Source organism: Equus asinus, chromosome 12 (assembly GCF_041296235.1).
Source record: "Equus asinus isolate D_3611 breed Donkey chromosome 12, EquAss-T2T_v2, whole genome shotgun sequence".
NCBI classification, from domain to species: domain Eukaryota; kingdom Metazoa; phylum Chordata; class Mammalia; order Perissodactyla; family Equidae; genus Equus; species Equus asinus.
Window position 1 is genome coordinate 32533419 of NC_091801.1, and position 1153433 is coordinate 33686851.

Here is a 1153433-nt window from a genome sequence, read left to right on the forward strand (position 1 = left end):
AAATATTTGTTTTATCCAGGATCACCTTCATTTAAGATCTAGGTAGGAAAATCATTACAGTTAAAATTTAACCTACAGCATAAGCTCTATGAGTGCAAAATCTATATCTGTCTTTTGCCCTCAGAACTAGTATGACATCAGGCATCTAGTATGCTGAATAAGTATTTATGGGCCAAATAAACAAAATAAAAATTGAATGACTTCCAAATACAACAATGGGACTGGCAGAATCTGTCTCACATAACTATTTTGGAACTCTGGAATCTATTGAAAACTTACAACTTCCAGGGAAGGCTTGAATGTTAACTTTTAGTTAATTTCGGTCAGTTTCAGTTCTTAGCATAGTAGGAGTTACCCATACCCCTCTCTCAGCCCTGTATAGGCAGCCTTGTACTCATTCCAGGATCAGCTTGCACACAGCTTGTGGGAGTCAGGGTGGGCAAAAAGGACCCTGTCCTCTAAATATCAGAGATCTGTGCTCTGATCACTGGGTGCTGCTTCTAATCTTAGAGATGTGGATGAAAAGGTGGCGGCCTTTGTTTTTGCACTTAGTTCCATTGTTGCAAGCCCTTCCCCCTCCAGCTGAACTGAATTCCAGAGAATTTAAAGTGCCAGCGTTTTTTCTCCCTCCTTTGCTTTTCTCTTTACCCCCCTTTTGAGGGCCAAACATTAAAGACTAAGGCACTCAAAAGCAATTGCATAAGCATGGTAAATTAAAAAATTGTGACACATGCCCAGAGAAAGGTGCAGGCTCAGAAAAGACCTGAGAAGCCTTTAAGTTTATATCACAGGGTGATCCTTGGTACAGAGACATCCTACAACAATAAATAAATAAAAAAACACAGCAGTGAGCCCTAGGGAAGGAGGAAGATCTGATTCCAGAGTTATCACATTATTAGATTCAAATGTCTAACTTTCAACAAAAAAATATCTCAAGGCGTACTGAAAACCAGGAAAGTATGAAACAGTCAAAGGAAAAAAATAAATCAACAGAAACTGTCCCCCCAAAATTCCTGATGGTTGATTTACTAGAGAATATCTTTAAAACAACTGTAAAAATGTTTAAAGAACAAAAGGAAGAAATGGAGAAAGTCAAGAAAACAGTGTATGAACAAAATGGAAATAGCACTAAAGAGATAGAAAATACAAAAATAAGCCAAGAAAGAAATTCTGTATCTGAAAATTGTAATAACTGAAATAAAAAACTCACTAGAGGAATTCAAAGGCATATTTAAGCAGGCAGAAGAAAAACTAGCAAACTTGAAGATAGGACCATGGAAGCTTTTGAGTCTGAGGAACAGAAAGAAAAAAAAGAGAAGAGTGAACAGAGCCAAACAAGCCTCTGAGACAGCGTCAACAGACCAATACATGCACTATGGGTGACTCAGAAGGAGAAGAAAAAGAGAAAGGGGCAGAGAGAATCTTTGAAGAAATAATGGCTGAAAACTTCCTAAATTTGAGGAAAGCTATGAATATAAACATCCAAGAAGCTCAACAAATCTCAAGTTAAATGAACTCAAAGAGAAGCATACTGAGATGCATTATAATCATACTTTCAAAAGTCAAAGATAAAGATAGAATCTTGAAAGCAGAAATAGGGAAGAACTGGTCACATATAAAGTATATATCCTCAGTAGCATTATCAACAGATTTTATCAGAAACTTTGGAGCTCAGAAGACAGTTAGCTCGTACATTTGAAGTGCTCAAGGGAAAAAAATCTTCTGGCCAATAATCTTATATCTGGAGAAACTGTCCTTTGAGAGTAAGGGAAAATCAAAACACTACCACATTAAAAAAAAAAAAAACTGAAGAAATCTGTTACCACTATACCTGCCCTGCAAGAAATGTTCAAGGGAATCTTGAGGGTGAAGTGAAAGGACACTAGTAAGTTAAAGCCATATGAGGAAATAAAGATCTCAATAAAGACAATAAAGCTTTGGGCAATTTTAAAAGCTGATATTATTTTATCAATGGTTGTAACTTCAATTTGTGGTCTTTACATGATTTAACAGAGTAAGAAAAACATTTAAGAAAATCAATTAATAGTCAAAGCCTAATTTTATGATAACTTTGGTTTATAACTCCACATTTTGTGTTCTACGTGATTAAGAAACTAATGCATTTAAAAGAATTATGTTTGGGGGCACACAATTTATAGAGATGCAATTTTGTAATACTAATAAGTAAAAGGGGATAGAGCTGTAAAGAAGAAGAGTTGTGTATGTTATTGACGTTAAGCTGGTATAAATTCAAATTGGAGTGTTATAATTCTAGGACATTAAATGCAATCCCTATGGTAAGTACAATGAAAAAAGCTGTAGAATATACACAAAAGGAAAACAGAGATGAATTTAAATGTTTACTATAAAAAATCAACTAAAGAAAAAAGAAGACAGTAATATAGGAAATGAGAGACAACAAATATGTAAGATATATAAAAAACAAATAACAAACTGATAGAACCCTCTTCTTAGCAAGAATTATATCAGATGCAAACTGATTAAACTCTTCAATAAAAAGACAAAAATTGGCAAAGTTAATTAAAAAGAAATGATCCAACTACATCCTGTCCAGAAGCAATTCACCTTGATTAAAGGACATGAGTAGGTTGAAAGTGAAAGAATAGAGAAAGATATTCCATAAGAATAATTACCAGAAAGCAGAATTGGCTATCCTAATATCAGACAAAATAGACTTTAAGTCCAAAAAGTTTAAAAGGGAAAGCTAAGGACATTGAATATTAATAAAACTTTCAAAATAGTAAGAAGATATAAAAATTATAAACATTTATAAATCTAAAAAATAAGCCATCAAAATATATGAAGCAAAAACTGACAGAAAGGAGAAACAGTTCTATAATAATAGTTGTGGCCTTCAGTACTCCATTTTCAATAATGGATAGAAGAACCAGACACAAGATAAGTAAGGAAACAGAGGACTTAAACAATACAATAAATTAAGTAGATCTAATAGACATGTTCAGAACACTCAACCAAACAACAAGTGTAGTCTTCTCAAGTGTGCGCAAGACATTTTCCAGAATAGACCATATCTTAGGCCACAAATTAAGTGTCAATATTTTTAGAAAGACATAAATTGTATGGAGTATCTTCTCCAAATACAACAGAATGAACTTAGAAATTAATAACAGAAGGAAAGCTAAAAAATTCACAAATTTGTGTAAATTAAATTATGCAACCTATGGATTACAGGACAGATTACAAGGGAAGTTAGAAAATACTCAGAGAGAAATGTAAATAAAAATACAATATACCAAAACTTACAGGGCAAATGGAAAGCAGTGTTACAAGGGAAATTAATAGCTATAAATGTTTATGTTAAAAATGTAAGAGAGATCGCAAATCAGCAGTCTATCTTCACAATTTAAGCAACTAGAGAAAGAAGAACAGACAAAACCCAAAACTAGCAGAAGGATATAATAAAGATTAAAGTAGAGATAAATGAAACAGAGACAGAAAAAACAATAAAGAGAATAAATTTTTTAAAAAATTGATCCTTTGAAAAGATCAGCAGAATCAACAAATGTTTAGCTAGATGGACTAAGGAAAAAAGAGAGAAGACTCAAATGGCTAAAATCAGAGATGAAAGTGAGGACATTACTACCTATTCTATAGAAGTAAAAAAGATTATAAGAGAGTACTATGAATAATTGCATGCTAACAAATTGGCAGCCCAAATAAAATGTACCAATTCCTAGAATGCCAAAACTTACTAAGACTAATTCACAGAGAAATAGAAGGAGACCTAATTAGTAATAAAAATTTTTCAAGAAATAAAAGCTCTGGATCTGATGGCTTTACTGGTGAATTCTATCAAATATTTTAAAAATATATAAGAGCAATCCTTCTCAAATTTTTCCAAAAATTAAAGAGGAGGAGACACTCAGTTTTTGAGATCAGCATTACCTCCATACCAAAGTCAAAGACACTACAAGAAAAGAAAACAACAGACCAATATCCTCTACAAATATACATGGAAAAACCCTCAATAAAATATTAGCAAACTGAATTCAGTAACATATTAAATGGATTATACACCATAATCCACTGGAATTTATTCCTGCAATGCAAGGATGATTCAACATACAAAAATCAATCACTATAATACTCTATATTAACAGTATGAAAGGAAAAAGTCAAATGATCATCTCAACTGAAGCAGAAAAGCATTTGACAAACTTCAACTCCCTTTCACGACAAAAACATTCAATCAACTAGGAACAGAAGGAAACTACCTTAACAAAATAAAAGCCATATATGAAAAATATGGCAAACACCATACTCAATGGTGAAAGACTGAAAGCTTTTCCTCTAAGATCAGGGCAAGGCAAGGATGCCCACTTTTGCCAAATCTTTAATATAGTACTGGAAAATCTATCCAGTGCAATTATCCAAGAAAATAAATAGAAAGAACCCAAATTGGAAAGGAGGAAGTAAAACTGTCTCTGTTTGCAGACAATATCATTGTATATTTAGAAATTCCTAAAGATTACACAGAAAAATTTAGAACTAACAAATGAATTCATCAAAGTAGCAGCACGCAAAATCAACATATAAAAATTAAATCAAAATGGCTCAAATACCTAAACGTAAGACCTAAAACTATAAAACTCTTATAGGAAACCATAAGACAAAATGCTATATGAGCCTGGATTTGGCAATGCTTTCTTAGATATAACACCAATGGCACAGGCAACAAAAGAAAAACAGACAGACTGGATTCTTAAAAGTTAAAAATTTTGTGCTTCAAAAGACATAGTCAATAGAGTAAAAAGGTAATCTATAAGATAGGAAAAATATTTTCAAACATATATCTGATAAAAGATTAATATCCAAAATATACAGAGAACTCCTAATATTAAATAACAAAAAAAAGGAATGACCTGATTCGAAAATTCACACAGGTCTTGAATAAGCATTTCTCCAAAGAAGATAGAGAAATGGCCAATATGAACATGAAAAGATGCTATACATCACTAATAATTAGGGAACTGCAATTCAAAACTACAGTGAAATACCTTTTCACACTCATTAGGATGGCTACTAAGGAAAAAATAACAACAGGAAATAGCAAATGCTAGCAAGGATGTACAGAAATTGGAATGCTTGTGTACTGTTGATGGAAATGTAAAATGATACAGCTGCTGTGGAATACCGTATGGTGATTTTTCAAAAGGTTCAAAATAAAACTATCATAAGATTCAACAATTCCACTTCTGGGTACATACCCAAAACGTGAAAACAGAATCTCAAAAAGATATTTGTACATGTGTGTTTAGAACAGTATTATTTACAATAGATGAAATGTGGAAGCAACACAAGTGTCCATCAACAGATAAATGGATAAGCAAAATGTGTCACATGCATTCAATGGAATATTATGCAGCTGTAAAAGAAGAAAGAAATTCTGACTTGTGCTACAGGATGGATGAACGTTAAGGACATTAAGTGAACTAACCAAGTCTCGAAAAGACAATTACTTTATGAGTCCACTTATATGACCTATTTAGAGTATTCAAAACCAGAGAGACAGAAAGTGAAATGGTGGTTGCTGAGTTCTGGGAGTAAGCACAGAGTAGGAAATTATTGTTTAATGGGTAGTGCAGAGGAGGAAAACACTGTTTTCCCTCAACCTTCTGAGTTCTTAGCTGAGATCCTGTAATAAAAGACATTAACAAAAGAGAGACAAAAAGAAGTTTGTTAACATGTATATCTCATGTATACATAGAAGATACTCGGAAAAATGAGTAACTCCAGGATGCCTTAGAATTCAGGATTAAATATCATCTTACTAGAAAAAAGGGTGGGGAATGTAGCCCTCTTAGGGAAGAGTAAATAATTTTAAGAAAAGGTGAATGGGCCCTTAGAAAAATAGATGAGAGGTAAAATAATTTGTGACAAAGTTTGTCTGGGTGTAGTGTCAGCTTCTAGTCTTCTCTCCTGTGTTAAGAGCCAATCTTCTCTAGTTGATGAAACCACGGGGAGGAGATTTATGATAATTGAGTTCCTTTTGGAGGCAGACATTGCCATTATTCTAGTGTCTACAGCTCAAAATAATCAGTGTATCAAAGTCTGCTACCCTCAGTATAGAGTTGCAGTTTTGCAAGATGAAAAGAGCTCTGGAGATGGCTTGTGGTGATGGCAGCATATTATGAATTTATTTAATACCACAGAATTGTACACTTAAAAATCGTTAAGATGAAAAATTTGTTTGTGTATTTTACATTAATAAGAAAATTAGAAAAAATTTATATGTAATTATAACCTCTTTTTAAAAAAGGAAAAAGTATTCAATAAGCTACTTATGAAAAATCAATTAATCAATAAAGTGACTATAAATTTCCTTAAAATGCTAAAAAAGTTACTTTATTATTGTGCTTACTGTGTCCCAGGCATTATGTTTCATACTATCATTTAATAATCACAAACATATTATCAGGTATATATTGACATTCTAATTTTACAGATGAGGAAATTGAGGCCAAAGACATTAACTTGCTCTGCCCAACATGTGACAGAACGATGCCTTTAACACAAGTTAAATGTCTTGTAGTTTTTGCTCCTAATATTTATAATATTAGATGCCTAAGGTCAAACAGTTGCTAAGTGGCAGTATTACGATCCAAGCTTGCTTTATTTTAAAAGTTAAATTTAAATTACCTTCACAGAAAAATGTAAGAATAAATAACAGATGTTTTCTTCCCCCGCCCCGAGCTGATTTTCTTTTATTCTAGATTAATAAAGATAATCTTTCTCTGGAGGGGTGGATGGGCAGACTTGTCAACCTCCCATATATAAGATCAGCATCTCCTAAGCTCAGGGTTTCTCTCTTGTACCACACCCCCACTGCATGTGCAGGTAACACCTGATTCATCCCATCACCTGTGGGACTTGAGGCTCAGGGAACCAATACAAGAGGTTACTCTGGCTGTCACTATCATAATGAGTATTAAACTAAACCTAAAAAGTCTGTATGTGAAAAAGAAAAGAAGGATACATAAACAATCTTACAGAAGGTAAACGACAGGGGCAACTTGACCTACTAGGTAGCGCAACCTATTTTAAAGTAAAGCCATAATAAGCCTTTTAAATTTTTAGAGCTGTGGGTCAATGAACCATAGAGCTATGCAGAAATCTACATAGACATCGAAATTAATATATGGTTACATGGCATAAATGATCTATAAGAATAGGAAGGCTCACTAAAATATAATAGGGAGACAACTGGCTGGATTTCCATATAAAAACAGATTATCTCCATGCCATGCAGTTATAAAAATTAGTTCTGTGTTTTTAAAATGCAAAATTACATAACATTTTAGAGGTAAATATTCAGTGATATCTTTATAACATTACTATAGAGAAGAATTTCCTAAAACCAAAAAACAGAAACCATAAAAGTAATTACCAAAAAATATTACTGCATAAAATTTTACTACATTCTCACTAAACAAACATAAAAATAAAGTTTCAAATAAGCCACAGACAGGGAAAATATTTGCTTCATATGTACCAAACAAGAAACAGTGTTCAATATAGTAAAAACATTTCAATTAAAATAAAGGCAGGGGGCTGGCCCTGTCGTGCAGCAGTTAAGTTCCCATGTTCCGCTTCCAGGCAGCCCAGGTTCGCAGGTTTGGATCCCGGTTGCGGACATGGGACCGCTTGTCAAGCCATGCTGTAGTAAGCATCCCACATATAAAGTAGAGGAAGATGGCCATGGATGTTAGCTCAGGGCCAGGCTTCCTCAGCAAAAGAGGAGGATTGGCAGTAGTTAGCTCAGGGCTAATCTTCTTCAAAAAAGAAAAAAATAAAGGCAGATTACTAAAGAAACAAAATTACAAAATACATGAATGGAAAGAAAACGTATTTTCAAGAAAAGGAAACCTGAATGACCAAGATCATTTAAACTAACCGAATTAACGAAATGCCAGTTAACACCACCATCTATCAACTTGGGCAGACCTTATAGTTAGTTTGCATATGCCACACATACACAGGAAGACATGCACAGGAATGTCCTAGCAGCAATTTTTTAAATAGCAAATACCTAAAACCATTATGAATGTTCATCAATAAGGGATTAAACAACTGCTTTGTGGAACATTGGTAAAGTGAATTAGTATAAACTTCCTGTGACAAATTGTTTTCCCTTGTAAATTAGACATAATATAAGTAAATTTATCATGTTAATATCTTAGAAGTGTTGCAGGAATTAAATAAGTTAATACACCTGAAGTGTTCCAAATAATACCTGCCATGTGATAATTACTCAATTGACTGGGGTGTGTGTGTGTATATTTTCACTTATTCATTTGTGAATATAAATACACTAGACCTGCATGAATCAACATAGGTAAACCTCAAATATTTTATTTTAAACATAAGTACAAGTTGAAAAATAATATATGCATTATGACACCACTTAGAGAATGATTTAAGGCATGTAAACCTCTAAAGTATCTTGAATAAGGGTGCATGATGGATAAGAAAAGAATAAATAAAGGGATTACCATAAGACCAAACTCAGAATAGTAGCTGTCTCAGATAAGGGAGAATGCATCTTACTGAGCAGGGTACTTTAACTATGTAGTCATGCACCACCTAACAATGTTACAGCCAATGACAGACTGCATAACAATGGTAGTCCCATAAGATTAGTACACTACTTCCTAGGTGTGTAGTAGCCTATACCATCTAGGTTTGTGTAGGTACTGTAGGGGAGGAAGACATTTTCCTCTTTCCTTCCAGGTTTTTCTGCCTGGTCTAAGAATTAAATTGACATGAGACAGATTAACAGGAGAAAAACAAAAAGAAAGTTTAATAACATGTATACATGGGAGAAATCTGGGAAAACTGAACAACTTGCCAAAATGGCTGAAAGCCCTCACCTTAAGTACCCTCCTCAGCTAAAGACAAAAGAAGCTGTTGGGGGTGGGGAGAGTCAGGGACTTCAAAGGGAAAGAAGGCAATGCATAGGTAGGTGAAAGGGAGAAAATTTTTGTGAAACAAGTGTTTGGCCACAAAAGAAACAAAACACAAAGTGGAGCCCAACAAACAGGATTTTCTAGGTTCCTCCCTATCTACCACCTAGTTCATGTTATGCTCAGGTGATAGCTCCCTTCCTGAGACAGGTTTCTTTTTTTTAAGATTTTATTTTTTTCCTTTTTCTCCCCAAAGCCCCCCGGTACATAGTTGTATATTCTTCGCTGTGGGTTCTTCTAGTTGTGGCATGTGGGACGCTGCCTCAGCGTGGTTTGATGAGCAGTGCCATGTCCGTGCCCAGGATTCGAAACAACTAAACACTGGGCTGCCTGCAGCGGAGCGTGCGAACTTAACCACTCGGCCACGGGACCAGCCCCGAGACAGGTTTTTTTAATCTGAATTCTTTCAGGCAGTTAAGGAGGAAGCAACAAGAAAAACTTTCTGAGTCTTTCATTTCTTGAAAGTAATCAGCCTAAAATAATTCTCATGTTAAAGAGACACATGTTAGGGGGGCAAATTTTGTTCCCTTTCCATGCACTCTATGATGTTTGCACAAAGATAAAATCACCTAATGACACATTTCTCAGAAGTATCCCTTTGATTAAGTGACACATGACTGTATTGGTAATAATTTTTATTTTAGTAATGAGTACATGGCTGTTGGCGTAACCTTTTATTTCTATACTTTTTACTCCAAAATAATTTGTAATAATTTGAGGTTAGAAATTTAGATTTAGATTCATAGATGTTATCTATTGCCCATTTTTATGAATATTAAAGCTTGTTCAGAATTATTCCTAGAGGAGAATCTTGTTTTATCCATGCCTTTTCCCTTATCTATTGCAGAACAGAAGTGGTATCCATGTATTCAGCCCCAGGACTTGGTTGGCTACACATTTTTAATTTTTTACAGTAAGTTGTCAGCAATATTTCCAACTCAGAAACTGTTTTAATGTTCTACACTTACTGAGCAACATACCACATCTTTGATCCAGTTATTTGGGGGAAAAAAAACCTGAAAGTCACTGCTACTTCTGACTAATCAAAAGTTTTGCATCCCTAAATGATATATAGTGAAAATAATGATATTCTACAATCTATCATGAGATTATACAGACTTCAGAAAATATATGGATAGGTTATATTACACTGCTGCCTCTTTTCCACTCCCTTTATTTGTTCTAAACAGAATTATCCATTCTGAATAAACTCATCTCTGTATTTAATAAGTTATTTCTAGTAGTATTTTTGTTTGCTTATCAGTGTCTTTTCCAAGAAGCATATAATGAGATATTGTTTTCTGATCTAAGTACTGAAAATAGTTGAGAATTTTATAATTATATAAAAAATTATCTTGCAGATAATGTCAATCAACAATAACTCTTCAGAGAGGTTTCTAGGAAGACGGTGGGGTAGGAGGACTCTGAAATCACCTCCTCCCATGGACACAACAAATCTACAACTACTTGTGTAACAATTACCTCTGAGAGAGAACTGGAAACTGGATAAAAAGAATCCCCACAACAAAGGATAACACTGACAGAGGTAGTAGAGGCAGAAATACCTCTCTGCTGAGGAAAAAGATACTCCACATAACTGACAATGAGAAGAAAGCTGGCATAGCAATACTTATATCAGACAACATAGACTTTAAAGCAAAGATTGTAACAAGAGACAAGAAGGGCATTACATAACGATAAAGGAAACAATCCAACAAGAGATCATAACACTTGTAAATATCTATGCACTCAACATAGGAGAACCTAAATATATAAACCAATTATTGACAGCCATAAAAGGAGAAATAGTGACACAATTAGAGCAGAGGAATTTAACCCTCCATTTACATCAAGGGATAGATCATCTAAACACAAGATCAATAGGAAAACATAGGCCTTAAATTACACATTAAACCAGATGGACTTGGTAGATGTATACAGAAAATTCTAATCAAAAACCACAGAATACACATTCTTTTCAAATGCACATGGAACATTCTTCAAGATAGATCACATGTTAGGCCAAAAACAAGTGTCAGTAAATTTAAGAAGATTGAAATAATACCAAGCATCTTTTCTGACCACAAGAATATGAGACTAGAAATTGACTACAAGAGGAAAACTGGAAAAGCCACAAATATGTGGAGATTAACCAAAATGCTACTGAAAAACTATTGGATCAACAGAGAAATCAAACAATATCTGGAGACAAATGAAAATGAAAATACAACATGCCAAAATTTATGGGATACAGGAAAAGCAGTACTAAGAGGAAAGTTTACAGCAATAAAGGCCTACCTTAAGACCAGAAAAATCTCTAATAAACAATCTAACATTGAACCTAAAGAAACTAGAAAAAGAAGAACAAGAAAAGCCCCAAATCAGTAGAAGGAAGGAAATAATAAAAATCTGGCTAGAAATAAATGAAATAGAGACAAGAGAAAAAAATCAATGAAACTAAGAGCTGGTTCTTTGAAACGATAAACAAAATTGACAAAACTATAGCTAGACACACCAAGACAAAAAGAGAAGCTTTAAATAAATAAAATCAGAAATAAAAGAGGAAAAATTACAATGGACACTTCAGAAATACAAAGGATTATAAGAAAATATGGCAAAAAGTTATATGCTAATGAATTGGATAATCTAGATGAAATGGATAAATTCTTAGAATTGTACAGCCTTCCAAAACTGAACCAATAAGAAACAGAGAATTTGAATAGACCAATCACCAGTAAGGGGATCAAAAAGAAATCAAAAATCTCCCAAAATACAAAAGTCCAGGACCACATGGTTTCCCTGATGGATTCTACCAAACATTCAAAGATTTATTTCCTATCTTTCTCAAACTCTTCCAAAAAATTGGAGAGGAGGGGAAGCTTCCTAACTAATTCTATGAGGCCAGCATTACCCTGCTACCAAAACCAGACAAGGACAACACAAACAAAGAAAATTACAGTCCAATATCACTGATGAACATCAATGCAAAATCTTCAACAAAATACTAGCAAATTGAATACAACAATACACAAAAAAAGATCATGACCATGCTCAAGTGGGATTTATTCCCAGGAGGCAGGGATGGTTCAACATCCACAAATCAATCAATGTGATACACCACATTAACAAAATGAAGAATGAAAACCACATGATCATCTCAATAGTTGGAGAGAAAGTATTCAACAAAATACAGCATCCACTTATGATAAAAACTCTCAGTAAAATGGGTATAGAAGGAAAGAACCTCAATAAAATAAAGGCCATTTATGACAAACACACAGCTAATATCATACTCAATGGTGAAAAACTGAAAGTTATCCCTTTAAGAATAGGAACCAGATGAGGATGTCCACTTCTGCCACTCTTATTTAACATAGTTTTGGAAAGGGAAACAAAAGAAAAATTAACAAATGGGACTACACCAAATTAATAATATTCTGCATGACAAACGAATCATCAACAAAACAAAAAGACAACCTAACAATTGGGAGAAGATATTTGCAAAGCATATCCCTGATAAAGAGTTAATATCTGAAATATATAAGGAACTCATAGAACTCAACAACAAATAAACAAATAACCCAATTAAAAAAAGGGCAAAGGATCTGAACAGACGTTTTTCCCAAGAAGATATATAGATGACCAACAGGCCTATGAAAAATCTTTCAACAACACTTATCATTAGGGAAATAGAAATCAAAACTGCAAAGAGCACCTAATGTCAGAATGGCTATAATTAATAAGACAAGAAATAACAAGTGTTAGAGAGGAAGTGGAGAGAAGAGAACTCCCATATGCTGCTGGTGGGCATTGAAACAGGTGCAGCCACTATGGAAAACAGTATGGAGATTCCTCAAAAAATTAAGAATATTACTATCATATGATATAGCTATTCCACTTCTGGGTATTTATCCAAAGAACATGAAAAAACTAAGTTGAAAGATATAGGCATTCCTATGTTCATTCCCAATAACCAAGACTTGGAAACAACCTAAGTGCCCATCAATGGACAAATGGACAAAGAAGATGTGGTGTATATACACAATGGACTACTACTCAGCTATAAAACAAAAGATGCAATCTTGCCATTTGTGATAACATGGATGGATGTTGAGGGTATTATGCCACGCGCAATAAGGCAGAGGAAGAAAGTCAAATACGGTATGATTTCACTCATAAGTAGAAGATAAAAACAACAACAATAGACAAAGAGATTAGATTGGTGGTTACCAGAGGGAAAGTGGTCAGAAATGGGGGCAAAAGGGGTGATAGGGTATATGTGTGCAGTGACACATGTAATTTGTCTTTGGGTGGTGAACATGATTTAGTCTACACAGAAATTGAAATATAATGATGTACACCTGAAATTCACATAGTGTTATAAAACAATGTTACCTCAATAAAAACATTAAATAAATAATAATAACTTCATATTAGTGAATACAAAGCTCATAGCAAAATCAGTGGAATAGGAATATAAAAGTATAAACTTATAGAAAAAAAGCTCAAACAACCCTCAGGGGTCATCAAGAGTGTGATGTAATTGATTAGGTATATGATTAGAAATACAAAATACAGTGATAGAAAAATGAGTAGAATGAAGAAAGAGTTTTTAGAAAAATGTTTTAAACTTCATTATTGGAAAGGAAGTACAGAGAGTCAAGTTTTTTCTTTACATAGGATAGATACACATATTCTTATAAAAATACAAAAAAGATCATCTCAACTCTTCATGTTATCAAAATTTTAAACATGGGTTTCTACTCTGCCTTAGGCATAAATTTAGGAATCAAAATAGGTTTGACTAGATCAGGTGGAAAAGTGATTTGTAGAATTAGGAGGTGTTACATATTAATATTTCATATTGGTAGAAAATTAGAAGATATTAATTATTAAGCTATCTTCATCAGAAAAGACATGAACTGAATCTAAATTATGGAAATTAAGCTAAAAGAAGCAATAATTTTACACATACACAAAATAACTCATGTCCACAGGATGAAATGGTCTTTCTCAAAATATTTTACCTAAATGTTGCCTTAATAACTTTAGGATTTCAAAAACTTAGATTTGAACATACCACCTGCTGAAAATATTAATGTCTGAACAAGTACAGCTGTGTGCTCAATTAGCTACACAATCATTAAAATGAAGCATGTATAAAAAAGTACCCTTTTAAAGGTAAAAGCTACAATGCTTAATTCATACCAATGTTCTCTGTGGTGGATGTCCCTTCCTCTAGAGAAAGAGATGTCTGAAAAAGTGCCTGAATCCATACAGGCAGATTGCAGATATCATCCAAGAATTGCTTTCTCTGTTTGTTTTCCCAAGAATCTTTAAATCCACAGCACTCTATCTAGAAGCTGCATTGAATATACTTCATCTGAATATTGTTCTCCATAGAAACAAGTGAACATGTGTAAAATTAATAGGCCAGAGCAAATTTCTTACTTATATAAACATTTAGGATGTTCTATTTCCTTATAAACATTTTAGATCTAGTAAATACTCTGATAAATATAAAACATTAGCATAGATTCTTAACGTCAGTTACTTTTATCTGTTTTTGAGAGATTGGGATAATGAGTTTGAGTATCTGAGTTTGAAATATATTTGTATGCTTCATTCAATAGAAACAATACCAAAGAATGTTCACACTTTCTTGAGGTGCTACTATTTCATTAAATATTTGTTTTCCTTGATAAGAATTGGTAAATTGCCTACAGTCGGCATTTATGAAGCTAGACATATTAAAAAAATGTTGCCGATAATTCCTTCTTTCTAGTTTTTATATTAGAATTGAATTGTACTTGGGTGATGTTTTGACAAGATATCTATTCTCAAGAAAATCAAGAAATTATTCGTTAATGCTCACATTTATGAAAATTTTATAACTCAAAGGACCTACAAATAAAAGTTTACCATAAGCAACGTTTATAAAATTTATGTAGAGGGGAAAATAATCATTTGAAAAGAGTTATATGGGACAAAAATGATATGAAGCCTCCCAAATCTTTATTCCAACTTTTCATTCTCAATATTTAATTAGTGTCTAGCACTTATAAAATACTTATTAACTATCTACTATAATGCATTAATCATTGTTTTACACAGAGGATACAGTGAGGAATGTGAAACAACCTCAGGATTCATGCAGTCATAATCTCTTTGTGGATATTGATAAATGAACAATTAAATGTATATTCTATGATCTTCTGAGTGCCATTACAAAGGTTATTATGGAAATACAAAGGCAGGACACGTAAAGAGCTTTTGGCAGCAGTTGTAGGGTGGAGAGAGGTCAGAAGAGCCTCCTCATATTACACAATAGCAAAGTTAAATCTAAAGGATAAAAAAAAAGTAATACGTGTACAGGTGAGGGCATTCCAGGTAAAGACGACATATATGAAAGCCCAGTGTAAAATAGAATAGGACATGCAGGTTTTTATGTGGCATAAGTTTTCAAATCAACTGGGTAAATATGTAGGAGCACAACTGCTGAATTTTGTGGTAAGCCTATCTTTAGTTTTGTAAGAAACCGACAAACTGTCTCCAAAGTGGTTCTACCATTTTTTATTTTCAACAATAATAAATGAGAGATCCTGTGGCTCCACATGTTTGCCAGAATTTGGTATTGTGTCTTTAATTTTAGCTATTCTAATAGTTGTAGTGATAACTAAGTACAGTTTTAATTTGCAATTCTTTAATAACATGTGATGCTGAACGTCTTTTTAAATGCTTATTTGCCATCTTTAATCTTCCTTGTTGAAGTATCTGTTCAGATCTTTTGACCATTTTTCAATTGGATTTTTCATTTTCTTATCGTTGAGTTTTAAGCGTCTTTTGTATACTTTGGACAACAGTCCCATATGTGTTTTGCAAAGATTTTCTCCCAGTCTTGTATCTTTCTGTCTTGCCTTTTCTTTTCTTTTTCTTTTTTTTAACTGGGAATGATCTGCCCTGAGCTAACATCTGTTGCCAATCTTCCTCTATTTTTTTCTTTTCCTGCTCAAAGCCCCAGTACGTAGTTGTGTGTTCTGGTTGGAGGTCCTTCTAATTCTTCTATGTGAGTGCAACCACAGCATGGCTACCGACAGATGAGTGGTGTGCTTCTGTGCCCCGGAACCAAACTCAGGCCACTGAAGTGGAGCATGCTGAACTTTCAGATCATCTATTTCTTCTTGTGTGAGTTTCGTAGTTTGTGTCTTTCAAGGTCAATTTCATCTACTAATCTAATTTAGTATTTCTTTATTCTTAATATTCTTTTAATGCTGTAATAATGACTCTTTCATTTCTGGTATTAGTAAATCTATCTTCTCTCTTTTTCTTCATTATGCTCAGGTTTGTCAATTTTATTGATGTTTTCAAAGAATTAATTTTTTAAAACACTTCCTCCATTAATTAATTTTCAATTGCAAAGATTTCTGTTCTAATATTTATTTATTTATTTCTTCTTGTTCTAGTCTTAAATTACTCTTCTCGATCTTATTTTTTAAAGTGGAAGCTTAGCTTATTGAGTTTAGATGGTTATTCTTTTCCACAGATACATTTAGTGTTATATATTTACCTCTGATCACTGTTTTCCCTGCACCCCACACATTCAGCTGAGTTGTATTTTCACTGCCAATGTTTTCAAAATATTTTTATTATTTAATTAAATTTTTATTTATATTTTTCCTTATATTTTTAAATTCATCCGTGACCTCTTTATCCCACATGTTATTTAGATATGTGTTGTTTAATATCCAAGTATTTTAGGATTTTCCAGCTATCTTTCTGTAATTTCTTTCTGGTTTAATTCCATTGTTCTCTGGGAACATATTTTGCATAATTTCTCTTTTGTAAAAAATTTGGTTAGTTCTTTTTTGTAGCCTAGAATGTGGTCATCTTAGTGAATTTTTCATCTGAGCTTGATAAGAATGTGTATTTTACTATTGTTGACTGGATTTATCTTTAGATGTTATTTAGTTCAAGTTGATTGATGGTGTTTTTCAGCCAAACTATGCATTTTCTGTTTTTCTGCCTGCTGAATCTATCAGTTTTTGAAAGAAGGGTGTTGAAGTCTTCAAGTAGAACTGTGGATTTGTCTGTTTCTCCTTGAAATTCTATCAGAGTTTTTTTCTTTGTATATTTTGACATTCTGTCATTAGACACATACACATTAAAGACTGTTATATCTTCTTGGAGAAATGACTCTTTTATTATTATGTAATGCCCCGCTTAATCCCTTTTTCCTTATTCTCATGCCAGCCTTATCTCAAATCACTATAGCTACTCCTGGCTTCTTTGTATTGGTGTTAGCATAGAATATCTTTCCCCATCCTGGTACTTTTAACTTATTTTTATCTTTACAATTAAAATGAATTTCTCATAAATATCATATAGTTGGGTCTTTGTAAATCTACTTTTACAAGCTTTGTATTTTAATTGGTGTATTTACACCTTTGTATTTTAATTGGTGCATTTAAATTTAATTTAATTTAAATTACTGTCATTATTTATATAGTTGGATTAATATCTACCACGTATATAACAGTTCTTTTCTTTTTTGTTATTTGTGCAGTTATTCTTTTTTTATGTTGCCCTTTTTCCCTAGGTTTCTGGTTTTAATTGACCAGTTTATATGCTTCCGTTTTTCCACTTAGCATATCAATTACTCTTCTTTTTAAACTTTCTACTGATTGCCTTACAGTTTGCAATATACATTTACAACTTATCTAATTTTACTTTCAAAAAACACTATACTGCTTCAAAGGTATAACAACGTATTCCCAGCTCCTCCCTCCTTCCCTGACATTGTTGTCATTCCTTCCCTGTCCCATATGCTATAATCACCCTAAAACTGTTACTATTATTAGTCTGAACAAATAGTCATGCATTATGCCAACAAAAACAAGAGAAAGAGTAAGAAAGAGGAACGTCATTTTATATCATTCATTCTTTCACTGACATACTTTTTAAATTTTTTTTTTGAGGAAGATTAGCCCTGAGCTAACGACCGCCAATTCTCCTCTTTTTGCTGAGGAAGACTGGCCCTGAGCTAACATCCATACCCATCTTCCTCTACTTTATATGTGGGACACCTACCATAGCATGGTTTTTGCCAGGCAGTGCCATGTCGGCACCCTGGATTGGAACCGGCGTTCCCCGGGCGCGGAGAAGTGGAATGTGCGAACTTTAAGGGCTGCGCCTCCGGGCCAGCCTCGACACACTTCTTTTCTTTGTGTAGATCTAAGTTTCTGACCTATATCAGAGCGGAGGGTTATATGCATAGGTATTTACATTTCAAGAAAGGATGGGCGCCAGAATTTGGTGACATATCTAGGTAATAAAAGCCGAGGACTAGATGGGGACTATATAGCTGTAGGAGACATTTTCTTTACATACTAAAGTATAAAATAATGAGAAGCTCTCTCAAAAGGGGAGAAGCACAGCTGCCTTGGCCTCCCTATAAACGGGTGAAAAATCATTTTTCCTCTCTCTTCACCTATGGAGTGCCTTCCTATTCACATAGGACAAATGACCTGGCTCTTTCCAATACCTGTAGGGTTAAGGACTAGAGCAACAAGGGCTGATATACTTATTCTTTACTGTAAGGTCTTTAATAAAAAAATCTGTTTATGATCTTGAATCAACTCATGTGTACATTAAGGACAAAATCAATAACGATGAATATTAAAACCCCACAATTTATATACATAATTATATGCCATTCTACCAACACCAGTAAACAAGCACTGTTTCCAAAAATTTTAGAAAGCAAGATGATTTTATGAATGCATATCCATATATTATTCATATAAAAACTTGAAAATAGTCTTCATATTTACTCTCAAACGTGTCAATAGAGAGAAGAATGAAGTGATTCTATTGTGAATATAAAATAAGTTAAAGACGAGTTCTGGGTCAGAAAAATGTGATCAACAAATCCTGTGTCCCCTTCACAAAACATTTAGCATCTTGATGCCTTCGTTTACTTACTTATAACATGAGAATTATAATACTATGTGCTGAATAATGTAAGAATTTAGAAAAATTTCTAATTAAATTTTATTGAACGATACAGTTCTTAGCACATAATTAGTGCTATCATAAAATAGTAACATAATAAATAAAGAGAACAAATTACTATCAGCATTCAGACTGTATCAGCTCCTTAAAATCTTAAATACATACGTAGTTATTTATGTTTTATTATGTCAAAATACACAATAAGAAATCAAATAACATTGAGAGCTTATTGAAAGTACAATTATATTTTGCTAAATATAGAAACACTATAAGAAAATCAACAGAAATTCTTCCTTACTATTGTATGTCATTCTTCCAAGTGAATGAAAAATAGATGAGTAATACAATTAAAAGAAACTATCTATTTCTTAAATAAACAGTACAAGAAGGCTGTATAGTAAAACAAATCACAACATACACACATTCTCGCTCATATGCACAAGGTAGAAAGAAGAGAGAGCAATACAATACATTCAGAGGGGTAGATATAAATGAGATACAGTAGTGGTACTAGGAGCTATTAAAATATTTTTGAAGTCACTCCAGGACTGAAATCTCATAGTTTGCTTATATCTGGATTTTTAAAAAAGAATACAGAATGTGTTTTACTCTGAGTCATTCATAAAGACTATTGTTCAATAAACACTAATAATGGAATCCTCTACCCTGTGGTACTGTATTACATTTGATGATAATTCCATGCACAGTAAGGTTATTATAGAAGTGAAGTGGCTTGTGCTTGACATTTTTCTAGGAAGCTTATTGAAACACAAATCTACTGTAGTTATTCACACTGTTAATATTAATCTGAACTAGGTTGTTTTAAGTTATTTATTATAATTCCCTGAACAACCAATACAAAAATAAACACTATAGTATTAATATTAGGAAATTAATAAATACTACAGTTATTTTAGTTCCTTTGTTATAAATATGTAATGGGTTAAAATATAATATGGTATATCATATTTATATTATTTATATATACACATAAAACATAGACTTTAAAATGGCATACTAGAAAATAGCTGTTTGATACAAAAGGAGGCAGTAATGAAGGAATAGAATTAGAAAAGACATGACATATAGAAAATAAATAGAATTGGTAAATGCTAATTCTACATTACCAGCAATTACATTAACTACAAATGGATTAAGCACTGCAAAAGAGAGGCAGATATTGGCAGAATGGAACAAAGAACAAGCGTGATCCAATGATATGCTGTCTGCAACAGATATACTTTAGATTTAAAGACACAAATACATCTAAAAGTTAAAGGATGGAAAAGAGATATACAGTGTAAACAGCATGCAAAAGAAACTTGAGGTGGTTAAGCTAAAATAAGACAAAACTGACTTTAAGATAAAATTTGTTAGTAGAAATGAATGCCAACATTTGATAAGAATAAAAGGATCACTCTATCAAGAAGACGTAAAAACTCATAAACATATATGTACAAGCCACAAAATATAAAAAAAGTAAAAGCTACCAGAATTCAAGAGAGAAATGGATAATACAATGATAATAATTGGATATTTTAAGACCTCATTTTCAATAATGGCTATAATCTCTAAAGAGCAGATCAATGAAAAAATGGAAAATATGATAAAGTGTCTAGACCTAACAGGCAACTATAGAACATTTCATGCAACATAGTCATAATACACATTCTACTCAATTGCATGTGGACTATTCTCCAATATAGACCATGTAGTAAGATCTACAAAAAAATCTATAAATATAAAATGAGTAAAACACAAAATGCATTTTTTAACCACAATGGAATGAAATTAAAAACAATTACAGAAGGAAACTTGGGAAATTCACAAATATGTGGAAAGTGAAAAATGACATGTCAAAATTTGTGCAATGCAATAAAGTGGTACTTAAAAGAAAACTTATGGCATTAAAAGTTTGTGTTAAAAATGAAGGAACGTCGTCAAAAATGCCAAAGAAGAAGTAGTATATAAACACAATGGAATGCTACTCAGCCATGAAAAAGAATGAAATCTTGCCATTTATGACAACATGGATGGACCTTGAGGGTATTATGCTAAGTGAAATGTCAGACCGAGAAAGACAGATACTACAGGACTTCACTTCTATGTGGAATCCAAAAGAAAACAAAACAAATGAACAAACAACACAAAACCAAAACAAACTCAGATACAGTGAACAGATTGGTGGTTACCAGAGGGGCAGAGGGATGGGAGTGGGAAAAATGAGTAAATGAGTGAAGGGGGTCAATTATAAGGTGATGGATGGAAGCTAGACTTTTGGTAGTGATAATATTGTAGTGTATATAGATGTAGATCTATACAGCTGTACGCTTGAAACTAATACAATGTTAAAAACCAATTTTACTTCAATAAAAAAAAAGAGGAAGGATGGGGCCAGCCCAGTGGTGCAGGGGTTAAGTTCACACATTCTGCTTTGGTGGCCCAGGGTTTGTCAGTTTGGATCCTGGGTGCGGACCTACACACTGCTTCTCAAGCCATGCTGTGTCAGGTGTCCCACATATAAAGTAGAGGAAGATGAGCACAGCTCTTAGCTCAGGGTCAGTCTTCCTCACCACAAAAAAAAGAGGAGAATTGGCAGTAGATATTAGCTCAGGACTAATCTTCCTCAAAAAAAAAAAAAAAGAGGAAGGAATGCTTGAATTCTCTTTTCAAAGACAGATCTTGGCTAACTTTATCTGTAAAAGACCAGAACTTAAAAGTTCTCACACAAGAAAAAAAAATTATATTTATATGTCATAATGACTGTTATCTAGACTTATTGTGGTGATCATTTGGCAATATATACAATTATTGAATCACTATGTTGTATATCTGAAACTAATAGAATATGTCAATTATATATCAGTAATAGAAAAAAGCTACAGTTCAGACAGTATGGTTTTAGCATAAGCATAAACATATACATTAACAGAACATAATGTAGGTTCCAGAAACCAATTGTTATGAGTTGAATTATGTCCTCTCAAAATTCGTATTGAAGTCTAACCCTCAGTAACTCAGGCTGTGATTCTATTTGAAGATAGGGTCTATAAAAAGAGATAATTAAATTAAAATGAGGTCATTAAGGTGGTCTCCATCCTGACATGACTGGTGTCCTTTTAAAAAGAGGATAGGATACAGGCACACAGAGAGAAAAGACTATGTGAAGACACAGGGAGAAAAGGCTGTTTATAAGCCAACAAGAGAGGACTTAGAGGAAACCAACCCTGCTGAGACCTTAATCTCAGACTTCCAGCCTCCAAAATAATGAGAAAGTAAATGCCTGTCATTAAAGCCCACCAGCCGGTGGCAATTTGTTATGACAGCCCTAACAAACTGAGGCACCAATCCACATGAATATGGTAAATTTATTGTGGGCAAATTTTACATATTTATTTCAATTCAAAAAGGATGGAATTTTTTCCTTGTCTTTTACTTAGTCTTTGTTTTAAAGTAAATTTTGTTTGACATAAGCACAGCTATCCCGGCTTCCTTTTAGTTTTTATTTGCATTAAATATCTTTTTCCAACCCTTTGCTTTCAGTCTGTGTCCTTACATCTGAAGTGAGTATCTTGCAGGCAGTCTTTAGCTATGTCTTGTATTTTTATCCATTCAGCCTCTCTATGTGTTTTGATTGAATTATTCAGTCCATTTACTTTTTTAAAATAGTTACTGATTGGTATGTAGTTAATGCCATTTTTTAAATTCTGTTCTGGCTGTTTTTAATTCCTCTGCTCCTTCTTCTTCTCTTGCTTTTTCTTCTGTGGTTTGATGTTTTTCTCTAGTGGTCTGTTTGGATTCCTTTATCTCTTTTTTTTTCTGTATCTGTTATAGGTTTTTGCTTCGTAGATACCATAAGGCTTACATAAAACAACTTATATTTATAACAGCTTATTTCATGTTGGTATCACCTTAAGTTTGAGAGAATTCCATTTTTTTTGGTGAGGAAGATCGGCCCCGAACTAACATCTATTGTCAATCTTCCTCTTTTTTTCTTTCCTTGAGGAAGATTGCCCCTTAGCTAACATCTCTGCCAAACTTCTTCTGTTTTGTATATGGGACACTGCCATGGCATGGCTTGATGAGTGGTGTGTAGGTCTGGACCCGGGACATGAACCCACAAACCCTGGGCTGCTGAAGCAGAGTGCATGAACTTAAGCACTATGCCACCATGCCAACCTCAGAGTTAATTTTTGTGTATGGTGTATGATAATGGCTTATTTTCATTCTTTTGAGTGTAGCTGTCCAGTTTTCCCAGCACTGTTTATTGAAGAGAGTTTCCTTTCTCCATTGTCATTGTATGTTCTTAGCTACCTAGTCAAAGATTAGCTATCTGTAGATGTGTGGATTTATTTCTGGGCTCTTGATTCTGTTCCATTGATCTGTGCCTGTCTTTGTGCCAGTACCATGCTATTTTGATTACTATAGCTTTGTAGTATATTTTTGATTCACAGAGTGTGTTATTTTGTTCTTTGTTCTTTTTTCTCCAATTTTTTTCTTTTTTCTCAGGATTGTTTTGTCTATTTGGGATCTTTTTTTGTTCCACATAAGTTTTAGGATTCTTTGTTCTATCTCTGCAAAGAATGTCTTGTGATTTTGATTGGGATTACATTGAATCTGTAGATTGTTGTAGGTAATATAAACATTTTAACTATGTTTATTCTTCCAATCCATGAGCATGGAATATCATTCCATTTCTTTATGTCTTTCTCAATTTCTTTCAACAATGTCTTATTGTTCTCAGTGTAAAGGTCTTTCACCTTCTTGGTTAAATTTATTCCTAGGTATTTTATTCTTTTTTTCAATTGTAACTGGGATTGTATTCTTGACTTCTCTTTCTGTCATTTGTCATTAGTGTATAGAAATTCAACTGATCTTTTTATGGTTGACTTTGTACCCTGCAATTTTTCTATTTGTTGATTATTTCAAATAGTTTTCTGGTGGATTCCTTAGGGTTTTCTTATATAGAATCATATCATCTGCAAACAGTGACAGTTTTACTTTTTATTTTCCAATTTGAATCCCTTTTCTTTCTTTTTCTTGCCTGATTACTTTGTCTAAAACTTCCAATACTGTGTTGAATAAGAGTGTAAATAGTGGACATCCTTGTCTTGTTCCTGTTCTCAGAGGAATAGCTTTCAGTTTTCCACCATTGAGTATGATTTTGGCTATGGATTTGTCATACATGGCCTATATTACGTTGAGGTACTTTCTACCTATACCCATTTTATTGAGAGTTTTTATCATAAACTGTTGTCATACTTGTCAAATGCTTTCACTGGATAGAATATTTTTGGCTAACAGTTTTTATCTTTCAGTATTTTGAATATATGATCCACTCTCTCCTGGCCTTCAGGGTTTCTGCTGAGAAATTTGCTGAAAGCCTGATGGGGGTTCCTTTGTAGGTTGTTTTCTTCTCTCTTGCTGCCATTAATATTTTTTCTTTGTCATTGACTTTTGACAGTTTTAATATTATATGCCTTGGAGAAGATCTTTTCGCATTGATGTAATTAGGAGGTCTATTAGCTTCATGTACTTGCCTTTCTAGTTCTTTCCCCAGGTTTGGGAAGTTCTCAGCTATTATTTCTTTGAATAAGCTCTCTGCTCTTTTCTCCTTCTCTTCTCCCTCTGGGATACCTATAATCCCTATGTTACTTTTCCTAATTGAGTCAGATACTTCTTGAAGAATTTCTTTATTTTTTAAAAATATTTGTTCTCTCTCCTCCTCCACCTGAATCTTCTAAGTTTCTGTCTTAGAGTTCACTAATTCTCTCTTCCATAAGGTCAACTCAATTTTTAATGCTTTCTATATTATTTTTTTATCTCAGTAATTGTGTTTTTCATATCCAGGATTTCTGTTTGATTTTTTTTTTTAGAATTTCAATCTCTTTGGTGAAATACTCCTTCTCTTTATTAATTTTACTCCTGAGTTCATTGAACTGTCTTTCTGAGTTTTTTTGAGACATTGAGTTTCTTTATGGCAGCTATTTTGAATTTCCTATCACAGAGCAATCTTTTGTGACTTCCAGTTTGTTTTCTATAGAGCTGTCATTTGCCTTCTGTTCTGCAGTGTTGCTGTAGTTCTTCATGGTGCTTGATAAATTGATACTCTGCTGGTGCATTTGTGGTAGTTACCACATTATCTTATTTGGATATGGCTTTGGTTACTTTGGTTCTGAGCTACTTCTGATTGTATTTGAAAACCTGCACTTTCCAGCATACATTGCCTCTGCCAGAAGCATTGTCAGTGCCCTCCTTGTGCCACTTGTACTTCTGGGGTTGCTAGTGCCTTGCTGCTTAAATGTCGCTGCAGTTACAAGTGACACCACCAGGGTCACTAGACTGTGAACACTTCTGCTGCTTCCAGGGTCACCTGGGTCTCATGTACCTCCACTGGCTCTCAGTGGGACTGGATGCTGCTGTCCTGTGCACCACCTGTGCTGCTATTCCTGAGTTGTCTGGGATTGCTGCTTGCAATGCTGCCTTAGCTGCTACGTTCATGGGTGTAGCTTTTGCAGATGTGGGTCTAGTGACCCAGGGACTTGTATGTATCCCTTGCTGCTGTTGGAGCTGCGTCAGGGGTGCTCTCACTGGAAGCTATGTTTCCTAATTCTTCTGGCTGCAGATTCCACCTTCCACCACTTGGGGGGGCCATGGGCTGCTTTTTCTGCTTCTGTCCTGCCTGCTCATGGTTCTGTGGCAATCACGCTGCCACCACTGCTGCTGCTCCATCAACAGTCATGTTGGTAGCACTGCCACTCCACCTCTGCCACCAGTCCGCAGATATCTGCACTTGGGATCACCACCAGCTGCCTCTGGCTGCCTCAACAACTCAGCAGGTGTTCACATGTGTGAGGCTAGGCCATCCTCACCTCCACTCATAGTCACATGGGCTGCTGTGTGAGCATCTGCACCCTGGATCACTGCTGCCAGGGGAGAGAAAGGGGGCTGCTCCCTTAGTTCCACTGCTTCACGAGGGTCCAGTCCACCCATCTTCAGGTGTATAGCTATTGTTCTGTGTAGTGAATCCTTTGTTGGTCAATGGATGTCTGGTTGAAATTTAGAGGGGAACAGCTCACTCTACTATGACACTGACATCACCCCTACAGTGTTTATTTGCCTGTTGATTTTTCTCCTCATTTGACATCCATCACTCTTCTTCACTTTTGCTAAAATTTTTTAGTATCAGTTTCAAAATACTAGGACACATATTTGTAACCAAGCTTTATGTTGCATTGTGAAAAGATTTCTACACCATTCGTTGTTCTTGGCATATTGTTACATGTCCATTGATAGATGTTCCAATGTTCTATGGGAAATATGGAGCTTTGACTTATATAATATAGAAATGTGAGTACTACATCAAAGAAGAAATGAAATCAAACTATAAGCCAGTTGAAACTAAGATGTCAACCAGTTTTCTTAACTTTTAGAGCAAAACTGCCTTACAACCAAGTAGTTATGTGGCAAAAATGTTTGCAGTGAAAATGCTTGCAGCAAAGATGTCTATAGCAAAGATACTTATGGTGAAAGAAATTAGAACTTCCTGGATCTGGATGTCTGATTCCTTCCCAAGGTTAGAGAAGTTTTCAGGCATTATTTCTTCACATAAGTTTTCTGCCTATTTCTCTTTGTCTTCCCCTCCTAGGATCACTATAATGCCCATATTGATCTGCTTGATGTAGTCACATAACTCCCTTAAACTATCCTCACTCTTTTTCATTCTTTTTTCTATTTCCTGTTCTGATTGGGTGAGCTACACTGCCCTGTCTTCTATTTTACTGATCTTTTCGTTAGCTTCATCTAGTCTGTTGTTGAATCTATTGTATTTTTTCAGTTGAGTTATTGTATTCTTCAGCTCTGTGACTAGAATTTGGTACTTTCTTATATTTTCTGTCTCTTTATTTAAGTGTCACTTTGTTCATTCCATCTTCTCCTGAGTTCAGTGACATCTTTATGACCATTATTTTGAATTCTTTATTGGGTAAATAACTTATCTCCATTTCATTAAGGTCTTTTTCTGAGGTTTAGTCTTGTTCTTTTGTTTGGAACATATTTCTTTGTTTCTTCATTTTTGTTGACTCTGTGTGTTTGTTTCTATGCATTAGATAAAGCAGCCACTTATTCCAGTCTTAAAGCTATGGTCTCATGTAGGAGATGAAGCTTATCATTCAACCCTGCCTTAACTGTTAGTTGCCTCTCAAACCTTTGTGATTGTCCAGCATCCTGTTTTATTTTTAATGGCTCCCAGCAGTTTAGGATTTTCCAAGACTTGACAGTGTCCCAAAGGGGAGGAACTCAGTGAGCATATAGATTCTGATTAGAAGCCAGACTTTCAGGCAGTGGCTTTCTTTTCCCTCTCTTTATTTTTTTAACTGAAGTAACATTGGTTTATAATATTATACAAATTTTAGTGTATATCATTATATTTTGACTTCTCTATAGGCTATATCATGTTCAGCACCAAAAGTTTAGTTGATTTCAGCAGCTTTTCTAATTCGCAAATAATGTCTCTTTCAAAGGAAGACTGGGAGATATGTGTTTCTGTCTGCTCCTTTTGTGCTGAGCCCTGGGATGAAAGCCAGTTAAGTACTGTTTCTTTCTTTGCTATCATCCTGTAGAGCTCATAAACACAAGCCCCACTGACCACTAGTGCCAGGTGGTCAAGGGGTGTCCTTTGAGTGGCAGCACAAGAACGGAGGCACCAGACATAAAAGCCAGCATGCCAGATGTACATACAAGCTCCTTTCTGGGTGTGCAGCAGAGGGAGAGGGCGAATATAGCATCTGCCCTCTGAGGTCTGTGTGGAGGATTATAGTAGGCCTTTAGATGTATGATTAATTATAAGCTTGCTCCTCAGTCTACAGATATGAAGATAACCTAATAGGTGTCTTTCACAGAAAGACTGGAAGCCTCAGTCTGTTGCCTCTATGGTGTGCTCTGGAGGTAATAGACAGTTAAGAACTTTGTCTCCATTTGGTACAGTCCTGTGTAACCAATGAACATAAGCCCCACTGACCACCAGAGCCAGGTGATATTAAAGTGCTAGAGCAAAGCAGGGGGAAAGCACAAGATAGAACCTGCCAACTTCCATCTTTGGGGAGTATTTCAGTAGGCCTCTAGATGTGTGTTTAATTAGATGTCTGCCACTAAGGTTGATAGTTTAAGATAAGCAAATGGACCTCTTTCAAAGGAAGTCTCAGCACTTTTTAGTCATATGCCTCTCTGCTGGGCCTTGGGTTAGGTAAGTCCACACATGTGCTTCTTAAGAACTATTTCTCACTTGATATAGCCTTGTGGGTCTCATGGATGACAGCTCTATTGGCTTTCAAAGCTAGACATTTTGGGAGCTCTTCACTCAGGTGAAAGTCTTAAAAGTTAGGGTGCCAAATGTGGGGTTCAAACACTTCACACCTTAGAGTGTAGCTCTGCTTTGTGAGTTTCCTTCTGACTATGAGTCATCACCATGCTGGGGGTGGGGTTTAAGGGAAGATTATGTCTCAGACTGTCCTACTTGCTTTGATGTGATTTTGTTTTTCATTTGCCCAATGTGAAGGAGTTGCTCAGCTAGTTTTTGGGTCTTTTTCAAGGGAAATTTCTCTATATGTAGCTGTAGATTTGGTGTGTCCATTGGAGAGGGTGAGTTCAAGATACTCCTATGTCACCATCTTGGGCCTTCCTCCCTGAATTGCTATAAATGTATAAGAAATATTCAAATCAAATAAGTCTTCAAAATATGTCTTTTTGTAAATTGTTTGGCTAATGTAGTTTCTATGCATTTTCATATGAATTTTAGAATTATCTTAATTTATACTAAAAAGTCTATTATGATTTTTACCAATATTGTGTTGAAACTATAAGTCAATCAGGGAAATGGTAAATGGACTACATTATAATTAAGAATACTTTGGGGCCTGCCTGGTGGCACAATGGTTAAGTTCATGTGCTCTGCTTCAGCAGCCTGGGGTTTGCCAGTTCAGATCCTGGGAGCAGACCTATGTACCACTTAGCAAGCCGTACTGTGGCAGGCATCCCACATATAAAGTAGAGGAAGATGGGCACAGACGTTAGCTCAGGGCCAATATTCAGCAAAAAGAGGAGGATTGGTGGCAGATGTTAGCTCAGGGCTAATCGTTCACATGGAAGAAAAAAAATCTTGTTCATCCAAAGAAATGCCATTAAGGAGGTAAAAAGGCAAACTAGATAGTATTAAATGACATTTGCCATTAATAATTATCTGGAATATATAAATAAATCGAATACAATAGAAAGTAAGTACAAAATAATAGACATTTCACAGAAGTCAAGCACATAAATCATCTCTCTTCAAAAATGACAGTGCAATAATATTGTACATATATGTACCGGAATGACTAAAATTTTTTTTAAGTAGTGAAACTGACTGTATTAGTCAGGGTTATCCAGAGAACAAAGTGAGAGAAAGATAGAGACACAGAAAGACAGAGAAACACTGAGAGACAGAGGGAGTGAGACAGAGGGAGAGAAACAAGAGAGAAAGAGGGAGAGATTTTAAGAAATTGGCTAATGTAATTGCAAGAGCTACAAGTCTGAAATTTGTAGTGTTGGCCTGTAGGTAGACCTTCAGATAACAGTTGATTTGTGCTCTTGAGTCTGAAATCAGCAGGGCAGACCAACAGTCTGGAAACTCAGGCAGCGTTTCTGTGTTGCAATCTTGAGGCAGAACTGCCTCTTTTTTAGGAAACTTCAGTCTTTCCTGTTAAGGTCTTCTACTGCTTAGACAAGATCCACCAAAATTATGGAGGATAATATCCTTTATTTAAAGTTAACTAATTGTAAATGTTAATCATATCTTAAAAAATACCGAGGCTGGCCCTGTGGCTGAGTGGCTAAGTTTGCACGCTCTGCAGCGGCCCAGGGTTTCACTGGTTCAGATCTTGGGCATGGACATAGCACTGCTCGTCAGACCACATTGAGGCAGTGTCCCACATGCCACAACTAAAAGGACCTGAAACTAAGATATACAACAATGTACCGGGGGGATTTTGGGAGATAAAGCCGGAAAAAAAAAAAAGATTGGCAACAGTTATTAGCTCAGGTGCCAATATTTAAAAAAAAAAAATCTTCACAGAAACCTCTAGACTAGTGTTTGAAGAAACAGCTGGTCACCATAGCCTCAGAATGTTGACACATGAAGTTAGGCATCATTTTGAAAATATCGAATGTTGTTAAGAGTGTCAGGTGATAAGAATTCTCATATAATTCTGGGAGAAGGAATGAAAATTATTTAAACCACTTTGAAAAATAGTTTGGTATTATCTACTTAAGCTAAACATAAGCATACTTTATAACCCTGCAAGAATAAAGTCTAGATATGTGCAAGAAAAGACATGTATGTACAGTCATGTCCATAGCAGTATTATTCGTGACAGCCTAAAACTCAAAACAAATCAAATGTCCATCCATCATCAATAAAATGAATAAATAATATTGGTGCATTTATTCAATGGAATACTATACAGCAGTGCAAAAAATGAACCAGTGTAAACCCAATAATGTGAGTGAATCTCACAAACAAATTGTTGAGTGAAAAAAGAAATATATAAAGAGTACATACTGCATGCTCCCTGTTCATAAAGTTAAAAGCAGCCAAAATTAATCTACAGTGTCAGAAGTCAGGACAGTGGTTTTCTTGGGGTGAGAGTTACTGACTAGGATTTCTCAGATGATGCTAATATTCTATTTCTTGATTTGGAAAATGGTAATGTGTATGCCTTCATTTTAGGAAAATTCTCTAATCTATCAGTTATAAATTGTTCACTTTTCTATGTGAATGTGATTCTTCAATAAATAAGATTACCGATAAACATTAAAATAATAAAAATAATTTTTAAGATAACAAAGTTAATAAATTCCTCTTGAATTTGGCAGTTCTATGAAATATTTTCTTATTTATTCCATTGATAGCTTCCAATGAAAATGTCTTCATCATAAAATGTTTCAAAAATTTGTTTTAAATAAAAAAATATATTATTTATCCATATGTCCAAAATCAGGAGATTTTTGTTACCACTTTAAGACTTTGTCAGACAAAAATGAGTAAAAGCATTAAGCTTAAAACAAGAAAGGATTCAACTTAATTCAAAACATTCATTATGAGAGTGAACATGTATTTATCTGAAGTGAATAAATTCTAAAAAATGGCAGTTTAACTCAATTGTAAGCGTTTTTGAGAAAAGATTATTTATAGACATAGGTACTAGAAATAGGAATAAATGAAGTTATGAGTCTGTCAGAACAAAATTCACTTGATAATGAAATCATGCCAGTGAGCATTTACTGAACATGTATGTGCAAAAAAATAATAGAAAAGATGAAAATACTTTCGTTGACATTGTCTTTTAATTTAAAATTACTGACCATTCCTTTCTCTTTATAGTCATTATTATTTACATTTGTCTTTTGAGAAGATAGTATCCAGCTATCTTCATTGTGTCCAGCCTCTATTGATTGCTATAAAACTAAATTCAACAGGAACAGCATATTTTGATATCATTTTCTCCACAATTCACTTTCTCATTCTCATCCTTCTCTTTCTCTCCTTTCCTTCTCCTCCTCCTTCTCTCTCTCAAGATATGCATGCATTATCAAGATAGTTGGACAGATAGATAAATAGATGAATGAATGGATAGATGAATGGGTGGCTAGATACATACATACATACATATATATAGTTACATAGACAGACAATATACTCAACTACTTCATGATCCAGCTCATATGGTTTAAAGCTTTGGAAAAAATTCTTACATCAATAAACACAGCATTTAGATGTTTCCATACCTAATGTCAATCTCATTTTCTTAACCATGTAATTGATAAAAAAGGATATATTTCTAAATTTTAAATGTTTTGTGACAAATATTTATATGTATAGATTTCAGCATATGTGAAAGTATAAAATAAATATATATAATATATGCATTATTTATTGATATAGGTAGATTTACATATCTATAGATATGTATTTGTATCTATCCATATATAGAGAGATATAATTCAAATTCTTGCCTAAACTCTGCAAGATAAGTAATACAACTCTGGTTTAACAGATTAATAAATCAAATTTCAGGTGAAACATCATGCACTGTAAGCAATATACGATATAGTATGAACAAATGTATGCTATTAATAAAGAAAAGCTCAAACATAATCATCATTGCACTCTCTATTTTATTGATGTCATAATGTAAGCAAAAGCTCCCATTTTGACAATATTTACATTGTATTATGTATTATAAAATATATTAGAAATATAATATTATAACATATTAGCATACTATTTTTATACTACATATTTTATTATGTTATCAATCCAACCTGTGTTGGGTTTTGTGGTTGTCATTATTATTGTTATAGCACATAATTCCATGGTAGAACGTAATATAAATAAACCAGAAAACACATACTTAGGTTGTGTGTAGATATTTTTCAAAACAGATGTCTGTGGACATTTGTAACTGTGTTACACAAGCTTTCAAGCATTTCAGTTTCATTTAAGATTCTTAAATCTTTTCCCCAAAACAGAACATATTTTTTCTCTTACTGACACAGTGACAAGCTGTGCTGACTCAGCTGCCACGTCTCTATTATCCTGACATATTAATAGCAACTTTAAAGATGAAGGTGCACTCAGCTCCATTTTCTCATGTCATTCCTAATGACATTTGCTTTTATGACATGATGTAACTATGCCTCTCTTTTAGAACACAAATCATGTTCAGACTCAACAGATTCTTATTCAAGAATTAAAATTTAATTTATCATTTACCACAATTACATGAACTCTTTTATAATATGTGATATTTAAGTTTGCTTATTTCTATTTTATGTATGTATCTCTGCACTCAGAGACCGGGAAAAGAACTGATACTAAATGAGTAACTTGTGTCACAGTGTTTGATTAAAATAATATACTTAATCTCAAAACAACACTGTCATTATAACAAATAAATGATATTATAAATAATATAAGAAAAATTATAAATTACAATTAATATATTTTAAATAAATTATATAATAAATAAATTATATATAAATAACATAAAAATGAGACAGAGGTTTGGAGGTGTTAGATAAATTATACAAAGTCACAATTTTATTTTATTTTTTATTTTTATTTTTATTTTTTTATTTTTTTTAAAGATTTTATTTTTCCTTTTTCTCCCCAAAGCCCCCCAGTACATAGCTGTATATTCTTCGTTGTGGGTCCTTCTAGTTGTGGCATGTGGAACGCTGCCTCAGCGTGGTTTGATGAGCAGTGCCATGTCCACACCCAGGATTCGAACCAACGAAACACTGGGCCGCCTGCAGCGGAGCGCACGAACTTAACCACTCGGCCACGGGGCCAGCCCCACAAAGTCACAATTTTAAAGTGTAGGGGTTCTTAATTAAATTCAGAGACGCAAAATTCGCTGTTCTGTGTTCTTTATAACCTTAAGAATATACAAAATCAGCAATAAACATAAAAGATAAATATATGCTAAACATATATGTACTCGAAACATAGATGTCTTCCTGCTCCCGACTACGCTAATTCCACATAAACCATATGAGCTTACATATCTTTCTGTACTCACGTAATCATGGGCAAACATCTATGTGTGCGTAACACAAATCCCACATGCCACTGCTTTATGAAATAGGAATCATATTACATATATTTTGCAATATATTGTATTTTAATTAGGGATACTTTTTGGAAGACACTTTAATCAGCTGGTACGTATCTAACTCATGTATTTTTAATGCAGAATGATATTCATGATATTTATACACCATAATTTTCCTATTATTTCTATATTGTGACCTTCTAATTTGATTTCTTTTTTTTTTTTAAAGATTGGCACCTCAGCTAACAACCGTTGCCAATCTTCTTTTTTTTTCTTTTTACTTTTTCTCCCCAAATCCCCACAGTACATACTTATATATTTTAGTTGTGAGTCCTTCTAGTTGTGGCACATGGGATGCTGCCTCAGCTGGGCCTGACAAACCGCCCCACATCCGCGCCCAGGATCCAAGCCAGCGAAACCCTGGGCCACTGAAGTGGAGCATGTGAAGTTAACCCCATGGCCACAGGGCCAGCCCCCTAGTTTGATTCCTTAGTTCTAGTATCTTTATGTGATATGGTCATGATATTTGATTATGCTGGTCTCCCTAAATGAATCCCTAAAAAAAAAACTATTTATTTTTGTAAAGGCCTGAAATAATTTGTTACATGAAAAATTATCTGTTCTTTAGAAGCTAAGTAATATTTCCTAGTTATTCTTGGGTTCACTTTTATCATTTCTTTGTTTTGATAGATCATCCACTTTTTCCAGGCTTTCAAATATCATGCCATAGAGTTACTTAATCTCATAATATCTACATTTATGACATGTTGTTTTTTTTTACCTAATCTGGGAAGTCTTTCTTTTTACCTCTTAATTAGGGTCATGGAGAACCACTGGAGTCAGTTATGTCCATTGTCAGATATGCTCGGGTAACCTATGTCTTTGGGCACTTGGCTTCTTGCACAATGGAGAGTCCCAGACACCTTCACATTTTGCCTCATCTCCAGACACTATGACTGTCTCAGATTCCCCTGAGTGGTTATTGGTCTTAATCACAGCCTCCATTGACCCAAGAAGGCCTGGAGAAATTCACACTGAAAGTTTCAAACAGTATTTTGAAATATAATGTAAGAACTTTCCAGAAACAAAAGAAAATTTAACCCAGAAATTAAATGTTTTTATCTGTAGAAATAAAATAGGGTCATTATTACAGAAATGCTGTAAAGGTTATAAATATTGACAAGGTAGAAATGGCATAAATAATAATAGTTTGGAAGAATTAAGGGGGAAAATATTGAGGATAGAGTAATTAGGCTTACTTCTTATCTTTTAAAAAAATTATCAAGATTAGAATTATAAATTCAGATAATTAGAGGTGTAAGTATATCTAAATACAAATTAAAATAGTACAATCAACTAAAATCAAATCATTAAGGAAAGGGGGAGTGGAAATGCAAGCATTTTCTTTATTGATCATTTTAGGGATGAATATTTAAATGCATTGTATTTAAAACATAAAGGAGGACATGTGTTATTTAAGGTTAGAAATGTAAAGGTACCACTAGAGCAAAACTGCAAACCTTCCAGATTACCAGAAGTACAAATCACAATGGAGCAAAATAACCTCGGATCATATAGGGAAAGAAAAAAAAGAAATAAACAGAAACAGAAAGCATAATGGAAAGCATGGTGAGAGAAATAACGTAACAAATATAGAGTAAACTTATCTCTTCAAAAAATATATTCAAATTGAGTCACCAAGAAAACCTCTCAGTAAGCCGTATTTGAGAGACACATAATTACTCAGAATGAAAAATTACTCTGAACAAAGTTCCTCAGAAAAGTTATGGGAAAAAGTTGGCAAACTCATAACCAAATCATTAAAACACAGATTAGGAGCACTAAGAATTCATACCAAATAAAACTTAATATTCCTTTCTCTTCTTTGTATTTCTCATTTCTCCTCTCAGTCTTCATTCACATTTGAGACAGTTTACCTAATGGAAGAAGTTATGAGCAGAAGCAAATAAGCTACACAGCGAGACATATATCTATTAGAAATTAACAAAGTCATAAATGAACTAATAATTTGCCATGGGGAGAGCTTCAGAACAGCCAACATATTAATTTTCCATTCTCCTTTTGAACACTTTCAAGTCTGTTGCTGTTTTTGTGTATATTTGCCAACTCTCTATCCATTTTGTTCTTTCGACTTCCTCTACTGCAAGCTTTGAGAACAGCCAGAGATAAATCAGCCCTCCCCAGTTGCCTGAATTATCCTGACTAATCTCCGAAAGACTAGGGAATTAAAGAGACAATAAAAAGGAAATATACAGTGTAATAATGTATAATCCAACCAGAAATAAATTCAAAATGAGAATATGGAGAATTGTAAATATTTTCTTAAGTGTGTTATCTTTGTGAAGAATCTAAATTAACAGTAGGTTATCACCTCCATGGGAGACTGCATGATCATAACTTAATTTGCTTTGTATCTGTATAAAAATTATAGAATAAGCTATACACGAGGAGTACTTATACATTCCCAAAGGTTAATGTGGAAAACAACAGAGACAGACCCAGAACAAAGAAATATTTCATGAGTGAGAGATAACTGTTGAGTTGGGTAAACAGTATAATTAAACAATAACACACTGTCCAAGAAAAATAACAAAAAGTATTCTGAGTAAACCTTCCCAATCCATATCATACAAGAATGTAAGAACAAAATAGATGTTGATAGGACTGTTAAATTGATCCATACGTTCATGATGATGCATTCCTAATTTGATTCTAAAACACCGTAAATATAAAGTTCTCTCTTTGAAGCACTTCTAGTTTTCAAGGGTTTACTTACCTTAGAAAAAGATTGGATAGGTGAGTGAGTATTGTCACAACAAAGGATTATCTCAAGTGGTTCATATTATGGCAGAGCATGGTGATAAATAATACCTAAAAATGAAAATTATTTTTCACTACTTGAACTATATTTCTTATTTTTTCTGATTTTTCATTGATTATTTTAGCACCCTCAGATTAATCCCTTGAGATTTAAAGATCCATCCAAGTAATTAATACCTTGGAAATACACAGATATAATAGATTTTTTAATAAGCAAAAACAAATACTCATTTGCATTGTGAGGAAAAAACTTTTATATGTAAGCAAGTCATTAAAAGAAAATTATTGAAAACCAGTACTTGAGGAATCGTGGCCTTTTATAGTTCTGTAGTTGACCTCTAAATTGGCTTTGTTACGTGTCAATCTGTCATGCTATGCTACGTTTCTCATATTTTCCTTTCTTGTATTTTTCCATTTAGGGCTGCCACAAGAGACATTTTGCACAGTCTCTGGAAAGCAGTTGTCAAGCAGCAAGCACACTGCTTTTATGTTTGGAAGGTAAGGTGCAGGAGCACCAGGCAATGTTGCACCTCAGTCATGTCCTTGCCTATCTGCTGATTCATATCATTGTCATGGAGCAGCAGCAAGGCTGCAAACAGGCCACTTCCCGAATAAACCCTCCTTCAGTTTCTCTCACACCTTGCCAGGTGCTCATTTAGCTCCGTGACAAAGGATGCTGGCCTCTCCTGAAGAGTAATCATCCAATGATTAAAGTGGAAAGTGCAAGATGACGTGATGTCAGTCCATCTTCATGGATTCCAGTACATTAGTTCATACTCATGTGTTCTAGTTTATCCATGCTCTTCCCTACTTTATATCCATCTTCCTTCCCCATTGCCAGCCCTATAGACTTCAAGCTCCAGTACCACATGCAAAGGCAAAAGACTTGCAGAGACTGTTTAAACAGTTTTCAAAATTAGGTAAGGTCAAGTCCCTATAAAAAATTCATGCACACACACATATACACATATGTGTACAAATGTATGTACATGTATACATACATGTGTCTTACCCTGGTGGTGCTGCTATACTATTCGAATTCTGTTTGATAAGTCCACTAAATATTTGTGGAAACATGGATGATTGAAGAGAACTAATAAATATTTTCAATTCAGATGGCAAGTTTAGTCTAAAAGAAGTCAGACTTGTTTATTTTGGTGCTTTTCACAGATACAGAAGCCATTCAAACAACTCTATTAACCGTGGAACTTTCTGAGTACTCGATTCTTGATAATTCAAAAGAAATATCTGTTGAAAAGGACAAACTCAGAGGGTCTCGATCACAGTGAAATCAAGTAGAATTTATGATCAGTCACAAGCTTAATGTTATGAAGAACTTTAAGGATCGTACCCTTCTCATTCAACAAAATGCTAAAAGGAAACAAAGAACCTTTGCCATTGAACAAACTATACAAGTGGTCAATAAAATCTGGAGTATAACAGATGAAATCATAGAGGTAACCAAGCTCCGCTGATGAAGTGTCAGAGCAGCAGTTGGTAGACAGAAGATGGAGTAAGAACCAGGGACCTTGAAACTAGTGTTATTTACCTCACTATCATCAACAACACTAACAACAACAGAAGCAAAATAATATATAGTGCCTTATTTTTATGGAAAGGATTTGAGGCACTTTAGTTACTTTAACCATGTTACTCTCAGTTCTGTGCAATCTCTGTTTTCAAAAATTAATTTATGTGTTACTTAAAATAATATTTTTCTTGCCTCTGCACAGCACTAGTAGAGAGCACCCAACCGGCAGCCACAAGGCTGGAAGACCCTGGGACAAAAGTAGCATAGCTAGGTGAGCTAACCACAGACTGTAGAAGATGCCAATAGCTCTGCTGCGACCCATAGTGGACAAGTGAGATTTTGTGGGAGCTGACAGTGACGGAGGGGCAAATATAAGTGATCCTACCTCTGGCCGCTGGAAAAGCCCATAACACTGTTGCAGACCCCAAGGAGGGAGCACGTCTAGGTGGGCTGCCACAGTAGGCACCAGCAGCCTGAAGCCCCCCTGTGACGGCCCCCATGGCAGAAGAGGGAATCCAAAGGACCACTGTGACTACAAGGAGGGGCCCAGGCCTGGTTAGCAACTGTGGATAGAGTTCCTGGTTGGTGCAGTATAAACAGCTGCTCCCCCACCTCAGCAGCAGAAACAAGTGGAAGGAGCAACTAAACTCTATCTCTATGCGGAGGCACAAATCAACAACATCAAGCAATATGAAAAAAATACATTAAATCTCCAGAACACAAGGAAAATAAAAAATACACAGAAAACAATCCCAAAGAAAATGAGATATATAACCTAAATGATGATGACTTCAAAACAGCCATCATTAAAATACTCAATGAATTAAGAGAGAATTCAGATAGACAACGAGTTCAGGAGCTATGTCACAAAAGAGTTTGATACAATAAAGAAGAACCAAACAGAAATACTGGAAATGAAGAACACAATAGAGGAGATTAAGAAAAATCTAGATGCACTGAACAGTAGGGCTGATAATATGGAGGAAAGAATTAGCAATTTGGAAGATGGCAATATAGAAATGCTGCAGGCAGAGGAGGAGAGAGAAATAAGACTAAAAAGAAATGAAGAAACTCTCCGAGAATTATCAGACACAATTAGGAGATGCAACGTAAGGATTATAGGTATACCAGAGGGAGAAGAGAAGGAGAAAGGGGCAGAAAGCCTATTCAAAGAAATAATGGCTGAGAACTTCCCAAATCTGGTGAGAGAGATGGATCTTCAGGTGACAGAAGCCAATAGATCTCCAAACTTTATCAATGCAAGAAGACCAACTCCACGGCATATAGTAGTGAAGCTAGCAAAAGTCAACGACAAGGAGAAAATACTAAGGACAGCCAGGCAAAAGAAACTAACCTACAAAGGAACCGCCATCAGGCTATCAGCAGATTTCTCAGCAGAAACTTTATAGGCTAGAAGAGAGTGGAATGATACATTCGAAAATCTGAAGGACCAAAACCTACAGCCTAGAATTCTCTACCCAGCGAAAATATCCTTCAAATACGATGGAGAAATAAAAACTTTCCCAGATAAACAAAAGTTAAGGGAGTTCATTGCCACAAAACCTCTTCTTCAGGAAATCCTCAGGAAAACCCTCATTCCTGAAAAATCCAAAAAAGGAAAAGGGCTACAAAACCAAGAGCAGAGGAGATAAGTAGAAGGACAACAACAAAAAGTAGCAGCTCTTCATCAGAACAGATTAAACCATGGGACGAGAAACAAAGGAAAATGAAGAAAACCGGAAAACAAGACATAAAATGGTAGTGGTAGGCCCCCACATCTCAGTAATCACTCTAAATGTAAATGGATTGAACTCCCCAATCAAAAGACACAGATTGGCAGGATGGATCAAAGAACAAGACCCAACAATATGCTGCCTCCAGGCAACACACCTCAGCCCCAAAGACAAACACAGACTCAGAGTGAAGGGATGGAGAACAATAGTCCAAGCTAATAATGAACAAAAGAAAGCAGGTGTCACTATACTAATATCAGACAATTTAGATTTCAAAGCAAAACAGATAAAGAAAGACAAAGAGGGACAGTATATAATGATAAAAGGGACTTTCCACCAAGAAGACATAACACTTATAAATACATACGCACCCAACACGGGAGCACCAAAATTTGTAAAGCAACTCTTACTAGAACTAAAAGAAGACATCAACAACAATACAATAATAGTAGGGGACCTCAACACACCATTAACACCAATGGACAGAACATCCAGACAGAAAATCAACAAGGAAATAATAGAATTAAATGAAAAATTAGACCAGATGGACTTAATAGATATATATAGAACACTTCATCCAAAAACAGCAGGTTACACATTCTTCTCAAGTGCACATGGAACATTCTCAAGGATTGACCATATTTTGGGAAACAAAGCAAACATCAATAAACACAAGAGAGTTGAAATAATATCAAGCATCTTTTCTGATCATAACGCTATGAAACTAGAAATCAACTACAAGAAAAAAGCAGAGAAAGGTGCAAGAATGTGGAGACTAAACAACACGCTTCTGAACAAACAATGGACAATTGAAGAAATTAAAGAAGAAATCAAATATTATCTGGAGACAAATGAAAATGAGAACACGACATACCAAATCATTTGGGATGCAGCAAAAGCAGTCCTAAGAGGGAAATTCATCGCAATACAGGCTCACCTCACTAAACAAGAAAAAGCTCACATAAGAAACCTCAAACGACACCTAATAGAACTAGAAAAAGAAGAACAAACAAAGCCCAGAGTCAGTAGAAGGAGGGAAATAATAAAAATAAGAGCAGAAATAAACGATATTGAAACAAAAAAGACAATAGAAAGGATCAATGAAACAAAGAGTTGGTTCTTCGAAAAAATTAACAAAATCGACAAACCTTTAGCCAGATTCACCAAGAAAAGAAGAGAGAAATCGCAAATAAATAAAATTAGGAATGAGAGAGGAGAAATCACAACAGATACCAATGAAATACAAGGGATCATAAGAGAATACTATGAAAAACTATATGCCAACAAATTGAACAACCTGGAAGAAATGGACAAATTCCTAGACTCCTACAATCTCCCCAAACTGAATCAGGAAGAAATGGAGAATCTGAATAGGCCAATCACAAGTAAGGAAATAGAAATGGTAATCAAAAACCTCCCCAAAAATAAGAGTCCAGGACCAGACGGCTTCTCTGGAGAATTCTACCAAACATTCAAAGAAGACTTAATACCTATTCTTCTCAAACTGTTCCAGAAAATTGAGAAAGATGAAGTACTCCCTAACACATTCTATGAAGCCAACATCACTCTGATCCCCAAACCTGACAAGGACAACACAAAGAAGGAGAACTACAGGCTGATATCACTGATGAACATAGATGCAAAAATCCTCAACAAAATTTTGGCAAACCAAATACAGCAATACATCAAAAAGATTATACACCATGATCAAGTGGGATTTATACCAGGGACACACGGATGGTTCAACATCCGCAAGTCAATCAACGTGATACACTACATCAACAAAATGAAAAACAAAAACCACATGATCATCTCAATAGATGCAGAGAAAGCATTCGACAAGATCCAACACCCATTTATGATAAAAACCCTCAATAAAATGGGTATAGAAGGAAAGTACCTCAACATAATAAAGGCCATATATGACAGACCCACAGCCAACATCATACTCAATGGACAAAAATTGAAAGCCATCCCTCTGAGGACAGGAACAAGACAAGGGTGCTCACTTTCACCACTCCTATTCAACATAGTACTGGAGGTGTTGGCCAGAGCAATTCGGCAGGAAAAAGAAATAAAAGGAATCCAAATAGGTAACGAAGAAGTAAAACTCTCGCTGTTTGCAGACGACATGATCTTATATATAGAAAACCCCAAAGAATCCATAGAAAAACTATTAGAAATAATCAACAACTACAGCAAATTAGCAGGGTATAAAATTAACGTGCATAAATCAGTAGCATTTCTATACACTAACAATGAACTAACAGAAAAAGAACTCAAGAACTCAATCCCATTCAAAATCGCAACGAAAAGAATAAAATACCTTGGGATAAACTTAACCAAGGAAGTGAAGGATCTATACAATGAAAACTACAAGACTTTCTTGAAAGAAATAGGCGATGACATAAAGAGATGGAAAAACATTCCTTGCACATGGATTGGAAGAATAAACATAGTTAAAATGTCCATACTACCTAAAGCAATCTACAGATTCAATGCTATCCCAATCAGAATCCCAAGAACATTCTTCACAGAAATTGAACAAACAATCCTAAAATTCATATGGGGCAACAAAAGACCGCGTATTGCTAAAGCAATCCTGAGCAAGAAAAACAAAGCCGGCGGAATCACAATCCCCAATTTCAAAACATACTACAAAGCTACAGTGATCAAAACAGCATGGCACTGGTACAAAAACAGGTCCACAGAAGAATGGAACAGAATTGAAAGCCCAGAGATAAAACCACACATCTATGGACAGCTAATCTTCGACAAAGGAGCAGAGGGCCTACAATGGAGAAAAGAAAGTCTCTTTAACAAATGGTGCTGGGAAAACTGGACAGCCACATGTAAAAGATTGAAAATGTACCATTCTTTTTCACCACACACCAAAATAAACTCAAAATGGATCAAAGACCTAAAGATTAGGCCTGAAACAATAAGTCTTCTGGAAGAGAATATAGGCAGTACACTCTTTGACATCAGTTTCAAAAGAATCTTTTCAGACACTATAACTCCTCAGTTGAGGGAAACAATAGAAAGAATAAACAAATGGGACTTCATCAGACTAAAGAGCTTCTTCAAGGCAAGGGAAAACAGGATTGAAACAAGAAAACAGCCCACTAATTGGGAAAAAATATTTACAAGCCACTTATCCAAAAGAGGGTTAATCTCCCTAATATACAAAGAACTCACACGGCTCAACAACAAAAAAACAAACAGCCCGATTAAAAAATGGGCAGAGGACATGAACAGACATTTCTCAAAAGAAGATATGAATATGGCCAATAGACACATGAAAAGATGTTCAACATCGCTAATCATCAGGGAAATGCAAATCAAAACTACACTAAGATATCACCTTACACCCGTTAGATTGGCAAAAACATCCAAAACCAAGAGCAACAAATGTTGGAGAGGTTGTGGAGAAAAAGGAACCCTCATACACTGTTGGTGGGAATGCAAACTGGTACAGCCACTATGGAAAACAGTATGGAGATTTCTCAAAAAGTTAAAAATAGAAATACCCTATGACCCAGCCATCCCATTACTGGGTATCTATCCTAAGAACCTGAAATCAGAAATCCCAAGAGTCACTTGCACTCCTATGTTCATCACAGCATTATTTACAATAGCCAAGACGTGGAACCAACCTACATGCCCAGAAACTGATGATTGGATAAAGAAGATGTGGTATATATACACAATGGAATACTACTCAGCCATAAAAAAAGACAAAATTGGCCCATTCACAGCAACGTGGACGGACCTCGAGAGTATTATGTTAAGCAAAATAAGCCAGTCAGAGAAAGATGAACTCTATATGACTCCACTCATAGGTGGAAGTTAGTATATTGAGAAGGAGATCTGATCGGTGGTTACCAGGGAAAAGGGGGGGTGGGGGAAGGGCACAAAGGGGGAAGTGGTATACGCACAACATGACTAACAAAAATGTACAACTGAAATCTCACAAGGTTGTAATCTATCATAACATTAATAAAAAAACAAAAAAAAACAAACAAAAATAATATTTTTCTTAAATAAGCTTTCAATTTTGAATTTTTAGAGATAAATTTGATTGTGAAAAAAAAGTGTTCATAATAGCTAGATCACCTACAATCTTTTAAAATAAATTACTTGGAAAAACATCATTAAATTACACATATACACTTAGAAATAGTATTTAGGCAACACATCTGAATATTTTCTCCTTCCAGACTTCCCAGAACAAAAGAAAATTTTAGAATGCCTTCAAGTTACCCAATTAAAGGAAACAAGTATTACAATTCACATTGAATCTAAGTCTTCTGGTCCACAGATTATTTTTAAGATCATTTTATAGCTACATATCTAATTTTCATTCATTTTCTTTTTCTTCTAATTTGTAAAACTGTTTATTTTCTTTTTCTTTTTTTTTTTTGAGGAAGATTAGCCCTGAGCTAACATCTGCCACCAATCCTCCTCTTTTAGCGGAGGAAGACTGGCCGTGAGCTAACATCCATGCCCATCTTCCTCTAATTTATATGTGGGACACCTACCACAGCCCGGCTTGCCAAGGGGTGCCATGTCCGCACTGGGGATCCTAACCGGTGAACCAGGGGCCACCAAAGTGGAATGTGCACACTTAACCACTGCACCACCAGTCTGGCCTTGGTTAGTCTTGGAAAGTACTGATTTTTAAGCACAGGGCTTCTAAGATATGTAACTATTGTGAAAAAAACAAATTTTGAAATTTGAAAACTTTTTATTTTGAATATTTGGTGCATAAAAATTTGCAAAAGAATATACAAAGAATTTCATCTACCCTTCCCCCAATTTCTCCACATGATAACATCTTATGGAACTGCAATATATTATCAAAACCAGGAAGTAGACATTGGTACAGTATTATTAACTCAGCTGCAAGCCTTATTCAGATTTCATCACTTTTTCATGCACTCTCAGTTGTGGGGGATGAGAGAGGTTGTTGTATATGAAATGTCATGATGTGGTGATTTTGTGTTACCACTACCAACAGGAAGTAGAAAAGTTCCATGAGCACAAAGAAACTCCTCTGTGTTACCCCTTTATAGTCACATTGTCCAAGTGATAACCCCGGAAACCACTCATCTATCCCTCGTCACTATCATTTTGTTGTTTTGAGACTATTATATAAATGTAATCATCCAGTATGTAACTTTTTTAAATGGCTCTTTTTCCTCAGCATAATCCCCTCAAGTCCTCCAAGTTGTTGAGTGCATCAATTCTTTGTCCCTTTTTATTGCAAAATAGTATTCCATTGTGTTGGCTGTACCACAGTTTGTTTATCCTTTACAAATTAAAGACATTTGAGCTTTTTCCACTTTTTAGCTATAATACATAAAACTGATACAAATGTTTGTGTCCATGTTTGTGTTAACATAAATTTTCATTTATCTGGGATAAACCACAAACAGTCAAACAGCTCTGAAGAAGCAGTGAGATCTCAGCTTCTAGGTGTGCTTGTCACACTTCTATAAGTTTATCTGGTAAGCAGATAAGGAATTCAAATGGATTTATATAATTTATTTTCCATGGCACAGTAGGCAGCATAAGCTTCATATTCTCCTTTACTCCTCAAGTCCTGTGGGGCGCCGGGAAGGGACTGACCACACAGTGAGTTCGTGCCATGGCTGAAGAGCTTAGAAATGCCCCAGTTGTAAGAGAAATGTTCTCAAGCTTACTCTTTGTCCCCTCTGGAGAGAGAGACACACAATTACTACAATGGAATGCAGCAGATCTTCTCTGGGCAGTAAAGAAAGAGATCTTTACTATCTCAGAATGTCTTTGGGGAGGGAGAAGTTCTCTCTCTTTTCTCGGGCTTCCATGAATGCTTGCCGTGCAAGGATGTTTGCATGAGGGCACACAAACATCTTTGAAAAGATAGTCCCTGCCACAAGATGTGTAGAAATCCCATGGAGAAATGAAATTGTTCCCAATATGCTTAAAGAAGTCCAGCTGCTGTGTTGTACAGTAAGTGTATGTTAACTTCATAAGAAACTGCCAAAGTACTTTCCTGAGAGGTTGCAACATTTTATACTCCCCCTAGCAATGCATAAAGCAACTGTTGCTCTTTATCCTATCCAGCACACATTGTTGTCAGTATGTATTTTAACTATTCTATTAGGAATGTAGTGGTATTTCATCATGACACTAATTTTCATTTTCTGAATGGTTAATGGTGTTGAACATATTTACAAATGCTTATTGGCCACGAGCATATTCTCTGTCCAAAAGTGGTTGTTCAACTCTTACATCTATTTTCTGATTGAGCTTTTAATACCTGTTGAGTTTAGAGAATTATTTATATATTCTGGAAAAAATACTTTGTTAGATATGTGATTTTCAAATATTTTCTATCAGTCTATGGCTTGTCTTTTCATTCCCTTAACAGGGTCTTGCACATAGTATACGTTTTAAACTTGATAAAGTCCAATTTATTGATTTTCTTCCTTTATAGGTTGTACTTTGGTATTTTACTTATATATATGTTTTTGCATACATATGTATATATCTATGTATTTTAAACTTTTAATTTTGAAATAATTATAAATTCACAGAAAGTTGCAAAGAAAGCACATAAAGATCCCTTGTACACTTCATCAAGATTCTACCAATGGCTACCTCTTATACAATTACAGCACAATTTCACACCTGGTAAATTGAGATTGGCACAGGGTGTGTACAGTTCTAAGAGATTTTACCATATGTAGTAGTTTAACCACTACTATAAACAAGCTATAGAACTAGCTACACCAGGAAGAATTCTCTGGTGCTACCCCGTTATGGTTATGCTCACCGCCTTTCTCCACATCATACCTAGTGCATAGTATCCACTACTGTGTTTTCTATCTCTCTAATTTTGTAAGTTTGAGAATATTTTATAAATGCGACTATATGCAATATATGACTTAAAATTGATGTTTTAAAAACAATCTTTTCTATTTTAAAATAGTTTTGTTTACAGAAAATTGTGAACCTAGTACAGAGCGTTCCCATAGACCCTGCACTCAGCTTCCTCTATTATAAGATTTTACATTACTACGGCACACTTATAATTAATGAACCAAAGTCCATACATTATTTTTAACTAAAATTCATTGTATATTGAAATTTCCTTATTTTTTGCCTAATGTCCATTTGCAGTTCCACAATTCCATCCAGAATAATACATCATATTTAGTCATTGTGTTTCTTTATGCGCCTTTTGACTGTGATCGTTTCTCAGACTTTCCTTGTTTTTGATGACCTGACGATTTTGAGAAGTACTGGTCATCTATATTGTAGGACGCTCCTTTATTGGATCCCATCTGATGTTTTCCTCTTCATTAGATTGTTATGTGTTTTGGGAGGAAAGCCACAGAAATGAAGTGCCATGTTCATCCTATCATGTCAAGGGTATGCACTATTAACATGACAACACTGTTGACACTGACTTTGATCACCTGGCTTAGCTATTTGCCATTTGCCTCTACTGTAAAGCTACCCACCTCTGTTTTGTTCATATTGTCCTCTGAAAAGAGGTCACCATACACAGACCAAAATTAAAGAGTGAAGAGTTATGCTCCACCTTCTCAAGGGGAGATTTCATACATTATTTGGAATTCTTTTACATTGAAGCTTTGTTTCTTCTCTTCTCCCACATATGTTAATTTAGTCAATAATTTATTTACAGCAGGATGGATTCATGGATATTTATTTTATCCTTTGTCATAATTCAATATGACACTATTTATTTTTTCGTGCAAATGTTACCAGTTTTGGGCATCGGGAGTTCAATTAGTTGGTTCCTGTGTCACTTTGACATACCCTCATCACGGTGGTGTTTTTTTTTTTTTTGACTTCCCTATTTCCTGGCTCTGCATAGTACTCCAGGTTTATCTGGTATATTTTTTGCCTCAGTCTTAAAACTAACCATTTCTCAAAAAAATCCTACCTGATTCTTTCTATCAGAGACAGCTATCAGAAACCAAGTTCTGAGTGCTGGGGGAATCTATTTTTTACCTATTTAAATGTTTATATTTCAAGTTGGTTCTTTATAGAAAACATAGAATTGAGTCGTGCTTTTTTATTTCTAATCAACTCTGACAGTGTCTGTCTTTTTAAAAGTAATGATTTTGGGGCCGAGCCTTGTGGCCCAGTGGTTAAGTTCACACACTCCGCTTTGGGGCCCAGGGTTTCGCTGGTTCTGATCCTGCGTGTGGACATGGCACCGCTCATCAGGTCACACTGAGGCAGCATCCTACATGCCACAACTAGAAGGACCCACAACTCAAATACACAACTATGTGCTGGGTGGACTTAGGGAGAAAAAGCAGGAAAAGCAAAAAGATTTAAAAGAAAAAGATTTAAAACTGATGATTTTTTTCTCTTTTAATTGATATATTTAGATCGCTTACATTGAAAGTGATGATTGATATAGTTGGATTAACAGCTACCATGTTTGTAGATTTTCCATTTATTACATTTTTTTGTTTATTTTTTCCTTATTTTCCTGCATTATTGTTTAAAATGAACATTTTGTATGACTCCATTTTATCTCCTCTCAACATATCAAGTATAATTTCTTTTAAAAACTTTTGTGGTTGCCCTAGAATTCACGGTATACATTTTTAATTAATCTTAGTCCACCTTCAAACCTCTTCACAGGTAGTGCAGGTACCTTATAATGGAGAATTGTCAATACCTCCCTGTCATTCCTTATGACCTGCTGTCATTAATTTCACTTATACATATGCCATAATCACCTCAAATATTATTACCATTATTATTTTAAATAGTTATGGTTTAGATTATTTAAAAACAGGAAAAAATAAAAGAGTTTATTTTCCTGTGTTTGCCCCTTCTCTGAAACTTTCCCTTTCTTTATGTAGATCTGAGTTTCTGACCTATATCATTTTCCTTATTCCTGAAGAATTTCTTCTTTTTCTTGGAAGACACATCTGCTAGTAATGAATTCCCTCAATTTTTGTTTGTCTGAGTAAATGTTTGTTTCTCCAAATTTGGAAGAAAATTTTGATAGATAGAGGATTTTCATTTGGTGTTTTTTTCTTTCAACACTTTTGAATAATTCACTCTCATCTTCTTATATCGTTTCTGAAGGGACATCCAATGTAATTCTTACCTTGTTCCTCTGTAAGTAACATGTTTTCTTTCTCTGCCTTCTGTGAAGATTGTTTTCTTCGTCCTTGTTTCTTTCAGTTTGAATATGATATGTTTGGATGTAGATTTATAGACATTCATCCTACCTGGTGTTCGTCGAACTTCCTGGATCCTGACTTGGAATCTGCCACTTATTTTGGGAAGTCCCTTGCCATTCTTGCTTTGCATATTTCTTCTACTATTTTCTCTTTCTTCTCCTTTTGGTATTCCAATCACTTCTATGTTACAACTTTTGAAATTGTCCCACGGTTCTTGGATATTCTATTTTGTTTTTGTCTATATTCTTTTTCTCTTTGCATTTCAGTTTAGGAAATTTCTGTTGACCTATCTTCAAGCTACTGATCTTTTCTTGGCTGCTTCCAGTCTATCGAGGAACTCATCAAGGCGATTTTTTTATTTCTGTACAATGTTTTGATTTCTAGCATTTCTTTTTTTTGAGTATTTTCTTAAGAGTTTTCATCTCTCTTTTTACATTACATATCAGTTCCTGCATATGTTCTACCTTTCCCTTTATATGTAAAGGTATGAAATGATATATATAAAATCATACATATGAATCATATATATTAATAACTAATCATAGCTATTTTAAATGCTCTGGCCGATAAATTCAATATGTGTGTTATAACTATGTCTTGTTCTGAAGTTTGCTTTGTTTCTTCAGATTGTGGTTTTTTCTTTCTTTCTTCCATCTTTTTTTTTGCATGGCTTGTACTGTTTGTGGAAAGCTGGGCATGATGTACTGGATAACAGTTAACTGAGGTAAACAGACCTTAAGTCTGAGGTTTTATGTTAATCTGGCTAAAAGTTGGCTGTGTTTATGTTTGTTGTAGCTATAGTTCCCAGAGTCTGAATTCTTGTAGTGTCTTTGTTTCTGTGTTTCTTCTAGCCTTTGGGCATCTGTATGTAGTCATCTTTAGAAAGGCTCTGAATCTTGCAGCTTTTCAAAATGTAATCCACTGTTATTATATTGGAGTCCTGTCTAAGTTCTAGTAAGGTGTTGGGGACAGGAAGCATTGTATAATCTTCTGATTAAATATCAGCCTTTGTTTCTGAGCTGTGACCTTTGCCAGTGTTTCTTAGCTTTTCTTCCCATCCCCCTGACCTTGAATTATATAGGAAATTCAGAGAGAACTGAGTGTGCTCACTACCTTTCCCTCAGCTGGGAAAAGGCTCTAGTACACTTTTCCCTGGAAAGTACATCTCTGTTATAGAAAATTGCCTCCATATATTTCACAATGGTCATTTTTCCTTTTCCCTGTAGAACGACAAGGACAACGTTTTTCATTTTTCGCTTGAGAACCTCTCAAGCTTCTTAGAAGTAATCTCATTAAAGTGTAGGATTTAAGTTTCTGTAAAATCCCTTAAATCTTTTTGATCCTGTGGTTTCCAGAAATTTTTTATTCTCGTGTTACTTCATGCTTAGCCTCCAACAGTTCATCAATATTACCATTTAAGTGTTTCTACCAGTTTATGGCTACCATGGCTTTTAATCCAGGTAAGTAGATCTTGCTTAAGATTGTGGTTTTACTTGTCTATCCAGATTTTGGGGTGCATTTTTGTCCTGCAAACTCAAATCCCTGTTGGTCCAAGAAAAGTCCTTTTTTTCTATTTGTTCAACTTTTCCCATTGTAAGGATAGGAGTGATGGTTTTCAAGCTCTTCACGTTAAACTTGAAACCCAAAGGTGAATTTTTCTTTTTTCATTCAGCATAGTGCCCTTGAATCCATCAGAATTATTGTATGCACCAATAACTAGTTCCTTTTAATTTTATAATTAGTTCCTTCTATTCCTTGATATAATGTCCCTCCATTTGTTTAGTAGTTGATCTACTGAAGAACAGTTTCATTGTTTCCAGTTTTTGGCTATTACAAGTAAAGGTATTAAGAACAATTTTGTACACTTTTTTTGCAGATGTAAATTTTTAGTTTTGTTTCTTTTTTAAGAAAATGACAAATATTTTTCAGACTGTGACATTTTGCATTCCTGCCAGCATTTGTTGTCACCCTTTTGAATGTTTTATTTATTTTACTTTTTTATTATAGCTGTTATAATGTGTGCACGATTATATCACAAAATGTTTTTATTCTTAATTAAATATTTTAGTTCTTGCCATTTGTAACAACATGGATGAAACTGGAGGGCATTATATTATGTGAAATAAGTTAGACAGAGAAACACAAATACTGTATGATTTCACTTATATGTGGAATCTGAAAAAATAAACAAACTTATAGAAAAAGAGATCAGATTTGTGGTTACCCAGGGGGTGGAGAGGTGGGGGTCAGAAATTTGATGAAGGTGGTCAAAAGATACAAAATTCCAGTTATAAGTAAGTACTAAGAACGTAATGTACAACATGATGAGTATAATTATCTATGCTGTGTGGTATATTTGAAAGTTTCCAAGAGAGTAAATCCTAAGAGTTTTTATCAAAAAGAAAAAAACACATTTTTCCTTTTTTTTGGTATCTATTCGAGATAGTGGATGTTAACGAAATTTATTGTAATTGTTTCACAATATATGTATGTCAAGTCATTATGCAGTACACCTCAAACTTATACAGAGCTGTATGTCAATTATATCTCAATAAAACTGGAAAAATGTTTTAGTGATTCTACTTCCTTTCCTTTCCCAGGCAAAATTTAGGATACTTTTGATTATATCTATATGTATACATAGAAATTTCTATCTTTCTCAGATTTTCATTGAAATTGTATTAACCCTATGTATCAATTTGGGGGAGAATTGACTTCTTTACTCTGTTGAGTCTTCCCATCCATGAACACAGTATGAATCTCCATTTATTTAGATCATCTTTGATGTTTTATAAAAACATTTTGTTGTTAACATTGTACAAATCCTATACACATTTTGTTAAAGATGCATCTGAGCATTTAATTTTTTGTGTAGTTGTAATCGTTGTTATATTTTAAATTTTGATTTTCATGTCCATTTTTAGCGTAGAGAAGTGAAGTGGATTTTTAAATGTTGATCTTGTATCCTGTGTTCTTGATAAATTCAGTTTTAGTTATAAGAGTTTCTTTCTTTCTTTTCTGCACGTTCTGGGGGATTTTCTTTTCCTTATTTCTCTTTTCATTGAGGTTACATTGGTTTATAACATTATATAACTTCAAGTGCACCTCATTATATTTTGACTTTTGTACAGACTGCATCGTGTACACCACCAAAAGTCCAGTTGCCATCTGTCACCATACAAATGTACCATTTTAACCCTTTAGCCGTCTCCCCACCTTCTTTCCCCTTTGGTAACCACCAATCTGTTTTTTGTATCTATGTGTTTGTTTGTTGTTGTTGTTTTTCTTCCACATATAAGTGAAATCATATGGTATTTGACTTTCTCCATCTGGATTATTTGCTTAGCATAATACCCTCAAGGTAAATCCATGTTGTCGCAAATGGAATTATTTCATTTTTTTTTTTTATGGTGGAGTAGTATTCTGTTGTATATATATACACAACATCTTCTTTATCCCTTCATCCATCAATGAGCACTTGGATTGTTTCCAAGTCTTGGCTATTGTGAACAATGCTGCAGTGACTATAGGGGTACAAATATCTTTTTGAATTAGTTTCCATGTTCTTTGGATAAATACCCAGAAGTGGAATAGCTGGATCATATGGTAGCTTTAATTGTAATTTTTTCAGGAATCTCCATAATGTTTTCCGTACTGGCAGCACTAGTTTACATACCTGCCAGCAGTGTATGAGGGTTACCTTTTCTCCATATCCTCTCCAACACTTGTTATTTCTTGTTCTGTTTATTGTAGCCATTCTGGCAGGCATGAGGTGATAGCTAATTCCAGTTTTGATTTGCATTTCCCTAATAATTAGTGATATTGAACATCTTTTCATGTGCCTGTCAGCCATCTGTAAATCTTCTTTGGAAAAATGTTCAAATCCTCTGCTCATTTTTTAGTCAGACTGTTTGTTCTTTTGTCATTGAATTGTGTGAGTTATTTATATATTTTGGATATTGACTTCTTATTGGATATATGATTTGCAAATATCGTCTCCCTCTGTGGGATTTTCTATGTAGACGGTTATGTCACCTGTGAGTAGGGACAACTTTATTTCTTCCTTTCCAATATATCTATCTTAATTTCTTCTTTTTGGTCTTCTCACAGTGGCTAGAACTTCCAATGCAATGTTGAATAGCATTGGTGAGAACCAAAATCCTTGTATTTCCTATCATACATGAAAGCATTCAGTCTTTCACCATTAAGTATAATGCCAGCTGTAAGTTTTTGTGAATATATTTTGCAAGTTGAGGAAATTCTCCCCTATTTCTCTTCTGCTGAGAGTCTTCATCATAAATGCATTTTGATTTTTTCAAATGCTTTTAGTGCATCAATTGATTTTGTCATGTATTTTTTTTCTTTAGCCAGATTGCCATATGATTGATTTTTAAATATCACACCTATTTTGTATCCCTTAAATAAATACCAGTTAGTCATGTTCATAGTGTTGCTATGTATTGCTGAATTCTATTTGGTAATACTTTGCTAAGAATATTTGTGTTTATATTCATGAGCAATATCAGTCTGTAGTTTTCTTATTCTATACTAACTTTGTTTTTTATATCAGGGAAACACTAAGTTCACATAATTACTTAAGAACTGTTCTCTTTTCTTCTATTTTTTCCAAAAAATTGTATAGGGTTGGTGTTAATGATTCTTTAAACATTTATTGCCACAGTCCAGTGAAACCATCTGAGACTGTGGATTTCTTCTTTGGGAATTATAATTATGAATTCATTTTCTTAATAGTTAAAGAGATATTCAAATTATATATTTCATATTAGGTATAACAGTTTATGCTTTTCAAGAAATTGCCTTCATATAAGTTGTAAGATTTATGTATTTAGACTCTGTATTTAGAGTTGTTCATTTCATATCACGTTATACTTTTGATGTCTGCAGGATCGTTAGTAATATTCCTTTCTTTGTTCCTGACATTAGTAATTTGTTTCTTCTCTCTTTCCTTATCAGTCTTTTTGATATCTGTTGAGATATCTTCTTTTACCCATGGATTATGTAGAAGTATAATGTTTAACTTCCAACTCTTTAGAGATTTTTTATTCTGTATGATTTCAATTCTTTAAAGTTGTTTTTAAATTATTTCTTCAGATTTGTTTTATGTTCCAAAGTATGGTCTATCTTGATATATGCTCCATTGAGGCTTAAGAAGAAGGAGGAATCTGGTAATGCTGTGATATGGATTATTTTATAAATGTCAGATTCTATTGAGCGACACTTCGTTGAGTTCTTCTACCCTTGCTAATTTCTGTCTAGCTGTTCAATCAGTTAAGAGAGGGTTGTAGAAGTCTTCAACTATAATTGTGACTTTGTCGATGCTCCTTTCAGTTCTATCATTTAGTGCTTCAAACGCATTTCAGCTCCATTTTTTTAGTGCATCCACAGTTAGATGGCTATATATTGTTGGTGGATGGATCCTGTTGTCATGTTAGGATAACCACGTTTATCCTTGATAATTTCTTAATTTTAATTCTGCTTTATTTGATATTATTTTATCCACTCTTGCTTCCTTTTGCTTAATGCTTGTGTGGTGTATTATTTTCCATCCTTTTTCTTTCAACGTATCTATATCGTTACATTTGAAATGAGCTTCTTTAAACAGTTTATAGTTGGGTCATCATGTTTTTTTTTATCCCATCTGCTAATCTCTATCTTTTAATTGGTATATCTAGATGATTTTCTTTTAATATAACTTGTGAAATGTTAGGGTTTAAGTGTGTCATTTGACTTTTTGTTTTCTATTTGTTCTTTCTGTTTTTTGTTCCTGTGTTTTTTTCCTTTTCTTTTGTTTGCCTTCCTGTAGGTTACTTAAATATTTTGTTTGGAATTCTATTTGGCTTTGTCTCTGGTATCCTTAAGTGTACATGTCTTCATAGTTATTTTTTCCTTGAATGTGGTAGGTAATACATTATTATCTCCATAACATGTCTATTTCTTTTATCACTTACAAATTCAGTTAAAGCATAGATATCTTACTTTCCTTTACATTCTATCCTTCTCTATTTGTAATATTATTGTACTGAGAACTTCATCAGCCACTGTTATTGTTTTTGCTTCAGTCATCATTCATAGTTTAGAAAACTCAAAATGAGAAACTAAGTCTGCCGTATTTAATTATATTTTTACCATTTATCTTGTTTTTTCTTACTTCCTAATAAGTCAAGATTATGTTTTTAGTAACTTCTTTTCTGTTTAGGAAGTATTCTTTAGCCATTCTTTTGGGGTAAGTGTGCAGCTCATAAATTTTCTTGGTTTCATTTAATCTGAGAAGTTCTTGATTTCTCCCTTATTGTTGAAGGATATTTTCACTGGGTATGGAATTGTGGGTATCCTATTTCTTTGTTTACTTATAAGAAGTGGAATAATCCATTTCTTTCAGTACTTGAAAGTTATTGTGCTACTTCCTTCTGGCCACTGTAGTTTCTGAAATAAAATCTACTTTCATTCTAATTGTTTTCTTCCTTTCCTAGGTAAGGTGTTCTTTCTCTCTTTTGCTTTTGTTTTCTTTGCTTTTAGTTTGACAATAAAAGTTTTTAAATTGAGGTAACACTGATTTATAACACTGGATAAATCTCAGATGCACCTAATTATATTTCAACTTCTGTGTAGACTGCGTGCTCACCACCAAGAATCTAGTTGCCATTCATCACTATGCAAATGTACCCCTTTGCTTCTTTTGCCTTTCCCCAACCCCCAACAGAAGTGTTTTGACTTTGTTGTAGTTTGACTATGATATATTTTGTCCTGGGTTTTTTGACAAATTCTTAAATCTGTATATATATATATATATATATATATATATATATATATATATCTTTTGCAAATTTGGACAGTTTTCAGCCATTATTTCTTCAAATTCTTTTATTTTTCTAATGAAGATTTTCCCTGAGATAACATTTGTGACAATCTTCCTCTATTTTATATGTGGGTCACAGCCTCAGCATGGCCACCAGCAAGTGGTGTAGGTCCACACCCGGGAACCAAACCTGGGCTACCGAAGCAGAGTATGCCGAATTTAACCACTAGGGAACAGGGCAGGCCCTTTCAAATACTTTTTTAACCCCATTTTTTTCCTTTCTTTTGGAATTCCCATGATACAAACATTAGATATTTTACTGTAAGCCCACAGATCTATGAGGCTCTGTTCATTTTTTTCAGTCTATTTTCTCTTTCTTGTTCAATTTTCATAATTTCTACTATCATCACACTCGTTGATGATTTCTGCTATCCAAATGTTTTCTGTCTTGCTAGCTTGTCCTTTCCCAGATCACATATAGCCAAAGAGAGCATGCTTCTCGTTGAGCCTTTTTTTGTTTGTGATCGTTGGTGTTCTGGCTTATTGATTTCTTCAGTAACTAGTCTGAAATACACGAGGCAGCAAGAAAACTCTGGGAATTCATTGTTATTCCCTTTCTCAGGTCCCTAGTTCCCTAACCCGTCTGCATTCTTCTCTCCACGTTTCAGGTGGCCAATAATCTTGCATTCACTTCCTACCTATTTCGGTTATGCTTTGCTTAACCTTGCACAAATCAATAGGCTGTCTTTCTCAGTTTCCTTATATACAGAAAGGAGGTAATTAAATGCAGCTCACAGATCTTGGTGATGGTGCTGGGAAGGAGTAGTTTCAGGGAAAGGTTTGTTGAAAAAAGTGACATTTAAAATGAAACCTTGAATGAGTAGAAGTTGGTATATTGGTAGTTGAATTTCCAGGTGCAGGCCACCCCAGGCTCAAAGGTTCTGAGCAGGAAGGAGCCTGGGGAAATAAAGATCTAAATGAAGTCTGGAGAAGTTGAATCCAAGTGGACTTGGCAGAAAGGAACCTGGAGTGGCACAAGTGAGTCATAGAAACAAGGCCAATGTCAATGTAAGCCCAGCCATTACAGCACCTGTCCATTGCAGGGCCTTATGTAGTGTCATCTGATTATTAAGCATACAACAGGGAACCTCTGTATAATATATTCCTAACTTAGAAAAATCATCTTCTCATAAGGTATGTTACTATTCACACAAAGTATCATACTAACATTGCCATAGATTTCACTATATGCTCTGATTGTAATCCAATGTATTTGAGACATCAGACATCCCAAAGAAACATGTTGTGAAGTAGAACACCTCAGGGTAATCCAGGAGGCCACACTTTCAATCACTGAAAACATTGTTAATCTCTGCTTCTATGTCTCATTATAAACAAAAAGCAAACAAGTAAAAAAGTTTCCCCACCTTTCTAATAATCTTCCCTGCTTTAATTAATTACTGGGACTGAAATTACATTTAAGCTTCTATCCAAAAAAAATTTGAACACTGGTAATGTTTTACTCATTTTTCCTGCATTTATAATTTACTAGAAAATTTGGGGAAATCTGTTTTAACTCTATATTCTTACTAGTAAAATGAAGATATTTGTACCTATTCAAAAGTTGTTATGAAAATTAAATGAGTTAATATATGTAAAGAACTTAGAAACACGCTAGACCTATAGCAAATGCTATAAAAATGTTACTTATAGTTATCAATTTTCATCCATTTGAATTCCTTCAGATTTTTCCTCCAGTATTTCTCTTAGTTTATTGAAACTTAAAGAGTAAGAATTTTTATAAAACAGAGAGAGGACTATCTCATGTCAGCCATGAGGGCTTGAGAGAGATCATTAGAGTACTACATAAACAAGTTATGCAGAACACATGCAAGGAGGAGCAGGGGAAAACGTGGCTCACTTTCAAAGACAAATTGTGTTCATAAATTATTTTCTGGTGGCCATGCTGAATCCAATACTAGACTTAGAATTCTCCTTTGTTTCCTCTGCCCTCAGCACTATTGACTCCTCTGCCACTGGGACTTGGAACTCAGATGAGCAGCATCATTAACTGCCTTTGTGCCTTATCAGAGTAGCTGGACATTAAGCCATGAAAAGGAATGAAGAACTGATTCACACTAACATAAATGAGCCTTGAATGCATTCTGCTGAGTGAAAGGAGCCAGGCACAAAGACCACATATTATCGTTCCATTTATATGAAATATCCAGAATAGAAAAATCCATAGAGACAGAATGCAGATGTATGGTTGTCAGGAGCTTGGGGAAATGGGAATGAGGAGAAACTGTTCAATGGGTTAGGGATTTCACTATGCAATGATGGAAATGTTTTGGAACTAGATAGAGGTGGTGGTGGCACAACGTTGAGAGTATACTAAACGTCACTGAACTGTTTACTTTAAAATAGCTAATTTTATGTTATGTGAATTTCACCTCAATAAATTATCTTAAAAGAGAGTAGTTGTCGTCTTTTGCAATATTTTCTATAGAAAAGCCTACAGAGTGTTATATGTAATTACCATACAATAGAGTTCTAGGACATAACATGATCATGAAAGTGAAAGTGCTTTATACAAGAGGGAAGACCGATCTGGGACAAGAAGAGATTTGACAGAGTGTTCCTGACAGAGGTGACAATGGCAACACAATCATTTTTTTAGGAATGACATTATTTTGTTCCACATAATCATTTTGTGGGAACTGTTGCAAAGTGAATCTGCAAATCCCATTACTGCACATTCAAAGCCAATTAGAAATGTCCACATAACGTATTTGGGGTTACTTGATGCTGATTCCTTGGTTTCACTTATCTTATTTATCAAATAAAGTCACTAACTTAAGAAGAGAAAAGTTGACATAGTTTCTTTTACCCTGAATATTCTTAGAAAGCTAGCTGGTTACTGCTACATAGCAGAGATCCTTACTGTCTCTGAATGTCATTTTGATTATTTTTATCTTTCAGGGTGCATTTCACAGAATGAATAAATTGAGTTCCTCTGTACAACTCTGTATCTATTTTTCATTATTTACTTTACAACGCCTTAACTTGGAAGTTTTTTATTTTGTAATTTCTTTTGGGAAAAATTTTCTCTAAATAAAGAATTTAGTTCTGTAGAGATACGTACTATTCATTAGTTTAAAATTTGACAATGTTGAAAATTTATTAACATACATTATATTACTAGAAGATGCTTTAGAAAATGATAATGTGAAATGAGAAACATCAGACCTAAAAAAAATAAATGAAGAGAAAAACTACGGAGGAATATCAACTCTTGTTTTCTTATTTTGTCAGCTATTACATATATGATTAGCAGTTTCATATAAAAGGAAACTTTCCAACAAATATTTTCTAGGAAAAATAAGCAAGTATGGCAGGACAATAACTAAAATAGTGTAATGTAGTCACTTTAGTAATGTCATCATTTTTAATTATGGACAAAACCTCATGTTTAGCTATTGTTTTTATTAAAATCATTCAAGAATAACACCATTCATTAAGCACCTTCTATGTCCCAGGAATGGTGCTAGATGGTGAATATATGAAGATAAGCAAAATAGACGTAGTCTCCGCCTTCAAGAAATTAAAGTTTGATAGAGAAATGGTACATTAAACCATAGCAATAGAGGTGACCAAGTGCTATGAGTTCATGGCAGAAAGAATTCAGCTTTTCTGAAGGAAAGGAAGGAGCAAAAAGCTTCCCATAGTAAAGGACATTTACGCTGCAATCTAAAGGGCTGTTAAGGGTTTGTGTCCCCCCTCTAAAATAGATAGGTTAAAGCCCTAACCCCTAGTACATCAGAATCTTGCCTTATTTGGAAATAGGGACATTGCTGATGCAGCTAGTTGAGTGTGACAGACCCCTAATCCAACTTGACTGAAGTCCTTATAAAATAAGACACACACACAAGGAGAACACCATGTGAAGATTGGAATTATGCTGCCGAGAGCCAAGGAACTACCAGGCACTGTGAGAGAGTCTTGGAACAGATCCTTTCTCAGTGCCTCAAGAGGGAGCATGGCCCAAATGACAGGACTGGTATCCTCCTGAAAGAGAAGATACCCAAAAGGACTTTCTGAGGAGAAGGGATGACAAAAAAGAGAGGGAATAATCGCAAAGGATAACATACAGTACATTTTAATTTCAAAAAAGGAATTTTGCAATGTGGGCAGAAAGATCAACAGTTGACTTGGGGGTTGAGGTAGGGGAAGAGGTTGCCCACAGAGTGACACTGGGGAATTTGTGGGTGAGATTGAACTGTTCCATATCTTGATCTTGATGGTGGTACATATTCGCATCCATTTGACAAAACGTACAGATCTGTGTTGTGAAAAGGTTGGATTTTTTGTGTCCAAAATCTACCTTATCTTAAAAATTAAAAGAGAATATTCTTGAGGTCATGGATCTTTTCAAATATATACATAATTCCACTTCTGATAATATGTAGTTAACTTTCAAAAATCTATATTTGCTATTCTTGTTCATAAATTTCCCCAAGACACAGGTATCTCTTTATTTTTCTTATATTTTTGCAGGAGTATACTTATAGAAGAATTTAAACCTATACACTTGTACATCAACTAATTATATTTATTTTTGGCATAACAGAAATATAGATATATGTATAGACTAATGTTCATCTAAAATGAACTGTGATTATTTTCTGGTGTGAGATTTAATATGATATCTACTTGGAGTTTTTTTGTGTATCCTTTTTAATTGCTTAAATTACCTATGAAGGGCATGTACTATTTTTTTCAGCAGAATTTCTTTTTCTGAAACAAAAAAAGAAAACATCAAAAATGAAAGGAGATTAAAATGCTCATTTAGCAACTGGAATAATATGAACATCATAATTGTTCTAAAATGATTTCTATGATCACTCATTCTTATGGCATTGTAATCATCTGAAAGACATCTGTAGTGTTGCATGACATAAAGTGATGAGCAGCTTCTCAGTTACAAACCACCAGATAATGAGGCCCTGTCAGTCCAGTCCTCTCAATATAGATCCAACTCAAAGGACCAGGGTGAAGATATCAAAGGTGTCTTGCTTTCAAAAGTTGTAACTCTAGTTGTTTAAGTAATTTGGCAAATAGCATCTTTCTTCAATCTGCAAGGCCTTTTAGAGGTCAGATATCTAATCTTCATAAATATTGATAAGCCAGAACACAACATGTCTCAAGAGGTCTGCACCCAAGGTGGACAGATCAAGTCGGCCTCTGTTCATTGCAGTTAAGTCTCTCACCATCATGCTCTAAATGTATGTAAAACCTACAAAATCAAACCCAAGAAGGAAAACACAAATGTAGTAAAAAGTATTTGTTTTTATTTTTCAGTATGCTTCATTAAAAAAGGTACAGTTTTATTAGTAGTATATTAATGAACTCAAAGAATGAAGTGACAAGTTTTTGCCCCAGATATTAATTTACATTTACCAACATCCACCAAAACAATTAAAAATGAAATAAATATATTTACATTTCATATTTCTGATATTTTAATACGTATAAAATATATAACATTTATAATATTTTACTTATATTGAAAAGCAACTTTAAATATGCAAATAAGAGAATTATGATTTTAAAGTATCAAGGAATAAGAATAAATCATAAACAAGAATTTTAGAGGTCTGAATAAAGCAAATGCTTAAGGAAAGCTCATGAGTATAGCAGTAGTGAGTGGCAAAATGTTTGTTATTAATCTCAAAATACCTACACTTACCTTAATAAGTTAAGTATAAGATTTCCTTGTGCTCTTAAAGCTTCTCCATACTGCTGATTTCTAGCAATAATTCTAAATAATTTTTAGGATTATTACTCTTCCAAAATAATAAATCAAGCTTTTCTGAAATCCAGCATTCAATGTAGACAAAGTTTATGAACAAGATTTGTCGTTGTAAATGAGAGAAATATTCATCTATAAACTAATGCACTCAAAGGAAAATGTCTCTGTTTACATAAGTAATATGGATTTGACATTTATCTTCAAGTAATTCCTTTTTTTCTTGCTGAATAACAGTTTTGTGAGCAAAAGTTTTAAAACTATAAATTGGAATGTGCCTAAAAAATGGGCAAGAAATGGCCAGCTGATTATTATCCTTTTAAAATAGTGTTGAATGGTAAATGTTGGGGTGCCTATTACACTTACATTATCTATTAAAGTATTTTTGAAATAAATTCTTGTTGCACTATAACAAATTAAAAATGCCCCTGCTTTAATAGACTTCAGCTTAAATAAATTGCTATTCTTTATCAGGCAAAATACATTATTATAGTAGTTAGCAAAGATTTCAAATGATGTTTGAACTCCCTTCTCTGACCTAAGTACCTATAATATAATCCCTTTGAGCTTGCACTATGTACACTATAATGAAGATTTTAAAGTGTGTGTATGTATACATTATAATATGTGTACACACACACATATACATACATACATACATACATACATAGACCAAGGCACTGGAGGGGTTAACACATAATTAAGCATTCTGCTTTTAAAATGTGCTCTAGTACAAAGTAGAATTTGATGAATAAATCTCATGCATCTAAATGTAAATTACATGAGAAAGAGAGATTTATCTGAGTATTTTTGTTCATTTCTAAACTTTCTCATTCAAGTAGTCCAAGTTATAACAAGTGGTAATGGCTAAGCATTGCACTGTAAAAGAAAATGTTAAACACTGATGGCTAACTGATGAAAATGAGAATAACATTTTTCTAATAGGTGACTGCTCCACTAATCATGTTAAGTAGCAAGTTAGGCCTGTTGTTTTTTTATCAATAGTATCAAAAATAAACACAATAATGATATTATCATAAATTTTGATTCAATTACAATTTACAATGTAAATTTAAAGTATTAAGTATATGTATTTGAAATATATTTTTCTAATATAATTTTTTTAGCATTTATTATATATATACATATGTATATATATGTGTATATGTGTGTGTGTTGTACAAAGAGATATATACCCATATGTATCTCATTGTACACCTTTTCTTTTATCATACACATAAGCACATAGAAGATTACAATATAACAAAAGGGATATTTAATTATATTGCCTTTTGTATTTTTTAAATGGAGCTTTTACAAAATCTGACTAATTTTTTAATGATTACATTACACTTATGTAAAGTGTTGCCCGTAGACCAGATTATTGCACTGTGGACACATCGATGTTGCCCCAATGCAGGGTACACGAGATACAACTCTAGTTAGTAGCAGAGATTCTATAATGAACTGGCTACTACTGCTAAGAATCTTAAAGTAGATACTTAAATCTACTCTTTCTCCATAAGTTCAAAAGTGGCCTACCCACGCCTACTTTTGGTGGGCTTCTAATTTTAGAATATTGTGTTTAACTAATGCATAGCAAAAATCCCACAGTGTTGTCTTAATTTTGGATATGTATTTAGTTTTGTGGTCAGAATAAATTAGATTAAAACTGTATTGTTTCCAATTTGCCATAGTTCTTTTAATAAGATGTCCTAGATTCACCTTAACACTTGCCCAAGTACAATTATGAGTCTTCACTCTTTCTTTTCAAATTAATGTGTTTAATAATTAACCAGGTGTAAAGTGAATTAATAATTTATAATAATTATGGAAATAGTTTGATGTTAATTTCTTAACTTATAATGGTCATGCGTTGTTTCCACAAATAATTTTGTTTCCTTCTTGAGTGACTTTTTTTTCTTTTTAAAAAAAGAAAATCAAACCACTTTATTAGATACTGGATCATTTTCACAAGAAATATCTAATGTTTGATTCAGTTGGGAAAACGTGTGTTAATAAAAAATAATCTTTTCTTTTTTAATAAGCATCTGATTGTTTAAAAGCAGACCTCAGGACAGCTTCAGTGAAGGACAGAGAATGTTTCCACGTTACACAAATAGTTGTGCGATATCTGGATCTAAATCGTGTGCACAAGGTGCTTTCAAATTCCCAGCCTCTTCACATTTACCTTCCTAAGAGACGATACCTAAATAACCCATGTAGTTTGGCATTACGTAATCACTTTCTATGACATGGTAAGATACAAATTTTAAATTTTATTTTCAGATCTCACCTTATTTTCTCAAAAAATATTACAAAATGGACAAATGCCGTTTACCGATAAATAGTAGCTTTGAGACTGCTTTCTAGGGACATTTCAGTCCACGATTAACTAGTAGGGTTAGGATTACAAAGAATTGTTTCTCACACCAAATTTGTTGATATAATTTTCTCTATAAAAGTTTTTGGGGGGTCACCTAAAATTTATGAAACTTTAGTTTCATAATAAATACCATTAGGTAAAATATAAATCTCCTTAAATGAAGGGAAGAACAAGAGGTTCACAAATGTTTCCATCATTCATAATTAAATTAACAAATTTTGGCATATGTGTTTGACACTGGAAGCTAATAAAACATTTAGTATCCATGATCCAAGGGAGAAATAGCCCATTTCACACATTGTGTCTCATAAGTCAATGTAATTATCCTTTGGCAATTCTTAGGAATATTTTACAATAAGGTAAACAAAATTGAAGTGCCAGTGTCAAATGATGGAATGAGAATACAAGACAAAAATCTACATCAGCAAATTAAACTGCTTTCTTCTTTGATGAGATTTTTTTCATCCTAGTCTCCTTGCTGCCATATTTTTTTGTCCCCTTTATTTACTCATAATACAATGATAGGGCATTAGTTCATGATCTGGCCCAATATGTATTTGTCATACAAAATAATCTAAAATACAGAAATAACCATTTAATTGCTATTTTTATTTATAGGTAGCTTACGATTTTTTATATTATTTACATACTTTACATCATTCTTTTCTTTCCATTTTTGATAAAAGCAGTATACTGGTACAAATCAACTGAGTGAGAAGAGGTTGTTTTGTTCATTTAGGATTATTCACAGATGCCTTCCAAAAAATACATGTTTTGGAGATCCCTAATGACTCTTTTTTTCTGCTGAAATTTCAATTTGACTTCACTGTTGACTTGGTGACATCATGGTTTCTTTCAGTGTCTAAAATGATTAATAGATTTATTCTGCTTACATAGTCATGGTAAGTGGCAATGCAAAACTAAGTATGTCAAGTCATATACTTTGCTTTGCTTGTAGTACTAGAGCTGGCAGTAGCAGAAGCAGTAGCTTGACTGCCTAAAAAGAGAGGGTCCAAACAAGCTACCTTGGCAGCAAAGAATGAATGAATGCAGTGAAGAACAGCAAATAGATTTGAAAATTCCAGCTCCTAAAAAGGAAAGAGAAATGAATCACATAATATAAAAATAAATTCCTTTAAAAAATTGATAATAACTAAATAACTAGATAATAACTAGATTTTTTTTTCAAGTGCAATAAACTTAACTAGAATCAATTATATCTAATGTGTGGAAACTGTAGATGTTTTTACTGAATATGTAAATTTCATATGTATTTCAGATTTACTTCAAAACATGGTGGTCTAAGGGCTAGAATGACTAAGCATTTTTATTATCTGTTAAAGTCATTTCAATATTAATGAATACTATATAGAAATACATTTGGCCAGATTAAAATTTTATTCTTAATAAAGTACAAGTAAAGAGAAACATGAGAGTAGCTTAAAAAGTATTTTTATTTCCTTATGCACACTTCAAATGATAAATTTGGATTAGAATAATTTTAAAAATATTCTTCACTGTTTTCTAGAATAAGTTATTATCTGTCACAGGAAATTGAATATGAAATACTGAAAGCAAGAGGATATGAATGTTTATGACACTAGGAGCCAAACAGTTCCAGTCCAAAAAATAATCCATGCATTAATTTTAAATTTAATTTATTTTAATTGTTGTAATTAGTTGTTTAAAAAATCAACTTGAACCCACCAATTGGATTTTTAGAAATATGTATCCCGCTTGGATACTGAAGGAAATTTGTAGCCCACCTACCAGTGGCAGCCAAATGATATTTATTACAATGAAAACAGGAAAGTTCTTTCAAACCACAAATGATGTCAGACTAACTGTAAAATCATGAGGTAATATGAAGGATAGAGTTTTAAAAGCTGTCAGAAATATTTTTACGAAAAACCATCAATAGTCCAATTAAAATATTTTAATTCCAAGAGAATTGAGAGAAGACATACACTTATGTGCTTAACAAAGTCTATATGTAAACTTATCACAAATAGGATAACTAGAGGGTAATAAATCATACAAAATTTCTGACAAAGTTGTTTCCATTTCATTACGTATTTGTAATAAAGGATACAGAATTACCATTGATATGCACATTACTGACTGTTTGCAATGTATACTATATGTGCCAATGGAAAATATTACAAAATATCCATTCAACAAATTCAACCAATAGAAAATATTCTAACATCTGTTATGTGCCAGGGATCTACTTAAATAAAATAATTCACTTTAGAAGTATTTTCTCAGGTCATGCAATAGGCGCACAATACAATACAATATAGATTCACAGTTATGTCAATATAGATAAAATTGCTATACTGTCTCCATAATTCTTTTCAACTTTTCAGTATTTCATCATCAGTTCCCTATGGCAGATCTTGATTTATTCCAGAGAAGAGCAAAGATTTGATTTAACTATTCTAATTTCCTGAAATATTTCCATCTAAAAGTGATTTTAGTTACTTCATCATAGTTATCTTAGAAGATTTATTGCTAACAATACACTTCATTGGCGCTATGATATATTACTGATCAGCTAGCAGGTTTACTCTTTCCTTAATTAAACCCTCAAATCCTCTGTTCACCTCTTCATTCTTTGTGCAAGCAGCTTATTTCACTTGTAGATTTTGAGTACTTACTGTGTCAACCCATATTAAGTCCACCAGATATGAAAAGAGTGGGAAAGTTTTAGAAAACATGAGATGTGCCTGTGTACTATTAAAAAGTAAAAAAACAACAAAAACCATGCAACACACTCTTGGTAAAGAGGAGAGTATTGCTGAATATTGCTACTGGGCAAAAAATATAACAAATAACTCTTTGTCAAAAACAATTCCATCTCATCTTTTTTAAATTGGAGATATATCTTGGTTATCAAAAACAAATATCTAAATATACAGTAATTTGTGGAAATATTAATATTTTAAATTATTCTTATATTGTCATTTATGTAAATTATTTGATGTAGATTAAGACTTTAAAATTTTACACCTTCTTTCAGGTAAATGAGTGTTAGACAGGAAATAATAGGTAATTAGAAGATAAAGCAGTGGGCAGAGATGTGTTCACGTTTGGCCCTTGATTCCAATGTCAGCTCATCTGTCCTCTGCCTCAGTGGCCAACTTTGGAAATCATATCCACTCATAGGCTTCAGTTATCACTTTTACATAAGCTAGTACCATTCTCTTACTCATTTCTGATGTGAATCCTAGACCTACATGCCCATCTATCTATTGAGCAGCCACAGATGACTTCCACCAACTTATTTACTATCTCCTTGTAATAAAGCTCTGCTGATCCCCAGAATCTCTCTAAATGTAAGTTCTCTTCAAAATTTAATCACTTTTTAATCAATATTTATTGAGTGCTTACTATGCATCTAGTCTTTTTGTTTGTTGTTGCTTTGTTTCTAGTGAAAAGATAGAGTCGTGAGCAAACAACAGACAAAAATTAGTTCTGGTGGGACTTACCTCCTAATGGCAGGAGACAAAGTAAAAGAACATAAATAAATTAAATACAATATTTCTGAATATTACAATAAGTGCATTCAAGAAAATAAAGGAGAGAAGAGAGCAAAGACTGTGGGAGGGACTGTGGGATGGGAACACACACATTGCTATGTGGGCAAAACCTGAAGGGCACAAAGGAGCAAATCATTTCAATGTTTGTGGGAAAAACATTCCAGGCAGAAGCGTAACTTCAAAGGTCCTAAGGTAGAGACATTCTAGGAAAGTCTGAGAAAAAGGAAATAATGTTATTATGGCTGGAATGGAATGATTAAGGAGTAATTAATAAGAAATGATGTCAAAAAAAAACACAAGCTAAAACTTACAGTGTTGTATGGATGCTTTATGACTTTTACTCTGAGTGACATAGAAAACCATTGGAGATCTTTGAGCAGAGAAGCGACAAGGATTGACATAAGTCTTAAAATGATAATTCTGGCTACACTATTGAGAATGAGCTGTTGGGGAATAAGACTGAAAGAAAGGAGAGAGCTTAAAAAATTTTTCAATAAAAAAAGGGGTGAGATTTGAAAGTAAAATTAAGTCAAGAATGATTCAAAGATCTTTAGTTGAGCAACTGGAGGGAGCGAGTTATCACTTACTAAAGTGGAGGAATTGTGGGAAGAGCAGGTTTGGCACGAAGCATCAAAATTTTGGTTTTAAACATGTTAAGTTTGAGAGAAAATTAGACGTACAAGGGGTAAATAGATAGCTGTATACATTAATATAGGTTTAAGGGAAAAATCAGGTTGGGTATAAAACTTTAGGATCTGTCAGCATGTAGATGACAGATAAAGCTGTGGTCTGAATGAATAGATCAAGATGTGGAAGGTATGTAGACAAAAGTATTAAAGTCTTATCCCTGGGATGCTAAAATATAAAAATGTAGGAAAGAAGCAGCAAAGAAAAGAGAACAGTAGTTGCTGAGGAAGTGATAGAGAAAAACAGATTCTGGTTAAATGACAACTGGAAATCAACCATTGGATTTAGCAACTTGAAGATCAGCTTTATCCTTAACAATAGAAGTTTTTATGGAAAAGTGGAAGCAAAAGATTCATAGAAATGAGTTCATAAGTAATTGGGTGGAAAGGAATTAGAGAATGAGTACAGATAACAACCCTTTAGAGGAGTCCTGATATTTTTCCCCCTAAACAAGCAAAGAAATGGTTCAACAGATGAAATCAAGAATTCCTTTTGGCTGGCCTGGTGATGTAACAGTTAAGTTCATGCACTCTGTTTCAGTGGCCCAGGGTTCGCTGGTTCAGATCCAGGCACAGACCTATGCACCCTTATCAAGCCACGCCATGGCAGGCATCCCACATATAAAGTAGAGGAAGATGGGCACAGATGTTAGCTGAGGGACAATCTTCCTCAGCAAAAAGAGGAGGCTTGGTGGTGGATGTTAGCTCAGGGCTAACCTTCCTCAAAAAAGGGGGGGGCAGAGAAGAATGTTCTTTCCAATGTTTAAGAAATTAGATAACACATTAGACCACATGGACTTAACAGATTTATACAGAACTTTCCACACAAAGGCAACAGAATAAACACTCCTGTCAAGTGCACAAGGAACATTCTCCAGGATGAATCATAGATTCAGTCACAAAACAAATCTTAGTAAGTTTAAGATTGAAACATATCAAGCATTTTTCTGACCACAGTGGTATGAAACTAAAAATCAATTACAAGAAGAAAACTGAAAATTCACAAATATGTGGAATTTAAACAACATGCCACTGAACAACCAATGGATCAATAAATAAATTGAAAGAGAAATTAAAAAATACCTTTAGAAAAATTAAAATGGAACTACAACACACCAAAACTCAGGGGATGCAGCAAAAACAGTTCTAAGAGGAAGGTTCATAGTGATATATATTTACCCTGAGAAAAAAGAAAAACCTCAAACCAATAACCTAGCTTTATACTTCAAGGAACTAGAAAAGGAAGAATGAACAAAGCCTAAAGTTAGTAGAAGAAAGGAAATAACAAAGATTAGGGAAGAAATAAATGAAATAGAGAATAAAAAGACAATAGAAAGATCAATAAAACTAAGAGCTGGTTCTTTATAAAAGTTAAACAAAATTGACAATCCTTTGACTAGACTCACCAACAGAAAAAGAGAGAGGACTCAAAAAATAAACTCAGAAATGAAAAAGAAGACATGACAGCTGATATCACAGAAATACAAGGATACTACTACAAACAATTATTTGCCAAAAGATTGGACAACTTGTAAGAAATGGATAAATTTCTACAAACACATAACTTTCCAAGGTTGAATCATGAAGAAATAGAAAATCTGAATGACCATTTCCTAGTAAGGAGATTGAATGATTAATCAAAAAGCTCCCAACAAATGAAAATTCAGGACCAGGTGTCTTCACTGGTGAATTCCACCAAGCATTGAAAGAAGAATTAATATTAATCTTTCTCAAACTCTTCCAAAAATAGGAGGGCACACTTCCAAACTCATTACTCTAATACCAAAGCCAGACAAGGCCAACACAAAAAAAGAAAATTACAGCCCAATATCCCTAATAAACATAGATGCAAAAATCCTCAACAAAATATTATCAAACTGAATTCAACAAGACATTAAAAGGATCATGTAACATGATCATGTGAAATTGATTCCAGGGATGCAAGGATGGTTGTTCAGCATTCACAAATTAAACAATACAATACACCACATTAACAAAATGAAGACAATAAAAATCAAATGATCATCTTAATAGATGTGGAAAATCATTTGACAAAATTCAACGTTATGCTAAAAACTCTCAAGAAAGTAGGTTTAAGTGGATCATAACACAACATAATAAAGGCCATATATGACAAGCCCACAGCTAACATCATACTCAATATTGAAGAGCTGGAGGCTTTTCCTCTAAGACCAGGAACAAAACAAGGATGCCCACTCTCACCACTTATATTCAACATAGTATTAGATCCTATCCACAGCAATTAGACAAGAAAAAGAAATAAAAGGCATCCAACGGTAAAGGAAGAGATAAAACTATTGCCAGATGACATGAGACTATAGAGAAACTGTACAGACTCCACAAAAACATTGTTAGAACTAATAAATGAATTCAGGAAAGTTGTAGGATACAAAATCAACATCCAAAATTCTATTGTGTTTCTATGCATTAATGATGAACTAACAGAAAACAATCCAATTTACAATTGTATCAACTAGAATAAAACACTCAGGAATAAATTTAGCCAAGGAGGAGAAAGACAAGTACACTGAAAACTGTAAGCTGTTGATGAAAGAAACTGAAGAAGACACAAATAAAAGGGAAGATTTTTATATGCTCATGGATTGGAAGAATTAATGTTAAAATGTCCATACTACCCAAAGCAACCTACAGATTTAATGCAATTCCTATCAAAATTCCAAGGGCATGTTTACGGAAATAGAATGAAGAATCCTAACATTTGAATGGTATCACAAAAGACCCTAAACAGACAAAGGAATCTTGAGAAAGAACAAAGCTGGAGGCATCATGCTCCCTGATATCAAACTTTAATATAAACCTTGAAAAATCAAAACAGTACAGTATTGGCATAAAAACAGACACATAGAAAAATGGAGCAGAACACAGAGCCCAGAAATAAACCTACAAATATGTGATTAATTTACAGTAAAGCAGCCAAGAATATACAGTGAGGAATGGACAGTCTCTTCAATAAATAGTGTTGGGAAAACTAGCCAACCAAATCCAGAAGAATGAAACCAGAACACTATCCTTACCATACACAAAAAATAACTCAAAATAGATTAAAGACTTGAATGTAAGACCTGAAACCATAAAACTCCTAGAAGAATACATAGGCAATAAGCTCCTTGACATCAGTCTTGGTGATGATTTTTTGGATCTGACGCCAAAAGCAAAGGCAACAAAATAAAAAATAAACAAATGGGACTATATCAAACTAAAAATCTTCCACACAAAAAATAAAATCATTGATAAAATGAAAAGGCAATCTACCTAATGGAAGAAACTATTTGCAAATCAAAAATCTAATAAAGGGTTAATATCCAAAATATATAAAGAACTCATACAACTTAATAGTGACAAAACAAGCAATCCAATTAAAAAGTATGTGGAAGATTTGAATAGACATTTTTTAAAAGAAGACATACAGATGGACAACAGGTACATGAAAAGAGGCTGAACATCACTAATCATCAAGGAAATGCAAATCAAAATTATACTTCAATAAAAAAGGCCATTTTACCATCCTTTAAACTTTAAAAATAAATATTAAAATTTTAATTCATATTTTATCACATATATTTTTAAACTATGTACAGTAAAAGTAAGTGTCCAAATTTAAAAATTCAAAGAAAGAATATAAAGTTTAATAAAAATATCTAAAGTATTTTTCTTGAGGATATCACATGGTTGGATGTTTTTTAAACTTTATTTTCTAATCTCTGCCTTTTGTAATATTTAATCTATTTACTTTAGATGTAATTTTACAAAATAAAATTTATGTCTATTGTTTGCTATTTGTTCACTATATATCTTAGTCTTTTTTATTTCTTTATTCTTCCATTACTGCCTCTTTTATGTGTAGCTCATATCAACAAATTTAATTTCAATAGTATTCAAAAAATTGTTCCAATATACCTCTCTTACCTCTCCCTTCCTTTATGCTATTGCTATACATATTACATCTTTGTAAATTACAATACCAGTGACACAGTTTCATAATTATTTATGTACTTGTCTTTTAATCAGTTAGAAGAATTACAAACAAAGATGTATTTATGCTGTCAATTATATTAATTATGTACTTACCTTTAACTGTTAAAGAATTAAAGAAATCTTAATTTCTTAATGTGGATTCAAGTTACTGTCCTTTCATTTTATTCTGAAGAACACTATTTAGTATTTCCTGTAGTGCAGATTTCTAGTGGCAAATTCTTTTATTGTTGTCTAATCTAGTAATGGCTTAATTTCTTCTTTTTTTTTTTTTTTTGCTTGAGGAAGATTAGCCCTGAGCTAACATCCATGCCAGTCTTCCTCCACTTTGCATGCAGGATCTGGAATGCCTCCACAGCGTGGCTGATGAATAGAGTAGGCCCATGCCCAGGATCCCAAACCCTGAACCTGGGCCACTGAAGCAGAGTGTGCAGAACTTTAACCACTCAGCCACAGGGCCAGCCCTTTCTTCTTCATTTTTGAAGGAGAATTTAGCTGGATAAAGAACTCTTGTCTGACAATCTTTATTTCAGCTCTGAAATATGTCATTCCAATGCCATCTAGCCTCCATGGTTTATTACGAGAAATCATCTGTTTCCCTTATTAGTGATGCCATGTATGGTTTTAGCCATTTTTCTCTTGCTACTTTCAAGATTCTCTGTTTTGAGCTTTTGGAAGTTCAATCATGATGTTTGTTTCTTCTTGTGTTTATCTCCCTTAGAATTCACTGAGCTCCTGGGATGTGTACGTTAATGTTTTTCATCAAATTTGAGAAGTTTCAGTCATTTTATTTCTTTAAGTATTCTTTCTGCCCTTTCTCTGCTCTCCTAAGATTCTCATTATGCATATGATGGTACACACCATGCTGTCACAAGTTTCTGATGATGTGCTCATTTTATTCATTTATTGTTTCACTGTTCCTTAGACTGGATAATCTCAACTGATCTGTTGAGATTGAGATGTATTCAACTCATCAAGTTCTCTCATTCTTTCTTCTCAAATTCAAATCTGTTGTTTAATTCCTCTATAGAATCTTTTATTCCAGTTATTGCACTTTTAAACTACAGGGTTTCATTTGATTCTGTTTATTATTTCTATTTACTCATTGACATTCTCCATTTAATGAGACTTGCCATACTTTTACTTCTTTGGGCATGGCTTGCTTGAGTCCTTTGAACATACATGCAGCAGACAATTAAAAGTTTTTGTCTAGTAAGTCCAACAGCTGGACTTCCTCAGGGAAAGTTCCTACTGACAGCTTATTTTCTCATATAAAGACCAAAATTTTCTGATTCTTTGAATGTATCACAGTTTTTGTTTAAAATTGAACATTTCAAATAATATACTTTAGATATCAGATTCTCATCCCTCCCGTAGGGTCTGCTATTGTCACAGTTTGTTATTTTGTTGTTTTTCCCCTGCAACTCCCTCTTATTTCTTAGTGACCTTCCTGGAGAAATTCGTACTTCTGTAAAGCCTATATCTTTTGTCCATGTGATCAGTAGAGTCTCTGCTTGTTTAGCTTAGTGGTCACCCAATGATTTGAGACATACTTTCTTAAATAACTTGAAGCAATTGCTTCCAACTTTTCCATGGGGACTTGTGTGTATTTCTTGATATTCCTTCAATGGTCTGGCAGTTTACAACTCTTTCTAAGCCTTTACTTCCTTCTTTCACAGGGTCATAAGAGCAGCTGTAGCTGAGACATTATCACATCTTTCCCTCAGGGTCACACAGCCCTGGACTTCCATGTGTCCTCCTAGGCTGACAGGAATATATTGGAGTTTTACAAAGACCGTTATGGATATCTCATTTCTCAGATCTTTATAAGTTTTTCTGTAGCTTGTTTGCCATACCGGTATCAGTAACTCAGAGAGCTATAATCTTAAACATTTGCTGCTAATTGTTTTCAGTAAATACCTTGGGGTAGGGCTTTTCCCAATGAGTAAGGTCTGAGTAGTGTCAGGTAATGACAAGCACTGCAAATGGGCTTTCCAAGGAGTTTCCAGATTGAATAATTACAATTATTTGTAATTTTCAGCTTCTGGACTCCTAGTTTTCACAGCTAATGTTTTCTAGGCTGCTCATTTTCAAGGTGATAATGGAACTCTGGAGACGATGATAGGAATAGGGCAAATTAAAATTCCACAAAGCTCTCTGTTCTTACCATAATTCACTTCTTTGTTTTGTTTTTAATAAATGTTCTACAGTTATTGAAAACATTTGGTTAACTTCCAGAGTTAGAAAAAGTCAATTCTCATAATTTTGACCATTTTCTCATTGCTTTTCCAAAAATACAATTTCAGAAGACCTTATTTTGCCATTGTGAAAATTCAACCCACATTCACATTTGATTTTTTAAAATGCCTTAAGGTACAGTGATTTGCAAAAATGATATGGTAAATAAATATCAATTCATTTGCATTGCGATGTTTATTGGCATAGACCAGATTCCAAGCTATTGTTTGTGGATCCTTCCATTTTACTCTCTTCATCTATATTATGGGTTGCTAAGAACAACAGCTTATAACTCTTTGTGATTTGGGTTATTGGTTTATTATTTATCTCTATCTCTTGACTTCCATTACAGGGCTTGATAAATAAAAATAGAAACTCATTTAATTGCCAATTTGTACTAAACTGTTTATTTTCAGTCTCTTAAGTACTTCTAGGATCTTGATATAATGTAATCTTGTTTAATAATGTCTTGTGTCATTCCTTCAAGTTAATTTAAAGAAAATAAGATATATATGTAACAAAAAACTGAAAAACAGAGTAAGTTCCCCCAACTCCTGTGTAAATCCCCATGACTTTCCTTAGTATTTCTGACACTTTTTCTACAACCCAAAGGTTAATTATTATTTGGAACTTTTCATCTTCTAACACCTTTAGCAACTCAAGCAATCATGTTCACTCAAACTATGTTTCTTGTTAAATAAGCTCTGGTTATAATGCATTTGCCTTGTAACTGAGAATGTACATCTTTAATATTAAAATAAAGCAAGTTTTATTAAAATTTATCTACTTATTATCACATGTGGCCAGATTTAAGTTCCTCCTCTAAACCATTTTACCACTTTTTAAGTCATTTTCAAAAGAAAAGAAGCATTGTAACAGCCTTCATATTGAACCACTTTTTCTGACCCATATTTCAAGGGCTGGCTCACCTTATCTTTTATTTATTTTATTGTAATATCTTTGCCATGTAAAAATTGTATATATGTAAGGTGTACAGCTTGATGTTTTGACAAATGTATACATTGTGAAAAGAGCATTGCAATCAAGCTAGTTAACATATCATGACCTCTATATAGCTACTATAGTGAGGAGTAGGGGGAGATTTTATTTAAGATCTATCCTCTTTGCAAATTTCAGGTATAAAATACATTATTGTCAACTATCATCACCACACTATGCATTAGATCTCTATTCATCTTGCATAACTGAAACTTTGTACCCTTTTACCAGCATTATCTCATTTCCCCTTCTCCCCAGCCCCTGGTAACCACATTCTTCTCTCTGCTTCTACAAGGTTGACTACTGTAGATTCCACATATAAGTGAGATCATGCAGTATTTCTCTTTCTGTGTCTTCCTTATGTCACTTAGAGCAATGTCTTCCAGCTCCATCCATGTTGTCACAAATGGCATGATGTGCCTCTTTTTCAAGGTTGAATAATATCCCATTTTTTATACATACCACATTTATCCATTCATCCACTGATGTACATTTAGGTTGTTTCCATATCTCGGCTATTGTGAATAAAGCTGCAATGAACATGGGAGTACAGATATCTCATCAAGATACTGACTTGATTTCATTTGGAAATATATTCAGAAGCGGGATTGCTGATATTTTGGTAAATCTATTTAATTTTTTGAAGAATGTCCATACTGTTTTCCACAACAGCTGTACTATTTTACATCCCACCAGCAGTGTACAAAGATTCTCTTTTCCCCACATCCTTGCCAATGTTGTTACCTCTTGTTTTTTTAATAATATCTATCCTAACAGATATGAGGTGACATTGTGGTTTTGATTTGCATTTTCCCAATGATAGTGATGTTAGACAGTTAAATTTCTTCTTTTCAGAAGTGTCTCTCATTAGGTATTTTTCCATTTCTTAATTGAGTTATTTGTATTTTTGTTATTTGAATTGAATGAGTTCCCTATATATTTTGGATATTAACTCATTATTGGATCTGGTATGAAAATATTTTCCCCATTCCATAGGTTGCTTTTTCATTTTTTTCAATAACTTTCTTTATTGTGAGGAGCTTCTTAGTTTGAGGTAGTCCCACTTGTCTATTTTTGTTTTTGTTGTCTATAATTTTGGTGTCATACCCAAAAAATTATTGCCAAGACCAATGTCATGAAGCTTTTTCCCTATGTTTTCTTCTAGAAGTTTTATGGTTTAAGGTTTTACATTTAACTATTTAATTCATTTTCAGTTGATTTTTATGTATGGTGTGAGATAGAGGTCCAGTTTCATTCTATTTGCATGCATATATCCAGTTTTCCCAGCATCATCTGTTGAAGAGCCTATAATTTCATTGTGTTTTGGGAACTCCTGTCAATGATCAGTTGACTAGTAATGTGTGAGTTTATTCCTGGAATCTCTGTTCTGTTCTATAGTCTAAATGCTTGTTTTTATACCAGCACCATACTGTTATCATTACTTTGTAATATAATTTGAACTTAGGAAATGTGATGTCTCCAGCTTTATTCTTCCTGCTCAAGATTGCTTTGGCTACTTTGGGTCTTTTTGTGATTCTGTATGAATTTAGAATTTTTGTTTTATTTCTGTAAAAAACCTCGTGATTTTGATAGGTAGTGGATTGAATCTATAGATTGATTTGGGTAGTAGGGATATTTTAACAATATTAATTCTTCTGTCATTAACATGGGGTGTCTTTCCATTTATTTGTGTCTTTTAAAATTTCCTTCATCAATGTTTTATACACTTCAGTGCACAAATCATTCACCTCTGTAAGTGAATTCGTAAGAATTTTTTTTCTTTCCATTGCTATTGTGAATGGGACTGTTTTCTTAATTTCCCTTTCAGATAGTTAATGTTAGTGTATAGTGACACCACTGATTTTTAATGCTGATTTTGCATCCTGCAACTTTTCTGAAATTGTTTACTAGTTCTACCAACTTTTTGTGGAGTCTGTAGGGTTTTCTATATGTATATGATCATATCAACTGAAAACAGAAATAATTTGACTTCTTTTTCTCAAATTTGGATGTCTTTTATTTACTTTTCTTGACTAATTGCCCTGGGTATAATACATGTTGAATAGTAATGACAAGAGTGGGTATCCTTGCTTTTTTCCAGGAGTTTTCCAAGGAGAAAAGTTTTAAAGTTTAGGAGAAACACTTTCAGTTTTTCCGCATTGATTATGATGTTAGCTGTGGGTTTTTCAAATGCAGCCTTATTACGTTGAGGTATGTTCCTTCTGTATCTATTTTGTTCAGAGTTTTTATCATGAAAGGATGCTGAATTTTGTAAAATGCTTTTCTGCCTCTATTGAGATGATATGTGCTTTTTAATCTTTTATTCTCTTAATGTGTTGTATCTCAATGCTTGATTTTCATTACATTGAATCCTCTTTGCATCCCAGGCATAAATGCCACATTATAGAGGTATATGATCTGTTTTTTTATCTGTAGTTTTTTTGTTTGTTTGAGGAAAAATAGCCCTGAGCTAACATCTGCCACCAATCCTCCTCTTTTTGCTGAGGAAGACTGGCCCTGAGCTAACATCCATGCCCATCTTCCTCTACTTTATCTGTGGGATGCCTGCCATAGCATGGCTTGACAAGCGGTGCCATATCCACAACCGAGATCCGAACCAGCAAACCCTGGGCTGCCAAAGTGGAACGTGGGAACTTAACCACTGCACCACTGGGCTGGCCCCAGTATCATTTTAACATGCTGTTGAATTCAATTTGCTAATATTTCACTGAGAATTTTTGCATCAATTTGCAACAGGGGTATTGGCCTGTAGTTTTCTTTTCTTGTGTTGTCTTCATCTAACTTTGGAACCTGGGTGATGCTGGCCTCATAAAATGATTTTAGGAATGTTTCTTCTTCTATTTTTTAGAGGAGTTTAAGAAATATTGCCATTAAGTCTTCTTTGAATGCTTGTTAGAATTCATCCATGTAGCCTTCTGGTCCTGGGTTTTTCTTTGTCAGGAGGTTTTTGATTACTGATGCAATCTGCTTGTTTGTTATTGGTCTGTTCAGAATTTTTATTGTCTTCTTGATTCAATCTTCATAGGTTTTATGTCTCTAGGAATTTATCCATTTCTTCTAGGTTATCCAGTTGGTTGGTGTATAATTGTTCATAGTAGTCCTTTATGATCCTTTTTATTTCTATGTCCATTGTAATGTTTCCTCTTTCATTTCTAATTTTACTTGTTTGAATCTTCACTCTTTATCTCAATCTGAGTTTTTCATTTTTTTCTTTTCAAAATGACAGCTCTTAGTTTTATTGATTTTTTCTATTGTTTATTTGTTCTCGATTTCATTTATTTATGCTATAATTTTTATTAGTTCCTTCCTTCTGCTCTTTTGGATTAGTTTGATCTTCTTTTTCTAGCTCTTTGAGTTGTAAATTGTGAGATTGAGATCTTTCTTCTTTTTTAATGTGGGAACTTTCTCTCAGTGTTGCTTTTACTGCCTCCTATAAGTTTTGGTAAGTTGTATTTTCATTTCCACTTGTCTCAAGGTATTTTGTGTGTGTGTATGAGGAAGATTCACTCTGAGCTAACATCTGTTGCCAATCCTCCTCTTTTTCTGCTTGAGGAAAATTAGCCTGGAACTAACATCTGTGCCAATCTTCCTCTACCTTGGATGTGGGATGTCTCCACAGCACAGCTGATGAGTGGAGTAGGTCCACACATAAGATCCAAATCTGCAAACGTGGGCCACCAAAGTGGAGCACACAGAACTTTAACTAGTTGGGCATGAGGCTGGTCCCTCCATTTGTCTCAAGGTAGTTTTTAAATTCCCTTCTAATTTCCTCTTTTACCCAATGGGTTTTCAAAAGTTTATTGTTTAGTTTCCACATATTTATAAATTATTCTGTTTTTCTTCTGTCATTGATTTCTCGTTTCATTCCAGTGTGGTCTGAGAAGATACTTGGTATAATTTCAAATTTCTTAATTTTGTTAAGACTTGTTTTGTGACCTAACATGATCTATTCTGGAGAATATTCTGTGCACTTGAGAAGAATCTGTATTTTGCTGCTATTAGATGAATATCCTGCATAATTAGATCCATTCGATCTATAATGTTATTCAAGTCAGATATTTCCTTATTGATTTTCTGGCTGAACGTTCTATTCTGCACTGAAATTAGGGTATTGAAATCTCCTACTATTATTGTATTGCTTTCAATTTCTTCCTTCAGATCTGCCAATATTTGTTTATATATTAGGTGCTCTGATGTTGGGTACATATATACATTTAGAATTGTTATAGTTTCTTATTGAATTGACCTCTTTATCTTATATAATGCTCTTCTTTGTCTCTACAGACAGTTTTTTACTTAAAGTCTATTTTGTCTGGTATAACTACAATATTGTTTTCCTGATTTCATTAAATTATCTGTGTTCTCTTGTAGCTCATTGAGCTTCTTTAGAACAGTTATTTGAAATTCTTTGTCAGGAATTTGTTGATACCCATTTCTTTGGTGTTGATCACTGGAAGTTTGTTCTGTTCCTTTGGTAGTGTCGTGTTTCCCTGATTTCTGTTGTTCATTGTTTCCTTGCTTTGGATTCTGTGCAGTTGAAGAAGCAGTCACTCATTCAGACTTTATGGATTGGCTTCAGTAATGAAAGGTCTTCACCTGAGAAAGAGGGAGGGAGTGCAGGGGGCATTACCTGGGGAGTGTGTGGGAGTAAGCTTTTACACCAAGTCTAGCAATTCACAGGACATCATGCGCAAGAGCATGTGGCATTTGGAGGAGGTGGACAATGGCATGTAAGCTCTAGATCCTGGGATCCATATCCACAACTATGTGGCCCTCAGTGGCAAAAACGTAAGAGTCTGCTGTGGCTGCAAGGTCTGTTGGGGTCCTCAATGATACCTCTGTGTGCAGCAGCAAGTGTGTCTGGGCAGGTGGGGGCTGGGCCCTGTGGCATGCAGTGATAAGGGTTGAACGGGGCTAGCTGCAGGAACACAGGTGGCTGTGTGTGTTGTCCACAGGCATATGTTTGGTGGTTGGCTTGCCTCTTTTAATTTTGATGAGAAAAACATTTCTCCACTTTTTACTAATTTGTTTCCACTAAGTTATAGTTTTTTATTAGCAGCAGTCTTAACTTCAGAAATATATCATAAAGACAGGATTTTGAAATGTAACACTTCATTAAATATAGTCTATCCCAGAATTTTCCAAAGAATTGCAAATTCCTCTCCATTCTGCTTTAATTCTTTGATATATGGGAGAACATAATGATGGCATATAAGTGAAATCTCTCAATGACCTTTCATAAATAATTCAACAACGTGTCACATGAGTTGTTAATAAATGGGTATATTCTTCTGCCATCAATAGATTTGGAACGAGGATACATAAAGACAAAGTTTTAAGTATTATTTTTTCTACACAAACAGGATGTTTTATTTTTGACAGAAATATATGTAAAATATAGTCTTAAATCCCTTTAAAACAAACCCAGACTTGATAATTAGATCTTAAGTACTCAAATATTTCATTCATAATATGTCTGGTGAAAGCTTTGCATTTAAATGACAATTGATGTGCTTAAGCTATACAAAGCCTAGTGAAATTGTTTTAAATTATTATCCCCAAATCAGCAATAAGCAAAGTACAAAATAATAGGCATCATGAACTACTTAGTAAAACCTTGAAATACCATGAAAAACTATCTTAAGGGACTGGCCCTGTGGCACAGCAGTTAAGTTCACATGCTCTGCTTTGGCAGCCTGGGGTTCACTGGTTTGGATCCCAGGCATGGTCATATGCACTGCTTATCAAGCCATGCTGTGGCAGGCATCTCACATACAAACTAGAGAAAGATGGGCACAGATATTAGCTCAAGGCCAATTTTCTGTAGCTAAAAAAGGAGGATTGGCAGTGGATGTTAGCTCAGGGCTAATCTTCCTCAGGGAGGAAAAAATCTTAATATTAACATTTTTAGACATCATTCACAGTTACTGATTTGCTTACCTATATAAAGTCTGGTCAAGAGGGATAAAAGGAAGAAATACAAAGGTTAACTTTGATAAATTGATGCTATTTAATATTTCCAGGATTAAAAATGTTCTGTTGGATAATAACTAATGGAGTGAAAGAAGGGGAGGCAAACAACTTTTTGTAATGCAGGCAGTGGCCTCTACCTGAAGTGCTCTTGGTTTACAATCTCTCCTTAAATAGAATCTATTGCAATTCATAATCCAACAGCAATTTAATTTTATTTTAGATTTAAAATTGAAGCTGAAAATAAAATGTTTAAATCTTAAATTAAGTTAAACTCATTTAAACCATGTAAATTCCTCTCATACTTTTTTTTTTTGTCTCCACTCTGATTCTGCAAAGGACTTTTATTTTTTTTAATTTTTTTTAATTAATGTTATGATAGATTACAACCTTATGAGATTTCAGTTGTACATTATTGTTAGTCATGTTGTGGGTACACCACTTCCCCCTTTGTGCCCTCCCCCCACCCCCCTTTTCCCTGGTAACCACCGATCAGATCTCCTTGTCAATATATTAATTTCCACCTATGAGTGGAGTCATATAGAGTTCGTCTTTCTCTGACTGGCTTATTTCGCTTAACATAATACCCTCGAGGTCCATCCGCGTTGCTGCGAATGGGACACTATAACTCCTCAGTTGAGGGAAACAATAGAAAGAATAAACAAATGGGACTTCATCAGACTAAAGAGCTTCTTTAAGGCAAGGGAAAACAGGATTGAAACAAGAAAACAGCCCACTAATTGGGAAAAAATATTTACAAGCCACTTATCCGACAAAGGGTTAATCTCCATAATATACAAAGAACTCACACGGCTTAACAACAAAAAAACAAACAACCAGATCAAAAAATGAGCAGAGGACATGAACAGACATTTCTCAAAAGAAGATATGAATATGGCCAATAGACACATGAAAAGATGTTCATCATCGCTAATCATCAGGGAAATGCAAATCAAATCTACACTAAGATATCACCTCTCATACTTTTTACTCTTATGAAATCCACTGTTTTATTCAGTCAGATACGCAGTAGAAAGAGAGTAGAACCACGAATTATATTGCAGAGAACTTATTTCACAAAATAGATGTATATAACTAGGTCCCTACCTGTGCAGAATCTTTCCCACCAGATTCTGTACAGCTATACGTACAGGAACCATGCCCATAATTAACATTTAATTGTCAGATTTTTGTTATATTTCTGTTACTATTTCATTGGGGTTGTGGAAGATGAGAAATCAAAAATCAGGCTCACTATACCAATTATTTTTCTTTTAGAAGTGGCATTAATAATACTTTAAAAATAATATAGTTATACTTTGGGGATGATGGAGGAGGAGTACTTTTCCCTTTTATTCCCCCTAAGTATAATAAAAAAGCCTTGGACATCATTCTAGAAAACAAGCATAAAGAGGGAGGGAAGAAGGCCAGCAGGCTAAGGATCTAGAGACACCAGGACATGAGGAACAACATCATGGTGAGTTCTCTGGGTTTTTCTTTTTGCATCATATATTGCAAAAAAGACAGTAGAGAGGCTGGGAACCCATAAATGCAAATGAGTGCAGACAAAAAAACACAAAACTCGAGAGAACTTTACTATCTCTAGCCATGTGACCTGAAAATAGACAGTCTGGAAAGGCAGAAGACTTGTATACACTAATTACTTTATTCTAGCCAAATGCTACAGAAAAACTGTGGCCTCACTCAACTCCCACCAACAAGGTCCTAGTAAGAAGCCTAGACTTCTACTCTTTCCAAGCTGAAATGAGATCATATCCTGGGCCATAAAGAAAATGTCACCTAATCAGAAAAAAAAAAATAAAAAGAAGTGAAACCATACAGAGCATGTTCTCTGAGCAACTGGATCAGATTGTATATCAATTCTAGAAATATAACAGGAAAATCCCCCAAACTTGGAAACTAGACATCATATTTCTAAAAAAAAAATCCATCTGTCAAAGAGGAAGCCCTAAGGGAAATTAAAAACAAGCAGAATCGAACGAAAATAGAAATACAGCATATCAAAATTTGTGGGATGTAGCAAACGCAGTACTATGAAAGAAATTATAGCACTAAATGCATATGATAGAGACAAGAAAGCTTCAAATCAAGAATCTAAAATTTCACCTGTGAAATTAGAGAAAGACAAGCAATGTAAAACCAAAGCAACCAAAAATAAGCAAATAATAAAAATAAGAGCAGAATTTATTAAATTGCTTATAGAACACAATAGAGAAAATCAATGAGAAAATAATCCTGATTCTTTGAAAAATCTCTAGCAAGGCTAACATAGAAAAATAGAGAGAAGGCACTAATTAGTAATATCAGAAATGAAATGGGATATCATTACAGAATCTGCTGATTTCAAAGTGCGAATATGGAAACACCACAAAAAAGTCTACACACATAAATTTGACAACTTAGATAAAACTGATCAATACCTTGAAAAGTAAAAATTACTAAACTCATCTGATAAGAAGTAAATAATTTGAATAGCTGTCTATTCAGTTAGCTGAATTCACAATTTAAAAATATCCCAAAAATGAAACCTAGTGGCCCAGATGGTTTCACTAGAGAACTCTACCAAACCTTCAAAGAAGAATCAAGAATTCTGTACAATATCTTCCAGAAAATAGAAGAAGAGAGAATATTCTCAACTGATTTTCTAAAGCCAGTTTCATCCTGATACAAAAACCAGTTAGGAATAGTACCAAGAAAAAAATAAATAAATAAAACCTACAGACTAACACCTCTAATAGACATAAAGGCAAAACTACTTAAAAAATTTTTAACAAATATAATTCAGCAATATATGTAAAGAATTACACATCACTATTAAGTAGGGTTTATTCCAAGAATGCAAGACTGGTTCAATATTTGAAAATGAGTTTTTACATTTTGCTGTTTAACAAGCAAGACATCACCTGATAGCCATTCATAACAAAACCTTTCAGAAAAATAGAAATAGAGGGGAATTCATTCAACTTGAGAAAAAATTTCTATTAAAGCTCTAAAGCTAACACCATATTTAATGGTGAAAGGCTAAATGTTTTCCCTTAAAATAAGGAATGAATGAAGAATGTCCACACTGACCATTGTAATTTAACATAGAAATTAAATTTGTAGCCAACACAATAGACATGAAAATGAAAGTAAAGTGATATAGATATGAAAAAATATATATATATCTGCCCTCATTTGCTGTTTTAATGACTTGTGTAGGTGAACCCAAGGAATCTTGAAAACAAAAATGGGGGCCGGCCTGGTGGTGCAGCGGTTAAGTTCACATGTTCCGCTTCTCGGCGGGCCGGGGTTCGCCAGTTTGGATCCCGGGTGCGGACATGGCACCGCTTGGCAAAAGCCATGCTGTGGTAGGCATCCCATGTATAAAGTAGAGGAGGATGGGCATGGATGTTAGCTCAGGGCCAGTCTTCCTCAGCAAAAAGAGGAGGATTGGCAGTTGTTAGCTCAGGGCTAATCTTCCTCAAAAAAAAAAAATGATATTTTTCAAGATCTATGGACTAAAAGATAATGCTCTCAGGGCCGGCCTGCTGGTGTAGTAATTAAGTTTGTGTGCTCAACTTTGGCAGCCTGGGGTTCACCAGTTTGGATCCTGGGTGTGGACCTACACACCGCTCATCAAGCCATGCTGAGGTGACATCCCACATAGAAGAACTAAAAGGATGTACAACTAGGATATTCAACTATGTACTGGGACTTTGAGAAGGAAAAAAAAGAGGAAGATTGGCAACAGATGTTAGCTCAGGGCTAATCTTCCTTACCAAAAAGTATAGAAAAATGTATATATGTATACAGTGCTGTCACTTGCTGAGTATTTTTGTTGTTTTACTAAGATTATTTTCCACTTAAGTTAAAATTTAATTAGACTGTTATTTATACTATGTAATTAAAAGTGTACAACTGTCAACTATCATAAACAACTATAAATGCAAAGCACTGTCCAATAAAATAATGGGTAAGGAATTTGGAATCAGTGGAGGGACAAAAACAACATTCCAAAAATACATTATGAAAATTGCTTAATGTTATACTGATGTCTGCATTTCGCTTCAACGTATATCTACGCAAGATAGATTGATGGATGGATAGAGGGATGGATAGATAGATATGTGATAAAGAAGTATAGTGAAATGTAAATGATAGAATTTAGATAGTGTGCATATGGGTGTTTATTGTAAAATAATTTGAAATAGCTTGAAAATTTTCACAATAAAATATGCATTCATTCATCTTATTGAGTGCCTTCTATGTACCAGGCACCAGGGATATTTATTCCTTATATTTTCCCTGCAAGGTAGCAGTTGTAATTTGGTGATAAAATTGCCCAGGTAACATAGCTAGGCAATGGTAAAGAAGAGACTAATTCAAGGCAACCCAATTCTAATTTTCTTTCCACTGTGTCATATTGCCTATTCCCTGGTTTTAAAAAAGTGATGTTCTAACAGAGGAAATGTTGAATATTCAGACGACACCAACTTCAACCATAAGCCATCCTCATGATACATGAGTCCCATAAGTCCAGTCACGTGATACATGCTGGCATTGTCCTTACTGTTCTCCTGTGGTGGTACTTTTGAGGAATGCTCACAAGTTGCATTTATAAAAGTTATAAAGTAGTTACCAATTATACTAGTTTTAATTCTTACACGGTTTCCATGATGCCAGCAGTGGTGATACACGCCAGAATGGCTAAAGAGTTCTATAGACCTGGCCACCATTCAGATGGGTAGGCGCCATTTGTTGTTTAACAGTCTCCATATTTAATTCGCTATTTTCGGTGTTGCCCACAGACGTATTATGATTCCTCATTTTCTATGGGGAGATGGTGACTTTAAAGAAAGTCTGGTAACTCATCAATTGTCATATCTTCTCATTATTTTTAAGATTGCTCTTCTCACTATTCCTAAATTGCTTCCTATAAGTTCAAGAAACATATTCAACAAATATCTTTTGAAACTACCTCTTAATGAATGAAATTATGAAATATTGCTTAAAAACACTCTAACAAGAATAAATGATATCTTAGAAGCTGACAGGTGACTAATAATTATAAAGTTTAAATAAATATAATTAGCTGCATATATAATATATGCTACATTAAATTGAAGTCTAAATCCTATAATTAATAGTCATTTCATTGCATTTATCTTTTTTGCTTCAGGTTGTCAGCTAAGAATTTGTAAGCACACTAAAAAGTATTAGAAGAAAAGTAACATTAAATGCAATACCATTGTGAGCAACTAGTGGTTGAGGTTTTACACTAATTCTAAGAACACAGAACTGAAAATATTAGCATCATTTACCAGTGTTAGAATATGTCCTATGTTTTGAAAGGCTGAGATATCTACCAAAAGCTAATGAGAGATAATTTTGGACAATAGTAATGCATTTTTTTATAGTATCAGTAAAAGTCACTTTAAAAAGCAGTGTAAGTGGCTGGCACAAATGATTGATCAATGGTAGTCAAAGAGGAAAAGAGGAGGAGAAGAGGCAATAGATGGAGACAAGGCAGCTCCATAGACAGTTCTAATTTTAGGGAAGAGGCAACGATGGAAATGCAGATTTCAAAATTATGAGGAAAGTTAAATAAACAGAGTGGATAAAGTAACCAAGGTCTTTGCCTAAGCTGACAGGAGACAAGAAGAAGAGGAGATCAAGTGTAACAATGATTCTTTAAAAAAACGCAGCAGGAAAGAAACCAGCAAAAAGGAGCTGTATCCACAGTTCCCTCTTTAAACAACCTGCATCTTACTACCTACAGAAGAAGTAGTAAGATAATCCATAAACAAACATAAGACAGGAATGGGGCATCTCAGAGAGATTCAGACAAAAATCCAAGAAGAAAAGTTAAGAGAAAAGCATTAGCAGATGTATAAGCAAGAAAGGAGTCACCTTGTTAAAAGAATGAGAGTGTCTGACGTAAATATAGAGCAGTGTTACAAGAGACTTGCACTAAAATATCAGACAGGGCTACTACTTGAAAGGCTTTGAATGTTAGGCTCAGACTTCCCCCTCTGAATTTAAGTAAAGAATGGACCAAAATTATGGCAATTTTATTCAACAGTTGAGAAACTATAGTTGGGTTTCATTTTCATTGAATTAATTTTGCACTTTGGTATTTGTTATTTATCCTTTCCTCCACACTGGAATAAGATACTTATGATTTGTTTTAACTCAAACATTGCTATTGTGAATTTCATAGTAGGGTAATAGAAATAATTCACATTTTCAATATTTACAAAGATATATATTCCTAAAAATAAAAACAGTAAATCTTTCTGATGAATTAAAAACAGCATAGTTAATATATTTCCGAATACTGAACATCTGCATGAGACATAGCAAAAAGTCATTCATTTATTCATTTTACTTAACACAAAATGACAAGGGGAAAACATGGAATTAGTTGTAAGTAATTTAAGTGATGCCTTTCAGTGGAAATTTGCCATTAAAATTTTAAAGTGAATATATTTTTTTGGCTATCGGGATTATTCCAAGGTAAATAGAGACTATGTTTTTGCTCTTTTGGTTTTCCTAAATTTTCTCCAGTTTGCTTCTTAACTGGCAATAATGGCATTAGATGTCAGCCGTGTGATGAATTTATTGGGTTTACCTTTGCTTCAATCTGTTTAGTATCTGGGTTCTGAAACAAAAATTTGATTTTGCTTTTGCCATCATCTGAAGAACCTTTCAGCTGAGAAAACTTATACCTCCAAAGTACAGCCTAAAGGGAAAAAAAGAAACATAGGCAAGTCAATGAAATTAATATCTGCATTCAAACCGAGAAATAGTCCTCTTTGAAGTGGTAAAAGTTAATCAAATTAAGTTAGTACTATATCCCAGATATTAAAAAGTAAATTAAAATATATTTATCAAAGGCTTTAAATTAGTATTTAATATGTCCCTTAATTTTCAGAAATAACTTTTGTACCCATGAAATAATTATTTAAAAATATATGCATATATAAATCAATTTGAGCATCTTGACTTATATCATCATGAAATAAGACCCAGCTCACTTATAACATATGTCTATGCCAATGAATAAGTAAAAACACTTACTATTCATTTCCTTCGTTTTAACATAAGAAGTGATGAGGTGATTTTAAACTGATAACTCTGTAGATTATTCTGTAGAACTTGCTCTTGAAGCTTAACCTAATAATCTGTAGCTTTGTTAACATGAAAGATCAGTCTGAATAAATAATTACAACAAAAACTTAAATGGTGCTCTCATGAGATTGAACTAGAATAAGAACTATTGCCATCAATCCATAATATCAAAGTCTATATGATTATTTGATTAAAAGCCACCTTCCAATATTGCAGCAACAAGTTTAGATAGTATACAATCTAAATGAGAACTAAAACACTAATTAAAAAGTAACCATCAGCTTATTGTTTGAATATACAGTGATATGGAACCCCACCAACACATCCTAAGACTTTTATGTGAGTGGGAAGAGAAGAATTCTTTGAACTGTTGAGAAAAATTGAGAAGATAGTAGAGAGAATTCTTATGTGCCAAACAACCAGTTTCCTTTATTATATCTAACTTTAATATGGTATATTTTCACAGTTAATAAACCAACATTATTTATTAATATTATTAACTAGAGTCTATTATTGATTTGAATTTCCTTAGTTGTAACCTACTGTCTTTTTCTGGTACAGGATTCCATCCAGGTTACCACATTACAGTTATTCATGGTGTTTTCTTAGGCTTTACTTGGCTGTGAAAATTTCTCAACTCCTTGTCAGACTGCCTTTCACAATAGAACAATACTGGAAAGGTATTTTGTAGAATGCCCCCTATTGGAATTTGCCCAATATTTCTTTCATGACTAAAGATTGCCAAAGAGTTTTTAGAAATGAAATAAGACACTGTAGTTTTAGTCAATAATCCCAATGTATACTTCTGAGAGGTTTCCATTAAGAGATATATTATGGTGGAGTGTATTGTGTGTTTATTAAACTTTGTTAGGTAGTGTTAATATGATTCAATAATTCATTTAACCATAAAGCTATGTGAAGAAAAGAATGATTTTCTATGTCAATTCCATTTCTTGTTACTCTATTATTTATTGAAGTATTTAATAACATTTTGTGTGGTTTCAATCTTTTAAAATTTATTACTACTTGGTTTGTGTCCCACCTTATGGTCTGTTCTGGAGAATGTTCTGTATGTGCTTGGGAAAAATGCATATTCTGTTTTTGTTGCAGAGAGTGTTCTATGTATGTCTGTTAGATATGATTGATTATAGTTTTGTTCAGATTCTCTATTTCCTTATTGGGCTTCTGTTTGGTTGTTCATTCCATTATTGAAAGTAGGATATTGAAGCTTCCAACTATTGTTGTAGAATTGTCTGTTTCTCCCTCCATGTTGAGAGATTAACTAAGCTAATCCCTGGTATTGCTGCATTGGCCTCCATTTTGTTTGGTCAAGCAGCCTGTAGGCACCTTAAACTAACTAGCCCCTCATACAAGCACATGCCCTACATAGCTGTCACAGAGTCGCAAGCAAATTTAAGTCCTGATATGACTTCCCCAACAGCCCTTGTAATCAACTGCCTCCCAGTGCCTGTGTGCTGCATCCCTGAGATAAGACCCTCATGTGGATTACCAAAACCTCACTGTTTTGGTTTGAATTGACCAATCCGGCCCTAGCCCAGAAACCTCAAGGCACTCCACCTGTAGACTCTAAAAAAGGCACGTGCCTTAGGTCTTGTCCCTCTCTCTGTGCTCTGCCTTGAGCCCCGATGTGGTCCTCAAAACATGTGTATCCTTCCTCCAGGACTTGTGAATAATAAACTTCTGTATTTTCAGTTTTTGTTGTGGTCTGTTGTTAAACAGAAACTCGCCATCCGGCACCTCTTGCACCATTTAACAGATGTTAGTTTAACAAAATCATAACACTCTAATTCTGTCAAGGTTTGCTTAATATATTTTGAGGCTCTGATGTTTGCTGCATATAACTTTATAATTGTTATGTCTTCTTATTGAATTAATCCTTTTATCAATATGTAATGTTCTTCTTTGTCTCTTGTAGCAATGATTTAAAATTTATTTTTTCTTGTATTAGTTTAGCCACCCAGCCCTCTTTTAGTTAATATTTGTATGGAATATCTGTTTGCATAATTTTTCTTTCAATCCATTTGTGTATTTAGATCTAAAGTTAGATTCTCGTAGACAGCATTTAGTTGGATCATGTTTTCTACCCATTCTGTGGGGGAAGGAAAAGGGGAGCTATTGCTTAATAATTAGAGTTTCTGTTTAGGGTGGTGAAAGTTTTGGAAACATAATGGGAATTAATTAATGCCACAGAAGTGTACACTTAAAATGGCTAAAATGAGAAATTTTCTATTGCATATGTTTTACTGTAATAAAAAGGAAACTTTAAAAAATCATTCAGGAAACACCATATCTCCAGAATCCGTTCAAAGTAAATGCTAATTAAAAATTTCACACTTTAAAAGATATAATAAAATACAAAAGTTATAAATTCCTTAATAAGGGAGAGAAAATTATTAATAATACATAATAATGAGGCATAATGAAATTGTACAGAACTTCACTCACTTTTTATCTATTCACCAAATATTTATGAAATGGCTACTATATATGATAAAGGAAAGAGATAAGAATGAGGCCAGAGTTGATGTGATGGACACCATGACCACCTCAAAGCTGAGCTGTGGACAGGAATAGAAAATTACAAAAGCTTGACTGATGCCAGAAGGTCAGAGATCAATGCAAAAGTTTTTCCTGCAGTTAAGACATTTGGAAAGCCTTGGGCACAAGATTAACTGTAACAGGAAAAGTCAACCAATCAGAAATTGGACTCAGTCATGCATACCCTGCAGTTTTTGACTTTATAAGCCCAACTACCTCAAGACGCTGGGGGTGGGGGCTCTGGCGGTGGGAATCATTGACCAGTATATGAGTTGAAGAGTACCTCCCCCACTTTGCAAAACGTTAGTAAAGCCTCTCTTTCTTTAAACATTATCCTTGCCTTGTAAAGCTGTTCATTTCGATTGACACATATTAAACATTTTGCTGGATATTTACATGAAAAAGACCCTGTCTCAATCCTAAAGATACTAATCTCTCTATAAATAAATTTATTTGCTTTCATTCTTACTATATGAAAGTATGTAATTATACAGAAGCAATATCCAATCATTATAAATCATCTTAAATGCTTTCTTTGTATGTATTATTATACAGTACCCTTTAACAATAAAATTATCTGAGACAATTAACTTTCTGGAAAAAAATACAACAGTTAAATCTTTTATCTCACAACTTCCTCTAAATAAAATCCCTTATGTTTTAAAAAGTGAAATAATTTAAATAATCCAAATTATATGAAAATTGCAAGGTGCTATATAAGTAAATATTTAGTAACTTTTGAAAAGAGGGAGTTCTAAATTTAGGAATAATAAGAAATTATGTACTCATTACATACAAATAATACATGTTAACTAAAATAAAAAAAGGAACACATTTAGTGGCACATAGCAGGAAATATGGTAAAGTGTAAGGAAAATGCTAAAAAAACCTTATGAATAAAAAGACAAATGATATTACAGAGAGAAATCATTCAAAACGGTGGAAAAACAAGTATTATTTTAATACATATGAGAACATGTTCAATCTCACTAGAAATAAAGAAAGTAATAATATTAAAATGATTTAGCTTTTCCCAAACATTAAAATAGCAAAGATCACTGAAAAATATAATAACTAAAGCTAGCGAGGTTATATTGAAACAACTATTGGCATAAAATTGCTGATGACAGTGTGAAATTCTTTAGCACAATAATTTTAATATATAGTTTAAGTGTTAAAGAAGTTAATATTATTTGATTCATAAATTCCATTTCTAAAAACTAACTATAAGGAAACACAACATATAAAAAATAAAGGATAATGTTAAATACCTTATTATTAACAAATATTAAAAGACAGAAATTCTGAACATTTTGCATTAAAATAAGACTCATGAGAATCATGTAATTACATGGAAAAATGTAAATACTATAATGGTAAGGGGGAACATATGGACATGAAATTAGATGAAATAACTACGTAAAACCAAAGAAGCTTGTAAAAGGCTGGAGGGGAAATATCTGCCAAAATTTACCAACTTTTGTGGCTTAGGTGCTGACGTTAACCTACAGTGTGATTTTGGACAAGAAACTTTACAGCATGGCTGAGTTGTAAAACTAAAGGTTTACAAATTCTCAAATTATAATTGTAAATTTAAATCATGTTTCACGTGTAGTCTTAATCTTGAGAAACAGGAATTTGCTATTTCAATCAGAAGATCTTTCAAGTGGTAAAACAAACTTTAAAAACTCATTATTTTAAATAAAGAGTAGCAAACTTACTCTGGAGCTAAGAATGCATATTAGAGGTTTGGAGACTTTTTAGAATACGGAGCATGAATCCTTGGCTGTAAGAAGGACACTCCAAAGATGTATAAAGTAGTTAATGAATCTAATGATTAACCAAAAGATTTGCCAGATGAGAGATAACGCAATAAACTAGGAACAGTTAGAACAGTCTTGGTAAACTGTGATTTGGTAACACTCAAAGAAATTTGTAAAGCCCAATTTGGAAGAATCTGATTCTGAAGTTATTATCAGCAAAAATTATACAGTTCTGGAAAATGGCTTAATTCAAGAACTCTTTGGCAATCCTATTTCTTACGCCAATATTTTCTTCTTAAGATTCTGATAAACATTATAGCAACTATGTTAAGAATATTAATGCTCAAAAAGATGAGTGAACACCACTTTTTTTAATAACATGTTGTTTCTATTCCCTGTAGCTGATTCTGAGGTGGACCCAGACAAGAGAGTGTTGTGTGAGCCATGCGTGCAGAGTGGGATTGTTTGCCGTTGTTTAACATTTTTCGATGTTCTTAGGAAAAAGGTGGTAGTGAAGAATGACAGGAGCAGATATGCTTTGCTTCAAGAGCTTTCAAATTAGGGTAGAAAGTAAACCAAGATGTAGCAGTAAGTTCTCTATAAAATACATGTAGAATTTTGTTGGAAAAGTGAGTTTGCATGATGCAACACTAAAACTTAGAAAAAAATATGTGGAATTTTTGTCTCCAATTTTTTATCCTGGTAGAGTTCATACATAGTGGTATAGTCAGTAGTTGCCTACATGGAATGAGATTAGGAGGATGATTAAGACCTTAAACTCCTCTTTCCTGATCACCTTCTTTTGGTGCCTTCTTCTACACAGACTGAACTAAATTGCATTACCAGTAAATTAAGATTTTTTTCCTATTATAATGCATGCCTCTTAGGAAAGGTAAGGTATTTTTTTGGCAATGTACTGAAATAAAAACAGATGCTGATCTTAGAGCCACAAATTATGAAATGTAATCCAAACTTTGTATACTACTTATAGGCCACAAGACTTTGGGCAAGATTCTTAATTTATTGAAGCTTGAGTACATTCTATAGTAAATTAGAGGTAATGATACCTGACTATCCTACTTTAAAAGGTTCTGTGAAAATGGATGAGATAATAATGCTCATGGAATTTCTTTGTAAGTTACAGGGTTTTTTTTTTCTCTTAGTTCAAACTAGTTTAGTAGAGTTTTTCCAATAGTACAGTAGGATATGGCAAATTTTGATATGAGAAGATCTCTGAACACAAGTAGTAATGGTGATGCTTCTGGGAGAATATGGAATTAGAAGTGAGAACTTTCAGAAGACAAATATTGCCTACTTCACATTTTAATGATTGTCCTTTCTGCATCCTTCTATAAAAGAAAAATCTTTATATTTAGTTGTAAAATTAAAATTTTATTTAACCTTAAACATAATTCCTAAAATGTATAACACTTTGAGAAAATATGTCCCAATAAACGTCTATAATGCTTTTCCAATGCCATTAATGGTATACTGCATAGACTCTTAGCTTATGTTACATCATCTCTGGAAAACATCTCCTCCCTCTGCATCTGCTCCCATGACCTCTTTTGTTTTCTCCTATTTTCTGCATAAAGCTTTTGGCATAGAATGCCCCTAAAGTCAGAGCAAAGAGGGCAGTCAGTACTGGAAGAATAGTGTACAACTAGTGAGAAGAGGTAGTATTTTTGACCTTGAGTGCTTAGACTCTTAAAAAGAGATATGTTTATTCATTAATTTATTCATTTATTTCAAAACCCTTTGCATAACAATATTCTTTATCATGCTGCTTAGTGCCCCCATCCAACTATACCCCTCAGTGTGTGATGCAGCCTCTCCATAGGCCCAGAGAAACAGAGAAAACCAAGCTTATCTTTACACTGTCCTCCTTTCCATAGTCTTGCTGTATTGAACTATGGGCTAATACGGGATTATACTGCTGTCCTGTTGCTGCTGATAGGATAATTCTGTAGGGTAACCCAAGTTCCCCTTAGGTATGACTAGCCCTCAGGTACAGTCACCCTGTGGGTCAGCTTATTCGCCTTCTCCAACCTGCCTTCCTCTTTCCATACAGCTGTATCTCTGGATAACACGCATCTTTGCACATGCCTATTTCTCTGTCTCAGATATTGTTCCATGGAATTCAAAATAAGAGGGTTCATGCTAGTCCTCAATACACGTGCAAAGGTGAGATCTTGGAGGTGGATTGTTTGATAACTGGCTGACAACAGAAGCCCATTACTGTTAGTAGATGGAGTAGGCAGTGGCTTAATTGTATTAATTACAATCTGTCAGACCCTAAAACATAAGAGATGTCTATTCTGGATAAAGAAGCAGTGTGGAATTTATGTTAAGCCCTAGTAGGAGAATCGCAATATAGATATCCCTGGGTTCTGGAATAAAGCTGTGTCATCTACAGCAAATCCATATACCACTTTACAGGCATTCCTTGGAATGCCAAGAGGCCCTGGTAGATATGGAAGTCCACATGTGGCCAGAGCTGCATATCTTGTTTGGATTTTTGTCTATTCTACTAAGTCATAAGTAGGACAGGCCCATTAAAAACCATTGCAAGATGTAATTGATTCACCTGGAATCAGGCATGAGCAGAGGCAGAGGGTATAAGCAAGCTACCCAAGCTGCAGTCCGGTATCTGTGTAACCACCACTCTTGACCTGAATGACTTTATCAACTCAAAAATAGGGCTACATAGGAGGCAGTCCCTATGGCTACCTAAGATAGGGGGAAAAAGGCTAAGATTTGTTCCAAAATAGACAGGCTCAGCATATTAGAGCATGAGTAGACAGGATGAACCTTTATAAAGAATCATCTCCATGCATGAGGCTTTGTTTTTGGTGGCCAACATTTACATCATACGAGAATGTTCTCCTGGTCAGCACAAATGGAACATGCAGGGTCCTTGCTGATAAAATTAAGTGCACTTGAACAAGTGGTGCTAAAGACAGAGTGTTTCTCCAGGTCCCTTGTGGTAAGGGGAGAAGTATTCAACATTTCTGTGTTCGTGAGCCAGTTGGTATACCAACTTTCTTGCTGCAGCCTGTCCCCTGGCATCTGAGAAGAACGAAGCCGTGGAGTCTGTCAGAGGGACCAGTGGGAAACAGAGGAAACTATAGATGGTATGTAAATGAAGGATGCACAGGAAACAGATGATCAGTGGAAGTTCTATAGGGTTTTTTAGACAGTAATCTGAATACTCTAGTGATAGAGGTCTTGTTTATTGCATGACTAAAATAAAAAACTCTTTTATAGTTTGGTATTTTTAAAATTTTACATTAGACTCTTCAACTACAATAAGTTAAAAAATGAGTAAGTATAGTTTAAAATCATTCTTTAAGCATAAATTTCTGTTTAGATCAAATGACTTCCCTTCTAAATCAAATCTGCTAATTCTGGACTTTCAGGATTCTTGTTCATGTATCAAAGCAAAGCTATTGATATTGCTTTGTCTCCATTAGCAGAAGAACTTCACAATTAAATGATGTTATTTGTCTATCAATGCTTCAATTGGAAAATCACTTACCTTTAATAACTGTTTTTCATTCAATTTGTGAAATCAAAATAAATCTTTAGAAATTTCGTTACGTCAAAATTAAATTTATTACTTTGAATACTATCATAAATTCAGTTAAAAACTTCAACATTGGATATGTTATTTGTTATTGTGATAATAATATGAATATGTACTATTGGTAGAACACAGGGTTGTGGTAAAATCAATATTTTCCTAAATTAAGAAACTTACGTAGCTAAAGTACACTGGAATATATTCTGGTGAATACACCACTTGTATTTGCATCTCCACAAGCTGTGATACTTTACTATACTAAAAATTACGTACCAAAAATAATTACCCTGCTTATTATTGCTTAGATAATCAATATAAATATCTCTTAATTTTTCTTTAATGTGCCAAGATATATGTTTATGTTTTAGGGATAACAGTCTTTTAAAAATAACTTTTGAACAGAACTATATTACAGGTTGACCAATATCATGAAACCAACTTATCAGATAATAAATAATTACTTATTATCACATTTTGGACAGTAAATTGCAGGGTTCTTCCACTTATTGACCACAAAAGGGCCAGATATTCAACTAGAACTCCAGGAAACTCAGATTAGAGAAAAATGTCTCCTACTTTCATCTCTTTTCCAAATAGAGATCTGACACTTCTTACTTAGTGATAGATGACCAGAGATGCAGAATATCTTTCAGCTTGTATCTGCATTTATTTGCTTGTGATTATCTCCACTATATCTGTGCTATCCTCCAAAACCAGTTACCCATCCTACTTCTGATATCAAACATGAAAAATGTAGTTAATTAAGACTGTTTAAAGTACAAGGTAAATGTTAAATACAAATATTTATTATGCCATAGAATAAAGGCTTTACATAAGGTAAACATGAATCCATGTTCTATAAAGCAATTAGGATAATCTTTTTACCCACGCCCCTCACCCCTTCTCTCCTTTATGTTTCTGGAAAAAGCAAAGACCTTTCATGTTTCTGGCTTAACTCTTACTGTTCTCTTTGCTTGAAAATTCTTCCTGTAATTCATTTCACAGCTGTTTTATTCTTACCACGTAGGTCCCCCCATAAAGATCACTCCCTCAGAGAATCTTTTCCCATCAACTATTAAAAGGCTTTCTGAGGTCTTCTCTTTCTCAGTACCTTGCTTGTTTCCTTCACAGATCTAACTGCAATCTGTGGTCATCCTGCTCTGTCTCTCTCCATGGTAAAGAGAGCTTCAAGTTGACAGGTAGTTGATCTGACTAGCTCATTACTGCATCCCTAGATCCTAACAGAGCAGCTGGCATTCAGTAGACACACAATGAACCTAACTTTTGTGAAAGAAATCCATTAAGGCAAAATAAGTTTTAAAGAAAAAAGTTTCTTCACTTCTCTTTTATGATGTGGCTGTCATGTTATTGGAGCCATGTAACTGGGAGAGGTGGGGAAAAAATACACTGTACTAAAATGAGAACTTATAAAGTACTGTGTAATTTCCATCTGTAGAGTGGACATGGTGTAAGCAAGAAGTCTATGGTATGTCCTGGATTTTGCGACTCCAATGGTCCCTGCATTCTCTAGATCACTTTGACGAAGGTACCTTGGATTTGGATTGTAAAATTCCTGACACCAGTAGTAATCTTAATTTGTTGGACTTGAAGGAGATCAAGTCCAAAGGAGGAAGAAAAACGACAAAAACAAAACAAATCTAATAGCTATGTATGAAGAAATTGCTGAATTTTTTTGAAATCTGGAATGTTACCCAAAGATTTCATAATAAATGATTGCAGACTAGATTTTCATTTCCCCAAGTCTTTCCATAGATGACTGCTTCTGCTTACTCCTCCAGAAAAAGGAGTTCAAACACATTTGGTGAGGTTTCTTAGGAAAATGAAGTCTGAAGATATTTCCAGAAAAACAACTCATTTGTTTAACTAGGTAGCTTTTTCTATGGAATACATTTCAAGAAATGACAAAAAATATGCACTATAAAATGAAATATTTAATGGATTTAAGTATAGTAATAATGGCCCCAAAATGCAGCCTGAATTTATTAAAACATATTTTTTTGCTTCTGACAGTCAGAAACAGTATTTATCTCAACATGTTCTTTGAAAGACTATATGAAATGATAAATATAAAATATATCTGGCATTTTGAAGACATATTTAAATATTTTAAGTGCCTAAATGCTGCAAGTAAAGATATCTATATGTATGAAGAAAGAATAATATGAGTCACAGCAATTTCTATATTGTAGTTATAATAAAGCCAAGAAAGCAAGCAAGTAATAGGAACATATACAGTATAAGCAAAGTGCTCCCACAATTCAAGATTATGAAAGAAAAGTAAATTCTGCAAAAGAATCATTTACCTCTGAGCTACTATTTATAACAGATACATTTTATTTTAAAAAATGCAGTTGAACATATAAATGCTAAAGAATGTTGGCTTCAATGCCATTTGGGGTTTCTAATTTAAGGTCACCATTCTTAAACCAGGGAGTAATCCTTATAAATTGTGCTTATAAATAATGGTTAATCTATGTGTGATTGAAGATAAAACGTTGAAGTGCTATCAAGTAGAATATTTCATGTGAAGATAATGAGGTGCATAGTACGTAATCCATCATTCAATCCTGAAACTGAATCATTCAATAGGTGAACACATGTATGGATCATAAATAATTTCAAAATACTTTATTTAGTGCTGGTGAAGCATTCTGTGAGTCCACTGTTGTCCTGCAATGGAGCCTCATCTTTGTCATTACAATGAGGATAAGTGTGTGCTAGGCCCTTGAAAGGGCATTTTCTCAAATTCCTGCAAGAGCTATGCAACAGCCCGAGTATTGCCACCTTCCAGATGATACAATTAAGTATGCACAATACACATGCATGATATTTCACAGATAATAAGTAGGAATCAAACCCAAGCCTGTCATCCTCCATGGTTTATAATTTTTATCCCAAACTGCTTATTTGAATTTCTATAGTAACTTGTCTAACTAAACATCACAGAGTCATTCATTGAACATGATTACATATGAACTTTCATTGCAAATGCCTGACTCCTTGCTTAACAGAGAGGAGAGACCCAGAGTCTCATTTAGCAGAGGACATCAAACCCAGGGATGTAAACTAGTGATTTTGTCAAACATACAGTGTTCTGAGCCATTGTTTCTTCTTCCTTATATTACTGTTGCCATTTTGAGCTTTTTTTCTCTCTCTCTCTACAAGTAAAAAGTTTCTCATAAGCTATTCATTTGTTTAAGATTCATTGGTAGAAGTAGCTTAAAGTTTGGAAATGCAGTGATCTAGAGAACTTCAGTGGAAAGGAAAAAGAAAAGACCTGCCCTTGCTCTTTCTTTTTGTCATGGATAACAAAGATTTTTCAAAGCTAGCTGTAACTTCCATCATAGAATAGAGATGCAAGAGGTTAGTGAGTGAATTCACATTTGTATAGCAAGTTCCTTGCATGCAGACTATTGAAAAATATAATTCATTAATTATATACAAATGAAAAGTGAAGTCACATTAATGATATTGAAAAACTTACATGTTTAACAAAAATAGGCAAAACAATTTCTAATACATCCTTTATCCGTTTTCTTATCAGTTCACTGTTTGCAGGCTCCAGTTTTTCATGCCCCACAGAAAAATCCCTCTTTAGAAAAACTTAAATAACATCCACATAATGGAGGTAATTTCAGCACTAGGTCAACTATCTTATGAGAAATAGGAGTAGGATATTTTGCTACATAAGAGGCAAAAACACTAGAAAGAACAATCTATATGGATTACAACTTATTACATAAAACATGTTAAAAATTACAGCAAAAATGCTTTGAAGGCAAGGTCTGTTTACCCTCCTTTATAACACCAATCACCTGGTATTTGACATTTAACTAATGTTTGCCCAGGGATAACCAGAAACATACTTTTTTTCCTCTTGAAAATTGTCTCGATTAGTCTATACTTAAGCAGTAAATCACACCTTCCCACACAGCTCTGTTTCCATTTTGCATCATCCTTCAACTCTGGCAAGAAGCCCAAGCACGTATATCTTGCTTTCTATACACACTTCTACCCCTGGAGTTAATTTACGGCAAAAGTCAATGTTCTGTGTTCAGTGTGTCTCCTTTCGCTTCCTCTGTTTTGTGGGTGAGCTAAGGGTGATATTTAATAGAAACAATAGGAAACCTTTTATTTAAACTATTTTTCTTTGCTCATTTTCATACTTCTCATCTGTTTTCCACTCATGTGAAATTTATCCTAATTAAATATATCTTTGGACTTAATTTCTTTTTCACTAAAAGTAGAACTTCAACTATATACTAATTTTATAAATTTGAATGGGGATGATGAATACACAAATACAAAATAGAAATATCAAAATATCACAGAAGTAGATGAAAGCTTATAGCTGTCTTTCACTTAATTCCTTTGGTGGTATCATACTCATCAAGGTATTCATTACCAGGCATTGAATTAATTTAGTATTCTTGAACTGTGCTTGAGTCTCCAAAAAAAAGATGTGTTGATATCTTCACAAGACTCAATTGTAATACTTCATAGTAAGTGCTATGCTGGAGTATGCCTATAATTCTCTGCTCTCAAAGAAGAGACGTCTAAATCAAATTGGTGAATAAAGACTTACTGGATGAAGACTTGCATTCGAGGATGAATGTAAGCTGTGGGAGTGTTATCTGTAAAAGCATAGTGCACGAGTGAGCCACTAAATACTGAGGGAAATACAGGAGATGATGCTAAATTGCAGGCAGAGACCAGAACATTAAGAGGCTTCTAAACTCTGCTAACAGATATTGTCTTAAAGGCAGAAGGAAGACACTGAAGTAATTTAACAAGAGAGACTGATGACAAGGCCAAGTTTAGATTTTAGAAGTATCATTAATCTGGCGATGGTATGGTGGATGGAATAGAGAGTGCTGTAACTTTATATACTCATAATGCTTTGTCTCCTTGCCATCCTATCTGCAAGTACCCAGTTCCAGATCTGTCTCTTTCATTAGACTGTAGACTCTTGAGAGAAAGGACTGTATCCATTTTTGTATTCCTAGTGTGTATCAATAGTCATGAGACATTGCTAATGCACAAAAAAGAGCATATTCAATAGTAAATCAGGACAGCCTGTTTGGAAGATATTGCAGCAATTCAAATGAGAAGGGACTACCTTAGTTAGGCTAATCCTTTCAGGGAGTTTTGAGGAAGAGACATGAGTATAGTACACAATTCAGATTCTTTTTGATAACTGAGATAGGAATGCAAAGGAGACAGACTGAAATGGACAACAAACTGAGAGTTGGACACACTGTGTTGAGATGTGTTAATATGCAGTCTTAGAGATCAAGATGCATGTCTGAATTGGAGTTAACAAAACAGAAATTCATTATCATCAGGCCAGTTGCCTAAACTAATGACTGGATGAAATTGCCCAATCAAGCTCAGAGCTTCTCTATCAAACATATTTCACTTAAATTTGTTCCCTCCAAATGGACTTTACATATAGGGATACAGTCACACGCCACATAATGATGTTTTGGTCAATGATAGATTGTATATATATGAAGGTGGTCCAATAAGATTAGTTCCATATAGCCTAGGTGTGTAGTAGGCTATACTATCCAGGTTTGTGTAAGTACATTGCATGATGTTCACATAATGACGAAATAGCCTGAAACATTTCTTAGAATGTATCCCCATCATGAAGTGGTTCATGACTGTGTATGTATATATATTTCCATCAAATATATGGAACATTCAAAGAGAGGTATACAGACTTTTACTTTAATAATTTATTTGGAAGCTATTAAGAAGAAGAAAGAAAAAAACAGAAAGGTGTTTCTAAAACTCAGACCTCATAGGTTATGTTGCAATAGCTTAAAGTCATCAGTCTGGTGAGTTGATATACAGTCTTTATTTTAATCATAGCCACGTAAAATTTTTCAATAGGATAACCAAACTGCATGTGGGAAAGGAAGCATTAATGTGCTTCCACATACTACTGGACATGGTATGCTATTTGTTATTCTTAACACACTGATTTTATTTTGAGAAACTTTACATGCTACCTGTATAACACAAACATGCAGGAGAATTTGGTTTTGTTGGTATAAATGTCTTGCATCGTTAAGGTTTTGTGTTTGTCTTGTTTATTGTTGTTGCTTTTTTCTGGCATCATGATAAAATTGAGCCACACTTAGAATTCATATTATTGATTCTTTATATAAATCAACTGTTTTCTAGTTATTTCTTTCTAACATATGCACACATTGGTGAGGGTTCAATAGATAGTGACAGGTCTAGAGAGAAAATGAAATGAGTTTACTGAGATGGCTATATCTAAGTCAATATGCCTGTGCAATGTAATAAGACATCACTGTTTCATTCTCCTCTAGGTTGTCTTCAGGCTGCTCCACTGACAGATATTAAGCACTTTATCAAATAATTGCTAAATTTAATGACTAAGTATCTGCATATCTTCATTTGTGAGACAGTACTGTTTTTCACATTTACAAGTTTATCGATCTGAGTTAATCATTTATTCATTTTTTATCTGAACATAATTTTAAAAATCCTGAAATTCAAAGAAATTTGTATTTCTAGAAATCCATAGTTTACATTTGACTCAAATGTAAAAGGCATCACTTGGGAAACTATTGTGTCCATTAAATTAGCAACATACAATTAATTACCTTGAGATGCATAATCTTTCCTTCTGAGCTGAATCATTTTGATTTAGTTAAAAATGCCCTAAAATATTGTAAGCAGTTGAAGACTAAAGTCTGAATTACTCAAGGTCAGTGAGGATATATGTAAGTCTTGTGCTTGAATGGATCTATATGGAATAGATCCAATATGGGAGGTTCCAGGTAGAGCTAAATTGTATTTATCCAAGGGATTTGGAATAAGTTCCCATCTCAGTCTCCTGTGAGGCCTGCCACCAGAAACTTGTTTGTCTTACAGACCAAGAAGTCTCTTGGGATAGAAATCACTCTGAGACAGGTAAAAACAGTTATACAACACTTCAAGGATAGGGAAAAGATATCAGAACTACACTTTGACAATATATTTGTCTCTAATATATGAATCCTATGGTATATCACACTACTAGGGTGTGCTTTTCCAAGAGACTTAGAAAAGACATTTACCTAAGGTAAGATACATAGCACTGATTTCCTGTCACTAAAAAAGTAAGAAAGTAGCCTCTTCATTTTTACATTGAACATAGTAACTATTCAGTAACCTCTCCATAGCTACTTTCATGAGAATAATTCAACAGATGTCCTTAAAATCCTCTCCTTTTCAGTGTATTTCTTTTTCCCACACAGCTGCTCAGGTCAGAAACTTCAGCATCATACTTAGTTCCGTCTTCTCTCTCTCCAAGCCCTACTGACAGTATATCCTTATTACTCAATTCCCTGCTGCTCTGCATTCTCAAAGTACGCTGCTCTAAGCCACAAGTCTCCTAATAGCCTCCTCCTTTCCCTACGTACACTCTTCTCCCTCTCCAAAGCACTCTCCACAAGGGTACCAAAGTCATCATAGATTGGATCATGTTCCGGCATAAAATCCATTAATATCTTTCCACGGCCCTTGACACAATGGGTGCCTCAGCCCTAATTTTCATCATCACCTGTGTCCACACCTATTGCAATGTAACTCTGAAGTACTCTCCCAAAATAGACTGGGATGATCTCCCTTCTTACTGGTTTGTGGCTCAACCATGTGACATGCTTTGACAAGTGGGATTTTTCAGCTGTTCTAAGAGCAGGGGCTAAAGAAGAATTGCACATTAAGGCTTCCTCTCTTCCACCTTTGTCATTTGCAGAAAAAGGACATGTCTGGGCTAGGCTTCTGCTTCTGGGAGGAATGTGGAACAAGCAGAGCAGAGTCAACTCATGGATGCTTTACGGAGCCATCCACACTGCAGACTCAGGAATGAGACCTGTCCAGATCAATCTTCTGAATCCCATAGAAGGGTAATAAATAAGTATTTGCTGCTGTAAGGCAGTGAAGTATTGTCATTGTGAGTTACATAGCAATTTTGTGACCCCAGCTAACTGATGTAAGTGCCAAATCTTTAACATGAAGTCCAAGACTTCTCATTATTTGGTGCCTGACTACTTTACTTTCAAATACTGCTCCCTCCTCATTCTCCTGCTGCTGCCATGCTGAACCTCTGTCAGTGCTCTCTCACCTCTCTTTCACACATGCTACTCAATCTTCCTCCACTGTGAGCCCAGTTAGCCACTCATGACTTACTAATTCTCAGGTGAAATGTAGTTGTCTCCAGGTACTGCCTATGGCCCCTTAACCTGGTTTACATGTTTCCACTCTATCCTGAACTCCCTTTGCTGAGAATCATTATACTTATAATTACTTGTTTAATGACAATCTTCTCCACTAGGTGCCACAAGAACAAAGACCTCTATGAAAGCAGAGACCCACAAGGACCAGAATGTAGCAAACAAATGTGTTGATTGATTGATCAAGATTTCTAGAAAACACAGTGCTTCTTTGACATCTTGAGAAGGGCGGCACAGTAGCAAGATGTTGTTGGTGCTGACCCTGCAGTTGTCAGAACTATGCAGCATAATGTGAGTAAAATAAGTGTCCACCTCTTATTGAAGGTTTACCATGCATGCACACCACTTGCTGCACAACACGCTCCACATATATTTTCTTATTTAAACATTTCAATAATCCTGTGTGAAAAGTGTCATTTGCATATCCATTTTAGAGGTGAAGAAAGTGAGGCTGCAGCAGCCAAGTGATTTTCTGCAGATGTTAAGGATAGGAGGACAAAAGAAGCTCATTGATGCATTCTAGGGAATTTGAAATAAGAGGGAAATAAGAGGATGAATTCCTAGGATTAGATGAAAAGACATGATTTGTGGTTGAGACAAGATCCAATGGAAGATGGGCTAGTCGGAAATAATGCTTAAATAGTTCAGAATCTATACCTTATATTTCATAGTTTACTATTTTTTTAACAAGGTATCTCATTTAATTTTAGAATAATGCCCCAAGATAGATACACAGCTATTATTATTCTCATTTATTATGTGAGAGTTTCAGAGGTTAATACATTGTAGTAAAAAAATTTCATGAAAACCAAAACTGATGACCAAAGGAAAGACAATCTGAAATACAATGAGAAAAGTTTTAAGGAAGATTTTCTCAATATTAACAAAAAATAATCCAGGAAAAATAAAATGTATCAAAAGCCACAGAAAGGAAGTACAATTAAAAATTTAAAAGGATGAAGGAAGAGAAAGAAAGGATAAAATGGAAGAAGTATGTAAAACATATTAGCCCAAAATTTTTTGACTCTTACCTGATTTTATTCTTTATATACTTTGAATTATAAATATAACAGCAAAGCATGTGTTAATTTCCACATTGCTTTATAATGTTCTTATATGGCCAAAAATGAATTAAAAATCTAGAAAACTTTATTATTATACTACATCTAGCTACTGGCATGAAAACTGGCATGAAAGCTACTGGTTAATGCTTCTCTTTTGAACATTTACTTTAGACTTATCTTTGAAATGCTTGAGGTTTAAAAAAATTTACCTGATAGATTGTTTCCCTAAATGCCTGAGTTTGTTTTGCAATAAATGCAATGTTCTTCATTCTCCTAAATATAAAGAAGAAATAATTTATCTGAATAAGAACATAAAGATTCCATCAAATAGCTGCCTTTGTCCATTTTGAGGGGGCTGTAAGTTACACAGCCAAAGAGAAAAATGATTGAAAGACAGGGTAAAAATGAAAAATGCTGAGATATATATGAATATTGTCATAAGTACATTATAGTGTATGTATATTTAAGATTTCTATTTATGTAGGAGATGGTTCAAGAAAATATTCATTTTGGTAATTCCAAATTTTCCTTTTAGATTTGTAATTGCTACCTTTGATATGAAATAGTTGAAATATTATAGCATAAATGGCATAAAATAAAAACAATAAAAGTTTAATTCTATTTTGAGATGTTCAACCTATGGAATTCATATTATAATTATATAAATGCATTTTAGAAAAAGTCAAACATATTATGAAATGAGTGTGTGTACATGAAAATCATATATTTTTAGCAGAAACAGTAGCTCAAAGCTCCTTATAATCAGTGACTTTCAATTTGTCCAATCCAGATCAAACAGTTATTAAAATGAAAAGAGTAAATATAGGTCATATTAACTTCATTTCAAATTTTACCTTGAAACGCTATAGAAATCAGTGTCTGCTTAAAAGTACAAATGGATTATATAGATTTAGATATTTCATTTATCGCAAATGTTAATGTGTTGACAGTGAATTTAATTCTGAAGCGCAATTATTTGGTAATAGGAAGTCTTCTAACTTTGTAGACAAAACCCAGAAAACAAGAAGGAAGTGATTTAAGTTAGGGTGACATCATAGTTTACTGCACAGATTACAAGTTCCTAAAATGCAGGTCACTGTGCACATGTGTGAGTTTTACAAATCTACCCGAGACAATGCTTTCAATTTATATTCAATGAAAGTTGGAATGGGGACAAGAAGAAAACAGGAAATCATTACAGCAGCCTCTAATATAAGACAGAACTAATTCTTAAAAATGTTACTTTTTACTTCATATTTATTGTCTTTGTAGATCTGTTAGCCAATTATGCTTTTGAAAACATTTTTAATATGTTAATGTCTTAGCACTGTCTCTTAGATATCCTAAAGTAAAAAAACCTTTTAAGTATTTTATCCTACAATTTCTCAAATTCAACTATTAAAACATTTTTTTAAAAAATTATCATACAATAACAATTTTGGGAACTAGTGGTTCCAGAGACTCTCCCAAGGAAACAGTAATAATATGAGTAATACCGTGTTCTACTTTTACCCAGGCTCGAGAGCCAAGACTTACGGTGTTCCAAACATTGCGATAGACATATACACAGGATGAACATTCCTTGTCTCCAGTTATAGCCAATGGAGCCCTTGAAGACAGCTTATCCCCTGGGCATGATGCGGAGTGCGGCGAGGGCTGAGGTGTGGGCTCAGGATGCCCCCAATGTCGTTTTAACCTTTAGAGCTCAGGTGTTATCCGTCTGATGCAGATAAAAAGCACTCTCCCTCATTTTGTTTTACAAAATTTCATGGTTTAAAAAAATAGTTTAAAAGTTGTTTTTCTAAATTATTGAGGGGAAAAATAAGTATCCATTAATTCAATCTTGCCTCCACCCAATCAATGCAATCTGTACCTCAGCTAGAGTGATCCTTCCACAATATAAATCAAATTTAGGTCAAACATACATTGGACCTTAACTATGTGGCTCAGTTTTGTTCTCCAACGTTGTCTCTCCATCCCTCTCCTTGTACCTTTTCCTTCAGTCATACTGAACATCTCTTAATTCTGTGCATACACTGTGATTATTTTCACTCTCAACTTGTAATAATGTGCTTATTTGACCTTGCCAACCATGAATATCATTTTCTCAGGAATGTCATGGAGTGGTCTACGCCCAGTGGAGGACAGATTTTGAGAGTTTAGAATTTAGGGTTTGCCTGGATTATCTCAATTTCAATCATAGATTGTTCTACTAGTTTTGTTTTATCAAACACACACTTGATCATTTCATTCCTATGTCTGAAACTCTTCAAAGGTATTCCTCTGTTCTAAGGCTCGAATCCAAATAGAACCCCTTTCATTATCTGGCTCTTAGTTACCCACGAACTTAATCTCTCATCTCCTTTGACCTCAAATTTGATGTCCTTCCTCACTTACAGATATTTGCCTGGATAATCAAGGGCTCTTGGGTCTCCATTTCCGTGAAGCTTTCCTTGAACACCCAAGACCAACATGTATACACCTCCTGTGTCTTTCAATAGACAGCAAGTATTCAGTAAATATTTAGTAATATTGCAGCTGAGGTCTCTGTTTACATGGAAAATCTATTAATAGATATAATTAATTAATGCATTTATGCATGTTTAAAGGAATATAAAGGCAACAAATCTATACTTTCAACCATGGGAGTTATATAAGGGCTGCAACATCATACTTTGACACATTAGTAACAAAACCTTTAACACTGAAATGGCTACAACTTAACAAGGATGAAGATTACGAAGAACAAGTTGAGCTGTATATGGCAATAAATTTCTATGAGGGAATTCACCCCAACAACACTAAGTGAAAGAGAAGTACATACAGCTCCCTGCTATGTTGCTAATATAAACTAATGTATGTGGAATAGACTGCTATTCAGTGTGTCTTGTACTCTCTTAGAAAATCCAGGGAAATGGTTTTCCTTGGGGACTTTCATGCACAAGTAATAAATAACAAGTATTAGCTTGACATTCCCAGACACCTCACAGCTTCTGAACCTGTAGCATTTTAGATACCTCACAGTTTCCAAACTTGTAGCATTCTAGTGTAATCTAAATAATGCTCACACTCATTCCCTACCATGAGTCTCTGATCTGGTCTTTTAGTTTACTTTTTTCATCACTGTTTATTTTATTTTTTAAAACTTCTTGTAAGAAATGAAAAATATGGTTGCTTTTTCGTTTTGCATTAATGCGATTCTCGCCTTCATTGATGTATTAACAGCACAGCATCTGCTTTATGTGGAGCTCAATCAACCACCCAGAACACCATCCTCCCCTTTCTTGGAATCTGTACTTTATCATAAGACCTTCGGTTTGCTTCCACAGTCACATCAAGGTTGGAGGACCTTATCAAGATGCAGTACAGATAGAGAAAATGTGTGCAGTCAAAGGGTATGAGTAGTATTGCTGCCACAGCCCTCCTGAATCCAAACATTTAAAAGATCTGCTGGACATATATTCTTAAGGATACTTTCCACATGCATATCAAGTAGAGAAAATAGCTGGATATTGTTTAATTATTTTAATAAAATTTTGGAACAAAACATGTTCTCATTTATATGTAACAATTACCTTTTTGGGTTTTTTTTGTAATTAAAAATAACTTCTTGGGGCCGGCCCGGTGGTGTCGCGGTTAAGTTTGCATTCTGCTTAGGCAGCCCAGGGTTCGCCAGTTCGGATCTCGGGTGTGGACTTACGTACCGCTTGGCAAGCCATGCTGTGGCAGGCATCCCACATATGCAGTGGAGGAAGATGGGCACAGATGTTAGCTCAGGACCAGTCTTCCTCAGCAAAAAGAGGAGGATTGGCAGCAGATGTTAGCTCAGGGCTAATCTTCCCCCCAAAAACAAAAAAGCCCAACTTCTTTCTGGGCTCATTTTATGGAATGAGGCAAACCTTCTTGCAGTGAGGTCAACTCAGTGGTTTGCACAGGGCTCTCTTGGTTTATGCTTGCTGTCCTGACATAATTATTACTGGCTCTTGCTTTCACTCCCCAAATGTCACAGTTTCAGTGATGAATGCTACCTTCATGATAACGTGTATAGATTCTTTTCCCTCCCTTGTAATTCTCAGATTGTCTTGGAGTTAGATACTTCCAATAACAAAATCAGAAAATGAAAAGATAGTGATCACTACACCTGAGGGTCTTTGGTTTCTCCTGCATGTCAAGTTTGTACTTACTAAAATACCATTTCCTACTAAATCGTTTGCCCTAGACGACATCATAACCCTTCCAGGAGAGTAACACCCAGGGCAGGAGTACACAGGTATGTGGTGTAGAATGCCCATTTCAAGCTTTTCTCCCTTACCACATTAAAAGCCAACAGAGGACTCTAACACAGACTCCAATTACACTAACCTTAAACAGAAACTCAAAATAGATTGAGGCATGAAAAAATGGATTTAGGTGAATTTTATCTGTTGCCCTCTCATTTACTAGTATGAGACTCTTTCATCTTCATGTGATAGAGTTTGGTGACAACTCTGGCAATAATATTTCATTTTTAAAAACAGACTTTAATTTTTTTTCTAATCAGTATGTTTTTAAAGTTATTTGTTACATTAATTTAGTACTTATGAAATTGATTAATAATTAAATTGGTTAATTTGTTAAATTAATTTAATACTCATGACCTTATCCTGATTAGAATGAGCATTTTATTCAAAAGAAAGTCTTTAGTCATAGGAAAAGTGTATGGCAGTCTCATTTGAGAATCATTAAAAGAGCCGCTGCTGTCTGAAATTCCATATTTAGGGAAGCATTCTTTTGGCGTTATGCAAAGGCAATGCACTGGACAGTCAAATCTAACTGGCATATGTGTCCTATTTATTTTTACAATGTCAAAGTAGAATGAAACATTGGGCACCCTTTAATAATGTGAAATTTTGTGTGACAATCTTGATTGTTGGGACATGAAAAAACACAAGATTTCCAAACAACAACCCACATCCTACTTGGCTGTGACCAGCTGGACTGCACCATTAGACTCCCATCTTTTCCAAGATCAAAACACTCCCACTGTCTGTACACTCTACCTTTCTCATGCATTTATATCACTACCTTGTTTTATTTGCATTTGTTTTTGAAAATCTGTACAAGCCTGAATTTCTAGGGTTTTTGAAAATCTATACAAAGCTTAATTTCTAGGTAAAATATAAGTTTCCCAATAAGAAATTACTCATTAATCCTTAAAATTAGTGCTAAGGAGTATATCAGTTTATTTTTTAGGCCATACTTTGACAAAGGAGAAAGTGGAATGGATCTAAGAAATTTATGTCCTCATGGGAAGGGAGAGAATGACCTCCATGGGGACCAGAGCCCCAAGTCAGAAACTGCAGCAGTGACTTCAGTACTGGAAGGAGATTAGTAAGGGGCAGGAGGTCAGTTGAGCTTTAACATTTTTTAGATATGACTGGCTGAGAAGATGCCCTTCATCATTCAATCTACATCACTCCCAGAGATATACCCTTTGTGGAAAGGGCAGACAATCAGACAGTTCAAGACCTTATTAGGTGTTTACAAGGGTTACATTCCCTGGCTAGAAACCCCAACCCCCAAATTTCTCCATTCTTTAATTCTAACATATTATCTTTAAAACTAAAAAAATACATTTTGTCATTGTGATATTGGAGATGTTGACATAGAAAAATAATAAAGAAACACTTTGTTTAAAAAACTAGTTTTGAGAAAGGAAATTTTCCCTCAATATGAGGCCAAACCTTTAGCAAAAGAGAAAAAAATATATATGTATAATATTCATATTATACATAGATTTCAGTTTATATAGTTACAATGTTTTGTGGCAACATATTTGTTTTATTAAAATTTCAAACTTTCGTTTTTCTGTAAACAGATTAACACATAATTTTCTTCTAGTAACAAAAATGAAGATCTTCAATTTGACACATGTTAACCAGTTAAAATGCTGATAGGAGTTACAACTTTTTTCAATCACTCTTAAATTAGAATGTCTGCAGCACATTTCTTAGAGCTGACAAGCGCATTACCTTTGTTGCAGCATCAAAGCAGATAAATCCGGTGCTAAAGTCAATCGTAAGTCCCATTAGATGACTTTCCAGCACACATGCATATGTCTTGCACTAGACAGAAAAGAAAACTGTTACTTTTCATGTGATTGGCCCAATATCAGTATTAATAGCCAATATTTATCAAAGACTGTGTGACAGCTCTGTAATAAATTCTGTATACAATAGCTAGTTTAATACCAGCAATAATTGTATAAGGAAGATAGTATTACCAACATGTTAATGTTAGTAAAACAGAAGCTGAGTGGTTTTTGACCTGCCAAGGGGTATGCAGGTCCAAGTTTCCAATCTTCTCCGTCTGACCTTATCTTTACCTTGTACAACACTGACTCCCTTTGCTATACTGGCAATAAAACTGGTAAAAAAAATGTTTAGATGTAGGCCAGATTATTTTAAGTTGTTATATCCTGTGGCTAAAGATTGCTGCATTTTCATTAAACCAAAATCAAATTATGAAAGATTAAAGTATTACTTACATTCTTGGCATATCAATTTCATGGATATTATTAAAAGAGAAGTCTCAGGCACACAAACACAGATTCAGCAACCAGGGCAAGAAATACAAGAAACATCTTGACCTTAAGAGTCTCTATACGTTCATCCATGTGGTGCAAGCTATTTCTCAGAGACATTTACCACTTGACTATTATTTGTGTAAACTCTACTGATTCTTCAGAACTCAACAATTAATCACTTTTCACATTGAGATCACATTAAATTATAATTTTACTTACATGTAAATATTTTAGGAAGACTAATAAAATATAGATACTAAAATATAAAAATAAAAGATATGAAATTAAAACTTGGGGCTTATATGCAACATGATGCACTTTTATGTGCATAGGCCAGTTTTATTTGCATTTAATTGCAAACTGTAGCAGGAGAGTCAAATGATGAAAAATATTCGTAATTCACCAAGAAAGAAACATAGAGGAGGTAGGGGGAAGGAGAGAGGGAGAGACCTATCTCAAGTAAATTTTCAATACCAATCCTTCATCACATTTGTTTTTATAATGCTATATATAAAAGTACATTATATGAATCACATTCTGACTATAATGGTGACTAAATGCATCAAGTTGCCTTCAGCAAAAGCTATATTTATGTGTTTAAGCTCAGTTTCCCTAGAAAAGTTATAAGCATGCCAAATTATTCATCTAGAGTTACAGTTTTCAAAAACCAGATTAGAAAATATACTTAATGGGCCTCTGGGTGTAATTTTATTTGTTTAACACATGGGCATCTTCTATGTTTGCATCTGCCCATTACTACTTTATTAAAACTACTATAAACATTAAGGAATGTTCAAAGTTATCGCATTTCCTCCAATTTAGACAGAATTGTTTGCTATTTTCAAGTACTATTAATTAAAAAGAATATGTTAGGTGAAAACACCTTCAATACAGAACATTAAAATTTATCTCAGTAAGTTCAGAATTACAAATTAAATGCCATTGTCTCAATAATTAAATTGAAACAGACAGATATGACATAAATTGAGACCCACTCAAGTTTAATTCTATAATTTATAATCTTAATTAACATATAGAATGAGTATACTTAATACATGTTTTAATATTGAAATATTTGATTTATTGTTTGATTTCTGTGTTTGTTTTATAATGAAACTTGAATTACATACAAATAGAATATACAACTATGTACTGGGGAGAAGAAGGGAAAAAAAGAAAGAAGATTGGCAACAGATGTTAGCTCAGATGTCTATCTTTAAAAAAAATAAAACAATGATAGTTAGAAAAAGCAAAAAATTATCCTTTTTAGAGAAGTTCAAAGTAGAAACACTCTGAAAGATATTTGCACACTTACATATTATTCCACAACATTTGAAGATACATCACACATAAAATACTTTTTAATATGCCCTTTTGGATGATTGGAAATATCTATAGCTAGATAAAACACATGAAATAGGTTTAAAATAATAGTAATTAAATGAAATTAATTTTTGAAAGTGATACACATTTTCATTAAAAATTCTATTTTGAAAGAGCTATATTAGTTTGAATTAGTGTGAAGCAAAAACAATTATCTGCCCCTTACCAATATTATTCACTCACTGAGGGAAAATTGTTCAGAAATAGAACAAATAAAGATACTAAAAACACTATAAATCACTTAGGGTTAATACTAGTCCTTTGAATACCAGGGAAATGTTGGAAGAGTTTACTCACATTAATTGTCACCTTCCTGTTTCAATATTCACTACATTTTCCAAATTTTAAGATGTTAATTTAAATGACATTGTGGAATGTTTTAGAAATACTTACTTTCCATGAATTATCTCTTAAAGTAAATATGTAGATATTTATATGAATATTAAGTAATTTATTAATCAGAAAATATGCAAATAGGTAGAGGAAAGATCAGAAGCTGGAAAATGCTAGGATACAGTCCTATTAAAGAAAACCAATTTCAAAATAAAAGACCATTTTATTTATTAATTCACTAATTATATTAGTCAAAATCATAAAATTTTTCCTTTCTGCCTATTTCACAAGAGGACATATATTTCCTCTTTATTTTATTTCTTTAGAAACTTCAATGGTAGTGGAAATATTAGAATGTAGAAGAAAACCATAAGGTTCTTCATGTAAATATATGCACATCCTTGAATTTTGAAAATAACACTACCAAGGTGTTCAGTCACTGATGATTGATTTCTAATACAATAAACAAAGGGAAATTATAAAATCTATAAAACAACTAAAAGCTAAAAAGGCATTTAATATTTTACTTTGCACTTACTACATGCATCTTAAATTGCTCTTGTGAAAAGGAATGGCCGTAGTCCAAAGAATTACACTGCTCAGGACCTCAGCTTAGAGAATATGAAGCCCAGATTCAAAGAATAATATTAAAATACAGCAAAACGACATAATTTTATCCCTATCTCATTTCTAAACATTAGGAGATTTAAAGGGAAATCTTAAATTGAGCCCAACATGTAGAAATTGCCATATAGTTGTTTCCAAATGAAGTACAATATTCTAGAGGAATGATAATTAGGAAAACCTAAAAATATCACTACAAATAACAAAATGTTAATTCCTATTCAACTAACTTATATTTCAATGTTTTAAAATGGTCTTAGATGTTGATACTTAGAATAAAATAATATACAAGATATTTTTCATCTTTCCATTATTGATATTAAATTGCCTATTTTACTGAATTGAGGTTCTATACAGCTAAATTATTGAAACAATATTTCTCAGCTACTTTAGCACTTTTAGATATTTGCCAATCAGCAGAGCTATTAGAAACTGTCAATTGAGCAATGAAACAAGTGAAATTTGAGTTTTCTCCTTCCTCTTTCCCGGATTGTCATGTCATACTGATGCAACTTGATGTGTTGACTGTAGAAGTTAGTAGTCACAAAAAAAGAAATTAATATGTGTTACAAATCAGTTCAACATGTTAAAAAAGTGTCAAAATCTCCTATTATAAGCAAACATTCCAGGATAGTCAATGCTATATTATCATCATACACTTGTTTTCAAAATTAAGTGTCCATATGTCTATTTAGGTCCTGGCTCTGAGAACCCATTTGCATGTGGCAAGTGCATTATAACTGTTCAGTTTTGCCATAGGTCTCTGTTAGAGGTCAGCCACAGAACAAATACTTGGAAGCCTGCTCCATTCCACGGTTCTGTGAACTGTAGAGGCTGAAGATTCTATGAAGTTTGATCTAGATATAACTTGATACTTAAGAAATAAAGTCTAATAAATATCTGTTGAATACCTGTGATGTACAAAATGCACTGTACTTCAGTTGGTAGATGAGTAAAATAATCCCAAGCAATCTACAATTTATATGGGGAATGACAAGCACACATCACCCTAAAACAAGAGGAGAGTGTGAACAGACCTAAGAAAATGGACAAAAGAAAGTGATATTGGTGTTCAAAGTGGGATGAGTTTGAACAGGATTGTAGTGGAAAGAGTAGTGGTAATCAGTGGGCAGGACAGACTGGAAACCAGGAAAATCTTCATGGATTACATTACACTGAAAAAAGTTTCAAATTCCATGTGTGATTTTGAAGGGTAGAGATGAAGAGAAGACTTTCTAGGAAGCCAGGGCATTGTGAGTAAATGAAACTATTCAGCTGAAAATTAGATGGTCATGATTGGAGAACAGGAAATGGCTTTGTAAACAATTAATTAAAATCAGAGCATTTTCTATTTTAGATTTAAATTAGAGTAGACTTTAATTAAAATTATAAATACAGTGTTGATGAATGGTAGGAAATAGCTTAGAAAGATAAAATTGCAGAAAAATAAAATGTTTTTTCAGAGCTGTGCTACTATTCGTTTAATGAAAATGGGTAATTATAGAATGTATTTGAGGAGGTCAAGACCCACAGAACTGTATTCTTATGCTAACTGAATTTATATTGGAACTCTAGGGAAGTGGTCATGCATCTTTGGGAGTCACAGACCCTAAAATTCCAGTCTCTCACCTGTATCCGTTCCACTTCTAGAAAGGTTGCTGTTTGGAAGGCTCTTTCCCATTGGACGAGGTCACAATCTAACTCCACAGAGAAGTAGAGATCCTCCCCAGATTCAGACTGCACGATGAAGCAGTGTTTCCGCCGGTCCAGCAGGTCACTGTCCTGATGAAAACCTGGAGTTACATAGGCTGGCATACATCAATTCACATTGCTAACATTGCTATACCTTGAATCAATGTTGACTAACACATGGTGAAAGTGCTACAGTCATATAGATGACACTGTATGATATCACTAAGTCTTCATTAAAAATGGTCATAGCAGACCAAATTGCAGGCCTCACAGTCCATAACTAATGCATTTCTTCTCCGTATACATGCTGAAGCATGTCCATAAAATAGAAGTTAAGATTTTTGGCTTCAAGTCTCACTAGCAATGTAACTACCAAAGCATTTAACACATAAGATTCAGTTTCTTACTGTACAAAAAGATAACTCATAGGTCACCATCATGGTGGAGTGACCTCTCGTGGTAATCTCTCCCCTCGACCATGCAATGAAAAAGACATTCATACTCCAAAAGAGGACATTGACACAACACAAAAGGCATCTAAAAGACCCATGCAGCTGTATATCAGAGGGTGGAGAGGCTGAAGCCCCCTCAGAGGAGGTGGAACAGGGTAAGGGAAACTTGCTCCCTCCCCAAAAGACTGCAATCTTGGACTGTGTACAGCCTCTGAGAGGGAAGGAAGTTGGGAGGGGACATTCATTCATGGGGATGTCAAAGATCCCCAAGAGCATTTGCAGCACAAAGGGAAGCCCCATACTGGGGTGAAAGTTACCATGGGGAGTGATCACATCAAGCCAACACCTCAGCAGCACAGATAGCCAGAGCAAAGTGAGTAAGCCCACAAGAGGATGCCAAAGAAAGTGCCCCTCCCCACAGACAGCCCAGTTCAGGCTCCAGCTCCTGGAATCAAAGCAGAATGCAGAGGGCTCAGAATACTTGGCTCTTGAACCCCACCCAGTGGTGATAGGTGGTTACTATGGATAAATAATACCACAATGAGCAAAAACAGAGTCACACCCTTTAGCAGTATCAAAAATTATATTAAATATCCAGACCAGAAGGAAAATGACAAGTATCCAGAAATCATCCCTGATGACACAAAAATATGTGATATAATGACAGAGAATTCAAAATAGTTATCATCAAAAGATGAGTTAAAAGAGAACGTAGAGAAACAATTCAATGAACTCAGGAGATACTTCACAAAAGAGATTAAAACTACAAAGGAGAATCAATCAGAAATATTGGAGATGGAAGACACAATGTATTAGATAAAATAAAATATGAATTACCTGAACGCTCGAGTGAACATCATAGAGGAGCAAAGCAGCATAATCGAGGATAGACATGTTGAAATGCTCCAGATAGAGCAGGAGAGAGAACTAAGACTAAAAGAAATGAAGAAAGTCTCCAAGAAATATTCAACTCAATTAGGAGATGCAACATAAGAATTATAGATATTCAAGAAGAGAAGGAGAATGGAGCAGAAAGCTTGTCCAAAGGAATAATAGCAGAGAACTTCCCATAGCTGGGGAAGGAAATCCATGTGGAGGAGGCTACCAGACTTCCTAAATATGTCAATGTAAAAAGACCTACTGCAAGGCATATAGTAGTGAAACTGGAAAAAGTGAATGACAAAGAAAAAATACTAAAGGCAGCAAGGCAGAAGAAAATAACCTACAAAGGAAGCCTTATCAGGCTTTCAGTGGATTTCTCTGCAGAAAACTCACAGGCTAGGAGAGACAGGAATGACATATTCAAGTCTTTGAATGACAAAACCTTTCAGCCATGAATACTCTATCCAGTGAGAATATCCTTCAGATATGATGGAGAAATAAAAACTTTCCCAGACAAACAAAAGCAAAGGGAATTCATAGCCATGAGATTCCCCCTACAAGAAATCCTCAAGAAGGCCCTCATACCTGGAAAAAAAAGAGGGAGAAAGGGATTACAAAGCATGGAGTAAGGAGATAAATAGGTAGACAGAATCAGAGCAAGTTAGCAAATACTCAAGTGTAGCATTAAAGATAAGAGGAAGAAAAACACCAAAAACAGAGATAACCTGGTCTTTTTAATCGTTAAATCACAATACAACATGGAATAAGTTGTGAGAAAAACACCTTAGGAAGCCAAGAGTGAAGGGACTGAATCAGCTTAGTCTAAGGAAATAAGAGGTCATCAGGAAATGGACTATTTTATCTATGAGATTTTGAATACAAACCTCATGTTAACCACTAAGCAAAATTAAAACAGAGACACAAATAATAAATAAGGAGAAAACAAAGAAATGCAACATAAAAAACTACATAACCAGTAAACCAAATTACACAGGACCCTAAACAAAGGAAATACAGGAGAACTGGACAATGAGAGTTAAAACGGCAGCAGTAAGCCCTCCTCTATCAATAATCACCCTAAACATAAATGGATTGAACTCTCCAATAAAAAGACACAGAGTGACGAGATGGATTAAAGAACAAGACCCAACATTATGCTGCCACCAGGAAACACATCTCAGCTCCAATGACAAACACAGGCTCAGAGTGAAGGGATGGAAGACAATACTCCAAGCAAATGGCAAACAAAAGAAAGCACGTGTCACAATATTTATATCAGACAAAGTAGACTTCAAGATAAGACAGGTAAAGAGAGAGAAAGAGGGGCAGTATACAATGATCAAAGGGACACTCCATCAAGAAGACATAACACTTGTAAATATCTATGCGCCCAACACAGGAGCACCAAAGTACATAAAACAACTATTAACAAACCTAAAAGGAGATATTAATAACAACACAATAATAGTAGGGGACCTGAACACTCCACTCACATCAATGGATAGATCATCCAGGCAGAAAATCAACAAGGAAACAGTGGAATTAAATGAAAAGTTAGATCAGTTGGACTTAATAGACATATATAGAACACTCCCTCCAAAAACTGAAGAATAAACCTTCTTCTCAAGTGCACACAGAACATTCTAAGGATAGATCATATGTTGGGAAATGAGGCAAGTCTCAATAAATTTAAGAAGATTGAAACAAAAACAGGCATCTTTTCCTATCACAATACTATGAAGCTAGAAATTAATTACAAGAAAAAAGAGAAATGGACAAAGATGTGGAGACAAAACAACCTGCTATTGAACAACCAATGGATCATTGAAGAAAGTAAAGGAGAAATCAAAAAGTATCTGGAGACAAATGAAGATGAAAATATACTATACCACCTCATACGGAATGCAGCAAAAGCCATATCAAGAGGGAGATTCATGCCAATACAGGCTCTCTTTGACAAACAAGAAAAAACCCCAATAAGAAATCTTAAACTACACCTAACTGAATCAAAAAAAGAAGAACAAACAAAGCCCAAAGTCAGCAGGAGAGAGATAATAAAAATCAGAGCAGAAATAAATCCTATTTAAGAAAACAAAAAGGCAGCAGAAAGGATCAATGAAATAAAGAGCAGATCCTTTGAGAAGACAAAATTGACAAACCTTTAGCCAGACTTACGAAGAAAAGAAGAGAGAAAGTTCAGATAAATAAAATTCAAAATGAAAGAGGAGAAATACCAATGGATACCACAGAAATACAAAGGATTATAAGAGAAAACTACGAAAAGCTATATGCCAACATTGACAATTTATAGGAAATGGATAAATTCTTAGACTCCTATAACCTCCCAAAGCTGAATCAAGAAGAAATAAATAATCTGAATAGAACAAACATGAGTAAAGTAATTGGAACAGTAATCAAAAGCACCCCCAAAAATAAAAGTCCAGGGCCAGATGGCTTCCCTGGAGAATTCTACCAAACTTTCAGGGAGGATTTAAGAACTATCCTTCTCAAGCTACTCCAAAAATTTAGGGAAGATGGAACACTTCCTAACACATTCTATGAGGCCAACACCACACTGATACCAAAACCTGACAGGGACAACACAAAAAAGAAAAAAAACAGGCCAATATTACTGAAGAACATAGATGCAAAAATCCTCAACAAAATATTGGCAACTTTAATATAGCAATACATCAAAAAGATCATACAAAATGATCAAATGGGATTTACACAAGGGACACAGGGATAGCTCAACATCCAAAAATCAATCACACTACATTAACAAAATGAGGAATAAAATCCACATTATCATCTCACTAGATGCAGAGAAAACATTTGACAAGATCCAACAGCGATTTATGATAAAAACTCTTAACAAAATAGGGATAGAAAGCAATTACCTCAACATAATAAAGGCCATATACGACAAACGCACAGGAACATCATACTCAATGGGCAAAAACTGAAAGCTATACCTCTGAGAATGGGAACAAGACAAGGAATGCCCACTATCCACACTCTTATTCAACATAGTACTGGAGATTTTGGCCAGAGCAATTAGGCAAAAGAATGGAATAAAAGGAATCCAAATAGGGAGTGAAGTGAAACTCTCACTGTTTGCAGACGACATGATCTTATATATAGACAACCCCAATGAATCCCTCAGAAAACTATTAGAAATAATTAACAACTATAGTAAAGTTTCAGGGTACAAAATCAACTTAAAAAGTCAGTTGCATTTCTATACTTTAATAACATACTTACAGAAAGAGAACTCAAGAATACAATTCCATTTACAATCACAACAAGAAGAATATCTAGGACTACACCTAACCAAGGTGGTAAAGGACTTATACAATGAAAACTATAAGACATTATTGAAATAAATACATAGTGACATAAAGAGATGGAAAGAGATTCCATGCACAGGGATTGGAAGAATAAACACAGTAAAAATGTCCATACCACCCAAAGTAATTTACAGATTCAATACAATCTCAATCAGAATCCCAAAGACATTCTTCATGGAAATAGAACAAAGAATCCTGAAATTTATATGGGGCAATCAAAGACCCCAAACTGCTAAAGCAATACTGAGAAAAAAGAACAAAGCTGCAGGCATCACAATCCCTGACTTCAAAATGTACTGCAAAGCCATAGTAATCAAAACACCATGGTAGTAGTACAAAAACAGGCACACAGATCAATGGAACAGAACTTAAAGCCCAGAAAGAAAGTCACACATCTACAGACAGCTGATCTCTGACAAGGGTGTCAAGAACATACAATGCAGAAAAGATAGTCTCTTCAATATATGGTTTGGGAAATCAGGACAACCACTTGCAAAAGAATGAAAGTAGACCATTGTCTCATGCCATACACAAAAATAAACTCAAAATTGATCAAAGACTTGAAGATAAGTCCTGAAACCATAAAACTCCTGGAAGATAATATGGATAGTATACTCTTTGACATCCAACTTAAAAGGATCTTTCCAAGTACCATGTCTTCTCAGACAAGGGAAATAAAAGAAAAAATAAACAAGTGGGACTTCATCAGACCTAAAGAGCTTCTGCAAGGCAAAAGAAACTAGGATGAAAACAAAAAGACAATCCACCAATTGGGAGAAAATATTTGCCAATCATATATCCGAAAAGGCATTAATCTCCATAATATATAAGGAAGTCACACAACTGAACAACATAAAACCAGACAGTCTTATCAAAAAATGGGCAGAGGATGTGAACAGACATTTCTCCAAAGAAGATATACAGATGGCCAATAAATGCATGAAAAGATGTTCAATACCACTAATGATCAGGGAAATGTAAATCAAAGCTACACTAAGATACCACTTTGTGCCTGTTAAAATGTCTAGAATCACTAAGACTAAAAATAACAAATGTTGGACAGCGTGTGGAGAAAAGGGAACTCTCATACACTGCTGGTGCGAATGCAAACTGGTGTAGCCACAATGGAAAATAGTATGGACATTCCTCAAAAAACTAAAAATAGAGCTACCATATGACCCAGCTATCCCACTACTGGGTATCTACCCAAATAACTTGAAGTCAATAATCCAAAGTAACATATGTACCCCTCTGTTCATTGCAGCACTATTCACAATAGCCAAGACATGGAAACAATCCAAGTGCCCATTGACTGAGGATTGGATAAAGAAGATACACACACACACACACACACACACACACACACACACAATGGAATACTACTCACCCATAAAAAAGACAAAATCATCCTATTTGTAACAACATGGATGGATCTGGAGGGTATTACGCTAAGCAAAATAAGCCAGACTGAGAAAGGCAAACACCATTTGATTTCACTCATATGTGGAATATAAATAAACACATGGACTAAGAAAACAGTTCAGTGGTTACCAGGGGAAGGTGGCTGGGGAGTGGACAAAGAGATGAAGGGGAGCACTTATGTGGTGACGGACAAGAAATAATGTACAAATGAAATTTCATAATGATGTAAACTATTATGAACTCAATAAAAAAGTAAATACAATCTTCCTTCTTCCTTACAGAGCTAAGATGATAAAATTAAATAATATTTATTAATGTGTTTGCAATTTTTAAAAGCTTTATAAACATAGTATTTTTTTATTGAGTTGATTTCTGTAATCCATAAAGCATCATGAAAATATTCTTCTACATGACAAATGAAAAAATGAGTCTAAGTTGCCTACAGAAATTTTACCGGTTTTTAAAAAATACACATTTACCCTACTTATTTAACTGTATTTCATTGAGTCAAAAAGACTTTGACATGGCAATGTCTTGGTTTTACTAGGAGTTTCCAAATAATTTGTCCACATATCTTTGTGTATTCCAACTTCAGAGATGGTATAAGGTGAAAAAAATGCAAAGAATGGATGAAATAGGGTAATCCCACGCAATATGTCAAATATATCCTTTGAATTATATGTGAAGTGTACTAAAAACTGTCAAAGGTTAATCACTTATGTCTTAGTCATTTCTTATATACAGATATATAAATATATCATCATTAAACACTCAAAATGTTAGAAGAAATTCTCTTCTTGACAAGCGTTTTCAAAATAATAGCAATTTCCCTTCTTTCTCATTGGGAACTTAAATTGCTATAATAAAGTTAAGGAAAGGCAGTTGCTTCCACGGTTGTAGAATTCAGATTTGACCACTTGCTGCCAGGAGATGGTCAGAAGGCGTAAAGGAAGACCCATTTTCTTTGTATTTATTGATTTCCCTACTCTGTCTTAAGATAAACAAATGAAAACATAGTATTTTTGAAAATACAGTCCAGGGATAAGCAGATTGTAAAGTACTTTTTAGTAATTTGGATCTTACAATGTCTATGGAGGGTGACAATGACAGATATTAAATAAATAATCACACAAGTAAGTGTGTTAATACAGATCCTTATAAGTGTCATTATGAAAAGTCAGAATGTGGTTTACACCAAAATAGATTTGGAAGGCAGGAAAATGTCCTTTAAGGAGTAAATTTTAAACAGTGGCTGAAAGGTGGATAGAAGATTAAAGTTAAAAGCAGAGAGGAAGCATGATCTGTGAAGACAGAGAGCATGGGACTGGCAGAGGCCTGAAGCAAGTGCATGAAATGCAATCCAGAAGTCCAAAGAAAAGGTGAGAGAGATGTTGAGACCAAGCTGGGAAAGGAGATGGGTCACTGACAGGTCATGAATTTTGAACTTTGACATAGTGTAATGACAGATCCCTTTATTAAAAAATTTCGTAAAGCCTCTATTTGTATTGTAGATATTTCAACTCCTATATTAGCTATTTAAATTGATAATATGGCACAAAATTCTAACTAAACACTGCAGAGTTTCCAGAAACATTGCCAATTTTATGGTTTATTAAATCAGTCTTAACTTCTCTCATAATATAAAATTGTAATATAAAATAATAGCCAGAGAATTGTTGACATTTCCCCTTCTCATAAATTGCATGTTTGCCATAGAATTTTAAAAGGACCTTCATTTAAAACTTTCTGTTTTCTTGGTAACTTAACCCCTTTACTCTTTTAAAACTTGATTTAGAATCTTCTATTCTATTGCCCAAACATTGAAGCTCTCAGAGATGGAGTTCTCTAATTAACTCTGCAAATATAATCTCAACATCTTTGAACACTTGTAGTCATTTGTTATTGTTATTTAAAGGGCACTCCTCATGCACTGACTCACAATACCACTGCAATGGGCATCTTGGGTATTTAGCCCTTACAGTTTAGTGAGGGACACAGTAGGTAAAAATAATAAAAAGCATTATGATAGAGCTATTGCGTTAAAGTGCAAGGGGAAAAGAATAAAGAGCAATGAATCATTCTGGAGAGAAAGTGGGAAGGAGAAAGTTTTGTTCTAGGGAGAGACGTTAGTATCATCAAAGACTTAGAGATGCAGGCAAGAGCAATCAGTTGCAAGCCTGAATAAGCTCAGGCGCTCCTGCTAAGAAGTTCTCCTTACTGCAAGACACTGGAGGGTTTGAGTTAAGAAAGAGCCAGGATCGACTCTGCTTTAGAGAAAGAAGAGCAAGTAAGGTGGAAGATGGAAAAGCTAACATTGTTGGGATCCTCTTTCAGAAGTTTTGTGAAAAGTGACCATAGCCCAAACATTTTAAAGATTTGCTTTGAAAGTAGTCATCCAAAAAATATATATGCCTCTTTCTCTCCCTTTTTCTGTCTTACTCGCATGCATGTGCTACAGTGAAGTGATAAGAACACAGGCTGTAGCCTCAGATGCTGTCTGGATTCAAATCTTGGCTCTTCTATTCATAGGATGTGCTGGTAAGATAATGTACGTAAAATTCCACCTAGTTTCTGAAACATAGTAGTTCTTAAAGTTAGAAATTTCTATTATTAATGTTGCTATTCAATAAAATAAATATATGTGTCATTCCCTAATCTCTGCTTCTTTAATCTGTTTGTCTTTTGTCAGAGTGTGTTGGGCCCCAGTAGAAACAATATCCTCTAGAATACTTTTTGTTCATTGGAAATCATCATTTAATAATGGTAATAAAATAATAGCTAAACATATCTTGAGCACTATCTTTGTGTGTTTTTCTTAAATATGACTTCTCTTTCAGAAATATCCTCTAGTTTTTTAGATTTATTGTAAGCCTCCTGGACACTTTCTACAGACTAATAACCAAATGCTGTCAGTCCTGGGATACGTCTCAGATTTATAAAGCAATATTACACAGAACCAGCATATTACATAGCATATTATAAATATGTTGGCTAATAATGTATGTGTTTTTTCTAAAGTATTCGAAGATCAATGGGTACAACCAAAGTATATTTTTATTTAAAAAAACAAAATAAACCATGTGTTTAGAATAATTATTGAGCTTGTAGATGTGTCCAGCCTTAAACTTTCTATTGTACTTTAAACATATAAGACTAAATGCAGAAAAATATGAGCAAAAACAGCGAGTTACCCTTATGGCAAAATTTCTGCACGGATCAATATGGTTTCTTTTCTCCTTCACACTACAATTGTTTCATCCAATATTTGCTAATATGACGGGTCCCTTCTTTCACACTTGTCCAGATGCATTGCTCCACTAATAGCATTCTTTTCTTCAAGTTAATGGCATTTGAAATTGAAATGAAAAAAGAATAGACAGATCAAGAATAAATATTTTTACATTGTTGTATTAAATAAAAATTACTTTATGAACTACACAACTTAACTAATATGTTTGTGACTGTTTGCTATGTATGCTGCTTTTTCTTCTACTTGAACTTATAGAAAATCAGGTAATAATTCAATCATTAGTCATGGAGTTATTTAAAAAAAATAAAAATTGTGTCTTTTTTCTCATGAAAGAAGAGCAGTCCAAGAATGGATTCTTCAGCTAAAAATAATGTTTTACTCTTTTCCAACTATTCTAATAATTAAAAATGAGGAAAAGACATACATCAAAATTAAATCATGCCAATTAATTTTGAATTAGACTTTCAGAAATGATGACGTTTTTAAAGGCACTTATTAAATCTACATCAAGTCTGTACAAAAAAGATAGCTTTAATAACATAAGACTATTTTTCATTTTTATGAAAATATTAATCAACATTGTTGTGTAGTAAAAATTTTGATATAATTCAAAATATTGTTAAGAATATATTTCATCATTAGATGAAAAAGGGAAAGTTTGGAAATTGACTTAAAATATTATAAATCTGAATCTATACATCACAGAACAAAAAGAATATTTATGTATTATTCAGCCAATACGACCAATGTGAAAAAAAATAACTTTTGTTTTAAGTTATATTAAGTCAATAATTATATAATTTCCACTTTCTTTTATGCTATGTAGAAATACATCAAAAGTAAGTGAAAGTAATATACACGAATTTGAATATTTTGATATTTTTATGGCTATGGCAGATATCAAGATATTAAAATTATTTTTTATTAAAATGTCACCTAACGCCTGCCAGAATAGTTATTTTGACTATGGTGTAGCCTTTACATTTTTACTAATATATTCATAGGTGAATCTCATGATCTGAAAAGCAAAAGAAAAATTTTCAACTTCTGATGAAAGAGGAGAGATTACAACAGACACCTCAGAAATACAAAAGATAATGAGAGAATATTATGAAAAGCTATATGCCAACAAATTGGATAATCTAGAAGAAATGGATAAATTCTTAGAAACATACAACCTTCCAAAACTGGACCAAGAAGATGTAGAAAATTTGAATAGACAAATCACCAGTATGGAGATCGAAACAGCAATTAAAAACCTCCCAAAAAATAAAAGTCCAGGACCAGATGGCTTCCCTGGTGAATTCTACCAAACATTCAAAGAAGATTTAATACCTATCCTTCTTAAACTCTTCCACAAAATTGAAGAGGAGGGGAAGCTTCCTAACTCCTTCTATGAAGCCAACATTATCCTGATACCAAAACCAGCCAAGGACAACACAAAAAAAGAAAATTACAGGCCAATATCACTGATGAATATCGATGCAAATATCCTCAACAAAATACTAGCAAATCGAATACAACAATACATTAAAAAGATCATACATCATGATAAAGTGGGCTTCATTCCAGGGATGCAGGGATGGTTCAATATCTGCAAATCTATCAACGTGATACACCACATTAACAAAATGAAGAATAAAAATCACACGGTCATCTCAATAGATGCAGAGAAAGCATTTGGCAAGATACAGCCCCATTTATGATAAAAACTCTAAATAAAATGGGTATAGAAGGAAAATACCTCAACATAATAAAGGCAATATATGACAAACCCACAGCAAATATCATTCTCAATGGAGAAAAACTGAAAGCTATCCCTCTAAGGACAGGAACCAGATAAGGATGCCCACTGTCACCACTCTTATTTAACATAGTATTGGAAGTCCTAGCCAGAGCAATCAGGCAAGAAAAATAAATAAAAGGGATCCACATTGGAAAAGAAGAAGTGAAACTGTCACTCTTTGCAGATGACATGATTTTATATCTACAAAACCCTAGAGTCCACTAAAAGGCTTTTAGAAATAATAAAGGAGTACAGTCAAGTTGCGGGATACAAAATCAAGGTACAAAAATCAGTTGCATTTCTATACACTAACAACGAAGTAGCAGAAAGAGAAATTAAGAATACAATCCCATTTACAGTTGCAACAAAAAGAATAAAATACCTAGGAATAAACTTAACCAAAGAGGTGAAAGATCTGTACACCAAAAACTATAAAACATTGTTGAAAGAAATCGAAGAAGACACAAAGAAATGGAAAGATATTCCGTGTTCTTGGATTGGAAGAATTAACATTGTTAAAATGTCCATACTTCCCAAAGCAATCTATAGATTCAATGCAATCCCTATCAAAGTTCCAACAACATTTTTTACAGAAATAGAACAAAGAATCCTAAAATTTATATGGAACAAAAAAGACCCCAAGTAGCCAAAGGATTCCTGAGAAAAAAGAACAAAGCTGGAGGTATCACACTCCCCAATTTCAAATTATACTACAAAGCCATAGTAACCAAAACAGCATGGTACTGGCACAAAAACAGACACACAGATCAATGGAAGAATATTGAGAGCCCAGAAGTAAACCCACATGTTTATGGACAGGTGATATTCGACAAGGAAGCCAAGAGCATACGATGGAGAAAGGAGAGTCTCTCCAATAAATGGTGTTGGGAAAACTGGACAGCCACATGCAAAAGAACGAAAGTAGACCATTCCCTTACACCATGCACAAAAATCAACTCAAAATGGATTAAAGACTTGAATGTAAGACCCGAAACCATGAGACTTCCAGAAGAAAACATAGGCAGTATGCTCTATGACATTGGTCTGAGCAGCATATTTTCAAGTCCCATGTCTGACCGGGCAAGGGAAACAAAAGAAAAAGTGAACAAATGGGACTACATCAAACTAAAAAGTTTCTGCACAGCAAAGGAAATCATCAACAAAATGAAAAGACAAGCTAATAATTGGGAGAAGATATTTGCAAACCACATATCAGATAAGGGGTTAATATCCAATATACACAAAGAACACATACAGCTGAACAACAAAAAAAACCAACAATCCAATTAGAAAATGGGCAAAAGATCTGAACAGAGATTTCTCCAAATAAGATATACAGATGGCCAACAGGCATATGAAAAGATGCTCAACATCATTAGCTATCAGGGAAATGCAAATCAGAACTACAATGAGGTATCACCTCACTCTGGTCAGAATAGCTATAATTAAGAAGACAGAAAACTACAACTATCGGAGAGGGTGTGGAGAGAAGGGAGCCCTTGTTCACTGCTGGTGGCAGTGCAAACTGGTGCAGCCACTATGGAAAGCAGTTTGGAGCATCCTCAGAAAATTAAGTATAGATTGATCCAGCTATTCCACTGCTGGGTATTTATCCAAAGAACTTGAAAACACAAAGGCATAAAGATACTTGCACCCCTATGTTCATTGCGGCATTATACACAATAGCCAAGACTTGGAAGCAACCTAGGTGTCCATCAAGGGACAACTGGATAAAGAAGATGTGGTATTTATACACTCTGGACTGCTACTCAGCCATAAGAAATGATGAAATCCGGCCATTTGTGACAACATGGATGGACCTAGAGGGTATTATGCTGAGTGAAATAAGTCAGAGGGAGAAAGTCAAATACCATATGATCTCACTCATCAGTAGAAGATAAAAACAACAAAACAAAACCCCACATAGCATTGGAGATTGGACTGGTGGTTACCATTGGGGAAGGGGGGAGGGGGGAGGGCAAAAGGGGTGATTAGGGCCACATGTGAGGGGATGCACTATAATTAGTGTTCGGGTGGTGAACATGATGTAACGTATACAGAATTAGAAATATGATGTACTTCTGAAAAAAAAAATTAAAAAAAATAAAATTAAAAAAATAAAAGAATATTTGTAATTATGAAGTTTTAAATAATTTAAAATAAATTAAGATGATTTAGACATTAAAAATCAATTAAAAGTCAAACCAAGTGAATACTCTGTTTATGTAAATAAATTCATTTTTCTGGATTTTATTATCCTTATCTGACAAAAGAGGGAATGAAACTGATATTTCTTCTTTCTTCTTAGAAACTGGAATCCTGATATAAATGGACATAATAGCAAATTTCAGAAAACACATAAAGGATATTCTTCAAATATAGTCTCTAAATTAATCTTTATGACAATTCATCAAAACAGGCTGTAATCTCTATTTGAGGAGAAAAGTAGGTCTTGGACATATTAGTCATTTCCTCATTTTACGAGCTGTTTGCATAGGGATTAATATTACATCTATTTGGGAATCATTCATCTTAAATTCAAATGTCAATTTTAGCACTTATTTCCACCTTTGTTAGAATCAGTGCAGCATTTTTAAAAAGGAGAAGACAGCACTTGCTTCAAGGTTCTTGTAAAGATTAAATCACTTGATACACGTACATCCTTAGAAACCTGACTGTTGTATATTAAGAGCTCTGTAGTACAACTCATATCCCATAACATCACTAGGAATCACATTAGCCCTCCCTAATATTGACTGTGACTAAAGACCTGGATTAGACCAGACTCCGAATCATATGTACTTTCCAGTTCACACACACACATACACACCCTTCTCTGTAGTACATTGTGATACTGCTATGGTAGAATGTAGGATATATAAAGAGAGTTAGGAAGGCTCCATTCTCTAACAAAATTGACAGTATTCACATTGAAAGGGAAACGTGCTTCCCAGAATTGTTTATTATTTAGGCAAATTTTACTCTTTTGTCATTCTCTAGGTATTTTGTGTATGTTGTATGTATATATTCTAATATTAGAATTCTTCTATTCAGAAATCAATGGGGAGGTCAGGGGAGGGAGTGACTTAAGTTAGGTGTGGGATAAATTCCCCCAGATCACCACGACCCTAGCAGAGTGGTAGTTTAAAAAGACAAAATTCTTCCTAGCAGCAACCCCCTTGGCCCTGGGATTTACCTGATTCAGATGCAAATATATTAACTGTTATCTTAGACGAAAACCAAGGTTGTTTTCCATGACTCCAACAGGTGATACGTTGACCCCAACCAAGTTCCTGTCCTTCCAACATACCGCCTGTTATAGATTCATAATGACCCCATTGTTTAATTCTATCTACACAGCATGGTTTAAGCTCCTTCACTGGCTTAATACGTGGTAGCTTTAGCTTTCTACAGGGTTTAGGGAAGAAAAGTCCTATTTTTTAAAAAAAGGAAAGTTTCACTAAATACAACTAGTGCATGTGGAAAAATGCTGTGCACCTTCAAAGGGAAAAATGATTTTTAATATGATGACATTTTTAAAAAGTGAATAGTGGATAAACAGAATACAATTATCAAAAGAAACTTTTTGGTTTTTTTGCTGAGGAAAATTGGTCCTGCATTAACATCTGTTGCCAATCTTCCTCTTGCTTTTTTTTTTTTTTTGCTTGAGGAAGATTAGCCCTGAGCTAACATCTGTACCAATCTTCCTCTATTTTGTATGTAGGTCACTGTCACAGCATGGCCAATGAGTGCTGTAGGTCGGAACCAGGATCCGAATCTATAAACCCAGGCCGCCAAAGCAGAGCACACTGAACTTAACCACTATACCATGGGGCTGGCCCCCAAAAGAAACCTTTTATCCTTGCATTTGATTTGCATTCTTGATTTCTTATTTAATATACTTGAATCAGTTTCATTATTATTTTGATAGATAGCATTTTCCCTAAGACATCATTATTGAAACAAATAGAAGCTTTACTGTCATAAATTAGCAATACTAGAACCAGAAAAACAGAGACACAAGAAACTGTAAGATTAAAAAAAGAACACGGGGCCCGCCCGGTGGCCGAGTAGTTAAGTTCGCACACTCCACTTCGGCAGGCAGCCCAGGGTTTCGCAGGTTCGGATCCTGGGCGCAGACATGGCACCGCTCATCAGGCCATGCTGAGGCGGCATCCCACATGCCACAACTAGAAGAGCATACAGTTAAAATATACAAGTATGTACCGGGGGGCTTTCTGCAGTAGAATAAGAAGAAAAAAAGAAGATTGGCAACAGATGTTAGCTCAAGTGCCAATCTTTAAAAAAAAGAAAACAAAACAAACAGTAAGATCAATTCATTATTAAAAGCGATGACTTTCAAAATTGCCTTTCGAGATTAATGGTTTTAATTAGTAGTTATAAGATTCATCTTCCAGATTTCAAATCTAATATTCTACTTCTGAGAATAATTACATCATACAAAAAAAATCCTCAAATCCACTGGAAGAGTACATGATTTTCCAAAGAAAAGGCTTTCCAGTGGAGGGAAAAAAAAATGTACTACTTGTTACTATAAATGTGGGACATCATAGGGTCCTAAACAGGAGGAATTGTGGCTGGTCATTTGGTCCTGCTTTCAAGAAATATTCCAAATCATCCCACATTTAAATATCTCTAAAGAATGAAATTCTAATTCTTAGCCTTTAATACTTGATATGTGAAGATTATTTTTCAATCTGCTAGTATTCCTTTTTGAAAACTGAATCCCTCACTCTGCAGTTTATACTAATTTTCTCTTAATCTTTTTTAGATGTGATTAAAAACAGGTGGTCATCATTTTTTAAAAAGTAACCTTTTATATCCTTGAGGGCAATTATCAAGTCACCTGTCAGCTATCTCCTTATAAAACCAAATGAAACAAATTATTGTAGCTTTCCTCATAGGTGTTATGTCTTAGCTGTTTAATTATCTTAGTATCTCACCACTGCTATCTATCCCACTTTTTCCTAATCCCTCAAGTAGTAAAAGCCATAAACTAACCAGAATGGACTCATTGATCTGATCAATGTGAGATATAAAGGGAATTACTTGTGTCACCTAAAATTACATTTCTGTTTATACACCCTAGTATACTGTATCAGTCGTATGTCTGGGGAGATGTAAAAAGTGCAGACCATTGTGGGAGGTGGTATCTGGGAAACAAACCTCCCATAAAATATGTTCAATTAATCCTGCACATTTTCTCAGATGAAAGGGAAGTTTTTGGGTCAAACTGCTCAATTAGGGCTCATGATCATAATCTTTCGCCTGAATTGTGTGTCATCTTCTGAAGAATAACTCAAGATAAAACAGTGTTATTTACATCCCAGTTCCATTAGATGCTGTCCTATTTTTTTTCAATTGTTACTTCTTTTAAACAAATACAAATAACTTTCAACTATGGCAACATTTTTGAGTAGAGTTCAGGATTGAAAGTACCTGCTGCTATCTCAGAAATTATTTTACTGTATACCAATGCCCATAGTAGGCATTCAATTGAAGTTCAATCAGAAAATCATAGCATGCCTTCTGTATGTCAGGTACTGTTCTGGTGTGGAGACGTCACTGAGCAAAACAGATGATATCTCTGCCTCGTGGAGATTCGTTTTGAGTGAGGAGGAGACAAATCACAGAGGAAACAAGAAAATGCCTAATCATTACACATCAGAAAGGGACAGAGCCTGTTAAAAGTTTTTGGGGATGCTAGCCTCAGGGGGCACTGGCATTTATATAGAATGACAAGAAAACGGCTCTTTAAGGAGGTGACATTTGTGGAAAGGCATGAAGTAAAAGGGAAATCATTTTGATATTCAGGGAACATGACAAGTTCAAAGAATCTGAGGCTGGCATGTGCCACAATATGATAGTGGAACCAGAGTGAGTTGGGGGCCAGGTAGCAGGAGGCTAGAACAGACAGGTGGAGGGCTGAGGGGTGGCAGAGATCTCATAGTGCCCTGTGGCTGTCGTGAAGACTTTAGACTTGACTTTGAGTCAAACTGAAAGTTAATAGGGGGTGAGCGTTAGGAAAGAAAATGGGCAAGAACCAATAAAATTAATACAATGAGACATGAGAGTGACCAGCATTGTAGCATTGAGAGTGTAGTGTGAGAGAAAGAGACTCAGAGTGAGTCGAAGGTCTTGGAAGTGAGCAGTTGGAAAGTTAGAATGGCCATTTGCTGAGGTACGCAATTTGGAGTGTGGCTAGACATGCTTGGTTTGAGATGTCTGTTAGATAATCATGTGGAGGCAACCAGAAGGCAGTAAATACATTCATCTGGAAGGTGGGGAGAGTTCTGAATAAATTCATAATTCTTGGTATGTAAATGGGATTTAAAGCAATGCAATTGGCAATTGGTGGTAATATCTGAGGAGTGAGTTTCCATGAAAGACTGTTAGCATTACTAGATCACTCTGAGTAACTTTTTGTCTTCCTCTCTCACTTTTGTACATAACAGCACAACCATCAAAATATTGTTCCAGGGATTGGCCCAGTGGTGTGGCAGTTAAGTTCACACATTCTGCTTCAGAGGCCCGGGGTTCACCAGTTTGGATTCCGGCTGCGAACATGGTACCACTTGTCAAGCCATGCTGTGGCAGCATCCCACATATAAAGCAGAGGAAGATGAGCATGGATGTTAGCTCAGGGCCACTTTTCCTCAGCAAAAAAAGAGGAGAATTGGCAGCAGATGTTAGCTCAGGGCTAATCTTCTCAAAAAAAAATTGTTCTAAGAATAAATTTCTTTTCATAGGTAAGAAATAGCATTGTTGTCATTTTTAAAGATTTTTGTTGAATAGAAAGGTTATGTGTTATATGTAAGTATATATAACAATGCATAATTAAAAACTATATAAAACACTGCATATACACATATATACTAATGTTATATGTTTTAATATACATAATGTTGCTGGAAAATAGACATTATGAAAATAATTGGGCATGGCATAATGCATAACCATCATTTATATCTAAAATAAAACATATCCCTCTCACCTTTTGTATGTAATTCTTTTCCATTCCTGACATTTTAATAACTACATGCCCCATAATGTTCATTGTATCAGTTTATGTTTCTATGCAATAAAATATACCCATATAACCTTTATAACTCTGATGTTTTTGTGAATACAAAACATACAGGTATTCTTTTGTCCAAAATAAGTTTTTATTTCTGCAATCGAATCTGAAAAACTCGTAGTTAATACCTATAATGGATCTATTATATAGCACTTATTGTATTAGCTCTCAAATTATCAGATCAATTAATAAAGATATTCTATGTCAATTTACCTTTTGTTTAGAAAGTTATGACTTTTGTTTATTTCAAAGCATTTCCACAGAGAAACAGAAGTATAGGGAAGGAAACAAACCAAAAAAAAATGAAATTTAATTAGTTGTTTAATTTTATTATGTGGTGTTTGCACATACGGTACTAGAATGTTGATGCAAATAAGGGGTCTGTCCACCCGCAGGTCATTTACTGTCAGTGAGACTAAGCCGAGCTGGAGCTGCGAGCACACACTTGGCTCTGGTCTCACCTTCAGTGTCACTTCTATGTCACAACCCAATGCTTCCATGTCACCAGGGTCCCAGGAAGTTGATCTAGAGAACCATAGGTCAAATTGGGGGCTGGTGAACAAAGGAAGACAAAAGAAAAAGGTGGCTCAGAAGGGCGTTGGCAGTAGTCGACAGAGTGACTGCCATCCTCTAACTGCGCCCAAGTTTGTAGCACTTTCCCGCACACATTTCAGTGTGTGCAAGCTGAGATCCTCTCCAAGCGCAAAGAGAATCGGAAAACGATATATGATAAAGATAACACTTCAAAGTCCAAGGAGAAAAACTGAATCTATTATTTTGAGTGCGTCAATGACATTCACATAATTTTACACTCTGTGTATTGACCAACAACAATTTCATCAGCCTTTTGTCCCTAAGTCAAGAAGCTGCAGCCCATAAAGAGTATATTACACAAACAGATTCCTGACATGATTTTCAAATTGTATGTGAGAATATCAAGAGGAGAACGCCATTGGATTCATACTGTTTGAATTATTCTATTAAACAAGTCTAAAATGAACTAGCCTGTTATATACAATACCGTTTTTGTTGTTGTTGTTTTGAGGAAGATTAGCCCCGAACTAACATCTGCCACCAATAGTCCTCTTTTTGCTGAGGAAGACTGGCCCTGAGCTAACATACATGCCCATCCTCCTCTATTTTATATGTAGGACACCAGCCACAGCGTGGCCTGATAATTGGTGTGTAGGTTCGTGCCATGCATCCAGGCCAGCTAACCCTGGGTGCCAAAGCAGAGCATGTGAACTTAACTGCTGCACCACCAGCTGGCCCCTACAATACAGTTTTTGAAGAAGCTGTCTGCATTGCATGCCAGCTCTCCCTTTCCCACTGGTGTATGAATGAAGTAAATGGATCCATGAGTTGTAGGAATTACAAATGATTGAATCAATTACTATCTTCAAAAGAATTCTCATAATTGAGGGCAATGGAGAAAGAGGAGAACCCTCGGGCTCAATCGAACAGGGTTATATTCCCATCTGCATTGCTGACTGCATAACAAAAGCCCCAGTGATATTGGTTATGGTATCTTGGAAATAATCACTCACTTTTTGACCTGAGCAGGGGCACATTACCACTATAAGCATACATCAGACTCAGCACAACTGAGATGAGTCTCATAATATTTGGATTTGCTGGCTACCAACTACAACAGGGTATACCCCCAGAAAAGCTATCGACATAAGTGGGAAAACCCAGCTCTTACAAGGGCCACACATAAATTCACCCATCTCAGAAGGCAACCTAAAATCACAAGGAAGAAAGTTTCATAGTTCTTTGGTGAAAAGAGATTCACCTGGTAGTCTCTGGGTACATCTAGGTGAGAGATGAGACCTTTCCAGAGACTGAGACATTGATGACAACTATTGTTGTGACCTAGTATAGGTGTGCTGGCCCAGACATTGGAAGATGCCATTGGAATTCTTCCCCTTGCCTTTTAGACCAGGGGTCTGCCACACCTACTAGAGAGCAGGTTTAATACAGCTAAGCCAGTGCAGGCAGCCAGACTGGCCCAAGCCAACAGCAAGCCCTCAGGCTACTTGTCAGCCTGCATAGACTTGGAGCCTCGATCATCTGCAGCCAGGTGAGTGTGTCCACCACCGTGGGGCAAAGCCTGCATGAGAAGCAGGGAGAGTGTTGGGGGCGTTGGTGAAGAGTGTGGGGGCCTCCACAGTGGGGTGACTGCGTATGATCCAGGGGGTTGGGAAAAGTGCATGGAGCAGGACTGTGTTGATGGTGTGTGTGGACCTGTGGGGGGTGGAGCCTATCAGTGGCAAAAGCCCTGTGCTTCACAAACAGCCACAAAGGGGATTGGCCCTGCCTCTCAAAGCCTGAAACAATTGGGTGTTCCTGTGCCTGGGGCCAGCCCCACTCAGCTGCAATTCTGAGAGCTGACAGCAGCATTGCAGGCTTGGGGCATACAGCAACTGTAAGCCCTTGAGGCTAGCAACCAGCCACACTGGGTGCCTACTCACTTAACAGAAAAACTGCAACAGAAGTGTGCTATTACACCTTGCAGCCAACTGTGCTGGGGCTCCCCAAACCCAATTTACAAACAGCAGGCCAGGGGGGTAAAGCCTACCCTCCCTAGGTACCTGCAGTAAGAGCAACTCTGCTGCAGCAGAAGTACACATGTGGCCCACACAGGAATCACTTATGGAACATTTGGACTTGTGAAGAGACAAAAGCACACTGCTGGGCCTCAAAAGGCATCTCTTACATAAGGCCACTTCTCCAAGATCAGGAGACATAGCTGACTCACCTAACACATAGATATAAGCAGAGATAAAGAGGCAAAATGAGGGGGTAAAGGAATACATTCCAAGCAAGAGAACAGGACAAAACCCTAGAAAAATATCTCAATGAAACAGAAATAAGCAATCTACCTGACAAAGATTTCAAAGAAAAAGTCATAAGGATGCTCACTGATCTTGGGAGAAGACTGAATGAACACAGTGAGAACATCAACAAAGAACTGGAAAATATAAAAAGAATTAATCAGAAATGAAGAATAAAATACTTGAAATGAAAAATTCACTAAAAGGACTACATAGAAGAGTAGATGATAGAGAAGAACACATCAGTAACCTGGAAAAAAGACTAGAGAAAATCACCCAAGCTGAAGAGATAAAAGAAAAGAATTAAAAATAATGAGAACAGTCTAAGGGAACTCTGGGACAATATCAAGCACACTAACATTTTCATTACAGATGTCCCAGAAGGAAAAGAGAGAGACAAAGGGGCAGATAATCTATTTGAAAAGAATAATAGCTGAAAACCTTCCTAATCAAAGGAAAGAAAGAGACAACCAGGGACAGGAAGCAGAAAAAGCACCAAACAAGATACACCCAATAAGGCCCACACCAAGACACATTATAACTAAAATGTCAAGAATTAAAGATAAAGAGAGAATACTAAAAGCAGCAAGAGAAAGGTAACAATTGACATACAAAGGGAACCCCATAAGGCCATCAGCTGACATCTCAGCCAAAACCCTACAGGCTATAAGAGAGAGGCATAATATAAATAGTGCTGAAAGGAAAAAACTTCAGGCAAGAATACTCTACCCAGAAAGATTATCATTCAGAATGGAGGGAGAGATAAAGAGTTTCCCAGACAAGCAAAAATTAAAGGAGTTTATCACCAAGAAACCAGTTCTACAAGAAATGCTAAAGGGACTGATTTAAGTGGGAAAGATAAGACCACAAATAGGAATCAAAAAATTGTAAAAAGAAAAAACAACAGGCATTAAAGTCACAGGTAAAGGCAAAAATACAGTAAAGGTAGCAGATCAACCACCTATAAAGATAATGCAAAGGTTAAAAGACAAAAGTACTAAAATTACCTATTTCAATGATGATAGTGCAATGGATAGAGATACATAAAATAAGAGATTAGACATGATTTGAAAGACGTAAAATGTGGGAAGAGGAAAATAAAAGAGTAGAGCTTTTAGAAAGAGGTAAAACTAAAGAGACTACTAATTCACTATAGATTGCTATATTCATGGAACGCTATATATGAACCTCATGGAAATCACAAACCAGAAACCTATAATAAATACACAAGTAAATAAAAGAGAGGAGATCAAACATATTACTAAAGGAAGCTGTCAGACCACAAGGGAAGAGAGCAAGAGAAGAAGAAAGGAAAAGAGAAGAACTACTAAAACACCCAGAAAAAAGTAACAAAATGGCAATAAATACACATTTATCAACAGTTACTTTACATGTAGAGCAGAAGTAAACAATTTAGAGACTGAAAAAAAATAGAAAAAATTAATGAAACCAAGAGCATGTTCTTAGAAAAGATTAACAACATATTGACAAATCTTTAGCTAGACTCACCAAGAAGAAAAGAGAGAAGGCACAAATAAATATAATCAGAAATGAAAGAGGACAAATTGCAGTGGACACCTCAAAAATACAAAAGATTGTAAGAGAATACTATGAAAAGCTACATGCCAAGAAATTGGAAAATCTAGAAGAAATGGATAAATTCTTAGAATCATACAACCTTCCAAAACTGAATCAAGAAGAAACAGAGAACTTGAATAGAACAATCACCAGTAAGGAGATCCTAAGAGTAATCAAAAACCTCCCAAAAAATAAAAGTCTGGGACCAGATGGCTTCCCTGGTGAATTCTACCAAACATTCAAAGAAGACTTAATACTCATCCTTCTCGAACTCTTCCAAAAAACTGAAGTGGAAGGGAAACTTCCTAACTCATTCTATGAAGCCAAAATTATCCTGATATCAAAACCAGCCAAGGACAACACAAAATAAGGAAATTATGGGCCAATACCACTGATGAACATTGATGTAAATATCCTCAACAAAATACTAGCAAATTGAATGCAGAAATACATTAAAAAGATCATACACCATCATCAAAGTGGGATTTATTCCAGGGATTCAGGGATGGCTTAACATCTGCAAATGAATCAACATGATATACCACATTAACAAAATGAAGAATAAAAATCACAAGGTCATCTCAATAGCTGCAGAGAAAGTATCTGACAATATACAGCATAGACTTATGATAAAAATTCTGAATAAAATGGATATAGAAGGAAAGTACCTCAACATAATAAAGGCCATATATAACAAACCCACAGATGTATCATTTTCAATGGAGAAAAACTGAAAGCTATCCCTCTAAGAATAGGAACTGGAGAAGGATTCCCACTTTCACCACATTTATTTCACATGGTATTGGAAGTCCTTGCCAGAGAAATCAGTTAAGAAAAAGAAATAAAAGGAATCCAATTGGAAAGGAAGAAGTGAAACTGTCATTATTTGAAGACGACATGATTTTATACATAGAAAATATTAAAGAGTCCTCTAGAAAACTTCAGAAATAATAAATGAATACAATCAAGTTGCAGAATACAAAATCAACATACAAAAATCAGTTGTGTTTCCATACACTAAAAATTACATAGCAAAAAGAGAAATTCAGAATGCAATCCCATTTACAGTTGTCACAAAAAGAATAAAACACCTTGGAATGAACTTAACCAAAGAGGTGAAAGATCTTTATGCCAAAAACTATAAAACATTGTTGAAAGAAATCGTAGAAATGGAAATATATTCTGTTCTTAATTGGAAGAATTAACATAGTTAAAATGTCCATACTTCCTAAAGCAATGTATAGATTCAATGCAATCCTTATCAAAGTTCCAACATTTTTCACAGAAATAGAACAAATCATCTTAAAATTTACATTGAACAAGAAAAGACTCCAAATAGCTAGAGGAGTTCTGAGAAAAAAGAACAAAGCTGAAGGTATCACACTCCCTGATTTCAAAATATACTACAAAGCTATATACAAAACAGCATGGTATTGGCTGTGATTATAGGTGACCCTGCTCCCAGCTGCTGGGAAAGCCCATAACACCGCTGCAGAGCACAAGGCGGGAGCGCATCTAAGTGGGCTGCAACAGTAGGCACCAGCATCCTGAGGCCCCCTTGCGATTGCCCCCACACCCGACGAGGGACCCCACAGGACCACTGTGACTACGAGGAAGGGTCCAGGTCCAGTCTGTAACAGCTGACAGGGTTCCTGGTTGGTGCAGTGTAAACAGCTGCCCCCCCCCCCCCACACACACACCAGTCACAACAAGTGGAAGCAGCAACTAAACTCTATCTCTATACGGACGCACAAATCCATGCCATCAAGCCATATGAAAAAATATATTAAATCTCCAGAACAGAAGGAAAATGATAAGCACCCAGAAAACAATCCCAAAGACAATGAAATCTATAACCTACATGACGATGATTTCAAAACTGCCATTACTAAAAAACTCAATGAGTTAAAAGAGAATTCAGATAGACAACTCAATCAGTTCAGGAGCTATGTCACAAAAGAGCTTGACACTATAAAGAAGAACCAATTAGAAATACTGGAGATTAAGAACACAATGGAGGAGATTAAGAAAAATCTGGAATCTCTGAACAGTAGGGTTGATAATATGGAGGACAGAATTAGCAATTTGGAGGATAGGAATATAGACATGCTGCAGACAGAGGAGGAGAGAGAACTAAGACTAAAAAGAAATGAAGAAACTCTCTGAGAATTATCCGACTCAATTAGGAGATGCAACATAAGGATTATAGGTATTCCAGAGGGAGAAGAGAAGGACAAGGGGGCAGAAGGCCTGTTCAAAGAAATAATAGCTGAGAACTTCCCAAACTTGGGAAGAGAGACGGAGCTTCATGAGACAGAAGCCAATAGATGTCCAAACTTTATTAATGCAAGAAGACCAACCCCAAGGCATATAGTAGTGAAACTAGCAAAAGTCAACGACAAAGAGAAAATACTAAGGGCAGCTAGGCAGAAGAAAATAACTTACAAAGGAAACGCCATAAGGCTATCAGCAGATTTCTAAAGAGAGACCTTACAGGCTAGAAGAGATTGGAATGAAATATTCAAAACTCTGAATGACAAAAACCTGCAGCCAAAAATACTCTACCCAGTGAAAACATCCTTCAAATATGATGGAGAAATAAAAACTATCCAGATAAACAAAAGTTAAGGGAGTTCATCACCACAAAACCTCCTCTTCAAGAAATGCTCAGGAAGAACCTCATTCCTGGAAAATTAAAAAAAGGAAAGGGGTCACAAAATCCAGAACAAAGGAGATAAGCAGAAGGACAATGACACAAAGTAATAGCTCCCCATCAGGACAAAATGCAAAAGAATAGGAAAACAAGTGATAAAATGGCAACAGTAGGCCCACAAGTTTCAATAATCACTCTAAACGTGAATGGATTGAACTCTCCAATCAAAAGGCACAGAGTGGCAGGATGGATCAAAGAACAAGATCCAACAATATGCTGCCTCCAGGAAACACGCCTCAGCCCCAAAGACAAACACAGACTCTAAGTGAAGGGATGGAAGACAATACTCCAAGCTAATAATGAACAAAAGAAAGCAGGTGTTGCTATACTTATATCAGACAAAGTAGACTTCAAAGCAAAATAGATACAGAAAGACAAAGACAGGCAGTATATAATGATAAAAGGGATGCTCCAACAAGAAGATATAACACTTACAAATATATATGCACCTAACACAGGATCACCAAAATTCGTAAAGAAACTATTAACAAAACTAAAAGGAGACATCAACCTCAATACAATAATAGTAGGGGACCTCGACAGCCCATTAATACCAATGGACAGATCATCCAGACAGAAAATCAACAAGGAAATTATAGAATTAAATGAAAAATTAGATCAGATGGACCTAATAGATATATATATAGGACACTTCATCCAAAAACAGCAGGTTACACATTCTTCTCAAGCACGCATGGAACATTCTCAAGGATAGACCATATCTTGGGAAACAAAGTAGGCATCAATAAGTTCAAGAGGGTTGAAATAATATCAAGCATCTTTTCTGATCATAATGCTATGAAACTAGAAATCAACTACAAGAATAAAGCTGGGAAAGGGCCAAAAATGTGGAGACTAAACAACACACTACTGAACAAACAATGGATTATTGGAGAAATTAAAGAAGAAATCAAATATTATCTGGAGACAAATGAAAATGAAAACACACCGTACCAAATTATTTGGGACGCAGCAAAGGCAGTCCTAAGAGGGAAATTCATTACAATACAGGCTCACCTCAATAAGCAAGAAAAATCTTACATAAACAACCTCGAACAACACCTAACGGAATTAGAAAAAGAAGAACAAACAAAGCCCAAAGTCAGTAGAAGGAGGGAAATAATAAAAATTAGAGCAGAAATAAATGATATTGAAACAAATAAGACAGTAGAAAGGATCAATGAAACAAAGAGTTGGTTCTTCAAAAAAATTAACAACATTGACAAACCCTTAGCCAGACTCACTAAAGAAAAAGAGAGAAGTCTCAAACAATAAAATTAGAAACGAGAGAGGAGAAATAACAACAGATACTGAAGAAACACAAAGGATCATAAGAGAATACTATGAAAAACTATATGCCAACAAACTGAACAACCTAGAAGAAATGGATAAATTCCTAGACTCATACAAGCTCCACAAACTGAATCAGGAAGAAATAGAGAATATGAATAGACCAATCACAAGTAAAGAAATAGAAACAGTAATCAAAAACCTCCCCAAAAATAAGAGTCCAGGACCAGACAGCTTCTCTGGAGAATTCTACCAAACATTCAAAGAAGATTTAATACCCATCCTTCTCAAACTATTCCAGAAAACAGAGGAAGATGGAGCACTCCCTAATACATTCTATGAAGCCAACATCACCCTGGTCCCCAAACCTGACAAGGACAACACAAAGAAGGAAAACTACAGGCCAATATCACTGATGAACATAGATGCAAAACTCCTCAACAAAATTTTGGCAAACCGAATACAGCAATACATCAAAAAGATTATACACCATGATCAAGTGGGATTCATACCAGGGACACAGGGATGGTTCAACATCCACAAGTCAATCAACGTGATTCACTACATTAACAAAATGAGAAACAAAAACCACATGATCATCTCAATAGATGCAAAGAAAGCATTTGACAAGATCCAACATCCATTTATGATAAAAACCCTCAATAAAATAGGTATAGAAGGAAAGTAGCTCAACAGAATAAAGGCCACATATGACAAACCTACAGCCAACATCATACTCAACGGACAAAGACTGAAATCCATCCCTCTCAGAACAGGAACAAGACAAGGGTGCCCACTTTCACCACTCTTATTCAACATAGTACTGGAGGTTTTGGCCAGAGCAATTCGGCAGGAAAAAGAAATAAAAGGAATCCAAATAGGTAACGAAGAAGTAAAACTCTCACTGTTTGCAGGCGACATGATCTTATATATAGAAAATCCCAAAGAATCCATAGAAAAACTATTAGAAACAATAAACAACTACAGCAAAGTTGCAGGGTATAAAATCAACATACATAAATCAGTAGAATTTCTATATGCTAACAATGAACTAACAGAAAAAGATCTCAAGAACTCAATCTCATTCACGATCACAACAAAAAGAATAAAATACCTTGGGATAAATTTAACCAAGGAAGTGAAAGATCTATACAACGAAAACTACAGGACTTTCTTGAAAGAAATCGACGACACCATAAAGAGATGGAAAGACATTCCATGCACATCGATTCGAAGAATAAACATAGTTAAAATGTCCATACTACCTAAAGCAATCTACAGATTCAACGCTATCCCAATCAGAATTCCAATGTCATTCTTTACAGAAATTGAACAAAGAATCCTAAAATTCATATGGGGCAATAAAAGACCCCGAATTGCTAAAGCAATCCTGAGAAAGAAGAACAAAGCTGGCGGCATCACAATCCCTGACTTCAAAACATACTACAAAGCTACAGTAATCAAAACAGCATGGTACTGGTACAAAAACAGATGCACAGATCAATAGAGCAGAATCAAAAGTCCAGAAATAAAACCACACATCTATGGACAGCTAATCTTTGACAAAGGAGCAGAGGGCCTACAATGGAGAAAAGAAAGTCTCTTCAACAATTGGTGCTGGGAAAACTGGACAGCCACATGTAAAAGAATGAAAATCAACCATTCTTTTTCACCATTTACTAAAATAAACTCAAAATGGATCAAAGACCTAAAGATTAGGCCTGAAACAATAAGTCTTCTAGAAGAGAATATCGGCAGTACACTCTTTGACAGCAGCTTCAAAAGAATCTTTTCAGACACCATAACCCCTCAGACGAGGGAAACAATAGAAAGAATAAACAAATGGGACTTCATCAGACTAAAGAGCTTCTTCAAGGCAAGGGAAAACAGGATTGAAACAAGAAAACAGCCCACTAATTGGGAAAAAATATTTACAAGTTATTTATCCGAAAAGGGGTTAATCTCCATAATATACAAAGAACTCACACAACTCAACAATAAAAAATCAAACAACCCAATTACAAAATGGGCAAGGGACATGAACAGACATTTCTCCAAAGAAGATGTACGGATGGCCAATAGACACATGAAAAGATGTTCCTCATCACTAATCATCAGGGAAATGCAAATCAAAACTACACTAGGATATCACCTTACACCTGTTAGAATGGGAAAAATATCCAAAACCAAGAGTGACAAATGTTGGAGAGGCTGTGGAGAAAAAGGAACCCTCATACACTGTTGGTGGGAATGCAAACCGGTGCAGCCACTATGAAAAAGAGTATGGAGATTCCCCAAAAAGTTAATAATACAAATACCTTATGACCCAGCCATCCCTCTACTGAGTATCTATCCTAAGAACCTGAAATCAGCAATTCAAAAAGTCCCATGCACCCCTATGTTCATCACAGCCTTATTCACAATAGCCAAGTCATGGAACCAACCTAAGTGCCCAGCAACTGATGATCGGATAAGGAAGATATGGTATATATATATACAATGGAATACTACTTAGCCATAAAAAAGGACAAAGTCGTCCCATTCACAACAACATGGATAGACCTTGAGGGTATTATGCTGAGTGAAATAAGCCAGACAGAGAAAGACGAACTCTGTATGACTTCACTCATAGGTGGTAGTTAACATATGGACAAAGAGAACTGATCGGTGGTTACCAGGGGAAAGAGGGGTGGGGGAAGGGCACTAGGGGCGAAGTAGTGTACCTACAATATGACTAATAATGATGTACAACTGTAATTTCACAAGGTTGTTAACTATCATAACCTTAATAAAAAAAATTTAAACAATACATATTTGTTAGTCTCAAAAATAGTGTCCTAAAAATTAAAAAAGAAAGATGGTCTTTCAAAGGGCCTTGCTCCTGCTTATTCTAATGCTGGCTCTAAAAGGGGTGGGCTCACAATATCTACAAACCAACTAGTCCTCTACCTTTGCAATGTTTGCTAGCCAAGTGATGATAGGAGGTCCATTCTATAAACAATAATGTACAAATCAGCTATTCTGCATGAAGTTAGATATTCCACTCATTCCTGCTCTGTGTTTCTTCATGTACAGATGTTTAACATAATTGCTGTACCTTGTCTTTGACATCATGCAGATAGATCCTGTCTTCCTCTCACTAGGAAGAATCTGACCACTGGAATTGAACTCCTGAATCCAGCTGTAGCATGAGATCCAGGTTACACAGGGAGTAGTACCTGAGTGAAGGACTTTGGGTGTCTTCTAGGAGGGAGGGAACATTTGTGTCTAGTTATGTAAGGACAAAACACAGAAGTACACTTCTCTTTCCTACAGACACTGATATTATAAAGTTGTTTTCAATTGAAAAGGCAATCAGAGAGTACACAGCCTTCCAAAAATATAGAGGGAAATAGTACTAAACAACCAAGTTAGTGGTATTTGTCAATTTTTAAAATTATTCTGTATTGTGACTTTTCTTCTTAAACATTCACTTTCATGCCTAATTTTGTATTCCTAGTTTTACAATACTTTTTAATAAATGAGGTCCTTAAACTGAATAAGTGGAAGATCCCAACAACATCTGGACATACCCCTGTTGATCACCAGAATGGCCTGAGATTTAGTATGGCATCAGCTAATTGCCTAGGGTATTGGCTTTGCCACTTTATATAAAATATCTGTTTACCATCCTGCCTTCTCCTAGTTTCTGAAAAAATATCAGAATTCTAGCTTTTGTTTTTCCTTTTTCTCTAATCTCCGTGTTTTTTCAGGTTCTTCTCCACTTGCTCAATTCTAAATTTGTGACATGTAACATCAGAGATTTCTATTAGACATGTCAGTAGACAGATGTACACAATGATGAATACTCAGAATTCAGGGGCAAGTTCTAGGCAGAACATATGTGTGGGGGTCATCAGCATAGAAATGTTGATGTCCCTGGAAGGTAGAGTGGATAAGCTCTATTATACTGGAGGAGTTGGCCTTAGATAAACACAAGGACATTTATCTATCAGGATAGGGCTGCCAGTGGATATCGCAATGCTGAGACTTCACAATTGGGAAAAAGGTCATCATCTAAGAATTCGAACGAGAAGTACATGTTAATTTTGAGGGAAAGGAAGAAGGTTTAACTAACATAGGTTCTGGTAGATTAGGCAAGAAGACAGACTAAAAAATATAACATGACTGTGAGGCAGAATTAAAGGCTTTTTTGAAGTTCTAGTCTAGTATTCAAAACATGGTGTGTCTTCCTCCAGCTGCACTCAGCTGCACTGCTGTGTTAGAGAGCTAGAGCTCGGTGATCATTTTTCCAAAAGAGTCAGATGAAAGAGAACAGTGCAAGAGGGCAAGCCTCTGTGGCCACATGGCTATCATGAGCATAACAGCTGACCGTAGGCCTTTATACAGTCTTTGCTTAAGCATCTCTCCTTCACTCCACACCTCTCCAATCCACTGCCCACACCCTTGTTTGAAACATGTCATCTCTGACCAGGATCCTTGAAACAGCTCCTGGAGGCCCCCTCTCCCACCCCTTCACTCCCATTTCACATTGGAGTCAGAGGACTTTTTTAAAAGGCAAACTCCATCACTTCCTCATGCTTGAAATCCTTGGTGGCTCTCCTTAGTTCTTCAAATAAAGTTCGTATTCCTTATTATCGTCTTTTAACAGATTCCACCACCCAAACACTAACACAAACATCACACCCAGCAAATTACAGCCATGCTGAACATTTTTTAGTCATTTAAATAGCACACATTTCTTTGTATACCTGGTCAACTTTACACATGCTTCCTATGCCCAGAATGCTCCTTTCTCTTCCCATTCACTGAACTCCGGCCCCAACAAGACACATTTTCATCAGTTGAGCCTTTCATTTAGATTTCAAGTTTATTTAAGGCCTCCTCCAAAACTCCCTTCCTAAATTCCTTAGTCAGCTAGGCTTTTTCTGAACTCAACCCTTCTATACAGTTGTATTGAATCCCCTGTACCTAGTGGAGTGCTTGGCACATGGAAAATACTTAATGAATATTTGTAATATGAGTTAATAAACAAAAATGTATTCACAAATCAGTTAACAAATTGCAAATCTTCGCAACAACCTATGCTTTATTAGCCCCATTGAACATATGAAGAAATTGAAGTTCATAGTGGCTAACACATTTGCAGAGGGTAACGTATTTAGTAAGAGTTGTCATTTGTCGCCAAGTCTCTTATTCTGAAACCTTTGCTCTCTCATCAGCACCAGGCAGTCTTTCCTATTCTCATTTCTTTCCAATTTATCAATGCTTATACTGAGAGAGAAAGAGGAAGTTTAGTATAATATTTAAGAGCACAGATTTTTGAGAGAGACAGCAGGATTCAAATCCTTGGCTTTGACGTTTACTATCCATGTGACATTGAGTATTTACTTAAACTCTTTGCCTTCGCTTCCAAATCTGTAAAATGTGAATTATAATAACTATTTCACAGTCTCATCGTAAAGATTAAATAAATTATTACAGCACTTAGAACAATACCTGGCACATACATGGAAGCTATCTATACTGGGTAACCATTATTGCTTCATTTTTGTTATTACTGGTGTGGCTTCATATCAGAAGATACAGAATTTTCCCAATTGGTGGTTTCAGACTGGATGTAACATGGCATGGTCTAGAGCATTAAATTGTGCCTTTAAATTTGCCTTATCTGAGCGATCCCTTTCTGGAGACAGAAGTCTACAACTCACACAATTTGCACAGGACTGCTACCTCATGATGGTAGATGAGTGGTAATAGAAGATGCCCCTTCAGAATTGCTCACCAGATCCAACTCTCTGAGCCTCGGCTGCTTGTCAAGCCTATCATCCTCCGGGCACTGATCTCCATGCAGGAAAATAATCCATTTAGCACTGAGTCTTATGTTCACAGCTCTGTTCTTGTGCTATTTGAAATTTTCCTTTGAGAAAGAGAATCCTCGAAGGATATTTTTGTATGTCAAATGTAAATCCAAGAAGCATAGAACATGAGTATTGTACTCATTAATGGCAGGAGAGTTTTCTTATTTACATATAATAAGTGAGAGTAGATTTATATTTTATTCAATGCCTGAAAATATTGATCTACAGGCCTTAGTAACCTATGTAAAATATTTCCCAAAGTAATTAATAGGTTTATAGCAAATTTTATGTAGAAAGATAAATGAGAGCTGCTCTTTGATTTTAATTAGGCAGAGTACAAATACATGGGCACTTCCAGATACTTGTGATAGCAGTATAAGTTGGTATGGCTTTTCTAAGAGGCAATTTAGACACATAAACCCAATATCTTGAATATATTAAAATATTTTCCACCCAACATTTCCAAAATCTGAATTTAGATGAAAGGAAATAATTTGAAAGTTACTTAAATTGGTGGGCAAACATCAATTTTGGTTATCTATTTTTTTGGTTCCTTTGCATTTACCTAACGTCTGTGACACTGTAATAAAATGTAAGCTCAATGACAGCAGTGACTTTTTCTGCCTTTTTTTCCAGCCTAATAACAAATGCTTAGCAGATTAACTGATATTTAGAGAATACTCAACAATTATCAAATAAATCAAATGATTGTTATGATATGTCTGACGGAACAAATGGGAAAGTATCTAAAAGGCAAAATTAAGGAATTGGCTAAATAAATATGGCCAAAAGATAGATTAGACAAAATCTACTGAAAAGTCGTAGCTTTTTTGAAGAATATTAATTAACATAAAAAAAATCTCGACATATTTTTACATGAAAAACTAGAACACAAATCATATAATCCTAACTTTGCAAGTAAAATCTTTAAAAACAGAAATAAGGGGCTGGCCCGGTGTTGCAGCAGTTAAGTTTGCACATTTCACTTCGATGGCCTGGGGTTTGCCGGTTGAGATCCTGGATGCGGACCTATGCATTGCTTGTGAAGCCATGCTGTGGCAGATGTAGCACATATAAAGTAGAGGAAGATGGGCATGGAGGTTATCTCAGGGCCAGTCTTCCTTAGCAAAATGAGGAGGATTGGCAGCAGATATTAGCTTAGGGCTAATCTTCCTCAAAAAATAAAAAATAAAAATAAAAAAGAGAAACAAAATAAACCGTTTATATGAAGCCAGACATCATTTTTATTCTCTCCTTTAAAATTGTCCTTATTTCAAGCATTATGATGAACTACCTTATTTTTAAATGTTAAAATAGTTATAAAGACCATGAAGTTAGTTGGAAAATGGTTATGAAATAATTTATCTAAATAAGACTGTAGAAATGCATGCTGGATTACTACTAAGGAAAAGTTATACTAATATATGGATAGAAAATGGCAAATAAAACTGTTCAAGGTACGTAGTTTCTGGGTTTCTTTATCTTTCCTTTCTCTCTTTCTTCCTTTCTTCCTTCCTTACTTCCTTATTTTCTTCCTTTTGTTCTCTTCTTTCTAATTCCGTTAGGTTTTTCTTTTTTTCTAAAATGTTAAATTATAAAGCTATTTCATTAGCCATTTCAGTAACTACTTTAAAAAACTGGAGTTGGGTACGAACTCTTTTTCTTCAGTTACTGGTAGATATTTTAGGAGATGCCAGAGCCTTATTTATTTATTTTTTATTTTGCAGGGAACGATTCACCCTGAGCTAACATCTGTTGCCAATCTTCCTCTTTTTCTTTTTTTTTTCCTCCCCAGAGCCCCAGTACAAGCTCATATATCCTAATTGTAAGTCATTCCAGTTCTTCTATGTGAGCAGCCACCACAGCATAGCAACTGACAGACAGGTGGTGTGGTTTCGCAACCAGGAAGGGAATCCGGGCTGGCAAAGCAGTGATCACCAAACTTTAACCACTAGGCCATCAGGGCTGGCTCACCAGAGCCTTCTTTACTAACAATAAACTCAAGTATATCAGAGTTGTTCTTCCACTATTAGTCCCACAATAAAACTAAAACCACAAAAAGCAATGAGCAAGCAATGACCTACATTTTTATTTAGCTCTTGTGCCATTGTGAATGTCAGCTTTAATCTATGATTATTCTGTAGGGAAAAAAAATTATGAAGACATTTGATGTAATCATTTTTTTTTCTCTCTGCCTTCAGACACTTTTGATACATTTCATTGTGTTGTAAATGTCCCAGCATTTTTTATCCTACTGAGTCTTAACTGGAAGAGAAATAACTGACATAAAAGCAGGGAATTTAGTTTTCCCTGGTTACACAAACAAGGTCAACCTTAACCAGGATTTAATTATCAATCTGTAGTATTTACAAGCCTATAGACCCTAGAGTAGAAACATAATAAAGATTATTATTTAGGTGTTATAAATTATTCCCATTTTGATTCTTAAAAATGGCTACAGAAACCATTTGGAATTTTACAGAATTCTCAATGACTTCTTATTGCAACAAACCTGTGATTAGCATAGGTATTTAATTGAATTATGACAATTGTATGTTCTTTTGCATACTCAGAGAGATAACCTAACCCTGAGATTAAAAAAAAACAATTAACTTTCTTTACATACGTCTTTATATTTTCTGCATTTTCTAATTCCAAGTCTTATGCAAATTTTTCTCTTCCGTGTTTTACTCAGCAAATAACTACAGTAATACTTGAGGTTTAAATTCAGACTATTTGTATTTGAACCTGCTACTTCTTCCTCAACGCACTCCTGCTAAGCTTCTCTCTGTTCTCCTCCCCAGAATGGGGGGCTGCAGGATCTGCTGAATAGTTATTTAAGCCAATATGAAGGTGCTCATACACTTCTCTGCATTCGATCTTTTCTTTGATATATATATATTTTTGTCTTTCTCTGTTTTTTTGTATCCATGCATCATTTATTTTCATGAACTACTTATGAATCCAGAACCACTGTTTACTAAGGAAAAGCCATTAAAATCTTCATACTTGTTGATCATACCTTGAGAATCTTGCACATAATCTCATAAACTGAAAATGTTTTCTCTGCTCGGGTCCAGTCCCATGTTGTCACCTTTAAAAGATGAGAAACTAGTATATCATCTGTTTTAGAAAGAGAGCACCCATCTCCCTATTTATTTTACTTATATAATATGGTGCATAGTGGAACTCTCATACTCATACTATATAGTCTGTCAGTTGTAAAGTTATTGTCACAGAGATCTTCACATAATGTTTTGGTTTCTTCTCCTCCAAGTTTTATCACACTTCTATTCCTCTTTCAGCAAATGTTTTATGTTATCTTCACACCCTCCATTTGCCCAATGTCTTCACATATTTTAAATAATGTGTGTATTCTCCACATATAAATACCAAGTATCTCACACCTATAATATTTTTTCTCAGTTTACCACAAGTTACAAACAAAGAATACCAAATATCAACACTGGCTTTAATTTTTTTTTAAATAATTTATGTTAAGAAGTCGTTCCAAGATACGAAAGCCTTATAACATTGTGAAGACACCAAAACTACAGTGAATTTGTTTCACTTATCTATGTTTGAAACAAATATTTGTCCAGTCATAAGAAATTATTTCTAGTAGGAATGGAGTGAAAGATATAAATATCAATGACTTTTTTCCTGCCTTCCTGGTTCTTTGAACTTTGTGTCAACATAGACAGTCAAAATAGCAGCAGGTAAGACTTGATAATTCCAAGATCCTGTGCGTTACTAGACCTGTAAGTAAGTGGTCTGGTATTAGGTACTTACATTCAAAAAATATTTATTGAGAATTTACTGTTGTGTAAGGTACTTGCTTCCAAAAGCAAGCCCTTAGGTACAATAGGTAGCCATAGATATTTAATACGAAGCCCAAAGCCCACCATATAGGATACCCAAAATGCTATTGATTCGATTTAGACAGACTTATGCCACATAGGAAAACATATGTTGAGTGCCATAAGTGCCTAAACAGAAATGCTTTCTGGATTTTTCAAGGGTTAAAAAGTAAATGTTTAATACCAGAACATGTATCCTTAGAAAAATATTTTAAGAAATATTTGGACTGTTTTCTACTTTTGTCTGATTTTATTTTCAAAATATATTGGTAATATGTTATTTGTTACTGTTAAGTTGATGTCACTCTGTTGTGATAATGTGGGAAAAATAAAAAGTGTTGAACAAAATCACTTACTGGAGGTGCCAGAAACTTGTAAAGACATGAACCCCTCAGGGCTAGAAATGTTGGTGAGTACACGCGATCTTGAAGGGGGTCCTGCTCCCGTGCTTCACACCACCCCATGTAGACTATCTGCAAGGAAATTGAATATAATTAACTGTCAAAAAAGTCTCATTTCAGATGTCTTATGTGTATTTTTTATATCTTGTATTTTAATTCTCTCATAAAATGTTCAAATTAATTGATGCAAAAAAGTACGCTAACCAGATTTACGTTCAATAAGTGAATGTAAACTACGCATAAGAATTTAATACGTTTCTATCAGCACTTATCAAGTATTTGTTTATGCAATCTAACTTGAAATGAATTATATCTTCCACTCTCTATCATTCCTCCTATGAAAATATTTCTTTGTAATAAAATTCATTCAGTTTATCCTATCAGTTTTCCAATTAGTGGCATTTTACTACCTGGAAATGTGCTCTCAGGTAAAATATTTAAGTGGGTAAAGGAGACAAGATAAAGAGAGATACCTAATGTGATTACCACTAGCGTAGTGTACCACTCTATCTGTGCCTGACATGGCGGGATGATAACCTTTCTTGTTTTAGTCACTGATCTAAGATTATTCAAAAATTATGCATATATCAAATGGTAGTAACAACTCTGTGCCTCTGGCTCTTAAATGTAGCTGATCAATGTCCAAAATAAAATCATGTGAGGTAAGCCGCTCCTCTTTCTCTTATTTGATTGTCATGAAACTCAAACATGTACATAAACATTTATTAAATGAGTACTTCATCCCTAACAAAGTATTCACGTAACATTTCATTTATTTCTTACCACAACTCTACGTAGGAGATGTATTTGGGAATATATATTTCTCACCTCATGTAACTTACTTTGGTTTTATGGTTGGCAGATGCTCTTTCCTGTTCCTAGACTTTTGTTTTTTTGCTATGAGGTTTGCTATGACTAATGGGATTTTAATGCACACGACACAAGTAGAGTTGAACTTAGTATGTCATGCTTCTTCCATTATTGTAAGGAAAGCATACCCAAGGTAGAGAGATGTGGAATAGATCAGAGCTCAGATTACCTCCTGCATCCAAGCCCAGCCAACTCCAGCCTAGTGTCTAATGCCAAACAAACAGTTCTCTTGTAGAGAAAACACATACCCATTGTTGTATTGCACCTAGTTTTGGAGTTGTTTTATTATGCAGCATTACTATGGTGATAGCTGACTAACAACAATGAAAGAATCTGAAGTGTAGAATTTGAAATAAGATATCAGTCTGATTTTAGACCTCATTTTCTTTCCACTATATTATATTTGCTCTCCACAATAATTGTATTGCCCATTATCTCATTATCCAAGTTTGTTTTACAATCAGCTTCTGAGATATAAGGATGCTGTTTTAACAAATTGAGGAATTTTGATTTAAATAAAGTAGCTTAACAAGTGAGTCCAACTTTGTATGAGTTAGAATTGGAATTTGAACCAAAGTCCCTTGCTCTTTTAACTTTACTGTGTATTCTCTAATCTCTTACATTATTAATTTGTTGTTAGTACCCTAAAGTCGATTCCAACTCCTAGTGACCACGTGTACAGCAGAGTGGTATCTGGCTTGGTCTGTTTGCACCATCCTGTCATCTTCTGGCACTATTTCAGACAACATTCTGTTATTTATAGGATGTTCACAGCCAGTTTATTTGGAAGTGGGTGGTCAGGTCCTTCTTCCTAGTCTGTCTCAATCTGGAAGCTCTGCTGAAACCTGTCCACCATGGGTGCCTTTGCTGGTAATTGAAATACTGGTGGAATAGCTTTAAGCATCACAACAACACTCAGCCATCATAGTATGAAAACTAACAGATTGGTGGTGTGGTTCCCTGACTGGGAGACAAACCTCAGTGTGCAGTAGTGAGAATGCCCAATCTTTACCACTAGACCACGAGGGCTGGCTCGATTACTCATATATACTTTGAAATTTATAACATGTGGGAGCTATTCATAGAGACTAAATTGTTTAATAATAATATAGTAAGAACCAGCTACAGTAATTGATTATCTTGTATTGCTCATACGGCCAAGTAGATACTTAATCAAATAATAGCATAGCTTTTACAAAATAATGAAGTCTAATAGCTGACCATACCACAAGGGAAAAAATGAGTTAGCTATAGAAGTATATATAATTTGTCAGAATAACTGACTTAAAGTAAAAGTAGGAGAAGATTAATTTCCTTTTCCAGTTGTTGTGTATCATGCAATTCAGACAACCTGCTAACTGAAGTCACCTTGGAAAACAGGGAAACAATATTTTTTAAATGTGCTTAAAGCACTAGATATTTTATTAGGTATTAAAGAATTAACAGGAAAAACCCATAGTAAAATGGAAATTGTAGAGGTGAGCCCAAATGTGGGTTAACTTTCTAACACAGATATGGCCCATCAGAGACTGAGGTGCTTTTTTCAGCCTCACAGGTTTAGGGCATAATGTTAAATTCCAGGGCCCTTCAAGTGGGGAAGACTTAGTAAACATGCTCTCCTTTTATTTCAGATCACAAGTGACTGCATCCTAATAACAAAGTTGAGGCAGAAGTCATCAGCCCTTATAGTAACTAGAACTCAGATTCAAGTCATCCAGATGGTTGAGAAAATGTTAACCTTGCAATGATCTGTGATGAATCCAGATTACAGTTCTCCTAGGCTCCTGGCTAAAGAAAATGGAAACCCTCTCTGGATGATAATAGTATCATCCTGTGTCTCAACTTATTTTTTATAAAAACTGTGCCCTGGACACAATAAAAATAGCTAAGAATATAAGGGGAAAAATTCATGAAGCACATCAAATGAAAACCATGAAAAACAATAGGCAGCAGGACCCAACATTTAAGCATTCCAGGTATTAAAATTTTCTAACACAGACATTAACTTAATCTTGCTTCCTATGTACAGGAAGATAAGATATGAGCTTGTTTGTCTTCTTTTGAGAAATGTATATTGAGGTCTTTTAGCCCATTTTTAAATTGAGTTATCTGTCTTTTTGCAATTGAGTTTCTTATATATTTTGGACATTATCCCCTTATCAGATGTATGATTTGCCAATATTTTCTCCCATTCCATAGGCTCCTCTTTCACTCTGTTGATTATTTCCTCTGCTCTCCAGAAGTTTTTTATTTTGATGAAGTCCAATTTGCCTATTTTTGTTTTTGTTGACTATGTTTTTGGCGTCATATCCAAAAAATTATTGCCCAGACGAATGTTGAGGAGATTTTTCCTTATGTTTTCTTCCAGTTCAAAAAGGAAACTAAGAAAACAATCCTATTCACAATAGCAACAAAAAGTACAAAACACTTAGGAATAAACTTAACAAAGAGATGAAAGATTTGTACACTGAAAATTATAGAACATTAACAAAGGAAATTAAGATATAGATAAATAAAAAGACATGTCATGCTCATGGATTGGAAGAGTTAGTATTTAAAAATATCCATAATATCCAAAGTGACCTACTGATGCAATGCAATCCCTATCAAAATCCAAATGGCATTCTTTACAGAAATAATAGAAACATCCTAAAATTCATATGGTACCACAAAAGACCCTAAATAGCCAAAACAATATTGAGAAAGAAGAACAAAGCTAGAGGCACTGCACTTCCTCATTTCAAAATATATTACAAGGCAACAGTAATCAGAACAACAGGATACTGGCATAAAAGTGTATGCATAAACTAATGGAACAGAACAGAGAGCCCAGAAATAAATCCATGCATTTATGCTCGACTGATCTTCAACAAAGATGTCAAGAATGCACAATGGGGAACGGAAAGTCTCTTCCATAAAAAGTGTCCAGAAAACTTGATATCCACATGCAGAAGAATGAAATTGGACCCTTATCTCACACCATATACAAAAATCAACTCAAAGTGAATAAAACACTTATATGTAAGACCTAAAACCATAAAACCACAAAAAATGCAGTTTTAAAACATTATGCATCTTCTCTGTATATATTCCAATGTGGCTACAATTAAAAAGGAAGGAAGTGCCCAATTTTGGTGAAGACATGTAGTAATGTAAAAGCTCATATACAGCCAGTGAAAGTTTCATTTTTCACTTCTAATATAAACTCAACACTAATGTTTAGACATGTGCACTGAGGCATACATACAAGAATGTCCATTGTAGCATAATTCTTAGTAGTTCCAACTGCATACCAATGTTTTAAAATGTTAAGAAGCTGCATACCTTCCAACATATTCTTTAGATGTATAAAGTAACAAACTGTGATATAATAAAGTAATAGTATACAGCAAGAAAAATTAGTAATTACAGTTATGTGGAAAAACATACATGAATCCCACAGAATATGTTAATTAAAAGAAGCACATATAGAGTAATATGTACACATACACATATATATATATATGTATGTATGTGTGATTTGATTCAAATAATCTATAGTATTTTAGAATGCATTCTTAGTTGGAAGAAAAAAGTACTGTAGTAAAGCAAGACAATTATTACCCAAACTGTCAGGATAATGGTTACATTAAAAGACAGCAAGCCAGTTGTGACTGGGGAAGAATGCAAAGTGGGGAGAGGGAACCTGAGTTGCTAGGAATCTACTTTTCTTGACCTGGAATGTGGTTACACAGGGGTTTTGGGCTTTTGAATAATCAAGCTGTACATCTATGTTTTATAAACTTTCTATACATGTATTGTATTTTGCAAAAGTTCATTATCAAAATAGCATACAATGTGTACTATTAGTAAGAGTTTTATAACAATCATCTCAAAATAACATAGGGTTTTGTGAATTTTTTTATTTATTTATTTATTTTTTATTAATGTTATGATAGATTACAACCTTGTGAGATTTCAGTTGTACATTTTTGTTAGTCATGTTGTGGGTACACCACTTCCCCCTTTGTGCCCTTCCCCCAGCCCCCCTTTTCCCTGGTAACCACCGATCAGATCTCCTTATCAATATACTAACTTCTACCTATGAGTGGAGTCATATAGAGTTCGTCTTTCTCTGACTGGCTTATTTCGCTTAACATAATACCCTCGAGGTCCATCCACGTTGCTGTGAATGGGCGAATTTTTTCTTTTTTTATGGCTGAGTAGTATTCCATTGTGTATATATACCACATCTTCTTTATCCAATCATCAGTTTCTGGGCATGTAGGTTGGTTCCACGTCTTGGCTATTGTAAATAATGCTGCGATGAACATAGGGGTGCAACAGACTCTTGAGATTTCTGATTTCAGGTTCTTAGGATAGATACCCAGTAATGGGATGGCTGGGTCATAGGGTATTTCTATTTTTAACTTTTTGAGAAATCTCCATACTGTTTTCCATAGTGGCTGTACCAGTTTGCATTCCCACCAACAGTGTATGAGGGTTCCTTTTTCTCCACAACCTCTCCAACATTTGTTGCTCTTGGTTTTGGATGTTTTTGCCAATCTAACGGGTGTAAGGTGATATCTTAGTGTAGTTTTGATTTGCATTTCCCTGATGATTAGCGATGATGAACATCTTTTCATGTGTCTATTGGCCATATTCATATCTTCTTTTGAGAAATGTCTGTTCATGTCCTCTGCCCATTTTTTGATCGGGTTGTTTGTTTTTTTGTTGTTAAGCAGTGTGAGTTCTTTGCATATTATGGAGATTAACCCTTTGTTGGATAAGTGGCTTGTAAATATTTTTTCCCAATTAGTGAGCTGTTTTTTTGTTTCAATCCTGTTTTCCCTTGCCTTGAAGAAGCTCTCTAGTCTGATGAAGTCCCATTTGTTTATTCTTTCTATTGTTTCCCTCGTCTGAGGGGTTATGGTGTCTGAAAAGATTCTTTTGAAGCTGCTGTCAAAGAGTGTACTGCCTAAATTCTCTTCCAAAAGACTTATTGTCTCAGGCCTTATCTTTAGGTCTTTGATCCATTTTGACTTTATTTTGGTGTGTGGTGAAAAAGAATGGTCAATTTTCAATCTTTTGAATGTGGCTGTCCAGTTTTCCCAGCACCATTTGTTGAAGAGACTTTCTTTTCTCCATTGTAGGCCCTCTGCTCCTTTGTCAAAGATTAGCTGTCCATAGATGTGTGGTTTTATCTCTGGGCTTTCAATTCTGTTCCATTCTTCTGTGGACCTGTTTTTGTACCAGTACCATGCTGTTTTGATCACTGTAGCTTTGTAGTATGTTTTGAAATTGGGGATTGTGATTCCGCCGGCTTTGTTTTTCTTGCTCAGGATTGCTTTAGCAATTCGCGGTCTGTTGTTGCCCCATATGAATTTTAGGATTGTTTGTTCAATTTCTGTGAAGAATGTTCTTGGGATTCTGATTGGGATAGCATTGAATCTGGAGATTGCTTTAGGTAGTATGGACATTTTAACTATGTTTATTCTTCCAATCCATGTGCATGGAATGTCTTTCCATCTCTTTATGTTGTCGTCAATTTCTTTCAAGAAAGTCTTGTAGTTTTCATTGTATAGATCCTTCACTTCCTTGGTTAAGTTTATCCCAAGGTATTTTATTCTTTTCATTGCGATTGTGAATGGGATTGAGTTCTTGAGTTCTTTTTCTGTTAGTTCATTGTTAGAGTATAGACATGCTACTGATTTATGCACGTTAATTTTATACCCTGCTACTTTGCTGTAGTTGTTGATTATTTCTAATAGTTTTTCTATGGATTCTTTGGGGTTTTCTATATATAAGATCATGTTGTCTGCAAACAGCGAGAGTTTTACTTCTTCGTTACCTATTTGGATTCCTTTTATTTCTTTTTCCTGCCGAATAGCTCTGTCCAGCACCTCCAGTACTATGTTGAATAGGAGTGGTGAAAGTGGGCACCCTTGTCTTGTTCCTGTCCTCAGAGGGATGGCTTTCAATTTTTGTCCATTGAGTATGATGTTGGCTGTGGGTCTGTCATATATGGCCTTTATTATGTTGAGGTACTTTCCTTCTATACCCATTTTATTGAGGGTTTTTATCATAAATGGGTGTTGGATCTTGTCGAATGCTTTCTCTGCATCTATTGAGATGATCATGTGGTTTTTGTTTTTCATTTTGTTGATGTAGTGTATCACGTTGATTGACTTGCGGATGTTGAACCATCCCTGTGTCCCTGGTATAAATCCCACTTTATCATGGTGTATAATCTTTTTGATGTATTGCTGTATTCGGTTTGCCAAAATTTTGTTGAGGAGTTTTGCATCTATGTTCATCAGTGATATCGGCCTGTAGTTCTCCTTCTTTGTGTTGTCCTTGTCAGGTTTGGGGATCAGAGTGATGTTGGCTTCATAGAATGTGTTAGGGAGTACTCCATCTTTCTCAATTTTCTGGAGCAGTTTGAGAAGAATAGGTATTAAGTCTTCTTTGAATGTTTGGTAGAATTCTCCAGAGAAGCCGTCTGGTCCTGGACTTTTATTTTTGGGGAGGTTTTTGATTACCGTTTCTATTTCCTTACTTGTGATTGGCCTATTCAGATTCTCCATTTCTTCCTGATTCAGTTTGGGGAGATTGTAGGAGTCTAGGAATTTGTCCATTTCTTCCAGGTTGTTCAATTTGTTGGCATATAGTTTTCATAGTATTCTCTTATGATCTCTTGTATTTCATTGGTATCTGTTGTGATTTCTCCTCTCTCATTCCTAATTTTATTTATTTGCGATTTCTCTCTTCTTTTCTTGGTGAGTCTGGCTACAGGTTTGTCAATTTTGTTAATTCTTTCGAAGAACCAACTCTTTGTTTCATTGATCCTTTCTATTGTCTTTTTTGTTTCAATATCGTTTATTTCTGCTCTTATTTTTATTATTTCCCTCCTTCTACTGACTCTGGGCTTTGTTTGTTCTTCTTTTTCTAGTTCTATTAGGTGTCGTTTGAGGTTTCTTATGTGAGCTTTTTCTTGTTTAGTGAGGTGAGCCTGTATTGCGATGAATTTCCCTCTTAGGACTGCTTTTGCTGCATCCCAAATGATTTGGTATGTCGTGTTCTCATTTTCATTTGTCTCCAGATAATATTTGATTTCTTCTTTAATTTCTTCAATTGTCCATTGTTTGTTCAGAAGCGTGTTGTTTAGTCTCCACATTCTTGCACCTTTCTCTGCTTTTTTCTTGTAGTTGATTTCTAGTTTCATAGCGTTATGATCAGAAAAGATGCTTGATATTATTTCAACTCTCTTGTGTTTATTGATGTTTGCTTTGTTTCCCAAAATATGGTCAATCCTTGAGAATGTTCCATGTGCACTTGAGAAGAATGTGTAACCTGCTGTTTTTGGATGAAGTGTTCTATATATATCTATTAAGTCCATCTGGTCTAATTTTTCATTTAATTCTATTATTTCCTTGTTGATTTTCTGTCTGGATGTTCTGTCCATTGGTGTTAATGGTGTGTTGAGGTCCCCTACTATTATTGTATTGTTGATGATGTCTTCTTTTAGTTCTATTAAGAGTTGCTTTACAAATTTTGGTGCTCCTGTGTTGGGTGCGTATGTATTTATAAGTGTTATGTCTTCTTGGTGGAGAGTCCCTTTTATCATTATATACTGTCCCTCTTTGTCTTTCTTTATCTGTTTTGCTTTGAAATCTACCTTGTCTGATATTAGTATAGTGACACCTGCTTTCTTTTGTTCATTATTAGCTTGGAGTATTGTTCTCCATCCCTTCACTCTGAGTCTGTGTTTGTCTTTGGGGCTGAGGTGTGTTTCCTGGAGGCAGCATATTGTTGGGTCTTGTTCTTTGATCCATCCTGCCACTCTGTGTCTTTTGATTGGGGAGTTCAATCCATTTACATTTAGAGTGATTATTGAGATGTGGGGGCCTACCACTACCATTTTGTGTCTTGTTTTCCGGTTTTCTTCAATTTCCTTTGTTTCTCGTCCCATGGTTTAATCTGTTCTGATGAAGAGCTGCTACTCTCTGTTGTTGTCCTTCTACTTATCTCCTCTGCTCTTGGTTTTGTAGCCCCTTTCCTTTTTTGGATTTTTCAGGAATGAGGGTTTTCCTGAGGATTTCCTGAAGAAGATGTTTTGTGGCAATGAACTCCCTTAATTTTTGTTTATCTGGGAAAGTTTTTATTTCTCCACCGTATTTGAAGGATATTTTCGCTGGGTAGAGAATTCTCAGCTGTAGATTTTTGTCCTTCAGATTTTTGAATATATCATTCCACTCTCTTCTAGCCTGTAAAGTTTCTGCTGAGAAATCTGCTGATAGCCTGATGTGGGTTCCTTTGTAGGTTAGTTTCTTTTGCCTGGCTGTCCTTAGTATTTTCTTCTTGTCGTTGACTTTTGCTAGCTTCACTACTATATGCCGTGGAATTGGTCTTCTTGCATTGATAAAGTTTGGAGATCTATTGGCTTCTGTCACCTGAAGATCCATCTCTCTCACCAGATTTGGGAAGTTCTCAGCCATTATTTCTTTGAATAGGCTTTCTGCCCCTTTCTCCTTCTCTTCTCCCTCTGGTATACCTATAATCCTTACGTTGCATCTCCTAATTGTGTCTGATAATTCTTGGAGAGTTTCTTCATTTCTTTTTAGTCTTACTTCTCTCTCCTCCTCTGCCTGCAGCAATTCTATATTGCCATCTTCCAAATTGCTGATTCTTTCCTCCATATTATCGGCCCTACTGTTCAGTGCATCTAGATTTTTCTTAATCTCCTCTATTGTGTTCTTCATTTCCAATATTTCTGTTTGGTTCTTCTTTATCGTATCAAACTCTTTTGTGACATAGCTCCTGAACTCGTTGAGTTGTCGGTCAGAATTCTCTCTTAACTCAGTGAGTATTTTAATGATGACTGTTTTGAATTCATCATCATTTAGGTTATATATCTCATTTTCTTTGGGATTGTTTTCTGTATATTTGTTATTTTCCTTCTGTTCTGGAGATTTAATGTATTTTTTCATATTGCTTGATGTTGTTGATTTGTGCCTCTGCATAGAGATAGAGTTTAGTTGCTCCTTTCACTTGTTTCTGCTGCTGTGGTGGGGGAGCAGCTGTTTATACTGCACCAACCAGGAACCCTATCCGCAGTTGCTAACTGGGCCTGGTAGCATACAATGTGTACTATTAGTAAGAGTTTTATAACAATCTTATCTCAAAATAACATAGGGTTTTGTGAATTTTATAAGAAGAAAGTATTTTGACAAATATGGTTAAATTGCCCTGTTATTCTGGAGCCATTACAATGATAAAATTTTAATTATTATCAATTATATCACATTTAATCATCATATTATTTCTCCATTAAGACAGAGTCTTTAATTTTAATTCAATTTGATAAAATAGTTTCTCCATGTTTATTACTTTCCTATATTGGCAAGAGAAAAAAGAGAATGAAGTGGTGTACATAATTCTGAAAAGGAAACATTTAAGCTTCTTATGACTGAAATTTGAATTTGTTATCTCTTCTACCTCCATAATTTGCTAAAATCTGAAAGATTAAGAATGGTATACTGATATCTTTCAAGAAATATCATTGAATACAATTTTATTATTTTGAACTGAGTTTAGCTTTGTGGAATGAGTGAAGGATATAACTAACAAAAATGGGATAATCAGATCTGTAAGAAATATTTCCTCATGATTGTTCTCTACCCCAAAGATTAACCTTCTCATTGTGTGTGCCAAAATAAGGGAAACTAGTTCTTCCCAATTGTGCAGAGATGTCAAAAGGAACTTTTTGTTTTTCACCATTAGCAAGACTTGTGTGAAATAATTATATGGTTGAAGAGATATAAGGCATTTTCAGTAAATTTTCCCTACATATGTCACAGCAAATGATAAATCTAAAGAAAAACTGTATCACTTAATCTTAGAAAAATAAAAATTAAAAAACCAAATGGGCAATATAGGCATAAGGATATTTCAAATAAGATATTACAGAAACAAGTGGAATTAAAAGGAAATAGTTCTCTATGCACGTGAAATGACAAAAAGACTTCCAAACATGGATAATTTTAAGATAAATATTTCAGAAGCATGTCTTTTTTTTTTAGCTTTATTGAGGTATAAATTGACAAATAAAACTGTAAGGTATTTAAAGTGTACATTGTGATGGTTTGGTACATATACACATCATGAAAGGATTCTTCCCATCTAGTTAATTAACATATCCATCACCTCACATAGTTTTATGTACACATATATATGCATATATATAAATTTTTTGGGTGAGAATATTTAAATTCTAATCTCTTAGAAAATTTCAGTTATACAATGTAGTGTTATCACCTATTGTCACCATATTATATGATAGATTCTCAGATCTTATTCATATTATAGCTGAAAGTTTTCACCTTTATACCAGCCTCTCCCCATTTTGCCTATCCCCCAGACCCTGGGAACCATTTTCTACCCTCTGTTTCTATGAGTCTGACTTTTTGTTTCTTTTGATTCCACATACAAGTGATACCATGCAACATTTATCTTTCTCAACATGACTTATTTCACTAGCAAAAGGCCCTCAAGTTTCATCCATGTTGTCACAAATGGCAGGATGTCCTTCTTTCTCATAGCTGAACAATATTTCATCGTACATATTTACCACATCTCCTTTGTCCATTCATCTGTAGACCAACAGTTCGTTTCCATATTTCGGCTATTGTGAATAATGCTACAACAAACACAGGAATGCAAACATCTCTTTGAGATCCTGTTTTCATTTCCCTTGGACAAACATCCAGAAGTGGAATAGCTGGATCATATGGTAGATCTATTTTTAATTTTTTGAAGAATCTCCATACTATTTTCTATAATGGCTGTACCAATTTACAATCTCACCACCGGTGTACAATATTCACCAATGGTTGTTATCTCTTGTCTTTTTCATGACAGTTGTTCTAACAGGTGTGAGATGATATCTCGTGGTTTTGATTTGCATAAAATTGCCTATTTAAAGCTATATGTGTAATCATCTGAAAATTATGCCTGATATGTGAAGCCTGCCCTGCATAAATAATTATTTTTTATTATTTTAAAACATTTTATTTTACATTATTATTTTTTCCCCTTCTAAATAGACATTATTTTTCAGAGCAGTTTTAGGTTCACAGCATAATCAAATGTAAGGTACAGAGATTTCCTATAGACCCCCTTCCCCGACACATACACAGCCAGTGTGCCTCCCCCACCATCAACATCCCCCATCAGAGTGGTACATCTGTTACAATTGATGATTCTACATTGACACATCATTATCACCCAAAGTCCATAGTTTACATTAAGGTTCACTCTTGGTGTTGTACATTCCATTGATTTTAACAAATGTATAATGACATGTATCCACCATTATGGTATCATATAGGATAATTTCACTGCATTAAAAATTCTCTGTTCTCCACTGATTCATCCCTCCATCCCCACCCCATAGCAACCACTGGCTTTTTACTGTCTGCATAATTTTACTGTTTCCAAAATGTCATATTGTTAAGATCCCATAGTATATAGCATTTTCAAATTGACTTTCTTCACTTAATAATGTGCATTTAAATTTCCTACATGTCTTTTCACAGCTTGAAAGCTCATTTCTTTTTAGCATTGAATGATATTCCATTCTGTGGACGTACCACCCTTTACTTATCCATTCACCTTCAGAAGGCCATCTTGGTTGCTTACAAGTTTTAGTAATTATGGATAAAGTTGCTACAAACACCAGTGTGCAGATTTTTGTATGAATGTAGGTTTTCCACTCATTTAGGTAAATATCAAGAAGTGTGACTGCTCAAATATGTGGTAAAAGTATACTTAGTTTTGTAAGAAAACACTAAACTGTCTTCCAAAGTGGCTGTAACAGTGTGCATCCTCACTAGCAACGTATGACAGTTCCTGTTACTCCACATCCTCACCAGTATCGGTATTGTCAGTGTACTTGGTTTTCATTGTTCTAACAGGTATTTAGTGTATCTCATTGTTTTTTAATTTGATTTCTGATGACATATAACCTGGAGCACCTTTTCATATATTTATTTGCTACTGTATATCTTCTTTGGTGAGGTATCTATTAATGCCTTTGGCACATTTTTTAATCAGGTAGTTTGTTTCATTGTTGTTGAGTTTCAGAAGTTCTTTGTATATTTTGGATAACATTACTGTATAGATATGTGTTTTGCAAATATTTTTTCCCGCTCTGTGGCTTGTCTTCTCATTCTATTGATATTGTCTTTTGCAGAGCAACAGTTGTTACTTTTAATGAAGTCCATCACAGCAATTATTTGTTTCATAGATCATGCCTTTGGTGTTGCATCTAACATGTCACTGGCGTATCCAAGGTAATCTAGATTTCCTCCTATGTTACCTTTTGGGAGTTTTATGGTTTTGGATTTTACATTTAAGTCTATGATCGATTTTGAGTTAATTTTTGTGAAGGATACACGGTCTATGTCTAGATTCTTTTTTTGCATATGAATGTCCAGTTGTTCCAGTACCATTTGTTGAAAAGACTATCTTTGTTCCATTGTGTTGCCTTTGCTCCTTTGCTAATGATCAGCTGACTGTATTTGTGCGGGTCTATTTCTGGTCCCTCTATTCTGTAACACTGATCAATTTTTCTATGTTTTTTTCAATACCACACTATCTTGTTTACCATAGCTTTATAGCAAGACTTGAAGTCAGGTAGTGTCAGTCCTCAGAATTTGTTCATCTCCACTATTATGTTGGCTATTCTGAGTCTTTTGCCTCTCCACATAAACTTTAGAATCAGTTTGTCGATATTCATAAAATAACTTTCTGGGACTTTGGTTGGGATTGGTGACAGTAATAATTACTATTTTTATTTAAAAATTATTTTAAAAAGATACAATATAATGTGTAACAATGTATTCATGATAAATAACAAAACTGAAGCAAATGGTACATTCTTGCAGCAAAATAATTACAGTACGCTAAGAAATTTACATTTAACATAGGTCTCTAACATTTTATCATCCAAAGTGAAGATAGAGAGTATCCTTATTTGATCTCCCTGTGATAGTGTGGTGCTTGGTCCATCAACATCAGTATTATCTGGGAATTTGTTAGAAATGCAAATTCTCATACCCTCTCCCAAACCTACTGCATCAGAAGCCTTACGGTTGGGGCCAGCACGCTGTGTTTTACCAAACCCTCTAGCTTATGCTGATATTGCCTCAGTTTTGGACATATTTATCCCTAAGTCAGGGAGTAGATCATCTAATTTTGTTATAATCCCAACAGCTGGTAAGGCTGTGTATTATTGAGAACAGCATTTGTTACTAGTGACAGAAAAAATCATAATGAAAGTATCCTAGTACTTGAAAGAGAAAAATAAATGATAAGGTCTTAATAAAAAGAGTATTTCCAAATAAAACTATGAGACAGACTTGTAGAAAACCAATTCTTCTCCCTGGGACAACTGGAATAAAATAGGCAACAATTTCTAAAAGGCGAATAAAGACATTTGAGAAAATGTTGTAATGTTACCAAGGCACAAAGATCTAAGCACCCAGCTCCTAGTGCAAAGGAAAGCTCACAGATGTGAGTCACTCTCAGTGCCACTTTCTCCTGTGGCATTTCTACTGTCAATCAGCTGCTGAGGGGCTGAAATGGTGACTCTCAGCAGATTTAAAGGTTTAAGTAACATATGTTGGATTTCAGAGCCCTTCATGAAAAGACCTAGCAGGATACAACACAGAAGAAAAAAGATAAATGAGTAATAGACCCAGCCTCAAAAAGACTGGAGCCTCATTCATGAACACTCAGCCCTGATTCCAATAAGATAAATTGTACTTCTGATTTTATTTTGCCATAAATAAAAGTAAATCTTCTCTGGAGGATGATAACACAATTCAGAACCTCAAATATTGTCTATAATTTTTATAGACAATAAATAAATAAATAAATTTTATAGACAGTATATAGAAGCCATACAAGGAGACAAAAATAAATACAATTCAGAAAAACCAAGTGATAAAACCAAAAGTAGATGAAAAAACACACACAGGAGATTCAGATTTTGGAGTAATCAGACTCAGAGTTTAAAACTTCTCTGCACAAAATGTTCAAAATTTAGATGACTAGTTCAAAAATTATAGCAGATAACTGGAAATTACATAGTATTAAAACACATATCTAGAAATGAAAATTGAATACTGAAACTGGAGCTCAATATAAGGATTTGCCAGAAGTTCATATATAACTAAAGAGAGGAGCACAAAGTTAAGTGAATTTAATAGTCACTATATACAAAATCAACAATTGCATTTCTATACTAAAAAGACCATTTTTCTACTTCTTGACGTGTGTGTGCATGTGTATATGTGCATATATGTGTGTCTGTGCACAGCTTATTAGCAGAAGGTTAAATGCTGCAACTAAAAGCAGTTGGGAGTAACAGATGTTTCCCAAGGTCACAGCAATCTAAAAAGAGAATAAAAATTTAAAATTATTTACCAAGGAGTTCTGGCTTGGTGGTACCTGCATCTCACAGCACTCCTCCCCTTGCAGAACTTCAGAATTAATCTCAAGTCCCTAAACTGAGGGAGAGGAGATATACGTCTCCCAAATCACAATCATCTTTATATTCCACCTCGCCTCTTATTTCAGACAGTGACATCAACAGAACCTAACAAATCCACATGTCTGCTTTTGATGGTGTTTCCAGGAGATTTCTGACAAAACTGTGCCTATACTGGTGATACTCTGTGGCCATTGCAAACACTTACTGATGTTTTCCCTCAGTATCCACGCCAGCTACCTCTAGGTGAGGAGTCATCGTGTGGAGCCCCGGGGGTTGAGCCATGGATTGACTCACCCACTTTCTAATATGAATACATCCTTTATTCTTTCCCTTGTTCTCTCCATTCAATGGACACCACTCCCAGGAGCTGAAGCCATTCAGATCAAGAAACAGGGCAGACTGTGTCTCAATACAGCCTTTGATGTTATTTGGCATCAAGTTCACCCTCCCTTTTAGACCAGGAGGTCAGCCTGCTTCCATTTCCGACATGTAGCAATCAAACCCACTCCTTCAGTTCCTTCTAGGAAATTAGCCCCTTCCCAATCCCACTGTCATTGTCAGTCACCTGTTGTTTCATAAATGTTTCATTAGGCAATTTTATGTTTGTAAGGGCTTTTACAAGACTTTTGCTTTGTTAATGTTTCTCTAAGAAAAATCTTAATAAAATGAATTTCAAGGAGAGCTTTAAATAGAAAAAAAGTTACAAGATGAGCTAAATGTACCTGAGTGTTCTGGTACAAGCAGAAAAAATTTATCTTCATTTTTGGTAGAAGGGCATGTGGTTGATTGTGAGTTTACAAATGAACCTATTGTCATTTTATATCAGCTGTAGGAAACCATGACCTTTCCTGCTTGCCAGCTGCTTCCCTGAAAGCCACTGCTGAGCCAGCAATTACTGTGGCAGCACAAAGCCCCTCAAATGCGGGACTGTGGCAATTACCCTGATTTGTTACCACAAAGGGTTGGTGATAGAAACTTCTTTCAAGGCATTGAAATTTAGCAGCTTGGGACTGTGCCAAGGTATTTTAGAAAGCAGCAATCAGGAAAGAAAAAAGAACACCAGTGTCAGGACAACAAAGCAGGTAGACTGGGCAGCAGGGGCTGAGTGTGTTAACAAGAAATAGGACGGCTGTTGTCTGCCAGCATGTGTCAGTGTCATCTGAAATACATCGTTCATCTTAGGTTGACTTTTCTCTGACAGTTACAAAATAATTTATTCTACGTGAAATAAGTCAGACAATGAAAGCCAACTATCACACGATTTCACTCATATGTGGAAGATTAAAAAAAAACAGAAAACAAACACGCGGACACAGAGAATAGATTGGTGGTTAAGAAAGGGGAAAGGAGTGGGGGGAGGGCAAAAGGGGACGTGTATGGTGACAGATGTGCTTTGCATGGTGAAAATGATGCAGTCTACATAGAAATTGAAATATAATGATGCACACCTGAAATGTTTATAATGTTATAAATCAATGTGAGCTCAACAAAAAATTAAATTAAAAAAGTAAAAGATAAAGAAGAAATTAAATAAAATAATATAATTCTAGGCCAACTTGATTCACAAAGAGTAAAACTCATTTTTTGAGTATTTGTTTGTTGGCTAAGAGATATATCAGATATAATGTTATCCAAGGCTTCTGCACGTGAGGGTGACATTTTCAGATGACTGATAACCTGGACATTTTTACTTTTGCCTCTCCAAAATTAGGGTAATGCATTCAAACCTCTGTTATAAACACTTGGGACACAGCAGTGAGCTAAATACACATTGCAATAATGTAAATTAGATTCCACTTTAAAAGACTGAGAATTAAAAATGTAAAAAGTAAAATATATGTTATGTTTAAGAGTAAGAATTGCCATGGGAAACAAGGTAAACAAATCAGGGAAGGAAAGATAGAAGTACATTCATGCGTCGCTTAGCGATGAGGTACTGAGAAATGCATCTTTAGGTGATTTCGCTGTTGTGCGAATATCATGGAGCGTACTTACATAAACCTAGATGGTACAGCCTACTACATTTCTAGGCTGTATGGTACTAATATTATGGGATCGTCATCGTATATGACGTCTGAGGTTGACAGAAACATCATATGTGCACATGAATGTATTGAGAAGAGGCTGACATATCAGATGAGATTGCCATAGTGGTAATTATCAAAAAAATGCTAAATGAGGTAAAATTGAGAGTGTTTTCTTTTATTGGAAAGAATGTCTACTGAGACACACTATGGTTACTTTCTCTTCTAGAGTGAAGGTTGGTATTCATAGAACTTAAGGTAATTCTCAAGAAGAACTTCAGATCTCAAGAATAAGAGAGCTATTCTTCCTCACCTGAATATATTAGTACTTTGTAAGGCATTTTCTACTAAGACACCTGAGGAGACTCACTATCCTATTGTGCATACTTCCACTGGAGTACTCAGTGTTCTATAAAAAGACCTTTTTTGTAAATTTTGTTTTCTTTTTCTCCCCAAAGCCCCCCGGTACACAGTTGTATATTCTTCATTGTGGGTCCTTCTAGTTGTGGCATGTGGGATGCTGCCTCAGCGTGGTTTGATGAGCAGTGCCATGTCCACACCCAGGATTCGGACCAACGAAACACTGGGCCACCTGCAGTGGAGTGCATGAACTTAACCACTCGGCCATGGGGCCAGCCCCTACAAAAAAAGTCTTAAACTGTGCTCCTTGCTTTTTCACTCAAAAAGCATAAAAGGAGGCAGATGAGAAAAATCAATATTGTTGTATGATATCTTTGAATCTACACCAATTTATAAATACAGCTTTGATACTTTATAGTGGCACTTTACTTTCAGATATCAAAATCTGTATTCGTATTCTGTTGAAGCTATAAAAATTACCACAAACTTAGTGGTTTAAAACAGCATAAATCTATTACCTTACAGTTCTGTTGAATAAATCCAAAATTGATTTGACTCATTAAATACATTAGCAATCAATCCAACTAACCCCTTATCAATAAGAAAAGTCATCCAATTCTCTGTCTTGTTTGGATTAAAGATAAAATAGGAGCCAAACATTGATTAAAGATTGTACTAAATACTAAATAAGATTTATGAAACTGTCTGCTAAGCCTGTGTCTAAAATTCACTTGTTTCATGACTTTGAGTAAGTCATTTAACCAAAATTGTATTTTAAGCTCCTTAAGAGTGAGAATGATTTGTTCATATTGGGCCATCAAAACCTAAAAAAGGTTATTTTATAGATAACAGAAAGAGCGTATTGAATTGAATTAACCTTTTGGCATCTTTCTCTCTGTGAAATGAGATAACTAAATGCAAGAATTCCTAAAGCTAACTCTAAATTAAAAACTTCATAATTTTAATGAACATGATTATATAACAAGAAACTTATTTATCATAAGGCAACTAAGCCCCAAGCAAGCAAGAATAAAATCCTAAGATTTAGAGATATTTTTAGTAAATGAAGTGAAAAATACAGTTAGGTATCCAGAAAGGTTACATTTCCCAGGCTTCTTTTCAAATAGGCATAACCATGAGATTAGAACTCACCAATGGAATGTGAGCTAAAATGATGCATACCACTTCCACGCTAGGCTTCTCTATTCTACTCTTCCAACTGGATACATTTTGACACCAAGACTCTAGGAGATAGTGGACCTACAAGATGAGTTTCTGAATCATAGTATGAAGGGAAGTTGCCTGCCTGGTAGGAATACCTGTCTTGGACTGTTAGCTTAAAAAAAATTAAACTTACATCATGCTTGAGACATTATACTTTTGGGACTCTGTTATGGAAGCTTACTCACCTTAACTGGTAGAATGATTAGAGAAATTAGTATTGTTATAATTATTTTAATTTTTTTCCCAAATGACAGAAGCATTATTATAATTCTTTCAAACTGCTTTTATGATTTAACAACATGCTAATCTAGGAAACAAGCCTCAAGAACCAAGAAGCGGTATATTTATTAAGCTTAATGTCTTAGTTATGCAAATAGAAGATAATGAGTTCACGTTTATTAAATCTATATGGGTACCTATTTCCCCTGAGGTCTTGCTTTTGGAAACATATATCTTACACAGCAGTAGAGTCTCAATAAATATTTATTGAATATAACTATCAAATGCCAGAATGCTCACTTACAGGTCTAATAATACATAGAATCTAGGAATTATCAAGTCCAATTTGCTGCTATTTTGAAGATCTAAATCTAATTCATTCTTCTTTTCCTAGTTGTCAACAAATTTCTGTTGGCTACCTAAACTTGCCAGGCACCACACAGGATGTGGGAAATAAAGAGGTTAATTCATGAGACTAATACTAAGTGAATCTCTAGATTATCATGAGATACTATTCTAGGTAATAATGCAGAAGTTTTAAGAGAATCCCTAAGAATTACTTAGAATTTCTACAGGTCTAATAAGTCTGTTATGGAGCATAAAAAGTAAAGAACAGTGAATGCTACTAAGATTCCAGATAGTCCTTGCTTAATCCCCTTCTCTTGAGTGTGGGTAGGACCTTATCAATATGGTTGATGTCACTCTCTTGATTATATACCATTATGTGGTGAAGCTGAAGTGATATTACACATGTAATTAAAGTCTGTAATCAGTTGACTTTAATTTAATCAGAAGGAAAATTATCCTGGAGGAGCTTAATCACATAAGCCATTTAAAAGAGGTTGGAAACAGCAGGAACACATGCCTGTTGGCCTTGAACGAACAAACTGCCATGCTGTGGAGAGGACCATGTGTTAGGAAATAGCAGACAGCCTCTAGCAGCTGGGGTCTCAGTTCCAAAATCTGAACTGAATCTTTGAAGAGGACTCTAAGACTCATATGAAATAATCACTGAGGCCAAAACCTTGATTGCAGCCTTATCAGATCCCAAGTGGATGACCCAGCTAAGCCGAGGTTGGACTCTTGACTAACAGAAACTGTGAAACAGCAAATGGGTGTTGTTTAAAGTCACTGCATTCATGGGCATCTGTTATGCCATAAGAGAAAACTAATACAGATTTTGGTACTAGAAGTAGAGTGCTGCTTTAACTAAATACCTGAAATATGGAAGCAGCTTTAGAATTGAGAAGTGAGTAAGTGGAGGCTGTAAAAGTTTTGGGGGAGATGATAGAACAAGCCTAAATCACATGAGAAAAAGACTCAATCAAATCGAACTGACTGTTAGTAGAAATCTGGACTTCAGGAAGGCTGCTTACCAGTGAGGGGTCAGAAGGAAGTAAGGAACATGTTATTGGCAACTGGAAGAAAGGAGATCCTTGCTAAGTAATGACAGCAAGTGTTGTGAAATTGTATCCTGCAGTTAGATGGAAAGCAAAAATTATAGAGAATGAACCTGGAGCAAATTTTCCAAGAAAAATATTGAAAGGGTGACTTGTTTCTTCTTGTTACAAATACTGAAATGTGAGAAGAGAGAAAGAAGGGAAGAATTTGGTGAAGAATCATTAAATACAAATGAAAGAGGGCTGGATGATTTTGAATCAGGCACACCTCATTTTACTGTGCTTCACAGATACTGTGTTTCTTAGAAACTGAAGGTTTGTGGCAACCCTGCATAGAACAAGTCTATTGGAACCATTTTTCCAACAGTATTTTCTCACTTTGTGTGTCCCTGGTTCATATTTTAGTAATTCTCACAATTTTCAAATTTTTTCATCATTATTATATTTGTTATGGTGATCTGTGATCAGTGATCTTTGATGTTATTATTTTAATTGCTTTGGTGCACCATAAACTACATTCATATAAGATGGCGAACTTAATTGATAAATTAAGGCCCTCAGGCTTCCCTATTCCTTGAGAACAACAATCTTGAAAATAGGCTAATTAATAACCCTACAATGGCTTCCAAGTGTTCAAGTGAAAGGAAGAGTCACACATCTTTTACTTTAAATCAAAAGCTAGAAATGATCAAGCATGGTGAGGAAGGCATGTCAAAAGCCAAGACAGGCTGAAAGCTAGGCCACTTTCACCAAACAATTTGCCAAGTTGAGAATGCAAAGGAAAAGTTCACAAAGGAAAGGAAAGTTCATGAAGGAAACTAAAAGTGCTACTCCAGTTAACACACAAATGATAAGAAAGTGAAACAGCCTTATTATTGATAAGGAGAACATTTTGGCAGTCTGGATAGAAGATCAAACCAGCCACAACATTCCTTTAAGCTGAAGCCTAATCCAGAGCAAGGCCCTAACCCTCTTTAATTCTGTGAAGGCTGAGAGAGGTGAGGGAGCTGCAGAAGAAAATGAAGATAGTAGAGGTTGGTACATGAGGCTTGAGGAAAGAAGCTGTCTCTGTAACATGAAAGCACAAGGTGAAGCAGCAAGTGCTGATGTAGAAGCTGCAGCATGTTATCCAGAAAATCTAGCTCAGATAACTAATGAAGGCAGCTACACCAAACAACAGAGTTTCAACACAGATGAAACAGCCTTATATTGGAAAAAGATGATATCTAGGATTTTCATGGCTAGAGAGAAGTCAATGCTTCCTTCAAAGTTTCAAAAGACAGGCTGACTCTCTTGTTAGGGGCTAATGCAGCTGTCGACTTTAGGTTGAAGGCAATGCTCATTTACCGTTCCAAAAATCCTAGGGCCCTTAACAATTATGTTAAATCTACTCAGTCTGTACTCTGCAAAGGGAACAACAAAGCCTGGGTGACAGCACATCTGTTTACAAAATGGCTTACTGAATATTTTTAGCCCATTGTTGAGACCTACTGCTCAAAAGAATAATCCTTTCAAAATATTACTGTTCATTGGCAATGCATCTGGTAACCCAAGAAATCTGGTGGAGATGTACAATGAGATCAATGTTGTTTTCATGCCTGCTAATACAACATCCATACTCCAACTCATGGATCAAGGAGTAATTTTGACTTTAAAGTCTTATTACTTAAGAGAAGTTGCTTCTTATGAATGAACAAAAAAAATGGTTTCTTGTGATGGAAGCTACTCCTGGTGAAGATGCTGTGAAGATTGTTGAAATGATAACAAGGGAGTTCGAATATTACAAAAAATTAGTTGATAATGCAGCAGCAGGGTCTGAGAGAATTGACTCCAGTTTTGAAAGAAGTTCTACTGTAGATAAAATGCTACCAAACAGCAATGCATGCTACAGAGAAATTGTTCACATCAATCAATCCAGGAAACTTCATCTTATTTTAAGAAATTGCCACAGCCACGCCAATCTTCAGCAACCACCACTTTGATGAGTCAGCGGCCATCAGCATAGAGGCAAGATCCTTTACCAGCAAAAAGATCATGATTAGCTGAAGGTTCAGATGATAGCATTTTTTAGCAATAACGTATTTTTTAATTATGTACATTGTTTTTCTAGACATAATGCTATTGCACACTTAATAGACTACAGTATAGTGTAAACATAACTTTTATGTCACTGAGAAACCAAAAATTCTTGTGACTCACTTTATTACAATATTTGCTATATTGGGGTGTTCTGGAATCAAACTCCAAGGTATGCCTGTATTCAAAGCTTCTCTAGATGGCAAAATATACTAAAAATTCGGTGGCTCCTGAAATGGCATGGAAGAAAGCCTAGGTGTATTACTATACAACTTTTTCCTAAAATCTTAGAAAGATCAAAATTTCAGTGTCCTTTCAAGAGATTAAGGATGTGGCTCAGAGATCTTCTCAACTAAAATGAATAGTCTCTAGGAATCTTAAGGGTGTTTTCCCTCAGGCATCTCAGCAGGAGGCCAAGATAAAGAAGAAATTATCTCAGAAAGATCTGTAAAGATAGCTTTTGTCTAATGGAGTGAATACTTTTGAAATCTATGAGAGACCTATAAATAAGTAAAAAAATTGTTTCAGCAGAAACATTGCCAGCTTGAACTATAAGAGGGACAGTGAGAATACAAAATGAGAGGAGGCTTTGGACTCCCTAAATTCTATTAGCAGGAAGGAGGCTGATAAAACTAGTCACCTGCAAATACATGCTACCTTTTATGAAAAAGGAAAGAATGACTGAGAGGGTGGAACCAACAGGCCAGAGGGTGGAGTCAATAGCTATAGAGGATTATGACAAGGTTTTGAAATGTAATCAAAGAAATTTAACACTTTTTCCTGCTGGATTTCAGAACTGTTATGGACCAGTGATTAATTTTGAGCTTACGTTTCCCCACATTTTTAACCAGAATGTCTATAACTATCATCATATACATTTCCCACTGTTGTGTGTTTATAATGTTGGAGGCAAATAAATGATCTCTTTAGTTTCACAGTCCGCAGATGGAGAGGAGTTGGGCCTGGGGAATTATGCTTAATGGATTATACTGGGAAGTCTCATCTGTGCATGATTTATGTGATTTAGATGATTGCATTTTGGGCTTTGAGCTGATAAGATTTAGATGAAACTTTGCAATTTGAACTGATGTTACAATGGCAAGAGGCCCTTAGAAAGCTTTTAGAGGATGAATATATGTTACATCTCAGAGGAACATGAGCCACTAGGGGCCAGAGTGCAGACTGTGATAGACAATCTCAAAAGATTATGTACTATATTATTGCATTTATAAAACATTTTTGAAATAACCAAATTTTAGAAATGGAAAACAGATTGTTGGTTGTCAGAGATTAAGGCAGAGTGTGAGGACAGAGATGGGTGTAGTTAAAAATGTGTAACACGAGGATCATGATGAGGATGGGAATGTTCAGTATCTTGACTACAGGTGGACACATGGACCTACACATGTTATAGAATTGCATAGAACTAAAGACACATATACTATACATGTAGACAAAGAAAACTGAAGAAATATAAACAATGTAGATGGATCATATCAATTTAAATATGCTGGTTGTGATATTGTACTATTAGTTTTGCAAAATGATGCCAATACAAGAAACTAGGCAAAGAGGACACAGGTTTTCTCTTAATTATTTCTTAAAACTGCATGTGAGCCTACAATGGTCTCAATAAAAATTTCAATAAATAACTTGTTTAACAAGACAAAGCAACCTGGATGCAAAAATCTTGTTTGCAAAGCTTGAAGATGAGTTCAAAGGTATAACTGCACAAGACAGGAATCAGGTCTCAGTTGAGAACTGGTCCCCACTGTGGGCATCTAGATGAATGACCCAGACAGTAGGTCAGCACCAATGATTTGTTTCCACAGTTAGTGGCCCCCTGGAAGGAATGTTTAATCTGCCAGTTTGTAGTTTTCCGAGTGACAGACCAAATAGCTGGGCCAATGGCAACAGATTAAGTATCAGTGAAAATATAACAAAGTTTTTCCAGGGGAGTATTATCATGAGCTGCAAGGATGGCCTTGAGTCTGTCCATTGAGTGGAGGGACCATGTCCACATTTGATTCTACAATGCTGGTGCTGAGAATGAACAGCTATGGCAACCCAATGGAAACTCTTGCTGAAGCCCCAGCATTTAGGGCAACTTCTGTGAATATAGGGTTCCTATGAGCTGGAGCTGTCACTGTTTCCTGTATAGCTGAGATGCTGCTGGGGCCAGCTAACTGCATTCTGGAATATTCCATTTCCATTTGACAAGTGAAGCCTGTTGGACTCTTCTCATACTGTTAGTTGTGAAGTCTTAGTTGATTCACCACAAAACAGGAATGTCAAGTTGGAGAGTCACAAGGCCTACCTGAGTCAACTCAATTGTAGCAAGTAAAGAGCCACTCTTCAAAAAAGATGTGTCTGGTAGCCCCTAGGGCTGCCTCTGGTTGGAGGCTGCCTCCCTTTGTCAGAGATTCCAATCAGTTACAGAGACTGTAGCATAAAGGAGTTATGTGGGTTGTGGAGCCTCGAAGGTATAAGCTTATCACTATTTGTGGCTATTCTCAATTAATAGAAGTCCCTCTGGCACTTATCGGACAGAAAAGTACAACATATGATGCATCAATTCCTGCTATATTTACAGTTATAGAAGAAACAACAGAAGTACATTGAATTTGCCCATAGGGCTTAAACCTCAATGTCACATTAGCCTCTCTTGGTCTTTACACCCTTGCCAAACCACATCTGTTGAATGTAGGCATCCTCTCACCCTACAAGAACAGGTAGGATGATAACATGGGTACTTGTGTCAAACAGAACCATATAGTTTTGAGTCCCTTTTCTACCCAAAGTTCCCCAGCATATTTGGACATTTATATGTCAGTTATCCTTGGGGACAGAATGACCTCAATAACCACCACCCCTCCCCAATCATATTTCTCTTTAAGGCAACTTGGGTCAAAGTAGAGGGGCAGGGAGGGATCAGGGTACAGAGGGAGCAAGAGGCTCCATGCTAGAAAGCAAGCTGCATTTTCTTTCATTTTTGGCACAACTCTTGTCATTCTTCCTTGTGAAGCCTTGTGTGCCCCACTCTCTCATCTCTTAAGTTAACCACATAAAGTTCTAACTATTCACTTGGTTTCTGCCCAAAGTCGTTATAAATTTTCCTTCTTTAATGCTCAGTGTAGGAGCATATCTGTAATTTCTGTCTGAAAAGAGTCAGAACATTCTGCTGTGTCAGGACCAATCTAACTGTTAAAGGGTGATAGACTTGAGATTGACTGCCAGAATACTGAGCAAGACTGCCCCACCTAGAGTACAGTTAAAAACACCCCAGGCATGGGGCAGCCCCACGGAATAGTGGTTAAATTTGGTGCGCTCCATTTTGGCAGCCTGGGTTGGCAGCCCAGATCCTGGGTGCAGACCTACACCACTTGTCAGCCATGCTGTGGTGACAGCCCTCATATAAAGTGAAGGAAGACTGCCACAGATGTTGGCTCAGGGCTAATCTTCCTCAGAACACTGGAGGCACTATTCAGAAGAATGTTTTGGAATCTATTTCCCAGTCCTCTGTCTGTAAGAATTTCTCAAATTACTCCTCATTAATAGGCAATAAAGTGGAGGACAACTTTTTGGCCTGATTGACCAAACAACTTCATCAAGTTTGCTACTGTTGTCCATGGGATCCTCTCAAATCTGATTAATCATCCATGAGGTCCTCATCTTTCTACCAAAAAGCCATGTTTCTGTCAGCATCTCATCTTCACCGCCAAACTGTTATGAACGAGGAGAAGTCTGAGATTTTGTAAGCTACTAAGTGAGCCTGACACAGGTTTATGAATACTAGCAGAAGACAGAATACTCTTGGTTCAGAGACAAAGGACTTCATTAATAATGGCACATCAAACATCATGAGTATCAGCATGTTTATGTCAGATGTACCTGCACATACCATGGGTTGAATTACATGAGAGTAATTCCTGAGTTTAGGGAACCTGAATCGTTTTTAATGGGCAGTTAAGTATGACTCACCTTTGCTCTGGAGGGAGATATTATCTCTATCTTCCAAGACTATAAGTAAATCTTCCCTTTGCTCTGAAGAGAAAGATTATCTCTATTTTCTAAGGCTGTTCACTATAAAAACATCCTTGAAAAAACAGTCTGGAAAAAAAACATTTCTGTTCACAAGACATGCAGAAATGCAAAAGGGCCAAGGAATGATGTTTCCCAACTCTCAGGTAAATTTCTGGTGATGTTTTTACTCCTCTCTTTTCCCTGATCATACAAGATCTTGAAGATCTATTTGTGTGATTTTTCATAGGAAATATGAAACGGGCTGAAGCTCTTATTTCGAATATATATTTCCCTCATGTGCCACTGGTTCTACTGATGCCTGACACAATGATCACTCTTCATTTGAAAATCAAATCTTCCTTGCCTTCATTAGAATAAAATGTTTCCTTCCCTTACTGGTTTGTCCAGCCATGAGTAATTCTCTCTGCCTTGGAAGCCATCCTACCTTGACCTCCATAGACACAAACCTCAGCATGCACAAGCCATAGACAATCTGGCTTCACAACTCTTCTCTTTGACACTCCCCTGTCTGATTTACTCCACTAAGATCTTGCTTCTCATAGCTAAATTTCTATCTTTATCTCACTCTTTGTATTTATGTTTTAGTACTATTTCTCACTGATAACTTTTCTCTCCCCTAGTTATGGTATCTCAGGTAAATGCCTATTTAGTTCAAATAGGCTGAGAATCCTCCCACCTGGGGATTGTTGCCACTGACCTCATTTTGGGCCTGCAAGTGAAAACAAACAGCCTCAACCTTCACTTTTCATATAGCCACAATTTCTTTTTGAATATGACAGTCTTCTTCCTATTTTTGTCTTTGGGTTTACATGTTTTCCTGATGTTATAATATTTGGCTCACAGTTATGCAAGATGTAGCTCTTATACTTATTTATATTTCATGATAGTAATAGCACATAAAATGTAATTTTATTAAACTAATAAAAGATAAAAATAAAGTATATGATGTGATATTTATCATTTTATAGTATAGTCTCCCAATTCCCATGCCTACCCTTACCTTTTCCTGCTAGAATGTAACTGTAAATAGAAATATAACTAAATAGACAGTTGTATTTTGAGCTCTTTCATCCTTCAATTAATGGCATATCACATGTCTGTGAAAAGTAACCACTGTTAAAAATGTATTTCCTAAACAATGCAGTATCTCCGTTTCAAATGAGCTTGGTACAAAGCATTTCTTAATGACAAATGACTTAACAGATTAGTCATATTATCTGAGTTACACTTTAATGTTTCAAAAAACACAAAACCTAGTCTAATAAAACATAGGAGACTTGAGCATTGGTTTAGTGCCTACATCATCAAAACTGGTAGAAAGGAAATTCTAGCAATAAAGTTTGTGCAGTGTATGCACTATGGAGCACAGAGTCAATCCATTCAACCCCAAATGGGATGGATGGGTCTTTTAAGCCAAACATTCTTACTATGCTTCTCTGTGGCACTAATCACTTATATCTTCCTCCATGTTTCAAGGGAAATGAATTATACACTTTTCTAATTAAATCACACTTAAGGAAGTGATAAAGGAAGCAAAATATGGCGGTTGTCTTATCCACACCTTATTTAAAAACATAAACCTTTCACCTAATGGGGCTTGTCTTTACTTACTCTTGGCTAATTTGCCTACATGACATGTAATTATGCCCTTGAATAACATTTTGGTTATGGGATTCAGAGTCATTCATTGTTAACTTGATGAGGTCAATTAAATGTTAAAAATGATTCCAAAATATGGAAAGAACGTTACTCAGGCAAGAACACAAAATGTGTTCTGGTTAAATTATATTCATACTCCTGTATTATAATCACAATGATATATGATGATTATGAAGAAACAATATTAAAGAAAATGTTACATTAACTTTCAACATATTTGTGCCCACTTACTGTACTATGAATAAATAAAAAACTCTGGATTTCTTAGCACTCCTTTGAAGAGCCCTGGCCTCCTGAGTCAATGAAATGTATATTAAAAAAAGACAACAAGGTTTGCCTTTACTTCTTCTAGGAACATTTTTCTTTTCACATATGAGAATTAGCTCTGTACCTATTTTTCTAGTTAATTTCTCTGATCTGAACTGAAAAGAAATAAAACTTCCCTTTTCTCCCTGAGAGGGCCAAATGGTTACAGCCCAGGCACATCCCCAGGCTAAGTCTCAACATGTCAGGAAGACTGAATTGCTTTCTCTCCAGATATGTACATTTGAAAAAGAAGAAAGCCCAGAGCTTGGAAACACCTCTATGTCATAAAATCCAGAGACACCTGGGGTTTATCTGGCCTTTGGAGAGACATTTATATTACAAAATGTTAGGCAAAGAGCCCAGGATGTTTCCCTCCTGTCTCAAAAGGACAAGTTGTCTATATCTGCTTTCAGGAGTGGAAAGGACAGTTGTCTTTCCCCTGTGCATAAACAAAGAAATGTTCTCCCTCATCTCTCCTCTAGTGTGTTATCTGACATTCAGGTAGAAAAAAATTCCATCAATTCTCATTGCATTACTTGCAGGTGACTGACACTGATGTTACTTTCGCTGTAGATCTGGTTGTGAGAATCAGTGAAAGACTTTTTTTCCTTAACCAGGTGGCTCATGTTTCTTCAACATTGACATATATAAAGTACATACCTTGAAAGTGGTTAACGTCTCAGACTTTTTGCAGTTCTTGACAAAACTGGTATATTTACTATGTGCCAGACATAATGCTGTGCTATTTACATCTATTAAATCACGTCATATTTTAAAACAATCCATTTACAGATAAGGCAACCAGAAGACAGAGTTTAGGACTATCAAGGGCATTCAGCCAGTAAGAAGTGTGGCATTAGGAAATTTAGTTTGCATAACTCCAAAACCCTTGGTTACTTACTATGCTACCCTTATCACACATGGTATGGACCAGGATTTAGAAGCAGAAGGCAGATAATTTCTGTATTCTGTTCTCCTCTTAAAACATTAAATTAAACTAGTATACCTCTCTCTTTTATAAGGAGGTTTAACTTACGATATTCTTACTTTATAACACAATTATAGTAAGATACAGATATAGGTGTAAATTAAGATTTCAAGGCTCATCTTATATTTTATGATCTTGCATAGAGGTTTATATGAAATTACATACATAATTTAAACCTTTTATAAATCCTTACTTTGATTTTATTATCTCTGATTTCTCACAAACAACATACTCAATGGAAATTGAATCTTAAAAGTAATTATAAAATTATTCAAATATTAGAGAAAATCAATTGATTTATCTATTGGAAAAAAATCAAGTTTTTCCCATGCCTAGGCCCTGACTAGATGATGAGGTCACACATATTAATAATATCAGAAGAACATTGTTATGCATTTTCTTTGACAAAGTATCTAAGTCCATCAGACCCTATATTTTCCCAACATTTTTGGATTATGAGATGTGCCGATTACTGTATAGGATGTTAAAAAGCAGAGAAAATAAGGAATTTACAGTTTATATGAGCACAGGAGATGATTCAATCAGCATGTCTCTGAAGTCGTAAAATAAAGTGCTTTGTGTAAATCTTACAGAAGTGTAAGCAGCAGAAGAGTGCTGAAATGAATATTCTCTGAGCAGGGATTTCGTGTCTTATTTTAAGGATTCAATCATTCTCTCAGCTTATAAAAATGGTTCATTTCACTTATGAAAGATGACATGAGTGGAGCCATATTAAAATAGAGTCTAAACAGCCATTTCAGAGGAATTGCCTTGCACTCTTATTTTCTTAATCTTCCAAACTGGACCAAACTGCCAACATTCCAAGAAGTCAGTAAGGACAAGATACCCTGTTTGTAAGGACTGATGAAATTGGACTTTGCTGATGACCAAATCGCTAACCAATCAATGAAGTACACATCTAGCTTTACCTCATCTAGCACCAATGAACTGTTCTTTAACACAATTTACCTCATCTTCCTCCCTTTTTCCTGTAAAAATATTGAGCCCCTCTCCTGTAATCAGGACACTATTTGGTTTTCTACCTGAATCTTTGCTCCTCAAATTGCAATTCTTTGATCCCAAATAAACGTTTTGCCTCTCAAACTGGCTTTTAAGTCTTTTTTTGGGGGGAAGATTAGCCCTGAGCTAACATCTGTCACCAATCCTCCTCTTTTTGCTAAGGAAGACTGGCCCTGAGGTAATGGCTGTACCCATCGTCCTCTACTTTATATGTGGGATGCCTGCCACACGATGGATTGACAAGTGGTGCATAGGTCCACACCCGGGATCCGAACTGGTGAACACTGGGCTGGCAAAGCAGAATGTGTGAACTTAACTGCTGTGCCACTGGGCCAGCCTTCAAACTGGTTTTGTTTCTATAGGTTGACATGTGGTGTCAGAAAGTGAGACCTGAAGAGCTCTCAGCTCGGCAGACCAGCATCCCCTGAGAAGGGGTTTGGTAACAACACAAGTCAGTCCCCTTGTGTGCTCACTGCTATCAAGGACCCTGGCTCCTACAATCATGAGTCCTCTCAGGTTCTGACTTCCCTCCCTTTTGGTTGATGTCTTTGCCTCTCTTTGTAATTCTGGAGGCAACAGCCGAATCTGGGGTCAATTGAAAAGGAGACAATTGTCTCCATGTCAGCTCACATCTATTGCCAGCTGGAAGGGTTTCTCTGTTTGAGCCAGGTACAGCTGTTGCCATCTGAGAGTTTATTCTCTATCTGGAGAGTACTCAAATTCTGTGTTTTGTGTTGTTTGTCAAAACAACTGTAGCCAGCGGATGAGAAGCATAGGTAACAATCTGGGGCTTGCATTGGTGCTTCTTTGTCTCTTTGGCCGTGCTTTAACATGGGAATTTCATCTTCTAAAATTTCCTGAGAAGCTCCTCCCCCGGGAACTCCAGCTGTGTTTATATTTAAGAACTGTGGTCCTTCCTCTTTCAAATTTTCATCCAAGTGGACTGATAATACTAAAGATGATTTAAAATTACAGTGGCCACTTTGGGGCTCCTTTGAGCTTCAAAAACTTGTCTTTTTGTGAGCTACATTTGAGAACAGTGGACCAGACAAATTGAATGTAATCTTTAATTTCTAAAGAATCAAGCCTACCACCTTCTGGCACACCTGCTGAAAAACTCTAGTCCCAGAAGTTGTAAATATTTACAAAGAAAAGCAAAATCTTACAAAGCTTGCTTTGTGTCCTAAGAGCTTGGCTTGTTAACCGTCAGGTTGGGGGACCAAAATGTGGTCAGACAGAAATGTGGGTTGTACCCCATTTGCAGCTAGGGTCCTACCAAACTTCTGCCAGTCCTCAGGGGAATATCACTGACCATTAGAAGGAAGGTTCTAATTAGATAAGCTCATCTAAGCCATGAACATAAAAGCAAAGGCTTCAAAATTCCAAAAGAAGTATTATTGAAAGTTTTGTTTCAAAAAGGTAATGAAAAATTAAGAGATAAGAAATACCTAAAGGAGAAGACTGTACAAAATTGCATTAAGTTAATGGCTTTACAGATACCCCCATACCTTCCTTCAAAAGAGGGCTCAATATGGGACCTTCTCAAAGCTCACGAGACTCTGAGAGATTTTCTGATAAACTGCTATGATATTCCCTTAAACAGCCAAGGAGAAACCAAAATTAAAAGTTAATGAAGTTGTTTAATACTGCCAGAAATATTTACTGTTTGTCCCAGGTGAAAACTGGAAAGATATTTAGAAGAATTTTTTTTAGTAGCTCTTTGGTCAAAAATTGGCCAAATTGGAAGCTGATGTTCAGAACCTGGTAGAATTATTTTAGGTTTTTCCCCCAAGCTAAAGTAAAATAATGCACCCAGAGGGAAAGAAAAAATTAAAGATAATGCAGTTGGATGAGTACGTCAGTTATTGATAAGCAACTAATTTCCCCTGTTGATCTCAAAAAGCTTGTAACCTCTCCAGGAACTGTTATCTGGACCATCACCAATTCCTAAGAGTGAAGGGGAAAAAAAGAAGAAAAAGAGACTAAACAGCTATAGAATCACCATTGTCCAGACTCTAGTATCTTCGATGTCTTCTCAACAAATATTAGTAGAAAAAAAGCTTTAGCCATCTAAGCAGATAACCTTAGTTTATTTCATCTGCCAGAAACACAGTTTGGGTCCATCTGTTCTTTTATAAACTAACCAGTTTTGCATTATCATACCCATCTCATGGCTAAAATTTTAGAACAAAAACTATTTAAGTTCTCTGCCTGTGTCTGCCTATGTATCTATGTATTTTTATGTATGTATGTTACATATTTGTGATATTTTTCTAACTCCAGATGGTATAATTTCTAAAACAGCTGTATTTAATTGGCTTAACGTAAGCACTTATATATATTATTTCTAAATATAATAGAAATGAACCTAAATGCTTTTCAAGTTAAAGTGATATAAAACTTTTTTTCTATCTAGGTTTACCAAAAGCCAAACAAATTTATATCTGTTATAAAACTTGTCAGCAAGAAGAAAATAACTTAAGATGATACCTAATTGCTTTAATGTCTCATGAAATTTTCATGAATAACCTAAGAATGAGTATTAAGAACAAATGAATTATATAGGTGTTAACGAAATAAGAATTTTAGGTGCAATAATTTTATTTTATAGTACATGTACTTAAAGCTTTCAAAACTTTTTTGTAAGCTGAAACTTTAGAGTTTTGCTAAATTCAGTTAAATGATAGAAATTGATTATCTAGATCATTTCCAGATAAGATATTATACATTAATTACTAAACATAGATTTATCTACTTTTGGCTTCTTATTACAGAAAAACTAAAAGATATCTATTAACAAACATGCTTTGTGCCACATTAAAAAATTTATACTATAAGAATATGTACAGGGGCCAGCACTGTGGCTGAGTGGTTAAGTTTGCATGCTCTGCTTTGGCAGCCCAGGGTTTTGCTGGTTCGGATCCTGGGCACAGACATGGTACTGTTCATCAAGCCAGGCAGAGGTGGCATCCCACGTGCCACAACTAGAAGGACCCACAACTGAAAATATACAACTATGTACTAGGGGTGCTTTAGGGAGAAAAAGCAAAACTAAAAATCTTAAAAAATAAAAGAATATGCATTTTTTTGGTAAAAAAATGAAGGTATAAGTAATAGAGATAATTTTGTTAAGGAAGTAAACTTGTCCTAAAATAAGACTGGTTATGGGAAAGAAGAAAGGACAAATGCTGAGTGTAAAAAAAGAAAGTTATAGAAAAGTTGTGGAAGAGGAGCCCTGAGAAAAGACTTTTGTGTGTGGTCAAGATGGCTAAGATTGGAATAAATCTAAGTAAATGAATTTTAATATCAAAAGTAAGCTAGTGCAAAATTAGAATTTGGCTTTCTTTCTATTATAAGATGGTTTTCTTTAGTGATCTTCCTGGAAAAAGCAGAAATTTTATGTTTTATCAAAACAAACTCCCATGTTCAAAAAACTGAGGCCTCCCTGTTAAGAGAGATAAGACTGGGGGGGTTTGTTCAACTGTTAAATTCTGTTTGTCTTTAACATCTTCTGTTGTTACTTTGGTTAAAAGGATAACAAAGCATTGTTTCACAGTGACTTATGATCTTATTTGACCAAATGTTTTAAAACTTTTTGATATTTTTGACAAAGTTCCCCAAATTTAAATTCTAAATAAAGTCTCTTTTTTATTTTAACCTGAAAGCAACTTTGAGAATTTCCAGAGTGTCCCCAGGACTTCTCAAAGAATTTGCTCTCTTCCCTATAAAAGGGGAGATATTAAACTAATTAGTCTTACTTGGTATGTTTAATCACATGGGAAGCATTGTCAAATAAACGGATGATACAACGTAGGTTATATGCATGGATAAATGTTGTTAATGTGTTCTAAAAATTCTACAAAATTCTTAAAATTCTGATATGCCTTGGTATAATGTTATGAGTCATAATTTTAGTCACTATCTTAAAATATGTGTCATAAAATTATTCAAGTTTCTTTGTCAATTGTATTGTAATATTAAGTCTTTTGTCATTTATAGATAGTTATGTTTTTACTCTGACAGTGTAAAATATACGTTTCTGATAAGCTTTCAGATCATAAAACTGAACTGGGTAAGAAATTACAGAACTCTGAGATATAACTGGTAACAAAAGATTAAAAATGAATATTAATTACATAGGACTATATGAACTGCGCAGGATGCTCTAATGTTTTGTTTTCCCAGATTAAATTCTTTTTTCTCTTAAGCTATCAACAATTTGGTAAGATATACTTTTGTGAGCAAAGATGAAACAACTACTCTTCTTCCCTACTTGATCTCTCCAGAATTCACAAACTCTCAATGAGTAGTCTTATTTTAACTTATATAAATAATAAGGCTAAGTTTTTAATATAAACAAATTAGTTTTACTGCGATTATCTTTGGCAAAAAAAAGAGTAATTATGGAGAGAAAAATTATGTTTTCACCTTCATAGATGTTGGATTTTGGTCCTGTTAATTGTCTTTGAAGTTTTGCCAATTACCTGTGGACTAGACTCCCCTGGCCTAGGGTATTACTTTTGATCTTGCAGACTGTTTACAGCGCCCTCTTTGTAAAATATGAACTGACTCCATATGGGAGAGTTACCAGCAGATTGGTGTCTGCTAATATGCAACCTTCTGCTGATCCCTTGTTGTCTTATGCTGGTATGACCAGCTACTGTAAGTCTCTAACGTCTTATTCTTAAGCATATCATCAAGAGGTTAAAGAAGCTTTCCCAGATTCCAATTTAAAGGATCCTGTTGGTCACAATCTAGATCCTGGTGATGGGGTATTCTGGAAGTATCATCAGAGGAAGACAGCCCTTGAGCACCATTGGAAAAAACCTTACTGACACTGCTGCAGAAGTAGAAGGCAGTGAACTTTGGGGATACATCCCACAGCTAAAGTAGGCTCCACTTGACATCCAGTCTTGTACAAACGCTGGAGACATCCAAATCAAATTGACTAGGAAGAGAAGCAACTGATGTCTGAGGTAGACAGCTTTCTCCAGTTGGCCAGACGAGGCCTGTACACCTTTTACTTTCTGTGGTTTCTCACTTTATTTTCTCCCTGTCTTTCTTGGAAAGACAATATTCTTACCTGCATCTCCCAATATATTACAAAAGGGGGAAATCATTCTGACTATTGGGTTTGTCAACAGAAGCCTCATCCTTACGTGAATCTAGAGAATCCTTTAGTACATTTAATTACCAATCTCTCCACTATTTCTTCCATAGTTCATTGTGCTAAGTGCTTAGAACTTATTGCATAACCAACTGAGTCTCCAGAGATTTAAGAGGTAACATTTGTAGCTGCTGTAAATACCTCCTGTTTTACTTCAGTAAGCATGTCTGGCAGGGTAGAGATAGAAGTGGACAAATTCTGGCACAAACTGAATGGTTAAATGCAGTGCCCACCGACATCCTATGGTTCTTTGATCTCTTTAGCTGGCTGTGCCCAGACACTGCCTCATGGTTCAGCTCTATTCTCCAATTTAGAAAGCATTTTGTTTGTTATTATAGGAATTCCCATTGTAAAACTTTGTCTCTTCTGCATAGCTTGATGTTATAAAAACATCACTTCAGATAATGGTCACTCAGAGCTTTGAAATGATTACTAAGACTAATGAAACTTCACATGAGAAACTTCAAGGAACTGCAGAAGATGTTTACCCTCAAAAGAACTTACAGTAGAGCTTTTGTCCCCTCTGGCACTCTTGTTGCTCAAATGTGGCCTAAAGGCTCCTAAGGAAACAACTTTCCCTCCTATGTAGAACATGACATACTGGGAATGAGCCTTCCTAGTGACGAGGTACAAACAATGCTTAGATGGCTAATCAGCAATGCTTTTCAATAGTCAATCAGCAATGCTTTCCAGTGTTTGATCAGTGATGATTTCAGAGAAAGATCTTGATCAAAAGAGAAAATTGCCTTGCACATCTTGTTTACTTGATCTTCTGAAATGCACCAAACTGCCAACATTCCAAGAAGTGAGTAAGGACAAGAGTATCATATTGGTAAGGACTGATGACACTGAACTTTGCTGATGACTGAATCACTTACCAACAATACAGTACAAATCTAGCCTTACCTCACCTAGCACCGATGAACTCTTCTTTAAGACAACTTACCTCATCTTCCTCCCTTTTTCCCATAAAATCCCTGAGCCCCTCTCCTGCAATCAGGACATTATTTGGGTTTCTACCTGAATCTATGCTCCCCAAATTGCAATTCTTTGATCCAAAATAAATGTGGTGCCTCTGAAATTGGTTTCTGTTTTTGTAGATTGGGACATTGACGACACACTTAAATGACTTCCAATCATGAGAAGCATACAGGATTAGAAAACACTATATATCTAAGGAAAAAAAAAAGAATTCTCAAAGGTTTTCTTGTCATAACCAAAATTTTGTATTAATTATATGGGTATGGTCAGTAAGGACTTGTTAGGTTATGACTATTTGGAGAAATTTTCTGCGAGTTTGAGTACAGCTGGCTCCTCCTCTATAGCCTTGACCAGGAAAAATGTATTCCAGTTTAAGGAGCAAACATAGTATCTCTTTAAATGTAATACAACATAAGAAGACAATGAACAGAAAATGAAGAATATTCAACAGGAAATTGTAGGGGAGCTGAATTTGCCACCTCAAAATATGTCTCTTTGGCATAAGGATTATTTTAGGCTGATTATTTTTAAGAAACTGCTGTCATATGAGAAGCTCTGAAAACTGAGTAGAAGTTATGATTTTGTAAGAGATATTTACATTTATAAGGGAAATCTCCCATTGTAAGTGTGTCTCCCACACTGCACCAGGAAGAGGAGGATGACTCAATCTCTAGAAACTCCTATAAATGGAGAAGGCAAGAATTAAATGTGCATAACAACATTACCCTTGTTTACGGTGCTTTTCCTGATAACTTCTCATAACTGACTCCCCACCCCCAACATCTTCTTTTGTCTTTAGCTGAAGATGGTGTTTAAGGGTGGTGGCTTCAGCATTTTGATGAGTTACTCAGCTTTCCTGGGTCTCTCTCATGTATACAGGAAGTATATGCATTATTAAACTCTTGCTTGTCTTTATCCTGTTAATGTGTCTCATGTCAATTTGACTATTAAACCAGCCAGAAGATCCTAGAAGGGTAGTGGAAAATTTTTTCTCTCTGACAAAATATTTCAATAAAAATTTAAATTGTGCTAAATATTTGCTTAAATTAAAGAAATTTGCAAAAAAGTCTTCCCTACAACAACAACAACAAAAAACAAAGCAGGTCTAAGTGCCACAAGTATGATACTAAAGCAAAAAGGAGAAGAAACATAGTTGGTTCATCTCAGAAGACAAATGGAAATAAAAATTTTAAAATTCACAGAAATTAAGGTGAAATTAAAAGTTACTATCCAAATAGGTACTGCTGAATACTCAATTAAGAATGGAGAATGAGACTGAGGAAATAAGAGAAACAAAATAGAAACAGATGAAGAAGGTAAAAGGATTCTTTAGAAAATAACAAAGGATTCAGTAGCAAATAACTAAGGAAAGGAAGTAAAGGACACCCAATATGGACATAGTGCCACTGAATAAGATGAGAACAATTAAGAAGAAAAAATGTAAAAATGTATATAAAGAAAAATTTTGCAAAACATAAGATTACTTGAATCTACCAATTAGATAGACACACTGTGTTCTAGGAAAAATTGAACCAGAAGATTCAATCCTGAGGCTTAACTCAATAAGGATATTAAACTTCAAAGAAAAGGAAAGAATCTTTTGGTCAGCCAGGCCTGGTCAATAAAGAAATCTCCTAAGGGAAAAACTCAACTTAGCTTCATTTACCTCGAGTGCAAAATTTAACACAAAAGGATTGTAGTCTTCTGAATGAAAGAAAACGAGAACTTTCTTTCAATATCATGCTATTGAAGAATAAAGGACATAGTTTAAAAATTTGAACATGTGAAAACAAATGGAAAAATTATTCCCCTGAGCACTTCTTTTAGAAAATACAAGAGGACAAACCTCTGCCAACCAGAGAAATGAGACTAGCAGAAAAAAAATAAGCCAAGATGGTATTGGGCAGCAGGAACATTACTGTCTACAAGAAACAAGACTAAAATTGAATTGGTAATTATTGTTACAAAAGAGGACTTAAATGTTATAAACTATTGCAATGGAGAAACTAAAATAAATAGGAGGAGTTGGAGTGGCTGAAGAAAGGAAGCCACCAGTAACATAATTACGTTGACTTTATCATCTCTTATAGCCAGTTATCAAAATATATAATTCAATGCAAAAAAATCTATTAATAAGGCAGTAAATATATTAAAGACAGGAAAGTAATTTACCCAAGCAATAGGACATTAAGAAAGGAAAAAGGAAGAACAAGTGTATACAGTCTCATTTTTTTCAACTTTTTATTGAGATTATGATAGTTTACAATCTTGTGAAATTTCAGTTGTACATTATTATTTGTCAGTTGTGTTGTAGGTGCACCACTTCACCCTTTGTGCCCACCCCCACCCCCTTTCCCATGGTAGCCATTAATCTGTTCTCTTTCTCTACATGTTTAAATTCTACATATGAGTGGAGTCATACAGAGATTGTCTTTCTCTATCTGGCTTATTTCACTTAACATAATACCCTCAACGTCCATCTAAGTTGTTGTGAATGGGACGATTGATTTTATGCCTTCTTTATAGCTGAGTAGTATTCCATTGTGTGTGTGTGTGTGTGTGTGTGTATATATATATATATATAATATCTTATTTAGACAATCATCAGTTGATGGACACATAGGTTGCTTACACATCTTGGCTATTGTAAATAATGCTGCAATGAACATAGGGGTGCATGGGATGTTTGGAACTGCTGATTTCAGGTTTTTTGGAGAGATACCCAGTAGTGGGATGGCTGGGTCATATGGTATTTCTATTTTTAATTTTTTGAGAACTATCCGTACTGTTTCCCATAGTGGCTGCACCAGCTTCATTCCCACCAGCAGTGTATGAGAGTTCTGTTTTCTCCACAACCTCTCCAACATTTGTCACTTTTAGTTTTGGTTATTTTTGCCATTCTAATGGGTGTAAGGTGATATCTAAGTGTAGTTTTGTTTGCATTTCCCTGATGATCAGTGATGATGAACATCTTTTCATGTGCCTATTGGCCATCTGTATATCTTCTTTGGAGAAATGTCTATGTTCCCTGCCCATTTGTTGACCGGGTTGTTTGATTTTTCGTTGTTGAGTTGTGTGAGTTCCTTAAATATTATGGAGATTAACCCTTTGTCTGATATATGACTTGCCAACTGGTGGGGTTTTTTTTTGTTTCAATCCTGTTTTCCCTTGCCTAGAAGAAGCTCTTTAGTCTGATGAAGTCCCATTTGTTTATTCTTTCTATTGTTTCCCTTGTCTGAGAAGACATGGTGTCCGAAAAGATCCTTTTAATAATGATGTCAAAGAGTGTACTGCCTATATTTTCTTCTAGTAGGCTTATGGTTTCAGATCTTACCTTTAGGTCTTTGATCCATTTTGAGTTTACTTTTGTGAGTTGTGAAAAAAATGGTCAATTTTCATTCTTTTACATGTGGCTGTCCAGTTTTCCCAGCACCATTTGTTGAAGAGACTTTCTTTTCTCCATTGTATGCCCTCGGCTCTTTTGTCGAAGATTAGCTGTCCATAGATGTGTAGGTTTATTTCTGGGCTTTCAATTCTGTTCCATTGATCTGTGCACCTGTTTTTGTACCAGTACCATGCTGTTTTGATTACTGTATCTTTGTAGTATGTTTTGAAGTCAGGGATTGTGATGCCTCCAGCTGTGTTCTTTTTTCTCAGGATTGCTTTAGTAATTTTGGGTCTTTTATTGCCCCACATGAATTTTTGGATTCTTCATTCTATTTCTTTAAAGAATGTCACTGGGGTTCTGATTGGGATTGTGTTGAATCTGTAGATTGCTTTAGGCAGTATGGACATTTTAACTATGTTTATTCTTCCAATCCACTTGCATAGAATGTCTTTCCGTCTATTTATGTTCTCATCAATTTCTTTCAGGAAAGCCTTGTAGTTTTCATTGTATAGGTCTTTCACTTCCTTAGTTAAATTCAGCCCAAGGTGTTTTATTCCTTTTGTTGCAATTATGAATAGTATTGTGTTCTTGAGTTCTTTTTCTGTTAATTCATTACTAGAGTATAGAAATGCTACTGATTTATGTAAGTTGATTTTATACGTTGAAACTTTGCTGTAGTTATCAATTATTTCTAACAGTTTTCCAATGGATTCTTTATGGTTTCCTATACATCAGATCCTGTCGTCTGCAAACAGTGATAGTTTCACTTCTTCATTGCTTATTTGGATTCTTTTTATTTCTTTCTCTTGCCTTATTGCTCTGGCCAAAACCTCCAGTACTATATTGAATAAGAGTGGTGATAGAAGGCATCTTTGTCTTGTCCTGGGATGGCACTCAGTTTTTGCCCATTGAGTATGGTGTTGGCTGTGGGTTTGTCATATATGGCCTTTATTATGCTGAGGTTATTTTCCGTTTATCCTCATTTTGTTAAGAGTTTTTATCATAAATGGCTGTTGGATCTTGTCAAATGCTTTCTCTGCATCTATTGAGATGATCACGTAGATTTTTACTCAATTTGTTGATATGCTGTATCATGTTGATTGGTTTGCAGATGTTGAACCATCCCTGTTTCCCTGGTATGAATCCCACTTGCTCATGATGTATGATCTTTTTGATGTATTGCTGAATTTGGGTTGCCCAAATTTTGTGAGAAATTTTGCGTCTATGTTCATCAGCGATATTGGCCTGTAGTTCTGCTTTTTTGGGTTGTCCTTGTCAGGCTTTGGTATCACAATGATGTTGGCCTCACAGACTGTGTTAGGAAGTCTTCCATCTTCCATAATTTTTTGGAGTAGTTTGAAAAGTATAGGTATTAAATCCTCTCTGAAAGTTTGGTAGAATTCCCCAGGAAAGCCATCTTGTCCTGGACTTTTATTCTTTGGGATGCTTTTGATGCTGTTCCAACCTCTTTCCTTGTGATTGGTCTGTTCAGATTGTCTGTTTCTCCTTGACGTTGTTTTGGGAGCTTGTAAGAGTCTAAGAATCTATCCATTTCCTCTAGGTTATCCATTTTGTTGGCATATAGTTTTTCATAATATTCTCTTATAATCCATTGTATTTCTGTGGAGTCTGTTGTCATTTCCCCTCTTTCATTTCTGATTTTATTTGAGGTTTCTCCCTTTTTTCCTTTGTAAGTATGGCTAGTGGTTTGTCAGTTTTATTTATCTTCTCAAAGAACCAGCTCTTTGTTTCATTGATCCTTTACTACTCCCTTTTTTGTTTCAATAGCATTTATTTCTGCTCTGATTTTTATTGTTTCTCTCCTTCTGCTGACTTTGGGCTTTGTTTGTTCTTCTTTTTCTAATTCAGATAGATGTAATTTGATATTCTTTTTTGGGATTGCTCTTGTTTGTTAAGGTATGCCTGTATTGTGATGAATTTCCTTCTTAATAGAGCTTTTGCTGTATCCCATATGAGTTGGTATGGCATGTTATCATTTTCATTTGTCTCCAGATATTTTCTGATTTCTTCTTTAATTCCTTTAATAATCCATTGCTTGTTCAATAGCATATTGTTTAGTCTCCACATCTTTGTCCCTTTCTCAGCTTTTTTCTTGTTAATTTCTAGCTTTATAGCATCATGATTGGAGAAGATGCTTGTTATTATTTCAATTTTTTAAAATTCATAGAGGCTTGCCTTGTTTCCCAACAGATGATCTATCCTTGAGAATGTTCCATGTGCACTTGAGAAGAAGGTGTATTCTGCTTTTTTTGGATGGAGTGTTTTATATATGTCTAGTAAGTCCAACTGTTTTAGCTTTTCATTTAATTCCACTGTTTCCTTGTTGATTTTTCTGTCCGGATGATCTGTCCAATGATGTGAGTGGGGAGTTGAGGTCCCCTACTACTATTTTGTTATTTTTGATATCTTCTTTTAGGTTTGTTAATAGTTGCTTTATGAACTTTGGTGCTCCTGAGTTGTGTGCATAGATATTTATAAGCATTATTTCTTGATGTAGTGTCCCTTTGATCATTATATATTGCCACTCTTTGTCTCTTTTTACCTGCCTTATTTTGAAATCTACTTTGTCTGATATAAGTACTGTGACACCAGCTTTCTTTTGTTTGCCATTAGCTTGGAGTATCCTCTTCCACCCCTTCACTCTGAGCCTGTATTTTCCATTGGAGCTGAGGTGTGTTTCCTGGAGGCACCAGATTATTGGACCTTATTCTTTAATCCATTTTGCCACTCTGTGTCTTTTTATTGGAGAGTTCAATCCGTTTACATTGAGGGTGGTTATTGATGTATGAGGGCTTAATCCTGTCATTCTGTCACTCGTTTTCTGGTTTTCCTGCATTTCCTTTGTTTCTCATCCTGTGTGCTTTGGTCTACCCACTGATTTCTGAAATTTCTTATGCTGTGTTTCTTAATTTTTTCCTCATCTAATTTTTTTGTCTCTGTTCTGCTTTTTAGTTTAGTGGCTAGCCTGAAGTTTGTATTCATAATCTTGTGCATAACATAGTCCATTTTCTGATAGCATCTTATTTCCTTAGTCTAAAGTGATACATTCCTTTCCTCCTCCCCTCCTAAATTATTATTCTTCTATCTTATTCCAACTTGTGTTGTGAGTTTGTGGTTAAAGCGACAAGATTGTGTTTGTTTTTGGTGTCTTCCTTCCCTTTATCCTAATGCTATAGTGTATATTTGTTATCCTATTCTGATTCAATCTATTTGTCTTGTTACTCTGTGTTTTGTGAACTCTTTCTCCCTTGTTCTTTTTTCAGGTATGAGGGTCTTCTTGAGGATTTCTTGTGGGGGAATATTGTGGCTACGAAGTCCCTTAGCTTTTGTTGGCCTTGGAAGGATTTAATTTCTCCCTCATATCTTAAGGATATTTTTGCTGGATAGAATATTCTTTCTGAAGATTTTTATCTTTTAAAGTTTTGAATAAGCCATTCCAGTCTCTCCTAGCTTGTAAGGTTTCTGCAGAGAAATCTGCTGAAAGTCTGATAAGAGTTCCTTTGTAGGTTATTTTCCTCTGCCTTGCTGCCCTGAGTATTCTTTCTTTGTCCTTCACTTTTGCCAGTTTTACTACTATATGCCTTGAAGTAGGTCTTTTCACATTGACAAACCTAGGAGATCCGAAAGCTTCCTCTATACACATTTCTCTCTCATTCCCTAGATTTGGGAAGTTGTCTGCTATTATTATTTTGAGCATGCTTTCTGCTCCATTCTCCTTCTCTTCACCTTCTTGGATACCTGTAATTCTTATGTTGCATTTCCTCATTGAGTCGGATATATGTCAGAGTCTTTCTTCATTTCCTTTTAGTCTCAGTTCTCTCTCGTCCTCTGTCTGGAGCAATTCATTATGTCTACCGTCAATAATGCTGATTCGCTCCTCTATGGGGTCCACATGAGCATTCAGGGAATCCGTATTTTGTTTTATTTCTTCCATTGTGTCTTTCATTTCTAGTATTTATTTTTTTGGGGACGATTAGCCCTGAGCTAACCGTTGCCAATCCTCCTCTTTTTGCTGAGGAATACTGGCCCTGAGCTAACATCCGTGCCCATCTTCCTCTACTTTATATGTGGGAAGCCTACCACAGCACAATGTGCCAAGCGGTGCCATGTCCTCACCCGGGATCCAAACCGGTGAACCCCAGGCCACTGACGTGGAACATGTGAACTTAAGTGCTGCACCACCGGGCCAGCCCCTCTAGTATTTGTGATTGATTCTTTATAGTTTCAATCTCTTTTGTGAAGCAGCTCCTGAACTGGTTGAATTGTTTCTCTAGATTCTCTTTTACCTCATTGAGTTTTTTGACAATAGCTATTCTGAATTCATTGTCATTTAGTTTACTCATTTCTGAGTCCTCAGAACAGAATTCTGGGTATTTGTTTTCTCTCTGGTCTGGAGTTTTGATGAACTGATTGATGCTAGAAGTACAAGTTTATCCTATTGTGTTGTTATTTGATTGCAGTTACAGCCTATTCCCACTGGATGGGGGTTGAGAGCCACGTATTCTGAGTCCTCCACTTTCAGCCAAGATGGCACAGCACAGCACAGGTCAGGGGGGTGCTTTCTCTTGCACACAGTCCCCAGTTTCCTGATCAGCTCTATCTTGTCTCCTGGGGTCTTGGCTTGATGAGGTCACCCCACACTAAAGCTTTCTCCCTGTTAGAGGGCTTCTCTCTAAGTTGCAAGGGTGTTAGAGACTTCTGGGTGATCCTGTGGACATGCGACCCCTCCCCCACTCCTGCCCTCATGGAGCCTCCTGTGACAGTGATCTCAGTCTCGAGGGGAGGGAGCAAAGTTCTCTTTTACCTCATTCCAGCTCCTCTGAGGGGGAATCTAGCCTCTCTACCCACCGTCGCTTGGCTGCCATGACTCTCCTAGGATTCCTGTGTTATTAGGATATTTTCTGCATTGGAATATGGTTGCTCCTTTTTGTTGTATGTTGGAGAGGAGAGAGTCCTGTGCAAGCTAACTCTGCCATGATACTGACACCATCGCCCTACAGTCTCTTATTTTTTAAGTTAGAAATTCTATAGCTCATATCTAATGAAATGGAGAATGATTGTAAATTAGAGGATTATAGTAAGGTAAACTTTCTCAACTAAAGTAAGCACAAACAATAACTATTAAATAATATAACTTCTTTATTAAAACTGATGCAAATATGATTATAGAATTAAACCACATCTGTTATTTTCATTAATATAAATGAAGGAAATTTACCTATTAAAGAATGTCTGTCATATTAGTTTACTAAGTGAAACACAGCTATGTAATATACATGAAAATCATGTGAAACAAAGTCACTCAGGAAAGTTGGAAATAAGATGAACGAAGGCAGACATGCCAGGCAAATAGAATAGAATAGAGGTGATAGTGTTTACATCAGAAAAGTAGAATTCAAGGGAAAAGTCTTAAGTGAGGCTAAGAAAGTCACTTTAAAATAATGAAATGCACAACCTACGATATTGACACACAACAAAATATCGACATCAATGATGGAAAATAAATGGGAATTACAATGAGAAATAAACTGAAACTTTAATTTACATTTCCTTTTCTGTGATAGATCAAATGTATAAAACAGAAGATTGTGTTCTTTCTGGTACAGGAACCAATTTTTACTTAATTTCTTGAGCTGAATGATATAATCTACACTTGTACTGCTCCTTTTGTATTTACTTCTAAGTGTTGTCACCAATTGACAATAACTAATATTCTCAGCATACTTTTGAAATACTTTGACAGATTCTAACAAGAAATGCATAGTAAAAGGAGATTTTTGTGCAAAGGAAACTCAATGCACATATTCTCATAAGTGTTGTAGTGCCTCAAAATACATCTAAGAAACTCCTGAATCTAGAAGATAATCTGAAAAAGCATATGCTCTCAAACATGCACACCTGTGTTTGAATTCCGATATCAGAAGAGACTTTGAACAACTTATATAACCAGTCTAAAGCTGTGTATATGCTGAAGGAAGTGTATGTAACTCACTCCCACAGTAACACCGTGAAGAAAAGCAGGTAGGAGGTGTCTGTTCTCTAAAAGAAATTTCAAAAACTAATTCAATAAATATGTATTCCTAGCCATATCCTAGCTGTATGAGTCATATCTAGACATATCAGAATATCCTACTCATTTTTAACAATTTTCTGATTGATCTGTGTGAAAGTAGAAAATATTCTTCTGAAAACTTCAGGGGCACAAAGTTATGAATATTAGCTAATACGTTCAAGTAGAAAAGCAGATCCAAATAGTTTTTGTCAGACTGAAACAAACCAATGCAATATAAGAGTATTAAATGTGAAAGTATTCATTTACTTTTAGAACCTTAATTATCTAAGTATGAGTGGGGTAATCTACCATGGCAAAAGTTTTGGGGAAAAAAAAAGTAGTTGCCTGAAAGATAAATATAAGTAGATGATTTGATATAACTCTCATAAGTGGTGGTGGTATTCCCCACAATATTCTTTAAATACAGTGCTTACAATAAGGGAAGAAATAAACCCCTTTGAGTGGGGTTGCATTTTTTGGGCCCAGTACCTAATCATGTCAGTAACTAGTGGTGTGATTTTTCTCAAGCTCCTTTACCTCCATGAACCATAGAGTCCCCATCTGTAAGGTGGCATCGTGGAACTTAGTACACACACGTGATGTGGGATCAAATAGAATAATATAAATAAGGAGTTAGGAAAGGAGTATGGTTATTGTTATTATTCTGGAACCATATTTTAATAGGGAAATTGACCAGTTAAAGTATGCTCAAGTTCAACAAAAATGTTGAAGATTCTGGAAAGCAAGTGCTAAAGAAAATGGGTAAAGTAATTAAGTATGCTTAGGTCATCCAAAGAAGACCTAGAGGAAAGTACATTTCTTTGATTATGTGAATGTCTCATACGGCAGAGAGTAACCTTTCTCAATATCCTCCAGAGGACACAGTGGTGTCATTGAATGCATATCGCCAGTAATATTACTTCCTGTCATGTTAAGGAAATTTTTAAACAATACTCTTTTCATGAGTAGAAAAGACTAACTTACAAATAAAGGAATCAGTTGTCATCGAAGTGTAATGCATAAACTAAGCACTGTTAACTAGAAAGACGATAATGTTAAGAAATGGAGGATCAGGTTACAGAACAGTTAAGGTCTTCCTCAAGACTAGAATCTCATATAGCTTAATGATGGGGGATCATTACTGCTTCAGACTACATTAGCTCAAAACTGTTACATTTTCTAAGAGTAATGCTACCCTGATATCTCTCTAAGCTGTTCTTGACCTTATTCTTTCAGAGAATTTAGAGTATATATTTCCTTTATTCTGCCTCTGACTTAAAATGACCTCTAGGGCCATTTTGCTCATCTTAGCAAAGTTGATTACAGTTGATATGTGGCCAGAGTGAGCCAAACAACAAACAGAAATTCTTGATATGTGAGCAGATAAAACATTCCTTTAGATCTGCCAAATAAAATTATCAAAGCTACTCACTATTATTGGTCAGCAAAAGTGGTTTTCTGCCAGAGTTGAAAAAGTAAATCATGGCACAAAAGGAGAGTAAATACAAGAATTCTAGTATGAGGTACTGAAATTAAAATGGCACTAGTGGCCACTCAATATGGCCATAGAGTTATATTTTTATAACATATTTGTAGGGTAGTTTTGTGATATGTAACTCTCTGTATATAACTATAGCAATGAAAATTATCTCTGACTCAGAAATTCTACTGTTAGGAATTTTATAAGGAAATTATCAGATATTCACACAAACCAGCATAAACAAGGCTATTCATTGAATCAATATATGTAAGTGTGAAGAATAGAAAACTAAATTTATATATAGAAGATTGCATCTACATACAACCATTGAAAATTATATTTCAAAAGAATATGGGACAAAGGTCACAATAAAGAAATTTAATATATCTTTCAAAATTATAAAGATTAAAAAATAAGATCTTAAGCAAAAATTATATAACATATGATATATAGACAAAAATGCATATGAATTACTTTTTTAAAAAGATCATTTATTCTGTATTTTGAGATTATGAGACATACTTCTTTCTCTTTTGAAGTATTTTGCACTTTTTCATAGTGAAAAAGTTTATTTTTGTATCAGTACATAAAAGAGAAAGAATATTTTAAAGTATCGCTTTTTATCAAGAAAGAAAAATTATGAAAAGCCATTATAGATTTTCATATTAGTAATGATGTGAAGAATGGTAGTTCGTGAAAATTCTGGAAGTGTTTTTGTGAAGCAGAAAAGGGCATACACAGGATATACACACCAGAAATCACATTTCTCAATCATAGAATTGAACGTTTTTTTTCTATTCTAGAACTCCATGCCTATAAAATACTCAGATGTTTTTATATAAAAAAATTATATCTAACGAGGAAAACAGTTTGTAATCCTAAAATATCTGTAATTCAATTTTCATTAGAGTTATCATAAGAACAGATGCCACAAGTTTGAGGATACGAAAGCGATTTTGTGTGCAAAGCATTGGGTTAACAAATAATCTTATTTAAGTAGATGAAATGAAAGTTAGTGAATATTCACATATAAGTTATCACAAATTTAATTTAAATTTTTACTTATTCTGTATTCTGTCTACTAATAACAACAAAAATCTTGAAATATTTGACTAAAGAACTCCAAGGACTATTGAATTATAAACCTTGGATTATAAATGTTTGTTATAAAAAACTATATTTGTGGTGATTTTAAAAATTTATTATAGAAAACTATGCCTGTTTACTTAAAATTGTATGTGAGGCTTGCCACTTATTAACTGCTTTGTTAAAATTAACACATTGACTGTAACCTCATTGTCTTATTTTATAGAGTTCAAGAGGAATAAATTACACTAAGTTGCTCTTAAAATTATGAACATAGGTAAAGGAATTCTACCTTATAAAACGTGTCATCTAATAAATATTAAAACTTATATTTGTCTCCCATTCCAATCAAAACAAGCTAACTTTACACCTAAGGGGTCAAATTAAGCCCCAAGTTAACAGAAGGAAGGAAATAATTAAAGATTAGAGCAGAGACAAACAAAACAGAGAATAGAAAAAAACAACAGAAAAAATCGACAAAATCAAGAGTTGACTCTTCAATAAGATCAACAAAATTGACAAGTTTTAGCTAGATTGACTAAAAAAAGAAAGAAGTTTCAAATAACTAAAATTAGAAATGAAAGAAAGATTATTACTACAAATTCTGCAGAAATGAAAAGACTATAAGGGAACCACAAACAATTATATGTCAAAAAATTGGATAACCTAGATGAAATAGGAAAATTCCTAGAAACATAATGTACCACCACTGGGTCTTAAAGAAACAGAAATTCTGAGGAGACCTGTAATGAGAAGGAGATTGAATCAGTTACTAAAACCTCCTAACATGGAAAAGTTCAGGACTAGATGACTTCGCTATTGAATTCTACAAAACGTTTAAAGAAAAATTAACACCAATCCTCCCGAAATTTTTCCAAAAAATTAAAGAGGAAGGAATACTTCCAAACTCATTCTATGAGGCCAGTGTTACTCTGATAACAAAGCCAGATAAAGACCCTACAAGAAAAGAAAACTAAAGACACCAGGATATCCCTGATGATTCATGAAAATCCTAAACAAAATACTAGCAAACAGAATTCAATAGTACGTTAAAATAATTAAACACTATGACCAAGTGGTATTTATTCCTTGAAGTGGTATTTATTCCTTGAGGCAAGGATAGTTCACTATAAGAAAATCAGTCAATCAATAATAATAATAAAACTAATAATAAATAATAATATAGTGTATTAATATGATATATCATAATATATAATAATAATAAAATATAATAATAATAAATGTAATAAATCACATTAACAGGATGAAGGAAAAAAGACACAAGATCATTTCAATTGATGCAGAAATAAAGCATTTGACAAATTTAACACATTTTCATGCTAAAAACTCTCAACAAACTAGGAATAAAAGGAAACTTCCTCAACAAAACAAAGACCGTATATGAAAGCTCACAGCTAACTTCATCCTCAATGGTGAAAGACTGAAAGCTTTGTCTCCAAGATAAGGAACTCTTAAGATAAGATTGCCTGCTTTCACCACTTCTATTAAACACAGTACCAGAAATTCTAGCCAGAGCAGTTAGTCAAGAAAAAGAAATAAAATGCATCCAAATTGGAAAGAGTGAAGTAAAATTATCTCTGACAACATGGTCTTACATGAAGAAAACCCTAAAGATTCTACCTCAAGAGTTTAGAACTACCAAACATATTTAGCAAAACTTCAGAATACAATGTTAACACATAAAAATCAGTGGCATTTCTGTACAATAACAATAAACAATTCAGAAAGAAAAAGCACCTGAAAGTGGAATTTCAAGAAACATGTTCATAGAAAACATTCCCCAATTAGTTTAGAAATATTTAATTCTGAGGAGACGTATTTAGTTTTGAGGGTACATAATTGAAATTCTCTAAACTGTTCATTATTTAAAGATTCCTACTTTAGTATGCCCTTGGGAACTTAGTCTAAGTTCTTTGAAATAGCAGGAAAGCAATAATGCTGGCACAAACATGTTTTCAAAATGATCTAATTTATGATACATTACATTTTTGTAATTGTAGGTAATTTGACATCTGCCAATACATTCTTTATTGCTTATGGTCAGAATCACAGTTTCAATAAGAATAAGCAAATAACATTGCTAATGTGTAATTTTTAAATGTAAATTGATTTGCTGGTTAATTCACAAATAATGAGACTTTTCAGCTTATCCTCACTAAGTGACTAACTGAAAACATAAAGTATGATGGTGAGCCTCCCAAGGACAATAAGGACAAATATAAATCACAAATATACACACTCACTATTTTTTGCTAAATCATGTGTAGCAATTTAATCTGAGGAAAGAAAATACAAATTAATAGCAAAATATGTCATTATATCGGGATTAACTCTTTCTATATAAGCTGAGGTGTTTGGAAATAATGAAAATACTATTAGCAACATTTATGGAATATTATGCATTACTTAATTCAACAAATATTTACTAAGCACTATTTTAGCTACTTAGGATATACCAGTGAACAAAATTAACAAGTGCTCCTCTACTGGTTGTTTTTTACGTTCCAGAGGGAGGAAAAAGTAGACCACGACATGGGAGGTGGTTGCAAGTAGGTTAAGCAGAGAAGTCGGGTAGGCTCAATGAGAAGGGCACCTATGGGAACATGTTTGAGGTAAATTGGAGAGTTGGCAATAGGACATCAGGTAGAAAAGCATTGCTAGCAGAGAGTGGGTCAGTGCACAGACCCAGAGAATGAGACCTCTCAGTGTGTTTGAGAGATGGCCAGTATATCAGCATGGCCACAGCAGAGGGAAACAAGATGGAAAGCTGCTGGATATGAGATCAGAGGGATGTAACTCATTATTTAGTGCAAATCCATTTTTTTCTCTCATCAATCTTAAGATTTTCACATAACAAAATGAAATATTTGTAGGTTTTCTAATGTTATATTGCCAAATTAACTTCTCAATCAATAAATGTCTGTGTGTACTCAATTACTTGTACCAATTAGTCATCAATATATACTTGTCAGGATAATTGATCAAATTAGGCTTTGCCATCTTAGGTTGTGGAATTACAAATAAACAGATTTTTTAATCAACTTAAGTTTATGTCAGTGCTTACTTATTATGCTCTCTATTTCAACTATTCTCTACTTTAAAAAATTATAAAGCAATTGATGTTACAGTTTTGCCTTTTATCATCTCTAATAGTGGCTGTAGTAAAACTTGTTTAAATTTGTTTGAACAAAATATTTTTAAGGAGATAAAGAGTAAGAACCCCCTTCTCCCACCCTTTACACCTCTTAGAGTTGTTGGAAGACTTGTGATGTTAATACTTGAATCAATCACCTTGTGCCTGTAAGGCTCTATCTAAGGATAGAGATAGCCCCAGCCATGTGGTGAGGATGCTTTCCTACCTCTGAATGTATGAACTGTTGCCCAAGGGGCATGGGTATGTGGCATAACATGATTTATTATTTCAAGGGATGTTATATTTACTTGAAAGATTTGATAAAATCTAACAAGAAAGTATGAAATTACTACTATAACACAACAAAAGCAAATAGAAGAGAATGTAAAATTCTCATTAAATAACCACGTCTTAGGGAATGGTACCTCTTTATCCTTACAGTCCGGCTTACCCCTCTGTCTTTCCATTTCAATTAATAACTCCCAATCCCATTACCCTGGATTGCAAAACCCCACATGACCTAGCAGTTGCCTACCTCTTCAGGGTCACCTTGGACCACTTTCTTCATCATCCAGTTCTCTATAGCCACAATCACTTTAATTCTATGAGAAAGCCAAGATTGGTTACCCCTCAACAGATTTGCACTAGATATTTCCTCTGCCCTTCTTCTACATCTTTCCCAGGCAGGTGCCTCCCTTCCATCTATATCTCACCTCTTGGATAATATCTTTGTTCACCACACAGGCTAAAATTGCCACCCAGTCTCCTTTACAGGGAACAACTTGATACTTTCCCTGTAAATATATATTTGTTCATTGTTTGCTTCCCTTAACTAGAATCTACGGCTGTGGAAATTGAAGTCCAGAAGGATAAATAACCCCTGTAAAGCCCACAGTAAACATGAGCTGTGTCCAGCTTCACATCCTATATATGCTCTCCACTCCATCTCCCTCTTGGTGGGCAGAATTATATCTTCTAAATATGTCCATACTCTAATCCTCAGAACGTGTTACTATGTTCCTTTACATGCTAAAAGTGACTTTGGAGATGTGATTAAAGTTAAGGACTTTGAGATGGAGGCGTTATCATGCGTTATGGGGTTAGGGATCAATTTAATTACACAAGTTCTTAAGAGTGGAAGAAGGAAACAGACGAGTCCATCAGAGAGATGTGAAAGAAGAAAGAGCACAGATTCAAAACATTAGAGGGACTGAATCCACCATTCCTGGTTTTGAATAGGGAAGAAGAGAGCCAAGCAATAAAGCAATCTCTAGAATCTTGAATGGCCTTCAGCTGACAGCCAGCAAGGAACCAGGGACCTCAGAGCTGCACAGGTCTACCACAGGAATGGCACTCTGCCAACAACCTTGGAAAAGTTTGAGCAAGGAAACAAATTCTCCCTTAGAGCCTCCAAAAAGGAACACAATGCTGCCAACATCTTAGTTTTAGCCCCTGAAACCCATGTGAGACTTCTAGCCTGCAGAAATGTAAGATAATAAATCTGTGTTTAAATGCTATGTTTGTTTTAATTTGTTATAGCAGAAAAAGAAAACTAATACAACCATTCTATTTTTCCACAGACACTCCTACAAGGGAGGCTGATGAGCAAGAACTACTACATTTCAACTAGAAAGGGGTTAAATCACAGGCACATGAAAGGCAGAAGATAATGGGAGTTTAGTAAAATGAGCAAGAGGCCCAAACTGACTTCTTCCTGTGAGGTCTGTGTCTTATACTGACCCAGAGATGAAAGCAGAGAAATAGATACCTTCACACACTGTACAGGCACTGTAAACTAGGGCCCCCCTTTTGTAATTCACTTTTGCAATTAGAATCAAAAGAATTTAAAATATTCATTATATTTGAAATAAAAATCCATTCCTAGAATACGTCTCAAATTCAAATCTGAAACATCGAGCAGTTGTAAGTGAAATGATATTTATCATAGTGCTGTTAATGAGAGCATAACCGCTCTGATGCTCTGTAATATAGAATCTCCATAACAGAGAATCAAAACATGCATATAATATAAAAGTTAAATTATACAGTATAAAGCATTGTTATTTATACAATATGATTACTGAAACAAAAAATTAACAATAACCATTTGCTAAAACAAACTGGAAAAAATAAAACGTGTTTATAGTGGTTGTCCTTGGGAAGTGAAATAATTGTTTATTTCTACTTTAGTACTTTCTAAATTTTATGTAACAATTAGGCATTAAAAAAACAAAAATGGAAGTGTGGTTATTTCAGAAAAAGGAGAAAAATTTAAAAACTAAACCTACTTGCACAGAAGGCCTAAGGAAGAAGAGCCCAGATGAAAATCTAGATGAGGTTAACAAAAAGCCAAGCTGACTAAAATCCAGAAATAATAGGACCAATGAAAGGGTGAATGAGCGAGGACGTGTACACTTTAGTGGTTCATTTTGTACTGCTTGATGTTACCCTTGAAAGTAGCTAAAATTAAATTATTATTCAAATAGGCCCATAAATTTTGAATACCTGCTGTGGTAGGCTAAATAGTGTCCCCCCTAATACCCAACGAATTCCTGGAACCTGCACATGTCACCTTATATGGTGACAGCAAATTTGCAGAAGTGATTAGGTTAAGAATCATGATTGGGGAGATTACCTTGCATTTTCTGGGTGAGCATGAATTTAATCACAAGTGTCCCTGTAAGAGAGAGGCAGAGGGAAATCTGAGAACAGAAAAGGAGAAAGGTGATGCGGCAACAGATGCAGGGAAAGAAAAGGTGATGACAGTGGATCCATGAGTCAAGGAAAGAGGACAACCTCTCAAAGCTGGAAAAGATAAAGAAATGGATTCTTCTCTAGAGCTTCTGCAGAGAGCTCACCTGCTGACACCTTGATCTCAGCCCAGTGAAACTCATTTCTGACTTCTGGCCTCAGGAACTGTAAGAACATAGATGTGTATTGTTTTAAGCCACCGAGTTTGAGGTAATTTGTCACAGCAACCATAGGAATGTATTTCATCTGCCAATGAGGAAAATACTATGAAATATTGAAATTCTATAAGAAGCAATAAGAAAAATAAGTTTAGGGTTATTTTTTGGATGTTTGTGTATTTTTCTTTTGTTTTGTGTGGTTTTATGGTGGATAATATATACACAAGTGACCCCAAATGAGTCACATAGTCATGTCCTTAAAAATTTTACTCCCCTTGAGGGACCTGTGACTTGCTTCTAATTAATAGAATATTTGGCTAGCAAAATTCTGTCTTGTTAGCACACTCTAGAGATTATTACCAGCTGGCATTGAAGAAGCAAACAGCCATGATGCGAACGCCTATGGAGAGAGCCACTTGATAGGGAATTGCAGAGGGTATTCAGTATTTGAGAACTCCAGCTGAAAACTGGTAAGAAGCCACAGCCTTCAGTCATAAAGCTACAAGAAACTGAATTCTGCAACAACCTAATGAGATTGAAAGTGGATTCTATCTCAGTCAAGCCTCTAGATGAGAACACAGCCTGGCCAACAACTTGATTGCCACCATGAGAGATCCTGAGCAGAAGAACGAGCTAAGTTATGGAGGAATTCTGGCCTGAAGAACTGTGAATTTACATGATATACATTATTTTAAGCAGCTTACTTTTGGTGGGGGGAGATGGGTTTTTTGAAAACATCATAGAGAAAAATCCAGTAAGTGAGAAAATAATGTGAATATTATATAGATTTTAAAATAGCTATCATAAATAGAATAGCAGAAAATACTTAAGATATGAAATGAACACACAGAAACGAAAATTCCTTGGTTAAAAAAATGAACTTCACAGAAAAAAATTAGGAGACAACAAATTATAGATATATTTAGCTATATCATTGCTGTTATCTTTTTTGTTATGGTGGTAGAAGATTTTCTCTTTTTTGGCTATTTTCCAATTATTTGTAATGTTTTACAGTTTTATAATAAAAATCACAAAGTTATAAAGTTTTAAATGCAGACATTATAACAACTTAGGCACTGATAAGTACTATCTTTCACTTTGACTTTTCTTAATTAATTTAGTTAATTATTAAGAAGTTACTATTTGCCAGACTTAGGTCCAGGTATACTGGGTATAATGATAAAAGAGCAGAAAGATTTCTGTTTTCATGGGCCTTATGTTCTTAATTTATTTTGACTTTTCCAGAGGAGCGCATTTTCATTTTTTTTACTTCTTTTTTTACGACATATTGTGAAATTTTTACTGTATCTTACTGGCATAGTCACATTGACACTTGGATTATGCATGCCAAGATTCATTTGTTCATTGAACAAATTTATTTTGATTTGACAATATGCCAGGTGGAGTTACAGTCATGAGGGAAAGATCAGTGAACAGACAAGATCCCTACTCTTACAAGTTTGTATTCCTGCAAGTGAAGTCAATAATAACGAACTAAACAAATGTATAGCATAGTATCACTTGTATAGTTTAGTATGTATACTATCACTTTAGGCAGTGATAAGTGATATGCAGAAAAATAAAGCAGGGTGAGTGGCACAGAGAATCATGGAATGATTGAGTTACCATATTAGTTACAATATTCTGGAAAAGTGTAACTCTGGGATGATATTTGTCAGATCTAAATGAAGTGAATGACTAGATGCTTATCAGGTAGAAAGGTGTATGGGCGGACACAAAAGCAAATGCCAAGTCCTTGAGTTGAGAACGCACTTGGTAAGCTAGATGAGCAGCAAGGAGACTTATGCAGCTGGAGTTGATAAAGGAGGGAATGAATAGTTGAGAATTAATTTTGAGTGGTATCTGGAAGGCAGGTGATGTATACTTGTTACAAGCTTGCCTCAAGGGCATGTCAACTCTCCTGTTCTTTCCCATAGTACAGTCCATTGACAGCATGATCATCTTGATATTCTGCACAATGTAACACGGGTCCACTACATTGATGACATTTTGCTAATTGCTTCTAACTTTGTGACCTCTGGAAAATGGTGGAAGTGGACTAAAGAAGGAGGCTGCAAGGATGAAGGAACTTTGTTGTTTATTCTCAGCTACTTCCAATTTGCTCCCTATTTGACATCCTGTCTGCTCATGCTGCCTGTGAGCACCACCTCAGAAAGGCTTCTTCAGCAATTCCCTCCTGTAGTAGCAGTTCTATCCCATTTATGGTGTTCCAACATTTTCAGGACCAGATTCATTGTGCCCTGTCCCATAACGTGTCTCCTCTAGCTCAGAAACACCAGGGCCAGCTAAGCAGTGCATTCTCCTCAGAAGTCTGAGTTTCATTTTCTCAAAGACCTCTCACTTAAGTTTTTATGTTTTAATTATTCCTACTTGTGATGGTTAATTTTATTTTTAGAGGAACATTAGCCCTGAGCTAACATCCACCACTAATCCTCTTCTTTTTGCTGAGGAAGATCGATCCTGAACTAACATCTGTGTCTATCTTCTATTTTACATGTGGGATATCTGCCACAGCATGGCTTGATAAGCAGTGCTTAACCACTATGCCACTGGGCCGTCCCGTTGTGCTGGTTAATTTTATGTGTCAACTGAGTTAGGCTAAGGTACCCAGTTGTTTGGTTACACACTAGTCTCAATGTTTCTGTGAAGCTATTTTGTAGATGTAATTAACACTTACAGTAAGCTAACTTTAAGTAAAGCAATTTACCCTTCACAATGTGAGTGGGCCTCTTCCAGTCAATTGAAGGTCTTCTGAGCAAAAACTGAGATTTCCTGGAGAAGTATTTCTGCCTCAAGACTATAACCTTAAATCTTGCCTGAGTTTCCCGCCTGCTGCCTGTCTTACAGACTTCAAAGTAGCAAGCCCCAACATTCACGTGAGACAATTCCTTAAAATAAATCCCCTATATCTATATCCACATCTATATCTAAATTTATATCATCTATACCCATATCTATCTCTATATCTGTCCCCTATTGGTTCTGCTTTTCTAGAATACTTGACTCAGTCACTGCCTCTTTCCTTTTTCCTTTCAAACCTAGGTATGGGGGCTGCTTCCTGCTACCTCCCTGATACCCCTAGTAATCTCTTTTTACCTTTTCAGTTACTTACTTAACACTTTATATCCAGCTAAAGTTTTTACATCAAATTCTCTCCTTTCAAATAACTGATGTGTTTTCTGTCTCTTGATTGGACTCTGAATGTTGCTTTCTTGTAAAGACATTAGGTATTCTTCAAAGAGTGATTGGACACTTTTGGATAGTTCTTATGAAATGACAATTTCTCACCTCTCTACCTCTAACAAGTAATCTAACACCTATTAAAAATGTGATGTTTATTGTCAGTGTCCTTAGTAATGTCTTCTCCTCCATCCTCCTTTTAATTTGCCTATAAAAGTTATAGCAGAAGAGCTTCTCCACATGGAAGCCCTAGATACTTTAATTGAACTAAATGCCAAAATAAACTGATAAGTGTTTATTCCTGCTTTTCTTCCTCCAGCCACAGTTCCCTTCTTCCTCTAGATTTCTGCTCAACACCTCTGGTTATCTTAAAACATTGCATCATCATAAATATTTAAGCTTTTTAAATTATGTAATCATAACTATTGTTATCTTTTAATATGCTTTGATACACATACTGCATTTATGGTTTTGCTCATGGAACAAAATAAACTAGTATACAGAGTGCAAGAAATCCAAATAAACTTTATTTGTTTTAATTTCAGAATTTTAGTCATTAAAACAAATACATATTAAGCATATCATTTTAGTCATTCTTCTCAATCTGCCTCTTGTTCAATCTGTGAATAAAATTCAATCATCCCTTAGTGGGTAGGATCACGTAATTAAAATGCAAATTTCAGTATAGTTCATTCCTCATTAAGTAGCTAAAAATAACTACAAATGCTATCATTGTATTCTACTACATGTCAATTTGTTGGAATATACTCTGAGGAATTAATCCTTCTGCTATATTTCTAATCTCATTTTTTAGTATACACTCCAAATGAACAAACCAGTAAAGTTTCCATATTTGGTGAAAGAAAAATGTCTCTTGATTCCTTGCTATTGTAAACAGCATGATTCTTTTTCTTTTATGAGAATTGTAGGCATTCCAAGCTAGAAATAATCTCCTTCAAGTTTAATAATATCAAGTGCTGCTTCTTTGTATTTCAGAAATATGTTGGTATTATTTTCAAAATATAATTGAGTTAAAAGTTACTTGATGCCTGAAGAATTCCAATGTCACAAAATGTTATACATATCATTCACATTTTCTTATTCTTGTGTAATAAATTGTATGTAATATGAGATCATTTTTGTCTTATTTTTCAGTTTTTTAAATTAATAAATAATATCTAAATAAATGTTCATTAAAAATAAGTCAAACATAAAAAATACATAAAATAAAACATGAAAATTGGATCTTCACTCTTCTCCAGCTCCAATGGTTTTTCTAGAGACATTCAGGGTTAACCATCTCAGAGACATCATCCTAAAACCTGAAATGAAACCTGTGTACATAGTCATAAGAAAACCCAAACAGATAGAATCTCTGTGTGTATGTTTTTGTTTTTGTTTTGTTGAAGAAGACCAGCTCTGACCTAACATCTGTTGCCAATCTTCCTCGTTTTGCTTGAGGAAGAGTGTCCCTGAACTAACATCTGTGCAAATCTTCCTCTATTTTATATGTGGGGTGCTGCCACAGCATGGCTTGGTGAGTGGTATGTAGCTCCATTCCTGGGATCCAAACCCACAAACCCTGGGCCACAGAAGCAGAAGGCACGATCCTAACCACTACACCACCAGGCTCACCCATGTATGTATTTTAATTTTGAACTTTTGTTTCTGTGCATATAAAACTATTCAAGTACGTTAGTTTGTGTATGTATGTAACCATTCCTATACTGGTGGTACAATTGTCTTGTCATCATTTTTCTAGTACATTTAATTTTTTTTCTTTTAAAGGCTATTAAGCAATAGCCTTTAAAAAAGAATTCTTGAGCCAAACGATATGTACAATTTAAGTGTTACTACTTAGGCAAAGCTGCCCTCCAAAACTTGATAACAATTCGCATTCTCACCAATTGTAGATGAGAATATCTGAAGATTTAAATGTATTAGAGTAAATGTTTTTATAAACATAAATGAATCAATTAAATCTAATTGATGATATCTGTGCTTCACTACTTAAAATATCTATATTCACCAATTTATTAAGATGCGGGAAAATATGCCTAAAATGTATATTTCTACATTTTCTGTCTCCTTATGTATTTCACTTGACCATAATGAAATCATGTAATTGAATTCTTACAATTTCATTTGGATTTTTAAATACATATTTGTTATTTATAATTGCCCTGTACAGGGGATACATTCTTGGTGATAAATACATGTGTTCAAGGAAGATTTTCTTTTTGCAAAATAGACTCATTTCATTTGTTCCAAATCTCAAAATCGAGGTAACCTGAATTCAGGAAATTTTGAGTCATCAATACTACTCTATATTTCAACTCTCACCACAGCAGTCTTAATTTCACCTAAGTCTTTTACATGCATTCCATATACAGGAAGCATAGGTTTGAACTGCACCAGACTAACACTTTCAGACTCACCTGAAACTCTGAAATTTTTCTCTTGTTACCATCAGATACCTACTCATACACTTTAATCTTGCACTTGGATTTTGACAAAGGTATTTTTCCTATTTTCTCAATTTTAAAAAGCCCCCTTTCTTGTTTTATATAGCTGAAAAGTACCCTAATGTAATCTTGCCTAGTGTTTTCTTCCTCTACACTAGGCTTTCTGACATTATATTGCCTGTTGTTTTAACCCCCGCAGGAATTGAATTCTGAGCCTAAACTACCATTTATGTGCCACATTTTGTCCAAGTTATCTGAATCTGTGTGCAACTGCTAGTCAGATAAATGCTAAAACTGTATATTAGAATTAAACGGGTACCTGAAATTGCTGTCTATAACTATACTGCACTGATGCCCCGGAAAATTTGCCTACTTGGACTTCCTTCTAAAGTCTTAACTTCACTGTTTGGCTTTGTACTCAAGGTAACATAGAGGATAAGTCAGATTTACATAATGAAGCACATACACCAGAATATGTTTAATGTCACAGACATTGTCATAGACAATGTAGTAGGTAGCATAAGCATGATTCCAATTCAGTTTCCCAACTTCCAGTCTAAAGTGTACTTCCTAATATCATGTTAATTTCATATTCAAAACTGAAGGTTGATAATTCTTTTCTAATATACATTTTAACATATTACAAGATTAATGGAAAATGACAAAGAGAATAGTTGAATCACTTCTCTTGCAAATTAGTTGAAATTTAATGCATTCTAAAGAGAAATTTAGAGAAAGAGTTTGAATAAAATCATATATTCAGCAACACAGAGAGAGTACATTATACAGAATTAATATATTATTCAAAAGACTAAATCAAAATAGATATATTTAAACTAAATCTTTTTCTGTGGATTAAGAATTTGTAAAACATTCTTTATAGCTCACTATGTTAAAAAGATCTTTCAGTTGTTATTATGGAGAAGAAAGTTCTCAAAAACTATCAAAAGGCACAAAGCTTAATGTGGCTTGTTTCAAAATATAATATTAAGCATTTGTTTCCATTTAGACTTTCTACAATGTCCATTATACTCTCATTTGTGCTTCATAATTTTAAGCGTAGCTCAATAGTAAAAAGAAAATTTGTTCTACACAGCTATTTAACATAAAATACATTTAATATGGTACGAAATGGAATAAACACCATAATCATTTATTTTATGTCTTGCCTCTGAAAAAAAATTCCAAGAAATTGATTATAATTCAACAGGGAAACCAGTCACATATGATGCTCCTTACAAAATATGCTATATATCTACGTTTCCCCCACTAGATCTAAGTTTCATCCTTCTACACTGTGTCCTGTGTCTGGGATACTGACTTGTATGCACTTCATGAAAAACTACCTTACCCTCTTGCTTCCTCTTGGAGTCATTCTACGAAAGAAACTAGCAGGAGAAAAGAGCATAGGAAGAGAATGAGGTGATGGTGTTTATTTTCCAACTCTTTTCCTGCAGAGGTTGCTAAGGGTTCACTAAGACACTTTGCCAAAGAATACATATGTTGTCAGACATCCTTGTCCATATACATACTTTTTAATGATTCTTATAACAGCACCTTTCCCTTATCTCCCCAGGCCTAGGTACTGCCTCGCCAAATATATATATATATATATATATATATACACATTTGTATTATCTCAAAAAGGGCCTTATGTTTTTCTAAATAGATCCTTAACTTTAATATCCTCAAATTCCCAGTTAGGTTTTTTTACTATCTTTTATCTACCAAAATCCTGAATGATACAGAAAACAGTAATACAGACTTATGAAGAGTTTAATAAGCTTTATTTGCATAAAACAAGTTTAAAACTTGAAAAGATTGTCAAAAACAACCATTTCAAGGCTCTGGAGACTGACTAAAGACAGATGACAAATTGAGAAACGTTATCCTTCAAAACCTGCTAGACATTTGGATAAGAGCACTGGGAGTCTGTGGTCATGCTGCCTCAGTGTGCTCCCACCTTCCAACTTCACCCTCAGTGGTCAGTGAAAATAATTACTTTACCCATGTAGGCCTGAAAATGAAACCCAACACCTTTGATACCAAAATGCCTGGAATCCACTGGGGCTGGGTAGCATAAACTTGTGACAATGACAATAAAAAATAACAAACTTGGTGAAAACAAATGGGGCAAATATTATAGTTTGTCAGTTGAGATTGTGATACTTGTTGGGGAAATTTTCAGACAACCGACAGATTTAACAGACTGACCCTAGAAAGGAGATAGCCAAATAAGGGCTAAATTAGGTCTCCACACATACGTTGCTGAATGGGAAACTACACATGAACAGGGAAGACCCTCCAAAGTGTAGTAGAAAAAAAACAATGGACCCTGAGAACTGGCTGAACAGATCAATCAGTGCATAGTAGAAGCCTATGGGTTTGAGATATTGTCACATAATCTTTCCAAATCACTGGTTAGCCATAAAAGTATAAAGATACAAATGTTATCTCTTGGAAGCTAGGCAAAAAACAAAAATAGGAATTAGAAGAAAAAAAACTTAGTGGAGACATCAGTGGCTGCACACCACAGGAGAGACACATCCTGCAGTTTATGTGAGGAATGTTACAATAAAACAAAATAATAAAGTATCAGAAAAAATGAATACAGAGCTGATGAAATGTTTTATGTAAAATGTCTAATTTTCAACCCAAAATTATGAGACACATACACATAGACAAAAAAGCAAAACGTTATCCATTCCTGGAGAGGGGAGGAGGGAAGGAGAAGCAGTTAATAGAAACTAACTCTGAAGGAATAAAGGTGATAGATTTAGCCAACAAAGAATCAATAGGAGCTATTATAAATACGTTCAAACAATTTGTTAAAGAAAAATATTATGGCAACATCTTAACAAATAGGCAACCTCAATAGAGAAACAGAAATTAGAAAATAAGAACCAAATGGAGCTTCTAGATTTGAAAAGAAGAGAAAACAGAACAAGAAGGAAGAAATAGTAAACTCATAGATCAATAGAAACCGATTTGAAAAACAGAAATAAAAAAATGTTGGAAAAAAATCAAAGCAATTTCGAGACCTGTGAGACAATGCCAAGTGTATCAACATATGTGTATTGAAAATCCAAGAAGAAGAGGGGTGAGAGAAGGGGGATGACATTATTATTTGAGGAAATAATAGCTAAAAGCTTTCAAATATTCAAGGAAAATCATTAACCCAGAAATACAAGAAACTCAATATACTCCAAGTAGGACAAACACAAACAGATACACCTAGACACATCATAAGGCAAACTTCTGAAGGACATAGATAAGAGAAAATACTGAAAGTAGGAAAACTTTCCTTTCATTTAGGAAAACATCGGTTATTCACCAATTATGTTCTGCATTATTCTGGAGGATCTCGCAGTGCCACAAACCAATAAAAAGAAATAAAATGTATCCATATTGGAAAGGAAGAACTAACAATGTAGTTTTGACAGACAACATGATCATCAACAGTTACTAAAAATTAGAAATAATTTTTGCGAAGTTACAGAAACAAAATCACTACAAAAATGATTTTATCTCTATATACTAACAAAGAAAAAATAGAAATTAAATTTAAAAATTAATATCGTTTTTATACCATCAGAAAACTATCAACTACATAGAAATAAGTCTGATAAAATATACATATCTACACTCTGAAAACTAAAAACTGTTTCTGAGAAAACTTGAAGAAGACTTGAAAAGATGGAGAGATATGCCATGTTCATGTATCTCAAGACTAAATATTGGTAATAGGTCAACTTTCCCTAAATTTAGTTACAGATTCAATGCAATACCAATAAAAATCCAAATACCCTTTTAAAAATATACACACTGGCAATTTAATTTTATTTGCATGTTAAAATAGCAAGAGCCTGGAGTAGCTAAAATAATTTTGAGTAAGAATTACCAGTTAGAGGACTTACACTACTGATTTCATGATGTTATAAAACTACTGTCATGAAGACAGTGTGATATTAGCGTCAAAACATATAAACAGACCAACAGAACTGAACATACAGAAATAGATCCACACATACATAGCCGATTTATTTTTTGATAAAGGCGTGAAAGAATGCAGTAGATAAAGAATAGTATTTTCAAAAAATGATCCTGGAATAAACTGGATATTCATTTAAAAATAACTTTCATGGGCCGGCCGGTTTGCGCAGCGGTTATGTTCGCATATTCCACTTCGGCGGCCCGGGGCTTGCAGGTTCGGAGCACGGGTGCCGGATGTGGCACCACTTGCCAAGCCATGCTGTGGCAGGTGTCCCACATATAAAGTGGAGGAAGATGGGCATGGATGTTAGCTCAGGGCCAGTCTTCCTCAGCAAAAAGAGGAGGATTGACAGCAGATGTTAGCTCAGGGCTAATCTTCCTCAAAAATAAATAAATAAATAAATAACTTTCATCTATACTTCACTCTTAAAACAAGTATTAACTCCAAATGGATCATCAGAGAGAGTATTGTGAAAAATACAGGGAAAAAACATAGTTTAAAATTTCTGTTCTGGATTAGGCAATGATTTCTTAAATATAATACCAAAAGCATGATTCATTAAAATCTGGTAAATTAGACTTCTTCAAAATTAACAAATTCTACTCTTGGGCAACATATTTGAACAGATACTTCAAAAAGGAAATTATATAGATTTCAAATAAGCCCATGAATAGATGCTCAACGTCATTAAGTTATTGGAGAAACAAAAATTGAAACTGCAATGAGAGATCACAACAGGTTTATTAGAACATCTACAATTTTAAAAAACTGACCATACCGGGGGCTCTCCTTACACTGCTAGTGTGAATGTGAAATGGGAAAACTCTTTGGAAAACAGTCATGCTGTTTCTTAAAATGCTCAACGTTAATCTCCACATTATCCAGCTATTCCATGGCTAAGATGTTATGCCCCTCACTCCTCCAAGATAAAAACTTATGTCAATACAAATAACTGTTCATAAATATTTATAGTAGATTTACCTGTAGATTTTCCAAAACTTAGAACAGAACAAATGTACATTAACATGTGAATGGACATACAAATGATGGTATAGTCATCAATGAAATACTACTCAGCAGTAACAAGTAATGAAGAATTAACGCACACAGTAAAATGGAGAAAACTAAAACTAATTATGCTGTGTGAAAGAAGTCAGACAAAAAAATCATACATAACGTATGATTCCATTTATATAAATTCTGGAAAATGCAAACCAATCTTTAGTGGCAGACAGCAGTCTGGGGAGCCCGGTAGGGGTGGGGCTGAGGAAGCACAAGATTCTGCATGTCTTCTGGTGTACAGGCTGGATTTTGTACTTCTGCAATTGGAATGTGCAATGATCTAAATATCCTTATAGGTCTAGAAAAGTAATTGAGAGTGAGTCCTGAGAAGAATTCTTTGTGAGCATTTCCTTGTGTGGCAACTGCTGCAGGTGAAGTGGCTGCTTTACTGGCAAGGAAAGCTCATTGGGATTGGGCTTTACCATTTTAGCCTTGGCTGTACATGCACAAACATTCTCATTTCATATCTAAGTATCCCATGTCTTCCCCATAAGTGCCCTTACCTTAATAGGAAAGACTGTACACTCTACATACTGCATCTATCTAATCTAATCTACCTACTGATCAATCAATTAATCATTCTATTAATGTGCTGATCTATATGTGTGTGTGGCAGTGTGTCGCTGTGTGTATGTATATAAGAAACAAGACTATTTTGCTACATGTTAAATGTTCCTTTTTGAAATTTTACGTGTTTAGGAAAGAAAGCAAATGAGAATTAACACAGCACTTTCAATAATGAGGGCCATATGTGTGTATAAATACAATACACACACACACAGCTTCCCACCATTTAAACAACTCTCTCCCAATATTTCTAAAATGTAGTTCATTGTATTTTGATTATAATAACTATTTTTGTGCATAATTAGATGTGGGCTCTTTTAGCTCGACAGCAAAATATTTTTTATACTTCTGTCTTTTTCCTATGAAACCTCTGCTATTACACTTTCACAAGGATTATATAAGCTAGTTGCTTTCACCAGTATTAATTTATATGGAAATGTTACTTTTTTGAAGAAGATTCTTCTTTAAACCATAAAATGTCAGCATACTTTTATCACCAAGTATTATAAAATGAGCTAAAACAACAACAGGCTCATTATCTGCAAATTATGTGACTCTATGATTTGTTGTCAACATTTATAAATTTAATATATGAAGAACTAAAAGAAGTTCTCCTTCCAGTTGAAAAGAATCTGGGTTTTGAAATCCAAAATAAAAACGAAGACCTATTTCCAGTCTCATTAGCAGAACATTTTGTTTAAAAAGGACACAGACGTACATCTTCAATAAAGCTAAAAATGAACGAAACCCATACACATCTTATTATTATAAATTTTAGGATAGCTGGTTTTAAAAGATGATTGGACCACAACTAGACAATCACTGGATCTTAGGAGATAGACTGCACTGGGAATGTGAGCTGTTATTTTCAAGGCTACCATATTGTTGGAGAGCAGGATTAAGATTAGGTAAATTTAAAATGCCACAAAGTTCCTTGTTCCTATCAAGATTGAGGTGTTTTTCTTGAATAAATGCTCCTTGGGTTCAGCAAGCCTTTGGTGAATTCCCAAAGTTGTTACAAAGTCAACTCGCTCCATTTTTTTGTTGCTTTTATGGGGAAGCAACTTTTTGGAGGTCCTTACTGCTCTACCTTCTTTGATCCTACTCCAAAAATGGGTTTTTAAAGTCTCTTTTAATTTCTTAACTCTCCCAACACACTTAGAAACTGCAAGTCATTTTTTCCTCTGTTGTCTGCATCATTCTATGCATTCGATGTACCTCTCTATAATAAGGTGTCCAAATTATTATAGCTAGTCGAAAATGAATGTTTCTATAAGATAAACTACCTGAGGTAATATTTTATTTATTTTAAATAAGTATAATATTTATTTATGTAAACTATTTATAATTTAATGATAATGTTTTGCATAGTGCCTGATATAAAGGGAGCTCATTATATTAATATTTTCATGATGAATTAATCCTCTATAACATTTCTCTTTGGTAATTATAGAATATATTCATTGTAAAAGGCTATTTTTGTGGGAATAATGAAGTATGCTTCAATATGGAGGAATTTTACTTAATGACCATTAAAATGATAAATGGAATAAATAATAACAAAGGACTTGGGTATATATAGCACTGTGATATAGATCTGCTTGTCTAAATGACGTCTAATGCATTGAGTGAATTATCACAACATGATTTTACACTCAGCTGAGTATCAATACTGAATTTAACAGTAAGACCACTGGCACCCCTTGCTGCACTTTTCAATAATGTTATCAATTGAAGTTGAATTCAGTGTGTTCACTTTATAAATGAATCTGATCAAAATTGTAGTAGATAAAACAGATATTTACGTTATTTCAGATCCTTTGTTGGTGTGGCTTTGTTTGTTTCTCTTCATCATGCTCAGGAGTTAGTTTGGTTCTGTAATCTAAAGACTCATAGAAACTCTTAGCCTTCATTTCTCTTCACACATGGCCTCTTACACACTTTCTCCAGTCTTTCTGCAGAATTTTTTTTTTAGAGCTTCTTATTCTAAACTCATGTCTTACATTCCCTTTCTGTCTGTTCTGAATTCTGACAATATTCTCAAATATAGTAATTCCAATTACATATTTTATCTTCATCTTTATCTATTCTATTATTCAATTGGTTCATTTATTTTAATTTTAAATATACTCACTTTTTTTTATTTTTGAACTTCTATTTAGTTCTTCTGCAAATCCACATTTTTTAATACCATGTCCTGTTCTTGGCTTACAATTTCCCTTCCTTTATTTTTTTTTTAAAAAACACATGATAATTAAAAATAGTTTTACATTGTTCTTTAATTTATAGGCTACACTTTCCCTTATAATGCTATTTCCTTATATGGTTTATAATTTTTCATTCAAATCTTTTCTTCAGTGAGAGTGGTTTTACTGAAAGTCTTGTGCATTCTGGACTGTGGGTGTGTCCCTTTAAAGCTCATCTGAGGCACTGGCCTCTACTGCTCAGCAGTAACTTTCTCCAGTTCCATACCGCTTTATGTTTTGTTTTCATTTTGATTTCTCAGGTTGGGGTAGCTGTACCATATTGGTAACACAAATTCAAAACCAAATCCCACAGGAAGCAGAAGACATGCTCTAATAATATCTTACGGGATGTCTTTTTATCTTTTTTGAGACCTCGAGTATCAGGGATATGAAGGGGCTTGACTTTTGTTGTATAACACTTGAATATTTAATGTATGTATATTTAATGTATGTATATTTATTTAATTAAAAGCACTTGTATAAATACGTACATTTATATCCAATCTAAGCTTCAGAGAACTCTACATGAAAATTAAGTTAGGAAGAAATTTGAGATGAAAGCAACAACATAACATGGCTTAATCCAAAGTAAGAGTCCTGTTTAAATGCTAAATATGGATGAGAAATGAGATTACATGGGTTTTAAAATTTTTATTCTTTAAAGTGGCTCAGATTTTATTAAGTACGGAATGTACCCTGGTCTCCTAATGCATTGTTATCATACTATGCAGATGAGTTTTTCCTATTATACATATATGTGAATGTTGAACTACAAACTAAACCTATTTCCTGAAAGTCTTCATTTACATGATGGAAAGTAGGAAGGAAAAAAATCTATTACATCTTGATTTTAGTTTTTAAAATGCCAAGAGGAATTCATTGTGATATCCAAATTGTGAGATGCTAAGATATTTGAAATAAAATTTCAGTATAATGATATTAAAAGGCTAGCAAAGACAAAACCTATGAATACTAATGCTTACCTATGTTTATTATATACGTGTTGGACTATTCAACAGTTTTTATTATTCTATATGTAAGTTTTTTAAAATTCTTATTTACTTCACTCAGTATTACTTGATAAATGCAGATAAATGCAGAGGTGCCAAGGAATACTGCAAGTCAGTGAATGGATTATATAGGAAGTGTTAAATGTAGTTATTATAACCAAGATTAACTGTGGGGTTATCAGGGTTATGAAACATTGATAGTAATACAGATTACACTAATTATTAATACTTCACATGGTGAGGTTAGAAAGGGCAAGAAAGGGTGATAACACAGATATGAGAGTCATTCTTAGAGAAACATTCATTATTTACATTTTTGGCAAGAATTCCCAAAATGAGTAAATCTACATTTTTATATATCTGACTATAAAATGACCATATCTGCTGATGGACACTACAACCTTCCCCCATAGCTGATGTTTCTTTCTATTTCAATAATTTCTCATGAATAAATTGTTTCCTCTACCTCAGCCCTATGAAATTGTTATTCCTGTGTTTCCCAAGATGTCACCTGTGCCCTACCTGCATCAGAATCATCTGGGATGAGATGGGACCTACAAAGGGAGTTTCCCAGGTATCATCACAGAGTTAGTGAGTCAGAGGCACTGGGCTAGAGATCTGATCTCTGCGCTGAAAACAAGGGCCCCAAACACAACTACAACTTGCTGTGGAATGTGGTGAGGCACATACATCTTTCCAACCTCTGCATCAATCTGAAAAATAAACTTGGCTCAGGCACGAGGACCTGAAAGTAGGAAGCACAATATCCCTAGGGCTAGCAAGAGAGTTGAGAGCACCATAGACACACTGAGCTCTCCCAAGCTGGTCTTTCTAGTATTCAGTCACACATGGCTTTGTGGGCTAGTCTGGGCTAGTTACATCATTAATAACATAGTTTATACAAGAACATAAATTCTGTATTCCAGTGAACAAGCTTAAAATTGTGACACATCAATGATAATAATGCCGTATATTGAGAACTTTACATTTATTATCATTTAGTCCTCAAAAATAAATATGTAAGTTAGTTGCAATATACAAATGCTACAGATGAGGCAACTGAAGTTTAGATAAAAAAATAAGTTAGGTTTTATAAGTTGAAGACTATTTTAAAATTTTTACCATTGATGTTAACTTGTGATTAGTGTACCATCTGTAAGTAGATATCTTACATATGCAGATTTTGGTCAGGGGTTGCAAACTGAGGTTGGTGTCAAGAGTAAGGAGTTTATGGCTTACAACTGCAGCTGTGTTGTCACACAAACCTGAAACACTGATGACCTGCCTGAGTCCAAAAAGTGAGCCTATGTTTACTTTTCTCTCTCAAATTAATGTTTTTATTTTGTTTACGAAAGCAATACAAAAATTAAGTTTACCAAGATAAAATTATAAGTGGAATCAGTTATTTTCTATAACCAATTATTTTATTCTACAATGAATTATTAGTCTAATAAATCAACTAAATTCTTTGCTTGATTAATCAGACATTATTTTCATTCTACACTAATTTAGACTCACTTGAAATACTGTCAGCCAATTTTGAAAATTCCTTTTAACTTTTAGATTAGTTAACATGTAACTAATGTAACTAACCTATAACTTTCAACTCCCAAGTTCACATGGGAGTAAACACGGTCTCCCAAATGCTGATACAGTAAAACAATCTTATGTAAATAGCTCTCCAAGTTCTTCAACATTGTATTCAAATAAATATAATTATTTTGGCAAAAATAGTTTTGACTTAGTGTACTTAGATAAAAGTTTTTAATACGATTAGAAAAACTGATATATTACACAATATGAAGGAAATCTAATAAATTATTTATTTTCCTAAATATAGAAAATAATGGTATCAATTATTTCTACATAAAATTAAATGCCATAAAGATTATCTTCTATAATAGATAAATGAAATAAATATATGATTTGGCTTTCCAAATATTTCTTCATCTTACCTGCTGGTTTACAGGAAAATTTCTGTTGATCTTTTTGATCTGCAATGATAAATAAATAATAAAAGTGAGAACAACAATGATAAAGTAACACAACATCCCTTTATTTATGAGAATCTATTTTTAGTGAATTAATGTATACTGATATTCTATACGCACATGCTAAAATCACTGCATATTAAACACCAATTACAAAAAGTTGTTTTTCTAAAAAGTTTTGGCTGTCAAAATTATCCCAAATTTTTCATGTAAACATTTTGAAAAAGATTTCCATCTAATGATTTTCTCATTTGTGAGATGGGAAAAGCCCGTGTTTCCATACAATCGTCTAAGAACAGCAAGAGTAACTTTTTGAAGTTTAGTTTTAAACTTTGAAGTCATATTATATTCAATTTGTTTTAACTCTCAAGAGAACCAGAGGAAATGGCATATTCAAACACTAATGGATAAAGCATATGTGTTGAAATACTTTCAGTCAGGACTCCAAATAAAGTATAACCTTTACTTTAAGACAATTTAATGAGTGACATTTCACAAGAATTTAAAGTAAATCTCGAGAGAAAGAATTTCCTCTTTATTAAGTCATGTAAGCAAACTTTAAAAACCAAATGAAAATGCATATCAGATTTAGACAAGTGGCCGTATAATATACAGACTCTTTGCTCAACAGAAGTTTTACTAATTAAAATCAATTATTATTTTTCATTGGTTTTCTAGAGAAACTTAAACAATACGACCCCTGTGTGGTATAATCTTACATAGACCAAACACAGACTGTTTTCATTTAGAAATTGTTTCATTGAATTATTTTAGTTTTCTTTTTTTTTAGTTTTAGTTTCCTTTTGTCTTACTGAAAAATATAAAACAGGAAATTTAATGGCTATGGTGGACAAAATTGGAGAATCATCAAATGGGTCATCTACAAGAACAGACATTTTAAATGACAAGACATGCGTCATATGAAATAAGAAAGAAAAGAAAATTTGAGAAGATTTATGTGATTTCAGCAGGGTCATGTACAAAACCATATCTTCCTTACACTGCTCTAATAATTTCAAAATAGTTTGCTCTGGTGAAGAATCAGCCAAGGAAATCTCTAAAACTACTGGTGACTTCTGCTAAGATCACGATAGTTTGGAGATGTATACAGAAAGAGCAGATCCCTAAGCATCTTTTATAAATCAATAAAAAAATCTACATGAATGCTTTGTGGAACTATGCTTTTTGCTAGTTCTTATGGATTGTTATAAAAATTATAAAATTCTATCAGTATTTTATGTGGATCCTTGTCTTCAACTGCACACTATATAGATTTTTAACTTTTGAGTTTTTAATCTGAGAAACAAAGTCTGAATAATCTATTTTGGAAAGCTGAAAGTCAGCGTGTAGATAAACACTGCATGAGAGAAAATAATGGTTGTGACTGCGAAATACACATGGACCACAGAAATCTTGTTCTACTAGTCCACTCTTAGTAGTGTTTGTGGAACTGACATGCTTTCCTCAGTAGTGTTCCAATCTTACCTCCCCACTAGAATATTTACCAGAATATCAGTCTTATTACCTATGCAAAGTTGTCTCATTATATTTGCTATTATTATTTTTGTTAAGTTTTCCTTAGTATATATCTGACTCTTCCTGTAGAAGATCAACTTAGTAACATATGAATCTTACCACCTTCATCCTTTAAATAAGTTTATTGTATACTGTTACTTCTATTAAAAGAATAAAATTTATGGTATATTTCCTACCACTTCTCATATATAAGCCAAGAATGTGGAAGCAACATAGACAGACAATTAGAACAGAAGAAAAGAGAAAGGAAGTGTATATTACTGACTAGAAAGTTAGAATAACAAAGTATTTGGTGAGATATGCAAGCAACTAGAATAGAATCTTAAAAAAATAGTATGTAAAAAATGAATATGTTTGGAAAAGCATGAAATGACCTTTAGAAATTATGTGTAGATTTTTTCCCTAATGTGCAACAAATACAATAGAAAAATAAAATGGAGTTAAACGCTAAGTCAACTATTGAAAAACTAACATTCTTTAAGCTGAAAATGTTAACAAATTGTTTCTTTTCTTTCCACATTATATCACCATAACTTTGCAACTTCATTTACTTCTTTATAAATTCTTCATGCCATGCTTTTTAACAATTTATCTTATCCCAGGAATCTGAACATAAATCTTCAGATAGAATGAGTTAATACTTAAAAACTGTTACCTGCAGTATTAATAAAATTATTTGACAATGGTATGCTTTTTAAAAAAAAATTATTTCTACTAAAATATACAGCCTTTTAATTGTATAGTGTATAAAATAATCTACTCATATTTATTCATATTTTAATGGATTAATAATTTAAATAATCAAACCACTAAGCAGGAAGGTTGGTAATCACAGTGTGAGACCTGGTGCACAACACGCGAAGCCACTCCACCTAGTACCTGAGATTTGGTAACAAGTAAAGCAAATCAATTCTATTCAGCTTTTTTGGGGGGAGTTATAGACACAAAACTCTAATTGATAAAATTTTGAACCTATATACACAACCAAATTCACTTTAAAGATAATTTCAATCTTTCCTACAGCAAGTAGTGAGGAACAATATAAAATATTCCAACATTAACATTTTAAAATAAGACAATACTTAAATATAGAGAAAAATTTGAAGATCTCACATCTCAAAAATTTTTAAACGCTAATTCTAAACACTCTAACAGCATTTCATATACACACATACACGCACACAGCAAAAACTGAGTGGAAAACGCAGTATATACTGAATTATTTATAGTGTCCAAAACTTTAGAATATTATGCAATCATTACAAATGTTCATGATGTACTATTTGTTGATTGGTAATAAGTGATGCTTGTAAACTGTTCCCATTTAAAAACAACAGGATTTTAAGCAATTATTTTTAAAATTTCATGTAGTTACACATAGATTGGTAAATTATGTATAATCACACTCTCACACATTTAGACTACTGTTTGTATGCATGACTCAAAACTTAATTATTTATTTATTTATTTTTTGAGGAAGATTAGCCATGAGCTACCATCTGCTGCCAATCCTCCTCTTTTTGCTGAGGAAGATTGGGCCTGAGCTAGCATCTGTGCCCATCTTCCTCTACTTTATATGTGGGACGCTTACCACAGTATGGCTTGCCAAGAGGTGCCATATGGCACCTGGGATCCAAACCCGTGAACCCTGGGCTGCTGAAGTGGAATGTGCAAACTTAACTGCTGGGCTACCAGGCTGGCCCCTCAAAATTTATTTTTGTATGGTAAATACACACACATAAATAGACCTATGTGTGTGTACAACAGAGGTTTTGACATTTATAAAAAATGTTAATTTTATTTTTGGAGATTATAGCATAATTTTTTCATTTTGCTGCTTTGCATTTTCTAATTATTATTTTTAAATGAAATTATTTGGATAATTAAGAAATAGTAAATTAGTGTAAGCCCTATTTTCTTAACAAATCTGTCCCACTGTACAAAAATTTGAAAATCTAAAATTCCACTAAAATGAACCTCAGAAAAGGACTATTTTTAAGGAGAACACTTTTGTTTTCTCCTTCTCAACATGAAGTTCTAATTCATTCATGATATTTTAAAGGCTTGTAACAACCTTTAAGGCACAGTAATACATATATGTACGTGTGTGTGTGCACACACACACGTACATATATATTTGGTAAATGAGATGAGAAGGGGGGAGACTGTCATTCATTCATTTCTAAAATACTTTCAATGATTTTCTACCAAGTGTGAGTCAGGATCTTAAGTGCTAGAACATGGATGTGAAAGACCTCCCATTAGGCATGCTAGTAGAATGATGCTAGCTTACAGAGTTCACATAGTCCAATACGGTTCCAGTGTGGAGTGAATATAAGTTCAGTGTGGGAGCTACAATGTAGATGCATAAGAACATCATCAAGCTTTGCAGTCAGAGAGACCTGCCTTTGAATTCCAACTGTAACCTTTACTGTATCTTGAGCCAGGTTATTAGTTACCCTTTGTCTAATTTCCTTCCTTTGTAAAATATTGATAATAATATTAACTACATACGTTTGTTGGAAAATTAAATAAAAAAAGATGTCATGTAGTTAGAGCTCAATAAATGGCAAATTATTACTAATATAAAAGAAGTTTGGATTTCCTTTGACAACAACGTGGGTGTTTTGAAGAATGCTGAGCAAAGATGTCTTCCACAATACTTTGCAGATGGCTTTCTGTTTTCTTGTCAATTCTAGATTAGGATTTGCATACTCAAGTGTCAAGTGAGTGACAACTATGTGTCAATCAGGCTGAGTGCAAACCTATGGCAGAGTGAAGATTGTAGGCTATTAGCCTCCACAGCCTTAATCACTTGCAGGCATGCCCACAGTGAGATAGAAAAGGAACCAACTGAAGCTTCCTCAGATGTGAAAGTGGTGAAATATCCCACTGTTTATCAGTCAGAAACAGTTTACCTATTTTTACATTTACAAGCATATTCTAGGAAACCTAAATTATAAATGAACATTCAATGTAGAAAATAATGGAAGTAATTTGCTTTGAAAATTACTTATTCTGTAGACATAAATAATATCAATAAAACAGTTTACTAAGTTAAAAATATTGGAAACACTGACAATTTAAATTTATTTTTAAAATGAAGCTTTGTGTTATATGATTGTTTAATTTATTATATGTAGTAAAACGTTAAAATATAAATAATATTTTCTTAGTATTGAAATGCATTTATAAAGTAAAGTTTTAAAAATCGTCTACGTTGGGCAAAAACACTAACTCTAAATAATGGAAATCCCAAGTTCTCCGCATCATTTTTAGACTGCTCTTCAAATAACAAAAATTAAAATTTTTCCAAATGACGTTTTTAATGTTAAACTTCTTAGAAATCAGTGTTAAGTGTATGCTATCAGAACCAATAATTTGTGTTATGAGAAGCTGAAAATTAATATAAGCTTAAAAAAAAGTCAGTATCTGAACATGAAGGCTTGTGGTGGTGAAAGCACATACTTGCAGTCCACATCACACCAGTTGCTTATGCAGCAAGATTACTTAGGCTATTAATCCTAAGGCTATAAAGGAAGCAGAACATGACTTAGACTAGGATTGCCTAACATGTTATTCTACAAGAACAATAAGTGACAAAAATTACTAGCAAGTAAAATGCATTCAAGTGAAGGAAATCCTTATTCAGGCTTTTAGTCCAAAAGAGAAAGATAAGCCCATAAATTGTATATTCATCCCTACTTGATTTCTTGGAAGATCACTTCTCACAGGCCTCAAAAGCAGATATTATTTTGTTTCTAAGGGTCCCATTACATTGTCCCAGGTAGCAGACAATGAAAACTTCCTAATTCCATATCTATGACCCTAAGCCTATGCCTGCTAATATGAACACTTTCTTTTAGAAATATTGACTCCAGGCTGCATTGACTGATTCTAGTTCCTATTCCAAGTACCCTGTGTCCTCTGGGGAGGTATAGACATGAGCAGTCTGTGGATCCAGCATTTGCCAGGGTCAGTGGCTGTCAACACAACAGAGCAGAGGACTGCTGTAACGGACGAGGGGTAGCATCATGTTGAAGTTACACAGCTGAAGTAGCTTCCAGATCACAATAGAGTTTTTTCCTCTTCCATGTATACACTAATGACATTATTCTTCTATTGCCAAAGTAAACTTTGACACTTATGCTTCTTGCCAGACTACATTTAAGCTACAACCTAGGGGGCCACCACTGTTCAGTTGCTGTGCTGGGATATGTTTGTGATAGCAATTATTATCTGTTTCACAAACTAGTGTTCATTCTCTCCTCAGACTCCCTGAATACAAGGGTGGTATCTCATATCTGTTTTCTCCTGGGGAGACAACATGTTAAATAGTTACTGTTGCTAAAAACCACAATGACTTAACTTTGGAGACTACGCATCTATGTTGTATCTTTAATTTACTACTTAATTCAATAATAGCTCCTTTGAAGTTTTCTGGGTTTTATATCAACTCCTTGAGGAGGGAGCCTGTCTTCTTGTTCTTTAGTATTTCCTGTTTCCTCAGTATCCACAGTGCCTTTCCTAACACATTTATACATAGTAGATGCTCAAATGCTGAAGGACATTTCATATATTTTGCACTCCATTGGGACGATTTACTCCAATATGAATTTGTCTCTTATAACGGAAATATTCCATACTTTTCCTACATTATATATCAATTTTGATTTATATGTTGCCAAAACATACTGAATGTTTTAGCAGAGTATTAATTTAAGCCAAGAATGTGAAATACAATTAATGCCTACTTGGAAGTATAAGAGGACACAATTTGCATTGTGTAATCTTTAAGGAACCCCTTACAACATTGTAATAAAAAAAATAGAAAGTGTACTTGAGTCCATACTCATAATATAAGGAAATGATGAAAGAAAAAGAGACAGAGAAAGAAAGGATGGAAGGAAAAAAGAAAGAAAAAGAAACGAAGGAAGGATGATAGGAAAGAAGGAAGAGGGAGAGAATGGACAAATCTCCAAGGCAGAATAATTCCAAATAATTTATGTAGTTATTCTACCCTCATGGATGAGTAGAGAATTAGAAATTCTTTTGCTTCGTTAACGAAAGACATCTATTTCAAAGATAGCAAATTTTTTTAACCATTTTTAATCGTAGACCTTGTTACAAATCTGATGAAACTTATGTAACTTCTCAGAAAAGAAGAAAAGTTAATACCATGGCACAAGAAACAGAGTTGATTTGATCTTCTTCCATCAGGTATTAAAATATGTTATGACTGCCCTTCTTCACAGAGGATGATGACAGGAAAACAAAAAGAGCTGAGACTGAGAGTGACATGTCCAAAGCAGGAGGACTTTGTGTCTCTAAGAATTTTTGATACCATAGTCATTTACAAGCATATGAATTGGTTTAACTAGTTATATGTACTTTGAAAGACAATATCTAGATTCAGGATGTTATGACTTACGCAAAGGAAACAAAACCTAGGTAGTGAAAATTTCTTATTTTACTTGAGAACATAAGTTTTATATAAGTATGGTATGAAATTCAAATATTTTAAAACCAAATATCAACTTATTTTTGTATTATGCTGCAATTGTGATAAGCAAATGCCCAACTCAGTGGGTCATTCTTAGAATTATCTTTGATGCCTAGCACACTGTTGGCTTTTTGCGAATGGAAATTCTGCTTTCTATCTTTTACTCATATTGCAACAATTCCTTCAAAACAGAAAATCACAGGACCTCAGGTAAATTAGATAGCCAGACATTTTCAGATTTGTCGCACACATACACATATTTATAGCATACAGTACTATGTTTTAACATTGCAGACAATCTGTGGAGACCTACGGAGATTTCCTGGTTAATCTGTGTTCATGTGGTCTAACCAGGGAATGTGTTGAATAATTTTAAAATGAGATTAAAAAATAGTTACCTGAACAAAATTGGTCATTGAAACAGAGGAAAGGATTTAAAAAAATGAATCCTTTTAAGTTATCATGGTGTGAAAAAGAAAAAAGAAAGTTGATGTTTCTTTATAATTCTCTAGGCTTAAAGGTAGCAGAATAAAGATATAAAATAGTGTTCTAATATAAATGGTCTTTTCCTATTTTTTCCCTTCTATATCACTTAGCACTATCTAATACTGTTTATTTTATTTATTTATTTTTTTGTACTATCATTTCTTTGCCTTCACTAGAAAGTGAGCTCAGGAGGTCACAAAGTTCTGTCTGTTTCATTAAATACATCATTTCTTCCACCCAAAAGATTGAGTAGGTCTTAGCAGATGCTCAATAAATATTTGTTGAATGAGTGAAAAGAGAGAATTCCTCAGAACAAAGAGTCAAACTCTTTTATTTGAGTTTTAACTTAGTCTTAAAGGCAAGTTACTTCTAAAGAAAAAAAATTCTAAATTTTTAACTTTGAATGCCTATAGTAATTGTAATGACTTCAAAACCTAGAGTTTATACCATACATAAAAGAGCTGGAAGGAATGCCTGATGATTTAAAGGCAAGTTCTCATCTTATGGGGAGAATAATTTCTGTGTTGCAACAACAATATGGAGAGAGTTGAGCTCCTGCATCTTGGCCCCTTAGGTCAAGTGTTAAAGGAGTAGTCATAGAAAGCACAAATTAGTTGGGGAAATCCCAGTGAGAGCTTTGGACTCTCTTCCCCATATGCTCACGGAATCCCCATGTCAAACGTGGTTTCAAAGTGAGAAGAGCCATAGATAGAGGAAGTGTTTCAGTCTGAAGGAGAGAATCCAAGATTTCTCATGCTAGCTATAAAATAACTAGGAGTGCTTAAAGACAAGAAGCAGCTTCATGAGGTGTGAGCGGAGATCCTGGTGGATCACACACATCAGCAACAAGTGCATCAGGGACAAAACATGACACTCAGATCACCTGGAAAGAACTTCTCTGCAGAAGAGTTAACAAGAACCAGTGGTGAGGTGATCCATTACCTCTGCAAGGAGAAGGGGAGGAAAAGAAGAGGGAAACTAGAATTTGAGTATTTACCCCAAAAGACTAAATTCTAATTTAGAAGTAACTGAGATACTAAAATTCACCAAGATTGAGATTACAGCATTAGAAGAAATGGCAGGCAGATTAAGTGCAGTAAGATTTAAATAGATTTCTGTTAAAAAAAAATTCTTATGAAACTTGAGCACAGGGCTTATCTGGTAAACTGCTAAATATAACCTTCTCAGTAAGATTTGCTATCATCTGCTTTTCCTGACTTTTGACATTAGAGGGAATTTTGGAATTTAGTCATCCAATTTAACATGTAACAAAAAAGGACATCACACATGAAGGTACATGTTCCTGTAACTTTATATGTTTTTGATAAAAGTAGATAATTAAAAATAATATTTAAGGTTTGCCCTTCTACTATGCTTACACCGTACTTCTAGGATACTATTTTAAAAATTCAAATCTTAAATTGCTGTTTCTTATTAAATTAACTGATCAGGCCCATTACTTCAGGAACGAAAAAGCAGAATCTTACACTATTCAAGTCCCTCCGTGATGGGGTCCTTGCCTCTCTCACGGGTCGCCTATATACCAGGTCTCTGTACAGAACTACTCATGTCTGCCTCTGTTGTGCCGCACCGCCGAGCCGGCGCTCGCTCACTCCCCACGCAACACCCGCGGGCGAGCGTGTGCTCTCTTCCTCTCTCCTTCTCTCTTTCCTTCTCTCACATCCTCCATCACTCTTTCTTCATTCCTGCCACTTTTTCACCTGGCAAGGATCTATTCTTCGTTTAGCTGAGGTGCACAGAGATTACATAGCTTTAAACTCACCTTGAACGTGGCACAGCCTGTTTTTTTTCTGACGCCAAAGGCTATGTTACTGTTATACGTGATCAAGAACCATATCTGCCATGAAAACTTTTCTGAAAACCCAAGTAGAATTAGCCGGTAACATATTCTTTAGTATTCCCTGTGAGTCTAGTTGTTCTTACATTGTTTTGTTGCGTCTGCTTAATGACTTCCACAGCACTGGACCCTTACTTACAGACTGTGTGTTTTCCACTTATCTTCCCTCAGCCTAGCAGTGTGCCACACTACCTAACAAGTGACGATAATAACAGTTAGCTGTCTTGAAGGCATATTGTATGCTGCTCCTACCTTCTTAAACTCCTTGAGAATCCCAGCTCTGAATCAAACTAATGTCAACTGCTCCATCTACTGCTGCTGGTACTCCGCAGCTGGTGACCAGGCTTGGTAAGGCTCCCACTTCTGAGTTGAGAACATATAACTGGTCCAGCTATCCTAATTGTTCTTAACTAGGATCTGACTTAATCCTCTTTCTTAGTATAATCTCAGAACTTTGTAATTTATTGAAGGAACCCCTTTTTTCCACTTTTTCAATGATTTCTATATGAGTAAAATTAACAGAAATACAAACATAATGAAAGTCACTAAATGAATATATATTTTGGACTGATGGGAGCAGTTAGTACTGAGACCTGACATACTTTGCTATGCCAAAATATAACACAATGTTCTAATTTATCAAATTCTGGAAATTTAATTTTTATGACTAATCTCAACATGTAAATTTTGACATTTACTTTACATTTCAAAGACAGTAAGGACTAAACACAAAAACATATTCGTGAGCCAGATATGGTTTATGCAAACACATCTATGGGATAGCTATGTGAAGAAGAAAAATATTTTAATCTTATAAATATTATAAATATATATGCAAAACCATTTTTAAAAATGTAACCCCAATCTTTGTATAACGTAATGGTAAAAGAAATACAATAAGTAAAATAAGCAAATCATTCTCTTTTTGCATCAAATAGAATCACCATTTATTCCAAATTAACAAATATCATGTCTAAAAATTGGATGAAATCCATTTAACAAAAGAATATGACTCTCATTATTATTATTTAACAGCGACCTTAAAAATTATAGCCAAAATAACATGGCGGAAATTAGAATGTAAAAATACAACTATTAGAAAGAGCAGAATACATGTGTCTTTAATGGATGATAACCAACTGCATCATAAATACCCAAGACAATTAGATTAAAAATGACTAAGAGATTTCAAGGTGTTTAAATACCAAATATGTATATCCAAATCAATAGTATTCCTAAGTTTAAAAAAAGAGGAGATACAGAAATAGAATAAAATGCATTTTAATTACCCTAATAAGAATATAATTCATAACAATTAACCTAATATGAAATATATAGATCCATTCCTGAATGTCAAGTTTCTTCCAAATTAAAATATTTGATGATGTTATTCCAGTGCAACTATTTTTAGACCTTTATGGGCCTGTCAAGAATAAATTTTCAAACACACCCAAGGGTATTTAAGATTAATCTCAGGGGGCTATTTAGATGCATTATAGAATTGCAATAATTAAAACGGGGTTTTACCACTGTAAAACTAAATGCACCAATGACTTTTAATAGAAAATTAATAATTGAATATAAAATCTACGTCTCAGTTGATGATAAAGATTGTATTTTAAATTTAAGTAGAGAACAACACTAGAACAATTGGTTAATTACTTGAAAAACAATGTATCACCCACTAACTCCCATTGTAGTCTATGTTTAATGCACACATATTTAAGAAATAAAACAAAATTATTAGGTACCTAAATGGGACGGGATAGCATGAGGTACATCTACTTTCCTACTGATAGCAACTGGAATGGAAAGATAAACTTAACTAAAAGCATTTTGTTTAAAGGAATCTGAGAGCTCCTGCTGTAACAAGGGTGAGCATGGCTAAGATTCCAGAGAAAGGAGAAGCAAAAAGAGGTGAGCTGACCTTCCATAGCCAGTAGATAGGCACAGCAGAAAGACTGAGAAGCATAATTTACCCAGACAGAGATGATGCACAAAGAAGCAAAGCATTACTCTTCTCATAGGATTATATAGGCAACATTTGTGATTCGTGGGACTTCAAACACAACATTGACTTTCACCTCAAGACATTTGCTGAATTCTGAACCTGAGCAGGACAAAAGGCTAAAAAGTTTAATCAGAAAATCTATGAAGAAACAGAGAAGAGTTTTAGAAATCTTCCTATGTTGAGAGGAAAGCATGGAGAATTTGGAGTCAGCTAGGGAGAAGAGCTCCCAGGAATAGACCATGCTCTCAACTCAAAGGCCTAGAAGGCTATATCTTTGGGGCAAGAAAAAAAATAGAAGTAAAAGGGCCTTACCAAAACTTCACCCCAGGCCTGATTCAATTGATTGGATTAAGACATCAATTTTGGTTTATGAGACTAAAGAACGCTGATATTCTTTGATTCTTTTTAGATACTTATATTAAGATATAATCAGTGATGTTTTCACTAATTAATATGTCAACATACTCTTGCAGGAGAAGATTTTGAACTATTTTCTTAAGAGAAAGAACAATTAAAAACCCAACATAAGGAGAATCTTCACATTTTGAATGAAATGGAATAGAAAAGAAAGTTATTTCCAAGATTTTACAATTTATTACTGAAAATAGTACTTGCTGCATATCATCCACATTTTATAGATGTTAAATAATATTAGAAAAAAGATGCATCCTATTTTATCAAACATTTTAACCGTCTATTCTGCCTTCTTATTTTATTCTATTAGTGATTTTTTTTTTTGTAGGAATCTCTGGTACTGATGCTTACACTTAAAGAAAAAATAGTTTAAAAGTCTATTATGTACAAGAATATATGTCTATATTATTAAAGTTTAATTTATATTCAGTAGCTTTGATAATAGAGACTTTTCATTAAAACTTTGAATTTTAAATTTGAAACTGATTAAAACAATCAGGGGCAAATATAAAGTCATTGAATGTTAATTTTACAAGTTTTTTCAGGTGATATTTCTTACACTCAAGAACTGAAAAGATAATGATAATTCTACTACCTTACAGTTTATCGAACATCAAAAGTAAACATCTACTTAAAAATTATGAACCATACTTCAAGAAATATTATTTACTTTGGCTAAATGCTGAGACAAATGATAAATATGTGTCCCTCTTCTTTGAATACATTTCATTGAATGTTAATGATGGAAATTCCTTTAGGGAACTTAATTATTGTAAATCTATTAAATTGAGATAAGGATAATTACACAACTGGATCTAATAAAGAGTTTTTTGGAATTAATTTATTAAAAGTAAAATTTGGGGAAATAGGAGAATCCATTTGTTTTAAGTATCACTCTAATTTTTAAAATTCCTTCATTTTGCATACTCAATTTTATCATTATCAATTGTATCCAGAACTAAAGCAGTAATATCCTCTCTTGGCTATCTCTTTAGACAAAAAGAGAAATATAATAGGAATTTCAAGTATTCTTTTTAAAAATTTCTTTCGTCCTACTTTAAATGTCTTTATAAAATAGGTATTTTCCAATTAGGTACTTGAAGTTTAGTAAATCTTTTACATTTTAAAATTTTTATCCTAATTCTATTAATCTTTTACTTTTTAAACCTCATAATGAGTCAATTTTGATGTCTGGAGTGGTGTGTTCTCAGGGTGGATGCTGCAGGAGCCTATTAACAAGGTATATTCTTCCATGAAAATCAATTTTGAAGATTTACCCAAGCAAATCATTCAGATGGAAGCACGAAACAATACTCTAACTCCCTTAGAGACTTGTGGCCAATGTTATTTACCAGATGTGCGAGGAGCTAGAGAGATCTTTATTCTATAGATAGAAATACACCTGAATACTAGTGTAGTAGTGTGTGGGCCCATTAAGGCAATATATCCATTCTGTAGCTGCTGATAAAAGTCTGCCTTAACCAAGTACAGGGAAAAATCAAAAAATGATTTTTGCCTCAAAAGCCCACATTTCAGCTTATATTTTTCATCCATTTTTTCCAAGATATGGATTCTATGCCCTGTTACCTTTGTTATTCACCATGCATGTGGATAAAATTTTAAAAGCATACCATGCAGCTGTTAAAAACATATTCATTAACAGTAAGTATATTAATACTTCAGGATGATTAGGTGTTATATCTAAATGAGCTTTTTAAATTTTTCTAGTGCAAGAACTTTTCCATTTTACCTGTCATCATCTTTAAGATTAGCATATATATGATATATTCAATATGTAATATATAGCACACATACACAAATTTTATTGAGAATTAGAAGGCTGAAAGCTGAAAGTAGTTTGCAATCATTTACAAACATCTATGTGTATTTGTTCAGAGCTGATTCATTCATTCTTTCATGAATTCACTAAACATCAGAAATGACTTTATGTCAGACATAAAGTGAATGCCAGGGATACAGGATTCCTATCCTCAAGAATCATCTGGTATAACTGGTAAAACAAACATGAAACAAATAATTCCAAGTCTTTGTGACAGGTAGTAAAAGACGCCATAGAAGAAATGAAAATGAGGGAAAAATTGGCTGCCAGGTTAGGTGTGCCGGCACAGTGTTGTCACTGTGGGTTGTAGGTTTCAGGAAATGATGAAACATTATTTGTCAGTACTAGTCATAGGTGAAGGAAACCGGTTTTACTATTGCTAAATTACTAGTCAGGACTCCTGAGGAAGGAAATGCACAGTCTTTACACATATGAACTCACACTAGATCCTCAGGAGATGTTTGTAGCCACCTCTGCTCCTTAGTCAGGTGTCCTTAGCTTTTAAGCTCTGTTTTAGAATGAGGGGTATTATAAGATATATTCAGGTGAGCAACTGCAAACTCAAAATGATTTCTCGCATAATTTCTTAATGGCCCTTCATCTATCTACTTAGCCACTTCATTTACACCTTCTCTTCCATGCTATGACTGCTACTATTGAGAATGTATCCCCTATGGAAGGCTCAGTACCCAGTAATGAATGATGAAAGGGAAAACCCCTTTCCTTAGTCTTGCTTCCCTAGAAATAGAGCCTGAGGAAAAGTCATACATGCTAAACCTTCATTGAGGGAGGATGTTCAATCCCAAGGAAGCAAGAGTAAAAGGCAAAGGACAGTGAGGTAGGACAGCAGAAAGCAAATATAATGTGGTGAGTTGCCTAGATCACCAAGCTGAACACAGCTTCTCCATAAAACACGGTTGGTCAGTCAACTGTGATATACTTACAGAGCCTCATGTAATCACTGCATTTCCAAATACTTCACCTATTGAGGAAAGGCAAGTAATTTGTTAGCTAGCTTCATTTTGCTCCTTGTCTTTCATTGGACAGTTATGTCCCATGGGGATTAATTATCCCATATACCTACTGAGTTACCATTAGGCTGGGAGCAACTGGTGGGCCAGTGGGATCAGCATCTGTCACTGTGGGCATGATGAAGGCCATGCTGAAGTCTAGCCCTAGGCACTGGGTGTGGCAGAAGGGGTGGGAGTGTTAGGGTGAGGTCCTCTGTGTACTTACTATAGCTTTGAGACATCTGGAACACTAAGAACTAGGGATGCTCTGCCCAGGAAGAAAGGCAAAAGATGAGGCCTGATGGGGAGAGGCAATGGGGTCAGAGAGGCTTAACCCAACTGGACAAGGGTGGCATATAAACCGTGTCCAGTAAAACTGCCTCATTTTATTAGGATTGCATTAGTGAGTTAACATCAGACCAGATGTATTGGCTTGTGCAAATACAAATCAGCTAATATTTTCCAATATCAACAATTATTTATAAATTTTATTGAACTTTTGGTGAGTAGTTTTCCAAAAGGCAAAGTAGGTTAGTTATTTTGTAGAAATCCCTCCTGACATAACACACCAAAATAAACTCTAATCACATAAAAAGCATAAACATGATTGCCAAAATATGCATACAATATAATGCCCAAACTTGCCCTTGCTTTTGTTTTGATTTAAATTACTGACTCTCTAATTGTTTGATTTCACTCTCTGTAACTCATTTTTAGTTGACGCCCTGCATATCTGATGTTCACGTTTTGGTGTATGAGGAAAAACAATGCAGAAAATAACAACATACTAGCACTTAAAAGTACATCTAAGGACTCAGAAATGTCAGCCGCTGTAAAAAGGAAGTCAGCTTAAGTGACACCCATGCCTGTCAGAACTGCACTCTGCAACCTCTGATCACAGTCTTAGTTCATTTTCGGTAAATCTCCTTTCTGCTAGACTTTATTTTGTCATGACTTTCACTTCACCTACAAGCTTCGTTGAGCTTATCAATGTGGCAGACGTATAGAAGTTTTTCCTTTAGCTTTTCACAACCAACATTTTTATGGAAAAAATACTCCATTTTTTCAACTTGCAAATGTTTGCCATCTAATATTGCAGATCTCTATGGATACAATATATGACTCCCAAATAATTTTTTTGTGCTTCTGCAATGAAATGTGTAAAATATAGGAAGATGGGTAAAATACCTGCTGAGTAACTCAAATGACTGATTAAATTTGCGTGTGTGTGTGTGTGTGTATGTGTGTAAGAGAATCCTGAAGGACTGTGATCATCTCACAAAAATCAGAGGGTATTGATTATCCATGCATTTTCTTAAGAATTAATATGTGTTTAGTATTAAGTAATGTGGTAGATGTTGTTGCTTATCTGTCTCAAAAGCTATTTACAATCTTTTCTTGGTCATATCCCACTATAAACGCTAGTAAAGGTAGAGACTAGCCAACTTCACTGCCCCAGTGGAATTGTCATGGGACTGAGTTCAGGAAAATGAGAAGGGAACATTGGTCCACTATGAAGTTTCTGGGAAATTTTCTCTTAGATTGATAAAAGGGGAGATATGTAGCTGGTGCTACTTATCCTTCTTTCCCTCCTTTCCTATTCTGAACACTCAAGTGATATTTGGAACTTTTGCAGCCTTTGTGTGACCATGAGGTGGCAAACATAAGGTAAAAGCCAATATTCTAATGGTAGTGGAAGGCAATAATGTGTACAGATAGAAGATAGTTCTTGGTGGTGGCTTTGAACCACTGAAACAAAGCAGTAAATGCCACTATACAAAATTCTTGTCAGTTAGGGACAAAACTCAACTATTTACTCCATCAGCACTTAGGGTTTCTCTTATTTGTCATTGAAAGCATTCTTTATTGATACAACCATTTGGAGAAGAGAGTCTCTTCTCTTTCACATAATAAAATCTGAATTATATATTTCTAGACCCTCACGTATGCAATCACATTCTTGTTTAAGATCACACTAATTTTCAATAATCGATTAAGGATGGAAGCATATTACATATATATATATATTTATATATATTTCTAAATATATATTTCTACACACACAAACACACACACATATACACCCACACAGGTAATACATTTTAAGTAGCACATTTCATTCAAATAAAGGAAATGCATGCATATGTGAAGGAATTTAGAATAGAAGAGGAGATTTCCTTTATGTTAGTTAGGTAATCTTAGTAGAAATGTCATATGTAATTCTCTCTGTTCATCAATCAGGGTTTATTTCAGTAGTGTAATAGTAAAGAGTGATTGGAAGGTTGGATTCATGAAATGCTAGCTGAAAGAGAGCTTTGCATTTTATCTGTTTCCTGTCTCTTTTAAAGATGAGGGAACTGAGGTTAGATCTTTGGCTTGCCAAAAATCATAGCTGCTTAATTGTGTAGTTACTACTAGACATTTATTTTAACTCATTATATCCACTTGTACCAACATTCTGCTACCCAACCAACTATCTTTCAGAATCTCAAATGACTGTTCAACCAAATACAGATGTGCAACCTCACATACAATAAACAACTCAATACTGCCATTTACTAATGGCTTACGGATTAAATAATTTAATTTAGAATGCAGTTGGAGAGAAGAAAAATTGCAAATGTTTCAGCATCATCTAAGGGCCAGAATGCTTAAAGCACTTTCCTCATTTAACCCTCACAATGACTGAGGCTAAATTAGTGCCTGCTTGCAAAGAGGAATATGAAGCCCAAGTCCCACAACTCACAGGTAGAGTAAGTACGACTTCTTACCAAGTCCGATGACACGAAAGCCATGCTTTTTCCCCATTGCAAAAATACATCTGTGAAAGCGTCAGTCTCAATTCCCGTTGACTGATCAAACAACAGGGTGTTTTGAAGCTTATACTTCCTCCCAGTTGCAGATCTAGCATATACAAATACCTTTTAGTAATGATTGCTTATATAACTTACCAACTCAGTCATATGGATCTTAGTCTTTTCTATTACCTTCCTCTTCAATAAGTACTAGTTATTCCTACCGTATCTTGTATGTGTGTATGTGTGTGTGTGTGAATATTTGTAATTTAGTCAATTACTGTCACAAGCATTCTGGAGGTTACATGAGATCAGCCTTGAAGCAACTTGAGGAATTGGTTTTGGTGACTTTCCTAACCCGACTTCTTCTTCTTCTTATTATTTTTTGGAGGAAGATTCACCCTGAGCTAATATCTCCACCAATCTTCCTCTACTTGATGTGTGGGACGCTTCCACAGTATGGCTGATGAGTGGAGTAGGTCCACAGCTTGGGTCTGAACATGTGAACCTGGACCACCAAAGCAGAGCATGCGGACTCTAACCACTTGGCCATGGGGCCAGCCTCTTCTTTAATGATTTTCATTCTGCTAATGACATCACCATTTCCATCCAGCCCTGGTATTCAGTAACCTGATGTTAATAATTTTGACACTTCCAGTTATTTTAGGGATATATCTAGACCTTCCCTATTTGGCAAGGCTCTAGTTCAACAATTTGGAGAAATATAATTTCCTGAAGCATTAAAAATTTCAATAGTTTGGTGTAATGGGATAGGGAAAAATTCTCTTATTTTATTAGACACAAACATCAAATAAAGCAAAACTTATCTATGATAATTGTTGTTTCATAAGAGAATGGCATTTAACACCACAGATATAAGAAGAATATACATCAATTTAATAATCTGTTGTTAAAAAGTAAATTGAGGTTATGAAAAACTCTCTTATTTTGATCCAAACATTTTAATGTTACCTATAACCAGTGACAATTTCCATATTAAGTGAGATTCATTGTTGTGATGAAGTCTATTCATTTTTTCTCTGGTATAGATACACGCTATTACTTTTCACAAAATGTCTTCCCCTACCAAATAACCTATTTTAATCTTATTCATTGTTCATATATCAACTTTAGGAAACTTTTCTTACATCTCTGAGTGATAGAAACTCAGCCTCTCATAACACTTCTTCATGTTATCTGTGAAAGTTGTAATTTCACATTTAGTTCAGTGCTTATTTAACTAAGGTCTCTCTTTCTTATTAGACTATTTGCTTCATGAGGGCAAAGACTATCCATTTTTTCTTAAGATTACAGTCCCAATCCCTAGTAAATTGACAGTGTAAGCCCTCAAAAATATTTATTTATGTTAATATCTGGTAGTAATGTAAATATATATAAGATAAATATAAATATACATATATTTACATTTCATATATATACACATACCCTTATGTATATTTTTAAATGAACTTTTCATTTTGAAACAGTTATATATTTACAGAAAATTTCCAAAGATAACAATTTCCGTGTACCACACACCCAGTTTCCCCTCTTATTAGCATCTTATGTTTCATTACTATAGAAAATTTGTTACAATTAATGAATTTATATCAATACATTATTATTAACTAAAATCCATACTTTATTCAGATTTCCTTAGTTTTTATACAGTATCCTTTTCCTGTTCAAGAATCTCATCCAAGATACCAGATTATATTTAATCATCATGTTTCCTTAGGCTTCTCTTGGCTGTGACAGTTTCTCAGACTTTCTTTGTTTTTCATGAAGTCAGTTTTGAGGAGCATTGGTCAGGTATTTTTTAGTATCTTCATCAATGGGGTTTTTTTGATGCTTTTTCTCATGACACAACAACTATTATAGATTTGTGGGAGGAAGCCCACAGAGATAAAGTGTCATTCTTCCTACATCATAACAAGGGTATATATACTATCAACATGACTGTAACTGCTGAGGTCAACTTTGATCACTTGGCTGAAGTTATGTTTCTTAGGTGTCTCCATTATAAAATTCTACTTCCATTCTGTATTCTGGAAGAAAGTGCTATTCATATTAAGAAACAACATTAAGAAAGAAAACATATCTTTAGTGCTTTCATGATTTTGTTAATTTACTAACATCCACAACATTTTACTTTCTTCTCAAAAATGTGAGGCAAAATATTAGCTCTATATTAATGTTTAATATAAGACTGCTCTTCAAAAATAATACCTGATAAGTATTAGTATTTAGCAGTTGCAGAAACATCTTATTTGAATCTCTTTGTAACTAGTAAAGAAGGCAAGAACAGTGACAACTCAACCTTTGAAAAATTAAGAAACTAAAGAAGTGAGCTTTTGCCTAAATGGTATAGTATGGGCTGCTTGCATCACTTTGAGTATTTCATAATCGGTGCAATCAATACAAGAGCCAGGTTTTCTGACTCAGAAGTGTGTTTAGATATAAATTACATACATAGACTCAGAAGTTTTTTTACTGCTGCTAACATGTTATATAATATTAGTTAATGAGAAAACATGAACCTTGATTAATCATCACAGTAAAATGTGATGTCATTGAGAATTTTCAATTCAGACGGTCCCTGACTTACGATTCAACTTATGAGTTTTCAACTTTATGATGGTGGGAAAATTATGTTCATTCAATAGAAACAGTACTTCAAATTTTGGACTTTGCTCTTTTCCTGGGCTAGTGATATGCTACATGATACTGTCTTGTGATACTGGGCAGCGGTAGCCAGCTGCAGCTCGTAGTCAGCCATCGGAACACAAAGGTAAACAACCGATGCACTTACAACCATTCTGTACCCACACAACTACTCTGTTTTTTTCACTTTCAGCACAGTATTCAATAGATTACATGAGGTATTTAACAATTTACTATAAAATAGCCTTTGTCTGAGATGATTTTGCCCAGTTGTAGGCTAACATAAGGGTTCTGAGCACATTTAAGGTACTTTAGGCTAAGCTATGAAGTTTGATGGGTTAGGTGTATTAAATGCATTTTCGACTTAGGATATTTTCAACTTAGGATGGGTTATTGGAACATCACCTCATCATAAGTCGAGGAAGATCTGTGTATGATTATAAATGGATACTAAAAAATTAGTAAATAAATGTCAAGATAGTACTGAATCTTGAAGATGCTTGCATTTATGGTAGTGTCAGCAACAAAAGCTTAAATATTTAATTAACACTCTACTTGTCCTAAAGAGCTTCTGCATCAGAGACATTGACCAGGATGGAAAAGCCTGGGATGATATGCCAGCAAGGAACAGGGAGGAAACAGTGATACTTTTATTGAAAAAAGGCAAACTGTGGCGTATGATACTTGCCTTTACATGTTTGAGGAATTGCCAGGTAAAAGAAGAAGGTAAATTATTGTGTGTCTTTCCCAAAGCAGACCTAGTACAAATGGATGAAAGCTACGAGAAAGAGTTTTATTCAGTATACGAAAACATTTCCTAATACTGTGTTGTCAAAGATTTGGTTGCTGCATTGTCAAGCAATGGCTTTCTCGTCACTGAAAGATTCCAGCAGTGAGTTGTCTGAAGGGATCTTCAACAGGAGATATTTCTTAATTGAGTGGCAGATGGAACTTGACGACCTCCTTGGTCCCTTCTATGAGAAGGTTTTAGAAAAACACATGTAAAAACGTTCTTAAGAGGATTATGGTTGTTGTAGAATATACACATGTTCCAGTGTATTTGCCTTGATTTGCAATTACATATATGCATTACAGTCCATTTATTCCCGGCCCTCTGGTACACTCCTTTTTTCTACTCTTGCCTCTTAGAAAGTCACTCAGTGAGTTATTTGAAGAAGGTTTATTTCAAAAACTCACATGTTTATCACACACCTCATTAGGAGAGGTAGAGATTTTATGAGGGAAAAAGGGAACTATATCCAGATAACACGTCATCCACAGAAATCATCTATGGTGGACAGCACTGTCAGTGCCTCCTCTCCACAGAGACTCCAAAACTGGATGATGCTCCCAAGGTTGTAAGAGTTTAATGAAGAGTACGTAATGAGTTGTAATAATTTAATGAGAAGCTCTTATCCTATAAATATATTTAAGCTTTGATCTGGGATGCAGTAAAGTCACTTGGAAACAACTTAATCTTTTCATATTTTGCTTTTAGGATTCGCTAAGTAGGAATAATAATGTGTTCAGTCTGCAGTGCTGACTGTAGCTCAAAAAATTTCACTCTTTTCTCTTTTTTTTCATTTTCTCAGTAATCTTTTCTTCAAACAACTATGGATTAATTGGTTGACTCATTTATTCACGTGATATTTGTTCAGCATGGACTGTGCTAAGTACTGAAAATACAAGGACATGGGACATTGCTACCCATTTGATCACAACCACCTCAAGTGGGATGCATCATTTCCTTTCTCAGGTCCAATGCTGTTGTTGTTACCCCTAGTCAGCCAGCACTTTCAACATCATTTCTTCACAGTGACTCTTTGACTTCAGTCATCATCTTTCTCAGGTATGACCTCCTAAAGATTTAACCAGTCATGCTTGCTCTTCAGGCTCCAGCAGTTCTTCTCATACTCTGCATGCCATTTCCCCTGCCTCATTTTCTCTGGTAAATTAAAGGCTTCTAGCCATGCATGCCAAGGCACTGAGAAGGACAGACACTCTTCCCAACTCCAAAGACAGTCTTTGTTCCATGTGTTTTAACTCAACAATTATGGTAATTTTTCCTGTAATATTATTGCAAGTTAGTTGTTTTCAAAGGATCTAGAGACTCAAAACATGTTATAGGCTGCTTTATAATTGGAGTAATTAATAATATAGCCAGTAGGTTGTATTCTGATATACACAAGTGCATTTTATGGTTATTTTGAAAAAGCTAAATGTGATAAGAGTAAAGGTAGGATTTTCAGATTAAACGATGAGATCTCCATTAAGTGAAAAAAATGCAATGGGTTTATTTGAAGATAAACAGATGCTGTATTCATTTTCTATTATTGCAATAATAAATTACCACACAAACTTAATGGCTTAAGAAGAACATCATAAATCCATTATCTTGCATTTCCATAGGTCAGAAGTCCGAAATGGGTTGCACTGGGATAAACTCAAGATGTTGTCAGGGATGTATTTCTTTCCGGAGGCTCTGGAGGAGTGACACCTCCTTGTCTGTGGCAGCTTAAACTGGCCTCTTGCTTTCTTTGGATTGTGGTTCCTTCTCCCATCTTCAGAGCCAGCAATATCAGGCCTATTTGTTCTCAGATTGCCATCTCCATGGTTCTCTCATTTTATTTCCTTCTACTTTTAAAGACATTAATAATTACCTTGGACTCATGTAGGTAATCTAGGCTAATCTCCCTATTCTATGGTAAGCTGATTAGCAAAGTTAATTCCATCCACAACTTTAAATCTTTGCCCTGTGACATAACATATTCACAGGTTCTAGGGATTAAGACGTAGGCATTTCTGGGGAGCCATTATTCTGCTCATTGCAGAGCAAAAATTTGGTTAAAAGAAACAAAAGTTTAAATGCCAATTTTGACTTATTGACTAAACAATATTTTCAAATTTGCTTTCAGTTACTCTTTGTAACATGTAGATTAGAAATTATTAGGAACTTTTTAAATGAATGCATAGTTATTCATTTTGTGTTGTGGCAGATAACATTTAAAGGGTATATGTGGGATGGATATTGGATGGTGAGAATCTTGGCAGAACTATGTTGGCCCTAAGGACTCCCAGTGAGAGAAGCTGATAGGTGTTAGAAAAGAGAGAATTAAAGTGAGCTCCACTCCTGGCTTAAGTTGGGGAGGCATCCCAGACTTACTCAGTTCAATGAATAGTTCAGTGGGAGATTTCCACTCGTGTATGATGGAAGAATGTGATAATGACAGGCTAAAATGAAGAAGTAGCATGAATCTGTTATTTTCGTTTTGTGATTCCACAATCCCTTATATTTCTTTGCTTTTCCTCATAAAAATGCCTTAATTAGTTTGTGGTTCTAGCTCTGGGGTAGCACTTTTTTTTTTCCCTTTCTCTTCAGTTTAGTTTTCAGTCTCATGTAGTAGGTACTTTGGATTCCATGTGACTTTAATATTTGCATTTGTTTCCTCTACCTAGTGAATTAAACTTTTTATTATTATGAATGACCATCTCTTTCTTTAGTAATACATTTGCCATGAAATATATTTTGACTGTTATTTGTAAGGCTCCCAGACGTTTAATTATTATTTGAACTGTATTTTTCTATCCTTTTACTTTCATCCTTATCATCATCATCTAATATCTTCATTTTATACTTTCTCTTGTAAGAAGAGATCCATATATATACATATATATGGATGTTATTGTTGTTGATATTATTGCTGTCCAGTCTGACAATAACTAGACAGTTTGATCTATTTAACTCTACTGTTAACACTTAATATTTTTGGATTTACATCACCATCTTACTGTGTGTTTCCTACTTGTCCAACTTGTTTTATTTTACTTTTCATTACTTTTCTTTTTTTGTGGTCTTCTTTTGCTCTATTAACATTATTTTCCCCTGTACTTTGTTAATTTGGAAGTTACATACCCTATTAAGTTAAGGCTTCTTATAGTAAATAAAGCAATTATTTTTGACATGTTAGAGTTGAATATTAAATACGTTTTCTTCCTTTGGACATATATGATATTGCTTTTGCTGTATTTTGATTCAATTTATCTAAATACCTCAAGAAAAAATTATTACTGTTTTATACAGACAATGTTCATCCAGATTCACCTACATGCTTATCATTTTCCTTACTATTCATTCCTTTTCACATCTCCAAGCCTCTCTCTGGCATTATTTTTCTTTGCTTAAAAAACTCCATTCAATATTTCCTTTATTGAATGTTCTTGTTGAATTTTCTTTTTCTATTTGACTGAAAATGACTTAATTTTGCCTTGATTCTCAAAATATATTTCCAAAGTATGTCAAGATAGGATAGTAATTATTTTCTTTTAATACACTGCAAATATTTCTCAATTGCTTTTTTTTTTTCCCGAGGAAGATTAGCCCTGAGCTAACATCTGCTGCCAATTCTCCTCTTTTTGCTGAGGAAGACTGGCCCTGAGCTAACATCCATGCCCATCTTCCTCTACTTTATATGTAGGACACCTGTTACAGCATGTTACTGTTATTGATGAGCAGTATGTAGGTTGGCACCCGAGATCTGAACCCACGAACCCTGGGCCGCTGAAGCGGAATGTATGAACTTAACCCCTGCACCAGTGGGCTGGCCTCTCAATTGCCTTTTGCTTACATTTATCTATATTAAAAGTAGCTATTGCTTCCAATTTTAGCCAAGAAGAAATAAGCCCACTGCAGCCTGTTTCTCCCACTGATCACAACTAAATACATTGGACAAAATAGAAGTCAACTGGCTCAAAAATCTTTAAAGTAAATAATATCAATGACTCTGGGGACAGAAGTAAAAGTTGAATAATGACTAACATGATTCCAGTGGGTTTCCTGTTTTCTGGTTTTTTTTTTTCTGTCTTGTTTTTCCTTCCTTTATCTTCCAGAGTTGACATGAAGTCAAGACAAATTAGATCACAAAGAGCAAAACTGTTAGAAAAGCCTGCCTTTCTGCTCAGAGGCCTGGGAAGGGAACCCCTGAGAGTCGTGGGATTGGAAAGAACACCTGTGACATTTTCCCTGTTTTGTTCCTGACTCTGCTTCAGGGCCAGTCTGTCAAGGAGCTTCTGCAGTGGAGGCAGTGGCAATGTGAGCACCTAGAATCCCCAAGAGATAATGCACCCTTCAAAATAAAGGGAATAGGAAATTGGATCCTCATTATAGGAGGGATCCTCATTATGTTTGCTCTCTTTGTCTCTGTGCTACTTTGCCATGAAGGAGAGCCCAAACATGAGAAATGTACAAAAATGCAGGAAGTTAAACTCGGAGAGGCACTCTAACTTTCTGGAAATATTAAGGACAGTAGCTGCCTGGGAGCCAGAGAGTGTAAGGAAAACCCACAGAGGAGCAAGTGGGAGAAGATGCCCACTTCCGTGTGTGAACTGAGAGAAGTTCTGGGCTTACACCCAAGCAGTGCAGAATAAATACTTTGAAAATGCAACTGATATTAAAAATACTGCCAAGGAAGTTAAGACAGAATTTAAGGTCTGAATCTAAGTATGCTTTTTATCTGCTGTATTGGTTCTTATGGTGAGCCAAAAAAGGACTTTCCCCCACCACAAAAAAAAGATATTTGTGTCAAATCCCTGGAACTTGCAAATGTTTTCTTATTTGGAAAAAAATCTTTGCACGTCTAATTAAGTTAAAGATCTTGGGATGAGATCATCCTGTATTATCTGAGCAGGCCCTGAATCTAATGACAAGTGTCCTCATAAGAGACACAAAAAGGAGAGTAGGTACCCAGAAAAAGAGGTGATGTGAACATAAGGGCAGAGACTGTAGTGATGTGGCCATGAGCCATGGAAACCAAGAAATGCTGACAGCCACCAGAAACTGCAAGAGAAAAGGAAGGACTCTCCCCCCGGGCCTCCAGAGGGAACACAGCCCTGATGAGAGCTTGATTTTGGACTTCTGGTTTCCAGAACTGTGAGAGAAGAAATTTATGTTGTCTTAAGCTACCAAGATTTTTCCCTATTACTATATAACACAACTCCAACATTTAGTGACTTTACAAAACACTTACTATCTCATATTTTCTATAGGTCAGGAATCCAGGTATGGATTACCTGGGTCCTCTCTCTCTTTGAGTTTTTCACAAGGTGATAATCAAGAGTCAGTTGAAACTGCAGTCTCATCTGAAATTTTGACAGGGAAACATCTGCTTCTAAGCTCACTGTCCAGCTCACAATTAAGAGGAGAGGATTGCATAAGTGTATAAACACCTGGAAGTGAAGATAATTGGGAGCCATCCTAGCTTATCAAAGTCTGCCTACTGGCCCCCAATAATTCATATTTCTTCTACATGGCAAGTACACTTACTCCCTCCCAAGGTTCCCAAAAGTTTCATCTCATTACAGCATAAGCATATTTTAAGATCTTCAGTTATTTAATATGAGTTGATCATAGAAATAAAAATTAATAACTTTCTACAGATATTTGATCATATATCTGATGAAATAATGAAAGGTAGAAAAAATATAAAAAGTATTAACATGAAGCAAATACTGTTTTACAATTCATGAATTTTACCCTTATAAATCTATTCAAGACTATTTTACCTAAAATAACAGCAAATACCCAATGGGAACTTGTTTAGGCTTTAGCTGGAATTTACCCCACTAAACCATAGCCTCTGTCATTTTTCCCTTTCCAATGTGCAAGCATATAATTGAAGTAAAATGAATGGGCTTCTGAGCAAGCACAGACTTTAGACAAGTCCCTAAAGCATCCTCTTCTAGTATATACCATTTATTAAATGCATTGTAAATATTTTGGAGCCACCCTGAATAATTACAAAGTAACATTAAAATAATAAGTGTTTGAATATTTTTAACCATTACATTCAACGACCTTGTGCAAAAAGAAAATTTTCAGATAACAACTATAATTACATGCAACTTCCACATGAAACAGGTATAAAATCTCTCTGTTTCTTGGAATTATTACTGCTGGAATTAGTGAGCAAAGAGAATAGAAAATGGTTAGTGCATTGTTCCACTGATTCTAGCACTGGGATTTTTTCTTTTTTCTTGCTTTCTTTTAACCTTTTCTATCTACTCTCCAATTGGTCTATACACTAAAACATGATTCATTACAAAAAAGTTTCTATAACGTTACGATTTTAATATTTTTTCTTTTCCTTCTAATCATTACATGTGCATCATTTAAATTACATGATTTTTTCTTTACTTAAGTTATTTTATATGTGTTTTCTAGTTGGCCTCTTTTTCAAATTTATTTTTATGTATGTTAATCTCTAGAGTGGAATTTTCTTAGATATTTATGTCAGTATTTTTCTTTTTGCACCTACTAATAGCAGGTAAACTATTCAAAGTCAGATTTATATAAGCCTAGATGCCCTTAGAATATTTGCAAATATAGAAAAAGTTATACATCATTTTACAAGGTATTATTTCTCATGTATTTTTAGAATCAAGATATATTAAGAGAACTAGAATATATATCTGACCATGATAAACAGAAGTTTTCTAGCTACTCTGGATCTGCCTAATTTCTTTCTTCATACTAATCAACCATATCAACTGTATCATCAATGCAGTCATTGTACCTTTACTGAAGTCAATGTAACTTTCACATATTATTAACTAACTTCACATATTGTTACTATGCCTAATAAGTTTTCAACATGTATGTAGCACTATATCTATATGAGGGTATGCTGTAATCATTAGTACTTTTGAGTGAGAAATGATTACAAGATCAAACGTTATGTGATTAGAATATAAACACAGCAAAGTGGAAGAACAACTAGGTGACCTTTCATACAGTAACATTATCATGCCAGATGTGTGTATGTCCAAGCAGCTAAAACAACGTAGGGCAGAAAGATTGTCTGCTTTCCTAAGATTCCTCGTGAGCAATTATAGCAAGGATGAAGAACAAGCAGTAAAATTTGGCTTGTCCTTCTTTGTGCCTACAGAGGATAGAGACCTTCACATCTTCACTCTTTTTTTAATAAAACATTGACTTTTCATATGCTTGCTTTCTGCACCACAGCATTCTAACTGAACATACATTCCAAAGAAACAATTTTCACAAGAGTATTATCAGGATTTCAGGTCAATGTCAATTTGGATCTATGTAAAGAGTAAAACATTGGATTTAAAATTTAACATGCTGTTCATTTAAAAAAAATTTTGTCATATAAATACCTAATCTGGGCTCATTTTGAGGCACTCTAATTATTGCATGTAATGAAATAGAGAGTCAATACTTCACAAGGTGTTTTTCTCTTTTCTTTAACCCTAGTACATCCCTATAAGGGATGGAAAGGATGAGGAGGAGACGCATGATCCTCAGACAAGAACTGCATTTCTGTTGTCAGTCTGAAATCTCTTGTCATCTACTGCAATTCCAATATGATGATACCACAAGATTCGCAAAGATTGAGTGTTGGGGGAGTCATTCTTGCCCAAGCCAGACATGCCCTGGCCAGGCCTCCTTGAGTGATGTCCCTGGGTAAGGCTTGGTGTAGTTGCACCTATTCAGGAACCATGAGAAAAACCCACCTGCCTTTATTAACACTACAGCAAGGCACAATTTCACACATACCATATAATCAAAAATTAAAAGACAGGATGATACCAAGTGTTGAGGTGATCTGTAGACAGAGACCTGTCAGGCACTAAGAGTAAGGGGGTAAATTACACAGCAATTTGGAAAACATTTGGCATTACTAGGAAAAGATGAATATATACATATCCCATGCCTATCGATGCCACTCCCAGATAATCCCTTCAACATCCACCAAGGAGATTCTTGCATTGCCATGTATGACAATATTGTTGTTTTTAATGGCTGAGAGCCCACCTATTTTTAAGAGAAAAATATTTGTCACATTCTTTCTTAGATTTCAACACAAAATTTGTGCAAAGATACTTGGGTCCAAAGGGTTATTTATGTGAGGAGAGTTTTGTATGTTTATGAGTCAGTGAAAGAGTTATACATTTCTGCTTGACCTTTTGTATATTAGACCTCTGAATTTTCCTTAGGACTTCTTAAATACTCCAACATAGCATAGGACAGTTGCAGACAGAGGAGAGTATTAAGACAAAAGCATGGATTTTATCTAGCATTTTCTTAACCAGAATAATCTTTAGTTAAGATCAAATATTCTTTAATGATCTATATCAAAACTCCACGAAACTAGGTTTAAGGTTTTGCATATTTTGTTAGACTATACTTTCCCTGGAAGCAAGAGGGAGAAAGGATTGATTAGGTTATTAAAGAATCGTGGCAATGAGAACATAGTGATAATAAAGAGACAGGAGGGGGAAAGGAGAAAAGGTTGAGTAGAAACACAGAGAAGTAGAGAAGCCATTACTAGTAATATAGACATAGCTCTAATGGTCAAGTTACCACATCCCAGAATGATGTCTTCTGACTGTTCCTGTGCCAGTGTAGTCCCAGGTAAGGCCTTCAGTCTCTGTGCTAAATCTTTTCATCCTTCCCTTCTACCCCTTCAGACATGCCTAGCTGCAATTCTAAAATCACTAAAGGAAAATCTATAATACTCTCTTGAAATTCAGTACTGTTTCAGTGCAGAATGTTTTTATGAATGCGTATATCTTTATACATACATAGATATTTACATATATATGTTTGTGTATATATATACACATATATAATTACATATGCATGTATATATGTATGTTTATTTATATATGTTTAGTAATTACATGTTAAATATATATTTTCACTTATTTAATTAATGTAGATGTTTAGGATGTTTGTGAGTGGAATCCTACATTTGAAAGTATTCTTGAACTGATAAATTAGGCTGAAACTCTCAGGACAAAGTGATTTTCTTTCAGTAAGTATTCTAGAATAGATTTCATGATTGATGTTCTTAAAAAAACACCAAGCAGTTGATGCAAGGTTACATATAAATATTGAAGAAATTTCCCAAGGCTGAGAAACTCTACGGCCAGGGACTCCTTGAATCACTACTTACGTTGTGCTTTGTGAGGTTTGAAATATTAGTTGCTATTGCTTGTAGCCAGTCAATACAGTCTTCAGCAGAGAGGCACTGAATAATCCCACTGCAGACCCCATCCACAGCAATGACTTGAAAAGCATTCTGCCTGTGGACATGTCAGAACAAATCAGATCAAACCATAATCTCATTTATCTATTTTTAACTTGAAACAGTATCTGTTGAAAAGCTCTTCTTTCAAACAGTACAGATGCAGCTTCAAATTCACATTTGCTTACTTTTCTTTGTAAATATCTCTGTTTTTAAATGGAACACTAAAGATAAACTCAGAAAACATATAATCTTGAATTGATAGAAAGTATCTTGAAACTCAGATAAATTTGGAGAAACTTTGAGATGTAAAATATGTATTATGTAAATAGGAGAATATCTAAAACATTTCAGAAAGGTTCTTTTCCAAGTTTACCACAAAATTATATAGAAGTTTATCTATTATTTCAGCTACCATCATCTCCTCTTGACATTTTTCAATGCATTTTCTGATTAACAAAGGAAAGATCACAAAAAAAACCCCACAAATATTAAACATCATTTTTAAAAAATCACTTGATGTTATGAGCAGTAGTATTTTGCCCGTTATTAAAACACTTTTAATCTCAGTTTATTTATCTTCTCAAAGATGGTTCGGGACAAAAGGTTCATAGCTACTCCTCAGGTCCAAATTTTCATGCTCTAAGTTTATGTGAATGTCATGCATTTCACTTACAACCAAACTTTTCTTTAAAATGCAATGGCCAGTCTAAATATCCCTATGGTCTTTCGTTGATTTGTTGTTGCTGTTGTTGGAGAAAACTAAATGATTCCATTCTAAATTGTTCACCAAAGTGCTGTTGAATTTAAAGCAGCTCCCTACAGCTTTAATGATTTACCTTTTTTTTTCCGTATCAAGGTTTCATATGTTCAGATATAAGCTTAATGGACAGGAATTGATAAAAATTCCAAAATGAATGGAAATAGCTAAATGCCTCATGCTTGAGAATTACTCTGCTGTGCAATACAATGCACTTTAGAAAATACACAAACTGTATTTAAATCCCAGCCAATCATGAAGCAATAGAAAAATTCTGTAGTTCAATATTCAAAGCTACGCAAATTGCATAAATGTATGTATTTTTCTCCAAATAATTAACTTTTCTGTCACTTTTGAGTTTTCTAACTAGGTATTTTTGGATATTAGACATGATTTCATTTCCCCAAACACCAAAGGACACCCCCACAGAGCATAAGTTGGGCTCAGTTTCGTCACTAGGCCTGTGGCACTCTCCCTTCCCACGAAACCAGTCCATCGTTAGCTTTTAGCTTCTGAGGTACTCTGCATCCAAATTATTAATATTTTTGAAGAAATTTGCTCTCATGTCCTTGCCCAAGCTCTTTCAACTGATAACAGGGAAGCATTCAAATATGCTTTTTTGTTTTATCTTAAAAGTACATGAAAAGCCCATAGGAAGTACAATTATCGTCCGTCTCTTTGAAATAATGTTCTTCTCAATTTGCGACAAGATAAATCATGCATGCCATGAAAAGAATATTAAAACTTTACATGACTTTCTTAGCTTTAATTTTGCTACTCAACAGTAAGTGAGACATTTAAAATATCCAGACAGCTCAACCATTCATGAAAAATGAGAACGAATTTGAGTTTAGTGATATACATTTCTTTCTGCTCTCTGATTATCATAACCATTGCTCCATGTACCATAAATTAAAGCATGTCTTGAAAATATTTTTCTCTCTGCTTTAAATGAATCATGGCTAATTAATATTTTTCGCAGATTAAAGTTAATTCAGCAGATTAAATCTGCATCTATGTAGTCATATATGTTACATAGTTCCTACACAGAGTAATTCTGAGGTACTAATTTTTTTATAAATCCAGGCTTATATGTTCATATATATTACTTTTTAAATTCTGTTTCAACTTTTCAGGTTGATTTGACGGAAACCCTTTCATGAACATAAGCATAGCAGCTGAGCAGTTTTTTTGCTTCCATTTGACCTCTTACATAAAGGCTGATAGGTTACAGTCTGGGTCATATTTCTGCCTCTACTGTTAAGTAAATGACAGCATTAGGCAAATTAGTCCACTTAGTTGTGGCTCAATTTCTCTGAAAGGAAAATGAGAATAACGTACTTTACATATTTAACAAGTATTTATGGAGTAACTTGTGGGATCCAAATACTTTCCCATATCACTGGAACTCTAGGAATAATTTTCCCTTGAATAATCCAGTAATGTGTCATTTTAATTGCAATATTTGAGAGTGTTTAGTAAGAATGTCTCCACATGGACTTATTGTTTCATCAAGCACTTAGGAAGAACTGCAGTGCTTTTGTTTTTATTTATAGCTTTTAGAAGATGTAATTCTTTTACTTGATAGAATCAGTAATAGTTATAAAAAGACCCAAAACTTCTTTGTTTCATCTTATTTGATGGTATACTTTCTGAAATCAATAGACTCCATATCCATTTGTCTAGTATTGTGAGATATTAAACCTTAAAATTTGTAGCAGTTTAGAAGATACTTAGACAAAATTATGATACTTAGTACCAACCCCCCCATACCTGCTGAAAAAGAGTTGCATAATTAAAGAGTTTGATACTCTGAAGTTTTGAGTTCAGATTATTTTTTCCACTCTTTGCTTAATATTTTTTATATTTTTATAAGGATTCTTGGTCATTGCTCTGGCAATGAATATTATTCTCAAAATTTGCTGAATTTCAATATAGGTTTATTCATTAAAAATACAAATTTAGTCTTCCTTTGTATGATAAACATACCGCTCACTATAAAAATTCGCAAATAACTCTCAATATAGCATGCATACACATAGATACACATACATTTTTGATTCACTATTGATTTTATACTATATGAAGATATAGGTGGGAAGATGTTAAATTTGTGAGTAGTGAATAGGAGAAAGCAGTGAGAGTAGGCATTTCAAGCACAAGGAGCAAGAGCTGCAGAGACTAAAATATGCAAATTTGGAATGGCCAGATTGCCACATCCATGAGGAGGAGTGTAGGAGATCAGCAGGAAAAAGCAGGAAGGCTTGGAGTAGGAGGCCTTTGTATGTCATGCAAGGAGCTTAAAGTCCAGGGAAACACTGCTGAACTTTATATAGAGGACTACCATGGTTAGATTTGTGTGGAGTGGGTGGTCCTGTTAGACCAGTTAGGATAATATATTATGGAACCAAGATAAACGTGTGGTAGTGAGAATGAAAATGAAACAATTAATTCAAGGGATTTATAAAGGCATTAGAAAAGATGTGATTTAATGACTGCTTTTTTAATGAAATATGAGGGAGAGGATAGAGTTAAAATTACTCCAGAGTTTTGGATCTTACTGGTTGAAGTGTTTAGATAAAAGAAAGAAGGGAAAGCACATATTTTAGACAAGAGATAATTAATCCAAAATCAAATTTAAAAAGCAGCATGAAGAGTGTGACATGTTGAGAGAAATGTGGGTTGTTTGGTTTGTTGCAACATGGATATGAGGAAGAGGCAAGCGAAAAAGTTGGCAACAAAGTAAAGCCTAATCATTTAAGATCTTTGCAACCATGCTACAACATTTCTACTTGAAAGTTAACATTTAATCCTGCAAGTCAGGGAGAGCCAACAAAAACATTTGAGTGCTGAAATGACAGGCTCATATTTGTATTTTAGAAAGATCTAGCAGCGGTGGTGAAGAAGATGGAAAAAATGATAATGAAAGCAAGAGTAATGTAAGAAGCATATTGAAATATTCAAGATGAACAACGATAAGAGTCTGTTTCAAGAAAGTGGTTCACTCTGTATGTAGGTGAGAACACTGACTCAAATATTATTAAAAATAAGCCATTTACTTGATTTCGTTATTAATTATTTGGGGAGGTGATGAATGAAAAGAAAAAATAAAAAGATACACTCATGTTAGTGATTTCAGCAGTTAACTCTATTTCTCATAGAGTTCAGTTCACAAACAGCAAATTCAGGATTGTTTCTGCTCCGCATATGCTACCTTGGTTCACTAACTCTTCATATCTTTTATCATTCAGGCTCAAAACCTAAACTGCTGGATGAAGTACATGAGGAGCTCTTCCAAACCATTTTGTTACCAATTTTCAAAAGTTGAAATTCACCAATCTGTTTCATTATTTGAAACATGATAACTCATCATTCCCTTAATAAGCCCTGTACCTTTATGCAACTGTCCGTCCTCCCAGTATTCCCTTTGTCTGAAATGCCTTTCAACCTCACTCCATTTATTATCTGCAAGGTTGTGTCAAGTAACAATTTTCTGTAACTCTCTGACCTCTAATTTCTCTGTGTATAAAATGAAGATGGCAACTTTTGTCCCACATACCTCACATTTTTAAGACTTGTTTTAAGAGCAGTTTTAGGTTCACAGCAAAATTGAAGGGAAAGTAAAAAGAGTTCCCATAGACTCCCTGACCCCACACATGCATAGCCTCCCTGATATCAACATTGCCCACAAGACGGTACGTTTGTTATAGTTGACAAACCTCCATTGACACACATCATTATCATTCAAAGTCCATAGTTTACATTAGGGTTCACTCTTGGTGTTGTACACACTATGCGTCTGAAGAAATGTATAATGACATATATCCATCATTATAACATCATACAGAGTATTTTCCCTGCCCTATATATCCTCTCTGCTCTGCCGGTTCATTCCTTTACCCACCACCATCCCCACCCCTGGCAACCACTTTTTATCTTTGTATTGTCTCCCTAGTTTAACATTTTCTAGAAGGTCATATGGTTGGTATCATTTGATGTGAGTAGGCTTTCCATATTGGCTTCCTTCATTTACTAGTATGCATTTATAGTTCTCCCATATCTTTCTATGGCTTGATAGTTCATTTCTGTTTAGCTCTTAATAATATTCCATTATCTGGATGTACTATAGTTTATTTATCCATTCACCTACTGAAGAACATCTCACTTCCAAGTTTTGCAATTATGCATAAAGCGTCTATACACATTTATGTGCAGGTTTTTGTGTGAACATAAGTTTCAACTCTTTTGGGTAAATGCCAAGAAGCATGATTACTAGATCATATGGTAAAAGTTATGTTCAGTTTTGTAAGAAACCACCAAATGTCTTCCAAACTGGCTGTACCATTTTGCATTTCCACCAGCAGTGAATGAGAGTTCCTATTGCTCCACATTCTCATCAGCATTCAGTGTTGTTAGTATTCTGGATGTTGGCCATTCTAGTAGGTGTGTAGTGAATCTCATTTTTGTTTTAATTTGCATTTCCCTGATGACATATGATGTGGGGCATCTTCTATATGTTTATTTCTCATCTATATATCTTCCTTGGTGAGATATCTGCTAAAGTTTTTGGCCTATTTTTTGGTTGGGTTGTTTGTTTTCTTATTGTTAAATTTTAAGTGTTCTATGTACATTTTGGATAACGGTCCTTTATCAGATGTGTCTTTTGCAAATATTTCTCCTAGTCTATAGCTTGTCTTTTCATTCTCTTGACATTATCTTTTGTAGAGTAGAAGTTTTTAATTTTAATGAAGTACAGCTTATCAATTATTTCTTACATAGATCATGCCTTTGATGTTATATCTAAAAAGTCATTGCCATACCCAAGTTCATTCAGGTTTTCTCTTCAGATTATCTTCTAGGAGTTTTAAAGATTTTGTTTTACATTCAAGTCTCTGATCCACTTTGAGTTAATTTTTGTGAAGGATGCAAGGTCTTTCTGTAGACTGATTTTTTTGTATGTGGATGTCCAGTTGTTCCAGCACCATTTGTTGAAAAGATTCTCTTTTCTCCATTGTATTGCTGTTGCTTGTTTGTCAAAGATCAGTTGACTATATTTATGTGAGTTTATTTCTGGGTTCTCTATTCTGTTCCATTGATTTATTTGCCTATTCTTTTGTAACACCATGCTGTCTTTTTGACTGTAGCTTTTTAGTAAATCTTAAAGTCAGTTTGTGTCAGTCCTCAAATCTTTCTTCTCTTTCAATATTATGTTGGCTCTTCTGGGTCTTTTGCCTCTCCAGAAAATCACAAAATAACTTGCTGAGATTTTAATTGGGATTGCATTAAATCTAAGATCAAGTTCGGAAAAACTGACATCTTGGCAATATCAAGTTTTCCTATTCATGAACACGGAATGTCCCCCATTTATTTGATTCTCCTTTGATTTTGTTCATCAGAGTTTTGTAATTTTCTGCACATAGATCTTTTATATATATTTTTTGCATTTATAACTATCTCATTTATTTGGGTGCTAATGTAAATGGTACCATGTTTTTAATTTCAAATTCTGCTAGTTCATTGCTGGTATATAAGAAAGTGATTGACTTTTGCATATTAATTTTGCATTCTGCATCGTTGATATTTTCACTTATTAGTTACAGGATTTTTTTGTTGATACTTTTTGATTCTCTACATAGATGATCATGTCATCTGCAAACAAAGACAGTTTTATTTCCTCTTTCCTAATCTACATACCTTTTATTTTCTCTCCTTGTCTTGTTTAATTAGCTAGTATTTCTAGTACAATATTGAATAGGAGTGGTGAGAGGGGGCCTCCTTGCCTTGTTTCTAATCTTAGCGGGAAAGTTTTGAGTTTCTCACGATTGAGTATGATGTTACCTGTAAGTTTTTTGTAGATATTCTTTATCAAGTTGAAGAAGTTTTTTTCTATTCCTAGTTTACTGAGAGTTTTTATCATGGATGGATGTTTATTTTGTCAAATGTTTTCCTGAATCTATTTACATAAGCATGTGATGTTTTTTCTTCTTTATGCTGTTGATTTGCTGGATGACATTAATTGATTTTTGAATATTGATCTATCTTTTCATAGCTGGGATAAATCATACTTGGTTGTGGTATATAATTCTTTTTATACATTGTTGGATTGAATTTGCTAATATTTTATTGAGGATTTTTGCATATATGTTCACAAGAAATATTGATCCATGTTTGTTTTTTTCTTGAATGTCTTTATCTGGTTTGGGGATTAGTGTAATGTTGGTCTCATAGAATGAGCTAGGAAGTAGTCCCTCTGCTTCCTTCCTTTGAAAGAGATTGTAGAGAATTGGTATAACTTCTTCCTTAAATGTTTGGTAGAATTCCTGACTGGATCTCATGCTTTCAACTTTGGAAGTTTATTAGCTATTTATTGAATTTCTTTAATATATATAATTTTATTCAGTTTGCCTGTTTCTTCTTGTGTCTATCAAGGAATTGATCCATTTACTCTAGTTTGTCAAATTTGTGGACATAGAGTTGTTCTGAGTACTCCTTTATTAGCCTTTTAATGCCTGTAAGATCTGTAATTATGTCCCCTCTTTCGTGTCTGATACTAGTAATTTGTTTTCTTTCTCTTTTTTTCTTAGGTAGCCTGGCTAGAGGCCTATCAATTTTACTAATCTTCAAAGAATCAGCTTGGTTTCATTGATTTTCTCTATTGATTTCCTATTTTAAATTTCATTGATTTATGCTTTAATTATTATTATTTCTTTTCTCCTGTTTACTTTGAATTTTATTTGTTCTTTGTTTCTAGTTTCCTAAGGTGTAGACTTGATTATGGATTTTTTATCTTTCTTCTTTTCTAATATATGCATTTAATGCTATAAATGTCCCTCTAAGTACAGCTTTCATTGCATTGCACAAATTTTGATAAGTTGCATTTTCATTTTCTCCAAAACTTTAAAAACATTTCTATTGAGGTTTTATTCCTTTGATCCATATATTATTTAAAATCGTATTGCTTAATCTCCACATACTTGGGGGTTTTCCTGTTATCTTTCTGTTATTCATTTATAGTTTAGTCCCATTGCATTCTGAAAGCAGACATTGTATGAGTTCTATTCTTTTAAAATCTTTACAGTGTGTTTTATGGCCTAGAACATGGTCTATCTTGATGAATGTTCCGTCAAATTGTATTTTGAAGACTATGGACTAGGCTTCTTAAAACCTGAAAATCTGTTAAAAATGCTGTATTATTTTTACCTGTCAAAATCCAACTCAAATTTTAAAAAGGTAATTTAGATGCCACCTATTCCATGATGTTTTCTATAACCCATGTATTTGGAGGGAATCCTTCCCACCTGAGTGCTCCCAGTCTTCCTACTTCCTTTACTGTAATACTTGTTCTCTGTGGTATTTGCTACATATCATTCTTTCTTAGTAGACTGCCTCCATGAAAAAGGGTCTCTGTGTGTTACTTTCCATTGCTCATAGTACTGGCACAGTGCTAGTGCCCTGAGTGTTTAATTGGTCAGTGCAAAAATATCCATCCCCATTTTATTTTAACAATCCACTGCTTTTGATAATTTGAGATCTGCTTGTCATTGAAGACAGTTCGACTATCAGACTTAAATTCCGACATTTCTGTTCTTTGACCATAATCTCTTCCTTTCCATCATTGCATAATTAACTTTTTCTTTTTTGTTTTTTTTTACCCCTTCCAATTGTCCTTCTCCATAAATCTATTCAGGATATATCTGTGTTCCTCCCTAGACTGAGCTCCCTGTTCATCCATATCAATTATGTGGTTTTTTCCCCACCCTAAAATTTTCTCTCATTTTGACCTCTGGCTGTTTCTACTTTACTAATTCCCAGCTCTCAATAACTTCAATTTAGGTAAATTTATAGCCTTTTCTGCTTAAAGTGTCAAGATTCCACGGGAAAAGTAATAATTTGTGCAAAAGAGTTCCAATGTAATTGGTCTTTGGGAATCAGTTAACTTAGTTCCTTTTATCTCCTTTGTTATCTTTCTACCCTCACAGCAGTCAACATTATATATCTTGCAGTTTCTCCTGCCTACCTAGTAGTCATTTTATTTATTTCTTGTGACTGGATAATCCTATTCCTCATAACATCTCTTCCATAGTTTATCTTTCCTTCAATTCCTGAATCCTGCCTAGCTTTATGTCCTTCCGAGAAGATAGCCTTGCCTTCCAACTCTTGAATATCAAGTGTCTAGCCAGTAGAAGCACCATATTGTATGTCTTTATCCTATTTTTTCTTATAATTTTATGGGCTTTAGAAGTATACATCCTTTCATTTTATCAATCACAAATCTTTCATCTTACCCTAAAGCTATCTGGAATATGCTCTTTCAATGGTAATTCCTTACTGATTTTGTCAATTTCCCAGAGATACTCAAGTTCCCTGGGACTCTTTCTTTGGCTATGAAAAATATTAAAATGCAATTGGTAGACTTATATCATTGAAGAAGTATGTCACAAACTTGAGAAATGAAACAAGTAGAGAGTTTTTGATGCGATAATTTTCTACAGGTTGAAAAAACTATGCAAAGTTGATGTAGAGTTGTCCAAAGGAATTTTGATCTTTTCCAGAGAGAAGCATTATATACCTTAAGAGAGTTATGGCACTTTCTTCCTCAAGTTCACAGTACAATTCTATAAGAACACGTGAAGAAGTGGAGTATTTATGAAGATTGTACTAGACAAAGGGACACTTGTACGGCTCATGGAGTAGGTGAAATCAAGTAGCATCTTAATGTTATTTAGTTGAATATTTTTTGAAAGTCATCAATTATTCCTGGTTTACGTAGTGCACCTGCTGGCCTATCTGTGAAAGTGTAAAAAACTCAATCCGTTGATTCACTCTGGATCCACATGTATAGGACCACATATAACAAAAGAGCGATGGAACAGCAAGAGTAGCAGTATACCAAAACAGGGACTCTGTTTTTCTTCCAGCCTCTTTAGTATTGAGTCGTTCTCCTCAATCAGTAACCATGACCATGATATGCCTCAGATTTTGTATCCCCCTTTAATCCCACATCACATTATGAATAGCATATCCTTACACATCGTTTCCCTTTCTTTACCATCAATATCCTTCTTATAACAAACTATTTTTCAATCCAATTCACTCCACCAATTATTTACCCAAAGTCACCTCAAAATTAATTACTGTTTCTCAGTCCTTTCAGTATTTATTTTCTGTAGTTGACACTTTCTTCTCCTTAAAATCCTGTTCACAATATATGCTGTGATATTATAATATTGTAGTTAGTTCTTTTTTCCTCCCTGTATTTTTCTATTTTATATGTTCACTGGTTGTTTCCTTCTCAGATTCCCTAAAATATACATTCTTAAAAGTCCCACCTTTCAGTGAACAACTGTGAATTAAGTGTTTATTATGAAACAGATTCTTATTTGGTGGTATTATTAGAAATCATTTGATAAGATTCTTGCATTATTGGAAGCACTATCACCATCCTAGCTTATTGTTCAGATACTAAACTTCATCCATAGGTGCCCAGTATGGCATCATCTCAAAAATCTTCACTTCAGAAGAAAAAGACTGAGCACTCTTAGAAGGGCACTAGAAATTCTGCTGTCATTGGAATTTTCTAAAAATAATAGTGCAAAACTGTAGACTTCATTTCAGTGCTACTGATTTTCATAATGTTTAAGGAGCATGCAGTAGATGATACTCCTATTCAAAAAACAAACTGAGAGATGGAATTCTTCCTTATTAAAACTCATTGAATAAACATTTATTTAGTGCTTTTGAGGCATAAAGCATGCTAAGTACTGAATGTACAGAGTTAAATACTATGTTTCCAAAATCCAAATAGAAATATTATACCATATTATACATATAACATTTATATATTCAATATATAATTTTTCACATACGAAAACAAATCTTAGAGATTAAAAGAACAGCGAAAGTTCCTGCAACCTCTACTTTCTGTTCTGATACCCTGATGATGCAATGTTTTGCAATATATGACACTTCAGAATTGAAATCAAACATATATTTCTAAGACAGGGTCATTACTATATGATGAACATAAACTGTTTTATCACAGATAAAAAACATTGTGATGTTTTAATTCACATCTACACAATAGTATATGACAGCAACACAACTTTGTTGCAATTAAATATGAGAAGTATTATATCATTGAATTTAAAATGATGGGCCTTGGCAAAAGCAACCAACAAATAATATCATAGGTTTTGAACCAAGCTAAATAATTTTCTATACTTGTCATCATGGGCCAGTAATTTATCCTTTCTTTTTTTCTTTTCCATTTACTGTTTCAATTGTCCTTGCTTGTAAGCTCTTTCAGGGAAAGAACCAAACACAACACCTCCCACTTACAGACATTAAAGCAACATTTATTAAGTGATGAGTGAACAATAAATTAGCTCTTGAATCTGAATTGCTGTACAATCTGCTCTGAATAGTGCTATGTTTATAACTGCTTATTACTATAATATTTATTAAGTGCAATTAATTCAATTGCTAAAAGCTGTTGATGTGCTGAGGTACCATGAAAATAAAAATGTAAGGAGTCATTTGAACTCATCCAATTTCTTTTTTCTCATAAACTGTTTTAGCTAAATGCTTCTGCATCGTGTATCTGTATAAAATATTTTTAAAGTAAGAACAAAACAAAATAAAACAAATATACACATTTTTAAAAATACCATTAATAAAAATATTGAGAGTTATTAAGGGAGAACAAAAATAGAACCAAAGGAAATAAATGAAGAGAAACAGAAAGATTAAAGGCAAGACACATTTGAATAACTACTTATGTGAAAATAATAACATACCTTGAGGCATTTAAAATACATATATAATTAAAATTATATCAGAAATATTCCCAAAGACAGGAAAGGAATAAAGTAGTTAATTAAAGTATTCTAAGTTTCTACCATTTTCTGAAAGAGGAAAATTAATAAATTGTATTAAATGCAAATAAATCATGTATATAGTACCATGTTTGTGCCTCCCTCCAAATTTATATGACAAAATTCTAATGGCCAATGTGGTAGTATTAACAGGTGGAGCCATTGGGAGATGCCTAAGCAATGATGGTGGAGCCCTCATGAATGGGATTAGTGTCTTATACAAGAGGCTCCAAAGAGATCCCTAGCCCCTTCAACCATGTGAGAACATAGAGAAGACGTCAGATATAAGCCGGGAAGACAGCCTTCATCAGAGAACTTGACCATGCTGGTGCCTTTATCTTGGACTTCCTGCATCCAGAACTGTGAGAAATAAATTTCTGTTCTTTATAAGCCACATAGTCTGTGGTATTTTGTTATAGCAGCCTGAAAGGACTAAGACATATGGTGTAATGTTTAGGCAATAACTAGAACAAAATAAAAGGATACATATATATATGTATACACATAATAGAGAGAATATTAAACAATAGAAATGCTTAATTATTGCAAAAAAGTTAAAAAAAGATAAAATAGAATACAAAAACTAGTGTGTTGAGACAAAGAACTTTTTTCTTGCATAGAAGATTTCAGTTGACAAATAAGCACATGAAAAGACATTCAACATCATTAGGAAATGCAAATTCAGGTCACAATGATATATCACTACATATGTATCAGATGTAAAAGATAGCAACAACACCAAAACCTGGCAAGATGTAGAGAAAATGGATCACTCATACACTGCTGGTGGGAACATAAAATTGTAAAGCCACTTTAAAAAAACTATGGGCCTGTTTCTTAATAAACTAAATATGCTATTATCATACAATTCAGTAATTGAGCTCTCGAATATTTACCCAAAGAAATGAAAAAGTATGTTCACACACAAAAAATATATACAAATGTTCATAGCATATGTATCTAGAATAGTCCAAAATTGGCACAACCCAGATGTCCTTTAAGGGGTAAATTTTTAATATGTGGTACATCCATACCATGGAATACTATCAGAAATAAAAAGAAATGAACAATTGAAAAATGCAACTACTTGGAATAATTACCAGAGAAATGTGCTGAGTGAGAAAATTCAATCCAATAAGGTTACATAATGTAGGATTCCATTTACACAGTGTTATTAAAATAACAAAATATTAGAGATGAAAAACAGGTGAGCAAGTTGTCAGAGGTTAGGGGTGTGCTAGGGGAGGAGGGATGCTGGCATGGTTATATAAGGGCAACAGGAGTATTTCTGCAGTGATGGAACTGTTCTATACTGTGTAGGTGGCTACAGGAACGTGAACATGTGATAAAATTCTATAGAACTAAACACACACATACATGCACTCACACATGTGAATATCTGAAAGAGTGATGGTTTTTACAATGTCAATGTCCTGAATATGGTATTGTGCTATATTTTTGCAAGTTGTTACCAATTGGGAAATGGGTAAACAAAATCTCTGTATTATTTCTTACAACTGCATATGAATCTATGATTACCTCAAGATAAACTACTTCATTAGAAAAAACAAAATCTAGAGTGTTGAACAGAAGACAAATACTGAACTTGTAGATATAATCCCAGATATAACAGTAATTACATTAAAAGTAACTAGACTAAATAATCCAGTTAAAAGACTAAGATTTTTACTTTGGACCAAAAAAAAGACAAAATATATACAGATTAGAAGAGATATTTTTACAGAGTAGGACCAAGAAAAGTTGGAAGAAATGGATAAAAGAATATACAATGTAAATATTAGCCAATAGATATGTAGTGTAATTCTTGAAGGCAAAAAACAATTCCAGAGACATAGGGCATTTCATATCAACAAAAGGACCATACATGAGGAAGTTATAAAAATTCTAAATTTGCTTGTATATAATAACATAGAATTAAACAGTATTGACACAACCAAAAGGAGAAATACACAAAGCCACCATGATAGTAGGAGACTTCAATTCATCTCTCTCAATATCTGATACAATAAACACACAAAAACATCATTATTGATATAGAGGATCAGAATCACTAATGAGCAAAAATGACCCACTTGAAATAAGCAGAACACTGCACTAAAGAAAATGACAACACACATTCTTTGAAGTGCATATGAAACATTTTCCAAAATTATTCATACACTGAGTGAAATCAAGTCTCAACAAATATCAAAGGGTTGAACTCATTCAGTATGAAATTATACTAGAAAGCAATATGGAAGATAACTTAAAAATTCCAAAATATTTTAAAATTTTGCAATATACTTTTAAATAATCCATGAGTCAAAGAGGCAATTATAACAAAAATTAGAAAATATCATTAAATGGATAATAAGAAAGAACATAAATATCAATACTTGTGGACATCCAGTCCTGGCCAAGCAAGAGTAGACCCATTCCTCCCAAGAGGGCTCCCTAATACTATTAAAGAACCTTGGGCATAACCAAACAGCAAGTAAAACCAGTCCCTGAAAGGTGAAAGGATAAAGCTGATTGCCTAGGGAACTTGGGACTTGAGGAATGACAAGATACTAAGTCCCCTGTGTTTCCTTATTGCCTCCCATATATTGTCTGTAGACAGGATGGTCTAGAAGCCTCCAACCCAGAATCACCAACAGCAGGTCAGAAAAAGGCTCTGAGGAAAGTCTGTTCTCCCTAATTAAAGGGCTAGGAAATGAGTGGGCTGAAAGCATTAAACCTTTTTGGCAACTTGCTCAAATTAGTCAAACATCAATGGAACCACTGCCCTTCCCCCCAGGTTTCCATGGGACCCCTCAGAGAACTGTTCTTCCATCCATCCTCTGATTCCTCCACCTGGTGATGTTCAAGAGGCCAAGAAGGAAGCTGATCTTCCATCCTCCACTTGGAAGAAGCAGGCAGCATTTCAATTCTCCCCCAGGTTAGTGTCAGTGGGGTCCAGTGGGAACTTGAACTTCTGTACCCACTATGTAGCAATTATACTGGGTGAGATGGTATGAGATGGGGCTAGTCAGTATTCTGTGTCCCCTTCCATACTGACCACTATGGCTCAGCAGGGAGCTCAGCCTCAACTCTGACCTGTCATCACTGAGGTAGAGTGAGGAGGGGCTGGTTGTCTCAGCTTTCTTTTCATACCCTCCCCTTTGTCAGAAGGGTTCCCTGGAGAGCTGAGCTTCTACTACCATCCTGTAGCAACAAAGAAATGTGCATTGGCCCTGCCCATTTACCCTCCCATGTGGCAGCAGGGCCAAGCAAGGAACTGAGCTGACACCTCACTCAAAGGCAATGAGGAATCAAGTTGGTGTCTTTCTTTCACTAGGGTTTGGTCAACAGGGCTGAGTGCTATGCCAAACTTAGATCTCAAATATCTTCAACGATGCAGTCAGTGTCAGCATTTCCCTGTTGCTGGGATGGTTTCAGCAAGGAACTTAGCATACACACTCATCTAGCCCTCATACTATACCTCAACAAAGGGATTCTCTATGAAAAGAAGATTGAATAGAATCAACACTCTCAAAATTTACAATCCAAAAAGTTCAAGACGAAAGTTTTAAAAAATAACTTGTTTTACCAAAGCCAGGAAAATCACAACTTGAATGAGAAGAGGCAATCCAAAGACACAAATACCTAGATAAATGAGATGTTGAAATTATTTGACAAGGATTTTAAAGCAACCATCATAAAAATACTTCAACAAACAATTACAAATGCTCTTGGAATGAATAAAAAAAACAGAAAATTTCAGCCAAAAAATATATATAAGTTATAAGAGAGTACCCAGTGGCCATGATGGACCTGAAAAACACATCAACAAAACAATAAAATCATGCTGATTGGGCTCAATGGCAGAGTGGAAATGACAGGATAGAATCAGAGAACTTGAAGACAGATCGATAGAATTTACTGAGTTTGTATAATAGAAAGAAAACTGATTGAAAAAAAAAAGAATACATTTTCAGGGATCTGTGGAACAATAATAAAAGAACTAACGTGTATCAACAAAGTGCCAGAAGGAGAGACGAGAGAGGGGGACTGACAAAGTATTTGAAGAAGTAATGTCCAAAAAATTCCACAATTTGGAGAAAGTCATAAATGTACAGATTTAAGGAGATGAGTGAATTCCAGATAGAATAAACCCAAAGAAATCAGTGCTAAGAGACATCATAATTGACTTCAGAAAATTTAAAAAAAAGAAAAAAACAAGGTAGAAAGAATATATTATACATAGGGAACATCAATTTGAAAGACCATGGAGGCCCAAAGGCAGTGGCACAATATTTTCCAGGAGCTAAAAGAAAAAGAATTGTCAACTCCAAATTCTATATCCAGGAAAACTATCCTTGGGAATAAGAGTAAAATAAAGATATTCTCAGGCAAAGGAAAATTAAGAGAATTTGATGCTATCAAATCCACCTTTAAAGAATGGCTAAAATTAATTTCTCTACACACAAAGGAAATGTTAACAGAAGGTTTGGAACTTCAGAAAGAAAGAAGAACACTGGAGTGGATAAACATTGGGCTAAATATAATAGATTATCCTTGTTTCCACAAATTTTTTAAATCATTTTAATGACTAAAGGAAGAAGCATAATACCACCTAATACAGTGCTTGATGTATGCATAAGAAATTAAGATAATTACACTTACAAAGTGGAGATGATAAAGGGACCTACACAAAAGTAATTTTTCTAGACTTCATTCAAAGTGGTAAATTGTCAATACCAGTAGTGTGATAAGATATGTATGCATATTGTAGTACCTAGAGCAACCACTCAAAAAACTATACAAAATGATATACTCAAAAACACTATAAATAAACCAAGATGTAATGTTAAAATTTGTGGGTATAGCTAAAGTAGGCTTTGATGGAAATGTGTAGCTCTAACTACATAGAGTAGGAAAGAAAGTCTGAAAAATTAGTGACTAAACGAGGGGTTGGCAAACTATGACACATGAGCTAAATCTAGCCTGCCACCTGTTATTATAAATAAAGTTTTATTGGAACAGAACCATGCCCATTCATTTATATATTGTCTGTAGCTGTTTTCATGATACAAAGACAGAGTCCAATAGTTGTGACAAAGACATTAGAGTCTAAAATATTTACAATACCATGTTTTACAATAAAGTTTCTGGACCCATAGAACTTCTACCTCAAGAAACTATAAGAACAAAAACATCAAGTCAAAGACATTAAGGAATGGAGACAAGAAAGAAGCAGAAACTCATAATTTACAATATATACATATAATGAAGAGCGGCGACAAAGCCCAAAATTACTCCTTTTAAAAAATTAATTAATTAAAAACTAGACCTTTAAAAAAATAAATTTACAACCCTCTAGCAAAACTCAGATAAAAAGAGAAAAAACAAATTTCAAGAATGAAAAGGAGGGGGCCAGGCCAGTGGTGTAGTGGTTAAGTTTACACAGTCTGCTTCAGTGGCCCGGGGTTCACAGATTTGGATCCCAGGCACAGACCTACACACCACTCAGCAACCTACACTGTGGCAGAATCCCAAATATAAAATAAAGGAAGATTGGCAACAGATGTTAGCTCACCAGAAAACAAAAAGAAAGAAAGAAAGAAAAGGAGGACATTACTAGTGATCCCACACCTATTTCAAAAGATAATAATATGGGAGTATGATAAACTACATGAAAATAAATTTACTCCTTAAATGGACTATACAATTATCTTGAGAAAGAAAGAAACAGCTTACTAAAACTAGCACAAGAAGAAATACAAAAAAACAATGAAACTATGTCTATTAAAGACCCTGAATTCATTACAGTAAGTTAGTAGTAGAATCAGAGTTTTAACTTAGTTTTTTATCACTAGATTCTGATTCCTGTTTTACTGTCATTATACTATTCTTTTAGTTCTTCTTCCTACTATTAGAAAAATGCTGAAAATAAGAATTATAAGGCATATTATGTTAAAAGTTTGACTACAGGTCTCATTTTCAATCAACCGGAAATCAGAACTCACTAACATGAACTCACCGACTCAAATCTGTCCCAGGCACATACTGAGAGAAACGTGAATGAAGTAGAGGGATCAGTCTAAGATCACACCATCGCTTTTCCCATCTCAAGCCTGGAGAGGTGGGCCATGAAGAACATGATAATGTGTCCTGAAAAGAACAGAAACATTCAGTGTTGCTCATTTCCGTGTTTTGAGTTTGTGTGTCACAAACCCTTTTCATTTGGGGAATATTTTTTCCCCTAAATAATGAACAGAGTACCACAAGAAAAAATCCACATTCATTGACAGTAAAGTTGTATTCTTTAACTTCTTCATTAATGGAATTCTAATAAGAAATTGAAGAGGAAATCATTGAAATTGAGAATGTTAGTAAATCATATGAAAAAAATGGAGCAGGGAGAAGGAAGAAAAAAACAGAAGTGTGCAGAGCTGAATTCATTCAAGAAGGGGAAAGATGGGGCAAAACTGTAATTGTAATGAACACTGAATTGCTAGTAGGTAACAAAAATAAAAATAAGTTGTAGTTCATTCAATTAGCCAATACTTTCTGAGTATCTCCCAGGTGCTAGAGATTATTATAAGTCCTGTGAATTATCAATTAGTAGTAAATATTTTTGAATAGAATGAATGCACTTATAAAACAACTTTTTAAAACTACTCAAGTAAATCTTTGTCCATCGTTTTAACTTCATGTTTATAAAATGTTTGTATTTTCTTATATTGTCTTAATGTCATGTTCAGTCAACTTCTGCTGGTTTAAAATTACATGTATTTTAAGTTTCATTAGAAGTTTGGGTTTTTTATGTATGTATAGAACAGACATATATTTGAATAAAATTTGAGCTTTTCACTTGATGTTGATTTATGTTTCTTTCATCGTGTCAGCTTCATTGCTAAAATTCCTTCCTAGCACTAGTACATGGGATAATGTTGATATTTAAATTGGCATCAGCTGTAGGGGCAAAGTCTCAATTTGATCAGGGAGCTACCGACACTGATTTCTTTCTATTCTATAGATTCTATAATTTTTGAGTGATGATGTTAGAAGAAGATTCTATTTAAGTCTTGATGTTGAAACTTTGTTAGTCTAAATATTGTTAACCTTTTCTTTCAGGTTTCAATTTCTTCAAAATTGCTTAGGAGCAAAAACCTTCCATTGTTTTCACTCAAGGTTGAGTGTTCTTTGGCATTATCATGTTAATTGTCACCAACTGTGCCAATAAAAATCTATTAAATCCTTACAGCAGTTTAGAATACAGCGAAGGTGAACTGGCTAAGATCATGCAGTGAGGGGCCCCTTACTGGTTGGTAAATATTCTCTCAGACACCTATCCTTTGATGCAAGACAGTTGCTTTTAATGTTTATCGGGTAATTGCAAGGGCACAAACCTAGGTTTCATGTTGCTCTCCTGGCCTTGCTGTCAGATGTTATAGATGGTCAGCATATGACACAGGGGTCAATTAGGTGGCAGGACAACAGGGTAGTGAAAGCTCAGGCTCTGAATCAGAATCAGACCACCTGGGTTCAAAATCACAATTTCCCAACTGACTAGGCCTTTAACCTAGGGACAGGTTATTTCAACTCTGTATGTCTTACCGTGCCTATCTCCAAAGATAAGGCTATCACAAGGCTCTTGTTACCAAGGCAAAACCTAAAGCTTTTCTAGAAGCATTAAATTATTGCTTACCCATCTTTTCTGCATAAGGCACTTGAAATAATAACCCTATGTGACACACTAGGGTAAACAGACTAAGTTTCTGTGGCCAGGCCAGAACTGACCATAGGGTTAATCAGGGTCCCATGTGGCACCAAACTGCTCTATAGCTAAGCCCATATAGCATATGGATGAAACACTCTCAAAGGACATTAGTGCACATGGCTCAATCCTGAGAAGTTTTACAGTAAATAATCTACCCTAGTCATCCAGCCAGAAAATGGCAGTGCCGGGATTTACTCAGACCTACATCTTTCTGATTCCTGAGCCAACACACTATCATAGCACATTTCACATTTACAATCAAAGGTGAAATGATGGAAAGAATAATTCAGATTTTTGTCTTGATTATTTCACAATTTTGCTACATAATTTAGGCAAATTATTTAAAGACAGTTCCTCGTCTTTCATGAAAAGTACAAATAGCTCCCTTCACCAATAGACGAGTATCATTAGTTTTATAAATTACATTTTATAGACTTCATGGATTGGAAGATATGAAAATACATGTGATCTTTGACACGTCTATGATGTAGCATCTCAACCTGATGCCTTTACATACCAAAGTTATAAATACCTCACTTCCTTTTATGTTTCCTCCTTATAAAAAATATAAGTCCCACTTCAGCTATTAAACTAATAAGGGTTAATGTATTTCATTTTACAAATCTGTTATTTATAGTGGAATAGCTAATGTTCTTCGAAGATTATTTATCCTTATTTATTTTAATTATGAAAAGAGAATATAAATTTGCTTTTGTCTTTTTCTGTAGCAGTAGTCTTAGAATTAGTTTTAATTGTATAAAAACGATCCAAAACATTATGATTTTTATGGTCTTAAGGCCCATAACTACTTTTCAAGAGCTTTATTCATCAAGAATATTGTTTCCTATAATATTAATAGTGTGAATGGGAAAAGTGGCATTTACATAGTCTGCTTTAAAATAGACCCCTTTGGGGCCGGCACGGTGGTGCTGTGGTTAAGTTCACACATTCCACTTCTCAGCAGCCTGGGGTTCACTGGTTTGGATCCGGGGTGCAGACATGGCACCACTTAGCAAAAGCCATGCTGTGGTAGGCGTTCCACGTGTAAAGTAGAGGAAGATGGGCATGGATGTTAGCTCAGTGCCAGTCTTCCTCAGCAAAAAGAGGAGGATTGGTAGCAGTTAGCTCAGGGCTAATCTTCCTCAAAAAATAAATACATAAAATAGACTCTTTTCTCAAAATGTAGCACATTTCAAGGTACCTTGCCACACAATAGCATGAAGAACAATTATCTACCCAAATAGAATTGCATACAGGGCAAAATGTTGATCCAGATTTTGTTAAGGAGTTGGCACAGAAAGGATTCATTAAAGGTATATAGCTAAGAAAAATATTTCTCAGAACCTGGTTAGCTAATTACCTGAATTTAAGTCTCCTGGTGGGCACAAAGCAATTCCTCTTCTCCACCTCGGCTGGCAAACCAGGTGATTCTCATGTATCCTAAAATTGGTGACCTCAAGTCCTTAGAAGGACTAGACCATGTTTTTTATGTAAGACGGTGGAGTGATGTAAGGTGATATAAGGTGCTATTTTCCTATTTGCTTAAAATGATGCCTTAAAATACATTAAGGATGTTTCAGAAAACTAGAATGGCACCTTCTTACTCAAAATTTGCTTTGATTAATGCTCTAATTATTCTCTGAAAATTAAGGCATAGGGATTTAACATGGAGTTACCTGGTCCCAGGATAGAATTGAGGATTTAGACACATCAGAAAACTGAATGTTTCTCTTAAGGAGATTGTCTATAACATGTACACATTCTGTGGAAAATAGGCTTCACAATGCACACTTCCTTCCAAATTTCCACTATTCATTGTTGTTTAGTGATATGTCAGACTGCTCCTAATTTTATAAACCTCTGAGTAGAAATGTCCTTTACTCTCCACTCCTGCATCAAAGCCTATTTAAGGCATGAACAGAAACATAGGCGGCACCAGCTGGGCAAGTCTGCATGATCTCATCAGGCTTGAAGCCTAATTCCCAGGTGGGAAACAGAGCACATATTTGGTTCGTAGTCTCTCAATTTTTGTTGAGGCCAATTAAGTTGATATTTAAAGTCTCGAATGCTAATATCCATTGTTCTTTTTCTGCTTATCTTTCAGTTAATTTTATGCATTTGTGTAAAGATCTGGATTTTAAACTTTTTGGGTCAGGGACCATAATTAGCTTCTCCCCTTAGTACCTAGAAGAGTGTTTCCATGGAATAGATTCTCAGTAAATATTCATTTAATTGAAATACATTGAGTTTATTGTCTTTATTTTTAATATACTTTATTTGAATTTACATAAGCCTTGATTTTTATTTTATTCTCTAAAGCATCATGAGAAGTACCATTAATTTTCTTACACTTAAAGATCTTCAGCTATGTCAAAATAATGTTCAATCCCAAGGCTAAAAATAAAAATAAAATTTGCCTCTTAAAAATGGAAATACACGACTCTAGTAAGAAATATTTATGACAAATGATTTGGTACACTCTTGTTATAGAATTACTGAGTGATTTTCTTGCTCTAATTATAGCTTTCTAAAGGAAGACTTTGTATCATGCAACCATATACAGGCACAATTAATAAAATTAATTCTATAGGATTTTTTGTGTATGCCAATGGAATGAGTTAAAAACAAACCAGAATGATTCTTACCCATAGGCCATCCACTCTGACTTATCTATATCTCATTATTATAGAGGTATCCAAAGGCATGGGACAGGAATTAATAAAATATTACCAAGCATCTTTCTGCCACACTAAAGCAAAATAGCTCTTCCTCCTGTCTTAGGAGCAGAGCTGAGATGGGGATTCTTGTGTGGGGGATATGTGGAGGGAAAGTTCTCAGGAGCAACCTGTGAGGACTGAGGGAAGAGTGGATGAGGCAGTGAACAACCTGACTAAAGAGCTGAGGTCCTGAAGCAAGGTCTCCATGTCATCTGCTGAGGCCCTGCAAGGGGCCTACCTTTGTACCCCTCTTTCTAGGTCATTGGGGGTGAGTGGTGAGCCCTGATTCCCAGGCAGAGGTTCCTTACAAGAAGGAGCAGCTGTGAATGGGGGCAACAAATACTCACAGCACCTGGGGTGGTTGCACTAGCCCAAGGAAGGGGACTGGAAGGGCATCGAAAGTATCAAGAGCATCTAGATTGGAGGGGAAGAAGATGAGGAAAGCAATTACTACAAGGTAAAGACTTGGCTGGAGATTGTAAGAAATCTGTAGAATTGAGAAGGGAACTGATGGGAGCATGGAATGTATATATTCATTTATTTTCTCATTAGGAAATCAATATTTAAGTCACTCAGATCTTGCCACCTTCTAAAGATCAGCATTTTAAATATCTATAGTGTGACAATTATTTCTCTGGCAACAAAAACAAAAGAGAAGGTCAGATGAAATACACCCAGATGTGGCTGGTTTACACATGTAGAGATAACCTTTGGTCTTGCCAAGGGTTCTTCTTCAGGAGCAAAAAAAACCCCACCAATAATAGATATAAAAGAATTGGGGACCTAAGGCTCTGAGCTGAGGAACACTACTGGTATAGTTAGGTACAGTGAAGGCCACTCAAGCTGGATGACGTTCACAAGGAGTAGTTTGAAGTAAAATGTCACAATTAGGTCAGGGATTTCAAATGGAGGATGAATCATACACATCAGAAGAAGCACCTGTATGTCTTATATATCCTGATAGATGGAATAGAAGAATAAAATTCCGGTTAAAGTCAGCTCTGCTACTCTTCATGTCAGTGAGCACGAGGGATAACTGTTAGACTTATGGCCAGAGAGAAGTGTTCAGTCTATAGAATGTGTGAATGTTATAAAGGGTGAAATGCAAGGACTTTCAAGAATATTTATGAAAGCAAAAAAACCTGTTTACTCGAAAATACAAATGAAAATAAAAAATAACATTTTATAAAATGTATATAAAACAAACATGCCAATTTTATCAATTATTAAATATATGCATAGTTTAACGGTCATTACATTTTAACAACGTGTAGGTTAGATTTTCTTACTTTGTGCTAATTCCCCAGTGTACATGAAGATTGCTAAGAAATCCTAACAACTGGCACACTAAGTGCTACTTTTAGTTAAATAATTGCAAAATAAAAATCATCTCAAATCATTTAGAACATAAAGTTACATATAATATGCAATGTTGCAAAATAATTAATGATGTTATGCGTGACCTCATGAAGTTAAAAGTCTCTATTTCTTACAAAGAGCTAAACACAGACCTGAAAGGAGGAAAATGACTTTAAAAAAAATAACTAAACTGCTTATTTTTCACTTCCTTGCTTATCATAATACTTAAGTGATGAAGCAACCAAGGATTTCAAATCTATCAGTAAAACCAGATTCAATAGCAGTTTTTGCAAACTGTAATTATGTATTTTTTTCTTGGGCTTTTTTTGTATCTCTTAATTAGTTTTAACTATGGTCATCTTACTGTATTATTGGGATGGTAGTTGAGATGTAAGCCACTGTCACACAGAGGAGAAGATGTCCCGCTGCTCTGGTCACTTGGCGCACCTACAGGAGACAAAATCACAATACCACACTGGTTAGAATGCCAGAAGATTCTAGACCAATGCATTCTACATTCTATATTTCAGTATACATCAAGTCAGTTAGGTAGTAAAAGGAATTTTTATTTCACTTACATCAAAGCCAGAGTTTTACACGTAAACTAAGTGACTAAAGTGAGGCCCTAAAAGAGACCTACAAATATTTACCTCTGATTTCATAAAATTAAGTCCTAATTAATGAAAACACACAATCTTATAAAAAACATTGTTTCATTTCATTATACAAAGTGGCCTACACTTATGAACCATACTTAGAGTAGTGTAGGATTTTGTTTGTCTCCAAAATTCTATTTAATGTTGTGTTACAACCTACTGGTAAATCTTATCTTTAGGTACCATAATTTTCCACGATGCAAAATGATTTGCATGTGCTCTGTCTTTATAAGTGCTCTTGCTATGTACTATAATTGGAAAAACCCTCATTGACATTATCTAATTTTGTGAAACTACAACTAAAAAACTTCGTATTACATCCTCACGAGAAATCCATTAATATCTATGTTTTAAAGATGAGTAATGCATTTCTTAAAGATTTGTGATTTTCTAAAATTTCACAATTTAGTAATCTTTACAGTCAGGAATATAATATATATTTTTTAATTTCTGATTCATTACTTTTTCTGAAAAGGTTACTTTTTTTGGAGTTATTAATGTTGACAATTATGAGCTATTAGTGTAATTGAGTCTCAATTTTTATTTGAACTATTATACTTATATTTGAATATTAGAGGTCATAGGAAATATTCCTAACATATTAACCCATGTACTCAAAAAATAAATGATTTTTCTCTCCTCTTTTATTACTTTAAACTTCCGTAATTTTCCTGATGCTAAGAAGGGAATAATAGGCTGTTTTGCTATACTAGCAAAACATATATAAAATGGATATAGTTTTTCCATTCTTTACATCATAAGGATTGTATACTTTGTATTAGCTACTTTTGATGTTTATCTGCATTTCGGTCTTATGAGATGCTATTTTTAAGGCAAACACATGTTACTTTAAAACATATTTATTTTTAAATAAATAAAATAAAGACATAACATGTCAAATTCTGTGACAGCATCCATTGAATGAAATTTAAAGATTTAAATATATACATGAAAAAGAAAACAGATATAAAGTTAATGAACTATGATTTCACCTTAAGTTAGAAATGGAAGAGCAAATTAAAACAAAGTAAATAGAAGACAGAAAATAATAAAAATAAAAGTGGAAAACAGTGAGATTGAAAAAAAAATAGACAAAATTAAAGAGGACAAAAATGAGTTATTTGGAAAGATTAATAAAACCCGTAGCAAAGTGATTTAGTAAGAGTGAGAAAATGCAAGTTACTAATATTAGGAATAAAGGAGGTGGCAGTACTGCAAGCCAACAGATATTAAAAAGAATAATAAAAAGAAATGATAGATAACTTCATGAAAATAAATTGACCACTTAGTTGAAATGGAAAAAAACCTTGAAAAAAATTTTACCAAAACTTACAAAAGAAGAAAAGAGAATATCAAAAAACTTCTACATCCATTCAAGAGATTAATTTATCAAGATAAAAATTATATTTCTAGGCTCAGATTGCTTCTCTGGTGAATTTATTCAATCACTGAAGAAAAAGGTGCTATCACCATTAAAATCTTTCTGGAAATAGAGGACGAATTACCACTTCACTACTTACATGAAGACATAAAAACTCTAATATCAAAATCTCACTAACACACTGCAAGAAAAGAAAAGTACATATGGATATCCCTCATGAACATAGATTGTAAAAAAGCCTCAGCAATACATTAGCAAATTGGAACCAGCAATAAATAAAAAAAATAATACTTCATGACCATGTGGGTTTGTCCAAGGAATCCAAGCTCGATTTCGCATTCAAAATCAATTTTTAAAAATTCACCATATCAACAAAATAAAAAAGCAAAAACATATATAATTCTTCAATGGATGTGGGAAAAAATACTTGAGACAATTACACATCAACTTATATTAAAAAAAAGCAAAAGAAAAACTGTCAGTAACCTAGGAACGGCAGGGCACTTCCTCAATCTAATAAAGGGCAGCAGTTAACACTTATAGCTGATAGCTTACTTAGTGGTAAAAGACTGGAAATTTCTCTCCTAATATCTTAAGCAACAGAAGAATGTCTGCTCTTGATACTTCATTCAAAATTTTACTAAAGGTCCTAGCCATTGTGACAGATAAGAAAAAGGAACTAAAGAAATACACACTGGAAAGGAAGACGCAAAACTTTTTATTTTCAGATAACATAATTGTGTATGTAGAAAAACTTAAAGAAGGTACATAAAATCCTACTAGGATAAATAATAAAATTAAGTTGTGTTGCAGAATATGTCATATATAAAAAAATTGTACTTCTATCATTGTCTAGCAACAGATAACAATGAAATTTTTAAAATGTCGTTTAAAATAGCATAGAAAAAACAAAATGCTGAAAAGAAATTTAACGAAAAATATGCAAGGCTTTCCCACTGAAAACACAAAAATGTTACTGAGAAAAAATAAAACATAAATAAATGGAAATTTATATAATGTTCATAGATTGAAAGACAAAGTCATTAAAATGTTAATTCTCCACATTGCCTATAAATTCACTTTAATCCAATTCAAAATAATAATACTTTTTTAATAGAAATTGACATGCTATTTCTAAAATGCATGCAGTAATGAAAAGAACCTAGAATAACCAAACATTCTTGAAAAATTGCAAAGTTGGAGAATCGGTCCTAGGTGACTTTTTAGAGGCATTATAATTCTACAGTAACCAAAACTATGCTTTTGGTGAAACAATAGACACATAAATTAATGGAAATAAAGTGATTCCTTGATTTTTGATTCCTACCTCAGACACAAAAAAAGTAATTAATATAAGATGGATTATAAATTTAAACATAAAACCAATGCCATAAATCTTCTAGGAAAAATGTAAGGAAATCTCTTTGCAACATTGGAGTAGACAAATATTTCTTAGAGAAGATACAAAAAGCAATAACCATATATAATAAGAACAACAGCAAAGTGGTAAATTAGACTTTATCAAAATTAAAAACTTCTGCAAATCTAAGACAGCTTTAGTAAAAAATATAGATATCCATCAACTGAGAGAAAGTGTTTCTAACACATATAACTGACAAAAGGCTTATATACAGAATAAATTTTTAAACTCCTGCAGTGTGAGAATATAAAGATATACCAATAGAAAAATGGGCAAAATTTGAGCAGACACATTATCAAATAAGATATACAAACTGCCAATAAGATATGCAAACTGCACATAATAAAGAGCTAATCATCCTTAGTCTTTAGGGAAATGCAAATTAAAACTACAATAAGATACCACTACACACTCAATGGAATGGCTGAAAAAAATCTTTGACCATTAAATATTGGAATGAATGGAGAGCAACCAGAACTCTCTTACATTGCTGGAGTGGATGGCAAGAGGTCTTTAAAATATATGTCCACCTTAGAAATACCTTTGGCAATTTGTTAACAAGTTAATTAAACATTTATCCTGTGACTTAGCAATTCCATTCCTAAGTAGTTATAGCAGTGACATAAAATTGTAAGACTTCCAAAAGCCTCGCCCAAGAATGTTCATAGTAGCTTTATTTATAATAGCAAAATACTGAAAACAGATCTTTTATCTATCAATAAGATGAGGCATTAAAAAACTGTACTATGTTCATATGATGGAATATAACAGCAATATAAATGAACAACTACTGAAATATATAACATAAGTGCTAGTTCATAAAGAAAGAAGCCAACATAAAAGAACAAATACAGTATGACTCTTCTAAAAAGTTCTATAAGAAGCAAAAATAATATATAATGATAAGAAATGAAATCAATGGTTGTTTCTATTTCTAGGCTATTTCTTGGGAAGAGGCACAGGGGAAGCATTCTGTAATATAAAGGAGTGTCGATTAAGCAAACATGTGCATTAGTCAGAAACAATACAACTGTGTGTGCATTTAATTTGCATTGCATGAAAATTGTACTTGTTAAAAAATATGCTTCTTTCGGGGCTGGCCTGGTGGTGCAGAGGTTAAGTTTGCATGTTCTGCTTCAGTGGCCCGGGGTTCGACAGTTTGGATCCTGAATACAGACTTATGCACTGCTTATCAAGCCGTGCTCAGGGCCAATCTTCCTCAACAAAAAGAGGAGGATTGGTGGCAGATGTTAGCTCAGAGCTAATCTTCCTCAAAAATAAAAAGAAAAGAAAAACAAACAAACAAAAATATTCTTCTTTTACTTTTTAACAATTAGATAACGTACATTTAATTTCAAAATATACAAATAATACAGAAAATTTTAAGCAGCTCTTGTCAAAATTATTACATTTCCACATAGACTGGTGCTTCCTTCAATCTCTTTGTTCTCATTGGGACAGCTTAAGTGCACGTGCTTGCTTAGCAAGTTCAGCAGCCAAATAAAAGTATATCATTTTCCAGTTAGAGAAGATATGTCATCAAATGTTATCAATGAAATTTAATAGAGATACAAAATGTATATATTTGATATGATATTCATTTTTAAAATAAATATATGCCTCCAATTATAGGTTAGAAAATAGTTGTAAATGTAGTGAATACGTTATGAAAAATAATATCTATTTCCTCTGCAGAAGGGTTAATAGAATGTTTTGTGGTATAAAAGTCTTTGTATTTAGACAGAAACTTCAAATTTAAAAAGAAATTACCAATTACTGTCAGGAAATAATTGTTTAGAAAGTAAATATGATGATGTGAGCATTTTATCTATTCTTCATAAATGCTTACATGCACAATCTTCATTCAGTGGGAGTTTGAGGAAAGCAGGTGCTCTCTTTAAAAATGACACTGTTAGGGTAACTTCTTCTCCAGCATTTCGAAGAACCTGAACCTAAATTAAAACAGAATAAAAATGGAACCATTATCAGTATGTTCATGAAATTTTTTATATGATTGTAAAACCTTAATACGATTGGTTGTCTTTTCCACTTCTCTTTTTTCCCTAGTGGTTAGAAACATTTTATGAGAGATAGAGGGCATAAATTATCTAACATTGCAGAAATACAACCATCAACGTTGTTCTTCTTCCCACCATTGTATGGTCCCTGTTCACTCACAATGTCATCACCTTCCATTTGCATTTATTGAGGTTCTCATGAGTATATGCTCTATATTTGGCAATATGAGGGATCATGAAGCATACAGAAAGGTGTAGTGCTGAAGCCACTGAATTTATTAATTTAATAAACATTTATTGAGCCTCTATTATGCACCACTTGGAGATATAAGAATAAATGACCCTGCAGATGTTGACCAGAGAGCCAATTCAAGTCAAAGAAAATTGCCCCAATTCACTCAAACTCTTCTGCAAAAATTATATATTATTTTCCTAGTATATAATTGCATATTTTCTTTTCCATTCCCCTAAAACTTGGAGTAATGATGATGACTGTTTTTATCAATAACTCTCAATGCTTTCCAAATCATAGCATTACCATGTCTAGTTCTGCCAGTTAAAATACTGTCAATTTCAACAAAAATTATATCAAGACAGATGTAAGCAATATTAAACAAAGTGCAAGCAGCTGAGGAATTATTTACAGAAACATACCTGGAAAAGATATAAGTATATTTAGAATTTTAAAATCTCACATAAACTAAGAGGAGAATTAAGAATAATTAGTAAATAAGCAGTTAATAGATATGGAAACATAACTTGTTTTCAAACATATAGAAAACATGTTCAACCTCAATTCATTAAGGAATTGTCTATCAAGGCCAAATAGAATGACTTCTGGTCCCAACAAGATGGCATAGATTCATTTCTCTCTGATTCACCCAGTAAGTACAGCTGTAACACTGAAGAAAATGCAAGAGACAACCTAACTGAACTCTGAAAGGTATAAAGAAGAAAGAAGAACTCATTAGGTCCCCCAGGATTGGAGGATTAGTACAGAGGTGAGATGTCTTAAATACTTCTACCCATCGGAGGAATTATCTACCCACTGCTGGATAAAGCATCCCTCTATCCACTTAGTGGCACCAGGTCGCCCACCCTGGGGAAGCTCCTTCCACCTCCTCAAACAGCACCAGTAGGGAACAGTGGAGCTCTAGTGACACAAGGTAAATCAATGAGACCAGTAGTACCAGATAGACTTTAAAAATGATATTGTCAATGGAACCACAGCCCACAAAATTAGACTAGAACCTGTATGATAGCAGTGAATTTGTGCTAAAAAGAAAAAAAAAAACATCATGAATAAGGGCTAGACTCTCTTAACATAATAAGCAAAATGTCCAGGATACAATAAAATAACATGTCACACCAAGAACCAGGAAAACCACAATTTGAATGACAAAAGGTAATCAACTAACAGCAACTAGATGAATCATATACTGGAATTATCTGACAAGGATATAAAGCCACCCTAATAGAAATATTTCAACAAGAAATGACAAATCCTCTTGAAGCAAATGAAAGATTACAAAATCTTGGCAAAGAAATGCTAATTATGAAAAAAAAAACAAGTGAAAATTATAGAACTGAAAAATGCACTAACATAAATTTAACAACTTCCTGGACTGGCTGAATAATACAGTGAGGATGACAAAAATAGAATCTGTAAACTTGAGGACAGAACAATAAAATTAACCCAACCTGAACAATAGCAAATATACAAACATACACACACAAGTCAATATATTTCATCACATTAAAAGTAGCAAAAAAGTTTAAAAATGAAGGAAATTATATAATCATTTCAATAAAGGCAAAGGGACATTTGATAAAATCCATTTGATAAAAACTCATATAAAATTGAGTATGCATAGGAGTATCCTTCATATTATAACGAGTCTACACAAAAAACATTTAAGAAGCATCATAGTTAATGGTGAATTATTGAAACATTTCCCTCTGAGATAAGAAATGAGGCAAAACCATCCATTATCTCCATTTTTCCTTAATCTTTATTCATGTCTTACTACAATGAGTCAAGAAAAGAGCTAACAAAATGCATAAGAATTGAAAGAAGAAATGAAACTGTCATTATTCAGAGTTCATATGACTTTGAACATAGAAAATCCTTGAGAACCTATAGACATTATTATATCAGACATTACCAGGTGAGCTATTAAGGAAGTTTAGTATGGAATAACATAGATACAAAGTTAATATATAAAAATCAATTGATTTAGATTTAATAACAAACATAACGAATTTTTAAACAAATGGAAGGACATGCTATGTTATGGATTGCTAGACATAATACTGCGAAGATATCAATTCTTTGCTACTTTTCTACAGATTCAAGACAATCTCATTCACAAACCAAATTTGTTTTTTTCACTCAGCTTTTGACTTAGTATGAACTTGGCTTATGTTTCACATTGACATTTAATATGGATATAACTATTATTATGTAACTGTATTGGGAGCTTGTGAGGCAGTGAAATATATGGGGCAGTGTAACGCAATAGCTTAAGACTCATATTCTATAGTAAGTGTACAATAGATAATATCTAGTGTTAATAAACAAATAGTACGAGCTTCTTAAGTGTAAATATGAGAATAAATTAGACATGTATAAGTTAAATATGAGTGCCACAGAAAAGGCAAAGGGCAACTGCTTTTCTTTTAAAGTTTTACATTTATACTTCAGTCTTGAAATTTTGTTCACAAATAATTTAGAAAAATAAAAACTTTTTAAATATTATAAAATTTCACCCTAGATAGAGAATTTTGTTTTGTTTTTAATAAAAAGTCGATTATGAGTATCTTTCTGGGTATCACAATTTCAAGTCCTTGACATAAACACACTTCTTAATTAATGCAGGAATATTCATATTTTCAGTGAAGTGGATTGAGATAATATGTTTTAAATTTTGGGGGGCTTCCTTTTATGCTTTAAATGCATATTTCGTCAGCCTGATACTGTCAGATTTGAAAATGCATGTCATATGTCACGAATAATGATGAATGTCATCTTCCTGCAAAATCAGAAATCTGCACCAAGAAATCCAGTTGTCTTTTTCATTTTAATTCCATTTTATGGTGCAAATCAAATGTAATGCATTTCAATCAGATAATGTATTAGCACTGTTATTCTCTCATATTGCCTTGGGTGAGTATATGAGAAAAGGGAGAAGTTGGAAAATGATGACAATCAATAAGAATAGAAAAGAGAAATGGAAATAACTTAGATACTTATAGGTTTATTCTATTAAACCACGACAAACCTAGCAACTCAGTTCATGAACTGAGTGTTCTTAAGTTCCATTTATCTGTAAAAGGGGAAACTTCATAAAATCATTTTGTGTTCTTTACTCTTTCCTCCTTCCCCTTGGAAGCCACTCTATCTTACAGGAGATTCTAAAGAAGAATTAGCCATCCATCACTGCTTTGGTGTATGAAGTCAAGAATGCTTATAGCTGGGGATTACTACTATTATTTTTTTAAAAAGATTAGCACCTAGCTAACAACTGTTGCCAATCTTCTTTTTTTCTTCTTTTCTTCTTCTTCTTCCCAAAGACCCCCAGTGCTTAGTTGTATGTTCCAGTTGTGAGTGCCTCAGTTTGTGCTATGTAGGACACTGACTCAGCAGGGCCTGAACAGCAGTGCCATGTCCGAGCCCAGGATCTGAACTGGGGAAACCCTGGACCGCCAAAGCGGAGCACACAAACTTAACCACTCAGCCAAGGGGTCAGCCCCTGTTTTATATTTGTAGTTTTTAACGACATTATCTTTGTAGGGCATTTTTAGGTTCACAGCAAAATTATGGGGAAAGTACAGAGATTTCCATTAGACTCCCTGACCCCACACATTTTTAGCCTCTCCCATTATCAACAACTCCCATCAGAGTGATACCTGTGTTAAAATTGATGACACAACACTGATACATCATTATTACTCAAAGTCCCTAGTTTACATTAGAGTTCACTGTTGGTGTTGTACATTCTATGGGTTTGGACAAACGTAGAATGACATGTATCTACTGTCACAGTCACATAAAGTGTAGTTTCACTGCCCTAAAATTCCTCTGTGCTCTGCCTATTCATCCATCTCCCCCATTCCAACTTTTGGAATTGTTTTTAATTGATGAAAAGAGGGCTTTTGCTTTGCATGGACGTACCTTAAGCACACATCAGGAAAGATACACACACACACACACACACACATACATACACATATACACACACACACATATCTTCAGTGGCAACAAGAGCAGTGAGACAGCTTGCATGGATTATGGTTACTAGCCTAGCATGATGTCGAAACGACCAAATAAGATGTAGATCTCAAGAGAGGAAGATAAGTATTGCTGCTCACTGATGACAATGATGGAAAACAGTTACCAGAATTTCACATTAGCATTGGGCTTGAAATGCTGTTAAGTGAAGTAAATCATTTCCTTATCTCCTGACTTCTGGCTGAAAAGGAAGAGTTTGAGGAACGATTTTAAACAAGTTGCTTTACAGACAAAACAACTAGGCTAACACTAGACACTATAACATGCTTTACTATTCATGTTAGGTTAGTGATTACTTGTACATACTGAATAATCAAATCATTTTTTATTCATTGACTTGTACATTCTGGGAAAAAAATAACTTAACTTGTTACATGTATTATAGGGTAAGAATTTGAGATGAAACTGTAATTTAAAGGCTCTCCTAAATGGGATAAGAGTCTTCTGGCCATTGTGTATCTATTTTCACATGCAGGTTTTACAGATAGATCTGCAGAGTGGCAGGGTGAGGGAGCATCCCACACTTTCTGTGGTTTGAGTATAGGTGTATACAACCACATCTACAAAGTACACATGAGTCATAGTGGCTGCCAGTGTTCAGGGCCTTCTTAAGAGAGAAATGCTTGATCAAAGAAGGAGTCTATAATATTCATAAGACCTGGCACTGTTGAGTGGATAATCAACTGTAACAGTAGAAATTATCCAACTGAAAAATAGCATATAGAACTGTACCTAGGAAAATCATATCACATCACCATTGGAAGCAGTGGGTGAATCATCTGTGAGAAATCAAATATAATGCAGAATTTGGAGAAGTCAATGCAAATTAAGAAATGAATTTGGGATAATTTAGAAATATCATCTCTCACCTTGAATTACTACCACAAAGGGATACAGAACAGAAGTGGAAAACCTAGGGATAGATGGAGTGAGGAATGGGGATTAGGATATTGTGGACATAATGGCACAAGAAGGGTAATGTGACATTCCTGAGGATCCTGAGGATGCAGTTCACAGATTCTTTTATTTCATCATCTTTCCTGCATTTTAATTTGTGTAAAACACTCCATAAATATAAAGATGTTCAATGGGAGCCTTTCTGTAGGCATTTCTAGTCTAAATTTTATGTTATTTTAAAATGAAACCTCCGTAAAAAGGTATACTTGGTTATATGTTAAAAAAGAACTACTAAAATTTTAATATATTTCAATTCATAAAGTTCCAGCCTGAAATAGTGTTCAAGTATTCAGAAATTTTGGATTTTGGTAAATAGTGAAATTAAAAATGAAATTTGACTGAACAATAAATCCCAGCATAACCAGGATATAATAATGATAATATGCCAATGAATTTCGATGTGAAAAAGAACTATTTACTATAGTGAGGCAAAAATGTTGAAATCTTTGACCGAATTTTACTGAAAGATTTAAATCTATGACTAAAACTAATTTTATCACTTTCAAAGACCCCATTAAAACAAGATTTTATGTAATAAAAGTGAGTGAAAAGTCACTTCCCAGAGAAGTTGAACTTTAACTCCACAATAGAATATATTGTTAGCTAGTTCACACGGTTACAGAAATGCTATTTCAGCACTTGTTTAATTCCAAGATGATTTGCTCAATGGTTCAAACTATAATTTTTAATTGTTATGTAGCCAATTGACTAGTTTATGTTATATTAAGCAGATTAAATTTTAAAATTGATAAAAGTTTTCCTTGAAAAAAGGCATCTGGAACAGATGGATTCAAAACTAATTTTTATCTAATTCTTAAGGAAGAAATTATTCCAGCATAAAATTATTCAAACCTCCTCAATTCCTGTTATTAAATCAAACTAAAATGAATATTAATAAGAAAGGCTGACATAAATATTATGAAGAAAAGAAAGAAGAGAACTTTATTACTATGAACATAGATGCAACAATTCTAAATACACTATTAGCATATAAAATACAATGAGTTACAAATGAAATTGTACTATGACCAACTAGGCTTTATTTCAAAACAGCAAACCTGGATAAACAGCAAGACGTTATTACTAACGTAATTAATTTACTAACAAGTTAAATGTAGATACATTATCTATCTTTTAATAGATAGATGATAGATAGATAGATGACAGATCGATAGACGATAGATTTTTTTCTCTCTATTAGAGATTCTGAAAGGATATTTGGTCAAATTAAGCTGAAATTCCTAATAAAACTCTAAAAAGATAGGAATAGAAGAAAAACTCATGATATTTCTTGAAAATGCCGGGCTGTTCCTTGAGCCTAGCACAGCCTTTCCCTAAATATTTGCATGGATAACATCCTTGCATCCATCTACTCTGCACAAAAATCATCTCAAGAGTCCTACCTTCATGAACCTACTTAAAATTATACCTCTCCACATACCTCTGTCCTTGTTTACCTGCTTTACCTGTCATTTTCCATGCCTGTTAGCACCTTATAACTTACCCCGTACTGTGCTGACACATTATGTCTAATGTGCTATTATCTGTCTCTTCCCCATGAAAATGTGTGCTATGAAAGGGCAGCAATCTATATTTTGTTCACAGATGTATTAAAAGAGACTAGCATGGCACCTGGCCCATAAAAAGTTTTCAATAAATAGTTTTGGAAGGGTAAATTTAATAAAGTCAATTTTAAAAAGCAATACAAATTGTCCTAAGTGTTAAAACAATGAAATCATGTCAATTAAAATTAGGTACTGGATAAAGATGCCTACTGTCTCCATTACTTTTCGAAAATATTTTAAGAGTTCTAGAAAACACAGTAAAAAATGAAATTACTTTCATAAATATTAAGGAAATAACTATCTCTCTTAATTAAAAATATAATAGTGTACTTAAAAATATTCCACTATAATGCTAATTGCAATTTAAAAGATAATGTGTTAAGGTAACTTCATGTAAGATTACTATAATATAAAATGCTCTTTTCTTATGCTAGGAATAAACACCAGAAAAAATATTAAAAATCTGGGGGAAAAAAACAAAACCTACAAAATTCTTAGGTATTTAACAAGCAGACAGAGATTGCTTTGAAGTAAATTATAAATTCTTATTGAAGGGCAGAAAACAAAATCTAAACCCTTGCAAAGATATGCCATACATGGTGAAATTTTCTACAAGAATAAACAGTCAACAGAAAGTTTTAAAACATCCTCAGAGGCTGGCCTGGTGACACAGTGATTAAGTTTGTGTGCTCTGCTTCTGCAGACTGGGGCTCTCGGATTCAGATCCTGGTCGTGGACCTACACATTGCTTGTCAAGCCATGCTGTGGAAGCATCCCATATACAAAATACAGGAAGATTGGCACAGATGTTAGCTCAGGGCCAATTTTCCTCGCCAAAAAAAAAAAAAAACTCCAGATATTCGAGAAGTACTTATAAAAGTACAGCAGTAAGAGTTGGGAGGAGTTGAGTTATCAATATCTGAACAGGCTATTAAGTCATATAATCAAATCAATATGTTGCTGATATACAAAAAGACACATTAATCAGTAGAAATGGATAGAAACTCCAAAATAGATCTTAATGTACTTGAACTTTTAATACATAGTAGAAGTATTTTTAAAACCTAGTGTTTAAAAAATAATATAGAACAATATTTTAGACAATATGCTAGCAATGGCTTAAAGGATTCCATGTAAAATCCAGGAGTGAGAAGAAAATATTAAACTGAACTACAAATCCAGAACTCGAAAGAAATAGCTATATCTATAAAGCTGTAAATATAGATCACAATATATATAAATGTAAATTTTACAACAGGTTTGCCTATGCTTTAGGTTTAGCTGAATTAGTCACTTCTTTCAAATAGGTGTGAAGACAACTGTTTTTTATTTTGTTTTTGTTTGTTTGTTTTGGTCACAATTTCTATAAGAAACTCCTCCACAAGGCCACTGTTAATTTAATCCTTGATATTACACTTTTGGTTAATTCCAAAACAAAATTTCCATGGTCCCTAGATCTCCTAAGGCCAAAAAGTAGAGAAGAGCAGTTTTCAGTTTCATCATTTCACTCTTGTACTGGACAAAAGCACGAAGAATAATAAGCTTGAATCTTGCATCTCATAAGATGTAGATCATATTTTAAATCACAGGAACCAAACTAGACCAACATGCTAAAAGCTGGCTGCATGAGAGCAGAGGCTCCACTCATCCTGTCTTGAACATCACTATCATTCTTAATTAACTGACACGCACATCAATGGTTCTTTAAATATGTACTTTCAAATATGACAATGACACATAATGCAATGTTGTTAAAATATTCCACCAATAATTCAATATGACAGTATTTTCTGTACTGAAAATTGGACTATATTATCTGACTAATAAATGATTTAGATTTGTTAATTTGTTAGTACTAAAATTCTGACATTCAGTTGAATGTTTAATGATTCACACTTATGTAAATGAATAATGTGTCACCAAGTGTGCAAGTTACAATGAACATTAGGTTTACAAAATAAAGCCTGTGAGGTAAACAAGGTAAATGTTATTACCTTTTATTTTACAAATGAAACTATGAAAACATTTAAAAGTGGCTTGCTCAAATATAACAACTAATATATGACAGATTGATAAGCAAAACTTCATGTATAAATGCTTTCTCCATTATTTCCATCGGCCGTTTTCCAAAAAAGTTAATGGCAAATCTTAAATAATTATGAAAAATCATATTTGACTCGCCTAGTGATTTTGAGATGATAATCACCACCTCTCAGATCCACTCATCCCTCCAGCTATACAAGAGCACCTCAGTGCCCTAGTTCTGAGGAGATAGAAGACAGAGTCCAATTGAATACCCGAAAACAAGATAAAAGGAGTCTGTAACTTCTCTCTAAATTGGTAAAACTGCATTTGTATAAATTCCTTACTCATGCATATTTTCTTTTGTGGATGAATAACGACAGAGTTTAAATCAATGCAACAAACATGTACCAAATGTCTACCATATTCCAAACACCATATTATGTCATACAGAATGTGCAGTATTGAAGTGAGGATGACAAAACCCTTTAGTCCTAGAGACTACCAAACTAGAGAGAAGACAAATGCTCACAATATGATAAAAGGAAAAGAAAGGATATAAGGAAGGTTTTAAACAGTAATTAGTATATGTAAATTACTCAGACCCAAATCTACTCAGCATCATAGGCCTCACAGTAGTTTTTCTAGTCACTCTGGTGATAATGCTGATATCACTGAAGTTTTGCACACTCTTCTCTTTGCTTAGAATCACAAGAACAAACAAACAAAAATCTGTATAATGCCTGCTCTCACAATGTGAAGGTCTCAGGGGTTTTGCCACCAGTTTCTACAGTTCTCTCATTGGTCACACTTCAGAGACAATCAGTGACTTTGCCAAATATAATCAAATCTTTACTGAGGTCCTAAGATATTTAAATCAGACCTCTGTGTTTGAATGGCCCCCCATCTTCTTTCATAGATAGAAAGTATGTTTATAAAAGTCTGTGACTGCACATTAATAAAGTATATTCAGGAGATCTTGTCAAGATGGCAGCATAACCAGACTCTGAACTCATCTCCTCCCATGAACACAACCAGGTTACAACAATTTTTGGGAAAATTACCCTGGATAGAAAACTGAAAACTGGATAAAGAGAACCCCCACAACAAAGGACAGTCCTGACTAAGGTGGGAAAGGCAGAAATTCCTTCTGGAGAGAACAAAAGCCACCTTCAGAAGCAGTGGAGTTTCTCAGCTGGCCAGGTGGGAGCCACCCTAAGGTACACAGCCTTCCCTGGAGGAGTGAGGTCTGGAGCAGGGACTGATAGTGCTGTAAGCATCCTTTAGACTCAGCACAACTGAGACAAGGGTCATACTATCTGGCTTTGTGGGCTATTAACTACAGTGGGGATACCCCCAGAAAAGCTATTGGGAGAAAGCCAAAAAGACCTGGGTCTTAAAGTGTCCATGCACAAACTCACCCATCTCAGCAAACTAAAATCACCAGAGAGAAGGTTCACAGTCCTTTGGTGAAAAGGGACTCACTGGTGGGTGACTGGTGGGCTCTGGGTGCATCTCAGTGAGAAGAGAGACCTCTCCAGAGACTGAAACATTGGTGGTGGCCATTGTGACCTAGTCCAGGCACAGACCTGGTAGACACGATTGAAGTTCTTCCCCTGACTTGTTAGCTCAGGAGGCTACCAAAACCACTAGAGTGCAGATTTTATTGAGTTCAGTCAGGGAAGGCAGCCCAGCCTAGGAACTGGCCCTACCCAACAGGAAGCCCTTGGGCTACTTGTCAGCCTGGATTTACCGGGTGCTTTGATCCTCTACAGGCAGGTGAGTGTGTCTGCCTCTGTGGGGTAGGGTCTGTGTGAGGACCAGGTGATCTGTGGGGGGCATTTGTGGAGAGGTGGGGGCTTCTGCAGTGGGGCTTTGGGGTACACTCCAAGGGTTTGGCAAGTGTGCACATAGGAAGACTGTGTGTATGGTGTGTGCGGTCCTGTGGAAGGTGAGGCTTATCAGTGGCAGAAGACCTGTGCTTCACAAATAGCCATAAAAAGGATCAGCCCAACCTTCCAAAGCCTGAAAAAATTGAGTGCTCCCATGCCTAAGGCCAGCCCCACTCAGCTGCACTCCTAAAAGAGCTGATAATAGCCTTGTATGCATGAGACCTATAGCAACTGTAAGCCCTGAGTCTAGCAACCAGCTACACTGGGTACCTACCCAATTAACAGGAAAGCTGCAACAGGAGTGTGCTGTTAGACCTTGTAGCCAACAGTGCTGAGGCTACCCAAACTGGATTTACAAACAACTGGCCAAGAAAGGAAAGACCAAACTCCCTGGGTACCCGCATTAAGAGCAACCCTGCCACAGCAGAAGGCATAAGTAGCCCACAAAGGGGTCACTCTTGGATCATTGGGACTGGTGATGAGAGGGAAGCACATTGCTGGGCCTCAAAAGGCATCTCTTACATAAGGCCACTTCTCCAAGATCAGGAGACATAGCCCACTCATCTAATACATAGATGTAAGCACAGAGAAAGAGGCATAATGAGGAGACAAAGGAATACATTCCAAGCAAGGGAACAGGACAAAACCACAGAAAAAGGACTAAAAGGCACAGAAATAAGAGACCTACCCAAAAAAGAGTTCAGACAAAAACTCATAAGGATGCTCACAGATATTGGGAGAAGACTGCATGCACACAGTGAGCTCATCAACAAAGAACTGGAAAATATAGAAAATAACCAATCAGAAATGAAGAATACAATACTGGAAATGAAAAATTCACTAGAGGGATTCAATAGTAGACTAGAGGATACAGAAGAATGGATAAGCAAGATAAACAAAAGACTAGAGGAAATCGAGAAGCTGAACAAAAAAAAGAAAAAATAATTAAACAGAATAAGAACAGTCTAAGGGAACTCTGTGACAATATCAAGCTCACTAACATTTGTATTATAGGTGTCCCAGAAGGAGAAGAGAAAGACAAAGGGGCAGAAAATCTATTTGATGAAATAATAGCTGAAAATTTTACTAACCTAAGGAACGAAAAAGACATCCAAGTACAGGAAGCACAGAGATATCCTAACAAGATAACCCCAAAGAGGCCCACTCCAAGACACATTATAATTAAAATGTCAAAAATTAAAGATTAAGAGAGAATGCTAAAAGCAACAAGAGAAAGGCAACAAGTGAAATACAAAGGAAATCCCATAGGACTATCAGCAGTCTTCTCAGCTGAAACCCTGCAGGTGAGAAGAGAATGGCATGACATATTTAAAGTGCTAAAAGGAAAAAAACTTACAGCCAAGAATACTCTATCCATCAAGGTTGTCATTCAGAATGGAAGGAAAGATAAAGAGCTTCCCAGACAAGCAAAAATTAAAGGAGTTTATCACCAAAGAACCAGTTCTACAAGAAATGCTGAAGGGACTTATTTAAACGGAAAAGTGGTCACAACAAATAGGGGTAAAAAAATTATCAAGAAAAAGCCCCCACAAAAAACAGGCAATAAAATCACTGGTAAAGGTAATAATATAGTAAAGGTAGCACATGAATCACCTGTGAAAATAATATGAAGGTTAAAAAACAAAAGTACTAAAATTACCTATTTCAATGATAAAAGGGTAATGGGGAGACATACACAAAGCAAGAGGTTAGATGTGATTTCAAAAACATAAAATATGGGAGTGAAAATGTAGAGCTTTTAGAAAGAGGTTAAGTTAAAGAGTCTATCAACTCAATATAGACTGCTATATACATAGAATATTATATAGGATCCTGATGGTAATCACAAATCAGAAACCTATAATAAGTAAAACAAAAGAAATCAAATGTATTACTAAAGAAAGCCATCAAACCACAAGGGACTAGAGCAAGAGAAAAAGAATGGAACAGAGAAGAACTACTAAAACACACAGGAAAAAATGTAACAAAATGGCAATAAACACATATTTATCAATAGCTACTTTAAATGTCCATGGACTAAATGCTCCAATCAAAAGGCATAGGGTGGCAAATTGGATAGAAAAACAAGACCCATATAACTGCTGCACACAAGAGACACACTTCAGACCTAAAGACACTCACAAACTGAAAGTGAAAGGATGGAAAGAGATATTCCATGCAAATGGCAAAGAAAAGAAAGCAGGGGTAGCAATACTTACATCAGACAGAATAGACTTTAAAACAAACACTGTACCAAGAGACAGAGAAGGGCACTACATAATGATAAAGGGAACACTCCAACAAGAAGACATAACACTTTTAAATATCTATGAACCCAACATAGGAGCACCTAAATATATAAAGCAATTATTAACAGACATAAAAAGAGAAATAGACAGTAACACAATAATAGTAGGGGACTTGAACACCCCACATACAGCAATGGATAGATCATCCAAACAGAAGATCAATAAGGAAACACTGGCCTTAAATGACACATTTGTCCAAATGGACTTAGTGGATGTATAGAGAACATTCCATCCAAAACCCACAGAATATACATTCTTTTAAAATGCACATGGAATATTCCCCAGGATAGATCACAGTTTAGGCCACAAAATAAGTCTCAATAAATTTAAGAAGATGAAAATAATACCATACATATTTTCTGAGCACAAAGGTAAGAAACTAGAAATCTACTACAGGAAGAAAGCCAGAAAAAACACAAAAATGTGGAGATTAAACAAAATGCTACTGAACAATGATTGGATAAATGAAGAAATCAAAGGAGAAATCAAAAGTTCCTGGAGAAAAATGAAAATGAAAATACAACATGCCAAAATCTATAGGATGCAGCAAAAGCAGTTCTAAGAGAGAAGTTTATAGCAATTCAGGCCTGCCTCAACACAGAAGAAAAATCCCAAATAAACAGTCTAACAGCACGCCTAAAGATACTGGAAAAAGAAGAAGAAACAAAACCCAAAATCAGCAGAAGGATGTAAATAATAAAAATCAGAGCAGAAATAAATGAAATGGAGACCAAAATAACAATAAATAAACTTAATGAAACCAAGACCTGGTTTTTTGAAAAGATAAAATTGACAAACCCTTAGCTAGACTCACCAAGAAGAAAAGAGAGAAGTCTTGACTAAATAAAATCAGAAGTGAAAGAGGAGAAATTACAACAGACACCTCAGAAATACAAAAGATAATAAGAGAATATTATGAAAAGCTATACACCAACAAATTGGATAATCCAGAAGAAATATATAAATTCATGGAAACATACAACCTTCCCAAACTGGACCAAGAAGAAGTAGAGAATTTGAATAGACCAATCACCAGTCAGGAGATTGAAACAGCAAACAAAAACCTCCCAAAAAATAAAAGTCCAGGACCAGATGGCTTCCTGGTGGATTTTGCCAAACATTCAAAGAAGACTTAATACCTATCCTTCTCAAACTCGTCCAAAGAATTGAAGAGGAGGAGAGGCTTCCTAACTCATTCTACAAGGCCAACATCATCCTCATACCAAAACCAGACAAGGAAAACACAAAAGAATAATTACACTCCAATATCACTGATGAACATCAGTGCAAAAATCCTCAACAAAATACTAGCAAATCAAATACAACAATACATTAAAAATATCTTACATCATGACCAAGTGGGTTTAATTCCAGGGATACAGTCATAGTTTAATATCGGCAAATTTATCAACGTAATACACATTAACAGAATGAAGAATAAAACTCACATGATCATCTCAATAGATGCAGAGAAAGCATTTGACAGGATACAGCCTCCATTTATGATAAAAACTCTAAATAAAATGGGTATAGGAGGAAAGTACCTCAACATAATAAAGCCCATTTATCACAAACCCACAACTAATATCATTGTCTATGGAGAAAAACTGAAAGTTATCCCTCTAAGAACAGGAAGCAGACAAGGATGCCCACTGTAACTACTCTTATTTAACATAGAATTGGAAGTCCTGGCCAGAGCAATCATGCAAGAAAAAGAAATAAAAGGGATCCATATTGGAAAAGAAGAAGTGAAACTGTCACTCTTTGCAGATGACATGATTTAATATATTAAAAACCCTGAAGAATACACTTAAAAAAATTTAGAATAGTAAATGAATACAGTCAAGTCGCAGGATAGAAAACTAACACACAAAAATTGCTTGCATTTCTATACACTAACAGCAGAGTAGCAAAAAGAGAAATTAAGAAGACAATCCCATTTACAATTGCAACAAAAAGAATAAAATAACTAGGAATACACTTATCCAAAGAGGTGAAAGATCTGTACACCAAAAACTATAAAACATTGTTGAAAGAAATCGAAGAAGACACAAAGAAATGGAAAGATATTCTGTTCTCTTGGATTGGAAGAATTAACATAGTTAAAATGTCCACACTTCCTAAAGCAATCTGTAGATTCAGTGCAATCCCTATCAAAGTTCCAACAACATTTTTCACAGAAATAGAACAAATAATCTTAAAATTTATATGGCACAACAAAAGACTCCAAATAGCCAAAGGATTCCTGAGAAAAAGGAACAAAGCTGGAGGTACCACACTCCCTGATTTCAAAATATGCTACAAAGCCATCGTAACCAAAACAGCATGGTATTGGCACAAAAACAGAGACACAGATCAATGGAACAGAATCGAGAGCCCAGAAATAAACCCACACATTTATGGACAGATAATACTCGACAGGGGAGCCAAGAGCATACAATAGAGAAGGAGAGTCTCTTCAATAAATGGTGTTGGGAAAACTGGGGAGCCACATGCAAAAGAATGAAAGTAGACCATTCCCTTACACCATGCACAAAAATCAACTCAAAATGGATTAAAGACTTGAATGTAAGACCTGAAACCATGAAACTGCTAGAATAAAATATAGGTAGTATGCTGTTTGACCTTGGTCTTAGCAGCATATTTTCAAGTACCATGTCTGACTTGGCAAGGCGATGAAAAGTAAAAATGAACAAATGGGAGTACAACAAACTAAAAAGTTTCTGCACAGCAAAGGAAGCCATCAACAAAACGAAAAGACAACCTAACAATTGGGAGAATATATTTGCAAACCATATATCACATAAGGGGTTAATATCCAAAATATTCAAAGAACTCCTACACCTCAACAACAAAAAAACCAACACCCCAATTAAAAAATGGGCAAAAGATCTGAACAGAGATTTCTCCAAGGAAGATATTCAGATGGCCAACAGGCACATGAAAAGATGCTCAGCCTCATTAGCTATTGGGTAAATGCAAATCAAAACTACAATGAGATATCACCTCACCCTGGTCAGAATGGCTATAATTAACAAGACAGGAAACAACAAGTGTTGGAGAGGATGTGGAGAGAAGAGAACCCTCATACATTGCTGGTGCGAGTGCAAACTGGTGCCGCCACCATGGAATGTGGTAAGGAGTATCCTCAGAAAATTAAGAACAGATCTAACATATGATCCAGCTATTCCACTGCTGGGTATCTAACCAAAAAACTTGAAAACACAAATGCATAAAGATACATTCACCCCATGTTCACTGCAGGCTTATTCACAATAGCCAAGACTTGCAACAACCTAGGTGCCCATCAAGGAATGAATGGATGAAGAAAATGTGGTATATACCCACAATGGAATACTACTCAGCCATAAGAAATGATGAAATCCAACCATTTGTGATGACATGGATGGACCTTGAGGGTATTGTGCTAAGTGAAATAAGTCAGGAGATAGTCAAATACCATATGATCTCACTCATAAGTAGAAGATGAAAACAGCAATGAACAAACACATAGCAATGGAGATTGGATTGGTGGTTACCATAGGGGAAAAGGGGGACGGCAAAAGGGGTGATCGGGCTCACATGTGAGGGGATGCACTGTAATTAGTTTTTGCATGGTGAACATGATGTAATCTACACAGAATTTGAAATATATTACAATGTACATCTGAAAGCTATATAATGTTATAATCCAGTGTTACTGCAATAAAAAAATAAATATTAAAAAAAGTATATTCACTTCAATTCTTGGGGAATGGGGGACAAAAAATATCTTTTAATGGCTGAAAATATTGTAGCCTAATTCTTATACATAGTTATGAGATATTTGAGGCTGAATGATGAGGTATAGAACATCTGATTTATCTAAGAATATCTAGTGTTTAAAATAAAGCCTCATACAGATAATGTTTTGTATAATCACATTAAACTGAAATAACTAATGTACATATTTATTATAAATTCATAATTTTAAAACCATATGTACCTGAACGTCTAGTTTGTAAATAGTGAAGAAAATTTATGTAGAATTCTTGAAAGAGAAGAGAGGAATCATAATAGTTTTCCTTATATTTATAGAATTCCATATAAGATTATCTCATACAAAATGAATTGTGAAGATCTGAAAAGCAAAGCTAAGTAAACATTATCACACCCACATTAGATTTACAGCTTAAGCATACAGTTGTTAAATATTTGTTTATGTATATTATCACAACATGTTTGCACAACATAGAACCAATAAGTAAATATTTTAGAACTGTTTGTACAGTTTTCTGCCATATACTGTCATTTCAGTCTATTGCGTGTTATTTAAACATGTTATTTTGAATTTTAAATGCCATTCCCCTGTGATGCACATTAAGTGCAGTATAAATACTGTGATACCATTAGCAGCATTGTTGGGGTCACCAAAGGAAGCTTTGCCAGCATTTCCTTGGTAACTGAAGTTTGCATTTTGAGAAACACAGCTGTACTGCCAAGGGAAAACAGAAGTTTCTTTGGAAGTCTGGTAATTCCATATACTTGGAAATAGATGTGTAGGGAGAAAATAATCTTATATGGTCACCAAACACATGAAGAAAAATATAACCATTCTATTACTTAATAATTACTTCAAATTTTAGTCTTCAGAGAAATCTATCTTGCAGAAAAATCTTATAGAAACAATTGTAAAAAACATTAAAATATTTATCAAATCGTGCAAGATTCATGAACTTTATGAAATGCATGAACTTTATTTGGAAGCCATGAATGTCACCATCTTACTTATAGGAAATTACGGGGAATATATAAGGATTACCTTTAGCAGAATTCTAACCTTCTTGCCTTTTTATTTGGTCATCTTGGACTTGTCTCTAGTCTGCTTTTCTACTATGAACCCAACTTCTTTTCCAATAGAGTCTCTATACACTCCTGTCACCTGGTACTTTAATGACAAAATCAAAAAACTAGAAACATCTTAGGAAATCTTTCTGTGTTCATGTGTTCAGCTTTATGTTCAGACTTCATTCTCATCTCCGTTCCTCTCCAAACTTCATGCATCATTGTCTCAATCCAAAGAAACTGCCAGGAAATGGATAAAAGTATCAATGACAATAGGTTAAACATATTTTGGTGCCAGAATAGTAACCCCTTCATGTCTAAAAACTGCATTTTGTCAGAGACCATCTGGAATCTTATGTATCTTGTGTGACCTCTTAGCAATGGTTTAGTAACAGGGAATTTATGCTCTATGTCTTTAAATATATTAAAGTAAATTAATACCAATTTCAGAAATCTACAGGCTATTCACTTGAGACATAAAATTAAAATGGTTTATGTTCAGTTAGAAATTTTAGGTGAGTGAGGGTTCATTGAGGGTATGCGAACTCACAAAAAATACTTTCAAATGAAACAGCATTGGAGAAAACTACTGATTATAATACCCACAACATTTCCTTTGAAAAGTGGGTGGCAAGTCGATGAGAATAAGGGAAGCTGGGCTCCCTGCCTTCCTGGAGTATTAAAGACAATAGACCCATATGTCTTTGAAATTCTCCTATTCTCACTTCACCTGCCTTACTTATATTTGAAGTCCCAAGTGAGATAAAAGTTCACATTTGTTAGTAATAAGAGGAGGGAAAAAGCTGTTTTTTCTTCTATATCTATTATTGCTCTGTCTGCATAGCAACCTGGGGCAGCAATACCCCAGACAGAGCTGTTCCACAACTACAACTTAGTGAGGGAAAAGAGGAAGCACGGGAAAGACATGTTGATGGAGTGATTGGGGCAACAATTTGCAGATCACTGGACTGGGAAATTGCTACAACAATGCTGCTAACTCTTCCTGTCTTAGCTTCATAAATCAGAGACTCAGTAAATAGGTCTGTAACACATAGCATGCAGGGCTGATAATCTAGAACCTTGATAGAACCTGATAATCTAGAAACAGCGCTGTTTCTGTTCGCTACAGGGACTGACCATCTCTCTTTCTGTGCAGAAATCACAAAACTAACAGCCACAAATACTGCATTGTAGAGGAAATCCTTAAGAGTAATAAAATATGCCTTCTCTTTGATATTGTTCTGTGAAAGAAACTCAAAAGAAATTCTTAGACTTTTCCCAAACTAATCATCAAATTCTCTTTCATGTAACTAGGAGATATACAACCTTATTGCAATTGTTGATAAGCAAAATCCTCAAAGAGATACTACGATTTCTTTCATTAAGTCTAGAGTAACAAAGTGGAGAATGGAGTGCAGGCTTCTTGTCTTTCACATATAATCTCAACGGTTTTTAACATAAGAAAAAGAGCAAAGATTTTGAAGTTTTTTGATGTGGTCATAGTTATTTACTACCCAATAAGCATAATACTTCACATTCCTTAAATATATGGAGCATGATTAATTGTAAGTAGAGAGCATAAAAATCTCAAAATAAAGCAAATGTTATATATTATTTAACCCTAACATCTGATAATACCTTATGTTGTATGTTGTATATAATACCTTATATTGTATGCCTTCAAACTATTACTGCTCTGTTTTGTGAGTGCTGTCAACTTAAACTATAAACTCTTTGCAGGGAGAAAACAGAGTTTTTAGCATGAATGTTTTTATCCAAGAGGATGCTATGTTTATACTGGGTAATCAATACTTGTTTGTTAATAAAAATAATGGTAATTATTGTTTTGTGTCAGTCACATAGTATTTGAGCTATATCACTTTAAAAATAACTGTGTATTCTCTCATTTTCATAACCTATAATTCCCTCAATGAAGTATTTTATATTGTTAAATATAGGCTGATTTCTGCTGTGAAAGTAAAAATATTTTACTAATCATTATTAGACCATACAAAATATTCTATCTTTGATCATCAAAATATAATTTTGTAAAGATTATAAAATGTCTTTGACCAGGCCTTCAATATTCAGTCACTGTGAATGGAACCCTTCAGAGATTATAAATGTTTTCTGGATGCTTTATGTTCTTAACATTTTTATGTCAAAAGAGTATATCTCATCTGATTATTTTAATTCTAGCTAGCAGTTTGTTTCCATTTATTTCCTTGAATTTTTTATGATGCTGTATGTCAGGAGATTGTTAATTCGCCTGAGCAACTCTCCAGGTAAATAGTAAATAAACTTAAGTAAACTAAGCGTTATGCCTCTAACTATACCAGTGGAGTTAGACATACTTCTCTCCTATATATTTTTAAGATATCTCAAGTCAGTGAACTGGAAGGGGCTATATCCATTGCAAAGGTGACTGCATGCATCTGATCAATGGCTGGCCCTACAGTTAAACGTATTCATGATGGAAAAGATCTCAAGGAAGGAAAAGATGATAATATTTGCCAAAGCTAACTTTGGGCTCCACAATCAGAGTGAGTGTAAATGTGTGTGGAGTCAAAGTAAGGAGAAAGGAGAGAGAGAACAACTTACTAAAGAATGTTACATTGAAGCGCTTGTGATGTTGTCTTATAAGTTAAAAAAAAATTTTATAAGTATTATATTTCAAGATATTTGACATGTATGTCTAGCCAGAGGTATTATTTCCTCATTAGATTAAGGTCTTATCTTTATAATCTCCATAGTTAGTAATCCATCATTTTTATAACCTTTCCTCAGCCAATTTATTATCCTAATCAACAAACATTCAGTGAATTTCTACAATGAAAAATCAACAACATTCATTAAAAGCCCAGGAAAATTTGAAACATAGATAAATATCTGTAATTATCAGACTCTAGTCAACAGAAACTACTTTAGGCATCTCAAATGGGAATTTAATCACGGAATTTTGGGAAAATCTCAACAAAGGAATGAGGCAATGTGTGGACTAGCGGCAGCCGAAACCCACAAACAGCCTGACATAGAGGACAGCTGAAGGGGGTGATATTGGCTGAGCCCAGGAGCCACACTGGAACTAGACTGAAGACAGGGCTCTCTGAAAACAGAAGGGACCCTCCAGTGAGCTATAATGAAACCAGGAGGTACAAATCTTATACCATGTGAAACCAAATTCTGTACAGATCAAGGGCTAATCAACTATCAGGGACATTTAGAAGGTGAAGGAAAGTTGGATGGGAAAAGAAAGCAGCCAAGAATTTCCACCTACCGGTAACTAGGCCGAGGATAGGCACTAAGAAATCCATCTCAATTGCTTCAAGAGAGAAAGCAGTTTTCTACTAACACAAGATCCGCTACAGATGTGGAGCTCTTAAAAACAGTTGCTGTCAGATGAGATTCACATGTGAAACAGAAAGCTGAAAAATCAGGGGTCCCTCAAGCTCTAGAACATTCCCAAAGAAAAAAAAATCAAGAATTTTAATTCCTATTATATTTTCAGAAGAAAGAATAGTGTAACAAAATCATCTCCAAACTATTTACTTTAAGTGGCATGTACTTGTTAAAATTTGAACTCTGGAGCTAGGTTTTATTAGTTTGAATTCTATTTCCACAATTTGCCAGCTATAACTCTGGGCAATTGATTTAATTTCTCAGTGACACATCTTTCTCATCTGTGAAATAATAGTAACTGTCATATCTTCCTAACAAGCGTATAAACAGTAAATGTTTTGGTACTGGCAAAATGCTTACAGAAGAGCTTGGTGCCTTGTATTTACTTAATAAGTATTAGCCCCCAATAATAAAAAAATAATTAGATTAATTGAAATGAAAGAGGACTTTCGTATAAAATATTTCATTATAGAACTTCTAGGTATTTCTGTGATAGAAATCTTATTAATAAATTTTTTCAATAAATATATGGAACCCCAGTGAAAAAGACTTAGTAGCATCTGACACACATACCCATTCACTTTCTCATTTTAAAGGCCATAAGACAAATTCCAGAAAAACTCCAACATTTAAATAACACAGCTGTTTGAAATTGGATGAATCCCCAAGAAAACCGAAGGTAGTTTCAGCCATATAGGCACACTACCAAACTCAGAGAAAGAGAAGGAAGGCAAAATCTGAAAATATACTTTCAATGGATATAGTTTACGTTTTGGAGAAAGGGAAGGAAGTTGTTCCAGAAATCCTGAAGTTGAAATAAAAAGCAAAAACACCAACCTTTCGATTAGGAAGTTGCTTCGGTGGTTAGAAGAGTGAAATGTCTGATAATAATCACTGAATTTCAGGAGCAGAGAGAAACTTTAAATTATGTCTTATCAAATTTATATTCTCATTCAGAAATCTACAATTGGGACACAGAAATAGAGAAATTGGCACCCAAAAATCTATAATTAAAGAATAGCCCCAGATTAAATGCTAAAGCAATCAAATGTAGAAATATATTAAGAATGACTTAGCATCCAAAGAACTTTTCAAAGGAGGTTTCAAAATGGTAGATGGAGATCCAGAATCCATCGATTTGTCTGTAATTGCACGGTTCTTTGTGGGAAAAGTAAAGACATACTTTAAAACTAGTAGGCTGAGGAATGATGTGTAAAACTTCCCTTCTTGAGTTGGTAAAAGAACTGTTATGACAGTTAAATATAAAAGCTATGGGAATTATTTGAAAAGAGTCAGAAAAGAAGAAGGAAGCAAGATCTACAAGAGAGGAGAAAAGCTATTTCTCAGACTATTGGAACACTCCAGATTGAGATAGAGAGGGCATTTGAATATTTCACTCACTATATATTTATTGATGTGCATTGAGAAAAAAAACACAATTCTTACTCCCAAGGAACTAACAATCTAGATAGGAGTCAGAAAAAAAAGAAAAAGTCAAGTAAAAAGAAAAAAAAATGAGATCGTGGTAAGTACTGTTCTATTCAGTTTTTTTTTTTTAGTAAACTTATGTTAGAATGTTTTTAGATTTATAGAAAATTGAAAAGATTGTACAGAGTGTTCCTATACACCTTGCAACCACTTTCCTCTATTATTAACAATTTACACTAGTATGGTGCGTTTGTTGTAGGTAATGAACCAATATTGATACATTCTAATTAACTAAAGTTTGTAGTTCATTCATATTTCCTTAGTTTTCCACAATGTTTTTCTTCACTTAGAGGATCCCATCCAGGATATTACATTATATTTAGTTGTCTCCTTAAGCTCCTCTTGGCTGGAACAGTTTCTCTGACTGTTCTTTTTTGTTTGATGACCTTAACAATTTTGAGGAGTACAGGTCAAATATTTTGCAGCATGTTCCTAAATTGGGATTAGTCTGATGTGTTTCTAATTAGGCTGAGTGTATGTAATTTTGGAAGGAAGATCACAGAAGTAAAGTGCTGTTGTCCTCGTGTCATATCAAATGTGTATACTATTGATATACCTATCACTGTTAATGTTGACCTTGATCAGCTGGCCGAGGTAGTGTTTGTCAGGTTTCTACATTCACAAATTATTCTTCCCTCCATTCCTTTTCATACTGTGCTCTTTGGAAAGAAGTTACTACATGCAGTCCACACTTAAGAAGTAGGGAGTTATATTTCATCTCCATACATGTGAGCTATCTACATAAATTGTTTGATATTGTTCTGCACAGATTTGTCTACTCTTTCCCCATTTAATTATTTGTTCAATCATTTATTTATATCAGTGAAGACTCATGGATATGTATTTTGTAAAATGAATTATAAGCCAGTACTACTTTATTTATTTTGTTGTTCAGATGGGTTCCAGCTTTGCCCATTAGGAGCTCTTTTGGTTGATTACCTTGCCTCTTTGACATAAGCCAGTCAGTGCTTTTGGTGTGTATGTGTGCGTGTGTTTTGAACACTTTCTTAATTTCTGGCACTATAAGATGCTCTGGGCTCATCTTGTATATTTCTTACCCCAGTGGTAGAATCAACCATTTATCTAAGCAACCACATTTCTCTTTATGGAAGAATGGTAATAGAAACCAAGATTTGGGTACTAGGAGTGCTCATTGCTACTGGAGTGACATTGGCTACTAAAGCCTTCAGCTACCAAGCAAGAAAATCTATCTGTGTTTATAAACCCGTGAGTACACACATCTCTATAAATATTTCTATATGTAACCATCTAAATGTAATTATGTTAATTAGGAGTTCTTATTTAATTGTTTGATTCCATTATACATATATAGTGGCTTCAGATTTTTATTTAATATTTCATGGAAAACAACCTTATAAAGTTAAGTATAGTATTTATGTAGGATTTCTTTGCCTTTAGTCTCACAGACTAATTCTATTTCCAGTCTTCTAGTACCTTATTGATAATACATTTAGATTATTTTGTCACATTTGTATTCCATCCTAGGATCCAGGAGTCTCCTAAAAAGACTTTTTTAAAAAACTTCCTTTTATTCAGTAACATGTTATTTACCTTTTGGTTTTTTAACCTGGCATTGCACCGAGAGCTTGCATCATGGTGTGAAAAGACACAATCATTGTCACTATTGTCTCTCAGTTTACTGGGGAGACCATTAAAGAGATGTTTACAATATGGTTGACTTTTGTGGGGTTTTATCAAGAACATGGTAGTCACTAAGGCCTTCTTCTAACTTGAGTACTTTGCCATTCCCAGGGTTGCCACTCAAGTCATGACATAAGCCAGTCAAGCAAATGGGCAAATGAGGAAAGCTAGAAACTGTGGCAAACTGGGAAGCATGTGGGCCTAGAGTTTCCAGAGCTGCTGATGTTTAAAGGAAAAGACACAAATCTGAATTGTTATGTGATCTCTTGATTTTCTTTTAAATTTTTAATTGTGGTAAAACGACATAAAACTTGCCATTTTAACCATTTTTAGGTGTACAGTTCAGTAGTTTTAAGCATATTCCTATTGTTGTACAACAGATCTCCAGAAAATTTTCATATTAAAAACTGAAACTTTATTCCCATTAAACAATAATTCCTGTTTTCCCCTCTCACTGCACTCAGTCCCTGGTAACCACCATTCTACTTTCTATTTCTATGAATTTGACTACTCTATATACCTCATATAAGTGGAATAACACAGGATTTAAGTTTTTGTCACAGGTTCATCTCACTCAGCATAATGTCCTCAAAGTTCATTCATGTTGTAGCATGTAACATGATTTCCTTTCTTTTTAGAGCTGAATAATATTCCATTGTATTTATCTATTTTTACTTTTATTGCCTGTGATTTAGGTGTTATATCCAAGAAATCATTGCTAAATATAATGTCTTAAAGCTTTTCCTCTATGCTTCCTTCAACAAGTTTTATAGTCTTAGGTCCTACATTTGAATCTTCAATCCATTTTGAGTTAATTTTTGTATATGGTGAAAGGAAAAGGTCCAACAGCTTTTATTCAAAAGACTGTCTTTTCCCAATTGAATGGTCTTGGCATTGGTGTCAAAAATCATTTGACCATAAATACGAGGGTTTCTTTCTAGGCTCCCTAGCCTATTCCATCAGTTTATGCCTTTTTATACCAGTGCCACATTGTTTTGGTTACTGTAAATTTGTAATAAGTTTTAAAAGTGAAAGACTTCCAATTTTGTTTTGGATGTTAAGGGTCCTGTGTGGTTTGACCTTTGTGGTCCTTGGATGGATGTTTCATTTTGCCAAAAAGGTCACTGGGATTTTGATAGAGATTGTATTGAATCTATAGATCGCTTTAGGTAGTATTGACATCTTAATAAAATTAAGTCTTTCAATTCATGACTATGTGATGCCTTTCCATTTATTTATTTCTTTCAGCAACATTCCATAGTCCCTAGTGTACAAATCTTTTGCTTCCCTGATTTAGCTTACTCTAAATACTTCATTCTTTTTGATGTTATTGTAGATACAATTATTTCCTTAATTTCCTTTTTGGATTGTTCATTTTAGTGTATAAAAGTGCAACTAATTTTGTTTATTGACTTTGTATCCAAAAATGAGTTTATTTATTAGTTCTAAACAGCTTTTTTAATAGAATATTTAAGATTTTCTGTAAATAAAATTATGTTGTCTGTGAATGCCGATAATTGTGTTTCTTTCTTTCCAGTTTGGATGATTTTGCTTTCTTTTTCTCTCCTAACTTCACTGGCTAGGACTCCAGCACTATGTTGAGTAGAAGCAGTAAAAGTAGTGATCCTTTCTTATTCCTGATCTTAGAGGAAAAGATTTGGGTCTTTCGTTGTTTTGCTATTGACTATGATGTTAACTCTGGGCTTTTCATGTAAGCCTTTATTATATTGAAAAGGTTTGCTTCTATCTTCAATTTGTTGTGGGTTTTTTTTTTTTTTGTCAGGAAAGGATGTTGAATTTTGTGAAATGCTTTTCCTGCATCAAATGAGATCATCATTCCTTTTTGTTACTGAATAGTATTCCATTTTATGTTTGTACCAGTTTTTTTACCCATTCATATGTTGAAGAACATGTTGATGTTGAAGAACATGTTGATCAGTTCCAGTTTTTAGTGATTATGAATAACGCTTCAATGAAAATTCCGGTACATATTTTTTGTGAGAACATATGTTTTCATTTCTTTTGAGTAAATATCTCTGAATGCGCAAGCTGGGTTGTATTGTAAGATAATATTTAGCTTTGTAACAAACCATCAAACTGTGTTCCACAGTGGCTTCATCATTTTGCATTTCCACCTGCAATGAATGAGAATTCCTGTTGCTCCACATCCTCACTAGCCTTTTTTATTGTTTATTTTTTGAATTGTAGGTATTCTAATAGATTTATAGTGGTGTCTTATTGTTGTTTTCTATTCATTTTTATTCTTTGCACACAATAGATGACAATTTTTTAAGCATGTAGAAAATTAGCATATTGAAAGAGTATCAGCTCACAGAATTGCAGCAATGGGTACAGAAACATGCTTTGGTATAAACAAGGGTGTCTCCACACAAAAATATGATTTTAAAATGATGGCTTGATGGAGATGTTTCCACTAGGGCTGACAGCAGGAAATTTACACTAACACACTGAGGTCTTGACCCTTCTTCAATCACAAAACATAATCTCATACATATTGATAATTTACCAATATTACATGCTCTTAGGACTTAAATTCCTTGGTGAAACCATCAAGTTTGGCCAAAATTAATCCAGTGGTTTACGTTCTACTTTCCAGAGAATTGATTTAGACACTATATATTCTTTCTATTAATTTTTGTTATTCTGGGCAATGATCTATTTCCCAATTATCTTGGGATATTCTCCCTGTAGGAATGTTGGTGTGATGCTGGGCAGCCCCAAATGGCAAATGACTTCTATAAATGCAACGGGAGAGAGTCAAAATAGGTGGATGATTTTTCAGGGAAGATCTCCTATCAGGTGAATTTTAGTCTGAGATCTGACTAAGAATGATCTAACCATGGAGAGATCAAGGGAGACGATTGCAGGCAGAGAGGATAACAAGGGCAAAGGCTCTAAGGTAAGTATGAGCCTGATGTAGGAGAGACCAACAAAAATATGAGGGGTGGGGTCTGGGACACTGTGGGCTAGAGGGAGAGTAGTGCCAGATGAGTTTTGCAGAGGCAGGCAGGGACCAGGCCATGTAGGTTCATTTAAGGCCAGAGAAAGAGTTTTCAATCATTATTCTGCTCTGGGAAATCAATAAAAGTTTTCCAGCATGGGTGACATAACCTGAATGCTGTGTGGTAAATTGGTCATGGTGGGATATGGGCATGCAATGGAGTAGGGAGAACAGTTAAAAGACCATTATGGTAGTCCAGGCAAAAAAGATAGCATCATAGACTGCAGGTAGTCACTCACTGAGAGGAGTGAACATGTTTGTGATTTAGTTGAGAGGATTGGTCCACAGGCTGAGATGTGTGATAGAAAAGAAAGGAATCAAGGCTAAATATCTTGCCTTTTAGATATAATAACTAAATGATGTCGTTTTTAGACATGAAAAAAGCAAGAAAAGTTGTAAAATTCTTTCTCCTCATTTGGATTTTGGTTAATTCAGAATTCTAATTGGCTATGTATGAAATATATGTTTGATCTATGTAGAGGTACCAAGTTGGCATCTGAGAGAACAATATTTATTGGCCTAAATTTCTGTCTATGTATGTACATACTAATAAGCAATCATATATAATTAAAAATAAAAACAATTCAAATCTCTACTTAATTATCTCGAACATCAAGGGACTATCTCTTCCATAATTCAAAGTAAAATATCTCATCTTTATTTATATCTTTATCTATCTAATATAAAGTCTTTATCTCTTACATTTATAAACCCCCTTAGTGAGGAGGTGAATAAATAGATTTTTGTCATTCACAATGGAACACCTTAGACTTAATAATTATAGTGATATTGTAGCTTCACATTGAATATAATGACTGCACAGGAGAGACAGATCTCTAGAAAAAGGAGAATGTCTAGTACTTTAAAATCCTGGGTCCACATAATTTTCACTAGTTCCTCATTTAACTCCAATTTGAACTTCAAATTATTTTAACGAATACTTTTTTAGTGTCAATCTGAAATATATGTGAAGAAAATATTTACAAATTAAGGGAAAGTATTCTCTAATCACCGTCCAAATATGACAGATTTCTATTGACATAACCCTAAAGTGAATCTTGCTTTTTTGAAAAAAAAGTGCTTATTTTGTTTTGTCCTTTAATTTTTAGTAATTATTTTTTCGAAAAATGTATTCACTAAGGCACATGCATAATAATATTTATGTAGCCATCAGCCATAAACTTTGGAGTTAGAACTGGATTTGACAATTCTGCCACAATTCGATTTTTACTCAAATTTGGACCAATTACTCCCATGTTTTTCAGTCTTACTTTCTTGAGATGTAGAAATGAAATAGCAATAACTCTATATAATTGAGATAACCACATTGCCTGATCCATTGGTTCATTCATACTATTATTTTAAGTGCCAAAATAACTGGTCATGATAAAATAAATAATTCTTTTTATTACTTCTTTATATTCTTTGTTGAAAATTTAGAAGTTATAAAAGTTTACAAAGTAGAAAATAAATACAATCTGTGATACCATATCCAGATTATGAACACTTGAGTAAATGTCTTTTAAAATTTTATACTTTTATTTTTTAAATGCAATTTAGATCAAATATGTACACTCTCACGCAAGCTACTTTTAAAAACTCCACTTTATATTGTAAATATTTTCCCATGTTAAAGAATTTGTTTATATGCAGACTTATAGTTAACATAGAAAAAAATGAGATAGTAATATACATCCAAGAAAAGTAAAAGCCAAAACATTTACATGTCAATCACATGTATGCCTTATTAAACATATCATTACAGGCATGCCTCAGAGATATTGTGGGTGTGATTCCAGACCACTGCAATAAAGCGAGTCACACAAACTCTTTCCTTTCCCAGTGCATATAATTTATGTTTACATTATACCGTAGTCTATTAAGTGTGCAATAGCATTATGTCTAAAAAATATGCACATACCTTAATTAAAAAATACTTTATTGCTAAAAAATGCTAACCATCATCTGAGCCTTCAGCAAGTCATACTCTTTTTGCTGGTGGAGGGTCTTTCATCAATGTTGATGGCCACTAACTGATCAGGGTGGTGGTTGCTCAAGGTTGGGGTGACTGTGGCAATTTCTTAAAATAAGAAAACAGTGAAGGTTGCCACGTTGATTGGCTCTTCCTTTCGCAAATGATTTCTCCTCATCATGCAATGCTGTTTGACAGCATATTAACTGCATAGAACCTCTTTCAAAATTGGAGTCAATCTTATCAAATCCTGCTGCTGCTTTATCAACTAAATTTATGTAATAGACTAAATCTTTTGTTGTAATTTCAACTATTTTCACAGCATCTTCACTAGGAGTAGTTTCTCTCTAAAGAAACTATTTTCTTTGCTCATCCATGAGAAACAATTCCTCACCCATTAAAGTTTTATCATGAGATAGCAGCAATGAAGTCACATCTTATGCCCCATTTCTAATTCTAGTTCTCTTGCTATTTCCATCACATCTGCAGTTACTTACTCTACTGATGTCTTGAACCCCTGAAAGTCATCCATGAGAGTTGGAATCAATTTCTTCCAAATTCCTGTTAATGTTGATATTTTGACCTCTTCCCTTGAATCATGAATGTTCTTAATGGCACCCAGAATGGTGAATCCTTTTCAATTTACTTTGCCGAATCTGTCAGAGGGATCACTATCTGTGGTAGCTATGGCCTTACAAAATGTATTTCTTAAATGATAAGACTTGAAAGTTTAAATTAGTCTTGATCCATGGCTTCAGAATGGATGTTGTGTTAGCAGGAACAAAAACAACATTAATTCGTGAATCTCCATCAAAACTCTTGGGTGACCTGGCCTATTATCAATGAACAGTAACAATTTGAAAGGATTTTATTTTTATGAGCAGTATGTCTCAACAATGGGCTAAAATTATTCAGTAAGCCATGTTGTAAACAGATGTGATATTATCCAGGCTTTCTTGTTCCACTTATAGAGTACAGGAAAAGAAGATTTAGCATAATTTTTAAGGGCTTTTATGATTGTTGGAGTGGTAAATAAGCACTTAAATTCACTAGCTACATTAGCCTCTAACAAGAGAGTCAGCCTTTCCTTTGAAACTTTATAGCCAGGTATTGACTTCTCTCTAGATATGAAAGTCCTAGATGACATCTTCTTCCAATATAAAGCTATTTGGCTGCATTTAAAATCTTTTGTTTAGCATATCCTCCTTCATTAATTATCTTAGCTAGATCTTTTGGACCACTTCCTGCAGCTTTCACATCAGCACTTGCTGCTTCACCTTGCATGTTTATGTTATGGAGATGGCTTTCTTCCTTAAGCCTCATGAACCAAACTCTGCTAGCTTCAAAATTTTCTTCTGTAGCTTGCTTATCTCTCTCCACCTTCATAGAATTGAAGAAGGTTAGGATCTTGCTCTGGATTAGGCATTGGCTTAAGAGAATGTTGTGGCTGATTTGGTCTTCTATCAGGCCACTAAAACTTTCTGCATAATCAGCAATAAGGTTTTTTGCTTTCATAACATTCCTGTGTTCACTGCAATAGCACTTTTAATTTCTTTAAAAACTTTTCCTTTGCATTCACAACTTGGGTAATTGTTTGCCTCAAGAAGCCCAGCTTTCAGCCTATCTTAGCTTTCTACATGCCTTCCTCAATAGGTGTAATCATTTCTAGCTTTTGATTTAAAGTGAAAGAATTGTGATTCTTCCTTTCACTTGAACTGTTAGAGGGCATTTTAAGGTTATTAATTGGCCTAATTTCAATATTGGTGTGTCTCAGGGGATAAGGAGGCCCATGGAGAGGGAGAAAGATGGAGGAATAGCTAGTTGGTGGAGCAGTCAGAACACACAAAACATTTATCAATTAAGTTCACTGTCTTACAAGGGTGCAGTTTGTGGCACCCCAAAATAATTACAATAGAAACATCAAAGATTGCTGATAACAGATCACCATAACAAATATAATAGTGATGAAAAAGTTTGAAATACTGTGAGAATTACCAAAATGTGACATGGATGCATGAAGTGAGTAAATGCTGTAGGAAAAGTATTGCTGATAGACTTGCTCAATGTGACAAACCTTCAATTTGTAAAAAATGCAATATCTGCAAAGAACAACAAAGGAAAGCCCAATAAAATTAGGTATGCCTGTATATTGTTGGGTAAACTTGTAGAGTAACAAGAAATTATATACATGCATATACATACATACATATATATATATATATATATACACACACACAGCATATATATACCCAAGGTGTATATATGGGTGTACATGTATATAATACATAGATGAAAAACTTCTCAGTTTACTTTCATTGTAATTTTTTACATTGTTTGCAAATTGTTGGATAATTGTCAAACAAGTAATAAATAATTATTGTTTAGTATGTACTACTTCCCTAGGATTTAGATTTTATCTTTTATTGTTTAGCTTTAATTATTTTACTAGGGAAGATTTTCCCTGAGCTAACATCTGTTGCCAATCTTCCTGTTTTTGTATGTGAGCTGGTGCCACAGCAAGGTCACTGACAGGCAAGTGGTGTAGGTCCACCCCCGGGAAACAAACCTGGGCCACTGAAGTGGAGTGTACCAAATTTAATCACTAGGCCATGTGGGCTGGCCCAGGACTTACCTTTTAAATCCCTGTAAACCTCCAAAGATCATACTGGCCAAATTTCATAAAAATTATTGCCAACTAATACTCAATACATTAACAGGAGACTCACTCACAATATTTTATTATTTATTTTTGTTTGGATTTAAAAAACCTGCCTGTGCTAAATATTTGATTTCTAAAATTCAATAAAACTGCAGAAAAGTTGTACATTGATCTGGATTAACTAGAAATGATTAGCATCTACATGTTCTTACTACACTGATGTGAATATTGCCAGAACCTCTGAATGGTGTGAAAATCATATAACCATTCAGGCTATATCAATAGTTCACGCATTTTGTATTCTGAGTAGTATTCCAAGGTATGAATGTACCACAATTTATTTAATTATTACCATCAAAGAATACCTGGGATTTTTCCAGTTTTGTCTATTACAAGTACAGCTGTTATAAACATTCATGTATGGTTTTTGTATGAACACGTCTTAATTCCCTGGATAAATCTTTTGAGAAATATATGTACCAAAAGGCTACAGACTTTATGATCTCACTTACAGAACATTCTCAAAATGATAGAATTATAGAAATGGAGAGCAGATTTGTGGTTGCCAGAGTTAGTAGAGGGTGGGGGCAGGAGGAAGTGAGTATGTCTATAAAAAGGTAGAAGAGGGTTCTTTTGGTGATGGAAATATTTTCTATCTTGACTGTGTCAGTCAATATCCTGGTTGTGATATTGTACAATAGTTGTACAAGCTGCTATTCTTGGGGAAAACTGGGTAAAATGTACATAGGGTCTCCCAGCATTATTTCTTAAATGGCATGTGAGGCTATACTTATATCAAAATAAAAAAATGTAATGAAAAAGTGATTTAGCTATGACTACAGTCATGCCATATTTTCAGGGTATAAGGAAAAGATATGGTATTTAAAATTCCTTATGTAAGATATCTATTCTATTATCAATGAACAATAAAATTTCAGATGGTGACAAGAAGCATACTGGAGATTAAAAAAGTAAACTACAGAGCAAGTTCTTAAAAAATAGCCAAAACTAAATAATGTTGTGTAGAGATATAATAAAAATCACTCAAGTAAGCAATGAATATAAAATTTAGGATAGTGGTTGCTCTTGGAAGGCTATGATTAAGATGCAGTGCACAGTAGGGTTTGTTAGTGGCAGACAAAATTCTATACTTTGGCTTAATAATAATTAAAAGTTTATGAGTGATGCCAGCAACATGTGGATTGAGCTTTCTCAATAATCTCTCCCTTCCACCATACAATGAAAAGGACGTTCATACTCCAATAGAGGACATCCAAGCACAACACAAAAAACTCTGAGATAACCATGCAGCCATACAATGGAGGGTGGAGAGGCTGGAGCCCCCCTCAGAGGAGGTGAAAAAACTTTGGTCTCTTGCCTAAAGACTGAGATCCGGGACCACGGGAGACTTCCAAGAGGGAAGGAATGAGGGAGAAGATGTTCATTCATGGGAACATCAGGATCCCCAAGGGCACTTTCAACCTAGAGGGAAGCCCTCTACTGGGGCAAAAGCTTTTGCAGGGGATGACCTCATCAAGCCAGCACCCCAGGAGAGCAGATAGCAATAGGAGAGTGAGAAAAGCCCAAGAGCATGCAGGAGAAAGTGCTCCTCCCCCACCTGCCGAGTGCCAGCTCCAGTGCCTAGGATCCTCCAGAAGGGAGATGGCTCAGAATATGAGGCTCTTGACCACCACCCAGTGGTGATGGGTGGTAACTGTGAGAAATAACACCAGGATGTGAAAAAACAGAGCCACACCCTATAGCAATATTAAACATTATATTAGATCTCCAGACCAGAGAGAAAATGACAAGTGCCAAGAATTGAGTCTTGAAGACACAAAAATATGTAATCTAAATGAGACAGAATTCAAAATAATTGTCTTCAAAAAACTCAATGAGTTAAAAGAAAATATATGTAAACAATTCAACCAGTTCAGGAGCTACATCACAAAAGAGATTGAAACTATAAAGAAGCATCGATCAGAAATATTGGAGATGAAAGACACAATGGAAGAAATAAAACAAAATATGGATTCACTGAATGCTTGAGTGAACATCATAGAGAAGCATTTCAGCATAATGGAAGATAGACATGTGAAATGGTCCAGATAGAGGAGGAGAGAGAAATAAGACTAAAAAGAAATGAAGAAAGCCTTGAGAAATATCTGACAAATTAGGAAATGCAACATAAGAATGACAGGTATTCAAGAAGGAAAAGAGAAGGAGAATGGAGCAGAAAGCTTGTTCAAAGAAATAATAGCAGAAAACTTCCCAAACCTAGGGAAGGAGATGGAAATCCATGTTGAAGAAGATATCAGATCTCCTAATATGTCAATGTAAAAAGATCTACAGCAAGCAATATAGTAGTGAAACTGACGAAAGTGAATGACAAAGAAAGAATACTAAGGGCAGCAAGGCAGAAGAAAATACCCTACAAAGGAACCCGTATCAGGCTGTCAGCAGATTCCTCTGCAGAAACCTTATAGGCTAGGAGAGAAAGGAATGACATATTCACATCTTTGAAGGACAAAACCTTTCAGCCAAGAATACTCTATCCAGTGAAAATATCCTTCAATTATGAAGGAGAAAGGAAAGCTTTCCCAGACAAACAAAAGCTAAGGGAGTTCATAGCCACAAGACCTCCCCTTATAAGAAATCCTCAATGAGGCCTCATACCTGAAAAAATAAAGGAGAAAGGGATTACAAAGCATGTAGTAAAGAGATAAATAGGCAGACAGAATCAGAACAAGTTAGCAAATACTCAAGCATAGAATTAAAGATAAAGGGAAGGAAAACAATAAAAACAAAGATAATCTTGTCATTTTAGCCACAAACTCACAACACAAGATGGAATAAGATGTGAGGAAAACAACTTCAGAGAGGAAGAGGAAAGGAGCTGAATAGGTTTAGTCTAAGGAAATAAGAGGCCATCAGAAAATGGACTATCTTATCCTCAAGATTTTGAATACAAACTTAGTGCTGACCACTGAAAAAAAAGGAAAACAGAGACACAAATAATGAATAAAGAGAAAACAAAAAAATGCGTCACAAGACTACATAATTCAACTGGTAAACAAAAAATATACAGGATAGGAAACAAAGGAAATTTAGGAGAACCAGGAAAGCAGTGATAAAATGGCAGCATTAAGCCCTGATATATTGATAATCACTCTAAATGTAAATGGATTGAATTCTACAATAAAAAGACACAGAGTGACAAGATGGATTAAAGAACAAGACCCAACAATATGCTGCCTCCAGGAAACACATCTCAGCTCCAATGACAAACACAGGCTCAGAGTGAGAGAATGGAGGACCATACTTCAAGCTAATGGCAAAGGAAACAAAGCAGGTGTCACAATACTTATATCAGACAGAGTAGACTTCAAGATAAGACAGACAAAGAGAGACAAAGAGAAGCAGTATATAATGATAAAAGGGACACTCCATCAAGAAGAAATAACATTTATAAATGTCTACGCACCTGACACAAGAGCACCAACGTACATAAAGCCACTATTACCAAACGTAAAATAAGATATTAATGATAACACAACAATAGTAGGGGACCTGAATATTCCACTCACATCAATGGATAGATCATACAGATAGAAGATCAACAAGGAAACAGTGGAATTAAATGAAAAGCTAGACAAGTTAACAGACATACATAGAACACTCCATCCAAATACAGCAAAATACGCATTCTTCTCAAGTGTGTGTGAAACCTTCTCAAAGATAGACTGTATGTTGGGAAACAATGCAAGCCTCAATAAATTTAAGAAGATTGAAATAATAATAAGCATTTTTTCCAATCACAATGCTCTAAAGTCAGAAATTAATTACTAGAAAAAAGCCGAGAAAGGGACAAAGATGTGGAGAATAAACAACATGGTATGGAACAACCAATGGAACATTGAAGAAATTAAAAGAGAAATAAAAAAATATCTAGAGACAAATGAAAATGAAAACACACCATACCAACTCATATGGGATGCAGCAAAAGACATATTAAGAGGGAAATTCATTGCAATACAGGCTCACCTTAATAAACAATAAAAATCCAAAATAAATAATCTCAAACCACACTTAACTGAATTACAAAAGAAGAACAAAGAAGGGCCAAATTCAGCTGAAGGATAGAAATAATAAAAATCAGAGAATAAAAAAAATGCTACTGAAACAAAAAAGGCAGTAGAAAGGATCAATGAAACAAAGAGCTGGTTCTTTGAGAAGATAAATAAAATTGACAAAGCACTAGCGAGATGTACAAAGGGAAAAAAAAGAGAAAGCTCAGATAAATAAAACCATAAGTGAAAGAGGAGAAATAACAATGGATACCACAGAAATACAACAGATTATAAGAGAATACTATGAAAAACTATATGCCAACAAAATGGACAATCTAAAGGAAATGGATACATTTTTAGACTCTTAAAACCTTCCAAAGCTGAATCAATAAGAAACAGATAATCTGAATGGACCAATCATAGTAAAGGGATTGAAACAGTAATCAAAAGCATCCCAAAGAATAAAAGCCCAGGACCATATGGCTTCCTTGGGTAAATCTACCAAAATTTCAGAGAGGACTTTATACATATCCTTCTGAAGCTATTCCAAAAAATTAGGGAAGATGGAATGCTTCCTAGCACATTCTACGAGGCCAACATCACTCTGATACCAAAGCATGACAAGGACAACATTAAAAAAGAAAATAACAGGCCAATATCACTGATGAACATGGCTGTAAAAATCCTCAACAAAATATTAGCAAACCAAATACAGCAATACATCAAAAACATCATACATCAGGACCAAGCAGGATTTATACCAGGGACACAGAATGGTTCAAAATCCACAAATCAATCAATGTGATACATAACATTAACAAAATGAGGAATAAAAACCACATGATCATCTCAACAGATGCAGAGACAGCATTGGACAAGATCCAACAACGTTTTATGATAAAAACTCTTAACAAAATGGGGATAGAAGGAAATTGCCTCAAGGTAATAAAGGACATATATGACAAACCCACAGCCAACATCATATTCAATGGGGAAAAACTGAACGTCATCCCTCTGAGAACAGGAACAAGACAAGGATGCCCACTATCACCATTCTTATTCAATATAGTACTGGAGGTTTTAGCCAGAGCAATTAGACAAGAGAAATGAATAAACTGAATCCAAACAGGGAGTGAAGAAGTGAAACTTTCACTGTTTGCAGATGACATGATTTTATATATAGAAAACCCTAAAGAATCCATCAGAAAACTATTATAAATTATTAACAACTACAGTAAATTGGCAGGGTACAAAATCAACTTACAAAAATCAATTGCATTTCTGTACTCTAATAACGAACTTACAGAAAAAGAACTCAAGAATACAATTCCATTTTCAGTCGCAACAAAAAGAATGAAGTACGTAGGAATAAGTTAACCAAGGAGGTGAAGGATTTATACAATGCAACTATAAGACATTATTGAAAGAAATAGATAAAGACATAAAGAGATGGAAAGAGATTCCATGCACATGGATTGGAAGAATAAACGCTGTTAAAATGCCCATACTACCGAAAGCAATCTACAGAATTAATGCAATCACAATCAGAATACCATGACATTCTTCATGAAAATAGAAGAAAGAATCCTAAAATTAATATGTGGCAATCAAAAACTCCAAATTGCTAAAGCAATACTGAGAAAAAAGAGCAAAGCTGGAGGCATTACAATGCCTGACTTCTAAATGTACTACAAAGTCATAGTGATCAAAACAGCATGGTACTGGTACAAAAACAGGCACACAGATCAATGTAACAGAACTGAAAGCCCAGGAATTAAGCCACACAACTATGGATAGCTAATCTTTGACAAATGTGCCAAGAACATACAATGGAGAAAAGATAGTCTTTTCAATAGTGTTAGGAAAACTGGGCAGCTACATGCAAAAGAATGAAAATAGACCATTATCTCACTCCATACACATAATAAACTCAAAAAGGCTCAAAGACTTGAAGATAAGTCCTGACACCAGAATACTTCTGGAAGATAATATAGGTAGTACACTCTTGGACATTGACCTTAAAAGGATATTTGTGAACACCGTGTCTTCTCAGACAAGGGAAACAAAAGAAAAAATGATCAAGTGGGACTTCATCAGACTAAAGAGTTTCTGCAAGGCAAAAGAAACTAGGATCAAAACAAAAAGACAACGCACCAATTGGGAGAAAATATTTGGAAATCATATGTCTGACAACACGTTAATCTCCATAATATATACACAACACACACAACTGAACAACAAAAAACAAACAGCCTGATCAAAAAATGGGCAGGGGATGTGAAGAGAGATTTTTCCAAAGAAGATATATTGATGGCCAATAGGCACATGAAAAGATGTTCAACATCACTAATGATCAGGCAAATGCAAATCAAAACTACACTAAGATACCACCTTATGCCTGTTAAAATGGCTATTATCACTAAGACTAAAATAACAAATGTTGGAGAGGGTATGGAGAAAAGGAAACCCGTGTACTGCTGGAGGAAATGCAAACTGGTGAAGACACTATGGAAAACAGTATGGATATTCCTCAAAAAACTAAAAATAGAACTACCATATGACCCAGCTATCCCACTACTGGGTATCTACCCAAACAACTTGAAATCAATAATCCAAAGTAACATATGTACCCCTCTGTTCATTGCAGCACTATTCACAATAGTGGAGAGATGGAAACAACACATGGTCCCAAAAACTGAGGATTGGATAAAGCAGATGTGGTATACATATATATACACACACAATGGAATACTACTCAGCCATAATAAAAGACAGAATCATCCCATTTGCAACAACATAGATAGGCCTGGAGGGAATTATGCTAAGCAAAATAAGCCAGACTGAGAAAGACAAACACCGTATGATTTCACTCATCTGTGGAATATAAACAAACACATGGACAAAGAAATCAGTTCAGGGGTTACCAGCACAGGGGGGTGGAGGATGGGCACAAGGTGCGAAGGGAAGCACTTATGTGGTGACAGACAAGAAACAATATACAACTGAAATTTCACAATGATGTAAACTATTGTGAACTGAATTTCTAAAAAAATTAAATAAAAAATTGAAAAAACATAGAGGAACAACTTGCTGTAGGTGTAACCAAAAGAACTAGCAAATGTCATTTAAAAAATAAGTTTATTATAATATAGAATAATTATTATGCAACTGTAATAAGGTGTTTTTATTCAAAGATTGTGACAAACTAAAAGTGACAAAAAAGGTTACTTGTCTGATAATAATCTATTAAGCTATATATTCATTTTTTGTGGTTTTCTCTATTTACTTTTACTAGAAAATGAGAAATTAAATTAAATTAAATTAAATAACATTTAAATCATATTCGATGACTTCTGAGATATATTTTCTTTTCTCTAACATCTTTATTGATAAATTATTCATAGACCACAAAATTCCCCTAAAGTTTATAACTCAGTGATTTTTACTATATACATAGAGTTGTGTAACCATCACCACTATCTAATTTCAGAACATTTTTGTCAACTCAAAAAGAAATCCTGTATCCACCTACATTTCCCCACTCCCCAGCTCTTGGAAACCACTAATATACTTTCTGTCTCTATATTTGCATTTCTGGATATTTCATGTAAATTAGATCACACAATATATGATATTTTGTGACTAGCTTGTTTTACTTAGTATGTTTTCAAGGTTCATCCATGTTGTAACCTGTGTCAGTAGTTCATTATTTTATTGCCAAATAACATTCCGTTATTTGTATATATCATATTTTGTTTATCCATTCATCAGCTGATGTGTTGTATCTACTTTTTGGCTACTATGGATTAAGCTGTTATGAAAATTTTTGTACATGTTTTTTGTGTAGATCTATGTCACTTCTTTTGAGTACTTACTGCAGAAACTCAAACTGCAGACAATGAAAAACAAAGAAGAAATCCTGAAATGAGATAAAGGATGGGGGAAATAAGTAGAGTGGAACAAGGATTAGAATTACAGCAGACTTATCAGAAACCGTGAAAGCAAGAAGAAAGTGAACTGAAATATTTAGTATTGAAAAAGAAAACCATGAACTCAGAATTCTATATCCTGAGAAATTATTCTTCAAAGGTGGAGAAATACAAACTTTATCAGATACAAAACAACAGGAATGCCTTACCAGAATCCCTGTAATGCAAGAAATGTTATACAAATTTCTTTAGGGATTAGTAAAAGGATATGTCAGGAATTCAGATCAACATAAAGAAAGCAACAGCTAAAGAAATGAATGGAAGTAAAATCTTACTTTTTCCTATTCTTAATTGATGGGAAATATAACTTTCCATTTAAAGTAATAATCATAAGAATGTATGAGCTGATTGAAGGATATGGATAAGTGATATGAATGACAGCAATGTCATAATAGGTGAGAGGGATGAATTAAGAATATACTGTTAACTAGGTACCTGCATTACATGAGAAGCAACATAGTGCTATTTGAAATGCATGCAGGTTAGTTCAAAATGTACAGTGGAAATACTAAAGCAAACATTAATTATTTTTAAAGTATAATTGATACAATAAAAGAAGAGATATAATAGATTCATATAAAAAGCTTAATTTAAACCAAGAAAGTCAAAAAGAATAGGGTTAAAGGGGATGTGGAGGGAGAAACAAAGAACAAATGCAACAAATAGAAAAGACTTAAAAACATGGTGGATATTAATTCAATTTATCAATAATCACTTTATATTTGATTGGTCTAAGTATATCAATTAAAAAACAGAGGTTGTCAAGAGAATATAAAAGACAACTGTAAATTCTACAAAAAATTCCCTATTTTAATAAAAAGATATCAATAGTTTAAGGTAAAGGCATAGAGAAAAATATACCTTGCTAATACTAATCAAAGGTAGCTGGAGGAGTTGTATTAATTACACACAAAACAGATTTCAGAACAAGAAAAATTACCTAGGTTAAAGGGGTATAATAAAGTGGTGGAATCACAAAGAAGACAGTATTAAACAAACTACCAACAGAATATCAAAATATAGAGGCAAATACTGATGGAACTGAAAGGAGAAATAGCTATATCTATTATTATAGCTGTAGACTTCAACAGCACTTTTTCAAGAATTGATCATTAAAGCAGGTAGAAATTCAGTAAGGACATAGTTGAACTAAACAGCACTGTCATTCAAACTATAATAGATTTTTATAGAATATTCTATCCTAAGACAACAAAACACATATTCTTCCCAAGCTCATATGGAAATTCATAGAGGTAGACCACATTTAGGCTAGAAAACAAAACTTACCAAATTTAAAAGAACAGAATTCATAGAAATTATGTCCCCAGGCAACAAGGAATTCAAACAGGAAGTCAGTAACAAAAAGACAGTTGGAAAATTCCCCAAATATTTGGAGATTAAACAATACCCTTCTATATAACACGTGAGTCAAAGAAAAGCTCTGAAGTGCAATTTAAAAATATTTTTAATTGAATTAAGTTTAATGAAATATAACTTTTCAAAATTTGTGGAATTCAGTGAAAGCAGTGCTTAGAAATAAATTTATACCATTAAATGCATATATTAATAAAGAAGATTAAAGTCAATGATATAAGTTTCTACTATAGGAAACTAGAAAAAATAGAGTGATCAAAGCCTAAAGCAAGAACAAGAAAACTTACAGAGGAAATCAATGAAATGAAAGAAAAATAGAGAAAAGTCAGTGAAACTAAACTTGTTTCAAGAATGAAACTTAGGCTTGTTCTTTGAAATGATCAATAAAATTGATAAACTTCTAGTCAGACTAACCCAGAAATAGAGAAGATACAAATTACCAATACCAAGAATGAAAGAGGAGTCATTCTTATTGATCCCATGGACATTTAAGAAAATGTTAACAATGGACTACTATGAACAACTCTATGCCTACAATTTTGATAATTTACATGATATGGATCAATTCTTTGAAAGAAGCAACTACTAAAATTCACATAAGGAGAAATAGATATTCTGAAATAGCCTATATCTATTAAAGTATTTGAACTGATAACAATAACATTACAAAAAAAAACCCACTCGACTCAGAACATTTCCCTGGTAAGTTCTACCACATATTTAATGAAGAAATGATACCAATCTTCCACAATCTTGTTCTAGAATAGAGTCAGAGGTAACACCTCCTAATTTATTCTTTGATGCTATCATTATCCTAATACCAAGAAGGATTTTTAAAAATTACAGAAAAACAAAAATTAACACCAATACATTTCATGAACATAGACACAATAACCTTCAAAAAATTAACACATCAAACCCAACAATGTATAAAAAGAATTATACACCACACCAAATTGGATTTTTTCCAGCTAAGCAAGGATGATTCAACATTTTTAACTCAATCAATGCAATCCACCATCTTGAAAGACTAAAGAACAAAAGGCATTAGGCATATCAAATGATGCAGAAAAAACATTTGAAAGGACACACTGTACACCCATGATTAAAACTCTCTGTGAACTAGGAATATAGGGAAACTTCTTCAACTTGATAAAGAACATCTACAAAGTACCCACAGCTAACTCCATACTTAATGGTGAGAAACTGGACTCCGTCCCAATGAGACCAGGAACAAAGCAAGAATGTATTTTCTCACAATGCCTATTCAATTTGTACTGAAAGGCCAGGCTAGTGAATGTGACAGTAACAAGAAAGAAATAATACTTACATAGATTGGAAAGGAGGAAATAAAGTCATGTTTATTCATAGATGATATGATTATCTATGTGGAAAGTCCCAAAGAATCCACCAAAATCAACAATAAAGCAACAACCAATTCTTGGAATTGATAGAGAAATAAAGCAACGGAGCAGAATAGACATTTAATATAAAAAAGTTGATTGCTTTCCCATTTACCAGCACTAACAAGTTGGAATTTGAAGTTAGAAAAGTAATACCTTTTGCTATAACATCAAAGAATTGAAATAGTTATGCTTAAATCTAACAAAATAAATATAGAATTATATGTGCAAAACTACAAAACTCTAAAGATAGAATGAAGACAAGATATTTCATGCCCATGTTATTATGACTCAATATTGTTTACTTGTCGATTTTCCCAAATTAATAATCAATTTAATGAAACCTCCACCAAAATCTTAAAGTCTATCTTATAGATGCCTGAAAAAGGTTCTAAAGTTTATATTGAAAAGCAAAAGACAGAATAACCGACACAATACTGAGGAAGAAGAACAAATCAGAGGATGTACTCTTCCTGATTTCAAGACTTACCTAAAACTGCAATAATCAAGACAGTATACTATTGGCAAAGAACATACATATTGATTAACGGAAGAGAGTAAAAAGACCAGAAGTAGCCTCACACTAAAAGAGTCAACGGATCAACAAAGGAGCAAAGGCAATACAATGGAAATAAATAGTCTTTTTGACAAATGTGCCGTAACAATTGAGTATGTCTTGTACGCAGAAAAAACAAAATTAACTTAGAAGCACATCTTACTCCTTTCCAAAAAATTAACTCAAAATCAATCACAGAACTAAATGTAAAATTCAACACTATAAAACTTCTAGAAAAAGCAAAGGAGATTAGCCAGTGAACTTGGGCTTGGCAATGAGTTTTTAGAAGCACCATGAAAAGCATAATTCATAAAAGAAAAAATTGATGAGCTGAACTTTACTAAAATCAAAAACTTTTGTTCACAAAACACACATTTAAGGAAATGAAAAGGCAACTCATAGACAATCCACAGAAAATATTTTTAAAATAAATATTTGACTTTGTATCCAATACATACAAATAGCAATCTCCAATAGATACAAAGAACTCAACACTCAACAATAAGAAAACAAACAACCCAATTAAAAAATGGTAAAAATGTATGAACAGACATATCACCAAAGAAAATACAAAGGGTGTAAATAAAGATGTTCAACATCATTTGTCTTTAAGGAATTGTAAATTAAAATAGCAATAAGATACCACTTCACACTTGTTAACATGGATCAAAACCAAAAACCTGACAATACCAATTGCTGGTGAGGATACAGAGCAATGGCAACTCTTTTTCGTTACTGGTGGATGTACGAAATGGTACAGCCATTTTGGAAGACAGTTTGGCAATTTCTTACAAAGCTAATTATAGTCTTACCATATAATCCAGCAATGGCCCTTCCAGTTTATACTCAATTGATTTGAAAACATGTCCACATATAAAGCTGCATGAAAATATTTATTTTAGCTTTAGGCATAATCACCAAAAACTGGAAGCAAGTGTAACGTCCTTCAACAGGTAAAAGGATAAACAAACTGTAGTACAGTTGTTTAATATTCCATTGTGTGAAATATTCTATTGGAGTATTAGTCAGTGCTTAAAAAGAAATGAGCTATCAAGCCACAATGACATGTATAAAGCTTAAATGCACTTTGCTACATGAAAGAAGCCAATCTGAAAAAGCTACACTTGCTATGATTCCAGTTATATGACATTCTGGTACAGGCAGACTATATAAGCAGTGAAAAGGTCATTTCCAGAGGACCATGGTGTGTGAAAGAGGAGGGGAGGGAGATAGATGAAGCACTGATGATCTTTTAGGGTAGTGAACCTATCTTATATGACACTGTAATGGTGGATGCATGATACTATGCACTTGTCAATACCCATAGAATTTACAGCTAAAACATGAGTGAAACCTAATGTGTGCAAATCTTTAAAAAAAAAAATTTAGGAGGTTGAAGGGACATCATGATGGAATGCAGAATGTGACAAGAGAATCTAATTTTATTACGAATCTATGCAACACCTCACTGAAGGGGATGGGGTAACAGTACTAACCTATATAACTTTGGAAATGAATGAAATCCATAAAACTAAAGGCAAAAAAGAACTGTATATAAATCTTTACTCTAGTTGATAAAGTTTTTCCCACTGGTGAATGGGTTAACAATTCTGACACTGTTGTACATGCATACTGGATTTGAACAATTAATATATGGATGGCAGATGGTGTAACCACCTGTTGGAGTGGGAGGTTACAGATAAGCAAGAGGAGGAGGCTAGAATGGTCTATGTAATAATGGATTAATTTGGAGGCAGCCATATAAACTCATATTTAGCATAATATAGACAGATGGTTACATATAGAAACATGTATAAACAGATATGTGCATACGAACAAGTTTGTAGACACAGGTGTATTTCCTTGTTCTGTCAAGCGAGAGGGCCTAGAAGTCACTGCTACTCCAGCAACAATGAACACACCTAGAAACTGGATTTTGGTTTCTAATATATTCTCTAATAAAGGGAAGCAGGACCTCCAGTAGAAATGACTGATTCTTGGACTAGCAGGAAATACATGAGACAAGCCTGAAACATCTTTTAGTGCCAGAAACTAAGGAAGGCTCAAGAAAAAAAAATCATCCCAAAGAGTATTTCAAAGCAACACTGAAGTCCACTGAAAGAGCTGGCACCCAATAGCCAAAGCTGGGACCACTTGAGCAATAGAATAGATAAGGTAGCACTGGTTTATAACCTAAAGTACAAAATAAACATCCACAAATCCATAGTGATCTACTAAAATGATTGAATAAATAAATAAATTGAGATGAATAGACAAATCTCCTATGTAGCAGAATTCCAAAGAATTTACTTAGATAGTCCACTCTTATGGAGGGAAAGCATACTCTCCTTGACATGTGAGCTCTGCATAATGACCTCCTTCCAAAGACCACAGCATGGAAAGGAAGCAAAATGTAACTTTAGAGGGGGAGAAACGTGACAAACTATCTCAGCCAGGTGATCAAGGTTACTATCAATAGTGATAAAGTCACGTTGATCGCATGTACATTTGATATGATGTGATGAGACTGGCACTTGCCTCTGTGATCTTCCTCCCCAAAACACATAAACTCACTCTAATCACAAGGAAAACATCAGAAAAATCCCAGTTGATGTACATTCCACAAAATACTTGACCAGTACTCCTAAAATTGTCAAGGTTATCAAAAAAGGAGTCCCAGAAATTATCACAACCAAGAGGAGCCTAATGGGGTATGACTACTAAATGCAATGTGTTTCCTGGATGAGATTCTGGAACAGAAAAAGTTATTAGGTAAAAACTAAAGAAATCTGAATGAAGTATAGATTTTTGTTAACAATAATGTATCAATATTGATTTATTCATTGTAAGAAATGTATTTTCATAATGTAAGACAATAATAGGGAAAACCACATGCAGTGTATATTACAACTCTCAAGACTATGTTAACAATTTTCTATCAAAGTGTTTTAACATAAACAGTTTGTTTAAAAATCAGGTATAGAAAGAACAAAGTTTGAAGACATACTTTTCAATTTCTCAGCTTACTGCAAAGCTACAATAATCAATAATGTGATACTGTCATAAGCATATGCAAACAGATTAATGGAACATAATTAAGAATCTAGAATTAAAGTCCTACATTCAGACAATCCATTTTTAACAAAAGTGCCAAAGCAATTCAATGAGAAGGGATAATCTTTTCAAAAGAGGATGCTGGGAAAATTGCATACCCACATTACCTTATTTCATACCTTACACAAAAGTTGACTCAAAATTGATTACATGCTTAAATGTAATCATTAAAACTATAAATCCCTTAGAAGAAAACATGGCAGTAAATCTTCATGTTCTTAAATTTATTAGACCGGACAACAAAAGCACAAGTGATAAAATGAAAATATCCATGAGTTGGACTTTGTAACAATCAAAACCTTTGAGCTTCAAAAGATACCATTAAGAAATTGGAGAGACAAGCCACCCACTGGCAAAGATATTTGCAAATCATATATTTGACTTTTAGCCAGAATATACAAAAACAAACTCTTCAAAATCAATAGGAAGTCAAATAACCCAATTAATCAAGAATATATAGCAGTATCATAAACATGTGCAAAGATGTTCAATATTCTTTGTCTTTAGGGAAATGAAAACTGAAATCAAAGTATTACACTACTTCATAAGAAGCATAGACATGTAGACATGCTTTTTTAATTTTCATTTTCTTTTGCTTGGCATTTTGTTTATGTTTGAAAGCATATACCTCAAATCTAGATACTTTTCTTGTATCATTTCTTAAATAAGAGCTAATCCTTTTATGTATGGGTTTTATTTCTGAAAATTCTATTGGTCTGACAGAATTTCTAGTGGAACATCTATCTCTAATATTGTTTTCTGTCTTATTGCCTACTCATTTGCTATTTTATTCCATTTTGAAAGAATTTCCAACATTATAATCTTTCTACATTCTGTAGTTTTGTTCAACATTGCTATTAAAGTTTTAATATCCATGAGGTTTTTTCCTTCTCTGCACGTTCCTTTTATATAAAATGCTGGCACTGTGTTATTTATATAATAATTTCTGCTGTCTCTCTAAAAATATTATAGTATGAAGTCCTTTTTTTCTGAACCTTGTGCTGTTTGTTTCCTTCAATTTTTCTCTCTCTCTGTTTTAGCCTTTGCCTTTTATGTGGATGATTTTCTTCAAATATTGCTGATCCTTTGGTATCAGTCAATATTTAACAGTAAGACCCTGAAAATCAAATTGACAGCTTTGGGTAGTGATGCATGGTTTATCCACCACCGGGCTCTACTGCAGAGTTATCAATGGGAACCCGGCCTGCAGTGGCAGAGCCCAAATGTGTTATTTGTGGGTTATTCCTCCTAGATCAATTTCACTAATGAAGACTCTTCTAACCTCCTCTCCTAATGGTAAAATAGCCCTGTCTGCTGGTGTTCTGAGAGTTGCAAGGAGGGCCAAGGTAAAGAAACTTATTGTTCAGAATATATATCTCACTTTATTTTAGTGCAGAACTCTCCCATGCCCTCTGCTGTGCCTGGGCTGAATACTGAGAGTCTCTCATTGAATTCAATCTTCTCTTCTTGATTATTCTCCTTAAATGTCCCTTTTAATGTCCCTGCCAGCTCTGATTCCTATCTCAGTTCTGTAATGTGAATATTTGCTAGACATTGGCTTTTGCTTCAACTTTCTCAGCCCTTCCAGGACAGTTTTCACTGAAATGAAAACCCGTTTTTGATTTTTAAAAAATTTACCAACCACCCTGTTTATTATCATATAACAGAGTGTCAGGAGGGCAGAGAAGTAAAAACATCTCATTTAACTTTAAATCTATGCATTGGCATGTTTCAAGATTGCACATTTACTACTTTGGAAGGTTTCTTCGTCCTTTTGGGCTGCAAAAACAAAATACTACAAACTGGGCAGCTTATAAACACAAGAAATTTATTTCTTACAGTCCTGGAGGCCAGAAGTTTGAGATCAGGGTGCCAGCATGGTCAAGTGAAGGCCCTCTTCAGGATCAAAGACTTCTCCTTGTTTCCTCACATGAGGGAAGTGGCTAGGGAGCTCTGTGGGGCCTCTTTTATAAGACCACAAATCCTACTCATGAGAGCTCCACACTCATGACCTAAGCACCTCCCAGTGGCCCCAGTTTCTGATACGATCACATTGGCATTAGGATTTCAACATATGAATTTTGGGGAGACACAGACATTTAGATCACAGCAGAAGACCTTAGGTTTGCCTTTTGATAGATAATCCTGACAGGGTCAAATATGCTTTTTCTATGCAATTTGGTATCCAAAACCAGGAACTGAAGGAGATTTTCTAGGAGTTTGTTTGCATACACACCATTGATACTATTGAGAAAAGATATGATAATTTCTTTTTTTTTTTTTTTGAGGAAGATTAGCCCTGAGCTAACTACTGCCAATCCTCCTCTTTTTGCTGAGGAAGACTGGCCCTGAGCTAACATCCATGCCCATCTTCCTCTACTTTATACTTGGGACGCTTACCACACCATGGCTTTTGCCAAGTGGTGCCATGTCTGTACCTGGGATCCGAACCTGTGAACCCCCAGCTGCCGAGAAGCGGAACATGAGAATTTAACTCCTGTGCCACTGGGCCGGCCCCAGATATGATAATTTCTATAGCACAGTTCTATAGTAGCTTCTTTAGGGCTCCCAGACATTCTTAAAAATAAGCATACGGGGCTGGCCCTGTGGCACAGCGGTTTTCACACGTTCCGCTTCTCGGCGGCCCGGGGTTCACCGGTTCGGATCCCGGGTGCAGATATGGCACCGCTTGGCACGCCATGCTGTGGTAGGCGTCCTATGTATAAAGTGGAGGAAGAGAGGCACGATGTTAGCTCAGGGCCAGGCTTCCTCAGCAAAAAAGAGGACTGGCAGTAGTTAGCTCAGGGCTAATCTTCCTCAAAAAAAAAAAAAAATATGTAAGCATACATATATGGGATATCTTTCTAGCTTAAAGTCACCCAAAGCGTCACTCCCTATCTGGGTGACCACAGATATTTGAATCTTTATTTAAATCTTGAGTGTTTCCTCTTTCTGATGCCCTGATCTCTGATCCAAAGAATCATGTCTATTGCCCAGATTTCCTTCAGTAGTAGCTTATAGCATCCTGAGATGTCTCAGAATTACTTCAGAACATGTAACTCCAGAAGCCTCTTGGTGAGACTTCAATAAATCCCAGGTCTAGATGTGAATTCTAGAAAGCTTCCCACTATCCACAGGATTATAGTGAAGTTTTCACAATCTGAAGGATTCATGCTATTTTTTCTTCATTAATGAGAACTACCCACTTTGAGAGTGACAGATGAATGCACAATCCTTGCCTCATTCATTTTATACTCCCCAAAAAATTCCAGAATCTCAACCTCCACAAGAAATCATCTATCCCTTGGTTTCTGGGTGTGTCCATGTGCTAAGAAACTAGTCTTTCAGTATGTTGAATGTGCTGTTCTTGTTTTCTTTCTTCCTTTCTGGTCACCTCTGTTAAATTCTCTTAGTTATGGCAGACCCTGACAAGCATTACTGCTTCTGCTAAGTATTGTGGCTGCTTCTATTGGGTACCACTTTTTTCATTGCATTGTGTGAGAAAAGTGTTCTGACAAGCATTTTCGTAGAAGTAGCAATACATCATTCCTTGTATTCTGATATTTTAAAGGCATTTTCTTGAAAACATTTTTCTTGTTTTCCCTCCCCTAATGAGCTGTCTCCTGGAGACTCAGACGTGAATCCACTGGAGTTATGGGTGTCCGAATTAAAAAAACGTATCTGAGTAATTATGACAGTTCTCAGTATTTCTTCTCCATTTCCTTGATTTTTGTATACATCTCATTTTTTCTTAACACCATGATTTTGACATATATCCACTCACACATGAGAAAGTGCACAAAAACGTGGGTGTGCCTTTTGCCAATTTTAAGAGACTTTATTTTTTAGAATGCTTTTAGGCTTACAGAAAAATTGTACAGTAAGTTCTCTCCCCATCCTCTCTCACAGAGAGTATCTCCTATTATTAAAATCTTGCTCAACTGTAGTAATTTGTTACAATTGATGAGCCCATATTCACACATTGTTATTAACTAAGGCCCATAATTAGGTCCATTAGAGTTCACTATTTGTAATGTATAGTTTACAGGATTAACAAAAGTGTGTGTTCTTTTAAAATAAAACAATTGTTCATTTGAGCTAGAAAAGACACTGAGTGATCTATTTCAAGCTCTTCATCTTTCTGCTAACGAAAATGAGGATCAGAGAGATTTAGGACTTTTACGAACATCAAACAGCTGGAAAGTGTCTGTAACAAAACCTTTAATGCAGGTCTTCAAAATTCCATTCTCACATACTTTCTTCTCCTTTCCTTTTGGTTTGATCATTTTGAAAATAAAATGTCAGCTATGTGAAAATTGTATAATCTGTATAACACAAACAACCCCTCCTTATTTAACCTGGAGAGCAGGAGAGTGACTGAGAAGAGTCTTCTGGAGGTATGAAGGGAATATCAGCACGCCCATCTCTACCTCATCAGTCTCTTTCTTCTCTCCATAAGACATGGTCTACTTGTAGCCTCCGTGTCGATTCCTCTGGATGAAAATTGGTTGAGGCCCCACTAACTAATTGGTTTATCAGGCTTTGCTTTGTCTCATTATTAAGGGAGCTGCAAAATTCGGTACTTGAGCTACATAAGACAACAAACAAGGATTTGATGAGGACAAGTAGCTAGGAGTAAAGAGCATACATTTGATTAAAGCGTCGCCTGTGCTATGTTCATAAACTAATAAGGGGACAGACTTGTGGGTCCAGCAGAAAAGGAATTCCTGAGGATGTTAAAGAAAATCTAAGTATGTAAAGAAGCAAATCCTGGATTTTTTTTCAAAATCAGAGATAGCATAAACAATATTTCATACCTTTTTTCTTTGCATTTGACATTTCCCAAACCGGAGAGAAAGAGTAAAAGTTAAATGATTTCATATATAGCTTTCCTTGGTAGTAGTTAATTCAAAGAAAAATGGTGCAATATGATTAGAACTTGTAAGGAAATTATTACTCAGTGAGCCCTCGAAACTTATTCCCAAACTGAGAACAAATCGAGAATTGTTCGCAGTTAGGTAAAACATGATTTGTAACTCAACAACATTTAAGTTTTTTTTTGCCAAGATCTAAAATGATTTGTGTTCGCAAATCACATCCTAAATATGTTCCTTGGTAACTCATAAAACCTCCTGAACTATTTCAATATATAAATTAATGTCTCATTTTCAGATGATATGATATAACCCTTGTAATGTTGTTTTCTGTTTAAGTGAACAAAGAATATGTTCTTTTTATCACAATGGAAATTTTAAATTAGGTTAAACATATATCAGAACAATTAAATTGCTATTAATCAACATTTGTATTAGTTTTATCAAAATTTTTTTCATTGCATGAATGTATCATTTTAACTGAGACAATTTGAACTACTCATTCTCTTCTAAGTTTTTTAGAGTTTGGTTCAAAATCACAAATTCAGAATTAAGATGACAGTTATTTGCATTCCTGGTTATCCAATATTTTCTATCAATAAAACTATAAAAACCAAAAGCAGGTGAACCTTTTTTTTTTTTTTAAAGATTTTTTTCTTTTTTCCTTTTTCTCCCCAAAGCCCCCCGGTACATAGTTGTATATTCTTCGTTGTGGGTCCTTCTAGTTGTGGCATGTGGGATGCTGCCTCAGCGTGGTTTGATGAGCAGTGCCATGTCCGCGCCCAGAATTCTAACCAAGGAAGCACTGGGCAGCCTGCAGTGGAGTGCACGAACTTAACAACTCGGCCACGGGGCCAGGCCCCGAGGTGAACCTTTTTTTTTTAGGACTCATAAGTCTCAAGCCTGAAACCAGAAATGATCTTGTAGAAGGAAAACTCTGGAATGATTTAGGCATCCATCCTGCTTTGCTTGGTAATGAGCTATCCTATTTTTAAAGCATTATTAGATGGAAATTTCAATTATACTAATACATTCCCATTTCCAGCAATCTTGGTTGCAGAATCAGGATGCTATCTTTTCCGCTACAGTTAAATCTTGTTTCCCTTTATTTCTCATGAGTATAGATAGATCACCATTGCTATATGTATATTTTTTTCTCCCCAAATTCCCCCAGCACATAGTAGTATATTTTAGTTATGGGTCCTTCTAGTTGTGGCATCTGGGATGCTGCCTCAACATGGCCTGACAAGCAGTGCCATGTCTGCACCCAGGATCTGAACCGGCGAAACCCTGGGCCAGGAAACCCTGGGCCGCCGAAGCAGAGAGCACGAACTTAACCACTCGGCCCCGGGGCCGGTCCCCTCACTGTTATATTTTGAAGGCCATTGTAAATCAACATTCTTTTATATTGCCCTTTCCTAATAATTTGTGTGTATACTCTCTTAACTATTAAACTCTAAAGAAATGATGCTCAATAGCAATAAGTTTAGAGACAAAGTTATTTGCATATTCTTTCTCGTCACACAAAGGACTCAGTCTCAGTGCATTTCACACAGATGACACTCAGAAGATTTTGACATGTGATCAGTTTACCTGTTAAGCAAAAGAAAATATGGATAGCTATACAGAGCTATGACAATCAACTTAACGTGTCAAGGGTTCAATGGTAAGGTAAAGAAAGTAGAGTTAATCTTCAAATCGGCAGTGGCAATAGATCTAGCTTTCATTGAAAAAAAAGTTGGTACATTAGGGACTTTTGGTCCCTTGGGAGCACAACTTATGGACTACAAAACACATCCACACCAAAAATAAAAAGAGACACCTGCTAAATGAGCAGGAACCCTCTGTTTTCAAAAGGCCCTGCCACCAGAGTCAGGGTTGCCCACATAGATTTCTAGCTGGAAGTGGTGAAGGGAGCTTGGGATGTGAAGCAGCAGCATCATTAGTTATCTCTCTGCATGGGAAACTCCCAGAGACCAGCAGGGATCTCAACAAGACACTGTCCAACATTGACATAGCAATGGCCACTGGAGGTAAATAGGGGAAGAGTGCTAGCATGTGAAGCAATATTATCTGTAGGCATAAATTAATATATAATTTTTCTTAATTGTCAGATCTCTCCTAGGAGTTCCATATACATTACTCTCATTCAATCCTTATAAAAGTTATTACTAGTTCATTTTTACAAATGAATAAGAGAGAGACAGAAAAGATAAGTTAATTTGCCTGAAATTACAATGTTAGTACATGGTTGAGCCAGGGTTTGTATACAATTGTTTCTGAGCATTAAAGCCCGCTATACTCAGAGCCTTGCTATCTCCCTACCATGTCACATGCAAAGCAATGCTCTTTCTAGTCTTTCTTAATGAAGAAACTTTGGGGGCTTCTCGTCATTAGCAATATTCTAGGAAGAAGAGTTCCTAGACCAGTGTGAGTGAAGCACAGAATTGACTTGTATGCTCAGACTGGTAACATGATAAACATAGAGGCAAACACTTTGATGATCTAATTCTAGGCATTTGGCTAAAGAATTCCATCAACAATTCTACTCAGTGCTTAGAGCAGACAACATGGGTTTCCCCTTCCACCTAGATCAAACGTCATAACTCCAACACAGAAGTAACAGCTATACTGTTGAAGCCTTCATAAGAATGAAGCTGATCAGGGGCCAAATGCAGAATTTCTAACAATGTCAACAAATAGTGTAGGTGAATAAAAGAAAAGTTCCATGCACAAACAACATGTTGGTACACCTCTCCAATTTGCTTCTGAATTTGGAACTCTGTGAATCATTGACTTAGAGTAAGGAATGTGGTGCATCAGCATGCTATTTTAAAGCTATCTACATCATTTGAAATTCTTATGCCTTTCTGTGCCTATGTAAGCCCATTCTTAAACATTTAATTGATATCTCAGTCCCATTAAGGTGTAAATTTGTCAGCTAAGGTAATTAGCAGTGAGAACCAAAGCATCTAATCACTTTTGGAAAATAAAAGATTGGAACTAAATAAGATTAGTACCTGTATTTCAAAGCTGATAAGCCTAAGCCTCTCAAAAAAATAAAAGTTTTTTTGTGAAGGACCACATATAATTTGCACTACAATCCTAAATTCCCTTTCTTTGAAACAGAATGAACACCATTAAGAAGTGGCGTTATTACCACATTCTGATCTTTCATACCACACTAATCTGTTTAATCAAAGCTGCATCATAGTTTGTCTAAGCATGCTGCCTGCCTCTGAAGAGCAAATTGCAAATACAATTCCATCTAACAGCATGTGGTTTTAAAAGAGAATACTCTTGTTTTCACTCCCTGCATGATGAGTTAAAAATCATTTTGTGCTTTTGAAAAATGACTAAAGTTAAAATATCTTTGCTTACACAGCTCTATTTAAAATGCACATGTGAATCTGCAGAACACGTGCTTTGTACCGTGTGTTCTGTCATTTGTCTAAAAACCTGTTCTAAAGTCGTACTTTGTGCATATTTGTAGTAAAAATGAGACTTGAAATACTTCTATTTTACATGATCTTCACCACAGTGTGGCAATAGGATGGCCCAAGTAAGACTTTTGAGACAACAAAGACAAATAATGAATACTAACAAAACTTGGTTAGCTATTCCAACTGCTCACAATTGAGAACCCTCTCTAATATCACTACTTGTGGAACTGTGGCTTTTCACAGACACTTGAGGTTGCCTCTTTGAGACTTGAAATATGTAAATATATCAGAACACTGTTCTCCAAATAGCTTTTAACAGAGGAGCAATGTATTCAAAACCAGATAAACTAGAATCCTCACTGATCCACTTCTAGTAGGAAAAAAAAAAAAATCAATTAAGAGATCATTTGAAAATCTAATAGCACACTGGACCAATGTCATATCTTCCTAATAAATAAAATGAAGAGTTTTTAGCAATGCATTAAAACCTCATTTGCACATGGGGAAAATCATGATATTAGGAAAATGTTAAAGAAAACTTACCACTTCTTCATGTCTACATTTTCTCACATTAATTCCATTTATCTGAAACAAAAAGAAGAGCATAGTTTCGTGTGGTATTTTGTGAACTGACTTTATGTTTTGGTTGCACACAGAAAATAGTGGTAAAATGCATACCTGTAGAATTGCATCCCCAATAAAGAGTAACCCTGAAAGTTCCGCTGTGAATGGAAAAGGACAGGTGATTATGCATTGACTATTTTCTTCATACAAAGTTTTTTTAATTAATAAAGTCAAAAATGATAAAAGGAAAATGTTAAAGATTTCATATGAATAGCACCTTAAAAGATCCACAGGAATACAAATGCAAAAACTATTATATGATTCAGCCTAAATATTGAAACACGTGCTGAAATATTTCTATTTAATTATACTGTCTCAAGTCTTACAATTGCCAAAAAGTAGTCACTTTTCTGGATGGATGACTAAATTTTCTCATTACTTATAATTTTAATACATCTATGAAAAAGTTTAGCTCTAGACATTGCACCCATCAGCTATGGAATCATCTCCAAATTTCTTTTTAACATTTCATTGTCTGACTGACTTCAGTCATTGAAATAGTTATTTTAAATCTTCAGTGTTTTTCCCAATGAAATTTCATATGAAAGGTTGAGTTAAATTGCACTTGAGAAGTGAAAAATATATATATCTGGAATTGCCTATATTTCATGTGACTTATCATTAGTTTTGTTTGTACATTTGTTTGTTTAATGAAAATAGTGAAAAGTTATGCAGTCTCTAATTTATACAAGTTGCATGCTCTGTTGTTGTTCATCCTTGCTCTCCTGTGAGAGAAGCCCTCACCTGGAGTAACAAAGGGTATAGACTCAGGAATCAGACTCAACCACCTACTGCCAGGCCATGAGGAACCAAGAGCTAGTCAATCACATACTAATGCATTATTATTAAATATCATCTTATTCTTCAATAACAATGGCTTACAAAGGAATGGCTACTACATAACTCTCTTAATACCTTACCTCTTTGTTCCTTGGAGATTTTTGAAATAACAACTGGAATGTTATGTTCTGCTCCCCCCTGAAAGAAGAAAATCATATATTGTGCTTTTTAATATCAAAAAATAAAAATGCAGCTTTTAGGTAGGAAACCATACAGGGTATGAATAGTATGTTAATAGATGCCAGATAGAATTAAGATAAATTTGTGGAATTTCTTTACCAAGTAGATAATGCTCCCAAGGAACTTATCTACCTGTTTAGAACTTCCTCCAAGAATTAATATAGTTGACTTTGAAAGTTTTCATTTTTCAAATACAGATTGGTAATGCCTTAAATAAGCATTGTCTTCTATGTGTAGCAGTGCTGTCCATTGTAGAAATTCTTATTTAGGATTCCAAATATCCAATAATTATGCATTTTTATTATCTGGCTAAGTTGTTCTGTGCTGGTGACCAAGCACGGACCTCTTTGGATGCGAACTGACTAGAGAGATCTTCACCTGCACAAATGGATACAAAAAATCGGAGTGTGGATATGCTTGATGGGGGAAGGGTCAACTGCATTTCCTTAATTAGTATGAGATTCCTCTTCGTGTGAAAGCACATACTAAGCAATTAACAGAATAAAATAAACTGGCAAAAATATTGCAGTAACATGATGTCTAACTGACCAAATGAGAATGAAAAAAGAAAAGAAGTAAGCTAAACTTATGTAGGAGGAAATAAGAGAAATCCCTGAAATAACTGCATAAACATTCTATATCTATATTACAGATTTGAGAAAGTTAAAAGTAATAGTTGAAAAATCAAGTGCAGTAAAGGTAATCAAATCCTGTATTAATTTCTTCATTAAATAAATCAAATAAGTGCATAAAATGTTACTTAAAAAAGATGGGTAGCACTTTTAACATAGGATAGTTGGCAAGATAATCTAAATTTCACTGGGGTTTCTCTATCTTCAAAATAAGTATATCTCCTAAGCCTTTGTTTTTTCAAAGACAAAAATTATTTTATTTATTTTTTAAATTTCTGTTTTTTATTTTATTTATTTATTTTTTTGATCAAGATTAGCCCTGAGCTAACATTTGCTGCCAATCTTCCTCTTTTTGTTGAGGAAGACTGGCCCTGAGCTAACATCTGTGCCCATCTTCCTCCACTTTATATGTGGGATGCCTACCACAGCATGGCTTGCCGAGTGCTGCCATGTCTGCACCCAGGATCCGAAGCAGCAAGCCCCGGGCCGCCAAAGTAGAACATGCGAACTTAACCACTGCGCCACCAGGCTGGCCCCACAAAAATTATTTTAGAATAGATGTTTTTCCATGAATGTCCATTTTTAACTCAGAATTGTCAATACACTTAAATACAAGATAGACAATAGTTGTTAAGAAAAGTAGTAGTTTTTAACTTTTTCTTGGCAAGCAGTCCTTTCTATTTCTGGACTATTAAGAACCATGATAAATAAAACGTTGAAAACTGTCTTCCTCAGGTTGCAATTTAAACACACCACTCATTTCCTCTTCTCACCATTTCCCAACCACCCACCCTCACTATCTTGGAAGAGAGTCTCTGGCATCAGCTACAGTGGCTCCTAACTCTGCTTTTGCCTTTTATTCTGGGCATCCCTAATGAGCACTAATCCTGATCAAAGGGATAGTGATTTGTGACTGACAGTGCGGTGGGAATGAGTGCTTAGTTAGCACACAGGAAACACTGAGTAAAAGGTCACTATTATCCTAATGCAGTCTATGGATTAAGATTTATGAACAAAATTAGAGAGAAGGAAAGTGGTTTATTAAGAAAAATTCATTCTAAGATACTTAAAATTTACTAGCTGGGAGTCTACATTCCCATTCTCCTATATTCTCTTCTATTCTTTCCCCTTTATACTTAGCAGCTTCTAACCTCCTAGTATCTTTATTCACTTCTTACATTCATTACTTATTTTCCTTCTCCTGCATCCATCCCTAAATAGAATGTAAGTGCCATGGGGGCACTGGATGTTTTTGGTAATTTCTTTTTTGTGAGGGATTGGAATTGGCCTCCCCAAGATGTGTCTCTTTGGCATGAAGATTGTTTTGAGCTGGTTACTTTTAAAAACTGCAGACATGAGAGAAACTCTGAAAAGTAGAAGTTACCCTTTGTAAGAGACTTTTACATTTGTAAGGGAAATCTCCACCTGTAAAGGTGTCTCCTTTTCTGTACCAGGAAGAGGGAGATGACCTTATCTCTAAAAACTCTTATCAATGTGGAAGGCAAGGACTTAAATCTGCATAGTAACTTTACTCTTGTTTACTGTACTTTTCTTGTAATCTCCCATAACTGACTCCTCCCACCCCCAACATCTTCCTTTCTAGCTGAAGATGGTATTTAAGATGAGAACCTCCACCATTTTGGTGAGTTACTCAGTTTTCATGAGTCTCTCCCATGTATATGTGTTATAAAGCGTTTTTTAATTTTCTTCTGTTATTCTGTCTCATGTCAATTTAATCTGTAGTCTGACCAGAAGGACCTAGAGTGGGTAGAGGAAATGTCTTCCTCCCCTACATTTTGTACATTGATGTAATCCCTGTGCACAGAATAATGCCTTTCTTTCTTATGTTTGAAATATTTGTTGAATGACTAAGCGAATAAATAAATGAAGTCTAAGGCTTTTCCATGTCTAAAATTATTTTATTCTTTAAAATACGTTGCAGAGTGATTTTAAGTAGAAGCTAAGAAGGTGTACAATGAAATCAAATACCCATGGTCACTGATATTTCTAGAGATACCTGCAAATTAGAAAGGATTTTAAGAATGCATCTCTATTTCTCAGAAGAAAAAGCTGATTAACTAAAAGGAATCATCCACTGATCAAGCTTAGGTAGTATAAAACAAGGAAACAAAATCATCCAGACATTGAGGTTCAGATACTTTGGGGCAGAGAACACATTGCTTATGTCACTCTTATCTGTGTGGCTGTCATCAGAGTGTTCTCCTTCAGCCGTTTGTGCTTGCCACAGTTTTCCCTCGTGGCACTACTGAATCCAAAGACTTTCTTAGTGTTTATGTTGTAATGCACGTTACCATGGAGGACAGCGGGAAACCTCTCCCTGGGGTCTGTCTAGAGAAAAGGATTTTGATATAGCAATTTTCTGAGGGTAAACTCATTAATCCTATTCTTCCATCAGGACTGAGATTTAACAACTATCTGCTAAAGACAAGATATAACCAACCCTTATTTTGTCAATATTTTTCTTGTTTATGTAAAATTTCTCTTAAAATTTGAATGGTTTAGTCCGAAGGTTGTTATTTGATTTCTGGAGCTTTATAATCAGACATCAGTGTAGCCACCCCTGACACAGGAAGGGTTAATAATCACTGGAAAAGGCTTGCCAACAAACTGTGACTGAGAGGTGAGAAGGCCGGTCAGCCAATGACAGGTAAGACCTCCAGGGTGGGGCAACCTAAGAGAGGCCCGGTCGTCTGGGGGCACAGATGGAGACATGATATCCATATTGGGAGCAGGAGGGGCCGTTGCCTAGGATACCTTGCATGCTCTGAGATGAAAATATATGAGCACAGCAATAACATGATAATATCAAAACAGAGGCCGAGGGAGGGCTTCTTGAGAAATCACTAAGAATTCTTGGCATTCGCTAATTACTTCATCCAGAACACCTGTGTATGTTTAACAGCTGTAAGCTATGTATATATTGAAATGCTGGTTATAATAAACTCAGAGTGGCCATCAGCCCTCTCCGCATCTATCCTGATGTGTACATTGGATTGTGACACCGACAATCAGGAGCTCTGAGAGAATGTTTAAATCAACTTCAGAAAATGACTTTATTAATTAGGTAGCAAATTTTAAGACAAAATTCAGGAGATAAAGTTGGAACTTAAAATCATAAGACTTTCATTTATTGTATGAAATGTGAAAGGAGTCCAGCTCTATTAAAGTTAATTAGATGTCATTCTGGATCTATATGGGAAAATTCAAGATTTTCCAGGAAGGAATCAAATAATATGATTCACTGTTTAAAAGAGGTGATAGGTTTGTTGTTACACTTATAACGAAAACCAAAATCCTTAACAACCTCCGTCCTATGGCCTCAGCCTCCCTCTGCAGCTTCATCCTGCACCTTCATCCTTTGAGCGCTAAAGGACATCAACTTATACTGTCCCCTCTGCCTGGAGTGCTTTTTCCTTTTACTCTTAACCTGGTCAACTCCTACTCATATTCAGGATTTCAGCACATGTCCCCTTCATCAGCATCTCCTGATATGAAGGAATTCACTTTTGTAGCACTGCATCAGGATTGTGATTTACATTTAGATACATCACAATGTGATCAATATCTACTTTCCCACTGGAGTGTAAAGGACCTGAGGTCAGGGCAGGGTTTCCTTTACCATCTTCTCCCAAAACTATCCCTAGGCCAGGGTGTGTGGCTCGGGATCATGAATTAATTATGCTTTGTAAAAAGACTGTGACAAAACTGAATGGTATATGTTTTAGTATTTTCTGGGATGCACGTTAGAATGTCACCTCTCTTTCCCTAATCTTGATTTTATACCAGAACAACCAAGCTCAATTGATTTTTCATAGCTAGCTTTGTAGGAACCAGGATATAAAGTCCCATCTAAAGCATTTTGAGTAGGACTGTATACAATGATTTTAGCAGTATAACTGTGAAATTCTGCCAAATCAAACCCAGAATGTTTTTAGAGCATTGAGATTCTTGCCAAATAAGTTTTTTTAATTCAGCGTTTTTATTGGCTCTGGAAAAGAAAGATGCATAGACTCCACCAAAATATATCCACTTAGCTTAAGGAAAATACTTGTAAACAGCTAATAACAACACAGCGATGAGGGTTAAGAGCCCAGTGAACAGGTATAGGAGAGGCAGCTAAGGCAGATCCCCTGAAAGAATAGGGACAGCTATCCTTATCCGTTCGAAGCCTATACTTAGCAGCCAGAATCTCTTAGTTTGGTTTTGGCAAAAATTAATAGTCTTTCCCACACATTGTATGATTGCCTTCATATGAAAGTCTGAAATAGGGAAATCTATGAGACAGAGAGAAGACTTGTGGTTGCTTAGAGCTAATGCAGGAGGACAAGGAGATAAAGGGGTGATTGCTAAAGGATATGGGTTTTTTCTTGAGTTGATGAAAATGTTCTAAAATTGACTGTAGGGATGGTTGCAAACATCTTTGAATATAATAAAAATCATTGAATTGTACACTTTAAATGGATAAATTATATGGTATGTGAATTATATCTCAATAAACTATTTAATTAAAAAAAATAGTGGTCTTTCAAAAGATAATTGGTCACTGGTTTTAAGTGATTCTTGGGACCAATCCATAATCTTCCAACTAAGCTTTATTACCTGCCCAGTATGCCCCTCTCTTCCTAATGGAAAGGTAATATCCATGTTGTCTCTGATGAAAACAAGTGAATCAGACTCAAGAACAAAGAACAGGGAGACAGAATAAAAAATATATGTGAATGTGTGTATGTACTTATATCAACATACTTAATATGCTACATGATTTTTAAAGACCTTTGTCCTGAAATCTCTAATAAATTAAAAAGTGGGAATTTATTACAGCTACTATGAAGACACATACTTTTATTTAATAAATTTGATACAATTAATACCCTACCCTTGATATAAAGAAACTGAGGACATTTTCATCCATTTATTTCAGTTTTAAACAAACCAGAGTGTGAATAATTTAGAGAGGAAACATTATGTGTGTTCCCAAGTAATAAGCTTAGAGATAATTTATTCTATGTTTTGTAGCTATAGAGCATAGTTATTAAGAGTAAAGATTTTGTCATGAGCTTTACATGGGGTTGAGGCCCAGCTCTGCCACTTACAACTATGGGTAAATTATTTAACCTCTTAATACTTAATCTCATTGTTTGTGGAGGGATTACAATAGCTATCTATTTTGCTGCATAGAAAAGAGCAAAGGAAACAAAATATAAAGTACTAAGCTGAGAATCTGGCACTAAAAGAGCAGATGATAAATATTAGCAATTATTGTTCATAAATGATAACATTTTAATGGTAATAATAATTATAACTTCATTTTTGATTGCTGCAAAATTAAAGCTTCCATATAGAAATCACTTTGATCACAAGAATTTCCTTAAAAGACATGGATAACTTGCTGTTTATGTAAGAAAAGCTGTGTCTGTTGGAAAATACTCCATAAAATAATTTTCTAGTAACGGTATTAAAAACAACTGTTTTCTAAAAGGTGATTTTTTACATGACGATGACCAGAGGCATGATTTAATGCTATGCAAGTGTATGTTATTGCATTTTAAAAGATATGAAAATAAGAAAAGCCTCACAAGGTCAAGAAGGTGATTTGCTTTAAGGTGATTATCCTTATGATAATTCTTAAAAGAAGAATGAAGCAAAAATACCAGAATGTTGGATCCTATCATGCAAAACTTTGGCAATTATTAGCGATGTAGTTGTGGAGATCCTGAAGTTATTTTTAGAAATGGTTAAGTATTGGGAGGGCCCAGAGGACAGAAATGAGCATTTGAAAGAGGAGTCTACCAGAAGAGTCAGAGGGCAAAAGAGGTGTGAGGGAAAGGAAGGAAGGGAAGCAGGAGCAGCAAAGCTATGAGCAAGAGCCAGAAAATGCCAATAGGAACGGGGGTACAAACTGTAGAAAACCAGACCCACATGCACCATCAATACTAACAAGGGAATCCTGTAGGGAAATTGAGAATATATATACCAGCTCGCCTGATGAATCTGAGAGCTTCAAGGGAAGCATTTTCAGACTGAGAACAGACAGAAATATGTGATTCTAAGTGGAAAATTCAAGGTTTTCTTTGTCGTTTTTTTGGAGAATGACCTTTTGGAATTTTAAAAATATAAATAGAAGAGCTTGACATTTTACTGAGGGGCAAACAGAAACAAAAACCAATACAAGGGAAAAACCGCACAAGTTTGTGACTTCTGAGAGATTTTTTAATCAACGAAGACAAAGCAATGATAACAGGTAGGAAGAATCCTAAAAAGTTGTCAAAAAAGATCCAAAGTTATAGCAGATAAGAGAATGAATCTAAAAAGTAACAACAAGAGTAAAACTGACTTGAATGAGTAAGGCTTCCTCGAAGACTGAGAGCCCTAGAAGTGGGTCATGACTAAATTTCTGAGGAGAAAGCTTGGCAGGCATTTCTCTCTCCTTCGAGGTTCTGGAGGAGAGGCTGGTACATGAAATGTCATTTAAAGACAACAGAGGGCTGCACCAGGTATAAACGTGTGCACGTCATGCCTCCAAATTTCATCTCGTCGTATCCTGGTTCCGTTATGCATTTAATCTTACTAAATTTGCTAACTGCCATGAAAGAATAACTATAACACGAAACAAGAAAGCAGAGAAACAAGCTGTGATCCAGGGATGGGCACACTTCCCAGGCATTAAAAAGAATTTCTTTCAGTTTTAGGAACTGAGGACAAATAGTTCATCTAAACCAGAGGATGGGAAGATGGGAGCAAGAAAGTCAGCGTGTGGCACCTCCTTTCCACAAGACATCTGCTTCACCACGAGCAGCACTGGCGCTAGTCTATTCTGTGCTCAGAGGGCCTTGGTTCTGGGTTTTGTTTTATTATTTTACTTATTTAGAATTAGCGTGGATTTTTAAGTAATTTTGGTCTACACTTTTTCATGGTAAAACTGTTATAAAATGATGGGATTTTAGGAATCTAGAGGATGGGTTTGTCTATGAAGATAAAAGTGCGATTCCTATATTAAATCTCAATGTAATTGATGCAAAAACTCTTTTTGGATGACTATGTCCCAAAGTGAAGGTCTAGAATCTTTGGACATGATTTTAAAAATAATAATTATGACTTTCAAAGGAGAGTTTCAGATTTTGTAAGAAAGGTCTAATAATGCAAATCAAAAATTTTCTTAAGGTAAAAAAAACCAGCAATACTAGGAAGAAAATTAGACAAAATCTGAAAAGAAAATGAATTAAAACAGACAAATCATATTTACAACAATTTAAATCTACTAAAACATTTACTTCATTTTTATTGAATTAATTTTTTTTCTTATTCTTTGGGATTTCAGGAATTCTTTGAGAAGGGAACCCTCCTCAATGTGCACTACATCATACCTGGCATTTGGCCTCCCAGAAAGACATCAAATAAAGACATAGATTTAAATTGTGGAGACATACAACTGCCTCAATCTCTAAGCCACATGCACATTTTTGTCCAAGAAGTTTCAACGTTGTCTCATTAATAAGGTAGAGAAAATAAAAGGAGGTAAAGACTGACATTTATTTCCCCAGCTTGACAGGGGAGTCTCTGGAGAGAGTTGTAACACGGACAGGTGACATTAAGGACTGTGTAGCTTCAGGGTCATCATGCAGCCCACAATCTAAAGCCTTTGGGGCATGATAATAAGTAAAGTGTTAGAATAGATGGTATGTTAGAAGCCTCTCTGTGATGTTGCCTACCGACTTTTGTAGCACTTGGGAGACCTGAGAAATCACCACTATGCACAATGGTGACAGTGGCAGGAAGGTCCCAGGAGCCAAGATTCCTCAGGAGCACAGAGCATGGCTGTGAGTTCTAACAGCATGTGTTAGAGTATTTTAGAGTTTTCTGACCAAAAAGGAGACTCTCTTACCATTAAACCAAATTTAAAAGAAAAAAATGGCGGAAAGGTAAAATAAAAGTTATTGCTGAAATAACAGCACCATGTGTTCTGAGTACAGTGAAATTCGGGAGCACCTGTAGTGTCTTAACTGTATTGGTTAATCCTTCTTTAATTGTCTAACATACACTCTTCCTGCTGTTATCTCCCATCAAGATATTCAAGGTTTTAATAAATAATTTTCACTACAAAACCTCCAGTGTGAGCCAGCAATGATTATTTAACTGAAGTAAATAAGGATGAAATATGTTTATATATTTATGAGAATAGTTTTAGTATTGGCTCAAATTGCTCTATCAATAAATAAAAAAGCAAATAAATAAGTAGACAAATAAATAAATGAATGATCAACGTTAAAATATTAATTCTACATTTAGGCTAGAATAATTTCTTAAACTGTTCATTATATGCATTTAATTCTCAGCTCTAAAGCAAATAGTACAAATAGATAAACATAGTAGTTTATCCAATTCACATATGAAAGGGCAAGGGGAAAAAGGATTTGTAATTATAACATTGCTATTTAAAATAAATAAACTAATAATTATATTTTGAAATACACTAACAGAATGAAAGATTGTTTAAAAAATACCAAAGCAAAAATCAGAGGTAAGTGTTGAGAAAATCAAAGTGGAAAACCTTAAAAGGAAACTTTTTGGGATGAATGGGTAATATTCTAAATAAAAATACTGATGTTTGTATGGCACCAATCAGAGTTCAAATATTACTTTTGTCACCAATATTTTGAATGGAAAATACACACTTATTTGATTTAGAAAATTATTTACTATGTGTATGAGTTTTTTTGTATTGAAACTGAAAATATTAAACTGAAATAATTCATTTGGCAAAATTCTTGATGTTTTAAGATTTGTTTAGGTTAAAATATGGTATTTTAGTAAGGACAAGTAACTTAGTATTATCTAGTTTAAATTATAAATGGAAATAGAAGGAAAAACACAAAAGAACATTTTCAGCCTGAAGGAAATTAATGTAGTTCCACAATCAGAAATAGAGTCAGTGCAGGGTAGGTGAAAATCTGATTTCAAACACAATCAACTCTCAATATTGGATCTTGTACACATTCAGCTTTTGTTCACTCTTCATACACTTTTTACTATCTTTAGTAGTACCCTTAAATCCTTCAAAGCGATCTCAATAAATATCATGACAAAAACTAAAATAGGAACAAAAAAACTTGTCTATTGAATGGTGGAATTCCCATGGCATCATTTCCACATCATATAATCTGTTTTGCCCTTCTCTTTGGTCTTAGTTGATGACAGATAAAGTGAAAGTAAAAAAATATATTTTACAACTAACATTTTATATAGTAATGTTCTTATCACTTGACAACACAGTGCTGTTCCACACCAATGAGTTTTGTGCGTCACTTTCATAATGTCAACTAGAGCTGATATTCACCAAATTTACAGTTTCACTTTCCAAGCTTATATAACTTGACTGTATTAAAATTTCATGAAATATATACCTGAGCTGTATGATTTTCACTCTCCTAAGCAAAATGCCTAACCCAACAATCAAGATAAAGTTAAATTTTATTTATCTATGCAGAGATATACGTTTCTAATGGGTGTTTATAGTCATTAAGTCAAATTTCTAATATTTATATAATTTCCCATCCTTTCAAAGTTTCTGTTTTGTTTCAGTGATAATAAATTGCAGGCGTGGTACTTTTTCAATAGTCAACAATATATGGAAAGAAAAGCCCCTTAAAATTTAATAATAAATGGAAATGAATAATTATGTTCATTTTTAAAAATAAATCAGATGTTAAAACTTGAAATCTATCCTACATACTTGGCATTGTAACACGAGATTTTACTAATTTCTTAAAAGTTAAACAAAAGAAAAAGATGAATAGAACATTGGTAATACTTAACTTGGTATCAGACCTTATTATTGTAAAACTTGTTCTTGCTACATTCACTTACAGGTCAGTATTTTCTACTCTGCCTGGTTAGAGGAAGATACGCACAGTACAACACCATATTTGACATTTTAGATGAAATCAGATAAAGAAATTAATGAGTTATATTCGATGCCAAGTATGGTAAAATTCCTAAATATTTTTCTAAAATTCCTGAACAAAAGATGGGCAAAGTTTTACATCTCAATCCAGATAGTGAGCAATTTGATATAGCCTACATGTCTAATTATTAATCAGCAAACAAATCAAAATACACAAAAATGCAGGCATTACAGTATGGACTTTGTAAGGATAGACTGGAAAGACAGGCTACCTTAATGCTTAATCCAAATCCTCCTACAGTTTGTCTTCTAATGGTCACCGTTCTTTCCTGAAAGACATGAGTTTAAAAGTTGTTAGTGTTTCCTAATACTATATTTACACACCATTTTTCTCCTTTGGGTTTTGTTTTTGCTCTTTACAAAAGAAATATTTTGTTACAGCATAGAGGCTCCAAAGCTTGCAATAAATGGAGTATTTGGTAGTTTTTAAATCAAAGGTTAATTTGTTTATTAACTTCTTTCAATGATTTTTTGGACATATTTTGGAATCTTAACTTTTAAATTTCTTCTCACTTTCACGTTGCATTTTGTTGTCTAAGAAATGACAAGTTTTTGATTACATAAAAATAACTCAATGTCAATGGTAGATAGTATCTTTTTCAACCTAGGTCTTATCTCCATCACTACCAACTCACGTTGCTTATGGAGCTTCAGAGCTGAGCTGGAGGTTGCTGTGTCCCAGCACATACATGATTCATGTGCATGTCTGGGATTTAAACTGCAAACAAACCAGGTTCAAAATGATTGCTTGTTTGAAAAAAGAATGGATTTTACACCTAACTAATAATGGTAATGGGATTATCAATTTCCATCATCAGTTCTCTCTTTCCTTCCACAATGAAGACAATAATTCAATCACTGGAATATGAAACTTAAAAATAGCATTTGGACAAGTCCTTTAATTTTCAATAAAAAATCAATGTTACTCTGTTTTAGGGCAACTTTCTCTACATGATGCATATTCTGGAGTCATGCTGAAGGATTGAAAGCTTTTATTTATAACCTTCTCAATTTATTTATAAACTTCTCCATTTATTTATAACCTCACCTTCTTGAACCTTTGCCTATCCATAAATTTTTAAGACACCACTCTTCTCCCCTTGTACCTGTGATAGATATTTATCTGATATTTGTCTCTGAATCTCCACAAATGCCCAATTCATTTGGCTATATTATCCATTTCCAAATCTAAATACCGCTCTCTTTCTTATAGATGAATTCTCTCCCTCATTCCCTGGCTTTAGAGGAGCTGTGTGGAACATATAATATCATTTTAAATGAACCAAGAGAAAATTTGAAAAACATGTGCTTCTAGTGGCTATTTCTGAATATTTTAGGGTAGAATAAAACCTCATAATTTTGGCAAAGTTATAAGCTACCTTAGCTTAGCCAAGTATTTATATTTTCACAAATAAAAACAAAATAATGTTTAAAGAACAAGATCACCATACCAGAAATTGAAGGTTATTGACTCTTACTTATTCTGAATTAAAGAATAAGCCTTATTTGTTGAAGATTGAGATATAGTTTAAAAAAAACTATTAGTGCTAATGAGTGGCGTTTAATAATATAAATTTTCTTCTTTTAGATCACGTGCTAAGAAATTTCATCTATTTGAAACTACTTATAATTTTTACTCTTTTAACCTGTTATGTAATCATGTTTTCAAGCCAACATTAAAACTATATTTATACAAATAAATTTATAGATGTATTACAATTTATGCAAAGCAAATTGAAACATAAAACACACTATTCATATTAAATAATACAGTAAACTCCATTTTTTTAATTCATAATCCGACTGTTATATCCCTCCCATTGGCAGAGTCACAAGCATGAGAAGATTTGGGGTTTTAGAATTTGTATTGCAAAATTATGAATATAAACATACCTGCATGTACAAAAGCAAAAAGGAAGGTGAACCCATGCATTACACATATACAAAATCTAATTTAAAATAAATATTTTTGAAATGTCCTTTTATTGAACAGGACAAGAGTAATCTGGTAAATTAATTAATATTTTATTACTTTTCATTAAAGTATTAAGTAAAGGGAAGCTATACATTGCAAACAATATTGGAATTGTAGTCAGAGAATCCATAAATGACTCAAATATCCACAACTTAATAAGTTTGGCAAATTACTTAAGTCCTGTGAGTCTCTGTTTCCAAATTTATAAAATGGTCATAAAATAATACATAGTAATTTGATACATAAAAACACATAGTAATTTGAGGGTTAATATTTGTGAAAGACTTTGGCATGTAGTAGACATAATAAACATTAACACACACACATACACACACACACTCTCTATTATTCTAGACAGGAATTCTTGCTGAATAGTCACTTAAATATCTAATTAATATTTACCCATTTCACTTTCCAAAATTTACAAAATATCTTAAATACTGGAAGAATCAGACTCAGGAATTGGTCAACTAAATGGACATGTTTATTCTTATAAAACAGACAGGCAAGTGCTGTTACAATACTGCCTATCAAACTAAACTAAAGCTCTTGGATGGCAGAGCTATTTTCCTAATTCCTTTTCTGAAAGGAATAAATACTTGATTCCTTAGAATAGTATCAAAACCAGTGGTGCAGTCAGCTCAGACAACCTACATCAACTGTATCAAAATAAAGATTTCAATCTATCAAAGCAAATACATTTTAATTAGCTAATGGCATCACCTACGTTTTCTAGAACATTTTGCATGGCAGTCTTTAGCCATGAGGGCAATTGGCGAGTAAATTCTATTAAGCAGGCAAGTGTGTGCTGAAACACTGCTTTTCTTTGAAGAAGCAGCAAGCACGCCAGGGTTGTCAAAGGCTTATGCACTGCCTTTACTCACTGTCTACCAGGCTGCCTTCTGATCTTGGGTAGAAAATATTTAGAACATATTCCAAGTCAAATACAAAATTGCTGATACGAAAGGAGTTTGGAGAGACTACAGAGTCATCAGAAACTGCTGAAAATCTCAGCAGTAGCACTTATTTTAATGTTTAAGAAAGGTAGGAGAGATGGGTAAGACAAATTACTTTCTGTTTTAAAACCAAAATTTTAAATTGGTCACTGCAGGAAGCAGGAAGCATGAAAAGACAATAACTGTTTTTCAGTATGGCACCTTGCTGATATTCTCCCCAACTGTTTGTATGTTTGAGTTAGCTGTGCTCTCTATTCTCTTTCCATCTCTTCACATCTGGTTTCCTCTCCTGGCCCAAAAATAAAAGGAAAAAATAGGCAATGTTAATGAATTGTTTCAACTGCTGACCTCATCAATCAGAGACTATACGTGGAAGCTGATCTGAACATGTATTTAGTTAACGCATCTTGAATATCACAAGGCATTGCCTAGAAACAAAGCCCTGTCCTTTGGGAAACCAATGTATTATCAGTTATTTTATTTCTTAAAACACAAAATCTAGATGAGTGCTCCTATACACTCACATTTATAAAAAGCCTTTCTTTAATCTTCCTATTCCTTACAAAATGTAAAGGAAGGAGCCCAAAATAAAATTAGATTATACAAAGACATGCTGTACCCCTACATAAAAGGCATTAATGTTACCCAAAAAAGCTTGTTTTAAATGCCTAATGTGCCTTATATAAAAATATATTATCTCTTATGCCCTCTGGAATATTATATTTGAAATACTCTATATCTATACTGTATAAATGATATGGGAACTAAAATATACCTTATCAAACAAAAATGTGGCCATTATATATCTCAAGTGTAGAAATTTTTGAGATATATATGTGAATAGAGGAGAAAGAAGTTAGCACAATGCAGAAACTAGAGAGATTATCAAATGGAAAATTGTACTAATTTTATGCAATGGAAGCAAAGAAGATACATAGGAAAAGAGATAGGAATGTCATTAGCTCTTCTTGACAATTCAAGAAGTGGGAATAAACTTGAAAAAAGAATAATTATAAAGATGCTAACTTCTAATTATTAAAAATCTACTATATGTAGTTACAGCTTTCGTAGCACTCATGGTTATTTATTAAAATGTGCAGTTCCCTTGACTTTTTTTCCTACCATTTCCACAATTTCTTAGATCTAAATCTACGTCTTCTTCACAGTTGTATTGCAAGCATTTGGCATAGGGCCTAAATCAAAGTTAGGTATTTAGGTGTTAAATGAATAAAGAGGGTTATTTCAAACATTTTCCGAAGCAATCATCACAACAGTCCACTGGCATAGGAAATATTTTCCTAATTTAGAATGAGAAAACTAAAATGCAAAGGAGTTAAATTAACTTGAACAAGACCCAAATCATGATTTAAATAGAAGTTTTTCTGATTCCCACAGTCTCTTCTGTCATGACAGGCCTGAGATGAAGTGCAAAATGAGGATGAAAGAAACAAAGAAACTGAAAAATCAGGGTGCAATTTAGTGAAAAAGGAGGAAATTGTGAGAAACTGGGAGTGTTTTCTCTCTACAGTTGGGAACAAGGCAATCACCACTCCTCTCTCCACTCCCGGTCAACATTGCAATTGAAGTCCTAGCTAGTGCAATGAGGCAAAAAAAATGAAATAAAAGGCATATAGACCAGAAAGGAAGAAATAAAACTGTCTTTGTTCTTTGTCTATGTAGAAAATCCCAACGAATCAACAAAAATCTCACGGAACTAATAAGTCATTATAGCAAGGTGATGGGAGACAAGGTTAATATACAAAAGTCATACTTATATATCAGCCATGAAATATTGGAATTTGAAATTTAAATCACAATACCATTTACAATAGCACACTGAAAAGGAAATACTTTGGTATAAGTCTAACAAAAGTTAGCTTTATATGTGGAAAACTAGAAAATTCTGGATAAATAAATCACAAATGATCAAAAGAAATGGAGAGATATTCCATGTTCTTGAATTAGACGTAACATTTTTTTGTGGGTTTTTGGTGAGAAAGATTGGCCCTGAGCTATGATCCGTTGCCAATCCTCTTCTTTTTGCTTGAGGAAGATTGTGGCTGGGCTAACATCGGTGCCAATCTTCCTCTATTTTTGTACGTGGGAGGCTGCCACAGCATGGGTTAATGAGTGGTGTGTAGATCCATGCCCTGGATCTGAAACCACAAATCCCAGCCTGCTGAAGCAGAGCATGTGAACTTAACCACTATGCCCCCAGGTGGCCCCAAAAGACTCAATATTTTTAAGAAGCCATTTCTTCCCAACTTGATCTATAGAATCAACGCAATCCCCCCAAAAATCCCAGGAAGTTATTTGTGAACATCAACGGACTGGTTCTAAGATTTATATGGAAAGCCAAAAGACTCATAGTAGCCAACACGGTATTGAAATAGAAGAACAAAGTTGGAGGGCTCAGGATGTCTGATGCAGGACTTATTATAGAGCCACAGCAATCAAGGTAGCATGAGTTTTTGAAGACTGAACACATAGATCAATGGGATAGAACAAAGTACAAAAACAGAGAGCCACACACACTCAAAAGAAAGACAGAACAGAGTCAACTGATCTTTGACAAAGGAACAAAGGCACTTCAATGGGGAAAAGAAGGAATAGTCTACTAACAACAACAACAAAAAGGAAACTAGACATGGATGTTATCTCTTTCACAAAAATTAACACAAAGTAGATCATAGGCCTAAATATAAAACATAATATTATAAAAGTTATAGAAGAAAGCATAACAGAAAATATATATGAGTTTGGGTTTGGCAACGAGCTTTTAGATACAACACCAAAAGCATGGTCCAGAAAAGAAAAGGTTTCATGTTAGTACATGTTAAAATTAAAAAACTTCTGGGGCCAGCCTGGTGGCCTAGCCATGAAGTTTGTGTGCTCTGCTTGGCTTCCCAGGGTTCACTGGTTCAGATCTCAGGTGCAGATCTATGCATTGCTTATTAAGCCATGCTGTGGCAGGCATCCCACATATAAAATAGAGGAAGATGGGCACAGAAGTTAGCTCAGGGCCAATCTTCCTCAGCAAAAAGAGGAGGGTTGGCATTGGATGTTAGCTCAGGGCTAATCTTCCTCAAAAAAAAAAAAAAATTAAAAACTTCTGCTTTGCAAAAGATACTGTTAAGACAATGAAAAGACAAACCACAGATTGGAAGAAAATATCTACAAACTCACATTTGATGAATGACTTGTTTCCAAAATATGCAAAAACTCTTAACATCCATCAAGAAAATAAACAACCCAAATAAAAACTCACTAAAATATTTGAGCAAACACCTCATCAAAGAATATACAGATGGCAAGTAAGCATATAAAATGATGCTCAAGATCATTTGTTATTAAGGAATTGCATATTAAAACAATGAGATACATCACACACCTATTAGAATCACTAAAATCCAAAGCCTTGACACTACTAAATGCTGACAAGTATTCTCATCAAGAAGAATTCTCATTACTTGCTGGTGGGAATTCAAGAGAGAGTTTGGTAGTTTCTTACAAAGCTAAACATAGTTTTAATGTATGATCCAGGAATTGCACTAGTAGGTATTTACTGAACTAATTTTAACATTTATGTTTACACAAAACCTGCATGCAAATGTTTATAGCAGTTTTATTAATAATTGCCAAAAACTGGAAGTGACCAAGATGTCAAGATGTTCCTCAGCAAGTGAATGCATTGAAAACAACAACAACAACAACAACAACTATGGTACATCTATACAAAGAAATATTATTTAGCAATAAAAAGAAATGAGCTATCCAGCTGCAAAAAGATATGGAGAAACCTCAAATGTATATTATAAGGTAAAAGAAGCCAGTCTGAAAAGGATACGCACTCTAATTTCATTTATATAACACTTTGGAAAGGCAAAACTATAGAGACAATGACATGATCAGTGATTGCCAGGAGCTCAGGGAAAGGGAGGAAAGGTTGCATAGGTGAAGCACAGTGGGTTTATAGGGCAATGAAACGATTCTTTATCATATTACAATAGTAGATACACGACATTATACATTTGTCAAAACTAATAGAACTTTAGAGAACAAAGAGTAAACCTTAATACACACATTTAAAAGCATCATTTAGGAAGCTAGGGGATCCAAAGAAGGTATGCAGACTATAACAAAACAATCTGCATTACAAATGCATGCTACTACCTCACTGATGGGATAGGGGGAAAATGGGCTGACCTAAGTAACTTTGGAAATGCGTAGACCCCAGTGACACCCACAGACTGCCTCTCCTAAGTGCTGAAAAATTGGACATGGAACATTTATTGTTTTCCTTCCTTTGAGATTAGGAACTCTATTATGTTTCCTGAGTTCTCTGATGCTTAGCCCTTGATCCTGGTATACTTCTTGCTCTCTGCCAAAACCTATACCCTTATATACCCAAGCCTCGAGGGAAATATGGCAGAGGTTACTCCTATCTGTGCCATTCCAAAAATTAATGGAAATTATCACTTTCCCCAAGAAGAAACTGCTTCGTATCAGTCAACCCCTCAATCCCTTGGGGAGTGGGGCAGAGGACCACCCACTCTCCAGTGACTTATCTTCTTCTTTCTGCTATCCTGACCCAAATACATTTTTTTTCCTAAGAAGATTCACCTTGAGCTAACATCCATTGCCAATGCTCCTCTTTTTTTTTTTTGCTTGAGGAAGACTAGTCCTGAGGTAACATCGGTGCCAATCTTCCTCTATTTTGTATGTAGGACACCTCCACAGCATGGCTAGTGAGTGGAGGAGGTCCACACCCAGGGTCTGAACCCACAAACCCAGGCCACCAAAGCAGAGCACGTGGAACTTTAACCACTCGGCCATGGGGCTGGGCCCTTGACTCAAATACTTTTAACACCAACAAGATATTGTTAGAGACTCTCAAAATTTCATATGTGTTCCTTGGTTAATATCACATGAATGGGAAACTTAGTTATACAAGGACTCCTTATATTTGTGTTCCTCTATTTTTGCTCTTATAATAAATTGTTTGCTGTGCTGTTTAGGATAACTTAGGCCCTACTGTCTAAAAATCTTCTCTACTATTCAGGCTGCCCAAATACCCCATATAGTTGAGTTCAAAATTAATGTCAAGACATCAAAGGGGCAATTGCAATACACTTCTTATAAATACTGTTTTCTCCCAAATTTGAGGCCTTGGATAGAGGCTGGATGGTTCCCCTTCTTGAGCAGCTGGTTAAGTCCACACCCCAACCATCTTCTGGTGCAAGAAACTACAGGCATCTCTGTTATGTTTATTATGACAATAATCCTGGTTTTTTGGTAATCCATGAGCTACTGGACAGAATTTTGTAGCTGCTTGATATGCCTCCCAGTGAAAAGTAATGGGATGGTGGGGGAGAACATATGATCAAAGCATCAGAAGGCCATGCTTTCTTCCTTGGGTGATATGCTGAGATCTTTGCCAGGGATGATATGCTGATGTCAGGAAGCTCGGGGTCCTTCATCTTGATGTTATCAACAAATTTGAGCTGATCATGCCCTCCTCCTCCCTGGAAATCAATAGTTATCCCTTTTTGTGAAGGTGGGTCTCTGTTGTGTGATTCTCTCCTGGAGTGTCTTTTTCTCCACCCCTAGTGTCCTCCCCCATAGGGAACATCCACTTGTACTTTAATGTTTAATAAGGTAGAAAGCACTGTCCAAAAGAGTTTCCCACAGAAACCATAACAAAAGCTCTTTCCCAGTTTCCCCCTTTCTCTCTGCCTCATGATCAACCCTGGTGCTTCCCCTGAATGGCCCTACATGGTGTGCTGTGTTCTTCCCAGGGAACTGTGAGTAACAAAACTGTAAAACTGTTTCTGATTTCTCTCTTTCAATCTACATCTGGTTCACCACACCTCACCCAAAGTAATATGGCTAAACACACTGTGATAGCAATGAGCATACCCACCACCAGTACCTAGTTGCTAATACCATTCTCCAATAAGATAAAACAGCATTCCCAGGAGAAATGGCTGATTCTAGGACTAGGGCAGGAAGTACACAAGATGATCCTGGAGCATCTTCTAATGCCAGGAAGAAAAGACATGCCCAAACCCCACCCCACCAAAGGCCCACATTGATTAGGGTATGTCAAAGAGGCACAGGATCCAACTGAAAGAACTGACAATGCCCAAAGCTGGAATCATTTGAACAACAAAATTTTCCCCTGAGATTGTCTACTTTCTGAAAGACAACTTCCATTTACCTGATAAAGGACTTATAAATCTAGCCACTGTGTTCTGCGGGAGGAGTGATGGGGAGGGAGAGTGACTGGAGTATCTCACCATTCTTCTCAACTGTTTTTAATCCCTTCATTTTCAATGCAATGCCTCACCACAGCTTCACCTGGGGCACATTCCCCGAACCTCTGCTTCACCCTCTACAGTAGCAAATGTCTGCTAAGATTGATTTCTGTCACTTACCATTCTGGTTGCTTCGTGTTTATCTTGCTCTTTTTTCCTAGGTTCCTGGTATGGGAGCTTAGGTTATTAATTTGAGGTCTTTCTTCTTTTCTAATGTGTGTATCTAATGCTAGTTCCCTCTCAATATCCCTCTCAATACTACATTGGTTTCATCCCATGCATTTTGATATGTCGTATTTTCATTTTCATTCCATCCAATATATTTATTTCTCTTGAGACATTTTACTTGACTCATATTATTTAGAACTGTATTGATTAGTTACCAAATATTTGGATGTTTTCTGTTTTTGATTTCTAGTTTCATTCAATTATAGTCAAAGAACATACTCTGTATTTCAATTCTTTTAAATTTGTTGACACTTGTTTTGTGGCCCACAATATGTGTTATCTTGGTAAGTGTTCTCTGTCGTTGCTTTAAAATAATATGTAATCTGCTATATGTTCTATAAATGTTCATTAGATCTGGGAGGTTCATGGTATGATAAGTTCTTCTATATTGCTTGTTTTTGTCCAGTTGTTCTATCAGTTTTTGAGAGAGGATGTTGAAGTCTCTAAATATAATGGTGAATTTCTCTATTCTCCTTTGATTTATATCAGTTTTTGATTCATGTATTATGCATCTCTATTGTTTAGTTCATACACATTAAAGAGTGCTGAGTATTTTGGGGGATTGATCCTTTCATCATTATGCAATGTTGTTTCTTTGTTCTGATAACTGTCTTTGCCTACTTTATCTAGTATTAATATCTACTTTATCTGAGGCAAACATTTTTTGTTTGATGGTTTCATTAATGGTATATCTTTACATCTTTTTCCATCATTTTATTTTTAACTTATTCATGTCACTATACTTGAGGTAAGTCTGATAGAGAGCATAGAGTAGGCTTATTTTTTGTAATTCACTCTGTCATTCTCTGCCTTTTAATTTATGAGTTTAGACCAATAAAATACTGTATAAAATATATTATATTTAATCTAATAATTGATATGTTAATCTGGTATTTTATTTTATTTTTTTGTATTCTCTTTGTTCTCTCTGTTTTTCATTTTTCTCTTTCTTTTTTCTGCCTTCCTGTGGATTACTTGTATATTTGTTAGAATTACATTTTGATTTACCTATACTGTTTCTGAGTGTGTCTTTGTATAACAATTTTCGTGGTTATACTCTAGGCATTACATTCTATAAACATAACATCACCGTCCCCTGGTGTTAATATTTTATTAATTCAAAGGACATGTAGAAATTTTATCTTCATTTATGTCCCCTTATCTTTTCCTATTTGTAATATAATTATCTTAAATACTTCCATTGAGAACCACATTAGAGAATGCTGTAATTTTTGCTTGAACCATCATTCCTAATTTAATAAAACTCAACAGGAGAAAAAAATGTATTTTATATACACATATTTTTATTCTTTCCATTGTTTTTTCTTTCTTTGTGATGTTTCAGTTTTCCTTCTTTAATCATTTACTTTCTGTTTACAAAGTTCTTTTTAATCATTCCTTTAAAATATGTCTCAGCAACAAATTTTCTTGGTTTTCTTTCACCTGATAATGTTTCAATTTCCCCTTGATTTCTGAAGGATATTTTAGGCAGATACAGAAATCTGAGTTGATAGTTCTTTCTTTTCAGTAATTGAAAAATACTGTGAAACTTTATTCTTGTTTCCATTGTTTTTTTGGGAGAAATCTATGGTTATTTGAACAGTTTTTCCCCTATTGTAGTTTTTTTTTTCTCACTGCTTTTAAGATTTTTTTCTTTGTCTTTAGGTTTCAGGATTTGACTATGATGTGTCATGGCATGGATTTCCTTGGGCTTATCCTTTTGAGATTTGTCTCACTTCTGAATATATAGGTTTATGTCTTTTTCAAAATTTCAGAATTTTTCAGCCATTATTTCTCCAAGTACTCTTTGAGGTCTGACCTCTTTCTCTTTTCCTGAGACTCTGCATAAATAAATGTTAGATCTTCTGTTGTAGTCCCATGAGTCTTTTATTTTTTTTTCAGTTCAATTTCTCTCTTTTGTTCAGAAAGGGTAATTTTTATTGTTCTCTCTTCAAGTTAATTGATTCTTTCCTCTGTCCTTTCCATTCTGCTGTTATGTGCATCCATTGAGTTTTATTTCAGTAGTATTTTCAGTTCTACAATTTCCATTTGCTTTTTGCTGAGACTGTTTATATTCTCAGTTGTTTCAATCCTGTTTGTAACAGACATGAAGCAATTTTAGGACAGTGACTTTAAAATCCTTGTTAGATAATTACAACATCTGTGCAATTTCAGGGTTGGCATCTCTTGCTTGTCTTTTCTCATTCAAGGTGAGAATTTCCTTCTTACTGGTGGTCATAGATGGGAAGTTCAGCTCCCAACCAGGCCTCCACTGAAAAGACTCTGGCTTGGAGGGGTAGGAGTGCTTCTTTACTGTTCCCTAAGAGGCCTTAACTGACACTCTAATGAAGGTGGTCTCATTATCAATGGGTGGGAGTGAAAGTCCTGACTTTCCACTAGGCCTCCTCTTGCACATCCTCTGGGATGTAGAGGAGAAAAACATATTTTTTAAACAATACATTTCTCTATTTGTAGTACAAAACAACAGATAAAGTCAATTCCAAGAGAGAAAAATAATAAATATACCATTAACAATAATAATTTTGACCAAAAAGTTCACTATTAGGTTAACTCATTAATATCCTTAATTTACATAAATTAAATGGGTCTATTTTCACATTATCTATTTTATTACACTTTGTATGATTTTCAATTTTATAACAATGCAAATTTTTGCCTATCAATCATTAAGTATTATGTATTTAATTAAAATGAATTTCTACTGAAGTGATACAACCTTCATAAATCTGTAATCTTTAGAATAGTCCTAGGCTCTTTTTCACTAATATCATATTAAGACCACTTTGTTTCCAAGCAATAATAGTGAAACTCCTTTGCATTTAAAAAGCACTCATTCACTCACAGAACATTTATTTTGGGTTGAGAAATTTTGTTTTCTAATTTTATACAGAAAGATTACTTATCCAGCTCAAATTGCTCATCTAGGACAAACATGCAAAGTTTTAGGCAAAGTGAACTAGAGAAAGGAACAAATATTCATATCAGTAGTTTATTCTTTATTTTAGGAAACAATTATGACCTCAGATAAGGTTGTGGAACTAAGATAAACATGTGTAAACAGTTAAAAAGCAGAAAGTGAGAAGAAGGGAACACACTTTATCATTCACTTCTATCAGACAGCATGGAAATGCAATCTCATTTAGTGCTTTCACAGTGAATTATGTAACTTAGGTGTTCTCACTTTTTCATTCATAGGAACCAAGAATCAGAGAAGGTAATTAACTTACTGTAGGTCACAAAGTTAGAAAATGCTGCCACTGAGGTTACAGGTCAGGTCAGTCTGATTTCAAAGCCAATCGATTTTCCATTATAAGCACTAACACACACACAACTAACCTTGGATCTGACACTCTTTTGAGTCAGAAATACTGAAATCTTTTTCCAAAAACACAATAAAATGATAGATAAAATAAAAGCAAACAAAAATAATGTCAAATGTATAGCCAGGGCAATAAGAAAAGAAGAAAAAGATTTCCCAGTTGTCAGAAATGATGACAAAGGGATAAAAGGTTAAGAAGAATCAAGAGATAAGGGGGTTCCACACAAGCACTGACCCTGATTGCATCCACCCTGAGTCCACAAATAGAAGGACATAGGCAAGGTGAGAAGCGACAACTTAGTAGTATGCAACTACTAAGAAAAAACATTCCTACCACCAAAAGAGTAATCATAGAAAACTTGACCACTTTTAACTTGGCTCTGGATGAAAGAATTAAAAATCAATTCTCCAAAGAATTTGTAAACATGAATTGGTCCACTTGTAGGTTTGAGATGAGATTCACTCTATCTATATGGCCTCAAATCCTCAATCAAGTATTTAGTTTGAGGTATATCTGGGTTGCTAGATCCCAAATCCTCAGGTAGTTGGCAGAAGCAAATACAAATTCTAGTTTTGTAATGCATTATAGAACCAAACTCCAAGAAATTCCAACAGAGCACCAAGAAGCATGTGGTCACTGTGAAACATCACAGGAGGGGTGAGTCAGCAGATCAACAAACAAGGGACAAATAACAGATTAAAATCTGCAAAGACTACAGATATTAGAATTCAAGATACATCATATAAATAGAATTATTTAATGTAATTACAGTCATGCATTGCATGATGACATTTTGGTCAATGGCAGACTGCATATATGATGGTGGTCCCATAATATTAGTACCATATAGCATACGTGTAGTGAGCTATACCATCTAAGTTTGTGCAAGTACACTCTATAATGTTCACAAAATGACAAAATCACCTAATGACACATTTCTCAGAATATATCCCCAGTGTTAAGTGATGCATGATTGTACTAGAACAGGAGGAGATATCACATTATGACAGTGATATAAAATATTATGAGGCAAATATAAGATAGGACAGAACAGAATTTCTGGAAGAAAAACATGTAATTACAGAATCAGAATTTCAAAAAATGTTTAAACAGCAGACTAAATCTAACAAAAGAGAGAGTTAGTGAACTGAAAAGAAGCCTGATGGAAGTTACTTCAGTACTTCACCGAGAGACAAACAGGTGTAAAATATGAGACAGAGTAAGAGAATAAAGAATCAAGAGAGCTGATCTAACACCAACCTGAAAAATATCACTGAAAGGAAAAACAGAGGGAATAGGAGATGAGAAAAATTTAAAAAGATAATGACTGATAATTCTTCTGAATTGAAGAAATGCATAAATCCTCATATTCAAGAATTCCTATGACTTCCAAGCAAAGTAAATAAAAAGAAGTGTTCAGATTGATGCATCAGAGTGAAACTGCTGAGATTCTTAAATCTCCAAGGCACTGAGGAAAAATGGACAGATTCCCTACAGAGGAAAAATAGATAGATGGCAGAATTTCTAAAACTCCACATTCAACCTAGGAGCAGGTGGGTGCGAGGGCAACATGTAACAAAATAAAGCAAATTGTCCACCTTTTTTGCAAGATGAAGGAAAAAAAAAACACTAAATAGACTACTTTAAATGTCTCTATCTATCTATCTATCTATCTCTCCTTCATTCATCCTACATCTACATCCACACCCTCTTTCTCTTGAAAGTACCTTACTCTTTATGTGCTGCTCAAACTATTCTGATCTGGCTTCAGGCTTTTCCACACACTTGAAACAGTCTTAAATTGCGTGGACTGAGGCCAGACTACAGTAGTTTGAACATTGCTCCTGTTATTCACTCTTTTGAGTCACTTAGCTTTCTCTCTAACTTAAAGTCTTTCCATGGGATGTTATCCCCTCACTACAAATCTTACCAAATATTATTCAAAGTTTAGTGCTGTGTAAGTGCAGAGGTTATTAAGATGATTAATACGTACTCCCTGCCATCCAGGGACTCATGGTCTTTTGGAGGCAGCGAACACGTCAAAAGATCCATTCAAAGGATGTCATATGAGGCACAAAGAGAGAAATATAAATAGGTACAATGAACCTCCCATTATCCCCCTGTCTGTGAAGTCCACATTAGCTTTGCTTATTTGTTTGCACTCCATACTTTGAGGCTCGTCTTGTCGGATTTTTTAAGAGCAATTCTGGCTGAATGTGTTTCAAATTCAACTTTTATCTTACCTCCTCTCTGAAATCTTATAATCCTCCTCAGATTTCTGCACTTTTCCTGAGTTTGCACCTCACTTTATATCCTGCCCACTCCATCCCACAAGCAAGTTGTCCCACAACTCACAATCCTGATTAGTGTATGCTCTTTCACAGCTTGTAATTTTGCACACACTTTCTTTTCTACTTAGAAGTTCTTCTCTTCACACATCTTGCAAAATTCTGCCAAATATTTAAGACAAGTTTCCTTAATTACATCCATTGGGAAGCAGTCCCTCAGTTAGACCTCTGTACTCTGTGTTATCATCATGTATATACATACCTGCACTGTATCATGTTTCATCTTAATGAAGATATTATTCTTTGAGCCCTTACTATGCATTAGGGAGTGTATTGACTGTTTTACATGATTAACTAATTTAATCTTCATAATTACTCAATGAGGTAAATAGTATTATCCTCATTTATATAATTTACATGTAAGGAAATGAGATAAATCTTATCATTCTCCTCAGTTACATATAAGGAAACTGAGATCATTCAACTAGTAAGTGAGGTAACCTGACCAAGAACTAATTTAATTCCAACACCTATGCTGTGTCTTTTTATACGGATGAGTATTCACGGAGAATGTAGGGCCATGGAAGACATGGGACAACTTACTTCCACTTCGGTTCTTCATATTTATGCCTAGGACAATTGATACAAGAAAATTGGCCAGCAATTAAATACCATGTCTCTTATGATAATGCATTCTTCTGTTGAATAATTAGATAATGTGTATATATTGGACAACACTCCAAAAAAAACCTCTGTTCATATAGACTGAAAACATTGAGATTAACGAAAGGAAAGATGATTTTAATGAGTTATTTGAAAATGCTAAACACAAAAGAATAGAGATTTTTAAACATATTATTAGTAAGGGACATTCCCAGAGTCTTTTGGTGATCACAGGCTGATCCAAGTTGAGAGATAAACCCTATTTCAAACCAAATAAATTAGCATTCTAGATTGATGAGCCATGGTTATTAAGGAAGCCTAACTATTATGTATTTGACCAATATATACAAACTGTAATAGGATCTACAAACTAGAAGACTAATTGAATATATATTATGGTGATGCCCTGCGACTGTGTCTGTTCAAGTATTTGACTCACATATTTACAAAAATTGTGTTTATTATTCTTACATACTTATATTTCAGTAATTATGCATGTGATCAGTATAGTATAGTCTAGCATCATTTGGATTTTTTTTACAAGGCTCAATTACAATAAGCTGCAAAAGTAACATAAATAAATAATATGTTAGTCTTAAAAATGAAACACTAAAGTAAAGTAAAAAAACGACGTTAATAAATTTGCTTTATATGTAGGAAGAAGAAAATCTTATGTTAAAATTGTTTTAAAGATAAATAAACATATTGCATAATATATAGTTTCCCTTAAAAATCTGCATTTAACAAAAAATGTCAAGCATAATATGCATCCTATACTTAACAATGATTTCATGAGAAAAATCAGTTCATTTTATAAAGTGTCCATCTACCAGTGCTATTGTTGTTTTTGCGGTATTATTATTTCTTTTCTTTTTCATTCGGAAGATTCTTCGGCTAACATCCCCAAAATCTTCTTCTACATCTGGGTCTGCATGTCATAATCAAAAGAGCTGCCAGCAATCATGAGCTTCACTGCTGCTGCTGCCACACACCATTGCAGTTGTCATTGACCAATCAGAACTGTTGCCACCATGGGACTTCCCCCCTGAGCTACCACTATGGGTCTGGAGAGGATGTTGTTACTTGAACCACAATCTTTTCTTCCAGGGCTGACCTATGTGCTGCCTCTTAAGTCCTGGGAGATTTAGGAAGAAAAGTGGCCCTAGTGGTGAGTCTTGATTGTTTCAAAAACAAATGCCTCATAAGTAACAGGGAAGATTTTCCAGTATTGTCTTGTAAATTTACCAATCTCTGTAACAATAGAAAAAAAAGACATTCTAGTTTTCAGGATCAGGCTTTTGTACATCTTTCTATTATAAAATCACAACTATCTAAACCATAATTTCCTACTATAACTATTTTTTTTTAAATTTTGAGAAGTGTTCATACCCTCCCCTTTCCTAATCTTATTTACAACACATTTAGAATGACTGTCTCCATAAAAAAGAACAGGTCAAAAAGGAGAAATAGAAACATGAAATATCCCCCATTGTGTCATTCATAAACATAAAACCAAATGTAAAAAGGATCAGGATTAAAACAATAGCTTCTGTGTTAATTTTACTTACCAATGACTCCCTGTACTTCTAAAAACTGATTTGGGCACATCAAGTGCATTTACTTAGATCAAATTTTATAGTATGTTCTAATAGATAATTTTTGACATATGAGACTATTTTCTAAACGTTTGAAAAATATATATAAGGTATGCGTGTGTACACAGATTCTGATCTCTATATTGAATGGCTCTTTGATGTGGGGGGAAAAATATATATATATGTCTATATCTCTGAGGCTACAACCACCATCCATCTTAGATGACCTAGGGAGAATCTATCATTAGTGAGCACACTATCTAGTCTAGTTGTCATCCTTCTCCTCATCAAATTTCCCACACATAATGAATCTCATTCCAGACTGCTCTCCACCCTGTCACATGCCACGTGGGGGTTAGCACTAATTCCAAGGTCAAAGTCAGATATTACCTTCTCTTAATATTACCTTCAGTAAATTAAGGTTTCACTAGTGGGATTACTCACTGCATGTTTTCTCCCATGAGGAAAACTAAAGGAAGTTGTTTAGCTTTGTTGATTCTAAATTCTAACAAACCCATTAGAACTCTACTAAGGAACTGATTATATTGATTCTATATATCTGGTAGTACCACCATATTTAGAATTAAATTTCCAAGATTTTCTCATCTTTTACTCGCAGCGCCTTTGGACTTGATGTCTCTGTGATGAAATACACACCCATCTCATATTGATTTCAGCCTCATGGGCCTTCTAAAAATATTTTGTCAGTATTTAAAACCAGCATAGGCTAAATTTGATTTTCTTTCAGGGGAACTTTGAAGGGCACGATATTACTCAGACAGCCACAGCTATCTTGTCTTAGAGTGGTAGGTTCTTCAGGAGGATCACAGGGATTGAATGTTTGATTTCTGAGCACAAAGGAAGATGATCGAATTCTTATCATGCTAACTGAAGCCTTGACGTATCTGTCTGACAACTGCTGTGTATCATGCTGATCAGTAGCCACTGTAGTATCTGCATCTAAAGATCCTGAGTAATTCTTGTCTGCCATTTGTTACTGTTTACAAATTATCACAAACAGAACAGGTCTTATCTGATATGTACTCAATGCTAAAACTCCAACTCTATAATCTCTGAGCAAGGCATAGTCCTATTTTTGTCCTCCACTACACTTTTTCTGCCTTTTGTTGTTTTAATTGAGCATTTTATATGATTCTATTTTCTCCCCTTTCTTAGCATATCAGTTATATTTCCTTTTTTACTTTTTTTGTAGTTGCCCTAGAGTTGGAAATATATATTTATAATTAATCCCCATCTACTTTGAAATAACACTACAACTCTTCAAGAGTAGGGTACCTTATAATAACTAAATAATCCTAGTTCCCCTCTCCTATCTCTTGTATACTGGCTGCTATTCATTTTGCTGATATATAAGCATTCATAAGCATATAATAGTACGTATTCATAAGAATACATAATCATATATATTTTTGCTGTTATTATTTTGAACAATGGTTACCTTCAATTAAGAATAAGAAAAATAAAAGTTTTAATTTTTTCTTCACTTATTCTTTGATGCTTTTCCTTTCTTTGCAAAGATCCAAGTTTTTCTTTTGTTTTGTTTTTTGTTTTTTTGCTGAAGAAGATTCACCCTGAGCTAAGCTGCCAAGCTTCCTCTATTTTGTATGTGGGTCACCGCCACATCATGGCCACTGGCAAGTCGTGTGGGTCTGCACTGAGGAACCAAAACCAGGCCACCAAAGCAGAGTGTATCAAACTTAACCACTAGACCATGGGGCTAGCCTCTGAGGATCCAAGTTTTTGACCCCTATTATTTTCATTCTCTCTAAAAAACAGTTTTTCAACATTTCTGGCAAGGCAGGCTACTTAGCAACAAATTCCCAGTTTTTGTTTGAGAAAGTCTTTATTTCTCCTTCACTTCTGAGCAATAATTTTGCAGGGTACAGAATTCTATGTTGGTGGGTTTTTTTCTCTGAACATTTTAAAGATTTAATTCTACTCTCTTCTTGTTTGCATGATTTCTGAGAAGACAGATGTAATTCTTATCTTTGTTTCTTTATAAGTAAGATTGTTTTACCTCTGACTTTTTTCAATATTTTTTCTTTATTGTTGATTTATGTGGTTTGAAAATGATATGCCTAAGCATAGGTTTTGGGCCTTTATCCTGCTTAGTGTTGTCAGAGCTTCCTGGATCTGTGGTTTAGTGTCTAACATTAATTTGGGGAATTTCTTAGTCATTAGTTTTTCAGTTATTTCCTCTGTTCCTTTTTCTCTTTCTCCTCCTTCTGGTATTCCCATCGCACATTTGTTATACTTTTTTGTAGTTGTCCCACAGTTTTCAAATATCCTATTCTGGTTTGTTCACTCTTTGTTCTCTTTGCTTTTCAGTTTTCAAGGACTCTATTGATATATCCTCTAGCTCAGGGATTCCTTCCTCAGCTGCTTCCAAGCTACTGGTAGGCCCATCAAAAGCATTCATTTCTGTTACACAGTTATTTATCTCCAGCATTTTGGAAGGAGTTTTTTCTTAGGATTTCCATGTCTCCCCTTACATTGCCCATATGTTCCTGCATGCCGTCTACTTTATTCATTAAAGCCCCTACATATTAAGCATAATTGTTTTAAATTCCTGATCTTATAATTCCCTGACATGTGCAGTTCTTATGCATATTCTGTCTCTTCAAATTTTGGTTTTTTTGCCTTTTTGGTATGCCTTGTAATATTTTCTTGGTAGTCAGCCATGATGTATTAAATAAAAGGAACTGCCGTCAATAGGCCTTTAGTATTGTTGTAGTGAGGTGTGACGGGATGGGGAGTGTTCTATAGACCTATAATGAGGTCTCAGTTTTTTAGTGAGCCCATGCTTCTGGACTGTGAACCTCACCAGTGCTTCTTAGATTTTTCTCCTCCCTTAGATGGGCCAGGATTGCTAGAGACAGCTGGAATTGGGTATTTCCCTTCCTCCAGCTCAGTTATGCTCTGAAAATATGTCAAGAAGGTTAGGATATGGTGTACTAGTTTTCCCTGATGGCAAGCCTTGTTAAGAAGAACAGAGTGCTCTGGTGTCTTTCAAAATGATTCCTTTTCCCCTCCCTCTTCTGGAAGCCCTATGTGATTTTTCCAACGTATTTTATGTGACAACCTGGTCAAGCTCCTGGACCACTGAATATTATGGAGGCCCTCCTATGACTGGATCCCCCTGGAGTTTTTAACTCTCAGACTTGTCCACACTGAGCCCCAGCAATTCCTCAATTATAGTTCAGGTTTTCCTGTGCCAGGTCTGATTTCTGCAGCAGTTTCCACTGGTGAGTCTGCTCTGGTTAGCAGCAACTCTCTGGATTCAACTGCCTGTCTCTCCAATCTTAGGGGCAGTGGTCTGGCCTGTGCCTTTGCCTCTCTTATAGATCCAAGAAGAGTTGATAATTTTTCTGTCTATTTACCTTTTTCTTATTGTTAGGACAGAGTGACAGCTTCCAAACTTCTTATATATGGAACCAGAAACTGGCAGTCCTTAATTTATTTTTTTTCAAAGAAAAAGAAATAGATATCCATTTTCTGAATACATCAAAATTCATTTATCAGTTCACTGCTTGGTTTGGCTATGTATATTCTTGTACAAGCCTTTTTGGGTACATTTATTTTCATTACTCTTGGGTAACTCCAAAGGAGTAAGATCCTTGAGGTCGGAGCAGGTTTGGGTTTAACTTCATAAGAAACTGCAAATAGTTTCCAAGCACTTGCTCACTTAGTACTCTAATGCCTGAGATTTCCAAGTGAACCCCATCTTTGTGAACAGCCTTTTTAAAAGCCATGATCAGGAGTGTAAAGTTGTGTATAATGTGATTTTAATCTGATCTGCATTTCCTTGATGACTGATGAATCAGAACATCTTTTCAGGCACTTCTTAGCCATTTCCTTATCTTATTTGCTGAAGTCTTTTCAAATATTTTGCTCAGTTTTTATTTTAATTGGATGGTTTGCACCTTTTTTCGATTTGTGAGAGCCTTTTATATATTCTAACACAAGTCCTATGTCAGATATGGTGACTATTTTCTCTTACTGCGTGGCTTGCCTTTTCATTTTGTTAAAGGGGTTTTTCAAAGATGAAAGATTTTTAATTTTGATGAAGTTCACTTTAAGAATTTTCTTTTTAGTTTATTAGTAATGTTTTGTCCTAAGAAATCTTTGTCTACCCCTAGCACAAAACTGTTTTCCTATTTTTTCTAGAATATTATTTGTTTTAGTTTAACATTTTATTTTATTTTATTTTAATTTTATTGCAGTAACATTGGATTATAACGTTAAGTAGCTTTCAGATGTACATCGTAATATATTTTGAATTCTGTGTAGATTACATCATGTTCACCACCCAAAAACTAATTATGATCCATCACCTCATATATGAGCCTAATCACCCCTTTTGCCCTCCCCCCTACCACCTTCCCCTATGATAGCCACCAATCCAATCTCCATTGCCATGTGTTTGTCATTGTTTTTATCTTCTACTTATGAGTGAGATCATAAGGTATTTGACTTTATCCCTCTGACTTATTTCACTTAGCATAATACCCTCAAGGTCCATCCATGTCGTCACAAATGGCCGGATTTCATCATTTCTTATAGCTGAGTAGTATTCCATTGTGTATATATACCACATCTTCTTTATCCATTTGTTCCTTGATGGGCACCTAGGTTGCTTCCAAGTCTTGGCTATTGTGAATAATGCTGCAGTGAACATAGGGGTGCATGTATCTTTATGCATTTGTGTTTTCAAGTTCTTTGGATAAATACTCAACAGTGGGATAGCTGGATCATATGGTAGATCTATTCTTAATTTTCTGAGGCTACTCCATACTACTTTCCATAGCGGCTGCACCAGTTTGCACTCCCACCAGCAGTGTATGAGGGTTCCTTTCTCTCCACATCCTCTCCAACACTTGTTATTTCCTGTCTTGTTAATTATAGCCATTCTGACCGAGGTGATATCTCATTGTAGTTTTGATTTGCATTTTCCCTAATAGCGAATGATGTTGAGCATCTTTTCATATACCTGTTGACCATCTGAATATCTTCTTTCGAGACATCTCTGTTCAGATCTTTTGCCCATCTTTAAATTGGGTTGTTGTCTTTTTTTATTGTTGAGCTGTATGAGTTCTTTGTATCTTCTGGATATTAACCCCTTATCCGATATATAGTTTGCAAATATCTTCTCCCAATTGTTAGGTTGTCTTTTCATTTTGTTGATGGTTTCCTTTGCTGTGCAGAAACTTTTTAGTTTGATGTAGTCCCATTTGTTCATTTTTTCTTTTGTTTGCCTTGCCAAGTCAGACATGGTACTTGAAAATATGCTGTTCAGACCGATGTCAAAGAGCATACCACCTATGTTTTCTTCTAGAAGTCTCATGGTTTCAGGTCTTACATTCAAGTCTTTAATCCATTTTGAGTTGATTTTTGTGCATGGTGTAAGGTAATGGTCTACTTTCATTCTTTTGCATGTGGCTGTTCAGTTTTCCCAACACCATTTTTTGAAAAGACTTTCCTTTCTCCATTGTATGCTCTTGGCTCCCTTGTTGAATATTAGCTGTCCATAATTGTGTGGGTTTATTTCTGGGCTCTCGATTCTGTTCCATTGATCTGTGTGTCTGGTTTTGTGCCAGAATCATGCTGTTTTGGTTACTATGGCTTTGTAGTATATTTTGAAATCAGGAAGTGTGATACCTCCAGCTTTGTTCTTTTTTCCCAGGAATCCTTTGGCTATTCAGTCTTTTGTTCCATATGAATATTAGGAGTTTTTGTTCTATTTCTGTGAAAAATGTTGTTGGAACTTTGATAGAGATCGCGTTGAATCTATAGATTGCTTTAGGAAGTATGGACATTTTAACGATGTTAATACTTCCAACCCAAGAGCATAGAATATCTTTCCATTTCTTTGTGTCTTCCTCGATTTCTTTCAACAATGTTTTATAGTTTTTGGTGTACAGATCTTTCACCACTTTGGTTAAGTGTATTCCTAGGTATTTTATTCTTTTTGTTTCAATTGTAAATGGGATTGTCTTCTTAATTTCTCTTTCTGCTACTTCATTGTTAGTGTATAGAAATGCAACTGATTTTTGTATGTTGATTTTGTATCCTGTATCCATTTATTATTTCTAAAAGTTGTTTAGTGTATTCTTTAGGGTTTTCTATATATAAATCATATAATCTGCAAAGAGTGACAGTTTCACTTCTTCTTTTCCAATATGGATCCCTTTTATTTCTTTTTCTTGCCAGATTGCTCTGGCTGGGACTTCCAATACTACATTAAACAAGAGTGGTGACAGTGGACATCCTTGTCTGGTTCCAGTTCTTAGAGGGATAACTTTCAGGTTTTCTCCATTGAGAATGATATTTGCTGTGGATTTGTCATACATGGCCTTTCTTTTCTTGAGGTATTTTCCTTCTATATGCATTCTATTTAGAGTTTTTATCATAAATGGATGCTTTATCTTGTCAAATGCTTTCTCTGCATCTATTGAGATGATCAAGTGATTTTTAGTCTTTATTTTTTTAATGTTTTATATCATGTTGATAGATTTGCAGATGTTGAGTCGTCTCTGCATCCCTGGAGTGAAACCCACTTGATCATGATGTAAGATCTTTTTAATGTATTGTTGTATTTGATTTGCTAGTATCTTGTTGAGGATTTTTGCATTGATGTTCATCAGTGATATTGGCCTGCAATTTTGTTTTTTCTGTTTCCCTTGTCTGGTTTTGCTATCAGGATGATGTTGGCTTCGTAGAATGAGTTAGGAGGCTTTCCCTCCTCTTTAATTTTTAGGGAGAGTTTGAGAAGGAAAGGTATTAAATCTTCTTTGAATTTTTGGTAGAATTCACCAGGGTAGCCATCTGGTCTTGGAGTTTTATATTTTTGGAGGTTTTTCTTTGCTGTTTCAATCTCCTTACTGGTAATTGGTCTATTCAAATTCTGTACTTCTTCTTGGTCCAGTTTAGGAAGATTGTATCTTTCTAAAAATTTATCCATTTCTTCTAGATTAAGTAATTTGTTGGCATATAGCTTTTCATGGTATTCTCTTATTATCTTTTGTATTTCTGGGGTGTCCTTTGTAATTTCTCCTCATAAGATCAATCTCAAAATATTTGTGATTCATATGAGGGAGGGGTCAGATATAATTCTTCTTTTCTGTACATTTATTGAGTTATTCTAACACTATCTATTAAAAATATTTTTATTTTTCTTTGAACCTATTTTGTACCATTGTCAAAAAACAATTGATCAGACATTAGAACAGATTGGGGAGTAAGCATCAGGAATCCTTCCCACCTGGACAACAATTACACTGATAGAATATGTCCAATGCAATTATTTCAAATTATATAGTCTAAGAATTGCAACTTTCAGGGGAAGGCTTGGACAGTAAATCATGGTTAATTTCAGCTCTTAGAACAGTAGCAACTTCCCATCCTCTACCAGTATCCCAGTGTTAGGCAGCTGTGTTCCTCTTCCTGGAGCAGCTTGCATGTGAGCAGCTTGCTTGGAAACAGAGTGAACAATAAGGATCCTCTATGCCAAATATTGGGGATCTAAGTTGTGATTATTGATTTCTACTTCCAATTCCAGACGTGCACAGACAGGGCAAGCTGCTGTTGCTGCTATCCCCACTGGCTGAAGCGGCTTCCAGGAGATTTAAAGAGCCAAATCTTTCCCTCTCTTTATTTCCCCCTTTTTCCTCGTTAACAGACCAGATATTTAAAAGCTAAGATATTCAAAAGAAATTAGGCGTATGGGGAAATTTAGAAAGTAACAGTGCATACTCAGGTAACACACAGGCTCAGGAAAGACCTGGGAAGACATCACGTTGACAATTTAGGCTGTCAGAGGCAGCCTTCAATTAAAGTCAAAGAAATGAACAAACAAAAGGAGCAAAGCCCGGGGGAGGAGAAGAATTTGATTTTCAGAGCTACCACATTATAAGTCAGATGTCCAGCTTTTGACAAAAAAATCACAGGGTACACATACAAACAGGAAAGTATGGCCCATTCAAAGGCAGGCATTCTTCTCAAGTACACATGGACATTTTTCAGTATAGATCATATGTTAGGACACAAATGAAGTCTCAATAGATTTACAGAGGTAGGTATCAGATAAAGTATCTTTTATGACCACAACAGGATGAAGTTTGAAATCAGCAACAGGAGGAAAAGTGGAAATTCACCATTTGTGGAAATTAAATAATATATTCTTAAGCAACTAATGGGTAAAAGAAGAAATCACAGGAAAAACAGGAAATAATTAAAGATGAATAGAAACCAAAGTACAATATACCAAAACAAATGGAATGCAAGGAAAGTAATGCTAAGATGGTAATTTTTAGCTACGAAAGTTTACATTAAAAAAGATCTGAGGGCTTGCCTCCTGGCTGAGTGGGTATGTTCCCATACTCTGCTTTGGCAGCCCAGGGTTTCGCCGGTTTAGATCCCGGGCGTGGACATGGCACTGCTCATCAAACCATGCTGAAGCAGCATCCTACATAGCACAACCAGAGGCACTCACAACTAGAATATACAACTATGCTCTGGGAGGCTTTTGGAAGAAGAAGAAATTAAAAAAAAAAAAAGATTGGCAACAGATGTTAGCTCAGGTGCCAATCTTTAAAAGTAAAAAGTTAAAAAAAACAAAGATCTGAAACCAACAACCTAACTTTACCACTTAAGGAAATACAAAAAGTAAAACAAACTAAACTCAAAGCAAGCAGAAGGAAGGAAATAATAACGATTAAAACAGAGATGCATAAAATAGAGAATAGAAAAACAATAGAGAAAATTAATGTAGTCAAAAGTTAGTTCTTTGAAAAGATTTCAGAAATGATAAATGCTTACCTAGATTGGCAAAGTGAAAAAGATACTCGTTACTAAAATCAAAAGTAAAAGTGAGACCATTACTACCAACTTTATAGCAATAAAAAGAATTTTAGGAGAGTACTAAGAACATATGAATGCCAAGAAATTGGATAGCTTATATGAAATGGACAAATTCCTAGAAACTCAAAACATACCAAGACTGAATCATGAAGAAATAAAAACTGTGAATAGACTTAACACTAGTAAAGACATTGAAGCAGTAAGCAAAATCCTCCCAAGAAAGAAGAGTCCTGAACCTGATAGCTTCACTGGGGATTTCTACCAAACATTTAAAGAAGAATTAATACAAATTCTTCTCAAGCTCTTCCAAAAGTTGAAAAGGACAATAACTTCCTAACTCATCCTTTGACGCCAACATTACTTTCATGCCAAAACCAAAAAAGTCTACTACAAAAAGAGAAAACTACAGACCAATATCCCATATGAACACTGATGCAAAAAATCCTCAACAAAATAATAGCAAATTGAATTCAGCAGCATATGAAAAGGGTTACACATCACGACAAAGTAGGATTTATTCCTGGAATGCAAGGATGATCCAAATATGAAACTCAATCAATATAATACACCACATTAACAGGATGAAGGAAAACACACACACACACAATCATCTCAGCTGAAGAAAAAGCATTTGACAAATTCAACACCATTTCAACCTTCTATGAACCAAGAATAGAAGGAAACTATCTCAATGTAAAAAAGACCATATAAGAAAAACTGAAAACTAAGATTATACTCAAAGGAAAGAAATAAATTTTATTCTCTAACATCAGGAAGAAGGCAGGAACTCCTGCTTTAACCACTTCTATTAAACATGGTACTGGAAGTCATAGCCAGATACATTAGGCAAGCAAAAGAAATAAAATGTATCTAAATTGGAAAGGAAGAAGCAAATTTATCTATGTTCACAAATGACATAGTCTTATGTGTAGAAAACCTAAAGATTCTATAAATTAAAAAAAAAGGTGTTAGAACAAAAAAAAGAATTCAGTAAAATATCAGGATACAAAGTGAACACAAGAATCAGTTGCATTTCTATACATTAACAATGAACTCTATGAAAAGAAAGTTAAGAAAACAATTCTATTTACAATAGCATCAAAAAGAATAACATACTTAGGAATCAATTAATGAAGGAAGTGAAAAACATACACGCTGAAAACTACAAAACATTGCTAAAAGAAATTCAAGACATAAATATGTGAAAAAACATCCCATGTTCATGGATTAGGAGGCTTAATATTGTTAAGATGTCAATACTACCCAAAGTGAACTATAGATTGATTGCTATCCCCATCAAAATCTCAGTGTCTTTTTTTACAGAAATAAAAAAATCCATCCTAAAACCTATATGGAATCTCAAGGAATTCCAGTTAGTGAAAATATTTTTAAAAGAACAAAGCTGGATGCCAGACACTTCCTGATTTCAAAATTTACCGAAAAGCTACAGTTATCAAAGCAGTGTGGTAGTGGCATAAAGACAGATATATAGACCAGTGGAGCAGAATAGAGAACCCAGAAGTAAACCCTCGCATATGTGGTCAAATGACTTTTGACAAGGGTGCCAAGACACAAACAGTGTCAGGAAAAATGAATATCCACCTGAAAAAGAATGAAGTTGGACCCTTATCAAACAACATATGCAAAAATTAACTTAAAATGACATACACGTAAGAGCTAAAACCAGAAACTCTTGGAAGAAAACAGCGGAAAACATTCATGACATTGGATTTTGCAGTGACTTCTTAGATATAACACCAAAGGTACAACCAACAAAAGAAAATTAGACAAACAGAGCTTCTTCAAAATTGAAAACTTTTGTGCATCAAAAGAAACTAGTAACAGAGTAAAAAGCAACCCACAGGTTGGGAGAAAATATTTGCAAATAACATATCTGATAAGGGATTAAACAACAAAGTAGCATAGAATTACCATTTCATCCAGCAATTTCATTTCTGCAAATATACAAAAAAGAATAGAAAACAGTAACTCAGATATTTGTATTCCAATATCTACAGCAGCCTTATTTATAAGGGCCAAAAGGTGGAAACAAACCAAATGTTCACTTTTGGGTGGATGGATAAAAAAAATAAACAAAATGTAGTATATACATGAATGGAATATTATTTAGTCATAAAGGAATGGAATTGTGATACATGCCAGACACAAAAGGACAAGTATTATATGATTCTACTTATACAAGTTATGTAGAATAATCAATATCTAGAAACAGAAAGTAGAACAGTGGTTACCAGGGGCTGAGGGGAGGTAGGCATGGAGTTCTTCTTTAATGGGTACATGGTTTCAGTATGGGATGATGAAAATTCTGGAGATGGATAGTGGTGATAGCTGCACAACAATGTGAATGTACTCAATGACACTGAACCATTAAAAATGGTTAAAATGGTAAATTTTATGTTGTATACAGTTGACCACAATAAAAGAAAAGCAATTGACCACATAAGTGTGGGTCTATTTCTGAAATCTTTACATTGGTCCATTGATTCATGTTTCTGTACTTATGACAATATCACATTGTGTTTACTATTATAATCTTATAGTGAGTTCTGAAATTAGGAAGTATAAAGACTCCATTTTTATTCTCCTTATTCAAGATTGTTTTAGATATACTAAATCCTTTGTACTTCCACATAAATTTTAAAATCAACTTGTCAATATCTATTAAAAAATTCGCAGTTTTGATTGATACTGAGTATTTGGGAAGATGTGAACACATCAATATTTAGTCTTTAGTTCATGATCATGTTACATTTTTCCATTTACTTGTTGATTTATTTTCACTTGCTTCATCACAGTTTTGTAGTTTTCAAGGGAGAAGCTTTGTATATATCTTGTTAAATTTATTCCTAAGTGTATTACCTTTTTGATGTGTTGTGAATTGCATTTTTATTTTGTTTGTTGGAAAGTATAGAAAATAAGTTAACTTTGGACATCATCCTCATTTCTAGCAACCTTGCCAAATTTGTATGTTATTCTATTTTTTTAATATTTCTTAGGGTTTTCTATGTACACTATCAAGACATTGACAAATAAAGATGTTTTACCTCTTCCTTTGCAATTGTTATGCCATTTATTTCCATTTTCTGACTTCCTGTACCACCAAAAGAATATGAAGTAGAAGTGAAGCATGTGACGGTCCTTGACTTGTTTTCAATCTCAGAGAGTATGTTCAATGTTAACTATAATTTTAGTGAGAAGTGTTCATTAGATGCATATCAGATTAAGGAACCTCCATTGTATTCATCCTTTGCTGAAAGTGTTTCTTATAAATGAGTGTTGAATTTTGTCAAAAGCTTCTTTGAATTTGTTGACATTTTCATAAGATATTTCTCCTTATTATCTGAGTTTTCCCCAGAATTCTGTTCAAAAGAGAAATTAGATCTATGTGTATTAGCTATTTTGACTGCAAAATTTAAAATCAATAATATTATTTCAGCATTAAAATACTGAATTTTCCAAGTTACAATATTTTACTGATTTAAGACCTGTGTGATATATTCCTTGCAAAGAGTTATATGAATCTTATCTCTTCACTGAAAAGGAAAGAAAGAAAAAGAAGAAAGAAAAATGAAAGAAAGAAAAAGAAAGAAAAGAGAAATTGGCCACTATTCTTTTATTAACTGAAAGGAAGAAAGGTCAAGCCCATGGGAACAATTTAATCAGTCTTGACAGCCAGACCCATGATTCAGAATGATTTAAATGGCCTGTGACAAAAGAGTAGCTAAGTCTGCAAAATGTCCATTATCTTTAGTTAGCAAGGGCCTATTGATTTAGGACCTGTGTGACTCGGATATGAAGTTAGGGAGAAGTGAGGTGGACACTCCAGTTCAGCATTATTCACAACCAACAAAACACTCCAAGGTAAGTCTGTTAATAAATTACAAATTAAATTTTCATGCTAAATAGCTACAGATGTCAGAGGAATTAGGGAGCTGATTGTTTGCTGCTTGCTGTGATTTTTTTCTGAGATCACATATGACAACACTGTTATGATGATGTCTTTAATGTTATTATACAATGAACGATAAACTCTAAAACTTGTTCTGTTTTATGATACAATTGTTTAGTTGAATATAATCTGTTTCACCTGGGGATGTCTTCCCCAGCTGTACTTAAGTGCTGGTAAGTAGACCAATGTGTTTGAGTGATAATTTATGGCTCTGTCTGAGACTGGATTAGCAGTAGGGTAATATGGCAACCAGGTGGAGCATTAGATAGAACTTGCTATAAAACTTAGGCCTAATTTTATCAAGGAGGGCCACAGAATTATTCATGCACAATCCCCTGGAGAAAAGCATTGACACTGAGTTCAGTGACTGCTACCTAAAGCCTCATATTTCTCAGATGCCAAGAGTTGAGCTCCATCTTCGCACCACTTCCAAGAGTTCAATGCGATACAAGACAAGACAATGGCAGTGAAACTGCCATGCACCGGTCTTAGTCTTCTGTGTGAAAAGGTGGAATGTACTGTCTCATTATCAGAAAACACAAGCGTCACTGTAGTCGCATAGTGACAACTAGGAGTCAATGAGACGCCAACCTGGATGTGTGGCTGTGGACCCAGCTCTGGGTACTTATACAAGGACATTGCTTACTTGATAATATAAACAAAAATTATATGCAGGTCGATTGACTAGATTCTGAAAGTAAAAGAAAAATATATTAAGAATTTTCTGTGAATAAATATTTTTATTAACAAAAAACTTCAATAGAAGGAAAAGCTACTTACACCAGAATAGAAAGGCTCACCAGACACACATATCACATCCTGTTCCTGGATCATCAGAATATCTCTGGCTAGGTGCAGCCGGACTTTGAAAGGTTCCTGATTACCATCCTGCAGCAAACAAATCCCTGTCTTTGTCTTCAGATTAAAAAAAAAAAAAAGAGCCAACAGAGAAAAAAATTATATTTAGTTTATAGATTATAATTTTATGGCCTATTTATAGCAAATCATAATGAATAACATTTGAGAACTAGAGAAAATGCTTTCTGATGAGTCTGAAACTTAATGCTTACTGTGGGTTCAGAGAAAAGGATAACCATTTCATGTAAAGTAGATTTCAGTTAATGGAGATTATGTCTGAAAATCCACACAAAGAACTGGAGGGTAAGGAGTATAGTTTATATACTACATTTGAAAAATAATGAAAGTTTTGCTCAATACTTGTAATCTAAATCTAAAATTTTTTATAATACCTTTATTTAGGTACAATTCACATTCTATACAATTCAACTCTTTAAAGCGCACAATTCAATGTTATTTTAGTATATTCAAAGTTTTCAGCCATCACTACAATCAGTTTTAGAACATTTTCCTCACTCCCAAAAGAAACCTAATACCCCTATCTCTCCATCCCTCTCCCCAGCCCTAGGCAACCACTAATCTACTTTCTGTCTCTGTCATAGAGTTTTAAATATGAAAACATATCTACTTAAAATCTTCTCTAACCTCCACCTCATGGTTCTGAGTCGCCAACATGTCCACACACACATTTTGTACAGATGGGGTAACAAGGATAAGGAAGTGAAGTGAACTGCCTAAATTAGCATAGTTAATTAAAAACAGAGGCTAAGACCCAAGATTTTGATTCCCAATCACTGTTTTTGCTTGACACATTTTTGGACATTGTGAAAACAGCGTGTGAAGATTTCTGAACTACACAGCCATAAACCAGTGTTTTGCTATTATTGAAGAAGCCCGTGAATCTTATCACTCCTAAAACGTGTCAGTATTAGACTATTCACTCAGGTAAATAGAAATATTCTGGCTAGCAAGTGCTCTTAATGTTCCCATTTGTCAGAGATGCAAAAGGCAATTCCTTTGAGATAGAATACAATCTCTGGCTATTATTCTGCACCAAAAAATCAACAGAAACAATGAACACTTTGGAAATTGCATTTTCTTTTAACAACTAGGGAGCCATTCTTAATTTGGATAAAGGGATAAGTACATAGAAATATATATATTTATCCTTAGTATTTAACGAACACAAAATCCCAGGCAAACAATGCCAGGTTTTCTCTGGGAATATACACTTCCATGTGTATTGCTAGGAATTTATTTCCTTAAAGGAATGTTCCACAATGTTGGTGAGGATATACTTTGATACTGCAGCCTCCTAAGATCATTCTTTCTGTAAACTGCTTTATCCCATGTGCTAAGACATATCATTATACACTCTATCACATATGATCGTATATTAATCTTTAGTAACTATTTTGTAAGAGTTATGATATCTTTTAAAGAAAAACAAACTTTTTAAAAAGCAAGGACGGCATTTTCCTTTCTATGGGATTGGGGCACAGCTAGTGCTAACTAAATTGTGTCAACTAATCTATTCTAGAGCATAAATCAAGTGGTTATGTCTAGAGGACAAAAATATTTCAGCAAAGCAAATTATATTATTTTTAATATAGAACATAATTTTCTACATTTTTCACATGGAAAAGTCTCTCATGCTTACAATGTGCTCTTGGCTGGGAGACAGCATTGGGACTGTCTGAGGTGGCACAGAGAAGGGAGGGATATAAAATAATAGCAAACCCAAGTGAATATAATTGAGCACATTTACCGATTTTTCAATGTACAGTACATTCTGGGCCAATTTTTTTGCAGAAGTGTAACGGAATAGCTGGCAATCACAAATAATGCTCTATCACAACTTGGGGATGAAAAAGGGGCTTTTCCCTGAAAGCCCATAAATGCATTATTATTACTCATCAAAGAGATATAAAAGATCATCCAGGGAAAGTCTGGGGGACTAAAACTCAGTTATGAGGCTTCTCTTAGCACATTTCTGATGTGGCTCATTCACTCAAATAATTTGTAAAATGTCCCCGAATTATTAGATAGATGTCTGGAAAACAGAATACAGACTTTGAGCTCACAGCTGGGTCCTGAGAGGATAAGAGTTAAAGAAAATAAAGAATGAGGCAGCATTTTGTTAGAATGAAATATATATATATATATATATACCAATAAATAAATGTTTGAGGAAAACAGCAAACAGAGAGCTAAGGAAGCTAAGAACAAATTCAAGTTAAAATATATTTCCAAGTGTTCTAGATGTTACATATAGTCTTTTATTAAAATTCAGCTTGTGTACATGGAAATAAACTTAAAATCCCATATATACATCTATTTCAAAAATATTATATAACACTATCAGAGAGTCAGACATGAATTAGATAATAGTCTCTGACCTTAGAGTATTCCTACTTAAAAAAAATATGTATAAATAAGATGCAATATGCTATCTGATTATCTGATATGGGAACAAGATCGAGAGAGGAATTAAATATTCATGAGGGTAGAGGGTATTACAGGAGTCTTTGTAGTCAGAAAAATGTCTGGTTCATTTTGGAAAAATAAACTGAAGTAACAATAATTAGAGGAGACAGAAGTTGTTTTATTCAAAAGTGGGAAAATGAGTAGATATGGAAACATGAGAATGTGTAGTTCATGTGATGCAAGAAGAAGACAGAAACCTGAAAATACATCCTTAAGGCTGAGCCTCTGTGATTCAGCAGAAGTCACTGGGGAGCAAATGCCAGAAGAGGGGGAGGTGTGTCAAGCACCTTGTATGATGTGCCAGGAGTTTGAAGGTGTTACAGATGCCCTAGAGAAATTTGAATAGTGAAATAATATATTTAGATTTGTGTTTTACAAATATATTTCTTATAGTGGAGTAGAAGAAGGATAGCAATTGGGAAAGTTAAAACATAGTTATTGTTGACAGAAGCATAGACCTTGAACAGGAAATGTTGGGGACAGGTAACAATTGAATTAAATTCGAAGCTGTTATAGTAGATCAAGGAAGATGGATAAAATCCCTTTCAGGGCTCTTTCCTGATTCAGAGCAGCATTACTGGACCGTTTGCCATGATATTTATTGTATGCTTACTGCAAAAGTCTGGGTGCATAGTGTTTAGAGCGCAGGCTTGGAGTCAGACACTTATCTCAGGTCCCCCCAAATATTTCCCCAAATAAATAAAGGAACAGCATGGACAGAGGATGTGTTTTCAGCATAAAAAGGGTAGGAACATGCAGTCAGGGCCTCAGGCAACGCCGATTTGTATTGCTGGTCCTTCTGTCTTTCTACACTATTAGTATCATTGCTACGGAAATGTTGCCACGTATTTCATTTATATGTAGTTTAATAACCGCTTATATAGAGCTTACTGTGTGTCCAGAAATATTAATTCATTTGACTCTCCTAACAACCCAGCACAACTGCTCTCATAGATTGGACAGGAGCAGAGGAGCAGAGATGAGTGGAAGTGAGGATTTGAACCCAGGCTGCTGGCTCCAGACTCTGCACTCTTAACTCCTTGCCCTGGTTTCCCTCCTGCAGAGAATGAGGGATGCCTCCCCATGTTGTTCTGTATACAATGACATGGCTATCAGCCTCTTTCAGCAGGTAGCATTTTGGTCATCAAGAATCTCGTAAGGGAGTCCAAAGAGTTCCGAGAAGGACATCAACTTGAACCAGCTGTTTTTCACATTATCAGAGCAATGACCACTAAAGGGAAAAAAAGTGAGTAAGAGACCACTCTGGGCCTGGCAGGTGATTTTTCCCACCAAAGCCAAGCTACTAAGGGAGCATAGGACAGTGTCTAATGTGGGGACAGCCTTGGTCTACACACCCTTGTCCCCATGGATTGCTTTAGGGATACAACTGGGAAACAGGACCGTGAGAGCAGCTGCTAGTACAGCACAACTATCTGTGGACCCAGATTGTTTACAAATAAAAAATCACCTAAATAATTATTGGCCCCATAATTATTGGCCACACAGTTTAGTATAAACCTAGGATATGTATTTGTCTTATTTTTATCAACATAACAATCATTTGTCTTCAACCTTTTTTGACTGTGTACATTGCATGTGTGTAAAGAAATGTATGTGCTACATATAATGTACAAATATGTAAATTATGAAACATACATAAAATTTAAAAATTTTTAAAGTTATGATTCATAAAAATTTATATAAACTCAAATGTTGTTTTCCTGTGCCTGATGGATGATCCTTTATTACAGGTGGATTTTACTATTTGCTTAGAGGAATATTAAAAGACAGCACCTCTTAATCACTTAAAAGACAATACTTTTAAAAATCTTGTTTTCTGTAAACCAATGAAATGTTTTTATAAATTTGCATAGATGTACTGTTTGTTTTAAAACCCAAGCCTCACATTTAAATTTATTGAGAATTTATGCTCAGCTTAAACCTAGTACCTAATTTGGAACCGTAAAAAGTAGACCCTCATCCATTTTCTACTTAAAAGTTAAGGCCTCTTTAATTTGGGTTCTCGTTTTTCAAAGAACACAAAATGTGTTTGCATGAAACATTAAAATCTGTGTTCCTTTAATCTTGAATTGTAGAATTTGCAATACTAGTTGTAAGAAACTACAAACTACAAGAAACTAGGCAACTAGGCAGAGACAATAATATGAACTGCAAACACTCTTACAGGGATCCCTGGTATTTCTAGATCTTGGTTGACAAATATTATTCAGTTTGTTCTGTAAAGCTACAGTTTTAAGTGACATGTAATTTCTTATACTGTACCATATTGCAGCAGTAGTGCACTAAGCCCCATTTCATGCAGGGTCCTTCAAATTGCAGCTTCTCCTTTATCCTTCCCTTCTGGGATCACTTCTAATCCTGGCCTTTTCCTTAGCTAAGTTACAGCCATGTCTCAAGTACTCGTACAAGACTCGTTTCTTCTCACAGCCTTTGGAGACCACTCCACCCAAAGATGAGTCTTTATTTTTCTGAACTCAGCACTTTCATTAAATAAATATATTCACCTAACAATTGATCAGTATTGTATTTTGGCATCATATGTAGTGACTTCAATAATATTTAGTCCTATATCACACTATTTAACGTCATCTTATACATTATTATTTCAAGAAGGTCTTAATAAGTTATTATGGTTTTTATTCTTAAGGGTTATTAATATGCAGAATCTATTACAGTATTTTACTTATAGTAGGATTTCTTTCAATATCTCTTGATTGAATCATAGCAACAGATTAAATTTTATTATAAAAGATGCTAAATTTAATTATATATGTGCATGAATTGTTAAATTATTAAATATATGTTACAGATAAATATGTACTTTCATACTCAACACAAAGATGTGGATCTTATTTTAAGAAATGTAGATGTGAAAATGAAATATGGGAAAAACCCAGACTAAAGATAGCATATTGGCTTATTGGAACACATAGTCATTTTGATGACACTTTTAAAAGCAGAGAATCAGTAATTATGCCTAACTATACACACACTTTTTCTTCTAAATTGTAGATTTTGTGTCTGTCCCAATTGTATTCTCTATCTTCATTTTTGCTTCATGTCAAACTTTTAAATCCCAATTCCTTAAACGAATTGTAACATTTCCTTTTTAAGAGGAAAATTTTCTTAAACATTCAATAAACTTTTCTTTATAAAGAATCTGTATTAGATAACTAAGATGTTTTAAATAAAACTTATCTGGGCATACTCCTATTCCTTTACAAAGAAGAGAGTTCCTGGCATCCACATGGTAATATTCTAGATGTCTGAGGGACATGGATGTCAGAATTTCATTTTTAATGGCTTATTAGCAATCAAGAGAAGACAAGTTTTATTAAATATATCTTTGACTAAGATATAATTTCCAGCAATTTAGTATTTTAGAAAGAGGCTCAAACTTAGACCCAAGAGCTCCAAGCTACACATTATAGTTTTGTTTTTAACTAATTAATTAAATGGCACTCAACATTTCATAAAACTTCTCAGTCCTCATCTGCGAAGTGACAGAGTTAAGCTAAATTACGTTTATGGTTCCTGACCACTTAAATGTTCTAAGATTGTAATTTTCAGGCAAACTCATTGTGGTCCATCTTCAGGGTGATTTGATCATCTTCATGGCATTCTGTAGTTCTGTATTCCTCCAAACCAGGCAGTATGTGGAACATGAGCACTGTTGATGAGCAGTTCTGAGACAGTCCTACACCATGGTGGGGACAGTAGAAAATGGTAGAGATTCTCAAATGGCTCATTGCAAGAGAACAAATCCTACCACTACAGAAGCAAGGGTAAGATGATCACAACAGTATTACCATTGTGAAATAATTCTTTGGAACCTTAAATAGAATTTGATATATATTCCAAATCAATAAATCAAAACAATTTTGTTTTAAAAAAGGCCTGAGAAATCGATCTTATGTCAGCCTCTGAAGTCCAAGGTAAATCATTTGCTAAAATAGCATTTGGCTGCTATACAGTCCTTCCACATGAATCTCATATGTGTTTCATTTGTCTCATTGACACAAATATCCATTCAGTTTCAAGGAGCTTTATTACCCAAAACATAAGATAACACTTTGATAGAAATAGTAGATTTACTACAGTCAAAATTAAGAATACCATACTATATATTGTATTTAAAACTAGAAATGACACAGAATTAAAGGATATTTAAGCTTCTAAAACATTAATTCACTTTTTTTAAAAAAAGTATGAAGTTATAGGTGCTGAGTTAAAAAGATGAATAAGCTGTACCCTCTAACCTTATTATATTCATATTCAGCACATGAGAGAGATTTGTAAATAAGTAGCAATAATGTAATTTGTAAAGTGCTAGCATAGAGATATGTATAAAGTATTATCATACTTAAATATTTGAAAACAAAGAGAAGCATAAGTATTGAAAATATGAAAGCAATTTGTTAATTTTCTGAAAGATCTTACTTATATTCTTAGGATTCTTTGAACGAACTGTGACAAATTTTCTTTAAGAACAATATTTTTGCAAGAAATTTAACACATCATTTCATTAAAAGAGTAACCTTTACAAATATTAATACTGAAGTTTTTGTTTGTTTTTAACTCTATCACAGGTAATCCAGTTATGGTTTTTTTTCTTGGGTTATTTACAAACAATAAAAAATATTTTAAACCTTCTAAGCCAATATGAAATATTTTAACCTATAAAGTTTGCATTTTGAGTGAAAATGCTTTGACTGTTGCACGTTTAGTAAAAAAAGATGATCTTTCTTCCTAATAGAGAATAGTTACATTCTCCAGGGTCCCAAATCCATGCCCTCTTGACTGCACACTTGAACGGCCTTTAATATCCTCGAAAGAGCAATGTATCACTTTAACTCGTACCAAAGTGTGATGATAGCTCTACAGAGAAGCTGAATTGCCATGAATTAACACTTAAATAATGTTGAAATACTAAAATAATATTGGAATCATAAAATCATAGGATTCTAGTGCTGAAAGGAACCTTAGCTGTCTTCTAATTTATAACCATTTATGTGAAAATGATTACTTCTAACACTCTTACCACCTGAAAATATACAGAGCATAGTTTATGGAGAAAGACAATTCAATCAAATCAAATTAGCTCCAGTCTTCTTAGAGAAAGAGTGAAAATCCAAGTCTTCCTCCGGCGCTCTTTGGCTTTCTAGTCTTACAGAAACAGATCGTACTCTGGGAATGAAATGGACCTCACAACCATCCCTCCGCCAAAAGCAGCATTCCACTTATATAAAGGTGGGCCAAGTTTTTATTGCTTGTAACCTGTTTTCCTTATTCAGAAAGCAGAAACCCATTTAACCTACCTCCTCACAGGCAGTCCTGAAATCCATGTGCTATGGCACAGCAAAGGATGTCGTCTGAAAAGACAGAGAAACGATAAGCCATCAAGCACAGCATCCAGTGTAAAAGAGGAGAACACTAATAAAGTGGAAGAAATTATGAAGCAGATCCTGTGGGCAAACTGTGTTTGCTGCCACCTGTCAGGAACAAGAACTCTCAGGATACAGTAAAGAGAGAAGAAGAAGGAGAGGAAAAAAGTCTTAAACCCAGCTTTTGCGAAGTATAAACGTAATGCCACCATTCACTGTGATTGAGAATGTGCATTCCCATGCACCTCTCCTCTTCACTAAGCATTCAGACCTACCTAGAGTATGATTAACCTCCTCCCTCAAGCGTTAGCTCATTCCCAAAATTCATTTTGAAACCTGAGTTTGCAACTGGGAAAGAAACTTCAAAAGGAGTAATTAAAATTTCCTTTCATCTTGTTATCTCTTGAAAAAATGTTGACTAATCTTTCTCTTTTTAATTAAAAAGCTACATGCATAAATAATTCTCTCTGAAACTTAAAATTTTATTCACAAACAATAAGATGTAAGGAAGCAAGCTATTTATCAGAGTGAATAATGTTAGGATAAATCAATGTATGAACTATCTTACATAATTTCATCTAGTGGTCACTATCCTAAATGGTGGGCATAGACTTAAATGCATATAAATGCAAATAAGGTTTTTCACTTTTAATGCTTTTAGACAGTTTTGTTTTAATTATATGATAAACAATAAAACTGAGTTGTCATAGAAAATTTTCACCCTAAACTATAAAAAAAAACTGCAGAGCCAAAACATAATGATTTAGGTAATTGAGACTTCAAAGTAAAATGTATAGTGAATTCCAAAATAGAAGATTTTGTACCCCTCAAAATCACTCCTCTTCTCAACCTTTGGAACAGTAAACTATCTTATCCTTCTTTGTCATTTTCTGTTGTATGAGATTGATGAACACTTGATCAATGAAGTGTGGGAGGAAGAGAGTGAGAGTTTCATCTGTGCTGTCACTGGATTATTACCATTGCCTTGAAAGAAAAGAGACTGAGCATTTTCAATATTAACTGAACATGCCATGAAATGTTTGGTTTTTTTTCAAATATTGGTGCTGAGCTAACACTTGTTGCCAGTCTTTTCTTTTTCTTCTTCCCAAAGGCCCCCGGTACATAATTGTATATCTTTCTGGTTGTGCTATGTGGGACGCTGCCTCAGCATGGCTTGATGAGTGGTGCCATGTCTGCACCCAGGATCTGAACTGGCGAAACCCTGGGTTGCAAAGCAGAGTGTGTGAAATGAACCACTCAGTCATGGGGCCGGCCCCCACATAATGTATTGAATACTTTCCCTAAATAAGCCTTGTGGCTTGTGAACCTCTTTTATTTTATTGGAACGCATAGGAGGCTTATTTCAGTAAAGTTAGGTAACCACAAATCATTAACAAGTACAAGAAGAATCTGATGATAGAGATTACTTATTTTGCACCCATGAGAAATTTGTCATTAGTTTAACAATTATTTTTCAAAATTCCTCTTAAAGTTTGCTTTTGAAGAAACTATAAATATCTACTTATCTTCAATTCTGACATGAAGTTATTCCTTTACTGTAAAAGTAGGAGAATTTCAGTATTTATTGAATACATAGAAACCCTGAATCTCTAGAATCAATTTCCTGCTTATAAATGCAGCCAGGAAAATAGACTTGAGGATATTTAACCACTTGGCTAAATTTAATTTCATTTTAGTTTCCTATGCAGATTTTAATTTTAGTGAATACATTTTTAAGATATTATTTCTTAATAATATGACAGATTTGAGTACAGGTTGTATCTATGCCTTCTACCATTTTTACTATGTCTTTCTTTTCTTAATTTCCCATCATCTTTCATCAAAATATTAGGTAACGATATCAAGTGTATATTCAGAAAAAGAATTAGTATGGGATTAAAAACAATTTAATTACTAGGTAGCATAATAAATTTCATAGCTATAGTAGAACTATTTTCAGTGATCATAAATTTAAAAACGAGTAAAAGTTGTTCAAGTTTTATTTTTAAAATCTTCTGAGACCTTTTTTTGTATAAAGTTTTATGTTAGAACAGTTTTAGGTTTACAGAAATATTGCGAAAATAGTACAGAGAGTTCCATATACCCCAGTTCCTTTTTCCCTCTATTATTAATGTCTTAAATTAGTATGACGCATTTGTTAAAATTAACAAACCAATATTGGTATTACAAAGTCCATATTTGAAACAAATTTCCTTAGTTTTTTCCTAATAGGCTTTTTCTATCCCAGGATCCCTTCCAGGACGCCATATTATATTTAATCATCATGTCTCCTTAGGCTCCTCTTGACTGTGACTGTTTCTCAGGCTTTCCTTTTTTTTAATGACTTTGGCAGTTTTGAAGAGTACTGGTCAGTAATTTGTACAATGTTCTTCCATTGGGATTACCCTGATGTTTTTCTCATGATTGTACTGGGGTTATGGGTTTTGAGGAGAAAGATCACACAGACAAGTGCCATTTCACCCCCTCATATCAGAGGTATGCACCATCAACATGCCTTATCACTGTGGAGGCTGACCTTGGTCACCAGGCTGACACGGTGTTGGTCAGGTTTCTTCCTTGGTAAGTTACTCCTTTTTTCCCTCCCTTCACACTTTGCTCTTTGGAGAGATGTCACTATGCTCAGCTCACACTTACAGAGTGGCGAATTATTCTTCTCTTCCTTGAGGATGGATTGTCTACATGATTTATTTGGAATTACTCTGCATAGGATATATGCCTGTTCTTCCCTATTTACTTACTTATTCAATCATTTATTTAGGCCCTGTCAGCTGACAGAGCAAGGAAATGTGTGTATGATAACTCATGTAGTAAGGCTGCACCACAGTTATATTTATCCAGTCAAAATTACACTAAACATTCACTATTTCCTCCGGTGAAAGCAAACAGACAATGCCATCTGATCCCATTAGCCTATTCCCATGTGTATAAAACCAGCAAATGTTGTCAGAAATAAGTTACCCATATTTAGGGGGAAAAAAGGCTTTTTATAAACCAAATATATCAGGAATAATGTATTTGAGTTAGTAAAAGATAAAAATAGTTTTAAAAAATAAAACACTGCTGTAAAGGAATATATTGTAGGTAAACACTATCTTTTGAGGGAAGGTTATATTGATAATTTTTAGTTCTTTATAGATGCAATAAATGTGTCAAGCCTGAAAATAACTACAAGCTACAATATGTAGACACTTGTGGGAGATTGAATGTATGGCCCAGATTCTCCACCTTTCCTGACATCTACTCCCATACCATAGATTTATCATGGAAAGGAAGGCTTTCTGCATGCACTGACTTTGGCCTTGACCATGAAAATTGCTTCTGCCAATGATGAAGTGACTATATGCTAGTTTCTTTAACAGCTTCCCATGTTCCCACATGATCTCTTGCTGTTCTGCCATTGCATGAGAAGAGCCTCCTCAAGAAGCTACTGCCCACTTGACCCAGCACCAGAACAACATACATGGAGCAAAACTTCCCTAAATGGACCACAGAACACAGGGTGAAGTGTGAGAAGCATTCCCCCAATCTAGCTGCCATTGTATTGTGACAAGGTCTGGCAAGGGAAGGAGAATCATGCAAGGCACTTCTCCAGGGAACATAATTCTTTAAGCAGAATCCTTTGTCCTCCTTTCTAAAGCCTATTACTGATTAACGTATTCCCTCTGTCCTGGAAGCCTTGTAAAAACAGGCAAAACTAGCAATAAACGTATCTCAAAGAACAAACAGCAGCCCCCAAGGATGAGGGGGTCTATATTCCGTTAATTATATACTCGCTGTCCTCCTAACTCCTTTGAAGACCCTGAAACTATGTAACCTCTTCCTAAACAATCGATATGTATGCTGTACATCTGGTATGTAGATAACCACCTTTGATTATTACCTTTAGTCACGCACTGCCCCTCATCTATTGTTCCCATGATGACAATAGTTAGACCACCTCGTGTGATTTTTTCCTATATAAGTGTACCCTGTCCCCGAAATAAATTGGACTTGCTTGCAACTGCATCGAGTCTCATGTCTAGCACTTACACTTTCGCCGACGCCGTCTCTCCCGCGGGAACCTGGACCCTGCCGAGGCTGGACCCCGGCAGTGAAGTAGAGCCACCCTCACATCCCTGCCTCAACAGAGTTGCCACAACCAACCTGCAAACTGTGGAGTAAAATCAAGGCTTAGTATTTGTAATGGTTAGCTTTATGTGTCAACTTGACTATGATATAGTCCCCAGTTATTCAATCAGAAACATAATCTAGATGTGGCTGTGAAAGAAGTTTGTAGATGTGGTTAATATCTACAATCAACTTACTTTAAGTATTGGAGATTATTCTCAAAAATGTGAGTCAGCCTCATCGAATCAGTTAAAAAACTTAGAAGAAAACACTGAGGTTTCTTGGAAGAAGAAATTCTGCCTGAAGTCTGCAACATCAATTTCTGTCTGAGAATTTCAAGGCTGCTGGGCTGACATAAAGATTTCAGAATTGCCAGCTCCCTCAATTGCATGAGCCAAGTCCTTAAAATAAATCTCTCTTCCTCTCTCTCTCTCTCTCTATATATGTATCTGTATGTTTGTGCGTGGGTCCATATGCATACATATAATGCATGTATGTATATATGTGTATATGTTTGTATGTATATATACATGAATTATATGTAATATATATACATTATGTGTAATATATACAAACTGGTCTGTTTCTCTGTAGAATCCTAACTGATATAGATTTTGATACCAAAAGTGGTTGTAGAGAAGTAGAATCTTAAAGAAGAATTTTCTGAATTGGTTCTGGGGTTTTCAGAATTGGTTCTTTAATCTGATTAGATTTAAAGGAACCACTGACTCTATGTCCAGTATTAAAGAGAGCACTGAGAGTCCATGGCATGATATAGCAACAGGGATATACAATATATCATCATCAGATACTCTTAATCGAAGTGTGACCCATGAGGAAGTATGCTACACTCTAAAAGACTGTGTATTTTTTTTTCTATTTATAGACATGATCCTGGGGAGTACATGTGGGAATGGATACTAAGAATGTGGGATAATGGTAGAAGGAACATAAAGTTGGATAAGGCCAAATTTATTGATATGGTCACATTAAGCAGATATTCTGGATTTAAAGTTTTTCCTATAGGGTTAGAAAGAGTTTGGTTGGTTGATTGGCTGAAGCATGGACCAAAAGATGGCCCAAAGTGAGAGAGTTGGAAATGCGAGACCTGCCTTGGTTTGATGTAGAGAAAGCGATTCAAAGTTTTTGGTAGATTGGAATGTTAGGGTAGATTCATAATTTAAAACCTGCTCTCCCACCCTGAGGGGGTCCAGAGAATACACCTTTCGCCATGGCTATGAGGAAGGAATTTGCTATAGGAATCCAGAAGTGCTGAATAATTCTGTGGTCACTCATCTCTGTAGGTCAGAAATTACAGTGGGAACTGCTGCCACTGAACTGGGATCCTTAAATGCAAGAGGAGTAGTTGGATCTTGGGATTGCAGGGGCCAAGTGGCAGTACTTAATCACCAACAATAAAGTGGGCATGATTACTATAATGAGCAGCAGAGTCTTCAAAGCAATAATCTGAATAATCTAACTCTCAGAAACCTATAATAATGGTAAGTTGACTATACGTCCCCTAGAAGTGAAACAGATAGGACGCCTATTTAGATTTTATTTGATCTGTGTAAGCAGAAGAGTTCTAGATCAAGTGAACAGAAATATCACTTGAATCACCAAAGCAAAGAGTCATGGACCCTCAATCAATTCCCATACTTGAATGAGTTTAGTGAGCCAAGAATCCTGGAAGGGAGGGGAGGCGAATTCCCCTAGAGGAAGGACACTGGTACACTGCCAACAATTTATACTGTTAATCTTTCTCCAAGTTTTTCTCAAAGGGATCTACATTCTTTTACCAGGGTAACTGTGCATGCAGAAAAGGAAATGATCAGGCTTTTTAGAGACTACTGGACACTGGCTCTGAACTGGTACTAATTCCAGGAGATTCAGGCGTCACTATGGTCCACCAATTGGAAGAGGGGCCTATGATAGTTAAGTGATAAGTGGAACTTTTGCTCAGGTCCATCTCACAGTGAGTTCAGGGGACTCCAAAACCCAATCCTGTGGTTATTTCCACAGTTCTAGAATTGGAATAGACATAGTCAGCAACTGACAGAATCTTCACATTGTTTCTTATCCTGTGGAGTCAGGGCTATTATGGTAGAGAAGGCTAAGTGGAAGCCACTAGAATTGTCCTTATTACTAAAAATAGTTAAAGGATACTGCATTTCTTCAGGGATTGCAGATATTTGTGCCATCACCAAGGACTTGAAGGATGCAGAGGTAATGATTCCCATTACTTTCTCATTCAACTCATCTGCTTGGTATGCAGAAAAACAGATGGATCTTGGAGAATGACAGTGGATTATCAGAAGTGTAACAGGGTAATGACTACAATTGCAGTTGCTATACTAGATGTGGGGTTTCACTCCTTGAGCAAATTAACACAACCTCTGCTACCTGGTATGCAGCTATTGATCTGACAAAGGTTTTTTCTCAATGCCTGTCCATACAGTCACCAGAAGCAATTTGCTTTCAGCTGAAAAAGCCAGCAATATGTCTTCACTGTCCTACCTCAGGGGTATATTGACTCTCCAGCCCTATGTCATAATTTAGTCCACAAGCATCTTGATCACCTTTCCCTTACTCAAGACATCATACTGGTCCTTTACATTGATGACATTATACTGATTGGACCCGGCAAGCAAAGAGTAGCAGCTACTCTAGACTTATTTTAAGATGTGTGTCAGAGTGTTGGAAGTAAATCCAACAAAAATTCATGGACCATCTATCTCAGTGAATTTTCTAGGGGTTCAGTGGATGTGACATGTTGAGCTATCCCTCCTAAGGTAAAGGATAAACTGTTGCATATGGTCTCTCCTAATCAAAAAATGCTTAGTGGGCATCTGGATTTTACAGGCAACACAGTCATCATCTGGGTGTGTGCTACTGCAGCCCATTGACTCAGGGGCCTGTAAAGCTTTTTGTTTAGAGTGGGACCCAGAATAAGAGAATGTCTGCAACAGGTCCAGGCTGTTGTGCAAGGTCCTCTACCACTGGCCAGATGATGCTTAGATTCAATGGTGAGTGAAATGTCAGTTTACGCACTAAAGCCCTTTTCTGGAACATTCTTGAAGGACAGTGGTGAGGGAAACTTCCCAAATAACAGAACCTCAAGCAGTGCACCTATTTGTTCATTTTGCTTCGAAGGAGAAATGGGTAATGTTATGAATGTATACGGATTCATAGGCTGTGGTCAATAGTTTGAATGGATAGTCCAGGACTTGGAAGAAAGATGACTGAAGAAATTAGTGACCTCGAAGTCTGGGGAAGATTTATAGGAATAGACTTCTCTGAATGGGCAAAAAACATGAAGAAATTTGTGTCTCATGTGAATGCTCACCAAAGGGTGAGTTAAGCAGAGGAAGATTTTAATAATCAAGGGAATAGCATACCAATTAGCCTCTTTTCCCCTCCACTCTTTTCATTGCCCAATGGACAAATAAGCAAGGTGACATTTGTGGCAGGAATTGAGGCTATTCATGGGCTTAGCAACATGGACTTCCATTCATGAAGGCCAACCTGGCTACAGACACTGCTCAATACCTCATCTTCCAGGAACAGAGATCAACATGAATGTGATGTAGCAACATTCCCTGGAAAGATTACCAACTACCTGGTGACAGGTTGATTACGTTGTACCACTTCCATATTGGAAGGGGCAAAGTTTTCTTCTTACTGGAGTTAATACTTTGGATACAAATTTGCCTCTCCTGTATGCAATGTTTTTACCAAATCTGCTATCCGTGGACTCACAGAATGCCTTATCCATTTTCATGGTATTCCATACAGCATTGCTTCTGATCAAGGAACTCACTTAGCAGCAAATGAAGTGAGACATAGGGTGATTTTCATGGAATTCACTGGTCTTACCATGTTCCCCACCATCCTGAAGCAGCTAGCTGGATAGAACAGTGTGATGGCTTTTCAAAGTCTCAATTACAGTGTCAGCTGGCGATATCTTGCAGGTTTGGGATCAGGTTCTTCTGAAAGCTGTATATGCTCTGAATCAGTGTCCAATATGTGGTGTGCTGTTTCTCACAGAGCAAGGACTCAAAGGTCCAGAAGTCAAGGGATGATATGGGAGTGGCATCACTCTCATCACCACTAGTGACCCTCTAACAAAATTTTTACTTCTTATTTTTGTGACTTTTGCTCTGCTGGTGTTTGTTCCAACCGGAGAAATGTTTCCAGGAAGAGACACAATGATTCTATTGAATGGGAAGTTGAGACTGCCACCCCGGCACTTTGGACTCCTCATGCCTCTGGCATCAACAGGCAAAGAAGGGCTATCTAGGGTCCTGTTTGGGGTGATTCATCCTGAATACCAAGGGAAATTGGACTGTCAGTCCACAATAGAGGTAATGGAGAGTATGTGTGGAAGATAGGAGACCCCTTACAGATTTTCTTAGTATTACCATGTCCTGTGATTAAAGTTAACAGAAAACTACAACAACTCAATTAAGGCAGAACTCCTAAGGGGCCAAATCGTTTGGGAATGAAGGTTTGGATCACTCCATGAGATAATGAACCATGATCAACTGAGGTGCTTGCTAACAGAGAAGGAGCATGCAATGACTAGTGGAAGAAGATGGCTATAAATACCAGCTATGACGATGCATTCACTTTGGAAACAAGGGCTGTAATTGTATGAATATTTCTTCTTTATTTTGTTATGCATATGTTTGTGTACATATACGATATATAAATATTACATATTATATATATGTTATATACTTAAATATACATTATATGTATAGATGTTTATATGTGTATGTAATATTTATACAAATAATATATGTATGTATAGATGTAATATGTTTGCGTGTGTATATATATATATCTTTCAAATACCTTTGTTTTCTTCCCTCTCTTATCCCCTTATCATCTAACACAAGATTTATTAATAATATAAACCTTTATATCACAGCATTTAAGTTACAGTATATGAAAGAGAAAAGTGAATATCACCTAAGGACTTTGTATTCGTTTCAAAGGAAATCGTTAGTGTATTTTAGATTGTATGAAGGATAGTTGTATTATTTTGGTTGGAAGCATGACTTTATGGTTTTTATTTGGAAGTTAGTCTGGTAAGGAGATGTGTTTTGGTGCCAAGTTGACAAGGGGTAGACTGTAATGGTTAGTTTTTATGAGCCAACTTGTCTAGGCCAGTTATTCAACCAGGTACCTAGTCATTCAATCAATTACCAATGTAGGTGTTGCTGTGGAAGTATTTTGTATATATAGCTTAACATCTACAATCATTTGACTTTAAGCAAATGAGATTATTTTAGATAATGTCGATGGGCCTCATGCAAAGAATTGAAGGACCTTAAAAGCAAACTCAGACATTTCTCTGATAAAGAAATTCTACTTCAAGACTGCAGCAACAATTTCTGCCCAGTAGTTTCCAGCCTTCAGCCTATTCTACAGATTTCAAATTTGCCAGCCCCAGAATGGTGTGAGCCAATTCCTTGAAATGACTCTCTTAATATATGTATCTAGATATATAGGTATCCAATTAGTTCTGTTTGTCTGGAAAATCCTGACTGATACAAGAGTGCATGCCACTGAATTTTATGGTTTTACTATGAAAAAGTTTTGTTACAATAACTGACTAAAAGAGCATCTGTCTAGGTGTTTGTGAAATTGCATTAAGCAGAGCTAACAAGTACCAGCAATTTAAAAAACATAATTTCCAGAATGCATTATATCCTAGATATTTCAAAAGTATACTGTAAGAAAATTGTGAAAACATTTCATTTTGCAGCTGGTTCATTAAAAGGATAATTTAACTCATACTTTCTTTGAAAATTTGAAACTTAACCTTTTTATTGCGAAACAAAAAGGTGGTTTTTTTTTTCCCTAGAGACACTTTTATCATCTCCGTACTGTTTTTTCCTGTTTAGAACTGAAATTTTTAGGGCTTTCTTCATGTGATTGTTTTTAAATAATTTATCTGTATTAGAATATAATGCAAAAACAAATATACTATTTCCAAATACTTTCATCTCTCGATCCAGGGATAAAGAAAAAAATTTGTTGATTTATTAGTATCTAGTATAGTTTTACAAGGGAAAAAACAAAGCTTTCACAGAAATAAATTTCTTAAAATATTATTATTAGAAGCCTTCATTTCTTAAAATATGAAGATGAAAATAGCAATGCATAAGTAGCTTGAATGAATAATGATAAAATTAACTTTAGTATGTACAAGATCACAATATATAAATGTGACATTCCACATTCTTTATCCATTTAGAATCCCCATGACCAGCTCAGCGATAAGCCACACAGTATGGAAAAACTCTAGCTTAAGGAAATCTGTTTATGCTATTATTATGTAAGTGACCTGACAAGCAGTGGTGGCACCCTGGACTCTGCCCAGGAAAAGTAAAGTAGAGCTGAATATTCCCCGACTGCCTACAGAGTGCTCCATTTATGTGGCATGGATCATCAGGCTTGGCCTCTATCTAAAGGTCTTAACTCTTGTGATTAAATTTAATACTCAGAAATTAACAGAAACTGTTGTCATCAATTATGCTGAGAATAGCACCAGTTGCTGTTAATTGAGCTTCATCTTTGTAACCGAAACAGGAAATTAAAATTAGACCGTACAGCCAAATTCATGCATGCTGCATGTAAAGCATACAACTTCTTCCCCTCAAAATGTCTCGTTTGACATGAGGCTGACAAAATAAAAAGAATACACCTCTGCAACAATACACACGTGGAAAATGTTGAAGTAGAGAATTGAGTAGGTAGTTATACAAAATAGAGTGGAAAGCATTGTTGCAAAATATTTTGGACTTAAATCCTTTAGATAATTTCTATAATGTTTTACTCAGTGAGTGTAAAAAAGTCTTTATGATACTAGGCTAACTATCATAGTTCAGTTTACTAAAGGGAAAATATGTTATCTATTTAGAGAATTTGCCCTAGGCAAAACTATAAAATATGCAAAATTTATCTTCCCTCTTTTCATGTATACCAAACTCAAACTCAACATATACTTTCTCCACTTGTTTTTATATCTTTGCATTATGCCTTGACTGTTTGGAAATTGATTGATTGGTTTCATTCAAAATTGATTAAAACGTAGCATTAAAAATGAAAGATACAGTCACTTGGGTATTATTTTTAGTGAACTTTTTGTTCATTTAGCAGTGTGTAACTTGGGAGCAACTACTTATGCATCTTTCATCTTTCTATATTAGTTAGGATACTGGTTGGTAACATAGAGAAAAAGCAATGTAATAGTGGCTTAAACAATGTAGCAATTTGTATGGTTCTCCTGTAAGGGCCAAGCTTAATAGTTAAGAAGTAATTTCAAAGTGTCCGAAACCCACTCTCCTTCCATCTTATTTCTCTGCCATCCTCAGTATGTGTATTTGAGAGAGTTCAGCTTCTGCCCCCATGTCCAAATTCATACCAGGACAGAAAATGGAACTTGAGCACATCAAGTCCATTCACATTTCATTTTTCTCCTTACAAGATCACGCGTAGTCACATTGAGACTGAGAAACATAGTGTTTAAGGGCACAGTCCTATGATAACATAAAATGTGTATCACAGGAGAAGAGGGGCCAACAGCAGGCTAGGCCACACCTAATACAAGAACTTCCTTTTCCAAGCATTGCTCTTCTTGCTTTTAACATTCATCTTTGTCCCTTTAGAAAGAGGTTTCCTTTTAGGACAATTTTTGTAGTTCTCAAAATTATTGAGGAAATTTGATGCACTTTTTAGCATTTTAAAATTATCTTTCTGTAAATATTGTATCTATTTTGGCCAGTTTGGCTTAGTTTACTTATTTGCAAAGTTGTTACAAAGTTTTGAAATTTTCCATCTATCTCTGAGAAATCTATCCAAAATCAATTTTTTTAAATGAAATGCCTCTAATCTCTTATTGATGTTTTGATAACTAGTGTGGACTCTAAATTTCTACATTGACTTTTACAAGTCTTAAGTGCAAACTTAGGCACTTATGTTAATTCCATAAATGATTTTGCTTTTTATTCTAAACTCATTTTTCAGTTAACCTAATTAGGTGGACTTTTCGACACTTTTGAATAAATATTCAGTTTTAATTATGCAATTTTGTTAATATTCTATGCAAAAAGGAGGTCTTTTTCAACATTTGATACTTCACTTAGAGAAAGAGAAGAAATTCTAGAAATTCATGAAAACATTGCCAGACAAGCACTGTGGGCCTAGTGAATCCCAAATAAAACAGAGAAGGTGTTGGAAGAGACATATATGTTTAAAGGAGCCTTCCAAAAAGCTGAGAAATCACCTGTTTTGCAAAAATTAACTCCTCCTCTGTGTTCTTGAATTTGGTGGAATCTAAAAAAGAGCCAAGATGTGGACCAACCTAAGTGCCCATCAATGGATGAATGGATAAAGATGTGGTATATATATATATATATATATATATATATATATATATATATATACACAATGGAATACCATTCAGCCATGAAAAAAGACAAAATCATGCCATTTGCAGCAGCATAGATGGATCTTGAGGGTTTTTATGTTAAGCAGAATAAGTCAGGCAGAGAATGACAAATACCACATGATTTCACTCATGTGTGGAAGACAAACAAGCAAACACATAGATAAGGAGAACAGATTGGTGGTTACCAGAGGGGAAGGGGCGGAGGGAGGGTGAAAAGGGTAAAGGGGCACATATGTATGGTGATGGATGAAAACTAGTCTATTGGTAGTGAACATGAAGCAGTCTACACAGAAACTGCAATATTATAATGTACACCTGAAATTTACACAATGTTATAGGCCAATATGACCTCAATAAAATAATAAGAATCAAAAAATATCGAGGGGCCGGCCCAGTGGCGCAGCAGCTAAGTGCGCACGTTCCACTTTGGCGGCCCAGGGTTCGCTGGTTCCCATCCCGGGTGTGGGCATGGCACCGCTTGGCACGCCATGCTGTGGTAAGCGTCCCACATATAAAGTAGAGGAAGATGGGCACAGATGTTATCTCAGGGCCAGTCTTCCTCAGTCAAAAGAGGAGGATTGGCAGCAGTCAGCTCAGGACTAATCTTCCTCAAAAAGAAAAACCACAACAACATTGATAGCTGTGGACAGCTATAAATAACCAAAAAAATAAAAAAGCCAAACTGATAGATACACAGAGTAAAATAGTGGTTACCAGGGGCTAGGCAGTGGGGAAATAGGAGAGATGTTGTTTAAGGGTACAAACTTGCAGCTAGTAGATAAATAAGCCCTGGAGATCTAGTGCAGAGTATAGTAAAGATAGACAACAGTACTGTTTATAATCATTAAACTTGCTAAGAGACTAGATCTTAATTATTCCCACCACAAAAAACAAATGATAATTATGTAACATGATAGAAGTGCTAACTAATGCCTCAAAGACAATAATATACTAATATATAAATGTCCAAATCAACATGTTGTACACTCTAAAATTACAAAATGTTATATGTTAAATATATTTCAATTAAAAAATAACTTAAAAAATGATCTCCTCCTCCAAATGTAGAAAATGGATAACATACTTCAAATTCCACTCAAAGTTGTAAAAACTTCCCATTGTGCCCAGAAATAAACCAAAAAAGGACATATAACTGGGTATCAATATTTGTATTGGTACACATTTTTTTCGTTCCTTTTTTCCCCCAAAGTTTTTATTGATGTAGCTGCTGGCTTCCCAGTGCCTAGGTTTTACCACTTCAAAACTTTAGCTCAAGTCATTTATAATCAAACTCTCAGCACAGTTCTCCTTCTCATTCTCCCCATAAACACACCTCCCAATTTGCCAAGAGGCAGCTCCTTTAAATGCAGTTATTTTGGGCAGATGACTCAGGAAGCTGAAAATTCATGGCACTTGTCTTAGTGTGATCATGGAGTTCATGGTGTATGGCTAGGACAGGGAACCCCCAGGGGAGGTCTGTTTCCCTCATTAGTTATTTCATTGTCTGGCACAGTAGCTGGCTCACGCAGGCATACATTCCATACCTGCCGGAAGGATTAGGACATCCAGATCTCTACAGATTCAAAGTCTTAACACAGGGAATGCATCTCTGATGGTGAAACTTTCAAAGTATGATATCTATTTTGAAATTAATTATTTCGTTGCTACTTTCAAAAACTTTCCTCCACATGTACATGTCTGTATAACACACTGTTTGACTGCCTTCAGAAGTTCTGGATAGAAGTTTTAGCTCTGAAGCATAAGATTAAAGGAAGTAAATTCTAAATGCAGTTTGTACAGAGCACAGGAAAAATGATCAACATGTGTTTCTTACAAGAGAAGGTGAAAATGAGTAGAGCTACAGGATAAGATAATGTTCTTTTTAAACTCAGAAAGAAACACTCTGTACATATATTTGTGAAATAGATTAAAATGAAGCCCTGGGATTCATGGAGGCAGGTTAAAACAAACATCCAATTTGATGAAGATTCAGAAAGAAGACAAGTGCAGTGTGGAAGGCAGAAGGCCATATTCAGGAAGTACCTTATATCAGCTGTGGTACTTAATTGCTAAAGAATTTACTTAAATCGTCTGACTCTCAATACCCTTTTCTATCCAATGAGGAAAGTAGCCTTTCCGCATTCTCAGAGATTATGTAAAGTTCAAATGAGATTCAATGCGTGTAAGTATTTTGAAAAGTTTATAAACTATTACATCAGTCAAAAGTATTATTACCACTTCAAAGAAAATTCATAAGGATGATATAGAAAAGTATTTTACACATTTTAGGACATGTAAATACTCAAATCTCAACAGCAGGAATGACACTCAACTTTTAGTAATTGCCAATTTTATTATAAATATGAAATGAAGGATGTATGTGATCTTTGTAGTTACAGTAACATACAATTCCATTTGTCCATCATACTGTAAGAGTATTTTGTTGATATATCTTATCCTGGCTCCCTTTAAATGGGAATAATATCCCCAACAAGTGCATGCTAGGATTGTGATGTTGGCACCATTCGCTCTGGGTAACCTAAATGTCTCCCCTTTCCCTGATGGCTTCCTTGACTGCTTGTTCTCAGCTTTTATTATGATTATAATTATGATTATTCAGCACTCAGGCTCACAGACAGCATTCCCTTTACTTCTCTGCTTTAGTCCCTATCATTCACTTGTCTACTTCACTTGACTCTTCTACAAGTTGTATTTGTTTATGCACAAACTCTTGTATCGGTAAAGTCCTGGGGTTTATCACCAGACTCTCCTGTGAGCTACCCACTTCCCCAGCATCCGTCAGATCAACACAGCAGCTGGACTACTAGAGTGAGTTCCTTCTGCCCAGCCATGTGGCTGAGGGGGATGTGAAGACATTAAAATGAAGATTCAAGCCTCTATTCCCACAGAAGAAATGAAAAGTGATGAAAACAGCATGTTTTATCACTAGCATGCATCACATTACAGAAATGATTTTGTTTCAGAACAAATTACTTATTTTGCTCTGCATTTTCAAGTATCCCTTACATGAGATATCTCCAACCAAGGGCCAAATCTGGCCTGTAGACATATTTTCTTTGTGTGTTAAATTTTCACTATGGCAGGACATTCACTCTTCAATTAATCTATCACCAGTTGCTTCTCTCCAGGATGCATTATACCTTCACTTGTTTATTTTATCTCCCAGGGCCTGAGGCATTTGAACTTGTGACCATTGCTCTTCACTATGAAAAAATTTTCATTTATGTGGAAACAATTTCCAACCTAAAACAGCTTTTCATCTGCTACATGAAATACAAAATCACCTAGGAAATTGTATTTATTTATTCAGCCATAGAATGCTCTGTTTCACCTAAACATTATGTAGAAGTCCAATATGAAAAATACATAAATACTGAGCATTTTCCATTGATATGGACATGAGAGCAGACTCAGATTTTCAGGTTTGCTTTCTTTCCCACAGCAAATTAAGTTGCTCTTATCTAAGCCTGGAGCTAGGCAATTACTATAGTCTCTATCACTTTTATGACCTGGCTGTGTGATCTGAAGAGAGGCCTGACACAGAGTGGCCAGAAAATCAAGACCCTTTGCATGCCTTATTGCAAAATTATTGCTCATATAAAAAATGTACTATGCATTACAACCCACACAAAAGATAGACATTTTTCCAAAGAAGACATCCAAATGGCCAACAGATGCATGAATAGGTACTCCACAACACTAATCATCAGTGAAACTCAAATCAAAATCACAATGAGATATCACCTCACACCTTTTAGAATAGCCATCGTTAAGAAGACAAGCAATAACGAGTGTTGATGAGAATGTAGAGAGAAGGTAACCCTTGTACACTGTTTGGTGGGAATATAATTGGTTCAACTACTATGGAAAACAGTATAAAGATTTTTCAAAAAATGATAAATACATCTATTATATAATCCAGAAATTCCATTTCTGGGTTTATATCCAAAGAAAATGAAAACAGGATATTGAAGAGATATAGACACTCCCATGTCTATTGTAGCATTATTCATAACAGTCAAGGTATGGAAACAATTTAAGTGCCCATCAACAAATAAATGGATGAAAAAGATGTGGTATACAAATGTACGATGGAATGTTATTTGGCCATGAAAAAGAAAGACATCTTGCCATTTGCAACACCGATGGACCTTGAGGATATTATGCTGATTGAGGTAAGTTAGACAAAGAAAGACAAACACTATATGACATCACTCATATCTGGAATCTCAAAAGGCCAAACTCATAAAAAAAGAAAGTAAAATAGTGGTTACCAGGAGATAAGACAGATGATAGGACAGATGTTATTTGAGGGTACAAACTTGCAATGAATAGTAAATAAGTCCTAGGCATCTAATGCAGAGTATAATGAATATAGACGACAGTATTGTATTGTAATCATCAAACTTACTAAGAGACTAGAACTTAAGTATTCCAACCACTTAAAAGAAATGATAATTATGTAACTTGATAAACATGCTAATTATTGGTATAATGACAATTATATTACAATATATAAATATATCAAATCAACATGTTGTACATCTTAAATTTACACAATGTTATATGTCAAATATATTTCAATAAAAAACCAGAAGATAAGGGGCTGGCCAGTGTGTAGTGTTTAATTTCGATGCATTCTGCTTCAGCAGCCCAGGTTCCTGGGTTCGCATCCCCCCGGGGCACAGATCTAATCCACTCGTTAGCCATGCTGGGGCAGCAACCCACATATAGAGTGGAGGAAGATTGGCACAGATGTTAGCTCAGGGCTAATCTTCCTCAGAAAAAAGTAAAATAAATAAATAATTTTTTAAAACAATCCCAAAAGATGAGTCACTCAACCATGCAAAATACTAACAATACACTGAAATCTAGGAATGAAATTAATTAAATTTAAAAGTGCTGCTATAATTTTGTTAGACAGAATTTAATTACTTATTACAATTATTTTTATGACTCCAAAAATAACAATTCTAGTATTTTCACTAATTAAACATTTAGATATTGAGGGGAAAAATTTGATCACCATCCTATTTGAAAAATATTACCAAATTATTCTATAGCAAGAGCAATACTTTCATCACAATGGTTTAAACATCCAGCCCTTGGTTTTAACAGTGATGGTAATTTTTAACAGACATTTAATTTATCTTTTCTCTTTACAACTATTAAAAGAAACCTTGTTATGAATTTAAGGCGAGAAATATAATAATATTAATAGCTCTGATTGAAAAGTCAAGGACTGATATAAATTGGAAAAAATATTCTATGATTTTTAACATAAGACAAAACTTCAAAAATCTGAAGTCTTCATTCATTATGTGGCCTAGAGGAGTAATTAACTAAAATTTAAAAATTTACTATGCAAAGGAACCACCATGGAATCCTGTTAGCCTGCAGACTCTGATTCAGTTGGTCTCTGGAGAGGGATCAGGTTCCCAGGAGAGGGTCAAAGCCCAGCTGGTTTTTTTACCACACTTATTAGCAAAGTTACAGATTATCAATCTGGCCCAAGGAAATTTATAACAGATTTATAGCAAACAGAGAGTTCTCAAATACCAAAAGGTGGTAAAAAATATGGCAGAATGGCATTGGCAACTTCGTTTCCACAGAGTCCTTCCTCATCAAAATAGCTCTTTTCCTAACAAGCCATTTATTTTAACACAAATATATAGATATCCTGGTTCCCAGAAGGCACACACGCATTTAGCTCAATTTTATAAGAAAGAAAATTATTATTTATTGATACTGTTGAAAGGTGCAAGATATAATGTTAAAAATATGAAAGAATAATTGTATGATGGAAATAATTAAAATAAATTGCTTCCAGAAACATTTATCTGTGATCAAGCCTCTTAAAGATTATCTCGGTTTATACCTAATAGATTAACAGATAATAAAATGCTTAAAACCAGCATAGCCTTCACGATCGTTTTAATCCAACTGTCTCTTTATACTATTGAGGAAAGGGAGGTCCAGAAAATTGATGTACATTCTCCACTTGTGGCTTAAATATTTATTGAAACAGTGTTAGGTCTGTGTAAAATAGAAGCCACATGTCACATTCATAATTGGGAAGACAAAGTATAAATTTAATACTAGAAAGGAAATGTTAACTTTGCAATAAAGGAGATCTAAGTTTGAATTTAGGTCACTCACTTATTAACTATAAGTAATTGTCAAATTATTTCAATTCCCTAAGCCTTAGTTTCCTCCATTATAATCTCAGGTTGATGATTTCTACTTCCAGGGGTGAACAAGGGGAGTTCAGTTAGATAGTACATATAGAGAGGTGATTACAGGGCCCATACATCATAGATCCTCAATCATGTTAATGGGAATGACATATGTTTTACACAGCAACAGATACAGATCAAAATATGACACATTTCTCCTTATATTAACTCCCAAGTTGCATAAAAAGGAATATATCACTGTGCACTGGAGTGACTTGAGAAGATTCATGAAATAAAGTCAAGTTACTGAACATTAAATAATAAAGAAATCTTAGCTTTGGTCTCCTCACTCTCATCTCAGAAAGTAGAGGCTGACTTAAGAGCTTACAGGTTGGGTGACTTCAGCAAAATGTCAGAATAAGTGTTTTCTACTATCTTTACTCCAAAGGACACAGAGTTTGACAATCACTCATGAACGAGAATACTTTTGTGGAAGTCTGGGGGTTCAATGAAGAAGTTCCAGCAAACCAATGTAGAAAAAGAATCCAAGATTAGACACACTGAAGAGAGTAAGGGGAGCAGTTTTACTTGGCCCACATCATGCCCCTGCCATGGCAGCACAGCTCAGTGCCAGGAGAGACCTTCTCGGTCTGTGACTTCTTCCGTAGGGGAAAGTAAAAATGTTCAATTGATTACTCAGCATCCCCAGCTGTGCAGGACACTGCCAAAGAGGCCCACTTCTTTCTCATTTCATCCAGAATACAGAGGTGAGCTACATGACTGGAGAGTAGGAAGCAGATGGGAAAACTGCAGCCAGGGTTCTTGGAGGGCATCAAAGAGACATGGATCCTACCAACCAATTTGCAGACTCATCAGTAAGTCTGTACACAAGCTACTGCAGACTCTTCACTTGTGGGTCCCACCAGATGGCCCAAGGGGAGCTCTAATGCTCTGCACCTCATCCACATGACCCTCTACCCCATGACTGACTCCCTGTACATGCCACAGAGGGCAGTGAGTGCGAGCCTTTGCAGATAGCCAGTGAATATTCACAGAAAACCATCTTGACTCTGTGGGATTGGGAGAAAGCACACAAACGAGCATTCAGCACCACACTAATGAAAGTGAATGGGAGGCTTCCAGCACCAAGTCTGGCTTTTCTGGATTGAAAGAAATCATACTATCTTAAGAACTTCCCCTCCAAGAGGGAACAAGAATTGTAGAGAAGATGTTTTCGTAGGAAGGATCTGAGAAAGTCTCAAAATTCCTATCAGGGCTGACAGAAGGTTTTTCTCCCCCAAAGTCAGTCATTAAACACTGGAGAGGGTGGCTGCTTCTTCAAATGCAAATGCAGCAATGTAAGACTTCAAGGAACATGAAAACTCAGGAAACATGACAGCGCCAAAGCAAAACAAGAATTTCCCAGCAATTACACCAAAGAAATGGAGATATGCAATTTGTCTGATAAAAAATTCAAAATAATTGTTGGGAGGAAGCTCCATGAGCTGCAAGAGAGCACAAGAAGATAATTCAACAAAATCAAGAAAACAATACATGAACAAAAAGGAAGTTCAACAGAGATATAGAAATCTTAAAAAGAACCAAACAAAATTCTGGAGCTGAAGAATACAATAAATGAATTTAAAAATGCAATAGAAAGCACTAACAACAGACTTGATCAAGCAGAAGAAAAAATCTATAAAGTCAATGACAAGTCATTTGAAATTATCCAGTCAAAGGAGAAAAAGGAAGAAAAAAAGAGTGAAGAAAGCCTACACAGATTATGGGATATCATCAAAGGAAACAATCTACACTTTATAGGGGTCTCAGAAGGAGAAGAGAGGAAGAAAAGGTGCAGAAAGCTTGTTTAAAGAAATAATGATTGAGAACTCTCCAAATCTAAGGAGCAATTTGAACCTCTAAGTTCAGGAAGCTTGTAAGTCCCCAAAAAGATTCAACCCAAAAAAATCTTCTCAAAGACATATTATAATAAAACTATCTAAAATCAAAAAAAGAGAATTTTTTTTTAAGATTGGCATCTGAGCTAACAACTGTTGCAAATTGTTTTTTTTCTTCTCCCCAAATCCCCCCAGTACATAGTTGCATATTCTAGTTGTGAGTGCCTCTAGTTGTGCTATGTGGATTGCCACCTCAACATGACCTGATGAGCAGTGCCTTGTCCGTGCCCAGGATCCAAACTGGCAAAACCCTGGGCTGCCAAACTGGAGCACGTGGACTTAACCACTCAGTCATGGGGCCAGTGCCCAAAGAAGAGAAAATTTTAAGAGCATGAAGAGAAAAAATTTCTCACATATGAGGAAACACTGAGGCAGCTTTCAATAGATATCTCAGAAAAAACCTTCCAGGCCAGGAGAGAGCAGAAGGTATATTTGAAGTGCTGAAAGAACAAAAATCTGCCAACCAAGAATACTTCATCTGGCAAACTCTGCTTTAGAAAAGAAGGAGAGATAAAGACTTTCCCAGACAAATAAAAACTGAAAAAGCTTATCAGCACTAGACCAGCCTTGTAAGAAATGCTGAAAGGAATCCTTCAAGCTGAAAAAAAATTATACTAATTAGTAACATGGAAACATATAAAAATATAAAGCACACTGGTAAGGATAAATGCATAGTCAAATTAAGAATACTTTAATATGATGATGTCACCAACAGGGTGGAGTGAGTGGTTCCCTTTGTCTCTTCCCCTTTGAACTACAACTAAATGGGCAATTCCTTGACCAGTGGAGGATACCCACATCCCAGGATGCCAAAGAGACCCATGCTGCCACATATCAGATGGTTGATGGACTATCCTCGGGGAGGAGCTGGAGATAAGTGAGAAGTCTCTGGCTCCCAGACATCTCAATACCCGTGAGAGACTGCTCTCCCAGGTGAAACACTCATAGCACTGCCACAGCCCCAGGGTGGGTGTGCTCCTCAGCATGACTGTGGGAACAAGTATCTGCAGCCCTGAGCCCACCATGATTGCTCTTTGGTCCAGTGGGAAAGCCCACAGTCCCACTGCAGCTCCAGGGAGTGACTCAGGGTCAGACCGGGTGGGGAGACCCTGCCCGCCAAGCACAAAGGCTGGTGCCACTTAGGAGCAGATGTGGCACAGCTGTGAGTAAGGGCAAAGAAACCCCCGGCAGGCTTAAATGCCCATAGCTCTGCTGTGGACCTGAAGGGGAAAATGTAACTCAGTGGGACTGTGGGAGAAGGCAGTAACAACCTTGAGCCCCAGTGTAATTGCTCCTTGGTCCAGTGGCAAAAGCCACAGTCCCATCACAGCCCCAGGGAGTGACCTGGGCTCCATCCCAGTGGGAATACCCTGCCCATCAAGCACAAAGGCTGGTGCAATCTAGTAATATACAATGGCACACCTATGGCCTGGGTGAAAGTGCCCCCAGCTACTACAAATGTCCACAGTATCACAGCAGTCCCAAAGGAGCATTACGACTGGCAGGACTGTGGGAGCAGGCAGCAGCAGACCTGAGCTCCTGTGTGAGCACTCTCTTGACCGCTGGGAGAGTCCACAATCCAACCATGGTCACAGGGAGTGGCACTGGTCAGACTCAATGGGGAAGCCCCACCCACCAAGCAAAACAGCTGGTACAACCCAGGACCAGATGGCAGTGGAACTCAAAGTTGGGAAGAACAAGCTCCCAGCTGCCTTGAAAGTAGATAACACGGCTCCATTCCCTAAAAGGGGAATGCTTCTGGGCGGGTCTGTGGGAGCAGGTGGCAGCAACCCAGAGCCCCTGTGTAATTGTTCCCACAGTTGGTGGGAGAAACCACAGAGCTGCTGTGATCACAAAGAGTGGCTCAGGCTCAGACAAGCACAGCTGATGGAGATCCTGGTGGGTGCACATTACACAGCTCCTGCCTGCTTCCCCCAGTCACAGCAAGTGGAAGCTGCAATCAAATTCTATCTCTATCCAGAGGCACAAATACACACTGTCAAGCAGTATGAAAAAATACATTAAATCTCCAGAACAGAAGGAAAATGACAAGTACCCAGAAAACAATCCTGAAGACACATAAATCTATAACCTAAGTGACAAAGAATTCAAAATAGCTATCATTAAAAAACTCAACAAGTTAAAAGATAATAAAGGTAGACAATTCAACAAGTTCAAGAGATACTTCACAAAAGACCTTGAAACTATAAAGAAGAACCAATCAGAAATGTAGGAGATGAAAAACACAATGGAGGAGATTAAGAAAATTCTGGACTCCCTGAACAGTAGAACTGATATTATGGAGGACAGAATTAGCAGTCTGGAGGACAGGAATATAGAAATGCTTCAGATAGAGGAGGAGGGAGAAATAAGACTAAAAAGGAATGAAGAAACTCACCGAGAAATATCTGACTCAATTAGGAAATGCAACATAAGGATTATAGGTATTTGAGAGAGAGAAGAGAGGGAGAATGGAGCAGAAGGCTTGTTCAAAGAAATAATATCTGAGAACTTCCTGAACCTGGGAGGGAGCTGGAAATCCACATGACAGAAGATAATAGATCTCCAAACTTTACCAATGTAAAAAGACCAACTCCAAGGCATGTAGTAGTAAAGCTGGCAAAAGTCAAAGATAAAGAAAAACTAAAGGCAGCAAGGCAGAAGAAAACAATGTACAAAGGGACCCCTATCAAGCTGTCAGCAGATTTCTAAGCAGAACGTTACAGGCTAGGGAAAACTGGAATGATATATTCAAAATTCTGAAAGGTAAAAATCTCCAGCCAAGAATACTCCCTCCAGTGAAAATATTCTTCAAATATGATGGAGAAATAAAAACTTTCCCAGATAAACAAAAGTTAAGGGAGTTCAATGACACAAAACCTTCCCTACAAGAAATCCTCAGGAAGTACCTCATACCTGAAAGAAAAAAAGAAGAAAGGGATTACAAATCTCTGAGAAAGGAGATAAGTAGACAGGCAAAATCAGAAGTTTTCAGCTTTCCATCAGAACAGGTTAGCCAATGCTTAATTATAACATTAAGATAAAGGGAAGGAAAACAGCAGAATAAATATAGACTTGTCATTTTAACCACAAAGTCACAACACAAGATGAAATAAGATTTGACAATAACGACTTAGAAGGGGAAGTGCAAGGGGATGGAACCAGCTTAGTCTAAGGGAACAAGAGGCTATAAGAAAATTGACTATCTCATCTATCAGATTTTTTTATACAAACCACATGGTACTCACTAAACAAATAATTAGCGCTGAGATGAAAATGATAAATAAGGAAAAAACTAAGGAAACTGGCATAGAAAACTACCTAACTGAATTGGTCATCCAAACTACATGGGTGAGAAACAAGGGAAATGCAGGACAACCAGAAACAAGTGATAAAATGACAGCATTAGGCCCTCATATATCAATAATCACTCTAAATGTAAATGGATTGAATTATCCAATAAAAAGACACAGAATGGCAGGATGGATTTAAAAAACAAGACCCAACAATATGCTGCCTCCAGGGAAAACAGATCAACCCCAAAGACAAACACAGACTCAGAGTCAGGGGATGGAAGACGATGCTCGAAGCTAATGGTGAATGAGAGTAAGCAGGCGTTGCCATACTTATATCAAAGTTGACTTCAAGACAGAACAGGTAAAGAGAGACAAAGAGGGGCAGTAGATTATGATAAAAGGGACTGGCCACCAAGAAGAAAAAACATTTATAAACATATGTGCAACCAACACAGGAACACTAAAGTACATAAAGCAATTATTAACAAACCTAAAAGGAGGTATTAACAACAACACAATAATAGTAGGAGAACTCAACATCCCACTTACACCAATGGATAGGTCATCCAGACAGACAGTCAACAAGGAAATTCTAGAATCAAATGAAAAGCTGGAACAGATGTACTTTATATATATATAAACATATATATATATATATATATATATATAAACACTCCATGGAAAAATAGCTAGTTACACATTCTTCTATAGTGCACATGGAACATTCTCAAGCATAGACCATTTGTTGGGAAAAAAGGTAAACCTCAATAAATTTAAGAGGATTCAAATAATACCAAGCATCTTTTCTGACCATATGCTATGAAGTTAGAAATCAATTACAAGAAAAAAGCTGGGAAACGGGCAAAGATATAGAGATTAAAAACATGCTACTGAACAACAAATGGATCATTGACGAAATTAAAGGAAAAAACAAATATCTGGAGACAAATGAAAATGAAAGCATACCATATCAACTCATTTAGGATGCAGCAAAAGCAGCTGTAAGATGGAAATTCGTTATAATAAAGCTTCACCTTAACAAACAAGAAAAATATCAAATAAGCAATCTCAAACCACAGGTAAAAGAATTAGAAAAACCAGAACAAATAAAGCCAAAAGTCAGTACAAGGAGGAAAATAACAAAAATTAATGCAGAAATAAATGAAATTGAAACAAAAAAGACAGTAGAAAGGATCAATGAAACAAAAAGTTGGTTCTTTGAGAAGATAAAATTGACAAACCCTTAGGCAGACTCACTAAGAAAAAAGAGAGAAGGCTCAAATACATAAAATCAGAAATGTAAGAGGAGAAGTTACAATGGATACCGCAGAAACGCAAAAGATTATAAGAGAATACTATGAAAAACCATATGCCAACAAATTCGACAAACCAGAAGAAATGGATAAATTCTTAGACTCTTACAACCTCCCAAAACTGAATCAAGAAGAAATAGAGAATCTGAGTAGACCAATCACAAGAGATTAAAACAGTAATCAAAAACCTCCCCAAAAATAAAAGTCGAGGACCAGATGGCTTCTCTGGAGAATTCTACCAGTCATTCAAAGAAGAGATAATACTTATCCTTCTCAAAATATTCTAGAAAATTGAGGAATATGGAACATTTTATAAGACATTCTACAAGGCCAACATCATCCTGATACCAAAGCCAGACAAGGACAACACAAGAAGAAAAATTACAGGCCAATAATGCTGATGAGCATAGATGCAAAAATCATCAACAAAATATTGGCAAAGTGAATACTGCAATACATTAAAAAGATCATATACCATGATCAAGTGGGATTTACACCAGGGACACAGGAATGGTTCATCTGCAAATCAATCAATCTCATACACTACATTAACAAAATGAGGAACAAAAAACCACATGATCATCTCAATAGTTGCAGAGAAAGCATATGACAAGATCCAACATCCATTTATGATAAAAACTCTTAGTAAAATGGATATAGAAGGAAACTACCTCAACATAATAAAAGCCAGACCCACAGTCAACATCAAACTCAATGGGGAAACACTGAAAGCCATCCCTCAGAGAACAGGAACAAGACAATGATGCCCACTCTCAACACTCTTATTCAACATAGACCTGGAGGTTTTTGCCACTGCAATTAAGCAAGCAAAAGAAGTAAAACGAATCCAAATAGGCAATGAAGAAGTGAAACGTTCGCTGTTTGAGTTGACATGATTTTATATATGGAAAAATTTTAAAAATCTACTGCAAAGCTACTAGAAATAATCAATAATGACAGCAATATTTCAGGGTACAAAATCAACTTACAAAAATCAGTTGCATTTCTTTACTCCAATAACAAACTAACAGAAAGAAAACTCAAGCACACAATCCCATTCACAATCTCAACAAAAGGAATAAAATATCTTGGAATAAATTTAACCAAGGAAGTGAAAGACCTATGCAATGAAAACTACAAGACTTTACTGAAAGGAATTGATGGTGACATAAAGAAATGGAAACACATTCCATGCACATGGATTGGAAGAATAAACATAGTTAAAATGTCCATCCTACCTAAAGCAACCTACAGATCCAATGCAATCACAATCAGAATCCCAATGACATTCTTCATGGAAATAGAAAAAAGAATCCTAAAATTCATATGGGGAACAAAAGACCCTAAATTGCTAAAGCAATCCTGAGAAAAAAGAAAAAATCTGGAGGCATCACAATCCCTGACCTAAAAATGTACTACAAAGCTATAACAATCAAAACAGCATGGTACTGGTACAAAAACAGGCATATAGATCAATGGAACAGAATTGAAAGCCCAGAAATAAAACCAAAAATGTACAGATAGCTACTCTTCAGTAAAGGAGCTAAGAACATACAATGCAGAAAGAAAAGTCTCTTTTTAATAAATAGTGTTGGGAAAACTGGACAGCCACATGTAAAAGAATGAAAGTAGACCATTACCTTATGCCATTCACAAAAATAAACTCAAAACGGATCATAGACTTGAAGGTAAGACCTGAACCCATAAACTTTCTAGAATAAAATATAGGCAGTACACTCTTTGACATCGGTCTTAAAAGGATCTTTTAAATACCATGTCTTCTCGGACAAGGGAAACAAAGGAAAAAATAAACAACAGGGACTTCACCAGACTAAAGAGCTTCTACAAGGCAAGGGAAACCAGGATTAAAACAAAAAGACAACCCACCACTTGGGGAAAAATATTTTCAAACCACATACCTGACAAGGGGTTAATCTCCAAAATATACAAAGAACTCACGTAACTCAACAACAAAAAATCAAAGATGGTAATAAAACACAAAGAAAGTCATCATATAATGAAAAAGAGGTCAATTCATCAAGAAGATACAGTAGTTATAAATATAAATGAACCCAACATTGGAATATGTAAATATTTTAAGCAAAAATCACTAAATTAATATATATTTTGGACTAATGGGAGCAATTGATACTAAGATTTGACATGTTCTTGCTATGCCAAAATAGAACATGATGCTCTAATTTTATCAGAAATTCTGGAAATTTAATTTTTATGTCTAATCTCAATATATAAAATTTGACATTTACTTTAAATTTGAAAGACAGAGGGAATAAACAGAAAAATATATTTGTGAGCCAGATACAGTTTATGAAAACATATCTGTGTGATGACTATGTTAAGAAGACAAATAATTTAATCTTATAAATTGATGTGCAAGACCATTTTTTAAAGTGTAATCCCAATCTTAATAAAAGTAATAGTAAAGTAAATAGAATAAGAGAAATAAAAAGGAAATGATGCTCTTTTTAGATCATATAGAAATAACATCTTTTTCAGGTTAACAAATGTCACGATTAAAAAGTAAACATATGAAAGATCATAAGAGACTACTATGAATAACTATGCACCAACAAATTGGAAAGCCCGGAGAAATGCATACATATTAGAAAGAAACAACCTTCCAAGACTGAATCACGAAGAAACAGAAAATCTTAACAGACAGGTAATGAGTAAGAAGATTGAATAAGTAATCTAAAACCTCACAACAAAGAAAAGTGCAAGGCCTGGTGTCTTTACTAGTGAATTTTACAAAATATTTGAAGAAGAATTAATACCAATCCTTCTCAAACTCTTCCAAAAAATTGATGATAATGGAACACTTCCAAACTCATTTTACAAGGCCAGAATTATTCTGATCTCAAAGCTAGACAAGAACAAGAAAAGAAAGTTAGAAGTCAATATACCTGATGAATATAGATGTAAAAACCCTCAGCAAAGTACTAGTGAACAGAATTGAATAGTACATTAAAAAGATCGTACATCATGATTAAGTTGGATTTATCCTTGTTATGCAATGAAGAATCAACATATACAAATCAATAAATGTGACACATCGCATTAACAAAGTGAGGGGCAAAAATCATATGACTATCTCAGTAGATGCAGAAAAAGCATTTGACAAAATTAAACATTCTTTCATGATAACAACCCTCAACAAATTAGATACAGAAGTAGTGTACCTCAACATAATAAAGGTCATCTATGGCAAGCCCAGAGCCAATATCATACTCAATGTGAAAAGTTGAAAGATTTCCCTCTAAGATCAGGAATAAGACAAGGATGCCCCACTCTTGCCACTTCTGTTTAACATAGACTGGAAGTTCTAGCTAGAGGATTGGCAGTTTTCCCCTCTGCTGAGACAATAGTAAAACTCGTGTATGAAAATAAACATGTAATATTGAGAGTTTTTTTAATTCAGTAGGTAGAATACATTCATATACATGCAGGATGGATAAATGTTTCAATTTAAATTTACTCCTCAAAGAGATAGAAATAAAAAAAATCCTTTTCAATATAATGTTGTTAAATTCTAAACCAATTGTTACGTGTACCATTGTCTATTGGAAACTCTTCAAAGAATGTATTTTTTGATTGAAGTAGTAGTGCTTTTGAGATATATTTTACATACAATGTTGTATAAGTTTAAGATATACAACATATTGATTTGATACATTTACATTACAATATGTTTGCCCTTTTAGCATTTTTTTACATACAAGATCTGATTTACCTCCCAAAATTCAGCCCAGTGTGGAGTTTCTTAGGATATGTTCTATGATTATCCAGAGAGAGCCAATCCTTCAGTCTTCACTCTGTACAGGCTTTCATTATTTACATCTTTACACTAGATTTTAATGATTTTTAAATATTTGTTATCCCATCCAATTACATAAACTCAGAGATGTGTCGTCTTTGTTTTGAAAGTCCCAGAGCTTACCATTGAACTTAGTACAGAGTAGACTTTTAATAAAAGTGTATTAAGTTAAATTATGATGATCTCTTGCTTATATGACTTATTTATAACAAGAAATAACAATTCAAAAAGTTTATTTGTCCATTTAAAAATAGAAGCAAAAGGGGAATTACATCAACAAGATGGCAGAATAGAAGCCCCGGCCCTTATTTCCCCAGAGACACTGACTTAACAACAATATCTGGTACACAAAGTCACAGGAAGGAGAAGAAAAGTAGTGACTTCATATGTGATTGAGGTTAAGTTGTTATTCAGTTTGAAATAGATTGCTATAACCATAACCTGTTTTATGTAATCTCTATGGTAACCACAAAGAATATACCTACAGAAGATGGAAAAAGAAATTGATACACGAATCAAAGCATATGACCAAATAAATAATTAAACACAAATAAATGCAGCAAGAGAAAATAAGACACAAAATAATCACATGGTATATGAAAAACAATTAACAAAATGGCAACACTGGGCCTTTCATATTAGTAATTACTTTAAATTTAAATAGATTAAACTTCCCACTCACAAGCCATACAATGGCTAAATGGATTAACAACAACAAACCTCAAGATTTGACTATATGTTGTCTACAAGAGACTCACTTTAAATATAAGAACATACATAGGCTGAAAGTGAAAGGATGGAAAAAGATATTCAATGTCAGGGCAGCCAAGAGAGAGCAGAGGTGACCACACACATCAGACAAAATAGACTTCAAGTCAAAAACTGTCATAAGAGACAATGATAAAAAGGTCAATTCACCAAGAAGATATAAGAATTAAAATGATATATATGCACCTAAGAGCAGAGCACCCTAATATATAAGGTAAACATTGACATAATGTGAGAGAGAAAAAGTAACGTAATAATAGTAGGAAATTAAAATATTCCACTTTCAATAACAGATAGATCAACCAGACAAAAGATCAATATGGAAATAAAGGACTTGAACAACACTATAGATCAATTGGACCTAACAGCCATATACATGATACTCTACCCAACAATGGCAGAATACACAGTCTCAATGCACACAGAACATTTTCTAGGGTAGATCACACATTAGGTCACAAAACAAGTATTAAGAAAGTTAAGATTAAAATCATAAAAATTATCTTTTCTGACCACAGTGGAATGATGCTAGAAATCAACAGCAAAAGGAAAACTGAAAAATTCACAAAAATTTGGAAATTAAACAACACACTTTTGAAAAACCAAGGGGTCAAAGTAGAAATCACCAGGGAAATTAAAAGGTATCTTTAGGCAAACAAAAATGAAAAAACAGCACACCAAAATTTGTGGGATGCAGCAAAAGCAGTAGTAAGAGGAAAGTTTACAGCAGTAAATGCCTGCATTAAAAAGAAGAAAGATACCAAATCAATGACATAACTTTACACCTCATGGAATTAGAAAAAGAACAGCAAACTAAACCCAATGTTAGCAGAAGAAAAGAAACAACAAAAATGAGAGCAGATAAATGAAAGAGAGAGAAAAACAATAGAAAAAAAAACTATGAACAGATATACACTAACAAATTGGGTAACTTAGAAGAAATGGATGAATTTCTATAAACATACAACCTATGCAGACTGAACCATGAAGAAATAAATTATCTGAACACATCTATAACTAGTAAAGAGATTAAATCAATAATAAAAACCTCTCAATAATAAAAAGTCCAGGGGGCCCTCTCAGTGGCATAGTGGTTAAGTTTGCACACTCCACTTTGGTGCTGCAGTGTTCATAAGTTCAGATTCCAGGTGTGGACCTACATATCAATCACTGAGCCAGGCTGTGGCAGCATCCCACATACAAAATAGAGGAAGATTGGCAACAGATGTTAGCTCAGGGACAATCTTCCTCAAGAAAAAAGTGGAAGACTGGCAACAGATGTTAGCTCAGGGCCAATCTTCCTCACCAAAATAAAATAAAAAAATAAATAAAGTCCAGGACCAGATGGCTTCACTGGAGAATTCTCCCAAACATTTAAAGAAGAATAAATACCAATCCTTCTCAAACTGTTCCAAAAAACCGAAGAGGAGGAAACAATTCCAAACTGATTTTTTGAGATCAGGATTATATTGATAACAAAATCAGACAAAGGCTTTGCAAAAAGAGGAAATTACAGACTAATATTCCTAATGAAAGACAATACAACAATCTTCAACAAAATACTAGCAAACAGAATTCAGCAACACATTGAAAGGATTATACACCATGATAAGTGGAATGCAAACATGTTTCAAGATATGAAAATCAATATAATACACAAAATTAACAGAACAAAGGACAAAAACATGGTCGTTTTGATTGATGCAGTAAAAGCATTTGACAAAATTCAACACTTTTTTATTATAAAAAGCACTCAAACTAGGAAAGAAGGAAATTACCTCAGCATGATAAAGTCCACATACGAAATGCCCATAGCTATAATTATCCGTAACGGTGAGAGAGTCGAAGCTTTTCCTCTAAGATCAAGAACAAGATGAGGATGCCTACTCTTGCCACTCCTATTCAAAGTACTACTAGAAGACTCAGAGCAATTATACAAGAAAAAGAAACAAAAGGCATACAAATTAGAAAGGAAGAAGTAACATTATCTCTGTTACAGATCACATAATCAAAATGTATAAAACCATAAATATTCCATTAAAAAAACTGTTAGAACTAATAAATGAATTCAGCCATGTTGCAGAATGCAAAATTAACACACAAAAATCAGTTGTACTTCTATAAACTAATAATGAGTAATCAAAAGGAAATTAAGAAAACAACTTTATGATATCATCAAAAAGAATAAAATATGTGGGAAAAAACTTACCAAGGAGGCAAAAACTACAAAATATTACTGAAAGAAATTAAAGGAGCCACAAATGAATGGAAAGTTCATAGAGTGGAGGATTATATCATTAAGATGTCAATAAGATTGAAAGTGATCTACAGATTCAATGAAATCTGTATCAAAATCCTTGGGCATTTTGTCATCCACTAGCAATTTTTGCAGAAATAGAAAAAAAATTTAAAATTTATATGGGATCTCAAAGACTTTAAACAGCAAAAAAAGAAAAATTGAGAAATGAAAACAAAGCTGGAGGCCTCACACTTACTGATTTCAAAACTTAACACAAAGTTACAGTAACCACAACAGAGTGGTAATGGCATAAAGACATACATATACACAAATGAAATAGAATAGAAAGCCCAGAAATAAACCCTCATGTATATGGTCAAATTACCTTTAAAGGGGATGTCAAGGGTACATCCTGGGGAAAAAATACTCTCTTCAACAATTGGTGCTGGGAAATGTGTATATCTATATGAAAAAGAATGAAGTTGGACCCTTACATTACAGCATATAGAAACATTAACTCAAAACAAGTTAAAGACCTAAATATAAGATCTGAAAATATAAAACTTCCAGAAGAAAAGATAGGGAGAACGTTTTATGACATTGGACTTGGCAGTGATTTCTTGGGTGTGACAAGAAAGGCACAATTGGCTAAAGCAAATATAGACAAATAAGACTACATCAAATTTAAAAGCTTGTGTTCAACAAAGGAAACAAGCAACAGAGTAAAAAGACAACCTACGAAATGGGAGAAATTATTGGAAACCATATATCTAATAAGTGGTTAATATGTGGGATATATAAAGAAACCATACAACTCAAAAACAAAACAAAAAAATAATTTGAATAAAAAAAATCAGCAAAGCACTTGAAAAGACATTTCCCCAAAGAAGATATAGAAATGGTCAACAAGTATATGAAAAGATGCTCAACATTACTAGTTATAATGGCAATGCAAATCAAAACTACAATGAGCAATTATTTCACACCTGTTAGAATGGCCACTATCAAACACAGAAACACAGAAACACAGCAAAACACAGAAAACAACAAGTGTTGGTGAAGATGTGGAGAAATTAGAACACTTGTGCACTGTTGGTGGGAATGTAAAATGGTGCAGCCACTAAGGAAAGCCGTACAGAGTTTCCTCAAAAAATTAAAAATAAACTTACTATATGATCTAGAAATCCCACTCATGGGTATATATGCAATATAATTCCATTTATAATAACATCAATTATAAAACAAGATTTCAAAGAGATATTTGCACACCCATGTTCATTGTAGCATTATTCACAATAGCCAAGAGGTAGAAGTAACCCAAATGTCCATTGATGGATGACTGGATAAACAAAATTTGGTGTATACGAACAATTTAATATTATTCAGCCTTAAAAATGAAGGAAATCCTGCTATATGCTACAACATGGATAAACCTTAAACATGTTATGCGAAGTGAAATAAACAAGTCACAAAAAGACAAGTACTGCATGGTTCCACTTACAATGAGATATGTAAGGTAATCAAACTCTTACAGACAGAAAGTAGAATGGTGGTTGCCAGGCGATGGGGAGGATGCAGAAATAAGTTGTTGTTCAATTGCTAGAGAATTTGTTTTGCTAAGTGAAAAAGTTATAGAGTAAAATTTCAGAACAATGTTTATATAGTTAACACTACTGTATTGTACACTGAAAAATGGTAAGATGGTACAAAAAATAAAAAGAGAGCAATCTGAGTCATGATGGTCACATTCTGACAGTCATTGGGTCTATTGCTGTATCCCAAAGTCAGGATCAGAAGGTTGGAGTGTTGGAAGTGGTTTAACACAGCATGACTGAGGACTTCATTTAAGAATGTCTGATGTCATTGATAATAATGTTAGTAATTATCAAGATACTTTAATGTAGAACAAGAAGGAAAGAAATGGGGAGGGGACGGGTGTCTCTATAATAGGGTAGTACAAAAGAGCCTTCTGGCTATGGTGCTGTCAGGTATCTTGATTGTGGAGTTATTTATCACCACACTTGTGATAAAAATGCACACAGAGTTGGACACACATGGGTTTGTACCAATGTCAGCATCCTGGATTTGAATTTGAAGATCTTAACCTTATAGAAGGCTGAGTGAAGAGTGAAGGCGATCTCTCTGTACAATTCTTTGCAATTTCCTGTGAATCTGTAATTATTTCAAAATAAAGTTATTTTTATTTAATGTGTTTAATAAAATAAGGTTAATTTTATTAAATTTATTTTAAAATAAAGAGGCAAAACTTCCTTATGTACATACAGACATATAATGAATTCATTGGTAAACATTTTCTGATCAATTTCCACCTTAAGATCACATAAATTTGGCAAGTAGATGCTTCCAAAGATCCAGATTTTTTAACATATTTTCAATAGGGGCCTCTGAATAAATGATTTTATTCCTCATTTTATATCTGTATACCTCTAAAATATGGAAATATATCATAATGGTTAATTTGTCTTGTGAATCAAATATAATTTCCTATTTAATAATTGTTCAGAATCTACTAGATTACCTATATTGTGTTAAATAATTTCACATACAACCTTAAATTTCACAAGTCTAAGGTGCTGTTTATCTAGAACAAATTTTCAGAGGAAGAAAAGGAAACTCAGTTTGGGTAAATGACTTAGCTAAAGTCAGAACTGATAGAGCTAAGATTTAAAAATAAATGTGGCTATGGTCTTTCCACAGCCTAATTCTATTACCTCCATTTTCAAAAATAGGGAGTGGCATGGTGATGCATAAGTAAAGAGAAAAATGCTATGGAAATGCATAAAATGCATATATTTATTACCTTGTTCACATATTACATTCCCCAGACTGGAGAGATAATGAACTTTGGAAGCTATTTTGCCAGGTTAGTTAAACCTCATTTAAATGTGAACAAATGTAATTCCTATTATAAGCAACATACAAATTTATTTTGAAATCCCTTAATAGAATAATTTATTCTGTATTATTTTTACCTAAATATAATACTATGTTACATCTGTTATAGCAAGAAATCACTGGCTAACAATGTTCTGGTGTGGTCTTAGCATCTAATTTTCTGTGAAGGCAAAACACGTGTCCTTTATTAAAGATTATATGCCAGAAAGAAGATCTTTCTTTTCTTTTCTCTCTAATAAAGTGAGTAGTATTTTAAATAGGTGGCATACTGTTCGAGATTATCAAGAGGAACAAAACCAAAAGGATGTATATATATGAATGTCTGTATGTATATATGTGTGTACGTATATATGTATAAATATGTGTGTTTATAAATATATGTATACATATACGTGGAGAGAGAGACAGAGAGAGATTTATTATAAGGAATTGTCTCACATGATTATGGAGGCTGAGAAGTCCCAAGATTTATTGCCAGCAAGCTGGACCCAGGCGAGCCAATGATGTAAATTCCAATCCAAAAGCTGGAAGGCTCAAGAACCAAAATGGTCCAATGTTTCAGTTTGAGACCAAAGTCAAGAGAAGACTGATATCCCAACTCAAGGGAGCCAGAGAGAGGAGTTCACTCTTAAATTGCGAGCGGGTCAACATTTTTTGTTTGATTCAGGCCTTCAACTGATGTCAAGCCACCCATATTAGAGAGGGCAATCTGCTTTACACAGCCTACCAATTGAAACGTTAATTTCATCCACAAACACCTTCACAGACACACTTAGAATAATGTTGCACCAAGTACCTGGGCACCTTGTGGTTCAGTCAGGTTGACATATAAATTAACCATCACAGGTGGTTACTACATATTATCTGCCAATATAGTCATGATTCAATGCTTTAATATTTTTAGCAAACTATGATGGACAATAAATGTAAAAGGATTCTACATTAGTATAAGTTGTTAAAATACGTACACTTCCCTATATTTATGATGGTATCTTTATCAAAAATAGTGATATTTCAAAAGACCATGCAGGAAAACACACATATTTCTATCACTGTTCTAAACAAAATAAAATCAAAGAAGTCTGCATGTAAGGTTAGGATATAATTGATATTTTTAATACTGGTTACAGTCCAGCATTTTAATATGGGAGCAAATAAAATTAACATACCACTGATGATTAATTTTATTATTGGAACTTAATGAATTCCACAACTATGCCATTCTAACGCTATTAACTAGGAAATTTCATTGGCTTCAGTACATTTCTTGGTTGTCAAGTACCTGAAATCAAAGTCCCAACTTGTAGCTTTAAAAAAATACCTCTACAAAAAGAACTATTAATTTCAAATACCTAGCTATTACACCTGGAAAAAGAAACAATGCACCATCACATAGATGTTTTCCAAATATCGTGTACTCTGAATTTTGTACTCACACCAGAACAACTATCAGTATCTCTAAGATAGGTTCTAGGAATCCATATTATTGTTATTGATAACTTCTAGCAGTTATTTTTTTTATTGAAGTGTAACTGATATACAATATCTTAATTTCAAGTGTATATCATAATGATTTGATATTTATATACATTACAAAATTATCACCATGATAAATCTAGTTACCATCTGTCACCATTCAAAGTTATTATAATATTATTGACTATATTCCCTATGCCGTACATTACATCCCTATGATTTATGTATTTTATAACTGGAAGTTTGTACCATTAATCCTGTTCACCTATTTCACCAATACCCGATGCCCTCCCCACTCTGATATCCACTACTTTGTTTCCTGTATCTATGAGTCTGGTTTTTATTTAGTTTTGTTTGCTCAATTGTTTTGTTTCTTAGATTCCACATATAAATGAAATGATGCAGTTTTTGTCTTCCTCTGTCTGGCTTATTTCACTTAGAATAATACCCTCTAGTTCCATCCATGTTGTAGCAAATGGCAAGATTTTATTTTTTTATGGCTAAGTTTCCATTGTACTATACACACCCTATCTTCTTTATCTATTCATCTATCAATGGACGTGTAGGTCTCTTCTATATCTTGGCTATTGTAAATAATGCTGCAATGAACATAAGAGTGCCATATATCTCTTCAAATTAGTGTTTTCATTTTCTTTTGGATAAGTATCCAAAAGTGGATTGCTGAATCTTATGGCAATTCTATTTTTAATTTTTTGAAGAACGTTTTCCATAGTGACTGCACCAACTGTGGGAAAAGTGTTCTCTTTTCTCCACATCCTTGCCAAGACTTGTTATTTTTTGTCTCCTTGGTAATAGTGATTCTGACAAGTGTGAAGTTGTATGTCACTGGGGTTTTGATTTGGATTTCATTGATGATTAGTGACGCTGAGTATCTCTTCATGTGTCCTTTGGCCATCTGTATGTCATGGAAAAATGTTTAAGTCCTCTGCCCATTTTTATATCAGATTGCTGGTTTTTTTTGACATTAAGTTGTATAAGTTTTTTATTATTTTGGATATTAATCCCTTATCAGCTGTATAATTTGCAAATATCTTCTCCTGTTCAGTAGGTTGCCTTTTCATGTCGTTGATGATTTCCTTTGCAGTGCAAAGGCTTTTTAGTTTGATGTAATCTCATTTGTTTTTGTTTTTGTTGTCCTTGCCTGAGGACACTGGTCCAAAAATTATTGCTAAGACCAATGTCAAAGACCTGACTGCCTATATTTTCTTCTAGGAGTTTTATGGTTTCAGGTCTCACATTCAAGTCTTTAATCCATTTTGAATTTATTTTTTGTATATGGTGAAAGATGGTGGTCCAGTTTAATTCTTTTTCATGTAGCTGTCCAATTTTCAAAATACCATTTATTGAAGAGACTGTCTTTTCCTCATGATATATTCTTGCTTCCTGTGTCATAGGTTAATTGACCATATATGGCAATTTTTTTTTCTGGGCTCTCTATTCTACTCGATTGATCTATGTATCTGTGTTTTGTACCAGTGCCATACGATTTTGATTACTATAGCTTTGTGGTATAGTTTGAAATCAGGGAGTGTGATGCCTCCAGTTTTATTCTTCTTTCTCAAGATTGCTTTGGCTATTTGGGACCTTATACAGTTCTATAAAAATTTTAGGAATTTTTGTTCTAGTTTTGTGAAAAATGCCATTGATATTTTGATGAGGATTGCATGAATCTGTAGATTGCTATGGGTCGTATGGGCATTTTAACAATATTAATTCTTCCAATCCATGAGTACAATATACCCTTCCATTCATTTGCGTCTTCTTCAATTTCTTTCATCAATGTCTTATAGTTTTCAGAGTACAGCCCTTTCACATCCTTAGTTAAATTTATTCCTAGGCATTTTACTCTTTTTGATACAATAGTAAATGGATGGTCTTTTTAAATTGTCTTTCTCATAGCCAACTATTAATGTGTGGAAATGCAACCACTTTCTGTATATTAATTTTATGTCCTGCAACTTTACTGAATTCATTTATTAGTTCTAATATTTTTTGGTAGAGTCTTTAGGGTTTTCTATATAAAGCATCATGTCATCTTCAAATAGCGACAGTTTTACTTCTTCCTTTTCTATTTAAATAAATTTTATTTCTTTTTTTATAATTGCTATGGCTTGGACTTCAAATATTACATTGAATAAAAGTGGCAAGAGTGGTAATCCCTGTCCATTTCCTGATCTTAGAAGAAAAGCTTGCACATTTTCACCTTTGAGAATGATGTTAGCTGTGAGTTTGTCGTATTGGCATTTATTATCTTGAGTTAGGTTTCTTATACCTACTTTGTCGAGAGTTTTTATCAAAAACTGATGTTGAATTTCTTCAAATGCTTTTGCTGTGTCTCTTGAGCTAATCATGAGACTTTTATCCTTCACTTTGTTAATGTGTATATATTGATTGATTTGGGGATGTTGAAGCATCTTGCATCACTAGAATAAATCCCACTTGATTGTGGTGTATGATCCTTTTAATGTATCATTGCATTCAGTTTGCTAATATTTAGTTGAGGATTTCTGAATCTATGTTCATCAGGCACATTGGCCTGTATTTCCTTTTTTTCTTGTGTCTTTGTCTAGTTTTGGCGTCAGGGTAATTTTGGCCTTGTAAAATAAACTTAGGAGCATTTCTTTCTCTTCAATTTTTTGGAATAAATTGAAAAGGATAGGCATTAACTTTTCATTAAGTGCTTGTTGGAATTCACCTGTGAAGCTATCTGGTCTTAAACTTTTTGGTTTTGGGAATTTTTAAATTACTGATTCAATTTCATTACATATATAGGTCTATTGAGATTTTCTATTTCTTCATTATTCAGTCCTAGCAGGTTGTGTGCATCTAGAAATTTATCCATTTTTCCTAGGTTTTCCAATTTGTTTGCATATAATTGTTGGTAGTAGTCTCTTATGATCTTTTTTATTTACATGGTTGTCAGTTGTAACTTCTCCTTTATTTTTGATTTTATTTATTCAGGCCCTCTCTCTTGGTTTCTTGATGACTCTGGCTAACAGTATGTCAATTTTATTTATCTTTTCAAGGAACTAGGTTTTAGTTTCATTGATCTTTCTAGTTGTTTTTATGTTAGTCTCTATTTCTTTTATTTCCACTCTGATCTTTATTATTTCCTTCCTTCTACTAGCTTTGGGCTTTGTTTGTTCTTTTTTCTAGTTTCTTTAAGTGTAAAGTTAGATCGTTTCTATGAGACTGTTTTTGTTTCCTAAGGTAGGCCTGTATTGCTATGAACTTCCCTGTTAGAATTGCTTTTGCTGCATCTCATAGATTTTGGAAAGTTGTGTTTCTCTTTTCATTTGTCTCAAGGTATTTTTTGATTTCTTCATTAGGCCATTGGTTATTTCGTATCATGCTGTTTAGTCTCCATGTGTTTGTGTTTTCTTTTGTTTTCTTCTTCTAATTGATTTCTACTTTTAAAACATCGTGGTTGGAAAAGATGCTTGCTATAATTTTAATCTTCTTGAAATTATTGAGACTTGTTTGTGGCCTAACATGTCATCTATCCTGGAGAATGTTCCACGTGCACTTGAAAAGAATGTTTATTTTGCATTTTTTCTGATGGAATATTTTGTATATATTTATTAAGTCCATCTGATCTAATTAGTCTTTTAAGGCCAATATTTCCCTGTTGCTTTTCTGTCTGGATGATCTATCCATTGATGAAAGTAGGGTATTAAAGTCCCCTACTATTATTTTATTACTGTCAATTTCTCCTTTTATGTCTGTTAATATTTGCTTTATATATTTATGTGCTCCTATGTTGCATCATAAATGTTTACAAATGTTATATCCTGTTCTTGGATTGACCCCTTTCTTATTTTGGATGCCTTTTTTTAATCTTTATCTCTAGTTTTTTTGCTCATTTCCATTTGCATGGAATATCTTTTTGCATTCGTTTACTTTCAATTTGTGCATGTCCTTATATCTGAAGTGAGTCTCTTGTAGTCAGCATATAAATGGGTCTTGTTTTTGTATTCATTCAGTTACCTTATGTCTTTTGATTGGAGCAGTTCATCCATTTACATTTAAAATCATTTTTCACAGATCTGGACTTATTGTCATTTTGTTTGTTGTTTTCTCATTGTTTTTGTAGTTCTTTTCTATTCTTTTCTTCTTTTCTTGGTCTTTTTCCTTTGTAGTTTGATGGTTTTATTAGTGCTATGTTTGGGTTCCTTTCTATTTTTCTCTGTTGTAGGTTTTTGGTTTGTGGTTACTATGAGGTTCATATATATCAACATAAATATATATAATATATATTACATACATGTAAATACATACATATACATAATATATATTATATAGATAGATAGATACATATGGTAGACTATTTTCAGGTGATAATTGCTTAATTTTGAGAGCATTCTGAAAGCACTACATTTTTACTCCCCCCTTAGATGTTGTGTCTATTCTTTTAGGAAGATTAGCCCTAAGCTAACATGTGCCACCAATCCTCCACTTTTTGCTGAAGATGATTCGCCCTGAGCTAACATCTGTGCCCATCTTCATCTACTTTATATGTGGGATGCCTGCCACAGCATAGCTCAACAAGCGTTGTGTAGGTCTGCACCTGGGACCCAAAATGGCGAACTCTGGGCTGCCAAAGCAGAGCACATGAACTTAATCACTATGCTATGAGGCAAGCCTCACATTTGGTGTTTTTGATGTCATATTTTACATCTTTTCATTTTGTGTGCCCTTTAACAACTGTGGTAGTTATGGTTTATTTTACCCCTTTTGTCTTCTGGGGTGCACTGTAGTGTCTCTCAGTGATTTTGATGTTGTTAGTTACATCAGTGACAGACAAAGCAGTTGAATGCTTAAATCTGTGTTTTATCCCTTAATTTTTTTAGCCTTTAGGCCTATATCATTGAAAAAGATTAATGTACATAAGAATCAGTTAAAGGGTGCTTGTTAACAATGCAAATTCCTACCACCCACTCCTAACCCCCAATCTGATTCAGTAGATTTAGGGAAAAACTCATAATTATGGATTTTTCACTGACATTCCAAATGATTCTGATTCGGTGGCCAAGAACACATTTTGAAAACACTAATTTAAATATAACTGCACACTATGGCAGAAAGGCCATTGGGTCAAGATGCAATTCTGTCCTGACTCATTCTATGATCTGTGGCACAATCGTGTAGCTTCACTTGGTCTTGTTTTAATCTTCTCTTGAGCTATGTTCTTCACTGGATGTAACATCTGGAGGTCCTACAAGCATGCCCTTATAAGTGTTATTGTAGTTGTTGCTTTTGCCATACCTCAAGTTCATGAGGCCATATGAAAGCACAAATATAATTGAGAATGGTTTCATCCATTGAGTGGACCCAAGTTCTCATCCAATCATTGCCAATTGGAATTATTTTTATTCCATAATAAATGTTCCATGGTCCTCAAATTCTTGGCTGATAAACAGTTTGCTAGCACATCAATAATCATGCCAATTACTTTAACTGTTTTAAATACAGCCAATTGGTGAGTTAGTTAAAAAAGAAGGAAATATTCAGAAAACAGCTTTTATACCAGGTGCCAGAATCAAAACTAGATTTTAAGCAGTTTTATAACTTTTTACAACAAAAGTTTTCAAAAGGATTTATGTTAGCAATTAGAGACCAATAAGCTTTTGAAATACCTTATGCAGTTTAAAATGAATAAGCAAGAACAATTGTGGTTTACCATCCATAATTTAGGATTATAAGAGTTCTTAATCAACAGTCATAATGAAGAAGACACCCTAAACTAATAAGGATATTGAAATAAATAAGAAGAAGGCAATAAATTATTGAAGGAACAGAGTAACAAATATGAATTACTGTATCCATTCTTCTAATCTCATAGTCTATATACGACTTTAAAAAACCAGTTATTCATTTATTTCTGCAAGATTTTTAAAAATCTATGATTTTATGAAGTCCTCTCATAAACATTTTAGCTCTGATTTGACAGTTTTCCTATTGTGTGACTAGAAAATCTCAAAAGGAAATTTCATAAATATATATTCAAATTCAAATATATATAATTTTATATATTATTTAATAGATATAATATACTTAATTATACTATATAATATAATGCTCATTATATAATATGTTTATATTATATATTTATAATATAAATTCAAATATATACATGTATAAAATATACAGAACTAAAAGTATATTAAAAATAACACATATAAAAGCGAGTTTAACCATCTTCTCTCCACATTTAGTTTATTTTGCCTTAGAAGTCTTTTTAAATAATTGTGTCTCTGTGTCCCTTTTCATAAACTATAACAACAGCAATAAAAGTTTAAACACAATTACAGTAATCAAGGGGTAAACTTTTAGAGAATGATGTCAGCATAACAGCAGCATGAGACGATCTCTCTGCCCCCTTTTTAATAATACACTAGACTCCCATCTATGAGCAAGAGTGTCTTTGTGTATACTGTGAGATCTAGCAACGTATGCCAAGGGACTAGAAGGAGTTTCACTCATGTGTGCATCTGATAATCGGCAGACAGACCTTGGATAATAGGCAGACAGCCTACAGTATGGGTTGTAGAACAAGGGGAGCCAGTGAACCTGCCCAGACCCATCTTGGGAAAAAAGTTGGAGAGTGCTGACCTGGGCAAATACCCATGCATGAGAAACAATGGGCAGAAAACCATATTTCCCTAGGTTACATTACAGTATTCCACTGGAGAAAAAACTATCCAAAACACAAGTTTGGTCATGGTGAGGCAGGGGTAAGAGAAATTTACCCAATGCTGTTCCCACCTAAGGAAGCACGTCATGGGGCTGACTTATCTGGCAGCAATGACCTCTCCCACAGGGGAAAAGTATAGCATTGAGTGAGTGTCCAGCTACCCTAGTTGTGTGAGACATGATTGGAAAAATTTGTTTCTCTCCAGTAGCACCCAGATTATTGAGGTTGAACCTCCATGGCTAGAGGGAGGGAGGAGATTTGGAAAGAGGCAGATAAGCGGCATGTTTCCTGATGACAGCACAGAAGGAAGTCCACCTGTGAGAGCCTGGAAACCTATGAGCACATAAAGGAATCTCCCTACTGGGTCCAGGGGTGCCCCCGACTACACTAGAGTAAAACCCACACCTCCTCCCAAATTGCAGCTAGCTCCCTGAGTGTGCTTCCATGTGCATTGGCAAGAGAGAACTCTGATAGACAGAGTATGCTTAGGAAAAAAACCACTATCTGTGAGCAAGGGAGAAACCACAAACTTGAGCTATAGCACCACTTTCTGAAAAACAAAAGAGAGGTTCCAGTAGCCAGCCCAGTGATTTTTAAGAACCAGAGAAGACAGGAAGCTTAAGAAAACTGCCACAAGAGTGAGCAAGAGGATTGCAGCCAATGTACTAATACAAATACAGATAAAACCCCATAAAATAACAGCAACATTGAACATAATGCATTATTTGAAAGCAGCTAGCAAAGATTTAAGGAGGTGTCTGCTATTTCAAATGCAAAACCGCCAATACAAAACTATTAGGTACATGAAAAAAATCAAGGAAATATATCATCCCCAAGAGAAAATAATAATTCTCCAATAACTGAGCTGAAAAGCCTGGAATTTTGTGATGTAGCTGATAAAGAATTCAAAATAACTGTTTTGAAAGAACTCAACATGCTATAAGAAAACTCAGAAAGACAATTCAACAAAGTCTTGAAAAGAATATATGATCAAATGAAATTCTTTTTCAACAAGATAGAAATCTTAAAAAAGAACTAAACAAAAATTCTGGAGCTGAAAAACTCAATGAATGAAATAAAAAATGAATAGAGAGCATCTGCAGTAGAGTAAAGCAAATGGAGGATAGAGTAAATGAGTTAGAGGATAGGAATTTTGAAATAACCCAGTTAGAGGAGAACAAAGAAAAAAGAATGGAGAAGATCAAAGAAACCTATGTGGTCTGTGGAATTTCATCAAAGGAACAAATATAAGAAGACTCAGGGATTCAGAAGAAGAAGAGAGGGAGAAGGGAGTAGAAAATTTATTTAAGGAAATAACAGCTGAAAACTTCTCAAACCTGGGGAGAGATTTGGAAATCCAAATTTACAAAGCTAACAGATCACTCTATTATCTCAATGCAAAAGACCTTCTCTAAGACACATTATAATAAAACTGTCAAATCAAGGATAAAGTAGTAAGTTTAGTGGCCAGCTCCACGACATAGGGGTTAAAGTTCGGCATACTCCATGTTGGAGGCCTGGGTTAGTGGGTTCAGATCCCAGGTGTGGACATATACCACTCATCAGCCATGCTGTACTGGCAACACACATATAAAATACGGGAAGACTGGGCACAGATGTTAGCTCAGGGTGAATCTTCCTCAGAAAAAAAAAAATAATAAAAAGTCTAAAAACAACCAGAGAAAAAAGATTTTAACCTACAAAGGAACCTTCATTAAGCCATTAGCCGATTTCTCAGCAGAAACCCTATAGGCCACAAGACAGTAGAATGACATATTCAAAGGTTGAAAAGAAAAATTACTAGCACAAAGTACTCTGTCTGGCAAAGTTATCCATCAGTTATGAAGGAGATATAAAGACATTCTAGACAAACAAAAGCTGAAGTAGTACATCACCACTAGAACTGCTTTGCAAAAAAATACTGAAAGGTACTTTTCAAGATGAAATGAAAAGATATTAATCAGTGACATAAAAACATGAACATATGCAACAAATTGAGGTAAATATACAGCCAGAGTTATAAAATTCTAAATCTGTAATAAAATGATGTGTTAATCACTTAACTATAGTATAAAGGTCAAGGAAAAGAGTATTAACAATAATTATAGCTACTATAATGTGTTGGTGAATACACTATATAAAAGGATGTAATAATGACATCAAAAATATAAAATAGGAGTGGGAAAGGATAAAGCATCTGTGGACAATTGAAGTTAAGTTACTATCAGCTAAAAATGAACCATTTTATCTATGAGATGTCTTATGTAAGTCTCATGGTAACCACAAAGCAAAAACCTAGAGCAAATGCACGAAGCTATAGAAAGGGGCAACAGAGCATATCACTATAGAAAAATCACTAATTTATGATGGTAGACAGACACAGAGTGAAAGAAGAACAATGAAAGTAGAAAACAAATAGGAATCAATTAATAAGATGTCATTACTAAGTCCTTACATATCAATAATACTCTAAATGTCAATAGATTGAATCCCCAAATCAAAAGGTAAAGAGTGTCTCAATGGATTAAAAAAAAAAGATCCAACAATATGCTGTGTATTAGAGACTCACTTTAGTTTTAAGAACACAAATAGGTTCAAAGTGAAGTGATAGAAAAAGATATTACATGTAAGTGCAAACCAAAAGAAAGTAGGAGTAGTCATAGTTATATTAGACAAGATGGACTTTAAGCTAAAACTGGTAACAGAGGACAAAGAAAGTCCCTATATAATGATAAAGAGGTCAACTCATCAAGAGATGTAAAAATCATAAATATATATGCAACCAACATAGGAGCACCTAAACATATTAGGCACAGGCTAACAGATCTCAAGGGAGAAACAGACAACAACATAATATTAGCAAAGGATTTCAATATCTCACTTTCAGGGATGAATAGATCATCCAGACAGAAAATCAACAAGTTAAATAATGGACTTAAACAATACTTTAGACCAAATAGACCCAACAGAAATTTATAGAATATTCCATCTAAAAGAAGCAGAATACATGTGCTTCTCAAGTGCACATGGAACATTCTCCAAGGATAGATCATATAATACGATGCAAAAAAAGTTTTAGAAAATTTAAGATGATTGAAACCATACCAAGTATCTTTTCCAACCACAATGGTATATAACTAGAACTCAACAAGAGGAAAACTGGAAAATCTACAAATATTTGGAAATTAAACAACACACTCTTGAACAACTAACGGGTCAAAAAGGAAATCAAAACCCAAATCAAAAAATATCTCAAAACAAATTAAAATACAAATATATAAAAACATATGGAATGCTGCAAAAGTAGTTTTGAGAGGGAAGTTTAAGTGATAAATGCATATATATTAAGAAAATAGAAATATCCCAAATAACCTAACTTTACACTTCAAATGAAAAAGAAGTAAAAGAAGAATAAACTAAGCCCAAAGTTGGCAGAAGGGAGGAAATAACAAAGATAAGAGCAGAAATAAGTGAAATAAGCACCAGAAAATCAATAGAAAAATTCAACAAATTAAGCCAATTTTTCAAAAAGAATAAATGTTTGATAAATTTTTAGTTAGACTAACAGAAAAAATCACAGAGAAGACTGAAATAAATATGAAATAAATGAAATCAGAAATGAAAGGGGATAGTACAACTGATTTAGAGAAATACATAGGATCACAAGAGACTATTATGAACAATTATACCAAGAAATTGGATAACCTAGAAGAAATGAATAAATTCCTAGTAGCATACAACCTACCAAGATTGAATCAGTAAGAAATAGAAAATCTAAATATAATAAAAATGAGTAAGAACATTCTATCAATAATCAAAAACTTCCCAGTACAGAAAAGCTTAGGATCATACAGCTTCACTTGTGAAATCTACTAAACATTTAAAGAAGAATTAATGCCAGTCTTCCTGAAACTCTTCCAAAAAATTAAAGAGGAAGGCACAATCCCAAACTCATTTCATGAGGCCAGCATTGCCCTGATACCAAATCCAGAAGAGGACACTACAAGAAATGAAAACTATAGGTCAACATCCCTGATGAGTATAGACACAAAAACCTTCAACAAACTATTGGGACACTGAATTCAAGAACAGATTAAAAGGATTATATATCATGACCACGTGGGATTCATCCCTGGGATACAGGGTTATTTCAACATATACAAATACGTAAATAAGATATATCATATTGATAGAATGAAGGAAAAAAATCGTGATCATCTCAACAGATGCAGAAAAAACATTTGACAAAATATCCTTTCCTGATTAAAAATAAAAAACCTCAACAACTTGGATATAAAAGGATCAAACCTCAACATAATAAAGGCCATATATGACAAACACACAGCTAACACTCAATTATGAAAGTTTGAAAAATTTTCCTCAAAGATCAGGGCAAAGACAAGGATATCCACTCTCCCTACTGTTATTCAACATAGTACTGAAAGTCCTAGCTAGAGCAATTAGGCAAGACAAAGAAATAAAAGGCATCAAAATTGGAAAGGAAGAAGTAAAATTATTGTTATTTGAAGATATGATCTTATATACAGAAATACTAAAGACTCAACCTAAAAACTGTTGGAACTAATCAATGAATTCAGTAAAGTTGCAGAATATAAAATCAACATACAACAGTTGCATTTCTATACACTAACAATGAAATATTTGAAAAAAATAAAGAAAACCATCCTATTCACAATAGTACTAAAAGCAATAACATAGGGATAAATTTAACTAAGGAAGTGAAAGATCTGTACAATGAAACCTATTAAGAGCTTGATGAAATAAAGTGAAGAAGGCATAAACAAATGGAAATATGTCCCATCTTCATGGTTCAGAAGATTTAATATTGTTAAAAATGTCTATACTACCCACAGCCATTTATAGTTTCAACACAACCTCTATCAAAATTCCAATGGCATTTTTCAAGAAAATAGGAAAAAAAATCCTAAAATTTCTATGGAACTACAAAATATCCTGAAAAGCTAAAACAATCATGAGAAAGAAGGACAAAGCTGGAGGCATCATACTTCCTGATTTTAAATTATGCTACGAAACCATAGTAATTAACACAGTATGGTACTGGTGTAAAAATAGACACATAGATCAATGGAACAGAATAGGGAGCCCCGAAATAAACCCCTGCGTATTTGGTCCACTAACATTTTAGAAGGGAGCCAGGAATTCTCAATAGGCAATGAATTGTCTCTTTACCTAACTGTGTTGTGAAAACTGGATAACTACATGCAGAAAAATTAAATTGGACCCCTTTGTTACACCACTCACAAAAATTAACTCAAAAATGATTAAAGACAAATATAAGACCTGATACCACAAAACTCCTTGTAGAAAACATAGGGTAGAAACTCCTTGACATTGGACTTGGCAATGGGTTTTTGAAATGATCCCAAAAGCATAAGCAACAAAAACAAAAATAAACCTGTGACTACATCAAACTAAAAATCTTCTGCACAGCAAAACAAACAAAATAAAAAGGCAACCTAAGAATTTGAGGAAATATTTGCAGACCATATATCTTTTAAGAGGTTAATATCCAAAATATGAAGAACTCTTACAAGTCAACACAAAAACAAACAATCTGATAAAAAAAAAATGGGCAGAAGAACTAAATAGACATTTTTCCAAAGAAGACATCCAAATGGCCGACAGGCACTGGAAAAGCTGCTCCTCATCATTAATCATCAGGGAAATGTAAATCCAAACTATAAAGAGATGTTACTTATACCTGTTAGAATGGCTATCATCAAGAAGACAAAAAATAACAAATGTTTGTGAGGATGTGGAGATAAGGGAACCCTTGCATATTGTTGGTAGGAAGGCAAGTTGGTTTAACAACTATAGAAAATAGTATGAAAGTTCAACAGAACTACCATATGATCCAACAATTCCACTTTGGGACATATATCCCAAGGAAATAAAAATAGGATTTTGAAGAGATAGATGCACTCCCCTGTTTCTTGCAGCATTACTCACGGAAGCCAACATATAAAAACAACCTGTGTCCAATAATGGATGAACAGATAAAGAAGTTGTGGTATATATAGAGAGATATAGATACGGATATAGACGTTTAAAATGGAATATTATTCACCCACGAGAAAGAAGGAAATCTTTCCATTTGTGACAACATGGAAGCAACTTGAGGCGTTATGCTAAGTGATAAGTCAGAAAGAGAAAGATAAATACTGTATGATGTTACATATATGTGGACTCTAAAAAAAGCCAAACTCATAAAAATAGAGAGTAGAATGGTTACCAGTGGTTGGGGGCTTGGGCAATTCGGGATATGTTGTTTAAGGGTACAAACCGGGCGCTAGTAGATAAATAAGTCCTAGAGAGCTAATGCACAGTATAGTGATTACAGTCAGCAATACTGTATTATAAATTTCAAAGTGCTAAGAGACTAGACCTTCATTTTTCCCACCACAAAAAAGAAATAATTATGTGATACCATAGAGATGTTAGCTAACACTACAGTGGTAATCATATTGAATATATGTAAATGTATCAATACATTGTATACAAACTTATACAATGTTGTATGTCAATTATATTTTAATTAAAAAACATTTAGAAATCTAATATTAGACAACCTTTAGATGTCTAATTTTTCCACCTGGACTTTTCCCTGATTACCCATGAAAAGGTGACTATACTGATGGGAAATTAATTGATTCTCACATGAAGTCTGAAATTGCAGAAATCAAGTAGATCAGTAGTATATATAAAGCGTTCAGCACAAAACCTAGTGCAAAATCAGTGCTTAATAAACATTATGATTATGGATAGTGGTTGCAATTGTAATTGTAGTAGCAGTAAAAAGAAAATATGTTTTGGTTTTTTAAAAAGCCTCAAATTATTTTTACTTTTTAAAAGTTATCCATTAAATTCATTTTTTCCAGAAATACATTATTACTATTTTTAATTTTTGTGATATGTAAAAACTCAACAAAATTATTTAAATGTTTACAAAAATAAAAGAGAACAAAAAGTGATTTGCTGAGTCAGTTGGAATTGAATATGATGTATTCGTAAATATCTTCATCAAAGTTCAAGACTCTAGGAAAGCAAATGTAGGTTTGAAGCCTGAATATGAGTGAATTACTCATAACCCTTTTCACAGCCAGAATAGTAATGAGAAGTACTGTAATTAAAGAAGTGATTTAAGATATTGTGTCTCAGAGAAAATGCATTAATAAGCATGCTTTAGATGTCAAAATCATACCAAAAAATGCAAATTAGTCTAAAGCTGATCATCATTAAACACACACACACAACAACAACAACAAATTTTCAAGGAAACAAATACTGTCAAATGTGTGGTAAATGTGTTTCTTTTTAATCAGTTTTGCATTATGGCATAACATCATCAGTATTGTAAGACATAAATTTGAGAGAGAGGACTGTCCTTGGGTAGATCAGTATACAAATATCTATGAGAGTTTCTCCAGACACTCACTCCCAAAGGAACTACATATGGAGATGGTTGAATTAATTTAGACCTACAAAAACCTCTCTTAAAATGGCTACATCCTTAGAAAATTTATAATACATGTAACTTGTGAGTCTTCTTAAGGAAGAAAAGTGTGTTTTGGTTTAATCTAATATTAAATAGATATAGCCTAGTTAATATTTGTTAGTAATCAAAATCTAATATGCCTTATTGCAGTTCTCTGAATTTCTTATTTCTTCACCAGTCACACATATCACAACTGAATAGCTAGAGTTATTTCACACACAAACCTACAAATGATTTTCCCCAACCACAAGCTTCAAGAATAAAGTCAATTTTTTTTTTGAGGAGGATTAACCCTAAGCTAACTGCTTCCAATCCTCCTCTTTTCGCTGAGGAAGACTGGCACTGAACTAACATCCATGCCCATCTTCCTCTACTTTATATGTGGGATGCCTATCACAGCATGGTGTGTCAAGCGCTGCCATGTCCGCACCTGGGATCCAAACAGGTGAACTCCGGGCCACCAAAGCGGAACATGTGCGCTTAACTCCTGCGCCACCAGGCTGGCCCCCTAAAGTCCATTTTATATTTATATTTATATTTATATTTTATATTTATATTTAATTCTCCAGGTTAAGGCTTTGGCATTCGTTTATTGGGTATCTGTTCACTTCTTGTTTTGTGTTTGTTTATTGTAACTGTCACTCTTTTTTTGGTACTTGTTCTTTTGAAGATATGCTGTTTGTATCCAAGGATCCTCATCTTCAGGGTGGTTCTAATTTATCAACACCTTAAGACCAGATCAATGAGGGACAATAATATGTGACAAGTTTGCTGCGAGTTTTGGAAAAATCTTTTGTCTCATCCAGGAGACCACATCGAGACATGCTCCTTCTTCTGTGCTTCCGAGACTTGTCCAGATGTAAGTTGCCTGAGGCACTTCTTAATCACTGGTTCCAGGGTCCCACTCCAAAGCCAGATGGGAGGGTCATGCAAGTCCCTATGTATACAATTGTTTCCAGAAGATTCTTGCAAGCATGAAAAGTTGGAAACGTTGGCCTACAATGATCCATGCTATTCTTGATGTGGTCCGGTTGGAGATGCAGCGTCAGCAACACCGGGGAGCTTTTTGTAAATGGGACTTTCAGACTCTTCCCCCGGCCTGCAGAATCTGATTCTTAATTTTAACAATTTCTTCAATATGATCCATATGTATATTAAAGTTTGAGCAAGACTTTACCTAGACCAGTGATTTCCAAAGTATGATCCTTGAACCAGTAGCATCCTCATCACGTAGGACCTTGCCAGAAACGAAAAATCTCAGGCTCTACCTTAACTTGCTGAATCAGAAACTCTGGGAGGTGAGGCCGAACAAGATGTGGTTTAACAAGCCTTCCAAGTGATACACACTAAAATTTGACAATCGTTGACAGTATATAAGGATTCAGGTTGGTAGTGTCTCTTTGCAGATAAAGGATAGGCACTGGAGTTGAAATGAGGATGAGTGAAGCTAATGCTAAGCAATGCAGATCAAAAAAGTGTGAGACAATTTGTATTTGGTTTTCCATTGCTTGAAACGTAAAGAATCCTGATTGATGCAGCTAGTCCTAAACAGAACTAATCCTGGAAGATGAAGACTGGAAGGAACTGATTAAGATGCCAGTACGAAGGCATAAGCTTTGATATCATCTTAGAAACGCAGAATAAAAGATAGTGTCACACAAATTATCTCAACATGCATTACACAGAATGATGATAGAGCATGAGATATTGTTACAGAGAAGTCAAGATGAGTATAAAATGGCGAGAGGAGAAACTCAACCTCAGTGCTAAGTCCAAGAAGAATTTTCTTTTCTCTCTTTTTTTTTAATGACAAAACACTGTGTATTGACTGAATCTGGGGGAAGTGTCAGTGAAGTCAGTTTGATATTTGCATTATCTCTATATTTACCATGATTAAAGGTAGAGAAAAGATTATATCATTATGATAGAATTATGTTTCCTCAAGGACATGAAATACCTTAATTTTCAAGACAGAACATGTATGTATTTGGAAAACTTTTATAAATAAAAATGGTGCAATTATAAAGGATGTCTCCAATATTCCAAGGTACTTGAAAATGTTTTTATTTCCTAAATGTGGAGTTCTATTCATATTTTTATCTCATAAGAAATTCCAGATAATGTTAAAATAAAATGTAAAACATATGTATGACTACAGTTATATATACCTTCAAATGGTAATAATTATAAGCTATCCAATCAGTAAATGATTAGAAAAGTAACTTGAAATCTAAATTGCTTTTTATTAAATTTCTTTTTTTGTAATGTTTTGTATTTTGATAACAGTGATCTTTATAATCTATATCATTATAATTTACTTATGTGTACTGCGTAAGTATATTTCAATAGAAACTTTTGTAGGTTTCTCTTCTGTGTCGTATGGGGAACAGAGTCAACAATTTGCAGACGTCTTCTGAAACCAGACACAGCCACTGTATATAATTGCATGTGTGCAATTAAATTTCTAGAGTCCATAGGCAAGAGGCTTCTAACAAGCCCACAAAAATTTCTACTCCTTAAGATTTTAGAATAGGTCATTTTCATTTCTTGAGTATACATGAAGAATTCAGAGGTTAGATTATTTCCAAACACACACACTTGGGAAGAAAAACACACTTTTCAAAATTTAAACTGGCTCCATCATATTAGAAGAGTCCCATTTAATGGATAACAGCAGTAAGTCCCTAGATACCATCTTAATCCACAGGAATATCCATTTTACAATGCAGCGATTTGGAGATTTGCCTACGTGATGTCATGCTGCATCATACAAGAAAGGTACAGTCTGGCAAAGGTGGCAAAATACATTACGTTCCTGCTCAAAGCCTTCAGAAGTGATTGTTTTATGAAACTAAGTGCCAAGAAAAAAATTACAGGTAGTATTCTGGAAAATGCGTCATAAACTACAACACAAAAATTACAGCACTCTTAAAAATCTAAAAAGCTACCTGAAATGTTAAGAATCGATGGCATTTTTTCTTTCTTTAACGAAAAATATCTGGGATGCACACACATATTTTCTATTTGTAGGTTTTATATATGTTCGTAAAGTCAATGTATGCATAGCCAATACTTAGGCATTTCTTGTAATTATATGTATCTTTGGCAAATATATTTGACATATATATTTTATGCAAACATATACTTGCATAACTTTTTGTATAATAATATAGGTTAATAAATTTTGATAAAAATTATTAAAAGAAAATTTTGTTGGATTGAAGAGTTCTTTTGCCAATAAATAAGCAATTCCGCAATGTACCAATTACATAGTAAACAAATGATCAACTTGGAATAAAGGGTAGTAGCCACACTTCACATTTGTTAAATGGGTGCTACTTTCCCAAAGCATTTTCACATTGTGCTACTGCATTCTCAAAATAAATACAAACATCAGGTTTCTTTGATGTTTGTATAAAGCTGAAAGCAAAAATACATGAAAAACATTAAATGAGGTCCCAATTACTCTTTTCAAAGTGTTCAGTTTCAATTGTGATTCATTGTAATTTTTGAAATTCTTGAGAGCATTGCTGTAATTCCCTCTTACTTCCTTACTAAATTTGAATTCTAAGTTGCTTTTCTGAAGTGCATGAAAAATGAAGCTTCTGGACCAAAGACAATGGATGACTGCCAAGAAAATAATCATTTCCTATTTTGTTCTCCCACTATAGATATTTTACATGCAAGATTTTTGTTGTTTGCTTAGATTTGGTGGGGTTTATTGGCTAGCAATTTATATTTTTCACAACCGATATAATTCAATAACATCTGACCTAGATGTTAAATTCAAATCGCAAATTTGATCACAAATTACATTTTTATCAAAGATTTCCTAAAATACAATTTTACTAAATTCAGTTAGTTTATAAAATTTACTTATAGGAAGAAACTAAGTGGATTATATGTATATATATATATATAAAATACATGACAAATATGTATGTTTTTTTATTTTTACAAACCTTCCTGGTTACCCGTCCCTTGCAAACAATGTCAGGCAAATGTATATGAATAAGTCATTCATTTTAAGCAAAACTGTTATAATAACTACTGAAATAGAACACTAATGAAAGCAATTTAATTTTAATTAAAATATCTATAATTCTAAATATTTTAAAAATGGTTTCTTAATTATTAACAATGACTCAAATAATGATAATTAGTAATTAGTCCAAAGATAATAGTAATTAGTCCAAAGCCTGGCTGTCAAGAACAATCTAGCCTGTCACAGTTTCAAGGGTTCTGGCAAAATGCATGAGACTCCTGGGTCAGAGATTAAAGGCTTAATTATTTACTCATAGCACAGCAAGCAGCATGAGCATCTGCATATTGTGTCAGTTTTCCTTGTCCTCATGTCCCACAGGGGTGGCACAGATGGGTCCAGATGGGTGACAGCACACAGATTGGGTTGCACTACAGTAAAGGAATCTTGAGTTTAGGGAAACCAAATCTTTTATAATAAGAATTAAACATTCCTTGCCTTCTGCTCTGTGGAAAGATGTTATCTTTCTTATGCTGGACATTAAGCATGCCTGCTCTTTGCTCTGGAGGGAGATTATGTATCTTTTTTCTAAGGCTATTTTCTATAAAATTATCCTTGAAAAGATACCTGAAATAGAGCATAGTAAGTATACTTGGCAGTAAATAAGAAAGAAAGAAGGAATTATTATTTAAATGTGTCAGAAAAACAAGTTGACAATAACCCACCAATGCTTTCCAGGATACCACACAAGTACCACAATGATAAGAGTGATAAGTTCCTTTCTCAAAAGGAAAAAATAGAGAAAAAACTATGACCTGCCAAATGTTAGTAGTAAATTGGATTATCAAGTAGATGCTGAATAATCCACATGCCTCTAGGAAATATATGGTACATACACCATACATGGGTAGTATATATTGTGGAAATGGTATAGGTCGCATAGTATATATAAATCACTTCCAAGATTGTTGCCCAATTTAGTTTAATCAGAAGAAACACACTGAAAGATTTGTAGTAATGATGATCTATCTCTGTGGGTGTGTATATAGTCTTTTGCATAAAAGTAACACTAGTTATTAATAGTTGTTGATTATCACATTGATTGAAAATAAGACTTGAGTCAGTCATTAATTTATCCCAACAACTCTCCTACACAAGTGCTTATATTTCTAGGAAAATTCTGGGTGTTTTTTAACCTGAACATTCAGTGAATTAATTGTGCACCAATGTTGTCAGAAAAACCTGTAATACGTTTATGTGGGAAAAGAGAAAAGGCATCCCTGAGAATAGAACAGAAGTAAGGGAATGGAAGACTAGGAGTTTAAATGTGTGACAAGGATGGAAAGAGGCCAACAGTAAGGAAAAAAGGACTAGAGAAATACTTTGAAGTATTTTTCAGTATTTAATCTTGAAGATTTCTTCCTTAAAATTCACTCCCCTCATGCTGACAGGTGTTTTAAAAACAGTTTGGCATGCAGGAGTTGATAGACCCCTCTAATTTTTTTTCACACATTTAATTTAGCATACGTTTGTTTTCATTTGCAAGACAGTGGCATATTTTAGACAGATTCACAAAATCATTTTGAGATTGTAAAACCTTACTGCTATCATTGATGCAAGACTAGATCAAAGCAAACTTTCTTGAAAAAAATGATCACATTGGGAATAACAAGGAAAACAGACATGCAAAAATTGGAGATAAGCCAGGGTTATATTGTGTTATAATGAGCAAGGTAAGCAAATTTAGGTCTACTTAAATGCCAGCAGTTTACAATGTACAGACCCAGATGCATAGAGCAATAGAAGATCCAGTCCCAGTCCAGATGTCAAATGCCTGCTGGTTATTATAGCCGGGTGTGAGTAGGACCTGTTGACCGAGGAGTATGAAGAGTATAAATGTTGGAAAGTAGAGACCTTATTGAATGGAAAGCAATTTCATGAACTGATTTGGAGACTGAACATAGAGCAGAATAAAAGGTATGCCTATTTTGGGAAATTTTGACGTTCATGTACCCAAGGAAAGAACTAGCTGGTAGCTTCAGTTATGATAGCAAAGGCAAAAGGGAAAACATAAGGACGTTAGCAGTTGGAAGGCAGAAATGACAGCAGTATGCAGCGCAGTATGGTGATATGTCTGTGGATGATCAGCAATGAGGATGTCAGGAAGGCCACTTTTTGAGGTCGCAGAATACAGTATGCATAGCTCTTAAAATTTGAGAGATAAAGGAATATCAAACTGTGTGAAAATTTACATACAATAATAAACAAAATTGTCAGTCAGGAAATTGTTCTATTGTCACACTTGATGGTTTGAACTTGAATAATTAAGGTTTAAAAAGCATTGCCATATCCATATAGAAGGTGGTAATTTTCCTTTGTATAAGATGCTAATTTATTGACTGAATTTGAACTTTGTGAAAAATAACAGAGCATTAATATCAATACTGCTAAAAATAAATTATCTTTTTCACACTCAAGTTGAAGTCATTTGGTAATTTATACTGATTTAAATTATCCAAATAATCATTATAGAAGAATTTCTTAAAAGGATGAACTTGTCATAAAAGTCGAACATAGTTTTGTTGAGTCAATGTTTTGTAGGGCCTAAAACATTGCTAAGTTCATCAAAAACCTTAATGTAAACTGGAGTCCTGGGCTAATTGTCTCCAGAATCGTCCATCCTTTTTTATTCGATTCTTTCAGTGTATCAAATGCAAACATGGAACTGGTTTCTTATGCTGTCTTTCAGAATTTCCTGAAGACACATAGAGATAAATGGTCCTGACCTTTGCTTTTATCCTCCATTAGTTAATAATGTTTAAAAAAAATTTACTCTAATGAACACCAAGCAAATGCAAGAGTGTGAGCATTCTTCCAAACAAACTGGAAATGACCTGGAGCACAACTTGTATGGCAAAACTAATATTTCTTCAACTTTCATTCCTATAAAGCTCAAGGTGCTTTTGACAATAGCCCATAGGCCCCCAGAGGAGGCTTGCTCCCTGCTGACAGCACAGCATCCCCAGCACCCAGCGTGTGTTTGCCTGCTGCATGGTGGGCACACAATAAATATTTGAGAAATCTCACTTTATGTCAGGGTGGCTGGAAAAGGCTTTTATAGATAAGCTGGGCTTTGGATTTTAAAAGAGTAAGGAAGTACGTAAAACAACATAAAGAGAAAACAAACACAACTTTTAACTGTGTATATACTCAATATGGACACAATCAGGTATCAGTCATTGGGGTTACTGAAGGGAAATAGTAGCCACTGTAGTCTGGCAATTATTTATAGCTGGCTTTGGAGTTCATAGCATGATTTTTTCTCTTATTAAGATTATTTCAGGAGCCGGCCCAATGGCGCAGCCGTTAAATTCACATGTTCTGCTTCTGTGGCCTGAGGTTCGCCGGTTTGGATCCCGGGTGAGGACATATGCACCTCTTGTCAAGCCATGCTGTGGCGGGCGTCCCATATATAAAGTAGAGGAAGATGGGCACGGATGTTAGCTCAGGGCCAGTCTTCCTCAGCAAAAAAGAGGAGGATTGGCAGCAGATGTTAGCTCAGGGTTAATCTTCCTCAAAAAGAAAATAAAGACTATGTCATTATTTTTTAAGTAATGTAAGACAAGATTACTTTGTATTCCTTAAAATCACATCACTAAGCAGCTGTTAATGTACTGGAAAATATCTCAGGTAACAAGAGAAAATCATTCTGGGAAAACAGATAAATATGAATGTACTGACAGGGACAATCAAGAGATGACAGCATTAAACCTATTTCAGTATCAAGGCAAGTCAATTTCCTTTTAAGCTAGTGTTATTGCACATAAAATGCTGTTAATATAATATAAAATCTATTCATCTTAGCAGTGGGAGGAATAGTGATAACTCCCAAATGCCAGGAACATTTATAATAATTTCGGAATGTAATTTTGAACTTACTTTAGAACATGAATGTGTCTGATGCTCTGAGAATTCATACCACTTCAAAGTAATAATAACTCACGTCTCAGAAACAACATGTATACTTAGTCTTTCGTTTCAATTTAGCTTAGCACTTGATTTCTACATGCCTGGATAACACCAACACAGGAATACAGAGATGTTGATGACTAAATCCCTGCCCTCTGAGAGTTCTGGAAAAGGACACCAAAGGAAGAAATGCAAGGACCCAGCAGTGTGGGCTGTGCTGTGATGGGGCCACATTTGCAGAGCCCTCAGCTTTGGTTGCTGAGGGGAAGGAGCGACTCCCTGGTTGCAGAGTATGGCTGATATGGGTAATGGTATGAGGGAATCCCAGTGAGGAGGTGAGGCCAAACCCTGAAGGAAGAGCAGCTTCTCAGGCAGACTAAGGAGCGAAGGCAGTCCAGAGAGAGAAGAAAGTGCATGTGCTAAGACCCAGCAGGGAGATTTTGGATACGACACAATCACGAAGCTCATACAGTGATGATTCACTAAGACTGGAAAAGCAGAACCTGGGGCTGGCTAGTTAGGGGCCCAAAGTTGTGCCAAGATCTTTGGATGTTTGAGGACCAGCAATGAGCCTGACACTTTAGAAACCCCATCTTAATGAATTCTCATAAGAGTTAGTTCTACATTATAAAGATAAGGAAACACACTTGGTGAGTATAGAATATTTGCCTAAATAACACTACATTTATTTTTAAGGCACAATTGAATATTTCTTTTGGACTATAAGTCTACGATTCTGTCCGCAGCAGCACTGTCATGCCACTCAGATCCCTGCTTCTTTACCAGAGACTTGTAAGGGGAGAGGCAGACCCAAGCAAACAGAGCCGGCTGTGCTTCAACGTGCTGCTTTCACACCTTCCCTGGGAGGATGAACCTCCTGGTTTGGCTTAAAATGACTTGAGGCAGTTCCGTCAAGGTGGTGAACTGAGCAGGCAGTGGACTTCAATCCCTCATAGGCCCCCCTCACATACGTGTGTGTTGGAGAAATAAGCCCCCCAAATGACTATAGCACATTGATAGGTAATCAGCAGTTCAAGGGGGATCCCCAAAATGCTAAAAGACAGAAAAAAAGAAGTGAAAGAATTTTGGCAGCAGAAAGGTCATAGAGCAAAACAAACTATGACAAGACTGCGTTGGATGTTGTGAGTGGACTACTCCTCTGGTACTGGATGATCTCTGAGCTCAGAACCAGGAGGTACACCGGAACCCTGGAATAAAGCCAGCCTAAAAACCATGATTAACACCAGGCAAATAAATCACAAGCTTGTTCAATGAACAGATTAAGTTTGTACTTGTGATTAACTAATTAATTGTTGAGGTTAAAAATGAGAACATACATGTTCTAGAATAAAACCCTCTTTACTCTTACAGCATAGGAATCCCACAGACTGAGGTCAAACCCCACAATCGATATTTAAGTGAATATGACACATGTGGAGATCAGATTTCTCATCAGTAGCAACTGCTGCTAAACAACAATGGCGTGACATGCTCAAAGCTCTGGGGCAAAATGTTTTTCAAACTGTTTTAAAGGTAGAACAAAGACATTTTTGGAGCTGAAAAGATTAACAAATTTTATCTTTCGTCTGTATTTTCTCAAGTAAAGCAAGTGAGTATGTAAAGAAGCATAAAATTTAAAAGGTACAGCTTAATCAAAAAATACTAATTGTTTACTACTAATAATTCTCATATTTGGGCAGGAGTAATGTGCAGCATGAGGAGGTAATATAAATAAGCTAAATTTTTTTCTTTCAGTAGATTACATCTAATCATGATACATCATAAATTAGAGATATAAACATATTATTTAGATTAAAATTGGAAGTCTAATTAGTAAACTAATGCCTGAATATAAGAAGATCTATCTTCTTCAATTCTCAGATCTTTTACTAAATAGTTGCTTGGTTTATGTTTTTCTGTTTCTTCATTTGAAAAATGAAATATTTGAACTAAAATTCTCTATAAGGTGGTGTGATTTCTGGGAAATAGTGTAGGTGTTGATTGTAAACATATCCGCATTTAAATTTTCCTTCTACAACTTCCAGACCTCAAGTCTTCTTCTCGGAAATAATATATACTTCTCCAGAATAGCAGGCTTGCTTTTGTTAAAAGACACTTGACTCTCATATCTAAGTACATTTCTCTATATCCTTCTACTTTCAAGAAGCTTAGTAGCACCAAAGTTGTATTCCAATATTATACAACTGGACATACATTTCTGTATGCTTATTAGACCTTTCATTGTATTACTTCTAGCCAGAAAGAAAATGGGGACCTCAGTTCTACAACTTCAAGGAACTGAATTCTACCAACAGTCACATGAGCTAGGAAAAGGACTCCAAGCTCCGGAAAGGACACAGCCTGGTGACACCCTGATTGCAGCCTTGGGAGTCTCAGAACCAGACACTCAGTTAAGCCATGCCTGGACTCCTCACACAAGAAACTGTGAGGTAATAATGCAGGCTATTTTAAGTCACTAAATTCATGGTGATCCGTTCCACAACAATAGGAAACTAATAACAGAATGATGGTAAAGTCAACCCTCCAGGGGCAAGATTCTCCTACAGGTAACCAGGACAAAGGGAAATAACATATAATTATAGCTAACTCACTTTTTAATCACTATATGCAAGATTCAGTAGTGATACAACACATAGAAAATGTGATCCTGGACCATAAGAAGCCTCAATCTAGTATTATAAAAAAAAGGAAAGAAAGAAATTGTTGTTAATATTACATAGAGTATTCCAGACAAAGTGTGGCAATGTTGCAAAGCTTTTTGATGGAATCTAATTTAAAAGAAGCTTGGTCATGTTTTAGTTTGCAGAGAGTCAATAGTGCCTTTTAATAAAAGGTAGATCTGTGACTGTTTGCTCCAGACATGAAGAACTGTCTGTAACTTTTAAACTCTTGGGGGGAAAGTCAAGGCTTTCTTTGGTAAAAGCTAATAAAGGACAACTGTGGTTTGCATCAGCAGGAAGGCAGGGAGAACAGGCAGATTGAGCATTCCAGATAAGGACAGGAAGGGACAGAGCTCTCTGAAATAGAAAATCCTGCTTTGGTGATAATCAAGTGCATATTTTACTCCTAGGTCTGACCTTCCTAGACAGCACACTCCCTGCCTAGGGCTTATGGTCCGCTTCTTTCTGAGAACTAGGCGCACACTATCAATTAGTCCTTCTAAAGCACCATGGGTTTCCTTTGAGGCCAGTTAAAATACTAAATACTAGAAGCATGTGATTTGTGGCTGAAGAATGTGTCTTTCACCCTTGCCTTCCCAGATGGTTTTTAGTCTTCATTTATGAATTCTAGACCCATTCACATTTCTATTCAAAGCACCACTTCTGGTATACTGAATGTGGATTTTGTGGTTGAACCTTACCTCGAATGAATGAAAAGGGATGGTTTCTGGCCTCAGAGTGCCATTAGTCAACAACGTGAAAGAATGCATTGTTTGTGTGTTCTCACACACACAAATCTACATCCCTGGCTAAATGCGCTTAAAATAAATGCACATTCTGTATTTGACTTATGGATCACACAAAAAAATGTTCATATTAGCTTGTCATATCTCATTAAAGGAAACTATTTGACTTGAATTACTTATCAAGGTAACATCCTTATTTTTCATGATATCAGTGAGTTCTGCTTGCTTGGAATAATAGAAAGACTGACATGATCCTGTCCATTTGTGCTACTACTTTCAGAGAATAGGATAATTGCTATAAGTGCTCTTGTAATGCAGGTATTCTTGAGGTCTAAATATTGTAAGACTAGGCAAGAGAATTTCAACCGCTTTTGAAAATTTATTTAACAGCTGTCTTAATTTGTAAATTGGCCATTTACCAGAATGGAAACAAGAAAAGCAATCTCCAGGATTCAGACAGTTTTGAAAAACTGTGAGTCAGGGCTCCTCCCTTCTCCAGGGCTCCTCTGCAGTAGAAAGAAAATAGTCAAAGTACCCTTTTTCAGGAATCAATTAAAATAAGGACATATCAGTCCAACTCTGCTTTGAAAATTGCTTCCCAATCTTAAGCTAATTATCTAATTGTATTTACCCTTAGCAGTTAATTTGAGTATGTCTACCTTCCCTGGTCTTAGTTGTGCAATATCTAAGGGGAGATGATTAGAAATAAGATTCCTTAAAATCTATTCTAGATCAAAATTCTGAGTCCACGATTCAATCTCACTTGTAAAAGAAATTAAGCGAAAGTAAACTATTTTAAACAGTAAGAAGAGAAAGAAAATAACAAGGAAAAATTGTCAAGGCTATATTTGTCTTTCTTGTTTAAAAAAATGCAGTTAAAGACTCCACAGAAAGGTTTACAAAAATTTCCAACATCTCATTTACTGGGTATCAACAAAACACAAAGAAGCATACATGATGATATAGATTAATAAAATTCTTGACAAGAAAGAATTTTTTAACAGGATAAGTAATATCCTAGGGAAAAAAATCATCTTAAAATGGTTTCAACATAAGGCAAAATTAACAACCCTTAATAAGTTCTTAGTAAATTCTAAGCAGGAATATATAAATACCATGAGAAAAGCAGACTTTCGGTAAGTAAAAGTATCATAAATTTAGCTACTGTGAAGTAAGGAGTGTTACGATTTCATAATTTGAGAATTTTAATTATTAGCCTTTTGGAGAGTAAAGAAACTAGATGATTCTAGTGTACACGGCGGGTGCTCTATCTGAAACAATGTTTTGGAGGTAATGACATGGTTGACATCACATAAAAACAGAATATCCTGCAGATTTGCAGACTTTACCATATACTCAACATTTTACTGTAAACTATCTTTTTTTTTCTTAAATGCTTTTTTGTTTTTTGAGGAAGATCAGCCCTGAGCTAACTACTGCCAATCTTCCTCCTTTTGCTGAGTAAGACTGGCTCTGAGCTAACATCCATGCCCTTCTTCCTCTACTTTATACGTGGGACTCCTACCACAGCATGGTCTTTGCCAAACAGTGCCATGTCTGCACCCAGGATCCGAACCAGCCAACCCGGGCTGCCGAGAAGCGGAATGTGCGAACTTAACCAGCTGCACCACTGGGCCAGTCCCAATGCTTTATTTTATTTTATTTTTTTTTAAAGATTGGCATCTGAGCTACCATCTGTAGCCAACCTTGTTTTTTTTTTCTTCTTTTTCTCCCCAAAGCCTGCCAGGACATAGTTGTATATTCCAGCTGTGAGTGCCTCTGGTTGTGCAATGTGGGACACCGCCTCAGCACGACCTGATGAGCCGTGTCTTGTCTGCCCCCAGGATCCAAACCTGTGAAATCCTGGGCCACCTAAGCAGAGTGTGCGAACTTAACCATTTGGCCATTGGACCGGCCCCCTAAATGCCAATATATCATCTTTTTAGTGTTCAACTAAATTAGAAGCATTAAAATCTCTTCAATGGCTGGATATATTCTTCTCCTTTCTCCTCTCCCCCAAGAACCCCAGCACTTGTAACTTGAAGGCACTTCGTATTTATTTTTCATTCTTAAATACTAAGGTTTTTTTTTTTCCAGTTCAGGAGGAACACAGTGGTATTTCCCAGTAACCAAAGATCATCAGGCCATGGCCTGCCTACTTCAGGAAAGATACAACTTAAACTACTATTTTTAAAGACGTCTCTTTAATCAGCAGATCAGTCTAGAATTTATTTTCCAGTTTTCTCAGGCCAGGTATGCCCTGGTATTGAATAAGAAAATTTTCAGCTGCGTTTACCCATTCATTGCTCCTTAAATTAGATGGTAATTTGGTTTCAATACTATTGAACTTTTTTTTCACTTGTTTTCACCATTTCCCTTTCAGTTTTTTATGCCAGGGTATATGTTTCATTGTGCTATTTCTCTGTTATAGGTCTATTTATTTTTAGAATCTATCAGTAAATGCTTAAATCATTGAATGATTAAAGCTCCTTATTAAATTGTATATGATAAAAGGCAATGCTATAAAAAAAAGGAAAGTATATTAGTCAAGAGAGAAAAACACATTCTTTTTAAAGGTTAATTCTCTAGAAAGTTCCAAGAATAGTATTCATCTTTTCTGTCAAAAATAGAGTGTCTTTTACTGTCTTTCTTATATAAACTGTGCTTTGGGACAGCCAAATGGTGAGTGAAGGTAAACTCTATGTGGAATGTTCCATCTCAGTAACCAACTTGCTTTCCTGGGTTTTCCCGGGTTTTCATTGAAAGTCCCATGTCCTAAGAATAAGCACCCCTCATTCTGAGCAAACCTGGAAGTACAGACACACTAACACCAGCTAATATATGAAAACAACTGACAAAACTAGAACATCAACATTTTCAGCCCTAGTGAGCAATAGGTCCGGTTAATAATCACCAATGCCAAAGAACCCACTAAAAGGGCAAAGGACCATGACACTCTTCCTGAAGGAGTCACATACCCCTACCTAGGAAAGCACCTTAAAAAACCACACACACACTAAACTTGCATCTTATCAAGTTGTTAGAACTATTCACAAAGTTACAAGACATACGAAGATACATAAACATGTAAAACATAGCAGCGAGATGCAATTAACAAAACCCAGATGGGGAAACTCTGCAAAGAGGTCTTGTTTCTTCAACAAATAAATTTTGGGGATAAAACAAATAGAGTGATAAAGAGAGGCAGGGAGAATCTACAGACGAAATGACTACTTTTCTGGCCAATTTCTCCTGCTACTCTATGGAATCTTTGAAGCAAGGCCTGTGTCTAAATCACCTGCACTCAACACTTAGCACAATCTTGAAAACATAGTGGGCATTTAAAGAAATTTGCTGTATATTGAATACACAAAGCTTTTTCTGATTTTTCTAACAAAAGTGATTTTTCCCTGTGGAATCTAATAATTTATTCATGTTATAATAACATATTTGGTTTGTTACAATAAGCACTTAGTCCATTGACTTAATTGACAATAAACCTCTTAATGTCAGGGACTCTTTCATATTATTATAAATTCTGCAGTGTCTCCCTTGATGCTTTACATGCTGTAAGAATTACATATATATTAACAATACATACTATAAGAATTAAATTAGGATTAAATCCACCAGGGTTTATAGTTGGAACCTTATGCAGGTACAGGGGGCGTACTGAAATAGTTTCCCACAAGCCCTAGTCCAGCAGTGTTATTAAAAGGCAGAACTTAATCTATATTGAGTACTCACAGGGCAGGCAAGAAGATGAAACTATGAAATGATTGCCTTTTGCCTCTACGTTCCTTCCCTGGAGGGGGGAAAAATCAATGTAAGAGGTGCTTATCTCAAATCCATACAGTGTCATTTGTACTCCACTTGTCACATTCATTACATGTTATCTACTTGTTCATTGTTTGATATTCATCTTTACTAGTTTTAGCCTGAATCAGCACGCAATGTATTCTGGACCAGAGACAGATTTCTGATGAATCATTTTAATATAAATATTAAATACATTGGTTCCCCTTGCCTCAGACTTCATTCTTGGGGTGACATAATGAAAACCATGCAGAATGTCCCACATGTGTAGCTGGACACCTGTAAACGAGGGATGGAGAACAATGAATTTTGTCCATTATATACAGGAGAGAAAGAGTCATTCCATCTTCCAAAAAAAGGAGAGAGAGAAAAAAAATAAAACTCTTTTGCTCGATTGAGACTTGAAGGGAAGGATTCTGGGTTCTTAACCTAACATTTTGGAATGTAAATACACTTTCCAAAGGGCAGATAAACCCCTCTGTCCCTGGCTTTTAAGACCCAGAGATGTCTCCCTGTTCCCTGGCCTCATTTCTCCTTAAAAAGGTAAATACCTGAAAAGATAAGGCTCTAGTCTCCCTGCAACCTTGGGAGCTAACCTAGGTACCTATTCCAGGATGTATCCATCAGCTCTCAGGAAATTGAGAAAATTTTATCTTCCTTTTCCATCAGAGCAATTAACTTCATTATTAGAGAAACAATTCGCTACAGATCTAATCTTCATGGTATGTGAAATGTTTCTTGAAGAAGTGAAAGTAAATATTCTCTGATTTTATATCATATATATTTCCTTGGCTCATAAGTCTAGGGATTTTCATGATGACTGGAAAATCTGGGGCATTTTATTTCCTCATAGTCCTATTTAAAGTATATATGTATATATGGATATTTATGTTTGTATCTTATCCATGTAATTGAATTGAAAGTTCTTTGAAGGGCCCATAACTTCACGCTTTCTTTAAATGAATGAGTGAAGGAATGAATATCTGTTGAACACCTACTATAGACATGCACCAGAAAGATTCAGGAGATGAAAAGATGAACAATGTGTGGTCCTTACCCTCGAGGATGTCATAGTTTAGTATTTTTTCAATTTTGTACATATTATGTGCCATGTACATAATAGATGTTCAGAGTAAATGAATCAATAAATGGATCCCAGGTTGAAATCTAAGGGAGTCCAAATACAGCACAAAAAATGTCTCTTGGTATGTATTGAAGTTGGCTAGAAGAAAATGCCTATTTGTGTGTGGTTAGTATATCATAGATATTTGTTTAATACATCATAGGTATTTTGGCAATTACTTAGAATACCATTTTGCTCTATTATGGCCCTTCCTCATATCAAATAATATAATAATAAATTAAAATATAATTGAATTAAGACCAAACATTTACATATTTCTAGTAAAGTTAATTAAATCCAGTTAATGTAATTAAACATAATTAGATTTGGTGAAAAAACACTGTTAAACTAAAGCAGAGACAGTTAACATTAACTGGATGGAAAAAAATACCAGGCACATGCAGATAAAATGAAACAGGGATTAAAAATTTTAACGAAAAAAATCATACTTGAAAAACCATTATTTCATATAAAGAAATTTTATACTTATATAGATAAAAGAGTACCACAACATAACAGTGAAATACTAAAAAGCAAACTTGTCTGAACATAAAGAAAATTTTATAAAAGTCAATAGTCATTGCATACTTTAACTTTTGTCTGAACTTGGTACAGCAATTAGAAAATGATAAAGCAGAAATGAATATTTTGACTTCTCATGTATGGTATACTGGAAGTACAATTCAGAGTACAGAGCCAGGATCCCAGAGGGCCAGTCCAAGATTCCAGAAGGCAGAGCCGGGATCGCACAAAGCAGAGCCAAGAGGTCAGAAGGAAGAGCAAAGATCACAGAAGAGCCAAGATCCCAGAGGCAGAGTCAAGAGCCAAGTGCTTCATATCCAGGTACTGTAACTGAGCCTAATGAAGAAACTGACACCGTGTCCCTTGCTGGCTTTTAGAATTGCCATGGGCCAGAGGCTTCCGTGGATCTCCAGTGTTGCCTTTTGAACAGGAGTGTCTATTGTGGCTCTTTTATTCCTGTTCCTCCACTGTATAATGGTTGTGGAGGAGGAGAAGATAATGTGTATGTTTGGCACAAAAGTGTATCAGTTTGCTAGGGATACCATAACAAAATTCCACACACTGGGTGATTAAACAACAGACATGTATTTTCTCACTCTTCTGGAGACTGGAAGTCTGTGGTCAAGGTGCCAGCAGGTTTGATTTCTCCTGAGGCCTCTCTCCTTGGCTTGCAGATGTCTGCCTTATTCTTGTGTTCTTACATGGTCTTCCCTCTGTGTGTGTCTACGTGTCCAAATTTTCTTTTCTTATAAGGACACCCAGTCAGAATTGATAAGGGCCCACCCTCAGAGCCTCATTTTAACTTAATCACTTCTTTAAAGTCCATCTCCAAATGCAGTCATATTTTGAGGTACTGGGAGTTAGGGCTTCAACATATGAATTTTGGGCAGACACTATGCAGCCCATAACAACATCCTTCAGAACTGGAAGGATTATACTCAAGGGATCAAACATGAGGAGCATTATATACACCTGGATCTGAGATGGATGATTGGATTTTGACCTGGAACAATAATGAGATGAAACTTTGAAGAGTTTGGGGCAGAGGTGAGTGTATTTTGCCCATGAGAAGGGTGTCATGAGTTGTGATGGCCAAAGGGCAGAATGTAACAGATTATATTATCCAAAATTGGCCACAGCAATATTTCTGTTCCCACTTACTCTTCTAGAGCTCTGCCACCACCCATCAAGATGTAGAACCCATTCCCACTTCCCTTGAAACCAGGAGGGACTGTAGGGACAGCTTCAACAAATAGAATGAGGCAGAAGTGACACCACGTGCTTTTCCAAGGTTACACCATAACAAGCATTGTGGTTTCATCCTGGTTTTCTCGATCTCTCTCTCGCTTCTTTCTCAGGTCAGTTATCCTTGAAATCCAGTCACCACATTGTGAGGATATTTAGTCCACACAGAGAGTCACGTGCTGATGGACCAGACTAAAGAGTGAGTGAGCCTTCAGGTGAGTACAGAGGCCAGACTTCCACTTGCCCAAGCTAATGCAGCATGAAGCAGAGACCACCTAACCTCGCTGACTTCTGCTCAAATTGAAGATCTTTGAGCAAAATAAGTATTGTTGTCTTATTTTAAGCTATTAATCCATGTGTAATTTGTTTTTACAAAGCCATACTAACTAGAACACTGAGGCTTTTTTGTTTTTCAAAAATGATCTCACATCAAAATTCACAGAAAAACCATAATAAATTCTGATTATATCACAATCAACCAAGAGACTTATAATAAAATAATAAATCCCCAAACCTAAACATTCTCAGACAAAAAGGGAAATGTCTTTGACACTGCAGTTTGTAGTGTCTTTTGGAAGACTGTCACTGGAGTTTGTGGTATTCTATTGGAAAGAAGAGAAACCAACTGCAGGACTGAGTTATCATTTCCTCAGGTGCAAACACCAGCACCCTGATGTATCCTTTTTATTGATTGATGTCGTATTCCTGAATTCGCTAGCCTGGGAAGCATTCACATTCATCATTATCGTGATGGTGTTAAGACCCAGGCTTTCAGCTCTGTTAAGTCTAGAAGATAATCTGCTAAAAAATGTGCACCTCATATATACTGAATAATCACTATTTTTTATTTAAAAAATCCAGAGGATCATTGCCTTGGTTTTCATTATCTGATAACCTCACTATGTTAAGTGGATATGGTTATCATATAAAAGTCATAAAAATAACTTAACCAATTATTAAAATAACTTTTTATGCAACTACAGGTAAAATGTAGTAAAATTATTTCCTAAATCTGATATAGTTTGCTATTTATATTAATTCATTTAAAAATCCAATGCAGCATTAGTAATCACATCAAAATAATTTTCCTAGTTTTATTTTGTTTGTTTGTACTTAATTCTTTAAAATGTTGTTTTAATGTTAAAGTGAATCAATCATTAAGATGTTAGTAGTCCTTTAGGAGAGGAAATACAATATAGAGAGTTCAATTGCATATATGAAAAGAGAAAATAGAGATGAAAGTAGCATACTTTATGGCAAAGTATGTCTTAGACTTAGTCTAGAGAGAATGTATAGATTGATTTGAATATCAGATAAAGGAATTTTTTTCTTTTTAAAAGGTAAAGCAAATATGAAAACTTGTTTTTGCTGAGGTTCTTTCGTATAACTATTTGTCCACATGACGATATGTAACATATGAACAAAAATTATATCCTCTCTTCTACTGATTATGTTTATGTTTATTACAAATTTCATAGATAATTACAAATTATCATAGAATCTCAAACTAATAAATACAAGATCTAGAAGACCCAGTAAATATAGCATTTAGCGAAAAGAATGGGTTCACCATCATGTGAGGATCTATTAACACATTGTCATTTAACAAAAAGCCTTTTTAAAGTAAATTTAGAATATAAATACATTTTAAATGAAAATTGAGTCAATTTTATTTATAAGTATTGATTAAACCATATAGAATTTCTAATATTGAAGATCTTCTTGCCCACAAAAATGGCAATTTCAGCTGTTTCAACCTTACCAAAGAATGACCTTCTAATAGCTTTTAGCTGTACTTAAAAAAATCCAAACACACATAAACACAGAGGAAAAAATTACAAAGTATCCAGCTGTAGATTGTTAATTTCTTAAAAACGGTATTTTTTTTTAATCCTAATAATGTGGACTAGGTCAAAATACACATCCATCATGTATACATTGAGAAACTAACTTGAATTCTATTATGTTTCTAAACAAAAATGACCAGACTGAAGAATTTTACCTGAATGTAAGATAATGCAAAAATACATGACTAGTTTTAATTCTCATTAGCACTTTTCAAATAGTTTGAATGATCCCACAAGAAAAAAATGTAATACACATTATCTATGCTGTCATCTCTAAAAATGTTTCAAAAGAAGTGTAGAGAGTGGGTTTCAGAAGGTAAATGAATTTAAGAAAATGCAGAATAAGATTATTTCAGCAAAAAGAAGCCCAATTGCAGAGATCCAGAGTTACAACAGGTTGAATGTGTTCAAGGACCTCTGAAAGGTCCGTGGGACTGGAGGAGTCTCACTGATAATTCCGGATCCCATCACTACCCACCATGCAGTTATGAAGATCATTCTGGTCTGGATCTCCATGGCCTGCTGGATAATCTTAGATAGCCTCCAGTTGGAGAAAATCTATATGGTAATTTTACTTTTAATTTTACATTCAATCATAAAATTAGATAAGGACAAACAAATATGTCTTTTCCAACTTTTCTAGGTTTTTTTCTGGAATGAAAATATTTTGTTTTAGTTGTTCAGTTATTTATTGCTGGAAGGAATGGGGAACCATTCCCAATTTATATCACAGAAGACTTTCATCAAGAATTCCAGTGATTCCAAAGTGGTCATTTATTCAGTAAACAACTACTTGCTATGTGCTAGACTCTGAGCTCCACGTTATAGGTATAAAGATGAGTAAACATAAAGTCTCCATCCTCAAGAAGTTTTTAGTCCTAAGTAAATAAGGAATAAATTTTAGGCATTGTTGTAAAAATTTTGTCCTATCCTGAATAAGTTTGCATCACAAGAATTTTGTTTGTTTGTTAAATTTAGATTACGTCTAGTTTGATTAGGAACTGCATGGAACCAAATCACATCAAACCTTTTCTTTGTGTGGGATTGGCATTGATCTCACACAATCAAGCCATAATTTCCAGAAGTAGTTGTGAAGTCAGACTGTCCATATCAATGAGAGGAAGCTCAATGAAGGCTTCCTCAGCTTCTATGCATCTACACTTCTGTGAGATGCCTTTGAGCTACTCCCTCACTCAATGCCAGATGACATGTTCAAATTCTAATGTTTCTACAGCCAAGGTCTAGACAACATATTATTTGAACTTGAATGTGGTCTTCCAAGTGCGCCTATGGATCTTACCAATTTCTATTGACTTCTATTGAGAAATAGAAAGAAGTAAGGACAGAGACAAATAAACATAGTAAATAATACCCGTTTCATGTTTAATTTGTATGAAAAGTCCCCATTTATGCAAGGATCTGGGTCAATGATATCTCAGTCTTCATTTCCACTTTTCTAAGAGTATATCAATAATGATAAGATGGGAACAAAACACATTTGTCTTTACATCAATAACAAGCAACATAAGAATCTTTTTGTTATAATTAATTACTACTAGGTTAAGGTAGATATAGCCAAAACAAATAAGATAAATTTACATAAACATTACCAGAGTGATGATTTTTTTCTTTCAAAGTTATTTTTAATGTATTTGGACAGTTGTTCTTCTCTATTAACAATCACATATTTCTTAGGTTTCTCTTCCAACTTAAGTAGCTTCAATTTTGGGGGGGGAATGTAGGTGAGAGATTTAAGGCAATGTAGAACATGACGAGATTGAACCATTGGCAGATTATACTAAGAGACATATTTAAATATGTAGAGCCAAAACACTTTTTTCTAAATATATTTCTGGTTTGTCTACCTTAAGCAAAACAATTTTTTCCATCTATTGCATTGCATGTAGAGAACTATTTTTTGCAATGGATAGAGTATAATTAGTTTCTGGTTAATTATGAAAATTTCTTGTCTTTAAAATATAGTACAGAAATAAACAGGCCAATTATTTTTCACATAAAGCATATTGAGGTTGTCTTCTTTTGAATTTGTGTGTGTGTGTGTGTGTGTGTGTGTGTTCCACAAGATAATATTGCACATTTTAACAGCTGTCTTTAGATGTTTAGTATATCTTCCAGAAGGTGGCAGTCTGTGATGTTTAAAGGGTACATGGTATTATTCTGGAAGCTTTTGAACTACATGCAGAACTATACTGAGCAGAGGGGGAAAAATTGCCTTTTATAGCTGCTTGTTTATTCTTTGGCACAAAAACAAGTTATATATTTATTGTTGTTCTGCAAGTATTGACAAAATTGCTACTGTACAAATAGTGATTATGCCATTTTTATAGTCATCCAGACTATAAGAGAGGCTTCGATGAAGTAAAGTGGAAAACCACAATATTTAGAATAGTACATTTAATCTGAGAATACAGAAATAGGCAGTCATGCAAAAGTTATTTTTTGGAAAATGGTCAGCTATTTGACAATTTTCCAGCATAGCTGAGAGTGAATGCAAGGATAATTTTATTTACTTTTAGCCTATTATTATTCTACAAGGACAATTATCTTTCCATGTACTGAGGATTATTCAGACTCTCAATATCAATTACCTTTACTAGGCAAAAGTGACAATTTTCACCTCTGAACGGGTCCCATTAGTGCTTGAGCCTAACTCCACTAATATTAGTTTTCCTGTAATACATTAAATTTCATTCATCTGCACAGCAGAATTAAATAATTAAGTTGCTTTATAATCATGTTTTCTCTACAATTGTGTAATTTCTTCCTTTCTTCCAATCATAATTTATTCTCAGCTGTGTGTCTTGTTTCTCATGTCAATTTTCACCTATTTCATTTTCAGTATCTATTGACATTCATTATTCAAAGGAACAGCGAACAGTGGATACTTTAATAAACGCTTGTTGAATAAGTTAATGTAAATGTTTTTGAGTAAACAACATGTCAGATTGGCCCAATATTATGCATAGAAATTAATATAGCAAATATTCATTAGTTTTGAAGTCTGGTTATACAGATAGAGAAGAAAAAGTTCGATTTATGGAATAAAAACAAATTATCAGAGACTGTTCCTCCAACTCTTCCTTGTCCCTTGTTTGAACACATTAACTGCATGTTCTTATAGTATTGATCACTTCTCAATGTGCCAAGGGAAATACTCAGTAATATATTTCTATAATTAAAAAGAGGAAGAGAGAGAGATTAATAGTTCCAAGGAAGCTTGGGACTAAATGTATCTATGCTGCATTGCATTGAGTTGTCCAAACTTATTTAGCCAGAAATAAATCTACAACAACAATGACAAAAACTTCAGAAATAAATACTCAAATAGCTTCAACCTCTTTGCTTGCATCCATGACTGTCCCACATTTGAACATTTGAATTAGGTGAATTAAGTCTGAGTTCAAGAGTAAAATATCATTCTTTTGTGAACAAAGTAATTTCTGCATTAAATTCACCTCTGTCTAGTCTATAATCAAACTCATTCAGTAAACTAAGCAACTATTTTGCAGCAAGAAGTGTTTTACTTTTACTGCAAAGACATAAACAACGTCTCTGACTTATATAGTGTGTTATTTTTAATCTACTCATAATCAATGGACCAGTGATATAAACTAATGCAAAGACTGATGAAACTTGGAAAAATACATTCTCAACTTTAAAGCAGACAAAATAGAAATGGTGTTGTGATTATAAGTCACATGCTACAAGTTTATCACAAATAAAATCATTTTAAGGCTTTTATGAATAAATAATACTTCTATTTGTGGAATCACAGAATCTGAAAGGCTAATGACATCTTCTCGTTCTCTGAGGACAATATACCAGATTCAAAAGTTATGGGAGAGCAATGGTAAATGCTGCTCAAAAATACTTTATTAATCAGTCAAATATATTAATTTAAGAACAATACTGTTTTTAAATAACGCTCTTAATAAATATTTTATTAGTATTTTCCTTGTATGCTGGCTAATAACAACCAAGCAGTCATCATCCTTAACATGTAGCTTAGTGTCATTCTACAAGACATGTTGATTTTTTCAAAAGTACAAGTATTTGGGTAGAAAGAACTCGGCTGGAATCCTGGCTCTGCCATCGGTTAGATGCGTAAGTTAACTTATCCATCTTCTTTTTAAATTAGTAGACTTTATTTTGTAGGGCAGTTTTGGATTTACAGAAAAATTGAGCAGAAAGTACAGAGAGATCCCATACACCTCCTCTTCACCTACACAGTATTCCCCTATTATTAACATCTTACATTAGTGTGACATATTTGTTACAAGCTATGAAACAATAATGACCCATTATTAACTAAAGTCCTTAGTTTATATCAAGGTTAAAGTTCACCCCTTGTGTTGTACAGGTCTATGGGTTTTGAGAAATGTATTATGTCGGATATTCACCACTATAGTATCGTATGGAACAGTTTTACTTCCCTACAAATTCCCTGTCCTCCACCTAGTCATCTTTCCCTCTCTTTCTCTCCAACTCTTGGAAACCACAGAAATTTATAGTGTCTGTATTATTTTTGTCTTTTACAAAGTGTCATATAGTTGGAATCATACAGTATGTACCCTTTGCAGACTGGATTCTTTCACTAAAAATATGCATTTAGAGTTCCTTCATGTCTTTTGTGCCCTGATAGCCCATTTTTTTAATCACTGAATAATATTCCATTATACAAATGTACCACCATTTTTTAATTCATTCACCTGTTGAAAGAGATTTCATTTGCTTACAGTTTTTGACAATTACGAATAAAGGTGATATAAATATTAGTGTGCAAGTTTTTTGTGTGGAAGTAAGTTTTCAACTAATTTGGGTACATACTGGGAGTATTAGTGCTGGGTCATATGGTAAGACTATGGTTAGGTTTTGTAAAAAGTTCTGAAAATGTTTTGGGTCTTCTTGATTTTTATTTACTTTCACATTTTGCCCTTTCGTTGGTGTATTTAGTTCATTCACATTTAAAGTCATTGTTGATATAGCTGGATTCATATCCACCATATTTGTAGCTGTTATCTATTTGTTGCCCTTTTTCTCTGTTTCTTTTTCCCTTCCTCACTTTTTCTGCTTTCTTTGGCTTTGGTTGAGCATTTTGTATGATTCCACTTTCTCTTGTCTTTTAGTTTAGCAATTTTATTTATTTTTTCAATTATTTCAGTGGTTGCCTAATATTTGCAATATACATTTACTACTAATCTAATTCTTCTTTCAAATACACTATTTCCTGTCATAGGTAATGTGGGTAACTTAGATTATTCATAGGTCCTCCATCTCTTCTTTTTAACATTGTTATCTTTCATTTCACTAATCCATAAGCTATAATCACCAAATATGCTGTTGCCACTAATATTTTGAATAGACAGCTACCTATTAGATCAATTAAGTGTAATAAAAGCGAATGATTTTATCTCACCTACATTTATTTCTTCTTTAGCATTCTTCCTTTCGTTATGTAGCTCCACGGTTCTGATCTACATAATTTCCCTTTTCTCTGAAGAACATTTTTTGCATGGCAGGTTTACTGGCAACAAATTATCTGTTTTTGTTTGAATGAGAAATTCTTTAATTCTTCCTCACTTTTGAGGAAAAATTTCACTGGATACAGAATTCTAGTTTAAATGCTTAACGTATTTTACCTCACTCTCTTCTTGTTTGCCTATTTTCTGAAGAGAAGTCCAATATAATTTTTTTTTTTAAGATTGGCACCTGAGCTAACTACTGTTGCCAATCTTTTTCTTTTTTCTGCTTTATCTCCCCAAATCCCCCCGGTACATAGTTGTATATCTTAGTTGCAGGTCCTTCTAGTTGTGGCATGTGGGATGCTGCCTCAACATGGCCTGACGAGCGGTGCCATGTCCATGCCCAGGATCCTAACAGGAGAAACCCTGGGCCGCCGGCAGCAGACCACGCGAACTTAACCACTTGACCATGGGGCCAGCCCCTGAAGAGAAGTCCAAAATAATTCTTATCGTTGTTACTCTATAGGTAAGGTGGTTGGTTTATTGTCTTGTTTTGTTTTTTCCCATGGCTTCTTTCAAGATTTTCTCCTTGGTTTTGTTTTTTTGCAGTTTGTTCATAATGGGCTTAAGTATAGATATTCTCTTAGTGTTTTATACCCCCTAGTAAGCTATGAGTCCCTGTATTCACATGTCTCTCCAGTTTTGGTGGGTGGCAATTTGTTCTGCGATCACAGTTTTCTAATGAATCTAAGAAGAGTGGTTAACTAAGAGTTTATTCAGATTTTTCCTGCTGTGAGGAAGGGAACGATGACCTCTAAACTCTTCACACATTAGAGCAGGAAGCAAGAGTCTGAATCTTCAATTTTCTAACCTGATGAAATTCAAGAATAGAAAGGATCTGGCAATACTTCTTCCACAGGAAAGTTATGAAGCTTAAAAAAGAGTTAATATTACCAATGCAACATGTATAACGTCTGGAACACAATAAACACAAAAAGTAAACACAGTTATTTTCTTTAATAATGTCAATATTAAGAGACCTATGGTAGTGAAGAGTACAAACTCAATAACAAGAATGCTTGGGTTCAAAGTGCATCTCTGCTACTCCTTGGGTCATGACTTTATGCAGTTATTGAACTGCTCAGTGCCTTAGTTTCCTTATTGTAGAATTCTTCTGCCTGGTACATAGTAAACTCAGTATAGGCAAAAGCCATTACTATTAAGAAACATGAATTCAATAATTTATCTGATATTTATTAGAACATTCATTTACATGGCATTCCGTCATTTCAACAAACAAACATAAGGTGGGTTTACCATATGCATGGAACTTCACTGAGCCTGGGCTTGCACAGACATAATCTCTGCTCTGAGATCGCCCTATATTCTGAGGAGGCAGACTATAACTATGGTTCATTAGATATGTAGTATGTAAACAAGGTACTGTGCAAGGATGAGAAAGTAAATGACTAACTGACTCAGATAATCTAGAAGAACCTCACAAAGCCTCCACCAACACCACAAAAGGAGGAGCATTGATAAATGAGTGACATCTCTCCGAGGAGGTAAATGAACATAGAACATTCCAGGAAAACAAAATGATATAGAATGCACAGAATCACTGGAGAGGAGATAACATGTTGAGGGAAGACCTTTGAATAAATTTCACTGTGTGGTGAGACAATATTGTTCCTAATAACAATAAGTAATGTGTTCATCACAAAAAACAGCAGAAGCCATCTTTGAAATGAAAGGATAAGCTGAAGTAATATGTGTACTATGTGATGGTATCAGTTATTTAGCTAGGAACTGAAACTATACAATTCTGAATAATACACAGGGTAAGCAGATATACAAAAGTTTGAAAATATATAAAACATACATATTAATAAAATGCCAGAAAATACAATACAAACACTAAAATAGTGTCCAATATGTGGCAGATACCATTACACAGGCTTAAGAAATATTAGTTCGTTTCACCACTATAGCAGCCCTGTGAGGTGGGCACTTTTACCATTCTAGCTTTGTAGATTATGAAGCAAAGGCACAAAGAGTTTAGGTTATTGTGCCCAAAGTCCTACAGCTGTGAAGTGAGTCGTCAGGACTGGAGCATAGCAGTGGTCTGACTACAGTTAATCCATTAACCGCTGCTCTAAGCCTTAAAAATGTGCCTGAAAGTACACAACATTAACTATCACTTAAAATATGTCATAGTTAGGCACCTAAATGAAATAATCAAGCACAAACTCATGGGGAAAGTTAGTTCACCCATTCTGCAAATTATTTATTAGGAGAATGGTTGGAGGCCTCCTTGAAGTATTAAGATATTAAATTTTTACTAAGTTAGCTGTGACTTTTTAAAATGAATTTTCTTTTTCCTTTTATATTGTTTTTCTTCTCATTATCATTAAGTTGTTTGTTACTAATAGTCTATTTTATGGGCAATATCCTTATATCTGAGGCTATATGAAACTACTATCAGTTCACTTCAAATATAATAGATGTTACCATATTTGTATTAGGCTACCGGTTGATCCACATTTACAACCTGAGAAGATAGAAGAAATGGACGTGCTCAAATGATTACATTGGTTCTGAGAACAAAGTAATTGTACTTCGGAAGAAATCAGCTGCTCCACCTGTGCTATTCCGTAACTGAGCTCTTTCCTAGTGACGTTGTAATCATTTAACACCTAGTGACTCCAATGCCCTGACATGAAAGGAGCAACTGCACACTTCCTTGTGCTCAGGGGACTGGTGTATAATCTGTTCTAATGACGGTGGATATGAATTGCCGGCAAGGCTTTCATTTTAATTTTACAGACAAGCAGTTGCTTTAGTGGACCAGTCATGCATACCTGTGACATACATTATTAATAGTGATGACATGAGATCTTGATATAATAGCTGTTTCCATCAGGAGAATCATACAATTAAGTATTGTTAAACATTTTATACAAGTATATATATCTTAATATTACATTCCCGAAACAGACTTTATTATCCCTCAGTGAAATTTATTTTACTATTTATTTAATTATGAAAATTTTTATACTTTTTCCTCCTCAAGGCTGAAGTAGTCATTTTCTCCTAAGGACTCTCTTCTTTTCAAGCTGGTGGGAGTCACAGGAGCACTATAGACCTTGGTTTTTCTTCTGTGAAATGAAAATAATAACAACCACCTGCAAAGTTTGGAGAAAGGTTAGAAATAACACGTCATAAACAGACCACATGGTTCTTATACTGGTGGCTCATTAGAAGGAATGTGGTGATTAAGGGAATTTTTCAGATTTCATAATATGTGTGCTTGCCTGGCTCCATAGTCAACAGTTAAGAACATATGTTTGGGAGCCAAAAATCCAAGAATTAACTCGTAGATCTGCAAAAATTAGTGGCCTCAGAATTCCTTGTCCACTTCTATGATTCAATTTGCTGATGATCGTACTTGTTCTTTATTTCAATTTGCCATCTGTACCTCCCCTCTTGGCTTCAGACATGATTCTGTTATCTGACAGAATCTGAAAATTAAAATATTTTAATTGAACTCTCTTTCTGCTGTTTTCTGCACTTGGAATTACGGCACTTCCATCTACCCAGTTGCTCTTACTATAGCTTTGAAGTGAGGAAATTAAGAAATATGCTTCTTTCTCATCTATAACCCATCATCAAATTCTGTCAACTCTTCCTCCAAAGTGTATCTTTCACCAATCTTCTTCTCTCCATCACAGGCACCATGTCATTCCAGCCACCACTGTCTCTCACTTGGACTACTCCTTTTGAACTGCTTCCTCCCCTCCACTATCCACACACACCCAGATGGACTGTTAAAGCACACATTTGCCATGCCATGACCTTGCTTAAAGGTGGTGGCTTTCCTGTAAACTTGCGAGAAAATGCAAAAATTTTTTGCAGGGACCCTGAGTCATCTGATTCCCAACATTCCCAACAATGGTTTCTCTCTCCTTGTTTGCCTGTTCTATCCTTGCTGGCCTTTCTTCAATTTCTAAAAGTGCCAAGCCCTTTTCCCACTCAGAGGTATTTCTTCCACTGATCAAATATCCTTTGATCTTCAGTGAATGCAACCTAATCAGAGATTCCTTTTCTGACTCCCTCAATCAGAATCAGATCCTGAGTCACCTTCACTTTGCATTCAGAGGGCAAATCAACCCCACAATGTTTACTGCTGTCACCATGACATTCAGCCTAGTTCATAGCAGCTACTTAAAAAATAATGATGTATAAATGGATGAACTTGGGAAAGTTGCTTAATTTCTCAAGGCCTCAGTCTTCTGTGTAAAACGGGGGAAAAACATCTGATAAAATAGTTTAAGGATTAAATAGGTAATAGATGTAAAGTTCTTCAAAAAGAATCTAGTGTACACTACGTACTGCATTTAGAATTCTTGTCTAGACTTTCTCAGCAAATCTATTCAACTCCAGAAAAGATTACAGGAAAAGGTTGAAGTATTATGTGAATCTGGTAAGTTCAAATCCCTTTTCGTTATCTGTTGTGAAATCATTTGAAACCATATAAATATATTTATATTAATATACCTATAATATGTACACATATATTTAATACAAATGTTATATATAATAATGTAAAATAATATAAATAAATAGAACAAATATATTTATGCATTTATGAGTTCTTATGGATTGATAAAAACCTTTTTTCATTAGATAAGTGAATTCTTTTAATGTGATAGCTTTATAATACTGCATGTCTAAAACTTCTTTCCTAAGATATAGCTTTCCGATTTGCCATTTTGGTTAAATACTTCTTTAAAGTGAATATTGATGATAGGGATTTAATTTCATGTTGGTAAATATACTAATTCTTTGACTTACATTTTTAATAATTTGCCTTTAAAACTACAGAAAGAGTATTATGATATTTTAGTTGTGTATGTGATCTTTCAATAAAATTAAGTTCCTCAAGTCAGAGAGATAGATGATCATTATGAATAAATTCTCGTCTTAGCTAGACACTTGAATCTTAATATCTTGGCCCCTGTGTAGTTGCAAACTTTCTTTCAGATTTTTTTAAATTTTAAATTTATTTTCCTCTATGGCTTTCACCTTTGACATTTTAACCACTTTTCTCCAAGAAAATAGGAAATAATAATAGGCCCCTCCAAAACATTAAACTACATTAAAAGATTTCTCATATCATTACTTCTGGTTCTATCTTCTTGTTGGCTTTTCAAATACTCTTCCTGAAACATGAGCCTTTGGCTTTTTTCTTAAAGCTAGCAAAATACGGGTCAAGTAACAGTTTAATACTCTCTTTTCTTAAAATTCTACTAATTGTTTACTACTAATCCCCAATCATGTAAGACAAATTTTTATTTTTATGAAAGAAAATCTCATAGGAAATGGTTTCCACTCTTAACAATAAATAAATACATGAAATTCTTTGAAACATTCCTCTTTTCTCTTTCTTTTTCTTTTTTTTTTCTGGTGAGGAAGACTGGCCCTGAGCTAACATCTATTGCCAATCTTCCTCTCTTTTGTTTGAGGAAGATTGTGGCTGAGCTAACATATGTGACAGTCTTCCTCTATTTTTTGTATGTGAGACACCTCTACAGCATTGCTTGATGAGTGGTGCATAGCTCCGCACCCAGGATCCAAACCTGTGAACCCAGTGCCACCAAAGCAGAGTGTGAGAACTTAAGCAATACACCACCAGGCCAGCCCCTGAAACACTCCATTTTTGATAGTGGGAAAGGATCAATTGTATGTTCACTCTGGTTTACTCTTTGGAATATCTCACACTTTTTCTTTATTCAGTTAAGGCCCACTGTAATTTGCCACTACTTTGACATGTTAGTCATATTTTATTCTCTTCAAAATAATTCTTTCCTATTAGTAATGTGATCCTTAATAGTTCTCTGCTGGAAATGAAGAAACAGAAATGTTAAATTGTTAAACAAGGTCTGTAAGAGATTTGAGTATTAACTAGGAATAATACCTAAATATATACTCAACAAAATATAGTATTAATGAAAAATATCTGACAAAAGAGATAAACTGAAAACTTTTTTTAATTTATAAGAGCACAGTAGAGGTCGTGAATTGCTCTTATCAATGAAACTAATGAAATGTTCTTCCTAGAAGTAATAGTTGCCAGTTTCATCAATAGAAAGGTGACACATTGATATGAGTGACTAAAAAGTTATTTAGGTTTGACTTAGAACAAAAGTAGAAACCACCGGATAAAATGTATTCCAAATATTTTATTACTTGGTTTGGAACACTGAAAGAAGTAATTTTTTTGTTTTTTGGATTTTTTTGCTGAGTAGGATTAGCCCTGAGCTAAGATCTGTTGCCAATCTTTCTCTCTCTCTCTTTCTCTCTTTTTTTTTTTTTTTTGCCTGAGGAAGATTAGCCTAGAGCTAACATCTGTGCAAATCTTCCTCCATTTTATATGTGAGTAACCACCGCAGCATGGCTGACGAGTGGTGTAGGTCTGCATCTGGGAACTTGGACCACCAAAGTGGAGTGCGCCAATCTTAACCACTATGCCATGGGGCTGGCCCCTAAACATGTTTTAAAGAAAATGCAATCATTATTATGCTCAGTCTATATACTTCTGAGAATGTGGAAGAGTATTCTTATGTGAGTATATATATAAACTCTTTTTTAATTATTATATATAACATTGTATATCACTTTGGTTTTATATAAAACAGTATACAATAGGCTTTTTACTAGATGATTTAGATGCCATATAGGCGCTATAAATGCATTTCAGGGGCCGGACCCATGGCCCAGCAGTTAATTCGTGCACTCTGCTTCAGTGGCCCAGGGTTTCACCAGTTTGGAACCTAAAGTGACAAATTGCTGGAGGCTCAGTCTGGATAAGTCTGAAAGCGAAAAACTCCAGCAGAGGGTGTAATTATAGGAAGGCCTCAACACCTCTTCGAATTTTACCTGCAGCTACTCTACCTGTTTCTCACAATGTAGACTAAAGAAAAATCACCTCGTGCTTCTGATAGGAGAAAGGGAAAAGTAACTATTTTGCAATATGCTAGAGCATTTTCTTCTTAACAAGCCCTCAACAGAAACTATTTTACCAAAACTTAAGCTATTGGGGTTTTTCTTTTTAAAGCCTAATCAACCTGTATGAAGGGAAATACCCAACTGCAACCCACTGTATACTTCTACCTGGGGAAGGGAAATTTCCAACTCCAGCTCCCTCTAGCCTTCCATGTAGGAGAAGAGAAATATCCAGCTCCAGACCCCTCTACACATCTTGTCCCACCAAAGGGGGTTGGCTGAGAAGCACTGGTCAAGTTCACAGTCCAGAAGCACAAGCTCACTAAAAGCTTGAGACCTTAGCATAGGACTACATAATTTCCCCCCTCCCTTCAAACCTTACCACTGCATTCCTAAAGGTTTATACACCACAATTCCTTTCACTCAGTATATCATGTTTGGCTTTCAACCAAAAATAACAAGGCATTCTAAAAAGTAAAAAACAAAGTTTCAAGAGACAGACAAAGCATCAGAAACAGACATATCAGGGATGTTGAAATTATCAAACTTGGAATTTAAAACAACTATGATTAGTATGTTAAGTGATTTAACAAAGAAAAAGAAGTAGGAAAGAAGCAAGAACATAAGAGTCATGTAAGAAGCAAGATGGAAATTCTAAGAAAGACTAAAATAGAAATGTTATAAATCAAAAACACTGCAACAGAAATGAAGAATGCCTTTGAAGAGTTCTTTAGCAGACTGAATGCAGTTAAGGGAAGAATCTCTGAGCTTAAGTATATGTCAATACAAACTTCCAAATCTGAAAAGCAAAGAAAAGAAAGACTAAAAAAAATGACAGGATATCCAAGAACTGTGGGACAACTACAAAAACTGTAACATATGGATAAATATAATACCAGAACAAGAAGAAAGACAGAAAGAATCAGAAGAAATATTTGAAGGAATAATAACTGAAAATTTCCCCAAATTAATGTCAGACACCAAAGTACAGATCCAGGAAGTTCAGAGAACACCAAATAAGGTAAATGCCAAAAAAACTACATCTAGCATATCCTAGCCAAACTACAGAAAACCGAAGATAAAGAAGAAATCTTGAAAGAAACTAGAGGGAATGAGGGAGGAAAAAAGCTTTATCTATATGGGAGGAAAGACAAGGATTACACCCAACTGCTCAGAAACCAAGCAAGCAAGAAGACAATGGAATGAAACATTTAAAGTGCTGACAAAAAAAAAAAAAGGAATTATCTACAAAATTATTCATTAAAAATTAAATATAAATAAAAATTTTCTCAGGCAAACAAAAATAGAATGAATTTGTTTCCAGTGGGTCTGTTTTACAGAAATGTTAAAGAATTTCTTAGAAGAGAAGGAAAATAATACAGGTCAGAAACTTAGATCTACATAAAAAAAGAAAGAGCATTAGAGAAGGAATGAGTGAAGACAAAATAAAACTTATTTTCTTATTCTTAATTGACCTAAAAGATAGCAGTGTGTTCCAAATAGTAACAATAAAGTATTTGATGACTATAGCTCATGCATAATTGAAATGAATGACAATGATATAAAGTATGGGATGGAGGAATTAGGAATAACTTATTGTAAGTTTCACTAATTTTGAAGTGGAATACAGTTATATGAAGTGGACTTGGATTAGTTGTGAATGTATGTTTTGAACTCTCCACAACTATTAATAAAAGTTTAAGAGGAAATATAATTAATATGCTAAGAATGGAGAGAAAATGGAAATGCTTAATTAAAACCACAAATGCCAAAAAAAAGAGTGGAAAACAAAGAAACATAGAAACAAAGAAATACAGGAATGAATAGAAACAATAGCAAACACAGTAGATATTAATCCAACTATATCAGTAATCACGGTAATGTGAATCACCTAAATACACCAATCAGAAAGTGGAGACTGTCAGAGTGAATCAAAAAACAAGATCAACTGTATGTTGTTTACAAAAAACCCATTTGAAATATAAAGACACATAGATTAAAAGAAAAGGGATAGAAAGGTATATCATGTGATCACTAATCAAAGCTGGAGCAGTTATACTAATTTCAGGCAGAGCAAACTTCAAAGCAAGAAAAATTATCAAGGATAAAGAAAAGCATTACATAATGATAAAGGGATCAATTCTCCAAGAAGACATACAATCCTTAATGTGTATTCAACTAGCAACAGAACATCAAAACACCTGAGGAAAAAGCTGATAAAAATGCAAGGAGAAATAGATGAGGCTACTACTGTAGTTAGAGACTTCAACACCTGCATCTACCAGACATTGACGGATCCAGGAGGCAAAAAATCAGAAAGGTTATAGTTGAACTCAAAAGCACAATCAATCAACTGGATATAATTAACATCTATGAACTACCTCATTCAACAACAGCAGAATACTAATTCTTCTCAAGCGCATAGGGAACATTCACCCAGATACGCCATATTCTAGGCCATAAAGCACACCTTCCCATTTTGAAAGAATAGAAATTATACTGTGTATGCTCTGTGAATACAATGGAACTAAACAAGAAATCAATAACAGAATGATAGCTGGCCAATCTCAAAATACTTGGAAATTAAACAACACACTTTTAAATAACACATGGATCAAATAAGAAATCTCAAGTGATATTAAAAAATATTTCAAACTAAATTAAAATGAAAACAAAATTCATGGGATGCAGCAAAAGTAATGCTCAGAGAGAAATTTCTAACATTGAATGAACATACTACAAAAGAAGAAAGATCAAAATCGATAATCTGTTTCCATCTTATGAAACTAGAAAAGGAAGAATAAAGTAAGCAGAAGAAAATAATAAAAATTACAGCAGAAGTCAACGAAATTGAATACAGAGAAAAAAATCAATGAAACCAAAACTGGTTCTTTGAAACGATCAATAAAATTGATAAGCTTTTAGCAAACCAAATGAAAAAAATAAGAAAAGGACACAATTTACTAATATCAGGTATAAAAGAGGGGCCATCATTACAGATTCTATGAACACTGAAAGGATAGTTAAGGAATATTATGAACAAATTTGATAACCTAGATGAAATGGACTGATTCCTTGAAAGACATAATCTGCCAAAACTTACATAAAAAGAAATAGACAATATAATTAGGCCTATATCTATTAAAGTAATTGAAGCAATAATTAAAACCATCCCAAACTGAAAGCAAAATTCCCATATGGATTCCATGATGAATTCTACCAAAGATTTAAGTAAGAAATTATAGCAACTCTCTACATGCTCTTCCAGAATACAGAAGCAGATGGAATATTTCCTGTTATTTTTTTTAAAGATTTTTATTTTTTCCTTTTTCTCCCCAAAGCCCCCCGGTACATAGTTGTGTATTCTTCGTTGTGGGTTCCTCTAGTTGTGGCATGTGGGACGCTGCCTCAGCGTGGTCTGACGAGCAGTGCCATGTCCGCGCCCAGGATTCGAACCGACGAAACACTGGGCCGCCTGCAGCGGAGCGCGCGAACTTAACCACTCGGCCACGGGGCCAGCCCCTATTTCCTGTTATTTTATGAGGCCAGTATTAACACTAATACCAAAGCCAGGCAAAGACAATATAAGAAAAGAAAACTAAAGACAAATATCTCTCACAAATATAGATATACAAATTTTCAGAAAAAATCAGCAAACTGAATCTAACAACATATAAAAAGAATTATATGCCATCACAAAGTGAAATTTATTTGAAAGAAATTGTAAAAGAAGTAAATGGAGAAATGTGTTCTGTGTTTATGGATAGGAAGACTCAGTACTTTCATAATGTCAATTCTTCCTAACTTGATTTATAGATTTAACAAAATCCTAATCAAAATCACAGCAAGTTATTTCGCAGATATTGACAAACTTATTCTAAAATTTAATGGAGAGGCAAAAGACCAAGAATAGTTAACACAACATAAAAAAAGAACAAAGATGGAGGAGCGACCCTATACAACCTCAAGACGTATTATAAAGCTACAATAATCAAGATAGCATAGCACTGGGAAGAGAATAGACAAATAGATGATTTGAACAGAATAGACAGCCTACAAATAGATGCACATAGATAGTCAATTAATCTTTTACAAAGGAGGAAAAGCAAGACAATTGAGAAGAGATCATCTTTTCAACAAATGGTGCTGAAACAATTGGACATATATATGCAACAAAATAACTTAGATTGAGACCTTATACCCTTCACAAAAATTAGCTCAAAATGGATCACAGACCTAAACATGAAATGCAAACCTGTAAAATGCCTAAAAATAACATAGGAGAAAATCCAAATCATCTTCTGTTTGGCAACAATCTTTCAGATACAATACCAAAGGCTTGATCCACAAAATAAATAATGGATAAGTTGGATATCATGAAAATTCAAAAATTCTAGAAAAATCTAGAACACTGGCAACACAAAATAGTGGGAAGGATGTGGAGCAACAGGAAATTGCATATTCCTTGTGGGAAGGTAATGTGGTACAGCCACTTTGGAAGACAGTTTAGGAGTTTCTTATAAAGCTAAACATAGTCTTACCATATGATTTAGCAAGCTCACTCCTAGGTATTTACCCAAATGAATAAAAATTTATGTCCACACAAAACCCTGCACACTAATGTTTATAGCCACTTTATTTTGGATTGCCAAAACTTAGAAGGAATCGAGGTGTCTTTCAATAGGTGAAAACAAACTGTGATACATCTATACAATGGAATATTATTCAGCAATAAATAGAAATGAGCTATCAAGCCATTTAAAGAGGAGTCTTAAATGCATATCGCCACAGGAAAGAAGCCAGTATACAAACGCTACATACTGTATGATTCTAACCATATGATGTTCTGGGAAAAGCAAAACTACACAGATGGTAAAAAGGTGAGTGGTTGCCAGTGGTTTAGAATGAGGGGCAGTGGTATGAATAGGTGGAGCACAGAGGACTTTTAGGGAAATGAAACTACTCTGTATGATACTACAATGGTGTGTAATGACACTTTTCTTTTGTCAAATCATAGAACTGGAAAACACAGAATCAGCCCCAATGGAAACTATGGGTTTTAGTTAATAGTAATATATCAATGTTGATTCATCAACTGTTAACAAATGTGCCACACTAATGCAAGATGTTAATAACAGGAAAACTACGAATGAGGTCACATATGGAACTCACTGTACTTTCTCTTCAATAGTTCTGTAAACTTAAAATTGCTCTAAAAACTAATGTCTTTTAATTTTAAAAAGTTATGTCCTTTCAAAATAAAAAATATCTGCAGACAACGTAGGCAATTTTACAGTTAATTGCACCACATACAACATATGATTTACTTTGGTGTTGACAAATATCTTCAAGATTTATTGTTTTCATGGATAAAGTAGGAACAGTCTAAGTAAAAGCATTTGAGCCACTGTGCTTAACTTGCTTTTTCCATGTGAGGCAAAATATATGTTTTGACACTGACTTTTCTATACTTTATCTCTCCGAGCTACTGCATAAATCTTCCGGGCTAAATATAAAGATTCCCCAGCCTACATAGATTCTTAGGAACAATCTGTTCATAGGATTACCTATGATTAAATATTCATGCAAAACTTTTGCTTTTGGAGAATTTATCACAATTTAACATATTTCCTTAAGAGTATTAAATGTATAAAAATATGCATTTGGAATTGTAAATACCAGATTCAGGAAACAGGAGGGGGAATAGCATTTTAGAGAGATACTCCTGGGCGTTTCTTTAGCATGGTAGTGATTAAGTGGGTGTGTGATACTATTTCCTATACTGTTTCTCATAACTGACACGTTAAGAAAGTCTACAAATTTATAAAGTATGACTTAGAAGGAAGCTGAGTTAATAAAAGAAGATTTTTATAAAACTATAAAAAAGATACTCTAAAAGTGAAATAGAATACAATATTCATGAAAGAAAAAACAGAAATCATATAAATTTTTAATGTGGGCTTTATGGAAAAAAGTAAATGCACTGAAAAAAAGTCAAATAAATATAGAAACAATTTAGAAATCTGGAATTATGGGGTCAATGAATTCAGGGAGGTCAATATACATTTGCTAAATGCATCACTGTAATGGATAGAAATACTAAAATTAAAGGGTTCAATCAATTTAGAGAAAGATAAATTTAAAGTATCTAGACACATAACAGTCAATTTTCAGAACAGAAATGGTTAGGAAAAATTGCAAAAGCTTCATAGAGAAAAATGACAACAGTAAAAGTAGACACTATTCATAAAGAGGCAAATGGTAAAATTAGCATCAGACTTTGCATGAGCAATATTGATGGTAGAAAATAATGGAGCAATATCATCAAATAATATTGGGAAAATATTTTGAATTAAGTAACATTCAATTGTGAGGAAAACTAAAGAAATTTTGTGCATGACTGTCACCTGGTCCAAAATAAATATTGAAGATGTTCTTGGGCAAAATTTTAAAAGAGCAAAAAAAAGATTTTTTAAAAGCATTAAATAATGAAGCCTAGCATCAAGGTCTGTTTAATTGACTCTTACTCCATAAAATAAAACAAAATATAAAAGGAAAGACAGAGTCATTCAAGGATTTAATATTCAGTCAAATTACTTTCAAGTATTGTTTATATAGGTAGTTTCCAACATGAAACAAGTCAAGGAACTCTTCCTGAACAATTGATTTTAGAAAAATCTTCAGATAACAAAATCGACTAGGAGTACATTGGCATAAGGACTAATGTTAAGTATTATATACATAAAGAGTTAAAAATGGTTACAAAGGAGAAATTTTTTGTGGCTGCATATTTTGTCTATGTGGATTCATTGCAATTATCAAACAAGTAAGGGGAACACTATCCACAATAGCCAAAAAGTGAAAACAACCCAAGACTTACCAACAGATAAGTGGATAAATAAATGTAATATGTCCATACAATGGAATAACAGCCCTAAAAAGAAATGAAGTACTGATACATGCTACAATGTGGGTGAACCTCAACAACATTATGCAAAGTGAAAGAAGCCAGCACCAAAGGTCACATTTTGTATGATTCTGTTTATTTGAAATGGCCAGAATAGGTAAATCTATAGATATAGGAAGTAGACTAGTGGTTGTTTTGGGGGAGGAGAAGATAGAGAGTGACTGCTTGACAGGTATGAGTTTTCTTTGAGGGTGATGAAAATGATCTAGAGTGAGATACAGATGGTGTAGTAAAACATTATGAATGTACTAAATGTTATTGAATCGTACCCCTTAAAATGGTGAATTTTATATCATGTGAATTTCATCTCAATAAAAAAGGGTAGTCAGGAGAATTACAGAATAGATACACAAAGGTAGAATAAATGAAACAGTGACACCTACCTTATGGTTGTTGTCTGGGAGTAAAAGAAAACTATTTCAGATGCAGGAGAAGAGGAAATAAGAGATTACAAGTTGATTTCACTTTTGCTCATAGGAGGGAACTGACAGTCAATAAGCAAAACCAAAATCCAAAACAAAGCAAAACAAAAAATTGTCACTAAGACAAGGTAGAAAGTTACCAAAATAAACATCAAAACAAAAATAGAAATCTCCCTACACGTGAAAATAGGTGCAAAAAAGAGGAAGATCGCAAATGAAACAGATCACAAAGCAAAAGACCACTATGCTTTAAAATGGAAGCATAAATTATAAAATTAAATAAAAATCAATATCTCACTGGGGAAGGAGGGGATAGGTAGAGGTAGACAGTGGTACTTTGGAATCCTGTAAATATTTATCACATAATTATGCAACAAAAATATCTAAAAATTCAAGGTTTTAGTGTTGAAAATGAAAAGGGAAAAAGAGGCATCTATGTCACAGATAATATAATTGTGGCATAATCACACACAAAATCCATTTGACTTTCAATAGCAATAATTTAACTATACAGCTGTAGTGCGATACACTATAAGATTAAAGGTACTGCAAAAAATGTAAACTGTTTTCAGTAATCATATTTTCATGCTAATGTTGATGTTTTTATTCTAAAACTGTCGTGTATGTAATGCAAGATAAAGTAAATTAGTAATTGGTAACAACATAATATTCTAATTCTACCATCAAAAGTATTCCAGAGAAACATGATTCTTGCCGTAGAGGAAGAGGTTATATAAAATACAGAAGGTTAAATAAAAATCCTTAGTATTGAATTTGAATTCAAAATATTGGTATGAATTAATGCTGGAATTTAAGTACTAAAAATACATTTCTTTTTGGGGGGTAAATTGAAATAAGTTTGAAACAATAGTCAACTCAATAGAAATAAGTACAGTACTCCTAGATTACATGTTGATATCCCAAAATATCACTTCTTACTTAAAGGATGAGAAATGGTTGATTTTAGGTTTGGGATAGGAAATGCTCAAGATGCATCTAGAACACCATATCAAACAGCAAGGAAGCAATAAAAAACTACTAGGTGAGTGTAAAATAGACACACGAGCTAAAAATGTTTTTAAGTAAAAAAATAATGAATTTATATAAGAAAAGTCACAGGAGCAACCTGAAAGAAGATTGGAACATCAATAAGAATAATAATTGTTGTGACTGAAACACACAAAATGAGTCCATTGAACTCACAATGGCGTGTCTGCGTGCATGTGCATGTTCAAGTTGTTAGCCACCATTATATGAAGTATACTACTTTTTAAAATTATGTTATACTTTACATACTTTATGGCACAGAAATCTTCAGTGAAAAGCTTGATGAAGAGATATTCAGATGAGGAAACAGAAAGCTTCTTACACTCCAGAAGATTCCACAGGCCACTCTCAATAGTATCAGGCCCAAGAGTAAATACTAATCTAACTTCTGTTACCAGATATTAGGTTTTTTTTTTTTCTTTTTGGGGAAGACTAGCTCTGAGCTAACATCTGCTGCCAATCCTCCTCTCTTTGCTGAGGAAGATTGGCCCTGAGCTCACACTTGTGCCCAACTTCTTCTACTTTATATGTGGGATGTCTACCACAGCATGGCTTGATAAGCAGTGTGTAGGTCTGCAGCTGGGATCCAAACCAGCAAACCCCAAGCCACCAGAGCATAGCATGCAAACTTAACTGCTGCGCCACAGGGCTGGCCCCTAGATATTAGTTTTATCTACTTTTAATCTCACATAAGTGGAATCTTGCAGTATGTATTTTTTGTTTGACTTCATTAACTAAACATTGTATCTCTGAGATTTATCCATACTATTGTGCACATTACTAATTCACTCACTTCAGTTGCTATATAACATTCCACTGCATGGATATAGCACAATTCATTTAGCCATTCTCTTGATGGGGATTTGATTTGTTCTCAGTTCTTGGCTATTGTGAATAAAGCTATTATGACAATTTTTGTGTAAATTTTAATGGGAATAAGCATGTACTTCTGCTGGGAATATCAAATAATTTTTTGAAAATTGTTAAATAAATGGAAAGAAGCATTTGTTTTGCCTTTAGTATACAAGCTGTAATGCTAGATAACCAAATAGTAGAAGAAGGGATGTGCCTACTTATATAAATATTCCAGTTGATAAACAAAGGTGGACTGATAGAATAGAAAATATAGGTAATAACACTTTGAAAAGTTCTTAAAAGAATAAATGCATTAAAATGTGAGTTTTCCTGTTGGATAAATGTACATGTATTATTTCTCGTATAATACATTGTTGTGGTTCACACACATACGCAGAACATATATTTTAAGATTTTAGAACAGATATTCATGGCTCTACAAACCTAAATTATCACAGATTACTTAATTCAGGTACCTACAAGAAAGGCTGGCAGCTTCTTAAATCTGCCTAAGGAAATTTATCCAGTAGTATTGGCAGCAGAGCCCTTGGTGCCCCATTAGACCCTTCCAAGAAAAATAGTACAGGGTATTATCATGGGAGTTACACAGCACCATGTGTATTATGGGTAATTGAAAGATTAGTTCTGTGCCATGAAGTGATGGAGAGTAATGAATCACACATTATCTTCCTTTCCTAAGGGAAAATGAGTAAGAAAATATAACAGATGGAGCTCCAGGGAAGTAAACAAGATCTAGAGCACAAGTAGTGTATCAAAATATGTTCTCAAGTTAAAGAAAGACTGATGCACTTTATGCAGTTATGCATTGTATCCAGTGGAATCCACAATGGCATAATTATATAATTACCTTAAAACATCCCTTTACACATATTTTTAGATTGTCTAGTACCTGCCATGAATAGCTCCAAGTGCAGATTAAACAAAAGTGAAAAGAGACAGCCCCGCCCTCAAGTCCGGTGAGGAAGACAAACAAGCCTGTGATAATCACAACCCATGTTGTGTGTGATATGCCCTAAGTAGGCAAAGAGTGCTGTGAGGGCACAGATAGAAAAGAACGGTAAAATTACTTAAAATCCCTTTGTAAATTCCATTTTTTGGACAGATTTGCTATACCGGATAATGACCAAGCATTAAGTGACATGAAAGAAATTTCAATATCTTACACTGCTCTTAATCATGTTTTGTGAATTTTTTGATAACAACATAAGCAAAGGCACTAATTCCTCTTTCTGACAAACATGGTTTATTTTTAAGTATAATGAAGCAAGCAAAATGAGTTCAAAATTAATTAAATATACATGACCATGGTCACATGGTAAGTCATTACAGAAGTTAGGGCTATGCACCCTACTTTCAATGCCCAGAATTTACATTTCTGTTCTTAATTAACATGTTCTGGCTTCATCATGGATTCTACTATGTTTACTAAATTACACAAGCTAGGACAATGTGTACAAATTTATTATGCTTTACTTACAGATAAGTGGCATATTACATGTGAAAAATTCCCAAAAGCACATATTACTTTTTTTAAATGTACATCAAAGCTCTAGCTGGTGGACTTGAAACATCTTCTTGCTTAACTCAGTCATCTAACACAGGAAGAAAGTGAGGTTCAGAGACTATTTAAAATGTGCTTACAGGCACAATATTTATTAGATGATAATTACAGAACTACAGCATGGATTTAAGTATTATTCTTCTAGACTGTGAGATGCATTTGAATTGATCACTTGTAATTATAAGACAAAGAATGAAGATTAAATATAATCTAAAGGACAATAATGAAATAAGGTAAAGTGAACCATGTCACCTGAGATCTGAAGGAAAAAGTACCACTTTAAAATTTGGTTACTTGAAAACCAAATGAATTGAGATTTAAATGAAAAAATTGGGGAAAACATTTGAGTAATATTGTTTCCTTAGAATGATGTCTTCTCACACTCAATTTGTACTTTCTTGAATTTCCAGGTTATTTTATTCAACCAAAATTCAAAAAGTAGAAGTATGCTCAGTATACTTTCAGCTTGCACTTATGAATTCTTGAGCTTAATTGCAATGCAGAAGGTCATAGTGGGGAGCAAAGCTTTCATGATTTTACATCCTTAGTATTATTGTTATTTTTTTTCTTTTACTTGGTTTTGAATGAAAGTTCGGTATGAAAACATACCTGTTTTCACTGTGAGTGTCCAAGAGAAAAAAAATCTTAGAATGACTCTATGGTCACAATTTCATCTATTCCACATTTTAGTCTAATACTATAGGTTTTCTGAAGCAATCTACATTTTCTGATTTTCCATCTAGCATTCAAAAACTTTCTGTTGTATCGTTTTCACTACCTACAATATTAGTTCATTTTATCTTACATGCTATTTTTCTTACTCAAAAAGTTTGCTTAACCATGTTGCATGGTGCAATCAATTCAGTTATTTTTAATTTGCTTTACTATTTACTATGGAATTTGTGGAGGATATCAATAAAATGCATGCAGAGCTTGAATGTTATTAATGTATTTATGAAGTAAACAAAAAATATAATTGTTAATTTCAACTTGTAATTTGTCGTTTAAAAAATTAATATTATTTTTTCCTATATGTGGCTCACACATGGGAAATGAAGTTGTATTGCACTAACCCCTTAGTGATCAATGCCGCCCCACCCCTTGATCTCACATTTTAGGAATAAAAAATAATTTACATGAAAGAATATTATAGTAAAGTTAAACTTGAATCATTTTTAACTCATTTTATAAATGAACTAAGCCATTCACAACCTTTAATGGTTAGATTTTTTTTTTTTTTGAGGAAGATGAGCCCTGAGCTAACATCTGCTGCCAATCCTCCTCTTTTTGCTGAGGAAGACTGTCCCTGAGCTCACCTTTGAAATTGTTCTATAATTACATTTAGATTTTGATATGGAATAAGGTGACATTGATCATTTCAGTTGATGGAACAGCATAAGGAAAAGCATGATTTTAGAAATCACAAAGCACTTTCCAGAAACAGCAAGATGTTTCAAACTCTTTCATGAGATTCAGATCTCCATTTATACCTCCCAGAATTTTCTTCAAATGGATGACTGCTTTGTCTCTTGATATGAGACATACCTGATAAGGCTCTCAATATCTTCCACCAAAAATCATCTCCTTCTCTGACACACCAATGTACTTGCACCCATTTTTGACTCTACCCTTTATGTCATCTTCTAAAATCAAACATGATCAAGTTATACAAATTTTATTACCAAATTATCCTTGCATTGATTCTCTTTTGCAAAACAATTACACAATCTTAAATTAAGCTATTGTGTGATAAATATGACTGATTTACATTAGAGTTGTCTTATCATTTAATTAAGATAACAGCAAATAAAAATTGGCTATTCAGACTAATCATGACTTCGGCTTTGGCCCAGACAGAATAACAGAGACAGGATTTACCTTCCTGCATAAAACAATAAAAAATAAATATATGAAAAAATGATTTTCAAAATATTGTATATCAGTCAATAATGTCAATGATCCATAGGAATGGGAAAAAATGAGATGAGCCCGAGATCGCCCCAGCTGACTGCCTTGAGAGAATTTCCAGGCCACAGGTGAGGAAGAATATTTGTATAGGAGGAAATTACTCAAAGCCAGGGAAAGAAATACCTAAAAACATTAGGTGGAATGGTATCCCATCCTCACACAGGCCAGGAAGAGTGCTTCTTCTCTCACCCAGAGTACACAGAGCATCGGGTAAATTACTTGGAAAGATTGTACCTCAACAACGAGATATAATTAGCCCTAGGCTGAACACTGCTCTTACCCAACTTCAAAAACCGTATTCCAGCCTAAGAACCTTAAAGCAAAATCCAGAAGGATCAAACTCTTTCTAAACAACTACATCGAAGAATAGAGCTTAGTAATATTTATAGGAATATAAAAAATATCTAGCAGACAGAAAAGTAAAATCTATGTCTGATCCAATAAAAAATTACTAGGCATGCAAAGAAGCAGGACAATTCAACCCACTATAAGGAGATAAGAAATCAATCAAAACTGACTTATAACTGAAACAGATGTTAGAATTCACAGGCAAGGAAATTAAAAAAAATAATTGTAACTAGATTACATATATTCAAAGTGAAAAGTAGTGATACAGAAGATACAAAAAAAGTCCCAAATCCAACTTTTAGATATAAAAGTATAGTATATGAGATTAAAAAGACACACTGAATGATATAGACAGCAACTTAGACTTACAAAGAAAAACATAGCAAACTTGAAGACCTATGCAGCAGAGAAAGAATAAAGATCTTTAAATAATGAACAGATCATCACAACTGGCCAACTATACATACAATTGTAATGTCTAGAGTTGAAGAGGAAACAAAAATATTTGAAAAAACAATGGCTGGAAAATTTTAAATTCGGTAAAAACTTTAAATACAGAGATTCAAGAGTTGCAACAAAACCCAGGTGCAAGAAACATGAGGAAAATTACACCAAAACATTTTACAATCGGATTGGTCAAAACAACTGATAAAAGAGAAAATTTTCATGAGCCACAGAAAAAAAGGACCATGATTTTCATTATAAGGCAATGAAGATACAAGTATAAACTCACAAAAGTTAGATAAAAACACACTAATCAAATTTGAATGTTCACCTCATGTTTAATAAATAACTGTCAATAGAAGGATTCTAGAAGTAAGGATGATCTAGTAGCAATGAACATCCCTAACAATGAAAGAGCTTGTCTGGGTCACAAACTGGAGAAACCAAAGTTGGAAAGATAGCATAGGGACAATTAAAAAATCTGAAAAATGGTTGCTTATTAATTACTGATAAAGTTTTATCAATATTTTTTTAAATTTGATAATGGAAAAATAGCTATATAGAAAAGAAAGTTCTTGTATCTTAGTTATGCACACTGGAGTAATTAAGGTGGAAATGGGAAGGAGTCCAAACTGACTATTAAATATTTTTGGCAAAAACCAAGGTTGAGTAGAATTGAAAGATAATATTGATCATAGTTTGTTCATTATACTATTCTTTATGTCTGTTTAAGTTTTCCATAATAAAAGTGTTTTTAAAGCAGTTATAAAGTAAAGATGTATTTTCAAACACCAATTTCCAAGTATGTTCTACATAATTTTTACAACATAAAATAAATTCGGAAAGTGCCATTTTACAATTTATTCCATTGTCCTGGATAACATAGCTCCCCTACTTAAACAAATAGTTAGTGACCCACAAACAAAATATTTCCTATTAATGAAAACTTCATATAAAACAACTAATGTAATAGTGAATATATATAGATTCTAACAAGGAAATTGCAGCTGAAGTTAAACGACAGGTTTTACATTTCCATGTGCCTTTTAATGTTTATCTTGAAAATGCTATTTATTTAAGACAAAATTGTGCGAGCATAATCAAAACCAAAGTGTAATCAAGGCGTTCCTCTGTAGGGCACGTATCAACTAAGAAATCTTTCAAGTGAGTTATCTGAAACTGGACTGCAGTTAAATAAAATTAATTTTTGCATGCATTTACATATCCTGGTGGAGAATAGAAGAAAGTTTTTCCTAAGTGGCCTTTCCATCATGTTCTAACTAAATAGGCTCTAACAGTGGCATCTCAATAATGTAGTTGTTGGAATCCACATTGATAAACATAAAAAATATGAATATATTATATCAGCTTTAGATAGCAATTTTGAAAATTGAGAGCATTATTTCTGCCATCTTATTGCAGCTGAGACTTCAGTATATACTAAAATAAATTTGTAATCTCTATACCATTAATTCCTCAACAGTTGGAAGTGTTGATGCATGAACAGCCTGTATTATGGCAGGCTGAATCTATGCAGATCTGAATTTGAATATTATACAGAATCATTTGGTCCAAATGTCTTTCTTATTTTTATTAGTCTATGATTAGCTAGGTATACAGCAATATTCAGAAAATCCTTGAAATTTTGTTTAATATTTAACCCCATTAATCATGAAGTAGCAACCTAAAACACACACACACACACACACACAAAGATACACATATGTGTACAAAAATACAGAAATGATATTTTTGAGATTTGAAAGACAATAGTAGAAAAAGGTCAGTAAAATAATGAAAATGCATAGTGTGAAGAAAACACAATTGGAATGAATAAAGAAAGAAGATAAAATTAATGAAACCAGAGAATAAATTAGTGAAAAGAAAGAAATAAAAAATAATAAACTGTCATATAATCAATTTTATTTTCCATTTTATCATGAAGGAAAAAATACTTTTAAAAATATAGAAAGATCATAAGTGCAGAATAGAACAAATAAGTACATATGTGGATTATACTACAGAAAGGTAACACATATTCTCAATAAATCTAAGTCCAGCATGTAGGTGAAGATGGCTGCTGCTGCATGAGAAATAAGGAGAAAGATGAAAAAGGTAAAAACGATTTCATTGGAAGTCATTTGTGTGCAAAATATATGAAAGATGGCAGATATCTGTAGTCCTATAAATAGTTTTAATGTAGTCAGATCAATGAATGAGAAATAAACGTCACTGGATCAATATAGATTAAACAATAAACAGACTTAGAAAATTATGTAATGACAAATATAACTGAAATATAGCAACAAAAAAATACCTGAGTGTCACAAACAAATAAGAACTTAAAATATTTTATTTTTCCCTATGTCCTACTATGTTTTGTATGGGTACTTCACAAAAAATTTGCTCCAAAATTATTTTTTAATAAAGTAAGACTTGAAAAATCTATAAGCATATTTTGATATGAAAAAATATATTAATTTAACCTTAAAGTACCTGTAGGAAATTATTTGTGGGTAAATATGACATAAAATCTTATCAATGTCCATACTTTTTCTACTTAATTACATAATTCATTAATTGTCCATTTTACAAATTTCTAGTTATCCAACTAAATAGGGTGAAAAGGTCTTTACAAACAACAAACTGAGTTACTACTCTGCTCTACGTAAAATGTAAACTTCTGGATCGCACAGTTAGCCAATTCACATTTAATAGTATATACCACAATATTTGGTTACATTGTGCTTTGAGCTTTTGATTAGCCGTCTTTTTTCCTTTCCTGCTTCCTTTTTGGTTTATTCAAGCTTTTCTTTTCTTGTTAATTGAATTTTTTCTCTCTACTGTGTTGCAACTTAAACTTTATACTATTTTTTTTTATTTCTGCTAACATTTTACCTACATGTTAGACAATAAGTAGCCCTATCTTCCTGATTAACCACTTCCTATATTATGTTCAGCTGTTTCATGGCATTTTACTGCATGTTATTTTAATATAATCTAAATTATATCAGTACTGTTTCGGTCAATTTTACGTTTAGTCACAAATTTATCTGTATCCCTGCACATAATTCATTCTTACATCTAAGTCTTTCCTTCTATGTTCAATTTTCCTCTACATTAGGAACAATCTTTAGAAAGATCTTAATGAAACTATGTAAGAGATAAACATGCTCAAGTACTTTGGCTGAAAAAAAGTTTTGGTGCACTTGTTTTTGAATAGTATTTTAGGTAGGTATAAAATTATAGGTTGACAGTTATTTTCTCTCAAATATTTGAGGTTGCTATGCCATTGGATTCGGGCTTCCACTTTTGCTAATGTGAAGTCTGCTGTTATTCTAATTGATTTTTGTTTAGGTAATTTGCCTTTCCTCTGTGCTTTTCAGATAATCTTTTTGCTTTTGATGCTTTGTAATTTCACTCCAATATATGTTGGTGTGGATTTGTATCTATTTATCCTGCTTGGGAGTTTCATCATTCCTTTCATCAATTCCGTAACATTGTTTGTCATTGTCTCCCTTCCTCCTATCAGATAACTATTTTTTAAGGTGAAATAATCTCAGTCTATATAACTTTGTGTATCTCTTCATCTCTTATTACTTATCCTCAAAGGATGTGGAATTACTTATATGATACCTAAATTTGAGAAGGATACCTGGCCATGACTCCATCATTATTGATTTTGATCTTTTGAAAGTTTCTCTCTGTTTCTCCATTCCACAAGTTTTACCTCACAATATTATCTCTTAAAACAGTGACTACTGATGGGTCTGTATTTCTGCCAAGTCTAATGTTTCATTCATAAGTTTATTTGTCTCTCACACTAATGTACGCTGTTCAAATTATTGTCTATGAATAACAAAAATGACACTTTATTTCTAGTTACTTTGTAAAATCTTTCAGAGCCTAATTGAAAAATTGTCATTTATTGGAGAGCCTATAGTGGGGTATCAGAATTTGCCACCCTAAAATATATCTCTTTGTTTTGATTATTTTTAAGAACAAAAGACTCAGAAATAAACTTTGACCTTTTCCCTAACTGCCTAAAAGAATTTAAGATAGAAGGCCTGTCCCAGGGAGGAACTATCACCACAGATAACTCGAGTGTGGTACACTGGAAGATATCTAGCAGGCCCATGGCCCAGCAAACTTTTGTTTACTGAACATTTACTTTTCCATTTTCATGTGAATTGCCTTCCTCCCCTTTGAAGCCCCAAACTGCTATCTGCAATATCCTCCTTTGTCTTTAGCTGAAGATGATACCTAATGTGGTAGCTTTGGCCATTTTGGTGAGTTACTTAGTTTTCCTGGGTTTATCCCATGTATGCATGTGATTAAATTTTCTTTGGTTTTCTCCTGTTATTTTGTCTCATGTCAATTTAATTCTTTGACCAGCCAGAAGAACCTGGAGAGTAAAGGAATATTCTTCCTTCCCTACATCATATGCTAGAGTATTATCTATTTTAAAGACTTAGAAAAAAACTACTCTATATATGTATTATAAAATACATTTCCAAATCATGTATCTATTACCTTCATTGACTATTGTTAAGGAAAATCAATTCTTCCAGTCCTCTCCATTTGTGTTGATAATCAAGACTCCACGGTGAACCCGTAAGATCAGATAATGCAGAAAAGTCAAATAATTGAACTATATAAATCAAGTACAAAGACTAGTACTTGGTTACATTGGCAACTTACTTAAGTACTTCGCATTACTCTTGGTTACGTCAAAAACTATACAAAGTGTATTTTTAAAAATAATGTTACACTGCACAATTTTCTAATTCTTATCTATTTTTAAATGTTTTCTTTGTGGGATTCATTAGAAATATCTATAAGAAGAGAATTTACTCAGTTGTAGGTGATAGTTTAAGATTGTGAAATGTATTTCTAGAATTTCAAGGTACATAGGTCAAAATTATTTGTACTTCTAATACATTTTGCATGTTAAAAAGATATATTTTAAGATCAAAAATTTATGTATAAAAGGTTGTTTCTAACTCTAGACACACACAACGTACTTAATGTAACTAGGTCAAGCCCTCCTGCTAATAAAAGTTTAATTTTGCTTTCAGTCAAATGCCACAGATAAACAGGAGCCCCATCAAAATGTGATTATAAAAGCACTTAAGCTCTGCATTTATAATGTGAAGTTGGAGGTTAATCAACATACATCACTGACTACAATGGAAAATAGCCTTTACTCAAGTGGCTCACCTCAAGAGTCCTGTAGCCTCTGATATGAATGCTGAGAGAAGTGTACAATTACTCAGGCTGGCTGCAACCAGACCCCTTAGCCATGTTAGATGAATGGCATTGGGGATCACAGAAATGGAAAACAACCTTAGATACCAATTACAAAATCCTACAAACACGTTTTCACAAACAAAACTTAAGAAGCAGTGATTTTGAGTTCATATGAAAGTTCATAATACATTTAGAAAACAAACATGCCCTAGTAAAATAAACAATGAAGCAGCAGTTAAGACATAATTTTGGCTCTGGCATTAAGTAGCTAGGAGATCTAGAAATAAAATTTTCTGGACCTTAGCTTCCTAATTTTCGTAAATGCAGGGAGCAGTAATTGAAAATTGATATATATTATAAGACCCTAGTTAGCTATGACATTCAGTCACTCAGTTATACACACATAGATACAAACATTCTTTTTTTATGGGTAAGCGTGTATTTTATAGTCATATGTACATCATATCTTTATCTAAATATGCTAATTAATTAACCAATTTAGTAAGTCATATACAGACTCACTTTCAGACAGTACTAATTAAATACAACTGCCATTCTTTAAGACTTGAAATCCAACTCTTAAAGCAGCTTTAGAATGCATTTCTGAAACTTTCCTTAGCAATGTAAAATCATTTGAAATTGAAATTTTATGATACTCCAAGGAATCAACAAATTATTTTATTTAATAAATCTAGAGAAAAAGCTGGGTAACAAGTTTCAAATAAAACAAAACAAAACAGGTGTCTTGAGCAATTTTAATATCACTGGAATAAGTAAACTTCTTTCCAAGGTGATCAATTAGAAGGATAGCATTTATTTGGAACTACAAGTTTAGGTATATATTATAGATTAATTCCTATGCCAGTAGATATGCACATATACAGATTAAGGTTTAATTAATATGCATTAAATAAAATGGACAGTTTGATTATTTTCACACACAAAGACACTGAGTTTTCACTTTTAATATCAATATGACAGAAGTAACACAAAATTCATGTTTTCCAGTTAATTGTCTCAATTTGATTTCTTGGTTACTGGCCAATAATTTGTGGATTGTGAATTTATATGTGCAAAGTACTGAAATGAAAAACATGTTACCATCACAGTAAATATTAAAATGCCTTTCCTCTAAAGTCTTAAAACTTTTGGAGGAGAAGTGATGAGCTAAATTAGGTATATATTTGCCTTACATTGCCACTTTCTCTTTCCGGTGTTTATGTCAGCCGTCTTTGAAATAGCTGCACTTGGTTCAGCCTTAAATGTCACCTTTCACTTGAGTAGATTTTTATATCTTATCGCTAAAGACTAACACAATTAATCTATCCTAAATGAATGAATGTAGGGTCCATATCAAAATTTCCCATTCATCCCTTAAAATGTGAATGCAATGCAAGAAGATCTTCTGCCAAATACATTTGTTTGCCCGGCAGTAGTTTTGCATCAAATGATGTGGGAAAAAAATTCAAAGCCACTAGACTTGCTTTTCTTGGAATAATCATTCTTTTTTCTCCTCAAAAGGAAAGAGTCATAGCCTAGTTAGTATTCAAAAGTTTAACAAAAGAGAGAGAATAAATCTATAGCTTCTTTCTAATCATGAACTGTTATCATTATTGGCTTGGGAAATGATATACAGGCTTCAGAATAAATTTAAGCCTAGTTGCTCTTTCAAATACATAACAATAGCAAAAAATATATGGTTTTCTTCAACTCCTGAACTTTAAACTTAATTAAACTCAGTAAAGGGCCATTAACACCATCACAGACAACTTTAGAAGCATATTTTTTATTATCTTTTTCCAGATGAGTATAAACATCAGGAACTCACAAAGATACCTTTCTTTTCTTTTGTGAAAGCTGTTCAGTCATCTTTGATGTGTACATCAAAACTATTGCTTCTAGTTAAAGTAGACAAGAAATTAGTTTAAAAATAGAGGCATCTTTTAGAAAACAAATCACTATGTCTGTAAGTATGGAACCCTGGAAGATATTTTCTAGGAAAATGAGGGGAAAAAAAGCAAGAACAAAAAAACCTAAATAACATTATTTAGCATAACAGTCAATTTTTACCTAAGCACGTTGAGTATAAAGGAAAGAAAATAATACTGCTTTCATATTGTGAATTTCTATACTTTCTACCAGAAGAAAATGAATTAATGTATTTAAGATACTTGTGAAAAGAAAATGTAAACTGAAGACATTGTGTTGAGCCAAATTGACTTTAAAGCAAAGTTGCCATGACCCTAAGAGCTCAGTAAAGTGCTTGCATGAGCTGTTCTTGAGGAATCTGCTAGAGAAAGAGCTTCAGGTAGATGAAATGACAGGAGAGACAAAAGGAATGAGAGAAGGAGGCAGTATGACAGAAAGAATGGTGGGAAACACAAATTATATTTGCTGATTGATCACAAATAAGTGATAGCTATAGTGGATAGAGCATAGAATGCAATAACTATATTTACAGACAATAAAGATATGGGTCAAATATCAAGGGTGAAGATGCGAGGTGCTAATGGAGAAAGTAATTGAAAAACAGAATTGGCTCGATGATTGTCTTATAAATATTGAAAGATTAAAAGGCTATTACTTCAAATCAGATGTTGGGGAAAAATAAAACTGTCTTTGTTCACAGATGACATGACAATCTTCGTAGAAAAGCTGAAGGGAGCAAGAAAAACACTCCTGGAACTAGTAGGTAATTATTGCAAGTTTGCATGATACAAAATTGATATACAAAAATCAATCACTTTTCTAAATACCAGCAGTGAACAAGTGGAATATGAAATTAAAATCATAATACCATTTACATTAGCACCCCAAAATATGAAATACTTAGGTATAAACCTAACAAAATTTGTTCAATATCCATATGAGGAAAAGTACAAAATTGTAATGAAATATACCAAAGAAGAACTAAATAAATGAGGAGATATTCCACATTCATGGATAGGAAGACAATATTTTCAAGATGTCAGTTTTTTCCAACTTGAGAGATAGATTCAAAGCAATCCCAGAAAGTTATTTTGTGGATATTGATAAACTTATCATAAAGTTTATATGGAGAAGCGAAAGGCACAGACACAATATTGAAGGAGCCAACATAATATTGAAGGAGAAGAACAAAGTCGAGATCAACCTTACCTGACTTCAAGACTTACTATAAAGCTACAGTAATCAAGACAGTATGATATTGGCAAAAGAATAGACACATAGATCAACAGAACAGACTAGACAGCTCAGAAATTGGCCCACATAAATATAGTCATCCAGTCTTTGAAAAAGCCAGCACTGGTCATATAGTGGTTAAGATTTGGTGCTCTCGCTTCCATGGCCCAGGTTCATTTCTCTGTCAAGAAACTATACCACTCTCTTTTGGTTATCATATGATGGTGGCTACATGTTACTGTGATGCTGAAAGCTATGCCACCAGTATTTTAAATACCAGCAGGGGCATTGATGGTGGACAGGTTTCAGTGGAGCTTCCAGACTAAGACAAATTAAGAAAAAGGAACTGGCCATGCAATTTTTAAAAATTGGCCATGAAAACCCTATAAATAGAAGCAGAGCATGATCTGATATAATGCCAGAAGATGAAAGGATGCTGCACAAAAGGACAGGGTAGGGTTCTGCTCTGCTGTACACAAAAGTAGGAGTTGCAATCAATTCAACGGCACCAACAATAAAGTCTTTGAAAAAGGACCAAAGGCAACACAGTGAAGCAAAAGTAGTGTTTTCAAAAAATAGTGCCAGAAAAAAATTGACATCCACATGCAAAAAACTGAATTTAGACACAGATCTTGCACACTTCAGAAAAATTAACTCAAAATTGATCACAGTACTAAATGTATAATGCAAAACTATAAAACACTTAGAAGATAACACAGGACTTATCTAGATAACCCTGGAGTAAGGAGGAATAAATCTAGATGACTTTGGGTTTGGCAATAACTTTTTAGATGTGACACCATAGGCATGATCCATGAAAGAATGAAATGATAAGGTGGATCTCATTAAAATGAAAAATTTCTGCTCTGTGAAGGATATTGTCAAGAGAATGAAAAGAAGACCATTGACTCAAAGAAAATATTTGTGAAGGAATAACTGATAAAATATATGAAAAGAACTCTTAAAACTTAACAATGGAAAAAAAAAGTTGATCAAAATATAGGCCTTAACAGACACCCCACCAAGTAAGACATACAGGTGACAAATATGCACAGGAAAAAATGCTCCTCATCATATGTCATCAGGAAAATACAAACCCAAGCAACAATAAGATGCCACTACACATCTGTTAGAATGGCCAAAATTCAGAACACTGATAACACCAAATGCTGCTGAGGATGTGGAGCAACCGGAACTCTCATTCATTGCTGGTGGGAATGCAAAATAGCACAGCTACTTTGGAAGACAGTTTTGTGGTTTCTTACAAAACTAAACACAGTGTTACTATAAGATCCAGCTCTCATGCTCTTTGAAACTTATGCCCACACAAAAACCTGCACATAGATGTTTATAGCAGCTTTATTCAGAGTATCAAAACTTGAAAGCAAACAAGGTATACTTCAGTAGGTGAATTGATAAATAAACTACTATATATCCAGATAATGGAATATTATTCCACTCTAAATGGAGATGAACCATCAAGCCATAATAAGACATGGAGGAATCTTCAATTACTAAATGAAAAGAAGACAGTGTGAAAAGTCTGTGTTCTGCATGATTCCAACTCTATGACATTCTGAAAAAGGCAAAACTGTGGAGACAGTAAAAAGATCAGTGATTGTGAGGAGTTAGGGGGAGGATGAGATGAATACGCAGAACACAGAATATTTTAAGGGTAATAAAAATACTCTATGATATTATAATGGTGAATATATGTCATGACATATTGTTCCAACTCATAGACAGTACACCACCAAGAGTGATCTCTAATATAAACCATGGACTTTGGTGATAATGATGTGTCAATGTAGGTTCATCCTTTGTAATCAATGTACCACTCTGGTGGGGGATGTTGATAATGGGGGAAGTTACGCATGTGCGAGGCAGAGGATATATGGGAAATCTCTATACTTTCCACTCAGTTTTTCTGTGAATCTAAAAGTCTTTAATAAATAAAGTCTTATAAATAAAAAAAAATTAAAACATGATTTACCTAAATGATATCTTTCTGCAATTGTTTCATCCCCATTCCCTGAGCTGTTCAATAAGTAGTCAGAGTCTCTCCCTTGATCATGCCAGTGTGTTCCACAAGATTCTCCTTTATAAGACAGAGGAAGTGTTTGGTCAATGACAATCTATTTCACTGAAGAGAAAATCAATTGATATAATTTGCAGCATTAAATTTTATCCAAAGTATTATTTCATTTAGAAGATGCTGTAATGTCATGATGAAAATAGGGTCAAGTTGAGTTGTCAAAGCAAAGTACAAAACACATCTGTTTTGGCATAAATATGTTTTGACTCACAATATCCAACTGCACTTAGAAGAATTAGAGGAAAGCAACTTGGACAACAAATAAGATTCTTTTTTTAATGGAGCAAATTAAGATAAAAACATCAAATATATTTTTACTTTTGAAATTTTAATTCTTAGCTTTGAATTATTTAATTTGCTATGTCCCGTTCACAGAGGAATAAATCCTATGGCCTGAAATCAGACTCAATTCAAGTCACACAATGTAAAATATTAAAATATTAGAATCATTTTATATATTTGAGAATAAAATAAAACAAAAAGACATTTTTAGAAGGTGAAAGCACAAACGTTCTAAATCTACCTATTATTTGAAAATGCTACAAACCTGCATTCTCATTTCTAGTAAAGTGTCTTTTGCCGTATCCCAGGAGAATTTACAATGTTCTATGAAATCATGCATTTAATAGAGGTTAGGTCCTTTAAATACATCTCTTTATAAAATAATTTGAGGCTAACCATAAATTTGATATTATTTTTAAGTATATGCCATTATATCTGTATTGAGTACTCACGAGTATGCGATAAAACATTGATTTTCTTTACATATTTGATATATAACGTTGAAATGAATACTAATAGATTGAGAAATTTTATCAATAGTAATTACATTAGTGTTTCTGTGTATACTAAGAATGCCTTAAACTGTAATTAAATAAGAACTACACTCTCAGAAGAAAAATTTAATTTTTCATGTGAAAATAAGTACTTGAGAAAGTCAGAACTTATAAACTCAGAAACAATTTGGAATAAGAGAGTGAACACCTAACTAACTATACTAAATAAATAAAACATCTGAGATTCCACTGTGATAAAATTAATCTCTAACCACGAAGAACATAGAAATACTACTAAAACATTTATAGACTTTCAAAGTAGTAACATAAATATGTACTTAGGTGTTCAACACTAAATTATTTTAAATATTAAATAAAATATCATTTCAAGACATTTTTCCCAAGGTTGTGTATTAATACATTCATTAATTATTTTAACTACCAAACTTATAAAAATTATTCTGGAATGTTCTAAGTGAGGATCTCACCAAATTTCCAAACTGGAAAAAATTGTCAAAAGAAATTAGTTCTTACTCTTGAAATTGACCAAAAGTATACAACCAATTAGGATGTATTTATTCAAGGAAATTTGCTGAACTTCCATAAGAGCATTTGGAGTCTGTGGTGCTTTGCCTGAAATTTCTGTGAAGTCCCCACCTAGCTCCATGAGGAGCTGGTTGTACCAGGGCAGGACAGGTCATAAGCACTGGCAGCCTCACTTTTGGAGGTGGAAGTCTTGATTCTGAACGAGGTATGAAAAAACCCATGATCAGAGGTGTTATCAAAATCTGTCATGATCCCACTGGCAAACAACAGAAAATCCAAGCAACAGACTAGTTATAAAGATAACAGGAAGATCTGGGAAATGAAACAACCATAGTGGTCTTTGATAAGTTCCCAACATCCTTGGTTGTCCGAAAAGCTGTGCGTCTCAGAAGAGACAACAGAAAGCCTGAGCTAACTGGGATTCTTTGGCTGAGCAGGAGGACCTGCACATGCAGAAAATAAAAGCAAGGACATACCTGTAAACTGCCTCAATATTGATTGTGTTCCACAGCTCCAACACTGATCTGATCCATTTGCAAAGGGTCACTCAATATATATTTAAGTGCAGCCTCTGATGAATCTCTAAATAACTGATCTACAGGTAACTCCAAGGATGCTAAGCTAAATACTAAAGAAGAAACTTAAAATAAGACTTTGGTGGATGAATGCTGCAAGGGAGGCAAGTTGCACAGAAATAATCCAAGCAAGTCATTTAAAAATAAGTGACAAAAAAACCAAACAGAACAACATCAAAAATCACAATATCCAAGGGACATGAGAACCTAGAGCTACAAAAATATAGTATATAAAATAGTGTATAACATTTTAAGTTTCCAGAAAAAAGTGAAAGAAAACATGCATGGAAACACAAAAATGTGACCCAAAGAAAGAAAGAATAAAACAGTCAATAGAAAATGTCCCTGAGAGGCTTCCTAACTCCCATTCTATGAAGCCAACATTATCCTGATACCAAAACCAGACAAGGACAAGACAAACAAAAAAAATTACAGGCCAATATCACTGATGAACATCGATGCAAAAATCCTCAACAAAATACTAGCAAATTGAATACAACAATACATTAAAAAGAATATACACCACGATCAAGTGGGTTTTATTCCAGTGATGCAGGGATGATTCAACATCTGCAGACCTATCAAAATGATATAAAACATTAACAAAATGAAGAATAAAAATCACATGATCATCTCAATAGATGCAGAGAAAGCATTTGACAAGATACAGTATCCATTTATGATAAAAACTCTAAATAAAATGGATATACAAGGAAAATACCTCAGCACAAGAAGGGCCATATATGACAAACCCACAGCAAATAGCATTCTCCATGGAGAAAAACTGAAAGCTATCTCTCTAGGAACAGGAATGAGAGAAGGATACCCACTTTCACCACTGTTATTTAGCATAGTATTGGAAGTCATAGCCAGAGTAATCAGGCAAGAAAAAGAAATAAAATGGATCCAAATTGGAAAAGAAGAAGTGAAACTGTCCCTCTTTGCAGAGGATATGATTTTATATATAGAAAATCCTAAAGAATGCACTAAAAAACTTTTAAAAATAAATGAGTACAGTCAAGTCACAGGATACAAAATCCACATACAAAAATCTGTTGCAATTCTATACAGTAACAACAAAGTAACAGAAAGAGAAATTAAGGGTACAATCCCATTTACAATTGCAACAAAAAGAATAAAATACCTAGGAATAAACTTAACCAAAGAGGTGAAAGATCTGTACACCAAAAACTATAAAACATTGTTGAAAGAAATCAAAGAAGACACAAAGAAATGGAAAGATATTCCATGCTCTTGGGTTGGAAGAATTAACATAGTTAAAACGTCCATACTTCGTAAAGCAATCGATAGATTCAATGACATCCCTATCAAAGTTCCAACACACTTTTCACAGAAATAGAACAAATAATCTTAAAATTTATATGGAACAACAAAAGACCTCGAATAGCCAAAGGATTCCTGAGAGAAAAGAACAAAGCGGGAGGTATCACACTCCTTTATTTCAAAATATACTACAAAGCCATAGGAAGCAAAATAGCATGGTAGTGGCACAAAAACAGAAACACAGATCAATGGAACTGAATCAAGAGCCCAGAAATAAACCCACACATTTATGGACAGCTAATATTCAACATGGGAGCCAAGAGCATACAATGGAGAGAGAAAAGTCTCTTCAATAAATGGTGCTGGGAAAACTGCACAGCCACATGCAAAAGAATGAAAGTAGATTGTTATCTTACACCATGCACAAAAATCAATGCAAAATGGATTAAAGACTTGAATGTAAGACCCGAAACCATGAAACTTCTAGAAGAAAACATAGGCAGTACGCTCTTTGACATTGGTCTGAGCAGCATATTTTCAAGTCCCATGTCTGACCAGGTAAGGGAAACACAAGAAAAAATGAACAAATGGGACTACATCAAACAAAAAAGCTTCTGCACAGCAAAGGAAACCATCAACAAAATGAAAAGACAACCTAACAATTGGGAGAAGATATTTGCAAACCATATATCAGATAAGGGGTTAATATCCAAAATATACAAAGAACTAATACATCTCAACAACAAAAAAACCAACAACCCAATTAAAAGAATGGGCAAAAGATCTGAGCAGAGATGTCTCCAAAGAGTATATATGGATGGCCAACAGACACATGAAAAGGTGTTCAACTTCATTAGGTATCAGGGAAACGCAAACTAAAACTACAATGAGATATTACCTCACTCCCATCAGAATGGCTATAATTAACAAGACAGCAAATAACAACTGTTGGAGAGGATGTGGAGAGAAGGGAACCCTCATACACTGCTGGTGGGAGTGCAAACTGGTGCTGTCACTATGGATGGCAGTATGGAGCATCCTCAGAAAATGAAGAATACATCTACCATATGAACCAGTTATTCCACTGCCGGGTATCTATCCAAAGAACTTGAAAACACAAATGCATAAAGATTCATGCACCCCTATGATTATTGCAGCCTTATTCACAATAGCCAAGACTTGGAAGCAACCTAGGTGCCCATCAAGGAACAAATGGATAAAGAAGATGTGGTATATACACAATGGGATACTACTCAGCTATAAGAAATGATGAAATCTGGCCATTCGTGACAACATGGATGGACCTTGAGAGTATTATGCTAAGTGAAATAAGTCAGAGGGAAAAAGTCAAATACCATATGACCTCACTCATAAGTAGAAGATAAAATCAACAACAAACAAACACATAGTAACAGAGATTTGATTGGTGGTTACCATAGGGAAGGGGAGATGTGCGAATGCAAAAGGGATGGTTAGGTTCACATGTGTGGTGATGGACTATAATTAGTTTTTAGGTGGTGAACATGATGTAATATACACAGAATTTGAAATATATCACGATGTACATTTGAAAGCTATATAATGTTATAATCCGATATTGCTGCAATAATAAATAAATTTGAAGTAAAGAAAACCATGTTCAAAGAATTAACTGGAAGTATGATGGCAATAATTACTCAAATATAGAATATCAACATAAAGACAGACATTGCATTTAAAAGAACCAAATGGAAATTCTAGAGTTTAAAAATACAATAATTAAACTAAACTTTCCATAATAGGGTTACAGTAAATTTGAAGTAGCTGAAAAAAGAATCAATGAACCTCTAGACAGATCAACAGACAGTATCCAATTTAAAGAACAAAAATTGAAAAAAATAGACACCCATAGTCCCAATGGACTCCATCAAGCATTTTGAAATATGTATAATAGGAGTCCAAGAAATAGAGGAAAGAGAAAGGAACAGAAAAAAAAATCCAAAAAATAATGGCTGAAAACTTTCCACATTTCATAAAAAAATATTATTATATACATCCAAATAGCTCAATAAACTCCAAATAGGATAACCATAAAACATCCACTCTAGGTACATCATATTTAAACTATTGAAAGACAAAATCTTGAAAGCAGCAAGGGAAAAATAACTCAATATAAAAAAGAATCACCATATGATAAATATCTTACCACTCACTAGAAGGCAGTGAAATGACATATTCTAATTGTTGAATGAAAAGTAAAATGTCAACCAAAAATTATATAGAAAGCAAAACTATTCTTCCAAAACAAAGGCAAAGGGGGACAGACAGAAATTGTTACTAATACCTGCTTTACAAGAAATACTGAAATAATTCCTTCAGGATAAAAATAAACGACATCAGACATCAACTCAAACCCACACAAAGAAATAACAATATAACTATTCAGTGTTTTCCAGATCTTGCTCTGGTAATTGTTCATTATTTTTTAGCTCTACATTTTCTGCAACCAGTCTTTTCTTTCTCTATTTTTCTTCTATGTGAAGATTTGTCTGAATTACTCAATCTATAACCAGAAGAGGAAATTTCCAATTACTGATACTTATTAGAATATCAATTTTTGTTTAAATCAAAACTGACAAGTTGCACTTGAGTTGTGTATATGTAAATGTGTTTTCCTGTGTATATATGCTTTCAGGAATATGTGTTCACACATATCTTCTGGTCCAATGTTCTCTTTCAACTCTATATTTGTGATTGCATAATAAGATTCACCAGGAAAGTTTAATTCAAAATTATCTTTGAAATCAGATTTATTTTTAAATTTGTTTTGGATTATACTTCTTACATTCAGAGATATTAGTTATATCTTCATCAAAAATAAGAAGAAAAGAATTTATTGGTTAATTGAGATAAGACAGAAAATAGAATTATTTTCTTATTTGGTTAAACTCTGTCACATCAAGCAACTCTTCCTCTCACATTTTCTGAATTACTAAACAAACATTCACACTAACGAAAATGGAAGAAAATGAATCTGAAGAGATATATTTGCCAAGTCAAAGAAATAAACTTCAAATCCTACAAATTTATGTACCCTATTAGGCCAAGTGAGAGATATTTTAGAACAGGAAGACCTCTCTAGAATCACTAAAATTACAGTATGGCAGGATGCATTTTCTAATATGTCCAAAACAATATCTCCCAGCTCACATACTCTTTTTTAATGTGACACTGACCTACCTTCCATTGAGAGGTGGGGCCTATGACCCTCCACCTTGTAGCTGGGTAGGATTTTGTGACGTTTTAACCAATGAAGTACAATGGAAATAGCTCTATGTTATTTTGAGGCTAGGTCGTAAAAGGCAATGCAGCCTCTGCTTTGTTGGAATACATAATTTTGAAGACTCCAGCAAGCATGTGTCTAATTGGCCTGCATGGAAATACAAGGAACCCAAACTAGCCCATATGGGGAAACCTTAGGTGTTTAGATTGCATGAAAAGAAAGAGATCTACACCACTGTTTTTGTTTGTCACTTTCTAAAGGCATATGAGAGAGCCAAAGAAGACTGACTGAGCTGAGCCTTCCCCTAATTCTCACTTTATCAGAAACTTGGAGAGATAATAAAACAATTCTTGTTGTTTTAAGCTACTTAGTCTTTGGGTGTTTCATTACAAACATTACTAGAAACTATCTTTTAGAATATATTTTATAAAATGTAATTTGAAATTACACTTAAGGATTTTTTTTTAGGGAAATGTGGCCCTAATTGAGGAATTCTCATAATGATGTGGTCATATTAATCTTAGTCTGTAAAATAGCCTGCCATAATAATTAGTTTTTTACACTGTTCAATTTTTAGGACTACATTTTCCTTATGTTCTGTAGGCAAGACTTACAAGAAGATATGAAAGATATAAATCTGTAAGTTCTTTCAGCCTCCAATGTGGGTCAGGAGAGTGAGGCTATAGGATACTGTATATTGTTTATACTCGTTCCCCTGCATCTAGCACAGTGGGGACAGGGACAGTGAGGAACAAAACATGATCTAAGATATTGTCTATATTGTTCATACTTTTACCCCTACATCTAGCACAGTGCTCATAGTTGGCATTCAGTAAACTTTTGTTCAATGAATGAATGAGTCAATGAATACAATCATTTTGACAGAGTTCAGTAGCCATGGCAGGATATGGCATCAGGCTAACAATGATTAATACATAACAAGCTAATTTTTACTGAGAACCTTCTGTGAGCTGAGCCATAGTTTAAGAGGTTTACACATAACTAACTTATTTAAGTTTTACAGCCACGTTGAGGGTGTTAGAATTACTACTTTCATTTTATTGATGAAAAAACTACAAAATAAAGATGTTATTAACTTGCCTAAGTTTATAGAAATAATGTGTTACAATAAAAAAGTTTTCATAACTCTTATTTTCTTTGTTTTCAAATATTTAGAAAGGTTTCACAGAATTTTAATTGTGCATGTTTGTTTTACTTTCTCAATTTTGATCCTTGAGGTAGCTTTCCAAATGAATTTTATGATTTTAATGAAATTTCAAATCTGCCCTTTTCATTGTAAGTGAAAAAAGTAATTTAGGCAAAGTATCATACTCAGAAGTCATAAAGGAAACTACATAATTTTAACCTTATCTCATGCTTGATTAAAGAGAGTAAATTAATATAGAAACCATCATACCCATACTATGTTTGAGAAACTTATTCCTCATTTATCCTGAAAGAATTTAAAATTAATATAACTCTTACCTGTAGGAGATTAAAAATCTTTTCAAGTATCATACATCAGTGCCTAAGTAACAGTGTAAAAATTTAAATGGTACCATGTGCTGGGTGCTATTTCCATTTAAACATTTATTTTTCCTTTCAAACTTTTGATTCAAGTGTTTTCAGTTTGAGATTCATAATATATTGGATCTACTGGGTTGAATTAAAAACACCATTAAAATTAAATTCACTTACTCATACTTTTTAATGTGACTACTAGAAAATTTAAAACTGCTCATGTGGCTCACATATTTCTATTGGACACTAATCTACTGTTGTGCCAATCTGTAGTCTCTCTTTGTCTCTTCATCAAAATATTATTTATAAAGGTTGCAAGATTCCAAAGAGCTTACTTAAGTGCCAATCTCATGGTGCACGCCCAATAAATGGTAGTCCCTTATTTTTTATCTCTTTACTCTCTAAAATAGTAATAAAGATAATAATGAGAAGGAGAAGGAGGAGGAAGAGAAGGCAAAAAATAGGCACTGAAACACTGGCTGATGTTGAAGTAAAAGGGAAAATTTTGCATGTAGATGAATAGAACCATCTGGTTTTTATGCAGTTTTCTACTGTCTGAAACACATGCTCTAAACACAGAGGAAGAAATGCCGGCAATCTCTGGGGACCAGGATGAAATCTTAGGAAGTTCTTAAGCCTACTTGAAAACGATGAGATTATTATCCAAATAACACTTGGGTTTTATATTTGCAAATAAAACATTTGGAAAACCTGTTAAGATTTCTCTCTGTTATAGTACCCTAAATCTCTACCTTTGCCATGAAAACCATCAGTATGTGAACTGGTCCTGGAGGAGACAACTTAATTTTGATGGGACTTAAAATAATATTAACCATGATTTTGGAATTATGTTATTTGATTTGTTTCACATAAGAGTTCTGAGTGTTCAAGTTCAAAGTATATGCTATTTCACTTTCAAACAAATGCATTTAAAATAAACTGGATTTCAATACTTTATCAGTAACAAAATTTTTCTATCACTCTTATGGGTTGGCACTGTTACTATGAGATCAATGCTTAAAGAATATGAAAATACTAATGAAAAAATAAAGGCTTTGTGAGGAAAGAAATCTTCCCCAGAGTTCTCAGAGCTCATCCAAGGAGTCTTAGCCTTCTGAGACATGGGAATGTATACAACATAAAAATAGGAAATGTTTGCCTTCACTTCCCCTAAAAACATTTTACTCTTCACATAACATGAGGATTAGATCTGTAGTCATTTGTTCAGGTTATTTCTCTGATCCAAAAGATAATAAAACTTCTCTTATCTCTCTGTGACGGGCAAATAGTCACAGCCAACACCAGCTCCCAGGCTACACCCCAAAGTACTAGGAAGTCTAGAGAAGGTATCTTCCTAGATGTTTACATTTCTAGAAATGATACCTGGAAATTTGGCAACATCTCCAGGTGTAAATGTCCAGATGCATAAGGCTATATGTCTCCTGGAGAGACTTTATATTTCAAAGGGTTGGAGTTAGGATTCAGGCTCATTATATATGCCCAGAGGAAACTCTTTCAAGAGGGGAGGGGTATACCTGCCTTATTCACCTTTAAAAGCAGAGAAAAATCATTTTCCTCACCCCTCATCTATGAAGTTTCTTGCTATTCATGTAGGAAAAATTCTCATGGGCTCTCATGACATGGGATGAGTGGTAAGACATGGGAGAAGGAGAGCAACAAACTTATTATTTACTCTTAAGTAATAAGAAATGTTTTTGATCCAGAACACTTCATGTGAGCAGTCGATATAAATTTAATAAAGAAGAATATTGTAAAGCTAACAGGCTTCAATCCATGTCTTCTCAACATGTCCTCTCAACCAATTCTTGAAACCTAATTCACAACTTTCTTTACTCTTTATTGGCCACTTTACTCTATATTTATGCAAACTTTTACATTTTTGTATAACCTAAGAATTATTGAATATACAATCCCCAAGGAATTACTGCTGAATGTGATTGCATGCAAAGTGAAACACAAAAACCCAAAGGAAAAATAAGATGATTCACATTTTTAAAGCTGGCAAACTATTCCTACAGGTTCCATGTTTCCTTTTATCATTGAATTATTGCATTTAGAGCTAGTCCAAAATCATGTAACTTGAAAATTATTGGTTTTTATTCTTTTATGCCTTTGTTCATGCTAACTCCTTTGCCTGAACTATCCTCCTACTCCATTATTTAGCTAACCATTGTAAAGAAACTAGAAGATGTGTCCTACTGAGGAAAGATTAGAGATCGATGTGAAGAATATTGGAAACAAAAAAATATACATTATGGGAAAATATGGAGATGAAAAAGAATGGGAGAAATGGCTAACGTGTCAGGAACACTCTTAGTTACGGAGTGAGATGCATAAGCACCTGTAAAGCTGGATGATGACCGGGCGATTCTGGCCCTTACTAGAGATGTTTTGGCTTTTGAACAGGATAGTGACATAAGGGTCTGTCTTCTTCACTCTACTACCCTACTCTGTTACCCTGTTTTGATAACAAAAGCAATATTTTACCTATATTTGCTTTCTCACCTAGCAGTGTCCTCATGTAACAGACACTTTATTGAGTAAATGGTTGTTGTCAAAAAACCAAGGCACATGAACCATCTCTCCCTCCTGCAACTCTGTCCTCTTGCTGCTACACTAGTCCCATGCTCAATAACAAATTTTTCAAGTTTCTCTTTCAAAAATTCTCTGTAGTGAATTTAACAAAATATTTTCCTCCATGAAGTAGAAGACCATAAGCATGTACTGGGCATTACAATGTGTTCTGAGCTGTGCTGAGCACTAATGATTTAGGGATGGACAAGAGTGGAATCTGCTCTGAAGGGATCTAGAGTCGACTTGATGAACAATAAATCTTGAGACAGATTTTTGGAACATGTGGAACACATTTTTAGGGAGTACTTCGTGTACTCACTGCTTAATAAGCAAGATTGTTTATTTCCTCAAATATGATATAAAGCCCATGGAATGAAATTTGTTTTTTTTTTTTTAATATCAGCCTGTGACATGCCATTTCCATTACTAGCATTGTCTCTTTTAATAAGGATACAGAATATAGCGCTGTGCTTAGGAAGAGTGTGTGGTCAGGAGAAAACAAAGTAAATCTTAAATAATTTCAAGTCTTAAAATCTTCTTAAACACTGTAATAACAAATTTCCCAGTCTAGGGTCATATTAATGACATATGCACATGCTAAAATGCCATCAAAGGCTCTAAGTGTATTAGATGCAAATTCTGTATCAAGGGTTCCTTAATTAACAATCAGAAATTGAAATCTGTAGAATGGACTTAGACTCAACAGGGGAACATTTGTTTAAAGATCTTAATGTCTTTAGTTCTTCATTTTCTATGTAGGATGTATGGGGATTCCTGCAGTTTCTAAATTTTCTTAAAATTGCCACTTGAATAGTCAAGCAAACACTGTGGCAATGAAAGAAGATCTGCAACAATGAGAATAGTGAAGCTTCTGAGAGTTATGTGTGCACACCAAGACTCATGGGCAGTCATGTTTTTCTCCTTTTAACCTGTCACAAAAAGAAGAATCTATGATTTCAGAATGCAGGTGACTCAGATCAATATATCTGGGACAGCAGCTGGGAAGCCGCTTCCTAGTTACAACTGCAGATGTTGTCAATGAAAACACTGTTTGGTTTAGATCAGAATTCTTGCTTTGAAGAAATCACTCACCTACTTCATTAAAAGAAAAAAATTCTTAAGGTAAACTGTAAAAACTATGTACACATATAGTATATGTACTATTATAGCACATATACTATGAGAATGCGTATGGATTTTTGGAGGAATAAACAGGGGTGTAGGAATCTTATGAGTGCTTGCAATGGCGGTTGGCAACACAAATCATTTGCACTGCTCGATGGCCTATTGGTATTGACATTGCTGGTATTTACAGTGGGCTGGATTACCACTATTGGAAAATGTGTATTATTGCTTAGCATTTAAATGGAAGCCTTAAAAATGCACTTTATCCCTAGGTTGGATTTTACTGCCTTTGCTTTTTCTCTAAATTTTCAAAATGTCTTGGAGGTGGATGCTGTATTAAATTGTTTCTTTCTCAGACTCTAGTATATCCATGAGCACATGATTTGTACAAAATGACTTGTATAAAACATGTTATATTTATCTGACTGCTTTGCTCATTTCACTACCTGGCTACTCCAGGGAAGGACGTGATGTGTTGCTCAGAGGAGTAGCGTAGCGCTCGCTGTCCAGCTCTGGGGTGCTTTTGGCAGGACAGTGGCCACCTGAACCACTGACGCATGTACCAGCCCCACTGGCCTCCTCCTTGATTTATGATGTGCTGCTGGCAAGCAAATGTAGAGGAGAAACAAATTGCAGTGGTAATTAATTTCGTGTGTCAACTTGGCTGGGCCATGGTGTCCAGCTATGCGGTCAAACATTATTCTTGCTGTTCTCTGAAGGTGCTTTTGGAGGAGATGGTGGACGTTGTGTAAAGTAGATTGCCCTCTATAATGTGGGTTTGCCTCATCCAGTCAATGGAGGCCTGAGTAGAACAAAAGAATAATGTCCCTGAGTAAGAAGGAATGCTGCCGGCAGATAACCTTTGGACGTGAAGTGCAGCTTGGGCTCTTTCCTGGGTCTCCAGCCTGATGGCCTTCAGACTTGAACTGCAGATTTTGGACTTGCTAGCCTCCATAATAACATGAGTTCATTCCTAAAAATATATCTGTCTATGTATTTATACATATCCTATTGATTCTGTTTTCTGCAATTCCTAAACATACTACCTGTACTAAATGCTGCTCTTTGAATATTGAACGATGGCTCAAGAGCCCTTTCTGCTTCTTGTACTTGTTGTATCTGGTTTAGCACTACCCAGAACTCCAGAACTCTGCCCCAATCTAATCCTTAATGTGTTACTACAGGTGTGATCATCTAATTTAATTTATTGATCTATCTGATGTTTTCACCTTTTCCACTTTTAGGAATTACTACATCCTTAATGCAATAATGTTAAATATTCTTAACTTTTTATGATATGATTCATTCCATTATTTTTCTTTCATTATTTCATAGATTTTTGGGAAGAAGAGAGGGTAGACATATGCACCTAATCACACAACTTGATCCAGTCTTCCACAATTCCTAATAAATATCTTAATTTATCATTATTGTTTAGGTCATAATTTTTTCTTGATTAGGTGTTCTCTCCACAAGCGGGACAGTGTAAACTATTCTTCTCTAAGAATAGTAAAGTTGTATGTTTATACATACATTCAATATGTGTGATGCTACATATTGAACAATTTCTGGAGAAATTTTAATATTTTGTCTTTCAAATCATAATTCTTTTAAATGTAGGATGTATGCACTCTGATTGTTATGAGATAAATTATGTTCCCTCAAAATTCATGTGTTGAAATCCAAAACCCTCTACCTCGGAATGTGAATATATTTGGAGATGGGGTCTACAAAGAGATAATTAACTTAAAAGGAGGTCATTAGGGTAGTTACTAATCCAATGTGACTGATATCTTTATAAAATGAGGAGATTAAAACAGACACAGACAGAAGGAAGGCCATGTGAAGATACAGGGAGAAGACAGCCATCTACAAGCCAAGAAGAGAAGCCTCAGAAGAAACCAACCCTGTTGACACCTCTAGCCTTCAGAATTGCGAGAAAATAAATTTCTTTTTTTTAAGCCACTCCATTTGTGGTACTTTGTTACAGCAGCTCTAGCAAACTAATGCACTGACACAACATCATGGAAAGCTCAATTCTACAATCAATTCTAAAAGCTACACAATAGCTGCTCACACAGGATGTTCCAAGGAGCAAATTGATATGAGCACATTCTGGGATCTCAAAGATACTGCCTACATCAGACACTCTGGAGATGGGGCTCCTGTACCCTTTTTACTTCCATCGTCAGAATCCCCTGGGTTTTAGCTCAGATCTCTGGTTGCTCCTTCTCCCTCTCCTTTGCTCTCTGACTCTCTTCAGTGCTGTTGGAGACTGCTTATTCTCCAGTGCCTCTTGCTCCCCCTCATTCTATGCACTGATAAAGTTCATTTACTCCTTTGGTTTTAATTGCCAGCTGTAGGCTGTAGATGACTAAAAATTAAAATATACATTGCATTTCTGTCCCTAAATATCAAAACACCCATTTGACAAGGAGCACATCAAACTCACGATGCCTCTTCTGTCTACCAGTGGTTTCTGTCTCAAATGATGTTAACACTTCCTCCAAGCCCTCAAAATAGCAACCTGACCCAAATTCTAATTTTCTTTCAAATACTTGTACTTTCCTATTTTCATAGTCACCTTCTAGGCCAAGATCTAATAATCTCTCACCAGTACTCCTGCAAGTCTCTTTAATACATGGTCTATCTGCCTCCTCTGCTTACCTCTCTAAACTAGTCTTCACTCTTCAGTCAGATGAATTTTAAACAAACAATTGAAAAGAAACAATTGAATATATTAGTAGTTGCACACTTGAAAATTCTTCAATTATTCCCCATTATGTTTAACATGATCAGCCAGCCCCATCCCAACTTGACACCAGTTTTTTTCTTTCTACTCATATCACGTCACACTCTCCATTCATTGTATATTTCACCCAAACTAGTCTGTTCTGTCTTCAAATGGGTCATGTTCTCAATTACATCTGTTATGTTATTCCAGCCTAGAATTCCCTTCTACTTTCTTAATCTGATAACCACCCACTATCACACTTTTCTTGACTCTCTGTTCTCCTCTGTCAACACTACACCTGGGATGATATCATGTGGTTCCATAGTTTTAGATATCATCTACATACACTGATAGCTCCCACATTTATATCTATAGATCAACCTTCCCCATGAATGCCAGACTCAAGCCAATTGACTATTTCACTACACATGGTTCTATAATAGTTGTTTCAAATTGAACATTAAAAAAACCCATTAAACTTCCTCCATTCTGCTCCCTACCTTGAAGCTTTCTCCTTTTAAATACATGTCTCTACCACTGGCCGGACCAAAACACTAGGGATCATCTCAATGCCTCACTTTCTCACATCCCAGATCCAATCCATCAACAAATCTTATCTTCTCATCCTCAAAACATATCCTAATTATGCCTTCAATTTAACTTTATTCTTAACATCCTGGTCCAGCATATGAGCAACTCCCCTTTGATTGTTATATTTTTATACTAACTGATCTCTCTTATTTCATTCTTATATTCTTACAGTCTTTTCCCAACTCACCAACCAGAGTGATTTTTTTAAAACAACCAGTCCACTATGCTGCTTCTTGTTCAAAACCTGCATTGGCTCTCCATCGCACAAACAATAAAATCCCAAGTCCTTAGCACAATCTAGAAGGCCATCCACAATCTGGCCCTGCATTTCCTCCAGTGTCATTTCCGTTTCTCATTGCTTAAACACACTAGGCAAGCTACCACTGCATGGCAGTTGTACAAGCTTTTCCTTCTACCTGGAATAGTTTTCCCCAAAATATTTACATGGCTTGTTCCCCTGCTTGATTCAGGTCTCTGCTCAAATAACACTCCTTGTAGAGGTTTTCCTTGACCACTCTGTTAAAAATAGCACCATTTGCACACCCTCTGTTTTATTTTTCTTCATAGCGTTGCTCATTATCTGTCATTTTATTATATATTTATACATATGTGTGTGTGTGTCTCTCTCTGGTAAGTAAGACATCTGAGGAAAGAGATTTGGCCCTTTTGTTCTCTGCTAAAACCTCTGGGATTGCATTGCAAAAGCTCAATAATTATTACTTGAATGAAATGCATACATACAGGAATAAATGAATGAATGAGGACTGATATTATTAACATTGTTACTGACTATGTTCTCAGGGAGAATGAATAAGAGTAGAAAAATATTTAAATATATAAAAACAATAAAGTAATACATTATAGTAATGGTTATATTTAAGGATACAGGATGTTAAAACTTGTAAGAACTCTCTATATTTTTGGAAACTCCAATCCCAAAGTTTTGGGATATTTACAAAAGAATGTACAGTTAGCCGAGAACATTTTATAACTCCAGTAACTCAAAGAGTGATATTTTTCTGCAGTGGCCCTGTGTTATACAGAAAACACAGCAGTGAAGATTGGTACAACTTACTCTACAATTCTTTCAGTTAAAAAGGAAAAAGAAAAAGAATCCTCTTCCAAGGATCTTTGGCATTCCAAATGACATTTTGAAATCTGAGTTGTCACTTTCTATAGAGTTATGACAATTTAAGGAGAAATAATGTAATAACTCACAAAGCATATGATAGTTTGTTTATTAGAACAGTCCAGATAACTAAAATAAGCAGGATTTGGAGGAACCTGGGAGCAGGAGAGGTTTGAGGGACATGAGATGAGGGAATGTGTCAGAAAAAGTCTTCAGCCTTGTATGAGGTAGACAGCTGCCCTTCTTGTGAGGTCAAAGCATTTGCCAGGCACCCAGGGGGTCTGTCAGCACTGCAATAACTGAAAAATCCTACAAGTTGGAAGGGAACCTATCACATCACCCGTGCACACATATACACACACACACACGCACTCTACAGGACTAATGTTCATGGTCACTCAGATTCTGTGAGTACATTTTGAGAAACTCAAAACTCACTAGATGTTTATGCCATGTACTCCCTTGATATAAAAGGGAAGAAGCGTAGGTATTCAAAAGGAAGGTGAAGGCTCAACTCATTCCGCCATTGTTTCCCAGTACCCCTCCTGAGTGTAACCACTGGTAAATAGATTTGTTGTCTCCTGTAAATCGATATTTATTCAGCAACTGTTCATTATTCTACTATTCAAGGCACTGGGAATACAACAAAGAACAAAACAGACAAAATTTCCTATCAGGTATAGTTTACATTCAAGTTTGATATTTAAGTTCAAGTAACTAAATATTTAAGAACTTCAGTGGTGTCAGTGATACAATGATGTATGGAGACTACTTAATGGTGCACAAAAATATCTTACTATAACTGAGGTATAAACAAGAGGAAGTACATCAACTCCAGCCACTGACAGTGCATCTGCATTTTCCAAGGCTGTTATGTTTTATTGCTTTACAGAAGAGTTATGGGCACTGAGCTCTCACCAATTGGAGATTTACCCCTAGTCTGTGCAAACTGTTCAATGGTTACTCCATAGACAATGATGTAAGAGTCAGTAAATATGATGTATTATGTATTGAAGACACGGTTTTACCTGGATCCCTATAAACATAACAGCACATGCGTGGGTTTTATGTCACTTTATTTTCCACATCACATGGAACAAAAGACTACAATATTTATATAGTAATCATCTAGCTAGGTTTATTATATTATAATTATCTTAAGTCTAAATGTTGAACTTTACCATTTTGCTCCTCTCAAAAAATCTTGCAAAGTAAAATTTAAAACAGCACCAGAATCTAATCCCTTTTGGCCAATTCATCACATTTTGAAGCTATGTGTTTTATACTCCTAGTAAGTAGATTAAACCTTAAGACATAACCCTGCTCATTCTATAAGAAAAGGGTAAAATTATTGTACTTAATTTAACAATTTAAATTTACACACTGTAAATTGATGTTAGCAACCTATAACATATAATAATTGGGTGATAACTAACAGGTAAACTACCCACTTTGGGGTAAGACTGGGGGTTAAGTCCATTAACTTCTGAAATGACAAAAAATAGCCTTAAATTTCAATGTGAATTGTATAACTTGAAATAATTATGTTTATCTCACCCTTTATTCTCCAGATGAACACAAACAACACATTTTATAATTCTACACACAAAACTGATCATTTGAAATCTTCAACGTTTTTGAGCCCCAGAGAGTTGAGCAGTCGTGAAATTAACAGTTTAATTCACTGAGTATGTAATGTGTGCAAAAGCAGAGTTTTTGATTTGTTAGTAAAAACAAAAAAACAAAACAAAAATGATGATCAAGGTGTTTCTCAGCTCTCAAAGGCAATATAAAGAAGTAGATTTCCCCAATATAGTGAATATGTCTTTAGTAATGGGAAAATAGTATACATCAGTGATTCTCTATTATAATTAAACCAATAAATAAATGGCATACCACTTGTAAAAATAGAAAATATTTTTAGTTACTTGAGTAGGTTATTTTTCTCTTTTTCCAAACCAATTCAAAATATGAAGAGCCTTGTATTAAGAAAATAAGGCTAAGATGTACAATCTTAGTCCTTTTGAAAAGCCCAAATTGTTATTCTTTAAAAGAAAGAATGTTTATTCAGAACCAACAAAATTTATTTCATTCATTTATATCATTTCATTATGTCCAAATGTATGACTGTCTCTACCCTAGATACTAGAAATAAAAATATGAATAAACAAACACGTCCTCTTATTTTGCAAAAAGAAGCTTATAGTTCTTGAAGATCCATAATATAAATAGCATATCTGGCGGGGGCAAGGCAGAAAGTGGAGAATAGGCACAGAGTCAGAAACGGCATCAACAGAGATGAGATTTGCAGTGAGACTGAAAAAATTTTTAAAAAAAAGCAAAGCCAGGTATACAGAGGGGTGGAAAAAAATCATACATACTGGGAGTGCCAATGAGTATTAAAAAAGTTGTATGAAACAATTTTTTGAATTTGCTGTGGAATGTTGTCACTGAAGGCAAGCACCAGGAGATGAGTGATAAAAGATTAATTGGGAAAAGAGGAGGCTTTAAATGCACTGATAGGGTCTGTACTTAGGTTACCGTGGTAGGAAGCCAGTTAAGTGTTTAGGCAGGAAAAAAATATGCTCAGGAGTATGTATTAAAAAGATCACTTAGACAATGTGGAAGATGGATCAGATGGTGACGACTCTGAAGGCAGGAAGACAAGTTAGATGTAAAATGAAGAGCTCCTAAACTAGTCTTGAGGAAGAAAGAGATAACTGACCACAGGTTTGTGATCAAGCTCATTGTTAAAGGATTTTGGCATTATTTTGTATGTGGGGGACAGACTGTGGCTTGGCCCTAGGGCACCTTTGTGCTTCTTATTAAAAGTGAGGCCCAGCCAGCCCTGACCTGGGTGCTGTGTTGCAGGCAGTGGCTTCCACAACTGTACATGGAAGCTCAGATACTGAGAGTGAAATGGAAATGAGCTTAACTTTCAGACTGTTTGATTGAGTGGTTTTATTCATGAATACAACAAACAGGAAGAGAACAATATGAGGGGAAAAATACAGTGACTTAAATTCAGAAATGGTACCTTTCATTTGGAAATAGTCAGTAGGCCAAGATTTTAAGAGATAGACCTTAACTTGATACATGTTTGGGCCAGTAAGTAAAAACATAGATGTTGGAAACATCCAAATGGAAGTAAAAGCAGCATGGTACTGGCACAAAAAAAGACACACAGATCTATGGAACAGAATCAAGAGCCCAGAAATAAAATCACACATCTGTGGACAGCTAATTTTCAATAAGAAAGCTAAGAACATACAATGGAGAAAGGAGAGTCTCTTTAATAAATGGTGTTCGGAAAACTGGACAGCCACATGCAAAAAATGAAAGTAGACCATTATCTTACATCATATACAAAAATTAATTCAAAAGGGATTAAAGATTTAAATTTAAGACCTGAAACCACAAAACTTCTAGAAGAAAATACAGTCGGTATGCTTTCTGACATCATTCTTAGCAGCATATGTTCAAACACCAAGTCTGATGAGGCAAGGAAAACAATAGAAAAAATAAAGAAATATCCCTACATCAAACTAAAAATCTTCACAGAAAAGGAAACCATCAGCAAAATGAAAAGACAACCTAACAATTGGGAGAAGATATTTGCAAACCATATATTTGGTAAGGGGTTAATATACAAAATATATAAAGAACACATTTATCTCAAGAACAATAAAACTAACAACCCTATTAAAAAATGGACAAAAGATCTAAACAGAAATTTCTCAAAAGAACATATATGGATGGCCAACTGGCACGTGAAAAGATGTTTAACATCACTAATTATTAGGGAAATGCAAATCAAAACTATATCACCTCATATCTGTCACTATGGCTGTAATTAACAAGACAAGAAATAACAAGTGTTAGAGAGGATGTGGAGAAAAGGGTACACTCATGGACTCCTGGTGGGAATGTAAACTACTGCAGCCAGTATGGAAAACAGTATGTAGATTCTGCAGAAATTAAGAATAGAGATCTTGTCAGGATGGCAGAATAAGCAGACTCTGAATTCATCTTCTCCCATGAATACAAACATGTTACAACTATTTTAGGAAAAATTACCCTGGATAGAAAACTGAAAACTGGATAAAAAGAACAGCCACAACAAGGGACAGTCCTGACTAAGGAGGAAGAGGCAGAAATTCCTTCTGGAGAGAAAAAAAAGCCACCTTCAGGAGCAGCAGAGATTCTCAGCTGCACAGGCAGGAGCCACCCTAAGGTACGAAGCACTCCCTGGAGGAATGAGGTTCAGAGTGGGGGCTGATACTGCTATAAGCATCCTTCAGACTCAGGACAACTGAGATGAGGGTCTTACTATCTGGCTTTGCTGGCTATTAATTGCAGCTTGGATACCCCCAGAAAAGCTATTGCATGAAAGCCGAAAATACCTGGATATTAAAGAGCCCACAGACAAACTCACCTGTCTCAGCAACCTAAAATCACCAGAGAGAAGGCTGACAGTCCTTTGGTGAAAAGAGAGTCACCTGGTTGGCTCTGGGTGCATATCGGTGAGAAGAGAGACTTCTCTGGAGACTGAGACATTGGTGGTGGCCATTGTTGTTACCTAGTCCAGATGTGCTGACACAGACCCCAGCAGAGGCCTTTGAAATTCTTCCCCTGGCCTGTTAGCCCAAGGGTCTGACACACCCACTAGAGCACAGATTTAATCCAGTTCAGCCAGGGCATGCAGCCTGCCCTAGGGACTGGCCCTGCCAAACAGGAAGCCCTCAGGCTACTTCTCGGCCTACATTGACCCACCACCTCAACAGGCAGGCGAGTGTGTCTGCGTCTATTGGGCAGGGCCTCTGTGAGGACCAGATAAACTGTGGGGGGCATAGGTGGAGAGGTGGGGGCATGTGCAGTGCAGCATAGGGGTATGCTCCAGGGGGTTGGGAAGTGTGCATGGACCAGGACTGTGTTGATGGTGTGTGTGATCCTGTGGGGGGTGAGGCTTGTCAGTGGCAGAAGAACTGTGCTTCACGAATAACTATAAAAAGGTTCAGCCCCACCTTCCAAAACCTGAAAAAATTGATTGCTCTCGTGCCTCGTGCCAGCCCCACTCAGCTGCACTTGTATGAGAACTGACAGCAGTCTTCTAAGCCTGAGGCCTATAGCAACTGTAAGCCCCTGAGCCTAGCAATGAGCTGCACTAGGTACCTACCCAATTAACAGGAACACTGCAACAAGCGGATACTGTTAGAACTTGAAATCAATGGTGCTGAGGCTCCCCAAACCAGATTTACAAACAGCTGGGCAGGGAAAGAAAGACTAGCGTCCCCAGACACCCGCATTAAGATCAACCCTGACACAGCAGAGGGACACAAAGAGCCCACAAAAAAGTCACTCCTGGATCATTTGGACTGGTGACAAGAGAGAAGCACACTGTTGAGCTTCAAAAGGCATCTCTTACATAAAGCCACTTCTCCAAGATCAGAAGACATAGCCCAGTCACCTAATACATAGCTATAAGCACAGAGAAAAAGAGGCATAATGAGGAGACAAAGGAATACATTTCCAAGCAAGGGAACAAGACAAAATCCTAGAAAAAGGACTAAATGAAACAGAAATAAGCAACCTACCCAACAAAGAGTTCAAACAAAAACTCAGAAGGATATTCACAGATGTTGGCAGAAGACTGGATGAACACAGTGAGCTCATCAACAAAGGACTGGAAAATTTAAAAAAGAACCAATTACAAATAAAGAATACAATACTAGATATGAAAAATTCACTAGAGGGACTCGATAGCACAGTAGATGATACAGAAGAACGGATCAGTAAGCTAGACAAAAGACTAGAGGAAATCAACCAAGCTGAGCAGAAATAAGAAAAAAGAATTGGACAGAATGAACACAGTCTAAGGGAACTCTGGGACAATATCAAGCACACTAACATTCGTATTATAAGTGACCCTGAAGGAGAAGAGAGAGACAAATGGTCAGAAAATCTATTTGAAGAAATAATAGCTGAAAATTTTCCTAACCTAAGGAAGGAAACAGACATCTGAGTACAGGAAGCACAGAGAGTTCTAAACGAGGTAAGCCCAAAGAGCCCCACACCAAGACAAATTATAATTAAAATGTCCAAAATTAAATATCAAGAGAGAATCCTAAAAGGAGCAAGAGAAAGGCAACAAGTGACATATAAAGGAAATCCCATAAGGCCATCAGTGGACTTCTCAGCCAAAACCCTACAGGCAAGAAGAGAATGGCATGACATATTTAATGTGCTAAAAGGAAAAAACCTCCAACCAAGAATACTCTATCCATCAAGGTTGTCATTCAGAATGGAAGGAGAGATAAAGAGCTTCCTAGACAAGCAAAAATTAATGGAGTTTATCACCAAGAAACCAGTTCTACAAGAAATGCTGAGGGGCCTTATTTAAGTGGGAAAGTGATGATCACAAATAGGGATAAAAAATTATCAAAAACAAACCCCCCAAAAAACAGGCAATAAAATCACTGGTAGAAGTAAGAATATAGTAAATGCAGCAGATCAACCACCTGTGAAGATAATATGAAAGTCAAAAGACAAAAGTACTAAAATTACCTATTTCGGTAATGGATACACTCACACAAAACAAGAGATTAGATATGATTTCAAAAACATAAAATGTGGGAGGAGGGGAGTGAAAAAGTAGGGCTTTTAGAAAGAGATCAAGCTAAAGAGTATATCAATTCAATATAGACTGCTATATACATAGAATATTACATAGGATCCTCATGGTAATCACAAACCAGAAAGCTCTAATAAGGAAGCAAGTAAGTAAGACAAAAGAAGTCAAATATATTACTAAAGAAAGCAATCAAACCACAAGGGAAGAAAGCAAGAGAAAAAGAAAGGAACAGAGAAGAACTACTGAAACACCCAGAAAAAAAAGCAACAAAAAATGGCAAATAAATACATATTTATCAATAACTATTTTAAATGTCAATGCACTAAATCTCCAATCAAACGGCATAGGTTGGACAATTGGATAAAAAATCAAGACCCATATAAATGCTGCATACAAGAGGCATACTTCAGACCTAAAGACACTCACAAACTGAAAGTGAAAGGATGGAAAATGATATTCCATGCAAATGGCAAAGAAAAGAAAGTGGAGGTAGCAATACTTATATCAGACAAAATAGACTTTAAAACAAAAACTCTTACAAGAGACAAAGAAGGGCACTACATAATGATAAAGGGAGCAATCCAGCAAGATATAACACTGATAAATATCTATGTAAATACCCAATGTAAGAGCACCTAAATATATAAAGCAATTATTAACAGACATAAAAGGAGAAATAGACAGTAACACAATAATAGTAGGGGACTTTAACACTCCACTACATCAATGGAGAGATCATCCAAACAGAAGATCAATAAGGAAATGCTGGCCTTAAGTGACACATTTGCCCAGATGGACCTAGTGGATATATATAAAACGCTCCATCCAAAAATCACAGAATACACATTCTTTTCAGATAGACATGGAACATTTTCCCAGACTGATCACATATTAGACCACAAAACAAGTCCCAATAAAATTAAGAAGATAAAAAAAATAGTATGCATCTTTTCTGACCACAAAGGTATGAAACTAGAAATCAACTACAGGAAGAAAACCAGAAAAGCCACAAAAATGTGGAGATTAAACAAAATGCTACTGAACAATGATTGGGTCAATGAAGAAATCAAAGTAGAAATCAAAAAATTCCTGGAGACAAATGAAAATGAAAATACAACATGCCAAAATCTATGGGGTACAGCAAAAGTAGTTCTAAGGGGAAGTTTATAGCATTTCAGGCCTACCTCAACACAGAAGAAAAATCCCAAATAAAGTATCAAACAGTGCATCTAAAGGAACTGGAAAAAGAAGAACAAACAAAGCCAAAAATCAGCAGAAGGAAGGAAATAATAAAAAGCAGAGCAGAAATAAATGAAATAGAGAGTAAAAAAATAGAAAAAATTAATGCAACCAAGAGTTTGTTCTTTGAAAACATAAACAAAATTGACAAACCCTTAGTGAGATTCACCAAGACAAAAAGAGAGAAAGCTCAAATAAATAGAATCAGAAACGAAAGAGGTGAAATTACAATGGACACCTCAGAAATACAAAAGAAAATGAGAGAATACTATGAAAAGCTATAGGCCAACAAATTGGATAATCCAGAAGAAATAGATAAATTCTTAGAAACATACAACTTTCCAAAACTGGAGCAAGAAGAAGTAGAGAATTTGAATACAACAATTACCAGTGAGGAGATCAAAACAGCAATCAAAAAACCTCCCAAAAAATAAAAGTCAGTGACCAGATGGCTTCCCTGGTGAATTCTACCAAACATTCAAAGAAGACTTAATACCTATCCTTCTCAAACTCTTCCAAAAGATTGAAGAGGAGGGGAGGCTTCCTAACTCATTCTATGAAGCCGATTAAGAAGATCAAAAACAACAAATTTTGGAGAGAATGTGGAGGGAAGGGAACCTTTGTACACTTCTGGTGGAAGGGAAAACTGGTGCACCCACTATGGAAAGCAATATGGAGTATCCTCAGAAAATTAAGAATAGATCCACCATATCAAGGGACGAATTGATGGGTGGAAAGAAGACGGGGTATACATACACAATGGAATACTACTCAGCCATAAAATAGATGAAATCTTGCCATTTGCAACAACATGGGTCAATCTTGAGGGTATTACGCTAAGAGAAATAACTCAGAAGGAAAAAGTAAAATAATGTATGATCTCACTTATAAATAGAAGACAAAATCAATAACATCAACAAACAAACAGAGACAGAGATTAGATTGGAGGTTACTAGAGGGGAAAGGGGAGTGAGGAAGGTCAAAGGGGTGACGGGGCACATGTGTATGGTGATGGATGGTAATGAGTCTTTGGGTGATGAGCATGATGTAATATACACAGAAAGTGAAACATAATGATGTACCCCTGAAATTTATAGAATGTTATAAACCAATGTTTCCCCAATAAATTAAAACGGACAGAAGATATAGAAGCTATAGCAAATAAAGTCATACAGATGAATAATAGCAGAATGGCTACAATTCAGATTGAAGTGAATTTCATCAAAATTACTAGAAGGTGATAAAAATGGAGCAAAAAAAAGGGGGAATGAAAGAGATCATCAATTTCACAGCACCAGAAATCTTACAAAATAGAAATACACAGTTTACGCTTTATTTACTTTCCCATTCAGTTCTTTTTAGTCTTGACATCAGTGAGAGGAAACAGTAAGAAGTTACCTAGGATTTTCCAAGCTAATTATAATCCAGGCCATAGAGGAAAACTTGAGGATGACATTTGAGAGCTGCTTTTAGTAAACTTTGAGTTTCCAGGAAGGGTACCAAGATGGAGGTGGGTTCTGCAAAATAAAGTACATCATCTGGCACAAAGATCTCTCATGAATTATATTCTTAGCTAAGCAATATTTTTTACAGTTTGAGAATATACTTTATTTTTCTCAGTGATAGTCTTTTATTTTTACTTATTTTTTAAACTGAGATTCATAATAGTTTTTTACATCATTGGGAAACTTCAGTTATATATTATTTTTTGTCTGTCACCATACAAGTGCTCCCCTTCACCCCTTGTGCCCACCGTCCACCTCCCCTTCCCCTGGTAACTGCTGAATTGTTTTCTGTGTCCATGTATTTGTTTATATTCTGCACATGAGTTAAATAATATGGTGTTTGCCTTTCTCAGTCTGGCTTATTTCGCTTAGTATAATATCCTCCAGGTCCATCCATGTTGTTGCAAACGGGATGATTTTGTCTTTTTTATGACTGAATAGTATTCCATTGTATGTATGTATCACATCTTCTTTATCCAATCATCAGTCGATGGGCACTTGGATTGTTTCCATGTCTTGGCTATTGTGAAAAGTGTTGCAATGAACAGAGGGGTGCATATGTTACTTTGGATTGTTGATTTCCAGTTGTTCAGATAGCTACCCAGCAGAACAGCTTAGTCATAGGGTATTTCTGTTTTTAGTTTTTTGGGGGAATCTCCATACTGTTTTCCATAGTGACTGCACCAGTTTGCATTCCCACCAGCAGTATATGAGCATTCCCTTTTCTCCACATCCTCACCAACATTTGTTGTTTTCGGTCTTGGGAATTACAGCCATTCTGACTGGTGTGAGGTGATAGCCCATTGTAGTTTTGATTCACATTTCCTTAATGATAGGTCGTGTTGAGCATCTTTTCATGTGCCTGTTGGACATCTGTATTTTCCTTTGAAAAATGTCTGTTCATAACCTTTGCCCATTTTTAACCAGGTTGTTTGGGGTTTTTTTTGTTGTTGTTGAGTTGTGTGAGTTCTTCATACAATGTGGTTATCAACCCTTTGTCTGAAAAATGATTTGGAAATACTTTCTCCCAGTTGGTGGGTTGTCATTCCATTTTTTTGATGGTTTCCTTTGCTTTGTAGAAGGTTTTTAGTCTGACATAGTCCCATTTGTTAACTTTTTCTTTTGTTTCTTTTACCCAAGTATACATGGTATTCAAAAAGATGTGGCTAAGACCAATGTCAAAGAGTATACCACCTATATTTTCTTCTAGGACTTTATGGTTTCACTTCTTACGTTCAGATCTTTAATCCATTTGGAGTTAATTTTTCTGTATGGTTCAAGATAATGGTCTACTTTCATTCTTTTGCATGTAGCTGTCCAATTTTCCCAACACCGTTTATTGAAGGGACTTTCCTTTCTCCATCATATGTTCTTGGCTCCTTTATCAAAGATTAACTGTCCACAGACGTGCACTTTTATTTCTGGGCTTTCAATTCCGATCCATTGATCTGCTTGTCTGTTTTTCCACCAGTAGCATGCTGTTTTGATTATTATACCTCTGTAATATGTTTTGAAGTTAGGGACTGTGATACCTCCAGCTTTCTTCTTTTTTCTCAGGATTGCTTTGGCTATTTGGGGTCTTTTTTTGTTCCATATAAATTTTTGGATTCTTTATTTCTGTGAAGGATGTCACTGGGATTCTGAATTGAGATTGCATTGAATCTGTAGACTGTTTTAGTTCGTATGGACATTTTGACTATGTTTATTCTTTTGACCCATGAACATGGAATATCTTTCTATTTCTTTATGTCTTCCTCAATTCCTGTCAATAATGACATAGTTTTCAGTGTACAGGTCTTTCACCTATTTGACTAAGTTTATTCCTATGTATTTTATTCTTCTTGTTGCAGTTGTAAATGGAATTGCATTCTTGACTTCTTTTTCTGCTAGTTCATTGTTAGTGTATAGAAATGCAACTAATTTTTTTAAATAGATTTTGTAACCTGTAACTTTGCTGTACTTGTTGATCATTTCTAGTAGTTTTCTGGTGGATTCTTTAGGGTTTCCTATATATAGATTCATATCATCTGCAAATAGCAAATTTTTCACTTCCTCCTTTCCAATTTGAATTCGCTTTATTTCTTTTTATTTCCTTATTGCTCTGGCCAATACTTCCAGTACTGTGCTGTATAGGAGGGTGAGAGTGGGCAAACTTGTCTTGTTCCTGTTCTCAGAGGGATGGCTTTCAGTTTTTTTCCATTAAGTATAATGTTGGCTGTGGGATTGTCATATATAGCCTTTATTATATTGAGGTACTTTCTTTCAATACCCATTTTATTGAGATTTTTTATCATAATTGGTTGCTGTATCTTGTCAAATGCTTTCTCTGCACATATTGAGATGATCATGTGATTCTTATTCCTCATTTTGTTAATGTCATATATCACATTGATTGATTTGTGGATATTAAGCCATCCCTGAATCCCTGGAATGAATCCCTCTTGATCATGATTTATGATTCTTTTAATGTATTGCTGTATTCGGTTTTCCAGTATTTTGTCAAGGATTTTCGCATCTAAGTTCATCAGTGATATTGGCCTGTAGTTTTCCTTCTTCATTTTTTCCCTGTCTGGTTTTGGTATCAGGATAACGTTGGCCTCATGCAATGTGTTTGGAAATGTTCTATCTTCTTCAATTTTTTGGAATAGTTTGAGAAAGATAGGTTCTAAATCTTCTCTGAATGTTTGGTAGAATTCTCCAGAGAAGACATCTAGGCATGGACTTTTGTTTTTTGGGAGGAATTTTATTACTGTTTCAATCTCTGTACTTGTGATTGGTCTGTTCAGATTCTTCATTTCTTCTTGATTCAGTTTGGGGAGATTATATGAGTCTAGGAATTCATCCATTTCTTCTAGGTTATTGAATTTGTGGGCATATAATTTTTCATAGTACTATAATTGTATTTATAATTGTATTTTTATAATTGTATTTCTGCATTATCTGTTGTAATTTCTTCTCTTTCAATTCTAATTTTATTTATTTGATCCATCTCTCTTTTTTTCTTTGTGTGTCTGGCTAAGGGTTCATCAATTTTGTTTATCTTCTCAAAGAACCAGCTCTTATTTTCATTGATCCTTTTTACTGTTTTTTTTTAGTCTCTATTTTATTTATTTCTGCTCTGATTTTTATTATTTCCTTCCTTCTGCTGTTTTGTCTGTTCTTTTTCTAGCTCTGTTACTTGCATTTTAAGAGTACCTATTTGAGATTTTTATTGCTTGTTGAGGTCAGCCTGTATTGCTATGGATTTTGCTCTTATGACTGCTTTTGCTGCATCCCATAAGAGTTGGTATGTTGTGTTTTTATTTTTGTTTGTCTCCAGGTATTTTTTCATTTCCTCTTTGATTTCTTCAATGATCCAATGATTGTTCAATAGCATGTTGTTTAGTTTCCACATATTTCTGACATTCCCAGTTTTGTTCTTCTGGTTGATTTCTAGCTTCACAGCATTGTGGTCAGAAAACATGGTTGGGATGATTTCAATCTTCTTGAATTTATTGAGGCTTGCCTTGTTACCCAATATATGGTCTATCTTTGAGAATGCTCCATGGGCACTTGAGAAGAATGTATATTCTGCTGTTTTTGGATAGAATACTCTGCATACTTCTATTAAGTCCATCTGGTCAAGGGTTTCATTTAAATCTACTATTTCCTTGTTGACTTTTTGTCTGAATGATCTGTCTATTGAAGTAAGCGGGGTGTGGCAGTCACCTACTATTATTGTGTTGCTGTTAATTTCTCCCTTTAGGACTGTTAATAACTCCTTTACATATTTGGTGATCCTGTGTTAGGAGCATATATATTTATGTTATATCCTCTTGTGGAATGTCCCTTTTATCATTATATACTGCCCCCCTTTGTCTCTCATTGTCTTTTTTAACTTGGAGTCTGTTTTATCTGATAAAAGTATGGCAACATCTGCTTTCTTTTGTTGGCCATTAGCTTGAATTATTGTCTTCCATCCCTTCATTCTAAGCCTATGTTTCTCTTTGGAGCTGAGTGCATTTCCTGGAGGCAGCATATTTTGGGTCTCGTTTTTAATGCATCCAGCTACTCTGTGTCTGTTGATTGGGGAGTTCAGTGCATTTACATTTAGAGAGATTATTGTTATATGAGGGTTTAATGTTCGCATTTTATCTCTTGTTTTCTGTTTGTTCTATGTTTCTACTGTTCCTCTTCCTTTATAATTCTGACTGCCATTTCAGTTTGTTGGTTTTCTGAGTGGTAACTCTCAGTTTACTCTCTTTTTGTGAATTGTGGCTCTGCTCTGATTTTTTGTTTAGTGGTTGCCATGAGGATTGTATGAACAATTTTGGAGATGAGATAGTCCATTTTCTTATAGCCTCTTATCTCCATTAACCTAAGCAGGTTCCTTCCCTTTCCTTTCCCCTTCTGCATAATTGCTGTTACACATTGTTCTGTTTCTAATTTTGTGAGTTTGTGGCTAAGTTGAAGTGTTTATCATTACTTTTGATGCTTTCTTCTCCGTTCTCACTTAAGTTTTAATTGAGCCTTTGCTTCCCTGTTCTGAGATAAAGCTGCAGGTTTCTGATCATATCTCTTTATCTCCTTGCTCATAGCTTTGTAGACCTTTTCCTTTTTGTTGCCAGTGTGAAGGCATCTTTAATTATTTCTTGTAGGGCAGATCTAGTGGCAATGTACTCCCTCAGCTTTTGTTTATCTGGGAAAGCTTTTATTTCTCCATCATATCTAAAGGAAAGTTTTGCTGGATAGAGTATACATGGCTGAAAGTTTTTGTCTTTCAGTATTTTGAATATATCATTCCATTCTCTCCTATTCTATAAGGTTTCTGCTAAGAAATCTGGTGAACGCCTAATAGTGTTTCCTTTGTAGGTTATTTTCTTCTGCCTTCCTGCTCCTAATATTCTTTCTTTATCCAAAATTTCTGCCATTTTTACTATTATATGCCTTGGAGAGTGTCTTCTAGCATTGATGAAGTTGGGCCTTTGATTAACTTCATTTATCTGTAAATCTGAAACCATCCCCATGTTTGGGAAATTCGCAATTATTTCTTTGAACAAGCTTTCTGCACCTTTCTCCCTCCCTTCTCCCTCTGGAATACCTATCATCCTTATGTTGCTTTTCCTAATTGAGCTGGATATTTCTCAAAGACTTCCTTAATTTTTTAAAAATCTTAGTTCTGTCTCTTCTACCTGTACAATTTCTACATTTTATTTTCAAGGAGACTAATTCTTTCCTCCATAAGATGAATTCTATTTCTTAATGATTCTGAATTATTATTTATCACATTAATTGTGTTTTTCAGATCCAGAATTTCTACTTGATTTTTTTTTATAGTTTAAATCTCTTTGGTGAAGAGATTCATTTTATTGCTGAGCTCCTTGAATTGTCTTTCCTTGTTTTCTTGTAAGTTGTTGAGTTTCCTTATGATGGCTATTTTGAGTTCTCTCTCATTTAAGTTGTATATTTCTGTGTCTTCAGTGTTGGTTTCTGGAGAATTGTCATTTTCCTTCTGATCTGAATTGTTGCTGCAGTTTCTCATGGTGTTTAATGAACTAATCTTTTGTTGGGGCATTTGTGGTATTCTTAGGATGCAAATTTCCCCTGTTACCAGTAGGGTGGAGCAGGAACAGTGTTTCTGGCCCCACTCTGTCTGCTGAAAGCTGTGGAGGTATTATGGGTGCTTGCTCCAGCCTGGGATGCGTTCAGGCACTTGTGTGGACTGTCCTTGTCAGGCTAGGGCCACTCTTTGGCACTTTAGAGTTGCTCTGAGCTCCCCCTCCCCTCCATAAAGTGGTCACCAGTGGGCTCAAAGCTACCATACCTATTCCCACAGCCACCTGTGACAGGATCCCTCTCTGAGGACTGAGTTGCACTATGAGCACTTGTGTGTGTGCCTGGGAAGTGTTTTCCCCAGCACCAAGATCTGCTGACGTCTCTGGTTATGGTCTGCAGGGCCACTGTGGTTGGCAGGTGGGGCTTCTTTGCTGGGAGCCAATCTATGGCTGCTCCTTGATGGCCCTGGGGCACGATTGGCTCCCCCTCCCTGCCAGGAAATTGAACGTGCGTTGGTTCAAAGTTGCTGTGCCTATCCCAGCAGCCACCCAGATGTGTTCCCTCTTTGGGATCAGAGCTGTACTGTGAGTGTTTGTGTGAGCCTGGGAAGTGTTTGCCCCAGCACCAAGATCTTCTGAAGTCTCTGGTTATGGTCTGCAGGGCCACTGTGCTTGGCAAGTTTGGGACCCAAACTATGGCTGCTCCTTTATGGCACAGGGGCATGGTGCGCTCCCTCTCTCCACAGGGAGAGCAGCCATGAGCATGCGCTAAGGGTTACCACCTCCTTCTCTTATGGTCACTCCTATGTGTGTTCCCACTTTCTCGGCACTTGCACCAGGTTGGAAAGCATTGATGTGTGTGCACAGGGCTAATGCAGGAGAGAAGGGCATGCTCACCTATCTCTGCCACTTCCTGGGGGGCCAGTCCATCCATCCTCAGTTGTATAGCTGCGTGTGTCTCTCAGATGTCCTACTATGCTGTGTGCGCTTCCACTCTTGGTCAGTGAATGTCCATTTAGTTGTAGTTCGAAAGGGGCAGACACAAAGGAAACAGCTCACTCTGCCATGTTGCTGACATCACTGGAGAATATAGTCTTTGAGGTTCATCACCATTGTTCCAAACCTGGCATCCCCTTTTAATGACTGTATAGACTGAGGCAGGTTATTTAATTCCATTGGGTGGTATTTTTATTTGTAAATTGAGAATAGAATTTTTAAAACGATTAACACATATCTGGTACATAAGTACCAAATACATACGAGGCATTGTTAATGTCATGACCAGCATTACCACTATCTTTATTTCCAGCCATTTATTCTTTTAACCCAACCTGGATAGTTGCTGAGTTTTGTGTACCTTATTATTGTGCTGGGCTTTGGAAATATATGGATATAGATAAATAGAAAAAATTCTTCATTTCACAGAGCATAAACTCATTACAAGGAGCATGCAGGACAGGGAGATTCTGAAGAATTTACTGTTGTCAGAAGTTAGGATAAAGCTTCAGGGGAATTGACAGTCTGACTGAACTCAGTAGCATGAGGAGGAATTTATGAAAGTGTTATGTTATAAAAAGCTTTTTGGAAAAAGGAAATAAACATTTGGAAATGCAGAATTATATAAGAGCATATTTGTTTTGGGGGAATTGAGTTTGTGATAATATGAATGGAGAGAAATTGAAAGTCAAATCTTAATAGAGGAATTGTGGGAAATCCTTGTCAGTTTTATTTGACAACAAGTCAAGAAGGCTGTATAGCTATCAAATACAGAGCTTTGATTTGAGGGCTGTATTTTTCAACATAGAAAGTGTTTCAGGTTGAATTGTGTTCCCCTCAGAATTCATATGTTGAAGTTCTAATACCCAGTACCTCAGAATGTGATCTTATTTGGAGACAGAGTTTTTATAAAGGTAATCAAGTTAAAATGAGGTCGATAGGATGGGCCCTAATTCGATACGATTGTTGTCCTTATACAAAGGGGAAATTTGGATACAGAGACAGACATGCATAGAGGGAAGACGATACAAAGAGACACAGGGAAAAGATGGTCATCTACAAATCAAGGAGAGAGATCTGGAAGAAATTCTCCCTCATAGCTCTCAGAAGGAAGCTACTCTGCCAACATCTTGATCTTGGACTTCTAGCCTCCAGAACTGTGAGACAATAAATTTCTGTTCCTTAAGCCACTCAATTAGTGGTACTTTGTTACTGCAGCCCCAGCAAACTAATGCAGAGGATGAAAAATAAGGATGTTGCATTTCTGCTTCAGTTTTCAATGATCAGATAATCCTTACTTACCCAGTCTTAATAATATCACATACAATGTATCCAATGTCAACTATATTGTTCCTATACATGAACCATTTTAATGCATTTTAATATGGAATATTTAATGATTTTCATTGTCTTTCTTTAATTACTCAATTGTTAATGCCTTCATCAGGCTATTATATTGGCCCTGGCTTTTGAGATTGTAATTATGAAGCATTTCTCCCAAATTGAAGACAACTGACATGAGCCATTGATGTAATACTTAACAGTTTGTACAATTTGTCCAGGTTACAAAGTTCATTCATATGTACTCTATTGTGCTTCATGACAACCACAAGAGGAGAGTGTTCTCATCCCTCTGGCCTTACCCTTTTGACAGATGAGAAACTTGAGCTCACATGATTCACTGAAGAGCCCAGGTTACAACGAGTAACTGACGCTCTGTATAGTGCTCCTCCTTTATGCCATGCTGCCGCTATTTGTTTAACCATCAAGCTCAAAAGAGCAGCAGAAACTAGAGTCTGTGGCCTGGTGTTCTGCCCCAAATGAGGGAGCCATGAGACATTGAAAGCCCCAGATCACTGCTCTCAGGAGTGTGAGAGAGGCCCTGGGCAGGATTCTGAAGTCGCTCTCATTTTGGTATGCTGACCCTGAGGTCTTGTGGGAGAGGGAAACAATCTGCTTAAGCCAGAATATGAAACATGTTTGTTGCTCCATATGCATGCGCTGAGGATATTCCTAGGCACTTTGAGAATTATAATTGCTCTGATGCAGCCAAGAAGACATAATAAAAACTATGTTGGAAGGATGAAAATGAAAAAGAATTGGAAAAACTCCATTTGCTCATATTTATCCGAACCATAATATTTTAAAGGGCAGAATAAAATTTTTCAAAGGAAAATAAACCCTAGCTTTATAGAATGTCTGCATCTATCTGTTTCTCTCCATGAGTTAAGCTTATAGGTTAATGCACTAGCAATAATAGTCTAGCACCCATTCTGTGATCACCAAGCATATCTGAGCTACAAGTTTTTCTTAATCATATAATCATGACATTGAACTGACCATTTTGTGATCTTGTGCTGGCAAATGGTTGGTAAACATTCACATGTTTGTGGATGCTGTAGATATATAGATTGTAGTCCATGAGAATGTCTGCTCTGCTTATAGAGTTCCCGAGGTGGAGAGTGGCTGAATTTCATATTGAAATTTAAAATTCCTGAAGGAAACACAGAAGAATTATCATGGTTTATCTAAAATTTTTAAAATGTACTTGAAGTGGACACATTTTAGAGTCAAATGGACTTGGTTTTGAAGTCCATCACTTTTCTGTTTTAACAGAAGAACATCATGAAACAATACTGAGAATAACAAGAGGATATAGGGTGGGATTTTCACAGGCCTGCCCTGACACTATAAGTAATTTGTTGAAACAGTGAAAGGCAGATTACGAAAATGAGTAACTACATCAGAACAAGAATCTCCTCACTTGAAAAAAGGCTCCCTCTCCCCCTAAACAATAGCTTGCTGACACAAAAGTTTCAATCTTTTGAGGCCTCTTCAAGTTTATCTCAATGATGAAAAAGGAGTCATCACAGAATGTATTAATTTTCCATATCCTCTATCACATATAATTGTTTGCACTGTGTGTTTGTGATTTTTGTAACATGGAAAGAGAAAACCTATCAGAATTTAAGTTTCCAGACTAACATTGTAGATCTTATGATCTAGACATACATCCATGTAATACTACAGAAAAGTGAAAAAAAGTGGAGGTCTTACACTGACATCTGGCCCAAAGACAAATACCTTAAAATACATTACTTTTTCCCTTAGGGAATAGACCCAATGAGTGTTGGGCTAAAACTGGTGAGTTCGCTGTACTTGAAGATGTCAAACAGTGATTAGTCAATGATATAACAAGAATAGCATAGAATTGGTGAAGCAACAGATGGACACTTGCATTTTAAAATCCATTCATATCTGATAGTTTTTATTTCTAAGCTTGGTGCAGTGTCGGTAAAAGAAAGATACTGATGTGGCAGGAATTTTAGAAAGTCAAATTGAACTTTATAACTTTATAGTAAATAAGAAAAAGGTACTCATATGTAAAATACTCAAAAATATCTATCAACTCAAAAATGTACTTATTTGAAATCTTAAATGAGCATAAATTGTTTATTTAAATTGCTTATGGAATCTGAAATATAAAATAATATTGTTATAAAACTTTTGTAATACAGTCACAATACTAAAACTATGAGTAATTTTCACACAGGTCATTTAAATATATATTAAGATAACAAATCAGAACTCATTTATCTGCTACACATACCATTAGGTGTCAATCTATTCCTAAATATTTTATAGATGTATGTTTTAGGTTGAGCAGAATGCTAATTCCTATATATATATATATATATATGTTAATCATTTAGCTTTCAGAAGTAGAATTTAATTCTGTTATGAATTAACATTTCAATGATGAGTCCAACACCTCAGTAGAAACAGCAGACAAACTCAATGATCTCAACAGCGACACTCGGTGTTGCTATAAACACTTAATTAAATTAAAAGTGATACACACATTGATACAGAGCTACAAAAGGCTCACCAGAAAGGTAATGTGTACCCACTGCCATCTCTCAAAGAGTGGAACCTGTGTATATTTTAGAGGGCCACATCAACATATTAAACAGAAAAAATGAGATGCATCTTTTAGCTTCAGCCTTACTCAGATTTAGAGAAGAAATTTCTTTATGATAAACCAAACACATATCAATGGAGTAAAATATGTGAACAAAATCACATTAAAAATAACCTCTGGATTTGAAAAAAATGTACTTCTGCCATTAATGCTTCCAGCTGCACCTCTATATATCTCAGAGTGTACCATCCAGTTTCCTCTGACCTGAAGTCACCTCTTTGAACATTTGAGAAAACTGCTCTGTAACTGCTCTTTGTAAAGGCTCTGTTGCTTTAGCTTCTAACTAATTCTCTAACACCATTTCGCTTTATCACTGTAAGTTTTGTAAAAGAGATTCAGATGCACCAAGTAAAGTTGTGAACTGGCTCTCATACTTAACTGCACCAATCCTTTTAGGAAAGAAGAGTTCAAGTTAGAAAGTTCATGTGGGTGCTTGTATAATGAAGGTAATGGCTTGAGTTTCTCTAGATATGAATTCTCTTTGTGGATGTATTAAGCAACCTATGCACATGTGTGTCACTAAATATCATTTACAGCTTCAGATCTATACATTTTAAGTCTGCCACTAAGGACTTAAGTCGTTTGTATCTTCCTTTAGTTTATTTTAAAATAAGGTTTTTACGAACTGAAGAACGGAATGTGCTTTTGCTGTATTCTCATCATCCTAGAGCATCTCTCTCTATCTATCTATCTATCCACAAGCTTCAAGATGCACCTTTTACAAAAACTATCAAGAATTAGTACTAGTCAGTAATACCAGCAATAACAACTCATAAAGATAAATGAGCATAGTTAGAATGACTTTGGGATGTAATAGAAAGAACATGTTAGAAAAATGCCTGACACTATCACGTGCCATCCATTTCACCTTGCATAAACATCTCAACTTCTACAAGGCTATTTTTAAATAAATTTTTGAGCTAATACTAAATTCCTTGTTTAATTAACTAGTACTGATCAGCAGAACTCTTCCATACCCTTCACCTCACACCCACCTCTTTTTGCCTTTATTTTCAATAACTCTAGGACACAGAGGTTACAGATCAATCTAGGCCACAGATCAATCTTGGCACAATGCAAAATGGAGGCAGAAGCCTTACCCTATGTCTCCTTTGCTTGATTCGAGGTTTAGTCTTTGTACTGAGTACCTCAGTACCACAGGACCATCTATGACTAATCCTTGCTCAGATGACTTGAGACTGGTGTGTTAGTGCTTCCCAGTGGGATCCTTATTGTTTCCTAGGTTCCAGCTGTGATACGTCTGTTCTGATAACAAAGTTCATCACATAATTTAAAAGTCTATTTTCACCTCCTAGCTTTAGTCACTTCCCCCTGCTCATCTGTAAGTTTTTACATTAGTTCATGTTTCTCAGCACATTTTGTGGCAATTATTACTGCAACTTCTTCTTAGGTTTGTGTCATCACTTTACTAGTCTCTTCCAAAGCACTAAGCTCTGTCTGCCTAACCCAAGAGCAGTACTTAGGTCCTTGATGGGACTTCTCAGATACTGCATGCCTGCCCACTTGGACACTGGAGCATCACCCACCCTGTCCCCTGTCCCCTTCATCCAGCTGCTATACATGTTTACATGAATATTACGTAATTTCATCTTGGTCACTGCTGCAGGCCAGAAGCTAAAATTCAGTGAAAGATTGTCATACACCAAAAATATTGTTTTTTCTCCATTTACTCAAGATCTTCGTGTCACCAATTTTAGTTCCATCCAGACTGAATTTGTCTCTCCCAAATTGTAACTCTGATGCCAAGCTATTCCCTCTCAGTCTCTGCCCTCTTTCCCATATTTTTGACTGTAAATATAACATGATGATTCACATGAATCTAAAGCAAGAAAGTAGAAAATGTTAAAGAAATAAGATATGTCAAAACACTTCATAAATAAAAAACACTAAACAAATGCATAGATCTATCTTTTAAATTGTGAGTGTATCATAACATTACTCTACCATTAATCCTTACTCATATCCATGTGACACTGTCTTTTTCTTTATGCTAACTTTCCAATAAATGAGAAAATTATCTTATGCCCTCATGAATTTCTAAATGGCTTTTTAGAGTGGACACTTCTTCATTCTACTGTGACAATTCCATAAAGCTACCTTTTTTCCATTTACCATCTTTCATTACTAGAAAAAGTAAAACAAAAGAATACACATAATTTCCTTGAGATTAAAAAATATGAATTTAGAATATGAATCTTTCATGAGTAAGAAAGAACTGGTAATCAAAATTATCTAGGCCTAAAACATTTTCTGTGTTTAAGCATTACATTATAAATTACTTCTACTTGGGGATGAGAGACTGAATCAGAGACCTAAATAAAGAACCTCTAGTGCTAAACCATCAGTTGAGACAACTTTGAGGATTAAACTGTATTCTGCTCCCGCATCAGCAGGAGTCTCTTCACTGCTTGTTTCCAGCTTTCTCTGCTCACCACAGATGAGAACTCTCTTGTTATAAAATGTAAAATATAAAAATTTGAGACAGGTTTAGTTTGTTAAAGTTACAAAACAAAAGTAGAGTAAATGATTAATGATAGTTCATAAAATTTAAATTATTTCAGTATAACCAAAAGGACCTCACTGGAATTTTAATTCTTTCAATTAAATAAATATCATTTATTCCACAAATGTTATTAAAAATAGAAGTGTTACTGTTGGTATTTGAAAAAGCAGTTCAGGTTGTCATTACCTTCTGTTGAAATTAAAAACACAAAACCAGCTTGATAAAATAAAAACGCTTTGGGTCACTATTAAAAGAAACAATATGCAAAGCTTTGTGTATGCTGCAAAAGCATGAATTTGTCATTCCCTTTGAGTGCTGTTCACTTGCTTCCTCAGAAGGGAAACACATGGGCGTACTGCTGCAAAAGCTTCACAGGCACATTCATGACTCCTCTCTACAAATCCCAAGAGCCTTTAGTTTGTTCTTCCATTAACCCTGGTCAGTACTCTTGTTATTAACTCTTCCTACAACTATTCCTTCAACTTTCCACCTTTTAGCTGAGGTCAAAATATTATAATTAGTTATAAATTATCATAGTTTATAATCTCATGATGTAATAGAAGTCAAAATTTGTTCTTACATCAAAGGGGAGAATTGGGAATTTTTACTTGAAGCTGTTCTAACTATTCAAAATATTTTCAAATTAAGTGACTGAGATCAAGAGCTGGTCAAGATATCGATGTATTTATACACCTCCCAATTTTCAACCTTCTCCTTATCCCTGAAATAAAATGAAACAGCAGAGCAAGTAGGGTAAAAGAAACAAACCAAAAAAATGAAGGAATAAATAAAACCATAGACAACATCTAGAACAATATTGGCAAAGTATCCTCACAAACCCAAAATATTGCAAGAGACCCTAATTACACACAGCAGCAGTCCCTGGGTGATGTCAGCAGTTCTGCAGGAGATTTTGCAGCAATGAAATAGAAACGAATCTGATAGCTCTGAGAGCAGAAGACATTGAATTGCCAACTGATTCTCACCTTACAGCTTAGCGTCCTCACTCAATATGGAAGGCTTAGCAGACTAATTATAAAACAGAAGTCAAAGATGGGATTTTCAAGCACGAGTTCATATATATGCCATGATGATACAGAATATCTTCATTTTAAGTACCCATGGAACATTGACAAAAATTTTCTGTATCTTGTCATAAAAAAAATTTCAATAATTTTCAAAGAGTACAAATAATGCTAACAGCACAATTTGAATGTAGGTACGTTAATTAGACAAAAGTAGCACAAACAGAAAACAAAAAGGTCTAATCAACAACTTAGATTAAATAAGAATTCAAAATGAAATCACAGAGTTACTTTAAAATAATGATATTCATTATACAGTGTTTCAGACTCTCTGGGAAACAGCTAAAGGAGTTATGAGAAAGAAATTTATGAAAGTATTGATACCTTTGAAAATGAAATGAATTAAACCCTCTACTCAAGAAAAATAAGTAAAATAAAGTGAAAACGAAGAGTGGAAGAATGGAATTGGCAAATATAAATCAGAAATAAAAAAGTTAAAAGAAACAGAAAAATATGTAACTAATCCAAATTTGGAGCTAAAATCCAAAAATTGATTCATTAATAAAATCAATAAAATAGGGAAAGCCCTAACCAATCTAATAGGTAAAAAAGAGAGAGAGAGAACGGACAATCAGATAAAATTGAAAATTAAAAAGGATAATAACCATTCAGAGAGAAAATGTCAAAAGCTTAAGACAGTACTTTACAAAATTCTTTTTTTTTTTTTTTTGCATTTTGTTAAAACCAGAAATTGCAAAATATATATATATTTTTTTATTAATGTTATGATGGATTACAAGCTTGTGAAATTTCAGTTGTACATTTTTGTTAGTCATGTTGTGGGTACACCACTTCCCCCTCCGTACCCTCCCCCCACCCCCCCTTTTCCCTGGTAACCACCGATCAGATCTCCTTCTCAATATACTAATTTCCACCTATGAGTGGAGTCATATAGAGTTCGTCTTTCTCTGACTGACTTATTTCGCTTAACATAATGCCCTCGAGGTCCATCCACATTGTTGTGAATGGGCCAATTTCGTCTTTTTTTATGGCTGAGTAGTATTCCATTGTGTATATATACCACATCTTCTTTATCCAATCATCAGTTTCTGGGCATGTAGGCTGGTTCCACGTCTTGGCTATTGTAAATAATGCTGCGATGAACATAGGGGTGCAACGGACTCTTGAGATATCTGATATCAGGTTCTTAGGATAGATACCCAGTAATGGGATGGCTGGGTCATAGGGTATTTCTATTTTTAACTTTTTGAGAAATCTCCATACTGTTTTCCATAGTGGCTGTACCAGTTTGCATTCCCACCAACAGTGTATGAGGGTTCCTCTTTCTCCACAACCTCTCCAACATTTGTCGTTCTTGGTTTTGGATGTTTTTGCCAATCTAACGGGGGTAAGGTGATATCTTAGTGTAGTTTTGATTTGCATTTCCCTGATGATTAGCGATGATGAACATCTTTTCATGTGTCTATTGGCCATATTCATATCTTCTTTTGAGAAATGTCTGTTCATGTCCTCTGCCCATTTTTTGATCGGGTTGTTTGTTTTTTTGTTGTTAAGCAGTGTGAGTTCTTTGTATATTATGGCGATTAACCCTTTGTCGGATAAGTGGCTTGTAAATATTTTTTCCCAATTAGTGAACTGTTTTTTTGTTTCAATTCTGTTTTCCCTTGCCTTGAAGAAGCTCTTTAGTCTGATGAAGTCCCATTTGTTTATTCTTTCTATTGTTTCCCACAACTGAGGAGTTACAGTGTCCGAAAAGACTCTTTTGAAACTGATGTCAAAGAGTGTACTGCCTATATTCTCTTCCAAAAGACTTATTGTCTCAGGCCTAATCTTTAGGTCTTTGATCCATTTTGAGTTTATTTTGGTGTGTGGTGAAAAAGAATGGTCGATTTTCAATCTTTTGCATGTGGCTGTCCAGTTTTCCCAGCACCATTTGTTGAAGAGACTTTCTTTTCTCCATTGTAGGCCCTCTGCTCCTTTATCGAAGATTAGCTGTCCATAGATGTGTGGTTTTATCTCTGGGCTTTCAATTCTGTTCCATTGATCTGTGGACCTGTTTTTGTACCAGTACCATGCTGTTTTGATCACTGTAGCTTTGTAGTATGTTTTGAAATCGGGGATTGTGATTCCGCCGGCTTTGTTTTTCTTGCTCAGGATTGCTTTAGCAATTCGTGGTCTTTTGTTCCCCCATATGAATTTTAGGATTGTTTGTTCAATTTCTGTGAAGAATGTTCTTGGGATTCTGATTGGGATAGCATTGAATCTGTAGATTGCTTTAGGTAGTATGGACATTTTAACTATGTTTATTCTTCCAATCCATGTGCAAGGAATGTTTTTCCATCTCTTTATGTCATCGCCTATTTCTTTCAAGAAAGTCTTGTAGTTTTCATTGTATAGATCCTTCACTTCCTTGGTTAAGTTTATCCCAAGGTATTTTATTCTTTTCGTTGCGATTGTGAATGGGATAGAGTTCTTGAGTTCTTTTTCTGTTAGTTTATTGTTAGTGTATAGAAATGCTACTGATTTATGCACGTTAATTTTATACCCTGCTACTTTGCTGTAGTTGTTGATTATTTCTAATAGTTTTTCTGTGGATTCTTTGGGGTTTTCTATGTATAAGATCATGTCGTCTGCAAACAGCGAGAGTTTTACTTCTTCGTTACCTATTTGGATTCCTTTTATTTTTTTTTCCTGCCGAATTGCTCTGGCCAGCACCTCCAGTACTATGTTGAATAGGAGTGGTGAAAGTGGGCACCCTTGTCTTGTTCCTGTCCTCAGAGGGATGGCTTTCAGCTTTTGTCCATTGAGTATGATGTTGGCTGTGGGTCTATCATATATGGCCTTTATTATGTTGAGGTATTTTCCTTCTATACCCATTTTACTGAGGGTTTTTATCATAAATGGGTGTTGGATCTTGTCGAATGCTTTCTCTGCGTCTATTGAGATGATCATGTGGTTTTTGTTTTTCATTTTGTTGATGTAGTGTATCACGTTGATTGACTTGCGGATGTTGAACCATCCCTGTGTCCCTGGTATAAATCCCACTTGATCCTGGTGTATAATCTTTTTGATGTATTGCTGTAATCGGTTTGCCAAAATTTTGTTGAGGATTTTTGCATCTATGTTCATCAGTGATATCGGCCTGTAGTTCTCCTTCTTTGTGTTGTCCTTGTCAGGTTTGGGGATCAGAGTGATGTTGGCTTCATAGAATGTGTTAGGGAGTTCTCCATCTTTCTCAATTTTCTGGAACAGTTTGAGGAGAATAGGTATTAAGTCTTCTTTGAATGTTTGGTAGAGTTCTCCAGAGAAGCCGTCTGGTCCTGGACTCTTGTTTTTGGGGAGGTTTTTGATTACCGTTTCTATTTCCTTACTTGTGATTGGTCTATTCAGATTCTCCATTTCTTCCTGATTCAGTTTGGGGAGATTGTAGGAGTCTAGGAATTTGTCCATTTCTTCCAAGTTGTTCAATTTGTTGGCATATAGTTTTTCATAGTATTCTCTTATGATCTCTTGTATTTCATTGGTATCTGTTGTGATTCCTCCTCTGTCATTCCTGATTTTATTAATTTGCGCTTTCTCTCTTCTTTTCTTGGTGAGTCTGGCTAGGGGTTTGTCAATTTTGTTAATTCTTTCGAAGAACCAACTCTTTGTTTCATTGATCCTTTCTATTGTCTTTTTTGTTTCAATATCGTTTATTTCTGCTCTTATTTTTATTATTTCCCTCCTTCTGCTGACTCTGGGCTTTGTTTGTTCTTCTTTTTCTAGTTCCGTTAGGTGTCGTTTGAGGTTGCTTACGTGAGCTTTTTCTTGTTTAGTGAGGTGAGCCTGTATTGCGATGAATTTCCCTCTTAGGACTGCTTTTGCTGCATCCCAAATGATTTGGTATGTCGTGTTCTCATTTTCATTTGTCTCCAGATAATATTTGATTTCTTCTTTAATTTCTTCAATGATCCATTGTTTGTTGAGAAGCGTGTTGTTTAGTCTCCACATTTTTGCACCTTTCTCTGCTTTTTTCTTGTAGTTGATTTCTAGTTTCATAGCATTATGATCAGAAAAGATGCTTGATATTATTTCAACTCTCTTGTATTTATTGATGTTTGCTTTGGTTCCCAAAATATGGTCAATCCTTGAGAATGTTCCATGTGCACTTGAGAAGAATGTGTAACCTGCTGTTTTTGGATGAAGTGTTCTATATATATCTATTAAGTCCATATGTCTAATTTTTCATTTAATTCTATTATTTCCTTGTTGATTTTCTGTCTGGATGTTCTGTCCATTGGTGTTAATGGTGTGTTGAGGTCCCCTACTATTATTGTATTGTTGTTGATGTCTTCTTTTAGTTCTATTAAGAGTTGCTTTACAAATTTTGGTGCTCCTGTGTTGGGTGCGTATATATTTATAAGTGTTATGTCTTCTTGGTGGAGAGTCCCTTTTATCATTATATACTGTCCCTCTTTATCTTTCTTTATCTGTTTTGCTTTGAAATCTACCTTGTCTGATATTAGTATAGCGACACCTGCTTTCTTTTGTTCATTATTAGCTTGGAGTATTGTTCTCCATCCCTTCACTCTGAGTCTGTGTTTGTCTTTGGGGCTGAGGTGTGTTTCCTGGAGGCAGCATATTGTTGGATCTTGTTCTTTGATCCATCCTGCCACTCTGTGTCTTTTGATTGGGGAGTTCAGTCCATTTACATTTAGAGTGATTATTGAGACGTGGGGGCCTACCACTCCCATTTTGTGTCTTGTTTTCTGGTTTCCTTCAGTTTCCTTTGTTTCTCGTCCCATGGTTTAATCTGTTCTGATGTAGAGCTGCTACTATCTGTTGTTGTCCTTCTACTTATCTCCTCTGCTCTTGGTTTTGTAGCCCCTTTCCTTTTTTGGATTTTTCAGGAATGAGGGTTTTCCTGAGGATTTCCTGAAGAGGAGGTTTTGTGGCAATGAACTCCCTTAATTTTTGTTTATCTGGGAAAGTTTTTATTTCTCCATCGTATTTGAAGGATATTTTTGCTGGGTAGAGAATTCTCGGCTGTAGATTTTTGTCCTTCAGATTTTTGAATATATCATTCCACTCTCTTCTAGCCTGTAAAGTTTCTGCTGAGAAATCTGCTGATAGCCTGATGGGGGTTCCTTTGTAGGTTAGTTTCTTTTGCCTGGCTGTCCTTAGTATTTTCTCCTTGTCGTTGACTTTTGCTAGCTTCACTACTATATGCCGCGGAGTTGGTCTTCTTGCATTGATAAAGTTTGGAGATCTATTGGCTTCTGTCACCTGAAGATCCATCTCCCTCACCAGATTTGGGAAGTTCTCAGCCATTATGTCTTTGAATAGGTTTTCTGCCCCTTTCTCCTTCTCTTCTCCCTCTGGTATACCCATAATCCTTACGTTGCATCTCCTAATTATGTCTGATAATTCTTGGAGAGTTTCTTCATTTCTTTTAAGTCTTGCTTCTCTCTCCTCCTCTGCCTGCAACAATTCTATATTGCCATCTTCCAAATTGCTAATTCTTTCCTCCATATTATCAGCCCTACTGTTCAGAGCATCTAGATTTTTCTTAATCTCCTCTATTGTGTTCTTCATTTCCAATATTTCTGTTTGGTTCTTCTTTATCGTATCAAACTCTTTTGTGACATAGCTCCTGAACTCGTTGAGTTGTCGGTCAGAATTCTCTCTTAACTCATTGAGAATCTTAATGATGGCTGTTTTGAAGTCATCGTCATTTAGGTTATATATCTCATTTTCTTTGGGATTGTTTTCTGTGTATTTGTTGCTTTCTTTCTGTTCTGGAGATTTAATGTATTTTTTCATATTGCTTGATGTTGTTGATTTGTGCCTCCACATGGAGATAGAGTTTAGTTGCTCCTTTCACTTGTTTCAGCTGCTGCGGTGGGGGGAGCAGCTGTTTATACTTCACCAACCAGGAACCCTGTCCGTAGTTGCTAACTGGGCCTGGGCCCCTCTTCGTAGCCACAGTGGCCCTTTGGATTCCCTCCTCTGCCGTGGGGCCCGTCACAGGGGGGCTTCAGGCTGCAGGTGCCTACTGTTGCAGCCCACCTAGATGTGCTCTCTCCTTGGGGTCTGCAACGGTGTTATGGGCTTTTCCAGCGGCCAGGGGTGGGATCACTTATATTTGTCGCTCCGTTGCTGTCGGCACCCACCAAATCTCACTTGTCCTCTATGGGTCGCAGGAGAGCTATTGGCATCTTCTACAGTCTGTGGTTAGTACACCTAGCTATGCTGCTTTTGCCCTGGGGTCTTCCAGCCTTGTGGCTGGCGGCTGGGTGCCTTCTACTGGTGCTGTGCAGACGCTTTCCCTAAGGCTGCTGTGAGCCTGTAGGGTTTCCCCCTAGGCTACTAAGCTGGGTCTCTGGAACTCTCTCCAGCCCCAGTCCTCTCTGAGATCTCTGGCAATCCCTAGCCTCACGGGGTGGGCAACGGCAGCTGGGGGTCGCCCCGCCCTCTGGCATTCTCTCCGGGCCTCTCCCGGAGCCGTGAATGCTGGGCGTGGCCCCTCTGCTAATGGCAGACAGAGAGTTTTGTCTGCTGCCTGGCGGAGCTCCGGCGCTTCCCCTCCGGGTCGCAGGACCGGCCTTTGAAAGTTCCCCCCGCCCCGGTCCTCTCCGAGATCTCTGGCAATCCCTAGCCCCACGGGGCGGGCAACGGCAGCTGGGGGTCGCCCCGCTCTCTGGGATTCTCTCCGGGCCTCTCCCGGAGCCGTGAACGTTCAGCGTGGCCCCTCTGCTAACGGCAGACAGAGAGTTTTGTCTGCTGCCTGGGCGGAGCTCCGGCGCTTCCCCTCTGGGTCACAGAACCGGCCTTTGAAAGTTCCCCCGGCCCCGGTCCTCTCTGAGATCTCCGGCAATCCCTAGTCCCACGGGGCGGGCAACGGCAGCTGGGAGATCTCCGTGCCCTCCGTGTCTCTCTCTGGGACCCTCCGGGCACCCCGAGCACCAGGCTGGGTCTCCCCGCCAATGGCGGAGAGAGACTCTCCCCACGGGCTCAGGTGTGCAACTCCAAAGTTTCCCTCTGCGTTTAGGAGTAATTGCAGGGGGTTTAGGTAGGGTTCTGGTCACCTGTTTCCACCGTCGCTCCTCTGTTGTGTTCTCGCTCCTGCCCTAGATGTGTGTGGATCCTCTGGGGGCGTCCGTTGGAAGAAAGCCGCTTGCGGGTACTAGGCTTCCCATCGGGGTCGGAGAGTTTTCACCTATTTCCACATCCTCCCGGAGGAAAGTCCATCCGCCTTCCGATGTATAGTCGCGTGGGTGTCTCAGACGTCCTGAGATGCTGTCTGGATATCCTTTGTCAAGCGATAAGTGTCCAAATAATTGTAGCCTCGAAGGGCGAGAGACAAAGAGGACTACTCACGGCGCCATCTTGGCTCTTCAGTACTTTACAAAATTCTTCATAAATATATTTTATTTTATTTTGTTTGAGGAAGATTGGCCCTGAGCTAACACGTGTCCCCATCTTCCTCTATTTTATATTTGGGACACCTGCCACAACAGGGCTTGATAAGTGGTGCACAGGTGCACACCTGGGATCTGAATTGGCGAATCCCAGGCCACTGAAGTGGAACATGCAAACTTAACTGCTGTGCCACTGGGCTGGCCCCAATAAATATATTTTAAAACGTAGATGGAATGAAAAATTTTCTAAAGAAAATATAATCTTGTAATAGAACTAAGTATATACTAACCAGAAAAAGTACCATAGAAGAAAAGGAAGAACTAGTTGAAAAGTTTCCCTACAAACAGCAATAAGTTCAGATGGTTTCACAGTGGAATCACACTAAACGTCTAAAAATCAGTTATTAATGCTACTAAAACTATTGTTGAGCATAAAAAAGGGAAATGAATTTCCAAGTTCTTCGTATTAAATAGAATAAGAGAGATCTACAAATCCGACAAATTGCACTAGAAAAGAGCACTACAAGATTATTTCACTTGTAAATTTAACGCAAAAATTCTTCTAATATTTAAGCATATTAAATAGTTCTACAATATCACCATTTGGAGTTTATGGAATCAAGATTGATTTAAAATTAGAAAGTGCTTTAATATAATCCGCCATCTTGATATATTTAAAGAGAAATTCATATTAACACATCTATAAGTATAGAGATGTATCAAAATTCAAACATTAACATAAAAATTGTGTGATCCATTTTTAACACTTTATATAGACACATGGATGTAGATATGGATGCAGATACAGATATATATCATCTTTCTTAAAGGAAACATTAGAAGTTTTCCTGCTAAAACAAAAAAGACAATAAGGACACCCATATCACCACTGCCATTCAACACTGTGTGAGAGTGTGAGCAACTGAAGCTGGACAAGAGACAGCAATCAGAGGCATATGAACTATAAAGGGAAATGCACATATCTGGAATAATGAAAAGAATAAATGGAAAAATTGAAAAGTCAAAATGAAAGAATAAAAGAAGAAATGGCAAATGTTATAAGAGGGAACTGTATAAGAATAAAAAAAAAGCAGGTGAGAAAATCAACACACAAAATTCAATATTTGCATACAAAAAAAACTGAAAACATTGTGAAGAAATAGTGAAAAGTATTAATTAAAGGCAAAAAAATCCCCCAAAGTAAAATGTATACAAGCTATTAACAACTTATATGAAGAAACACTTCTGAATAATGCAGTCAGACTTGAACAAAAACATGTGTTCTTGGATAGGATGGTAAGAAGACAACATTATTTAAAGTCTTCTGAAATAAAGATATTGAGTCAATTCATAAATTTAATGAAACATGCCACAAAATATCAGGAAGTTGTTTTTTTCTTGGACTAAAAAGTTAAGTCCAAAGTCATTTGGAAGAATGAAGAGGCAAGAATATACTGGAAAATCCTGAAAAAGAACAGTAATTGGGACATTATTAGCAATTACAATGACTGTAAAATTAAAGCAATTACAGCTCTGATACATGAGTAGGCAAAGAGACCAGTGTATTCAAATAGAAAAAGCAGAAGTACTTTCTTCTTCAAACAAAAATTTCATTGCTATGAAGACAGCATTAGTATTTCAAATCAGTGGAAAACATGGTTATTCTAATAAATGGTTTGGGAGATGATTGCATAGCTAGATGTAAAAAGTTAAAATTGGATTTATTACCTTTTACCATACTCCAGGATAAATCACAATGCATCAGATATTTATGTGAAATTTTAAAAATACAAACGCTAGTTGAGTGAATTATTCTTTGTCTTTAGAGTTAGAAAAACTTTCTTTATTGTAACAAAATACACAGGCATAAAAAGAAAAGGTCAATGATTTGACTAAGAATAACAAAATAAAACACTTGTCACAGCAAAAACCATTGGAAGATAAATGACAAACTGAAAAAAATCACTACTATATTAAAAAGATTCTAAACAGCGAATTGAAAAAGACCAACAGCTCTATGTAAAAATGGGCAAGTGAAATACAGTTTTAAACAAAAGAAACAGAAATGACCTTTTATTATGCAACTTAATATCTCCACATACTGCTATGAAGTACACCTGAGGATTTTATGGGGTAAAAACAAGGAGGAAATTATACATCGTATACTACCATATATCTATATATTTTATATACATAGTACTTTTTAATATTAGAAAACTATGTTGTAAAATAAAATAAATATCCATGTTGGAAAGGATAGAAATAAGATTCTACAATTACATAAGGTTATTATAACACTCTATGATTGTATATTGATTTGCACATTTGAATTTGAAACCATGTAAATAATAAATATGAAACAATACATTTACAAAAGACAATTCCAAAAGTGAAAGTGAGTGAAATGCATGAAATCTAATTGTTTATCCAGACTAGTAAAATCCTACAGACAGAAACTATTTTAAATGGCTTTAAAATATAATACTTTATCATACATTGTTAGAAGTTATATAAAAAGGAAAAACAGGACTGCAAAATCATATCAACATTCTCATTCTTATTTTTTAGGAGGGTTGGTACTATGATTCTAACATTGTGTGTATTGTGGAATAACGTAAACTACTATCTTGATGCTGTTAGAAACCAGGATTTTTCAGTGCAGAAGAAAGGAGATATAAACGTGAAGCCAAAAAGTCTATGTAATAACTCCACAATTTTATTGGGAAGGATGATCCCACAATGTGTCCCATCTTGAAAAAAAAACAAGAAGAAGCTGTATCTTTCTACTAAAAGGCCTAGAAACACCAAAGGTTTGAGTAGCAGTGTCTACCCACAGTGCCCAGAGTTTTGTCTCTAAATATTTTCTTGAAGGTTTACCTAATTCTAGGGTAGGTGATATATAAGCCTGAGGAATCTTGTCATAACAGAAGGCAAAACACCATCAAACACTACTTACAAATGCTGTATTACATGGACTCAGGAGACAATTTAAGACGTTCTTATTGGCCAAAGTTAAGATTATTTTACCATTGGTAAAAATATTTACAGTAATGGGTTAAGTGTGTTTAAAAGGACCTTGAGGGTATTATGTTAAGTGAAATACGCCAGATAGAGAAAGACAATCTCTGTGACTCCACTCATATGTGAAAGTTAAACATGTAGACAAAGCAAACAGATTAGTGGTTATTAGGGAGAATGTGGGATGGGGAGTGGTCACAAATGGTGAAGTCCTGCACCTACAACATGACTGACAAACAATAATGTACAACTGAAATTTCACAAGGTTGTAAACTATCATAACAATAAAAAGTAAAAAAAAAAAAATTTAAATAAGAATTTAAAGGAATGCTTTAAAAAATTCCCCTTTTACCTTCTCGAAAAATGCTTTGGGAAAAAGACCATCATTTTGAAAACTGGTCAGTAAAAGAATAATCCAGTACTTTTCATGTCTTTTCCATACAGACTGTTGCTCAAGGTAAGTAAACAGTTGATGAGAGGAAGTTTTCCAATACAAATGTATTGTAGGTAGTAAATTAAGACCATTTTCAAAATTCTAATGAAATAACACATCTAGTTAATGGTCATTGGTGATGGTTGACTTCATACAAAGAGAGAAAATAAGGCACACATCTTCTGATAGACGTACATAACATCACCAATTAAGTATTCTTAACAAAATAATGGAACGTGCCTCTCATCAAGCCCATAGCTTCAGTGAGAAATTTGCAAGAAATATATAGTGAGCAGAGGAACATTAACATCAATCATATTACTTCATAGGCATGCAACTGAGAAAAAAAATCTAGACTCTGAAAAATACTATCAGACAGAGTTCTTGTTTTTTCAAGAAATAAATTGCAAGGAAAAAAAGTAACAAAAGAGGGGAAAATAGGAGGGATAGAGAGAAGAGGGATTTACTGTATGATCTCTAATTTATAGTCTTTATTTGCTCCTGACTTGAATAAAGTATTATAAAACAATTAGGGAAATTCAAACACTAAATACTTGTTTATATTAAAGCATTACTTGTGATGAATAGTGCTGTTGTATTGGAGTTGTGATTCTAAAGTGTTATTTTTTAAATACACATACTGAACTACTGAAAAGGGAAGTTTTATCATGTCTAAGATTTGCTTCAAAATAACCAGATAAAGTAGAGAGAAGTGAATGGAGAGTAAAGAAGAAAGAACTTGACCATACATTAACAGTTGTTGAAACTGTGCAATATCCACTTAGGGCTTATGTTAATTTATATCTGTACTTTATATTTTCAAAGCTTTTCTAATTAATAAAATTCTGTGAACATAAAAAATAGCCTTCACTCATAAAATATAAACACATAACAGACAGAGCAGTACATCTGAATCTTATACTTTGAGAGGAAAGTTTTAAGAACTTAGTAGCTAAGGAACCAATCAGAATGAATGTTATGGAATGTCTCTCTACATTCAGTGTGGACAACTTTTTATTCCTCAAATTATTTCTTCTTAATTTGTTACTTTTGCTTTCAGGGTACCTGAGCAACGCAGCATATTATCATAAAACACAGTGCTCCTCTTTGTTAGGATAGTAAAAGGAGATTTGTGTGATCTGGAAAAGCCATCCAGATTCTATGTCTTCTCAAAGAGGCACATCCGGTTCTCCATTTCCCAAATGCCATTCACAAATCTCTCTGCTCAAGGGTTAGAGGCAATAGGTGGGCTTTAGACTCCTAGATTTGTTTATAAATTCATCAAAAATAGATTACTCAACTGTCTGTAATTCTTTATGGGTAGGATATCATCTACATTAAGTTAGAATCATAATAGAAACATTTTTTTCTTTAATGGAGTTATAATGAAAAATATAGCTAACACATTTGACCTGGAGGAAAATTAGAAAACTAAAGTGAATTTATTTTAAGGACATATATATTGTTGTTGTCCAGCACATTTAGGGAAAGAAAAATATAAAAAGTATACCTTTTTTTCCTATTTTTCTAATTTGCGTGTTCATTATTTTTTTTTTACTCTTTACTTTTGAGACTTCTTTATAAATTCTGGATATGAGCACTTTATCAGACTTGCAGTTTGCAGATGATTTCTGACTGTCTGTAGCTTGTTTTTCCATACTCTTGATAGGGAATTTCATAGATCAAGTGTTTTAATTTTGATGAAGTTCAACTTATTGAATTTTTCTTTAATGGACCATGCTTTTGATGTCATGTCTAAAAGGTCTTCACCAATCTCTAGGCCCTAATATTTTATCTTATATTTTATTGCTAAGGTTTTAATGGTTTATAGTTTTCATTTAAATCTATGATCCATTTTGAGTTAATTGTTTTTATAAAGACTGAGCTTTAGACCAAGGTTCACTTTTGACTGTGGATATCCAATTACTCCAGCACCATTTTTGAAAAAGATTATTTTTCTACATTCAATTGCCTTTGCATCTTTGTCAAAAGTCAATTGGCTTATTTGTGTGTGTATATTTCTGAGATTGCTGTTCTCTCCCATTGATATTTGTGTCTATGCCTTTGCCAATACCACAGAGTGATTACTACAGCTCTAAAATATATCTTGAAATCAGGTACAGTGACCCATTCTATTTCATTCTTCCTTTTTAAAATTATTTTTGCTTTTACAGTTATTTGGATTTTCCATGTCAATTTTAGGAAATCACACTTTTATCCACAGAATATATTGCTGAAATTTTCACATGAATTGGATTAAGCCTATATATCACTTTGTGGAGAACTGATACCCTCATTATTTTGAATGTTACAATCAATGAATACAATATAAATCTCAATTAATTTAGCTCTTTTTTATTTATTTTATTAGAACTTTTTATTCTTTAGCATATAAGTCCTGTAGATGTTTTAAGTTTATATCATAGTATTTTATCATTTTAAGGAAATGTAAACTATATTGTATTTTTGATTTCAAGTTCCATATGTTGTTGCTAGCGTACAGAAATACAAAGAGATTTCGGAATATTGATCTCGTATTCTTGTGACCTTGCTGAAGTCACTTATTAGGTCCAGGAGGGTGTGATTTTTTTGTATATTCCTTGGGATTTTCTATGAAGATAATCATGTCATCTATAGTTAGGGATGATATTATTTCTTCCTTCAGACCCATATGTGTTTTTTCTAGCCTTATTTCACTAGCTAAAACTTCTGGAACTATGTTCACTAAGAATAAAAGAGAATAGACACCCTTGCCTTGTTTCCAAACTCAGACGGGAAACATTCAGTCTTTCACAATTAATTGTTATATAAACTGTGGGGTTTTTTTGCAGATGCTTTTCCACTCTCTCCTAACCTGGAAAGTTTCTGCTGAGAAATCCACTGAAAGTCTGATGCGAGTTCTTCTGTAGGTTATTGTCTTCTCTTTTGTTGCCCTTAATAAGTTTCTTTGTCATTGACTTATAACAGTTTTAACAGTATATGTCTTGGTGAAGATCTTTTGGTATTGATGTAATTAGGAGTTCTATAAGCTTCAGGTACTTGTGTGTCCAGTCCTTTCCCCAGGTTTGGGAAGTTCTCAGCTATTATTTCTTTCAATTAGCTTTCTCTTCCTTCCCCCCTGTCTTGTCCCTCTAAGATACCTATAATCCTTATGTTACATTTCCTAATTTACTTGGATATTTCTAGAAGAACGTCTTCATTTGTAAAAAATCTTAGTTCTCTTCACCCTCCACCTGCATCATTTCTCGGTTTCCACCTTCAAGCTCACTAATTCTCTCCTACATGAGATCTGCTCTATTTTTTATACTGTCTACATTATTTTTTATCTCATTAATTCTTCCATTAAATAGGTATCCAGATCTTCTGTTTGGGTTTTTTTTTTTTTATTTTAGAGCTTCAATCTCTTTTGTGAAATTTCCTTCTGTTCATTAATTTTGTTCCTGAGCTCATTGAACTGTTTTTCTGAGTTTCTTTGTGTAACTCATTGAGTTTCTTTATGACAACTATTTTGAATTCTCTGTCAGTTAGATTATAAGTTTCTGTGACTTCAGGTTTGGTTTCTGAAGAGTTGTCATTTTCCTTCTGTTCTACAGTGTTTCTGTAGTTCTTCATGGTGTTTGATGAATTAACCCTCTGCCAGGACATCTGAGGTAGTAATCACCTTTTCTTATTTGGGTATAGCTTTGGTTACTTTGGTCCCGAGCTGCTTCTGATTGTATTTGAGAGCTGAAATTTTCCACCCTTCACTGCTCTGCCAAAAGCATTGTCAGTGCCCTCCTTGTGCCACTTGTGCCTCTGAGGTTGCTGGTGCCTTGCTGCTTAGATGTTACTGCAGTCTCAGGTGACAACACTGAGTCACCATGCTGCAAGCACTTCTGCTACTTCTGTGGTTGCCTGGGTCTTGTGTTCCTCCAATGACTCTCTGCAGACTCAGATTCTGCTGTCCTATCCACCACTTGTGCTGCTGTTCCCAGGTTATCTGGAGTTGCTGATTGCAATGCTGCCAGGGGTCCTGACTTCATGGATGTCACTGTCACTGGTGGGGGACTGGGAACCCAAGGACTTGTATGTAGCCCCTGCTACTGGTGGAGCTGGTGTTGAGGGTGCCACCACTAGGGGCTGGGTCACTGGTTATGCTATGGTTCCTGATGCTTCTGGTGGCAGTTTCCACCTGTCCCAGCTTAGAGCATCAAGGGCTATTTTTTCTGCTCCCATCCTGTCTGCTTGCAGTTGTGCATTCAGGTCACCACTGCTACCACCACTCTGCTGACCATCATGCAAGCAGGGCTGCTGTGAAGCCTCTGTTGCCACTCCACTAGTGATCACATGCAAAGAGCTAGGCCACTCTCACCTCCAGTCACAGTCCTGTGGTGTGCTGCACAAGGATCCACATCCTGGATTGCTGATGCCTTGAGAGTGGGAGGGGGCTGCTCCCCTAGTTCCACTGCTTCCAGGGGCTTCAGGCCACCCACCTTCAGATGTATACCTGAATGGATCTATTAGGTGACCTGTTGTGCTGTGTATGGAATCCTCTTTTGGTCAATGGGTGTCTGTTTGGTTGTAAATTAGATGGGAGAAACAAAGGGAGCAACTCCCTCTGCCATCATGCTGATGTCATCTCTGTAGATGCTCTTTATTAAGTTAAGAGACTTCCTTGCTTTCTACTACTAATTTTCTGAGAATATTTATCATAAATATATATTGAATTTTGTCAGCTCTTTCTTCAAGTGGTTTTTCTTTTTAGCCAGAAAATATCACAGATTTTATTGAGTACTTTAAAAATATCAAACCAGCCTTTCCTTCCTGGAATAAATACCTATGGTCATGTTACAAAATTCCTATGTAAATATTGCTTAATTTTACTTATTGCTTTTTTTATAAGTGAATTTGCATCTATATTAATGGAAAAATTGCTCTGTACTTTTATTCTCTCTTTTCTTTTTTATTCTCTGTTGCTAGTTTTGGGATGAAGTTAATACTAACTTAATTAAAATGAATTTGTAAGTGTTTTCTCCTCTTCTATTTTCTGGAAAAGATTGTGTAGAATTGATGTTTGTTTTCCTTTAAATGTTTGGTAGAATTTACAAATAAAATGATTTCATTCTACACATTTAATTTTTTAGGAGTTTTTATGTTACAATTTCTATTTTCTTAATAGTTATAAAGCTACCCAAATAATCCATTTGATATTAGATGAATTGTGGTAGTTTGCCCTTTTTAAGAAATTGGTCCATATTATCTAATTTGTTAATTTATGTGTAGAGCTATATATAGTGTTGTTCCCCTAATATACTTTTGATACCTGCAGGATCACTAGTGAAATTTCCTTTTTCGTAATGATGTTGGAAATTTATATTATCTCTTTTTTTCTTTCTCAGTCTTTTTAAAGGTTTTCAATTTTTTTATCTTTTCCAAAAAATATATTTGTTTTTATTGATTTTTTCTATTATTTTCCTGTTTTGAATTTCATTGCTTTCTGTTTTAAATTTGTATTATTTTTCTTCTGTTGCTTTAGTCTGGTATTGTTTTTTCTCTGGTTTCCTAACTTGGAGGATTAGATTGTTATTTCAGATCTTTCTCCTTTTTAATATATATATAAATATTATATATGCACATATAAATTTAATGTTGTAAATCTCATTCTATATACTGCTTTTGCTACATTCCACCATTTGATAAACTATACTTTCACTTTTATTTCAATAAAAATATTTTTTAATTACTCTTGAGATTTCTTCAATGACCCATGGGTTATTTAGAAGTATGCTGTTTAATATTGGGGGGCTGTTCCAGCTGTCTTTCTGTTGTTCTGGCTTGATTTCATTGTATTCTGAGAACATACTTTGTATGATTTCTATTATTTTAAATGTGTCAATGTATTCTATTTATAAATTATATGTTAATATTATATATTAATTATAATAAATATAATAATACTATATATTAATGTATGTATATATTATGTCTGAACACCAATTAGAACAAGTTGATTATAGTGCTTTCAGGTCAATTATACTGAATTTCTGCCTGCTTGATCTATAAATTACTGAAAGAAATATGATGAAATCTCCAACCGTATTTGTGCAATTATGTATTTTTTCTTTCAGGACTATCAGATTTTGCCTCATGCATTTTGACACTCTTGTTACTTGTGTATATATTGAAGATTGCAAGATCTTCTTGTAAAACTGCTCATTATTCATGATAATCTTTCTTATTTAGAAGTCTGAGGGTTTTTTTCCTGAAATTTGTATGGCTACTCTAGTTTCCTTTTTATTCGTGTTAGTACACTATATCTTCTTCTGTACTTTTAGGTTAACTTATCTGATTATTTGTATTTAAAGTGTTTACTGGTAGACAATACAACAACATTTAGTTTGGGTCTTTTTCATTCTGAAGCTGTCTTTTAGTTGATGTATTTAGATAATTTATATTCAAAAGAATTATTGCATTGATATTTACCATGTATATGTGTTATCAATTTGTTGAGCTTTTATATGATTCCCTTTTTGTCTCCCTTCTAAGCATATTTACTATAATTTGTTAAATTAGTAATTGCCCTAGAGTTTACAATAAGTAACTTGAACTAATCTAATTCCACCTTCAAATAACACTATATTACTTCACTTACCATAAATATACCTTGTAACAGAATATTCCCACTTCTCTCTTCCATTCCTGTGGCACTGTTATTCATTTAACTTATCCGTATGATACAATCGTCTTATGAATTGTTCTATTAACACTTTAAATAGTTATATTTTCAATTAAGAATAAAGAAAATAAAACATTTCTTGTGTCTTCATTTATTCCTTCTCCTATGATCTTCCTTTCTTTATGTAGATCTGAGTTTCTGAGTTATATTACTTTTCTTCTTTCTGAGGAACTTCTTTTAACATTTCTTGTAGGACATATCTGCTGGTGATGAATTCCCTCAGTTTTTGCTTGTCTAAGAATTTCTTTATTTCTTTTATACTTTTGAAGGACAGTTTTGTTGGATATAGAACTCTAAGTAGGTGGAATTTTTCCCTTAAATATTTTAAATATTTCACTCCACTCTTTTCTTGCTTGTATAACTTCTGATGAAAATTTTGCTGTAAATTTTTTCCTTGATCCTCTATAAGGAAGGTGTTTTTCTGTGACTTATTTCAAGATTTTCTCTTCTCTTTTGGTTTTCTACAATTTAAATATAATATTCCCAGGTGTATATAATTTTGGCGTTTATCATGCTTAGTAGTCTCTGTTCACCCTGGATCTGTGCTTTGGTGTCTGTTACTAATTTTTGAAAGTTCTCAACTGTTATTACTTCAAATATATCTTCTGTTCCTTTCTGTTTTTCTTCTTCTTTAGATATTTCAAGCATGCGTATGTGATAATTTTTTAAATGACTTCACAGTTATTAGATACTTTCTTTTTCTTTCATTCTTTGTTCCTTTTTGCAGTTAAGTTTGGTAAGATGCTTTCTTTTGCTATGCCAAGTCTAAAAAATTAGAACAATAAAGGCATTCTTCATTTCTCTTACAGTGTTTTTGATTTCTAACATGTCCTTTTAAATTATTTCTTAGAGTCTCTCTCTCTCTGCTTTCATTATTCATTTGCTATTTTACATTGTCTAATTTTTCTATTAGAGACATAACATAATCATAGCAATTTTCATTTCTCATCTGATAATTCTAAAATGTGTGCCACATCTGATGCTGGTTCTAATGCTTGGTTTGTCTTTTGAAAGTTTTTGTTTCATTTTATGAAGACTTTATTTTTTTAGAGCAGCTTTAGGTTCACACCAAAACTGAAGGCAAGGTACAGAAATTTCTCATTTACCACCTGCCCACACACATGCATAGCCTTCCCCATTATCAACACCCCCCACCAGAGTGGTACAAATATTACAAATGATGAACCTACATTGACACATCACAATTATCCGAAGTCCATAATTTACATTATAGTTCACTCTTGGTGTTGTAAAGTTTATGGATTTGGACACACACTGTGTTCAATTTGTTTTCTTTTTATTTTTTTGTTTTTGTTTATGCTGTTGCTTATAATTTTTGTTGACAGCTGAATATATTGTGTTTGGTAATAAGAACTGAGGATAAATAGGCCTGAAGTGAGTATATATATATATATACAAATTTGACTTGGAATTAGGTTTTTCTTTCTAAAAATAATTCTTTGAAACAAAGAGACTTTATTATTTCCCTAAAGCTCACAACAGATAAAGTATTGGTTTTGTTTTCAAAGATTGGCACCTGAGCTAATAACTGTTCCCAATCTTCTTTTTTTTTCCCTGCTTTGTCTCCTCTAACCCCTCCATACATAGTTGCATATCTTAGTTGCAGATCCTTCTAGTTGTGGAATGTGGGATGCTGCCTCAATGTGGTCTGATAAGGGGTGCCATGTCCATGGCCAGGGTCTGAACCCTGGGCTGCTGCAGCAGAGCGCACGAACTTAACCACTCGGACACGGAGCGGCCCCAGGAGTTAGGCTTTTTAAATACTATCTTATCTATGGTTGCCAGAGGTTTCAAATCCTATAGTTTTCTTCTCTCTCTTTCTCAACTTTTGCCTTCCCTAAAAACTCCTCCTCAGAGACAGTTTGTCTTACAGCTCTTTCAACTGTAATCTACTGTTACTTTACTGGAGTCCTGTTCATTTAGTGGTAAGATGTTAGGGAGGAGAAGCATTCTAACAATCTAACGATGAAATCTCATTCTTTTAGTAGGCCTCTCTTTCACGGCTGTGACCTTCACAATTTCTTCTCAGTGGCATAGCTTTTTATTTTTCCCCATAGGGACAGGAAGGTTAGAGGAAGCTGGAGTGGAAGAAATACCTTTCCTCAGTTGGAATAAAACTCTGTGGAGTAAGTCTTTTTATGGAGACTTACCTGGGCCTATTTGACAGTGACCACTCTTCCCCTGCCCCTGCCAGAGCCAACAGGAGATCTTTCTTGGATTTTCACTATCAGAATCTAGTGGGTCCCTGGACGTAAAACCATGACAGTATGGAGACCTCCTCTAAGACTGCAGCTCCATGAGTTTCCCACTCTCATCCTAGTCCACACTTAGTCTCCACCAATTTGATAACATTGCCATTTAATTTTTCCCACCAGTCAGCTTATAGCTCTAGGGCCTTCTACCCCACATAAGCAGATCCTAGATATCACTTTCCAAATTTGCCTGTCCCCAAATTTTGGTGTGGTGATATACAGGCATACCTTGGAGATATTGCAAGTTCAGTTCCAGACCACCACAATAAACTGAATATCACAATAAAGCAATTCATACACATTTTTTGGTTTCCAAGTGTGCAATAGCATTATGTCTAAAAGAAAATGTGCATACCTTAATTAAGAAATACTTTATTGCTAAAAAATGCTAGCCATCATTTGAGCCTTCAGTGAATTGTAATCATTTTGCTGGTGGAGGGTCTTATAAAAAATGCAATAACAGTGAAGCAAAATATAGTGAAGCACAATAAAATAAGTTATGTCTGTACTCAGCAATCTCAATTTATTGATGAGTACAATAAAAGTCATTGATTTTTCAGTTTGCTCAAATTTATCTTGTTGTAAAGACTGGAGTGACAACTTCCAAAGTCTTTGCATGTTAATGCTGAAAACAAACTGCTCTCTCAAAATGTTTATTTTAATTATCTTTTTGAAAATATTCAAAATCACCTATTCAATTAAATGGCAAAGTATTGTTTATAATAACAACATATAAAAATCTTGTTAAATACTTTAAATAAAAATTTCAACTTATTGAAACCTTAAAAATTTATCATTTTTAAATAAAATAACACTATTTACAATTCTATTCTTCAATGTTCATCTTTTTAAAGAATGAAGAGGTATCATGTTTCATGCATACATGTCTAGATATACATATAAACACATTCAATAGTAATATTAATTATTTAAATATTGAAAAATGTTTTCAGCTGCCAGCTATAACTGTTGCACATGCTGTGCTAATTTTGAATATTTCTGGAACCCATAAGTTAGAACACAAATAAAACAAAATTAATGTTTAGTTCTGCTGAGTAAGCATACTTTATAATGAAAGAACATATTACATTCATGCACCTGAGAAGTATCTGACCTGTTACCTAATTTATCTTTCTCTTACCCAAGCACTTCACTATTCAAAATTCTCCCTGTTTTTCATGTAGTTCAAACATCAAATGTTCATGGTATTCAGCCAAAATCTTCTTTTGTCTTAGGGATATAGAACATTAGATATTGAGAAAGGTTTCTTAGGGACAGAGTGGTATTAGTTACAGGCCTCAATATTTAGGGTCAGGGTCTGACTGTGTCAAAGTTGAGTTCTGGATCCTGCATGACAGAGGAGCCATACATCTTATAGTAAAAGTATTTATATTTCTGATATGTGGAGTTCTACAAGTCCTGGGGTCCATGAAAGAGCGCCTCTTGAGTAAATCTGAGTATGGTGCTGTTTGAAAATCTCTGTGTGCACTACACATCACTTTCTCTTGCTTTAAATATTTAAATAAATTTAAGTGCAATTGATATGTTTAAAATAGTAGCATTTCCATTAACATTATATGTCTCTCAACTGTTTAGGTTTTCTATAGCGTATTTCATTCAGTTTATATATTTTTACATGTAGATATTTTATGTATCTTGTTTCATTTATTACAATGCATACTTAATGGTGTTTGACATTTTAAGGAATTTTTATGTTATTCATTTTATTTTCAAAATGTTTGTTTCTGCTGTATGGAAATATCATTTGCTAGTGTGAATTGATCTTACATATTGCCATTTTGTAAGTCTCTTATTTGTTCTAATAATGAGATTTGGGGGGTTTTCTTTGTAGACAATTCCTCATATGCAAACAGTAGCAGTATTTTATTCTACTTTATTCTTTGTATTTTCATATTATTACTATTTTTATGTGGCAAAAGTTTAATGCTATATTAAAAGAAATATGGAAAGTAAATATTTCTGTCATTTACAGAATTTTTTTGTATCCTTGTCTTTTTGTTGAAGAGAATATTTGCAATAGATATTTCAAAAATACACTTTATCTAATCGAAAATGTTCCCTTTCATGTATAGACTAAATTATTTTAGTTGTTTTATTTTGTTTGTTTTTTGTTGGCATTTTCTTTTTCTTTCATGAAAAGTAGTTGCATTTCATCAAATGATTATCTTTTGCATTTAATGAGATGGTGATTTTCTCTTTATATTTTGTTAGAAGAATTTCGTTAATAGATTTTTAAAGTTTAAAATACCTTTCTCTCCTATAATAAATGCAATGGTGCAATGATCATTATCTTTTTTATACTGCATCCCACTTGCTAATTTTTATTTAATCCCTTCGTGTCTTTATATTTGAGTAAAATTGACATTTTTTTCCTTTCTCACAGTTTTATTTTCTAATTTCCCTATATAATTATACTAGCTATATAGAATTAGTATACTGAGTTAGGAGCTTTCTTTCTGTTTTGTTCTCTATAAATTTATCTGTAAGATTGAAATGATCTAAGGGAGGTCATCAAGATGGCAGAGTAGGTGACCCAGACTTTGTCCCTCCACAAAGAACAACAATTAGACACCTACCTGCAAATGAAAATAGCTCTAGGAAGTCTCAGAAGTCTGGTAGAGCTCCAGCAACATAGTGGAGCAGAATAATAGAATAACCAAGAAGAACAATTTCATTTTGCCTGCATCTTTCCATCACCTGGGCCGGAGTGCTCAGTGCCAACATGGAACCCCCTTGCTTGAGAGAGTTTCCCTCTCTGGGAAAAGGAGTGCAGTAAGCGATCTGCTTTCTCAGCTTTTGGGACACTACACAAAGGACCCTCTTCACTTTCACTCTAACCAGAGATGGCAAAGCTGAGATGTCTAGAGGTGGCTAGGAACAAGGAAGATGGTCTGGGCCTACCTGTACCAATGACTCAGTGGGAGCAGCTGCAATTTCCAGTGGTCTGTTTTGCAGAAGACCCTAGAAGCCTTTGCAGCTGAGGACCTCTACACCTTTTGCAGAAGCTGCAAATACTCCCAGCTTTCATAGTGGAGAACATTGTGGTGGACCCCAGCAGATTGCTCCACAGAGGATCCCATCTGCTTTCACCACTGAGAAAACCAACAGCCAGCAGAGCTCTCATGGATCCCTTGCAGATTTTGCCAAAAAGGTTTTTGCTTATAGGTTTTTGCATTTGCAAATGCAAGCTGCCTGAGTCCCTCCATGCTTTCTCAACCCCTTCCTGCTGGAACCTGGGATTCATGCAAACATCCAACTGCAGCCTCTATGACTGTGCTTTGTGCATACATATGCCAGCCTAGGACACTGTAGCTGATGTTCACCATTTCATATGTGCCTGAGGCTATACCCCACAGCCACACAAGTGCACTACAATAGCCAAGTTCCCCATAGCTGCTTGTGGGCCCTGACCCCTCTTAATGGCCTGAACCACTGCATTCACCTGCAGCTAACCTCTACAGCTGCACACCTGCACACCACTGGCCTGACTCCCAACACCAACCTCTGTGGCCTTGCACACCCCTCAGCTAGCCCTTGAAGCTGAGTGAGGGCATGCTGACAGCCAAGACCCCAATAGGTACTTCTGGGCCCAGATCCTGCCCTGACTACTACAATGCCATGTGGGCCTGCAGCTAGATTCACAAAAAATAAATAGAAGAGGATCAAGGCATACCACTACAGAAAATCATCAGATCACAACGGAATGCACCAATAGAGGAAAAATGAACAAGCAAGCCAGAAAACAATAACATGACATTTGTATATCCTTACCTATCAATAATTACTTCAAATATAAATAGATGAGTTTCTATAATCTAAAGACATAGAATGGCTGAAAGGATAAAAATCAAGACTCAACTATATGCTGGAGAAAAGAGACTAACTTCAGTTTTAGGGACACACACAGTCTCAAAGTGAAGGAATTAAAAAAAGTATTCCATACAAATGGAAAGCAAAAGAGAGCAGGAGTAGCTATGCTTATATCAGACAAAACCGATTTTAAGCCAAAACTGGTAACAAGCAACAAAAAAGGTCATTATATAGTGAGAAAAGCTCAAGAAGATATAACAATTGTAAATATATATGCACTCAACATTGGAGTACCTAAATATATTAAGCAAATATTAACAGAACTAAATGTAGAAATAGACAACAGTACAATATGAGTAGGGGATGCCAAATTCCACTTTCACCAATGGATAGATCATCCAGAGAGAAAATCAATAGGAAAACTTCGGTTCTGAACTATGCTTCATGTCAAATGGGCCTAACAGACATGTATGGAACATCCCATCAAACAGCAGCAGAATACACATTCCATGGTAGATCATATGTTACATCAAAACACAAGTCTCAGCAACAAGAAAAGTTTTGAAATCATACTAAGTATTTTTTCTGACTATAATAGTATGAAACTAGAAATTAATAACAGAAGGAAACCAGAAAAATTCACAAATAACATATCCCTCAGCAACCAATGTGTCAAAAAAGAAATCAAAAGGGAAATCAAAAAATATCTCAAAATAAATAAAAATGGAAACACAATATATCAAAACTTGTGGGATGCAACAAAAGCAGTCCTAAGAGGGAAGTCAATATTGGTAAATGCCTATATTAAGCAAAAAGGAATATCTCAAATAAACAACCTAACTTTATATCTCAAGGAACTAGAAAAAGAAAAACAAAGCCCAAAGTTAGTAGAAGGAAGAAATAACAAAGACTGAGCAGAGATAAATTAAATAGAGAATAGGAAAACAATAGAAAGATCAACAAAACTAAGAACTGCTTTTTTAAAAAGAAACAAAATTGACAGCCTTTAACTAGACTTATCAAGAAAAAACGAGACATTTCCTAAATAAAATTAGAAATGAGAGAGGAGACATTACAACTGATACCACAGAAACACAAAGGATCATAAGAGACTATAGTGAACGAGACTCCTAGAAGAAAACATAGGGAAAAACCTCCTCACCATTGGTCTTGCCAATAATTTCTTTTTAAAATTTTTTGACATCAAAAGTACAAGAAACAAAAACAAAAATAAACAAGTGAGACTACATCAAACTAATAAGCTTCTGCACAGTAAAAAAAAATCAACAAAATGAAAAGGCAACTTATGGAATGGGAAAAAATATTTACAAATTTGATATATTTGATATATATCTGATAAGGGGTTAATATCTAAAATATCTAAGGAACTTATACTACTTAATAGCAATAAAGCAAAAATATGGTTAAAACAAAGGGCCAAGGACCTGAATTGATATTTTTCAAAGACATTCAAATGACCAATAAGCACATTAAAAAAGTGCTCGACATCACTAATCATTATACCGCAGATCAAAACCACAGTGAGATATCATCTTACCCTTGTTAGAATGGCTATCATAAACAGGAGATAACAAATGCTGGCAAGGATGTGAAGAAAAGCAAACACGTGCACTTTTGATGGGAATGCAAACTGCTATAGCTATAGGGAAAACAATATACAAATTCCTCAAAAAGTTAAAAATAGAACTATCATATGATCCAGCAATCCCACATCTGGGTGTATGTCCGAAAGAAATGAAATTAGTATCTCAAAGAGATATCTTCACTTCATTCATTCATTGCAGCATGCAGCATCTACTAGCCAAGACATGGAAACAATGTAAGTGTCCATCAACAGATAAATGGATAAAGAAAAATTTGGTATAAATATATATATATACATACACAATGGAATAGTTCAGCCATGAAAAAGAAGGAAAGCTTGCCATTTGTGACAACATGGACAAACATCAAGGGCATTATGTTAATTGAATAAGTCAGACAGAGAAAGACAAATATTGTATGATCTCACTTACATGTGGAATCTAAAGAAGTGGATCTAATAAAAATAGGGAGTGGATTGGTAATTAGCAGGGGTTGGGGATTGGGGGAAATTAGGGGGTGTTGATCAAAGTGTACAAACTTCCAGTATAAGATAAATAAGTTTTGGAGATCTAATATATAGCATGGGACAATAATTAACAATACTTTATTGCATATTTGAAAGTTGCAGAGAGGGTACATCTTAAGTGTTCTCATGCCAAAAAAAATAGCCAAAAAAAATAGTAGTTAACGTGAGGTGATGTATGCATTAGCTAACCTTATTGTGTTAAGCATTTCACTATATATACATATCAAATCATTATGTTGTATACCTTACAATTACGCAGTGTTACATTTCAATTATGTCTCAATAAAGCTGGAAAAATAAGATTGAAATGATTTGTTTTCTTAATAATTGGTGGAACTTACATGTTAAACTATTCTGCCTCTGGGAGATATTTTATATCTAATTTCTTTTAAAGTATACAATTCAGCGGTTTTTATCCTATTCACAAGGTTGTGTATCTATCACCAGTATTTAATTCCAGAACATTTCTGTCACCTGCAAAAGAAACCTGTACTCATCAGCAGTAATTCTTTATTCCCATTCCTGTTAATATACTATTTTTGAATTCTTCAATAGCTTGTTCTGTTTAGAGTTGACCCTAAAAATGTTTCCAGAAATTTTTCAATTTTATGTAAATTTTCAAATTAATTGGTATTAAGTGTTTGAAGTTCTGCTTCTGATAACTCCAATTTCTGAAGCCCCTGTTGACTTATTTCTGTTGAATATTTGTTGTTTTTGCAATTTTCATTCAAGTCTTCTTGCCTCCTCTTCCTGTTGGTGATTAATTTTTATTGCACGTAGAACGTTGTATCTAAAAAGGATGTTTGCAGAAATAATTTAAAGTCTAGGATATTATCTGCCTCCAATGTACATTTGCTTCTGTCTGCACTTGGAGGCACTAGCACTGCACGACCATTTAGATTAATTTTGGCATTGGAGATCACTTAAGGCTGAGCAGCATTCCCTGGTCAGAAACTGTCTACTTCAGGTTTATTCTTACTCTTAACCTGTGATTTTTCAAGGACCAACACTCAGGAATCTCTAGCTTCAAATTGCTATCCACATAGTGCCACAAAGCTGTCAAATTCTTCCCAAACTGGAAGATATAGAGGAAAAGTAGGCCACGCATACAGCACACTAGATCCTCCCTATATTATTAGGTCTTCCTCACTGCCTTTCATTATTTCTTCTTATAATTGGTCAGTCGTATATGTGTGTGTGTGTATGTGTATGGAGGGGAGGAATAGAAGAAGTGAAAGATCTTGTATTAAGTATTGTTCATAAATTTTTATTAATCTTTTGCTTTTTTGATCTTATCTTTTTTAACATATTAGCTTTGTTGATACTACTTATTGTCTTTGCTTTCTATTTCAATTCTCATTTCATGATTTCTTTCCTTCTATTGCACTTTTCTTAGTAAAATTAACTGTTATTCTTGCATTTTTCCCCAATAAATACATTAAAGGCTATACATTTCTCTGTCCTACAAATTTTTATATTTAATAAATTTTATATTACAATATTGTATGCGTTTGTATATATTTACATAATTTCTTCTTTGAACCATGAGTTACCTAGGAGATTAAATTTAGTTTCCAAATACATGAGAGACTTAATGGTTTTCTTTCATTATTAATTGTAAACTTAATTGTGCTGTAGTCAGAGAATATAGTCTATGTGCTACAGTATTTGTGTTATGGACTTGATTTGAAAGGGAGATGTTTTATCCAATTTCCCAGTGCAATGTTCCATATACACCCTATTATGCCACAACATGTGTTTCTAGAAAGCAAATTCTCTCCCATATGCTTCATTAATAAGGGAATTTTTTGGAATAGAGCAAAAATGGAGTTAGTTCATCCACAATGATATCCTAAGCAAGAGTAGGCAGGATGATAGTATAATTATGATCTTTACCTAGAAATGGAAAAGTCTTCAACATTACTGCAATACTGGCAGGAAAAGCACCTCAGCACCTATCTTAAGTGCTGGGAACTAGGCTCCATTTTAGGAACAAACCCTTAAGACTCCATCTCAAAGAGGTGCAACCTAGCTGGTGCTATGTGTGGCTCTTCCTCCATTGTCACACCTCCTATGATCACCCTAACAGGAGCACATGGCTCACACTTCTTCCATCTGTCTTCACACACACAAGCCATAGTACAAATAAAATTTTTCCATTATTACCACTCTAATCTTTGGTACATTTTCAGTAACCACTGTGACAGCATCTGTTCACAAGAATACATATGCATGGGCAGTCCAAATTTTCCCCTCGAGTGTCAATTATTACTCTTTTCCCTTGGTACTCTTATTATAAAGCTACAGAGTTTTGTACTGTCATTCTCAACTCACTTTTTCTCAGAAGCCCTGCTGCATTTTGTGCATAGTTTTTGCAGAACAGAATGGTTTTTGGGATGTATATAATGTTTAGAACAGAAGTATCGATGTGTCCTTCAGTTTTACCTTGCAATTTGTGTGTTGAGATCATCCATACACTTACTATCTATTTTGAAGATGTGTCCCCAAAGTTCAGTAAATATGTCAATTTCTCCTATACCTCCTTCACGTTTTTTCATTTTTTCTTGCAGTAACATTGGATTATAACATTATATACCTTTCAGATGTACATCATAATATATTTTGAATTCTGTGTAGATTACATCATGTTCACCACCCAAAAACTAATTATAGTCCAACACCACATATGCACGTCTAATCACCAATTTTGCCCTCCCTCGCCCCCCTTCCCCTGTGGTTGCCAACAATCAAATCTCTGTTGTTATGAGTTTGTTTCTCACTGTTTTTTATTGTTGACTTATGAGCGAGATCATACGGTATTTGACTTTCTCCCTCTGAGTTATTTCACTCAGCATAATAGCCTCAAGGTCCATCCATGTTGTCACAAATGCACAGATTTCATCATTTCTTATGGCTGAGTAGTATTCCATTGTGTCCATATACCACATCTTCTTTAACCATTCATCTGGTGATGGGCATCTACGTTGCTTCCAAGTCTTGGCTATTGTGAATAATGCTGCAATGAACATAGGGGTGCAAGTATCTTTATGCATTTGTGTTTTCAAGCTCTTTAGATAGATACCCAGCAGTGGAATAGCCAGATCATATGGAAGATCTACCTACTCTTAATTTTCTAAGGATACTCCATACTGCTTTCCATAGTTGCTGCACCAGTTTGCATTCACACCAGCAGTGTACAAGGGTTCCCTTCTCTCCACATCCTCTCCAACACTTGTTGTTTCCTGTCTTGTTAGTTATAGCCATTCTGATGGGAGTGAGGTGATATCTCATTGTAGTTTTGATTTGCATTTCCCTGATAGCTAATGATGTTGAGCACCTTTTCATATGTCTGTTGGCCATCAGTATATCTTCTTTTTAATGTATTGTTGTATTCGATTTGCTAGTATTTTGTTGAGGATATTTGCATTGATGTTCATCAATGCTATTGGCCTGTAATTTTCTTTTTTGCGTGTTGTCCTTGTCTGGATTTGGTATCAGGATAATGTTGGCTTCGTAGAATGAGTTAGGAAGACTTCTCTTCTCTTCAATTTTTTGGAAGAGTTTGTGAAGGATAGATATTAAGTCTTCTTTGAATGTTTGATAGAATTCACCAGGGAAGTCATCTGGTCCTGGACTTTTATTTTTTGGGAGGTTTTTGATTGCTGTTTCGATCTCCTTACTGGTGATCAATCTATTCAAATTCTCTACTTCTTGGTCCAGTTTTAGAAGATTTTATGTTTCTAGAATTTATCCATTTCTTCTAGATTATCCAGTTATTTGGCATATAGCTTTTCATAGTATTCTCTTATCTCTTGTGTTCTGAGGTGTCTGGTGTAATTTCTCCTCTTTCATTTCTGATTTTGTTTATTTTGAGAATCTGCATCTGCAGGGGTCTGTGCCAGCATACTTGGACTAGGTAACAACAGTGGCCACCAACACTGTCTCAGTCTCCAGAGAGGTCGCTCCTCTCACTGAGATGCACCCAGAGCCTACCAGGTGAGTCTCCTTTCACCTAAGGACTGTCAGCCTTCTTTCTGCTAATTTTAGTTTGCTTAGATGGGTGAGTTTGTGTGGGGGCCCTTTAAGACCCGGGTGTTTTCTTTGCTCCTATATTTTTTCAAGTTCCACAACTAAAACATGTTTTGATGATGACAAAGTATTATTTTAAGCATAATGGCTTTTGTTTAATTGAAAACTTCACTGTAATTCCCTACACTGGAAAGAAAGCAAAGGAACAATATAATCATGATTGTCAAGTACTTTATAAGTCCTTATACATCTGAAGATGAATAGCTCTTTTTATTCCTCTAAGAAAATGTAACACAGGTACTGACCATAATTAAATAAATCTGAATATATAAGAGTCACACATTCTTATTCTTTTATTTTTGTGTGTGAGGAAGATTCACCCTGAGCTAACACTCATTGCCCATCTTCCTTTTTTTCTTGAGGAAGATTGTCTCTGAGCTAACATCTGTGCCAGTCTTCCTCTACTTTGTATGTGGGATGCCACCACAGCATTGCCAATGAGGGGAATATGTCTGCACCCAGGATCTGAACCCATGAACCCTAGGCTGTCAAAGCACAGCATGTAGAACTTTAACCACTCAGTCACAGGGCCATCCCCTGTCAGATTCTTATTCTTATACTCTGGAATCTAATACAGTTGAATGTGAATGAATTCTTTTTACTGTGAATTTTTAAATATTTTTTTCTTATATAACTCAGTTTGTTGAAGGGTGTTTAGAAGAAAAGAATAGGAGACAATGTTAAAAGTTCTTTCATGCCTTTAATTCTGTAATTTCCTACAACCCTCCTTATACTCTCTATATACCATAGAAATTGTTAGAAAGTATATTATTCATGTGGTTCGACACAAAACATCGTTCTCATTTTATAAAAGAGCTTTTGTATCAGGAGTCCAGATTGTAACAATTGTAAAAAAATGAAAAAAAAACATATACTCAAATTTCATAGCAGGGAATTAGTTCATGCTGAAACAATATTTGAGCAGTTTTGAACACATATGAAACTCTCCTATTCCAAAGTCTGATGCGATATATGTTTTTTATGCTTGGTTTTATTTCCAGAGCAGAAGTTGATGATAACAAAGTTACAATAAGGAATCTAAGTTCCAAAGCTGAGCTGATATACGCTCTTTTTCCCATGGCTCAGAATAAAATCAATCTCTATTCTTTCCCTCACCTTCAGATCCACTGACTCTTCCTTTAGTTTAATGATGTGATAATATCACAGAGCTGTAAATCAGAACAACAAGGTTTGAGTAATTTCTATATGACTCTAAAGGTCATTTAAAAATCAGGTAATCTTTCTTAGTCTCACAATCTGTAGAGTAGTCATGATGAGTATATTGTTATTAAATATGAAAATGCTGCCTTTTAGAATATAAAGGGAAATTTAACGTAATAAAATTTTAATATCATACATCTATTCTAGATCCTAGAATTAGATCATAAACAGGGTTAGCCTTGAGTTCTTCCACTCAACTTTTTTCTATTAAGCCTACTGTTGGCCTATTTTCATTGTATGGAAAATATAAGAACATTGTTACATAGTTACCACCTATTATAAAGGTGCTGAAAAGCAATCCAAATGAAGAATTGGATTATATTGCCAAGATCAGCAAATTGTATTTTAAAAATTGATTCTGTCATCCAACAGATGTAAAATTCCTTAGCCATCTGGACTATCTTTCCAGTGATTGAAAAAAAGTCTACTAGTATTCCACTAATACAGCTCTCATCATAGGCTCATCTGATTTTTATTAGACTTGTCCTATACGTGATTATAGATCACCAATATAAAATGACATAATATATATTAATATCTCTGTCTTTATCTGACTGTTGTTGCATTTATCTTCTATTTATCAGTGAGATCGTATAATATTTGACTTTCCCCCTCTGACTTTTTTCACATAGTATAATATCTTCAGGGTCCATCAAAGTTGTCACAAATGGCCAGATTTCATAACTTTTTATGGCTGAGTAGTATTTCATTGTGTATATGTGCCACATTTTCTTTATCCATTCGTCCCTTGATGGGCACCTAGGTTGTTTCCATGTCTTGATGTTGCGACTAATGCTGCAAAGGTGACCATAAAGGAGCACGTATCTTTATGCATTCATGTTTCCTTGTTCTTTGGATAAACACCCAGCTGTGGAATGCCTGGGTTGTATGGTAGTTCTATTCTCAATTCTTTAAGGAATCTCTTCACTGTTTTCCATAGTGGCTGTACTCGTTTGTACTCCCACCAGCAGTGCATGAGTGTTCCCTTTTCTTCACATGCTCCCCAACACTTGTTATTTTCTGTCTTGTTAATTATAGCCATGTGTTACCAGAGGGGAAAGGAGGAGGGGGGAGGGTGAAAGGGGGATTTAGGCTCATGTGCATGGTGATGAATTTTAATCGGTGTTTGGGTGATGAATGTGATGTCATCTACACAGAAAGCAAAATATAATGGTGTACACCTGAAATTTATGTTGTAAAGCAATGCTACCACAATAAAAAAAATGAATATTGCAAAATAAATTATGAAGAATTAAATATTAAACAAATAAAAATAGAACTACAATATGACCCAGCAATTCCACTTCTGGATATTTATCCAAAGAAAACAAAAACAATAATTTGAAAATACATATGCAATATTCATTGCAGCATTATTTACAATAGTTAAGCTATGAAGGCAACCTAAATGTCAATCAATAGATGACTGGATAAAAAAGATGTGGTGCATATACACAGTGGAATATTACTTAGCAATAAGAAAAAATGAAATCTTGCCATTTGTAACAACCTTGATGGACCTAGAGGGCATTATGCTAAGTGAAATAGGTCAGACAGAGAAAGACAAATACCATATGATTTCACTTCTATGTGTAATCTAAAAAATAAAATAAACAAACAAAACAAAACAGGAAGAGATTCATAGATATTGTGAATAAATTGATAGTTTCCAGTGGGGAGGGTGGTGAGAGGATAGGCTAAATAGGTGAAGAGAATTAAGAGGTACAAACTTCCAGTTATAAAATAAATGTCATGGGGATATAATATACAGCATAGGGTAAATGGTCAATAATATCATAATGACTCTGTATGGTAACAGATGGTAACCAGATTTATCATGGTGAGCGTTTCATACTATATATAAATTTTGAATCACCATGTTGTAGTCCTGAAACTAACATAATGTTTTATGTCAATTATACTTTAATAAAAAAGTAAATGCAAAAAAATATATATATCAATATACCAATCATACTTAAATTAGTAATATTTCAATAGGTAAACATTCATATCACGAGGAAGTTTTACTTTTATTAAATTAATCTATCTGGGCCAAGTTGAATCACAGGCTTAAAAATCAACTTTCTTTTGGTGTCAGCACATTTATTTCATTAATGTTCAATATCAATAAGCTTTAAAACATATTTTTATGTGTTTATCCTTGACCTGTTTTCTCCCCCAAACTCAATAAGTAACGTTTCTATTTCTGTTTAATATTAACAGGATAAAATCTGATGTGTTGACCAATCTCTGTCCAAGTAAACCTTGTAGTAAGGGCACTCCAAATGCTATTCTGGCATATGTTCTGGGTTGGATACATTCAGTACTCTCTAAAATCATTCACCAACCTACATTTTTTGGTTAATTGTTGACATAAAATTTTAGCAACTTTTCTCTGCTTGTTAAATTAATCCCAAGACACTAAACATTTCATCTTCTAATTAAACATTCAACTATGATTAATGCATGCACAAAATTTTTTAATTGTCAAAAATAGTTTCAATTATTATATCCTATACCTAGAAAAAGAATTTCTTTAATCATATGATCTAGTGATTACCAGAAAAAAATTTGATACATCAGATAAAATCTAAAAAATAAACATGTCTTAGATTAGCAGCAGCTACTTCATTTCTCCAAGTCTATCACCACTCTTTAAAGTGTAAATTCATTGAATTTTCTTAGTTTCCTTTCACTAAGTTCTCATGAAAATCAAATAAATATTTATTGACAAAATAATTAGCCCACATCTTTCCTTCAGTAATGTACTATCTTACTGGAGAAACAGGAGACCCAAAGTTGAAAAGCAGTCAAAAAAAAATGATACATAAAAAAAGTGCTAGGAGAAGATCCAAGATGGTGCCGTGGGTAGTCCTCTTTGTCTCTCCCCCTTCGAGTCTACAATTATTTGGACACTCTTTGCTTAACAAAGGATATCCAGACAGCATCTCAGGACGTCTGAGAGACCCACGTGACTATACATCGGAAGGCGGATGGACTTCCCTCCGCGAGGTGGAGATAGGTGAAAACTCTCTGACCCCAACTGAACAGCCTAGTACCTGCAAGTGGCTTTCTTCCAACGGATGCCCCCAGAAGATCAACACACACCTAGGGCAGGAGTGAGCACACACCAGAGGAGTGACGGTGGAAACAGGTGACCAGAATCCTACCTAACCCCCACCCCGCAATTACTCCTAAACGCAGAGGGAAACTCTAGAGTTACACACTTGAGCCCGTGGGGAGAGTCTCGCCCTGCCATTGGCCGGGATATCTCGCCTGGTGTCCACAGCGCCCAGAGGGTCCCAGAGAGAATCACAGAGGGCATGGTGGCCCCCCGGCTGCCACTGCCTGCACGGCCGGGCAAGGGATTGCCGGAGATCTCGGAGAGGACTGGGGCTGGGTGGAGCTCAAGAGGCTGGCTCTGCGGCCCTGGGGGGAAGCTCCAGAGTTCTGCCTGGGCAGCAGACAAAACTCTCTGTCTGCAATTAGCGGAGGGGCCACCCCCAGCATTCACAACACCGGGAGGGTCCCAGAGAGGAGAATATCAGGCAGGGCAGCAGCTGACCAGCTACCACTGAAATCAGGATCTCCGGCTATCCCCCATTCAGGGCAAACGGCTCCCCGAGTTCCTGGGGAACAGGACTGGGGCTGGGTGGAGTTCCAGCAACCCAGCTCCGTAGCCTAGGGGTAAACCCTAAAGGCTCACAGCAGCCTCAGCGAAAGCCTCTGCTCAGCACTAGTAGAGAGCACCCATCCGGCAGCCACAAGGCTGGAAGACCCCGGGACAAAAGTAGCATAGCTAGGTGAGCTAACCACAGACTGTAGAAGATGCCAATAGCTCTGCTCCGACCCATAGTGGACAAGTGAGATATTGTGGGTGCCGACAGTGACGGAGTGGCAAATATAAGTGATCCTACTCCTGGCCGCTGGAAAAGCCCATAACACTGTTGCAGAGGCCAAGGAGGGAGCATGTCTATGTTGGCTGCAACAGTAGGCACCAGCAGCCTGAAGCCGCCCCGTGACAGCCCCCATGGCAGAAGAGGGACTCCAAAGGACCACTGTGACTATGAGGAGGGGCCCAGGCCCAGTTAGCAACTGTGGATAGGGTTCCTGGTTGGTGCAGTATGAACAGCTGCTCCCCCACCACACCAGCAGAAACAAGTGGAAGGAGCAACTAATCTCTATTTCTATGCGGAGGCACAAATCTACAACATCAAGCAATATGAAAAAATACATTAAATCTCCAGAACAGAAGGAAAACAACAAATACACAGACAACAATCCCAAAGAAAATGAAATATATAACCTAAATGATGATGACTTCAAAACAGCCATCATTAAAATACTCAATGAGTTAAGAGAGAACTCAGATAGACAACTCAACGAGTTCAGGAGCTATGTCACAAAAGAGTTTGATACAATAAAGAAGAACCAAACAGAAATACTGGAAATGAAGAACACAATAGAAGAGATTAAGAAAAATCTAGATGCACTGAACAGTAGGGCCGATAATATGGAGGAAAGAATTAGCAATTTGGAAGATGGCAATATAGAAATGCTGCAGGCAGAGGAAGAGAGAGAAGTAAGACTAAAAAGAAATGAAGACACTCTCCGAGAATTATCAGACATAATTAGGAGATGCAACGTAAGGATTATAGGTATACCAGAGGGAGAAGAGAAGGAGAAAGGGGCAGAAAGCCTATTCAAAGAAATAATGGCTGAGAACTTCCCAAAACAGGTGAGAGAGATGGATCTTCAGGTGACAGAAGCCAATAGATCTCCAAACCTTATCAATGCAAGAAGACCAACCCCACGGCATATAGTAGTGAAGCTAGCAAAAGTCAACGACAAGGAGAAAATACTAAGGACAGCCAGGCAATAGAAACTAACCTACAAAGGAACCCCCATCAGGCTATCAGCAGATTTCTCAGCAGAAACTTTACAGGCTAGAAGAGAGTGGAATGATATATTCAAAAATCTGAAGGACCAAAACCTACAGCCGAGAATTCTCTACCCAGCGAAAATATCCTTCAAATACGATGGAGAAATAAAAACTTTCCCAGATAAACAAAAATTAAGGGAGTTCATTGCCACAAAACCTCCTCTTCAGGAAATCCTCAGGAAAACCCTCATTCCTGAAAAATCCAAAAAAGGAAAGGGGCTACAAAACCAAGAGCAGAGGAGATAAGTAGAAGGACAACAACAGAGAGTAGCAGCTCTTCATCAGAACAGATTAAACCATGGGATGAGAAAGAAAGGAAATTGAAGAAAACCGGAAAACAAGACATAAAATGGTAGTGGTAGGCCCCCACATCTCAATAATCACTCTAAATGTAAATGGATTGAACTCCCCAATCAAAAGACACAGAGTGGCAGGATGGATCAAAGAACAAGACCCAACAATATGCTGCCTCCAGGAAACACACCTCAGCCCCAAAGACAAACACAGACGCAGAGTGAAGGGATGGAGAACAATACTCCAAGCTAATAATGAACAAAAGAAACAGGTGTCGCTATATTAATATCAGACAAGGTAGACTTCAAAGCAAAACAGATAAAGAAAGACAAAGAGGGACAATACATAATGATAAAAGGGACTCTCCACCAAGAAGACATAACACTTATAAATATATACGCACCCAACACAGGAGCACCAAAATTTGTAAAGCAACTCTTAATAGAACTAAAAGAAGACATCAACAACAATACAATAATAGTAGGGGACCTCAACACACCCTAACACCAATGGACAGAACATCCAGACAGAAAATCAACAAGGAAACAATAGAATTAAATGAAAAATTAGACATATGGACTTAATAGATATATATAGAACACTTCATCCAAAAACAGCAGGTTACACATTCTTCTCAAGTGCACATGGAACATTCTCAAGGATTGACCATATTTTGGGAACCAAAGCAAACATCAATAAATACAAGAGGATTGAAATAATACCAAGCATCTTTTCTGATCATAATGCTATGAAACTAGAAATCAACTACAAGAAAAAAGCAGAGAAAGGTGCAAAAATGTGGAGACTAAACAACACGCTTCTGAACAAACAATGGATTATTGAAGAAATTAAGGAAGAAATCAAATATTATCTGGAGACAAATGAAAATGAGAACACGACATACCAAATCATTTGGGATGCAGCAAAAGCAGTCCTAAGAGGGAAATTCATCACAATACAGGCTCACCTCACTAAACAAGAAAAAGCTCACATAAGCAACCTCAAACGACACCTAACAGAACTAGAAAAAGAAGAACAAACAAAGCCCAGAGTCAGTAGAAGGAGGGAAATAATAAAAATAAGAGCAGAAATAAATGATATTGAAACAAAAAAGACAGAAAGGATCAATGAAACAAAGAGTTGGTTCTTTGAAAAAATTAACAATATCGACAAACCTTTAGCCAGACTCACCAAGAAAAGAGGAGAGAAATCTCAAATAAATAAAATTAGGAATGAGAGAGGAGAAATCACAACAGATACCAATGAAATACAAGGGATCATAAGAGAATACCATGAAAAACTATATGCCACCAAATTGAACAACCTGGAAGAAATGGACAAATTCCTAGACTCGTACAACCTCCCCAAACTGAATCAGGAAGAAATGGAGAATCTGAATAGGCCAATCACAAGTAAGGAAATAGAAACAGTAATCAAAATCCTCCCCAAAAATAAGAGTCCAGGACCAGATGGCTTCTCTGGAGAATTCTACCAAACATTCAAAGAAGACTTAATACCTATTCTTCTCAAACTATTCCAGAAAATTGAGGAAGAAGGAGTACTCCCTAACACATTCTATGAAGCCAACATCACTCTGATCCCCAAACCTGACAAGGACAACACAAAGAAGGAGAACTACAGGCCGATATCACTGATGAACATAGATACAAAAATCCTCAACAAAATTTTGGCAAACTGAATACAGCAATACATCAAAAAGATTATACACCATGATCAAGTGGGATTTATACCAGGGACACAGGGATGGTTCAACATCTGCAAGTCAATCAACGTGATACACTACATCAACAAAATGAAAAACAAAAACCACATGATCATCTCAATAGATGCAGAGAAAGCATTCGACAAGATCCAACACCCATTTATGATAAAAACCCTCAAATGGGTATAGAAGGAAAGTACCTCAACATAATAAAGGCCATAGATGACAAACCCACAGTCAACATCATACTCAATGGACAAAAACTGAAAGTCATCCCTCTCAGAACAGGAACAAGACAAGGGTGCCCACTTTCACCACTCCTATTCAACATAGTACTGGAGGTTTTGGCCAGAGAAATTCGGCAGGAAAAAGAAACAAAAGGAATCCAAATAGGTAATGAAGAAGTAAAACTCTCGCTGTTTGCAGATGACATGATCTTATACATAGAAAACCCCAAAGAATCCATAGAAAAACTATTAGAAATAATCAACAACTACAGCAAAGTAGCAGGGTATAAAATCAACATACATAAATCAGTAGCATTTCTATACACTAGCAATGAACTAACAGAAAGAGAACTCAAGAACTCAATCCCATTCACAATCGCAACGAGAAGAATAAAATACCTTGGGATAAACCTTACCAAGGAAGTGAAGGATCTATATAATGAAAACTACAAGACTTTCTTGAAAGAAATTGATGACGACATAAAGAGATGGAAAGACATTCCATGCACATCAATTGGAAGAATAAACATAGTTAAAATGTCCATACTACCTAAAGCAATATACAGATTCAATGCTATCCCAATCAGAATCCCAAGAACATTCTTCACAGAAATTGAACAAACAATCCTAAAATTCATATGGGGCAACAAAAGACTGCGAATTGCTAAAGCAATCCTGAGCAAGAGAAACAAAGCCGGCGGAATCACAATCCCCAATTTCAAAACATACTACAAAGCTACAGTGATCAAAAAAGCATGGTACTGGTACAAAAACAGGTCCACAGATCAATGGAACAGAATTGAAAGCCCAGAGATAAAACCACACATATATGGACACCTAATCTTTGACAATGGAGCAGAGGGCCTACAATGGAGAAAAGAAAGTCTCTTCAACAAATGGTGCTGGGAAAACTGGACAGCCACATGCAAAAGATTGAAAATTGACCATTCTTTTTCACCACACACCAAAATAAACTCAAAATGGATCAAAGACCTAAAGATTAGGCCGGAAACAATGTCTTCTAGAAGAGAATATAGGCAGTACACTCTTAGACATCAGTTGCAAAAGAGTCTTTTTGGACACTATAACTCCTCAGTTGAGGGAAACAATAGAAAGAATAAACAAATGGGACTTCATCAGACTAAAGAGCTTCTTCAAGGCAAGGGAAAACAGGATTGAAACAAAAAACAGCTCATTAATTGGGAAAAAATATTTACAAGCCACTTATCTGACAAAGGGTTAATCTCCATAATATACAAAGAACTCACACTGCTTAACAACAAAAAAACAAACAACCCGATCAAAAAATGGGCAGAGGACATGAGCAGACATTTCTCAAAAGAAGATATAAATATGGCCAATAGACACATGAAAAGATGTTCATCATCGCTAATCATCAGGGAAGTGGAAATCAAAACTACACTAAGATATCACCTTACACCCGTTAGACTGGCAAAAACATCCAAAACCAAGAGCGACAAATGTTGGAGAGGTTGTCGAGAAAAAGGAACCCTCATACACTGTTGGTGGGAATGCAAACTGGTACAGCCACTATGGAAAACAGTATGGAGATTTCTCAAAAAGTTAAAAATAGAAATACCCTATGACCCAGCCATCCCATTACTGGGTATCTATCCTAAGAACCTGAAATCAGAAATCCCAAGAGTCCCTTGCACCCCTATGTTCATCGCAGCATTATTTACAATAGCCAAGACGTGGAACCAACCTACATGCCCAGAAACTGATGATTGGATGAAGAAGATATGGTATATATACACAATGGAATACTACTCAGCCATAAAAAAGACAAAATTGGCCCATTCGCAGCAACATGGATGGACCTCGAGGGTATTATGTTAAGCGAAATAAGCCAGTCAGAGAAAGACGAACTCTATACGACTCCACTCATAGGTGGAAGTTAACATATTGACAAGGATTGATCGGTGGTTACCAGGGAAAAGGTGGGGTGGAGGGAGGGCACAAAGGGGGAAGAGGTGTACCCACAACATGACTAACAATAATGTACAGCTGAAATCTCACAAGGTTGTGATCTATCATAACATTAATAAAAAAAAAAAGTGCTAAAACATGTTGAGCCAGAAATAATAAATGCTAAGGAAGGTAAACAACAATAAAATAAAAAAACAGATCCATAGTATCTAGAAAGGTGATTTAAAATTATTCTTGTCCCTTTACAGCTTTGGAAGACACTTTTTATGGAAAAATAAGAAAAGGGAACATCAGTCCAACCAGTCAAATCAGCTGGCTTCTATTAAAGCAATTAATAGAATGACAGATGTCCTAGCCATCTGTCAGCACCAAAGAATTAGACATTTGTCAGTAGGGAAGACACACCTGAGCCATGCTCCTGAATGAGGTAGAACTTCTCTGATTTCTGTTTTTAAAAATCCTTGATTTCACAGTTAATAATCAGTGGATTTGCCAATATACTTTTTGCCGTAAATAAGCTATTCCAACTAAAACTGATGACTAGTTCAATTTTGCAAATAGACTGGATTTTACTCATAAGAACTTTTTTTGCATTGATTCTTATTACTCTGTAGCAAAAACTATATGAACAGTCACCTGGGATAAATTTAATGAAACTCATAATCTCCTTCTTAAAATGCTCTAAACATTTGAACACTATTGAATTTCAAGTCTCAGATGCATCTCTGCCTATTGTCTCTCTTTAATGGAGAGAGCTTGGACTCATTCAGTTATGCAGATTACAACTGTTTATCTGCCTTGATAAAACTTCTCAAATTGTTTTAAAAAATAAATCTATAATTTATCTCCTATCTTACGAATCTCATTGATATTCCGTAATGGAATATCAATTAGAAAATTTCAAGATATCCTAAACCAACCTCAACTCTTAATCTATGTCCAATTATGGATGATACATTCAAGCAGGAATATAGTCATTACAACCCTGAGCCTTAGTTAAATAGCATAATATGATGATGAATTTCCATTTTAGACAAAAATGTTTTGTTCTTCTTACCAATCATTTCATAACATAACTGATATTTAGTTACCTTGCTCTAAAGTGTTAATGTAAATAAAACAAAAAATAAAGAACCTTTCTCACACTGTGATCTGTCATATAATGCCTTTTATATGGTTCATTTCATCTAATTTATAATGGCAAATCAAAGCACATTGAGAAAAGAAAAAAATTATTTCTCTTTTCCCCTTGCTTGTCCTTCAGCCAGTGGTACTCAATATTAAAATGTTTTGTGTATCCTTCTACATAAAACTTTTCCTATATTGATTCACACATGTAAAAATACATCAACACCCATAGCTTCACTTCTCACAGAAAACAATAAAGTATCTTGTAACATGGCCCTATTCATCATAATAAAACATTAAAATGTTGATTCATTTGTAATACGCAGTAGTTTTCGAGAGCTATATAAACTTAGATCAATATGTATTTAGTTAATAGAGCCAAATGGCTTATCATATGTTATATCTAATATTATTTTAAGCAAAACACTGGATACAATATTTTAATTTTTATATAAAAAAGAAAAACTCATACAAATCTCCTGAAGAATACCATTCTCCAAAATTCTCAGCTGATTATTCTATTTTTCTTTTTTGATATACACTTGTTGTGTTTTAATTAAGACAAGCCTAGTTGGTGGTGCCTTGAAAGATAGATTCCCCGGGGTCAATGGCCCCTCCAGTAGTTCATGTACGTGGAGACATCTGGTGGTCAGGCTACAAAGAGTAGCAGAGCAAATCCAGACAACCGCATTCTGATTCCATAAATAGAAGATAGACACAGGTTTGTTTTAGTTTGTTTGTTTTCTCTTTGGCATCAAAGTCACTGAAAGTTCCACTAGTAAAGTCAAGCAAGGACTTCTTGAGACTTGCAGGTGGCTGTGTGAAGGATGACAATTTCCCCTTTTTCTAGGATATCACTTTTCTATAATTTCTTCAGCTTTTTCAGGCTAGTGGTGCTGGTACCACCTCAGTCGTGATTTGTTCACATTGCTATTATCTATTTGCTTTGTGCTTTTCATTTTTCATTCTAAGTGTCAAAGACTAGAGTGAACAAATAAAAAAGCTTTTCCTGGCCCAAAATCAAAGAGCTTTTAGAGATATAGACTTAATATTGAATCAGGTCAGGCCAATTCCATTGCACAAATAACACCAAGGAAATCTTCAGAAGCAGAAACACAAAACAGTAGAAGATTGCACAGAAGAAGATATTATCTTGACCCTAATTTTCCTAGTACCTACAAAATACAAAACATATGTATCCCTCCAAACCCAAACAATGTTGTACTATCCAGTGCGAAGTGATCTCATTTTTTTCTGGTCCATATAGAAATAAAGAGAATATGGAATTTGGGTTTTTCTAATGCTATAACTGGAAATAAAACCACATTTTATTCTTCCAAAAGTTCAATGGCAAAACACTTTAGATCATTTTCAGATCAACTCATAAATATGAGTTGCCAAAAAGTATCCCTAGAATTACCCCCAAAAAATTGTAGTAAGTGGTATACCACAGCCTACTTAATTCATAAGTGATTTGATCAGCACTACTCCCATTCCTTTTGGATTGGCTTTACCACTGAATGTGAATTGAATAAGAATATAAATTGGTAAGATAGACCCATTTGAAAGAGATGCCTGTACAGAATACTTCATTGAGAAATTCCCGTTCAGATGTTAAGATGTTGCAACTTACACACACACACATATCTAATATCTATTGAATGTCTTCTGTGCAGGAGCAAGCATATTGCATCTATAAAGATATGTAGTTGTCTACACTTTGATAGGGAAGATGACATATATGCATACTGCAAAGACACAAAGGAATGTATGGCAAGGGCTACATAACCCTACAGGCAATAAATTATAAGTAGTTTAGGAGCAGAAGAAAAGTTGTTTTTAATTGGAGGGTTTTGGGAGAGGCATCACTGAAATGTTCACCACTGCAGGCCTAAATTGTGCTGTAGGTGCATCCACACATTTTCTGACAAAACAGTTCAGAGAACATTCCAACCAAAACTTCTATTCAAATTGGTTAGCTTGATCTTAAAACACAGCTGCTCAAAGGAAGTGAATGGTACATTTGAATTCCTGCCAATCACACTGCCTCATGGACAAACCATGTCCATTCAATAGCACATTTAGAATTTGAATTTCTTTGCTACTGAATATATATAGACACGGCCTCAATAAATAGTCAACGTGGCAGAGATATGAATTAACTGTCTCATACCACCGTGTTCCTTGTAATAGAAAAACAGAATCTCATTTTTCTTATGCTGAAGTATTAGCATTTTATTTTAACTCATCTGTCTGTCCTACCAGCCTATGAATTGTTGGAGAGCAAGGGTTATGCATATTTATATCTATATCACACATTACTTATGTGCTCAGAGAATGTTTGCCTAATGAATATTCAATGGGTATGGAGTGATTATGTTACAGCCTCCATGTACTCCAGTATCTCAACACTGAATTCTACATTTTTCTATAGTCAGGTATTTCTCCGACAAGCGAATTTCATTACTCAGGTTGCATAAGGTCCCTGTCATTCATTAGGGGGTATAATCTGCCTGTCTTTACTGATGGTTAAAGTAGTTCCCTATGTGGAGCCAGAGGAATACAGGAGAGAAAAGCGTTTCCCAGGCAACAGAGCCACTTTGTTTGAATGGCTTTCTTTATTATCACAATAGAAGTCAAAAGATATAATGTTCAAGAAATTACTGAGTTTGTTTAAATGAGGGTGCTGATGAAGAAGACAATAAGAGAAAAACTACTACTTTTAAGTGAAAGATATAAAATTTCTGGACTTCTGTCAATGTTGTTTAGGTTGTATAATAACACATTTATATTCATTAAAAATTATTGAAATCCCTGAAGAAGTTCAGGAGTTTACCGCAGTATGCAAATCCAGTTTGCCATTTATTTTTCACTTGATTATTTTCTATTTCTCCTTTTGAAATGTGAGCATCTTGAGAGGAGAAGCCTTGTTGATCTTATTCACAGAGGTTAACTCATATACTAGGAATTCAAGAGACATAGAATAATAGAAAACTAAACTTTCAAACTGGGTGTCTGACACTATCTAATATGTAAATTATTTTGTCTCATTAAAACAAAAAATAATTTTATATATGTAATTGCACACTTCTTATAAAAATAAAACACTTTTTATAAATATTTAATATCTTTCTTTTAAAAGAATCAGAGGTGGAATCTTATAGCTCATTTCATTGATAATTATTTCATTTCTCTTAGAATTCTCTTAATTGAAAAGTAGTAACACATAGCAGTTCTGAAATTAAATTGCTTGGCTTCAAATCCCAGGTCCGATTCTTATAGCTTTATTACTTTATTGGTGAAATGGAGTAAAAGATTACTGACTACGTAGTGTTGCTATCAGGATTAAAAGAGACAATACATTAAAGAATTAGCACAGTGCTTGGCACAAAGTAAGTAGGCAGTGCTAGGCATTATTATTACTAACTGAATATAATCATATGCAGATAATGAAATGAACTATTTCTCTGACAATAAAGATCTTAGCAAAATCAGTTCAAATGTCAGTAATAGTGTTCATTTTTCTGAAGTGCATATATGGTGTAGAGTAAAAATACAGTCTTTATTAAGGAAAACAGATTTCTTATATCCACCTGGTGGTGCTAAACAATAAATCTCCAGATTTATTGACACTTAATTATGAAATTTATCTGAAAATCACCATGTCATAGTAAAAAAAAATCCATTGTGCATATCTTCTAGTGTCAACATATTTTGTCCTGATTGCATCATATTACATTTTTTTGGTCTGATATTGTAACATTCTATTTCCTCACTTAGTATTGTTAAACAACATTGATTCTAAAATATTAGACTTGAAAAAAGCAAGCACAAATTATCGATGCATGAATTTTAGTCATTGCTGGAGTCTTTAAACCACAGATAGTATCTGGAAAGATACAAGACTTGGCTAAGAGCAAAGCTAATTAGTGATTATGGGACTTTCTTCTAATCTGGTTCATTTTTTTACCCGGCCATTTGTAAGAATTAAAATACCATGAAAATAATCATTTAAAAAAATTGTTGGTATTATTATAATACTCCTTTGAAATATTTGAAGAAATCTGTGTGTTTCAAATTAAATGATGAGAATCACTTTATTATTCAATCATAGCCCAACTCTATCTACCAATGAAGGGGGCTATTGTCAAATTACTTTCATTTGGTTTTAGGATTAATTAAATTTATTTTTAATAGATTTATTTTCACATTTACACCACTCTTAGGTTAATATTTACAGAAATGTACTTGCAGTTTACTTGGAAGATATCTAGGCCAGAAAAATATTGGCTGGCAAGGAAGAGACAGAAAAACCCTGTCAAAATAATTCATGTGTAGATAATCCAGCATTGACTTTATTTATATCCATACCACATTCATTTGGCAACAAAAAGATATCTAGTACAGATATAGGTATAGTGGAGGTGAGTGAAAATAGAAAAATATTTAAAAGCTCTTCACTCGAAGAAAATAAATCTGACTTGCAGATACACTTTGAGCTGTGCAAGTTTAGACGGCTAGGCTATCAGCAGGCAAACTTGAAGAAATCAAACATTCTGCTTCCTGTATTAATGTATTAATAAATTGTTAGGTTTAGATTAATTCTGTGCCTGTACACAAAATGTATTCATTACATTTTTTCAAGAAATATCATTGTGTATTTTTCATAACCTTATAAAACAGAAAGCTCTATGGCAGGGCTACCCTTTACAGAGCTCATCAATACCAATAGAATTATTAGATTTAAAGATTATCTATTTGCCACAAAAATTGCACTGACACGGCCTAGCTATTTATAATAATGCTACATTTCCTTTATAACTTCTTATTTTTAGACTAAAATTGTTACATTATTCTTCAGTATAAATACAACCAGATTTTGTTAGAAAACACATGTGCTCTTTTACATCCACCAAATATTATGACCGATAGTACAATGGATGAACATTTGCATTAACCATATGCTGACCCTCTCTCATCCCAAGAACCATTAGGAATGATCAATTAAAAGGTAAACATTTCACATTTTCATTGCATGATTTTCTGCACAGAGAGTAAAACCATAAAATATACAGCCTGGATACTCCTCTTTAAAAACAGTAGGCTTCTGATTTCAGCTCTGTTGAGCAGAGAACTTGGAAATAGTAACTTTCATCTTTACAACGAGAAAAACAAAACTGAACAAAATGAAAGTCCCATCAGAGAACTGAGGTCTCAGAGTAAACTGCCACTCTGAAAACTGGTGAGAGAGGTGGATACAAAGAAAGAGCTGAGATCAACTTACCTGGAGGAGAGGCTGCTGGAACTATAAGCTGGAACCTACTGGAAAAAGTCATTATCATGCAAGAACAGGAGGGCAGTGTAAACTGAGCAATGGAAACTCTAAGAAAGAGTGAAACAGAAATGCTAGAACCAAAACCCTGTAACAGAAATGCAGAGTGCCTTTGATGAGTTCATCAGAAGCCTAGACATGGCAAAGGAAAGAATATGAGTTTGAAAATATCTCAATAGAAATTTCTCAAACTGAAATACAAGGGAAAAAATAAGAAGAACGACAAAAAGAGGAAGAAGAACAGAAGGAAAAACTGTGGGACAATTCCAAAGATGTAACATATGTGTAATGAGGATACCAGATGAAAAGAGAGACAACGGAGTAGAAGAATTTGTAGCAAAAGTGGTCGAGAACTTTCCAAATAATGACACACCAAACTTCAGATCCAGAATGCGTGTGTTCTCTTAGTTAAAACCAAAGAAGCAGAAAAAGAGGGAAAGAAAAAAAGAAGATCAATAAATAGTGAACAGTTATATACAAGTAGATATTAATCAAACTATGTCAATAGTCACCTTGAATTTGAAACGGACATATTTGAATGATCTAAATATACCAATTGTAAAAACAGAGATAGATCAGAGAAACACAAATTAAAACAATGAGATGCCACTTCATACCTAGTAGAATGGCCAAAACCCAGAATACCGACCATACCAAATGCTGATAAGGAGGTAGAACAAGAACTTCCATTCATAGCTGGTGGGAACACAAAGTGGTACAGCCACTTTGAAGACAGTTTGGTGATTTTTGACAAAGTTAAATATACTCTTATCATAAACTCTAGCAATCATGTTCATTGATATTTACCCAAAGGAGATGAAAATTTAATCATGCTTAATGGAAAGAAATTAGACCCCCTCCACTAAGATTGGGGGAAAAAAACATGATTTTCTTCCCCACCACTGCTATTTAACTTCCTAATGGAAGTATTAAATAATTCATTACGACAAGAGAAGGAAAATCAAAGGTATATAGATTAGAAAGAAAGAAATAAAATTACTTTTATTTGCAGAGGATATAATTATTTACATAGCAAATCCCAAACAATAGTTGACAGGAATTGACAAAGGAAAAACATTCCTGGAACCAGGAAGTGAATAGGACAAATCACAGGATACAAGATCAATATACAAAAGTTAATTGTCTTCCTATTTAAACTAAAATTTGCAATAAAACGTACTATTTACAAAAGCACTAAAAAATGTGTAAGAATAATTCTGACAAAATATGTACTGATCTCTATATAGGAAACTGCATAACTGTGTTCATGAATTAGAAAACTCAGCATTGCTAAGATGTCAGTTCTTCCATATTTACTTACAGAGTCAAAACAATCCTATACAAAATCTCAGCAACCTATTTTGTACCTAGTTACAAACTGATTCAAAAATTTATATGGAAACACAAAAGATGTAGAATAAACAGCAGAATACTGCAAAAGAAGAATGAAGATAAAAAGATTATACTAACCAATGCCAAGACAATATAAAGCTACAGCAATCAAGACAGTGTGGTATTGGACCATGAATAGACACATAGATCAATGGATCAGAATAGAGAACCCATAAACAGACCCATACAAATATAGTCAACTGATCTCTGACAAAGGAGTAAAGACAACTCCATGGAGGAAGGAAGGTTCTTTCAAAAAACAGTATTGGTATATCATGATATCCATGGACAAAAAGAAGATTGACTCTAGAACGATGTGCTACATTTCACAAAAATTAACTCAAAATAAAACATATCTAAATGTAAAATACAAACTATAAAACTTCTACAAGAAAATATAGAAGAAAATCTATGCGACCTTAGATTTGGTGACGAGTTTTTAGATGTAACCTCAAAAGCATAAACATGAAATTTAAAAACAATTGATAAATTGGTCTTTAATATTAAAATTAAAACTTTTGCATTGGAAAAGACCCTGTTGAGAGAATGAAAATACAAGCTATAGCCTGGGGAAAAATATTTGGAAAATTCATGCAATAAGGACTTTGTTCCAAAATATAGAAAGACTCCTTAAAACTCAACTGTAAGAAAACAACCTAGTTAAAAATGGGCAAAAGATCTGAACAGACACTTCCCAAAAGAAGATATGCAGGTGTCTAATAAGCATATGAAAAGTTTCTCAACATAATTTGTCAATAAAGAATTGCAAATTAAACAATGAGATATCATTAACACCTATTAGAATGGCTTAAATCCAAAAACTACAATAGCAATTGCTGGCAAGGATGTGGCGCAACAAGAACTCTCCTTGACTGCTAGTAGACATGCAAATGGTACAGCCACTTTGGAAGAGTTCAGATATTTTTTCCAAAGCTAAACATAGTGTCCCTATACGATCTATCTATTGCAGTACAAGTGTTTACCCATTTAATTTGAAAACTTATTTCCACAGGTAATGCTGCACATAGATGTCTATATCAACTTACTCATACTGGCCAAAAACTGGAAGCATTCACAATGTCCTTGAATAAGTGAATGGATTAAAAACTGTAGTTCACATGGTCAACCGAGGCCTAGCGGTTAAGTTCGCATGTTCTGCTTTGGCAGCCTGGGGTTTGCAGGTTCGGATCCTGGGTGTGGATCTATGCATCGCTCATCAAGCCATGAGGTGGCAGGCATCCCACATATAAAGTAGAGGAACATGGGCACAGATGTTAGCTCAGGACCAATCTTCCTCAGCAAAAAGAGGATTGGTGGTGGACGTTAGCTCCAGGCTAATCTTCCTCACCAAAAAAAACACAAAACTGTAGTTCATATGTACAATAAAACAATATTTAGCAATAAAAAATTATATTATCAAGTCACAAAAAGACATGGAGGAAACAATAGTGTATGCTAAAAGAAAGAAGCAAGTCTGTAAAAACTACACACTGTATGCTTTCAATTATATTACATTCCGGAAAAAGCAAAAAATATAGATATGATAAAAAAAGATTGGTAATTCCAGGGGGAAATAAAGAAGGCAAGAGGGATGAATAGATGAAGCACAGGATATTATTTAGGCCCCTGAAACTATTCTGTGAGGTCCTATAATTGTGGATACATGTCTCTATCTACTTGTCAAAAATCATAGAACTTACAGAACAAAGAGTGAAACTTGCTGCATGCAAATTAGAGAAAAAATATTTAGGACGTTAGGGGATCCCAGGAAGGAATTCAGACTGTGGCAAGAGAATCTAAATGTATTACGAATGTGTGAAACAATCTTACCGACGGCGTTGGGGAGAAAATGTGCAGATCCGAGTAACTTTGGAAAAGAGTAGAGTCTATAAGGCTAAAAGGTAAAGAAACTGTACATAAGCATTGTAATTTAGTTGATAATGATGGTTCTCATCAAGGTATTCGTTAACAATCCTGATATTACTATATTTGTATTCTGGAATTGAATATTACGGTAAATGTACGCCTGATGGTGAAAGGCATATTTTCAACAATTGGAGTGACAGTTTACAGATAATCAAGGGAGGAAGCCAAAATGACCCATGTGGTTAATTGAGTTGGAGTAATTAGTATCAACTCATATTTAGCTTAATATCGATACAGAGGGATAGATAGAAATATGTATAGATACATGTTTATACAGAGATTAGCATAACACACTTTTTTTTTGCTCTCTCACCTGAAAGTACCTAAAAGAAAGGACATCCAAGTAGCAATGAGGACACATGGCACCCAGATCTTGGTTTCCAACACCATTCTCTAATAAAAGGAACCAAGTCTCCTTGGAGAAATAGCTGATTCCAGAAGTTGGGCAGGAAATATACAAGATGATCCTGGAGTATCTTGCAGTGCCAGAAAGTAACACAGTGCTCAAAAACAAAACAAAACAAAAATAAAAACTTCGCCATCATGGGCGTATGTTAAAGTACAGGAGCTATCTGAAAGAAGTTCCCAATTGCCAAAGGTGAAACAATTTGAAATACAAATGAATAAAGTAGTATTGAATTAAGACCCAAAGTATAAAATAAAAATCCATGAGTCCATTATGATGTAAAAAATTGATTGAAAAAAGTAACAAATGAAGGAGAACAGACAAATCTCCTTGCAGAAAAATTCCAAATAAATTTTGTGGACGCTCTACCCTAAATAAAAGGGAGCATAACTCTGTACTCCTAAAGTGTGGGCTGCGCATGGCAACTACCTTCCAAAACGTGCAGTATAGAAAGAAGTGGGGAGTAGCTTTCCTGTGGAGAAACTACTTTTGCCAGGTGATCAAGGTCAACATCAATACTCATAAACTGTATTGATATTAAGTGCCATTCATATGATGTGATAAAAATGGCACTTACATGTGTCATCTTCCTTCCAAGAACCCTGTTTAATCAGGAGAAAAACAACAGAAGAACTTTAATGGAGAGGCATCCTATAAAATACGTGACCAGTACTCCTCAAAACTGTCAAGGTCTTCAAAAACAAGGGAAGTCTGAGAGAGTGTCACAGCCAAGAGAAGCCTAAAGAGACATGAAGACTAAAAACAAATGGTATGCTTGATGAGATCCCGGAACAGAGAAAGAAATATGAATATACTATGGATTTCACTTAAATTAATGTATTAATATTGGTGCATTAGTTGTAACAAATGCATCATACTAATACAAGATACTAACAAGAGGAGATTGGGTGTGGGATACATGGGGGCTCTATACTACCTTCTCAATTTTTTCTGTAAATCAAAAATTGTTCTAAATATTAAAGTCTATTTAAAAATCCATCACTATTTTAAAAAAGGGATAAAGTGGATATCATGAATGTGGGCCCACTTTCTTATTGCATTTTGAACAGTAGTCCATTCCTAAAATGCATGGTTGGAAGTGAACTCAGATACATAATATGCATTCTTTAAAGTCATTCAAGATGGAATAAAAAATTCAATCCAATGATTCCCAACACAAATATTAGAAAATATACATGACAAAAAGAAAAGCCATAACATGAATGACACTCAATTTTTCCCATAATTCATAAACATAAAATTAGACTAATGATTATAAATTTTATTCACAACTGCAATCCATTTATTTTCAATTTTCTTGGGAAAAAGAGAAATTTAACCTACTTAATTATAACAAAATATCACATAAATTCCTAGGAAGGAGAAAACAAAACTCAATTATAGTCATGCACCACATAACAACGTTTCAGTCAACAATGGACTGCATATACTGCTGAGGTCCCCTAAGATTAGTACCATATAGCCTAGGTATGTAGTAGGCTATACCGTCTAGGTTTATGGCTTGTGTAAGTACACTCTCTGATGTTTGCACAATGACAAAATCCTCTAACTATGCATTCTTTAGAATGTATCCCCATCGTTAAGTGACTCATGACTATGTTTATTGTCTGACTTTAGGTTTATGCCCTCAAGGTGTATGTTAACTGTTTTAAACCTCTAGTTTCCTATCTTGAGAAGGAGTTGATATATTGTTTCTATCTACCTTTTTCCACTGTTTCAACAGTTTTGTCTAAATAAATAAATAAATAATTTTTTTAACACTGAAAGGAAAAAAATCAAACATCTGTGGAATAGAAGAAAGTGTTTCCTACCTTCTTCACCCAAGAAAGTGAATTCCAAACCTAAGCATGATTAAGTTTCCTTTGATCCCAACTTCTCAGGTGAGATGACCCTAAACATTTTCAACAATAAATCTGTCTATTAAGCATTTCACGTGAAGTTTCACCAAAAATTAAAATAATTTGCCATGGTCGCAATGACTGAGTGTTGGAAATGGGACTTAGTTTAGGTTTTAAAGTCTTTCACTTATTCACTATACTGTTAATTCTCTGATAAAATATTTGAACCTCCTTATGAGTGTGATACCAGAAAATCCAAGAATATGAATTGTGCTATACAGAAAGCAAATGATCATAGAAGAACACATTGGTTCATTGAATTGCGTTGTTAATAACTGTTTTTACTATTTTCTCAAACTAAAGGTTCTACCAGGCTTGATATTGTTGGTTAAAAGAAAATATGATACATAAAGAAGATATGGATGCTTTACTGTAGTAATGCCACCTCTCCCCACCTTCAGAGCTGGCAAACTAAAACTAAGAGATTCCTTCCTCCCAACTTTCTCCCTCCCAATGTTGCTTCTTTCTAGTAATCTAAAGTAAGTTACTGACCTGGGGATTTTCCTGGTGGAGGGCAGCAAATGGAAGAGTTAACCACAGTGCTATGTGGCATGCATTACTATCTGATTGGGGCTCATTCTTAAAACAAAACAAACGTAAAGATATACTACAAAGCCATAAAAATAAATATAGTGGTAATGGTAGGACTGTGAACATCAAAGGAACACAATAGGGAGATTTAAGTGGGCAATTTACAAGTGGCAACAAAATCTACAATAAAGATGCCACTAAAATCAATGGGAAAAATACATTTGTTTTAGCAGATAGTATTAGAAAATGTTCTACTATTAGGAAAAAACAAAACCATATCCCCACCTAAATCCATGTTTAAATTTTGAAACCAGATGTATTGTAATAAGAGATAATGAAATAGAATATTTTTTTTTCTCCACAGTGCTAGTTTGGTCCACCATTCTAGAAAGTAACCTAGCAATACAAAATCTAATTATGTATGTGCAAACCACAGGACAAAGAAAATGTGACCCTAAATAAAAATTTTAAAGATATTCTCACACAAGTGATCAAATTCTTGAATTTGAGATTTTTTTGACTTAGTGTGGTTTATGTTACAGGTACAATGCATGTACCTTAGTGAAAGTAGTTTCTCTAAACAGTGAAAACATACTGAATTTCAATTTGAAGTAAATTGAATAATAATACATGTCTTCCACATGTTTCCCATGGTGTTTGAAGAGACAGAAAGTAATTTAGTAAAACAATTTGAATTCCTCAAAAGAAAATTTCAATAAGTCAGATTGTAGTTAGAAAAACAATACTTCTTACATCACCCATTTGCCTCTCATAGTTCTGCTGAATAAATAGTTGTTATCCACATACTTCATGTAGATAACACTTGATTTCAAACTAGCACATTATTAAATTTCTAAGTGTAATGAAAAGATGTAAATCAGATAATAAACCCAATTCTCATAAAAAGAATATGTAGAGGAAGTGAGAGTAGATTCTTCCTGAATGCTCAGAATTTACCAACAAAAACATTTTATCAAAGTATTAACTTTAAAGAAGATTTTAGTTCACTTACATCTTGAGATGAAATTTTAATATCAATAATTTGCTTACATATCTTTATCCATCCAAGTATATGAAGGTGATTTAACTGGAGTAATTTCAGGAGTTCCTTGAGCTCAATGCAAAAATTTCTCTTTTTTCCTAATATCCTTATCATTTCAGACTCCTGTAGTTGGTGGAATTGTCCTAGTAAATCACTTCCAGAAAGTCTTAGAACGCTGCACCTGAGTTTGCCAATATCCACAAGAATTTTTGACCTACTGTTAAGGAAAAAGCACTAAAATAGTAGTCAGAAAGCTTGGATAAAAACTTGATCTGCTGTTTCATAGCTAACAACTGCATATCTAGTAGTTTATCTATACAATGTTCTTAGAAATAATGAGGATATGGAGGTCTTAATGAAAGCCTAATGATATAGTCTATAAAAACTGATATCCACAAATATTAAAGAATAAAATCATCATGATGGTAAGGGCCAATCGAAAACATTCTTAGATGCAGCCTTCAAGCTATCATTTCCTCTTATTTGAACTCCCTCTACTCTCCTTTAGACCAAGTCTGACTGGGTGAAGAATCTAATGCTTATCTGCTTTTGATTATTTAGATCAAAATATTTACTGCTTTCTTTTTTTATTTCAGTCAATGTACTAGAGTGTAAAGAGCAAAGAGAAAAATTTTGGGGGGGGAGATAGCAAGTAATTAGATTTGAAAATGTTTAATGCACATACAAGTAGCAGAGAGAAAGAGAGAGAGATTATTTTATTCAAAAGATGTTACTATGCTACTACTAAGTTTATTTTCTTAAAAAATAGAAATTGACAAAAAGCCTACTCTAGCAAAAAGGATAGTTATTTATTTATAACTACATTTATACAACAATATATATAACCATACATGTATATGTAAAACATATACATACATATAACTATATAGATATAGTTAAATGCATACATCAAATATATATATATACACATATAAATACATAGAAATAGATACAGGGATAGATATCTTTCTATTTCTATCCCTGTATATATATAGAGAGAGATATATCTTCCTATATCTATTCCTGTATCTATATCTGTTTATCTATTCATCAATAGTTTAAGACATTTTTAATTATAGTTAATTGCAATTACCCTTGTGGAAAATCACCAAATCACAAAGGTAAGCAGTATGAGAGAAAAAAGGAACAACTGAATTACAAAACATTCTGAATATAATTAAGAGAATGGCATTAGTAAGTCCTTACATATCACTAATTACTTTAAATGTTATTTTATTGAATTCTACAACCAAAATGCACAGAGTCTCTGATGGATAAAAAACACGACCCGACTACATGCTGACCATGGAAGACTCACTTCAGGTTTAAGAACATACACAGGCTCAAAGTGATGGGACAGAAAAAGACATCCCATGTAAGTGGAAAACCAAAGAAAGCAGAAGTAGCTGTATTAATTTCAGACAAAGTGGACTTTAAGTCAAAAATGGTAATAAGAAAAAGAAGGTCATTATAAAATGCTAAAGGGGTCAACTCATTAAGAAGCTATAACAGTTGTAAACATATTGCACCCAATATTGGAATACCTAAATATATTAAGCAAATACTAATAGATCTGAAGGGTGAAATAGAGAACAATACAATAATAGTAGGAAATTTCAATACCCTACTCTTGGCAATGAATGGCTCATCTAGACAGAAAATCAGCAAAGAAATGCTGGACTTGAACCACACTTGAGACGAAATGACTCTAACAGACATTTGTAGAACATTCCATCCAACAGAGGCAGAATATGTGTTCTTTTCAAGTGCATGCAAAATGTTCTCTAGGATTGATCATTTGATAGGGCACAAAATGAGTCTTAGAAAAGTAAGAAGATTTAAATCAAATGAGTATCTTTTTGGACCACAATGATATGAAACTAGAAATCAACAATAGGAGGAAGCTGGAAAATTCACAAACATGACAACTAAATAACACACTCCTGAACAACCAATGGGCCAAGGAAGAAATCAAAAGAGAAATTTTAAAAGTGTGTATCTTGAAACAAATAAATATGGAAAAACAACATATCAAAATGTATGGGATAATGCAAAAGCAGTTATGAGAGGAATTTTTATAGTAATAAATGCATATATTGAAAAAAAACTCATTCAAAAAACCCAACTTTCCATATCAAGGAACAAGAAAAAGAACAAACTAAACCCAAGATTAGTAGAAGAAACAAATAGCAAAGATCAGAGTAAAGATAAATGAAATAGAGATTAGAAAAACAATAGAAAAGATCAACAAAATTAAGTTGTTCTTTTAACAGATAAAATTGACAAATTTTAGCTAGACTAACTAAGAAAAAAAGATAGAAGACTCAAAGAAATAAAACCAGGAATGAAAGAGAGTACTTTACAACTGAAACTACAGATACATAGAGTCATAAGAGACTACTATGAACAATTATACACCAAAAAATGGATAAGAAATGAATTAATTCCTAGAAACATATAACTTACGAAGACTGAATCTTGAAGAAATAGAAAATCTGAAGAGACCAGTGATGAATAAGGAGCTTAAATGAATAACTAAAAATCTCCCAACACAGAAAAGAACAGGGCCAGAAAGTTTCTCTGATGAATCCTACCAAACATTTAAAGAAGAATAATACCAATCTTTCTCAAACTCTTCCAAAAAATTTAAGAGGAGGAAACACTCTCAAACTCACCTTATTAGGCCAGCATTACCCTGATAAGAAGGCCAGATAAGGACACAAGAACAAAAACTGGAGACCAATAGCCCTGATGAATATGTATGCAAAAATGTTTAACAAATATTAGCAAAAAGAAGTCTACAATACATTAAGAGGATCATAAAACATGGTCATGGGGCATTTATTTCTGGTATGAAATGATGGTTCATCATAAGCCAATCATTAAATGTAATCCACCACATAAACAGAATGATGATCATCTCAATAGATGCAGAAAAACTATTTGACAAAATATAACATTCTTTCATGATGAAAACCCTCAACAAATTGGATATAGACGGAACATACCACAACATAATAAAGGTGATTTTCAACAAACTCACAGCTATCATATTCAATGGTGAAAGATTGAAAGCTTTTCCTCCAACATAAAGAATAAGACAAGGGTGCTGTCACCACTCATTCAACACAGTACTGGAATTACTAGCTAGATAAGATAAAGAAATAAAAGCTATCCAAATTGAAAAGGAAGGAGTAAAATTATCTTTATTTGCAGATGACATGATCTTACATATAGAAAATTCTGAAGACTCAACCAAAACCTGTTGGAACTAATCCATGCATTTAGTAAAATTGCAGAATATAAAATCAATATACAGAAATAATTTGTGTTTCTACACACTAACACAAAATATCTGAAGAAGAAATAAAGAAACAATCCCATTCACAATAGCATAAAAAAAAACTCTTAGGAATAAATTTAACCAAGGAAGTGAAGGGTATGTACAGTGAAAACTATAAGACTTTGATGGAAAAAAAATTGAAGAAGACACAAACAAATGACAAGATAGCCTGTGTTCATGGATCACAAAACTTAATATTGGTAAAATGTCCATGTTCACCAAAGCAATCTATAGATTCAGTGCAATGCTTGTCAAAATTCCAATGGCATTTTTCACAGAAGTAGAAAAAACAAATCTAGAATTTTATAGAACCACAAAAGACCCCAAATAGCTAAAGGAATCTTCAGAAAGAAGAAGAAAACTGGAAGCATCACACTTCCTGATTTGAAACTATACTACAAAGATATAGCAATAAAAACAGCATGGCACTGCCATAAAAATAGACACATAGATTAATTGAACAGAATTGAGAACCCAGTAAAAAAAAAAACCACACATATATGGTCAACTAATATTTGACAAGGGAGCTCTTCAATAAATGGTGCTGGGAAAACTGAATAACCACATGCAGAAAAATGAAAATAGTCCCCTATTTCACACCATTTACAAAAATTAACTTGAAATAGATTAAAAACTTAAATATAAGACCTGAAACCATAAAACTCCTAGAAGAAAACATGGAGAAAATGCTCCCTGGCATTAATATTAGCATCAATATTTTGAATATGACACCAAATCACAAGCAACAAAGCAAAAATAAACAAGTCCGATTACATTAGACTAACAGCTTTTGAACAGCCAAAGAAACAACCAATAAAATGAAAAGACAATCTAGAGAGTGGGAAAAAAAATTGTAAACCATGTGTCAGATAAGGGGCTATTATCCAAAATATTTTTTTAAAAACCTCATATAATTCAATAGTAAAAAACAAACAATCCAATTTAAAAATGGGCAAAGGAACTGAATTAACATTTTTCCACAGAAGACATACGAATGGTCAACAAGTACATGAAAACCTTCTCCGCGTCACTAATGACCATGAGGACATTATACTAAGTGAGAAAAGTCAGTGAAAGTACTGTATGATATCACTTATATGTGGAATCCAATAAAAGCCAAACTCATAGAAACAGAGAATGGAATGGTGGTTATCAGAGGCTGGGGTCTTGGGAATTGGGGAGAAGTTGATCAAAGGGTACAAATTTCCAGTTAGAAGTTGAATAAACTCTGAAGGTCTAACACACAATATTGTGTTTATAGCTACCAATACTGTATAATATACTTCAAAGTTTCAAGAGACTAGATCTTAAATGTTCTCACCACAGGAAAGAAATGATAACTATGTGACATGATGGATATGTTGTCTTACACCACATTGGTGATCATACTATAACATAGAAATGTATCAAATCATCACGTTGTTCACTTTGAACTTACACAATGTTTTATGTCAATTAAAAAAAAGAAATATTCTTCCTCAAGAAAAAACAAACTCAACCTGAAGATTAAGTCGTAAAACTATCACTGCATACTAAGGTGACAGCTCTAGACTGATGTTCTAGAGAGGAAGCCATTCAAGTTGAGAGATACTTTGTTCCTCAGAGCTTTCTTGGAAAAAAAAAAAAACACAAAACAGAGAAATAATGCACTGCTCAGGGTGTAAGTATTTTTTTCCCACTTCAGAGTAACAAACAGCAGCCAACTAAACTTTGGTTAAACAAACAAAAACAGAAACAAGATGTAAGAGCCTGTTCTCAATTAGGAGATCTCTGTTTATTCAAATGCAAACATGGATCAAGAACCCCTGGATGCTTTCCAAGATTGCTGAGAAGTACATTAATAATATCTTAAAATGAAACTATGATTAGACACTGAGTTTAGGAAAAGTGCCTTTTTACAAATGGAATTAGACTCTCTCTAGAACCTAAATCTATCTCTGGAGAGAAGCAATTTTTCCAATTCTATATGTATATCTATACAACCAAGGTGCTCTTCTAACACAGTTTCCTGAGGATGATAGTTTTCTCCTCATTTTTAATAGTATTTATATAATGTCAATAATGGTATAATTTATTTGTATTAATTTTAATTGACTTCTTATATTTAATCATTTTTATATGCTTCTGGATTCTGTTATTTTTGTTCAAACAGATAAAAATCTATGAAAGAACACACTGTAGTGCCTTAGGGAAACCTAAAGGAGCATTATAGCAAGTTATTTGGCAATGGAAAAATTTAACTTCTAAGTTATTTACTTTTAAAATTCTGCTTTATATCATTTTGCCATCCTAGAGCAGTTCACACTCACGTATAGTTTGTATGAAACTATATAATTTATTTTACTTTCTTTAGCCTCAATCTATTTCTATCTCATGTTCTTTATATGTATTCTCCATACTAATATAGAAATAGTATTATAATATAATAATGATAACATGGTATAATATTATAAGATAGGAGGAAAACATGACAAAAATTTTTTCATAAAACATTAAGAAAGATTTTATTTTAAGGCAAAATTTTCTACAATAATCAATGTACAACTCTATATATTTATGTTTACTTCTTTCTTCCTCTTCTTTTCCCAATGCTCAAGATTTTCTCAGTGAACCACTTAAATAATATAAACTATTTCTCATATCTGCCCTGCCCAATATGCTCAAAAGAATTAATGATCAATAGTCTCTCTATACTAATGTTAGTATCAGAGAATCACGAACAGCGATGGTTGAACCCCTAAAATGAGAAGTGTTAATTTAACAAGGAGCCTGTTAGACTGAGGTGGCTTTAATGCCTTAATAGGATATGTACCTAAGCAAATCAAGACCTAAGCCTGAAAATGCCTCAAGGTTAAGAAATCGAAACCTAAGGACAATCAATCACAAACAGCCAACTAGGCTTTCCCAAATAATACAACTGCTTAAGCTATAGCAAATGGAATAATTTCCTTGCTTTGCTTCTGTCCCTTGTCTGTAAAAGCCTTTCCTCTAGTTCTTGTTGGTGAAGTGCTCCTAACCACTTCTGTTTTGGCACTGCCTGCTTGGAACCAATTTTTTGCTCAAAGAAATTCTTAAAATTTTTAGTATGCCTCAGTTTGTCTTTTAACAGTAGCAAATTGAAAACCCTTCTTTCACTCTGTCAAGTTAGTCCCTAATTTTGACTAATGAGCTCACAGCACACTCATCTGTTATTTATCCTACCATCCCACGTAAACAATTTTAAGGACACTGGAATGGATCCACACTCATATGTAGTACTATACGTTTCATGCTGGAGGAAACTCATCCTAGATCTGAATAAGGACATGACCTTGTATCACACAGAAACACATTCTCACACTTTGCTGTTTGTTTGCAATCCTTTAAGTGACATCGTAGGTTGCTAAAGGTCAAAGAGAAAACAGAAGTGCGAAGATCATAAACAGTATTAACACATAATAAGTAGCAAAATTTTACCATATATCTGTAAATATTTTAGAAAATTATTAGATTATTTCCCTGAAATATGTAGGATCTGACCCTGTTCTGGAGTACAGTTTTTATGGAATTTAGATTTTTCAAGAGTACAATTGAGAAAATATCTGATCCAGATTCAATATATTCTGGACATGCAAGGGGAGTTCAGAAGGTTAATCTAGTAGCACACCAAATCTCAGAGGACAAGCATGTCACTGTGGATCTGTGGTGATGTTTTTACTACCGTCTGGCTCTGTTGAATGTAGTGGTTGGCCGTGACATTATTCATTAGTCCATAGTAGCCCAGGGCATTTCATTATGCCCATGCATCACACTAAATCCTTTTTCATTTTTTCAAATAGACTAAGTTTATTGGTTCTCAATATCTATCCAGCACTACTAAATTTTCTTATATCCTCTAGCTACCAATGTTAACCCTTGTTACTTTTAGTCTTTTAAATGTGGTAGACTGAGAAAAGAGAGGGAATGCTTGGATTCAAAATTAAGTGGCATATATAAAAAGGAGAAAATGCTTAACTAACAAAAGTATCTCAGATTGTGAGCACACACAATGGCTCTAAGGATGACTAGCTGCAGTTAGTAGGGATAATACAGGCCCCCAAAAAGATGTTGAAGAGATCATAGCTGTAACCCTGACAAAGTGAACTCTTCGAAAGATGACTATCAGTATTAGAAATTCTGAAAGAGTCTTTTTACTGAACTTTCTATAATGGATACCCGTGGTTGATCTGAAGGGATAACAATGTCAAGACTAGGTGATGGCTTTAGAACGTGCATTTTCTGAAGACCTTGAAAATGAATTTACCCTCTGACTAGTCTGAAATCTATTAGTCTAAACTCCAAAATTATTAGAGCTAAAAGCGTTTTGAAGTTATGCAATGCAACAAATTAACCCCACAAATAAACATTCCTTCATTGTTTCTTATGTTTTGCTGTTGGTGGTTGTTTTCCTTAAACAGTTGCTGTGTATGTGGCTCACCATAATCCTAAAGGCGCCTCCACGGTCTCTCAAAATAATTTCAGTATCAGCCACCTGCAGTGTAATGTACTCTCTTTCTCTTTTTACTTAGATGGTCTTAAGTGTTTAGTTGATTCCTTCTTAAATTTATTGAATTTACTCAAAGAGAGAGGTTCTGAATGAGTAACTTAGAAAGCATAAGATCAGAAACAACTTTGAGAGTTTTAGACAAGACACTAGCCTTGGCCAACACCTACACTCAAGGCTTGTGAAAGCCCTAAAACAGAGAGCTCAGCCAAGCTGTGCTCAGATTTCCGAAGCACAGAAACTCTGAGATAATAAATATGTTGTCAACCTGTTAAGTTTGTGCTAATTTATTGCACAGCAATAGATAACTAAAACAGTCCTAAAATAAAATTATAGACAAAATTTTGCTAGCAACAGAAACTTACTGTTAATAAGAAGGTTATATAAAATAATAAAGAATAATGAAATTCAAATCAAAGGTGCAAATAGATATACTTTTCTTTCTGTCTTGGCATGCTGAATGCAGTTTTTTCTAATATCTAAACTAACATTTATCTGCTATGGTACGTCGTCTTTCACAGATTATTTCTTGAAGAATTTGTCAAATTGGAATCTGACTGACATTTTAGAAATAAATAACATTTTAAAGTCAACAGCATCTAGATTTTCACCATTAAAAGATTTTCACATTAAAACCAAATAACATTTTCTTTTTAATTACGTAAAGCATAATCCAGAGCATATCTTTTGGTTCATCGCCTAAATTCATGCAACAAATTTAGCAGTAAAAGGTATTCAATGAACAATTTTAAGGCAAGAGACAAAGTAGAATATAATAAGGTGATTCTCCGAAAATAGCCTTTAATTAAATACATTGTCAAAATTTAAAGCAGCAAGTTGGTCACTGGTACTCTTCCTTTGCTAAGAGAAACTAACAAATTCTGGCTCATGGTGTGAAATACCTTTCCATTTCAATGTAAACTATCCGTATTTCTTCTAACTCTGATATATAGTAGACGCCTGTCGTCCTATATAATTAGTCAACGGTGGGAAATGCTGTTTCTAGTGGTTTTAAAGTAATATACTTTGTTATGCTTTATAGTTCTCTTAAACCACTTCTAGATTGAATTGAATATAAAATGCATGAAATTTCATTTGGAACAAATCTTGATCATTTGTAGAACTGTGGTCTGTTCCACCAAAATGTTATCTGATCTTTTCCTAGAATTTCATTTGTGCCATATTGTTCATCTTCAAATCGGCAAATGATATATCACATTTAAAGCAACTAGTAGGGAGCATTGATACAAGATACTCATTAAATTGTAATAATTAATATATTTTTGTTACTAAAGATGTTAAACTCCTTACAGGTTTCACTCATAGAAACTTTAGAGTTTTATGATGTAGCATAGAAAAAGGATGACTATCCCTTTCTAAACTCTGATAGCCCTGAAATTAGAATAAATGTCTTTTTAATAAATTATACTGATGTGTTTTTTAAAAGTTATTTTGTTGAGATCATATTGCCTTATAACATTGTGTAATTTCAGGTGTACATCATTATTCATCAGTTCCTATATACACTGCATGATGCTCACTTCCAAAAGTCTAGTTTTTTATCCATCACCATACATATGTGCCCCGTTATCCCTTTTACCTACACCCCACCTCTGGTAACCACTAATCTGTTCTCTTTATCCATGTGTTTGTTTATCTTCCACATATCAATGAAATCATGCAGTATTTGTCTTTCTCTGTATGGCTTATTTCGCTTAATATCATACCCTCAAGGTCCATCTATGTTGCTGCAAATGGGATGATTTTGTCATTTTTATGACTGAGTACTATTCCATTGGGTATACACACCACATCTTCTTTACCCATTCATCTGTAGAAGGGCACTTGGATTGCTTCAATGTGTTGGATATTGTGATAATGCTGCAATGGACATAGGGGTGCATAAATCTTTTTGGATTGTTGGTTTCAAGTTCTTTGGATAAATATCCAGTAGTGGGATAGCTGGATCATACGGTATTTCTATTTTTAATTTTTTGAGATAACTCTGTACTGTTTTCCATAGTGGCTGAACCAGTTAGCATTCCCACCAGAAGTGAATAAGGGTTCCCTTTTCTCCATATCCTCTCCAACATTTGTTATTTTTTGTCTTGGTAATTATAGCCATTCTGACAGGCATAAGGCAATATCTCATTGTAGATTTGACTTGCATTTCCCTAATAATTAGTGATGTTGAACATCTTTTCATGTGCCTCTTGGCCGTCTATATATCTTCTTTGGAAAAATGTCTATTCATATCCTCTGACCATTTTTTGATTGTGGTGTTTGTTTTTTGTTGTTGAGATGTATGCATTCTTTATATATTTTGGAAATGAACCCCTTGTTCGATATATGATTTGCAAATATTTTCTCCTAGTTTGTGGGTTGTCTTTTTGTCTTGGTGATGGTTTCCTTTGCCTTGAAGAAGCTTTTTAGTCTGGTGTAGTCTCATTTGTTAATTTTTTTCTTGTTTCCCTTGCCTGAGTAGACATGGTATTCAAAAAGATAGAGTTAAGACCAACGTCAAAGAGTGTTCTGTCTATATTTTCTTCGAAGAGATTTATAGTTTCAGGTCTTACATTCAAGTCGCTAATCCATTTTGAGTTAATTTTTGTGCATGGTGCATGATAATGGTGCTTTCATTCTTTTGCAAGTGGCTGTCCAGTTGTCCCAGCACCATTTATTAAAGAGACTTTCCTAGCACCATTCTATGTTCTTTGTTCCTTTGTTGTCCATAGATGTGTACTTTTATTTCTGGGCTTTCAATTCTGTTCCATTGATTGCTGCATCTGTTTTGGTGTTGGTACCATGCTGTGTTGATTACTATAGCTTTGTAGTACATTTTGAAGTCAGGGATTGTGACGCCTCCACCTTTGTTCTTTTTTCTCATGATTCCTTTGGCTATTTGAGGTCTTTTGTTGTTCCATATACATTTTAGGATTCTTTGTTCTATTTCATTGAAGAATGTCCTTGGGACTGCATTGAATCTGTAGACTGCTTTAGGTAATATAGACATTTTAACTATGTTTATTCTTCCAATGCATGACCCAGGTTATAGCAGCTGATGTCATCAAGTTGTATATGAGCAATAAAATTAAATGGAATGTTTTGCAAAGGAGCAGCAGTTTATGAAGAAAGAAAGAGGGGATGCTCTGCATCACCAGTAAGCAAAGAGGAGCAAGTGAACATATGGCCACTTCTGTGCCTAGTGGTTCTTGAGCTGTAGAAGAGACAGCCACATCTGAAAAGGCTGGAAAGGAAGCATTGTCCCTAGGGGATTTCCAGGTTTGGATTAGGGCAAGAAGGTGAAAGGAATATTTGTGGTACTCAAAGGGATAGAGGAGATTTTGCTGATGGCAAATAATAACTAGTAGAGAGAATAGTTCAAAGGTTCAGGAGATCAGGGAAGGGTGAGAGACTGGGTCAGATTAGGCATTGCAACCATATGGAGCAAGTCATGAAAGGATGCAGTCAGCCACCTCTTGGTATGAAGTACCTATGAATGTTCATTTCTCAGGACAATGCCTCTGAGGAAATAGGAGAGGTAATATATCTACTGGCTGTAGTCTCCTAGTGATCAAAGATTTGCTTTATGGATTATTAATTCCATAGCACTTTTGGGTTCTTCAATGTCTCACCTTAGTGGGAAATTTCAAGGAAGGAGAAAATAGATGAATGGTACGAGATGCAGAAATAAGATGAGGAGCTGGTAATTCGTGCCTACATAATAAAGTATTTCAAAGTCCAGGTAGACCTCACCACTGCATTATCAGCTGAAGCCAGAATAAATGATGAAAAGAGATAGATGAAACCAAGAGAATCAGAAGTAGTTCTTAAGTGGTGTCTGGTACACACACACAAACACACACCGCAAAATATACTTTTCTTGAGAAGTTCTTCTAGTTATGGTTGGGGCCACTTCTATAGCTAATACATTGTGTTGTTGGTAGATATAATTGTGAAATAATTTGTATTTAGTAACATCTATCCATCTTATATGTATTTCTCTCATCCAACTCATCTTCATTAATTGTTACTTAGCTGAGAATTCATTCCTTAGACTCTTCAAACCCTGAATGATTAAAATGAGGTTTTTCAAATAGTGGAAAGAATATTGACTTAGTTGATAAAATTCTGAAGAGGCATTTCTTGATCTTCCATTATCTCAACATATACTTTGGAGAAATGCAATTGGCAATAATAGAAACTGCCATGCATATATCAAAAGCTAGATGATGCACTAAAATTTTAAAAAGTTATGAAATACTATACAAATGCCAGGTGTTATTACTATATAGTCACTTCTCTTTGTCTCTACAACACACAAGCAATTAGGCTGTGGTTCTCATTTTGTAAATGGCATTCTTTCCTAAAATGGAGGGTTTGTGAATTTTGATCTAACTTTAGAAAATAATCTTATTTTCTCATTCAGATGTTACCAATTGCTGACTTCAGACATTATGCACTGTGACACACAAGTGTATAATAATTTTTAAAATCTGGCTTGGTTTTTAGACAGCATAATAATTCTTGTTTTGTGTCATGACATTTATTTCGGTGGAACCATGTTTCTTCATTTGGCCAAGTGGCTCCTTCCCAAACTATTGATTTTCCTCCAGTGTTATTCAAGAAATAATATGCAGAAACACCCAAATTGAATTTATAAAAGACTAAAAGGTAACATATGTTAAAAGCATCTCACTTTTTGTACAATATTATTCATCACGAAGAAATCTTAGAGATGAAATTTTGCAAAATTTTCTCACCTTTGAGCATTTTTATATGCATACTAGCAACCACATTAAAAAAGAAAGTTTAAAAATTTAAATTAAAAAACCTGTTAACAATTATCCATTTTGCTAGGTTACATTTTTCCTTAAATACTCAAAATGTTAATTTGTTGAATCAATGAATGTTGTAAAAACCAATTCAACACAATTCAACTAAAAAAAATAATGAGAATGTACAAGGTGCAAATAACACCTAATGAAATCAGCTCAGTCCCCTTCTCCACCTATTTATGGTGGTGGAAAAACTAATATGTTAGCAAAAAGGATGTTCTTGGAGCTTTAGTTTGTGGAAAGGCAAGGATCTGGAAGTATATCAAGATAATTAAAAGAACCAGGGGTCACATTTATGTTAAAGTCCATTAGGAAAATCAAACACAAGGATCAAGTCCAAAGAGCCAGATGCAATATCTGAGGGGTGCAAGGTACAGAGAAATAAATTTGGAGACTGGAGAACATGTAGAGACATAGGCTGTGAGCCAGATTAAGTTAATTGGAAATCAGGTCCAGGGCAGTCACCACCAACAGTGTTAGCCTGGAGACTCATGACTCAGATAGGCAGGATGAAATGACTAGGATTGAACAAGTACTATTAGTAACAAAGCAAATTCAAGCCTTTCTCTTTAAGACTTCACAATCTGGTAGGGAGAAAAGACAAAAATAATCTAAAATGTTATCATAGGTGTATAGAAAAATAATAATTAAATAGGATTTGGGCACCTGAAAAATGTGTGGAAGGTGGTGGGATTTGTGTTTGGTTCTTACATGATAATAAGGATATTAATAGAGGAAAGAACATTTCTTTGAAGAATTAGTACCATATAGAGTTAAAAATGTGGGATATAAGGATGAAGCAAAAGTAGATCCGGATAGGAAGAACATAAATAATCATCAGAAAATGGATGAAAAGATGGGAAGAATAGATTGCTATAGACTTTATGAACAAATGGAATTCCATGAAGTAAGGAATGTCTCATTGTATGATTTAATTTTGCAGAGAAGTGGAGGAAGGTGTTGACTACACATTGACAAAGTGTGTCCTATGATTTGCTGAAGGGACTTCATACATTATCTGTTCCTTGATGCATTCATTTGTGTTGTTTATAATTGCATTTTCCAATTTGTTAATTCCAAATCATATGTGTTAGGCAACCACTTAAAATTTCCTTAAGGTTCTCAGAATGTGTGTTTGTGTGTATGTGCGTGTGGACAGACAGACAGAGAGGGAGGAGGAGGGGGAGGAAAAAGGGGGGAAAAGGAAAGCAAGGAGGGGAAGAAGGAGAAGGCGCAAGAGGAGGAGGAGAGAGAGGAGGAGGAGGAGGAGAGGGAAGAGGCGCAGGAGGGAGAGGAGAAGAAGAAGAAATCAGAAATCTCATTTGGTTTCTCCCACGGCTACTTGGCATTTCCCTCATAGAACTTGCAACTAATTACAACTACTTTAATTTTTAATTTAATGTCTGTGTCCCATACCAAATATTACTCAGGATGTATATTTGCATCATACAGTATTAATAAACTGTTACTTTGGAGAAAAGGTCTGTACTTAATGTGAAAGTATATTTTTAAAGTGCCTTTTAAATCCATTTGTTCTTAATTTTAAAAAGACACTATAAAAGTTAAACATTAAAAAATGCATAACATTTAAAAACTTCTTAAAAATATTTTTTATATTTTAAAAAGATAATTTTCTGTCAAGGATACAGAGCAACAGGAACTCTCCTTCATTGCTGGTGAGAATGCAAAATGGTACAGCCTCTTTGGAAGACAGTTTTACAAGAAGACCAACCCCAAGGCATATAGTAGTGAAACTAGCAAAAGTCAACAACAAAGAGAAAATACTAAGGGCAGCCAGGCAGAAGAAAATAACTTACAAAGGAAACCCCATAAGGCTATCAGCAGATTTCTCAGGAGATACCTTACAGGCTAGAAGAGATTGGAATGAAATATTCAAAACTCCGAAGGACAAAAACCTGCAGCCAAGAATACTCTACCCAGCGAACATATCCTTCAAATATGATGGAGAAATAAAAACTTTCACAGTTAAACAAAAGTTAAAGGGAGTTCATCGCCACAAAACCTCCTCTTCAAGAAATGCTCAGGAAGAACCTCATTCCTAAAAAATCAAAAAAAGGAAAGGGGTTACAAAATCCAGAACAAACGAGATAAGCAGAAGGACAATAACACAAAGTAACAGCTCTCCATCAGGACAAGTTAGCAAAAGTTAAATAAAACATTAAAGATAAATGGAACAGAAACACCAAGAATAAATATAAGCTAGTCATTTTAACGACAAACTCACAACGCAAAAAAGAAGAAAAGAAAAAGAAAATCTGACAATAACAACTTAGAAGGGGACGAGAAAAGGGATGGAACATTTTAATTTAAGGAAATAGGCTATCGGAAAGAGGAGTATCTCATCTACGAGATGTGTTATACAAACCACCTGGTAACCACTAGGCAAATAACAAGAATAAAGACACAAATTACAAATAAGAAGAAAGCCAATACAGAAATTTACCTACTTGAATTAGGAATCCAAAAATCATGGGACGAGAAACAAAGGAAATGCAAAAGAACCGGAAAACAAGTGATAAAATGGCAACAGTAGGCCCCCATGTTTCAATAATCACTCTAAATGTAAATGGATTGAACTCTCCAATCAAAAGGCACAGAGTGGCAGGATGGATCAAAGAACAAGATCCAACAACATGCTGCCTCCAGGAAACACACCTCAGCCCCAAAGACAAACACAGACTCAGAGTGAAGGGATGGAAGACAATACTCCAAGCTAATAATGAACAAAAGAAAGCAGGTGTTTCCATACTTATATCAGACAAAGTAGACTTCAAAGCAAAACAGACAAAGAAAGACAAAGAGTGGCAGTATATAATGATAAAAGCTATGTTCCACCAAGATGACATAATACTTATAAATATATACGCACCTAACACAGGAGCACCAAAATTCGTAAAGAAACTGTTAACAAAACTAAAAGGAGACATCAACAGCAATATAATAATAGTAGGGGACCTCAACACTCCAGTAACACCAATAGACAGATCATCCAGACAGAAAATCAACAAGGAAATTATAGAATTAAATGAAAAATTAGATCAGATGGACCTAATAGATATATATAGGACTCTTCATCCAAAAACAGCAGGTTACACATTCTTCTCAAGCACGCATGGAACATTCTCAAGGATAGACCATATCTTGGGAAACAAAGCAAGCATCAATAAGTTCAAGAAGGTTGAAATAATATCAAGCATCTTTTCTGATCATAATGCTATGAAAGTAGAAATCAACTACAAGAATAAAGCTGGGAAAGGGGCAAAAATGTGGAGACTAAACAACATGCTACTGAACAAACAATGGATTATTGAGGAAATCAAATATTATCTGGAGACAAATGAAAATGAAAACACACCATACCAACTTATTTGGGACGCAGCACAGGCAATCCTAAGAGGGACATTCATCGCGATACAGGCTCACCTCAATAAGCAAGAAAAATCTTACATAAACAACCTCAAACGACACCTAACAGAATTAGAAAAAGAAGAACAAACAAAGCCCAAAGTCAGTAGAAGGAGAGAAATAATAAAAATTAGAGCAGAAATAAATGAGATTGAAACCAAAATGACAGTAGAAAGGATCAATGAAACAAAGAGTTGGTTCTTCGAAAAAATTACCCTTAGCCAGACTCACTAAAAAAAAATAGAAGTCTCAAATAAATAAAATTAGAAAAGAGGGAGGAGAAATCACAACAGACACCAAAGAAATACAAAGGATCATAAGAGAATATTATGAAACACTATATGCCAACAAATGGAACAACCTAGAAGAAATGAATAAATTCCTAGACTGATACAACCTCCCCAAACTGAATCAGGAAGAAATAGAGAATCTGAATAGACCAATCAAAAGTAAAGAAATAGAAACAGTAATCAAAAACCTCCCCAAAAATAAGAGTCCAGGACCAGAGGGCTTCTCTGGAGAATTCTACCAAACATTCAAAGAAGATTTAATACCCATCCTTCTCAAACTATTCCAGAAAATAGAGGAAGATGGAGCACTCCCTAATACATTCTGTGAAGCCAACATTACCCTGATCCCCAAACCTGAGGGGACAACACAAAGAAGGAAAACTACAGGCCAATATCACTGATGAACATAGATGCAAAAATCCTCAACAAAATTTTGGCAAACCGAATACAGCAATACATCAAAAAGATTATACACCATGATCAAGTGAAATTTATACCTGGGACACAGGGATGGTTCAACACCCGCAAGTCAATCAACATGATTCACTACATTAACAAAATGAGAAACAAAAGCCACATTATCATCTCAATAGATGCAGAGAAAGTATTTGACAAGATCCAACATCCATTTATGATAAAAACCCTCAATAAAATATGTATAGAAGGAAAGTACCTCAACATAATAAAGGCCATACATGACAAACCCACAGTCAACATCATACTCAACGGACAAAAACTGAAACCCATCCCTCTCAGAACAGGAACAAGACAAGGGTGCCCACTTTCACCACTCTTATTCAACATAGTACTGGAGGTTTTGGCCAGAGAAATTCAGCAGGAAAAAGACATAAAAGGAACCCAAATAGGCAACGAAGAAGTAAAACTCTCACTGTTTGCAGACGACATGATCTTATATATAGAAAACCCCAAAGAATCCATAGAAAAACTATTAGAAATAATCAACAACTACAGCAAAGTTGCAGGGTATAAAATCAACATACGTAAATCAGTAGCATTTCTATACGCTAACAATGAACTAACAGAAGAAGATTTCAAGAACTCAATCCCATTCACGATTGCAACAAAAAGAATAAAATACCTTGGAGTAAATTTAACCAAGGAAGTGAAAGATCTATACAAAGAAAACTACAGGACTTTCTTGAAAGAAATCGACGACACCATAAAGAGATGGAAAGACATTCCATGCACATCGATTGGAAGAATAAACATAGTTAAAATGTCCATACTACCTAAAGCAATCTACAGATTCAACGCTATCCCAATCAGAATTCCAATGTCATTCTTTACAGAAATTGAACAAAGAATCCTAAAATTCATATGGGGCAACAAAAGACCTCGAATTGCTAAAGCAATCATGAGAAAGAAGAGCAAAGCTGGAGGCATCACAATCCCTGACTTCAAAACATACTACAAAGCTACAGTAATCAAAACAGCATGGTACTGGTACAAAAACAGATGCACAGATCAATGGAACAGAATTGAAAGCCCAGAAATAAAACCACACATCTATGGACAGCTAATCTTTGACAAAGGAGCTGAGGGCCTACAATGGAGGAAAGAAAGTCTCTTCAACAAATGGTGCTGGGAAAACTGGACAGCCACATGTAAAAGAATGAAAATCAACCATTCTTTTTCACCATTTACTAAAATATACTCAAAATGGATCAAAGACCTAAAGATTAGGCCTGAAACAATAAGTCTTCTAGAAGAAAATATCAGCAGTACACTCTTTGACATCAGCTTCAAAGGAATCTTTTCGGACACCATAACCCCTCAGACGAGGGAAACAATAGAAAGAATAAACAAATGGGACTTCATCAGACTAAAGAGCTTCTTCAAGGCAAGAGAAAACAGGATTGAAACAAAAAAAACAGCCCACTAATTGGGAAAAAATATTTAAAAGTTATTTATCCGACAAAGGCTTAATCTCCATAATATATGAAGAACTCACACAACTCAACAATAAAAAATCAAACAACTCAATTACAAAATGGGCAGGGAACATGAACAGACATTTCTCCAAAGAAGATATATGGATGGCCAATAGACACATGAAAAGATGCTCATCATCACTAATCATCAGGGAAATGCAAATCAAAACTACACTAAGATATCACCTTACACCTGTTAGAATGGGAAAAATATCCAAAACCAAGAGTGACAAATGTTGGAGAGATTGTGGAGAAAAAGGAACCCTCATACACTGTGGATGGGAATGCAAACTGGTGCAGCCACTATGGAAAACAATATGGAGATTCCTCAAAAAGGTAAAAATAGAAATACCTTATGACCCAGCCATCCCACTACTGGGTATCTATCCTAAGAACCTGAAATCAGCAATTCCAAAAGTCCCATGCACCGCTATGTTCATCACAGCATTATTCACAATAGCCAAGTCATGGAACCAACCTAAGTGCCCAGCAACTGATGATTGGATAAAGAAGATGTGGTGTATATATATATATACAAATATATATATTCAATGGAATACTACTCAGCCATAAAAAAGGAGAAAGTCGTCCCATTCACAACAACATGGATAGACATTAAGGGTATTATGTTGAGTGAAATAAGCCAGACAGAGAAAGACGGACTCTGTATGACTCCACTCATAGGTGGTAGTTAACATATGGACAAAGAGAACTGATCGGTGGTTACCAGGGGAAAGGGGGGATGGGGGAGGGTACTAGGGGTGAAGTGGTATACCTACAACTTGACAAATAATGATGTACAACTGTAATTTCATAAGGTTGTTAACTATCATAATCTTAATTAAAAAAAGACAATTTTCTGGCAAGGATACAGAGCAACATGAACTCTCCTTCATTGCTGGTGAGAATGCAAAATGGTACAGCCTCTTTGGAAGACAGTTTTATAGTTTCTTATAAAACTTTACGTAGTCTTACTATATGATACATGAATTGCACTTCTAGATATTCAACCAACTGATTCAAGCCTTATTACAGACAGCCTACACGTGAATGTTTACAGCAGCTTTCATCCTAATTTCCTTCAGTAGAAGAATGAATAAACAAACTGTGGTACATCTATAGCATGGCATGATTCAGATAAAAAGAAATTACCTATCAAGCTACAAAAAGACATGGTTAATCTTAAATGCATATTGCTAAGTGAAAGAAGCCAGGCTGAAAAGGCTAAATACTGTATGATTCCTATTATGACATTCTGGAAAAGGAAAAATTGTAGAGACGATAAAAAATCAGCAGTTTCCAGGAGTTTAGAAGGAGGAGAGGAGAGCTGGGTAGCTGAAGCATGGGGAATATTTGGGTGTGGTGAAACTTCTTTGTATGATATGTAACTATATGACACTTCACTTTTGTCAAAACTTATAGAACTTTACAGTACAAAGAGTAACTTAATGCAGATTAAATAAGTGTGAGACCTCTCTATGCATAATAACCCTGAATGAGTGATTGCACATTTCTTCCTCCAATGAAGCCAGCTCTGCTCCTGTCTCATTGGTCAATGTTTGCCTAGTGAGCTTGCAACCTCTTTACTTCTGGTGGTGTAACCAGTATCTCTAAGCCGGCAATTTGGGTCCAGTTTGGTTGCACCAGGACTGTAGCTGCCATGGCTCCTCCTTTGTGGGAATAATGGAAGCTGTGTTGAAGACAGCCCTGCATGCAGCAGAGGGGGAGACTTTCAGGGATGTTAGGAAATGAGGCACTGACTGTAGCAGAGGCTTCATGAGAACAGTGTGAACTATTTCAGGAATATTCCTTTTAAAGTGATAGTATTTATGATATTCTTTTCAGAAATTTTGTTGTTTTCTCTATCACCATGTGTATCTGATCGTGACCTAAAGGTTTTCTTTTGAATCTTCTTCAAAGCCACACGCAAATACACGACTATACTTTGAGCCCTAAGAGGCTACCAATAGTCTTTACCTGACCAGAATTATTCAACCTTCTCTTGGCTGACTTTCCAGAATAGGGGGAGATGAGATTACCAAGACTAAAGTAGCTGAGATTAATCTGTTGACAAAGGAAAACAATATAGAGAGCTACCAGAAATTCACTCATACTGACTGAGAGATGGAAAGGAGAGCAATCAGAGAGATTTTTTTTTAATGTAGTATGACTTTTCTCAAGTATGAGAAAGTCTTTGATATGCACAGAATGCAGCTCCAGAAACATTTTCATGAATTTATTAATTTTTTGAAATGTTTATTGGGGCTCTATATATCTTGCCATGATGGTAGATCTGGGGTTACAAAGAGAAACTACAGTTTCTTCCCTCAAATTCTCATGGAATATATTTTGATAAGCAAAAACCAAAACAAAAGTGAGGTAAGCAAGGCAGATGGAGTGTGGGTCACAGTCAGAAAACATTAAGAAAGTTGCCTAGAATATGAAGTCAGTCTTCAGCTTAAGACTGCACATCTTTGTGTTTAATAACTGTGTCATTTAATCCATGATAGACAACACAGTCAGCAAAAATTGAAATAGAGATATTTTATCAGTGATGCCAGTAACTCTAACATCTGAAATGATTGGGAATTTGAATAACAATTCTGGTGGCAAATGGAGCAATAGAAGTTGCATCCTTTAAGCAGGTGCAATATGTAACATAAAGAGAGGACAGACCACAGAAAGACTAATCAAAGTACAAACTCAGATGCCTCATACAACCTCAAGCATGGAAAGCAGAAATAGTATAAAATTTACCCATTCAAATATTAAGTATTTATGTTGCAGTAATCCTGTTCTGGCAATAAGAAAATGCCCAGGAAAAAAAATATTTGCAAATGATATAGCCAAGAAAGGGTTAATCTCCATAGTATATAAAGAACACATACAACTCAACAACAAAAAACCAAACCACCCAATGTAAAAATGAGCAGAGAAATGAACAGACATTTCCCCAAAGAAGATATATGGATGGCCAATAGGCACATGAAAAGATGCTCATCATCACTGATTATCAGGGAAATGCAAATCAAAACTACACTAAGATATCACCTTACACCCGTTAGAATAGCTAAAATAACCAAAACAAAAAATAACAAATGTTGGAGAGATTGTGGAGAAAAAGGAACCCTCATACACTGCTGGTGGGAATGCAAACGGGTGCAGCCACTATGGAAAACACTATGGAGATTTCTCAAAAAATTAAAAATAGAAATACCATATGACCCAGCCATCCCACTACAGGATATCTATCCAAAGAACTTGAAATCAGCAATTCAAAGAGAGCCATGCACCTTTATGTTCATTGCAGCATTATTCACAATAGCCAAGATGTGGAAGCAACCTAAATACCCATCGACTGATGACTAGATAAAGAAGATATGGTGTGTATACACACACACACACACACACACACACACACACACACACACACACGCGCGCACAGTGGAATACTATTCAGCCATAAAAAAGGATAAAATCGTCCCATTCACAACAACATGGATGGATCTTGAGGGTATTATGTTAAGTGAAACAAGCCAGATAGAGAAAGACAATCTCTGTATGACTCCACACATATCTGGAAGAATGACACACCCGTGGACAAAGAGAACAGATTAGTGGTTACCAGGGGAAAGGGGGAGTGGAGAGTGAGCACAAAGGATGAAGTGGTACACCTATAATATGAGTGACAAATAATAACGTACAACTGAAATTTCACAAGGTTTTAAACTATCATAACCTCAATAAAAAATAAAATAGAAAAAAAAGGAAAAGAAAATGCCCAGGAAGACTGAGATCTCCTCTAGCCAAGTAGGGAGGACAGAAAGCACAAAGTTGGGGCAGGCAATCCACTGGGATAGCAGCTCACACACTGGTCATCCAATTTTCTCTTGCCCATGGGGCTATTTTCCACTCAAAGGTGAAACCAGTCTAGCTTTAAATGTAGACAAATATGAGCATGAATAAAACATGGGATGAACAAGGAAAATTCTACAGATCAGGTCAGAGACTGTAAGAAATTCAGTAACAGTACATTCTGAAGCATATAGTTTTTAAATTTTCCATGTGCGCAGTGTATCAGAAAATAGGCAAGGTGGGTAGACTATTTGTTATAAGAACATGTTTGGTATTTATCCTCATTAATCCTCTCTCAAAACAATATTGATTCAGACATTTTTCTTGTCAATAAAGTAGTTTGAACTTCAAAAATCAAACAAACGTGGGAGGCAAAGATACATACCTAAGAAGATAAAGAAATGTTTGAAATGCATGCAGATGTATTTTTTAAAATTACAAAGTACTAACTATTCTTTGTGATGGCAGAAGAATGTGCTTTGAGGATGGGAATAGCCACCCTTAAATGAATTTCCGTTACTCTCCTTACAAGTGCCTTTCTCCTGTTCTTCATTTATAACATGTAACCCTTGTTGGGCTTTATAATGTATGATACTTTGAACTCACGTAGAGTAGGCTTTGCACAATGGCGAAGTGAAAACATACAGGAAAACAATTGACATCGGGAAATTCTAAATAGGTAATAAACGACACACTTGCAGAGCAATAACTTTGCTATTTATGCCTAGTACAGCATAATTTGGGCAGTTCCCACATCTATGGTTTGCTCTCTGTCTCTGCTCAGTTAATTCTTCCACATAGGCTTCTAAATGAAGGACAGAGAAGCCAAGGAATCACAAGGTTCCAGGAAATATTAATGTCCATAAGGTTTGTAGGGGTTTGGGGAATGAGGAACAGATTCAGAGAACAAAAAAGGCAGTGGTAGAGAGACCAAGCGGTTCTAGAGCACCAACCTGTTTCAATAAAAATGCTCTTTTCTCCTTATTTTTTTATCTATTGGTCTTCTCTAAGATGTTTTATTGGAAGAGCAGTTCTTGTGAAAAAAGGTCCAGCTATGAAAACTCATTTGAAATCCTCAGGTATAATCCAGAATTTATGGTGCACTATAATGTGTTCTTTTTGTTTCCTAGGAATTTGTTCATTAGAATTTTCTGAGTTACCTCAAATAATGAGAATAGAGTGTTTAATTTAAGGATAAGGAAAAGAACTACCTGAATTCAGGAGCTTTGGGATTGGTATTAGGTGCAGAAAGGAAAATCAACTATTAACAACCCATCCCTATCTGTGTTCTAGATGAGAAATACAGTGTATAGCACAATATAGCTTCCATGTCAGATAGAATATTTAGTAACCAGAAAAACTCTAGACCTAATTGCTTATAATCCTAAGTAGCTCTAAACTTTGCCATAATCCTAGAGAACCCAGTCTGGAAAATCCATTAATAGACCATCTGCATGGATGCATCCAGTACCAGAACTCCATGAGTTTCACAGCATACAGATATATATACTCAAGAATTCTTGCAATTTTAATATTACAATTAAATATAGCTTAATACAATAATAGATGCACAATACACCTTGTGTTATCATTCATTTAAACATAATAGATGACAATGACTTTTATGATTCTCACTAAAGCAATGCTGCACGTCCTTGCATTGCCAGGAAATAAAAACTTGAAAATACTGTGACAGTTTATTAGGAAAATAGATTTAGTGATTTCAATTCCAAATTGTGGCTCTGCTCTTTCTAGAAAACAGAGTATGAGTCCTTCTAAAAGTAACACCTGTCCTAGCTCCAAGTTCAGAAACCTTAGTTATCCTCCACCTGCTTTGCCTATGTTGACTCACACTCCCATTCTGAAGATATGTTTGATTTATTTTACTAATTTCACATTTTTTTGTCCTTCCTTCTGAACAAACAACAAAGAATGTGATAGTTCCCTAGGCTCTATGTTGTGAAGCATTTTAGGAAACACTCTGCCAAGCCCTCCCTTGGATTAGTGCATATCTACACTTTCTCTGGGATTCCTTAGCTCACTGAAATGTGTGACACTAGTTCTCCTCTTGATGAGGAGTCATGGACCCCTTTAAACTACTCTATATTGTGCATTCCTATGAATGATGCTCATTAAAGGAACAACATAAATTCAATATAACTGTTTAAACATATATGGTAGAAAGATATGCAAAATACAGTCTAACTAGTAAACATTGGCATATGTTTGGAGTACTGCTACCCTCCCCAAACTAGGAGACTTAAAAAAAAGTTTGATATTGTTCTAGACCAGATAAAGAGGCTTCATAAAACTTAATACTGGAGAAAACAAGGATTAATTATTCATTAATTTATTCAAAAAAATTTACTGGAAAGTCATGGTCTTACTTGAATTTAGGTAGAGCAATAGTTTCCTTTTTCAGAGGTCACTCCTCTGGCAATCTCAACATTCTGGAGAGTAGTCTAGATGCAGAAAGCAAAAATAAAAAGTCCTGTGAGCATTCAAAACAGAAGCAATAAAATCTGTACCCTGAAATTTATTCACTTTCTCCATAAAGCGTTGACACTTATTTCACATACAATTTTGCCACATTTCCTTGTCAGTTTCTAGGAGTAACTCAAAGCCTTGTGAATCATCAAGAGGGGAAATAAGTATTTCCCAAATGACTAATGTCATAAGACTAAGTTTTACAGAACACAATTAAGGGAAATTGGCTTTAAAAGAAGTACAAAAAGATATTTAGTAATTTGACCAAAATTGCATCTGCCAGTAGTTGGCATTTAGATCTAAATTACCAATATTGCAGCCTTTAGAATTATACTCCAAGTTTAAACTATTGATAATATTTAAAAGCATTCCTTGTGAAGAAGAGCCTGTTGATTTGATGCAAAGAAGTAATTCCTACTTTTAATGAGACATAGCTGTTAACTCAGTTTTACACTGGGGGAGAGGAGTTGGTCTCTGTAAATCAAGGCCTGAGAAACACATTGCTAATCCTAAATGCTAGAATGATGTTCTGACTTTGCCACTTAATTTTTAATGATCCCATTTATGTTATTTGTCTTCTCATGAACTGAATAGTAGTTTTGAAAATACTCTAAAACTTTAACGAAATTGTTAGCCAGGTGAGATGTCATATTTATAGAACATTGATTATCATGAGAAGTTCCAGGGAAATGGAGCTGGCTGCGTAAGAGTTGCTTATGCAGCTCATCAGACACGCATCTGATATAGTAGATATATTCTGATTCTGAATCTGATTCAGATTTATACAGAGGCCCATGAATATAGATTTCTAATAATTTTCCCAGAGAAATCTGAACCTTAGCCAAATTGAGAGCCCTAAAATAGAATATAAGCTTCTTGGCTGCAGTAGGAATAATTCCAGAATGGCTCCTAGATTCCCTCCCCCTAGTGTCCACTCTATATCATCCCCTCCCTGCGATTGTGGGCTGAGCTTGTGACTATGATGTATTTAACTCCTGGGGTGAGGTTCCATTACATGACAAAGGTGAAGGGATTTTGCAGCTATAATCTCCCAAATTAGTTTACTTTTGAGTTACCCAGTTTGAGGGAGATTATCTTGGCTGGCCAGACTTGGTCAGGTGGGAGCTCTTACAAAGGGTCAGAGATTCACCTGGAACAGATTCCCTTGTTGGCAGAGGGCCACATGCCTAAGTCCTCTAGAAGGCAGCCACTTTGCGCTCAGAACAACTGGTGGCTGGCACACGACATAAAAATGGAGAAATCAGTCCTACAAACACAAAGAACTGGATTCTGCCAATGACTTAAATGAAATTGGAAAATGACCTCAAGCTCTGGATGAGAGCGCAGCCTGGCCCACACGGAGACTGAAGCCTTAGGAGACCGTGCATGTGATTGAGGAGATTTGATTTATAAGTTTAAGAATTCAGAATTATGTATTAAGTAAGAATATATTAATTGAGCTTCAATCATCAACACTGTATCTCAGGAAAGACAAAATTTAAGCTTTTGTTGTTTCTTTAGTTGTTTTTCATAAACATTATTTACCGTAACCCCATTTTCTCCATTATTTTTTTGTATAGATGTATTCTATGGGTTTACTTCTGAAATAGTAAATATACATCAAACATCTCAAATTAAAAACAAAACAAGCATGTCCACATTCCACAGGACCGCTGTTGAGGTGTGAGAGTAGGGACACTCTTTAGAGAACAACATGCTGCCCTCGCTCAGGCTGGTCCACACCTGGTTTCTATCAGTATAGAGAGAAGGGATTAAAACTTGAATCCAATGCCCAAGCTGCCATTCTCATATCCCCAAGTGCAAGCAGTACCAAGTATACAAAGTGAAGAAAGGAGAGGAAACTCAATGTCTCAATATCTTAGCCAATGTCTTTTGTTCACATACCAGCTTCAAATCCACAACCAGCGATTGATTTTTAAACAACTATTAGTACCTCTGCTAAGACTTTAATGTAACACTGTGAGTGAAACAAAGAAGCCAAATTAAAACTAAATCAAAACAACAGGCAGCCAAAGGAAGAACTCACTATGGCTAATGAATTAAATAAACACCTAAAGAAACTAAGTTGATTAATTGATCATTTAAGAAAATAGGAGAAAGGAGGGATTCAAAGTTTCTGCCACCCAGAATATACGAGGCAAAAAAGAAATCCCAAGGCCCTCACTCCTATGTTTTTGTGCAGGTTCTCAGCTCCTTGGCTGATCTGCCTTCTTATCTCTACCTTTCCAGTCTTTATATGTTCGTTTTATATGTGATATCCAGGATTTTAAGTTGTACTCAAGTGGGAGAAATAGACAGAGCTGATTCTACTCCAGTTTGTTCAAACCAGAAATCTGTCTCCATTTTTTGATTAGGAATGTAACAGGAAATTTTAAATGTGAAATTTAAGAGTATATATTTGACTTTTAAAAACACATTCCTGACTTCAGTTTTTTGGGGTGTGTCATTTAAAATAGATATATTTATATTATCTATATGCCCTATACTGGCTTTCCTTGAAATAAATTACTATTCACTGAAAACACTAAAATATCACTAAGGAAAACAAAATCAAGCACAAATACAGAAAAATTAAAGAAATTAAACCTAAAATATTTTGGAACACTATTCATCTATAGAGAAATTTAAACCAATTGTTCTGCCTGGAATATTATTTAATGAGGCAAGACATTATCAAAGTACTACTTGGATTTCAACATAGAGTTTTATCATAGACTTTGTAAGACAAATTCATCATTACTTGATTGGAAAGTAAATTTTGATGTGTTTTCACAACGTTTTTCTATTTATGAACAGTAAGAACTTTACCAGTCATGGCTTTTTTTTTTTTTTTTTAAGATTTTATTTTTTTCCTTTTTCTCCTCAAAGCCCCCCGGTACATGGTTGTATATTCTTTTTCGTGGGTCCTTCTAGTTGTGGCATGTGGGATGCCGCCTCAGCGTGGTCCGATGAGCAGTGCCATGTCCGCGCCCAGGATTCGAACCAACGAAACACTGGGCCGCCTGCAGCAGAGCGCGCGAACTTAACCACTGGGCCACGGGGCCAGCCCCTAGTCATGGCTTTTTTTAAATGGAATGTTTGTCACTATTTGAAAAATGCTATCAACTTTGATCCTTACAAAAAGAAAGAGTGAGCTCTTACACAATTGATGTCAAGAAAACTATAGCAAGCTTTCTTCTTACTCAATCTCACTCCAGTACCCTGTTACAGTTAACAAAAGATATTTTCTGTCCTCCAAACATCAGAGTCTTTTGTCACAAAATAACATGTGTTGTACCAGAGTGACAATCTCAAATTAAGCGTCCCAGCAGTGGCTAAAAACATACATACTGCAGAGTGCTATAAACACAAGGTCTCGATTTGTGTTCAAGGGGCAGGCTATGTAGAAAGCATTCCATACTACAGGAGAAGGGAAGGAGTATTATGTGCTACCTCAAGAGTTTTTTTTTCCAAGAATGCCTGAAAAGAATTTTTAATTAATTTTAATACTATTTGTAGAAAAACAATAAGTTAATGATGTTTTATTTGCTTTTTTATATTTCATAATACATTTTGTAAGATTACTGTGGTAAAGCAATGAGATAATTTGTCAGAGTAAGCTTAGGATGACAGAGATAGGGAGAAATCACATCTTTCAAAACCATTGTAGTGGGGCCAGCCCCGTGACAGAGTGGTTAAGTTCTCCTGCTCCGCTTCGGCGGCCCAGGGTTTCGCCGGTTTGGATCCTGGGCGCGGACATGGCGCTGCTCATTAGGCCACGGTGAGGCGGCTTCCCACATGCCACAACTACAAGGACCCACAACTAAAAATTATACAACTATGTACTGAGGGAATTTGGGGGAGAAAAAGCAGAAAAAAAAAAAAAGATTGGCAACGGTTGTTAGCTCAGGTGTCAATCTTTAAAAAAAAAAATTGTAGAGATTATAAAAAGAGTCATAATTCTTAACTCTTCTCTGTATCCAAATCTTTTGCAATTAGATTTCATAACATCTCTCAGTAAAAGTGTCTAGTTCCATATCACGTAAATCTCTATTGGGCTTGGTCATTAATTTGCAGCAGAAGTAAACATATGCTGGTAGTGCAACTAGAGCTCAGGAAGCTTTGCATATTTCCACTTTCTCTTTGAACTTTCCAGTGGAAAAACAAGCCCAGAATATCTTGCTGGATGATAACAGCTCACATGGAGGGTAGACTAGTTGACCTATCTGAGGCCCTGGATATTCGAGAATTCAGCAAAGTTGCTTATGCGACCTACAGTAGAACATAGAAATATGCAAGAGCCAAGAGGAGGGATTATCAGCTGACCAACAGACTCATAAACAATAGAAAATACTTATTTTTTCAAGTTACTGAAATTTGGCATAGTTGTTATGCAGCAAACACTAAGTGATACAACCACAGAACTGGAAAAATTTTGCATGCAATTGCATATATAACAGACACTTTTATGAATCTCATATTCGTTTAAGTAATTTACATTGAATTTCTTAAGGAATAATTATATGTACATCTGCTTATTGTATCCAGAGAACATCCTTTGTAGACCTCTACATAGGCATTAGTCTGTGAATTATTTGATATTCTTCTGTCTTCTATTTCTATCACTTTGGTGATAAAATAAACCTGTATACAATTATTGCAAAAATCAAAAGTTATAGTCAATGTCCTTCACTATAGCCACATAAATTGATCTCTTATTGTCTGGAATTAAGGCAGCAACTTGGAAAACAGTTTTGTAGTTTCTCAAAGTGTGAAACAAGTCTACAAGAGATGTCTGCTATTTCATGTCTTAACAGAGTTTCACAATGGGAGCATGCTTAAGTCTTTGAAATAAAATGTTCAATGATGAAAAATCAAGTACCTGAAAATGGAATTTGTTATAATTCAGTTTTTATAAAGTTAAAACAGAAGAAAATTAACACCATATCTTTTAAGCATACATTTTCTTTAAAGAACAAGGGAAAGGAGAAAGTTCTGGAAAGATGGCAGAGTAGGAAGCACCAGAAAATTGTCTCCTCACTTAGGAGACAATTATACTGGCAGAACCTGTCTGATGTAACTATTTTGGAGCTCTGGTGTCTACTGAAGGCTTGCAGCTTCCAGCATAAGGCTTAAATGGTAAATTGTAGTTAATTTCAGCTCTTAGTACAGCAGCAAGTAGTCATCTCCCATCCCCAGCCCTGTGGCAGATGCCGTACACATGTTTCTAGAGCAGCTTGGTAAGGTGGGCAAAAAAAGGACCCTGTACTCCAAATATTGGGAATCTGTGATCTGATCACTGATTGCTGCTTCTTGTCACAGAAGTCAAAGAGATGAGCAGTCATCGTTGTTGCACCGTTCCCCATTGTGGCAAGTCCCTTCCTCTCTAGCAGAAGTGACTTCTGGAGGGATTAAAAGGCCTATGCTCTTTCCCTCCACCTTTACTTTTTCTCTTTTTTCCATTTTGGGAGTCTGACATTAAAGACAAGGACATGCAAATGCAGCTGTATATACACTGAAAGTTAGAAAGCAACAGTGTGTGCCAAGGGAAAGGGCACAGGCTCAGAAAAGACCTTAGTAGACCTTAAATTTACACCTTAGATTAACTATTGGCACAGAGACAGCCTACAAAAAATTGTTTAAAAACAATAACGAAAACAGCAAACCGAGGGAAAAAGGAGGATATGATTTCCAGGGTTACCACATTATTAAATTCAAATTTCCAGTTTTCAACAAAAACATCATCATGAGGCAAACAAAGAAACAGGAAAGTAAGGCCCATTCGAAGGAAATAGACAAACAGAAACTGTCCCTGAAAATCTGTCCCTGAGTGGCAGATCTACCAGACAAAGACTTTAAAACAATTGTTTTAAAGGTGTTCAAAGGAAAACATGGAGACAGTTGGGAAAATAATGTATGAACAAAATAGAAATATCAATAAAGAGATAGAAAGTTTAAAAAGAAACCAAAAAATTTGGAGCTGAAAAGTACAATAAGTGAAAAATTTACTAGAAGTATTCAAAGGCAAATTTGAGCAAGCAGAAGAAACAATCAGTGATTTTGAAGATAGGACAATAGAAATTATTGAGTCTAAGATATAGAAAGAAAAAAGATTGAAGACAAGTTAACAGAGCCTAAACGACCTGTGAGACACCATCTAGAAAACCAACATAAGCATGGGAGTCCCAGAAGGAGAAGAGAGGGGAAGGGGCAGAGAGAACATTTTAGGACATACTGGCTGAGAACTTTCCAAGTTTTATGAAAGACATTAGCATGCACATCCAAGTTCAAAGGGCTCCAAGGAAGATGAACTCAAAAAGAAACACACAAAGACACGTTTTGATCAAACTAACAAAATACAAAGAAAAGACAGAAACTTCAAAGCAGCAAGAGAAAATGGACAATATACAAGGGATACTCATAAGATTACCAGGAGATTTGTCATCAGAAATTTTGAAGACCAGAAAGTAGTAGGTCAATATATTCAAAGTGCTAACAACAACAACAACAAAAACTGTAAAATAAGAATCCTGTCTGTAGCAAAATAGTCCTCAAAACTGAGGGAGACATTGAGACCTTCCTATGTGCAAAAGCTGAGCGGACTCATTACAGTTAGACCTGCCCTTCAAGAAATGCTCAAGGGATTTCTGTAAGGTAAAATGAAAACACACTAAGCAGAAACTTAAAGTCATATGAAAAACTAAAGTTCTCAATAAAAGTAAATACATAGACAATTATAAAAGCTAGTATTATTGCAACTATAGTTTCCAACTTTACTTTTTTATTGCCTACATAATTTGAGACGAATATATGTTTTTAATTATTAGTCTAAAAACTAGTATTATTGTAACTTTGGTTTCTAACTCCACATTTTTTCTACCTAATTTAAGAGACTAATGCATTTAAAAGAATCATTAATTTGTTTGAGAGCATACAATGCATAAAGATGTAATTTTTTGACATAAACATCAAAAAGTGGTAGAGATAGAGGCAAAAAAGAACAGAGCTTTTGTATGTTATTGAAGTTAGGCTGCTATAAATTTAAATTAGAGTGTTATAACTTTAGGATGTTAAGTGTGACCCCCATGGTAACCACAAAGAAAATAGTTATAGAATATACACAAAAGGAAATTTAAAAAGAATCTAAACATTTCACTACAAAATATCAATTAAACCCAAAAGAAGAAAATAATGTGGGACAAAAAACCTATAAGGCATAGAGAAAACAAATAGAAAAAAATGACAGAAGTAAGTCTCTTATTAGTAATTACTTTAAATGTAAGTGGATTAAACTCTCCAATCAAAAGACAGAGATTGGCAGAATGGATAAAAACTTATGATTCAACTATATACTGTCCTCAAGAGACTCATTCTAGATCAAAAGACACAAAGAGACTGTAAGTAAGAGTATATGGATAAAGTTATTCCATACATATAGTAATCAAAAGAGTGAAACTATGACTCAACTAATATCAGACAAAATAGGGTTTTAACCAAAATTTTACAAGAGACAAAGAACCACATTATATATTAATGAAAGGCTCAATACAGCAAGAATATATAATAATTATGAACACTTAGACATCTAATAACAGACCATCCAAATACATGAAACAGAAACTGAGAGAAGGGAGAAATAGACAAGTTGTAGATTTCAGTACTCCACTCTTAGTAATGGATAGAAAACCAGACAAAAGATAAGTACAGAAATACAGGACTTACACAGTACAATAAGCTAAGTAGATTTAACAGGCAGACCTAGTACACTCTGCCAAACAAAAACAGCATAGACATTCTTCTCAAACGCTCATGAAACATTTTCTAGGGTAAACAATTAGGCGAAAAAAATGAGTCTCAATAGATTTAAAAAGATAGATATCAAACAAAGTATCTTCTCTGACCACAATGGGATGAAGTTAGAAGTCAATAATAGAGTAAAAAGGAAAAATTCATAAACTTTTGGAGAATCAACAACACATTTTTAAACCACCAATGGATCAAAGAAATCACAAGAGTAATTATAAAATACATAAAGATGGATGAAAACAAAAACACAACACACCAAAACTTATGGGACACAGGAAAAGTATTGCTAAGGGTGAAATTTATAGCTGCAAACTCTTATATTAAAAACAAAAAAGATCTCAAATCAACAGACTAATTTTTACAACCTATGGAACTAGAGAAAGAAGGTGAAACTAAACTCAAAACTAGCAGAAGAAAGAAAATAATAAAGATCATACTAGAGATAATCAAAATAGATATTAGAAAATCAGTAGAACCAAAAGTTGCTTTTTGGGAATGTCAAGAGATTTGACAAGCTTCTAGCTAGATGCTCCAAGAAAAAAAGAAAGAAGATTCAAATTAATAAAATCAGAAATGAAAGTGAGGACATTACTGCCAAATCTACAGAATTAAAAAGATTGTAAGAGAGTACCATGAACAATTGCATGTCAAAAAGTTGGATAATCCAGATGGGAAGGACAAATTACTAGAAGCATAAAACCTATGAAGACCAAATCAGAAAGAAATAGAAAATCTGTATAGACTTATAAGTAGGAAGAAGACTGAAACACTAATCAAAATTCTCCAGGCATAAAAAAGTCCTGGACCTTCACTGGTGAATTCTACCAAAGATTTAAGAACTACTATCAATCCTTCTCAAACTTTTACAAAAACTTGAAGAGGAGGAAACACTTTGTAATTCACTCTATGTGGGCAGCATTACCCTAATATCAAAACCAAGCAAAACACTGCAAGGAAAGAAAACTACAGACCAATATTACTTATGAACAATGATGCAAAAATCCTCAACAAAATATTAGCAAACCGAGCTCAGTAGCATATTAAACAGATTTTACACCATGACAAAGTGGGATTTATTATGGCAAAGATGGTTTAATTTATGAAAATCAATTGATGTAATACAGCACATTAACAGAATGAAGTGGGAAATCCATGTGATCATCTGCATTGGTGTAGAATAAGCATTGAGCAAAATTCAACATACTTTCTTGATAATAATCAACAAGCTAAGAATAGAGGAAACTACCTCAACAGAATAAAATCCATATACTCACACAACAAATATCATATTCAATGTTAAAGGACTGAAAGCTTTTTCCTCTAAGATCAGGAACAAGGCAAGGATGCTTGCTTTCACCAATTCTATTCAACATAGTCCTGGAAGTACTAGGCAGAGCAATTAGGCAAGAAAAAGAAATAAAAGGCATCAAAATTGGAAAGGAAAAAGTAAAATTATCTCTGTATGCAGACAATTTGATCTTATATGTAGAAAATTCTAAAAGTTCCATGTAAAAAACTGTTAGAACTAATAAATCAATTCAGCAGATTCACAGGATACGAATGAACACACAAAAGTCAGTTGTATTTCTATACACTAACAATGAAAATCTGAATAGGAAATAAATATAAAAGCAATTGATTTACAATATCATCAAACAGAAAAAAATACTTGGGAATTAATCACAGGGTTGGAGACTTTTACAATAAAAGAAATTAAGGACGATTTAAATAAATGGAAATTCATCTCATGTTCATAAACTGAAAGACTTAATATTGTTAAGATGTCAATACTACTTAAGATGAGCTATAAATTCAATGCAATTTGCATCAAAATTCCAATGGCATTTTTTTGCAGAAATAGAAAATTCCATCCTAAAATTAATATGGGATAAAGGTATACAAAATAGGGGGGAAAAATCTTGAAAAAGAAGAACAAAGCTGAACGTCTCTCACATCCTGATTTCAAAACCTACTACAAAGCTATAGTAATCAAAACAGTCTGTATGGCACTGGCATACATTAGGGAAATGCAAATCAAAATTACAATGAGACAACATCTCATAGCTGTTAGGATGACTAGTATCAAAAAAACAAAATAACACTCTTGGCTTTAACATAATCTTCCTGGAAACCTCTGTGCCATGAGAGCCAAGTGGAGGAAGCAGTGAATGCGCAGGCTGAAGCCCAAAAGAAGAAATGAGACAGAGAGCCAAGTAAACTGCTGGTTCGTGTACCCATGGAAAGCATAGGTGCAGAATTAAGGAAAGCCAGAGGCCAGGGATGCTAGTACAAATTGTGGGACTGTTCCCATTTTGTGGGTGAGCTTTTGAAGAAACTGGAATATTTGTGCACTGTTGCTAGGAATATAAAATGTACAACTGCTATGGAAGTAGCCCAAGTGTCCATCAATGGATGCATGGATATGCAAAATGTGTGTACATACAATGGAATATTATTCACTCTTACAAAGGAAGGACATTTTAACATATACTACAGCTTTTATGAACATTGAGGACATTATGCTAAATGAAATAAACTAGTCACAAAAATACAAATATTGTATTATTCTACTTATACAAGGTACTTAGAATAGTCAAAATCATATAGACAGAAAGTACACTAGTGGTTACCAGTGGCTGGGGGCAGGCAGAAATGAGGGGTTATTGTTCAATGAGTATATAGTTTCAATTTTATAATATGAAAAGAGTTTTTGAGATAGATGGGGGTGATGGCTGCACAACATATGAATGTATTTAATATCATTGAACTGTACATTTAAAAATGGCTAAAATGGTAATTGTATGTTATGTGTATTTTAGTACAATAAACAAATGAGAAAAAAAAGCAAAGGAGAGAATGTACATTTCTCAGATAAGATAGAGTTCACTCACTTTTATTTATTCTTCCCCTCTAACAACAACTAAATAATGTAAAAATATTTCAAAAGACAATCATAACATGACTCTAAAAGGTGAAAAGAAAACATGAACTGGCTGGGGAACTCAAGGCTTCCGGAATGCCACTACAATGAATCCTTGAATTTTACTTTTATTTCCATATATCCTAAACCAGTGCCTGGACAGCCCTGCAACTCATAACTGCCAAAAAGTATAGGATAAAATAAAAATACAAAACAAACAAATTAAATAAATAAAAAGCCTGCTCTCTCTATCCTAAGCATGGGGAATGGTCAGCTCAGCAGAGACCTCACAGGGAGAAGCACTCCCAGTCTACACTCCAGGCAGCCTTAGGCCCTGTTTACCACAGTGTGAACATATTCAGGTTCCCTGCTGAACACCCACCTCATGTTCTGGACAGTGAAATCAACGTCAGTGAAGTCCCTATCCAACACCCCCAGCAAACAACACACCTATCCAGGAAAGAAGCAGTGTCAGTGGGGCTTAGCTAAGAGCACATCCCTACTTGACACTTGAAGCAGCTGCAGCCTGATCTACAACAGCAGCAGCAGCATAGGTGTCTCTACCTGCCACCTGGGGCAGTAGTAGCCTGATCTGCAGTATCAGTACAGCAGGCCCTGACAACGGAACTATGACCCACCAAAGACATGAAGTGGCACTAACTTGATCTGCTGCAGTAGCAGCATCAGCAGGGATCCCAGCTCAAGAATTGAGACAGCAGCATATTTGATTTGCTACAATAACAAGGTGAGACCCCACTTCATAAGCAGAGCAGCATCAGAACTGGCTTGCTGCAGCTGTAGTGTTAGCAGGTCCCTGTAGGACACTTGGGAGAGTGGCAGATCTACTCCATCATACTGCTAGTGACCAAGGCCCAGCCTTTCCTGAATTTCCCATCCAACAGCAACTGTCAGCCTAGTCAGTATATGCATGGTTCTAGAGGGTGACCAGTGGAGCAAGAAGAATGAAGCCAACAAGAATACCATTGCAAGAGCTTTGAAAACTAAACCTTCATTGGTTTTACAACTCACAATAGTAGGCCAGGACTTACATCATAAAGCAATAGGATGATTGCCTGCTAAAATTAAGATTTAAATAAGATCAAGACTCTCCTAACATAATGTATAAAATGTACATTGTACAATAAAAAAATAACTCATCAACACCAAGAGCCATTAGAAATACAATCTGAATAGAAAGTGCAAGCAACAGACACCAACACAGATGAATCAGATGGTGGGATATCTGAAAAGGATTTTAAAGCAGCAATCATAAAAATGCTTCAACAATTATAAATTCTGCTGTAACACATAAAAATTTTAAAATGGTAACAAAGCAATAGAAATTACAAAACAGAGCCAAGTGGAAATCAGAGAATTAAAGCTATAATAACTAAACTTTTTTTAAAAGTCACTGGATATGCTTAATATTAGAGAGGAAATAAAAGAAGATATAACCAGTGAACAGAAGAATAGAATTTACTTGATTTTAAAAATAGAAAGAAAATAGACTAACAAAATATTAACATACACTCAAAGACTTAAGGAAAAATAACTAAAGGTCTAACCTTTTATCACTAAAAATTCTTATGTAGAGAGAACAGAGCATAAGATGAAAAAATTATTCAAAGAAATAATGGTTGAAAGCTTCTCAAATTTGGCAAAGAACATAAACCTACAGACTCAAGAAGCTGATCAAACTCAAAGAGGATAAATGAAAAGAATTTACATAAAAACACACTAATTCAATTTTTAAAAAGCAATGACAGAAAAAATTCTAAAAGGAGCAAGAAAGAAACAAATTGTTGCCTCTAAAGAACACCAAATCAAATAACAGCAGATGTCTTTATCTGAAACCATGGAAGCCAGAAGGAAGTGGCACATTTTCAATTACTGAAAGATAGGAATATTCACATGAAAGTTCTATGTCTGGAGAAACTACCTTTCAGAAATGAAAGGGGAATTAAAATATTCTCAGAATATGGAAAATTAAGGAAAAGTTATAGAAAAATAGAAAAACCGAAGAGGAAAAAAACCTAAGGAAAACTAAGTTAATTTGTTGCTGGCAGAACTACTCTCAGAGAATGGTTAAAGAAAGGGGCCAGCCCAGTGGCGCATCGCTTAAGTTCACACTTTCTGCTTCTCGGAGGCCCCGGGTTCGCTGAGTGGATCCTGGGTGTGGACATGGCACTGCTTGGCAAAAGCCAAGCTGTGGTAGAGGAATATGGGCATGAATGTTGGCTCAGGGCCAGTCTTCCTCAGCAAAAAGAGGAGGATTGGCAATTGTTAGCTCAGGGCTGATCTTCCTCAAAAAAAAAAAAAAAGAGAGAGAATGGTTAAAGGAAATTCTACAAACAGAAAATGATAATAGAAGAAGGCAGGGACTGTTATAAAGGAAAGACAAACAATGAAATAAATCAAAAGGCAGATAAACATAGTCGATTAACCTTAAAAAATTTCTTAAATCCTATTTTATGGTTGAATCAAAAAAATTAGATCATGTGATGTGGTAGTCAATATATGTAGCAAAGGTACAAAAGTATGTAATATATATATATATATATGCACACACACATATATAGCATATATACGTTACATGTAATATATATATTACAATAAAGTTATAATACTTTACTTGAAGTGATAAATGTTGATACTGGTATGCTATGATACTGGTTACTGTTCAAGTAACTACCTAGAAAGAAAGAAAAAAGAAACACAGAAATGAAAAATAGTAAGAACACAATAAAACCAATAGTGATATGGCAGACTTAAGCTCTAACATGTTTATAATTTCTTTAAATGGAAATGATCAAAATATACCATTAAAAGACAGAAATTAGCAAAATGCGTTAAAAATCCCAACCCAACTGGGGTTGGCCTAGTGGTGTAGCAGTTAAGTTCACATGTTCCAATTTGGTGGCCCAGGGTTTGCTGATTCGGATCCAGGGTGTGGACATACGCACTGCTGGTCAAGCCATGCTGTGGCAGGCATCCCACATATAAAGTAGAATAAGATGTGCACAGATGTTAGCTCAGGGCTAATCTTCCTCACCAAAAAAAAAAAAAAAACAGAAATGGAAAAAATACACAACTGTTTAATCATGTGACTCTTCACTTTCAGTTCTTTCATGGATCACCATTGTCTTCAGGACACAGTCAATATCACTTAGAATAATAGTCATTGTTCTTAATGATTGGTCTATAAGCCTTGACTTTACAATCTTATCTTCTCCTCAGTTTTACTATTCGGAAGTCAGTCCTCTCTTTGTACCAGTGCTGCTTTTCTTTGGTAGTTGCATCTGCCAGGACTCCCCTTTCCCTGAACCCCTTAGCCTCTGATCCCTTCTGCCAGGCCTGCTCCCATTTGTTCTCCAAAACTCTTCCAGAATGTACTCACTCTAGTCTATGGCCCATGCTCAAGTAGTACACTTCCAAAATACCATAGCTAGTCTGTACTTCTACAAGAGCACAGTGAGTATCAAATAAGCTAATATATGTGTAACTGTGATGTCAACTTCAAAATGCATAGCCTACATTATAAGGTGATTACAAGCTACATATATTGTTACTTCGGGAGATTTAATACCCATATTACTATTCAGGAAGATCACAAACTACACATTTTATTATTCAGAGAAATTTAATAACATTATATTATTTTAGTTACATTTCATTCCCATGAACTGTAAAGCTTAAATAGCTCTCTGGTCAGTAATATAACATCAAAGTACAAACAGGAAAAGCAGGTCAAAGCTTCTAAGTAACCACAGCAAATCTTGAGCAATCCCTATGATCCTTTCAGAAAACTGAGACATTTTCTTCTTGGAAAAAAGTAATTGTTTGAAAACAATTGCATTTCCCCTTTGAATTCATTTCAGAAGTCAACAAAAGGTTACCAGTTACCTTTAGAACACATATTGTTTATATCGTTTCTTTCACATGGAAATTTCAGATATAATTGAGAATCAATTTGCTGTGGCAAAGTCTGTGTCAGAAGCTAAATTCAATCCCACAAGGCTCCAAGTGAGGATTGTTTACAAACAGTTATTTTAGCCCTAAAGATTACTAAATTTTTCTCAAAAGATTTGGCGTAAACTGCATCAGAAATTAAGTGCAACGCCCAAGAGCTTGTCTTCCTTTTATTAGAAAACCCAGCGAACACGTCCTTCAATACGTCCTGCATGAAAGTCAAACGTGCAGGGATTTCTACATGTTTCTTGTTTTGAATTAAAATTTTTCCCAGCTGATTCTTCATTTTAAATCTATCAGAGACGTATTTGTTTAGGTAATTGGGCTTATTTTTCAGTAGTAGAGGAAGCTGCAGGTGGATTCTGAAGAATTTGGTTTAATCTCTCCTTCTATCTTACTGGTGGTATTCCTCATCAAGATAATTAAGGCTGAACAGTGGTTCCCTTTCACAGATAATGAGATTGGTAAGACCAGTGGGGTAGTATAAGTTTGAGGGTGGAATGAGAAAATGTCTCTGAAAGCATCATGGAAATACAAGACACTGCTATTGAATAAAAATTGCTGATAGGGTCAAATAAACAAATGTAAGCAGATGGCTTTTAGTTTTAGTGAAGCTTCAAAATAAGTACAACTATTTTATTCACTTTTTTAATTCACATATCAAATATTAAAAATATTTTCTAGTTAAGCATACTATAACAATAGATTAAAGATACATTTTCTTTTTTTCCATCAACCAAAATTCCATTGAGGTTACAGTAAAGATGTTGGACCAACGTAAGACAAAATTGTAAAGAACCGGAAAGGATACAACAAAATTTTAGAAGTTAAAAATTAGATGGTTGATGAATAACTTGCTTAGAGGGCCAAAGAGTGCGTAAACCTGTCCTAACCCACCAGTTGGCAAAGAATAGGAATGAGGCAATTTATATTCCAGAATTCCATTAAAGCTAGGAAGTGTAGAAATTAGATTAGTCTGAAAATATTGCCACAAGTGGGACTGAAAATAAGAAAATTAATTTATAAGGTGTCTAAAGAGTTAAGTCACAGAATGTATTTGCCACAAAATACAACTGAAAAAAAGGGAATATTTAAAGAACATTAAAAATCCTCTAAAAGTCGATTAAAAAAGACAACTCTATAAAAATGGACCCAAGACTAGAACAGCCATTTCAGGGCAGAAGAAACTCAAATGACAAGTAGTCATATCAAATGTACTCATGTTCACTGGTGATCAGGCAAAGGCAAATTATATTCACAACACAATGTCATTCATAACCATTCTAATTGGAAAACAATTCCGATAATGATTAGTTGTGACTAAGTAGAGTGATTTTTACACTCTACTAAGAACATAAATTGGTAAAATCACTATGGAAAATAGTCTGGTGTTATTTATTAAAGTTGAAGATATCCATATCTGAAGTCCCATCAATTTTATTATCAGATATATACCCATTTAAAAAAACAAAACTCTTGCACTTGAGCATCAAAATACAGGAAACAGTCTGTTCACCAAAAGCATTTTTATAATAGCCAAAAACTTGAGAAAAACAAGGATATATCCACGGAAAAAATAGAAAAATAAACAGTGCAATATTAGTGTAATGGAAAGTTGGTTACAACAGTGAAAATTAGCTAACTACTGACCAGTGGTATCCTTTAGCATCCTCAAAACCACTTCATATCTTAAAAAAGTATTCAGTATCCAAGGAGTTATTGTGTATATGAGTCACAAAGATCAATACAGACTGTAATAGAAATTAAACTAAGAAATTTGAAAAGTATTTATCAATTCATTCAAAAATAATCAATTTATTATGCTAACATAAATAACATAATCTTATAAAAACAGCTATTTTTCACAGCAAAATAAATTACTGAGAAGAGTGTCATTGTTATATATATATATTTTTTGCAAATCTCTTTACTGTCTACCTTAAGAGATGAGAGCCAGATTGTCCTATTTGCTTCTCCATTGTATCTGTTGTGATATGTTGTTTTGAGTGAAGCAGATGAAGCAGATTCAAGTTTCTCCAAATCTAATTTTCTTTTGAACGCTTTTATTTTATGATTCACAACAAATACGGTCACTTTTCTTCGAAGTAATACACTCACTTCACTCACTTTTGAGAAAATGTCTGCCAAATACTCAAGCCTGAATAAATATATTTTATCTGTCAGTCCTACTTTCAAGTAATAATGGAGTTCCATGAAAAAAGTGTTCGAGTCACAATTAAATCTCTCAAGTGCTTTTTCTTTAGATAACCATTGTGCTTTGGTGTGCTGCAGCAAGTTGTATGTTTACTTCCCATTTCTTCACACAAAATATTAAAATGATGTGCACTCAAGGGTGGAGATTTAATAAAATTATGTTTTTTCTGCTTCATCAATGACATTTTTAGATATAACTAGCATTCTTTTTTAACGATGACTGCATATCAATTAAAAATTCTGTGACTACTCTATGGTGCCACTGCTTTGATTCACGCTAAGGCTCCAATGGTTTTACCCACCATTGCTTTTGCACCATTGGTGCATGTGTAAATATAGTTCAATAGACAAATAAAAACTTGGTATTTATCAATATAATTTTGACATCTCAAACTTTGAGAGGATCTCAGACACTGCCCCCTCCCAAAGGTCTGTGGATATCACTTTGATAAATACTGCTAAAATGAACTCAGATACAAATGAGCTTATAATCAAATAGAAGAGGAAAATCTTACACATGCTGCACACCAGAGAGTAATAAATGACTTGGAAATTCAAAGTGCTCTGGGAATTCAGGGGCCAATGAAATTATCTCCTTCTTTTTGTCCTGGGAAAGCCGTCTTAGACGGGTTAATGTTTAGCAAATTTGCAGATACAGGGACTGATTCTCCAAACATAGAAATTAGAGAATCAAATGTGTGGAAATGAGAAAGTGCCTGGTATATAAGCTGAAAAGCAGGGGCATGATTGTAATTGACATAGACATTGTATGACCCAGCATAACCATGGCAGCAGCTGACTCCAGGGAATTGTTCCTGCTCAACTTTTGACTGGGTCAACTCAAACTATTAATTCTACATGACTAATTTCCAGTTGAGTTTCTTCTCTCTCTCCATTATTTAAGGATCAAAATTATTTTTAGAGTTGAGCTCAGAATCATTGAAGCCACACATTTAGGAAATGACTAGTTATGTTTGGCCTTCATTTTTGAGATATAAAATATAAAAAAACTGTGCTAAATATATTGAATTTCCCTAAGTAGGTATATTACCTTTAATGAAGTAATTCATATTTAAATGAAGAATTTCATTCTGGTAATTAGTTTAGTTAGTTTGTTCTTTTTTTCCTTAGAGATATCCTTAAAAAAAAAAAAGAATATATGTAAGAGATGAATAGAGATCATGTAAATTCAGAAATTTCTATATTTTCTAAAATTTTAGTCTTGGACACCATGGCTCCACCATAATCTGTCTCTGAAAGTGGGAAAAGGATAAGTTATTGCTCTACAGAAGTAATCTACCTAATTTTACACCTCAAGGAACTAGAAAAAGAAGAACAAATGAAGTCCAAAGATAGCAGAAGGCAGGAAATAATAAAGAGCAGAGCAGAAATAAATTAAATAAAAACTAAAAAGAAAATAGAAAAAAATCACTGAAACTAAGAATGGAGTTTTTTAAAAAGATAAACAAAATTGATAAACATTTAGGTAGACTAACCAAGAAAGAGGACTGAAGCAAAATTATAAATGAAAGAGTAGACATTAAAACTGAAATACAAAAGAATACAAAGGAATCAAAAACCATAAAAATACAAAGGATCATAAGAGACTACTACTAATAATTATACACCAAAAAATTAGCTAATCTGGAAGAAATAAATTTCTAGAAGCATACAACCTACCAAGACTTCATCATGAAGAAATAGAAAATCTGAACAGATCAATAATGAGTAAGGAGATTGAAGTAGTAATCATAAAACTTCCAACAAAGAGAAGCTCAGGATCAGATGCTTTCCTTAATTAACTGGTGAATTCTACCAAACATTTAAAGAAGAGTTAATACCAATCCTCAATCTCTTCCAAAAAATTGAAGAGAAGGGAAGACTCCCAGGCTCATATTACAAGCCAGCATTACCCTGATATTAAAGCCAGATAAGGACACTACAAGAAAAGAATATCACAGGCCAATATCTCTGATGAACATAGATACAAAACTCCCAACAAAATTGCGGCAAGCCTAATTCAACAGTATATTTAAAAGATCATACACCATGATCATGTGGGATTTATCCCTTGGATGCAAGGATGAATCAATATACATGAATCAATAAATGTGACATATCACATTAATAGAATGAAAGATAAAAATCATACAATCTCTTCAATAGATTCAGAAAGAGTGTTTCACAAAATTCAACAACATTTTATGAAAAAAGCTCTCAACAAACTGGATGTAGAAGGAACATACCTCAACATAATAAAGGTTACTTATCACAAAACCACTTCAAATGTCATACTCAACAGTGAAAAGCTGAAAGCTTTTCGTCTAAGATCAGGAACAAGGCAAGGATGCGCACTCTTGCTGCTCTTGTTCAACACGGTACTAAATGTCCTAGCCAGAGCAATTAGGCAAGAAAAAGAAACAAAAGGCATCCAAATTGGAAAGAAAAAGGTAAAACTGTCTCTGTTTGCAGATGACTTGATCTTATATATATAGAAGACCCTAAAGATTCCACCAACAATCCTTTAGAACTAATATATGAATTCAGTAAACTTGCAGCATACAAAATTAACATGCAAAAATCAGTTGCATTTCTATACAGCAATGGTGAACTATCTGAAAAAGAAATAAAGAGAACAATCTCATTTAAAATAACAACAAAAAATAAATTACTTAGGAATACATTTAAGCATGGAGGTGAAAGATCTGTACATTGATGAAAGAAATAGAAGGCACAAGTGAATATAAATACATCCCATGTTCATGTTTCAGAAGAATTAATATCGTTAAAATGTCTGTACTATCCAAAACCATCTACAGATTCAACACAATCCCTATCAAAATCCCAGTGGCATGATGGAATCATAAAAGAATCTTAATTTCCAAAGCAATCTTGAGGAAGAAGAACAAAGTTGGAGGCATTACACTTCCTGACTTCAAACTATGCTACAAAGCTACAGTAATTTAAACAACATGGTTTTGGAATAAAAACAGATACATAGACAAATGGAACAGAATAAAGAGCTCAGAAATAAACTCACACATATATGATCAACTAATATTTGACAAGGGAGCTGAGAAAACTCAATGGAGAAAGAATAGTCATTTCAATAAATGGTGGAGAAAAAACAGAATATTCACATACCAAGGAATGAAATGGGACCTTTATCTTACACAATTCATGAAAATTAACTAAAAATGGATTAAAAGCTTAGATATAACACCAGAATCCATAAAGCTCCTCGAAGAAAACATAAGGAAAAATCCCCTTGACACTTTTTTCGGATATTACACCAAAAGCACAAGCAACAAAAGCAAAAATAAACAAGCGGGACTATATCAAAATAAAAAGGTTCTGCAAGCAGAATAAACAAGCAAAAAAATAAAGAGACAATCTATAGAAAGGGAGAAAATATTTGCAAACCATCTCTCTGATAACAGTTTTATATCCAGAAAAATAACATGAGGAACTCCAATAGCTCAATACCAAAAAGACCTCCAAATAATCCAATTAAAAATGGGTAGAGACACTGAATAGATATTTTTCCACAGAAAATACAAAAATGGCCAGCAAGTACATGAAAAGATGTTCAACATCACTAAACCCCAGGTAAATACGAACAAAAGCCACAATGAAATATCACCTCACACCTGTTAGAATGGCTATTATCAAAATGAAAAGAGATAAAAGCTGGCAAGGATATGGAGGAAAGGAAACCCTGTGAACTGAGGGTGGGAATGTAAATTGGTGCAACCACTCTGGAAAACAGTATGGAATTTCCTCAAAAAAATTAGAAATAGGACTACCGTATGATCCAGCAATCCCACTTCTTGGTATTTACCCAAAGGAAATGAAATTACTATTTCAAAGAGCTATCTTCTATTTCATGTTCATTGCGGTATGATTCACAATAGCAAGATATAGAAACAACCTAAATGCCCTTTGACAGGTGCATGGATAAGGAAAATTTGTTATATATATATATAATGGAATATTATTCAATCATATAAAAGAATGAAATTTTGACATTTGTGACAACATGAGTGTATCTTGAGGGCATTATGCTAAATGAAATAAGTTTGAGAAAGACAAATACTGTATTATTTCATTTATATGTGGAATTTCAAAGAAGCTGAACTCACAGAAAAACAGAGTAGATTTTCGGTTGCCAGGGGCTATGGTGTGGGTGCAATGGGAGATTTTGGTCAAAGTGTACAAACTTCCAGTTATAAGATGAATAAGTCCTGGGGATCTAACATATAGTATGGTGAATATAGTCAACAACCCTGTATTATATACTTGAAAGTTACTTAGTAAATCATAAATGTCCTTACCTGAAAAAACATTATAATTATATGAGGTGATGGATGCGTTTACTAACCTTATTGTTGTAATCATTTCACAATACATATGCATATCAAATCATCACGTTGTACATCTGGTACACAGTGTGATACATTAATTATGTCCCATTAAAGCTGGGGAAAAAAAGAAGTAATCATTAAAAGGTGTGTATCTTGATACTCACTATGGACCAGGCCTCCCAAACTAAGCAGAAAATTTAATTTGTCACCTACACAAGGACACTTTTGAGAGTGATAGATATACCTAATAATAACTCGTTAGGACAATAGGCATAAACCAGGAAGGGCCTGGTGAAAAGAGGGCATATGTTTAACTTATCCCAAACTGACAGCTGCTTTTGTTTTTGTCTTCCTATGGACATTTTCTTAGAAATTTTTGGAAGAACTTTTTTATATGTGACTTTGGTAACCACCTTTATAACAGTGTTAACTTTGTCGATTTATTTCCATTTACAAGAATGTGCAAGACAGAAAATGTGCTTGTGCTCTACACAAAGCATTCAGTAGGAATCTTGAGAAAGTGTGAATTGTCCTGTTTCCTTTGCTGAATTCTTGAATTTTGTCTTCCTTTTTATGATTTTAATTTTTTTATTATAATAAAAACTCCTAATTATCAGATAACATACTATCTTCATGTTCCAGGAAATTCTATAGTTCAAAGTTCTCCTTAAGGCTGTTGTTGCTCTAATACTTAGATTTCCTCCTTTTTCAATTGGGAAATAATGAAGATGCAGAGGATAAGTTCTTCACTGCATGATGTGGTGTGTGGTACAATATGTATTTTGTGTATCCTAATGTATTTCTGTAATCAGATTCACTTTACAGCATTTTTCAGACAACTCTTGAATAGCAGTGTTTACTAAGGTATAATTTCAACAGAATAAAATTCTCAGATTGGAAGGTGACAGTTTGATGAGTGTTAACAAATGTACATAGTCCTGTAACCATTCCTCTGACCAAGATATAGAACATTTCCATAACTCCACAAAGTTCAGCCCCCAGGCACAATCACTATTCTGATTTTTATCATCATAGTTTGACCTGGAAAGCAAATAAATGAAATAATACAGCATATGTATATTTTTCTATCTCGCATCTTTAACTAAAAAAAATGGTTTAGAGATTCAGCTATGTTTCTCTGCGTATCAGTAGTTCATTCTTTTATTGCTGAGTAGTATCCCATTGCACCAATATAATACAATTTGTTTATCCACTCATTGTCCTGGAGTATTGTGGGTGGTTTTCAGTATTGAGTATTATATAAAAAGTTGCTGTGGACATTACATAAGTCTTTTCAAGTCTATATGTGTATATACTCCTTTTATATAACTATATGTGTATAGTAATATATATAACCATACATATATAAATAATTATATATATGCATGTATATATGCATATATACATATAATTATTTCTGTATAGTGAAGCAACCTCAGATTTCTGGACTGGATTTATTTGATGGTGGTGTGTTATCTTTTTATAAATTGCTGGATGAGATCTGACAATATTTCATAAAAGATTTTAGAGTCCATGCTCATAAGTGATATAGTTCAGTAATCTTAGTACTTTTCTATTCCAGTTTTGTGCTTGTCAGGAGTTGGATTCAGAGGTATGCTGGCTTCACAAAACAGGTTGGGAATCTTCCCTCTCCCTCTATTTTCTGAAAGAGTTTGTGTAAGATTTATGTAATCGCTTCTTGAAATTTTTAATAGACTTGAGTGATGAAGCATTTTGGACATGGGAATGTTTTGTGTAGACGGACAAGGATGGGAGGAGTTTTACATTTCAATTCCATTTATTTAAGAGATATAAAGCTACTCAGCTTTTCTCTTCTTGTATTAGTTTTAGCAGGCTTTGTTCCTCAATAAAGTTTTCATTTCATTTCATTTAAGTTGTCATGTTTTTGGCATGATGATGTTTAAATTATTACCTTACCAGACTTTCAAACTTCTAGTGTCCATAGTGATGCCCCCTCTATCATTCTTGATACCTGTAATTTGTAATGTTTCTTTTTATTTTCTTTTACTATTCTAGCTAAGGATCTATTAACCTTTTCAAAAAACTAACTTTTTCTTGATTATCTGCATCATTTTTTCTGTTTTCTATATCACTGATTTTTGTTCTTATCCCTATTGTTTGTTTTCTTCAACTTATCTGTATTTCATTAGATCTTATTTCATAGAGACTTAAGAGGAGAAGGTTGAGGGTTTTTTTTTTCCATAAACCTTTCCTTTTTTCTAATATAAAATTTTAAGGCTATACATTTCCCTCTAAGCACTACTTCAGCTGCATCGCACAAATTTTGATATATTTTCATTACTTTAAAGTGATTTTTAGTTTCTAACTTCCCTTATGATTTCTTCATTTAGATATTTGTGGCTTATTTTCCAATTATTTGGGGAGTTTCTAAATATCATAGTAGTATTTATTTCTTATTTAATTCTGTTAATGTCAGAGAACATACACTGTATTATCTCAATCCTTTTAGATTTATTGAGACTTATTCCTTGGCCATATAATTTGTCATAGTGAATGCTCTGTGTGAACTTGAAAAGAATGTATATAAAGTGGCTATTTGTTATAATATTTTATAACTGTCTATTAGATGAAGAAGATAGATGCATTGTTCTCAGTTTGTAAGGACAACTTGTTCATGAATTGAGAGAGATTAAAATCCCCAAATATGATTATGAATTTTTATATTTTTGCTATATTTATTCATCCTCGCCTCATGCATTTTGAAACTGTACTAAATATTGTATCAAACATCTCTTCTTGAGCAATTGACCTGTTGATTATTATGAAATAATCCCTTTTATTTCAGTCAATACTTCTTGTCATTTTTTTCTATTGAGATAACTTTGATTTATAACATTATATAAATTTCAAGTATACATCATTATATTTCGATTTCTGGGTAGACTACATCATGTTCACCACTCAAAGACTAATTACCATTCGTCACCATACATGTGTTCTATCACCCCTTTTGCCCTCCTTCCTCCCTCATTCCCCTCTGGTAACCACCAATCTAGTCTTGGTATCTATGTGATTGTTCTTGTTGTTGTTTTCATCTTCTACTTATGAGTGAAATCCTATGGTATTTTACTTTCTCCATCTGTCTTATTTTACTTAGCATAATACCCTCAAGGTCCATCCATGTTGACACAAATGGCATGATTTCATCTTTTTTTATAACTGAGTAGTATTCCATTGTGTACCACATCTTCTTTATCATTTCATCCACTGATGGGCACTTAGGTTGTTTCCATGTATTGGCTACTGTGAATAATGCTGCAAAGAACGTAGGGGCATATATATCTTTATGTTTTCGTGTTTTCATATTCTTTGGATAAATACCAGAAGTGGAAGGGCTGGATCATGTGATAGTTTCATTCTTAAAGTTTTGAGGAATCCTCATACTGTTTTCCATAGTCACTACACAAATTTACATTCGCACCAGCAGTGTATGAGAGTTCCCTTTTCTACACATCCCCTCCAACACTTGGTATTTCTGCTCTTGTTAATTATAGCCATTCTGATGGGCATGAGGTGATACCTCATTGTTTTGATTTGCATTTCCTTAATAATTAGTGATGTTAAATATCTTTTCATGCACCTATTGGCTATCTGTATATCTTCTTTGGAAAAATGTCTGTTGAGATATTTGGCCCATTTTTTAATTGGGTTGGTTGTTTGTTGCTGAGATATATGAGATCTTTATATATTTTGGATATTAACCCCTCATCAGACATATGGTTTGCAAATATCTTCTCCCAATTGTTAGGTTGTCTTTTTGTTTTATTTTTGGTTTCCTTTGCTATGCAGAAGCTTTTTAGTTTGATGCAGTCCCATTTGTTTATGTTTTCCTTTGTTTCTCTTGCCTGCTGAGACACAGTATTTGAAAAGATGCTGTTAAGGCTGATGTCAAAGAGTGTACTGCGTATATTTTCCTCTGGAAGTTTTGTGATTTCAGGTCTTACATTCGAGTCTGTAATCCTCTTTGAGTTAATTTTTGTGTCTGGTATAAGATAACAGTTTACTTTCATTCTTTTGCATGTGGCTGTCTAGTTTTCCAAACGTTGTTTATTGAAGAGACTTTCCTTTCTCTACTGTGTGTTCTTGGCTCCCTTGTCAAAAATTAGCTGTCCGTAGTTTTGTCGTTTTATTTCTGGGCACTCAATTCTGTCCCATTGATCTGTCTGTCTTTTTTTGTGCCACTACCGTGTTCTTTTTGACTACTATAGCTTTGTAGTATATTTTGAAATCAGGCAGTGTGATACCTCCAGCTTTGTTCTTTTTTCTCAGGATTCCTTTGTCTATTCAGGGTCTTAAAGTGTACTTCATTAGATATTAATGCAAATATAAAATGTTTCTTATGTTTAGTGTTTATATGTTTTCATCCTTTTACTTTCAACTTACTAGTGTCTTTGTCTTTAAGGGTAGTCCCCTTTTTTTTGTCCTGTCTGACAATCCCCGCTCTTTAATTGATGTTTATTGTTTTTCTCTTGTATTTAACATTTTATTACCTGTTTTCTACTTGTAGCCTTTCTTCTTTTCTACTACACTTCTCCTTTTCTTCCTTTTATTTACCTTATTTGAATATTTATGTGACTGCATTCTATTAGCTCAATTTGATTTTTATTTATTCTTGTTTTTATTATAATTTTAGTTGTTTCTCAATGAATTAAAATATGCAATATTAATTTGTTCTTCCTTATTGAATAGTAGACCTAATATCAGTATATTTCCATTTACTCTCAATTCAACCTTTTGTACTATTGTTTTCATAGATTTCTCTTAAAGTATAAATCTTTCATTGTTATCATTTTTTATTTAAATATCCCATTAACATTTGAAAAGTTCTAGAAAGCATAATATATTTACTCATATGTTCACTATTTCTTGTGTTTTTCCTTAATTCTTGATGATCAAAATCTCCATGCAGTACTGTTGACATTCAGCCTGAAGAACTTTCTTCAGCAATTATTATTCTACACATATGCTGGCAACAAATTTTCTGAATTTTTCTTCTCTGGAAAGATCTTTATCTCTTTAATTTTGAAATAAAGTTTTTGGTGTGGGTTTTTTTTTCTTTCAGTACTTTTCTCATTATCTTCTGCTCTTCATTGTTTTTCACAAAAAGGCAGGGAACATTCTTAACTTTGGTTCTTGTGTATTATGTCTTATTTTCTCTATATGTTTAAATTTTCTGCTTATTTTTAAAAGCATTCTTGAGATTTAATATACTTCATATAACAAACTGAACATATTTTAAATACATAATTTTATTAATACTGATAAATTGACAAATTCTGACATGTGTATATGACTGTGTAACACGTTCCATTACCTCCCAAGTTTTCTTCATTTGCCTTTGTCATCCTTCCCACTCATCCATCCCTGCCTTCCCACACTTTTTGCAGAACAACTTTCGTTTGACTTATTTTACTATAGATTATTTTACATGTCTTTTAGACATTTATATGAAAGGAAACACACAGTATGTACTTCTTTTTGCTCTGGTTTCTTTCATTCAGGATAATTATTGTGAGATTAATCACTGCTGTTGTAGTATCAATAGTTCATTCGTTATACTGCTTAACAATATGCAAGTATATAAATATATCAAATCAAATTTGATTATTCACTCACTAGCTGATAAACATCCAGTTTCCAGGCTCCGGCTATTAAAATAAAACTGCTATGAACATTTTTGTACAAGATTTTGTGTGGAAATACACTTTAATTTCTCTTGGATAAATAGCTAAGAATGGAATAGCTAAATAGTATGGTAGGCATATGTTTAACTATTTAAGAAACTACTAAATCGAGCCTAAAGTAGTACAACATGCTATACTCCCAATGGCATTGTAGTAGAGTTCCATTTGCTGCACAATCTTGTCAACAGTCAGTATGGTAAGTCTTTAATATAAGCTGTTCTAATTGAGGCGTAGTGATATATCATGTGTTTTTAATTTACATTTCCCTAATGACTAATGATTTGAGTACCTTTTCATGTGGTTACTTACCATATTTACATCTTCTTTGATGTAATGTCTGTTCAAAACTTTTGCCCATTTTTATTAGGTTGTCTGTTTTCTTATAATAGTGTTTTGAAAGTTCTTCACATATTTTGTAAACAAGTCCTTCATATGCTATATGATTAGCAAGTCTATTCTTCCACTCTGTGACTTAATTTTTTATTCTCTAATAATGCATTTTGAAGATCAAAATTTATTTTGATGAACTCTAAGTTGCCAGCACCTTCTTTTAGGATTGTGTTTTTAGTTTCATAACTAAGAAATTTTGCCTAACACTATCAATGTTATAGTTTCGTTACAGACGCTTAACATCAGCCCTGATATCAGTTCCCCTACATTGAACCCAGCGTATATGGGGTTAAAACTAAAACCCACTACCCCCTTTCCTGCTTCTCTAGCTCCACTCACATGTAAATACCTGTTTCTTTAAACTTTGACTCTTTGAGCTTTACAACTAAATGGGAGTTACAAATTGTTAAAAGCCCAGGTGGCCTGGTGTTGGAGGCACACTAAAGTTTAGCTAATCATGTGTTCTTGAAGTTTGCCAGGAAAGCTGCTGTCTCAAGAATATCAAGGAGCGGAAGCTTCCCAGACCTCAACTCCTTGACTCCCAGCGCTGGAACCGGCGTCAAACAGGAAGACGAGACAACAGACAACTGCGAAGGACGCCCACCTGCCATCCTCCTGTCTCACTCTCCCCCCCACCACCTTGCTGCAAGCAGCCTCTCAAGGCCAAACGCAGTCTGGTGGGAAAACACCGACCTGCACAAGGTACGTGTTCCCCCCTCCCCTACCCAAAACCCCAAATAAAAATCCCTACCCATTCCTCATCTGGGAGCTAGCAATTTTTGAGGCATGAGCCCTTGCTTTACTCCCTGTGCCTGACATAGTAAAAACCTTTCTTCTTTCACTCAAGACTCTTCTTGTTATTTGGATTGGCATTGGGTTCAGAGACCGAACTTTCGGTTACAGTTTTAGGTTTTACAGTGTTCTCTGTTACTATTTGGATTAACTTTCAGATATGGTTAGATGTTTAGATTAAGGTTTATCTTGTTTATTTGTGGATATCTAATTGTTTTGTTACTATTTGTTACAAAGATGATCCTTTCCTCATTGAATTGCCTTTGCAACTTTGTTGAAAACAAATTGATCAAGGGAATGTGGGTCTAATTTAGACTCTCAATTCTGTTTCGGTGATCTATTTGTCTATCATTACACCAGTACCACAATGCCTTCATTACCACAGATTTATTTTAAGCCTTGAATTCAGGCAGTACTACAATTTTATTTCAAGCAAGATGGCAAATCTGAACTCAGTATATATACATATATATTTTAGGAAGATTAGCCCTGAGCTAACATCTGCCACTGATCCTCTTCTTTTTGCTGGGGAAGAGTGGCCCTGAGCTAAGATCTGTGCCATCTTTCTCCATGTTATATGGAGGATGCCTGCCATAGCCTGGCTTGACAAGCAGTGTGTAGGTCTGCAGCTGGGATCCGAATTGGCAAACCCCAGGCCACCGAAGCAGAGCATGCAAACTTAACCTCTATGCCACTGGGCCAGCCCCATAAAATATTTTCAACAGAGAATTCCCCTACAACCTTCAACCAGCTCTCCCCTAAGGTTAGCATATTAATAACCATACAAGAAGTTAAAATTGGCACATTACTATTGACTGAATTATATACTTTGTTCAAATTTCATCTTTTTTCCACTAATGTCCTTTTGCTGGTTCCAGGATCCCATCCAGGATACCACATTGCATTTAGGCATCATGACACCTTGGTTTCCTCCAATTTACAGCTTTTTTTCTTCAGGCTTTCCTTGTATCTCATGACTTTGACAATTCAGGTCATTTGTAGAAGTTTCCTCAATTTTGGCTAGTCTGATAGCCTCTTGTAATTAGAGTTAGTTTATGAATTTTTGTAAAGAACACCACATAGATGAATTCTATACATATTTTATTAATCAGGAGGTCCAGGATTATCATCATAACTTATCACTGATGATGTTCAACTTGATCACTTGGTCAAGGTTGTGTCCGCCAGGGTTCTGCAATCTAAAGTTACTATTTCTCCCTTTGTATCCCTTATTTCTTGCAAGTGAGCTTTAAGTCCAGCCTACACTCAGGAGGGGAATTAAGCTCCATTTCCTGGAAGTGGCTGTATCTATATATGTCATTTGGAATTCTTCTGTAAGAAATATTTTTCTTCCCCCCCATATGTCTATTTTCTCCATCATTTTTATATCAGTATGAACACAGGTATATTTATTTTCTACTTCAGGCTATACTGCACATTATGTTATATATATTTTTGCTCAAATTGTTCCAAATTTGACTATTGTGAGCTCTTTCAGGTTGGCTTCTGTGTCCTTTTGAAATGGTATATCTTTATTTAACTTCTTTTTTTTTTTTAGCATTTTCCTACTTTCTAGCATTATAATATGCACCAGGCATATCTTGTATTCTCCCTGTCCCAGGTCTAGAATCATCCATTTCTCCAAAGATTCTTGGTTCATGTCATTAGAGGTTGCTATTTAGAAACTGACATGTGGACAGTAAGTGCTCCTTGGTGCTAATTTTACTGCTTCTAGACCCTATCAGTGGACAGAGCTAGGAAACACATGTATATGTCCTACCCTATATGCACATACACTGTATCTATAATTTCTGTATCTGTATCTATATATATATATGTTACTAAAGTAAACATGAGTTCATGTTAATATCTCCAATTCTAATCCAGAATCACAAAATTTATTGTGATGCCCCACCCACCCGTTGCTTCTTTTTCTGATAGTGAAAATCTTGGATCTCATCACCTATAATATATTTACTTATTTGTTAAACCCTAGCATACTTGTAAAGTGGTATTTCAGAATTTCAGAATTGCTAACTTCACTGTAAAAAAACAAAGTTAGTAAATAAAGTACAGTGTTTATGTATAGTTCTTATGTCTTTAGCCTTACAGTTTCCGGTCAAAACAGTCCTTTTCCCAATGTGACTTAGAAGAGCTCTTTTCTTCCCCCCTCACCACCTTCAGTGAAATTATATTATACATTTATAATAAGTTTGATTCGTGTTTTCATAGTCTACATTCTATTCTGAAATTCCCTTGACATCCTGGTTAATTTTTTCTTTTCATTGGCATAGTTCCAAGTTCATTTTTTGTGTTGGACAGTTCTATGTGTTTTGATAAATGCATAGAATCGTACCACCTAAGTACCATGCAGAACAGTTCTGTCACTTTAAAAATTTCCTGTGTCCTATTTGTATTCAACCACTTTTGCCTTTGGTTTTGTGGTAAGTTTTTAGATACAACATCAATAGGATGCACAAACAAAAAAATTGAAAAATTGGACTGAATATTTAAACTTTTGCTATGTGAAGCACACTGTTAAGAGAATAGGAAGACAAGCCATAAATTGAGAGGAAATATTTGTTAATCACATATATGATAAGGAAATTTATCCAGATATATACTGTATAGGATTGCACTGTGCTAGACTTTTCAGCAGCAATGTAAGTATCTCTTTGAGCAAAAGTTTCTCTTTGAGCATTCTCCTCTCATGGCTTCCACAGGCCTACAATCTCCCCATTTCCCTCCTCCCTCCCACTTCTACCATCTGTGACTGGCCTTGACACAGGAAGGGTTAATATCATTGGAAAAGGCTTGCTAACAAACTGTGACCTGGACGTGAGAAGGCCCGTTAGCCAAAGATGGGTAAGATCTCCAGTGGGAAGCAACTTAAGCCAGGCACGGTTGCCCAGGGTCACAGATGGAGACACAATATCAGGAGCAGGAGGGGCCGTTGCCTACGAGGCCTTGTATGCTCCGAGATAAAAATATACGAGCACAGCAATAACATGAGAATATCAAAACAGAGGCCCAGGGAGGGCTCCTTGAGAAATCACTAAGAATTCTTGGCATTCGCTAATTACATTGTCCAGAGCACCTGTGTATGTCTAACAGATGTAAGCTATGTATATATTGAAACGCTGGTTATAATAAACTCAGAGTGGCCATCAGCCCTCTCCGCATCTATCCTGGTGTGTACATTGGATCGCGACACCGACACCATCCTGGCTGCTCCTATTCTTCTTTGTTAGGTCCTTCTCTATCCTCTCTCTACAGCCTCTCTCTAGGTTGGACTATCCATTCTGGTGCCTTTCTATCAAAATGCTGATGACTCTCACATTCTCTCCCAAAAATAGTCTTCTCCTCTTAACTCCAGGCTCCTATTTCCAATTAAACTTCTGATTCCCCACCCCCTCTCAATCTGTGATGTCTCACTTTGGTCCTCCGTGCTGCCTACCTCCCTAATCTCACTCTTCACTCACCCTGGCTTGCTGGGCACCAGTCACTCTGTCCTTTTTAAGTTCTAGAAACACATCAAGGTTGATCCTGTTTTGGTGCCTTTGCACAAGTTTTTTGAGATTTGTTGTTCTGGAACAAAAAAATTTCTTTTCCTTTATCTAAATTTGGTTGGGTGAATGGTAATAATATTTTGGTTTATGTTACCACTCCTTAAAACAGAGTATCTCAGCATCAGTTTCTCAATACAATGCCACAGTCATTTTTTTTTTCGTTTTTATTTTTGTTTCAAGGCAGTATAAGCATTCAGGCTCCATCCTAGAGAGCCATCATCAGTAAATCTGTAAAGGGGCCTAGGAATTGCATTAAGATTTCCTTGTTTGACTCTGATCTACAACTAGGGTTAACAACCACCATATAGCCTTGGTATCTATTTTTTGCCTTACAAATGGCAATGTATCAATTATTCTAAAAGTAAACATTAAAAATGTAAAGACATCTTTTCTCCACAGAAAAAAGAGCAAACAAATGGAAGTAACATCAATAATTCCATCTAGCCAGATGTATACATGTATTTGTATATATATGTATGTATATACAGGTCTGTATATGTGTGTGTGTGTGTGTGTGTATAAACACACATGTTTCATATTTATCTGCTTTTATTCACAGCAAACCTTCCTGAAAGTTTTGTCTATAGTCATTGTTTCCACTTGCTCATCTTTGAGAATCTCCTCAATTCAGTCCAATCAGGCTTTTCACCTCTGCCCCCTTAAGATTACACTCTTCAAGGTCACCAGAGCTCTTCATGTTGTGACATCCCATGGCACACAGCAGCAGCATTCATTACAGTTGGCACCTCCTTCATTCCTCCAGCACTGTATTCTCTTGGCTCTGGAGTTATCATATTACTGGTATTTCTCCTACCTCACCTGATGCCTCTCCTCATCTTCTTTTCTTGTTGCTCTCCCTCAGCTGGATCTCTAAAACCTAAAGCACTGCAAGTTTCAGGCATGTGCCCTCTAATCTCTCTCGAGACTCTCTCCATATGATCTCTTCCATTCCCATGACTTTAAACATCACTTATATGTCAGTGGCTTCCTACTCTGTTCTTCTTCCTGAGCTCTGTTCAAGACATCTAAGACTGACTGCCTGACAACACTACTTGAATATTTCACAGGCATCTCAAACTTAGCATTAAAAAAATAGAACTATTTATCCTTTCCTTTTACAAAAACCAAAACAAAAACTCTACATATATATGACTAGAACCACCATCCACCCAGGTGCTTAAGTCCTAACCTAGAGTGTCTCCTCTGACCTCTCAATTACAATCCATTCATTCTTGTCTATTTGGTCTCTACAGGGTATCTTGGAAATACACGGTTCTCTCTATTGCCATTGCTTCCACAGTTATGTAAGTCACTATCATTTTCCTGCATTTCTGAAAAAACTTCCTTAATCTTCTCTCTGATCTGATTTTTGACCCTTCCTATTCATCCCACAGCATTAAATCATGAGTCATGTTATGACACTCCCAGCCTAAAAACTCTCCGATGCCATTTTATTTATTTTGTGGTAAAATTCTCACCCTTTACCTACAACATCATAAATGGTTTTGTCCTTGGCTAAACCACTAATCTTTATCTCTTACTGCTCCCTTTTTAGTTTGCTGAGTGGATATCTTTTCCCTAAACGTGATAAGTTTGTTCCTGTTTCAAGTCCTTACACTTACTGCTCCTTATTCCTAAAATATTCTTCCCTCAGCTCAGGTATTTCTTGCTCAGAGAAGCACTACTCTTTGATAACCTAATCTAGATAGTGTCTGGCCTTGTACTCACCTCTATCTTGTCACTCTATTTTATTTTTCTAGTAGAAGTCACCACTATCTGGAATTAGCATCTTCATTGTAATATTTCCCAGCTAATTTATTTTTCCCTCTGCCTCTCCTCTGCAACTCCAACATACAATGCAACCTAATTTGTTAAATAAATGAGGCAATTTTATCAGTGACTTTTGTGACTATTTCAATTTTGAAAATGGCATACATAACATACCTTGAGGTAGCATTGCTCATAATTATCGTTGAAGCTGGCATTTGGTTCAATGTGACAGAATTTTCTAGGCTAACATTTCTAGCAAGGATACCTGAAATAAATATGTGTGACTATATCGCTTTGTCAATGCTTCTGATGAAATGTCGTATGATTTGTTTCTGCTGTCCAGGGTACACTGACTCAAGTTCACACAGAGGAGTAAGGCAGGCTTTCTGGTGACATGTCCTTATTAAGTGTCTCAGTTACTTGTCATGAAGTTAAAGGGAATTCCAATTTTTAATCCTGGTTAAGGAATATGGTGTCGCAGTTTATTGGCAGCATTGAATAGCTGCATTCCAAGTCTCTGTCTGTGGAGTCAATTTTAAAGTTATTTCTTATTATCAATAAAGTGAAAAGCATCTTGCATGGAGGTTTTATTCAGGAATATTTGACACATTCATTCTTTCAGCTACACTAAAACGTTCCCCCCAAATTAAACCAGATCACAGCCAGAGTTGCGTACCTATTGAGTATTATATTGGTTCTCCCTAATTGCTTTTATACATTGGGGGCTAAGCAACTTTTACCAAAACTTACATCTGACCCAATGTTATATAAATGCATATTAAACATAAGAGAATATCTGACAAAATTTGATGGAAAACAATTTCCATTTAGACTCTTTTAAAGTTCTGTACCTAATGTGAGTAAGTTTTTGACACACAAAATCAATTTCTGCTACACCACTGACTAGTTGTCACCCCATTTGGGAACAATTTTCAAGAATCATCCCTTCCTATGCTAAAATATAATATTGCTCCCCTTTCTTTCAGTATGTAAATGTCAAGGGAGGAAAAGGAACAATAACAACTTTAATCTTCAATAAATAATTTAATAATATAAAAACTAGCAAGGCAAAACCTGAAAACTAAGCAGACAATTTTGCCTCAGATAGAAAGTGACACTATTATAAGAGAAGTGGAATTCAGAAGCACATAAACAAGTTTGCTACCAGATGAAATGTTAAAGCGGATAGTAGGAACATGGTAATTTAATGTCATTGTTTTGGATAAAGGGATGTACTATGGACTTTATTTTTAATATGTCTTATTTTTGCAAAACTGTAGTGAAAATTTGTAACATGATTAAACCTGTGTTCACGAGTTTATCACAATTTTATGAAATAAAAATACAATTCTTTAGAAAATTTTACTCAATTTACCATCAACTTCATTAACTAAGGCATATCTTTTCCCTAATAAACCTGAGTGCAATGTTCTTGGTATGTATTCTTTCTAGTCAGCTTTTCTTAAAACATAAAAAAAATTCTTACATAGTTAACTGTTTAACTCATTCACTTCAAATATTCAAGTGAACAAGAGGTTTGTATTAAGAAAAGAAAAATAGTTTTTATATGTTCTATCAATACCCATTGTGAATCATTCTTCAATCTCCTACTCTATTCTCACAGTTTTCTTTGTTCACAACTTTGTTGTAAGTTTATGCCACCACGTTATATACTATATTACATCTTTTGTCTTCACTACTGTCTGAGCTTCTGTCGGAAAACCACTACACTTCATTCTGGTGCCTTCAGACTATTGCAAAATGCCTATCATGTTGTAGGTGTTAATAAATATTTATTTCATGGCTAAATAACTTTGGAAATGGTTAAATAAAATTATTGTGTCTATACTATGAAATATCATAGAGCCATGAATATAAATGAAATAAACATACAAACAAAAGCAATTATGGTGACTCAGAAAACATACCATAACATATTAAGTTATACCTACATTAAGTTGTTCATGGATACATAATATAAAAAGATGTAAATTATAACATCAAATTTTTTTGAGTCTTCTTTCATAAAATGTGTGTGTTAGGGGAGAATAAAAATATTGAGCTTTCATATGTGAACAAAGTTAAGTGGTTATCAGCTTAAAATAGACTGTTATAACTATAAGATGTGTATGTAAGCCTCATGGTAACCACAAAGCAAAAACTTGTAGTAGACACACAAAAGATAAAAAAAAAAAAAAGAAAGAAATCAAAACATGCCATTACAGAAATCATCAAATGGAAAAGGAAGACAGCAAGACAGAAAGGAAAAAAAGAAAGATAAGATCTACAAAACACCCAGAAAACAAATAAGAAAATAGCAGTAGAAGTCCTTACTTATAAATAATTAATTCAAATGTAAGTGGACTAAATTCCCCAAGCAAAAGACATAGAGTGGCTGAATGGATAAAATAATAAGACTATCTGCTCAACTATATGCTTCCTCTAAGAGACTCACTTCAGATTTAAGGACACACATAGGCTCAAAGTGAAGGGATGGAAAAAGTTATTTCATACAAAATGGAAATCAAAAGAAAGGAGGGGTAGTTATACTTGTATCAGACAAAATAGACTTAAGTAAAGAGCTGGAACAAAAAACGAAGAAGGTCTTTATATAATGATAAAAGGGTCAATTCATCAAGAGGATATAATGACTGTAAATATATATGAAACCAACATTGGAACACTTAAATATATATAGCAAATATTAACAGATCTGAAGGGAGAAATAGTCAGCAATACAATAATAGTATGAAACTTCAATACCACACTTTCAACAATGAATAAATCATCCAGATAGAAAATTAATAAGGAAACATTGGACTTGAACTACATTTTAGAACAAACGGATCTAACAGACTATGCCCCCCAAGAGCAGCAGAATATGCCTTCTTGTCAAGCACACACAGAACATTCTCAAGGATAGATCATATGTTAGGCCACAAAATGTCTTAACAAACTTAGGAAGACTGAAATTATATCAAGTATCTAGTTCAACCACAATGGTATGAAAATAGTACTAAAAACAAGACAACAGGCTCAAAATGGAGTCACTTATGCTAAGCCCATGTCACCAAACTGAGACTTGACTTAATTACAGTTTTGGCTCTCCCAGAGATGAAATCTTAAACCAATCTATCACAAATTGCTTGATCAGCACTAGTTAGATAATTTGCCTGATAGACCACTGCCATCCTCCAAAGGAAAGCAACTTTGCAATAACCAACCCATTTTTTTGCCTAGTTATAACTTCCTTGTTCCCACTCCTTGCTGATTATAAAAGTCTTTCAGTCTGTAAAGCTCCTTGGAGCTCCTTTCTACTTGCTAGATTGGATTCTGTCTGAATCAAATCAATTTTTGTTCAAATAAACATAAAATTTTGTATATGCCTCGATTTATTTTTTAACACTAGAATTCAATAAATATCTGGAGGTTGAACAAAATGTTCCTAAACAACAAAGGGGCCAAAGGAAAATAGAAAAACAAAGTGAGATAAACAAAAATAAAAACAAAACATAAAAGATATGACATGCAGTAAAAGCAATTCTAAAAAGCAAACTTATGACGGTGGCTACATTAAGAAAGAAGAAAGAATTCAAATAAACAACCTAACTTATGCTTCAAGGAACTGAGAAAAGAATAAAACCTAAAGTAAATAGAAGTAAAGATATAACAAAGACCAGAGCATAAACAGATGAAATAGAAACTAGAAAGACAACAGAAAAGATTAATGAAACAACAAATGTTTTTTTGCAAAGCTCAACAAAGTTGACAAAGCCTTAAGCTAGAATAACTAAGATAAAAAGAGAGAAGACTCAAATAAATAAAATCAGAAATATAAAAGGGGACATTACAACTGATTATTTCTGATACCAGAAATATAAAGATCATAAGAAATTACTGTGAACAATTATATGCCAACAAATTGGATAAAGTAGAAGAAATAGATAAATTCTCAAAAGCTTACAACCTACCAAGACTGCCTCATGAAAAAATTGAATGTCTGAACAGACCAAAAATGACTAAGGACATTGAAGCAGTAATCAAATACTCCCAACAAAGAGAAATCTAGGACTAGATGGCTTCACTGGTGAACTCTATCAAACATTTAAAGATAAATTAATACCAATCTTTCTCAAATTCTTCCAAAAACTTAAAGAGGAAGAAACACTTCTAAACTCATTTTTCAAGGCCAGCACTGCCACAATACCAAAACCAGACAAGGACACAATAAGAAAAGAAAATTATAGGCCATATTACTGATGAACATAGATGCAAAAATTCTCAACGAAATACTAGCAAACCGAATTCAATAGCACATTGAAAGGAGTATACAACACGATCAAGTTGGATTTATACCTGGGAGGCAAAGATGATTTAACAAATACACGTCAATAAATGTGATACACCACACTTACTAAATGAGAGATAAAAATTAAATAATCATCTCAATAAATGCAGAAAAAGCATTTCACAAAAGTTAACATGCTTTCATAATAAAACTTTCAAAAAATAAGTATAGGAGAAATGTACCTCTACCTAATAAAAGGCAAACATGACAAGCTCACATTTAACATCATACTCAATGGTGAAGAGCTGAAAGCTTTCTTCTAAGATCAGGAACAAGACAAGGGTGTCTTCTCTTGCCACTTCTATTTAACACAGTACTGGAAGTCCTACCCAGAGCAATTATGCAACAAAAACAGATAAAAGGCACCCGAATCAGAATAGAAATAAAGTTGTCTCTGTTTGCAGAAAATACCTCCTATGTAGAAAATCCTAAAGATTCCACTAAAAACCAGTTAACTAATGAATGAATTCAGTAAAGTCACAGAATACAAAATCAACATGAAAAATTCAGTTTCATTTCTATACACTAACAAAAAGCTATCTGAAGAAGACATTAAGAAAACAATCCCATTTACAGTAGCATCTAAAATAATAAAATATTTAGGAATAAATTTAACCAAGGAGTGAAAGATCTGTACACTGATAACTAAAACACTCATGAACGAAATTGAAGAAGATATAAATAAATGGAAAGATATCCCACATTCAAGGACTGGAAGAACTAATATTGTTTAAGTGCCCATTCTAATCAAAGCCTTCTTCAGATTCAATGTAATCCCCAGCAATATTCCAATGGTATTTTTCACAGAAATAGAAAAACAATCCTAAAATTTATATGCAATCAAACAAATGCCAAATAACTAATGCAATCTTGAAAAGGAAGAGTTAAGCTGGAGACATCACATATCCTGACTTCAATCTACATTACAAAGCTATAATAATCAAAACATTGTGCTACCATCATAAAAATAGTCACATGCATCAAGGGAACAGAATAAAGAACCTGGAATAACTTCTACACATACTGTCAATGAATTTTTGACAAAAGTGCCACTAATACACAATGTGGAAATTATAGTCTTGCTAAGTAAACTGTGTTGGAAAATTGGATATCCATATGTAAAAGAATGAAATTAGACCCTTATTCTATATCATACACAATAATCAACTCAAAACTGATTAAGGACTTAAACATAAGACCTAAAAATGTAAAACCCCTAAAAGAAAAAAGAAGAAAGAAGATCCTTGACATTGGACTTGGCAATAACTTTTGGATTTTTTTATACCAAAGGCACAGGTAACAAAAGCAAAAATAAACAAGTGGGACTACTTAAAATTAAAAAGCTTCTGCACAATAAAAAAAATGAAAAGGTAACTTATAGAATGAAAATATTTTCAAACCATCTATGCTATAACGATTAATATCCAAAATATATAAGGAACTCATAAAACTCAATAGCAAAGAAAATCAAATATTCTTATCTAAAAAGGGGCAAAGGACATGAATAGACATTTCTGCAAAGAAGGTATACAAATGGCTAACAGGCACATGAAAACGTGCTCTACCACATACACTACTGATATGAATGTAAATTAGTATAGTCACTATAAAAAATGGTATGGAGTTTCCTCATAAATTTAAGAAGAGAACTACTATATGACCCAGCAATTCCACTTCTGTGTATAGGAAATAAAATCACTATCTCAAAGAAAGATCTTCACCCCATGTTCATTGCAGAATTATTTACAATAGCCAAGACATGGAAACAACATAAGTGTTCACTGACAGATATATGGATGAAGAAAATGTTGTATATGCATATAATGGAATATTAGCCATATATAAGAAGGAAATTCTGCTATTTATGATAACGTGGATGAAACTTGAGGGCATTATACTAAGTGAAATAAGTCAAATAGTGAGAGACAAATACTGTATGATCTCACTTATATATGGAATCTAACAAACAAAATGAACCATGGAAACAGAGAGTAGATTGGTGGTTGCCAGGCGCTGAGGGGGAGGGAAGGAATGGGTGAAGGTGGTCAAAGAATATAAATATCCAGTTATAAGATGAATAAGCTCTGGGGATCTAATGCACAGCGTGATGATGATAGTTAACAGTACTATATTGTGTACTTGAAGGTTGCTAATAGAGTAAATCCTAAAAGATCTCACTATGCACACAAAAAAGTAACTATGTGAAGTGATAGATTATGTGAAGTGATAATATTATTGTGATTATCATTTTGCAACATATATGTATTTCAAATTCACATTGTACACTTTAAACATATACAATGTTATATGTCAATTATATCTCAATAAAGCTGGAAAAAGATACAAATCATTAGCTATTTGGAGTCACAAATCTGACTTTGATTTAGTGTGCTACTCTTAGTACTAATTTTTCAGTTACAGATATTTTAAAGAGGGAAAAAAAGTATAGTTCCAATAATGTTGTGAACATAAGGACACAGAAGCAGACAACTTGAGCATAGCCATCAAAAAAATGTCATTATACTTATGAAAGTATATCCTTTACTTCTGTAAAGGAACATAATATTTGATATGCAAAAGTCAATATAAAGACATGAATCTATATTCATATATTTTGGCACCAGTGAATATAAATACATCAAAATATATATTAAGAGCAAGCATTATACTAGACACGAATTAAAAGGAAAAAATTTAGTAAAAGAATAAATTTAAAAATAAAATTACCTCTTAATGAAAGGCATATGTTTGAGGGGATGGCAGCCAAGTTTGTTTATATTTTAGATTAACTACATCAATTTGTTCAATAAATTGTGATTTCCTTCATAGAACATATTTAATGAAAATGGAGCACATAATGACAAAGCATGAAATAAATTGAGAGTTTTCTTGCAACAGGTAGAAAAAATTAGTTAGAAAATCTTTTCCTGGTACATCATAATTAAAATGCTGCATAAAACATACAAGTTGAGTTGGCTTAAAAGTAAGTAGATGTCCCAAAAAACAGAAATAAGGAAAATGCGCAAGTTAGACACATGAGATCTTGAACTGGCATTAGATTTAAAGGTATGTGCCAAGCTCAGGGGTAGTAGGACCAGGATTTCTATGCTCAATGTATGCAGGACATAACAGAAACACCTCAAGTCCACACTAAGAGATGATTTGAACAAAAGACCTGAGAATAATGCCTGAATGTCTGCAGAACAATACCCATAACTGGTGACATCAAGTCTGTAAAACCCATCCTCTGTACAGAAGATACTGAGTATAAGTGTTTCAGCCATTGTTGTGGATCCAGAAAATTAACAAGTAAAAAAAGTGTGTGCTGAGAATTTTTAGCTATAATTTTACAATAACCTGCTATGCAGATACTTCACTGACAAAAATAAATCTTACAAACATATCTAACTCTTAGTGAATGGGGCAGTAAGAAACACAGAACATTAGTAAGCAACTCTAATGATCACCAAACCACATTCCAAGTATTCTAGAGACAAAGATAAAAGGAAAACGAGAACACAATCAAAATCATAAACAAATGGTAAAGGAAATCATTTGTGAAGAAGTATTAGCATAAAAAAAGCAATCTGGAGATACTAGCAACATTGGAAGTTCTACAGAATCATAACTGTAAATACCACCAAAATCATAACAGCGACTAGGAAATACAAAATGACTAGGTATAGTATGTCTAAATAATTGAAAGGCGAATTGGAAAAGAAACTGTAAGAATAAAAACTTATCAAGATTTATGAGATAGAGTCAAAAGAGAATAAAGTTCTTATAAAAGTATATTATATAATAAATCAAATAATAATGAAAAGTTAAACAGTAGAATCAATGAATTAGGCAGATCTCAAGTAAATACTCAAAATGTAAAATTGAAAAAAAAAAAAAACAGCTGTGAAATTTATCAGAGGTTAAGCGCTAACTTACATCTAGTCTGAGTTCTGGAGGGTGAGAATATAGAGACTGGCCAGAAGCAATATCCAAAAGAATAGCAGGGCATTTTCTAGAACCAATGAGGGAGATAAAGTCATAATTTCAAGAGGATCATCATATATTAAAAAATATGACTAAGGAGAGATGCTATTCAAATAGGTAATGGTTAATAATTTTCCAAAATTGTTGAAATCATCAACCCTCAGATTCAGGAAAATTAAAACAATTGAAATAATTAAAAAAGATAATACTTAAAACATCACAGGGAAACTTTACAATAGTAAAAACAAAAAGAAATATTAAATCAGTCACAGGAACTGATTACTAATAAATTGACAAAGAAACAGATTACCAGATTGCCAATATCATAGCCTTCTTCCCAATGGAAATTAGGAAAGCCATAAAAAGTGAATGAAATAATATATTTAAAGAAAATTGCTGTCAAATCTGAATTTCAAGAAAAATTAATTTTTAACAAGAACAAAAAGAAACAATGTGTTTTACGCAAGCGTAAGTTAAGAGAATGTGTTTACAGACGACCTTCATTCAAATATATCCGAAAGATTTTACTGGAATTTTAATACAAATGAAACAAAATTCTCTTCTGTTTTTGCTTAGGATTCAGGGGTACACACGCACACACACACGCATGCTCAAGATGAATAAGAATGGAGAACTGACTGAGGAAGGGAACATCACCTATAGCATTTCATTAGACTCAGAGCAAACTGTACACTTGGATACAACTGGAACAATGCAATCCTGAATGTGAGAGTCTTATCCTCTCCAAATACTCTTCTTCCTAACTACCACAACAACCACTGAGTTAGTTAGGTGATCCCTCTTTAAATGTGGGAATTCTTATACTTCTTGACTTCTAACTTTGCATAAAACAAAGATTTGCCTCATTGATGCTTATTGATTTATTGATGATTTCTGATCATCTGTACTGGGACCTTATAGAATAATATATTGTCCTAACAACATAATGAATCATTTGACATTTTACTCTGGCACCTGTAACAATTTTTTCATTGTTATCTCCACAATATAAATCAAAACCAAGGTTTTCTATTACACGTGAAAATCTTTAAACATCAGCTGAACTTGGAAAGACTGATCCAAACTCAATGAAATTCCTGAGCTATTTGAATTTACTCATCACTAAGAATCACTGTGAATCTCCCTGCAAACTGTCTCATTCTTTAAACTACAGAGACTCACTCTTGGCTCTGGTGCTTTGCAATCTCGCCAGGTATCTAGGGAATGTGCACAGTGGGTACATGAAAGATGATTAGCTGTTTCTTCAAATAGCACCATTGTGGAGTACACTAAGATAATTCCAAGTCCTACAAACGGAGAGAACTCTTTCTTCCTTCCCTTGCTAAGCTCTCCAAGAGTAGACTATATCATGACACATCTAATGACTCTGTTTCTGTTTTTAGATCTTCACTAAAGGACTCAAAAAATAATTGGGAGTCATTTTAGCATCGATTTGGGATATTTATCTAAGTCACATGCTGGCAGACATGGCACAGGCATTCTGTTTCTAGGTCAGTGACATTTTCCCATATATCCCAAACCTTCCTGGGAGGGCCATTCAGCAATATGTATTAAAGCTTGTTTCCATCTTTTGATTAACTCAGTCCACACTTAGGACTTAAGGAAATAAACCATATCAATAGATACTATGTGAGTATCCATAGCAATGTTAAATTAGAAAATAAAAACAAATAACATGTCCAAACATAAATTATTGATTAAATAAATTGTTGTATGTGCATTCAGTATAATATTTTGCTGCCATTTAAAACTCTTAGAGAAGTTTTTTGATAACATGATCTTCCTATGCTATTTGTCTTCTGTGGACTAAATTGTGCCCCCCCCCCCAAATTCATATGTTGAATCTCTAGCCGCAAGGTGACATTTGGAGATACGGTAATTAAGATTAAATGAGGTCACAAGACTGGGGTCCTGCTCTGATAGGGTTAGTTTCCTTATGAGAAGAGACACCAGAGAGCTCACTGTCTCTCACACCATTCAGGAAAGGACAAGTGAGGATCTAGCGAGAAGGTGGCTGTCTGCAAGCCAGGAACTACGTCAACTCCATCAACCTTATCCTTGATCTTCTCAGCCTCCAGAAGAGTAAGAAAATAAACGTCTCTTGTTTAAGCCACTCAGTCTGTGGTATTTTGCTATGGCAACATGAGCAGACAAATACAATATTGAAAGTAGGTTTCAAAATAAGATGTCCGTTATATCTCAATTTTGTCACCTAAAATATGAGTGTAAATCCTCACAGATAGGTGTAAATATGCACAATTATGTGGAAAAATTCTAGAAATGGATACGCCAAAATGATACCAGTATTTTTTCATAGCAGGATTACAAGTGAATTTTATTTTATTTTCCACTGTTTTCCTAACACTTCTAAATTTTCAGACTTTAATTTAGTAATTTTACCATATCAATCTAATTTTTAATAAAAAAGTCAATATGATGTATTCTTTATCAGCCAAACATAGTTTATGATTTTAATTGTTCATAAAAATCTACAATATCACTACTCACATTTATGAAACCCAACTTTTTATCCAAGCAATTTAGGTTTTTTCTGCCTAAACTGAATGGTTATTTTATTAGCACAAGAACAAAAACACAAATGGTTGTGTATAGCACCCACCAGCAAGTATCTGCTGCATGCACACCGAAGAAAGTTGGTGCATGAATCCTTTAAGGAACTTTTCCCACTAGGGTTATTATATTTTCATTGGCATCATTCTGATTTATTTCAGTTGCCAGTTATCTAAACGGAAATTTTCAACGTTTTCTTTATCAGTGGAAAAATATATATCTGAAGTGTGTTTGTGGGTGCATGAGTGTGTTTGTGATGCCCTGATCTTCTTATTCCCGGAATGTTTAATAAGGTAGTCACACTAAGACTATTTTTAAAGTTTGTATAAAGTCACAAATTATTGGAATTTGTGAATTATTCCTCTACCAGATAGGCTTCTAAGCTTTAGCTAGCAGACATAAACTTAAGCAGAAATGCATTTGGAAGGATATTGATTTGACTCTGTAATTAAAGGAAAGGCTGTAGAATTGGACTCAGCAAACTGTATCCTGGGAGGTGAGGCTTAGCTGGCATCTTGGCACAAGAACACTGCTGTAAGGAGTCAACACTATTGAGGTCACTGTTGGTCACTTACTGTGGCCTGGGCTGCAGTAAAACTCCTAGCTATTAGATGCTGTGCAACTGAATTCTCATTTATGCTTCAGTGTTCTTAAAAAACACCAACTTTCCTGCATCTTTGTCTCTCATTCCTGATGCAGAATCCTGCAAAGGACTGTCTTCTGTGCAGAGTCTAGACCCTGTTGGATACTGTGACTCTTGAGAAGCTGGGAGAGGACATGTCTGTACTTCTTGGTTTCCATAACTGGAGGTGATACCCTGGCTTCCATCTAGTGAAGATTCCTCCAGCAAACAAGGGTGTTTGATTGTTGGAAAGCCAAAATGGCAAAGGTCTACCACATCTCAAGTAGAATTAGAAAAAATAATAATAATAAAGAAACTGGCCAAGATCTCCTTTTGTTAATTAGCTTAAGTGTAAACAGATATGCCAGGTTTTCTAAAACAATGCTAAGGAAAATAAAGCACTTTCACATACAGTGCACCTTTATAATCTTATTTAATGTCTTTAACACATGATATCTTAACAGCTTTAAGATTTGATCAGTTCAAAAAAAAGATTACAGGGGCTGGCCTGGTGGTGCAGCGGTTAAGTTCGCACATTTGGCTTTGGTGGCCTGGGGTTTGCTGGTTTGGATCCCGGGTGTGCACCTACGCACTGGTTGTTAAACCATGCTGTGGCAGGCGTCCACATATTAAGTAGAGGAAGATGGGCACAGATGTTAGCTCAGGGCCAGTCTTCCTCAGCACAAAGAGGAGGATTGGTGGTGGATGTTAGCTCAGGGCTAATCTTCCTCAAAATAAAAAAAAGAAGATTAGAGCTATATACTTTATGTAAATAAATGTGTGTGGTCATGGTGTGCATATGTAGAAATCTATTATTATAATTTTAATTGTATCAAAACAGTGAAATTTCCTGAAATAAATATGTTTCAACTTTCACTTTATTAAGCCTTCTCTGCATGAAAAGAAGTGTAAATGCACCATAATCCAATCAATGAACACTTATCATTAATCCATTCAATGATTAAGGATCTATTAACTGTCAATACCTGTGATTAGATTTAAGTGTACAGATACATGTTAGAAACAGTTCATGTCACATGGACCTCACAACTTGCAGATATATTAAAGAAATTCACTAACACCAATTAAAATAAATAAATGCTACATAAACGCTTTACTAAGATATAGAGATCACTACTCCATACACGAAAAGGCTAAGCCTCTTTTGATTCTAAATAGAAATCATTGTTGTAAACACTTAAATGTGTGTGAATGAATTCAAAAATCTAAATATTGTAAATAATAGGAGTGAAAATAAAGCAGTAATTTTTCCTGGCTTCACAAAGGAAATGATATTTGAACTGATCATTAAGAAATTAGTGGTATTTTTCCTAGTAGAAAAGAGGAAAGAATATTAGAGGAAAAGACACACTCTGAGCAAAGTCAGGTAGACATAAGGTAACTAGATGTATTTGGAGAGTGGGGAGGAGTGACTTCTGCCTGGTATATAGGACATACATAGTAGATTTTGAAGGGGAAGAGAGATGAGGCTGAAATGGAGAGTTTGGAATCTATTAGAAAGTGGAGGGTATGAAAAAGCCTTGTTTGAAGGTAAATTCAAAGAATCGGAGCTTTCTTCTCTAGGAAATGGATAGGTTTTAAAGTCAAATACTGTATGATTAACTCCTAAGTAGAGGATGAAAACAACTACAACAAACAAACACATAGACATAGAGATTAGACAGGTGGTTACCAGAGGGGAAGGGATGTAGGGGGATGGCAAAAGTGCTGATAGGGCACATGTGTATGATGATGAATGGTAATTAGTCTTTAGGTGATGAACATGATGCAGTCTACCCAGAAATGGAAATTTAATGATGTATACTTGAAATTTATACAATCTTATAAACCAATGTTACCTCAATAAAAAAAAACCCAGAGATTCTAAGTGATCTGATTTGTGTTTTATACAATTCTTCTCATCCATTCTCTCTTGAACAATGATTTTAACCTATGAAACAGCTTTTATTAATGTCAACAATCCCTCTCTCATTGGTAAGTTCAACGATCCATTCTCAGTCTTCATCTTATCTGACCCATTGGCAACATTTGACATATGTGCCAGACAGACACAGAGATGAGACCCCCATGGGGCTGGGAAGATAATCTCTACCTTCTGATATGAACACCTTTGCGCAAATCCCACCCCTTGAGAAGAGTCAGTATTTGTGACTTGCTTCTAACCAATAGAATAGGCCAAAGATAATGGGATGCCACTCCCATAAATAAGACTCCATCTCAGCACACTGAAGCTAGACACTCTCCTTGCCGGTTTGATGAAGTGAGAGGCATGCTGGAAAAGGTTATGCGGCAAGCAACTCTGCGTGAGCTCCAGTTGACATTCAGTAAAAAGCTGAGACTCTCAGTCATATAACTGAAAGAAAACAAATTCAGCTAACAACCTGAGTGAACTTGGAAGCAGATTCTTCCCTAGTTGAGCCTCTAGATGGGAATGTAGCCTGGCAACACTTTGATTCTAGCCTTGTAAGTCCCTGAAACAGAGAATACAGCTAACCTGTGCTCAGGTTCCTGGCCCATGGGAACCGTGAGATAATAAATGTATTTTGTATTAAGCCACTAAGTTTGTGATCACATATATGCAGCAAAAGAAAACCAATATATCATAGTTGGTTGTCCCTTCTTTATTTTGGAAACGTGCTCTTCATCTGACTTTCAGAGCACCCCCATTTCTTGGCTTTCTCTTTCCTCACTGGTGATAATGTTTTGTTCTCCTGTTGGTTGTGATTCATCATTCAGATGAATCTATACAGTTTGGAAGGCACTGAGCCTCAGTCTTCAGAATTCTTTTCTCTGTACATCCAAGGTGACCCCATCCAACTGAAGTGTGTGAAATGCAATCCGTGTATTGACAAGGCCTCAAGACAGGAAACAGAGCCCCTGCCCTTTGGGTTCTTCTGGAATCTCATTCCCACAGACTCTCATGATTTACTCACTATCTCTTCCTCCAGGTCACTGTCAGCTATGACTTCTCATTGAGGCCTTCCCTGACCAACCTACATAAAACAGCACATTGTCACTCCGTCTCTCTCACCCTACTTCCTTTATGCTTAATGATATAAATTGCCTTCTAACATACTCTCTATTTACATGTTTATTTAATTAATGACTGTCCTCCTCCACTAGAAGATAAACTCATTAGTACAGAATCTTTGTTTTGTGTACAGCCATGTTTCCACACCTATGCTAGTGCCTAGAACACAGTAATCACAATATAAACATTTGCTGAGTGAATGAGGGAGAGTTGACTATAGGCAGCAGGAGCAGTTGTAATGCATTGGCACAATGAGATGGGGTACTAAGATCTTGTCTTTTGCACTAGAATAAAGATGAGAGGGCAGATTAAAAATATTGTCTTAAACTATTCTCCCTTTTTAATCTTTCATTTATTAATGTAGAATCCTTCTAACTCATCTTCTCACTTTCAGTCTCATCCTAATCCTCTTCATCCTCCACACTGCCTGGGAGGATTTCTAAAGACAGGACATTAATACTGTGTAGGAGGTAATGCTTCTATTCTGTAGAGTGTCCTAGAGGGTCCTCCATGGTGACGATTTTGCTGAAACTGAATCATTCTGAAGCAGTTATATTTTCCCCAAATATGTTGTATTGTATGTTTCTCTCCATGTATCCCTTTCCAAAGACTACTGTGGAGCCGAAAATGCTTTGTGCCCTTTTCTCCTTGCTGAAAACCTACCCTCGTTCGATAGACACTTCAAACATGTCAGTTCTAAACGTGCCCCAACCTCTTCCTCATTTAGGTAGCACTGACCACAGCTTCCTCTGTGCCCCCTACCCCATACTTGCATGTACTGCTAATATGTATGTATGTATGTATGTATGTAGTCACTCTGAGGCTTATTGGTTTGTAGGTCTGTTTAACATGAGCTCCTTGAGCACAGGGATAAGCCCTATTCTTCTCTGTGCCCCTCACAGCTCAGACCTAAAATAACATTCAACAAATATCAAATCGATGCTCCAGTAAGTAAATGGAAATTGGGATGTGGAGTTCAATGAGAAGGGTGGTGAGGAAGGAAAATGAAGGAGAAAAGAAAAGGAAAATGAGAGACGGGGGAGGGAGATTAGTTGAAATTGTGTGAAGTTTATGGATTAATCCTCACAGAATATGTAGATTTAAAACAAAATGAAGTTAAAATAACTTCAAAGAGTACTGGCCTTGGCAGAGTAGGTAAAGAAAGAGGTGTTGAATAGTGACAAAGTTAGAAAAGAAATAAAAATTGACCAGGGTGGTGGAATGTATGGTTGAGATTATTTTTTAATCAAATGATTTAAAGAGAAAAACTATTCCTACAATTGAAACATCAGGAAATTAGTCATTGCATTTCACAATTAGAGATAATTAGTGATTTTGAGATAGTAATTTTAGTAGAATGCAAAAAATCTGTTTTCCAAGTGTTCTATGTTTTCTTTTATATTTTTCTTTTCACTAAGCAGGAGCATTGCAAAGAAAGTCAAAGAAAATTATGAAAGGCTATGTAAAGTTTAATGAGAAAACATCATATATCCACAGACATATGAAAAAGAATAAAATAGGCCTTGCTTCCCACTGATCATTTTAATATCTGCTACACAGTAATGGCAGCTATGAACAAATTTCTTTGTTGGTAAAAACACAACTAGAACTAATATATCAACTCAGATAATGAAAAATGACTACAAAAATAAAAACAAACTTAAAAGAGGACTATAGTTCTTCAGTTTCATTCTTGTATGTGATATTTTAATTTTTGATTTATCTATTTATTTATTACCAAATGATGAAATGTTGTTTAAGAACTGTCAGAATTTTTATATAGAGTCAGATTCAAATATTAACACATATAGGATAAAGAAAGCTCCGAGGACAGAGTGTTGGGAAGGGGAGTAAACAACTGTGAGTAAGATCAAGTCACTTCTGATACTTTTTATTGTTGACACAAATAGTGCTTTGAAAGAACTTAGCTTTTCTCATACTGCAGCAAGCAGGCAGGCAAAGAGCAAACCTGAGTCTCACAGAAAAGTTCATTTCCAGGCTGACTACCGGATAAACATAATTGAACTTCTGGAGCTGTTTTTCACTGAGATGACAGAAAATAACAAATTCAACTTCAGATGTATGCTATAGGTTCTATTTCTTTGATCCTTTTTTCATTGTAAAGAACATGAAATAGGACTGAGATTACTCTTACAACCACTGAAAGAATATCATGAAAGCTTGATCCTTTTTTATGGTAAATTAGGATCATTCTAGTCTCCTGTTCAAAATTAATCTCTCCATCTAACCTCTGAATCTCAATTTTTCCAGGAACCACATCCTGTAAGTCATTCAAATATTCCCTCTGTTATCTTTGATTTAAACTTTCAACTACTTTTTCTCCTTAAGTATATACACAGCATGTATGAAAGAGACAGAAATGAGACAAAATGAAGGAAGAATGAACCCAAAAGCAGAGCCACAGATATAGAGGCCTGGGCCAATAGAACCTTCTCAGGCTAAGAGGAAAGAACTGCTACTCCAGAAGGCCCAGAGGACATAGCAACAAGCCACAGAGAATTATTGTCAGGTCTTGAAATCTAATGGAATTTGCTGCTGAGTTTTGGACTCACCTGGGACCTATGCCACCTTTTCCCTTCCAATTTCTCCATTTGGAATGGGAATATCTATCCTACATACGTCCCACCATTTTCTCTTTTAAGCAGATAGCTTATTTTTTAGAGTCACATGTCCCCAGATGGAAAGGTTTTGCCCCAGGATGAATTATACGCTGAGCCTCACTCATAACTGATTTAAATTCTTTAGATGTTGAAATTTGGGGCTTTTTGAATTGATCATACTTGGATGGGATTTTTGGATGTAGAGTTGATGCTGGAATGGTTACAACTTTTTAGGATGTTGGAATGAGGTAAATGGATTTTGATGATGATGATGATTTAAAAAATACATGGAACAGCCAAGTATCTATTTTCCAGGTCAAAATGTACACCTTAACAGTAAAGTTGAAGTTCTTTGTAAATGCTTCCCTGATCATATTGCTAGCCTTCATCCTGGAGGCAAATACTATCATAAACTTATTGATTTATAATTCCCATACATTTCTTTCTATTTATACTACACATGTGACTACTTAAGAACTATATTATAAATGTTTGACATTTGTTTAGAAAGTGCATGCTGTGATGTTTTTAATCCTTCACTAAATGTATCTATTCAAAGCTTTAGATTATCTTATTTTGTTCCACATTTTCTATGTATTTTTCCTGTTCTCTTTTTTTATTAAAAACACTGTTTTTATTTCAATTTGTTTCCAAAATGTTGTTTTTATTTCACCTATCTTTACACTTTTCTGGGGTTACACTAAATTAAGAAAGCATATCAAAATTTTAAGGTAAAGTGAATGAATACCTGCAATCTTCCCAAACAGTACAAAGAGTTTAAATGTTGATTGAAGTCATCATCTCCTGATCTCGGGGGATATTGTTGCCCAGTACCTTAGATCTCTCTTTTTTTTTTTGAGAAAAATTAGCCCTGAGCTAACTACTGCCAAAGCTCCTCTTTTTGCTGAGGAGGTGAGAAAGACTGGCCCTGAGCTAACATCCATGCCCATCTTCCTCCACCTTATATATGGGACACCTACCACAGCATGGCTTTTGCCAAGTGGTGCCATGTCCACACCCAGGATCTGAACTGATGAACCCCAGGCCTCCGACCGGTGGAACATGCGAACCTAACCACTGTGCCACCAGACCGGTCCCTCCCTTTTTTCTTAACCCCCAATAACTATCATTGTTTTATGTAGTCAGTGTACATTTACATTTATCCAAATATTTAATAATTTTTGTTCAATATTAGTCTCTGATTCTCAGACTTTTCTTGCAGGATCATTTTTCTTCTCCCTCGAGTACATCTTTTAGAAAATCGTTTATTGAGTGTTTCTTGGTGGTAAACTTTAATGATTTTGTAAAAGAAAACGTTTGTCATACATATATATTTCTTTTTGTTTATCTTTCTCACGATTTTCATCTTTCCTCAATTCTTAAAAGATAGCAGCATCTTTTCGAATACCATGTCTACTCAAGGAAGAGAAACAAAAGAAAAAATTAATGAATGGGACTACGTCAGACTAAAAAGCTTCCACAAGGCAAAGAAAATCAGGAACAAAAGAAAAAGACAACCCACCAACACGGAGAAAATATTTGCAATTCATATATCCAACAAGAGGTTAATCTCCAAAATATATAAAGAAATCACATAACTCAACAACAATAACAAAAACAACCTGATCAAAAAATGGCAGAGGATATGAACAGATATTTCTCCAAAGAAGATGTACAGATGGCCCAGAGGCACATGAAAAGATATTCAACATCACTATTTATCAGGGAAATGCAAATCAAGATTACAATTAGATATCACTTTATGTCTGTCAGAATGGCTATTATTAACAAGACAAAAAATAACAGGTGTTGGAGAGGATGTGGAGAAAATGGCACCCTCATATACTGCTGATGTGAATGCAAACTGGTGCAGCCACTATGGAAAACAGTACGAAGATTGCTCAAAAAGCTAAAAATAGAAATACCATATGATCCAGCTATCCCACTACTAGGTATTTATCCAAAGACCATGAAATTAACAATTCAGATCCAAAGAAGATATATGGATGGCCAATAGGCACATGAAAAGATGCTCATCATCGCTGATCATCAGGGAAATGCAAATCAAAACTACACTAAGATATCACCTTACACCCATTAGAATGACAAAAATATCTAAAACTAAGAGTAACAAATGTTGGAGAGGTTGTGGAGAAAAAGGAACCCTCATACACTGCTGGTGGGAAGGCAAACTGGTGCAGCCACTATGGAAAACAGTATGGAGATTCCTCAAAAAATTAAAAATAGAGCTACCATACAATCCAGCCATCCCACTACTGGGTATTTATCCAAAGAGCTTGAAGTCAGCAATCCCAAAAGTCCTATGCACCCCAATGTTCATTGCAGCATTATTTACAATAGCCAAGACATGGAAGCAACCTAAGTGCCCATCAACAGATGAATAGATAAAGAAGATGTGGTACATATGTACGATGGAATACTACTCAGCTGTAAAACAGAACAAAATCATTCCATTTGCAATAACATGGATGGACCTTGAGGGAATTATGTTAAGTGAAATAAGCCAGCAAGAGAAGGATAATCTGTGTATGACTCCACTCATATGAGGAATTTAAAAATATGGACTAAGAACAGTTTAGTGGATACCAGGGGAAAGGTGGGGTGGGGGTGGGCACAAAGGGTGAAGTGGTGCACCTACAACACAAATGACAAACATTAATGTCCAACTGAAATTTCACAAGATTGTAACCTATCATTAACTCAATAAAAAAAAAAAACAATTCAGAGAGATTTATGCACCTCTATGTTCATTGCAGCACTATTCACAATATCCAAGATATGGAAGCAACCCAAGTGCCCATCAATCGATGAATGCAATATTACTCAGCCATAAAAAAGGACAAAATTGTCCCATTTTCAATAACATGGATGGAACTTGAAGTTACTATTTTAAGTGAAATTAGCCAAACAGAGAAAGACAAACATGGTATGATTTCACTCATATGGTGAAAATAAACAAACTCACAGGTGAGGAGAACAGATTAGTGGTTATCAGAGAAGGGAGTGTGGGAGTGGCAAAAGGGATAAAGGGGCATATATGTATGGTGACGGATAAAAGTCAGACTATTGGAGGTGAGCATGATCAGTCTACACAGAAACTGAAATACAGTAATGTACACCTGAAATTAGACAATGTTATAAACCAATATGACCTCATTAAAATAATTGGGAAAAAAGAAAAGAATTGCTATAAACTAAGAATAAAACGAGCTCCTTTTAGACGGGAAAAAAAGTAGAACTACCATATGACTCAACAATCTTACTTGTGAGTATTTATTCAAAGGAAATGAAACTAAGATCTCAAAGAGATATCTACACTCCTATGTTCATTGCAGCATTAGTCACAACAGTCAAATATGGAACCAATTTGATTGTTTGTTGATGGATAAAGAAAATATTATAAATACATATAATGGAATATTATTTGGTCATTAAAAAGAAGGCAATTCTGCCATTTGCCACAACTTCAATAAACCTAGAGGTCATTAAGCTAAGTGAAATACGTCAGACAGAAAAAGACAAATACTGTATGATCTCATTTATATGTGGAATATAAAAATGTCAAACTCATTAAAGCAGAAAGTAGAATCGTAGTTTCCAGGGGGTGTGGGGTGAAATTCTTGACATGTAGCATTGCTTTGTGCTTAGGTTTTCTCCTGATCTTTAATAACAAAAGTTTCTTTTCTGCTGTAATTTTAAATTATTGCTTATGTGAAGATGTGAAATCATTTTTAATTGTTCTTAATGAGAAACCTGTAATATGTGATGGCTCCTCCATAACAGTTGGGGGAACTTTCAAGCCTGAAAAATTTTCCATCTGGGATGGCACAAATTTATACTCCAGAGTCCTAGGGGAAAATCTGTGAGTAAAATTCTCACTAGCAATATCTTGTACCCCACTCAGAGACGGTCATAGCCTCAAGTTTTCAAAATTTTTTTGCAGACAGACTGATACTTTTTCTGGTCTATATTTCTGGGACTCTGAGTGTCTTGGTTTTAAACTGAAGTTTCAGTTCAAATTTTTAAAGCCCTTGCTGCCACAGACTCCTTCAAACGTATCTGTTGAAGCCCTAATCCCAAATATGATTGTATTTGGAGATGAAGTTTTGAGGAGGTAATTAAATTTAGATAAGGTCAGGAAGGTGGAGCCCTTATGATAAGAATAGTGCCCTTATAAGATGAGATATCAGAAAGCAAGCTCTCTCTCTGTGAATATACAAAGAATAAGTCATATGAGCACAGAGCAAGATGAAGCCTGCCTATAAGCCAAGAAAAGAGACCTAGAATGAAACCTGCTTTGCCAGCACCTTGATCTTTGACTTCAAAACTTCCAGGACTGTGAAAAATAGATTTCCATTGTTTAAGCCACATAGTATATGGTATTTTGTTATAGCAGCCTCAGAAGATTAATACGCTTGCCTCTGTCTTCTACTTGGACGGCAAAAGCCAAGACTTTCTTCAGGTCTGCTAAAAACCCTTAAAATAGGAACTCTGTCAACCATTCTTTTACCTCCAGCACAATGCTCAGTGCTCTGTGATCAGGCATCCTATATGTTAAATTCATCATATAAAATATAAGCAGTACTAGGGAAGAGATTTTTAATTTAGTTTATTCATTCCTGTGTCCATAGTACCTAGTACAGTGCTTGGTTAATAGTAGGTACTCAATAAATACTTGTTTCGTGAATAAGTAAGTTTCATGTCATAAGTTTAAGATACATGCAATTGCAGAGAATAAAGTTGTCTGCCATGTTCACTTCTTCATTTAATGGTATTTTGACTCAATTTTAGTCATGTCAAGTCTTAGTCAAGTTGGATTTCTTAGTAATTTCATTATTTTTCCAACTAATTACTAAACTAAGACATGAATGCAGTATGTAATTGCAGGTTATAAATATATAATTATATCTTTATAGAGAGCTATGGAGACAAAGTTGTGAATTCTTTAAAGAATGGAATGGACATATAGATAGAATGGAGAAAATTCTGTGCAAAAGCTTTAGTAATTTTAATTATAACTAACATTTATTGAGCACTGGCTATAGACTGGGCACTGTAATAAGAACTTAAGTACATGATTTCATTTATTCTTCAACACTCCATAAGGCAGGTTCATTTATTTTCTCCACTTTATGGAAGAAAAAACAAAAAGTTTACCTTGTCAACATCATAGCACTATTAAGCATTATTAAGCATTATTAAGTCATGGTACTGCAATTTGAACCTAGGATGAAGTATCAGGAGCAATATGCATTTCATTTATGTAAATGGACATTTGTGCAGGCCTTTTTGAAAGAATGTAAGTATTTATTATTACTGCCTTCTGGACCTGTGAATCTTAGCACCTTTGCTATAGGCATCTTTCAAAAGCGCTTTTTATCGTTTAAAGTAATTTTCCTTTTACATTTCTACAACCTCTTTCTACAAGCTCATCTCTAAAGACAGAAGCTCTTGCTTTGAGTGATACATTCAAACACAGACAGGCATTTCTTCACTTGTCCCTTAATCAGAAACATCTTTCCTTTACTTTGTGCTTGGTGTACGACTTTACCTCCATTCCCCTTCACTGTCAGCAATGGAGGGAAATAAAATTAGCTCAAGGGTACTGATATTGAGGTAAACAAATAGTCTCTCTATGTAAATCTTTTCTTCCTCAGTATATTAGTTGCTTTTGTGAGTTATGATTCTTCATCAGAGGGTAATTAGAGTTCCACATTAAAAACTTAATATGCAGTGCTATCCAGTTTAAGTGATTTAAAATTTGATCCTTTGCATTTGTTTGCAGTAAAAGACATTTCTTTAGTCTGTCTCCGCAAGCTAATAACCAGTTTAGCATGATAATCATGGTCATAAATTTGAAACCACCTATTGAATACAGAAGCGATACTGGAAGCTGTGTTGAGATGCAATGGTGCGTGATCATACAGAGGCAGTCACAGTCAGATAATTAAAACAACTGGACTTACAAAACATACTTAAAGGGAATCTATAAAAATAAATGGAGAAAAAATTTCTTTACTGGAGAGAATATGTCTTAATTCTTTCTTTTTTGGTCACAGTTTATAGGTTGAGGTATCATTGAGAATATAAAGATATTAGGTTTGGACATTTTGGTTTGAAGTATTATTAAAGACTAATCAAAATAGCATTAAAAGTGATAGAAACCTCACTGTATATCTTCAGCATTTCAATCCTGTCAAACTCAGTGCTGGACCAGGAGCCTTCTCTGCAAATATTGTAAGACAATTGCCAAGCCCTGAACACATCAGCTATAAGAAGATTCCAGCTCTGAGAAAGCCTCAAAGACTTTTATTCCTCACACTTCAGCTCCTTGCCTGGTGACCAGAAGAACCATTCTGATGAAAAAGACCTACAGAGACCATGTGTTATAAATTGAACCCCTTACCCGTCATTCAAAATTAAATCCAATGTATTTTACTTTTAATATTACTAATTAAGCCTATAAGTTCATTATGACTTCATGTTCCCCCTAGTACACTAAGAATGTATTTTAACACAATATTGGTACCATCTTATTACTATTTAAAGCAACAATAAACTGCTTTCCCAAGTGCCTCTCTCATACAGACCACACATGTCATAGTAAAAGAGGGAACATCAGCCTCAATTTCCACCTCTGGATCCAGAGAAACACTACACCATCATCTCTCAGGAATTCACTCTTTTTTAAGATCTATCATCTACTGAATCAGGACGTGGTATACTCTCTTGGATATTATATGTCAGATTTCTCTATCTTCACCACTCCATTGTCCTTATTTATCAGGTGACTTAACTATCCATGTTTCTATCCCTGACTGCGTAGATCCTAAACCCTCTTGACTTCTTTGATAGGGTTATAATTTTAAAAGCATGCTAGTTTGGTATTTTATACTCCTGAAGACAAAGTTTGCACTTCATCACTTTGTAGAAACTGCTTTTAGCCCTCAATATGGACTTAGGCCTTTTCTGGTCCTCGTAGCTCACAGACTTTCTTTTGTTTTCACCTGTCTTTCTGTTACTTGGATACTATTTTCATCTTTTTAAAAAAATTTTTCACTGATAATGTCGAGTCCCAAACCTTCTTCCACAATAGCAACTTGAAAATTAGCAACATCAAGGTCAGTATAATACATGAATAAAGTATCTTAAGCCTATACCTTCTCAAGTTAATGTCAATTCTTTTCTTTTCCATAATACTAAACTTTTTGAAAAGACGTACTAATCTAATTTCTCGCTATTGTCCAGTTATTTACTATTAACTTATTTTAAGCAAGTTTATATCCATTCTAATGAGAAATTCTAAAAAGAACTCATTTTTGTTTCATTCAAATCAATGTCTTCTCCTGTATTTGCTGTTACTGTAGATCACGTCACAAAAGCATATAGTTTAACGAGGCCAATCTGCCCATTCTGAGTCCAACGACTTTCATATGAGAGTCTTAGAAATTTAGTCACATAGCCCTTTCAAAAGTTAAAATCACCATTTTCATGACTGCGTACCGTAGATAAACGACTTCTCTGAACATGCCAGCCCTCCATTACTGCCCTTCCACTGCACCTTCTTCAGCAAGTAGCCCTTTGTCCTTAGGGGGACTGACTCAAGACAGCTGCTGCAGTACCAGCCCTCAGGCCTTCATACAACAGAGTTCAAAGAATGGCAGCAGTGTCACCAAGACAGCCAGAGACAGTTCTTCTTATGATCCTCTGTTCTTTAACATATGTCTTATCCGTCAGAATTGAGTCACATGCCCTTTTCCAGATCAGTCACTAGTATAAGGAATTCTCTGAGTCTGTTTGATTTGAACTGATCATTTTTCATTCCCTGGACTAAAATTATTGCACATGAACAAAATAGAATTTCTGTTAGTAAGGAAGGAATGAAGTTGAGCAGAATGAGGAGTAATTGTTGGGAGGCAATTAAAAATATCTTTTAAAGTGTGATTTCAAAATGTAATTTCCATGCTAGCCTAATTTTACCTAATTAAAAAAATGGCTTGATAAAATCAATAATATGAATATTAATAAGATGATGATCATCATCTAGATTTATCTTCCATTCCTACCTATGCCCTCTCTAACAGGTTCAAAACGAAGATTAAAAATAGAGTCAAAATATTCCGTGTGTTTCCTTGATTTAGTATATTTTGTTCCTCTGCCTGTCTACTCTCCATATTTTCAAACATTTATACATGAATATCTAAAAAATACAGCTGTAGGATGATAGCTCTAATTATTGAGCCACGGACACTTACTATAAGTCAAGAATAGTAAATATGTATTAACATTTATTATTACGTGTGACGAATGTTGCAAAGCATATTTACTTGAATGTGCTGATTTAATATAAATCCTGAGAGTATAAGCTGGCATCTTCCATTTATATATAGAAAATTCATCTGCAATGAGAATTTACATAATCTGTCCAAGGTTACCAGCTAGTAGATAAAGGGCATGGATTCCAAATAAGACACTGGCTTACACTTCAGCCATGCTTTTAACTGTTGTAAATATGGTATCTCTTTTCATTCACTCAACTTTATGAATGTGATAGTATTAGCTCCATTTCACAGATCAGGAAATGGTGATTCAGAGATATTAAATAATTTGAACAATATCACAGTTATTGATATGTAGAGCTGAGACTCGGCTTAGGTTTGACTGACATTAAAGCCTGTGCCTTTAACTCATTGTTCAAGGAACAGCTAGAATGTTACTCTCTCTATAAACATTCCTAATTCCCCCAACATTCATATGCCTCTTACCCTCCATGGACTACCCCCATACATAGTACTCCATATAAAGGAACTTAGCAAGCCGAAGAATAGGTACTTATCATACCATACAACCAGCATTTAGCATGTATTATGATGGTCACTTGGCACACTGTATGTTGTACTTAGGACACTTTATTATTGAAATTCCACACACCATACAATGGTCACTGACCACAGCATACAAAGGCACTTAGCACACCATGCAATGAGTACTTTCCATGCTGTACAATGGGGACTTAGCACACTACAATGGATACTTTGCACTGTATATGATGAGAACAGCATATCATATGATGGGCACTTAGCACACTATACAATGGTTACCTAGCATGCCATATGGTGGGCACTTAGCACACCTTACCATAGGCACATAGCTTACCATATGACGGGTACTGAGGACACAGTGTACCATACAATGGTACCTTTCTATTAGTTTAGACCAAACGTGAGCCCTGCCACAGCAAGTTTACATGTTATCTTTCTATTCACAGCATCTTGCACAGTACTTAGTACACAGAGTGAGTTTAACAGTAGAGTACTTGAGGTCAGCCCTGTGATATGGTGGTTAAGTTCAGTGTTCTCTGCTTCAGATGCCTGGATTCATGGGTTCAGATCACGGGTATGGACCTACACCATTCATCAGCCATGCTGTGGCAGCAACCCACATATAAGTGGAGGAAGATTGGCACAGATATTCGATCAGGGCTAATTGCCCTCCGCAAAAAAAAAAAAGAAAAAAAGAAAGAAAAAGTAGAGTACTTAGCACAATAGTTATCTTAGTAAATCAAAAGAAACTTTATGCGTTTTTCACAGAAAAATACATATTCTAATACTACATAATTAAACTTACTAGACACTAAATATTTGAGTGATTATTATGTGACTCACACTCATAAATAAAGAAAAAACTGGATGCCTATTTAAGGAAACAAAAAATAAAACAGTGATACTGGACCAAATTACGTTCTCCTTCAGTTTAGTTAACCTTTTTTTAATAATAATAATTAACTCATTTTGAGACTGTTTAGAGGATGGAAAAACAAGAGCTGATGATGTCTGTATTTAGGATTTCATGTGTAATTGTTTCAAATAAGGGTTTAGATTCTTAGTAAGGATTTAATTTCATAGTTAAAGGAAGAAATTGATTACTGAGTTCCTGACATTAAAGGTACATATGCTCGCTCACTAGTCCACCTATCATGCAAATGAGACCTCTATAATTTGCTTTTTATCTCTTTTAAGAATGCTAAGCCAAAAACAAAATATGGCTTTCAAAAATAAGCAGTTGGACTCTTGCATAATGACAACAGCAATCTGAGCCCTTTCAGGTATGGCTATATCAGTAGATAAGTAATAATTTTATAGTATCATTTATGAGACAACACACTATGAAAATAGGATGTTATGTTCAATGGAAGCAATTACATATCAGCAAAAAGAATTTGTAATCCAATTACAAACTCTTTCACAAAGCAAATAGTTAGAAAGTTCTAGGAAATATTTAATCCCACCTTTAAGAATAAATCCTATTCTCATACTTTCTTCATCCTAACACTCCAGTTTTAGCAATAAGCTTAAACATGCAGGGCCAATTTCTTTAGGAATTTGGCAGCAATTTTCCCCATCGCGGCCTAGCATAAATGGAAGGAAGGAAAGTCCCTTGGAAGTAATTTGGAAAGTAAATGAGATAATTTCCTCCCTTATTTATGAATAATTTGAAGCTCTATCAATAATTTATAAGTAGATGATTAAAAATAATGCTTTAATGTCTGTTCCATTCATGTAGTGAGGGCCATTTTGCTTTCAGCATCTTGTGTTTAGATGTCAGTTTTACTAATATGTAGTTTTAATTTTCTAAAATATTTTTTATATTTTTGAAGCATCAGACAAATACTGTCTTACACAGTTTGTAAGAAATTTATAAACAATTATTTGTTACATCCATCCTTTAGCAAAAATGCTATTCACATACTAAGAAGATATTAGGCCTGTCGTAACAAAGTACCACAGACTGGGTAGCTTAAACAATAGAAATTTCTTTGCTCCCAGTTCTAAAGGTTACAATTCTGAAATCAAGGGGCCCATAGGGGAGCCAGCCCTGTGGCCGTGTGGTTAAGTCCATGTGCTCCGCTTCAGCGGCCTGGGGTTTGCAGGTTCTGATCCTGGGCATAGATCTACACACCACTCATCAAGCCATGCTGTGGCAACATCCCACATAGAAGAACTATAAGGATTTACAATTAGAATATAAAACCATGCGCTGAGGCTTTGGGGAGAAAAAAAAAAAAGAAGATTGGTAACAGCTACTAGCTCAGGGCCAAGCTTCCGCACCAAAAAGTATACCTTAAAAAAAAGGTGCCCACAGGGATGATTTCTCCTGAGATCTCTCTTCTTGGTTTGTTGATGGCCATCTTCTCTCTATGTTTTCACAAGGTCTTCCATCTGTGTGTATCTGTGTCCTAATCCCCTCTTCTTATGAGGACACCTGTCATATTGGATTAGGGCCCACCCTAATGAACCATGATGGGCTCATTTTAATTTAGTTACCTCTTTAGAGAATCTATCTCCAAATACAGTCACATTCTGTGATACTGGGGGTTGGAACTTCAACATACGAATTTGGGGAAAATACAATCAGCCCAGAATTGAAGGGATTTTTTCTTATGCTAAGAAAAAGAAACTAAAAATCCTGAGTTATATTTATTCATATCCAATTGTATTGAAAATAAAATGACTTTTGGAATAGTTTTGATTCCAAGCTCTGCTGCATGCTACCTGTGAGGCCTCGGACAAATCATCTAAGAAAGCAAATATGTGGGGACCTTTGAGCATTTTATTTTATTTGTTTGTTTATTTTTTGATGAGGAAGATTGGCACTGAGCTAATATCTGTTTCCAATCTTCTTCTATTTTATGTGTGAGTCGCCACCACAGTATGGCTTGATGAGCAGTGTGTAGCTCCACGTCAGGGATCCGAACTGCAAACCCAGGGCTGCAGAACCAGAGCAGGTGAACCTAACTGCTATGCCACTGGGCTGGCCCCAACCTTTGAGCATTTTAAACTTTGTACTTGAGGGTTACATAGCTATTTGTTATACAAGAGTCCTTATAAGTTACTACTCCATAAAAAGCTGGGTTTCCCAAATACTCTGACTAAAAGTGCTAGGTGTTTGGGTGTGGGTATGTGTTATCAACCATACAGTTTCCAAGACCCCTTCCTAGAGGATTCTGATTCATTGGGTCTTGGAGGGGGCCTAGGACTTGGTGTTTAACAAACATCCTGGTGGTTCTGAACAGGAAAGATTACAAAACCCCGATATACATCCCCTGTCCTCTAGATACTGCTCTCCATTATCTTTCTGTGCCCTTGTTTCCTATATCTGTAAGTGTGCTGTGATAACGTTGAGTCATTGTTGCCATTGTCATTATGATGACCATGACTATCATCATCATGATTATCATATTCATATTTAAGTATTAACCTTGTTTGCCTGAAATCACCTCTTCCTTTGCTTTCCACGATATGACTGTTTCCCAGTAAGAAACAAAACAGTATTTTGGATACACCTAAAAGGTAAATTTTATTCTGAAATGATGTTTCTATGTAAAAATTATGAGAGTTAATTCAGGATTATGATAAGAATCCCAGCAATCTGACATTTCATCATTTATAATATACTTGAGAAAAGATTGCACTTTTGCTTTTTTAATATAAAGAATTCTTTTTTTTCTGCTTTATCTACCCAAACGCCCCCTGTACATAGTTTTATATCTTAGTTGCAGGTCCTTCTAGTTGTGGGATGTGGGACGCCACCTCAACGTGGCCTGACGAGCGGTGCCATGTCTGTGCCCAGGATCCGAACCCTGGGCCGCCACAGCAGAGCGTGCGAACTTAACCACTCAGCCACGGAGCCAGCCCCTAAAGAATTCTTAAATGTCTGATCTCTTTACATTTTTTAGCAGTAGCAAATAAAACTATAAAATATTTTAGCTGAGCTTAACTGTATCATAGTCTTTCTATTGAACAATTGGTTTATCTATTCATCATTAGGAATTCACATAAGACCTGTTCAGCATCCTAGTCTCTCCTTTTTAGGAATACTAAACCCAGCAAACACATTCATTTTCTCAAATTAACTTTCTGACAACTTAAGTATCCATGCTTTTATACATCAATGCAATTGTGTGTTGGAGCATTGAGCAATACAATTATTGATAGTTTTCTTTACGTAAATCTCTGCAATGCCTAGAAAAAATTGGCAAATTGGGTTTTGGATGAGTTTCATGATTTCTTAGAAGTATGTCATTACCATAGCAAATGAATCTAAGATTTTATACTCTAGTGATCTAATTTTCACATTCCTTGTTGATGACTTTATTTTGCCTCATGTTTCCACACACTTCTGTAATCTTTAACACTGATGGAAGTTATGAACTGCTTGACCCCATGGAGTACTTGTGTTTAGCACATAATAGACACTCAACAAATATGTGTTACATAAATGTACTACCATCCCCATTTCATAAGCAAAGATATTAGATTCTCTTCTCTGTTCATTTGGTGTACTGCTCCTGCGGGAGTTCATACAACTCAATTTCCTAGGAGGAGAAGTATTGATACTATATTTTACCATATATATCTTTGGAATCTCTTTACTACTCCTATTCTCCCTTAACTAATCAATAGTGCTTCCAAATGCATCTTCTTCTCCCCATGTCCATGGCCCTCTTCCTGCCCAGGCCACTGTGCCCCCAACCTGGAGTGTGCCAACAATCTCCTCCCTGGTCCTGAGCTTCCAATCTCATCCCTTCCTATAGTTCTTGGTATTGTACCCAGAATGATCTTGCTAACGTATACGTCTAAATGTCATCCTCTACTCAAAAAACTTCAAGCTCTACTAATTGCCTTGAGGATAAAGTCTACACAGCTTAGCACAGTTTCCAAGGCTCTTGGATCTACTTTCTGTTCAGTGCCCAGACTTCCTCTTTCCACTCCCTTTCTGTTCATGCTGGCTTTGCTAACCTATTTTAGTTTCTGAAACGTACCTCACTCTCCATTTTCTTTACCAGTTTGGTACAGGTTAAGAACTTGATACATACTTCCTGACTAAACGACATATGGGGGACAAAATTACAATGGAATCTGAAAATTAAAAGTGTGATTAATAGAAACAGTGGATTCAGAAGAAGAAAACTCTTCATAATTGGAGTCATACTTGTGGTGGTGTTGGTGGTAGTCAGTGATGGTAGCAGTAGTGGTGGTGGTGGTGCTGGTAGTAGTGATAGCAGTAGTTAGTAGTAATGGTAGCAGCTAACTATTTCTTGAATGTTTATTAAGGGTCAGGCATTATTCAGAATCCTTACGAGTATTGATTGATTCACTTTTTTTTCCTTATAATAACCCTGAAAGGTAGGTTCTGTAACTATTACCTTTTGACCAGAAAGAAAACCAAGGCAAAAAGATGCTGAGTAACATGGCCAAGGTTGCACATTTGGTAAAGGGCAGAGGTGCAATCTTAACCCAGGCAGACTGGCTCCAGAGACCATACTCCTAGCTACTATGCCTCTCAAGGTATGATTCTAAATTATCAGGCACAAGACTAATTATGAGCAATCATTAATGAAGAATGAGCAATATTTTTATAATCCTGGAAATTCTGAATCAGATTCACAAAAGTATATAATGCATATCATATCTGAGCATTTCACTCCTGGAAGAGCAAGTATGTTTTTAAGATTAATGAACTTTGAGCTCATATTGTAAGGATTAATATTTTTTGAACATCTACATATTCTGGCTCCTAAATGTACTAAATATGAGCATAAAGCAGCTTGTTTAACTTCCCTCTGCCTCAGTTTCTCATCTGAAATAAGGATATTAAATGGATTTACAGCATAAACTTTTTATATGGCCTGAATTAATACAAGGGCCTAGATAAAAAATGATAAGTAGTTAGCCCAATGTTAGCTATTATTTGTTTACATATTACCTCATTTAATTATCACATTTTTTAGATGAATGAATCAATGTGAAAAGAGATTAAAAGATGTAACTTCAATCACATAAGCAGTGATTAGTTGAACCAGGATTTGAATCATTATTTCTTTAACTCTTAAGTCTTGTGTTCTTGCCACTACACCATACTGTTTTCCTTTGGATTGCAAGGTAACTTCGTGGATCCCATCTGTTCAGATCCTTCCTACCACCACTCACCTCCATTGATCTTGGGAATTGGCTCGTTCCTGCAGCTGCTATGAATGCAGCAGTGCCTCTGAGACTCTTGATTAGACCAAGGAGGCCAATCCCCAACAACATCAACCTCAGTGCTTTCCCGAAATCTTTCAAATTGCAACCGAAGAAGAGAATCAGTCTTCTCTCAGTAGTAGCACTGATAAAATATATAATTGGGCACTTTCACCGGCTATATTTTTCCGCCATGTAGAGAAAGCTAGCAAGAGAGGAAAAAAGGCTAACTCAAGAGATAAAGTCAGGAATAATAAATGGAAAATGATTTCTACCAGTATTTATTTTTTGGTTGCAGATGTTTCTGAGGCCCAGCTGCGTGCTCTATTCCTAGCAGTTTGGGGGTTAAACTCTTCATTAGTTTTCATGAGCAAATATAGTGCCCATGTATTCCTGAGCTAGTTAGAGGTAAAATTCTTTCACTAAACCAGAACATAGTTCATATCTATTCAAGACTAACACACAGAGGTTCTAGATTTCGTTATTCTGTTTCCAACTCTTTTATATTAAGAGCTTATTTTTTGTTTTCAGAATGAACACAATATTATATTTATCTCTTTAGAATGATAACATAAAACTCATATATTCTTGTCAATTGAAAAACTGGCATAAATGGAATTTAAGGATGAAGTTCAATTTTATAAACAATGAAGGAAAAGTAAAAGAAAAAAACTGTTTTTTTCCAAGTAATAAGTTCACAATTTTTCTTTTAAACTTCCCAGGGTTCTCTGGAGGCCATATGGAAGAGGGTGAAGTGGGCTCTTAGTCAGCCTGCTTACACAATCCACTTCTATAATTTGCTAGCTATGTGGTCTTAAGTAAATAAGTAAAATACACTTGCTTCTATTTTCTTATACACAAAGTAGAGATAACAATTGTACCTTCCTTATGGGGATATTGTAAGGATTACATGGGTCTAAATATGCAAAGCATGTAGAGCACTGAGAACAGTAGTTGACAGTTAATAAATCTTAATTCAAGTTATTATTATTTCCTAAATATTAATTTGAAATAAAATATTGGAATTACAATAAATGTAATAAAAAAGCTTAAGAAATAAAATAAACTGTTGCTTCTTGGAGTTGTATTCCCTCCTCTAGCCATTGAAGAGTGATTTCTAAATCTTTGGGTCAGAGCCCGCTGATAATGGACTCCAAGTGGCTAAAACACCTGAATTGCTTGAAAAACTAGGAATTTCCAAGTTGACCAGCAAATCAGCCAATTATATTTTCAAGTTACAGATGTGCAGCCTTTCCTTTTGCTATCAAATGGATTGTTTTTAATCCATAAATTGGAAAAATAGGAAAGCAATAGGGGCTTTATAGTAAACACAAAGTAAAAACAAGGTATATTAAACCTTGTATGGTAGTCAGGGTCTGTTTTCCTTGTCTAGTACCATCATTCACCTAGCTCTTACCAAGTCACAGTGTACTCAGCATGCCCCTGTTTTGCTAATTACAAATCTAATCAGTACTCATTAGATTGCCAGGCGAAACTAAAACATAACCTGATTTCAGACCTAATATTAAAAAGAAAAAAAAATGACTAAGGGAAATGTTACCTTTCTCCTGGTTCCTGAGACTTTTATGTTATTGGTAGATGCTTACTGTTATAGTCCAGTGGCAGCAGTGAGAATCACTAAACTTAGTGATCTACAGAGAGCAACTTTAGCTATTCACTTTCAAAAATTCAGTGAGAGCTATATCTGTGATGCTGAAATTAAAGTGTTTGGAAAAATTATTTAAAAAAAATCAATTTTAGGTTTTTGACAGAAATCCAGCAAAGAGGATTTTGCTGACAGTCATAAGGGCCGGTCTTGTGCCTTACTTTCCTCCATAGCTATTTACCAGTTTACTCTGAGATCTTGGTGCTTTCCAGAGTGAGAATCAAGCACCTTACCTTTTAGTTCTCTATAAGTAAAAGAAGGGAAAATATATCACATACTGATGTTATGAATCAGTCTTAGGTAAGGGGTAATCCTTCCTGTTTTATTTTTCCAGAATGTTCTGAAAATCTGAAGGATGACATACATTTTGATCATACAGTATAAATAAGCTCAACCTGTGTATTTTATGATATGCTGGAATATAATGTTGGAATCTAAAGTTACAATAATAAATTTTATCTATTCTTAGGGTGAATTATTCTCATACTGTAACAAGTCCAAATTATGTGCACATACTCTGGAAATAATGTCTAAAAACGTATTTGAATATTTTTACACATGTGAAACAATGACAAACACTGGTTCTCGTTCAGCTGGCTGATTAGAGCTTTGTCAAGCAGAAAGAATAGAATATGTTGGTTCTAGTATTATTAAAATGTGCTTTACAATACTAACCTTGATGATAAAATTATTAAACATAATATTTTTCATGCTGTGCTGTGCCTCCTTCTCAACTGAGAAAATGAGTCAGCGTAAAAAAATTCTAAGTGTTCAGAATTTCTGGTCTTCTGCATGTAAGATACAAATTTTTCCACTTAATTTAAAGAGCTAAAATATTTCATAACTATGTCACTTATAGTTCTGGAAATTCTTCTGGCAATGGCATAACCAAGTAGATTTCTATGTAAATTTTCAGAATGAATAGAAAAAAACTCAGGAAGTTATTGAAATATGACTTCTGCATCAGCATAGAAATAAGAGCAACAATCACCATAAGCCCCATAGCTAAACGCTCATACAAAATGAGTAAAAATAAAACAGTTTTGGCATATTAACAAACTAACATAAGCAACAAGAGGAAAAGATAGATAAGGTTTTAAAACACAAAACTTCACATAAGGGGGCTGGCCCTGTGGCTGAGTGGTTAAGTTCGCGAGCTCCGCTGCAGGCGGCCCAGTGTTTCGTGGGTTCGAATACTGGGCGTGGACATGGCACTGCTCATCAAACCACGCTGAGGCAGTATCTCACATGCCACAACTAGGAAGACCCACAACAAAGAATATACAACTATGTACCGGGAGGCTTTGGAGAGAAAAAGGAAAAAAATAAAATCTTAAAAAAAAAAAAAAAAAAAACTTCACAGAAGCATGCATCCAATGGGAATGCTAAGTAAATGCTAAGAGCGTATATATTCAAATTTCTTACAAATTTTTAAACTAAGAATGAGGTGGGCTATCATTCAGGATGTAGAAGTAGTTCAGAATTTTATCCTATGTATATAAAGTCCTTACCAACTCAAAGTCAATATTACTCAAAAATTGCAATTAAAGTAAACAAAAGGACAAGTTAAGAGTCACAGAAATAAAAGATCTGAACATCGAGTTGGGGAAAAGCCAGAGCCAGGGAGAGGTCAGGAAAACAACAATTTTATGCTAAAACTGATATTTGAAGTATAAGTCAATCTAATCTTTTTGATCTGCAAATGAGGAAACATGTTAGAGCCAGAGATGTCTGAGGAAATGCTACTTCATAGAGTCATGGAAAGTGTTATATTAAGTAGTAAAAAGTCATTTGTAAAGTGTAAAATGCTAGAGTGTGTTAGTTATAATTGTTCAGATCACGAGGTCTGGAATCCAAGATCTTAAATTTGATTATTTGTTAGCAATTAGAATTCACTAATGTCTGTCTACGTGGTATTTTTTTTTAATGTGAAATAGGGATAAAAGTGGAACTTGTCTCTTCTGCACACTCAACTTTGGCCCAGGTTTGTGGGTTTGGATCCTGGCCATGGACCTACTCCACTCACCAGCCATGCTGTGGAGGGGTCCCACATACAAAAAAATAGAGGAAGATTGGCACAGATGTTAGCTCAGGGCTAATCTTCCTCAAGCAAAAAAAAGAGGAGGATTGTCAATGGATGTTAGCTCAGGGAAAACCTTCCTTGACAAAAAAAAAAAAAGGAAAAAACATGGAACTTATATGAGGTGAAATAAAAAGACATGTGAACACACTTAATACAGTGCCATGAGCGTGGTAAATACTTAAAAAATGCTTTTAATGCTGCACTGTGGCATATTTTACATGACCACAGACCTAGGCCAGGATGATTGATACCTGATTCCTTTTGAACCAAAATTCTGTGCAGTGAGTATGCTTGGCTATAAGCAATTATATCTAGACCAATAGTTTCCAAATAGTACAGGAAATTGGAGCCCAGAAGGATGGATGGCATGCCTAGAGGCACACTTTCTTGCTACTGGGGAGGACTAGAGTTCACACCTTCTCGTGTTAATTTGGGCTTTTAAAATGTTTCCCATTTTGACCATTGCATAAGTACAGCATGAAGAATATTCAAAGATAATTTATTCAAGCATGGGTTATACACAAAGCCATTGCAGCCTTGTTGTTTAGTTTCATAAATAATTCTCACTAGTCAACTGTGTCAAGGAAGATGGCACAGTCATAAGGCAAGGTGGGGCATTAGGCAAGACCATTCATGAATGCCTGGGTTCTTTCAGCATTAGCAGATATATTAATATCTTAAATCTCTTGGTAATTCAATCACTAAATGATTTTACATATGTGAACAAGTTTCAAATGTTGAAAAGTACTAAGTAAATATGATATTTTAGAAGAAAATCATTTTGAAAGTCACACTCATTCTTATCCAGAACAGAACAATGCAGACTCACTTTTCCTTGCTTTTTCTCTTTAAATAAAACTAAATATCCTGAAAATTATTCAATAGGATACGATAAAAGGGCTCAGAACTCTAGGGGGAAAAAAAGAAGATGAAGTGTCCAGAAAATTCAGGGTTCTAGGAAAAACAATATAGTGAATTTGCAGCATTTTCTTTATTTCTCACATATGGTGGACTGGGTGTCCAAGAGATCTACAGGAATTGCCAAAAGAAGAAGACAAACCTCTGTCTCTAGACAAAGGACCGGGAAAGGGACGTTCAACAAACACCTGGCAGGAATCCCATCATTCACTGGGGCTCTGGAAGTGGTCCCATCCCTGGGAGAAGAACAGCAGTGAAGCCCCTGCTGCCCTGCCCCAATTTAAAACTGGCCCAGTGGTTGGTCTAATCTACGGGCATCATGGAAGACCTGGCTGCCCACACCTCCATGCCAGAAATAGGGCACTGGCAACGATCTGTTCATCAGCATCAATGCCAGCAGTGAAAATTTGACTATCCTAGCCACAACTGGGGCACTAGTGGATGGTCTCATCTACTGTTGGCAGCAATAGCAGCAATCCACTCAGTGCATAAAAAAGACCTAGCCAAGGGGTGACGTCAGCAACATGGTGAAGTGAGCTGTTCCTTTTGTCTCTCCCTCTTCGAACTACAACTAAATGGTCATTCATCGATCAGCAGAGGATACCCAGGTGGCACAGCAGGATGCCTGAGAGACCCATGATGCTATACATCTGAAGGTGGATGGGTTACCTCTGGGGAGGTGGTGGAGCTAGGTGAGCACTCTCCCCCAGGCAGCCCAGTACCCACATCTGACAGCTCTTCCAGCTGAAGCATTCATAACATCACTGCAGCCTCAAGGATGGCCATGCACCCCAGCATGACTGCGGAAACATGTGATGGCAGCTTGGAGCCCCCACGTGATCGCTTCCCCATCCAGTGGGAAAGTCCACAGGGCCACAAAGTCCACAAGGAGTGGCTCAGGCTCAGACCCAGTGGGGAGGCCCTGCCCACCAAGCACAAAGGCTGGTATAACATAGGAGCAAATGGTGGCAGAGCTACTAGCTTTGAATGCCCATAATACTGTTGCAGTCCTGAAGTTGGGAGTGCAACTTGGCAAGACTGTGGGAGCAGGCAGCAGCAACTTTGAGCCCCTGTGTGATCACTCTCTGGTCTAGTGGGAATACCCACAGTCCCACCACACTCCAAGGGAGTGGCTCTGGCTTGGACCCTGTGGAGAGACTATGTCTACCAAGCACAACAGCTATGCAACCTAGGAGCAGACAGAGGTGTATCTGCAGCCCAGAAAAGTGAGCTCCCAGCTGCTGCAAATGCCCACCATACCACTGTGGCTCCAAAGCAGGGAATGCAACTCAGTTGGACTGTGGGACCAGGCAGCAGCAGCACTGAGCCCCCAAGTGATCAGTCTCTCGATCAGTGGGAGAGTCCACAGTCCCACAACAGTCTTAAGGAGTGACTCTGGGAAGGACCCAATGGGGAGGTCACACACACAAAGCATAAAAGCTGGTACAACCTAGGATCAGATGGCAGCGGAGCTGTGAGTCCAGGAGAACAAGCTCCCAGCTGTTGCAAATGCCCGCAGTACCACTGCAGTCCTGAAGGGAGGAGTGCATCTGGGCAGGACTGTGGGAGCAGGTTTCAGCAGCCCAGAGCCCCTCTGTGATTGCTTTCCCATTTGATGGGAGACCCCACAGGGCCACTGTGATCCCATGGAGTGGCCCACGGTTGGACAGGCACAGCTGATGGGGGTCCTGGTGGGCTTAGATTACAGAGCTCCTACACCCTGTGATGGAAATAGTATCTCTATGTGGAGGCACAAATACACAACATAAAGCAGTATGAAAAAATATATTAAATCCCCAGACCAGAAGGACAATGACAAGTACCCAGAGATCAATCCTGAAGGCACAGAAATTTATAATCTAAATGACAGAGCTATCATAAAAAACTCAATGAGTTAAAAGAAAATACACATAGACAATCCAATGAAATCAGGAGCAAATTTAATGAACAGAGGGAATTCTTCACAAAAGTGATTGAAACTATAAAGAAGCACCAATCAGAAACATTGGAGATGAAAAACACAATGGATGACATAAAGAAAAATCTGAACTCCCTGAACAATAGAGCTAATATTATGGATGAATGAATCAGCAGTCTTGAGGACAAAAATATAGAAATGCTTCAGATGGAGGAGGAGAGAAAACTAGACTAAAAAGAAATGAATAAATTCTCTGGGAAATATCTCACACAATTAGGAAAAGCAACAAAAGAATTATAGCTATTCAAGAGGGAGAAGAGAAGGATAATGGAGCAGAAAATTTGTTCAAAGAAATAATATCTGAGGACTTCCCAAACCAGGGGAAGAAACTGGAAATACAATTGATAGAAACCAATAGATTCCCAAACTATATTAGTATAAAAAGACCTTCTCCAAGGCATATAGTAATAAAGCTGGAAAAAGTCAATTATGAAGAAAAAATATAAAGGGCAGCAAGGCAGAATAAAATAACTTAAAAAGAAATCCTGGGGCTGGCCCCGTGGCTGAGTGGTTAAGTTCACGTGCTCTGCTGCAGGCGGCCCAGTGTTTCTTTGGTTTGAATCCTGGGTGCGGACATGCCACTGCTCATCAAACCACGCTGAGGCAGCGTCCCACATACCACAACTAGAAGGACCCACAACAAAGAATATACAACTATGTACCAGAGGGGCTTTGGGGAGAAAAAGGAAAAAATAAAATCTTTAAAAAAAAAAATCCCTGTCAGGATTTCAGCAGATTTCTCAGCAGAAATCTTAAAGGCTAGGAGAGAGTAGAATGATATATTCAAAATTCTGAAAGACTAACACTTTCAGCCAAGAATACTCTATCTCGCAAAAATATCCTTCACATATTATGAAGAAATAAAAATTTTCCCAGATAAACAAAAGCTAAGGGAGTTAATCACCACAATACTGTTCCTACAAGAAATCCTCAAAATGGCCCTCATACCTAAAAAAATAAAGGGGTTACAAAACCCTAAACAAGGAGATAGATAGACAAAAATCAGAAAATTGCAGCTCTCTATCAGAACAGGTTATCAAACACTTAATTATAACATTAAAGATAAAGGGAAAGAAAACACCAAAAATAAATATAATCCTGTTATTTTAACCACAAACTTACAACACAAGATGGAATAAGATGTGACAATAACAACTTAGAAAGGGAAGAGGAAAGGGATGGAAGTGGCTTAGTCTAAGCAAAAGAGATTATCAGAAAATGAACTATTTCATCTATGAGGTTTTTTACATAGACCTATGGCAACCACTAAACAAATAATTGGAACAGAGCCACAAAGGATAAATAAGGAGAAAACTAAGAAAACAAGCATAGAAAACTACATAACTGTATTCATAGTCCAAAATATATGGGATGAGAAACAAAGGAAATGCCGAAGAACCAGAAAACAAGTGAGAAAATGACAAAACTAAACCCTCATATATCAATAACCACTCTAAGTGTAAATGGATTGAACTCTCTAATCAAAAGACACAGAGTGGCAGGAAGGATTAAAAAACAAGACCCAAAAATATGCTGCCTCCAGGAAAGACATCTCAACTCCGAAGGCAAACACAGGCTCAGAGTGAAGGGATGGAAGAAGATACTCCAAGCTAATGTCAAACAAAAGAAAGCAGGTATTGCCATACTTATATCAGACAAAGTAGACTTCAAGATAAAAAAGATAAAGAAGGACAAAGAGCAGCAGTATGTAATGATAAAAGGGGCATTCCAGCAAGAAGACATGACACATAAATATTTATGCACCCAACAGAGAAGCACCAAAATACATAAAGCAACTACTTACAAATCTAAAATGAGATATTAACAAGAACACAATAATAGTAGGGGACATCAACACTCCACTGACACCAATGGACAGATCATCCAGACAGAAAGTCAACAAAGAAATTTTGGAATGGAACAAAAAACTAGACCAGATGAACTTAATAAATACATATAAAACACTCCATCCAAAAGCAACAGATTACACATTCTTCTCAAGTGCACATGGAACATTCTCAAACATAGACCATATGTTGGGAAAGAAGGCAAGCCTCAATAAACTTAAGAAGACTGAAATATTATCAAGCTTTTTTTCTGACAATAACACTATGAAACTAGAAATCAACTAAAGGAAAAAGCCTGGAAAGGGACTAAGATGTAGAGACTAAACAACAGGCTAATGAACAATCAGTGGATCACTGAAGAAATTAAAGGAAAAACTAAAAATATCTGGAGACAAATGAAAGTGAAAACACATCATACCAACTCATTTTGGATGCAGCAACAGCAGTTCTAAGAGGGAAATTTATTGCAATAATACAGGCTCACCTTAACAAACACAAAAAATCGCAAATGAGCAATCTGAAACTACACCTAACAGAATTAGAAAAAGAACAACAAACAAAGGACAAAGTCAGTAGAAGGAAGGAAATAATAAAAATTTGAGCAGAAATAGATGAAATTGAAACAAAAAAGACAGTAGAAAGGATCAATGAAAACAGAGTTGGTTCTTTGAGAAGATAAACAAAATTGATAAACCCTTAGACAGACTCACTAAGAAGAAAAGAGAGAAGGCTCAAGTAAATAAAATTAGAAATGAAAGAAGATAAATAACAATGGATACCACAGAAAGACAAAGGATTATAAGAGAATACTGCGAAAAGCTATATGCCAACAACCTGGACAATCTAGATGAAATGGATAAATTCTTAGACTCTTACAACCTCCCAAAGATGAGTCAAGAAGAAATAGAGGGGCCAGCCGCATGGCCAAGTAGTTAAGTTTGCATACTCCGCTTTGGTGGCCCAGGGTTTCGCTGGTGCAGATCCTGGGGCAGACATGGTGCCACTCATCAGGCCATGCTGAAGCGGTGTCCCACATGCCACAACTAGAAGGAGCCACAATTAAAATATACAACTATGTACTAGGGGGATTTGGGGAGAAAAAGTATGAGAAAAAAAAGAAGATTGGCGACAATTGTTACCTCAGGTGCCAATCTTTAAAAAAAAGAACAAATAGAAAATCTGAACAGACCAGTCACAAGTAAAGACATTGAAAAAGTAATCAAAAATCGCCCAAAAAATAAAAGTCCAGAGAATGCTACCAAAAATTCAAAGAAGACTTATTACCTATCTTTCTGAAATTATTACAAAAAATTGAGGAAGACAGAACACTACCTAACACATTCTACAAGGCCAACATCACCTGATATCAAAGCCAGACAAGGACAACACAAAGAAGGAAAATTATAGGCCAATATCACTGATGAATATAGATGCCAAAAGCCTCTACAAAATATTGGCAAACCAAATACATCAATACATTAAAAAGATCATACACCATGCTCAAGTGGAATTTATACCATGGACACAGGGATGGTTCAACATCTGCAAATAAATTAATGTGATGTACCACATGGACAAAACAAGTAACAAAAACCACATGATCATCTCAATAGATGCAGAGAAAGCATTTGGCAGGATCTAACATCCATTTATGATAAAAATTCTCAATAAAATGGGCATAGAAGGAAAAACCACAACACAATAAAGGCCACACATGACAAACCCACCGCCAACATCATACTCAATGGGGGGAAACTGAAAACCATCCCTCTGAAAACAGGAACAAGACAAGGATGCCCACTCTCATCGGTCTTATTCAATATACTACTGGAAGTTTGGGTCAGAGCAATTAGTCAAGAAAAAGAAATAAAAGGAATCCAAATGAGCAGAGAAGAAGTGAACTCTTGCTGCTTGCAGATGCCATGCTTTTATATATAGAAAACCCTAAAGAATCCATAGGAAAACTATTAGAAATAATCAACAATTACAGCAAAGTTCCAGGGAACAAAATCAACTTACAAAAGTCAGTTGCATTTCTACAATTGAATAACAAACTAACAGAAAGAGAAGTGAAGAATACAATCCCATTTACAATTTCAGCAAAAAGAATAAAATATCTTGGAATAAATTTAATGAAGGAGGTGAAAGACCTATACAATGAAAACTATAAGAAATGGTTGAAAGAAATTGATGTTGCCTTAAAGAAATGGAAAGATATTCCATGCACATGGATTGGAAGAATAAATATAGTTAAAATGTCCATACTACCAAAAGCAATCTACAGAGTCAATGCAATCCCAATCAGAATTGCAATGACATTTTTCACAGAAATAGAAAAAAGAATTCTACTCATATGGGGCAACAAAAGACCCCAAATAGTTAAAGCAATCCTGAGAATAAAGAACAAAGCTGGAAGCATCACAATCCCTGACTTTGTATGACTAGAAAGCCATAGTGATCAAAACAGCATGGTACTGGTACAAAAACAGGCACACAGATCAATGGAACAGAATTGAAAGCCCAGAAATAACACCACACATCTGCAGACAGCTAATCTTTGACACAGATGCTAAGAACATACAATGGAGAAAGGAAAGTCTCTTCAATAATTGGTGTGGGGAAAACTGGGCAGCCACATGCAAAAGAATGAAAGTGGACCATTATCTTATGCCATACACAAAAATAAACTCAAAATGGATCAAAGACTTAAAGGTAAGACCTGAAACGATAACATTTCTAGAAGAAAATATAGGCTGTACACTCTTTGATATCAGTCTTAAAAGGGTCGTTTCGAATACCATGTCTACTTGAACAAGGAAAACAAAAGAAAAAATAAACAATTGGGACTTCATCAGACTAAAGAGCTTCTGTAAGGCAAGGGAAATCAGGGTCCAAAGGAAAAGACAACCCACCAATTGGGAGAAAATATTTGCAAATCATATATCTGACAAGGTGTTTATCTCCACAATATACAAAGAACTCACATAACTCAAAAAAACAAACAACCAAACAACCCAATCAAAAAATTGGCAGAGGATATGAACAGATATTTCTCCAAAGAAGATGTATAGATGGCCAATAGGTACATGAGGAGATGTTCAACATCACTAATCATCATGGAAATGCAAATCAAAACTACACTAAGCTATCACCTTATACCTGTTAGAATGGCTATAATCACCAAGACAAAACATAACCAAATGTTGGAGAGGTTGTGGAGAAAAGGGAACCATAATACACTGCTGGTGGGAATGCAAGCTGGTTAGCCACTATGGAAAATACTATGGAGATTTCTCAAAAAATTAAAAATAGAAATACCATATGACCCAGCCATCCCACTACTGGGTATTTATCCAAAGAACTTGAAATTAAACAATTCAAGAAAACTTATGCACCCTTATATTCATTGCAGCATTATTCACAATAGCCAAGATGTGGAAGCAACCCAAGTGCCCATCAACTGATGATTGGATAAAGAAGACATGGTATATTTTATACAATGGATTATTACTCAGCCTTAAAAAAAAGACAGCATTGTCCCATTTGCAACATCATGGATGGGCCTTGAGGGCATTATGTTAAGTGAGATAAGCCACACAGAGAAAGACAAGCACCATGTGATTTCACTCATATGTGGAAGATAAACACACAAAGAGAACTGTTTAGTGGTTACCAGGGGGAAGGGATTGGGGTGTGGGCACAAAATGTGAAGGGGCACCCTTATATTGTGACTGACAAATAATAATTTACAACTGAAATTTCACAATCTTGTAAACTATCAATAAAGAAAAAGACCTAGTCAAGTCACTTCTGTCCCCTCCCTAACTTCAGAAAGTTGCCCAGCAAACACAGGTGGCTTCAAAAGTACCATGCACCTCTGTAGAGGGCACCTGCAGGGATTGAGACAAAGACATAGAAAAAAATTTGCTAAATGAAGCAGACCAAAATAGCATTGGTGTTGGAGGCTCAGAAAACTAAACAGACATTGGAAGTACAGCTGACAAAAGTGAAAAAGAACCTAAATGCTAAACATAAACCGTGTGACTGCCCACTAAATTACAAGTTTAAATACTATTGAGAGTCTCTTAACACCATAACCAAAAATACCCAGAGAAATATACAAAGAAAGTAAGATCAAAGTAAGATACAAGAAAGCCAAAATTTCAATCAACTGATGTCAACGTCAAGATGAATGAAAAGTCAGAATTATCTGACAAGGAATTGAAAATAACTTTCATGAAATGCTTAAACAGTCAATTACAAATTGTCTTGAAACAACTAAAAAAAATAGAAAATAGAGATCGAAGCTGTAAAAAAGAGCTAATAAGAAAGTATTGAAATGAAAAATAAAATCACTAAAACTAAAAACTTGTTGAACGGACTCATGAGTAACAGCATATGACAAAAGATACTTTCTAAACAACTGAGAGAAAATAGACTGAACAGAACTTCAGAGGTCTGTGGGAAACAACGAAAGATATACGTACTGTTAGAATCCCAGGAGAGGAGAAAGAGTGTGGAATTGAAAAAGCATTCAAGGGAATAATGCCTGAAAACTTTTCAAATTTGGCAATAGACATCTATGATTCCAGAAGTTGAGAGAATTTCAAAAAAGAAAAATCAAAATAAGTTCACACCATAGCAGATCATAAATAAATTTCTGAAAACTAAAGATAAAGAAAAATCTTAAAAACTGTTAAAAAGAAATGATGCATTACCTATAAAGGAACACAATTCAAATGACAGAAAATTTCTCATCTGAAATCATGGAGGACAGATGGAAATGACGCAACACTTTTAAAGTGCTGAAAGAAAAAGTTGTTGATACCAAATTTTCTGCAAGAAATAAAGACATTCTCAAACAGAGGAAAATTAAGAGAATTCATTGCTGGCAGAACTACCGTTAAGGAGTGACCAAGGGAAGCTCTCCAAACAAAATGAAAATAACATAAAAGAAGATTGGGAACTTCAGAAAGACTAATAAAATAATGGGTAAAAATAAAAGTAAATATAATAGGCTATCATTTCTTGAGTGTTTATAATCATATTGTAAGGTCAAAGCAAAGGTTACAATGGACGGCACTTAATGTGATACAGGAAGATGTGGACGTTAAGAGGACCTAATTCTGAGTGATAAAACGTTGACACCAGTAAGCTGTGATAAATTATATATATATATATATAGTAACACTTATTACAACCACTAAGAAAAATATGCAAAGCAATAAACTCAAAAATATTATAAATAATTCAAAATGGAACGCTAAGAAAACTTTCAAGTTTTCTTTACTTTCTTTTTCTTCTAAGTAACCTAGAGTAAGGCAAGAAAATAGAGGAACAAGAAGCAGAGAGAACAAAGGGAAAATGAATAATAAATTGAAAAAGTTGTCATAAAATGTCAATATTATTGTAAATACAAATGTTCTAAATATATCAATTCTAAGAGATTGGCAGAATGGATTAAAAAAGGCAACATTCTATGAGAAAATCTCTTCAAACATAGCAATATAGGTACGTTGAATGTGAAAAGATTGAAAAGAAATATCTTGCAAATGTTAATTTTAAAAAATCAGAAATGGCTGTAAAATAAATTAGACTTCAGAGTAAAGAAAATTTACTAGTAAAAAAGATGAGGATTATATAATGATAAAAGAATCAATCCACCAAGATGATGTAGCATTCCCAAATGTGTTTATCTCAATGAACAGAGTTTGAAGATTCAAGTAGCAAAAACTGATAGAGCTGAAGGAGAAACTGAGTCATCCATGATTATGTTGGGACTTCAGCACCTCAGCAGTTTGACAGAACTACTAGACAAAAAAAAGCAAGGATATAGAAGAACTGAACAACACCATCAACTAACACGAGCATTGTAGAAGAGACACCCAATAACATCAGATTAAGCATTCTTCTCAAGTGGCAATGGAACATTTACCAAAATAATATATATTCTAGGTAAAAAATCTAACCTTAAGAAATTTAAAGAATTGAAATCACACAGAATATGGTCTGAGTCATAATGATAATAACTTCCCTGCAAAGACCTTCCAGGATCTTAACGCTCTCGCTCATGTTATAAAATTGCATTTGTGGCACAATCCAATCAACATTTCCTCCAATCTTACACATAATCAGAGGAATTTTGCAGAAGAATATCAGAAAAGTAAACTCCCTTGTTTCACTTTAAATTCATGATCTCAAACATGATCTTTCATCATAAGCCTTATACATTTTCAGTTAAATTTACTTTTAAGTATTTTCAGCATATTTTTCACTATTGGGAATGAATTCATTCTTTCACTGTTTATTGTAATATAAGGAAAATCTATTGGTTTTTTATATTTATTATTTGGATAGCTAGCATCGAATTTTCTAAAATAACCCCAGTTGCTTTTAGTTGAATCTTTGATTTTCTAGGTATGCAATAATGTAGATGAAAATAAGTTATTGTATCTCTTATCCAACATAGTGTTGTTTGTATTCTTGGGTGACCGTCACTAGTCAGCATCTCTAAAATAATCCAATACTTACCCATAGTGGAGATAGCACTCTGACCTGAGTTATACTAACTTTAATAATAGCTTCATTAGTGTTTTAACATTTAATGTATTTGTTATTTGCTTTAGGAAAACAGCATTGCAATGTCTAAGTACTTTCAACCTTTTCCTAATTTATTTGTCTTTAAAAGAAATGGTCATTTAATGTTATCAAATGTCATTTTGGTGGAGAGTTAGGATTTTTTTCTGTTATAATAAAATAAATAATAAAAAACAATATACATAAAATTGAACCATGCATGCATACTTTAAATCAAATATTTTGTTAAGATGTATCATCATTTTGCTATATATTTTGATTTTATAACTAGTGTTTTAATTAAGATTTTTGTGTCTAATGCTTCATTTTATGATATTGTATTAACTCTATGGTTTGGAGATTACATTAAGTTTACTCTTTTTTCTCTATTTTAATATGTTTAGAATTGAGCCATCTATGCATGCCTCTCTGGTTTGCTATATTATTCTTTTGGTATAAGCTTAGATTCAATTTACTAGAATTATATTTAAAATGATTATATCTATACTCAAGTCAAATTTATTTACAGTCATATCTTAATAACATTTTCATATGAAATATATGCCACTATCTTTTCTGTAATCTCTAATTCTTTGAATGTTGAACTGATCATCTGTTCTCTGAAGGTTAACACTTGTCTTTTGTATTTGACCCTTTTTCCAGTATTATTGCATTATTCTAATTTTCTACCTCATTGCAATGGAATTTGATAAATCATAATTTTCTTAAAATGATCTATATTATTTCTTAAATTTATTTCCATAGAGTTACCTGTGTTATGACTATAAGGTTTTGGCCTAAAGGATTGCTTTTTTAATATTTTCTCATGTGAATTCTTTCATTCTAAACCTTGGAAACTTTCTTTTCTTCATAGCCTCACTTTTTTTTTCTGATTTCTTCTTTCCTTCTTTTTTTTTTAAAATTTTTTCATTTATTTGGTATTTTTTGAGGAAGATTAGCCCTGAGCTAACTGCTGCCAATCCTCCTCTTTTGCTGAGGAAGATGGGCCCTGAGCCAACATCTGTGCCCATCTTCCTCTACTTTATATGTGGGATGCCTACCACAGCATGGCGTTCCAAGCAGTGCCATGTCCCCATCTAGGATCCAAACTGGGAACCCCGAGCCCCTGAAATGGAACGTGTGCACTTAACCACTGTGCCACTGGGCTGGCCTCTCCTTCATTTTTTTTTTATTTTCCATTTCAACTCCTATTATTTGATAATGGAGTTCTCCACCATGTCCCATTTATTACTTATGATTTCCATATTCTGGGATTTCTTTCCTTGGAACTATGGTAGATATCTTCCACTGGGTCCCGGCAAATACTAATGCAGTTCACTGATGGTCATCTTTTTCTTTTTTTGTTAAAGTTTTAACCCGGGGGAGGGATGGAAAGTGTATTAATCTGCTTTGTTATTAGCACTGCCAAGTCAATTCTGAACCTGTAAACAGCAGAGCAGAACCATGCCCAGTCTTTCTGCTCTACCCTCTCACCTTCCTACACTATATCAGACAACGTTTCACTGTTAATCATAGGGTTTTCATGGCCAATTTTTTTGAAAGGGGTGTCCCAGTCCTTCTTCCTAGTCTGTCTTCTGGAAGCTCCATTGAAACCTGTCCACCATGGGTGTTCCTGCTGGTAATTGAATTACTGATGGCATAGCTTTCAGTGTCACAGCAACATACAGCCACCACAGTATTTCCCCCCACAGATGGATGGTGTGGTTAACCAACCAGGAAACAAACACAGGCTATGGTAGTGAGAGTGCTGAATCTTAACCACTAGACCACCAGGGCTGGCCACATTACTGTGCTAGGATGGCCAGAACAAAATACCATAGACTGTCTGACTTGAACAACAGAAATTTTGTTTATTTTCTCACATTTCTGGAGGCTAGAAGGTCAAATCAAGGTACCATCAGGTTTAGTTTCTGGTGACTTCTCACCAAGTCTTCACATGGGTTTTCTTCCTGTGTACAAGAATTGAGGTAGAGTGAGATCTCTAATGTCTCTTCTCATATGGAAAATAACCTTAGGGATTAGGGCCTCACCCTTGTAGCCTCATTTAACCTTAAATACCCCGTTAAAGGTCCTACCTACAAATACCATCACATTAGGGGTGAAGGCTTCCACACTTTAGGGGAGGACAGACTTCAGTGTATAGCAGGGGGCTACAGTAGTTTACTGAGGAGGTGAATCTAAAAAGCAAATGTGAGGGAGCTTGGAGAGTAAGAAAGGAAAAGAAAAAAAATCAATACTAAGGTGTATTTATTAGCATTGGTACTATAACTAACAGAGTTAATTCTTCCAGGAGTCCTGAGATGATGCTGAATTCCTTCCTAAAAAATCTCTGTGAAGCAGACACTGTCAAACTACAATCTGTGGGTAAGGTTGCAAAATAAAATACAAGATACTCAGTTAACTTTGATCTTCATATAAATAACAAATAACCAATTAGGACATACTTATGCTAAAAAAAATTAATTGCTATTTATCTGAAATTCCAATGTAAGTAAGTGTCCTGCATTTTTATATATAAATATGGCAACCCTACCCATTGGCCACATTTAGCCAATGGCCTGTTTTTGTAGATAAAGCATTAAGTTTTATTGGAACAAAGCTACATTCATTCATTTGTGTATTGTGTATGGCTGTTTTTGCACTGCAGTGGTATTATTGAGTAATCACAACAAAGACTGTAAGCCAGCAAAGGCTAAAATATTTGCTAACTGTCTGTTAACTGAAAAAGTTTGTAGACTCAGGGTTTAAAGAAGAAGAAGCCCATCTCCCATTAGTTGAAGTTGGTTTTATGAGCTTAATCCTCCCGCCCCTCCACTGCTCTTCCAGGTCTATGTGCCTGCAGGAGGATTAAGATGTGCTCAGTATTGGACAAGCAAAAACGTTGAAAGGTAAATAGCTTGTCTGAGCTGACAGACTCTCTACCATAGCTGTGGATGAAATCAGAAGTGTGGTACACCAAAGGCATGTGCTGCCACAAGATGGCAAAGCAAGAAGACTGACAATAGTCATTGATAACTGCTGCTGGACTTCCTGTTGAATGGGACAACTCAACTATTTCTTTAAGCAATTGTGGTAGGTTTTTTATTCGTTAAGTTTGAGTATAATCCTAACTGATACACATATGAACATTCTTTAAAAACTGCAAAACATAATTTGAGCACTCCTGCCCTAAAAGGAAAATTAGTAAGTGCAGGTTTACCAATAGTCCTAGTATCATTTCTCCATCTTTTATAATCTCCAATGAGGCTCTTGATTCTGACTCCTGTAGTTTATGGCAATGTGATTTTCTATAGGACGTCAGAATTTATGATTTCAGAAACTTTTATGTGAATATTAATGACATCTGCTTAACAATTCTCATTATATTTGATATTAATGGCCTGTTTGCACAATTAAATCTTTGCCTATTTATGTCAGTGGACATGCAGGTTAGACTTTTGGGGATTCTGGAATAAAAGGCAGTTGAAGTTAGAGGGGTAGATTTTTTTTTTCCCTGAGTTCCCACAGCATGCCATGGATTGACATCCTCTGACTTTTCAGGAGAAGGATGTAGGATACTGCATGCTCAAGAGCAAGGAGCGTCTCTGAGTCAAAAACAACCAGCTGATCTCTCACAAAGCTGCACCCAATAATCAGAGGGGATCTCTTTCCCTTTCTTAATGGGATTTCCTTAAGTCAATTATACTCCCCTCCTCTGACCATATGCATAAACAGAAGTGATGCTAAGATTGCTGCAGATGATGTCACCTCACACCTGGAAAAATCCTCAGGCCTCTGATATGTCCAAAGTCTCCTTTAGACTCCTACTACAGTCCAAAAGTAGACACGAGCTGTTTTAGTGATGTATTTCCCTGAGCAGTGTATTGGATATAACAAAAATCAAAGGGCCTGGCACATAGTAGGTTTTCAACAAAGATTCAACAAATGGAACAAAAATTTATAAAGTAATTTTGGCTTCACTAAAGTCACAAAAATAAACTGTTAAGTTGTATTATGTTGTTTTATTTAAGTGTATATCTTAACTCATTTTTTTCTCATTCATAGAACTTTTTTTACAATATAAATCTTGATTATTTAGAGTATCATTTTATAACGCTGAAAATTCTTTTTTCCATTTTTCTTTGCTACTATCGTTTTTAGACAACATCAAATCAATTCCAATTCCACAGGGAATTATTGCCAAGGACAGCAAATGTATGTTGCTCTTGACTACATCAGCCTTTGATCTGTCCTCTGAAATACCAGAAAATAACCTGTCCTGTATTTTGTAACATTTCTTCATTCTCCTGAAGGCAGCTTGATTTTATTCAGCATATCAAATCAAATAAATAACAGTGCCGTAATATTTTTTTAAATTAAAAAAATGCTCTATTTTGCTTCAATGCCTTTGAACAGAGTTCTGTTTAGTGAGTACACCATATTGACTCTAGCATTTGAAGACAGAAAACTCTGCAAGGCAGAGTTGTGTGACCCGTGGGAGGCTAACTCGTCATAGTCTAGAATCTCATCTGGTGCAAATATTTAGTATACTGTCTCATGCAGTTGGGACGTGATCAGTGAAATGCACACTGACTCATCATTTAAACTGTAGCTTTGGGAACATCCAAGGCAGAGGCAAGGTAATTAGTGTTTATCAAGGGAAATTATTTATGAGGTACTAAAACTAAACATTTTAAATATATCCTCATTTGATTTTTACAATTCCTTAGTGAATTTTTCTTGTTAAAATCATGATTCCTAATTTAAGTTACTTTAGCTTTAAAATAAGCTTTGCAGTAACTTACTCCTATATCTTACATAAGTGAATATGTTAATTGTAGAGTTATCAAAAATAACAAACTAATAAAAATGAAGTATTTTAAAGTAAACTTCATTAAAAACCGACCTTTAAATAACATCTATATGTGCAAATACACCTACCTATCTATCTATCTGTCATCTATCCATCTGTCTATGTTGTTGATATTCTGTATAGAATCCTAATATAATATGGAGGGAGGGGTCCAGATCTCCTGCCCTTAATTTGGTCATTACTCTGGTTTTTTTGGCAATTTATGAGTGTCTTGAGAGATTTTCATAAAAGGTAAAGACATTTAGAATATGAGAATATTAAAGGGAATTTAAGGAAAATTATTTTAATGGGCCTTGGTAAAATTGTCTTCATAGGTAGTAAAAGTTTAAGTTCTGAAATTATCCTAATTTAGAATGGAAAAGTATTTTGCTTGTATTGACTGCCACCTTGGTGCCCTCCAAGCATATTGTCAGTAGGCTACAGGATGCCTGCACAACTCTGCTCCTGCCATTCGAAACACTTTTATTTTGGTACCATGAGTCAGTCAGCTGTATTTGTCTCCAAACCTGTTTATTGCGGTGTAGCTTGTTATTGTGATTACCTAACATAATATTGAAAAAATACATAAATTGTTGAAATACTTATGCCAAAATATAGAATTGGGCCTATGAAATCTATGAATGTTTGGATAGACATAACAGAGGTGAGTTGTCAAGCAAAATGTTATCCAAACTAAAGTAAGATAACTGTAGAAGTTTGAGAAACTCATGAAAATATATTAAAAAAACTGTACTCAGATTATTGCTTTTCAAGAATCTAAGTATTGTTATGCTTTAAAAACCCTGAAAATGGAAATGTGGTATATAAAATGCAAACCAGGTACCATTTACGCAAGGAATTAAAAAAGAGGATAAGACCCTAATCAGCAAGCCCATATTAAAGAAAATACCTTGGCCTTACTTCAAAAGATTGAAAAGTAAGTACACAATTATAATTTGGTGTTAATTAATATATTTGGGAGAATATGTCATTTAAAAAAATCCCCTTTTTAACCGGTGTTCTCAATTAATCAATGACTCTGGTTCCTGTACTACTGTGTGTGTATGTGTGTGTGTCTTTCAGACACTGTTCAAAATGTAAAAAATGACTGAGTTCTGTTCAGAAAATAAGAAAACTACCTAAGTTCTCAGACACCAGCATCAGAAATCTACTTGTATGGTGGAGAACATTATTAGCAATGGAGTAAGAGTGAATATCTACCCGTTCGTAAATATCTCTCCCATGCAGGTAACACAGAGTCTAGAATTCTACCATTTGAGACATACATCTTAGTTGAATCACCCACTTGACTTAGAGGTTTTACATATTTTTTTAAACTCATTATAAACACCTTCTGCAACCTCTGGTTAAGGTTGTGGCCTCTTGTTAAATGTGTACATGACTTAATATACACTTTCTATAAAAGAACATTAGTGTAATTTGAGCACTACTTTATGCAAATCTGTAGTGAATACCTATCTTCTTTGTTAGATTACGAACTCTATGTGAAAATGGCCTTTTGTTCTATAGAATCTGCAAAACCTAGCACAGTTCCTGAGGAATAGATGAATGACTATATTCCTGTTAATACTCCCCCAAATCGTATGGTGATTTATAAATAAGAACTGAGGCTTAAAGCAATAACTTGTTCAGGATCGCAACGATAAAGATCTCATTATGAAATGGGCTTGTGTAAAACCCAAACACACGCTTTCTCCACTATATTAAGAAACATTATCTTACTCTGTCTTGAAATACAATGCTTGGGAAGAATATTTTGTTCATTAAATTCTCTAGAGTAAATTAGTTTGGCGGATGACCTTTTCTTGACCAGCAAGATCAAATCAGTAGGAACACTTTGAGCTCATTGGAAAGATATCAAAACCATAAAAATATTTTTAAAAGTATCAGGAGACAGTAAAGATAAATCTGTCTCCACCCCAGCTTTGCCTGGAGTTAATGCTGTGGTTTAATTAATCTGAAATTCCCCCAAGAAATTCCCATTAGAAAAGTAATGACAATTATAGAATTGGAGAGAAGTAAGAAGAGTTCCGATAGCTCTTCATACACCAAAACTTAATATTTACACCTTTCAAAATATTCACATAAAAATGTATATACAAGTTTAATTATGTGAAGGATAATCATTGAAACAAAAACTGTGGCATAAGCTTGAAAAACATACAGCAGCACACTTAAAACAAATATTTACCTTACACAAAAGTTTCTTTTGACTCTGGAAAGTGCCAAATTCTTGATGGGTGGAAATTCTCTTAAGATTTTCCACTCTGAATCAGAATTAAAACAATTTTTTCTGTATATTCTTTAAATTATATATACAGTACATATGTACTGTACTTATAACTGTTCTGAGCTTCAAAATTGGCTGAGAAAAGAAAGAATATCTAGTCATCAAGTCATAATTTATCTTTAGAGCTAAGAACTCTTAGAAAGAAAAAACTTTGTGATTGTTTGTATGGTTTGTACTACTCTAAAGACAAATTATGAAAAAGAGATTATTTGATATTGAAACTTCTGGTAATGCCACATTCATTGATAACTATTGGGTTCTAGAAGAAATTAATTCTTCAACATGGAGTATACCAAATTCAGAACTCTATCTAAAGGTAACTATTTTTGTGTGTGTGAGGAAGATTAGCCCTGAGCTTACATCCGTTGCCAATCTTCCTCTTTGTGCTTGAGGAAAATTGTCACTGATCTAACATCTGTGCCAATCTTTCCCTATTTTGTATGTGGGACATTGCCACAACATGGCTGGATGAATGATGTATAGGTCCATGCCCCAGATATGAACCCATGAACCCTGCGCTGCCAAAGCAGAGCACGTAAACTTAATCACATGCCACCAGGCTGGCTCCTATATCCACAGGTAATGTTTGGTGGAATTTTATAGCAATTCAAACAAGTTATAGTAAGAGTTCAGTGTTTCATGTTTTCCTGAAATGATTTCTATGCTACTGATTTTAGCAACACCTCTACTATTTCTTTGATCCTCCTACATAAATACTTGAGGAAATGTGTTCATTCAAATATATCCTGAATGATTACTTGAAAAACAACTACAGGCTCTGAAACAAAAGTCAATATGACCCATTCCTAACTTGTGTGGACCATCCCACCAAATCTTTTTCTCCATGTGCTGTTCTAAAAACAAAACCAAACTTATAGATGGCTATTCTTTGCAGAGAAAAAAAGGTCCCTATTTTTCAATATGTATTCTGTACTAGCTCATAAATATTTTATGTTATCATATCTTGCCACCTTTTTATGCACAGTTTATGATTTCCACTGACAGTGGGTCATATTATGGACAAATAAATAAAAACTGTTCCATTACACTCTACAATTCTATTTTCAGCACAATTATAACTATTGTTTGGTAAACTCAGGAAAAGACTTTCTTTACTTCAAGGGCAGACTCATTTGGATCTTACACTCTACACTAATAAATCTTGCATGTCCTCCTTCATACTTAAACTCATCTCTTCTGTCTTTCAAATTTCTGTATGTTTTGCAGAAGCTCAAAGATTTCCAGAGTTAAACCTTAGTGAAAAAATTCAAGGGAAGAAACTTGAACTATTCTAATTTAAAAACTTTGCTGATACATCAAAAAGATTATACACCATGATCAAGTGGGATTTATACCAGGGACACAGGGATGGTTCAACATCCGCAAGTCAATCAACGTGATACACTACATCAACAAAATGAAAAACAAAAACCACATGATCATCTCAATAGACGCAGAGAAAGCATTCGACAAGATCCAACACCCATTTATGATAAAAACCCTCAGTAAAATGGGTATAGAAGGAAAGTACCTCAACATAATAAAGGCCATATATGATAGACCCACAGCCAACATCATACTCAATGGACAAAAGCTGAAAGCCATCCCTCTGAGGACAGGAACAAGACAAGGGTGCCCACTTTCACCACTCCTATTCAACATAGTACTGGAGGTGCTGGCCAGAGCAATTCGGCAGGAAAAAAAAATAAAAGGAATCCAAATAGGTAACGAAGAAGTAAAACTCTCGCTGTTTGCAGACGACATGATCTTATACATAGAAAACCCCAAAGAATCCACAGAAAAACTATTAGAAATAATCAACAACTACAGCAAAGTAGCAGGGTATAAAATTAACGTGCATAAATCAGTAGCATTTCTATACACTAACAATAAACTAACAGAAAAAGAACTCAAGAACTCTATCCCATTCACAATCGCAACGAAAAGAATAAAATACCTTGGGATAAACTTAACCAAGGAAGTGAAGGATCTATACAATGAAAACTACAAGACTTTCTTGAAAGAAATAGGCGATGACATAAAGAGATGGAAAAACATTCCTTGCACATGGATTGGAAGAATAAACATAGTTAAAATGTCCATACTACCTAAAGCAATCTACAGATTCAATGCTATCCCAATCAGAATCCCAAGAACATTCTTCACAGAAATTGAACAAACAATCCTAAAATTCATATGGGGGAACAAAAGACCACGAATTGCTAAAGCAATCCTGAGCAAGAAAAACAAAGCCGGCGGAATCACAATCCCCGATTTCAAAACATACTACAAAGCTACAGTGATCAAAACAGCATGGTACTGGTACAAAAACAGGTCCACAGATCAATGGAACAGAATTGAAAGCCCAGAGATAAAACCACACATCTATGGACAGCTAATCTTCGACAAAGGAGCAGAGGGCCTACAATGGAGAAAAGAAAGTCTCTTCAACAAATGGTGCTGGGAAAACTGGACAGCCACATGCAAAAGATTGAAAATCGACCATTCTTTTTCACCACACACCAAAATAAACTCAAAATGGATCAAAGACCTAAAGATTAGGCCTGAGACAATAAGTCTTTTGGAAGAGAATATAGGCAGTACACTCTTTGACATCAGTTTCAAAAGAGTCTTTTCGGACACTGTAACTCCTCAGTTGTGGGAAACAATAGAAAGAATAAACAAATGGGACTTCATCAGACTAAAGAGCTTCTTCAAGGCAAGGGAAAACAGAATTGAAACAAAAAAACAGTTCACTAATTGGGAAAAAATATTTACAAGCCACTTATCCGACAAAGGGTTAATCGCCATAATATACAAAGAACTCACACTGCTTAACAACAAAAAAACAAACAACCCGATCAAAAAATGGGCAGAGGACATGAACAGACATTTCTCAAAAGAAGATATGAATATGGCCAATAGACACATGAAAAGATGTTCATCATCGCTAATCATCAGGGAAATGCAAATCAAAACTACACTAAGATATCACCTTACCCCCGTTAGATTGGCAAAAACATCCAAAACCAAGAACGACAAATGTTGGAGAGGTTGTGGAGAAAGAGGAACCCTCATACACTGTTGGTGGGAATGCAAACTGGTACAGCCACTATGGAAAACAGTATGGAGATTTCTCAAAAAGTTAAAAATAGAAATACCCTATGACCCAGCCATCCCATTACTGGGTATCTATCCTAAGAACCTGATATCAGATATCTCAAGAGTCCGTTGCACCCCTATGTTCATCGCAGCATTATTTACAATAGCCAAGACGTGGAACCAGCCTACATGCCCAGAAACTGATGATTGGATAAAGAAGATGTGGTATATATACACAATGGAATACTACTCAGCCATAAAAAAAGATGAAATTGGCCCATTCACAACAATGTGGATGGACCTCGAGGGCATTATGTTAAGCGAAATAAGTCAGTCAGAGAAAGACGAACTCTATATGACTCCATTCATAGGTGGAAATTAGTATATTGAGAAGGAGATCTGATCGGTGGTTACCAGGGAAAAGGGGGGGTGGGGGGAGGGTACGGAGGGGGAAGTGGTGTACCCACAACATGACTAACAAAAATGTACAACTGAAATTTCACAAGCTTGTAATCCATCATAACATTAATAAAAAAAATAAAAACTTTGCTGAAATCCTCCACTGGATATTGGCATGGATAGAAATTTGAATCCTACTCTTGGACTTTGGCAATTTCTAGCTATACGAACTTGGAAAGGCAACACGTCTTACTTTAGGATGCCAACAAAGTACCATATACTGGGAGGTTTATAAACAAAAGAAATTTATTTCTCACAGTTCTGGAGTCTGGAAGTCTGAGATCATGGTGCCAGCATGGTCCAGTGTTGGTGTGAGCTCTCTTCTGGTGGCTTCTCATTGTATCCTCACGTAGTGGTAAGAGAACTAGCTGGTTCTCTGGCCTCTTCTTACAAGGGCACTAATCCTATTCATAAGGGCTCTACCCTCATGACCTAATTACCTCCCAAAGATCTCACCTGTCAATACCATTACATTGAGATTAGAGTTTCAACATATGAATTTTGAGAGAACATAAAACTTCAGTCCATTGCACAACATAACTAACTTGTACTTCAGTGTAAAGATTAAAAATGGTAAAATAAATTACAGTGTAGTTTCCACATTTTAGTACTTACTTGGCTGGGGATCTTTTGTCTTTAAAAAAGTCTTGTTATTCCAGGAATTATTTCTTATATTTAGGTAATGGTAATTAGGATAATAATTTACAGTGCCATATGACTTTCCACATTTCAAAATAACTTACATATATTAGTTCTTTTGACTCATCACAAATATATGAGAAAGGCACATGTCCATTTTGGAGAATGAGAAAGCAGGGTCCATAAAGAAAAACTGACACACTAAGGAGGGATTCTGAAAAACAAAATATGTGATCTTAATGTTAATTCAGATTTTTTATGCTTTACCTTTATTTAAAGGTATCAATGGGTAAGGGCAGAAAAAAACGTCTTATCCTGGTAGAACACTATACTTCCATAAGTGCAAAAGCAGAATTTCACCTCTTCTCCAATATGCCACCAAAACCGACCCTAATGCTGTCCAAAAAGACTTTCTAAATACCACGTCCAGCAAAAAGATTTCAGTCCTCGCACTGCTGAATTTCAGTGCACCTTGAACACCAAGTGGCACCCTCCTCTTGTCAATTCTTTCTTCCCTGGACTGATTGGACAGCCCAATCCAATGGTCTTTCTCTTTGCTCACTAATCTTTCCCTTTTTGTTTCCTTTATACCCCTTTCTATCTCTGTTCCCTTTTGAAATGTTAACATTATCTCAGTGCTTTCATCTTTTTCCTTTCACCACCACCCACCCCAGAGATCTTAAAGACACTCATGATTCCAGTAAATATCTAGACAAAACTCAAAAATCATTTTATTCAACCATATATAGCCCTAAACCCCAAACCTCTATAAAATATATAAATAAATGAAAATCAAAACACATAAGCAAAAGCCTTTCCTTTTCCTTTCTGTCTCTCAGGTCATGCTCTCATTATCCTCTCAGGTCACACAAAGTAGAATCCTGGGTTTCATGTGAGGCTCTTATTTCTTCCACATCTTTCACTGAATCCGCACAAAGTTCTATCCATCTTTCTATCTTGTTTTTCACTTTTTAATCTAATTGTCAATGAATTTTCGGGGACCTTAACAATTATTGCCTTGGTTTCTGGAAAATCCTTCTGATTCATCTGTTTACAATCATCTTCAAATTTTTCAAGTTCATCTTCGAAGCTTTTGCCAAAATGACCTTTCTACAAAGCTATAATCAGATTTCTTTGTGGTTTAGCATTGTTTGATGACTCTTCGTCATCTTCAGATTAAAACCCAAAGTCTTATGTGGAACATGGGCTTTTTAAGATTTGACCACAGTGTACTTTCATCTTAGTCTACCATCTCTAAACTTTTCACTACATGTGCTGAATGTCTTGTAAGTCCTTAAAGAGACCACATTTTTTCACATCATAATATCTTCATGCATGGTACTTTCTCCAGGAGTTAGTAATCAAACCCCACTGATACCTTCTCCATCTTCAAAACTCAACCTATTTCACCTCTTCTAAGCAAGCTTCCCTGAACTTCTCATGAAACCTTCTCTTCTGGGTTTACCTAAATCTTAGTGAAGACTGTATGAGAGAACCTTAGGCAGGACCTAGGCAGAACCTCAGCTTAGCCCTACCATGAAGCCAGATCTATGTGGAATTTTAGTTTTGACTTCACTTGGCCTTACAGAAACTATTCAAGAGTGGGATAATGTAGTTTGGTATCAGACAGTAGTGAGCTGGCCAGGCTTTTAGCACTTTGCTATTTAAAATTCCATTTTAATGATGAATTTGTTCTAAATTAGATAGCACAGATCATTACACAACTCTGTGAATATGCTAAAAGCCACCTGACTGTACATTTCAAAGAGCAAATTGATGGTATGTAAATTATATCTCACAAAAACTGTTATTAAAAATATATATGGCCTCAGGCCTTATTTCAGACCTGCTGAGTATTATTACAAGGTCTTCAGATTGTTTGCATAAATACATAGATATATACACGCACACAAGTATATTGGGAAGTATTATAAAGAATGGTAGGGGATCTCAAACCTCTTAGGTGGAATCATTAACAACTGCCCACCCTTATAAGGCTCTAATAATCTAATAATCAGGGATGTTTGCTCCACAACTAGGATCTATGCTTTGCATGATTATCTCTATACAGATGAGTGTTCATATTCTTTGATATCCAGAATTCTTCAACTGTATCCATTGGTGATTTCCACTAGTCACATTCTTTTCCTTTTGTGATAAATCCATATAATATAAATTATCACACATTTACTATAGTGAAATTACTCTTTCTCCAAATAAAATAAGATTTCATTAGGAATGTTAACTGTCATTTTTATCTTTCATTTCTAGAATCTAGCACAGTAACATCATGCTCCCTACAGGTTGTAAAATGATAAAACTATTTGTCAATGTATCATGATTGTGTTAGTCCAGGTCCTCTGAGAAGCAAATGCCAAGATGGGATTAAACATGCAAGATTTTTATTAGGAGAAATGTCTGAGAAGTTTACACGGGCCCAGGAAGTCTGGTCCAACAGACAGTGATGCTAGGCTGACTCTAAGAGAAGAAGAGAGGAGAGGCTAGGTAGAAGTTTCCTAACTTGTTACTCAGGCTGAGGAAAGTTCTGCAAGGCAACTGGGAAGTCCTCAAACGTAGGTCAGCCATCAGAGGAATCCTATAGCTTCCAGAAATGGATCTGCCTGCTATGATCCCTACCACAGTCCACAACAGCTGAGAGTAGCCCATAGGAGCAAACAGAAAGGTAGAATTCAGAGCAGAGCAGATGGAGCCATATATCAGTTATGCTCCCTAAAGTCAGTCATCTGAGAGGCATTTTCATTGTTGTCACAATGGTTTCCATAAAACTGCCAATTTTTAATTATTTAGATTGCTAACAACTTGTTCATCGATTGCAATAAGCATCTTGTATAGGTGTTTGTATTTCTCTTCATTTGACATTGATTCCTTATTACTCATGAAGGGCTTTCTTTGTCTTTCTGTAGAGGACAGAATACTTAACCAGGTGGACGGGTGTCTACCATTAGAAAGCTGAAGGGTGTAAAATGACAAATGTATGCAGGCAATTTATTAATTAGAATTGTGTTAATTAACACAACAAGGAACAATTGCTTTGTGATATTTTCCTTACAGGGGAAAAAAGGATATAAGAGTTTTATATCTAGACTTGGAGTTCTCATGTGACATATTTTATGTTTTGTCATTGCTGTTGGTCTCTTGGCTGAGTTCCTGCCATACTGTACATTTTACTCAAATTAAATTTTACATTTTGATTAAAATCATACTAAGCTTCCAGAGGCCATTAAACAGCAGATAAATTTCAAAATTAAAAAAAGTTATCGTTTGTTACCCTTCTAATGGATTGCCTATACTTTGATTTCCCCTCAACCATTCTTCAGCCAGAGTACACTCACGGAAGTCAAAAATATCACTTTAAGTAAAATATACTTAACAAGATAAATATATAATCTACTTTTTCTCTAACTGTAAATTAAGAAAGATAAATATTTCTTATTACAAACTTTTTTGATTATCCATGCCACTGTTTTAATTTACACTTATGAAGAACTAAAAATTCATTTTGAAAGAAAATATTATTTGGTCCTTGAACATTCACATGAGCACTTTTCATCTCTATTAGATTTGAACATGTTTAATACACTAGTCCTTTCTAAATAAAGCCCTCAAAGAATAATTTTAGAAAGGATCTTGTGTTTGGCCTTGACTCTAGTAGAGCAACCTTGCTATCCTTCTTTCATTTGTTTTTCCTGCTTTCAATGCACTTAATTTACTCGTTCATTCTTTGTGTCATTGTACTCTTGATGTTCTAACCAGTGCAAAGTGTACAGAGAGATAATAGCTCTTAGTAGTTGTTGTTTTCTGCCTCACTGCCCATCTCCCCTTCTTTGCCAACAGCTCTTGGTTTTTCTTGGAACACACACCCCTTTGTCACTCTCATTTAGTATAATCTGGAGGGGAGGCTCTATGGGTTCCAAAGATGAGGTGCAAGACTCAGCTGAATCATTAGCTTCCCCTATCCATGCTAATAACTTCAAGAGGTAGCCTTTGAACCAAGTTGGTAATTTCACAGTGAATCTCAGGACTTCTGAAGGACTTTTGAAAACAGCTTCTCCAAATCTGTGGCTCTTTGATTTGTGAAGATGTAAGACTGAAGCCATCGTAATGCTTCAGAAGAGAGCCTGTACCATATGGGAACCAGCCCAGAGGAAGAGAAGATGAGAGATGGAGAGAGAGGAACTGGATCCTACTGATGCCTTTTGAGACCCTTATTTAAGATCAGCCTAGAATCAGCTCTACCTTCATGTCTTCAGTTACAAGTCAATCAATTTATTTTTTGCTTAAATGAACTTAGGACTGGATTTTTATCACTTGCAACTAAAACAACCTGAGGAATGCACAAAATGAATGAAATTAAAAACTTGACCAAGACCTTAAAATATTTAATGAGAAACACTGTCTTCCCATTATAGATAAAGCACTTAAAGGTGCCATGATAGCGGTACATTGATGTTGTCTGACAAGCAGCACAGCAGAGCAAGTAATAGCCACATTCTGGCAAACTGAGAATACTCCCCAAAGGAAGTGGCATTTGTGTTGAATTTTAAAGTATGAGCAAGAATTTCATCAGGCAGAAAACAGAATAAAGGCATTCTAGGTATTACAAAGATATTGTGCTAAATTTAGAGAAAATGTGACACTCTGTTCCAACTCTTTTATTTCACAGTTTGGAAGAAACTGGTCTCCTGAGTGGTTGTGATGCTTTAAAAATATATCTATGATGAGTTGGCTAATTCCAAACTTGCTATCAGCTACCATTCACCAATCATGCAGAAGAAGCAGAGAAATGGCAAATTATTAGTTGATGTTTATCTAGTTTGTTTGCCAGTGGTTTGCTGTGTTTAATCTATTTATTAGCTGAAGAAGTTTCATTGTCATACTATGATATCCTATGATCCATATGATACTACAGAATTTCTTTCTCCTGAAATACCTTCTAAAATATTTTTTTAAGTGTTCTAGGACTTTCTCCATGATGGTTTGTTGGGTAATTTGAATCTGAGTTTAACAAAATTGCTATACACACATATTTTGCCATAGAGAAGATTATCAAGCTTATACTTTGATTAAAAATAGTCACTGAGCTAAGTAGAATACATTCATAGACTATTATATGGTTTGATTATATAAGATATTTTTTCACATGAAAACACTTAACATATTTTAGAAGCAAAAGGAAATGGAGGAAAAAGTAAGAAAGAGAAGATGGGATTTTTTAAATGTTATTTTGATACCATGTAAAGATTTCTGAAATTATTGAAAGAAGACATTTTTACATGACATGATAAAATCATAAATTACATTACTAAGAATTTCAGGCACTCTGGAACTGTGCAAACTCTCTATTTGAGATATCAAATCTCCACGATACTTGAGCAACAATCTTGTTACGATCAAAGACAAATTGAACTCTTTCAGAGGAAGCCAGAATCCCCAGGAGATCACAACAACTGTGAGAAATATTGTAACAACAAAAGAAGAACCTAAAAATGAGTCAGGCATTCCTAAGGCTTTCTAAAACAGGTCTTTCTCACAAAAGTCCAATAACAGAGGCTAGTTGAAAAAAAGTAGACATGACAATCTCTCACTTATTTCACAAAAACTATCTGGAACATAATGGTGTAATACCACAAGCCACAGGTACCTTTAATCCAGACAAGACTTTGAAGTGCCTTACTGTGTGGAACAAATAAAAGAATAATGACCCTTCCTTAGAACTGTCAAGAAACACAGAATATATTATCTTCAAAAAGAGTGTTCTAAAACACTGCCCACTTCCAATCTTAGAGGACCTTTATTCCATTACTACAGTTACCTAAAAGGTTACCATTACTGCTTTTAGAATCTGTATCCTAGTTCTTCACTACTTTATACAATATGTAATAGTTTCATTTTAATAAAGAGTTGTTGTTTTTTTTAATTCTAATGGTGATCACCAAGCCCATATTTTCAATGACCTCTTGCAAACAACACAGAAAGCTTTGTCTCTAGTCATGAACACCCTCAGTTGACTCACAGGATTGCTACCCACAGCTTCCTGGAATGACTCGGGCACTTCAAACACAACCTATGATTGACATTAACTTCCAAGTCTGTCTTTATCCCAGTATTTCATCTCTCTCTAAATGACATGGACATGGGAAATAATATATCAGGCTCAGTGGTCAATTTGCTTCATCTGGCCATTCAAGTAGAAAACTGGCTGTCATCCTAAAACCCTGCTCTTCCTCACCATTCACAATAACACTAATTGATTACTACATCTTGTTGATCCTTTTCCTCCTTATCCCTTTGATCTGTGGCCTTGTCTTCAGATCCTTTGCTACTGAATTAATTCAATACATAGTCTCTCCTAAACAAGCTTACACTCATAGCTTCCAAATGGTCTCCCTGCCTCCCGTTTCTTCCTCTGTACACATCACACTGCCATCAGAATGAAAAATTGCCACTGCAAATTTGATTATGTCAAAAACTTGTCTGACAAGTTTCTACTAGTCTTGGAGACACAGCTCAAACATAGCGTGCAGCTTTCTATGGTCCCCTAGCTAGGTTTGTTTGTATTCTCCTCCCACAACACAGCATGCCACCTTTGTCTTAACCCTGCAGAAAAGTGTGAAAAATTTGGACGTGGTTGGTTGCCACTCCATATCAATCATTCCTTTCTCAGAGAATCCCAATGTAATTGGAGGTTTCACCCATTATAAGATAAAAAGGTAAATTCTCATTACTCTAAGCCAGCAGTCCTCAGACATGACTAAAAATGTGCAGTCTTTAAAAAGCACAATTTTCAAGTCCCCAGCATCAAAGATTCTGATGTAATTGGTCCAGCATATGACATGGACATCAGCGTGTTCTGTAACTTTTATTATTATAAAAATTATAATAATAAATTATTATTAATTTTATTATAAATTTTGTATATACATTTTTGTATAATTTTCATAATTTATATCAAAAATTCTAAAGGACAGCCATGAATAAGAGCAATTTTATAAGTCAACGAACATATGGAATTCTTTGAAGATTTTTACTGTTCCAGAGTTTGGCGCAAGACTTAATGACTTAATCAGATGAAAACAAATAATTTATATTCTAGGCTCAAGTGTCAGATTTGCTAAATATGAACAGAGGATATTTAGTAAAGACAGCAGCAGAGATTGTCTACATAATGTGACAATGAACCAACCTAAAAGTGAATTAAACAGGAGTGAGAGGAGTAATAAATAGTAGAGAAGAAGAATGGAAAGAACCTGAGAATTCAATCACATTACTGAGGTCCTGATTATACTGTGCCTAGAGCCTTGTCTCTGGTCTTTGAATATTTTAGCTCTCGACGTTCCCAGAAAAATGTACTCTAAATGAGAATAAGATTTTATTTGACTTATTCAGCACTGTCTCACCAGCGCCAACAGGGGTGCTGAGAACTTTCTTGTACTCCATATATAATGTAGAAGGAAGAAAAGAAGAAAAAAAGGAAGAAGGAAGTTAGTGTTATGAATCATTAAATTCAAAAAGGAGAGTACAGATATAGCTACTAAGAAACAACAGAGTTTTTCAGTGACCAGTGGATCTTCTATAAAAACAGAAAAATACTGTAGAATGTAGGATTATTCATTATTTTCCTAGACTTATATACATTTTTTGTATGTTCTTAATATTCTAAAATATTCATGTATAATTTAAATAATGGAAGAAAAGTTATTTTTAAAAATTAATAAAAGAGGTTTTATCTAACTTTCTCCATAACTACTTTATGACATGGACAGTTGGGATTACCTGAAGAAAATGTTGCAGTATAGCTTTCTGCTATTGAATCATTTAACTTGAGACTGTACTGTACTGATACATATAAAAATTACAAACATGCTGGTAATTAATTATAATTACTAACATACAATGATTATAATCATAAACATGTTCATAAATAGTAATTTCAGGCATTATAGTGCAACGGTTTACTTTCATTGGGTCATAAAATAATTAAAGCAAGGATCTACAAATGACTTACCAAAGTGATGTAGATTTTATTCATCTAGATTTTGGCAAAAAAATTACAGTATATTTAAAGATTTTGAACCACTACACAATTGTAACACAGTATTTTCTCAAAGTAAACCATTTAGTATTAGGAGTAGGGACTGTCTTTAAGAGGTAGGTCTTGAAGTATATACACATTAAAATAAGTATGCATATATAATAATTTGCATGTTTTAAGCTATAAGAATGAGGCACTTCAAGTTTAAAGAAGTTCTAGATAAAAGTTACATCAACATATTAAGGATGGCCAAGAAAACATTAAATTAGTGTGCTATATTGGTTTTTCTAGGAATTGTAGATTAAGAAAACCTTGTGATATTATTTGCAGAACCAAAGATGCACAATTTTGAATAACAAAATTACTGACTGAGTGGTCAGAAAGCATGATGCATTGAGCAAATGAAAAGCATCAGCAAACATAGTTCCATCATTTTGGCAGTTAATTTTTTTCCCAAGAAACAGGAATATATTATGACACAGATATATATCTGTGTTAGGACAACAACAAAATATTAATACACTAATCAAATGAATGCTTGAAGTTGTTTCTTAAATCATCTTATAGTTCATATGCATCATATACTATTTCTGATGAATAAAATTCTGTAGTGAAAGAATATGTTGCTTTACATAAAATTCACAAATTTAAGATCTGAATTTGTACATTGGTAATAAAGTCATCACAGGCTCCGGTTGCCTTATTCTTCTTGTTACAAGCCATTTCTCTCATTGACAGTCTTTGATTACATTTGCTGTGTTTGATTAAATGTAGCCATCACAGGATAATTTGTGGGTACAAAACTGACTTCTACTATTGAACAATGGATTTGAAAAGAAAAAAACGTCTAAGTGCCTTTAGCTTTTTATATAAGCATTTATGTGAAAATGTTATTCTGACTTCGGGCATGAATAGATACATCTTCCTCTCAAAAATCAACTATGAAACTGGACAAATGACCAAAATCAGCTATCTTAGAGCTCCGGAGTTTGGGCAACGTCATATAGCAAACTGAAAAATATTTATTCATGGAGGCAGCTGAACTTCGACTAAGAACAGTGAAAAATCATGCTCAACAGTTTCTGGTGGTTTTGCCCAAGACTGTCCCGAAAGTCCCTTAGTTCTGTAGTAGTTTAACCAAGGTGGGAGAGGCCGTAAAAATCAACAGTTTTACAACCACTTAATAAAGATCTCACTTGATCTGGAGCATTATCAGTTAAGTTGGCAATTTTGGTGATAACTGAAGAGAGGACGGTGGCTCCATTAGCCTGAGATCATGAGCCTATCTTTGGCAAACAACTGGCTATAGGAGTGTCATGGGGTTTACCAGAGGGCTATAGAAGTTGAGATAGTCATAGGGGTCTAGACGACTTGACAGGCTGTCCACATATTCCTAAGTGAGAGGAGTCAGTGTACATGCACAGCAGAGACCAGGGGATGCTAAGACACCCATATGCCCTTGGCAAAAGAAGCCTGTGGACATGTGCAGAGGTAGCATGAAAGAGCCCATTGGAAGTAACAGCCAGGGAAATTTTAAAATGACCTGACATTTAAAAACTCTCTCCAGGACACCTATAAATCCACCAGCAGGGACTAGAAACTTTACCGGCTAAAGATATTTGAGTATATCCTTTTACTCATCTTAAGACAAACCCTAAACTATTCAAACACAGCAATTACTGGTAGGAACCCAGACTTAAAAATAAAATGACGAAAAGCAGAGCAGAGAAATAACCAGGCATACATTTCAGGGAAGGAAGTCTTCATAAATTTCTCCAGGGACGTTACAAAACAAACAAACAAACAAACAAACAAAATGACAACAACGCTCAGTGGAAAACGTCAGAATTCAGAGTTAAAGTAAGTTACCAAAATGCTCATTATTATGCAAAAATAATTAAAACATGAAAAGAAACAAGAAAGTTTGACCAACACTTAGCCAAAAAAAGGGAAGACAATATTTATTTCTTCTGATTACCAGCAGATGTGGGTTTCAGCTAAGACTTCAAGGCAGCTCTTTTAAACATTTTCAAAGAGCTAAAGGCATTAATATCTAAAGAATTAAGGTAGAATCACAACAGCTCAGCAAATCTAGAATCTCAACAAGCATAGAAATTATTTTTTAAAAAAAGAATAAATTGGAAATTCAGGGGTTAAAAAGTACAATTGTTAAAGTAAATTTTCTAAAGGAGCTTAACAGATAATTAGAGATGGACAGAGAAAGAATCAGTGAACTTGAAGATAAGGCAACATAAATTATCCAGTCTGAAGAACAAGGAGAAAGAGGATTAAATAAAAAAGAAGAGAGCTTCAGAAACTTGTGGGAAAATGTCAAGCACAGCAATGTACATAGAGTTGAGCCACAGGAGGAAAAGAGAAAAAGAAAAGGGAAGAAAAAATACATGAAGAACTAATAATTCAAACTTTCCAAATATTATGGAAAACTTTACTCTAGATTTAAGAGGCCAAAATAAATCCCAAAAGTAATAAAGACATATAGACACATCAGTCAAACTATTGAAAGGAAAAGAAAAAGACAAAAACTTGGTAGCAGGAAGAGATAAATGACCAATCCTATACACTATGATTAATGGTTGGCTTGTCAGAAATAATAGACAAAAAATTAATTTTTATTATATTCAAATTAATGACAGAAAAGTATAGTCAACAAAGAATTTTATATAGCAAAAGATCTTCAAAAATGAAGGCAAATTATAGACATTCTCAGAAAGAAAGAAGACTAAGGAAATCTGTTACTACCAGACCTGACATAAGAAACACTAAAATAAATCCTTTAAGCTGAAAGGAAACAACCACATGGTTGTTAAATTGACAGAAAGAAATTAAGAGTGCTGGAACAGTAATTGTGTGCATATTTATAAAAGACTCTATAAATACATATTCTCATTTCTTGTATTAACATTTAAAAAACACAAGATGGTATAAAGCAATAATCATCACACTGTATTTTAGAGTTTATAACATATAGATATAATATATATGACAATATTAGCACAAAAGGAGAGGAGGACAAGAAGATATATTATAGCACAATTTCTGTATTTTTCCATGATGAATCTATTACAGTTCTGAAGTAGATTGTAACAAGCTAACAGACACAGGGTAATTCGTAGAACTCAAGAGGATAATGACCCATAAATCAGATCTGGCTCACCATCTGTTTTCTACCTAAATTTTTATTGGAAAACAACCAATGCTTCTTTGTTAACATATTGACTGCAACTGCTTTCATATTACAATGACAGAATTGATCAACGACAACAAAGAATGTATGGCCCACAAAGTCGAAAATATTTATTATTTGGTACTTTAGAGAAAAAAATGTCAACTAACCCCTACCATAGATGAACACTAAAAAAAAATTCAAAAATAATGTAGTAAAAATATAAACAGAGAAATTATAATAGCATACTAAAAATGCTTAGCACAAAAGGAGGCAGTAAAGGGGAACAGAGAAGATAAAAAGACATGACATGATTAAAAAATAAGTAGCAAATGGCAAACAAATAATATGTAATAGTAACATTTAATATGAATGGGCTAAACATTCTATTCAAGAGGCAGTTTTGATTACAATGTCAGTTTTGATTAAAAATCAAGACTCAACTATATGTTGTCAACAAGAAGCACATATTCAATTCAAGAACATAGATTGAAAACAAAAGGGTGGTAAGTGATATATCAGGTGAACAGTAACCATCAGAAAGCTGGACTGGTTTTATTAATATCAGACAACAGATTTTTTTTTTTTTAAAGATTTTATTTTTCCTTTTTTTCCCAAAGCCCCCCGGTACATAGTTGTATTTTCAGTTGTGGGTCCGTCTAGTTGTGCTATGCGGGACGCCACCTCAGCATGACCTAATGAGCGGTGCCATGTCCGCGCCCAGGATCCGAACCCGGGAGACCCTGGGCCACTGACGCAGAGCGCGAGAACTTTACCGCTCGGCCACAGGGCTGGCCCCCAGACAACAGATTTTAAAACAAGAAATATTACAATAGAGAAAAGGGACATTCTATAATAATAAATTTATTATACCCAAAAACATAAAAATTATATAATATATACACTTAACAACAGAATCCCAAAATATATGAAGCAAAAAAATGACAAAATTGAAAGGAGAATTAGAAAATTTAACAATCAATCACAGTTGATGACTTCAACTACCCTCTCTAAACAATTAATAAAATGAGGATAGAAAATCAGGAAGTATGTAGAAAACTTGAAAACATTTTCAATGAACTTGGGCATGTGGACATGTTAAAACAATCCATGTAGTAATTGAAGAATACACATTTTTTGAAAGTACATAGGGAACATTCTCAGGATAGATCTTATGCAAGACCACTGAAAAAACACTCAATAAAGGTAAAAAAGATTAGTATCATGAAAAGTATATTCTATAGCAAGAAAAGAAATTAGAGATCAACCACAGGAATAAAATTGTGAAGCCAAAAATATTTAGAAATTAAACAATACAGTTGTAATAACTCATAAGTCAAAAAGAAATTACAAATTAAATTTTTAAAATATTTTTTCTTGAATGAAAATACTGCATATCAAGCTTATGGAATGCAGCTAAAACAGTATTTAGAGGAAAATTTATATTTTTAGTGATGCATCCAAAAAGAAGAAAGGTAACAAGTTATTAACTTAAGCTTTCATTTTAAGAAACTAGGAAAAAAATTCAACTAAAATCCTATCAAGCAGAAGGAAGGAAATTATAAATTATAGAGTGGAAATTCAAAAAAAAAAAAAAAGACAACAGGAAAATGATAGAGAAAATCAGTGAAACCAAAGGTTGATTCATTAGAAAAAAAAAAAAAGACAAATTTAGACTGTGTACAAAAGTAGGAAAGAAAGAGAGAACATCACTGCTGGCTTTATATGAAAAGTAAAGTCTTGTTACAGATAACTCAAACAAGTGTATGCCAACAAATTAGACAACTTAGATGACGTAGAAAAATATTTTAAAAGACACAAATTATGCAAAATGACTAACTAAAAAACAAAAATCTAAGTAGACTTATGAGAAGTAAAAAAATAGAATTAGTGATTAAAATCTTCCCACAAAGAAAAAGCTAGCCCAGGTGGCTTCCCTCTGAATTCTACCAAATATTTAAAGAATTAACGATACAAATATTTCACAAAATCTTTCAGAAAATAGTGGAGAACACTTTAAACTCACTCTAGAATCCAAGATGCTGTGAAACCAAATCAGAAAAAGATATCACAAGAAAGGAATACTATAGAACAACGTTCCTCTTGAACATGGGCATAAAAATCCTTAACAAAACATTGACAAAACAAATTTAACTGATAGAGAAGATTACATATTATGATCAAGTGGAATTCATTTCAGGAATGCAAGATTGGTTTAACATCCAAAAATCAATTAATGTATTAATTTAAATCACAGTGATAGAATAAATGACAAAAAACACATAATCACTTCAATAAACACAAAAGATTTTTCAAAATCCAACACCAATTTATGACAAAAACTGCCAACAAACTAAGAATAGAACAGAAATTTTTCAACTGATTAGGGATATCTTTGAAAAACCTATGACTAGCATCATACTTAATAGTGAAAAAAATGAATGCTTTCTCCTTAAATTGGGAACAAAGCAAGAATATCAATTTTCATCACTTATACTCAAAATTTTACTTGAAGTTCTAACCAAGGCAATAAGGTCCAAAATAAATAAATATATAAAAGCATCCAGATTGCAAAGGAAGGAATAAAATTATCTTTATTTGCAAGTAACATGATCCTTTATGTAAAAAATGCTATGGAAACCACAATAAAACTACTGGAATTAATAAACAAGTTTAACAAGATCATAGAATAAAGGATCAACATAAATACAAATTGAGTTTCTAGTAATAACATTGGGCATTAGAAAATGAAATTTTTAAAAATCCCATTTAAAATAGCAATTAAAATTATAAATAATCTTGAAGTAATATTAACAAAAAATAAAAACTTATACACTAAAATATATAAAACATTGCCAAGAAACATTACAGAACATCAAAATAAATATAGAGATATTACATGGTCATGGAATGGAAGATTCGTTGTTAAGAGGGCAATTTTCTGCAAACCTTTCTACAGATTTAATGAAATCTCTAGCAAAGGTCCAACAGGCATTTATTGTAGAAATTGGCAAACTGAACATAAGATTTATATGGAAATGCAAAGGAAGTGGAATAACCAAAATAAGTTTGTAAAGGAAGAACAAAGGTGGCAGATGTACCATACCCAATTTTCAATTTTCAAACTTACTATAATGCTACAGAAATCAGGACAGTGTGGTACTGTCTAAAGTTTTCATATAAATCAATAAAATAGAGTTAAGAGTTCAGCAATAGATCCTGACATTTATTTTCAAACATTTTTTGGCAAATGTGCAATGACAATTTAATGAAGAAAGTTCATTCAACATATGAATATTCACATACATATACATGTATGTGTATATATATACATATATCTGTAAATATAAATATACATATATATGTATAGGCCCTTACTTCATACCATAAAAAACACTAACTCAAAATGAATCAAAGACCTAAAGGCAAAGCTAAACCTATAAAACTTTCTTTAAAAACCACAGGTATGCATATACACAGACACACACACTCACGGGAGAAAAATCTTTATGACATTGAATTAGGCAAAAATTATCAGACACACACCAAAAGTGCTGGTGTTCAGAGTAGGGATTGACTCCAAATGATCTTAAGATTTTAATGATATACAGTCATGGGTGGCTTAATGACGAGGATGCATTCTGAGAAATGCATCATTAGGCTATTTTATCTTTGTGTGAACATCATAGAGTGTACCTACACAAATCCAGAGGATAACCTACTACACACCTAGGCTACATGGTACTAATCTTAGGGGACCACCGTCGTATATGCGGTCCATCATTAACCAAAACATCTTTATGGGTTGTGTAACAGTATAATAGAATATGTAGGACTAAATGCATGTCAACGTCTTTTTCTTGGTTTATACTTACCTTTGGTGTTATTTATTTTGGTTTAATCGTAATTATTATAGTTTGTGACGCCCTTTTATAGTCCATTCACAGCAGTTCTTCTAGGAAAGAAATAACTTTATATCTGACTTTTCTGCTGTATTGGCAGTCATACATTTTCAAAGAACCCACACTGTCCAACACTTAACATTAGTAACATATTAATGTGTTGTTAATACACATATGCCAACTTTCACAGGAATTCAGTTTTTTGTTTTTAATGTTACTTAAAGAATAAATGATGTCACTGATAAAAAAGGCGTGACCCCAGCCAAACTGGCCTGTGGTGTTTGCTGGTCCATGCTCATGGTGTCAACCTCTTGATCTGCTGGAAAATTCCTCACACTTCATGGGATTAGTGTTTGTTGAGGGTAGACAGACTTCCAACTGGGGATTTCTGTAGTACTCAAAAATAGAATATTGAGCTTCTCCTTCAGCAGTGTGGATGAGACAGATCTGTTCCTTAAAATTCCACTACAGGCACCTAATCAATCCAGAAATAGAATTTAGGATTGTGGGATTCTCTATCTTAGCCTCCTTGGATGTGATCTGGTTAGGGCAGTGTTATGGGTTGAATTGTATTCATCAAAAAGATCTGTTTAAGTCCTAACCCCCAGTTTGTGTAAACATGACCTTATTTGGAAATAGGGTCTTACAGTGGTAATAAGTTAATATGAGGTCTTTAGTATGTGTCTTCATTCAATATGACTGATACATTTATAAGATGAGAAAAATGCCATGTAAAGACAGAGACACACAGGAGAACACCATGTAATGACAGAGACAGTGAATAGAGTGATGGAGCTGCAAACAAGAGAATGCCAAGGATTGCCAGGTGACAACAAAAGCTAGGAAGACAAGGAAGGATTCCACCCAGTGTCTCAGAAGGATCATGGCTCTGCTGACACCTTGCTTTTGGACTTATAGCCTCTAGAACTATGAGAGAATAAATTCCTATTGTTTCAAGCCACCATTTATTGTACTTTGTTACAGCAACCCTATGAACTAATACAGGCAGTTAACTCAGGAAAATGGAAGATGCCTGGATTATTATTTCCCCTGTCAAAAAGACTTAGCTTGAAGAAATTATTAGCTGCATGAACCATAATTTAGAATTTACACCTTTCTTTAGTCTCTTCCTTCTGTGACTTGTAAAAGGATACTTCCTACTATGACTTATAAAAATACTATTTGTTGAGTGCCTACATGTCTCAGCACTATGCTAAATAATTCATATACATCATCATTTAATAATCAATACTCTCTATGGTAGTGACCACTATTTCCTCTCTTTGTCATATTGGAAGGGCATAGGGGCAATTATATGACCAGAGGAAACAGATCCACGTCTGTCTAAATCCACATCTCAATCTCTTAAACATGATGCTAAATTGTAATCTGCTGTTTAATTTTATGATATTTGACTTTCAAAATACACTGACTTTCAAAAATGCATTGAAGAACGAATTTATACAAATAACACTAAGGGCCCCATCTATATTTTTTTCATAGTTTAAGTTTCTGGGAATGATACAAATATTGGCAAGGAAATAATATCATTCTTTATTGGAATAAAACAAATGGATTAGCTCTTATCATTTCTATATTTTATCACTGACATTTATCTCTACTGGATTTTGCAGAAAAATTATCAGGTGAGACTTTACCTATATTGCTGAATAATTCCTCTTAGTTTTATTAGAATCAGCATGTTCTCCTCACTAAATCCAAAGCTTGTTATTTCTTAAAATGAGTTTGTGCACATATGGCAGATTAAAGATTGCCACAGATTCTTCCACATTCTTCCTGCAGTAGTTGGAATCCATGCTCCCACTACCTGAATTTGGACAATTTGTGACCACTTTGGCCAATAGAATACAGGGTAAGTGAATTGTGCTCATTTCTGGGTCCAGGACTTAAAACACTGATAGTCTGCACTTCTTGTCTCTTGAAACACTCTGCCTTGGAGTCCTAAGGTTCCGTGTAAGAGTAACAACTGCCCTCTAAAGAATTGTATGGAACGTCTACAGTCTCCATGAAGAGGATAAGAGAGAGGGGCCTAGCTTCTAGCCATCATTACTATGGCACCATGCATGTGAGTAAAGTCATTTTTCACTTTCTAGACTAGCGCAGCTATCAGCTGAACAAATTGTGATCATAATTGATAACATATGGGACAGAAAAATTACCCATCCAAGCTCTGCCTGAATTCTTGAACCGCATAGTCATTAGCTGTAATAAACGGTGGCTGTTTTAAGGCATGAGGGGTAGTTGAGGGGTAGTTTGTTATGCAGCAAGAGATAACCTGAACAGGATACCCAAATGCATCTTGCAGAACAGAGTTGAAGTCATTTCCATTTTTTGGTTTCTATCCTAAATCTCTAACGTGGAGGCCCTGTGCTGGCTGCTTTCATGGAATTTGGCTTATGAGACTTGTTTGACCCAACCAGTAGTTTACAGGTGCATGACTGTGAACGTTGCCTAATTTAATACTTTTATTCTTAGCAGGAAAAAAATACAGATTGAATTTATAGTTGCATCTGTTTACAAGAAGGTAGAAAAATGCTTTTAATTTTTGGTTTATGATAGATTTTCAATATGGTTTCCAAAATTTAAAGACAGTTGGGAAAATGAAAGAAAAATTATTTTTCATTTTCAAATGATGGAAGCAATAGTAAGAGAACTTTTTTGCCTCATCTTGATTTCCAAATTGACAGAAAAAGCAGAAGGATTTCCACAAATTGTGTTTAAATTTTTCCCTGTATTTGGGTAACCCCTATAAAGCTATGTTTTTGTTATTCCTCAGTATATATGTGTTTTGTTTTGTGTTTAGATTTTTTAGGTTTTTTTTTTTTTTTTTGCTGAGGAAGATTCACCCTGAGCTAACATCTGTTGCCACTCTTCCTCTTTGTTTGCATGAGGAAGATCAGCCTTGAGCTAACATCCATGCCAATCTTCCTCTATTTTTTCATATGTGGGTCACTGCCACAGCATGACTGATGAGTTGTGTAGGTCCTCACCAGGAATCCAAACCCACAACCCCAGGCTGCCAAAGCACAGCACACCAAACCCAACCACTACACCACAGGGCCAGTCCCTGTTTTTCAGATCTTATATAGAGTGAATTGCTTAAAATATCTTATTAAATGTTGCAATGACTATACTTTTACTATCATCATATTCATTCATTCTTTATGGTTTTACCAAACGTTTATTGAATATTTTCTGTTATAGGTATTTCACTGGGGAGACAGCCCCACAAATGATCACAAGAGAAGAGGCTGATAAGCTAAAAACCACCCTGCTTCCCAGCCTGATGTGCTCCAAGAAGTATCCAGGGCAGGGACGGGAGGGATGAGGAAGAGCAGTCTCCATACAGACTTGCAGGAGAAGACCAGCTTAGTTAAGCTTTGAAAGGAGAATCCTGAGGGAGGTGGAGAAAGGGAGTATGAGGGATGACAAGTTTTCTCCTCAGCCAAACTTTCATCAGATCCTTAGTATACTCTGAGCCTTCTGCTCAACTAGTCCCAACCTTGGGCTTCTGTCTCCATTCCTGTTGAGTTCAGTTTTTGCAAGAATCCTGCTTAGTCAGTTTGGAGTGAACCTTCACCCTCAAAACCTGATCACTCTGGATAGCTGGTAAAATTCCTCTTACCCCACCATCCCGCAGGTGGATCTGATTCCTCTAGCCTACCTTTAGTAAGAATCCCATCAAGTTGATTTAGCCAGAAATCCCCTTTTCCACTTGTGTTTCTTCTTAGTAATTTTCCATACACTGGGCTCCACCTTGGTCCTTGACTTGTGACTTCTCATTTCTTCATGTTGTATTCAGAATTGGGCCCCAGTTCCAAACTGAGGTCTCTATTCACCTATTGAAATAGTTCCTGAGTAAACTCTGTTTTTATCACTTTAACTATTGTCCAGCTCTGGTTTTTCTTTGCCAGTTGAGGTGGATAGGATCAGATTCATCACTGGACACTAGGACATCTTCCCCACGATCCCAAGTGTGCACCTTTGGAGCCTTTGTCTTCTCTCCAGCCAGTTGACAGGGGATTCATTGGTAAGTCTGACTCCTGAGCCAGTGCTCTGGATGGCAGTTCGTTGAAACACAGTAGGATAGATTTTGATTCTTCAGATTCTTAGAATACTCTACAAGCTTCATTACAGTCCCAGATAAACAGAGGCTGGATTAAAATTCTAAGCTTTTATGTTTGTAAGAGGCTAGCCTGTGTAAGGAACAGAAGTTACATTAGGGTCGTCAGTTCTCTGTTCATAAGCATAAAGGTACCATTAATTAGTAATAGGAGCATCTCAGTTGACTGAACCCTTCTTCTTGAATTTCTGCTGACTCTATGCTCTGCCAGCTCTGTCTTCTTCTGTTCTTGTTGGCATAATTTTCCTAAAGATAATGTGAAATACAAGTGACCTCTGTGGGAGACAAGATCTCCCAAAACTGTCTACTCTAAGATCTCTCCCTTCCCAACACCTCTGCTCTTCCTTCCTCCTTTTCTTACCTTCCGTCTTCTCTTCAGTACTCTTGAATCCTTTGATTTGACCCCCTTCAAATCCCGGTCCTCCATCCCTCTGTCTACAAAGCCAGCCCCTCGGCTCTCTACAATCACTTGAATTTTAGGCTCCTGCTTCCTCATCAGGATCTCACAAGGAACTCAAGGACCCTCCAAAGCAGTCACTGAGGCTGAAAGTGCAAAAAATGGCTAATTGGAAATAGACTGGATATTTTATTCACTCACATAAGGCTTGGAGACAACCTGACAGCTGCTTGATGTCCGCTAAGTCTCTCACCTAAAAGGTAGTCCACAACCTCCATAAGATTCCATAGCCTAGCAAAGGAAGTCTGCAAAGTCTCCTCCACAAATATTGGTAAAAACTTTCAGTCTTATATTGAAGAGGTAATCTCAGCTTGCCCCATTTGCCAAAAACATGATTTGTATAAAAAATATAAAGGGGAGAAAAGATGAAAGTATATTACTGTTTGCTGACTCACAGCTCATATTTTAGAGTAAAAGCTGTAAGATCTCTGTTTGTGTCTGTCTGTATGTTTATGGACGTCAAGTATGTACGTTATGTATATGTGATATATTCTTACCTACAGATGGTAGTAGAAAATAAATTATAAAATCCTTTAAAGAAGTTTTATTCAAACTGGCTTAGAGATACATGAACACTTATATAAATTAAATATTCCTAAAACTCATAGGAATATAGAAACCAACCCAAATGCTTTTCAAGTTCACGTAACTTGGATAAATATTTGGTAAATAATATTAGTTTAATATTGTTGGTTTAATAAAAACATCTGCATCTTCTGAGTTAAGTACAATATGAGCATACATTTTTATTCTATGTGGGTTTACTAATAAAATACATTGATAGATCTTTACTAGATGTTTGATTAAAAAATTATAAATTCAACATAAGAAAAAGTGTGTAAGTAAAGATACAGTCAAAAATGAATTGTGGGGCTGGCCCCGTGGCTGATTGGTTAAGTTTGTGTGCTCTGCTTCGGTGGCCAAGAGTTTTGCCAGTTTGGATCCTGAGAGTGAACCTAGCACTGCTCATCAGGCCATACTGACGTGCTGCCCCACACAGCACAATCAGAAGGAGGTACAACTAGAATATACAACTATGTACTGGGGGGAGGGGGGGGGCTTTGGGAAGAAGAAAAAAAAGCAAGAAGATTGGTAACAGTTAGCTCAGGTGCCAATTTTTTTTTAAAAAGTAATACTTAAAAAAAAGAATTTAAAAATGAATTGCTTGATATCCATTACTTCATTCATATCAGGCAGGCACTGCAGTAAAACAAAAACTCGTATGTTTAACTTTTCAAGTTTTTTTTTTCTTTGCTTTTGTGATACTTTCCTAACATGTGCATGCTTTAAAATAGTTAAGAAGGAAATAGCTTGAGATGAGAACTAAGTTTGTTTAATATGTTTGCCTCAAAAAAAAACAGTTTCCAAAATCTTTTTGGTAACTTGCAACCTTAGAACTATGCTAAATTACATTAAGTAATACTTGTTAAGAATCTAAGTCATTTCTAAGTAAGATAAACTACTAAAACACTAATTACTGAACATGTTTAAGTTTATATACTTTCATATTACTTTTATATGATCAAGAGAAGTTAAAGATATTTGAATCTGTTAATAAATATGGTCTTTTTGCCACATTGAACAATTATATTATGAGGAAGAGTATACCTATAAAAAATGTGACATGGTATAAAATTTGCTAGTATGTTCCAGAATGCTGACATGTTACACACAATTCACAATTATCTACTTCCTAGTTTTTTTGTGTTAAAAACAGGGTTCTAAAGGTTAAAAATTATAATCAGAGGGCTGGCCTGGTGGCGTCGTGGTTAAGTTCACACACTCCACTTTGGTGGCCCAGGTTTTATGGGTTCAGATCTTGGGTGTGGACCTACATGCCACTCATCAACTCATGCTGTAGTGGTGTCCCACATACAAAAAAATAGAAGAAGATTGGCACAGATGCTAGTTTAGGGCCAATCTTCCTCACCAAAACAAAAAAAAAGATTATAATCAATATACGAAAGTAAAACTACTAAAAATAATAAGGGGAACAATTTTGCATTGAAGTGTACAAGGAATGTAAGATGCATTTGAAAGATATCTTTTTATTAAGTAGAAAAGAGAATAAATTTGTCTTAAATGACTGGATGTTTCAGAATAAGATAAAGGAAAATGAAGAGAAAAAATAGACATAAAAAGTTGTAGAAGTTTCTCAGAAAAGGAATTTTATGTGTTGTCAAACTGGCTAAGATTTATGTTTGATTTTTTTTAATGATGTTTAATATTAAAAGTACACTGGTGCAAATCTAGGGTTTGGTTTTTTCTCTGTTAAAATGATGAAATTTTCTTGGATTATTGGTCTGCTCTTCATAATAGATTATAGAAGATTTTTACCTTTCAAGCAGCCTTCCTAGAAATCCGAGATTTTATGTCTTATCAGAATATTTTCCTGTGCTTTATGTTAATTTTCTACTTGTCCTTGACTATTTAAGAGATGTGAGACTTCTCACTTTTAAAACAGGTAAGATTTTACTTTTTGACAGTTTCACTTTCCCAAAATCCAATCCTAAATGAAATCTTCTTGTTCTCAAACGAACCTCCAGATCATCCAGAAGGCCCCTGGATAATCTCAAAAGATTTATTCTTTCAATTTATAACAAGAGATAAGTCAAAAGTAATTTAGGGGGCCAGCTCAGCGGTGCAGTGGTGAAGTTCGCATGTTCTACTTCTCGGCGGCCCGGGGTTTGCCAGTTCAGATCCCAAGTGTGGACATGGCACTGCTTGGCAAAAGCCAGGCTGTGGTAGGTGTCCCACATATAAAGTAGTGGAACATGGGCACGGATATTAGCTCAGGCCCAGTCTTCCTCAGTGAAAAGAGGAGGATTGGCAATAGTTAGCTCAGGGCTGATCTTCCTCACAAAAAAAAAAAAAAAAGAAGTAATTTGGTTTATTTGATATGTTGAATTGCTTGAGAGACATTGACAAGTAAGAAGAGATGTTTTAACATTTCCTAGGTTATATTTATATGGGTAAATGTTATTAACATAATTATTCTAGAAATTGTATGCAGTTCATAGCATTTTGTCAATAATCTTGCTATTCTTGGTATGTCTTGGTATAATGTTATCCATCATAAATCCAATTATTATTTAAAATGCTATATGCCACATTTTCTCGTCAAATGCACTCTCATAAAATCTTTAACCATGGTCATTTTAAGCCTTTTGTCATTCACAGAGGATAATTTTACTCTGATGCTTTCCTGAAAGCTCTTACCATCAGCTACAGGCCAGAACACTTTATGATGGCATTGCTAAAATAACTTTGAGTCTTTACTACTGGACTGAGTTGGAATTTCCAGAATTCTACTGGAGAAGCTGATAGGTTCATGAAACTGCTAACCCAAGATCAAGCAGAACAAGAATTAATTACCTAGGACTGAATGAACTGATAAAGGATGATTATGTTTTTTGTTTGGAATGTTGATGGTTCTTTAATGCTCTATTCTCTGGATGTAAGAAACCTCCTTTCTCTTTTCTTTCACGCTATCAATAACTTGCAGTAATTTTATAGATTACACCTTTGGAAAGAAAAAGTAAACATTTACATTTTCTCTCTGTCTAATCCTCCAGAATTTGGAAACTCTTACTGAGTATTCTTATTTTCATGGCAGTATAATTATTTGTATAAGTTAAATAAGAATTGGTTTGCTCCATAATAGGATCTAATTGAAAACATGGATTATATAACCCAGGCTTTGACTGAAATGTTATGTTTGAGAATAATGTGCATAAACCAGTTTTAAGGAACTAAGGTTGACTTTATGGAGTTAATGCCTACAAAGTCCTCTTGGAAAAACTGGATTTGTATCTGGTTTACAGGATTGTTAGCCTTGCCAGTGAGTGAGGAAGGTTACTTCCTGGCAGACCCAAGAAACCTGGGATATTTGAGAGACCTAGAGGGAAGAGGAACTCACTTGAATCAATATGTACCGAAGGTGAAAACTGGTGATGAGTTCTTGACTTGGCATCCTAGACTCAGGAGAGATTTGTTGATTTTTTTTTTTTTTTTTTGAGAAAGATTAGCCATGAGCTAACATTTGCCACCAATCCTCCTCTTTTTTTGCTGAGGAAGCCTGGCCCTGAACTAACATCCGTGCCCATCTTCCTCTATCTATATGTGGGATGCCTGCCACAGCATGGCTTGACAAGCGGTGTGTAGGTCCACATCCGGGATCCAAACCAGCAAACCCCAGCCACTGAAGCAGAATGTGCGAACTTAACTGCTGTGCCACCAGGCTGGCCCCTCAGGAGACTTTTAAACGTCTAATATGACATTTCTTTTGTAAGATTCCAGGAAAACAGACCAAAAAGGCCTGCACAGTCAATTACTATTCTTGCTGCACTTACGTAAACAATCAGGCCAAACCTAATGAAACCAGATTTATTCTGTAAAAAGAATCAAAAAGGGGGTGCATATAGGGAGAACTTTTATGTTTGAATGGAAAACTATAGTAAATTCTTTTGGGTTCTCAATTCTTCTAGTTTCCTCCGATATAGGGCTACAACTTTCCAAACTAACTTTTCCAATTTTTCTTTCACCTTCCTTACTTGGTGCCACTGAGAAAATAAAACCCTGATGCCCAGATTTTCGTTGCGACTATCCAGAGAATACCTGTAGACTGATGCAGGATGCTTCCTTGCTCTACTCCAAGTAACAACCATGACCTTAACACTGATATATATGCCATCACCAGAGATAGTCAAACGGCAAACCAGAAATCTGTCAACTTGTCATTGCTATCCTCACTCCACTGTCTAAAGATACTTCAAACCCAAGATCTATAAATCTTTTCTACTGGCTATTCTCTGTGCTCAGAAATTGGATTTCCAACCATTAATCTTCATTTTTCTTTTATTTCCATAGAAATTTGCTTCATTTAATGCCTGTCTATTCACAAATATCCTCTACTACCAATTCTCAATGCATGGTTCTGTTGGCCCTTAATGAACAAAAGGCAACTAAATAAAATTTACTTATATTGTCCAAATGAAAGAAGAATATTTCTTCTTTTTTTGTGCAAGAGAAAGGACTGACAAAGATACTCTCCTTGACCAAACTTTATTCAGGCTCCTATGTGTTCTCTGCTCAACTAGATCCAAACCTGGTCTTCTGTGTCTGTCCTGTGGAGTTCAGTTTTAACAGGAATCCCGCTAATTCAGTTTAGAGAGAATCCCCACTGTGGATAGCTGATCAAATTCCTCATCCCCCATCCTCCCTCTGGTTATGTGTGATAACCCTGATCTGCCTTCATGGTGATCAGCAAGAATTCTGTCGAGTCGGTTTAGCCAGAATCTCCCTTACTCCTGATGTTTCCTCTTGGTAATTTTCCATCCACCAACCCCTTGCTCTGCCCCTTGACTGTAAATCCCCACTTGTTCATATTATAATCAGAATTGAACCCAATTCAATACTCAGATTTCTTTTCTCCTGTTGCAATATTTATGATTAAAATCTGCTTTTACCACTTTAACTATTATTCAGCTCTGGTTTTTCTTTGACACAGATTGTACGCCAAGCAGAGAAAGAAGCAAGCAGCAGGGAGAAATAAAGCATAGGAAAGCACCCCAGGGATTCATTGTGAGTACCCTGGAAAGAAGTCAGGTGGAGGTAGAATGCAGTGGGGACTCTGAAAGTAAAAGATTCTCTGATTCTGAGACTCTATATTCTCACTGGAGAGAAAGCAAAAAAGAAAATACACTCCCAATCCCACTATCCAGAGATAGCCACTAGTATCTTATTAGAGTATTTATTTTCAGTATAGTTTCAATATACAATTTTTTAGTAATGAATAATTTTGTATGCCATCTTCAAGTTGTATTTTCCCATGTCAGAAAATATTCTATGGAAAATAATTTTATAATCATTGTTAATTGAGGAACCTACATTGACATCATAATCACTCAAAGCTCATAGTCCACGTTATAGTGCACTCTTGGTGTTGTACATTCGATGGAGTTGCACAAAGGTATAAGGACATGTATCCATCATTATGGTATCATACATAGTATATTCATTGTCCTACAAATCCTCTGTATTCCACCTAGTCCAATCCCCCCACCAACCACTGTCAAGCACTGGTCTTTTAACCGTCTTCATAGTTTTGCCTTTTCCATAATGTCGTATTGTTGGAATCATACAATACGTAGCCTTTTCAGATTGACTTCTTTCACTTAGTAAAATGCATTTGATGTTTTTCCATGTCTTTTCCTGGCTTCAGCCTCATTTTTTTTTTTTTTTTTTGGTGCTGGCTGAATAATATTCCATTGTCTAGATGTACCACAGTTTGTTAGCCATTCATCGACTGAAGGGTATCTTGATTGCTTCCAAGTTTTGGCAGTTATGAATAGAACTGCTTGCAACAGTGTGATTTATAAGAAAAATATATATTTAACAATTAAGATAAACACAATATATTTCTCATATACAGTCATACTTTGCAGATATTGCAGGTTTGGTTCCAGATCACCACAATAAAGCAAGTATTACAATAAAGCGAGCCACACAAGTTTTTTGGTTTCCCCATTCATGTAAAAGTTATGTTTACATTACACTGTAGTTTATTAAGTGTGCAATAGCACTATAGCTAAACAAACAATGTACATACCTTAATCAAAATAATACCTGTTGCTAAAAAATGTTAACCATCACCTAAGTCTTCAGCAAGTTGAAATCTTTTTGTTGGTGGAGAGTCTTATAAAAAAATAATATTTGTAAAGTGCAATGAAATGATGTATGCCTGTACATTTGGTCTTCATCCATAGTTCTTGGCTTAACAACTTCCAAAGCCCTTAGAATTCCCTCGGTGTTGAGAATGACAAATGTGTCTTTTGTTATATTAATGAGATGACTTTTGGACAGCACCTAAGGATGGGGGCTGGTTGCCAGTGGAGCCAACCATGTGATTAGAGGGTTGGAGCTTCCAGCCCCACCCCCACCCCAACATCTAGGGAGAGGAGAGGGACCTGAGGTTGAATCAATTGCCAATGGCCAATGATTTAATCAATCATGACTATGCAATGAAGCCTCCATAAGAACCCAAAAGGGTTGGATTTGGAGAGCTTCCAGGTTGGTGAATGTGTGGAGGTGCTGGGAGAGGGGCACAACTAGAGGGCATGGAAGCTCTGTGCCCCTTCCCCATACCTTGCACTATGTATCTCTTTCATCTGGATGTTCCTGAGTTATATCCTTTTATAATAAAATGATGATCTAGTAAGCAGAATGTTTCTCTGAGTTCTCTGAGCCACTCTAGCAAATTAATTGAACCCAAGGAGGAGGGCTTGGAAATCTCTAATTTACAGCCAGACTGTCAGAAGTATAGGTAGCAACATAGACTTGCCACTGGGGTCTGAAGTCCAAGGAGAGGGTCAGGGGAACCCCCAGTCTGTAGCCAAAGAGTTAGAAGCGAGGTGACAACCTGAACTTGTAACTGGTGTTTGAAGTTGGGGGGAGGGGAGGTTGTGGGGATGAGCCCTCAACCTGCGAAATCTGCGCTATCTCCAGGTAGATAGTGTCAGAATTGAGTTGAATTATATGACACCTCGCTGATGTCCTGAGGATTGCTTTTCGGTGTGAGAACCACCCCTTCATATTGGTAACTGAGTCTCAGAACTAAAAGACTGCTATAAACATCCATGTGCAGGTTTTCATGTGGGCATAAGTGTTCAACTGTTTTGAGCATGAATTCTAGATCATATGGTAAGAGTATGTTCAGTTTTCAGAGAAATCACCAAACTGATTTCCAAAGTGGCTGTACAATTTTGCATTCCTATCAGCAATGAATGAGAATTCTGTTGCTCCACATACTCATTAGCATTTGGTGTTTTCAGTGTTCTGGAGTTTGACCAATCTAATAGCTGTGTAGTAGTATCATATTGTCATTTTAATTTTCATTTCCCTGAAGACATATGAGGTAGAGGAGCACTTTTTCATACGCTTATTTGCCATCTGTATATCTTCTTTGATAAAATGTCTGTAAAGATCTTTGGTCCATTTTTTAATCGCATTGTTTGTTTTCTTATCATTGAGTTAAGAGTTCTTTGAATATTTTGGGTAACAGTCCTTTATCAGATGTGTCCTTTGCAAATATTTTCTCCCATTCTGTGGCTTGTTTTCCCTTTCTCTTGACATTGTCTTTCACAGAGCAGTTTTTATTTTTAATGAAGTCTTGCTTACCAATTATTTCGTTCATGGATTGTACATTTGGTGTTGTATCTAATAAGTCACTGCTATACCCAAGGTCATCTAGATTTTTCTCCTCTGTTATCTTGTAGGAGTTTTATAATTTGGGGTTTTACATTAAGGTCTGTGATCCACTTTGAGTTAATTTTTGTGAAATATGTAAAGATTCTATGTCTAGATTCATTTTATTGCATGTTGATGTCCAGTCATTCCAGCACCATTTGTTGAAAAGACTATCTTTGCTTCATTATATTGCCTTTGCCCCTTTCTCAAAGATCAGTTGACTTTATTTATGGTGGTCTGTTTCTCAGCTCTCTGTTCTGTTACACTGATCTCTTTGACTGTTCTTTCACCAATTTGACACTGTCTAAATTACTGTAACTTTATACTAAGTCTTAAAGTCACACAGGGTCAGTCCTCCAGCTTTATTTTTCTCCTTCAGTATCATGTTGGTTATTCTGGGTCTTTTGCCTCTCCATATAAGCTTGAGAATCAGTTTGTCCATGTCCACAAAATAACTTTCTGGTGTTTTGATTGGGATTGCATTGAATCCATTGATCAAGTTGGGAAGAACTGACATCTTGACAATATTGAGTCTTCCTATTCATGAGCATGGAATGTCTCTCCACTTATTTAGTTCTTTGTTTTCATTCATCAGAGTTTGGTAGTTTTTCTTATACAGATCTTATACATATCTCCTTAGATTTATACCTACGATTTTCATTTTGGGGGTGCTAATGTAATTGGTATTGTGTTTTTAATTCAAATTCCAAATATTCACTCCTGATATAGGAAATAAATTTACTTTTATATGTTAACCTTATATCCTGAAACCTTACTATAACCACTTATCAGTTCCAGGTGTTTTCTTTGGTCAATTCTTTTAGATTTTCTACATAGATGATCATGTTATCTATGAATGAAGACAGTTTTATTTATTTCTTTACAATTTGTATACATATATTTTCATTTATTGCCTTATTGCATTAGCTAGAACTTCCAGTATGATGTTAAAAAGAAGTAGTGAGTGGGGAAATACTTGTCTTGTACCTTGATCTTAGTGGGAAATCTTTGAGTTTCTCACTATAAGTAACATGTCAGCTGTAAATTTTCTTGTAGATTTTTTTAATCAAATTGAGAAAGTTTCCCCCTATTCTTAGCTTATTGAGAGATTTTATCATGAATCGTTGTTGGATTTTGTCAAATGATTTTCTGCGTCTATTGATATGGTCATATGATTTTTCTTTCGTAGCCTATTTTTTGTGATGGATTACATTAATTGATTTTAAAATGTTGAACCAGCTTTGCATACCTGGAATAAATCTCACTAGGTCTTGGTGTATAATTCTTTTTATGCATTGTTGGATTCAATTTGCTGACATTTTGTTAAGGTTTGGCATCTATGGTCATGAGAGATATTATCTGTAGTTTTCTTTGCCTAGGTTTACTATTAGGGTAATTCTGGCCTCATAGGATAAGTTAGGAAGTATTTCCTCTGTTTCTATCCTCTGAAAAAGATTGTAGAAAATTAGCATAATTTCTTCCTTAAATGTTTGGTAGAATTCACAAGTGAACCCATCTAGGCCTAGTGTTTTCTGCTTTGGAAGGGTATTAATTGTTGACTCAATCTTTCTAATAGATACAGGCTTATTTACATGTCTCTTTCTTCCTGTGTCCCTAAATTACTTTTACTGGTGTGCTGGTAAATATTGAGATAAATGTTTAACGTGGAACATTCTGGAAAGGAAAAACCCTGATTTTCAGCACTTGAAGATTTTTGTTCTGTAAATATTCCCACTCTGGTTAATTTCAAACTACCATTATAATGTCACTGAATGTAGCTTTGGGAAGAAATGCACAGAATGGTTTCTTTAGAGCTGGCATAAGTCGACTCACTGAGTTTATTTTCAATTTCATAGCTAGACCAAACTTTATTTCATCCTTTTTGTTGTTGTATACTTAGTTAGTTCCCATGTATTTCTCTTTTTAAATAAAATCTGTCACTCTAAATCTAGTCCTCAAAGGAAAATACTGGATAAAATTTATAAAAGGTAGTTACAATTATCAATGGTCTGGAGAAAACTGATACATTTTAAATCATAGGTAAGATAAGATTTTTGCTTGTTTTTCTGTTTTTTAAAGAACTGCAATGAATGGATTACCACTGCAATGCAAGGAACAAATTACTACTTCTCTGCACTTTTTATAAATAGTACTTTAGTAACTGTAATTGTGAATAAATTTAGAAACAACATAAGGAGAAATGAATGACAAAGCAGGAACAAGAGAAATATTATTAAGAAATATTTATTGAGCAGCTATTCTGTGTTAGGGATGGTCTTAGGCACTACTGATGCAGTAATGAACCAACAGAAAAAGTTTCTTACTATCTGTAAGAGTCCATTCTAGTAGAGAAGATAGATAATAACCAAGATCAAATGGTAGCATATAATATGTTAGAAAGTGCTCAGTGCTGCTGGAAAAAATAACTGGAGGAGGGGAACTAGGAATTGTGCCATCTGGCAGAGGTTTGGCTGCAGCTTTAGATCAGAGAGTAAAGGGTAGCATAATGTGCCACCCTAAAATATACCTTTTTGTGTAAAGATTATTTTGAGCTGATTATTTTGGGAAAAAGCAGGCACCAGAGAAGCTCTGAAAACAGATTAGAAGTGAGCCTTTTGTAATGGAAATTTACTTTAGAAAGGGGGCTTATACATGGGAGAGAGCATTATCAGAGATAACTTCTTCACCTGAGAGCTTTATCTGCATGTCTAGGCAGGCTTTGTGTACCAAACATCTTCTCTTCTAACCCTCCCATAAATTTTCTTCCCTGTTTTGAAGTCCCAGACCCCTATTCCTTTCCTTACCTCAGGGTGGTATATAAGCCTCAATTGCCTGGCTGCCTTTTGAGTCTCAAATCTTTGTGGGGCTCCTAACAAATAATTAAAATTGTGGTTTTTTTCTCTGTTAATCTGTCTTTCATTATAGGAGAACAAAACCTTTTGTAACCTTTTGTTATAAGTTCTTAGTCAAGAACGAAGAAGGGTAGAGGGGAAATTATTTTTCCTTCCCTACAGAGTTCAAACCATGCTCACTGAGAGTTTGGAGTGGTTGAAAAATGACCACAGTCAGTATCCTCAGGCCCTGTTCATACCCAAACACCTTGGAAATGGTTGGAAGTGATTTTTCACTCAGGAAAGTGACCGCTGTGCTCTGGTTTCACACACTGACATGGAGAAGAAAGTACAAGTCAGGTGACAAGAAAAGTTACAATTAGAGGTGATATCACATGTGGATAATTTGCCTGAAGATAATTTCAGATGAATGTAAAAGCAAAATTTCCAGAACCCTTTTCCAGTCACACCCATTAATCCCACTGAGATTGTAATTTGAATCACATTGATGAGGATTATTTTAGGCTGGTTACTTTTAAAACTGCAGGTGAGAAAGGGGCTGGTTACTTTTAATAAAAGTGGAGTTTGCTTGCCCTTTGTTGGGAAACATTTACATTTGTAAGGGAAATCTCCATCTGTAAAGATGCCTCCCTCTCTGTGCCAGGAAGAAGGGGGATGACTTTATCTCCAGAAACTCTTAATCAATGCCAAAGGCAAGAACTTAAGTTGTTTACTGTCTGGCAACCTCATGTAACTGACCCCCCTCCAACATCCTCCTTTGCCTTTAGCTGAAGATAATATTTAAGCAGTGGCTTCTGCCATTTACTTAATCCGGTTTGATTCTTATAGGACCACCCAATAACCAGACCCTAGCAGCACTGATACCATTTTTAACTCTTTTTACATATTCTTTCCTTTGTCTTGTAAAGAGATAACTCACATACCTATGCCTTAAATTTAGCCTTACTCTCCACCCATGTTTGCAGCAGCAGCTCCTCCTGCCCGTGGGTCCTGTCCCCACGCAGCAGCTCTGACTGCCCATGGGTCCTGTCCCCATGCTATTCCACACTATTCTCTAAATAAAAGAGCACTACTGTCAGAACTTGAGAGTCCAAGAAATCTTTCTTTCGACTCCTCAGCTCACCGACCCCGCATCAACATTACCCCTGTTCCTTGAGAAGAACAGAAATATTGCTTTTGTACACAATTTATCAAGGAACTTGATTGATGGTTCTCCACCCCTTCATATCTTTTACACCCTTCAGCAAAGTCTTGTACTTTTCTTCATATGGATCCCTCAGATTTATTTTATGAGTTTTTCTAGGTACTTTTTCTGATTTTTGTTGTGTCTAAAATGTGTGGGTGTGCTAGGACATGATATGTAGTAAGATGATTAGAAATTCTTAGCAAGATCTTTGGGGAACATCTAATTTTGTCTAAAAAATCCCTGCAATCATTCATGCAGCAACCACTGATTGAGACCCTGCCCTGTGGCAAGCCCTCTCAGGCCTGTGTGCCCAAGTACTGAAGACAGAGAACAGGGGCCACATACACAGCAGCATTCAAGGTCTCCTGGGATAAGACTGTGAGCCAGCAAAGAATTAGGGGAACAGAAACTCCAAATGTCCATTCTGAAGTCATCAGCCCAAAGACATTGAAATCATGGTGTGAATTCTCAAACTTTGACAAATAGAGAAAATTAGGCAACTGCAGATATTTAATCTAATGAATATAATACACAAGTTAAAATTAAAGAAATATATTTTGAAAAGTCTAAAGAAAACAAATTACAAATTGTTAAAGCAAAGACCAAAAAGGTTTAAAAAATTTTAAGAACTGGAAGAGCAGTTCAAGGAACCGATTAATTTCACACTGAGACAGGTAAACAAGCCGATTTGAAATAAAATTCTACATTAGAAATGGAAAGACCTGAAAACAACCATATGGCCTGCAATTGTATTTAGACTAATTTTATTTTCTTAATGCTTAAAGGTAAACTTAAAGTTAAATTAGGTTCAAAATGCAGTTGGAAGTTAAATGGTGTGTAAATTAATGGTTCAATTTTTAAAGTAATAACATTAGTTTGGATTTTGAAATAAACTGGTGAAAAACCACATATGTGTGAAATAAGAATGTTTTCAACATCGTAAAACTTCATTAAAACTGTTCCCACCAAAACATAACAAACAAACTAATGAAAGGAAGAAAGCAGCAACACTAAGCACAAAATAATGTAGCACTTTGATGTCTTTTGGAATAAAGCACATTTAAAAAAAATCAAAAATAAGATGGATGTGGTTGATAGCAGAACGGCTTCTTGTCTTTATTAAAAAAGAATGAAAAAGAATTGATGAAAGAATAAGTAATGGTTAATGATAATTATTGTATGCATTTATTGCTATAATTAAATTCATTGTACTGTTTTTTTCAGTGGTATTTTCTACATCAGAGTACCGTTTCTTTACCATGTTTTTTTTCTCCACTTAAGGATTTTCCAATAAATTGTTCAGAAGGTTCTAGAAACCACTAGTGACTAGGTAGTTTGACAGTATAAAGTCAACATATAACGGGGACTATCAATCAAGATACACACAGGCCTGCAATGAGAATACTTCCACTTTATCCTTCATGCACTGAAGCTAAAGCAGCTTCTATTTATTCTTCACTACAGATTTATAACATAAGGAATAGAACTATGAACTCACATGTTTTTACCTTAAGTTCTGCACTCATTTGTGTTTGAAAATATTTTTATTGCTAGAGCATAAACAAACCAAAGAACAAAGAGAGGAGAAAAGGAAGGAAATTTAATCAATTATTTTCAAGTTGTCATTATATTGCTATTATAAGTTTTATTATTACCCTGATTTCTCAAAAAATTTTCCCTGGATTAAAAAAAAAAAATCCAAGAAAATAGCCAGTATGATGTGGGGATTATTTTAAGCTGAGAACTCAAGTAAAATGAGAAACTGTGTTCTATAGACCTAATCCTCTAGTCAAATCTTCCTGGAAGACATCTGTGCCTTGAACATGTTAAGAAGGCAGTAAATTTATGGTATATATATATATTTAACTGTCCAAATGTGCTCCCTTATCTGAAAGTACTTTCCAGGCTGGTTAAACAGCATGCTTTTGCATTTTAGCTCATGTATAAGCTACCAAGGTACATATAGGAAAATGGAATAGTCTACCATTCTGTAATGATTCTGAATGTCTGTATTTCTCAAGACAAAATTTTTAAAAAGGATTTTAATATCCTATAAGATGCAATACAAGAAAAACATTATTGACTCACATTTTTCTTAAAGGTTGCTTATAATTAGAAGCTACTATTTTTGATGTCATAACCAGAGAAATGCCTAGCAACTCAGTTTCAGTAAACTGGACTTCAAATTAAATCGTCATTTTATTTTTTCAGTTTATTTATTCATCTTTTTATTTGTTCATCCGTTCTCCTCTAAATTCTTTTTAATATAAAATTATGATTTTTTTAGTTCCTAAACAGTTTAAAACAAAAATAAGATTAAAAGCATGATGTTTAATATCAACTTCTTCCTGGTATTAGTGAAAGGAGACTTTTGTTAATTATAGAAAAATGGTATCTCAAAATATTTTAATTTATCACATTTTATTAGATATGCAACACGGGCCAGTTCTTTTATTTGAAAATCAACTGCCAATATGCAGGACTAATTATTTTATTAAATCATGATATTTTAAAGAATATTTGAAGGCTAGTAACCTAAGACCTAATTCTTAACGAATTTTCGCCAATATATTTAATTACTTTATCACTTTGTATTTCTTCTTAAACATTTATTGAAGAATAACTGTGTGCTAAGCACTGTCCTACACACTTAAGAATACAAAGAGGTTCATACTCTAACACTCTAACGAGAGGGAAATAAATAACTTATTGTACGAAATTTATGAAGGCTATGAAGACAACAGAACATGGTGATGTGGACAAACATGTCTAGGGTATTTTACATATGGTGGTCAGATTTAGCCCCTGAAAAGGTGATAAGGGAACTGAAATCAAATGATTTGAAGGAGCTGGCATGCAAAGATCTGATCAGAGTCTTGCAGGCAGAAGAAGTAGAACAAGGAATGACCCTGAAGTGGGAATGAGCTGGAGGTGTTCAAGGGCCAGAGAGACGTGTACTAAAGAAGACTAGAGTGACCACTGGGAAAGCACTAGAAGATAAAGCCAGAGGTGTGCGCAGGCCCAGATCACGCATGGCCACCTAGCCCACAATAGAAGTTTGGAGTGATAAGCTCCTGAAGCTGAGAGCATATTTCTGGATATGAAAAGATGACTTTTTCTAACTTGTGGGTGATGGATTGTGGTGTGGTAGAAGCGATGAGGCCATGAAGTGCAAGTAGGAAAGTCAGGAGAAGAAAGCAGAAGTGCACTTAGGGGATACAGTGGCTTGAACTATGTGGGAGCCATGGAGGTAAGGAGGTGGATTTAGTTATTATTTGTAGAGAGAGAAGGCAAAACTTCCTGACAGGGAGGAAAAAAGGAAGAAGGAAAGGACAACTAAAGCTTGATGGCTATGTTAGGGGCCTCTGAAAATGGGTTGATGCCATTTCTAGGGACTGAGGAGAGATGTTCCTTAAGTATGAATATGGAAATCAAGGACTCTGTTTTAGTCGTGTTATACTTGGTAATGCTGAGAAATTATTACAAATAGCTAACATTTATTGAATGCTCAATTTGTGCCAAGCATCATCTAAATTTCTTTACATGTATTTTCATGTTAGCACATCATACTTCATAATAACCCTATGGTTAAGTACCATCATTAGTCCCCTTTTACAAATGAAGAAACAGAACCATAGAAAGTTACTAAATTGCCTGGAATTATATAACTAGTAAGTCGATATAGAAAGAATTTGAACTCAAGTAGCTGACTTGATTTTGTGTTCTTAATCCTTGTGTTATGAAATACACTCAATGAGACTCAGAATAGGATTTGAGATAAGTAAATTTGGAGGTCACCAGCAGCTGTAAAAATGTTGCCATATATTTTCAGCATTTTGAATCTACAGTGAAGTTCATCCTTAAGACATGAAAATGAGATTGCCTTTGCTAGTGTTACACTAAGTCATTAAATATTTAAAATCAAAGGAAAAAGAAGCATGATTCCAAATGTAAAGAGCCATAAAACTATAATGTAATAAAATAATAATATATTATTTTATGTATATATATATATATAATATAAAACCTGATATAACTATTTCTACTTACAAAGAGGTGTTAACCAGGAGGGGTTTGGTCATAATGTGGAGGGTAAAGGGAGAGATGAGAGTTAATACTGGCAGAGCCCTCCTAGAGGACATCAGCCAACATCTTGGGTGTCAGTTGCCACTGTTAAGATGGTCAGAGCATCCTGACCCTACTGGCAACATTGTTTTTATTTTGTGGACTGATGCTATTTAACTCTTGAACCATCTAATTCACATACCTATTTTCTTCTCTTCATGAATCTTCCTAATTTTTATTTGTCTGCTGATATAAAACATGATGGTGAGTTCTCATTGTAAATATACAAATGTATGGCCATGCACACATGAATATTCTGGATACTTTGAAAATTCTCAGTGTTTTCATTTGCTGCTTTGACGCATCCATCTCCCAAATTTGGTTCTGGACCAAACTGTAAAACGCATATGCAGTCTCATTTTGCTGATAAAATTGCATATCTCAGATTGCAGATCTAAGGCACCAACTCAGACTATGATATATTCCAACTTAGCGGTGCTTCACCTTTATGCCTATTGGAAGACAGTCTGCCAGTCTTTTCCCTGGGGAAGCAAAAATCCACTCTGATGCCACCATGGGGCTGAATAGCAGTGCACATATCTAAAGCATCCTGTAAATATACCTACCATGACAAGAGGATTAAATCTAAGATCACTAATACGTCTATGGTCAAGTAAGTCTTTTTATATAGCTAACCTTCAATTTCCTTACATTTGACTGAATTTACCATGCAATTAGATATAATTTGGGGTGAATATACATATATGTGCAAGCAACATAAGTAACATATAGAATTTATAAAATGTTTGCAAATTTCATTCAAATCCATGATATGTAAATTTATGCATTAAACCAATGTTTGTAGCAAATCACCTTTCAAGGTTCTCAGAATTTAATGCTGAAAAAGTAAAACCAAATCCCACTTGAAATGAGTAAGATCTTGCTGACTACAAGAGACACTTCAAATTCAAAGACATAAGGGCCAGCCTGGTGGCATAGCGATTAAGTTCACGTGCTCTTCTTCAGTGGCCTGGGGTTCATGGTTTCAGATCCTGGGTGGGGACCTACACACTGCTCATCAAGCCATGCTGTGACAGTGTCCCATATACAAAATAGAGGAAGATTGGCAAGGATGCCATCTCAGGGCCAATCTTCCTCATAAAAAAAATAAAAGTAAAAATAAATCAAAGACATAGGTAGGCTAAAAGTAAAAGAGTGCAAAAAAGATATAACATGCAAACAGTAATAAAATAAAGCAAGGGTGGCAACAACATTAGTGTTGGATGAAATAAATTTCAGAAACTTGCTAGAGGCAAAAAGGAACATTATACAATGACAAGAGGATCAATCCACCAGCAAGACATAACAATCTTAAATGTGTATGCATCAAACAACAGAGCCACAAAATGCATGAAGCAAAAATCTATGAAGTTGAAAGAAAAAATAAACAAATTCACAATTGGAGTTAGAGATTCCAACACTCTACTATCAGCACCTAGTGTAACTGCTAACTAATAAATCAGCAAAGATATAGATGTGAACAACAGAATCAACCAACCAGATCTAATTAACATATATAGCATACTCTACCAAATAATAGCAGAATACATATTTTTTTTCAAAAAGGAATGAAACATTCACCAAGAGGGAAGATATCAAGAGCCATAGAACAAACCTCAATAAATTTTAAAAAACTGAAATTATCTGACAATAATAGAATCAAACTAGAAATCAATAATATAAAGAAAAAAGGAAAATTCCTAAAAATTTGAAAATTAAGCAACATATTACAACGTAATACATGATGATAAAAGAAATCTTCAAAGGAAATAAAAATCACATAAAACTGAATTAATAGGAAAGTAGAAAATATTGAAGTACATAGGATGTAGCTAAAACAGTCATCAAAGGGAAATTTATATTAAACAACATATTACAACATAATACATGATGACAAAAGAAATTTTCAAAGGAAATAAAAATCACATAAAACTGAATTAATAGGAAAGTAGAAAATATTGAAGTACATAGGATGTAGCTAAAACAGTCATCAAAGGGAAATTTATACCACCAAAACCTTACATTAGAGAATAAAAAGATCTTAAATAAATAATCTAAGCCTCCACGTTAGAAACTGGGGGAAAAATGAACCAAATCAAGCAGAAGAAATTCTATAACAATGATAAGAGCAGAAATAAAAGAAATTGAGAAAACGGAAACAATAAAGAAAGTCTATGATGCAAAAAGATGGTTTCCAAAAGGAATAAAAAAAATTAATAAACCGCTAGCAAAACTGACAACAATAAAAAGAAGAAAAGACACAAATGACCAATATCAGGAATGAAACAGGCTTTATCACTGCAAATCTTGAAAACCTCAGAAGAGTAATAAGGGAATACTATAAAAAACTTTATGCCTAGAAAGTTGATAAATTAAGAGAAATGGACAAATTCTTTATAAACTACAAACTGTAAAAACTCAAAGCAAAATGGATACCTAATCTAAATAGTGCTATAATCATTAAATAAATTAAAATAATAATTTAAATCCCCCATAAAATCTATAAGCTCAAATGTTTTCACTTTTGAATCTATTAAACATTTAGAGAAGAATTAACAACAATTTTACACAATCTCTTCCATAAAATAAGAGCGAACACTTCCCAACTCATTTTATAAAGCCAGTATTACCCAAATAGCAAAACCAGACAAAGACTGAACAAAGATAAAACCTATTTGCAAATATTCCTCTTGAATTTACATACAGAAGGCGTTGACCAAATATTAGCCAATCGATTCCAACAATATATGAAAAGAATTATACACTGTGATTAAGTGGGATTTATTCCAGGCATGAATAATTAATTCAACATGCAAAATTCAATCAGTGCAATACACCATATCAACAGGATAAAAAAGCAAAATTATATGAACATATCAATTCACATAAAAAAAAGCATTTGACAAATCTCAACACACATTTACAGAGTGAGAGGGAAAAACTCCCAGCAATCTAGAGCCAGAGGGGGAATACTTCAAGTAGAGAAAGATCATTTACAAAAACTTGCAGCTAGCAATATACATAATGGTCAAAGACCTAATGCCTTCCCCCTAATATGAAGAAAGGGCAAGGATGGCTCTTCTCACCACTTTTACTCAGCACCATACTGAAAGTTCTAAGTGCAAACCTCTGCATAAGGAAGAAAAAAAAAAGAAAAGGAAAAGAAAGACCCTTACCAATACCATCTAAAAAATTTAACTTAAATTGGATCAAATACTTAAATGTAAGAGCTAAAAGAATGAAACTCCTAGATGAAAATATAGGTGTCAATCTTGTGACTTTGGATAAGGCAATGGTTTCTTAGATGTGACACAGAAAGCACAAGCAACAGAAGACAAAATCAAAAAGTAAAAACTTTTTCACTTTAAAGGACACTACCGAGAAAGTGAAAATATAATCCACAGAATGAGAGAAAAATTTTGCAGATCATATTTCTGATAAGGTACTTGTATCTACAATACATAAAGAACAAGTACTACTCAATAATAGACAAATGACCTAACTTTTTAAAATGGGCAAATGATCTGAATAGATATGTCTCCAAAGAATGTATACGAATGGCAAATAAGCACATGAAAATATGCCCAGTATCATTAACCATCAGGGACATGCAAAGCCAAACCACAATGAGGTACCACTTCACACTCACTAGAATGACAATAATCAACAAGAAAGAAAATAACAAGCGTTGATGAGGAAGTGGAGAAATTGGAGCCCACACGCACTGCTGGTGAGAATGTAAAATGGTGCAATTGCTTTGGAAAAGTCTGGCAGTTCCTCAAATGGTTAAACATAGACGCAATTCCCACTCCTAGGTATATATCCAAGATAAATGAAAACATATACTCACACAAAAACTTGTACACAATTGTTCATATAGCAAAGTTATCCATAAAAGTCAAAAAATGCAAACAATCCCAATGTTCATCAACTGATAAATGTATAAATAAAATGTATATCCACACACTGGAATGTTATTCAGCAATTTTAAAAATCTAATACGTGCTCCAAAATGGATGAACCTGGAAAACAGTATGCTAAGTGAAAAAACCAAATCACAATTGACCACAGAATTTGTAATTGATTTATACGAAATATCCAGACTAGGCATATCACAGAGAACAGAAAATAGATTAGAGGTTACCTAATGCTGGAGGAATTGCACGTATTGGAGGGTGATGGTTGGGGGGTGCAGTGTTTCTTTTTGGTGTAATGAAGATGTTCTAAATTTGAATGTATTGAAGAATGCACAATTCTGTGAATATACTAAAAGCCATAGAATTGTATGCTTCAAATGGGTGAATTATATAGTATGTGAATTATATCTCAATAAAGCTATTAAAACTAAAATTAAGCTGAACTAAAATAAACATGCAACTTCCATACAATCCAGCAATTGCCATCTCGAAATTTATCCTAGTGAAATGAAAACTTATATTCATACAAAAAAAGATGCATGCTCATAGCAGTTTTATTGATAAAAGCCAAAAACTAGAAACAACCCAAATGTCTTCCAATGGAGGAGTGGTTAAACAAACTATAGTAACTCCATACCACAGAATACTACTCAGAAATTAAAAGAAAGAAACAATTGATACATGTAACATCTTGGATGAATCTCAAGGGAATGATACTGAATGAAAAAAGCCAATTCTAAAAGGCTGCAAACTATATGATTCCATTTGTGTGACATTCTTGAAATAACAAAGTCATGGAAATGGAGAACAATTTACTGCTTGCCAGGACTATAGGGAGGGCACACGAGAGGGAGTGGGGGCGGGGAGATGGTTATAAAAGCACAACAGCAAGGATCTTTGCAGTGATGAAACTGGTCTGTATCTGGACTCATGTTATCTACATGAGAACCTACACCCGTGATAAAACTGTATATCACTAAGGATAGACACACACGCACGTGAATATAAGCAATACTGCACATTTCTAAAAAAGATCTGTTGATTGTATCAATGTCAATTTCCTGGTTATACTGTAACTTGAAATGTTTCCACTGGGGGAAACTGGGTAAAGGGTACACAGGATCATTCATAATATTTCTTACAACTGTATGTTAATCTACAATTATCTCAAAATAAAAAGTTTAATTAAAAAATTAGTGTTAGTTGTAGAAAGGACACTGGACTTTGTGTGAAGCCAGATGTTTGTCGACTCTGGCCTACTACTTATTTAGCTGTGCCACCTCAAAAAATTTACTTTATCATTTTAAACTTAAATTTCCTTACAAGAAAAAGAAAGATTTAGATCAGATGTATGGTTTCCAGGATATTTGATAATTAGTAATTATTTTACACAGCAAAACATTTTACAGATCACTCCACCCACAGCTATCGTTATTACCGTATTTACAAAACACTGATGGAGATTTTCACACTAAAAAAATCTCTTCTGTGTGTTTCTGCTTTCATTAATTACATGAATATCTACACCCACTAGAAAAAGTATAGTTTATTATTATGAAAATATTATTCATCTATTCTACAGACCTTGTTTGTAACCTGTATGGGTCCTATTTCCCTTGTAACTCCTCAGCCCCTCAGCGTCCACAGTTTATGGTTTGCAAATTTTAAAATACAGTATAAAAAAATCTCAAATTTCTCTTCCAGTTCTAGGAATCCAAGGCAGAGATTTAGATTTTTCAGCCATACAAATTTATATTAAGTTTTGACTTACTACAGACCACAGAGAGTTTGTATATGAATCGTATTTTCCAATATGTGAAAATGCCTTATCAAATTACATGCAAGTCACAGTCAATAAGTTATAAAGCAAAAAAAGACTGTTATCACTATCTGAAAGATATATCTTCAGTCAGAAGTTTTTGTGCATTATTCCCTGAGTTAAAGTAATCATGGGTCCTGGGATCCTGAAATAGGAACCACCGTCCTGAGACATGACATTCCTGTAACTTCCACTCCATGAAAGTGACATAGCCAAGTGCTGATGAGCAACAAAAACAGAGTAGGCACAGCCTCGGCTCACAAGTCCTCCCAGTGTAAAGACAAAGGAGAACAAAGTCCCTGTTGACAGTTTATCCTATGTAAATGGTGCTGCGGACATTAGCATCCACCTTATGTATGTAATCCTTAAAGCAATCCTTATCATGAGACATTATCTCCATTGTACAAATGCTGACACTGATGCTTGGAGAGGTTGTATAATCTGCCCAAAGACCTACCAGACCTTGCATTTGACCTTAGTTCTCTCTAATTTTAGAGAGACTAATTTAGAGCACTTTCTGCTGCACTGTGGAATTTCATATGAAGTTAGAAGATTAAAAAAAGAAGAGGAAGAACTAAGGCTTCAAAAGAGAAAAAAAAATGTACAGGCTCAGCCAAGCCACATGTCCCAACAAGATATCATCACCTTAGCCCATTTTATTGTCATGCATTTCGGCTTCCGTCTATGAGCTGAACTTTTTTTTTTTGAGGAAGATTAGCTCTGAGCTAACATCCACTGCCAATCCTTCTCTTTTTGCTGAGGAAGATTGCCCCTGAGCTAACATCCATGCCCATCTTCCTCTACTTTATATGTAGGATGCCTGCCACGGCATGGCTTGATAAGCAATACATATGTCCACACCCAAGATCCAAACTAGGTAACCCCAGGCCACTGAAGCAGAGCCAGTGAACTTAACTGCTACACCACCGGGCCTGCCCAGAGCTGAACTTATTTTTGACAGTTAACGTTTCTACTCAGCATAGTCCTCTGACCAATATGACAAGAGATGAATGCATGTGACAAAATAACCTAACCCCGGCGAGGAGAACACCACATTATAGGCAAACAATTCCTTCCTCCTTAAAAGAAGGAAAACGGGAAGGAAGGAAGGCTGGCAGGCAGGTGGGAGGGAGGGAAGAAGAAAGGGAAAACTATCCAAGTGATCAATTTCTGAACAACATTCACAGTTCTAAATATCTCCTCTAAATTATGTTCTGCTGAATCACTACAGAAATGCAGAATGAAACGTAACGTTCTATCTTATCTCTTGTGACAGTATACTTATGTTAGATATAACAAATTATAATAATTGGATTAAACCTGAAAACAGTGTATCTGACATGGCCACTCTCTGTGAACCTGAGCCTAGAGGCTCAGTGAGGACTTGTTTGCTTGCTTGTTTATTTTTTATAAAGATTTTATTTTTTTCCTTTTTCTCCCCAAAGCCCCCCGGTACATAGTTGTATATTCTTTGTTGTGGGTCCTTCTAGTTGTGGCATGTGGGACGCTGCCTCAGCGTGGTTTGATGAGCAGTGCCATGTCCGCGCCCAGGATTCGAATCAACGAAACACTGGACCGCCTGCAGCGGAGCGCGCAAACTTAACCACTAGGCCACGGGGCCAGCCCCTGCTTGCTTGTTTATTTTGAAATAAAACAGGTCCATCCTCCTTGATCCTAACACACATAGTCCAGTGGACTACTGTTTTGGTAATCCTCCATTGTTTCCATGGGCCCATTCACTCATTTGTCTTACATGACACTGCTGGGAGGTGAACCTTGATAATAATAGCTCACATTGATTGTAATCTTGCGCCACACAGTGTCTAAAGGACTTTACCTACAGTAAATGGTACAACAACCTAGGAAAAAAACACCATTATTGTCATGTCTATTTGACCAACTATGTGACTGCTTGCAGAGAGGTTAAAAGTCCTGCCTTATATGGTTTCCAAACAGATTTGACCCACACAGTAAGGCTCTAGGGCCAGCAAACTTCACCACTAGGCTATATATTTTGAAAGATGATTCCCAACTCCTAACTTCACTATTCTCTATAGTTTTTTTTTTCACCTTGTCATATGGCTGGCCTGGATATTTGAAAAAAAAAAAAATTAGAGGCATATTTCCACAGTGATAGGAGGAGGAAGCTGATGTAGCTTCAAGTAAGGTGTGCTGGCTCTTCTCTTCTCGACAAAATGATCTAAGACTCATCCTAGGTCCAAAATCCCTGCCCACTCAGCTTTGTCCTAAATGGTTGAGCTCAACATCGTATATGTATAGCCTAGTAGGACACGTGGTCTTTCACAATCTTTTTCCAACTAAGCCCTATTGAAGCCTAAGGATAGAGAATCTTCAGATTAAAGCAGGAGTGACAGACAACAAAAGAGATTACGAGGCTGATAGAAATCCACACTTCATCTGCTGCAAAGACAAACAATATAAGGCTATTATTAAACACAGTTTGACAATCCAAAATGCACATACAGGAAGGCAATGATTCATTTTTCCCTCCATTTGGAACTGCTTCCAAGCCCCTGAAAACAGAAAGGAAAGAAAAAAGAGGTCTGTTCAGTTCATCATCTGATGCTTTCAAGAAAAAGATGGTATTTTATTTAAAAAATATATTTTTAAAGAAAACAGGGACTTTCAAATCTACAGAAAAGAAAAATAATTTTTAAAAAGTTACAAAATACTTTAATGTGCTTATCTCTCCAACTCTTGCTTAGAAATAGTGCAAATGACTTCTTTTCTTATGTGAGAGAACAAAGGATGGATTATGAGTAATGATAAGTCTCAGCGATACCTTTTCTCAAGATGGATGGGAAGAGAGAGGTATTTTGAGAAAAGATGAGAAAGAGAATAACTGTCTACTAAATTGACATGCTTTATACACAGCATTTCTTTTCATCCTCAAACAGTCTTCTGAGGTATTATCATGCCTTTTACAGATGAGGAAAGTGAGATTCAGAGATGTTAATAAAATTGCCTACACCGGAAAAACCATCTGTTTTCCTCCCTCCACACTCTCCAGCCCTGTGGAGCCTCCTGACGTGAGCTTCTTCACTGTAAAACAGGAAGGAGCACAGAAACAAGAGTGTTAACATGTTTTTCAAAGTTTACTGAAAGCCTGGAAAATTCCTTTCAGATAGTATTTATGCATTCATTCATTCAAAAATTTGTATTAAGCATAAGATTTTTTTCAAAGAAAATTATAATAAAATAGGAGTCATTCCTGCTCTCTCAGATACAACACTGTATAGGGGATAGAGAAAATTGAACACATAATTATAAGAAAGTACTAAGGGGGTTTTATAGCAAGGACACTGCACTAAGTTGGGGGAGATCAGGGAAAGATTCCTAGAAGCAGTAGGAGGTCTGTCGATTCCTGACTATTCAGTAGATATTAGCTAGTTGGGGCCATGGAAGCAGTTGACATTAATGTGGGAAAGAGAGTGAGTCTGAATTACAGGCAAGTTTGGAATGACTGAAGGATTGCAGCCCATTTGAAGAATTAAGAAAAGTCAGTGTGGTTCAGTCATAGGCGTGAAAGAAATCAGAACTGAGGCTGGAAAGATGGGCAAGAGGAAGGTTATTCAAGAACCATGTTAAGAAATTTGGACATTACCCTGAAAAATGGAAGATAATGAGCAATGCTCTGATGAGAATTAACATTCTGGGAAGAGGATGAAAAATGATTTTAGGAGAACAAAGCTGGAAGCAGCTTAAGAGTTTGTTCAGTAATCTAGATATGACAAGACGGTGGTTTGGGCAAGGATGTTAGGGGCAGAAGAAAATTTGAGGAATACAAAATCTCTTTACAAGGCAAAGTGCACAGAACTTGGTGATTGATTAGATGTAGAATGTAGGTGAGAAGAGCTTTCACAAATGATGTCGAGGTTTCTGGTTTGAACAATTGGATAAGTTATGGCATCATTCACTGAGAAGGGAGCTACCTGGAAAGAACTACATTTGAAAGAGAAGAGATGAGTCCTATCATCTCCAGGTGGAGTCTATTAAGTACGTATCTTTAACTCAGGAGAGAAGCCAAAGTAGAAAAGGCAAATTTGGGAATCTCCACATAAGGGTGATAATAAGTTGGTCCTCTGTATTGTCAATATCATAGTAAAGTAAGAGGATCAAAGCAAGAATTAAGATGTCATTTCTTAAAGGCAGATATATGACCTTTAAACTTTCCTGTAATGCTTAAGAGATGTGATACAAGATCCCAGTAGTGACGAGAATTCCTGAAATCTCTTATTTTTACCCCAGTGGGAGCTCAAGAGTTTTGGTATTTAAATGACTGCCTGAGGGGCCAGCCCGGTGGCATAGCAGTTAAGTTCACGCACTTCACTTCAGCAGCCCGGGGTTAACTGATTCGGATCCCAGGCATGGACCTAGGCACTGCTTGTCAAGCCATGCTGTGGCAGGCATCCCACATATGAAAAAGAGGAAGATAGGCACAGAGGTTAGCTCAGGGCCAATCTTCCTAAGCAAAAAAGAGGATTAGCAGCTATGTTAGTTCAGGGCTAATCTTCCTAAAAAAAGAAGATTGCTTGAAAAAGGTAATACAGATTTAGAATGTCAAGATAGTCAACATCAGGGGCCGGTCCCATGGCCGAGTGGTTAAGTTTGCAAGCTTCGCTTTGGCAGCCCAGGGTTTCACCGGTTCCGATCCTGGGCGCAGACATGGCACCACTCGTCAGGCCATGCTGAGGTGGCGTTCCACATGCCACAACTGGAAAGACCCACAACTAAAAATACACAACTATGTACTGGGAGGCTTTGGGGAGAAAAATAAAATCTTTAAAAAAAAAGAAGATAGTCATCATCAGTTCACAGTATGTGTATATGTGTTGTTGTAGATAAAGAGATGAGTAGAATTAATTGCAAGAGATAACAAAGGAGTCATTGAACCAGTTCATGTTATACCAATTTAGAACTCTTGGAGGCTTAGAGCCAACTTTCTTGGAGTATTTCTATATGTTTACATATATATATTTGAATTAAAAAATACATGCTTTATATTCAAATATAAACATTTGTTACAAACATATAAGTACACATTTGTTTATATATGTATATAAACATGTATAGTATATATGAGCTTTATTGAGATATAATTCACCATTTTGAAGTGTTTATTTCAGTGATTTTTAGTGTATTACCGGTGTTGTGAAGCTATCACTACTCTCTAAATTTGGAACATTTTAATCAGAGAAAAAGAAACCTGCACCTGTTAGCAGCCACTCTTCATTCACCCCTGCCCCTTGTCCCTGGAAACCACTAATCTACTTTATGTTTCTATGGGTTTACCTATTTTGGACATTTTATAAATGTGAAATCATACAATACATGGTCTTCTGTGATTGGTTTCTTTCATTTAGCTCAGTGTTTCCGAAGTTTATCCATGTTGTAACATGTATCAGTAATTCATTATTTTTTATTGACAAAGAATTTTCCATTGTATGGATGTACCACATTTTGTTTGTTCATCAGTAAATGGATATTTGGATTGTTTCTACTTTGTGACTACTATGCATAATACTAAGAATCTTTCAGCAAAATTAGTTGTGAGGAAATGTTATCTTGGTATATACATAACAGTGGAATTGCTGGGTCATATGGGAACTGTAGGTTAAACAATCAGAGGAACTGCCAAAAGGTTTTTCAAAGTGGCCTCACCGTTTCACACGCCCATCAGCAATGTAGGAGTGTTCTAATTTCTCTACATGTAGGCATTTGCTGTTGTCTGTTTTTTGACTGTAGCCATCCTAGTGAATATTAAGTGATATTTCAATGTGGTTTTGATTTGCATTTCAATAGTAATTAATGATTCTAAGTGTATTTTCATGTGCTTATTGGCCATTTGTATATATTCTTTGGAGAAATGTCCATTCAATTCTTTTCATTTTAAAATTTGTATTCTCTTTTTGTTGTTGAATTGAAAGAGTCCTTTATATATTCTGGATCAGAATTTATCAGAAATACAGTTGGCAAATATTTTCTCTAATTTTATAGGTCTTTTTTTAACTTTCTTCATAATGTCCACTGAAGTAAAAAACGTTCTTGTTTTAAATTTTAATGGAATCCAATTTACATATTTTTAAATGTATTGCTTATGATTTTGGTGTCATAGCTAAGAAACCATTGCCTAAACAAAGGGCATAAATATTCTTATGTTTTCTTTTAAGAGTTTCATAATTTAGCCTTTGCATTTAGGTCTATAACCAATTTTTAGTTATATTTTATATGGCATAATGTAGGGAGCCAAATTAAATCTTTCACACGTGGATATCCAGTTGTCCCAGCACCATTACTTGCTTATTGAATTGTCTTGGCAGTGTTGATGAAAATCGCTTGAATTTAAAGGTAAGAGTTTATCTCAATTCTACTCCATTGATCTGTCTGTCTCTATGTTAGTACCACACAATCTTGATTACTGTAGTTTTTTAGTGAGTTTTGAAATTAGGAAGTATGAATTCTCAAACTTTGTACTACTGTTTCAGAATTGTATCAGCTATTCTAGATTCTTGCATTCCATATGAATTTCAGGATATGCTTGTCAATTTCTGTAAATAAGAAAAGACAGCTGAAATTCTGATATGGATTGCATTGATTCTTTAGATCAATTTGAGAAGTATAGCTATCTTAACAATATTAAGCCTTAAAATCTGTTAACATGATACACTTTTTTCCTTTTACTTACATCTCCTTTAATTTTGTTGAACAATATTTTGTAGTTTCAGAATACAAATTACAGGTGGAATTATGTCTCTGCCTCTCCCCAAAAATTGAAGTCCTAACCCCTACTACCTCAGAATGTGACCTTATTTAGAAATAGTGTAATTGCAGATGTAAGCTGTTAAGATAAAGTCATACTGTAGTGGAATGAGCCCTTAATCTAATATGATTGGTATTTTTAAGATGATGACCATGTGAAGACAGAGGCACCTGAAAAATGCCAGGTAACAATGAAGGCAGGGTTGGGAATTATGTAGCTACAAGCCGAGGAATGCCAAAGATTGCTGGCAAACAAGTAGAAGCTAGGGAGAGGAAAGAAAGGATTTGCCTACAGGTTTCAGAGGGTTCATGCTTCTGTTGCTACTTTTATTTGACTTCTAGCCTCCAGACAGTGAGACAGTAAACTTTAGTTATTTCAACCCACCTAGTTTGTGTTATTTTGATTTGACAGCCTTAGGAAACTGATATACAAATTTTGCATTTCTTGTGTTAAATTTGTTTGTATACATTTTATTCTCTTTTGCTTTTATTCTGTTATGAAACTGTTCTCAATTTTATTTCTTGATTGTATATTGCTGGTGTACAGAAATACAATTTATATTTAAACATTGATCTTAAATCCTGCTTTGCCTTGCTGAAGATGCTTATTGATTCAAATAGTTTTTTAGGTGTGTTTATATAACAGAATTTTACATATACAAGACAATATCCTCTAGTAATATAGTCTTACTTTTTTCTTTCCAAAATAGATGTGTGTTATTTCTCTTTCTTAACTTATTGCCATGCCTAGAACTTCCAATATAGTGCTGAGTGTGAGTGACAGAAACATATATCCTTGTTTTGTTCTGGCAGTCAGGTGAAAGTATTTAATCTTTCACCAATAAGTATGACATTAGACATTGTTCATAGACTCCTTTTATCAGTTGAGGAATTTCTCATCTATTCCTAGTTTGTTGCATATTTTTAATATAAAAGGGTGTCGGATTGTACCAAATGCATTTTCTCCATATATTAAGATGATCCTGTGCTTTTTTTTCTTTATTCTATTGATACGGTGAATTAAATTAATGTATTTTCAGGTGTTAAAACAAGTTTACCATAATGAGATAAATATCATTTGGCCATAGTGTATAAGCTGTTGGATTCTCTTTCCTTGTTTTGTGTTTAGGGCTGTGTACCTATATTCATAAGAGATATTAGCCTATAGTTTTCTTTTCATGTGATATATTTGCTTGGTTTTTATAGGAAGGTAATACTGGCCTCATAGAATAAGCTGTTATGCTTCCTCCTCTTTTATTTTTGAATATTTTCTGAAGGATTAGTATTATTTATTCTATAATGGTTGGTTGATTTTACCAATTAGGTATTTGGGTCTGGGCTTTTCTTTGTGGGAAGTATTGATTTATACTTCAATCTCTTCCTTAAATGTTTGCAAGAATTTACAACTAGATACATCTGGTCCAATGCTTTCTTTTTGAAAGGTTATTCTTTACTGATTCAATTCCATATATAAATGGAATATATATATATATATATATATATATATATATATATATTTGTAAAGCTTATTCAGATGGCTTATTTCTCCTTGTGTGAATTTTGGTATATTGTGCCCTTCGTGGAATTTGTTCATTTCATTTAGGTTATCAAATTTGTTGGACATAGAGTCATTCATAATCTTCCTTTATTATCCTGTTAATGTCCATGGTGCCCTGCTTTATTACTGATAATTTTCCTTGACCTGAAATCTGCTTTGTCTGAAGTTAATATAGCTATTTCAACTTTAACTAGTATTAGCATGGTATATGTTTATTCATCCTTTTATGAGTAATCTATCTGTGTCTTTATATTTAAATTGGATTTCTCCTAGACAGTGTATAGTTGGATCTTGTTTCTTTATCCACCCTGATAATGTCTGTCTTTTAATTGATAGACTTAGAATATTGACATTTAAAGTGATTATTGATATACTTGGCTTAATATATAACATATTAGTTATTGTTCATATTATTACCTTCTTATTTTTGCCCTTGTTCTTTTTTTCCCACTCTTTTCTGCCTTCTCTGGTTTTAATTGATCATTTTATGTGATTTCCTTTTTTATTCCCTCTTTGCATATCAATTATTCTCTTTTTAAAAATTGTTTTAATGGTTGCCCTTGATTTTGCAATTATGCCTTTACAATTTATCCAAGTCATCTTTCAAATATCACTATACCATTTCACGGACAGTACAACTACTTTATAAAAGAATATTTTCAATTCCTTTCTCATGTCTCATATAATCTTGTCATTCATTTCTGCTATTCATTAGCTATAAGCACTGAATATATTGTTTCTATTAATATTTTCAACAAACTATTATCAGTTAGATCAATTAAGGATAAGAAAAATAAAAGATCTTATTTTAACCTCATTTAGTCTTTCTCTACCACTCTCATTTTCTTTATTTGGATCTGAGATTCTGATCTATATAATTTTCCTTTTTTATGAAGAACTTATTTTAACATTTCTTGAAAGACAATTCTACTGGCAACAAATTCCCTCAACTTTTGTTTGCCTGAGAAAGTCTTATTTCTCCTTTACTTTTGAAGGGTAATCTCATTAGATACAGAATTCCAGGTTGGTTTTATTTTTTTTCTTTGAACACTTTAAATATTTTACTCTACTCTTTTCTTGCTTACATGGGTTCTGAAGAGAGGTCCAATGTAATTCTTATACTTGTTCCCCTATAGGTAAGATGTTTCACCTCCCTCCCATCACCCAACCAGTTTCTTTCAAGATTTTCTTCATCTTTGATTTTCTGCAGCTGGAATATGATATGTGTAGATGTAGATTCATTGATACTTATCCTACTTGGTGTTCTCTGATCTTCCTGGATCCATAGCTGAATGTCTATCTTTAATTTGGGAAAATTATCGATCATTATTACCTCAAATATTTCTTCTGTTCCTTAATCTCTTTCTTCTACTTCTGATATTCCATTAATATGTATGCTAAGCATTTTGTAATTGTTCCACAGTTCTAGGATATTCTATTCTGTCTTTTTCCTTATTTTTTCTTGTGTTTCGGCTCTGGAAGTTTCTATTGACATTTCATCATGCACACTGGTTGTGTGCTTGCTGTATCCAGTACACTGATGAGCATTCTTCATTTCTGCTATGATGTTTTTCATTTATAGAAATTCTCTTTGATTCTTTCTTGGAATTTTCATCTCTTTGCTTATATAACCAATCTGTTCTGTATATTATTCACCTTTTCCCTTAGAGCCTTTGGCATATTATTCATAGTTGCTTTAAATTCCTGGTCTGATAATTCCAATATCTCTGCTATATCTGAGTCTGGTTCCAAAGCTTTCCCTGTCTCATCAAACTTTGTTTTTCGTCTTGTAGTATACCTTTCAATTTTTTGTTGAAAGCCAGGTTAAACTAACAGAGGTAAATTGGCCTTTAGTGTGAGATTTTATGTATATCTGGTTAGTAGGTAAGCTGTGCTGACTATTTGTTAGAGCTTTTAGTGCCAAGGGCTTAATTTCTTGTGGGGTTCTTGTTTTTGTCTCCCTTATGGTCTGTGGATTTCCCTAGATATTATTTCTTAAAAATGAGATCTGAGATGTGCAGTTCTTTCAGTTGCGTTCCTGTGATTATGCAGAAGTCCTACTTGTGTGGTGGTGAGGTGTGGGGCTAGAAGTGTCCTGTAGTCCTATGATTAGGTCTCAGTCTTTTAGTGAGCCTGTGCCCCTGAGCTGTGACCTGCACAAGTGCTTCTCAGTTTTATTTTCCCCACCTTTGATAGAAAAGGAAGGCTAAAGGAGACTGGCGTTGGAAATTTCCCTTGCCTCAAGTGAGTTAGTCTCTGGTAAAACGCCAGGCTGTTAGACCTTGGTAAAATAGTTTCCCTTGAAGGCAAGCCTTGCTAAGAACAAAATTTTCTGGGTTTATTTCAAGAGGGTTACTTTTCTCTTCCTCTGCTAGAAGCATGAATAGATTTTTCTCTCATCTGGTAGGGATCCTCAACGTAAAACTAACAAATGTATTGAGGCTGCTGCTAAACTGGCCCCCTCTGGAGTCTTTAACTCTTAAAACTGTCCGCACTGATACTCTAGTAATTCATCAACTACAGTTGAAGTTTTCCTACACTGGTACTGGTTCTAACACAAGTTTCTGCTCCTGGGCTTCTGCTGTGCTAAGCTGTGATTCTCTGTATCTGTCTGTCTGTCTCTCCAAATTTGGGGGCAACATTTTGCTGTGTGATCTCAATTCTCTGATGGATCTAATAGTTGTTGATTTCTAATTTACTCAAATTTGTTTTCTTTTTGTAAGAATGAAAATACTGACATCTAGGCTTCTTGCTGAAACATAAATCAAAAGTCAGCTTTGTTCATTTTTGTTCATTCTTTTTACTTAACTGTTCCTCAGATTGGGTAGTCTCAATTAATTCATTTTTAAATTAACTGTGATTCTTTCTTTCCTTGAGTCTTGTTAGTAAATTTTTTCTTTGTTATTCTACTTTTCATCTTTAAAAAGTAATTTACATCTCTTTTTTTGATATTTTTTTATTGGTGAGGCATCATTCTCATATTTTGACTTGTTTAAAAAATTTGATTTGTTTAAAAAAATTAAGGATATAACATTCATTAATTTTTTTAATTTTTTTATTAAGATTATGATAGTTAACAACCTTGTGAAATTACAGTTATACATCATTATTAGTCATGTTGTAGGTACACCACTTCACCCCTAGTGCCCTCCCCCCAACCCCCCTTTTCCCTGGTAACCACCGATCAGTTCTCTTTGTCCATATAACATTCATTAATTTTTAAAATTTATTTGTAGTTGCTAATTTAAATGCTTCATTCAATAATTCTAATATCTTGGCTCCCTCAGGAATGGTTTCTTTCGACTGATTTGCTTCTTGTATCTTGGGCATACTTTCCTGTTTCTTTTATGTCTCATAATTTTTGGTGAAAATCAAACATTTTAAATAATTATAATGTTGCAACTCTATAAATTAACCCCTGCATCACTTCAGGGTTTGTTATTTCTGTTTGTTGTTGTTACTATGTTATTATTTCTCTGTTTGGAGACTTTTCTGAACTAATTATGTAATATCTGTATTCTTTGTTGTGTGTGACCACTGAAGTCTCTGCTCATTGTGTGTGTGTGTGTGTGTATAAATGTTTTGGTATGCTTCCAATCCTACAGCAGTTTAAAACTCTAGCCTAGCCTTCACTTTCTGCTTGTACAGAGCCTCACAGTCAGCCAGAGATGACAGACTAGGCTTTCCTCAGGTCTTTCTTAGATATACACACAGTCTTGCTGACTCCCATACTATTCTAGACCCCCAGGAATATACTGGAGTTTTTCAATGTCCTGTATGGACATCTTATTTCCCAGATCTTCATTTTTAGCTTTTTGACCAGCCTCTTGTTTGTCCAACAGGTATTGCTGGCATAGGCACTTGTAATGTTAAACAACTGTCACTGATTACTTTCAACAAACACCCTAGGGACAGGGCGTTCCCAGTGTGCAAGTTTTGAGTCAGGTCAAGTAAAACTAGGTCGTGTGAAAAGGGCTTTTCTAGGGAACTATCAAACAAATCAAATAGTGACAATTTTCTGTAGATGGGGCTTTTTTAGGAATCTGTTGTCCTCCCTTCAGTGGTAGCTATGCTGCTAATTTTCACATCTACTATGGTTGTGATGCTGCTGGTTTTTAAGGCTAGTGTGGAAGGTGGGATAGGAGATTAAAATAGGGTAAATTAGCATGCCAAAAAGTTCACTGCTCTTGCTGAGATTCAGACATTTTTCATGAATAAATGTTCTTGGAATTGTTGTAAGCTGCTGATTAATTTCCAGACTTCTGAAAAAGTTTATTTTGACAATTTTGCCAGTGCTTCCCTGTTTTCCTTCCTTTTATGAGAGAATGGATTTTGCAAAGGTCCATACTTTCCATTATAGAAGTGCTTTTACATGTATATTTTATTCTTTGGCATTCATTTTCTATACATATTCTATTGATACATTTATAGAAATATATATTATAATATATCTTATAAGTTATAATATATAATATACTATACATCAAATAATATTTTATATATTTATATTTTACAACACATATTTTCTGTATGTATATTTATATATTCTTTACATATATATATTTCTCTCTCTCTCTCTCTATATATATATATAATTTAACTACTTGTCCAGATTAATCATATGCAAATTTACTAGGAACTGTGGCACCTCATCTGAGAAAACTTTGTGAAACGCACAGATAAAACTGATCACTCCATCTCCTGTGCCGCACTGTGTTAATATAAATACTTCTTTTGTAAGGCCTGAAACATTTTGTGTTGCTTATGTCTCTGTGTAGGTTATTTTCTTCCTCTAAACTATAAACTCCTTGAGAGTAGGGACTTACCTTATCTTTGAATTTTCATTGCAAAACATACAGTAAAAGAAATGAATAGATATTCAATAAATGGTTACTGAACATTGATTACTCTTTGTAAAATACTTCTCATCCCTGAAGTAACTTCTGAAGAACAAATTATAGTTTCCTGTATCTTCAAATTTACAATGACATAGCAAGTTCACGTTTAAAAAAACCACAAGAATAGGAATTCTTGAAACTTGGGAAAACTTAGGGGATAAGAAGATAAATCAGAAAACCCTTTTCACACTCCTCAAGACAACTGTATTTTCTAATAGAGGCAATGAGGCACATTGTAAATAATGCTAATTCCAATCAGTGTAGCAGAAGCCAACGAAAGATAAAACATTACAAACACAAAAGAAATCTACACACACACATCACACACACACACAGATATTCAGCAGAAACATGCATGCATTCATTCATTTAACAAGTATTAATACAATGTTGACTCATGACAGTTTTTGCCTTTAAGAAGCTTAAATGACAAGGGCTGGCCCCGTGGCCGAGTGGTTAAGTTCTCGCGCTCCGCTGCAGGCAGCCCAGTGTTTCGTTGGTTCGAATCCTGAGTGCGGACATGGCACTGCTCATCAAACCACGCTGAGGCAGCATCCCACATGCCACAACTAGAAGGACCCACAACGAAGAATATACAACTATGTACCGGGGGGCTTTGGGGAGAAAAAGGAAAAAAATAAAATCTTTAAAAAAAAAAGAATCTTAAATGACAAACTGAGAATTAGACACGAAACAACTACAAGGCAAAGAATAATTAAATAGAAATGTAAACCAGTGCTATTAGAGAAAAACTTAGTTGACAATTCTCATCACTTGTAACACGCTAAACTAATTTTAAGTCAGAAATAAAATATCAAGGTCAAACATAGAAAAAATCCACACAGGTTTATTATATTGCTAGTGTTTATATAATTAGTGTTGAAGAATCTTAGCCAAATGCTACAAAAATAGTACTAATGAATTAACCAAAAAAAATAGAGTTTCATCATTTTCATTTAATCTTTGCTTTTTTTACTTGAGTCAACGCTCTTTGTACTTTATGATAAATATAGTGCTGAAAAAGAAACAGGCTAAACTTAAAAGTCTAAAAATTACATGTAATGTCTATTTTAAAAGAAGAAAAGAAACAAATAGGATATACTAAAATAAATGAGCACGTTTAGAAGTGAGACACAGTAAAGCAAGTGCAGGCAAGGCAGCACGCAAGCATCGCGGGTTGCTCCCGTTTTCTGCAATTCTTTGCATGGCCGGTAGCAGATAACTGAAAAATGGGAAGTAAGAGTTCTCATTTCATGTGAGCAACTGTTTAACTCTGAATCCTGGGCATTTCACTTTTTTTTGTTGTTTGTTTCAGTTTAATCAATGTCTAGACTTCAAATTTGCCCCAATCCAAATACTTTTGGATCTATTTTAACCCCTCGGTTTTGAGTAGGATAAACTAAAGTACAGGAAAGTTAAAAAATTTGCCTTGAGCATCTTAGATGGTTGTTTAGGGGAAATTATTCTATCTGATAAATAAAATAATATACCCGTAATGTCCTTACCTATGAATGCCAATGTTAAAGCAAATTTATTTCGATTTTATTATAATTATTAGCACCATTTATTGTTTTCTGTTTGCTTGTCTCTGAAATAAATCCATTGCATATGCTCTCTCATGTAACCTTTTAATCAATATTTTGAAATGGGCATTATTAGCCAATTTTATAGCAAAAAACTAAGATTCTGATCCTTAACTCATAAATACTAAACCAGGGTTAACAGACTTGCCTAATTTAATAAAGAAAATCATCTCATCCACCTGTGAAAATGCAGATTCTTTGGCCAATCTTCCTCTAGAATCCTCAAGACCCGGAGAACGTTTATTTCAAAATATACTCCTTGTCATATGACAGACAAGTGTGGCAAACACTAGATAAGCTTCGATGTCACTATTTCTTTGAGGGAGGAAAGTGGGAGGAAATTTTAGGTTTAGCCTATTAAGATGCATTAAAGAAATGACAGTTATTAAGTTAAAATCTTTGCACTAGAAGATTTCCTAAAATGGCAATTATTTCTCCCCTCAACTTGCCACAAGAAACATACCTTAACTATTCTGGCCATGTGACCAAAATAGAATTTTGTGATTACCGAACATGTCTTAATTTTGAAGCTTTCCTAGGATCTAACTTTTATCTCTCACGATGTACATAAAGCCAATTTTTAATTTAACACTGTAAAAAACTCATAATTTTAAAGTGGTTCTGCATATAGATAAATGATATTCAAAGTTCTATGCTAAACTCAAAATTATGTTTCTTTTAGCCTTTTATCATACATTCTAGCAAAATCTAATATTGCTAAAAACTAGAATGTGGGTAAAGCACCTGGCATTTAGGAGATTTGAAGAAAGTCATTTATCCACATAATATAAATGACACTTTAAATTTTGAGAGCAACAGTAAATTCTAGCTAGAACAAAATTAATATGGAATTATAATCCTAAAAATTGTTATAAAAAGCTAACAATTTGACTGTGAAGAAGCAGCAACTCCCACGAGGTAAAAGAAGCAGCAGGATAAACTATAACGAATCAAAGTAATTAGACACATAGGGAAATCTGAGGTGCAAAACTTGAACAACCAGCATTTGTGGTAGTGAAATATCATTTTTTGTGTAAACAAATAAGGATATACACATCCCAAGGAAATATTCAGATTATCTTTGATGCCTATATGGGGACAAGATTGGTTTTTTTAGGGTTATTTAATTGAATTCAGTTTAATGAATGATTACTCTTGGCCCAAGTCTTGGAATGTTTATAATCACTTTAGAATGAAGTTGGCTATGATTATAGATTTCGGAAAAGTATTTAGAAAGGAAGTGAATTAACTTACCATTGATGAGTGACGAGAAGTTAAACATCAGAGAAAGAATTGTGATTGCCCTTCAAAAATTATGAGCCTGAAGCTATAAGGTAATTTTCAGAAAGAATACCAAATGGAGAGGCAGAAATAAGGATGTGGGTAGAAGAATGAAAAAACAGATCAAAGAGGGACAGCAGTCAAAATAACAGAATCAAGAACTTAAGAGTATAATGGCTCTTGGAAATACTCTAATTCACGGGTGAGAAAACTCTGGCCTTGGCACCAAATCCAGTCTGTCGCCTCTTTTGTATAATCTCTGAGCTAAAAGAGATTTTTACATTTTAAAGATTGTAAAAAGTCAAAAAAAGATTAACATTTTGTCAAAAGTGAAAATTACATAAAACTTCAGTGTCCATAAACACAGTTTTCTTAAATCACAGGCAGAGGCTCATTTGTTTATGTATTGTCTGTGACTGCTTCCTTGCTAACATGGCAGAGCTGAGTAGTCACAACAGATACCATACAGGCCCTTAAAGCCTAAATTCTTTACTCACTGGTGCTTTACAGAAAAGTTTGCTAACGTCTGATCAAGTTCAACTTTTCTTCACACAAGAGGAAGTTTTTAGGGCTTTGGTCATCTGTCTAAAGTCCTGCCAATTGTTTAGAGCAGAACTAGAATCAGAGCCTAGATATCCTGACTGCCTAGGGGCTCTTTCAACTATGTACACTGTCTCTCTGCATCTCTGCTATCCTAACAGAATCACATACTGCTAGGATTGGCGCCTGAGGGGACTTTAAAAGTTTGAAAATTACCCAATATTTATCCTACTGTATGCCAATCATCTTGTGAGGTATTTACCTAATTTGATCGTTATAATATGTAGACTTGCTCCCACAGTCTCTCTATCTCTATCTTTCTATATATCATATTTCTACATAAACCGACATGTTTCCCATATTTTAGATGCTATTTTAAGCGCTTTGTACATATCTTATTTAATTCACTGAACAATTGGGAAATCCTTTGTAACCACATAATCGGCTCTTAAGTTCTTATATCTAGAAGTTTTTGAAGAATGAGTAACTTTTTCTCACCTTACCCATAAACAAAAGTTTTCAATGGCTAATTGGATGAAGCAATTTGTTATTCACTTAAAAAAATTGCATACATCAGTTTATAGATATAGTTTGCACAGAGGAAGCAAGAAAAAATCCCAAGGCAGCACCCTAGACCTTTCTATAAACCTATGGTTCTCGACTACAGTGCATTTGGTTTAATTTGCAGAGCTGTTAAGAAGCACAAGTTCCTGGCTGCATGCCATAGCTTCTCTGAATCAGAACTTCTGAGTGATGACAGGATGTGGACTGTTCAAAGCAATGGGGACATTCATATGCCCAATAGAGACTTGTCAAACTAAAGCCTGCTTTTGAGCTTATTCCAGCATTAGAGGACATTAATGTTATAATTGAATATAATTCTATTTTTTTTTCCTGTTTCAAACCAAGTTGAATTTTGGTAAACAGGGAATAATTTAAAAGACACTTAGAATTTTTAACTAACATATCTAACAAACAGCACTCATGATTCCCTCTAAAATGTATTTGAGGATATTCTTCCCTTGTTCCTGGATGAAAATATTGGCAAGTCTATGACCTACCTGATAATTCTTGGTTAAAAATTCTGTGTTCAGGGGCTGGCCAAGTGGCACAGCGGTTAAGTGCACACGTTCCACTTCGGAGGCTCGGGGTTCGCCAGTTCGGATCCCGGGTGCAGACATGGCACCGCTTGGCACGCCATGCTGTGGTAGGCGTCCCACATATAAAGTAGAGGAAGATGGGCACGGATGTTGGCTCAGGGCCAGTCTTCCTTAGCAGAAAGAGGAGGATTGGCAGCAGTTAGCTCAGGGCTAATCTTCCTCAAAAAAGAAAAAATTCTGTGTTCACTTTAACTTAGAAACACATTCTTAACTTAGTGATTAAATATATCTGACTACATGTTATATTCAAAGCAATGAACTTGATTCAAACATATCTTTTTTCCCTTAATTGGACCTTCTGTGAGATGCCCTCTGGAGGAACAGAGGGAGATATGGTCCTTCTCCTCTTCTTTAGCCTGCCCAGGGTGGCAAAATGTGACTGTTAAAAATATTTTCAGTGGTCTATGGGGGTAGCAGTGTGCAGGCAGATGTGACTGCTGTTATTATCAGATGATTTGTCTTTCTCTAGACTTGGGAGACGTTTAAAGCTTATTAATTTTCTGGTGGTTCTTCAAAGGTCCTCACGGAGAACATCTCCCTGACCCATCATGATGTGTAATGATTTTCCTCAGGATGTCAGCTTGCCCCTTCAACTCTGGCTGTTTCTGGTGTGTGTGCATGTGTGTCTCCCCTTGTAGTCTTACTGGTCTACAAGAAGCACTCCCTGACAAACTGGGAGTACAATTTGCTCCCGAGGCATTATTAACTCTGCCATTGAAGCGGGAAACATCCAATGTCTCATCTTTTGGGTTGTCTGGGCATGAGTCAAACACCTGTCCACTATGACCCTGAAATTGCTGAGAGACATACTCAGCTCTAGGAGTGGTTCTGTTGAGACCATTCGCACCAGCCTGAGGATAAAGGAACTTACAGTTCACTCCACCAACTCTGTCCAAAGGCATCCCATTCACAAATGATTTTATTAATCAGATATGCTTTTACAAGCTCAATGTGAGTAAGGTCCCAGGAAAAATTTTCAGTTATTTCTTCTTAAAATTTTTATCTTGGCCATGTTGGTAGGCCATATATGTTATACATTTGTGCTTTAGTCAAAAATTCTAATTTAACTTCCTGCTACATAAGAAATAAATTCAGAAACTTTTGGAATCTCTCTTAGTGAGCACTATCTATTAAGATCATTCTCTGTGCTCATAAAAATTCAGATTCCTGGCTTCACTCCAGACTTGCTCATATAGAATCTTGGCTAACAATGCAAACTTTATATTTTTAACAAGCTCTCACTAAATGGTTCTTTTGCATGTTAACATTTGAAAAAGTGTGCTATCTTTATTTTTTTAGAGTAGGAAGAGGGAAAATAATAGAAGGGAAGAGAAGAAAGAGCGGATAATGAATGAACATAGAGCCACGAATCTTCAGAGTATAATGATTTTTAAAAATTAAAATATTTGTTAAAATGAAAAGCGAGTTATTCCTTCATGAATCAATGACTTATACACATGTGGTCACAAGCCAAAGACTACAGTGTGGTGGTATTTGAATAGAAAATTATCAATGTAACAATTAAAATGAAAACTTTACATGAACATCTGAATTTCAAAAATTGTTTATTTTCAAAGGTAATATAATATCTGAAAATGAAATTATTACTTAACTTTAAAAATATTTAGTTCAAACTCTTAATTGCTCAAGTACTAATTAAGAGTAAAAATCATAGCAACCCTAAAGATAGAGACGATAAAACCCTATATCATATTAGGGCTGCACAGCGGCTATTCAGCCTTAAATTTTATCACAATAAAAAAGACTACTAAGTTTAAAATGCAGAAATTATTAATAGTACTCATTGGGTGAATTTTCAAAATAAACACATGTTAACTATCATAATTTCATTTCTATAAGGCTTTTGTTTTAGTTTATCCATAAATTGTTGTAATTGGGAAATGAAGTGAAAACAGACACATAGCAGCAGTAATGCACTTCCCCAATTTCTTTATCCCACTATATTCATATCTTCAGCTCTTTTAGAATATAAAGCATGACCTCCACAAAAATGACTAAGAAATTAAATTATTGTTATCAGTTCCATAAAGCAATGAAGATTTAGTATGATTTTTTATCCTGTAAAACCCAGTTATTATTTGAAATTATATGAGTCTTCAGTTAAGGGATGAAATGTCACATATCAGGGAAATTATATTTTAACACAAGTAGCTGAGAAATGACTCTGGAAAGGGTCTCTTTCAGATAAGAACAGTTACCAAGTTTTAGAATTTGTATTGCTTTCTTAAAAAATAAATACATCTATTTAATAAGTTATGGGATTTTTTTTCCCAACAAAGCTTCAAATGGACTCTTGTAATTTTGGTAAATATAGATCTCTTACATATAGGCATCCAACATTAATCCTAGTTCTCCAATCCTAAAATAGCTAGCAACTAATATCATTGAGCTTTCAATCTAGCCCAATGAAAATATACAATAACTAATCAGACAAAACTGTATGATTGACATTGTGATAGAGGGCATTTAGCATGTTGTAGTAATAAACATCAGAAAGATCTAAATTTATCAGAAATGAGGACAACTTTCCTAAGGAAGTGTGACTTACACAAAGGCCTGAAGGATAAACAAAGTGATGATGGGGAGAAGAGTGATTTAGAAGGGCATGTTAGGTAATGACTCATTGTGGTTTTGATTTGCATTTCTCTAAGAATTAGTGATGTTGAACATCTTTTCATGTGCCTGCTGATCATCTGTATATCTTCTTTGGAAAAATGTCTGTTCAGATCATCTGCTATTTTTTAACAGGGTTGTTTGTTTTTCTGTTGTTGAGTTGTATGAGTTCTTTATATATTTTGGATATATATCCTTATCAGATATATAATTTGCAAATATCTTCTCCCAATCAGTAGATTGTTTTTTCATTTTGGTGATGGTTTCCTTTGCTGTGCAGAAGCTTTTTAGTTTGATGTAGTCCCACTTATTTATTATTTACAATAACCAAGAACTGGAAACAACCTAAGTGCCCATCAACAGATGAATGGATAAAGATGTGGTATATATACTCAATAGAGTACTACTCAGCCATAAAAAAGATGAAATCTTGCCATTTGCAACAACATAGATGGGCGTTAAGGGTATTGTTCTAAGCAAAATATGTCAAATGGGGAAATACTGTATGATTTCACTCATGTGTGGAAGATAAAAAAAATAACACACACCTAGATACAGAGAATAGATTGGTGGTTATCAGAGTGCAAGGGAGGTGGGGAGAGGATAAGAGGGTAAAGGGGGACATTTGTACAGTGATGAATGGAAACTAGACTTTTGATGGTGAACAAAATGTAGTTTATACAGAGGTCAAAATATAATGACCTACAGATGAAATTTTTATAATGTTATATACCAACGTTACCTCAATAAAAAAGAGAAGGGCATGTGCAGAGGTGCAGAGCCTAAGAAGAACATGACAGCTTTAAAATACTGTCAGAATTGAAATTAGAGCATAGCAGGTAAGATGGTAGGAAGAGAAGAAGCTGAAAAGATAATGGTCAAAACATGAAAAACCATCTATATTGGTTTTCTAGGGCTGCCATAACAAAGGACCACAGACTGGTTGACTTAAACAACAGAAATTTTTTCTCAGTTCTGGAAGCTAGAAGTCCAAGATCAAGCCATTGACAAGGTTGGTTTCTCTCAAGAAAGCAGATGGCCATCTTTTCCTTGTGTCTTCACACTGTTGTCTCTCTGTACATGCACGTGTATGGTGTCTCTCTGCATTCTAATTCCTCTTATAAAGACACTAGTCATATTGGATTAGGTTTCATCCTAATGACCTCTTTTTAACTTAATAACCTCTAGAAAGACCCTATAAGATCACATCTGAGGTACTAGGAGTTAGGACTTGAACATATGAATTTTGAGGGAACACAATTCATCCCATAACACCATATATGGGCATTTGAACTTTACCAAATGAAGAATAGATACCAGTGAAGGTTTTTAAGTCCATAGAATTATGGTCGTAGTTTATTTTTGAAAGTTCTTTCACTATGCCATGTGAGGAACAGTCTGGAAGGAGTAAGATTTTTGACATGTTAGTAGTCACCCAGGGGAAAGATCACTGGGGAAGATGGGGTGGCTAGAGAAGTCACCCTGGGAGTGGCGAGATGGAAACAGATCCCAGAGAGAGTTATATTAAATTACATTAAATTAAAATTATATTTAATTGTTACATATTGAAGAGAAAGAAAATCGAAGATTAGAGAAATTACCTCATGTATAAATGCTAATAACAAAAAAAACTAGAAGAAAATAAAAGATTGAAAATACAAGACAAGGTAGAAATATTCAAAAGTGTGAAGTACGATGAGACAGGGTAGGGATATTCAAAAGTGTGATATAGATAAGTCAGGACCAGGTGAGCTATGAAGGTGACAGGCACTTCTGTTAGGAGCAAAGCCCCTCCTGCAGGAAAGAATGGTGACTGATAATTTTACTTTGTACTTGCCCAAACTTATTAGGAAGAAAAATCATCTCACATAGTCGAGATAAGAAACATTGTCAAGTACAAAATCCAGGAAGCAAACCCACAGAGACAAGCATAAATCAAAAGGGGAAGCTGTTGCTCTTCAAGTGGAAGACAAATACGGCTCCACTACCCCTTCATCACTTCCCGGAGGCCTGAATACAAGAAGGTATAAATTATAAAAGAAGTATAAATGTTTTAAAATGCAACAGTAATGATGATTTAAAAGGGAAAAAATACATCTTGACATTAAAGCTTCTACTGAGCTCAATCCCTTTTAATCCCAAATGAACGCCTACATTTTACATTGAATACAGTTCTCATTCCTGTCTCTTATCTCACCAGCTTCACTGTGACTTGCTGATTTAATTACCTTCACCAGAAAACTTGAGTTTTGAAGGTCACAACTTAATATAAATCTTACAATACAAAATGTTTAAAGACTTTAGTAATATTCTTTTTGTTAATTTAGTATATTTGTTTTATTATGAAAATTTTCAAAAACATATAAAATTGGAATGGTGTAGGGGCTGGCCCAGTGGTGCAGTGGTTAAGTGTGCTCCTTCTGCTTTGGCAGCCCACAGTTCACCAGTTCAGATCCCGGGGAGGGAGGCGGGGGCATGGCACCGCTTGGTAAGCCGTGCTGTGGCAGGCATCCCACATATAGAGTAGAGGAAGATGGGCATGGATGTTAGCTCAGGGCCAGTCTTCCTTGCAAAAAGAGGAGGATTGGCAGCAGATGTTAGCTCAGGGCTAATCCTCCTGAAAAAAATTTTAAAAATGAATAATAAATAAATAAATAAATAAAATAAAACAATAAAAGAATGGTGTAATAACCCTTCCTGAACTCACCACTCACTTCCAACAGCCATCAACATTTGGCTTCTTGTTTTATCATTTTCCCCTTTATTTTTTGCTGAACTTTAAAGCAATTCTGTGATACCACTTCATTCCAACTGTCAATATGCCTTTCTGCATGTCTAAGATATAAGGACATTTTAAACAACAAAAATGCCATGAAAACATCTAATAAAATTAGCAACAACTGCTTAATACCATCTACTGCCCAATTCATTTTGAAATTTTCCCTAAAAGTCTCATAATTTTTCTTTTGAGGAAGATTAGCCCTGAGCTAACATCTGCTGCCAAACCTCCTCATTTTTTCACTGAAGCAGACTGGCCCTGAGCTAACATCCGTGCCCATCTTCCTCTATTTTATATGTGAGACGCCTACCACAGCATGGCTTGCCAAACAGTGCCATGTCCCCACCCAGGATCCAAACTGGCAAACCCCAGGCCGCCAAAGCAGAATGTGTGCACTTAACCACTTTGTCACCATGCCGGCTCTCTCATAGATTTTTTTATCATTGTTTTGTTTAAATGAGGTCTAAACAAGGTCCTCATGTTGCATTTATTTGCTTTGTCTCTTAAATCTCTTTTATCTGTAACTATTTCCTTCTCTTTTTTCCCATGCCATTTATTAGCATTTTATAGCATTGTGGGGCAGCCCTGGTGGCCTAGTGGTTCAATTCCATGTGCTCCGCTTCAGCTGCCCAGGTTCAGTTCCCCAGCAAGGACCTACACCACTCGTTTATCAGTGGCCATGCTGTGGTGGCAGCTCACATACAAAAAAAGAGATAAGACTGGCAGCAGATGTTAGCTCAGGGCAAATCTTCCTCAGCACAAAAAAAGAAAGAAAGAAAGAAAAGAAAAGAAAAGAAAAAGAAATAACATTGCTTGTTCTGTAGAATATCTCACAATCTGAATTTGCCTGATTGCTTCCTTATAACTACTTAATAATTCCTGGATTAGCTTAATCACAAGTCCTTCTTCTTTGATAAATTTCAAATTTTATAAGTTAAAAGGCTTCCAAGTGACCACTAAGAAATTAAGATCTATAATGTAATTAAAGTATACCAATCATAATTGTTTAATAAGTAAGACAATGGATGTCCAAAAACACGATGGGAAAAAATGCTATAATATTTCATACCAAAAAAGATACGTGTCCCACTTATTTTTAATAATATTTGACAGATGCAATTCTAACAAAACCAGAGACGTGGAGTTAAATGTGATGGGTTTAATGTTTGATGCAAAAGACCTAGTCTATTTCTACCTGAACTGAAAAGTGGGTCTACTGTCAGTCTCAAGTGAGGTTGAGGCATGGGTGTTCATAGCCACCAACCCTGTAAGGAGCACAAGTGGATTTTTGGTGAATGTCCAGAGCTGTGGTAAGCATATCTCCCCCTGTTAGCTTGTCGTTTTGCTTCTCTGTTTTATAGTCTACACAAGTCCTTAACTCAAAATTACTCATCTTAGTACTTATTTCCAAAACTCAGTGTGAATTCCAAGAGTCAGTGGGCGCTGCCCCAGAGATGTCTTCCTTGGGTACACACAGACATCCAGCCCTCCCATGCACTGTGGCTTGGTCCACAGCCATGGAGATATCTCTGCCTTGAAGGTTGCCATGGGCAAAAGCCACCCCACCTGCACCACTTATCTTTCAGTTAACAAAAGTCAAGTTTGGTGTCTTTTGAATCATGACTTATGGGTCTAGGATTTAAGTTTATGCCACCCATATGACCAGGAAAGATAAGAAATGAATATGACCAATCTGACATAAAACAAAAACACAGAAACTAGAAAATTTACATTTATTAAAGCACTCAATGGAATCCAATAACAAGTGTTTATATGGATAATAGGGAATATATTCAATAGACAAAAAAAGTAAATAATTAAAGAAATGTATGAGGAAAGATGAAAGGAATGATAATATGCTCATTCAGATTAGATCTGGATAAAAGAGATAAGAATATAACCCACAATTAAAGGGTTTCTCCTGTACTAACAGCCATTTTAGATAAGGAAATGACCTGGTAGTTAAACTGAATTTTTATTGCAAGAGTTATTTATCAGACACAATAATCAGACCCAAGTGGATAATTGGATAAAAGCAGGGAACTGTTGTGGCCATTCTAAGAAAATGGCACTCCCTTTTTACTAAACTTCATGGTGTCTTGTCTCACAAGAAGCAATGGGATGACTCTTGAAAGCACATCGCCTCCTCAGGTCCCACTGGCGCATGCTGCATCACAGCTGAAGAGTGTGTATGCCGCCTGAAGGGTCATGGTCAGCCTATTTGTCAGGCAGGTGACAAACACTAGAGTAACAAAACCTGAATCTACAGAAAGACACTCTTGGCTAAGCAGAGTGTCCACAGAGTCTGGGGGTGTCGTTTTCTGTCATTACAGGGTGTCAAATGAGTGATTAACACTATCTTCATCACCTGTGGGTGAAGCCCACTCACATATGGCAGCCACTTTCCCCTGGGTTGTACTTAAACTCACTTTGGATTTTACCCTCCCCATTCATCTTCTTACTTTTGGGTTTTCTTGGCAAGGAAGTCTTGCCATTTAGGAGCAGTTTTCAATTGAGTCTCAGCTCGTAAGAAACAAAACTACCATCCATGGTGTCAGAAATTTGAGCAGAAGATTATATAAAAATTATAGGCTACACTCATAAAGTTGCCACATTCAAGCCAATATTTTTTTTCTTTATCACTACAGCCAATTGTTAAGAGGGAAAATAGAAGGAAAGAAAATACTGCAATATATAGACAATCACAAAAATTAACTAGAATTAATGTTCAGTTACTTCATTCTGTCTCCTTCCAGATGTTTAACAAAATTTACTGATCAGACAGTCTTAAATTTAGTTTTCTTCACCAACTTGGCAAAAAAAAAAATTAGAAAAATAATCAAGAATCAAGAAGCAAGATGGAAATGAGGAAAATCAACAGAGACTGGTTAACCCATAAATGAGATCATTTCCTATTAAATAAATATGAATCAATACTTCATCTTCCTGGTAACAATAAAATACCAGTCCAGAAAAAGTAGCTATAAATATAATCCTTTACAGTAACTCTTTCTTTGATTAATCACAACTTTATAAAAAATTAATTTAAGTACATTCCTTGAGTATCATTGGTCATTAAGTTTCTTTAGAAGTCTCTCTTTAGGATCTTTATTTCTGACTTCGATGAGGACTTGGATGTCAGGCTGAGATATATATTTTTGGCCATTGACACAAAAGTGAAGAAAAAGCAAATTCATTCTCAGAGAAATTATCCAAATCCATGTGAATTGGCATGATGACAACTTAACAAGAATGCATTTAACCAGGATAATGGTATTTGGGTCTACCAGACACCTAAACCCTAATACCCAGGAGGATGGGAGAGAGGAGTAACACAGTTGCACACAGGAGAATGTGGGATATAGTCAGCTGTAATTCTCACTGTGCCCACACTGTGAGATGGCCACAGTGTTGATGTGATTTGTGGTTGCACAAAGAGAACCACAGTAATCAGAACAGGAGACTTGGAAGAACCCAGTCCAGAGTACCTACCTGGGGTTAGTCTAGCCCACAAACATGGAGGTCACCTCTGGATGATCAATTTGAAGAGCTATGTAGAAACTATAGATAAGCAAAAGGGGTCAAGGTGGAAAGGAGGGTCTAGATTGAAGAGTCTGTGTTTTCAATCTGAAAGGTGAAAGAAAGGGGGCAAGTTAGCAATAACTGTCAAACACTGAAGGACCAGCTCATGGAAAAATCATGAGGCCTTTTCTGTATGAATCTACAGGAAAGAATGAGGCCCAGAGGGCAAAAATCCAAGAAAGCAGAGTGAAACCCCAATGCAGGCATTTCAGTGATTAAATGAAGCACAGGTGCAATGGGTTCTCAGCCTCTCAGGTGAGGATAGATGTCATATCAGAAGTGATTCAAATGTCAGATGAAGGTTTGAGTTAGACACCTCTAAAATCCCTTTCAACATGAAAATTTGATAATGCTTTCATCAGTTTCTACAGAGAGATTATTATGATTATGACTATTTTCCATGCTTATTGCTATTTAATGTGAATTTACCCATTTTCTTCAAAAGAACTCCCAGAGAAGGGATCTTAAGTTTAGTACGTAGCCCAGTGTTATTAACTTCATAAGATAATTAACGACTTTTCCCAAGGACAACCAACTACTAAAGGGGTGATCCAGACCCTTGATCTGGCTTTAAAATTCATGCTACATGGGCTCTTTTAAAATACACAATGGGTATTAGGAGAAATAGAATAAATTTAATTCACATTAACAGAAATAATATGAAGCATTGACATTCTAACTATTCATCTATTGTATTTTTATTACCAAACTTACTTCTAATTCCATTTTGAGCGTTATGAAGCTTGAATGAAACAAATGAGAACTCCTATTTTGAGGTCCACAAGCTGGCACACAGATCATCACAGAGAGCTGGTTAAAAATGGTGAATCTCAGGCTTCACCCCAGCCCTACTGAATCTGAATCAACATTTAACAAAATCCCAGGATGATTCAGGTGAAATAAAGTTTGACAAGGACTGGTCAAAAACCTTAGAAATACCCTTTGTTAAAATAATAACTTTAAAATTATCTGTAGTTTAACCAAACTATCTAATTAAAATGTGGAAATATACACATGCTGGTGATTTCCAAAACTTAGAAAATAAAAGTGCTGGGTATGCAACCCAGTTGTCACATGAACTTAATTAGAAAAGGAATCAGGAACACCTAATACTGAAAAGCTAGAGAGTTATGAAACAGTTACATACCTACTGTTAAGTGAAGAAGCTATAAGTATCTGGGGAACAGATAAACGTTTATAATGAAATTTACATAGGTATTCACTTCTCAAGATTGCAGGTTACAAAATCTTAATGTTTTTATTCTTACTTAACTTCTTGTAGATTTCCTAAGCACTTAGTCCCAGACGAGTCTGCCAGTTAGCGAATAATACCTATTGTTAGAACACAATTTAGGGCAAAATAAAAGATGATATAATACATCTCAGGAAATAAAACCAAGTTCTTCTAAACTTGCAGAGAATGCTTGCTATGGTTGAAGAAAAGGAGTTTGGCTTTTAGAATTTTAAATACTCATAATAAATAATCAACTATGTTATCCATTCATTCCACAAGTATGATCATCTACCTATGGTGGACTAGGCACAGTTCTAGGGTCTGGGATGCCTTAATAATTAAAATATTCTCCTTAACCAAAGGGAATTCCTAGTCTAGTGAGGAGATGGGCAAGGAAACAGGCCATATTGATGGAGTATAAGTGTGATGATAAGGGGAAGCATTCTGAGAATAACTTATCCTGCGGAAAATTAAATCTAGGATGAAGCTTAATGAATGAGTAAGCATGAACCCAATGAGAATCAGAGTGGGAAAGAGATTTTTCAGGCAGGGGAAAGAAAATGTGCCTAAAGTTGAGAGTGACACTGGGCATAGCACATGAAAAGAACAGAAAAGATTGTGCAAAAGCTGCATAGTGATATCAAAATTTTATTTTTCCCAGCAATACAATAGCGTTTATATACCTTGCAGCTATTTTTAAGTGTTCAGGAGAGATTATGTATGTGAAAGCACATCTATAAAATATGACAATTTAATTCATATTATTGCACATTCATTTGTAACAAGTCTAATTAATTTTTGCTCATACCACTACACATTGTACACCACCCTCAATCATCTTATACCATCCTGAGTGGATTTGTTGTGAGGAGAAAGCTAGGCACAAAGAGACCAAATTTTCTTAATTTTGCAATGTTGATTCTTTATGACCTTTCTTCTCCCTGGCTTTTTTCTCTCCAGAGCACTGATATAAGCCCTAAACCAGCCTTTACCAACTTTTCCTTTAGTTTGATTATGGCAGGTGCAGACCATGCTTGGACATCTGTCCTAACGATTAACCCAGATCTTTTTCAAAGGAACTCCATCTGGCCCTCCTTGCTGTCAGTTTAGCACTTTCTAGTCTAGCTACAGATGCCCTCTTTTATCTCACTGTGCCTTAAATGGGCTTGTTTGGAGCCTGTTGAGACATCTATGTTGGACTGTTATCTGAGAAGTCCTGTGATACTGGGCAGAGGCCAAAAGTGATTTCCTTTGCCTGAATTTTGAAATCCAAACTGACAAATGACCCTTAAAATTGAATTGACCTAAACAAAAGAGGACATACCAGGACTTTTTCTGGAGATACAGTACTCATTTTTATACTAAGAACAGGGGAATTTTGACAACTCCCAAAATATTTGACTTGTATCTTTCTAAGTTTCACATTTTTATTCATGTGCCATCTCTAAAAAAACTGGACTCAGGGAAAAAATGACTATATGGGTCCAAAGCTATATATCTTGAAAATAGGAAAAGATTGTTTACAGACCAGGAAAGTGAAGAGGTTAAGTAACTTCATCTCAGAGAAGAGAAGACATGAGAAATTTGAGAAAAAGAATAAAGAGAGGCCACAGAGGTGGGAAATGTTAGTGGAAAATTGTTCCCTGGCTTAGTGGGAGGATGGAGCAGGGCCAATTTGGCTCATTTATTTAACAAATAACACCAACTCTCTGAAAGAAGCTGTATTTCCAAGAGGTAACATTTCAGAAGTCCAGCACTCCTTAGAGGAGTCAACCAGACTCCCTCAAGGGAATTCTCAGTAAGATTTACAAATATTGCTTTCAGAAAATTATAATAATTTCTAAAGCACTAGATTATCCAGGACATCATAACATCCCAGGCTGTGGGCAGAGGCTCACACCAAGTGAAAGTTGAAAGTTGAGATGCCCCTACCTCATCCCACTGAGTCATCAATCCTCTTACTGCTATAGCAATTTCAAACAAAAGAACTCCCTTTGCTTTAAAAACGCTAGCATTAGCCTTGTACTTAAACCTCTTAAACAACGAAACAGCCCTTCTAGGATCTTGGACAATCTTGTTTATTTTCTAATAGACTACATAGCAAGTCTAGGAAAGTTTCATCCACATCATATTGTTTCTGATTTCTTCTAATGAAATGAACAGTGTGATTTTTACTACCCCACTTGCCTGCATTCTGGCAACAAGTTTGATGGTCCAATTGCAGCATTTATTTGGATTGAGAAGGAGAGACACTCTAATTTCTCCCAAAGTCCAGAACCTTAGGGAAACCTGTGCCCAATTGTTCCAGATTTTTAGGCTGACTATTTTAGCAGTTAAAAGAAGTTTCCTCGTCACTCTCTTCTTCATTGAGCTATGACTTCCACCACCAAAGAATGCAACTAATTACATATCTTTTACCACAATCAAAAGAGAGGTTGTTGAAAGTTCATTTCCCTTCTTACTTCTCACCCTTTCCTATCTATGACTTTTAACAAATCAATTCAAGAGATTATAGAGCACCTTCTATATCCCAAATAATATGAGGGATATTGGATATATATCAACTATGATTACTAAAGAAATAAATTACTTTTATCTAGCACTATGCAAGATAGTTTTCAGAGAAGTTTCATTTGCAACATCTTATTTTGTTGTCTAAAACAAACCCACGGCTTAAGTAAATGAAAGAGCAAACTGAGGTCCAGTAAAATGTTTGTTTTGAGCAATTATCTAAAGAGGAATGGACAGTTCTGAAATATCATTACTTAAGAGAGAACCAGATTACTAGTGACCTTAATACCAGGCAAATAAATTTTGATTATATTCTTTAACCTGCCCTTGGTACCCGGGATTTCTAGCAGATGAGCAACATTAAAAATGCCATATTAAAAGATTAATCAAATTTTGATGTCTGCTTCCTAGAAAATTGAGTAGATGTACTCTTCCCCATTCTGATGCAAAGTACAACAAAAAACTCTAGACATTACATAAAAAACAAACATAAGAAGACACTGTAAGTTGGAAAGAAGAAGGTAGACCTTTTAGGGACCTGAGACTGACTACAATACTGGTACTGGAGAAGTCAGTCACCTGGAAATGCCTAAAGGTATAGACAAAATAAGTTCCAAGAAAAACTTGCTCTCTCTAACCAAAAGACCACAAAAGGAATAGCTTAGAAAGACTGAAAACTCATAGACCATTCCAGCTGTACTTCAGCCAGATACCAGAGGAAGAAAAAAGACTGGCCCCATTCTCACTTATGCCAGCAAAAGCTGAGCGGGGGCCTAGATCCCCACTCTTTCCAGGCTGTAGTGAGGCACTTCACACCCCCACCAGAATGGTGTCAGAGAAGTAGGAGTGAGGCTCCTGCACTTTATTCCCCACAGGTGGAAGCAGTGAAGACCACATGGGGATCCTTAACTTCCATCCCACTGGCAGTAATGAGAGATCTCTCTCTCTCCACACTGGGGTTGTGACAGCAAAGGTCTAGTGGAGGTTTAGGGCTTTTACCATCACTCAGCACAAAGAAGGCCCCCTTTCCATGGTGTCAAAGGAGGCCATGTAAGGACCAGGGATGAGGCATTTGTGAGAAACTGTATTTCCACATCCACACAGTATTAACAAGAAGATTCTCTCCACCCAGGCATCAACAGAGCAAAGAACCTGTTCTTGCACCCTTACCTGGCAGTAACAAGATAGTACCCTCCTTCACTCAGAGCACTGTCAGAGGAGGCCCACCAAAGCATAAGATTTAAACAAGACCCAGAGTCTTATAATATAATACTCAAAATATCAATATTTCATATGAAAATCACATGAATAAAAATCCTAGAAGATCTCCAACTGAAGAGGAAAGACAACAAACATATTCCAAACCCAAAATGACACAGATATTAGAATTATCTGAAGAATCTTAAAGCAGCCATTATTAAAAATGTTGCAACAAGCAATTATGAACATACTTGAAATAAATGAGAAAAAAATTAGAAAGTTCCAGCAAAGAAACAGATAGTCTAAGGAAAGCAATAAAAGATATGAAGAATCAACAAATGGAAATTTTAAAACTGAAGAATACAAAGAATAAAATAAAAATATTAATAGATGACTTCAATAACAGAATGAAGAATACAGAAGAAAGAATCAGTGAACTTTTAGATAAAGCAATAGAAATTGCCCTACCTGAACAGAGAGAAAATAGACTGAAAAAACAGAAAAATAAATGGAGTCTCAGGGACCTGTAAGACTATAACAAAAGATATAACACTCTTGTAATCAGAGTGTTTGCCAAAGCAGAGCAAAATGGGTGGGACTAAAAAAGTATGCAAAGAAATAGTAGCTGACATGCAAAAGAATGAAGGTAGATCATTATCTTTCACCATACGCGAAAGTTAACTCAAAATGGATTAAAGACTTGAAGGCAAGATGTGAAAGCATAAAACCTCTAGAAGAAAATATAGGCACTACACTCTTTGACCTTGGTCCTAGAAGGATCTTCTCGAATACCATTATCTACTCAGGCAAGGGAAACAAAAGAAAAAATAAATGAATGGGACTTCATCAGGCTAAAGATCTTCTGCAAGGCAAAGGAAACTATGAACAAAAAAAAAGGCAACCCAACAGCTGTGAGAAAATATTTGCAAATCATCTATCTGACACGGGGTTAATATCAAAAATATATAAAGAACTGATACAACTCAACAAGAAAAAAACAAACAATGTGATAAAAAAATGGGCAGAGGAGGGGCTGGCCCAGTGGCCCAGTGGTTAAGTTTGCATGTTCCACTTCAGTGGCCCAGGGTTCACTGGTTCAGATCCCGAGTGCAGACCTACACACTGCTTGGTAAGCCGTGCTGTGGCAGGCGTCCCACGTACAAAGTAGAGGAAGATGTGCATGGATGTTATCTCAGGGCCAATCTTCCTCAGCAAAAAGAGGGGGATTGGCAGCAGATGTCAGCTCAGGGCTAATCTTCCTCAAAAATAAAAAAAAAAATTGGGCAGAGGATATGAATAGACATTTTTCCAAAGAAGATATACAGATGGTCAATAGGCACATGAGAAGATGTTCAACATCGCTAATCATCAGGGAAATGCAAATCAAACTACAATGAGACATCACCTTATACCTGTTACAATGGCTATAATTAGCAAGAGAAAAAACAGTAAATGTTGGAGAGCATGTGGAGAAAAGAGAACCCTCATACACTGCTAGTAGGAATGCAAGCCGGTGCATCCCCTATGGAAAACAGTATGGAGATTTCTCAAAAAATTAAAAATCAAAATACCACATGATCCAGCTATTCCACTACTGGGTATTTATCCAAAGAACTTGAAAGCAACAATTCAAAGAGACTTATGCACCCCTATGTTCATTGCAGCATTATTCACAATAGCCAAGACATGGAAGAAACCTGAGTGCCCATCGATTGATGAACGGACAAAGAAGATGTTACACACACACACACACACACACACACACACACACAATGGAATACTACTCAGCCATAAAAAAGACAAAATTGTCCCATTTGCAACAACATGGATGGAACTCGAGGGTATTATGTTAAGTGAAATAAGCCAGACAGAAAAGACAAACACTGCATGACTTCACTCATATGTGGAAGATAAACAAATACAGGGACAAAGAGAACAGGTTAGTGATTACTAGAGGGGAATAGAAGGGAAGGAGGTGTGGGGGTGGGCATAAGGAATAAAAGGGTGCATACATATGGTGACTGACAAACAATAATGTACAATTAAAATTTCACGATGTTATAAACTATTATGACATCAATTAAAAACAGTCAGTAAGAGAGAGAGTAAAAAAGAAGAAGAAATAGTGGTTGAAAATTTGGAAAGAAAACACAAACCAGCCAATTCAAGAGGCTGAGTAAACCCCAAAGAGGATAAACAAAAAGAAACAACACCAAGATATATCATACTCAAATTTCAAAAGACTACAGATGAAGAAAAAGCCTTGAATGCAGCAGCAAAACCATGCGTTACTTACAGGGAAAACAAATCAACTGACAGTACATTTCTCATCAGAATCTACCGAGGTCAGAAAGAAGTGGTACAGCATATTTCAGGTGCTGAAAGCAAAGGACTGTCAATCTAGAATTTCATATCCAATGAAAATATCCTTTAGGAATGAAGACAAAATCAAGACATTTTAGGATAAAGGAAACTAGGAGAATTTGTCACCAGCAGACCTACTATCTTAGTTCTTTGGAGTGGCTATAACAAAATACTAAAGACTTAGTGGCTAATAAACAATAAACATTTATTTGTCACAGTTCTGGAAGCTGGAATTTCTAGATCAGAGTGCCGGTGTGGTCAGGTGAAAGCCCTCTTCTGAGCTGCGGATTTCTTGTCATAGCCTCACAGGGGAAAAAGGACTAGGGAGCTCTGCGGATCTCTTTTATAAGAGCACTAATCTCATCCATTAGGGCTCCACCCTCATGACTTATTTCCCAAAGATGCTCCCTCCTAATACCATCACATTGGTGCTAGGATTTCAACATATGAATTTTGTGGGAACACAAATATTCAGACCATAACAACCAACTCTTAACACAATAGCTATAGGACATTTTCAAAACAGAAAGAACATGAAGAAGAAAGAGAAGGGCTAATGAGGAAGGAAAGGAGAATATGGATAGAGTAAAATTATGGATAAATAAAATCCACTTTTCTTCTCCAGTTTCTAAATAAAGTTTGAGGGCTGAAATAATAACACTGTAATGTGGTTCTCTATATATGTAAAATGAATAATTAAGGCAATTGTATTATAAACGGGGGATTGTAAAGAGATATAAAGTGAAATAAAGTTTCTAAACTTTGTGTGAACTGGTAAAATAGCAATACCAGTAGACTGTGATAAGATGTATGTATGTGTATATGTGAATTCATTTGTGTGCACATAGATGTGTATATATGTATACTTAAGTACATTTGTATGTGTATGTATGAATGTGTGTGTGTAGTAATTCCTAGCGCAATCACTGAAAAAGCTAAGCAAAATGATATACTCAAAACTCCATGGCCGAGTGGTTAAGTTTGGAGTTTCGCTTCGCTGGCCAAAGGTTTTGCTGGTTTGGACCCTGGGCACTGACCTAGCACCCCTCACCAATCCCTGATGAGGCAGCGTCCCACACGGCAGAGCCACAAAGACCTACAACCAGAATATACAGCTGCATACTGGGGGGCTTTGGGGAGAAGAAGAAGGAAAAGAAAAAACACTATAGATAAACAAAAATAGACCTCAAAAGGAAGGTAGAAAAAAGTCAACAGGAAAATGAAAAAACAGGCCAACAAAGAGAAAGCTAAAGTTAAATGGCAGACTTAAACTTCAAAATATCAATAGATACATTTAATATAAACTACTAAACACACTAATTAGAAGAGAAAGATTGGCAGTGTGGATTAAAAATAATAATAAAGTTGCCCAACTATATGCTGACTTTAATAAACTCAGTTCAACTATAACAATACATATAGGTAAAAAATGAAACAAGATATATCATACAAACATTAATTTGAAAAAGCAAGAGTGGCTGTGTTAATATCAGATAAAGCAGACTTCAGAACAAGTGCCAAAACGAGGGACATTAAATAATGATAAAATATTTGAGTAGATATAGCAATCCTAAGTGTGTATATAAAAACTAACAGAGCTGTAAAATATGTGAATCCAAAACTAATAGAACTGGCATTTCCAAAATTATATTTGGAGACTACAACACACCTCTTCACCAATTAATAGGGCAAAAGGCAAAAGAAGGACTCATCAACACCATCAAACAAAAGCATCTAATCAATATATATAGAACATTCTACCCAACATTTTTTTAAGTACCTGTGGAACATTTAAGATATTAACTACATTTTGGACTTTTAAAAAAATTACAAAAATTCAAAAGAATTAAAATCATGTAGAGTATGTTCCTGAACAGAATAGAATCAGAGTATAAATTGACAACAGAAAGATAACAGGAAAATCTCCAACACTTCGGAACTAAACATATATATCTAAATAATTTATAAGTCAAACTGAATAAAACTGAAAACAAAAAAAGTTGCGAGGCAGAACTAATGAAGTGCTGAGATGGAAATGTATAGCCAAATGTTTGCATTTATAACTAACATTATAGCTATAAACAGTATATATACTATATACTATTATACTATATATAATATATACTATATATTATATATAGTATAATATATACTATAAATACTATAACATTCTACTTATAAATGTTTGCATTTATATCACTAAATGTTTACATTAGAAAAAATCAAAAGTCTCAAATCAATTATCCAAGCTCCCATCTTAAGCAATTAGAAAAAGAACGGTGAAATAAGCCCAAGTAAACAAAAAGAAATAAATAATAAAGAGCATAACACAATGAAATTGAAAACAGAAAATCAATGAGATGAAAATTGGTTTTTTTTGAAAAAATTAATAAACTTAGCACATCTCTAGGACGGCTGACAAAAAAAACGCAAAATAAGATACAAGTTACAACAGGAGTGAAGCAAAGTACATCATTACAGACACTGTAGATGTCAAAAGGATAAAGCAGGATTAGCATGAACAACTCTACACACATAAATTTGACAAACTAGACAAAATGGGAAAATTCCTGGAAAAGTATATGAACAAAATTCAATGAAGATAAAATATATAATTTCAATAATACTGTAACTACTAAGGAAATTAAATTTATGATTAAAACATCCAAAAAAGAAATCTGAAAGTTCAATGGTTTCATGATAATTTCTAACCAAATTTTCCAAGTAGATTAACATAAATTCTCCACATTCTCTTTCAGAAAATAGAGAAGGCAATACTTCCCATCTCATTCTATGAAGCCAGTATTATTCTCCCACCAAAGCAGACAAAGAAAACGCAAACAAACTGCACACCAATATCATCCATGAATATAGAGGCAAAAATTCTTAATAAAATAGTGAACAGGATTTAGCAATATATAAAAAGAATTACACACCATGACCAAGGGTGGTTCATTCTAGGATGCAAAGCTGGTTCAGCATTTGAAAATCAATCCATACACTCCACCCTTTCACAAGCTAAAGAAGAAAAATCAATCAAATGATCACATCAATTAATGAAAAAAAAGTACTTATCAAAATTCAATATCTATTCATAATAAAAACTCTCAGTAAACTAAAAATAGAGGGATAACTTTCTCAAATTGATAAAAGATACTGGAAAAAAAATTAGAGTTAGTATGGTAAAATACTGTTTTCCCCTTAAGATTGGGCTCAATACAAGGAAATCTACTCTCACTACAATTCAAGATATCACTGGAAATTCTACCAATAAAGCAAGCAATGGAAATAAAAAGCATACAGATCTGAAAATTGGATATAAAATGGTCTGTATTCCTACATAATGGTCTATGTAGAAAATTCTAAGCAATGTAATGAAAAAGGCCTAAAATTGTTGAGTGAGTTCAGCAAGGTCACAGAATACAAGCTTACCATACAAAAATAAATTGTGTTAATATATTTTAGTGATGAACACATGGAAACAGAAACTTAAGATACAATACTATTTACAGTCTCTAAAAAAATATTTATATGTAAATCTAAAAACTTTTGTACAGGAACTATATGCTGAAATTACAAAAGACTACTGAAAAAAATAAAGATTTAAATAAATAAATTCAATGTCCCTGGATTGGAAGATTCAACATAGTAAAGATGTCAGTTCTCTAATTTATACACAGGTTTAACACAGCTCTTGCCAAGATCCTACCACCTTTTTAGAAAACATAAATAAAATTATTCTAAAATGTACATGGAAAGACAAGGAAACAAAAATAGTTAAAACAATTTTAAAAAAGAAGAAAATGAGAAGAACACTCTACCCAAGTTCATGAATTATTGTCTACTAATCAAGACTCCGTGGTCTTGATGGAGGGAGTGAAATACAGATCAATGGAGCAAAATGGAGAATATAGAAACAGACCAATACAAGTATTGACATCTGACAAAACAGCAAAAGCAATACAATGGAAAAAGTATAGTTTATTTAATAAACACTGCTGGAGCAATTGGACATTCATAGGCAAAATATGGACCTCTAAATCTCACACCAGATACAAAAAAATAACTTGAAATGAATTATAGATTAAAATGTAAAATTTACAACTATAAATTTTTAGAATAAAACATAGGAAATTGTTGGGACATAGGGCTAGGTAAAGATGTCTTAAGACATGAAACCAAAAGCACAAACATAAAGAAAACTAATTGATAAATTAGACCTCATCAAAATTTTTTGTTTTCTTCTGCAAAAGATCTTGTTAAAAGGATGAAAATACAAACTATAGGCATAAAGAAAATATTTGCAAATCATATATCTGACAAAACACTTCTATCTACAACATGCAAAGATTTCTCAAAACTCAACTTTAAAAAAACAAACAATCCAATTAGAAATTGGGCAAATGACATGAACAGGCATTTTACCGAAGAGAATATGCAGATGGAAAAATAAGCACATGAAAGATGTTCAACATCTCTAGCCATTAGGGAAATGCAAATTAAGACCATAATGAGATATCATGACACATTTATTAGAATAGTTAAAATTTTAAAAAATAATAGAAATATCAAATCTGGCAAGGACTTGGAGAAACTGAATCTCTCCAACATTTGCTGATAAGAAATTTAAATGGTAGTCAACCTGGAAAGTATCAGTTTCTTAAAAATAATAAATAAACATGCAACTACCATATGACCCAGCAATTGCACACCTGGGCATTTATCCCAAGGAAGTGAAATGTATGTCCACACAAATATGTGTACACAATTGTTCATAATAGCTTTATTTGTAACAGCCCAAAACTGGAAACACAATGCCTCTCAAAAACCAAATGGTTAAACAAACTGGTACCACAGAATCTTACTCAACCTTAAAAAGGAACTCACTATTCATACATAGAACAACTTTGATGGATCTCAAGGTCATTACGCTGAATGTAGAAAACCAACCTATAAGGTCACATTATGGTATGATTAATATTCTTGAAATGACAAAATTATACAGATAGAGAACAGGCTGGTTTCCTAGGGGTTACAGGGTGGATGTGACATGATATATATATATATATATATATATATAATCTTGGTAGCAAGGGAATAGTTTTGTATCTCAATTGCTTGCAGTAGTGGTTATAGGAATGTACACACGTGATAACATAGAACTATATACACACAATATACCAATGTCAATTTCTTACTTCCAATATTTCCCCTAATTATGTGAAGATATAACCATTAGAGAAAGCTGAGTGAGGGTAAACTGGATGTCTGTGTACTATCTTTGCAACTTTCTGTTAGTTTATATCTATTCCAAAATAAAAAGCATAAAAAATGATTAATCAATTAAGACAGAGGATGAATTGAAAGAGTACAGTATTGGGACAAAAATCAATGTAATTCTACAATCTGAGCAGCTGCTATATGAAATGAATTTTGTTGGATGGTATATTAGCTTTCTTGGCCTACTGCAGCAAAATCTTACAAACTAGGTGGCTTAAAATGCAGAAAGTTACCCTCTCACAGTTATGGAGGATAAAAGTCTGAAATCAAGATGATGGCAGGGCTCTGCTGGGGAAGAATCCTTCTTGCCTTTTCCAGGCTTGCAGCTGCATCACTTCAATATCTGCCTCTGTTGTCACATAGCCTTTTTCCCTTTATGTGTGTCTTTGTCTTCACATGACCTGTTGGCCCTCATATTAACTAATTATATCTGCAAAGAATCTATTTCCAAATAAGGTCACATTCTGAGGTTCTGGGTAGACAGGGATTTTGGGGGGACACCATTCAACCCAATACAGATGAACACCCAAACAGCAAATAATGTCTCTGAATAGGACTGGTGCCAATACCTGGTTACCAACCGAAGAGACAATCATGAAGCCATGGGTAGAGAAAGATGACAACAAAACCTTGGGTACAAAGAGAGGTCTAGAGAGCATGCAGCCCTGAGAGACAAAGCTACAGTTTGCTATAAAAATGACCTATTTTTTCCCTTCCACCATCAAAGTACCTTCTTTTATTCCCATTTTTACTTGTTTAAACACAGAAATTATATGATTACCAATAATTTATAGAAAGATCAGTCTCTGAGTGGTGTATAGGATGTACTCAAAAGGGAGAGAGTTAGCAGCAGGTGACCAGTTAGGAGGAAATAAATGCTGTAGATGAGTAACAGTGGGGTCTTCAACAGTGGAGATGGAGACTGGAGGCAAATGAAAAAGGCTTGTCAAACAAATAAAGTCAGTGCTTGTTTATTTAGCCCTGATCCATACTTACTTACTTTAATATTCTTCTACCGTTGACACTCCAAACACATATTTCTCAATGGCAAAAAAATATATATAGGTTTTAACAATGCAAAATCTATAAATTCAAAAATCTATAAACCCTTCTCTTTGTGATGTTTCATGCAGAATTTATTCCTTTCAATGGGGGCAAGATATATATAGATTTACATAAGTTCATAAATGTAATTTTTGAATGAAGACACAAATCACTTCCTGATTGAGCTTTGTTAATTTGGGCTATTTTTCCATTTGTGGTTTTGTGTTCCTGTTGAACTGTCCTTAAGTTCATAAATTTCACTATGTGCCACATTTTGCATTTGTGATGTGGTAGTTTCCGGCACAAGAGTGTGGGCACTGGGTTCTCCTCCTCATGAAGGTAATTGGTCAAGAGGGAGTTGACGCTTCAACCTTTATCTCATTAATCAACTCCCTTTAACCAGATTAAGTAACTGGCCAGACAAGTGTATTACAATCAGTGCAGGAAAAATCCATTAGGTTATTATCCACATACATATACGTATCAAGTAGTCCAAGACAATGTAGAATTCAGATAGGGAAGATTTTCCAGAACAAGAGGCCTAAAGCAAATATAAAACCATTATCCTCTGCACATGCCCAAAGACTTTTTGTAAGTCCTACAAAGACAACAAAATCATTATTGGCAAGATATACCTAGACTGAAAAATAATTTAAAAACTGGACTTGGTAACAATATAATACCACTTTTATATTATATCAGAAACAGAATGCATGTTGATCAAACATAGCATACAAGTGATCACAGAAAATCCTTATAAATAAACATTTGAACTTTTTTGCAGTAGAGAACAATTTTAGATAATTTATTTTCCTCTGAAACTCATTTGTATTCTACTCTAAATATACAACAGCCTAAAAGGTTGACAAAATCTGGGCCAGAGACCTAAATACAGAGCTCTGGGGATGATTGCTGGCTGGATGCAAGCTCATTTATGTAACCAGTAGTCTAGCATTTTATCAAGGTGAGACATAGAGTTATTTGCTTCACCTGTGGCCGGTGGGATACACTGTTTATATCAACATGAAACAATGAGAGAAAAAATCCCAATGTATCAATTAGAAAGCTAGTTCCTAAAGCAATAGCAAAGTGAAAGAATAGTTTTAGAGTGGTTCTAACTTCTTTGGCATGCTGAGATTTCCACACATTTCTTCAAAAGGTGAAAGTTTTTAAAAAATATAGGATTTTCCTCAATATCTGAAACCTTGAATTGACGTTTAAAGGCTTAAACATTGTTTTTTTTGCATTGTTTTTTTTGACTTGCAGGACTTACCACAGCTGTTTCTTTTCCCACCTACTTCCCTTAAATGTTCTCACTTAATAGCTCTTCTCTTTGATTTATTATATGTCTCTGAGTATCATTATAAAAAGAAAACACATTTCCTACCCTGTGGATATCACATCATCCCATAGCACTAGACCTCTCACCTTCCAATAATTTTTGGAAGAACAAATTTATCACTCTAAGCTAATTAATAGTTTGACAGACACTGCTGATGCATGGTAAAGTTAGTAGAGAAAAAAATACTTAGTAAATAAAATTTTGGATAAATTAGGATTAGGATCAATGATAAAGCCGCCTATTATAGATGACTGAAATTAATTAATATGTCCTTTTAAAATGTGAAATAGTGTTATACTTTGTGCCAGAGAAGCCCCAGATTGAATGTATTTTTATATTTAAAAACGTTCATCAAAAACATGTCTTTTGTCATTTTTCTGTATCTTCCACAGCAGTTGTTAGAAAGAAATATTACCAAGAATTAATGAGTAAAAGTTTACATTTCAGTAATGACAACTGGTATTACTAAAGTAACAATATTGTACTGGCTTCTGTATTGTGGAAGGTAACGCAACATGACTAAAAGGAAGTGAGTTATTCTCACGTGTTTAAAAGTAAGCTTTCCTGAAAGGAATCTAGTATACAAGCTTTTGCAAGTTTCCTGAAGTATCTAATGATATCTTGCTTTATTATACACTCATTCCTTTTCGTAGATCTGGACTCTATTTGCCTAGAACTGTAGTTCTCGAACTTTATCATGCAACAAAATTACCCGGAGAGTCCATTAAAAGACAGATTGCTGGACTATACTGTCAGAGTTTCTGATTCAGTAGCTCTAAAGTGGAGCCCAGATTTGAGTTTCTAGCAAGTTCCTGGGTGATGCTGATGAAGCTCGTCCAGGTATCACATATGGAGAACATATGGGGTAAAAAATGAGAATATTCTCCTTCTTACCACTGTGTAAACTATATCCAGACTGACAAAAGACATGTCTTAACAGAACCAAGTTTAGAACTGAAGTGCATTTCCTTACCATCCACATAAATACATGCCGATGGCTTAATATAACTCAGAGATGTCCTAGTTGAGCTGAGACCCAGAGCCTGAAAGCCTGTGGAGCCAATTACGGCTGGTACCGATGGTCACAAAGGAGCAGGCTTAGACATTTAAGGTGAAGTCTGCTGTCCACCTCGATGATTATTTGGGTTTTATGGAAATTTCTGATTAAAAGTATTTTATTGCTCTTTTCTCTTTTCTTTCTTTTTTCTTCTGCTGAGGAAGCTTCACCCTGAGCTAACATCTTTGCCAATTTCCTCTCTTTTGTATGTGGGTCATTGCCACAGCATGGCCATCGACAAGCAATGTAGGTCCACATCCAAGAACCAAACTCGGGCTGCCAAAGCAGAGCATGCGGAACTTAACCACCAGGTGATGGTGCTGGCCCCTAATGCTCTTATTATTGCCATTCATTCTTTTAGTTTAGGAAAGATTGACTTACTGAATATACTGGACACTAGTGAAACTGCATTTTTCCTTCTCTGAGGCAGCAGGAGCCTTTAAAGAAAGACCAGGGAAATGCTGAAAAGGACAAGGTAGGAGGCTGCCAGGTAAGTTTTATGGTCAAATACCTAGGAAATCTCTGGGAACCTGTTAAAATTCCACGGGTAAAATCAAATTTTCTAAAACCCACATTTGCATACATGAATAAGTTTTTTGTAACAAACACAAAATGGACTTTAATCTTTGCCTTCTGAACTGCACTGGTGACCTAAAGAGTTCTACTTTACTTGGGGAGCTATCATCAACAAAATAGTGCCATCTTGAGTGCTACTTGACTTTTTTTAAGTTTATAAATCTGCCACTCTTGATGAGGATATAAAAACATGTTTCTGCTCCTCTCCTTACCTATTCTAATCCACAGGTGAGTCTCCCTAAACTCAGATCACCTAACTGTATCATAGTCTAGAGAAATTATTAAATAATGGAATGCAGGCTTACTCCAATTTTAATTATTAATATGACCACTGTCACTCATAAGATTCATTGTTCCCCTCTCATATCTTCAATTTATCACTCTCCACAAGCTCCTTCCTGAGTACGAGTACAATCTGTCCCAAGCCTAAAAACGACTTTCACTTTACTGCCCTACTTTCAACAATTTTTATCTTCCATCAACGGCTAGAATTCTTGCACTGGTGTTAAGATGCTTTTCCTACCAGATGTTTGCAGAAAACATTAACTAATTGAAATCTCTTTTTCTTTTTTACCACTGATCTCTTGATTACCTACTCAGCTCCCATGAGGACAATTGCAAATATTCCTTTCACCTGGAAATCCTAGATCTGCTTCTTTTGCTCCTCACCAAGGTGTATACTGTGTGTGAATGACCACAGTGATCAAGATTCACATCCCACACACACATACACTTCCCTTCAGTTTGCCAGGAACCATGTATTTTGCATTTTGCCTGATGGGAACATGGGTGACACGGACACTGTTTCTGAATTATATATATGCTCTGGCACCACAGATCTTCCTGAAAACACAGACAGTAAATAGTCCCGAACAGATAAAAACCCAAACAAAACAAAACACCTCTCACATGTCCGATCAAGGTAGAGGTATTCTATTCCACTTAATGAAATCCAGTTCCATAGAATTTAATTCAATATATATTTAAGACATTGACCAAGTTGCAGACCTCCTTAGAGGAGATCCATCAGTGCCAGAGTGTACCTGCAGCTTTCATGGGTTTGTTTAGTAATCTGCCTTGTTTTAGTTTCTGTGGCTTCCTAGAATTTGATAACAATAGCTTCTGTCCTATACTACTCGACCATTCACAAGACTTCCTATGGCAGTATTGGACTCTGGACCAGCTGCCTTGGTAAAGCCTGTTCTGGGCCTTTTCCCAATACATCTCAAGACATAATTGGGTATTTTAACCCCTGAAACCTCAAGCATTTTGTACAAATTTCTATTATAACACTTAGTGGCATCATTCTTTCAATGATCTGTACAGTAGCCTCAAGAGGGTGTTATTACCTTCATCACAGGGATTTACTATCCCCATTACTGAGTCTATAGAGATTCCATATCTTGCTAAATGTGACACAACAAGAAAGTGATGGAGCTTGGTCTCTTATATGACACCCCTTGTGTTCTTTACATTACAATGCTTCCTTAGGTGTACTGTGAATTCTCCCATTACTGTTTTATTCACTAGAATGAAGTTCCTTTAAAATAACTATGCTATTTTCCTTCTTATAACCTAGCACATGTGTTATGTCCAGCATATAGAAGGCACTTGAGCTAAACTGTTGATGATCACAGAGCCATGTAACACACCAGCACTATGACTACCAGACTGATGCTCCAGGCATGGTTCCCAGAGTCCCCAGACTAATAGTACCTATGGAAAATGTCATTTAGTTTCATTCACTCCATGGGAGAAATAAATTTATCAAATTAAATGGTCTCGTCTAACAAGGACTTGAAGGAATGTGTCATTGACCCTACACATGACGTGAGTAGGAGAAATTAAGGGAAGTCTAGACTCTGGAAAGAGTAACTAGACTGCAGCAGTTTTGACAAAGGGATGGCAAGAAAAGGGTAAAAATAACAGGATTCACATAAAGTTGGTGAGGAATGATGAGAACGCAGACAGAATTAATGAAGCAAATAGGAAAAGAGCATTATCGACTTGGAAGATTTTAACGGAATTTACAGCTCTTTCCCCTGAAAATCAACTCTGGAATCATGAGGACTTATCAGAGCCAGTTTTTCAGGTAGGTTCAGCTCTGATAAAAACCTGCACAAGGGCTTTGGTATTCTGAAGGTTCTACAATATCTGAAACTGTGGTTAAAATGCAGCCTCCTCTGCCCCCACCAGTGAGATTCTTTTGTGGCAGCTTAGGGGTGCCCTTAATCAAATCCATTGCTGAAGGCATTCTGGTTGATTCTGAGTTAACATGATTTAAGACTACAATTTGAGAAACTCTCAATTTTGTCTGTATCTAAGATTTTCAATTAGAATGAAGAACATTTATAATAGAATTTATCCCCATCAAATAGTTTATCCCTACCAAATATAGCTCTCCCCTACCAAATTCCTTAGAATCTACAGAAGTAAATTCCTTTTTACCCTACATGAAGAAGAAAGTAAAAATCCTGGGTGCACTGAATATTCCATTTACAACCTGAGAAAAAAAGCATTTGCAGTCTCCTCCCCATAATAGCTTATCAGAATAGAAACAATCAGTCTATACAGGGATGTCATTTGTATTTATTTTCACCATCTACATTCCAATAAAAAATGCCTTTATAAAAACATAAGTAGATCCAAAAAAAGAAAAGAAAAACCACCAACACAGATTAATGGTGTGCCTAAATTTTTAATTAGACAATTATTACAAGAAGAAAATATTTTACGGATAAAATATATTTCATAAGGAATATAATTGAAAGTTTACTACCCCAAAATGATTTCATTGCACATAGTAAAGTTATTATCCAAGGTAATTAATACACTTGACACACATTTTTGCATTTGTTTGCATTAAACCCAGTGATTTAAAAGTGAAATGAATAGCAGGCTGGCAGCTATAAGGGAAGCCTTTTTTCTGTCTTCCATCTAAGAAGATCTAGTGTAAATATGTCAAAATCCACCCCAAGAAAGTGGAGGCATTTTATTCACTCTGTATTGTGGGATGCCTTTACCTCCTCTAATAAAATGAAAAATAAGAAGTAGAAGACAAAAAAAGGAGGAGGAGAATAGCTTTCCATCAAAGCAAAATATTGTTCTTTCAGATTTCAGATTTGTCAATAAGAAGAAAGAGATAATCACTCTAAGTGCTGTTTAATACTAAAGGAAAAGAGAAATCCCATATTCAGTGATGGAGTGTAGTGGCACAAAAGGCCTGACTGCCTTCTGATCTTTGGTAGAGATCAACAATGTAAGTGATCATGGATTCTGCTGCTTTATTATCTCTTTATTTTATTCTGTTTTATTCTCTCAATCACATTATTTCAATAGCATTTAAATTTGACAGCTGAAGCAAATGGTGACCATGTTTAGAACACACCTTTATCTCTCTTGGAATACATGGTACCCCTGTGTTTAACGCTTTACACACAGTAAGAAATTAACACGAATAAAAGGCAATTAAATATCAGTTTGTACAGTTGTATTCCAAGCTCCCACACCTTACAGTCGTTTCCTCATTATCATTATTGCTCTCTACTCTTAACATATCCTTGTGTATTTGGGGAGTTATTTTTTTGTTTTTTGGTTTTTTTTTACTGAATGTATGATGTACGAGCCACATTTTTACCAAGATTCTCATCCTTTGAGCTAAGAGGTTCCTAAAGTGTACTGGATGGATCCATGGATGGAAAGAAGAATGAATAGATGCTTAAATGAATGATGAAGGGATAAAAGAATAGCCCAGATAAATTCTTCTGATGAGTCAGATATAGAAAGCAAGTTAAACTAAGAGATTTTGCTGAGAACAAGTAGAACATGTAAAAAGAGGTTCTTTGGATCTCACTCAACAAATAGACTCTTCTTTCTCCATCTTAAACTATACAACACATTTCACACCTCTCTGCACATTCATTTGTACTTACTGTGTTTATAAGCCTATCTCCTACAACCACTGTTTTAGGGAGACTGGATATCTTATCAAATAACAGAACATAATTTTCCTCAAATGTATCAGAAAAACAATGGAAACTTTTTCTACAGCTTTGTTGAGAAATGTTTCACATATCACAAAAATCATCCATTTAAAGTATTTACTTCAGCCTTTTTAGTATATTCACAGAGTTGTGCAACCATCATTGCAAACTAACTTTACAACTTTTTCAGCACCTCTAAAAGAAACTTTATAGACATTACCAGGTATTCCTCTTTCCTGCTTTTCCTTCACCCTTCCCCAACCTTATCAACTACTAATCTACTTTTTGTCACTAAATATTTGCCTATTATGAATATTTAAAATAAACAACATCATGCAGTACATGCTCTTATGTGCCTGCCTTCTTTCAGTTAGCATAATGTATTCATCAATGTTGTAGCATGAGTGAGTACTTCATTCTTTTATATTAAAAATATTATTCCATCGTATGAATATACCGCAAATGGATTACTTTATCCATTCATCAGTTGATGAACATTTATGATGTGTCCACTTTTGAAGTATTATGAGTAATGCTTCTGTGAACCTTTGAACACAACTTTTTGCATGAACATATGTTTTCATTTCTCTTGAATATATAAGTAGGAGTGGAACTGCTGAATCATATGGTAATTCTATGTTTAACTTTGTGAGGAACGACCAATTGTTTTCCACAGAAGCATGCACCATGTTACATTTTCAACAGCAATATACAAGGGGTCAAATTCCTCCATATGGTGGCCAACACTTGTTATTTTCTGACTCTTTAATTATGGTCATCCTAGTGGATGTGAAGTAGATCTCATTTTGGTTTTGATTTGCATTTACTTAATGACTAATGATGTTGTAATGATCTTTTCTTGTGCTTATTGGCCATTTATATCTCTTCTGTGGAGAGATATATAGTAAAATCCTTTGCTCATTTTTTAAGTTGGTTTGTTTGTCTTTTTGTTCTTAAGTTGGAAGAGCCCTTTATACTCTGGGTATTCCACCCTTATTAGATATATCATTTGAAAATATATTCTCCCACTCTTTACATTGTTTTTCACTTTCTTGATGGCGTCCTCGACATGCAAGTTTTTAATTTTGATAATGTTTAGTTTATTTATTTTTTTCTTTTTTTTTTGTTTCTGGTATCATATATGAAAAAACATTGCCTAACACAGAGTCAGGGAGGTTTACTCATATGTTTTCTTCTAGAAGTTTTATTGTTTTAGCTCTTAAATTTACATCTATGATCTATTTTGAGTTGATTTTTAAGTATGTTAAGTGGTAGGGGTCCAAACTCATTCTTTGCATGTGGATATACTGTTGTTCCAGCACCATTGGTTAATAAGATTATTCTCTCCCCATTGAATAATCATGGCCTTGTTGTCATAAACCAATTGAATATAAATGTGAAGGTTTACTTCCAGATTCTCAATTATATTCCAGTGATCTGTATGTCTATTCTTATGCCAGCCTTCAACATCTTTATTACTGTACCTTCACAGTAGATTTTGAAATCAGGAAGGATGAATCTTCCAACAATATTCCTTTTTGAAATTATTTTGACAATTCTGAGTCATTGCCATTTCATACCAATTTTATGAAAAGCTTTCCAGTTTCTATAAAAAACTTGCTAGCATTTTTTATGAGGATTACAGTGAATCTGTAGATTAATGTAAGGCATATTGCCATCTTAATAATGTTAAGTCTTATGATTGATGAAAATGGATTGTCTGTCCACTTATTTAGAAATACTTTAATTTCTTTTGAAGGGTTTTGTATTTTTAATATCCCATGTGCACTTGAGAAAAATACATATTTTGCTGTTAAGTGTGGTGCTCTATAGATGTCTGTTAGGCCAAGTTTCTTTAAAGTGTTGCTCATGTCTTCAATTTTGCCATTGATCTTCTGTCTAGTTGTTCTATCTATTATTGAAAGTCAGTATTGAATTTCCAGCTAAATTGTTGACTTATCTGTTTCTCTTCAATTCTGTCAGATTTTGCTTCATTTATTTTGAGGATCTATTTTTTTAGGAGCATCTATATTTATAATCATATATATTTCTAATTAATTAACATTCATTTAAAATGTGCTTCTTTGTCTCTAGTAACAATTTTATCTTAAAATCTATTTTGTCTGATGGTATTGCTATTCCAGCTCTCTATTGCTTAAACTTTGCATTGCATATTTTTTCTATCCTTTTGTTTTTCAACTTATTTTTGTCTTTAAATGTAAAGTATTTTTCCTCTAAACAATATATTGTTGGATCATATTTATTTTTTTATCTATTCTGCTAATCTCTGACTTTTGATTGAGGTGGTTAATCATTCAAATTTAATGTATGTAATGCTAAGATAGAATTTATTATATATTCATGTGTTGCCTAAAAACAGGTATATGTTCTGGGAAATGCATCATTTGGCAATTTTGTCATTGTGTCAACATCACAGAGTGTACTTACACAAACCTAGATGGTATAGCCTACTACACACCAAGGCTATATGGTACTAACCTTTGGGCCCATTGTTGTACATGCAGTCTATACTTGACCAAAATGTTGTTATGTGGCACATGACTTTATCTGTCATTCTGTTGTTTGATTTCTCTATATCGTATGTCTTTTTTATTTCTTTATTCATCCATTCCTGCCTTTTCTGTTTGTTTTTTAAGTATATATATTCTACCATACTTTTTTAATTCCCGTGTTCTTTTCTTTACTGTATTATTTTTCGTCATAATCTTACTGGAACCCTGGAGGGAAACACTTCAATTTAAAACAATCTAGTTCAGATTAATAATAATTTAATTTAAATGGTATACAAAATCATCTTTGCTCTAATATATTTCTGTTTCTTCCCCACTTGTTTGTATTATTATCATACAAATTACATTGCTGGACACTATAAGGTCACCAAACTGTCTTACAGTTATTGCATTATGCAGTTGTATTTAAAACAAATGTGACAAAAAAAGAATAGCAACCAAAAATACATTTATGCTGTCTTTCATAATACCAATGTAGTTACCTTTACTGATGCTTTTTATTTCTTTGTATATATTTGAGAAAACCCCTACTGTCCTTTCATTTCAGCATGAAAGGTTCACTTTAATATTTCTTGTAGGGCCTGTCTACTAGTCTCTCAATTTTTGTCTTTCTGCAAATGTTTTAATATTTCCTTGTGATTGAAGATGAGTTTAGGTGCATATAGAATTCTCAGTCAATGGCCTTTTTCTACCAGCACTTTGAAAATGTCATTGTTTCTGGCTTCCATGATTTCTGATGAGAAGATGGCTGTTAATCTTATTAAGGATCGCTTGTATGCACAATGCATAAGACATTTTTGTTGTGTCTAAGAGTAGATGTCTTTGAGTTTATTCTACTTGGAGATTGTCAAGTATCTTGAAAGTGAAAGCTAATATTTTTTATCAAATTTGGGAAATTAACCATTATTTCAATTTTGTTTTCTGTCCCTTTCTCCTTCTCTATTCCTTCTGTGAATATTTACAAAAGCTTGATCACATTATATGTATATTGGTAACTTTTATACCGACCTACACATTTCTGAAGCTCTGTTTATGTTTCTTCATTGTTTTTTCTTTCTGTTCCTCAAAGTGCATAATCTCTAATGACCTATATTATAAGGTCATGATAAGCTCCCTGATTCTTTCTGCTGCTTGTTCAAACCTGTTGGTCAAGTTCTATAGTAAATTTTTCATTTCAATTATTCTACAACACCAGAATTTCTATTTTCCTTTAAAATTATTTCTGTCTCTTTAAGATATTTTCTACTGAGTGAGACATTGTATTTATATTTTGCTTTAATTCTTTAGACATGGTTTACTTTAGTTCTTTAAACATATTTATACTAGTTGGTTTAAAGTCTCTTTCTACTGAGTCCCAAATCGGGGCTCCTTCAGGACAATTTTTGTTGACTCCTTTCTTTCCCCTCTGCATATGACATACTTTTCTGTTTCTTTTCATATCTCATAATTTTTGTTTAAAATTGGACACAATATAACATATTATAATTTCTCTGGCGTCAGATCCTTCCACTCCCTATCCACCAGCCCCCACCCTGGTCCCCCACTGCTAATGTTGTTCCTTATTTGTTAGCAACTTTCTTGGACGAATTAGAGTCTGAATTTCCGGCAGTTTGTGGCCACTGAGAACTCCTCTAACATTTTCTTTTTAATTCTTGTTATTATTTTAAGGTTGGTTTCTTAGGAGTCATACCTTGGTCATTATAATTTAGTAGTCAGCCAATGATTTGTCAGAAGATTTCCTTAAGAGCCTTGCCTAGATATCTTCCATCCTTTGCTGAGAAGATATGTGTCTGAGGGCATACCTTCTAACTTCAGAGAGTTTACATGACAGGTATAAATCACTTCCTGCTTGCTCAGGGCCTCAAGGTCAGGCAAAGGTGGGTGAGTGGTGCCTTCTCCTTTCTCAGACATTTTTTGCACATATATGCATCCTTTTAAATGCCCAGGAATATGTCAGAGCTTTTTTGAAGTCCCTGTCATGGTGTAGTTCTTATGATTTCCTGTTAAATTCCTTGCCAAGCTCTTGTTTGCCTCAACTGAAATTTCAGCCTTAAGTATTTACAATGTTGCCAGCAGGTTCCTATTGCATCGGTAATAATGTGGGGGTAGACTCTTTATTTTGTCACCTCCTCTGAGCTGAGCTCTGAATCAAATCAAATAGCCACCCTAATCTGAGATTTCCCAGGGATCTCCAAAGCTGGACAAATTATTGACTGTGCTCTGGGGATAGTGCTTAAATGGAGCTCTAAAAGTGTTCACATCTCTCCATTATCTACAATGAATGATTTTGGCTTTTGGCTACCATGTCACTGAGCTGGGGTGTGTGTGTGTGTGTGTGTGTCTGTGTGTCTGTGTGTCTGTGTGTGTGTCTGTGTGTGTGTGTGTGTGTGTGGTGTGGGAGGGAAGGATAGGAATAGCCCAAGTTAAAACATCACAGAGCCTGCTGTCCTACCATGGTTCAATAGTTTCTCTTGGATAGATGATCTACAGTCCATTCTGTGGCCTTGGTAATTGCCCAAGTTCTGAAATGGTTGATTTCAGTTGTTTTGTCATATTTTTGTGGCTTTAGAGAAAGATAGAGCTAACTGAAGTCCTCACTTTGCAATCCTGGAATTATTTTTATAGAGGAAACTTTTCAGGTTCCAAGTCTGTTCTCTCTTAGCATGGGTAAAAAACTCTGAGCCCATGTTTATTTTTTCTCTTTGTAATTTCCCAGGAAAATATGATAACTATATTTAAAGTTTTATAGAATTATATAAAAGTACCATTAAAAAGACACAATATTTTTCCCTGATTTTTGTGCAGATAATTACTTTCACAAAGAGCCATATTGATAAAGCATATATGTATTCAGCCCCATCCTGAAGGGTATAAGTTTAATAAAGGGCAATTTTTACAGAATAAAGAAGAAATCAATATATTTTTAAAAAGTTGACAGGCAAAGCTTCCAGTGAGAATTTGATTTGAGAAATGTGGAAACAAAAATCTATGACATAGTTCTACTTTGCCTGTCCCTATTTTAAGAAAAAGTCTTTCCTCATCTTTGTAGTCTTTTACATGTTCAGTGAACTCTTTATCACTTTGTTAAAGAATAATACTGTTTCTCTCCACTAAGATCAAACACTAGTAAGATTATAGTATGATGATTTCTGAATCAGTTATTCATTCATTCAGTTAACAAATATTTATTGAGCAAAGTGCTTGGGTTTATATTAAGCATGTATTTTTATTCTGATGCTTTGATATCTTGAGCCTTGCTATCCTAGAGGAAGTGCCCCCCGCCAAGGCTAGTCAATTCCTAGATGTAGTGAACAACTCACCTCTCATCTGAGAGTGCACCTTTCATACTGAAACTAATCAATCCAGAGCCCACACTCCAATCGTCTCCTTTATTTGTTCTCACATTCCAGGCTGCCATCTCCATCACCCCAGGGCCAGGTACCAGACAAGTAGGGACAATCCCTACGCCTCAGAGTCCACTGAAAGATTGAAACTAGCCAATCCTAACCATGCTTACCCTGTTTCACTTATTCCTTCCCCTGGAGGCCACAAGAAAGGCTCTTGCCCACAGTTGTTCCCTCTCTTCTGTTTCCTGGCAGAGCCTGGTGCTTCTTTATGTGGCTCGTCATTGAGCAGTGTGTCCTCTCCTTTTGGGTACTGTGAGTAACAAACTATCTTTTCAATGGCAGTCATCACACTATCTGTTGGCCTCACCACAGCTAAATAATAATAAAGCCTACACTTTAAAACAGGCCTAACATTCCAGTAAGTTTAATAACCTGAGTTCCCAACCTAAGTGTCATTGCAATAAGACAATACCAAATATATAACCTATCTGAAATGTTGAAGTTTGTACAAGTGTAAGAGACTAATATTATCAAGACCCTGTACTTCCCAATGTTTTTATGATTCACTCATTTTTGCAGATCTTTACCCACAGTATTGATTCTGGGTATATATAGGATAGAGACAGCATTTTTTATATGTGCAGCAAGACCAAATTTCCATCTAGAACATAAAACAATCCATCCTCAACTCTCAAACTCCATTAAAACCAAAAGAAAACTAGCAGCCTCAGTTGCACTCTCTTGCACGAAGACAGGCAAACAGAAAATGAGATGCAAGCAACATCCACAGAAAAAGACCAATGTGTTCATGGCATCCAAGCAGTAAAATTGTTAAATAAAAGCACTTTTTTAAGGTAAAATTAATGTGTGTGTTGAAATAATTCATCTTTTGCCAACTTCACTTAACTTTATGCCAAAAATGTATTTAATGACCTTCCTATTGTGTAACAACCTGAATAGACTACATGCAAAGAATTACTTGCAGAAGGTGTTATAGGCCATGGTATGCTCCTAACAAGGATACAATGAAGATGATAAAGTTTTTACAGCACTGATTTTTGCCCATAAAAGGAAGCACTACATTTTATGGCTGTTCAAGGTTTTGACACCTTCTTCAGATCGTAAGTTCCAGAAGGACAGCATCTGCTGTCTCTATGTTTGCTGCTGTATTCTCAGCACCTGGCACTAAGTCAGTGACCTGTCCATCTTTCAGTGTCAGAAAAGAGGATGATTTCACAAAATATATGTCCCCTGTCTGACACTAAGGAATTGGCAATCTTTGTCCAAGATGTTCAAAAGATCTTTTATTGCCTTAGGACAGTGGTCTGGAATCACACACACACAAAACAATTCAATCTTGGCACCACTGGATTTAACATGTTGCTGTCAGCAAAGGAAAATTTAAAAGTCAAAAAACATTGTTTAAAGTTTAAGTTCATCAAAGCCCTCAAAATTCTGAGTTGTTACATATTTGGAGAAATATTTGTGCTTGAAAATACGGAAGTGTTCATGGAGCATCCCTGCATAAGGGTAACAAAAGTATCGTGTAAAAGGGTCTGGTTCTTTAAAATATTATTTTTACCCCTCAAAATTCCTTAAAATGGGTATTTTTATCTCACTTAGATTTCTTGACTTAAGGCAGAAAAACTAATGCATTTCAGAGCTGCAATTCAAAATTATGTCTGTCAAATTACAAATCCTTTACTCTTCCTAGTTCTCCAAATAGTCTCTCAATAAGATGGTGAGACTGATTCAATAAACCACATGTAAATTTCCACGCATTACTTAATGTAGAGCCTGTCCCATTTCAAAGCCCTGTCATATGTGGTTACATTAATATACCTAGACCTGCATTTAAAAGGACAAACCAGATATATGACAGAAATCATTTAAAGTTGTCTCTATTTTATTCATATTCAACACATCAAAGTGGCATATATGTTATTGATTTAGGGATATATTTCACTATTATTAAAACGATTGAGCAACAGTGTGACACTATGAAGAAAAAATATTTAAAAAAGGCACAACTCTATTTCTGTTGAAGTGAGTAAAGGAATCTGAAACAATGACAATAATTACCCTCTTGCCTTCTACCTGCCAAAAATTAAGGGATTGTTTGAGAGGCCTATGCCCTCAGATCTTGCAGTTAACTAGTCATTCAATTCATACATGCCTGGCATTTTCCTCCTACTCTCCACTAGACAACTTATAACCAAATATCATAAATTATTTCATAGCTAAAAGACAATAGCCTGTCTAAGGAAAACTATGGTTGATAAAGTGTAAGTTGAGGTTTCCTAAGCAACCAAAATATTGAGAGCCTGTACAGGGAAATTTTTACTAAGTGTATTTTTTTAAAAATCTACTACTTAAGAGAATGTCTCAGAATTTAAGATAATGCAATGGCATTCATCATGTGTAACTACTAAATCTATCATTTTTATAAAAGAAAAAAACTATTTCGGTGATTCTCTATGATATATGACTTCTTATCTATATAATAGTATTAGTAATCACATGATACATTCAAATATTGTTTTATGAAGTTAAGCATTTAAGCAACTTATCACTCTAAACATTAGCAAAACGCATAAGGATTGGTAAAATTACCAAATTGACCAAGGGCACCCTTATTTACTGTGTGATTACAGGCAAGTTCCTAAAACTCTCTCTGCTTCAGCTTCCTCATGTGTAAAATGAGGAAAAGTTCTTATGAGACTTTGTGAGGATTAAGTGAGTTATTCTAAGTCATACACTTAGAATAGTGCCTGGAATAATTGAACACAATTTTTATCCTATGCAGGTATTGCATAGACATAATTCCAAAGCAGTATGGATAAGATCAGAAAGTGTTAAATCTTTACCTTTATACATGTTAAAACTTTCTTTTAAAGCAAATAAATTGAAAAAATTTGTCAAAAAAGTAAGCTTAATTAAGACTTGATGGAAAGGAAAATAAGTAAGGGGTTCAAGAGATAAATAATAGAACAGAGTACCAGTATTTCACATACTCTTATTTGAGTAAATAATAATTAACACATTGCAAAATTCTTTCTATATAATAGCTCAAAAGAAACTTTTGTTGATTTTGGAAGATTGGCAATAACCAAAAAAAAGTTCAGATAATTTATTCTGGACCACTAGAGAAACGATGGTTATGACAAGAATTGGTTCTCAAACCACAGAACATAATGAAATAAAATGGCACCACAACACCCCCAAGTAAAAATGCTTAGGCTAATACTCAGATTACAGACATTCTTCCCTTAACATATATTTCTGAGAAAGATAAACAAACATATGCCAAATTACATTCCCATGCCAGTCAGAACCAGAGGAAAAGTAGTCCAAGTCTACCTAAATAATTCCTTTGGCTAGAGAGGTGTTTACATTAGAATTCTTATACTATGCACAATGGGAATATAAAACTCTGAATATTCCCAATGTTAAAATTAAAAATAAAAAAATGGCAACTGAAATTAAATTATACATTTTAAGTGGGAGCTTAGTATTATATAAATATCAATCATCAGTTAACAAGCATGTAAGTCATGTGGAATCAGGACACACACCCAGAAATGACAATATGGCAGCTTAACAACTTTTCAAATAGACATATATAATGTCCTTACAAATAATCATGAGAAATACAAGATTTGATCAAGATAATTTAAATTCTGACAAGTCAATAATTAATCAAAGCACTAGCTGAGAAATTGATTCTCTATAAAAGGCAAACTGTAGGGTTGAAGAATGAAAATTAAATTACTTAAAACTTACATAAAATAATTACTTATGTGTTGTGAGAAAATAACATGGTGCCTCTTTAATGTATTTATTTAATTTTGTAACTATGGACAAGCACCTGATTAACAACAGGAGATAGATATAGCATGCATTAAGTAATACATCTATATAAATTTTAACATAATCATTTAAAAACCTTATGAGGAATCTAATTCACTTTTTCTAACAAATCAGCCATACGACAAAACAGGCGGTTGAAATACAATTTGATTTACTGAGATAAGCTGTAGATAGAATTAAATAAGCATAGCATTCTCTAACATTATCCACTATAAGGTTGATGGAATATTTTTTTTGTTTCTCTGTCCATCCATATATTTATCCATCCATCCATGTATCCACATACCACACCTGGGATGATTTTTTTTTTTTATTTTTTGCTGAGAAAGATGTGCCCTGAGCTAACATTTGCTACCAGTCTTCCTTTTTTTTTTGTATGTGAGCCACCATCACTGTCTGTCGTGGACACTGACAGACAAGTGGTCTAGGTCTGTGCTTGGGAACCAAACCCAGGCTGCTGAAGCATAGTGTGCTGGACTTAACCACTAGGCCACCAAGGCTGGCCCTGGGATGATTTTTTTTTAAGTCTGTAATAATGAGCTTTACATCAAAAGGAAAACTGGAAAACTAGACTTGACTGTTAAGAAAAGTAATAGCTCCTAGAGGATATTGCTAATAATAGAAGATAACAATCATCAAGTGTTTATCCAGACACTGCACTAGGAAATGTGCACATATTAGCTCATTTAATCCTTAAAACACACCTGGGCAGGTACTATTACAAGCTCATTTTCATATGAGGAAACTACAGTACCAATGGCTTGGTAACTTTCTTGATGTCATTTAGTTACTGGGAGAAGAGTGATTATTCCAATCCAGAAATTTTGACACTAAAACCCCTGCTCTAAACCACTAAGTATTACATTCTACATAGAAATATTGTTTTTCTGTAGAATCTTTGAAATTCTTCTCTGTTCCTCTAAATTCCTAACAATGAAAGCTGGACCTCCCCTCAATAACATTTCCCCACCCTCTCCAGCTTGCTGTGATTTTTCTCTTCTCTGAAATAATACAGAACTTACCATAATTTAGGAATCACTTATGGCCTGCCACATGGCATATCTGAAAATGATTCATAAAACTATTGACATACATCATAAGGTTTTTATTTTTTCACCTTTTAAATTTTGTCTAGTCAATTCTAAGCTCATTGAGTCCATAAATCTTACTAATTTACTTTCCTTTCTAGGGAACGCAGTATCACTGAAAGGGTAAGGAAAACAGCTATGTTTTAAAATGCATTACAAATTTCCAGTCCCGACAATATGGTGAAGACTGTTTCTCCATCTCCTCCCTGCAAGTAGAACCTTGGCGAAAAAATGCAAGAGACAACCAGAAGAGAACTCTAAAAGGTCGAGAGAAGAAGAAGAACTGGTTATGGACCCCAGGACTGGAGGAGCAGCACAGATATGGGGTGTCTTATATACCTTCACCTATCAGAGGAAGGACACTCAGGTCCAATGTTTCCTGACCCTCAACATAGTAAGAGAAGGCAGACCACGTAAGCTTATAGCACCTCTGGATCAAAAGGGAACCCCACTAACACTGGGAAGGTTGGGAAAAACTAGTACAGGGGACTGATCAGAAATCCTGTGTAAATACACAGCCAACGGAGTTTGTCTTCTTCCCTGGTCTGATTCCGCTCCGCCACCTAGTGACACCGTTTAGACAGTACACCAACAGGGGCATGCTGCCACAAAAAGTGCTCAGCCTGGGAAGTCACTTTGTTTCCTAGAGCCTGAGATCACTCTCTCACCCAGGGACATTACACTGTGGGGAAGCACACACAATGGTAACCCTGCCCCAACAAACAGCCTCTTGAGAGCTGCTTCCCATCCATCCTACCTCCTCCAGAAGTCTGGTATATCCTTCCACAATAAGAATTGGCCTGGAAATGCTCTGAGTCACCACTGGACAAGGGATTCTTTTTCCCACTTAGCGATACCAAGAGGCCCAGCCTAGGTAGCTTTTTCTGTCCCTTCAAGTAGTACCAGCGGGGACCAGTAGAATGAGATCAACCATTCAGATCGAAATAGTACCATACAGGGTCAAAATATTAGATTGCCAATGAAAGGCAACAATCGGTCTACAAAATCAGGGCAGGACCTGTGTGCTAAAGAATAAATGCCTATTAAAAAGAAAACAACTGTTAATAAAGACTCAAGAGTCTCATAACATAATAAGAGAAAAGACAGGATACAATTAAAAATTGTATCATACCAAGAACCAGAAAGATCACAATTCAAAAGTTAAAAGACAATCATCTAACACTACCAGTTAGATGAATCCCATATTGCAACTCGATAAGAATTTTAAAAATTGTAGAAATGTTTCAACAAGCAAATTAAAATTCTCTTAAAACAAATGAAAAATTAGAATTTTTCAACAAAGAAAAAAGATATAAAATAATGAAATTTATGGACATGAAAAATAAAATAAAAGCAACATACTAGATGAGCTCAATTTCAGAGTGAAGATGAGAGAGGATAGAAACGGTTTGCTGGAGGACAGCTCAAAAGACTTTACCCAAATTAAACAATGAAGAGAAAAATACCAAAAACAAAGAGTTTAGCCTGAGAGACCTGAGGAACAATAACAAAATATCCAAGATTCACATCATCAAATCTAATTCTGTCTCATGGAGCATTATATATCTGAATTTCAAATATTCATCATGCAATACCTGAACTGAAGATCTATACATGTAAATCAACACTTCTAGTTCACTTTAAAACTGATGCAATTAGGAGTTTGGTTAAGATGGCAGTGTAGGCAGACTCTGAACTAACCTCCTCCCATGGAAAAAGCAAACTTACAAGTACTCTTGGAACAATTACTCCTGAGAGAGAACTGAAAACTGGATAAAAAGAACCCTCACAACAGGGACAGTGCTGACTGAGGTTGAAGAGGCAAAAATTCCTTTCTGGAGAGAAAAAGAGCCACCTTCACAAGCCATGGTGCCTCACAGCTGTCCAGAAGCAATCCTAAAGTATATAGCCTTCCCTAGAGGAGGAGAGGATCTGAGCAGGGTAGCATTACCACTATAAGCAGATTATGGACTCAGCACAAACTAAACAAGTGTCGTAATATCTGGCTTTGCTGGCTACTATCTATAATGGAATACCCCTAGAAAAGCTATGCTCTGCAAGGGGAAAAAAGCCTGCTCTTAAATGGCCCATGCACACATTCACCAATTTCAGAAAGCAACCAAAATTCACCAGAAGGAAAGGGGCTTTGGGCCTTTGGTGAAAAGAGACACCTGTTAGGCTCTGTGTGCATCTTGGTGAAAGGAGAGACCTCTCGAGAGACTGAGCCATTATTGTGACCTAGTACAGGAGGACTGACACAGATGCTGGCAGATGCCATTCGAATTCTTCCCCTGGCCTGTTAGCCGGGGGTGTCTGCCCCACCCACTAGAGCACCAATTTAAACCAGTCCAGCCAGGGCAGGCAGCATGTCCTAGGGAATGGCCCTACCCAACAGCAATCCCTCAGGTAGCTTGTGGGCCCCCATAGGTGGGGTGCCTGGAACATCTGCAGCCAGGCGAGTAGGTCCACCTCTGTGGGGCCGGGAGTCCATGAGGAGTGGGTAGAGTGTGGGAGGCATTGGTGGAGGGTGTGGGGCCTCTACAGTGGGGTGACTGGGTCCACTTCAGTGAGTCACAGCACAAGCACAGGACAAGACTGTGTTGATGGAGTGTGTATCCTTGGGGTGGGTGGGCTTGTCAGCTGCAGCAGACTAGTGCTTCTTCAACAGCCACATAGGGGATCGGTCCCATCTTTCAAAGCCAGAAACAACGGGATGCTCCCAAGCATGAGGCCAATCCCACTCAGCTGCAATTCTGAGACAGCTGGGCCTACAGCAATTGTAAACCCCTGAGTCTAGCAACCAGCCAGGCCAGTTGCCTACTCATGTAACAGAAAAACTGCAATAGCAATGTGCTATTAGACCTTGCAGCCAACTATTCTGGGTCTCCCAAGACCTGATAAAGTGACTGAAGGATCCATAGCAGCCACACACAGCTGAGCATTACAATCAGCCAGCCAGGGGGCACAGCCTAGAATCCCTGGGCACCTGAAGAAAGAGCAACTCTGCCACAACACAAGGACACATGTAGCCCACACAGGGACCTCCTGGAACATTTGGAACTGGTGGCAAGAGGGAAGCAGACTCCTGGGCCTCACAAAGCATTTCTCACATAAGCCCACCTCTCCAAGATCGGGACACGTAACTGATCTACCTCATGCATAGATATAAGCACAGAGAAGGGGGAAAAATGAGGAGACATAGGAATATGTTCCAAGTAGGAGAACAGGACAAAATCCCAGAAAAATAACTAAATGAAACAGAAATAAACAATGTACTTGACAAAGAGTACAAACTAACAATCAGAAGGATGCTTACTGATTGTGGGTGAAGAATGGATGAATTTAGTGAGAACTTAAACAAAGAACTGGAAAATATAAAAAAGAACCAATCAGAAATGAAGGATACAATACAGGAAACGAAAAATTCACTACAGGGAGTCAATAACAGACTAAATGATACAGAAGAATGATCAGCAAACTAGATGAAAGACTAGAGGAAATCACCCATGCTAATCAGATAAAAGGAAAAATAATTAAAAAGAACAAGTAGAGGCCAGCCTGGTGGTGTAGCAGTTAAGTTCACATGCTCTGCTTCGGTGACTCAGAGTTCACGGGTTCAGATCCTGGGAGCAGACCTAAATACCACTTATCAAGCTGTGCCGTGGAGAACATCCCACATATAAAGTAGAGAAAGATGGGGATGGATGCTAGCTCAGGGACAATTTTCCTCAGCTAAAGAAGGAGGATTGGTGGTGGATGTTAGCTCGGGGCTAATTTTCTTCCAAAAAAAAAAAAAATGAGGACAGTCTAAGGGGCAGTTGGAACAACATCAAGCACACTAACATCCATGTTACAGTTGTCTTAGAAGGAAAAGAGAGAGACAAAAGGGCAGAAAATCCATTTGAAAAATTAACAGCTGAAAATATTCCTAACCCAAGGAAGGAAACAGACATCCAGGTACATGAAGCACAAAAAGCACCAAACAAGATAAACCCAAAGAGGCCCACAACAACACACATTATAATTAAAATGTCAAGAATTAGAGATAAAAAGAGAATCCTAAAGTCACATGAGAAAGGCAACAAGGTACATACAAAGGAAACCACCTTAAGGCTATCAGTTGACTTCTCAGAAGAAACATTACAAGCAGAAGGGAGTGGCACAATATTTTAAAGTGCTGAAAGGAAAAAACCTACAGCCAAGAATAATCTACCCAGCAAAGTTATTCAGAATGGAAGGAGAGATAAAGAGTTTCCCAGAAAAGCAAAAACTAAAAGAGTTTATCACCAAGAAACTAGCCCTACAAGAAATGCTAAAGGGACTTAATTAAGTGGAAAAGAGAAGAGCACAAATAGGAATAAGAAAATTATCCAAAAAAAAGCAATAAAATCACTGGTAAATGCAAATAACCAGTAAAGGTCGCAAGTCAGCCACCTATGAAAGTACTATGAAGGTCAAAAGACAAAGTACTAAAATTATCTATTTCCAGGATAAGAGGGTAACAGATACACACACACAAAGAAGGAAGCTAGATATGATATCAAAAACATAAAATGTGGGAGGAGGGGTGTAAAAGAGTAGAGCTTTTACAAAGAGGTCAAATTAAAGAGACAATCAACTTAATATAGATTGCTATATACATAGGTTATTATATATAAACATCATGGTAATCACAAACCAGAGACCTATAAAGAATACACAAAAAATTTAGAGAAAAGAACCCAAACATAGTACTAAAGAAAGCCATCAAACCACAAAGGAAGAGAGCAAGAGAAGAAAGGAACAGAGAAGAAAAACTAAAACACTCAGAAAAAAAGTAACAAAATGGCAACAAGCACATTCTTATCAATAGCTACTTTAAATGCCAATGGACTAAATGCTCCAATCAAAAGGCATATGGTGGCCAATTGGATAAAAAAATAAGACCCATATACATGCTGCATACAAGAGACACACTTCAGAGCTAAAGACACAGACTGAAAGTGAAGGGGTGGAGAAAAGATACTTCATGCAAATAGCGAAGAAAAGAAAGTTGGGGTAGCAATACTTAGATCAGACAAAATAGCCTTGAAAATAAGAAACTGTAACAGGAGACAAAGAAAGGCACTAATAATGATACAGGGAACCGCCCAACAAGAGGATATAACACTTATAAATATCTATGCACCCAAAATAGAAGCACCCAAATATATAAACCAATTATTAACAGAAATAAAGGTAGAAATAGACAGTAACACAATAAGTAGGGGATTTAACATTCCACTTACACCAATGGATAGATCATCCAAACAGAAGGTCTATATGGAAACATTGGCTTTAAACAACACTTAACATCAGATGGACTTAGTAGATATATACAGAACATTCCATTCCAAAACCAGCAAATATACATCTTTTCAAATGCACATGGAACATTCTCCAAGATTTATCACATATTAGGCCACAAAACAAATCTCAATAAATTTAAGAGGATTGAATTAATACCAACCATCTTTTGAGACCACAATGGTATGGAACTAGAAATCACCGACAGGGAAAAAAAACAGAAAAGCCAAAAATATGTGGAGATTAAACAAAATGCTACTGAACAGCAATTGGGTCAATGAACAAATCAAATGAGAAATCAAAAAATACCTGGAAACAAATGAAAATGAAAATACAACATGCCAAAATATATGGGATACAGCAAAAACAGTTCTAAGAGGAAAGTTGATAGCAATACAGGCCGACCTCAACAAACAAGAAAAATCTCAAATAAAAAATCTAACAGTATACCCAAAGGAGGCAGAAAAAGAAGAACAAACCAAGCCCAAAATCAGTAGAAGGAAGTGAATAATAAAAATCAGAGCAGAAATCAATGAAATAGAGACTAAAAAAATAAAATCAGAAAAACAGAACTGGTTCTTTGACAAGATGAAAAACAGTGACAAACCTTTAGCTAGACTCACTAGAAAAAAAGAGAGAAGGCTCAAATAAATAAAATCAGAAATGAAAGAGGATAAATTACAATGGACACCTCAGAAATACAAAAGATTATAAGAGAAGACTATTAAAGCTATACACCAACAAATTGGATACTCTAGAAGAAATGGATAAATTCTTAGAATCTCACAACCTTCCAAAACTGAATCAAGAAAAAATTGAGAATTTGAATAGACCAATCACCAGCAAGGAGATCAAAACAGTAATCAAAAGCCTCCCCAAATATAAAAGCCCAGGACCAAACAGCTTCCCTGGTGAATTCTACCAAACATTCAAAGGTAACTTAATACCTGTCCTTTTCAAACTCTTCCAAAATATTGAAAAGGAGGGGAAGCTTCCTAACTCATTCTACAAAGCCAACATTACCCATACCAAAACTAGACAAGGACAACACAAAAAAAGAAAATTACATGCAATATCACAGATGAACATTGATGCAAAAATCATCAATGAAATACTAGCAAATCAAATACAACAATACATTAAAAAAATCACACACCATGATCAAGTGGGATTTATTCCAGGGATACAGGGATGGTTCAATATCTACAAATCAATCAACATGATACACCACATTAACAAAATGAAGAATAGGAATCACATGATTATCTCAATAGATGCAGAGAAAGCATTTGACAAAATGCAGCATCCATTCATGATAAAAACTCTGAATAAAATGGGTATAGAAGGAAAGTACCTCAACAAGATAAAACCCATATATGACAAACCCACAGCTAATATCATTCTCAATGGAGAAAAACTGAAAGCTATCCCTCTAAGAACAGGAACCAGAGAAGGATGTTCACTTTCACCACTCTCATTTAACATAGTATTGGAAGTCCTAACCAGAGCAATCTGGCAAGAAAAAGAAATAAAATGGAAGCAAATTGGAAAGGAAGAAGTGAAAGCGTCATCATTTGCAGATGACGTGATTTTGTATAAAGAAAACCCTAAAGAATAAGCCAAAAAACTCTTAGGAATAATAAATGAATACAGTAAATTTGCAGGATAAAAAAAATCAACATACAACAATCAGTTGCATGTCCATACACTGACAAAGAAGTAGCAGAAAGAGAAATTAAGAATACAATCCCACATACAATTGCAACAAAGAGAATAAAATACCTAGGAATAAATTTAACCAAGCAGGTGAAAGATCTGCACACTGAAAACTACAAAATGCTCTTGAAAGAAATTTAGGAAGACATAAAGTAATGGAAAGATATTCTGTGCTCTTGGATTGGATGAATTAACATAATTAAAATGTCCATACTTCGTAAAGCAATCTACAGATTCAATGCAATCCCTATCAAAGTTCCAATGAAATTTTTCACAGAAATAGAACAAAAAATCCTAAAATTTATATGGAACAACAAAAAAGTCTAACAGCCAAAGGAATCCTGAGAAAAAAGAACAAACCTAGAGGTATTATACTCCCTGAATTCAAAATATGCCACAAAAGTATAGCAACCCAAACAGCATGGTACTGGCACGAAAACAGACACACAGATCAATGGAACAGAATTGAGAGCCCAGAAATAAACCCACACATCTACAGAAAGCTAATTTTCGACAAAGGAGCCAAGAACATACCATGAAGAAAGGAAAGTCTCTTCAATAAATGGTGCTGGGAAAAGTGGACAGCCACATGCAAAAGAATGAAAGTAGATCATTATCTTAGACCACACACAAAAATTAACTCAAAATGGATTAAAGACTTGAATGTAAGACCTGGAACCATAAAAATTCTAGAAGAAAACATAGGTGGTATGCTCTTCGATATTGGTCTTAGCAGCATATTTTCAAGTACCATGTCTGACTGGGCAAGGGAAACAATAGAAAAAATAAACAAATGGGACTACATCAAACTAAAAAGCCTCTGCACAGCAAAGGAAACCATCAACAAAATGAAAAGATAACCTAAAAATCGGGAGAAGATATTTGCAAACCACATATCTGATAAGGGTTAATACACAAAACATATAAATAACTCATACATCTCAAAAGATAAAATCCAACAACCCAATTAAAAAACGGGCAAACGATCTGAACAGACATTTCTCCAAAGAAGATATACAGATGGTCAACAGGCACATGATGTTCAACATCATTAACTATCAGGGAAAGGCAAATCAAAACTACAATGAGATATCACCTCACTCCCATCAGAATGCCTATAATAACACGACAGGAAACAACAAGTATTGGAGAGGATGTGGAGAAAATCGAACTCACATACACTGGTGGTCGAGGTGCAAACTGGTGCAGCCACTATGGAAAACAGTATGGAGAGTCCTCAAAAAGCTAAGAATAGAATTACCACATGGTCCAGCTATTCCACTGCTGGGAATTTATCCAAAGAACATGAAAACATGAATAGGTAAAGATAGATGCACTACTATGTTCACTGCAGCATTATTTACAATAGCCAAGACTTGGAAGCAACCTAGGTGCCCATCAAGGGATGAACGGATAAAAATGTGGTGTATATACACAATGGGATACTACTCAGCTATAAAAAACGAGGAAATCCGGCTATTTGTGACAGGATGGATGGACTTCGAGGGTATTATGCTAAGGGAAATAAGTCACAGGGACAAAGTGAAATACCATATGATCTCACTCATAAATAGAAGAAAAAACAACAACAAATAATAACACACAGACAGAGATTGGATTGGTGGTTACCAGAGGAGAGGGAGTGCTGGGGGGTGAAAGGGGTGATTAGGCATATGTGTATGGTGATGGATTTAAATTAGTATCTGGGTAGTGAGGATGACGTAATCCTCACAGAAATTGAAATACAATGATGTACTCCTCAAATTTATATAACGTTATAAACCAATGTACCTCAATAAAAAGATAAAATAAAATAAAAATAATCAATCAATCAATCAATCAATTGGCTTGTGAATGACAAAAAAAATTTAAATGGAACTGTTTTAATATCTAAAAAATGATGCAATTAAGGTATACATAATTATATATTTACATGTACATAATAATCTTTATGGTACATCTTCAGTTTATTTAGGATAAAAATCTTTCAATTTTATTTAACAAATATGTACTGTATTAAATATACAATCAAATGGTCAATTATCTTCCTTTATTTACAGCAATATTTGTAAAGTATGTCATCGTATTCAAATAATCTCTACTATTTTTTCACAAGATGAGAAACATAATAAAAATGTTTAAATTTCTTCATGATGCATACATTTAATTAAATGTAATATACATATGACAAATTGTCATGACAGAATATATAATCTCTTACTAAAGATTATCAATTTTTATGATCCTTGGTACAGTTCATTGCATTTTGCAAAATAAAATAAGATTTTATTTTTATTTCTTTAACACTTGCAAAAGTATGAAAGCCATGCCCTATATTTCACTGTTCCCCAGTTTAGAATGTAAATTTTCTCTTTTGATTTAAAGTCCATTTTAATTATTACGATTAACAATATGAAGAAATAGATTTTAGGCACTTACTAGGCTATAACTTTCTAAGTATTAGTATCTAAAGCAATACAAAAAGCATATATAACTTTATCCATATTTCAATGGATTTTCTGTTGCAAGAAACAAAATAAATAAATATCATTAAATCTGGTCCATGCAATAAAGAGGATTTATTAGGTCAAATAATAGAAAGTCAGTGGGCATGGAGGTTTCATGCACGATTTCATTCAGCAGTGCAATAATGTCACAGAGACTCTAATTTCATTCAGTTTCTCTGCTTCGCGCCGTGTGATATCAGGTTCATTCCAATGCTGGCTCCCCTTTTAGTTCTAAGGAGCCATAGGACAGCTTGCTCTTTCATCCTCTTCCAAGGATAGAGAGAGAATTTTTTTCTGGAACTTATTTCAGGAGATTAAAAATGTTTAATCACTTGTTTCTCTAAAGGCTCCAGACATCTCTGTGTAGATATTATTGGTCTACATTGGGTCACATGCCAATGACAGTAGGAACTATTGCCAGTGGATTGGATGTTAGGACTGAGCAATTTGCCCATTTCTACAGTTAAGATGGAGTTAGCTTTACCAAAACTAAATTGGCTGTGCAGAGAAGGTGTGGGAGCATTAATAAAAGAAGGGGAAAAGAACAGGGCTTTGGGTGGGCAAGCACAATATCCATGGCAGAATTACATTAAGTGCAGATCCTACTGATCCTGACAAAAAACCTCAATTCCCAGTAGCCATGACTTGTCATTGTCCTCCCTCCCCTGCTGATATCTGGGAAACCACCAGCCTTTGTTACACATAGTTAAAGTGACTATATTTCCCAAATTTACTAGGAATTCCAGAATAAACATCTTTTGGAACTTAATAATTCCCAATTTATGTGAAGTGAGCTGGTTTAGTTTAGATAAAATCCTTTGAGCACAAAAGAGGATAGAATTTAAGTAGTTACATTACCACGATTACAACTACTTTATTATACTAAAGCTTTGGGTACAATATCAATTTAATCCTTACAAAAATCATTAATGGTAGATGCATATTATTCTAAGAAAGGGCTAGAAATTGAGGTTAAATGATGTTAAATAATGTCGGTAGGATTATATGATCCCAATATATATGCTGCTAACCACTACCATGTGTATCCTTTTGCAAATTTTGAAAATCAAACAGAAATAAAAGTCCTCATATAATTTTGTATTCTTGGCAAAGTCTTTTAATTGGAGCAATAACCCTGGGTCAACCACAGTGAAATTCACTCCTCCAGATTGTTCTGGATCAGAACCAGATCTGGAGAACAGGATGGAGACACCTGGAAGCATGACTTAATTCTAATAGAAAATGCCAAGTGAGCAAGCAATTTTCCTTTGGACATTTTCCAGAAAGAAAGTGACCAGATCATTTTTATCCCTCCTGGAGAAATTAACACAATGTTCTAACATATACAAAGATAGCTCCTCTTGCAGGAAAAAAACCCAGTAAACTATCACATAATTTCTGCAATAAAAACATCTACGTAGAATTTGGTTCTAAGAGCAAGAAGTACATTTCACTCAATAATCTTGCTTTTCAATTAAAGTAAGGCAAATCTTTCCATGATTATTACATCAAAATTTTGAAATGTATTGTTTTATCATGAGTTAAAATTTATCTTTTAAATTAAATAAAATGAATTGTTTTAATTCAGGTGCTTAATAAAAATAAGGTAATTATTGCAGGATTCCATGAAGAATTTTCTAAAGTATCTGTTTTTCCCAGACCACCACTGCAATTGCTTGGAGAAAAAATGTTAATATTTAATCTTTAGTAGTTAACAATTATAATTTAGATAATAAGAAGAAATAATTTCCTTGCCATTTATTTTAAACCAATATAAACTGCCATTTTATATTTTTTACATAGCTTTATTGAGCTAAAATTCATATACCATGAAAATTTACTTTTTAAGAGTATACAATTCAGTGGTTTTTAGTATCCTTATAGCCTTGTGCAACTATCACCCCAATTTAAGAACACTTTAATCATCCCAAAAGAAAACCTTGCATCCATTAAATAGTAACTCACCATTCCCCTATCCCACCAGCCCCTGGCAACTACTAATTTATATTTTACATTTACAGATTCCCTTATTCACGGCATTTCATATAAATGGAATCATACAATATGTGGTCTTTTGTGATAGCTTGTCTCATGTAGCACAATGTTATCAAGGTTTAGCCATGCTGTAGTGTGTATCATCACTTCGTTCCCTTTCATGTCTGTATAACATTACATTAGGTGCACATACCAATTTGTTTACGCATTTGTCTGTTGATGGCCATTTCGTTGTTCCCACCTGTTGGCCATTATAAATAATGCTGCTATAAACATTTTGTATAAGTTTTTGTGTTGTCATTTCTCTTGGGTTTTTACTCAGTAGTGGAATTGCTTGGTCATATGGTAACTTTTACTCTGTTATTGTACAAACAACGCTCAAATCTACCAAATTTGGAGGTGGTGTTGTATGTAATCTCTTAAACAACTTTAAGAATTGAGACCTGAACGAGGCTCACAGCTAACAAACAGAAGATCTAAGCAATCCTCCCAATAGTCTGACATTTCTCTTCAAAACAAAGGAAAACATTGCACTATGATATTAAAATTATGTTCAGGTTTTCTAATTATTGAACTTAAATGACTGTTCGTATTATAAAATATTGCATGATTTTATTGAAAATACTCCAATAACCACAGGGAGAAATAAGCACTAATAAATTGTTCACTTCTTTTATTTAATATTTATTTAGACGTATTCTTTTCACTTTTACTAAAATTTCTGACCATTTTTACTCCACCTCAACCCCTAATAGATAAATCTTCTCATTGAATTGTATTCCAAATTAACAAACATTGATAGATGTGTGTGCGTATGTAGAGCACATTAAAAATGAAAATATATTTTATTGCCAATAATTTTTCCTTTAGTCACACTATACGCCAAGTGTATACCATTAGTAACACATACAAATAAGAGATTTCACCCATATCTTCCAGAAGATCACATTATAGTTGGGGAGACAATATAGACAAAAGAAAAAAAATGCAGTAGAATATCCTGAGGGCCAAATAGTAATGACATTGTGTTCCTGTGGTTAGAGGAGTAAGAAAACATCTGAAGTGAGGTCCTCTAAAAAATATCTATTTTGGACACATCACTTTCCTAAATGATTTAATCTCATCACTTCAGTTTGCACCTATGTTTCTTCATGGTGTCCAGAAGTATTTTTCAGTAACAAAACTTCTAAATATAATAAAATGTCTCGTGTTGGAGGCATCAAGCACACTACAAGCATGATAAGAAATGAGGTGCCGACTGGAAAGAACCCTGATCTTGGAGCCCCAAAACCTCAGTTCTTGCCTGATTCTGTTGCTTTATTCTTTGTGTCGCCTTTGGCAAACATTTAACTTTTCTGAGCCTAGTGTTCTCGTCTACAAAACAGAGTTCAGTTCCCTGCCTTCTTCACATGGAGGTTATATAAATCAAATAAACTGATACTTGTGAAATTACTGTATAAACCACAAGTTTTGCTGAAAACTAGCTGTTTAACCTTGAACAGGCCACATGATTTGGCACAAGGTAGCACAGTGCTGCTTCCTGACACTGAGAGGGAAGTAGTCTATGCCCTTCAACAAACAGTAATTGATTTTCAAAAGATTAGACCAGAGGGGCTGGCCCCGTGGCCGAGTGGTTAGGTTCGCGCGCTCCGCTGCAGGCGGCCCAGTGTTTCGTTGGTTCGAATCCTGGGCGCGGACATGGCACTGCTCATCGGACCACGCTGAGGCAGGGTCCCACATGCCACAACTGGAAGGACCCACAACGAAGAATATACAACTATGTACCGGAGGGCTTTGGGGAGAAAAAGGAAAAAAATAAAATCTTAAAAAAAAAAAAAAAGATTAGACCAGAAAGAGAAGTTAACGCTAGTTTTACATCTATCTCACTTATGCTGTTTTGAGCATGCACTCTCTGTCTTCTTTGTACTGTACAGAAAAGGAGAAAATCCACAAAACCCTAAGAGTTCTTGGTGCCTAGGTAATAATAGTAAGCCAGAAGTATCAACTAAATTAGATGATAATGTATCTTGAAAGCAAATGAAAGGAAAAAAAAAAAAACCATTTTGACAACTGTATCACTTAGTAACTATGCTCTAATGCTTTCAAAGAGCCAAAAGTTCAGACACGGTCAAACAGTTTCCCTCAATTAGCTAAAATGAACAAACTTGCCTGCCACTGACATAAAGGGTAATCTCATGTCGAAATCTATAGTAGACTAACAAGAATGAAATGAAGTGCATTAAAGAACTAACAGGAAGCTGTTATTTCTGACTATATTTATAAAGCACAATCTCTGGTCTCTCATACCTTTATGTGACATTAAGAGCAGGAAAGAGTAAAAGTTTGGTTTTTTGGAGCCAAGGAGAATATTTGATGTTACTGATAACAAGTAGCCTAGAGGCTGTGGTATTTGTATTATCGGCTAGCTTTCCTCAGGTCAGGTTCAACACTGAAATTTCTTCCTTTTCAAAAAGTGTAATGCCCCTCATATCATGTCCTCATATCCTGTGGCAGCATAGCTGAAAGGGGCAATGTATAGACATGCAGAGCTAAAACACACCATGAGAAAAAGAAATAACATTACAGGATAACAGAGAAGAGCAGGGATTTTCAAAATGCACACGATCTCTTTCAGTATTTCTGTGATTTAAAAACTTGGAGGAATGAGAATTGACAGATTTTTAGGAATATAGTTGATGACACTTGGACTTAAAATCTGCACTAGGAATAATGGCAGTGGCAGTGAGAAAAAGACTGAAAACTCTTTGCTGTAGCTATTAAAAGCCATGATATGAGCAATCAATCATTTCAACACAAATGGTGAGAGGCAAGAAAGAAGCAGATCATGAAGCTCGAAATATGAAAAGATGATATCTGGATTGGCTTGGCACAATGCTAGTTATTAAGGTCAGCACTAAATTAAAAAAAGAATGTTAAACGAATGAACAGGCTTTCTCTTGGCCATACCAGACTAAGGTTTTGTTTTTATTTGTAATGGAATGATTAGACGCTAATGCAGGCTACAGTTAATTGATCAGCTCAACAATATTCATCAAGCCAGGAACTGATCTAGGCCCAGGGGATACAGTAGAGAACAAAGCAGCAACAAATCATCCTCATTCTTTTGGCGCTTCCATTCTAGTGGGGGAGGCAAATAAAACAAAGCAAATTATTTAATGTACTTAGTATGCCAGGTAATGACAAGTGCTACAGAGAAAAATAAAGCAGAAAATGGGAATGGGAAGTAATGGGATGGCAGTACTTACAAAAGGTGCTCACCTTACAAAGGGTGGCAGAGAAGGCAGGGCTGTGAAGGGGACATTGAGCCAGCCTGGAAGAAATGAAGAAGTGAGCTATGCACCTGAGCAGAGAATTCAGGTCCCTTTAGGACAGCAAGTGCAAAGCCCTCCGTGAAGAAGCCCATGTGGCTCTGAGAAGGGAGTGAAGGGCCGGGCAACAGCTGTGTTCACAAAGAATGGGGGTGAGTAGTCAGACTCACATACAGGCCATTGAGAGAATTTTGGTTTTTACGAGGGTAAGGTGGAAAGTCACTGAAAGAAATTGATCAGACTTGATTTAACTTTATTATAATAAGATAACTTTGGCTATTGTGTCAAGAATAGACTGGAGAGAGTGAGCAAAGACATAGACAAAGAACAGACTAACACCCAGTCAGAAGGCTATTATTAACATCCAAGCAAAAGATAGCATTGGCTTGGGTGAAATAGTAACAGCAAAGCTACAGTGATGTGGTTGGATTCTGATCTATTTTGAGGGAAGCAATACTCTTAGTGGATTAATGTGAGAGAGAGAAAGAATGAAGATTTTGGCCTCAACAATTGGAAAAATAGACACAATTTTTTTAATGCACAAGAGAAGGTTTGAGAGGGAAAATCAAGAATTAGATTTGGATATCTTAATTTTAATATGGTTTTAGGCCATCCAATGAGCTATGTTGAACTGTACATATTTGAGGCTGGACTTAGGGAAGAAATCTTGATTGGAAGATACAAATTTCAGAATTAGCATAGTGTTTAAAGGCATGGAACCTGATGAAATAAGAGACATCCAAGGAGTAAGCCCTGGGACAATCCAAGATCTCAAGATGAAGGAGCTAATAAGGAACTCCTCCAACCGAAAAAAAAAAAAAACAACAACAACAATAAAGAGTTACTAGTGAGATTAGAAGAAAGCTAGGGCACTGTTTTTTTTGGAAAGTCAAGTGATAAAATATTTCTAGGGTTAGTGTATAATCAACCATGACAAATGTGCTAATAGTTTACTCATGGACCCTCACTAAGATGAGGACTGAGAACTGGTTGTTGTTGTGGCAACATAAAGCTCAGGGGTGACCTTGAAAAGTTCAGTAATGGGGTGAGGGAGAAATAAGATTTAAGGTGACCATAATGAAACAGGAGTAAGAAGGCATTGGAGACAGGAATTGAGGAGTAATGGAAAGTAGAGAAATAAAGTAGTAATTCATGGAAATCAAGAAAGTTATTTTTTAACTCTTTTTTATATAAAACATAACAATATGTCTATATGCTTATAGGAATAATCCATTAAAGCATTGAAATTAAGAATGTGATAAAAAGAGGGAAGAATTTCTGGAATGATGCCCTTGAATAGGCCAGAAGAAGGGAATGGGGGATGGAGTGTAATGGAATGAAATACATGGATGGTTTGGCTTTAGATAGATCTATGGACAAACACATAACAATTCAGTTCAAATTAAAATAAAATATGTAGATTCTCATTCCACAGTGTTAGTTTATATAGAGAAAAGCTTCATGGATTCTCATAGTTGCCTAATTCAAGTAAATTCAACTTAAATTTTATATTCTTAAATGATAAACTAAGTAAGTAGCTCACAGAAGGCTACCAGAAAAAAGGATAATTATTTTCTAGATGTGCCACTCATTGGACATACCTTGGATAAAATAAGGACATTAAAAAAATTATTCCAGCATTACTAGCAATCTAAAAAGTATACAATATTGGCTTCTATCTCCAAATTTAGATTAGAAAGCAAGAAACTCTCTTAGATACCTGCTAATATCAAGGCTTAGATATTAAAAATTAAAAGGTTATGAAAGATGCTAGCTATTAAAACCATAACCCTTCTGATAGTATTGAGAAGTGAAAGTCATTGACAGTAGACCTATATCATTTCCAGGCAGTAAATTTTAATAAACATTTTTATTATCATTAAGTCATTTCTTCAAATAAAATTACATTTTGTAATGGTTGGTATTTGAAGAAGTATTGCAGTTTATTCATTTACAGGGGCTTTATTGTTTTAGAAAGTATATTTTATATTTTAAGCTCAACCTTATTTCCAAGCTTTATACTGACAAAATCTTTCTCTCCAGCACGTAATGTGAGGCTCTTAGATAAAATTAGAACTGAAGGAAAAGGGGAATGACAAGGACATGAAGAATTAAGCGCTCTTTCTTTAAAGAACGTTTCATCAAACTGTGGAAGAAAAAGAAAACACATTGCTTCTGCTTTAACTTTTCACTTCAATACATTTATCCAAGAATAATGAGCAGTACAATCCTTATTTCCAAGATTTTTAATACTGCAGGTAATTTGGCACATGCCTATTCCCTTGAAAAATCGTATCACCCTAGAAGAAGTAAAGCAGCTGTTGTAAAATATTAACTACATCCTTCTATTTTGTTTAGTTTTATGTATAAATTTGGGGAAATAGGGGGCCGAAAGAAATGAAAAGGACTAAGGGGTTTGTTTTCTAAATGGTAAAAACAAGACAAAGCAAAAAATGCTAATTTAAACATTAAACTGAGTAACGTATGTTTTCCAGTGTTCAGCTACACTTTTAAATTTCTAAACTTTTTTCCTTAATATTTAGAATTGACACATTTTCCCTGTAGTTATACTCCCTGTCAGCATGAATTTGTAGATTCAATGAAACTGAGAAAATATTTATGTTTAAAGAAATGGACATAAGGCCTAAACAAACATTAAAACTTTAGAGTAGAAGTGTATCTTGATCATCAACTAATAAGAAGCCGAATAAATGGTATTGAAGTAACAGAGGAAAACCGTGATGTAATGAAGAAGCAGTAAGTAATGTCTGAGTGTACAGTCTGTCCGCTGAGCTGTGAGGACATTGCAGAGAGTATTCTATTCTAGAGTCGGTTTTTCACTCTTTATTGCACAGACGTACTAATATCTATCTTGTCAGTATCCTGAACATTTTTGCTGCAGTACTCTTTCACACTGACCAGATAGTATGGGTGTGCAGGGTGGGGTGGGGGAGGGACATCACCTGGATAAGTGTGCTTCTCTGCCAGCTCTGCAAAATCCTTGAACTGCTGAATGATATTGAAGAAAAATCACACAACTGCATATGTTGGTGCCACCATTATTTTATGGTTTCCAAACTCAACTGGGCTCTCAACTCTGCCCACCAATCCTTCCATGTCAATATTTTCTTCAGTCTTCTTTAGCAGGTATATTTTACAATTTCTCCATTCTTCTTAAACTTATAACACTGTGGCCACACAATTTATTCTCAGAAAATAATATTGCTTCCAATTTTCCTTTAAAAAAGCCATCTAAAAATAACACCCTCAATATTTACCCAAAATCCAACAAATATACCAATAGCTGCATCCATTCGTCCTTTTTCATTTCCTGTTTCACACTATACAGAGTGGCTTTGTTTGATTTAAAGTTGAACTCTGTCAGACTTTAGCATTTTCTCCACTCTGGAATTTTTGTCAATTCATTATATCCTTTTCTCTTATTTCATTAATATCTCCCCTTCAGTTGGTGTTTCTCAGTCTGTGGATTCTCCCATCTTAAAATAAAACCAAGTTCAAATCATCTCACTATTGGACCTCAGTATTCTTGTTTAAATTATGAGGTGATATGGCTAGGCAATTACTACATCTTTTATAGCATTTACACTCTATTAATTAAAAGACCTATGCGGCTTTGAGGTAATAAAGTATCATTTACTGCATCTTAAGATCTAGGGTGATTCTAAACGAAATCAAGAATAGCTATTATTATCTTTAACACCCTATTTTTGATAGCTCTTCTAACCCATTCAATGTCTTGTGCTCCTGACTTTTCCAGCATAATTGCCGTCATCTTTCATCTCATTACATCAGGGTGCTCTCTAGGTTCAGAGAAAAGAATGAATATTATTATTAAAAAATGAGGGGACTATATTAGATAAGCTTTAACAGTCCTTTCAGCTTTGAAATAATATTATTTCATTGGGTTATCCCAATTCAATGATGAGCTCTTTATAATGTTTCTTAGTAAAAAAAAATGGTCTTCAGAATTAGATCCAATATTAGGTGGATAGTAGAAAAGAAGAATTTGGTTTTTTACATCTCATTTATATCATCTAAGACAAAGCATTTATATGCAATTATAAAACTAATTTTTGTATATGTAAATATACTCTCTCTGATATACATATATATACACATTCATAACAATTTAAAAACACAGAAAAGGGCATGTAATAAAATTTAATAAACTACAGAGTGTATAATGGATATCCTGGGGACTAGAATCCTATGTTGTAATAGGTTGAGAGTAGAAAAGGATACAGAAGTTTCCCCACAAGTTTACATGTATAAGAATTCAAAGGTGTTTTCAATAGAAATATGATGATTCATCTGATATTCCACTCTTTCTATAATCAACACCACCTTCTCAGCACAGAGCCCATGGAAAAGTATGATTCTTACCCTAGGATGATAAGACCAGGTATCATTCTCCTTGATCTTCTTAAAGATATAATAATGTTAAATGCATACATACATACATGTAAGCATATATATGACTAGTTTTTTTCTTCACAAAGGAAGAGATTTAGAATATGTAAAATTTAGATATGGATAATATATTCTAGTAAAAGTAATACTCTGCTTTCAAGTTTACAATGTCTACATGTATTTATGCTCTAGCCAAAAAAGTGAGTGAATGCAAAAAACACAATGTAAATACCACTAGTTGCATTCACAAAAATCTTTAGTATTTCTGTGAGCATTTTATTTACAAAGAATAATTTTTAGCATTACATCTTGAATTATGTCTGTAAATTAATGGTTAAGGCAATATAGAAAACCTAATTGTTCTCAAGAGATTCACTACTAGATGAAACCCACTTTTACCCTACAGGGAGAATAAAGTGTTTCAATCAGGAGAAATGTACTACTTAGAATTCCACCTTTCTGATGATGTTAGGCACTATCATGAAAGCCAATTTAAAGTTTCTTCCAGCACTATCCATTTGTCAATGCAGACGAGTGGGAGTTTGTTTCCAGTTAACAAGGATTCTGAGGCTCTCTGTGTGCACTTATGACTTTCACCCATCAAGATTCCTTTTACTATTAAGTACCTCAAGTAATGTAAAAGTTACATGCTTCAAATCAAGTACTGTGGAAATCTCATATAATAAAATGATAGTCTTCAAACCATATGATCCAGCTATTCCACTGCTGGGTATTTATCCAAAGAACTTGAAAACCCAAAGGCATAAAGATATCTGCACCCCTATGTTCGTTGCGGCATTATACACAATAGCCAAGACATGGATGCAACCTAGGTGCCCATGAAGGGACGAATGGATAAAGAAGATGTGGTATTTATACACGATGGACTACTACTCAGCCATAAGAAATGACGAAATCCGGCCATTTGTGACAACATGGATGGACGTTGAGGGTATTATGCTGAGTGAAATAAGTCAGAGGGAGAAAGTCAAATACCACAACAAAAACACATAGCATTGGAGATTGGACTGGTGGTTACCATTGGGGAAGGGGGGAGGGGGGAGGGTAAAAGGGGTGATTAGGCTCACATGTGAGGGGATGCACTATAATTAGTGTTCAGGTGGTGAACATGATGTAATGTATCAGAATTCGAAATATGATGTACATCCGAAAAAAAATAAAAATTATATATTAAAAACAAACAAAAAAAAAACAAAATTAAAAAGATCTCTCCCAAATAAAAAAATTACGTTGTGATATTGCAATTTATAGGAAGAAATATATATTTGGTCTTCATCCCTATTTCTGGCTCAGAGCTTCTAAAATTTTGTAAGTGATAAAAGCAATAAAGCTGTCTTGATATTCATAAGAAACTCCTTTCAACCACACCTGGGTTTATGTCAATGAGATCACTTTCTGAAAGCAACTAAGGATGCCAGCTAGTTGCTGGGGTAATCAACCACGTGATTAGATGGTTGAAACTTTCATCCCATCTACCTCACCTCCGGAGAGGAGATGGGGGCTGGAGGTTTAATCAGTCACCAACAGCAGTGATTTAATCAATCATGTCTATGTAATGGAGCCTCCGTAAAAGTCCTAACGGACAAGGTGTGGAGAACTTCCAGGTTGGTGAACATGTGGAGATTCGGGGAGAGTGGATTGCTGGTGATGACAGGCTGGACTTGTGATTAGCATCTGAGGTGGTGGCAGTTTTGTGGGACTTAGCCCTTAATCTGTAGGATCTGATAATCTTCAAGTAGATAGTATCAGAATTGAGTTAAATTTGTGAGACGCCTGGTCAGGGGCCACTGAGAATTGGAGAATTGCTTGGTGGTGTGGAAAAAAAAAAACACATTGCAATTGGGGTCAGAATCAGAATATGTCAATACCTAAAATGTAAAATTACAAAAAGTCAGTATGCTTTGGTTGACTTGCTGAAATTGAGAGTAGGATCACTGCAGTCCTTCCTCATTTGCAACTCTCTTGCTTCTTCCACCCTCACATCCTGATCTGCACTACAATATGATACCATTTCTGAAAATTCCTTATTTCCTTACATTCTTAGTTTGAAACTATTACAATAATGTAATTTGAAAATTCTCTTTCTTGACCCTGTGGAAATATACATTATGTAGCTCCAAGAATACAGGGAATCTAAGTTTCAGGGTTGTTCAAATCCTGTTCCAGCATAAGAATGCATGCTGTAAGGGAGGCATGGTAAGTAGTATAATATTAGAGAAACATAACAGGAGGGAAAAAAGGGAGAATTCTTCTTTAAGCCATTCTTTATTTTTTAACAGCTTTAATGAGATATAATTCAAATACCATAATATTCCCCCATTTAAACTCTACAATTCACTCATTTAAAGCATTTACAGAGTTGTGCAAAATCACAACTAATTTTAGACTATTTCATCAAGCCAAACAGAAACACAATACTCAGCAGTCATACTCCTGTCTCCCTTCTCCTATCAACTGGTAACTGCTAATCTACTTTCTGGCTCTATGGATTTGCCTATTCTGGACATTATATATAAATGGAATCATAAAATGTGTGCTCTTTTGAGACTGCATTTTTCACTTAGCATAATGTTTTCAAGGTTCATCCATGTTGTAGTATGTATGTATTCTTTTATTACCAAATATTTTTCCATTTTATAGATATACCACTTTTTGTTTATCCTTTCATCAGCTGATGGGTATTTGGGTTGTTTCCAGGTTTTGGCTATTATGAATAACGCCACTGTAAGTATTTGTGTACAAGTTTTTAGATGGACATCTGCTTCCCTCTGTCTTGGGTATATCACTTAGGAGTAAAATTTCTGGATCATATGGTAACTCTGTCTAACATTTTGAGAAACTGCCAGACTGTTTTTAAAAGTGGCTGCGCCATTTTATGATTCCAGCAGTAATGTTTGAGGGCTCCAGTTTTTCCATATTCTCAGCTACACTTGTTATTACCTTTCTTTCTGATGACAGCCATCCTAGTGGGTATGAAGTGGCATCTAATTGTGGTTTTGATTTGCAATTCTCAAATAGAAAACGATGGTGAGCATCTTTTCATGTGCTTATTGACCATTTCTGTATCTTCTTTGGAGGTGAGTCCATTCAGACTCGTTTCTCATTTTTTAATCAGATTATTGTCTTCTTATTATTGAATTTTAAAAGTTCTTTATATATTCTGGATACAAGTCCATCATCAGATATATAATTTGCCAATGCATTCCCAAATTCTGTAGGTTGTATTTTGATTCTCTTAATGATGTCTGAAGAATAGATTTTCATTTTGATAAAGCATAATTTATCTATTTTTTCTTTTGTAGCTTGAACTTCTTTGTTGTATCTAATACAGCCTTGCACAACCCACAACCATGAAGATCTTGTTACATATTTTTTTCTAAGAGACTTATTGGTTTAGATCTTATATTTAGGTCTGTGATACATTTTGAGTCAATTTTTGTGTGATGTGTGAGACGAGTCAAATTTCATTTTTTTTGCACATGGATATTCAGCTACTCAGCACTGTTTATTAATAAGACTCTTCCTTCTTCATTAAATTGCCTTCATACAAATTGAAAATAGATTGACCGTAAATGTAAACGTTTATTTCTGGACTCTCAATTTTATTCCATTAATCTATATGTTTATCCTTACGCCAATACCACATTGTCTTGATTACTATAGTTTTGCAGTAAGTTATGAAATCAGGAATTTTGAGGCCTCCAACTTTGTTCTTCTATTTCAATATTATTTTGGCTATTCTGGGTCCTTTGTGTTTTCATATCAATTTTCAGATTACCTTGTCAATTTCTGCAAAAAGATAATTAGAAACCAACCTGGGTCTCACTAGAGATTGCATGGAATCTTTAGAGCAACTTGGAAATTATTGCCATCTTTACAATATTGAGCCTTACAATTCATGAACATGAGATGTTGCATTATTTAAGGTCTCCTTTAATTTATTTTAACAATGTTTTGCAGTTTTCATATTATATATGTTGTATTCCTTTTGTTGCTATTGTAAAAGGAATTGTTTTCTTAATTTCATTTTCAGGTTTTTCATTATAGAATATAGAAATACAATTGATTTTTGCATATTGATCTGGTACCTTGCAACTTTGGCAAAATTTTTTATTAGTTCTAATAACTTTTTTGTGGATTTATGATGACTTTTTACATATAAGAGCATATCTTCTGCAAACAGTTATACAGTTGGCCCTCTGTATCTGTGGATTTTGCATCCTTGGGTACGACCAACTAAGGATCAAAAGGCCTGTGATGGTTGTGTCTGTACCGATCATATAAAGACATTTTTCTTGTCAGTATTTCCTAAACACTACAATATAACAACTATTTGCATAGCATTCACATTGTATTTGGCATTATAATTAATCTAAGAGATGGTTTAAAGTATACAGGAGGATGTATAAAGGTTATATGCAAATACTACACCATTTTATATAAGGGACATAAGCATTCACACATTTTAGTATCCTCAGGGGTGCTGGAACCAATCCCTTGGGGCTACCAAGGGACCACTGTAGATGCATTTCTTCTTCTTTGTTTTTTTTCCTGACTACCCTTGCTAGAACTTCCAATAAAATGTTGACTAGAAGTGTGGAAAGAGTATACATTCTTATTTTGTTTCTGATCTTAGATGGATGCATTCAGTTTTCCACAGTTAATTTATGTTAACTGTGGGTTTTCCAAAGATGCCCTTTATTAGATTGAGGAAGTTACCTTCTATTCTTTATTTGTTGAGTTTTTTATCATGAAAGGGTGTGGCTTTTGTCATATGCTTTTTCTGTGCATATTGCTATAATCAAGTAGTTTCTGTCTATTATTTTGTCAATATGGTGTATTACTTTGATTGGTTTTCAGATGCAAAACCCATCTTGCACTCTTAAGATAAATCTCCTGTGTTCATGATGCATAATTTTTTCATAGGATACTAGATTTGGTTTACTAGTATTTAACTAAGAATTTTTGAGACTGCATTTATGACATAGTATTCGGTAGTTTTCTTGTGATGTTCTTGTCTGTTTTTGATATCAGGATAACACTGGCCTCATAGAATGAGTTGGAAAGTGTTCCATTCTCCCATGTTTTTTGGAAGATTTTCTTTTAAAAAATTGCGCTAATTCTTCTTTAAGTGTGCCTGGGCTTTACTTTGTGAAAATTTCTAAATTAATAATTCAATCTATTGAGAATTTATAACGTTTTTGCGTCAACTTCTGACTTTCTTGAGTCAAATTCTTTTTGAGAACTTGTCCATTTTGTCTATCTAGATTATTTGTATAGAGTTGTTCATCGTATTCCCTTATAATTATTTTTAATTCTATAAGGTCAGTATTGATGTCCTCCTTTCATTCCTGATTTTAGTAATTTTAATCTCTCTTTTTGGCTTGATCATTCTAACAAAAAGTTTTGTCATTTTTTTTTTTTACGTTCTCAGAGAACCAACTTTTGGATTCATCAATTTTCTCTATTGTTTTTCTATGTTTCATTGTATTATTTTTTGCTCTTATCTATCTTATTCCTTCCTTCCGTTTGCTTTATGTTTACTTTGCTCTTGTTTTTCCAGCTTTTTGATGGAATAGACTAGGTTACTCAGTTAAGAACTTTTTAAAAATATAGGCTTTTAATCTATAAAATTCTTTCTAAACACTGCTTTAGCTAAATGAATCGATAGTGTTCATTTTTATTCATCTCTAAGTACTTTCTAATTGCCATTATGATTTATTCTTTGGCCAATTGGTTATTTAGGAGGACTTTGTTTAATTTCCACATATTTGTGAGTTTTTCAGTTTTCCTTCTGATATTGATTTCTAATTTAATTGTATTGTGACCTCAACATGTACTTTGATTTCAATGCCTTCAGATTTGTTGAGACTGGTTTTATAGTTTAATGTAATTACTATCCTGGAGAATGTTCCAAAGCACTTGAGAAGAATGTGTATTCTGGTGTTGTTGAGTGGAATGTTCTATAGGTATTTTTAAGTCTAAGTGTTTTACTGTGTTTTTCAAGTTTCTCTTTCCTTATTGATCTTCTTCCTGGATATTCTTTCCTTTATTGAAGGTGGGTTTTGGCAAGAAGTTGAAATGTCTAACTATTATTTTTGAATTGTGTATTCCTTCCTTCAATCCTGTCAGCTTTTCTTTCATGTATTTTGAACCTCTGTTATTAGGAACATATATCTATATCTATATCTATATCTATATCTATATATATATATGACTGTTATATATTTCTGATAGATTACCCTTTTATCATTATAAAAATATTCATCTTTATCTTAGTAACATATGGTAGTTTTAAAGTGAATGTTGTCTGATGATATTATAGCCACTCCATTTTTTTAAGATTGCATGATATATATTTTTTTCTTTTTCTTTCAATCCATTTGTTTCTTTGAATTTAAAGTTTGTCTCCCATAAATAGTACACAGTTGGGTTTTTTTTTAACAGTCTGATAATATCTACCTTTTGATTGGATTTGTGTCAATTAATTCATTCACATTTAGTGTTATTACTGATATAGAATCATGCATCACATAATGACATGGTCAAGATAGATTGCATGTATGACAATGGCCTCATAAGATTAGTACCATATAGCCTATATGTGTAGTAGGCTATACCATCTACCTTGTGTTTGTGTAAGTACACTGTATGATGTTGCCACAATAACAAAACTGCTTAATGATACATTTCTCAGAATGTACCCCCATTCTTAAGTGACACATGACTGTAGTTGGATTTATATTTGCCATTATACTTTGGTTTTCTATATATCTCATCTTGTTTATTCCTCTGTTCTTCCTTTTTTGTTTATTTTTCAGAGTGAATACCTTTATTATATAATTTAGATTCCTTCAAATACTTTCTCACTACATTTTTTAGTCATTTATTAGTGGTTTCGCTAAGCCTAACATTGTACATGTTAACATCAAAATCTTTTTCAGATATATACTAACTTAATCCAGTGAGATATATATATATACATATATATATGTGACTTCTATATAACTCTATTCCCTCTCTCCTTTTTTTGTGCTATTTTTGTTATACAATGTTATATCTAACTGTGTTACAAACACAACAGTATATTGTTGTTATAGTTACTTCATGCAATTTTACATCTTTTAAATAAGCTGAATGAAAGCAAAAAAATTTTTTTAATTTTGAAATATTAATCTTTTCATGTAACATTTCTTGTTCTCAATTTTTTCCTGTGGATTCACATTATTTTCTAGTATTTTCTATTTCCTTACTCTAATATAGCTTTGCTACAAACCATGTTCTTTTGTTATCACCAGATTCTTACATTTGTACATGTTATAGGGCCAATAGTAAACTATATACATTAGGTAAGACAGAACAGGGGAATAAATCTGCAATTATACTGTTTTTTAATTACATAGTTACTTTAGCATTACTCTTTGATGTTTTTTGAGTGGATTCAAGTTACTTTATATGGTCACTTGTTTTTAGTCTAAGGAAATCCCTTCAATATTTTTTCAAAGGCAGGTCTAGGAGCAACAAATTCTCCTAGCTTTTGTTTTAGGTAAGCTTTTTTTCTCTTAATTTTTGATATATAGTTTTGCTAGATATAAGATTCTTGTTTGACAGGTTTTTTTTTCCTTTCAGCACTCTTAATACATCGTCTCCCTGACTTCTGGCCTCCTTTGCTTCTGATGAGATGTTAGCAATTAACTTTATTGACATTCTTTGTACATGAGGAATTATTTTTCTCTTCCTTCTTTCAAGATTGTATCTTTATCTTTGGCTTTCAATATTTTACTATAATGGTTGAGAAGCTCTCTCTTTAAGCTAATTAGTGTGTTGAGCTTCTCCAAATTCTAGATTCATTTTTTTCATCCCATTTGGGATATTTTCCACCATATTTCTTCCAATATTTTTTGTACTCCTTTCTCTCTGTCCACTCGCTCTGGTACTCCCATTGTGTTGGTTATCCCCTGTTCATTTTTCTTCATTTCTTTTTCTGTTCTTCAGGTTGCATAATTTCTAGCAATCTATCTTCAAGTTTGCTGATTCTGTCTTCTGTTAGCTCAAATGTACTGATGGGCCCATCTAGTGAAGTTTTCATTTCAATTATTGATTATATTTTTCAACTTTAGAGTTTCTATTTGGTTCTTTGTTATAATTTTCTCTTTTTACATTGCTTATTTGCAGAAACATTGTTATCATACCTTCCTTTACTTCTTTTTGTATCATTTGCATTAGTTCATTGAACACAATATAGCTGCTTTGAAGCATTTTTCTGCTAAATATGACATCTTGGCTTCTCCCAGGCAGTCTCCATTGATTTTCTTTTCCTATGTACAAATCACCATTTCCTGTTTCTTTTTTTTACCATGCAATTTTTTTTTTTTTTAAACTGGTCATTTTAGATAATGTTGTAATAGCTCTGGATACTAATTTCTAACCTCATTCCTCCAAGTGTTGTTGCTTTTGCACCCTTGTTTGTTTGTCTTGTTACTTGGCTAGACCATTTTATTCAAGTCTCTTTTGCTCACCATGTGCTGTCTCTAATGTCATTTCTCAGAAGTTGCAGCCTTGAGGGTGCAGTCACCATGAGATGACAGTAGTTTTCAAGAACTCTTGACCATCCCTTTTCTTGATCTCTCTAAGTTGTCTACCTCTGTTTACATTGTACCTAGCTCTTAGCTTCCACTAATTTCAAGCTGATAGTTTTACTATATTCAAAAATGCCCAAAGCATAAAATGTTCCACAGTTCAATCCAATTAAATCTGGGCTCTTTTGCAGGAGTAGACTTTGGGAATAGAATTTGAGATTTATTCCAAGCCCAGAAAGACTCTTCTTAAATGTGTCTTTTCCTTGTTTCTCTCTGTTAAACTTTTGGATGGTCCAGAACTTAGTTTGTTTCTCTCATGGAGGTACCAGTCTTCTCTTAACTGCTTATAACCAAAATTTCCATTGTTTTCAACAGCACTGTTAAGCTTAAACTTCCCACATCTGTTTTCAAATAAAATCAATTCCTTTGGGGAGATCTTAAGAGCACTCTATCTTAAAATCTGCCTCTCCTCCTGAGTAAAGCTTCTATGTCACTGTAGCAGAATTCAGGTAAAAGACAGCAGCCCACTTCTCCTAGGGTAGCAGCTGTTTTACACTGGGGAGTTGGGTTTAGGTAGGAGGCTCTGATTTTCTCAGCTTGCCTCTCCTTGCATAGATCCTTTACACTATGAGTGAGCTGGGACTAAGGAAATTGGGGCCCCAGTATTTTTGGCTAGGGTTTCTACTCTACAAATGGGAAGTGGGTGGACAGACTGAACCCCAGACCTCTTGCCTCTCTTGCCTAAACTAGAGCTTCTGGAACATGGAGCTGGGAGAGATGAGAAAAGTGATGGCTTGCAACTGCAGTGGACATTATTTAGCCTTAGACTGGGAGCTAGGTAGAGAGGGAAGTCCTGTGTTCTTGAATGCACTTGATCAGGGAAGAGCATTTGTCATGCTGAGCTGGGTTGGGGCAAGTTGGTTAGGACTCAAATGCAGTATCTCTATATTCTTACCAAGATTTAGTAAATTTCTTGAATAAATGTTTCTTCACTAGCTTTATGCCATTGAGACAATTTCCAGAGACTTTAAATCGTTGTTTATTTGTTTGTTTGTCTTATAATTTTAACCAGTATAGTTGGTTCCCTGAGGGCCGTGGAGCTCCTAGCACTGCCCTTCTGGAAATCATTCTCTTAACTGATGAGTTATATACCCCTTTAAATTTTCTATATACTCCCTTAAATTTTCATACTTCCTACGATTTTATATTTGACCCTTATCTATTTTCTTTTCATTCTGTATATTCATCATTTGAATGACTCCTAGCCTCTCTCCCAAGTTCCCATATGGCACTTAAACCTGATTCTAATTATCTCCTCATAGACCAACACACTATTCAAATTCAGCATTCCCCAAATGGAACTTATTATATTTTCCCAAACATAACCCATTTCCCAATATCAGCTGTGGCCAAATGGAATTCCTTATTTCAGGTAGAAATTTCGGACTACCCTTAAATTTTAATCCTCAATGTCCATTACAGACAACTTTTCTTCTCCATACCCAATGTCCAGGTGTTTATCATTTCATCCAGGCTATATTGAGTATGAACCATATCCAACACCCTGTTCTGATGAAAGCTGCTATGCAGGAAATTGTGAAAAGTCATTAATTTTGCATAGTGCCAATGATTTGCCCCATGTAATGCATCCAGCCTAACTACAGCTGATTTAATCAATGATTAAATCAAGGATCCTACTCAAACGTATTTTGAGGGAAATATTTGTATCCCTCCAAAATGTCCAATGTGATGGTATTAGGTGGTGAGGCCTTTGGCAGGTGATTAGGTCATGAGAGAGGAGCCCTGATGAATGAGATGATGCCCTTGAAAGAGGTCTGAGAGAGATTTCTTGCCCCTTTCACCATGTGAGGACACAGTGAGAAGTTGGCAGTCTGAAACCCAGAAGAGGGCTTTCTCCAAAACCCAACCATGCTGACATCTTGATCTCAGACTTCAAGTCTCCAAACCTATGAGAAATAAAAATTTGTTCTTCCTAAGCTACCCAGTCTGTGGTATTTTGTTATAGCAACCTAAACAGATCAAGACAGAAAATTGGTCCTGGGAGCTGGGTGCTGCTGTAACAAATACCTAAAACTGTGGATATGATTTTGGATGTGGGTAACAGGTAGAGATTAGAAGAAGTTTGATGTGCACACTAGAAAAGGTCTATATTTCTGTGAAGAGACCATTAAAAGCAATTCTGATGAGGGCCCAGAAAGAAGAGAGGACAGCTGTAGAAAGCCTCAATCTTTTAGAGAATATCTAAGTGGTCATGAACAGAATGTTGGTAGAAATATGAACGTAAAGGCCATTCTGATGAGGTCTCAGATGGAAATGAAAAACATATTATTGGACAATGGAGGAAAGGTCATCCTTGTTATAAAGTGGCAGAGCTTGGCTGAATTGTGTTCACGCCCTAGTGTTTTATGCAAGGTAGAACTTGTGAGTGATAAAGTTGGATGTTTGGCTAAAGCTGTTTCTAAGCAAAGTGTTGAGGTTGTGCTTGGTTTTTTTGAATGTTTATAGTAAAATGTGAGAAGAGGGAAATTACTTAAAGATGGAATTGTTAATCAAAAGTGAAGCAAAATTTAAAAATTTGGAAAATTCTCAGCCTATCCATATAGTAAAAAATGAGAAAACATGTTCAGAAGAGAACACTAAGGGGTGGTCAAGCAACTCTCTGATAAAGAGATTAGTATGGGTGTGAACCATGGACTTAATCAGCCACCCCAGCAGGAAAACGGTGAATTTGAATAGAAAAAGAAGGAGAAAGGAAGCAAAGAAGGAAGGTTATCAGGCTTCTTAGAGTTTATGAGATGGGGCCATAGAGCTACTCAGCTGTGAAAGTGCACTATTCTCCAGGACAAGGGAAGAAGGACCCCAAAGTGATTCAGAGATCATTAGGGCTGAACCCTTGGTTTCAAAGTGGAAGGCCGTTGTCTGAGTTTCAACAGGCCAGATGACTCCTGCCCTAAACCATGAAGGCCAGACCCCTGCCCAGCAGAGGAGTAGCTACCTTCACCTAGATGTCAAAAGATGGAGCCACTGGAACTGCCAGCATGTGACCCAGGTAGAGGGCCACAGTGAGGGTAAGGCCACTGCCGAGGCAATGCCCAACTGACACCCCCCCAACCCAAGATGAGTAAAGTCACAGGCATACAACTCCAATCCATGAAAGCTGCTATGGGGGCTGCACCCAGCAAAGCCATGGGAGAAGTGATGTCCCAATGTGTCCAGAAGACAGGCCCCCCATCCTAGTGAGCCTGGTGGGCAGGGAATCCAGTTAAAGAATATTCTTGAGTTCTAAGACTTGATGTTGTTTGCTGTTTTGGTTTTGGACTTGCTTGGAAGCTATCACCCATTTTTTTCTTATTTCTCTCCTTTGTAATGGGAGTGTTTATCCTATATCTGAGGAATTCACTTCAGGATGAATCACAACTTGAGTGTCATTCATATGAGATTTAGAGGATATTTAGATGAGACTGGACTTTAGACTTTTGAGTTGATACTGGAACTAGTTAAGACTTTTAGGGTTATGGAGATTGAATGAATGCATTTTGCATGTGAGAAAGATGTAAATTTTGGCAGCCCAGGGGGAGAATCTATGGTCTGAATGTTAGTGTCTCCCCAGAATTCTTATTTTGAAGCCTTAAAGCCCAATGTGATGGTATTAGGAAGTAGGAATTTGGAGAGTGATTAGGTCTTAAAGGAGGAGCCCTCATGAATGAGATTAGCCTTATTAAAGAGGCCGAGAGAGATCCCTCATCTCTTCCACCAAATGAGGACACAGTGAGAAGTTGGCAGTCTGCAAATCCATAGAAGGCCTTCACGAGGATCCAATTATGCTGCACCCTGATCTGGGAATTCCAGCCTCCAGAACTATGAGAAATAAATTTTTGTTGTTTGTAAGGCATCTAGTCTATGATCTTTGACCTCATCAGTCTATAAAAGTTAAAACTGTAATGTTTTATGAAATGGACTTTAATATTTCAGCAATGATCCTGTGCTACATTTGTTTTATGAAACATTCCCACTATGTGTGTTATATGATTTATGTGAAAGATTTTGAGTCATTAACTCCCTCAACTTGCAATGCTAAGGGAAAAATTTCCATTCTCACCTCTAAATAAAAGCCTAATCTACCTAAAGAAAATTCTATGATAACTTAATAACACTAATACTCTCTAGGAAGATAATGAGAATTATGACTTCAATATTTATTTTAATAGAATAAAAGCATTATGCTTGCTTCCACTTTTATAACATTTGCAGTATATTTCAATCATCGTTTTCTGTCTCTGTAACTTTCATTCTCAGTTCCTGATTACACAGTTTTAGTTCCTTAGGAATGTATTCTGAGCACCAGAAGGAAAATTGATAAATTAGAATTCAATCAAAAATGGTTTTGAGATAATTTTCCTTCTGGGAACTGATAAGGCGGAAGTTAGAAAATGTACTCCAAGAGGAGAACAAATTGCTTTCTGCTACAGATTCTTAAGAACTTAATGTTATAGAGGCATCTTACCTTGCATGACACTACTCCAGCCAAAATTTTTAACAGTATAGTGTGGGAAGTTTGCCGTTTCATTAATGAAATCAGCTAGGCTGAAACTCCTAAAGCTATACAATATTTAGCCTAGTAATCTCTTCCTATTACAAAGTGTCAATTTTTTAATTTACTTCCCTTGGAATGTAGTGATGGTTTCGAAAAAAAGGAACAAAACAGTAATTTAGCAAGATAAGTTATAGTTTAGGTCTAAGACATTAGGAAAAGTTTTATGCCTCAAGTCATTCATTTAATGTTATTGGAAATAATTTATATTTTATTTCCTTCCAATCCACGAGAAATATACTGCTTAGAAACAACAAAAGCAAAAGCTGGTCACAGCATGAGTTTTATTTTTTAATGTTTTTGCTCTAATCCAAATCAATTTGTTTCTAAATTAACAATTTGGAAGCTAAAATGCCTCCAAAGGAAACTACTGATATGGAGAGTCAGAAAAATGGTGGATGCAGAAGAGAACAAGACAGCACCCCCAAGTAACAAACGGAATTTGCACTTGCCCCAAAGTTAAATCCTAGCAGAGCCTCAGGGCAACAGTCTTCTCCATTCATCTCCCTGGGGTCAATCAAATGTTCTTCTGAATAAAACTAACCAGAAAGTTCTAAATCTACAGTATTCTCTGCATACTGTAGAGAGGGGGCAAAGACATGGGAGTATAGTAAGAGTGGTTCTTTCTTCATCACTTTCCTGAAAACCTTTCAAAAACATCAGGGTAGGGAGATAGCATAATCCTGGTGACCTTGTTGGCCACTGCTGACTGCTGTGGCTGAGCTGCAGGCCATTCTTCTCCATGACAGGGCATTGTGTGGGCCTTCAGCAGGTAAGTTAGAGGTAGAAGAGCAAGAACAGTAAGTTATTGGCCATCTAGGCACTGCACTTATATATGTTATCTCAATTGGTTATTAAAGTTCACAAATCTCAGAAATTTCTCAATAATAAAAGGCAAATCAGGTTATTTATAGTTAGAGATCCAAGAGAAAATAAAAGATTTCTTAAATATGCAAAGTTCATATTGTTTGTATTAAATGACTTAATTTGATCTTTTTATTGAACTCAGAATAAACAATACCATATGTATGGAATTGCATTAAATCTATAATTTTATAAAGGGGTTGTTTGAATTTTGAATTCCAAACCATTTGATCTTTATACCGGATGTATAGGCAACTCTCTCTTAACAAAAATTAATGAGAAATTTTCCATGTTAAATTGTTTTCCTTGTCAGGGTTGAGTTTCCATGAAATATAATTATTTATCATGGACAAGTTGCCTAGAATCAAAGTGACTGCATAACTGTGGAGCTATACTCCAAGTTTTATGGTCCATGAAACCACTCTGGTATAAATCCTCCTATTACTGCATCCTCTCTGGATAAGTGTGAGAAGAATCTGTATTTATGAAGTGTCACTAGTCTTACTTTAGATAGCTTTTAGCCTTTGAAAAATATGCATTAAAAGTACACAAAGTGCATACTATTTAATACTTTTTAAAAATTAATAACTTTCCAACTCAGCTGAATGGAATTACATCATTGAACAGTATTTTCTATCTCTCATGGTTTAATACTAACTTTGAAATATTCTAACATCTACTGAATAATTATAGGAAACAGGTGGGGATAAACAAAAAAAGCAAAACTAGATATGATCTAAACTAGACAGGATTAAGCCATCTATTTCCTTAAGGTTAATAAAAGATAAGGTAAAATCCCTAGTACTTTGTCAAGTGTATATAATGTTATATTTATGAATACACACACTAATATATATATATACATATTTTTGTATCTATAGAGTGTGTATATATATATATTGATAAATTCAAAATTTTAAGCTATCAAAATTTCTTGCATATTTCCCTTAGAACAATGCCTAGCAAAAAGCAGATGTGCAAAAAATATTTACTGAATGAATCAAAATCACTTGAACCCACAAAATATGTTGAACTCTCAAAATGAACAACTCAAATGCTGGTCACTTGAGCAGTTGAATACGACTGAGGTGCCCATTCAAACTATGACTGAAAAGCCTCACATGCTCACCAGGTAACTCTCCAGAGCAGAGATACAGTTTTGCCTTTATAACTGATTTCATGTGGAACTGGAAGGATAGTCTTCTTTAACTTAAAAGAGACATGAAACTTTAGTTGAACCAGATTATTTTGAGAAGTACATCCTTTTTTTCCAAAGAATTTCACTTTTAAAGCCATTATTTTCTCCATAGATTCTATCATCTTTAGTTATTTTGCTTAACAAAGATCTGTTTTAAAATGTTAATGATATCTACATCCCAAACAGTAAAGATAAACCTAAGGCAATGATATTCTAAAGATATCATTTCATTTTTTAATACTTTTATTTCATTACAAAGATTTTTCAGAAACTTTACATATTCTGAAAGGGCAATGAAGGTAGGGATTGTTAGCTTTTTATATATAACATTTAATTTCTTAAATGAAAGCAAAATATTTTCGTGCAGCTTTAAGGAACAGAAAAACATTTCATAAAATGCATTCCTTAAAATACGTAAAAAATTAATTATATTATTTCAACTATTATTGGTCACCTGGAAAAGATAAAGCTGTTCCGGGCTGGCCCAGTGGCGCAGCCGTTAAGTGCACGCGGTCTGCTTTGGCAGCCCGGAGTTTGCCAGTTCGGATGCCGGATGCAGACATGGCACCACTTGGCAAGCCATGCTGTGGCAGGCTTCCCACTTATAAAGTAGAGGAAGATGGGCACGGATGTTAGCTCAGGGCCAATCTTCCTCAGCAAAGAAGAGGAGGATTGGCAGCAGATGTTAGCTCAGGGCTAGTCTTCCTCAAAAAAAAAGGGAAAAAAGTGGTAGCATTGAAAACTAAAAAGAAAGAACAAAATAAATTGAATAATAAAAAAAAGGTAAAACTATTCAACTGAATTCATTTACTGTAAGATGTACTGTTAGGGTGGGCATATTCTCTTTCTAAAATTCCAGTTAACATAGTTGGTGGCAGACAAGTAAACAACTAACCATAGCACAGGACAGCCTAAAACAAAAGATATTTGTCCATCTTTTTGTCCCATGCTATTCAATAATGTCCTTAAAAATAGTGTAATACTGTAAGTTTAAATGGCATGGAGTCTAGCCTCTTTATCATTCCAGTCTAGCCCATCTTCAAGATAAACAAAACAATGACATTCAAGGTAGATCAGAGCAATGGGCAAAGTTTCTGAACCTGAAGCCAGGCGAGACTCAAGTGTTTCCTATTTACATTTGTATTATTTGGATCCTGTAATTATGAGTGCTGCACAAGGGTCTCTGGTGCCAGTTTATTTGTTCCTCTCTCCCTTTTTTCCTTTCCTGTTCTGCTAGTATTGCTACGGCTACTTCAAATATTCTTGTTTGCTTTTGTTCTGTGATCCTTCCTCTTTTAACTCCACGTCACCTTTCCTTCTCCCCAGATTAATTTCCTTGCCTGCCAGAAGACTCAATTCCATGCTTATCAGGAACTTAGCCTGGAAAGATGTTAGGCACTTAACAGCATCTATTATTTAGCTCACTAAAGGCTGACACATTATTCTTCACTGTTGTATGTGTGCAGCAGCTTTAAACGGTCCCTTATGGAGATGAGGCTGCTGTCCTGGGGATTCACTTCATTTTCATTGGAAATATAGCTCTTCTCAAAGACAAAAACAAATTTTTTTTCAAACAAGAGCAAGAAAAATAGAATAGAAATCTTAATAGTTTACAGGTTGTGAAAGAATTCACCAAAAGTTAGGTTTAATGTTTCTAAAGGCTTAGGAACACATTTCCCTAAAGAATGTTTTATATTGAATTTAATTTCTCAGTCCAAATCACAGAACCTCTTTATCAAAAAACACCCGAAATTAAATTTTATTTCAACCACACCCAAGTGTAATTTATAACATGTTTTTGATAGGAAAAAAATTGAGGAGCACTTGCTGTGCTGCATGAGATGACTGCTGTGTAGCAGAGAGGCAACCAAGCTGTGGACCAGGAGCTCAGGAGGCAAAGGTGTCTCCTGCTAGAGGAGTAAAGGCCCTGGGGGCTGGATATGGAAGAATCAGTGAAAACAGAAATTGGAGCAGGGTATTTTGTGTGAGTGTGAGACCACATATAAATTGGAAGAGCAAAGTGCTCAGTCTTCTTAGGGCTTAGGCAACAATGAGAATTTCAGGGTGACTGGCTCTGGAGTGTATATAGGAGAATGGTCACTGGTCCAAACATTTAATTTCTTTACAGTGCCCAGCATGCTATAATTAAAATGGAAGGAAGTATCTAGAGCAATTAAATTCAAACATAATGTAGGATGCTGATTGCTAGGGACTGGGGGAGACAAAGAAATGGCGAGATGTTTAATGAGTATAGAGTTTCAGTTTTGCAAGATGAAAAAGGTCTGGAGATTGGTTACATAATAATACGAATACACAACACTACTGAATTGTACTTAACAATGTTTAAGATGGTAAATTTTGTTATGTATGTTTTACCACAGTTAAAATTTTTTTTTAAAATAGAGTGTGATTTACAATCTGACATGGTGTTCACAGTTCAACAGCAAAGACACATGAAAGTTTAAGGTGATTATCCAGAAAATGTAGATACAAAATGCATTTGTCCAAACAACTGAATAAAAGAACAGAAAAGTTCATGGTTTGTTTTTTTGCTTCATTTGCTCTACCCATGCATTTCAAGAGGCTCATGTCTTCTTTCTATCCAGAGAGTATGAAGTATGTCTATCAAGCAACATTCAGCGAATTGTGTTCTCTCTATTTGGGTACAAGTGACTGTTTTTTAACAGCAAGCTCTTTCATTAGGATAGAATTTTCCCCAAAGAAATAATCTGCAGATATAAATGACCATGTGCATCTGCCTGGCTGTCTCTCTCTACACACACACACACACACACAACTATAAATAACTGATGCATTTGCTGCTTGCACACTCATGAGGTGTTAGTATGGACATTGCACAATTCTCTTATTGGACATTCAGCCAACATGCATTGAGCAGTTTCCATTCCCAGGCATGTTAGTAAACAGGACCAGCATGATCCCTGTCCACACAGAGCCTATAACCTGGAGAGACAGGCCACTAAACAGTCCATGATGCTATGTCTGTACCGAGTGCTGGGTCCCTAGCCAGGCCAAGCCAGTAACCCAAGAAAAAATGAGTGCCATGGAGGTATGTGTGTAGACAACTGGGGAGAGATGCAGGGGCCAGAAGGAAGAGCAAAGGTTAGGTAGAAGGAGCAACATATAAAAATCACCTGGAGCAAGAGAAATATTGTTATCAAAACCACAGAATCTTGGTTATGAGCAACATATACATGATGGGAATGAACAGTTACTGAGCTGATGTGTGCGAAGCATTGTACACTTTTTGACAAAAATGATCCTCCCAGCATCTCTGTAACACGATCTATTATTATTTTCCATCATAAAGATATGAAAATTAAGGCTCAACAAGTTCCCCTGTCTGTGGTCACAAAGCTAGTAGGCCGCTTTCTTAGGAAGCAAAGTTAGGACCTTCTGAAATCTAAAGAAGTATTCTTGCCACTGTCTCTATCTCAGAGGCTGTATGTGTTTTCTTGTCTGCTAACCATGTCTTCTAACTGTATCTTTAAATGATCTTTACTGTGAATTCCTTTCTTGCCATCTTCTATCTTTGACATGATCTATAGTGAGAAAGGAGAACGCAAGTAAGGTTTCAAACTTTAAAGAATCGTTGAAGAAGGAGAGGCTTCACACCCTGGGCATGGTCTCTTTGCCACTGGTTTCAACAACAACTTATCCAGGACACTCTTCTGAGTTTATTGTAAGATAGCTCCTGCCTTCCACCAATTTACCATCTAACAGAGAAGACAAAGCAAGAGAAACAAGTGCACATACAAGCAATAGCACTGCGCAGACTAGTATACCTGTCTACACTCCCACGGAGGCCCAAACCCTCAACATATGGGGATGGAAGAAAGAATGTTTTGGTGCTGTGGGCACTGGATCATCAGACAGTCACACGGTGATGCATGAAAGGAAAGGATGACAGTGAGAGGCTCGTGGTGGTGGTAGAGACTAGTGATGACAAGAGGAGAAACTGGGTATTTTTGTCTCCCTTTGAGGAAAGATAAGTGATCCATAGGAGAATTTCCATGAGCACCTCTACCCTTAGAGAGCGTTGCCCAGACCAAATACCCAGACTGTACAGCCCAGCCCCTTAACTTCGGAAGTTTCTGTCTGCACCAATTATTCTTCTTTTGTGTTTTCCTACTTAACTTTTCTTTCAAAAAATTCTTAGTTAGAATTATAAAAATTATGAATTCATTATAAACAGTGAGATGCAATTAGCACTGGACTGGGCATCAGGAAGACTAGGCTCTAGGTCCAGACAGTACACTGTTGGCTAAACGGCCTTGCATATGTGGTATAACCGCTCTGGGCATGAGCATTTTCATTTGCCGAAATGAAGGATTAGATTAAACAGCCTTTGACATCCTTTCTGGTTTGAAATGTAGGATTCTACATTCAAAGTGCCAATGAAGAGAAGTACAGTCCATGCCTTTTCTCAATTGTTTGTTTCTTTTGACTGGTATTTTTTATTTCTGAAGAAAATCATCTAAAATACTTATGGATGTAGTACAAGGAGTTAGAAATGTTTTAAAGTCATATGCCTGTTATTTATATAATGAGTCTGATTGGGTTTTCTGAGAGGATTTGAAATTCATTCTTACTTCATGCTCCGGAACTGCCTCTGTAAGCTCTCCATTTCCCACCGACCTTCCCTTTCAGTCTGGTCTCCCTCCTCTTTGAATTGGGTGGGTGAGAAGGACTGCAATTTCCGATACCTCGTAATTAAATCCTGGGCTCAGAGCCCAAAATACACCCATTGTTCCTCACCAGCACCTCCTGTGTGCAAAGTATCAGCATCTGTCCTGTGCGTCACTAGAACAGAGCCCACCTCCTGGTCTCTGAGCTGCCTTCTCATCTCTATAATTCTTTTTTGCACATAATATCCAGAAGAATCTCTTCAAAACAAATGGAATCATGCCATTTAATCTTGCTTAAATCTGCTGGTGGCTTCCTATTGTATTTAGAATTAAGTAGAAACTCCTCTCCTTGGCTTTAAAATCTTCACATGATCAGAAATAAGGTGCCCTTCCTCCCTCCTTTAGTTTCTCTTTCTGGCAAGCTCCCCAACCCTGGCACCTCCCCTCTAGTTGTTTCTTGAAAACTCTTTTAATCTTCACATAGTTTTCTTTCTTCTGTTAATTACATCTCAGTTTGAATTTCATATCTTCAGAAAAGCCTTCCCTGGGCAAGTTTAAATCACTTTTCTTTTTTCACAATATTATAAAATTCTCTGCATAACATTCATCAGAATCATGTGTTTTATTTCTCTGTTTGCTTTTTTCTCCTTCCCCTGTCTGTCCCAAATACACATACCTGGATGTATGTTTCATGAAAACAGGGAACTGTCTGCCTTATTCAGCCTCATGACTTGGTAGACATCAGGGAATATTTGGGGAATAAATATAAAAACATAGAAAATAAGTGAGTGGCTTGCCTTGTAACCCTTCCAGTCTGTATGAAAGGCTCTTAAATAACATTATATAGATCTCACTTTATAAAAACAAAGAAAGCTTCTCTTCCCATTCCTTTCTGTTTTCCATGTAAATATTCAGACACTGAACTTTCAAAGAAGGCCTTGCTTTCCACCAAAAAAAATATGAAATATAATTAAATTTGCCACTGATTGCACGGTACACCTGGATGAATCATTGCCATATACTAAATTAAGATATGAATCTTGAGAATTAATAATACTTGCCAAAAACTGTAGCAGATCTTTCCAATTCAATTTTTGAAATAAGAATAAGAATAATAAATACCTCAGGAGCAAATATAGCTTGTAAAAGAAGATGTTAATTGAAAAATAAATGAAACTCAATTCTATAATCCCTATCACCAACATGAACAAAAACCAAAAAATAAAAATGAAAAAAATGCTGAAACAAGTCGACATAACGAATTCTCAATTCCATTAACTCATCAGAAGCAAAGACAAAAATTATTTGAACTATATATCAAAAATGGAGCCTTTACAGGTATAAATATGCTTTTGTAAGTGTTGCAGGCACACAAAGATGCTGTTTTAAAACAGGGTAAATCTTCCCTCAAACTGAAAGTAACAGTCCCCTTCTGTGGACTATGGATGATTTACGTGTATAGAGAACCTGTCTGTTATGGCTATTAGAGAGCTATCTTGCAAGGCCTGTGCCTGCCAAAAGCATTCAGATCAACTTTATAGTGTTCTTATCCTGAAAGAGTAATAAGAAAAAACATTCTCAGGAGTTGTAAAGACTGTGTGCCAACTTTACAACCCAACACAATTGCAATGATCTTAAAGGCAAAGACTGTCGTGTATGGCGATTATTTAAAACCTTAACCTTGGGAGACTTAGTTGAATAGCTTTATAATAAAGTCAACATCAAAAGCATACTAAAGTAAACCGAGTCAAGGATTCTTAATATGAAATTCCAAGAAATTTCAGAAATCTTTTCATCCAACGCTATCATAAACAAAGAGGAACTAAAATCATCTCGGCAGCTGAGGCAATCAAAACATTTTAAATTTTATGTTTGTAGTTCTAGTTAGTAAGAATCTTCTTTAAATTTTGTTTCAACAAATGTGTCTTTAAGCACACAGCCCTTAGCCACCTCAAAGTCGTTTTGGAAGGTATAGGTAGACACAATGATGATTTGCTGACTGAGAACCTTCTCTGACTGTTTTGGCTATGATGAGTTTTCCCAGGAAGCATTTCTGGACCACCGCTCCCAAGAAATGTGCCTGAAACGCATACCTGGATATATTCATTCTACATGCTCTTTTCACATTTTCACTCTGCATTCAGTACGTTAAAGTTACCAAGAAGTCCTGTCCTAAAAAGATAATGTCTAATTTTGTTTCTCGCTGCATTTCCCAAAACCAAATTGCCCATAAAACTCCTTTATAAGGTAATATACATTAACATACACATGAAACTAATGTTTTCAGAATACATTTTGGGAAACTTTCAGCAATAAAATATATTATTGTAGAAGTCATATTTTCTTTAATATCTTAAATTATTTTAAATTGAATCACCTAATTTTATAGCTGAAAGTATTTAAAATTATCTATAGTTCAAAGCCCTCATTTTACAGTTGATGAAAGGAGCCAGTAGGTCATGAAGCTAGTAAATCACTGATATGGTGTGTGAGAGCTGTGTTCTCTAAATTCCCAGGCCAGGACTCTCTATTACCAACACCAAAAGAAGAAAACTCCTTATGCATAATCCTGAGAAATGGTTGAAAGAGCAAGAAATTTGAAATCAAAAGGCCTGAGAATAATTTTACTACTTTTTAAATATGTCCTTGGGAATATAGGCTCCCCTTCTAGAAAATATGTATTTTAATAATAATTTATCTACCTGTCTCATAAATAATTAAGTCCAAATAAGCTAATAAAATATATAAAAGCACTCTATGAAATATGGAGGACTAAGCAAGTATTAGTGCTCATTAATCAATATTACGATGGGTGGATGTGTTGCTTTGTCAGCCTCCATTTGGAAATCTAAGGTGGTTTCTGGTAACTAATATTATCAGTCTATAGTTTTTATGGCTTGCTAATGGAGGTGTGGCCTGTGCTTCCAGACAGAAACAAAAATACAGCTGGATAATTTGAAATTTTGGAAGCTACATTCATTCACTTTGGAAAACAGCATACTTTCTATAAAATAAAAACTCAAACTAATGGATACTCTTAATGTATTCAAAGAGGAAACAGCCTAACAGTTTAACCACATGAAAGTTGGAATTTCTAGTAGAATGTTGACATGCTTTCCTCTCCCCTAAAATGGTAATGTGCATAACACTGAGAACCCGCTTTTATTTAATTTGAATAAAAATACAAAACCTAATGCAGTTGCTAGAGTAATTGCAGAAATATTGTTTGGTTGAAATGAAATGTTACATATGCTATCAAATAGGATCAGTGTTATCATTTTTTCTGTCATTTTTATTTTCTCAAAATATTCATTTCCCCACCTCTGCATCTCTAATTTTATTTAAAGTCCTAAGGTCAATTGATCTGACCTATATAGGGAAATATATTGAAAGAATACTAAAGACATTGAAAGAAAACTCTTTTCTTTCAATATATAATTTTACAAATCTTTATATTTTGCTTGAATTATTTTTATTTTTTTAAAAACACAGTGATGCATATTTCATGGAAGCTGGAACTCACCAAATTACAGCAATGAATTTCATCTCCTCTGAAACAGATTCTTTATCTGAAGCCAGCTACTAGTTGCGTCTCTGGCACATTTATAGTGCCACTAGTTCTCACACATCCCCTATATCTTTACATCAACTTTGCTTAGACTTGGCATCACATCCTAACTACAGATGCCTACTCTTCAAGGTAGGAGAAGAGGGGTCTCTAGCATTAAAAACATAAATAAATAAAGCTGTTTGCCAGTCTCACTAGCTCTTGAACCAAGGACAGCAGAAGTGTTTTTCTCGAGAGACATGATGGCTAGAACTGCTTAAGTTACCTCTTTCTCTGACCCTCAACTCAGGCAGGAATCTTACGCAATAAAAGAAGAAAGAAAAACTCCTAACATAATTTGGATTCGAGTAGTAAATGTCTGTTATTTTAATGAAATGCATTATTTGCTATTGATTCTTTTGGAAGCTCTAGAGCAGAAACAATCATCTAAAACAATTGCATGTATCCTGAGAAGATAGTCACTGCTCAGATCAAACAAGATCACCAAATACTAGATGCTGAAAAATTAAAAACAGTACTATAAAACAGATGTGCATTACTGACAGAATGCAATGCAGTTCGACGCAAGTCTCTATTTGCAGCACTACCCACTGGGCATAAACAGTTGTTGAAACTGTTTGTTGATGCTGACAGTTGCCTGGCAATAGCCTTGTAAAGCCACTTACTCACCATACAAGCACTGAGAATTTTTGCAAGAAGGTGAGGTATAGAGATGTTACTGGAGTTTCAAATCACTGAAACGCTTTAATAGTTGGATATCAACCAGATGGTTCATGTGGTCCCTTAAATCAGTATGCATCATAGCAATTAAGTCAAAATAAATAATACAAACATGAGATGCTCATTGGGACTCAGTAGTACACCATGCTGATAAAACACACATAGTCCTTACTTCCATCATCAAAAAGCAATAAGTATTGGTAGATGCATCATCAGCAGTATCTGGAGTGTGGCTGAGAAGGGGAGAGAGAAGAAACTGCTACTTTTCAAGTTCTACAAATTTGGAATTATACTAGTGTCACCATCGTTTTGATAATGAAGCTCTCTCTCTTCTTTAACATGTCCACACACCAAGTACCATATGTCACAAATATAGTTTGAAAAATCAAGTGAATTAAAATAAATTTGCTATTGAGAATTTTCCTAAATTTTACAATTCTCCCTAAAGTAACTCATGGATCCTATGGTGAAAGAAATCCAAGATTTCATTGTATTAATGCCTCTCTCTGAGTTCTCACAGATTCATAATCAATCAAAAGGCAGAAATGTTAAAAGTGGACTAAGCCTCCTAAAAAATTAGTTCAATCACCTCATTAAAAAAAAATTAAAACGGAAGACTTGAATTGAATTAAGCAATGTATACACAAGTCACTGATACATTAATTACCTTGATCCGGATATGCTGTCACCTAATTCTTCTCCCATTCAGTCGTTAATTCATTTTACACACTGTTCTTAAATTATTATTTCCAAAGTTCAGAGCATTTACTCCTCATCCCATTCCTCCAGACTTGATCCGAGCCCCTTTACTGGGCATTAAAGCTCCTTAAGTTTAAGATGCAGTCTAGTTTTCACTCTTCCCCCTCAGTATTGGTATTTGCCTTGACTAAACACCAAACCAATGGAAAGATCCATTATTATCCCAGTTGAACTCTGAATGCCCTTGCCTTCCCATTTTCTGGAACACTAGAACATAGTACGTATACACAACTGTGACGGAACTGAGTGAAATAAATGCTCTCTAGTCTGCCTGGGAGGTTCTCTCATCCATGGGAAAGTCTTAACTATTCTTCAAGATCTAGCTTAAGTATTACCTTCATTGTGAAGTTGCATCTGATCCTCCCAACTTTATATTATCCACTCTGCATAAGAAGGCACCTTCTGCTCATAGGAACCTGGAAACTTTACTGTAAGTCCTTTAAGGGCAAGGATCACGTCTGATTCATTTTCTGCCCTTTCAGTATGTCATCCAGTAATCTTTTCATTTCAGATACTTGTGGAAATTCAGGGTCTAAAAGATTAACTCAAAGTCAGGCACTGAGTCAACTTGCTGAGGGAAAGTACTTTGGGATATGTTTTTTACTGTTAGCTCTCAAGTAACAAGAAGCAAAAGTAAAAGTTAAAAAAATCTATTTTATTACTCCAGAGAATCAGAATCATATATATACACACACACACATACATAGGATATTTGTTATGAGGTATTAGCTCACATGATTATGGAGGCTGAGAAGTCCCAAAATCTGCCTTCTGAAAGCTGGAGACTCAGGAAAGCTGATGACGTAATTCATTCTGAGTCCAAAGACCTGAGAACCAGGGGATCCAATGGTGAAAATCCTAGCCCAAGGGCAGGAAAAGATGAGATGATATGCCCCAATTCAAGCAGTGAGGCAGAAGAAAGGGGCTAATTCCTCATTCCTCTGCCTTCTGTTCTATTCAGGCCCTCAACGGATGGGATGATGCCCACCCACACTGGGGAGGGCAATCTGCTTTACTGAGTCCACGAGTTCAAGTGCTAATCTCACTCAAAAGCACTCACACAGACATAATCAGGAGTAATGTTTAATCTGGGCATACTGTAGCCAGTCAAGTTGACACATTAAATTAACCACCACATCTATCCTTGAGACAAAATATAGCATGACTAGCAGGAGAGACAGGGTGCTGAAATTCCACAAGCTAACATAGGGTTTTGGGGACATATTTCAAACTATCAAATTCAGTGAAGTATGTGGGCAATGGCTTTGCACACAGAGAAATTGAAAGAACAGAAAATATATTCATTCTTCTCTATCAAAATCTTTGCTCCCTTACAAAATGATTTATATAAACATAAATTTATATTGAGCAGTTACCATTGTATTTCTTTGCAGAAAAGACAAAGAATGTCCAGCAGATATAAAAGAAACATACTTGGCCTTGCAAGATTAGTAGAGCAATTCTTTGATGCCCTGCAGGATAAAGATGGGACAAACCATGAGGAGGAGAATACACTCCCTCTTATATCTACCTAAACAGGTGCACACTCACTTCTTGGGGACAATGAAGGAGATACTGGAAAAACAGATTACTTCGATAATCGTTATCTTAAACTATAAATGTCAAGTAAAGACATAGATGCTCATGGCATCTTATATTTGCTTAAAAATTTTCCATTAAATGCTAGCCTAGTAATTAATTTTGCTTAATGGAATTTTTAATCTCACGGCAAATGAAAGAGATACTGCGGAGAAAGGGCTGAACTCAAAAGACCTGGCACTGTCATGGTAAAGCTAGATGGAGAAAAGGCTAAAGATTACATTTACTGAACTGTTTTTTGCCCGAATTAACCCATTAGAACTTAAACACACTTAGCACATTATAATAAGTTAACAAAAGCTGAAAATACAAAAGTGATAGTGAAGATTTTATCAGATGAAAAACTTTCAGCATATATATATATATATATATATATATATATATATATATGAAAACAGGGGCTCAGCATTTTGATGGAAATAATATAATAATTTTTAAAGGTACAGAATCCAAAGCGAGACAGGGATTGTTCAAAGTCCTGTTATGCCACTTTTTTAACCATGTGACTTTTGGCAAGTCACTTAACCTTTCTGTGAGTCAGTTTATTCATCTGTGAAATAAAAATCAGAACAGATCCAGCTTCATGAGGTTATTATGAGGATTATAATATGCCCAAGCACTTGGAGTAATGCTAGCCAATACCAAATGTTAAGGAAATGTTAGCTTTTATTATTATTCGTGGTATTGCCTAACACAGTGTCCTCCAAATAACAAACAGAGTGCAAAAATACTTGTTGACATTGTTTATCGAAGGATTGAAAAAAATATTGTTGGCAAATTCATGCTGTGACACTAAATTTACATAAACTGTAATACAGCTGATAGCATTGCAGTATAGTCATAAAACAAACACTTAATGAGCATTTATCATGTGCCAGGCATACACAGAGTAGTACATACAAAATATGACTATAAAATGAAGAAAATGATTTCACAAGTCATCACACCCTTCGTTTATCACAAATTAACTACCACTGGAATAAAACAAATAAAATAAAAATAAATCATTCTCAGAGGTAAAATTTATGTTTTAGTAAAATGGACTGGAATAAGCTATAGACTGTTTTAGACAAGAAAAACACTAATGGTATCTAATATGTCTAAAGTGCTAACTATATTTCAAGTGCAATTCTACAAGTTACAACAACTCTATGAACTAAAACCTGTATATATGCATATACCCTTCTTATAGATACATAAGCTGATGCATTTAAGAAGCAGCTTGACCAAAGAATCAAACCAAGTAGTCAGACTCCAAAGTCTACTTTCTTTCTGTTTTCCTAATAGAGGCAAGAAAAGTGTAGAGAGACCACTAGAGACTTGAATAAGTAAAAAGTCAACCAAAAATAGAAACCAAATATATTTTAGGTATGAATATTACATGCTAAAAATATGGGAAAAGAAACATAGGAAGATGCACAAAAATTTAAATGAGCAGATGGAGGAGAGGAATGAGGTCCAATATAAAATGTTGAAACACAGCAACAAAAAAATAAATTGATTGACTTTAATATTCATGCAAACAAAATAAAGGTAAAATGAAACATGATGGAAGATCTCAGGACAGAATTAGAAAAAGAACCTAAGTCAATTAGTAAAAATAACATGTAGGAAAAAAGATAAGGGGAGTGGAATTTAACTAAAATTTGTAACATAATGTTTGGTTTTAAATATGTTTGAAATTGCAAAAGCCAGAGTGGTACCTATGTGCACTATTTTCATTGAAACATCCTAGGTTTGGGCCGGCCTGGTGGCACAGCAGTTAAGTTCGCACATTCCACTTCGGCGGCCCGGGGTTCACCAGTTCGGATCCAGGGTGCAGATACGGCACCACTTGGCACGCCATGCTGTGGTAGGCGTCCCACGTATAAAGTAGAGGAAGATGGGCACGGATGTTAGCTCAGGGCTGGTCTTCCTCAGCAAAAAGAGGAGGAGTGGCAGCAGATGTTAGCTCAGGGCTAATCTTCCTCGAAGAAAAAACATCCTAGGTTATCTAAAAATTGAATCCTTCTGTTGGAGGTAGGGACCACTGACTATAATCAAGATCCGTGACAAAATCCACCTTAAGGAAATACAAGTCAAGCATCTGACTACCTAGATTTCTAATTTCTATAGAGATCTTTGTCCTGGTGTCTAGAGCAAGAACTTTATTGAGTTCTTCTACCAACAATCTAAATTCTTAATTTTCTGAATTCACTCTCTGTTTGTTCAGTTGAGTAAGCATCAAAATCAGAGCAAGATGGGGGCTGGCCCAGTGGCACAGTGGGTAAGTTTGCACATTGGACTTTGGCAGCCCAGGGTTCATCAGTTCAGATCCTGGGTGGAGACCTATGCACCGCATGTCAAGCCATGCTGTGGTAGGAGTCCCACATATAAAGTAGAGGAAGATGGGCATGGATGTTAGCTCAGGGCCAGTCTTCCTCAGCAAAAAAGAGGAGGATTGGTGGCACATGTTAGCTCAGGGCTAATCTTCCTCAATAAAACAAAACAAAATAAAAGTTTGAAATCAGAGCAAGATGCTCTTGGAAAGAGAACAAACTGATTAAAAAGTAAGTTGTTAAAAGGAAAATGGTAGCATGCCATACCAACTCATATGGGATACAGCAAAAGCTGTATTAAGAGGAAAATTCATCACAATACAGGCACATCTTAACAAGAAGAAAAATCCCAAATAAGCAACCTTAAAGCACACCTAACTGAACTAGAGAAAAAAGAACAAATGAAGCCCAAAGTCAGCAGAAGGAGAGAAATAATAAAAATCAGAGCAGAAATAAATACTATTGAAACAAAAAAGGAAGTAGAAAGGATCAATGAGACAAAGAGTTGGTTTTTTGAGAAGATAAATAAAATTGACAAACCACTAGCCAGACTTACAAAGAAAAAAAGGGAGAAAGCTCAAATAAACAAAATCAGAAATGAGCGAGGAGAAATAACAACAGACTCTGCAGAAATACAACAGATTATAAGAGAATACTACAAAAAACTATATGCCAACAGAATGGATAACCTAGAGTAAATGGATAAATTCTTGGACTCCTACAATCTCCCAAAGCTCACTCAAGAAGAGGCGGACAATTTGAACAGACCAATCACAAGGAAAGAAATTGAAAGAGCAATCAAAAACATCCCAAAGAATAAAACCCCAGGACCAGATGGCTTTCCTGGGGAATTCTACCAAACTTTCAGAGAGGATTTAATACCCATCCTTTTCAAGCTATTCCAAAAAATTAGGGAAGATGGAACACTTCCTAACACATTCTATGAGGCCAACATCACGCTGATACCAAAACCTGACAAGGACACCATGAAAAAAGAGAACTACAGGCCAATATCACTGATGAACATAGATGCAAAAATTCTAAACAAAATTTTGGCAACCAGAATTCAGCAATTCATCAAAAGTATCATACATGATGATCAGGTGGGATTCATACCAGGGACACAGGGATGGTTCAACATCCACAAATCAATCAACGTGATACACCACATCAACAAACTGAGGAATAAAAAACACATGATCATTTCAATAGATGCAGAGAAGGCATTTGACAAGATCCAACAGCCATTTATGATAAAAACTCTGAACAAAATGGGCATAGAAGGAAACTACCTCAACATAATAAAGGCCATATATGACAAACCCATAGCCAACATCATACTCAATGGGCAAAAACTGAACGCCATCTCCCTGAAAACAGGAACGAGACAAGGATGCCCTCTATCACCACTCTTATTTAACATAGTACCGGAGGTCCTGGCCAGAGCAATCAGGCAAGAAAAAGGAATAAAAGGAATCCAAATAGGGAGGGAAGAAGTGAAACTCTCGCTGTTTGCAGATGACACGATCTTATATATAGAAAACCCCAAAGAATCCATTGGAAAACTGTTAGAAGTAATCAACAACTACAGCAAAGTTGCAGGGTATAAAATCAATTTGCATAAATCAGTAGCATTTCTATACTCCAGTAGTGAACCAACAGAAAAAGATCTCAAGAACACAATACCATTCACAATCGCAACAAAAAGAATAAAATACCTTGGGGTAAATTTAACTAAGGAAGTGAAGGACCTATATAATGAAAATTACAAGGCCTTTCTGAGAGAACTGGATGACGACATAAGGAGATGGAAAGACATTCCATGTACATGGATTGGAAGAATAAACATAGTTAAAATGTCCGTTCTACCTAAAGCAATCTACAGATTCAGTGCCACCCCAATCAGAATCCCAATGACATTCTTTACAGAATTAGAAGAAAGGATCCTAAAATTCATATGGGGCAACAAAAGACCCCGAATTTCTAAAGCAATCCTGAGAAAAAAGAACTAAATGGGAGGCATCACAATCCCTGACTTCAAAACATACTACAAAGCTACAGTGATCAAAACAGCATGGTACTGGTACAAAAACAGGTGCACAGATCAATGGAACAGAATTGAAAGCCCAGAAATAAAACCACACATCTATGGATAGCTAATCTTTGACAAAGGAGCTGAGGGCATACAATGGAGAAAAGAAAGTCTTTTCAACAAATGGTGCTGGGAAACCTGGAAAGCCACATGTAAAAGAATGAAAATTGACCATACTTTTTCGCCATTCACCAAAATAAACTCAAAATGGATCAAAGACCTAAAGGTGAGACCTGAAACCATAAGGCTTCCAGAAGAAAACGTAGGCAGTACACTCTTTGACATCAGTATTAAAAGGATCTTTTCGGAAACCATGCCTTCTCAGAGAAGGGAAACAATAGAAAGAATAAACAAATGGGACTTCATCAGACTAAAGAGCTTCCTCAAGGCAAATGAAAACAGGATTGAAACAAAAAAACAATCCACTAACTGGGAAAAAATGTTTGCAAGTCATACATCTGACAAAGGCTTAATATCCATAATATATAAAGAACTCTCACAACTCAACAACAAAACATCAAACAACCCAATCAAAAAATGGGCTGGAGACATGAACAGACATTTCTCCAAAGAAGATATACTGATGGCCAATAGGCACATGAAAAGACGCTCATCATCGCTGATCATCAGGGAAATGCAAATCAAAACTACACTAAGATATCACCTTACACCCGTTAGAATGACAAAAATATCTAAAACTAATAGCAACAAATGTTGGAGAGGTTGCGGAGAAAAAGGAACCCTCATACACTGCTGGTGGGAATGCAAACTGGTGCAGCCACTATGGAAAACAGTATGGAGATTCCTCAAAAAATTAAAAATAGAACTACCATACGATCCAGCCATCCCACTACTGGGTATTTATACAAAGAGCTTGAAGCCAGCAATCCCAAAAGTCCTATGCACCCCAATGTTTATTGCAGCATTATTTACAATAGCCAAGACATGGAAGCAACCTAAGTGCCCAGCAACAGACGAATGGATAAAGAAGATGTAGTACATATATACAATGGAATACTACTCAGCTGTAAAACAGAACAAAATCATTCCATTTGCAATAACATGGATGGATCTTGAGGGAATTATGTTAAGTGAAATAAGCCAGCGAGAGAAAGATAATCTGTGTATGACTCCACACACATGAGGAATTTAAAATTATGGACAAAGAACAGTTTAGTGGATACCAGGGGAAAGGTGGGGTGGGGGGTGGGCACAAAGGGTGAAGTGGTGCACCTACAACATGATTGACAAACATTAATGTACAACTGAAATTTCACAAGATTGTAACCTATCATTAACTCAATAAAAAAAAAAAGTATGTTGTTATATTCGAAAATATATTCAGGGCTCAATAACAATATACATATTCAGCTGTTCATGAAGAAAGGAATATGAAAAGGGTCACTGGATTCCACCAGGACCACAACCATCATCATCACCATCACCTATTAAATGTTTTGCTCTCTGTAAGTGGATTTGTTACAATCTGTAGTAGAAAACTACCTTCTTACAGTTAACTATGTGTAGCCTGACACGATTTACTTAATGCAAATCTATCACTCTCATAGGTGTAAAAAATATTCAAGGAAAATATTGCTCATGATGGTTAACTCATGACATTTTAGCATATTAGGGAGAGCAGTCAATGCCAATATTCTTTACCTGAGGTAAAAAACACCATTAACAGTCGGGTAGGTATTTTTTATTTCAGGTTTTTCATTTACCAGTTTAACTGTTACAAACACAGACATTCAACAACAAAAAAAGGTGAATGACCCTGGACATCATTTCACAAAAAATAGTATTGTTCTAGTGTTTCCTATTTTGACTGAAACTAAAGGTCAGAAATTTCATATCCTATCCTGCACCATATGCCATTAATAATTTCAACTTGCCTCAGTGAATACTGTACATGTAAACTCTAATTTATATTAAATGCTGGCATAATGTGTCTGCATAATACTTCATGTACCATAGATGACTACTAATCATAGAAGACACAAAATGTACAAAACCTCAAAAATATACTGAGCATAATTCCATCTATCTTGAAGATTCTTAAGATACTTTTAAAAACTTCATTGCATCAAAGACATCACTTATGAAAACGTTCTGTCTTTGAACTGGACAAATATAAAAATGCTGGTCAAAAAGGTAAAAGAGAATAGGAATACAATAAAAATGAAAAAAGTGGAGGAACCTAATCTGTTTCAACAAACATGATTGTGCATCTTCCCTGTGCCAGCATTGTGCTAGGACTAGAGATTGCAAAGGTGAGTAGAACAAACCTGTACCAGAGGTTTGCCACCTTGTGAGAAAGAAGGAAGGACCAAACTCACTGTCACTAAGATTATTAGTCAGGGTTCTCCAGAGAAACAGAACTAACAGAATGTGGGGGAAGGAGGGAATATGTATGTATATATACAGAGAGAGATTTATTTTAAAGAATTGGATCACATGATTTATGTATCTGGCAAGTCTAAAATCTGTTGGGTAGGCTGGCAGGCTGGAGCACCAAGGAAGAGTTGAGGCTGCAGTTTGAGTCTGAAGGCAGTCAGCTGATAGAATTCCCTCATGCTCAGGGGTAGTCAGTCTTTTTCTATTCAGATTTTCAACTGATTGGATGAGATGCCACCCACATTATGGAGGCCAATCTGCTTTACTCAAAGTCTACTGATTTAAATGTTAATCTCATATAAAAATTCCTTTACAGAAACATCAAGAATAATGTTTGACCAATTATCTGGGTGCTTTGATCTTGACCCATAAAATTAATGATCACACTGAAGACCTACTATGAACAAGCACTGTGACATGTGTGAAATATGTATTCAATTTAACTGTCTTAAGTTGAAAATAAATTGTGGGAATTTAACAGATTTAATTCAACCATTTTTCTCATTTTGAGCTTTAGAAATAAGTTTAAAAAATCAGACATTAGTGAGGAGGCAAAGCAAAATTCTTTCTAAATTGAAAAGATTTACAAAGACATGTTTGTCACATCAGCTATGGAAAACAGAGAAGAAAATGAAGTCTTTGCAAGGTCCTATTTTTAACAGGTTTTAGAACTCACTGAAATAAATTGGGAACTATTTATAGCATTGCTTACTGGATTCGAGCTCAAACAGTCATCTAGAGGTACAATACAAAGGCCAGGAAAGGAAATAGCATCCCATAAGCAGTAGACCTGAATTCTACCTGGCTTACAGAACTGAAAAGAGAAAGGTATAGAGGCAATGCCTACTTGGTCAGGAATTTTCCCTGCAAGGTAAAGAATCAAGATAAATGACACTTAATTTTTTGGAAAACATAGTAAATACTAAAAAAGAAACTCTATTGCATTGAAGTACTAATATAAGCCACGTCTTTACAAACTATGACTCAAAAAAGATAAGAAAATTGCACAACAGTAGTCTATAAATGAATATTGCAAGCCCAAGACATGAACCAAAACAAAATCAGACCTGGCAAGATAAGAATTGGGCAATATGCCAAAAGGCACTTTCAAACACTAGTCTCCAGTCTCCTATTTATTTGATTCCTGGGAGAGTGTTTGCAGAGAAATGCTCAAACAGCATGTGCTGCGGGCACATCTTGGGCCTCTTTGCTTTCTGAGGTAGGGAAAGCCAAGGAAGTAACATTGGTTAAGGATGAGGAGGACTTCCTAATTTGGGGTTGAATGATTTATTCATCCATTGATTCTTTCTTCACTCATCCACTCATTTATTCTTTTAACTAATCTGTATAGGTTTGATCTACTACAACTATGGTGGGTGCTGTAATGAAACTGCAAGAAGTCAGCAGTTCCCTGTATGTGCTGCCCTCTTCTGGCCTGATCGCTGCCTACTCAGTTTCATGAAGCCCCTTTGCTCCTGTCAGGCTAGCCCTCCTCCTGCCAGAACACGCCCTGCCTCACCACCACAGACAGCCCTAGAAGCCTGTCATTAGAACCACTCACCCAGATACTAGAGAACCCCAAGACTACCCCTACCTACCTCTCATCCTTGTTGACCTCATGTCCCATCTACACTCATCTACCAAGTTATTACTCAGTGTATGATCATTAAGGTCAGGTCTGCACATTCTGTAGTCAGACTTAGTCACCAGTGCCGTCCCACCCAACACTCTGCACTTCTGACCTCAGCAATACTTCCCCACAGATTCTCACATTTGTTTCTGAATGTCCCTTTGATTATAACATGCTAACCAGAGCCTCAGGGAGGGCCAGAGAAGCAGAGGGGAAGCTGGTGTTTGCCTAGCAGCCACTAGTGTACCTTTGCCTGCCATTCTCAGAGACCCTCAAAGCCAATTACAAATTATTTTTGTAAAACCAGTAGAAACAGTCATGTTTTTCTATAGTTTGATGGGAAATCATGAAGTGACCATGGTACTAAGCAATTGTGTGATTCCAACAAGTCACTGGATTCTCCTGAGCTTCATCCTTCTTTCATAAGGAGGGGATGACAGGAGTTCCAGGCTCAGAAAGTAAATGTGAGCCATGGGATCCACAGTAAAAGCATTGTATCAGGGCGATGACTCAGTATACGAGTTCAATCAACATGAGCCATTACTGTTCTCTTTCAAGTAGATCAGGTATATAACATTACACCAATTTACAAGAGAAAGTCCTTCCCTAAGGAAGCCCACTAAAAGAATGTGATATTCCTTATCTCAGGTTTTTCACTTACCAGAATAACAGCTACAAACACAGACCTTCAACAGAAAAAAAGGACAATATTGAAAATTCCACTTCAGGAAGAAAGTGGGTCAGGATGTAGAAACACGTGGCCTCAACAGGGATCCATGTTTCTACTCATTAGAAAGCACCAGCCATTCTGGTCCCCACAATCAGAAGTTTTCCATCCATGGTGGAATCTGAGCCCATGGAAGACAGTGGGATATGGACTTCTTACTGGAGGAAAGACTTTTCTTTTTATTGTTGATAATGCTGCTAAATCTTAAATACAATAATTAATGTTAATAGTGTTGCTGCAAACTGTTGTTGCCTGGAAAACAACAGTGAATAGAAACTTTCCTTTAAAAAAAAAGCAGCTCTGAAGTGGGGAGAAAAAATGGCCAGCTGTGTTTCTGAAGTGGAGTCTTCAAAACACGGGACCCATACAACCCTGTATAACCAAGCTTCAGCTAAAACACTAGGTCAGCTTGCTACTTCTCTACTTGTATTCTTGCCAAAGCCAGCAGCTAACATTCTGGAAAATCACAGTTCTGATAACATAGAAAAACAGTTTCCAAGATGGTCTTTTAATAAAAGTGTATTTTCCTATATGTGTAACACTTTTCCCTCTTCATAGCACTGTTCCTGTTAAGACTCCTAGCCACGTCCAGGCTATGAATTCCTCTGCATTTTCCTAATTGACGGAAGACTTTCACCTCTATACCCACGAATGAAAGTCATTATCTCACTGTATCCTACACAGGATTAGGGACACATTGCCTTTAACCTAGGGAAATACAGACGCAGAAAGTCACACAAGCCTTTAGTAGCAGAACAGAGCTAGAACAAGGCCCAACTCTTTCTAGAGTTCTATCCACATTGTGACTTTATTTCTTCCATTCACTTATATGTAATATATGTGAACATCCATCCATTATATCTGTCTGTGTGTATGTGTATTCCTTAAAGTAACTCATGGTGCCATTTGCACCATAGCATTATATAACTTTAAAATGCTCTAGACATCAACATATGCAGTCCACTCAAAGATAATGTAATTTAGGCATAAACAGATTGTTTCTTTTTCAAAATCATATTTCTAATTAGCATAAAAAGTATCATCAAGATCTGTATTGAGTCGAATCTATATATTTGCTATAATTGGCCTTAAAACATGCAATTTAACTCTCTATTATCCACTTCCTTGTCCATTAGTTGTTGTATTATCTTGACTCCTTAATATGACTGTAGTTTCTTTTGCACTTAAAAATATCCAATATGAATTAATATTTATGCTCAATAGACATATGTTAGATTAAATTCATACAAATTAAAAGTCAAGAAAATCATTAATTTTTTCAGCTTTATTGAAATATAATTGACATATTTGACATTCTTTACAAGTATTGTCTTATAAATTCAAGAAAAACAAATTGAATTTGATATTAGACAACACTTGTAACGAATGTCCTCAGTAAAGTGTTATGTGCATATAAATATGCACTGTTAACACCTAACATACTGCATACATACACGCTGTTTGAAGCATCGAATATGGTACTTAACAAAAGTTCAGTTATAAATAGGGATTGTTAGTAAAACAAATATATTCTCTAACAAAGAAAAATTATAAAAATTATGTTCCTAAGTCAGCTCATATGATTCCACTTCAGTTCAATTTCACCTAGTTTGGTTCTATAATGCACAAGAGGAAGAACGCTAGTCTAAGTCTCAGCAAATTTTGAGTTCCAAATTCGGCGCTCTCTAGCTGTAATTTTGTGGGTAATTAGCTAAATTCATGGGCCCAAGTTTTCTTATCTCAAAAGTGAACATGTTAAATTAGAAAATCTTCATCCATTTTAACCTTAAAGATTCTGATGGAATTTAATATCACATGGGGGTCAGCAGGTGTGCTCTGCAGACTAGCAAAAGTTATGATATGTATTCTAGAAATTACATGTAAGTTGTAATGTGCTTCCATACAAAACCATGAACACAAATGTTCATGTTATTCATAATAACCAAAAAGTTGAGACAGCCAAAATTTCCATGCACTGATGAGTGGGTAAACAAAATGTGATATCTCCATTCAACAGAATATATTTGGCCATACAAAGGAATGAATTATTGATACATGCTACAGCATGGACGGGCCTTGAACACCTTACAGTAAGTGAAAATGCCAGTCGCAAATAATATCATGTGATTCTATTTATATGAAATGCCAAGAATAACCAAATCTATAGAAACAGAAAGTAGATTAGCGGCTGCTCAGGGCTGGAAGTGAGGAAAACGGAGAGTACTGCTGATAGATACCAAGTTTCTATTTGGAGTGATGAAATGTTCTAAAATTAGGTTATGATAATGATTGCACAGCTCTCTCTATATTAAAAGGCAATGAATTCTATGTTTTAAATAAGTGAATACTATAGTGTGTACATTGTCTCAATAAAGCTGCTATAGAAACGTAGTGTGCTAAGAATAGCTCTACACAAAAACAATTCAGATGTTTTGACTGCTGTGATGCCATGTGAACTCACACGTTCGCTAAAATCTTAACCTTCCGGCAGTAAGAGTTAGGGGCTCTTGGTCAATGACATCCCATTTCTCAGTAACATTTAATAATAATGAAAAATAACAGAAAGGATTTTTCTTCCCTTTTTCTCTCCTTTCTTGCTCTTTTTCCCCCTGCTCCATCTCAGGGGCAGCAGGAGAGACAGACTCCTTGGCACACCTGGATTGTAGATCATTTTCTTGTGAGCATAATTTCCATAAATCAGAAAATGTCTGCAATGTGATTTAACAAGTACTAATAAAAATATAAACAATGTGTCTCACTTATCTTTAGCAGGTAAGAAGTATTGAAACAAACAAAAAATTCCAAACAGCTAATTCAATGAATTAAAATTTTATATTGCAAGGAGAATCATATTTTCCACATTAATCAAAAGATCAAAAAGCATGTCATTGGATGTTTAGAAGCTTTTTTTCAACTATGAGATAATTTAAGCTCTGATTGAAGTTATATTTTCACTTTTATGAAGGCCATAATCTCTGCTTTGGAGACTCAAATGGAGAAATATTTCTCCAATAATAAGTATCATCTTTCTACTCCATGATTAGTAATGATTTACCTGTGATTATATGTGCTGTTTTCACCTAAGAATAATCTTAACTAGGTTTAACAGTAGTAAATTCTTGGAGTAGAAAGAAAACATTAACAAACAAATCACACCTGGAGTTGTAGGATTGCCTCCTTTTTTGATATCCATCTTTATACATGGACATCATCTCTCTCTCATCCAGTCAGTGGGTGCAGGCCTCCATATTGACAGTTTGCCCTTTGTTTGGTCCCACGTGGATTGAAAGTGTTGATTTGTGTAGGCAGAACACAGGCCCTCTTGCTATCCCCAGTGTCTCATGGACCTTAGCAATTGGCTTCTCTCTCACATACCTTCCTTTCATGATCTCCCCCCATGTCTGAATACCTGATCTCTTATTAAAACTAGAGTTGCATCTTTCATTGTGGAAGTTCAGCATTAGACATAGGACTGCAGAGATATATTTTAAGGGCAAGACTTCTGATATCATGCTCGACAGTCCCTACATCATCTGCCTAATCTTAAAGCCACCACATCCCCTTTCAGCCAACTCTTCAAAATCCAACCAAAGTGAAAGATGAAGGTAATGATGTGATTAAGTATACTCGTTGAGACTCTGCTGATAGTCTAGCTTTTATTTCTATCTGGATATCTGCGGGGAAAGTAAACGGGGCAACTTTGTCTTCTGGAAAACATACTTTCCTGCCAGCCTATCCTTGCCAAGTGTTTTCCTCACCGGACACTCCCTCCCATGTATGGGGACATATAAATCTCTCACTCTCCTACATATGGTCACGTCAACTCCAAGTGTTCAAAACTATTCACATAAAATAGAGCAGTAATGAAGGAAAAAAACATAAAGATGAATGACAACCATAGTTAGTAACACTCATGTTTACAAAATAAATTTATTTAATTACAATTTAAAAAATACACTAGAGATAGGACAGCCATAACCAAAATGAGCTCAGGAAAATGGCATTTTGCTGATTTTGTTGTCCTCATTCTTACTAATAAAATACGACTGTCTCCTGGAAAGTGTGGGAACAAGACAACCCATGCACCTTTTCACAAGACTTACATGAAACACCAATTAGGGCTGCAGAAGCACTCTCTTTAAGGGTGGAACTCAATTGGGATAGGATGCTGACTGCCTGTTTTTGTTAAAGCTTTGGGGGATGCTACCTTTAAAAGACTTGAATTAGCCGTTGCTTGTCTAAGTTAAGATTTTATTTATCTTATTTCCTGAGTCCCATTTTCACATATGTGTATGGAGACAAACGTGAATAACAATCCTGTCGGAGCTACTCTGTGATGTGCACTGCTTGAGATTGTACGTAGATCACTCATTTCACTGTCACACCAGCCTCAGCACCCACATTTGTTTTAATTACAGGCTGAGAAGCAATGCAAGGACCCGATTTATAGAGCAGCCATACAAAGTGGGAGATATACAGTTATTTAGAAAGATCAGGCCTTGCAACTTAGATAATTCAATCAAAGGACATAGTTTGGGTTGTTTTAGGTTTTGCCTCAGTTGCACAAATTGGCTAAGTAGGGTTCTTTAACTCACTGGTTGAACAATGTGTTTTGCTCAAACTCCTAAATTACATTTTTCTTACTTCACACGTAACAGTAAGTAAAATTTCTGCCTGTAAAATGTAAAATAAAGCTGACAAGAATTTTAAATCTGTATATTCTTTGTACCAATGACTCTCATTAAATAAATAGCAACTGATACATGTAACACCACATAAGATTTCTTTGATCAGAAAATTTATCCAGCTGGATAGAAGGAAAATTTGGCATAGAAAAGAAACATATGTCAATCAAAATAAAGCGGAAGGCAAATGGCATTGAAAATGAGATGACATATATTGTTCCTAGAATTCTTTGCCAAGGGCTTAGGAATCAAGGCCAAGGGCCTCTCAGAGCTTACAGGCCTTACAGTAGGCAAGCCTGAGAAAAGCTCATAAATGCTATTTATCTCCATGATGAAATAGTGATGAGTTTTGGAGCCTTCAATATGTGTGACAAATCTGCTCAGCAGTGTGGGTGACCATAGCGGTTTTGTAGTGCCTCAAGATTTTGTCTTGGTCTTTTTACAGAAGAGAGTGGTGCCACTGCAAATTAACATTGTTAAGTAGAAAGTCCACTAACATCAAAAGAACACTAAGTACTTGATAACAGTAAATTGCATTAATCCATTTCACCTTAAAGTTAAGTAAGTGATAAAAAGCTTCTAATATGTCTTTGCCACTTGATTTGTAATTGTAAGAGATTTACTTCTTGCTTGTACACTTGAACATGCAAAAGCAGCTGAAAGCACTAGGCTCGCTATAAGCAGACAGCTTCACCTCACCCTATCCATCATGACAATAGACAGACTAAGACCCGCGTTAAACATGTGTGTCATTGAGCTATGATGCAGTCGAGAGTGGAGGTGCTGCCAAAAGAGAGTATCACTTTGCTGAATGAATACATTCTAATGAGATCATTTTAACTTTAAAAATTATTTTAACTAGCTAAAAGAGAAAAAGTTATTTGTCCAGTCTGTACACAAAAGAAATTTGTGAGTTAACTGAATATACATTGAAATACATTATACAAAGTCTTTGGTCTTGAAGAAAAATGAAGTATGTCAAATATTCAGGCTGAGAGTGTTTTCACTCATGCCACACATGGATTATGAATCTTTAAGAAACAAGACTACAGAGGACACATAAGAGTAAAATGATGCCATGCAGGGGCCAGCCCTGTGGCATTGTGGTTAAGTTTGGTGTGCTCTGCTTCCATGGCTCAGGTTCGCAGGTTCAGATCTTGTGTGTGAACCTACACCACTTGTCAGCCATGCTGTGGTGGTGACCCACATATAAAGTGGAGGAAGATAGGCACAGATGTTAGCTCAGGGCTAAACTTCCTCAAGCAAAACCAAAAAGTAAGACTGGAAATAGATGTTAGCTTAGGGCTAATCTTCCTCAGCAAAAACAATAACTAAAAAAAAATGATGCCAAGCATAATTATTCTTTTGATGTTCATGGAAATACTTCAAGTTTGTTCACATTTTTGGAGTCATTAAGAACTCTATCAGTTATAGAGATGCCAGTTAATAAATACTTCTGCTTAACAGCATGCTTGATAAAGAAACATTTATAATATATGGATCTTGAATAACTAAAAATGTTGTAGGAGTCTGAGTTCTTTGAAGCAAGCAATCAATAAGAAATATATTACTTAAAGTAATATTACATACTAATAAGTCGATAGGCTTTTGTCTTTTTTTTAAGGAAATAGGAAAAATTATGAGTGGAAACATTAGTCTTCTTTCTCAGAAACACTCTGAACTTATAATAAAAATAAGCTCTGCCATTTATTCTCTGGCTCCGTATTTAATGAAGGGGAGGGTAACTGATTTAACTAAGGGATTCTGGCCTGTAAAATTCCAAGAAAATGGCAGATTTTATTAGAACCATAAATTAAAGACAAAAAGAAAGGAAGGAGAAAATACACTTTCTAACTATTTTAAGTCCTGCTTTTGACTCCATATTTCTCTGTGAAAATTTAACAAAGAATTAAGGAAATATAGACTGGATCACCTTTCTCTCTCTAAAGTGCACCATTTACAAATTGGCATTATAGTTAATAATCAAACGTATGAACCATTTAGCTTATGTGACATCTCTCTGAATGTGTTCTGCTAATTCAACTACCATACTTAAGACAAAAGCATTCATTTATATTTTACTATCTGGCCACGTAAGATTCTCTGTCTAGTCGGGTTTCCTTTAAAAATTACCCAGCTAGTTGCCGAATATTAAGGAGATGAAGATCAAATGAAAATAGACATTAAATTACTACAATTATTTCTATACAAACCTTTCTCATAACATTTCTAATCATATCTTCTACCATGACATTTTGATTGTACCAGAAAAAGTAACAGATGATTTCAATCTTTAACTTTCTTCACTAAAGAAAAATAGTAAAAATACATTCTGAGACTTCCATTTGTACCTGTTTATTTTTTAATCACAGAGAATTTTTATTACAAATATAACATAAATGCCTCTAAAATAAGGGAGAAGAAAAAAAAGCAGAAAGTTGTAGTTGCTACATAAAATAATTTCATAATTTTCTTTTGTAGTGCTGTAATAGTTCTTTTATCAGGCATCTGATTTTCCAAGAAATAAACTGAGCCTCCACAAAATTGAATTTGTTTTTCTAACATAGGCAGTGTTTTCCTTCACTCTATGGGAGACCTGGGCTCAGCAATAACAATACTAATCGCTATATAAGGCTTTAAAATTTTCAAGGTGATTGCCAATGTCTAAAGTAATTTAATTCTTACTATACCCTGGGGAGATAACAAATTAAATATCTTCTACATTTCCTTTGTACTTATACAGCATTAAAAGTAAGTAAGAAAAGAGAGTATGAATGCCACAATCTTGATTTAAAATATTTTGCTCTCTATACCAGGTATCTTCTGTTATCTCTTAGACTCTCCCCACCTCTTTACCCTCTTTGTCTCACTAGGACACTAACCTATGTGATTACACCATTTGTTGGTAGTCGCAACAAAAACAACAAAGGATGCATTACACTGCTCACTTTCCTCTCTCTCAATCCTATTCTGTATCATCCGTCATTCCTAAGCATCAGCGACAGCGATGTCTAATTTGTTGAACAAGCTGAGATCTTTCCGATTTCCACGTGGGTGTGTGAGTTGTTTCTCCTATGTCGAACGCCTCTCCCACCCTTATGTGCAGCACTGGTTCCTTCTGTTCCATTCTCACCTCTAAAGGAGGTCTTGTCCCTCCACATTTAAGACAACAGCACTGATGTTTACTTTATAGAACTTCCTACAATCTGCTTACTGTCTTTTCTCAAAAGCTCTATGAGGAGAGAAGCTAAGTCTGTTCTGTGTATTGTTTCATTTTTCATGGCATAGTGTAGCGTATGGTATATGACAGTTAAATAAAGACAAACAATACAGGTAATTTACTGTAAGAAGTCTGCTCATTGTGAGCAGTCTAAAATGATATTTCTGGCAGAAACCTTTGTCTAGAGTCTGAAGCGGTCTTGAGATCAATCCAGTTCCAATTATTCTCATAATACAACAAACAAAAGAGAAAAAGAGTGGTTCTAGGTGATATATTTACTGATGACCACCCTTGCCACTCCCTGTGTTCACAAATTGCCTCATGGAGTTAAATGGATGTTAATAAAGATTTGCACTAATAACAGTGCTGCCACTTCCTGATTATCTGACCAAGGCCAGCATATACTCTCTCTGTGTCTCAGTGGCGTCCACAGTAAAATGGGCTAATTATATCTGCTTTTAAAGTTTTAAGAGGACGCATTCAGATATTTTATTTCAAGCCTGGATATAATAAGCATACAGTTGTGACATAGGTTATTTTTTAATTTCTGAGTCCACTGATTATTTGTTTATTATTTCACTGGCAAAATATCTCTGCTTTCACTTTTCAAGTGTTTGCTGTATCAAAATAGTATGATGGCAAAACTAATTTCTAATATTATTTTGACCACTAATACGCTGTGGGAAATTGGAGTAATGACATAATCTTTCTTGGTCTCAATTTCACAATCCTCAAAAATGAAAGTATTGGAGTAGATAAACTCAACATTACCTGACAACTCTATGATTATAATGGTCTTATGAATAAAGAAAAAATAGCTTGGTATTATATAAACAGCAGATCTACATCATTTAATATTGAAAAAAGTATGATGTAAGTTTGTTGCAAGTGCAGAAACGCAGTTTCAAAACAGTCGTAATATTTTCTGGAATTCTGGGAGAAATTCACATGTCTCGGAGCCTTGAGAAATGAAAAAAGTCTGGGGAGAATTTGGTATAACCCACATTTGGTAGATGGTGAAGGTGAAAACTGACGGACTTTCTACATGCAAATCAAAACTAACTGCCTAGATATCTACTGCCTGATCAACATTATCATTTTGATAAAGCAAAACAAATCTTTTTCATAAAAAATATGGAGATGTTAATAAGTTGCTTTTTACTTGATTGGAAAAGAATAAGCATTTTTCCCTGAATTCCTGACTTCATTTAAAAAGGAAAAAATAATAGCCTAAATATTATTGCAAATAGGAACTGCTAGAGAAACAGCATACACAATGCAAATAGCACTTGTTCAAAACTTTTACAATTATAATTAAAACTGAAAATAAATTGCTTATTTTATCAATAATATGTCATGGAACATTTAAGATGGTCGATAAGATATTTAGCTTTAATTTTAATAGAAATTAAGCAAATAACATTTAAGATTTACCTAGAGAGGAATAGTCAATAAAGAGCTAATAAAACCGGTTGTCCTTTGAACCTTCCTTTAAGGTCAAAATGTTCCAACAGTAACTGAGAATCTCAACCAGCAATAATTACATTCATAAAAACATTACTTGAATAGAATTGCTCAGTTAATCAAAAGTGTGTGTTAATAAGTACTGCCTCATGCTTTTGGAGCATGGCATCCTTAGGCAACACAAGTTACCTATGAGCACATGGAATTTAGGTCTCTCACTTATCACAACTGAAAAACACAAAAATCAAAAACATCCAATGAGTCTATCTATTGTGTAAAGCTCTTTTTTTTTTCAAGATTTTATTTTTTTTCCTTTTTCTCCCCAAAGCCCCCCAGTACATAGTTGTATATTCTTCGTTGTGGGTCCTTCTAGTTGTGGCATGTGGGACGCTGCCTCAGCATGGTTTGATGAGCAGTGCCATGTCCACGCCCAGGATTCGAACCAACGAAACACTGGGCCGCCTGCAGCAGAGCACGCGAACTTAACCACTCGGCCATGGGGCCAGCCCCCAATAATGCTTTGTCTTTTGAAGAGCTGCATGCAGGTCAGAATCAGTAAAGTCTATCCTTATTTTCACATGGATTCATGCAATTTAAAATAACTAAATAACAATTAAGATCTCATGAGGTGAGCTTAATTCATATAAGCAAAGAAAAATAGAGTGGTTCTCTCTTAACAAGACCAGTGAATTATAGATTAAGGATAAGGGCTGAAATACATTTAGTCCAACACATAGGATTGAGTATTCATTCTTAATTTGAAATTAAACTGTAAATCACCCTGTTGTGTGTGGAAAGAGATTAACGGTACTTTTTTCCCCTCATGATGACATTGATTCTTGATCTATGTTGATATAAATGAGCACTATCATTTCAAATGACTCATTATCAAGTCTTTGATAGACAGCATCCCAACTGGCTTCTTCACCAACAAACCACCAGCAGCTCCTGGAACCATCAGCCCTGGAGATAGTATGGATTCAAACATTAATGGTGTTTGGACTGATAACAAGCACAGAATGTTTTCCTACTTGGCCTAAGGAAGCTTTGGGAGCAGGGAGTGAAAGCCAATAAGTAAGAATCAGTCCACTTATGATGTGGAGAGTGTGATTCTCAGAGGTTCTGGAACCATTAAAGGAAGTATGACATAGATCTTGGAAGACCCAATGGGCAAGATGAAAAAATGGACTGGTCTTCTCTATACCCTGAGCCTGGGAGCACTACAGAATCTGTAGTTAAGGCAACTGTAGAGATAATGGATTCTTCCCAATGTGTCAGCAAAAGACTGACAACCTTCTGGCCTAAAGGAGCTCTACCATTTTCACTGGTTTTGCTTAACAGCTAGAACTGAGCTTTAGGTATCAATCACGAACAGCCATGATAAATAAGGATCTAGAGAGAGAAAAAATGAACAAAAGGAATTTTTACCAAAGTACAGCTGCTAAAGGAACCAGAGGACATTTTGAACCAAAAAATAATGAGAGTACTTCAGGATATTTAAGCACAACACTCAAAAGTCCAGTAAATAAGAACATAATTTTCAAACTAAACTATTCACAGGATGACTAAAGAATAAGATAGTAATTCTTGAATGTCTTGAAAGTTAAGGTTGAAGAAATACCTCAAATTACGTAGTGAAAAATGCATAGGACAAGAACCATGAGAGAAAAGTTAACAGATTTGGAGGACGTATTTGAGTCTTCATTACAATAGATCTGTAAGTCCTCATATCTGGCAGAGGATGTCTAAACATCTTTAAGGTTCAACTCCCTTACCACAAACTGAGTAAAATAACCTGATAGTCAATGAATAATGAAATAATATATTTAAAGCAGTTTTCAGAGATCCAGCTTAGAGTGTGAACTTAATAAACGTTAGATTTTAATAATAAAGTATCAGTCCACATGGATTTTAATTTACAGATATCTTATGAGACTAAAAGGGACAGAATAATTGAGAGTCACAGACGTTTATGCTATAATTGCACAGATGAAAACCTCTTCAGAATTTTTTATAAGGTGCCAAATTTTAATGTTAATGGAGTTTCAATAGAGCTAAAATACATTTAATTGGAGAAAGTTTAAATTTTTTGAGGATTTTCTTTTAAAATCCTAAGCTCCAGTGACTTGGTCTTCTAAGAAATTAGAAAATGGGCATTACTACATAAAATCATTCCTGAGTTAACCTTCAATGCAGATTAAAAAGATCTCCAGCAATATACACCTTGTCACCAATTTTCACAGCTTGTTAGTTAGAAAATGAAAATATATTGACGTAGGCAACATCTATGGGAGATTAAAATATCTTTAAATTTGAAGAAGAAACATCCTCCCTGGAAGATATCATTTATAATACTTAGCAGTGAACACGAGGAAGCAGGAGGAGGTTTGCTCACTATCCTGACAAAAATGATGACGACAGTGAAAATGATGCCTTCACCAATATAGTAGTTCTTTATAGTCTGCCAAGTGCTTTCATATGCCTTACCTCATCTGAAATTTACAGAGGCCTTGTATGGCTAGCATCAGAAATATCATTTCTACTTTACAGACTAAGAAATACAGTACCAAAAGGACCAAATAACTAATAAAAGGATATATTGCTAGTAAATTGCCCATTTAGATTTATGAATGAGGCACCTAAATTTGGTTTCAAGCTGTTTAAAAATCATTATATTTTTTCTATTTCTTGGTTTATTTGCTTATATATGCTCCTATTAATTTTTTATTGAATGAAATAAATATTAGCTTCTCTTTTTCAGTAATCATTTTAAGATTCTAAGAAGCATTTTCACAATATCCAAAATTTTAACTTTATTTATTATTTATTTATTTATGTTATTTATTAACTTTATTTATTCTAAATAAATAGTTGACAAGATGGTGGCACAGGTAGACTCTGAATTCACCTCCTCCCATGGACACAACCAATTTACAACTTTTCTTGGAACAATCGCCCCTGAGAGAGAACTGAAAACTGGATGAAAAGAACTCCCACAACAGACGACAGTCCTGATTGAGGTGGAAGAGTCAGAAATTCCTTTCTGGAAAGAATAAAAGCCACTTTAATGAACTGAAGCACTTGACAGACAGCTGGGAACAATCCTAAGGTAGACAGCATTCCCTGGAGGAGTGGGGAATCTAAGCAGGGGAGTGATATCGCTGTAAGTTTCCTTTGAACTCAGCAGAATTGAGACAAGTTTCGTAATATCTGGCTTTGCTGGCTATTAACTACAACAGAGAATATCCCTAGAAAAGCTTTCGGACATAAGTGGGAAAAAGCCAGCTCTTAAGGGCACATGCACAAATCTACCTATTTCAGAAGACAATCTAAAATCACCAGAAAGAAAAGTGTACAGTCATTTCTTGAAAAGAGATTCACCTGACAGGCTCTGGGTACTTCTCAGTGAGAGGCGAGACTTCTCCAGGGACTGAGACATTTGCAGCAGCCATTATTGTGACTTAGTGCAGGCCTGCTGACACAGACACTGGCAGAAAACACGGGAGTTCTTACCCCAGCCTATTAGCCCAAGGTCTGCCCTGCCCACCAGAGGACCAATTTAATGAAGCTCAGTCAGGGCAAGCAACCCAACATAGGGACTGGCCCCACCTAACAGCAAGCCCTCGGGCAACTTGTGGGCCTGCATAGACTGGATGCCTGGATCCTCTGTAGGAAGGCAAGTGGATCTGTCTCCATGGAGCAGGGCATGTGCGAACAGCAGATGGAGTGTGTCAGGGGTTGGTTGAGTGTGTGGGGGCCTCTCCAGTGGGGTAACTGGGTCTGCTTCAGGGAGTTGTGATGGGAACACAGGCCAGGACTGTGTTGACAGTTTGTGTTGACCTGTGGGCCATCAGATTTGTAAGCTGCAGAAGACTTCTGGTTCTCAAACAGCCAGATAGTGGGTCAACACAACATTACAAAGCCAGAAACAATTAGGTGCTCCAGTGCCTGGGGTCAGCCCCACTCAGCTGCAATCATGAGACAGCTGACCACAGCCTTGCAGGCCAGAGGCCTAGAACAATTATAAGTCCCCAAGCTTAGCAACCAGCCAAGCTGGGGGCCTACTCACTTAACGGGAAAACTGCACTATGAAAATACTATTAGAACTTGCAGCCAACTGTGCTGGGACTCCCCAAACCCAATGAAGTGATTGAATGATCCATAGCAGCCACAAACAACTGAGAATTACAACCAGCCAGCCAGGGGAAGAGCCTAGCCTCCGTGGGCACATGCAACAAGAACAATCCTGCCACAACAGAAGGACACACATAGCCTACACAGGTGCCCTGGAACATTTGGAACTGGTGATGAGATGAAACCATACTGCTGGGCCTCATAGGGCATCTCTTACACAAGGACATCTCTCCAAGATCAGGAGATGTAGCTGACACACCTAACACAGATATAAGCACAGAGAAAGAGACAAAATGAGGAGGCAAAGGAATACACTCCATGTAAGGGAACAGGAGAAAGCCCCAGAAAAAGAACTAAGTGAAAAAGAAATGACCAATCTACCTGACATGGAGTTCAAACAAAAAGTCATAAGGATGTTCACTGATCTTGGAAGAAGAAACAATGAACTCAGTGAGAATGTCAACAAAGAATTGGAAAATATAAAAAAGGACCAATCAGAAATCAAGAATGTAATACAAGAGATGAAAAATTCACTAGATGAACTCAATAGCCAGTAGATGATACAGAAACATGGATCAGCAAGAGGGACGAAGACTAGAGGAAATCACCCAAGCTGAATAGATAAAAGAAAAAATAATTAAAGAGAATGAGAATAGTGCATGGGAACTCTGGGACAACATCAAGCACACGGACATTCGTATTATGGGTGTCCGAGAAGGAGCGGAGAGAGACAAAGGGGCAGAGAATCCATTTGAAGAAATAATGGCTGAAAACTTTCCTAACCTAAGGAAGGGAATAGATATCCAGGTACAGGAAGCATGAGAGCACCAAACAAGATGAACCTAAAGAGGCCCACACCAAAAGACATTATAATTAAAATGTCAAGACTTAGAGACAAAGAGAGAATCCTAAAAGCCACACGAGAAAGGCAACAAGTGACATGAAAAGGAAATCCTGTAAGGCTATCTGCTGACTTCTCATAAGAAACCACACAGGCTAGAAGAGAGTGGCACACTATATTTAAGGGGCTGGAAGGAAAAAACCTACAGCCAAGAATACTCTACCTGGTAAGGCTATCATTCAGAATGGAAGGAGAGCTAAAGAGTTTCCCAGACAAGTAAAATTGAAGGAGTTTATCACCAAGAAGTCAGTTTTACAAGAAATGGTAAAGGGACTGATTTAATTCAGAAAGAGAAGACCACAAATAGGAATAAGAAAATTATGCAAAATCAGAAGGCAATAAAATCACTGATAAAGGCAAAAATACAGTAAAGGTAGCAGATTAACCACCTATTAGATAATGTGAAGATCAAAAGACAAGAGTACTAAAATTAGCTATTTCAATGGTAAGAAGGTAACGGATATAAACACACACAAAAAGAAGTTAGATATGATATCAAAAACATAAAATGTGGGAGGAAGGAAGTAAAAGAGTAGACCTTTCAGAAAGAGGTCAAACTAAAGAGACCATGAGCTTAATATAGATTGAGTTGTTTGTAGCTTATTGTATATGAACCTCATGATGATTAAAAAGCAGAAACGTATAATAAATACACAAATAATTAAGAGAAAGGAACTCACACATAATACTAAAGAAAGTCATCAAACCACAAGGGAAGACAGCAAGAGAAAAAGAAAGAAAGAAACAGAGCTCTATTAAAACACACAGAAGAAAAGTAGCAAAATGGTAATAAGGACATACTTATAATTAGCTACTTTAAATGTCAATGGACTAAATGTTCCAATCAAAAGGTAAAGCGTGGTCGGTTGGATAAAAAAACAAGACCCATATACATGCTGCATACAAGAGACACACTTCAGCACTAAAGACACTCACAAACTGAAAGTGAAGGCATGGAAGAAGATACTCCATGCAAATGCCAAAGAAAAGAAAGCAGGAGTAGCAATACTTAGATCAGACAAAAGAGACTTTAAAACAAAAACTGTTACAAGAGACAAAGAAGGGCATTACACAATGATAAAGGGAACAATCCAACAGGAGGATATAACACCTGTAAATAACTATGCACCCAACATAGAAGCACCTAAATGCATAACAGAATTAACAGACATAAAAGGAGAAATAGACAGTAACACAATAATAGTAGGGGACTTTAACACTCCACTTACACCAATGGATAGATCATCCAAACAGAAGATCAATAAGGAAACACTGGCCTTAGATGACATTTACACTAGATGGACTTAGTAGATGTATACAGAACCCTCCATCCAAAAGCCACAGAATACACATTCTTTTCAAATGTACATGGAACATTCTCTGGGACTGATCACACATTAGGCCACAAGACAACTCTCCATAAATTTAAGAAGATTGAAATAATACCAAGCATCCTTTGTGACTACACAGGTATGAAACTAGAAATCAATTACAGGAAGAAAATCAGAAAACCCACAAACATGTGGAGATTAAGCAAAGTTCTACTGAACAACGATTGAGTCAATGAAGGAATCAAAGAAGAAATCAAAAAATACTTGTAGACAAATGATTATGAAAATACTACATGCAAAAATTGATGGGATACAGCAAAAGCATTTCTAAGAGGGAAGCTGATGGCAATACAGGCCTACCTCAACAACTAAGGAAAATCTCAAATAAACAATCTAATAGTAGACTTAAAGAAACTGGAATAAAAAGAACAAACAAAGCTGAAAAGCAGTAGAAAGAAGGAAGTAAAAATCAGAGCAGAAATAAACGAAATAGAGACTAAAAAAGAATAGAAACCATTAATGAAACCAAGAGCTGGTTCTTTGAAAAGGTAAACAAAATTGACAAACCTTTAGCTAGACTCACAAAGAAAAAAAGAGAGAAGCCTCAAAGCCAGAAATGCAAGAAGAGAAATTACAATGGACACCTCGGAAATACAAATGATTATAAGGGAATACTAAAAAAGCCACATGCCAACAAATTAGATAATCTTGAAGAAATGGATAAATTCTTAGAATCACACAACCTTCCAAAACTGAATCGAGAAGAAATCGAGAATTTAAATATACGTGTAAGGATATTGAAACCGTAATAAAAAACCTCCCAGTAAATAAAAGTCCAGGACCAGAAAGATTCTCTGTTGAATTACACCAAACTTTCAAAGAAGACATAATACCTATCCTTGTCAAACTATTCCAAAAATTGAAGAAGAGGGAAAGTTTCCTAACTCATTTTACAAAGCCAACATTACCCTGATACCAAAACCAGACGAGGACAACACAAAAAAAGAAAATTACAGGCCAATATCACTGATGAACATCAATGCAGAAATCGTCAACAAAACACTAGCAACTCAAATACAACAATACATTAAAAAGATCACACACCATGATCAAGTAGGATTTATTCCAGGGATGCAGGGATGCTTCAACATCCACAAATCAGTCAATGTGACACACCACATTAACAAAATGAAGAATGAAAATCATACGATCATCTCAATAGATGCAGAGAAAGCATCTGACAAGATACAGCGTCCTTTTATGATAAAAACTCGAAATAAAATGTGTATAGAAGTAAAGTACCTCAACACAATAAAGACCATATATGACAAACCCACAGCTAATATCCCATTCTCAATGGAGGAAAAGCTGAAAGCTGCCCCTCTAAGAAGAGGAAGCACAAGTACTCCCATTTTCGCCACTCTTATTTAACACATTATTAGAAGTCTTAGTCAGAAGAAGTGGGTAAGGAAAGAAAGAAAAAAGATCCAAATTTGAAAGGAAGAAGTGAAACTGTCACGATTTGCAGATGACATGGTTTTATATAAAGAAAACCCTAAAGAATCCACTAAAAAAACTTTTAGAAAAAATAAATGAATACGGTAAAGTTGCAGGATACAAAATCAACACACAAAAATTAGTTGTGTTTCTATACACTAACAATGAAGTAGCAGAAAGAGAAATTAAGAATACAATCCCACTTACAATTGCATCAAACATAATAAAATACCTAGGAATAAACTTAACCAAAGAAGTGAAAGATCTATACACTGAAAACTGCAAAACATTGTTGAAAGAAATCGAAGACACAATTAAAAGGAAAGATATTCCAAGCTCTTGGACTGGAAGAATTAACATAGTTAAAATGTCCATACTTCCTAAAGCAATCTACAGATTCAGTGCAATCCCTATCAAAGTTCCAACTTTTTCATATGTGTGGAACAAAGAATTCTAAAATTTATATGGAATAACAAAAGACCCTGATTAGCTAAAGCAATCCTAAGAAAAAAGAACAAAGTTGGAGGTATCATGCTCCCTGATTTCCAAATATACTAAAAAGCTATATTAACCCGAATAGCATGGTACTTTTGTACCAACAAAAACAGACACACAGATCAATCAAACAGAATTGAGAGCCCAGAAATAAACCCACACACCCATGGACAGCTAATTTTGAACAAGGGAGCCAAGAACATACAATGGAGAAAGGAAAGTCTCTTCAATAAATGGTGCTGGAAAAACTGGACAGCCACTTGGAAAAGAATGAAAGTAGACCATTATCTTATACCATACACAAAAATTAACTCAAAATGGATTTCAGACTTGAACGTAAGATCTGAAACCTTTAAACTTTGAGAAGAAAGCACAGGCAGTACGCTCTTTGACATTGGTCTTAGTAGCCTATGTTCAAGTACCATGTCTGACTGGCAAGGGAAACCATAGAAAAAATAGACAAATGGGACTACATCAAACTAAAAAGCTTCTGCAAAGCAAAGGAAACCATTCACATAACAAAAACACAACCTAACAATTGGGAGAAGATATTTGCAAACCATATATTGGATAAAGGGTTAATACAGAAAATGTCTAAAGAACTCATACTTTCAACAACAAAAAAACTAAAACCCAATTAAAACACGGGCAAAAGATCTGAACAGACATTTCTCCAAAGAAGATATACAGATGGCCAACAGACACATAAAAAAATGTTCAACATCATTAACTATCAGGGACAAGGAAATCAAAACTACAGTGAGATATCGCCTCACTCCTGTCAGGATGGCTATAAGCAACAAGACAGGAAACAACAAGTTTTGTAGAGGACGTGGAGAAAAAGGAACTCTCATACACTGCTGATGGGAGTGCAAACTGGTGCAGCCACTATGGAAAACAGTATGGAGATTCCTCAAAGTGTTTAGAATAGAACCACCATACAATTCACCTGTTCTTCTGCTGGGTATTTTTCCGAAGAACATGAAAACATGAATGCATAAAGATAATTGCACCCCTATGTTCATTGTAGCATTATTCACAATAGCCAAGACTTCAGATCACACTTGGTGCCCATGAAAGGGCAAATGGATAAAGAAGATGTGGTATATGTACACAATGGACTACTACTAAGCCATAAGAAACCATGAAATTGGCCATTTGTGACAACATGGATGGACCGTGAGGGTATTGTGCTAAACGAGATAAGTCACAGGGAGAAAGTCAAATACTGTATGATCTCATTCATAAGTAGAAGACAAAAACAATAACAAACAAACCCATAGAAACAGAGATTGGATTGGTGGTTGTCAGAGGGGAGGGATGGAGGGAGGAGGGTGAAAGGGGTGATTAGGCACATGTGTGTGGCGGTGGATTGCAATTAGTCTTTGGATGGTGAACATGATGTAGTCTTTCAATCACAGAAATTGAAATATAATGATGTACACCTGAAATTTATATAATGTTATAAATCAATGTTACTGCAATAAAAAATAAAGTAAAATTAATACATAAAATAAATTTTAAAAATTTATTTTAAAGAGATAAGATAGATATTTTGGGAACTCGTTTTTATCTTTTGAAATTTTGTGTGTAATAAGTTCAAATATCTCATTGCCAGTTCTTTTTTATTTTTTCATATTCTACGAATTTTTTTTTGAGGTAGATCAGCCCTGAGCTAACATCCACGACCAATCCTCTTCTTTTTGCTGAGGAAGACTGGCCCTGAGCTAACATCTGTGCCCATCTTACTCTACTTTTTTTTTATTATTATTAAGATTATGATAGTTTACAACCTTGTGAAATTTCAGTTGTACATTATTGTTAGTCATGTTGTGGGCACACCATTTCACCCTTTGTGCTGTCCCCGCATGCCCCTTTTTCCCCTGGTAACCACCGATCAGTTCTCCTTGTCTATATGTTAACCTCCACCTATGAATTGAGTCATACAGAGTTCGTCTTTCTCTGTCTGGCTTATTTCACTCAACATAATACCCTCAAGGTCCATCCATGTTGTTGTGAATGGGACGATTTTGTCCTCTGTTATGGCTGAGTAGTACTCCATTGTATATATATACCATATCTTCTTTATCCAATCATCAGTTGCTGGGCACTTAGGTTGGTTCCACGTCTTGGCTATTGTAAATAATGCTGCGATGAACATAGGGGTGCATGGGACTGTTGGAATTGCTGATTTCAGGTTCTTAGGATAGATACCCAGTAGTGTCATGGCTGGGTCATAATGTATTTCTATTTTTAACTTTTTGAGAAATCTCCATACTGTTTTCCATAGTGGCTGCACTAGTTTGCATTCCCACCCACAGTGTATGAGGGTTCCTTTTTTCTCCACAACCTCTCCAACATTTGTCACTCTTGGTTTTGGATATTTTTGCCATTCTAACAGGTGTAAGGTGATATCTTAGTGTAGTTTTGATTTGCATTACCCTGATGATTAGTGATTATGAGCATCTTTTCATGTGCTTATTGGCCATCCTTATATCTTCTTTGGAGAAATGTCTGTTCATGTCCCCTGACCATTTTTTGATCGGGTTGTTTGATTTTTTGTTGTTCAGCTGTGTGAATTCTTTATATACTATGGAGATTAACCCTTTGTCGGATAAGTAACTTGTAAATATTTTTTCCCAATTAGTGGGCTGTGTTTTTGTTTCAATCCTGTTTTCCCTTGCCTTGAAGAAGCTCTTTAGTCTGATGAAGTTCCATTTGTTTATACTTTCTATTGTTTCCCTCGTCTGAGGAGTTACGGTGTCTGAAAAGATTCTTTTGAAACTGATGTCACAGAGTGTACTGCCTATATTCTCTTCTAGAAGACTTATTGTTTCAGGCCTAACCTTTAGCTCTTTGATCCATTTTGAGTTTATTTTTTTGAATGGTGAAAAAGAATGCTCAATTTTCATTCTTTTACATGTGGCTGTCCAGTTTTCCCAGCACCATCTGTTGAAGAGACTTTCTTTTCTCCATTGTATGCCCTCAGCTCCTTTATCAAAGATTAGCTGTCCATAGATGTGTGGTTTTATTTCTGGGCTTTCAATTCTGTTCCATTGATCTGTGCACCTGTTTTAGTACCAGTACCATGCTGTTTTGATCACTGTAGCTTCGTAGTATGTTTTGAAGTCAGAGATTGTGATGCCCATCTTACTCTACTTTATATGTGGGACATCTGCCACAGCATGGCCTGATAAGAGGTGCATAGGTCTGCACCCCAGATCCAAACTGGTGAACCCTGGGCCACCAAAGCAGAGTGCATGAACTTCACTACTACACCACCTGGCCAGCCCATTCATATTCCATGAAATATTTTAAAAGAAAACTTTGTAATCGTATTTCATACATTGAAATACAGACATATAAGAAGTATAGATATTTTTAGTGCCAATCCTATTCAATCCAAGAACTCATATAGTTATATTTATTTTTAGAGTGACTTTTAAAGGACTTGTCTTTCACATAAATATTAAGAATATGAGGATGTGCTAAAAAAGATCAAACACTTGCTAATATTGTACCTTTTTTAATCGATATTCCCTAGCTTTTTATTTCAGAGCCCATATGAATTATGCTGCTTATAGAAAGCTAAAACTTATTGAGTATCCATATGATAGACGTTTTTGTAGATGTTTAATTTATTAACTTATATCATTTCTACAAAATCCTAAAAGGCTTACTATTATTATCTTATTTTTTTTTCCAAACGAGGAAGGTGAATCTCAATGAGAAAAGTGTCTTGCCTAAGGTCACACAGGTAAGTGAGTGTTGTGGCAAATCCAAGCCCAGGTCTTTTTCCTTTCATCTTCTTTGTGACAGTAATTTTCTCTGCAGCTCCATTTGTCAAATTTATCCTATCAGTGAGAATAATTTATAACTGTTTTGAGGGCAGAAGTCAGTATTTTTACTCTCCTTTAATCTCTTGTACCATTTAAGGAATAGTTAGTTTTTAGTAGATGTATTAAACATATATGTCAAATATGTTAATATAAAAATTGAAAATATAAATATTTATTTATATTCATTTTAGAGAGAAAGAAAATGGTATGCAAATGACATAAAATTTGAATCCAATTAAAAGTTACATCTCCTAAGAATTATTTAACAGAGATACAAAGGTTAATCTTTTAATTGTTTAGATCTTCTTTAGATAAAAGGAGGAATCGTGTCATGTAATGGCTGATTTTCAAAAAATTGACCAGATTCAAATTACATCAGAAAGTCCAGTTTGATTACAAAAAAACAGTGCAAGACTTAATTCAATATTAAGCCACTTTTCCCCCTATTCCAAATAAGAAATATTCTCTTTTCTGTTTCATGAATAAAGAAAAGGAAATCCTGAAATCACTTCCTCCTTAAATCTGTAAAGTAAAAGGTACTACCACCACTGTAAAATCAGTTCTTTTTAAATATGTAAAATTCTCAATAACCCAAATAAAATTTGGAAAAGATTTAAGTTCTTAATAAGTGTACACACACACATCTCCCAGAGTTTTCAAGATTTTATTCATAGATTCTTGCTGAAGCCTAAACTGGTAAAAACATATATTGAATTATTACATGCATGAAGTTATTTAAAATATTTTGTCTGTTGTAATAATAGACTTTAGTGTGCTGGTAAATATGGGATAATGGGACCATAGAAGCTAGGAGTCAAAATTCATTTAAAAAATGAAAGGAGGCTGAAGGTCCCTGGGAAGAAGAGTAACGCTAGAAGAGATCAATCTTTAAGGAAGTTTGAAGTCTTCTTCCAACATTAATATACACATAGTATGGATGCTGGACTAGACAGAGGGAGTGGGAACAGTGCAAAGAACAGCAGCTTTGGACTCAGATCAAAATTAGCTTCCCGGCCTGTCTACCTTGTGTGACCCTGGGCAAGATATTGAATCTTTCTGATTCTCAGTTACTTTAATTGCCAGAAAAGGGGATGCTTATAGTGACCTGCTTTCATGCAAAGATCATATTTAAGAGGAATGATATTTTGAAGTATTGTCCAACAAATATGCCCACCCTCTTGCTCCCACTGTGTGCAGAGTGCCTGTCCTGCTCCACTCATGCTCGATTTGACCATATGATATGCTTTGACAATGGACTACTAGTGAATTGATGCAAGCAGAGGTTTTAAACTTGCCTGTGTTCTTTGGCTTGCTTGTCAGGTTGCAGTCGTCACTATGAGAATATGGCCCTGACAGCTGTTGCCCCTTCAGCCCGGGCCCTGGAGGGCAATTGTGAAACAGACCTAACCCAACCTTGTGCCTAGAGCAAGACTGAGCCCACCACAGATCAGCTCAACATGGTTCATCTCCAGACTCATGAATGTGAAAATAAAGGATCAGTGTTGTAAGTCACTGAGTTCATAATACAATATTATTGGGGGGAGAACTAATTAGAATAAGATCAATGACAAAAGTTTAAATGGATGCAGACATCGGCTTCCTAACTATTTGGAGCTGCCCAATAATATAAAAGGCTACTTCTATAAACAAATTGTTTCTATCGCATGAGGTGCTCCAGCAGAGCATAGAGGAAATGCTGGTCTGCCAGGGATACTGCACCAGGGACTTCTACATTTGGATGAGGAGAATCTTTTAACCACAGATTCTATCAATCTATGAATGTGTGTGTGTATTTTAGTACCAAAATTAACTTAGCAAATTCTAACATGCTTTGAACATTATCAATCCCAAGACTAAAGATGGAATAAATGGATGATATCTTAAGGCATCAAATACATAATTTACTAGATACTTATTCAGAATATTCATCACGTCATGGAGAGCAAATTACATAGCAATTAATACTTTAATGGGGGACTTTATGATAAATACAGTAACAAACAGTGGTTAATATTCAGATTAAAGAATTAAGAATATGTTATGTAATTGACAGAGATGTCCTTTTTCCAAATACTTCTTCCTAACACAGGGTCTACTGATTTACGGAATAAAGGGTATAGTAGTAAACTCAATGAATCCTTAAAATAGAATTCTAGACTCACAGCCCACAGAGAGCTTTGCAAAGTCAAATCTGATAACCTGTTTAACCACCTTAGGAGCTGTTCTTCTTTTCCCAGTGAAACAGTTGTGAAATGTTAGAATTGGGACCCCTAGAAATATTTGGCACTAGGATAATATCATACAGAATCAGGAGATTCATAAAATAAGGATAGAGTAATTGTTGAAATAATTTGGAATGGCACATTTAGAAAGATAATTTTTAAATTATTATACAGTAAATACCAAAATAATAATACATAAAATAAATTGATAATATTTCTCACATCTGCATTTATATTGTAACCACTTCATATGTTTTATAACCACTGTGAAATTAAATTTTTCTGCTTTAATTTTTAAAAAACGTTTTAAAAATAATAAGTGCATTAACCAAATTACCACTAACAAAAACTAAGCATTTAAACTTGTGATTGCTTAAAAATATTTACTGAACTAAAATGAAAATAAAATTCAATTGCAATACACCACTGATGCAAAAGTTTATTTTTCTAAGAAAGACCCATGTTACTAGAAGAGGAAATGCAATCTAATTTGGAAGAAGTAGAAACATAGAGATAGTTCCATCTAAATAACTCTTATATTTAATGTGGGGATCACAGTGAAATTTCAAAAACATGAATTACAAGGCCAGAGGGTTAAGGATTACAATTCTACAAGTTGAGCAAAATAGTAATCATTTGGAAACATAGTAATGTTGGCTCAGGACTGTAGAGAGGGGGATCCTAGCACACTCTCATAGCTTTTATCCTAAATTCATTCTCTATAATTCCCAGCCTTAATAAGTAATCCTGTTCTTCTTTATTATATATTTCAGGAAAAGCAATAATAGTTTCAGATGTCTACATTATCCTAAAATGCCAGCACATGTAACTCATGCTTAATATTTATTACTAAAATAATTACTAGAACATATGCTTTGTCTTCATCCTATAACACCCAATCTTGCAATTTTTTCCTTTTTTGACAGATTTCTCCACTAGTTTGGTGACTTCCTATTGCCAGGCAAGGGGTACTGCCTGTGAGTCACATAATTTGGGTGCAGTCCTGGATTTGTGTCCTTTGAAAAGTCACTGAGTTATCCCTTCAAATACTACCTTATTTTTTAATAGGCTGGCCATAACTATTAAATATCTTAGAAGAAATTTATTGAGCAACAAAATAAACAAAGAAGTAATGTATTATAGCCAAAAGTATAAAATAAATATCCGTGAGTCCATACTGATACATTTAATGATTAAATAAATGAACAAGTGTGGGAGAAGGGACAAATACCTCATGAAGAATTTCAAATAATTTTTGTAGATAGTCTGCCTTCAAGGAGGTGGAACCTAAGTTTCTGTAGTGACTTCCTTTCAAGAGTATACCACAGAAAGGGCAAGGTAGGGTGAGCAACTTTCCAGTAGAGAATGCTGGGAAACACTACCTCAGCCAGGTGACCGAGGTCAATATCAACAGTAAGTCAGGTTGACAGTAGGCAGCCTTGATATGATGTGATGAAAATGGCACTTTACCTCTGTGATCTTCCTCTTCAAAATCCGTAACCCTGCTCTAATCATGAGAAAAACATCAGAGCAAGCCCAATAGAGGGGCAACCAAACTACACCTGGCAGTACTCCTCAAAACTGTTAGGGTCATCAAAAAAACAAGGACAGTCTGAGAAACTGTCAGTCAAGAGGAAACTAAAGAGACATGATATTAAATGTAATGCGATATCCTGTATGGGATCCTAGAGAGAAAAAGAACACAGAGAAAAACTGAAGGAAACCTGAATGAACTGTGGACTTTAGTGAAAAATAATGTATTAATATTGGTTCATTAATTGTAACAAATAAGCCGCAATGTTAATAATAGGGAAAACTTGGTATGGCCTATATGGAAACTCTCTGTACTATCTTTGTAATTTTTCTGTAAATTTAAAGATGTTCTAAGAAATAAAGCTTACTTTTTGAAAAAGAAGTTTATTGTATGTAAGACATTTTTAAGCTGGAAACTGATATGTAAATGAAGGCTATGATCATTATTGGTTAATTTTTTCTCTTCTCCAGTCTTGGATATGATTCACTCATTCCAAATAGAGCATCTATTAAGAAAACTTCTTACCAGATTATTTGACCAAGGTTTAGAATGCCTCCTTTACTCGATTATACCAATGTCCTGTTGGAACGGCAGACGCAGACTAGTCTATATTTAGCACACACTTCCCCCTTTTGTCCTATTGATCTATATTTATCTATAATCATTTGTAGGCATTCTCATATGCACCACCAGATTTTAAGTCTCTTGACGGCAAACACACAACTTTTGAGTCTAAACATTTCTCTTCTCTTTTATCCTAGTACCTTGCTCTCAGTAGGCTTTCCAGACTAATAAAAATCTATTACTCCAAAAACAGGTAAATATAAAATGGTAAAGCAAGACAGAATTGCCTTTGGAGGAAAAGAATCACTTATATAATTTTAGGCAGATTGAGGGGCCAGTCTGGTGGCGCAGCAGTTAAGTTTGTACATTCCGCTTCGGCGGCCCAGGGTTCGCCAGCCCGGATCCCGGGTGTGGACATGGCACCGCTTGGCAAGCCATGCTGTGTTAGTTGTCCCACATATAAAGTAGAGGAAGATGGGCACAGATGTTAGCTCAGGGCTAATCTTCCTCAAAAAAAAATTTAAATAAATAATAAATAATTTTAGGCAGATCGAAATAGATTAGAATGACAAATTCAGCCTCTATCCAGAAAGCTTCCTATCCTTTTATTACAGACTTTATTACAGAGTTCATGGTATCTGCTAGTGAAGCATGACATAGACTTCCACTTAGGAATGCCTGTCAGGTGCATGAAGTAAATGGGTGCACGTGGCAGGGTTGGGCATCCCAAGTCCAAAGGTGCTAACTCAGGCTGTCAGCAGTGATCCACATTAATGTTAAGGATGTGAGAAGGCCTCTATGCCTGACATTAAGTGCTACTTTTTATTAAAAATTGTGCTGAGTGTTTTAAGATAAGCAATTATTGTTTAATGAGTTTCAGTGAGAAAGTCAGAATTAAGATAAGGTGTGACATCAGGATGTTAATAGTAACATCAATTATAAGTGGGATGACCATCTTGGACCCTCTAAGAAGTGTAGGAGAGCTGTAAACACAGCTTGGTCTGTGAAGAGGGACTCCATTATTGTAGAAGAGTTGTTTGATCTGTTGGGTGACATCAAGTCACCTCAAAAGGAAGAGCAGGGAGCCATATTTTCTCTGGAAGGTGGGTGAAAGGTCAAAGGGGAAGTGTCATATAAAACTACCTAAGGGCTGAGTTAGTTTATTTATGCCTTGCCAGGTCTTGAGCGCCAAGTAATATGGGCTAAAGAGTTTATCTTGGAAAGATGCTTGTCCTCTCAGATACAGCTTACAAAGGGGCATTTTATTGGTGAAATCTGTCTAGATAATGCTCTAGCCTAAATGTCCAAGATGGTTCCTAGAGTGCATTAAATATTGCTCCATCAGAGCTACCTTAATTTTATCAATTAAAGTTTACTAGACTTAGAATATCAGTTCAAAGATCATTTCCTTAGGGCAGTCATTCCTGACACCTCAGACTAGTATTCATGGTGGTAGCATCCTGCATTTCTCTCTCACGATATTATGCTCTCACATTTTACATTTTCACTTGTATGATTATATGTTTAATATTTCTCTCCCTCACCAGATTATAAATTCCACGAGGGCAGGGCCATGACTGTTTTGTGTTCTCTGTTGCTAGCACAATATCAAAAGCATAACAGAACTCAATAAATATTTACAAAATGTTATTTGATGAAAGGGACTATACGGAAATGCTTTCTGTTGAAAATATCATCTCTCCTTGAGCAAATTAAAAAGGAGGTCAAACGTTAGAAAAGTTTGCTTGGTGATTCTGGAATCAAAACCAATGATTTAGTTATATGAATTAAATATTGTATATAATCAAGTTAAGAGACAAAGCATCTTGGGATAAGGATATATCTGCCACTGTAACTGGATCAGCCATCCCTGATTCTACTTAGACAGTATTTCTCAAGTTAATCTCCTTTTTCCCCCAGCTTCCACTCACCCTGAGTGGACACAGCCTTTCTTCAGATATGTTGCCTGGTCAATGCATCTGATAAAGACTGTCTAGTTTATTGTCTATAGACCCAATTTCTGAGATCTTTCAGGCCATTTGGTTTATGCCTTTGTGCCGCCTCCAGGATTCAGTGCACAGTGTCTCTGTAATGGGTTGGTCCAATCTCAGCACCTCAAATTTCAGGAACTTCAGATTATACAGAGCAAATCCTGACAGAGTCAAATCCCAGGAGCAAGAAATCATTGCATGCTAATCAAACCCAAATATCCTCTAGTGTATCATTTTATTGATTTTTAAAGCTTTCCACTTTAGCTTATTCCACTTTATATATTTTGTTGCTCCTCTTTTTCTTTTTAAAATAAAAGACAGAGAGGAGACGCTCTCACTCTAATGGATCCTGGAGCTTCTGAGGATCTGCTGTATTCCCAAGAAGCCCCATGTTTAGAATTTCTTCTGAAACTCAAAGCTCTTCAGAATAGAGGAATTGAGGGTCAGCCTTATAAAAAAGAAGAGATAAGAATAGAACATACTAAAGAGCTAGAGAACAAGTTGTTCAGTCTGGTTACCTTACAAATTTTATTGACTGATAGCTTCAAAGAGTCAGAGCCAACTCAAAATCATATGTCAGGAATTGGACATACAAAAAAATAAAGTATGGTACATTGCTTTTCATTTAATGAGCATTTATTGTGTGTCTACTAAGTGGTCAAGGGCAAGGGGCTTTTAAAAAGCTGTGAAAGGCCACATGCAACGGTATTCTATCATTCCGTTAAGCTATTTATTGACATTCGATTTTAAATAGACAACTTGCAGATGGGATCCTAACAGCTGAAAAAATTAGAAGAGATTCTAAAAAATACTAGTAATGACAAAAATACAAATTCAAATGCCAACATATTAATTTTCACTCAACAGAATGGCAAAATTAAAGAGTGAAGTATGCCAAAGTTTATCTACAATGTGAGAAAATGGAAATCCTCATGCACTACTGGAAAGAATATAAATTCAAATAGCCATTCTGGAAAATAGCCTGGCAGTGGTTAATGAAATTAAAAGTGTGAAAACCTTCTGACCCTGCAAACCCATAAGTCAATAGGAGACGTTCAAAGACTTTATTCCAATATTATGCATGATATCTGGTAATTGAAAGCAATCTGTGGGTCCATCTCTAGAAGATGGGTAGGTAAAATATGGTAGGTCACTATTATGGGATACTATGCAGCACTTAGGAGTATTTGAACTACAGGAAGATAAACAACATAATGATATCTTCACAAACATTGCTGAAGGAAAAAGTGATAACAGAACTAGATGTGAAGCACAATACCATTTGTGTAGACTTATAACATACACAAAATGTTACCTATTTTGTAGGGATATTTTCACATTTAAAAAGATCTTTCTTTTATTTTCACCACTCACCTCTGTCCCACAGGAGGCCGACCTGAGTAGACTATATCAGATGGCTTTCTTTTCTCTGGTTTCTACTTGGATGAAACCAATGAGAGGCACCAGCAGGAGATAGCAGGGCTGGGGAAGAGAGTTTGGGGCTTTGCTCTCAAACTCCCTGCCTGTGAAGTCCTTGCAGTGGCTAAGTCATTCTTTAAGAAAACACAGGTCCTGGCAGGCAACCCTGTCCATACAATCATCTTCTCTGAAATGAGGTGAGTGCTCCCATCCTCCATCCTCTCTCCCTTCAGGCACCTCCCAGTGGGACACCACATGCTCTTATTGTTTCCCTATATCCTGCCTACACTGCGTAAATAATCCATTTATTAAACTCCCTTTGAATTATCAACTTTCATTGATCTATGTTTCCTGCTGAGACACTAACTGATAGTAAGTAGTATACTTAATAAACTCCTGTCATGAAGTTCAAGAAAATAATGAAAGAAAGTGAGAGAGAGAGGGAGAGAGAGAGAAAGGGTTGCGGACTGGCAGGAGGGAGAAATAGCACTAAATGTTAGGCACTGGCAGACCAGTAAAGCAGTTAATTTGAATCCTGACTATCTAGCCATGATTGTCAACTCGAGTATTCAATTTAATAAATATGCATCATGTTTCTTCATCCATAAAATGGAGATTATAATGTTACCTACCTCGTAGGATTCTTATACAGATTAAATTAGATATGGCATGAAAAGTGCTTAGCAAACACTGAGATGATATTTTTATTTTGCAACATATCATGGGGAATGATCAAACATACATGAGATTAGAGAGAAAGGTGGGCTCAGCTTGTGAAGAGCTTTGCAAATTACACCTAGAAGTTACCCTGTCAGTTGTGAGCAGCCAGTGGATGTTAATAGGCAAGGGCATGGAAAGATTAGGATTTGTGTTTCAGAAAATAAGCCTGAGAGTGGTATGGATTTGGAAGTAGTCAGGGGACCAATGAGGAGACTGCTAGCACAGCCACAGAGTGGAGAAGCCAGATTCAAAGAAAAATACAAGGTAGAATTTAAAAGTGTGGGCCGGCCCATGGCTGAGTGGTTAAGCTCGCACACTCCACTTCAGGGGCGTGGGGTTTTGCTGGTTCGATCCTGGGTGCAGACATGGCACCCCTCATCAAGCCATGCTGAGGTGGCATCCCACATAGCACAACCAGAAGGACCTACAAGTAGAATACACAACTACGTACTGGAGGGCTTTGGGGAAAAGAAAGAGGAAAAGAAAAAGATTGGCAACAGATGTTAGCTCAGGTGCCAAACTTAACAAAGAATTTAAGACTGATTACTGATAGGATATGAAAAAGCAAGCAGAGAGGCAAAGTCAATGACAATGCCCAAATTACTAGCTTGTGGATGTTTGGAATAACGTTTCACAAATAGAGGAACCCAAAAGAAGAGGGGAAGGTAGTAAAAGAGAGAGGGAGAGAGAGAAGAGAGCACAGTGTCTTCAAAAGAGCTGAACAAGTTTTAAAGAGAAATGTAAGATCAAAGTCTAAAAAAGTCACAGATTGCATTTGATTGCTATTTTTCATAAATCCCTTTTAACCATATATTTGTTGAAAAAGCCTGGTCATTTGTCCTACATTCTCCACATTCGGATCCAGCTGACTGAACCCCAGGGGAGGTGTTTAACATATTTTTTGTCTCCCATATTTCCAGCAAAATGGTAGTTAGGTCTAGATCAGCACTTTTCAAGAGAAATGTAATGCAGGCCACATAGGTCATTTTAAATTTTCTAATAGCCACCTTTAAAAAGTACAAAGAAACAGATGAAATTCGTTTTTATAACAGTTTTAGTGAGGATTAAGTGACATCAACAAACTGCACATGTTTAAAGAGCAAAATTTAAAACTGTCACCACAATCAAGATACTGAACAATTTACTTGAATCAATTTGGCAATTTATCTCTTACTTACCAAATGTGAATGATACTTTTAAAATTTTCTAAAACTGCAAGTTGCATCATAATTCTTAAGAGTATTAAATTCACTTTAAAATAAACTCATACTATTATTAAACAGGGAAGTTGTAGCAAAAGTGGCTTTAATCCTTTCAACACAGTGAAATTTTCAAGGCAAATAATTAGAGGAGCCACATATAAAAAGTAAAAGAAAATGTTCCTTTTATCTAGCTCAATATTTTAATTTATTTTTTAAAGATATTACTTTAGTTGACATAATTTTGGCCAACTCTGCTAATAATCCTTACTCACGCACTGAGTCTTTAAGCATCAATTTGCAATGCCTCCTAGGTCCTTGCGTTTTGGAAACTCAACCATTGCCAACTAAGTCCATAGGATCCGTTCTGAGGAGGATTCTATTCAGTGTTCATAAGCATTTTTTAGGTTTAACTTTAACTGGTTTCCATTGAGTTCATTTTCACATTATCAATTAGCTCCTTTAAACTGTGATTGCCAAAGTTCATTGCTTTCTGTGGCCATTGAAAGATCACAGATATTGTAGCACGGCATTTAAAAAACAGAAATGACACAACCATATCTCATGGTCCAGTAGGGAAAATGAATGGAGAATTGACATGAGAATAACAATTTAAAACACCACAAAATGAGCACATCTGTCAGGCTTTCTGGAGAATTGTAGTGTTTGGTTTTCAGTGGCCAAGGTATTGGAATTCTAGCTTGCATCCACTGAGCCAGAGCTGAAGGTTGAGAACAAAGAACTGTGCCAGGTATACAGGAGAAAGGCCATGGGTGACAGACATACAAATCTGGGTGCTGCAAACCTTGGTTCAATCTTTGCCATCTGTCTTAACCAGGACTGAGAAGGCAGGGACCAGCATTTATTTGGACAAAGCCACCTCCTCTGCTTCAATGATTCTTTCTTGTGTCAACCCTCCCTCCTCACATGGACCCATTTTTTCCAGTCACCTAGCATTTCCCACATGTAAAATCTCTGCCTGTGCTTAACACCAAAAAGTGAATAATGGCTTTGAGGGCCCTTAATAAAGGAAATAATATGTGGGTCACTGATGATATGCTTCTAATTCCTTACTCCATTAGGATGTTCTGCAAACATTTCTTCTCAAAAGACAAGATCAGAACATCCACAAAAGTTGTAAACACACACACACACACACACACTTCTACTTCACTGCTCTCTCATTCCAGAGACAAGATTAGGATTTGGCAAGTCTAGAATAGGGCCTAGAATCCATAGTTTTGTTAAAAGAGTCCCAGAACTGCTTTGCTGATTTTCTTGACTGGTAATCTAGAAAACTTCATTTGCTTCCCTCAACCTTTATGGTATTGTATGGTTTGAAATTACTAGTGCTAAATAAGTATTGACATTGATTTCTCATGCCTTCTCACAGAAATAAATAGTAACTTTTATTTATTTATTTATTTTTAGGAATCTGTGCCCATCTTCCTCTACGGAATAGTAACTTTTAAAAACAAGGTTAAGACTTTTTCTCCAAAAGTTCAAAGCAAAGCAATTCCTTTATTTCTGTATTTGTCTCCAGGCTTCTTACCTAATCCTGTCAGAGATCTATTTGTAACATACAGGCATAAACTTGTTTAAACTGTTTGGCTGGTTAGGTATTTCATGCTGAAACACATATTTCCCTAGGCAATTAAATTTCAAATCAACTTATTTACCTGTTCAGATAGGATATTTTCATATGCACACACAAACATATTGTTTTTATTTTTGCACCTGTATTTTTGGTGAAATGTCACACTAACTATAGGTAATCATAACAATAACAATTACTTTTGTGTTTACTTTGCATTTATTTTCTTTTTGGAACAAACACTGTCACTAGACACATACCCTTCAGGGGGATGCTTTCCAGGGAATACTTCAGTCACATCTTCTCCCTGAGATCTCTCCCACTCTTGCATTAATCTTCCTTTTCTCAATCATAGCATTTTTTCCTTGCATTAGTCATTTAATATTCAAGGGAAATGGGGCTCTAACTCTCATGAATTAGGTAATTTGCAAATACCATTCTATCATGCTTTCCCCTAAAAAAGGTCTACATGACAATATGCCAAAGAACATATTACACATTTTATATTTATATTCTATGTCTAACATATTTATATATTATAATGTATATTATATAATACATGTGCATTATATATTATATATAATATTGCGTATTATATATAGTACAATACTATATATGATATTATTATATACTATAATATAGCATGATAATATACTATTATACATTATATGTGTATGTTATACATATTATAAACTACAATACATATTGAGGAGAGGTATACATGATCAGGAAAGATGACCACGAGAAGGAAAGGTGTTTGTTGCAACATATGTGTGCAAACATGTGTTTGTACACATAATCAGAAAAGATATCTGTGTTGAAGTAAGCCATATGTGACAAGAACTAGAGAATAACAGAGTCAAATGTAGGTTAAGATTTTGGGCAGCAGCCTAGGCTCGCTCATTAGATAAGAGACTTGCTCTTGCTCACACACATGCTAGTCTCATAAACTGTACCATTCACTTCTCTGCCTAAGCATATTTGATTTCTATTATGAACTTATTGAATCACAGGAAAAAGTAAATATTTGGGATATAAGTTATTATATATATTTATTTATTCTTTCATATATATGCCTTTTCTCTTTCCCAAATAATATCTAAGCTAATCAGAGACCACATAATATGAATTGCTATCCCTTTCAAACCTTCTAAAATCTAGTTCAGGAAGTTACAAATAAATATGCATCACATGAATGAATGAGCATCAAGCAAGATGCAATAAAACTGAATGGGCTCACACTTGCCTGTTTCAAAACGTAGTGCAAAAGTACAGTGAAAAGAGTGTGTGGTACTGGGATGAAAATAACATGTAGATCAATGGACAAAATTCAGAATCCAAAAATAAACCTTACATCTGTGGCCAACTGATTTCCAACAAAGGTGCCAAGATCATTCAACGACAAAAGCATAGACTCTTCAATAAATGATGCTGGGACAACTGGACAGCCACAAGCAAAAGAATTAAGTTGTCCGCTACAACACAGCACATACAAAAGTTTACTCGAAATGGATCAAATACCTAAACATAAGAGCTAAAACTGTAAAACTCTGGGAAGAAAGCATAGATGGATATCTTGGTATCTTGGATGAGGCAGTGGTTTCCTATGTATGGCACCAGTATCACAGGCAAAAAACCAAAATATAAAACAGATAAATTGGATTTCATCTTAATTAAAATCTTTTGTGTCTTAAAGGACATAATAGACAAAGTGAGAAAAAGCAACATATACAATTGGAGAAGATATTTTCAAATCATATATCTGATAGGTTCCAGTACCCAGAATATATAAAGAACTCTTACAAATCATTAGCAAAAAGACAAACATCCCAGTTAAAAAATGGGCAAAGAATTTGTATAGAGATTTCTCCAAAGAAGATACATAGATATCCAATAATCACATGAAAAGATGCTTGCTGGGAGCCGTGGCTACATCATTTGATTGGCTGTTTGACAGGGTCCAGCCGATTAATGCCTAGGGGTGCAGGGCTGCCCCTTGGTGAAGAATAACCGGCCAGCCCCTCACATAGTTCTGAAACCTGTGCTGCTTCTAATTGCTCTTCATTCCTTTTCCTTTCTTAACCTCCAGTTTTCACTCCTTTGGGTGGCTGCTTGGGAGGCACTACCTCCCGGGAAAATTAAATATAGTAAGAGAATGTGACCACCTGCAGGTAACTTTCAAGATATTTTTCAGTTAATTATTGGAGGAGCACATAGTCCCATCTGAGACAATCAGAAAGGAATCCTGCCCAGATAAGATGTCGAATTAGGTTTTTGGCCGCTGTCTGGTTAATGTTTCCTTCTCCCTCCAGTTCTTTGTCTAAATATATATGTGCATCGTCCTTCTAAGTTTGCTGGTTAATTGGATGATCAAGAAGTATCTATATATTATTCTTGACCTTCTGCTTTCTGTTAAAATGTTACAGAGGTTTTCTCCTAAAAGCAATAAATAATAAACAATTGATGAGTAGAAGGGCCGAGGGGTGCAGGGATGCCCCTCGGTGAAGAATGGCCGGCCGACACCCCTGATATTTTCTGAATTATATGCATGCTTTCTAGCAAGGTTATGTCTATACTTATTTCTGTTTTTTATTCTTGAAGATATATAGTTTAGCTTAGCTTTTCAGCCCTTTACTTTACTAACAAAATGATACTTTCTCCGGCAGTGTACTTAAGGGACTGTTAGCTCTACAATCTAAAAGACAAAGGAATGCTTCCATCCCCTAAAGGGCGCGAAAATGTAAAGATGTTTAACTGCCCGCTGAGAATGCAGATAGCCCTGGGGATAAGACACCCTGGAGTCACCTTTTGTTTGCATTAACCATCTACACTAATGGCGTAAATGATTGAGGCAGGTAGGGATGGCTCCACCAGGATGTAACCAAACGGACTGCTGTCCTGTCCGGAGGCCTGGACCTTCTCTCTTTGATTTAACTTTACCATGAATCACAACAGACGCCTAGGTACCTATCTCCTTTAGCTTAGAGACAACAAACACTAGCTAATTGCGGAGAAGACTACCATTAACCTTATGCTCTATAGAATAGAATGCTAATAAATATTCTTGTGCTCGTTCTTCACTTCCTTATCTCTCTGAGAATATTTGTAGAACTATTTCTGTACTAATCCTGCAAAATATATAAACGACACTTGTGCACAGTAAAGTCGGACTTGCTAACACCAACCCAAGTCTCACGTCCCCTTTATTTTCCCCTCATTGCGCCGACGCCGTCCATCCCTCAGGAACCTGGACTCCGGCGGGGCGGGACCCTGGCAGATGCTCAACATCACTAATCATTAGGCAAACGCAAACCAAAACCAGGAGATACCATTACACACACTAGGATGGCTATAAATAAAAAGACAGACAATAACAAGCATTGATAAGGATGTGACAAATTTGGAACCTTCATGCACTGTTGATGGGAATGTAAAATGGTGCAGCTGCTTTGGAAAATAGTTTTGCAGTTCCTCAAAATGTTAATCCACATGATGAAGCAATTCCACTCCTAGGTATATAACCAAGAAAACTGAAAATATATGTTCACATAAAAACTTGTTCATGATTGTTAATATTAATGACTATTCATAATGGCAAAAAATGGAGAAACACCAAAATGTCCATCAACTGATGAATGCATAAACAATGTGTGATACATTCATACAATGGAACATTATACATCTATGAAAATAAATGAAGTACTCACTCATGTTACAGCATGAAGAGACTTTGATAACATTATCCTAGGTGAAAAAATCCAATCACAAAAGACCACAGATTTATGATTTCATTTATATGAAATGTCCAGAATAGGGAACCCTATGCTGAGATAGCGATAGAAAGTAGATTAGATGTTACCAAGGCCTGAGAAGAGGGGAAAATGGACAGTGACTGCTAACAGGTACATAGTTTCTTTTTGAGTGACGAAAGTGTTCTGAAATTAGATAGCGGTAACTGTTGCAAAACCTTGTGAATATACTGAAAACCACTGAATTTTATACTATAAAAGGGTAAATATTATGTTATGAGAATTATATCTCAATGTATTAAAAAAAGCAATAGTGAGCAAAGAATTGTCAGCACATCTAAAGAAGTGCTAACTAAAAAAAACCAGCAATAATGACTAGGTTTGAGATAGTTAAAAATGTGTAACTTAACACAATACCGAACATCAATAACAAAAGATAGGATATTAACCAAGAGTAAATCTAGGTGAAGGGACCATAGGTGTTTATTGTACTATTATTTCAATCTCTTTGTAAGATTCTAATTTTTCAAAATAAAAAGTTAGGGGGGCCAGCTCCATGGCCGAGTGGTTAAGTTCGCGCGCTCCGCTGCGGCGGCCCAGGGTTCGGATCCTGGGCGCGGACATGACACCACTCGTCAGGCCATGTTGAGGGGGCGTCCCACATCCCACAACTAGAAGAACATGCAACTAACATATACAACTGTGTACAGAGGGGTTTGGGGAGATTAAGCAGAAAAAAATAAAATAAAAACAAAAAAAATAAAAAGTTAGAAGGAAAATGAATGCAATTGCATTGAGGATAAACAACAGGACAAAAATTTTATGTAGTATTAATCTTCTTTGAAAAGGTAGACGTTCACTCAACAAATACTTTTGAGCACTCACTATGTGGTAGACAAAGTACTAGGAACTCAAACAGAGAAAGTGGGTCTTTTCATAGCTTGGTAGTTCACTTCTTTTTATCCCTGAATAATATTCCACTGTCTGTATGTAGCACAAGCTTATTTACCCATTCAGCTACTGAAGTACATCATGCTTGCTTCCAAGTTTTGGCAATTATGAATAAAGCTGCTGTAAACATCTGTGTGCAGGTTTTTGTATGGACATACATTTTCAATTCATTTGGGTAATATCAAGGAGCACGGTTGCTGTACTGTATGGTAAGAGTATGTTTAGATTTAGAAGAAACCACCCAATTGTCTTCCAAAGTGGTTGTGCCATTTTGCTTTCTGACCAGCAATGAAGGAGAGTTCTTTTTGTTCCACATCCTCACCAGTATTAGGTGTTATCAGTGTAGTGGTTTTGAATTTTGACCAACTAATAGGTATACCATAGTATCCTATTGTTGTTTTAATTTGCATTTCCCTGATGACATATGATAAGGAACATCTTTGCATATCTTTTTTGCAATCTGTGTATCTTCTTTGGTGAGGCGTCTGTTCAGGTCTTTTGCCAGGTTTTTTAATTGGGTCGTTCATTTTTTTATTGTTGAGTTTTAAGAGTTCTTCATATATTTTTGATAACAGTCCTGTATCAGATATGTCTTTTGCAAATATTTTCTCCCAATCTTTGACCCGTCTTCTCATTCTCTTGACATTATCTTTCACGGAGCAGAAGTTTTTAGTTTTGTGAAGTCTAACTTATCAATTATTTCTCCAATAGATTGTACCTTTGGCGTTGCATCTAAAAAGTCATCGCCATACCTAAGATTGTCTAGATTTTCTCCTTTGTTGTCTTGTAGGAGTTTTATAGTTTTGCATTTTACATTTAGGTCTATGATCCATTTTGAGGTAATTCTTAAGAATGGTGTAAAATTTGTATCTAGATTCACTTTTTTGCACGTGGATATCCACTTGTTCCAGCACTATTTGTTGAAAAGACTCTACGTATTTTCTTACTAATTTCTTTTTTAATTAAATGGTATTGATTAAAGACCATGCTCTTAGACCTTTAAACCTTTGAAATTTGGCAGGATTTGCTAGGGGGCACAATATATGGTCAAGTTTTTGTAAATGTATTTGTGAACTTATAAATAATATAAATTGTAAGCCATCTATATTTGTACATATTGTTAATTTGCATACTCATATCCTTATTTTTTTGTTATGGACTGTGTGAAAGATTATAAAACCAAGTACATCTGGCATTAACTAAAATCTCTTCTTTGAAAATCAATAAGTGTGTGGAAGTATTATTGAATTGTTTAAGCTTCTGCATTAATTCTAAGAAAAATATTATTGTTTTATACCTACAGCGTATCAGAAACTAGTACTCATAGAGCAAAAGTAACTGGTATACAACCATCATTCATCAGTGGAAAGCCAGAGTTTAAAACAGTATTACTTGTCCCAAATCCTTTGTTTTCTCCAGTATATTGCCTGCCTCCTCAATATGTGTTATTAACACATCCTGTTAAGTGTTCAAGTGTACTTATCGGGGGATATTCTGGTTATATATTACTGCATAACAAACTACCTATACATGAATGTTCATAACACTGTTATAGTGGCCCCAAATTAGAAACAACTCAAATCCTCCAACCAGTAGATGGACCAACAAACTGGTACATCCATACCATGGAATACTATTCAGGAATTTAAAGGAATAAACTTCTGACACACGCAACAACTTGGATGGATCTCAAAGGTACTATGTTTAATGAAAAAATAAAAGTCAATCTCAAAAGATTGTACACTATATGATCTCATTTATACAACATTCTCAAAATGGAAACATTCTAGAGATGGAGAATGGATAAGTGGTTGCCAGGGAAGTGGAGAGTGGATCACACTATTTATGGTTAGGACAAAGAAGTTTTTTGTGGCAATAAAACAGTTCTATATCTTGATTGTGGTGGTGGTTATGCAGATCTATACATGGGATAAATTACATATAACTACACACACACACACATACACACACACAAATGAGTTCAGATAAAAACTGATTAACTCTTAAGTAAGATTTATAGTATATTTGACATTATTGTACCAATATCAATTCTTGGTTTTATTATTGTACTATAATTATGTAAGATGTTACCATTGGGGGAATCTGGGTGAAAGATTTACAGTAACCAATCTCTGAAACTTCCTTTGAGTCTGTAATTATTCAAAAATAAATAAAAAGTTAGAACAAAAAGTGATTGTCTAAATACAGCAGCACTACACCTAGCTGTATCCATGATGGATGTTCAATCACCCGTGCTTAAGACTTTGGGAGACTTGCCTCTTCTCTGTTTTCTCAACATCCCAGGTTGCTCATTTACCCTGAACTGTGGTTTCATAAAGAGATACTCATTAAACAGTATTCAATTTTCCTTTACCATTCTTGGAGTTTCATCACGGATTAAATCATAGTTTATGGTTCTATTTCAACTCGGTCATGAACTAAATTTGAATGTTTTAATAAATTTAAGAAATGTTCTGAGGATCAGCTTTCTAACCTCATAATCTGTAAGTACATTTCCAGTTCTACCTTGTAATGACTTCATGATTCTAGATATCCTTGCTTTGCCTTATTAGACTCTAACCTCCTTGAGGTCAGAGACCAAGATTAGTCCTTAAAAGCAATCTATAGTGTATCATTCTGCATGTTGAGGTGACCTACAAATACTTGTACAAACAGAAACTGGTGAGTTATGAGCTGTTTGCTTCTGTTCATCAGTCTTCTGACACCTGACTATGAAATTTAGAATTTTGACAATGCCATCAAAACAAGTGTTGAACAGAGATTATTTCTGACAAACCATTTTTTCTTACAAAATATGTTCATGTTTCTTTATGAAATATGCAAGAATTGAAAACGATTGAAATGTTATATCTTTATGTAGTACTATGAATCTTGTATAATTCTATGCATTGTAGAAATTTAAGAAGCTTTCAGCTTCTCTTTATTGGTTATATAACTAAAATTTTTACTAGTTTAGCAGAGCTAGTTGATATACTAATTCCATTTATTAAAATTTGACCTGCCTTGAACTTTCTTTCAAAATATCCTAGAAAATTACAAAACCACTGGTATTACAGTAACACATATATTCCTTTAACAATCCAATATAAATATATATATGTCTAATGGTGTTGTATAATGTACTGATTCAGTATCATGTTAAACATTTATTGCTGATTCACTTTATAACATGCTTTATTAAAAGTCATTAAAACTTGCAGCTGCATCTCATAATCACTTCCTAAATATAAAGACTCCATTTATAAATGATCTCCTTGTTCAAAATACTGCCATACAGATCACAAACTCTTTGTTAGTAGCCAGAAAGCTTTTATTCTTTACAAAAAGAAATGCTAAGTAATTCATCAGATGCCAAATCTTTTTTTTCCCCACATATCGGCCTTGTTCCAAGTGTTCAACTTCTATATTCATTAATAATAGCTATAATACAGTCTCAGATTGACGTTCAAAACTTTTATCTATTTGAGCGTCATCTTGATCCTAGGATTCAATCTCTTAATGTGTATCCTTGATAGACTTGAAAAAGCTCAGTGGTTTGGCTTAGCTAAGCACACTGAAGTGAAGCTCTTATGGAAATATTCTGGAACTACACATTAAAGGAAGAGACTGCATTTCATTTAGAGTTTTGTTATTTCTGTTCAGAAGAAAACAGCTTATGGGGCCTTTATGCGCTTGTAAAAATAATGTAAATTATTTCTAGGCTGCATTTAATTGATTATTTTATAATTATACTGCTTTTATACATATCCTCCTGAAAGCATTTCAGAGAGATAAAGTTTGGATAAGATTTAAGGAAATTTCAATTTGCAAAACAAAACAAAAAAAAAAGCATTGAATCGTGTGCAATAGAGTTACTTATTTGTCAAAGCAATTTCATTTATTCATTATCATGACTGATAAGCCTTCAGCATTTGTCAATATTTTTGACAGTATCTCCTAAAACAATGTAGGATAGCTGTGATTTATTCAGTAGAACAGCATGTAATATGTATCTATATATTGCTTAAAATATGATCCATGGGCAAAAGGAAAAAAATCTTAAAATAAATTTCCAATTGATATTCTAGGTGGAATATCAACAACAACAGAAAATAATAGTAAATAATAAAGTAGACATAAATCATTACAACTATTGGTAAGTTTATGGAGAAACACATGAAGGGTTATAACCAAAGAGTTGCACTTAGTAAGTTCATTTACATTTAAGTCAATGAAATTTATCGTTGGCAGGAAATAAATTATCTCACTACTCAAATAAGGCCAGGACAAAAAAAGTCAATGGTTCCTACATTAAAATTAAAGAAGGTGATTACTTCACAACAACACTATAACCAGATAATTCCTTGTGACCATGGATTGCTAACTTGCCTATCATTGCCAAATATACAGACAATGGTATAGGAATTGCATTCAGATAATGGTTGATAGCATTATCTACATTTTTCAAGGGTGGGGACACCTCATCTCCCACTCCCCTCCATCCTCTTCCACACTGATAAAGAGCTCCTACCCTCTTTGGCTTAGCCCAAGAGACTCACTGACTCAATGCCCCACAATGACTAAAATGTGATTCATTGATTCAAAGCAAAACTCTCATTAACACTCCAAACTATCTGATTCCATCACTGATGAGGGAATAAATCGCCCACCGTTTGGAAGCATATTAACTCCTTTGGATTATTGGGGAGACTTTTAGTACACTGAAAAGGTAATTTGCTAAATGGCACACTAGTAATTTAGAACACTTAATTGGCCTCCAGAAAGTAGATAGTTTACTCTTTTGGTACCAAGATAAAGCTAGGTAATTATCTGGAAAATTTGAGTGGTTTGAGATAGGTGTTTGAATATTAGACAAAACCAAACTTTTTGTTTGCCTGAACTCTCTGGAAATTCCAGCTATTCTGATAGAAGTGGCAGTGTCTTTGTTGGTCTTCTAGGTCACTCAGCTCAATGAGAGATAAAAAGCACTGAGGAGATGTAGATTGGTCTGAAGATCTCTTGTACTCACTTTTGTCTTCAGAAATTTAGAAAAATATGGAAATTTTACACAAGATATAAGGAAGAGAGGGCTAATAATGTAGATGAGAATATAAAGGAGGATATAATAAAAAAGAAATGATTATTTGCGATTAAATTCAGCTTTTCAAGTTAAGTCAACTCTATGTTACATATTACCAGTGGAGAAAAGTTAATTTTCCATCGACTAAAACCAATGAGTAACTACTTAATATTTTATATATTTTACATGATCAATTAAAAATGAATAAAAAACTAATTGAGGAACATAAGAGTTTAAACAGATCTCTTTCCAAGTATTATATATATCTCTTTTAGATTTATTGCATAACAAATGGTATCTTCTCTCACCAGACCTCCATCACCTCAGGCAAGACTAACACGACGCAACAAAGTATTCACATTCCCAGAATGCACTGTCACCAGATTCAAAATGGGGCTGAGAACTGGAAGTGACAGGGTAGATTATATTGCTTCCTGTTCAATTATAGTGCATTCATTTCTTAGAATGAATGTGGTCTTTCCTTGCCTTGTTCCTGTAGTTTAATCCTTGGGACCTTACAGTCTGAGGATTACCTCAACCATTTATCAGAAACTGTTCTCTCCAAGATGTTCAATGATCTGCTTTTGAGCAAACCTAGAGGCACTTGAATCTTCATTGCTTACACCTCCATGAAGCATCAACACTATTAAGAATCTATTTTTTTCTTGAAACACTATGTGTTTTCCCTTATACTTTTCTAAGTACTCTTTTGTGATCGTCTCTCCTCCTATTATTTCTTCCTTCCCAGTTGTGAGTGTTTTTCCTTCATCCTCTCAAATAGTTAAATGTATTTTCATAGCTTCAGCAATGATCTTAATTTGGATAACTCTGAGTTGGATACGTCAGGTTTTACCCTCTTTCTGACTAATGGTTCCTTCACCTGCCACCTGGCTGTTACATCTTTTTCACCACTTATTTGACATGTTCCAAGTCAGTTGTGACACCTTTCCTTCCAAAGACTAGCCTTTCACATTTATTCGCTTTAGCACCTCACACGTATCAAACACATTATCTCGTTTTGTCTCCTTTTCTTGATTCTTCATTTGTTTATTATTGGCATCACTTTTCATCTAATCATCCAGTTTTAATCCACTCATTTCTAACCTTGATCCTATTAGGTCAAGTTCTCGTCACCTCAAACATGAATTACTGCAACAGAATCAACACTGGTCTTTCCTGACTCACTTATGCTTCTAAAATATGACTTTCAACATGTGATTATTGTTTCCAAAAACCTCTGTATTTGTGTGAGATCACTGTCAAGATAATATGTGAGCCTTTCAAGATCCTTGAGAATCTAAACCTTTTCAGTTATTTAGTCAGGAAAAGTAAAAGTCAGTAAAATACAGTTGCTTGGTTTTTTTTTTTCATTACAATCTAAAGCAAATGAAGCATGTAAGGCATGAGAGGCAGTGCTTCTTCCCAAACACCTATAAAGTGTAGAAAAATATGAAATATTAACCTGAATCTTAACTTTGACTTCATTTATAGAGAATCATTTAACTCTCCCAGATCTCAGTTATCTCATTTACAAAACAAGAATGATAAAATCAGCCTCACAGTCCTGCTATGAAAATCACATGAGATATCCTAGAAGGGGCTTTTTAAAAACTGCTGGAATCATACAAAATGCCAGGGAATAATATTATGAATAGAAACTAAGGGAGAAAGTTAAGTTTCCTGGAACATATTTATTGGGTTCTATGAAGACTTTATAAGACAATGAAATACGCTAACTCCAACTTCAAGGGGCTTTCCAGAAATTTATTGCCATGGAAAGAAAACACAAAATGGAAAATAAAAACAAATTGATTAGGTGGGTAATAGGAAAATTTTATTTTTCTGTAATCACTTAAAAGGATTTATAGGTGGAGAAAATGATGGGCTTGGAGAGAAAAATGAAGAGTCTATTAGTTTGTGAATTTAATAAATTAGATGAACTTCCCTAATCTTATGTACCTTGACTCTAAATGTGCCCTATCATAATACTTCTTGCTTGTATTATCTATTATCAGTGGTGTAACATTTAGTCAATTATGCTAATTTGCTTTTAGGAGTTTTACTTCTTCAAGATTAAAGACCAGAGAAACAAAAGATAAACTGTCTAGCTAAACTAGAGAAAGCTTACTGTAAGATAAATGAGAAAAAATTATTTAAAACTGTTGGAAAAAAACCAAACATAGGAAAAAAAAGCCTATCTAGAAGGAAGTACTATTATCCACACTGGTCTCTTTTCTTACTCTGTGTGTCCTGTTGATATTACTCATTTCTGAGTAATAAAGTAAAAGAACACACAGAAAGCTTTGGTGCATTAATTACATTGAAGGTCACATTCTGAACATTTTATCTTAAAGTGTTCTTTCTTAGAAAAGCAAGCTTTTAGAAAGACACTAAGCCTATTAGCCAACTTCTGCTGAGTATTCCACCAAGAGTAGAAACATTAAATGACTTTGAAATATTTGGTAGATTCTTCAGTAATATGGACAATTGCTGTTCTTTCTATCCTATAATATATTCCTCGTTTTCCTTAAAACTGCACCAAAATTTGTATTCAGTAGGGTGGTGGGGGTTTTACATTTATTACACAGTAGTCAGTAACTGATTATTTTTCTTTCTGCTAGTCTTATAGTGACTCAAGGTTATCATCTGGGCTATTGTTGCTGCCACATGTAAAAAAGGAAAGAAAGATAGTGATGGGAAGAGATGCTGGAATAAAACACATTATGGAATATTATTGCTCTACCTTCACTCCTATTTATTCCACAGACTATTTTTTTCCCACAATATTTCTGACCATTCAAAGAAATACAATATCTATTTCATCTCAGTCATTCATTATTTTTTGAGATTTATTTCCTATAAACTTCTAAAAGATATTAAGATGAGATTTTATTTTGCCAAGTCATGATTTATTCTTCTACTTTTAGATAAAAACATAGGGAACTGGAAAAATACTCTGACGAAATACATCACTTTTGGTTTTTAACAAATGCCATTGAAATCAGAAAAGTAATAGTTCTGCAAGATACAGGGCACAGAAGGCATCTTGTGCACTGAGTCCATTTTGCTCCATGAAAATTTTTAAAAATTAAGTTAGGTGAAAATGGGGAGATTTCACACAAAATTCTGTTTTTAGTTCTCAGGTTTCGCTCTCATTGAGGAAAGCTGAGAGTCAGAAGCCCTCGTGAGAGGCTTGCTCTTTACAGTTTGCTGCAGGCCCCACTAGCCAGCCACACTCCTTAGCTCACCCGCGTAAGCCTTGCAGGCATTGGAAATTGCAATCCATGCAAAGAGATGCGCGTTCGGATAAGCAAACAGAAATGGATACAGTTGAGGACAAAGCATGAAGAAACCTAGAACTAGGTAGTGGTGAGCACAGGATGTCTGGAAAGACAATATAAAACAGAAGGGATGTATAAGAAATACTAACAGAACAGTTGTAAGACAGCCAATCAGAGCCACAATACTCAGACTGGCCTAAAAAGCTAAGTAATAACAAATACCAATTTGACTGATTTCCTGCTGTGTATATATGGTGCACTAGCCGTTCTCTATACCCTATAATATGAACTGTTCCCAACAACATATTGAGGCAGAAATTTTCTTTCACCTGACGTATGAAAATAAAGAGACTGAGAGAGTTTACATCCCCTGCCCAAGTTTGTGCAGTTAACGAGTCTCTAGACAAGGGTTCACATTCAGATCTGCCTCACCCAAGTCTGATGTACTTTCCACCGTTAAGAGTACGGGGACATTTTCAACATAAATAGTCTGAGGGAAGCAAAAGAAAAGCTTCTGAGCTCAACTAAACCTACAGGATCATATTTGCTTCTTTTCTCATGGGCATGATAATGATTTCCCAAGAGAATCAAGAAAACAGATGAGCTATTAAATTAAGGTAACGTGATTTACCCAAGATCACACGATTAGCTGATGAGAAAACCAGGTTTGACTCTAGACTTTGTATGTACTCATTTCTTTAACTATGCACACTATTTTCTCATTGACATTCTAAAATTTCTTAATCTCAGATACTTATTTCTCACCATGAATCCCTTTGAGATGATTCAAAGAGAATGCATTATTCTTTTAAAGAGTTTCAAGTGAGTAACATATTGTTAAAATTCTGGTACCATTTCTAAAAGATTCCTGCTTTCTTTTCATTTATTCAGTGAATTTATCAGGTAAGCATTTATTCCTTTAAAACATTAAATCTTCAGTTCTTTGAAATTTTGCGTGAATGCAATATATTTGCTAAATATAAATGTAGTTATAACTACTTAACAAATTTTAATTTTAAGAATTTATGCAAGTATGTACATTAAAGGTGATGAAGAATTAGCCACTATTCCAAAGCATTGATTTAAGATTCTTTTATTTAAAAATAAATAAATAACACTATTACACTTTAGCTTTGCTGATAATTTGAAGATTAAGTTCATGAAAGTCTAAAATGATCTTCTGACACTTCTACTTTCACATGTAGAATGTGCTAACAAGTTTCACAATGATAATTCAAAAATAAAATTCTTGGTCACATGACATTATTTTATGAACTTTCACTTTCTGCTTTTTTTCCATTTTCCTTCCATTGTTCTTTCTTTCCTTTTTCTTTTTTGGTAAAGGATAACAAATCAAACCAAAAAATTTGCAAAATTGTATCATTAACTAGGAAATTAATTTTCCATCTCTGGTACAGTTAAATAGGTTAGCCACAAATAATATTGAAAATGACTGTAACATCAAACAATAATTTAGATTTCCTGAACATACTACCAGTATGTTTTTAGTGATAGTCTAGAAATCTATACAGACCAAATGTTTTAAAATTACATTTAAAAAACATAGTCACTTTTAAAACTCCAACAGTCAAAAGAAAATAAGCAGTGAGATATTACTTAACTTCAGATTTCCTGGAGACGTCTATAAATAGAATCTAAGTTTAAGACTAAATCAAGACTATATTTTTACAGCATTTCTGGGGTATCCCCATAGATCAGCCCCATGTTCCCCACACTTCACTGCATTCTCACTAGCCAAAAATCAAATTAAAATGCTTTCTAGATGTGTTTTCAGATATCAAGTTTTAAAGCCCACTTAATCAGAGGAGTTTCCTGGTTGATATAATAATAAATATTATTCCTCCTTTATAGAGCCGAAAATTATGACACAAAGGCTGTCAAAATGAAAGTAGTTTAACTGAACTTGGGTCATGTTGACCTAGACTTGACCATTTGGTGTAAAACATGGTGTCAATTTTGAGCAATAAATATTTTTAAACCAGGTCCTGCCTTCATTGAAATATTTATTCCATTAATAGATATAAGAAATTCATGCTGGGCACCAGCCCGGCCCAGTGGCCTAGTGGTCAAGTACAGTGCACTCCACTTTGGTGGCCCAAGTTCATTTCCCAGGCATGGACCTACACCACTCATTGGCGGCCATGCCCACGTACAAAATAGAGGAAGATTGGCAACAGATGTTAGTTTAGGATGAATCTTCATTGGCAAAAATAAAAAAAGAAGAAAAAGCAAAGAAAGAAATGCATGCTAAATTAACAGGAAAATACTATATTCCCTACACTGAGAGTTAGTTTTTTTTCAAAGATTGACCCTGGGCTAACATCTGTTGCCAACCTTTTTTTTTTTTTCTTCTTCTCCCCAAAGCCCTCCAGTACAGAGTTGTATGTCCTAGTTGTAGGTCCTTCTGGTTCTGCTATGTGCAACACCACCGCAACATGGTTTAATGTGCAGTGCTAGGTGCATGCCCAGGAGCCCAAGTAGCAAAACCCCAAGCCACTGAAGCCAAGGGCACAAACTTAACCACTCGGCAACAAGGCCAGCCCCAAGGGTTCTTAAATTTAAGAGCCATGCCTGCCATATAGTAATCAGCAGAGACTTTTTTGATGCATGCTATTGGAGATTATTTATGATAATTCAAAGATATAGCACTTAAGCTTCCAAAACGCTCTCAAAAGCATCATATTTGGACCTTCTAATATTCCACAGATTAGGCATTCATTCATTCATCCCACAAATATTTAGGTGTCAATGATATATAAAGAATTATGCCTCAATTAGTAGGTAAAGTATCCCCTTTTGGGGAAGAGAAATTAAGTTTCAGTAGGTTGAGTGACTTGCCCAAGATCTAATGACCAGCAGTCCAAGAATCCTGACCTCTGGACTGTCAAACAGTGCTTGTCTTGCTACATCATGATGCACAACATGTTTTATACTGCAGTATGCTGTATCTTTCAACATAGAAGAGCACGCCATGGATAACTCATTCTGCTAAGCTAAACAGGAAGAAAATACCAAACAAGAGGTCTCTCTCCATTGGATGCTCTTCTATGACTCACTGTATAGGTTTCTGGGGAGGCGAGATGACTATAGAAATAATTTCTGGCGTACAGTGCACTTTTCTTCCCTAACGGCTTTACCTTGCTAATAGAACTGAATGAATAAGAGGGTTGCTTGCCTGCAATTTACATCTTTAATTGGTACAAAAATTAAAAGTTGATTACAGAAGACCTTTTTAAATTCCAATAATCATCATCTATTACTTTTACATTTTTTTGTAAATATGTGTGTAAGTTGTTTCAAACTCAAGCAAACAATTCCAACGGCAAACTGTGGTCATTCAAACCCAATATGATTTGGTGGTGTCAATAATTACACTAGAATATCAAATTAATATTTAGATGGTCTACACAAAAAGTTAACCAAGAAGTGTTTTTTATAATATTTTATAATTTAAAGATTGAGGCCAGAACTCCCTGTCCCACTCTTCATACACTATTCTTGTTAAAAGAAGAAAAGCCACTGAAGAGATTCCAGGGCTCATTTCTAATTATCCTCTGGTTCTAGATACACTTTACATTTTCCTCATTATGCCTCCTATTTCACTTTTCTCTTTTGCTTCTCAAATATAAGCAACAGCCAGCGACACTTAACCCTACCAACAAAACTTCCTCCCTCACCCCCGCAGAGAGAGGATGTTGAATTATTGTGTCTGGTCCTCCACAAATCTCATGCATCCTTTTTTGATAACAGGCCAAAATAACTATGAAGACAAACAGCTTGCTTTAATGGCATGGGGATGTCTTAAAATAAAGTACTGATCTCTCTTTAAAGATAGGTGATTCTGTCAAAAAAGGAGATTTGATTCTATTAGCCCACTTACTCCTTTTATTGGGGGGGGAGGGAAGCAGTTATAGATTAGCAGATAGGTAGTTGGTTTACAAAGCTCTGTCTCAATGTAACCACATTTCCCCAAAGATAAGGATTGACATGAACTTCCATGCACCTTGCCTGAGCTTGGAAAGATGAGTTAAAATTATTTACTTCTGTGACTAAACCTCCAAAGGGATAAAAGCAAAGGTAACTTTTACTTTGTGAGGTTTCAGCCAAACACAGGGAAAGCCTGCCCCCTTTCCCACTAAGAAGGTAACTGCGGTCACGTACCCACAGGCACCCTTCCTGGAACACATTCTCTGCTTTTATTTTATCCTCTGGTGATCAGAGAAGTCTGTCTATACTAATTAATTGACAACCAAAACAACAGTCTAACAATATGCTGTAACTCTCTTAAAACATGATTAATTATTCCATGTGGTAATTTCACTTCCACCCCTCTTAGAAAAAAATCAGGTTTCTCAGGAATACTGTGTAGGTCTCCTGGGAAGGAATCCAAATCAACGGTACATATTTTCCTCCTCAGATTATCATTTCTGACCTATGTAGGGCAATATAGCCCCCAAGGAACTCAATGACATGGATGCCTCTGCTCTTTTTCTGCAAAGCAAGCAGTCTCATGGTAAGTGGTAAGTGACAGTTAAGAATGATTTTTCCTCAGAGTGTAATTGCTACTCCCAGCCAATGCAAATCAAAGGCCCATCAGCCCACCAACAAATACCATCTCAACTGCTTCAGAGGACTTCTGTGTTGAAGTTGAGAAGGAGAGTAGATAAGAATATGTATTAGAGGTATTTTATTGTCAGTTATATATGACCTATGAAATTGAAAGGAAAACCTAAAGAACTGTAATTTTTCAAAGAGGCAAGAACAAATCCTTTCTACAGTGTTGGTTATGCATATAGGATCAAACATATTTACATGATTGTAAAAGTCCATCCTTGCAAGTGAACACTCTCTACTGAACTGAATGTGCTCATTGGAACTGATCAAGTTCTTATGTCAGGCATGGGCTATAAATTTGCGTAACTGCCTTTACCCAGTGAACCCTTTTTATTAAGGCACAGTGTTTATCAAGGTCATTGTGAAAGATTGTATTTTTAAAGCTCCAGGGGAAGACCCAAGAAATAAGAAACAACAGAAAATAGGTTTCATTAACAATTTAATGTTTACGGTTTGTCAAGAACCTATTGGCCCCTATCACTTTTTGGATTTCAGTGACAAATGTATTTTGTAGAACTAAGAAGCCAAAATGCTATTAAAACCCAGCCCTTCTAAAAAGGCACACTAAAGCTTCTCATTTTCTGCCTTCTGGCAGTTCTGGTTTGAGCAAGCAATCTTAAGCTTTAAAAGGGTGGAAAGATGATGCTAAGTAAAAATGAGTGTATTTCTTTAGGTAAGATTCTACAGGTGCAGGTATACTTGGGGGTTGGGGTAGAGAGAGGGATCAGGTATGTATGAGTACATGTGTTTGTTCCTGTGCATGGTTTGGCAAATTATAACCAGATAAAATATAACAGAAGAGCTGGTTAAACCACCTCTACTTGTAACTTTTTGAGTCTTGTATGCTCTATAACACAGACAGGATCACATTAAACTGTATGCATAAGGAAAAAAAAAACCCTCTTACAAAATGCCAGATTATATTAGTTTTGGAAAGAAATAAGACATACACAAATTCAAAAAGTATTAGATCAGCAATAAGAAAAACATCCAACTAAGAGTTTAATATAATTATATAAACCAATATATATTATTTTTAATATTCGTGTCACATTAGGGACTTGAGAGAAGTAAAATATCCAACTATTTTATTAAGCAAGAGATTTCCTAAGAACATGATGCAAGAACAGTCATTTAAAAATCAAATTGTTTATCCTTTCCTTAATAATACTATTAATAATCTTCCCATTAAAAGCTTGGGGGGAAAAGTCATTAGAGTTGTAAATAAGCAGAGATAGTATTTTCACTTACCTGCTAAGTAAAGTAATTAGAAGTCTTTCAGTTTCTCTAACGCAGGGTTTTGAGTAGATCTGGAACCTCGCCTTGCGAAGCTATTTCCAAAACAGTTGCAATTCTCTCATGAACATTTTGTTTATTTCAAGTGTGGGCCTTTGAGTGCTTCGACTCTTACTGCAGAGCCCATGATTTCTCAGAGCCTCTAGGAACTTCGACTTCACTCTTCTGCTTGCATTCCTCCCGGCCCCCTATAGAAAATTGTTCTTGAAGTTGCGGCCGAGAGTTTAATCTGTGAAACAAGAGTACTCCTCAGAGCCCTGTATGGTAGTCGTAGCAGGTGAATAAGGAGGGTTACATTTCCTCTATGAAGAAAGGGGAGGAGGATGAGAGGGTATTAGGAGGCACCGCCTTTTAGCTGCGAGGAGCAGGGAGCCCAGCTGCCCGTGGCGACGACAGTGGAGGCAATGACAGCAGTAGCGGCAGCGCAGTTCTGTCCCAGTGGCTACAGCCTGGTCCCGAGACGCTGTCCCTACCTTCGGGTGCTGAAGTATGGGGACTGGAACACTCCAGTCCGTCCCCAGGTCGCACTTTCCTCCACCAGCGAATGCAAAGAGCTTCCTTGTCTTCCAATCTCACCTTCTTCCTTTGGCGCTTTCTATTTTGATAGGAGTTAATTGGTTTTCCAAAATAATACTTTCATACTTATTTGATGGCAACGTTTCCTGACATTATTTGACGTTGGAGGTAGGAATCCGTGAGAAATCAGATTTGAGCCTCTCCTGACTTTTCAGTGGCCCTGAACGAGTTTCCTAATGCTGGAAATGAAAGGAAACACAGGCACAGGCGCGCGCGCACACACGCACGAGGAGGCGGGGGTGGGAGGGAGGAGTGGAGAGAATAAAAATAGATTATGTACCGTAGAAAATTCAGAGCTTCTTTGGGTCTCTAATTACATAAGATGGAAAGGGTTATTTTGGAAGACTCCGCAATCTTGATTACCAATTAGAGAGACCACATTTAAATTCGGAGAAGCCCTATTTGAAATTCCTAGATTAGACACAGTAAAGAGGTCATGGATTCTTCTTAGACCCTCTAAGCAGAAACGACAGGTTATGGTTAAAAAATAAAAAGAGAACGAAAGAAAGAAAAAGGAAAGAAGACATCTCGGTTCTGCTACCTTTTAAAACGCTGTTGAATTGATTCTGAATCATTGCAAAGCAGCTAAGAGGATCTAGCCGGATGCGGTTCGCGTGAGTGTCGGTGCTATATGGGAGTCTCATGAAATAGCTCGGCGAACCGGGAGCCTCGGCAGGCTGCATTCCCAGGGCAGTCAGTGCTCGAGAGCCGCCCACAGCCCAAGCTCCTGCAGGGGGGCGGGAAGAGGCTGATTTCACAAAGGAATTGAATAGGGAATGCATAAAGTCAGAGGGAGGGCTCGACCATCCCCGCCGTTTTAAAGCCAGATCAACGCCCAACCCACCCGGCCCATTGCCTGGGTTTTCAGCCCATTTTCCTGCTCGTCTGCCAAGCTACACCCTAGCCTCCCTAGCCTGGAAGCCTTGCAGGCTCTTCGTTCCTGCTCCGCTCGGTATAGTGTCCCCGTTCTGCCTGCTCCTCCTGATCCTAACAACCGACAGATACCCAGCTTAAGCGTTTGCGTGAGTGGTCCTGAGGGCGGTCACCGAGGGCTCCGCCACCCACTCTCGGCAGCAGGTGCAGATGCGAGTAGGGTGAGACAGAATTAAAACATACAACGTCGAAACTTTTGGGAAACTCATCAAAATCATGTCCATGAGGACCCTCGAAGGTATGTGTAGGAAAGAGTGAAAATGCAAGTCGTAACACAGCCCACCTCTTCAGGCACCGAATTTATACAGTGTGGATTTCTGCTCCAGGAGATTGCAGAGTTGGGAGGAAATTCGGAAAAGAATGACTAGCGGTGCCAGGGTGAAGGGAGTGCAGCGCAACATTAATTTCTCCACGGCAGTGGGATACCGGCTGACTCCGGTCTCTGGCCTCCCTTCCCTGCAAATTTCTCGGATTCTTCTTCCTCAGATTCTGACTGTAAAGGGGAAGTGGTAGGTGTAGTGCTTTCCTCCCACTCTTCGGTTAAGGATTAGAGCGTGCGCCAGCTGGGCTGTCACCATTCACTCGGGGGTGGGGATGGGGGCTGCTCTTCGCCTCCCGGAGGTAGCCTGCTCTCCAGACACCGGCTGAGCAGAGGCGAGCTAGGGGCACGTGGGAGGCGAAACGTGATTGAACCTGGATGACTTGGGAATGAAAATCAAACAGGCAGGTTATTTACTCACACCAAAAGTCTATGTTTTCGTTCGACTTTGAGCCATTTCGCTGCCGCAGCAATTCTTTAATTTCCCCAGAGTGGCCACCAGCCATCACTGCCCGCTCCGGGCTCTGGCTGGAAGAGGCCATGCCCAGTACTGGACTCATTTCAGGCTGAGAACGCTGTGTGGAGCTACACACGCAGGAGCTGTTCGCAGTGAAAAGAAGCTGATTATCAACTTCCTCTGACAGGCCTTTGGAACAGAGGTACTATTAAAAGATGTGAGTGAGTCTCTCTAACCTTGTCTGTTGAAACCATCAGGCCTCACCGAGGTACACAAACCTATTCACAATATTTGTTTCTTGAGGCTAATTTGGAAGGGTGTGTTTTGCTTTATGGTCCGTATGAAAATAGACGAGTTGCTCAGGATTGTGGCAAGTGAAGTTTCCCTTTTTCTTTAGACAAATATAGACAAACACATGCTGCTTCTTTCTGCACAAACAACTACGTGTCATCTGTACAAATAAGTTTCAGAAAGTGCCGGGGTTTTTGTTACAGGATGAAAAGAAATCTCCTGTGTGAGGGCTACCCTCTTCTGGCGCTACCCTCTCCCTGTCAATAAAGAGGCTTTTCTCCGCAGTATTTAATTCTGCGCTTCCGCCAGTTGATTTGATTGTTTAAATTACTTTCTCCGGAGATGTAGAGACAAGAATAATCACAGAAGTTTAACACACTAAACAAAAGAAGAGCGTTTAAATGAGGCACAGGGTTCAAAGGTGTTACTAATTAAAAACATACATACTTGATTATTCAGACCTAGGGAAACAGATTCTTTCTGAGCATTGACTGACGTTAATGCAGTGTCTCTCTCAATCTCTCCCTCCCACCCTCTCTCTCTGCCAGTAAGAGAAAAAGAAACAGTTGATTAATTTGATCTGTCAGTCCCACTAAGATAATGTTAGTTTGATGTCTTTTTTTAAAGAAGCAAAATCCACTCCATATTTTTCCTCACCAGGTTGTGTAACCAGTTATGGAAATTAAGATGACAACTAAATGCAGTCTAACATCTGATGATATAAATGAATATAAACGAAGTACAACAAAATCAAGGGACAAACTGAGATGAATCAAAGAAATATTTTAAGAAATTTCACCGTTGGAGCAGATTTTTTAAAGTTAATTTTGAACGTAAATTTTTATTTTACCATTATTTTAAACTATAAACGTAGTAAAATGTGAATGTAAATCATCAAAACAATACAGTATATGAAGCCTTATAGTCACAAGAAAATTTAGTACCCTAGGATGGTTACTGCAAACCTAAACCAGCTCATTCAGACTCTCTTGTTTACAAAACTAGGATACAATCCACATCCAGCCCAACCTTTACAGTGTAGGAATCTTAGAAAATGTATTAGTTTGTGAAACATTTTGGAAACATTCTGAAGTCCTTTGGAGGAAGGAGTTTGAACTGCAAAGCAAAACCTGCATACAATATGATCTAGAATAACCGTCACTGTGTATGAAATTCTGACCCTGGCCATATAACTTACACAAGCCTCCTAACTATTTTGAGCCATCTTGATACCGTATATAAAATGGTGACAATGTAATTTCTGCTAACCTCATTGAATTGTCATACACACAAAAAAACAATGTGTGTAAAGACTTCATATACCCTTGTGTATTTCTATAAAAAATAGGTAATATTATCATCTATGGAGTATCCTTTGGTCGCTATTTCTGCACTTCAATTTCAAAACTGTATAGGTAATTTAGGGTTTTTGTTTTTGATTAACATACAGTATTTTTCTAATTATTTCTGTGCTTCACTTCATGTATCCTTTTAGAGATAGGGCTATATGAGTTCAATGCCCACATCTGAACCCTTTTCAGTTCATGGTTTCAACATCCTTAGCATCATTTTTAGCTGTTTTTTTATTGTCTCTGTGGCTGAAAGTCAGTCTTGTTTGTGATGTAGTTTAGTTATCACTATGGGAAATTTTAATGCATGGTTTTCCTTATTGATTCTCTTATCCATCTATAATCCAAGCTGCCAGAGAGCAGTAATTGTGTGCCTTGTGAGTTCCCTTGCTTAAAACCGTACCCAGTGGATAGCAGGTGCTCAGTAAATGGTTAGTGGCTGACTGATTAAAATACTGATGCTCTGTAGCAATTGCTAAGAGTACAAAATTAAACAAAATATTGTCTTTGCTCTTCAAACCTGGGAAATATTTGTTGTTTACAGAAAAAAGAGCTTTAATACTGTGGTTACTTCTATAATAATGGCTTTTAAACAATGTGCTCATCCATTTTGAAGCGATCAAAGGTGTATTTTCAATATAATAAGGATTTATTTTTAGAGACATTCACCTTGTATGCTTCTATAATTATGTTTTTTTAGTATAATTAGCTAGATGGATATTCATGTTTAAAATTACAGAAATGATTCATAGTCTCGCAAAAACAAAAGTAAGGGCATAGGCACAGATTTTGTTTTAAACCCTCCCCTCATTCTCTTTGATCTACATTCCTTATACTTTCTTTATTTCCACTTAGGCAGAAAGAATAGGTATGTGATTATTTTATCTAGAAATGCATTTTCTATTGTAAAAATCAATACAATGCCTAAGAAAAGTTGGAAAATAATGAAGAAAACAGTCTGGCACATCCTTACCAATTGCATCACACTTTTAATGTATTTTCTTCTAAGCATTTTTTAATGTATCACCCACCTCCCATTAATTATCATGGTATACTTACAATTTTTACTAATCCTCCTAATTTGACATACTATATTAAGACTTTTCTGTGGTGTTATATAATCTTTATAGTCACTTGTAAATGCTGCATGTAACTCTCTTATGTGGAGGTAATATAATTGGTCACATCTTTATTTTATGACATTTAGTATATTTTCAGACTGTAATATTATTTATGTGACTAGTTTCAATGGATATACCTTTTCTATCATTTGCATTATTTTGGAGAGAAGAGTCGAAGAAATGCAAATAGTGGTTTAAAGTTGCTGCTTATTTCTATGGTTCATAATATATGGTCTGTGTATATGTGTGAGAGAGAGAAAGAAAGAGAGAGTAAGAGAGACAGTCTGAAAGAGAGGAAATTACTTGGCCTACCCCACCTTACCAGGGAGAATCATTAGCCACTAACCACATATACAAATATACTTGATAAATGAATCTTGTTATGCAGTTATTCTCTCCAGGACCCACTGTATGGAGTTTCCCATGTGACAGGTAGCTTGATTTCAAGTTAGTACATGTAATTTTTCCTTGTGACTCTCTCTGTGGGCTTATATTTGCAACTGCTTTTAGTTTCCTGTTTTCACGTCTTAATATGTATGTGTCAATATTACACACCTCTTGTAGTATTAAATTTTCAGCCTCTCAAGAGGATAACTGTCTGCCTCTTAGAGGTACACTCCCCAGTTCCCCAAGAGTGAATTCTGTAAATGCCACATTTTGTTAGTCCACCTCGAAAATGCCATTCAAGAGTGACAAAAATACATTCTCAGCCACGCTTCTCTGGGTGATGACCACTTAATATCTTTGAAGTTCTCTCCAAGGTCCCCCCATGTAAATTTCAGATAGCACATATCCTTTATTTTAAGTAAAATCACCTGAAAACTCATTCAGGTTTTGATAACAGACAGATTTTTTAAAAAAGAAAAAGAAGTAAACAGAAATTTTTCATTTCCTTGTTTTTTAATACTTACATATATTTATGTTTGAAAAAGATTGGAACCAAACACAATGCCAAAGGCAATGTAGGAAAATATAAATTTATGATGGATTCCAATAAATGTAGATTGTATGTGACATAAATATTGCTTTCCTTTTACACTGATTTGTTGCCTTGTCATAACTCCTTAGGTGAAAAACAAACCTCTGGCAGGGATTCAGCTATATGCTATGTCATAATCTATTTACGCAATAGATCGTGTAATAGTCTTTGATTCAGATAGACACATATGTGTAAAGCATATCTATCTACCTATCTAGTGAATTGATTGAATTAATATATTTAACTAATGACCTCCCTATATCCCTACTTTGCAATGAGACTTTGTAGTTTTCATAAAGAATTGTAATCTATTTCTCCACCCCTTGAATCAGGGTAGTTTTGAGATTTGCTTTTAGTAATAGAAGGCAGCAGTAGTGATGGTGTGTTACTCCCAAATCTGGCCATCAAGAGCCGCTGAACTCTTTCGTTCTCTTTTAGATCTTTTCCCCTACCATGATAACAAGGACAAGCCAACTAGAGGATGAGAAATGATATGGAGCATCTTGCGTCCTCTCAGCTGACACTATCCCAACCCAGTCATTTCCCAGCCATCCCCCAACTTGCCACAGACCCATCTGCAAGCCCACCTGAGATTAGATGATCTAGACTCATGACACTAAGTATGGGGGTAGTTTGTTTCATGTCAATAACTAACTGATACAATATATTTTATTTAGAGTCAAATGTCACACTTCCATGAATTCTTTTCCAAACAACCCAGTTGACTTAGAACATCCTTCTCTCTTGCTTCTATAATACTTTATTACTTATTTTTATTTTTTTTCTGTACCAAAATCAGTTAAGGAAAACTTAAAAGCCTAGTATATCATCCTATAGTACTTTTAATATTGAATCATAATTCCTTTTCTTGCTGTTTTAAGGTTTTTTAAAGTAAAGTGTGGGAATAGATTGACTCTCACAAACAGGCAGTCCAGAGAAGTAGGGTCAGGCACATTTGGATCCTGGAGCTAAAACCTTTAGTGCGACCATTGCTACTCCTTTGCCCTGTTCCTCCTCTGAGTTGGCCAAGTGTTCCAAACATTTAATGGAAAAGTGGGACATAGAGAGCTCCAGATTCCTATTATCTAGCAAACTCATTGGGAAAAACATTTATTGCTTACATATCTGTCTCACTAGTAAATGGACAATGGAAGAACACGGCTGGACTCTCAAGTAGTGAACACATGGACTGGTACATACTAGTGCCTCCCAGTCTATGGGATGTGTGCACATGCCTGTGTGTTGTCAGCACCCCTGGAAAATTCTCATGCCCAGCAACTTTCCACTACCTCAACTAAATCACAAATGTGTCTGACCCTCAGTTGCGGACTTCATGCTTCTCCCAGCTCATCTTGGAATTTTCCCTTCCTCGTCCCCCTATTTGGACTTGTGAAAATAGTATGTACACTCTGAACTCCAGCTAAACCCCTCTTCTAGGGGAAAATTGAGCAGTTCCCTCTACAAGCAGTTTCTTAAACTGCAGAACCTCATAAATAAAGGACAAACATATGTTTTAATCTTAGAATAAAATTTATTTTACAATGTGTGTGTGATTTAAGTGTTATAGTTTCTCTGTATAAACTATACAGAGAATAGTTTTTATGCAAAACATTTTTGCAAAAAAATATTTTTATGCAAAACAAGTATCCTTTCTTAACATTTTCATATTTCTATATTTTTATTAACACTCCTGGTTTAGTTGGAAATTTTATTTTTCTTTTTCTGTGAATACAGATCACCATGTTCAAAAGGAGTACTGAATCTCCAAAGTTGTACTAAGACTGCTGGCTGAAAACTCCTGTAATGTTTATGTACCATTTGTAATATTCAAAGTTTTATTCTTTAATCTTACTTATTTTTTTCTCCCCTCCTTCATTTCTACTCCCACTTCCTTCTCCTTCTCTTCTTCCTCCTACTTCCATTGTTGCTTTTTTCCTCCTTCTTCCTCTCTCTTTTTCCTCTTCTTACTCTTTCTCCTTCTTTTCTAGTTTATCTGCTATATCAAAAAGTATAGAATTATGCAACACAGTGATTTCATAACCAGTGATGATATATATGTGCAGAGCAAAATTGTTCTAGTTGTCTTCTGATATTCTCCAAAGTTATGGTAATAGCACACTTTCAGATCTTAAAGTTTCAAAGATCTTAATAACCAAGCTTTGTCTGTATAAGGCATACTCCTATTGTGAAATTCTAGTTGTCTAGAATAGATTTTTTTTGATACTCACTTATTGTGTACCTTCATCCCTTTATTCAATAATCAGTCAGCAAATGTTTTTGAGTAGCTGCTGTCTGCAGAACACCTTGCTAAGCACTTTGCTAGGAACTCCAACAGACAGTAGAGAAAAAACCTGTCCCAAGCCCTATGAGTTTATAATCTAGTGATAACAGTGTGCATAGCTATTCTTGAGGCTCCGTACAGAGCAGCTGATATGACTTAGGCGGCAAGACAATATCATACTACAATGAAACCATGTTGGGGGATTTGATCTGTGAAATATATCTAGGAGGGTGAGAGTAGATATGAGTTTGTGGATAAGTAGATGGATAAATAAGAATTATTTCAATTATAGAAAAAAATAAGACTTTAGTAATATTTCATTTTTATGAGGTTTCCTCCCAACAAAGGATATGGAAAGTGCAAATAACTTAGAAAATCAACCCACTGTAGCAGTGTGACAGAGTAAGCTTAATCTCTGTTTCTACCTGAGGGACTCTGAGAATTCGTTGCAGGCCACTAGGGCTCTTGTTTGAATAAAACTCTGTAAGACCCTTATGTGGTCAAGCAAGAAGACCATTAAGCATCTTATAAACCTGAGTTGAGGACCTGGGGATAGTAGATTACTCACTTGTCCCACTCCAGAGCACCAAGACATTGTGCAGGAGGAGTGCTGTCTGTAGGACATAAGATCAGGCTATTCTCTTTTCCAACACAGGTCTGGAAGTCTGGATCTCAGCACAGAAGCTGAAATTTTGAAAGGTCAAGATCACCCTCTCTCGGGTCAGAATATCTCTACACTAAGCTGCAAAGCCCTTTTCAGTCAGAGGTGCGAACTTCACCCTGAGTGATTCAGCACCTCATACTCTGAGAAGATGGCAGCCTTGGTGGTTGATGGAGGAGAAGTGGGGCCACCAGTGACACCAGAAGAAAGAAAGACTCATAGGATTGGTAGATAAGGTCACCTCAGTCTCCTCTAGTCATTGGTGATGAATGGAAAAGTGAAACTCATGCAGCTCTCCTTAGCTCTGTGAATCTGTCCCTGAAGAAAAAATGGCATCCCACCTCCTGAAAATGGCACAATGGGTTAGGCAGTTGGAGAACGGGCAAATAGCACAACAAATACAGGGGAAGTCTGAGGTAAGAAGATTATGACTGGAACTTCTTGTTTCCAGTAATAAGCAGTTTGGCCTTCAGATTACACTTAAAAAGTAAACAAACTAAATAAAGAAAACTTGAGAATTTCCAATTTACAGTTAACTTATGCCTTGAATAGTTGTGAAAGAATTTCTACCCAAAACAAGAAGTAGGATGAAAATATGTCTCAGTGTCTGAAAAGTTCAAGAAGTATATTGTATCTTGTTAAAATCTATCAAAATCATCATGTCTGACATAACTTTCTGTCTCTAATAATACAACTATCAAATTTCTAGAGAATATTTTGGGACAACTTAGCAGTGTAATAATGAAATGTTTTAGGACATTTAAAAAACCTACTTTTAATGACCATGGCATGGATCAGCATAATATTAACAACAAATGAAACCAAAGCATTTTAAAAGAAAGCTGTGTAAGTGCTGAGAATTTTAACTTTAATGCACATTCTTTATATTTGAAATCCTTTAATACTTTGCACATGTAAAGGAAATTTTGTATAATGTATTAAATATTTACTGTTTTGCCTGCATATATTCTACTTAGAGAAAAATTTTCATAAAGAAATCCCGGATATTGGGTGGAGGCTCCTTATGGAGTTTCTACATGTCTGGTGACAGTTTCTGTCCTTCATTATCTTTTCCAGGATGTTTGTATAGCAAACAGCCTTGGAAGATAAAGGTAGTACAGTGCCTTCCTCCAAGACAGAGAGAAGATTTTTTCTGACCAGGATAAAAATGACAATGTCTCCTTGTGGGGCAAAAATTGAGCAGGTTTGCTTGCAGCTCCTTGATAAACTGGAGATTTCCTAAGCTCAGAGTTCCTCAACTGTGCCACAAGCCCACTCTGTGTAGGGCATCCACCTCAGTCCACCCTTGCATCCCATCCTCATGGGACTCGATGGACAAGAGAAATTGATCTGAACATGAAACTAGTTCTGCTTGCTGTATCTTGAGTAATGAAGTCCTCTGTTTCTCACTCTTAAGTCTTGTGTCTTTTGCTAGCATGCATTAAACTGTGACAGGCTAACATATTAGCTTATAAGGTAAAATCTCAGATCCTTCATAGTTGTTGACACCAGAGAACAGAGAAGATAGCTGGAGAAGCCTCATAGTGTTACTAGGGATAAGGAGATTTTTCTCAGATAATGATGCTAAATCAGGCGAATCTGTTAATCTGGATCAATAGTTATTAGTTTATTTTAACCCCAATGAGGGAAGGAAATAAAAACAACATCTAAAGTGATTCATAACCCATACTAGAGATATGAAGTTAGGATTTTAAAATTTAATTTAATCTATTATCTTACTCAAATTATTAATATAAATCCAGAGGCAAGTTAGCTGGTGATATTAATTGATGCTAACTTATAGTGTTTTCAACTATCTGACCTCAGCCAGTACGGTTTTATCAAAAGCTTGGCTGAATTAGTCATTGCTGAACCTTTCTTAAATGTAGTCACATAATCTTTAAACATGAAGGCACCCAAGATTAAATCAATATGACTTCTATGACATGACTACATTAATGGGTTTTGGGTTATAATATAATATTGGCCACTATATATAATAACTAAAATGATTTATTCTATCTGTGCTAAAAGGAGAAAATGTATACCTAGTCATCTTAAAATTCTGTCTTTTACAAAATATTTATATCACATTTATACTCTTTATAGCAAAAAGTTTTTTTTTTTAAGATTGGCACCTGAGCTAACAGCTGTTGCCAATCTTTTATTTATTTATGTTTTTTCTGCCTTATCTCCCCAAATCCCCCCGGTACATAGTTGTATATCTTAGTTGCACGTCTGTCTAGTTGTGTCATGTGGGATGTCACCTTCAGGTGGCCTGATGAGCAATGCCATGTCGACGCCCGGGATCCGAATTGGCGAAACCCTGGGCCGCCGCAGCGGAGGGTGCAGACTTCACAGCTCCGCCACGGGGCCGGCCCCAGCAAAAACTTTGTGATAATGTAGTTTTTCACCTGCTGACCTTGTCTTCCTGTTATTTTTAAGAAGAATTAATAAATTTTACATTATAAACATGAACTTTCTCTCTGAAAAAAATGGAACTATATAAACCAGAGTTCGTATTTTACTTTGGACAATGATATATCAAAACGTATTTCATGTGGATGAGCACATGAGATGGTAAAGTAAGCCTGAACGTATCTAGAGCCAACAATGTAATCTATTATAAATTCTAAATAGAGGCTTAGGGGAACATCGCATCTTCCTAAATATAGGTAATCAGTAATTTGTGATGATACATTAAATTGGCATTTTGCCATATTGTTCAAATAAAGGAAAATAAGGAAGAGAAAATGTTGTATAATCAGACTCAATTTATTTATTGCATCTTCATTTCATAGCTAATCTGATTTCATTTGTTACCATCCGTCTGCAAAGAATTAGATTCTTAAGGTTTTCATGGACTTGCAACTTATTTAATATTTCTTCGGAGCAGATTACTCTCCTCTCTCCCAGACTTTACCATGGAAGGCCCTGTCCTGTTGGCCTGCATGAGTGCTGAGAAGCCCCTTCCTGTGCAGTTGTTTGTTTTCTTCTCCCTCTTTCTCCACAATTTCCATTTAATCTCCTTTGTAAAAGATGATTAAAAGTACCGAAAGGAGATGGAAATTTTCCATTAAACCATCCTGGCGATGGCGTAACTGAGGAGCTACGAGAATGAAATGAAGGGTTCTGATGACAAGACTATATCTAGCTTCTGTGAAACTTCAGGCTTTGAAAATTCTCTACCCAGACTTGCAGAATTCTGCTTTCTATACAACAGCATGGAAACAATTTTGCTATAATTATTTAACTTTGTTTTTCATTTTTTAATGGTCACTAGATAGGTATATCCTATATTTTTCCATTTTCCTTTTAACATAAAAGCTCCAGTCTCTATTTTGTTCAATATGATCCCCAGGCAAAGAGGGAATCCTGCTATCAATTCTAAAATAATCTTACCCAGGAAAATATCTTCATAAAATGATATAATAAAACCTTATTTATGATATGAGGTACCCGGAATAGTCATATTCTTAGAGGCAGAAAGTAGAACGGTGGTTACCAGCGGTTGGGGGGAAGGAGGGATGAGGAGTTCTTGTTTAATGGGGACAGTTGCAGTTGGGGATGATGAAAAAGTTCTGGAAATGGATGATGGTGATGGTTGCACAACAATGTGAATAGACACTGTCACTGAATTGTACACTTAGAAATGGTTTAAATAGTCAATTTTATCTTATGTATATTTTACCACAATAAACTAAGTAAAACTAAACAAAGCAACTTACTCAATTTCTAAAAAAAGAAGATATTCCCCTTTTCTCTATTTGGCTTCCTTCTATAAAATACTGCATAATTTTTGTAAGCTTTCACATTTTCTATCTGCCCCAACACTGTATAATGCACTTATTTTATTGTGCTTTTATATAAACTTGAAAGAGAAAGAAAAACTACTTTTACTCATTTCCAACTTTTCATTTTCATGAATTCCAGCCTATGTTATCTTTTTAATTCAAAATGTGTGGTCATATCAGTATATTTCTTAAAAAAATTTTTATTTCCTTATTTTCATTATCTCACACCATCAACTTCAGCCAGAATTTCAACTTGTATAAATGTGATCTTTTAAGGGAGAAGACACATGAAAAAAGAATTAGAAAATACGGACTATAGATGGAAGGGAGAGATGTAGAATTGTAACAGTCTGGCATTTCTAAGGAGGCAGAGGAGGAAAAACAACCTTTCTGTCTACCTTCTTAAGTTCAGTGGCTGGGCCTGCTAATTAAACTGACAAAAAACAGATTAACAGGAGAAAAGGTTTATTTTACATACATATGGGGGCCTTCACAGAAAAGAAGTGAAAACCCCAAGAAACCATTAGACCTGGCAGCTTATATGCTGTTTTAACAAAGGAAGATAAATTGTGGAGAAGAGACCAGACAAAGGAAGAGAAGTTTGGGCATCTAGGGGTGGTAAATTTTGGGAACATAAATATATGGGGGAAGCTAATGGAAGATAAGAGTTATTTAGCAAGGTTTGTTTATAGAAACTCAAGTCAGTGAAGTTTCCAGTGATGAGAGCTCTTTCTTGATTAAGACTTGTTCTCCTCAGTCAAAGACCATATGATCTCACTCGTAAGTAGAAGATAAAAACAACGACAAACAAACACATAGCATTGGAGATTGGATTGGTGGTTACCAAAGGGGAAGGGGGGAGGGCAAAAGCGGGGATTAGGCTCACATGTGAGGGGATGGACTATAATTAGTTTTTGGGTAGTGTAGGGGAGGAAGACATTTCCTCTTCCCAAATGGGGGTTCGTCTGGCCGGAGAACAAATTAAATTCACATGAGACAGAATAGCAAGAGAAAATTAAACAAAGCTTTATGAGGAACCATGGCCCGGGGCCTTTCTTCCCGAAGGAAGAAAGGGCACCCAAGAAGTGGGGTGCACATACTGGTTATATACCCCCAAACAGGGTGTTTCACATGTGATTGAAATGTCCCTCCCACAATCACAAGATTGCCCTGTCAGCACAGCGCTTGATGGACACAGCAGGTAGTGGTCTGCTGTCTCAGAGGGCATAGCCGGAGCCAAGTCGATTGTCTGGAGCTGGGCGGTCACAGGTGAGTGCCACAATCAGTTCCTAGCCTAAGGAAAGATGCTTAATCCTTAAAGAAATGCCAGTGTCAGGAGGGGGAGGGAAGTCAGTTACAGGAGGTTACCAGAGAATAAATACACAATAAAATGCAGATTTAAGTCCTTGCCTTTGGTATTGATTAAGAGTTTCTAGAGAGAAGGTTGTCTCCTTTCTTCTTCCTGGTACAGAGAGGGAGGCACCTTTTACAGATAGAGATTTACCTTACAAATGTAAATGTGTCCTAACAAAGGGCAAGTTCCATTCCTCAGAGCCTCCTTCCCTGTCCCAGTTTATCAAAAGCAATCAGCCTCAAATAATCCTGATGCCAAAGAGACATATCTTGGGGTGGCCAATTCCAGGTCCCCACAGTAGTGAACATGATGTAATCTACACAGAATTCAAAATATATTATGATGTACATCAGAAAGCCATATAATGTTATAATGCAATGTTACTGCAATTAAAAAATGAATAAATAAAAATTTTTTAAAAAAAGAGTTTTTCTTCTCTTCCTGGTACTGTAGAGGGAGACATCTTTACAAATGGAAATGTATGCCCTGCTTTTAGGCAGAAGGGGGAAGAGCAGAGCAGAGCATTCCTATTGTGTTTGCTGTTTCTGAATTGCTTTCAGCTCAAAATAATCATTATGCCAAAATGGCGTATTTTGGGGTGGCATTTTCTCATCCCCTTCACTACTAAGATGCAGTGTGAAACTGTATCCTTGTAAAAACTTAGAACATGCTTGTGACGCTTAATCTGACAGCAATCACGACTAATTATCTGATTTCACTATCAAGCAAAACAAATGGTCAAAGGGTGATTCTTTAGCACCCTGAAGTTACACTTTCACCTACACCTTCTATTCTATTCCTAATTTAGTCAGCTTTCCTTACAATTAAGTTTAGGCTGTTGTATACTGTATAGTGCCATGCATGATTTATATACTACATACAAACACATATACCAGGTAGGTCTTTGAAATGTTTGGACAATAGGAGGTGCTATGAATCACATGAATTGAATGTTGAATTTCTGTATATATATATACATGCATTTTACTTGTAACAGTGTTCATCGTTCTTGTTGAAGTCTCCAACGTATCCATGGCCAGTAAAGGTATTGAAATACGTTACTCAGCTGAGAGAAAAGAAAGTCTGTGCTCTAAAGAGTGGTCATCAAATATGTCCAGTAGTTTATTTAAAATATGAGAAGTAAGCAACTTTTCCAAGTTTAAAAAGGTAGGAATATTATGTGACCTTGTGATTTCTTTTTCCCTTTTTTGGGTCATTTTTAGGCCAATAACTTCTAGAGGAAAAAAATGTGAAAGAGCCATTAGGATCTGTCCTGCACATTGAAGCTCTTTTCTAAACAGCTTTTGAGAAATAGTAGATTTTGCCTTTTGCATTGTTTCCATTGTCTGTATAAACACCTCCATTAAGGGTGTTTTTGAGAATAATGGCAGAGCACTTAAAAGGCTGAGGAGCTTTGATACTGTTCTTTAGAAGTGCTTCCCATAGCTCAGGTAGCCGCTTGTCAGAGCATATCTGTGATCCCCAGCAGCATGCTGTGGAAGGAAGTTCACAAGTCCTGGGGGTTATGTACGGACTTGATAACCTGATAAAACTCTGATGCCACCTGTTTACTCTAGGCACAATGCCTGCTAGAGAGCACAGTACCATGAAGGAGAGAGAGACACACACACACATACAGATTTAAGATTAAACTACTGCAGGATTTCAGACTTCCAAGGGCATAAGTACACACCATGTTTGTTTCTATGCTGCTTGCTGATGTGCAGTTAACAGAGTGTAAATTACTTAGGGAAGGAGAAACTACTTCATCCACATTTAAAGACTTTTAATTGTCTTTTTGTACAAGGTATACTGTGTATAATTTAACTGAAACTTAAATTCAGTGAATTGGAAACATTTATTGCTTTTCAGATATGTGTTTATTTGCTTTAGCAGTATGCTTGGTGCCAGTATTGGATTGACACACCTGAATTTACTTAGTTTAGGAAGAAGCAGTCTACTTTTGTGATGTATAAAATAATTTTTCAAGGCAAAGTTTAACTGTAAGTGGCTAAATCCCAGTAAGATTCCCCAGTGTGAAGCATTCTCGCTTCATAGTTACTTGGCAACAAGAAGACAATAATGATAATAATAATAATAGTAATAATAATTGTAATAGTAATAATAGCTAACATCTGTTGGTGTTTTTAAATGCCAAGCACTCCTCTAAGCTCTAGCTATCCCCTTTTTACTGATGCCGAAATTGGAGTTCAGAGAGATAAAGATTAAGTTAACTTGCCCAACATCACACAACTAGCAAACGAAGAGTCACTACTCAAACCTAAGCAGTTGAACTTCAGAGCTCAGGCTCTCAGCATGGCGAAAGGTGAATGCATTGCCCTTGTTTTAATCTCCCTCCTATGAAGCCCTCCCTAGCATAACTTTTTCCCAAGGATTTATACTATATTAATGGCAATATCAAACTACAGACTTTGACTTGCTCTACTTTTGTTCTGAAGGTTGCTAGTTTGTTACTAATATCAGATATGCCACCTGTTGATTTGAAGTTCTATAACATAAGTTGATGTCAGGCACATGTATACAAAACAGTTGAAAAATGCTAATTTTTTTGCAAGGTAATAAATCTATAATTGCTAAGATTATGTGCCATCTGCATATAAACCATACTCTTCATGCATCTACCTATTTGAAGATAATTGAATGAGAGTATTTGGGCAGATATTAGATATACTTGTTGATAAACTCACCAGACATAAAAACAAAAAGTAATCTGGATCAATAAGAAAACACTCAATAACTAATGACTTGAGTTCTAATAACTCAAGCTACTATTGTGTCGAGAGAAATAAAATATAAGAGCCAACTATATGCCTTAATAGATTAAGAGTTTGGACAAATTTATTAATATTTTAAACATTTTATGAGCTTTTAGTTGAATATACTGTAATTAACTTATTTCAATGCTTTTCTTAAGTATTAATTCTATATTAGTCACTGTATCTGGCACTGAATATAAAGGCAAATTTACTTCCTTGGTGTGAAGTAAATAGGAATTTTGATACAACACAGTAAGTGCTATTATAATAGAGACACAGTTCAGAGGGCATATGTAGGGACAGCAACTATCGTAGCTGAATAATGAAGCAGGAACGCATTAGAAAATGATTCCTGTACCTAGAGATCTTTGAGATTTCAAGGATGAGAAGTTGACCAGTCAAGGAAGGTAGGCAAGGTTGATCCAGGCACAGATTCATGCATTAATTAACCTGTAAAAGCAAGAAGTTGAAAGACCTTATGACATTTTAGGAGAAAGCAAATAGTTTAGCATAAAACTTGAAATGTTCGTTTAAAATGTTAGTATTTTAACACCAATTACATATACAGCATCTTCCAAATTTCTGTGAAAAGAAAGAATGAAAATTGGGTTTTACTCACAATAGTTTCCACTCTAATTGCAAAAACAGCATACACATAAAGATCAAAAATTTTCATCATACTGCTACTAATAACAATGTTATAGACACTTACAGAAAACTTACGGAATACCAAGTAGTATGCTTCACATTGGAAGCAAAGAGAAATAAGATACAGTTCCTGCCCACAAGGAGTTTGCAGTTAGTGTTAGAGACAAGTATGTCAATAGGAACTTTTAATATAAGCTGGTAAAGGCTAAATAAAGCAACACATAGGATACCATGGAAATAGGAAAGAAGGGCATCTATCCTAGGCTACATGGATGTCAAGGAAGTGACTCAGAGGAGGCAGTACTGAAGGACAAACAGAAATTAACCACACTGAGGGAGAGGGGAGGGGTAGAAGGCATTTCCAACAATGATGGAGTAAAGAGGTAGGAAATCATACTCTCTCCAGCAAACAAAGAAACAGATACTATAACGCCAAACAAACTTGTCAAAAACTTTTATATTTTCAGCGCTCCAGAAATTGACCAAAGATTAACAACAAATAGAGAAACGTTTATTCATGAGAAGCTGCTGAAGTTTGATATAAGTCTGTTGTGCCTTTGTTTGGAGCTTTTCTCACCACCCCCAGCTAGGATCCATCAGGAATAGTAACAAGAGATGCTGACATGAAAACCAGTAACTGCTGGCAGAGAGGCTAATTTGATTTGGAATTTTTAAACATAAATATGTTTTAAAAACTTGGAATGGAAAGATGTCTTGGAAAATGGCAGAGTAAGGCCCTCCTATAGAGTTTTTGAGTTTTTCTGTGGTAAATGCAATCTGTAGGCACACTCAGGGGCAGTTTATTTTTACTGTTTTTGTTCCCTAGGTATGAGTCATATTTTGTTATTTCTTTGTATGTCTCATAATATTTTGTTGAAAAGTGGATATTTCAGATATTATTTTGCAGCAACTCTTGATTTCAATATTTTTCCTTGAATGTTGTTGATGTTTCTGTTTTCATTTTTGTTATTGTTATTTTTCTGTTTCTTGGGAGTTTTTATTTGTTTGCTTTTTAGTAACTTAGACTTAATCTGAGAATTCCGTCCACCTAGTGTTATGCAACCCCTGACATCTCTATTTATTATTTTACTTTTTATCTTGGCTTCTTGGGACTCATCCCTTTTTCTGCACGGTTTAGTGATAAGGCAATGATTAATCAGGGGTTGGGATCACATAGTTCGAGCCAGTAAGATTTCTACTTTCTCTTGATAGGTCTCTGTGTGGTTTGTGGAGCACATTCAATGTTCTTGAAGGTTTCAAGTTGGCCTCAGCCTTTACTTTATACCAGGCCCTCTCAGGAGTTCCTTGAATTGATTAAGGCCTCTCAAAGAGCCAGGGATGTCTTGGATGTTTGCCTGTCTCAGGTCTTTCCTTCCAAATATGTAACTTGCCAGTCAGTAAGGAATGTCTGAAGAGCATAACTATTCCTTCTATGACTTTCCAGAAGTGTAGGCTCTTCACAAATATTTCCCATCAGAACAGCTATTATTAATGACAATGGCAGCAGGCACGAGTTTATCCTTGCGGCTCCAAATCAAATTAGCTACTGGTTTTCATGTCAGCATCTCTTGTTACTATTCCTGATGGATCTGAGCTGGGGGTGGTGAGAAAAGCTCCAAACAAAGGCACAACAGACATATCAAACTTCAGCAGCTTCTCATGAATAAACGTTTCTCTTTGTTGTTAATCTTTGGTCAATTTCTGGAGAGCTGAAAATATAAAAGTTTTTGACAAGTTTGTTTGGCGTTATAGTATCTGTTTCTTTGTTTGCTGGAGAGAGTATGATTTCCTACCTCTTTACTCCATCATTGTTGGAAATGCCTTCTACCCCTCCCCTCTCCCTCAGTGTGGTTAATTTCTGTTTGTCCTTCAGTACTGCCTCCTCTGAGTCACTTCCTTGACATCCATGTAGCCTAGGATAGATGCCCTTCTTTCCTATTTCCATGGTATCCTATGTGTTGCTTTATTTAGCCTTTACCAGCTTATATTAAAAGTTCCTATTGACATACTTGTCTCTAACACTAACTGCAAACTCCTTGTGGGCAGGAACTGTATCTTATTTCTCTTTGCTTCCAATGTGAAGCATACTACTTGGTATTCCGTAAGTTTTCTGTAAGTGTCTATAACATTGTTATTAGTAGCAGTATGATGAAAATTTTTGATCTTTATGTGTATGCTGTTTTTGCAATTAGAGTGGAAACTATTGTGAGTAAAACCCAATTTTCATTCTTTCTTTTCACAGAAATTTGGAAGATGCTGTATATGCAATTGGTGTTAAAATACTAACATTTTAAACGAACATTTCAAGTTTTATGCTAAACTATTTGCTTTCTCCTAAAATTCTCTCTTCCATAAAAGTAATGAATCATTGTCTAAAAATGTTGGAATGAGCATTTTCAGAGGTCTGAAAGATAACCAAATTCTTGCAGCAATAACGGAGCATTTATTCATGAAAAAGTTTGTTGAATTTCATTAAGAACAGCAGACTTTGTACATTTTAACAAGCCCTAATACCATACCATACTCTCCAACTCCACAGTAGCCTTGAAAATAATCTGTAATCCCAATGAAATCCAGCAGCCTGGCAGTTGGAAGCAGCAGCATGTGGTTGGAAATCTTGTAAGGAATCATTCCCAAAGAACTGTCATATTAGACCTCCCTGGTGGTTCCTTGGACAATGAAATTTGCAAAGCTGTCTGTATTTCACCTGATTCAGAGTACACTCATTATTAAATGTCTTTTCCTCCTGGGTTAATTGTTGAGAACAATTATAGACAATCGATTAATTTTGTGGGTGCCTTATGGTGTGGATAATAACTGGGATAGTCAGTAGATAACAAAAAGCTGATTAAGGAAAAACTGGGGAATAAGAAGTCCTTAGGCACTTGAAAAACAAAGACTATTCTTGGGAACCCATTCACAAGATTGTGGGCATGTCCAGGGCTTGGCACATGCTCTGAATTCATGACAAAAAGACCTAAGTTTTCACTTCCAGCTATCCTGGAGTTTCTACACAAGATGGAAGTGAAGGATAAGGCAGAGTTATCAACTGCCTGAGTGTTGAAGGCATACCTCAAAACACACACAGAGCTCCTTCCAAAAAGTTGACTTGTTTCCAGGTGTTTTAGAAAAATCTATGTCCAATTATTATCTGACCATTGTATTAATCAGCAAAAACATTAGTGGCCACATGCAAAAAAGACTATGGATTTTACAGAATTACTTTAGAAAAGCAACTAAACAAGCAAAAAACTAAAACAACAACAACAATAAACACTCTGTAGAGTGTGGGTGGTATCTGATTTTGATTTCCTCATATTAATTCTCTGACATCAATTGAGTATCCTATAATTTGATTCAATTCTAACCAAAGTTAATACAAACGTTACAAGTTATGGGCAAAGTCCTTCACAACATTCCTGTGCAGATGGGCACTGTCCCTGGAGAACTCCCACGTGTTAGACTTACTAGACAAAGACTTTAAATCAGTTATTTTAAAATTGTTCATAGAAGGAAAGGAAAGAATTAAAGGAAAATATTACAATGATGTTTCACCAAATATAAAGCATTAATAAAGTGAGAGATGTTATAACGATTAACCAAATATAAATTCTGGAGTTGAAAATACAATAACTGAAATGAAAATTCACAGGAGTTGTCAAAAAAAATTTAAGCACGCAGAATAAAGAATCAATGAGTTTAAACATAGGTCAATTAATATCCAGTCTGAGACGTTGAAAAAAAATGAAGTAAAATAAGCAGAACCTCACAGACCAATGAGACACCATCAAGCATACCAACATATACATAACGAAGTCTTAGAAAGAAAGGAGAGAAAGAAGGAAGAAGAAATAATATTTGAAGAAACTTCCCAAAATTTGATTTGTTAAAAGCATTACACATCCAAGGAGCTCAACAAACTCTAATCAGTATAATTCCAAGAGAATCATACACCTAAACACATCATAATGAAAGAGTTGATATTCAAAGAGAAAATTTTGAAAGTATCAAGACAGAAGCTTGTACAAGAGTACCTCAGTAAGATTAATAGCTGACTTCTCATAAGAAACCATGAAAATGAAAGACAGTGGGATGATATATTCAAAATACTAAAAGAAAACACTGTCAACTCAGAGTTATATATCCATCAAAATTATTCTTAAAAAATGAAGAAATTTATACATTCCTAGGTAAATAAAAACTGAGAGAATTTGCTGCTAGGATAATTGTCCTACAAGAAATACAAAAGGGAGTACTTCAGGATGAAATCAGTTCTTCAGGACACTAGACAATAACTCAAATCCAACAAAGAAATAAGCAATACTAGTAAAGGTAATTACACAGGTAAATACAAAAAAATATTTTTCTATTTTAACTCCTTTTTTATCCTAAATAATTCAAATTACTACACAGAACAATAATTACAAATGAGTTGTGATGGACATGCAGGTATAAAGATGTCATTTTTATGAAAATATCAGCACCCAGGAGATAGAAGGGAAAGAGCAATAAAGGAGCAAAGATTTGTATCTTACTGAAAGTGAGTTGGTATTAACATGAGATAGATTATTATAACTTAAGGTGTTAATTGTTATCTTCAGAGAAACCAATAAGACAATAAGTCAAAAACATATAATAAAAGAAGTGAGAAGGGAATTAAGATGGTACAGTAGAAAACCTCTCTTTCTCCCTTTTTTTCCCTTTGGCTCTACCCTCTCTGTTACCTGACCAGAGTAGTCCTGCTTCTTGGTAAGTTAAAATCAAAGTTTTCACCAGAAGTAGTTGTCACACGAAGTAAATTTTATTTGCAGCAAATAAAAGGAGTCCACAGGGAATAATTTCACAAGCTTTGACACTCCTCCCTTCAAAGGGAAAGTGGTGCCTTTATTTGGGGTTGAGAATGAATATTAAAAAGTGAAATTTTGTCATCCCATGTAGAGGTGGGTATAAGCTCACACAGACATAGTCTGAAATCATGCTTTAACGTACATTGCATGTTATATTAAGAAGGCTTAAGTTCCTCCTGGGGTAGTGATCTTAGCATTACAATAAGGTAAAGCTTACTTTTATATACTTCTCTGCCCGTCTGCACAGGAGTCACTCTTGTGGTTGGGATCTGGACCCGTTCAGGGAAGTTGGTGTTTAGATCTTCCTGGAACATGGCTTAAACACACAAACTCAAGGACATTAGAGAGAAGAACATCTGCAATTTTCAGCAAGACAAGAGAAATAGGTCAGACAACACAAGAGAATTAGGTCAGAGTCCATGGCTGATGACACCTGCACTCTTTTTTATTTTTATTGATATGCAGTTCACATACCATAATATTCAACATTTTAAAGTGTGCAATTCAGTGGGTTTTAGTATTTTAACAGAGTTGTGCAACCATTACTGCTATCTAACTCCAGAACATCTTCATCATCCTCCAAAGAATTCCATAATCATTAGCAGCCGTATCCCATTTCTTCCTATCTACTAGCCCTTAGCAATCACTAATTTACTTTTTGTCTATATTCATTTGACTATTATGGACATTTCGTATAAATAGAATCATACAAAATATGGCCTTTTTTGAATGGCTTCTTTATCTTAGCACAATGTTTTAGAAGTTCATCCATGTTACAGAATTCTTTCTTTTTATGGCTGAATAATATTCTATTTTATCAATATACTACTTTGTGCACATTCATTCATATATTGATGGACATTTGGGTTGTTTCCACTTTGGAACTATTATAAATAATGCTATTAACATTGCTGTACAATGTGTTTGTATACATATGTTTTCATTATTCTTGGCCACTCCTTCCAATCTTTGTCCAGTTGGCAGAATGATCCTTTTAATCATAGATCAGATTGTAATATTTCCCCTGCTTAAATATTTCATTGCTGTTCATTGTATTTACAACAAAATGAGAACCCTGTAACCTGGCCTTAAGCTCCTCCATGATCTCATTCTTGGCTCCATATGCAATTTTGTCTCCTGTCACTCTTTGCGTCTCCACTGGCCTTATTCTCCCTTGAACACACCAAAGTAGTCCTCATCATTGCCATCCTACTTTCTTTTTAATAAGTTTTTTGTTATTGTGGTAAAATATGCATAACATAATTTACCACTTTAACAATTTTTAAGTGTACAATTTTATGGCACTAATTACATTCACAATATTGTACAACCATCCCACTATTAAGTTCCAAAACTTTTCATATCCCCAAAGAGAAATTCTGTACCATTTAAGCAATAACTCCCCACTTCTCATCCCCATCTCCTGGAAACCTCTAATCTACTTTCTGTCTGTATGAATTTGCACATTATAGGTATTTCATATAAGTAGAATTTTAAAATATTTGTCTCTTTGTGTCTGACCTACTTCATTTAGCATAATGTTTTCAAGGTTTATCCATATTATAGCATAAATAAGAACTTCATTCTTTTTAAAGTTAAATAATATTTCATTGCCCATAGGGGCACCCACATTTTATAGGTGTTTGGTAATTATTAATTATGACATCATGGACCCAAGCACATGTGATTTGACCTTATACATCATGAAGCAGAAGGCTATAAAACACACACAATTGGATTATGGAATGTGAGAAGCATGAACCAAGGTAAACTACAAATTGTAAAGCAAGAAATGGAATGTTTAAATATCACAGTTCTTGGTATTCACAAACTAAATGGACTGGAAGGGGACACTTTCAGTCAGACAACGACAAGATGTTCTACTCTGGAAATGACAAATTCAGAAGGAACAGAGTAGCTCTAATGCAGAGGCAAGATGTAGAACAGACAGAGGCTATAATGCAAGGTCTGATCAAATAATAACAATTAGACTTCTGGGAAAACCTATAGCTTATTAACATAACCATCGTCCAAGCCTATGCTCCAACTACAGATGCTGAAGAAGATGAAACTGAAAGTTTTTACACAAGTTTCCAAGAAGAAATTGATCATACAGCAAAACAAGACATGCTGATAATTATAGGTGACTGGAATGCAAAAGTAGAAAATAAAGCAAAATCAAATGTCATTGGAAAATTTGGACTAGGAGTCAGAAATGAAGCAGGAGACCAGCTCCTGGATTTCTGCAAATCTAACAATATGTCCATTGCAAAAACATGCTTCAAGCAACTGAACAGGTAACTATATACATGAACATCACTAGATGGCCAATATAGAATCAAATAGTCTATGTAATTGGAAACAAGAGTTGGAGAAGCTGTATTTTCTCTGCCAAAACAAGACCAGTAACAGATTGTGATCCTGCTCATGAACTGTTAATATCAAATATAAGAGCGAACCTGAAGAGGAACACTACAAGAATAGCAATGTCAAAATATAATGTAAACAAAGAATTTAAAGTGCACATAAAAGCCAGATTTGCACTGTTAAACTTAATTGACTGAAAATCAGAAGAATTATGGACTGAAACCAGAAATATTATTAAGGAAGAATGTGAAAAGAAAATACTTAAAGTGAAAAAAAGAAAAATCAAGATAGATGACAGAAGAAACACTAAAAATTCTTAAGGACAGGTGAGAAGCCAAAGTAAAAGGTGAAAAAAGTATGGTTAGAACCCTGAATGCAGTTTCTCAGTGACTGTAACACAGAGATAAACAGAACTATTATAATGGCCAATGCAAAGAGATAGAAGAAAACAACAAAGAAAGAGGAATAAGAGTTCTCCTCCTGAAGATTCAAGAAATCAAAAGGAAATTTAAACCTAGATTAAGAATGCTGAATGATCAACATGGAAGCACAATATCTGATCAGGCAAAAATAAAGGGACAGTGGAGATAGTACACTGAATATCTATACAGAAGAGACAAAAAGATGACAGATTTCCTTTGAAGAAGATTCCTATGACAAAGAACCTATAATGTCAGAAAGTAAAGTGAAAGCTGCCCCTGGAAGTACTGGGAAGAAAAAAAGTCATCAGGGGTAGACGGGATATTGATAGAATTATTGCAAGCCATAAAGACAGAATCTGTTAAAATCCTAACAAGAATATGCCAACAAATATAGAAAACAAAACAATGGCCTACAGACTGAAAATGCTCAATATACATCCCAATCCCCAAGAAAGGGGATGTTGAGGTGTGCAGTAATTATAGAACTAGTGCTTTAATTTTTCATGTAAGCAAATTAATGTTCAACGTGCTGTAATAAAGGCTTTTCCCTTATACGGAGCAAGAAATGCCTGATGTTCAAGCTGGATTTCCAAAGGAAAGATGCTTACGAGATCTGATTGTAGGAACAGCCCCAGTCGAATGATTAAGTTCACATGCCCCCTTTCGGCAGCCCAGGGTTTCACGGGTTTGGATCCTGGGTGCGGACCTAGCACTACTCATCAAGCCATACTGAGACAGCATCCCACGTGGCAGAACTAAAAGGACCTACAACTAGGACATACAACTATGTAATGGGAGGCTTTGGGGAGAAGAAGAAAAAAAATGATTGGCAACGGATGTTAGCTCAGGGCCAATATTAAAAAAAAAGATTTAATTGTGATTATACGTTGGCTACTGGAGTGCTCCAAAGAATTTCAGAAGAAGGTTAGTCTGTGTTTTATAGACTACAGTAAAGCCTTTGACAGCATGGATCATAAAAAGCTATGGGCTTATCTCAAAGTCTTGGGCGTGCCTCCATACTTGATTATCCTCATGTGTACCCCATGTTGTGGGCAAGAAGCCACTGTCAGGACAGCGTATGGAGAGACAGAATGGTTTCCTATAGGCAAAGGTGTCAGACAAGGGTGTATTTTATATCCCTATCTGTTTAAGCTGTGCACAGAACATATCATACAAAAAACTAGGCTAGACTCCAATGAAGGAGGAGTGAAAATTGGTGGAAGAAATATCAACAATCTAAGGTATGCAGATGACCATCTTATTGGCAGAAAGCAGCAATGACTTGAAGCAACCCCTGATGAAAGTGAAAGAGGAAAGTACGAAAGCAAGACTGCATGTTAGCATCAAGAAGACAAAATTCACGATTTCAGAAGAACTACATAGCTTTAATATAGACAACAAAGATTATTGAAATTGTTAAAGATTTTGTTTACCTTGGTTCAGCCATGAATTTAAATCGAGACTGCAGCCAAGAAATCAAAAGAAGACTGAGACTTGGAAGGGCAGTAGTGAAAGAATTAGAAAAGATCACCAAGTATAAGGAAGTGTCATTAGAGACTAAGGCCAAGATTATTCATACTGTAATATCCCCAATTATTATGTACTGGTGTGAAAGCTGAACAGTAAAGAAGACTGACAGGAAAAAAATATATTCATTTGAAATATGAGGTTGAAGAAAAGCTCTATGGATACCCTGGACCTCCAGAAAGGTGAACAAGTGGATCCTAGAGCACAATAAGCCTGAACCATCACTGGAGGAAGAAATGATAAAACTGAGGTTGTCTTACTTTGGGCGCATCATGAGAAGACAGGATTTTAGGAAAAAGATAATAATGCTAGGAAAAGTGGAAGGCAGCAGAAAAAGAGCAAAACCAAGTATGAGATGGATTGACTCCATAAAGGAAACCAAAGGCATGAGTCTACAAGAGCTAAGCAGGGCTGTAGAGGACAGGACATTGGGACATCACCCATTCATAGGGTTGCCAGGGGTCATAGCTGACTTGAGGGCACATAACGACAATATTCCATTGTATGTAAACACTCTATTTTGTTTGCCCATTCATCTGTTGGTGGACACTTGAGTTGCTTCCATCTTTTGGCTATTGCTAATAATGCTGCAATGAACAGCAACTTTTCCTAACTATAATTGCAGAGACTTGTTTTACTTTTCTCTGTTCCTTAGCTAGCGTTCATATAGTATTTGACAGAGATTTCCTTGAATTCCAGGAGCTAAAACAGACAAACCAACCAAAAAAGTAAAAGTACAAGAAAAACACCTCTCCTACTTTTTGCAGATTGACTCTGTCCTGGCTTAGCCAGGCTCGTACTGAGCTTAGGCATCAGCCCAAATTGAAATCATAACCCTTTTCAGGTCTTTTTGGATCATGCATATTGCCCTGGGCATGTACGTGATTTTAAAAATTCTCCCATATATATATGGGTGTTTATGATTGCTCTAATTTCCCAAAGAAATTCTCCCCAGCTTTCTCCCCAGGCCTTAGGAAATCTATTGCATTCTCAACTAAAATCATTTGACAAGGCGTTTTTGGTGTGTTGTCCATCTTATAATATTTTCATACAATATCTAACACTTTGCTGGCCTAGGTAAATTCTCACTTAAGCAAAATAGAAATGAGCACCTTGTATCACTTCTTCTGGTAGCTCACATACAGGCTAGAACAGACATATACAATAATTAATGAATAAGTTCCTCTCTGCTCTCTCCAGAATCAGAGACCAGTCTCATGCTGGGGAGGCAGGCTGCTGTCATCAACATTGCCTCTGAACTGGGGAGGATGTAGGCCAATGGTAAGTGAAAACACCACAAAGCTTTACTTCTATTATTAGATTGTCTTTTTCTTGAGTCAGCATTCGATTGGTTGTTGTAAACATTTGAGTGTTTGCCAGAAGTTCCACCATTTTGCTGATATCAATCCAGAAAATATTTGTCTAACACAAAAAGAAGACATAGTGGAGGAATATCATAACAAAAAATGACATGATATGTAGAAAACAAATAGCAAAATGATAGACATAAATCCTATGACATAACGAATACATTATAAATAAATGGCTTAAAAACCCCAATTAAAAAGTTAAAGAGATAGAAAGCATCATCCAACTATAGGCTGACTAAAAGAGACACATTTTACAGTCAAATAAACAAATATATTATAAGTTAGAGCAGGAGAAACATATACCATACAAACAGTAGACAAGAGAGTTGAAATGGCTATACTAATTTCAGAAAAATATGTATTAGGACCTATATTGTTACTAGAGATAAGGAAGAATATTTTATAATGATTATAATGTCAATCTGTCAAGAATATATAATAAGTACAAAAATACATGTGTCTAACAACAGCCCCAAAATTCATAAAGCAAAAACTGACAAATTTAAAAGGAGAAATATATAATTCAGCAGTAATATTTTGAGATGTCAGGGCTGGTCCAATGGTGCAGCTGTTAAGTGCACACGTTCCACTTCTTGGCGGCCTGGGGTTTGCCAGTTCGGATCCTGAGTGTGGACATGGCACTGCTTGGCATGCCATGCTGTGGTAGGCGTCCCACATGTAAAGTAGAGGAAGATGGGCATGGATGTTACCTCAGAGCCAGTCTTCCTCAGTGAAAAGAGGAGGATTGGCAGCAGTTACCTCAGGGCTAAACCTCCTCAAAAATAACTCAAATATTTTGAGACTTTAACATTGAATAATGAATAGAAAATGATGTAGAAGATCAATAAGGAAATAGAAGACCTAAAATGTGATACACCAACTAGATTCAGTTAACATGTATAGAACAATCTACCAAACATCAGCAGAATACATATTCTTCTCAGGAATATAAAACATTCTCCAGGAGAAATTATTCGTTTAGCTATAAAGGACTGAAACCATACTAATTATATTCTCTGACCATAATGGAATGAAATTAAAAATAAAGAACAGAAAGAAATTTGAGAAATTTACAAATATGTAGTAATTAAGCAACACACTTCTCGATAACTAAAGTGTCAAAGAAGAAATCCTGAGAAAAATTAGAAAATAATCTGAGATAAATTAAAATAAAAATGCTATATCAAGATGTACAGGATGCAGGTAACACAGCTGAGAGGGAAATTTATAGCTGTAAACACCTGTGCTTAAAAATAAAAAGGTATTGAGGCCAGCTCCATGGTGTAATGGTTAAGTTCAGCATACTCCTCTTGGTGGCAATTTGTAGGTTTGGATCCCAAGCACACACCTATGCCATTCCTCAGCCATGCTGTAGTGGAGACCCACATATAAAGTGGAGGAAGATTGGCACAGATGTTAGTTCAGGGGCTTGCCTGGTGGTGCAGTGGTTAAGTTCCCACATTCTGCTTCTCAGTGGCCCGGGCTTCACCGGTTCGGATCCCAGGTGCAGACATGGCACCACTTGGCAAAAAGCCATGCTGTGTGGTAGGCATCCTACGTTTAAGTAGAGGAAGATGGGCATGGATGTTAGTTCAAGGCCAGTCTTCCTCAGTAAAAAGAGGAGGATTGGCAGTAGTTAGCTCAGGGCTAATCTTCCTAAAAAAAAAAAAAAAGCTATAGGGGCTGGCCCTGTGGCCAAGTGGTTAAGTTCGCTCACTCCGCTGCAGGCGGCCCAGTGTTTTGTTGGTTCGAATCCTGGGCGCGGACATGGCACTGCTCATCAAACCACACTGAGGCAGCATCCCACGTGCCACAACTAGAAGGACCCACAATAAAGAATATACAACGATGTACTGGGAGGCTTTGGGGAGAAAAAGGAAAAAAAATAAAAATCTTAAAATAAAAAAGCTATAATGGCTCAAAATTTCACAAATTTGATGAAAAATATGAATCTGCTGATATAAACAAATGGGTTTAAATGAATACCAAGTGGGTGAACATTAAGAAATCCACCCCTACATGTATCATATCCAAACTATAGAAACACAAAGTAAAAGAGAATCTTAAAAGCAGCAAAGGAAAAGCACCTCATTATGTACAGGGGAGTAGTAATAAAATTAACACTTGACTGCTTAACAGAAAAAGACAGTGGAATAACACTCAAAGTGCTTAAAAAAATGCTGTCAACCAAGAATGACTGTCTAACAAATTCTACTTTAAAAATAAAGGCAAAATAACAACATTAGAAAAGAAGCAAACAGTGAGAGAACTTTATTACTAGCATACTTATCTTACTCTCATAAAAGGAGGTTTATAAAAGAAGACTTTAAGAAGAATGGAAATGATACCAGACAGTGACTTGAATTCACAGGAAGAAATGAAGATCACTGGAAATGATGAAAATGTGGGTAAATATGAAGGTTTATTTAAATATATTCTTCCTTCTTCTTCTTTTAATTACTTTGAAATAGAAAGATGCAATAATGCACAATTAATAATAGTGTATTGTTGATTTTGTAACTTAAATAAGTGTAATAAATATGAATGTATTAGCACAAAGGGTGAGAAAGAAATGAAACTGTAGTTGAGCAAAGTTGTATTTTACTGCAATTGTCAGTTTTACCTGAAGTAGATTGTCATAAGCTAAATTGCATACTATCATTCTTAAAGAAACTAATAAAATAAATCAAAATATAGTTTAAAAATCAACAGAATACACTAGCAATGAAATAGCAGAAAGAGAAATCAAGAAGAACATCCCATTTATAATTGCAAGAACAAGAATAAAATACCTAGGAATGAATTTAACAACAGAGGTGAAAGACCTGTATGCTGGAAAGTATAAAACATTGTTGAAAGAAGTCAAAGAAGACAGAAAGAAATGGAAAGATATTCCATACTCATGGATTGGAAGAATTGAAATGAGTTAAAATGTCCATACTTCCTGAGAATTCTACAGACTCAATGCAATCCCTGTCAAAGTCCCAATGACATTTTTCATGGAAATTGAACAAAGAATCCTAAAATTTATATGGAATAACAAAAGACACCAAATAACCAGAGCATTCCTGAGAAAAACAACAAAGCTGGAGGTATCATACTCCCTGATTTCGAAATATACTACAAAGCTATATTAATCAAAACAGCATGGTACTGGCACAAAAACAGGCAAACAGATCAATGGAAACAGAACTGAGAGGCCAGAAATAAACCCACACATCTATGAACAGCTTATTTTCAACACAGACTCCAAGAACATATAATAGAGAAAGGAAAGTGTCTTCAATAAATGGTGTTGAACACTGGACAGCCATATGCAAAACAATGAAAGTAGGCCATTATCTTACATCATACACAAAAATTAACTCAAAATGAGTTAAAGACTCTAATGAAAGATTTAACCTTAAAATTCCTATAAGAAAACATAGGCAATACACTCTTTGACTTTGGTCTTATCTGTATATTTTTGAATACCATGTCTTCATGTGCAAGGGAAACAAAAGAAAACATAAACAAATGGGACTATATCAAACTAAAAAGCTTCTGCACAGCAAACAAAACCATCAACAAAATAAAAAGAAAACCTAACGACTGGGAGAAGATATTTGCAAATCATATATCTGATAAGGAATTAATATCCAAAATATATAAAGACCTCATACAACTCAACAACAAAAAAAGAAACAACCCAATTAAAAAATGAGCAGACATTTTTCCAAAGAAGATATAAAGATGGCCAACAGACACATGAAATGATATTCCACATCAGTAATTATTAGAGAAATGCAAATCAAATCCACAATGAGATATCACCTCATGCCAGTCAGAATGACTATATTTAATAAGACAAGAAACAACAAATGTTGGAGAGGATGTGGAGAAAATGGAACTTTCATACACTACTGGTTGGAATTTATACTGGTGCAGCCATGACAGAAAACAGGATGGGGATTCCTCAAAAAATTAAGAATAGAATTACCATATGATCTAGCTATTACCCTTCTGGGTATTTATTTAAAGAACACCAAAACACTAATTGGAAAGTATATTTGTGCTCCTATGTTCATTACAGCATTATTCACAATAACCAAGACTTGGAAACAACATAAGTGTACGTCAATGGATGAACTGCATAAGGAACATGTAGTATAAATGGAATACTACTCAACTGTAAAAAAAGATGTAATCTTGCCATTTGTGAAACATGGACGGACCTTGAGGGTATTATGTGAAGCAAAGTAAGTCAGATGGAGAAAGCCAAATATCATGATTTCACTAATATGTGGAAGATAAAAACAACACAATAAAAACAAGCAAATGCATAGATATAGAGATTAGATTGATGGTTACATGAGGGGAAGAGGGTGGGAGAAGGGAGAAAAGAGTAAAAAGGCATATACGTATGGTGATGGGTGGGAATTAGTTTTTGGATGGTAAACATGATGTAGGTTACCACCAGAAATCAAAATATAATGATGTACACCTGAAATTTATATGATGTTATAAAACAATGCTACCTCAACGAACAAATAAACTTAAAAAAAAAATCTTGTTTAAATATGTTCTTAATAGTATTACGACATAAAAAAACTCAATAGAGGGCTAGCCCAGTGCTGTCGCAGTTAAGTTCATGAGCTCTGCTTCAGCAGCCCAGGGTTTTCCGGTTCAGATCCTGGGCACTGACCTATGCACCACTTATCAAGCTGTGCTGTGGCAGGTGTCTTACATATAAAATAGAGGAAGATGGGCACAGATGTTAGCTCAGGGCCAATCTTCCTCAGCAAAAAGAGGAGGATTGGTGGTATATGGTAGCTCGGGGCTAATCTTCCTTATAAAAAAAAAAACAACAGAATTAAATTTATTCACCAAAAGATATTCATTTAACACACACACACAAAAGGAGAGGCAGAAAAATAAAGAAAAATAGATAAAGAAAAAGATATGAGATGAATAGAAAAAGAATTGAAAAAATCACAAAAAGAAACCCAATTGCAACAACAAATGCATTAAATGTGAATGGACTAAACATCAAAATCAAAATGCAGTGGTTGTTCAACTAAATAAAAAACAAACAAACAAGAGTTGTAGACCCTATGCTGTCTATAAAATAAAAAACACAAGTAAATTAAAAATGAAATTATGGTAAAATATATATGATACAAAATGTAACAATTAAAGGGCTGAAGAGGCTATGTTAATATCAGATCAAATAGACTTTGACACCAGAAATATTACTAGAAACAATGACAGACATTTCATAATGATAATATAGTTGATTTATCAGAAATATATAATAATTGTGAATGTTTAACAATCTAATAACAGAGATCCATAATACATGTAGGAAAAAATGACAGAATTGAAAGTAAAAACATACATTCCAATAATTAAAATGGAGCTTTCAATACCCCACTTTAAATAACTTTTTAAGTACTTGTCATAAAATTGGTAGGTATATGCAAGATTTGAGTACTATTAAACAACTTGACTCAGCTAACATTTATGGAACACTCCAACCAATAACAGCAAAATGCAAATCTGTTTTAAGCTCACGTAGAATGTTTTCTACTCTAGACCAAGCTAGACTATAAAAAAAGTCTCAAAAATATAGAATATTAAAATTACTCAAAGTTTGTTCACTTACCAAAGCAGAATCAAATTAGAAAGCAACAACAGAGCCAGCCCTGATGCCCTAGTGGTTAAAGTTTAGCATGCTCCACTTTGGAAACCTGGGTTTAGTTCCCAGGCGCAGAACCACACCACTCATTTGTCAGTAACCATACTGTGGTCGTGGCTCACACAGAACTAGAAGGACTTACAACTAGAATATACACTATGTCTTGGGGCTTTGTGGAGGAAAAAAGAAAAGAAAGCAACAACAGAAATATATTTAGGAAATACTCAAATATTTAAAAATTAAATCACATATTTTAACATAAGCACAAAACACAACTTATACATTTATAGAATGCAGTAAAGCAGTGATTACAGGAAACTTTATGACTTTAGTCACTTATATTACAAAAGTAAGAATTTTTCAAATCAAAAACGTAAGCTTTTATCTTAAGAAACTAGAAATAAACAGAGTAAATTAAACCCAAAGCAAGTATAAAGAAGCAAATAAGAAAAATCATAGCGGAAAGCAGTGAAACTGAGAATAAAAAACAGAAGAGAAAAACAGTGAATCTAAAACTGAGTTTTTTGAAAATATCAGAAAACTATTGATAAATCTTTAAACTGACCAAGAAAAAACAGAGGAGAGACAAACTACCAAAATTTGGAAGGAACATAACTATTGACTGTAGAAAAACTGTGTAGTAGCAGAAAATGCACAATTTTTTGCCAACAAATTAGGCAACTTACATATAAGAAGCGGCCATTTTCCCAGTAAGAAATGAAAGGCTGAAACTTTCTCAAAAATAAATTAAAAATCTGAATAGACCTATAAGGAGTAAATAAATTGAATTCATAATTAAATATCTTCCCAAAAAGGGAAGCCCAGGTCCAGATGGCTTCATTGTGAATTCTATCAAAAAATGTTAAGAAGAGACAATTACAGTATTTTACAAATTTTTACAGAAAATGAAGGAAGGGCGCTTATCAACTCATTCCATGAGTCCAGTATTATCCTCATAACAAAACCACACAAAGTTATCACAAGACAAGAACACTACAACCAACATTCTGCTTGCAAAAATTCTTATGAACTTAGCAAACCAAATCCTGAAACATATTAAAAATATACAGCATGACCAAGTGGGATATATTTCAGAAATGCAAAGTTGATACAAAGTCCAAAGATAAGTTAATGTCATAAACCATATTAAAAGAATAAGGCACAAAACCCACCTGATTATCTCAATAGTCAGAGAAAAAGCATTTGACAAAATTCAACATTGATTCACGAAGAAAACACACCAAATAGGAGTATAAGGGAAATTCTCCAATCAGATACATAGCATTTATGAAGAACTTATGGCTACCATCATAACTAATGGTGACTCAATTCTTTCCTGTTTAAGATTGAGAACCAGACAAGAATATCCAGTCTTATAACTTCTATTTACCATCAAACTAGTGGTTCTGACTAGAAGCGATAAGGCACAGAAATAAAATCAAAGGCACACAGTTTGGAAAAGAAGAAGTAAAGTCATCTAATTTGTAGAAAACATGATTTCATATGCAAAAATTTCTAAATAATTTATATAGAAAAATACTAAACTAATAAAAGAGCTTACCATAGATGCAGGATGCAAGATCAATATACAAAAATCAATAATGTTTCTGATAAGCAATCAGAAAATGAATTCTAGGAAACACATTCTAGGAAACGCAGTCATAAAAACATAATAATAAAATACCTAGGAATACATTTTAAAAAAGAAATGTAGGAATTGAATCCTGAAAATTCCAAAACATTCCTAAGAGAAATTAAGGAAGGTCTAAATTAACAGCAGGACATTTGACATTCATGAACTGGAAGACTCAGTATTATTAAGATGGTGGCTGTCCCCAAATTGACCTATAGATGAAACACAATCTCTGTCAAAATCCCAGAAAGATTTTTGTAGAAAATGACAATCTAATTCTAAAATCTATATGGAAACGCAGTCAATCTAGAATAGCTAATAAATTTTCAAAAAGAGAAAACAAAGTATAAGAACTTAAACTACCCGATTTCAAAACTTACAATAAATCTGGAGAATCAAGACAGTGTGGTATTTGAGTAAAGATAAGACCTATACATCAATGGAACAGAATAGAAAGTCCAAAAATGAACCCTTACATCTGCCTTACTTGTTTGCCCTTTACTCCGGGGTAGCCAACTTCCTCCACTGCTTGGGCAAGGGGTCCCTGAAATTCCCACCCTGCAAAGGATAATGACAGTTTTATTTCTGTGTTTCCTTTTCTTTCCTTTGATAATGAGAGTTTCACCATTGTATTTTGCATGTGAGGATCCAGATAAATTGCTTTTTAATTTATAGGTCACTGGATCATTAGAAACCATATCTGGACTGCTGCACAGGTGGCACATTAGCTAGAGATCCTAGACTTGATTTGGGTGCTATAACTGGGGAGGACTGTGGTTATCTCCCTTATGTTCATCGATGGACTCCAGTGTGATAGGGAGGGATGCACAATTGTTTGGTGTCAGGTGTCAGGAGAGGACACTACTGGCTGTCTGCCAAAATGCACTCTACATTTCCAGTGGGATGGAATAATGGCTGAGTACGTGGTTGTCCAACACATTCCATGGCTTTGCCTCTCTTGTGGAAACAAAGTAGAAACATGTGTCATCCAGGCTAGCACCATAAAGCAGTGGGCATGCCTCTTCAATGGTTTTTTGCCTCTTTCTTTGATCTGCAGTAGAGATACCTGAAATCCAAGCTCCAGCAGAAAGAGGAGGCCACATACCAGGGATGAAAGACAAGCAAGATGGAAAAGATCTGAGTCTCCATAAGACAGAGATCACAGATCTGTTGATTTAGCATGCTCAACTTGGAAATTTACACGAAACAGAAATACAAACCAGGTAAGCCATTGACTTATTGTTTGAGATCTGGTGAGTGCAATCTGTCTTTACCTTCTTTTAAAACAGAGTTATGAGCTACAAAGACCTTTCAATGGGGGCATGGATAGACCTTCCAACAAATGGTGTTGCAAAAACTGTATATGCACATGCAAAAGAATGAAGTTGGACTGTTAGCTTATACCATATAAAAAATTAATTCAAAGTGGATTAAAGACCTAAACGTAAGAGCTAACACTATAAAACCATTAAAAGAGAACACAGGGGAAAACCTTCATGACATTGGTTTTGGCAATGATTTATTGGATGTGATACCAAAAGCACAGGCCAAAAAAGGAAAAATAGATAAATTGGACTATACAACATTAAAATCTTTTTTGCATCAAAGGCAATCTGCAGAATGGGAGAAAATATTTCAAGTCATATATCTGATAAGTGGCTAATATCCAGAATATATAAAGAACTCCTAAATTCAATAACAAAACCCCCAACAAATCAATTAAAAAAGCTGCAAAGATTTTTGAGTAGACATTTCTCCAAGGAGAATATACAAATGGCCAATAAGTACACGAAAAGTTGCCCAATTTCACTAATCTTTAGGGAAATACAAATCAGAAGCACAATGATATACCATTCACCCATTAGGATGGCTGTAATCAAAAAAACAAAAAATAGTGAGTGTGTTGTTGAGGATGTGAAGAAAGTGGAACTCTTTTGTACTGCTGTTAGGAATGTAAAATGGTGCAACCACTATTAAAAACAGTATGGCATGTTCTCAAAAAATTAAAAATAGAATTACCATATGATCCAGAAATTCCACTTCTGAGTATTTAACCCAAAGAATTGAAATCATGAACCCCAATGCATATTTGTATATCTACATTCATTACAGCATTATTCACAATATCCAAAAGGTGGAAACAACCCAAATATCTATTAATGGATAAAAGGATAAACAAACTGTGGTATATACAGACAATGGAATATTATTTGGCCTCAAAAAGAAAGAAAATTCTGACACATGGTACAACATGGCTGACCTTGAAGACATTAGGCTAAGTGAAATAAATCAGTCATAAAAGGACAAATACTATATTATTTCACTTATATGAGTTACCTAGAGTGGTCAGATTTATACAGACAGAAAGTAGAGTGGCGCTGGGGGAATGGTTAATGAAGAGTTATTGCTTAGTGGGTACAGAGTTTCGGTTTTAAAAGATGAAAAATTTTCTGGAGATGGTTAGTGGTGATGGCTGCATAACAATGTGAATGTACTTAATGCCACTAAAATTTGCACTTAAAAATGGTTAAAATGGTAAATTTTACGTTACATATACATTATCACAATTAAAAGAAATGAAATGGAGCCCAGGAGGTTTCAAAATACAGTTACAAATTTTCACTATTGTTTTGTTCTGTTTTTGTCTTATCCGCTTGTTTTTAGCAATGTTAATGTAACAAATTCAAAATGTTCTGAACAAATTATCACCCCAGGCTCTTGGAGTTCATTCTCTCTGTTCACAAAGCTTCAGTTGTGCTGGCCTCTCCTGCTTCTTCCCATTTCATCTCCAGATAATTCCCCTGTCTATCAGTTCTCCTCTTAAGCATTACTTCCTTGGAAAAGTTTTTATTGATTTCCAGACTATATTAGCTCACCTATCATATGATTCTAAGGAATCCTGAATTTATTCAAAGCATTCAGTTCCTGGTTAATACTTTCCCTTCTACTATCTGTAAGTTTTAGGAGGGGAGAAATAGTGTTCATCTTTTTGCAATTTATAAAATAAAAAAATCACTATTCAATTTTTTGGATATATATGTGTCACTAAGTTTTTACTACTATAAATAATTAACAACATGTATATAGATCTTTGCTTTCATCAGACTTCACTCTTCTCTAATGATATATTTATAAAAATTGAATGCTAGATCAAATGCTGTGCCTACTTGTCAGCCTTACAACATATCTGCACAGCAAAGAGGATGACTGAAAATAATGTGGACACTAGCTAGTACTTTTACAAATTATATAGTTTGGCTGGCATTTTCAATTAATGAAAATCTATTTGCAGTTTTCATAAATTTAACAAGACATTTTAAAATTAGGGAATGAACTGGGTTTATCAGCTTATTACCTAAATGATTTACCTTTTTTTTTAAGGGTAAATTTTTTCTTTTTAAAGATTGGCACCTTAGCTAACAACTGTTGCAAATCTTCTTCTTTTTTTTTTCTTTCTGCTTTTTTGCCCCAAATGCCCCCAGTGCATAGTTGTATATTTTAGTTGTGGGTCTTTCTAGTTGTCAGATGTGGGATGCCACCTCAATGTGGCCTGATGAGTGGTGCCATGTCCACACCCAGGATCCGAACCAGTGAAACCCTGGGCCACCATAGCGGAGTGTGCAGACTCAACACTCAGCCATGGGGCCGGACTCAATGATTTACCTTTGATGAAAATTATCCACTATTTTTTTTTTTTTTTGAGGAAGATTAGCCCTGAGCTAACATCTGCTGGCAATCCTCATCTTTTTGCTGAGGAAGACTGGCCCTGAGCTAACATCTGTGCCCATCTGCTTCTACTTTAATGTGGGACGCCTGCCACAGCATGGCTTGATGGGTGGTGTGTATGTCTGCACTAGGGATCTGAACCCGTGAACCCCGGGCCGCCGAAGCAGAATGTGTGAACATAACCACTGCACCACTGAGCCGACCCCATTATCCACTATTTTTAAAGACATATTTTTAACTTAGGCATGCTAACCTTAATACAAAAATGATGTGTTTAGAAAGCCCTATGACGTTGAAAATGGCCCTTTGCCTTTAAGGAAACCCCTGCCTCATCCCCAGGAGTTCCATGGCATGAATAGTTGAAAGTTAATAATAGTTCACATATTGACAATTTTCAGTGGTTCAAAGATGAAAAGCAGTCTCATACTGGAGGCTGCAAAAGGTGTATCTAAAGATTCCAACAGCAGGAAGACACCAGACCCCTTTCGCTTACCTCTCCAGTATGCCCATGATTTTGTAGAGTTGGTGAAAATCTGAGAAACAAAATCAATCTAAAGTAATCTGCCTAAAGACAAAATGAAGATTATGCTACAATAAACACCAGTGAGTGTAAAATGTAAAAATCAAAGTGACCGCTGGCACGAAAAGAAATATATTAAACATACCCCAAACCAAAGGGACAAGAGGAAAATAGAAAAATTGCAGACATGTGGCATCCATTCAGGCAGTGGGGCCATATGCAGGACTCCACACAGATGCCATGGATGCCCAGTGTCAGCCTGCAGATGCTGTAGCTGGAGCAGTCCCCAAGATGCCCTTGCACACAGCCACGTTGGCAAACAAAGTCTGAAGGCAGCTTTTTGAACACCAGGATGGGGCGTATACTGGGCTGCTCTGTGCCATCTCCCAGGGCCTCCTTCTCTGCCCTGGGAGGAGACAGTTTCTCATGCTTCCCAAGTTCTAAGAAGGTATAAGGCTCAGAATAGAGCTTCAGAACATAAACCCACTTTGCTTCAGTCTGCATTTTGCACCTCTGCAATGGTGTATCCCATAATTCTCTTTGTATACCTGTCCCCTTTCTTTTCCATACTCCCCTTTTTGGTGTCTGGTGCAGGATCATAGGGAGCAGGCACCTTTGGTTTATTCTCCTTTCTTCTGTCTAAATGTAAAAGTGATTCCTTGTACTTCTACAAGGCAAGTGGGCCTTGCCCTTGAGAACTGCAAAAACTCTCAGCTGGAAGGATTTGTCCTTCTTCTGGCTGTCAGAGACATGATCAGGCTTAGCAGGGCTTTTAGCAGCCTAAGGCCATGTCTCTGGGATGACCCTGCCCTCTTTACATGCATGCTGGGGAAAACTCAAGGCTGCCAAGAAATTTACTGTTTGTTTCAGCCAAAACCTGACATAGGCCCATAACTTCCCTTTTCTCAGAGCATCTATTTTAGAAAACTTGGAATAGTAAATGTTTTCTCTGTCCTTTTGAGATGCATAAGTATCTTCTATATCTCAGGAATGTCTTTCTCAAGGACCTGGGAGCCGTTCCTTTGAAATTGATCATCAGGAAAGATAGAGCCACTGTCTCCTGTCTCTGTGGGAGGGAAGGACCCTAACTTCAATGAGCACCAGTTAGCTGACATATGGCCTAATCATAGGCTTTAACATCCTTTAAGACTTTTACTTTAGCACATCCAAGTGTTTAAAAGGCCTCCCTTTTATTTATTTATGTTTTGCCCGATTTCTCTGGCTAGGACTTCCAATACTATGTTAAATAAGAGTGGATGAAAGGATGGTAAAAGACCATTCTTGTCTGGTTCATGTTCTTAGAGGGATAGCTTTCAGTTTTTCTCCATTGAGAATGATATTAGCTGTGGGTTTGTCATATATGGCCTTTATTTTGGTGAGATACTTTCCTTCTATACCCATTTTATTCAGTTTTTATCATGAATGGATGCTATATCTTGTCAAATGCTTTCTCTGCATCTATTGAGATGATCATGTGATTTTTATCCTTCATTTTGTTAATGTAGTGTATCATGTTGATTGATTTGTAGACGTTGAAGCATGCCAGCATCCTTGAAGTCAATCCTGCTTGAAATGGCGTATGATCTTTTTAATGTATTGTCATATTCGTATTGCTAGTATTTTCTTGAGGATTTGTTGAGGGTAATATTGGCTTCACAGAATGAGTTAGGAAGCTTCCCCTCTTCTTCAGTTTTTTGAAAGAGTTTGAGAAGGATAGGTATTAAGTCTTTTTTGAATGTTTGGTAGAGTTCACCAGGGAAGCTGTCAGGTCCTAGATTTCCATTTTAGGGAGGTTTTAGATCACTGTTTCAATCTCCTTACTGGTGATTGGTCTATTCAAATTCTCCATTTCTTCCTGATTCAGATTGTAAAGGAAGAAGTGAAACTGTCACTATTTGCGGATGGAATGATTTTATATAAAGAAAACCCTAAAGAATTCACCAAAAAGCTTTTAAAAATAGTAAATGAATATTGTCAAGTTGCAGGATACAAAATCAACATACAAACATCAGTTGCATTTCTATGCACTAACAATGAAATAGCAGAAATAGAAATTAAGAATACAACCCTACTTACAAGTCCAACAAAAGAAGAAAACACAGGCAGTACGCTCTTTGACATCTATCTGAGGAGCACATTTTCAAGTACCATGTCTGACTGGGCAAGGGAAACAAAAGAAATAATGAACAAATGGGACTCCATCAAACTAAAAAGCTTCTGCACAGCAAAGGAAACCATAGACAAAACAAAAAGACAACCTAACAATTGGGAGAAGATATTTTCAAACCACATATCAGATAAGGGGTTAATATCCAAAATATGCAAAGATCTCATATGTCTGAACAACAGAAAAACCAACAACCCAATTAAAAAATGGGCAAAAGATCTGAACAGAGATTTCTGCAAAGAGGATATGGGGATGGCCAATAGGCACGTGAAAAGATGTTCAACATCATTAGCTACTAGAGAAATGCAAATCAAAACTACAATGAGATATCACCTCACTCCAGTCAGAATGGCTATAATTAACAAGACAGGAAACAACAAGTGTTGGAGAGGATGTGGAGAGAAGGGAACCCTCATATACTGCTGGTGAGAGCCCAAACAGGTGCAGCCACTATGGAAAAGAGTACTGAGATTTTTCAAAAAAAGTAAGAAAACATCTACCATATTATCCAGCTATTCCACTCCTGGATATTTTCCCAAAGAATATGAAAACGAATGCAAAAAGATACATGCACCCGTATGTTCATTGAAGCATTATTCACCATAGCCAAGACTTGGAAGCAACCTAGGTGCCCATAAAGGGATGAATGGATATAGAAGATGTGGTATATATACTTAATGGAATACTACTCAGTCATAAGAAATGATGAAATCTGGGCATTTGTGACAAAATGGATGGAACTTGAGGGTATTATGCTAAGTGAAGTAAGTTCCAGGGAGAAAGTCAAATGCCGTATGATCTCACTCATAAGTAGAAGATAAAAACAATGACAAACAAACACATACCAACAGAGATTAGATTGGTGGTTATCAGAGCGAAATGGGGAAGCAAGGAGGGTGAACGGAGTGTTTAGGCACATGTGTGTGGTGATGGATGGTAATTAATCTTTGGGTGGTGAACATGATATAATCTACGCAGAAATCAAAATATATAACGATGTATATCTGAAACTTATATAATGTTATAAACCAATGTTATTTCAATAAAAAATAAAAAATAAAAAAAATAAAAGGCTTCCTACCCTTTGTTTCCAGGGCACAGGTCAGGTTACACCGGGGTCTCTCCCCTACTGCAGTACTGCTGAACAAAACTGTCGTACATCACTTAACTAGTGTGGGTTTTGTTCCTCTTTGACACCTTGTCTTATCTTATGTGTGTGAACTCCACACCCACATCCTAAAAGGCATGCAAGCTCCTACTGGCCTCTAGAGTTCAAAAAAGTAAGTCACAGGACCCTCTAACTAATGAAAATTTGATGTTTGATTTACTATATTGTCTGCGAATCTAATATTCTGTGAGGTGGCAGATGAGTGCCTGTGCTTTGAAGCAATCAAACCCCAATTTAAAGCCACAGTTTTCCTCTACCTGAGCCCTCTGCTGTGTGATTCAGCTTGTCCCAGTCACTTCCTCTCTCCACCAGGCAGGCTGCCATGATATTCCCAAGCCAGTTATTATAGCCTCAAGTTGTTTTGTTTTTGGTAGTTGGGAGTGGCAAGAGCTGGAGACTTATCCTCAACGTTGTGTGCTGGCGCTGATATCTGCTCCATCTAACTCAACTGTCCGACTCATGTTCTGTTTTACCCCATTTTCATGTACATATTTGTTTAGCTTTAGATCCAGTTTTAACCCTCCAACACGCCCGGAAAGCTGAGTAAAGTCAGGGCTAGGAAAGGTAGCATAGGAGCATCTTGCTCTTTTCTGGAGGGTAAGTTTGCAGATTTGACAGAACCTGAAGTTGCAGTAGTCTTTTAGGACTTCATTAGTTCACTCTGGATAGAATTTTAATTTCCAAAATAAGTCAGAATTGACAGTGACTTTGACAGAAACAATACAATAATTATGTGAAGAATCCCTGTAGGTCATAATTTCCAGAAAAGCTAAAGGTGATTTTTTACTATATTTAATTCTGTGTTGAATGATAACACTGTTCCATCTTCATTTTAATGATTGTATCATTTTCATATAAATAAAAATTTTCATAGACAACATAGTCCATTGTTGTGCCCACCTACTGAGAGATCTGTATCAAAAAAATGAAGCTTCAATTATGCTGCAATTGTTATTCTTATAATGCTCTAAAGAGGAAATTTCATATCTTGAAAAAGAACATTTTGTCAGGATTCTGCCACTGTATCTGTCAATGTGAGGCTGGATAATAGTCACTACCCTGCCTCAGATGAAGTATTTTTTAAGCAAGAGGTAGAAATTACAAGTAAAAATTGCAAAAAGTGGGAAAACTAATGATGATATAAAAATCTGTTTCAAAATATTATATACATTTTCTCATTCATCAAGTTGGTAAGGACATTGGGGATTTTGGAGTAACTACTTAGAAGAGAGAAACACATGCTCGAGCTCGCAGAGACACAGGTACGGCAAAGAGAGAGGGCAAATGAAGTATATATTGATATTTTTCAGAAAACTAGAAACAGGAGTCAGGAGGGTATAAAGAGCAGTATATTTTCTATTGCATTTATACTAGACATATTTTTCATTTATGCTCAGATTAGAATTGAAGGCAAAAAGAACATATTGATACAAAAACTAATTTCAAAAGCCATAAAGAACAGGTATCCCAGCATGTAAATTGCCAAAAACAGTGCAAGCATTGGTGTCATAAAATATTATTTTCCGTCAAAAGAATTTGTATGGGGAAACAGATCAGCAGTCCATTCAGAGGGCTAATGAAAGTGACTTATTTTGTTTTAGCTATCTCATTCTTGGAATTACTACTTAAATTTTATGTGCTGTATATACAATAATATACATTTCTCTTAATATGGTGTTTGCATGAATTGCATTTTGTGCTGTGTATTTATTTGTTGGCTATGTTTAAAATACCATACATATTTTTGTATATATGCTCACAGAGAACAAAGATTATAAAGAAGTCTGTCTCTCATAGAGCTGGTGCAGGAAGGCGAGGAGGCAAATCAAGGTGTCTAGTAATAAAGAGCCCTGTGATGACAGTATGACATGCCCTTCATACCATTTTGGATCATAACTTTCAAAATAATAACTACAAAATGTTTATTTCAGATCTGCATACATGCAGCTGTTCCAAACACTACTGAAACGACACAAAAGGGAACCATTCCAAGAGGAGCACATTGCTTGTTCCAGGAAGCCTAGTGGCCCACAGGTGGTGTTGTGTCAACTCTGAGATTCTGAAGCTGCACAATGATCATCAGAGTTGAGTCAGTTAAGGAGACCAGTGTAGGAGGGTGGCTCTGGCAAATCCCTGACCTAGACATTGCTGGGTCTGATGAAACACAGTGGTCACCTTTGAACTCAGAGTGTTAGTTGGTTCCACTGTTGATTTCTGTTCTTTGAAATGTCCACACAGTAGCATTATCTCTAATAACACTGTAGGTATAAGCAACATACTGGAAATATTGAAATGTTTAAATGATAGTTGTAGTTTTTTGTAAATTATTATAAAAGTGTTTTCAAATGATTTGGAATTTATTAATTCAAAATTATACTACTAAAAATCTTGGATCATAATAGTAACTAATTTTTGGATAGAAATTTACAATTTACCAAGCTCTTTCCCACGTTTTATCATGCTTTCCTTAACAGAGAAAATAGAAATTGATAACCTACTTTTAAGCTAACAATTAATTTAGTCAGTTAGTTCAACCAACATAAAAACATAAGGCGTGTATTTTTGGACAATCTCAGTTACATTTTGTGTAACCAGCGTTGATTGAGTAACAAGGTTATTCCTAAATCTCTTTGTCCACATGGATAAATCTATTATCTTATAGTCTTTCTTTTTTTCTCTCATTATCTTGGATCCTTCCCTTTCATCTCCTATTCTCTCCTCTTTTTTCTTCTGCTCTTCTTTTCTGTCCTAACATTTTCTGAATATCAACATTGTGCATGGCAACTATGAGACCTATAAGAAATATTTAACAATGCCCTTGAACATAAGGAACATTGGAATAGAACAGAAGCAATTTTCATTTAGTTGACAATCAGACATTTGTATTTATCAAGGAATCTTCAAACGTATTTTCTAATATTTAAAGAGTTCACTTGTATATAATCATTAAATCAGATCTAAGAATGTGGCAATGAATATGGAATGGGTTTCCACTTAAGAAGTTAACTAAACTTCATGTAATACTTAGACATTTCAACATGACTATAGCACAGATAAAAATGCAAAAATATAACTATAGAGTGCAATGAATGTGAAATACTCATTATGCCTATTACCCAGATTAAGAAATAGACATTACCAGTGCTTCACAAACCCTCCTGGGCTCTTTTCCAAAAAGAGCCTTCTCTTCTCCTTCTCCCCACTAGAAATTACCTCTATCTTGACTTTGGTTGTAATCAACTCCTTGTTTTTCTTTATAGTTTTATCTCCAATGTGTACATTCATAAAAATTCAGTTAGCTTTGCCTATTTAGGACTTACATAATTGCAATCAAATTATAATCACTCTTTTATGTCTTGTTCCTTTCACCCCCCATTGTGTCTATAAGGATCATCTTTATGTTTTTGATATAGTTCATTTATTCTCACTGTTGTATAATATTCCAATATGTGAATATATCGAAGATTATTTACCTCTCCTAACATTAATGAACATTTGGATTCTTTCTTATTTTGGCCTGTTGTAGTCAACATGGTTTTAAGGAAGATCTATATTTGTGTTGCCAAAGGTTCATTTGTGTAGTCTCCAATGATCCTGGCCTCTTGGTCTTCACTCCCTTGTGTAGTCCTTAGTCCTTTCTCTCTTTCTATCAGGGTTGATCTGTGTGGCTAATAGCTGATGGCATAAGTGATGGGATGGCACTTTGAAGACTTCCTTATAAAAGTCTACAGCTCCATCTTGGGTGTCACTGGCTTACCTTCTCTCTTTGGCTCCCTCTGTCTCTTTCTGTCTGTCTGTCTGTCTGTCTGTCTCTCTCAGATTTCTTGCTCTGGGTTAAGTCAGCTACCATGTTGTAAGAAAGTCTATGGGGAGGTCCATGTGGTAGGGAACTGAGACCTCTGGCCAACAGCCACTGAGGAACTGAGGTTCTTCAGTAAATATGTGAAGGGGCTTAGAAACAGATCTTCTATTCAAGTCCTGACATGACTTCAGCCCTGGCCTGAAAGCTGCGCTGTAACTTCATGGGACATCCTGAGCCAAAACAACGCACTAAACTTCTCCCAGATTTCTGACGATAAGAGAATTTAAGATAATCTATGTATGTTGTTTTAAGCTTCTACCTTTAAGGATAAGTTTTATGTAGTAATACATAACTAACGTATTAGTTTCTTTCTGCCATGTACCTAAGATTGAAATTGGGCCAATGGCTTTGTGTATATTCAGCTAAATAGATAATAAAATACTTTTTTCCAATATGGTATAGTGATGATGTGGAAGCTCCCTTATCCATGCTGTCACTCTTCCAAGCATTAGTATTATCAGATTTTTAAACTTTAAACAATCTAGTGTCTGTGCAATGGTATCTTAGTGTGGCTTTAATGTGCATTTCCCTTGTTACTAGTGAGGTGATGCAAATTTTCGTATCTTTATTTACCATCTGATTTCCCTCTACTGTCAAATAATTTTTCAAGTCCCTTGATCATATTTATCTACTGTGTTATAGAGATATTCTCCAATACTAATTTTAACTTTTTGATTGATATATTTAGATCTTTGATCTATATGCAAATGATTTTATGCATATGATAAAAGGTATGGATTCTCTTTTCCATCCAAATAGATACCCATTTATCAAAAAATTTCACCCATTTCTTTATGATTAACAAATGTCCTCAAAGCAAAAGTAGTTTTCAATGCTGGTCTTAAATTTCAGAGATCTTTCCCATAGGTTTTAGCCTCATAATTTCTCACTAACTTGTTAGTTTTTGAGAAGTTTTAAGAAGGATTTAATAAGTTTTTGTCTGTTAATTTCATGTAACATTTTCTATTGTCTTTAATGAGGAATTGGTCTGAGTTATTTAGCCTATCATTACTAGAATAAATTTCTACTCAGTTATTTTAAGATTCACAATGGAATTTAATATAGATAACGTCTAGTCTGTCTAATTTCAGAGTAAATTAGCCTCAATGTCCTGTCTCATATTAATTGAATAATAAAAAGATCTCATAAAAGGTCAAATTGTTGAAAAATCAATAAAAATATATATTATGCACATAAATTCAATTGACTATCAAAAACAAAATTATTAGGCACATTTTCTTATATATTTTAACTATTAAGATATAACATGGACTAATAAAACAGTCCATAACTTTACGGCTTAAAATGATAATTACTTATTCTGGCCCATGCATCTGTAGATGAGCCTGCTTGGGCCTGACTCTGAGTTGCAGAGTTGTTCTGGGATGCTCCCATGTGTTCATCCTACATGGACTTGCAGGACCAGTGGGCTAGTGGAGCATGTTATTCTCATGGCAATGGCAGAATATTTCAGGCACATTTCAAGCTTCTACTTGTGTTACTTCTGCCAAAATCTCATTTGCCAAAGTATATCCCATGAAGTGAGAAGAGTACTTCTCCCCTAGTGGGGAGAACTAAAGTCAGATGGCAAAGGGTGTGAACTCAGTGTGGTGAAGAACCAGGCCAATAATTCAGTCTACCACATACTCTCCATCCAACATATAGAGACTCATTTGAAAAATGGTATAGTCCCTAGTGTGCAAACATGGTTTGAGCAATACATGATCAGTTATCAAAAGTTGTTAAATTAGATTTTTTTCAATTACATGTAGGATATTTTGGTTTTTGTTTGGAGGATATTTGAAGCTGGATAATTATGATTCTTAAAACTCTTTATGTAAAATACCATGAAAATGTAGCATAAACTTCATATATCAAACATCATAAAAAATCATTCAACAACTAAATTATTAGACACACTGGACCCATATCACTGGCATACCAAGTGATATGTGTAAATTAAAATGGTAGAGAATTTCAGTGTTTTCATGTATGATATATAGAGACATTAATCGTGTATTTTGATCTATATTCATCTTTGGAGAGGCAGTATATTTTAAAAATTGAACATATGCTGTGAATAAGGTTATAATTATGTTTTTCTTCCCTTTATCTCTTTTCCTCTCTCCACTTAACCATGCATTGTAGAATTGTTTCCACATTAGAGCATAAACTCTCAGAATCAAAATCTTGTTCCTTTGAAATTTTTGCTGTTAGAACTACAAATCCAAACAGCCAGAATCATTTAGCAAAGCAGCTCTTGTTTATTTATTTTTAAAGTCAATTAAAAAGCCACCCAAATCAGTGGTGGAGAAATTAATGATATTGAAGTTTTTCTGACAAAACTTTAACTTCAGTCACAAGAAGCCTTTATGAAATGCAGCAACTTAAACTACATTAAGTGCTATTAGGGAAAAGTGTATGGGACAACAGTGTTAATACTCTCACACAGAAAGTTAACAAAAATCATGTTAAAATTAATGTATTTATGGGGCTGGCCCCGTGGCCGAGTGGTTAAGTTCGCGCACTCCGCTGCAGGCGGCCCAGTGTTTCGTTAGTTCGAATCCTGGGCGTGGACATGGCACTGCTCATCAGACCACGCTGAGGCAGCGTCCCACATGCCACAACTAGAAGAACCCACAATGAAGAATACACAACTATGTACCGGGGGGCTTTGGGGAGAAAAAGGAAAAAATAAAATCTTTAAAAAAAAAAAAAATTTATTTATTTATAACATTATCTTGATTAATAAATTTAAATGATAGACATCATTCTGGTGACTAGTAGAAAAGCTCATCTAACAAACACAGACAAATACTTGATAAGATATGTGAGGCAGCACATAAGAAAGAAGAGGCAATCCCCAGAAGCCCGAAGAAAAAATCGAGCTGAGGTTTGGAGCAATTAGCTCATGACTTGGCCCTGTTACAACCCAGGATGGGTGGTGGATGACGCTACCTGTCCCGTAGTTGCTTGGGTTTGGGGTGTTGGTGCCCCAGTACAAGCCTATTTAGATAGGAGATAAGGTATGTGGCTTGAGAAAGGTGGAGAATTGGATTAAAAGTCTTGCTTTAAGCTGCAACTCCAAGTAAAGAAGCACTAACAATCTTCCACTACTGGCCCAGGAAGACAACAAAGAAACTTGTCTCTGCTGGACAATATTTGAGGAAAAAAATATCCTAAGAAAAATCTAATCCTAGGGTTAAACATTTATTGAAATGCAGATTTTCAATAACCACAGTGTATAAGAAGCTCCAAATTAAGAAGTTAACAGAAAACTTGCTCCTTTGTCAATGATATCTCTGGGATCCTTGCAGAAAAAAATGAAGAAAAAAAAATCACTCTGGAGGGAGTGATCCCAACACCCACATCCACATTCATACTACCAATTTAAGATGAGTTTACTTTTAAACATTACAAACATATGGGGGAAACAGTCCACCTGAATCAGCAAACTGAACAAGTAGGAGGATTTACACTGCAGGGGCCCAAGCTGCTTAAATAACAACATGAAGGAAAGCATAAAATAAATGTTTAAGTGCTTACAAAGATGAAATTAAACTATCCTTAAAGAAAGAAAAAGATTCAATATTAAAATATACAGACAGATTTTTAAAAAGAAAAAACTGTACTTTTCTGAAATGAGAAGGATTGTCATTGAAAGACCCAGTGGGTAGATTAAAGCAGAGCAGACACGTCTAAAGAGAGAATCACCAAAGTGGAGAAATGCACAAGGAAATTATATGAAATATAGCACAGTGAGGAAAGCTTCACTGGCATTGATTTGTTTCATCCTCATATTAAGCTTGTGAGGCGAGGGTTAATATAATGCCCACCTTAAAGATGAGATAATTGAGGCACAGAAAGATCCAGAAACTTGCCCTCCATCTTCATCAATCTAATGGACAAAAGAGCCATTATTCAGACTCACCCGATTAGTGCAATGCCTACATCTTAACTACACAATACTGATAAATTTCTATGCTTTCAATGGTAACATTTGAATTTTACATAAAATTTGTCTATATTTTTTTTCTAAACAAGTTGCAGATATGCAGTTTTCTATCCTCCTGAAGAATATAAGGAACTTAGAATGATTTAACTGCTTATTTAAGATATCATCAAATGCCAACTCTTTATCTTAAGAGTGGAGATTTCTTTTTAGATTTACTTTTGTAACATTAATTATTGTACTCTTTGCAGAGTCTGTAGTATATTGACATTTTATCAATACCTAGGATTTTCATGGTTTCTTTTCTCTCTCCTCTTCCCTCTGGATTACCTTCCTTCTTGCTTGAGTATATTGTATTATTTAGTGCTTGAGGGTGGTAAAGTATATTTGCTTCTCCTCGTTTGTAAATATTGCTGTTTTTCTCTCACTTTTGAGTGATGGTTTGTTTGGGTACAAATTCCTACCTTTATTCATTTGCCTCAGCTCCCTTGGAAGATAGTAATCTTTTATTTTTTACTAGCTGTACAGCTGGTGAGTAACCTGCCTCAGTCTTTTATAATTTAAATATTCCTTCTGCTTGCTTCTATTTCTCTTATTTTTTTAATATGTTGTGCATTTTCACTACAACATTCCTAAATTTGGACTAATATTTATTTATCTTAGCTGGAAATCAGGGTTTTTGCTTTGTCTTTGGTTCAAAGACATCTTTATTTCTAGGGAAATCTCAGCTATGATCTCCTCAATTACTGTGTCTACCTTATTTGCTCCATTTTCTTCTTCTAATACTCTGAGTAGACTCAGATTGTACTGTCTCCATCTATTGTCTCCATCCATCTTCTACATTTCTTAACTGCCCTTTAATAGATTTTGTGCCTGTATTTCTCTGTTGCATCCTGGGTGAATGCCTCACGTCTATGTTGCAATACTCCAATTTGTTTTCTTAACTGTAAGTCCTGGTTTCTGTCTTAATTTTTAAATTTCCATGACTACATTTTTTATTTGAAAGATTTCTAATTGTGTCTTACAAAGACTTTTTTTTGGTTGTTCATTTCTACCCACTTTTAGAGTCCTTGTTTTGATAGACATAGTTCCTCAATTAGCCTCTTTGATGTCTAAAAGATGCTTAATTTAAGTCCTCCTCAGACTATTCTATTAAATAGTTTTATCTGGAATATTTTCATGTACTTGGTATTGATTTTGTTAACTGCCTCTTTTGGCAATAGCTTTTATTTTTCTCTGTTTGGGAATTGATGTCTTTAGACTCATGGTGAATGAGTGGATAATTTTTCCTTTGCTCACGTTGTCTATGAGTTTATGCATACCTGTCTGGTAGGTTCCTGTTTGACTCTTATTTGTTCAGAATCAATTCTTAAAATGATTGTTTAGTCTCCTGTCCCACAGTGGTAATAGCAATAATAATCATTTACTGAGTGCTTGCAATGGACCAGGCATTCCTTAAAGTGATTTATTGGTGTTAATCCATTGCTTCTTTACATTTAACTCCCCGACACAGACATAAATTTTATTTCCACTTTGTAAATGAGAAAAACAAGACACTGAAAGTTTAAGTAACCTGGAAAAGGTCACATAATAGTAAATACTGGAATCAGGATTTGAACACTTAAAGCACTTCAATATGACCTCAAGCTTTGGTGATGTATGATCCTGTCACTGCACTTGGTTCAGGACCTGAAATCAGGACTGTGTGTGGGGTATCCACCCTTTCTGGCTCACAAAGTGTTAGTCTCATGCAATGGTTGATGTCAAGAGTTTAGCTAAGCTACTCCATGATATGGCTGCCTCAGCATCCATTCCGTTTGGCCAAGTGGTCTACAGGGAGGTTAAACTGACACTAGCCCCTCATGCAAGAATGTGCCCTAGATAGCAGCCCAGAGTCACAAGTAAATTTAAGCTCCTGATATAACTTCCCCAAAAGCCCTTGTGATTAACACAGTCTACTTTGCCTCTTAGGGTCATCCCCTTGTGTACATGTTAGATTAAGACTCTCTTGGAGCTTATCAAAGCCTCATTCTTTAGGTTTGAATTGACCAACCTGGACTTAAGCTGGGGACCGCAAAGCACTCCACACACAGTCCCTAATAAAGCACGCTCCCCAGGTCCCATCTCCCTCTTTCTGTCTATTCTCTGCCTTGACCTCCCCATATGGCTTCTGGAGGCATGCCATGTACTTCTTCCAGGACTTGCAACTAGTAAACTTTTCTTTTCCAGTTTCTCTTGTGGGTTGTTGTTGAAACTTGGCTCATCATCTGGCACCCTGTGCCCCACCTAACAAGTATTAATTTGATAAGTTCATGACAGTTATCTTCTTAGTTCAAGATCTGGGAAGCTCCACTGCGTGATTTGGCTTCAGTCAGCATTTCTGGACTCTGTCTACCTTTTTTTGTGGAGTACCTTTTGTTTCCTTTATTTCCTCACTGCCTACATCCAGCTCTGTAGCCCAGCTTCTGCAGCTTTAGTCCCATTTAGAATTTGGCACTTCAATTTAATTTCCCCTGAATGGAGTTGATTTAAAATCTTGTTTTTTGTTGAAGTGTGAACATATAGAGCATTTTGGATTGAAAGTCTTCACTCTCTCTCTCTCTCTTCCAGGCCTTTTCTTCACCACCAGGAAATCACTATTTGGAGACCTTACGAGTGTCTTCCATTACAGATTTGCTGGTCACACATTTGTAGTAATATTATAAAAGGCAGAAAACAACGAAAGTTTTTTGCTATACTGCAAACTATTTGGAGAACTAGCATTCGTTCTATAGGCTTTTTTTCTTTTATTAATAGACTTTATTTTTGACAGTAGTTTAGAACTACAGAAAATTGAACAGAAAGTATAGAGAGTTCCCATATACCCTCTCACATCCCTGCAATATACACACAGTTTTCCCTATTATAACATCTCACATTACTGTGGTACATTTGTTACAATTGATGAGCCAATACTGATACATTATTATTAACTAAAGTCCAAAGTTTACATTAAGATTCATTCTTTGTGTTATACATTTTATGAATTTTGACAAATGGATGACATGTATCCACCATTATAGTATCATACAGAATTGTTTCAGTGCCCTAAAAATCCCCTGGGTTCTTCCTATTCATCCCTCCCTCCCTCCTAATCACTGGAAACCACTGATATTTGTACTGTCTCCATAGTTTTGCCTTTTCCAGAATGTTATATAGTTGTAATCATAAAGTATGTTGCCTTTTTGGATTAGCTTCTTTCACTTAGCAATATGCATTTAAGTCTCTGTCTTTTTGTGGCTTGATAGCTCATTTCTTTTTAGCTCATTTCTTTTCATCACTGAATAATATACTATAGTCTGGATGTACCAGTCTGTTTATCCATCCAACTATTGAAAGACATCTTGGTTGCTTCTAAGGTTTGGCAATTATAAATAAAGCTGCTGTAAACAATTGTGGGCAGGTACTTTTTTTTAAATTGAGGTTATGATAGTTTACAGCATTGTGAAATTTCAGTTGTACATTATTATTTTTCAGTCATCTTATAGGTATAAACCTTCTCCCTTTGTTCCCACCTCCTCCTCCCTTCTCCCTGGTAACCACTAATCTGTTCTCTTTGTCCATGTGTTTGTTTATCTTCCACATATGAGTGGAGTCGTATGGTGTTTGTCTTTCTCTATCTGGCTCATTTTGCTTAACATAGTACTCTCAAGGTCCACCCATGTTGTTGTGAATGGGATGATTTTGTCATTTTTTATGGCTGAGTAGTATTCCATTGTATATATATATACGATATCTTCTTTATCCAGTCATCAGTCGATGTGCACTTAGGTTGCCTCCACATCTTGGCTATTGTGAATAATGCTGCAGTGAACATATGGGTGCATAAGTGTCTTTGAATTGCTGATTTCAAGTTCTTTAGATAGATCCCCAGTAGTGGGATGGCTGGGTCATATGGCATTTCTATTTTTAAGTTTTTGAGAAATCTCCATACTGTTTTCCACAGTGGCTGCTCCAGTTTGCATTCTCACCAGCAGTGTATAAGGGTTCCTTTTTCTCCACAACCTCTCAAAAATTTGTTATTTTTTTTCCTGGTGATTATAGCCATTCTAACAGGTGTAAGGTGATACCTTAGTGTAGTTTGGATTTGCATTTCCCTGATGATCAGTGATGATGAGCACCTTTCCATGTGCCTATTGGCCATCTGTATATCTTCTTTGGAGAAATGTTTGTTCAGGCTGCCTGCCCATTTTTTGATCAGGTTGTTTTTTGTTGCTGTTGTTGATTTGTGTGTGTTCCTTATATATTATGGAGATTAACCCTTTGTCAGATATATGAATTGCAAACTTTTTTCTCAGTTGGTGGGTTGTCCTTTTGTCTCAATACTGTTTTCCCTTGTCTTGTAGAAGGTCGTTAGTCTGACAAAGTCCCACTTGTTTATTCTTTCTCTTGTTTCCCTTGTCCAGGAAGACATGATGTCCAAAAAGATCCTTTTAAGACCTGTCTCAAAGAGTGTTCTGCCTATATTTTCTTCCAGAAGTCTTATGGTTTCAGGTTTTAACTTCAAGTCTTTGATCCATTTTGAGTTTCTTTTTGTGAATGGCATAAGAGAATGGTCTACTTTTGTTCTCCTACATGTGGCTTACATGAGGCTGTCCTTTCTCCATTGTATGATCTCAGCCTTTGTCGAAGATTAACTGTCTGTAGATGTGAGGTTTTATTTCTGGGCTTTCAACTGTGTTCCATTGATCCATGTGCCTCTTTTTGTACCAGTAGCATGCTGTTTTGATTACTATAGCTTTGTAGTATGTTTTGAAGTCAGGGATTGTGATGCCTCCAGCTTTGTTCCTTTTTCTTAGAATTGCTTTAGCAATTTGGGGTCTTTTGTTGCCCCGTATGAATTTTGGACTCTTTGTTCTATTTCTGTGAAGAATGTCATTGGGATTCTGTTTGGGATTGCATTGAATCTGTAGATTGCATTAGGTAGTATGGATGTTTTAACTATGTTTATTGTTCCAAACCATGTGTATGGAATGTCTTTACATCTCTTTACGTAGTCAACAATTTCTTTCAGGGAAGTCTTTTAGTTTTCATTGTATAGGGCTTTCACTTCTTTGGTTGAACTTATTCCAAGATATTTTATTCTTTTTTTTGTGATTGTGAATGGGATTGTGCGCTTCAGTTCTTTTTCTGTTAGATCTTTATTAGAGTATGGAAATGCAATTTATTTATGTAAGTTTATTTTGTACCTTGCAACTCTGCTGTAATTGTTGGTTATTTCTAGTAGCTTCCCAATGGATTTTTTGGGGTTTTCTATATGTAAAATCATGTCATCTGCAAACAGTGAGTTTCACTTATTCATTGCCTGTTTGGATTCCTTTTATTTATTTTTCTTGCCTAATTGCTCTGGCCAAAACCTCCAGTACTATGATGAATAAGAGTTGTGAGAGTGGGCACCCTTGTCTTGGTCCCCTTCTCAGAGGGATGGCTTTCAGTTTATCCCCATTGAGTACAATGTTGTCTGTGAGTTGGTCATATATAGCCTTTATTATGTTGAAGTACTTTCCTTCTATACTCATTTTATTGAGGGTTTTTATTATAAATGCATGTTGGATCTTGTGGAATGCTTTCTCTGCGTCTATTGTGACAATCTTGTGATTTTTGTTCCACATTTTGTTAATGTGACATATCACATTGATTGACTTGCAGATCTTGAACCATCCCTGTGTCCCTGGTATAAATCCCACTAGATCATGGTGAATGATCTTTTTAATGTATTTGTTTTGCCAATATTTTGTTGGGAAGTTTTGCATCTCTGTTCATCAGTAATATTGGCCTGTAATTTTCTTTCTTTGTGTTGTCCTTCTCTGACTTTGGTATCAGGGTCAAGTTGGCCTCACGGAATGTGTTAGGAAGTGTTCCATCTGCCTCAATTTTCTTGAATAGTTTGAGAAGGATAGGTATTGAATCTTCTTTGAATGTTTGGTAGAATTCTCCAGAGAAGCTGCCTGGTCCTGGGCTTTTATTTTTGGGGAGATTTTTGATTACTGTTTCAATCTCTTTACTTATGTTTGGTCTATTCAGATTCTCTATTTCTTCTTGATTCAGTTTGGGGAGGTTGTAAGAGTCTAAGAATTTATCCATTTCTTTTAGGTTGCCCAATTTCTTGCCATATAGTTTTTCATAGTATTCTCATATAATCTTTTGTATTTCTGTGGTGTTCATTGTAATGTCTCTTCTTTCATTTCTAATTTTATTTATTTCACTCTTCTCTCTTTTTTCCTTTGTGAGCCTGGCTAAGGGTTTCTCAATTTTGTTTATTTCTTCAAGAACCAGCTCATTGTTTCATTGATCCTTTTTACTGTCTTTTTTTGTTCAATTTCATTTATTTCTTCTCTAATTTTTATTATTTCCCTCCTTCTGCTTACTTTGGGCTTTGTTTGTTCTTCTTTTCCTAATTCTTTTAGGTTTAGTTTGAGATGGCTTATTAGATTTTCCTTTTGCTTGTTTGTTGAGGTGATCCTGTATTGCAATGAATTTCCCTCTTAGGACTGCTTTTGCTGCCTGCCAAATGAGTTGCTTTGGTGTGTTTTCATTTTAATTTGTTGTCAGATAATATTTGATTTCTACTTTGAATTATTCAATGATCCATTGGTCGTTCAGCAGCATGTTGTTTAATCTCCACATCATTTCCACTTTCCCAGCTTTTTTCCTGTAATTAATTTCTAGTTTCATAGCACAATGGTGAGAAAAGATGTTTGATATTATTTCAATCCTCATAAATTTATTTAGGCTTGCTTTCTTCCCCATTATATGATGTATCTTTGAGAATGTTCCATGCACACTTGAGAAGAATCTGCAAACTGCTGGTTTTGGATAGAGTGTTCTATATATATATTTATTATGTCCATCTGGTCTAGGTTTTCATTTAATTCTACAATTTCCTTGTTGATTTTCTGTCTAGATGATCTATCCATTGGTGTAAGTGTGCTGTTGAGGTCCCCTACGATTATTGTATTGTTGCTGACACCTCATTTTAGTTTTGTTTGCTTTATGTACTTTGGTGCACTCATGTTGGGTGCATATATTTTTATAAGTGTTCTCTCTTCTTGGTGGTGTGTCCCTTTTATCATTATATACTGCTCCTCTTTGTCTCTCTTTACCTGTTTTGCCTTGAAGTCTACTTTTTCTGATGTCTAAGTATGGTGACATCTGCTTTCTTTTGTTTGCTATTAGCTTGGAGTATCATCTTCCATCCCTTCACTATAAATCTGTATTTGCTTTTGGGGCTGAGGTGTGTTTCTTGGAGGCAGCATTTTTTGGGATCTTGTTTTTTAATCCATCCTACCACTCTTTTGATTGGGGAATTCAATCCATTTACATTTAGAGTGATTATTGAAATATGGGGGCCTAATGCTGCCATTTTATTGCTCATTTTCTGGTTCTCCTGCATTTCCTTTGTTTATCATCCCATGTATTTTGGAATAGCAATTCAGTTAGGTAGTTTTCTATGTTCGTTTTCTTAGTTTTCTCCTTATTTGTAATTTGAGTCTTTGTTCTAATTGTTTGTTTAGTGGTTACCATGTGGTTTGGACAAAACATCTGATAGATGAGATAGCCTTGTTTCTGATTGCCTCTTATTTATTTAGACTATGCTAGTTCCATCCCTTTCTTCTTCCTCTTCTAAGCTGTTATTGTCACATACTTTTTCTTCTTCTGTTGTGAGTTTTTGGTTAAAATGACAAGATTATATTTATTCTTGGTGTTTTCCTTCCCTTTACATTTAATGCTATAATTAAGCATTTGCTAACCTGTTCTGATGGAGAGCTGCAATTTTCTGATTTTTGTCTATCTAGTTACCTCCTTGCTTAGGGATTTACAATCTCTTTTCTTTTTTTTTTTCCCAGGTATGAGGGCCTTCCCAAGGATTTCTTCTGAGAGGGGGGCCTTATTGCAATGAACTCCCTTAACTCTTGTTTATCTTGGAAAGTTGTTATTTCTCCATAATATTTGAAGGATATTTTCTCTGGACAGAGTATTCTTGGCTGAAAGATTTTGTGTTTCAGAATTTTGAATATATCAGTCCACTCTCTCCTAGCCTGTAATGTTTCTGCTGAGAAAGCTGCTGACAGCTTATAGGGGTTCCTTTGTAGGTTATTTTCCTCTGCTTTGCTGTCTTTAATATATTTTTTTGTCATTGACTTTTGCCAGCTTTACTACTGTATTCCTTGCAGTTTGTCATTGTACAATGGTAAAGTTTGGAGATCTATTGGCTTCAATCACATGGATTTCTAGCTCCCTCCCAACGTTTGGGAGGTTTTCAGCTATTATTTACTTGAACAGGCTTTCTGCTCCATTCTCCTTCTCTTCTCCCTCTTGGATACCTATAATATTTATGTTGTATTTCTTAATTGAGTTGGATATTTCTCAGAGAGCTTTTTCATTTCTTTTTAGTCTTAGTACTCTCTCCTCCTCTATCTGAAGGATTTCTATATTCCTATCCTCCAGACTGTTAATTCTGTCCTCCATATTATCAGCCCTACTATTCAGGGAGTCCAGATTTTTCTTAGTCTCATCCACTGTGTTTTTCATTTCCAATATTTCTGATTAATTCTTTTTAGAGTTTAAGCTCTTTTGTGATGTAGCTCCTGAACTCATTGAGTTGTCTATCTGTATTCTCTTTTAATTCATTGAGTTTATTAATGATAGCTATTTTGAATTCTTTGTCACTCAGGTTGTAGATTTCTGTGTCTTCAGGATTGTTTTCTGGGTACTTGTCATTTTCCTTCTGTTCTGGAGATTTAAGATATTTTTTCATACTACTTGATGGCGTGGATTTGTGCCTCCACATAGAGATAGAGTTTGGTTACTGCTTCCACTTGCTGCCACTGGGGGAAGGAGGTGGTAGCTGTGTAATCTGGGCCCATGAGGATCCCCAGAAGCTTTTCCTGACTGAGCCTGGGCCACTCCTTGTGATTGCAGTGGCCCTATGGGGTCTCCCATCCGCTGTGGGAACAATCAAATGGGGGCTCTAGGTTACTGCCACCTGCTCCCACAGATCCAGCTAGACACAGTCTCATCTTAGGGACTGCAGTGGTATTATGGGCTTTTGAGGCAGCCAGGAGCTTTGTTCTTGGATGTACCAGCTATTATGCTTGTTGGGTGGGACCTCCCCACTGAGTCTGAGCCTGTGCCACTCCCTGGGACTGTGGTGGGATTGTGGACTCTCTCACTGGTCAAGAGAGTGATCACTCAGTGGTTCAGGGCTGTTGTCAGCTGCTTCCACAGTCCCATCAGTTGTACTGCCCCTTTGTGGCTGCTGTGCTACTGTGGACATTTACAGTAGCTGGCAGCACTTTTGCCCAGGCTGCAGATGTGCTTCCGTCTGTTCCTTTGAGCTTGGTGGGTGGGGCCTCCTTCCTGGGATGGAGCCCAAGTCACTCCTTGGGGCCATGGTGGGACTGTTAGTCTTTTCCACTGGACGTAGGACCAATTATCCTAGGGCTCAGGGTTGTCCCTGCACACTCGTGTGGTCCCACTGGATCTCACTTGCCCCTTCAGAGTTGTAGCAGAGCTATGGGCATTTAAGGTGGCAAGTAGTTTGTTCACCTGGACTCATAGCTGCACCACATGTGCTCCTAGGTCACACCAGCCTTTGAGGTTTGTGGGTGAGACCTCACCATTGGGATGGAGCCTAAATCACTCCCTGGGTCCTTGGTGGGATGGTGGACTTTCCCACTGGACCTCAGAATGATTATGCTAGGGTTCAGGGTTGTCCCCACCCACTCCTGAGGTCCTGCTGTATCTCACTTGCCCCTTTTGAGCCACAGCAGAGCTATGGGCATTTAAGGCAGCTGGTAGTTTGTTCACCTGGACCCACAGCTGCACCGTGTTTGCTCCTAGGTTGCACCAGCCTTTGTGCTTAGTGATCAGGGCCTCTCCACTAGGGCTGAGCCAAGTCTTTCCTTGGGACCACAGATTTTCCCACTGGACCAATGAGCTATCAGACTGGGGCTCAGGACTGTTACTCCCCACTCCCACAGTCCCACTGGATCTCACTTGCCCCCTTGGGGCTGCAGCAGCACTATGGGCATTTAAGGCAGCCAGCAGTTTGCTCACTCAGCCATGCTGTGCCTGCTCCTAGGTCACACAAGACTTAGTGCTTGGTGGGTGGGGATGCCTCCTTACCGAGTCCCATTCACTCCCTGGGGCTGCAGTGGGACTGTGGATTTTCCCATTGGTCCAAAGAGCAATTACAGGGGACTCAGGACTACAGTCACCTGTTTCCACAATCATGCTGAGGTGCACACCTACCCTCGGGGCTGTGGCGGGTCTATGAGTGCTTTCGCTGGGATAGAGTCACTTTCAGGTATTTGGCTGGCTGAGGGTGGGAGAGTTCTCACCTATCTCCATCTCCTCCCTTGGGGTAGTCCATCCATCTTCCAATGTATAGCAGTGCAGGTCTCTCAGGTGTCCTGAGGTACTGTGTGAGTATCCTCCATTGATCAATGAATGTCCATTTAGTTGTAGTTCAAAGGGGGAGGACAAAGAGAACCACTCACTCCATCATGTTGCTGACACTTTCCTGTTCTACAGGCTTCTGTCATAGGGAGGGACAACTCCAGGGATTCGATACTTACTGGACCATCATGATTCTTTTGAGGATTCTCCTATAGCTTCCTCCTTGTCCAACACATGTAGGACAATATAACTAAAGTTGTCTCAAGGCAGCTTGTAATGTGGGGAGGACCAGGATGTCCTTCCTCACACTCCCCTCACCTCTGTCACATTATCTACCTAACCATTTTTAAATTCAGTTTGCCGTGTAAAAGCCCCATGTATGTACACCCCTGTAAGGGACCAAGTAACAGTTGGTGCCATATATTGGCTAGAATCTCTCCCATTATGAGTCAACACGAACTGCTCACCATCTCTAGGTAACTTCTTCCACTTTCCCATTTTAGAGTGAAAGCCTTAGATTGAAAATGCAGATGATCTCCTGAATTCTGTAATTCTTCCTTATTTTCGTTGAGCTGTTGCATTTTGATTTAGCTACCTACTTCTGTATTCCACAATAAATAATATTCTAACGGTCCTTCAGACCCTTCCAATTTGCCTTCGTATCTGTCATTTGCTCTACTAACCTTACAAGGATATAATATAATCTCTACTGCCAAACATCTTTCTTGCCCTTTCCTGTGCGTAGCTCCTTCTCCACTGTTCCAGAATATTCCTCAGTAATGTTATTTACTCCCACCAATTTCTTAATTCAGCCTTAAAATTAAGTTCAGCCTATGCAGCACTGAATGGAAATCTCATCTGGGATGCCCACCATAGGTCATGAAGCGTTAGAAGCTGCTTTGCATCATCCTCCAGGCCATCCCCAGAGACTGTGAGTCTCCCTCCACATCAGCTTTCCAGGTTCTGTGTTGTTCCCAAGATTCCCCTGCTTATAGTAATAGGAAGAGCTGCTACCCTGGAGAGCCTGCTTATTTGATTTGGGCTGAGAAGTGTTTATCAGGCTTTGAAATTCAAACAAAGGAACACAGAAATCTTGTAGCTTTGAAAAATCTGATGTTCTTTTTATTCTTACACTGTAAAGGCCTTTCCTGGCAATGCTCAGACTTGTTAGCTCTCCAAACATTTATTCAGAAAGCACGTTACATATTTTGCTTGAAATAGCCTGCATGATCAAATCCTGTTCAGTTTTTCTAGCCAGGAGTGATCCTATGGAATCTGACCTGGACAGAGAATAGTTTTTATTAAAACATTGTGGTTTTTGCTTTCTCTTCTTAATATCAAATTACCTCCCAAACCTTACCCCATATACCTTATAACCAGAAGAAATTTTGAAGTATGGGCAGTAGAAAACACAGGGACCTGAGGCATTCGGTTTAAAGATGAAAATGTTCACCCTCACATTCTATGTGTCTAACCCAAAAAAAAGTACTTGAAAATGTTCCCTTGCCTCCGCAACTTCTTATCTTAAGAAATAATTTCTCCCTTTGGGGAGCAAGGATTATCTATTGATATGTAGCTTCTAAATTATACAGGTTACAGTAAGAGTTTGTCAACAGTAGCTTCAAAATAATACTGATAATTCCCATACAGGATAATCAACAAGCATTCTCCTGCTTTACAAAAAGTCTCTATAATATATTTATAATAATGTCATCAAAGTAGGTATGGTAATATTCAACAAGATATAGTATAAATATATCTAAAAGCTGCTGATACTAATGGTATCACTTGTTTAAATTTATTTAATAATCTCACAAAACTAAACTATGTGAGCTTCAAATAACTACATATTTATTTTTAAAATAGACTCTTTATTCTGATATATTAAGTATGCAGTTAGGACTTGAGGGATACTTACCTTTCTGAACGGCCTTACAAAGAGAAAAGATGAAAATAAGCTATCTATGTGAAATAGTTCCGTGCATTATTTCACTTTGTGCTCTGACTGTGTCTGGAGCTCTACAATTCTCACCATGTTCCCGCTGGAGGCTCTGCAGGGAAGGCATTAGTAGTGTTGAGACACCCTGCAATAAATCAGCATAACTGCTCAAGAGCCAAAAATTCAGGGAATTGAATTGAGAAGCAGCCAAGTTGTCCAACTGAGGAGTAGCTAAGCCAAAAACTATATAAACATTTTCCCTGGTTGCTTACAAAAATGAAGATGCCACAGCGAGCAGTGTGGGGCTAGATGTAACTAAGGTTTGGAGTCCATGTCATAAAACTCAGTCTTAGCTACATTCAGGATCTCAGAGATAATCATGGCTTTGAGGTATTTTGAATAAGAAATTGGCAAACCATAACAGTTTAGAAGCACAAAAGAGAAAATATTTCAAAATAAAATTTATTTACTTTTTAAACTCATTTGTTTGATTCTGTCTTTTGTCTTTTCTGACCTTCAATATATTCCCCAAATTTATTACAAAAATATTTGGATAAAAATTTAAAGTTCATGCTACACAGCCAGATCAAACAACAACAAAGAAGTTTCAAGAAATGGACTTAAAAGGGAAAATAAGGGTAGAAAAATTTAGGACACAGGGATGAAATTTTTTTCCAAAATAGGCCATGTATTTCTGAAAACACTACAGTTGACCAATATTTTGGCCTTGAACTTTGTAGCTGTCAATGCAAAGAAGGAAAGACAAATAGCGATATGATTCAGAACTTTCATGCGGGAAAAAGAAACTAACTGCTAAGAACACTGGGATGCTAAAATCTGAGAGAGAATTCTCATATAGATCATGTTCATTGGACTAGGTTTCATAGTATTTTGCAATCATTATAAAGCTGCATCTTAAAAAACCTAATGATTGTTGGGACATTATGAAATATATGCCCTAAAAATCATGTCTATAGCCATACATTCTTGATAGTGGTGAAGACTATTTTTTTTTAAATTGGCCTTGAGCTAACATCTCTTGCCAATCTTTTCTTTTTTTTCTTCTTCTCCCCACAGCTCCTTGATACATATGTTTTAATTGTAGGTCCTTCTAGTTCTGCTATGTGGTACACCCCCTCAGCATGGCTTGATGAGTGGTGCTAGGTCTGTGCCCAAGATTCGAACTGGTGAAAACTTGGGCTCCCAAAGTGGAGCACAGAAACTTAGCCACTTGACCATGGGGTTGGCCCTGTGAAGATTATTAATGTGGATATCAAAAGGCAAATCAATTCATACAATGTGTTTGACCCACTCTGTTTACATGAGGCATGGCTGATTTAAGGTTTATTGGTCACCAATGTTAAGGGGTAACAGACTTATGATTTTATTTTATTCTGATATTACCTGATTCATCATTCATAATCTTGATGATGAAGTGTACGTGAATGAATGCTATGGATATACTTTAAAATGATATAGTTAGTGACACAGCATATAATAATTAAGAGCTAAGATTTTAAAGCTAAGATTGGAGCCATAGAGTGGAAGGGTTTGTAATCACTAATTAACTCTAGTGCGTGTTTTCTCCCATAATGCAAAATTTCTGTGGCAAAATTAGTTGTTTCTAAAACTCACTTGTGGTGATAATTCCTTGTATTTCTTGAACAGGGTGTGGTGTGTTTAGAGATGTGTCCTCCCTGCTTGCCACTTCTACTCTCTACAGTTTAGAGTCTTCCCATCTAACTGCACAGTCCTCTGCCCCTTTTCAGGTGAGATAGATGGACCAAGGTTGCTAAATTCCACATAGGCACATCCTCTTGGCAAAGTTCTATGATTTTATTGGTGTCACAGATTCAACCACTTTAGGAGACCAACCTGTTTTCTGTCCTAAATGGCTATGCTCTCTTGCTAGATTGGGTGTCAGTTTTCTGAGGGTGAGGTCACTGTAACCAAGTGATCTAGCATGATGCACACAGAGGCTGAAATTTTAATTTTTTAGTGCTACCATCATCTTTCTTGTGGTAGTGAGGGGTGAGGATTTCAGCCCTTATGTGAAAATGTACTAAAAATATCTACTTAATTCTACTCCTGTTAGCTCACTTCAGCACTAATGCCTCTGTTTTATGAATGTAATAAAAAAAATCCATGGTCAGAAAAACTCAGTGCAAATGTCACAGGTTTCTTCTCCCTATCCTTGTCTTGATTAAGTAATATCTGCAATTCCCAGCTGGCACCAGCATACCCAATTAAAGGACTGTCCAGCTCACTAGTGACTGGCCAATACCCCTAGCGCTAACAATGACCACTCCTTGCCCAATTCCCACCTCACACCAAGTGACTACAGCAGCCAGTGGTCTCCAATCTCTTTCAGTACCTCCAATTCCTCTTTATCTCTGATCTCTTTAAAGTTTTAAGAGAGTTATGGTGAAGAAGGGAAGTACTATTTGCTCAATCTGTGATCACCCTCCTATTTAGAAACCATGAGTCCCACAAATTCAACATTTGTCAAGGGACAGTTTTAACTCTGCCTCCTTAAATTGCCCAGTACCTTAAGAAATCCTTAGACTTCCAAAAGTTCTTTCTATATATTAACTAACTATATCAGTACTTCTAAATAACTTATATCCTTTACTAGACTCTCAAGACTGACCTACGTCCTAGTGTCTTGATGGGGCCCCAGGCTTTGAGTGAGGTAGCACGCACCAGAATCCTGGCTCTATCACCTCAGTTCCTCTTCTATCAAATGGGGGATAATATAATACCCGCAACATAGAATGGTTATGAAAATTAAGTAACTTGGCATATTTGGAACCTGGAACTATACTTAGACATAGTAAACTCTCAAAATATTTGTTTTTATTATCATTATCATTATTATCATTACTATCCATCTAAAGGTGGTGAAGCCTAGAGTCACCATGATGCAATCTTTCAACTGTAGAGAGAATCCTATCAATTTCCTCTTATCTTTCTTAGCATAGGTATCTGTTACTATTTTCTATTTAAATCTATCATTAAAATCAAATTCAGGGCACCTCGAATTTAATCACGATGAAATGTAACCCTTAACCTAATTGTACTCTGGATGGGAATCAACACATATCCTAATTTTCCATACATAAATTGCATTATCAGGCTACATAAGATTTAGGATGTAGGGTCAGTAATTAACCTCTTTAAGCAAAGTTCTTCAATCCCTGATTCCTAGAAGAGTAATCATCTTGCAGACTTCCCAAGGGGTGGGAATTTTTGGACTCTATTTGGTGCCGATGCTTTGTCATATAAGGCCACCTCTCCACTCTTGAAGGGAGAATACTCATGACAAATGTATGTTTTCCCTTGTGAATTTCTTATTTTCTGTGCCACAGGGAATCACTGAGGTCCAAGCTTTCTGGGTGTAGCTCACACATCTTCCCCTCAGGGAGTGTGGTGCAGATATTGGTTGTGATGGCTGGGATAAAACTACCTTCTTACATTGTTGGCATCATCTGACCACAACAGCTAGCACATAGAGCATAAACAGAAAGTGAGCAGACAGACAGTTTCTCACCTTGCTGTCAATAATCCCCCAAGGTAGATATGAGCTATTTTTACTCATAAAGTTTTTGGCCCCAAATGTGAGGGGATTTTTTTCTCACATCAATCAATTCTCCAACTCTCTAGACACAAACTGGATATCCTACAATTCAGTTTAATTCTGACACTAACAACCTGAGTGAGTACTGACCGCAGAGGTTAAAGGCTCAATCTCACAAGACTGCTCTCACTTCAGACACCAGTTGAAAGTCCTCAATTGTCATCTATGCTTCTAACCAATCAGCTATAAAACAGGGGTTTCCACGACCCCTTCTTCAGTTTCAATAATTCTGTAGAATGACTCATAGATTTCTGGAAGACTTCATTTACTATCACTGGCTTATTATAAAGGATACAAATGAACAGCCAGATGAAGAGATACAGGAGGCAAGGTCCTAAAGGATTCCAAGTGCAGGTACTTCCATCCGCATGGAGTTGGGGCATATCACTCTCCTGTCTCGTGGATGTGTTCAGAACTCTCTGAACTCCATTGGTAAGGGTTTTGTAAGGAGCTTGCTTTATATAGGCATGATTGATTAAAACATTGGCTATTAGTGATTAATTCAATCTCCAGCCCCTCTCCTCTCTCCAAAGGTCAGGGGATAGGGTTACAATTTTTAACTTTCTAATCATGCCTAGATCTTTCTGCTGGTCAGCCCCCATCCTGAAGCTAAGTAGGGGTCCCCAGTTATCAGTCATCTTATGAACATACAACAGACACTCTTATCACTCCAGAGATTGCAAGGGTTTTAGAAACTGTGTGTAGGTACCAGGGACAAAGACCAAACATTTATTGTTTATTGCATCACAGTAGGTGAAGTTGGATTTTCCCTGGAGAGAGGCCCAATATAGTGGCCCCAAGTATGGTAGAGCCTCTGTTGCCTGTGTGCTGATTGGCTATGACCTGCATCCCAGCATAGTCATGCCTCAATGCCTCTGCTCCTTCCATACTTGGCACGTGAACTTCATTTCCACATGCCCTGTCTTCTGACAATGATAATAGCATAAAGGGTTTATAAGACTTCCATTACCTCATTCTGCTGCTCCCCAGAAAACACACTTGTTGACCATGGTTCCAAATGTCTTTAGGAAAGCTTTCAGCCTCTTTACAGCTGTCTCCACAGGTCTCTCATCATCCACAGCTGTTCTACAAACAGGAGTAAAACTTAAACTAATTTAAACAAAAAATAACTTATTAAAGGATATTAGGTAGCTCAGAGAATCTTTGAAATAGGCAAAGAATCAAATTTGGAAGACATATTATTAGGAAAAAAGCCCCAAACTGTACTGTAGAAGTAGTCGAATTGGGTCCACTGCCCTGCAAGTGCTTGGCAAAGAATGAGAAACATCTAGAAACTAAGATTTGAGCTTGGATCCAAGATGAACCTTTTTCTTACACTTCTTCACACCCTCAGACCTTTGCTCTTTTTCCAGTACTAATTATGTCCGTGGGGAGTAATTTGGGTCTTCATCTGCTAAGAGTGACTGGCAGGGCATAGGTTATGGGCTCTGACCAGAACTTGTGATGTTTGGCTCCTTTTCCACACAGCGTGCTCATCAACCCCTTATCTGCTTCCTGTAGAAAATCATTTCTTATCTGATCACAGCATGAAAACTACTTCTTATCAAGAAGAACTTGTTTTAAACTTTCTCAACTTTTCTTCACATACTAACTATAAATTAACAGTCATACACTGTAACCAATTTTATGGTTCATCTCATTCTAGTGTCTACTGTTCTCCCTCCTGGTGCTCTAGGAAACTGTGTTGTCAGGGTTCTGAATGACCCTACAGGGCAAAGTTAATCAAAGATCAAGGTGAAGGGGAAATATCAACTAACATATAAAAATTTCAAGTACACAGAGAAACAACCAGGGTATTTGCCTAAGAGATGATGGTGATGATGATGACAATGATGTAGTCAAAAGGATAGAGTGATTGAAAGCATTTTACCAGTGTTATCTGGATTAGTTGTTTTATAGAAGCCATATGGGAATACATTGATTTATCAAATATTAGTTGTGTGTCATGAATATTACATAGTAAATGTCAGGAAGAGATTTTTCAATGGAAAGTGGTCCTTAGAGATATTTTTCAAACGATGATATTTGGCAATGAACTACAAATGTGCAGATTTACTGGAGACAGGAAGACGGTGTTTTTAACAAATTACAGAGACAGGAATGTGGCATTTTTAATAAATCATAGAAAGAGTTATGACATTTGAGATGAAAACTGAAGTTCATTTAAATTACTTTATTTTCCATAAAAAAGAGTAAGGCCTCACTACTTAATTTTATAACCATCTTATGAAGTATGTACTTCATTATCATTTCATAAATTATGTTATGGAAATATAGTAGCAGCTATGTCTTGTAAATACATTTTTATTAAACATTACTATTTTTGTGAAGATTTACTCTAGTCTGTTAAAATTTATGGTTCCAGGGCTTTATTCATCTACTCGATATATTAGTTTTGATGCCATAAGACAAGATAAGGTTACATATATTGCATTTCTAATTATTTCCCCAAATCTTTTAATGTAAGGGGAATTCCATAAGGTATGTAAATATCTAGTTTCTGACATTTCTCCAACATTAAACTGAAAATCCATTGAGTAAAATTTTCCAGTGTTTTAAAAAAATTATTCGCTCCATAAAACTGAACTAATGCATTAGTTAAATTTATCTTTACCACCCACCTTCTGTAAACATTGGAAAAAGAAAATAACTTTACCACATTGTGGCCTATGATAATTTACTTTTTCCCTATGTATATATATTACCCTATTTTAAATAGTGTCATTTATAACTTACTCTTAAAATATGTGCATGTAGGTACACATATTTTCAAAGAAATCATGAAACATCCAATCTTATGTTGTGATATCTTTAAAGATGAGATTATAATTCCTTCCTTCTAGTTCAGAGAATTGAAAATGAGGTATCTGAGAATTATATGAATGCAAGGGTATCTAAGCACAACCCTTCATTCTTATGGTCATTATTTATTCATTCATGCTTTAATCCAACAAGCTATTAATTCCACTTTTCTGGTTTCAAAGATGATATTGAAACAGAAAAAGTGGTTTGCTTAAGATCTTGTGACAAACTCTTGGTCAGTCAGATTTGTGACTTTTTCTTAGGTACACAGGAAGTACTCAACACATCTAGAGATTTCCAAGGTGGGTGTAGAGTCCAGACAAATATCAAGTAACTGTCTGGCCAGATTTAGATCCCACTCTATCAGGTAAAAAGTCCAAGTAGGTGAAAATACATTCTCCCATCATTGGTGCCATAAGACAGTACTCTTCCCCAAAATGTTTCTGAGAGCACAGTTGTATCAATAAAATATTTCCTGAGCATTGGTTTTGTGTGTATATATCTTATAAAAGCACTATTGCACAAGTATATTTTATTAATAATAAAATATCTGCAGATTAGGTAGAAAAACCATACATATATTACCTGTAATACATAATCATTCTGTGTATCCCTGGAGTGTTCAGCAGAGATTTGGAAAGCAGTGCCATAGGGCACTATGCAGTCTAAATCCAGAATTTATGTGCCCAATTTATAGGACAGTGTATTAAGCAAAGAATATTTTTTGTCTTGATTGAACACATTTTTCTCAATTCTGTGCCCATCTCTTGAAGATTAGATGCATCTAATTATCTTTAAAAGATAAGTCTACTGTTGGAAGGGTTTACAAATGTCATTGGAGTCTCAGAAAAAAGAAAATGCAATCTTAAGAGTCAATATACTGAGCTCTCATTATTCTAATTTTCAAATGATGAGCCCAGGCCTATGTAAACAAATTATAAATGAACAGAATAGCATAAAGAAAACATATTTTGACATATTTAATGGTAACATCTTGTTGATGAAAATAATCCATAACCAATCTGTAAATGAAAATTTGGGAGAGTTTATTCTGAGCTGAAATCTGAGGACCATGGCCCGGGGTCTTTCTTCCCAAAGGAAGAAAGGGCAGCAAAGAAATGAGGTGTACAGAGTGGTTATATACCCCCAAAGAGGGTGCTTTACATATGATTGAAGTGTCCCTCCCACAATAGTCACAAGATTGCCCTGTCGGCACAGCGCTCGATGGACACAGCAGGTAGTGGGTCTGCTATCTTGGTGGGCGTAGCAGGAGGCAAATCTATTGTCTTGAGCTCGGAGGTCACAGGTGAGCACAGCAATCAGTTCCTAGCCTAAGGACAGACGCTTAATCCTTAAGGAGACACCAACATTGGGAGGGGGAGGGAAGTTGCACCTTTACCTCAAGGGCCTTTTGCTCTTGCCATAGGGAATCTCTAAAGCAGATATACAATGCATGCTCAATAGCCATGGTCAGGCCCTTTTGGAAAGACAAGGTCAGGCTGAATTAGGTTTATAATAAATGGCTTCCTCATATTCTCCAATATATCCTATTGCTTGCCATTTTTGTTTGTCAATCTGAAGCTAACATCAGTTTCTTGACAAAACCTCTTATAAAATAAATGAGTTCATTTTTTTCTAGTAAATCTGAAATATAAAATTATGAAGTGTTGCCTAATTGTTTTAGAAAATTAATCAACAAAATCATAGCAAAACTTCACATTTTACACGATGTTTTTATCTCCTAACTTCTTACTTATGTTCCAATTATAAAAACAAAAGTTAGGTTTCTGAGATTTAACATTGAAAAGGTATCAATTGATTTCTTCTCCCAAATTGTTCCTGCCATGGGCTTTGCTGTCCTACCAATCAGTGCACCATCATCTGCACCGCTAGGGAAGTGAGAACCTCAGCCTCAGTCCTGGTTCCTATTTTTCCTTAAATCTGGGGTGAATATAGGTCCTGATTTACTCAGGACAGTCCTGATTTGCACCTCTTGTCCTGATTTGATAATAACCATTCCCTTTTACTGTCAAAAGTATTCTGATTTGGATAGTAAATTACATGATTATTCTATCTATCTCCTAAATTGCTTCCTCCAGCAAGCCCCATGTGAGCAACCTACTAAATGTATCTCCAAGTGCCCACTCTTCCTCTCTGTCACTAACATGGCCCAAACCTCTGTCATCTTGAACTCGGCAACCAGTCTCAAAGCAGCATCCAAAGCCATCTTTATTAACTGTAAACCACTTTCCTTAAAGCATTCAATGCCACGCAGAAAAGCCAAACTCCTTGCTGGGCCACTTCTCCACTTTGTTCTTGTGCACTACATTCAGAAACACATTCTCCATCCTTGGCACAGTTGCGCTAATTCTCAGGAGCAACTGTATTCTCTAGTAACTCAGCCTGGAGCTCTTCCTCGTGATTAGTCCCTTCTCAGTATTCATGTCTTGGAACAAATGACAATTTCTCAGACAGCCTTTCCTTACCACCCAACAAACATAGCCCACCAACTTCAGACTGTTGGCTGTTATGTGGCACTCATCCTTTCCCTTCCCGGCACTTATTATTCGCTAAAGTTATTGTGATCATTCACGTGACTATCTTCCTCCTATTAGAATATGAACTTAGAACCAATAACTGTACCTCTCATCCGTGACTGTAGTTTTGCAGCTTCAAATAATGTCCAGTACATTCTACAGTATGCACATTATAAATATTTGTTAATGAAAGATTAAAGTTGATATTCATAAAATCATGTTTAAACGTCATTATGATTATTTATTATAAAATGCCTCTTTCTGCAATGAAATACTCCCACCAAATTATCTTCCAAATCAGAGTATAGTTTTCAAAAACTGCAAAATTAAGCTTCATAATTCTCCCCAAATTTCAGAACTTGAAATAATATTCCCTATACTTCACAAAATGATAATAATAGAAATGTTAATGTTATCACAAAATAAGTATAATAATAATGTGGTTGATTCTTCACAAACTTGAGTGTAGGGGAGATACCTATTCATTTTCTTTATATCAAAATAAATCTGATTCTATGCCAGCATTTTATTCTGATGGCAGTAAATTCAATTACAATCAATTTGGAGCTACATGTCCTTTCTCAAGTTTGCAGTTATCTTAGTGGGGAGTTGGGGGTTTTACAATTGCACAGAAAACAAGGGAATGGGCTCTAATTCATCATGGCCACTACTGATAGAGCTTTGGGCCAAGGCTCCACTATCCCCTGTCAAGCTGGGCTGGTTATCCATCTACTCTGGGAGCTCCCATGTCCTGAGTACCACCTTCCTAGATGTAACTCGTGAGCCAGAGCTTTCAGAGGCCCTGCCAAACTCTTGGAGGATCTCAATTAACAGGGTGTGGCCCATCCTGTTTCCATCTCTACCTTTTATTTAGGATAAGTTCTTCATGGGTCCCAGAGTTTCAGGAAACTGAAATGGGAAGGAGGCTGCCTTCAAATGCCGCTACTTTCTGCCTGCCACTGAAAACCCTGCCATGACAAAGGTTCTTAAACTTTGCCCTGTCCTCTTTTGGCAAAATATGTCCATGAACCCTTCTCAGAAGAATGATTTAAATGCATAAAATAAAATACATATAATCACAAAGGAAACAAATTATATTGAAATACAACTATAAATGTGGTTTTTATTAACTGCATTAAATAAGATCTAACATGGGACTAATAAGTACCCTGATCTAATAAGGACCACTTAATTTAATAAATATCATGATTATAGTGATAAGCAAAACAGTATTTTGATACAGAAATGTCTGTAGCAATTCTATATAAATATTAAAATATTTAAAATTTCTATCAGTTTTATAAGTATGTTCAAAGCTACTATGTTTTTATCCACATTCATAATTGAAGAAACTGCTAACTTTCAATTAGAATTTAGTGAAAGTGAGGACATAATTTTTTTCTCATCTAAGTTCACAGACTCCTCTCATTAAGAACTTAATTTGCTATGTACTATTCATAATATCTGCACTGTGGTAAACAGTCTATCTCAGTAAAAATGCCCTGACCGATTCTTGAAGACACAGTTTTTGGTACAACAGAGCAGAACTGCCATCTCCAAGTGTGTCTTCCTGTCCTATGCACACCAGAGCCCCACCTTCCCTCATTACCCAATAGCAAAACTGGTCTCCACCACCACTCATGGCAAACCCATGATTTCTTCTAATTTGATAGAAGGTTCATTCCTAAGGACATGTTCAGCTTATACACAGGAATGTGAGCCATCTTCTCTATGTTGACCCAATATTTAAAACCTCTAAGCATAGGAAACACATAAATAAAAAGAGGTTTATATCGCTTTAACCCTCATCATATCCTTTGGAGTTGAGTAGATACTGGGTGTCACATACTCCCCTTGAGTCGTGGGTAAAATCAGGTTCAGTGAGACTGAGTTATTGAAAATCCTGAAGTCAAGGAAGTTAGAAGTTGATGGTAATTTTCATAATGCCACATCATCAGTAAATTACTAGCAATGTTAGAAAGCACATTTTTTTTTTAAAGATTTTATTTTTTTCCTTTTTCTCCCCAAAGCCCCCCAGTACATAGTTGTATATTTCTCGTTGTGGGTTCTTCTAGTTGTGGTATGTGGGACGCTGCCTCAGCGTGGTCTGACGAGCAGTGCCATGTCCGCGCCCAGGATTCGAACCAACGAAACACTGGGATGCCTGCAGCGGAGCGCGCAAACTTAACCACTCGGCCACGGGGCCAGCCTCAGAAAGCACATGTTTTAAAAGCAGAAACCAAACTTAGGGAATATATATATTTTTCTGTTCACTATGGGGCTAGTATTCATTTCTATTTGGTATTCTGCCTTCTCTCTCTATATATATTTCTAAACAGAGATGTAAACTGGATTGCATTAGACACATGCAAATTTGTTTGATTTAAAATCTTAGTTTAAAAGAAAGTCAACACTTTATATGTCATTTTTCTGAATGTTTGGTTATTTTTCATGCCGTTGTATCATACATTATTACCATTTAATATGTAATATTAAATTTTGATTTTGATATAATTTAAGAATTTTAGAACCATTAAAGAGGAAGAATTTTTGCAGAAAACATTCTGTAACTAATACACTTGAATAACTATCCTGAAAGGTCACTGTAAGAAAAGCAAACATCTACGTAACCACATTCTAAACTACTAAGTATACGATAGCTTTAAGTGATATTTCCACTGTAATTTTTGAAAAGTCTATTCATTGGAGTAGGCACATTTTGAAGCAGACGTGTCATTTTTAATACAGAATACTTTGTATATTAATTTTTCTAAATAGAGGAGTCATGTTTGCTATTAAATGTGTAACTCATATATATTCCATCGGGCTTCCTACTTGTATTTGTAATTCTCCTCCATGAAGTTGCTATATATACACATACATATTCGTTTAATTCTGAAGGAGTATAAACATGCAAATTACAAAGAGGGAAGCTGCATTTAATCATGCGTAATTTAAAATTTCAAGTTTAGCATAAGTAATCTATTTTATCAACAAAGTCACAATCAACTTTCCCAGTACTCTGAGCGTGCTTCAGCTGTACTGACTAATAAATAACGTGTGTACTGTCAGTAAAACATGCCAGAGAATTACCAACCTCAATACTGGGGTGTCACAGAGTGACAGCTTGTGCTAAGTGGTCTTAGTGGTTGTCAAGGTACTGAGATAAAAGAGAGTCATCATATTTCACAAGTTAAGGAGAAATAAAAACAAAACTGTTGTATATCAGGTGGAAAATAAAATCTTAAAATATCTGATAATTTGATTTGACCATTATTGTACCCATAAATATTTTACGAGATGCACATTTTCCGTGGTCAGCCTGAGAATAAATGTAAAATTTGTATGTTCAAAGTTAGGTATAATTTTTTCAAATTTCAAAGTTCCAAAAATTTCTTCAGAATAAATAATTTGGGGGGGACAGGTAATTAAAAATCTATTTGTAAACAACTCATGAATGAAATTTCTGGTTCCCTGGGGATGTCAATAATATGCATAAAATTGAGGACATTTGTCCTGAAGAAGGCACACCTGACAGTCAGTCTTTCAGAGTCTGAATAGGGTAAGGAGTCCACATTCATGGGATCCTCCATTGCAGGGAAGGGAACGCTGGTCATTTCAGAGGGGTGCATTTCGGTATTCCATTTCCTCCTTATCCTCAGCTGGGTTAAGTTCACAGCAGGCCTGGCTGTGGCCCCCTGCACCCTCTCCCACCCTCTCCACACCAGATCTGTCCCTGGAGAGAACTAGAAAAGGAAGGGAAATGAATCATTAAAGTGGGAGAGATATTACAATTTTAACTGTTTAGCCAATGGATTATTTTGCATTTTTCCTATCTAAAGTTTAAATTATATTTTACTATAGTTGTCTTACCATTTAAAAAATTTTTGAGGGCACTACCAGTTTTAGAGTTAGAAATGATACTAACCACTCTTCAGTTAAAAATCTTCTCCCATAGATTAAAAGATGTGAATTTCAAACTAGTCAAAGCATTTGTGTAACAGTTTCCTTCATGTATCATATCTCAGAAAGACACAATTGGTTGGAAGTGATTTTTCCAAAAACTCATCTTTCCCAGGACATTAGGAGAGGTGCAAAGTGGAAAAACAGAAAAAAAAAATTTCTTACACTGTGCTATCAATATAAGAAATTTCTATCCTCAAGAATTATGTTGCTGTCTTTTTTCTCTTTAGTAATCTTTAATTTAATTCAACATCCAGTAGTCCATTTTTCAAACTCCTTTCAGGGATTGGAGAGACCCAAAGGTATAGCCCAAAGTCACTTTGCATGAGGACAATTACATGGTTATCTGGCCCCTTCTTGGAGACTTCACTGCCTCTTGTTTTTTTATGAAAGTCTCATTATCTTTTTCTGTTAGGGAATAGGCAAATGGGAGCTAAAAAAGCGACATTTGTTACCTATTTTGCACTACACTTAGTGTAGATTTCCTGCTCTTAAGTGCCCAAAAAGCAAAGGATTGGTTTGTAGAGGAGGCAGGAAGTACAGTGCTTGCTCAGCCTACAGAAATAAAAGTCTATTTTCAGATGTAGTTTCTGAGCCCAGCAGAAGCTACTGTGTGAAACTTACTCAGCAAATGGCTGCCGCAGCATATTAATACAGGAGGGTATCGATTCACCTCAAATTAGAACACGCCTCAATATATTTCCATCACTACAAGTCTTTGACTTTCAAGGCATTGTCAGTGCCTGGAATCTGTATCATATGAGAATCCAAGAGTGACAGTAAAATCTCCTATGCTCCTCAGACTCTCAGAGGAGAGGAGAGAGATCACATTTCAGGAAAGTTTCTAAAGCTGTAACTACCTGGGGTATTTTAAATTTTCAGAAAAGTCTGCCCTGAGCTAAAAGAGGTTCTTTACAATCTCTGCTTTTTGACATTACTCTGTTGACGGGAATGTACAAGATGGACATGAAGCACCTGCCGGTGCCAGAAAGGAAGAAAGTGCTCAGACACTCACATACACACACACACACACTCTCATACACAAAGTGAAAGGGTGTGTCAAAGGGACACAGGAATCAACTGAAAGAGCTCCGAATGGACAAACTTGGAACAATTTGAGTGAACAACATAAATAAAATAGTTTAAATAATAACTAAAATTATAAAATAAATATCCATGAATCCATATTGATATAAATAATGATTGAATAAATAAATAAATAAAGGGGAGAAGAGACAAAGGTAGAACACGACTCCTCACTCCTTAAGTGTGGGCTGCATACAGTGACTTCCTTCCAAAGAGGACAGTATGGAAAGGGGGAAGAAAGAATAACTTTACAATGGAGAAACCTGGCCAATACTACCTCAGCCAGGTGATTAGGGTCAACATCAACAGAGATAAGTCATGTTGATAGTATATACTCTTAAAATGATGTAATCAAAATGACTCTTTACCTCTGTACTCTTCAACCCAAAAGTGTATAACCTCAGTCTGATAATGGGAAAAACAGATAAATCTCAATTGAAGAACATTCTATAAAATATCTGACCGCTCCTCAAAATTGTCAAAAACAACGAAAGTGTGAGAAAGCATTGACACGATAAGGAACCTAGGAAATGACGACTAAATATAATGTAAGATCCTGGATGGGATCCTTGAGCAAGAAAAGGACATTGGGCAAAAACTAAGAAAATCTGAATACAGTATGGGCTTTACATAATAAAAGTGTGTCAATATTGGCTCATTAATTGTGACAAATGTAACTTACTATAAGATTTGATTAATAAGGGAAACTGGGTGTGGATAGTTTGAAAACTATCTGTAGTATCTTCACAACTTTTCTGTAAGTCAGAAACTATTATAAAATTTAATGTTTATTAAAAAGATACTTACTGAATTATTCATAAGGGTAAAAACAGGAATCTTCTAACATATGAAAACAAGAAGCAATCCAACATAGGATCTGGGACATTTTTAATAAATTTGGATTTTCCCCACTAGTTTAATATTATGCAGCCATTACAAATACTTTCAGAATGTTTATATAAAATAACAGGAAATAGTTATGTTAAAATGTTAACTGAAAGAGTAAACAAATTTTATACAAAGTATAATCATATCTTTATCAAATATCCTCCACAAGCTGAGCTCATCCCTAAATAAAAAAGAGAGAGAAGAAGCTATATGTAGAAAAATACCTAGCAGAATATACATAAAATAGTCAGTTGAATATTTTTAAGCTGTGAGCATAAAAATTCCTTTTATCATCAATTATCTTTTCTTTTCTTTTTATTCATGTTTTGTACATGGATTAGTCTTACAAGTAAAAAAATAGCTTTTAAGAAAGAACTATATATCATACTTTTAAAGTATTATGGAATCAAGTTTAAGGCTCCCTAAAAATGAATCCATATAAGTGATTTGAACTTAGTTGTAAAATCACACAGACTGGGTTTACATATTATTTCCAAAACTTAATACTTTAATGAACTTTGAAAAATTATTTAATTTCTAAGTCTTGGTTTCTTCAATGGGAAAACAGAGAGTAATCATACACATCAAAGTATTTATTACAGTGCTTCAATCATGGCGATAATGCTAAATAAGTGCTTAGATATTTTGCTAGAAGAAAAGTAAAAATATTTTACTTTGAATTATACAGACAAAAGATGGGAGAAGGTGAAGAGATTCCGAGAAATTAATGGAGAGTGTTAACTTATACCAATTTCTCCCGAACTCAAGTCACCGAAGAAGGATCCTAGGTAGACAGGAACATTATTCCTGACAATGGGGGAATGGGTGGTAATAAGAGTGTGAAGAAGAAAGAATAAGTTCCAAGGAAACCCTGAAGTGAATCAATACAAATGTAAGGCCAGCTCAGCAGAAAGCAGAGCGTGTGATACTGACTTTCAAGAATAAATAAGGCTAGAAAACTGACGTCTGTTTGTAAAACAAACAAAAAAAATGCTATGATTTTAGAAAAAGTAAAGTTTAATACAGAAGTGGAAACACGATCAGCAAAAAGATTTGTTTGGCATACTTTGCACTGGCCTAGGGAAGTTTAGATTTATAAAATGCTTTTTAAAATATACAGTGTGATTATTTGGGAATATTGATTGAATTGTTGATTGGGAAAACAAATTTTGAAGACAAAAATCAGATGCGAAAATATGAAAGTTCATATCTATGTAAACTTCTGTGTAACATTCATGTTGTTATTATACAGTGACCTTTGGTGGCTGGTCATCAGCAGAGCTCAAGTGGAGCCACCAATAAAAAGAGCATAGCCAATTTACAGTAAGATGGTCCCAGGACGCTTAAGGAGAAAGTAAAACTAAGCCACAGCAGGAAACCTTTGCAAGTCTGAGCCACAAGGCTGGGCAGTATTCAGCCAGTGAAAGACTATATTAGTTTGCCAGGCTGCCTTAACAAAGTACCACTCACTGGGTGGCTTAAACAACAGAAATTTATTTTCTCACAGTTCCAAAGGTCACAAGTCCAAGATAAAGGTGTCAGCAGGCTTTGTTTCTTCTGAGGCCTGTCTCCTTGGCTTATAGATGGTCACCTTCTCCCTGTGTCTTCACACGGTCTTCCTTTTATACATATCTGTGTCTTAATTTTCTCTTCTCAAAAGGACACCACTCATATCAGATTAGGGCCCATCCTAATGGTCTCATTTTAACTTCATTATCTCTTTAAAGACGCTATCTAAAAATACAGTCACAGCCTGAGGTACTAGGGGTAGGGCTTCAACATATGAATTTTGAGGGAACAAAATTCATCCCATGACAGATGCTATTTAATTTTAGTTTTAGGTAAAAATAGGGATAGTAAACAGGCATATAGCACCAAGACCATTCTAGATATAAAAGTAGCCATCTTCACTATTGCTTGTAGTTTATACCCTGTGAGTAATATCTCAATGGTTAGAACATGTGGACATTGTTGTCAACCTGGGACAATGTGATTCCACACGATTTATGTCTTCTCGACCTCTCTAGCAGTGTCACAGAGATTTTCATTCATAAGAATGTGAATTTCTGAAACATTTTTGAAGAAAGTTTGGAAAGTAGACATCTATTACCCTCAGAAAAGGCAGCTCCAGAAGTGATGCTAAGTGTCAAAGTAACATAGGACTTAGGGTGTTTCTCAGTTTCAGTTTGGCTAAGAGAGGATCCTGATGAAAGGAAAAGTGTCGTGTTAGTGAGATGACTGCAAGTAACCTGTGGTAAGAATTTGGAACTAATGGGGCATCAGGATGGAGATTATATCATAATGGAAAAAGTTGAACTATAAGCCAACATGATGAGTGAATGTCAGTGAAGGATCTCCCTAGAAGAAGAGGAAAGAGGTTCCCTGAGGTTTCACTTGAAGGCTGTCATAACAAAGGCTATTAGAAGTACTTTAATTATTCACACTCTTTGACAATAGAGATCCTTAGAGTCCAACAACATCAAGTGTACTGATGAGAAGATTTCATGTTGCAATTAGTAAAACTCATCGAGATATGTTCATGGGGAATCTTTAAATTAGAACTTATACAAAAGAGATTAATTTTTAAAACTAGAGTGAATTAAGATAAAATATATTTGGGAGGTTCTGAAAACACTTAGGAGTATTTAAAATCATGTGAGGTGATAAAGGTGGATACAACCTAATGGCTCCCAGTCACTTTGTAGTGAAGAAAACATTTATAAAAGTCTGATAATTAACTTGTCTTTTCTCAATGTCTTAAGTACATTTAGGATGTCTTATTTTTATTCCCATTTAAATTTGCTTTCAGCTAATATTGTCATCTTAAGTATGTGCTTATGAGAAAGCTTGAAGGGGTCATTGACCTTAACTATAGTCTTCCTATTATCAATGAATTATTATGGACATTAGGCTATAAGAACTGATTCTGACTCTCTTTGTACACACACACACACACACACACACAAACACAGAAGCACTGAGCTCGAAACAAATAAAATTTAATTCAGAAAAAACCCAATCACTTATAAAATAACAGATTAAAAGCTGATCATTTTATTCCCACTCTATAAAAACAAAGGCAAATCAAAACTAATGCTGTGCATTCAGTCATAATAGTAGATGAAGCATGACACCCTTCATAGCCATCTTCAGAGAAGGCAAAAATATCGCCAAGAGGTGAAATTAGCAAAACAAGAATACAAAATAAGTAAAGGGAACAAAATAGAATAGTACGAGGAGAGGAAGAGGAGCCAGCCAGACAGAGAGGCAGGCATTTGGCAGAGGGAAGAGGAGGGTGAAAGATGAGCTGCCTGCCACTGCACTCTGAAAGCACAGATATTGTCCTGTCACTGGGGACACACTCAGCTTTAAGGGATACTTAGACTCTTAAGTCGTAATAAAGACATCCTTCTACATTTCATTTGGACAGGTGAGATTTCTGTGACGGTTTTCTTAGATTACTTCAGGATAATCTCTTTCCACTTAGCTCACCAAACTGTAGTAAATGTGAAACAGAGCACTCAACATAGATAAAGGAAGAGGAAACATTTGTGACACACATGGGCAAAAAAAATCCCTTCAACTCTGTACTAATTTGAGGTGCTTGATGACTCAACATTTGCACAACAAGCATCAATATACTGTTTAACACTGGGTGTTTATTCAGTACATGCTACGTCTCGGCTGTCATGTTAGCACAGCATATACAACAGTGAATAAAGCAGACAAGGTCCCTGCTCTCAAGAGAATTGTTCTGTAGTTGGAGTGAGACATTGAACAAGAAAGTTTCAGAGTGATTCTTGCTTTGAAGAAATAAAGCAGTGTAATGTGATAGAAAATGATGTGGATGAAGTCAATGATGTTTAATGGATAATTTAAGTTGGGTGGTTGGAGAAATACTCAGAGAAGGTAAAAATTTGAACTGAGTTCTGAAGGTGAAAATGGAGACAATCCTACGAAAATCTGAGGGCAAAGCATTATAAACTTTTTACCTGTAGGCAGAAGAAGAGTTGAGGGACTAGGGAGGGTTAGATTTTATTTTGCATGTAATGAGAAGACTTTAGAGATTTTAGGCAGGGAGGTGATTATATCTTATTTATGTTTAAAAATGATCTATTTGGTTTTGCAGGTAGTACTGATAGGACGTGTACGTAGATTTGACGTGAAGTCCCAAAAAGTGAGTTTGTCAGCACTCCTCCACGTTTCTGGCAGTCTCTAGCTTCATGGAAAGCTTTGCTTTGATTCTCAAATTCTCAAATGCTTCCTATGGAATTGGCAACGTAATGGGTAAAAGTGATGCCGAATGTCATTTCCCTGTGTTTTCTTCTCTTCGATCTTGACTCTGCGTTAGTTCATTTCCTTGTAGTTCTGTTTCCAATCGTGTTATTTTAAAAAATATTTTTCCAGTTTTTCTAGTTATACTCAACAGAAGCCTTGGGCCCAATTACCTAATCTGACTATTCACCATGTTAACAATCATACAATAATGCAAACAAAGAACAAATATGTAAAAAATAAACTATGGATGTAGATCAATGACATAGTAAATGATTGTGCTATCCAACTTAGCCTGACTCTACCTTTATACCCTCAGGTTAGGTAATGGATTATTAATGATACACAAACTTTACTAATAATAAAGGAAATATTTGATAGAATAGATTGCTTTACGATTAATAATTACTGTTCTTAGAAACACATCATAAAGAAAGTGAAAAATAAGCCACAGACTTGGAGAGAAATTTGGGAATTATGTAATTGACATGAGATTAGTATCTGTTACATACTGAGAACTTTAATAAATAATAATAAAAACATATTAGAAAAATGAGCAAAGGAAAGAAGCAGATATTTCAGAAGAGAAAACACAAATGGCACCCAATTATATGAGGAAACATACATCATTAGTAATCACAAATAATGCAAATTAAAGTCAAAATGAGATATTATTATATATCCTCCTAATTGGAAAAATGTTATCAGATACTTTTTAAAAACAAAATAGTTAAGTTATTAGGATATGAGACAACAGCAAGTCAGTCATGGCTGATAAAAGTATAAATCACAACAACCACTTTGGAAAAAAATTGACATTACTTGTTAAGGTGAGAACGTACAATCTTTACGGCCTAGCTGTTTTACTCTTAGAGAAATTTTTGGATATGTAACATTAAAATGCAAATTATAGAACTGCTTATAGAACGATTAAACATCGCAAAAAAGAAACTAGCTAAATACAAATATCCGTTAGAAGTAAACTGTATGCATATATTTTAGTGCTATGAAATACTATATAGCCTCACAAATGAACAAACTATAGCTACATGCACCAACATGGACAAATTTCAAACCTTTACATTAAGAGAGGTAACAAATCAAAGAAGAAAGCTTAGTGTAGGAAAAATTGTTAAAAAACAGAAAACGATACATTGTATAAAGATATATACTAGATGATATATTGTATAGGTATACATATATTGGAAGTAAAATTATTTTTGAAAGAAGGATTGTTGTAACACAAATTCAGGATATTGATTAGTCCTGGGAGAGTCACATGAATGTGTGGTTGGTGGGTTATTACAGGGTTTCTAAGGCACCAAAGTTGTTCTGTTTCTTGGTCTGGTGGGAGGGTACACTGGTGTTAATCTTATTACTGTACTATTCTTTAAATGATCAGTATTAATTTTATGCACTCTTTTGTATATATGATATCTTTCATAGAAATCAATCCAAAACTCCTAAAACACTTATCAAAACCAGGCATTATTTGCACTTCCAGAAGCAATAAATACTGTATGATTACTTTATTTTGAATTTTTTTATTTTCAAATTTTTCCAGAGAAATTAATTTTCTCCACATATTTACCAAAAATTGAATTTATTTTCTTATAAATTAGCTACTCAGAAATTTTGCCCGATTGTCCACAAACATGCTAAGTCTGTCTTACTGATTTTTAAAAATTGTTCATTATTTAAAAGGCTGTAACCCTTTGTCTTAGAGTATTTGAATGTTTTTTGTAGTTTTTAATTTAGTTTTTTTTACTTATGATGTATTTGTAACATATTAGGTTTTAAAATAATTATATGTTTACTTCTGTTGATCGTTTTAAAAGATTTTCACCTTACGAATTATATATTTAAAATATACCCCTTTACTTAAATGCATTCTCTTGTATTTTGTTGTTTAATTTTTGTATAGAAACTTTTATTCCAGTTGGAATTTATTTTGATCACGTTACTTAAGAATCTAGCACTAACTTTTCCCCCCAAATATTTAGAAAGTTATAGATTTTTTAAAATATATGTTTTATTTTATTTTTTGCAGCTTCTTTATTCTTTTTTAAAATTTGTTTTTTTAATTGCAGTAACATTGGATTATAACATTATTTAACTTTCACATGTACATCATAATATTTTGCGAGTTCTGTGTAGATTACTTCATGTTCACCACCCAAAGCCTACTTCAAATCCATCACCACACACAGGCCTAATCATCCCTTTCATCCTCCTCCCTCCCCCCTTCACCTCTGGTAACCACCAATCCAAAATCTGTTGGTATGTGTTTGTTTGTTGTTGTTTTTATCTTCTACTTATGATGGAGATCATATGGTATTTGCCTTTCTCCCTCTGACTTATTTCACTTAGCATAATAACCTCAAGTTCCATCCATGTTGTCACAAATGGCCATATTTCATCATTTCTTATGGCTGAGTAGCATTCCATTGTATATATGTACCACATCTTTATCCATTCATCCCTTGATGGACAACTAGGTTGCTTCCAAGTCTTGACTATTGTGAATAATACTTCAATGAACATAGGGGTGCAAGTATCTTTATGCATTTGCGTTTTCAAGTTCTTTGGATAAATATCCAGCAGTGGAATAGCTGGATCATATGGCAGATCTATTCTTAATTTTCTGAGGATACTCCATACTGTTTTCCACAGTGGCTATACCAGTTTGCGCTCCCACCAGCAGTGTATGAGGATTTTCTTCTCTCCACTTCCTCTCCAACACTTGTCTCCTGTCTTTTTAATTGTAGCCAATCTGAGAGGAGTGAGGTGATACCTCATTGTAGTTTTGATTAGCATTTCCATGATAGTTAATGATATTGAGCATCTTTTCATGTGCCTGTTGGCCATCTGTATATCTTCTTTGGTGAAATTTCTGTTCAGATCTTTTGCCCATTTTTTAATTGGGTTGTTGGGTTTTTGTTATTGAGACATATGAGGGCTTTGTATATTTTGGATATTAACCCCTTATCCGGTATATGGTTTGAAAATATCTTTTCCCCGTTGTTAGTTCGTTTTTTCCTTTTGTGGATGGTTTGCTTTGCTGTACAGAAGCTGTTTAGTTTGATGTAGTCCCATTTGTTTTTTTCTTTTGTTTCCCTTGCCCAGACAGACATAGTACTTGAAAATATGCTTCTGAGACTGATGTCAAAGAGCGCACTGCCTATCTTTTCTTCTAGAAGTTTCATGGTTTCAGAACTTACATTCAAGTCTTTAATCCATTTTGAGTTGATTTTTGTGCATGGTGTAAGTTTACTTTCATTCTTTTCAAGTGGCTGTCCAGTTTTCCCAACACCATTTATTGAAGAGACTCTCTTTTCTCCGTTGTATGCTGTTTGCTCCCTTGAAGAAGATTAGCTGTCCATAGATGTGTGGGTTTATTTCTGGGCTCTCAATTCTGTTCCATTGATCTGTGTGTCTCTTTTTCAACCAGTACCATGCTGTTTGGGTTACTATAGCTTTGTAGCATATTTTGAAATCAGAGATTGTTCTACCTCCAGCTTTGTTCTTTTTCCTCAGGATTCCTTTGGGTATTTTAGGTCTTTTGTTGTTCCATATAAATTCTAGGATTCTTTGTTCAACTTCTTTGAAAAACGTGTTGGAACTTTTAGGGATTGCACTGAATCTGTAGATTGCTTTAGGAAGTATGGACATTTCAACTACATCAATTCTTCCAGTCCAAGGGTATGAATATCTTTCTACATTTTTGTGTCTTCTTCAATTTCTTTCAACAATGTTTTATAGTTTTCAGTGTACAGATCTTTCACCTATCTGGTTAAGTTTATTCCTTGGTATTTTATTCTGTTTGTTGCAATTGTAAATGGGATTGTATTTTTAGTTTCTATTTCTGCTCCTTCATTGTTAGTGTATAGAAACACAACTGATTTTTTATGTTGCTTTTGTATCACATCACTTGAATGTATTCATCTACTATTTCTAAAAGTTTTTTAGTGGATTTCTTAGGTTTTTCTTTATATAAAATCATGTCATCTGCAAACAGTGATAGTTTCGCTGCTTCTTTTCCAATTTGGATCCTTTTCATTTCTTTTTCTTGCCTCATTGCTGTAGCTTGGACTTCCTATGCTGTGTCAAATAAGAGTGGTGGAAAGTGGGCATCCTTGTCTGGTTCCCGTTCTTCAAGGGATAGATTTCAGTTTTTCTCCATTGTGAATGTTGTTAGCTGTGAGTTTGCTATATATGGGCTTTATTATGTTGAAGCATTTTCCTTCTATACCAATTTTCTTCAGAGTTTTTATCATAAATGGATGCTGTATCTTGTCAAATGCTTTCTCTGCATCTATTGAGATGATCATGAGATTTTTATTCTTCATTTTGTTAATGTGGTGCATCATGTTGACTGATTTGCAGATGTTGAGCCATCCCTGCATCCCTGGAATAAATCTCACTTGATCATGGTGTGTGATCTTTTTAATGTATTGTGGCACTCAATTTGCTAGTATTTTGTTGAGGATTTTTGCATTGATGTTTACCAGTGATATTTGCCTGTAATTTTCTTTTATTTGTGTTGTCTTTGTCTGTTTTTTTATCAGGATAATGTTGGTTTCGTAGAATGAGTTATGAAGCTTCCCCTCCTCTTCAAATTTTTGGAAGAGTTTGAGAAGGATAGGTATTAAGTCTTCTTTGAATGTTTGGTTGTATTCACCAGGGAAAGTGTCCTGTCCTGGACTTTTATTTTTTGGAAGAGTTTTTATTACTATTTCTAACTCCTTACAGGTAATTGGCCCATTCAAATTTTCTACTTCATCTTGATCCAGTTTTTTAAGGTTGCGTGATTCTAAGAATTTATCCATTTCTTCTAGATTATCCAATTTGTTGGCATACAGCTTTTCATAATATTCTCTTATAAACTTTTGTATTTCTGATGTGTCAATTGTAACTTCTCTTTCATTTCTGATTTTATTTATTTGAGCCTTCTCTCTTTTTTGTTGGTGAGTCTAGCTAAAGGTTTGTCAATTTTGTTGGTCTTTTCAAAGAATCAGCTCTTGGTTTCATTAATTTTTTCTACTGGTTTTTTTTTTTAGTTTCTATTTCATTTATTTCTGATCTGGTTTTTATTATTTCCTTCCTTCTGCTGATTTGTGGCATTGTTAGTTCTTCTTTTCCCATCCATTTTTCCTATAGATGCACTCTTAGATTCTTTATTTGAGATTTTTCTTGTTTGTTGATGTAGCCGCCCCTGACGCAGGAAGGGTTAATAATCACTGGAAAAGGCTTGCCAACAAACTGTGACCCGGAGGTGAGAAGGCTGGTTAGCCAATGACGGGTAAGACCTACAGGGGGAGGCAACCAAAGCCAGGCAGGATCGCCTGGGGGCACAGATGGAGACACGATATGGGGAGCAGGAGGGGCCATTGCCTAGGAGGCCTTGCATGCTCCGAGATAAAAATATACGAGCACAGCAATAACATGATAATATCAAAAGAGATGCCGAGAGAGGGCTACTTGAGAAATCACTAAGAATTTTTGGCATTCGCTAATTACATTGTCCAGAACACCTGTGTATATTTAACAGATGTAAGCTATGTATATATTGAAACGCTGGTTATAATAAACTCAGAGTGGCCATCAGCCCTCTCCGCATCTATCCTGGTGTGTACATTGGATCGCAACACTGACAGTTGAGGCAGGCCTGAATTGCTACAAACTTCCCTCTTAGAACCACTTTTGCTGTATCTCATAGATTTTGGCATGTCATATTTTCATTTTCACTTGTCTCCAGGTATTTTTTGATTTCTCCTTTGATTCCTTCATTGATGAAATCTTTCTTCAGTAGCATTTTCTTTAATCACAACATTTTTGTGGCTTTTCTGATTTTCTTCTTGTAGTTGATTTCTAGTTTCATAGATTTGTGGTCAGAAAAGAGGCTTGATATTATTTCAGTCGACTTAAATTTATTGAGACCTGTTTTGTGGCCTAATATGTGATGAATCCTGGAGAATGTTCCATGTGCATTTGAAAAGAATGTGTATTCTATAGATTTTGGATGGAATGTTCTATATATATATATATATATATGTATGTATGTATATACTAAGTCCATATGGTGTAATGTGTCATTTTAGGCCAATGTGTTCTTGTTGATCTTCTGTTTGGATGATCTATCCATTGGTGTAAGTGGAGTGTTCAAGTCCCCTACTATTATTGTGTTACTGTCTATTTCTCCTTTTATGTCTGTTAATAATTCCTTTATATATTTAGCTGCTCCTATGTTGGGTTTATAGATATTTACAAGTGTTATATCTTCTTGTTGGACTGTTCATTTCATCATTCGGTGTTGCCCTTTTTTGTCTCTTCTTATAGTATTTGTTTTAAAGTCTATTTTGTCTGATAAGTATTACTACTCCTTCTTTCTTTTCTTTGTCATTTACATGGAGTATCTTTTTCCATCCTTTCACTTTCAGTTTATGTCTTTAGGTCTGAAGTGTGTCTCTTGTATGCAGCATATATATGGGTCTTGTTTTTTTATCCAACTGGCCACCTATGCCTTTTGATTGTAGCATTTAGTCCATTGATATTTTAAGTAGCTATTGATAAATATGTATTTATTGCCATTTTGTTCCCTTTTTTTCTGGGTGTTTTAGGAGTTCTTCTCTGTTCCTTTCTTCTTCTCTTGCTCTCTTCCCTTGTGGTCATATGAATTTCTTTATTAATATGTTTGATTTCTTTCTTCTTACTTATTTGTTTATTTATCATATGTTTCTGGTTTGTGACCACCATGAGGTTTCTATGAAACATTCTATGTATATAGCAATCTATATTGAGTTGATAGTCTCTTTATCTTGACCTCTTTCTAAAAGCTCTACTGTTTTACTCCCCCCATCACATTCTATGTTTTTGAAGTCATATCTAATCTCTTGTTTTGTGTGTGTGTATCCGTTACCCTCTTATCATTGAAATAGATAATTTTAGTACTTTTGTATTTTAACCTTCGTATTATCTTCATAGGTGCTTAGTTTGCTACCTTTACTATATTTTTGCCTTTACCAGTGATTTTATTGCCTGGTTTTTTTTTTTTTTTTTTTGGTAATAATTATCTTATCCCTATTTGTGGTCTTCTCTTTCCCACTTAAAAAGTCCCTTCAGCATTTCTTGTAGAACTGATTTCTTGGTGATAAACTCCTTTAATTTTTGCTTGTCTGGAAAATGCTTTATCTCTTCTTCCATTCTGAATATTAACCTTGCTGGATACAGTATTCTTGGCTGTGATTTTTCCTTTCAGTACTTTAAATATGTCATGCCACTTTCTTCTAGCCTGTAGGGTTTTGGCTGAGAGGTCCACTGATAGCCTGATGGGATTTCCTTTGTATGTCATTTCTTGCCTTTGTCTTGTGGCTTTTAGGATTCTCTTTTTACCTTTAATTTTGGGCATTTTTATTATAATGTGTCTTGGTGTGATCCTCTTTGGGTTTATCTTGTTTGGTGCTCTCTGTGCTTCCTATACTTGAATATCTGTTTCCTTCCTTAGGTTAGGAAAGTTTTCAGCTATTATTTCTTCAAATAGATTCTCTGACTCTTTGTCTCTTCTCCTTCTGGGACACCTATAATACAAATATTACTGTGCTTGATATTGTCCCAGATTTCCCTTAGACTGTTTTCATAATTTCTAATTCTTTTTAATTTTATCTCTTCAGCTTGGATAATTTCCGCTAGTCTTTCTTGCAGCTCGCTGATCCATTCTTTTGTATCATCTACTCTGCTATTGAGTCCCTCTAGTGAATTTTTCATTTCCAGTATTGTATTCTTCATTTCTTTTTTTCTTTTCTTTTTGAGGAAGATTAGCCCTGAGCTAACTACTTCCAATCCTCCTCTTTTTGCTGAGGAAGACTGGCCCTGAGTTAACATCCATGCCCATTTCCTCTACTTTATACATGGGATGCCTACCACAGCATGGCTTTTGCCAAGCACTACCATGTCTACACCCAGGATCCAAACCAGCAAACCCCAGGCCACCGAGAAGTGGGATGTGCACACTTAACTGCTGTGCCATTGGGCCAGCCCCATGTATTCTTCATTTCTGATTGGTTCTTTTTTATATTTTCCAGTTCTTTGTTGATGTTCTTACTGTGTTCATCCAGTCTTCTGCCAATATCAGTGAATATCCTTATGAATTTTGCTTGAACTCTTTGTCAGGTAGATTGCTTATTTCTGCTTTGTTTAGTTATTTTTTCTGGAGTTTTGTCCTGCTCCGTTGCTTGGAATGTATTTCTTTGCCTCCTCATTATGCCTCTTTCTCTGTGATTATATCTATGTATTAAGTGAGTCAGCTATGTCTCCTGATCTGGGAGAAGTAGACTTATGTAAGAGATGCCTTTTGAGGCCCCGCAGTGTGCTTCCCTCTTGTCACCAGTCCAAGTGATCCAGGAGTGACCCCTGTGTGGACTACTTGCGTCCTTCTGATGTGGCAGGGTTGCTCTTACTGTAGGTACCTTGGTAGTCTAGTTTTTCCCTCCCTGGACAGCTGTTTGTAAGTCGTTTTTTGGGGATCCCCAGCACCATTGGCTACAAGGTCTAATAGCACAGTCCTGTTGAAGTTTTCCTGTTAATTGAGTAGGTATCAAGTGTAGCTGGTTGCTAGGCTCAGGGGCTTACAGTTGCCATAAGCCTGCAAGACTTCTGTCAGCCCTCTTAGGACTGAAGCTAAGTGGGGTGGGCCCTAGGCACAGGAGCACCCAACTGTTTCAGGCTTTGGAAGGTGGGGTCAATCCTCTTTGTGGCTGTTGGTGAAGCATAGGTCTTCTGCTGCTGATAATCCCCACCCCTTACAGGTCCACACACACTGTCAACACAGCTCTGGTCCATGTACACTTCTCAAACCCCTGGAGCTTACCAAGTCACCCCACTGCAGAGGCCCCCATCTCTGCACCAATGCCCTCCACAGTTCACCTGGTCCTCACACAGGCCCTGCCCCACAGGGGCAGACACCCTTGCCTGCCTGTAGAGGATCAAGGCACCCAGTCTATGCAGGCTAATAAGTAGCCTGAGGGCTTCCTGTTGGGTGGGGCTGGTCCCTAGTGTAGGCTGCCTGCTCTGGCTGACTTGGATTAAATCTGTGCTCTAGCAGGTGCGGAAGACTCCTGGGATAACATGCCAGGGGAAGAACTTCAATGGTGTCTGCCAGGGTCTGTGTTAGCATGCCTGTACCAGGGCACAACAATGGCCACCACCAATCTCTCAGTCTCTGGAGTTCTTACCTCTCACCAAGAAGCACCCAGAGCATATCAGGTGAGTCTCTTCTCACCAAAGGACTGTGCAGCTTTCTTTTTGTTGATTTTGGGTTGCTCTCTGAGACAGCTGAATTTGTGTGTGGGCCCTTTAAGAGCTGGGGTTTTTTTCGAAAAGCTTTCATCCAATAGCTTTTCTGGGTGTATTCCCCCATTGTAGTTAATAGCCAGTGAAGCCAGATAATCGGACACTCATCTCTGTTGTGCTGAGTCTGAAGGATGCTTATAGTACTAATGCGCCCCTGCTAAGGTCCCCACTATTCCAGGGAAGGCTGCATACCTTAGGGTGTCTCCTGCTCAGCTGGCTGTGAAGATATGCTACTCTCCTAAGGTGGCTTTCTTTCACTCCAGAAGGAATTTCTGCCTCTTCTGCCTCAGTAAGTATTGTCCCTTTTTATGGGGCTGTTTTTATCCAGTTTTCAGTTTCTCTCTAGGTTAATTTTCCCAAGAATAGTTGTAAACTGGTTGTATTTGTGGGACAGGTGAGTTCAGAGTCTGCCTACACTGCCATCTTGATGAGATCTCCCTAGTAAGTTATACATTTACCACGTTTACTGAATAAATTATTTTCTCCAGTTAATAGATATAACAGTTTTATCATATAGTAATAATAGGAAAATATTATGTAAAACTAATTTTAATCAAATTAATGCTTGTACACAGTTGAAAGTCAAATAATGCAGAAAATATTATAATGCAAGTAACAGTCCTCCACCTCTCCGTGCCCTGCCCTCTTTCTCAAAATTACCATGGCATCTTTGAAATGGAATTTTTGATCACATGAAGGAAACAAGAATACATCAGAATAAATGAATCAGCTCACCAAGGGAAAATTAAATTTTGTGACCAAATGGTATTTGATCACATGTTTGAAAAAGAAATTCTACTTTTCTACTAAAAACTAAATTGACAATTCTATATTTATTGAAAATAGTCCAGGATATGTCATTGCCTTCATAATTTCAAAGTCCTGCCACTACAGTTTAGTAGATCCCTATACATTCTAGGATTTCTTTACCTAAACATTAAATATTCTTTCATCACAGAGTAGGAGTGTTCATATTGAGAAGTCAAATATTATCTTCTGACCACATTCTGATCCATTTCACTCCACTCCATTTTATTACTGAAAATAAGTCATGTCCCCACGTTATGTTGATTTATATATAGGAAAGTCCTGTGTTTGATAAATTTGGATTTGGAGAAGATGAGAGTATATAGAGACAGATTGTTTTATTTCTCCAACCAACAAAGCTCGCTTGTAGAAGACATAAAAAGCTGAAAGCATAAACTTTAAAATAATTTCATATTCTACTGCTTTTGAAGCTGAGCTTTTTTTAGATATCAAGGGGACTAGGAAAACAGAATATGTCAAAACACTAGGAAAACAAAGAAATAAGGAAGGAAAAAACAGCATACCAAAGAAGCTCCCTTTGCTGATAAGTACTTCTAACATGAAAGAAAAGGGGACCTTCTGGAATAATAAAATGGTTCATAGAATATTATAAATACTCTGCTTTTAGAAAAAGTGATTTAGTAGATTAAAAGCAGAGATAGAAAATCTTAACTGTACTTATTAGATTTCAGAAATGAAATGGATGTGAAAACTGTCCAGGGATTGTTTATAAGTGCTCAAAGTTTAATTTTAAAATATACAAAGAGACTAGAAAAAAAATTATGTGCATAGTATATATATAATATTATTATATGATAACATTGTATCTCAAATAATAAATACCCATACTTTCCCATGGTTACACATATTTACTTAAATCCATTCTGTTGCTAAATAACAATTATTACATTTTCTTTGGGTGGTATAGAAACCATACTCATTTAAGAAAACTATACAATCTGTGCAGTACTTTAATATGTGAAAAATAAATGATCAACAAAGGAAAATAAAATTATTAGTAAGTTAATAAGCATGGTGTTATCCCAGGAGAATGAGCGGTCCTTGCAAATTAGAGAAAACTCTCAGAATTATTTATAATTAGAAATTTTAAAAAAAATTGAGATATAATTAACATATACCATCAAGCAAATTTAAGGTATATAATGTGTTCATCTGATATATTTATATGTTGCTATATGATTACCATCTGAGCCTTTAGCTAACGTCTCAATCATGTCAAATAATTACCATTTATTTTTTGTGGTGAGAATATATAAGATCTAGTTTCTTGGCAAATTTTTTTTTTATTGCGATAACATTGGTTTACTATAGTATATAAATTTCAGGTGTACATCATTATATTTCTATTTCTGCATAGACTACATTGTGTTCACCACCAAAAGTCTAGTTGTCTACCATCGCCATACAAAAGTGACCCTTTACCAGTTTTGCCACCCCCCAACTTCTTCCCCTTGGTAACCACTGATCTGTTCTCCTTATCAGTGTGTTTTTCAAATATTCAGAGACTAGAAAAAAATTACGTGTAAGTGTATATATGTATTATATGTTTATATTGTATTTCAAAAAATAAATACTCATAGTTTCCTCTGGTTACACATACTTAAATCAGTTCTGTTGCTAACTAACAATTATTACGTGTTCTTTGGGTGACATAAAAAGTGTACTCTTTTAAGAAAACTATCTACACAATCTTTGAAATATTTTAATATGTTGCTTCCAAGTCTTGGCTATTGTTAATGATGCTGCAATGAACATAGGGGTGCACATATCTCTTCAAATTAGTGTTTTCATGTTCTTTGGATAAATAACCTGAAATGGAATATCTGGATCACATGGTAGTTCTATTTTTAATTTTTAAAAAATCTCCATACTGTTTTCCATAGTGACTGCACCAGTTTATCTTCCTACCAACAATGTATGAAATTTCCCTTTTCTCCACATTTGTTATTTCTTGTCTTTATAATAGTAGCCATTTTGACAGTTGTGAGGTGATATCTCTTGTGGTTTTGATTTGCATTCCCCTAATAATTAGTTATATTGAACACCTTTTCATGAGCCTGTTGGCCATCTTTATATCTTTGGAATAATTTCTGTTAAGATTCTCTGCCCATTTTTTAATCAAGTTGTATGTTTTTTGCTGTTGAGTTGTATGAGTTCTTTATATATTTTACATATTAATCCCTTATCAGATATATGCTTTGCAAACATCTTCTCCCAATTGGTAGGTTGTCTTTTCATTTTGTTTATGGTTTCCTTTGCCGTGCAGAAGGTTTTTAGTTTTCATGTAGTGCCATTTGTTTATTTTTTCCTTTGTTTCCCTTGCTGGAGGAGACATATTCAAGAAGGTAATGTTATGACTGATGTCAAAAAGTGTACTGCCTATGTTTTCTTTTAGAATTTTTATGGTTTAAGGCCTTATATTCAAGTCTTCAATCCACTTTCGGTTAATTTTTGCATATGGTATAAGAGAGTGATCTACTTTCATTCTTTTGCAAGTGGCTGTCCTGTTTTCCCAACACTATTTATTGAAGAAACTTTCTTTTCTCCATTGTACATCCTTTGTCAAAAATTAGCTGTCCATAGATGTGTGGGTTCATGTCTGGGATCTCTGTTCTGTTCCATTGATCTGTGTGTCTGTTTTTCTGCTAGTACCATGCTGTTTTGATTAAATGGCTTTGTAGCATATTTTGAAACCACAGAGTGTGATACCTTCAGCTTTATTCTCTTTTCTCAGGATTGCTTTGGCTCTTCTGGGTCTGTTCTTGTTCCATATAAATGTTGGGATTCTTTGTTCTATTTCCATGAAAAATGTCATTGGGATTCTGATTGAGATTGCATTGAATCTGAGGATTGCTTTAGGTAATATGGACATTTTAACTATGTTAATTCTTCTAATCTGTGAGAATGGAATATTGTTCCATTTCTTTATATCTTCAATTTCTTGCAACAATGCCTTATAGTTTTCGGTGTAGAAGGCTTTCACCTCCTTGGTCAAATTTATTCCAAGGTATTTTATTCATTTTGTTGCAATTGTAAGTGGGATTATCTTCTTGATTTCTTTTTTTGCTAGATTATTCTTAGTCTATAGAAACAAATGATTTTTGTATGTTGATTTTCTACCCTGAAAATTTACTATTTATTTTAATTATTTCTAATAATATTTTTGTAGATTCTTTAGGGTTTTCTTCTTTTTCTTTTTTCTAGTGAGGAAGATTGGCCCTAAAACTAACACCTGTTTCCAATCTTCCTCTTTTTGCTTAAGGAAGATTGTCCCTGAGTTAAAATCTGTGCCAATCTTCCTGTGTTTGTATGTGGGATCCTTCCACAGCATGGCTTGATGAGCAGTTTGTAGGTCCACTCCCAGGAGCTGAACCTGTGAATCCCAGGCTACCGATTTGGACCACATGAACTTAACCACTGTGCCACCAGGCCAGCCCCTCTTCAGGATTTTCTTTGTATAAAATCATGTCATCCACAAATAGTGACAAGTTTTATTTTATACTTTCCAATCTGGGTACATTTTATTTCTTTTTCTGGCCTTATTGTTCTGTCTAGTACTTCCAATACTATTTTGAATAAGAATGGTGAGAGTGGGTATCCTTGTCATCTTCTTGTACTTAGAAGGCTTTCAGTTTTTCACCATTGAGTATGATGTTACCTGTGAGTTTGTTGTATATGGCCTTTATTATGTTGAGATACTTTCCTTCTATACTCATTTTATTGAGGGTTTTTATAATAAATGGATACTGAATTTTGTCAAATACTTTCTCTGCATCTCTTGAGATGATGGTGAGATTTTTATTCTTCATTTTGTCAATGTGGTGTATCCCATTGATTGAGTTGCTGATGTTGAGTCATCTCTGTGTCATTAGAATAAATCCTACTTGATTGTGGTATATGCTTTTTTAAAATGTATTGTTTTATTCAATGTGCTATTATTTTGTTTAGGATTTTTACATCTATGTTCATCAGTGATATCGGCCTGTAATTTTCCCTTTTTGTATTGTCCTTGTCTGGTTTTTGTATCAGAGTACTGTTAGCCTTATTAAATAAGTTAGGAAGAACCCCTTCCTTTCAATTTTTTGGAAGAGCTTGAGAGGGATAAATATTAAATCTTTGAATGTTGGGAAGAATTCATCAAAGAAGCCATCTGGTTCTGGACTTTTGTTTCTGGGAACTTTTTGATTACTGTTTCAACCTCTTTACTGGTGATTGGTGTGTGAAGATTCTCTATCCTTCTTGATTCAGTTTTGGGAGGTTGTATGATTCTAAAAATTTATCTGTTTCTTCTAGGCTATCCAATTTGTTGGGGTATAGTAGTCCCTTAAAATTCTTTGTATTTCTGCGATATCCATTATAATTTCTCTTCTTTCATTTCTGATTTTATTTTTCTTCTCCCTTTTTTCTTACTGAGTCTAACTAATGGTTTATCAATTTTGTTTATATTTTCAAAGAACAAGATCTTAGTTTTATTATCTTTTCAATTGTCTTTCTAGTCTCTATTTCACTTATTTCCACTCTGATTTTTATCATTTATTTCCTTCTATTGACTTTGGGTTTTGTTACTTCTTCTTTTACTTCCTTTATGGCAGTGTTAGATGGTTTATTTGAGATTTATTTTGTTTCTGAGGTAGGCCTGTATTGCTATAAACATCCCTATTAGTACCACTTTTTGCTGCATCCCCTAGATTTTGATATATTGTGCTTTCATCTGTCTCCAGGTATTTTTTGATTTCTCCATTGATGTCTTCGTTGATCCATCGGTTGTTCACTAACATGTTGTTTAATCTCCACAATATCTGTTACTTTACCAGCCCACTTCTTGTAGTCAATTTCTACTTTCATGTCCTTACGGTTGGGAAAGATACTTGATATGATTTCAATCTTCCTTTTTTTTTAAAGATTGGCACCTGACCTAAGATCTTTTGTCAATCTTTTTTTTCCTTTTTCTTCTCCCAAAATCCCTGCAGTACATACTTGTATTTCTAGTTGTAAACCCTTCTAGTTGTGCTATGTGGGATGCCACTTCAGCATGGCTTGATGAATGGTACCATGTCCACAACCAGGTTCCAAACTAGTGAAACTCTTGGCCGCCAAAATGGAGCATGTGAACTTAACTGCTCAGCCACAGGGCTGGCTGCTGATTTCAATCTTCTTAAATTTATTGAAACTTTCTTTGTTTCCCATAATATGGTCTATATTTGACAATGTTCCATGTGCACTTGAGAAGTATGTGTGTTCTGCTACTTTTGGATCCAATGTTCTCTATATACCTATTAAGTCCCTCTTGACTAGTGTTTCATTTAAGGCTGGTGTTTCCTTGTTGGCTTTCTGTGTGGATGATTTATACATTGATGTAAGTGGGGCATTAAAGTCCTGAACTATTATTGTGTTGCTGTTAATTTCTCTCTTTATATAGATCTGTTATTATTTTGTATACTTTGGTGTTCCTATGTTAGGTGCATGTATATTAATACATTTATGTCTTCTTTGTGGATTGTTCCCTTTGTCATTATATAATGTTCATCTTTGTTTCTTCCTATCTTTTTTGGCTCAAAGTCTATTTTGTCTGATATAAGTATGACTACATTCACTTTCTTTTGGTTGCCATTTTATTGGAGTATCATTTTCCATCCATTCACTCTGAGCCTATCTTTCTCTTTAGAGCTGAGATGAGTCTCCTGGAGGCAGCATATTGTTGGGTCTGTTTTTTAATCCATCCATTCACTCTGTGTCTTTTGATTGGAGAATTCAATCCTTTTAAATTTAGGGCAATTATTGATATATGAAGACTCCGTATTGCCATTTTATCTATTGTTTTTTGGTTTCTCTCTATTTCCACTATTTCTTCTTCCTTATTTTTATGTCTGCCATTTCAATTTGGTGGTTTTCTGTGATGTGTTTTTCAGTTTCCTCTTCTTTTATGTTTTGTGACTCTGCTTTGAATTTTTGTTTTGTGATTGCCATAGGTTAGTATAAAAGATCTCATAGATGAGATAGCCCTTTTTCTTCTGATAGTACTTTTTCTTTGTTTGCCTATGCAGATTATGTCCTTTTCCTCTTCCTCTTTTATGTTATTGTTGTCACAAATTAACCTTTTCTTGTTTTGTGACTTTGTTACCAGATTTTAGTGGTTATAGTTATTTTTAATGTTTCTTTCACTTTAGCTTTTACATTATGAGTATGTGTTTTACTAACCTATTTTGATATAGAGTTGCAATATTCTGATTCTAACTGTGTATTTATCACCTTTCTTGAAGCTTTGTATACCTTTGCCTTTACATTTCAGACAGGAGAGCTCTTTTCAAGATTTCTTATAAGGCAGATCTAGTGGCCATAAACTCCCTCAGCTTTGTGTGTGTGTGCCTGGAAAAGCCTTTATTTCTCCTTCATATTTGGAAGATAACTTTACTGGATGCAGTATTCTTGACTGACAGTCTTTCAATATTTTGAATATATCATTTTACCCTCTCCTGACCTATAGAATTTCTGCTGAGAAATCACTGGTAGTCTAATGAGGGGGCCATTGGAGGTTATTGTCTTTTTTCTCTGGCTGCCTTTAATATACTTTCTTTGTCATTGACTTTTGACAGTTTTAATATAATGTGCCTTGGAGAAGGTCTTTTTCCACTGAGATAAATAGGTGTTCTATTAGCTTTATGTATTTGTATATCCAGGTCTTTCCTCAGGTTTGGGAAGTTCTCAGCTATTATTTCTTTGAACAAGCTCTTTGCTCTCTTGTTTCTCTCTTCTCCTTTTGGGATACCTTTTATCCTTATGCTGCTATTCCTAATCGAGTCAGGTATTTCTCATAAAATTCTCCATTAAAAAAAAGGTTAGTTCTCTCTCCTCTTTCACCTTGATTATTTCCAGATTTCTGTCTTTGAGCTCCCTAATTCTCTGTCATATCTTCTACTTTCTACTTTATTCTTCATTTCTTTTATTGAGTGCTTCAGTTCCAGAATTTCTGTTTAGTTCTTTCTTTAGAGTTTCAATCTATTTGGTGAATACTCCTTCTGTTCATTAATTTTATTCCTGAGCCTATTAAAATGTCTTTCTGAGTTTTCTTGTAGCTCATAGTGTTTCTTCAGGACAAAATTCTTTTGAATTCTCTGTCAGTTAGGTCACAATCTTCTGTGACTTCAAGTTTGGTTTCTGGAGAATTGTCATTTTGTGATATCTGTTACTGTAGTTTTTCACTGTGCTTGATAAGTTCTTCCTCTGCTGACATATTTGTGGTAGCAAACACCTTTCTTATTTGGGAAAGACTTCTTTTATATTGATTCTGAGCTGCTTCTTGTTGTATTTAAGGGCCTGTACTTTTCACTCGCCACTGGCTCTGGCAGAGGTGTAATCAGTGCCCTCCTTGTGCTGCTTGTGGCTCTGAGGTTGCTGATACCTTGCTGCTTATGGTGTTTCTGCAATTGCAGGCATTGCTACCAAGGTCAACAGGCTAGAGAGTACCTCTGCTGTTTCCAGAATTGCCTGGGTTGCATGTTCCCATACTGCTGTGTTGGGGAGGGGTAGAGTGGGATGGGGAAAAAGGATCACCTCTGCAATGTCTGGGTTTTTTAGGTCTGAAGTTGCTGCTGCCACAGGTGGCGGGGGGCGGGGGGGATCGGTAAATGTTCCACGTACCTTTGCAGCTGGGGTGGAGGAAAAGAGTTGTTTGCTCCGCTATCACTGTTACTGGGCTGTCCATGGGCTGTGGCTGTGCTGACATATATGCCATCTGGGCTACTTCTCCCAGGTTTTCTGGAGACAGTTGTTTCACTGGTGTTATTGATACTGCTAAGTGGGCTGGGGCCACAGGTGACACTGCCACTGCCATGAAGGGGAGGGGTATCTGGGTCATGAGCACTGCCAAGGTTCCTGGAGCCTCTGGTCTCAGGCACTAGTGTGGTTCCTGGACCCTCAGGTCAGGGGCACCATCACTACTGCTGGGAGCCCAAGGTCTTGTATGCAGCATTGCTGCTGGGTGGGCTGGTGTCAAAGGTGCTGCTGCTGGGTTGGAGTGAGGCTGAGTTTTAGACACCACTGTGGTCCCTGTAACCTCAGGTCCTGGAGGCCACCTGTCCTTGCTGGGGAAGGGGAAGAGGCAGAGTTGTTAGTTACCACTGTGGTTCCTAGAACCTCAGGTCACAGGTACCATCACCACTGCCAGGAGTACTGGGGTCTTGGATGCAGCACTTGCCGCTGGAAGGGCTGGGTCAAAGGCACTGCCACTGGAAGGAGTGGGAGTCTGCTGAGTTTCAGGCAGCATTGTGGCTCCTGGAGCAGTTGGTCATGGGTGTTGCAGCAATTCCTGGCACCTCTGGGAGTGTGGGCTGCCTGGCTCCCTGGGGCTTCTGTTTGCAGGTGCTACCACAGTTCCTGGGGCTTCTGGTTGCAGATGAAGCCTCAGTTCCTAGATCCCCCAGTCTCAGGAGCTGCAGTCATTGCTCCCTTGGTTCTACCACCCCAACAAGGTCCAGTCCACCCACCTTCAGATGTATAGATGTATGGATCTTTAAGGCATTCTAGTGTGCTTTGCAAAGCATCCTTTGTTAATCTGTGGATGTCCTATTGGTTGTAACTTAGAGGGAAGAGACAAAGGGAACATATCACTCTGCCATGATGTTTATGTCACCTCTTCTTAGCAAATTTGAAGTATCTAATACAGTGCTATTGACTATAATCACTATGTTGCGTATTAGAGCTCCATAACAATTCATCTTAAGGCTGCACATTTAAAGTTTGCTCATCCTCCAGCCCCTGGTAAACACCATTCTACTCTCTGTTTCTACAAGTTTGGCTTTTATAAATTCACATTTTAGTGATATTGTACAGTGTTTGTCTTTCTCTGTCTAGCTTATCTCACTTGGCATAGTGCCCACAAGATCCATCCATGTTGTTGCAAATGACAAGATTTCCTTTCTTCTCATGGCTGAATAATATTCCATTGTATATGTCTTCCCCTCTCTCTATATACACACACATACTATATCTTCTTTATCAATTAGTCTGCTGATGGACACATATGCTGTTTCCTATCTTCGTCATTGTAAATAATATTGCAATAAACATGGGAGGTCAGGTATCTCTTGGATATGCCGTTTTCATTTACTTTGGATATAGACCTAGAAGGAGGTTTACTGGACTACAGTGTAGCTATATTTTTAGGTTTTTTTTTTTTTTTTTTTTTTGCTGAGGAAGATTTGCACTGAGCTCACATCTGTGCCAGTCTTCCTCTATTTTTTGTATGTGTGTTGCTGTAACAGCATGGTCACTGATGAGTGGTGTAGGTCTGTACCTGGGAGCCAAACTTGGGCAGTTGAAGTGGAACATGCTAAATTTAAATACTAGGCCATGGGGCCACCCCATAATTTTAATTTTTGAAGAACCTCTATACTGTTTTCCATAGTGCTTGTACAAATTTACATTCCCACTAACCTTTTACAAGGGTTTTCTTTACTCCATATCCTCAGTAATACTTATCTCTTGTCTCCTTGATGATAGTCATTCTAACAGATGTGAAGTGATAGCTCATTGTGATTTTGATTTGACGTTTCTTTGATGATAAGTGATGTTGAGCATCTTTTATGTACCTGTTAGCCATTTAGATGTCTTCTTTGGGAAAACGTCTATTCAGTTTTCCTCCTATTATTGATTTCTAGTTTCATATTACTGTGACCAGAAAAGATACTTAGTATGATTTCAATCTTCTTAAATTGGCTAAGGCTTGTTTTCGGGCCTATCATATCATCTATTCTGGAGGATTTTCTGTGTACCCTTGAGAAGAATGTCTATTCTGTTTCTGCTGGATGAAATGTTCTATAAATGTCTGTTAGGTCCATTTGTTCTAAATTATGATTTAAATCCAAGGCTTCCTTGTTGATTTTCTACCTTGATCTATCTGCTGCTGAAAGTGGAGTATTGAAGTCCTCTACTTCATTATTATTCATATTATTCATATTATTACATTGTCATATATTTTTCCCTTCAGATCTTTTAGTATTTGCTTGATACATTTATGTACTCCCAGGATATATTTTCTTGATGAATTGACCCTTTTATCTTATATAATGACCTTCTTTGGCTCTTGTTATTGTTTTCGAATTAAAGTCTATTTTGTCTGATATAAGTGTAGCTACTCGATATTCTTCTGGTTTCCACTTGCATGGAGAATCTTTTTTTATCCCTTCACTTTGCATTTATGTGTGTGCTTAAAGGTGAGGTGAGTCTGTTGTAGGCAACATATTGTTGTGTTAGGTCTTGTTTTCTGAGTCCATCTATCCAGTCACTCTGTGCCTTTGATTGGTGAATTTGATTTATTTACAGTTACAATAATTTTTTTTTTTTTTAAAGATTGGCACCTGAGCTAACAACTGTGGCCAATCCCTTTTTTTTTTTTTCTGCTTTATCTCCCTAAATCCCCCTTGGTACATACTTGTATATCTTAGCTGCAGGTCCTTCTAGTTGTGGCATATGGGATGCCGCCTCAACGTGGCCTGACGAGTGGTGCCATGTCTGCGCCCAGGATCAGAAGCAGTGAAACCCTGGGCCGCCGCAGTGGAGTGCGTGAACTTAACCACTCGACCATGGGGCTGGACCCTGAAGCCATCTTATTAATTGCTTTCTGGCTGTTTTGTAGTTTATTATGTTTTTCCTCTTTCTCCCTACCTTTGTGAATTGGTGATTTGTCTTTATGATATACTCATATTTTGCTTTCTGTGTCTTTTGTGCATCACTGTATGTTTTTGTTTTGTGTTTACCATCAGGCTTACATAATATACCTTACAGATAAAACAATCTGTTTTAAGCTGATAACAACTTAACTTCAATCACATACCAAAGCTTCACCCTTTTACTCTCTCCTTTTACATTTTTGATGTCACAGTTTAGCTCTTTTTGTATTGTATATTCTTTTACAAATTATAGTAGCTATAGTTTTAAATTCTTTTGCTTTAAGCTTTATAGTCAAGAAATTAACACATCATCCTATTTCAGAAAGAGTTTTCTAAATCTGATTCCATATTTACCTCTACTAGTGTGTTGTATTTTTTGTATATTTTCATGTGACTTTACCATTTTTTTTATTTTAACTTGAAGAACTACTTTCAGCATATCTTGCAAGACAGGTCTGGTGGTGATAAACTCCATCATCTTTTTATTTGTCTGGGAAAGTCTTGCTTTCTCTTTCATGTCTGAAGGATAACTTTTCCAGATCAAGTATTTTTGGTTGGCAATTTTGTCTTTTGACACTTTCAATATGTAATTCCACTCTCTCCTGCCCTTTAGCATTCTGCTGAGAAAGCAGATGATATCCTCACTGTGGTTCTGTTGTAGGTTATAATCTTTTATCCTCATTCTACTTTCAAGATTCTCTCTTTGTATTAGGTTTTTGACAGTTTCATTATAACATGTCTTGGAGAAGGTCATTTTGCATTGAGATAATGGGATGAGTTATTAGCTTCTTAAACTTGGATAGCCAAGTCTCTCCCCAGGTTTGGGGAATTCTCATGTATTATTTTTTAATAAACTTTCACCCCTTTCTCTCTTTCTTCTTCTTCTGGAACTCAAGTTATTCTAATATTTGTACATTTGATGGTGTCCCACAGCTCACATAGGCTTTCTTTGCTCTTTTTCATCCTTTTTTTCTTTGTCCTCATTTGAGTGGATTATTTCAAAGCCAGGTCTTTAGCTTACTTATTTTATCTATTGTTTGTTTTATTCTGCTATAGATGTTCTCTATTGCATTTTTAAATTCATTCATTGAATTTTTCAGCTCCAGAATTTCATTTTGGTTCTTTTTTATGATTTCTCTTTCTTTGTTAATTTTTCCAATTTGTTAATGTATTGTGTTCCTGATTTATTTGAATTGTCTGTGTTTTGTTATACCTTGTTGTGTTTCCTCATAACAGGTGTTTGAATTCTTTATCACCTAAATAGCAAAAGTTTGTGTGTTTGAGTTCACCTGCTGAAGGATTATTGTTATTTTTTGTGATGACATATTTCCTTGATTCTTCATCTTCTTTGGAGTCTTACATTGGTGTTTTTGCATTTGAAGTAGCAGACACTTTCTTAGATCTTTATTAGTTGTCTTCAGGTGAAAGATATTTTTTGGTGGTCCTGCTTATATCTGGGATTTTCTCCAACCTTGTATGGATAAACCTGCTTCATGTGTCTTACTCCCTCTTGTGGCTGAATTCTTAAGCTTGTATGCCTTCTCTGGATTTTATAATTCATCAGTTTGGCTGCTGGAAACCTTGCTTTTGTTTTCCAGAAAGTGGCAATACAGCTAAAGTTTGTGGTTTCTCCTGTCGATGAAAATAATCCATAACCAATCTATAAATGAAAATTTGGGAGAGTTTATTCTGAGCTAAAATCTGAGGACCATGGCCCGACACCTTTCTTGGCAGACACAGCAGGAAGCAAGTCTGTTGCCTTGAGCTGAGTGGTCACAGGTGAGCACAGCAATCAGTTCCTAGCCTAAGGAAAGATACTTAATCCTTAAGGAAATGCCAACATTGGGAGGGGAGGGCAATTACACCTTTATCTCAAGGGCCTTTGTTATTGCCATAGGGAATGTGTAAAGCAGATATGCAATGCATACTCAATGGCCACGGGTCAGGTCCTTTTGGAAAAACAAGGTCAAGCCAAATTAGGTTTACACCAAATGGCTTCCTCATATACTCCAATATACCCTATTGCTTGCCAATTTTATTTGTCACTCCCTTGCCCACAGACCCTGGCCTGATTTTCTGAGCACATTCCCTGTTTGCTGGAGATTGCTCTTGCTGTTGTACTCATGACGATGCACAAGAAGCCCCCTACAGAGTGAGGGGAGTTGTGGGTTTGGCACTTGAGGTATTTGGGGTTGCCTTTGTGCCAGGTGGGCAGATTCTCAGGTGAAGTTCTCCCATTGGTTCATGGGTAGGTTTCCTGCTAAAGTCCTGAACACAGTCTGCAGGAACCGTGTCCCTTTAATGCTCTTTGATAATGTTCTCTGTTTCTTTCCTGATCTCCTCCCTCTCTCCAGTCATGGAGTACCTGTGTCAATACTCTGGTTGCTGCTAGACAGAAACACGTTTCTCTAACATCATCCCACATGGCTGGGGAAGGCAAGTCCTCACTTTCCATCTCCCTTTCCTTATTGGCAGAGGTTGCTGCAGGCTAATTCATCCCCACACTGTACCCTCCCTCTTACCCTCTCCAATGCATCAAAGTCATATATATACATATGTATATTTGCTCCAGTAGAGTGCCGGAATCTCTCCTTGAGAAGACTAGACTTCTACAAAGTCTCTCATTTATGGGTGTCTACTCAAGTTAGCACTCTCCAGTTTTTCCCTGACTGTGGCTGACAGGGGTTAATACCAGTTTGCTGCCTTCTGCTGGTTCCACACCCATACCAAGGTTTGTCTGCCTACTACCCAATGCACAGATGGGCAAGACTCCTCCCATCTCTAGGCATGTGGTGCTGGATCCCACAACTGCCACAGAGGCACTTTTGTTTATGGATGGATACCAATTTTTAGTTGTAAAAAGGAGGGGTGAAATGATGCTAATATCTTAGTCCTTTGTATACAAAAATAGCTTAAAATAGGTATTTATATGGCCTAAAATAATTTTAATATTATTTTGTATGTCATATTTATCTCATTAAATTAAAATTTATTTGGGGGATATTTGTCTAGATGATCTTGTCCCTTACTTATCCTCTAATTTTTGATTTATTGATAAATGTTCACCTTAATTTGAAGGCCAAACTCATAAAATACCGAATTCCCTAGCACTGACGAGCACATAGTGGCAATGAGTACAAATGTATAGGATAACATTATCAATTAGAGTTTTAAAAGCCTCCTTAGTTTAGTGCAAACACTTAGCAAGATTAAAATTAATAATAAATAAATAAAATTGTAATCAACAGATGTAATTGGTATCATGACATTTATTAAAAAGACTTTAGGGGACTTATAGAAAGCAATGACTTGTTATTAACATATAGTTTGTACATTATAATTATTATAATCACAATAACAATTATTATTTAAAGTGGAAAATGATGTAGTACATGAATAATAGCAAAACAGAGAGAAAGAGATCACTGTTGTGTAGGAGTAATTAGGAAAAGCTTAAAATAAGCATGGCTAGAATCAGTTATGGAAAATCAAGAATTCTAAATTGAATTATAATAACTAATATTTAATGAGCACTTCCTAAATGCTTTTCATATCATAACTGATTACATTATCATAATAGTCATATGAGATAAGTAATATTTTATTCCCATTTTAGGGATGAAGAAACTTAAGTGGTAAAGTGCATAGGATCCAGTCTGTCGGCTTCCCAAATATTTGCGGTCCCACCTTCTCCCTATAAGCTACAGACTCCTGTCTAGAACAGCCTCTATGACATCATGCAGCTTTCCTGTCTTGGAAAAGGTAAGTAACTGGTTATTTTGTTAGTTTTATAATATGTGTGATTGCTAGAGGCAAGGAGATCCTTTCTTCTTTTTTTGCTAGGGAAGATTCTCCCTGAGCTAACATCTGTTGCCAATCTTTGTCTTTTTCTTTTCCTCCCCAAAGCCCCAGTACATAGTAGTATATTCTAGTTTAAGTCCTTCTAGTTCTTCTATATGAGCCACCACCACAGCATGGCTACTAATAGATGAGTGCTGTGGTCCCATGCCTGGGAACTGAACCCAGGCCACCAAAGTGGAGCACGCCAAACTTTAACTGCTTGGCCATCAGGGCTGGCTCAAGAAGATCTTTTAAAAAGCTAATTGAGGGGTAGGGGGCAGCCCAGTGTTGTAGTGGTTAAGTTTATGTAGTCTGCTTCAATGGCCTGGGCTTTGCAGGTTCAGAACCCTGGGCCTGTGCCTACACACCGTTCATCAAGCCATACTGTGGCGGCATCCCACATACAAAATAGAGGAAGACTGATAGAGATGTTAGCTCAGCAACAATCTTCCTCAGGCAAAAAGAGGAAGATTGGCAACAGATGTTAGCTCAAGGCCAATTTTCCTCACACACATACACATACACAAAAGCTAATTGGTCATGGAGGGTAATGGATACAGATTTCCTCTATGTTACCCAAGGACAAGGGACATCATATTTTTAGTTTAATTAAATTTGGCTTTATCTCCATCCACCAGGTTAACATGAAATCTCAGGCTTACCCCACCAAACCCTCCATTGAGGGTTCATTCAGAAAGGGTTTAAATAAGGAGCAGACATTAACTGTGCCATATACACTGGGACAAGGAAGCTCAAAATTCTAAACTAAAGATTTGGTTATTTGGAAGAAAAACATTTTCTATTTCCTTTCATCTGTTACTGCATAGAAAACAAGAAAGGATCAATATCTGAACAAATTATTTTGCTCTGTAAGTTTAAGTTGTTAAGGGACTGGATAAAAGTAGGATGAAAAAACTGAAGAAGGAAAGGGACATGAGGAATGCTAAAATACAGGATGAATTTTGAAGATTGGTTGTATGTCAAAGACATCTCCCTCCTCCTCCCCTTCCTCCTTCTTCCACTTTTGTTTTCCTTCCTTTCTTTCTTCTTTCCTTCCTTCCTTCTCTCCTTCTTTCCTTCCTTCCAACATTACTGATTAATATCTTCCTTGTGCCCAGCACTGGGTCTATAGTGGAGAGAAAACAAAACAAGATCCTTGCTATCGAGTGCTTATATGCCTATCATTGGTACAAAGACAGTAAACAAGTTAAAAAACAAATGAAGAAGTTAGAGCAGATTACGAGCACAGCTATGAATGAAGTAGTAGTATGATGAGATAAGGACTAACTGGTGTGTGGTATGGGTGGCGTGGGGAAGTTCGTTAGGGAAAGTGGACAGGAAAGACTTTCTGAGGAAGAGCTATTTGAGAACCAGATAAAGCCATAGTGACAAGGTATCCAAGCAGAAGAAAGAGTACTGGTAAGAGTCCTGTGGTTGGAAGGAGCTGGTGTGTGTGAAATGTGGATAAAGAAAATGGCTTGTGGAATACAGTGAAGGAAGGAGAAAGAGAGAAGAAATGAGTTCAGAGAGGAAAGAAAGGGCCAGATTAGGTGGAAGATCCTGACGATGGTTAGGAGTTCTCTTTTACATATGCTTCATTTGAGTTGTCTATTAAATACCCATGTAGAAATATCTATTATAGAGTGGGTGAGTGAGTTACTAAATCAAAGTAGGGCCAGCTTGAGTTTAGATGCCTAGGGCACTTGTACAGCCATAAATCGAGGCTTACTCAATTAGCATCTCTGGCCTGGGTGTGTGCAATTTAACAAGTTTCCCAGGTGATTCTTATTAAAGTTTGGGACCTGTAATAGACTGAATGTTTGTGTCCCCCTCAAATTCATATGTTGAAATCCTAATCCCCAATGTGATGGTATTAGGAGGTGGACCTTTGGGAGGTGATTAGGTGATGAGAGTGGAGCCCTCATGAATGGGATTAGTGACCTTATAATAGGAATGCCTGAGAAGAGATATGGAAAGGCTACTTCCTCTCCCTTTGTTCTCTGTCATGTGAGGATAGGACAAGAAGACAGCCACCTGTAAACCAGGAAGAGGGGTCCCACCAAGAACCTGACTGTACTGGCACCTTGATCTCAGACTTCCGGCCTCTGGAACTCTGAGAAATAAATGTTTGTTATTTAAGCCACCCAGCCTATGGTAATTTGTTATAGCAGCCCAAATTGACTAAAACAGGATCTGTGGCTTTAGAGATTACAGTCCATGGCATGGAAGGAGTTGAAGTCCTCTGAAGAGAGAATGACTAGGAAGAAAACAAATCGGAGATGCCAAGTGTCCTACTTGGGGAAGCGTGTGGTGTGGCACTATAGGAGACAGGAAGTGAGGCCAGGAGAAAAAAGCAACACAGGACCCAGAGGAGAGCCCCTCAGAATGAAAGGCAGAGTCAGCAGGGGTAAGTAGAGCCAGGAGTCCTGGGTGATGGGAACAATAGGACTGCACTGTACTTGATGTCTACAGTATTTAAGAGAGAACAGATAGTGTATTCTTCAGAGACTATGGATGTAGAAATAGCATTAAAGACATGTTGTCAGTACTCTGTGAATATTACACTCATTGAAAGTAACCACATCACTATTTCATATTTTGGCAACCTTCTTAAAATTAAGATTTCTCTTTAAAATATGAATCATTTGATAATGAACACTTTAATTTCTATTATCACTTATGAAAAATTTTGTTATTTATATACTGATCTGATGTGTATTAAATTACACAAGTTATATGGTATAAATGGGCTAATTAACAATAAAATTATAAATATAATTTTTCTGAGTTTTTTATTGGCTTTATAAAAAAGGCACAAATTAGACTGGGTATTTTGGGGTTTTTTACTAAAGACAAAAAATTTATGTTATGAAAGATAATTTTTACACTGTACTAAGATATCTATTCACTATAAATGGACTATTTCAGGCTTATGTACTCTATTTCTGATCATCTACTTCATGGTCTAAACTCAAGAGAGCCACAATGATGGGATGAAGGATGATGAACATGCTCATGATAAATTGTCTTTGATCTAATTATATAGGTGAGTGCATATGTATATATATATAAATGTGTATGTATATATGTGTGTTATATATATGTGTATACATACATATACAGTTATATATATACACACACATATCTACACACACACATATATATATACATTTTTAACATTAGAGGAGATTTGCAGATTTGTGGTTGTGAAGGAGGTTTCATACTGACTGTTAAGTATGAAATGGAAATTTTCTGTGCCTATCCCAAAATATGTAGATGATGGATAAAAACATCTGCCTGGGCCAAGAAATAGATCAGTATAGCTTTATACGCAAGTGACTACAAGAACTGTCTCTTGTTATAAATTTACGTAAAGACATATGCTTTTACAAACTATTCTTGAATCTTAATCATTGACTACAATTGTCATGAGTCAATATTTAAATTCTCCTCTACCATAAAGTGATTCAAGGACATGTGACTTGATTTGGCCAATGAAAATGAAAGACATTGAGAGACTAAACATAAAAACGGATAAAGGCTGTACTATATATTACAAAAGAACTCTAACCCACAACCTCTGCTGTAGCCAGTCCAGGAAGGTCAACCACAACCTCTGCAGCAATAGGCCCAGATAGTCAGGGCTTGATTCATAACTGCTGGCTTCCCTATTTTTCCACTTCTTCCCACTTAGAATGAACCAGAAAAAGACCCATCACATGGGATGCCCTCTTCTAGTTAGTCACCTCCAACTTCCCCTTGCCAACAGCCTCCAATCAGGGCACCCCTAAACCTTCCCTTTTTTCCACTATAAAGCTTCTCCACACCTCTACCTGCCTTTGAGTCTCTACTAAAATGCAAGTGACAATGGTTGACTCTTTCTGTAGCAAATTCTGAATAAACAGCCTTTGCTTTTCTCGTTTGGGTTGTCTTTATTTCACACCTTGGACAAGTCACTTAGCCCTATTTTCCTTGTCCGTAAAACGGTATATAGATGATCTCACAAGGTTGTGAAAATTGATTGATATTGAGTGTTAAGGCGCTCTGAATTTATTTGATGACCATAATGGCAAACTGTGGAAGTCAGTGCCTTGTTCACCAATATCCTAGTATTCCGGTACTTCCCCACCCATTTACAGTTAGGCATGGGTGTGCATAAAATTTAGGACTGATTGCATAATTTGATAAACTCCATTTCTCTCTTCCAAGGTGAATGGTAGTGTTTCAGATGGTGGAAGTTTTGTCAGCCATATGTGCAGCTTGAATGAGACACATACTCTTGATTTTTTAAACCACTAAGATTTTCTTTCCTTTTTTTTTCTGAGGAAGATGAGCCCTGAGCTAACTACTGCCAGTCCTCTTCTTTTTGCTGATGAAGACTGGCCCTAAGTTAACATCCGTGCCCATCTTCCTCTACTTTATATGTGGGAGACCTGCCACAGCATGGTGTGCCATGCCATGCTGCATCTGCATCCGGGATCCGAACTGGAGAACCTGTGCTGCAGAGAAGCAGAACGTGCAAACTTAACCGCTGTGCCACCGGGCCGGCCCCATAAACCACTAAGATTTTCTAATTGGTTATTGCTTCAGCAAATCCAAGACTGTCTTGATGATGCATTGACAATGAATGAATATACAACGATCCAGTAAGAACCATAGAGTTTAAAAAATGTGCTGTCTTGTATACAGAAAATAGGGTTACTTAGACTAATAAAATTAATTTAATTTCAGAATATTTTTCATATTGGGGTTAAGCTTATTCTGATTTCTGTTTATTGACTGGTTCCCATAAGCCCACCTTAAAGTTGCCAGTCAAATAACTGTGATTTGGATCCAGCCTCTGGCCATGAAACAGTGTAAGATATTTAGACTGAATAGCTCAATTCAGAGTCCTCAGAGCACTTTACTGTGTTTGAATACGTTTATGGCAAATTATAATGTTCTGAGTTTTTATAGCCCACCGTTCCAGATGTTTGTCTGTTTCTTTAAACTTTCTTTCTTCTTCTTCTTCCTCTTCTTCTTCTTCTGCTGCTGCTGCTTTTTTTTAGCAGAGCCTAAAAGGGACTGAGAATCATAGTGAAGAGAGAGGAGAGAAAACCTAGTTAAGCTGTCTTAAAATATATACAGATAGGAGTATAGTAGGTCCCAACATACTTAAACTTAGGTTTACATATGCATGGATATTCCAGAATATTTTTGGGGCAGACACACAAAAATTCCTATACAATAAGAGACTGGGGCCAGGGAGAGAGGGGCTCAGCATGACTACTGGTATTAGAGTTGTGCCATAACTCTGTGGGTGCTGCAAGGGAAAGGTACTGTAAGAAAATAATGTAACAGCTTCTTTATTAAGGTACAAACAGCACTGTTTAGATACACTGTACAGCAGGGAAAAGAACAAGACATCCTTCTGAAATTCCCCAGAGACTACTGAAGTGATTGTTCATTGAAAATGAGAATCCAGGCTGCCTGATTAGCAGAATGTCAAGGATATCTGACAGATATCATAGAGCTTGGAAACAGAAATGATCAGAGAGGCAAGAATGTCCAGGAATAGTGCCACTACTAGGAATCACTGGCAAGTAGTGGAAGCGGCTGCTCTGCACCACTTGGGAGTCTTGGGGAATTAGAGCCCAAGTCCAAGAAGCGTCAGGTAGTCCTGGGGAGGTTTGATCTTTATATTCTGGTGTTGCTGTAAAGTGAGATGAACTTTTTTGGAGTCTTGCGTGCATGTTGAGTGGGATTTGAGTTATGTGAAATAGGAATACAATTATATCCACAAATGTGTGAGGCTAAGAGAAATGTCATATATGGGCCTATGTATTTGCATTTATAAACTCATACACACATATAGAATTATAACTAGTGTTAAGGTTAGAAATGCTGACAGAGAGGTGGCTGTCTATATATTAGGAAGTGAGAAATACTAAGGTATTGTTGTTCCAAAAAGTTCAAATTTTCTGTATAAATGAACAAAATTTGAGGTACAAATGCTAATCAGTCAACTAGCTACCATACAATTTGTGTATATTATCATAAAACCAAAATCATGTTTCAATGATTTATAAAGTATAAGAAGCTAAATATCCACAGAAGAAATCCAATGGACAGAGCAACTATGTCCAACAGATCAAACTATATTTTTGCAGTCTCATACCCTATGACTCTGATTACAATTTATATTAAATCAACTATCAAGGCCAATAATAACTCAGAGCTAAATTGTTTAATGATTACATAAAAAGATCCTTTTTCATTTTGTGATTTCAATGCAATTGGAGTTGTCATTGCAGACTTGGGAAGTTAGTTTGCTACTTTTACCACTGAAAGCTAGAGCTGAAGAAGAGTGCACTTACTGAGAAAATGCCATTGTGAATTGGTGAGATTAAATTCAAGCAGTACACAACTGATGAAGCAACACTGAGGAAATGTGCTTAGGATAAGCAGTATATTAAAATGAGGATGCTTGATTCATTACTCTAACAAGCATATTATATCTTTAGAGGCAGCAGCTTTATTATCAGATACGTAATATTTTGACACTTCCTGTAACATTATGTTTACTCTTCTTTCACCTGTATGGTATTGACCACCTTCTCCAATGCTTTGAATCCAGTACTTACAAGAGAATTTGGGGTTTATTTAAAGAATAAATCTAAAGGAAAACAAAATAACGATGTTTCATTGGTACATTTTGACAAGGGCATTTGACACTTATTAAATTGATGTGTAAAGATAGCTAAAAGGGATAAATAAGACTCAAATTATATTGGCTCAATGAAATAAAATATGTACAAACTAGCATTTATAGTTTTAGATAGCCTTATCATATATTTTATAATAATTATTAAAATTTTATTTTATTAAATATTATATTTTTAAGTATAATATAATTACTAAAATAATTTATAAAATGCTGACTTTTAACCACACTGCCCATCTGTTGGTTGTCATATTGTGGTGGCTGCATGTTGCTGTGATGCTGAAAGCTGTGCCACTGATATTTCAAATACCAGCAGTATCACCCATGATGGACAGGTTTCAGAGGAGCTTCCAGACTAAGAAAGAGTAGGAAGAAGAACCTGGCTACCCCCTCTGAAAAAAAATTGGCCATGGAAACCCTATGAATAGCAGCAGAGCATTGTCTGATATAGCGGTGGAAGATGAGAGGATGGCACAAAAAACAAGGCAGGGTTCCACTCTGCTGTACACAGGATATCTAGGATTCATAATTGACTTAATGGCACTAACAACAAGACTTTTAATATCTACTCAAAAATTTCAAAGAATTTCCTATGAATAAGAAATGTCTTGCAAGTCAAGCAATTAAAAGTATTATATTTAGAATGATTTAAAAGAAAGTTTGGTCAATGTTAAAGATATTCAATATACAAGTTACTTATCATTTTAACCACTTATATTTATCTATATCATGACTTTGGTGACATTTTGATTTCTGCTTTTTGAGAAAAATGTCTGGTTCTAAGGTCCATAGAGCAAGAATGTAAGGCTTTTCCAAACACAGAAATTAATGAGGAAGGTCACTATGCAGTCTATAATTAATTACTACATGCATTTTTAAATGCAACAATTTATTGGATTAGCTTTCAGGAATCCAAGGAAGTAATTCTATACCCTACAAGAAAACAAAGTGTAAAATACTGATTTTGATAGCGCAATTACAATTTTATAGCTTTGTCATTTTTCCACAAATTTTCTCAAATTGATATTTCATTACTTGAATAGTAATCAGCAATTTATTTTCAAGTATTTTTTTAAAGGATGTCTTTAACCTTACAGCACAGTGAAGAGAAAGATACCTCACAAAAGAAAAGAGGAATGTGTTATTCCCTTCAAATATACATTATGCCATTTATAATTGATGGCTTCAGTTGCTGTTGTATACACTAGTATAGAGCCAGATAAATAAAGACAAGCATTGCTGACACTTTGTTTTCCTTTTATTTACATTTATTTCATTTTTTAAAACTTACTTTGATTCATAGAAGAATTAAAATTACAAAATCAAAAAGAATAAAATGCTTAAATTTATGTTATAAAATGTACATGTTACTTGTTATACTTCTTACTACAGTTAAGGGCAACTTTAATTATGATAGCCTGAAAATTGTTTTTTTATGACTGTGTTAAAAAATTAACATTTGTTTATGAGCTGAAGATCACTGTTTTTAATCTCATTAAATCTCGCACAAAGACATAAAACATCCATAATAAAATTACACCACACCCTTTTGCATCTTCTTGCCATAAAAAACAGTGTATATTGCTATTATTGAGATAATTTTATAAACAATTTTCTTCTTAAATTCCAGCTTGGTGAAGAATATACCCAAAGCCAAAATAAACAATAACAGATACAGTCATAATAATTAATTCTTGCATAGAATTTTAAAAACACCAAATGTTCAGTAACTAAGAGGGCAGCTAATATGATAAAATAAATGGTCATTGAAAAATGCAATTCTACTTATTTGGGTTTTTTTCTAACCCTATAGCTAAAGATAAGAAATTTATTTTGTTGAGGTCCTTGACAAATTTACCTAAAATTTAGCAAATTTCTATTTCATAAGTCACTAGATTAATTTCTATTTCATTCATCACTAGACAGCTTACCTAAAATTTCTATGTGCTACAAGAACTCCTAGAACAGGAGTGTGCCATGAAGAGACACATGATGTGACATGATAAAAAGACATACAGCAATTTTCAAATTCAGATCCAAAGTGTTGTGAAATCTGCAATTCCAACCCTGATGTATATAAAATTGTCTTATTTAAGGGTTGGCATACACATGGTAACTTCATATATACTCTTCCATGACGATAGGTCTAAATCTGTTATACTTTTATCATTAATTATGAGACTAAATTTAACTTTATAATATTTGCCTGTTCATAGGTATCTAATACTTTGAGTATAATTCAAAGAATATGCATTGAATTTCCACCCCAATTTCCACTTGAGTGCAATAGAGATCCAAATGAGGTGAAATAAGGATATAAAAATGCAATAAGGATAAAAAAATGAGGTGCAATAATGATATAAAAATGAGAAAGATTCTGCCCCTGCATTCCAGAAATTCACAAGAAAAATTCCCCCAAGAATTGTATATTAAAATATATTATGTATACATATATATTCACATATACACAAACCCTTATATTTGAAATACCTACCTATCTATATCTATGCTATATACTTTGACATTTATTGTCTTATGCTTAAAATACACATACACACAGGGACCTACACACTCACTTTGACACCTATAGTCTCATTTGATTCTCCAAATAATTCTTTTAAATAATCAATACAGCTATTATCATCTTATCTCTATTCCATAGATTAAAAAAACCTCAGACATAAAATGTTAAGTTCACAAAATGTATTAATTTTCTATGGCTGCCACAACAAAGTATCAAAACTGAGTGACTTAAGAGAATTTGTTGTCTCACTTCTGGAGGCTAGAAGTCTGAAATCAAGTTGTCAGCAGGGCCATTATCTCTCTGAAACCTGTAGGGGAAGGATCCTCCTTTGCCTTTTCTTAGTTTCTCCTTGTTTGCCAGAAATGTTTGGTATTCTTTGGCTTATAGATGCATTTCTCAAGTCCACCATTGTCACATGGCCTTCTTCCTTCTGTGTGTGTCTGTCTCTATGTCAAAATTTCCCCTTTATAGAAGGATGCCAGCATATTTGTTTAAAGCCCACCGTAATGACCTAATTTTAACTTAATTAACTCTGTAAAGACACTATCTCCAAATAAGGTCACATTCTGAGGTACTATCAGTTAGGACGTGCACATATCTTATTTGGGGGACACAATTCTACCCAAAGCACATAGTAAGTGAGTAGAGAAGCTTAAGCAGAGGTCAGGGATCTTGCCTCCCAATCCCAAACTTGTGTATAAACTTTCAAAATCAATAAATTCTTGTTATCAGTGCTACTTTCAGTATTTGTCAGAAGTGCCAAACATAATTAATATATAAGATATCTGAGTGGTACTAAATTTCATACATAATTGGATGAGCTAATCAACAGCCAATGGTAAATTTGAGAAAGCACTAAATGTCTTCCTATTTAATCTCATCTAGTAAAAAACACTTGCTATGATTTAGCAAAAACTGCCAAACTTTTGTATCACTCCTACAAATACCTTTCCATAAGTTCTGGTCTTCTCTGTAAAATAAATAGGTCACATACATTAACTCCTACATAATCAGTGAGATAATGAGCATTTTAAATAGTATATGATATATTTTTATAACACCATGGGAGCATCCCACCAGGAAAGGTAATAAAGATTCCTACATTGAGCCTTTATTTTATTTGACATTCATGCTGTTGCTGGACACCTGCAGAAGGGGTCAACCTGGTTAGTTTCCTGGTTTCAAAAATTAAGCATTGGCTGGCGTGACATCAGCATCATGGAGGAGTGAGTTGTTCCCTTTGTCTCTCTCTTCTAAGTTACAACCAGTAGGACATCCACAGACCAACAAGGATTCTCTGCATAGCAGACCAGAATGCCTGAGAAATCTATACCTTAATACATCTGAAGGTGAGTGGCCTGGACCTTGTAGAGGTGGGGGAACCAGAAGAGAAGCAGCAGCAGCTCCTGAGCTGAAGGCTCCAGGAACTATGATGATATCCACAACCAGAGACTCCAGGAACTGGGGCAATCCTTGTGAATGGAAGACCAAGGAACAAAAGTGGCAGACACAACTGGAGACTCCAGGAACTGTGGCAACAACTGTGACCCAGCCCACTGCCCCTCCACTAGTAGCAGCACCTGCAACACCAGCAGTCACAGCAGCGGGGGCTGCATCCAAGACCTCAGTGTCCCAAGCAGTGGCAGAAGTGCTCATGACCTGAGGTTCTAGGGATCACAGCAGTGCCCCAGACCAAAGGATCCAGGGACTGTGACAGTACCAGTGACTCAGGCAACTTTTCCCCCAAGGTGGTGGTGGTAATGCCTCCAACTCTGGCCTGCCTAGCAGTGGCAGTGACACCTGTGAACACAGCACCCCTAGCAGTGGTGGTACCAGTACCCCTGGAAACCTCAGAAGCAGTAGCAACATGCATGACACTAGCCCCCAGGCAACAGCAGTGCCCAAGGATGCAGAAAGCTCAGTAGCAGTGACAGTGGAGCTTGCTACCTGGTCGCTCCCAACTTCAGTGGCACCCACAACCTCATTCCCCCACCCACAGCAGCATCGCCTGCTAACCCAACAACCCTGGACATGGCAAAGGCATCCATGACCATGGCTCTTGTCCCATCCTCCTGCACCCCAAACTGCAGTGTGGAAACCCACAACTCAGGTGACCATGGAGGCAGTAGAGGTGCTTGCCATCCCAGTGACTCCAGTGGTGACACCCACTACTGTAGTGACACTGGAAACAGCAAAGTACAAGCAGCACAACGAGGGCAGTAAAGGCACCTCTAGCAGAGGAAGTGGAGGGTGGAAAGTGATGACTCTCAAATACAACCAGAGCCAGCTCAGAACGAAAGTAAACAAAGCCTTACTTAACTAAGGAAGGTGTCTGCTACTGTAAAAGCACCAGCAGAGAAGAAAATCATCAAGCACATGAAAAGTTATGGTAACAGTATCATAAAAAGAAAATGACGAATCTCTAGAAAACAAACTTGAAGTCACAGAAGAATGCTATCTAACTGACAGATAATTCAAAATAGCTGTCATGAAGAAACTCAGTGAGCTACAAGAAAACACAGAAAGCTCAATGAGCTCAGGAATAAAATAAATGAACAGAAAGAGTAGTTTGCAAAACAGATCAAAACTTTAAAAAACAACAAAATGGAAATTCTGGAGCTGAAGTGCTCAATAAATGAGATGAAGAAAAAAGTAGACAGTATTGGAGATAGAGCAGAACATATGGAAGAGAGTATTAGTGAGTTCAAAAATAGAAAACTACAAATGATTCAGGTAGAAGAGGAAAGAGAACTAAGACTTAAAAAGAATGATGAAATTCAATGAGAAATATCCAGCTCAATTAGGAAAAGCAACATAAGGATAATAGGTATCCCAAAAGGAGGAGAGAAAAGGAAGCAAAAAGCCTATTTAAAGAAATAATAGCTGACAGCTTCGTAAACCTGGGGAAGGAACTGGATTGTACATGAAGCTAATGGAACACATAATACTGTCAATAGAAAAACCTTCCCCAAGAGTGGTGTCAGCATCATGGCGGAGTGAGCTTGCCTGGGACTCTCGCCCCTCTAACATACAACAAAATGGAGCAACCATATTTGAACAGAATATACCATAATAGCACAAGAATCCTTGAAGAGTCACAGCAGCCAAACAACAGAGGGCTGAGGGGCTGGAATCCTCCTCACAGGAACTGGAATAGGATAAGAGAGAACTTCGCTCCCTCCCCTGAAGACTGGGATTGCTGCCGTGGGAGGCTCTGTGAGGGAAGGAGTAGGGGAGGGGTTGCATGTCCACAGGATAACCAGGACTCCCTAGTGCCATTGCAGCCTAGAGGGAAGCCCTCTAATGGGGCAAAAGCTTTCGCCTGGGGTGACCTCATCAAGCCAAGACCCCAGGAGACCAGATAGCAACAGCTGATTGGGAAACCAGGGCCTGCGTGCAAGAGAAAGCGCCCCCCCAACACCTGCTGTGCTGTGCCATCTTGGCTAAAGGCAGAGGGCTCAGAATACTTGGCTCTAGACCCCCATCCAGTGGCAATAGGCTGTAAATGCAGCCAAATCATATCACAAGGGGAAAAACTGGTACTTCCAGCATCAGGCGAGTTATCAAATCTCCAGACCAGAGAGAAAATGACAAGCACCCAGAATTCAGGCCTGGTGATGCACAAATAAGTAAACTAAATGACAATGAATTCAGAATAGCTATCATCAAAAAAACTCAATGAGGTAAAAGAGAATATAGAGAAACAATTCAATGAGTTCAGGAGCTACTTCACAAAAGAGATTGAAACTATAAAGAAGAATCAATCAGAAATACTAAAGATGAAAGACACAATGGAAGAGAAGAAACACAGCATAAGAAAATGCAGAAGTCAATGGGTAGACCAAAACACACAAGATGAGAAACAAAGGAAATGCAGGAAAGCCGGAAAATGAGTGATATAACTACAGCATTAAGCCCTCATATATCAATAATTGCCCTCAATGTAAATGGATTGAACTCCCTAATAAAAATACACAGAGTGGCAAGATGGATTAAAGAACAAGATCCAACAGTGTGTTGCCTCCAGGAAACAAATCTCAGCTCCAATGACAAATAGAGGCTCAGAGTGAAGGGGTGGAAGATGATACTCCAAGCTAATGGCAAACAAAAGAAAGCAAGTGTCTCAATACTTATATTAGACAAAGTAGATTTAAAGATAAGGCAGATAACGAGAGACAAATGGGGCAATATATAATGATCAAAGGGACACTACATTAAGAAGAAATAATGCTTATAAATATCTATGCACCCAACATAGGAGCACCAAAGTTCATAAAACAACTGTTAACAAACCTAAAAGAAGATATGAAAAATAACGCAATAATAGTAGGGGACCTCAACAACCCACTCACATTAATGCACAATGGAATATTACTCAGCCATAAAAAATGATAAAATTGTCCCATTCACAACAACATGGATGGACCTTGACGGTATTATGTTAAGTGAAATAAGCCAGATAGAGAAGACAATCTCTGTATGGCTCCATTTATATGTGGATTTTAAACATGTAGACAAAGAGAACAGATTAGTGGCTAACAGGGGAAAAGGGGTGTTGGTGGTGGGCTCAAAGGGTGAAATGATACACCTACAACACGAATGACAAACAATTATGTACAACTGAAATTTCGCAAGGTTGTAAACTATCATAATCTCAATAAAATTTTTTTACAAAAAGAAAAACCTTCCCCAAGACACTTGAAAATAAAACGATCAAAAGCCAATGACAAAGAAAGAATATTAAGGGCAGCAAGGGAGAAAAAACAATAATCTACAATCTACCCATTAGGCTATCAATAGATTTCTCAGCAGAAACTTTATAGGCCAGGAAAAAGTTGAATAACATGTTGAAAATATCAAGAGATAAGAACTGTCAGCCAAAAATACTCTATCCAGCAATGTTATCTTTCAGATATGAAGGGATATAAAGCCTCTCCGAGACAAACAAAATCTGAGGGAGTTTATTGCCACTAGACTAGCCTTACAAGAAATCTTGAAAGGAGCTCTCCTACCTGAAATGAAAAGGCAAAGGTATACAAAGCATGGAGCTAGATGATAAACAGAACAAAACAAAATCAAAGTATTTTAGCAAACAAAAATAACATAAAGGTTAAAGAGAAAGGAAGCATTAAAAATAACTATAACCACTTCAATTTGTTAACAAACTCACAACATAAAAAAGACTAGTTTGTGACAACAAAAACATAGGAGTGGAAGAGGAAAAAGACAGAATCTGCATAGATAAATAAAGATAACATACTATCAGCAGTAAAAGGATTATCTCATCTATGAGATCTTTTATACTAACCTATGGTAACCATAGAACAAAAATTCAAAGCAGAGTCACAAAATGTAAGAAAAGAGGACACTGAGAGACACATCACAGAAAACCACAAAACTGAAATGGCAGACAGAAACACAAGAAAAAAAATAAAAATAGAGAGCAACCAGAAAACAAAGGATAAAATGGCAGTATTAAGTCCTCATGTATCAATAATCACCCTAAATGCAAGTGGGTAGAATTCACCAAACAAAGGCAATGGAGTGGAGAGTGATGTCAGCAACATTGTGGAGTGAGATATTTCCATAGTCTTTACCCCTAAGATACAATGAAGAGGACATTAACTAACCAACAGAGGACATCCTCACAACACAATAGATGTCTGAGAGATGTATGCCTCCATATATCTGAAGTTGGGGGTGCTAGATCCCCAGGAAGCAGTGGAAGGAGCTAAGTGAATCTGTTCTCCCTCCCCAGTGCCAGCAATCTAGAGCACAGGACCTCATTCAGCAACCAGCATGTGACTCTGAGAGGTGATGGGGGAAAAGACAGCCCTCCACAGGAACTTTTTCACTCTTGGAGTTGCTTCCCAGCCTTTGGGAAAGCTCCACACCGAGGCGGCTCCGTCACCATGGGGGCACTCCCACTCAGCCGAGCGCCCCAGGTGGACTGCCAGTGAGTGCAGAGCATGAGCATGGGCAGGAAAGAAAGCACTCCCTCTAACCCAATCCCACCTGGTGCAAGAACTCAGCCAGTCAGCCAGATGGAGGATCCCTGCCAGAGCACCTGTGCCTGCATATGTGAAGTAGCAGTGGCCAGTGGGTGAATGCAGATGGGCCCTCTTGGCACAGCTTCAAATGGACAAGTATAATGGCCAGCAGATGCAGCAGGCTCAGCAAACAGATCCTGCACCTTACAGTGATGGCAGGTGGAATCTGTGACCAGAAAATACCACTATGCGCTGGCAAAGGTCCACCCCACCAAGCAGCATGAAGAAATACATGAACATTCCAGACCAGAAGGAAAATGGCAAATGTCCAGAAACTAATCCTGAAGTCACAGAAATTTACATTCTAAATGACAGAGAATACAAAATAGTCATCATAAAGAAACTCAATGAGTTACAAGAAAACTCAGAAAGACGGTTCAATGAGCTCACGTACAAAATTAATGCTCAGAGGAAATTCTTCACAGAAGATACTGAAACTCTAAAAAGATGAAAATGAAACAGAAATGCTGGAGATGAAGAATACAATGAATGAGATTTAAAAAATCTAGAATCCTTAAAAACAATAGCTGACATTATGGAGGACAGAATTAGTAATTTAGACACAGAAATGCTTCAGGTTGGGGGGAGGGACAACTAAGACTAAAAGGAAATGAAAAAATTCCCCAAGAAATATCTCCCTCAATTAAGAAATGCAACATAAGGATTATAGGCATTCCGGAGGGGGAAGGGAGGGAGAAAGGAGCAGAGAGCTTGTTCAAAGAAATACTAGCTGAGAACTTCCCAAACCTAAGGAATGAGCTGGAATTACATGTAAATGAATCCAATAGAACTTATAATAACATCAATGTAAAAAGGCCTTCTCCAAGATGTATGTTAGCAAAACTGACAAAAGTCAATGACGAAGAAAAAATATAAGAGCAGCAAGGCAGAATAAAATAAGCTACAAAGGAACCCCTATTACCCTTTCAGTGGATTTCTCAGCAGGAAGCTTACAGGCTAGGAGAGTGGAATGATATATTCAAAATACTGAAAGACAAAAATATTCAGCCAAGAATACTCTATCCAGTGAAACTATCCTTCAGATATCATGGAGAAATAAAAACTTTCCCAGACAAACAATAGCTGAGGGAATTCATCATCACAAGACCCCTACAAGAAATGCTCATGAAGGCCCCTATACCTAAAAAAGAAAAAGAAAATCTTTTCAAAGCTTTGAACAAGGAGATAAATAGACAAAATCAGGTAATTGCATCTCTCTATCAGAACAGGTTAGCAAACACTTAATTACAACATTAAAGATAAAGGGAAGGGAAGTATCAAAAATAACTATAAGCACTTCATTTTAATCACAAACTCACAAGACAAAGTGGAATAAGTTGTGACAATAATAACTAGACAGGGAAGAGGAGGGGGAGGAACAAGCTTAGGCTAAAGAGATAAGAGACTATCAGAAATTGGATGATCTCATCTATGAGATCCTTTATGCAAACCTCATCATAACCACTAAACAAAAAATCAGAACAGAGACACAAATGATAAATAAAGGGAAAACTAGAAAAACCATCATAGAGAATCACCATACTGAAAGGGGAGTCGGAAATACATGGACAAGAAAAAAGAGAAATACAGAACAACCAGAAAATGAGCAATAAAATGGTAGCATTAAGCACGCAAATATCAATAATAACTGTAAATGTAAATGGATTGAATTCTCCAATCAAAAGACAGAGTGGCTGGATGGATTAAAAAAAAGACCCAACAATATGCTGCCCTCAGGAAACCCATCTCAGCTCTAAAGACAAACACAGCTTTAGAGTGAAGGAGTGGAAGATGGTACTCCAAGTAAGTAGCAAACACAAGAAAGCAGGAGTTGCCATACTTATTTCAAGCAAAGTAGACTTCAAGATAAAAAAGGCAATGAGAGACAAAGGGGACAGAATATAATGATAAAAGGGACATTCCACCCAGAGGACATAACACTTATGAATATATATGCACCTAAACAGGAGCACAAAAGTACATAAAGCAACTATTAACAGACCCAAAGGGAGAAGTTAACAGCCACCCAATAATAGTAGGGGAACTCAACACCACACTTACATCAATGGATAGAGCATGCAGACAGAAAGTGAACAAATAAATAGTGGAATTAAACAAAAAATTTCATCAGATGGACTTATATATAGAACACTGCATCCCCAAACAACAGCATACACGTTGTTCTCAAGTGCACATAGAACGTTCTCAAAGATAGATCATATGTTGGGAAACAGAGTAAGCCCCAATACATTTAGGATGATTGAAACCATATCAAGCATCTTTTCCAACCATAATGCTATGAAACTAGAAATCAACTATAAGAAAAAAGCAGAGAAAGTCACAAGCATGAGGAGACTAAACGAAATGCTACTGAATAGCCAATGGATCAATGAAGAAATCAGGGGATAAATGAAAAAATATCTGGAGACAAATGAAACTGAAAATACATCATACCAACTCATATGGGATGAATCAAAAGTGGTCCTAATTAGTAGTAGAAACTAATAGCTATTTCTTTGAGAAGATAAGCAAAACTGACAAACTGTCTGACAGACTCACTAAGAAACAAAGGGAAGGCTCAAATAAATAAAATCAGAAATTGAAGAGGAGAAATTATAATGAATATCACAGAAATACAAAAGATTATAAAAGAATGTTGTACCCCAAAAAGTGGATGACCTAGAAGAACAGAAAAATTGTTAGAATCATAGAATCTCCAAAAACTGAATCAAGAAGAAATAGATAATCTGCATAGACCACTCACTAGTAAAGAGATTGAAAGAGTAACCAAAAACTTCCCGAAAACAAAAGTCTGGGACCAGATAGCTTCTCCAATGAATTCTACCAAAGATTCAAATATTTAATACTTATCCTTCTCAAGCTCTTCCAAAACATTGAAGAGGAAGGGACTCTTCCTAACTCATTTTACAAGGCCAAAATTACCCTGATACTAAAACCAGACAAGGCCAACACAAAAAAGGAAAATTACAGGCCAATATCACTGATGAACATGGATGAAAAATCCTCAACAAAATAATAGCACATTGAATACAAAAATATATTAAAAATATCATACACCATGATCAAGTGGGATTTATTCCAGAGATAAAAGCATGGTTCAACATCTACAAATGAATCAATGTGATATACCATCTTAACAAAACGAAAAACAAAAATCTCATGATCATCTCAATAGATGCAGTGAGAGCATTTGACAAGATTCATCATCCATTTATGATAAAAGCTCTCAATAAAATGGGTACAGAAAGAAAGGACCTCAACATATTAAAGGCCATTTATGATAAACCCACAGCTAACATCATACTCAGTGGTGAAATAGTGAAAACTATACCTCTAAAAGCAGGAATGAGACAACCATGCCCATTCCCACCACTCTGATTTAATATAGTATTGGAAGTTCTAGACAGAGCAAGTAGGCAAGTAAAAGGAAAAAAAAGGCATCCAAACTGGGAAGAAAGTAGTAAAACTCTCACTATATGCAGATTACATGATTTTATATGTAGAAAACCCTAAAGAATCCACAAAAGAAAACTATTATAAATAATAAACAAATACAGTAAATTCAAAGGGGACAAAATAAACATACGAAAATCAATAATGTTTCTATACACTAACAATAAACAGAAAGAGAAATCAAGAATACAATTCTATTTACAAATTCAACAAAATGGATACAATATCTAGGAATAAATTTAACCAAGGAGATGATTGAGCTATACACTGAAAATTATAAGATTATAAGGCACTGTTGAAAGAAACTGAAGAAGACAAAGAAATGGAAAGATATTCTGCACTCATGAAATGGAAGAATTAACACAGCTAAAAATATACATATTCTACAAATTCAATGAAATTTCTATCAAAATCCCAATGACATTTCTCATGAGAATAGAATAAAGAATCCTAAAATTTATTTGGAACAACAAAAGACCTCAAATACCCAAAACAAACCTGAGAAGGAAGAACAAAGCTGGAGGTATCACACTCCCTAATTTCAAAATATACTACAATACATATAGTAGTAGTAATTTATAGTAATCAAAAAAGCATGGTACTGGCACAAAAACAGACAGTCAGATCAGTGTAACATAACTGGTAGCCCAGAAATAAACCCACACATCTATGGACAGTTAATGTTTGACAAAGGAGCAAAGAATGTACAATGGAGAAACGAAAATCTCTTTAATAAATGGTGTTGGGAAAACTGGACAGCTGCATCCCAAAGAATAAAAGTAGACCACTATCTTACACCATACACAAAAATGAACTCGAAATGGATTAACGACTTGAATGTAAGACCTGAAAAGAAAAAGGAAGGAAAGGATAAGTACACGTTTGGAGCAAAATATTTTGGATAAACAGTTAAACAAACAAACAAAAAATAACCGTAATCTACAACATTTATTCCCAAATATTATAGAGCTCAGCAACTATATTCTGCTCTATTTTTGGCTGTACCTTTACACTTACTATACTCAATATCATAACACAATGTAACTAGTGCAATATATCTTAGACTTACACAGAAACTTTAGGAGAGAGAGAAAACAAAATATCTCACTTTGTATGCTGCTAGATTGTTATTAACCACACTTTTGATATCCACCCATGTTTCACTCAGGTATCCAAATAAATGGATCACTTGTTCTTTTAATAATTGCTAAAAATTTTCAAGAATCATGACTTAAGCAAACAGATGCAAGACCTCACCAACAATTTTATAATGAACTTCTCAGTGTGTTAATATTTTCTGTACTGCTTTTCTGAATCATATTATAGGTGCAGATCTAAGGTAATTCAGGGGATTAAATAAAGGCTTATCCATAATCCCTCCTAGGTTTACAAAGTTTTAAAAGAAACATGGACAGATAACATTTATTGCGTATCTAATACATGCTATAGTCCTAGAAGTTTTACACAATTTATTTCATTTCATTTTCACAGTAACCATTATAAGAGAGTATTTTTCATTCTTTTATGGCTGAAGAAATTGAGGTTCAGCCACAATAAGTAATTCCTCAAAACCATATAGCCAATTAGCTGTATAACCGTGATTTGAACCTGTGAAAATTAATAAACAGAACCCTCAGTAAATTGGGGTTGGGAAGTCAAAAAGTGGAGCTCTCACATTCTATGGCGATAGCAGATCCCAACAGGTAGACAAAACACTTCTCAGCTAAAGACAGACTGTCACAACTTATCCAGTTAAAGCCACTCCACATGAAACTCTCAATTCCTCCAATGGACTTTTTGTTTATAATAGCCCTCCCAGCTTACTCTTTTCCTCTATAAAAGAGTTTCTCCTCCTCCTGCTGCTCATGACTTGCATGTGACTCACCATGGTTGCACACCTCAAATGGCAGTTCTTGGCTGATCCCAAATAAACCCATTCTTGTTGGAGAAATAACCAGCTGCCTATTTGCTTAAAGTCAATATTTTAGTGGCTTGTACAGGGATCCAGAGAAGATCCCCGATGACTTTGAGTTTAGTGAGCAAGCAGGTGCAGTACCTGCAAAAGAGCCCACTGAGCTCACTGTTTTACTTGCCAACCCTGGAGTTAGAGGGTAAGTCTTTCTCCTGGATCTGAGCTTTTGTCTGCTTTGTGTTTGAGGCTCTCCAGGTTTTATTCAAAATCTATTTTAAGGCTTTGTCCTTTTCCAGTTAAGGTCTAGTTTGTCTGTGAGTACTCGTTTGGCGCTTCAACCTGATTCGTTTGAAATCTCTCCAACATGTGACACAACGCCCAGGAAAAGTCTTTGCTGCTATCAAGGGACAAGAGGCTGCTGAAACCAGAAAAACCTGACTCTTGATCAGCAATGCTTTTAGAAAAAGATCTCCATCAAACAGGGAAAATGTGAAAATTAATAAACAGAAACCTTGTTAAATTGGAGTTGGGAGGCCAGAAATGGGAGCTTTCTCACATTCTACAATGATAGCAGAGCCCAACAGGTAGAAAAAACACTTCTCAGCCCGTGAGAAACTGTCAAAACTCAGCCAATGAAAGCTACTACACCTGGAACTCTCAATTATTCCAGTGGACTCTTTGTTTACTATAGTCCCCCCAACTACTCCTTCCCCTCTGTAAAAGAGTTTCTCCTTCACTTGCTGCTCAGGGCTTGCACGTGGCTCACCGTGGTTGCAGACCTCAAATTGCAGTTCTTTGCTGATCCTAAATAAACCCATTTTTGCTGGAGAAATAACTACCTACCTATGTGTTTAAGGTCAACAAGCCAAAGAGTGTCTATGGCCCCGAGTCTGTGCTGATCACACCCAAGCAAAAGTACATAATAAATTGCATTCATATTCATCTTAGATATAAAATAGAAGATAGCTGGGTAGTATTGTACTTTGGATAGGCAGTGTGTAGTTAGAAATCTGGGAATAAATGATTTGTACTTCTCCAACCTTACATCATACTATTCCTCTATACTGATACTGCAAGCTAGAAAAAATGATCATCCACCATCTCCAAGCTATATCAATTGCATATCTTTCTAGCACGTTTACTAATGCTGATTTCCTCTAATTGAAACCTCTTATTTTCATCTCCAGATCTCTTACCTTCCTCTTCTGGCCAACTAATATCCCCTTTCCTCTTTTATTTTTTCCAAAAAATTTTTATTGTTACTACTTTGCTCTGATGATACTAGAAGCTGGTCTTTATGTTGCTGGTAGTGTCTGTGGGCCATTAAGGGTCATGCCTAGGAAGTAGGGTTTAACTATTCCACTGTAGAACAAGGAGATGTCCCACTGAAGACAAATCTGGAGTCACCAGCATAGGATGAGAGCTGAAGCATGGGAATAAAGAGATGTCCAGGCACATGTGGAGAGAGAAAAGTGTCACTGGGCGTAAGGTAATAGCGTAAAAATAAAGTTGGAAAGGAGGAACTCAGGGCTAATGTTTAACCCCAGAAGGGATGCCTAGAAACCAAATGCTTATCAGTAGGAGACGTCATACAGGCAGGTTTATGCATACTGTGGACACAGCAGCCATTAAAAATAGTTCAGGCTATGGGCTATATGTTTAGTTCATCAGGATCTTTTGATAGGAACAAAAAGTTACAGAACAGTACCTATAGCATGAGACTATTTCTAAAACATACATATTTGCATACACACATTTATATATATTCGACATTTATTATGCAAATACACAGAAAAATTTGAAAAAACACATAAAATCAAAACTATTGGTTTGTTTGTGGGGGACTAGTGACCATCCCACCACCTTTTGAAAGGTACAATTAGCATAATCCCTCATGAAGAGTCATCATGATGGGCGTTGGCTGTATCAGTTACATGTGTCTGTGTCTTTAATACTGTGTGTTTTATTATTTCATCATTTATGGCTATGCCTTGCTTCATCTAAACCCATTACAAAATGTGAACCATTGTTCATGCAATATATACATCCATAATGAAAACATTAATGATGGTAATATTATGTTCTACTGTCTATTGCTCATGTGTTAGAGATTTGCGGATAAATAGGACCTCACCCCTGCCCATAAGCAGCTCTCAGGCTCATACAATGAGATTTGTCCTAACAAAGATATAAAAACAATATATGGGTATGCAGAGGGTGTAACATTAATTATGCTGAAAGGGATAAAATATATTTTAATTTAAAAAGTGATTTCTAAGTAAGAAGAAGTCTTCTAGTGGTGTTATGATTGGAAGGACATTGTAAGCAGAAAGAATTTCATGTGATGTGGATCACGACCTGCTGCCACATGCTTTACTCTGAGCAGGAACTTTCTATGTGTTGGTGTGAAGTTAGAACGGTTCACCTTGTTGGAGAAATAAATATTGCTCCAATGACTAAATGGGAAAAATATACATAAAGCACTTTATTAAGTGGCGCTAAGTAAATGTTAAAAAATGTTACCACTTGCCTTTACTGTTATTTTAAGTATTTGGTATTCATAAAGAAAAATTTAGTCCCTTAGCTGAGTGATTTCAGGAAGGTATCAAGAATATGCATTATCATGACTTTATCAGAGAAACCACATAATTTATAAGCATCTTCTATCAAAGCGTAACTTAATAAGCGTAACTTTATAAGCATGATACTATTTACCTGTCAAGAGTCATATTTAATAATCCAAAAGAACATATAAGTGAAACTGAAATAATTGAGTAGTTTTCTTTTTTCATATTGTGTTGAAAAACACATAACATAAACCTACCATCTTAACCTTTTTTAAGTGTATAGTATAGTAGTGTTAACTATATATGCACATTGTTGTCCAACGGATTTCTAGAACTTTTTCATCTTGCAAAACTAAAACTCTTGTTTGCCACTCTCCTCCATCCCCAGGCCACCTCCATTCTACTTTCTATTTCTAAGAGTTTATTACTTTAGATGCTTCATATAAATATGATCATGCAATATTTATCTCCTTGTGACTGGCTTATTTCACTTAGCATAATGTCCTCAAGATTCATCCATGTTGTAGCGTATGATAGAATTTCTTTTGGTTTTAAGGCTGCACAATATTCCATTGTATATACATATCACATTTTCCTTATCAATTCATCCATCGATGGACACTTAGGTTGTTTCCATATCCTGACTGTTTGTAATAATGTTGCAGTGAACATAGGTGTGAAAATATCTCTTGGAGATCTTAAATATTAAAGACACAGACACACCTGACTGACACAACCAATACCCATCATGATCACTCTTCATGAGGGGTTATGTTAGCTGTACCTTTACAAAGGTGGAGGGATGGTCACTTGTCCCCTACAACCAATCAATTTTTTTTGATACATATCCAGACGTGGAATTGCTGGATCATACAGTAATTCTATTTTTAATTGCTTGAGGAACCCTTATATTTTTTCAATAGCAGAAAACGCACGCGGCATTTTACATTCCCATCAACAGTTCACAAGGATTCCATTTTCATCACATCCTAGCCAAGACTTTTTTATTATTTTGTTAGTGGCCATCTTAACATATTTCAAGTGATATCTCATTGTGGTTTTGACTTCTATTACCCTGATTATTAGTGATTTTGAGCATATTTATGTAAGCTTGTTGACTATGTGTATATATTCCTTGAAGAAATGTCTATTCAACAGAAATGTCTATTCAAAAATTTAACCATTTTTAATAGGGTTATTTGTTTATTTGTTGTAGGATTGTAGGAGTTCTCTATATATTCTAGATATTAACCCACTTTATATGGGTTGAGGTATATGGCTTCAAATATTTTTCTCCCATTCAGTAGGTTGCCTTTTTACTCTCCTGATTATTTCCTTTGCTGCACAGAAATTTTAAGTTTTATATAATCCCATTTTTCTATTTTTTTTCCTGTGTCTTTTATGTCATATCCAAGAAATTATTGCCAAATTTAATGTCATAAAGATTTTAAATTTTTTTCTAGGAGTTTTATAGTTTCAAGCCTTACCTCTCAGCCTTTAATACATTTTGAGTTATTTTCTGCATATATTTAGGGTCCAACTTCATTGCTTTGCATGTGGATATCCAGTTTTACCCACATCATTTATTGAAAAGATTATCCATTCTGTAACCTTAGCACCCTTGTCAAAGACCATTCTGGGCTCTCTATATTCTGTTCCATCAGGCTATGTGTTTGTCTTTATGCCATTACCATACTCTTTTGATTAATATAGCTTTGTAATAGTTATTTTTTTATTGCACTATATCACTATTTTTCCTTTCAGTTTTACTGACATACAGCACTGTATAACTACTTGACTTACGTACATTGTGAAATGATTACCACCATAAATTTCATTGGCATTCATCACCTCATGTAGATATAAAACAAGAAAAAAATGCTTTTTTCCTTGTGATGAGATCTTTTAGGATTTGCTCTCTTAGCAACATTCAAATGTACCATACAGCAGTGTTAACTATAGTCATCATGATGCACGTTATATCCCCAGTACTTATTTATCTTATAATTGAAGTCTATACCTTTTAACCACTTTCATTCATTTCCCCCAGCCCCGACACCTGGCCTCTGATAACCACAAATCTGATCTCTTTTTCTGTGAGTTTTGTTTTGTTTAGAGTTCACAAGTAAGTGAGAGCATATGGCATTTGTCTTTCTCTATCCGACTTGTTTTACTTAGCATAATGCCATCAAGTTTCAGTCACGCTGTTGCAAATGACAAGTATTTTCTTCTTTTTTATGACTGAATGGTATTCCTCTGTGCATGCGTGTGTGTGTGTGTGTACTGCATTTTCTTTACCTATTCACTTAGATTGTCCATGTCTTGGCTATCTTGGCTATTGTGAATATGCTGTAAATGAACGTGGAGGTGCTGAAATTTCTTTGACATAGGGATTTTATTTCCTTAAGATAAATTCCCAGAAGTAGAATTGCTAGATGATATGGTAGTTCTATTTTTAATTTTTTGAGGAACCTCCATAATGTTTTCCATAGTGGCAGTAACAATATACAATCCCACCAACGGTGCACAAATTTCCTCTTTCTCCATATCTTCACCAGCATTTGCTTTCTTTTCTTTCTGATGACGGGCATTCTAACAGGTGTGAGGTGATATCTCATTGTGGTTTCGATTTACATTTCCCTGATGATTAGTGATATTGAGTATCTTTTCATGTACCTATTGGCTAAATGAATATCTTCTTTGGAAAAATATTTATTCAGGTTCTTTGCCTATTTTTAAATAAAGTTATTTGTATTTTTTTTGCTATCAAGTTGTACGGGTTCCTTACATTTTGGATATTAACCCCTTATCAGATATATGATTTACAAATATTTCCTTCCATTCTTTAGGTTCTTTTCATTTTGTTGATCATATCTTTTGCTGTGCGGAAGCTTTTTAATTTGATGTGGTCTCATTTGTTTGATTTTGTTGCTTGTGCTCTTAGTGTCATATTAAAAAATTCATTGCCAAGACCCATGTCAAGGAGCTTTTCTCCTATGCTTTCTTCTGGGAGTATTATGGTTTCAGGCCTTACATTTAAATTTTTAATTTATTTCAAGTTAATTTTTATGAGTTGTGTAAGATAAGGGTCTAGCACCATTTTTGAAGTGACTCTCCTTTCTCCATTGATTATTCTTGGCTCTCGTCAAGTATTAGTTGTAATATGTTTTGAAATCAGGAAATGTGTAGCCACCAGTTTTGTTTTTCTGTCTTAAGATTGTTTTGGCTATTTAGGGTCTTTTGAGATTCCATGTGAATTATAGGATCTTTTTTGTATTTCTGCAAAACAATTTCTCTGAGATATGGTTAGGGATTGCATTGAATCTATAGATTGCTTTGGGTAGTACTGACATTTTAAGAATAATAAGTCTTCTAATCCATAAACACAGGATGTTATTCCACTTATTTGTGTTTTATTTCTTTCAGCAGTTTTTTATGGTTTTCAGTTCTTTATAGAATGTTCATTGTACAGAAACACAACTGATTTCTGTGTGTTGATTTGTATCCCACAACATTGCTGAATTTTCTTTCTGGTTTTCACAGTTTATGTGTGTGTGTGTGTGTGATCTTTATGATTGTCTACATATGAGATCACGTCATGTGTGAACAGAGAGTATTTTATTACTTCATTTTCTATTTTAGTGCCTTATATTTCTTTTTCTTTCTTGCCTGATTGCTCCAGCTAGGATTTTCAGTACCACGTTGAATAGAAGTGAAGAGAGGGGGCATCCTTTTAGTCTTCAGAAAAAGCTTTCAGTTTTCCCAATTAAATACGATGTTAGCTTTTGGCTTTTGATAAATGACTTAATCCTAGTTTGTTGAGTATTTTATCATGGAAGACATTGAATTCTGTCAAATGCTTTCTCTACATCAATGAGATGACTATGTGCTTTTTGTCCTTCATTTTGTGACATATATTGATCAATTTTCATATGTTGAAACATCTTTGCATTCCAGGAATAAATCACACTTGGTGATGGTGTATAATCCTTTTGATGTGCCACTGAATTCCGTTCATTGATATATTGTTGAAGTTTCTGCATGAATATTCATCAGACATATTGGTCTGTAGTTTTCTTCTAGTATCTGTCTAGTTTTGGTCTCAGTGTAATCTGGCCTCATAAAATGAATTTGAAAGTTTTCGTTTCTGACCAATTTGTTGGAATGATTTGAGAATGATTGGTGTTAATTATTAAAATGTTTGGTAGAATTCTGCAGGCCATCTGATCTTGGCCTATTCTTTATTGTGAGGTTTTTGGTTACTGATTAAATCTCCTTCCTTATTTTCAGTTTGCTTAGATTTTCTATTTCTTCATTATTCAGTTGGTAGGTTGTTTGTTTCTAGGAATTTATTCATTTCTTCTAGGTTATCCAATTTGTTGGCATATAACCATGCATAGTAGTCTCTCGTGATCCTTTTTATTTTTATGACAGTTGCAAAGTCTTCACTTTCATTTCTTAATTTAGTTATTTGTTTCTTTTCATTTTTTCTTAGTCTACCTAAGGGTTTGTCAATTTTATTGGTCTTTTCAGGAAACTGATGCTTTGTTTCATAGATGTTTTTGTTTGTTTTTTATTCTCTGTTTCATTTATTTCTGGTCTAATCTTATTTCCTTCCCTTCAATAACTTTCAGCTTAGTATATTCTTCCGTTTTTATTTTCTTGAGGTTTAAGGTTAGATTGTTGCTTTGAGATGTGTCTTTTTAATGTAAGTGTTTACTGCTATAAACTTCCTTCATACCTCTGCTTTGGCAGCATCCCATGAATTCTGGTACGATATGTTGTCATTTTTATTTGTCTCAAGGAAGTTTTAAGTTTCTCTTCTGATTTCTTTTTGGACCTATTGGTTGTTCAAGTGTGTGTTGTTTAATTTCCATATATTTGTGAATTTTTCAATTTTTCTTCTCTTATTCTTTTCTAGTTTTATTCTATTATGGTCAGAATAGATACCAGTGGTAATAACAATTTATTTTGTTAAATGTCTTGAGACTTGTGTGTTACCTAATATGTGATCTATCCTGGAGAATGTTCCATGTACACTTGAGAAGAATGTGTAGGCTGCTGTTATTGGGTGGATTGTTCTGTATATCTCTATTAGGTCCAATTGGTCTATAGCGTTGTTTAAGTCTTCTCTTTCCTTGTTGATCTTCTGTCTGGCTGTTGTCTCCATTGTTGAAAGTGGAATATGGAAATCTCCTATTCTTAGCATATTACTATCCATTTATCCCTTCAATTCTTTCAATGTTTGCTTCATATATTTGGGTGCTGTGCTGTTAGGTGAATGCATATTGCAATCATTATATTTTCTTGAGGAATTGACACTTTTATAATTATATAGTATGTTCTTTGTCTTTTTTTTAATAGGTTTATTTTTTATTTTATTTTTGAGGAAGATTAGCCCTGAGCTAACTACTGCCAGTCCTCCTCTTTTTTTTTTTTTTTCTTTTGCTGAGGAAGCCTTGCTTGAGCTAACATCCATGCCCATCTTCCTCTAGTTTATATGTGTGACGCCTACCACAGCGTGGCATGTCAAGCAGTGCCATGTCCGCACCCAGGATCCGAACCAGTGAACCCCGGGCTGCCAAGAAGCAGAACGTGTGAACTTAACTGCTGCACCACCAGGCCGACCCCTGTTCTTTGTCTTTTCTGACAGTTTCAACTTTAAGTTTATTTTGTCTGATATAAGTATGGCCAATCCTATTCTATTTTGGTTACCATTTGCATGGAATATCTTTTCCCATCCTTTCACTTTCAGCATATGTGTGTCTTTACATCTAAAGAGAGTCTCTTGTAAACAGCACATAGTTGGATTGTTTTTTATCCATTCAGTCACTCTATATATTTTGATTCACGAGCTTAATTTATTTAGATTTATAATAAGTACTGACAGGGAATGTCTTACTATTGCTACTGTGTTAATTGTTTTCCGTATGTGTTGTAATTATTTTGACACTCTTTTCCTCTCTTGTTGTTTTCCTCTGGATTTCATGAGTTTTTGTAGTGGTATGCTTCAATTCCTTTCTCATTTTCTTTTCTGTGTCTTCTATAGTTATCTTTTTGTGGTTACTGTGGGGATTATATAAAACATCCTATAGTTACAAAAATTTGTTTTAAACTGATAACAACTTAACTTCAGTTACATACAAAACCACTGCAACTTACATCTTCCCTTTCCCCACTTACGTTATTAATGTTATCTTTTAAAATATTTTCTATTTATTAACATGGTTTTATAATTACACTTATTTTTATGCTTTTATATTTTACATTCCATACCAATATTAAAAATAATTCATGCACCACCATTACTATATTACAGAATTCTTTATTTGTCTATATGTTTACCTTTATTAGAGAGCTTTATATTTTTGTATGCTTCCATGATACTGTCTAGTGTCCTTTTATTTCAACTTGAAGGATTCACTTTAGCAGTTCCTATTAGGCAGTCATAGTAATGAACTCTTTCAGCTTTTGTTTACCTGAAAAAGTTTTTCTTTCTCTTTCATTATTGAAGGACAGTTTTGCTGGATATAGTATTCTTGGTTGGCAGCAGTTTTTTTTTAAGTTTCAGCACTGAATTTATCATCTCACCCTCTTCTGGCCTGTAGCAGTTCTGCTGATAATGTTATGAAAGCTCCTTTGTATGTGATGGTCACTTTTCTATCTCTGCTTTCAAAATGTTCTCTTTGGCTTAGACTTTTGATTGTGTCTTAGTCAGTTTGAGCCACTATAACAAAGTACAATAGACTGAGTGGCCTAAAAAAAAAAAAAAGAAACATTTCTCTCAGTTCTGGAGGCTGGAAGTCTGAGTTCTGGGTACCAGCATGATTGGATTCTGGTGAGGGTCTTCTTCCAGGTTGGAAACTGCCAATTTTTTTGTTGTATCCTCACATGGCAGAGAGCAGAGAGGGTAAGTAAGCTCTCATGTGACTCTTATAAGAAGGACACTAATCCCATTCATGAGGGCTCCACCCACATGACTTTGTCTAATCTGAATTAGCTCTCAAAGCCTCCTCTTCCTAATATCATCACACTGGGGATAGGTTTTCAACATATGAAATTTTTGGTGGGACACAAATATTCAGTCCATCACAGACAGTTTGATTATAATGTGTTTCAGTGTGGGTCTCTTTGAGCTCATCGTATTGGAATTTTTAAGCTTCTTAAATTTTAATCCCCATTTTCTTCCTCAGATTTGAGAAATTTTCAGCCATTTGTTCTTCAAATAAGCTCTCTGTCTCTTCTCATTCTGAGACTCTCCTAACATATATGTTGATCCTCTTTTTTCTGTCCCATAAGTACCTTTGACTTTCCTTACTCTTCTTTCATTTTTATTTTTATTCCACTGAGTGGCTTGTCTGAGTTAACTGATTCATTCTTATGCTTCATCACATCTGATGTTGAACCTCTCTGGTAAATTTTTCAATTTAGTGATTGTATTCTTCAATTCTGGGATTTCAGTTTGGTTCTCTTTTATATTTTCCATCTCTTCATTGATATTTTCATTGTTTGCGTGTCATTTTTCTGATTTAATTTAGTTTTCTGTCTGTGTTCTCTTATAGTTCGTTGAGATTGTTTAAGGCAGCTATTTTGAATTCTTTATCAGGTAATTCATAAATCTCCATTTCTTTGGGGTCATTTTCTGAAGATTTATTTTGTTTCTTTGATTGGCCATATTTCCTTGTCTCTTCTTGTTTCTTGTTATATTTTGCTAAGATTTGTGCCTTTGAAAAACACCACCCTTCCTAGTTTTTAAAGACTGTCTCTGTACGGAAGAAGACCTTCATGAATCAGATTGACTAGAGATTCTGGGGACCTTTCAAATATTTTCTTAGAATGTGTCTTCTCTGAGCTTGTGCATGAAATTTCCCAATTAGAAAGGTTTGCTAGTTTTGCTGTCTTTTTTTTTTAAAAGCTCCTAATCTCTTGCTCTTCCTGGTGTCTTTCTGCAGTACTATAGGTGCTCTGGTGCTGAAACAAGCCACTGAGCTCTCCTTTGTTCTTGGTGGCCCCTAGCCATTAAAAATATGCTGGTTCTCAGTGAGCACTCTGAGTCAGGTGAGGCAGAAACCAGTCCCTCAAGTAGCCCTCTAAAAAACCAGAACATTGTGTGTATGTTTCAGTGTTCTTCCCTCCCAAAGGAGAAGACATAAGATGGGTGTTTTCTGCTGATCCTACTGACCTGCGCCAGCTTGGACGAGGGGCTATTATGGTGAAATACAGTGGTGTTTTTAAAAAGCATATTTCAGTGCAATTATTCTTGGTTTTGTGCTTGCCTGGTGTACTGCAACTTCCTAAATTGTTTCTGGAGTTCTCATAAAGGCTTTTTGGACTGTATATTGTCATTAAGTCAGTGTCTCTAACGGGAAACAAGGTCTGGGACTTCCTATCCCACCATCTTGCTCAAAATTTATCAATCAGAATGTCTTTTTTGAGGAAAGGGAGTAGTGCTTGGGTTTTTGGCTTTATATAAGAAAGCACAATGGATAGCATAGCTCAGGCCCCCAGGATAGCAGACTTAAATGGAATCTGTGTGCATAGAAAAATCCTAGGTGACTAAAGGAAAACTGGGCTTCAATAAAAACTTTGTCCCATATTACTGGTGCACTTCAGTTCTCTCATCTCTATAATGGAACAATAATGGAGACATACTACTAAGGAGACACTACATGTCTAATAAGTGTTTACAATACATAATAAAATTCTAAATTATTATGTGAAACACTGATATAAATCTGAAGGGAACATCAATTGTCTTTCTTCAAAGTTGTGTAGCAATTTAATTACCAAAACATAATAGAAATCATTAACCAAGCCTTCAACAGATTAGGGAATTAATTACAGAAAAATTATGTGACAAATAACGACAAAGAAATTTCCCAAATAATTTACCATAATCACCCACATCACTAAATACAGGTGCTTGCTGTGACAATAGCTTTCCTTAATGCAGATTCAATTCAGGAAAAGATATAAATTACTAAAGTTCATCCTAACATAAAATTTTTCAAAAACACAAACTTCAGAATTAATGCTCTATCAGCCTGTTATTATTACATAGGTTACTGTCATGAGTAAAATAAAATCACTCTACGTACCATGGCAAGAGAAATATTTGTCACACATGCCATTTTTTTCTAACTACCAAGAAAATTACAGTCTTTCATGTAGAATGTTTTTATGGTAATCTAATAACTATCCCCATGGGGTGCTACTTGAAGCACTTAAAAAAGTTTAACAGTTCCCCCAAAGGGAAAAGTTTTCTGTCTCTTGATTTTTAAGGAGCTACAATAGCTAAATTTGCAAATGTTTAATACTCACTGTAATTGGCAAATGTACTGAGTGTAAATTTGATTATTGACCTTGTATTAAAATGTGAAGAATCTAATTGAAGTTTTTGAACAATAATGACAAAGTTTTTCACTAAATAAATGGTTACCTCTATAAAACTGTTAAGTTTATTTCTAAATGCTTTGGCTGAATGACATTGCATGTAAGGGAAAGTCTAACTTTTAGGTGTAAGATATTGGAAACTGTATTCCCCCTGTAGGGTTATAGATTCGGCTCTCTCTCAACAATTTCATTGAAACTTTGCATTTTAATAAATGACAACATGGTGATGACTCCCACATCTATACTCCTAGGCATGGCCCTCAGATTTTATATCCACAGGATTTTTGGACATCTCCTCTTGCATGATCCACAGCCTCCTCAAATGTCTTCTTTCTTTATGTCCAATCTCAGGAAACTGGAGGTCCTTCTCACACACACACACACCCTCCATAATTAATATCTGAACAAAACACTCTCAAGTCTTTCTGATTCTACCTCCTAAATTCTAAAACTTTACCTTCACTGCTCAGGTTTAATTCTTTCAAATCCTTTGTCAGGAAATTTGCAACAGACTCACTAGTCTCCCTGCTTTGACTTAACTTCCTCCCTCCAACTGTTGAGGAGTAAACAACCTGTAACCCTCATCTGACCACAGTGCTCCCTGTCCATAAGAGCCACTCAGGACTCTGTTACTCATCTCCATTCCTTGATGATGATGATAATAATAATAATAACATACATTATTAGAAGCATTTATGGAAACACTTAACTTCACTCTCCCCCAACCCCAAACTCTGTGCCTTCTCCTTGAAATGAGTTTCTTAATCTCCGTCAACCCTATTCACCTCGCTATCTCCCCATTTGCACAGGAGACCTTAGAAGCTTTCCAGATGGCTTCCTCTTTGGCTTACCTACTCCATCCTGGTTCTAATAGCACCTCTTTGAATTACTTTCACAGCCTTTCTTTTACAAACTTATTATAATTATTGATCTATGTGTATATTTAATGTTGGTAAAAATTCAATTTTATTTCTCTTTTTATTACTTGAGACTTAGAACGATATCTGGAGGAGTTCTCAAAATTTCTGTATAAATAGTTATCTTTTCTTATAATTGATTTTCAATTTAAGAATAGCTAAACTACTGAGCAAGATATTAGGATGCATAAACTTCAACTAGGCTTAAGAACAAGACACTTCCTAGGCATTAAGGGAAATATTCATGACACAGAATGGGCTGGGTGATTAACATTTTGGGAAAATAATGAACCAAACAATAATTTCCTAGAGTAAGGAAGAATTCAATAAATGTTTTAATGTTCCGTGGTCATAAAGGGACATGGAAATAATTTTATTGGTTAGTTTTCTTTTTTTGTTATAAATTTTGATTGTTGTTTTTCCCTGTCGATTGAGCCAAAGAATTGATAAATGAAAACATATGAAAGAGCTTTAAAAACAACCATCACTTCCTGGAACTGATCAATACTTTAGAATAGGCTTGAAGCATGGAGCTATTAGCTTATGATGGCCCAAAACTTACAAACTTGAGGGATAACTATACAAAGCCTTTTTCTTAGAATTTGTGTTTCTTAAAAGAATGTGTACTTTACTGGCACTATATTTTACTGCCTGTTCAAATAATCAACTAGAGAGCTTCTGTGAAAACTGGCAACACATAGCTCAAAGCTAGTGGAAAGGAACAACAAATAAAATCAAATTGAATAAATGGATCTGCTAAGAGCGAATGTAATTCACTTAAATTAAATATGTAATCTAGTGCCTATTCTTGAATGGCATTTCTATTGATTAATATTAGCAGGTAAAAATTAGACATCTATAAATTACTGTAAGGGAAACATTTAAGATTATATAAACATATTCCAGAAACATACAATGTGTAGGGGAAGGAGAACTATTCCTCTACCCTCTAGGTCCTTCTGGCTGGTCTAAGAATTAATTGACCTGAGATAGAATAACAGGAGAAAATCAAACAAATTTAATAACATGTATACATGAGATAAGCTTGGGGAAACTGAGTAACTCACCAGACTGGCTGAAGCCACCACCTTAAATGCCATCTTTGGCTAAAGACAAAGGAGGATGTAGTGGGTAGTGGTAGTGGCTTGGGACTTTAAAGAGGAGGCAGGCAATTTACATGGAGATGGAAAAGCAAATGTTCAGTAAACAAATGTTTGCCATGCCTTGTAAAAACAATGGGACATGATGAGGACTTTGATTAGGGAAGCCTTGCTAGGTTCCTCCCTGTGTACCATTCCTAGTTTATATCATACCATAGTTATCTTATGATTAGCTCCTTCCCAGAATAGGTCTTCTATCTTAAATTCTTTTAGGCAGTTAGGGCAAGGGTCAAAGTTTCTTTCTGAGTCTTTTGTTCTTAAAAATAATCAATCCATGGGCCAGCCTGGTGGCACAGTGTTTAAGTTCACACGTTCTACTTCTCAGCTGCCTGGGGTTCACTGGTTCGGATCCCGGTATGGACATGGGACTCCTTGGCAAAAGCCATGCCCTGGTAGGCATCCCACGTATAAAGTAGAGGAAGATGGGCATGGATGTTATCTCAGGGCCAGTATTCCTCAGCAAAAAGTGGATTGGCAGTAGGGCTAATCTTTCTCAAATAAATAAATAAATAAAAATAATCAAGCCAAAAAGATACATTTTGGGGTGGCAAATTCTAATCCCCCACAAATGCATTTGTAGGGGAGGAAGACTTTTTCTCTACCTAATGTGGGTTCGTCTGGCCAGAGAACGAATTAAATTCACATGAGACAGAATAGCAAGAGAAAATTAAACAAAGCTTTATGAGGACCATGGTGCGGGGCCTTTCTTCCCGAAGGAAGAAAGAGCACTGAAGAAGTGGGGTGCACAGAGTGGTTATATACCCCCAAACAGGGTGTTTCACATGTGATTGAAATGTCCCTCCCACAATAGTCACAAGATTGCCCTGTTGGCACAGTGCTTGATGGACACAGTAGATAGTGGGTCTGCTATCTTGGAGGGCTTAGCAGGAGGCAAGTCTATTGTCTTGAGCTGGGTGGTCACAGGTTAGCACAGCAATCAGTTCCTTGCCTAAGGAAAGAGGCATAATCCTTAAAGAAATGCCAACGTTGGGAGGGGGAGGGAAGTCAGTTACAGGAGCTTACCAGACAAGCACAATAAACAAATGCAGATTTAAGTCCTTGCCTTCCCCGTTGATTAAGAGTTTCTAGAGACAAGCTCATCTGCCCTCCTTCCTAGTACTGAGGGAGATATCTTTACAGATGGAGAATTCCTTTACAATGTAAATATCTCCTAACAAAGGGCAAGCAAGTTCCATTCCTCAGAGCCTCCTTCCCTGTCCCAGTTTATCAAAAGCAATCAGCCTCAAATAATCCTCATGCCAAAGAGACATAACTCGGGGTGGCCAATTTCAGTCCCCACACATTATATGCCAGGAGCATATAATATATTATCTATTTTAATACTTTCAAAACATTTGCCAATGCAAAATAACCAATAACTATTCTATCTAGAAGAGAAATTAGATGAGTTTTACTTGAGCCAGAGTGAGGATTATAACCTGGGAAGGCTTTAGAAAGCTTTCTGGAGAAGCATGGTTTTCAGTGCAGTCATATATTTTCATAACAAAAAACATACATTAAACACACTCAGGATACATTTTTATCAAAATTTTAAAGAGGCATTTAGTTGCAAATTAGCAGGTTGACATGATCCTGATGTCAAGATAAGGAAATTTGCATTTCCTTCAGTTCTCTATAATTTACAGTTATCAATAAGGCTCAGGATGGGGAGTATGAATTTTTATCTTAACAGAATACATTCTTTACTTTAATGGTTAAAGCAGATGTACAATGAATGTTTGATAAGCCATAAATCTCAGGCTCTTTAGTTCAAGCTGAGTCAGTTTTGAACCCAAATAGTTACCCCATATACCTGAATATGTGAAAATCTCTTGTCACCTTGTAAAGGTTGAGAGTAAGTAAATAACTATTAAAGAAAATTTTTAGGAAAAGGTAAAATCATGACTCTCATAGAGATATAAAAATAACCACATGCCAAGGAATTTATTGTTTCATATGATTTAGGGAAACAGGCAGATGTTACAGCCTGTTTAAAGGAAAAGTTAAAAACAGCACAAATTTACATAGAGTAGAGGAATGTTGAGACAAATTCCAAATGGAACAAAATTATTTTTCCTCAAGTGAAGGAAGTCAATTAAATCACTACCAGGCGGGACAGAATCTGCATATCTATTGGTTACCTGCAATTTGCAAAGGGTTGTAGAATCACTCAAAAACTATGAACAGTTCTAGAATTTGATAACTCTAAAGAGTGTACTACACAGTGCATAGCTTTCCATTAAAAAACAAGATATTTTTCTACATCACTAATTTAAGATTACACAGCTAATACCTAGAGGAAAAAGGATAAACCCAAATTGAGCTTTCTCCTTAGCCCAAATTATTCATCTCCATGACTTATAAAAGTTATAAGTAGATAGTTCAAGTGACACTGAAATGTCAGCACATCTTTTTTGATAGTTTGTTTCCTCTTGTAACCATATTTCGTTTTCTTTAAATAGAATTTACAAAGTATATCTCCTACATATAATCGTATTCCTTATGTAGGTGCAATTAGTGATGTAAATCTTTTTTCAAATCTTGCCCCTTTCTAGAGAATGTGTATTGAAAATTAATTGAAAAAATAATTAATCAAAAGTAGATTACTTTCTACTTTCTATTAATGTCTTTATTTCATTAATTGGCAGTTTATCATTATTTATATTTTAAGTTGAAACATTCATTAAAGGAACTATTTTATAATAAAACTGTTATACTTGGGGGAAAACACTGGGTTTAGATGTGTAGTCAGAAGATCTGTATTTGATTACAGATATGTTGTTAACTAGGTAGGGGAAGGTGGACAAATCAATTTTAGAATGTCTCCCTTTATTAATCTGAAGGAGAATTAAATACATCTCTGAAGTTTCTTCTAATTTTATCATTACAAAAGTGTTTTAAAATAGGATTATCACTCTATAATTTTATTGGTAGAAGACAATTTTTTAAAAGGGTAAAATTATGATTCTCATATACATGTAAAACTAACACACGTTTAAGATTTTATTTAACTAGTCATTAACAAGAGAATTGATGATGCGTCGTGTGGGGACCTGGAATTGGCCACCCCAAGATATGTCTCTTTGGCATGAGGATTATTTGAGGCTGATTGCTTTTGATAAACTGGGACAGGCAAGGAGGCTCTGAGGAATGGACTTTGCCCTTTGTTAGGACACATTTGCATTTGTAAGGTAAATCTCTATCTGTAAACGGTGCCTCCCTCTCTGTACCAGGAAGAAGAAAGGGGATGACCTTCTCTCTAAAAACTCTTAATCAATACCAAAGGCAAGGACTTAAATCTGCATTTTATTGTGCTTCTCTGGTAACCTCCTGTAACTGACTTCCCTCTTCTGGCATTTCTTTAAGGATTAAGCATCTTTCCTTAGGCTAGGAACTGATTGCTGCACTCACCTGTGACCTCCCAGCTCCAGACAATCTTGCCTCCTGCTGTGCCCACAGAGATAGCAGACCACTACCTGCTGTGTCCATCAAACACTGTGCCGACAGGGTAATCTTGTGACTATTGTGGGAGGGACATTTCAATCACATGTGAAACACCTTGTTTGGGGGTATATAACCACTATGTGCACCCCACTTCTTCAGTGCCCTTTCTTCCTTTGGGAAGAAAGGCCCCGGGCCATGGTTCCTCATAAAGCTTTGTTTAATTTTCTCTTGCTATTCTGTCTCATGTGAATTTAATTCGTTCTCCGGCCAGACGAACCCCCATTTGGGAAGAGGAAATGTCTTCCTCCCCTACAGTGGCAACTAGTTCAAAGGAGAAACCAAAGAAGAGGCACGTTTGTAGACCACAAATACTGACATGAATTTCCAAATGGATATAAAATTGGTGTTTCTAGGGATGGGGGTATGGGAGGCTAGTCAATGAACCTCACCCATACAGAATTTATTTGCATGTCAATAGACAAACCTAATTTGCATTTCCTTTGGTTCTCTATAATTTACAGAGTTGCAAAATAGCTCCAAGGCAATAAAAGGCAGAGTTCCATAGAATCGGAAGCAAAATCAGACAACCTCGCAGAGTGTGCTCTGAACAATGAAGCATAATTTTCCCTACATGATCGTATAAACAAACTTTAAATTTAACATATCTTTTTTGTTGTTTAAAATGAAAATTTTGAGTACAAAATTTTTGTGTGCTTTAAAATATGAAGGTATAGTAGGAACTTAATATTGAAAGCCTTAATTTGTCTGACTTTTGAACTTTATCTATTTTTAATCCATTACTACATATTAGTCCAGAAGTGTGGCCTGTGGGGAAGAGAATTAGATTTGTATTAGATCATCTTGGGCTGACCTACTGACTCCGTGATTTACTATGTGTGTAACCCCGTGCAAGTTACTTCAACTTTGAGAGTAAGTTTCCTCATATACAATATCAGAAAAATAACACTTCCCTTTAAGAAGTGTTATGATTTTATCTGTATAGTTAACGTGAATAAATTTTAGTTATGTTGAGAAGGAGGGAGGACAGAGAAAGGGGAAAGAAGAGAGGGGAAGGAAGAAGTGGAAGAAAAGGAGGGAGAAGGAAGAAAACACTACGACTGAGTTTGATGTTTTTAAGGAACACCAACTAAAATTAAAAAGAACTTGAACTACATTAAACAAATAGAGAAGAATGAAGAAAAGAACATAATCAAGGGTAAACAATGTATGATGCAAATGCTAAGCACTGCAAGCAGACCAGGAATGAGGGAACCTGAGGATTTCTGTGAGACCCTCAGCTCAGTTATGAATGAAGTCTGCTCCACGAAGGCTTAGGCCTTAAATCTGCCCCTCAGAGTTAATTTATTTCAGTTGTGGGAGAGCACAAGCCTGAAGGATGAACTGGGGAAGACCAAAGTATACTGAAGACACTAGATTAAATACCTTGTCAGAAAGTTTTAGATAAAGAGTAAGGGATCTTGAAGGGAATTTAAAAACACAAGGTGTTACTTGAGAAGGCTAAAAAATGTATGCCCGATATAACTTTAAAGTGGTCTGCCTAAGGTAGCGAAGTCCTGACTATAACAACTTTCCCCACTGTTCCCCATCTGCTCCACCTTGGCCCTGAACTGTCTGTTGGAAGGAAAACTTCTTTACTCACTTAGGTCTGACTGGTTGGGGGCTGGTGAGTTAACTGAAAATAGACAAATTAACAGGAGAAAAGACAAAGTTTATTTACACATGCATGTAAAAGTACTCAGTAATGAGTGCTTCTTGAATAGCTAGAAATAAATGTTTATATAGAATTTAACAAAAAGGAAGGTGGGAGAGAGCCTTAGGGCTTTAATAGGAAACTATGCAAAATTCGATTTGGCTTTTCGATGCTAATGAGCAGATGAATTTGCACTTCATGGTACTACTGTGGTCAGTCTTCTCCTAAGCAAGACAATCCCTCAGAGGAAGGTCAGTGGTAGCTATATTTTTTGGAGGCTCTGCTCAAGATTAGATAATATTTCTTTCTGTGGCTGCTGATTGTTCAGATATTTTCACTTTAAAATAATTTTTATACCACTTTAGTGGGCTGTTAATCCCTTTATTCTCCAATTTGAAACTTCCCAAGAAGTTTTACAAAGAAGAAGCTGGATTTTCGTGGAGAGAAGATTCAGGTTAGAAGTTGAGAGGTCAGACATCTGCAAAGGGAAAGAACATAGATTAGAACAAAGATGAATAAGCAGAAAAAAAAGCAGATCTAAAAATTGTCCCATATTCTGTTGAACCAGTCTTTAAGTCCTGGGAGTGAGAGGTATTTACTGGATGGTAAGAGCAATCAGGAATTTAATGAGGCATTTCTACAGAAACAAAAAGAAAAATAAAGAATAATGGTTGGAGCACAATATAAAATCCAGTTTTTGAGTCCATAATGCAGCTGATTAAGAAGATTTTTAAATTTTGAGTTCAAAACATTTTTAGATGATTGAATTGAGAATGGCAGTGGCAGTCCGAAGGATTTCCTGGTTTACAATTTGAATATATTTGGTGATGGCATAAATATCAGTGTTATAATTACGGTTATTTGTCAGACCAGAGCATAACAGATACAGGTGCTCCAGAGAACTTCCTGAGAGACCCAAACTGGCGTGGTGATGAGTCGTTTGAAGTTTATATCAAGTCATCCAGCTTCAACTTGCAGGGCTTCAGGAAAAGGGCAGCTACCTTATTTCCTAGAGTCCCAATAAGGATTTGGGCAGTCAGGTTTAGTACTTTTTAGCTGTGGTTAAAGATCTGATGAGAGTTCATTATAAAAATAATGCAATTTGACAAGGAAATTGGGTTTTTTTGTAACATATAACAGTTCCTTTAATAACTGCAATTATGACTGATAGCATTATCCTATTGTTATTGTCTCATATCAGGCAAGGAAATATCAGGACATATGAACATAGAGGACACAAAAATTTCTAGGAATTTCATGTAATTCTTGAAATTTTATATTAATAGCATTTAACCATACAAAATTTAGACCTAGGGAAGGTTAAGCATCTCTTTTTATCTGACAGTGTTTTTCATGCAATTCAACATATCAAATAAGCCTAATTATTTTTAACTTTCTCTTTTAACAAGGTGGAAGAACAAACCCTTGAGATTTTCCATGGGACCTCTGGGAAATTTCAAAGTTAATTTATGATCAATAATTCATTTAGGATTTGATTTGGGGAAGATGAAATATCAAAAGTTGTCAAAAATATCAGGAAGTATGAACAGTTCATTAAACATGTTCACAAGTCACTGTGAAACAATAGTCGTCTATTCAACCAACTTTAAAAAAAGATTTTAAAAGTAAATATAGGAGATAACAAAAACTTAGCTCTTTCAAAAAAGTGAGAAGACTCTGTTCTTCATAGGAAATTATTTTGATAAGACTCAGACTCTTTGTTTCCTAGGTGGAGCATTTATTTTATTTTAGGTACATCTTTTTGAGGATGTAGTTAGAATTTAACAGTTAGTATAATTATTGATATGTTTGGATTTCTGAAGTTTTCATTTCTGAAATTTTGTTTTCCACTTAAGTGGCTTTATTTCCCTCAAAAAAATCTCTTTTTCACTTTTCTTGTCTTTTATTGAATTGGTCTAATGTTTGTTTTAATTATTTTAATCTTACTGATCTGAAAGTTATAAATAGTGCTTCTATTTTGCTAGTGATTACCTTTTAGTTTTCACATACGTACTATAATTTGAATTTTTCTAATATATCTAGACGTATTACTTAAACTCTTCCTGGCCAAACTTGGCTGGAATCTACAAGTTTGTTTCCATCTGCTCTAACCACGTTGATATCCAATGTTATTATCTTTATTAGTTGTATATTGTTGTTCATTGTTAAGTCAATACTTATTCAAGCTTAACAAAATCAAGCTATCACAATAGGGAGAACATTCACTAATGTGGAAAATCTCAAAGAAAAGAAAGGGAGCCTCAGGTTTTAGAGAGGCAGGAACACAACAGAGTTGGTTCTCAGGAAGTGTGGAGAAAAAGTCTTACCCAGGAATATGCATGGGCGAGATGGTCCTTATGGTTAGCCATTTCTTGTAACACAAAATCCTTGGGGAATATCTTAACCATTGCTGTTTTCCAAAAGCACAGAGCTCATGTAAATTTCAGCATTATCCTATGAGACTATAACTCTAAGATTAAATTTCTTCATTTTTGTTTTTTACTTTTGCTTCTAACTTTGAAGTTATTCTATAGTGTCTTCTTGAATCTAGTGTTCTTTCTATTTCATTATATGTAATCATTTTTAAACTGTAAAACCTCATTATGACTCCTACAACTTAATCATACAGAGACAAATAACCCAAATTAAAAATGGACGAAAGAGCTGAGTAGAGGTTTCTCCAAAGATACACAAATGGCCAATAAGCACACAAAAACATGCTCAACATCTTTAGTCATGAGGAAAGTGCAAACCCAACCCACAATGAGACACCAGTGCACACCCACTAGAATGACTATGATTAAAAAAAAGGCAGCTAATAACAAATATTGACAAAGATGTGGCAAAATTGGAACCTGCATACACTACTGGTAAGAATGTAGAATAGTGCAGCCATTTTGGCAAACCATCTGTCAGTTCCAGAAATGTTTAAACATAGTGTTACCTTATGAGTTAACAGTTCCTGGATATATACACAAGAGAAACAAAAGAATGTTCACATAAAGAGTTGTACAAAAATGTTCATAACAACATTATTTATAACAGTCAAAAAGTGGAAATAACGCAAATGTCCATCAACCGGTGAATGGATAAATAAAATGTAGTATATCCATGCAGTGGAATATTATTCAGGCATAAAAAGGAATATAGCTCTTACATGATACAGTAAAAATGAACCTCAAAGTATTATACTAAGCGAAGAATGCTGTCTCAAAGGACATATTTTATGATTCCATTCATGTGAAATCTTTAGAATAAGTAAAGCAATACAGATAGAATATAGATTGGTGCTTGTCTAGGGCTGAAGAGATTGACAACAAGTATAGTGTGACTATATTTGTTAATATATGCTAATATGTATACGCTTACTTTTTGGGGTGATGAAAATGTTCTAAAATGGATTGTGGTTATGGCTGCACATCTCTGAATATATTAAAAAACGTTGAATTATACACTTTAAATATGTTGATTCTATATAAATTGTGTCTCAATAAACCTGTAATAAAAATATTAAATTATACAAATTTATCAAAAAATTATATTAAAAAGAAAACAGAGCTCCATTATAGTACTTTCTTTAGATTATTATTTTTGAAATTTTTACTTTAATTTTTGAACATATTTTTCTTAGGTCTTTTATTGCTCTTTAATTCTGATAAATTCTATTTGGTCTTTTTATTTTTAGTATTGCATTTTCTCCATTCTGTTTGTTCTTCTATCCTGGAAATCCTGTTGTGAATTTTGGACCTCTATCTTTGTTTTCAATGTTCCTTAAAATTTAAATTCTTTGTTTAGACATTCCAATTTGCTAATTTGTTCTTCAACTGTTTGCACTCAAATACTGAGGTTTTGGTTTTATCAAAACACACAAATTCTAAGATTTAATTGTTTCCTTTTTCATACGCATTTTTCTCTTTTCATTTATGTACTATCCTCCATAATAATGATTTTTTTCTTTTAGGTGAGGAAGATTGGTGCTAACATGCATTGCCAATCTTCCCCTTTTTGCTTGAGGAAGACCATCCGTGAGCTAACATCTGTGCCACTCTTTCTCTATTTTCTATGTGGGGCACTGCCACAGCATGGCTTGATGAGTGATGTGTAGGTCTGTGCCTGTGATCCGAACCAGCAAACCCTGGGCTGCTGAAGTGGAGCATGCAAACTTAACCACTACACCACCAGGCCAGCCCCTCTGTAATCACTTTTTCTCTCAATGGACAAAGGTTATACTTTCAGATAAGATATGTCGGGGAACAACACACATGGTAGTTTTCATTGGGCCCCTGGTGCTCCTGCCTCCATTAGCTCCAGCCTGGGTGTGGTTGACACAGCTTCTTTCTTTCCTAGTACTCTGTCTCTCTGGGTTTTCTGAGCTTAAGTTTTCTTCAGTACAATGCTCCCTGCTTTGATTTTGAATGGAATTTTCTGTTTCTATTCTCCTAAAGTTTGCTTTCTCACTTTTAAGCACAACACAGCCAGATATTTATTGTCTATTTATCATTTTTTTTCCATTATTTTCTGAAATTTGTTGACAGAGGGTGAAATTATAATATGTTTAGGTTCTCGTGATAATAATAGCTCAAATTAATAAGATTTTAACTAATTTGAAGAAGAAAATAAAGACAACAGAAGTGACATGATTTTAAAAGGATATAGAGCATGATAAAAAAGAGATAGAAATTATAGGCCCTTTGATTTGATATTCAGATGTTCAGAGGCTTCTTGAGCACTGAAGACAATCATTTGAGGTTAAGGAAGAAAGTATTAGAACCTCTAGGTCTGTTTTCTAATGTTAAGAAACAAGGTTTATAAACAATGGTCTACATGTCAGAAGTTCTCATATTTCATAATTTATAGGAGAAACAGGAAGGCAAAGTGGGGACCCCACAATGGTGAGCTCAGCCTCTCATTAACTTATAGCCTATTGAAGTTTACCTGTGACCAATTAAGTTAGAGTGTGGATTATATTATTTTAAGTTTTCAAATTTTGTAGGATTGACTGTGGAATTCACTGAGACTACACAAATTTTGAATGACGTTTTGTTCAACATTTTGCTAAACATAAAACTTTCATGACTATTTTAAACAAAGAGAAAACAAGTGATCTAAATTTGCTGATCTTTTCTGTGATACCAAATGGAGCTTAAAAGTATGCCACATGGCGGGGGCTGGCCCCGTGGCCGAGTGGTTAAGTTCGCATGCTCCGCTGCAGGCAGCCCAGTGTTTCGTTGGTTCCAATCCTGGGTGCTGACATGGCACTGCTCGTCAAGCCACACTGAGGCAGCGTCCCACATGCCACAACTAGAAGGACTCACAACGAAGAATATACAACTATGTACCGGGGGGCTTTGGGGAGAAAAAGGAAAAAATAAAATCTTTTAAAAAAAAAAAGTATGCCACATGGCAATCACTAAAAAATAGTGTCATTGAATCAGTGCCTTCAAGGTAAGAGTGACATTCCAGCACTGAGAATACTGCTGCTTTTGTGAGAAAGTCATGATATGGAGAAATATTTTAATTATAGAGGTTTAGAGGTGTTTCCATCATTATGTGATGTTTGTTGCCGTAAACAATGTGTTTGACACACACACAACAACCTTTTATCTCTCCAAAACTGAAAAATTTGTAAATGGAATTTTTAATCTATTTAAAGTTTCTTCTAAATGAAGAGTTTTATATAATTTGAACACATTTTTTAAACATATAAATATGTAACATTTTCCAATTAGTTTTCAAAAATGCCTAATTGACATCAGGTATTATGAAACTTACCAGCTGAATGTCAATAATAATTTTTGCATAATTAGAATTTAACCATAGGCAGTATGATATAATAATCACAGTTAACAATGTATTCCATCATTTTGGATCCTTTTGTAATGTGAGGAATCTGTTTTCAACTCTAAGAACCCTTAATACCATGTGGCAAATAGGCACATGTCAAAATTTGCCGCTTTTCAGAATGGTGGTTGCCAGGGGCTGGGAGAAGGAGGGAACGGGTAGGGGTTTTTTGTTTTTTGTTACTTTTGAGGAGGATTAGCCCTGAGGTAACATCTGCTGCCAATCCTCCTCTTTTTGCTGAGGAAGACTGGCCCTGAGCTGACATCCGTGCCCATGTTCCTCTACTTTATATGTGGGACGCTTACCACAGCATGGTGTGCCAAGCGGTGCCATGTCCACACCCGGGATCTGAATGAGAGAACCCCGGGCCACCGAAGCAGAACATACGAACTTAACCACTGTGCCACCAGACTGGCCCAGGAGGTTTTTTTATTGGGACAGAATTTCAGTTTTGAAAGATGAAAATAATTCTGATGAATAGTAGCAGTGGTTGTATAACAAAGTGAATGTACTTACTGCTACATAAAAATAGTTAAGATGGTAAATTTTATGTGTCTTTTACCACAATTAAAAAGAATTAAATAAATTTTAAAAATTACTATTTATATGCAGTGAGATCGGGGGAAATTTTTTAGTTTTTTTCTCTTTCCCAATTTTTCTGTAATGAATACATTTGCTTTCATACTCAGAAAAATATAAATTAAAAGTATAATTCTATCATTATAATTAAATACTATGTGTTTTTTAATGTATTCAGGAAGTTTATTCAATGAATGGAAGTGATTACTGCAATAAAATATCATCAAAAAGCAGATAGATAATTTTGTACTTAGGAATAATCCCATGAACATTGTAATGAGTTCTCAGAGAAGAGGGCATATGTGCCTCTTGGGTCATGGACACTGCTTATCTTTGGGGACAAAGAGGAAAAGGCAGGTGGAAAGATTGTCAGCCTGATGTGAAGACACTTGATAGTAGACGGTGGGATGGGACAGTTGCCAGGAGACCTCAGGTGAGTGAAGGCACCGAGAAAGATAAGGAAGCACTCGTGTAGTTTTAACACCTGAAGACAGATCTGTTCCATTCCTGTTTCCACCTGTCAAATCTTTTCTTTGGCGTAAGCATTCTTAGTGCCTTCAGGTTTTTTACATTTGGCATGCTTTACAGAACTTTAGCCATCTTCACCATTCTTCTCTCATTGCACTTTATTTACATCCTTCTTAAAGCAGGACCAAGAGAAAGTAAAGTAGGCCTATTTCACACATTCATTATTCACAGATTCTGTGTTTGCAAATTCTACTAATAGCCAAAACTTATTTGTAACCTCAAAATCGATAGTTATTGAACTTTCATTGTCTTTTATGGACATGTGCAAAGTGGCAAAAAATTTGAGTTGCCCAACATGTATGTTCCCAGCTGAGGTCGAATAAGGCAATGCTCTGCCTTCCTGTTTCAGTTCTCACACTGTAAAGAAATGACCTTTCCAAAGTCTACTTAGTGCCACATTTTTCACATTTTCATGTTTCTTGTTGATGATTTGTCTGTTTAAAATGCCCCTGAAGTACAATGCTGAAGTCTAGTGTTCTAGTGTCCTAAGCACAAGAAGGCTGTGATGTGCCTTACAGAGAAAACACGTGTTTGATAATTTTTGTTCAGGCATGAGTTATAGTGCTGTTGTCCATGGGTTCAATGTTAATAATCAACAATATATATTAATTAAAGTGTCTTTAAAGAGAAACACATACAGTCACTCACTGCTTAACAATGGTATACATTCCAAGAAATGTATCGTTAGGTGATTGTGTAGTTGTGACATCAAACAATGTACTTACACGAGCCTTGATGGTATAGCCTACTGCACATCTAGGCTGTATGGTACTAATTTCATGGGACCAGAGTCATATATGTGGTTTGTTGTTGACTGAAACATTGTTATGTGGCACATGACTGTATAAAACTAGATTTCCTATTGATCTGTTGATGAAAATGTAATCAGAGGCTCACAGTAACCTAATCCTTTATTCCCCCCGGAAGCAATGGTTCAGTGGTCACTATTTTGGTGTTCATGGTGACTTTATAGAATATAACTAATGTGAATAATAGGAATTGACTGTAGATCTACTAATGTAATCTACAGTCGCATTAGTTTTTGGCAGTTAAATCACATTGCTGTTTTATATTGAGCTTGTTATATACTAAAAGCTTTAAGTGTTTCACATATAGCATTCTCCTACCACTTGTATGTGGATTTGCAAAGTTAGATTTTGAGGCCTCAGACTATTGACTTGAATATTGTCATTTAGTCCACATTTCTAGCCATAAAAGTTTGGATTCTGATTCTGTTAAACAATTTACTTGTTATGTTATTTCCACAAATGTGATGAATATATCTTCACTTAGGTCATTAATAAAACTATCGGTGAGGATATGGCCAAGAATGGCACCTGTGAATCATTACTAGAAACCTGTCTCCGCATTGTGGTGGAGCTATTGGTCAGGAAGCATACTTTAATTGTTAGCACGTCCAATTGTTTCAGCATTTGAGGAAATTATTGACATATTTTTAGTTAAAAGATGTTGAATCAAATGTTTCCAACTTGCCACATGTGTGTTGTACAAATCAATCACTTTAGAAATATAACCAAGGTAAATGATAAACTTAGGATCAATGCTTTACAGAATTGCCCATCTCCTCCTTTCAAAATTCAGATAACCCCTTTCCAAATATGATTTTTTCCTTAGGTACTTGAATATTAAATGTAGAAGCTAACTCAAAAGAGAATGTATTTACTACAACAAGACAGAAACCGAAATTCAGCTGTGTCTTAGATAGCAAACCAGGCCTCTTGAGCTTTAAGTAAACTTTAGCATAAATTTCAGCAAGTAAACCAGAATATTCCTCCTTCTCCATAGATGCTATGACTCCAAGAATCAGCCAAACTACAGAGGAAAATATTTTGTTTCCCCAAAGTCTGAGCTTACCTCTGTTTCCTAAGATAGCACAAACTCTACAGACCCGGGATTTCTCCTTAATGCAATATCAACTGAATAAGTCCTTTCTAATGGCTGGACTTGTTTTCTCATATGTATTTGTATGTATATGTATGTATATGTACACACACATACGTAGAATACGATGTGAAATATAGCAGTAGAATCAACCTTTATAGTGCAATGATCCATTTATTCAGGCAAATGTTTATAAATATATGTGTAAATATTTTTATAAAATATAATATAAATACATAAATATATGAACATTTCCCCCCAAAAATGGATCATTACACTAAAAAGGCAGATTCCACCTTTGTCTTTCACAGGGTATTAGATGGTGCTGTAGAAAATCTTTTTTATTTTTTCTACATAGTTTGTCTCTGTTCTGAATGCAGACTATATTTTCTTTCTTGCAGTCATCTTTTCTGAGTCTATGATAGTGTCCTTTTCTTTATAACTGTTTTGTATTGTGGCTATTAAGTAGCTATGGTGTACTTTGCTGTATAAAATATGATATGAATCAAACTAAATTTGGTGAAATACGAGTTGCAGACACTTTAGTTAGAAAATAAAGTTATTAATTTTCCTAACTAGTGGAGGAGAGGTGGAAATCTCTGACTTTAATTTTTTTTTTTTAAAGATTTTATTTTTTCCTTTTTCTCCCCAAAGCCCCTCTGGTACATAGTTGTATATTCTTCGTTGTGGGTCCTTCCAGTTGTGGCATGTGGGACGCCGCCCCAGCGTGGTCCGATGAGCAGTGCCATGTCAGCACCCAGGATTCGAACCAACGAAACACTGGGCCGCCTGCAGCGGAGCGCGCGAACCCAACCACTCGGCCACGGGGCCAGCCCCTCTGACTTTAATTTTTAATACAGTAATTTCTACAATCAATCTAAAGAAATATTTTGTAGATCAGGTTTGAGTGTATCATGGACATAATGAAAAGAAAAATGAAGGAGGGTCTATACACAGTTACCATAGTTGATAAATTGTCAGGTAGTTACACTAAATAGTGTTCATTAATGAAAGGAAATTAATTTGAAATTTAGATAGAATTGACATTGGTAAAACTTTCCTCTCTGGCATATATTGAAAGGATTCTGAGGTAAACGTCATTTCTAAAGTAAAACAGATGAAAGTTAGCACGTATCTGCATCTCTCTCAAGACTTGCTCCCCCAACCCAGCCACACTCACAGACACCTGCAGATACCCAGTACCTCAGTCCTGTGCCTGGATCAAACTTTCCATTTGGAGCATGTGGTCCACAGACAATGTCTTAATATTTTCTCACATATAATACTTTTCAATATAAATTTACTTATTCCAAGGAAATTCTAGAAGTTTCCTATGTTTCTAGTTCTTGAGATCTCCCTTTCTGATGTTAATAATAATATCCTAATAATAGAAGCATCTAGTTGTTGCTGCAGATAGGACTAGGACAGAGTGTGTGTGTGTGTGTATGTGTGTGTGTGTATGTGATGATTATTTGTTCTCAAAACTGCCTTGGTGTGAACAAATGAATAAAAGGGAAAATAATAGAAAGAAGTTTGTTATATACCTAATACTTCTACTTCAAGATCAATAATTTATTAAATTATTATTCTTGATATTTGTGAGTTATATAAGAGAGTAAAAGAAATGAGAGAAGTTTTCGTTTCTTGTTTTTACTATTCTGTCTCTCAATATAAAAGGGAAAGAGAAGTAAAACCTGCTCTAAAAAGTGCCTTAAACTAGACATTTTATTTAAAAACTACATTAAAATCCTTCAGATAACCCAGAAATAAATATTTTCTCTAGAGTTTACAAGGTTATTGAGGCCTAAAATTGAACTCTTTGCTGATCATCAAAACCTATTCTGACATATAAAACACTGTGACTGGGAGCGAATGAGGACTCAGTATTGTAATTTTCTTTAAACTGAGCATCCATTTACAGAAAAATAGCATGAAAAAATCTAAACTGATGAGCTAATCATAAGTTCCAATATAATCTTGACTTTTTCTTGAGAAGTAAAATCACTTTTATATATTTGAAAACATAGCTCTTAATATTAGTGATCTTCAAAGTAAAATTGGAATGAGATGTATATAATGTAAATTCTACTTTTTTTAAATAAACCTTTATGAAGCAAAATATAGGTATAAGACAATAACACTCTTCAATATTTTAGAAAAGAATAGAGGAAACTACCATTGAGGATTAAGGGTAAATGAAAATTATATTCTCTGTTTATAAAGAACAAAGAAATTATTTTTAACAAGTACTTTAGAATCATTGAGGAATTATTACTATAATCATTGTTATTATTGATAGTACTATTATTGTTTAGGAGTCAAAAGGGACTGTTATTTAGTTCAATGCCTTCATGTTTCAGATTAGTCACCTGAGGCCCTAGAGAGATGAAACAACTCATTCAGAGTCATTAGACAGAGATGTAGGGAGCCAGGATTGGGGTCCTGGTCAGGATTCTAGCCCACATCTCATACTGCCACCTCCGTCTATGTGAGTATTAAAATTGCATCAGCACTTTAGGAGTAAACATATAAGTCCATATGCCAAGCAACTTTTCCAAAATGACATTTTCAGATATTCAGAACTTCTTTAATCAATTCACAAAGGCTATTCAGATAAAAATAAGGCTGGAAGCAAAAGCCTTATCAAAATGGGTATAGCAATTGGGAAGAAATAGGTATCACATATGTTTGCTACTTACATTATTAGTTTGGGTGTATTAAACCAAATTTGAGAAGTTTCTGACATTGCTCCTGGGGCTTTAATGATCAGGGAAACTGTAAAATCTGATTCAAAAGTGTTTCACCTTACAATCTGTTTCCTCTTAGAGAAATAAGACCACAGGCAGAATAAATAACAGCTTTTACTGCCTTGCAATGACCGTTTATTTGATATATGTGCATGGTTCTCGGTATTACAGGCCCTTTTCAAATATATAATGCAGTCTTACTACATTCTTCACATCTCCTGAATTCCACCAAAACTTTATCAGTTCATTGATCAATGCTCTTTGGGACTGAGGCTTGAGCTAAAGCCAATCATTCTGTAAGAAACCTCTTTTGGCTACAGCACACTATTCAACTGTACTTTCTGTCACTCAGGAAAAAGATGAATGAAATTAATAATTTGACTTTATTTATCAATTGACAGTGTTTTAGTCTGATTAAAATTATGGGCCATGACTGGGTGTGAGAATAGCTAAGTGGTAGGAGAATGTGAGCATACTTCTATTCTCAATGTGCAGCTCTGAAGCAGACCTCTTCAATGTTAGTTAGACAAGTAGAGCACTCTCACACAAGAGGCTGAAGTGATGTCTTGTGGAAGGAACAGGTGAGATTAATGGAGACCAACAGTCTAGTCCTCATTATGTTATCCCAACAAAGACAAATATAAGTGAATTCTGCTGTGAATGATGGGGAGAAGGGTCAAGACATTTGTGTAAGTTAAAACTGGTCAACTTCTTATGGGTTAAAAAATCTCCCTACTTGATAAAATAAAAATCAGGTTTATTGATAAGAAAAACATTTTTTAAAAAGCCCACCAACATTTTTTAAGTGAAAAATTAAAATGATAGATTTTGATACATATAAAGACTGTCTAAATTCCATTAACATTTGGGTCAGTATCAATCAAACTTGCATATTCTCACGGTAGATAACAGTCTAAATTAATATTGGAAAAGATCAAAGGAAAAAGATAAAATAAGAAGTGTAAAAAGTGTGCAAGCACCCTCATGTATAATCAATTAATGGCAAGCTTACCTCTCTTACTATAACTGCCTTCACTGACATTTATCAAAGTACTTTCTAAGTTCATAGTCAGAATTCAGGACCACTAGCTAAAATATATTTAAAAAAACAAGGCACTGTTTCTCTACTTGCTACTACTATCCTCAGTGTCCATCACCTACCACAATCTTCCTGAGTGTTTGTTTTGCACACTTAGGTTAATTATGGACTCATCAAAGTTCACTGCATGAGGTGACACACAATGCTAATATCTACTTGGCAGGGATGCTGGGAAAATTAATTAGTGCTTGTGAAATGCTTTGAAGATTTAAAAGAACATTAGGTGTAATGCACAGCGTTATCATTCCTCAAGTGAATTAATTTGTTTATTGGCTAGTTATTGGACAGATGTGCTCTTCTAATAGCCACAGGCACTTATAGATCACTTCTTTGAAGATCCAACACTCATAGCTTTTATTCTCTCTCCTTGGAAAAGCAGTCGTCCTTCAGTCACTAATATATTACTTGAAAACCTATGCAAAAGTCTAGTCAGGTGCTACACCTTATGCTCCATTTTTTGTGCTCCATGTGCCAGAGTTTGTGTGGTGGATTGTAGGGGACCCAGTAGATAACATGATAACGATACAAGATAAAATGTTTAAAGACGCTGTTTTTAGGAAACCTACAATCTAATGTGAAAGATTAAGCATATAATTATTTATAATGCTACAATCACGTTAGTAACCACAGATATAACCTATTAAGTGCTATTGGGACAAAAGGATTCAGGAGAAAGGAGAGGACCCACAGTTGCTTTAATAAAGCAGGAGGGTAGGTTTCAAAGGGGAATGAGGTAGAGAGCAAAGTGGAGATACAGGCAGAGGCCAGTCCATGAAAGTGTCTTACCAGAAGGCAACAGACAAGGATGAAATGAATGCAACCATGAGGGCAGAATCGCGAGATTTGAATTTTAGAAAAACTGTGGTGACAGAAAGAGGAATGGGCAGTTAGGCAGGAAGTTTTTTTTTTTAATACAGCTATAACTTTTACTGAGATATGATATATGCACAATTGAGTGTATAAATCTTAATGTACAACATGTTGACTTTTTACACGTGTACTCCAGTATTTCCACCAATCAGATTGAGCAGAGAATGTTTCCAGGGCTCAGAATTGTGCATTGTGCATCATGCCTTTTCAGTCAGTATCCTTCCCCTTAAAAGAGATAACCACTTTTCTCACTTCTGTCCTTTATAGCTGATCTTGAATGCCATGTAAATGTAATAATCCAGTATATATTATTTTATGTATGGCTTCTTTTGCCCCACATTATGTCTGGGAAATTTATCTATGTGGTTGCATGCAGCAGTAGTTCTCTTTTCCCATTTTATTTTATTGTATACCATAATTTTTTAATCTATTATTCCATTGATGGACAATTTGGTTATTTCCAGTTTGAGGCTAATATCAATAAAGCTGTGACAAACATTTTTGTATATATCTTTTGATAGACATATGTGTCATTTTTCTTGGGTATAAAACTAGGGATAAAATTGCCACATTATGAAATAGGCAACCGTTCAGCTTTAATAAATATAGCCAGAGTTGTCTAAAATAGTCCAGTCAGATTATCCACCACTAGCCATGTATGAAAATTCTGTGTCCTAGTCAACACTTGATATTGACAGTCTTGTGAACTTTAACCATTCTAGTTGGTGTGTAGTGATATCTCTCATCAGGGTTTTTGTTTGCATTTCCCTGATGAATATTATGTTGAATGCCTTTTATTATTCTTATTTGCCATTTAGATATCTCATTTTGTATTCTGTCTATTCAAATCTTTCCCAATTTTTTAAAAAAATTGCGTTGTTTGTCTTTTTATTATTGATTTTGAGATATGTAATCTGGGCAAAATTGCTTGGGTATATATTGCAAATATGTTCTTTCAGGCTGTGGCTTGCCTTTTTTAACTTTCTTAATGGCATCTTTTGAAGAAAAAAATTTCTTCATTTTGATGAAATCCATTGTAATGAGTCCTTTTTTGTTGTTGTTTAAGACCAGAAAAGTCATGGAAATGTTCTCTTTGGTGTTCTTCTGTAAGAGTTATTATTTTATCTTTCCCATTTAAGTATATAGTCCATCTTTGAGGGAGAGGAATCAAAGATGACTCAGAGTTTTGCCTTGGGCAGCTGTGTAGACAGTTGTGTCACCTACAAAGATGGAAAATGCTGGAGGGCTGGGCTGGGCAAGGGTGGGTATGCAGAGCAGAATGGACATCACTTTTAGCGAATTAATTTGAAGTTGTGGATGGGAATGCATGTTCAGATGTCTATCTGCCAGGCAAGTTTCACTGCAGATGAAGGTGACCCAAAATAGGAACTGAAGTCACAGAACTGGTAAGAGGACATTGGTCTAGGGAGACAAGGCCCTTATACCCAAAAAGCTTACAGACACTACATGAGGTATGACCACCACACGAAGAACAAATAAAATATTCCAGAAATAGTAGAGAGCTTTCCAAGATTATACAACACTATACTCACAAAAATTAAACTTTATGAAAATTGCCACCAAAAATGGACATTTAACAAGATTTAATTAGATGTAAAAAATGTGCAAAGTGTGGTAATACAAAAGCACAAAAAAGTCTGTTGTGTCAATTGAAATTGTAACCTGAGATTGCAAAGTGGACCTCATTTCCACAGTGGACAGTCTTCCTTTTGGCTTCTGTGGGTTTTGGTGGGCCAACCCACGCTCCTCAGCACAGCAAGTGTAGACTGTCGGGCTCCTAGCCTCGCTGCACTGCACCCCTTTCACATTCATGTCTGCTCTGAACTGGCATCATGGTCCTAGTCAAAAAGCATCTGACCATGGATATGCTATAGGAATACAGAGCACAGGGGTCTCCAGAACTCACAGGAGGTCTTAATACCAGTCATAGGAATTAGCCCACGAAAGTCTAGCAGATTGAATGCATTAATATCTATAGTTCTAAGAAAACAGCACAGTGTTAACAGGTTGTGCTTTTTAATTTTTTCTAAAGGAAGTTCAATTCCAATTTCACTGCTCCAATAAATACTTTTTAATTAAGCCTCGATTTTTTTCAATCTTTATCTATACACGAGTTCCATTTGTGTAAAGCATTGTAATCAGAGATGATTTACATAGTGTTTTGTTCTATTTTTTCAATGAATAATTATATAAATATAATATAAATATATAAATAAAACATTATATTCCTAGTTTTCCTTTTAGGGACTGCATAATATTTTCTACAAAAGTTAAATATTTAAATCACTTCCATTTATTGTGCTTATAGAAATGTTTTTATATTTGTAGATCCTTCTATCCTTATATATAAAATTCATATCCATAGAACAGAATATAAATTCTTGGTGGAGAAAATAAACGCATGTGAAGGGAGTGACAACGGCCCAAGTATGGGCATCTGAGTAGTCTTGCCAGGTTACCATTTGCTTACTCACTCAGGGTTCCCACCTGCTCACTCAGGGTCGTCACCTGTTCACTCAGGGTCCCCACTTGCTCACTCAGGTTTCTACTTACTCTTGGTTTGTGCAAAGTCATCAAAGTTTAATTGTTTTTTTGCTTTTGGATTTCCAGCTAATTCTTCCTCTGCATCAATGTATATTCCCTCAGAACCAGTAAAATCATTATTTATTAAACACCTGCAAATATCATTGCCCTTCAGAGTTAGTAAACACGTGGATTTTACAGGCACATTAACAAATCCCTGTGTGCAAATTGTTGGAAAAAGCGTTAACGAACTGCTTTTTAATCATCTCAGCTGTTCTTGGGATGACTGTATAAAATATTCAATGCCATTTCCTTCTTAAAAAGCAAATTTTTCCTAGGAGGTGTCTCCTATAAGTAAGCATATGTTACATACAATTACTTGAAATGAATTATATTCTCTTTAATTTTTTTTTAATGAAGATTGGCACCTGGGCTAACAACTGTTGCCAAACTTTTTTTCTTTTTTCTTTTTTTTTTCTGCTTCATCTCCCCAAAACCCCCCTGTACACAGTTGTATATCCCAGTTGCAGGTCCTTCTAGTTGTGAGATGTAGGACGCTGCCTCAACGTGGCTCGACGAGCAGCGCCATGTACGCGCCCAGGATCGGAACCCTGGACGCCCACAGCGGAGCGCGCAAACTTAACCACTCGGCCACGGAGCCGGCCCCTCTTTAATTTTTTAACATATTTTCACTGTGGTAAAATATACATAACAAAAAGTTCACCATTTTTAAGTGTTTAGACTGGTGGTATTAAGTACATTCACATTGTTGTGAGACCATTACTACCATCCAGCTCCAGAAGGTTTTTCATCTTGCAAAACTGAAACTCTCTCCCCATAAAACAATAACTTCCCATTAACCATTCCCCTGGCCCCATTCTTTCTATCTCTGTAAATGTGACCACTCTAGATACCTCATATAAGTGGAATCATACAGTATTTGTCCTTTTTGTGACTGACATTTCACTTAACGTGTTGTCTTCAAGGTTCATCCATGTCACACCATGTATCAAAATTTCTCTTTAATTTTTTTTGAAGAAAAAGAAGATTAGCCCTGAGCTAACTACTGCCAACCCTCCTCTTTTTGCTGAGGAAGACTGGCCCTGAGCCAACATCCATGCCCATCTTCCTCTACGTTATACATGGGATGCCTACCACAGCATGGCTTTTTGGCAAGCAGTGCCATGTCCCTACTGGGGTTCTGAAATGGCGAACCCGGGCAGAGAAGCGGAATGTGCGAGCTTAACTGCTGCGCCACCGGGCCGGCCCTTCTCTTTAATTTTTAAAAGACATATGCATATTATGAAAATAAGCATTTATAAACCAGGGAAAATATAGTTTGTGGTGTAGCATTGTAAGAAAAATCTCAGAAATAATAAAATAAAAAATAAATTTATACTTCCCAAAAATGCTAAGGAGAGATTTTGAAATTTAGATTACCAGCAAGAAAGTGAAAAACTACAGATTTTCTTAGAGCTGGTGAGAAATATTGAGGGGAAAAGTGTTGGAGTGAAGCCAGTGAAGGATAAACAGACCGAGGCATAGCATACAGCCACTGTTAGGAACTAAATCGCTTGCCTACAGGGGCCCTTCATTTATTTCTCACAATGACCTTGAAAGTTGTGCCTCTTCTATGCTTTCCAAGGATGCGCCAGTGCTGTTTTTGTCTAAGGTCACACAAGGGTCAAGTTGAGGACCAAGAATCATTTGCAAAGGAATAGAGTGAATTTCTGACATATTTTTAAAAGGATAATAGGAAAATTATTTTCAAAGAGAAGAAAGATAATTTGCATAAAATGATGAGTTGGGAACGTTTTCAAGTAGATCAAGAATATATGGTTTAGAATTAAGTGCCTAAGAATGGAACTGTAATGACTAGGTCCTCACTTGGGTGTTAAAGATTTTCAACTCATGAAAAGAAGCAGCTTTTTAATACTTCTAATAACTCTCCAAAGATTCAATGAGTTGCTTTGAAGACAGTGAGTTCCACATTCCTGGAGGTGGTCAGCAATAGAGAATAGGGATGAATTGTCCTGAATACCCTCCAGCATTGGATGGATACCATCATCCTTAGGCTTTTATGACACTCTAGTCCAGAGATTCTCAAACGTGAGTGTGTATCAGAATCACCTGGATGGCGGTCATCCTACCTGAATGGCATGTAAAAATACACATTACTGTGCCAACCACTTTCTGATTCAGTAGGTCTGTGGTGGGACCTGAGAATTTGCCTTCCCAAAGTCCCAGGTGACTGATGCTCCTGGACAAAGGACAGGCTTTGGGAAGTTCTGCTCTATCATGTAACATTTAGTCAGGCAAAGCTGACAGTTTGAATCAGGGATCTTGTCTTTAAGGAGTTAAAATAGAAGCTAGCATATACTGTTGAATGAAATAGCAATGACAGCTGTGGAAAAACTTCGGTGAAGTTTTGCAATGTTCATTGTTTTATTTTCACTGCACTCCTGGAGCCTAGACAAGAATTTGGAATTTTTGGATTGCTATTAGTGGAATATTCTCTCTTTTTTTTTTTTGAGGAAGATTAGCCCTGAGCTAACTACTGCCAATCCTCCTCTTTTTGCTGAGGAAGCCTGGCCCTGAGCCAACATCTGTGCCCATTTTCCTCTACTTTATAAGTGGGACGCCTACCACAGCATGCCAAGCAGTGCCATGTCTGCCCCCGGGATCCAAACCAGCAAACCCCGGGGTGCCAAGAAGCGAAATGTGTGAACTTAACCACTGTGCCACCAGGCCGGCCCCCAGCAGAATATTCTTAAGAGGCTTTCAGATATTATAGAATTTAATAAAAAGGCAATAAATATATCTGAAAACAGGAAACTTGGAAAACAACTTTTAATAATAAAGCCTTACTCTCAATTATAGGTTTTGAAATCTTGTTATTTAGACAGGCAAACTCATTGGCAACAGCTCAAACACCTCAACTTCAGGAATTCTGGTGACAGAGGCAGGCCAGTGACACTTTTCAATATTTTGGCTCTTATACATTGTGAAAAAACCTGTAAGATTAAAGTATCTTAAAACTTACTAAGCCAGTGATATTTCCAACGGTCAACCTGTCTCTTGAAATCCCCAGTTGTATAACATTAAGTGTTGCGTTATGGTCACAGTTCCTTCTCATCAGCCATCCGAAGGATAGGACTAGATGTGAAGTGACTGCATGCCCAGGGCTGGTCAGAATGCGGGGTTATTGAAATAGCAGTGATTGTACATTCAATATTAAGTTTGCATGGCATCTAAGATAAAGCTCTTAAATTCTTTATTCTTTAGTCATTTTGTTCTTATCATGTCACACGGAATTAACCCTTAAAATATTCAGAGGCACAATGTTTATTGAATGACATTTTATTTTATCCAGTTCCTCATGTTGTCATGGGAGCAGGGTAGTTTCTCACACAGGAGCTAAATGAGAGACAGTTTCTGAGGTTATGAAATTTTATGATGTTTGACATCTTGCAGAGAGGGAAGAGGGACATGGATGCAGTCTTCTCTTTCCTGATCTGCTCAGTACAGGATTAAGGTCACCCAAAAATTAGTTAAATTCAGCAAATACAATTCTAATAATAAGATTTGAATTCTCTAGAGAATTGTTTAGAGATTTGCTCCTTTAAATAAAAAATAGCAATATCTTTTATTTTCTCTCTGATTATTCAGTGGAAAACTTAAACATATATCCTGTTTATGAAATATATAATATATTGGTAAAATATATCCTAAGCTATCTTTAACTATCTGGATGCAAAACTACCTCCCAACTCCTGTTGACTTAACACAGGAATATAGGAAAGGATTTGTATCTTTCCTACATTGGGCCCCTTCCTCAAGGCCTAGGACAACACTACGAAGTAAATAGTTGCTCACTAAAAACTTGTTGAACTGAGTCATTAATTGTATTAATTATACCTGTAAACCTTTAGTAACAAAAATATGGACTTAAAAATAATTTAGTTTGTATTTCTAAACATTACAATATTTTAAAAAGTAAGTGATATGAACCATGGTTTTGTCAGTCCAGTCATATAATTTGTGATGTGGTAAATATTTCAAGTATATATAGACTTGTCTTTGCTTTGATCTTTATAATTGAGTTTTAGCTAACATTTTTTCAAACAGTCTGAATCTAACCTGAAAATGTCTTTTTCTTTTGAAGTTCTATGCTATCAAGTTTCCTAATTGGAGTAAATCAGAATTAATTTACACATTAATAAAACATAAATTTACTCTATTTTCCCATCTTACGTCAAAACTACTCACAAGCAACATGTGTTGTACACAATAAGATGAATGATCAAGCTGAGCAAATGCCATTTAAATTCAAATATTCCTTTTAACATTCAATACATTTTTTAAAGATTGGATTTTTAAATTATTGTCATACAATTATAAAAGCCAGAAGTCATGTTAATTTCAACTTTTAATGCTATATATTCTTAAATATTGATGGGAGAGTCAGTTTCAATTCAAGGATAGGTATTTTCTTGAGAAAATCAGGAAGATAGTCTACTATTTTTCCTCCCAATTTGTAGAAGTTTGCGTGTGTGTATGTTTACACAAACTGGTAAGCTTGGAAAAGGTTTCACCTTTTTATTACAGGATTTTTAACAAATATTTGGCCAAAAGCATCTTTGGAAATCCTTATCACATATATCACACAGTTTTAATCAACACAAGAGGAATTCATCATTCACTTATTTTTGCTTTCAGTAGGTAATTATTTTCTACTTCATTTTACCCACTGTAGTTGATGCAATCAGCATGTTCTGCCAGCTCCTAAAAATCCCAAAGACTCTGTGGGATTATTGTAAACTTGAAGGAAAACTATGGTAAACTTAGTAGTGTACACCAGCCCTTATTTGCCAGCTGGTATTGGAGATCAAGGGCATTGTGCCTCCTTAAGGGTTTTATTGTCTTACAGATATGCGGGAACCACATCAGATTTAGCACAGCTAAATATACCATTATAAAGAAATGATGATACACTAAATTCAGACAAGAAAAGGTTAAGGACTTAAAATATTTGAAATAAGATATTAACTTCCTATAAAGTTATACCTAGAATCAGTACCCAGATCTGTGAAAAGGATGGAGTTAGTAATCTAGAATATCATTATCCAGAAGCTGCCCTTGAACACCACAATTTAGTGATGGTAATTTTAAAAGGTAAGAAATTTTGAAAAACCTTCATCTATGTGCTAGACCAGCATTTTCCGGTAGAACTTTCTGCGAGGTTGGAAATATTCTGCATAGTATTTGCATTGTCTTAGATGACAGCAACTAGCCACATATGGTTATTGAGTGTTTGAAATTCAGCTAGTACAACTCAAGAACTGAATTTTAAATTTTATTTATTTTTTAGGTTAAATTTAAATTAAATAGCCATGTATGGCTAAGTGTCTACTTTACTGCAAGTAGTGAGATAGGCAATTTCCCTACTGACTGATGTAGAGTAGGGAGAAATCCATCAATGACAATCACATGAAAACACAATGTCCGTGAAGAAGATAAACTTATGTAAGCTACCAGGGGAACCCAGATTACCCCGCTTAGCCAAAGCTGAGTCTTGTCTATGCCTTAAACAGTCTGGCAGGATTAAATGAGGGCCCTGAATAGGCTCACATTACACACAATTACCTTAAAGTTTTGGAGAACAGAAGTCTACATTTCCTGAGAACATTCAGGTGACCAATGGACATTCTGGGGACACGCCACATGGTAGGGTTGAGATAATCTCTGCTGAAATGCTCTGCAGGTTAGAAAATTCAGATTTGTGACAGGCAGTTTTCCAAGTTCTCAGTGAGCTTTTGAAACATGCAAAGCCAACTGTTAATATAGCTACTGAAACTTTGCTTTTGGGGTTATTCACACCAATATACTAATAACACTCATGTAACTAACCAGCATCACCATAATCAAGATACAAAACACTTGCATTACACCAGATGTTCCCTTTTGTGTCTTTGAAATCAACCGCCTCCTCCTTGCCCCCCAGAAAACAACGATCTAACTCCTGTCACTATGGATTAGTTTTGCCTGTTCTAGAACATTTATACATGAAATCATAGTTTACGGGCTTTTGGGTCTGACTTTCTTTTAATAAGGATTGTGTTTTGATATCCATCCATGAGCACATGTATTAGTAGTTTATTCCGATTTATCACTGAATAGTATTCCCTTTCATGACCATACCACAGTTTTCTTTATTTGTACTTCTATTGAACATTTGTGTTGTTTCCAGTTCTGACTTACTATGTATAGTACTCCTATAAATACTCATTTACAAGTGGTGTGTGTGCATCTGCAAGTAGCTCACACTACCCTGTGTGTTTTCAATTCTCTTGAGTTAATACTTCAGAGTAGAATTTCTGGGTTGCGCAGTAAAATCTTTTTCATGTAGGAAATTGAGCCAATAAATTAGGGAATTTTCTGGTTATTTGGGAGGTAATTTAATCTTATACCCAATACCATAATGCTTCCATTTTAGGAATATATATTTCTCCTTCTTATAGAAGTATTTTTCATGTTCTATTAAGTTTCTAATATAATGGTTTATTTTACCTATGCCTTTTAATGGGTGCTGACTATAATCTATTATGGATGTAGATGCAATATGAAATAATAAAACCAAAACCAAAACCCCAGGCTTGTACTTGCAGTTTTTGTTTCTTTCTATTAGTATGAAAAAATTTTTTTCATTTGTAGGATATATATTTAGGAATTTTTAAAGAATAACATAGTTTTGAAGTATTTACACAGATAGCACATAATTTCTTTGGCATTTAGTGCCACTTTATTCATTTTAGTATATCAATTAGAATAACTGGTTCATCTCTCTACAAAGTATAATAGTGATATTAAATGCTATGCCTTTAATTAACACGATTTGACAAAAACCCTAACAAACATTTTCAACATTAAGACCCTGAACAATGATAGACATTGGCACTGTAAGTTGGCTTCCCTCTTTGCTACAGTGAAGTTGTAGATGGCCACCCTGGATAGTGGGAACTATCTCAAGAGACGCAGGCAACATGGTTAAATGACTTTTTGAGAAGTCTCCAGGCTGTGCAAGTAACAGCAATCTCAGTTCTTTATTACAAAACCCTCCACTTCCTAGCAGCTGGCTAATTTTTATCCCAAAGATGGCTGTTTTATCTTGGCTCCCATCTTTAAATGACATCATATTCAAATGCTTGGGATTACAGGCAAGAAACAGGAGCTTCAGCTGCCAAAAATTTAAAAACACTTCAAAGACAAACACATTCTGTACAAACTATCATATAAACCAAATTGCTTGCCCTGCTGGACAATCAACACCACATTCATCAACTACCTTTCTTATTCATTTTCACCTATGCATTTACAATTGCGGTTGCTTCTTTTCTTTGATTTTCATCTGGGCTTTCAGTCAGGCAGGAAGGCAAATGGACTTGTCTTTCTAATTTACTTTTGGGCCTTTTTGCACAAGTACATTTTAAAAGTTTTAAAGTTAACACAGTAATGTTAAAAATGTGAAATTTCAATTTTAGGATATCTTATACAATTGGAAGAAACCCTGATAGATCTTAAAACCTTATATTTCACAACAGCTTTGGCTTGATTTATATAAAACAAGATTAAGCATTTTTTCTTTTTCTTATTTATTTTCATTTTTATCTTATTATTCTTATTTACAAAGAGCTAGATTTGTAAGGGCCTATAGAAAAGCAGCAGGACCAAGCATGGGAAAGTTAGTCTCTGAGTTAGGTCAGAACCAGAAGAATTTCACAGTCGTTTGACACTCTTACTCTTGGAAGTCTCATCCCTGTGATGTCTAATTACTAAAATTCATGCCATCTCACATTAAACTATAATTTATATACTGCTATTTAAGAGTTGAATTGAGTTGCAGTGACCTGTTGTCATAATGAGATATTATATAGTCATTTAATTAAATATATATATATATATATATATATTTTGCAGTTTTCTACTTGTAATTTGGGAGCCTGATTTTTTTTTTCCTAGATCTTTAAAAAACTTATTGGTCCTGGGCACTGTGTTACTAAAGGATCTAAGAAAGAGTTCCAGGAACAAGATGGATCTTGATACGCAGTCACATAATCCACCTGAAGGGCTCAGGTGGTGATTCTTTTATCTTTCCAACTTTTATTGTATGTCTGTGGTTTGATTTCCACAAATTTGGGGATTTTCTAGCTTTCCTTCTTTTATATATTTCTTACACCATCCTATTGTGATCAAAGAAGGTCCTTTCTATGATATATATCATTTTAAATCTATAGAGACATAATTTTTGGCCTAACATATGGTCTGGAGATCAGGAGAATATCTCATGTGCACTTGAGTATAATGTGTATACTGTTGTTGTTGGTTAGAGTGTCCTGTATGTTTCTGTTAGATCTAGTTGTTTTGATGTGTTATTCCTCCATTAATGAGAGTAGGGTATTAAAATCTCTAACTGTATTTTAAAAATGTCAATGTCCAGCTTTGATTCTATCAATTTCTACTTCATATATTTTGACGGTCTGTTGTTAAGTGTGCAATTGTATATAATTGTTATACATTCTTGCCCGTTAAACCCTTCATAAACATATAATATCCTTCTTTGTCTTTTGTAAACTTTTTTGATTTAAAGTCTATTCTGTCTTATGTTAGTATAGCCACTCTGCTCTCTTTTGTAACTATTTGCATGGAATATTTTTATCCATCCCTTCACTTTAAATCTATTTGTGTCTCTGGATCTAAAGCGAGTCTCTGGTAGACAGAAATATAGTTAGATCATTTTTAAAAATTTTTTTTGTTGGGAAAGATTCACCCTGAACTAACATCCATTGCTGATCTTCCTCTTTCTATTTTGCTTGAGAAAGATCATCCCTGAGCTAACACCTGTGCCAATCTTCCTCTATTTTGTATGTGGGATGCTTCCATAGCATGACTGATGAGTAGAGAAGAACCATGCCCAGGATCTAAACCTGTGAACCTCGGCTCCCTAAGTGGAACACGGAACTTTAACCACTCGGCCTTGGGCCAGCTCCTACAGTTAGACAGTTTCCCTTCCTTACTCTAATTGAAACGTTGTTTCACCAGAAGGCACTCTTTCTTCTGTTTCTCAAATAACTCATGATCTCTACCCAAATATTTTCTCCTGCTATAAGAAATGAGCAATCCCCACTCATAATCATGGCTTATGCACTAGATATTCTGCCAGTGTCTGTCTTTTGATTAGAAAGTTTAATACATTTACATTTAAAGTAATTACTGATGAAAAGGAACTTATGGCATTTTGCTATTTGTTTTCTATATGCCTTATAGCTTATTTGTCCCTCATTTCCTGCATTACTACCTTCTTTTGTGCTCAGTTGATTTTTGTAGTGAAGTGTTTTAATTCCTTTCTCATTTTCTTTTTTCTAAATTCTATAGTTATTTTCTTTGTGTGTACCATGGGGATTATATATAATATTCTAAGGTTATAACACTCTAACTTGAATTTGTGCCAGCTTAACTTCAATAACAAAATCTCTGCTCCTTTACAGCTCCATCCTCACCTTCCATAAATTATTGATGTTGCAAAATTACAACTTTATACATGATGTGTCTGTAAAGATAAACTAATGATTTCTTATTCATTGTCTCTTCAATTATGTAGAAAAAAATGTGCAGTTATAAACTGAAGTTACCACTTTAAGGCAAATAATTATTTTTTAAAAATATACTAGTCTTTGGATCCAAGTATAGTTCAAGATATGCAGGTAAAAAAATGTGATACAGGGGCTGGCCCTGTGGCCGAGTGGTTAGGTTCGCGTGCTCCGCCTGCAGGTGGCTCAGTGTTTCGTTGGTTCGAATCCTGGGTGCGGACATGGCACTGCTCATCAAGCCAGGCTGAGGCAGCGTCCCACATGTCACAACTAGAAGGACCCATGACAAAAGAATGTACAGCTATGTACCGGGGAGCTTTGGGGAGAAAAGGGAAAAAAATAAAATCTTTAAAAAAAAAAAATGTGATACATTACATTAATAGAATAAAAGAAAACATATCATCTCAATAGATGCAGAAAAAACATTTGACAAATTTCAGCATTCTTTCATGATATAAATGCTCAACAAAATGGGTACAGAAGGAACATACCCCGTGACAAGAAAGGCCACAAATGACGAATACACAGCTAACATCGTACTCAATGGTGAAAGGTTGAAATCTTTTCCTCTAAGATTAGGAACAAGACAAGCGTTCCCATTTTCAACATTATTATTCAACATAGTATTGAAAGTCATAGGCAGAGTAATTAGACAACAAAAAAAATATGATGACATGATCTGGTATATAGAAAATCCTAGATTTCAACCAAAGAACTTTTAGAAATAACAAAAAAATTCAGTAAATATTTAGGATACAAAATCAACATACAAAAATCAGTTGTGTATCTAGACACTAACAATGACTATATGAAAAAGAAATAAGCAATCTCATTTACAATAGCAACAGAAACAATACAATACTTAGAAGTAAATCTAACTAAAGAAGTGAAAGATCGTACCCACAAAACTACGATACTTTAATGAAAGAAATTCAAGAAAATACAAACATATGGAAGGATATCCTGTATTCATGGATTGGAGCAATTAGTATTGTTAAAATATCCATACTACTCAAAGCCATTTATTGATTCAATACAACCCCTATCAAAATTCCAATGTCTTTTTTCACAGAAATAGAAAAACAATCTTAAAATTTGTACAGAATCAGAAAAGATTCCAGAAAGCCAAAGCAATCTTGAGCAAAAAGAACAAAACTAGAGGCATCACACTTACTAATTTCAAACGTTATTACAAAGCTATAGTAATCAAAATAATATAGTACTGGCATAAAAACAAACACTTAGGCCAGTGGAAGAGGATTGATAACCCAGAAATAAACCCATGCATATATTGTCAGCTAATGTTTGACAAGGAAGCCAAGAATACTCAATAGGAAAGAGATAGAAAAAATGGTGTTGAGAAAACTGGATATTCATGTGCAAAAGATTGAAATTGGACTCCTATTTCATGCCACCTACAAAAATTAACTCAAAATGGATTAAAGACTTAAATGTAACACCTGAAACTGTAAAACTCCTAGAAGGAAACATAGGGATAAAATACCTTGTCATTGATCCTGGCAATGATTTTTTGAATGTGACACCAAAAGCATAAGCAACAAATTAAAAATCAATAAGTGGGACTAAATCAACTAAAAAGCTTCCATACAGCACAAGAAACAACCATAAGAATGAAAAGGCAAATGAAAGAATGGGAGAAAATATTTGCTAACTATATATATGATAAATGGTTAATATCAAAAATACATAAGGAATTCATACAACTCAATAGTAAAAAAAAAATCTGACTAAAGAATAGGCAGATGTGGCTGGTCTGGTGGCATAGAGGTTAAGTTTGCACTCTCTGCCATGGCAGCCCAGGGTTCAGTTTTGGATCCCGGGTGCTGACCTACACACCACTCATCAAGTCTTGCTATGGCAGCATCCCACATACAAAATAGAGGAAGATGGCTGCAGATGTTAGCTCAGGGGCAATCCTCCTCAAGCAAGAAGAGGAAGATTGACAATGGACGTTAGCTCAGGGCCAATCTTCCTGTCAAAAAAAAAAAGTGTGCAGAGGACTTAAATAGACATTTCTCCAAAGAAGATATGTAAATAGCCAATGGGTATGTGAAAAGGTGCTCAACATCACTAACCATCAGCGAAATGTAAATAAAAACCACAAAAAGCTTTCACTTCACATCCGTTAGAATGGAAACTACCAAAAGACAAGAGATAACAAATGCTGGTGAGGATGTGGAGAAGAGAGAACTCTGGTTCACTGTTGGTGGGAATGTAAATTTGTACAGCCACTGTGGAAAACAGTGTGGAGTTTCCTCAAAAAGCAAAAAAGGAGAACTATCATATAATCCAACAATGCTTCTTCTAAGTATATATCCAAAAGAAGTGAAATCACTCTCTTGAAGAGATATCTGCATTCCCATGTTCACTGAAGCATTAGTTAAAATAGCCAAGATGTGGAAACAACATAAGTATCCATTGACAGATGAAAGGATAAGGGATATGTGGTAAATATATACAATGGAATATTATTCAGCTATAATAATGAAGGAAATCCTGCCACGTGCAACAATGTGGATGGATCTTAAGGGCATTATGCTAAGTGAAATAAGTCAGACTGAGAAAGACAAATATTGTATAATCCTACTTATATGTAGAATCTAAAAAACTCGAACCCATAGGAACAGAGTGGAATGGGGGTTTTTAGGGGCTGAGGGGTGGGGTAAATGGGGAGAGGTTGATCAAAAGGTACAAACTTTCAGTTATAAAAAGAACAAGTTCTGGGGATCTAAAGTACAGCATGATGACTGTAGCTAACAATACTATATTGTAGACTCAAAAGTTGATATAAAAGTAATGGTTTAGTGTTCTCAGCATAACAACAACAAAAATGGTAATTATGTGAAGTAAAGGATGTGTTAACTAACATTACTGTGGTAAACATTTGTAATATACACATTTATCAAATTATCACATTTTTACACCTTAAACTTACATAATCTTATATGTTAATTACATCTCAATAAAGCTGAAAAAATATATTACAAGGATAGTAACTATGTAAAGTAATACTTATGTTGGTTTGCTTGATTGTAGTGATTATTTCACAGTGTATGAGTATATCAAAGCATCAAGTTGTACACTTTGAATACGTACATTTTAAAATTGTTGATTATACCCCAATAAACCTAGAAAAAGAATGACACATAAAAAACCATGAAGAAAAAAAGTTGAGGTATAAATGAAAGTTGAAATAATACAACCTTTTATAATTGTCCATGTGTTTACCTTTACTGAGATATTTATTTTTACTTAAGGCTTTGAGTTATTGTTCAGTGTCCCATCATTTCAACTTGCAGGAGATCCTTTTGCATCTCTTGCCAGGCAGGTCTAGCAGTAATGATATCCCACAGATTTTGTTTATCTGCAAATATCTTAATTTCTCCCTCACTTTTGAAGGAGTTCTGCCAGATATAGAATTAGTGGTTGACAGTGTTTTTCTTTTAGCACTTTGAATATATTAGCTCATTGCCTTCTAGCCTTCAAAGTTTCTGGTGAGAAATTGGCTGGTAATCTTATTAAACATTTCTTGTATGTGAAGACTTGCTTCTTTCTTGCTGCTTTCAAGATTGTGTCTTTGTCTTTGGTTTCTGACAGTTTGATTGTAACAGTTCATCCTTCTTGGAGTTTGTTGAGCTTCTTGGATGTTTATTTTTATGTCTTTCATCAAATTTAGGAAGTTTTCATATTTCTTTGAATAATCTCTTTGTCCCTTTATTTCTCTCTTTTCTGGGACTCCCACAATGTGTATATTGGTCAGTTTAATGGTATCCCACAGGTCCCTGAGGCTCTGTTCATTTTTCTTTAAGCTTTTTTTCTTTTCTTTTTATTGAGTTTAATAGTTTACATCATTGTATAATTTAAGTTACACATCATTTCTTGTATGTCACAAAAAAAGAACTCCCCTTCAACCCCTGTGCCCACCCCTCTATTCACCTTCCCCTGGTGAGTACTGAACTGTTTTCTTTGTCCATGTATTTGTTTATATTCCACATATGAGTGAAATCATATAATGTTTGTCTTTCTCAGTGTGGCTTATTTCACTTAGCATAATACCCTCCAGGTCCATTCATGTTGTTGCAAATACGATGATTTTGTCCTTTTTTATGGCCGCATAGTATTACATTGTGATTTATTTATGTACTTTGGAGATCAACCTCTTGTCTGAAAAATGATTGGCAAATATTTTCTCCCAGTTGGTAGGCTGTCTTTCAATTTAGTTCATGGTTTCCTTTGCTTTGCAGAAGCTTTTTAGTCTGATGTAGTCCCATTTGTTAACTTTTTCTTTTGTTTCCCTTACCCAAGCAGACATGGTGTTCAAAATATGTGGCTAACATCAGTGTCAAAGAGTGTACTGCCTATATTTTATTCTAGGATCTTTATGGTTTCTGTTCTTACATTCGAATATTTAATTCATTTAGAGTTAATCTTGTGTATAGTGTGAGATAATAGTCTACTTTCATTCTTTTGCATGTGGCTGTCCAGTTTTCCCAGCAGCATTTGTTGAAGAGACTTTCCTTTCTCCATTGTATGTTCTTGGCTTCTTTGTCAAAAATTAACTGTACATGGATGTGTGGTGGTTTTATTTCTGGACTTTCAATTCTGATCCATTGATATGTTTGTCTGTTTTGTTGCCAGTATTATGCTATTTTGATTACTATAGTTTTGTAGCATGTTTTGAAGTCAGGGATTGTGATACCTCCAGCTTTGTTCTTTTTTCTCAGGATTGCTTTGGCTGTTCAGGAGCTTTTGTTGTTCAATATAAATTTTTGGATTCTTTGTTCTATTACTGTGAAGAATGTCATTGGGACTTTGATTGGGATTACATTGAATCTGCTTTAGGTAGTGTGGACATTTTAACTATATTTATTCTTCCAACCCACGAACACAGAATATCTTTCCATTTCTTTATGTTTTCTTCAATTACTTTCAATAATGTCCTGTAGTTTTCAGTGTACAGGTTTTTCACCTCTTTAGTTAAGCTTATTCCTAGGTATTTTATTCTTTTCATTGTAATTGTAAATGGGATTGTATTCTCAATTTCTTTTTCTGATAGTTGATTGTTAGTGTATAGGAATGCAACTGACTTTTTAAAAATTGATTTTGTACCCTGCAACATTACTATAGTTGTTGATTATTTCTAATAGTTTTCTGGTGGATTCCTTAGGATTTTGTATATAAAGAATAATATCATCTGCAAATAGCAAAAGTTTCACTTCTTCCTTTACAATTTGGATTCCTTTTATTTTTCTTTCTTGCCTAATTGCTCTTGCCAATACCTCCATTACTATGTTGAATATGAGTGGTGAGTGTGGGCACCCTGGTCTTGTTCCTGTTCTCAGAGGAATGGCTTTCAGTTTTTCAACATTAAGTATGATGTTGGCTGTGGGTTTGTCATATATGGCCTTTGTTATGTTGAAGTACTTTCCTTCAATATCCATTTTATTAAGAGTTTTTATCATAAATGGATGTTGTATCTTGTCAAATGCTTTCTCGGCATCTATTGAGATGATCATGTGATTATTATTCCTCATTCTGTTAATGTGGTGTATCATATTGATTGATTTGTGGATATTGAACCCTCCATGTGTCCCTGGAATAAATCCCACTTGATCATGGTGTATCAGTCTTTTAATGTGTTGCTGTACTCTGTTTGCCAATATTTTGTTGAGGATTTTTGCATATAAATTCATCAGTGATATTAGCCTCTAGTTTTCCTTCTTTGTGTTGCCCTTGTCTGATTTGGGTATTAGGGTAATGGTGGCCTCATAGAATGTATTAGGAAGTGTTCCATCTTTTTCAAGTCTTTGGAATAATTTGAGAAGGATAGATACTAAATCTTCTTTGAATGTTTGGTAGAATTCTCCTGAGAAGCCATCTGGTCTTGGACTTTTTTTTTTTTTGAGAAATTTTTGAGTACTATTTCAATCTCTTTACTTGTGATTGGTCTATTCGGATTCTCTATTGCTTTTCAATTCAGTTTTGAGAGGTTGTATGAGCTAGGAATTCATGTGTTCCTTCTAGGTTATCGAATTTGTGGGCATATAGTTTTTTATAGTAATCTCTTATAATCTTTTGTATTTCTTCACTATCTGTTGTAATTTCTCCTCTTTCATTTCCAATCTTATTTATTTGATCCTTCTCTCCTTTTTCCTTGGTGTGTCTGGCTAAAGGTTTGTTAATATTGTTTATCTTCTTAAAGAACCACCTCTTAGTTTCATTAATCCTTTCTACTGTTTTTCTAGTCTCTATTTCATTTACTTCTGCTCTAATTTATACTATTTCACTCCTTCTGCTGACTTTGGGCTTTTTCTGTTCTTCTTCTACTACCTCTTTTAGGTGCATTTTAAGGTTACTTATTTGAGATTTTTCTTGCCTTTTGAAGTGAGCCTCTATTGCTATGAATTTCCCTCTTATGACTGCATCCTGTAGGAGGTGATATGTCCTACTTTTCATTTTTGTTTGTCTCCATGTGTTTTTTAATTTCCCTTTTGATTTACTCAATGAACCAATGGTTGTTCAATAGCACGCTGTTTAGTCTCCACATATTTATTACTTTCCCAGTTTTGTTCTTTTGGTTGATTTCTAGCTTCATAGCATTGTGGTCAGAAATGATAGTTGGGATGATTTCAATCTTCTTAAATTTATTGAGGCTTGCCTTCTTACCCAACATATTGTTTATCATTGAGAATATTCCATGAGCACTTGAGAAAAATGTATATTCTGCTGTTTTTGGATGGAATGCTCTATATATGTCTATTAAATCTATCTGGTCAAGTATTTCATTTAAATCTACTATTCCCTTGTTGACTTCTTGTCAGGATGATCTGTCCATTGAAGCAAGTGGAGTGTTGAGGTCCCCTACTAGAATTATGTTGCTGTTAATTTCTCCCTTTAAGTCTGTCAATAATTTCTTTACATACTTTGGTGCCCCTGTGTTAGGTACATATATATATTAATAAGTGTTATGGCTTCTTGGTGGAATGTCACTTTTCTCATTATATACTGTCCCTCTTCGTCTCTCATTGTCTTTTTAACTTGAAGTATGCTTTGTATGATAAAAGTATGGCAACATCTGCTTTCTTTTCTTGGCCATTAGCTTGGAGTATTGTCTTCCATCCCTTCAATCTAAGGCTATGTTTGTCTTTGGACCTGAGGTGCCTTTCCTGGAGGCAGCATATTGTTGGGTTTTATTTTTTAATCCATCGAGCTACTCTGTGTCTTTTGGTTGGAGAATCCAATCCATTTACATTTAGAATGATTATTGTTCCATGAGGGCTTAATGTTGCCATTTTACCTCTTGTTTTCTGGTTGTTCTATGTTTCCACTGTCTCTCTTCCTTTGTATTTCTGACTGTCATTTGTTTTTGGTGGTTTTCTGAGGGGGAATTATCAGTTTTCTCTCTTTTTGTGAATTGTGGCTCTGCTCTGATTTTTTGTTTAGTGGTTACTGTGAGGATTGTATGAAAGCTCTTGTAGATGAAATAGACCGTTTTCTCATAGCTCTCATCTCCATTAACCTAAGTAGGTTCCTTTCCTTTCCTCTTCCCTTCTGAATAACTGCTGTTACAAATTGTTCCGTTTTTAATCTTGTGAGTTCATGGCTAAGCTGAAATGTTTATCATTACTTTTGATGCTTTCTTTCCCTTTCTCTTTTAAGTTGCAATTGAGTCTTTGCCTCCCTATTCTGGTAGAGGGCTGCAAGTTTCTGATCATATCTGTCTATCTATCTCCTTGCTCAGGGCTTTGTAAACTTTTGCTTTTTTGTTGCCAGTGTGAGGGCATCTTTAATTATTTCTTGTAGGGGAGGTCTAGTGGTGATGAATTACCTCAGCTTTTGTTTATCTGGGAAAGCTTTTATTTCTCCATCATATCAGAAGGAAAGTTTCACTGGATGGAGTATTCCTGGCTGAAAGATTTGTCTTTCAGTATTTTGAATATATCATTCATTCTCTCCTAGTCTGCAGGGTTTCTGCAGTGAAATCCACAGAAAGCCTGATAGGGTTTCCTTTGCAGGTTATTTTATTCTGCCTTGCTGCTCCTAATATTCTTTCTTTATCATAAACTTTTGCTATTTCTGCTATTATATGCCTTGGAGAAGATCTTTTAACATTGATGAAATTGCGCATTGAATTAGCTTCATTCATAAGTCTGAAACCATCTCCAGGTTTGGGAAGTTCTCAGGAATTACTTCTCTTAACAGGCTGTCTACTCTTTTCTCCCCTTCTTCTCCCTCTGGAATACCTATAATCCTTATGTTGATTTTCCTAATTGAGTAGGATATTTCTTGAAGAATTCCTTCTTTTTTTAAAATCTTTTTATGTCTCCTCCTCCACCTGTAGAATTTCTACATTTTTATCCTCTAGAAGACTAATTCTTTCCTCCATAGATGAGTTTTACTTATTAATGATTCTAGATTACCTTTTCTGTCAACTGTGTTTTTCATATCCAGAACTTCTGCTTGATTCTTTTTTTATAGTTTCAATCTCTTTGGTGAAGAGATTCATTTTATTGCTGAGCTCTTTGAATTGTCTTTCTGTGTTTTCTTGTAAGCTGTTGAGTTTTCTTATGATGGCTATTTTGAATTCTCTGTCATTTAAGTTGCATATTTCTGTGTCTTCAGTGTTCCTTTCTGGAAAATTAGCATTTTTCTTCTCATCTGAATTGTTACTGCAGTTTCTCATGGTGTTTGACAAACTAATCTTTTGTTGGGCCATTCGTGATGTTCTTAGGATGCATATTCCCCCTGTTATGACCTGGGGTAAACAGGAGCAGCATTTCTGGGCGCACTCTATCTACCGGAAGCTGTGGGTGCTTGCCCCTGCCTGGGGTGCATTCAGGCACTTGTGTGGACTCTCCTTGGTGGGCAGGACTTACTCACTGGGCTAGGGGCACTCTTTGGCACCTAAGGGGTACTCTTAGCTCCCCCTCCCTACCAGAATGTGATCACCAGGAGGTTCAAATCTGACACGCCTCTTCCTGCAACTGCCCAGGACACAGTCCCTCTTTGGTCGATCGGCAGCACTATGAGTGCTCACTCGGCCTGGAGAGTGTTTGCCCCAGCATGCAGATCTGCTGCAGTCTCTGTTTACAGTCCACTGGCTGCTGTGCTTGGTGGGAGGGACTTCCTCACTGGGACCTGAGTTAGGGCTGCTTCTTGGTGGCACAGTGGCATGGGGCTCCCCCTCTCCACTGGGAGAGTGAACACGAGTGCAGGTTAAGGGTTAGCACCACCTCCTCCTACGGTTGCCCCAGTGTGTGTTCCTACTTTGCGGACACTGTCACCAGGTTGGAAAGTGTTCATGCGCATGCACAGGGCTATGGGGGACAGCAGGGCATGCTCACCTCTCTCTGCCACTTCCTGGGGGCTCAGTCCATCCACCCTCAGATGTATAGCTGTGTGTGTCTCTCAGGCATCCTCTTGTGTTGTGTGGTCTTCCTCCATTGGTCAGTGAATGTTCATTTAGTTGTAGCTCAAAAGGGGGAAAGACAAAGGTAACAACTCACTCTGCCATGTTACTGATGTCACTCCTAATCTTTCTCTTTTTGTTCTTCAGACTTGATGATTTTCATTGTCCTATCTTCAAGTTCACTGATTTTTCCGCTGCTCAAAACTGCCTTTGAATCCCTCTAGTTAATTTTTAATTTCAGTTACCGTATTTTCAGCTCTAAAATTTTTGGTATCATTTTAGGTTTTCTATCTCTTATTGACATTTGCATTTTGTTCACATATAATTTTCTTGAATTTTTCCACATCTTTTGGTAGGTCTTTCAACATTCTTAAGAGAGTTATTTTAAAGCCTTGTCAATCAGGTGTTCCATCTTGTCTTTCTCATGAACAGTTTATGTTGTTTTATTCTTTTTTCTAGCATAGGCCATACTTTCCTGTGATTTGTGATTTGTTTTGTTGAATACTGGACATTTGAAGCAAATAGTTTGGTAACTTTGGAAAAAAATTATCCCCCTTCCCAAAGTATGCTGAGTTTTGGTTTTGTTTCTGTTTTGTATTGTTGTAGGCTATCTCTGTGCTGGGAATCAGTCTCAGGTGTAAAGTTAAGGTTTCAGGACTTTTATGAGCCTGTGTCTTTCCCTGGGCATGGGCAGTGACTTTCTAAGTTTCCCTGTATATATGGTTGCTTTTAAGTACCCTACACAATAAATATCCGGCTCCCAAAAAGGGAAAAAGAGAAAAAAGAAGAGAAGGGAAAGAAAATAGAAGGAAAAATAGGAGAGGAGAAAGGCACTGGATTTTTAAATCCCTTGGAAGTCACTTCAGCCCAATTGGGAGAGATTTGGCACAGCTGGAAGAGGGGTACAACAATGGTGCAACAATTGGTACTTACCTCTGGGTTTATACGTCTAAGATTAGGAGCAGGAGTCAGCAATCAGAACACAGATCCCTGATATTTTGAGAACAAAGTCTCTATTGCTTACCCTGGCTGCTGCACGTTGTGAGTAAGCTGCTCCAGGAATATGAATGGCTACTTCACATGGAGCTGAGGGAGTAGGGAATGGGTAGCCAATGCTGAAATAAAGTTTAAATTGACTGAAACTAACTGTGATTTACTGGTTAAGTCTTTTCTCAAAAGCTGAAAGCCTTCTAATACACTCTAGTATTCCAAAATAGTTACATCCCACAGGTTCTGCTGGTACAAATTTTCCCACGTGGAGAGACAGATTCCTTGTGCTTCCTACTTCTCCATCTTCCCAGAATCCTTCAACACTTGCTTTCTTTTGGAGGCATCTTCATCTTTTGTTTTCAAACCCCAGTCTAGTATTCATGTATGGACTACATGCTCCATTTGCTTGCTGTCTATGTTTTGGGCTGTGTGCTGATTCTGATTATCTGTCTACAGTGAATTAAGGAGATAAAATACTTATTTTCTGTCATATAGATGATGAACATGGATTATCTTCTCCATGCCTTATTAAAGTTATATTACTTTTGTTTTTCTGTATACAGGTTTCTCAGACATATTTTATGCAGCATATAAAGTCAAATTTAAAAAAACGCATATAGTTATTCCTCAAGTCTCACCTCCAAACAAATGTATTTCAAAGACAGGGCAAACAAATGCAGAAGCAAAACAAGTGAAAAGTAGCAGAGACTAAGGATAAGTTGTAAAGGACTTTGAAGAAAGTAAGTCTAGTTCCTTCAAAACGCTTTCTTTTAACATCCCTTACCATCTCTCTTGTCCCTTTTCCTATACATCTTCTAGAAAGTATCATAGAACACAAATATTATTTCTACTTTTCTTACTTGCTTTACTTTTCCCAGGTCTTGCAGAAGATTCAAGTAAGAAGCAGGTAATTAATTCAACAATATTTATTGCATTCCTAATATGTTCCAATATCTCTGTTACCTGCTGGGAATATAATAATGGCTTATAGATTATATTAGTTAGCATTCTTCAGAGAAACAGAAACAATAGGTTATGTATGAATGTGTATGTGTGTGGGTATGTTTGTGGGACAAGAACCCTAATTAATACAATGTATATATTATATGCTATATATATATATATATATCTCAAATGAGTATATATTCTCTTTTTCTCTGCCTCTATAAACTGTCTCACATGTCAACTCAATTGTCTCACATGATTGTGGGGCTGGCAAGTCAAAAATCTGTAGGGAAGGCTGGCAGACTGAATTTTCTGGCAAAAATTGGTGTCAGTTTTTCATTTATTTTAATTTTTTTGCTGAGGAAGATTCACCCTGAGCTTATATTCACTGGCAATCTTCCTCTTTGTCTTTTTTTTTCTGCTTGAGGAAGATTAGCCCTGAGCTGACATCTGTGCCAATCTTCCTCTATTCTGTATGTGGGATGCCACCACAGCATGAGAGACCAGTGGTGTAGGTCCACACGTGGGATCTGAACCCATGAACCCGGGTCACCGAAGTGGAATGTGTGGAACTCCAACCACTCAGCCTTGGGGCCAGCCCCAATGTCACAGCTTTAAGTTTGAATTACATAGACTGAAAGGATGGAGACTCAAGCAAGATTTCTGTGTTGCAGTCTTGAGTCCTTCTTTCTCAGGGAATCTTAAATTCTGCTCTTGAGGTCTTCAAGTGATTGGATGAAACTCATACATCTTACGGAGGATAATCTGTTTACTCAAAATATACTGACTGAAACATTAATCACATCTAAAAATACACCTTCAAAACAAAATCTTAACTGTGTTTGACCAAACAACTGGGCCACCCAAGTTAACACATAAAATTAACTATCACAGGGATCATAAAAAAAAAAATCACAGACATTGGTTTAAGGGATCTGATCATATATTACTGTTTTTATTATATAATAATATTAAGAAACAGCTATGAAGAGGTAAAACAAATATTCAGAATGTTTATAACCTGTGCATCTAGGTGGTCTATATGAGTTTTTGTTGTACAATTCTTACAACTCTTCTCAGAGTAGTTTTGAATTTTTTAACACAATATTTTTGGGGAAAAAGCACTGTAAGGAAATATATTTTAAGCAAATGTAAAGTATTATTTGTATAATGATATTTCTGTACTTGCAAACAATGCTGACGTCCACTTTATTAGAAAAGGGGTATAGAGATCAGGAAACCTTTCCAGAAAAGTTGGGTCTTGCAAGACAATTAGTCTCTGGACAGGTAAATAAGAGTGGCAGAAGGTGTGGAAATGAGCTTCTTTGCCCTATGATCATGCTGAGCAATGATTTGAGAGCCTGAAACTACTTGTCTGTACGAGAAAAAGTGATTAGCCTGTGATACTCAAAATGGAAATATTGCTTACTAAGCAAATTTGTTTCATCATCGTTGCTTGCATACGTATTATATTCCCAGCAGATAAAAAAGGTCTTGGCACATATTAGAGTGCAATAAACATTGTTAAACTAATTAATCAATTTTTACTTGAATCTACTATAAGATCTGGTGAAAATAAAGTAAATAGAAAAAGCAGCTGTGTTCTATATTTTCTGGAAGAATGTATCAAAAGGGGAGCAGAAAGTTGGCAAGGAGTGTTAAAAAAAAGTGTCTTGAAGTAAGTAGACTTACTTTCTTCAAATCCTTTATCATTTAAATTATGAAATTTTGTCCTTCTCTAAATGATCCAAACAAGTTTTCTCATGTAGAGAACCTTCAAGAGTATGGAGATGACACACTCTAGCAATATGTACTTGTAGGTCTTCTTTTAAAAACACGTAAAGTAACATGGAATCTATAGCAAAATTCAATTTAACGGGCCCATGTGGATATCCACGCACATTTTTGATATGCTTTATTCAGTACATTCATATTATTTATTTCCAAACACTAGGTGTTTACTTGAGACTGAGACTTATTGAATAAGGGATAGCAATGGTAACATCTTAAGAGTCAGTTAAAAAATGTTTAATGTAGTCCAATGTTTTCAGAAAGTTAATGCCTATTTGGGTTGCTCTCTACTTTCAGACACAGAAAAGAAGTCATATTTGAAATACTGTATTTAATGAAGATATTTATTGAATACAAAGTCAACATCTTCTTAGAATAAAGACTAATCAGTAAACAATTTGCCCTGTATAGTAAATCAAACAATATCAGGAATGAAATATAATTTTCTGGACTAAAGGGGAGAATTACATTGCAAGAAGGGAAGTTTTCCCATTTTAAGTTATTAGGGTTTTTTGATAGAACCACCCTTAAATGAAATCCACTGTATATTTGAGAAGAAAACTACAGAAATCACAGAAAATATAATAGTTTCAGAAGTGTAATTTTTAAAGAAAACACAACTCAATCACTTTCTCAACTGTAAAGCAGGGCTTTTCTGGAAAAATATCAAGGATCAAACTAATTTTAGGAGTGATAATGCGTTTTGTTTATGTATAAGCTCCGTGTTTTTACATAGTTTCTAGAGGAATAGATTTTGCTTTCCCATCTCTCAAGATTTTTATTAAGTTATTCTTTTGTGTCTCAGTGACTGAGTAATTGTTGTTTTCTGTTATCACGTTGCAAATTTCTCATACTTAACTAAAATGCTTTCCTTCATTAAACCATGAAAGATCCTTCATTAAAAAAATATATCAGTTAAAAATGGTTTCCATTTTTGACTTATGTGAGAGAACTTTCTGCTTTAGGAGGATACTTGACACTTTAACAACAGTTTATCATCTCCCCAGTGTCATGATGATTTCCAATTCATTTATAATGTAAGGGATGGACCAAATGAACATGTCTTGAGAAAGGCTTTTGTTTGATGCATATCAGTGTCAATTCTCTCTATACTGGTGGACCACTGTCACCCAACTGGGAGAGATGGCAGTGTTGCTTATTAAACACACACACACACACACACACCCCATAGTCAGTGATGCCTACTTATTACATAGAAATTCAAAAATGTCAAGCCATTTAAATTATTACACTTTTATCCCTCATTTATTTTTTGTGGTACTTACTTATTTTCTCTAGCACCATTTCACTTATAAGTAATTTTACTGGAAAGGATTTTATACTTCCATGAGTTTTACCTTAGGCAATCTAACAGCTGCTTTATAAACTGTTCTTTTCAAGCTTTTTTGAATGTTTGAATGTTGTAAGATATCAAATTCATTGTTAGTCATTTCCTGTTTACAACAAAACTAAAATATGGTTATAAAGCCTAAAGACAAATCTTCTTAAATATAAAATGAGTAGAATCAAAATGTATTTTGTTCTAAATAATAAAAGCACTTTCATAGGGAAAGATGAAAATTCAAGAATTAGACTGGATAAAAGTTTTATATATAAGAGGCACCAATAGTATGGGGTCAAGGATGCAGACTAGACAGTTCAAATCCTGGGTCTCTTGCCTGATCCCTCTAATTCTGTGCAAGTTGCAGAACCTCTCTGAGACTCAGTTTTATCACTGGGTTGTTAAAAGGAATCATCTAGGTAATATTTAGAAATTATATAGAAAACTGACTTGCATTGTGCTATGTTAGTGTTGTTTAAATAAAGTAAACAAAAAGTCATATATATCTATCATTCTTCTTTTTTTTTCACCCATACTCAACAGTTTGCTCTATTAGATTTGTCAGGTGCTTTTTAAAGAAATATCATTAAATTAATTTGGCTTACTTTATAATTCAATGGAATTTCATTCAAACTTCAATTTAAAACAGTTCTATTTGGTTAGCCCTGATATTTGCAAATATAGGACTGTTTGTGTTATTTTTTAGAAGTATAAAATAAATTTGTATTTACTATATTTTAGAATAAATATCAGATTGAAAATTAAAAAACTAATTACTGTAATTAGTATAGTATTTCTCATAATGTAAACACAATCAATAAAAAAAGAAAAATCTCTAGACATACCAAAAACTGTGTATCTTTGGTTTCAATTGAATACAGTGAGAAGGAGAAGAAATTAAGAGTGTGAGAAAAGTGGTTGCAAATAATTTGTTGAAGATTAAGCTTCAAATGAGGCATATTTCTGGCAATGTGGGTTCTTCCGGATAGCAGAAATAACTAAAAATTATACATCAAGTATAAATAAAATGTTCATCATAGCTGAGTTTGAAAGTTAGTGAAGAATTTGCTCGGATATAAAAAATAGAAATGCAATCAGAAGTACAAAGTATGATGCAGCTGGCTATATTCTAATGGCAGCTGCTGGTACTAGGCAAAACAGAGTTTCCTGATGTAATTACCATGACTAGGGCAGAAGACAAGTCTTTAGGCCACGCAACAAAGGAAATCAGACCGGATTTCTCAAGTTTTGGGAGGGACTCTTAAGAAGCCACCCCTTCAGCGAAATGGTGAACTATTGCTATGTGCCTCAACAAAGATTAATCTTACAACAAAATTTTGAACAAAGAAATCAATGCCCAGAAGTGTATGTACAGTACAGTACCGTTAAATGTTCAAAACCAATACATGGTTTAGGTAAATTTACACATGTAGGAAAGATGCTAAGAAAAGCAAGAGATTTTATCTCTTTCTTTGAGGAAGATTGGCCCTGAGGCAACATCCGTGCCCATCTGCCTCTATTTTATATGTAGGACGCCTGCCACCAGCATGGCTTGATGAGCCGTCTGTACATCCACGCTTGGGATCTGAACCAGCAAACCCTGGGCCACTGAAGCAGAGCGCACAAATTTAACCACTACACCACTGGGCCAGCCCCAAGAGTTTTTTTTAAGCTAGTACATTTTATTATAAATCTCTTCGAATTCAATGAGTTGCATTAAGTGGAGTATAGGTTTGTAAAATAATGCAATATTTAAGAATATTTTGTATCCTTCATGTTGATATCAAGAGCATGTGTTGTATGGATTGATTGCTTTATTTATAACTGTGGAAAAAACACATAACATAAAATTTACCATCTCAACCATTTTTTAGGTGTACAGTTCAGTAATAACTATATTCACATTGCTGTACAAAAGATCTTTAGAGCTTTTCCATCTTGCAAAACTGAAACACTATATCCATTGGAAAACTCCTCATTTTCTCACTTGTCTAACCCCTGGCAATGGCCATTTTACTTTCTGTATAGTTTCTGAGAGTTTGACTATGTTAGATATCTCACATAAGCAAAATCATACAGTATTTGTCTTTTTGTGTGTGGCTTATTTCACTTAACATAATGTCCTCAAGGTTCATTCATTTAATAACATATGACAGGATTTCCTTCTTTTTTAAGACTGCATAATATTCCATTGTATGTATATACCACATTTTCTTTATCCATTCATCTGTTGATGGATGTTTATGTTGCTTCTACCTCTTAGCTGTTGTGAAAAGTGCTGCAGTAAACATGAGTCTGCAAATATCTCTTTGAGACCCTGCTTTCAATTCTTTTGGGTATATACTCAGAAGTGGGATGGCTTGATCATATGCTAATTCTATTTTTAATTGTTTGAAGAACTTCCATGCTTTCTCTATAGCAGCTGCACAATTTTACATTCACACCAATAATGCACAAGGGTTCCAATTTCTCCACATCCTTACCCATACTTATTTTCTGTTTTTTCTTGCTGTTGTTGGTGGTGGTGATGTTAGAAGCTGATATCTCATTGTAATTTGAATTTGCATTTCCCTCATTATTAGTGATGTTGAGCACATTTTTATATGCTTGTTGACCAGTTATATACAAACTGTCCCCAACTTACGATGGTTCAACTCACACTTCTTGACTTTGCAATGGTGTGAAAGAAAACACATTCAGTAGAAACTGTACTTTGAATTTTGCTCTTTTCCCAAGCTAGTGATATGTGGTAGGATACTCTCTCGTGATGCTCAACAGCAGCAGTGAGCCACAGCTCCCAGTCAGTCACATGATCATGAGGGTAAACAATTGATAACACTTAAAACCATGCTGTACCCATGCAGCCATAGTGTTCTTTTACTATCAGTGCGGTATTCAATAAATTACATGAGATATTCAATACTTCATTTTAAAATAAGCTTTGTGTCAGATAATTTTCCCAACTGCAGGCTAATGGAAGTGTACTCACTGCATTTAAAATAGGCTAGGCTAAGTTATGATGTTCAGTGGGTTAAGTGTATTAAACACATTTTTTGTTATGATATTTTCAAATTACAATGGATTTATCAGGATGTAATTCCACTGTAAGTTGAGAAAGATCTGTATATTCTTTGAAGAAATGTCTATTCAAGACCTTTGCCCATTTAAAAAATGTGGTTGTTTGCTTTTTTAGTTGTTGAATTATAGGAGTTCTTTATATAGTCTGGATATTAACTCTTTACCAGACATATGATTTGCGAAGATTTTCTCTCATTTCATACATTGTCTTTTCACTCTGTTTATTTCTTCCCTTTATGTACAGAAGTTTTTAACTTTGATGAAGTCCCTTTTATCTATTCTTACTTTTGTTGCTTATGCTTGTGGTGCCATAGCCAAGAAATTATTGCCAAATCCAATGTCATGAATCTTTCCCCCATGTTTTCTTCTAGCCAGATTTGTAGCTTTGGGTCTTACGTTTAGGTTTTTAATCCATCTTGAGTTAATTATTTTGTTTAGTGTGAAGAAAATGTGCAACTTCATTCTTTTTCATGTGCATATCCAGTTTTCCCAAAATTGTTTGTGTAAGAGACAGTTTTTTACCATTGTGTAGTCTTGGCACACTAGTTGAAGACCATTTGACCATAAATGTTAGCACATGTTTTTGTTATGCTCACTTTTTTTAAAATAAAATTTTAAAATTTTAGAATAGTTTTAGAATTACAGAAAGCTGTAAGGATAGTACAAAGAGTTCCTGTATACCCCACACCCAATTTCCACTATTGTTAATATTTTATTTTATAGTAGTGCATTTCTCACAACTAATAAACCAATATTGATACATTATTATAAACTAAAGTCCATGCTTTATTCAGATTTCCTTAGTTTTTACCTAATATACTTTTCTGCTCAGGAGCTCATCTAAGACACATATTTTATTTATTCTTCCTCTCTCTTTAGGCTCCCCTAAACTGTGACAGTTTCTCAGACTTTCTTGGTTTTTGATGACACTGACAATTTTTAGTAGTACCAGTCAGGTATTTCATAGACTGTCCTTCAAAAGAATTGTCTGATGTTTTTCTCATGATTAGACTAAAGTTAGAGATTCTTCAGAGGAAGACCATAGAAGTAAAATGACAATATCATCATATTCCACAAAGGGTACCAATTATCTGTGTGACTTTTCACTGTTGATGTTGACTTGGTCACCTGGCTGAGGTGGTGTTTGTCAGCTTTCTTCACTGTAAATTTGCTCTATTTCACCCTTTCTTTTCAATATTGTGCCCTATTGAATGAAATCATTTTACCCAGCCCGCACTTAAAGGATGAGGGATTTTACCTCCTTGAAAGTAGGATGCTTACATTAATTCTTTGGAATTCTGCACAGGAGATTTATCTCTTCCACTTACTTATTTATTCAATAATTTATTTATATCCCTATATACACATAGATAATTATGTTATACTTGGTTATACTAGGTTGTTCATTTTGTTAAGTGATTTTTTGCATTTTCTGCCATTGGGAGCTATTTTGGCTCATTTGGCTGTGTTGTCCTTTTGACATACCTCCACCACTTTCTTTTTTGAGCACTTCCTTGCCTTCTGGCATGACAAGATGCCACACAGTCTTGTCCAAATGTGACCACAATGGGATACTTCATTTTTGCCATCTTAGTTGCAGTTGAATATTCTTTAATCTACAGTACATAATCTATTCAATGGGAAAGCATAACAGAATGAAAACTTAAGAGCTTTGGAATCATTCAGAGTGACTGGCCCAAATACTGCTTGTGTAACCTTTGGCAAGTTACTGCTCCTGTCTTAATCTCAAAAATTTCATATACCCTGCCCCAGTTTTGGGATATAAATAAAAATAGCTATGGTGACATTTTAAATTCAATGTGCAGGTTTCCTAACTCGAAATTTCCTTTGAAGAATAAATTGAAAGATATTCATGCATTTTAACATTATTAGAATATCAATGAGTGCTAAACTTACAATTATTTGTGGAGAAGTATGAATCATCAGTTTTATTTGAAATAATTAAAAAATCTTGACTAAATTCAAATATGTGATTGATCCAACTATATATTAGTTACTGTTTTTGTCAAAACATAAATAAAAATAAATTATTGACTGATAAAATTTACAACAGAGAAAGGATGAGAGCATGTCATTAAGGACAATGTGATAATTCAGAGAAGAGAAGTTGGAACATCTGGTTCCTACTCCAAGTTTAAACATAAATTTTTGTTTGACCTTGACCATGTCATTTCTATTCTTTGTTTTAATTTATTCAATTGTGAAAAGAAGATGATACATCAGCCCTTGATATCTCTTTCAATGGTAATTCAAGAGTATTTACATGCTAAAGATTTAATGTGATATGAATTACCAAGATGAGGTAATATTCAGAAGTAAATGCATTTCTCATTATATATAAAGAAAAGCACATAATTACCTTATACTTGTAATTCTCTTTGATACAAATTTTACTCTAATTTACATGGCATGCTGCTTTTTAAACTCTCTCTTTTCTAAAAAACTTCCATTGACTGAGGATTTGAAATTTTAAAATATTTTTCTGAAACTAGAATTGAAACACACACAATTATCATTTTCCTTTTGATATACTCGAGTTCTTAATTTACAGATTTTTCAACATAATGATGTATTTCACCTCCATGTACAATTGGCAAAGTTTGTATAGAGGAATCAATATTAGACTAATATTTCATTAGTTTAAAACATATTTGTTGACAGCTTACTAAATATCTACATCGCACTGTTCTAAGTAGTGAGCATACTGTAGTGAATGAAGATGGGAAAATTTCTGCTTAATAGAGGTACTTTGTTAGAGAAAGTAAACAAATAGAAATAATTGTATCAGTGGTAACAAATGCCGAATGTAGGAAGAATAAAGTAGTATAAAGAGATAGACACTGTCACAGATGTGTGACAGAAATGAGTGAGACTGCCATGCAGATATTTGGGGGGGAACTACTTTCTCCATGAGGAAAGTGTAGGGCAGAGCCCCTGCCGGGGTCCAGCCCCAGCCGGATCCAGGTCTCCTGAGGGAGGGACGGCGTCGGTGAAGGAGGAGGCAGTGAGATAAGGAGTTTGGTGTCCAAGTCTAATTTTATTGTGTGTATGTATGATTTATATAGGGCTCAGGATATGCAAGGATGATTTCATGGAACAGTCCCAGTACATATTTTTGGCTCGCGTAAGCGGGTTTTTACAAGGTGAACAATAGTCAGTTGTATCTGGACTGTGTGTAGGCCTGGGAGAGTCAAGCTTCTGCAATCCTTTGCTTCAAGGAGGCCACCCCAGCGGCCTCCCGACTCAACGGGCCGTGGCAACCACCGCCGTCCCAGAGAGATCCATGGGGGCCACGCGTCCCCAACAGGGCAACGGCTAACACCCCGCTTCCTAGGTGACTTGTCAGGTTCCCTTTTTTCTCTTCCAGGGGAGGGTCAGAACGTTCTTTCCCTAGAAGATGTTGTTCCCCAGAACCTTCCCTAAAATACTGCATTGTATCATTCTCATTTCCAGGGTTGGGCTGACTTCCCCTGAAATAACCCCAGGTGCAGAACAGAGTGAGCAGAAGCAGGAAAGTCAAAAGTACCAGGGAGTCTTGTTGCAGGGGCAGCCTGGTAGATTCCCTTGAGGGTTGCAGTGTGTCCCCTCATCTCTCTCCCGGACCGTCTCACAAGGCAGAGGCTTAACTTGTAGGCTGAGGGCTCCTGGCAAGCCCCTGACCTGGACGTGCACTTCACAAATCACACAAGTCATTAAGACTAAAAGTAAATAAGACCTTTTTAAGACGTGAAAAGACAATGACAGCTATTTCTATTTCACTGCCATCTCAGAAGCATTCTACCATTCCCAAAAGCTAATTTAGTTAATACGCTTTCTGTTTTCTAGTGGTACTTATTTCCTGCTTAACAAAATGCCTGGCAAAGGGTAAGATTCATTAATGTGGAATTCTGGAAAAAGAAGTAAAGTAATCTAGAAGAGAATTTCAAGATTCAGGAGGCAGAAACGTATGCCAAATTCTGAGTTTAAAAGATCACTACTGATAATTAGGAAGCACTGATTGATTTAATACCACAATATGGATGGAACACAGCACAGTAGTTTGAAGACTAAATGAGAGCAAGTAGGCACTTAGTGGTAAATAGGAGATAGACTGAGTGATAGCTTGAAGGCAGGGTAAGATTTATGAAAAGAATAAATTTGTACAAACACATAAATATATTATTTAATATACTATATATTTATAAACTTTTATTGAAAGACTTTATTGTAACATTACAGATAGATAGATAATAGATAGATAGACAGAGAGATAGATAGATAGATAAAAGCAAATAGTGTTGTAAGGACAACTTGATAAATTTTACAAAGTTAGCACACCTGATAAAAACTAAAATCACATCAACACTTCAGAAACGCTTCTTGTTCCTCCTTCCAGTCAATATCTGCTCCACAATTAACAGTCTTCTCAAGTTAAAAATTACGGATAAGATTACCTTGTATTTAGAATTTATAAGAATGGAAATATACACTATGTACTCTCTTGTTCAACATTATGTTTAGGATATTCATGCATGTCATTTTATGTAGTTATAGTTACTGCTGTGTGAAAAAGTGCGTTCCATTGGTGAATATAACACAGTTTTTTATCTATTGTACTATTGATCAGCATTTGGCTATTTTTTTGTGTGTATTTATAAATAATAACACTATTTTAATGTCTATTGGGTATATACCTAGGGGTAGATTTCCTGAGATATAGGATTGACACATGAACAACTCTAGTAGATACTGCCAAAATGTTTTCTAAAATGATTGCATCAATTTATTTTTTCACTTATGGTCTTGAGATTTCCAGTTTCTCTACAAAGTCATGGACACTTAACACTGCTTGTCTTATTCATTTTAGCTTTTAGGGGGTATGTAGTGCTGTAGGAGGGAAACAGTGATTATTTACTTCTATTATTTTTGTTGTAAAAATTTTTAACTTTTCATTTTGAAAGAATTTTAGACTTACAAAAGAGTAGCAAAAGAAGTACAAGAGTTTCCATATACCCCTCACTTAGCATCCCCAAATTTTCACTTCATGTGTAGCCATAATGAAATTACCAAAATCGGAAAATCAGTATCAATACAATACTATTAACTAATCTAAAATCCACATTCAGATTTCTCTTATTGCTCACCTATTTCCTTCTTTTGGGTCAGAATCCAGTTCAGAACCAGATATTGCTTTTGATTGTCATGTATCCTTTGTCTCCTCCAAACTGGCACCAGTCCTCAGTCTTTACTTAGGTTTTTGAGGGGTCTTGGCTGCCTATTTTGTAGGTTGTACTTGCATTTGGGTTTGTATGATGTTTCCTCAGAAAAAATTCAGGTTATGAATTTTTAGCCAGAAACTATAAAAACTAAAACTATAAAACTAAACTATAAAAGTAATATTGTGTGTTTTTCTGTGCATGGTTTCAGAAAGAACAGGTGCTACTGTGTCTCATGAGTGGTAATGTTAACTTTGATCACTTGGTTAAGGTGATGTCTACCAGTTTTCTTCACTATAAAGTTACTATTTTTCCCTTTGTAATTAATAAGTATCTTCTGGAGAGGCACTTTGAACCGATGCAAATATTTTATTTCTAATCATTCTTTTGCCCACTAATTTTATCATTCGTTAATGACCTTCCTTCCATTCGTTAATGATTCTTCCTTGTAACAATTATTTCCGAGGCATTTGTCAGATGTTAATTTTATACTTCCATTATTCCTCTACATTTGTTAATTGGAATTCTACTGTCAGAGAGAATACGTACTTTATCCCCCAGTGATCGATTGATTTTTATCAGAATATGCTCATGAGTATCTATTTTGTTTTATCCATTATAATTCACTACTATAATTATTTGTTTTCTTGTTCAAGCTGTCTCAGATTTTGGCATTGGAAACTCTTTCAAGTTGACTCTATGTCCTTTTGACATGTTCACATCCTTTTTCTGAGGACTTCCTTGCTTTCTAGTACTACAAGAATTTCCAGGCTCATCTTTTGTTCCCCATGCTTGCCACAGAATCAACCATTTCTCCAAGGAATTCTGGTTTCTTTTACTAAAGAATGGCATTTAGCAGCTGAGTTCTAATTAATAAATCTGCTCATTGCTACTGGGTTGTTATTGCTGCTGGACCTTCTCAATGACAGAACTAACATATGCGTGTATGTGTGCATCTACACATACATACTCCCCCACAACCCTATATATATATTTGGAGTATATACTCATTTAAGCACATGTATAATATATATAATATATATAAGTATAAAAATATATATGTGTGTGTGTATAAGCTGAGTACATACTGATACTTGTGATGCCAAATCAACAACAGACGGTTCATTCAAGCCTTCCTGTTTTTCTTCTTTGTAACTCTTTTCTTCAATAGGAAGAACCTCGCTCTCATTATTCACTATACGTGGATGTATTTACTCAATTCCAGAACATATAGTTTTAGAGTTGCTAACCCATACTACTCTGAAAACAAATTTAGTAACTAGTATATTTGTTTTAGATATTTTTTCCTTAGCTTTATAACATTTAGTCAAAATGCTATTTCTGAGAATACTGAGGTTAGATCTTTTCTTGTCCATTCCTTTCAGTGTTAAGTTCTTCTTTGGAATACAGTTATTTGGTATTGTTTATATTTAAATTTGTGTTTCCTCTGCAAAATAGTTGACGTTACAGGCTTGTAGGTTTCATATGCATTTCCCTGAAGAATTATGAAATTGAGTACCTTATAATATGTTTGGACAAATGAAATGTTTTAATCTCTTCACAAGAATTTATTTAAATGATTTAAATCTATTCACAGGAATTCTTTATATATTCTGTGTATAAAATACTTTGTTGGATATATGCCTCAGAAATATTTGCTCCTATACTCCAGCCTGCTATTTATTTCTCTTATTTTTCCCTTTTGATGAACAGAATTCTTACTTTTAATGTAGTCTAATTTACCTTTTACTACCTTTTTTAAAGCTGTTTTGGTGTCTTGTTTAAAAAAGTCTTTGTACAAGAATTATGAAGATATTCTTAAGTTTCTTATCAAATTTTTTAAAGCCAATTTTAAAATTTTACATTGAGATCAACAAACGACTTCTAACATGTTTTTGGATATGGTGAGAGATGGTGGCTCAGATATATTTTTTATATATTCGAAAGCCAGCTAATCTAGTGCATTTATTAAATGGACCTTCTGCACCAAAGTGTTATATTTGTTATAAATCAAGTAACCATATATACATGGGGCTGCTCCTGGGCTCTTATTTTTTTCCATTTCTCTATTTTTCTATCCTTGCATCATTGCCATACTGTTTTAATTACTATTTACTATTTATTAATAACTATCTATTACCCTTTATTAATGAATGTTGTTACTTAATTAATAATTAATGTTGCTTTATAATAATGTAGATATGTAGTAGTATAAATTGACTCACTTCTGAATCTTTTTCAAAATGGTCCTAGATGGTTTTGATCTTTTTTCCTATAAATGTTTAAATTTATTTATAATTAATTTATTTTTTGTTATATACATTTTAGGTGTACATCATTATGTTTTTATTTCTGTGTAGACTACATCATGTTCACCATCAAAAGACTAATTACTATTTGTCACCATACACATATACCCTATCACATCTTTCACCCTCCTCCCTCACTGCCCCCCTCTGGTAATCACCTTCCAATCTCTGTATCAGTGTGTTTATTTGTTGTTGTTTTTATCTTCTACTTCTGAGTGAAATCATATGGCATCTGACTTTCTCTGTCTGACTTGTATTGCTTAGGACAGTACCCTCAAGTTCCATTCATGTTGTTGCAAATGGCAAGATATCATCCATTTTTTTTATAGTTGAGTAGTACTCCATTGTGTATATATATGACACCTTCTTTATCCATTCATCCAATGATGGGCACTTGTATTTTTTCCAAGTCTTGATTCTTGTCAATAATACTGCAATGAACATAGGGGTGCAAACATCTTCTCCCATTAGTGTTTGTATGTTCTTTCAATAAATACCCAGAAGTGGAAAAGCTGGGTCATATGGTAGTTCTAGTTTTAAATTTTTGAGGAATCTCCATACTGTTTTCCATAGTGGCTGCACGAGTTTACATTCCCACTAGCAGTGTATGAGAGAGTTTCCTTTTCTCCACATCCTCTCCAATGCTTGTTTCTTGTCTCGTTAAATTATAGCTATTCTCGTGGGCATGAGATGATTTGCATTGTAGTTTTGATTTGCATTTCCCTAATAATTAGGGATGTTGAATATCTTTTCATGTGCCTGTTGTCTTTCTGTGTATCTTCTTTGGAAAAAATGTCTGTTCTTATCCTCTGCCCACTTTTTGATTGTTTGTTTATTTGTTGTTGAGTTGCATGAGTTCTTTATATAGTTTGGAGATTAACCCCTTGTTGGATATATGACTTGCAAATATTTTCTCCAGGTTGGTGGGTCGTCTTTTCATTTTGTTCATGGTCTCCTTTGCCTTACAGAAGCTCTTTAGTCTGATGAAGTCTCATTTGTTTATTTTTTCTTTCGTTTCCCTTGCCTGGTGAGATATGATATTCAAAAAGATACTGCTAAGACCAATGTCAAGGAGCATACTGCCTATGTTTTCTCCTAGAACGTTTATGGTTTCAGGTCTTATATTCAAGGCTTTAATCCATTTTGAGTTAACTTTTGTGTATGATGTAAGATAATGGTCTACTTTCATTCTTTTGCATATTGCTGTCCAATTTCCCAAACATCATTTACTGAAGAGATTTTCTTTTCTCGATTGTATGTTCTTGTCTCCCATGTCAAAAATTAGCTGTACATTGATGTGTGGCTTTATTTCTAGGCTCTCAGTTCAGTTCCACTAATCTGTGTGTCTGTTTTTGTGTCAATACCATGCTGTTTTGGTTACTATAACTTTGGAATATATTTTGAAATTAGGGAGTGTGATACTTCCAGCTTTATTCTTTTTTCTCAGGATTGCTTTGGATATTCCATGTCTTTTGTTGTTCCATATAAATTTTAGGATTCTTTGCTCTATTTCTGTGAAAAATATCATTGGGACTTTGACAGGGATTATATTGAACCTAAAGACTGCTCTAGTAATTACGGACATTTTACCTATATTAATTATTCCAATCCATGAGTACAGAATACCTTTCAATTTCTTTGTGTCTTCTTCAATTTGTTTCAACAATGTTTTATAGTTTTCAGTGTACAGAACTTTCACTTCTTTGGTTAAATTTATTCCTAGGCATTTTATTCTTTTTTTGCAATTGTAAATGGGATAATATTCTTAATTTCTCTTTCTGCCATTTCATTGTTAGTGTATAGAAATGCAATTGATTTTTGCATATTGATTTTATATCTTGCAACATTTTGTATTCATTTATTATTTCTAGTAGTTTTCTGTTCGATTCCTTAGGGTTTTCTATGTATAGAATAATTTCATCTGCAAACAGCAAGAGTATTATTTCTTCCTTTCCAATTTAGATCCCTTTTGTTTCTTTTTCTTGCCTAATTGCTCTACCTACAACTTCCACTACTATCTTAAATAAGAGTGGTGAAAATGGGTGTCTTTCTCTGGTTCCTGTTCTTAAAAGGCTAGCTTTCAGTTTTTCACTGTTGACTATGATATTAACTGTGGATTTGTCATATATGGGCTTTATTATGTTGAGGTGCTTTCCTTCTATACCCATTTTATTAAGAGTTTTTATCATAAATGGATGTTGTATCTTGTCAAATGGTTTCTCTACATTTATTGAGATGATCTTGTGATTTTTATTCTTCATTTTGTTGGCATGGTATATCATGTTGATTGATTTATGGATGTTGAGCCATCCCTGCATCCCTAGAATAAATCCCACTTGATCGTGGTGTACAGTCTTTTTAATGTATTATTGTACTTGATTTGCCAGTATTTTGTTGAGGATTTTTGCATTGATGTTCATCAGTGATATTGGCTTGTAATTTTCTTTTTTTGTAATTTTCTTATTTTGTTCTCATCTGGCTTTAGTATTAGGGTGATGTTGGCCTCATAGAATGAGTTAAGAAATTTCCCCTCTCTTCAAATTTTTAGAAGAGCTTGAGAAGGATAGGTATTAAATTTTCTTTGATTCTTTGGTAAAATTCACTGAGGAAGCCATCTGGTCCTGGACTTTTGTTTTTTGGAAGGTTTTTGATTGTTATTTCTGTCTCCTTACTGGTGATTTGTCTATTCAAATTCTCTATTTCTTCTTGATTCAGTTTTGGAAGGTTGTATGATTCTAAGCATTAATTTCTTCCAAATTACCCAATTTGTTCACATGTGGTTTTTCATAGCATTCTCTTATAGTCCTTTGTTTTGCTGAGGTGCCCATTGTAATTTCTCCTCTTTCATTTCTGATTTTATTTGAGCCTTCTCCCTTTTTTTTCTCGGCGAATCTCACTAAAGTTTTGTCAATATCATTTATCTTTTGAGACAACCAGCTCTTACTTTCTTTGATTTTTTTCTATTGTTTCTTAGTCCCTATTTCATTCATTTCCACTCTGATTTTTATTATTTATTTGCTTCTCCTGATTTGGAGCTTTGTTTATTCTTCTTTTTTCTAGTTCCTTTAGATGCACCGTGAGATTGTTTCTTTGAGATTTTTGTTTGTATTTTTGAGATAGGCCTGTACTGCTATAAACTTTCCTCTTAGTACTGCTTTTGCTATCTCCCATAAATTTTGGAATGTTGTATTTTCATTTTCATTTGTCTTCACATATTTTTTTATTTCTTTCTTGACCCAATGGTGGTTTAGTAGCATTTTGTTTAATCCTCATATATTTGTGACTTTTCCAGTTTTTTCCTTGTAGTTGATTTCTAGTTTCATACTGTTGTGGTCAGAAAATATGCTTGATATTATTTAAATCATCTTAAAGTTATTGGGACTTGTTTTGTGGTCTAATGTGTGCTCTATCATGGACAATGTTCCATGTGTAGTTGAAAAGAATGTGTATTCTATAGCTTTTGGATGGAACATTCTGCATATATCTACTAAGTCTATCTGATCTAATATGTCATTAATAGCTAATCTTTCCTTGTTGATCTTCTGTTTCAATGAGCTAGCCATTGATATAAGTTGAGTGTTAAAATATCCTACTATTATTGTGTTATTATCTATTCCTCCTTTTATACATGTTAATAATTGTTTTCTATATTTAAGTGTTCCTATGTTGGGTGCATAGATACTTACAAGTGCTATATCCTTTTGTTGGATTGTTCCCTCTATAATTATGTAGTGCCTTTCTTTGTCTTTTGTTAAAGTTTTTGTTTTAAAGACTATTTTGTTTGATATAAATATTGCTACCCTGCTTTCTTGTCATTGCCATTTGCATAGAGTATCCTTTTCCATCCTTCATTTCCAGTTTGTAAGCATCTTTATGTCTAAAGTATGTCTCTTGTATGCAGGAGGTATATGGGTCTTATTTTTATCCATTGAGCCACCCTATGTATTTCGATTGGAACATTTAGTACATTGACATCTAAAGTAGCTATTGATAGGGGCTGGCCTGGTGGCACAGCAGTTAAATTCACATGCTCTGCTTCAGTGGCCTCAGATTTGCTAGTTTGAATCCTGGGCTTAGACCTAGCACTGCTCATCAAGCCATGCTGAGGCAGGGATCCCACATGTAAATTAGAGGAAGACGGGCACAGATGTTAGCTCAGGGCCAATCTTCATAAAAAAAATAAAAATAAAGCATCTATTGATAAGTATATGCTTATTGCCATTTTGTTACTTTTTTTCTGGGTGTTTTAGTATTTCTTCTCTTACTCTCTTCCTTTGTGGTTTGATGTCTTTCTTTAGTATTATGTTTGGGTTCCTATCTCTTAATTTTTTGCATATTTATTATAGGTTTCTGGTTTGTAGTTACCATGAAGTTCATATAATAATAATCTATGCAAATAGAAATCTTATGAAGCTGATGGTCTCTTAAGTTTGGCCTCTTACTAAAAGCCTTACACTTCTACTCTCATCCCCCTACATTTTATGTTTTTTATATCATATTTAACCTCTTTATTTGTGTGTATATCCCGTAACCTCTTATAATTGAAATAGATAACTTTAGTACTCTTGTCTTTTGACCCTCATATTAGGTTCATAGTTGATCTGCTACCTTTAGTGTATATTTGCCTTTACCAATGATTTTTTTATAATATTCTTATTCCTATTTGTAGTCTTTTGTTTTCCACTTAAATAAATACCTTTAACATTTCTTGTAAGGCTAGTTTAATGGGAATAAAAACCTTTACTTTTTGCTTGTCTTGAAAACTATTTCTCCTTGCATTCTGAATGATAAACTTGCCAGGTGGAGTATTCTTTTTTTTAATTGAGGAAGATTAGCCATTAATTAATGTTGTTGCCAATCTTCTTTTTACTGAGAAAGATTGGCCCTGAGCTAACATCTGTGCCCATCTTCCTCTTCTTTATATGTGGGCCACCAGCCACAGCACAGCTTGATAAGTGGTGCATAGGTCCACACCCAGGATCAGAACCGGTTAATTGTGGGCTGCCAAAGCAGAACACACAAACTTAACCACTATGCCACCAGGTCGGGCCCTAAGGTAGAGTATTCTTGGCTATAGGTTTTGTCCTTTCAGCACTTTGAATATATTGTGTCACTCCCTTCTAGACTGTATGTTTCCTATTAAGTCAGCTGATAGTCTTCTGGGGTTTCCTTTGTATGTAACTTGTTGCCTTTCTCTTGTAGCTTTTAGGATTCTCTCATTATTGTTAATGTTTGACATTTTAATTATATGTCTTGGTGTGGGTCTCTTTGTGTTCTCCTTATTTGGTGCCCTCTGTGCTTCCTGTACCCAGATGTCTGTTTCCTTCCTTAGGTTAGGAAAATGCTCAGCTCTTTTATTTTCAAATGGGTTCTTTGCCCCTTTTTCTCTCTCTTCTCCTTCCAGGATAGCTATAATACAGATGTTAGTATGCTTGATATCTTCCAAGAGGTCGCTTAGATTGTCCTCATTCTTCATATTTTGTTTTTCTTTTTTCTGTTCATCTTGGGTGCTTTTCTCTACCCCTTAGTCCAGCTGACTGATCCATTCTTCTGTGTCCTCTACTCTGCTGTTTATTCTTTCTAGTGAATTTCTCATTCCCATTATTGTATTCTTCAGTTCTGATTGATTTTTTTAATTTTTTTTTTTTGAGGAAGATTAGCCATGAGCTAACATCTGCCACCAACCCTCCTCTTTTTGCTGAGGAAGACTGGCCATGAGCTAACATCCGTGCCCGTCTTCCTCTACTTTATATGTGGGACACTTACCACAGCATGGCATGCCAATCAGTGCTATGTCTACACCTGGGATCCGAACCAGCGAACCCTGGGCTACTGAAGCAGAATGTGAGTACTTAACCACTGTGCCACCAGGCCAGCCCCTAATTCTTTTTTATATTTTCTAATTCTTTGTTGAAGTCCTCGTGGTGTTCATTTATTCTTTTCCCAAGATCAGTGAGCATCCTTATGACTATTGGTTTATACTCTTTATCAGGTGGATTGATTACTTCCATTTTGTTTATTTCTTTTTCTGAGGATTTATCCTGTTCCTTTATTTGGAACATATTCTTTTGTCTCCTCATTTTGCCTACTTCTTTGTGCTTATATCTATGTATTAGGTAGGTAAACTATGTCTCCCAATCTTGGTGATGTGGTTTTATTTAAAAGATGCCTTTTGGGGTTCAGCAATGTGCTTCCCTCTTTTCGCGAGTTCCAAATGTTCCAGGAGTGCCCCCTGTGTGGGCTACATGTGCTCTTCTGTTGTGCTGGCATTGCTCTCGCTGTGGGCACAAGAGTAAGCTAGGCTGTAACTCAGGCTGGCTTATTATAAGGCTCAGCTTCATCTGGCTGCTAGGGTCATTTTAATCACTTCATTGGGCCGGGACAGTCCCACTACAGCTGGCTGCAAGGTCTAATCACACACACCTGCTGCTGTTTTGCTGTTAAGAAAATCAGGCCCCAGCATGGCTGGTTGGTAGTCTCAGGGGTCATAAATGCTCAAGGCCTTTGGCCTGGATGGCTGTTGTCAGCTCTCTCAGCAGCACAGCTGTATGGGGCCAGTCCCACCTGTGGCAGCACACAATTGTTTCAGGTGTTGGAAGGTGGGGTAGATCTCCTGTGTGGCTGCTTGAGATGGCCAGCAGCACAAGTCTCCTGCAGCCAACAAGCCCCTCTTCCTGTGGGCACATACACCCAACCAACGCAGTCCTGCCCCACCCACATGCCCTATCTGAGGCTGATCCACTCACCCTGCTGCAGAGGTACACCTCACCTACATGGGCCCACAATTTCCCCACAGGCTTGCTGGTGGGCAGGGTCAGTCCCTAGGGAAGGCTGCCTGGAGAGCTGGATTATATTGGTGCTCTAGCAGGTAGGGCAAACCCCTGTGCTTACAGGCCAGAGGAAGAAATTCAATGGAATCTGCCTGTGTCTGTGTCAGTATGCCTCCACTATGTCACAATAATGGCTGCCACCAGCATCTCAGTCCCTGGGGAGGTAGGCTTAGCCACCTTCTGCCCCTCAGAGAAGCACTCAGCACTTATCAAATGAGTCTCTTTTATCAAAGGACTATGTACCTTTCTCTCTGGTGATTTTGTGTTGCTTTCCAGAAGATGTGAATCTGTGCATATGCCCTTTAAGAGCAGGCTTTTCTTTATGTTCAGTAGATTTTCTGGGGGTATTCTCCATTGGTTTTAATAACCAGCAAAGCCAAGTATTATGGCATTCATCTCAGTTGTGCTGAATTCAAAGACTGCTTTTTGTGGCATAGCTCTCCCAGTCAGATCCCCTGCTCCTCCAGTAAAAGCTTCATACCTTAAGATTTCTCCTGGCCATGAAAGGCCATAGCTAGAATATGGTTTCTTCCTTGATAGAGGAGTATTTCTGCCTCTTCCACCTGTGTCTGTATTGTCCTTTGTTGTGGGGTTTTTTTAATCCAGTTTCCAGTTTCATCTTCAAGATAATTGTTCCACAAGTAGCTATAGATTTGTTGTGTCTGTGGGAGGAGGTGAGTTTAGAGTCCTCCTATGCCACCATCTTCCCAGCAATCCTCTATTTCTATATATATTTTAGAGTTGCTTATCAATTTTCACAAAAAGACTGAGGCTTTTAAATGAGATTGCATTTATTTGGAGGTGTCTTTTTATCATTAAACCCTCTAATCAATGTACATGTTATATGGCTCTTCAATTAAATTTAAAAATATTTTAAATATATTTTTAATTTTTTGTTTTTCACATCTTTTTTATTTTTAGATTCTTCACAGATATTTGATGTTTTCTGACTATTGTAAATAATATAATTTCTTATAATTTTATTTTCTATTTAGTTTTGCTGCTATGTGAAGTACAACTGATTGTTAGCATTTAATGTTATTGACAAAGTTGGACTTATGTCTGATATGTTATTTTAGCTTTTGGGCTTTTTTTTTTTTTGTGCTGAGGAAGATTCTCCCTGAGCTAACATCGGTGCCAATCTTACTCTATTTTGTATGTGGGTCACTGCCACAGCATTGTTGTGATGTAGGTCCATGCCTAGGAACCTAACCTGGGCTGCCCAAGTGGAGTATGCTGAACTTAACCACTTGGCTACAGTGCTAGCCCCAGTTTTTGTTTTATTGTTTTTTTATAGGTCTCTTGTATTTTTTTTGTTCCTCTGTCCCTCCTTTATGTTTTCTTTTATATTAAGCAAATATTTCCTATTGTGATATTTTAATTCATCTAATGATTTATTTTACCGTGTTTTTTTCAGTTATTTTTGTAGTTGTGACTCTAGCTATACACCTTAGAATCTGTTTCAGATTTAGTCTAATTTAATTCCAGTAAAATACAGAAACTTTATTCTTACATACAATATTTCTTTATCTTCCTATTTTGTTACATATACTACATTTCTATATATTAGAGACCCAAAAAGTCTTTGTTATAACTACTACTTTATATTAAAAAATGATAAAAGAAAGGAGAAGAAGGATATATTTACAAATTTGTAATATTACCCTTGTTATCTACCTTTTGTGATTCTTTTCATCTGTTCTGTGGATCTGACTTTCCTCTGGTGTCACTTTCCTATTCTAGTACATCTTTATTCCCATCCACAGTGTTTATGCTCCTGTTTAAATCAAGTATACTTAAATTCTATATGTGTAGACTCTGTAATATGTGTATTCATATAGTTTTATAAAATTGGTTTGTTGTTGGGTTTTTTAAAATATTTTCTCCTTGTCTTTCACTTTCAGCATTTTTACTGTGTTGTGTAATGTCTGTCTTTAAATTCTGATTTCAGCAATTTTAGTCTTCCCTCTTTTTTTCGTGGTCAAATTAGCTAAAAGTTTGCCAATTTTGTTGATCTTCTCAAAGAAGTAGCTTTTGGTTTCATTGGCTTACTCTCTTGTTTTTCTAGTCCCTATTTATTAGTTTCTTCTGTACTCTTTATTTCCATCCTTCTGTTTGCTTTAGGTTAGGTTGCTCTTCTTTCTCCAGTACTTTAAGGTTGAAGTTTAGGTTATTAATTTGAGATCTTTCACCTTTCTTCATATAGGTGTTTATAACTATAAATTTCCCTCCAAGCATGGCTTTAGCTTCATCCCATAAATTTTGGTATGTGTACCTTCAGTTTTGTTCATCTCAAAGTATTTTCTAACTTCTCTTTTGAGTTTTCCTTTGGCCCATAATTATTTAGGAGTGCTTTGCTCAATTACCACATATTTGTGATACACTTTGCAGAATTTTTTTCCTGGGCATTTGAATTACCATCTACGCTCACTTGCCTTCAGCCTGAAGAACGTCCCTCTGTTTCTTTTAATGTGAGTGTGCTTGTAAGAAATTCTCTCAGTGTTTGCTTGAGAAATTCTTTCTTTTGCCTTTATTTCACCTTCATTTTTGAAAGATAGCTTCATAGAGTATAGGATTAATAGTTGACAGTTTTAGTTTTTGGAAACTTTGAATATATTGTTTTACTATCTTCTGGCCTACATTGTTTCTGCTGAGAAGTCAGTTATTAATTGCATTGAAGTCCCTTTGTAAATGATAGGTTGTTTTTCTCTTTACTGCTTTCAAGAGTTTCTCCTTGTCTCTGAATTCAGCATTTTTACCATGATGTGTCTGTATGTATGTCTCCTTGTGCTTATCCTAATTGAGTTCTTTGAACTTTCTGAAAATCTATTTTATTGTTTTTCAATAAATTTGGGAAGTTTTCCGTCATTATTTCTTCAAATATTTTTTTTTCTCCTTTCTCTCTCTTCTCTTTCTAGTACTCCCAGTGTGCATATATTGGTGCACAAAATGTTGTCCCACATTTCTCTGAGGCTTTGTTCATTTTTTTCCATTTTTTCCTCTGTTCTTGTTTCCATAATCTGTATTAGTTTAACTTCAAGTTTAGTTTTTTCTCAAATACTTTTCTGTTCTTTCTCTCCTCTCCTTCTGCTTCTTTCATTTTTTGTACATTGATGTGACTTTGGGGAGGTCAAATTTCCTGAAAGGTCTTTCATTTTTATTAATTATTTTTTTCTATTCATCACTTTGCATAATGTCTATCATGCTACCTTCACATAAGCTGAAGTTTTCTTCTGCTGTTGAATCCCTGATTGTTTAAAAATTTCAGATATATTCTTAAACTACAGAATTTTTATTTGGTTCTTTTTTATGATTTCTGTGTCTTTATTGATTTCTTCTAATGAGACATTGTCGTCATACCTTCCCCTATTTCCATAAGTTATGTTTTCCTTTAGTTCTTTGAACATATTTATAATGGCTGTTTTGAAGACTTTTAAAAGTCTGACATTCGGGTCCTTTCTAAAACAGTTTTGGTCATGGGCTTTTTTCCTGTTAATAGAGCAAGCTTTCCTGTTTCTTTGCATATCATGTAATTATTTTGGTTGATGACTGGACATTTTAAATAACATATTATTATATAAATACTGATCTGTGTTGTTATCTGGATACAGAACTGTCTTCTCCAGAGTGTATTTTTGTTGTCATTTGTTTATTTTGTTAGTGACTTGGCCGGCCTGTTTCAGTGCATCTATTTCCTCCACAGTGTGCAGCTCTGATGATGCTCCTCAGTGGATGCAGCCTTGTGTGCGCAGTGCCCTTGGGTTCAGACGGTCGCTTTTCAAGACTCTCTTTGTCTCTCTTTTCCCCTAATCTCTCTGTTAAGCTGTCTGCCTGTTGGTATCACACCAGCTGTTACCCACCACTAATTTTCAGCTGATTGCTTTATTGTTTTCAGTAATTTTCTGGAACATACATTGTTTCACAGTCTGGTACAGTGAAATTTGGGCCTATTTGCATGAGTAATCTTTGAAGTCATGCTTTGAGGTTTGTTCCCACCTCAGGAGAGATATTCTTAGCTGTCTATTTTTCTAGTTCTTTTTGCTAATTTTCTATGTGCTTTATAAAATAGCTTGTTGCTCTTATGGAGCTTCCAACCTCCTCTTAATTCTTTTGCACCAAAATTTCCATTTTTCTTGCAAGAGTGCTTTTATATTTCAATTTTCCCACATTCTGTTTCAAATAAAGTCAGTTTACTTGAGGAGAGCTGTGGAGCTCTTTTATTTTGGCCTGCTTCTCTCCCATGCAAAACTTCTGCATCACTGCTTCCAAGCTGGGGGCAGGAATATTGGGCCACTTTTCTCAGTGATATTCTTGCTTTATGAGCTGTTCAGTGGGCTGGGAAGGCTCTCTTCTGACTTGCTTCTCCTTACATGGAAGGTCTACCTTACAAGTAGGGCTGGAGGCTGGAGCAATGACAATTGGGGCCTCTTTGTTTTGGTCTGCCATGGTTACAGTTGACCTTGGCCCTATGGGTGATGATTGGATGAAGGAAGAGAACTCCACAACTTTCATCTGCTCTTGCTTGGAACAGAATGCCTCCAATATAAGCTAAGAGATGAGGAACTTTAGAATCTGCTCCTACTTCAGAGTTACCATAGTCCTCAACAAGAAACTTGGGCAAGTGAGAGCCCTGTGTCCATGGATGTGCCATCCAGAGTGTAGCTTTTGTGATGCTGGACTGGGAGTAGGGCAGGATGGAGCAGATTCTGGATCAAATGGCATAGACTCTTGCAATTTTTATGAGACAGTCGATTTTCTTGAATAAATGTTTCTTTCTTTGCTGTCTGCTGTTAAAACAATGTCTAGAGACTTCAAATGTTTAGTTTCTATCTATCATCTGTCTATCTATCACCTATCTATCTATATTTTTTTAACTGGTTATGGTTGTTTTTCTGGGGAGAGTGTCCTTGGTGCAAGTCAGATCTCCATTCCAGAAGACCTCTGTTATATTGTAGATTCCTGATTTGGCTTCTCTAATATGTTTTTGATTGATAAACATTTACCTCTAAACATAGATATTTTCAGCTGCCGCTCACTTACAAATTTTGTTTTATAATGTTACCATTGTCATATAATTCATAACTTCTAAATATCTTTTTGATTTCTTCTTTGATATATAGATTGCTTAGAAACATATTTTTTAAATTTCCAAACAGTTGAGGATTTACTAGTAATACTTAAAAATAGACTTCAGGATTAATTTCCCCATTAATAGATGAAATGTTGTGTATGATTTCACTCCTTTGAACTTTCTTCAGTCTTTCTTTGTGATGTAGTGTACGGTCATGTTGTGAGTGGTAATTATTTTGCATTGGGAAAGAATGTGCACTGTTTCATTTTTGAGTGCAGTGTTCCACATTTTTCAGTTAGGTATTTGCTAACCTGTGAGTTGTTTGTATGTGTATTTGTACTTCTACTATATTTTGAGTATGTTGTATTGAAGTCTCTCAATATGATTGTGGATTTGTGTAATTTTCCCACTATTTCTGTAAATTTTCATTTCTTAGTTTGAGAGCAATGCTATTGGGTACATTCGTATTTAGAATTGTCATAATTTTTCACCGTATTGATCTCTTTCAGGACCTTAAAGGAATCTTCTGCTTTCCATTGTTTCTTTTGAAAAGCTTGCTCTAAGTCTTACTGTTGCTTCTTTGAAAGTAAAATGTATCTCCCCTCTGGATAATTTTAATATTATTTGTTTTTGAATTTTAGCATTTTTAATTTGGTATGCCAAGGTCAGATTTTCTTTGTATTCAATCTACATATAATTGATTTAAGTAATTATTTGATAAAATTTATAATTTGATATAAATGTTTAATATAAGGTAGGGGTACATTTGAACATAAAATGTTTGATGCAACATTTGTTTCAAATGATTATTTAGTTAAATAATACTTAAAATAGCATGAAGTGGGGCCAGCCCAGTGGTGTAGTGGTTACGTTTGTGCACTCCACTTCAGTGGCCTGGGGTTTAAGCCATGCTGTGGTGGCATCTCATACACAACATAGAGCATGATTTGCACAGATGTTAGTTCAGGGCCAATCTTCCTAACCAAAATTAAATAAATATGGATATATATATATAAAATAAAATAAAATAGCATGAAGTACATTTTAGTGTGTTTTATATTTTTGAGCTTGGTCCTTGAAAAGTGAAAGAGCTTAAAGTTACAAAGATTTTAGCATAGCTTGCATTTAATTTTAAATAGACTTTTTACACTGTTTCACTTTTTTAAATCTTATTAAATTGTATGGTAGTTTAGGTTTGTACTTGGCTATCATTTACAAATAATTATATAAATCTTTGTTTCAGTTAACAAATTGACTTCCTGATATATTTTGCAATAATTTAAATTAAATGTATCAATTTTGAATGTGGGCTAATGTGCTTTTTTAGTTACGAATGTTGGCCCTTGAATTCTCATAAGACCTAGCCACTATGTGCATGGTGCTCAATGGATAAAATACCCTAAATAGGCATAATTCTGTTATAACCTTTCTGAGCTGCTCATTTCAGGGGCATCAAAGTCATAGAACTGATTCACTCTGCCTGCAGGCAGCAGAGCCTTTTAGACCCTGATGATACAACGCATGCCATAAATTATGGGACGTACAATGTCTTACACTTTAAATTTATTTTCGTGTTTCTTCTTCAGGCCCACTATTTGTAGTGATGATGGTCTTCTTTGTGATCCAATTCATTATGATTAAGATAAACCCTACCTCAGTGTCTTACTCAATTTAACTCCAATATCAACTAACCTAAAACATACAAAGTGTCAACCACTTCATTTTCTAGGATTTTAATGACAATATCCTCCTTTCTCACCACAAATAGCTATATTTACAAATATCACACCACTTTATTTCTGTTAAAACATCTGTGCCCTCAAAATCCAGCCACCTCTCTACTCAGCTACTACATTTCTATTTATCCTGCTTCCTGTTCCCCGGTGGGTAAGGTATATAAGATTATTCATAAAAGGCTACTATATCAAAATGGTTTAAAGAAATTTATGAGAAAGATATTAGTCATTATTCAATAGGCTATTACCTCCCACTAGTTTTTTTTTTCTGGATAATATCCTCTCCCATATCTGTATTTTTCATCTCCTCTCTCTTTCAAATCTTTGTCTTTAGTGTAACAACTTGCATTTCCCACCCTTCAATAATCATGTACCAGTCAACATACTCATGATTCAAACTTCACTTCAGACACTAACTTCTCAAAGAAATCCTTTCTGATTTACTTCATTCATTTTAGGTATTGGTTATATTTGCTGGCACAGTATCTTGTGGTTACTTCTAACCTACCTGTTATGATTTTGTAGTTTTGCATTCTGATTATTTCTCCCACTAACCTGTGAGTTTCCTAAGGGCAGTGATGAGTCTCCCCATCAGTTCAAAGTATATGTGAGCTCTTAACACAACAGAGACACATGATACATATGCACATGCTTAAACATCTTTTTAAAGTAATTTAGTGTATATATACATACACACAAAACCAATGACTAAATAACTTAAATCCAGTTTACTTGGAAGTGGAAGCTTGCCCTTGACCACCCATATTTATCTTTTTTACACAAAAGACTTGTTGGGTTCCAACTTTGGAGAAACCTCACCAGCGATCTACTCTCCCAAATTTCCTACTTTATGACTTTACCTACATTATACGTTTGTCTGAGATGGTAACAGCTTACATTTTGATCCTAACTTGACAGTTACCTACTAAAAATTCTTTATGTCTATTTACTATGTCAGTCAATTATGTTGTGCATAAATGTGTCCCCATTGCTCTTCTCCTGGTTTTGGAAATTCTTGGCCCTTGGTTCAGTTGGCTCTTCAAAATATTATTTTTAATCTTTAAAACAATTCATTATCATTCAATATTTTTATGGTTATTTGTCCATATATATTGCAGGTTTGTTTCTCCAGAAGCAGACACCAATATGGAGTAAGGGTGCAAGATGTATATTAGATGGCAAAGCCTGAGAAAAGCAGGGGAGAAAGGAGACCTGAAGGAAGAGTCAATCTGCAAAGCAGAACCAACAGGGCATTGGCTAAACTGGAAGGCCAATCTGTACTGAGTATAGTCCACCAGAATGATGTGATTGGACTAAAATGGCCAGGCTTTTATGCCCTGCCTTGCCAAGTCACCTGACACAGGATGCTCAGGGAAGGACTAGAATTTGGAGAACAGCTCTCTGCCGCAGAGGCAGACCACAAGTAGTGAGAGCTGGAGGCTGTCCACTGAAGGCACTGTCCAAGGTGAGTACCATATCCTTTATTGAGAAGAATCAGAGCAGTGCATCTATCTCTGAGTCTATAACATAACATGTAAGTATGTAATGTGTGTGTATATATGAAAGCCTAACAATTCTATAAACCCAAAGGAAAAAGTATGATGACCTTTGGCCTTGTGAGCAAAGTATTCACAAAGAATAACATCTGTGAGCTATGCTTGCAGTGTGAAGTAGCGTATATGTTACCTTGTGAGACTCTCTTTCTCTTGCTCTATTATTGGTTATATCAGTGGCTTTGGATCTTACAGATAAATTACTGTGGCTTTTAACATTAACAACTAAAATACAATGTAGAACTCACACTTTTGCCACTGACAACTGATGACCAAGAATCAGAACCTGCTTTGTGTTTCAGACATATATATTAAATTTCAATATTATTGGTACTATCACAGGAAATTGAATGCCTTGTTTACAGAATTAAAGTAATTGCTTCAAGAGAGAGGTTAACATTATTTTTCAAGGTATTCTTTTGTGTTCTGGGGAAAGAACAGTTTGCCAAAGAGTAATTGTCATTTCATTTCTTTATGGCTTTAGTTCTTGTTAACTCTTTTATTATTTTCCTTTAAGTTCTATGCTTAGTCATTAAAGAGATGTTGAAAACATAACTTCCTCATTTGAAGATGATGTAACTTTTCACCAACATTCACAAGCATGCACAATATTAAATCCCTCATGCCTAAAGATCGTGACATTTAAATGTCTATAGAAAATGGTATATTCTTGGAATAGTACATTTATAATCTCTTGGTGAGGCAAAGAAAAATTATTTTGCTTTGTTGTCATAGCAGTTAATTCTAATAGACACAGCAGCAAAATTTTTATGATATTTTATCGATATGCCAACCACAACACAATCAAAGTACAAATTCTTATTTTCAGGATGGAGAAGAGAGAAATCCCAAATCACTGGATTCCTTTTTAAGGCATAATTACTAGAAATGGAATAACCACTTGCTGGAAGGCAAAATTAATAGCGAGGAACTGTGTTATGAACTAAACATTCATAATTCTATACACTGGCATACAGGTCTGAGATATATAAGTTATATCTTATACTATGCTAAAGGCTTAGTGTAAAATGACTTCAACAACATTATCATCCTGTTTTTTTCACATAAAAATGTAACCGGTGGTGGATAATTAGAGGAACATATCCCCTGTAGTAGTGGAAATAACAAAAATAACATTTTGCATTTGGATAATAGTTCCGTATTCCTCTGGGAAACTGAATTCCATAAGCAACAATAACCAAATATCTTTGAGATGATCATATAGCAGCTGTTGTGTTAATTTCTATTCAACTGAAATGGTTATAAGATGTCATACAAATTATCACAGAAAGCTTCCTGGCCAAAACAAAGCTATTAAGTCATGATAAACCTCATATACTTAGGTTTCAGACTACGACACAAAGGAAATCTCATACACAAATAAAAGTACTTAATACCTGAGAGTTCTCGTTAAACTGAAAACTAGGTAGTGGAAGATCAACATTTAACGAATTCAAATCCAATGTTTCTTACTACAGCTTCCTTGAGGTATCCTCTCATCTTCCCACATCCTGCTCATGTTTTTTTGCATACACTAGCCTTAATGATTCTTTTAATGGCTACCTCTCTTAAACCCGTCCCCAAATCTAATGAATTATCAAGTTACAATAATTAGATATTAAAATAATCTCAAATTCCCCTACCTACACTGTTTTAGCTCCTTGTTGTTTCTGTATTTTGGTTTTGCCTAGATCACACCGTTAGCATATTGGGTTCCTGGTCTCCATTTCATCCTCCACACCACTATGAGGCAATACATTCTGATTGCAAATCAATTCATAGCACTTTCATTTCCCCTCTAATTCTAGTGTCAGGCTGTTTGGGGATAAATTGTGTCCCCTCAAATTTCATATGTTGAAGTATTAACACAAGTACCTCAGAATGTGACTGTACTTCATGGTAGGGAATTTAAAAAGGTAAAATAAGATCATTTGTGTGGGCCCTAATCTAATATGATTGCTTTTAAAAGGTGATTAGGAAGGACACAGATGTACACAGAGGGAAGACCGTGTGCAGACACAGTGAGAATATAGCCTCTGCAAGCCAAGGAGAGAGACCCTCAGAAGAAACCAATCCTGGTGACATCTTGATCTCAGAATTCTAGCCTCCAGAATTGTGAGGAACAATATTTCTGTTGTCTAAGCCACCCACTCCAGTCTGTGGCACTGGTTATGGCAGCTCTGGCACGCTAAAACACAGGCTTGTGTGATTGTTTATGGTCAGGTGTCTCAGCCTCATCCCTGCTACTCCTCCAATTTATTTGTTATATCACACGATTTTTCTTTCTCTTTTTTATTCCTCCACATCCAAAATATAAATTTCTTTTAATGTTTTTCCATTCAGATTAGGCATTGCCTTTTTTTTTTTTTGATAAGTTCTTGAAGCAATATTCACTTTTAGGCAAACATTTGTATACCTTCTCGTTACTCTATTTAAGACACTTATCATGTTTGCATATGGGTATCTTTTCCTAGATTTAGTAATTTTTCATTGATTATTTCCAAGTCCTTATTTTGGGTCCTCAATTTGACTCCTGGATTTGCTGATAAGTACAAGTTAAACGAATGGTAATTGGAGGCTTTGTCATCATTGACTATTAATCTGTTAGGTTTTAGACTTCAACATGATTCTCAATGTCCCTCCAGATGTAACTAATTAGAAGAGGTAGAACTAATTCACACTACAAACAGATACTTGAACTTTCCATGAAATAGTCATATGATGTAGGACAATGAATTAAGGATATTTTTAATCACTTAAAATTCTCTGTTTGCTAAAAGAGTAGAACTTAAACGTTTTCATTACAAGAAAAAAATGTGTTACTATGTGTTGTGATGGATGTTAACTAAACTTATTGTGGCAATCATTTCACAGTGTATACATACATCAAATCACTATGTTATTTACCTAAAACTAATGTAACGTTATACGTCACATGCTCCAATTAAAAAATAAATTAAAAATAATAATAATAAATAAAAAAAGGAAAAATGTTAATGTCAATAAGTTTAAAAGGTGCCCAGCCCCTGTATTTCCAATTCAACTAGACCCTTGGTTTTCTCCTCCATCAAGATTTGCAGTCCTGTCTGAGAAATTGCAGGGGTCTGTTTACATACTGAAAACAAATAAAACTTCTGGCTAACCTTTAGTCACAGGTCAACTGGAACATTGTAGGTCAAGATCACTTGCTTTAGAAGCTATGGGAAGAGAAAGCATTTCGCTTTTGTACAGAAGTTTCTTTTCCGGGATGTGAAGGTGCAACCACGGTAATAGTCTAAATTAATCTCCATCACTTTGTAGTGGCCCCAAAACATCCTAGAATAAATAAGCTTACCATTCTTGAAAAAATTTGTCTGAAACCTTTTATTAGGGAAAGCATATGAAAAATGTTGAGGAAAGGACTATATGTATAAGAATGGGGAATTTGTTTTGAAACATTACCTTAAAAATTTTAAAAATATTTCCGTTTTCCTTAAGTGGACAAAAATGAAATTAGCCTTTTGTCTAGACATTAAAATCACTAAAGGAATAGAGTTCCTCAAGTCCACTTGGATTCCTCACTAAATTTATTCAATCACATACCTACTACCACAACAAAAGGCATCAATTTATTATCATTTTAGTCTTTCAAGTTTTTGTGTGGAAAATCACCCACTTTTCCAAATAATCAATTTTCCTTTGAATTAGTTCATAATATTTCTCCAAGAAAAATGAATGCATTAAAAATATTTTTACTTTAAAATAATTTTAGATTTCTAGTAAAATAACAAGGACAGTACAGAGAGTTCCCATATACCCTACATGCAGTTTCCTCAGCTGTTAATATCTTGCATTACTAGGGTACATTTGTCTCAAAAAATGAAGCTATAGATTACTATCAACTAGTGTCCATACTTTATTCAAGTTTCCTTAGTTTTTATCTACTGTCCTTTTTATGTTCCAGGATGTCATCCAAGATACCATATTACATTTATTCACTATGTCTTCTTATGCTCCTCTTGGCTGTGACAGTTTCCCATACTTTCCTTGTTTTTGATGACCTTGATGGGTTTGGAGTCCTGCTCAGGTCTTTTATAGAACAGATTTTGTGAAAAACATAGCATTGTGTCAGCACCAATACAGTATCAAACACTGTATGCCCTAAAAGTCCTAAAAAAAAAATCATCTGCACTTTACGTATCTGACCCTCCTGCATCCCTTAAGCTAAACCTTTGGCAACCTCTGACTTGTTTTTCATCTTTATTGCTTTTTCTTTTCTAGACTATCTCATGAATGGAAACAAAGTATGTAGCCTTCTCAGATTGTCTTCTTTCACCTAGCAATATGCAGAAATACCTTTCTGGAGAGGAAAAAGCCACATTCTAGTCAGGGCACTTCATGGCTGGGAGCAATCTTAAGGAATGAAGCATTCCCTGGAGGATCTTAGTGGGATCTGAGTGGGAGAACTTTGCCATGATAAACTGCTTTTGAACTCAGCACACTGGAGATGACTGTCATATTATCTGGCTTTGTTGGATACTAACAACAATGGGGAAGACCCCTAGGAAAGCTATTGAACATAAGAAAAAGAAAAACTTGATCTTAAAGGGCCAATGCAAAAATTCACCTGTTTCAGACAGCAACACAAAATCATCAGAAAGAAAGGTGCAGCAAGGCCTTGGGCAACTTGTGGGCCTGCATATGAGGAGTGTTTGGAATCACTGCAGTGGGATGATTGGGTCTGCCTCTGTGGGGGCAGGCAAGCACAAGAGTTGGGCCTGCATTGGCAGAGTGTCTGGGGCCTCTGCAGCAGGGTAAGTGGGTCTGCTTTAGTAGGGCAGTGTGTGCACATGGGGCAGGACTGCATTGACAGCATGTGTGGGCCTGTGGACAATGGAACTTTTCAGCTACAGCAGACTTGTGCTTCTCAACAGACACATAGGGGACCTAAAATATCTTCCAAAGTTTGAAACAATTGTGTGCTGCCATGCCCAGGGCCAGCCTTACAAACATGCACTACTGAGATAGCTGACAACAGCTTTGCAAACTGGAGGCCTACAGCAATTGTGAGCCCCTGAGCCTAGCAACCACTATGTCTCTCTCCAAGCTCGAGAGACATAGCCGATCTACCTAATACATAGTTATAAGCAAGAGAAATAGGTAAAATGAGGAGACAAAAGAATATGTTCCAAATAAGGGAACAGGAGAAATCCTCAGAAAAAGAACTAAATGAAACAGAGTTAAACAATTTACCTGATAAAGAGTACAAACTAATAGTCATAAGGATGCTTACTGAAATTGAGAGAAGAATAGATGAACATAGTGAGAACCTCAAAAAAATTGGAAAATATAAAAGAACTAATCACAACCGAAGAATACAATAATGGAAATGAAAAATTCACTAGAGGAACCAATACCAGAGAATATGATACAGAAGAACAGAAAAGGGAGCTAGATGAAAGACAAGAGGAACTCACCCAAGCTGAACAGAAAAAATAAAAAAGAATTAAGAAGAATGAAGACATTCTAAGGGCCCTCTAGCACAACATCAAGCACACTAACATCTGTATTATAGGTATCCCAGTAGAAGAAGAGAGAGACAAGGGGGCAGAGAATATATTTGAAGAAATAATAGCTGAAAACTTTCCTAACCTAAAGAAGGAAACAAACATCCAGGTAGAAGAAGGACAGAGAGCACCAAACAAGATGAACCCAAACATGCCCGCACCAAAGCACTTTATAATTAAAATTTCAAGAACTAAAGATAAAGAGAGAATTCTAAAGCTTCAAGAGAAAGGCAAGAAGTTACATACAAAGGGAACCCCAGAAGGCTATCAGCTGACTTCTCAGCAGAAATCGTATAGGCTAGATGAGAGTGGTACAATATAGTTGAAGTGCTGAAAGGAAAAAACCTATAGCCACAAATACTTTACCTGGCAAGGTTATTATTCAGAATGGAAGGAAAGATAAAGAGTTTTCCAGACAAGCAAAAACTAAAGGAGTTTATTACCAATAAACCAGCCTTACAACAAATGCTAAAGGGACTTATTTAAATGGAATATAAAAGAGTACAAATAGGGATAGGAAAATTATCAGAAAAATAATAAAATCATTGGTGAAGGCAAATATATTGTACAGGTAGAAGATTGACCACTTATGAGGCTAATATGAAGGTCAAAAGACAAGAGTACTAAAATTGTCTATTTCCAACAAAAGAGGTTATCAGCTACACACACAGAAAAAAGAGGTTAATTATGATATCAAAAATATAAAAATATGGGAGAAATGGAGTAAAAGAGAAGAAATTTTAGCTGAAGGTCAAACTTAAGAAACCATCAACTTAATATAGATTGCTATTTACATAAGTTATTATATATGAACCTCATAGTAATCACAAACCAGAAACCTATAATAAACACACAAAATATTAAGAGAAAGGAGCCTAAACATACTACTAAAGATAGCCATCAAACCACAAGGGAAGAGAGCAAGAGAAGAATAAAGGAAGAGAGAAGAACTACTAAAACACCTGGAAGAAAAGTAAAAAAAAACCACAATAAGCACATACTTATCAGTAGCTACTTTAAATATCAATGGACTAAATGCTGCAATCAAAATACATAAGGTGGCTGAATGGATTAAAAAAGCAAGACCCATATACCTCCTGCATACAAGAGACACACTTGAGACCTAAAGACACTCACGAATGGCAAGTGAAGGGATGGAAAAAGATATTCCATGCCAACAGAAACGAAAAGAAACCTTAGCTATCAATACTTATTTTCAGACACAATAGACTTTAAAACAAAACTGTAGCAAGAGACAAAGAAAGGCACTACATAAAGAAAAGGGAACAATCCAACAAGAGGATATTACACTTGTAAATATCTATGCACCCAACATAGGAACAACTAAATATATAAATCAATTATTAACAGACACCAAAGGAGAAATAGATAGCAACACAATAACAGCAGTGGATTTAACACTCCGTCAATGAATGTCATCAATGAATAGATCATCCAAACAGAAGATCAGTAAAGAAATATGGCCTTAAATGATGCGTTAGATCAGATGGACTTAGATGTATACAAAACATTCCATCCAAAAACCACAGAAAATACATTCTTTTTGAATGCACATAGAAGAGTCTCCAGGATAGAGCACATATTAGGCCACAAAAGAAGTCATACATCTTAACAACAACGAAAAACAAACAACCTATTTAAAAAGTGGGCAGAGGATCTGAACAGACATTTTTGCAAAGATGATATACAGATGGACCACAGGCATATAGAAAGATGTTCAACATCACTAATTATCAGGAAAATTCAAATCAAAACTACAGTGAAATATCACCTCATGCCTCTCAGCATGGTGTAATTAACAAGACAAAAAATAACACGTGTCGGAGAGGATGTGGAGAAAAGAGAACTCTCATACACTGCTGTGGGAATGCAAACTGGTGCAGCCACTAGAGAAAAGAGTATTGAGATTCCTCAAAATATTAAGAATAGAACTACCATATGATCCAGCTATTCCACTGCTAGGTATTTATCCAAAAAGAAGAAAACATGAACGCATAAAGGTATATGCACTCCTATGTTCATTGTGACATTATTCACAATAGCAGAAACTTGAAACAACCTAAGAGCGCATCAAAGGATGAATGGATAAAGAAGATGTGGTATATATACACAATGGAATACTTCTCAGCTATTAAAAAGATGAAATCTTGCCATTTGGGACAACATGGATGGACCTTGAGGGCATTATGCTAAGTGGAATAAGTCAGATGAAGAAAGTCAAATACTATACGATGTCACTTATAAATAGAAGATAAAAACAACAACAACAACAACAAACAAACATTTAGATACAGAGATGAGTTTGATGGCTACCAGAGGGGGAACAGTGAGGGGAGAGAGCAAAAGGGGTGACTGGGTACATGTGTATGGTGATGGATGGTAAGTAGTCTTTGGGTGTAGATCATGATGTTAGACTACACAGAAGTTGAAAATGTAATGATGCACATCTGAAATGTATAGAATGTTATAAACCAATGTTACCTCAATAAAAAAATTTAAAAATTAGAAATAAAAAAGAGAGAAATACTTTTTGTTTGTTCAAAACCTTCAAACTGTATTATCATGGACTATAATGCAATATGTAGAGTATAAACCTGTAATGTTTTTCTCCTCACTAAACACTGACATTTGAGATATATGTAAGTTATTTCTCAGAGCCATGCTATGCATGGAGTGAGCTACATAGTAGTTAAAAAGCAAAACTCAGAAACTGTTTCATGTATTTTGGAGAAAGGATATGTTGAAAAATAACTGCCTCAAATAGGATCTTTGAAATTATAAAAGGCCACAAAGTAAATACAGGGAAAAATCTTAAAAAGAGAACAAAATCTGTCAGGAAATGAAGAAAGAAGATGTTGTTCAGTTAGCAGAATTTATATGAAATTCTCTCTTGCTGCTGCTGCTTTGAAGTGTTTTAAGGGAAATGGAACTTGATATTTAAGTTTACCAGGGATTTTGGAGAAAATAACTTTACCAATGATAAGTCTTTAGAAGGGTTGGCTGAGGAAAGATTCTTAGTATTACAATATCTCCTCTGTAACTAGTGCTCAGGGATGATATTATGCCACTTTGGTCTGAGGATACTCATTGTGAGTTTGTTGCTAATAAATACTGATGATGAACTGGGAGCTGCTGTAAGCAATGGTTCTTCATGCATTGTGAGTTCATGGGAAGTGAGGTCATACTTTTTCACATGCAGCTTCTTTGGCCATTGGCTGTAATTGAGAGTGAAGAGGAATATGTCAAGGAGGCAGTAAGTCCTTAGCATCTCCCAAAAGTGCATTTTCTTTTGCAAGGCACATAGAGGAGAATCAAGATCTAGAAAAGAAAATCATTCCTGGAGAGTGGCTAACACATATATTGGAAAGATTTCTACCTTGATGTAACCAGCCAGATAAAAACAATGTAATATAGTTAAAGTCTTTGCTTTAAAGAGCTGTGCTTTGTCTCCTGGTTTCTTTTATTTATCACCTACTTATGAAATGCATATTTAGCCTACAATTAGTGACCATCAAGCAAATTAACATTCAAATCATAGGAGTCCCAGAAGGAGAAGAGAGAGAAAAAAGTGCAGAAAACTACATAAAGAAATAATAGGTGAATTTAAGAAATTATGGAGAGATGTGTTTATCCAGATACAGGAAGCTCACAGATAGCCTCACAAGAACAAGTCAAAGAAGATTTCTCTGAGACTTATTATAATCAAAATGTTAAAAGTCAAAGACCGGGAGAGAATTTTGAAAGCAGCAAGAAAAACACAACTCATCCAAGGAACTCCCATAAGGCTATTGGTGGATTTCTCTTCAGAAACCTTGCAGCCAGGAAGGAGTGGAATGATACATTCAAAGTGCTGAAATTAAAAAAAAAGCCCTGCCAACCAAATATATTATACCCATTGAAATGCTCCTTCAGAAATGGAGACATAAAGACATTCCCAGGCAAACAAAAGCTAAGGGAGTTCATCACCACCAGACCTACCTTACAAGAAATGCTAAAGAAAGTTCTTAAAGTTGAAATAAAAGAACACTAAGTAACTACAGGAAAAAGATATAAAAGCATAAAGCTCACTGGTAAAGGTAAATAGTCAAATTCAGAACACCCTAATACTGTAATGGTGGTGTGTAAATCAATTCCATCTCTAGTATAAAAGTTAAGAAACAATAATATTAAAAATGACTATAGCTACAATAATTTGTTAAGAGATGCACAATATAAAAAAATGTAAAGGGTGACATCAATAGCATAAAATGTGGGAAGAGGAGAAGTAAAAGTTTAGTTTTTTCATGCAAATGAAGGTAAGTTATCAGCTTACCCTAGACCATTGTATCTATAAGATATTTGTGTAGGCCTCATGGTAACAACAAAGAAAAGCTTATGGTAATTATACAAAAGATAAAGATAAAGGAATTACAGCATATCACTACAAAAAATAAATCACAAAGGAAGACAGTAACACAGGGATAAATGAACAAAGGAACTAAAAAGCAATCAGAACAATTTAAAAAATGGTAATACTGTCTTTACATATCAATGATTACTTTAAAAGTAAATGGATTACATTCTTCAATCAAAAGAAGCAAGTGGCTGAATGGGTAAAAGAACAAGATCCAACGATATGCTGCCCACAAGAGACTCACCTTAGCTTTAAGGACATACATAGGTTGAAAATGAAGTTATGGGAAAAAGATATCCAATGATAATGATAGCCAAAAGAGAGCGGAAGTGGCTGTATATATATCAGATGAAATAGACTTTCAGTCAAAATTGGTTACAAGAGAAAAAGATGTTCACTATATAGTGATAAAGCGGTCTATTCATTAAAAGAATATAACAACTGTAAATATATATGCACCCAACATTATAGCACCTTATATTTAAAGTAAATATTAACAGAACTTAACAGAGAAATATAGAGTAATACAATAAAGAAGGGAGCTTCAATATCCCACCTTCAACACTGGATATGTCATCCAGATAAATAATAAGGATAATTAATAAGAAAACAGCAAGCATGAATAACACTAGACCAAATGAACCTAAGAGGCATATATGGAACATTATATCCAACAGCACCAGAATTACATCCTTCTCAAGCTCACATAGAACGTTCTCCAAGATAGATAATATGTTGGGTCACAAAACAAGCCTTAACAAATTAAGTAAGACTGAAATTATATCTAGTAACTTTCCTGACTGCAATGGTATGAAACTAGAAATCAATAATAGGAGGAAAACCAAAAAATTCACAAATGCATGGAAATTAAATAACACTCCAGAACAACCAATGAACAAAAGAAGAAATCTAAAAGAAAATCAGAAGGTATCTTGAGACAAAAAAAAAGGAAAATACACAACATACCAAAACTTACAAGATACAGCAAAAGCAGTTTTAAGATGGAGTTTTTCTTTGAAGGGAAAATGAAGAACAAATTCAGCTTTATTTGTTTTCAGATGACTACCAAGCTGTTCCAACACTATTTATCTTTCCCTTATTTACTTACTGCCATTTTTTCTCAAATGGTCAATATTTTTTTATAAATATATAAAAAATATTTTTTATATTTACCCACATATTTTTTTTTTGTAGTGTTCTTATTTCCTTCCTGCAGATCTGGACTTCCAATGGATTCGTTTCTTTTCAGCCTGAATAATTTCCTTTAGTATTTCTTGTAGTGCGATTCTGGTGAAGACAAATTCAGTTAATATTTATTTATCTGAAAATGTCTTTATTTTTGAAAGATATAGTTATGTAGTATATAATTTTGATTTGATAGGTTATTTATTTCAACATTTTAAATATGCCTTCAATTTTATCAATAGAAGATATGATAATGAGAGGGTAATTTATAGCAATAAATACCTATGTTAAGATAAAAGAAAGATTACATATAAACAACCCAACCTTATACCTAGAAAAAGAAGAACAAACCAAGTCCAAAGTTAGTACAAGGAAGGAAATAATAAAGATTAGACTAGAAATAAATGAAATAGAAACTAGAAAGACAATAGAAAACAATCAATGAAAATAAGAGTTTGTGTTTTGAAAAGATATACAAAATTGACAAATCTTTAGCTAGATAACCAAGAAAAAAGAGAAAGGACTCAAAATTAAAAATGAAAGAGAAGATATTACAACTGACACCACAGAAATATGAAGGACCATAAAAGGCTACTATAAACAATTATATGCCAACAAATTGGACTGCCTAGATGAAATGGATAAATTCCTAGAAACATGAGACCTACCAAAACTGAAGCATGAAGAAATAGAAAATCTGAACAGACCAATAATGACTACAGGGATGGAAACACTATTCAAAATCCTCCCAACATAGAAAAGCCCAAGACCAGATGGATTCATGAGTGAATTCTACCAAACATTTAAAAAAGAATTAATACCAGTCATTCTCAAATTCTTGCCAAAAAACTGAACAAGAGAGAACACTCCCAAAATCATTGTATGAGGCCAACATAACCTGATACCAAAACCAGATAAGGACACTACAAGAAAAGACAACTACAGGCCAATATTCTTGATGAATGTAGATGCAAAAATTCTCAACAAAATCCTAGCAAACAAAATTCAACAGCAAGTTAAAAGGATCATACACCATGATCAAGCAAAATTAATCCCTGGAATGCCAAAATGTTTCAAATACTCAAATCAATAAATGTGAGACATCACTTTAATAAGAATGAGCAATAAAAATTATGATCCTTTAATGCATGCAGAAAGGGTATTTGATAAAATTAAACACTCTTTTATGATAAAAAAAACCTCAACAAATTGAGCATAAAAGGAACATACTTCAACATAATAAAGGCCATATATGACAAACCCACAGCTAATATACTTAACAGTGAAAAGTTGAAAGCTTTTCCTCTAAAATCCTCAATAAAATGCTATCAAACCAAATTCAACAGCACATTAAAAGGATCATACATTATAATCAAGTGTGATTTATTCCTGGGATATAAGGACAGTTCAATACACACAAATTAATAAACATGATACATCACATTAATAGAATGAAAAAAATAAATTGACAATCTCAATAGATGCAGAAACAACATTTGACAATTCAACATCATTTCACAATAAAAACTCTTGAAAAATTGGGTATAGAAGGAACTTCTATAAGCTTCAACCTAATAAAGGGTATTTCTTACAAGCCCACAGCTAACATCACACTTCACAGTGAATGGGTGAAAAGATTTCCTCCCAAATCAGGCCCAACACAAGGATGCATACTCTCATGGGTCTTATTCAACAGTACTGGAAGTCCTAACCAGAGCAATTAGGCAAGAAAAAGAAATAAAGTCATCCAAATACAAAAGGAAAAGGTAAAATTGTCTCTGTTTGCAGATGACATGATCTTATACATAGAAAACCCTAACGACTCTCCCCAAACTGTTAGAACTAATAAATGAATTTGGTAAAGTTGCAGGATACAAAATCAGTTGCATTCCATACAGTAAGAATGAAATATCAGAAAGAGAAATAAAGAAAACAATCCAATTTACAATAGTATCAAAAGGAATAAAGTACTTAGAAATAAAGTTTAACAAAGAAAGTGAAAGATCTGTACACTGAAAACTACAAGACTTTGATGAAAGAAATTGAAGAAGACACAAACATATGGAAAGATATCTCTTGTTCATGGATCAGAAAAATTAATATTGTTAAAATGTCCCTACTACCCAAAGGAATCTACAGATTCAGTGCAATCCCTATCAAAATTCAAGTGGTTTTTTCACAGAAATAGAAAAAACAATCCTAAAATTTGTATGGAATGATAAAAGACCCTGAATAGCCAAGGCAATCTTGAGAAAGCAGAACAAAGCTGGAGGCATCAAAAATCTCAATTTCAAATTATATGACAAAGCTGTACTTATCAAAATTATATGGTACTGGCATAAAAACTGACATATAGATCAATGGAACAGAATCAACAACCCAAAAATAAACCCATGCATACCCAGTCCAGTAATATTTTATATGGGAAATAATAATACTCAATGGGCAAATGATAGTCTCTTCAATAAATGGTGTCAGGAAAACTGGACAGCCACATACAAAGGAATGAAGTCAGACCCCTATCTTACACCTTTCACAAAAATTAATTTGAAATGAATTAAAGACTTAAGACCTGAAACCATAAAACTCCTAGAAGAAAATAGAGAAAAATCTCCCTGATGTTGTTCTTGGCCACAATTTTTTGGATAGGACAACAAAAGCACAAACAAGCAAAAATAAGCAAGTGGAACTATATCAAACTAAAAAGCTTATGGACACCAAAAGAAACAACAGAATAAAGAGGCAATCTACAATATGGAGAATATATTTACAAACCATATATCAGATCAGGAGCTAATATCCAAAATATAAGGGCTGACCATACGGATGGACTTTGAGGGCATCATGTGAAGTGAAATCAGGCAGACAGAGAAAGACAAATACTGTGTGATCTCATTTACATGTGGAATCTTAAAAAAGGCCCAATGCATAGAAACAGAAGAATGGTGGTTGACATGAGCTGGGGGGTGGGGGAAAGGGGAGTTGTTATTCAAAGGGTACAAACTTCCAATCATATGATGAATACGTTCTGGGTATCTAAGGTACAGCGTGGTTGCTATTGCTAACAATACTGTGTTGTATACTTGAAAGCTGCTGAGAGAGTAGACCTTAAATGTTCTCACCACCAAACACCAAAAACAGTAATTGTGTGAAGCGATGGAGGTGTTAACTAACCTTATTATGGCAATCTTTTTACAATATATAATGCATCAACTCATCATGTGTACACCTAAAACTAACACGTTACATTTCCATAAAGCTAGCAAAAAAAGTATTTATTTGTTATACAAGAAGTATATTTTCTAACTTGAGTTTGTTTCTACATATATTTATATAGGGAACATTTACAAGGATTTGAAGTGAAACATTTGTGACAGTAATTCAATGGAATCGTATGTCTATAAAATATGCAAAAGATTGTCTTAAATGTCCCAGAATATAAAATAGTAATTTTACATATAGTAACGCTCAAATTATATCATCATATTTCTAACGCTTCCTTAATCCTTGCATAGTCTTTTTCATTTTGTGCCCCTTGAATGTTTTAGTTATTTTTAACAGATAGGAAGAAGCTCAGTAATATACAGCTCTGTGGGTGAGAACAAAGGCAGTGGAGTCATACAGTCTCTGCTCAGTTCCCAGCTGTGCAATCTCAGGATCATTGCTTAATGCCTTTGCCCCTCAACTTCCTCATCTGGAAAATAGGCATAAAAATAGACCTTCTAAATAGTGGGCATGAAGATCAAATAAGATCATAAGTAGAGTATGGAACATTGATCTTGACAAAAAACAGACATTTATTATCATTATTATTATCAGTGTGATTTCTTTTAGCTTTCATTTCTCATACCAGGATGCCTATGATAGAAGGCATTTTCACCCTGTTCAGTTGAATAGAAGATATTAAGAATTTTGGACTCACTTGACCCCTACGCAAGAGTAAAGGCAGCAGGTTTTGCTCTCTCCTAACCACTTGCCACCTTGGATAAGGACTTGAATGTTCAGGACATTGTATTCATATAGAGATGAGGCTGGGTAATCATGAAGGTCCTTGTCAGATCTAAACATTTAGAATTTTATGAAATAATCAACTAGTAATAAAACTAATAAAGCCTGAGTTCTCAGGAGTCTGTCATCATTCCTACAGGTTACCGATTAAAAGCTCCATCTCACTAACTCTGGTTTCATCTGTCCTTCTATTTCCCATTTATGGAGGGAAGTTAGTACACTCAGCAGGATTCTGTGCTGATCAATAGCCTAACACCATAGTACGTTTATTTAAAGTCATGCTAACAAACGTGAATGTAAGGTGCTACCTTAAAGGGGAAGGGACAGTGCAAACAGAGATGATTCTGAAAACATGTGCCTGATGACTTCAGAGTGGTATCTAGAATGTTGCTATATACATTCTGAAGGTCTCTTTTTTCAATAGTCCTTTAAGTGGATTTCCATAAAGTGTTTATAAGTTCATTAACCAACATCCATGTTGTATCTAAGTAAAAAACAAAAAAATTGAATGCCTGTTTTTAGGTCGGGCAAAACATTGAATATTGTAATACCAATTGCCTTAGAAAAAAATCGTATATTTCCTAAGAGCATAAACTCGTAGTCCAACACAGATTTAGAGTGAAAGCTGGAAGGGTGGATGTAGAAATTTCAGTATTCTGCTTCAGATTTTACCGCTTCTAATCCATTGCCAGCATCGTTCAATGTTTTGGTATCTTAATAGGGACTCTTACAGTCACTCAAGACCCCCAGGCTGGCCTGAAAAGATTGAAAGATTCCCAGATCATTGCCCTGATCAGAAACATCCAGCACCTTGTGGGGGACCCACCTCTTCAGATCACCCTGGCTGAGGGGTTCCCCTCATAAGCACAGCTCCTGGTTTTAGGGCAGATGCTCAGTAAACTTTTAAAAAGCAAATTAAAGGATGAATGAACACAGTGCTCTTCAGTTAGCTTCCGCATCAATGAATGGTAAAAGAAAATAGTTATTTTCTGAAACTTTTCTCTTTACCGAGCCTGTTTCCGAATTGTCAGTCATTAAGTATTGAGAGGTACCATTGTAACTTCCAAAAAAATCATACTCTTTTTGGTGCTTAAATGTTCCAATTCATTTTAGATTTTAAAATTTTAGATGCTTGATATTAATATTCCAAACCATCAAAATATTTCAGGCAGAATCCTTCAGCTACCATTTTGATTTTGATATCAGACTTGGGATTCTGAGTAGACAATTGTTGTTTGTCCCTCAAGGAAAAGAAATAAAATTTTTCTTTTAAGATAAATGATGAATAAAGAAATATCTGTATCTAAGATAATTTGGTCTTTATGAAACAGTTTTGAAGAGTACTCCAGCAGTTTTGGATTGTAGTGATGGCTGACTTAAATGATTCACACTTCCTTGTGGATTTATTCTGGGCTTTAAATAGAAAAAAAAAATGACAGTTTACAAAAGCCTTCACAATTGAAAATATACCAGTACCTACAAATACTTTTCTTTTGGTCAGGTATAAAATACTTTTTTTCAGAATCTAAATAAATTCTTCAAAAATTGTTTATTTATTGTTCAAAAATAAGCGTAATGTTTAAACTGGTTAGGATAATCTATGTCAATGTTTATCATTCATTTTTATATTTTTATAGACCTATTTGGCTATCTTTTTAGTCACTGACTTTTTTTCAAGGTATTATCTACTGCTTAATTATTGGAATTTATTAGCATCTTATATTATGGTTAGAAGTTCATATACTAGATGGAATAGTAAGAGATTGCCATGGCAATGTGTTGTCCTTACTGAACTTGCTGTTAGGTAGGTAGTGACTGCTATACCTCCGTGTCAGCAGTTCTTCAAATGATTCATTGTGCAGCTTGGGCATATCAAAACGTTGTTTTGAAAATCCTGTTGTAATGCATGTCAACATGTTTTTGAAAGTATGATAAATAACTTCAAAATATTTTTTTAATGCAAGGGTTATTCTAGAGAGCACAATCCTGTGTAAAATATTTGCAAGGGGTGTTTTAGAGGGTTCTATCTCACGCAAAAATCACAGAAGCACTCTTCCACCTCAGAAGTTAGCAAAAAAATCACACTCAGCTAGTGCATAGCACTAGAAATGAAAATTCTCTGGGAAATGTCTATTTCCTTTTGCTAAGTCTGTATGCTATAGACTTTCACAGTCCTGAAACAGGTAAACTAAATTTAACTCTCATATACCACTGATGGAACTGTAAATTGGTAACATACTTTAGAAAACTAGTGAGTAGCATTTGCTAAAGCTGAGTCTACTCTATGATCTAACACAGGAAATCCATTCTTGGTAAATAGCCAACAGATACTGATACTTATGTTTACCAAAAGCATGTATAAGAATGTTCACAGTTGCACTATTCATAAATGTCCCAAATTTTAAAGTATCCAAAAGTCCATCAACAGTTAAATGATGAGTAGGGTTGAGGTATTTCCATACAACGGTATACAGCAATGAGAATGATCTACAACTCAAAGCAGAAAATGTGAGTGAATTTCAAAATGTAACACTGAGCAAAATATGCCAGGTATAAAGCAAATTTTGCTATGGAATTTATAAAATATAAAAACAGGCAAAATGAATCCATACTGTTAGAAAGCAGGGTGGTGATTGCTATTTGGGAGTGAGATTGTGATCAGAAGGCAGTGTGAAGCTTTCAAGGAATGTTTTTCCCTGAATTTGAATCCCAGCTCTTCTATTTACAGGCTATTGACTTGGTGAACTAAGTTAAAACCCCTCTCTACATCATCAGTTTCTTTATCTGTAAAATGGGGATAATAAAAGCATCTACCTCTTAAGGTTGTTATAAGAATACCCAACATACAATGAACATTCTATAAAATATATTGAGCTCTACATAACCCACGATGAGTTCTATATGACAGTTATTTTCTCTAGAAAGTTATATTTTCTAAACTAGGAGTGATTGTCAAAGGGGCATTAGATTTAACTGTCATCTAATTTTGAAAACAGAGTGTGTTCATGTATTAATTTTGAATTAAAATATTAGATGCCCTATAAATTCCACATTTAAAATATGAATTTCAAGCAAAAGGCAAACATTGTGCTTTAGTCGTATGTGCATATGAGTCTGAGATTAAGTTTGGTTATACAAAGATGAACATAAGATAGTCCTTTCCATAGTGAACACCTCTTGCTTACACTCCTTCTGTTGTTACTAGGGGACAACATACAGTTACGTATTTAAAAAGTTAAATGACTTGTACATGGACACCTAGGCAGAAAATTAAACTTAAAATTAGGTTTCTGGTCATAAAGTTGATTATTTTTTCCCTCTAATATATTGAGACACTGAATATACAAGCGGACAATGAACAGATCATGTATAACAATAGGACTCTAACCCACAACTTCTGCAGCAAGGTCAGTGACTGAAACTTCCCTTTTTTTTTTTTTTGTCCCTGCACTCAACTGAGGACCAGACGGAGAAAACAAGACACTCTCCAAACCAACCACAAAGTGAGCCCCACTTCTAGTTAGCCTGTTAGGCCTCAGATTTTCCACTCTGACAGTTAGAACTTTGGATATTGTAGCCTTCCCTCTTTTTTTTTTCTTTTTTGAGGGAGACTAGCCCTGAGCTAACTACTGCCAATTCTCCTTTTTTTTGCTGAGGAGGGCTGGCCCTGAGCTAACATCCATGCCCATCTTCCTCTACTTTATATGTGGGACTCCTACCACAGCATGGCGTGCCAAGTGGTGCCATGTCCGCACCTGGGATCCAAACCGGCTAACCCCAGGCCGCTGAGAAGTGGAACGTGCAAACTTAACTGCTGTGCCACCGGGCCGGCCCCACCTTTTTCTTTTTAAAGCTTATCCACTCCTCTGTCTGCCTTTGAGTCTGTCAAAACACAAGTGACTGTGGTTGATTCATTTGGTATAGCGAGCTCTGAATAGACCTTTTTTGTTCTCATTTGTTTATTTCTACAGAATTGACCACTATTAAAACCAACCTGTTTAATAAAGAGAAATTTCAGTTAGAGGAGGAAACTGTTCTAGAGAATTCCTTCCATTTCTTATTAAAACTTCTACTTTTGCTGGGGAAATCTCATCCCTCTGTTGCAATTTTGAGTGCAGAGAATTATATTGTTCTTCAGCACTTATTTTTGTAGATAGGCTTTCAGTTTATGGCAGAGTAACTAGTAGCTGAAGGAGATGAGATGAAGCCTTTTGTTTTGCAATATTTGTTTACTTAATGTCTAGGAATTAAATGTAAGAAATCAGGGAAATTCTTTATTCAAGAATTTGTTTGGCTGCAAGGCATCTCATGAGTAAGAGACATTTCCTGTCTTAACAAGAGTTCATAAACCCATTTAAAAACAAATAGGAAACCTGCTATAGAATCCTCAGATTGTATCTGAGACAATGTTAACAATACTTTATGACTTCCAAGCATGCACACTACTTTTTCTCCTAATTTCCCCCTTATTCATTGCTTCTGCCTGACTTAAAAAAAAAAAAACTATTTTATACTTTTGTGTTTTTTTGAGGATCAGCCCTAAGCTAACATCTGCCACCAACCCTCCTCTTTTTGCTGAGGAAGAACGGCCCTGAGCTAACATCTGTGCCCATCTTCCTCTACTTTATATATGGGACACCTGCCACAGCATGGGTTGATGAGTGGTGTGTAGGTCCATGCCCAAGATCTGAATTGGCGAACCCTGAGCCACTGAAGCAGAGTGCGTGAAATTAACCGCTGCACCACCATGCTGGCTCCTATTTTATACTGTTTTTGTTGCTCTCTTTTCTATTTGCTGTATGAAGGTGATGATATTAATTTATTTTGTGGCTATTCTGTGCCAGGCTAATAAACATTGCCATTTAGCAAACTGAAGCTCAATTAGATCTATCATCTCAGTTTATGATTCAAAACATGATTATATATTGCAGTCAGTGCCAGAATTCAGCCTTCTGATATATTACCACAGTGTATTATTCGCTAAATTACTTAGCTCTCAAAATGCTGATCACAAAATATTGATGTTTATTTCCACCACTTATAAGTACACCATGTACTAAAAATGTTGAACTTTACCTGATCACTGTGCTTCTGGAAAACAGCAAGAGTTGAGAAATCCCCCCACTCTTTTGTGTTCCAGGAAATGACTGACTACAAAGGACTCCCCTGCCCGTACGTATTCCCAGACAAACCCAGACTCCATCTTTTCTCATGACTCCTATCTGGATGGACTCCCTTGTCCACTTGCCTCTCTAAAAGCCGGGCCCTGTCCTTTTCATTGATAGGTTCCTCATTAATCAATGTAAGTTGTAAGAGCCTCAGTTTTATCTCTTTACTTGTCCAATGTGCTTTGTCTTTCAGAACAGTCAGCTCTAGTTCAATATAGTTTTGAATATAGTTTTAAGTTGACAATAAATCCTATTTGATCATATATTCTTAATTTGACCATTTGTCTCTTTACTAGCTAATTTGCAATGCTATTTCATTCATATACCATTCCCTGTCAACAGAGTGAATTATTGAAAGGTTGGTGAGTTTAAAAATTCTCACTCATTGTGAAAACTTAACACATGGGAAACCCACTCTATTTATTGGCTACTCTATATTAGCATGACTTTATTATTCCATTGCCTTCACCACTATAACTTTATTAATCCAGGAAATACTTCCCTAGGAAGATAAACATTGCATAATGTTATTGTCCATTCTAGGAACATTTTAAAGGACCCATCAATTCCTCACTGTATGGCTACCAATCCTAACCACACTCCCACATTAGAAGACTCACCTTAAACCACACTGTAAAATCCTAGTAAATGTCTCAAGTTTTCCCTTTCTTCTCTGTGGTGCTACTGGAACTTTATTCCCAGTATTGTCTTTCCACAGGTTACTGTGGTGATATTTTTAGGAGCCAGAATTTTAAAATCATCAAGCAAGAGCCTTTAATTTCTTTTACGTCTTTTTAATTTTTTAGTTTTGTTCTATAGTATTTCTGATAGGCATAACATCTATATTTAACTTTGCCTTTTTAAATAAAAATAATATTCTAAGACTTTTCTGAAATTTACAAATGTAAGTTCACATTTTCCTGTCAGACTCTTAGAAAAGAAGATAAAAAAAAATCCCTCAATTTATAATATCCATATTTCCCTTAACAGAATAAGCACTTAGTTTCCTTAGTCTAGACATAAGGAGGTTTCCTCAATAACTGATTCCTTAAGCTAAAAATGTTCTTCTCCCTTCTTTATTTTTCTGTATTTTATTTTAATCACCTATTCACTTCCCACCTAGGTGGCCAACTGGTTCTAATGGTCTCATTACATAGTCTCCAGTTCTCCTCATTTACTAGTTAACTGGTTTTATAAAGCACTGATTTAAATATAATAGGCCTATCTATAAATTTAATTTGATTATTTTATGAAGAATTTAGAACAAAGGATAGCAGACAGTTTCAAGGACAGGTAAAACACACTTTTCTCGATTTTCTTTGACAAGAAGAAACGTTTTACATAAAGATCCTAGGACAACTTGTATTTTAAAAAAAGTAGATTTCAAGATAGGATCCATAAGTCTACATCTTTTTTCTAGGCAACTTATGTGATTCTGATGCAATTGAACACACTAATCTACGTGATATTTAAACTCCTTTAAACTATCCATCTCTGAACTTTTAGATTACATACTCTTGAAAATAAAATATTTTTGAGCATATACCCTCGATGAATATATTTATTTAAATAATTATCTTGGCCACAAGATTTTCACTTCCTTTGTTATTTTTCTTTCAGAAAAAAATAGTTTGTTTTTCAGCATAGGAATTTGGAGGGAGTTTAAAAATCTTCCCTTTCATTTATTTAAAATAGTATCCAATAATTTTTTTTCTTTCATGGCTCCTTTTGTTGATTACTTTTACAGTGATTTGCCACAATTTCACAGTCTCATGTTTCCAAAATTTGCATTGTTTGCCATCTGTTACTCCTAAACTTAATTCATCTTGCACATTGCTACCAGTTAACTTTTTGTTAAAAACAAAACAAAACAAAGAAAAACAAAACAAAACTCTCACCATGTATGGAAATATATTATAGCCTCCTTTTGATCCTAATTGCCCTCTTCCTAATTCCAAGATCTATAGGAAGACACTGTGCGCTGGAGTTTAGCGGGCAAGGTGTTTATTAAGCAGTATCCTTAAACCCATGGATTAGAAACCATGGGAGGGAAGAAAGCAGCCATATTGGGCAGAGGGGAAGTTGAGCTGCAAAGCAGCCCTTAGACAGGCTCAGTCAGCTCCAAGAATTGTGCTGGAGCTGGAGTTGCTCTCCATTGAGCTGAAAGGCCAGGCCTTTGAATGCTGGCATCTATAAGTCATGAGGCTGCTACAAGGATTATGGATGTCCCTGGGCGAGGCAGCTCTCTGCAGCTCATACAAACTTGAAAAGGCTGACACTCAAGACTTCTACTGACGGCTCTCCCAGTAGCTCTGAAAAAAAAGTTCTTCATCAAAGAGGATCCAGGAGACACATCTCCACATATACCACCTCTTTTTCTAAATGTGAAGATCTGTTTTACCTCCTGAAGCAAAGTTAATATCCATGCCCTTGGTACTTTCACAGAACCAACAAGGATCATATACTCAGATACCTAGATTAGCAATAGATGCTGGGTAGCTTATGGAGAAAATCTCACCATCTGGTAACTCACCTCTAGGCCAACGACGCACGTCCTCTGTCCATATTCAGCCAATAGGTCTTAGCCAAATAGCACTGATCCTACTCTATTTCATTTGTGTTTTGAGAAGATTGTCTTTATCAGCAATGAGTGAACTTACTATATTTTCACCATTGTATGTCTGCTCTTTAGCAGTTAGACTCTGCTAAATAGTTCAATAGTTGGTACTTAAAAACATTGGAATTAATGTATAAATGAAATTTTATGTATTCCTCTAGGATCTGTTCATTCCTACCATACTCCAAAAGACTTTGAACACCTAAATTCACCTTCCTGTTTCCACTTCTTTAATGTGCTTTTCATAAAAATAAAACAAAACTTGTTTTCTAATATGTACCTGAGTATTAGCTTTATCTACATAAACATGTAAAGCTTTTGGGGGCTAGGATGTATTCTTATGATTTAATTCCCATGCAAGCATTTGGAATCATGCTGGACACATGATAGTAGCTAAAGAAATATTTGTTTTAAGGAAAAAAATAGAAATTAGTGCCAAAAAGAAGGGGATGAGAAGTAAAAGAGAAATATAATCATTGTAAATTAATTTTAAAACGTTAAAATTTCTCCATTGATATCAAAAGATGTCAAATTCCTTTATTTAGGGTCATCTTAGAAACCTGACCATGATATGCCTTAATAAGTAAAGTATCCTGAAGTCTCTTACTTACAAATTTGAACTTCCAAATCCAAACAATATCATCCCATTATGCTTATATTTAGGTCAGTGGACTGCCTCATTTCTCTAAACTATAAGAGATAAATAAGATGTAAAAGTAGAGTTAACTACAATTAGTACTTGCAATAATCAGAAGAAGAGAAAAGAAGTTTGGTGAAGTTTCTTAACTTCACCAAAACCCCAAACTCGTAACCTAGTATGAGGCAGTATCTTATGTGGTTAAGAAAATGGATTTCCCTGTATTTAAATCCAGGCTGGAGCACTCCTAGCAGTGTCATAGTACAGAGGTGTAATCGAAAAACAAACTAGCAACCAAGATGTCCTTCAGTAGTTGAATGGGTAAATAATCTATTGTACATCCAGACAATGAAACATTATTCAAAACTAAAAATAAATGAACTATTAAGCCATCAAAAGACATGGAGGAAACCTAAATACATATTACTAAGTGAACCAAGCTAGTCTGAAGGCCACATACTGTATGATTCCAACTATGTGATATTCTGGAAAAGACAAAACTATGGAGACAATAAAAAGATTAGTGGTTGCCAGCAGTTAGAAGAGAAGGAGGATAAATAAACAGAGCACAGAGGATTTTTAGGGCAGTAAAATATTCTGTGTGATATTATAATAATGGATATATTCATTATACATTTGTTCAAATCCATAGAATGTACAACACCAAGAGTGAACTATAAACTATGGTCTTTGAGTGATTATGCTGTGTTAACGTAGGTTCATCAGTTGTAACAAATGTACCATCTGGTAAGTTATGCTATAATAGGGTAGGCCATGCATGTGTGGGGACAGAAAAAATATGGTAAATCTCTGTATCTTCCTCTCAATTCTGCTGCTAGTCTAAAACTACTCCAAAATATATAGTCTTTAAAAATTAAAAAGAAACAAAGAAAAGACCCCCAAATAATGATAAAATTGATATCAAAGCGTCAAGTTCAAAACAGCATCTACTCATAAAGCCACTGCCAATCAACCCTTTCCTAACTTCTCCCTGAATTACTGTGCACACTTAACAAAGATGAAAACTCTTATTTCTGTGAATGGAAAATAAACGAATAGTAATATCTGGGATAAAGAGCTATTAATTATAAGAAAATTATCACTGTTTGGAATAAAATCTTTCCAGGCTCTGACTCATGGCAAACCACTATTTTCAATTTGTGACACAATATTGCCTGAGAAACGTAAAATGGCTAAGATCTTGTTTCTCACAGGCATTTTGCCTTAAAAGCATGTAAGACCCAAGATCTTAAAACAAATTAAAAAATGACAGAGTCTCCTTTAAGGAGTTGCTCTATAAAACACAGCACAATTTTTTCACTACATTACTGCTTTCATCTCCTAACACCAAAATACTATCATCAATTTTAAAAATAATTAGTAAAAAGAACCTGGAGAAAAACCAGTTGTTAAGTCTGAGAATATTATTTTTAAAGTGCAATAGTTAGGGAGTGAGAGTAAGACCTTTGGTAAGTGAATATTTGCAACAATGATCTCCCTTGTAGTATCTTCGGGAAGAAATACACATAGAAGAACTCATTAAAGAAGGAGACAACACTGGTGAATCTGAGAAATACCAGGAGAAACACAACCAGAACCTAGGAATTGGATGGAAAACTGAGCACCTCAATCTATTCTCAACATTTGGAAAAATAAATAACAGGCTTGTTACTAGAAGACAAGCAGCAACACGTGGTGATTCACTACATCACTGTTGAGTAGAAGTGAGGAAGGAAGGACTCAGAAGTAAAGGAAGCAAGGTAACAGAAAAAGAGGGCTGTGATAAGAAGGCACAAGCTTTAGTTAAAAGGCAGCAGACTAGGATGTAAGAGGATTTGGATGAGTTATGAAAGGATTTCAAGAAACTTAAATACAGAACTCAAAATTAAAATACATATTGAAGACTTCCTGTCTGGACAAGATGACACAGACCTGGCTCTCCCTGTGAAATAAAGCTATAAACCCTGGAAATAACATGGAATGAGACTCTGCAAGTTGGTAGAGGAGGGAAAACTTGTTTGGGAGCCCAAGAAAGGGGTAGTAAAGTAGCAGGGCCTCTTCTACCTCCTGATCCCCAAAAAGAAGGTGACCTACACCAGGGGTTTCCCAACATGCATACTACCAACTGCATACATTCAGTTGGGCTCTACCTCCCAAAGGAATGGGAGTT

At 35.2% G+C, this 1153433-nt stretch overlaps 1 protein-coding gene and 1 long non-coding RNA gene across 4 annotated transcripts; one reads left to right on the forward strand and one right to left on the reverse strand.

The window, feature by feature from the left end:
• Positions 1–63661: 63661 nt before the first annotated feature.
• SNTG1 (syntrophin gamma 1) lies at positions 63662–916008 on the reverse strand. 3 transcript variants are annotated; one of them, XM_070481301.1, is made up of 19 exons: positions 914692–916008; positions 615481–615555; positions 389886–389939; positions 381982–382116; positions 351201–351257; positions 340275–340332; positions 339409–339452; positions 339274–339315; positions 283677–283779; positions 278735–278817; positions 272552–272682; positions 254824–254953; positions 224697–224735; positions 153188–153304; positions 151994–152065; positions 116389–116541; positions 111866–111958; positions 88110–88220; positions 63662–65093 (listed from the first exon to the last, which is right to left on the reverse strand). In XM_070481301.1, the coding sequence occupies exons 3-19, from the start codon at positions 389910–389912 to the stop codon at positions 64935–64937; spliced, it is 1554 nt and encodes a 517-aa protein (XP_070337402.1). In that variant the 5' UTR covers positions 389913–389939; positions 615481–615555; positions 914692–916008; the 3' UTR covers positions 63662–64934. The 3 variants fall into 3 exon arrangements, with proteins under 3 accessions (XP_070337402.1, XP_070337403.1, XP_044600077.1); XM_070481302.1 differs by lacking the exon at positions 381982–382116 and having other exon boundaries at positions 914692–915972; XM_044744142.2 differs by lacking the exons at positions 615481–615555; positions 914692–916008 and adding an exon at positions 455916–455973.
• Positions 916009–916880: 872 nt separating this feature from the next.
• On the forward strand, positions 916881–926207 carry LOC139039900 (uncharacterized). Its single transcript, XR_011493223.1, has 3 exons — positions 916881–917223; positions 923698–924119; positions 925977–926207. It is a non-coding gene; the product is annotated as an uncharacterized lncRNA (long non-coding RNA).
• Positions 926208–1153433: the final 227226 nt, after the last annotated feature.

What these genes read in the sequence shown, in the direction of transcription:
- SNTG1 (XM_070481301.1), bottom strand. Translation starts at nt 389,912, where the DNA reads ATGGATTTCAGGACTGCCTGTGAGGAG. An exon ending in CAAACCTCACAAAGCACAAC is followed by an intron (nt 224,736 to 254,823) that starts GTAAGTAGTGAT and finishes TTATCATTGCAG; the next exon opens with ATCAAAAAGATCAACAGAAA. An exon ending in TAGAAGTGGAACGGATACAG is followed by an intron (nt 111,959 to 116,388) that starts GTGAGAGACTGG and finishes TTTTCTGTCTAG; the next exon opens with TGCAAGACATATGCATGTGT.